Source organism: Synchiropus splendidus, chromosome 14, assembly GCF_027744825.2.
Source record: "Synchiropus splendidus isolate RoL2022-P1 chromosome 14, RoL_Sspl_1.0, whole genome shotgun sequence".
Taxonomy (NCBI): Eukaryota; Metazoa; Chordata; class Actinopteri; order Syngnathiformes; family Callionymidae; genus Synchiropus; species Synchiropus splendidus.
In genome coordinates this window covers 14052086-15205518 of record NC_071347.1, presented here as the reverse complement: position 1 = coordinate 15205518, position 1153433 = coordinate 14052086, and the positions used below count along the sequence as shown (strand labels likewise).

Here is a 1153433-nt window from a genome sequence, read left to right as displayed (position 1 = left end):
CGGAATAATGGAATGAATCCTCAGCCACAATCGCTGAAACAGTCTCCTTATGTTGTGTGAAAGTCTATCCCCTTCTCATGGCAGCGTTCTGCCACATTTATCTGGTTGTCACTGGGTAGTTACATGGTAATAAAACCAGTGGGAATTATTCCGTTATCTGGCTGCTTCCTATAAAGTGGACGGTGAGTTGGATTGTCTCATATTGGAGCAGTTTAATCACTGCCACACTGTGTCCCAAAGTGCTCCAGGCTCCTTATCACTCATTAACCTTCTGCAGTAACGTCACTTGACCCTCCCGTTTCACTCCCGCAACATTGGAAGCCATAGATATATTTAACCGCCGAAACAACGGTCAGACGCCTGTGAATCCGCAGCTTTGTTAAAGGTTACTTTGTCTCCGGCGTCCCACCTTGTCCCTGTCTGAATGTCTCTCCATCTCATCTCTGCGTGTCCGTAACAATAAGGATTAATTAGCCTGCTTACTTTGTCTGCTTGTTCGGGGGCTTCCCATCTGGATGCTGGACGCTCCTCCCTGGGTCTGATTAATGGCGTGCGCAGACGCTCGCCGGTGCTGTCTGGCCCAGGTCACAACTTCCAGAAGGCAACCTGATGGTCTTCTGCCCAACTCTGCGAGAGAACAAGAACAAAACTATCAGAGAGTCTTCAGCATTGATGAAGGAGGCGTCAGCATATCGAAAATGGAGGGAGAAATCAGATAGTGGCGAAGATACCTCAAAATATTTTGGCGATACCCACAGATAGCCATGCAGGAAATGTTTATATGTGTTGGTTGTTTAACCTGAGTTCAAGTCCTGACATATGCTCACAACGGTGGACAGGCCTGCAGTAGAACACAGCCAACACTCTCAGTAGGAATTCCGTAAGAGCCACCGTTTTTTGGATGTCTAAAGTGTAGATTCACAACTAAAGGTCCGAGGTCAAATCACATTTCTACCTCCAAGTATGACATCGCTATCAGTACTCATTCTCACTCTTCAGACGTCAAACGCCGACTCTCTTAAAGTCATTGTGTTGACGCTGAAGCCAGCCTTCGGTATTGCATGTTGACACGTACGTGACTTTTGCATCAACATCGGACGATTACGTCACTTGAAGAGAGTCGCTATTTGACGCCTTGGGAGTGATAAAGTCGTAGTAGCAAGTGAGAAACAGTGACTCCATTTGGCCCATTTCTAAGTAATGCAAATGCTTGCTGCTGACAAACTGTGTGCTTCATGGTTTAGATTGGACAGCGAGGCGTTTCGGGCGCTCAAGATTCAGAAAATGTGTGCAGAGAAACTACCTTGTATGATGGTTCAAATAACAGCCTACCATCCCAAGTGTCTTACGACAAAGCTGTGAGAGAGAGGAGGGGTTTCTTGGACATCAAATATATAAACGTCATAAATAATAATGAGCTTTTTTTCAGCATCCCTGATCCAACATTATCCAACAACTCACAAATATTCCTGATCTTTCTGAGCCGTTATCGTCATCTATCCAGGCATGAGAAACCATTTGACCTGTGGCAGTTCAACACAGTGTTTGTGTCATTGTCATTTTTTAAAAGATATTTTTCAATGTATAATTTGGTTGTTAAAAAGCACACAATGTATGTGACCGTATAATAGCCATACTGAGTTGAAAAAAAAAAATAAATAAATAAAATAAAATAAATAAAAATAAAAATACATTCAAAGTAAGTGAAACAATACCGCTAACTCTTAAATAAATCCTTATGCGGAGTAATCATTAAATACTAAATAGGACACGTCTGACATCCGCAGTTCTTCCATAGGATACTCAGGAGATGATATAAGAACAGACATGACTCACTAGGATCCTTAGTTCAGGACAGGAATGGCAAGAGGTTGTATAAATAGACAGTCCGGCGACAAAGTGAGGCGTAAGATGCCGAGTGTCTTTGTCCAGGAAAAGTGCTGAAAAGGAGGTCGAGCTTCAGAGAGATAGAGAGGTCAGAGAAAAGGACACAGCGAGAGAGGACATGAATCAGTTAGAAACTGGAGGAAATATATTTGATATCTAAAGGTGTTGGGTGAGTAATGAAATAGAATAACAGGGAGACTGGAATGGAGCCGGACACTGGGTTGCATAATCATGTGAATTCATGGAATCAGACTGAGTAAGACGGCAACCTTTAGCCCTCCTAAACGGTCAGCATCACTCACTCTGGTAGTTGATCACTATTCAAAAGAACTTTAGCTGTAAGAGTCGGACATAGTTATTCATTTTATTTTAATGTTGAGTTACATTTCCATCCCTAGTGACATAGGACACGTTGACAGACAGCCATTCACTTGTGTTTCAGGTGGGACAGAAAAATAAAAACATGGCATGAGAACGGAGACATCAGCACACATGGTTACTAGTGTTGTAGAGGAGGCCACTTAATCTGAGACCAAGTTGAGACCAAGACCAATAAATGACACCTGGACCAAGACAAAAGTGAGCAGAACTAGCTAGTAGTTTGTTTCAGTGAAAGCGCCTTACCTTACTACCGCTCATTTTTCAATAAAATTACCCTAATTTCCAGACTATAAAATACTACTCTTTTGTCACTGAAACCTGGGGAACTTTGGACACGCGAGAGAGAACAGCGTATTTTGAGGTGCTTTAATGTAAATAAAAGGTGTGAGGAGTTCATGATTCAAGTTCAGAACATTGTTTCATGAGTCAGTCTCCACGCTGGAGCCAGTTTTCAAAACTAGTTAAGAGGTGATCCTCTTGCATTTTTAATCCGAGTGCACCACTGACCTTTCTACGGTGCAGACAGCACCACTGCACCTGCGGCTTATAGACTGGTGCGGCTTATGTATGAACAAAATTAAATTTAGCGGCTAATATTCCAGTGCACGCTATTGTCCCGAATTAACGGTAATAAACTTATACTTCTGTATTCACTTCAGCCTTGGTCTTGGTCGCACCCCCTCATAGGTCTCGGACTGCTCTGATGATTGAAACAGTGGTGTTTACATGCCGTTTGAACATCATTTCCATGCTAAATTCGTTTTTTTTAAACCCGAGAATATGTTTAAATGTTCTGGACTCATTAATGAAAACCGTATTTGGCTGTTACTGACATAAACGTGAATATTCGTGAAACGCTGAAGGTTTCTCCGACACGATCCTACCAGACAGAAGGAGTGTGTTGAATCAACCAGCCATAAATTGACCTCTTTCAAAATCAATGGTGCGCTGCAAACATGTGAAAATGAGATGAAGAGAAAACCAATGTCTGGACCTTGAGGGAAAAGATGTGCAACATCACACCAGACTCTTATCTCTGGATGCATCGTCCCCCTGAGAGGATTCTCCACTCCAGCAAACAGCAGGATTCAAAGGTATATCAGGTGCATGACCCTAGGGTTAGTGAATTCCGCAGCCGAGCAGGATCAGCTGAAAAAGTCTCGCACACAACTACACGTCTTGTAGCCGGCATACGATTACACACGCACTCGCATACACACACGCTACACTAAATAGATTGCTTTTAATTTTTCAGACTTATCCCTCAAGTTAATGAGATTAAGTCCTGATTTAGTTAGCATCGTAGCCCCGCATTATGCATATCTTAAAACCTAGCGCCATTATGATTCAATGTTCCCCTCATTAACCTTTGGTTCATTGCTTAATGTGTCACAGGCCAGAGTTCATTGTAATCCCTCTCAATGGACACGCCGCTCTTGATCAATATGCCTCTTGCTCAGCAGACGCTACATTGTTGTGTCTTCCTGCCTCTGTTCCAGCGCAAGGTGTGAAAGGATCATTCCCAACTCTCAAAGGAGAAGCCTCTTTCAATATCCTCAAAGTAGCGGATCCCACCCACTCAATTGTTCTCTTCATAACCGTATAAAAAAGATTCAGGGGGACTTGTTTTGTTTTTTTATTGTTGCTGCGCTTCGCCTCGTCTGAACAATGCCCTTCCGCCACAGGGTCCCATAACAGCCCACCGTTCTGTGCTCGGCACACCTCCGCCCCTCATCCCACCCTTGCTATCTGGCTTTCCTCATCTGGCCCCGGCCCGCTTCCACATCTACATCCCATTGTCTGAGTGAACGCAGCACGCGCAGGGCTGGGTCCAGTCCAAACATACTCATCTGTCTTTGGATCGGAGCCAGTATTCTTTGAAATACTTCAGATTTCCTAATAGATTTTGTAAAAGATTTCATGTTATCATTATCCGCGTGTGTGTGTGTGTGTGTTTAGACGCTCCGTCATGACGCGCGTCGGGAGCCTGGCGTGCGCTCGTGCCAGAAAAACCAAATCCCAATCCATCATGCATTCCCCAAGGTGGCCCGGCCCGCGCGTGTGTGTGTGTGTGTTTGTCACTGTCCTCTGTCAGGAAAGAGGATTGGAGCGCGTTCACCGGACGAACCCCCTTTGGCTGAGGAAGTGCTCCTCCATATTGGCCTCTTTGTGGCTCGCTAATCGAGCTTTCCTGTCAGCGGGCTGTAGAGTCCCAGTGCATGGTGCACTACGTGATACGGACCCACTCCGGTGCTCCAAGGGAAGTTCTGGGATCAGCAGATAACGGCACGGCTCCCTCATCTAACACGCAGAATAGTGTTGCTCCTCTCTCTCTCTCTCGCTCGATCTGTCCTTGTCTGAATATGGAAAGCACCAGTTTAACTATTTAAAAAAAATCCATTATTCAACTACACCTACACTGGAAACCCCCCAAATTTCCATTTTAAATTCCAAATATCAAAGGCGTTTCTCTAGAAGCCCGTGTCAGTGAGCTATAAATATTGCTCTGGCGTTGGCATCAGAGCGCCACTACATTAAACTGCTTCCAATTTAGAAATCAAAACAGAGCTTTACAGCTCCCACCTGAGTTTTTGTAGTCCACAGTGGGCCGTCGTGCAAACTGTACCAGGCTTATCACATGTAAGTGGAAGAGTGGCCGCAAAGGACCCCTGTTCAGCTGTTGAAAATCCAATTATAAAATCATAATCTGCAGGTCTCACTTCCATTCAGGTTTGCCACTTATTCGAGGAGCGAGCCACCTGGGGGCCACTCAAGGACATCAAAAGCAATGCTTGTTACGCTCCCTAAATACAGGGTGTTACACATTACGCTATGCAACAGTAAAAATATTAGAGAAATCATCGGTCCATGGAGGAGTAACTGCGGACAATATCTCATGAAGAAATGCAAATACATGTTGGACCAGCGAAACTCCTCTTGCTCCTGGTGTTTCCAGGATATTCCTGTAACCAAGGACGGTCACCTGCCTCTACAATGCCTTGCCACTCATGGATGAACAAATGAAAGACGTCCTGTGGAGAGAATGCATTTCAACTGCTGGTATCTCCCTTCAACACTCATTTCTTGCCTTAAATGTTGGTTATAGCCACAGTTCATGTAGATCAATTTCCATCTTCTTTGGGCATTTCCCAGCCACCTTCTCTGGTTGTGCCTTCCATCTTCATGTCCTCATTGAACACATTCTTGAACCTCATTGGTTAACTTCCTGTTTGTCCGACATTCGTGGTCTGTCTCTCACTGCTCTTCTGTCCAAACCATGTAGCTTTGTCTCCTAACTTTTTCCCTCTGATGCACTCATTTGCCCCTTCTAGTCGCTGCCAACCTCCGTATCACTGAACCTTCTAACTGTCATAGTTCCTGTCTCTGAATCTAGTAAGAGGTGCTTTAAGGTTGCTCCTCTTTTAGTGATTCCTCTGTTAGGATGTTCATTACAACCTCAACTGAAGTCATATTGTGGTTTTTATCTTTCATTTCCGAGTCTCTTACACAGTTCTTTATTCCTCTTGCTAGAGTGCATTGCAGATGCTGTTAAACTTTGCAATTCTAAGCCGCAAACCTTTGACCCTTCGACTAAACAAAACCAAAAAGCAACACATTGGAAGCTTTAACTGTGAGGGGGAAGATTTACTGTAAGCACATTTTGAAAACCTAAAACAAAATGTGGAAAAGTATTGCTTTTTATTTCCATGTAATACCTTACTGAAGCTGTTTCAAGAGAAGCCTGGCAACAAAGTACCAGAGGCAAATGTCTTTATATTGTACCTCTTCAGCCACATACATTGTATTTGTGACTTACTTGACATTCATATAAAGCCTTTTCCTCCTTCCTTTTGAAGGCGAGTGTTGTCCTTGTTTTTGTAATAACCTTCCTTTAAGAATGTCCAACTTTGTCTCATGCTTTGGTCACTGTAGCAGTGGCATGTGTGAGTATATACTGCTGGTATTATCAAGGTTTCTGTCTTGGACCTTATATAATTGTAATGCTGGCCTAATGCGGCCCGCGATCCTTGAGTTTGACATGAAAGATTAGTGTTCAGTTTAATAACTCCTCCTACACCTGTTCCACTGACCCATGTGCGACTGAATTTAAGGTCAATGGTTCCTCATGTCTAATAGTCAGCAACCACTAAAGTGGAAATGTAAATTTCTGCATCAAAAAAATGGAAAATCAAACGCTGTTTAAAACCAGTGAATTATTATGACTTTTACTGGTGACATTTCCAAATGGCATATTGCAGGAAGCTCAAGGGAGCGCCGGCTTTTTGATGAATACTTTGAGTCAGAGGGACCAAAGGGCCACGCTGGGCATATGTTGTCTTGGGTCTCTTGCGGTGTGAAATGGTAATGTGGCTTCACTCAAACTAGACTCTGAAGCGCCTCAGCTGCGGGATATCATAGGAAGGACGCGGAGGAATAACACACTTCTCGATCTGTGTTGCTTGTTTTGCCTTCTTTGTTTATGTATTTGCCTCTCATGTCTGTCACTTTGAGTCTCTCCCTTGACTTTAGTTTGGTTGTAACTTTGCTGCCCCAGTTTCGCATGTCCTCAGACTGGGTGGCAGCGAGCATTTCATTATTTAAGACCCAGATGTTGCGCTCTTGTTGTGGACTCTAACTCTGCAAACTGTTGCCTCGTCGTTTATACCCTACTATCTTATTCAGGTGAGTTTAGGGCAAGCAGGTATTTTTCATCTGGTCCAGCTATCCTTTGCCGAAGTCCAGATCAACAGATGTGCTTCAATATTCTGCCTTCCTTCCTTTAAATGAACGTTTATTGGGGACTTACAGCAGAGGGGGTCTTAAAAGTAAAGATCGATGGTCGTCCAAGACATATGAGGGCCAGACTGTGGGCTGCACCTGCTCATGGTATGTATAGGAAAACGCAAGCTGATCATGCTTGTTGGGTGTCTGCATTTGGTGGACGTAACTGCTATTATGTTAGGACAATACCTGAAAAGAGGTGAAAATTTCATACTAACGCAATTCCTCATGGGTCAAATATGGACCGTTGTCAAGTGGACTATAGTCCATATTGTCCATATGGACTATAAGAATGACGCAGGAATCTAACTTTTACCGACAAAAAAAATGGTGGTTGGGCCTCGAGTTAAGCCATTGGGTTGCACACCTTGCGATCTGGAGGGTTAGTGTGTCACCTGTGCGCCTCAACCCTCACACCTTTCTTCACCTCCTGTAGGAAATTTGACTCTATTGAAATGTCTGTGCCTCAACATGTAATAGCAGTGGCGACTTCAGTGTGAACGTTGGACACAGAAGTCCATTTAAAGATTGTCAATACTGGACGCCTTCAGAGTGACCTCATTGGCTACTGCCCGTTCAGTGCGGTTGAACTAATTTGAATTTGCTGACTATAATAGAGATCAAATTTTATAGATAAAATAAACACAGGACGATAAGTGTTGACTGGAAATCAGCTGCTTGGTGGAGGTCTGCACTCTCTGAGGGCTTTTGTAGGAACACTGTTATTAATTACCACCTTTTTTGTTTGTAGAGTGGAGTAGAAGAACGGTGATAGGTAGGGAACACATTAAGGCCCATTTATGCTCAACGTTATACAGTATACGGATACGTATTTCTGCACAAATCCACAAAGCTTACAGAGATGGACCATGTGGAGCAGTACCACTGGAAACCATGGGGGGCAGTGTTGCTGTTACTACCCGATCCGTAGCTCAAATCAGACACGAAGAAGACCTAACATCGACCACCGCCTCCTACAACGCTGCCTCTGTTTTGTTTTTTTGTGCAACAAGTACTTTGTCAATACTTATTCCACAATCGCCATGTTTGTTTTGGGGTTTGCCTTGTCATAAACTTTTGACTCTGGGCTGCTCCCCCTGGTGGATACATTGCTGCACAGCTATAAGTAGTACACGATCAGTGACGGTAACATTGTTTGAAACGGAAAACCACAACTCCCACAGGCACCAAACGCCCGACAAAGTGTATGATATATATTTCATACATACCTAGACATAGATCCTAAGTGTTTTGTGTCTAAAGAGGGAAATTAAAATGCATCATTTTCTCATTAAACAGTGTCTGATCTTTAAGTTACGTTCGAAAAAGTATCGGTCAAACTTCAAAAACGCACTCTGTAAACAATAGAAAAATGTATACATAACATCTAATTCATGTTGTTTTACCTCACATCTTCTCAGTCCACCAAAAATATGTGCACACATTATGAAGATTTTGGATGACCTGCTGTCATGTGGATGTGCGCTTCCTTCTGCAAAACCTTATTTTTAGGGTTAAAAAAGCCCTCTTGTTATCTGAAATATGCATATGTTTGGCCATGACCCTGATGATTCTTTGAACTTTAATTTGAAATTCTTATGCATACAGTGGAAAGCATGAGTCTCCCACTTTGGCATGGATAGCAGCAGGGTTTGATCTGTGCGCAACTCGAGGACACACACTCACACTGGCGCACACTCTCTGTAGTTCCCATAAACAAAATCAAATTAAAAAGGGCAAAGCCTGAAATTAATTATCCATCTAAAGCAATGTACTAGAAAATATAATTTATGGAACAATTATGAAAATTGCGCACTTGAATGAAAAACCCCGCAATAATTAAATTAATTTTTCATTGGATTAGGCTCCAAATTCGGAGCCACGTGAGAGACGTGAGAGAGAGCAGGCCGAGCTGTGGAGCGAAGTCTTCAGACGCCGAGCAGGGAAAATCAAAGAGGGCTTTCAGGGAGATTGATTTTGAAATCTGTTCTGAGGAGAAACTTCGGCAGGTGTGACGAAGCATATTATTTTGAGACGCACATGAGTAGGTCATAATTCCCTTCGCGTGCCAAATATAAAGACGTCTCTGTTCACTTTGAGGCAACCCCCGACTGCAGAGGGAACCTGGGTCCTGTCTGCCGGTTGTTTCCTCCCACCAGTAGAGCAGAACCAGTGTTTGTCTTGATGCGATCTGTGATGCTCCGGTCTGTCTTGTTGGTTCCCTCTCTGCCACCCTCTGTAGCTGGGACAGGCTCCCACCAACCTGGTCTGACAGAAACATTTGAAGCCATTTTGAACTCACCTTAAGCAGCTCATGAAAATATACAATCCAATATCTAGGAGTTCATTCATGAATTCCGCTTAAACCCTTGTAAGCTGGAAAATGCCAATTTTAAGGATCAAGATAGTTGAAATATTAAAAGTGAAATCCGGTAAAATGACACGTAGTGAAGCCAAAACATTCTTTCTAATAAAGGTCATGAAGCATGGAGCGAATAATAATAATAATAATTGATGGAGAACGCCTCAGCTTCAATTTAAAAAATAATAATAAAAAATGAAAAATGAAAAAACAGGGTCCAGCATGGAGACTGACTCATGAAACAAACCTGGCAATGTTCTGAACTTGAGTCATGAACTCCTGACATCTTTTATTGACATTAAATCGCTCAAAATGCGCTGTTTTCACCTGCGTGTTCAAAGTTCCAACACCACAGCTGGTCTCAGCTGCTGCTTCTCACCTCCGGTCCTCCAGGACTGTTGGTGGAGCTGCGGACACACTGGCAAAAACAGCGCATTTTGAGTGCCTTAAGGAAAATAAAACGCCTGTGATTTTATCGTTTTGATGTAACAAGGCTCAGTATTTTGGCAACATTATGCTCTTTAGCCTGTAAAAATACATATAGCAGCCGCACTGTTCAGACTGCAAGAAAAAAGTAGCGTCTTTAAATTACCGAAGTGTTCCCATATTGTAGCTTGACTTTATAGCATTTTCAATTGTCTCAGGAGGTCAATAAAGTTAAGTTTAAAAATATCTTTTCAAACACAACTATAAGAAATGTTGTGAAAAATGGGTGTAATAAATGGCCACATATGGCCCTCAGGCCAGAAGTTAGACGCTCAAAATGAATTACGTGAAGCTTCTCTGAAAATGTCAATGTATTCTGGTACTAAATAGTTATGTTTTGCAAATATAAAAACAGAGCAATGACTGAGATGGTATAATTGACGACTGACTGATCCAACTCAAGCATATACTGTGTGCGTTTCCTTCACGTTCATCTGGGACGGAACTCACCCGCCGTGCTGGCTGGCTAAATATCCAGATTCCTCCGTTAACTGCCGGCGCTCTCCATTGAGTCCCTGAAGTATCAAAGCGATTACGAGAGTGACGTGCCGCTGCTGGAAACAGGCTCAGTGACACGCTGATAAAATCCCTGCCCTGTGTTTATATAGCATTTTGCAAAGGAATCAGGGAAGGTAATCATGTATGGAAGGCAGGGTTAAGAAGCAATGTAACAGTCTATTAAGTTTAATATAGATATGTAGAATAAGCATATGTGGGGAGACATTAACATAAATCTTGGATACACACCAGTGGAGAGCCATTCTCACACTCCACTCGGGTCTAATGACAAATACGATGAGTGAGCCGCCTGGAAGCTTCGCTGCAGCTCCGGCTAACTTCCCTCGCGCGCTCGCGGGGCGGCTCAACGTCTCACAAAATACAATCTTTACACTCTGACTTTGTGGCCTCGGTATTCTGACGCCACCTCTTATTTTTTAACCTTCAGGGGTCAGATTTTCTCAGTGACCTTTCAACGTGCAGACGCGGGAAACCCACCGGTGGGAGCTCGGGATGATGAGTCAGCAATTTTTTTCTGTGGATGCAGTGCTTTATAATGTTCATTGTGTGGGGGATTTTTTTTTTTTCCACGCATCAATAGTCTTACAGATGTATGACAGATCTATGATTGAAATTTCATTTTTGAGTAACAAACAAAAGTTTCCTCAGGATTTGCTGGTATTTATTCGTGCACGAGTGTGCTGTGTTAAAGTGGTGACTCGTGATGGGTAGATGAGGTTTCATGAAACGGTATTGCAGGGCTAATGAAACAGTGTCCTCATTTTCAGTGGACACTAGATGGCGATCTTGGTTTAGAAATAATGTGAGGTTTCATAAAGTTAGTTATTGAAATCTAAACATTATACAGCAGACAGTGCCATCTGGTGGCCTCCGAGAATCAGGACGCTGTTTCGTGAAACCTCATGAACCCTTCAGTACTGCGTCATGAAACCTCACCTACCCATCACTAGTTTTGACAGACTCACCCCTAATAGCTGGGATTGACACCAGCACCTTGCTAACCCAGTAAGTGGAACTTAGTAAAAATGAATAATGATTATTTGACATAGTATAAACGCTCAGTCACGGATTATGAAACTGAGTCTCTGACTGTCAATAGTTGCGCATCTCAATGTATTCACTTCTGTACATTAAAGACCCTGTTGCTACCATTTGACTGCAAATGTTAGTCATGTCAGTCATTAAAAAAAAAAAAGATAGCTGGAACATCACATGAATGGAATCAGATTGTGTAAAATTGTCCTTCAATAGCAGACTAAAACACACAGTAACACACATTTGTGCTTTACTGCTTTCCGCTGTACTGCGACGAAAGCACGAGTAGATCTTGACTCTTTATTCTCTGAGTTCAGCACATTCAAGTTATCAAAGTTGAAAAACTAGATAGTGACGTTCACGATAGTTGACGCGTGTCTTGTCCGGGTAGAAGGAACCTTTGATCTACACACTTTGTTTGCTATATTTCATTGAGTCAAAACTTCTACTTCCTGTTTACGTTCAGGGAAGCCATCTTGGATTGCACACTGGAGGTGTGACATCGAGTGCATCTGCAGCTAGGAAATTCCCTGCTCCGAGTCCAGCTGGAACATTACAGGTGCGACTCGGTAAAAAAACAAAACAAAACACACTGAATGAATTAGGTAATGAATACATCTCTATTCATTTCATGTCAAAAACAGACAAGCACCTGAAGTGCCTGCAGCTGTTTCTGGTAAAAACATCCCCAGCTACTATTTAAAACTCCATCATCTCAAACACTTCTTTGCCAGTCAACATCTAAAGGCTTTGCAGTTTCTGTTCTGACCGGTCACCCGGCAGGAAAAAGTAGATTAACCTTGAAATCTAAAATCTATTCATCTTTATGTTCAATAACTCGGCTTCATGTTGCGATTATTCCTGGACATTGACTGGATTATTTCAAATCCAATCGGCCTGCGCTCATCATGTACCTTAATGTATTAACAGTGTCATTGTGTTGACCTTTACCCACCGTTAATGGTCCCAAATACCGTGTTTCGCCATGTATGACACCACCAAACTGAAGACGCACAACAAGTGGCGGCGGCTAGCTTCACCACTAGAGGAGCTAATTGGATCAGTGTCTGGCAGAACCTGCCCACGGAGCGAAGATCCCGCTCAGGCGTGAAATTCCTCTTGGTTTGTCCCTCGCACCTTTTCTTCCTCCCCGGTTGTTTTTTCCCGCCGCCTCCCCATCTGCACAGGCCATGGAAGGAGTCATGTAAGCGCACATTTGTCCCTGCATGGGAGGAAGAAGAAATGATCTGGTATTAAATTTCAATAACACGTTTTCCCAGGTCCTCCAGAGTACAAGCAATCGAGGGTTAAATTGGATCTGTGGCGTATGCTCGGTGACCCACAAATCGCTTACCCATCAAACAGACTCATTACGAGCCAGCAAGCAGATGAGTGTTTGTGAGCCGCGCCTCTGAGCGCTGGGGATTGTGTGTATTACCGCTAACACGGCTGAGGTATTTAAATTTTGATTTTTTCGTAATGGGTTTTGACATGTTTCATTTCCTCCGGGGGAAGCGCTCAAGACCTCCGAAAGTAAATGTTGCTAAAAAGTCATCAAGGCAGAATATTAAAATGCCATCAAATAAGAATTTCACTAATGCGATGGGGCTCGGGCTGCAGGTACGCAGGGCTGGGGGTCAGAGGGGCTTGGTTCTGGGAGAAACACTATTTGTTCCCCTTGGCTGCCTTCTTTCCCTCTTAAATAAATTATTAAACTAGTTTTAACCCAGCCCTCCGCCTTCTTCTGCCTGCCCGTCTGTCCACCCCGGCTGCCTCTCGTGGCTTAGCCTTTGCTTTGGAAATGAAAGGCCAACAAGAGGAGGAACGGGCCCAGCCCGAAAATAGAACAACTTTGACCCCGGCAAGATTAGCTACATAAACGTTTTGTGTTGCTCTGATGACAGCAAAAAAACGATGATACACTTTACGGTTTGATAAAAACCTGAAAAGTTATTTGTGGATTTACTTGTCATTGAGCGACTAAGCAGGTCTGAAAAATGTTCAAATATTAACAACTCAGTTTGCGAGTCGTGGTGTTGTCACTCAGCAACAAGGTCACGGACGCAGTGTAGCACAGTATAAACCAGGGGTTCAGTTTCCTTAAGGGCCACAGTACATAATGTGACTCTTGTGGGGGTCGTGGAGCCTAAGGACAGAAGAAGAAAAAAAAAATCAAATTTAACTTCTATGTGACCAGGAAAGATGAAAACGTGTAATTACACTATAATGTATGCTTAGAAAATATTATTTGTTTGTATATATATATATATATATATATATATTTTTTTTTTTTTTTTGTATAATATATATATATCATTTTGTATAAAGATTCTCCAAATAAATCATAAAAACACTTTTTACAAGGTATTTTTTCACATTTTTGTTACTTTGCAATAACTGTTACTAGCTATTGGGAAGGAAAACTAGACACAAATGATTTATTTTTGGAATTCAAATAACAATGATTACAAACAAATACTTTTTTTTGTGGTTTTGATCTGACTTTGAGGGCCCCATGAATGCAGGCGAAGGGACACATGTGACCCCCATTGTATGAGTCCAGTGCAGCATGCAGTTCTTGGGGCAATACCCAGTATTCACGTACATAATACATCGACTGCAACATAAACATGAAATATTTTTAACTTTTCTATGATACTTTGACCCCGGCAAGATCTCAGCTTGTGAGTCGTGGTGTTGTCACTCAGCAACAAGGTCACGGACGCAGTGTAGCACTATATATATATATATCGGGAAGGAAAACTACACACAAATTATTCATTTTTGGAATTCAAATAACAGTGATTTAAAAAAAGTACTTTTTTAGTGGCTTTGATCTGACTTTGAGGGCACATGAATGCAGGCAAAGGCCCCCATTGCGAGTACAGTGGAACATGCGGTTATTTGGCAATACCCATTAGCTCAGTGTCCGCGTACATACTTTACACTGCACTACATACTTTGACTGCAACATAATGTGTTTGTGATACTGCATATACAACCGTACAACCCTGTCTAACTGGAACCAGAGGACACTCTAGTGCTCCCTCTTTGAAGGACAAATAAGGACAGACTAGGACTAAACTCTTCTCTGTCAGTCTGGGTCTTGTTTTCAGAGGTCTCATAATGAACTGCTGCTATCAGTGAAAACAAGGCGCGGCAACTAACTTGTGGTGTTAAAGCTCTGGCAGTGATCTAGTAATTAGAGTATCATTATTTTGCATTGAATTTACCAGTAATATTTATTTCAAGCCACAGGACGTGATTTGGTCGGCCATATTTGGCCCCCAAGCCTCAGGCTTGACACTTGTTGTTGTCCTGCTTTTCTCCTGACATTCCGATACATTTACAGATGCTGTTTTAAAAATAGTTTACCCTGAATGTCGCATCTTTTTTTTACTTACATTTAAAAAAATGATCATATAAATTAAGGTTTCTCTTGTGGGTAGATGAAATACTTGTTGCTCTCCCACAGCCTGAAACGTTAATTCTCTGTGAGTCATAAACTCATGTAGCAGTTGCCAGTGTGAGTACATCTGTTTCCAAGTGTCCTCTGAAGGCATCAGTGTGGCGCAGCTCTCTTGCCAGTGACGTCCACTACTTCTGATGATGCCACTCTGTGTTGGTTACCTGCTATGATGAGAGGACTTGAGAGTACACTACACAAAAAGACTGTACTGTTGTCTGGGGAAATTACTCCTGGTACTTGTAATGGAATCCGAATTGACCTAGATCTGTGTCCAACATATTTCACATCAGATTTTTGTGCTGGTGAAGCATGGTATTGAACTGTATTTGAAACCTGTACATTTATATACCACTCAGAAGACCATTTTTGGGCCCTTTTGACGCCATGTTTTTGGGCCGCCAGTGATATCTTATGGTGGTTTCAGACACAGTTCTTACCCTGCGGGCTTTGGCCATTCATGTGACATCATGTCCCACAGTACAATGACAGTACCTCACACGTGAAGTTGGCTACTCCTTTTTCGCCGCCCTGTCATTCAACTTCACCAACTTGTCATTCCGAGTCCCAACTAGTGTTTCCTAACATTGTTCCACTGAGGACATCAAGGTGCCCTGTGTCACCCCTTTATGGGCGTGTAACCGCGTTCAGAATGCACTCCTTTACTGGGGATTGGATTAAAAAAAATAAAATATAGACAGAGTGCAAGGTGTTTTATCTGCGGCATTAAAGAGCGGGTATCATTTCTGTATTCCGCTGGTGCTGCTTGGGAGGCCATTACCAAGCTGACAGCCCACCAGCTGTCACTAATTGCCCACTAATGGGGTTTGGTGGTATGACGGTTTGTCAGCGAGGGGCGCTCTAATTCTGCACTGGGGGTCCGCCTTCCGTCCCAAATCAAAAGGGACACATTTGAAAAAAAGCACGTCGCGCTACACCGGTGCGGAATCCGTCGACAAAATTGCGCCGTCGGCGTCACTCACCTGCCATTACCTGCTATTGTTTAAAGAAACCCAGCCGCCGCTGTTGTCGACGGCGGCGGACATTATCATGCATGATTTTTTTTTGTTGTTCCGTAGCTTGTCATTGAAACGGTTGGCGGAGACAAGAGGGGCTGGTGTCTGCCCCCTGCGTCAGCCAGCCCGCTAATAGATGTGAGAAGGTCATCTGGCATTAGTGGCAGAAGTACGTTAGCATTTGTGCCGCGCGTCTCTTGCCAGACCGCGCGCATGTTTGAAGGCGCTTGGACAAGCAGGCCCTTTCATGGTGATGAATGGCTTTTTTCAAGCGTTCTGCTCCCTAGTTATGAGAAGGCTGACCTGGTCAGTGGACGACTTTATGAAGCTATAAAAAATGTATGTCAGTCTGCAGTCTCTAATGCCATCCCTGAACAGGGGGAGGGGAGGAGAAATGGTAAAAAGGCCATTTACCGTCACTCTAAATAGCTCTTAGACTGCCCTTTTATTCTCTTTTTGATTTGTCCCCTTTTTATAGGTTGCATTGGAATGAAGAGGAGGCAAGCTAGTGCTTCCGTCCTGTATTTTATTGTTCAGCGCGTTGAGATGACGCGATACGGAGCGTGTTGCCTCACCTTTCCATTCTAAGGGCTTCATTTATCCCAGTAAATTCAGCTGGACTTCTGCATGTGCTGTCGCTTGCCAACAAACAGTTGTTCTCCGCTCCTCCACTTTTGACACCGTTGGATGCCATTAATCATAAATGTCTCCCTTTTAATAACTATGCAAATGTGTATTAGCCAAATGGTGTTTGTGTCATTAATAAATTATGAGCGTCTTTCGATCACGTTGATGCAACGGTGACGTGTGTTTACATCAGAATACTCTCACTGTCACGTCGGCATTTCATGTTGAGTTTTTCCTGGAAACCTTTGATGTCATGGGGAAAGAAATGCAATGACACAAATAGCTTTGTGAAACAGCCAAAATTTTAGACCCTAACTTATTCTGAAAATAAGTTATAATGAGATCTAGAGAATCCTAACACGACGCATCATATAGTCTCAAATTATTGCCACTGAAACAAAAATGTATCAGCATTTATCAGAATAAATCTTGTTCTATGAATGTTAATATTAGTGGTGGGACTTTAACAAGTTCATTACAACAACAAAAAACACATTAAAATATATAAGAATTTAATTTAATTTAATTTAATTTAATTTAATTGTTAGTAGCAGTTTAATAATAGTAGTTTAATAGTGCTCCCCAGACAACAGGGAGCCTTTGTAAGTGCAGGAGTTCCTGGTCCACTGATCACACTGATGCACGTGGCAGCAAGGATGATAACAACAACAACAAACATGGAGGAATCCCTGAACAAAAGCAAACAAAAGCATCTGATTGCTTTTGCCACTACACTATGGCCAGGGTTTCCGCTACTCTGAATGTACTTGAAATTCCTATAAAATTGAAATTCTTATCCAAATATTTTCAAGACATTAAAAGCGCTTTAGTTTCAATAAGGTGATATAAAAACTGGAATATAGCCACCATCGTGATTTATTGTGCTATTGTCAAACTGATGCAAAAATAAACAATATTTTGTAGTTTAAATGTATGTTTGGGTCCATCACTTACCCTCAGTAAGGAGGACACATGATGCGCGATCCACACCAATGAACTCGCTCCTAAAGCGTCAAATATCGACTATTCTCAAGTGGAGGAGAAGAGGAACGCCAGTCTGACATGTGCTTGTCAGTGTGGCATGTCGACCGTTCAAGTCTCAGGGTACTGAGTGTGTAATATTACGATGGTTTGTCACAGATTTTTACTTTTGACAGAGGAAGGGCGGAAGCTAGTCGCAACACAGAAGTTCACCTGTTGTCCAACTCGAACGGCCCTGAATGATCGCTTCACCAAAGCGAAACTCAAGACAGATAAGACATAAAGAAATGTTTCCGTTATCAGATGCAACAGCCAAAAGTGGGACGAGGGGGTGTGAACCGGCTGACTCCGTCTGGCGGCGAACAATCAATCATGGGTCTCTCTGCAGCGTCTCCGATCTGAAAACAGCTGTAATCTGCGGTCATTGTTGCTCGAGTAGATTGTTTGGCAAACTATTACCATAACTGTCGGGCCAAATCAGAGAAATAATCTCATGGCTCCGGACAGATGTGGTGCCTCTGCATTATTGATACGGTCATCTGAGAGAGAGGGGGAATTATAAAACATCGTTCTATTTACAAAGGGAGATTGGCTTGGTCCTTGAGAGTGAGTGAGTGAGACAGCCACCTCCAGAAAGTGAGATATAGCCAAGTTCAGGTGGAAAAAAAACAAATTTCCTGGCTCTTTTGGGGTCAACTCACCCCATGGGCCTCCTTCCTGCCTGAAAATGAGTCACCAGAATACACAATGGACTTGTTTCTGAAAGCAGCCATCGCACGCTCATGTATCAAGACATTAAATTATATACGTTTCTCTAAAGGGTTGCCTGACCCTGGAGACAAGAGAAAGCATGTATTTACTCAAGTATTCATAGTTTTAGCATGTGATTTCTGTACACAGACATTTTGCCTTGTTAATGTAATTCATTGTGTAGCTGAAAAAGAAAAAAAAAAAAACCAAAAACATTGAATGTTTCCATTAGAGCACATGGTTGAGCTGCGTGGAGAGGTTGTGAACCGGAGCAACCAATGCATGTTTATTTAGCAGCAACTGCCAACTATGTGAGAATGGATAAGTTTCAGTCATTTGGCGTGGCCGGCGGGGAAAAAAAAAAAATCCAATTTCTTGCAACGACGAGGCCTGAACGGTAAAAGCAGAGAGAGGTGCGAGGTTGCCGATGTCAACGTTGACACAAAGCACCTGAATGTGTGTGGGTTTTTCTGAAAGCCAGGCAAGGAAATTGAAAGAGGTAAAGACGGTAAAAGTGCAGGATTTTAGCTGATAAAAATACATTCAACGCGACGCGGCGGTGCTATAAGAACGTAACCTCGAGCCGCCGTGGACCAGGATTTATTCCTCCGCTGAAGCCGAACAACGGAACCATCCATTTGCCAGACTTCCCTTTGTGGGAACATGTGGCCCTTGTTGGCAAAGGCCACAATTGGCAGGAACCCGGGAAAGCGATTACAAGTCCTGGCATATGGATCAACAAATAGTTCCTCATTCAGCGCATCAGGTCTGCGCCATCGACACCCACTAAAAAGAGACATGATGGATGCGTGGAAGTTCGAACTGAGTCAGGGCCAGGAATGCAACCACAGAGCTGTTTGCTAGCAAAACACACTTGGCTTCATTTGGAGTTTGAATGCGGATCCAAGTCTCGAATCTGTTTTGTTTTCCGAATGATAACAATAGATAGAGACGTTGTAATGTCGTAACACACTGACACCAAGGTTAATGGATAGCTCTAGTTTGTCCGGTCATCTGTCTGTGTGTTCCCGACTGGGTCTGGCAACCCATCCAAGGTGTCCCCCGACTTATTCCAGGTAGACCTGAGCTCGATGTGGCCACCTGGACCTCACCATGCCAGAAACAGGGTCAGAAATGAGTGTTAGCTCTGAGGATAGAATGATTTTTGTGTGCACTTACGGAATTATGATCATCTAATGGTCTGTCAATGGTCATGACTCACACAACCTAAACAAAACAGGAAGAGTTGGGCTAAATTGTTACATTAACTAGAAATTAAAATAGGAGCCAAAGGTTGTGGTATTAATGAAAAAATCTAAACTATTATTTATTTGAATTGAGTATTGTAACTGTAATATGCAAAGAAAAATATGGAAAACTCACATTTTTTTCAATAAACAAAGGTTTTGCGTGATTTGTAATAAAATAATAATAAAATAAATTTGATTTAAAGTGTGATTTTTTTTCTTATAGAATGAGATGTGACACATAAAATTCAAGATTCTAACAGTGTTCTGATTTAAAATATTTATGTACTTTACAATGTGAAGGATGAGATTAAAAATAAAATGAAATATAAATATATAAAATTATATAAAAATATATACATTAATTAATATTATAGCTGCATTAGAAAAGGAATAGTGCTGTAAATTTTGAGGATTTTTTTTCAGCAATAAATGTAATCCTAATAAAATAAATAAGGAATTGAACTCTGACAATTTCCCACAGTATGAAAGGGAAGAAAAGACAACTATATCTATGGAACATGAGTCAATTTAAAATGAAAAAATACGATACAAATGTTGAAATAAATATGAGTCTCAAACTGTGAAGTTTGTGCTTGTAACAATTCCATTTATTTATTTAAATAAAGTTGTATTTGTCATGAGAGTAAATATTTTCATGCATACCTGAAAATATGGTTTTCATATCGAGGCAGCGTCTTTATTCTTTTTTATCTCCTCTGCAATATGATGTTTTGCCCGGCTGCGACTGTTGAGACGCCAGCCAGTGACAGAGGCTCAGTGACCTCCTTCGATCCATAATTTACACCTGTTAGTAGACTCCCACGTCATTTGTGAGTATACTCGGGCTGAAAGGTTAACAAAAGAGAAACAGGGCAGGCTCCAGCGCTGCTACAACAGATCAATGTCAAGTAAATAACCTTTTCTCCCTTATTTCCTGACTGGTATTGATCCGTTTCTGCTCTCCTGCTCCGCCTCCTGCACTCTGCTCCTTCACATGCCACATCGCTTTCCCCTCTGTGTCTCCTGCAGCCAGCGCGCTTTGAGACCTGCCTTCGCTGCGACCATGTCGCCCCTTTGACTTGAAGAAATTTTAAATATTCTGTACTGTGATCCTTGTGATTGTGGGAGACGTACGCAAACAAACTTCATGCTTATGGGAGAAGTATATTTGCTAGGGTCTTATGAGTCACCTATCCATCAGTTTTCCTCCTCCTTATTTGAGGTTGGGTTGCAGAGGCAGCAGTTAAAGTGAAGAGGCCCAGGCTTCGCTTTGAGCTCTTGGTTACCAGCACCTCACCAGAGTTTGGGAGGAGCTTCTCCTTGATGGCTGAGCCTCTTAAAAACGCGGAGAAAGTCTCGCGAATGTACGAGAACTTTGTTCATTCCTCAGGGTTTACTGAGAGCTATGTAAAAAAATACTGAACATCTATAATATAATCCAAAAAAAAGGTCACGTTTCTAAATACATTTCAATCATTTTCCTGACTGAGCAAATGATGATAATAATCAGAAATGCATTTTGTGATTGACGTACTTCCCATTGCAAAACAAGACAACAGCTGTTTAAATCCTCGCAGCTGTGTCTACGGGTTAATCCTCCGTGTCCTCCTGTGAACCTGTAAACACAGTTTTCTACCTACATTGATTTTTTTTTCCTCCTCCCGCCGTGTAACAACGGGGGACCATGAAGAGCACGCAGGCAGGCTGAACAACAGTTTGCTTGTTTCACATTTGTGCCAAAATGTTCAGAGTGACCTTTGAATGCCGGCGCAAATGTGCGGCGGAGCATTAGTGCTAAGTGATGCGCTTCAGTTGTTGTAGTGTTGAGGTTTTTATTTCACTGCCTCATTGTTGTTAAAATGAATTTATCTGATTACTTTATGTGAAATTTAATATTATTCACACAGGTCATTTACATTTTCTTATCACTTACATTTAGATTATATTATATATTAATTATTATATTTTTTTCTCAAGTCTTTTTCACATTGCTGTTTTGTTGCTAAAATAGTATTTTAAAACTTAAAAGTAACTTTTATTTTTACATCTTTTTTTCGTTTAAATGCAATGCATTTTTTCCTGTAGTATGTATTTCTTCATTTATAATTTTAGGTCTGATTTGAAAGTTTAAAAAAAAAATGTGGCCAATTTTTGATGCTTCCTTTTGCAATGTGATTTCAAAAGTTTTACCTTAGACTATATTTTATTTTGATTTTCTATTTGCTCTTTTTCTTTTCTGTTTATTTTTTCTTCCAAATTTTGCAAAACAAAATATGTAAAAATATGTTTTTTTTCCTTGATTCGTGTTTTATGATATTTATTTTGTGCTTTGTGTTTCCTGATTATTCATTTTTTAATCTTTATTATGTTATTTATTTTTTCATTATGTCTTATATCTTATTATCTTGTGATTGTCCCTAGTTTAAGCTTTTGACTCACCAGCATTAGCATTAGCATTAATCTGTTTGGTGATATGGTGGATTAGCTCCATCACTGCGATCTATTACCACCTCTATAAATATGAAATTGTATCACTGATACACTCCACTGTGGATCACTGTATAGAAACGTCTCTGGTTACTTGGTTATTTCCACCTCAAGCAAACGTCACCTTCACTATTGAACCCTCATCTTTGTACGTTTACACAAATATGTGTCCTAATACAATACAATAGCTTAAAAACACACTTAAAAAACATGCTAAAAATCCTTCGCCCGAACCTCATCCTTTCACGAGACATTTTCCGTCCAGCTGTTTTCGTATCACTCCCTCCATCATACTCAATTAAGGAGAAGGAAGGCGAGCATTTGCTTTTTAATAAAGGAGAAACAATGGCTGGCTGTCAGTGACCGTTAAACCGCAATCTCTCAGTAGTTCTTCTGGAGATTGAGGACTAAAGGCCCAGTCATAAAGAGCACCTGCTGGTGTCACTCGGGGCATTTCTGCTGTTGGCCTGTTTGAGTCACTTCAGTCATGCCATATGATCCCTGTGACATAATATATCCCCGAGACCACCAGTGTCGCTATTCTTTGACACGAAACCCAAGTTGTCAGTGGCTGTTGATGTGGTTTTAAGGTGAGCAGAAAGCATGTTTCTGTGTTGGTGAGTCATCCCACCGTCTTAAATTTAACTCATCGCACTAATGCGGCTTAACTTCATGACACCGTGTGCGGGACAAGAGGGCGAAAATCGTTAAACTGAAGGCAACACAAAACAGTTGCGGCCATGTTTACGAGATATTTACGAGGCGATTTTTGCTTTATATAATTTTTTTAATTGTATTTTTTAATAAGAGTCGACAAAACTAGCGCTAGTCTTTCACTGTAGCTACACGTTTCCATCTGATTCAACACATTCTCACTCCCATGGTGTAATAGAGTGACGTTGGGATAGTGGACTTTTGCGTCCTACAATGACGCCAAAGGCGCTTCCCAGGTTGCGCAACACATCAGCGCTTCAATGTGGTGAAAACATTTTCCACCCCATGCGAGGGTGTGGATCACACACCAAGAGCAGGGTGTTGCAAGGGAGACGTTTGGAAGCTGTAGTCGCTGAACTACATCACATATACAGCCTCTCCGGCTTATTCATGGTGCTGTCAGGAAGTCACCATGACTGAAAGCACACAACGTTTGAGGGACTTTCAATAGCAATTCGTACTTCTTCCTTCCAACTCCCATTTTCTTTCACGTGACGCACAGCCCATGGTGTCAGGAAATGCAGAGGAAGGTGGAACATGTGCTTCAATTGAAAACCTTATGTGTCAACATACAACGTGCTAGGCTGCCTTTGGCGTCAGTATAGGACGCAAAAGTCCACTTTCCTGACCTCAATATATGAAGCCATGGGAGTGAGGATGGGTTGTCCACTTAGCCAAATCTTATTTCATACTTTAACTTCTGAATTAGCTTAGCATCCAAACAACTTAGCAGCCAATAATAATATTTAACTACCATCCTGAAAAGTGCAATTTTTTGCCAGTCAGCCATTCTCACTGTGACATTTGTCACGGTGGCACGCGCAATTGTGCACCTGGCACTTTGAGTGTGATGATGTTTCACCATTTGGTCACCCAATATTGTCTCAAATTTTTCCTCCGTCCTAAATTCGTTAGTTTTAGGTGTTGTCACGTTGTGAGTCGCCGCCATGTCCCAGTGTCCGTCAGCCCTGGTGTCGACCTCACACGACACAACCGCTGTGCATTTTCAGAATCGCAGACGCGTCATCCACGGACGCGCGAAAGTCGTAGCAGTTGTTAGCGAGGGTGGGGTGTGAGGTCGCGGTCCGTCTGTCATCTTCTCGTGTTACAGGGAGACATCCTAAACATTAGTGTTGAGACTTAAGATGTGACTGCACAATCCCGAGATCCGTCCTAAATTCTGCGTCTATGCAAATCATTTCCATAAGCAAAAAGGTTTGCATGTATTCTTCAAACAGGAATAACAACAAGTGTGTTTTCTTAAGCTGACGAACAAGGGCTCAAATTTGATTTCAATATTTGTCTCTATTATACGAGCTTCCACTGTTGCAGTGCATCATGGGACTTTCAGTTTGAGTGGTGAGAGTGCTCTTAACTGGCCGGCCATTAATAAATGATATGAAGCCTCTGGCTGTGTCTAATATTATAGCGTAGGCCAGATGTGGCCCACAGGCCTTGAGTTTGACACGCATGATCTCATAGCCGCGCAGGCTATTGGGTCAGAGGCTAATTTTAGCTTTTAGTCAGGCTGAAACGTACTTTCATTTATTTACGTCAACGATAGGCAAGCTACTACTGAGAGCTATTGTTGCTAATGCTAGCTGTTTGTATTTTTTTTTTTGTAAATGTACTTTGAAATTGTTTCTTGAACACAAAAGCAAACTTATAGTTGAAGCTAAAACCTTGAGCAGAACAAGACACAGAAAGATGTTTTAAAACGACATAGTACATATGGTGAATCGGTATTGTTCAGCTAAGTGAAACCAGGCCCTCCGGTTTAAAGAGGAAAAAATGTGGAAAAGAAAAAGACATTCTCTGTGGTCTGAGGTCAATGACCTGCTCTGTATCTGTCTCCATTCCACCTCGGGGCACCTGCTAATGTCAGCCCTCTTTTAGATTCCCCAAATCGTGGCTTGCCACTGGTTATTTTCAGCCGCGATAAGTGATCCCAGTGACCCCAGAGGTCTGACACACTGCTTTTTTTTTTAGCTAGAAGTCAAATGCCATAGCATTGCCTCTGGATCAAAGCCTTCAAAGTCAAACTCTACTTAGGGATCTATTGAAATGAGAGCTCAAAGAGTGCAGAGTCAGATCATGCCTTGACTTTCACTCCTGGTTCCTGCCACATAGAGAGACTTTCCCTTTTTGAACCACTCCACCTAGGTTTGAGTAACTACTAGGCTCCATCACAGGTCAAAAAGTGCTGAATCCGCGCTTCGGTCAGTCCCAATAGAAGGTGCGGAGCCTGCTGACAAACAGTTTAGAAAATATGCCGGGGTTGTTTATAAAATGATTGAAGGGAGAGGGGAGATAGATATTGTACTCTGTTCCTTCCATTCTCTCACCTAATCCTGGTTGTGTCCACTTCCTTTTCCTGTTTCTGACATTGCTGTACAACCCCTCCCCCACCTGACAGGATGCAAAGTCTGGCCTCTCAGCAGATAATGTGACGCACACGTGTGCTAGCGGAAGACGAGGCCATGAGCCACAAAGGTCCACTCTGGATCCCGGAATTTGATAACATCAGGAAGTGCAAAAAGGAAGAGGTGTCTGCGGGAAGTTGGCAGGTCTGTGAAGTCCCGAGGGAGACTTGCACTTATCTTTCGGAGAAGCCCGGGTGTCACCCCGAACCTGACGTGAACCAAAGCAGAACGGGTGTTGTCACGTTGTGAGTCGCCGCCATGTCCCAGTGTCCGTCAGCCCTGGTGTCGACCTCACACGACACAACCGCTGTGCATTTTCAGAATCGCAGACGCGTCATCCACGGACGCGCGAAAGTCGTAGCAGTTGTTAGTGAGGGTGGGGTGTGAGGTCGCGGTCCGTCTGTCCTCGTCTCGTGTTACAGGGAGACATCCTAAACATTAGTGTTGAGACTTAAGATGTGACTGCACAATCCCGAGATACTCAGTTTGTTGAGGTGTTCAACTTCCCATTGAGAACAACCTTAGCATTGACACATGTCGATGTTCAAATACACATTTTTCTTTCATTTTGTTTACTTTCCTGTGTTTGTCAGTCTTCCTGCTCAAATGGCGTCTGGGCATCATGGGGACACACTAAACTGAAAAACACCAGATATTGGACACCATGTTTTTTTCAACAAAACACCCTGAATTTCCGGTCAGTGGTGCCGGTGTAGTGCCATCGTACTGGTTCCCAAGAAAAGGTGTTACTTCCGTATTCTCAAATTTTCATGTCTGCGTGGACCCTCTGGATTTATGATCATGGGCACCATACTGGTTTTCGGGCAAAGTCTCTGTCCACATCCTGCTTGTATGTTGCCTCATATTTTCGTTTTTTTGCTTTTGCTTTAAACTATTTTTGTGCCCTGGTTTGTGTGAAGATATCGCAAACTCCTTTTCACCTTATTGTACTTGCGATTTTTGCTGTCAGCTCTCATGTTTGTATGCATGAATGAGAAGTAACTCTCCGTTCTGGTGAGAGTTGGACCGCCCTACCTGGTGAAGCCAAGTGGCTCAGATGGAAATCTAAATCAAAAACCTTGTCCAGACTTGAGCATCCCCTTTGCAAAGTTCCCTCTACGACTTAACTTGCTGAATGTGATGACATGGCGCAACATATTCTCACTGCTAATGCCTCTAATAGAAACTATTTGCTACAGTACTTTTTCATAGTAAACTTCCTGCCTAAGTCTTTCAATTGAAGCATGTGTCAAATCCTGATGTCATGGGCAGCATGTTATAAAAATGAAAGACAGAGTTTGGGTTTAGCCATCAGGTGGCGTCCAACATTTGATGCGGTGTGAGAATGTGTTGCATTACTTCTTCTTCTTTTTCTTTCTGCTTCCCCCTTCAGGGTCACCACAGCGGATCATCTTGCTCCATCTCCTCCATGTCCTCTGCTTCCTCTTCTCTCAAACCTACTTCATACTTCAGCACCTCCATCAATCTCCTCTTTGGCCTTCCTCTCCTCCTTCTGCCTGGCAGTTCCAACCTCAACATCTTCATCTACCAATGTACTGGCTCTCTCTCCTCTGTACATGTCCAAACCATCTCCATCTAGCCTCTCTGACTTTGTCTGTCTTATGTGCTGTCCCTCTGACGTACTGCTTCCTGATCCTATCCATCCTGCTCACTCCCAGAGAGAAGCTCAGCATCTTCATCTCTGCTACCTCCAGCTCTGCCTCCTGTCTTTTCCTCAGTGCCACTGTTTCCAAACCATACAACATTGCTGGCCTCACCTCCCTTTTGTCACACATCACACCTGACACTTTTGTCCAATGATTCCACCCTGTCTGCACCCGCTTCTTCACCTCTTTCTCACACTCTCCATGGCCCTGGACAGTTAAGCCTCAGTACTTCAAATCCCCCACCTTCTTTATCTCTGCACCCTGTAACTTCACCTCATAACATTGTTTAAAAATCACTTGGTGATGACCCGAATCTGAAACCCACCCCACCAGCTCAAACAGCGGAGTGACCTCACAAGTGGACATTTTTGCCTTTCAGCACCATGATACTTTATTTTTAATAATTCAAACTGTGACCTGCTTCCCATATTTAGAGGCTCTACCTGCACCATATTGTTGCTGGTTATGATATTAAAACATTATTCCCACTTTGGTGGAAAACAAGTCCACAGGAATATCAGGAAAACAAAAAAAAAAACTTGCATAAAGAAACCAGTCCATGCGTGAACAATAATAATGTCACTTGTCATTTTAGGCATCAAAGTTTGAGTAGTAAAAAAAAAGAGTATAATAGTAATAATATGGTAATAAGCATCTTATTTCCTTATTATCCCAGACAGTCAGACGCAATAAAAAAACACACCCCAAATCATAGTTTTGGCCTCAAGAGATTATTTAAAATTTTTAACGATTATTCTGCTGTTTATTTAACAACCGCCATAATTTACTACAATTTAGCCACAAGACGAACTTAAACGCATCTTATAAATCATGTTTTTGTCCTGTTATATTTGTAAATTTAAGGATAAACAGGATATTGCCTTCAAAAGTAAGTACATGTATGTGGTGACTACTCGAGAATCAACCGTTTTTGTGTTACTGCCGGTTGCTGAATGGGGCGTGTCACTAGAAAGTCTCTGCACTAAAATAAAACTCACATCCTTAAAAGCACCTCTTCAGATGGAGGAGTCCCAAAGTAAGCAGTAAGGTTGGGAAGTCCAGATGGTCTTGAAGACGGTGTTCCCCCACCACAAGGGCTGTTGATTTATGACATTCTCTAATGGTATCTCCATTCTGATCTGGCTTTCTTTCACCCTCCGCTCCTCTGAAGCTTTAAACTCATCTCTCCGGCCTGTCGTTAATCCTCAAGTACAAAGGACGGCACGGCTGTGGAATATTATGGAGTCCTCTTTTTTTACCCGTCCCTGTGCTGAAAGTACTGTTTGATAAATGATAAACTGATGAGCGGGCTTAATCCTGGAGAGCTGCCCCCGCTGCTCCACTTTACATTCCCCAAACACATGTAGTCCACGCTGCAAATTCGCCATGAAATTGGGAGCTGGTCGGTGGAGAATTCCTCGCACCGCCGCCGTGGCGGAGCACGAACAGTCGGCCTCCCAGGCTGCAGACATGCCAGGTTGTTGTTGTTGTTGGTTTGTTCAAACTAGTGAGTGGATCTGCCTCTCTAAATGACAGACAATGTTTGGAAACCTCTGCGGGATGTTTTTGTCGACCTTTCGGTGCCATTACCGTACGGGAATTACCGTATACTTATAATCATCGGATTGCAATCATGTTCCCACAGAAACATGTGATAAGCAGCCAGGACATAATTAGGGAATGTTTCTGTCTGGTGAGGGGCACTTCATTAATGCATCATCAGATGTAGCACATGAACACGCTTGTTCTGGTGGCTGCTGCTCTCAACGCTCTCATTCAAACTGTTCTTTCATGTCACCTGATCACGGGGACTTTCCTCATCCAATACTGCTACTACATGTTCCTCATCTCGTCCTCACTAAATGGAGATGCCACAAAAAAACGTACCTCTTCTCACCCCTAACCGTGATTTCAAGAGTATAAAGCTCAACATCGAGCCTTGTCACATCAAACCAATGAAATCACTGGCATTTATTTTTTACCTCAAAGTTCTCAAAATGCACTGTTTTTGCCCATATGTCTGCAGCTCAGCCAACAGAGCTGATCTCCTGGAGGACCAGAGACGGGAAGCAGCAGCTGAGACCTGCTGTGGTGTCGGAGCTTCGGACACGCGGTGAGAACAGTGAATTTTGAGTGCTTTAATGTCAATAAAAGATGTGAGGAGCTCATGATTCAAGTTCAGAACTTTGCCCAGTTTGTTTCATGAGTCAGTCTCCATGGTGGAGCCCATTTTCAGAACTAGTTTAGAAGTAATTCTCATGCATTGTTAAGCTGGGTGCACCACTGACCTTTCTACGGTGCAGACAGCACCACTGCACCCGCGGCTTATAAACCAGTGCGGCTTATGTATGAACAAGATCTATTTCCTTCTTAAATTTAGTGGGTGTGGGGTTTGCACTACAGTCTGGAGTTTGCAGTAAATCTGCCATGTATTTAAAGGCGTACCATTATATACTGATTCCATATTTGTATTTATTAAGATTATATTTCTGATGATCATTTATGCAATGCAAAGAAATGCACTGGGACCGAAAGAGAACTTACTTTTTGTGTGTAGTTGTGTGACACCTCCATGCTCATGTAGGAACTGTAGCACATGTTTAAATGTACTGGCAAATGACAAAAGTACTCGAGTATCTGACTCAAAGACACATGGTTTTATTTCATCATTTGCTCGCACGCTGCAACGCTGGGGTCCCAAAAATAACAACACAACAACAACAGACCAGGGAAACTGAGTTAACTCATCACGAGCCCAAAATGAATATTACTTATTATTTTGAATTCATGCCCAGTTTTGAAGGACTGTTCTCATTTAAGCTACTGAATCACATGATTCCCGAAGTTATGTTGGTAGAAAGCTACGTTGCATGTTAAGCCCTAACTCTGACCACTCACTCTTTCACAGGTGCATCGCCCAGATTTTAGAAGGTGTGTGGAAGCCATGTCGTGGAATGGGTCCTGTAAAAAGTCAGATCTGGATGTGCAGGTGAAGTCCACTGGCTGGGACGTTCAAGACCATCCACCAGGTGGGTCACATTCCATCAGAGAGCCACTGCACCAGACTGTGTCCCAGGGTGGACAATCTCCACCAAGGAATGAGCTCAAAGAACAAAAAAAAATTAGAAAAATCTCTCTCTCTCTCTCTCTCTCTCTCTCTCTATATATATATATATATATATATATATATATATATATATATATATATATATATAGACAACTGTCAACTGCTGTTATGCTGTTATGCTAGAGTTATGAATATGGGTTTTTATGCTATATTACTACAAGTGTATTGTAAATGTATATACCGCTTGGATGTCAGCAGATCAGCTGAACCTGCACATCAAAACTACAAGATACCGCCCTCATTTGTATGTACACGAAGCTAGTACGGCTCTCTGCCTTCGTGCTGGAGATCAACCGCTGTCAGGCACCATAGCAACCAAAACAAAGAATATATATATATATATATATATATATATATCATTTGGGCTTTTGCGACTGTTATATTCATTCTATTTTAATGACAATATAAATGTTATTATTATGTTAATAAATATTATGACAATAAAATTTAACACTAACATCGAGTGTTCTAGTTCATAACAGTCAAGGGTCATATGTGTATGAATTATGTAAATTGTTATCATTTTAATATTGCGAATTTATCACGACTGCACGTCTCCATCTGGAGCTGCAGTGTCATAGCGGAAGACAATGTTTAAGGCTTCATTGAGCCAACAGTGTTGTCACATGACGTGCAACACCATGTGCGCACGAGTGTGTGATCTTGCTTTGACTTCTGATCGGAAGACGCCTTCACACATGTCTCGGGGCAGAAACACTCTTAAGCGAAGCATGAGTTAGTGTTTCAGTCTTCATGTGGTCACCAGCGTGGTGCTTCAGCCCTCGGCTACGCAGATGATAGTTTATTATGATCCCTCTGACAGGGGGAGCACGGCGGGGGATCAGGAGCGCATTCCTCTCAAAACATGGAACACACACACACACAGACGGCAACCAGTACCTGCAGCGGACGGCTGGCGATAATACTGCTTTCGGTGCTTCTTAATTCCTGTGGCTCTTTCATAGCTTTATTCGAAGACACACCAAATCTTCTGCTGAAAAGACTTAAATCGATGATGTATTTGATCATTTTTCAACCCAGTCTTCTACAGTATGAAATCATATCCTATAGAACAGAAAAGTGCTGCCTGGGGCTGTTTGCCTCTCTTATGATGTCAGAGCAAAACAAACAAAAACGAGTGGGTTTTCGTCTTATATTTACATGTTCTACCCTTAGTTATGTGACCGCAATATTTGCTGTCAATAATGATTTTTTAAACAAGTTAACTTATTCAGTCATCACAAATAAAACTCTTGTGTTGACAAAATCTACCTTTACGTTACATTTGGAACAGAAAAAAGTGTGACTAATTTGTGATTAATCACGAGTTAACTCTTGCGATTAAACAAGATTAAACTTTTATTCTATTGACCGCCTTAATATTTCAGAATCAGAATCAGAATCAAATGTATTGCCATGGTCAGTGGGGATCCCACCAACTTGGAAAGTGTTTTGGAATAAAGTGCAGACAGAAAAAATAAAATAAAATAAAATAAAATAAAATAAAGCCGTAGCCTGCCAGAGGGAAGACGAACAAACCAGTCCAGGAAGAGAAGGGTCAGCTCTGATCCGACCTGCAGGTCTCTGGGTCCTGGAGACACACAGGTCCTGAAGAGGTGGCAGGCTGCAACCTATCACCTTCTCAGCAGAACGTATGATGCGCTGCAGTCTGCTCTTGTCCCTGGAGGTGGAGCTGTTTTACCAGATAGTGATGGAGGTGGTGAGGATGGACTGGATGATGGCCGTGTAGAGCTCCACCAGCAACTTCATCGGCAGTCGTAGTTTTCGTAGCTGCCTCAGGAAGAACATTCTCTGCTGGGCCTTCCAGATGAGGGACCTGACCTCAAATGGATGGACCCATTTGAGGTCCTCAAAAAAAATGCTACACAATGTATTAGCATATTATGAGTCACAGTATAACTACAGTGTTTCCCCATTTCCTCCTTGTTTTATGCAATTGAAGCAGCACATTTTTAAGGACAAAAAACAAAAGCAGAGTCTGTCTGCCGTCCTTCTGTCTTTTGGCATGAGGGTCCTTCGCAGCAGCACAGTTCATAATGTAGTAGCCCAGAATCTTTGCAGAGTTCAGGTCTTTATTAGCGTAATTCGAAGCTAGTTTTTTTATAGGTGAGATCCAGATATAGTCATGAAATATTCCCCAAAACCTAAAAACCAACAGTAAAATGTCATAGTTATCATACACTTATATGTGCGACTAGTGTAGTAAAGTGCCGAAAACAGTGCATGCTAACCATGTTTATATTGGCTCTACTGTACGTCTCTCAGGTAAACCCGCCCACCGAAGCCCTGCAAAGGTCCTAAATTGCGCTTGAATTCATCCCGCAGATTCTATGCTCTGTCACCTTCCGCTGCTCTCTCTTACTAACATCCTTTGGGCTTTTGCTCCGGCCTCATACTTGGCTGTCATTGTCTTGATGTTTTTGTCAGCTTGAGCCTGGAGGGCATCGGAGCAGCGGGTTTGTCCTGAGCCTCACACTCCTGCACGTTTCATTACGACGCTATCTGACACGCTATTTCAGGCGGGGAGACACACAGACTCACAGGGAGTCAGAAATGGCTGCACGAGTCAGGACTGGTGACCTTGGTCCGCGGTCATGGGTCACTTGGCGGGTGCACGCTGGAGTTCGCCTCACTAGCAAACGACTTTACAGGGCTGGCCGAGGAAACGGGAGTCGCTGAGCAGTGACGGATGGAGGGAGGGGACGGAGGTGAAAGAGACAATAGAGCCAGTCAAGGTAATAACAGCAAATAAATAATATCGTTTTCACAACACCTGGCTGGGTGATTTTTTTCAAACATAGAGGCTGATATGAGCCTTATTCGGGCTTGAAAATCACACTTTAACTGCAGCACTTTGTGACCAACGTAGCAACAATTCTTTCGCATAAGCAACTCACAGTTCTGTTCGTCCACTCATGGTCAGAAACTAGAACCCAGTTGGCCTCTCTTGTAGCGAGAGTCTATTTTCTTCTGCTTATCAAAGTCTAAAGTCCATCACCAAAATTTCCTGAAATTTTTATTGTAACAAACTCAGCCTCGTGACACACTGGAGTTCACCTCAACCCACGCAAACCCTTCACCCTGTCTGCGCGCTACCTTGCTCCCGTCCCTGGGTGTGGAAACCTTCTTGCCTGGAGCCACACCACCACTCTGCTCCATCTAAATAATTCAATCTGATTATTTAAATTTTAACAAAGATCCACTTTCAAGTAAGTGCCATCAGTTGCACTTTACACACACACACACACAAAAAAATGCAGATTTTTTTCCGCCGTAATTGCCTGGAAAGGTGTGTGTTTTTAGACGGTATGATTGCATAGCTGCTTCTACTGGGCATTTTTTTTTAAACTCAAGGCAATATTGCTAAATTTGATGTTATCAGAAGAACAGTCCGGACATCAGTCAGGTGTTTTGAGGCAAAACTGTGAGTTTGTGTTGATGTCTTTGGACCAGATCATGAGCCGAGTGATGACAAATGCATCTCCAGCCTCCTGAGTCCTTCACTTTAACTGCAGCCAACTGTACTTCGCATTCACTTCGCAGTACGGCAGAAGCCTTCAACACGTATCCGGGACAATACGCTGTCAGGTTACGTAACCCTCCGGTTCCAGTTGACGCTGAAAAAGACAATAGCTTTTTGTATTTACTCTCATTTCCTTCCCTAATTGAGTCACAGACCGAAGTGAAGCAGCACAAAGGCTTTTCTGTCGGCTCCAAGAAACACCTATCCAAACACATTGTGCAAGGCCATGCTGGAGCAATTAATAACCCCGCCAGGCCGGCCAGTCCGCGGAGCTGCTCAAGTGTAAGTCAATTCCAACCATCGGGTCAGCGTGACCCCGGACGACTTGTAAATATTGAAATAATCAGCGCGATGATCACTCGGTTGTTTGGCGCATTGGGGTGCAGCTTGGAAACGGCCATGACGACACTCCGCCACAAACATTGCATTCCCTTGCATTAACCTTGCCGTGGTGAAATATACGGCTGGCCGTTCCCCGGTGTCAGCAGCTAATGCAAATGACAGAGGAATCCCACCCAGTTATTCAGTTCCATATGAGCTCTGACACGCTCCTGAGATATGGCGCTGCTCTTGGCAGGTGGCTTGATTTAGCCGCCGCCGCCGTGAACGTGTTATGAAATGATACAGCCCTCCTCACCGGAGAGATGATCTGTTGGTTCTGTAGGTGTTAGTTATTTCCCGATGTTTTCCGCGGCTTCCACCCATTAACACCTAACACTTAGGAGATCGCCGGGTAAATGATCGACTCACATGACAGTTATGGGTCTCTGGCTGCAGATGACGGGCCGCTTTAAAGGGGCAGTAAATTATTTTGAAAGTAAAAGCAAAGGCGGGCGGCTGCAGGGGAGTAAGCAGACCATTAACATTCTCTCTATTAGGAAACACACGCGGCACATTTCATTTAGCCGACGTTTGTGTGGGCTTCCACAATTGAGGGAATATGAGGCTTCTCCACACACACACACACACATGCGCGGGTTGAAAACGGTTAATTGGAAGAGTGAGGGTTTTATTGAGGCGCTGTCTTTTGTTGCGTGCGTTTCCAACCCTTTGACCCACAGGCATACACCTGGTACCGGGTCGGGTTACAGCCAGGCTCCGAGGCTTGCAGGTCAAGACCTGGTGCTTCGCAGACCTCTAATCCCTCGCATGGCAACATATTTGTCTGAAGGGCCTCCAACTCCACGCTCCCACTCTGGCAAAAGTGCGCCTTCATCACGTTTGCTCTTTGCCCCTTTTTTTCCTGTCTCCGCCCCCCACACACACTGGCCTCGTGATTTAGCGGCGAAGGGACGGCGACAGGGTTTGGTGGAGCATTAACCTGCTGTGATTTACGGCTTTACCGAATCATGAGCCGCGCCACTCCGAGCTCCCATTTGAAGAAGAAATATTAAAAAATAAAAGAAAGAGAAATTGGTTTTGTTGTCTTGGATGGTCCAGCGGCGAGACAGGGGTGAAGGAGAGTTTAGCAAGGAGGAGCGTCATGTGAGAAACGCGCTTCCACCGCTGACCTGAGGGCGCATACTAATCACACTTCACTTTCTTCTCCCAGGCAATGCGGGCCTCAGCACACCAGGGGGAGCAGTAACACTGCTAGTTCCATGCTCTACTGGCAGACAGGAGAGCCCTCTCCCTGTTAAGACGCTTCCACAAGCACTGGAAATGGATATTTCTTGCCTGATTAAATAAATAAGCATATTTCATCTGGAGTCTGGCTGCAGATTCACACCGTGGCCCCTGCACAAGTGGCCCCCGCTGCTCCTGTTCCAGAGGATTTTCAAGCTTAATCCCTCCTGACTCCTGAGCAACATGCTCGCTCGCACAGATGACACGACTCTCATACTGTATTACACCACGCTGACTAATTGTTTTTAAAACGTCCTGTCCCGACACTGTTAGTCCAGCGGAATATGAAAACAGTCTCCCCGGTGGCTCCCGGCTCCATTATCCACAGGATCTGCTGAGATGTTTACATCCGTCACATTACTCAGCACTTCCAGGGAGACCATAAAAATGCATGTTTACATCGCCCTGCATCAGCTACGTTTAACCATTTCTACATGTTTATGTGAGGGACGGAAGCGCGAGGTTTACTCCGCCACTGGCATCACATCATGTCAGGCATGTCACAGGAGGAGGACACAAACTCAGTCAACCAAGAAGTAATAATCACTAGATGAGTCCAGCATTACATTTGCACTTTGTCAGGGGAAAAATATATGAATAAAATACAGATGAACGTATGTTTTTAAGACAGAAAATTGCTTTAATACTGCATATATTTTTGTTTTATGATTGTTAAAGATTTATATATAGCGAGGTCTTAATTTAATATATGTGGCAAGTTAAATTATTAGTTTTGAAGTAGCAGTATTTAACAGTATTTCATTTTGTCTTTCTCATTGTTCAATTGTATATGTGTTCCTTTCGATAAAGCATCATTCTGCTTCATGAAACAGTCTTAATTTTTTTAGTTAAATTTAGCATTTGCAACTTTACTTTGTGTTTCATTCCTAGTTTTAATTCTAATTGTAACCGAACAGAATTAAAACATCATCCAACAACACTAAAACATTATATGTTGACATCCAAATTGTTTGCTGATCCTTTTAATTTCCATGAATGAATGCGGCTTTACTGTCTTTTGTGCAACCTTAATTGCTTTATATTGTGGGCAAAACGGGCGTTTTTTAAAATCAAACTATGTCCATTCATTTTTACTCAATGGATAGATTGAACTTTTTAATTATGAAGGATTATATTCCTGCCAAAAACACAACGCTTGGTCACTCTCTCACGTCACAAATGGAGTCTTTATTTCGGAGCAATGGAGTGAGGCCACCAATCAAACGCCGCCGTCCCCATTGCTCTTTCAGTCACTGTAAAGCGCGTCGCCAATCCTGTTCGCGTGTGTCGGGTCTTGTAGCGTATAGATCTGTAAGAATAATCCCGTTGCTTGATGTGTGTTATTCTATTTCAGCAGCCATAAGTGTGTGTGTGTGTGGTTATATATGTGCGCGTAAGAGAGTGTTTTCTCATTTTTCAGGATCTGGTAAATGGCTCTATTACCACACTTCCTTAAGTTGGTTATTGCTCCATATAACTGACATACGGCGCAGCCTCCATTTTGGTCCTGGACAGTTATGGGGCTGTGGTGATCATGTGAGGGATTTCTCCGCTGCCCTTGGTTTAATAGGATGTGTGTCTTATACCTCTGATAAATACACCCATTCCGACATAGTAGCAGAGGCTTCCGGAGCAGTTTTATCCTCTTTGTTTTTGAAATTTAAGGATTTCAGGGAACAGCAGCGGCGGCGGCGGCGCTGACCTCTGCTTCACCTGACTCAGTTATCAGGGAAAGTGTCGTCCTCGGGCCGTCACTCGGAGGCAGAAGCGCTGAAAGGCTGTTCCACGCCAGAGACGCTGCCCTGCTTTAATGGTGATTGCTGAACTCTGACTTTGAGAGTCCCTCTCCTCACCCCTGACTTCCTGTCTTCACACAGAGGAGGACTCTGCTCAGTCTCACCGCCAGTCCTCTGCTCTTGGCCTTTCCCTTCCTGAGGGATTTGTCCAAGTTTTTTCTGCAGTGGAATAACAGTTTATTAAGTTTCCGAGCTGTTAATTGTCCACTTTATCTCCCGTAAACGTCGGCGGCCCGGGTTTATCGCGTCGGCTTCCTTCCCCTCTTTGACGAAATACTCAAAATACAATGTGAGAAAATAACTGGAGTCTAAAAGGTGCCGGTTCAATTGTTACATTTAAAACACATCCTTAGAGCTTAGATGATCATTTTGCTGAAACCAATAAACAATACAATTTTAAGCAAAAGTTCATGAAGATGCAGCGTTATAAATAATACTTTCTTTTAATGGAAAACAAAATGCAGATTTTCACAACAGATTTATTCACATCTTTGACTGAATCTCTGTGCGAACGAAACAGTCCGCCATCTTGGATTGAACTACTTTCATCATTGTGTTCATTCTCTGTCAACTTTAGATTTAAATGTTCAACAGTTTGAAAGAAATCCAAATAGTAATACTTAATAATTAGTATGAAGGTTAAGTAACAAACTTGGCGCCTGCTCCCGCCGAGGCATTGTTTGTGGCCGACTTGTTTATTGGAATATTTTCAATGACTCCACCATTTGTAGTGAAAAAAGGAAAGGTACAAGGAAGATCAAAGGTGGTGATCCTGAAATACCAACTTGATCCAAGAATCTTTTGAAGTTGCCTTCTTCTTCTATGGTCTTGTACACTACTGCCACCTGCTGTCCCATTCAGGTCATTGCTATCAATGATACTTCAAATCCTGAAAAAAGATTTTGAATTATACAAATAAACGAAATGAATGGCAATAAACAGTGGAGGTTTGCGCTGTCTGAGTGCTTTTCTCATTGAAGTACTTATGATAAACAGCAAAGTAAGCAAGTAAACAAAAGCATGTGACGGCTAGTTTGTAATCCTTTGGGCCAGGAATGATTTGCTCGCACAGCTTTGCACAAGTTAGAAGATTCAGTCGCGACATAGTCAACTTCCAATACTTCAAAATAGGTTTTCTATTCTTTATTAATACTGTGCGATTCAGTCAGCACATCCGAGTCAGAGTGAGTTTGCAAATCATAAGCACTTTTTTTTCTCCTCCTGAGAGCAGGTTCTCCCCCTTCACTTGAGTTTAGTGTTACCACCCCAGCTCCACTCATACTTCAAAAACAAGTGCAGATTTAAAAGAAACGCCCGTGAGGATTTCTAAAGACGGAGGAGGGGCAAAGAGCCATTTACACTTCTAATTTAAGGCTTCTTTATTCCCAAATGTTAAATACTCATGATTGGCCCCCATTTGGAGCGCAACCCCCACTGGACGCCTGTTCAGGATCTCCACTGAGGCATTTGTGCGCGTCTCGCCTTCCCCTTTCTTCCACTTTTAGCCACACAGGCTCAACTTCACACGCCGGCCGACAGCCCGTGGACAGCAGATGAAAAACCAAGGCCGCCGATCCTGCGCCTGTTAAGTTTTCAGCTAATTAGCAAAAATGGTGTCCTTTCTTGTCTTTTTTTTCGAGCACTTAGTCTCAGGGGGTGGCGAGAAGAATAAGAGGAGCGGGAGAACAGGGGGGAAGAGAGGAGATACGGGGCTGAGCGGAGGAGTGACCGAGAGGGAGGAGAGGCATCTGAGCGCTCAGCTGGGCTGTTTTGAAAACACACCGTTGAAAGCCTCGCTCTTAATTCCTCGCTTTTGTTTTAGACCTTTTGTGTTTGCTAGTTTGACCATATAACATCTTACATCTGGTCAATGGATTTTTTTTCAGGGGGCTCTCTCTCTCTCTCAGGGGCTCCCCCTGGACTGGAGTGAAGTGCCGCTGCAACATGAAAGCCCCACAAGTGTGAGCCCAGCCGAGGTCAGATTATTAAAAAGAACATAAGTGTTTTCATCATGGCTTTTTGCTTTTGGAAAAAAAATGAAACATAATTATAAGATGTTTATAAATTAATGGATAGTCTCAGCGTTAGCAACACGTTTCCTGACAAACCAAGTTTGAGTAGTTTAATAATTGAATGGAATATTAGCTTCTGTTTGTTGTCTATCCTGTCACCAACTAGTTTAATGCCAACAATGATAAGTGACACTGAATGAATGCGTTCAATAATGACATTGATCAATAAATGTAGAAATAAAAACATAAATGAATTATTATGATCATTACCATATTTTTTATATTTCTGTATTTATGCATGCATTTTTTATATTTAAGCATATATTTATTTATGATTTTCTATGTTTCATTATTTTTTTATTATTGTATTTCCCACATTTGCGTCCACTTTGTGGCTGGAAACTTAAATCTAGAGGTGACAGAGCCTTTTTTGTCAGGGCTCCTCCGCGCCGGAACAGTCTGCCAGAGGAAACATAACTTGCACCTTTGTAACTCTGCTGAAAAGTCACTTATTGAATTGCTTTGATGTAATATCCTCCAAACTTGTGCTTCGTTCTACTTCACTGAGACCTTCATGGTCGGGCAAATCTGAGTTTTCTTCGCTGTTACGCAGTTTGTGAACAGTGTTGTAAAAAAATGAAGAAAATAAAGCTCTATCTTTATTATTATTATTTATTAATGTGATCTCTCATTCATAGTTCACGGCCTTCCTTTGCTCTTTTATGCCACCAAAATCTGTATCTTAAACCATTAAATCTGAACCTGAACACGGGGTATGTTTCCGACCACATGCCAAACAACAACAGAGACCTCAAGAGAACCAGACTCACCATTACTAACTTCACTCGTTCAGGAAAATTGTTTTCCATCCAGATATAGCGACAGTTATAACAGCCAATGACAGAGATCAATGTGGCTTCGACGATGGGTTCCGTCAGTAGATGGCGCTGCACATACCATGTTAGGTGGAACCAGTTAGTAGTGACACAACAAACTTTCTCACTTATGAATCTCAGTGCTTAAACTGGGCTCAGTATTGAGATCTAAGAGAGGGAGGAGCTTTGAATATGACTTTAGGACACTTCAGTTTCGAGCTTTGAGCCCCTCAACTCTTCCAGTGGACATGGCGAGCCTAATCTTCATCTCATCTCAGAGAGCCTTTGCTCTCCTCTGATGTTTGCTGCTGCTTTACATGCCAACGTATGTTGTTTTCTGTAGCATATATCATATTTTCATTACTTCAACAATATCACTGTGCAGTGAATTTTCACACTTGAAGGTGGTCACCTTTCATGTTTTAAGATTGAAGAGAGGAGCTTTTAAGAAGATGAGGAGTCAAACTTCTTTCTTCATCATTCCATATTACTCGATTATTACATGGAAGACAACAGTAAAAGCACTTTTAGACTTGAGATGGAACAGTTGTAGCTTACAAAAAAAAGTCATCAATGTTATTTTTGTCCTGTATTGAAACTATTCTTCAGGATTCACTCTCCTCTCCTCAAGTCCAGACCATGTGACCTCCCCAACTTTGTCTCCAAACCTCTCCTCAAGTCCCTCTGGTAGCTTTCACTACCGTCCTAAAGAGCTTCCCTTTCATTACTCTCACAGCCCAGCACACCCGTTTCCCCACCGTGCCTGCACTCTCTTCTTCACTTCCTTTGATCTCTGTCCATTGCTCTGGACTTGACCTCATGTGTTTTCACTGCCTCTTGTTTCGGATCTTAACTGGCTTTCATTCCTCTTCTCTTCAGAACAAACAACAAGCTCACACTTTAGATGATGGAACATTTATTACCCGAACTAAACAACTTATTCATAAGTGTGTTTGCAGCATAGTAGCCAGAAATTAATCCTTATAAAGTATTAGTTTCTTGTTACGACTGACCAGATTTTACCCTGCAATAGTCATATTCACTCAAAACAACACCGTAATGACCAAGTATTAACTGTAAGTAAGCAATTAGTTTATTAATAGTTATTATATGTTTCCCAAACTAAAATGTTACCAAAAACAAAACATCAATTCACTCAGCTTTTCTAAATATATTCGGTCATGATGAAGACACAAAGTCAACAACTACATAAATCTAAATGAATCTTTTTTTTTTTCACGCCAAGAAAAATACGGGAAAAAACATGCTTAAAATCCACTTCAGAGTTAAGTTATGTGACAAAAGTTTTACAACATTAAATCAAAAACAGTCATAAAAAAACTCAGAGTAAGGACGACATCACGGAATTCCATCAAACCGTGTTAAAATAATATTCATCTTTTATTGCCCTGCAGACAAAGTGTCAGCTAATATCATCAGTATTGTCCATAAAACAAGCCTGCGAATGAAAAATTGCTCCTCCGCTGGTGAACCTTACGCACTCGTGTTCGCGTATATGAAGACACAACACAGACACGACGCCCCCCCTCCGCACCCCAACATGGAGAGGAGAAAGCAGGAAGACACCCCAAACATGCTCCCTGGTTATAAATTAGGCGCTGTCAGTGTTACAATGTATATTAATAGTCACACCTCTTTTTAATGAGTTTGGCATTGGCAGCTGAGAGGAAATACAAGTCATCATAGCTCAGCTCATGCACACCCCGATGAAAGAACCTATAATAAATCTTGTGAGAGCAGGGCTCACCATAAATATGTATCGCATAAGGCATCTGTTTTACATTCTGCATATAAATCAGGCGCAGTGCTGAATAGCAATGAATCAGAAGCTCGACGCTTGATTTGATAACAAATCGACTCTGAACTTGGGAGGGGAGAATTTAAAGCCTTCGACAAAAGTGGGGAGGTGCAGGGTCACTTAAGACCTGCGCGCCTCTGACATGCTTCTTTTTCTCCACGACAATGCGGTTTTATTCTGCGGGTCAGGTGTGGGATTAATCTTTTTTTTGGGTTATCTTTTCTCTTGCTGCCTGCTGTGTCACGTGCGATGACACCGGCGGCGCGCAGCTGGGGGCGGACGCAGCTATTCACCTGAAGTGCTTTTCATTGGAAACTTTAGTGAGAGTTTTCCTGATCACGTTGAATGCTGATAATGGAAGATACCATTAGCTTTTCATCAAAGTTGGAATAAGACAAGATCATCTTTTCAAAACAAGCCCTCAGACACGAGGTCAAGAGTTTGCTGAAATAACTGAGAGTTGACTTCTGCTGCTTCAAATGTTTTTAGGGTTTGCGATTCGAAGCAATGGATTGTATTATGGTGAAATAAAAAATAAAGCTAGTGAATCAAGAAGATGAAAGAGGCCAGATGCTACACAATACTATATTTGATATAGTTCCGTTTAGATCTCAATCGAAGCCCTACATGTTTAATATAAACTTTTTTTTTAATTATATTTTAACGCTGAATAGATTTCTCTTTATCAAAGAAAGGAAAGTGGATAACAGCCTCAACAGGTCAACTGCCACAGAACGTAACTGAAAACTACTACCTTGTGTGCAACTTTTCACCAAAGATGAGATGGGACTTCCAGGTCAATGGAACGTTTGAATGTGTTGGAATGGCCAGGAAACAATCCTGATCTCAACCACATCTAATATTTACGAGCAAAGTTGTTAAAGTACCTGACGTTACGATGGAATTGGAAGGATTTGGAAACGTTTATTTGTTAAAGGTCTTTATCAAAGGACTAGAGATTAGTTCAAAACTTGGGCTGCGTACTGGACGGAATCTGGTGATACGATACTTATATCGATACAGGCGTGACGATATGATACACATGATACATTTTGTTATTGTGATTGTAAACAAGGAAAGAAAAGACATTCCAACCTGTGTGTGTCACTGTGTGCAACATTAGTGCGGTGTGTTCCGTCGGCATTTGGTTGGCTGAACACAAGTCTATTATGAGGTGCTGACGGGGGCAGCTACTGAGCAACTCCAAACTTCAGTCAACTTTCATTTTGTGTTGGACTTCGTTTTGGTACTGTAAGCATAATGTTGTGTTGTATATTCTTAAGAGTGCCACGTTTGACGTAATATACACATTTTACATTCTAAAACTATGAAACGATTACTCCCATTTTTTAAATGAAACTAAGTTACATCTGAGGTGTATGTGTGAAAAAAGAAGCTATATTTTTTACTCACACAAACAAGAAAACTGTGACTATCTCACTCCAAAAGTGTTTGTCAGGTCACCATTCTCCACGCCGGTTGACATTGGATTGAGTTCTACATATTGCAGCCTGGTCTTTGGTCAAGTCGTAGTTGAGCAGATTGTTCATACAGGAAATTAAAAGTACGTCCAGCGAAATTTTGAAACAAGGCACTGCACAAAGTAAGTCACGGCGCACGTCACCACGGCCTCCCGCCATGCATTCAGTGGCGATGAGGGTCGGTGTCTTCAGACCTGGACCATCAACAGATCAACACGATTTTCTAGTTGGCACAGTATCAAGACTTTAAACTAAACACATGTCATGTATTTCCTCTATTATTCAACATGGATCCCGTGAAGTACGTTGAAGCGAAGAGTGAGCGACGCTCACCCTCACGCAGAGCGCTCACAGATAGTAGTGAATCACTGTCAGTTGGATACAAAACAAACGTATTGTGAGTCTGTGGTAATTCAGAATAAATGTAGATTAAACACTTTCTCTGTTGTGTTTAATCCGCTCACGTCATGTAACTGAGTGGTCTTTGTGTTTATTTGACCCGCAGTAAACACCATATATTGTATGGCTTCCCTTGTTTGGGGCTCTTCATCGATATCGCTGCGTCGCAAATCTTGTGTATTTCCGCGAAGTGATGAGGCGCAAACCACTTGTGAGTGTGAGTCACTGCTTGTGGTGCGGCACTGAGCCACAGCCGCTGGTGTGTGTCCTGGTTGCCACTCCAGAACTGCTAAATCTCAGCGTGGCGCTTGACATCAAAGATTCAGTGACAGCGTTGTGAGACCACCCAAACTTTAAAGAAGTCAAAGTCAGAGTCGCCGAAAAACATGAGCTCGCTCAGATCCAGAATCATTGAGGAACCGGCGCGGTGGACCTTGACAAAAGAGCCTCCGACATGAAGCCACTGTGGGCATTCGTCACCAATGCAGCCACTGAATTAAAGCAAACACTGGCCCGAGTGTTTTCTAAATCAAGGTTAATAAACATGACGCGCGTTCACTGCGCTCTAATTGCCTGGTTTCACAATATAAACCAGTCTTTTACTGTCAAGCATTTTCATTCAAACAGCCGTATTCAACGCTGCCTTCTGAAGGTTAGCCAAAGGGTCACTTTTTATAGGCTGCGCTTGCATTGTTGCTCGTAACACCGTAGGACGGACGGCAGCCGACTATTCACGTCGCTCAGGTGTATTCACATTGATCAAGAATCGCCACCTTCAGCACAACCTCTGCGAGAACTCTCCATCCGACCCAATCAGTCTATCCATCACAACATTAACATACAAATCGCCTCTTCATCTCTCACCCCAGCCAAGGTTGAAACAAAACTGTGCTCCGTGATTGATGTCCGGCTATTCTCTTCCGACCATGTTGCCTTTGTTCACCTCGGAGATCCTGCCGCATATTGCAAATGAGATTTTTACTACACGTCGTCGTAAAAGTCAGGCCCAAGTTAGGTCAACTTGCTTCACAGCTGCCGGGGCTCCGGTGATCGCCCTGTTTTCCTGGCCATTGTTCGGCATGTTCCAAAGAATATATTGATTCTCTTCGATGTCTTATTTTTCCAACCCATTTAATACGTGCTCTTTGCCTCCAAGAGCAACCGTACTAATTCATCTCAGCACAAAAAAGATGGACTCTTTATTCCCAAGTACGTTCTTGGGAAAAAGTTGAGCACCTTGAAAACACTTTTCTGAGCACGATCTGACATGACAGCGATTAAATGGACTAAAAGATCAGCGTTGTTTCAGGTGGAAGGGAAAGTGAAGGCTGCATATGTGATGATGTTCCGACTCAAACAGATGAATGTGGTCCCTGCAGAGCGCACAATGTCATGAAAGCACTTGAAGTTATACATACGACATGAGATGGGAAGGAACAGAGGTCCAAGGCGGATTCCTCTCTATGATTTCTATTGAACTCCGTTCCAAGGTATGACGCCAGCGATGGACTTATTAACTTCTCTCTGAGCAAAGCTTGCTATCCCACTTTCCGCACCTCACAAAAGCACACGGATGAAAAAGTGTGTTGCTCAGGGAATAGGCCACTATGGAGCAGTCGCTGTACAAAATCGTTTGGCCAGGAAGCTCAAGAGTCAACAACAATATGCTCCGATCATAATGAAACCTCCGCCGTCAGTCATTGTTCGATCAAAAGAGCAGTCCCCAATACGCTTGGACAAAACACCAACGTTCCGTTCAGTCTACAGCTGAAAGCATGTTCACCGGGTCGAGCACTTCTGATGATGTAGCAAAGTCAGAACAGTTTGGGAGCGACTGGGAAACGATGGAAATGTTCTAAACAAACAGCTGCACATCACAGGACTTTGTAGTGATCCTACAACTGAAATCCCTTACACATGACCTTTGCTTTTGAACTATTGTTTGTAGTACTGACAGTTATTATTTAATGTATTTTTGTGATTATTTTTGTTTATATATTATGAGTTTTTATTTATTTATTGTCGTGTTGTTTAATAGCTTGAGTTTCTTTTTTCTTTTTCTTTTTGCTCAGTTTTGTCTTTTATATTTGTCGTGCGTCTTTAATGTCTTGTGCATCTTTGGTGTCTTTGTTGCGTTGTTGTCTGTGGCACTTTGAATTTCTCCACTGTGGTATGTAAAAAATAAAGGACATAATTGATACAGAAACGCAGCAGGTTTTGAACATCTTTCATGACAGGGATTTCGTCAGGGTTATGAAGCCCCCACCCAGAACAACCTATAATGGAAACTAGGGATAGGCAATATAGGCAAAAAAAAAAATCCACATAAATTTCGCCAATGGTGCAATACACTACATGTTCACTTACTACATTCCGTCTCGCAAACCCTTCTGTTTTAAGTTAGTCACAAAGTGTCAAGTTTTTAGTCGTGAGTCCAAGTCAAGTCTCGAGTCTTATGCCCTTGAGTCCAAGTCATCGATGGTGCGACTTAATATGACTCGAATCCAAGTTTCAGACTCGAGTCCCCGCCTCTTCTAAGAGAATCACGTAGCTTCTGTACTGGCGTATGTGAATGAAGTCCTTTGTTTCCCCAATGCAGTCCACTGCCTGGAAGCTTCATGGACAGCAGTACACTTGGCCAACAACGAGGGGCGCTATCACTTTTAACAAAACCATATTTTATATCCCAAGCAACTTCAAACCTTTGGCCCCATGAACTCAATAGAAACCCACATTCGTCCTGGATCACAGCAGAGCAAGACCCCAAAAGGAAAACCGAAACCGCGCGAGTCTTCGGGGACAAATATTTCTCCTAAGTCAAACGTGTATTCGTACTCAGCGTTTCGGAAAAGGATACCGACAAATTCAGTGACACGCTTGCTAATACCACTTGCTTAGAGGATGACATAACTCGGAGCTTCACCAGCAAGACCAGTTGTTGAGCTTCCTCTAGATTCTATCTGGTGCGGGTCTTAAAAGATATGACAAGATCCGAGCCAAACCAGATTAACAAACAGGAGTTCCCTCCTCAGACATACAAATCATGGTTTGATAGCAGCTGGGGATTAGCGTCTGCCTCGGAAATCAAACACCCAGGGAGCAGATGTCCATACAACTGGTGGCATTATGTTCTATGCGACGAATCGCCCTTGGCTGCAGAATGAAATAGGTGTGTTCTTTTCACCGAACGACCTCAACTGAACATAGTGCCGAATCAAGGACGCCGAACTAGAAAACTTCAATAGCACCTTTGTGTCAAGTTGCTGGAAAAGACAGACCTCATTTTCATTTTAATGTTCTTTAAAATGCCTTTTATTTGAAGTAAACTTGATGTTAGTTATTGAAAGCTGCGTGGTAGCTCCAATACATGACTGATAACAGTCAATATCTTTCAAAAGGATTGAAATTATTTGTCTTATACCGGCTGTACATTTTTATTTTGGGTTTGGATTTATGGGCCTTTTGCTGCTGACACTGTGCAAGAAACAGTGTCTCCAGCTTGACACAACTCTATGGTCTCACCGTCATTACATTGGTTTCAACAATCGAGGTTAATGGATGACTCTAAATCGTTCTGAGGTGTAGGTGAAGACGTGAGTGCAGGTGGAACAAGTGGAGACGACTGCCACGTCAAAGATGACCCATTCTCAGTCCCATGGTGTAATATTGACGATGGAAACGTGGATTTTTGCGTCCTACACTGACACATGACACATTAGGTTTTCAGTTTAAGTACATCAGAATCAGCTTTTATTGCCATGGTCAGTGCGGATCCCACCAACTAGAAAAAGTGCTTTGGAATAACGTGAAGTCAAAAACATAATAATAATAATAATCTTAATAAAATAAAATAAAATTACCGTTTACTGGTTATAAATAGCAAGTGACATCCAGTTCTCCTCGCGTTCCCCACCATGCGTGCGCAACGCATGATCCACTCCTCGCACCTGGAGCGCTACACTGGAACTGGAACGTTTTTTGACTCCATCGAAAAGCCAAAGGCTTGTCGACACTTCAGACACCGAGGGCAGTCCACTTTGCCAATGTCACTATATTACGCCACGGTGTGAGGATGGTTCCTCAAAGTAGCAGCAAGAGTGAACGGGATGGTTTCAAGGTCAGCGGCGAGAGCTGCCATGATGTCTGGTTTAGAGCAGTGGTAACCAAAAGGAAAGTCAGTTTCAAAATAAAATATGGTGCTAGTTTAAAATTTAAGAGCAAGATAAAATATGAGGTCATATTTTTGCTTTGCGACTGGGTTCTTTGTTCATTTTGTTGGAAAATGGGCCACGTTTTGAATGGTAGAGTCTCATGAGTTTATACTTGTTTTATTTTGAAATGCACAAAATGGTTATGCTGCGCTGCAACATGCTTTACTACAACCGATCAACTCATCTGTTGCATGAGTTTAGGAGAAAATGGCTGAAGCGCCTGCACAGAGGAAATAAAAGACATATTTCCATCAAGGTTTGGAAAACATATTTCTCTCCAAATTATCAAAAGAAAAAAGTAGAAAGTAGTTGAGGCCTGCAGGCACGGCACTTTTCTGTTTCTGATTTGCATTTGATTTACTGTAAAACCCAGCATTAAGTTTGTTTTTATTTATCTTTAAATTCCTCATCTACATGTTGTATATGTTGGTTTTCTTTTTGTTTTTCATTTTTATATATAAAAAATTGTTTAGATGATGCAAAAGTATTTCCAAAATGTAAAATAAATAAATAAATTCCATGAAACATTACTTGAGGCAGGTGGGTTTGTTGAGTGGAAGTGTAGTGTGAGATTGCAACCAAAATTCCTGCTTGGTTGCAACTGGTTTAGAGACGAAAAGAAAAAAAAAAAAAATAAATATGACACAGGTTTGCTCCAAACTCATTTGCCCTTAGCTGGATTTGAACCACTGACCCTGTTGCCGTGAGGCTCCAGCAACTCATGCTAAAGACTAGCGTTTGTTTTATTTCAACCTAACGTGTATCCAACTCTTGCCGGCCTCCAGGTCTTGTATTTGTGTGGCAGGTGACGAAACACACCGTGCGACAATCTGAATACGCACAACACTGTCTGTCTTGTCAGTATTACTCTCGATTCCAGAGTACGAAAGTCTTCACAACAGGTAACAATAAGCGTCTGTCTAAACTTCTGTCAAGTGTTTCAGCTGGGAAAGCGCAGCTCATGGCGGATACCTTGAAGGTTATAGACGTGGAGCAAACTCTCTGGTGAACCAGTTGGATGCCTCTGATACTTAAGCACTGTTTCCACGTCTCCTAAGAGCGAGCGCTTGAAGTGCCGTTCAAGGCAAGAGCTGGAGAAGCCGACTCCAGCTATCCTGAGAGTTTACTCTCCGGCATGAACTCGTCCCTTCTGAACAAACAGATGGTAGCAAATGAGCTCCTCTTGCTCCAGGGGTTTGAGAGCTGTTGGGAGAGGAAGCCTCTTGATATAACACGAGACAACACAGTAGGTGGAGGCTGAGAGTCGTACACGCGCTCCTCTCCCTGTCCTGCTCCTTCTTTCAATCTATGGAAGGTGTATTGTTGTGTACCTGCGACCACAGCGGTGACGTCGGCACTGCAGTCGCTGCCGAGGATCAAAGCAGTTCCTCTCTCTGTTGGCCACTTGTCAGAGTTTTGTTTGGACATGAATCGCTCACTGATCAGACGGCAATTACTCTTACGAGGACCTCCATGATGGAGCTCATTATTTCACACCTTATTTTTCATCATGACGCCGTCGGTCTTTATTAGCTTAGAGAATTGGGTCTTTATTTTAACTAAACAAAGCTGTTTTCCATTTGTGGCGGCAAAAATAAATAAATAAATGCATAACTCTGCTTCAGTTAGTAATGAAGTGCCTGAACGGAAAACAATCCAAGTCCAATTAAGACGCTTCCACTTTGGCACCATTCTTTTTCATATTGAAATTAAATCCAACAGCCTTTTAATGAATTGAATAAAAAGACAATTACGCTCTCTGGCTGTTTTTTTTATTTTTTATATGTTCAGATTAGTGTATGCGTAATATAGGAGCAACAAATAAAGAAGGATGAGGATAAAATATGTTTTGGACCTTGTATGAAAACATATTATTAGCTATTATTTATATAATAGTTTAGTTTTTTTGTTTATCAGTTTCTTAACTGCTAGCTATTGTTAGCAGTTGTGCTTTGCACCAGTCACTTGACTTTAAGCTTTAACTGTTTGCATTTTAGACCCACAAAAGAAGCCCATTTTATTGACTCACATAGATCACAGATGCACATTTGAGCAGTGTATGTGGAGACTCATCATTGTAGGGCGTTTATCGACTCAACAAAGCTTGTTCCAGCTCCTGCAACATAACAAAGATGGAGGAAATCCTGGAAATCCTGTATATGTATATATATATATATATATATATATATATATATATATATATATATATATATATATATATATATATATATATATATATATATATATATATATATATATATATATATATATATGTCATACATTTATGTCAACCATCAAAACAAACTAATAACAAACATTATTATTATTATTATTGTGTGTGATGTTTTTCATTGAATAACATGATTGTACTGTAATAAACGGTTTCTTAGCTATTTCTCGAGCTTATGACGTCCTTGGCGCAACGCCCTTCCTACAAATCTTTCACGTACGCTGCCTTAGTCGCTCCACTGTCACTTAGTTTCTCTTCTTCAATTCAACGCACATAAGATAAGATAATATAGACTTTATTTATCTCAATGTACCGTTATGTGTGCTCATAAGTTGTTGTTGTTGTTGCAAACAAGTAAATGGTTAGTGCAAACAGGTATTCATCATAACATATTTATACATATACAAATATACAATATTGCTGCGCAATGTGGAGTGGGGTGTTATGTACATTACACAATATCAGGGTGTAGATATGATGATGGTTGACTGGTAACTACGCAATGTGTGCACTGCATGTAAACTGAGAGAACTTGAAGCAGTCAGACTCAAGCTATTGCCTCAGTCAGACTGCGCTCTGTTCGTAACTGCACTCAACGTAAACATTCATTTTTTCATAAGCAGCTGTTTTTATCAGAATCAGAATCAAATTTTTTTTTAATTATTTTCAGTGGAATTAAGGAGAACACAATAAAACAAAAAAAGTTTGTTTTTTAAGAAGACTTTATTCACTATATTAAAGGTCAGGCACTAGTATTGTAGTCAAGACTGTATCAAAACCAGAACATACTGAGAGCAAGACCAATGGGGTTAGGAGGCGAGACCAAGACCAAACTGAAGACTGAATACTGAAGCACAAGCCTGTTAGCCATAAACATGCTTTCATTTCAAACAGCCAAATAAATTGCACTCTTTCTTTTTTTTTTTTTTTTCAAGAACTGGAACGCTTTCAGTGCTGAGTTTGTTCTTGCTCTCGCCCTCCACATTGGTCTTGCTCTCTGTTTGCTGTGGTCTCAACACGGTCTTACCCACAGCACAACCAGGGACAAGTGTTGATCTCTTCTCTGCATTGTTCTCATAAGACATCAGCCTCAGCTGAGCGCTGAGTAACAACACCAACTCTTGTACTTTGCGTGACGGTAAGCTAAGACATCACACTTCTCTCCCCGCAACTTCAGGCCGCGGCGTGGGAGTAAGATATATGATTTCTGTGGCGCGTAAAGCTCATTGTGACAAACAAGCTGGATTGAAGAAGAGGCTGGCGCTGACTCTTCTCCCCGCGTCTTGATTCACACCTGCACACCCTTCAGTAGCAGAGCGCTGTGGCTCGGGTCGGGCGTCTGTTGCGCGGCAGGAGCGTTTGGGGATGATTAATTGCTCTGTCTTGTCGATGGTGTGCTCAAAACAGCAGGATCCTCTGCATATGTAAATACAAGCAGTCTCAGCACAGCAATCTGGAGCGGGATTAACACGGGGGCCGCTTCAGGATTCCGAGCTATTCACCAATCTTTTCTATTATCTCTGACACTCCTCTTGCTGAGATGAAACATCCCTTTGCTTTCTGCTGATCCAGATGCATACATCTTGTCTTGACACATTTCGACAAACAAGGAGTTCTGCTCCAGCTAGTGGAGGCTTTAAGTGGTGCGGCATCAGTTATCACGCAATTCATAGTCCTGTTCTGGACGTGAAATCTTTTGGCGTCATGTAAGTGTGTGTCTGTCATCGGAGTGGAGTCGTTCACACGGAGGTTGATCAGGGCGGTGATGGATGACTCTATTGACCACTGTTTGACATGAGCTCAATGAGACGGCTCGATATATGATTGACTGCTCACGTCCTGTCTCGGCCATCAGCATGGAGCCAGTCTATAACCTGATGAGATAGTGACCACCTCTGCCAATGGTCTGATGTGAAGAGCAGGAAAAAAAGTGGTTTCTTACCGCGACCTTGCATTCAAATTCACACCGCGTGGTGTCCCATGTGACTCCATCTTTACTCTCCAGAAATCTAGTTTTGGATTCAATATTTTCTTTTGTTATCACACGTAATTTCCTGATCAACTATTTTCATGATGGAAGATGGTCTTGGGGCTGAGACTGTGACTTGAGCATCAGTTTTATCACATTGAAGAAAACATTGTTTTTGGATTCTTAAAAGGTGTCTAACTCTCTCAGTCGCCAGACGCTTGGCACAACACTATCACCAAGTGACGTAAAACAGGCTCAAATTGGTGATCAAATTAAGACTTTACATTTTAAAAAATCCACAGTTTTATTTTAAGTTTTATACATTTGAGCCCATAATTTACGTTTATTACTTGAAGGATTTCAATCGGATCTTCAGTAGTAGTTCATAAATAAATCAGTCATGTTAAGTTTGGCGTCAGATACGATTGTAAAGGTCTGAACTGCGGGACAAAAAAGGACAATAAATATATGCTGTAATAAAGTAATAAATACATACATACATATTCAGTTAACCACTGCATAGTCCAAATAATTTAATAAATACATTTAAAAAAGGAATAAAACATTTCCATATATTTATTTATTTCAAATATTATTATTTAAGTGTTTATTTATTATTTTCTATATCTGATTTATAATTGTCTAACTGCATTTTCCCCTTTATTATAATTGTTATTATTATTATTATTATAGTGTCATACTTTCCAGCAATACACGTTGAAGGATGCAAACAATGTGGTGGGAACAAGAGCCTCATCCTTCCACTCCATTCCAGCCAAAAACTATGAAATATTTTCACTCATTTTCCTCCACATATCACCTTCACAAGGTCACGGGGGCTGGGTTTGATCCCAGCTAGCTGGGGTGACTACTGGTATTACGTCACTTTATCCGCTGTACATTAATATTATAAGGGGTAATTTCAGTCTTGTTACACGTGGCTATATTTACACAGAACGTTACACAGAACCATAACTGCGAACAGTGGTTTGTTTGTTCATGGTCAGTTTGTATTCACCCACCTACATTATTCCTGTGCACAGGTGCTTTTAAAGAAGTCTCTCTTCGACCTCCTACAGCTACATACTGCTGCTTATCTTAAACGGCCACGGCCCATTGATACGAGCCAGATCAAGTCACACAGTCCTCGGCTGGTGAATAAATGAAGGGGGTGAAAAGAGAGGACAATTTTCTGAGGATGTTTGGCGCGCTTAAATTATGCCTCCTGACAGGTTTGTCGTCACAGCGCGCTGATGTGCTCCGCTGAGTGCTTTGATATCATTAGCTTCATTGCTGCTAATGTGTCTGCTCCTCCCAGCAGGAGGACAGGTCATATATTTGAAACACCGGTGGGGAAAAAATGAAGTGGGCAAGATGAGCAGCTAGGATTCAGCAGATTTGTTTTTTTTTTTTTAATAAGAAAAAAGGCTGGATAAAATAAAATAAAATAAAATAAAATAAATTGAAATATGTTTCATCATTTTTTATTATCATTTAAATCTGTATTTTTAATATTACATAATATACAATATACAAAGAGCTAAAAACTTTATGATGTAAAAATATTTTTTTAATAGATAATGAAGTGACAATATTGGAAATATGTTTCTGAGAAAAGTACCTAATATATTAATGTGCAGTAAATATAATATTTAATAAGTAATTATAAAGTGAATTATTAATTGCTTAATATTGAACTTGAATAATAAACAAATAAAAAAATATGCACAAAAAATGTATATTTATGTGCAGTAAATATAATATTTAATAAGTAATTATAAAGTGAATTAGTAATTGCTTAATATTGAACTTGAATAATAAACAAATAAAAAATTATGCACAAAAAATGTATATTTCTCAAACAATACTTACTGAACCACAGAGGTAGTTTTCTAACAGTCACAGTCCCTGTTTCAGTGCACAGTGCTATTGTTTGTTTTGTGAGTGTTTCACAGGCATTTCAAAAGCATGCGGGCATAAAAAGCCTGACTGTTTTGCTTACCACAGTAGTAACGTCTGAGCACAAACAAAAGCCCAAATGTTAAAAAGTGACACGTGTTTATTTATCTATTCCCTCATCACAGGCTGCCAAGCCATTTCCCATTTAAAGCCAGAGCTTCCCGGGAATCAATCCCCGACGTCTCGCTTCAGCTTCCCAGCTCACGCTGATCCTGCTGACGTCACCATTCAGACACAGTGTGATGCTTCAGCTCCAGGTCGACTTTAAGTGCAGTATTCATTGCATTTTTATTGGAGGTTATACAGCAGCAGATGGATCGGCGTATCGCTCTCTTACAGGATTAAACACAATCCTAGACAGCACAGTGATTTTTGAAGAGGCCATCTGGGTCAGACAGCAACAATAACAGGAGTGCTGGGATATGAAGGACGTCCATGACTTAAATTATTACTCTGAGGGATCTTCCTTGGCACATCGCGAGACTTTGAACCGTCTAATAGGGTTTTGTTGCTCGCGCAGGTCACGCGGTGCTCCACAAACCAGGGCCAACACGCAGCCTGTCTGTTATATAAGACGGAGAATACATGCTGCCACAGTCCATGATCAATACCCCTCCAGTGTGTGTGTGTGTGTGTGTGTGTGTGCGTCTTTTTTTTGGAGGGAAAGCCTGAATTCTGGAGCAACACGGTAAATCAATTGAGGAAACTCCTATTCTTCTCCGACTGCCAAACGTTATTGGTGGTGTAAACGTTGTATATTTTGTTTAGGACGGCGAGCGGAGTCAAATCAAGCGAATATTGCTGAGAGAGCGTCGCTCGCATTCAGGCGCAGACAAAAGGTGGAAATGAAATGACTTCCTTTTCTGGGGAAAACACAGAAGCTCTTGACAGAATAATAGCGGCGAGCTGGATGCAGAGCGTTCGCACCGACTCAAACACAGGAAACTGGCGCTCGCCTTGTTAAAAGTGAACACACACTCCGTTCCAGTCTCACACCCGTGAGTTCATTGATGGCCGGTTAGAAACCCCCTGTGTGGAAGAAGGCGTTTCCCCGGGAGAGAAGAGGGAAAGAGCCTGCAGGGGGAGCATGTGATCACTTGATGTTGAACTGTTGCAGTGCATTATGGGGCTGGTGGAAACGGTGGTAGAGGTACAGCAACCTCTACCTTCATTTATCTAGATTAAACCGAGCGTCTTCATTCACCACATCCCTGATCCTCTTTGGTCGTCTCCCTCATGCCTCCACTCTACAATCCATGGTTCAATTCTCCACTTGTCCAAAACAATGTTAATAACATGGTAATAATAGAGCTTGAAACTGCTTCCAAACCTGGCGCCTTTGTAGTTCACATCTACGCTTCACATTTCTCCATGTTGAATTGAAATGTTTGTTGTATATATGTTTTTAGGTTCATTTTTCAACCTTTTCAAATTGTAATTTCATATGTTACGGCAATACGGTTGATATCAATTGCTATTTCTACTTATAATTATTTATGATTTATTGGCAAATTTGTACTTAATAATTTTTCAAAAGTATTTTTCATTCTTTAGTGACTATTAATTAAATATTTTTTATTTATTTAATTAATTGTTACTATGATTATATTAGGTTTTGTTTTTGTTATTTATCCTGAAGCTAGCTGCATTTGTTGACTGAATGAACAATATAGTCAACATACTGACGAAGAAAGGGGCCCTATTGTTCTATTGTCTTTTCCTCAGAAGTCAAATCTCACATGCAGAAAGACAAACTTCACATCAAAGCAAAATTTTAAACGTTTGTTTCCCAGCTTACATGAATGAACTCCAGTTCACGTCATGTCATCAGTTCCTGTAGGCAAGAGGATTTTTTTTTAAACTCGGAAACAGATAAACATCATTCTTCCATGTATATAAAGATGACATTTCATCTTTTGGTAACTCAAACAACATGGAAAATAGAGTAGGATCCCTTAAATCAAACTTCATGAGTAGTGTTCAAAATGTCTTTCTTCATTGATACAGAATGGAACAAACCCTACGATACAACAAACGTGTCCTGCATGGCGATCCAAGGTCACTTGACCTGGGAACTCCTCAGTACTTCCCCTGAAGAAGCCTAGAAGGTTCCAGTGGAGAGGAAGGACTGGGCTTCTTTGTTCCGGATGCTGCCCCCGTGCCCCGACCTAGGCTACCTGACAGGTCATGACCTCAACACAACTCCACTAAAATGATTGATGAATCACAATTATAGTACCTCAGGTACAGATACTGCATGATAGTATAACGCCTATCACCAAGACGTTTGTGTCAGTGTAAGCTAGTGGAATCAAACTTATCTCACACATACTGTACAGTAAGTCACCTGATCATAAGCACAGCCCACTTCTGTCGCCGGCGACCGTTGCAGACAATGTTATCTCTGGGCTTGAAAGAGTTCAGATAAATACGTCAGGGAACAAAACGCCGTATTGTTTAGCTCCAGTCTAAACACATTTGGGCTTTTTTTGTCCAACTCTCAGCAGAGGGTTGTAATTGCCAATATTTCTACCTGTCACTGCTGTTGATACTTGACCCCAGCAGGTTATCACTTCTGGATACCTGCTCTCCCTCTTCCCGACATCAATTGTCTCTTAATCTCTGGCCGTTGCTTTCAATTGTGAGAAAATGTAGCTGTCGCCGCGTCGGTGCCTTAATGGTTTGACCTGCTTGGCTTTTTTCACATTCAAACAAAAGGAATTAAAGCGCAGGGAAGACCGGAGTCAGGAAGAAAGTCCAGTTCGGCGGCAGGCAGTGACATCGATATAGCAGGTCGGTACTCGCGTTTGAAGGGTGGGAATTCTTTACCAAGTACTTGGTGAAGTATTTTTTCACTATAAAGCACTGTTTTTCTTTTACATTATTATTCAAAAACATTCCTTCCATCTCAATTTCAACGTTGGAGATCTCATTTCAGTCATAAAAGATATTAATGAAATGTTCAAGCGTTTGACATTGACATGAGTGTGTCACGATGAAACCGCAAATAACGTCAACCTCGACTTTTTTTTTTTTTTTTTTTCATGTCAAAGCTTTACTTTGTGTGGAACCTTGAGGCTACAGAATGCGCTCTCGTGCAGACCTTGGGTTGAATACAACCCAGCCATTCACACAGTCCCTTCAGGGGGAAACGTATAGTTTCACATCCTTGACTCGAACCAAATACACATCCTTTTTTTTCATTTTAAACACTCATTTAGTTCAGTTAATTGAATGTTTTCGTGTGTATTATAAGAACGGGAAGGACAAATGATGCTTTAGCGGCTTCACTTCAGCCTCAGGGAGATGTTATTTATTATTTTCACTCAAGCCATTAGATTTGTGGCAATTAGGTCACGGCCTTGATCTGAAATACCCACTCAGTGTCATTGAAATAATGATCCATGCGAGGATTAGAGCGCGGTATTAGACATGCACACGTTTAGTTAAATATCAGAAGACGTGGTGCACTCGTAAAACGGATGGATAAATTGCCATGGTTATCAGCTTCCAGTGTTTAGAGTGTGGATTTGCCCTTCCCCACTCATCCCTGTTTTTTTCTTTTTTTTTTTTTTTTTTTTGTCTGCGCACCCTGAGACAAATCCCCGCGCCTACAGCCCGGCGCTTTTATTAAATTCGCCTCAATAAAAAAAGCTCAGACAGGATTTATTAGGTACTCAGCACCGACGTTTAGTATTTCCCTCCATTATTAACTGAAAATCAATAGAAAGCAAAGAAAATGGAAGTCATACAAGTGTTGTCGCCTTTATATTATGTCGGCTGTCGGGTTAGATTCATGTCGGGGGCCGCCGCGTCCACAAGGTGGGTTTTCTGCTTACATTGCAGGAGCTAAAGTGGAAGTTATTCATTAGAGTAAGCCAGCGGTCAGATACATTTCTAGGCCCTTTCACACATCTGTCTTGGTGAGACTGGAATGGAGTGAGGAGGGATGCTGATCTGGCCTGATAGAGCCGTCAGAGGCAACACACAGCGTGCTGGATTTATGGTTATTTTCTTCTCAAGACCTTTTTTAACACCATCATGAAGCCTGTACCCTTGGAATGTAAACTGCAATAGCATTGCGCTTAACCTTGGTCCCGCTCTTAAATGTATCATTCATTATTTCGGCGTGCGATACGTTTTATTAACATCTGCCGCTGTCACACTCAGCCTGCTGTCGGGCCCCACTCATCCTCGTGCTTTGGAGACAGGAAAATAAAATGGGGGCGTGGTTGGATGTTGAGGTTTTCTTTGTAGCCAAATAGTTTGGCTTGGGTGTCAAACCCGAGGTCTGGAGACCTGATTCGGCCTGAAAAATCCCAGTGAGTGGCCCTCAAGCACTACAAACACTCACTGAAATGGCCAACAAAGTGTAGCGTGAAAGCCTCGCCTTTTAGAGAGTAGAAACCTGAAAAAATGATGCAGGAAAAGGGGTTTTTAATGAAAGATGGAAAGGTAGACAAAGACATTGCTTGTGTTTTAACAAGACAACCCGACCCTCCAGTGCGTGTCAGTGCTAAAGGAGGACAAGGCTAAAATTAGCCCTCAACTCTCTTGTTTAAGAATGCCATTTTCAGATTCAGTTCAATAAAAATGAAGTCTTGGGTTCTGAGGTTTGACACCCATGCGTTTGGATTTCAGCACCAGTGAAAGTAAGACAGAGCAGGAGAAGACAAGGAGGAAGGTTGTAGCTGATCGAGAAGCGATCCACGATCCGCGAGCCAGGGTGGTCCACGTGTGGTCAGTCAGGATTGCGCAGGCAACAAGGAGTCAGGACTACTGTTTAATCTCTGTTCAATAATCCTCTTTCAGCTGTCAGGACCTTTCAGTTTTTAGGGCCTTATATGGCGGAACTGTTTCTTGTGCTGCTTTGTTTCTGCTTTACTTAGCGTCAAACCATGAAACACACAATCTGAGCGCCAGCCCATCGTGCTAACTAGTTAACAGCGGTCTGAGTCAAACAGCCCACCAGAGGAGAAGTTGCTAAGAAAACCCCATAATATTGCACTTATCATGATATACTGATATTAGCTATGTTATACTGTTAGCGTTTCATCCTTGACTTTAATCCTTGAGAGACTTTGACTCTCTTGTTACTTCCGACTGATTCTCTTCGTGGCGTGGGGGACACTGAAAAACACACTGAAAAGCACTCGGGTTTCCTCCTACAGTCCAGATGGGCGATAACTTATCGTACGCGATATACCGCAAAAAAACAATCTCCTCGATGACAAATCTGCATCTCACGATGAATTCGATAAACACGCAACACCGGTGGGTGTGAGAGTTTTGGAGAGTGTGGTGGACTTTGGTTCATGATCGAGGTTTTAAACTTATTTTTAATACAGGGAACCTTTGATAACGACATCGGTCGACTGAGTCTCTGGATCTGTGTTTATTTTATTAGATGGAGTGGTCCTCATAGGTTCTCTGATGCGGTCGTCTGCCTTGGTTCATATCAACACATGCAGGTTGCTGGCGCCTCAGAGAAACATTGTGGTGAAAATAGTCTGATATCCGATGGATCTCTGTTCCGGTATTGGTGGCGGCATCCTCTTCTGCGTCCCTGATCGCGGACACACTCTCACAGGCAGCGCTAATGCTCCAACCTGGCATCAGTTAGGGACCATCAACAAATTCTACAATGGTCATGTATGTATTAAGAATATACATTTTCAATAAGGCAATGAATAACAACCATTTTAGGAGAGAGAATTGTGAAAAGTTTTTTTCATCACGTATTCATAATGTCTCTTGTGGTCTCCTAAATTTTTTTGTTGTACTTGAAGACATAAATAAATGAATAAAACGAGTCGAACAGTCATCCTTACGAATGTTCTCTCATCAAATCTCTAGATAAAACTTTGGAATCATCCCTCCTCCTGGTCAGAAACACGTCTTCTATGTGGTTAGGTAATCAACCAACCTGACGTTGCCCAATCCCACCCATGACGCCTCGCACACCAAGACAAGTCGAAGTCGATAAATGAAAGTAGTGCAAAGTCTCCGGTAAGCAACCTGACAGGATATTTCGCCCCATCAAGATATTGAGCGGCGGCGGGTTCACGGGGCCAAAGGTGGGATGCACTTAATATGCTATAAACCAACCGATATTCACTGAGCCTGCGCGCGCTGTGTCTTCAACAGCAAAGCAATTCCATCACGGCGGGGAAAAAAGTGGCTTTGTGCTCATATTAGTCTTTTCTTTCAGGAAAGGGTAGAAAAATGTGGGAATAAAGAGCTTACCCACCTGGCTAATTTAATTACTCTTAGGACCTCCATGACAGTAATGTAAATATTCCATCATGAGGACCCAAGATACACAGAGTAATTACTTAAGGCTTTCCTTCACATCTCTCAAGACTTTTTTATTACCCAAAAGCTTTTGAACATTAGCACTCTCTTCCTGACAAATTAAATGAAATTTCATTACTCTCGCCGTCCTAATGGCATGAAACTATCAGCTGTTGTAGCCGGCTCCCTCTTCCCCGGCTGCCAGAGGAGATTAATCAAATCGTCGGCTTCAGAGTCAAAGCGAGGGGAGCATCGATCGGCCCGCTCCATGTTTGTCAGAGGATGGCCGGCGTGGCGGATCTGGACCTTGAGAGAAATTTGTTCCTATTGATCCGAGCATGTTAATCACAGCTTTCTATCATAAAACAATTATTCAAAGTACCGACAAAATTTCAACCTGCCGTATGTGCTTTTTCTTTCACTCACTGGCTTTAAAATATGCGGCAGCAGTGTGTAAAAGATCAAATATATTATATTTGGTTTAGTTGTATTATTTAAAGAAATAGGGGAAAAAAATACTCCCATATACGTGTTACTCTTTTCCTCTAAGTTACTTCTTATTTATGAGCAGCTTTATTCTTTATTATATTTAGTTCTCACCGTGCTTTTAATGTTTTGCTTTTTACTTAATCATTCAATATTAATCTATTATTCTTAAATCTACATTTTCATCTCAGGAGGAGAAATTATAAGATATTGTTAGCTGTTTTTTATTATTATTATTATTATTATTATTATTATTATTATTATTTGCTTATTAGACAAATAACCCAATAAAGTAAGTTATTCTTATTTGGTTTAATTTGTTTTTATTGTTATTATTATAATTTTAAAAGTGCTTAGAAATATTAAAATATTCAATATTTATATATTATCCTTAAATCTACATTTTCATCTCAGGAGTCTTAATTTTTCCTAAAAAAATCTTCAGAAAATATTGTTAGCTATTATTATTATGATTATAATTATTATCACTATTATTATTATTATTATTATTATTATCACTAGCATTATGACTAGTACTATTATTATTAACTGTATTATTGGACAAATAACCCAATAAAGTAAGTGATTTTTATTTAATTTAATTTGTTTTTATTGTTATTATTATAATTTTAAATGTGCTTACAAATATGCTGATGACATAATACATTTGAAATTATTCCAAATAAACACATTTTACAATAAATATTTATTATTATTTTTATTATTAATTTATTATTTTGTTCCCTTGGGATAACAGCTTTTGTGAGAGCTAGCTTGATGTTAGCTTCTCTACTGGAGTGTATTGAAAGCAGACATAATTCTCCAGGTGTTTCATGCCCTTATGTTTTCAAGACTACTTCCTCAATAGCGTGACAGTCTGGTTGCGCTCAGCGACAGCGACCACACCGAGGTGTGAGGTTCACAACATGAGAGCTAGCAGAGCCGTGTTAGCGATGTGACCGTGAGAATAGCCCCGGGTCAGCGACCGAGCTGCACAGGTCAGCTCATCGATGGAAAGTGAATGTAATTTATTTGTCTGTCGGCGCTGACACGGCTTGCCGGGATCTGTCTGGCAAACAATCCAACACATATTGATATACCATTGCGCAGCTGCTCGCTACAAATAACATTTATTCGTGAGGCTAAATGTTTATAGACCAACGTTATGAGAGGTTTGATCAATGTTGCTGCTACGTGACACGAGTAAATGGATTCTGGTGACTGACAAAATCAAACAGTCCAGTCAGTCAGTGACCTGGGCTCTTCAAATATATCCAGTCAAACCTTGTCATAAATAGTAATTCAGACTTACTCATTAACAGTGTTGCACTGACTCCTAAGTCAGTTTTGTGTGTTTTGCCAACTAGAGTGAAGTGCTGCTTTTAGCATTAGCATTAGGGTAATTTGAATAACGTCAACGTCCAACTATTTTTAAGCACATTGGTGTTGCATAAAATGATTTAAAGATATGTATTAATATATCATAAATGTTTCTCTAGTCAGATATCCTGAAGGTGAAAGTGGTACCAAAGGTATTTGAGATTATCTATATGTTTGCAGAAAGGATGAGTACAAATGAATTTAGGGGAAGGAACTTCCTTAAATTCCTCGCAAAAATGCATCTTATATACGCTTTTTCCTTGTTCATGAGGCATTTTCTGACTTAAAGTCATTGTTTAAGTTGTTGCTAACATGCTAAGGTGGCAAACATCTTCAGTGAACTACCTGTGCTGGACAATATATGTAATGACTTAATACGTACAATGAATTCCATGTTACCAAGTGTTTTGAACCATACTAGTAAGGCTGATGCTTCAGTTGCTAGTTTCATAGCTGGTTGTTTGAAACCAGGTGAGTTTTCTTGTTGCTACAGCGACTCATGTGTCACAAATGGCTGCTGCACTGATGTGGAAAGTGATGGTTTAAATTCAGTAGAAGGAATGAAGAGCGGTAATGCTGAGTTTTGTCCTTAAGCTAGGTATTTATTGAGCTTCCCCTTTCCTGTACAATGAGTTAGCTTTTGTTAAAAAAAGGTTGCTGAATGAGGGCATCCGCTTTGAAACCTCTCACTTCCACATCTATATTTTATTCATTTTAATTTGTTGTTTATGATTTTTTTTACATATTCCCTATCAATCTCTAGAATACTGATCATCTTTCATTTCTTATTATTTAAATCCAATTCAAAATCCTTTTAAATTACCTTCATTAATATGCGTGGACATTAAAGACACTACGTATTTCCCTTAAATGACGATGGCACTGCACATTTGAACAGGTTCCTGCGCCCGAATTTCAGAGCGCGACGCCCTGCGAGCGCCAGCAGAGCGGATCCTTCTTTAAATATTCCGCTTAATAATTCTTGCAGGGGGCAGGGAAGATATTTGTTATAAGTAGCCATTAACTACGATAGTTAACACCTTTGGTTTCGCCAGGGTTAAGCTGCTTGGCCTTTGCTCCCGGAGGAGTAAGGTCCTGGCAAAGTGCCCCCCTCCTCCTCCTCCGCCCGAGCCCCTTAAGGGACTTTCAATCCAATTGCTGGTCAGGAGTGGATGCAGATCTCAAGGTTACACCTGAGTGTTCAAGGGCAGGTCCAAGTGTAATCGGCACTTAGATCATAGATTAATCTTATTTGCTATCTATTAGGCTGGATTCGGGCTTCCGTCTCTCCCCACCCAAAGCCAGGATTAGCGCCATAGTTTAAGATAATGGATTCTTATGGAAGAGCAGGTCAGGAACCGGTGTTGTTTCAGAACCTGCAGATAATATGATTAATCTAAAAGCCTCTTTCAAAAAAAAAAGGTCCCACCTTCAATGCCCTAATTGGCAAAAAGGTCTAAAATAGATCAGAGATGTTTTATTAGATATTCTCTCACCATGTATAGACAAACTTTACATCATGAGCTGTGGAAGTAAAACTGATGAATACCCCTAATCTAATACCTGTTTTCTCCAACCTTTCTGTTCCCTGTTTTAGCAACGTACCATTCAATGCACCTGTAATGGTGATACGATGTAAAATGGCGCACTTGACATTTCTTTCGTTCCAAAAAGCCAGACATTTTCGCCAGATGACCACGTCCGTAAAGTGCGCTATTAACATTTAAGGGCAGGAAAAAGTTGCCGTTTAATAGTCGGCGCTTTACACAAAAAAGGTTAGGTTAAGAGACGCATCGATTTTCACTAAGTAGGATCTTTCTTTTTTTTTTTAAATCTCCCCCCCGTTGTGATTCGCGCGGTCGCCACTAGCTAAACAGATAACAGATAAACTCTGATAAAATATATCCAAATGTGGCAGGCCGCCCGATAACCCCTGAAGACACGCCGGTTATCTCATCCAGTCATCAGCGGCTGAATATTTATCGCGTTGAACAGACTTGTGTTCCTGTCTGCATGTTTACCAGACTGAACAGCAGTTCCGCCTCTGTTGTCTTAAGAAATAATGACCGTGGCTTGTGGCGGGAGCATGTCGGCGTTAATGCCTACATGTTTACGGCTGAAGGTGTTCATTTATTCATCCCTGTTGAAGATGCTGAGTCAGCACAGTTAGATACGGCTGTGGGGTTGCCATTTTCATACGCATCGGAGAAAAGGATTTGTGTTTGAGTTTCGCAATGGCTGTATTATCAGTGTGTCGCAGCCTATGTGGCCAAGGTGTCTGGGGTGGGCCCTCATGTTCAGCTGCTGCAGTGCATTATGGGAGTTGCAGTGCTTGGTTGAGGTGATTTTTCTCAGGTGTTGCATTGTGGGAAGCGGTTAGTGTTGCAACCTCACAGCGAGAAGATGAAGCAGGTTTCCCGCAGGTACTCCAATTTCCTCCCACAGTTGGCTATTGGTGTGAGTTGGTGTGAGCAGCAGTTCCTGCCCTCTTATAGACTGGTGACCCGTCCAGGGCATCCCGGCCAGATGGGACAATGTGATGGAAAAAAACAGAGAAGTATCCATTTTTATGTGTCGGTTTTGAATGTTTATTGATTCTTATCTCTCACTTTTCGAGACACAACCTCAAACTGGGTGGAAACTATTGATTTATTTTTGCTTCTGTATTGCATAGATATATTGCACTGATATTTTAAGGATGGTGCCATTTAGATGTGCAATATTGAAACAGAACAAAAAAAGCACCCATTAAAAACCTTATATACTTTAACTTTGAGCCTTAATCCAGTGCATAAAACAACAACTATGAGATAACAACTATGACAAGAATAATGTAGTTAAACATAATGAAGGAATTTGAAGTGTAAAACCACATTAATGTCTTATATAGCGTCGTACATTTTTCTTCTTTTTTTTTTAAATTATCAGGCTGAAAAAATAATCTGAGCATTGAGGCTGGGTAATTAGTTACTGAGAAATAAAGGAATAACCCCCTATTACTGTTGTGACAAAATATATATTTAACTGCATTATGAATCTCTTCAATTTTATATATTTGCAAGCATTAAAGTATCATTGTTTATTCTGAATATTTCCCCAAACCATTCATGTGTTTTAGATATCAAGACCTGAACCTGGGAAGAAGAGTGAAGACGGCATTTGTCCAGACTAATTTATGGACTTTCACTGAGTGACTTATATCCCATTAACCTTATCAATAATATTGATCACTGAGTTTGGGGGTGATTCAGCAGTAATAAATCATAAAATCTACAGTATCAATTGATTGCTGTGTTTCACAGCTGCCGTGATCTTTTGACCAGTTTGGTGCTCCCCGAGTGATATTCCTGATTTATTCCGGAGATATGTGTCAAAAAAAAATGTTGAAATAATGGCATTACATTAAAGTCCTAGATTTATTTTAAACTCCTACTGGATCCTCGCCTTCTCTGTTTTCAAACATAGGAAATCAATTACGGCGCTAAAGACTGCCTGGTTGCATGTTCTTATGAAATGGGGACGTAACCTTTGCGGGGAAAGATTGAGGCCTCATTTCCATTCTCACCTGATACCGTCGCACCTCTGTGCTCATTAAAACCTGTCTGTCATCCTTCTCTCACACAAACACACCGCCGCTATTCCCACCATTTATCAATGTCAGAGTTTTCATGACAATTACAGCTGCCCACATCCACGCCTTTCCCAGCCTCGTTGCTGACGCACTTCGCGTTGAATCAATGCCTGCATTTTATATTTATGAACGGATGTTCTGGAAAGAGTTTTTATTTTTTCTAAGTCATAAATTAAAACATGGTTCAGAAAGCAGGCGAGGTGGCCTTGTCCTTCATTTAGCTTAAGCTAGCGCAGCGGTGGTTAGCTTGACGCTGTCCTTTCTCAGATTAGAGGGTTTCAGTATCACATGGTGAGGGAGGGACAGAAGGAGTCAGAGATGGACTTGGTCAACTCAGGTGGTTGTGTATTGGTTTGTATTTGTATCGTATTGGCAAAGAGTTACCATAGGGTCCATGCTCCAACCGTCACCAATGGTCACCCTCTATTGGTTGGGACCAAAGGAACAAGGACAGTGCTTCTCACCTGGTCTGGCTTGGGACCCACGATCACCCCTGTTTGAGGAGTTTCCGTCCCGTTCCTGAAAATAATTTTGAACTGGTCGGCATGATGGTGAAAAACTGGTACAGAACCTGAACAGTTGGAACCTACGAAAATAGGCCCAAACTCTCAAACCATGATGTCATTCGTGAGCATGTCGTGTTCTGTGTTTACAAAAACATAGTTACGCACTAGATGTTCCGTGTCTCCTCCCACTTTAGTTCTGGTTAACTTTGCAGGAACACGGAATGGTTTGATAGAAGCCACCAAGGTTCTGAGAATCCATCACATTACTGGTTCCAGAACCAGAACTGTGCCGCTGTTAAAGGCCTCATTGCCAAACCAAGATCCAAATCATGATGTAAATGGAACTTAATTTTCATTGAATATATATGAGACATAAATAACTTGATTCTCTTGGTGTGGAGGTTGGTTGTGAGATCAGAGGGTTAACAGAGTCAGGAGGAAATCCTGGTCTCTTTGTCAGGGCTGCTTTACTTGTCCGATTGCGGATCAATATCCACAGTTTCCATGGCCTTGCTTCAGTAGACAGCATCTTGCTGTGAGGCTGCAGCGTCAACCGCTGCTCCACTATGCGGTTTGATTATCACATCATCCTCTCTGGCTCAGAAACATCTCACATACCTGCTGTAGACTGAAATGCGGAATATGATCGTGGACTTCAGGAGAATCACAGCTTCTCCATCCCCTCTGGCTGAGACGCCCATTTCCATTGTGGACTCCGTCTACTTCCTGGGAACCACCATCATGAGGACCTCAAATGGGAGCCAACCATCAGGTCCCTCATGAAGGCCCAGCAGACAATGTTCTTCTTGAAGCAGCAGCTACGAAAACTACGACTGCTGACGAAGATAGTGGTGGAGTTCCTTATGGCACAGCAGCGCCACCTCCAGGGACAAGAGCAGACTGCAGCGCATTGTGCATTCTGCTGAGAAGGTGATCGGGAGCAGCCTGCCACCTCTTCAGGACCTGTGTGTCTCCAGGACCCAGAGACGTGCAGGTCGGATCAGAGCCGACCCTTCTCACCCTGGTCATGGACTGTTTGTTCCTCTTCCCTCTGGCAGGAGGCTACGGTCCATCCAGACCAGAACCTCCCGTCACAGGAGCAGCATCTTCCCATCGGCCGTCTCTACTGTTGAATTCGTGAACAGCCCTTGTTGTTTATTTTCGGAGCTTCTATTCTTATTGTTTATTTATATTTGTTCATTATTGCACCTTATTCCAAGGCACTTTCCGAGTTTCTGATTCTGAAAATCGGCGGCTCCTCTCCATCTTGGATGAGCGGTCTCCCAACATTGCAGCTAATCCGGTCATATCCTGCCGTATTCCGGCGACTGACTGCGGAGAAACGTTACTGCACCTTTTCAATGACTGTGAGGTTGATATTTTGTGCAGCATAATCACTGCAGATCAGAAGGAAGCAGGGAATGCTAATGCCTCTAATTGGACGGCTAATCGAGACACTTTCCCCAGCTTTTAGCTTTCGGGGGGTCTGTGTAATCAGTGTAGACAGTCGTTACGGGAATGGAGAGGCAACTAGCGATGTCAGGAAAGGGCCCGGGCGGTTCCGGCTGACACTACCCCAATCTTCCCGGACCCATTAAATGGCACTTTCAACACATTACCAACCATAACATCCTTGAATATCACTGATTTTATTTGCAGTATCAAACATTTCATTTCACGCGCCATTAATGGAAAAGTGCTGAGCGTCTAATGCCGCCAAACATTTAGTAACTACCTGGACTCGCAGAACCAATTAACTCCAGCGCCAACATGGCCAATTAAACACACAAATAGGTGAGTCCGGCCTTGGTTACTGCCCTGCTCATTTGCTTTGGAATAAACCCAGGCAAAAAATAGAAAGGCAGCCGCGCAATGACCGTTTGGAGGGAAGTCGGCAGAGAGACGCGCCAATGGAAGCGGGGAGACGCTTCCCAAACATGCTATTAGTTTGGTTGGAAAACTCTTCCTCAGGAATTTAGAAGAATCGATGATGTGCAAGATTGATTAGTTCGAGGTGAATCTAAAGCAATAATGACAACACTATTTCAGTTTTAAAAAAAGAAAAAAGAGAAATAAGAGGAGGAAAACACAAAACAAGTAATACATTTATAATGCAAAAAAAACATTAGTTAATATAAGTTATATATAGCAATAAAAATAAACAATAAATCTGATTTTTATGGCACTTATTATTAATATAATATAATATAATATAATATAATATAATATAATATAATATAATATAATATAATATAATATAATATAATATAATATAATATAATTGATTAGTTACCATCGATTATATTCTGATATATACTATAACTACTACTTCTACTACTAATACTAATATTAGTAATATATCACAAGTGAAATATTCACACACACACATATATATATATATATATATGGCAGCTTACTTTTCACTCTTGCTTCACGCTTGCTTGTCTTCTGCCACAGATCACCAATGCCCTGCCTGCACTCTCTTCTTCGCCTCCTCTGACCTCAGTTCATTACTCTCAACAATTGACCTGGAATATTTCATTTCATCTGCTGTACCAGTCAATATGTAAAAGTCTATTGGGGCATCTGGAGAACTGAAATCATGAAGACACATATGCAACGTAACAGATGATGGACATTTAAACATAATGGGGACATCAATTTTCAATATATATATATATATTCCAAAATATACAGTAAGTTTGCTTACTGAAATGTCGGTTTCTACTATCACTACTCCTATTGCGATTTCAATGACATTATCACTGAAAAAATAGAAGGATGTAGCCTTCACACACATTTGTAAAATCACTTTTCCAGAGAAGATATTAATGTTTTCAGACTTACTTGATGGATGTTTATCATTTAATCCGTTCATCCTGATGCCTGATTTCCCAAAGTAGAGCGATATTTCAGTTCATCAGCTGACGCCCAAATGTCGCCCAGTTCATGTGTGAAATGAATGAAAGACGTGGGACGTGGCTCGGTTGTCGAGGGTCAGCAAAACACGGATGGTTGAGATATTAGCACATATATTTCCGATGCTTAAAGGAGCTTATGGATCAAATCAGGGTGGTGTTTCCGTGTTGAAAATTGATGTCCCCATTATGTTTAAATGTCCATCGTCTGTTCCGTTGCGTATGTGTCTTCATGATTTCAGTTCTCCAGATGCCCCAATAGACTTTGACATATTGACTGGTACAGCAGATGAAATGAAATATTCCAGGTCAATTGTTGAGAGTAATGGACTGAGGTCAGAGGAGGCGAAGAAGAGAGTGCAGGCAGGGCATTGGTGATCTGTGGCAGAAGACAAGTAGCAAGAGTGAAAAGTAAGCTGCCATAGTTTACAGACTCGGGAAGCAGTGGGAGAAGAGTCAGTCTCTTCTCTTCCTGCCATGTTCTCGCTTATGTAATCGAGGTTATAGGACTTCAAAAGATTCAATGTAAGCAATGATATGAACCCACAAAATACTTTCCATTGAAATGACAATAGAACTGTGGACCAAACATCCAAGAAAGATAAAAAGGTAATTTATTTCAAAATATATTTCCAACTGTGTGTTTCCAATTGTGTTCCAATGTATTTTTAGGAACAATATATTCACAAAAAATGGTAAATGAAAAGAAGAAAATAGAGAAATCTTCGTCTTAAAACCAATAATATTTTTAGTTTTATGGTCAGACCTCATGAGGGTCACAAAAATACAGGCAAAGTGCCACATGTGGCCCCCTGACCGTACTTTGCGCAGGTCTGTTATAGATGCTCACAATTATGGCTGTGTATTGACAGATATCTTGCGACACAACACGCGTCCCAATATAGGAGTGGCGATGCAATATATTGCAATACTGTAAGTTCACCAATGTACCGTAATAAAAGCCATCATTTTAGGGAGGAAATCAGATAATGCAGTCCAATATCATGAGCATGAAAGCGAGTTAATTGCTATGACGTTACTCCAGGTAAATTCCCACTCCAACGAAGGAATGAAAAGAAAACATTAGTATTAAACACCTCACAAATGCAGCAGCATATACAAGTGTCTGTGTATTAAATATTAATTTAGCCAACTTAAAATACCAAGACAAGATCACACAATCAAGTATTGCGATATTTCTGTGAAAATATCCATCAAAAATGTATATTTTCTTACAGCAGTACTCAACATCATTGTGAAGATCCAAGATCCGGCAATGAAGTGAATTGTTTCCTTCTTCTTGAAACTTCATTTTAACGTCTCTCTCACCAAAGATAAGACTTCCTATATCGATGAACCCTTCTCTGTATCTTCCGTCTCCTTTGCTCCCGACGTTTCCCCCCTTCCTTCCCTTCACCTCTACGGTCCATGTCGAGTATTATCCCAGCTTATTGTCCAGGGGCAAAGGGGGTAGCCAAAGGGCAGCTAACTTGGATTTGACTGGTATATTCTCTTCTCCCGCAGGACAGTAGATACAAATCAAGTTCCTTTGACCCCATTGTCCTCCTCGCGCTGCCGGGTCCCCTGAAGGCAACAGCAGGTACCGAATCCTCTCCTTTTTATTTATTCTCGCCTTTGCGGCTGCTCCTGCTCGAGCATTTATTTCCTTAGGTAAACTATCAGACATTGAGATCCAGGGACGGCTCTGCGCTCTGACTTTAAATGATGTTTACCGACTGGGATGGTCTAATAACCAGCAGGGTGGAGACACAGCGCAGAAAAAACAACATACTTTCCTTGTATTCTTTCTCTTTTGCCATGACTTCAGATATAAATATGAAATGATAGCTGTGTGTAAACCACCCTCTTTGCTGGTGTCATTGGCGATTCTGAATCTCCTCCCCATGTCGCGCTGACCTTTCCAGTCTTAATGAAATCTGTCTGGACCCCAAAAACAAATAAGCAGATTTCAGCCCCTGTTAGCCTTCATATCATGCTCCTGACCTATGAACTTCATTTTCTATCCAAACATATATTTATAGCGCTGCGCTCCTCTGCCGCCATGGTAAGTGTCATAGGTGCCGAAATTTGATTAAAAATATGATAATGTCAATGTGCTCATATGGAATTGTTGGACCACAGAAAAATGACAAATATTTCACTCTTGCCTTTGAAAGACGAGGAACAGTGAATTCATTATTATGCTCTTCTCTTTTTGGAATGAATAAAGTGAGAACATACTGCAATCATATGTTGAGTTTAAACCCTAGTTTGTGCCCTGGAATTTCTCCCAACCCCCAGGCATTTCTGATCCCTGCAGTGGAGTAAGATCTCACCTTATCTCTCCATCCACCAGTCATTGGTCACTCCATAGTATTTCCTTAGGATAAATTGAACAAAAATTTGTGGGTACAAATGACTAACTAATATTGAATATTATATTGAATAATATTTGAAATTCAAAAATATTACAGAAAGGCACTGGAAAAACACTCAGAGAGAGATCTTGGGCAGGTAGCTGGCTTCCACCCGCAGTGTCATTTGAAATAGCATTGTTCCAGTTAGAGCTTCTGAATACAAATGATAATCCAGCTGTTTTGTTCCCTGATATTCCCCCTTCCTGACAGGGGAAGGCAAACACCTATACCTGAGGTTACGTTCATACATGCAGGCGACAGCTCAGAAATTAACTAAGGATATAATCCAAATAAGATCAACAAAAAGAGCACCACCAGAACAGGGCGGTGCAAAATACAAACACCCACAAACAAAAAGCGCTTCACTAGGAAGGAATCAAATCGCGAATACACAGACTTTACACTCAACTTGACTCATACTCGAAGACACGCGGCTCCTGATACGGGGAAAGAAGCAAGAACACAAGTGCAGACAATGGCGAGGTGACAATTGGTGACGAGTCAAGACCGACCAGGAGCCAAGAGGAAGTGCTGAATGCTATCAAAATAATACAGGAAGTAACCAGCAAACATACAAAAAAAACACTTGGGGACGACCAGTGTAAATGTTAAACAGTTCAATTTACCATCTAAAATCTTTGTGTGAGGGGAGAGCCGATCACTCCTGACTTGAACTTGAGTTGAGCCAACTGAGAAGCAACAAAATAAAGTTTTAATGCTGCTTTCTTTGGCAGGGCCACACCCTCAGGTGTCCGGGGGGCGTGACTTTCGCTTTCATCCCATTGTGTTCCTGTCATTTAGTCATAATGTTGTAGTCATAATGTTAAATTTCTCTCTTTGTGAATTGCCATCATGAAAATGAGACCTAAGACAGTCTTCATCTGTCTGCACTTCCATGGTGCGTGATGTGTTGCAATGTTCTTAGTTTCTAGTTTCATCTCATCCGATCACTTGAGATCTATGATCTATGATGTTCCTTTTTTATCACTCTGTCTTTATTCTCTCTTTACAAACGAAATTGTACCCGTCTGTTTCAATCGTACCGTCACAGATCACATGCCTCCATGCGTCTGTTGGTATTGCTGTTCACCAATATATCCACCAGGGGGAGCAGCCCAGAGTCAAAATCTTATGACAACATAAACTCTAAAACAAACATGGGAACTGAAGGAGAAATACAAAAGAGGGAGGTCATCGGTGAGGCTGTTAAATATATCGCAACTGGGGGGCGGAGAATTTTCGCCATTGTTCTTCGTCTCTCATTAGAGCTACGTCTCGGGTTGTAGCAGCAACACTGCCCCAACATGGTTTCCAATGGCACGGCTCTTGTACGCTTTGTGGAAAGGAACATAAATACAGACAAAATGAACGCCAACAGAAGACTCGACTTTAAATTTGATGCTTGTTTCATCACAGTAGCAGGTTAATGCAAGGCTCCAGGATCAGAACCGAAGAGGTGTTGTGGATAAAAGGTGAAAACTCCACATGCCCTCAGTAAACCCTTCAACCTTAAAGATCCCCTTCTGTTTGTCGATTGCAAAGATGGCTGCTAGAGTACGGCAGAAAAAGTTGCCGAAACAGCAATTAATTACCGGACCTGAGCGATGTTTGGGACGTGGCACCTGCTCCCAGTCAAACAATGGAGGCCTCGATCCCGCCTCACACCACAGTCCCGATCATCAGACTCCCTACAAAGGGTTAATTCAATCATGTCGAGGTGCCCTGCTCTGTTGCTTGCCTTCGCCATCATACTTGAGGCGCAGCCGAGCATCTCCTCATTGATGGCACCTTTGGCTTCACAATAGAAGCTAATTTGTTAGAATCTTTCACAGGTCAGGGGCTGCTTAAAGGCGAGGAGGGGTCGGCCTGCGCCCGTGGAAAAATAGAGCCGTCCACTGAGTTGGAGCGGGCAAATTAAACGCCCGCTCGTTTTATGGCCCCGGACATCCCAAACATAAATATCCATTGTCTTTCCTCTGGCTGCGGCAGGTGAGGCTCCTCCAGCTCGGCCTGTTAACGCAGCTTAATAGATCGATTCCTGTGACATGGCTCATAATGAACAGTAAATTGTTTTATCTCTTAAGTCCTATTTGGTCAGCCAGGAAAACATATGAGGTAATATGGCCGCGGCTAAATGGAGCGTATAATAGATCCCTCACTAAGGCATAAGGATCGGTTGATGGCGGGCGCCGTATGATTAATGAAAATAATAATGCTCTTGAAATTGAAATTTTTCTCTTTTTTTCATTTTTACTACTTTGAAAGGCTGCGGTCATTCAGGCCACTCATGCACACCGTGATGGATTCTTCAATCCCGGGCTTTATATATATATATATATTGGAACCTATTGGGTCCTTTTCCAAGAGAGGTCCAGACTCTGGAGTGGACTGGAGCCAAACACTCTCAGGAATGAGTGAATCACTATTTAAATTGTTGCGCGGATGTTTGCTGCCAATAAAACCATGAAGCCGTCTTTACTATACAGTTAAGAGCTGTATTTTTTGTATTTCTGTTTGCTTCCTTTTCATGCCACTAGAAAGAAATGTGAGCGCCATATGATGTCGATCTTGATAAACTGGTGAAAACTAGCTTCCTGCAGCTCCAGCTTTGACCGGGCCAGACCTGCAGCTGGTGGTCCAGACTTTTATAAAGACTGACATCGGTAACACCCTGGACAGTGCGTTGGCTTCTTCACCCGATGGTGGCCTTTAAAGTGTTGACTTTAAAGTGCAACAGTTTTAGCTTCTATTATTTTTCTTTCCGCAAACATTTATAAGTCAAACACCCACTAAATTTAAGAAAGAACATAGATCTTGTTCATCCATGAGTCGTAGGTGTTGTCTGCACTGTAGAAAGGTCAGTGGTGCACCAGGCTTAAAAATGCATGAGGATCACTTCTCCAGAAGTTTTGCGAAGTTCAGCGTCGAGACTGACTCATGAAACAAGTTCATGAACTCCTCACATCTTTTCTTCACATTAAAGCGCTAAAAATGTGCTGTTTTCACTCGTGTGTCTGAGGTTCCGACACCACAGCTGGTCTCAGCTGCTGCTTGCAAAATTTCCCTCATTGTAAACACTACAACCTATTAATACATTGATCGGATTGAACTGAACTCTAGATCATGTATAGAGTTTTATTATGGGTGAGAGTTTTATTATGGGTGAGAGTAGATTAAAAAAGGACACTTTTTCGAATTGACATCGGAATGATCCAAGTTGATTCTAACATCGGGGTGGAAGCAGAGTGAACTCTTCACTGGATAAAGTGCACAGAACAGCATTTTTTGCGCAACTTTCCCCAAGTTTCAACACTTAAATATGTTTTACTTATGACATCACATTGTCCCATGCGGTACAAAAATCATCAATCATTCTCCGCCTCTCATTCTGACACAAATTGTGATTTAGAAAAAATGTATTTAACCTTTTTAAGACACTTATTCTCATTGAATACACGGCAAACCACTGACGGAACCTTAGACAAATCACACTGCTGCCTTTTATTTAGTGAAGTTGTACAGACACTTTGCTATGAATATGGACCGTTTGCAAAAGACAATTCAGAGTGTAGCAATGAGCTCAGTGGGGCAGCAGGTCGCCTTCTGGACCCCACTCATGTAAACAACATAGACAACATTATTTCCTGTATACTTCTTTCGGAAAACAAAAGTTTTAAACATTTAATCATCTACCTCTTCGCCACACTCTCGGCAACAAACCTTCCCTAAAATGTGGGGTGGGGGAAGCGAGCCAAAAATAATCGATGACTTTTAATTCCGCTCCGTCGATATGCTTAGATAATGCAGCAATTGAACGGTGCTTCTGCCAGTGGTGATGAGGAGGAGTAGATGAAGAGTAATTGGGCCCTGACCTCTGTTGCCACCAGCGGATCACCTGAGCTCCCCCTCCAAGTCATTCTCTCCCGCGAGCAGGTTCATTCTGCAGACGCTCAGCGGTGGCACGGTGATAAATTACGCTTCGTAACTAGCATTGATTAGCCAGTGTTTCTCTGCTTTCTGTGACAACTGTTCACTCACTCTGAATGGCTCCTAATGGCACATTAGAGAGAAGAAACTGTACAGTTTCCACAACATTGATTCAACTTGCTTGTAGCTTAATAAAGACAAACTGACGCCCTCTCGCCTCTGAGCTCCCCCGGAGCCCGAGCAACAAGAACAGGCTCCATTGTTCCAAACCGCCTTCACTTCTCTGGCGTTAACGCTCAAGAACGAACCGCTTGAATTATGAATTCTGGATGAAATGGCCGTCGAATAATGGAGATATTGCCTTTAAAAGGGGTGAACAGTTCAAATTATTGCTCAAATAATAATGCTATTTGAAAAAACAAGATGGTACAAAGAAAGTTGCTCGACAAGTCATGAGAATATAGAGCGACGCTGTGTGTCACGGAGGTCGATGATCTAATATGACAATTCCCTCTGTGAAAAACAAAGTGAAAACAATGGGGTGTCTTCAACTATATTTTTGATCAATAATATTTTAATAACAGACAGAAAAACGTTCCAAAATAATAATGTTTCATGACCAGTAAATCAAATTTTCTCACATAAAGTCTGAGGAACATGTGTTTAATAATAAATAAATAAATTTAATTTTGAATTGACAATATACTGATGGATTTATCATGTTTTATCAACATATTGTGACATCACAAGGAAGCGTGTGTAAAATTAACCCCAAAATATGGTGCATTAAAGTTAAAGTTAACAGTATTTAAATGTTAAATAACAATTTTATTTTAGGTTTTTCATGCCAAGAACAAATATTTTTTGGCTTTATAAATAGAGGGAAGCTTATTATGATGAATTCAGACAAAAATTTCATTGGTTAAATGAAATCTGGAATTTGAAATTTATTTCAGAGATGTTCACGTTATAAAAAAACTGACACTGAAAGTATATTTTTTCCTTTCTCTCATTTTTTCAGGTTCCCCATTGGGACTCCTATAAAGTCATGTCTTGTAAGACAGTCGACAACATTAATTGGTCACAACAATGAAAGACAGGACACATATCAAAACTTGACAAGTAGCATAAAAGAAACCAGAATGACTTGAAAAACAGCCAGTAATGTGTCGTTCAAGTGTGTACACGACTGAGAGCTGAGGCCTCTCACTCGTGCTTATTGGCTTTATGGGTGTGACTTCCTGTTGTGTTTGTGAAGTGGAAGCGACCATGAGATAAACACGTCGTGATAGTAAACCTCCGAAGGCTGACGCGTTCACTGACTTCCGTTTGTTTGCTGAAGTAAATCCATATTTCTCTGATCGGCAAACATCAGCTCACTCATCCGCTTCTATCAGTCACCCGCCTGTTTTTCGTCAGCTCTCCGAGCAGATTCTCCTGGAGAGAGAGTGTGTGTGGGTGTGGGGGGGGATCGTGAAGTCAAGAGAAAACAGTTTTGACATTTTTGTCAGCTTGTGACCCACCACTCACAGAACTGACCCAACCCATCACCAAAATGTCACTGAAGACAAATCAAAAAACAAAAGAAATGAAGGCTCATTTGAATAGGGATAATATCATAATAGTGGCAGGTTGAGGACTCGCTGGAAAGGTTTCCATTGTCTGTGAACCTGATGTCAAGATGCCAGCGGAGCCGTCCCCTCGGCGGGTCAGTATGCCGCCGAGGTCGAGGCTTTTGCCCCGGGCCGGGACTCCGGGCCACGCCGGCTCTGGAGTGGGCCTGGCACTTCTGTCAGCCGCTCATCATGTGAAAGTGCAGAGTTGAAATGCCATCGCAGGGTTAAACTGATTAGCAATGCACTTGTGTTGCGCAGGTCACAGGCTGAAGAACAAAAGTCATATTAAAGGATCTACATTTCTCCCCGAGTTCCTTAATGCCATCCCGTCTTTTAACACGCACAAGTCAGCTCCACGCCGCTGACAGATAGGTGCCGCTTCCATTCACATCATCCTTTTCTTCCCTTTCTTTGTGGATCTAACAAATCCCCCGCGCTCTGAGCCCGCTCCTCAAATTCTTAACCCCCTTGTCAATACATGAACTCTTCTTTTCACTTTTAATTCTCACTTTTTGGCCTGTAGTCAAACTTCTGCTCCGTCTCCTAGTTTCCTTCTCACTTTCACCCGCACTCATCCCTGGGAAATGTAGATCTTTTCCTGACAAGTTCCTCGAGAAGCAAAGCCTCTGGAGATCATCGGCAGAGCTCTGCCAAGAAATGTGTGGGAATGGCCTGGATGGGAAAAGGGAAGGGACTTTTAATTGTTTTTCTTGTTTTTTTTCTTTCTCTCTCTCTCTCTCGGAATTGGTCAGTCGGGGGAAAATGGATTGTCCCTTATTTACTTTCAGAGGAGGAAAGATTAAAAAGCGGGCAGCGGCGACTGCACACACTCTCTCTCCATGTGCATCAAATTATGCATATTAACTGTGCGTTGTGCGTTATAAATCAAGCTACTCTGAACAACGCAAGTCGTGTCCTCGCTCTTGTTTATGTACTCTGCAACTTGACTGTAACGGCAGCTGGAATAACAAGGGCTGTATTTGGATGTTCATTAGGAGCGCGCTCAAATGGTTTCCTGACCGAGGGGAATTGGAGGTTCAACTTCAGGGTTCAGGGTTGAGAACCGCAGGAGGAAGAGCTGCGAGGGTTGTGGTTTGTCACGTTAGCATCGCTGGTTATATGAGCGGGGTCATGATATACGGCAGTTTGGTGGCCATGTGGATCTGTCTGTTCATTCATGTGGATGGTTTGGCTGTTATTGAATTTACGTAGCTTGAGCTAACGTACAGATTTCCTCTGGTACGAGCTTGTTGATGCTAGTTTGAAGGCACAACTGAGAATTTTGGGTAGAGCTGGACCAAAAATTGGATGTGATCGACTTGGAATTTTTGTTCAATTTCATCACAAGTCTATAAAGAAGCAAGCACAAAACACAATGGAATAAAAGATGAACCTGGTTGACCATGATTTAACTCTATCAACATGTTGTTCACTATGTGTTAAGCCAACATAATATATGCAGATGGCATCAGATAAAACTGTTTCGTGCTAAAACTTGACTGAATAAAATGTTGATTTGCAAATAGAAATCTTGTTTTATCTTGTATATATATATATACATACATATATATATATGTATATATATATACATATATATATATATATATAGACAATGTTAACAGTAGATCAGTGGAATAAAACCTAAACTCACAAGAAATCACAAAATTCAAAGGTTATTGTTTATTGGCCTTCTTTCGCACGCCTCCCTTTTTAATCCCTGAGAGCTAATTTTAGCATCTCTGCTGTTCATTTCAAAATGGCGGAAGTGCCCCTCATCACAACGCTCACGTTCAACTTTGGCTTTCTCAATGTAGCGTAAAGCAACATGCACTCCTCCACTTGTTGCGAACTCCTGTCCATCTGCATCAATTATTCGATGTTTAGAGGTTGACATTTGTCATCTCCATCGGAAGCAGCCTGTCGAGGGGCAAAGCTTAAACACTGCTCTGTCTGTGTGATATCCACATGCAGTAAAGGCGACCGTGTTTGGTGCGACTCATGAATTTGAGACGAAAAAAAAAAGTGCATTTTACAGATTACAGATGGTGTAAATACACCTGCGCTCCACTGTAAAAAGCAGGTCTCTCAATCACCCACTTCACTTTCTTTTAGCCAAATAAAAACTATTAAAGTGATGGAGTGGTCTAACAAAAAACATCTGGAATACATAACATCACAGCACCTTAAAAGACAGAAATGAATAGAACATTAACTTCACTGGTTTTTAAGAGCTAACTTAGCTAGTTAAAATGCCTTGATATAAATTCTCTACTTATCACTTAAGCTTCTATAAAACAGAATCTTCCAAATCGCCACTGAGATAGACGTGTATTCCACATGTGTTTATAGTTGGATAGATAGATCATCGGTCCTGACAGAGCCCGCCGTTGCTGCCCCATGTCAGTTTCCATCTTTGTTCAATGATGGACATGAAATGGCTTCTATTGTTCGCACACAATGCGCCTCCATTCTGAGGGCAGATAAGCATAACAAAGTAAAAGTAGGGGGCCGTCAAACATCTAAAACTAGAAGTGTCCCGGCTCCACTATTTACATACCAGCCATTCTCATGCGAGGATTAGCTGAAGACGTTACTCTGGTCGAAATGGTCTGTCAACATTTCCACGTCGCTCCTCGAGGGCTTTCGTGACGTCGCAACTTTGCGAGTGGCGCGTCAGGATCCATTAAGCGTTGATAAATCAAACGCAAATCAGGGAGAACTCATTGCAAGCATCTTAATAGTCTTTACATTTGCCTTGATGTTCCCTGAGCGCGGCGCCGCAGGGGCCTGATTACTAAACTTTTATTCTAAAGCTAACAAGTGATGTAAACAACGGCGGCTGATGAAGCTCTTTAGCTGGAACCTTACTTACTGGGCAGCAAAGAGGGCGGCGAGGCGGCAGTGGCGGCGGCGGGCACAGAGGGGGCGAGAGGGCTCCACATGTGGACGGCTGCAGAGCTCTCCTCTATTGCCTGGGATGTGAGTCGCCGCTCCACAGGAAGCCAGCCGGCTGGTTTGTTTAGCTGGATGTGATTTCGAGTGGCAGGAGGGGGTGTTGCCTGGTTATGTGAAACACAATGGGACATACTTTCTGAACACCACTATTAGGCAATAATGACATGGCTCAAGTCCAAACCATTTGCTGTCCATGTCTGCAGATTAAAATCGGCCCCTCCTTGTATTAATCAAATATTGGCCTTCTTGTGAGGGCCGTGCATGAGTACATTCCCCTTAATTGTCCTTTCTCTGGGCCTAAAGCTGTGTTTTTATTGCAGCCTTCAGAAAATTACCACATTCTGCATTTTAATTGAACTGCTACAGCGCAGGAGAAGCGGTGGGAATGGCCGGCGCCGGCGTTTCCCTGCTTCCATGTGTTGTTACAGGAGCGAGTTTAACCCCTTTCGGCTCCACTCTGGGCGTTTTTACTGCCACTGACACGTGATTTAAAGCTCTAAGTGCTTATTTATGACTTGTCCTGTCATCGGAATATCAAGGTTGTTTTTGATCGTCCTCGCTGTTGTGATAATAAATTCATGAACAATTGTTTCAGCCTCTTATTGGCAAAAGTTCACGTCGATTCAAGAATATTGATGGAATTCTTATTAGTTTTCATTCTAACTGACAGTGGGAAATCTCTTTCTCATTTTTCATTAAAGAAAAAAAAAAATTCATTCAAGTTAGATTTATTCATTTTCCTGACTACTACTAGCTTGTTCCTTAAATCAAAAATGTATTAGCATCATTACTTTTACAAAAACTATAGATATTCTCCTATAATTTTGTGTGTTCTTCTCATTCTTCTTCTTCTTCTTCTTATTATTACTATTATTATTATTATTACATACTTGAGTCAATATTGACAAAAATATTTCGCCTATAGTTTTGCCATATTTTTTTAGCATTATTTCAACTCTTTATTTAACTTCCAAAGAAAGTGTTTGATCACTTTTATCTTCGACTGCTCCTTCGTGCGTGTGCTGTTTTTTCAGTGCCGTGTAAATTACAGAAGGAATTACCTGCGCCTTTACGGCGTCCCGGATGGACAGCACATAAACTTTTGACTAAATGCACTATTAACATTTCCAACAAACAGCTACAAAAAAACCCAAAGGAACCCAGGAGTATCCGATTGCAGGAAATAACGAGTCTCATTTTCTCTGAAACTGATTCCAGGAAAGGAGCTACATGAGAGAAAGAAGTCAAGCAGTGGGATTTAGAACACTGAACAAGATGGATTCTTCCAAATTCTAATTGGAGAACAGTTGATTTAATTGGTATCCATTTGGCTGACAAAAGAAAGCAAGAGTAGTGGGCCGGCAGAAATGCCTCTGGGGCCGATGTGAACATGAAGTGGCTCTGCTCAACGCTCAGGGACGGATCACTTCCAAAGACGAACCGTGGGAGCTGGCAGAGCGGATTGTAGAGGGAGGAAAAGAGAGGAGGGGGACCGAGCCGACGCCGGAGTGAGGAGCTTTCAGGAGAGAAGCATCTTTATTTGGAGAAGGAGGCCATTTTCGGCACAAACTTAACTCCCACTTTGGGCTGGAGGGTGTAACGTGACCTTGTGATGCGGGTGTGTTTTGTGTTGTCTTTAGGTTGCCAGGATTCTGCAAAATCAATTGCTTAGATTCAGATCAACTTGGGTTTAGATGAACTTATAAAAACACCAAGAACAATAGCTCCATAAGCTACTAAGTTTGATAGCAACAGGTTCTCCTGGTTCATATGTTGTGGAGACAGAACCGAGCTATTGAGTAATGTCACCTCCGTGACAAGGGGTGGCGCCGCTAGCTCTTTAATTCAACTGTCAGTAGAGTGAGAACACAACAAAGCAACTGTTATGTTGTATATTCTTAGCATCCATGCTAACGGTTATGATGGTAATGTTGTGTCCTTAAGCCAACCAACCACGTCGTTCATCAGGGAACGAATGATAAAAAATGACCTGAGTGAAGGTGGTTGAAGACAAATCTACGCATCTGCAGATCAGCATCATCACGAGTGGCAACTGATATCCGACATCAGGCTTGACTTGATGAAGACTGAGGTCTGCTGCATCACCTCACCTCTCTATTTTGAATATAATGGTATGAGACCATCTTCACATCAGAAGAGCAGTTTGTTTACTTGCTTGCGCACATTTCCCAGTGAGAATGCAGCCGAGCTACAAGCAGCCATAGTTGAGTTATCCAGGTCGTGTCGTCCGACTAACTGAAATTTGACTTTCTCTCCAATAAAAGTGTTAGCTGGACTCCCCCTCCACCAATGTACAGTAGATGTAGCGCCCAGGGTTGGGGTTGCTTTAGATTCTGTTTGTTACGCTGATTCTTCTTTGCTACTTTTCAGTTATACCAGTCGTACCACCATTGGTAGCAATCGTAACGTTATTATTCAAAGCCCAGGAATGGAGTAGCTTGCTTGGTGTACGGCGTCTTCACCCTTCATTTACCTCTGAAATTGGAGGTACCAGCGGGAAGAGGAAGACAACCAATGGGGATCATTACTGTGGTGAGTGAGGGAATGAAAAGGATAGGTGTCGCGCGGGAGGATGTGGCGAGAGGCTAAGAAACTTGCTGAAGGGAAATGAAGAAAGACAAAGAAGAAATAGATGTTTGTTTGCCTTTCAACACATTAATGTAGCGCAGGGAAGAAAGAAAGAGGAACAGAAGGAAGTTGTTCCAGATGCCTCTACCTCACTTTTCTTTTCCCCGTTCAGTGACCTCAAAAAAGTCATGTGTGCCGCTGAAACAACAAGGCACTTGTCACACCAATGACCGCAACCTCGATATGATGATGGACAATTTAATTTTAATGACTCGATCAGTCATGGAAATGTGTCAGATCACCGTGTCATATTAGAGAAGATAATCAGGTCAGTCCTTGTTTTCACCGTAACACTTTCCTATCAACATGGCAACAACACAATTTCCAAATGAAACAGGCCATGCATCATGTGCCGGAGTTCTATTGGGCGGAAGCACGAACAAGGGGCCGGAGGTCCTAATGATACACATTTTAAAGTGACGACTCGGTAATGCGCGTGATTTAAGAGTTATGAATCAATGGCTCTTGAGAGGAAGCTGTATGTGCCGATTATATCACTGCAGCTGTGATGGAATGACAATTTGGCTCCGACTGGCTTGAAATAAGTCGCAATGTCAGCCAGAAGTGAAAGCCAACGACTCAGTGCTACGTGGTAGCTACCCATGCTAACATGCCAACTTCTATCTGTATTCCGACTCATAAAATATGAAGGCACTTCAGATCTAAACCTTTAAATCTACCTATAAGCTATTACTTAGGGCAAACATCCTATTTGGAGTCAAGATATTGAGCCTAGTCACATCAGACCATTGAAATTACAGGCATTTTATTGACATTAAGTCTCTCAAAATGGGCTGTTTACACCTGTGTGTATTCTTGTCCCTGGAGCTCCTCCTCCACAGCCATTCTCAGCTGCAGCTGGGAGCTGAAGGAATGTTCTGGGAATATACCTGGGTAAATTGTAATTTCTCAAGTGTGATGGGACGAGTCGAGTTATATTGGCAGCACAATGCGCGTAGAACATCGGTTATTTCATCATCGGTCTCGATATCTTGACCCCATTTCGAGGTTTGCGCCGAGATTCTTTTTCTAGGTCAATACAAGGAGTTCATTGACCGAAGTTTCTACAGCCTCTTTGTACAAAATCTATTTTCTTCTTAAATTTAGTGGGTGTGGCTTACATTTACTGGCTCAATTCTCCTGATATTATGTTTCAATTTGACTGATTCTGCACTAGTTCCTGGCTTCTATGCGAAACTAAGCATCAGTGAAGCATCATTTATCGCCTTCTGTTTTCGTATTAGACCCAATTTTGCTTCAGTCTTAGAGCAGCCTCAATTGTGTTTTTCAGCTCCATCCTTCTCCTTTTGTGTCCGAGCGGATCTGCTGGAGCACAGATGAAAAATATGGTTGGAGGTGCGTTGCACGCAGCTCGCTCAGAACAGAGGAAGAACGCAGGTGTTGCAGTGTTTTTACTGCCTCTGTAGAGAGGAAGGGTGGGAGAGCAAGGGCAGATGACCTGGAGGGGGTTCAGAGGCAGGGGCTGTGCTTGAGAGACCTCCACAGCCCGCCTCGGGGGGATACAGCCACTGCTTATCTCTTCCTACACTTTTACTTCTTTTTTATCCTCTTCCACAGTCCTGCTTTCATTTCCCTTTCCTCCCAGTCGAGCGGGACGAGCATTATTTCCGACCAAAGCAGGCCATTGTATTATCTGCTGACACACTGAGACTGGAAATGTTCCTTTCTTCTCTTTTTACAGCAAATATTTGAACCTGAGTGGACTATAAATCTCCGGCACTGGTGGATTAGCGTGTCTTTTGGCCGTTTAATGAGTCCGGTCCCATTCGGAGCACAATACACACATGTACCTACAAGACGGACGCACAAAGACGCTCGCGCTATCACGATGACATGACGGCTGTGCGCCGGACCTGGTTTCTTGGACTCACTTTTAAAAGCCTAGTTACAGTGGCTCTTCCCCGGCCAGTTTTAATCCTCCCGCAGTCTATGACAGGTTTGCCCTCACCTTGCCCACCACTTAAAGAAGCAATCTTTCAAAAAGTCCCCTGCAAGCCCGTGTGAATGTGCGTCCGCTGAGAGGAGAGTGCAGTATGCTGATGGAGAATGGGCCCATTCCTGATGTAAATGAAGAGATGCATATCAGTGTTAATCCATTGCTTTGTAGTCACGGCCATACCCAAAGTCTGTCTAATTTCCCTCACACTCCCTTTTGCAGCCAGAAGTGTATCGATCGGCAGTAATTGAAGTGTACTTGATAATCCGTAAGGCAACAGGGGAGAGGGAGACCCTCAACTCTCACATCGATGCACAGAGAATGGGGCTGAGGGGTTGTGTGTATTTGAGTGTGCGGTGTAGAGGCGGGGGGGGGGGCCCACTAATGTATGGGCGGGTAAGGCAACACCCCCCTCACGGCTTCTTCTCAGCTGATTAAACTCATTGAGAGCCAGACAAGTGGAACAAATAGATATAAAGGTTTGCCTGGCAGCTTACAGCCATTCAGATTTCTTCATTGAAATGGCGAGCACCAAACCTGCGCGGCCGGGCCTCCAAGAGTGAACCGCTGGACTGGCTGTCGTGGGGCTCAGTGTTGTGCTTAAATGAGAGAGGAGAAAGCACAAACTGGTAGTTCAAGATTATCATCTGTTGCCATGTTTCTGTCTCAATTCCTCCCCCACTTTTTAATGTGGTTCTGAACAAAGGTGTGATGGGAACAAAGGTGCTGTTTTAAGGACTAAACTGTGTGCAAAAGCGATGTCCAAAATATCACTCAAGCTAGTAGCTAGTAAATCTTAACACTTAAGACAAGGACAAAGTCGCAAGGCAACGTCGCATGAAACCCTCATAAGCGCTCTGCTTTCCTCCCACCATTGTGTGCAGGTGTGTGTGAGTGGCTGACATGGCCTGTGAAATAACCATAACGTGGCCAAATATTCAGGTCGGCCCTCATAGAGGAAGAGTCCGGAGACACTAAATGAGTAACACCAGTTTTGCATTATAATAACAATGCATGTGTAATTTATACTGAGTACAGTGGTACCTCAGTTTTCGAACATCATGGAATTGGAACAAATCGGAGTTCGAACAAAAATTTCAATATTTTTTTTGCTTTGGATTTCGAACGAAAATCCAGAACTTGAACGCACCCGAAAAAAAGAAGGAAAAAACATAACGTGCGCGGACTGATCAGCTGACCCACGACGCGCTTTGTTATTGTGTATAACGCAGCCTCTGTATGCAGACGTGTCCCGTTAGCTACATTTACTGACTGTTTTTTCTTCATTGAGGTGTAAAACCTTTCCTGTCTCCACACTGGACCGTGGTAGAGTGTCACAGGGGAGGTGCTCGCTCTCCACACTCCAGGGTTTGATGTCCTGTTGTGGGCTGGAGCTGGGACAGGGATGAGGCGAGTCTGGGACAGAGCGTGACTTGGTTTATGACTTTGTCACAGCCAAACTGCACAGAAGCGCACATTCAGAGCTGGACACGCACCGGGCACCTCTTCACTTCTGGAGAGACGTCACTCACTCGGCAACCCCTCCCACATGCAGCGGCCACACACATAGAGGAACAGCGCACCTGCAGCAGACACTCTACATTCACTCCTACAAAAGCCTCTTCTAAGGCTTGGAACGCATTATTTCTTTTTCCATTCATTGTAATGGGAAAAATCGATTTAGATTTTGAACAAATCGCTTCTCGAACGGCCACCTGGAACGGATTGTGGTCGAGAACCGAGATACCACTGTATAATATAATTTAATTTAACAAAGAAAAGCTGTGTTCTGTTAAACATTACATATTTAAGACAGTGCTACAGTTACTGGAATAAAAGGAAACTCTTACTTCTTACTTCCCTTCAAAACAGGGGCTCTTTAGAAAAGTGCAATGGATTCTAGGGTGTTGAATGGATGAATTTCTGCAGCCACGTGACCATGTCTGCAATGGATCTGTGCAAGGGCCATGTTTTCTAGCGGCCACACAAACAATATGTACTGAAAAGGAAGCTGTTTCTTATTATATAGGTGACATGACATTGTGGAACACCCTCTTACTATAAACAGTACTGACTAATGATGACGATTCATAAAATAAATAAATGCAGCATACAGGTACTATGAAGTGTGGGGCTATGCCAAAGCGCCACCTATGGGCCGGTCACCACTCACACTAACTGTAGCTTCGTCCCACAAGCCAACTGGGCTGCTATCACTGAGGATCAAGTCTATAGCTGTGTCACACGATGAATTAATTCCATCAAAATGATTTGCTAAAATCCATTTTTAAAGTCCCAACAAGGAAACAGCTACCATTTACTTAATTAAATTAGACAAGAATGTTACTGGCTTTTACTATGTATCGTCAGAAAACCAACATTTACGACTGAATGGTTTTAAACAGGCTATGAGTGACTACATTTCCTGCTGACACTGAGTTGTTTTTCAATGGCTCCATCACTCTCACGCTAAATACACAACATAACAAGCATTAAAATAAACTGTCAGAATGTTTGGAAATGAAGCATCTGAAATCACTTCACTCTACAGATCTTCCCTTATCGGTGCCTCTGTGAAGTAACTGCGTATCTCGATGACGAAAAATTTCCATCGCACGTTCCCGTCCGACCAAAGTGATCGCGATCTCAATGTAAACTTGGGAATCCCCTGGAGTCGGCGGCTGGACTCATAAAGGCCGCGCAGATTAAACAGATGAGGGAAAATGTCTTGACTGCAAATGTTATGGGATGATATTGTCACGCTGGAAGTCATTACAGTGATGATCATGACTTTGCTGACTTGATGATGGTTCATCTCTGCTAATGATGTTGATGTCAATCACGGTGAAGATGATGTCGGGCTAAGATGAATTAAAGTGAGCAATTCATGCTGCGATACTTCCACTGGAAATGGTGAGGACGACTACACAGCTGCGGCGGCGTCTGCAGTCGCGTGGTTTGGTGTTCAGAACATACAAGGTGTTGATCCACTTAAATACTATTCAACAGTTAAACTACTGCTGTTACTAACAACAAAAACATCCGCCGTCATATTAATATTAATTTAACAAATCATCAGAAGACTTTATTAATGCTGTTCGTAACATGCTCTGTTCGCAACGTATCACAATAAATTAAAAAAGAAATAATATTATATATATAAAAGAACTTAAAAACAATGTGCAAGAAAATGCAGATTCAACACTAATAAATAACTAACTACTAAAACTATAACTAAATATTAATGTGACTATACATTCCATAATGCACTGCAACAGTCAAAGCTCTAATGATATTTACATTCTACAAACAAAGCTTGAGATACAATTTTAAATGTTTTGGTTTTGGTTCGACACCATTTGAAGGCTGCAACTTCAGCCCACATTGAGCGCACGGACTCAAGAGACAGAGAGGGAGCGCTTTGACAAAGATCAAACGGAGAAAAGAAGAAATAACCATAACTCCTTCCACTGCCACGCTGACCTGCGCGACCCCAGTTTTAAGTGGGTAGCAGGTAATTGCTGAGGCGGTGTTACCCATCAGCCTACAAGTCCATGTGTGCTGTATGTGTCATCTCTATTTATTATATTCTGCACGCTCCCTGGGCCTCGGTAATCAATTTCACAAGGATACAGGGCTGATATCAGCTGCCGTGCGCATTATGAGGCGAGCCCTCCTCTTATCAAGTGCAGAATTGCCGGCTAGAGGTCATGAACAGATAAACAGGGATGTAACACCCCCTCCCCTCACTCACCTGCCCCCCCCCCCAGTGAACACAAAGGTGGGAAGGTGATGTTGTGAGGAGGGTACAAAGAACAAAACACCCAGTGAGGAAGAGGTTGTGAACCTTGCGAGGTTCTTCTTGTTACGCTCGACCTTCAGAATTTCATCACCAGAGCTTCTGTGCGCTTCATAATTCCGTGTCTTGTCTCTGTGTGCTCGTGTGGGTGTGCGTTTGTTTGTGTGCGGAACTGGGGTGTTATGAGGACCGTCGACACCCTCTGTCTGATTATCTCCAGGAACTCTTCACGGACCTTTATGGACCGAACACGGGTCCATCAATCATTACTTCCCTGTGTCAAACATCACCACCGCTGGGATGGTCGGGGCTGAATTATGTTTCCACCAGTGCGCGTCAAATAATCCCTTCACAATAAAACAAAACGGGCAGAAATTCAATCGGAAAAGTTCTGAAGTCAGACTTCCTGAGTTTAGCGCAGTCTTCGACGCGTTATTGGATCTGAATCGATGCTTTAGGATAAACACACAAACACATCTTGTTCTATCCGATCTTTTTCCTTGCTGTTTTAAAATGGAGTCCACATGAACTACTGAAAATGGTGGTGTAGTGCACATTGCGTACTCATGCTTCCACATACCAAAGTGCTCATCAGCAACAAATTTCTATACATTTTGAGGTAATAAACATTTGCGTCAAACATTCGACTGTAGCCTCCATCACGTGTTGACTGTGTTATTCGCAATTGGTTGGTTGCTGCTCATTTCAATGTAATACTAGCATATGCTGTTGTGTTATATTTGCAATAAGCTCTTGCTGAGCTACTCTGTAGTCCGCCATACTTGCTGTTGTGACGTCATGACTTCCAAATGAAAGACCAGAGAGATGATGAGGCGATGATGTTTTTGTTTTCAAGTTGCTGGACTGCGCAGACGGTAATGCAAACCTGATGGTTTCACATTTATCCACTACAATGTTCCAAAAACAACACTGGATTCCTGTGGACTGACTCGACACCGAACATGTGCTGAACTGACAGGCAACCTGTTCATGTGGACTAGGCCCAAATTCCAGGCAAGACTTGTCCATTATTTTTAGTTCTTACCGCCGCTTCTTTATGAGGAAAAACAAGACTAAACAGTGTGATAGCTCAGAGCATCTGGTTAGTGTTAAAGTAACAAAGACATCAAACTCCTCCTGTCGAGAGCCAAATATAAACTCAACATATAATCTCTGAGAACCATGATACCAAAATGCTTTATGGGCCACATCAAATGACTTGGTGGCTGGATTTCGCCCCGGGCCTTGAGTTTGACACCTGAACACTTGGTAGAGGTAAAAAAAAAAGGCAATAAATCTGTATATGTAAAATCAGAAAACAGTGATCGACCGTCATCACTGCTTAACCCTTTAGCGGAACTGACACCCAACCTCCGAGTGCCGAGTCATTACATGTTTGTATTTTAAAATCCCGACTTTCCGCAGAGACTTCATGTAGTTTCACAACCTTTGGTCGAAAACACTTTCACAGTAAATTGACAGCAATTTCCGTCTTCATCCCCAGCGATCCACGAGGGAATCTGAATCTCAGCTAAACTGTTGTCGTCCCCGAAAAAGTCATGTCCAAGTGCTCATCCGGAGCATGTGTGGTCAGTGGACAAGTCGCGGCGCAGTTGAAATGTCATGCACTTGCATCAGCCTTGGCAAACATTAATTATGAGTCCATCTCTGTGTACTCGTCCCGACGGCCGCGCGGGCAGCTGTGCATATTTACTGAGCGGATTGAACCTCCATGTGGCTATATTTCAGTGATATGCCTATATTGCGGCGCCTTGAAGGGGAGGGCGGTCGTCCTTAATCACTAAATAGGTCAGCGGGGATTGTGTTTAACAGCACGACCAGTGTATCGTCTCATGTACAAAGTTAAGCCTCAGTCACCTGCCTTTTGTTGCAGACGTGCGTCTGGCTCCCCCCACTCGACCCCCTCGCCGCCGCTCAGCTGACCTTGTGCAGCCTTTCCAGGCCACAGACTTGATGAGTGTTTTTTTAAGCCCATCCCCCCGACATCCCTCGGCATGTGCGCGGCACATCCGCTCCGTCATTAAACCCTCCACCCGAAGCTTTAGGAGCCAACCATATGGTGCAGCTAGTGGAGTGTTGCAAAAAAAAAAAAAAAAAAAAAAAAAGGCTTTGCGTCGGTCATAATCTGATGAATCTTTCTCAGAAAAGAGGGTTTCTATGATGACATCACAGGCAGTGGACTAGAGAACAATCTGCGCGGCTGTTTCTTGTGTCGTGCATGTATGTGACATTAGAAGTGACACATTTGGAAGGTTGACAGGAGCCCTCCAGAGACACGCGCCGCGGGCTAGGGCCCGGCGATCAAATTTTTTTTATTCGTATCGAACGATTTATCGCAAGGATTACTGAACAACTTCATGTAGGTTAAATGTTTCTCTCTAGAAACACCAATCTGTATGGTCAGGCTTCAGAGAACAGTGGAGACAGCTGAGCAGACACTTGGCTGGGACGCAAAGATGTTTCTGAGGTTCTGGTTTGTAAGCTGTGATGTCATATTCCAAGTGTTTTATTCATTTGTTCGTGATAGAAGAAGTCCTCCTTTGATTCTAAAACTTACTAATATATTCGAGCGCACTTCCACCTCCATCCCTGCAGTGTGATGAATGACCAGGTGCGCTTGATTTTATCACCCCATTTCAGGTTCAGCGCAAGCGATAGTTCTTTTGCATTTATCCACTTCCAAAAAAAAATCGCAGTTTTTTTGAGCTAGCTAGCATTGAACTCAGAACGCTGGATAAGCGTCTGCTCCTCGGAGGTTCTGAATAACATGCCATCGTAGTAGAGGCGAACGGGTCGGTAGCTAACGGTGGCTAATATTTAGCGTCCCCCACTCCGTGTAAATGGAGGCTCGAGCTCTCCCGCTGACAGGCGGAGCTTCCACTGCTGGGCTCTCCACCCAGGAAGGCACCTCCCACCACATATAAAACTCCCCCACTCGCGCCGCTCTGCTCCTTTTGGAACTCAGCGGAAGTAGGCCTGGTGGGCAGCCAGTTAGAGGGCTACGCACATATTCATAGAACCTGGGTTACGTGAGTAACCAACAATTTTCATAGGGACGAAACGTGGTGCAGCGTTTGGTTGCATTGGGACATAATGAGAGAAGCTGGGGAGACGGGGGCTAAATTATCGTTTCATGACGATCATCACGTTTTTATATCGTAGGAATATATAATCGTAATCCTGATAAAAATGCGATAAATTGAGCGGCCCTACTGCGAGGCTGACCCAATTGCAGAGGAATGGAAAAACAAAGGCGTAAAAGTGCAACTTCAATTGTTCTATATTTCTCCAACTCACTGTTTGCTTCATCACTGACGGCTTTTGGAGAAATGCCTTAAACGCCGCCGAAGCTTAAGCGAGATGAAAGGTTGCCCCTGGCGTCGTCAGAGGCCCGTTCAAAAGACCAATGAACAATAGTTGCCAGTTGCACAGTTAAGACATGACCAGTTGTCTGGCAACATGTTTAGTATGCGGCAAGCAGAGCGTATCGCGCACACACAAAGATGGAAGAGATCTTCTGTGGCTCACACCGTCCAAAAGAAGCTATCAATTCCCTGACATACCGGTGAATGGATACGGCTGATGTTCTGGAGATGCTATCGCCACCAACACTCTACGCCCACAATGGGAGCAAGACAGCGAGCTTCAGGGTTGTATGGCTTAAGAGAGAAGAGAGTGAAGGAGAAGTATGCACTTTGTCACGTGAACACGGGTCACAGACGTGTGTGTGCTTGAGAGAGAGGGAGAGCGCGCGAGTGAGCGGGGCATGAGGTTTGTTATATAATGCCGCTGAACCAGTTTTGCCGCTCAGAAGAGGTCACCCTGCAGCTGTGCTCATCGAGGAGGAAAAAAAACAGTTTAAATTTGGTAAATCTGGTGTTCAATAAGCCCTGGTTGGTTATCCAGGGGATGTCAGGTCGTGTCACTTAATGTCAGTGTAGGATTTTGTTTTCCCTCAATATTATGACTCTGTTTATAGCGACCCACTGACCTAAAAAGGCTGCACAACCAAATGTGGTCACTAAACATAAGCTCATCCCCTCTCAGTACTGTGAGGGAATATAATATCATCTGCAGCTTTGGGCCAGGGACCCAACATTATTTGATGAAACTTGAAATGGGATCTCTTTTTTTTAAGCCTCAAAATGGAAGTGGAATATATGAACAAGTTATGAGTAATTTGCGAGGGGTTTCATACTTTTCTGACATCAGAAATATCTGGGCTAGTTTCTGTAGTGTGGTTATCTACAGGTTTCTGCCTTAAAAAATGCAAGGGCTGTTGCCATGCTACCAGGAGTACAGGTGGAGGGTTAGTGTGAGTGAGCCTTTGGGCGAGGGACAGCTAAATAAATTAAATATTGGTGTAAAAAGCATGACATTTCATGCAAGATTCCTGCAGGCTGCATAATCCAAACACCTATTTGGGACCTGTGGCAGGCAGTTAGGGAATATCGTGAACATATCGCCACTATAAAGTCCTTGTGTGGTAGCATTTCGAATAGAAACAAAACTTGGAAACTGTGTGAAAGACAGGGTACAGCCAGTGTAAGGAGCCAGTACCATGCTAAGATACACATCACTTTGTAAAATCCACTTGTGAAAAAGGCAAACACGACATTTGCACCTGAACTTAGAGCGGCATTTGTGACAACTGTCATGAACGGATGCAAGTTACAAACCATTTCAAAATGCTTGTGTTGTTCATCTAGTCACATAGGTGGGCTTATAAACAGAAACTGCCATCCATTCCGAACGTCTCACCCACACTTCGTGCTACCCTCTGCTTGGGGAGTAGACAGGAAGGAAAATTCTGCCTTTGGCGTCAATGTTCGAAGCAATTGTCCGCTGTCCCAACATCGATATATGACGCCATGGGAGTGAGGATGGGTTGACAGCACTGACCTCTGCCACCGTCTTTTTTGTTTTTAACCCTGATTATAATTTTATGCTGCACTCAATTTTTTCGTATTTGAAATCTCATTGAACGCAGTGAGCTCATTCGGCCAGTAGGTGGCAGCAGTGCTACTGAGCAGCCACTCTGCATATAGTCAGCTTTTAAACAGTGACTAACCCTTCAAAACATGAAGCTATGCCTCTATAAACTTATCACTTAGAGATGAGCGTTTCCAACCGGTCTTCCAACCGAATTCAATTCCGAGTCACTCATTTCCACAAATGATCTAACACAACCGATTTCCATGCTTTGATTTACAGGTAGTTGAGTAAAAACAATAATAATAATACAATAATAAAACAGAGGGACAACCAGGGGCCTCGCTGAAGGTTAAGATTCAGCAATTCTGTGTCATGATTTGCATGGAAACACACTAAAAAGCACTTTTAAAATAAACTTCCTTTTCGCTTGCATGTTTCACTGGCTTACAATGTGTAGTGCCATTCAACTCCTGTTAGTTATTGAGGCTTGGGATGTACGTTTGCAGTCCTCTCATGAGTTTTTGTTGAGTTGTGCAACTTTCCTAGCTCCCTCTCACAAGGTTCACAGAGTCCATCCTCACATAAAACACATACTAGCATTTAGTCTAATAGGCCCAGAGGCCTCTTGACTTTCTCATTTAGCTCTTTTGTGTATGTCAGCGTCAGGGGCAAAGGGGGAACACGGGCCCTGAAGCAGTAATTTCACTGGAGGGAAGCGCATTGCAGATGGGAATTATTAATTTGTATCTGCTTTTCCTCACTTCTACCACTTAGCGAAGCGGGGGAAAAGTGTCACTCCATTCCATTTTTGTGTTTCTGAGGTCCCTGGTCTTAAAGCAAAGCCTGGTCCGGGGTTGTGAGTGTTAAATGTCAAGCCTTGTAGTGAGCTGTCAAAGAACAGAATAGGCCCGGGATGATTGATGACTGGAGAGCCTGAAACCAAAACCTCCCAATTGCAAATGCTACCTTGTGTCAGTCTTCTTACCCCCTGCTTTCTCGCTGCTGATCGTTGCTCACCAGGGCAGCTCCCACTTGGACGCTCACACACTCGTAGTTATGCATCGCTAAGTTTCTGCAAACACACTTTCTTTGTGTCGTTTACGAGCGATAAACAGCTTTTTGAAAAACTTTTGAATCAACAGCTCTGCTCATGCTGTCGTCTCAGCAAAGTGGGTTTGAAGACCAACACCCTAAAAAGTCACCGGTGTAATGACAAGATTATTGATGGCCACACTTGGGTCCATGCATATTCAGTGGAACCATACAGATGGGCATCTGCTTTAGCAAGTTTCGCCTCGCACAGGTCAATAAGTTTGGTGGTACCATCATTTCTCACTCAGAGATGGCAAGAATATGGATCGATATTACATGTGTTTTAGCTACGGCTACTTAGTGTGTTTTGTTTACGCCAAGCACAGTTAGTTTTCAGCAAATAAATGACAAAAAATTACAAAATAAATAGCCTGATAGTTGCGTAAAACACCCTGGAATATAAAACAAAGAGTGATCAATAATCACTTTTTTTTACTTCTTCCAATGGAATTTGTGTTTTCATTTTGTATTAAGAATCATAGTTTCAATACATTCAAGATAATGTCCATAAAGGATTTGTTTTAATTTGTTTGGCAGCTGTTTTCTCACCTCAAATATGTTTATTTGAAACCGCAAAAGTCAATAAAGTCTGTGAAGTTGAAACGTATTCCTGTTAAGACAAAATCAAAATAAATAAATAATAATAATAATAAACACAGCTACTAAAGTTCATTTTTTAAAACAATTTAATTCCTCATATTTCTTTGAAATGTCTGGACTCTTGCATAGAGTAACAAGGTCGATCATCCAGGAAAGACTCAGATTAGAACCACTGCTTCTCTACATAAAGAGAAGCCGTCTTTTTGTTGCGGCACTTGAACGTCCCAGGACAAACTGGAGAAGTTATGTCTCCACTGACCTGACGTCGGAACTAGACCATGAGGTGATATGTGCCCGGATCTCTTCAGTTCAGCTGCTGCCCCTGCGACCTGACGAAGTTTTTCTAACCATATAACCGTATTTCTAGATTCGTCTCATCAATAATATTTCTTAAAGAGTGCGGGTCTAATCTTTCAGAGCCGTGTAGGGACGGCAGCCCTGTCATGTGCCCCTCCTCACTGACACCTAATCCTGGGCGTGCCCGCATGTCGCACCTCACTATTACAAATTGACGGTCAGTGGAATCTAATATGTTGAAACATTTCTGCCCGCCAGCCTGCGACAGCTTCAACAAGGGCCACTTCTGATGAAGATATCGGGCTGAACACCGGAGTGATCAAAGACTGTCATTGCATTACAATAGTTCCATTTGTCAGCTCTGGCAGCGACATGCATCCTGCTCACCGGATGGTTAGTCAGAGACCCTCTGTATCGTCTTCATCTGAATCGCCGCGCTGCGAACCAAGTCTTTTTTTTTATTTTTAAATGAGCCCACCGGTTTATTTGCTTTGTTAAAGGCTAAAGCAGCACAGTTTCGGAGGCTCTCCATCCTCCACTGGGGCCCCCATTAAAGCAGGGATCATTTCCCTCACCTGAAGCGGAGCGCAAAGTGGCTATGAAATCATGGCGCCCAAACTGCTCAGCAGCTGCCAATCTGACCCGCAGTGACAGGCCGCGCGCCCCGTGCCCACATTAATAAGACAGATAAACATAAAGCTAAATACCAGGCCGCGCTCTGTTAACTTCCACGCTGTTCCGAGTGATTGGCTGGCTCTGCTTCACCACGCCGAGCCCATCCAGCGGACGATATCCGTCTCCCTGTAGAAGCCCCGGCTCTGCTCTTTCAGCGTCTCCGCATATATAATCGTCAACCTAAAACCCCAGTGGACATGTCAAACACAATATCGTGTGATATTTACTGAACCGCTTTGGCAAGTGGCTGCACAGGGATTTCACATACTTGCATGGTCGTTCGCTTTTAATTGTTGGCTGCCATTTTGCATTTGTCACTGCTTCTTCACGATCTCTCACTGATATTTCTAACAGCGAATGAAAAAGAAAATATCGCTCACACTGTAATCTGTCATACAGGCTTCCAGTGCCAGGAATCAAAAACATAACTCAGACAAACCTTGTGATTCTACCTTTATTTAAATATGAAATGGGCAAGTGACCAATAGATTTTTGATGACAAAAACAGGATGACAAGGTGACGCACAAAAAGCCCCCAGCAGATGCAACACAAATCCCTCACAACTCCACATCTAAGAGCATAATGGAAATGTGTTGGGAGATTTTATGAAATAAAAATAATTCATGTATTGGAGTGATTTGTTTATTCAATTGGCTAAATGTTTCCCGCCACTATGTTATCATTAAACTGTCAATAATGAAAAGAGGAGTGGCGTAAAACATGAATAAATAAATTAAATAAAAGAAACCAATGACTTTTCTACTAGAATATGCAATTGAATTATAACTCATCCACTTAAATTACGATAAAATATGATTGTAACATTGATGGTGATGATGATAACCTAGAAATATGTTAATATAAGAATATTAAAAACGTCTTATTATGTATTTAGAGATGGTTTTCCATTTCTCCTAATAACTGTTCAGTTAGATTTCTATGTATTGCATGTATTGCACGATTATTAATACTATAATATATATATATATTTATCTAGCTTGGATTTTTAAGCCAAAAATATATGGCTAGAAAACATGATTATAAATGTAACTTTTTTTTTTAAATCCACTTAGTATGTTCTTTTTTCGTCCTAATCTGTTGCAAATTATTCTCTTGAAAATAAATAAGGGTAAGACATAGCAGCAGCTGGCAGTTGCAGTTCTAAATGTTTACGTACTTTATTTCATCGCGCTGAGAGTGAAGTAGTTTGTTTGTGTTCCTGCACTTTCCCTTTAAACACTGTGCGATTTGTTCGACCGGCATCGCAGCCAGAGAATCATATTTCACGGCTCGACATTTAAAAGGGTGTAACTGCAGTTCATAAAGAGGTAGGGGATACGGGCAGACGTCTGCAACTGTTTGTTTACCACGGCGCTCATCGGTGTCTGACTTCCTGACATTCTTGTCCCTTATCTTCCCTTTTCTGAAGTCGGGTGCCAGCGAGCAGGGGGATGTGTGTGGGCTCTATTTCCATGCCACTGTGTAGCACTCGCTCAGCCACTCGCTCCAAAAGAGCCAAGCTTGTGCTTTTGAAGAGTGGAGGTCAGGAGAGATTAACCCGTGTGATCCGGCGACGCTGGAAGAAATTTGACTGAGTGTGGAGCAGAGGTGCTGCAGAGGGCAGTGCAGGCCGGAACAGGTTCAGCCCCCTGCTCGCTTATCTGTGGGCCCCACTGTCAACACAACTCCCTTGGTCAAAGAGTGCTGAGAGTGGTGTAAAAAACCTGTTTACAATTCAAGGAGGTCAAGGACTTGAGGACAGATAACTATTAGCAGAGTAATGCCACAGCCATCGAGGGGACAGCGGCGTGACGCACATCACCTCAGATCAGTTCTCATCAGAAAAGTAAACCACAAATTCAAGGGCTAAAAATAGACCTCAACATGGCTAGGTGGCGCTATTATTCACTTGCTTTTCTTCATCACTTTACAGCATCCAGTGCCCTAGGTAGTTTAATAAATACTATACATCAGAAATATGAGTCATAATGTCAACCTCTGCCAGTTTATAACAACGTTCTCAAGCTCAAGTTATTTGGCAGCTGCTGGGGAGACTGAGGCTGAGGGGTATCCACAAAGGTGCTCCTCATAAGGTCAGTTTGAAGACGCTTTAAAGCGCCAAAGATTCCAAGCCAACGTGCTGTGTATTTATCCCTTGTTGTGCTGATAAATTAACAACATATTCGTGGTGTTTTTGTCGACGTGACTGACAGGTAATCCAAGACCATGGTCAAGTACAGCTGCAACACATTTGCGGTCATCCACGCAGCTGAGATGAACTGAATTCGGAGCATCTTGAGTGAAAGAATCCTTGACCTAAAAGGTTACTCAAGTCACTATGGTGGTATTCAATTCCGAAGTCTCAGTATCATGGGCTAGTCAAGGCTAAGCTCACACTTCAAATCCCCAAAAAGTACTGCAGCAGTGACAGAAAATACATTTTTTGTCACCGCATTTCACGATGTTCTCAATGTCATCTGACCGACGCCTGCGCGCCAGATGGCGGGCGTGATAATCCAGAAACCTTGCAGTATCCTTCCTTTCCTCCCAAACACATGAAGGATCAATTACACACGCCTGAGTAAATAGGTGACCAAAACACAGCGGGGCACTTTGCCCTTACGGACCACGTCACGAAAAAAAAAAAAGAGTCACACTGCTTTCTGGAGGGTGCGCCGACCCCGTCTCCACCGTCGGTAACAGGTGGTTTGTTATTGTGGATTCAAGTCCGTCAGAGATGGTGTTTAAGATTCATTTTCAGCTTCTCGGCGCGTCGCCCCTGCGGGACTGGAGCTGCACTGCGGTAGATGCCAGCAATCAGTAATGTTATTTCACGGTGTTTCCAGTGGCTGACAGCTACGACTGACATCTCCCCTAAAGGTTTGATGACCTCCTTTCTTGCCCGAACCTGTCTAAACATACTCTCCTCGCATTGTTGCAGGGGTTAGCAATGTGAAGCAGCTGTTTCCCGGTATATGAGTCCACTGCACAGCGACACCCCCCGACCCCCCCACCCTCAGCTCTTCTCACTTTCTCTTTCACACAAACAGCTACGGACAAATAAATATAGATTTGTTTTGTTTTTTAAACTGCAGTGTTTCTGTCGCTCTCATTGCATCGTGGAACGCTTCCTCTTTCCTAATGCATGGCAGCTTTGGCCCCTGAGAGCAATTATTGCTTCAAGTCAAATGATGATGACTTGATGGAGGGAGACAAGGTCGTTACATGTAAACAAGTTAATTAGACAGAGAGGCTCTTGCAGTGTATGTTGTTACGGCCTTATGATGAACGCGCGCACCATATTCTCCATATAATGATTGTATTGCTCAAAGAAATTAATCGAGTTCATTAGAAGGTGGGAAATCCATTCATCAGCGCCATACATTTGCATTTTGAATAAGCTTATATTTCACAACCTTTAGGAGTCAGAAATGTCCCCTGCCTTTTTTTTTGCACAAGACATTCCAACGTAAGGGAAATATTTTACCATACCATATTTATTAATAAAGCACTTTAAAAGCAATACAAGATTGTCAATAAGTGCTGTACAACTGTAAAAGCTGGATAAAACAGACATTAAAAACAATAAATATATGAAATTATAACAGGCCAGATACACTAAAAAAAGATCAGCAGCGCAGCTGCGTAAAAGACAAAGAGTAAAAATGCGTTTTAAGAAGTGTTTTAAAAGTGGACAGTGATGGTGCCTGTCTAACATGGGGAGGGAGGCCATTCCATAGCCGGGGGCCACAGACTTTTTTGGTTAGAATCTGCAGTAAAAGTAGAAACCATATCTCTTTCCAAAGTTTCTACATTCATAATCTGCATTGTACATGGAATTTGGAGCATTTGTACATGGATTTTTCATACATTTAGCCCCAGATTATACTGCAATAATGAGAAAAATCCCTAATTTTAGGTTAGGGAGCATATACTACTTTAAATACACTATGTATTCCAATTTATATTAGCCACATATTAGCTAGATATTATCCATAATAATGTACGGATTAGCATCTTGTTAAGTGTGACGATTGAATCCTGGAAGTTCATTCATAACAACACTGTTATTACGGATTATTAACAGTAAATAAGCAAGGAATTACTTTATTGCTTGATATGTGTTCCTCAATCTAAAGTGTAACCAAATTCTATCCTTTTTTCCCGCAGATTCTGAAGGTACATGAACACATTGGTGCGGATTTACTAAGATCTCTATTAGCACATACTAAATAGCTAAAGGTGGAAAGATTTACTGAGACAGTGTCTACAATCCAAGTGTTGAAGGCTGTGTTTCCTTGTTCCTGTGGTGTATCAATCCACCTTAGTTTTGTGTTGCAGTTTGGGAAATAAATTTTCATTTTCTTCTCTTAGGAAAATGGGTCATGAAAGGACTGGGTCATCTTGACAACTGTTTAAGTTTGGCATGAGCAAACCATTTTGCACACGTAAATTTGCCCAAATTTTGATGCGATTACAGTTATTTTCATGACTCCGTAGCGCCTCGATAATCCCCATTCAGCTATGTTACGTTACGTTACGTTATGTTACGTTACGTTACGTTACGTTACGTTACGTTACGTTACGTCTGCTTGTGTCTCTTCAAGCTTCAATCACATGCAGTCTGTGGACCAGATATATAATCCTGCGTGTGCATGCTGTATTTAGAAGCTATCCATTTCTCACTCCGACACATCCACCATTGATATGGGCTATTGATTTGGTACATACCAAAACCAACAAATCTAACCAAACTTGCATTGAATGTGCAGCGACTTGGAGGCTGGGAGATTTTTCTGGAAATAATAATGACACAAAGAAGTTGCTTTGCATATTTTTTGCAACATTTTTTAACCAATACAAAACCAAACAAGAAAAAGTAATAGATTTAATTGTACTAATATCTTCTGTCTTTACCATACATGCGTGTTGCATACTTGTTCAATGTTCAGCGCTACAGCTAACCCAAGCCCCTCCAAGGTCAACATACTAAACTACAGCATTTTTTATTTTATTTTTTTCTGCCATGTGATTCCAACTTTAGCTTACATTCCAGCATGAATTCATATTAAATGTGACTGCATCCATCAGCACCTCTCTGGCAGCGCACTTGTCTGGCTCTGGTGTTTAATCTATTAAAGTGCACCCGAGCTTTTTTTTTTTCCCTCCATGACATTGAGAATGAGAGCTGGCTTTGTGCTGACATCATGTTTGAGCTTTCATTGACAAAGGCTCGCTCATATCTCCTTGTCTTATTGATGCCACGACTTTGAGGTTATTGTACTGTTGTTGTTTCGGCTACACTGGTCTGTTTGTTGCTCTATTGTTGATGGTTCTGCTGTTATAAGAGCGCGTACAAGTCCTGGACACAGTCAGCGGGGAAGTTAGCGCTAGCCATCCTAGGTTGTACTATTTCCTGTTTTCTCTTTGTTGTACATGATTTATAGCTACTGTTTTCTGTTTAGCTTTTTGTTTATTTTGGTCAAAGAACACAGCAGTCACACTCAATACAAATGAGGAACAAGCTAATCATGCAGCACCTAGCAACAGACGCGTTGCTGATTGCTCGGCTCGTGTAACTCCAGTACTGTTTTCTCTGAAGTAGGAAGTGGGAGCTGGTAAGAAGCTGACTTCAGTGCGCGGTCAATGTCGGAACAGAAAATAGTGACGTCCGTGAAAGTTATTTGAAAGCTAAGCATTTTTCTTGTTAGCAACCAGTAAGCGCTAAGCGTTAAACTTGGACTTTCTGGCTACGTTTGGGGAAGCCATATTGGATTGTGTACTTGCGGTGAAGAGGATTGTCCCTCCTTCGGAGAGGGAAAGCCTCATAGTCATAGGTCATAGGCATGAGGCCGTTGCAACGGTAGCTGTCCTGAATAAAGCCATTAAAAATGAGTTGCACTTGATCGTGTATGTTTTTTGTTTGTTTGTTTTTCCCTTTAATTCCACATTGCTACATAAAATAAATAATTTTAATGGCGTTAGTGCTTCTTGCAAATTGTTGTTTGGATATATTGCTAGTAGCTTAGCTCACTATTCATACAGTCTAGTGCATGAAACACCATTTTAAATGTGTTGAGGCCCATTATTTAGTTCCCGAATTTTGGTTTTAGTATGTCATGTGTCGTGTCAGCCAAACAGTTGTCGGAAATGTCACTCCCAATATATTTGCCTCTTCATAACCCAAAATACGTTATTGCACTGGAAGTTTTCTTGAAACTTTTTTTCCCCAGTTTATTATTGCATCAGCTATTTTAAAGTCCCATCATGGCGATATTCAACGTAGTTTGAGGAATGTGGGGAGGAATGATCAGAAAGTTGCTCAGACACTTGGACTGCAGGTGAAGGAAAAGCCTCTTCTCCTCCTCAGTGTTTTCCATTTGAACTCTTGTGTGTTGCCGTCTGCGGAATTTTAAAAAAAGAAAGAAGTGTGGGTGACGTGATTAGCCTGGGCAATGGCGCATCAAGTCAAGAAAGGAAAGTGGCAGTAGCTGGTACTTTAAAGTGTCAGCGTCTTTGTAGCAATGACTAGTTTATGATGCTGATGTCAAGCATCGCACTCAATGAGGCCTTTGTCCCAGGCTGAGACCAGGGCAGTGGGAAAACTGCCCACTCCTCGTCGGCAGGCCCATCCATCTTTCCATGAGGCCTCGCCGTCCCCTTTGGAGCAAAACTCTTGTGTATTAAAGATCTCTCGGGTTAATGCGCTGGAAAATTGGCTTGCATTTTTATTGGTGGAGGCCGGCTAAATGAAAGGAAAACAGCCGATGGAGGGTAGGAAGGGACGAGGAAGAATATCTGGAGGAATGATCGCGGAGGGCGGGGACACAAGTTTGTCGTGCGTGTCTGACAGGCTGGGGATTATATTGTATGTGGAGTAATCTGGTTATCATTACCGCCATAATCCATGTTTAATTATTAATCCACTTCCTTGCGTTCAAGACGAATCCTGGGGCGTCACGAACATGAGCTTTCTTATAACATATGACATCAGTTGGATTCTACTGTTTGTCAACACAATGGTTTAATAGATTCTCGTGTTGTCAAGGGTGGGCTGTACATGGACTATATTTTCATATTTTTTTAATGCATTTAATAGGATAAAGGCAACAATGAACTATTCATAACATCTAAAATCTTTCTTCATTTGTTGCTCTCTTTTTTTCTGGTTCCTTCATCCTTCAGTGGTGAGTCCCTTATATTTATTGTGGTATCATCACTTACAATAGACTCAAAAGTACCGTCAACTGAATTGCAAATCCTCACTTACATCACATGTTTGCTAACTTTTATCTCAATTTCCTTCAAGATGAAGTTAGATAATGATGGACAAGCATAGGCAGAAGGTGCCTCTGGGCGTCCGACCACTGGTGTTGGTGAACCTATTTCACACTTGGTACAGTGAAATGGCGACTACTACACCAACTCCTCATCACTCCAAAGGCGGCGAATATCGATGACAGTGTTAGTCAGACGAAGCCAGGCATTTGCGTTGTGTCTTGACGTATCAAGGGGGTCTAATGAATGATGGTTTTTGTCCCAATTTTGCTCCTTTACGGACATGGATGGTAAACGCCAGATTATTTTGGTAACACTGGTAAAATTATCCTATAAGAGAATCTTTTTGACTGGTCTGTGTTAAGATTCAATTCATCCCAAAAATCAGCTCAGAAATCGTAAATGTTATTTTAAACGTAACAATATTTTCAGCCAAAAATCTTAATCTGTGTGGGGAGAGCCGATCTCTCCCGACTTAAACTGTGATGTGGAACGGATTGTAAGCAATGAAGAAGTGATCCGACAGAGAAATGGGACGAGTTTGGTAAGGGTTAGGGCTAGGGTCAGAGGTTAGGGGTTAGAGGTGACGGTTAGGGATTCTTCTGGCAAAAAACAAATATCTGACACACTTGCAAGATGTGCTTTTCTGCTTGTTGTAGTGTTTCCTCTTTGTTTTATGATGCATTATCTCATACTTTATTTTCACGAGTGGGGTCTCTGACAGATACAAAATGCTTATCATTTTGAAAATCCATACATGTGTGGTCCCCTTAAGGTGCGCAAAAAAAAAACGGAACGTGGTTGGGTTTCGAATGAAGCCATTGGGTGGCTCTCCTACCACTCCTGATATCAAATGTCACTTGGTATATACAGCACCTCTTATGACTGTGTTGTTGTTGACAGTGTGCTTGTCCTATCCTCAACACTTCTTCTGAGCGCATTTGAGCGGGAGCACAAATATCTCATTTTTTTATTAAAAGGAAAATGTGAACATGCAAGATTTTTATGTTTCGATGTAAAAATCCACTTGACGCCTCTGAAGTGTTGGCTAGACATCACTCATTTGAACAAACTGCGCCATCCTCTCCGTCTGTAGGTGGCGCTGCTGCAATCCCATTAATAACCAACTGTACATTAGTATCGTAATATACAACTCCTCCATTCTCCCAGATTCATTTGATAGGCCCGTCCATCTGGATGGCTGATGTAAATCCATTTAAGAGTCCGACCCAGATAACCTCCCCATTTGTTGCAGCAGAGGACGTTTACCTCCGAGACTCTTATTGACACATACAGACGGCTTTTGTCACCGACTGCCTCTCATTCATTTTGATGAAGGAGCTTAAGTCAAACCTCAGCGCCGAGACATCAGTGCGATCAATGGCTGTTGAGTGACTGACCTTACTGGACACGTTTATGGGTGTGGGAGGCTAATTAGGAACCTCTTCCCAGGCTCGGACAGAGCCGCGCACTGAACAGCTGTTGGTCAGCGCTGGACTCGCATCCCTGGGTCAAATAGGTGGCAGCTCGTCACGGACAGTGACACGGCTATAGGTCTAGAGAGGCCAATTTAGTTAATGGCCAGCCCTCAGGCTGGGGACTCCCACTATTTCTTTACATGAACACTTGTGGATGACAGTGCCGGAGCCGCCACCATCCACTTCATCACCGGCGCTCTCATAGGAGCAGCATGGCAAGGGCTATTCTGAGGGAGAGGCTTTTTTTGCTTCCCTTTAAAGTGAGGAGAATAAAGTTGTGGTGGTAAGTCACGAAATGCTTTGAAAACATTTGGCTTTATTGGGAGGGAGTTTATGTCAAATCAATGGCTCCAGTGGTGTAAACATTCAGTTCCCTGATCATGTCAGCGGGGGTCAAACCGCTTTTGTCCCTGACGTCTCCAAACACGCAGATGTTACAGTAACACAAGCTGGAAATCGTGCCCAAACATCACCTTTGACCCCCGCTTGTCAGCTGATCCACCCTCGCTCCTTTTGAAATAGACTCCCAACTTCTCTAAATGACCAGATTTTCCCACCGTGTCCCTCCATTCACTTGGTCTGGCTCCAGCCATTTTCCACTTCAGACCCTGCGGTCAACTAATAGTGATTGCACAGTTGCTGAAAATCTGTCCCCTTGGGTTCACAGAGGTCAAAGGGCTCGCACTGAGGTCAGAGTCTGTCTTTATGTCTCTTCCCACCAAAGGCTTTGTGATGAATAGAGAGCCCCAGGAAACAAAAGCTTTCAGCAAAGACAAGCAACTTTGCACAATACATCAGCACCTCCACTCGTTGCCGTCCTCCCTGGTAAAAACACACTTTCTAACTGAGATAATGTGCTGTGGAGGGGTGGGGGCGGGGGACGCGGGAACATCGGCAAAGACAATAGATCAGCTTTAACTGGATGTGGCTTGTGCTTTTTAAACCGAGGCACAAAATGAAATAAGATCTCTATAGAATGATATACTTTTCTTCCTCCCCTGGAGGGAGCGGAGCTCCACTAGTTATCGTGGAAGGCACCACGGTGACACGTGTCAATCCCCTCATTTTCCGCATGCATCCTTAGCTGTTATCACTCTCCCGGAACCAGGCGAGAGAGTCGTCCCCCCGGCTTTCTCTCGCTTGGTTGACACCCAACTGGCTGAATAAGTTAATCAAGGTTGCTTGTCACGTGGCCAAAGCCGTCGGATCCACCAGCTGTTTACGACACCCCTCTTCAGGAGCCACCTCCCAGCCACCATAGCACAAGAGCTTGTAAAGTGAAACTCCTTAAAAGTGAAGTGAAAGTGCTCTTGGTTTAATGGCCCCCATCATCAACATATCATGATCTGTCAGAGCAGAGATTCCTCATTTAATATACATTTTATATTTATTTTCTTTGACTCATCGTACTCGTAATTTGCTCCAATACACATACAATAGTTTTACTAGGTGTTTTACAAGCAATTGCGATTGAAAGCATTTATTATTATTTATTATATTACTGTGGCAGGTAAAAAAATAAAAGTTCAGTACATGCATGAGAGAAGCTTCTTCTGCAAAATCTGATGCTGACTTGGTGAGACTTTGCAGCCCTGCGCACCGGTAGCTTTCGCCACATTGGATTCTGCTGTGAAGAGCAGCTTAAATGCTGCTATGATGATGATGATGATAATCTGACACCAACATTAGCATGTTCAAAAACTCAAGAATATAAACATTTAAACATTTCAGTTATCGATTTACAGTGCGTGTCTAGTTAGTAACTGTACTTTCTGAACAGTGGAATAACAACATTGCAGAATAAAGCCTTTGGCTCTGTATTGGTTTCGTCATTGTGAACCTGCATTGAACCTTGAACATATCGGCATAAACATGACCACCTAGTCCAATTTCTTAGTCCATTACATGAAATCACAATAATGTTGACAGAACGGCTTTTTCTTTTTTTTTTTTTTTTTTTTTGGGAAGCCCACTCTAAAAGCATTTCTTAACTTAATACCTTTGTAATGACATGGACCATAAAGCTAGACTCTATTACAGTAAATTTCTGACTACAGAGCGAATATTAGCCGCACCCACTAAATTTAAGACGGAAAATAGTTTCAGTCAAAAGCCACACCGGTCTATAAGCCGTGGGTGCAGTGGTGCTGTCTGCACCGTAGAAAGGTCAGTGGTGCTTAAAAAATGCGTGAGGATCACTTCTAAACTAGTTTAGAAAACGGGGCCGAGCATCAAGACTGACTCATGAAACAAACTCAACACTGTTCTGAACTTGAATCATGAACTCCTCACATCTTTAATTTTTATACTGAAGGACTCAAAATATTTTCGCCCATGTGTCCGAAGTTCGAACATGCCTGTGATTTCATTGGTTTGATGTGGCGATCCACAATATTTTGGCAGCATGACACTCTTTAGCCAGTTAAAATCCATATATTAACTGCATCATACAAGCTGCTCAGACTGTGAGAAAAAAAATTGAGGTTTATGTCCGGAAATTACAGTGCATTTCCTGTTGCTTGTTTATTTTTTGTGACTTTCAAAGCAAAGGACCATAGATTGCCTTCACACATGCAGTGAATCCTACAGTATTTTACTGCCAAACTGTTCAACATGAAGTAGAAAACTGTTATCAGTTTTTCGTTTGCAGAGTCCAGAATATTTCCAAATGAAAACCGAAGGCAGAAAACTTAGGGCACACCACAGCCTGCTGTCTAGGATCGAGATGTTGGAAGCAAGTGGAGTATTGATGGTCAGGTGTCCAACTGAAGGTGGTCAGAAGATGGCTGCAACATTAGTCTTCCAACTAGATGAGTTTTACAACAGGAGAGAAGTTCCCAGACTAACTTGGGACTCCTTTTCATCCTATAGAAGGAAGTCCTCCCGGTGTGGGACGTGAGGGCTATGGATATGAGGTCACATGCATTTTCTTATTTTCCGTCTCAATGAGAGGTGGAAAAATGTGTCAGCAAACTAATAAGCACTCAGGCCCCTAATCTAGTCGCCATCGCCACCTTCATCTCCCGTAATGTGTTGCAGATTCCAGTGGTCCAAACCGGCTGGGAGATTTTAAGCAAATGGCATCTGGCTAAAGGTCACAGTTGTGGGGCCCAGTGGGTGAAAGGTTGAATAACTCCAAGGAGAAGGTAGAGGCCAACAAGGCAGATCTCCCTCTTTATTCTGTATTTCTCTCACTGTTATGGCGACATATGTCGCTGCTTCAGTCTCGTCACGTTCCCTGAGTGATTTACAAGAAGGAAATGTATCGCTTTATTTGATAGTTTTACTGCAGTCAGGCTCCCAAAGACTTGAACCACAGGTGTGTAAAATGCAACACTTTTCATCTGAATTAGCCGTGGAGGGCTCAGCGGGGAAATTAGTAGAATAACTGGTTGATTCTAACCAGATGATGGCTCCAGTCGGACACCAGAGAGTTTTCATTAGCTCTCTCATTTACAAGCCTGCCTCCACATTCCAGCCGATGAATCAACATCCCCGGGTCTGAAGGAGCCCCCCACCCCCCCCCCCCGCCCCTTTAGCCTTTGCCCCCCAGCACAAGTGTTTTGCTACATTCACGCGGTTTGAAATCTACAAATTGAATCACGGCTCAGTTGAGCTCTCAGTGTTTGAAGGAATTATGCCTAACGTTTTCTGCTTTATTGGTGGCGTTGCCGCGATAAGCTGCAGCTGCGAAGGATCTGTGCTGAAGGACGACTCTGTTACAGTTCACACTATTAACATTCATATCATGTACTTTAGGAAATACATGAAAACATGGAGTCATGTCATGTTTTAGAACAATTCATTGTGGTGACTTTTCCCACATCATATTTTAAATATTATTTCACTCTTTATTATGAGACCTTCATGAGCCATAGAATCCCAGTATATTACATAAAAAATTATTAATTGTGTATTATTAATAATAATTTTATCTGTGGTTATCGGTTAAAGTGTTTTTTCTATTCTTATATTTATTAATTGACCAGCATTTTCTATACCTCTTGCCTTGTCTCTCTCTCTCTCTCTCTCTCTCTCTCTCTATATATATATATATATATATATATATATATATATATATATATATATATATATATATATATATATACATATATATATATATATAAATCAGTCTTGAATTGGAAATGTCTCCTTTATTTGGGTTGCAAACAGGAAGTTATTTTTATTCATTTTTATTTATTTTGTTTGAATGAGGGTCACATTATATTTTAATTTCAGCAAATAATTCAATCACTAAGAATGGTTACCCTTTTTATTCTGGAACATCTAGTACTTTAAATAAACTACAGTGTGGCAGCAGCATATACTGGTCGTACTGGTTTGCATCTTGTTCAGTCAGACTATATTTGGTCACCAAAGATTCACTATAAACAGTATTATTATAGATTATCATCAGTAAATAAGCATTGTAACTTTCAAATATTTGAAAAATACCCCCTTTTTTATTTGTTTTCTCAAAGGTGGGACTTCCATTCTCCAGGCAGTCACTCCTCTTCTCCAGGGTTGAACTCCTCCTCACTGGGGTGGAACTTCTCTTCTCCGGGGTGGGACTTCTCTTCTCTTAGGTAGGAGTCCTGTCGGGTGGGACTCATTTTATCCAGGGTAGAACTTCTCTTCTCCAAAGTGGGACTTGTCTTGTCCAGGGTGGGACAAATCTCCTCCAGGGTGGGACCTCTCTTCTCCTTGCTCGGATCTTGATGAGGAAGGCTTGCTGTTTGCTTCCAGTGTGGAACCTGCGGGTGGGCTTCCCGTAAAGCGCCAATCTAGCTCAACAATCTGTAACCGGTAGAGTAGCTACGCAAACAAACCATGAAATTTGCCATAATGTCTCTCTCTAAATTAAGTTTTTATTTGAATGAAAGCCAGTTCCAGACACTGTATATGCACCTCATGGTTGGTAAGACCATCCTCCTAACGTCCTTTAGAGTTCCTGAACACTTTGACATCCCACCTCTGGTACCACATAAAGCAGCTGTTTTTCCAGTTGCTTTTCAACGGACCAAGTTTCACTTGGTACGGTCACCACACCTGCTGTCTATCATATATTGATTACAGTTGCTTACCTTTGTGAGAGTCGGTCAAAATGACAATTAATCCTCAAGATTTCACCGCGCAATGTCATTGACGAATGTCTTATATTAGTCTTATTCCAGCTCCACAGTGGGGAACTGTACAAATGGCTGTCAGCGTCCCACAAGGGCACCCAGATTGTTCCTTTAACTTGAGCTTCTGCTGCTCTAATGGCCGATGACATAAAAACCTTCAAGTGCCCCCAGGACGTTTCCCCTGACAGATTCCTGGTGACAAATTTGCTCCCAAGAACAAAAGTATTCGTCTTCTGTCCACTGGACAACGGGTTTACTTAACTCTTGTAGAAGCCATTTGTTACACTACAACTTCTTCAGTTTAGTATATTATGATCTACTACGTAGTTTGGTTTTATGTTGTAGAACTTTTCTCAATAGCAGCTTTCCAAAATTCTAAAAAATTGTCTCTTCTAAATCTTCAAGGATTTAGTGAAAATATGAGAAAACATCATACATCGAAGCATCAAAAGTACATCATATTTCTGAATTTGATGAATGTGTTTCCACAAACAAAGGAATTGAGTGAGGCAGAAAAACCAATGTAGTTCAATAACTAACCAAAGTTTTTTTTTTCAACGCAGCCTCATTTATGCGCCACAAAACAAAATAAACCAAGTCCCTCAGAATGTAACTGTTTTAGACTCTTAACTCCTTGAGTTCTACTCAAATAATTCTACTCTAAAACACCTCTTCTTCTACTCACACTTACACTGGGAGATGCAACTACTTCCACCTGATGCTCAAAACTCAACCTTTGGCTTACTGTTGACATCTAGAATGAGTTTCAACACTGTAACTTTGGCTGTCACATCAACATGCACTGTAAGTGACCTAGTTTTTGTTGAGCTCCAGATGAATATTGATATGTATTTCATATTCTTGCCGGCCTCATGAAATGACTTGGTCGGCTCAATTTAGTCCCCATACCATGAGTTTGACACACCATTCATATCTATTTATTGTGAATTATAACTGAAAATATGTCATGAATTATTTATGGTTTAACATCATCCAGAGCTGTGACTTTTCTTGTTTTGAACACGCTCAGTAAATACCTTAAATGAATATAGACAAGCGTTTTCTTCTGCATCATAAAGCAGAACATTGATTTCCAATGCACACCTTTAAAATGTCCTGCAGTGTAGCACTTTCACTGTTGTTTGTAAACAGTGGGCTGCAGGCGGGCGGGCCATGTGCCGCGGCTAATGATGTGCTAGAGAAGGAGGGAACTCGGTTTGAGGCCCCATGCTGCTGCTTAACTCTCTCTTAGCTGCCAGGTCATGTGTGATTAAGAGGTTTGTGTTACCTGAAGCCCTGCTGAGGAACTTTCCCCTGGAGGCGAGTTTGTCCCATCCACCTAATCTGAAGGAGCCACGGAACGATACGCCACCATTTACCAGTAGTTTTATCACTCCCTCACCCCCCGGGACCTCTCCCAGCCTTCCAATTCAATTTCGGAGCCAGAGAGGAGCCTCCATGTTAAACGCTGGTTAGGCGTCTGCCCGCTTGTTGCTGGGTCTTCGCTGATGTTCATATTTCATTCAGTAGTTGTAAGGATTTCAGCCAGGCTCCGGAATGGCTCTGAACTTACCAAGACATTTTGATCCAACAGCTAATATGTTTAATATTGGAGGATAATGCAGAATAATTGATAAAAATTATTCCTGACTTTTAAAAATATTTGACATGTGATACATATTATTATTAATATTAATATTATTATTAATAATAATAATACTTGAGCTTAATTTGAACCTTAAAAGTCGCTCCAAAACAATATATATATATATATATATATATATATATATATATATATATATATATATATATATATATATATATATATATATATTTTTTTTTTTTTTTTTTTTTTTTTTTTAATGTTAAAAGAATAATGGGTCATGACGAAAACAATATACAGTAATTTGAGGAGGAAACCCACAAATAGGGAGAGAAAATACTATAAACCCGAGCAAGTAATGAAAATGGTGGGGACAAAAGACGACCCTATCGCCTCCATATAAATAGTCATAAAAAAGGAAAATAGAAAAAAAAGAACAATATGTATTGACAGAATTTGGCTTAGAAAAACACTGAACTTGAAATAAAAAATAAGATCTTAAATGAAGTGGTTCTGCTCTAAATTAGCCCGGTTGCGGAACCTATCTAATCCGCCATTAGTGTAGCACTTTTATTGTTTCCTGGCCAACAAAGAGGGAAAGAGACATGTGTTTTGAATTCAAAAACACGGCAGCTGGTTGAGGAATGTAATCCGGGAGAATAATGTTGGCGATTCCTGTTCTGTATTTCAACTGCAACTGAAGTATTTTATCACGGCACATTAGCAGTACAAAGGCAGGTAATACAAAAAGACAACAGGTTGCTGTCTGTGCGATCTACTTAAAAACCTGTCGATATGTTTGATGAACGTCCTCAGAACACCGCTTCCTGTTTTTTTATTGACCCAGGATAACAAATAGTCTTAAAATTGTCCCTGAAATTGTGTCCAACAGTGATTACAACCGGCCCCATGCTGTGTTTGTGTGCGGCGGAGCGGCGGCTGCGGTGCGCGGGAAGTCTGCTGCAGAGACAGGAGTAGGTTAGGAGGTGGCACGCAGGACAAAGAAGAAGTATCACAAAGAGAGACGTATAAGCATGACCATGCTCCTGCCCTTGTTTGTGAAGTGATGAATGAGAGTACAGTGCAGCGCTCGGGGCTCTGTGGTATTTCAGAGTCGTCTTCAAAGGACACGCTGAGCTACAAGTGTAAAGCCCCACCGCCGAAATTCCAGACAGCAACCCACTGTCACTTTCAGAGTAATGATTTTGGTGAGAGGCTGTATTCTTTGGCGCCTCCTCTGTTTGTCATTCAGTAGCCTTACTATCACCTCCATTATGCGCTGTCATTTTTTAACCTCACTAAAAACTCTGATTTAAGCAGCAAATAATTCACTCATATTTTCTGTTTGGGAGCCTCAGATTCCTCATTTCATTCTCCTCCCACTCTGTCTCTGATGGTGGGATACTTTCAGGCCTGTGTGCGTCCTTCCAATGTCAAGATGGCTGGTCTCATTTTGGGCGGGATTCTGCCCTTTTTTCTGTTCAACACTGACGTGTTTGATGCCGTCTGATTTTATATGTTATATGTGTAAAATATGTGAACTGGTTAAACAAGTTTGATAACTTTGTTTCCCTCAAACCACAGTTGTTGGCATTAGCACTAAATCACTCCGCTGCTAAGAGAGTGGCCAAAGCAAACTGTTCTCTTACCCATATGTCTCTCTCCAGTTGACTCTGGAAACAGCAACTTTCTGGGGCCAAATAGAAGACACGCGTCTTTGACCCCCGATGGATTTACTTAGTGCCCTTTATTTCTTTAGTTTCCTCCTGGAACTAAAACTTGAAGAGAACATTCGGGGACTATTTCGGCAACACCATGATACGTACCCATCTGGAGTTCAACATCCGGGTTGGGTTAGGGTTCGGGCCAAACACAAAGCAAGATTATACCTACTTCCTGATCGGAAACCATTTTCTTTTCTCCAGTAAACGACTGAAAAGGGGATTTGACAGTCTGTCTTGCTCCCCCGATGGGCCTTCGAGTGTCGTGACAGAATCGCCCAAGCTGAAGCTGGACCCTTCTCAGATAACATGACCAACCAATTGGGATTTGACAATGAAGACCACTGGAAGCTGTCAGAAGTCCCGGAATCCTCCCAGTTCCTGTGGGGTGACTTAGGAAAAAGGTGCCTTTAAAAAATAAGCAACATGCGTGCAGTGCTTTAGCTCCAGTAGTCAAGAAGGGGGCTTCAAAATAGTATCCTCCTGGCGATGCTGGATGCAAACCTGAGAACCAGGCCAGTTTATGGTATATGATATATTGAAAGAGCCACCAACTATGGATCCAGAATAAGGACTGGCCTGGATTGTAGGAGTCACGTTCAGGATTTTGTTTAGTTAGTTCTACTTTTTTTTTTAGATTAGATGGAGTTAAAATGCTGAAAATCTTAGGTCACACCTAGTCGCATTGTTGGCCAGCGCTTAAGTTTGTCTTCCTTGTTTTTGGCCTCCACCTTTAACCTATAATGGCCATTCTCCATACTCCCGCCTTTCCTCTCCATGCCCTCATTGGTTGTCTCCCTCTTCTTCCTTTACCTCTATTAGTGGTCAACAAATATTCATGCAACGTCATTTCAGGAGACCGCTGAAGCCTACCACACTGAGGGGGAGAGGACACGCCGCCTTGTTCAGGAGCACCTTGGTGAAACCTCAAAGTCAAACTTGCCAGCCCACACTTTGGTTTGCGGTCAGAGCTGGACTGAAATCTGCAACCATCCAGCGCCCGGGCTCTTGGCCCGAACCACGGCAGCCTTACTGAAGCGTCTATTAAACCACGTTCATGCTACACAATAAATCGTGACTCTTTCAGGGGAATGAAGTGTGATGACACCAGCCTCCCAGCCCAGCCGTGTCCGCCTCTGCCAAAATGCTTGTGGTTCAAACAAAGAGCAACTAGGAGACGATTGATATTGTCAGCATGTCATGTGAGCGGTTGCAGCGGTTTGAGTGGGAGACGCAGGGAAGCCCCAAACAGGACAAGGGCCGAGAGTTCCGCCAGCTGCAGCCTGTCTTTGTGGAGAGGATGGAGAGTTTCTCATTGAGGTTGGCAAACACTGCCTCATAAACTTTCCCCTGTCCCTGCCTTTGATTTTCCTTGGACATCTGCCTGGTCCTCCCATCAGGAATGTGGAGCAGCTGTTTGCTGCGAGTGTCTTCGCCGTGCGAACCCGGGCTTGTGCACAGGTCCCTTCTTAATGAATTGAGCCAATTCAAACTGAGTCGCCAGGGACACTGGGCCCTGGTGCACAACTCTCCTCCAGGGATGACAAGCAACCCCAGAGAAAGAGGCTGGGAAATGTATATTACGGAGGGTAACCGCCTGCCCTCATACTGTAATTGGCTTAGATTGTCTAGCAACCGGATTTGCAGGAGCAGAACCTACAGCAAGCCGCGGTGCAACAGTTCAATGGTGACCAACATGTGTGTGTGTGTGTGTGTGTGTGTGTGTCTTAAGCTTGTATGGCTGCTTTTGTGTGTGAAAGTGTGAGAAAATGTGGCCATGTGATTCTAGCGTGTGTGTGGCGAAGTGTGTTTGTACCTTTTCCACAGACACACACATCTTCTGTGACACACAATTTATGTCATTAATACACACAAATAATCACTTGCGGGAGCAGACACAACAAAAGAGCGCCACGGGCAACAACCGCAACTCATTTCCTGCCACTGTCACAAACACAACTCACGATTCACTTCCTTCTCCTCCCGAACTGTCCAGAAGAAATTAGAGATAATACACTGCACTGGATTCATGTTTGAGTCTCATCATAACTGGATGTTATTCACTGGTGATTTCTATCTTGAAGGTCATGTGAGAGAAATAATGGAGAGAAATATTAGTGCAAAAAAAATATATATATATACATATATATATATATAATTTTTTGTGAGGGTCAAATTATATTTGAATTAATATATTATTATTATTATTATTATTATCATGAGTAAATAAGCAAGTAATTAGCTTATTAATGGTTATTACGCATTCCTCAATGTAAAGTGTTTTCTTAAGAATAAAACACATCGTTTAATATGATCTATTATAGCTTTCAAATGTTTGAAAAACACCCCAAGGTGTTTTACTTTGTCCTAATACTGAACATTTCAGGAAAGTATATTTAATTTCAGAGTTTTTTCCTGTTGCTTGGTTGTGAGGAATTGTCATGAATTTAAGCGACTTCCTGTTTTTCCATTTCTACCTCCTGTGTGTTGGCGCTCCAAATTTCACTTCTTCAAATGAAGTGAAATTAGATAAGCAAATGCATAATTTAGCCCCGGCCTGTTGTCAAGAACATTCATGAAAACGTTCTGAGTGGACTTTCATGGAAATTGTGAATTGAACCTTTTATGAAATTCATTCATTTCATGCTGTTTATCTCACCCTAGTTTTTCAATTGAACATGCAGAAGAACCAATGGAACAACTAAAATTTAATTTAATATCATTTATCCTTTGACATAAAAATGCTCTTTTTTATTTTTTCCTCTTAACATAAAAGTGCGTTTCATTTGGTACACATCCTAGTTATGACTCTTAGTATAGTGTCGCAGTAATATATTGTGTGTAACAAAACCGATCTAATGATATGTTTAATTAAGTTTAAGACGAATCTCTGCGGCACAAGTCTGTGACCCACCTACCATCCTCTCTGATACCGCGAGCCGCTGCCTCCAGAGAAGTGCTGGGAAACATGAGCGAGGTGAGCGGCGGGCAGAAGAATCCGCTGGCTTACGCTGCTTGTTTGTTTGAACGAGGAGATTAGGGAGCGGGAGAGCGCAGAATTCAGGAAAGTAAATACCGCGGAGAGATTGCCATCATTGTCCAACCAGCGAGGCCCCCTATTTAGAGCAGTTTCACAATGTAGCCCAAACAACAGAAGAGTCTGCCTTCAACGCTTCAAGATTTCATGTGTTTTCGTGAGGTGTCATGGAAGCGCCGTTTGCCTGTAGATACTGTCTCTTTCTTCTGCTGCATGAGTGGCTCACCGGTGCAGTGAGGGGAGCTCCATGAGCCATGATGAGTTGTTTAAAATCTAATCAGAAACTAACAAGTCCCTGGTTATTTGTTTCTGCCTCGATACTTGAGAGTTCCCAGATGTTGTGGAAGGTAGGGAGTCGATTGTTTATACAGCGGAGAATCTCTCCCAAACACACACGCTCTATCAGCCTTCATGCTTATCTATCAAGGGAGGCACAAGTTACAGTTTTTCTGAAGTCAGGCAGGCACAAAAGCCCTTCAGCAGCAAATTACAACTCCCACCCCACCTGCTGAAGCCAGCGTGCTGGCGGCGCAGTCTTCAGACAGTAACTTGCCTCCGATCGATCGGTTGTTGTTGCAGCTGTGCTCTGGTTGATGGTTTATTTAAGCGGCTCCACATGCTTGTTGAGAGCGAGGCAGCTGAATACATAAAACAGGCTCTCAGAACCACTTTGTGGTCCGGCTAAGAGTAAATGGAATAATAAAGACCAAATGGTTTCATCCCATGTTGGAGGCTCATAAATCCAGGAAGTTGTTTCCTACCTTCGTGAACACGGCGCGGGCACAAGCGACTGTCGAGTCGCTCCCCAAAGAAGCTCGACTCTTCAGTCCTTGCGTGATCATTCGTGATCTTCAACAGTTCAACCTGATCTTCAGATTTCTCACATCTGTGAACCAAATCGATCATGCTCCTCTTCTTCCATCACCTACTCTGTCTTCAGACTGTCCCTCTAGTCTTTCCACTCTCCATCATCTAGTCTCATGTTTACAATTCAGTCTCCGTTTCCACCCCACCTTCACTCTCTTCTTCACTCACCTTTATCTCTGTCCATCACTCCGGGTGATTGACCCCAAATACTTTAACTGCTTTCACTACCTCATCTTCACTCGTCCTCCTCCACTCAGACACATTTTCTGTTTTGCCTTAACAGACCATCATTCCTCTTCTCTCCAGCTTCTCCTCCACATCCTCCTGACTCCCACTACTGACCACTCAATCACAAATATCTTTGTGAATGAGCTAAATTAAATAAATCCATGAAAGGACTTCCATAAGTTGCGTTGGATAAAAGAGTCTGCTGAATGACCTGTAATGTATTCTACCACCAAACCTGAGTCCAGTCTGTGACCAGAGCATGCAGAGATCAAGTTCAAGACCAAGACATTGAGGCCTGAAAACAAGTCAAGACAGAGACCAATAGAACAATTAAAATGTCAAAAACACAAGTCATACAGACACACGTTTCTTTTTTTTTATATATTTATAACCCTTTTTTTAATATTCCAAAATCAAATTTAAAGTCAGATTCAAATTCCATGCTGCAAACACGCTGTTCATTTCTGTTCTAAAAGCCGCAGAAAGGGCGAAGCGTGGTTTTGAAATCCAAGTTCACTCCAGTGTGACGTCAGCGAGGCTTCAAGGTTTAGCCTTGACTCTCCCGAGAGGTCAGTGACATCCTCTCTCCATTCACACCGTTTCCTTCCCTTCAGCCCGAGGAGAGGATGTATCTCTCACTTCCTGCCGCCTCATGCACACACAGACAGGAAATTAATTATTTGCAGCGCAATGCTTGACATTTCAAAGTTACACGCTGCAGGACGCTTTTTTTTTCCTTTTACAGAGAAAGAGAGACTCCAGCAAAGTGTCAGTAGCAAAAAACAAAACGGTTTGAGTCTCAGCGTGTTTGCCCGTTAACTTTTATCGTGGATATGTCACACTTTGTCTGCCTCGCTTATCAACCTGTCATAGTCTCCTTAAACAATTTATGACGTCCTGTTCCTGCAGCGACTTAAAGTCTTTCTGTCGAGTTCCTCGCTGAGACAACAGAAAACCAGAAGAACAAACCTGGAGGCGATTAGAACAGAGACTCCCCATCTTGTGTTTCCCTAGAAAACATCTCAACGCTTGTTCTCATTCATCATCCAACAGAAGTTTTGTTTCTCTATCCATCTATCTATCTATCTATCTATCTATCTATCTATCTGTCTGTCTGTCTGTCTATCTCTGTCTGTCTGCCTGCCTGTCTGTCTATCTATGATCTATCTATTTATCTATCTGTCTGTCTATCTATCTATCTATCTATTTATCTATCTGTCTGTCTATCTGTTTGTTTGACTGTCTATCTATCTATCTGTCTGTCTGTCTGTCTGTCTGTCTGTCTGTCTGTCTGTCTATCTATGATCTATCTATTTATCTATCTGTCTGTCTGTCTGTTTGTCTGACTGTCTGTCTATCTGTCTGTCTGTCTGTCTGTTTGTCTGACTGTCTATCTATCTGTCTGTCTGACTGTCTATCTATCTGTCTGTCTGATTGTCTGTCTGTCTGTCTGTCTGTCTGTCTGTCTGTCTGTCTGTCTATCTATCTATCTGTCTGTCTGTCTGTCTGTCTGTCTATCTCTGTCTGTTTGTCCGACTGTCTATCTATCTATCTATCTATCTGTCTGTCTGTATATCTCTGTCTGTCTGTCTGTCTGTCTGTCTGTCTATCTATCTATCTATCTATCTATCTGTCTGTCTGTCTATCTCTGTCTGTTTGTCTGACTGTCTATCTATCTATCTATCTATCTGTCTGTCTGTCTATCTCTGTCTGTTTGTCTGACTGTCTATCTATCTATCTATCTCTCTCTCTCTCTCTCTATCTATCTATCTGTCTGTCTGTCTGTCTGTCTGTTTGGATTTCGGCCCTTGGGCCTTGAGTATGACACAGTTATCATTAACAAAAATGGCAAATAAGTCGCACTTCTGTCTTCTCAGAAACTCTTCTGGAAAATATTGAGGTGCTCCTAGGTCATCTGAGAGGCGTGTCCTGGCTCTGCCCTGGGGCCTCCTCCCAGTTTGACAAACCCCGTTAGAGATTCAGGAGAGGCTTAGAGGATCTCATCTGGCTAGACCTGACTTAGCTCCGCTCCCTGGCCTTCACCATATCTGGCAGAGAAGACTTATTTCACTGGTCCAGATCTTGTTCTGCCTATCCAGAGTCATCATGACGGAACAGGCCGTACATGAGAAAATAATATTTTTACTAATATCATCTTAATACCTGTACATTATATTCAATAACGCATGAACCATGACACGCTCCGTACTTAACTAATGAAAAGATGCCAAAGGTTTATCTCCACAACCTTCCAGGCTCAGACGTTGACTTCTTTAATCCTGGAAACAACACATGTGAAAAGAGAAGCCAGGCTTCACTGACTTCTGTGGATATTTCTGTCAACTCTCAGGGGTCCCCCTCGCCCCAGAAATGACTGAGGACTGAATAATGCTCCTGGAGTGATACTGTTTATGCAGAGCAGGGGCTCATTGAGGGGGATTTTCAGAAAACAGTTTGACCCTCTTTTACTCTAAAATATTTTGGCCTACGACTGCCGGAGAACGACCTGAAAACCGCAACCTAGATTCACTAAACTAATGAAGACAAAGTGAGGGGAAGTAGACGCGAGAGTAATGCTTCACCACGTCCACCACACCTGCGTCATAATTTATTTTTTGATAGTTTTCTCCATGGTTTACCTGTTTCACAATGGTACATCCATGTTTATGTTAGAGAATCAACTGAATATTTCCACGGTACTAGCGTAGCTAGTTTACTTCTGTGAGGTGATTTAAGCTATATATATATATATATATATATATATATATATATATATATATATATACGTATATATATGTTGTAGCATTATTGCCTTTGCTAAGGAGGTCATGCTTTTGTCTGTCTGTCTGTCGTTTTTGTCGATACCAGAAGTATTTTGAAGGTTGATGGTGTAAAGTCAATGACACATTTGGGCCATGAGGGCTGCGAGACGCTCTTTTCATGCACTTGCCACGTATGGTGGCAGTAGTGTGTCACTGAATTGAATTGACAGCTGCAAATCTGTCATAGTTCACAACTATGGAGAAGGTCTTTGGAGAAGGACGTGGATTGCGCAATTGATCGATGTAGAATGAAAGGGGTGCCATCACATGAGTTGTGCCAACACCCGACTTACGACCAAAATCCTTTCCAGCCAACCGGTTGGATTGGACGTAAGTCGAATGCCATTCAAAGTAGCCGACGCGATGCTAGGGTTATAGTTACTACTGTAGTGGTAGATGGCTGTGTGAGAGTGAGATGTTGAGACACTGTGCTGCCGTAACCTCCGTACGTACTGCCGGGCTGCTACGTGCTGCAGTGCCAGACATTGAATAAAAAATAAATAAATAAAATAAGCATCCGCTGGTCGTGGTCGCAAGTACGGGTGGACGTAAGTCGAGCAGGTCATAAGTCGGATGTTACTTGTACATGAAATGACAGGGTTGACCTACTTATCGTGGCAATTTCGCTGCAGTATATAAGTGAGTAAATGTGAAATACTACTTGTTTTTACCCTAAGCCTTGAAGGCATGGTTTAGAGACAGCTCAAGAAACTGCTGATGTCAATGGGAGCGGCTGGGTAGATCATAAGTGAAGTGAGGATTTGCTCATATGGGGAGGTTTGGAGTCGAAGCTTGGGTCAGATGGTTTGGAAAGGTAGAGAATGGAGACAGTGTTGGACCAATAAGGTTGGAGAGGATGACCAGGTTCAGCCAGGTTCACTGCACCTTTCTGTGATCCATTTCTGCCTAAATGTTAGTCCTCCATGGCATTTACACAACACACACACACACACTCATTTTTAATTTTCCGACTTCTGACCTTCACCAAATGAACACGCGCATCTGTTAATATGAAATATTATCGCATCTCCCGAAGACAATTTAATCATCTGCTCTGGTCTTCCTGGGACTCTGGGGCACCCTGGAGAAAACTCGGGCCATCAGTCAAAGGCTCGGTCACATTTTTTTTCTTTACCTAAACCAACCGCACATTTCGATTATGACAGGCTCCCTAATTACCTTTGCTATTTATGGGCCACTAACCATCTGCCACTGATTCCTTCATTATCCTCCACACAGCAAAATGATGAGGCAGTCGTCGGAAAATGGCTCGCGCCTCTGCCAAGTTCAGTCACTTGTCCTCACAAATTGTTTACAATAAGTAACAGAACTCACTTCGGCAATAATCACGTTATAGCCGGGCTTTAAGGTGAGAGACGGCCGTTCCGAGGGCAGACTCTGGTTTTGGTTTGGGACTTGTTCCCGACACTTTGGAATTTATTACCACTTGGCTTCTTACACCAGCCTCGCGACTGAACGCAGCTTTCTCCGAAATGGTACACGATGTTGAACTCTTTTAACAGTATATATTTTCACCCTAAGTGGCAGTAAAAACGGTTTTCACCTCAGGGATTTGTTTGCCAAGTTTCTTATTTTAACAATAGGCTTAAATCGTAACGTATGATGTTGTGAGCTCACTGTTTGCCAAATAAATTCTGTCAGAAGGAAAGTGTGTTGCTCCAGGCGTCGAGGATTGCATCAGTCCTTTGTGCGCCTTCATACGTGAGGAGGCATAATGATGAGGTGGCAATTTAAGCAGGGTTAAATGTAGCACAAAAAAAGTCATATTAGTTCCTTCATCTGGCCGGCTAAAGCTAACTCCCTGTGTCTATAGATTAGTGTTATAGATTTGAGGAAACAAGAATAAATATGTGGTTGTAAAATCGCTTTGTGTTTAAGAGTTTTAGGTCAGAAAGATGAAGGTTTCTTCTCAAAAAAACTCCTTCATTCATTCCCTTTAAATGCTCATTGCAATTCCTGCCAGCCACATAATGCACTACAACAGTCCAAGTGCTACCAGCAGGATATTTGTGTTAAATTAAATGAGCGTTAATTCGGTTTTCTTGACTGTTTTCTATGCTGTCAGAAAACTTTATTAATCCCACAGTAAATTATGGTCGTAACATGCTCTGTACACAACATATCATTTTCTCTCATTTACAAGTTACAAAGAATACAGCCAGAACACTGTGAGAATTTTTCGTCAAAACATCCTGCGGATTGTGGTCAAAACAAAAGCATTTCAAGCATAGAAAACTACACACTAGCAACAGTGTCATGGACGGCCAAGATTTATTAGGAGCAGAATCCGTGATCCAGTCCAGAGGACACAACATTCCATCATATTTCATCTAGCCGATGCTTATCCTTATATATTTATATACTTCAGTGCCAGGGAGCTTTTTCAGGGGCTCATTACCTACCAGTCACCCCACAGCTATTCGTAATCTGCTGCACCAATTTGAAGAGTGAGGAAGCTAAACAAACTGAAATAGCTGTTCATGCCAAAAGCAGTAAATGTTTATTGTCGGTGGCTTCACTTCTGGGCCTTGTGCCGCCGCAGCTCAGACACAAGGAGTGAACATAATGAAATAAAAAGGTAATGTCATTCCAATTACACTAATGTAGCAAAGCAACAATGTGCTCAGTTTGAACCTGTTATGATCAGGTTTTGGGGTTGACCTTGGAACGTGGTGTAACTCTCTGCAATTGTGTTTGGGTGACTGGGCAAGGTAAAGTGGTAAATCAACAGCTGGCGCTAGTTTTGGTTGTTCACTGTAGCAGAATTCAGGTGTTTGTGTTGTCGAAGTTCCTTGGAGGTAAATACATGAATGACTGAACCTCTAAATGGTGTTACATTTTCCTTGGATACCTCTGAATAGATTGCGGATAGAATACAAACAAATAGGTGTAGAGTAATGAATTTACTGACTTAAGAGTGACCCCTATTGGACATATCAGTAATGTGCATGGGCCCAGCCTATCGAAAGCACTTTGTTTCGAGGAGTCGAATGTCATCCTCCCCTGCCACGATTGGCCAGGAGCAAACCATCAGCACTCTACTCACAGCTGCAGTCAACTGCCTCCATTAAACCCCACAGAACGACTCTGATCTAAGTCAAAATCACTCACAGCCGAAGCCCCACTTCCTCCTCATTCCCAACAGCCACACTGTGCTGTCTGCGCACTTGGTTGTTTAGAGATGAACGAACGACTGCGGTGGACACATCGCTTTATCATATGAACGTAAAAGTGTCCAGCATGCCTGGATTTCATAAGGAGGTGGTCGGGTTCAAGATCTGTGCTGGAGGCGGAGTCAAGCCCAGTGTGATGTAACAGTGAGGGACTTCATATAGAATATCTTCATCAGAGTATTTGGTCTGTGTATGTATGAGTTTTTCCTCTGAAGCACTCACTTGGGCCACTTAAGGAAATATCCGGCCAGTCAAGGTCCACCGCCCTCATGTTTGACACAAGACAATTATGATGTTTAGCCAAACCAGGTTATAGCATGAAATATCTTCGACTAATCTGTTCAGACTATCAACCCAGAATGTGAGCTGTCAAGCGACGTTAGATTAATTTGTGGAAGGAGCTGCCACAGTGTCACAAAGTCGTCTCTCCGACTTTGTTTTTGTTGTGCATGGACTCCGGTGACCTCGGCTCGCCAGCCGCTCCGTGGCGACACATTCCAACCGTGCCACCAATAATTTATTTGCATGTCACGCCGGGAATCAAATAACGGCTCTGTCCGGCCACATCCAAATATGATCCGCTCAATTATCTTGACATGTTTAATACCAAATATAAACAGGCCACAAATATCAGAGAGGTCACACTGACACTGGCGCGGCGCATTGTTACTCACATGGATATTGAAAAGGACACTCGTGAGCATGGCTATTGATACTCTCTCCAAAACGTCCTCTTCATAAACCGCAGTTGTTGATGAAGTTTTTCTCACTGAGATCACTGGATAAAGCTGCCGGGCCTTTACGTCAGGATTCTTGTTCCATGAAGTCCTGGTGGCCCAAGTGACCGCCATTGATTTGCCTTCCTCCTTGTAGCATTGACTCGCCAAACCACAAGAGGCTGTTTGAAGGCTGCTGATCCCCGATATATATTTGTAACACATTTGTTTTAATTAAGTGTTCACACAGCGTGGAAATTGGATCCCGCTCTAAATGACTGGAACCAACAGTAATACGGCTAATTGTGGCTACTGTTGCAGCTCCGGTGTGAGCCGGATCAATGTTCAGAGTAGCTGCGTATGGATTTCTAAAAGACTAAAAGAGTCATCAAGTGACTCGCCCAGATGAACGGCTGCTGTATCCGAGTGAGGTGGGGGAAATAAAAACCACTTTCATCAGATGTGGCACTTTTTTATCGACCATCGCTCAGTGATTTCATGATATGAGGATGACATTTACATTTTCAGATTACTGAAATGAAATGTAAAAATGAAAAAAAAACAATGATTTTCAACTTTTTTTTTTAATCCAGTTATTGAATTTTAACATTTTTTTAAACTTTTAAACATCATTATCTAAATGTTTAACAACATAAAAGATAACAAAGCAAACACAAAAATGTAATTATTATTCAATGACATTTCACATTGTATGTGTGAATATTATATTATAACTAGTTCATAACTAGTTAGTATCATATTATAACTATGTATATAATTAAAACTTCAATTGAAATTTGAGTTCAGAAACATATACAGTTTAATATTTATTTTTTAATTGAATGAAATAAATAAAGATATAATTGTGATGATTTTATTTCATGAAATGAATCTGGTTATACACTATTCTTTTATTATATTTATTCAATTCAGATCAGTCATTAAATCAAAATATAGCACCTTTTTTTCCCTCCAGTCATGACGGGATTATGCTCGGGTAGTCGCCAGTAATAATCAAGTGTTCATCAGCAGGAATTCTCTTTTCATGATGAAAAAAATTATTCCATAAAGTGGTGAATTTCTCTTTAATCTGTGTTTGTCCTGCCCTTTTGATTGACTGGCGGTGATCCGAAGCACACACACCGCCCCAAAGCAGCAATTTTAAACAACAAAACCCCCCAAAAAAATAAAACACTCAAAGGATTAGAACAATTTAGAAAGCAGACCTCCTTCTTTTCCATTGTGCCTCCTCCATGCTGCGGCTATTTCTCTGTGCCCAGCATGGGCTCCACTTTGTGGCTTTTAATAACCTACCCGTTCAGGCTTCTACCCCCTGAGACACATTTTTCCCGACTTTATTTGCGCCGCTCTGTGTCTACCTACCAGCAGCTGCAACGCCAGCGAGCAGCGGCGGCAGCAGAGGCAAATTTCTTCCAGTTGCTCAACACGCTAATACTCCCCTTTTCTTTGCAGCTCAAGCATTATATTGCAGTTTCATTGACTGGGAGGTGTTGTGTTGCAGTGGAATCAATAGCTGAGGGGATCCCAGCCCAACGATTAGCTTGTCAGTCAGGCCTCTGTGGTTGAAAGGAGGGGAGGCGGCGTAAATCCCAGAATACCAAGGGCCACCAGCATGGAAAAGCTGGAATGCTGGGAGCCGACGATCCCGCTGCACCACCTGTTGTAAGAGGGAACATGTGCTGAGTGTATTAACCTTTCTGCTACTGTGGTTTAACCGCTGACTGCTACCACTGGCCCCAGTCTGCACTGCTGCAACGCACTGCTGAGAGAGATGTTGTCTAATCTGATCAAAATAGCCTGAAATCTTCCACGGCTCTCTTTTATGGGAACCTTATTTGACATTTTTCAAGTGAGAGCTACAGGGATATATCAAGTTGTGAGAGGAGATCAGAGCTTGGATGTTTTCTGAGCAAAAATGTCATCAATTTCCTTGTTTAAAATGGAACAAAAGAAGCATATATTGCCCATTAATACAGTGGCAGTGGGTTTATTTCTATTATAAGTGAGTGACTTTTTTTCACAGCTCAAAACAACACAGTCAAAAGTGCCAAGTAAGTTAGTTTTCAGCAACAATAATGCAAGTGTTCCTCTCTTACTTTCCCTATATTTAAGTAAAAACTCAAACCCTGTGACTGGAAGGTTGTCGGTTTGATGCCAGCTCCAGACGTTTTGGTGCCAATGAGCACAACACACCAACATATAAAGCTAAATCACCACTGATACAAGTATTTAAAGTGTAAATATCCAACTTAATTTTGTTCTAAGCATCCCAAGTGGAATACAAAGTGCAAAACATTTAGTTCCCTTATCTGAATCTCTCCGTCCCATAACATATATTACTCTAAATAAACTACTTATTCACATCTGTATTAGCAGCATATTACCTAGTTATCAATCAGTATTGATGAGTGTCTTGTTTAGACTCACTAGATTTTTCCATGTTATGGCTACTGAAAAGTTCACTCTAAACAACGGCATACTTTTCCAGTATTATCCTTAAATAAACAAGTATCGTAATTTCCGGACAATAATGCACTACTTCTTTCTCGTGGTCTGAACCCTGCGGCCAATACATGGGTTTTTTCTGGCTAAAGAGCGGTGTTTTATTGACCGTACACCACTCAATATGCACTTTGTCCACAGGAGACAATCTCGTGGAGGTCCAGAGACAAGAAGCACTGCTGTCTGAACTTCCAATACACAAGCAAAAACAGTACATTTTGAGCACTTTCATAGTAGTTTAGAACTGATCCTCGTGCATTTTTAAGCTGGGTACACCACTGACTATTCTACGGTGCAGACAGCACCACTGCACCCATGGCTTATGTATGAACAAGGGTTATTTTCCTTCTTACATTTAGCGGATGCAGCTAATATTCCGCTATCTATCTATCTATCTATCCTTGTGTTAAAGAAAGTAAGAAAGTGCTACAGATAGTAAGACACGATATTACAGTGTTATTATTCTTCAAATGAATTTGGATGGGCAAATGAGGACCGGCGGGCCTCCAGGTCTTTGTCCAGGTCTGTCCAACCATCAGCAGCCAGTCACCACCACAGGAATCTGATTAACCGAGACATAATTAGAAAGAAGGACTCCTGTGTTTCCATTCTGTTAATACTCACATTTTCAAACGCATATAGCTACTGTAGTTATGCTTGCTGCTCCTAACTAGGTCAAAGGCCAGCGCCAGTCTGTGACGTAGCAGGAGGAAGCGGCTGTGAGAACAAGTCCGGCTGCGTGCACTGAAGCGGAGGAGGTTGAGAGCAATACCAGTGAAGATTTAGCCGATTTGTCAATAGTTTTTGAGGACGAAGAGCATGTTTATGCGTATGGTTTCCTTGAACCACATGGTCCTGGAAGCAATGAGTCAAGCTTCTCGGACGACGAAGGGTCCTCTCCCTGAGAGCGGTCACTACTGTGACCTCTCACTACTTTTCCTTAAGTTGCCTTGTACTTTATTGTCTTTTTGTTTTTGCTCCTTATCTTACAGGAGGTTTTGTTCTTGCGTCACGAGTCATTCAACTTCAACAATTCGACAAAATGACGCATGAATGAAAAGGAAGGGCCCCGCACACATCATGTTTTCCTCAGGGACTAATTTCTTGCACTATGTTTTGAATTTATCAGAACTGAGATTCGTTGAAAAGTTGATGCTTCAGATATGTAGCAAGACTACGAACCTACTCTGTCACTGTGTTATTGTGAGTATAGTGAAGGAAGTGAACATCATTAAAGCAAAAACATCATCATCAGAATCAACTTTATTGCCAAGGTCAGTGAGGATCTCACCAACTAGGAAAGTGCTTTGGTACATTATGCAATAATGAACAAAACATAATAATAATAATAATAATAATAATGTTATTATTATAGTAGCTAAAATAAAATAAGAAATGAATAAAAATCAACAATAATATTAACTAATAGACAAATAAACCACAGACAACAAAGTAATAACATAGTCGCAACATCATCTTGCTTTATTTAGGGACTAGATGTTTTGGAGGGCAGCTCGGGCAGAAAAGCCACACAGTAATGAAAGTAGAAAGTCAGACTGGCAGATCTGCACCACACTGGGTCCAAAACTAAATTAAAATAATCTCGTTCAGATTACCGCATCGTAAATCTTGCAGCCTGCTGCCGAGTGTCAACCAGGTCAGAGTGCCAGAGTGTAGCAGACTTCTGGGGCCACTAACAGGACCTGGACTGGAGCGGCGCAGACTGATGACCACTTGATGTCCATGTCCTCAGAGCGGGGTTATAGCTCAAGTCATTTGGTTCCTGCCGGAGAGCCGTCCGCTCGGGGTCACACTTGGAGAGAGGGGGCATCCAGCTACAGCACCACAGGGGGAGTCAAGGGCGCAGATGAGCAGTCTATTCTTGAAAGAGGAGGGGAAGAGGGCGAGGGTAACCGCAGAAAGATTGAGACCCCATTAGTGGCTTTACACTTAGTTTCACTAACTTCTGACACCGAGGGCTGATACCAGTCGGGCTAAAGTACGACCTCAAGGTGATTTTCTGACTATGATTACAAACACGATAACATTCTCCCACCGCTGCTAAAATATACAAGTTAATTTGACAGTCTTAAGTGGGGGTCACGACCCAGAAGAGCAAGGTTATTTTTTTTATTTCAACTCTTCTTTAAAATGGAGCAGAACCAGGCATTGGCTGAAGGAAAAAAGATGCAGTGACCCACTATAGTGTGGAAACTACACCAGCTATCTGGAAAAGAACAGCTTCACAGGCTGGGGAATTGGTGTCTTGCCATAAAACACTTGTAAAGCTCTTCAATATTTTGTGGTGGAGTTGTGGCTTGTTGCCATTTTTTAATAATTCCAGGACACAACTGTACCCCACCACTTCTCTGTCCTTCTATGGATGTCGTTGCTGTTGCTTTGTTTAAGACAAACAACCAGGATTCAGACCTAAGGATGAGTTTTGAAGTGAATTCAAAGGAGCAGAAACTTAGAAGCAATACAGGTTGGATTGCCTTTATTTTTGTGTGTAGCTCTGCAAGTTGTTTTGCTTGATGGCAATATCTTTTGTCAGTAAATGAGCAAATATTTCACCTCAGACTGGGGAAGGAACTGAAGCTAGGACATCAACTTATGGACCTAACCTTAAAAAAAAGACATTTGTTTTGTAGTTTTATATTTACAGATACCATTTACAGAGCCTAGCATAACTTAGTAATAGTTAATATACGGGAAACGTGCAGTTTCTGTCACAATTTTGCTCCTTACTGACTGAGAATTCTGAACAGTCAATTGTCCTTACGCATATAAGATTGTCCAGTGAGAGAAACCTTATGCTGGGCAAGCGCTAAGAGTGAATGTGTCCCTATAATCGGCTCTGAAAGCAGCCAAAGATCGTAACAACCATTTAGCATGTTTAATATTTATGACCACAGATCTGTCGGTCATCACATGCTTCCATTCGTTAATTGCAATGGTATTGCTGTTCACCAATATGTCCACCAGGATATGTCCACAATGAAAGGTTCATGACAATAATATATCGCGACTGAAGGACGGAGAAATCCCGCCATTGTTACGTCTTCAACATGGTAATGAGAGCAACACTGCCCCACATGGTTTGCAGTGGTACTGCTCTGTTTGGTCCACATACGAAAGCTTTGTGGAACCGTGCAGAAACACAGACGACATGAACGCAGAGCACAGACAGAAGGCTCCATCCGTATCCGGTTCCCTGCGTAACGTTTAGTATAAATGGGCGTCAGAATCGATCCAACATGGTAACAAGACAGCATGGCAGACATGAGTCTCTCACACGGGTTTCTCTTTAGTATCCTTCACAGACATTTCCCCTCTAAGTCTGGGGTTAGATTCCAGCCTGATGTATCACTGGGTCAGAACCTGGATTCCTCCTGTGTGGAGGAAGTCTGACCTCCAATGGGCACTCCGGTTCCCTCCCAGACTGCAAAAACACACAGAGCTTAACAAAGGGCTTTAAAATGTCCGAACTTGTCTGTCCAACCTGAAGGGACGACAGGAATGTTTGGGGATGTAAACAAAATCCAAATAGCTGTCTACCGAAGATCTTGCATCACAAAATATCAGGCTCCGATTCTTCGACTGGTTCTATTTTCTGCTGGAAAAGACACACTCCGACATTTCTCATGAAATGACTCTACACTTTTATTTTAACCGCGCATTATCACCCTGGTTCTCCACGTCGGGGCCTTCAGCTCGTGGTCATGCGTGTGCACGCGTGTGAGAGCCAGGCAGATAAAGAGAGGGAAGGTCTTTGTAAAGAATGTTGGCAACTCCACCAAGTCCCTCAAGAGTCCTCACTAAAGGATCTGGGAGAATGTTCACGGTTGCGAAGAGAAAGACCCCTCAAGAGTGAAAACACACTAGCGTTAAGTTATTAGCTCCACTTTGAGCCGTGTATGCGAAACAAGCTCTTACAAGAGCTGGTGAGAATCCCTTAACTCACATTACTCCACCCCCTGGCTTTGTCTGTTTTGGGGAATCAGGCGAGGAGGGTTATTCTCTCCATGTGGACGGGTGCTCGGCCCCAATTATCTGGCTACAATGCTCAATTAGCCATAATCCCTCTTTTGGATTGATCATAAAGGGCTCTTTACGTTTTAGGTGTTGATGTGAAATGAAATCTTTGCGCTGGCAAATTGAATTTTTAGCTCGAAAGTGTGGGAGAACGGCTCGGCCGAATCGTTGGAGAGTGACATTATGCCAAGCGTGATGTAAGATTTAAGCGCCGTCCCGAAAAAAAAAAAAAAAAAAGTGTCAGCAGCGATGGGATGTTCAGGTAATTGTCATCGTGAACAAGGTCATATTCTGTCACCAGGTTCTCAATTAAAAGGAGCATTAACCTTGTTTACAAAATACAAGAGCAATACAGAGTGGGGCAGTAAATTTATTGTCATTAAACAGTAGGAGGCCACTTTCTCTTGGCCGCTTGCCGGAGAGCCACATGAGCCGACACACACACACACACACACACACACACACTCTCAGCTAAAGGGCTACATCTGGGGCGCCACTCCACCACAGCCAACTAATGACAAATGCTTTACTCGAGCCTGCGTCTTAACAGTCCGGTTCAAGCATTCTTGAAAAGTACTCTGCGAGTCTGAGGTGCCAGAAAGAAAAAAAAAAAGAAATGGTGTGCCACGGTTTTATGATGTGGAAAGTAAAAACGCTGAATAAGGTGACGGCTAAATAATCATTAATAGTAGAGTTCTGGCACCCGGCATGTCATTGTGCTTTCCATATGAGGCTACCTCTCACTCCGAGGTGTTTATACGCGCGCCAGAAAATACATGTTAAAACAGCAATGTGAACTAAAGCACACTTTTATGGGTTGCTTTAGTGAGTGTTTGGCAGGAGACCCTTGTATCCCTCGCGAGGCTGTCATGCATCCAAGACCTTAATAATACATCCCTGTCATGCCTGTATAGAACTTTTGATCCAGGGGAAATAAAAAAATGAATTGTTTGATTGTACAGATACTTTTAATACATTTTTTCCATTATTTTTTTCCTATATATATATATATATACATATATGTATATAATAGGAAATTCTTCATTATAGTACTTTTTTTTATTGTTATTTTATTTTTCTTAAATGATGAATTAAAAATGTTATTGTATTTTATTGTTGTAATCATGTGTTTTTTTTACGTTTTTACTTATTTTAATGCCCAAATATGAGTTTGTTTTTCATCAAGTATTTTCTAGATATTTTCATTTTTCCATCGGCTATTTTTTTTTATCATATCTGAACTCTTTTTCATATATATATATATATATGCTTGTAATTGATGTGGCGACAGGAAAACCGCAAAAGATATCGCCAGATTTTCATCATTTACTACTTTTAAAATGCTATATAGAAACTCAGCAATGCTTTTTTAGGCTTTTTCCCTTTCAATTGTCCTCTTTCAAATGGGATTCTTTCAAAACGTGACACTCGTTTTAGGAGTATTTTTTGACCCTCTAAAATAAATTATTAAAAAGTCTCACTAATATTTAAATACCTTGAAAGAAATGCTTTTATATTGCATTGTTTTTCCCTTAATTTCCACATCATGAACATTGAGAATCTTCAAATAAGATGTTAATGAAATCCAATGTTATGTCAATATCAAATAATACATTTTAACTATGGAATGTCATGGCATGAATACATTTTCCTATTTTATAACACTGAAATTCATGTTACGGTTGTTCTCCTCTGTCCTTCTGTCTTTTGGCTCGACGGCCCTTCACACTAGTCTCAGTATATAATGGGACTCTTAAAGGACTTTAATTGGCCGCCCTACACAATAGCAGCTCCTCATATACTGCAGAGCAGCACGCAACAAAACCCCACCTTTCACGGCTGCTTTCACAAAGTTTTCAGCCGAGAGCCAGTCTCCTCTCTGTCAGGGATTCCCGCCTAGCTAGGTATTACGACTGTCTCTGTTATTCTTGGAGGAGTGGCACTCTGTTAACCTCAAATCAAGGGTTGTAATTTGCGGTTGATGGCACACTTTCAGATCCGTCTGATCTGCCTGCCTCAGGCGTCCAGCACGTGACTTGATCAGAGACAGATACGTGTGGGAACTACTGTGCTGAACCGCAAGCTGGAGCGAGCGGCGGCCGCATGTATGTCATGTCTCTTCTGCCAAGATGGATTGAGATAAATCTTTGTAGTTGTAACTACATGGATAAAGGGGGGATTTTTCTTTAGGACGGATTGGCGGGATTTATTTTCCTGCCATGTTTTAGTTCTGAGACTCTTTCTGACTCCGAGGAACTGCAGAGATTTAAGTTTCTGCTCGACATCAGAGCAAAGCCGAAGAACACTTTTCCTGCGGTGTATTCCCCCTTGAATCTCTGAGGGTACTTTTTTAATTGATTTAATGCCTTAAATTAGGAGCCATTGAGTCCTTTACAGAAGTTTGTTTCAAACATTCTGTGCAATTCTATTGCAGCGAAACAAGAGCCACAGCAAAAGGCAAGGGTTCTTCAATTTATTCACCCTGAAAATTGTCAGTTTACTATTGTACAATATTTTCCCGAATTGTCACCCCAACACACCCAGTGAAGACGCGGAGAGAATGGAGGGCCAAACAGCTTCATTTGGGGGCGATTCCGCGCCAGTGCTGCGTGGCCCCCCCGCCTCCTCCTCCCCGCCCCCACTCCCACTCTCCACACTGCACACTCCACACACTACACAGGACGAGATGTTGAAAGGCCCGAAGAGAAAAGAGGCTGGAGCAGAATAAAACACGGCCACACCTTTCAGCGCCTGTGCTCTTGAGGAATTTAGCCAGCGACAAAAGAGGAACATTTTGAAGCCCCATTTTCGCTAAGTAGCTGTGCATATAGTGAACAACTATTTATGCAGCGGCCGAGCCGCGGACTTGCCTATGGATTCATTAGCCTCTTTGGGGCCTCCCTCCTCTTTAGTGCCCACAAACCCCTTCTTTCTCAAGTCTTTCTCCGCGCCTCTCCTTCTCCCTCTCTTCAACACCTTCTCCTGGCTCCTTTTTGCCAGACTTTCTTTGCTGTCTAGAGGGTTTTTTAAGCCCAGCCAGTGTTTGTAATTAGCTCCCAGTGTTGGAATGGAACATGTTGAGGTGGGTGTTAATGGGCTGGCCAGGCCCTCACTCTCACAGCAGGCTGAGAGCAGAAACAGAAACCAGTCTTTGTTCCCTGGACAGAGGGAAGACAAAAAAGTGGACGTTAAAAGTTCGTGGAGGGACTTCTGGAAAATATTAACTGGCGTTCAAGAACACTTGGAGCGAAGCTCAACGCCGTTTATAACAAATTTATGTACGAGTCTGTCACCTGGAAACTCTTTGGAAGGTGTGTGTGTGTATCATTCCTTCATGAAGTGTAGATGCAACTGGAGAGGAATACACAAAGCTATATCATTGTTATAATAGTTCTAGGAGGCAAGTCCATGTCAGCTTTTATCCCTTTCACAGTCATGTTCTGGCTCGCCGCTGCTAACACGAACAAAAAGTGTTGTTTTGGTGTTTTTTATTTGCAGAATTCCACTTTTAAAAAGTTGAGTTGCCTCATCTTTAGTTTAAATTTATATGGTACATTAGCGTCAGACGCTAACATTGCTAATGTTGCTAGCATTTAGCAACAAGCTATTGTTGTTGCTCATTTACCTTTGGCTAAAGAATTTTCAACTGACCGCAGGGAAAACATTACCTTCCAAGTGCTGTAACACAATTTTACATGATGGTGTCGGTCACTGAGTGGAGAGGAATACACAAAGCTACATCATTGTTATAATAGTTCTGGGAGGCAACAACAACAAGTCCATGTCAGCTTTTATCCCTTTCACTATTGTGTTCTGGCTCGCCGCTGCTAATACGGACAAAAAGTGTTGTTTTGGTGTTTTTTATTTGCAGAATTCCACTTTGAAAAAGTTGAGTTGCGTCATCTTTAGTTTAAATTTATATGGTACATTAGCGGCAGACGCTAACATTGCTAATGTTGCTAGCATTTAGCAACAAACTTTTTTTGTTGCTGATTTACCTTTGGCTAAAGGATTTTCAACTGACCGAGGGGAAAACATTACCTTCCAAGTGCCGTGACACGATTTTACATGATGGTGTAGGTCACTGAGTGGAGAGGAATACACAAAGCTGTATCATTGTTATAATAGTTCTGGGAGGCAACAACAACAAGTCCATCCTTTCGCAGTCGTGTTCTGGCTAGCCGCTGCTAATACGGACAAAAAGCGACAACACAAGAAAGTGTCTTTTTTTCTTGTTGTTTTGGGTTTTTTTACTTGTAGAATTCCACTTTGAAAAAGTTGAGTTGCGTCATATTTAGTTTAAATTTATATGGTACATTAGCAGCAGATGCTAGTCTAGAACATCTAACATTGCTAACGTTGCTGGCAACTGGCAACAGACTTTTGTTGTTGCTGATTAACGTTTGGCTAAAACGGTTTTAACTGACCGAGGGGAAAACATTACCTTCCAAGTGTCGTGACACGATTTTACATGGTGGTGTTAGTCACTGTGTTAACCTTCGATTAAACATTACAACACTCGCTCCGCACCTGAGCAACTACATTGTTCAACTAGCTCTTCGTTCACTCTCAACAGGTTCTAAAGAACTGAAATGTTAAGCTGTACAGTACAAAATAAACAATGCATTCAAGGTGACGGCCAGGACTTTAATACCGACCAACATTTTCAATAACAACAGTGGAGGATAGTGAGTTCAGTTTAGAACCACAGGTAGCATCAATGGCAGCACAACCATCTCCAGTGCTCCAGTGTTTTTCAGGCAGGATTTTAGAAGCAAAATATAGCATCCGATAAGCCGATACTGGGACTAGAGACGTAAACATAATCTGATGAGATCTTGGTTAGTTCTTTATTGCCGCTGAATGATAGAGTCAACAGTTCCACATCACTGATAATGTCCAGTGTGGACACTTTAACAACAGAACGAACTGCTTTGATTGTTCCGGCGCAGGGGTCAAAGTTCAAAAGCACTGGGAAAGCAGTGGGCGTTATTCTTAAAAACCTTTCAAGATCTTCTTCCCTTCCCTTTTCTCTCTCTCTCCCTCCCTCTCTCTGGCATCCTCACATTCAGCGGTGTGGCTGCTGGAGCAATCCATTACTGTGTCAAAGTTCTTGTTCTGCTTCGGCCTGGAAGCCGAGAGAAACAGCTTGTTTTCATTTCAGGAGGGGAACGGCCGGATCGAGTCCCCCCCCACGCTCCCACCCCACCAGATGTGCCTTGATCAAGGGAAGTTGACTGTGGCTTTGTGTTCTGGAAGACACTAATGTGATTATGTCACATATTTTCAGCTGATTCCCATTTCTATTAGTCTTGGTGTGGGGTCTGGCCTTCAATGGACTCTATCAGGATGAGAGCGGAGGGATTTTTCCTGGAGCAGAGTCTGATTCCTAGCCAACCAGAGGACATTGTCAGTGTGTGAGAGAGGAGTGTTTGCTTATGTGTGCGAGAGCGAGTGTGCTTTTGAGAGGTTTTCTTCTTTCAAAACTTCAATTAAATTCCGTTTTTACTGCCTTCACACGGATTTAAAACAGATGCATGATGCAGTGTGAGCTTCACGCGTCTGATATGAACTTTGATGACGTATTTTGGAAGTACTGTTTAATGTATGAGGTCATTTATAAGATACATGAAGTAAATCAGTGGATAAAGCATGTTGTTTTCTTGAGTAAATTGATTATTTTCACACATTTCCGTCATTTTTTTTTTGCTTCAAACTTAACCTTTCAGCCTAGACAGGGGAATTTCTACAAACTGGTGCAACAATGGCAGTAAAGCAGAGTTGCTGTCGAGACTGTTAAACTGGGGGGGATGGCAACCAGTTTAATCCTCCTTAAACTGGTTGCCATCTTTGTTATGCTACAGTAGCAGGAACTTCATTGTTGCATAAATGATCATAAGATAAATCAAATATTTGTATGCCTTCAATTACATGTCAGATTTTAAGTAAACTTCAGACTACAGAGTGCACAGGAATATTAGCCGCACACACTAAATTTAAGAAGGAAAATAGATCTAGTTCATATATAAGCCGCACCGGTCCATAAGCCGCGGGTGCAGTGTTGCTGTCTGCACTGTAGAAAGGTCAGTGGTGCACCCGGCTTGAAAATGCACAAGGATCACTTCTAAACAAGTTTTGTGTCCATGGAACAAACTCAACAATATTCTGAACTTAAATCATAAACTCCTCACATCTTTCATTTTCATTGAAGTTCTCAAAATACGCTCTTTTCGTCCACATGTCCAAAGTTCCGACACCACAACCGGTCTCAGCTGCTGCTTCTCGTCTTCAGTCCTCTGGGAGATCGGCTCTGTTGGTGGAGCTGCGAACACAATTTTTAACGCTTTAATGTCAATAAAACATGTGATTTCATTGGAAGTGACAAGGCGCAATATTTTGGCAGTATGAAGCTCTTTAGCATGTAAAAAATCCATATATTAGCAGTATAAGCCGCAGGGTTCGTACTGTGAGAATAAAGTTGCGGCTTATCGTCAAGAAATTACAGCATTTACGTTTCAGAACATGGGAATTTTTCAATTCAATTTTCAATTCTCAATCTAAATTAAAGTAAAATAATGTCGTCTCTCACCCGAAGAAGAGCCCTTCACAGTCCCTCTGCACTGGCCACCTGTACTTTGACTTGGCCGTCCATATCTCTGAGATAAGCATGTGCTGCTGGTAAAATGACGGAGACTTACAAAGCCAAAAACAATAAAGAAAGCACGTAAAATGTGTTTTAATTTGTATAGATTGGATTCATTGACTGCGAAAAGGTCACAGATTTTCACTATGTGCCTTTATAATCACATTCTCTTCTTATCAACTGAGAATTGAGAAATGATTCATTGTAATCATGATATTAAATTAAAAAATTGAAAAATAATTCTGTTCAAAGACCAATTGCAAGTGTCGAATTTGAATGACGTCTGTGTTTAGAAACAGAGTGGCGGCGCAGATAAGAACATTACCTCACATTATAGTGGGGTCAAAGTTCAAACAGTTACACAAGACACCTGCTACTGTTATGTATGAGACTATTTCACCATTTAAAATAAGTGTATTAGTGTTGTATAAATAACAGAAGAGACTATTTTTACCTCGCGGATGATTAATAGATCGAAAACATGCAAAGACTGTTCCTCAGCTGAGGCAGTTGTTCGCCTCCAACACGGCTCATTAGGCCAAGAGCGAAATAGTGCCACCTCGGCATTTTCCACTGCCAGTCTGTCCAGCTTTCAGAGCGGCTGCAGGCGTTGCTGCCCTATATTGTTCTCTTTTCTTAGCGCGGATTTGTCCTACAATCCAACTGCGGGCTTCTAAAGAGTGTCGCCAGTGGCAATTGGAGAGCGCGGCACTAAATTTGGCAACCTGCGCTCAAAGATGTCCGCTCATTGTGTGGCAGGATGAATGCAAAGTTGCAGCATAACGTTACACCCGCCGCAAGATTAGAGGCCAGCTGGGAAGACAGCTCTGTCATCTGCGAATCCAAATGGTGGACCCCACGTCCATTTAAGCTGCCAGTCTGTGTAAAAACAGGATTACGCCTCCTGCTCATCGGCTGGGTCTCAGTCTCGGTTCAGAGCCGTTGCCAAACTGAGTTGTGACCGGTCGACGTCTTCAGAAAGGCGGAGAAGGAACCGTCCTTGAGTTAATATGGCGGACGACTCTCCGCTCAGGGGTCAAACAAAGCTCCGTCTCCATTCAACAGTGAGGTCGTTTTACATTTTTGGAATGGCATCTATTTGGACGAGTCAGCATTCCAGCAAATCTTCACTTGTGGGCATCGTGGTATGGAGGACATGCTGGTGCCAAGAAGCAGGTCTGGAGAACACCACGCCAAACACCCGGACGTATAGAGCTGAGCAGCTCCACCGTGGCACCACATATATTTATGAAAACTGGTGCTTTGAACACACACTTTTAGATCAATCCCAGGACATTTCAATAGATAAAAAAGTTTCTGCTAAATTCAATAACAGGCAGCGCCTGAACGGTGTTACATTGCTGTCTGTCGGAGTGGTTATGAGTCAACATGAGCCTTGTGATGGATTTGCGTCCCTGGATGTTCCCTTGCCCCGAGTATAGGGGACAGACTGTACTCTATAAAGTGAAAGAAAGCTAAATTTTACCACAGTGGCCAAGGAGGAACTGAGGTTCCCTCACAGGGCCACGTTGAAAAGGCCAAGAAAATGATTCTCAATACTTAATCGATACTTAATACTCAAAACTTAATTTCACAGTTTGCTGTAAAACCACAGAATAAACTGACACCAAAACTATGCTGTAAAATGTCTTCGCTCTCAGATACTACCTTGAGCTATGATGTTAGTTTTGACAGATCTTGTAGAATCTTGCAAAATATTATAGCAATAAATTAAAAGTTAGACATGCGCTATTTTCAAATAAACTTCAAAGTACATGCGGCAGAGGAATACGTCAGCCGTGTTGGAATGAGCCACAGAAGAAAGTGTACTTTCATTCCTCACATGATTTTCAGTCATCCTCTTCCACACGTGCTTTTCAAAATACGAATTATATGCTTTGAAATGCAGTTGTACATTCATGTGTCACAGCAATGTAAGTGGTTGAAACAGGATGCAACCCTGGTTCTACGAAGGTGTATCACACCCTCTAACAGGCTTGGCTATGGGTGTTACCCCCAAGGCACCTCCTTGGTACTGAGGAAGCCCAAAGCACTGTCCAGCCACCAGACGCAGTATAGCCACGCCCTACGAAAGGGGCCCACTTCCTGTAATCCTCAGTACAACTGATTCAGTTGATGTTAGCAGGCAGCGTGGCTAGAACACATTCGTAGAACCAGGGTCACATCCTGTAACCTTGGGTAAAACCCATGCATAGCAGGTTGATAAATACTCTCCCAGCTGAACACGGTGCACTGCGGCCTCCTGAGAAGTTGCACTGGGGATCACAGGAAGTGGGCTCCTTTTACAGGGGAAGGCTATACTGCCCCTGCTGGGTGGCGAGTGAATTGCTCTTTCTCAGCTAAGCCCATCAGAGGGCAGAGAACACATGAAGTACAAGGTGTCCATGAAGTTTGGGTACATAGTAAAAAACACATTCTTCTTAAACAAAATAATTTAATGATGTGAAATATATATATATATATATTATATTTTGACAGAGCCATCTTTATCTATTACTCACACGAGTTGCTATCATGTGCTGTGTGTCCACATCTTGTCATAAATTGAGGTATACATCGTATCACGCTTGTCAAATGCAGCTTCAAAAATCCTCCACTGCGTCGCGTCTGATCCTGATATTAGCTTTGAAAACACAATTGCTATCGTGGCTCTGGGGTTAAAACCCTGACACTGTCGCAAAGTGCTGCCACAGATTTGCCAGTAATTATCTCACAGAGAGAAAGAGATCAGTTGCTCATCCAAAGGAGATTTGGGCTGATGTGGCGTTTCACACAGTCATTAAACGTAGAAACAATGTACGTTTACGTCGATACAGATCCGCGTCCGGTGGACGTCCGAATGTCCACAAATGGGATAATCCTGCTGTCAACAGTTTGTTAAATGCAAGAGCCACTTTCTGGGTTCATCACTGTTTGCAGCAGATTAGTGGAGGGTAGTGGATCTCATATGGCCTGGTCAGAGGCCATCATTGAAGGGCTTAAGGGATTAATGTTGTCTCCAGCTTGTCCCTCCAATATGCAGTGGACCGCTCCGTCGCTAGCGCGCATGCAGGACCGTTTGTACAAACACAGCTTTATCAGTTTACAGCTTTGAACTGAAGATGATTTTGTTTTCTCGGGCCCTTTACACATCCCTCCGCTGTCATTTATCTGTCGGGCGTTTTGCTGTCGTGGCACAGTGTTTCGGGTTAAAGCCATCAATGGCCACTGAGTCACGATGCGCTCGTGTCCGTGGGCTCGAAGAGGACTGGTCAAAGGCTAAATCCCTGCTTAAAGACATTGTCGTGAGCCTTTTCTATCAACAGACAGGCCATTTCAGCCTGTGTTGGATAAGGTGTAATTTCCCATCTTCTTTATGGCTATTTCTGATCCTGGGGCTCCTGTCAGCAAACTCTTCAGAGCCGATATCATCAGTAATATAAGGAGGAGTCTGGCAATACTTAAGGCCTTAAAAGGCCATTCTCTCCGCTCACTCATGTGGACGGCTTAAGGAGTTTGAGAGCGTAGGTCACAAGTAAACGTTTCACAAACACTATGAAATAGGACAGATTTAAGTGGCTTAGGACAGCTTCCTTGTTGTTGTTTGTGTTGAGTGTGTGCTCCAGTGTGTGTGTGTGTGTGTGAGTGTGTTGTGGTGACCTGGAGTCAGACAGCTGGCAGCCGTTTCTTTCAAACCATGATCTAATTTGCTAACCACTTCCTCTATTCATACAACTCGACGACTCAGTTTATTTAAAAAAATATTACACTTAATTACAATTTCTAAAGGCCGTAAAGAGCTTTTATGAACAGTCTACAGTGGCCATGAGTGGCAAGCTAAAGCTAATGCGTGATGGAGTAGCGACATCACAGAAGATCACAGGTTGGAAATGTGTCTAAGACCCTGGCTCACTGGGAAAATGTATTACCTATGATTCATTGCTTTGACTTACCGTATCTTAATGCAGCATATTTTGTGATTATGTAATTTAACCTTGGGAAATATGTCCTGTCACTAGCATCAATATTTGTTTTCCCTTTAAACCATCAGTTATTTTGACTGGCCCACGTGTTGAAGTTGGTTTAACACACTTGAATCTGGAAAGCGTGGACCTTTAGACTACTGACTTTCAGTTTTTTTAGTTATTCATAGCAAATAAATAACCAAAAAATAAAGTACCGCCTGCCATATTTGATTCATCTGGTAAAGTATTTTTTCCTTTTGTTACCAACTCTAACATGATAACACACTACTATAGCAAAGTATTGGTTATATCAAAATTATCATCAGTTTTCCGTCATGATCATCTGTTTAGAGATATGCATATGGAGTTGCAAGAGGAACATTTCAGGTTATTCTTTTTCTCATTTGGAGAGTCACTAGCTATTTATGTTACATGTGTGGATTACCCAATGTACTGTCAAAGTTCAACAAAGCTGTCAATGAATATTCCAGTGTCACAGATGAACATGCCATTATTGGAGAAGCGAAGTGTCAAGCCACTGGTGTTCATCCAAGCCACTTGGGGCAGTATGCAGAGGGCACCCTGGACAGAAATCCACTGCACTTAGAACCATGAAGTCACCCATTAACCTCTATGTTTTCAGAGGACAACCAGGTTCACTCCATGATTGTGTCAAGCTGGAGACCATTTCTTTGTCCAACCAGTTTGGTCCACTAACAGTGCACCTAATGCTAATAGCTATTGTACATGTTTATGAGTTAAAAATCAGTCATAACTGGGTCATATTAGTTATTAAAAACATCTGATCAGCAGCCAACAGTCCAATGACTGGTGTGGTGTGGCTGCATAAAAAGTCGTGTTTATAAGTGAAGTTCATTGTAGATTTCCTGCTAAGGGCTGTTAGCATCATGCTAAACATTACGGTGACACTTCATAAATCATAATGCGCTTACAAATGTTTGTAGAGCATGTTATGGAATCGTGTATGGCGATGCTGAGATTAGATCAGATGGCCTTTATTAGTCCCAGAAGTTGTGAACTTTATTGAAGTTAGAAAGACTCTTGAACCCTGAGCCATACCAGTTTGCCTTAACCATAATAATAATGTTATTATTATTAATAACACTATTATCTCAAATTGTTCGTCTTATAAAACTTTAGAAACCTTGTACATGTTTATATAATATATATATAATAAGCCTTGTGAATGGCCTCTGATGTCTTATGACTGCACTTATAATGCATCATAGACAAAGCCTTCATACAAAGTTAAACCAAAATTATCGCTACTTATTTGAGTCAAATATCAAACTAAGATGGCCTCAAAGTGCTCCCTGGTCATAATGACACCTGGGCTGAGCAAGCGTATGTGAATACGTGCATATAAAGTTTGCTGACTCAGCAGGAATAACGTGGATTACGCTAAGTGGGGACACAGAGTCAAAAGAACGCACGCAGCTTGGCCTCGGCCGTAAATGACGCCCAGCCAATACGCTCATTAGAAGAATATTTTTTTGGGGGGGAAACACTCGTTCCCCGTTCAAGTGTTGTAAAATTCAACTCCCCTTTATTTCGGGCTCATTATGGGGCAGCAGAATCTTGGCATGCACGGTGAGTTATGAACGCGGCGTGGAGAGGAATAGAAAACAGCATGAGCCTCCGCCTGGCCAGCAGTGCCGTAGTTGTAATATAAAACATTAACTTGGCTCCGTTGCATCATCCCAACACATGTTTATGTGGCAGCTACACGCCAAATCTCAGCTGAAATAATTGTCCGACAACTTGATAACATATGCCTTAATCCGCCGTCATTTCGGGAGGGTGTTTCTGGGAAAATCGCTTTTAGCAGACTGATTATTTATTCTGTATATATGAACTCAGTTTGACCTGATATTTCAGATCCTTATGAGAAACATATGTCTTCATACGAAAATCATTTAAGATGCGTTCCAACTCTCCCATCCAATCCTTCATGTACGACTCTTGAACTACTGTTGCATCCTCCTCTGCCGTGTCTTTATGTTTTCCAATCCAGCTGTTTCGCTTCAGCCTCTTCTTCATTCATGTTTTCACTGCTTGTTTGTGGGCGAACGCCGTTTAAGACAATGGGCTGTTTTCTTAGACTCACTCAATGCACGGGGCTCATTTCCAGCTGTGTTTCCTCAAGCATGATGCCGCTCACTTGTTAAACACGGCCATTAGTTAGTCAACACTTCTCGGGCTGCCTGGCGAGGAATTAGCGATGACAGTCATTCCTTCATGTCCCCTCCCACACACCGGAGCCTCCCACCATGAGTTTCCTCAGTTCTCTGGCCGCTCTGTTCATGGGAAAGTCCCAGCGCCGCTTCACTGCCGACCCGAGTGAGTGATTACGCTGGAAGAAGAATGTAAAAGAGAGATTTAAATGGGATAAATGCTGCCTGCTCACATATGTTTCACTGTTGTTTGAGGTTGTGTGAAGATGTGTCCGGGGGGTGGAAGGGAGTGAGGAGGGGAATGTCCTTCCTTGTGACATTGAGACAATCCAGGACCTCCATAGATCAAACACAGCCGGCCTTAAATAAGCCATGTGTGGCTGACCCCTTACATCATTCAAGCCCCGGTCCAGCAACGCTTGTTATCAAAAATCATTTTGGATGTTTCGCTAAAGCCTGGTGCGTTTGTACTAACTGCAGGAAACGTTAAGAAGACAAGGTCTTTGCGCTAATATCATTCCGACAACCAGCATTTGTGTCGTGTCAAGTAAAACCAAAGGTTGCTCTATTGATATTAATACACCTTATTCAGTCTGGTAGGAGGGTTCTGGTCTGGGATCCAGTGTCTTGTGCGCATATGTAATGTACACCATTGTGACGTGTTGCCTCTAGGCTTCTTCCAGAACTTACATTGAGGTTCATCGAGACCCAAAATTGTCCATAGTTGTTCATGTCAGTGTGGCATTCCATCGTGGGTGGCTTCTAGTCGATGTGTGTGGAGTTTGAATCTGGTTTGCGGTAAAGGTTTGCGGCCGAACAGAGGTTCACTGATAACTCTCAATTGTCTGTAGGTGTGAGTGAGACCTGACCCCCAGCTATGGTCCTGATTTGCTGGATCCAGCTGCATCTACAGCTACATTTAAAGTGGATGGATCTATAGTAGACTTAAACAGCAAAGATGACAGGCAATAAATCTAAATACGAAGCTATTGAAATATGGCACCATATACAGATGTAGTCACACAATGGAATGGGAGGTTTTCAGAGCACGTATCACCCATTCGTATGGAGCAGTAGGCTCCTCCTCTGGTTGGTTCTATGAGGGCCTCCTAGCATGCATAACTACATCCATCCATTGTACCATCCATCCATCCATCCATCTAGCCATCGTTCCTTCATCAGTCCATCCATCATCCCTCTAGACATCATTCCATCACCCATCCAGCCAATTCGATCACCATCCCTTTTCATGAGTCTATGTTTGGTGTTAGGATCAGGATGAGGGGGCAGTTCAATGTTGCCTGGCTGTCTTTCATGCCATAATAGCAAGTTCATCTCACTTGTACTGAATTTGGGATCAGTAGTTATACATGCTACCACATTTAGCCATTAGCTTCCGTCAGTGTGGCCAAAATACATCATCATCATTGACCAAACGGCACCAATCTGCCAATGTCCAATATGTTTTATGACAATATAATATTCCCTACCTAGGCTATCAGAGAAAAAACATGTGTTTTGCGACCCATAATTCATTGAATGGTGTGATCGCGGCCTACTCTTACAACTAAGAGGCACACTAGGAGCCTACTGGCCCATTTGATGGGTGAAGCGTACTACAAAAACCGCCCATTCAATAGGGTGTCCATGCCCTACACGTTATACAACACACCTAAATCCAGAGGTGAGCACTGAATGAATCATGTCAGTGGCTTCTCAGTCCAAGGAAACCATGATTTCCCCATGTGAAATAAATGACAGCCGCTCTGCAGTGCACTGAACAGTTGGTCCAACGAAACTACAACAACTTACTCCTACTGAAGGGGGGAAGGAGTTGAATGTGTTAAAAGAGTGATTTGAGTTCACTCATTTTTATCACTAGATGAGCCTAAATGAACCAGAAAGAGGGAGAAGTGTTTTTTAATGCCAGTTCTGGAGTACAAAGGGGTTACCCGGGTTACTAGCATCCTTAGCATGCCATGTTCCTTTTCGTTGATCTGTGCTCAGAAAAGCCTGCTAACCAGTTAACCCTATTTCAGCTGCCACATTGTAACCTACTGTATCTGTTTTATGTAAAGTCGTCAGAGCTCTGTACCAGTGTTTCTCCTTGGAGTTTCATTTCAGGAATGCAAATGCCTTTGCCTCAGACACTCTGTGATTTATCTCCTCATTTATCTTTGCGCACATCTGCCTGTGCCCTTGTGTCTGCCTGTTGCTCATTCCTCCCTTCTTCAAGCCGGCACGTCTCCCATGGGACTCTCGGACTCCCCCACTTGCCCCTTTCTGCCCCCTGCAGAGGCGAGCCCCCGCAGCCGAACACGCAGAAGGAGGGCAAGCAGGCAGCGGCGCTTGAGGCTAACATCACCTCGCTACTGTCATCGCCGTCGGAGACCCATCGCCGAGTCTGTTCACGATCTGGGAACGCAGCGGTGGCAGATTACTGGAAGCCACAGAAAGTGACCTGATATCCGCACTTGCTTTCTGTCAACAAAGATTACGCTCAGATGAGCACAATGGGAGTTCCAGTCCAACCAGCCCGCCGCTTTATGTCTGAAGCCAACAAATGAGAGTACGTGCAGGACGAGCCGGCGCTTTGTTTTCCTTGTCACAAACGTGGATGAGTAACAGCGGGGCCGTGTGCCGCAGCACCCCCTCCAATTGAAGTTTCCTATCTTCACAGCATCGCCATAAAGACTAGCAGCGCGGTGACACTCCTTCTCTTGACACGTCTTGGTGCTCATTCAGACGTCCCCGTCCTCCGGCGCCGTGCCCTCCACCCTTCTCTTAACGTGCCCCACATTCTGCCTTGATTTCCTTGCGCAGGCTTGTCTCCGGCCCTGCAGAGGAGCCGCTGCCTGGTGTGAGGTCAGGTGTTATTTATCACAGCCGTCTGCGCGGGGTGTTGACATTCGTACAGGCGTTCGGCTCTGCCGTTGTAATTGACTCTCCTTGTCTTCTCGAGGACACAAACAGATATAACTATGTCAGGACACTTCTCAGCTATATATTACCCGTCTCAGTGAAGAAGACAACTGGTGAGTTATCATTGTGTATCAGCTCAACAAAAAATAACCGCGCAGGAAAACCAATACAGCTCCCAGCCGGGTTCCATTTTTCCCTCCTCTCTTCTATTTTCTTGCCCCAAATTGAGAAGCAACACGAGAAATAACACGATCGGAATTGTTGACCTAATCCAAACACCTACATTTGCCAACAAACACCAGCGACCACACGGCTGTCTTTAACTGCCGAATGGTTTTCCATCATCTCTGCCGGCATCTCACCAGTCTGTCTTCATCAATATCATGACCTCATTCGTACCATCAAACATGATCATCATTGTCAGAGAAGAACGAGCTGTAGATGTGTACAACGCTATTTATTTGTTCCATGTCTTTTGTTCCAAACACAAAGCCAAGAAGCCAAGAAGCAACTGAGATGGTCTATTCACTATATTCCTTGGTTTTTCCCAGGATTTCCTCCAAACACCACCCACTGTATGAGGGCATCCAGGAATCATCCTGACTACCTGAGACACCTCAACTGCCGTCCATCCATCCACTGTAACATCCATCCATCCATCCATCCATTATACCATCCATCCGTCCATCCATCCAGCTAGCCGTCATTCCATTATCCGTCCATCCATCCATCCATCATTATACCATCCATCCATCCATCTAGCCATCATTCCATCATCTGTCCATCCATCCATCCATCCATCCATCTATCCATCCATCCATCCTTCCATCCGTCCAGCCAGCCATCCATCCATCCTAGGGTGAACGATTTTTGTCAGTGGGTGCTCAAAACTGTATGTCCAACAGTGGGGTTGCACCTACTCGTCTCAAAGACTTCATTGGACCTTCTGCTTTCGATACCATGGTGCAGAGTACATGTGACTTGATATGCACACGAAGACATGCACCACAGCTACGACCCACTGAGTGTGAACGTACCCCCAGCACCCATAGAAACCGATGCATCCAACCATCCATTTGGACTTTGGTCTCAACACCATACGTTTTCAACTGTAGCAGTGCATTATGGGACTTATATTAGTGAAAGGGCTTGTTTTTGTGTTGGACTTTGGTCTCAACACTATATGTTTCTTCTGTTGCAGTGCATTATGGGACTTATGTTAGTGCAAGAGCTTATCACCTTATGCCATAAAAAGGTTGTTAATGAAAATCATATCTACATGGTATGACCCGCAGATTTACTAGCAGGTAACACTACTACTACGACTACTACATCTTCTTCTTTATTTATTTATTTCTTATTTATTTATTTACAATCATCTGCCGGTTCTAGAACATTTATGGGCAAGCTAAAAATGAAATAGAAAAAGGGGAAAATTGCTGATGTTTCATACATTATATGCCTCCGTTCCACAGCAGAAGGAATCAGACCGACTCATCTGACAAGTGCTGACATTTGTGGGCCAAAGGCGGCACGAACATTTTCAGAGGTCATCTGAAAGTAAACACTTATTAATGGTTACCTGCATGACAATCAGATAACAGGTCATGGTAATGATTAAGCCAAGGTTAGCTGGGTTAGAGGCCATGTGTGCACAAACGTGTGTGAGATGAAAGCATGTTCATACCGGTGCAAAGGAGTGAATTTCATTGTAAGAAGACAGCGATCTTTGACCCGCGGCGTGTGAATGCTGCAAACTGTAAATCTATTTAGCAAAGCCAGGCAAACAGCAAGTTTTGAAAGGCATTTCAAATCTTAATGTGGATAGGACAAGTGGGGGAAAATGGGAACGATAAAAACATTCAACTCAGCTTGAGTTCACAAGGTCATTTACAGCTCAGGGATTAAGTAAACTAAACAAAACTACACAAGCCACAACTTATCACTGCTGGTATGCCAGAACTTTTTTTTTTTTTATCTCTCCTTCATGTTTGCTTGTGACAAAGAGAGCACACAGAACTCCTCTAACAGCGGAAAGACCTGCTCTATGCCAAGAATTCATTTTCATGTTCTAAATAAACCAGTAGCTAGCGTTAGTCAGACTTTCATTTCAAGTGTTTCGTGTTCAGCCAGAGACCTCTTGTTATGCTTTAAGGACTTTAGGACTCACACTTTAATCATTGTATGTACTTGTTCAGATGTGATACTCGTGTGCCTTTGGTCATTTGGCTTCTTCAAGATTAGCCAGTCATCTTTCTATTCTTTGCATCTAATGTTCCCACCATACATGAATTGAGATTGCTGTTGGAGTCGTGACTTGTTTTTCAAAGTATTATCTTCACATAAGTGGACACAAAAGCACAGCAATTTAATGCCACAGCAAGTCAACCTCCTCCATCTAAACCTCCATCTTGAACATCAACCCTGGTCACACCTGTCCTCTTCATGTCCTCCTGAATTGTTGCCTTCCTCCTTTTTTTGCCAGTACATCCACTTGTAAAATGAATCTTTCAGCATGATCCCGGTCCTCTCCTTGTGTCCAAACCATCTGCGTCTGCTCTAACACTCCATACACGAGCCGTCGTCCCTGTGATACACTCGTTTCTAGTCATGTCCTCCTTGATGAAAACCTGAGCATCTTCAACTCTACTGTCTCTAAACATACAGTACATCATGGCAGGTCTCACGACAGTCCTGTAGAGCTCTAGTTCTGACTCTTCCAGCACATCTCCACCCTTCCCAACCTGACTGCACACTAATCATTTAATCCCTGTCTACCTCTTCAATCTCAAGCACTTGAACTGATCTGTCCTCACACATCTTGCTACACCTTCACTGATCCTCCAACCTCACCCTCACTTCACACTTGCCTCTACTGAGCTTCATTCTTCTTGTCTCTTTCATCAGGAAACATCACAGACCATGGAGACTCCTCCCTGTCTCATTTAATGTGGGTCAAATACAAGTGTGACTTAGCTTCATAAATGTCCAATATTAACGGCCCGCCAATAAAAAGTACTTCCTCCTAACAAACTACCATAATTTACAGACTTTCTTCTCGCAACGACAGCCCAGCTAATGTATGGATTTTTACAGGCTAAAGAGCATTGTGTTACCAAAGTATTAAGCCTCATCACACCAAACCGATGGAACCACAGGTGTTTTATTTACAAAAAGCGCTAAAAATGTGCTGTTTTCACCAACAGAGCCGATCTCCTGGAGGACAAGTGACGAGAAACAGCAGCTGAGACCTGCTGTGGTGTCAGAACTTCACGCGGGTAAAAACAGTGCATTTTGAGCGCTTTAAAATGAATAAAAAATGAAATTCAGGATTTAGAACATTGCTGAGTTTGTTTCATGAGTCAGTCTTGACACTGGACCCCGTTTTCAAAACTAGTTTAGAAGTGAGCCTCATGCATTTTTAAGCTGGGTGCACCACTGACCTTTCTACAGTGCAGACAGCACCACTGCACCTGCGGCTTATGGACCTTTATGGGACTATTTCCTTCTTAAATTTAAAGGGCCAATATTGCCGTGTGCTCTATAGTGCCAAATTTACACTAGTCCCAAAATGCACTGCAATGGGTGACAGGCAGGGGACACCCTGGACAGCTCCTCATCCATACCATGCTTCCAAAAGACAAATCAACAAGTTAAACTAGTTTCATTTCATCTTTTCATTCTCTAAGTTCCAAATGATACACATTTTTCTCAGCAGCATGTGTTTGCATTTATATAAGCTGATATGTAACAGGGTGAGAAATGAAGGCGTAACACACCCCAGCGTAAATATCATAAATGAGAGAATTTTAACCTCAAGAAAAACCAGAAGGAAAAAAAAAAAAGAATTGAAAGGTCATCTGCTTTCCATTAAGAAGATAAAACGCTTCACTCTGAGCCTTTTACTGGCCGCTTTGTAACTGGGAGGCGTCCATGCTGCACTCTCCATCATCATCCCGTTGACACAACATTAAAGGCTTCAAACAGCCGCGCCGGGTTCCTTAATCAAAAACTAATTGTAATAGATATTGAGGAGTGCTAACACTCTGACCGCTCAGCTGGTATCAGCCATCCAAGACTGGAGATACCATTAAACACGGCAGAGGCGTGACAGTCTAGCCGGGGTAAAGGCAAGTGTGAAGTACAACATGTGGCTGAAGAGCCCTAGATAGCCGGACACAACAAAGCGACGGCAGCAGACCAGCTTGTCCAGAGCGGCTGTTTACAAAGAAAACAATGGCGGTGGAAAATCCCCGGACGCGGTGGGATGGTCTCAGAAAGTAGCACGCCAGGAGAAAGTTATTGAAAGTATGAGGAAGAGAGGGGGTTTGCTTACATCACGGCCAATGAATTATCTTTGATATACTTATTAGTTAGCGTCATTACCTATAACTCATGTCCAATCAGAAGCCTCTTCTGCGATATATTGACCTTTTCAGACACACTCCCACTTAGCATATTAGCGTCCGACTCCACATTCCAGAACCAGCGCGGCTTCTTTATCAGGATGATCCACGACGTTCATCTGTTGGAGTGAGGGATGGAGGCAGCACGTACACTTGTCTTCCTCATGGTGACACAGTCATTGACAAGGCTCATTCTTTTCCGGTTAATGAAGAAAGCGTTTGATAAACCCGGCGCCAAATTAATGCGCGCAGGCGACTGGAGGTCAGCGCTGTTTAAGTGAAGAGGCTGTTCACGGAGAGCACAATTAAGAACACATCCTTGAGAGCCGCGCAGTGTTTGTAAGTTGATTTGAAAGTTGACAGCAAGGTGATCGTGTCCTTTCATGGCCCCACGCTGCTATTGGTCAGGTTCTCTTTTGGCTTTCAGTTGAGTTCGCTGTCTCATCATGTGACGTTTTGTTGATGGTTTTCAAAACTGGTGTAGTAAATAATGTCAGGCTCAGTCAAGTGTGTTGTTGCTCGGGAGAAAGGGCTCATTTTCCACTGAGTTCTTTTGTCCATTATAGTCCAGGTTGACTGTCACTTCCGAATTACGCGTTCTGAAAACATACATACCTCTCACAACAAACGCTGTCAGTACAAAAAAAGCAACTGATTTACAATTAACATCCGACTTACAACCGGGATCGGTTTCAGCCAACCGGTTGTAAGTCAGATTGGACGTAACTGGAAAGCCATTCAAAATAGCAGACGGGAAGGTTATAGGAACTAGTGTAGTGGTAGATGGCAGTGTGAGAGTGAGATGCTGGAATACTGTGCTGCCGTAACTGCCGTACGTGTTGCCGGGCTGCTACGTGCTGCGGTGCCAGACATTGAATAAAAAAAAAAGCATCTGCTGGCCGTGGTCGTAAGTACGGGTGGATGTAAGTCGAGCAGGTCGTAAGTCGGATGTTACTTGTATATGTAAAGTCAATGTAGAGGCATGATCATGAGCGACAAACAACCACGTGACAACACGGGAGTAAATGGTGGAGCATGTTCAGGGTGACAAAGCCACAGGTTCAGCATGTTTCAAGCAAACTATCCGAACTCCAGCGACACCTTGTGGTGCACAGATGGAAGAAAATCCATCAACTAGACGAACTCCGTCGATGGACCTGAAAGACCTGATGAGCCCAGAGAAGGTTGTGACCTTGTCTTTTTTGCATTTAATATATTTCCACACTTCCACACTCCCTGATCTGCCATCTTGAGTTTCCAGTAACTTCAGACCCGCCCCCAGAAGACTGACTTTTTTTACCTTTTTTAACGCAAATTTAGAGGCAGGATGGAGTCACTTTAATTTCTGGTTTTTATGTGAACGCAAGAAAAAGTACCTTTATGTCGCATTTGGTCTGAATGCAAGTTTTGAGAAAATGTATGAAGGATTTCGCCAAGCATCAAGCAATAGCAAAATGCTTTTTAGTCGATAAAAATTTGAGCTTTTACTCACAATTTTGCATGTTAGGGGAGGGGAAATGTAGAAACTGGTATCCGACCTTTACTGCATCTTTATTCAGCATGTTCTGAAGCTACGTGAAAAAACTTTGATGCTGTTATAGTGCGTACCTGGGTCCCAAAGGGGGAGGTTGATTCCCTTTTGTGCAATGTGACTGCTCTTTGTTTCCTGCCGTTAAATAAGAATCTATCTCCAAGAAGCAATGCCAAAGCTCAGTCATCTGCCATGGTGGATCAGTGGATAGCAGTGGAGTCTCAGTAGTCCTCTAGTTTTACACTACGTGGTCACGGTGGAAAGCTGGAGAATCCTCGCCTACCCAAATACACAATCCAAGATGGCTTCCCCAAACTGTGAACTGGAAGTAGTTTTGAATCACTTAAATATGGTGTAGGTACAAAATGTGTCCACTAGTGGGATATTATTGTTATGTTTCCTCTTCATCCTGTGGGTTTTCTAGTTGCAAACAATGAGTGTATTTATCAAGAAGTTGCTTGTTTCGGACAAGGCACGTGTGAGAATACGTTGCTTGGACGTTATTATCTGCATTTTCGACTTCGATAAGTGGAACACGTTGAACTCGGCTGTGACATTATTCCCGACTTTCAATTCCAAGCATAAACAAACAGCTCGGATCGGATTCATGCTTTCTCGGTTCAAAAGTTGCAACAGATGCTAACTCTGCTAGCGACCAAAGATAAACCACAACTCAACAATACAAAAATAAGAATAAGAAAAAATAAGAGTCAGCATCCACCGCTGTTTTTAGCGCTGGCCTATTGCTCTGCCTCTGAAATCCGAAATCCTGACTTGAAGTCTCAACTCCAACATGAGCACTGGGCTAACTGTTGACGTTTGGCCCCACTAGTTGTGAACGCTGCTGATCTACACTGCAATATCAGCTGCCAGATGAGGAGTTTCTAGCTCCCGTAACCAAAGATTACCTGTCGACACTTTCTAAAAATGTATATGAAAATGTGAAATGCGAGCTACAGTGATTCAGGGGTCACCTTGCATCAGGTCCGCTCCTTCCTGAAACGGCTAAAGGAGAGAATATTCAGGGTCTAATCTGGGCGTCACATCGGCTCCGGCATGGTCACTTCTCTCCGCTGATATAAATGTGAGCCTATGCAACGTAATTGTGTGGAAAATGCATGAGGCCTCCACCTAGCATAACCACCCCAGCTGCACTCCCCTGTGGATAACAAATGGAGCTTTTCTCAGCGAATTGAGGCTAAACGATGGTTTCACTTAGAGAGCAAAGTGACTGTCCATCTTCATAACAGTGCTCTCCATCAAAGAGCGATGAATCCCATCCCGCGCCCGTGGCTCTGATTAAACCTCGGCAATGGATATCCCCTTTATGAGGGCCGGCAAAGACGGACCCCACCTCAGCCTTTGCACCTGCAACTATCGGCTTCTCCTCCTCTTTGTAATAAAAAAAAAAAAAAAAAACGCTGCGCACATCTGGTCAGGGAGCAGCATGGGGCCAACGCACAGCTATTCACGCTCAAGCAGTGTGTTTTGATCGTGACACACCTTCATTTGAGCCAAATTACCAAAGGCGTTTCTCACTGGCGGGGTCAGTAGTGAAAACTCCGGAGGTCGGGGGGTTCACTGTCAGAGAGACCTGTGGTTGGGCTTTGAACTTTACCTGATTATTTTCTCAAATTGTTGCCTGAACATGAGGGAGGCTCACAAAGACCGTGGAGTTTCAGATGGCTGCAACAACAGAACGGCTTTGTAATGGAGCACAGTTTATAAGATTAGATTTTCACTCCCCACTCACTGCAGTCAAGGATTATTTTCACACTCTGGTTTCCTCCAGCAGGCCAAGAACAGCAATATTCTTTCATCCTATTGTAAAAAGAAAACAATTTTTTTTTTTTTTTTTTTTATGCAACATTGACATTTTGAGTCAACTATTTTAATGGATTGTTTTATTACTTTATTTTGCCTTATAGACTCTCCATCGTTTTCATGTCCTGTATGGTTTGTACAGTACTTTTATGCCCTGTAAGATAGAAAATAGGACTAAAATGAGTGGCTTTTAAATGTAAACAACTTCACAGTTGTCGCTCCTTGACATGCCAGAGTTACTGAAAATCATGTACATTTAATCGGAATCTCAGTGACAGGAATTCATCAGGTTCAAGTGGAAACGTTGTGAAGTACTGTAAGGTGAAGTGAGTGGGAATGGCAACACAAAAATAGTACTTTAGTCAACATCCTCTTCATGAAGGAGGTCTGTCTGTCAAGCAAGCAGCCAGCATGAACAAAGCTGCCGATGTTTGTGTATTTCTGCATGTGTGGCCACACGGAGTTTGATTCAGTTTTAAAGAAAAAAAATGTAAAAACAGTCACAAAAAAAGGGAAATGCAACATATTTCCTCTGGTGAGCTTCCCTTATGAGCTATTATCGACTCAGCTAAAGAAAACATAAAGTATGATATGGACTGTTCAAGTCAAGATCCTCTGTGCTCTGCTTGAAATGAGCATGCGAGGGTTACTATCTTCTAGTTTCAGTCAACCATTGGGACCTTGGAGTGAATGTGCGCATGTCTCTCTGGTCCGTGTAATGGACTGGAACCTTTGAATCTTTGACGTCTTCAACTTGATTTGAGTTTTTCCGACTCTGAAGGGAAACCAAACTCAGACCCGTGAGCATCTTTCAAACCTCCGATGAAGAGCCACGGTTTGTTTATACCAATGTCTAATAAAAACCTTTGGACGGCCCGAAAGTGGCTGCCATGCAAGACTTTCTAACGCTCTGGTCTGTGATCAGGAAGGTTTTGCCAACAGTTTACTTCATAAACAACATTTTGAAGAGTTTGACTGTTGTTTCTGGAATGAGACTGAGTGGCGTGAAGCTGCCAATGTTCTTTTGATCCTGACTTTTGGTTCAGTTCCTCTCTAGTTATTTATTTATTTTGAATTGACTGGCATTCTCAAGACTCTGTGGCTTTATAAAATAATTTTCAATGAAATGTGATTGTGAACAACTGAGAGACACATCAAATTTCAACTGTGGACACGAACGGAAGAAGAAACTGAAGATGAGCGGAGGCTGAAACACGGTGCTGTTGTGTGTAATAATCTTTATAGTTCAGCTGCTTGTACTTGATATAAATAGGAACCTAAACATATCCTCCTTCAGTCTGGACAATTTTTCCGACTTAACTTTGATGTCCATGCTGTGTGTCTCATCTAAGAGCCCCGTTGTGACAAAAAATTAGCCGAGCACAAGGCCTGATCGATTTAACTGCCTTCACCTTTGGCCGTGAACTCCGTGTCATGACTGCAACAACTCCCCGGTGTGAAGAGTTCAGCCATCCAGGTTCAGCTGTGTGGAACGATGCTGATAGCGCGGCGTTACATATTTTTGAAAAGCTGGATTTTCTTTTGCTGTATTGGGGAGTCGCCTGAGTTGCTAGCTGCACCTACCGCCACATTCTGCTTCAGCATTAATACAGTGGTGATAGAACCCTCTTTTCCTCCTCTGCATTCTTATTAAACGTATGAGGATGAATACGATGAGCTAATCTGAACGAGAGAGGCTGAGAATTCTAAACAGAGAGGCAGGATCTTGAACAAATTGCATGTGTGCCTTTCCCGCGGAAAGAACTCTGAGGTATTTCATTGTTCATACATTAGCTAATGTCATTACCTTGTCTGTGAAGTCAAAAGGGCTTAGCTCATGTTATAGGATTTACAGCCACCCAAACTGATCTCATTGGGTAAACGCTTGGCGCCGTGACAAAGGGACCGGACACGCGGCCAGCTCCTACCAGCAGTATCGATATACAGGCCGCCACCTGACCCCAGCAAAGGGATTGGATTTTTACTCTTCTTCTATGCAGGTCTTATGCCTTCATTTTTTTTACATCCAAATTATTCAGTCTTTACCATAGCAGTTTTTGATTTGGTTCAGATTTTCATCATCTTTTTCTTATATCACCAATTCATTCATTGTTTGGTAAGCGTTCTAGTACTTTTATTTTGCGAATATAACACTCTACAAACTGAAGGCCACTTTCTATTAAACAATCTTCCGATTACCGTAATTACAGAACTATAGGGTGCACCGGAATATTAGCTGCACACACTAAATTTAAGAAGGAAACTAGATCTTGTTCACATAAGTCGCAGCCGCCTACAAGCCGCGGGTACTGTGGCGCACCCGGCTTAAAAACGGGCTCCGGCATCGAGACTGACTCATGAAACAAACTGTGCAATGTTCTGAACTTGAACTGAATCATGAACTCCTCACAATTTTATTCACATTAAAGCACTCAAAATGCATTTTGTCTGAAGTTCCGACACCACAGCTGGTCTCAGCTGCTGCTTCTCGATTCCACATCTCCAGGGGATCGGCTCTGTTGCCAAAGCTGCGGACACACGGGCGAAAATAGCGTATTTTGAGACCTTTAAGGGTAAATTAAAAGCCTTGGATTTCGTCTGTTTCATCGCATCCGATTTCAGCCTGTAAAAACCCGTATATCAGCCACGCCATTGTATAAGCCGCAGGGTTCTGACCGCGAGAAAAAAGTAGTGTCCGGAAATTACGGTAAATACAGTAATGAATCCACCTCGAATCTCTTTTCTATTCTCACAGCTGTGAGAACAGAAAATCTCTTTAGAAAAGAGGTTTGTCTGTGTCCTGTGACTGACAGGTGACCTGTACAGGGTGTTCCCTGCCTCTCTCCCTATGTAGCTGGGATAGACCGCAGCTCTGATCGACCACATTATGAGAAAAAGCAGTAGAAAATTAGTGATGAAATTACTGCAGGGGTGTTACACTGTAAAAAAAGGGGAAATGTAATTTGCACTTGATCTGTACTTTCAATGTCATTCTATGAGACACGCAGTTTATGTTCTTATGGGCCCAAAAAACTGACCTGAGAGACCAGATTTGGCCCCTGAGTCTTTCGCTTCACATGGGTCCTAAAGGCCACCTCATAATTCCATATCCTGTTTTGGTGGCTTGAAAATACAGCAACACTGGAAGCTGTGAGATCCAAACAAACAAGATTCATTCTTTCATTCATTCACTGATTCCTCTTTCATGTTTCCCACACGCGAACTTACACCTGCTGACAATTCAGGGTCACAGACGGACCTCTGTATGTATTGCAGCTTTACCGTGGGTGCTGTCAACAACATGTTAGCGTAATATAGCAGCTAACAGAAAAGTCTTTGCTTGGCTTCCCAGGCTCGGATTATCAGCCTGTGTGCAGTAATGTAATGTAATACAGCAAATGTTCCTCAGATAGGCGTCATATTTCTTTATCGATCGCATGTTTGCTCATGAACAGCGCTGCAATAACTAGCATGATAAAGCCTTGGCTTGTTGCCGTTACTCACTTTTATATTAAAAAAATTGACTCGTGAACGTGTCGCTGAAGTGACGGCAGGATCCCCGGAAAATAATGAAGTAAGATCCCTAATCGCTGCCTGCTGTACTCTGTGGGAAACAAGGTCACTACAGTTCAGTCGACTTCCATGAACCTCTTTTGACATCCCTCAGACGAGACCAGCCATTCTCTCCGTGTTTCCCCGGGGCTTCTTCTGAATTCATGACTCCCATAATAGCCATTTGCCATATTTGTTAACACGCTCGGTCACCTGTCCCACAGCTGTCCGTGCTTCCTTTTCATCATTGAGACCTACCTGTCATAATGTCCCCGTAATAAAGTGTCATTATCTATCCACCCAGTGTAGTGAGCCGGGCACTAAACCACCAGAGGACTCCAGGTCCGGTCTCCTTCATCTGTGAAGGGTGTAAATGTCAGCATCCCTTTGTCAGGATTACAGATATTCCCACATTAGGGCCGGACTCTATATGGAACGCTGGGAGTGGAATAGAGCGTTTGATTTCAGATAGTGTAGAACGAGAGCGATGCCGGCAGACCGGGTGGTTCTTTGTGTGTAAACCTGGCTGCCGACTTAAATCTGACACTGGGGCTCCGCCGGGGAGAGCTGGAGCGATGAGGGTGACAGTGGTGTCGATTACGCGGCCCGTTATTACAATTTGTCAGGTTTTATGATGTCAGTGACAGCTGGGATTTATCTCCTCAACCACCTTTTATATTTCACCGCATTGTGGTGAACCAAACCATCTCAGAGCCCAATTTGTCATGTATCGCATTGGCATTTGTGTCAGGGGACGTTGTCCTGCCTGATCCGAAACAACCAACAATTGGTTTCACCCAGAGTTGCTGTTTAACAAGACAAAATAAAGAAGGACGTGAGTCTAGCTCTTCAAGTAAAATGACATCAAATAGGAAATGCTTTTGATCCAGTTTTTTGGCCCAGCTCTTGGGACACTTCTCACTGGTTAGGTTGCTTCCAGTCGGTGCGAAACTAAAGGTCTTCAGCTAGAAGCCTAAAGTGTTCACCCTTTAGATGCCATGATGCCCAATGTTAGGTCACTATATCACATATATATTTACTCTATATATTTACAAAGACAGACTTGAACAAGCCAAGATATTGGGAAGCCTATTGGAATTGGTCTTTTGGGGAAAGTTAGGGGAGACAGAAGCACAACATGACCTAGACCTAATATTATTTAAGGTATTGGCACGTGAATTGGCCTCATTCGGGATAAGACCGAGATCTCACAAGATACAATCCTGATGATATATCTCATTTCATTCTAAACATATTATGACAAGAGAAAGGTAGAGGAATGGGAGGAGCAAGATACCGCTTGTGAACTCAAAGCCATGATCCATACCAGAGGCAGCCAGGTTCCTTGACCTGTTCGCCATACGTCTTTGGTATCCGCCAACCTGTCCTGATAAATATGTTTTCAATATTTATATTGATTTAGACTAATGTGGATTTTGGACCCCATTTCCAAAATGATTTGAAAAATTGTGTTTCATATCATCACGATTTCTTGAGAATAAGACACATGGAAATTAGGGATTGCCATGGGATGCCACTTCTTTCGCTCTGCCACTTGGCATATTAAGTGCCTCAAATAACCTTGCATTTCAGTCATGTAGTCTTCGACAGTGTGTCACTGACAGTGCGGGGAGAGCCAACTAAGGTGCTATATCTATCAAGTGACAGCCACGCATTTAGTCTAGAGAGCTTTTGATCATCTCACTTGGTGTCAATCCCACCCACTGAAGAAGAACTTTCCGCTATTGAAACCCCTGTGCGTCAACGGCTGACTTTGACAATGAACACAAAAGTCACTTGTAGAGAGTCGTGATTTGACGCCTTGGAATGACTGGTGTCTAGTATCAATTGAAGGTTAGCGTCAGCCTTTCACCTGATGGCTTTCTGTGACTCTCCTGCCAACCCATGTTTCAACAGTAGAAAGTCCTGTCAAAGTGTGCACGCAGTGTTCCCCGGGAAAAAAAATTCTAGGTGGCGCTCAGTGTAAGATTTCTATTTTTCACACGGCAAAAAAACAGCCCTGCATTTGGTGAGAGTTCACCGTCTTGGCATTTGTACCTCGCACAGAGTGGGATTGAGAAATCTCAGGGAAAACTTCCATTAGTTTTTTACTTTTTCTTTCATTTTAACCCACATAAGCAAATGCTAACACAGTAGAAAGTGAATTCCCTCCTGAAACATCAAACAGGACTTGTACTACAGTGTATTTTTTGCCTCCCTTAAACGTACATTCTGTTAAAGTCCTGTGCATTTTTCATATCTTGTTCCGTAATTGGTGTATTGATCGTTCATGTCATCATGATTTAGTAGAAAAGCAGTCATTTGACTGCGTGGACAATCCAAGGGCCTCTTTGTCCATTCATCAGCACCCCTGATCGGGCCCATGTCATGGGTAGCTGCCGGCCCAGCAGATAAGGATCAGCGGATGATTGGGCACACACATTCTTAACATGGCTGACCCGTGACATCTGGGGCAGCCAGGGAGCCCGTCATTACGCGCACAATGCAGCGCTTTCTTCCTTCGTATCTTTGCTGATGACATTGAGAGTTTTTGCATTAACTCATCAGCGAAAAGACTCATCATTACAGGCATCTCAGTGGCAGCGGTGACACTGCAAACGTGTCATGAGTCGGCGGACGCGGTTCAGTGAAGGCATCGCGAGCGTTCCAGAGCAAAGAACCAGTTATTTACCGACACGCTCAGAAAATAAACACTTCTTTTTTGAGATAACTCCGCAGGGGAGTTGGAAAAGTGCCGGAGCTCTTGTGACTAGTAAGCCGTAACATTATGACCACCTGAACCAGGCCCTCTCTGCTTGGATGCTTGCAGTGGTTAGTGTCTCTTGAAAGTGGGACAACTGGCAATGAGCGAGTTTTCGGGCCACAAGCCATCAGATTAACGTGTATTTCTTAAAGTGCACCACAGCTGGTCGCACTCTTGGCTGCCAGGTCCAGCACCCGTGCTTCTTTTTTTTTTTTTGCTCTCTATAAATGCTTTATTGAAGGGTATAAATTATAAACATGTATTAACTTATAAACTTCGTATGTTTAGCTAAATCTAGCCAGCCATTGGTGAAATGTTCGGCAAAGTTCTGAAATACATTTTTTTTAATCTTCAACATATAAACCTTAGACAGCTAATAAATTGGTGAGTAATTTATTTATTAATTAGAATAATGTATTACTCCTCAGGGATCCATGTTAATGTGTTGGGAAGTAAATGACCTAACATTTCATTGTCGTTCCTACAAAAACCTTTTGACATTTCCATCGGACGAATTGATTGAAATCCCGAGAGCGCTGCTGAAATAATGACAGTAGTTAGCTAAATAATTGAGCAGCTACATATGCTGAGGGAACTTAGAAATTTTAAACCCCGTCAATAACTATTAGCGCCATGTCTGTTTAAATTTGTATTAGGCTTTAATAATCTTGCGATGGTTTGGTAATAGTTGCGGCAAGCCAAATCATTTTCTTTCCGGATAAATGATTTGAATATAAAACAGGTCATTAATACGTTTGCACGCGCTCAGATCGCGGCGCTGGTGGGGCGGCTCGGCTGGATCAGCGCTGTCAGTTCTGCGGATCCGTCAAGGCAGCTTCTTGCTTTGTTGTTTACGGTTATGTCGCCACAATTACAAGTGAGAAAGGGGGGGCAGAAGTAAAGTGTCTGTGAAAGATTGATAGCTGTGGTCTTTAGTTCAATTGTAAATTAGAATAGCGAATCCCTCTGGGAAACAAGGGCTCTATTTATGATTAAGAAAAAGCCTCCGCCGCTAGAAAAGTTTCACAAACGGGCAATTAGCTTGATGAAAACCACTTTTTTTTTTCCTGTCTAACTCTGACTTGGTTTATGGTGATTTTTTTTTCACCTCGAGCTGTGAGCAATGCAGTGTATGATTTAAAAAATTCAAGGTCAGGATGGCTTCATGGTGTCACTTTATCTCGCCATGTTAAATTCTACATGTCTTCAAATGACCTGATAAACTCCAATGTTACCACTAAAATCTGAATTTACTGTTCAACCAGTGGCAACTAAACTTGTGTGCCTGTTAGGGCGCTCTAGTTTCCTCCCATAGATAAAAATCATGCAGAGGTTTATGAATGATTTTTAATCCTCTTTGTGCGTGCCGCATGAAAACTAGAATGAATACCACGAGACGAGCCAAGATAGCACTGATTTCCATTGGCTTCCGGCAAAATTTCAAAGTAAAGCACGATTCGGTGACTTTGAATTGCGCTTTACTTACGATCAATAACCTCCACGAAGACAGTGTCACTTTGCTTGTTTTGGTCTTGAGATTCGTCATCAGTATCGAGGCGTTGCAACTCTAATGTGATGATGCGCGGCGCCTCCCGATGGCAGACATAAAACTGCAGTCACCGCATGGTGCGTTGCACCGGACTTTCCTAAAACCACGACCGCTTTTGGTGTGAGCCTGGTGTTAGGCATCTGTGAGCCGTTGTCTGTTGAACTGTATTAGAATCTTTTCCGATTGGGGTTTCATCGGTAGCTCGGCATCCATCAGACATGTGGATTAGAGCCACTGCTTCTACATGTCGGATGGAATGTGTAAGATATTACTGTCAAACAACTGACCCTGTTGAACAGCATCAGTCCTACATGACTATTACCCTGTGCTTTATCAGATTTCCATCATTCTTGTTGTCTTCATGGCTCCAAGCTACAGCTCCTTATCATTGCGTCCCTTGATACTAGAAGCAGATTCTTGTTTTAGCTGATATCATTTCGAACATTCTTACCAATGGGCATTTCTCTGTATCAGTCGATATCCTTTAACTCAAGTGTGTTCATTGTTTTCCCACATTTTCACCAGCATTTTCTGTTCAATTTTGTTCAAAAATGTGACATTTCTTGTAGTCAGGAAGAGCTGTGTAATATCTTATCATGCACCTTTGCTCAGCTATATATAAAAAGAACCACAGGCACATGGAATAATTATTCATTTTCCAATCATTCCTTTCATGAGCAGAAGTCAGGCCAGTTCTGAAACTCATCCAAACTTTTCCTGGAGTCACACCCAGCTTTAACAGCCCGGCTTACATTATGAGCGAACACTGCGGCAGTGTACAGTATGGGAAAGCTGTAAATCACCTTAAAATATGAAGTGTGAGAGATCAGTGCCTTAATCGTGACTATAAATATCATTTATGGGTAAAATTCCGCTTCTAATTGGTGGCGAAAGTAGAGAGATAAACTGACCTGTAGCTACTCTGGCGAGACGCAAAACTGAGTTTTATTGAAGAATCAGAGGAGATGACTGTTTCTACTTGTGTGTGTTATAAATGTCCGCCTCGATACAATTTCATGCTTATATTTTTATAAATGTAAACATGGATAATAGCTTGTACCTTGGTTGTTATTGTCAAGCCCTTGTGTCTTGTGTGGTTTACGGAGCCAAATATGGCCCCGGGGCCACTAACCTTTGAACTCCAATCTAGTCATCTACAGATGGGCTGCGCGCTGTCCCAGCTACATCGGGTTAGAGGCAGGGACAAGTCACCAGTCCATCACCTGTTATAGACAGACAACCAGATACACTCACCCCTACGGATCTTCTGGTGCCTTTGATCTAGCGCTGTATGTTTTTAGACGGTGGGAGGAAACCGGAGTGTCCAGAGGAAACAGTGCATCATGCTGTGCTCGCACACAGAACCTGTCATCACTTGGAGACTCAGTGTGGCGCTAGCTTCTTCAAAGAGAAAGCTGCAGCAGAAACACCCCTCAATGCGAAGTCTTTGAGGAAGATGGGGTCACATGCTTAGACCCTTGGCTGAGACATGCCATGATAGTGACGGTGTACTGGTCCACAGATAGACCATGGCTTAACAGAAACCCAAACTATTCTAAAACTGACTGAGTTTTATGGTGAACCAACAAACTGTCCACACTTCTCCAGTGTCAGTGACCTGTGACCCAGCAAGATGGGAAATCTGACATCAGAACAGATGGAGTTCTCTTACATGAGAATTCAACGTTTGTCTATTCAATTGCAGTATAGAAACACTCCACTAGATGTCACTGAACGTTACACACTTTTCCTGTGTAAGTGTGTAAAAAACTGCTCGGTGAATCTAATAATGAGTCTTTCATTTGGTTCAAAGGTAAGATGATACATTGGGAACATAATCTGGATTGTAATCTGGATCGTCATGAGTAAAAACCGTCGTATTAAATTAAGCGCTCTCTAATTCCGACCTTTTTCTAACCTTTGCAGCTATCAAGTGTCCACATAGTCCCTCTGAACTCACCGTCCGCGGGGAGTGTTGCCGCATGTATGGAGTTATAAAAGTAGCTGCGGCGTGTCCTCGGACGACGATAAAGTTACCGGAATCCTGTGAATATGTGAGATTATGTCTTTCCCCCCTCCAGGTCTTTCCTTCGTGTGGAGTCATCGCTATGGTGACAGACTTACCAATCCCAGCCTCAGTCCATTAGCTTCGTTTTTCTCACACAAGCGTGTGTCACACGGAGCGACCGTTTATGATCGCGGATGATTTTACACATCATTTCCCGTTGAAGCCGACGCGCAGTGGCCGGTGTCATCCTGGGTTTATTGAAAGAAAGCTGCAGGTATGTGTTCAGTCAAACAACAGAACCATTTTAAATAGGGGATTTAATTGAACAGCTGGGGCTTGAAAAGTGCAGTCTCCATTCACACCGGTAGATGTCACTGAATATTGCACGACAGCAAGACAAAAAACTCATAAGCACAAGTAGAAAAATAGAGACAATATTACACAACTATTTTTGCCTTTGTGTTGCACTTACGCTTAAACATAATAATGACATTTAGTGTTAAATCCAAGGTGTATTAGCATTTGTTTGTGAATGTGTATTCTACTTTGTTGACACAGAATGAGCTTGATCTCAAGTGATGTATCTGATACTAGTCACACAAACTAACAATGTGATTGACGGTTTTCGAAACTGTGAACACATCAGTGCAAATGTTCCACCTAAGCTTGGTTCTAGTTTAAATTACTTTTTAAAGAGTCTGAACTGTTGCAGGGCTTTGGAGTGTGAGACGTTAATAATACAGCTCAAGAAAGTCACCATGAATTCTACACTCAAATCAGATGATTTTTCTCTGTAACCATGGCTACATTATTAGACAAAAACAGTCAAAATATGATCAAGAATTCTGCTTTAATTTTGAGGAATAAAAACTAGTCGATGATCACTGAAACATAGGGCCATGCATGTGCATGTTGCGGGTCGGATATGGCCCGCGGGCCTCAAGTTTGACACTCTGATTCTACTCTGCTTTAGTAGAATACAAATGAAGCCATATTTTAAAACAAACAAGATACTTATGAAACGTTTTCACAAACTTTATTTATTGGCAAAGTCACTCAGAGGTCACCTGCTGAAGTGATCAGTCTGTGTTGGCATCTGTTGTGAAGTAAAATGTGCGGAAATAAATATCACATATGAGGCTGAAGGAAGTGAGGAGTCTGTGAAAACTTGAGTAAACAATGCAAACAGTTAAGAGCCACAGCAATGGTACACACACTCTCTGTATCACACACACACACACTCACACACACTGTGCTACCACCTAACACCTTAGGTTACAGTAATTCAATCCACTGTCTGCTGCCTTTGGGGCCACATATGAACCATGTCTGCAGGGCCGAACACTGCCAGCCTTTTTTTTTTTTTTTTCACAGACGAAAGTGTGAGCTGCTGCCCACTCGCTACAGCAAAAAAAAAAAATCTGGGAAAGGGCAGGTCACATTTAAAGACACACATCTTACAAGTGTTGAGCGCTGCCGCCGTCTTGCTCTGCTGGTCGCTGGTCAGCTCCACTGGGCCAGATGGGGATTTAAGTTGCTCTGCCCATGGGCACTTCAGCACCGGTTCCTGGGGTTAGAGAGCACTTATCACACAGTCCTCCCATACATACACTTTCCTCAGAGTTAAACCGTTGACCTTTTGGTCGCCGCCTGCAGATACGGCCGCTAATACACGCAGCCGCCAAAACAACACGTCACTGGTCATTTACACCGGTTTGGATCACTTCAGAGCTATCGGCCGCCATTTCCAACCACCAGCTTCCACGGATGCATTAAGCGGGCGCTGGCACTGGGCCTGAAGAGTGATCATGGAGACAAATTGATCCCTATCTGTTTAAATTGGCACCATAATCTGTCATTGGCAAATTGAACGGCGAGCTATCTGCAATCTATTGCCTTTTAAGATCGCGGCCCTGAGGGTCCGCACAAGTGATCGGCGCCACCGGACCAACTCTTTTCTAACAACTTCTGTGTGTGTTGTTTGTCAGCCGCGCAGTGTTAGCATGAACAGCTTTAAGTGGGGCAATGAAATGATATTTTCTCTCATTACATGCTATTATCACGCTCAAGTGCTACATGCTAAGTCATTTCATGAATTGAAATTGAGTGAAAACAATTTCAAAAACAACTATTAATATTGATTAACTATAACTATTAAATAACTGTATCAAATAACTATTAATTAAATGAGTAAATGTTGAAATTAAATCTTCATGTGTCACATGAATTTAATTTATTTATATTAACTTAAAAATGTTTTTATTTCAGCGTCGCTTGTTCTTGTAATTATTCCCATTTATTTATTTATGCTTTGTTTTTTTGGAGCCACCTCACTCACCCTGACTTTTGAAGTTGATCAGCCTGGTTAACCTTTGCTCCTGCGCGGCTCTGCGCGGGTTAATCAGGCCGAGAACTTGGGAGACCTCCGGGGGTCACCGTTTCCCCGCCGTGCGCGTGAGGATCTTCCCCACACACGCCTGACTCCACCACGTTTTTATTTCATTTCTACGTGTTTATTTTTGACAAACGTCGCCCGTCATCGCGGAGGGAGATTCGCGTCTGAGCGGCTGACAGTGATGAAGTGATTTGGCGCGTCGACATCAGTGGAAAATCGTTAGGTTGCTCGCGCGCACGCACACGCGCGTGTGTGTGATCGGTAAATATGTTGCGCGAGCGACATCTACGATCGATCTTATTTATTGTTTTTGAAGATAAATATATATAAATATAAGGTAGGAAAAACTTACTTCACTTTGACTTTTATAGCTTCATTTATATTAAATAAATTCAGATGATATTTTATCATAATCATATGCATATATGTCAATAAACTCTTTGTTTTTCACACGTACGCAACTGAACTGACATGAAAGGGACGTTGTGGTTTTAAATGGTGTTGCTGATGATATTTAATGTATTTGCTGTATCATTTTAATATATATATATGTATAAGTGATATTCTCACCCAGACAGGTGTCAGTCCCCCCTCCCCTCCCCTCCTCACTCCCCCCTCTCCCCCCCCGCCCTCTTTCCTCAGCAGCCCACACAAAGCAGCGGCGGACTACATTTACTGTGGGAGAGAAAAAAGGCGCACTGGCTTTTCTCCTCACTTATCATTTTCACACACACTGATATTTCGCTCGGACAACTTCAAAACCTCTCGCTCTGCGACAGTGGTTTGGTTTGTCTCGGCGCCCCAAAGTTTTTCCAAAACATTTCCAATAAACTGCGTTGGGGGGGCAGTTTTTTTTTCTTTCTTTTTCTTCTTTTTTTTAAAGAAAAAAAAATACAAAACATTTTTTATCTCCTCCCTTTTTTAATGTTTTTTTTTTCTGGTGTGTGTTTTTGTTGTCGCTAAAAACAGAGGTTGTATTCTGAATAAGAGAGAAGATGCATCCGGCTACGGACGAGTCTGCATCGTATGCCTTTGGTAGGTTTGTTATTATCAGAATACAGCATCCTCATCCTCTCTATTAATGTTTAATGAGTCGAAGAGCTGCGCCATTTTTAGAAATGAACGCTCGTTATACTGTAAAAAAAAGGCGATGATTTTCACGCACATATAAGATCATGCAGTCTCCGTGGCTTTGTTTTTCATCACGATACACTCCATTCCATGCGCTTCATCATCAGTTGTGCGCCTAACTGTGGTAATAAAGTGCTCATAAATGTGTTCTTACCTCGGCTGTCACCGGCTGGAGTCGTGTTCTCGCCCGAGCCGCTCGTCGCATCTGTGAATAAAACCGACAAAGGTTGTTGATGCAGATCAACATATCATCGGCTAATTTGTTGCAGAATAAGCGCACGATTGCTCTGGATACCACCGCAGACGCCCGAAAGTGGGGCGCGGAGAAAAAAATATAAGTCCAACTTTGGCGTGGTTTGAGGTGTCGCAGTCCAAGTTAAAGAGAATTAAAGTGGTGGGTTTGGAAACGGGGCTCGTTAGTTCGGGTCGATGCGAGAGACTGAAGCAGTTTCCGTGTCGGTTGGCTCCTCTAAAATTGAATCCAGCGTGACGCGGTGTGATCATCCGCAAGGGGGCGCCCATATACTGCAATAACTGTGCTCAAGCTGCTGCTGCTGCTGCTGCTGGTGCTCAGGTCACCATCTCTCGGGGAGCTTGAACTGCAGGTGAACACTGCAGATTGGAGTTCCAGACAAAGTTATGACCTCGGACAGCTCCACGCCACCATGTGTCGTCATCATAAAGCCTGCTGCCGGGTCACAAGTGGTGTTTATAGTGTTTGTCATGAGGAGGGAGTCCACTTTCATCCTGAGTTTAATGTGAAAGTCATGACCTCTGTGACCTCAGCTGACATGTTTCAACCTTATTTAAAGCGCCAGTCAAAAGCGCTCAGTCCCACGTTTGGCCTTTCTATGACCCGGTGTTTGTTTTCTGCATCAGAATATGCGGTGTAAGGATCGTCGTAACAATCGTCCACGCTTTTATTCTCCTGCTTTGTGTTTTTACTGTGTACAACTGGTCTGTTTCACCTGAAATTCTGACGCTTGTCAATCATGGTGATGTGTGACACATACATGCAATCGGTAGTTCTGGTGTCAGTCCTCAGGACTACTATTTTAACTGAAAAATTCAAGTATAATAACAAAAGAATGAAGCCATTTGGGGCTTCGCGAACAAGATGAGTGTGGCTTCTTTTAAATGAGCACATTTCCATCAAATATACGCAAATTATTATTTAAATACATACATTTTGACCTTATTATTGAGTGATAGCAAGGATGTGAATCCATTAAACATGGTGTTGAAGTATGAAAACACATGAGATGTATAATATTTTAAGATAAAATGATGCTCAAGGGCTTGTTTTAATGGAGAATTGAGATCCATTAATGTGGCGTTTTACAGACATCGCTGAAAAGATGCAAAGATTTGATGTCTTCCGCAGCAAATTCACGCGTTAAAGCAGCACATGGAGGATGTTCTCTGCTTTATTGTCACCGATGAGACAGGAGTGGAGGGTTGCACGACTCCCTTTAGGACCCAGCGGCCCTCCCCGACCTCCTCGCCGGCTCTGGCAGAGAACCAAGTAGCACAAGTGCCGACTAGCCAATGAGGTGGAGGGGGAGGTCCCTAAACTCTGACCAGTCAAACACACTCGCCTTCCTTATATGGCAGCCCGTCGCCATGGTAACGTGTGCTAAGTTGCAGCAGTCGTGTCAAAGTTCACTATATAGAGAGCTCAGTGAGCTGATCAGAGAGAAAGCATTCTGCCAGCCGGGCTCCTACCAATCGCAAATCACTTCCTAACCTCCGCCTTTTTAACATATTTGATCACTTTGATTCCTCTTCGCCTATTATTTTCCAGAGCGCGGTGGAGGCTTGTAGGTTGTGATCCTTGTTTTTTATATAGTTTTTTGGAAGTGTCCGTTTCCTCTCCAATTGCTGGCGCTCACGAGCAGAAGAAGACGCTGTGCGTGCGTCTGTGTGTGTGTGTGTTTTTTTTCCCTTTTTTTCTGCTGGTGTTTCCTTCAAGACTTGCGCTGGAACTTGAGAGTCGCAGCTTCAGTGTTGTCCAGGCTCCGCCGCGGCGCTCCGCTCCGTCTCTTGTTTTGGCGCATCTTTCTCTCCTGCGTTGATGCTGGATGGCTGAGTGTCGGCGCCCCTGGACTTGGCCTTTAAGCGCGAGGCAGCGACTCAGCTCGCATCACTTTTAAAAACACCGACAGTGGGAGATTCCGTCCTTTTGTTTTTCACCCCTCTTTTTTTTTTAAATTTCCATCGCAGTCGTTTTCTCGTCGCGACAGCAAAACGGCAGACAAAAAGTTTCTCTCCGTTGACTGATAGATATGGCAATGGTAGTGTGGAGAGGCTCCCAGGACGATGTGGCTGACACCCAAGGCGCCCTCTCCTCGCAGACCCAAGGAGGACTATCGCTTCCCACCCCGCAGCCGGGCCAGCTGAACCTGAGCGCCTCGCAGGTCGCCGCGCCGACCCCGCAGACGCCGGTGCAGGGGAACCCGAACGCGCAGTCCACGCCGAGCAACCAGTCCTCGCAGGAGAAGCAGCCGCAGCACATCGAGTGCGTGGTGTGCGGCGACAAATCCAGCGGCAAGCACTACGGCCAGTTCACATGCGAGGGCTGCAAGAGCTTCTTCAAGCGGAGCGTCCGGCGGAACCTGACCTACACATGCCGGGCCAACAGGAATTGCCCGATCGACCAGCACCACCGCAATCAGTGTCAGTACTGCCGCCTCAAAAAATGCCTTAAAGTCGGCATGAGACGGGAAGGTATTGGAATTTTTGGTTTTCTCATCCGTGTTTGTGGTCTATTGAAACAATGGTGTGTCGCCCCCGCTCCCTCCCCACCCCCTCCGCCTCACCGACTCTCCCTTCTGGAGGCAGCCGGCTGCAGAGCGCCGTGGCGCGGCGGGCTTCAGCCGGAGCCCGCGGTGACTCGCCGGCTCCTCTCCTCTCTCTCTCTCCATTCATTCCCTTAGAAAACCATAAATACACCCCCCCGATCCGAGCGTAAATTCCCACAATCGCCTCAAACCGTCGTGTTGTGGCTACAACAACGGCGCGATGTTCCGGTTTCACCCGGGTTTATTCGCGGTAACCGACGTGGATCGGAATATTTCCTCGCCGACTTTAAGAGGAGATGCATTGCTAAGTGGGTTAAGGGTTAAACACTGCAAGGTCTCTCTTTGTGTTCCTTCACAGCCGGCTCATGTTGCTCAATAACACAAATATGTGCGTGTGCGTGTGTGTGTGTGTGTGGCTGCAGAATCCTCCTGACCGTGTTGTGTGTTGCACTGCATGACAACTGACCCGCACCGTGATTGTGTGATCATTTGTAGAATTCAGGCTTCAATATCTGCAGTTTCTCTTTTTACTGCAGCCGTGCAAAGGGGACGGGTGCCACCCACGCAGCCACACCACGGCCAGTTCGCCTTGACAAATGGGGACCCACTCCACTGCCATTCCTACTTATCCGGATATATCTCTCTCCTGTTGCGAGCGGAGCCCTACCCCACGTCCCGCTATGGCAGCCAGTGCATGCAGCCCAACAACATCATGGGCATCGAGAACATTTGTGAACTTGCGGCCAGGATGCTCTTCAGCGCCGTGGAGTGGGCCAGGAATATTCCCTTCTTCCCGGACCTGCAGATCACCGACCAGGTGGCTCTGCTGAGGCTGACGTGGAGTGAGTTGTTTGTGCTGAACGCGGCCCAGTGCTCCATGCCCCTTCACGTGGCCCCCCTGCTGGCCGCCGCTGGCCTCCACGCCTCCCCCATGTCGGCGGACAGAGTGGTGGCCTTCATGGACCACATTAGGATCTTCCAGGAGCAAGTGGAGAAGCTCAAAGCTTTGCACGTTGACTCTGCCGAATATAGCTGCTTAAAGGCGATTGTGCTCTTCACCACAGGTAAGCCCACCACACCTGCACCACTCCGGCACAACGCCACCTATTAACCCGCTGATTTATTGTGCTGTAAAACCAAAGAGTCGTAAAAGCATTTTGGAGACGCTAATAGCTCACAGATGAATCGCAGCTTCTCCTTTTTATTTTTTTTATTTTCCTTCTTCCACCATTTATCAGCGTGTCTTGTTTGGAAGGGAGTGACAGATATGAATGATATCTGGCTGTGGAGGGGTGGGGGGGGAGGAGGAAGGCTAATGTCCCGTTTGCACAGCAAAAGTCTTGTCATCTGAGGACAGGAGACACACACAAACACAAAAAAAAAAAGCTCAGCCCGGGTCACGACCCCGTCCTTAAAACCTGGGCGGCAGGTGTCGTGTTGGTAATTTTGGCTGCTGTCACGCAGAAAGTTTACAAACTGAACCGACCAGCGATTATTATTTTTTTTGGCACATGATCGCCATAAGCCGCCCACGCAGCAGCAGCAGCAGCACAGATACCGATTATGCGTCTCTCATGGTATATATGATGGCAACTCCGAGGGTTTTTTTTCCCCTCCATAGCTAAATCTCTGCTCACTAAAAGGTCAGTAGGTCCCTCACCCCCCCTCCTCCTCCTCAGCTCCCCCCATCTTCACTTGACAGGCCCATGTAAAAAAATGAGGGGATATTTCACAAAACGACCAGCCTGGAAACGTAAAAAAAAAAACGACAAAAAAATTCTAGTCTGAAAGTAATATTTTGAGGTTTACTTCATTCAGAGTTAATAATTTTGCGGATAATATTTGTAAGAAATATTGTAGCCCACAAATAAAATCTGTAAGGAAAATGTTAATTATTTTTTGAAAGATAAATAGATGTTTTTATTTTAAACAAATAGAGGACATTTTTCAAATGGGCTGGATCACATGACCGATAAAAATACACATGCCACAGTTTACGGGACAAGATATATAGCTAGCTAGGATTTTGTTTCGTTTTAAAGCAGAAATTATTTGCGTTAACAATTAGAAAATGTGTCAGAAAATTACAGTTAAAAAATTAAATGTACTGCATTTAAAGGTCTGTGTTAAATAAAACATGTATTTGACCGCCAAAAACCACCAAAATAAATTCTTATAAACACTTAAAAAACAAACTGTGGCAGAGGTGTTTCTTTGTATTCATTATAATTGTGATTTTTGTCCAACATTTAATGTCCCGTACTCTTAAAATGATTCATTCAAAAGAAGCATCTCAGCTGATATAAAATCTGAAATACTACAACTTCACCACTGAAATAGTGTCGCTTTAATTTTATAGGTGAAGTTCAACTTTATTATGTGTTTGCCTTGTGATCACCATGGCGACATCAAACAGCGAGACATCTTTTGGATCCAACTTCTAACGTTATGAAAATGTATTTAGTGCTTGAGGCTGTACAATTTAATACAAATCATTCCAGCGCCACGTTGAAACAACAGACTTAAAATCAGATTTGACTTTATTCTCATTGTAATAGCTGCATTCAAAACTGGACTGGAAGGATCCTGGGGCTCATATGTCTGAAATAGCACCATCAAAATATGAGAGTAATTTCTGGTTATGAGTGTGATTGACTGACGAATGAAGCATGCGTCCAAGTGGGCTTTTTTATTCATCCACACATTTAAGAAGACAATCAGAAACATATTTATTATTGATCTGCGAGTCTCTTAAAATGTGACCTTTGATCCTGATTCCTATTTGAAAGCAAGAGTTTGTCCCTGCGACCTGATGCTTGACAGAGTGCGTTCCTTTGATCCACAAATGGATGCTGCACTCAGGCTGATGTTCACCAACGTCTGATGGCGTCTTCGCTCTCTCTCCCCTCAGATGCTTGTGGCCTCTCAGACGTGGCCCATGTGGAAAGTTTGCAGGAGAAGTCCCAGTGCGCCCTGGAGGAGTACGTCCGGAGCCAGTACCCCAACCAGCCGACCCGCTTTGGGAAGTTGTTACTGCGCTTGCCTTCCCTCCGCACAGTCTCCTCCTCGGTCATAGAACAGTTATTTTTCGTCCGCTTGGTAGGTAAAACCCCCATTGAAACTCTCATCAGGGATATGTTGCTGTCGGGGAGCAGTTTTAACTGGCCTTACATGTCCATTCAGTAAGAAGGACAAACAAAAGGTGTGGGGTTGATGGGGAGGAGGAGGAGGAGGACAGGGGGGTCTGCTGCGGGACTACAATGATTATAGCTGCTTTTGTGGAAGGAATTAAAAAAGGAAAAAAAAAGAAAAAAAAAGCAACCGGCTGTTACACTGGGCTGGCTTTCATGAAGAAAGACATAATGACTGTGAATCTGACAAAAATTGAGACGTCCACTGAACTTTCAAAATGGCAGACTCTCCCAGTGTCCATGCAGAGCGCCCCATTGTTTTTTTATGAAATGGAAAAAAACACAGAAAAAAAGGGATTCTGTTCTGAGGAAATTTTAAGTATTAAGTGCATTTAATTTCGGGAAGGGCGGGAGGGTTGGAGGAAAAAAAATGGAGAAAGGGATTTTTTTTTTCTCTGATGACTTTGTCCTGTGTCCATGTATAGCTGTGTTTTTTTTTGTTTTTTTTTTTGTACTTTCTTTGTTCCTCCTTTCCTGGTTCCAAACCGGCCTGTGTGATTTCTGTACGGTGGTGTTATTTTCTTACGAAGGTGTACAAAACTGAAAAGTTCTAAAAAGGAATTAAAACCACAGCAATAGGAAGTTGTAGACGTATAGGCTGCAAGCGCACTTATCGACTTTAGGATCCGGGAACACGTAAGGGACTTTTATATTCTTAACCCACTTGGAGAAATTTGTCTTCCCCCCTGATATTTGGCTTCAGTTCCCCAGCATTTCTCTCTTACAAGCTGCCTATATGTTCAAATGGTGCGTTCGAGGTGCACTAAAAGCCTAGTGATCAGGTCAGACAGTATTAAGGCGTCCCTGAAATGTCACCCTTCAAGCATTAAGTGCCTGACAAAAGTAGATTTGGGGAACACAATTAGACTCTTAAAAACGACAGCTGAGGCAGTATTCTTGTAAATATAGGTCAACTTATTTCCTTTTTTTTTTCTAAAATGTGATTAAGAAAAAAAAATCTGTGGTTGCCATTATCTTCTTCTTCTTCTTCTTGTTCTTCTTCTCTCGGTGATGAACAAAAACTGAGTGGCAGACTTAGCTAGTAGCACTGAAAGTTCTGTTTTAATGTACATACATATTACGGCAAAAATGTTTTCTTCTTTTGTTTTCATGTATATTTAGACTGTGAATGCATGGCCACAGGTCGCTAACCTATTTTACCTTTGATATATAAATGTAAATGTTTCTTCTCTCTTATTTTTGACTGTATAGATATAATCTGTGCATTCTTAGCCCTTGTATTTAAAGAAAAAAAAAAGACACACACGGTGACTATTAGGCTTAAAAACAGGGTGAGCAGGTTCTTTTTTTGGAAACAAGGAGTTGATATTTTAACTTTTAGTGTTATTTGCTCCTTTGGTCTCTTGACAGGTGCAGTGCAGTGTGTGTGACAGGGAGAGAAGGGGTGTGCGCATGCGCGCGTGTGTGTGTGTGTGAATGTGAAAGCAGGCAATTTTGTTTCTGAGGCTTTTCTTCAACACACACGGACACACGCGCACGCACGCACACACAAACACAAACACAATAAGAGCATGTTGTGGTTGAATTAAAAGGGATTGAACACTGATCTTTGGGCTCGTGGTGGCCACATGTGGACCAGAGAATGATACATGATTGTAATTATGAACAGTTTAAACTGAACCCACGTTTTTATATAAATATATCAAAATATATGACTGCAGGGTATTATTGATAACGTATAGATACTTTTTTTATGACCATGATTATTATTATTATTATTATTATTAATTGCAAGTGATATATGTGAGTGTGTGTGAAAGTTTATAGTTGAACACAATTCTTGTTTGTTTGTGTTAGCTTATTGTACAACGAGCATTCTGCTGTAAATTTGTTCTTGGTATTAAATTATAATTTATGAATTTGAAAAAAAAAAAAAACGACGCACGCTTTTCATGTTTTTTATTCTTTGAGACTTGTGTCAGCTGCTGGTGTGTGTGTGTGCGTGCGCGCGCGTGAGTGTGTGGTGGAGTCACTTTGCTTTGGCAGGATGTCGCCCCCTCCCTTTCCCCGCGATGAGGGTGATTAATGGGTTTCAAAAATAATTAATCCATCACTCTAGACACTCGTTCTACATTTACAAAAATTCACTTTAAATTTAAAAAACGTTACGGTGTTGCGTTTGTGCGCGTCAGCGCAGCGCAAATTGCGTCACTTTAAACAAACAAAAAAACTGAATCGTGAGGAAAATCCAGGAGGCACAAAATATATTTTAAACATATAAATTCAAGTATATTTAGAGTAGAACTTTAAAATAAATCCAGGTGTTTTTACGTGTTGCGTTCACGCCTTTTAGAGTCCAGTTAAATGGAGGTGAAAGCTGTTTGTGTGGCGTTCACATCCCGATATGCCGTCGTAAATTTATAATCCAAAAACATCCCAGGGGTAGTTTGTGTTGAGTTCAAGCCACATTTATTATTCATTCGTGTTGCGTTCATGTTCGCTGCTGAGCTCCTCCAAAATATCAAGGGCTTCTATGTGTTGCGTTCACGTTCTAAATCTCTGTTGAGTCAAAACATTTGTGATTAATGTTTAGCCTTTCAGAACATGAACTAAACTGCGTGTGTGTGTGTTGACAAGTGTGTGTGTCACTGCTGCTGCTGATGATGGTGATGATGATGATGGTCTTTTAACACGCGTCCTCGCTGAAAGCTGTGTTTATCCATACTGTGCTGCGTTCACTGCCTTGTCTGAACAGTCTGTCTCTGAGGTGTATTTCTATATCAAGGCCATATTGATAACAAGAGTCGTCACACGCACGTAAACACACACACGCCGCGCGCCAGCACCGTGCACATCCATGGTGAAACTCCTGCTCTCGGGGGGCGCGGAGCCCCATTTTAAAGACCCCTAAACGAGCCGTTACTCGACGTGATCTCAGTTGACAGGGCGCGGTGTAAATGCTGGACTCCATCATTTCGTACTTCTGCTCATTTATTAGCTCTGCGCGCTCCGCTAATGAGGCGTAACGCGCAGCGACGTCACTTTTGTTTACTCGTGACGTGGGAACTTTGTGACACTCGATCTGCGGCGCCAGTTCACAGGCGATGAACGGCGATATTTGTTTAATAAGATGAAGATGTGCGTCATTTTCGCCCACGAAAACACGCGTCGGCGCACAGCTGAGCCGCAAATGTGCGCGTTATTTGCACCCTGGCACGCGGACAAATTGGCTCGCTCGCTGCTGCGCCGTATAGATTTACGACGCGCACTTGCTGCTATTACATGTCTGCTTGTTGCTGTTGTTATTACGCCGGTATTAGTGGCGGGAGGAGCTGTAATAGCGCCAGCAGCAGGCAAATATCATATGACTCACCCTGCTAGTTCTCTACCACCATAGTTACTGAGCCAGCTAAACTGATTATAACCTGTGCGTTATAGATATTTTCAGCTAAACTTTTACCCTAAAATGCACCAAACATAAGTGCCACCGCATTTTGTGATAATATACTTGACAATCACATCTTATAATGTTTTTGCTGAAACGTTTTCCATGCATGAATCACATGTTCTTTATGAGGCAATGTTTGTTCTCAACATTATTGACATTTCAATTCGTCATTTTAGTGGAATGTCTTCCATTTTAACAGCCACTCTGAATCGACACCGTGTTGGTGGTGAATCGTGGTTCCTGCTCTTCCACCGTTACATTTTAATCCAAATCAATTGTGAGTTCAGTCACAACTGAAGTGTGTTTGGATATTTGTCATAAGCTGCTCGACGCGCTTGAAGCTCGGCGCCTGGCTCAGAAATGTAAGAACATTGTGCCATCTACCTGCGGAGAGTGGAACTGTCGCTCCCCAGTGTTGACTGGGAGACACGTTTGCCTCACTGCAACTTTTTAATTTTTATTTTTTTAAGCTTCGTTAGAGCGTGTGGAGATGGTGCGTTCATGGCTCTGATATTTTGAAACGTCATTTTAAATATCGATCTGATTTACTAAAAAGAAATGTTTAAAGTGAAGTCAGGAGGCGAAGAATTGCCGCACTCTTCACGAAAAACCGTTCTCCGTCACATATTGATCGATCCCATCTTGTATCGACTGATCACTTGGGGTGCACTTCATAAAGACCCCCATTTGCTGGAAGGCAGCACCGGTCACCCACAGACGGGTGTAACGTTGGGGCTCAACCGTCGTCATCCCATCAGCTTGTTGACTAGAGCTCTGGAGAAGTGGGACCCCACTTTTGGCTTTGGTCACCCCACTTTCTAACTCCTATTTACTCTACAAGCACGAGAGCTTTTGAAACTTAGTCAAAATCGGTTGTCAAAAAATGTCTGGCTCAAGGGTGAACGTCTCCCAAACATTAGGTATTTCAAGTGAATGTATTATCCAGATGAATTCAACATTTTATCAGAATACATTTAGCATACAATTTCCGATAATTTTGTTTTGCAATACAACACTATTTCCATGTTTTTGTTGCATCTTCAAATTCACCCAACATTATCGAATCGACTGCAACACATGAGATCATGACAATACATGTAGTAAGAAGTAAGAAATAATGCTAATAAAATAAACGTCTATTTTTTCTCCAACTAAAAACATGGGTTTTAATATTTTTCTTCACAATTAATAACCACGTGAGACCGTTCTTAAATCTTTCAATCTACTAGTTCTTTGTTTATTATGGCGCGCCATACCGAATTACAGAAGCGTTTAACAAATATTAAAAGTTAAAAAAAAACATTTTAACAGCGTTTTTTCCTTCTCTTCACAAACCTCCTCTCATTCTTAATCTGCAAATTAAAACGGCGACGACACATGTAAATAGGAGGCGGTCAGATGACACTCCTTCTCTGGATGTCGGGGTCGCGCCTGGACGCCCCTCGTCGGGACCCCCGCTCTCATGAACAGCGTGGTCTCCGACACAGAGACAGCAGCAGGCGGGCGGTGTTGTAGTGACCTAACTCCACAGGCAGGGGGAGCCAGGCAGCTCCTATGACCCCGGCTGTGCTCGGGTGAAGTTCGCAGCCGCACAGCTGACGGTGTTCTCTTTCATTTTACACGTCTTTCTGAAACCGTAGAAGAGATTTCTGTGAGACAAAATGCTTTCTGAGCAGATGAGCAACTTCTTAAGACAGTATTTAATGCGTATACACCACAATTCAACACCTTTGCTTTGTAACAAAATAGATTCAAACTAAATATATGTATGTATTTGTATTCAGTTGAAAACATTTAACGTAGTAATCAGCACCGTTAAAAAAAAACCTTTTAAAAAATATTAATCTATAATAGATTAATAAAAATAATATTTCAGTCACTACAACCATGGGACCTCTTAACCGAAACTGCTTTCTCTTCGACCTCAAATGCGTTGTTGTGTAATGAAAACCAATGGGTTTTCAAATGTTATACTATATATATATATATATATATATATATATATATATATATATATATATATATATATATATATATATATATATATATATATATATATATATATATATATGATTATTTTTTAATGCTAAAAATGTCGTTTTCTTCAACATGAAAGCGTCTCAACGTCAAACAGAAAATAATAATATAATAATAATATTAATATCTAAAACACTCGAACGTCAGCTATGTCCGTCACACTTATAAACTTGCAAACAGTAATTTCAGTTTGAGTCGATACATATCATAAACAAATAATAGTAATAAAGACAAAGTTTGCGATGTATTTGAATGATCTTAATAAATCAGAGCAGTATTTTTACAGTACGAGGCTCAGATGCGGAACATGTTGAGCGTCGTCGTATGTGAAAATTCAACTTGTTACAGTGATTTAATAAAAACCAGAAAGCAACGCCGGTGATGAAACAGGGCGGATATTCCATGATATGAAATCAAGGCGAGGAGATATATATATATATATATATATATATATATATATATATATATATATATATATATATATATATATATATATATATATATATATATATATATATATATATATATACACACATATATATATAGAGAGAGACTTTTTCTTGAGTTAAAAAGCGAGTCTCGGTTTTGAAAAGCTGCTCCATCAGATTTCTGCCTAATGAGAGCGAAAACCACAGCAGAAAAAGTGCGAGGTCTCTTTTGAACTTGTCCAACTTTATGTAAACAAGTTGTTTGTTTGTGAATGCTGTGGATTATGAGAGAGAAGACGCAATCTCGCGGACGCGGCGCCCTCTGTCTCTGTCTCTCTCTCTCTCTCTCTCTCTGCCTCTCTGCTGGTCGGAGCCGGGGCTGGACTTCGGTGGACAATAATGCGGCAATTGTCGATGGTTTGTGACCCATCAAATGTGAGGGTGGCTCCGCTGGCTTTGGTATGTAATTATGCAAAACACTTTGCATAAAGACTTGCCATCCGATCTAATGATGGAGGCCGCAGTCTGGCTCCAGCAGCAGCAGAGGCGAACCCGCAACCTGCTCCCCACCTGCGGCTGCCCCTCGCGGAACCGTGTGCTTTCACTGGATCGTCCTCGCTGCTTCTGCTTTCCTTTTTCAAACCAAAGAAACGCTTTGGTTTATTTGATCTCATCATTAGGTTGACAAAGAATCATCATCATCTTCGTCACGTGCTCTCAGACCACGGTGAGCGGAGGCCTCGGGCTCCTGCGAGAAGAAAACAAATGCTCCGGGAAAAAATAAAATTCAGTTAGAAACAGACGTTTGTACGCGACATTGCGTTTTTGCTGGGTCCAACGTGCGGATTTCAGTTTATATTTGTGATATCAGGGCAACGCTTTCCTGCACGCATCAGCCTTTAAATATTACCGAATAAATTAAGATAAAAAACATTGAAAAAGTACCTGTCTTTAACTTAAATTATACATGAAATGATATTTTGAATTCTATTTAAATTAAAGGAATTAATATTCAGTGCTTGAAAACTAAATTGTAGTACCTCGTTTTGCGGCAGAAATAGGCAACCGGGAAATTAAACTAGGAATTTTTAAATACATGTTTAGTGCATTATTATTATCAATTTCCAAAGTTTTGCCAAACGTCATGCAGATTTTTTAAATTCGTTTTTTTTCTTGTGGACGTGAATCTTTTTTTTTTATCATAAAAAATCCATTGGTGAATTTGAAAGTGATCGAAAAGTAATATGAAATAATAACAAAAGTGTATTTTTTCTTTTCTTTTTTCTTTTTTCTCACAGAGAAGGAAAAAAATAGAAAGGAAAAACGTTGAAATGCATATTTAAAAAATGGATTAATGGACATGTTATTTATTATAGGCTTCTCTGCAAGACTGAGGTCATAAAGAGGGAAGCAAATGCGTTCCAACTCAGGAGACTCCAGCGAGCATTGTTTGGCCTTTTACTCAAACAAAAGACAAACAAAGAGTCAAGAAGCTGAGTTAGAGCATCAGAAAAACGCTGAGTGTTGCAGCGTAGAAAGACCAGTGGCATCCATCGCTCACTAGTCCCTCCCTGTCTGACAGGGGATGTGTTTGCTGCATGACATGAATAGGAAAAAGGAACCCAAAACCAGAAACCAAGTCTGGTTAACTAAGGAACGAAGAAACAAAACAAAACAAAAAATCTTTGAATTTAGCGGCCACCACTTAGCAAAAGCAAGGAGCCCGCCTTTATTTACCTGCTGCCAGAAGCAAACATTTAACTCAGCAACAAAGGAGTTGAAAGGAAGAAGCCTGTGTTGCTCTTTTCTTGAAAACAACCTGCCGTGGCTGGGAGCTGGACTCGACATGGATGTTGTGTGTATGCACATAATAAACACTTGTGCTGGCTGACAGAGGTGTGAATCTGAGAGCTTTTCCACCAAATGAAGTGCCAGCAGAGAGAGAAATAAAGAGATGTGCAGCTGTCAGGGGTCAGCCAGGCAGAGATTGCTTCTGGAGATCTTCAGAAAAAAAGAATCACACGTTTGAAGGCTTAGCGCTTTGCTGTCCTCGCATTTCAAGCTCAGATCAGTGGAATCAGGAAGAAAAAGCCGGGAACACGGGCTGGAGAATTGTGATGTCGGGATGCTTTTTCGGAGTCTTGTTGAGACTCCCTTCTCACATGTGGCACGATTAAAGCAACAGTGTGTGGCGCCGCACCCTCTCCGCCAATTTGTTATTTTCTAGCTTATCTTCTCCAGCTTGATAATAAAATGAGGAATGAAATGCAGGACATCAAGATGCTACTTAGCGTTTACATTCAAATTTCCACATATTCTTGCCGTGTGATTTTTTTTTTGATGGCGAGCCAAGCAAGACAGCGACTCATCATCCAAAGATCTCCAGGATGCTGTGTGTCAGCAGGAAAGGTAAGAAGACCCTCTTTAATAAACACCTGTCTTCACAACTTTCTCAGCTCCACGACGCTTCCTGCGATGCTAACAGCTAGCATGCAACCTTTTCTCACGTTTACGAAGGGGAAAAACTGACATTTTCAATTATGTTCCTTTATTGTAAAAATGGTGTTATAACAAGGCTAAATAAATAATAAATAAAATCCTAACATTATGAACAATGAAATGACTATCATATTTTTGTATCTGGAGATTCCTTATTCGACAGCAGAGCTCAGCATCGAAACAAGAACAAAATACACGATTCAAAGAAAAAAGAAATAAAATGCACTCATCCTAAAATCTGACTACAAATATTTAAATCAAACTCAACACTTGTATTGAAAAAAAAGAAAACCTCCTGTAGGCAAATAGAACAGAAATGACTTGAAAAGAGTTTTACATTTGTTAGCTGGAGCATTGACACCAGAGAGAGGCGTCAGTTCTCCAAGACCAGTTTTAAGTTCAAAAAACAAAAACAAAACGTACATTTCCTGTCAGTTTAAAAATAGTTAATGATCTTAATACTAAGTCTTCAAGTCACCAAGTTAGCACTGGACCTAACTTGGATTTATTACGGTGAGAAAGTTCTGTTGCGATGAGTGGAACGGCGCCAAGGCTGAGAATCCAGGAGTGGCCATTATTGAGCCCTGAGGAACTCCAAAAGCAAAAATTGAAAGCCTCATACAGTTGTTCCGCACGTGTGATGGTTGGGGTCACCACCATGGTCTCAGAAGAAAGTGGAAAGTCTTTGATCAAACAGACTCCACAAACACAATAGGCAGATTTGATCAAAGCTGCCGTCCAAGCTACACTCAGGATTAAAGCAACAGTGTGTGTCGAGACTGTTTGAGAAGTTTCCTGAGCTTCACTTGTTCTAGACTACGTCGACTGAAGACACCCAGAAGGCCACTTCTCCACCTCCTAAAACAATAGGGGATCACCGTGATGAGACTTCAACTTTTGAGTTGCCGTACTGTCAGTACTTTTTCAAACAACAAACCTTGAGACTTTTGACCTCAGACAACGGTGGCTATATATGAATGAAAGGAACAAAGAGAAAGCAGCGAAACAAATCCGACTTCATCACTGTATTTAAGTGCATCTGCTGAGCTGGAACCTGTGTGTTATTTGAGTTGGTAAAGTAACATTTTAAGGGGGGAGTAGTTCAAATGCATCCCATACGCTCAATTTTCACCCATAAAAAAAACATGTCAAAATAAAAGCCTCTTAAAAACTTTCATGAAGTGTCTTATCCTTGTGTTTCAATAAACTTGACTGTCTTGTAGTTTCCGTCGCGGCTCAGACTCTGTTTTCAGAATGAAGGACAGAAGCCATCCATACTGATTATTTCGTCTTCCCGTCGGAGGCGCCATCACAAGCGAAGCGACGCACCCATCCAGGACGACCTCTGACTCCCGAGTCTGTTTCCTAACTGTGGCGTCGTCCCTCATAAGCCGTGTGACGTCTCCTTCCTGCACTGGAGGCAAAATATGCAAATCCCTTCAGATTTATAACACTTGCTGCCTTTCAGTGGCCATGTCCTTCTGCTGTGGCGTGTTATTATATTCAAGGGTTCTCAGCGGGACATGAAAAGGATCATAAGTTATTCTTCCACCTGACAAAAAATATTTCAGTCCCCCTCCGTCGGAGAGATGAGCCCCAGCCAAAGTGATAATGACGTGATTTATGATCACGTGAATGGACGGCGCTGAGCTGCTCTCGACTGAAGCTGGAGCTAAATGTAAATTGACAGCCAGTGAGTCGGACAAGGTAAAACCGTCTTTCATGTGACAGCATCATGCGCTCATTAAATCATCCGCAAAAACAGGTGATATAAACAATGTAAATGACGCTTCAGCGGAAGGGACGCGTCGGTCATGAAACGGAAGAGAAGAAGTGGCAAAGTTTTTATTTTCTCTGACAACAACGTGATCACATGAGCTCATTAAAGTGTACGCTGAAGACATGATGTGGAAATACGCGGTAATTAAAATATGAAATGCTACGAGCGCTCAAACTTCTTGGATGAAACTGGAAGGACTCGTGGTTGGTGTGTATGCAGATGACTTGACGGTTTATTTTCAGTTTGCAGGTTTGTCATTTTAGAGTTCAGAGAAAACGAAAAATCTGTTTTATATGTGACTTGTCAAGAATGTGCATTCATGTATATGTTTTTTTTTTCAATTCTATGTGCCTCAACTATAATATATATATATATATATAAAAACTATATTATTAAATTACACACTTATATAAAAAAAAAGACTTAGAAAGCAAACATTTTACATTTGGTTCATTCATTTTTATGTTTTCTTTTCTTATAAATTCCATACATATTTAGATATATATAGTTTTCTAATGTAATGTGATCTTTTCCTGAACACTGTAACAAGATCATAATAAACAGCTATTTAAACAAATCAGGATTTAACTGACATGTAACGTTAAAAAAGGTTTCTTTTTCCTTCTTTTAAACCTAAAGAAACCACCAATGAATCATAATTTCACCAACAAAACAAAATATATTTCTTTATTTATTTATTTCTGACTTTATATTAATGTAGAAAAAAAAAATAAAATATGAACTCCACTGGCAAAAAAAGTCATCTTAGTTGCTAGATGCTCATGAATCTGACATGTGATCTGAGGACTTATTTTTCATCAACAATAGAAACTTAGCTCTCCAGTGAACATGTTTGCTGATGAGTCAATTCTATGTGTCAAACTCAAGGCCCAGGGGCTAATTCAGGCCGAGCAAGTCGTTTTCTGTGGCCTGCACACGCATAGTCAACTCAAAACTAAATCAGCGTGGACATAAACTGAAAGCATTTCTAGATCACATTTAACCCATGTAAAATTGAGGTTCAAACACATTTTTAACTGGCAAATAATGGACGATGGGAAAGCAGATTTATATTTGAGGTTCACGCAGTCAAACCTATGTGAACTTTTCAACAATTTCCTCTAAAAGTCAGTGAAAGTGTTTTTATACAGAAACACAACTGTCAATTTGGAATAACTTAATAAGCACGTTTCATTCTGTGAACATTATATTTCATACTATCTGAAACATTTTAGCACAGGGTTCCCATTCAGAATTGAAGAATGACAATTTTGTTTTTTAAATTTTATATTTTTAAATAAAATACCACCGACCAAGAAAAAAAAATCATAATATATATTAATCACTGCTTTTGTTAAACTGGAAATTTCATGTTACCCATCATGCTGATTACATGATTTTTTAAATACATATTTATATACATAAAAATACAGAACAATGGTAACGCAATGTAGCTGACGCATTACTATAAAATGCATGTTGCTGTGTTAGCGGAATATACCTTGATATTTTAGTAATTTAATTATCAGAAATGTGTTCTACATCCTTCATGTGAAACTAAGTAAAGAGAAACGAGAGTCGTCTGAGAGGCAGGAAGTTTGAGTGTATGCAGATGATAGATGCCTCTATGTCAGTGTGGAGGTGAAACGTCAATAAACTTCACTCATCACACGAGAAACAAAACGTGTTTTAGAGAAGAGCAGATATGAGAATACATATATATATATATATATATATATATATATATATATATATATATATATATATATATATATATATATATATATATATATATCTTCTGCAGCCTGGATTCTCTGCTGCTCTTGGGTCTGCTCTGAGATCCAGCGTCTCCAGGAGAGCGAGCTCTGATGTTCCTGGTGTTAAAGAGCTCTGATCTGGGCCGTGACAGCTTAGTCCAATCAGCCGGTTCAACATGCTGCTCAGACTGTCACTTTCAATTTTCACATGACCCCTCGCTCCTCGAATGGGGGAGAAGTGGCAGAAAGTGGGACTGAAGGCTCTTATTATTGATCTGACAGCTTCACTCATCTGAAAGTAATGCAAAACGCACTTCATATTTAGACCCTGACCTCCAAGAAGGAATCTACTGTATCTTGGTGTGCAGCAGCCAAACCTGCTGAATTCCTGGAGCGTAATTTGCCAGGAATTAAAATCTTCTCGCAAGGCTGAAGCACATATGAGAGCGTCGATGATTTCAGAAATGGGCGTCATGTGAAAGAGGGGTGTTATCAGCCGAGGAGGATGTGGTCATTATCAGACGTGGCGCGAGACAGCAGGGCGGTGGGAAGGTGGGGGGCGGAGGGGGCATTGTTCCCTGCAACTCAATAAGGTGTGCTCATTGTTCTGGCTCTGTGAGGGGAAAAGCACCGCTCTCCTCCATATCCAAATATACAGCCGAGACTGCGCTCAGTGGCCAGTAGTAAACACAGTAGTAGTGCAGTGGAGCGGAGATTATTTTTCTGTATAATCCACACTTCTTGTCCCCTGTCTGCCCTCCTAATCCCTTGGCATGTGTTGATGACATCACATGGCGACTGGCTCCAAGTTGTGGTCCCGCTGCAACTGTCATTAACTCTGAACAAATGAATAATGACTGGGAGACTCGCTGGCTCCCACCGCTGACCTGGGTATTATTAGAGTGACCCCTCTTTGGCTTAGCTTTAAAAAAAAAAAAAAAAGCTTTTTGATATCATTGCTGGAAGTACACTAGGAATGATAGCCTGTCTGCGGGCCGGGCCTGGGGGGGAGGAGGGAGAGCATTACACATGTGGGGGGTGTAAACCTATCCTCTGCTTCATGAATACTTAATTGGAGAGCACGTCTTGAAATAGCAGACTCACAAGTTGCCTGACCTCTCCTCACAATATTTGGGTCTGTCTGGCCGGCGACGGTCAGATGACATGCTCCTCTGTCAGGAAGAGTCTTTTGGGAGTGGAAGTCACAGTTGTCTGTGTGATAGGACGGGCGGAGCGGTCAGGTGTGACTGTGGGAGGAAACGTCTCCCGGTGCCTCGCCAGCGCTTCTCCCGCCACAGTCACATGACCACTGTCAGACGCCTTCACCTCCTCACACAGACCTGACAAGGGTTTTTGTTCTACTGACTGATGAACAGCTGGGGACACCCCAATGTCATAAGTACACAGCTAGTACATTGTTGTTATTATTATTACTAGTAGTAGTAACAATATAATAATAATAATAATAATAATAATAATAATAATAATAATAATAATAATAATAATAATAATGTTGCTCCTGATATATAGACAGAAAATAAGGAAAAAATATGTATTATTCAAATATGACCACACACACACAATTAATCCAATTCTGTTGATCACAGACATGAAAAAAAAATCAAAATACAAAAGTAAATACATTTTCCATAAAGCTTAAATGGGTGGTCCACATTTGATCAAAAATGTCCACACATTTTCAGTTTGCCAAATAGTGATACAGATGTAGATTCCACTTTGACGCAATATTTTTTTTTCAGGAAAAATAATTATTATATTTATAAAATTTCATATATAAAATAAAACTGCAGCATCTGGGAAACTTTGACACAATATTCTTTAAGGAAAAAGAACTACAGCTATATATATATATATATCTCGAAAAATGGCAGATGGAGTCGTGTAAATGTGAAATGTTGAACCACTTCATGATGTCGCTCAGGGCAGTGAGGAGGAGTCAAGGGAGCCTATCAGAGAGGCGTATTTTAGTGCTCGGAGCGCGCAGTGTTGCGCACAGATTCGGGATCAATAAATAAATGAATAAATGAATGAAATGACGCGCTGTCAATCCGGACTCCAGTAATGGGGAGGCGAGCGCGCGCGTGTCTCCGTGTGCGTGTGTGAGCGGTGACAGGAGCGCGTGGCAGAGATGGAGAACAGAGCGGCAGAGATGAAAGTTGATGTAATCAGGCGCCACATCGAGGACTCTCCATCATTACAATCTGGAGATTGGAATAAAAGTTCCGCGGGACTGAAGTGCGCGGCTCGATCCAGAGAAATAGACAATCTCATCCTCTGATCTCAATCCCCGCGCCGACACACACGCCCGCGGAGCGTGTGTGTCGGCGGGCTACTTCAGCAACACGCACACACACACGCGCGCGCGCTCTCTCGGTCCGCACCCATGTGCGCGAGCGTGGGTGGACGCGCCGCGGCCGCGCCATGAAGGACCTTCAAATCACATCATTCACGCTCGCGCTGACAAACAAACAGTGAAAACTAGTCAGCAAAAGTCGTCAAAGAAACCTCTGTGACATCACGCAGCAAAAACCGCCGGTGCTGGAAATTAAACATCAATTCGTTCCGCTGGTTTCAAAAAGCGAAAATGAATTCTGTTTTTTAAACGAATCAAAATTGTAAATTTGACGACGTAAATATTTGACCTGTCAAAAAACGTCACAAACAATCCGACGAAGACGAACGATCAATAAGAGCAAGCACAAACAATTATTATTATTATTATTATACTGACGTAAAATGCAAAAGGATAACAATCATGTTATAATAAACAGCGTTTATAATTGCGACCGAAAACGTTGTTCACAGTGTTTCAGCGTACGCCAGTGTGCTTAGAACAACATTAAAAATAAATAAATAGATACATTTATAGAGTCATATTTTATTTTATTGAAGAAAATATAGTTGTGGTTCAACATCATTATTATTTATTTTGTCATTCTTTATAAGGATGCTGAAATCACATTATGTGATATATAAAAAAATCATATGAATTCAAAAATATATATATCTGATAATTAAGGTACTATTATTAGCAGGCTAGCCTGGGTGCAATTATTACGATTGTATAATAATACAATAATAACAACACAATAACACAATATAATAATAATAATAATAATAGTAATAATAATAATAATAATAATAATAATAATAATAATAATAATAATAATAATAACAACAATAATAATAATAATATATTTATTATAATGTAAACATCACATTGAGTACAATGAGAGCAAAAAAAAAAAGTGGCATTTAAACAGCTCAACAAATAAATATTAAATGCATCTGCTTGTTTTCAAACTTAAAGTACAAGTAAAATAGCGTGTATTTATAGCCGGGCTCAGCATCGCAGTGGTGGTAATAACACACAACAAAGGACACATGTGGCTGAGGCGTGCTGGAGCTCATCTGGGTGCAGCAGCAGGGAGGACGAGGAGGACGCTCCCCTGAGTGCTGAAGCCTCTCCTCAGGCAGAAACATCCCGAACCAGTTGTTTTTCCACTCCGAGTGGAAATGAGACGTGAAATGCGTCGGACCTGGCGAGCGGGAACCAGCAGGTCTGATGTCGGCCCAGCACCTGCCAGCGCCGCCAGGATGTCGACAACACAACCTGAGTGACGACACAGCGGCGGGCGAGCGGGCGATAACTGCTGATTTCACCTTTGACACCCGGTTGAAACGCGCCGCAAAGACCACATGTGACCGGCAATTACAGAGGAGCTGCCAAAACCAGCAATTGGAGGCCAGCTCTTCTTTTAAAATGGCTCACTTGGAGGACGGAGGAAGGCGACTGTCGCTACTTTTGTCCCAAATTTGACCCTCTATTAACTTCCCCTGGCAGCATCTGGAACCTGTCGCCGTGGAATCATTTTCTCAACATACCAAATCCTCTCTTAAAAGCCTCCCTGCCATTCCATGGAGTCCAGCCCAGAGCGGCCCTCTCTTCCTTTATCTCTCCCTCCACCTCTCCGTCCTCCCTTTTGTTTGGCAGGTGTCTCCAATTACCTGCTAATTTGCCTCTAATCTCGCCACCATTCTTAATAAACATGTTTATCCCTTGCCTTAAAAGCAAAGTGGCGGCAAGTCTGCACAATAGCGCGCTGACATTCTCTGCCATTAAACAATGTGATTTATTGATTTGGGAGTGCTGGAGCGGGGGCTCTGTCTCCCGGTGATAGTGGCGGCGAGCTTGGGTGGCATTTCATTACGAGTCTCCTGGTGAACGCCGAGTGCCAATGAGGCAGGCCAGTCCGCGCCAAGAGAGCGTTGCTAAGAGACGCCGAAGCCGCGCGACTTCCGTCGGGAGCTTGACTCTGACCTCGTATGCAAATCGGCTACTGCCAAGTCTTCTGTGCGGAGGCAGCCGTGTCACCGATACCTGGCCGCCACCAGCGACTCCAAGGGACGCCAGACACTTGCGAGCCTCTAATTGAAATGAGGGATCACTTGCGAGTTATTTAATAATCCTGAGTAAAAAATAAACTCTTATTCTGTTTACTTGGTGGGAGAGACAGGGGACACCCTGGACAGCTTGCCAGCCAAAGGACTATCATATGGAGATTTTTAGGGCAAAAGTGGGTCAGGAAGGAGTAATGTAAAAGGAAGGTTGCACACTGGAGTTTGGATCGGAACATGACCTCCCAGATAACCACTTCTCCACCGTGCTGCTCCAGTGAGGACTTGTCTCTCCTGACAGTGACCCACTTGTCTTTCAGTCTTCTAATTAATATTGACCTCTGTAACCCAGAACAGAAAACACACACACACACAGATGCTGGCAGCGAAGAGAGGGTCCATATCAGGGGTGGGTGACGTGCTCCCCCACATCGCTCTGCTGCGAGGGAAAAACATGTTCTATTATATTGTGGTAAAAATAAAGGGAATCCACTGATAATTCAACTGAAATGTAACCAGTTCAATGTTCATTTTGGGGGGTTTTGCCATCGCCAAGCTGCTGTCACCACCCTCCTGGAAAACCTCTGAGTACAAACAGGTGTATGTTTTCGGGTGAACCCCCCCCTCGACACGCACTCACCAGCAGAAAAACCACAAAGCAGATGCCTGACATTTGGCAGCATGATTATTCACATGTGAGACATCAACACGGAGCACTTTTCCCGACCTGCGTGTCATTTAACACAAGAATGATAATGATGCCCAGAGTGAGTCGGGGTGAGGGGGCGGGGGTGGGGGGTCACGCGGCTGAAAAGGCCAGCGAGGTTGCGACCTGTGGAGAGGGCCGCATCAGGTCCATCTGAAGTGGACGCTGATAATGGCCTTTTTAGACGCGCAGGTTTGATCCCCCGGCGAAAGCTGATCAATAGCCCGAGCAGATCAGTGATATGAGGTTACTGTACCAGCCCGGAGCAACGCCCCGTCCTGGTTAATTGGTCGGACGCCGGACGGGGTCAAGACCAGGCAGAGGGGAGACCTGGTTATCAATAGGTAAATGTTAGCGGAGTCAAACGATTTGCTCACTGTTACATTAGTGTTTAAAGAAAGGCGTTCGATCTGGACTGAGGCTTAAATTCACTTCGCCAAAAGCAAAATTAAAGGTAGAGGAGCAAACCAGTGTCAGCTCAACCAAATGGCTGAGCAAGTGTTCAGTCCTTTGAAACCAATGAGGACAGAAACATTTGGTGGACATGTACGAAATGTAATGAAAGAATACAGAGAAATAAATGAATGTCGAAACATAAAAAAAAATCCTGGTTCTGTAGTTAACAAGGATCTGACTTGCTTTGGCATCTTAGGTGAAAATTCTGTCCATATATATCCTCCATGCTATAAGGCTAGGCAGCTGCACGGTTTAGGTTCAGAAGCTCCTTGTTATGTTGCAGGAGCAGGACAGTCAGTCGCTCATGTTAACTTAACTTTTGTACCGTAGCTGCGACCTTAGAGGGTCAATTCGTCCAGGTAACTAGTAAGAAGAGCTACTAGCAAAGGACCTCCTCTAAGCACTCTGATTTCCTCCCACAGCCCATATGATTCCTAATGCTACAAGTGGTTGTTCAGAATGAGCCGCAAACGGACCACCATCTCCCTTCTCGGAAATTCCGTACACACGTATCCGACCGAAAAAACTGTTGGTGGCAATGTAACAAGAAGCATAAACCAACGTCAGAATCCAGCAAATAGCAACAACAGCGACTCGTCTGTGCCCCTCCATATAGTACAGTTCCGTATTGGCAAAAGCAAAGGCAGCAGCGTAAACTCTGCTGCTGTTCTGAAGGAATCCATGGCGGTCGCACTTTTGAGTGCAGGTTCTGTTGCGCGCTGTGACGTCTACTGCCTGCATTTCCTCTGTTTTGCTCTGTTTATATTCAAACGTACAACAGTATTTTTTTGTCAAGATTTCTACTGTGGTCTAGAATTTAGAAAAGCATTGGTTCTCCATGTAACAACAAACAAATGTAATCCATTAAATGCCATTTTAGAGAGCCACAATACCATTTCAGAGCCACTTCCGATGAGCATGTCTGCTCTCCTTATAATCCGCACCACGGTGGGAAAATGCTTATGTAGCTCCCACTTCATTTTGAAAAGGGTAAAAAGGTCATAAATTCCTTCCTGCTGTTGAGCCAAGTACTGTCAAATAAAAAAATAATCTGCAATATCGAGGTGACCTGGGAGCTAGCGATGGATTACCGCATAGCATTTTTGTTTACATGGTGGGATTAACAAATCCGGAATTTGAGTCATCGTGAACCACATCACACCACTTCAAACATCCACCTGCTTTTATCAGGGGAGTAGGACATGGATGGAGCAGAGAGAGGCAGGACGCGGCTCGGCGGCGTGTTCAAAGCCCACCTTGTCAATAGTGCTCACAGTGGGCCGGGGGAGTGTAATAGCACTTCCCCGATTCTACATTGATATCATATAATCCAGTGTGGCCTGCTTCACTATCATGTTTATCTAACCTGCTGGGGGACGGGCTAAGGGGGACGGTGTCCCTGCTGCTCGGAGCAGACACATTACACACCGCTCCGTCTATTCTTATTGATTACTCCCACCCTGCAGCCCGGGGACCGTCATTTCACTCAGCAGGCTCCGCACTTAATACTGCAACTCAAACATTCCATCTGCACTTCAGGAGACAAAAAACAATTGACACTTTTAAAATGTGCACGGCCTTTACAAATCGCATCAGAGAGCACGGGATCGTTTTTTTTTTTTAGCTGTACACACGAAGGCGAGCCTTGAGCGGAGAGTGTTCCGAGCGCTGGATGAGATCAGACTACATTTTCTGAAGGAGGGGGATTTAATAGTTTGAAAAAAATATCAGATTGAAATATTCCAACATTACGTTTTTTTAATATATTTTGAGTCAACATCTCAATGTTTTGTTTTGTTTTAATGCAGATTTCAATGGTCGAAAAGGAACGGACCTTAATATGAACAATTTTTTCTTTCTGTCTTGAAGCAAAACTGGCAGATATTCATTTAAATAAATGAGTAAAAAAAAATTTTTTTTACTTTTAATAGTTTTTTCTTTCCATGAAGAACTCAAGGTTACCTTACATTTATCGTTTACATTTGTCTATAAATAAAGACCTTCGGTCATGTTTAAGCAGTGACATAACAGAAAAAATATTTTGACCCATTGATATGGATTAATCTCGGACAAATATTGCCGCAAATAAAGCGGAATAATGTGACACCGTAACAAAAAAAAAAGAAAAAAAAACACAGGAAATTTGAGTTAGAAAAACCTCAGGAGGAAGCACAAAATGTTACGTGCACTTTATGCACTCTTCACTGGGGCAGTTCTAACATGATGTTTAATCTCACGAGCACAGATTCAACTGCAATGAAATCATCCTAGTGGCGAATATTAAAATGCGATTAATCGCGATTAATTCATATCTCCAATTAATTAGATTCATTTTTTTGGGGCTCCCAACTCAAGTGTTAATACAAAGTTTCGGTTCAGTTTGTACCATATTAAGCTTCATTTCACATCATTCATTGAACATCTGACTTATTCCCATCACTCATGACACCAATACTTTTTTGCTCAGTCTCCAGAGATGGAATCTTCAGAGTCGTGATTCCAGTCTGTGATCATTCAAAATCATCAGCAACGATGAAAATAAACGCTCTGTTTGCGTCTAAACAAACCCAAACAAACAGGCGCCTTTGCCTGTGGGGCCCAGGATGAATAGGAGCTGAACTCGACTGGTTAACTGTTTGATCAAGACGACGGAGTCACTTAAAGTGGAACCTGGTGACATTCGTGTTGAGAGAGAGCAAACAGCAGGGAAGAGTCGCACATGAAGGGAAGTCGGTCGATTCTGAGGGGATGAGAGGCGGCGGGGGGGCGGGAGGACGAAATTCAGAGCACTATAATTATCACAGCCGGTCCTCGCCGTGGCCTTCTGGGTGGAACGTCACGTCGCTCGCATCAAAACACACTCCACACAAAAATCGACAGTTTGTTTGTCAACAGTAGGGAACGTTTGTAGTTATTCTACCAGATTATTGTGAATCACAATTTGATCTTCGGCGTTTCATGAGATGTCAACTTGAATTAAACACATTTAAACTTCAGATTAGGAAGTAACTCATTGGTTTTCTGTGGTTTGAAAAAGAAAATGAAATGACATGGACTTATTAGACGTTAAAAAACATCTATTTATTGATATAACATCTAGAAGTGAAAAGGATCTCTAAACTGCACCAGATACTTACAGTGGGTGTCAGGACACAGAAGAAGTCGTCTCCTGCTCCTGCAACGTAACAAACATGGCATCAACTTCACACGTAGGCTCAGGCTTGAGGAAACCACTGGGTTTGTAGCTGATGTGGGTCCCTTCTCTGTGGAAGTAGAGACTTCTCCCTGTACTTGTGTGGGCTTCCTGTCACATTCTTGAGCGACTTGTGACTCATCCGCGTGTCCAAAGTTCCGACACCACAGCCGGTCTCAGCTGCTACTCTGTTGGTGGTGCTGCGGACACGCGGGCGAAAACAGCGTATTTTGCGCGCTTTAAAGGTCAATAAAATTGGTTTGATGTGATGAGCCTAATATTTTGGCAGTGTGACACTCTTTAGCCAGTAAAATCCATGTTGTTGTATAAGACGCAGGGTTCGGACCACGAGTAATAGTCGCCTGAGTGGACTAGGTATTGTAGTCAGCCCGAAAAAAACAATTTCCCAAAGCATTTCGAATGTAAGGAATTACAAGTTACGCCAATCCAAGTGCAAAGACAGTGGAAATATCTGATCTTTTTTATCAAAGATTGGAGGACGCATGTGTTCTTCCTTTCCCATCTGCCTCCTCCACCTTCACTTAACTTGATCATCTTGCCTAGTCACACATATGCTAAAAAAAAGCCACTGGTTCGAGAGTAAAAATGTGCATCAGTATCTCTTCTGATTTCTTCACCTTCTTTGTGAGAAAGTCGATGACCTTCACTCGTGAGTATTGACTCTTCATCTCCACACCTTCCATCCGTAATAACTGACCCACAGCCAATAAAACGGAGCATTGACAAACTAGTTCATGAGAGGAGAAGAGTTTCACACTCCCCACATCTGTTGCCTCAGAAAACAGCCACCAAACCAGGTGACTACAACCAACTGATGCAGTCAGTTGCTCTGAAACTTTGGCAAAAAAACCCCAAAAAAGTCAACACAGGGAAGAATCCAGCCAGAATCTCCAGATGCCTGGTAGAAAGTGATCAAACCGGTTTGTTTTTTTTCCTCCCGATGACACACAAACTGCCAGGTTTCTTCCCCCTGCAGCTCCAACCAGCGTCGCTGGGATTAATATGCATTAATTAAATTGACTCTGTTTCCTTTAATGAGGGAAAAGGATTTGAAGTTAATGCTGTTGATCTCGCCGAGGCTTCAGTCCACCTAATTAACGGCTCTTTCTGCAACACGCGGAAAATAATCAATAAAAATGCTCATCGCTGCTCAGATATTGGGATAATGAACAGGCGTCACGTGTCTGGAACTCAGCATCGGAGAGTTTACGGCCGCGCTGGCGGAGGCCGAGCGGGGAGACGCCAGAGATCCATCCATCTCAATCGGAGGCTGCGGCTGACACCTTACAAAGAGCTACAATTAATAAGGGCATTATCCGGCGGGAGGCAACAATAGTCCTGACACACAGAGACACCCACCTCTGGAGGCCCGTAGACCAGGAGAGGGGAGAGTTTATGGGCGGGGAGGGGGGGAGTTAAAGTGCTTCAAAATGGGATGCATTACTACGATGTCTTCAGGACATGAGTTATGAGGTGGCAGCGTTTTTGGGACGCATGTGTGTCTCCAGCTGAGGCAGGGGCATCAAACTCAGTTACAGCCACAACTGAAACCCACTCCAAGCCAGAGTGAAGCCACTAGTCTGAAGAAAAAAACTATGAAACTTTATGTTATTCTTGTTCATCCAAGTCTTTACCTGCAACACTGACTCAGAGACAAAGCAAGCTGCTTCCTCTTCAGGATTGATGGCTGACATTTACGATCTTCATAAAACAGACTGTTAAGCTTGAAAGCTAAACCAGCGACTTCCACGTGCCAGGGGGAGATTTTGATCCTTTTCTAATGCATGTTTTGAAGCCAAATATGTAGGTGGCAGTCTCTCACAGACCTTCTCTGACAAAACGCACGGCCTGATTCGGCCCCCCAGCCTTGTGTTTGACATGTGATCTAAAACCTTACTTGTCCCACTCCATAGTAGTTATTTATGTTAATAAAACATATGTTTTCTCCACTCGTGGGAAGGTGACCATGGCAACGTAACTTATTCTTCCTTCATATCTGAGTGAAGTAAAAGGCTGTATATCATTTCATGAACAGCAGCTACTCTGTTCCCACCTCTCAACAATGACATCATTCACTCCGCTAGCTTTAAAGTATATAAATAATTATCGAGCTCAATAAAAGCACAACCTCAGGGCTTCCACCGGAGGCAGAAGAATATATCTGACCATAAAACAAGATTAACTTAACTGACCCTCGGCGTCTAAAGCAGAATATTTAGCAAAATTATGTTTAATAGTTTGAGTCTAAAAACAAGAGATTTTATCTAAAATATTAAATAAGAACTAGCCGACTCGCATATTATCTACTTTTAATAAAAAATAAAAATGTATATACACACACTTACATACATATATATATGTATGTAAAAGAAGTAAGCGACGACGGCGCGCTCATGAAAGCGCCTCATTACCTCAGGTTGAGTGCAGCGCTGTGGTTCACAGGGGACGGAGCTGGAGACGCCGCTGCGCTGACATTTACAGCAAGCCACGAGTTGTTTGTGGTCACTGGGCTGGAGACAACGGCTGAACCCAAAGGTCAAAGGTCAGGGCTAAATTTCACTGGCGGTGGAGGTCGCTCCGTTGGAGAAGACAAACAGATAAAGCAGCCGAGGTGTGAAGCGCCGCGGCTGTCTGGGAAATCAATCAATGGCGGCGGGGAAACAAACCCAGGTGGGCTATTGTAAATGAATCAATGCAGGATGAGCTCAGGTAATAATCTGGCGCTGGGCTCTTAAATAATAATCTCTAATCACCAGTCCAGTCCTTCACAGGTTTTCCCGGTGGGAGACGATGAGCTCGGTTATGGATTAAGGCGGTGATCAATGATAGAGCTGAGGAAAATTAAAATGCAGTCAAAGTCATATCGACCTGCCGCCGGGGCAGCCAGGTGGTAGTCCACCTCATCTTATGTTTGAAATACGAGCTCGCGTCGTAAAAGTCTGTGGCCACCACTGTCTGAGGTTTTGTCATCTCCTTTCGTAAACTACTGTAATGTATGGATCGGTGTAACTCAGAACGTTGGGAGAACCTCACGGAACGTTCCGGTGATGTCATCATCGCAGTATACAGCCGATGTTTGGGATTAGCATTCGAGTGTTAGAGTGTTGTCAACTTCTGTTTGGTTTGTTTTCCTCCACTAGGTGCAGCCACCTGTATGAAACATTAATACGACTGATATTTAGAACAAAATCCCACTGAGAGATATTGTACCCCACACTCAACAGTAGACATGATGGTTAGAACCTGGCAAACCATGTAAAAACAAGACAATCTTTTTCACCTTTCTCTTGCTTGATGATAGAACAGTTACTGGAAATAACTTTACACTTTAATATAACCAACACAAGCCGCTACTTTTTTCTCACAGTCTGAACCCTTCGGTTTATACAACAGTGCGGCTAATATATGGAGTTTTACAGGCTGAAATCAGATGAAATCAGAGGCTATTTATTTACCCTTAAAGCACAAAAAGACGCTGTATTCAACCGTGTGTCCACAGCTCCGTCAACAGAGTCGATCTCCAGGAGGTCTGGAATCGAGACGCAGCAGCTGAGACTGGCAGAGGTGTCGGAACTTTGGGCACACGGGTGAAAACAGCGCATTTTGAGGGCCTTAATGTGAATAAAAAATGTGAGACCCAGTCTCGAGACAAAGTGCATTTGGCTCAAAAGTCAGACGTCAACACAAGCGAGTCAGGTTTTGGCCGCTGACTAGATCCCGGCTGGAGAGCTGCACCTTGTGTATTGTGAGAGCAGCGTGGGTAAATCAAGACACTCCATATTACGCAGCTTGTTTCCGCTATTTCCTCACTCTCAGTGCTGGACCCTGTTTTCAAAACTAGTTTTGAAAAGTGTTTTTCAGCCGGTGCACCACTGACCTTTCTACGGTGCAGACAGCACCACTGCACCCACGGTTTTTAGACCGGTGCGGCTTATGTATGAACAAGATCTGTTTTCCTTCTTACATTTAGTGGGTGCAGTTAATATTCCAGTGCGCTCTATGGTCTGGAAATTACAGTATTTCAGTTGGATATAAACACTGGGTTCTTGACATCATTTCCAGTTGTACATCTGTGACATTCCCATAAACCAACTCACCACAGTGGTAGCCAAATCAGACTAAATCTAACTTCATATAAATCCAGCCAACATTAAAGCATTTAGTCACATTTATGATTTTATTTTAGACAGTCCCAACTTCCGTCCCATTTCCTTCTGGTTCAGGGTTTTCTCATCTTGACGTTTACGACGTTCCACAAAGGAGCCTATTAAAGTCAGAAACGGTGAAACTTGTAGCCATCAGCTTCCAATGTGGGCAGCTTGACGGCAGGTTTTGGTCAATGCACGGTCTGAATTAGTATTGAGATTTAATACGGGACAAAGTTACAAGCTTTTGCTGACCACATTTATAATAGCATGCCAGGTTCTAACAGGTCCAGAGCCTTGAGTTTGACCTGTCATCAATGAATTACAGGCAAAGAATTCGCTCAGTTCAAACATGTCGTCTAGCTCTGTTCTCAGGGCAACCAAGAGACGTCGGCCATGTTTACACGCCGGGGAAAAACAATTTTGAAACTACGTCTACTTGATGACGTTCATTGCCTCGGCAGGAAATGGGTCACGTTGTTGTCGTAACTATGTCTGGTTGGTGAGTGGCAGTGCATTTTCATGGAGGCCACTTAGGTGTAGGAACTCACACCAGCCAAGTGTCAGCAACGGGGAGTCGGTATATACAGTATGCACAATGTGTCGTTGCTCAGTTCCCTTTTTTGTGCAGGTGAGAAACAATGGACAATCTAGAATATGAAGGACACCCTCTACTATTGGTAAGTCTGCCATTGTTCTTCTTCTTTCAGGGGTGGCCACAGTGGATCATCCTCCTCCATGTCCTCTGCTTCCTCTTCTCTCAAACCTACAAACCTCATGTCCTCCTTCACCACCTCCATCCATCTCCTCTTTGGCCTTCCTCTCCACCTTCTGCCTGGCAGTTCCAACCTCAACATCTTCCCACCAATGTAACGGCTCTCTCTCCTCTGTACATGTCCAAAGGTCCACCATTGTTGGAGTGATGAATACATTGCAAGCACATTCAGATGAACACCCTAGCTAACGGCAGGAAAACCTTCTAGTGGACCAGTTACACACCGACGAAGCCACAGTTCCCACTCTTTAAAGTTTGTCAGATTCAGGCAGCGATGGCGCTGTTACTGTAGAAATGAACACTGTGTTCTGGACTAAATACAGTCGATTGTCCTGCCAACCTGGAAATGCTTCCTCCCAGATGGACATGCCCAGGTACCCCACCAGAAATGTGGGGAACAATTTCTCCGAGAGAGACCTAAGCTCAAAGAAGTATTCAAAAAAAAAAAAAAAAAAAAAAACATTTATTTTTAAATCACTTTAAAGCAAACTTCCTATTGGCTAGATGAGGCGATACATTTGGTTTCTTCTGTTGACCATTTCCACATAAAAATACACATGAATCCTATTTTCAGTTTTCCTTTACAAACGGAAACGTAATGAATGTCTAAATCCATGATGGTCAAATGTTCTCTGACTTCCTGTTTTGAATTGTTTCACAGTGAAAATCACATATGAGAGACAGATGCTTTGAACGTTCTGCTCCACCAATCTCTTCTCCGTGTTATAATACAGGGTTAAAAAGCAACCCATCTGTTACGACTTTTCCTGTAACAGACACACAAGAGGTCCCGATGTTACACTCTTCAAGTCAACAGGTGCACCTAAATTGACCGTGTGTGGCTAAGTTGCGATCGAGTGCCGGCGTTGTCACCTCCGGACCAACATCACACACAACCTTCATCTGCCACGAAAACAGTGAGTCCGCATCAGAGTCGGAACAACGCGGGTTAATTGAAGATCAACACTGGTGTGGCTTTAATAAGGCCCGGTGCCCGGGAGCCAGACCTGGGTTCAGAGCACGGGACTTCACTCCGACTGCTCCGCTGGCTTTGATCCAGTTTGCCTCCCATCATTGTGGGCTTTAATGACTTCCCCACCAAATGGGTCGGATGAAAGATAGGTGTCTGTAATTAATAACATTTCCATAAATTTGAATCGCTAAGCAAGTCTCATTAGCCGCCGCCTTTTGTCTCCTCTCAAGTTCTCGTGTCATCTCCCTCCAACTCTGAATCGTATTCAATTGCAGCAGAGGGAGAGGAAACAGGGCTTCATGTGCAGCATATTTCCTGATAATGGAAATATGTCCCCGCAGGTAATCACGCGCCATAAACGCCCCTGATTGAGGTCGAGCTGAGGAGGACGCCGATTGTTGTGCCGAACAATTATGAAAAAGCATTTTCAATTAAACGTTTCTGGGGACAAGATTCGGCTCAAATGGAACGGGTCTTTGATCAGGTATCATCAGGATCGTGTTTCGCCGGGCCTCAAACTAAGTGAGTTGCTGCTGGCACTTGGTGGTTTGGATGGAAGTCAGTTGGCAGGAAGAGAGCTGTGGTGCTTCCACAAGACAGAAAAGGACAGTTAGACAGAGGGGCCCAAACACCTGTCGCTGTGAGGACTTGGAAGGCCCTGGACCCGGGCTGGGAGGAGCCTCACTGGTCCACTCTACCTCTGAGTCGAAGCTGTCAGTTTTGGAGATGAGGACCATCGCTGGTGAATACTGTCAGAATTGTGGGCTTCCTGAGGGGTCACTAACTGAGGAAAGAAACCCTTTGTATTTGTCGACTTTCAGGGCTCTGCTTGTCCCTACGATCAGTTATTGTTCCGCTATTCTTCCAAGTGTCTGAGGCGGGGAGCCAGGTCACCAGTCCACCACACCCACAAACACCTACAAACAAGCTGCAGCAACCAATGAGCCTTTGTTTGTTTGTGGATGGTGGGAGGAAACCAGAGTGCCAGCGGAAACCACAATTTCGACATCAGAAAAACATACCTTGAGTCAATGTTGAATTACCGTTAATATTTAAACGTTACAAACAATATACAAGTAACATCCGACTTACGACCTGCTCAACTTACGTCCACCCGTACTTACAACCACAGCCAGCAGATGCTTAGTTTTTTTTTTATTCAATGTCTGGTACCGCCAAACGCAGCAGCCCGACATCACGTACAACAGTTACGGCAGCACAGTATCTCACACAGCCATCTACCACTACAGTAGCACCTATAACCCTCGCATTAGCTATTTTGAATGGCATTTGATTTACGTCCAATCTGACTTACGACTGGCTGGTCCGAACCGATACCGGTTTTAAGTCAGATGTACACTGATCCATTGATCAATGTTAGCAGTACTTTCTCTCGACGTTAGTACAAAGTTGGTCCAAGATTGTCTAAATGCGATGACTGTATCCACTCTGGCTAAGTCACGTCTCACTCAGATGGTTATAAAGACACTATTGTATAGTTTTTCTATACTTTTTAAAAACTGATATTTTTGCCTTAAGACCTTGACTTTATGTAGCTTCATACCATAACATGCTACAGCTGGCATCGTCCGCTGTCTTTACCTTCATTACGTCAGACGAATGACAGCCTCCCTGTCAAACACGTAGCCTTGGCTACACAATCGTTGACTGGCTACCGTTCTTGTATTACATGTTGTTGCATGATGTTTTTCAGACACTTTCCCTTCATTCTTAGACGGTATGAGTTGTTGACCATTATAGAATATTCGACTATATGAAGAGTTTCATACAGAATCCCAAACTTCCCAGGGTCTGGAATCGGTATATCAAAACCCAAACTTTTTAAGGATACAGTGTGAAATCCAGACTCGAAAATTGACATGACTTTTATTTCTCCTTCAAAAATGGTCACTACTTCATCACCCATTCAATTCTCCACTTGCTAGCTTTGCGGTGTGTTGGAGCTAATCCTTGCTAGCAGTCCTCAAGCGAAAAGCTACTACATGTCAAGACAGTTTCACTAGAGTTGACAAAAATACCTTCATTTAAACTTCCTTAAACTTCAGGATCAAGTTAATGTAATTCGGAACACTGACAACACAAGTTATGGATATTCGTCGGCCCTTTCAGGTGGAGCACATGCAACAACATGCTAACATTCGCGTCGACATAAATACGTCACTCAAACTCGCAGAAATAATTGCGAAAATGATGCGGAGGGAATCAAAGATGCTCCGTGTCTATAACAGGAGAAGAAAGGAAGCTCTCCACGGTGCCGGCAGTCCAGGTCGGTCACAGAGGAAGCTCGTCTTTGTTGCTCTTCAGAGGCGCTTCACAATCTGCAGCCCAGCAGCCTATCATTACCGACTGCTGCGGTAATAGACTGACATGGATGCTATGGGGAGCAATTGATTCAACACATCAATCAGTCAGGCAAACTCATTTGAGCGATCGGCCAGAAGTGGCTGGTTGTTTGTCCTCCACATCACAACAAAAGGCGGCGGCCGTTCCTGCAGCTGGAGGAGGAAACTCGTCATTACATGTTATTAGCGGGACGCTTATTTACTGCTGCCTCCAGTTGCGTTGTGATCAAGCGTGTCAGCTGTTTCACGACGCTGAAGGAGTCGACGTGGCTTGACAAATAAGAAGATAAATCGGCTCACAAACGTCACATATTCACTCCAAGCTTGACGATCGACAAGCTGAGCTCGTGCTAACTCAAGCAAACACCTGAATATTTACTGGAATGATAAATATTTAATAGAAATGATGGTTTTCTTTATGAAGAGTGAAGATTTTTTTTTTTCTGTAACTAAGTGCAATTTAGTGACAGGATAGAGAAAAAAAGTCAATAACCCTGTTCACTTGAAAAAAAAAAGTTTTTAAATAATGACCTCAAATCTAATAAACGGAAAAAAAAAATATTTTACATTTTTCATATATTTTCTTTCAGCTTTTGCTCAAAATGTTTTATATTGTTGCTGTACATCTTTTATCAGTAATGTGAAAAATAAAACACCATGACTCAAGAAGCCAAATAAAAACATAAATTCAACATTTGAGTCGCTAATGAGAGAAAAAAAAGATGTAAATCATATTTAGAATTTAAAATCAATATAAAAATATCAAAATCAAGTTATGAGATATGACATTTATGAGATAAAACTGTTTTTATACTGTAATGTTAAGTTATGCAATTTCTTATTTAGATATTTAAAACTGAAACTTTTCTTTTTTTTCAAAAAATGTAAAAAAAAAAAAGTATTATTCAAATTGAAGACTTTATTGATTTTAGAAAAATCACAAAAAACAAGCATAACAGCATAAAATTAGCATAAAACAAATACAGAAAATTTGCAGATTTTGAATTCATAATTTCAGAGATAAATTATATGAAAAAGCATGAAAGTGTTTTTTCATTTTTTAACAACCAATAAACAAGCGTGGGCTCAACACACACACACATAAAGGTTCAGATTTAAACGGTCAAGTGAAATATCTTATTATAACTTAAACTCATAGTCCAGATAAACGGATGGACTGCGCTGCCAAACTGAAGCTTCATGAAGTTTTGAGAATGAATGGATTATTTACATAAAAAGTCAATTTTGTTGACAGAGTTCGGACACTAGACAGTCAGCTCAGAACTCAACTGGGAGAAAACTGAAATAAACACATGGACAGATGAATGGTTTACTCTGCCATCTAAACTATTGAGACAGCCCAGTGATGCTAAGCTAAATGCTAAAGTGTGCGCACAGATCATTTCAGGTGGGAGAGAAAATGACGCGCCTACAATCAGGTGGGTCACTTGAAACCCTTCCAAATGTTGCACTTCTTCACGGAGTCTAGGAAATGAATCCCTCCATATTGCGACTGTTTTTAATTTGAAATCCACTTGTCATGGAATTCGGATGATCCCCCCCCCTCCACTCCCCTCCGCCCGCCCCCCCCCCTCCGTTAATCATCTTTTTCTTCCTCCCACCACGTCTTTAACCCGACATCTGTGCCAGTGTGTATGAAAGACGCAGCTGAGAACAAACTATCTTTGGCGGTGAAAGGCCGGGGGTCCCACCTGATTAAGAAGGGCCGGGGAAAGACTTTGGCAGGCCAATGGGAGAGGTCAAGGATAGAGCCGCTCGCCTCGCTCCCCCACCGCATCATTTTTGTATGACGGCACCACCCTGAGGTTGGAGTTCACCCAGACTTTTCAGGAGCAGAGCGCTTAACGTCAAACAGCAGATTAAAGCGGGGGTGTCGCATCTTGGCAGCGCCAAATGAAAATATCAACTGCTAAGCCCCCCTCTGCAAAGCCGGGCGACAGGTACCTCATATTAGAGAGTAAGCCTAGTTAGCAGAGGCGGCCCGCTGCTTTCCTCCTTCTCAGCGCCGGTCAAAAGGCCAGGCGGGCAGTGGGATTGCTTTATTGGTGAAATATATTACAGTAGAGGCTGGAGAAGGCGCCTTATTAAGGAGTAAAGAGACGGCCGCGCTGACATATAGTGAGGACCCGGGAAATTTCCATACGCTGGGATAAAACATTTTCTCTTCTCCACGAAAGTCAATATCGACTGGCGCATGAGAAAAATGACAAGCGCTGGACCTCAGCCTGACAAACATTCTTACTTTCTGTGTGTTTTTGATTTGTTTGTGTTGACTTTAGCAAAGGAGAGAGCGAACAGAACTGAGTGTCACGGAAGGGGAGCACTAGAGGAAGACTGTCGACAAGGAGGGGAGCAAGATGCTTGTAGAACGAGTGTTTTCAAAAGCTGAAAAGTATAAAACACACTATACTAACATAATATATAACATACTAATATACAAAATACTTGATACAAGATTGAACAATGCAAGGCGTTGACCATTTGACTTGAGGTCAATAACCAGAGTTGAAGGTTTTGCTTCACAATTTATCAGACTGGGATTCGAACTATTAACCTTGTACCATATAATGGATGGGAATTAGGAGTACCAAAGGGTGAAAGTCTTCAAAGTCCAGTTCAACTTTCTGATGTACTTTTGTGTCGAGCAGATACAGTTCTTTAATGACTGACCATCAACAGCGTTATTGTTATCAAATACAAATCAGACAAGGAATCATTTGAAAGTACATTATAATCTGGCCAATATCGGTACCCAGCGTCGGACCGATTCCGCTACTGGACGGCCACCGATATCACGAAGCCGATACCACTTTACGCCAGTTTTTGAATGTTATTTTGTGACAACTTTGTAAATTATATGTTTGTACTGCAGTGAGACTTGTGGCCGTGACCCACGTACAAGAAAAACATACTGAAGTATGTCATTCAAATAGAAAAAAACCCTTCATGTGTCATGGCGTAAGGACTTTAGTACCGTTAAAAACTGCATTTCTAGTGCAAATATGTATCAAAAACAAGCGAGTGGGCAAAACTCTTGTCTGAGCAACTGACTAGCTTCATATGGCGGCTCCTGAACTGGGAGCTTTAACTCCTTAAGTGGCCTGAATGTGTGAAAGAGGCTTAAGAGTCACAAGCCGTCTCTTCCACGAACTGATCAGATGACCCCGGCTGTCCATGCATTTACGACCTGATTCCGGGAGGAAATATGAGTTCAAACTAATGAGAGTTCACCGTCATATACGTGAAGGGTCCAAACTATAAATGCAATACGCGGGGGGCGGTTCAATTTAATATCGATGCACTCTGAGGAAAAGTTGCTGGCGCTACTTTTTTAGTTTGACATTGTGAGTAAATACATGGCTGACAGATATTTCCTCCCACATGATCCTCAGCTGCCTTCCCTCAGTAGCATGGCAGCATTCATAATCGGAAAATAAGACATGAAGCTGATCTGGAAGGCTTTTCTCTAATCCCTCCCCCCCTGGAAGTGGTCTTTACTGGAAGGCTAGTTTGTGATGGACTCACCCAGTCGCACATTGTTGCGCTGGGATGCAGCATTCAAGCTCTAAGCCAACTTATCAACTACATTCAAAGCCCGTCCATTGAGCTGTGCGGGCATGAGTGTGTGTGCCGAGACTTTTTGCACATCTATTAAGAATACTCTTATCTGTATTTAGCATATGCTGTGTATGTCAGCGCTGGCGGCTTTAGACGGATTTACACTCGAAAACACCTCCAGCCATTCTCCAGCCAAAACCACTGATAACATTCGGGAGAAAACTTCTGCAGACGAGCAGGTTTTGCCAAACGATAAATCCATTTTTATTTACCTCATTGTCATAATGGACGCTCATGTTTTCCCCTGAAAATGATGTCAGGAATAAAGTCGTGGATTCCAGCAGCCTCAAAGAAAGGTCGCGGAGGAACTATCTGTCTGTCACAGTTGAACATTACTGGAGGGAGAAACGTTTGAGCGCTTGAATATGAATTTGGAAGATTATAAAAAAGATGTTGGAAAATAATTTGCTTTTTTTAAATTTTAAACTACAACCTGCGTAATGGTTGTGTGGTTTTGTCCACTGGTTATGTGCATCAGCAGAATATATAGCTCAAAGTTTATGAAATAGGAGTTTATATGCAAGTACAGTTGCACCAGTGTAAAGTGGCGAGGTGAACGACACAAAATTAACATTTCGAAACATTTCAAACTGTGTTTTTAAAAGTTTTACGACTTACTCATGAGTAAGATTGGATTATTTAAAAATATGTTGTTACACATATGTTGTACTGAATGTAGTGTTACTAAATAAGCAGAAAGACTTAAGTTGCTGCTGAATAGCCAAAATGATGTAGCATGTTAGCATGAGTTTATTCCTGTTAAAAAATAATAATAATAGATTTTTAAATAATATTACAGACCCTATGAAAGTAAAATGAAAAAAATTAAACTCAAAACAAAGTGATCTGTGACTGCTGGTGTTTGCAGATCAGAACTCAATATTATGAAAATATAATATTTTGTTTTGCCAAAACATGTTTTTATCGTTCCCAGTAAACATTAATTTTTAAATATTAAACCGAATGTTACTGACAAAATATAGTTTGTTTGTTTTTTATGTTTTTCTTGTTGACAGGAAGGTTTGGAATAGAGGAGTGAGTGAGTGGAATAAACCACACAAACATGCTGAAGCACACACACACACACACACACACACACACACACACACACACACACACACACACACACACACACACACACACACACACACACACACACACACACACACACACACACACACACAAGGATTTGGTTCAGCTGGAAGTGTTTTAGGAAAAAAAAAAAAGCTGAAGCAAATAACTAATTTTCACAGTAATCAAACTGAGCTTATTTTGCTTCACAACAAAATACAATCATGTATAATTTAATCAGAATGTGATGAATTGATGTGATCATGAAGGAGAAACGCTGCGGTCGGTTTATGATATTTATCCGTCTCTTCAGCCCAGAGCAAATCTTTGTTTAACTCGACTCTCGGGGCTTCTGCAGCTTTGGCCTTTGAAGCCATTGAGAAGGAGCTGCTGTATTCAAGCTGCATTCAAACGCCGACAACTAAGAGTCCGAAAAACAGCCGACGCCTCTCGTACCTGTTGAGAACACTTTCATCCATAATGGGCTTGTTAGCCACATTGTTAATAGAGTGCTATTCAGCGCAGCATCAAAGCTAATAATTGTTGTTTACTTACTTCGACCAAAGATATTTCTTAATACTGATACTGAAAAAAAATAAATCAATCAAAACTAATTTTTTGAATTTCTCTTTGTGACACTATTTTAAATATTTTTTATGGCATTTCAATTTTGTGTGTATTGGATATTTATCTTAAAATATGGTGATATTATGAAAATGACTATGAACTGTCTAAACTAAGGAACGAAAAAGTTATTTCACTTATATATTTATATGAATTTTCCATGAATTTTAACATATGGAGGATCAGTGATGCCATTACATGAAACTAAATCTGGAAACTCACTCTTGTGAGCTACTGAAATATGACAAAAATATAATAAAAAAGGAAGTCAACATTAATATATAATACACAATATTTACATTTAACACTAAACATAATGGTGAAAAAAAAGCCCTTATTGATGTAAAATGATCAATATGATTAATTTTAATGTGATTTCAAGACATTTGAAAACATTAAAAGTATATTGAACATCATTGAGCACATTTATTTATACATAGATATATACATATATACTGCATGCGTGCATCTGAAAATTCACTATTTTTTGTTATTTTTTTGAAAGGCAGGTGAGACTTTTCACTACTTTTTAAAAAGTACATAAAAAAAAAATCCCAATATACATCAATAAATCCATTCAACAAAACAACAAATGAAATGACCATAAAAGGAAATATATATATATATATATATATATATATATATATATATGGCAGCAAGAGAAGTCCTTTCTCCAAAATGCCTTGGCATAACAACAATGCCAAAGTTGCACAAGTGTGAACATGAGATGCCATAAATAATGACATGCATTTTATTTCTCTTACTCCTGGAGCTCCTCCGGCACGCCGCCGCCACATTAGCGGATAATGGGATCCGAAAATGGAAGCTAACTGGTCGGAATTAAATTTATCAGCATGTGCTCAGAGGTAATAAGCTGTCAGTTATAAAATGAAGATTTGTATTTAGATATATGATCGCAAGGAAAAAATGAATAGGTGGAATAAATGAAGCTGCTTTACGAGTAAATGGCTTATTTGGCGGCGACGGGCCGCCAAGAGAATGGCCATGATGACGATGATTATTGGAGATCATATTTTGCCCCGGTGGAGGTGAAAGATAGCAAATATGAAATGATGATGTAACACAGCGGCAGCAGGAATGTTTTGACAGCAAGGTGACGGCCAGTGCAATAATTAAGACTGACCAAGTGAAGCATATGGCAGAGCCAGCGTAAACAAACTTGTCCAGAGGAAACGTAGGCGCGTTCATACCTATGTATGTATATACATATATATATATATATAGAGAGAGAGAGAGAGGGAGAGTGTGTGAAAGGGGCCGACGTGATGAAAGGCTGGTGGGGCGGCGGCAGCTGAGTTTCAATTGATTAGCCGACCGTGGGTGATGAAAGTTTCTCCCTCTTTTTTTTCTCCCTGCCTCTTTAGAAATGACACCACAGCCACGACGTTTCAAAGATCCCCGCTGAATGCCAGAAAACTGCAAACGTGCCAGAATGCACATGAGAGAGTCACGGGCGATGAGAGGGAGGCGAACAACTGGCCGCCACTGAATTCAAACACACCACATTTGTGACAGCGAGCGTGGTGTCAGCCCTCGTTGGCTTCTACGCTCATTTGTGACTTTTTTTTTCTTCTTTTTTTTAAGTGACATAAACCGACATTATATTAGCAGACTAGCTTCCGACAAAGGCCCAACATGCTCGACAACATCAATTTAGGGCTCAGTTCTGGCATATCAGAGAGCGTGTTTTTGGTATGAATGAGAGAGAATAAGATCCACATATGACGATATGAAAGCACCATGCATTCATTTATTTAGTTTATCTGGCACTTGAGAGACATACAACAATATACTCTTTCATTTTATCAACTTTCCATTGTTTTTTTTTCTTTGTTTTTTATTTACTTCTCAATTCAGTTTTTGATTCTTTTATCAAATGATTTCTATTTTAACACTATTATTGAATCTCTTATGTTTATGTGTAACTGAGCACTGAGTTTAGATCCAAATTAATTCTTGAAGAAAACAGCCACAATATCAAAGTATCAGAGTCTGTTTATCTATACAACAGCACTAGGAAATAAAGAAATACAGACATGAATAAATACAGTGTTTAAATGTAAATCTCTTGCATCGTCATTTGTTAAAATTATCAATAAATAAATTATAACTATAAAACATATACACAGTTTTTATCCCAAACTTTTCTGCCAGAAACAAAACAGGAAAAACACAATACATGTGGAAGGCTACATACTGAAATTAAACTTGAGAGCTCACGAAAATATTAGCAATTTTTCAATTTAATTGTTTAGTATACTTAGTTAAGTAGCCTTAGTCTTTTGGAAGGCTAAGTATACGTAACTAATGATGACCAATACAATAACTAAGTTTCATCCACAAATTTTTTATTTTTTTTTTCTGCCTGAACTGAAAATTTGGCGAAAAAAAGACACTAAAAACAGTGAATATATCGTTGATATTTCAGCCTTCATACAAAACTAATGACAAAATGTTTTCAACAGAAATACAAATGTATTTTGAAGCCTTGTTTGTTTTTGTTTTTTTGTTGTTGTTTTTTTTTTCATACATTCACTGAAGCTAACCAAAAAAGTTCATTCAGTTTCTACGGTCATTTCCTGACACTTACACGTAACAGGTAAACATGCTCTGAAAGCATTTAAAACATTTGATCCAAAGCAATTCTGGCCAAAATGACAATGTGGCAAACAAAGGAAAAAACGGTAACCACTTGTTTTCGCTTTCTCTAAACACACTCCTTTAAAAAAAGTAGCAGAAGTCTGTTTATATCTTGAAACAACTGTCACCAAAAGCATTGGTTCAAAGGAACATATCTCACATGCAAGTTGAAGCTAATGGTATTGAAGGGAGTAGTTGTTTTGAATCAAGTCTAATATTTATTTACTCGAGCATCTTGATCTGTAGTTGCGTTCTTGTGATTTTGATCCAAATGATTTCTGCCAGAACTGTCAACATGTTTGCGATTATGTTGCCTGAATCCAAATGGAAACAGTGAATGTAAGTAGCAGAATAATTCCTCATCAGTGTGTGTGTGTGTGTGTGTGTTGCTGGATCAATTAGCGGGCATTGTGGGGGGTTGTTGGTTTCGTCCACCAGAAGCTCTTTGTGCAGCTCGAGAGATGCAGTATAGAAGAGTCAGATAGCTAATACGCTCCGAACCGCACTCACATCTTATTAGTGCAGTATTGTAAGAGGCTGCTTTCAGTTTGTTTGTGTCTGTTGACGCCGTATATTTTCAACCCACCGCTCTTTCCCAACATATATCGCGTCTTAAAAGAGATGTGCGATAAGTTTTCCCCGTTTCATCTGGCTGTAAACAAGTGTATTAAAAGGGGACCATCTATAGGGCTCATGTCTGACGCCTGTCAAATCATTAAAAAAAAGAAGGGGAAAGGTGGCGTTATCAAAAGCTGGGGATCAGCAATAGCGGTGGCACACCACTGAGATGAGGTGTGTGTTCCACGGGGCAACTCGAGGGCCTTTTGTGAATTTATAGACCCCGATAAAATCTGCTTCATATTTCTTTTGGCGAAAAAAAAAAAAAAAGGGGCTGATGAAAGCAGCCTGAGGGAGAATTACGTGGCGGGAGTTTTGTGGCAGGGTGGAAATTGGAGGAGGAAAAAAAGAAAGCTGTAGGTTCCATAGAAATAAATAATCTTTTTTAAAAAGTGTTGTCAAGTGCAGACGTTGAAAAGCGTTCCAAAAATAAATGGTAATTTAGCGAACATGATGAGCAGTGACGTCGACGCTGACAGTGATACTTTTTTTTTTTTTGTTTTCATCGTCATCATCAAACACGTTCCCGCCATCCTAATGATCTCTTTATTCACGTGTGCCAATAAAGACGCAGCCTGAAGGAAAAAGAATTTAAATGCGAGCGGATGATGAATGGCTGAAGTGATTTTTCAGGGGAGAATTAAAGCTTTGTAACGACACTTGACACACAACTGATGAAAGGAGGAGTAAAAAAGAGACAGAAGGAGAGAAAAGGAGCACTTTTTTTTACAGTTTGTGTAATTACTGTATGACACATATAATGGGATGTATTTCCCGTTTTGACAGCGCACTTGACAGAAGCATCTATCGTGTGTATGTCATTGCCTGCGGGTTTATGAGAACAACACTATTAGTCGATTCAAACCGGGACAGATTGTTTGTTGTACAGTTGTACACTTCCATCTTCCTACAGCAGCAGATCTGCGTGAACAGACAGGCTTGTCACTTTCTCTGATCAGTCTGAGGGATTTCTGAGGCGCGTGGAAGCGCTGTCTTTTTTTTTTTTTTTTTTTTTTTTCCTTTACATGGAAATTGGCTTTGAACCCCATCTGCACAGGTCGGCACTTCTTTGGGCAAAGCTCCGCCAGTGCTGACAGGGAAAATGAACCTCCAATTCCTTATAATGTGGCCTGATTATTATCCTACTTAGCCTGCAAATTCAAACTCTCATTTTCTGCACACTAAGAAACCGCACAAGCCATTTTTCCTGTCCAATACAAGCAATAAAAAGAAAGAAATGTCTATTAAAGTCATTTTAGCTTCATTCTGACAGTCGATCATTGTTACTGCATATTTAGATCTGGAGCTGGGAACATTCAAATAAGGCGGAAAAGTATCTTATTTTCATATTCTATCTACCAGAATATATAATAAACTAAAGAAAGAAAAGATAAAAAAATAAAAGAGGTCCAAATATTGTACCTTGGGTGACGCCTAATGCCATATTCTGTTCTTAAAAGTGGACGGAAAATTGTAATAAAAAAATAAATATTCAAAATTATAAAAACATTAAATATAATACACAGCATTTATTAGTTATTTTACTAATTTATACGGTTTATAAATTATTTTTACTGATAAACATCATTTCCACACACAGAAAAATATAACAAACAAATCACCCATCAACTCGGTTTCAGTTTGGTGTCGATATATTTGGATTGGACTTTGTTGTCTCCGGGGCCATTTAAAAGTGCGCCGTGGAAAATAATGAAAATAATTTGGTTTGAACAAAACAAATGGACTCAAAAGTAAATAAAACGTTGAACTGACACATCACCTTCCTGATCCAGCCCATTGACTAAACCCACCCAACTTTCAAGCGTGTAATTTCTTCAATTTCTCCCACCCCTTTGTTAAAAAAAAAAAAAAAATGGCAGAACATCAGACCCACCCTCTCCATCTCTGACCACTTTTTTATATAAACCGAAAGCACTTCTGATACTCTTATCACTTAAGAGGTTTTAATAGAATGAATATAGCATATTTTCCTGATAAATACATGAAAGAACATTGAAATAATAATCCTACCTGTGTAGAAATGTAGAAATCACCCAAGAGCAAAAGCTTTAGAGGCCAGCTCTTTAACCTAACAAGTGACAGTGGAGATACAAACCAGAGTGTCTAGAATGTGTTCGGCAACTTGGGGAAAGGACCTGTCAACGTCCAATTGGGATGTCTTTATTTGGCACCAGTGGTTTTGTTCGGCTTCTTGAGCCAGTCCGGCCCGCCGCTGTCCCTTTCACCCCTGACAGCAGCTGGGCACTGACCCCGCCGCTCCGGCCCTCAAAGCTTAGCTCTTTTCAGCCCGGCGCACTGGGAACCTCCCAGCTCCCTCCTACCGGCGCCGACTCTTTCAGCCGCGGAGATAACTTTATTCATCTTGTGCATCATTGTATCCAGTTGAATGCGAGAAACTCCGCGGACACTCGAGTGATTCCAGCGAACATGCATGTTTTATGGACAAGGAGGTCGAGAGGGGAGGAGATACGTCTTCATTTCAGTCTGACAGAAAACAAGCGGCTGGAAAATAAACTGTGCTTTAATATTTAAGTGTCTGGTTTGAGTAAAACGCAGAGCTAAATATTATTTCATGCCAACAAAAGACCAGAGCAAACTCTTCTTTCTCAGTCCGCGCTGGCCACTCTGCAGCTGGCGAGGACAGTTAAGCTTATTTTCACCTGCCTGAGACCAAAAACGCAGCTCAGACCACCCTGCTCTTCTCTCATCATTCATATTCAAGCCAGGGCCTCTTGACAAGTCTGCTGATCTCACTCAATGTTTTGTGATTTGGACAATACGTTTTCACTGCGTGGCCCAAAAAAACGCTGAGGCCATCACACTTTTGGAGTTCCAGTCGTGAGAGACTGGTGTGAAGACGGAGCTCTTCAAGTCACCGTGTCATTTTGGGGAGAAACACCACATCAATCTGACGTGGCGGACAACAGCACCGAAATAACTCCATGCCATTGGGAAAATACCGCCAATAGTACGACAAAAACTGGACAGATTCTTTAGAACATGAGCATGGTTTTGGTATGCAACACATATATATATCTAATATCCAAGAACAGACCCTTGGAGAACACCTAGTTTCCTCAATTTCATTTTAGTTTTATTAGATGAAAGGCTTTTTTTTCCATCATACCTATGTTTTATGTAAAATCTAGTATCTCGGGAAGCTTGGCTCACAACTTTTTAGAAGTCAATGTAGCTACATTAACCAGTCCAACGGAAAGGAGTTTCTAATATGTGGAAACAGGAACTTTTGTGATCAAAATACTTAATTTTGGAGGCTCACAGACAGAGCCTGAGATGAGATGTACGTGTCGAACTACCAACTACGCCTTGGTTTTTTTATCATTTAAAAATACAATTTTGAGCAGACCATTCAATTTCACCTCTGAAAAACAATGCTAGCCTGCCCTGAAAAAAATGTATTTATAAGCATGAATACCGCTAAATTCATGGAGTTTAAGAGTTACAAGACTAGAACCTTGGGGGACTCCATATCACTGAGCACAATTTAATAAACTGAATGACTCATGCAAAAAATGGCTAGATATATTAACCATTGCTCAAATGGTTGAGCAATTAATACTGCAATATTTACGGCATTAAAGATGGTGATACAAAAACCTCTTCTCATATGGCACATTATTTCCGATAATAAAATACAAATTAGTCATAATAAGTAAATAAAAAAAAATAAAAAAAATGTATGAGTAAATGCTTAATGTTGAATTTAAAGTACAAATAAATGACCCTTGTAATAGTTATACATTACATTTAAAGGGCTCAAGGATGAAAAAAATACACCTTTCCCTTTGGATTCCTTGACCATCCTGTTGAGGATAAAGACAAATCTCACTTTGTGAGAGAGATGTCCAAACTTAACTTAACACTGACTTGTGCAACACCAAATACTCACATCCATACGTCTGCATCTCCAAGTACAACTTCAATCAATTCGAAATGGTCCCGAATGTTCCGCCCACTTTTCCGGTCCACTGAGTGAAACGTCATAATTTCGCGCACAAGGAACTAAATTCCGACTGGAGTTCCTGAACTGAAGCTTAAAGAAGGAGACGCGAATTAGATTTAAAGCTTTTCCGTTTATATTTAACCTTCTTTCACAAGAGACTTTTGTAGAGCTTTAAATACAGTTTTAAAAATTGAAAATTTAAGACGAAATAAATGTCATTTTTTGCTGTATTTTCCTTCCAAATGTTGAAAAATAAGTAGTACGCACTACTACTTATATGCTGTCGCTGTTGCTAATAATTGTCTTCGGGGACTCTTTGGGGATTTCGATATCTAAAAGAGGGAGGTTTATACATTAGCGCTGTAGTTGCAAAACACTGTTGATATTCAAATGATTATTGTGCAAAATCTGGGATAAGCTTCTGTGTGAGAGCTCTTCTAAGTGCCTACAACTATTGCTAATTCCCCTCACCATTGTGGCCCGAACAAAGGCCCTAATCCCATTTCACTTTTGCAGGAGGCTCAGGCTATTTTCCCTCTCGTAAACCAACAACACTCCCCCTAGCCTGAGCTGAGAGGCTCGGAGAAAGGGGCCAGTGTGTGTATACTTCAAGGCTTTTTTTGTCCAAGTTGGCCGGTGCTCTGCATAAACTTTTAAGTGGTCCCAGTAGGCCTCGCGGACCCTTTGCCAGAAAAATAAGCTACCGCAAACTGTAAAAAAGGAAACCAAACACTCTCTTAACCTGGACAAAAGAAAAATATACCTCGTCTTTTATTAATGCTGTCGGGTGCGGACCGCAACGGGTTAATAACTTTTCATGCTCCGGTATTATTCTCCTGCAAATCCTTTTTTGTCTTTCCACGCAGCGGTCCACTATCAAAGCAGAGTGAAGTAGGACATAATTCATTTTCACTTCTTTGTAGTTGCAGCGAAGGAAATAAAACCACTTCACTGACTTTGACGCAATATTTTCTTTTTGTTATTTCATCCCCCACAGTGGTTGAGTGCTAATTAAAACAAGTGACAGTTTTAGGGAATTTACCGAGGATTAAATTACATGCAGAGTCCTCACCGCGAGAGTGAATTTGACTCGTTTCGTGTGGTTTCAAAAGACACTTGCTCACGTTTCTCTGTTGTCCATATATGTGCTTCTACAGCTTCAGTTACACAGCAAGTGTCAGTACTTTTCACATGTTGGAGATACCAGGTTCAGGAAGAAGAGAATGGCAATGGGACATGGAGGAGGGGTCCCACTTGCTGTGACAAACCCCCAGTGGGAACTGCTGAAAGAAGTGCGCTACAATTCCAAATGGGCAACTCAAACAAACATAAAAGCAGAAATAGAAATACAAGAAAATTTAAATAGCAATAAGCATAAACAAGTCCAAAATAGTGTTTAAGCCTCAAAAAACAAAAGAACAAAAAATACAGTTTAAGATGTATTGGATCCGTTCACCTTTATTTCACTGTTGCAGTGCATCATGGGTAGCATGAGCGGTTGGAGATAGTGTTGTTGTCGACCTAACCCAAGACCAAGACTGTGAGGGTCTGAGATGGAGCCGAGACCAAGGCCAGTGCATACAGACACCGAGTCCAAGACCAAGGCTCTGAAGGCCCAAGACAGAGTCAAGACCAAGACAAATACGAAGGGCAAGACCAAGACATTAAAAGCCTGAAACCAAGTGGAGACCAGGAAACAGTGCATATAGACATGAAGTCCAAGACCAAGACTTTGAAAGCCTGAGGAGCAACACCATGGCCGTGACAAAACCCGATATAGTCTTACTAGTCATATCGACTAACATTTCAATTTCTTACTGCCAAACAATATCAAACTGTAGTTTTTTTTTTTAATTATTTCTAAATAAATCAATAATTGAAATGCAAACATTGGAACAAAGTGGTAGTTTGTTCTGTTTTCAGTTTGGTCCCGGTGTTGGACTTGCCCCCCTCCTTGGTCTTAGTCTCAACTCGGGTTTGAAGGTCTTGACATTGATATTAGTTGGAGTATTTCTCATAATCTCACGTCACTAGTCTCTGTTGTCTGCATCTCAACTTCTTCCCACAGACCAGAAATTCCACTAGAAAACTGTCAGATGATGAGGTTGTTTGTAGGTCTTATTGTAGCCTGTGATAAACCAGGGACCTGTCCGAGGTGTCTCCAGTCTCTCGCCCCAAAATAGCTGAGCTGGACTCCACAACCTCATTAAATGAAATGATCTTGGGTGATTATGAAGCGGGACAAAGGTGGTGGTTTGACTCATACTTCACCACTGCACTGAAAACTTTAATGAGGAGTGAGATCATCTAATCCGATATATAATCTGAAAAACAGATCTTCACTTGGGGCCTGGGGGAAGCCTCCCGGGTGAGGGGAGCTTCAGTGCTTGATGTCTTAATTCAGCCGCGGTGTCAGGAGGAGCAGCATGTGGCCTGTGTCGGCCACTGTTCGGTGGGAAGCTTCGCTCAAATCAACTCGACGTTCTCACCAAAGTGCTCCGCTTTAATCTTAATCATGTAGACACCCGTGAAGTGCTAACAGACCACAACTTTGTCGCGTGACACAAGACGCTGTAAAGGATTTCTAAATCGCATGCAGTGCTCTTCTTCCGACAAATTTGCACGGGTTTGACTCTTGCATTGCTGCCGCACAATACTGTGGAACACTGGTGTGGGGCAATATCAGCGCGGTTAGATGTTCACCTCGGTGTGGAGGTTCTCTTCAAGTGCCGGCTGGCCTCTCCAAGCGCTGCTCCTCTGGGACGCCTAAAAGTGAGTGTAGCCTTTCACGTTCCATCCTTGTGGAAAGTGATCCGTCTGAAATGGTTTCAATCGTCCCGTGACGGGAGAGACGTACCTACGATCAACCTGAGGAAATGATATCAGCGCCGATCACCTTCAGACGTCAAACGGGATCAAATTCCTGCTGCACAGAGCAGTTCTGACGACAACGTTGGCAGAACTAAGCCCTAAATATTCCTGTTAGCCGAATCATCTTAGGAATACTGAATGCATGTAAGAGTTCCACCATGAACCCCTGGATTATATTCTTCATCCCAGTCCCTTTATATGGCCGCAGGACATATGTAGACACTTGCAAGTACTTCATTTGGAACTACTGTTCAGTACTGTGCATAGAGCCCCACCTCTCGCCCTGAGTAGCTGGGACAGGCTCCTGACTGTGTGAACACACAGGAGTGAAAGAATGAATAATAGTGGTCAAACTTTGAAATACTTCCATCAGTTCCATCCTCATTAAATTATATAACATTATAAAAAAGGTCAAATTAGACAACACATATTTGAATTTTATTAATCTACATCTAGTATGACACTTGTTGAGCATGAAAAAGGGACAAAAAAGTGAGGCCAAGTGACCAGAAATTTTAACAAAATTGGTCTCGAATTTTGTAAAAATCTAATGGTGAACAATCCAAAAATAAACTAGATTGTTGTGTACCTTTTTGTAATAAACTGTCAAATATATTTTAATAATTTAACAATGTCATACATTTGGAAAAATGTGAAAAAAAGACTAAATAAAGAAGCATTGAGTGAGGAATCCACACACATGTATATACATCGTGTATACAGAATGATCCCTGCAGCGATTCAAAAATATAAATGTATAATGCAACATTATTATGTAAAAAATGTTTTCTTACACAACCTGAATGCAATTGTATGGCATAACATTTATTAGGTCATTAAATTACATCATATTAGGTGACAATATTGCTGGGTGAAATTGACTTATCCATCGAACACCATGAGTGATACACATGAGTGAAACTTATGATGTTTTACTACAATACATAATGGTTTTTGTGGAGGTTTTTTTTTTTCATGATTGAATTATTGTTGAGCGAAACACAAAAATTGCTATATATATAGTTGGCTAACCCTAACCGTAAACATTCCTATTATTTATGGAGATTTTAAAAATGGGGTTTTTCAATTTACACATAATTTCACGGGGGATTTATCGACCAAACCTTCTCCAATAAGAGGCAAATGTCATTGCCATGCACTTACTAAGGGGAGGTCTTTGTTTGGGACCTGGTACGAGAAACCTTCCAGATCCCATTAAGGATTAAGGCGGAAGCCCAACTGATAATATTTCAATCTTGAAAAGTATTCCATCTATTCCAGATATTTGTCTGAATTTATGCTGCAAAAAAGACCTACTTAGCCCGGGCAGATGATTGGTCTTATTGGGGTCCAGGCTGGAGTGAGAAGGTGAAAGATGGAGGTGTTCATTAAATAAAATCTCTTATCACTTGTGTAGGAATTAAGAGCGAGTTTGTTAAAGAACATTTTCACCTCAGAGTTTAATTAATATTAAAGAAGTGGCAAAACAATAGCCCCGCTGCATTTGAAATCTTAACCCCGGCGCCCTCATTTGGAGAGCCCGGCATATCTCCGCGCAGCACCGCTCTAATCTACGCCGCCGCCGCCCGAGCAGGTGAAAAGTGGCGTTAATTCTAGATTGGCGGCGGCGGAGACAGGTAGAGCGCGGCCAGGGGAGTCGGCGTGTGACCTGACAGGGATTGGCAGGCGGGGTGTTAATTGGATAGGTGCGCCGGCCCATTTGCGCTCGCAGAAGATGCTGTACTGAGCGGCCCACTCCCAGGATGCCTTGCTCTTCGTAGACGCGCTCGGAATATAGCCGCGGAAATTATTTGTTTCCTCGACTCCTCAGAGGAGGAAGTGGTCAGATGAGAGACGATTCCTCTGGACTGCACCGTTTGAAAGAGGCAAATGCTGCTTTGAAAATGTTGGCAGACATGAGGAGGTTTAAAAGGTTCTCAGGAATAGAAATTACAGGTCCAACTGGGCTGAAATATGTTGATAAAATCATTATTTAGTTACATTTCTTTTATTACTGTAAATTATTACTTACTTTCTTTCTTGTATTTACATTTTTTTTCTTGTTGCCTCTGAGTTGTTGTCTAAACTTTCAGTGTTTACATCCGCCATGACAGTCAGACAATTGCTGCCATGCATTATATTACAAAAACTGATATTTTGTTGCTAGCATAACTGACCATCTGTGGGATAGCAGCTTGTTGATCTCAGCAGATTTGACAGATTTCTTTTTATTTCTCAGAAGTGGACTAGCAGGAGGTTGTGAGTTCGATTCCGGGCTGATTCAGTTCTAAGTTGGGAGCATTCCGTCCATCCTTATCTGTGTTGCTGGGTGTCTCTAAACTGCTGATAGTTTGCTTCTTGTAAATACCATGTACCTTATATATGCTATCAAGTGTGGCGCTGAATCAACACTTTCTGTTTCTATTTTATTATCGTACATTGAATTGGTGGTTTAAGCAAATATTGACATGATCAAACATTGTGATACTTGATTGTGCAATATCACATTGATATTTTTGCTGAAATTGATTGTGTGATATTGTCTCGGAATTGTATGTTGACTACAACAATAGTTAATGCTTAAATGCTTGGGTACGCTGCTATATTTTCTCTATGTACCGTGGAGTTATTTTGTTGATTCATTCCTCTGTTGGAGTGTGGAATTTAACAGAACTCGACTGACATCATAACAATAAACTTGTTTTCAGGCACATGATATTGTACAGCATTATCTGATTTCCCCCCCTCAAAATGATGGCTCTTATTACAATATATTGCTGAACTTGCAGTATCGCGATGTATCACAATGTATTGTATCGCCACTCCTATATCGGGATATGTATTGTATCGCAAGATTGTACAAATACAGCGTGAAGATGCAATCTTTTATGCTATCTTTTATGAGGCTACATGTTGCTAGCTCCAGTTTAGGAAGTCCAAATATGATTATGCAAATGATTCATGTATTCCCTTACAAATGTCACATAATAGCTAATGACTATTTTAACTATTTTAACAAAGATAGATGTAAATTAAAGAGTTCAACTGAAACAACGTGAGGTTAGCATAGTAGCAGGCTAGCGCTGTTAAAACTGAAATAAAGCCCGTCAAATTGTCTCAATTCTACATTCATTTTTCATGTTCAATCACCACTCTTTTTGTATGTATTCAAAAGTATTCTGCTCATCAGTTTGCCCATCAAGCTTTCGCTCAACTTTCCAAGTAAGAAATGAATATCAAGGCAGCTATTTAACAGGTCTGGTCGTACCGGCTCACTCTACGTTACAGAATGTAGCGTAACATTAATGATAGTTTTTACACTCAACTGTGTTTGTTGCCATATATTTCAGTTTGATTGTACTGTCAGTGCTGATCCAATACGGTCACCCTTTGACAACATTTCCAACAGTAAATACTGACAAAAAAACAACATTTATCGTAACACTGAAAGTGAAAACTGACTTTGACCTGCTACTAAAACCACCACCATACGCTCACTGTCCCATGCTTACCTCCTAACATTTACAGTCACATGCAGTAGAATGCACAGTGGGAAACCCAGTGTTTGGCCGACGTATGCTTCAGTTCGGGAGGCCAGATGGTTCGGACATGTGGAGAAAGACGGCGAATGTTGGAGCTGGAGACACCAGGAAGAAGGAGGATAGGGCAACCAATGAGGTCCATGGATAAATGACAACAGGCCGAGGACAGGCGTGAGCAGGGAGGATGGGCAAGATAGGCAAAGGTGGACGACTATCTGATGGGAAAGGCAGGATTATTGATAAACCTTTCTGCATTCAAACCAAATGAGATTTTCCTTCCCAATGTTTCACTTGTTTTACCCCCATGAACATAATGTGTAGATTCAAAGCTAACTTTGCACTTACAAACCAAGGTAAGTTTTCCGTCTTAATGGAAATGAATAGAGTACATTGTTCCAGAACAAGTTATTTTGATCCTGTTTTTATAGGTTTAGTAGGAAAAAAAGTGAAAACATTTCATTATGAACAATCTCACCACACTAAACTGTCTAACTCTCACACTTGAAGCCTTCTAAAAAGCCGCACTGAGGCCTCACTACATGGTCTACATCACATGGGAGAATCCATGTTTCCACTAACCGCTAACAAGCATCACTCATAAACCAAATATTTTTGCGCATCAGAATTGTTCTGAAACAGGGGAGCTTTTGCAAAAATGTAGATGATGCTGGCTTTAGACATTCTACCAATATTCATACGGCACTTTGGTTATAAAATTTACACCAGTAAAGTTAATCGGAACGATAGAAAAATCCGTTCACACAAATACAGTTGTTCCAAAGGACGGACGTAAAAATGTTTGCCATCAGAATTTACGAACCTAAATAAACAGAGAGACTCAGCAAAAGGCACTGTCTTATTGTTCTGCGTACAGTGGTAGGAATGCATGTATTTAAATATGAATACTGCCTAATACAGACACAGCGCACACAGCACCTACAATTTAACCTCGCCATTGTGCCTCACGCAGATTGGCCTTTCCATTGTCCAAGATGCTGCATCTTATTTTTTTAATAAGCAGGGGGATTAAATGAAACAGCATGTGGAGTCCAAATGAAACTGGGATTTTTTTTGGATGCATTCAGAGGAAATGTGTTTGGAAAAGATAATTCCACCCAATGGAGGTGTTTAAAAAAAAGTTGGCTGATGCCTCAACCACTGTTTGGATTATATTTCCCTCCTCAGCTGGAGGATAAAGGAGCAGAGCAAATAACGTTGAAGTTTTTCAATGCAACTAAACTGACATCAGCTGTATATACACACACACACACACACACACACACATATATATATTTTTTAGATCTAAAGACATATTTAGATGGCAGGGATAACGCCCCTGATTTCCCAGCGGCGGAGGCTGGCGAGAGCTGTCAGATTTCAGTGTGATATCTTTATTAAGCAAAATAGGAAAATCTATTGTTCACGGGGGTGTGAGAGGGTCCCTCTAAGCCACAGCCTTCAAAATGGGAACAAGAATGTGTTGGGTCAGCTTGAACATTGCAAGAGGATTTTAGGGAGGACTCACCCTTTGTGACACACGCAGCATAGACATAATGAATTATATTATAATTACAAAGCACAGTCTGTAGAAGTGGACAATATAGATATTTGGCCAGGGGGTGGAGTGTGCTGTTCCATAGAGACCCGGCCACTCCAGACCGCATTTCTATTCAGATCAATTTAACGCAGACAAATCTCAATATGAATGAATGGGGCTTTGTCCCCAAAATAAAAACATTTGAACAAGGACGCCTCGTCTCATACGCGGGGGAGACCAGTCATTTTACACGTCTCGTGCTGACGTGCTTCACCCTCAGATTTATTCAGGAGATGTTGCGGTTGTCCATCGAACTGAAGAATGAGTGTTAAAATTATCAGCCAGTTGCCAGTGGTGGAGGGTTCATATCATCTGCTAGCGTGGTGTTATCGCCATGACCGTTTGCAATGATAGTATGAGGACCAAGGATCGTACCTTGCAGAACACCAACTGTATTTCAGTTTAGATGGCTAGTTGTTTGTGTTGTTTTTTTTAATAAGTTGGGTCAAAACATTGTACGCGGAGTTGTGGACTCGCAGCAAGACGCTCCCTGGTTCAAATCCAGCAACATATGTATGTATGTGTGTTTTACCACCATGCATTCATGAGTACAAGTCTCCAAACCAACCAAAGTCCATCCAGACCAGAACCTCCCGTCACAGGAACAACTTCTTCCCCTCGGCCGTCAGACTGTCGAATTCGTGAACAGCCTTGTTGTTATTTTATTTTATTTTATTTATTTATTTATTTTTATTTTACTTTATTTTATTTCATTTATTTACTTTTTGACTGCACGTTATTCCAAAACACTTTCCTAGTTAGTGGGCTCCCCACTGACCATGGCAATAAATTTGATTCTGATTCTGAAACAATCCTGCAATGTTGAAGCGCTGGGGCTGACAATTTGCGAGCCCAATTTCTGCATTAGCCACTGATGTATTTCAAGTGTTGTACATTTAAAATGAGTTGCATTAAATCCTCAGATCGATACAAGTTGTTGGTGATAAGTAAATAAATGAACATTACTAGTTAGTTTATGCAAATTGTTTTGGAATTATTTTGACATTTGAACATTGATGCCACACTTTCAGAGCAGATATCACAGATGGCCATAACCAGAAACACAAAATACAATTCTACCTCTGACTTGACTTCAAATGTTGCAGTGTGTTATGGATATCTAGTGTGAGTGATGGGAAACATAGAGACGACAGAGAGGCCTTTAAACATAGACCCAAAAAATACACTGCCAGTCATTAAGTATTATATATTGAGCTGGATGTTTCAATATAAATGCTCAACTGTACTGCAGCAGTATGAGAGGTTCTACACATTCTAAATCATGTCAATCTCAATAAACCCATTAATAGTCTATCACAACTATCTATTTTCCAATGCAGCTATGATGAGGAGAATGATGGAGAAGAAGATTACATTCTCCTCACGTGCTGAAATATGTTTGTGTCCTGTGATGGTGGAAGGGCTGCACATTGTGGAGAGATTGGAAGAAGAGCAGCCAGCAGCGCGGCGGAGGGGAGGGAAGCTGGCAGTGACTGAGAAGATGAGGATTTGACGGCAAGGTGACAAAGAGTTCAAACAAAATGAGGCTTGTAGATTAGCAGCACTCCCCTCAGTGACAGGTGTCTTCTCTTGGGGCAGTCTGTCACTCTGCCTGCTGCCACTCTTGATATAAAATAAGGAGCTAGACGAGGAAAAGGCAGCGACACTTGCACCTCGCAAGGCATGGCCTCCTCTGCTCCGCTCAAACCTCAGTGGCTAAGGGGAAGAGTGAGGGAAAATGAGAGTCTTCGCATGACTTATTTACTACGTCCATTTGGATTCTGTGGAATGAAATGTTCAACTCCTGTAGCTTACAGATCAGTAAGGACATAGCAGTGAATTAAGCTTTGTGAGGCTTATTAATTTTGACTGTAATTTTAAAGGTTCATGACAATGTCAGCCTAAAAAAGAAGCAGAATTTAATTGTCTACATGTCATTTTAATGAACATTTTCAATGCACTATGTACTTGAAAATATTATAATATTTTGTATATATGTATTTAAATATATATATATATTTCCACACAAATATGTATATAAATATATATACATTTGTGTGTATATAAATATATATATAGTATATAAATGTATATACAAAAATATTTTGCATATATATGTATATATATATGATAGATAGATAGATAGATATTTTGCATGCATGTAACAGTAACCAGTAAATCAAACTACAATAACATAACACAAATATTTAACAATGTATTGTAGTAGTGGAATGTTGTGTTAAAGAAAATATTTGCTTTCATGAAACAAAAATACATTTAAAAACCCGTCAAACAATAACATTTGAGGGCTTCTTTCATGTCTACATTAATAACAACAACAAGAATAATAATGAAATAATATTAATAGTAATAGTACTAATAATAATAATAATAATAAAGTAAACAAAATAAATGCAAACTTTCATCTTAGGAAAATTAAAAAAGAAGTAAAGATATGGAATACCTCTTTTGATGAGTGCAAATAATCTGAGTGAGTCAAAGTCATGAGTTGTACGTGTGCTGGTGGTGATGATGAGTGAGGCTAATCTGGCGTGTGAGAAGCGCCCGCTCAGAGGGTGGCCCTCAGAGCACAGCACTCGGTGAGGGCTACATGAGAGGAATTAGCCGGAGCTCAGAGGGAGCAGCTCACTTCACGACGGTGGCGACTGCAGCTCTCTGCCCAGGACCGCAGCCATCTGCTCCACAGATTGCAGCGAAACACACACAGCGAGCGCCGCTGCCACCCCTCTGGGTGACCGAGTCATCACAGGGTCATCTACTTTTCAGCACTTTCTCGCTTTTACATTTTGACTCCTCTTACTGGCTTATGTGATCGGGGTTGCCGGGTAACCGATGGTGTCATCATCCAGATTACACAATGGAGATGGGGAACGATCGAGAGAAGGGAGGAAAAAAAGGGGGTGAATTCTTCTGTTTATTTCTAACCAATGAGTGATGCCCCCTATTGACTTTGTCAGAGAAGTGTGCAGAAGAGAGGCAGGAAAGCAAAAATGGAATTCCCTATGACTGGGAAACAAGCTGAATGGAGGAGTGAAAATTGTGAGGACCGAAGCGCGTGGAGAAGACTTAAGATATTCATTGCACAGGTTGAAGAGATTGAAGGTTATTTGTGTATTTGGCACCGTCCTGGGAGGAAAAATTCAGTCTGAATAACAATCAGCTGGTGTGGAATCAGATGTAATGACAATGAGTCGACGGCCAGTGAGGCGGCTTCAGAGGCTCTTTTGTTTTGTTCATTTAAATTGTATGACTCCAGTGCAGAAGTGAAGAGGATTATACTGCGATGCTATTGATCTCAATAGATATTAGTCTTGTCAGACCCAAACTTGAATTTAATTTTTGATTCCTTTTTTATTTTAATCATATAGAGTTCTAATAACCAAAAATAATAATTGGAATTGAATTTAAAAAATAATAATCATAAATTTGCTTGATGCGTCTCTGAATTAACAAAAGAATAAATTTGCTGCATCTTCTATTTTCCATGTTTATTTAATAAAATAGAACAAAACAAAAAGTGACGCCAGGATTACAAAATAATTGTTTAAAATATGATAAAAAATGAGGCACTGCTAGTGAAGCTTCCCATGTTAGCTATCAGCATGTTAGCACAGCATTTTCAATGGAAAATTTACGTCAATAGCTTTTCATTTTTTAGCTTAAACAGTAGAATAACAACAAAAAATGTATTCAGTCTAGTTTGTTTTCCATCCAACCATGCATGTTTCAGTCCCTCAGATAATACAGGACAAGAAGTTAGATGAAGCACTGTGATATGGTATAAACTTCACACGGCATTAAAAAACAAGTCATAGAGTCTGTCTGGCCACGCCTCTTTGCTCTGTGAACCCGTGTCCGTCGGGGGAAATGGACCACAGTTGTGCTGGAGTGAGTAATGAGGCAGGCGAGTTGATAGAAGCTCCCATTAGCAGAGATGCTTCAGGGTATTCCCTGTCTGTGTTGTGGAAGAGAAATGAGATCTGATAGAGCCGTGTATAATTTGTTGTCACATCAAAGTGACATTTATTAGCTTTATTTCCTTATCGTTCTTACATCTGCAGTACCTCTAGGCGTATGTTTTAGCGCACACAAGAATTCGCTTGTGTTTCTGTTGATCACATGATTCCCTCATGCTTCAGACGGTTCACAACCACACGAAGTGTATCACTGCGGCACCTACAGAGCAGACGGGAAACGCCGAAGGACGGGGATGAACGAAAGTACTGTAAATTCCAGACGACAATGGAATATGAGTCGCCCCTGCGAAACGCCAGCGATTTCATCGGTTTCATGTGAAGAGGCTCAGTATTTTGGCAGCATGATGCTCAAAAAAAAAAAAATAAATAAATAAATTAAAAAATAAAATATATATATATATATGTTTAAGTTTTAGAAGCCACAGGCTTTTGACCGCGAGAAAAAAAGCCATGGCTGAAATACCAGAATTTATGGTACTTGAATGGTGTGTTCTGTAGCATCCGATGCAGAACCACCAGATTCAGGAATAGTTTCATTCCTGGTGCTGTCAGGCTGCTGAATGTTAGACAGTAGCTGCAATACTCTTTATTTGTTTATTTGTACATCTTCTGGACTAGTATTTATCCAATATTTATTTATTTTTGGATATATAGTTTTGTTTTTGGAAACCTCAGACCGAAATTTCGTTGCCATAATATACATATGTTATTGTAAGAAAGTCTAAGTCTAAGTGTCCAGAAGAAGTGTCCAACATCACCAAAACTGGACTTGATATAGGACTTACAACGCTTCTGACTGATTAATTTGAGATTTAAGTATCAACACTTGAATTCTGAATACCAACATGCATCGAGTTATAAGAAATGATTTTCTCTGTACAGTGGTTGGAAGCTTCCTCAGTCATTCAGGAGAGCTGCTCGACCACAGAGAAAAGCCTGTTGAGGTGGTGTGGGCATCTTTTGAAGCTCCTCCTCGACGCCTCTTCAGGCATGTAGTAGACCCAAGACGTGTTGATGGGACATTGCCTCATCTCATGGTCGGCCATGACTTCCATTGACAAACCAACCTCAGGTAAGTGGTGAAAACAGTTGGATAGTTGGGATGCAGCTCTTATTCCCCTCACCAACATGCACTACTTTTCACCCCGGCTTTCTTCTTATTCTCCACCAACTAGCATGAAAGCCGACTGACGACTCTTTCTTCAACTCATCTTATGAACCACAGTTTCTTCAAGATGATTCCAAAACCCTCTTTTGGCTGCGAACATAATCGCGGTCTCCTTCCTGGGGACATCGATTGTCATTTCTCCCGCTGCCAAGGTTGAGAGTCTTGTTTGCTCAATACCCTTCAGTACAAAATCTGTTGATACAACACACATTTCCGTCTATTAATCTCAAAGCCATTCAGAAGTGGATTATGTTGAGTTGATCAAGGCGGCGGGATATTGGCTGGATGGACGACTATCACAACAGAATTACTTTCCCATTTCCAACAGAGAGCTGAGCCACGTTTTACTGCATCTGTAGACGCACAGCGTTGTAACTCATGAGTGGCACCTCATTTCACACAGCCTAATGGCTTGACACCGAGTGCACCACCGGGGATCCAGACTGGGGGAGATTCCAGGCTTTTTTTTGGGCCCAAGTTTTATGAGATACATGGATTAGGGTTGAAAGTCACAGTGAGCGGCTGCACAGCGCAGCAAGACACGGCTTCCGCATTAAACTTCTCACTTAATTTTATTAATACAGTAGTAGCTGTGATGTATGACTGTAGAGTGGGTTGTTAGAAAGCACAATGTTCATGACTGGATGGAAGTAAAATAAAAGGTAAATACACTGCTCTTCAAGCTACACTTCTTTAAAATCTTTAAAATTATTGTAAATGTCAGCACTATAGCAGGAGCACAGTGCAGCAGCTTCATTTCCGAGGCAAGGTTTAGTTCTTTTTTTGTTTTTTTGCATGGATTTCCTCCAATTTCCTCACTCTGTCCAACAATTATTTATTGATAACTCTAGATTATATATAGCCGTGAGTGTTTGTGTGTCTATTTGCACCTAGTTTTGGTCTAGTGACCTGTCCAAGGTTTGACTACCTTTTCTCTTACCCCAAGTCACTAGGGTTAAACCCCACCCCTCCATGACCCATTACATGGAACAAGCAGGAGAAAACAAGTCAGCCAAACTGCAAGAGTCTGTATTTTCTGGATCGCAATTGCCAGGTCTTTCACAGTTTTACTTGGAAAAAAAATGATATAAAGCCAAACAGACAGAGAAACAACTGAAAGATTTGTATACTAACAAATGATTTTAATAATGGAGAGAAATGAACTGGCGTCACACAAGTTCCATTACTTGAGCTGGGAGCGGTTAGGCGTGAAGCTAGCTTGATTCAAGTCTAAGTGTGCATGTGGTTGTCTGCCTTCATGTGCCCTATGATGGGTTGGCAACCTTTCCAGGGTGTCCCCCACCCACCTTTAACCATTAAATGGGTAAATAAATGAATACAAAGGTACGTTACTCGAGCCTTTTTAATGTTTGAATGACCCCAACCTTTCCTTTTTATGTCTTTTTAAGGTCACATTTTTTTCATTTAGTAAAGAAAAGTGATATTTATTTTTATTTGATTTACTTTTTATTGACTTATTTTTTTTAATAATGGTGATGCTGAAGACAACGCTATTGCAAGCATGTTACGTTTCAAATGACTGTGATGCACTCCAACATAAGCCTGGGTGAATGATTCAGCTCTGGTTCACAATTCCCCTGAAAGTCAGTGAACTGCAGGCAGCATGTGATATTTAACAGATTCAGATAGCGGGCGCGTTGATGTACACGTTTCTCTTCAGTGAACTTATCTCCCCGCCCTGGATGTCACAGGCGGTGTAGCCCTCCAGCTCACTTGTCGTACACCGGGGCTCCTCAGGGTTGCATGATGGTATAATTGTGTTGTGACACCTTGAACCCGCCGGCGGTGTGTAACCATGTTAATTTTCTGATAGCGCACCGGGAGCCGTTAAAAATCAGAGTTATGATGGGTGTAATTTGTGCCTCAGACGGCGCCGTTAAAAGGAACGGGTCATCAGCGGGATAAATACAAATTAAAATTGATGCAGGTCTCATTTCTGCTTGACCAGTTTGTGTTTGGAGGTTGCAGAGAGTTATAGGGAGGGTTACGCTTGCCGTTTCATTTCAGGGCCCGGAGGGGAAACGCTCCCGCCGCAGACTTCATAACAAGCCGTGCCAAATTGGAAAGGTGTCTCCCTTGAAGGCTGGCAGTGAGGCCACGGGATGCATCTGCCTGGAGCTTATTTATCACTGGGTATTAAATCCAAGACAAGATATTATGACAACATCATAAGGAGTCATTTTTATCAGGCCAGTCCTAAAGACGTGTTTTTGATCAGACGGAGAGCAAAGATTTTGGCGCTACCGCTCTGGACGTGAAGTTTCCACACACAGACTAGTTTGGCTGGACATTCAATTACAGGACAACAAAACTTGAACAATAACTACATACTTTTGGTGGTTTGGCATCTTAGTGGGATCTCTGCATACGCTTCTCTGGGCAGGGTGCTATGGATCTTCCAGACGGTGGAGGACAGCATGGATAGTGACCGGAAAACAAAATGCAAATTGGCCAAAATGATTTTTTTCCAAAGCAAAAAAGAAGCCAGTTGTGGTGGCTCGAGTGTGGATACCCCAGTAGTATGATGTTCTACGTGGGCAGATATGAACAGGTGGAGCAGACAGTGTCGCTTTATCTGGGGAGGCGTCGATACAGCTCACAACGGACTCAGGGAGAGAGGGGGAAGTCGACCCAAACCCAGATAACTTTGGGGAAACAGACCTGGATGGGATGCAATTCTGTAAAGTCATGGATCGTAAGGTCCTTTAGAAGGCCATAGACTTTGTTTCATTCTAAATGTGCCTGGTTTAGAGGTTGAAATGTTTTGTGGAGGAAGTAGTTTTGTCATGGAGCAAAAGTCTGACTCATTTACAGCAAGGATAAAAACAAACAAAACAACAGTAAAGCGCTATTGGGTTTTGGGTGCACTTGGGAAGTGGCGAAGGAAAAGATGGCCTGAGGTTTAGTCCTGAACGCACCATGCCAGAAATCTTAACCGTGGCTTTTATCGGCAGTAGAAGGTTGTCGGGAATTTTCTCCAGGCGACACCAATGCAGACCAAGAGTACATTTAACGCATCCCTCTGCCAAAGTGTGTGGTTCTGAATGATGGCATTGAGCAAACCATAACCTAGATTAGACTGAGGGGTTCCTCTTTGGGTGTTGCAGTGCATTATGGGACATTTTAACCAGAAGGCCACTGATATAAATGGTGTGGGCCATATTTGAAAATATGGAAGGCCCGATGTGGCCCTCAGGCCTTCTGTTCCCATACCTGTCATAATGTTTCAATAAAAAATGTTAATATTATTATTATGGAATTTAGAAAACGAAACAAAAACTTGAGTAAGACTGACTTAACAAGGGCATATTGTCTCACAAATCAAACTCTTAGGTCAAGAGTACATCATCACCCATAAACAAAGAGAAACCAGCAAGGCTCCATCTCTGAAATTAGAGGCTCAAAAATGATCTCAGTAAATTGGATGAAAATGAAATCTAAAAGGGGGAGCGCTCTAAGTAGCGCGACATGATATAGAGACATAATGTGACAGCATGTGGACGCCAGCGTCACAATAGCAATCAACAAGTGTCTGCGTCGCTGTCAGTCCGACGCGTATATTCTCTTTAAATGAGCCCAGTGTGACAGGACGACGCCAGCCTGGAAACAAAGACGTGCCAGCGATGTTTCGTGGAAATCCACTGATATAATAATTACACTATCCTGGGTCTTTAGTGGAGGTTGATTGTTCTTGCTGTGAGCTAACACACTTAATTGTAGAATGCAAATGAGAGCAATTACAAAGCTTTTAGGTGAAGAGATGACAGCTGAGGTTCTCCCATGCCTCACCAAAACAGTTGCCATGGAGACCATATACAATAACTGTCAAACAGATGTAATCTCATGGTATGTGCCCGAAATTGCCTCCTCTTCACGTGAAATGGACCTGCTTTGATGACTGAACACATCTTGTTTGGTGTGCGTGAAAGGGTGGTTTCAAAAAGCCATTTGGAAGTGACTCAAAGCTTCCTGAGGATTTGTCGGAGAAATTTAGCAGGTTCATGCTTCAACACATATTTCTGGCTGGGATTTGTTTTCAAGCCGTATTCATCACGCTTACAAATGCAAATGCAGGTAGTTAAGTGGAGCAAGGAATCGCATCAACGATATTACAACAATATTACATTTATCCAAAACCATCAACAGTTTCTCAAGTGACAAGTTTTCTCTTCATTCTTCAATTCCAATGTGTTTTTTTATTTTTATTTTTTTATAAATTGCATAATTTCACCAAAGGGATGGGCTGCGGAGCTTCGCTGCGGTGAGTACGACTGGAGGCTTGTACTTGGTATTTTGCTAGTCCTGTCACCACCTCTGGCAGAGAGTTCCTCTGGAAGAGAGGCACCACTGCTGTGGAACATCCTGGCATCCCTCAAGTGAAACAGCTAGTCTGCGGAAGATTTCATTGGAAGACGAGTGATTTTTTTATTCAAATTGGGGGTGAAATAATTTCCTTTAGTTCACACCACTTTTGACATCTCCACCAGTTTTTCCACAGGACTATCAAGCTGTTTCCAGGCTAACAGTGAGACATAACTCTCTGCACCAGGGTCTTCCCCTGTTTGGTCCAGAGGCCGTCCTGTGATGCCCAGTCCACCTTAAATAACTTCTATCAACACAGAGCAGTTCTGTTTTGAGTCTCTCACAGATGACAAAGCTTCTTGCTTGATGTCTAAGAGCGCCATCTTAGCTGCTCGCACAAACCTATAGCAATGTAGCTAGGTAGAGAGCTCTGTCTTTTAGCTCAGCTCTTTTTTTGCCTCACGACTGAGGACTGTACAGAGGGCGTCCTGTGATGCCCAGTCCACCTTAAATAACTTCTATCAACACAGAGCAGTTGTGTTTTGAGTCTCTCACAGATGACAAAGCTTCTTGCTTGATGTCTAAGAGCGCCATCTTAGCTGCTCGCACAAACCTATAGCAATGTAGCTAGTTATAGAGCTTTGTCTTTTAGCTCAGCTCTTTTTTTGCCTCACAACTGAGGACTGTACAGTAGTTTGTCTATCTCACACTTTGCACACTCAAATATCAACATGTTTTTTTCCCTTTATTTTTGCACAGTTTGAGAATAAAGGTATTTATTTATTTATTTTCATAACTTTGGAAAAGGATACTTAGGTTACCGTTGGCAATTTCTTGTTGGTAGAGGAGGAGGTTGATTTGCCACCAATGAGCTTGGCTAAGTATGTTGTTTCCTTTTGTGGAAATGATGTCAACATACATTTAAAATAAAATATTTGGGGGAATAAAATCATCATTTTCTTTTCCTGATATCTCCTTTAATGTTTTTAAAGTTCACAGTTCTCTCATGACAAACACATCAAACTTTGTTAAGTCTCTTCATGAAAAGATAATTTCTTGAGGAAAAAAAAAACGTGTTTATCCTAAATTACATGAAAATGACTTGATCGCTGCAGCTGGCGAGCGCAACGCCACAGATGCAGTTGTTGTAAGTTCCCGTCACAATTACTGCTGCGGAGGCTTTCATGAATTAAATATGAGTTGTGTCTGGGAATGAGATGTTATAAAGGTAAATGACAAGAGGCAGCCTGTAATTGAGGTTGTGGCAACACGGGCCCACTGAACTAATCCCTGACTGGGTCATGTGACGCCCTCTTCACCAATGGCAGGAGTTATTCTCGCCACAAAGCCGGGGGCAGCTGGATAAATTGATTTTTTCATCCGAGCTGTATTTGATAGCTTTCAAAATCAAAAATTGAAATTAACTAACCTACGCCCCGTCATTACAAGAGAGCAAATTAAACTGCAACAACATGCTCCCCCGAGCGCCGCAAGTCTGTGATAATGTGGAGATGTGAGGCGCCGGCGACACAACAGTATACACACAAAAAAAAAAAAGACCTTCATGAAATGCACCGCTATGATTCAAACACTCAGATCCTCATTTGAAAAAACAAAATCAGACACATAAGTCTAGTCCTAGATATCACCTCAACAAAAGCTCCTTCCTGGTCAATGAGATGTTTTACTGCATATTTTGGCAGTTTTGTTTGTTTCACCACTCTTCCTTCATCTCATTGTACGTATCATAACCGTTTACATCTCCATTCCATAATGCACAGACTAGAAAGATTCTCCCCTCCCAAAAAAATCAAAGTTTTTTCATAGACAATTCAGATTAATAAAAGACCTATTTTAAGTATTTTCTAAAAACGTTTGTGGGGAAATGCAAAGTCATTTATGACATTATTTTAATTTTAAACAACCAATACAGAAAATGTTTTAACCCTTTATAGAATTTACCCACTATTTTATTTATTGATAGATTCTATGATCCTCATGTTTCATGGTTTCAAATCATGATCTTTATTGATCATGAAAACAACAACATACGCAGGTATGTAAACATACATAGGATACATAACAGTGTACCATGGTCACTAGCGTTTTTGATGATCTTAACATCAACATAAATAAATAAATGTGAGCACAACCTATTTAAAGATTAAATCAAGGATTCAAAAGCAATTTTAGATGGAAAAGTGTGAGGATTCACTAAGAAATGCAGCAGAGAAAAAGCTAAAATAAAATCAATGCTGGAAACCCTTCTTCATTCAGTAGCCAGTGCAAACTTCAGACTGATGTTCAGTTAGTTTTTAGAATAATTGGAAGCAGCACGCAGCACTTTTCTTCACGCATAATTCCATAAGAATATACTCCACTTGTTTGCACCCCAGCACTCCATTTCAGCGTCTATAAAATTAGCTCTACTAAGACAGCGACAACACAAGCTGTAATTATTCACTCAGTTATTTATCATCTACTCCTTATTCCTGCATGTTGTTCCTACTCTAATCAAAAGGTCTAATTTGCTTATGCACACAAACATGTGAGCTTCATGAATAATGCACCACAAGCGCTGCAAGTTTCGAAAAGTTTCTGTACAATCTGAGGAAACCATACAGTCATAAATAAGGACAAGTGTTTTAATTTCTCCAACGACACCCACTCTCCAGCGAGGAGCCATGAATGAATAATTTACTATTGTTTTCATTCTAACAATGTCGACGGCGAGTGAACAGGGGGATCGCTTCTTTGTGAGCGCGGCGGAAAGTGGACAAGACACGCAGCGAAACAAGGTAGCTGACAAACAACATGCCGAAACAGATGTTCCTGCAGGTGGACATGAAGATCAATAGGCGGTGCAGAGCAGCTAGGTAGTTACCTGAGCTGCTGGAACTTGTAGCAGATGTTAAACAGACTGATGCCCTGAAAGGATGATCAATGGACAGGAGGCAGATGGAGGAGAACACGGAGGAGTGCTGGGAGGCGAGAGCAACATAAAATAATGGGAGTCACATTTGATATGCAGATGGGCTCCTGTCCACACAAAACTTTACTAACTTTAGCCAAAAAACTCTCCTCTCCTCGCTAATTTACTTTGTCAAAGTCAAGATCGGGTGATGCGGAGCGTTTCTGTCCGGCAGGATTATTCTTCGCAGGTAGACGGGGGCACGCGGATGACCATCGCCAGGTGCGAGGAAACAAAAGACTCAGCAGATTTTCGCAGCTAAAACGGCGGCTAATTAGCAGCAGTAAGGAGCGGTGTCACGGTGCGATCTGGCGGACTATCACCTTTAGCTCCCATTAGTCTAGTAGAACACGCCGACGTCCCCACTGCGGCACCCGCACGTCGCCAACAGTTTGGCGTCAAGCTTGAGCCAGGAAAAGCCCTGGTTTTTCTAAAAAAGTTTGCGACTTCAGAGTGGATCATTTGACCTGTTAGCAGCAAAGTGGGCCCACAAAAAACAATCTTACTGTTTATTTCATTTTCACTGCACTGCAATTTCACTGCATTTTTGGTGCACTGTAGCAGTTAGCAACTGAGCTCATGAGCTAGCTTTGGCAATGACGTGTGACTTTAAATTCAACAGATGGATGGATGGATGGATGGGTGGATGGATGGATGGATGGATGGGAGTAAAAAAACAGTCTTTAATGTGAATGCATAACACACTTCATACTCCAAACTGAAAACACAAAATAAATATATATATATATAAAAAAACATTCACATAAATTGTTTACATTAATATATTTGAATATAGTGACAAAGATTAAATAGTATAGCTATTAAAATGTGTGATACATATGTTTGCAGTAATAACTGAATTTACTGTCACATTGAAAATGAGCAAACAGAAATGTCGTTTTTTATGTATTCAAAACCAACACCAAAACATGAGACAATTGTATTTAATTTCCTACACCATAAATCTCACACTGAATTAAAATAAAGAGTGACTTATATGTTTTGTATGGGTATATCATTATTATATTGGAGGCATTTAATCATTGATATCTTAATATTTTATTCTAATGTTCCACTAAAAAAAATCAGAATAAACATGTTACATTGATATAAATGAAAAAAAAAAACATTTGAGTGTTTCTTGTATTTGAAGAAATGGAAAGGAGTTAAGATTTATATCGCAATATATAAAGCAAATACTTCAGCAAGTGAAAGAACAGCTGAACCAAACTGAACAGAATTTGATGCCTTCACTCCAGAGTTGTAGCTGCAGCATTTGTCACATATTTACAGCCCCACACACTCAGTGTCAACACACACACACACACACACACACACTACAGGGATCTTCTGACATCAAGCCTCCCAGTGGCCTTGCTGTCCGAGAAGCAACTTGAACAGGCGATAACCTGATAGACTTTATCTCGTCTTCCTCGGCTCTCAGTGAAGCCCGAAGAAGACACTTCAACTGCACATCATCCCCCCCCCAGAGTCCTAACCTTCCCCTCCTCTCTCCTGGCCGCCATCGCTGCCTGAAAGCTGTCACCGGCCTGTTGCTTATTGATGTTTCTGCATGTTTTATGTCTTTCTGCGATATGACGGCCGTGACACGGTGCTGATTTCAATCAGCTCGCCACACAGCGCACAGATTGACAGCTGGGGAAAGTAAGGAGAAAAAAAAAAAATTGGCTCAGATCAGCGCTGGCCCTCGTCTCCTGACCGCGGGTTCTCCTCTCCTCCCTTCTAATGAAAATGTTTCATTCACATCTCATGGCTCCCTGGCTGATGAATTCAATTGAGGAAAAAAGAGAAATGAATAGCGAGGGAAAGAAATTCAGCTTTTGTCAGATTGGGGAAGGAAAGAAGAGAGGATGACCCCGGAGCCAAAGGTTTTGACACTGCATCAATCCCTTTAGGGGTGAGGCCTGCTGGACCAGCTCTGGCTGAAGATTACTCCAGCACATCTGAGGGACGCTCGCTCTATCTATTTCACACATTCTATGCAGAGGAGAGCCTTGTATGCTTTGGATCCTGAGCTGCCCATTAAATTAGGTCTGAGATCATTCCATGGAATGAAGGGAGCCATCCAAGGCAATTCAACTCTGAACCATTGACAGAGAGCTTACCGAATCCCTGAAGAAGAAAAAAAGAAATAAAAAGGAAGATACATCTACTCCCACTTTCCCTTTCTCATCCCGACGAGAATGTACCGTGGGTAATCCCAAGAAGGCTCTTTACTTGCAAATTCAAGTAGGATAAACGCACACATGTAATGATAAGACGCTCCCACGCTGCTTTCTCACATACATGTTATTGACAAGCATATCACCATTCTGCTCAGACGCCAGCTCATTGTCCTCATCCTCCCTCCTCATCTGTTCACTGGTGTCACTCCAAAAACCTGAAGAGGCCGAATCATAGTTCAGCTTTGATGCTGCACTCACTTTTGGCCAGTGCTCCACACTACATCAAGTCAAAGTTATCCATTTGAGAACAACTTATTTTTTCTCCTTAGAGCTTTACTGAGACAGTGCTAAAATACACCCATTCTAATCTAGGTTTTGGTACCATAAAACATTTATTTTAAGTGATATTGTTTGCATCAACTCTCAAGTGTATTTTCATTTTGATGACATTTACCTGGAACAGTTCTTTCAACGGTATATATATATATATATATATATATATATATATATATATACATACATACATACAATAGCATATTTCATTGCATTAGTGTGATATATCATTTTTTAATTTTAATTTTTTAATTCCTATATAACATTTATGCAGCTATATTAGTATTTAGGCAGCATATTTTGTTATTCAAAATAAATCAATTGAATTCAATTAAAAATCACCCAAATTTTTTGGCAAAGGTCCAACTCCACAGACCACTGATAAAAGAATAAAATAAATAAGTACACACAATTTTAAAATAAATTATAAATATGCACAGTAAATATTGATTTAAATTCTTTATGGTAATATATCTTTATACAGAGAGATTTACTGTAACAGTGGGAAGTTATTTGTTTCATATTAAAGAAGTAAAATGAATAAAATACTCAAAACAAATATGAAAAATGCGCAAATAATGATGACGATACATATGATTTTGTGCATGAGGGAAGATTATTATTATTATTATTATTATTACTATATTCATAAGAAGAAAGGAATGTAATATTTACCATCAGTACTGAAAATACCAACTCCTAAATGAGGAAACACTTCTATCGCAATTTGATCTTTTCTTCATTTTAACAAAATCACTTTCAATCCGGTGCAATCTTTCATTCCACTTCTTTCACGTCGACTGTAGTCTGAATCTGATAAACCGCCTGGTGCTTTTACTGTGGAATATTAAAAGGCTCCAGCAACTTTGCAGCGTCTCACTCCTACAACACAATTACCGCGCTCATAATGAGATTCCAAACAAAGACTAAATTAGCTGTCATTAAATTATTTCAATTTCCTCACTCTAATAGAAGACTGTGACAGGTGTCAGAGTTGCAGTTATGTTTGGCTTCACAACATGTTACAATGGATAATTGATCCATCAAAAAACATCAAGCAAAAGCAATAACTGGCTGAAGTCTTACTGAACACGCAGAAAATCGAATTGAACCCCATGTTGGCAGTGGCACTCCCTTGCTCTGTCGATCAAGCTTGTCACTTCCTGACAGCTCTGTTCACATGTTGTTAAATAATCTAAAGGGAGAAGAGAAACATGAAAGAAGACTCGGTCTCGGAGGAACTGTCACGCAGAAAGCAGAATGCCATGGGGGGCGAGGAATGCCTTCAGTTGCTTTTCACATTTTAATTTCGGTGGCCGCGACTGACTCGTGGTAGCGCCTGAGTGAGTGGGTCCTGGGAGTCAGGGCTCGCGCTGACCCCTGAGCATAGACAGAGCGGGAGAGGTGTCAGCTGAGAGCTCCTGAGGATCACCAGGCTGCCAAGCGCTTTGAAAGCTGCTGCCAATTCAGCCTAAGTTTCAGCTGAATGGCCGTGGCAGAGGAGGGGAGCGGCGGCAATAAAAACAGGTTGCACAAGGAAGAGAATTTGCTTTCAAAATGTATTTGGCCTTTGACCTTGCATCCAACCCTCTGGCCCCTTTCTTTGAAGCGGAGCATATTTTTTCAAAGAGAGGAGGGTTCCAGGGTGGACTCGGGGCCTGTCAGTATAAATATATTAATAATCTGACAGCTTCATCTGCTTTTGAAGGCTGGGCTTGACAGCACCACAATGGCCGGCGCTGTAGTGCTCGTCGTACACGTCTAGCCTTCCTGTCTGAACAACACGGGGAGTTTATTAAGACATCACACTCCTGTGAAGTATTGATTTTACACCAGTCTCTGTCACTTACTGTATTATCCCAAACCGGACCACCAAAATACACTCTGACAGCTGCATGTTACCTGATGAATACGTTTAAGCGGCGACTTTATTTTGTTGTCGCTTTAATCTGAAATCCCTAGGAGGACAAGCGCCGTCCTGATAAGAACGGAAGGAAAAGAATTGAATTAAAAATCCTTTTTATCTACAAAAAAAATTTTTACATTTTTGTCAGCAGTGATTTTCTCACACCATCCAAGTACTTTTTAAAATGCCTTTTTATATTTTTAAACAGCAGTGATTTGTGGCGACAATGTTTCAAAAAGACAAAACAAAATAAACCACACAAACTTTGATATAGTTATTTTCAATTCGCATAACTTTCATCATTGAATGTTAAGTCACATCTGGTAGCTTTTTGGTGTATATTTTTATTCTCACTTCCTCTTCGTGTATAATAGTACTGTCATAAATACACAGCATTATAAAGCATGCTAGCTTTTATATACACAGAAATATATACAGTAAAGCATGCCTGGGAAATTTTCAGTTGACGCTCAGAACTAAATAAATATTAAAATAGGATGGAGTTATTATTGTTTATTTTATAAAAAATAAAACTCATGTCTGTGGATTTTTCTCATTTAATTCAGATCTTTTTTAGCAATATACATAGTGTTTTTTTTTTAATTTCTGAGTAGCATGGAGCAGTAACATTTTATTTATTTATTAGTTCATTTCTTTTTTGATCACTGATTATGCATCCTTTGTTGCTCTATTTTACTGACGTGTAGTTTGATTTTCATTTTTGGCTTCCATTTAAAAGTGGAAGTTGTTTTTAGCTAAAGCCAAGTGGCTTTTATATACATTTTCTTGGAGTGAATCTTCATGGAAAATAAAGAGCTGCAGTCTCCTTGGCTCACACATCTGTGAAGGCTGTTTTCAAAAATGACAAAAAACATTCTGTTGGAACGACTGCACTGCCACTTTGCCTCTTCATCTTGTGTCATCTTCATCAAGAGAAAAAAACAAAACATAAACACTTAACTAGCATCAGTAGCAGTAATGCTAACCTTAGCATCAATATATATATAATATATATTGTATTTTCATTTAAGATTTTTTATTTTATTATACTTTAAACACAATAAAAAAATTCCATACATTCCACATATTTTTCTAGAATATATGCGTTTAAGAAAGTGGGGATCTGTTCTTTTAACAAGCGATGAATTTGTTGGAGACAGTTGCAATTAAGTTTCCGCGACTCGAAAAGAGGAGCTAATGCTATGTGGAACAAAGGAGGGGGAAGTGCATGTGCCTGTGGAAACGCGCCCCGCCTCTCAGACACCGGGTCTGCCCGCAGAGAGACGAAGGGAGAGCAGGGTCAGGGGGAGCACAGGTAATTGAGGTGTCCACGCCCCTCCCTTTTTCCAGGGCTTCTCACCCCATCCTTTCACCCCCCCACCCTATCCACACAGCGGGCACAATTACGCTTCCCATCACCCCGCCAGCTGGCCCCCGTGATCCCACACTTCTTACTAAACGCGACTCCATCAGCCCTTTCCCTCTTAACCTCACAGCAGCGGCTCTGGGGGAATAGCAAAGCTGCACACAGTCCAGCCCAAAAGAACTTGAAAGCTACTTTAACAAAGAAATATCGAAGTTAAACGCTTCAACAAAAACTGCAAGGCAACTATTTATCCAGTCCTCAACGCATTTGTCTCCCCGCTAATAAGACCGACAATTATATTTGTAATGGTTTTTACACTTTTAATGAGAAGTGAGACGAGCAGATCAGAAAAAGCGGAGCCCATTTGACGCGCACGCTAACAATTTGAATCAAATAGATGATCAACATATATGTTAATTGAGCGGCTTGAAATAGATTTTCCTCCCTTGTCAGTCTGATCATATTTTCACCAGCACGCTCCGAGAGTCTCTTGATAGACAGTCTTTTCACTCCTTCCCTTCACATTAATGAGACGGAAAGCTCTCCTGTGCGTTATTACCTGAAATAATACCATATGGTAAAATGTAAACAACATCTGCATATTCATGTCATAACTTCATCTGTTTAATTAGTTCCAGCAAAGCAGTTTACCCTCGGAGGCCCCGGCTGTCAGAGCCGTGATGCTCGAGCCGTGCCCTACTGTCGCAGCTGACAGTCCTCCATTGTTGACTTGACGCTCCTGCCCCGTCTGTTTAATGCCAGGTGGATCTGCGCAGGCCACGGATCAGGTGAAGACGGTTAGGGAGCGTCTTTCACGCCGACGTCGAGCATGGCATTAGCGTTGAGACGGACTAATTGCTTTACGTTTTAAGGTACGAGCACGGGACGGGAAGCAGTGGCGACGCAGGAAACGCAGCCTGCTCATGGTTTTCAGTAGCAGACAGGAGTTTTGAAAATAGGTTGATGTTGAGACGTCGCCTTCACGAATGAAAACAAAATATTTTAAAAGGGATGGAGTCTATCGTGACAACATGACAGACTAAACCATGGGTCAAACCCAAGGCTCGGGGCCATCTCAGTCCCTCTATGTCTACTTGCTTGGCCAAAACAAAGTGATTGAATTTGTCTAAAATGATTTGCGAATTTAAGACATGAGATGATCAAAAACTAGATCAAATATTTTATTCAGTTCATTGGTATAGCCTATTGCTTTATTTGAGTTTATTATGTTGATCATCACTGGCATTTTTAGAATGATTTCTTCATGGGAATTTCTTTTTCCTTTTCTTTTTGGCTGAAAAGCTAATAACTGCATTCACTTGTAGTATATGTCCAGTCTCAATCGGTCCAAACTGAAGCAGCACCACTTGCAAGAGAACATTTCGAACATCAGCCTGTTTAAACTCTGACCCTCTGTTCCCCATCATGGGTTGCTACAGAAAACTAGTCACACCGACCGTCACTGAGCACATCAGTTTGGTGAGTCTAAATTGACCATGTGTTATATATGTGAGTGGTTGTCTGGCTGCAACCTTTCATGGCTGGGCGACCTGTCCAGGGTGTCCCTCACCTTTCGCCTTAAGCACTTGGAATAGGCCCCGCCCCTCCAAACCTATGAAACAAATGTGTCCTTAACTAAGCTTGGACACTGTACTAGGTCTTGACATAGACATGAAGTAAACTATCTTGGGTGCTGAGATAAGTAAACTAAAATCATTCAGTTGTTAGTAGCAGGTGTTCTGGAAGTTTTTCAATGAACAGAATCTGACTAGTCTCCAAATAGAGTTATATTTGAAACAGTGCTGGGTGTTCACAGAGTAGCACACAGAATGTGAGGTACAATGGAAGACAAAGAGCTGTCACATACCCCACATACACTCAATTGGAAAAACTAAACAGTCAGAAGGAAAAACACTGAATGGTGGGAGAAAATTGAGTTGATAAATATAGGTGAAAACAAAAAATACTTGAATACTTATTTCCACATCCTGTTTCACAACACATTCCTACGCATAAATGTGAGCAAAGTCTTGACCAAAGTCTTGACCAGTTTGTGACCTTCACATCTTCCAAACAGTAATTTTCCACCTCACAGGTCACCAACATTGCCCAGCATCTTTGTGCGGAAGGTGGGAGGACACCCTGGACAGGTACATCACAGAGCTCATATCGAGAGACAACCACGGACCGACGCGCACAACAGTGTATGGTCAAAACTTAACATTTGCATGTACCTTCATTACAGGGAAATATTCAATTGCAGCACATTGTTTTACATTCTATCTCACATTGCATTAAATGAAAAAAAAAACAGCTTCAAAGGAAGCAAGATGAGAGTGAATAGATCAAAGGACCTGAATTGATTTAGGTAAGGATCAAATAAATAAATACAAATATCATGATTTACAAACAATTCCATGAATTTATACGACCTCATAGAATGAAATTCCCGAGGCAAGAAATGGAAAGCCTTGAATGAAACACCGCCGCATGGTTAAACCAAGCGTCATTGGACATCATCTAATTAAATTCTCCTTCATCTGACGCTCATTTGTGCACAAGCATTAATACTTTTGACCCCATGCAGCCGACGGCTAACGTGCCCGAGGAAGGGAAGAGAGGAGGGAAATGAAAGAGAAAAACATGAAGGAATATCTTATTAAGGGAGTCAGGCATGTTTTGGCCCTCCTTTCTTGATGGCTGCACTCCGTGTCGCGACCTACTGGCGTCGAGCTAATACAACGGTGTATGCCATGTCATTGTTCTCAATCAATAACTAATTATCAAAGTACTGGCTCCGACTCGTATTGCCCCCTCTGCTCCAGCCCCTTGTTGTGGACTGAAAGACAGGAAAGGGGGAAGAAAGGGGAAAGGAGGGTGGCTTTTGGCTGCACAGTGATGCTGCCGCCACAACATCCTTGCAAGCCTTTCAAGATACACTGTGCCGTCAGTTTGAATTAGCGTCCGCTACTAATTGATATGAATTCGAACAGAAGAATTATTGTTGCTGCTGAATGTCATAACAATATCCTCAAAGTAATCACCAGAGACAAAAAGAGAACAGCACAAAACACACAAGCAGACCGAATAAGAAAGGACAAATTAAGCCGACTCCTGTTCGAGAGTCTGCAGACGAGACGCCGGACAATGGGGGGGTGGGAGACATTAGAACATAATCCTTATGTTTCATTATTTCAATCTAGTATAGAGGTTTGACCCGCGGTCCGAGTGAATCAAACAGGAGCGCCTGTCCAGAGAGGGGGCACCAAGGTGGGCCAAATTAGATATAGGCGTCGGTGAAATCACGCAGGGCCCTTTAACCACTGATACAATGTCCTTTTATCACCTTGTCATTGTCAGTTGGTTTTTACAAATGAGCTGACAGAAAGAGAGGAACCCAGTAATTCAGAGTTGGCAACACAGAGCGGATTGTGTGTGCTGGTGCCTGCCTGTCTCTCGGCTTCCTAATGGGATGGCAAGTCCTGTCATCCCACGTGGCAGCACAGTTCACTTCTCTTCAGCCCCGTTGGTGCCACAGGCACCAGAGCTGGGGGGCTTTGGCCCCCAGGAGCCCAGGGGGTGGCTGGTGCCGCTGAGGCAGGCAGGGGTCAGGCGAGTAAAAAGGGCCGCCCGCAGGACGGCGGGTCTAATCCCACAGTAAGAACATGGCAGCTGGAGCGACCCATCCGTTCAGACTGCGTAATGATATCACTTGCACTGGATCTGATGTCTGACCTCATTACCAGAGTTTAATTGCGTTGCTAACAGAGTTTCAGTTCTTTTCTCTGGCCTCTTTCCGTTTTTGACAGCTCTCCAAAAGAGTTCCTCCGCTGCTTGCGAAACCAAATTAATTAACTAAATTCATATTTGGTGCACTTTACCACGGGACCATGACGGTGCAAGAGAACAACATAAAGACCAGGCCCATGGGGACGGAAAGATTCACGCCTGGCTAAACTACAATTAAAAATGTTTGTTGACTCTCTTTTTTTTTTCTTCTGTTGATGTCCCTTTAACTGTCTGAATGCAAATGCCTTTTACCTCTGCTTTGGTCCCCCTGTGGCTTTAGAGATGATCTCGAGAGCAGCTTTGAATACTTCAGGACTCTGAAAACAAACATCAATCTATCATTAAAATGATGGGCATTTGTTCTAAACAATTTTTTAGATCAATATATTGATCAATTTTTCATGGGAAACAGGCTAGTGGTAAAAACGGGTTTGAATCCGAGACAATACATTATAATTCTAAATATTTAGAGCTGAAATGACCCACATCATATTAATTTGAAGAAACTCAAATTCATAAAAATGTACTGATGTAGACTTCTCATATTTGCTTTTTGAACACAACATTCAGCTAATCTAAACATCCAAAGCATTGTTATGAGTGGCGGAAAACTCAGAGGAGAATAATCATTAAATCCTCAGTTCATTAGCACCTTTAGAGAAAAAAAATACCTGGTTCCTTGTCTGGTTGAGTTTATTACGGATGAGTGTGAAAACGCTCCACTACGTATGCAAATAACCACGGTGTTGTTCACACTTATAATGAGCTTTCCTTCTTTTTTTTTTTCTTTGTTTTTTGACTGGTAAATAAAGCTAACTGTTGACAGTGGTTTACATTGGTATTATTAACAAAAATCATGCTGAGATAAGCGAAAGAATGTTTTTAGATTTCATTTTGTTAAAATAAATCTGCCACTTCTGATAAACAAAGGCAAAAAGAATTTTAGTGACTGATAACAACTTAGTTTGAGTAGTTTGAAAAGTCTAATGGAGGTCTGTTAACTACCGCCTTGAATGCAGCATGTGAAGTGAAAGAGACAGTTAAAATGGTCACAGAAACTGGAATGATGCGGCAGGAGACAATGAAAAATAGCTGGTAAACAGGAGGAGGATGTGCTGCGTCTCCTCCTCGCCGCTCCATACCTGGATCAAACCCTATAGCGAGCCTCCACTGAGGACCGAGCTGCCACTGTTAATGGGGTTGCACTTTAAACACAGCTTCGGTAACAGGCCCCTCCGCTGTGTATTAACTGCACACAAACTTTGAGTAAAAGTATCCAGCTAGGTAAAGGTTAGCAGCAGAAGTGTGCAAACAGGTGCACTGCAGAAAGCAGCTCATTACCAGCGCTCCTGCTCTTGTATAGTGTAGCAATGTGCCCTTGAAAATAGACCCCAATTAATTGCTTGGATTGAGCATGCGGTTAGATTTTCCAATATTCTCATCATGAAAGAGCAATTATAAATCCATGATTCATGCGCACACTCCATTTGAAGCAGCTACCGCAGCCCATTGTCAGTTGTCAGTGGAAAGGATAAAGTATGAAAAGCCCTAATCCGACTGTGGGCAGCAGGCTTTAATGAGCAGTCTGTCTCAGGCAGATCCATGTGATACCCAAACTGGGGCCGGACCACGGCAACGTGGGGGTCAGCTTCTAATGGAAGGGTCCATGGCTGCCCCCCTGGAGAAGGGCGGGGCCCACTCATGTTGGCCTGCTAAGTCAAGTTGCTCCTCTTTGACCCTCCAGAAGATTCCAGTATCAAGACAGAAGGGGGTTCATTGTTTTACTTTCACTTTTAAGGAGCATTGTACTGGTTTTTTTTCCCTCATGAACTGTGATTCTCAGTGCTTTCATATGCAAATGTAAACATAAAGAAAGACAAAACTTAATGAGGATCCACTGCTGAATATGATCTGGCTAAGACATAGCCAATCAGAACGCATCTTTCTGACCAAAAGGTAGATAAATATTTCTATGTCATCGACTGGTTTGCTACAAGAGTAATTTGAGCCAGTTCGGAAGCAGCTCCAAAAACTTCTGATCATGAAATGTCATGGGATCCCTGGTGTCCCAGCTGATGCAGCTGGGTAACATAAGGAAATAAACGACTGCATTGACTGAAAATGAATAAATGCCTTAAGATAAAATTGTTGGTTTTTGCACTATTTATTCTCTTATATCCGGGGAAGACTGAACCCCCTTTGTACTGCACCCACTGGTGAGTTCAACTCGGTAGCATTAAACCATGTTTGCTACATGTTTTTCATAGTTTCATTACATTGTTTAAATGTTTCATGAGGAAAGCGTTGTTTATCAAAGGCGCCACACGCATCACAAGCACAGTAGGACTAAAAATTGTACTTCCTTGAATGTTAATACTACAAATGCACAATATCAATATTTTATGAATAAATACTTGGTATATTTGCATTTTTCAGGTGTATTAAGACATTCTGTAGATTTTGTTTTTTTGCTCTAAAATAATGGCTGTTATTATTATTATTATTATTATTATTATTATTATTATTATTATTATTATTATTATTATTATTAACTCACAATATATCGCAATTTATCATCCCGTCACTCCTGTATCGGTAAACTGAAATACATATTGTATTTCCAGATTCCTGCCAAGACACAGCCCTAATCACTGTGATCATGTGGGTTCTTATGTTCCTCTCTGAAATGCATTACCTCATCGGTGACTTGCTGAGTCATTCTTGAAAGCTGTCAAAGGCGGTCACTTGTCTGCTGTCCAGCGACCCTTGCTTGTCAGGTCAAGCTTTGCATGCTAAACTAGAAAGGCACTTGGGCAGTGCACATCTCCGCCAAGAAGCTCATTGTAAAAACACACCAACTCGATAAAACATCTTCAATGATTCAAGAGTCAGCAAGAGGAAAGGACCACAAGCTACAGGGTTGCTGGAGCCACACTAGCTCATGTTATGTTTATACATAAATCTGCGACAAAAACCTCCCAGGTTCCACCACCAAAAACTGTATATACATCTGATCTTGCTCCATTCCAGTATTTTTTTGTAACCAAATGTGTCAAAAGTCAACTGCAATTCAAACACTTGTTTTCAATATATGTATATATGTATATATATATGATATTATACTAGAAGAAAATCTTGTTGTTCTGGTACATGTCCTTCTTCTCCAGGCCTTTTTTAAAAAAAATCTCAAGCGACACATTTCCACAATGAACTATGTCTTCCACGGACAAAAGAAAAATAGTAAGACTTTAACCTGTGTGGTCACAGTGCTTCTATTGTGGAATTAGGGGACAGCAGGGAGCGCAGGTGGTGTTCATGACATCACAGACTGCAGATCTCCCGGGGCATGAAAAAGGTCTATGGCCAAAGGGGAGTTAAAATATATAATAGAACGACAAAGTTATGAGATACTGGACCAAATATTATAGCTGGACTTGATCTTCAACTGGAGGGGGAAAATGCAAATAGTCATGGGATTGCAAAGTCAATAACGTGTGCAATCTTCCCCGACAGAAAGCCATAATCAACAAAAATCCATACGCAGGGTGAATGCCAGAGTTTTTCCAAATGTCAAAGGAGTGTGTTTGCAGAAGGGCAGGAATGACAGATGAAGAGTAGGGAGGTGAGTGGCAGAGACACCAGGACAGACGGTGTCTGCACTGATGAGGTCGTGGACACGGAGACCAGGCAAAGTGCAACAGCGGGCCAGGCGAGCACTCCGCCTCAGTCTGCTCCCAACTGAAAAGCCAAGAGGAGTCACCGGCAGTGCCGCTATCTAATGGGAGCTATCCACTCAAAATTCATGGGTTAACAAGACAGCAGGCAGTCTGGATGGCGAAATAGTAGCCAGAGTATTTTGTGCAGACACTTGAAATCCACAGTTTCTGCAGTGATATAAAAAGACTGTTTTCAATAGCATCTATCCAAGCACAATGTTTTGTACAATTGAGCAAAACACAGTCGGCGGAAAAAAGGCTGGTGCGATTGTGGAACACTCAAGTGTCATTTAAAGAATATTTCTTTTTTTTTTTTTTTTTTTTTTGGATGACAAAGTGCCACAAAATAAACAGCAATTCCTGTGAATCTTTCAGCGGAAATTCCTATTTTTGCAGGTATTCTGAGTGGTAAGTGTGTTCCTTCTGTATCCCTCGTTTGAATAAAATGAGTGAAGATTTGCTGGAAATCAGTGGCTTTTGTGTGTGGCTGCAGGAGCATGGTGAAATGTTTGGACACTAATACCCCTTCATTTTGGTAGCGCCATAAATAAAAGCTGCCAGCTATGTGGCTGCCGTGAAGTGGTATTCTTTGGTTCCCAGCAGGAAGTCCTGTTCACATTAGCGCAGCGGGGAAAACTGGCCGGAACGGCGAGACAACTAAATCAAGACATTGTCAACTTCTGACAAAATTGGTGTTGGGGGGGTTTGAACGTGTTTGTTGCAATGCAGGTGTGCTAATCTGAGAGAGTGGAGAGAAGAAAGAATCACGGAAACTTCAGTTCAGGTTGAGAGTCGCTTCTAGATCCCGAGGAGGCTGAAATGATCCAAGTTGTTTCCGTGATATTTTTGAGATTAAGGTGATGGTTTTAATTTTGAGGCAACAAATAAGGTCGGAAACCCAGAAAAAACACCCGAGACATGGTCAGGTTGACATGGTCAGTGTTTGCACGCCACACAGCAGACATGATTTGCGCATGCTTGATTTCCTCGTCTTTATTGGGGTTAACTCGTACAACGTTCTCAAAGCTGAGCATGAGAAAAGAAGCCCCATCATCAGAGGAGGCCTCGGTGCCAATAAGACCCTCACAATGACCACAGTGACCTCAACTAAGTACATAACACAGCAAGAGCTCTTGGATCTTCTGCCCAGAACAATGTCAGGCACAGGGGAAGTGCAGCACCAGAGCCACAGCAGGCACGTACCCGGACTTGCTATTTGGATTAGCAGGATGTACGCCTTGCTACTTAGCTAGACTTAGAAGGAGGCAACTGCCCAAACAAATAGCTGCTTAGATATTTACATTTGAAGGCTTCATTATGTGATAGAGAAACAGAATTTATATTGTTTTTTGGAATGGACAAAGAAGCCTGTAACATTTTGAAATTTGTATTTATTGCCTCTAAAAACTGCGGTAGGTGTGTTCCAATGCCGATTACATAGGAAGCTAGAACCAAATGAGGCATACAGCGCCCCCATGAGGTTGTGTCTGGATTCCGTGGATATCCGGGCATTCTGGACCGCATCCAGACTGCCCCTCTTTTTGGAATTCAGTAAACAAGAGATGAGAGGACCGCTTCCTATTTCTCCAGGCTCTGGGTCGGTGTCTCTGCAGGCGGGATCAGTGGACCTTGAGAAAACACCAGTGAATCCGTCACTATCATCCCTCCTGGGACCAAGCTGACTGGCCACTTCAGAAGCTTCAGTGACCCACGGGTTTGAACCCTGCTGGTCTCCATTCCCTGCCCTACGCAGCCACTGGGAATCTGTGACCTCAAGTTCATACAGAATCACACACTTGAATGGCAGCTTCAAAAAGAAATGGCTTGTTCTGTCATGTTTCTAAACTGTGCTGTGACCAGAAATGACAAAAACAATATTAAAATGATATTAGCCAAACATCTTTTCTCTCAGGGTTGGGCTCACTTCTTATACTTAAGTCAAGTTCATCAAGAGCTGATCTTAAAACTGTCAGTTCTGCAACAGCTTCCTTGCATATCTGAGCCCAGATGGCTTTTAATTGGTTGGCGAAGGGAGCAAGAGGTCCTTTTTTGAGGCGTGAGTGTGTGATTGTTGCTGCTGTGAAAGACTGGCTGCGTGACGTGGAGATGGAACAGTGTGAGAACAGGTCAGATAAAGAAGCTACCAGCCTTGAATGTGGGGGAGGCATATTCCCATCCAGCGTGTGTATACATGTGTGAAAGGGGGATCCTGAAGAACAGCTTTTAATGTAAAGGTGTCGCCATGAAGGCGTACTTGAAACTCTTAATTGCTCCATTAAAGACATTGTCTTACTTAGTCACACAAAATAACGCAGTTACAAAGAAGTATAAGACATGGCGAGCAAAGTATCAAGTCCAAATAAAACACTGTTATAAAGTCACACTTTTCTGATCCACCTCCTCCGACTTACACAGTATTCATACACCGTTATTGTAATGCACTACTTTCCCATGGCTGAAGCCATGTGTTTATACAGTTTTCCAAAACCATCCTTTCCCTTTTACAGCTTCAACAGGTAACCTGGCAACTTGGCGACTCAACACTTGTGCAACACCTTCTAACAGGATGTCTTTACGAGCAAGGGGCAAATTAAGCTGTGTCAAAATGGCAGGCCAAGGGAGAGGTTACAGTGGACATCAAATCAACAGCGGTCCAATACAGGATCCCATTATCAGTGACACTATATGTCTGCCCCCTGGCCAAAAGTCGCCCGCGCTGCACAAGTTAAGGTGTTGCTTGATTCATTAGTGCCTCTGTCTGGGCCGAGGTGACGGCTGCGCGCTTGTCCTGAGAGGGGTGAAAACTGGAATGTCTTTTCTTCCTGTCAACACTATGTCACTTTAATATCTTTTGTCGACGCTCTGTCTTGACACCTGCAAAGGTTTGACAGGCAAGATGGCGAGGGATCATAGGAGAGGCCTATTTAAAGGGAGTGGTTGACACTATTGACATTTCTTCCTGCTTTTTCCCGCAGCTTCACTTTGTCTCAGCTGTCGCACTGGAAGCTAGCAAAGGCGTTTATCATCTGAATGAGCAGATAATAATCCGTCAGGTGTTCCTGGAGAATTTGTTGACAGTATCATTTGTTCAAAGCTGGTCGCAGACGGGGGAGAGTCTGCAGGCTATCCAACTGCAGGAGGAGTAGATGGAATCTCACTAACATTAGGAGAATTAATGTGGCGTTATTAAAGCAAAGAACTCACCGTCTGATGTAAATAGCCTCCTGTCTATTATCCCTGCTGAAGTATTTACAGTGTGAAGTGCTGATGACACACCATCAGAATATAATGGCTGTCAACGGATGCACCGTGCTAATAATGTAATGTGCCCCTCCCCGAGGGAGCTGATCTCCTCATCTGGGTCATGGTGAGTATTAAAAGGGTTAAGGGTGCACAGTAAATTTATTGTGGGTCTTCCAGCACCAATGGGCCAGAGCACTAATGGATGACCTTGGGGTTTGGCTGTTCCAGACTTGAGGAGATCATGTCTCACCACCTCCCGAGCACCAGCATGACCCCATGCCTCTCTGGCCCTGGCCTCAACCTTTAACTCACTGATCTTTGACCAAATTATTAAGCAGACACCTGCTTTCCGGTGTATGGCCAGGGTGGGGGGAGAACTTGCTTTTGGCTGCTCTAATTTGATGTAGATGTGCGGACTGACAGAATCCATCTCACTTAAGAAAAAACCATCTGTTAGTCTTCCCTGGACTTTCACTGAAAGAGGAGTCACTCCACTGTTGTAGCACTGCAGTAGCAAAATAAAACCGAATGAGCTTAATAAAACACACTTAGTAGAAGTATGACTTATTATATATATATATATATATATATATATATATATATATATATATATATATAGACACCATCAAGGATCCTACATATATAACATACATATATTCCGTGAAACTTCCATATGAAAATAGACATGCTTTCATGTTCTGTAATGAAACATCTGTAACATATAAGGTACCATTTGCAGAAACCACACCGTAAGAGTGCTAATTTAAAATCAACGCTCATGTAATGTGCTAATAGTGTAGTTGTATTTGACGGCACTGTATCAAAACATGACTTTCCCACATTTAATGAATTGTCTTCCACACAAATGTACTTGTTATTCATATGATAAATAGCTAAAAAATATATAAATTAGTGGGACAAATAAAGGATATAAGTCTGTTTATCTAGATGTGGTGTGATGAAGTTGTGAGGGCAATATGATTATTTAATTTACATTTAAGACCAACTTTTCCAACCACCACGTAAACATAAAACCACGTCCCATTAAGCATATTTACTATCTATATTCACAGACACACAAGGACCATTGCTCATTAAAGGAAATATTAAAGTAATCGAGTATTTTTTTAAAGAAAAATAGATTCATCTCTGCTCACTAAAATGTCAAATTATGACTCAGTAAAACATATATTAGTAAATATATTTCATAAAAGCAAATTGTAATTGCGACTACTACATAAGCAACTCTCTCGTATTTTTTGTCAGCTGACACATTTTTCTCCTCAATAAAAAATAGCAGTCCAACCGACGTCAAGGACACAGTGATGTAGGACCAGCCCTGAAGACACAGACTTCAGGGACCAGAGAGTGGCAAACATGAGGAGAAAAAAAAAAAAGAGTCATTTCAAAAACAGTGCCATCAAGGAATAACACTGAAATGACACTGACCCAGGTCTGCCATCTCGCATTGTCCCACCATCTGCATACGTGAACTTTGCCTTTGAAACCTGGTTCCTCAATTAACATGTCCAGCTGGGCGGAGAATTCCGTCAGCTCCCTAATATCATTATTGCCTCAGCAGACTAAAATATAAATATTAAAAATGTGCCCAGAGCTATTTTCTTGCACAAGACAGTCTGCTGTTTGGAATATAATGAAGTGAACCGATAAAGGCGGGATATGCTGGGCTGTGTGGTCCGTCTGCCGTCCACGAGAGCAAAGATAAATGTCTTTGGCCAATCTTTGACAGCTCTTATTCTACTCTGCTGAGCAGAGATCTTAAAACACAAGGCACCTACAGAGCAAAAACACTGAGGCTCTTTGCTTCTTTGAGATATCCCACTGGTTGCAGACAAAGAGGGTTTGGAAAACATGGAGTCTTCTTCCAAAATGCAAGCTGTGTGGTCTTTGTGATAGCCCCATTACAGCATGAAGGACTCTTACTTTAGGCAGTATGTGTCTGTCTGTGCTTGCTTGCATGGATAACTGTACTTTCCAGGAAAAAAAGATCTTAAGAGGAAGTCTTTGAATGCAGGACATTGGCGCAGTAGCGGTTAATCTCCCCCCACAGCTTTACAGACGGCTGTGGATTTAGGAGCTGGCATCATAACTGACCAGTGCTGTTTGATTAGATAACAGGGGATATACTGCAGGCATCAATAGTCCGACGTGCTGAAATGAAACTGTTTTCTCTCCGGCAGGTCGGCTTACAACGCGGTGGGAGTGATTCTTCAGCACTCAGACGCCTCGAGCTGCCAAGCTGTGTCCGCCGCAGCGATCGTGATCATGACGACTCAATAAACTCTTGTTGCTCCTACCAGGTATTAGAGAGGTCTACTTGGCAAACACAGCAACACTTGTGTGGAAGTTTGGGTCTTCAGCAAGAGGCTATGTTTGACTGAAGGGGACGATGGCGACCAAGAATCCTTATAAAGAACTTTGACAAACCACTTAGAGGACACGAATGTACCGGTGTTCGGCTGTAATAGTCAAGGGACAAGAATATATAATGTCTTGCTCACGAGGCAGGTAAACATGAAGTCAGCAGTGAACAAGTTGCATCATCAACTACCCAGAGTAGTAAAGTGGAGCATCAGGTTCCTTTTCCATATCACAGTCTACTGAAGCTAAAGTTTCATTTTTGCGCCAGCCATTTGTTCTCTTCACTGTATTCAAGACTAGGCGGGGACAGAACAGACTTCCCTCACTCTGTACCTCTCTGGGGAAACTCTCAGGCCAACTGTGAGACACAGTTCTTCGAGCATGACCTGGGTCTCCTCCTCCTCCCAGTGGGACATGTCCGCCACACCTCACCAAGAACGTGTCCAGGTGGCATCCAGACAAGGCGCATGAGCCGCCTCAAATGTTTTCCCCATCATATGCAGAGGTAGTACCTTTATTTTAAGCCACTCTTGGGCAGCTGAACTTCCTGTTTCTAAGGGAGGATCCAGAGCTCCTTTCAGTCGTCCATATAGAAATGTTCCATCATTCAGTTGCAAGGACATCAACTTCCTAACTGTATCCTTAAAAAAAACTATAAAATCCATAATGTGAAAAGGTTACTACATGGCAATTTGGTTCTTTTAGGATTTATAAAGCGTTTGCATACTTACACTTGCTCATATTGTTCCTTTCCTTTATGCTATTCTCTCCATTCTTTGAAGGTTCCCAATCATATCAAGGCTCCTGCCCCTTGAAATAGTCGCTCAGTGCTAACTGCTGACACATACATTGAAACATGGATGACCTCGACTCCAAACGTTGGAAAATCCGAACCCTGTCACTGCTAAAATTCCTTAAGGTTGACACCACACCAACAAGAGCGATTGTTCTCTGCTAGCAAGCCTTTGTCCCCTAAAACGAAACCCACTGCACAGGTCGGCTGTCACTTCAGATTTAGCTGCATTTGGGGTCCACATGGCAGTAAATAACGTGCTGCAATGATATTTTTGATCATTGGTGAAACTCCCCAGCACAGGAACTGTGTCGAGTGTGCTTATCATCAACCCATTTCTACTCCCCCAGCACAAATCATTTCATGGCTCCTTCATCTCACGTGCCAGCACTGGGTTTCAAAAGCAATTTCAGTGGAAAAATAAGGTGCTTTTCTTCAATTTTCACTCTATTTGTATCAGGGTTAGTGTTGTTTACCTTGCTAGTACAGTGGTATTTACATAGCTCTTTAAAGGAAAAAAATATATATAAAGCCTGCGATGATTTATGGACTACACCGCGAGCGCAATTTTCTATGGCGCACACCTAATCTAAGAGGGTGTGGAGAAAGGTCACATCGACCATACAAATGCCATAGCCCTTCCACAGAGCGTGGGTGGATATTCATTCTCTTTAAAAAATGTCTCTTAGGTCTGATTTAAGATATGCAGAGGCAGGACAACACCTCTTTGTCAGCTGTCTATGAAATATGAAATTCATGTTTGCGAACGCAGATGTTATTTGGGACGTTATCAAGGGAAGAAAGAGCAGCTGTTATTGACAAAAACATTGAACAAAGCAAGAGATGTCGTCAGGTGTTGGGATCAATGCCATGTTTCAGAGTTGTAACCTTTAGCCCACCCTTTGACTCCAGTGCGATATGATACCGCGGGATTGATAGAGACGGCAAATACACGTTCACCTTCTCAGAGAAGATGATACTCCTCCTCCTCCGTATTAATTTCTATCATCCCGATTTCCTTAATGGTCATTGATTTGATCTTTTCCACCGGAAAGAATAAACCATCCAGAATCATTTGTAGATTTTATTAAAAACACCAGAAGGAATGAGATATTTCACGCGCTTGGTTAACTAGCCTTTAATTTATTAACCATGACTCGGTCAAAGTTTCTTCATGAATATTAATACGGTAATACCAAAGCTTAGGTCAGCGAGGCAAGGATGCCCAATTGTGCTGGGGAGAATGAAAGGAGGATGTTGAAATGTCAGCTCATTCGCAGGCATTCCTTAACACCACGGAAAAAAAATAAAGATAATCATAGCTAATGTCATAGACTAGTGTTTGGACACAGTTTTTAAAATGCTAAAATCAATTCTGCTTCATAAATAAAGCTGCTGACCCACTGACACAACAGCAGCTCAATGCTTGAAGTGAAACTCAGTTACTGTCTTTTAATATGTCCAGAATTACAGGAGGAGGTTGACAAACCTCAGAGTTCAAATTGAACACCATGAAAGAAACTGCGAGCGTGTGGGAAACACTTGCGAAAGCTGAATGTAGATGACCGATCTCACCTTGCAGAGAAGCTCAGCTGGAGCTCATCGTTTGGTTAAATAATTCATTTGTCTCTAAATCATCAAGATCTTAATGGTAAAAAAGAATAAATCAGAAACAAAGGATCCACTCACGCATTGAAAAGAGTGATGCTTCAGTCTGTATGGATGAACGTCCGCCAGGAAGTGAAGGTGGGAAGAGAGCATTTCAAAGGAAGGGGGACTTCAGTGGATCATTTCCATGTGGAGTTTGTGTGTTCTTCTAGAGCTGGCATGGGGTTTTTCAGGTGGATTTAGGTGTGGATTTTTCAAAAGGTAGTGGAGTGTGAATGGTATTATTTTAAAGCGGTTCGGACCACAATATGGTTTAATGGATCTGATGGAAGACATAGGGTGAGCCGAGGTGAACCAGCCGGTCTGGACACCTGACACTTGAATGTTAAAATCTCTCAGCAAGATGATGACTAAAACAAGAACATGTGACATATTTCTAAAAGATGAAGCAAAAGGATGGCTTGAGAAGTGTATTTTTTGCGCCCAAAATCAACCGCTTCAGTGCATCCTCGCACCACTAATGGACGTCAATCCTGGCCTCTTATAATGTGACACTAGTTTCTCCCGACAACTCCTCTCCATTGCACAAGTGGCTGGGAACAAGTGGATCCATAACACCCAAAGAGGAAAGTATAGAATGACAGTTTAGCGATTCAGTTTCATGTTCGGCGTTATCCACTCATTATTTACAGCGCGTTCACTTGCTGCACGGACAGACCAATTTATGGGGAAGCAGAGGATCAAGTTCAGTACTAATGACAACCCTTCACTGACCTCTCCAGAGAAAACAAATGGAGCCCCAAGGTGATGTTTCAATATCACTAACTACTTGGGTGTCCTGGGGAAGGGAACAGATGTAGCCCTGAGGATGAGGAAGGGGTGAGGTGCAGGTCAAGGCCACCATACGCCAAGGTTAGGGTCAGATAAGCACGGCTGGCTCCAGGTCTTCACTTGCCCACAGGCTATAAAAGGGAGGCGTGGACAGACACTCAAGAGCTTTGGATCAAGTGTTATTCCACTGAGGGCCTGAGGGGCGGGTGAGGGCAGGGGCACCAGGGTTCAGTGCAGGAGAGCGCATGCGCTGTGCACTTTCTCCAAGACTCTTTGTCTACTTGAAGAAGCCTGTCCATCCATACAGGTTGCTCAAGAATTTATGTGAGATTTAACTGTGTGTCACACATTATTAAATACAAAGTTCAATTGTATTTCAATGGTTGGCTTTTATCTTATAAGTGTGGAGGATTAAATTTTTTGTTGTTGTTTTTATACTGCCTGAATCCATTTTATTATTATTATTATTATTATTATTTTTTTTTTTTATTTCCATTATAAGCAACTTAAAACTTTTGAATGCCTTTTCAAGTCTTTTATTATTATATTGTCATACAAGTTAATTTCACACATTTTCATTCACTGCAAAATTGGAAAACATAATTATTAAGTAAATTTTGAATTTTGAGTGTAACGACCACACGGCATTTAAGAATCCACCAATGGGACTCGAAGAATATTTCAGTTTCTTTTCTCGCTCATTTTGTGGGTCACATGCTTTGGCTTTACAAGGGGCAAGGACAAAAATAGGGGTCAAACATACATGCATCTCTTATCATACTTTTGGTTTAAAGAAGATGATGAAATGAGGAAAAGAAGTAAAAGTAAAACGCAATATTCTTAAGATACGAAAAACAGCGATTAACATTGGCCCAGTATAGCATATTTCACATGATAAAGTAGCTTCCTTTGCTACTTTGATTTCGAGAATGACTAGAATCAACTCACATTTTATCGATCAATGACATCGATCAATGAGAACATTTATCATTTATTTAACATTTAGCATTTATTTAACATTTAATGAGAGTGGAAGTTAAAGAGGAAATACATGAAATACACCAAAGTCAACATCGATTCCATGTTATCTGCCTGATCATTTTGCACAAGAGCATTAATGAACACGAGTTGTGAAGTAAAAAAAAAAACCTAAACGAATCGCTTGAGGTTATTTGTTAAGACTATGAAATGTCAGACTTTGCCATTAGTTGCGGCAGAAGATCCCATGGTATTTGGAGAGCATAAATTAGCTCTCGCACATTTATTTTGACTTAATTAATAAGATAACCTAAGTGATTTATTTGATTCCCCAGATTGTACGGCGCAGTAATAACCTGGCGAATTTGCTAAATGTGTTCAACAACAGAAACGGACTGCAATTACTGTCAGATTCACGGGGAGGAGGAGGATGCTAATGGGGAGGTTTTCTCCTCCAGATCAAATCACATGTAAATGTATCCTGGTGGCTTGTGCTTTCTATAATTAGAAGGTGCGAGGAGTTTGATAAACTCTTAAAGATTGTGGTTCCTGCGGTTGTCAGCTCATTACACGGCCGCTCATTCAGACGCCTCATATTTCTCCCTGCGTCAACAATACGCCGCCGACTGTCAAGGTGTAATATATGAAATAATCTCTCCGATGGAGAAAACAGACATCCAGCGTCTCTCGTCATTAATAATACCTCAAATAAGAACTCAGATGTAATGAAGAGCACTGATCCTCTATTCATTTATTATTCATTTTGCAGGTGAGAAACAAAGAGTGACCTGCCATATAATGAGGAGAATAAAGAGCCGCTACATCCAAGGAATGAAAATCGCTGCCTTTATTTCCGCAGGAGAAAAACAACAAAGACAATTTGGAGAATTTTTAGACAGCACTGATGTTCGGTGTCATAATTAAAAGGATTGTTTTATTCATTATGATAAACATTTTCTATCCCTGGAGTCAAATTACGCTCATTTTCATTTCAAACTGAAAGCTGATTATACTGATTTATTATTTTTTTTCTTTTAAATCGGGACAGGGAAAAAAAATGTTTACCAGTTGTGTCTAAAAATACACACTGGTGGGACGAATTATTAACTTCGCACCTAGATTTTTCTTCATTTAATGAACATTTTCAGCAAATGAAAAGGTGTGACTCAATTATAGCAATCAAGTGAAAAACTGGAGTTGTGTTTTTCAAAACACAGAGCCAAACATGAATATCTGAGAGGTTTAACAGTATTATTTTGTATTTATTTTATTATTTTTTCCACATTACACATTACGATTTCAAAGAATGAACCATGAATTATTAATATTTTAATATTATTAACATTCCATTTTAAATAATTGGAAAATCAAATATATGTTGAATCACACACAATGCAAAGGAAAGAGAAACATTTTCACCCAATGTTTCCGACACTCAACACGTGATGCTAATATAAACACAAAGAAACCTTCACTTCCATTTATATATTTTGCAATAAAAGCCCATGCAAATGCAGAGGATATGTCGTCTGGAAAGAGATCGATGCAGATGTGCGTGTTCAGTTGTGACTTCAATAAATAAAAGATGGCAGGATGAGTTCATAAACCCACAACAGTGACGCGTTTGTGTCCTTGTTATTGACACACTCTTTATTGTGGGCCACTTTAATTAGATCTCAGGAAAGGATGTTGACTGTCGGCACATAAAGATTAAGAGCGGCGATGCCAACTGACTGCTGTCGTAAACCCAAGCAAGCCAAGTTGGTCAACATATACGGATGAGGACCAGGGAGTGAGAAGAGGGAGAGAGGGACGGCTCCACAAAGGTCACCCCTTTTTTGTGTTCAATAATTGACATTTCAACACACATTTCAAACGTCACTGATAAAATTACGCACGATAATGGCCAGCGCGCCGCTTACACCGCCGCGCAATTATAAGTATAATGAGATGCAAAAATGCAAATGTCTTTGTGCATGCTTCGGCTCCCTTTTGTGGAAGGCCACGGCGTCGGTGGCGGATGATAGATGCCACGCTGGTGGTGGCAGACAGAATGGTGACATGTGGGAGTGGGAGCAAGCAGGGAACAGAACTGGGGCAAATATGCCACACACCCTCACAAAAAAGTAAATCCCAGCACTGCCTGGGCTAATGCTCGGCTGAATGCACTCCAGATTCGTACAGTTAATTAATTGTTACAGATATTTTCAATTAATGGAGTAATAGGAGGCTCGCCAGAGACATCTGCGGCCGTTTTGAAATATGAGGATAAATATTGATGAGGGTGGAATTTTGTTTTTTATATTGCAGATTGCATTTATTATTTTATTTTAGTTTTCCATCAGGTGTTTCGAGGCGTCTAAACTATTTATAATCTTTATTTTAATGACAAATTATTATATAAGGTTGCAGCATTATGAAAAGGTCAACTATTTGGAAGTGAAAGGTGTGACTAGGTTATAGCGCGTATGAGTGTAAACAGTATATAAGGTCTGCACGCTCGTGAACACGTGCATAATAGTGCAGGGCGCCCCATTGGCACCAATAACAGCAGCTTCCGTGGGGTGATCCCTGGCTGTAGTTGCCAGATCTGTCTGCCAAAAGGAAGGAAAACCCATGAACTGGTGACAGGCTTGTTGGCTGGTGCGTTCTCACCCTTCAGATGACCTGAAAACTGCTGATCCTGATAGAAGGAACACGCAGAGACTCATATGCTGGAACATATAGCCTCAGACAAGTCAGTGGCTTGTTAGCATCGCATGGTCGTGAGCTCAGAGGTTTGAAAGTTCTGGACAAATGTCACTACTAAGCATCAGCCCTCCTCCTTGGACCACAAACCTTGCCATGATTTTATAGACCAATGGGTTTTTGTTCTCTTTGTGTGCAGCTAGAAGGGACATAAAACAAAAAGAAAAAGTTGACGACAAGTATCTTTACTCTCCCAAACTTTGTAGGTCCCCTCCTCTTACCACTGAATAAGAAAGGGACACACAACATGCTAGCAGTCATGCTGTTTGTTAGAAGCAATTAATTTCTCCAAGGCCTTCATTCCATTCAGGGTAGGCTTTTGTGCTCTAAATCCTACTATTCGGAGCTTCTCTTGTGCCACGTAGGAGGGTATGAGAGAGAGCGGAGGATCGGAAAAGAGAGCGAGAGCCCCAGACAGAAGCTTTGGATGACAGATTATCTTGGACCAGTTAAGCATGTAATTGCTCAAATGAGTTAAAATCCCTTCAAATATCTGTCTCTGCACCTCATCACACCACTTCATAGACTCAAATATTTGACAATTGACAAAGATAAAACCTGGGAAGGGATCTTCAGTACTCAGCCCAACACATTTTTTTCCCACCAGAGGAATGACGGTAAGTAGACATCTATGAATATATATATATATATATATATATATATATATATATATGAGAGAGAGAGGTAACAGCATTTATGCAGGAATTCAGATTTTACTTTAAAGATTTAGCTGCAGTGGAGGCCTTCCACCACATGAACACATGAAGCATTTAATCATGCTAATATATTATGTTATATTTTGTATCGATTTCAAAAGTATAACTCCAGGTGACAGTCTTCCTCACTAGTTCTGATTGTCAAGCGATTTGACCTTAATGTGCCGTAGCACTCTAAAGATCGTCTGGTTTCATGTAAGATGGGGAGTTTCCCCACTTGCCAGGTGTTTTTGGCTGGTACCAAATGCCACCCTCGGAGCTGAGGGGTGTCCTGCATTTCTTCCCTAATGAATGCTAATGAGGGCGTGTGTGTGTGCGGGTGTGTGTGTGTGTGTGTGTCTGAATGTTATTCACACCACATCAAACTGAGGCTGCAAAGAGGTGCAAAACTGGGGCTGGCAGCCTCCCAAACCAAAACAACCTGGACGAATGTCAGACTTAGCATGTGCCAGCGACACATGGATTATCGTAGAAGAGACGATGGTAACATCCAGCTCCTGCTGAACAGGAGTGGGGATGTCTCTTGAAAACAGTTATTGTGTATCACTGTAATAAATGAAACACTATAAAAGTAGTGTTTAAAACAGACTAAAAGGAGGCAATTGTTTATGTTGTAAGTCAAATCAGTTTTTAATTCAACTGGCCTTGCTTTTAACGGTATTTGTTCAAAAATCATCTGAGCTACCTGTATACATTAACAATTCAAGGATCATATTAGCATAAGGCTTGTCAGTGGTAAGTGATTTATGATATCAACACGCAACCACCCAACACATGTATAGCTCTTGTGGGCCGAAACAAATGATTTGGCAGCCAGGAATCGGCACCTGAGCCACAGGTTTGACAAACTCTATAATACACATGATATCCAAAGACACTTTTTGTGCCAAGAGGACCTTACTTAAGGGCGCCTGCTGGTGACTTCACTGGGAATCTAACCTGGTGTTTCAAAACCAATAGCCATCATCACCCTTCACGCTTTCACATTTGGTTTGTAACTCAGACTTTTGTCACAGTCTCAACTTTGATTTCCAAAGTTCCTGTTCCTTGGACCCTTACAGAGGAGGCTACCAAGGGTGGGACCCAGTGGAAGGTGGCCAAGTGGCCTCCCTTCATTACAAGAGGACTGAATGCTTCTTAAGAAGTAAACCATGGCTTCAATTAGTCTCTAGTTCGCCATGTTATGAGCTAGATATAGTCACATAGTCATGAACAAAAATAGTGGACACTCCGGTGGATTGCATGCCAACAACCATGAAATGTGGTTCATAAGAATAGTTCTTTAAAGGCCTTGTGCCCATTAAAACTATTTAACCACAGGTATAGGTCCCATTTTTGTAGTTTTCCATGGTGCATCAGTGAAAACATAAATGGGCAAAAATATAATTTATTTTATACTATGATCAATCAGAAAAACAGCCATTTTTCCTGAAAGAATATCAGCCTAAAAGCACACGTTTTGGCCTGAAGGTAATAGAAACCTGAGCTATCACTGACTTGTATCCTTAAATCTATGGGGCATAGTTAGTTCCACAGAGTCACGATCATTACAATCATTTAGGACGGTCGACTTTGCTAAGGTGAGACATTCCCCGCGTCGGCTTCACACTCGCTGACAGCTGATGTGTGGACAAGGTCACTGGATGTACAAGCTCTCATTTAAAACATAGACATGAGAGCAGAACTGGGGTTAGTTGGGTCTATCAGAGCTGTCAATCAATTAATGACAATTATTGAGCAAGGACGCCCGTGGGAGGTGAGTCGGAATGAGAATGACCATCAGGGAACAACGGTGGGAACGGGACGAATTATGGAGATTGGAAAATAATGACCAAAACTGAATGATATTACCAGCCCACACATGCAGATCGCTTACATCCCAGAATGCGTTAAGTGTGTCAATTGAGCACCGTGACAGGGATCTGGACCCTGTTTTGCTAATGAAACGACCAAGGACAAGCAGATTCAATAACTTATTAGAGATTCCATGAAATACGCAGGGATTTCTGAGGATTTCAGAAAGTAACAAAGGCAGGAAAATGTATCAGTAATCGCTTCATCTTGTTGATGTTGGTGCTTTTTTTATGATGCATACCGATGCTGTGACAAATGTGGTATACCATCTTCACTGAGAGCACAACCTTGAGTTTTAAAAAGTCAGTCTGACGTTTCTATAAATATCCAAAACCTCTACACCAGCATCGCATTGAGAAAACATTCATGAAACCTTCAGCAATTTCTCTTTACCAAGCGCCCAAATGAATCGCAAGCAGCTTTCCTAGTTGTGCGTAAAACACTTTTGAAAATGTAGGTAGTCTTTGTCAACTGATCACTAAAGGTGTTTCATTACAAAGGGATTGCGTAATAAAACATACTCTTTGCTCACGCTAAAAGACGTACAATGTGATTTTTCCAGAGAACACTGAGTTAGTACTTTTACTGCAAGATCAGACATTTACAGGGAGTTTTTTTTTTTTTTGAGTCAGCTCAATTTTGCATCTATTTATTATATTTCAAACTGTGTGAATGAGATCACATTTGTGTTCGTTGTGGCAAACAGTGAAGAAGCTGACCGGCTGACAGTAAAAGTTTTGAATACACGTTAGTACCGTCTGTTGAAAATCGCTTTCCGAATTGCTTTCTCAGTAAATATTCCGGGGCGTTTCCATTATGAGACAAGAACGTAAATGGAGGAGTATCCGCAATGCTTTATTGACCTTGCTGTTTTGCAAATTGGTAAGCTGCCATTTGCCTTTTCCCGCATTTTCTTTCCCATTCAAACACACATTTGTGCACTTCACATGCTGTATCTAAGAATGTAAATGATGCATTCTCTAGCATTTTAATTTCAATATTCTTTATGGTTTGCATGATGACTTCATCTCTGTGTAGTGATGTCATTCGTGACCTTGAGAAAACTTTTTTGTGTATTAATTAAACCTTAAATATCAACAGTGAATGCAACCTCGCTGTTGAAACCAAGATGAGTAACAGTGCGATACAGGTATATCCATTTGTGGCAGAAGCAGAATGATAGTAAACCCTGCAAGCGATTTCCTATGTGTAAAGGAGATTCTTAGAGAATCGGGTCAAAACTATGTAGTTATTGGAGCTCAATGTTAATGGTTAATGAATGAGACTTAAGCTTAGCGCACTCCGTCCTGAAGTTTCTAACATAAAAAGAACTGCTGACGTGTATGACAGAAACGATTATTTCACGTCGGCAGAAACCTAAATAGAACCAGACTCATGATCAATAATAAGTCTGAAAGGGACATATTAAAAAAGGCTGAGCAATACGTGCAACGTAAAAGCATCTTTTGGCCGAGGCTGACCCAACAAAAATGCTGACATCCCGACTAACTCTTCAAAACACAAGACATTGACTAGCTGTGCCGTTTTGCTCGTATAAATGAAGGCAGGATTGACTCATGCCCAGAAAAGGAAGAGAGGAAAATGGAGGGAGGGGAAGTGTTTTGAAATTCTCCAGCTGGCAGGCTTTAATTTTCCAGCATTCTAATTAAAATGCAAATTAAATTTATAATTAGCAACCACAGTATCCGAGAAACCACCTTGTGTGCAGCCCAAACATATGGGGCAACCAGCGGTGGGCAGCACCGTCTCTGAGAGACAACAGAGGTGGGTGGCGGGACTGAAGAGAGCTTGTTGAGGACAGAGCCACTGATCACAGGCTGGTCTGGTGACAAGGGAGCGGCGCTGTGGTTCACTCTGCTCCTCTCAGCTTGAAGTCCTCTCAACTCACCACGCACGGCGAGCCACACAAGCATGGCCCAGTTTACTCTGCTGTCACTGGCCATGTCACAGGTCAGTGCTCGTCACCCCGAGAGGTAGAAGTGCGACGACAAGCACTGCTGGGGTCACCTCCTCCAGATCGAAAGGTTTCTGACCAAAATTAACCTCCACTGACTCCCAGATAATTAATTTTTCATTGATGGCGATTCTTTGTAAACATTTTTTTTTTCCACCCGGAGTGTGAGAAAGCAAGCAGAGCGGGGGGACTGTCATTGAAGTGAGGAAATCGTTGGGGAAATACTCCCAGCTAAACTTCAATGAGGACTGGACTGGGTGGGCATGTGTTGCTGTAATGATGGAAATGACAAACCAAACACGATGTGCATATTAATCACGTGTGGTGGCAAATCTGAATTGATCAGAAATTTCATGAATTCATTTTCGACTTGGCTATAATCCTCTTAATTGGTGTACAGAATATTTAAGTGATATTAGTGACATGTCCTTTCATAAGTAATTGATAGAAACTATCAGTTAAATATTGAAATATTCAGAAAAGAATGGTTAAAATTGGGCAACAGATTCTGTGAAAGATGTTCATTCACCTGAAAACTGCAAGCTACTAATAAATGACACAAAAGATGTGTTGTATTTTATATGTGGGGGTCCTGCAAAGGACAGCAAAAGCCCCGCAGTAGCATTAAGATTACTTGTCGGCAAATGCATTCAAAGTGCCTTACTGTATCTCTAATATTCAACGGACTTTACACACACACACAAGTCTCTTAAACAATCCAGTTGTTGATGTTTTTGTGTCAATATGAGTATCTACCCCAGCAGGAAAGACATAAGGCATGATATATGCATTAAAATATTATACATTGAGTCAGTAACAAGTTGTCACTCCTGTACCGATGAAATCCCACACTGTAGTCAAGTGGCTGTTGTTGCGTCACAATGGCTTTGGCCAGGTCACCGTGGGTCAGAGAGATGCATTCCCAGAGTTTCCTTGCCTTTTTCTCTAAAGACACTGATGAAATGGCACCATCAATCATCCATCAGTTGTCACTGCTCGAAGCGAAGGTCAGACCGAATCCATGTCAAAAGAAAAAGGCCGTATCTCACCATGCGCTTTTGCTCAGCAGGACAGTCTGCCGGTGACACTGTGTCAAGAGACTGTGATCCCACTCTGGAGTCACTCTCAATGAGCGCCTCTGTCACTGAGCAGGTCCCATATGACTGGCTCCAACAACCCTATCCTATTGTCACCTGTGCTGGACCACCGAGAGCCATTTCTTTGAAACGTGTCTCGACAAGGGGCCACGGTTATCCAAACAGCTGTCAGGTGAGCCGACTTGGACCCCACAGACCCGAGGTAACACAATCCATGTTGTAAAGTACTTCAGAATGACATTATTTCATGAGTTAAATTAGAAGATTCAAATTATAAAATGATATGCCTTCAATCCTCAAACACATCTTTTAGTCAGCAGAACAATGAGCAGAATATGACCGGGTTTACATTTTAAAGGGCCCCAGTTGTCTGATTGCATTAGCAGGACCCACATAATAGAAAGGCTCTCTGAGAAGATTTCCAAACTGCTGAGGTTGACAAAAAAGTCAAAATGATGTATGGCTTCAACGAAATTGACGGCCGCTGTTGGACAAAACGCGGTTCCTAAATATAATCCGCCATTGTTTTGCTCTGTTTAAGCAGTGCTCCTGCGTGCTGTTTGGTTGCGCCACCTGTTGTCTTATTAATCATGCCGAGAAGATACTCATAAATCATAACACTCTTCAATTAATCAAGCTGTCAGCGTCTAGGTGAGAGGCCACGCACGGAAGAGACAGGGGTCATCGTTGCGGTGCGAGCGGGTCGTGGTTGTGTGGCATCTCTTATTCTTGGGAAGTGTCAGCGGAGGAGTCTTTGGAACAAAAGAGAAATCAAAGTCCAGGGGACACAAGAAAGGGAGGTGGGGGAGGCGGAGGGGAAGCCACACAAGAGCAGGAGAAAAGAAGCAGGGTGCAGAGCATAAAGGCAGTCAAATTGACCTGTCATTACATCAAGGGAGCTGTGCCAAGGCGCTACATTATCACGCTCGCCATACCCTTTTAAATGACAGAGTTGTGGTAACTTACTAGGATCCAGCAAAGCCCGATTTGCATAATTAACAAGTCATTCATGTGTCACTCATTTGACTTCTATTAATTTGTAAGAGTCCTCACATGCCAGAGAGTGAACTGCATCGGGTAGATTCCATCAGTTGTCAGGTGATTATCGCTCCTAAATCCCAAATAAAGGCCTCTGATACTGTTGCGCCAAAGGACAGCCTGTGCAGCTTTAAATCCACAGAGGTTCATGCAAATACAAGAGTACGGTTTAGTTGCATGCTGCTCTTTTTAGGTACATACCAGCAAGGACAGCCATTAAAAACCATGTCCAGGGACAGACAAGTGAGAATTTGAACTCCACCACAAAGCAATAAAACAATGAGTTTTATTGGATCATAATTTATTCCTTCCCTACTGACCAAGTGTAAGCATGACTCTCATATTAAAAAACGAATAAATAAATAAGTGAGTCAGTCAGTCGATCATATGTCATGATAAAGGCCCATTTAGAATCCCTTTACGTACAAAATTGTACCCATCTGTTAGTTACCGTCACATATTTGTATGCGTTGGTATTGATGTTCACCAATATGTCCACCAGTGGGAGGAGCCCACAATCAAAAGTTTATGACAACACCAAACTCCACAACCAATATGGCAACTGTGGAAGAAGTATTGATAATGTACCACTTGCACAAAAGAGGAAAAGCATTGGAGGAGACGGCAGTCAGTGCTGTTAAATACATCGCAACTGGAGGTCGGAGAATTTCAATGTTATGTTATGTCTTCTTTATGTCTCATTAGAGCTATGTATCAGGTAGTAGCAGCGCGAATTCCGGTGCTACTGCTCCGTTTGTTTTGTATCAGTAAGCTTTGTGGAACCAGGCAGAATTATGAAGGTTCAGTCCGTATCCGGATCCCTACGTTACGTTGAGCATAAATGGGCCTTAAGTCTGCTTCACTCATCTTGATCTGAACAACGTGGTGTCCTGAGCTACATTGGGTCCTATCTTTGGGACCTCTACATTCAGCCATCTTTTGTTAAACAGGGGATGTGCAATGGAGCAGACAAACAAGCGAGAGATATGATATGTAGCCACCAATGAAAACATTGAAAATGCTGAACATGTACAGTTGGTCATAATGTATTTAACTACGATCACTGTTAACAGTGGCGTCTAAAAGATCCACGGAAAAGGACTGTGTTAAAATCAGAACAGATTTGTTCTCACAGGAAGCGAATTAGAATACATTTCCTCCACTTTCCCTCAATTTGCACCGTTAATTTCCATCCAAGCATGTCATTTGTGTGTATGTGCCAATCTCTCTCATGGGATACACGTCCTAAAAGCAAAGTAGTGGTACTTTAACCCAACACCCTTTAGACAACGATTAGAAGATAATTGTCGGTAATTTCTGACCATCTGAATGTGCTATACATTAACGATGAACTTTAGCAAACGTGTCAATCTCCTCCGTCTGTCTCTTTGCATCAGTAAATTTGATTGACATTTACGATTTATGAATGCTGCCCGCCCGCGACAGCCCACTCAGCCAATGTCTTTGAGTTTGAAAGTGATTTTAGAGCAGGAGCAGCAAAGAATGTATGACTCTTAGTCATCCAATGAAACCAGCCCTCCTTAAGTGAGGATGACTCATAATCAGGGGAGCGACAGCCTAAAAGACAACAGGATCGAGCGCTTGAATCCAGCTTGAGGCAACAATAGGGTTGGATGGATCACTCCAGTTTCCTCCCACTGTCCAAAAAAAAAACCATCATTGACTATAAAGGGTCGATAACTGACAGCGAATGATAGAATATGAATAGATATATTGTGCTCTGTTAGGGTCAGGATTCCTGTCCAGGGTGTCCCCACCTCTTGCCTCAAGCAGCTGGGAAATAAAGGAGTAAGCAGTAATATCACCAGAAAAAAAAACAAAAATAATAAATTAAGAAATAATCATCATCATGATATTTAATATGTAATACCTTTTATGAAAATAATGGAGTGGGGGGGAGGGAAAGCCAAATACCAGTGGGAAGTTTTGTTTTTGTTTTTTTTCTGACAGAATATATTGTGTATGTCAATAATAACACTTGAATTTTTTTGATTTAGCAACAGAAGAATGTACATTTATAACGGAAAAAAATATATATATAGCCTTGGTGTCACCTCAGTGACAGGATGGTAAAAGAAAAAAAATTATTGAAGGTAAAATTTAATTTCATAATGCAATTAATAATTATTTAGCCAACTGACTCGACACGAAGACCTGAGTCCTGACATTAAATTGGTGCATGTGGCCTTAAGACACCAACTGTCTGGTCCTCATGAAGTAAAGGAAGAAAAAAATAAAATAAAAATCAACAAGCCAGAAGTTTGATCATGCAGTTTCTCCCTCATGTTTTTGATGATTTACAGTCAAAAATCTGTTTTATAAGTATATTTTATAGCTATATATATTTGCATATATTTATGTTTTGTTTTGCTTAAATTGAAAATGCATTACTCCTATTGTCTTCATATCTTTTTTTCTATTTCAGCTATTATCATAATCATTTTCCGATCGCAATACTGCTTCTCTTTCCACTGTAAAGCAACCTCATCTTTTATCACACAATAAAGCAAGCCTTTGTGGACAATAGTAGTAGTCGGTGAAGAAAATAAATTGCCCTTTCTTGTTCAGTGCAGTGTTGAGATGGTAAATGCAGACTGGATTTACTGAAATGTTTCAGTGAAATAAAAAGAAATAAATCTTAATAACAGGCATTGAAAAGTTGCCTCAATATAAACAGCTGAGGATCCGTTAGCTTTCAGATCTTTAATGTTTGTTTTCCATCACTCTATTTAACCTCAAATACACTATATTTTAACAGTAGAGGACGACCAGAGTATTGCTAATAGACACCTTTAAATGCAGTGATTAAATGCTTTAATCCATCACAATCCCTCTCTGTTTATTAATCACTTTATCAAACAGTTGATGCATTGCAGCTTCTAATGGACTCCATTTATTTTGATTTCTCCTCTCCTTGTCTTATCGAAAAAGGCTCTCCCAATCTGGCGCAGATAAAAAAAGAAGGGGGAAGTGAGAGCGGCTGGTTGTAGTAGCAGGAGCGCAGACACTCTTAACTTCTCTGCAATCACTCGCTCCAGACTCCACCAATTTATTAGGGGCTCCATGTGTTGTGAGCGATCGCTAGGTAAACCAGAGAGCTTAACTCAGATAAACAGGCACATCAGTCTCCTTACTCGACACCACCATGATGTATGATCCTAATAAGATTAATTTACCGCAGCCACTGAGGTCCCATTCAAGCTTTTTTAGCCTCAAACTAGCCTCGAAGTCACTAAAATGAGGGGGAACAAAAGGTTTGACGAAAAGAAAAATGCATTTCGGCTGCATTTCAGCCCATGAATAACACAACTTTTTACTACATTCTGTTCCTGGACATCTCTACTCCAAGCTCTGGTTTGGATTCATGCACAGACTCTCTGTCTCATCCATATTTCACCCCCTTCTGCCCTTCACCTTCTCCTCTTCACCACCGTTGGCTGCTAAAAAGCTATTGTCTGCATCATCTGAAACTCTGCTCACTGTTATGAAGCCGCAGTGAAACACGTGAGAGTGCATAGGTTTGGACGGCTGAATGGAAAATTGTACTTAAGTGGTCTTCTCTTGCCTATCTCCTCTAGCCTCTACCCTCCTCCACATGAGAAGGGCTGCCAGGGTGGGCTGGAAGGGGACGCGGGCAGGGGCAACAGCAAACTTGAAAGCAGCCAACATTTGCAGCACTCTTGAAAAACAAGCGTTTCACACCTGAAGCCTTTCATGCCGGGCCTCGAGGCATCCCCTTCAAGGCATTTAATTGGCCATTGCTTCAGAGCTCATTCATTGTGGCCATTATGGTGAGGCGACAAGCAGCCAAGTATGTGGAGTGAATAGGCTCCTTTCTCCCAGATGGGACTTGTGCTATTAAATACTACCTGATCACTTCTTGCTGTTGTGTCTGTGACTGGCAGAGGTATTCTAGATGTGTGCTCATGCACGAGTAAGCTCAACATAAACACAACTGTATCACATACAGTAGATATTAGTCCCACAGAAATCTTTGTCGGGTTAAAAATATGTATTTTCTAAAATGTCTAAATTATGATTATTTCTGAACTATAAGATGCTACTTTTTTTCTCGCAGTCTGGAGCCTCTGGCTCATGCAACAATGTGGCTAATATATGATTTTTTATAGAATAAATAGCATCATGCTGCCACAATATTGAGCCTATGAAATCACAGGTACTATCTACCTTAAAAGCAGCAGCTGAGGCCGGCTGTGGTGTCGGAACTTGGGACACGTGGGCAAAAAATGTCAATAAAAGATGTGACAAGATCATGATTCAAGTACAGAACACTGCTGAGATTGTTTCATGAGTCAGTCTCAATGCTGGATCCTGTTTTCAAAACTAGTTTAGAAGTGATCCTCATGCATTTTTAAGCGGGGTGCACCACTGACCTATTGCGCAGACCACTGCACCGACGGTGTGGTTCATGTATGAAGAACATCTATTCTCCTTATTTAGTGGGTGCAGCTAATATGCCACTGCACTCTATCTATACAAATTATAGTAGTTTAAATGACAAGTAGAAGGTGGTGTCAAAAGGCTCCAGTACTTTCCGGCTCCGGAGTTTTGCAGGTGAGGACTTCTAACGCTAGCAACCTCACCGTACTGGTTAACAGTCATTTAAACGCTGGAAAACTGTTCCAAATACTGCTAAAATAAAGGCAATATTGGGTGTAAAAAATGAGCAGCTTGGTGGAGGCGGGCACCCTCAAAGTGCCTTTTCAGTTTAAAATGTAATCTATAAAATACATATTAAAGCTATACTGTATTTCACGACTGTGCTGAGCACATTTTAAACCTGCGATATTGATTCAAAATTGTGCCTAGCACTGAGAGTAGTGACTCACTAATAACTTTGTACTTCTGCATTATACACTGATGACTTTCCATGCAAAATAAACAGGTTTACGTGCCAAATAGATGACATAGACTACCTGGCAACGGATGTCAGTCAGAGTAAGTGACCCATTTTCAGCCCTCCAGTTTATCAGGGATGACATCTGAACAAGCGGTGGGATAATTCCTCCGTGATTTTCACCTGATGAAAACAAAATATCCTGCAGCGTGCCTCCACATTTCAAGCACTTTGATCACGCACAGCTTTTTGAAATGAAGACATTTGTGTTGTCTCTCGACATATATTTCCTGCTTTAATCTCGGCCACGGGAAGCAAAGCTCCGGGATATGATGTTCTACTTTTATTTGGCACTTCTGCCTTCAAGACAAGGTCTTTTTCCATTCCTGTGCCATCTGCCATCTGAAGTTTCACCCGTTCCAGCCCGAGGCACCGCAGACTTCATTGGCACAGTTTTTGAGGGCAGCGTGAATCCCTGTGGATGGACAGCCGAGGGGAAACCAGATAAAGTAGGTGTTTAGTCTCTGGGCTGCTGAGGAAGGGATTGGCTTAGAGCTAGGTTGAGACTCATGGGAAATCTGGCGTGCAAACTAATTACGTTGCGCTGCCAAACTGCCTGTGATTACAAAATGGAGAGGCGGTGAAGGTGGGGCTTAGATTTTATCAATTGCCCCGACTATCCCTCTTTTTTTTCAAACAGCTAAAGTTAATGAGACTATTAAAGAGATGCTCTCTTTGTGGGATAACTTTAAACATGGGAACGTATGGATGAAGAGCAGAAACCAAAACATAATTATAGTCCAATTGAAAAAGTTGTTTCACATGAATAATCTGCTTTTTCAGGGCGGGTCCTGTAGAAGCTAATAGCTAATTAACTCGTGTTTCCCCACCTGCCTGTCACACTTTTGGTGGGAGCCGGTTAAAAACAGGTTAGTCCACAAATGATCTGCGATGTTTGTATTAACGCCTCAGCTGGTGGCAGACGTGGCCTCGTATCAAAACACAGCCGGCACATCATTAATAGCCGACTTCAGTTCGTGATTCCAAGTGCAAATCTAAATATTGGTACGTATATCAATCACCTCATTTTAAATCAACCATCTAAAACAATCTATTACGATGCACACTACTCTTAATTTCAGTATTTCCTTACAACGACTGATGCATATGAGATTCAAACTGTGCACTAAGGGCACAAAAATATTCTTTACAACAAAAACGACAGATCAAATATATGTTCACCTTGAAATTTAACTGAGCCAGATTTTGAAGAAATGTTAAACTTAAAATGGGTCATGGGAGGTTACACAAGTTTGAAAACTTAGTTTTTGAAAGAAATTGCATTATTAAGTGGGAGAGTTCTTTTTCGAAGTTCAACATACATTTTACAATTTTCACGAAAAAAGGTCAACATCAAAAAAGTTCGATGGTGTGGGCCTTTAATAGGAGGAAAACTTCAATACATTTTTCAAAAGCTAAAACATTACCTTTGTATTGCTTGTACATTTGCACACACACATATATATACATATATATTAAAAAAAAAATCAAGGTCTTGACTATCTTAGTTTTCCAAAGAAAGAACAGCACCCCTACTTTTTCCCAGGTGAAAGTGTGAGACTTAAGGACCAAAAACTTTGGGTGTCCCTTTTACGTAGTGTTTAAAATACCCCCGTTGGTCAAGGTGAATTAATGTCAGATATTATTTGCTGGAACCCAGCACTTGTGGGCTGAAGAGGAAACAGCTGATTTTCTATAGGGGAACTGTGGGCCGACACCGATCTAATCATCACAGAGGGATGCAGCGAACATCCGTCAGTGACATGGAGCAACATGATATGAGACACAGAACAGATCAGCGTCGGTGTGGTGTACATAGCAGCACTCTCGCTGAGACCTCATCCTTCAAAGGGGCAAACTGGTTGTGGTTAGGGAACTGAACTTGGGACAAGAGGGCTGCAGGTTCAATATCTCCATCAGACACCGAGCAAGATACTTAACCTGAGCTGCCTCAATGAACATCCCAACTAATAAATAGATGGCATATAAAATGTCAGCACAGAGCCGGCAGACAGTCGCACAAGCAATAAAAACAATACACTGCAGTGGCTGAACAAATCACACAGTACAACATGGGTGTGTGGAGACGAATGCCTCTGCTATTGGTTTATATATCTTATTAATGTTGGATGATCTTTACTGAGCAAATAAGTCATTTTATTTCAATTTTTTTCCCCTATGTGGGTTGACTATTGTTATTATTATTAATATTGTTATTATGAAGAGGCACAACTACTGAGTAATTTCAGGATAATTTAAATTTAATCTTGCAATATAACTGGTGTTATGCCAAGCATTTAGAGGTCAGACATAAAATTATTTTATCTATATCCAGTTCATAGTTATGTGCTTGTTTGATAATGGAGAGATGGTTTACACTCATTTGTGTACTACCTGCGCGGGACCTTCCATAAAATAAAAACAGTTAGTGTGTAAATATGTGTTTTCTGACAAGTTAAATTACTAGAGGGACCAAAGCAAGAATCTGATGAAATCTGCATTTTTGAAAACTGTTTTTGAGCTTTTACAATCCACGTAGCTTCGTTGGACGTCAGTAAGGTGTGGTCTTTTTTCCCTGCGCCTCTCAAGTTTCCGTGCAACGTGGACAGAGTAAGGGAAAGAAGAAAAGAAATCAATAAATCAACACGACAGCAAACCTCAGGAGGACTTTGCTGGATTAAGAACAGAGGAAGAGGGAAGCGAATGCAATACTGGGCCAGTATTATGACGTTCTTATGAGAATCCACATTGATTACTGATGTGTAAAAAAATAAAAAGGTAATCTTTGGAGTCGTAATTGAAATGAAATCCAGCGGCGCGCCGGCCAACTTGGAATGATAGTCAATGACATGACATTAAGCAACGTGAGACAAGGGGCAGTGGTTTAAGTGATCTGGCGGGCGGTACGATGCCCTCCTGTCAGGATCGATCAGTCCTGCTGAAATTTAGTGCAACACTCTAAATTGCTCTTAATGGTGTGTTTCATCCTCCAGTCTCCTCCACACGTTGACTGGGAGCCAGTGTCCTTCATCACACCGGGTTCCTGCCCTCCCTTTCATTCTGGGCATACCACTGATCCCTGCTCTCAGAGGAGAACCAGCAAATCGGGCCAGGGGCACCCACAGCATCAAGTGGCTTACATCCCACCTCTGATAGTCACAGAGGTCCCCCCCTTTCTAAATCGCAAAAATAGCCTGGAAAACAAGCTCCGAGACCCCGCCGGGTGCCAAGCAATTTTCTGATCAACATCCACTTCTTGAGAGAGAAAATTGTCAAATGGCAAAGAAGCGCGTACACAGAGTCAGCGAATCAAGCTAGTGGTGTGGCGTGGCCGCGGCTTCTGTCTCCGGCCCTAATGGGACGGACTCATGAGGGACACAAGAAAGAAAGGGATCCCACAGAAAGCCTCTCTCCCGCTCTGTTGGAAAGTAATCTGCTTACATCATTAGGCAAAGCTTGCTGAAACAAATTACCAGATGTTGTGTCCCTTTTTCTTTCTTTCTTTTTTTTGTCAGCGTTTTAATGCTCTCCCTCGATTTTCCTCTCTAGCGCCCCCACCTCGCCAACGCCTCACACAATGAGACCATTTTGGCATATAACAATTGGAAAAAGAGAAATACCTCGCTCCATTCATGACCCTTTTACGATTGTGTTCCCGGCTCGACGTCTATTTCCACTATCTGTTCATGCCGTCCGAGGGAAATAGGAAAAGATTAAGGTTCCCCACCTGCGGTTCCACTTGATCAGGATTTTTAGAGGGTCCAGTGTGAATTATCACACTCAAATCATTTCAAGACTGTAACAGCCTGTTCAATTCACAGGCTTTACATATTAACTGGACCAATGTATATATAAAAAAAATAAAGTAAAAATAAATTAATAAATGAAATAAAAATAATCATAAACAACAAAACAGATCAGTAAACAATATACGTGTGTGTGTGTGTGTGTGTGTGTGTGTAGAATTACTGTAGCTGATAAAATAATTACATTTAAATATATATATATTATTCAATCAAAGCAAACCATTTAAAAATACTATATTGATTTATATTGAAATAATGATAATTTTTGATAATTGCAAAACTACAATTATTATCTGTGAAACCATCATTATGTTTTTTGTTAAATTTAGATCAACAAATTTGCAAAACGCAGAGTGTGATTGTGCATATAATCTGGAGCAAATTTAAATTTATAGTGATACTAGTGAAAATATAAGGAATTTTTGATTCAAACAGGAAAATATACAAACAATTTAGAAAATAAAATTAGCTTAATTAAATATAATAATATTGCATGAAACACTGAACTGGTTTGAAGTGACCAAATCCTGTTTTCAGGACCTTCTTGTCTACACACTACCTCAGCTGGTGATGTATATTTACACTTTCAAGCTTGTCATTCTGTCTTGACTCCATTCTTCCAACAATCTGGCCTTCGATTAGACTATTAAAGCCTAAAAAAGATGGTCGGCTCGGCTCCCGACAACATTACCTTGACATATAAAAGAAAGGCAGATACAGAGTTCTCCTCTAAAATCAAATTGTGTGTGTGCGCGTGTGTGTATTTACCTCTTATCGACAGGCCGGCAGCAATTGCGATTCATAGTATTCATTTAGGTGATAATGCATTCATTCACTACACTAATAAACACACGCCTGTCGGTTATCTGTGCCGCGGCATTGTTGCAGAGCTGGTCGCTAAACAGGAGGCAGAATACTCAAGATGGTGTTGATTGATAAATTGACAGGTTAATTTTGAGATGGATAATGAGAAGAAGAAGGCTCAAAGATGGTGGAGGAGAGTGCAGCCCTTTTGCTCTACCTTGAACGCAGTGCCATCTATCTATAAATGGCAGAACAGCAAGTGGGAGCAGGTAGACAGAGGCCCTTGCCTGGAGAAAGCCACTGAAATATATGTGATATTCTGTTGTTTATCATGGGAAACGGTCACAGATCATTTGCCTTTCTGGAGCTGCACTTTTATCCAGTCCATCCACATGATTCAAGCTTAATTAGCAAGCGGACGGAAACAAAGATTTAACAAGGTACCAGAGGTTTTCCCTATATTTTACAGAGATTTCCGCTGCTTGTCACTTCACTGTTGCAAGTCCACGACAGGATTTTAATGAAGGCTCCGTCAGAGTAACTCCACGGCTCCATGAATCAGCATACATGCGCATGCTAATCAAATGCCACTGTTGTCGTCGAAGCAACTAATGGCTAATTATTTTAACTCGTCTACTGTAAGTATTAATGAGCGTGTGCATGTGTGTGCGTGTGTGTGTGTGTGTGTGCTGTTTGTAAGCACATCATAATTTTATTTCTTTAAATGAATTTAAATTGTATTATTATTGTACTACTTGGAATTATGCAGTTTCACACTGGCATTTTATTTAAAGAAGGTTAAATATATTTTGACCCAATTATGTAGAGTTCTTTTTTAAAGATATAAAAATAGTGTGTTACTTATAGTTAGATCATCATTGGCTTAAATTTTACTACAAATTAGTCCAGATAAATTAACTATGAACTCGCAATTTATGCAAAAACATTTGTTATTATGTCTGGACAATTACATTATAGAATCCATTAAAACTATTTTTGTTGGCTTCCATATATCATTACTGAAAGTATTTTATTTATACATTTTTCATGTCCAAGCAAACATATTTTCATGGTCACATGAGAGTATTTTGTTTTATTCGTTCATTCATAATTTACCTGGGAGCATGCATTTTAAATTATATATTTCTGACAAATGTGGTGGATTCTTGATATGAAATAAAAACATGTATTTTTAATTTGACTCAGCATCAGAAACCTTTTTTTAAACAATGAAATGACAAAATAGAATTTAAAATCTTAGTCCAGTTTTTCTATGAAATATAAGTGGCTTTTTAATTTACTCTAAATACCAGTCTTCTTGTGTCTGGCCTTGTGCAGATCACACAAGACCAATTTACTCAACAACAAAGCCTCGTTCACTGTGGCTGCTTCTCATTGAGGCGGCGACGGCTTGCTTTAATACAATGTTCCGTGATATGAACATGGACGTGGGGGAGCTTGCTCTGTTGCTGTGGATGCCAGAAACAAAATCTTTCATAGCTTTCCCTATTTAAAAAAAAAAATATATATAATAGGTGGTTGAGAAATTCGTATTTTATATATCTAAAAATATTTAACAATGGGTGAAAAATATGGGTGGAATTATTGCAATAAAACAATCACGTTTGAGCAAATTTGAACAAAAAAGCATCCATCGTAATGCAGCGAGAATCATTGCACACAGTTCCATTGTCTCACTGTAAATGCTGCTGATTACCAATAACCACATGGTCACACCTCAGGGTTCCTCGCTCCTCCCATTCGGTTGAGCAGTGTTCTGAGCTCTGACAGACACCGCAAGTACGAAAGAAAGGGGGCAAAGGACACATCTTGGGGGATTCACCTCTTCCAAGGCTACGGCGCTACCCAGCAGCTTGATCCCGTGTCACTCTGAGGACACGGGTTGCCTCTCCTTTCATTTGCCTTTGAAATCTAAACGTTTAATTGTGGTCAATAAAAAAAAAAAACGGGTTCAAGCAAATGAGTGGTGGAAGAATATGAGTGGTGGGGTGGGGTGGGGAGGTGAGTATACATAAGAAGCGGGCAGAAAAAAAAAAAAAAATCAAGAGAGAATAATGAAATTAGGGACGGGGCGAAAGAGAAAGAACTGGAAGCGCTGACCCCTATCGTCCACGGTGAAAAGCAAGAGATTAGAAAGTGTTTCATGCTAATTTCCATGGAGATTTCTGTAATTTCTCAAAAATTACTTCTTCCCGCTTTGATTTGTCCATACTCCCAGGCCCCCTGCCACTGTTGTCAGGGTGGTCTGCTCTATCATGCCTCTGCTCTCGAGGGTTCCTGATGGCCCCTCGCTGCGGCCAGCCGTCGTGAGATTACTGAAGCAGCGCTGACGTCTCTATCAGCTCGCGCCACCGCCGTGCCCTCTCCCAACCCCCCGCCATCACCGGATCCCTTTCCCTCAGCTTCCCCTCTGCCCACCCACCCAGCAGCACCGACCCACCTTCAGCACCGACTCTCACAGATCTGTCAGATGATGGCTTTATTGGTTGGAGCTGCACCCTGCAAAATCTTACTGGTCTTTTTACACTCCCCCAACTCGTCCTCTCATCCCAAGAACCTGCACCACTAGAAAAATCTCTCCCCCCCTCCTCCCATTGAAGACTGTTTCACCTTTTGCTTTCTCCCTCTCTGCCTCATCCTGGTTTGTGCTTCTGCCTGCCACATCAAAGGAGAACCAGGGGTCACGGAGCCACAGGCATGGAATATAAATGCAGCCAACTGCGTGGCAGTATGGGAAATCAATCCTCTAAAGATAGCTCCATACACTTCATGAACCCATCATCAGTCTTTGATACATTATACCAACATATAGATATTTACTACACGTGCTCTACTGCAATGAGCGCAGTTCATTATGTCACAAAACAAGGGGTTTCTGCTGTTTCAAAAGCCCTTCATTGTAGTTTTCCTCGCACCTCCCAGCAGACATGCAATCCAGCATCAACATTTTTAATCTGCACAGCTACAGATTATTACACAGATTTTGCTGATGAACTTCTAGTAACACACCGACCTTTAAATTTGTGAAGGTCAGAATGACCAATGATGTTGAAAGAAACCAAAATAAGCTGAGCAAAGCAGATACTTTCAAGAAAAAAAAAAAACCAAACTCATTTTGAAATGAAATCACTTGTTAGCAAACATGAGTTAAAAAGTCATTCATAAAAAGTAAATAGGAAACAACAAGTCAAGCCAAAATACAGTTAGTAGCTTCAGCAATGCAATCATTTGGTTAGCGGTTCAAAATTGTAGATTTGGTGTGTCAAACGAGAGGTCTGGGAGCCAAACCTGACCCAGTTTGAGACGGCACAACGTTTCAGATTCAACAGGGACTAAAAGTGCTCAGAAACCCACCTCCATTGCATGCTCACAATATATTGAAATCATTGGGTTGACTTGTTTCCAAACAAGTAGAGATGACAAAAGAAAATGATGCTTAAAGAAGGGATCTGCATGAAAAATGGGAAAGTATAACAATTGAGTATTATGAAATGTAAACAAACATGCTAAAAAATAGATCACATTTAGCATATTTCCTGAAAGTTGTGCATGTTATCATTGAGTACAGTGTGTGTGGTCCCATTGATGATTGAGTTTTCACCAATATACATTATTTTTGGTAGGAGACTCAAAAGTTGAAGTGGAGTATTTTTTGCTGCAGTGTGCCTGCACCTGCTGACTATATTTTCATTCATTTGTGAGGTCATGATTTATTCCCACCCATTCGCATGCAACCTTTGCAGCTGTACCGCTCATACTTTTTGTTCCCAGAAACCTCAAAACAGCTTTTGTCTTCTGCCTGATATCTTCTGGTATTACAGCTTTAGGATATAATAATTATACATGTGTCGCGGGAACGCCAGAGAGAGCTGCAATCACGCTGGTACTGGCTAAAGGTTTAGCAGATGCAAAAAACAGCTGCTGATTTTATCCTTAAATTACAGCTTACTCCACTTTTATGGTCATCATTATTTAATTAACAAACATTACTTGCTAGATCTTCAGATAAAAATGTTCAAGGGAATTTAGAAATGAGTAATTACGCTTGAGATGTTTTAATAATCCACAGTACACTGCTGTTCTTTAATAATTCATCACTAAATTAGAGAGAATAATTACAACTGCAGGATGCGTAAACGTTCATTTAAAATAAAAAGCAAATATATGCTGTTGTTTAACAGTTTTATTAAACGAAAAATATGTGTAAAAAAATAGTTGATTTTAGGTAAAAATAATTTTCACAAACTACATAAAAAATAGACTTGCCATGAAGAGGTGTCAATGTACTTAAACAGACATCCCCAAAAACATTAAAAAAGGGGTTTGTCATCTGCAAAAAAAATATGTTTTTTTCATAAATTTATGTTTAAAGTGTGGCTCCAGGAATTAATTTTATTAATAATCTAGTACTGCAAGATTTAATTTATGCCGAACGCCAGTTGCTGAGAGATAAATCTGAATTAGCCTGCCAAGAATAACGCTATACTCAAGAAATAAAGTCAACCTACTCTGAAAATATGTAAACAACTTTTGTTGGAGGTCCAAAGTGGAAGCCACGCCAGCATACGGCGCTGACGCTTTCGGCAGTATGTCATAAATGTGCTCTGTATAGAACACCTGTGAAGAAGATCGGGGTTGTTGAACATATCTGGTGGAATATCTTATCAAAACAGCCATAGTGGCAAGAACGTTAATAAAAAGTGCTGAGGGATGAATGACAGAACTAATGTGACGGCCAGATGCTAAATCTCTGCCGCAGTTACATTAGCGGCATTAGTAGCAGATAAACGCTCTGTCGGAAGATGTCATTGTCTCCATTAATGCCAGAGATGCCACACAGGCGCTGCTTGAGTGACACCGTGTTTTGTGGAGTGTGACACGGCTAGTAAATGCTAAATCCCTTTGGCTGATTCTCGGAGGCTACGGCGGTGTCGTTGAGCACCGGTGACACCTGGAGAGATGGAGGATCCCCCCCCCCGCTTTGATTCTGGGGGGGCAATTATGAATGAGGGCGGTGGTTTTACTGAGGCTGAGGGCTTGTGGTGGAAGTGGCTGTAAGGTTGCCTGCAACAACCCAGCTATGACACTGCCGCTGCCCATGTTGCCACCCAACATGCAGATAATTCATGCAACATTATGAGGCACATTTCACATCTACTTTGGGAAACCATCATCTTGCACAAACATCTACAAATATGTATTGATTTCTGGCCTGCCCTTTGTTTATATAGCACAGAATAATCAAATCTGATCAGTACTGCATCCAATATACTGCACTATCTTCAACACGTAACAATATCAGTGGTATAGAACAAGCTTAACCCTCATCTCTTGCTTATCCCTCTATACCAACTATGAGCTGATAAGCCTCATATTGAAATGTGGTTTCCCCAAAAGGCTTTTCAACAGTCTTTACAAACCACAATATTGAAGCTGTGTGTTCAGCACCAGGCTAATGCACTTGCAGTCTGCCACAAGTAGACAGTTCCAGCCGCACAATGAGCAGGATATGGGTTTTTCCATGCTTTTACAAAAGTGGACAGGAGAGATTTCCAGGCAGTAATTATGCAGACCAAAGAATTCCAGTCACAACACTGACTTGATTGTCTTTTATTAATAGACTAAATTTGGCAGACAATGTTTGTCCGAATAATAATAAATAAATAAATAAATATGACTGTGGTCTTAACAATTCACTCATAGCTGATGAGGCTTTTTGCATATCCATTTAACACAAACTAGAGTTGGAGTGAGTCAGCGTCAGAAAGCACACAGCTATCAGTAATGTCTGTCTGTTCTGATGAAAGAGCAGAGTGGAAACAAGAATCTTGCATGGTTCAGACTTTCACACACGCTTTGACTGCAGGTGCTGCTCAACCTTGATCAGTCCTCCATGACCCACTCCAGGTCAAGCAGACGGAAATGAATGGATGGCACCTCGTGAATTGTACGTTCTGATCAGAGAAATGGTAACTCAGCTTCTCTGTGGCGTAGCAAGGGACACAAAGGTTAGCGTAAAGAAATACTTGATCTTAACTTGCTAAATATGTTGACACGGTTTTGTGGTGATCACTGTAACAACCTGGCATAACACTAGGTTTCTAGCCAGCTTGGGTAGTTTGTGTACTTTTCTATGGCCTGCCTGTGCTGCTGTCCGCACTCTGGTTTCTTCCCAGTCCCAAAACATTCAACATTAATTGTGACAGTAACTTACTGCTAGCAGTGCCCTGTCTACACCTTTCCTAGCCTGTGACCCAAGTATAAGGAATAAAACTCCTGCTCCCCGCAACCCCAACCAAGAAAAGACCTGCAAAAATGAATGTGTACTTGAATTGCAGTGTATTGCAATCAACAGACAGGAACTCAATACAAAGGCAGCAAGCAGAAGTAGCTATCATGAACTATTCCTCAAAAAGTGAATAAGAGCACCACAACAGCACAATAAAAAGCAGATTTTTTCTCTGAACTGCATCTTAAAGTAGATTTAAAAAGTCAGTTGACTGGATAATTTTTTTTTGTAATTTTCATTTCCACGTACGTATAAAAATAAAAATAAACTTCCTCTCCTGACTTTTTTTCATGTTTTTCTCCACAGTCAGAAAGGTTTCTGTTTGAGAAGACAGCATGGAGAATTCAATCGCCTTGAGCTCGATATCACTGGCCGTGTCGGAGCGGTTCTGTAGGCTGCAGGGCTGGACAGTGTAGTGTACTCTTCCCCCCTAATGCCCTGTCCATTGATCTTTCCCGTAACTACAGCTCCCCACAGAAACCCACACAATCTGTGTGGAGGAGTGCTCCTAGGCACCCCCCACTTCAAAGGTGCATATTTACTCTTAGAAATTTAGAGAAAGTGCAGCTGTGAATGCATCCTCCAACCTCAATCAATGATAGGGCCGCTCCTCCTGACCCCCTCCTGCTGGCTAATAAAGTGCTTCTTAGGCTCAGCGGTTTCTCTGGAAGCCTTGTGGGGTTGGTTCAAACTAGCACTTATGTATGTTTCCAATGTCTCTGCTCTTGAAATTGATTTTTTTTTTTTTTGGAGAAATACTTATGGTGTTTCTCAGCAAAGTTTCTGAAATGAATTACAGTCACGATTTAAAGGTATGGGCGGTGTGTGTTTTAAAACTTGCGTTCGCTTTGGGTTTACAGTAATGCCTTTCCAGAACAAGTGACCAAAATGAAGGCGGGTGAATGAATCATAATTGCACATCGGAAGTTGGCTAAAAACAAAAGCGTGCAAAGAGGGCAGCTAAAATAAACTTTCCCATGCAAATAAGACAAACAAAATCTTTGTAATTAAGCCCAGGCAAATTTTAATTAAGTGTAATTCAAGGCACTCTATGCCGCTTCCAGGCAGCAATTTCACAAAAATATATGTCAGCTCAGGTGTGTTCCTGTCTTTCACTTAAACGTGAGACCCCGAAGTGGCACAGCAGGGGGTTTATTCAAAAACTGACATTTCAAAAAAGTGTAATCGTCCTCTTCTCAGTAGCAAAGTGGGAGTTTTAAGTGATTGGAGTAAAAGGTCCTGGCTGATTTGCATTTCTGCAACACAAAAAAGAAGCTACTTTTTAGCGTCTAAAACTAAAAAGCCTGGATTCTGAGATTACTCTCACCAACACGCCAGCTTGAAAACGGGCGACCTTGAGTCTACGCTTCCTGACATTCATCATCCGATCATCACTTTGTTGGCGAGTGCCTGCCGTGTTATCTCAGCGAATGCATTCCTGAAGTCCACCCCAACACGGTAAGCTCTGACAACTTTCTGTGTCTTTAAGCCTTACATGTTTAGACTCCTCTTCGCATCCCCGTTTCTCCTCTGCTCTCTCCCTCTCAGCACATATTATGACCCTCACTCGCTGTGCATGGCCAACGCGTTGACAGCAGTTTGTTAGTAGGTATCAGTTTTCAGTGAGCGGGCTGAGAGGGATGTGGTAATCATCTCTATCTCCGGCCGCTTGGCAGCGTTCCCCTCGGCGTGCTGGCAGACACTTGCCATTGAGCGGCTGTCAGGCAGAAAGGGTGTGGGATGCGGGCTCCAGCTACACAGGTCACGGTCATTTCTTTCCAAAAGGCACTGAAGCTAAAACCCTAAGTGGCATTTGAGCTACCTGCACTGGCAGTTCTGACACTCACAACACTAACAAGGGGACCACCGGTAGAGAGTCAAACTCGATTATGGCTCCCTGGTGGATTTCCTTAATATAGCTTAGCCACGGCTGGTCTTGCTTTTCAAACCCAGCTGGCTGTTAGACACATTCTAGCCTTTCAGGAAATGACAGGGAATAAAACACATCTAGCCCATTCAATTTGCCATGAGGTCATGTTGGTTAGCTTCTGTGAGCATCCTATAGCGACTTGAACGTGTGTAAATAAAGTGTATATTGCAATGCGCGACATTAAAAAGGAATGGTCAATTAAACAGTAGTTTCTACATTAGGCAGCTGTTGAAGGATGTGTTTTCCCCTTCAGCTGAATGTCTCTATGGGACAATGTGTCATCCCAGCTTATTGTTATCCTAACAAAAAACATTTTTTAACTGACATTCATTTATTGTTTTAGAATTTACGTAGTTCACACGACAAAACCCCAATACAGGTTTCTGTAAGGGTCTGTTGGGACCACAAAATCGAACTACTGTATCGGTTATTCCGAAATATTGGAGTGTAGGTACCTTAGCATGGGGGCCCTTAAAGGGGAACAACTGGGTTCCATTTGAGCTTGTATTCATTCATTCATGAAGCAGTAGTCATGGGTAAGATAACCTGCAGTAACACAATGAAGACAGAGACCAGTGAGATATTCCAACTGTGCTGTTGTCGTTGATGCCAGAAGCAGAGCATGTCATGGATTATGGGTCTACTGGGATCTATCTGGCTCTATGGAACTCATATCACTCTCCTCTGACAGAGACCTGTCTGGTTTTTCTAGACAAAACATCCAACGTGGAGAAGCGGCGGGTCTACTCCGAGTCTCTCCCGAGTGACAGAACTTCTCACCCTCTCTCTAAGGGAGACGCCTGCCGCCTGTCAGAGAAAACTAATTTCGGCCGCTTATACCCGGGATCTCATTCTTTCAGTCATGACCCATAGCTCATGAGCGCCGGGATGAAGACTGATGGCTCAGCTCGCTCTTGGACACAACTGTGCGGTAAAAAGATTGCAATACCGTACTTCAAACAACCAACTTCCCTATCCCCTCACTTGAGAACAAGAGCCAAAGATGTTTAAAGTTCTCCACTTGAAGCAGGAACATATTCCTCATGAAGAAATGTGACTTTCATGCCATGCTTTGAGTGTGAGTCTGACTTGTTTAAATTGAATTCAGAAAACTGAGTATTAAATGTAAAATCCAGTATATGATTAGAATAAATGTGAAAATTGTTGGCATAGTATTATATACAAACCACAGGCTTCATACATTTAGGCCACATAGCAGTGGAAAACAATGTTGCTTTGAATTTCTTTCATGTCAGTCCGCTTTTTATTGTAATAATTCAGCATTAATTCAGGTCTGCCTTCAGTTCACCAACCGCTGCCTCTAGTTTTACACTTGAATTATTTGGAAACATAATTAATCAGCAAAAAAAACCCACCAAGTTTCCATGAAAGGTTAAAACTTTAAACAAAATAACTGGGAAAAGTAGTCCAACTACTGCGGCTGCAGACAGAACAGTGCGTGATGAGTTGCAGGCTCTCACAACCTGGACCTGTGATCTTTAGAGTGATACCCTCAAGTTCATCGCAACAAATACACTCAATCACTCGGGGAGATCCTAAGTCTCTCTGTTGGCCAATTACTGCTTTTTAAAAGCCTGGGGCGCCCAGGAAACTTTGACTCCTGGAAATAAAGACCAATCTGAGAGAGAAACATTGCAGCTATTAAAATCTTTATAATTCTGTAAATCACAAGTGATTTGTTTTGCCTCATGGCTTGTTCTGATACATCCTTGCTGCTATTGCAGAGGGCACGAGGTGACTGCAATTGAGGAGAGCAAGCTTATTTTTACAACGAAGCTTGAAAAAAAAATACTGCTTTTTTTTTTCCCTCCATTCTTCTTTCCGAGTGCAGAAGGCAAAGATCTCCTCTGTGTCATAATTGCCTCAAGTTAGAGAGTAAAGGCTCTGGACTCCTGATGTTAGTGTGGGCCTTTCATCAGGGGGGTTAGAGTCAGAGCTGCTTTAAAAGATCAGGACCCCATTGTTTTTGTTTAAGTAGTAAAGGCTTTTGAAAAGTTGTGGCGTTAGATATTTTATAGACAGACGATGATGCAGGGATGCCGCGATGAGGCTGTAGGTTTGTGGAAAATCAATTACAAAACAGTTCATTACTGTCTGCAACAGTGTCTGCAGTGTTTACGTTGGGCTAATGCTAACCTTTTTAAGAGATTCAGTCATTTACCTTCACATGAAATGATTTCATTATTGCACAGACTGTTAACTTGATTTCCAAAGATAAATATTTTTTTGAATGATTTGGGCTTGACAAGGGTAGTTAGTGAGGTGGTGCTGTTGTTAAACAACAACGCTGACTTTCACCCATTAATGCAAGAGGTTCAAATTATTTGACATTATAATAACAGAAGCTGTGTGAGGAATTTCATTTGTGGTGATATCTCGTATAAGAGTGTATTGTCATCCATTATTGAAAAAGCACAAAAGTACAAGCACAAGCAATGAAATATAGCACTTTGTACTGCTGTGTCTTCTTTAATAGCAAGGGGATTTTTTGCTTCATTATTTTAGACAAACAATCCTTTAGCATTGCAACAATACTGTTTTGTTTTTAGTTTTTAGTTTGTTTGTTTGCATAAAGAATTAAAGATAAAGAAGAAACTGTTGGAGATTCGAAATGATGTGAAGGTACCCTACTTAAGCTAAAAATCTAGACGATAAATATACTTCTCAAGACCAGCTCTTCAGGCAGACAGCTCTGGTTAACCCTGGAGTCATTCTATAATACTCAAAGCTTTTGTTGTGGTTTACATGAAAAACAAAGGAAAACATGAAGGCTCAGATGAATGAGGCAAATAAAATAAAGGCAAACATTGCAAAATATAGCAGTAGTTTTATGCCTGTGGGTGTTCGTTTGAACACTATATCCCAGTGCAAAAAGTGAATGAAGTAAAAATTAAAATTAAAATAAAAAAGAAATTATAAAAAAGAGAAATATTGCTAACATTTAAACTTTTAACATATTGTGAACGCTATTTTTGACCAGTAAAGATGAATAGCACATTCATTGTAGTGATTTTTAAATGCTTGACTTTATTTTCTTAGCACTTTGTTCACTTGGGTCAGATTTTTGTCAAAAGTCTCCATAAAAATAAAGTTTGTTTTAATTCTGTTTGTCTTTGAACAGTTGTCTCAACACACGACGACTGGTAAAATATTGGCTGGTTGCAGCTGTAAATGTGATGCAGCACTGACTGCGGAGTGCAGATCTTGTTATTTAAACAAACTGTACTTCATTCCCTAAATTATTGAAATCAGGAATTTCCATATTAAATATGCAATACTGATTAATTTTGAGGAGGGAGTTTTAAATGAGCCTGCTTATTCAAACAAAGTGGAAGCCAAAAGTGGTAGAGAGGATCACGCAATTATGAATAAAAATCTCTCCAATTAAACAGCGGCGTGTTAACTTTTAGAGAGCACACACTCCACGTAATATAATTACAGACCGGGATGGAAAAACGGGAAAGAAAACATCAACATTATGGATTGGACCATTTTATGGTTGATGGATTCTCAAAAAGGCTCTCCTTTTCTCTGGCGACCAGGGTTAAGAACCGCACTCTTCTGCTGATGCAACACTCCCCATTGAGCAACGCAGGCCCCACTGGTACCAGACAAGGGCCCTGACTGAGGACGCTTTCATACTCCAACCTCTAATCACCAGAGTATCCTTATAGTGCCCGGTTGATGGACGAATGGGTCACGGGAAGGATGTCCCAACCATAAATCAGACTACAGGGGTGACAGCGCACAAAATAGGTGAATTGTCCAAGCGTCCGCAGCGCCGACGGCATCCCTTGTGTCCCCCAGAGCCGCACCACCCTTTTTATTATTTGGGACTGAGTCAAACGGAAGCCCCACCAGCCATTCTGGCCTCCCCCTTGTGCCCCCTCCATCCCTTGTCTTGGAGCCTGGACCCCGCTATGAACTGCTTCCAGAGTCAGTTACTGGTGTAATTGAAAGTGCTTTGTCACCGCTTTCAGCCAAACACTGATGGATGTGAAGTTGAATGAGGTTTGGGTTTTAGTTAGACGACTGAGCTTGTGAGAGATTTATCACCAGAGGCTTAAGAGCCTACAAGGGACCATTAAAGCACCGCTGTCGTCAATGTCGCGCTGAACTGTTCATTATTATTCATTAGCACAATACCTTTAACACGTATCCACAAGGAAAACGCACTTTAGTGTTTTTGACGCTGGCTTTAGAAAACGGCTTTATGTTTGGACATACAGTATTTCCCCACCCAATATTGACAATTCATGAAAGAGGACTCTTGCACAATGTTAGTGAATACAGATACACTTTGGTTTGTTTTGTTTGTTTTTATCAGAATAAATCCATCAACTCTCATCGACAAGCTCAATAAATACTGAAACTTACTACCTCATTTATGTCTCTTTTTTCCAAGTTATATTGCCTTTCTTGATGTCTCTGTTGTGTTGTTAGCAGTTGATACTAATACTTAATACTTTGTTGTGGAAGACATAATGTACTGTGTCATGATAGCATGAGCTACTTCATGTGAAATTATATTTGAGCAGTGGAAGGGAGCACCACCTCATTGTTCACTCCCTTCCCTATTAGTTTTGAGTTTGAATAGAAATGAAAGGAGTAATAGGAGTAATAGGTGATGAAGAAGGGCCAGCCACAGTCTCGCTGTCCTGGCCCAGTGTAAGGAGATTTGCATGGGTTAAATTTGAGACAAGCAAATGTTGTTTCCTGGGCCGGACTGCAAGGAGAGTGGGCGACAAGCGAGCACTAATGCCAGGATTACCTAAAAGGAATGTGTTTGAAATGTGAGTTAACAGTGTGAAAATGGATTCAAATGGGTTAAATTGATGCTCTGCTGCTGCACACACGAAATGTAGCTCATGCTGAAAGATCTTAGATCTAAAGGGCTACTAAATTAGTGAGGAATGGTCAGGAGAACTGAGAAGAGCAGCAGATTTCCTCTTGTGAGGAGCTCAGGTGAACGCTTAAAGGACGTCAGTTTTTCATCCTTATTCTGAGATATTCTGAATACATTCTTCAGAAAGGCCAAGTAAAGACCTAGGTCTGAATTAAAATGGATGAAAAGCCAAGCAGTCAAGGGTTTCCCGTGCTAACCGCCCCAACCAGCTAGCATAGCATCAAGACCCCGCAACCCTATTAAGGGAATAAACAGAAGAAAATAAAGGAATGACTGATCACTCAAATAAAGAATATGACTTCCTCTTATAGCATAGTAAGGGGGAGAAGGGACAGATTGCAACTTCATGAGATCAACCACCCTCATAGTCCATACAATAAAGGCCTAGGATCACTTCAAACCTAGAGTGGCGCCCAGCTGGATCTGAACCTTCTCATTGTGAGGCTGTCATGAAACACTACACAACCACAGGTGTGGTATATTAGTGACACATATGCCATTTATGATCCATAATAAATCACTTTTGCAGGACCATATTCTACCTGCGTGAGAATTGCCAGACATAACCACCTTATTTTTTATTATTAATCACTGCCTCAAACACCACGACACAGATAGAAAACGAAAAGGTTGCCCAGAATCACTCTTCAAACATGTGTCACAAACTTTACTGCTGCTGCATCAGAATGAGAGAATTGTCTGTTCACTGGTTACCTTGTCTGACCCTACGTTAGTTTTCATAAGACATGCTATCGGCTACCAGACTGTCGGTCAACGTGCAGCTGACCACTGGTGTAAAGTTGTTGGGTTTTTTTTGTATTTGTGAGGGGATATACACTTTACGCCACAAGTCATTATTCTTTCCCCTCTTTTCCCTAATTAGTGTGCTCCATGGAAAACCAATGAAACTATTTAATTTCCATTTTAAATCAACATCCACATGCAAAGCGTGGGAGGCGCGCTTGTGCTCATTGTCTCCCACTTATTATAGGCTGCTCCCAGCTGCCTGGGTTGTGAGGGCCGGCATCCTGGCTGGCGTCCAGCTCGTCTCTGATCTGGGCCTCTTTGTGATTTGAGGAGTACAGAGCTTCGCCAGGCTGCTGTCCTAGAGCCATGTTGGAATGCAAGAGCAGCGGTGGAGGTGCAGAGGGAGGTGACCCCGCTGTGTGATGCGAGCAAGAGTATGGGGCAAAAGTTACACATTGAGGTTGGTTGGATTATAAATAAGTAGCGTGTGGTTTCTGTGCTGCAGCCGGGAAATAGGAAAAGGTGAATTCAAGCGCTCACAGCACAGTTGCACACGCTGCCCTTTCCTAACATTGGCTCAAGGCTGCTGAAATAGGATGGCCAAATAAAATGGTTTACTGAGACAAAAACAGTTCTCCTCTAAGTTTTACAAACCATAACATCGAAATTTTGTTGGGATAGGTGAGATACTTTTTTAGTAAGTAAAAGCATGGATTTAATTTTGCTTTATGTTTGTTTGTAGCTTTTCATTGTTCACCATTAGTTGGAGAAGTTATCCCCTATTGTACCAAACAAAGATTGGGTAGCTAATATTTACCTAAATATATCCCGAAAAAACAAGGAAACAGGAGGAAACTACCTTCAATGATGTCAGTAAACAAGATGCCAAAGGACCCATGGGACTCAGACTGCAGCAACATAATGCAAATCGTGTGACCACAGTTGCATGGCAGAAGATCAGCCCACACTAATGTTCTAGGGTGAATGTCGGAACTGCTCGCTTGGCGAAGGTCTGCTTGATCATCAAAGTTGACAGCAGTACGACTTAAAGTAGAGTTGAGTTTAGTCATTCACTTCCTTTATATTTCAATAGTCTTCCTAAAAAGGTGCAATTTGTGCGTGTAACTTTTCATGAGGCTAAGTATGGATAAATGCCTCAAATCAATGGATGATCTGTTGCCAGTGGGAAAATTAGCATGGTAAACGAACATTAACTCACAGATGGTTGCGTACGGGGCTTCTAACAAACAATTGATTAACTTGTAAATTCCCATTGCCCAGCTGTTATTCAGGCTGTTTACCATAAATAAAAGAGGGAGAGCAGGGAAGGAATCCAGATGCTTTGAGTGTAGTGGCGTGGCAATCTGTCATTGTTCTCAACTAACACTGATGGATGCAGCTTTGAATGGGGATTGGTTTTAGTTAAACATGACAAAGTGAGGGATGACACGTCGGCGGTCACAAAGGTCTGAAGGTCCAGAAACGCCTCAGCAGTTGCTTTTTTTTTTTTTTTTTTTTTTTTTGACCACCTCTTTGCATGTATTAGCTCTCAATAAAAGAGAAGTTGTCCAGACAGGCTTCTAAGTTTGCACCTCACTATGACCATGTTTAAGTTTTGAAAAATGGCAGAACAAAACAGGGGGTCTGCTGGGGGTCTGACGCTATGTACTATTTGTATATATTTCAGCAGTTTCAGTTGAGTTTACAAAAGTATTTGGAGCTTGTTGCATTCAATCGGTTGCAAAATGTAAGAAACTAAAGTTAAATATTTTCATCGGATTTCTCTAAATCTTGATATTAACAAAGAAAAAAATGTGAAGAAAATACTGGCAGGGAGAATTAGGATGCTTTGATCTTAATCTCTTGATTTTCTGCCAAAATATTTATAACAATGTCGCTGCCAATTGTTTGTTTCAATGATGTGGTTTTACATAGCGGTATATTTACTGTATTCGTGGGATTAATAAAGTCTTATAGGCTTCATGACTGGATATTCAAGTGAGTATTTAAAATGCTCTATATTAGCCAAGAAAATCAAACATTTGCAATATCAATTGGTGCTACACATGGGCATTTAGCTGTATCAAATGGTACTCATTCTTTGACACCCTACTGGGTTTAAATCCCCCAAAAATTGTTGCCACGTAAATTACAGCGTTATGAATGAGCCGACACGGAAAGACTTGTATAAAACATGCACATTTCACCAGTCTTTCCCTGACTTGTTGGCAGACCTGCATCTTTTGAAGCCCATTTTGACGTTATTTAAATCGCTAAGTATCTTTGCTGTTGCACATTAAACACTGGCAACGACCCAAACCAAACGTGATCTGCTCAAACCATCAGAGATGTTATACGGCATTACAAAGACCTGAACTGCATTATGTGTGGGTGAGGTTATAGATGGTCAAAGAAGAGCAGCAGGAAAGAAAGCTCCTGAACCACACGCAAGTATGATGTCAGACAGTAAACCATCCACTAAAGCAGGCTCTCCACTGGCCCACAAAATGACTGAGGCTGATGGAAAATGCACATGTGCAGCAAAAAAAATACCATCAAACATCTTGTTTCTTAGATTTACAGGGGAAAAGGCTGAGTGAGACAAGGGTCTGCAGAAGTCATCATTTTCAGTGGAGACGCTCTCAACTGTCAGAACAAGGTAACAAATGTTAGAATGATGAAATAATGACAACTGACAAATGATAATTAGATGACAAGTTGTGACTATATGAATAAATTCCTTCATTTCCGGCTGCTCATTCCCTCTATGAGGAAAAAAGTCATGGGGAGCCTATTCTGAGTTTATCGGGCAAAAGGCAGGTGGCATGACAGCCATCAAATTTACATGAACCCAACAGGAAGTCATCCGTCAATAGTGTCTACTTTCACGCATAACACGTGCCCCTGGTTTACTATTTAAAGCTAAAGCCAAAAACAGTTTCACAATTTCAAGATGATGATATCGCTAAATCAATTATATTATTATTAATTTTCCAGCCCATCCTGCATTTGAAACCATGGTAGTGGCAAACTTCGGTTTTGCACTTGACCCTCAATGTACAGCTGAGGTCAACCAACCACAGCGAATTCATCAACTGCTAAAGCCAGATGGTTGCAGAAATCTGAATATCTACAAGCTTTTGCATCACGTTTTTATTAAAAGAAAAAAAACAAAAACATGGTTTTCACGAAACCCATTGTTATATAGTATCGATATTGAGCTATTTAGCATTAATATCAAAATATGAAATTTTGTCCGTAATATTTAACCGTAATCTCCATAATGCTGGTTTTAGAAAAAATAATTAAATACACAAATGTGGCGTTTCATAATGCCATTGAAAATTGAAGAAGTAAAGCTTGTTAGATTTGCCATTGATTCACGTATCCCTTCCAGCAGCATGTCACCGGACTGTCTCGCACATTTAAAAAATAATGTTAAAAAGAAAAAAAAAAAAAGTGGTTAGGTTAGTGGTAAAGATTCATCTGAGGTTAACTTAAGGTTGGCCACCCCAACCTCACGTGAGGTATACAACACCTCACGTGAGGTATACAACACCTCACGTGAGGTATACAACACCTCACGTGATCATGAGAGGGACTCGTGCCACACACTTTTCTGTACAGTTAGTCAAGCAATTGTCACCCCAGCGTCTTCAACCTAACCCCATTCATCCTTTTTGAAGATCGAGAAATTCACTGGTTTGGGAAAAGTCTAAGAAATTGAAACACTTGTGTGTCAACTTGAATGTCAGGAAAGTCCAATCCACCATAGTCAACATGTGACTCCGTAGGGTTGAGAAGTGTTGGTCAATCTGAAGTACTGTTTTGTTCAAGGGCTCACAATGAAGACGTTTCCCTGACTTGGATACTTACTGAAGCCAATTGCAAGGCACAAAACTCCCTACTCAGATTAAAAAAGGGAGAGAATAAACCGAAGGAGTTTTTAGCAGTCGGTCCTTAGACAGCAGGACTCTAGAGGAAACACCAGAAAGCCATTAACTAACCACAGTATTATGGCGATCTATTTGTTGGGATGGGCTACAGACAGCTAATGAACAGCACACCCCTCCCCACTTCACAACTCGCCACCCATCAGAAGGACACACACACACTCGGAGCGACACACAGAGAGATGCTGAAAGAGCGCTGGCTTGTACAAAACAGCATGACAGATCAATGCCTGATTCCGAAATCAAGGGAAAAGGTTATTCTCCGTCTCGCTGGGATTCCATTTACCATGCCTCTATATCCGAGACTCTCCCATACCCCTTAAAACCAAACAAGTCAACCCCTCCAAAAACAACAACACACACACACACACACCTCCTAATTAAGAGTGGTGGTGGCAGGGGTTTTTTTGTGTCTGTGGTTATGCTTGTAATGTTAGTGTCTGGAGTGTGAAAACAGATCTGATGGACTGGTGCCCTCAGCTCTCCCTGATCAGGCTCCAGCAGGTATCCCCCCCATGATTGACAGCTCACGGGTCAGCCATCCATCTCAGAGTTTGTTAGAGGGTGGGCGGTGAAGAGATTTGGAATGCCTGGGACCCTGATTGCTTTATTGCTCGCCTGTCAGAACCATTGTATAGCTCTGTGTTATTAGGGCCTGCCATCTCTCACCGTCTGCTAGGTGTCGCGTCTCGGCTCTGCATAAAGAATCACCAGTCCATTCAAAATCCTCACTTTTTTTTTATGGGCTGAAAGAAAGAGAGCACAGATTTCACCAGGAAATCTAGCGGCTCAGTCTCCAGGGAGATGGTTTTATGGGGGAAATCCGGGATCCATTTTTACAATCGCTTTAAGTGATAGCAATATAATTATTTTACATTTCTATATGTGTTGTGGGTGTGGTTTTCAAATAAACATCTTAAAGTCAAAGATACTGAGTGTTCAATTAGCTTTCGAACAATAATATTTTAAACAATGATTGCTGAAAAATAGGGTTCCAATGGATTTATTTTAGGATTCAATCCATTGCTCTTTTCCTGTGGCCCAGAATTTTAATAATTTTCATTAGATTTGATGGCTCAATGAAGTGTTTTGCAACCTCCTAATTAAAGTACCTGAAAGTATCAAAATATACAAGTGGGCCATCAGCAACACAAAATGGTTCCAGCGGAAATCGCAGCAAAAATCAACAAGAAACGGAAAACTATATTAAAAAGCTGCATAGCTCCTTCGTAGAAGACTAGAGAGGATGATATCAGATGGGTCATGGATCAGGCCCCTGGAGTGTATTCAGACTATGTATTCTGGTTTCCATATATAAAAGTATCATTGACATTCCCATGTTGCACACCAGGTCCTAATTACCACACTGACTGCATTAAATAATGTCAAAGTTGAATTCATTGTTGACATTGATTTAAATTACCAAAAGGTATACAATGTTACTTCAATAATATATGAAATGTAATGAATAGTTTAAGTGCCTATATAGTCACTTTCAGACAGTGCTTAATAACCAAGTGTCGAGTGACATATTTTCTCATTTCGCAGCAAAGGTTAGCTGTACGAATGGAAGATACGTAATTAGGTAAAATCCAACAATGAATCAAAAACTACTGCTGAGGAAAAAAAATGTACCTTAAAAGAATTCAGTGTAGAATTTAATTGAAAGTGTGTGAGCAGGAATCTGAGCTAGTCTTGTGACTTGTCAGAGAAGGTAGCCTGGTCATTACATAGTACACAACTCTCATAGCTCGCCTCCATTTTAAGGAACAAAACACAAGCCTTGGGTGATTATTTACGTGGACATATCAAAGACCGATGCTGCGCTGCCTCTCATGCCATCTGTGTCTCACTTCAAGACGCCATGATCCAGATTTGTGACGAAGAATATGCATGCTAAAACACATTCTCTTTGGGAAAGCGTGCCAGTTCAAAGTTCACCCCCACAGGCTCCCTCCGAGACACAGTGGCCCAGCAAACCGGGTCGGTACAAGAATCCCTGGCTGACCGCCTCTTGTCGTCCTTCAGGATGAGATGACAGACAGGCAGGTTGTTGAATGTCACTGGAGCCGAGCCACAGCGTTCCCAGGAGCTCAGGTGATGTCGGTGCCATGTCCCCGAGTGCTCTTGCTGCTCGGGGCCACCGCTGAGACAAGCCCGCTGGCCTACCATGTCTCCACAGAGATGAGGCAACAACCCGGGCATGGCTCTGTCTTACACCTCTCACTACCAGCACATACACAAAACCACTACAAAACTACCGTCCCACTTGTTCCCCCCTCCTAGTTTCCATTTTCAGCATAGTGAGAATTATCTTCTCGCACTACCCGGAGACCTGCTGGGGTCCTGCTGGTAAGATGTTTGATTAGACCTTCAAGTCTGGACAAGAGGGGGCAAACCACAAGGGGACTGCCCACTCGTGTCTGTGGCTTATTCTTTGTTATGGATTTATCTCCGAGTGTGAATATCATCCCCAAATGCTGCCTCCTTCACGGTCCTCTTTGGCATTGTTGTGATCCACCTCTGAAGGTTGAATGACAACTACATCGTCACAGAAGAGAAGATTATTACAGATATTGATTTTTTGAGCGGAATTGTTTTTTATTGTGCTAAAAAAAATGACTGATAACCTCTTTATCACTCCACCCCTTGAGTGTTCTTACTGGAAGCCATATTGATTTTATTAGTCTGTGAGTCCCTGCATTGCCCGGCCTTTACCTCAGGGACAGATCTAATTGTTTATCTCTGGACAGACTTCTGCCTTCACTCCCTTCTGTCTCATTATGTGCCAAGATTTGTCAAGTCAAGTCTCTCCACACTCTTGAATCTCGCTTTACAACATGTCATTCGCCGGAACACTACAGATGGCTTACTTATCAACAGACCCTCCCACATGGAACGCTGCAGACATGACAGCACAACACACTTGCAAAAAAATATACACAAACTGACATACCATGTAATCACACTCGGGAGACGTGATTAGATATACTGACACACTAAACATGAGTCATAGTCACCATTATTTCCGTTGTGTCTCCTAACTGTTTGACAATTGCCACAAACACAATTCCAGGTCGAAGAGCTGTTTAAAACATGTTGTCTACTGAGGAATCATGCATGAAAATATCAACTCAAGAGGCTTTTAGAAGATACAGTAGTCAGTTGTTTGCGGGCGAAACTCCAGAAACCATTGTGAAAAGACTGCATATTAAAGTCTTCGCTCTGCTCTGGGTTTAAACTTTTGATGCTTCTTTTTAAAGCCATCCTTGGCCACACTTCTCTCCAGGTGAGATTCGTTCTGTGGAGGATTCTGGTTTGGTATTGCACTGAACTGATGGTAACCTTTCTTTTGTCATTTCTGCTCCCATCTTATGAAGTAGATTCTTAAGAAGAATAGTGCCCAACTATTACCATCACACTAGTAATGATCTGAACATTCAAGGTGTTTTTACCCCACAGGTAAGATAAACCAAACCCGAACCTGAAGTCATTGAGCCACAGTTGAAACCTTGTCGCTAAACTCATTGTCATAAAGTACTAATTTGGAGATATGAAATGATGTCCCAATCGTTCAACCCTAGCTTGGTGTGTGGGACAGGCAGACCCACAGGTGCTGCATTCTCAGTCATGTTGGTCAGTCGTGAAGGTTGAGGTGGGTCAGGCATCTCAGCAGCATATCTATTGAATGGCTAGCTAAGTATACAAAATGGTGGAGGCCTCAGGGCAGACCCACAACCCCAGTCCCTCAGTTGACATGGGAACACCTCTGCATTTACCCAGAAAAAAAGGAAAAAGGAAGGTTTCTGTGGAGAGGGAAGTCTGGGCCTCTTTACTTCAGCTGCTACCTCTGTGGTCGGACCTCTGATAAGTGGTGGAAAATTAATGGGGTGCATATTTAAATTTAGAGAGTAAAATAACGTATGATATGATCGGAAAACTCAGGTTCTCCTACTACAACATTCATGAGATTACCTCATGAATATCGAATGATGCGATTGCTGCTGGAGAGTGGGAGATTCACGGCAGAATTTTATGATGCAACAAAGAGAAATACATTGAAATAGCAACTGCTGCTCACTATCATAGGCTGTCTTTTCATATGGTATTGTTGTATTGTTCAATGTTGTCATCTGTTTTTGGCGGGATAAGCTTGTAATCAAGTATTATCTTAATAGATTCTTTAGCGTGAACAAACTAAAATGTGTTCGACAGACCAGGAAACATACCTGTCCTCTCATTGGAAATTGGTTGTTTAGGTTACAACACAACTAAGATTTACTACAGTTTCACAGATACATGATGTTATTTTTGTCAAAAGACATGGTCACATCTCGAGAACAACAGATGACAGATGAACCTGAACAATAAAAACCTCTTACAGTTAAATTCACTCACTCAGCAGAGGTTTATCAGTGGAATAAATCGGCTGATTTAAATCCAATGAAGGTTAATTTCATGAGTCAAGCAACCGTCTTATTGAGTTAGCAAATCGAGCTACGGCGAAAAACATAATAGATGGTGTACTGAACACGTTTCTAATGATCTGACCAGTTGCCATCATATCATGTCATATCAGCTCCAACTATTCAAGCCCTTTTCTGACCACTGGAAGCTCTTCTTCAGGTTATATCAGCGAGTTAACTCAAACCAAGTAGGCTGGATCGATACGCACATTCTCAGAAAGGAGACAGAGCAGAGAGTTAGAGGCGCGGGGGAGAGAAGGAGGCAGGGAGCAATCACACAGGCGCGGATGTGTGTGCCTTCAGGAGCGGATCGATGCGCTGACAGGAGCTCCGCTTTGTTCTCGCACAGAGCTCAGATGTTAGGCGTGCTTAACATGATTGCTTAAAGGTTTTTGTTTGACTACTTGTGTTGTTGTTTGTCATCTTGCTCCACTTATGGTATATCATGTTGTCACTTTGGTTAGCAAGATAGATGGGTCGGTGACTGTGACTCATTATTTCTCAAAGTCATCGGCGTGCAAATATTTTAGCGACAGGCAATGACAAAGTCAATAAAAAAGGGCAGCCGTGAAGCCACCACCAAAAATCAGGAGAAAACCCGCAGTGCTGCCCTGTTTTCTTTAAATATAAGTGCTGTTTGTTTTCGACTAAATGGGTCTTTGACATGTGTCGCTTCTGAGAGTTTTTCTTATCTTCACAATGCTGCATTGAATCAAACTGAACGAGTTAAGCACTTTACCCTGCGAACCACTCCGTCAAGAATAGCATCTAGGGTTTCCCTACACAGAAAAGTGTCTTCCACAAAGGACAAGTAGGTGTCAATGGATCTGCTCTGGCGCCTATGGACTGTTGAGGCCGCACAAGCACGTCTCTGAAGCTTAATAAGACGCCACAGATGCACGCTTGTCAGGGAGCAAGCGCCGCGTCTCGTGGTACTTTGGCCCCGCAACCCGGCCACTGCAAGACCTCTGCTGCTCCGGTCGCATGAGAGGGTCTCATTAAGAGAGACAAACGAAAACCGGGGTCGAGGTAGATAAAGGTAGTCACAGCTAAGGAGCATGCCACCAAGATGAGTTGGGAGCTCCATCACATCTCGGAGCCACCTCTGAAGACCTCTGGCCCTCCCCGTCGTGACCCCCAATATCCACCATTATTTGATGAAGCAGAGCTTGATAATTATTTAGCGCGGATGAAGACGGGTGTGAAAGGAGGGTCTCACTCTGAGGGGAAGGATAGTCGGAGAAGACAGAAAAAAAAACTAACAAAAAAAAAGATCAAAAGCAGGCCTTTCGCTTTTCATGCCTCAGAGGCTCCAAAGAGGATAAAGAACAATTGGGCTCTGGGTATTCTGTCCTCTCTGGCAATTAGACTCAGCTGATGAAGTGAAAAGGATGAATGGCAGGGTTCAAGGCCTTCTCCAGCATTCACACAACAGGGTGTGTTTCTACCTTCTTCTCCTTTATCTCCCTTTAGAGAGGAAGAATTGCAGCGCAGATATTTGCAGAAGATAAAGATGTTATTGGAGTTGCAATCACGAGGACAGATGAGACAGAGAGGATCGAATAACTGCAGAGAGGTTTTAGCACCGTTTAATAAAGCCGTCTTTGGAATTCAGACAAGCACTAGTGATAATTATTGTTTAGTCGTTTCATTCGTATTAACATCTTCAGACAGTTGTACGTTTCTGATTTGATTCAATAAAAAAAAGGATTCATCAGACGTTGAATCACAGCTACCAAAAAGCACCTTCGCACTCAATCCAAAAATATTTTTTTCTGAATCTTTATAACAGAAGAACAAAACAAATGTGAAAGTGAAAACAACACTTTGGCTGCACGATGAAATATTAATCTACTGAAAAGAGAATTGAGGTCAAATCTAAGGGAACTGGTCAAACTAGCAGTGATGAGTAGACCAGACCCTGGAGCTACACAAAGACCACCACAAACTGACTGGAACCAAGTTGTTGTCCTGAGAGGACTGACTAAGTTGGACTAGTCTTAGATGCTAAACAAGTACATTTAGTCAATTGCACCACCGATTTGAAACCCTTTTCAGACTGACCTGAATTCCGCATTTCAGATCATAATTTGCATCCTAGACCTGTCAGACGGCATGCAAAAAAGCTTTCATTCAGCTATGAGGCACGTTTGAATAACAATTTCAACCAGTTTTAGACAGACTTGATACAAATCACATAGAAACAGAAAATGATTCTGCTTTAGTCAGCCTGCCAAGTTTGTCCTCTATTGTAAGACTGAGAATCACTATCAAACAGTTCAAATCGTATTGTAAATAAACTCTTGTAAATAAACCAAAATACTAGTATTTTTGCTTTCCCACCCAAATTTCTGGCAAATTGTTCATTTTAATGTAATAAAGCAGTTCAGCATGATTATGAGTCTCAAATTTTAGGTTAACTCACCACAGCAACAAATTCACAGTGCACCGCTGAAGCATTAGCCCTCACAGTGATGGAGTCCTTGCCAATTCCAGCAATACATTATTTATTGAATGTCAAAGATTAAGCGTTACGCTAAGTTCTTTAATGTGTAGGAGGAAGTTTGAACTTGATACATAAATTAAGATGAAGACAGTTTGATCTTGTGGGCAAATGTTTACACCAAGATTTGGAATACTGGATTAGCCAGAAGGAGGGAGAAATGAAAAACCAGGAAACTTTGTTGTGAGACTTGAAGGATTCCTCAAGACTCGTGAGATCTACAAAATGAAAACTTGAATGAATGTCACATCACACCACAACAGAAGTGTCACACAGTCCAGGGAGGTAATTGAGTCCAGGAGCTTTGGTGGTTCTGCGCCACACTGCACTAAAACCTTAAGATGATTAGTGATATTCTTAAAAACCGAGCCCTCTGATAATGTGTTTAAAGAAGCGATACAGATTTTCCGAGCTTTGAGTTCAAAGTCTGAGAAGCGTAGGGTCAGGATGCCAATGGGCTAAACAAAGAGTAGCCAAAACGGGCTCCGGGGGATTTGAAACTTAGGCCCCTGAACCTCTTTGATCAGAGCAGAGCTCTGAGGCCGTAGATGTAGTGAGTATCAAGTAGAGGGGGACTGCCAAAAGAATGCAGCTCAGCATCAAGACTGGATAGGAAAGAAAGAAGGTCTATCCACTGGCACATCAAGAGCCCCATTTTTTATCAGATAGTGTTCAAGGATATATATTTGGGCGCAAAGATGCGAAATCCACATCAGATAATGCACAGAACTGAAAGCCTATATGACACGTAAACCAGTCGATCAACATTGCCAGCAAAATCATTTCTTCAAGAGACATACTGAACAGTGGAGGTACAGAGGTTGTGCAGGTCATTATGGCGATATCGACGAAGGCGAAGAGGTTAAGATAACTATCATAATCCACTTAAGGGATTGGCAAAGCAAAAGAAATCCAACCCACAACCGCCATCATAGAAATGAATGTAATCTATCAAGATTTATGCGCTAATGATTGACACATCAAGATGTTACAGTGATGCAACACAAAAGTTACAGTCAACAACAGTAGCACTGACAAGAGCTGCATTACTTTATAATGTTCCTAACAGCTAGTATAAATTCTGTCTTGCGGAAAGCCAGCAGTTTTTCTGACGTATAATATAACGTGAGATGGTGTGCAGAACTAACAAGTCAACTTCTAATGCGCCAAAAGCTCCACCAGAGTGTTATCACGCTTAATATTTAATTGGCTAACTTCTCCCAGATTTTGTCATTGAGCTTGAGGATTCTCCGAAATCCTCCTCCACTGAAGCCTCCGGCGATATTTTAATCTCCCCCAATGGTAAATCCATTAAGTCAGAGAGAGAATCACAAAGTTATTAGCGGACTGTCAACAACATAGCTGGTGCGAATGGACCGTCTGATTAAAAACACTCAAAATACCTTCAAGCATTAAGTGCAAAACGGGCAAATAATCTGAAATTACAATCAATCAAAAGCCCAATTACGGGTGTTTCGGTTGTAGCGGGACACTTTGCCGCTGAGGCATCAACAGCCGATTAGCAAGGGACGACAGTGGTAATAACAGATCCAACGGAGACAGGAAGCAGATGATTAAATGGATGTTCAATTAATGTTAAAGGAATATTCACTTGGTTCCAGTGTTTGATATCATCACCTGACAAAGTAAAAAACTAGCTGGGCGCTAACGTTCACATATAAAGGAGGAATGAATCTTTCCTGCTTGTGCTTGAGTGTAGAGCGGTTGGTTGAGAAAACCACAAGGTTATTTTAACTGCAAAAACATGAAAAATAGATATTATCAAGGGTCTAAACTGAAAATGAGCAGTAATTATTAATAATTACTGCATAGCCACGGCAACGTACACGAGTGAGACACCCTGTCACATGAGGGGAGACAAAAGAAATAAAATTTAGCCTGGATTTAACAGCATTTTTCACAGCATTTAGTATTCAAAATGCCTTCCTTAAAAAGCTTAAAAACATTTTTAATTCTGCGTGTATGTGTCACCATCAGTCTCAGTAGTGTACTACTTATGATTTAATATAAAATCAAGAGCAAATAATATGCCAGTACGTGGTCACCAACTTCTTGTTCTAAATAAACATGACAGCAACCGTCCCACAATAGCGCTCAACGTCGCATTATCCAGCTCATTTGCAGCGGCGTATTCCAGCGGCTGACGCCAACAGATGCGACGCACCAATTACAAAAGGTGTCCTACATTTTAATTGCTCAAATTTTCCATCTATCTCCAGCTCTCCTTTGCTTTTTTTTTTTCCAGCGTTACGATGACAGGGCCATTACTCCGGTGTCACCACTTATCGGCGCCATCGCGGAGGATTAATGGTTTCACTTGCGCCACTAAGAAATGTTTAAGTTGTCCCGATTATCTGCGCGAGAAAAAGAATAATGGTTATTTGTCATTGTGGTAGAGGGACTAATCAAACACTGAAGGAAAAAGCGATTCCTTTTTTTTTTTAAACTGAAAATAGTGAGCGACGTACAGCTAATATTGACGGCGCCGATTGTTAGCGAGCAATAAACAAATCTAAATATAGTCGGGACACTAGCTACAGCTGCCACACTCCCCTTTTAACACATTTGTCTTGTGAGGGATTTTTCCTGCAGCCTTTTGTTGCTGCTGGAGTAATCTCCTACATTATTTTCCTTGTCTGTCACCTTCATCGTATCTATTAGCCACTCTTGCTATCTGAACGTGGGGCATTTTCTCTTCCGTTCCCCCATGAATGTTTTATATATTGGAGCGAGAAAGATTGTTCTTTGCTACGAGGCCAGCGTGGCCTCAGTAAGACAAATTGCTCCAGAACGTCTAAATGGCAGTCAATGATAACTCATTGTAAGGAGAGTAAGTGACTTCCAATGGAGTGGGCTAGGGGACAGAGAATAATGGCAGAGCACAGGTGAAAAATAGATGTTTGGCTCTGTGTAATTACTCCATTAGGGGGCTCTCTGTTAATCTACCAAACCCCAGCAAGTGTTTTTACAGCGATGAGGCGGTGATGGGAGAAAGTGACTGGACAAAGAGAAGCGCGGCTGCCTCCCAATCACAACACTATCAAGTGTTTACTAATGTGCTCTGCGGCGTCCCACGTGAGTTACTCCGGTTACAAGCAAGTGTGATGATAGATGTATTAACCAAGTTCATCAGTGTGCCGACATATTAATTACCTGCAATATGGTCCCATGCGCTCAGGGTGCTTTAACCTCCTCTGTCTCCAATGGACACTGGGAGATGGATCAGCTGGGAGGCTGTTAAACATGAAAGTATGGGTTATAACAACACACAAAAGGGGGGGGGAGCGAGAGAGGAAGAGAAAGAAAAAAAAAAAAAGCACCCGCTCCAATCTACATTCTGCTGATTTCCAGACAAGCATAATGGTAACATTTTTTTTTTTGACCATTTGGTGTCTGCTGTTGCTGCCGCTGCCTGTGGCAATCTAGACAAAAGAAGAAAAAAAAAAAAAAACAAGCAGGTCCAATATGGTCTTAAGAGTTTATTCTGACCACACAATCTGTTTTCTTGAGTTAACTTTTAAAACAGTGCTACGAGCAGTGCCCACAGCTTTATCACTGAAGCTCAGATTGACCTCCCCGTCACCTTTATACTACTTCCCATCTGTTTAGGTTCCACCCTGCAACCCATCCCAGTTGGCTGTAGGCCCACTTTGCATTTGGGAACCTACAACTGAACCAAATAAATAAAAAAAGAAGCACCGTAGGAGTGTTTTGGGCGATTCCTGAGACATCTCAGCATTTTGTTTGGGGTGTTTTTTTCACTCCCAAATGAGGGAAAAGGGAAACAGACAGTTCCTGTGAGGTCAAAATTCGGTTGTTTATGTTCTATTTTGAAATATAGCCACATCTTTAGCACAGTTAGCAACACACTTGTGTTAGCATATTGACTGAGGAGGTGTGCTTAATTGAAACGTGACCTTTACGACTCTGACAAATGCTGAGGTATAAAAGGAAAAGGCATCAGCAGGCAGCAGTAGAAGCCTCAAACCCTGACACGAGCGCGTCAATAACAGACAGCTGTGCAATTTTCTACAGTTGTGATGAGAGGACTTCAGACTCTGAGGACAGTGAGAGGCCATTAGCACAGCCTGCCTATAAAAACGGGCACGGCGACCCGATTAAAGCAGGAATTTCTAGGTCACGGTCTTGTTTTTCGGAGCTTAATTTGTCCGTGGATAGTAACACGGTGCGTGGCTTGTACCTACCTGTAATATTATCTTTCCGAGAGTCGCGGTTCAGACAGAGGCCTTGTCACTGTGACCCAACACGCCTGGCGGTGGAAGTAGCGGGCTCGGGCGCCCCCGAGTGGCCGTTTGAGACACTGCAGCACTGAAACCAGACATACGGTAAAAATCGTATTAAAATTAGAAGTAAAATGCTGATTGGAATTATGAAGCAGATTTAAAAGAATATATACATATATACAATGACGCATAATTTGAAAAATTAAAATAGAATCGAATCAAACTCATAAAGATGTTTCATTGTCAAATGTAGGACTCTGCTAAAGATACATTTAACAAATGCACAATAAAAACACTCAATTCTAAGAGTCAAATCAACATTTAAAACAGCATTTCCTTCAAAATACAACTAAACGTAAAGTGTGGAAGAAGATGGTAATAACATGTATGCTTTAAAAACTATTAAAAATATGGTTTAATCCAGCTTGAGGCAAACCTGCTTCTTTCTCAGTGAAATGTGTGCTTCCCTTGGGTTCTCTGGTTTCTGACATCGTCTGATATCACACACACAAGTTATCGATCTGTGCTGTTTAGCCTTCTACAACTGAGAAGATACAATGAATTTATATATTTTCTGAATATCAGCTATTACAAACCAATTCTAGTTATTTTTACCAGCATTAGCTGCGTTCACACCTTCCATACAGTGTACGTTCTGGCACAGTGCTCACAAACAGCATATTGCTTTGAGAATAAATATCAGTCAGTAGCCATTTTTTTTTTTTTAATAACTACATTTTTTTTAAAAAGCTAAACCTCTTCAAAATGTGCCCAAGTAATTAAAAAAAAGTGTCTTTATTCTGGCACCCAAATCTAGGAAGATTCTTTCCATGGCCTTTTTGGTGTTCAGCGAGCAAAGTTCACTGTCTGTGGTCTGCCTAGTCGGGGCTTCCTTGCATCAGATGCCGCCCTTCATCTCATGCTAATGTAGACCAAAAAAAAAAAAGATATCTAGCTTTAAAGACACAGCACTCTGTTAAAAAAAAGACTGTGCTTAGTGTTTGAAGCCATAAATGTGACAGAAGACTTCAAGAGGAAGACCCAAGAGTGGCAGTCTAAAGATGAGTGAGAGGCGGACGGGCAACATGGTTTTTTTTTTCCCTTTCCAGAGGGATATTCTGCGGCCAAGCTTGATTATTAGAGATGAAGGACAGGCTGAGAGGATGTAGGATAGTTAAATCCTCGTATCCCTCCACCAAAGCCCTCCTATAAAATTCTTCTGCTCTGAGCATTTGTGGAACACCCTTGACTTTTCTCCTCTTTTTTTTTGTGGAACTCACAAGACAAAGAATATAGAAATATGATTTGAAATTAAACCCTGTTGTGGTTCCAAAAACAGACCTCATGCGAGTGAAGTAAGATTTCTGGCCACAATTCACAGGCTTATCCCAGCGCTAACTAATCATGACACCATGCTGTATTCAGACAGCACTTCAACCGTCAATGGTATTATGTGAAACCCTGGCTGTGGATTCAAAACCTCTGCTCCCTTTGCTGTGAGAGGCTGTGCTTCATTTAATGCCCCGTCCATTATTGCCAGAATATTTGAAAAGTGGTAAGCCTTGAAACGAGTCCCATATTATTTCCAACTCCACCAAATATTTCTCTGCAGGAGGCAGAAAATGAGACCTTCCCTCAAGAGACTGCCTGCAGTGTATTCTGTTTGCTGCAGCAATCGGAAGGTCTCATACTGTGCAAAACACACTTGCACAAACAATTATATATTTATCCGCCGGACTTTTTTAGCATCCGCCTTCGTAGGGGAAAAAAAAAAAACAGACAAATTTAGATCTGAAATCGACTTGGAGTTATTGTGCAGTATCCTGCAAGAGCGATCAGTGAGCCATTAAAATGAGCTGTTTTATCTCCACTTCAGGAACAGAAGCAAGAAATCGGAGAGGCATCTGAAGCAGTGGGGAAACAACAATCTAACCAGGTTGTTCATGAATGATTTGAAATCAGATCCATGTGAGATAAGCAGATTGACATGCTGTTGTTCAATTTAGATTCCTGTAATTCCAAAATCACTGCTTCAGTTAACTGAAATATAATCTCATGCCCTTTAGGCACGACGTAATTGTGTAGGTGTCTCAGGCAATCGCAGTGAGAAATGATGTTAAATTTAAGCGATAAAAAAGCTATTATTGAATTTAAAAAAACATGTTAAAATTGGGGAAAATGTGTTAAGTACAAAAACTAATAAGTACCAGAATATAATGTAAATCAACCACCATTGTTGATTAAATGTTGCACATCAAATTGAGACAAAAAGAAGGCGGCCGCTCACGTCAATGCATGGGACCAGCTGTGGTGTTAAGGTGCATCTCAGAGCTCAGAGCTTTGCTTTCAAACTAGTGACTAGCCAACAGAAACACTAACCGAAGACAATGACGTGAGGTGATTTCAGATTTTGTCATGGTTCCGTGTGTGGCTTCCTCACTGCTGTCATGGAAAGCAATTCCTCTGAGTCAAATATTTTTCATGAGTGTATCAGGGCATGTCTGTGGTGCGACAGATCATCTCCAGATTACCATGTAGATCCACAAATCTTTTGAAGGATTTGACACTGCTCTTAATAACAGCTCCCGCATGAGCCGCAAACTCTTCATCCCGCAGTGTGTTGGAGGACGATATTTCAAATTTGAAAAATGTATTGAATCATGTTGCATCCCAAGTCCAGGGGTTTTTGAATCACTGTGGCGACGGCAGATCCTGGTCACGTCCTTTTCAGGAAACAGCCACACCCACTCTGCGCGCATTGAGGGGAGCAAACAGGGTAAAAAAAAAAACAGAAAAAAAGAAAACAAATAATGACCGCAAGGTCATGGAAAATTATAACGATAGCGTGGAATGATCACTATTATTGGGTTGAAAACAACTCACAAAAAGCAGCTTGGTGGAGGTCTGCACTCTCCTAGTGCTCTCTGGTGAACAGGTCAGCAGGTTGCCGAGGGCTGGGTCCTGTCCTAGCCAGAGTGAAAGTTAGGGGACACGCTGGAGAGTGCATAAAGGCAGACAACCACTCACAGAGATGGACAAGTTCGAGTCACACAAGCTACACACTGAATAGTTCAAGAGTTGCCTGCAGCAGGAATTGAACCCATGACCTGAGAGGAGCCGAGAGGATGCAGGACTAACTGTCTAGAAATAATGTGCCGATAGATATAAAATTGCATGTCTGAATGCAGTTATTTTGTCAACTGATATATCAAATTCGTATGTCTCGTGTAATAGAATTAGACATTTATTAAAATTGATTTATCATACGCAACTTTTCTGAGGGAAAGATTAATAAGGGGGGAGGTTTTGTGTTGAATGAGTGAACCAGCACGTCAAAAGTGGAGTGGTTTTGCTGTGTGTCTGCCAGGCTCAATATCCTCAGGTTCAAGAGTAGCAGGAAAAAGTGAAAGTTCCCGAGACAGTGAGGAGAAAAAAAAAACTGCGAGCCACATATGTAGGTGTGTTATCACCACCCACTCACTGCCCTTTGTGCATTTATACATTATTACTTTATGAATCAATGTGGCGGCACTGAATCTTCTTGGCAAGCTGGCTGCGTATTCAAATGTGTTTTAAAGGGCAAAAACTGTTTTCTAAACTGACATTTGATTGTTTTATCTTTATCAAACAACACAGCCGCCCATGACAATGCTGACATATACAGTCAATTTGTATAACATTTAGCAACATTTGCTCCTAAAAGTGGATTTTTTTTTTAAAGTCAAACAACAAAGCATCACCTAATCATTGAAACTTCATCTGGCAGTGACCTTTGGGAAGGATCCATATCTCCGTTCCCGGAAGAAACGATGTGGATGGCAAGCAGTTGTGTCCTTTGTGTTTTGTGAAGATATTGAGTGTTTGAAGTGTTAACACTGACACTAAGCCTTTGGGGCGAGCGGGCGAAAGAAACATGTCACACAATGGGATGGGACTTGGATCTTTGCTTCCCCTTTTCTGACCTTTGACCATTATTGGTTTTCAGGGTTGCTGCTGCTCCGGCTCCTTAGGGGCAGTGTCTGACCGGATCAGATCAACCGCCTGGGCAGAAGTAAGAGTATTAGCTCGAGTTAATAGTTGTGTTTTGTTTCTTATCACAATAAAATTCTGAGTTGAACAGCGACTCATTTTTCTTGACTAAATTCCCCTGACAGAAAATGTGTAATAAGCAGTTGCGGTGTGGGATATCAGTGTGGAAGTGAAGATGTAAAAAATGAAAATAAAAAATACTTTAAAATTAAGTAAAAAATACAATTCAGTATAAAATAAAATAAAATGCTAAGTGGTGAAATTGTGACTGTGCACTTCTAGGGTCACACGTATCACTCCGTCAACGGACTCAAAGGAAACTCACATTCGTGTCTTGTTCCTGACACTGGCAAAAGGCCATCAAGGAGTTCGGTAACCCCTCGCTTCAACATCCTCCATTGTTTGTTTACATGGGTGCTGTAGAGCTTGTCGTAATGGAAAACCAAACAAGTGAAATGGAGTCATACCGCAAAGGAAAAACCCCTCCCCACCTAACCAACAAAATCAACGTAACTATATCTTCATTTTAAAAACTCATTGAGTAAAAAAATGTTCCAAAATGGTTCCAAATTAAAAAAGAATACTTTTTAATCAGGCAGATAATTTACAGAAATATTCTGTCAGTCGTTTTATTTTGTTTCATCACAACTGACATGTTGCCTGGAGTTGTGTCCCAGCAAGCCAGGGTGACTTATCGATCTGTTGAGAGGCAGGGATTGACCTGGCAAAGCTCTGGTCTGCTCTTCTGAAATATGAACCAAAGCTAATCACATATTCACTGTTGACCTTCTCAACAGGGTGATAAGGAGACCTCACTGTCCCGGGTTGTTTCAGGGCCACATTCAGTCATGCATATACTCCATTCCATCAGTGAGTATTTGAACCTCTTTGGAAACCAATGCAAGTGCGCTCAATAATGTGCTGCTCTACGTTGATGTGTATTATATTGATATATATATAAGTACAGCCACGTGCTCCTGAGCGACCTCCATCCAAGTCTATAGCAGAATTTTAGTTGCTTTTTTATTTGCAGATTCACTCTGACAGAATTTGGAATCAAGCTTCTCGTGTTTGATCATTTATCAAGGTGTTAGATTTCTCAGATTTGTATTAAGGTCGGAATATTTGCAGTTCTAATTATGATCTAGTATCGGCTGAATTTGTCCCAACTGTGAAGTTCTCTCCTGAATTTTAATTATTTCCTATTGCGTCTGGCTTCCCCCCTCCCCTCACAAATGGTGTCTTGGCCATCTTTTAGGCGACTGCTGTCATGGAAATGACCTTTGCTAATGAATCTTTGGATTTTGGTTGACAATGTTTTTGTGTGATCCTCCATATTATATGCCTCCAGTCGCTTGGCTGACATGATCCATTGAGGCCACACATAAAACAGTGTGCCATCTGCACCTGCAGCATGGCTATCAGCTCTCTGTTCCCCCTTTCACTGCTTTGCCGGAGCTTCTTCCTGCCTGTGTGCAGCCTGACCTCGCTCTTCTCAATCTGGGCTACAGAAGCCAAACCAAAGGCAGCTTTCAAGGGGGGGGGACTGTCTGTTCAAATCAAGTCAGAGGCCTTTTTAGAATTGGTTCAGAGATCATAGCAAGTGGAAGTCAGGGAAGAGGATGACCCTCTCCTCCAGGCTTGATCGGATCTTGGCCCAGTCAAACCCAGCAGGGCTGAGTCTCTGGACAGCTTCATCTCTGCAGGCTTTGACTCAGTGATAGTGCGAATGAAAGAGGGCACCAAGAGAGCAGCGGTTGTGATGTGTCAGGCTCAATGTCCTGGCAGTCTCGCCGAGCAAAGTGGGCAAAGCAAAGGACACAGCCAGCAGGCACGGGGCCAAAACCCGACCCCTACATTGTGTGACATGTCATCTAATGGCTGTCCTTTTGTTTTATATTTATGCATCTGCAATAAGCTACAACAATGACATAGGTCATAATGGCTGAACCAAATGGGAAGACTTTTTAAATGCCAGGAATGAACTCTGAGCCGGAGACCGCCTCATCTTACTTTCAATAAAGCGCCTGTTTACTTGATCAAATTTGATTTATTTTCATCATCATTGTCTGCTATTAAAATATAGCAGTGTTAACTGCCTCCACTGGCAGAGTGGTGTCACGTTGTTCTTCATGCTAACTGGCAAGCAGAGGATTGAAAACTCCTCTATTATTGTTTATTATTCTACAGGAAGTATAAGCGTTATTTGGCAACCATGTTTATTTGAATGTCCTATTGAAACTTCATGCAAATTGTATTGATTCAAAATAAATAACAAATATTTATTATATACTGAACATGACTTTATTTTAGGAATAGGGCTTTTTTGATGCATCTTTGCAGAAACAGTTTTCAACACATTTTCCCCAAACCACAATATGACAAAGAAAAATTATGGTAATTATAATGACGGTAATAATAATAAAGTAAGACTCGTATGAGAGTGGCAGAGCATAAAGGGAGTGTTACAGTCTAGTTACAGTCCAGGAAAGGGAGAATCAAATTTTCCTCGGGTTTTTCTATGTATTTCTAAGTGTTTTACTCGCAATGTCAGCCTCAGCATCAGTAGAGGAGGAGCCTTTTAAGGTAGCCCATTAAGGAGGACTGTTAAGGATGTGCTCTGCCTCAATTGGCCACCAATGATGCTAATAAACAATACAAGCTGTTGAGGTCTCGGACAGATCCCTGCTTCAAAATGACCAGCTTCCCAAATGTTTTGAGTAAAGTCAAGAGATGGGAGAAGAGGGAAATGTTTCTCATCCTAACCTAGGCAGTAAAGTGAGATCATTGTGATGTGGATGAGACACACTCATAACATGACGTCATACACCCATGTTCTGAATGAGACACCCAACAGTCTGGTCAAATGAAGGCATTACTGTGTACTTGACAGCTAAAAATGCTGACCAGTTGTCATAAAACATTTGAATTCCACTCACTGGCAAGACAGCTACATCAAGACGGTGCTGGCGGTGTCTTGTTGACACACCGGATCATTCACCCTGCGTGTCTGACCCTTCCCTACTTGACTTAGCTTCCCCTCCCTCTCCCACCTCCACAGATCTCAGCATTCATTAAGATTACGTATTTACTCTGAGCCTGTCGCCTCTTTGCATAATGGCGAGCAGGTTCCCCCGGCTGGCACACTGTGTTTCAAGTGCTCAGTGAAGATAGGGCTGAATTTTAAACACACAGCGTCTTGCCTGAAAGTTGACCTCGCACAAAAAGCCCAGTGATCTCATTCTTTGCTTCAGTGGAAAGCTGCTGATTCTCTCTGTTGCAGTGTGAGTAAGGAGCCCTGCATGGCCTGCGTATCACTGCAGGCTACTTCTACTCTCTCTCTGTTTTCTTTCTTTTTTCTTTTTCTTTTTTTTAAACCGAACGGGAGGGCAGGGAGAAGCGGTTCAATTCATAACGCTTTGAAATGGAAATCTAGGTTAATTTCTCTCTCCAAAGGGAGTAATTTACAAACAGTGAAAATGATCCAGCTAAACCCCGAGAAACGAGAGCAGCCCTGTTTTTAAATCCAGGAATTCCTATATGTCTTGTTATGTCTGAACAAAGATGGATAGCAAATAAGATGAAGCTATGGTTTACCAATGCTCCTGTGTTGTAGGGAGAAAGAGTTTCTTGCGCCCAACACTGTCGTTTCCCACAAGGCCGCGGCAGTAAGTGGATATCCCGCGGCTCCCACTGGATGTAACTTTAGCTTTGACTTACTTGAGGCCGCTGAACTTTCAGGTCAGAAGAGGTCGCGGAGCCAGCATTACACAGCCAGGCCAGATTTCTCTGCTCACCTTTTAGGATCAAGTTTGTTTAATACAACATCGTTGACTCTTGTCATCAATGATCAGATTACAAATCACGCAATTTTGGGCACAAGCCCAGTGAAACAAGCGCGAATGGATTATGTTCCGTCAACTGTTGCACTATTGTCTACACTTGAAAAACCTTCTGTGTCACTTCATTCAATGAATGGATGGAGCGGGAGAATTTCCAGGGCCAATGGTCTCGCTCCAACAAATACCACCATGGTGTCTTTGGCATGAGCAGATGCCTCTTTTGTTGAAGTACTCTCGTTTGTTGAAGTACTCTAATGCCAAAAACTCACTTCACTCTACTTTCCATCTCTTCTGTCTTTTATCACGGCAATGTTTACACTTTCTTCCCACTTCTGAATCGAACCTTGGGACCTCACCTTCATACAACAATATTGGCCTCACTTGTGTTTCTATGATCTAGTCTTGCCAATGAACCATGTCATTGCTAGTCATATGTGGTGACTGGAGCACTAAATTAACCCCAGTTCCAGCTAAAGGGTCCATTGGCTTTCTTTAAATATATAAATAGAGAATAGAATAAAGAGTACTGGCTCTATTATGGCCACAGAGACACACAGCATCATATCATAGATGCTTGACCATCAACATGGGTTTGAGTCACAACCGTGTTTTTCTTGTAGACAAGTCAGTTGTCAAGGTTGCTATCATTAACTTTGTGACAGTGGCACCCAACACCTAAATTGGTATTGAGCCTCAGTCTTGGAAAACACCTTATCTTCACAGACTGATGCCAGAAACTTGGTCTGCATCTTCAACAGTTCATCCTTGTTGTCCACCAGTCTGATGAGAACATTACAGAGAAATGAACTTTTCTTAAGTGTGTCTGAGTTCCTAAAGTTTTTTTTTAATAAACCACTCTTCAATTTCTTCCACCAAATATCAGAACAAAAACAAAGCCAAAAGCAAAGTCCAAGTAGGCGTACGATCCAAGTGTCCGAGGTGCCAGAGCCACTGGCCAACACAAGGGGATTTGAACCAAAGACTGCAGGGATTAAAGGATGGAGTAGATTTTCCCAAAGCCTGCTGACGACCAGCATAAGAACCTAAATGTCATTTAAATATAAACTTAATATTATTGCAGTCATTTTAAAATCTCTAACTCCCTAACCCAACAACTATTTGGACATTGACATTTATTCAAGTAGAAGTACGGTATTTTAATAGTATTGTGTTGTATATTTCTTTCAAACAATAATTATTTTTTACAATTCTTCAGTGATTTCAGTTAAAAACTTAAATAATTAATCATATATATGAAATGAGTTAATCTGACATAACAATGTGACTCATTTCTCAAAATATATTTTTGGTTTTCATTTTCCCATAAAAAAACAGATTTAATACATTTACTTTTAATACCAGATTCATTTTTATAGTTTATTATGGTATTGATTGTGGCATTCACTTAAAAATGTTACCTTTTCCATTTCTTTCCTTGGTGTAGTGTTAGTATTTCACGTCTGATTTATAGCTGGTAATGCATAGTTTATAGTTCCTAAAGTGGCTCCTTTGAATCTAAGTGATGGTCCGTCTCTGCTGAGCTTGTTTTCTTATAAAGTCAAATGGCAGCATATAATGTCCCGTCTATTAATCCCGACCTTTACAGAAGGACACGTTGAGGCTCACATACATCTGCAATGTCACATGTTGTATCGCCGGATGGCTTTCAAACAGTAACCTCAGAGGGCCGAGGGTTGGCCCGTGATAGGCCGCTCCGGGTGATGCTCTTTCAGGATCGGAGCCTAAGGACACATTGTTGAAGCCTCGCAGTGATGAGGGCAATATGTCAGTCGGAAAGGCTTCAAGTTAAAGCCGACTTGAAGACGCGTATTGAGTTGCATCACCCGTGGTTCAGGAGTCAAAGGACAAAGGCTAAAGCATGTGCTCTTTTCTAAAAAGGTTGAGTCCATGTAACTAAGTATGATCACACAGAGTCAGAGCATCATGTCATCTTTGCAACATACCCAGATTGTGCCATTAAAGAAGCCAAATAATTCCAATTTTACTCACTTATGTCTTCAAGCTGTGAGAAATTCTGACAGGTGGAGTTCATTAAAGGTGCCATTCTATTTGTGAGTGGACGTGGAACTACTTATGTGCACAGTTGTGTGGGGTGTCTTATTAATATTGCCACAAATTTGGACTCTTATCATGAATATATCATCATAACTTTTGTTGTTAGCTATGCACAACATTTAGCTAATAAAAACAGCGTATGAGTATTGTGCTATTTGAACTGCACACATAGAAATGTAACTAAACTATAACTACTAGATGGATCTGGTAACTTTATTCTACTGGCTTCTTTCTCTGACTAGAACCAACTACTCAGTGTTGACATCTTTGGGTTGTTCAGTTGCCAGTAAATCAACAACTGGAATCGACTTTTGCGACAAACACACCAACCCAACTCTTACCTCTCTACCAACAACGTTTGTTGAAGTACCCGAAACAATTTTCACACACCACCTTGACATATTCAATTATTTAATTTCCCACACGTTTTTTTTCCCCACAGTGTCTTTCCTTCTGTCGAGTGCGCCTGGCAGACACGACGGGTCAGACAGACACGCAGTCTCACCATGACTGCACCAAACAGCCATTAACTGCCATTACAGCGGAGGGCCATTTCATGGTCAAAGAGCATTTTAGTGTTAGCTCTCCCTCGAGCCGTGGAATCAGCCAAGTGAATTTCAACCCCGCTCAGCTGCATATGCTGTGTTTTGCATTCTCCCCTCGGCCCTTCTTCTTTTTTTCCGATAACATCCCACCGTCGTGAACTTTGACTCTGCTAGTGTGGCGCGATGTAGCACCATGACAGAAGACTGTGTGCTGGCAGTGAACTGTGAGTTTGACAGCTAATTTATATATGAAACATGAACAATGTTTCCTCCATCTATTCTACTTGAAAACATCCGTTTTTTATATGGCACTTTATACCATTACAGTGTTGTACTTAGTTATATGGTTAGAGAAGCATCTTATTTGCAGTCAATATTGATTGACATACCCAGTATGACCAGACAGGGAAGTACTCAAAGCGTAGCAAATAGCTTGCTGTAACGTCTGCCATATTGAAAAGGGAGTGATGCTGAAGAGCCCAGTCTGTCACATTTGTCGATCTACGTCCCTGTTCTCACTTTAGGTCCAGCGGCAGCAAGGAAGAAATAGGCACCGCTGAACTGAGTTTCTCCACCGGGTGTCTGGCCGGAACCTTAGAGGTGGTGTGAGAAACTGGGTCAGCCAAGAAGAGACGCTCCGTGACATGGTAAGGGAGTCGTGTTACACCTCTTAAAGTGTTTCTGCCATTCCCATGTGGGAGACAGCCCCTGGGTACGCGCAAAGTTATGGCCCTGAAATCAATATACAGATCGAGCTTTATTAAAACAGCCTGCCTTATTCATGAAGTCAGTCGTGGAAGAAAATCCCACCTGAAAATTGATGGAAAACCACATATCTCTTTAGCACCCAACAAGCAGGACATGAGGAGGTGCTAATATACGGTAGGGCTGCAACGGCTAGTCGACGTGGATGACTAGAATGGACTAACCAATGAGTTGCCAAAGGCTGAGGCTCTTGGACCACTAGTCGAGGACTGTGCTATGATTAAAATAGTCGTTGCAGCTATGATATAAGACTATATTTGGCAAGAACCAGGTGCAAGTTCTTGCTGAAAGCAACACCAGCCAAAACAGTCTGACCCTACCATCAAATCTTCAAAAGCCAGAAATCTCTCAGCTGTGGGGGGTATGCATCTTCTTAATAGAGCCTTGCCAAATGGATTGGTCCCTACAAACCTTCATCAGTCAGCTCAGAATGAAGAAGCATAGATCATGCCTCCAATGCTGCCCCAAACAGCCTGTCTTACAAAGAGGTCAGCGGGTGATCATCCAGCAGAACAGATGAGTTTCATGCCGGTTTTGTCACAAATGCATGTGACAACGTGAGATGTGAGGAGTGCCATCCAGCCAGGCGCTGCCCGGACGCATACATGTTTCTAGCGGATCATTCTGGGTACATGACATTCCCATGAGCTGAAGTCTTCGTAGGGTGTGTGCATTTGATGCATTTCACATTCAGTAAATGGGTTATCTCAGAGGGAGACGGACAGTGACTCTTACATGACTTGACCTGACTAGGGTTGATGTGCTTGTTATCAGTTGCATCTTACCATTCTCAACACACAACCGCCTGTTTTGATGGCTTCGGTGATCGTGGTCCTGAGAGCTGATTTTCTGATCTTTAACGTGACCCTAAAGATTTTGTGCTGGATGAGCTGGTCTGCTGATGCTGTTCGATCCCCATTATGTTCATCCAACATTACATATTTTTAGATCTTCCAATACAACAAATGTGCTCAGTGTGGGTCACAGCATCCATCACAATATAAGGGTACCCCCTTCTCCAACATTCTAGGTCCCACACTGTCTCCCCACTCCGCATATCCAAACCATATGGCCTCACCAACTTGGTCTTCTTGTTTCTTATCTTGTCCTTTCCAGTTACTCCCCATGACAACGTCAGTAGCTTCATCTCTGCCCCCTGAAACTCTGCTTCTAAGCCATTCATCTCTCCGGTAACCACCACTGACCAATAAAACATTCCAGCATACATGAGTTTGTGAGCCACTTTAGCCTCATAGATCTTTGCCAATACCTAAACATTTTTTATTCCTCTGAGCATGTTGTGAAAGAGTTCAAATCCCATCAGTTGAGACGGCCGACATCCGTATTCCCCCAGGTGAGGGCTTAAACATCTGCAGTTCCTCAGAAATGAAGCAATCAAAGTCGATGTCAGGCTTGTCTATACATACTCTAGTCCCAAGAGGCGACACTCTGGCTGCACATGGAAGTTTAAAGGGATAGATTTTTATTAACCAGGAGATGTGATTTGCAGTGTAGCGTCATGTCAAGCAGAGGAACATGGGAGGCAGCTGTTGCCAGCAGACCTCAGTCACAAGTGTGGAGCACAGACTGTGGCTGCCATCTGGCCATTAGCAGTGAAGGTGAACTAAAGTGTTATAGCATTACGGCTCACCCTTGATGCTTAAGCTAGTTAAGGATGCCAATTAAACTATCATTACAATGTTCCAAGAACTTTACATGAGCATCAACCTGAAGTTGCGACAAGAGGCGGGTTTATTTTGCCTATCTCAACATGCTGATGGATGAGAGAAGCCTGTGATAAGAGGTAGATGCACCACCCACTGTCAAGACGCACAGCAGCTCAATAGTCCACTGATCACTGACAGTCACCACAGCTGCGCATTTTACGCTACCTGAAGCCCAATAATTAGCATTTCTTTGCCAGCCATCAAGAATCTTTGCACATATTCTAATATTTCCGATCTGTATTTCAAGCCTGCGCTCAGGATGGAATTAATTGTGCAGGTTGGGTGTTCATTTGTGTCAATGTCGCGCTCATCAGCTTGACGTTGACAGTCATATTGTTGTTGTGCAGGAGAAATCCAAGCGTGCTGGTGGAGCCTCCTGCTGCTGGAGGACGACTCTCAGGGAGAGATCACTCCTGCTCAGTAGGCTCTTTCCGCTCACTTGAACTAGCCAGCTGTTTGTTTCTCAAAACCTGACTGTTTGACATATGTTGGGTTCCTGTTGTTGAAAATCACTGCAGTAGCAAACTGATCTCCCGCTGAACTGCATTGCTCATGTGAGTGCAATATTCTTTAAAACTTCTTTCGCACTTGGGACTCTCGCGTAACCAAATGGGTTTATGTGAAAGTAAATTATTCCATCCTATTGTGTCTCTTGTAGTTGAAATATTTGTTCCACAAAATAAATTGTTCATTATCACTGCTACTACTATTACTACTACTACTACTACTACTAATAATAATAATAATAATAATAATAATAATAATAATAATAGGAAGTATGACTAGTATGACTATATTCTTAAGTTCACAATAACAGCAAAATAATAATAATACTACTAATAATAATAATTTTATGATCATTTTCTTATAATTTATTGTTATTATTGTTGTTATTATTATTTTTATTATCATTATTATTATCATTATTATTATTATTATTATTATTATTATTATTATTATTATTATTATTATTATTGCTGTTATTATTTATCTTAATAAACCATGTTCCAACTCACTTAGATAAGATGACATTTTACATTTTATAGTTTATGTATAATAAATGATCGCAAATATGTTGTATGTTGATGAATACATTTGTTCATTTAGGGAAAAAAAATCCAGAAACTTTCAATTTCAGAAATTACTTATAAAAACAAACAAAAAAACTCAAAAATTTTTTGAATTTTAATATGTTGATCTTAAAATTTCAAATTTTCAAATTTCAAATTTGTATATGAAAATCTAAACTACACAAACTAATAAAAATGGGATCTTTCTCGATATAAATTTCTGATAAAATGAGAGGAAAGAAAAAAAAGAGACAAGGTTTATTTTCCATATATTGCTAAGTTAATTTTGAGGGAAGAAATAAATAAATAATGACACTATAGGACACTCCAGTTCTGATATTTAATGGTTACCAAAGTCTGTTTGGAGGCAGCGAGAGTGCAGCAGGCCTGGGTACAAACGGCCTGTCACCGGAGATGGAGAACCCGGCCAACTGTGTTGACTGATTGTTAGCATTAGCCACAGTGAGTGTGATAAATATCCCGGCCCCTCACTCACAGCACTCTGGAATAAAAGGAGAGGTGTAGTTTGAAACCGAACTGGCGCAGAAGACGTGAAAGCACAACCTCGCCGTGGCTCAGGTGCGCTGCCATTTCTCCCTCCGTGCAAAATCCCTGAATGAATGTGCCGGACTAATGAGTTTGCTTTGTGCGGCGCTGTCAGCGCTGCTGCGACGCTGTGAAAACACACTGTGGTCACGGTTGGTGGGTTTTCAACCGCCATAATTGCTGCATCGCGATGATTTTTACTCGACAACATCTACAACAGCCCACAACATCTGCTGGTGTGTGCAGACGGCCTGTCTCCCCTCCTTCTGTTTTCCACACACTGGACCAGAAGCACTCCAAACATTTAGGCAATAATTTAACATGATTAGGTCCCACTGCTGACACATAAAAACACTCTATTTCACCACCAACATACTCAAGAGGAGGACCAGGGGATGTTTATTGTTCCTGTTTACACAACAAGGGTCAGACTTATGAGGATGTGTCAAAAGACACGTCTGTAAACACTGTGATGGAACTGTTTGTCCATTAAGTCACATAAACTGTGGCAAAAACTGTAAATCAGGTACGTTAAACTCGAGGCCCGTGGGCCACTTTTGGTCTACCTTATAGGTATATATGAATGAAATATAATTTGACAATGTGCTCCTGCCACTCACACAACAAGAATCTGACGTGACAATGTCTTTGGCAACATATAACAGGTGCAAAACTGTTCACACAGTCTGAATATCAAACATTTAAATTTGTGTGTTCTTCCGGTGGAAAATACAAATTGATTTAGTCACCATTTATGGAGCAATTTCACACATAGAGTTTCAGAGTGAAGGTGCAAGGTGAGAAGTTTCCTCTGCACAGTGCAAGTCTCATCTTTCTTGGTGACACTTTAGTCAATGATCACTCTGTCCTAAGGGTGTCAGTTCTATCTACTGTATGTATCTATGTAACTACTGATAATAACCGGAGTTATGATGGCTTACCGGTCTATGTGTGGTGGGGACAAAACGAACAGAAGCCAAAAGTCGGGGGGCACATCCTCCCTGCAACCCCCAAACTGACACCTATGCTCCGCCATCACAGCGTACTGTAGTACGACGGTATGTTAAAACCATATCAAAAATCGGCGTCTCTTGTCGCATCATTTGTGATGGTTTCCATTCGCCACAATGACTTCTCAAGTTGTGTTTGAAAAGTAGGTCAGTCTGCTGGAGGCGGGTCTTAAGTTCGTGGAGAGTCAACGTAGCAGATCGGAAAGTTAGAATTGTAGTATATCATAAGTATATTGATGCAACCAACTTCACCTGTTGCTTGACACTTGCTGAGGCTGCGACCATGCAGCATCCCTCAGCCTTATATTGTAACAGTTTGTAGCTGTTAATTGCACCGCTACATTGACTTTGTAAATCAGCTAGCTTTGTTGTGTGGGTCATGTTTGGGGTGAACGTACCTGTACGCTGCAGCCTTAAAAGCTGGCAGAAACAGCAATGGATTATCCTTCATGTGGAGACAGGCTACTCGAGGACATCCAGGCATGCACTTGGAATTGCCGAGTCAGCAGACATGCCTGTTTTCATAGTAGTTTTCATCGCCCATAGGCCCCTACTGCGCCCCCTAGTTGATCCAACCGGCTCATACATTTCTGCGGGACACCGCTTTTTTCTCTTCTTCTTCTTGTCAAAAACATTTAGACCCTACATTGTTTTCTCTCTGTCCAAAACTTCATTGAAAAATTTGGCATATTTTGACCATTTCCCAATGATTTCATGAAAGCCAGGAAGCTATTTAGAGCATCCATCATTTGTATGTATTTAAACTTCTATTGGTATTCCGTGGTCTTGTGACGTTGGCATGAGGTGAGATCACTTTAAACTTAAAAGGATTAGAGCCGACTCTACTCACCGTGGTCATGGACTGTTTGTCCCTCTTCCCTCCATCCAGACCAGAACCTCCCGTCACAGGAACAGCTTCTTCCCCTCGGCCGTCAGACTATTTTATTTTATTTTATTCTATTTTATTTTATAGCACTTTCCTAGTTGGAAAGTGACCATGGCAACAAAGTTGAGCAGAATGGGATAATATCTTGGTGATCACAGCCTGCTGTACCCAACCCTGCTGCTTGGGAACACTGTGGGAGCCGACTGGTCCATTGGGAAGGGACATATGAAAATGGCCAATAACATTTACATCGAGTGGCATTTGAAAAGCTCACCTAAAGCTGGACATTGAACCAGGAGTAACCTCAAAAGATGGTGGTATTTTGGAATGTAAATGTGACCTCCTACTCATGTCATCAAAAGAAAAGAGATGGTACAGAATGTGCCACCGCAACACGGTGAAACTGGTGATCACAGTTAGTTCCAGCAGCCAGGACTAAAACAGCGCCATCCCTGCGTTCCATGCACGTGTGAAGGCCACAAGATGTCCAAGCGATTAACTGTAACGCTCACTCAACATCTGTAAGAGGTTCATCGGTGCAGCCCAGATCCAGGGCTGGGGCGGCCCCTCTGTGCCCGTATGGAAAAAGAGGCCTGCCAGAATGAGGAATGATGCTAAAGCCCTTATTATTAGGATTAATTGTCCTGTAGTCAGGCGAGGGAGCAGGGGTGCCAGGGTAAAGCAAGGTGGAAATAATGAGGGCTCGCCAGCAGTCGTCATGTTTTCTTTACAGACAACCTTCACAAAACACCAGCACTAAGGTGAGAATCTGGCTTCGAACCAGATTAAATAACCCTACTGTATTTCACTTTGCATTCCAAAGCGTTTTAGTAGCAAACAGATGTCACTTTCAAGCACATTCATTCATCATTTAAGACGATAATTCGAGGGAAAACCCTCAGTTACCTTTGAGCCAGAAAACAAGTCAAGCCGAACTTGTGTTTCATGGGTTAGAAGAGCTCAGGTTTGTGGCCCATCGGCTCGTCCGGCAGATGAACCACACCACTTGCTAATCTGCACACAAGCAGACAACAACTTTCCCCTAACTCCAGCGCTGATGATGGAATGTCTGTCAGCTTGCTGTCGCTACTTTAGCTCATGATTAAGTGAGTATTTATGAAACTTGTCAGGTGGCGTTTCATGTGCAGCAGAGACATTATTGAAGGTAACCTGTGGTCCCACTCATGTACACTGGGTTATGAAAGTCATCACTTCTGACCTCACTTAATCTGAAGTAGATCTAATGCGTCTGAATCTGTCGACTGCCGTACATTAAAAATGTCTCTGTCTCTTTGACTTCCACAAGCCTCAAGGTCATCAAGCCATGCATCTCATATGCCCTCTTGATCAGGGCTCTCAAACTTTTTAGCACGGGTGTGGCCCCGACAGGGCGCCTACTCTTTGTCAAAAGTGACATGTATAGAATAGAAAACATTTTCAATCGATGACATTTAGGATTTACCTTTGGTTCCTGTACTTAAATTCAAGGTGCACATCCACACTAATATACAGTAATTTCCGGACTGTAAGCAGCTACTTTTTTCTCGCGATTTAAGTCCTGCGGCTTTTACAACAACGCAGCTAATATATGGATTTTTACAGGCTGAATTAATTTTATTTACCCTTGAAGCTCTCAAAAAGCGCTGTTTTAGCCGGCATGTCCGCAGCTCCGTCAACAGAGTCGATCTCCTGGAGGTCTGGAATCGAGAAGCAGCCGCTGAGACTGGCAGTAGTGTCAGAACTTTGGGGGCGTTTTGAGGGCTTTAATGTGAGTAAACGAAGTGAGACGCTGTCTCGAGACAAAACCTGTTGGGCTCAAAAGTCTGACGTAAACAGAAGTGAGTCGACTTGATCCCGGCTGGAGAGCTGCACCTTGTCTATTGTGAGAGCAGCGTGGATAAATCAAGACACTCCGTATTACGCAGCTTGTTTCCATTATTTCCTCACTCTCTCTGCAGAACCCCGTTTTCAAAACTAGTTTTGAAAAGTGTTTTTTAGCTGGTGCACCACTGACCTGTCCACAGAGCAGACAGCACCACTGAACCTGCGGCTTATAAACCAGTGTGGCTTATGTATGAACAAGACCTATTTTCCTTCTTGAATTTCGCGGGTGCAGCTAATATTCCAGTGCGGTCTGTAGTCTGGAAATTACGGTACTTAGAAATTTGTTAAGTATGTAGCTATCTTTTTTGCTTTCGGTTCTTTCCTATTTATGTTTCCCACATCTTGTGTGCCAGAGGACAATGGCAGGGGCACATCTGATTTTTACCTTCCTAGAGAGTGAGCACCTTTATTGCGGTGCGAAACCATGTGATGCAGATTTGTGGCGCTGGCTTGTTACCACAAAAGCCAACATGCTGTCCTCTTAACGGTAATCTTAATCTGGTGCCGGTGGCCTTTTTTAAAGGAGCCTTTTCTATAGCTCTTCTCACACTGACATGAAGTGGATTAGCCAACAAGTAATCGATGTAAATGAATAACCACACCTGTTTAAGCAAAATGACCAATGATGAGTGGCAAAGGCCTTGCACTCTGCCGGCCTGTGGCCTAGTCATCTGGGTTCCAGATCCCTGCTGTAGAGGCCCCCGAAATTGGCAATAAAAAAACAATCCAAATTTATATGTTCATAATAAATTCCCTACTTTGTGCTTCATTATCCAAGATGTGTAAGTGTTTCATATAAAAAATACTAATAAAATGCTAATACTACTAATAGTATTAGTAGGCCAATAACATTATGACATTACTAATAATAATAATAACATGAGAAGCATCAGAGCCAGTGATAAGAGCAGAGCAACCTCATGACGATGATGGTGTCAGGCGGGGGCTCTGGTGGAGAGCAGGTCACTCAGTAAGATACTCTCTATCACGAACAACATAAATTCCACCATGCAGTATCTAACATTACAGTATTTGAAGTAGCAATGAGTTGCAAATGCAAATGATGGAACATGTTTAGCAAAAGGGAAAAAGGGATAGAATATAGGAATAAATGAGTCAGATGGAAAGAAATGTCTACATGTAATTTACCGTAAATAACAGTGTATTAAAGGTTGAAAATCATCCGATCCTGTTTGCTTCTTCACTATCTCTTTATTTTCGACTGTCCCCGTCGTCACGTTCCGTGTGTTGCTCTTCATCGCCGCCATCCCTGCCCCTCTGTGAAGGAACATCTCTCGCTTTTGTGTCGGCAGATTCGCTGTGGTGTGTGTTTGAAAGCACAGCTGGGTCACCGCGAGCTTCCCCGTGGCCTTGGCTGCGACGACACACCAGTTGAATAAAAGTCCCGGAAGAAGCGCTTTTGATTTGCCGAACGTCCCCCTGAATGGCGCGTGGCCTTGGGTGAGGCGAAGGAACGGCCCGCGGAATGGAGCGGCGTCCTCACTCAACATGAACTAATCAGTGTTTTGGGGGAACATTTCTGCCTCTTTGACTTTCAAGGTTCCACTGGAAAACCACTTTTCAAGTCGCTGTGGAGAGAAAATTGCAGCTTTTGTTTTTTAACTTCCAATAATAGTGACTGGTTCAAATGCCAAATTATGCTTTGCTCTGACATATTGCCCACACCATGTGGTGTGCGTGTTTGTCTATGTGGCGGTCTGTGTTTCGCATGCTGAGTTGTTTGAGCGCGCGCGCGCGTGTGTGTGTGTGTGTGTTCCCTGGCTGCTTTAGCTGTGGTGTTAGTGGAGGTGGCTGGTGGCGGTGTACCAACTAGTCACGGACCTGGAGGATTAGATTTACCATTTCAAAGATGCCTGTGTTTCTAAAGTTTACACACACGTCGGCGCACACACTCGTACAATCACCCACCCACACGCTGCTTCCCCAGCTTGTCAACGTGCAACGTGGGCTGTCGAGGCTTGTGCGAACAGATGGGAGGAACCAGCATAAAATAAAGTTAAACTAGAACAGAATGACTATGCAAGTGGCGTGGCCGCCCTTTGTTTGCTAGGAAGGTGATCCTCAGCAGCTGGGGATGATGGAAAGCATGATTAAAATTACCAGAGGGAATGATTAATATCTCCTTAAAGCGCACACTTCCAGCATATCAATCATCTCATTACACTGGAAAAGTTAATTGTGTGAGGGGAGGGTTGCGGCTGCTGAACCGCAGACAAGTCGCCCACCCCTCGACATGTTTACATACACAACACAGCAAAATAACTCCATGTGTTCTCCTCTCAAACTTTTTCGTCCACTGAGTTTCCTTCAGAGGAATGTCGCGTATGAGCAAAAGTTTGTCGCAGTGAAGTTAGTCGGGTGCATTTTTGGAACTTCTGAGCCAAGAACTGGTGACGGTGAGGTCAGTCGGTGACGAAGAAGGTCGCTGGTTCAAATCCTGCTGGTGACAAGTCGAGGTTGAGAGAGAGCTGACTCTCCCACAGTCCATATGTACAGCTTGATTGACTGTCCTCGCTTTCAGTCGTGCTTCTACCTTTGAGTAGTAATAAGCAGCAGAAAATAAAGGAATTATATACAATCATATAAATTAAATTATTCATGATCTACAGTTCTATATTTCTCCCCTCATTCGCTTTGATCATCTTCCTCTATGTGTTCATGAATAAGAGATATTTACATTCAAGTTTTCTTGGCAGTTAAAATCGAATTAATCGATACTTCTTTTAAGGTTTGGTTTCATTAATAGGTCATGTGTATTGTATTGTGATGGAATGACTATTTGCTTATTATTAATCTATCTATTTATACAATTTATTATTTCTATAATTTATCATTATCTACGTATTATCTATTTACTTATCTTGACTTATATTATTTATTTTGTTATTTTTTATATATATATTCTTGGTATTCTTTTATTTGTCTTGATGTTTGTTGTGTACCTTTAATGTGTATGTAATCTGTGTCAGGGTCTTTGTTGTCATTGGCTGCTGTGACATGTTGAATTTCCCCACTGTGGGACTCATAAAGACCATCTAATCTAATCTAATGCAATTTAATGATAAACATAATTCACATCTTAACTTCCCAAATTGTCTATTATATGTTAATAAAATGTTTTTTTAATTGTTCTTCATTACAATAAATATTATTGTGTACTTTCTACATACTTTTTTATTCACCTCACATTATTATTATTATTATTATTATTATCATTCAGCATTTAATATTTTTTTCAAAATTTTTTGTTAAGTAGATTTTGCTCACAATAGTTGCATTTTCAAGTTTGCCACATTGTGGATTCCGGGCGCGACCCACACACACTCACACACACTCAATGACCCTGGTATTTCATGATACAGTATTGATAGCAGTTGTGTTATGTATTTTAGTCCCTTAAAATAATGGCTCTTGTTGTTACATATTACAATGCATCTGCAAATTTACAGCATTTCGATATATATAACGTTGATATACACCATCGTATCACCAGATATGATTCAGATTCCTGCGAATACACAGCCTCAGAAGGCAGAGAGTTTGCATTCTGGCTCAGCTCACTTTCATCAGAATTGCGATGTTGTGATGTTGCGTGCACCAGAACGAGAGAGTTGCGAGCCCTAACTTCCGTGCCGCCACCCTTCTCTCACTGAAAACAAGCTTGGTTGGAGTAACTCCATTAATAACAACCAGGGAGTCAGGAAGCAGCCCTCTATATGTAATGGGGACGTCAGGCACCAAACAAACAACGGCAAAAACATGCGGTATAACACCATGTGATGTTACATAAGCCGCGCATGTGTTGAAGAGCAGAAGATGAATTCCAGTTCGGAAGCAGGATCTGAATAAATGAAGCAGCACGCCAGGGGAGAAGCGGGGCGCTCAGGGTCTGTGTGCCTGTGGTGGCCCACATTGCCCTTGCTTTGCCTTCCTCTCCCCTGGCAGCCAGTGTGTCCTACTCTTTGCCCTCTCTGCTCTGGTGCGCTCGCTCCTGTCCCCCCCCTCCCACCTCTCCCTGCGTGCCTACGCTGCCTGAGCCAGCTGCTCCCACTTCATCTTCAGCAGCGTCACCAGGCGGGGTATTAATCATGTTTTTCGAGGGGGACACTCCGCTATTTATCTCCCTGACACTTCCAGCATTCAGAGGCCCGTTGCTGGGCACAGCCCATTGAGTAGTAAGATTACACATTACTCCGCTCCATTGCTTCTCCCTGCCCTCTCCATTGACTAGCTGTTCGACGGTGGCACCAAGCTTCCACCATCGGACATAATTTATGCCCTACATGCACCGAGGAATCGCTGCTGCAGCTTTCTGTTTTTATTCACTTCACTTCCGTTTGTGGACGCGGAGAATCATCTGCGCACAGCGATGAGCCTGAGACAACATGAATGCTTGAATACACTCGCTGGTCAAACAGACAATGTGGGGTACACGTCAGCACCGAAAAGGTTATCACAGAGGTCTTTCATTTACCGAATCGAAGTGTTTAGCACATCTAAAAGTGAACTTTCAGCACATCTTTTTTAAACAGGAGCCTCTGCTTTGACCTGCAAAAATCCATTAGTGGACCCCAAAGGAAGACATGTCATTGCATAAGTTGTAAGAACTATATAAGAACTATAGAATCAAAAATACTGCCAGCCAAATACAACTGGGTTAGGTAAGAAAGAAATATTATTTTTGACTTCCAACCACTTGTAACAACATCACACACACACACACACACACACACACACACACACACACACACACACACACACTCACGTTGGTATTGCTATTTTTGTGAGGACCTCTAGTTGCAATAACCCTTTCCCCAGCCTCTCACCCTAAACCCAACCATCCAAAACAAATAGCTAACCTTAACCTGGACTCTAAACCAAACTTAAACCCAATTATAATGACCTTGTTGTTTTGAGATCATCATCCTCAAATTGAGGCTCAACCTTGTGTGCGGCCTAAGGGCCCCAATAAGCGCCCCAACAAGGGCTCCACAAGGGCGTATTTTCCCCAAAATATGGCCCTCACTAGGATAGATAAACACATGCAGACACACCAGTTAAATTGCTTTGACATCATTTGCTTCACAGAACTATTGAATGAGCTTGTTCACACAGTCGAACCAGATAGTATGTGTTTCCTGCTTTATATCAGGGTGTGTTCAGGGAGAGACAGGCACTTGAATCCCCACCGCACAATGCAGGGCCAACGGCTTCACTGAAATGGTTTTTGTTTGTTAGCAGAAACTTAACACAAAGAAAAAGTAAAATAATACTGTTTTACCCTGGAATCTAGAATCAGCTGTTCCCAGGCTCAGTTGCCATGTGCGAAGCGAATCTTGCACTGAAGATAAGATTTAAAAAGAAGGAAAGGCAGGGACCAATGAAGGGGGGCACATCAGGACAGACAGTCTCCACTGGTTACAGCACTGCTGGAATCAGCTGTTCCTCTCTAAGTGTGTGTTTATCCACATTTTGTCGACAGTTTACGATAGACTTAGATCCCTAATAAGGCAGTTTAGCATAAATTACAGGGAGGATTTGAGTCCGACCAGCTTCCCAAGTGAATCCCTGATGAGGCTCCAGCAGCAAGTTTGTTAAACGTGTGAGAATCCTGAAACACTCCACTGGCTTTTCCCAGCGGAGGCTCCTCAAACAACTGCATTACAAGCGAGGATGAAAAAGGTGTCCCAGAGAAACAGGAAGCAGCGCTGTTGGCTGATGGCCAGTCTAATGGGCTGATGGGAAAGCCGAGTGAATGGGCCGTCCTCCAGGGATCGCCCTGGGCTCTCGCTGAAGTTCTGAATCGACAGCGTCAACCGGCTCCTCCTCTTCTGAAGATGGAGGGTAAAAGTGTGTTGAAAAGCTGCCAAATAGTTAATCAAATATGTGTTCAAAAGGAAGTGAACATTTTTAGAACAATGGAGTTAAGTAGACGCTCAACCTCGCTCTTATTCACTCTCTTGGCAATTACTGGCCCATTTTTTCACGCTCGCTCTCATTTCTCCTGCTGGAAACATCAGCGGGGCACGAGCTATCAGTGAAACTGTGTCTATTCAGGGTGAAAGAGCAAAAGTTTAGCGGCGCTTACAGACTGAAGGTGCTATGATTAAGCCTTCCGCACATGCCAGACGCACTTTTCTTGGCCACTTCAGTCGATCGAAGCCTGAACTGTCTAAGGCAAAGAGGTGTAATCGGCGACTTCCCCAGCTGCCCCTTTGCCTCCTTCCTCCAAGCTGCACGTTAAACAGGGGAAATGATCCCCTGACATTGTTACAATGCTTCTATCTCTACAGGTCCATTTATGCTCAACGTTGCGTACAGATCTGGATACGGACGGAGTCTGCTCTTTAGTGTAAACATTATCAATACTTCTTCCACAGTCGCCATGTTGGTTTTGTAGTTTGTTGTTGTCATGAACTTTTGACACTGGGCTGCTCCCCCTGGTGGACATATTGGTGAACAGCAACACCAATGCAAAGAACACATAGCAGCATGCCATCAGTGACGGTAACGTTGTTTGAAACGGATGGGTACAATTTTGTACGTAACGGGAGCATAAATGGAGCTCCCTAACACGGAGCTAGACCACAATGATCAGATCAAGGCGTGGCAAAAGGGCCGCTGTCACGATCTGCTCCATGTGAATGAGAAAAAAATGAAATATTTTATTGGTGTTTTGAATTTGTTGTAGTGTTGCTACATTGAATACTCCTGCTGTTTTTCAACTAAAAAGTTTTTATTATGATTTTTTTTTTTGGTTGGAGTAGAAGCCTTAATTCATTGTATACATTTATTTTCCTTCCTCCACTTATTTTCTTTTCAATTCTTTGAGTAAACTATTTCAAAACTAGTATTTATTGTCTAATATGGCCAAATATTTTTACACTTACATTACACAGCATGTTTGAAAAACCTTTTGTTAAGCTTTTTCTTCTTTCAGTCACGATTGCAGTTCATCTTCCTCTATCTCAACAAAACTGCTGCTTGCCTTTAACATGCATTATGATTTTATTAATAATATACGGAAGATAATTCTGGAATAATATCTGTTACAAATGCTCAGCAGTGAAGTCCATGTACTCCCACTCCCCAGATGTTCCTTGTCTACTGGAGCTCCAGCCCCACTCCAAGTGTGAGCCGCTAATATGAAGCAGGAAAGGCAACAACAGGGCTTAATGGATACTCAGGCCATAAGTGGGTCTATAAGAAGAGGGTGTTTGTGAGGGAGGAAAACTACTGTTAGGACAAAAGAGACACGAAGGAAACAGATTCCCACTGTGGTTTATGGGCAAGGCTCAATCGGGAGTGGTGTATATATAGGTTGAACTTGTACTTGTAAACCACAACTATGTCAGCGTGAGAGGGGAATAGATGACTGACTTTATCCAGTACCTGTTCATGTGAGGAAGCAGTGGCTTTGTGGGTAGTTTGTGTCACAATAACCTGAGACGTTGCTTTCCAGAGACCTGGGTGGCATCACAGAATAGGTTAAGAAATGTCAAGTATTTGACCTGAAGAAGTATTTGACGCCCCTTTTGTGGTCTTCCATGTGTGAAGAGTGAGTCGTGTTCGCAAAATGAAACGTCTCCTTCAAAGGAACCAACACATCCTCACTGCCATAGCATCATATATTGACGTTGGGAATGTTGCATATTAGTGCTAGTAGTCTTATTGGAACAAAAACCTGCAACCGGATACCATCTAGGTACCGACCTCCAAATATCTTGATACTCTCCAGCTTAGTACTGATATAAGAATGTTTCCGCCCGGTTTCGAACCGGGGACCTTTCGCGTGTGAGGCGAACGTGATAACCACTACACTACGGAAACGACAATCCCCGTGGCAAAATAGCACAGTGACACAGAAACAACTGTAGTGGTGCCTTCTGCATTAGACGAATCTGATGGCACAGTCGACTGTAGGTGTCACAGAATGAATAAACCTGAAGGACTTTGTTTGACTTGAAGATATTAAAGCGCCCATTTTCGTGGTCTTCCATGTGTGAAGAGTGAGTCGTGTTAGCAAAATGAAACGTCTCCTTCAAAGGAACCAACACATCCTCACTGCCATAGCATCATATATGGACGTTGGGAATGTTGCATATTGTGTTCTATACTGACGACAAGGGTGTTGCGTCTTTGAAGAAATAGCAGTCAGCATGACTGTCAGTACTATCACTAAGGAAGAGAGCCATGTAAGAAAGAGGTTGTGAATAGCATCCAGTCTCATTCAGTCAAGAGAGCTTCAGCCTGTCGTCCTGCTTCCTTGCAACGCTCTCTGCGCTTCCTTGCAACCCGCCTACTGCATTCCGTTTTTTTTGTTTCTCCCTCACGCACGATGCTCCATGTGGCCCCCTGCAACGCACGATCCACATCACCCTGGTTAGACCAATACACGGGAAGGAAAACACTCTTTTAGTCCATTGAAACACCTATGCTACGCTGAAGCTTTCCCTTATCATCAGTATATGACGCAAAAGTCCACTTTCCCAACGTAGTGTGAGTGAGAATTGGTTGGTCTGAATGAACAATGTTCACGCATTATTGAGTAACAAACACGTTGACTCACAGATTTCTATTTCCTACAGATTTCATGACATCACAAAAGGTTGCTCATGATCCTGCAAGGGATCTTGGGATTTACGATGCACCACACCACACATCTTTTAGACACACACTGACTCAGATAGGCCATGAATCTGGACAACTTCCTGCCTCGCCATGACTCTCTTGGACCACTTCCTGTATGAAACAAAGGCAATGACATCAATCGCATTGGTCAACAACAATTCTGGGACAGTGCAGAGAGATTTTCAGCCCTACAGAGCCACCTGGTGGAGAGTGGCTTCACACATGTCACGATTTTAGACATGCCCTTTTTGTTGATCAAGTACAATGGGTGCTTACAGCCAACAAACTTTTCACCCGAGAAGTAACACAATCTATCCAGACAAATGCGTTGGAGTGTGTGGCTGCGCCTCTCTTCGAGTAATGTGCCTTGTTCTAAAGCGATGACCAGCGGCCACTCGCTTTGGTTCTGAGGCTGTTGGCTCCTGTACAGACGATGGCTCGGAGATGAAAGCTCAGGACTTCAGTCAAAAAAAAGGAGAAAATGGAGCAAACAGCAGCAGTGATAACAGGAATTTGGCTTCAAACAGGTGAAACATCAAATAGTGCTGCATGTGTGAGGGGGTCAGCGTCCGGCATGTTGTTGTGCATTAGGTGAACCTCAACCCACAATCTCTAACTATACGGTATGTGTTTTTATGTGTTATTATGCTGGCTGGATGGACGCAGTGTGTGTTCTGGGCGTCTCTTTGCTCAACACCCGCCTATTTGAGCCGTAATCACACAATATGTGGCAGCAGAGGCCACAGAATTTGGACATATGTTCACCTTCTCTTTTGATGAGCAGAAATTGAGACCAGAAGAAAGGGGACAACATTTGGACCAGAGATTCACCAAAGGGAGCAAGATGAAAAGGGGGACTAGATGGCGAGGGGGACCCCTGTCATGACCAGCAGAGTGGTCCATTCATCTGCGGTAATTCGGGGCGTTAGTGCTTCACAGGATCAACATTGTCAAGGCTACAAAACAAGGACTGTTGTCGACTTCACTGCTGCACATTCTTTCATGCCACAATTCTTTTATAGTCTGCAATCTTGTGGGAAGAAAGAGGTTCAGAAGGCATTGGTTTCAAATGGAACATTTCTGGTGGGTTTCACCTCTGTGTTCCTCAGTACAAAGTCGTGTTCAGAGTTTCACTCTTGTTTTGTTTATTAAGAGTTGGGGGAAATGTGTGGTGTGTTGGGATCTTGTTCACAAGTGAGTGTATAATGTCTGCTGCACTAATGAGGAGGGTGAAGAGAGAGCTGAGCTGAAAGACAAAGGTCTGAATGAACAGATCAATCGTCATCCATGCATCAAGAGCAACTGATCAATAACAGGTTAGAGAGCTACTGATTTCTTTCACAGATAATCGGCTGTTTGCGTCCCGATTTTGCTCCTTCCGGATCAAGAACGGTAAACCCGAGATTGTCGCAACTCTTAAAACATTATCCGATGAGAAAATTGTGTTGAGGGTGAATTTGTCAGGACAATCAGCTGTGAAAACAGTCAATCATAACGTTAAACTACTTCAGTATTTACGATCAAACATATTTATGTGCGCGGTGAGAACCGATTGTTGCCTTTACAAAATTTGAAGTGGACGGTACGGAGTCAATCCAGAAGCTCTCCGACAGAAACACGATCAAACAAAGGAGAGTATTTTGCGTCAAACATTCTCAAACACACAACGATTAATGGTAGACTTTTTATCATGACTGCCAAAACCTGTTTCCACCCGGTTTCAAACCAGGGACCTTTCACATGTGAGGCGAACGTGATAAGCACTACACTATGGAAACAGGTGATATTAAACAAAGTAGTCGGCTGAGTCCTGGGTGTAGTGATAAAGAACAATTTAGGACGATCAGGTTGTGAGAGGAGACGTGTGAAATAATAATAACGTTTAAGAGTAAGAGACGTGAGTGAAACATCAAACCCATAAAGGGTAGATTAACTCATATATTTTAACATTCAGAAGTTGAGCTGCTTCTGTCAGTGCGGCAGGTGTGTTTGTGTTAGGTAGCGCCTGCAAATCAACAGCAAATTCACTATTTACTATTGAAAACTACCGTGATTTGAACAACACAGAAGGAATTTTTATTATGATATTGTTATCATATATTGCTGGTGTTGCTGTACTCCTAAGGCCACTTTGTTAAGGGTCTCAGTCTGAATGCATATAATTTACTCAGCCTTGTCGGTGACTAATAAAACAATGTTTCCGCCCGGTTTCGAACCGGGGACCTTTCGCGTGTGAGGCGAACGTGATAACCACTACACTACGGAAACTGCAAGACCTTGATCTAAATAGGGCAGTGACACTGAAACAACTGTAGTGGTGACTTCGGCATTAGAGGAATCTGATGGCACAAGCTCAAGTTTGAGGTGCTGACATTCTGACTGAAGTCGTCTGTGGGTGTCACAGAATGAATAAATGTGAACGACCATGCTGAAGCTGACAAAACGTTGTGTTTCCGCCCGGTCTCGAACCGGGGACCTTTCGCGTGTTAGGCGAACGTGATAACCACTACACTACGGAAACTGCCCTTCAATGTGCTCCGGTTTCATGGCTCTCTCTAAACTTAGACGTACGGCACAAACGCGAACCAAGGTTGCAAATGACTCCTGATAATGCTGAGTAACGGCTCGGCGCTCATGCGCGGTGACCTTCAGCGTCAGTAATAAAGCGCCGGCATGATGAATCACCTGACCCCGCGCTGATATTCCAGCCACAAATATTCTATCGATTCGGATCAGTCTGTGTAAAGTTGTGGCGTGACCTTTCTTCACAAGCCGCCGGCTCGGGTCTCCGCCAGCATCTGCGTCTCTCGGCCTCATCACTGGCTGCGCAGGTACCTTTATTGCTGCGTCCTGTCTTTGATTGATCGTTGGAAACGCTGCTCGCTGTGGTTGTTTTGTGAAACACCTGCACAGTATTGATAACAAAGCTCAGTTTCTGTCCTCTGATCCACCCAGAAGTGTTTCATTCAGGCGTCCTGGACACCTGACTGCAACTTCACATGGCTCACACTGTCAATCATAGATGTGTCGATAACTCATGGAGGCACTTTGGTTCACCAGAGCGTTGGATTTTTATTTTATTTTGTTTTTTAACTTTTATCGTTCCCCGGGTGTTTGATGACTTATCTTTTCACCAAAATCATATAATAATTGTGAATAATTTTTAGGGACCAAACCTTCATAAATAACGTCCAGGGCGTGATTCCTACAACCAATATAACTTGAGACGCAGTTTCCGTAGTGTAGTGGTTATCACGTTCGCCTAACACGCGAAAGGTCCCCGGTTCGAGACCGGGCGGAAACAGCGCTGCCACTTTTTTTCCCCCCCAACTTCGAAGCTCCTGTTTCAAAATACACTGCAACAGTTAAGAGCATGAGTGTTTCTAACGTGTCAATTTTGAAAACATAATATTCCCGTTTTGAGGGTGACAGGGTGCAGAAGTGCTTCCCAGCTAGGTTGTGGCGGGTCTGCATGGGACACCCAGGAAAGCTCCGTAAATCAGGCAGATACTGCTTTGAGATTGAAGAGATGCTCATGAGACCAAAGTGATTTTCTTTTTATCTCTAAATCTCTAAAATGGTCTGACTGAACTTGTCCATTTTCTACTTGTGGTCATGCGATAAAATATCAATATTGAACGATAACACTCAGTGTGCTTTAATAAATTCCTCCGAGGGGGTTGCGTCTTCACAGCCCATGTTTCATAAGCAAGTGCTTTGGACAACACGGTGCAGAATGAAAATCCACCTTATTTCACATGATAAAAAGTAATGTACGTCACAGAGATGTGTATAAATCGGCCGACTGGTTGAATTAAAAATAAAATAAAATTATTAAAGTTTAGATTAGTGAAGCTTTATTAGTCCCACAGTGAGGAAATTCAACAACAGATATTTTAATGTGTCTTTCAACGAACTGCCACAGTGAGGGCTCTTTTTCTTTGAACTTCATAGCGAAATGGATTTTCCTGATGTGTATGCAAAAAAGTCCATTGATCCCTTAATGCCGTCCCAAAGGTGCGACTGCCGGGGAAAATAAAGACGCCCTTAAACTCTGCGATTCCCAATAATGGGCTATCATTACTCAAATTACAGCAAGCTCTGATCGGTTTAAAAATAATGAAGAAAACAACACAATCAATCATCCTCAAGTCCTGGTGTCATCACCAGGAAGCTCGGGCTTGACTCTGTGATGGTTGTGCAGAGCGCCTCCTGCTGGAACACACACATTTGGAAACAGTTACCAGCTTTATGTTGCCATTAAATATTAAGAGAGAGATGTCGCTGTGCTAGTGTGAAGAGCTTTGCAATAAAGTTAGGCTTCAACTTCTACTTCCAAAAATTCAAGAGCAAATGGAAAAGAAGAGGTTGAATATGGGACAATGTTGTGCAAAAAATGTAGGCCACAATAGAGAAAATAAATAAATAAAAACCATAAAACACGGCTGGGCAATTACATTTCCTAAGGGGCCACATTCTTTCCTGTGACTCACGCTAGGGGCCGTCCAGCTAAAAGATAAAAGGGCATTCAGAAAAATAATGAAAATGTAACTTAAATATTACAAACTAGTGAAGTGTCATGTCACCAAATCAGTTTACTGGAACCTCGTGAGCGCCCCATGTGGCCCCCATGCCACACCATGGCAATGTGAAAAATGGCCTCTCTTTATCGTAATTTTTTACAGTGATACTTCACTGATACAATTGTAAAAATACAGTTTAGTTCTCTAGGTTTGACACAAGTCACATGGTTGGCATTGCAGTGAAACATTAGAAGTGAAATCGACACCTTTAATGAGACTTTGTATCACTGAGAAGGAAGTGGAATCCATTAGATTCAAGCTCCGCAAAGGAACAAAGCCAGAATAGTGGCCACTTAAAAGACATCTTCACAACCTTCTGCCCGTTCACCTGCGTTCCATTCATTCTCATTCCGTGACTCCACGCTCATCTCCTCCCTCTTATTTACCATGCCACAGTTCAACTGGCCCAGCTGCCCTCAATCTCAAACTGGGAGCGGCGCGGAGCAAAGTTTTATTGCTGATCCAATCCCTGCGTCGACTGGACGCGCAGGAAAGCTGCGAAAGTTCCCTCCCATCAATAATGAGGTCTCATTTACACAAATTACTATGAACGCTGATGAGGTATTATCTAACAGGAAGGGCCACCTCGATCAATCATCATCAGGCGGCGCGGCGTCAATGGACATCGAAAGGTTAACCCAGACCTAGGAGGGCCTGCCAGTGTCAGCAGAATGAGAGTGGGAGGCGGCCGCGCTGTCGATAGAGCAGCTCGACAATTAGGTAATGATTAAAACAGCGGCACCTGGGACTCCATCAGAAAATGAGCCGTCCCGGCATAATCGGAGAATGATTTGTTTACCGATCCATAGAGCCGCGAGGCGCCAGAGTCACCCGAGTGCAGCGCCGTTGAAGTCGGCAAACTTTCCTTTTCATCTCCAAGTGCTCAAATCTCTGGTGTTTACACGGAAGAAGACGGCGGCTGGTTTCCACGCGTCCACTCCCCCCCCCCCACACTCCGGGCTGCTTCATCAGCCCTGTCATTGGTTTACGCATCGTCGAGTGACTTCAGCGTGATGATGACACTGATTTATTTTGGAGAGCTGGTCTTCAAAGCAGAGTGGCGGTGATAATTGTGCATTCTTCCTTGGCAGCTAACATGTGAGTGAGCGGAATTAAAATGATCTCTGCCTCTGATTGAGACGGCGCTTTTGAGGAACTTCCTTCTTGTCAAACATACCGTTTCTAATGATCAAAATAAAAATATATATGGCTGCCTCCAAACTTCGTCTGTCCCTTCATCACTCGCCTCAGTTTTTGTTCAGCGGTTAGCCCCTTAGCATTAGCAGCATGTACCCAAGTTCGGTGCAAAGTCGGGTTCAAGGGTGCCAGAAGTAGGATGGTTATGAGAGACTCCTCAAAGCATATCTGAGATGTTTGCATGGTCAAGATTTACAAGACGCTGTCTCGATTCGGACCATTGACCACGTCAACATGTCTCACCCTCGTAGCGAATGGTGTCAGAAGTGGGATGGATGGATGCAAACTTATGGTCATCAAAATCTTATCTGCGAAAAGTGGGACCTGTACTCACTATGCATGATGATGACATCACGGACTACCAAAGATGACATCATAAAGCAGGGGTCACCAGCCTTTTAGCATCTACAAGCTACTCCAAGGGCACTGTGTTCAGTTCAGTACACACTTCTGAAATCACAATATATAGTGGATGATAAATGATTCCTCTGAGTTTTCACCATGGCTCTGACGCAAACTGTGGTGGTAGACTTGGAAGGAACCGATCCTCAACCTAGATGCACATCATCTGCAAAAAGGAGAGACTTGGACTTGAAATTTCACTCTTGCGCACCTTTGTCAAAAAGTATTGCTGACAGCTTGAAGGTAGACGTGCTACTTGTCCGACAGAGTAGTCGACCTGACACCGCCAGGTCTTTTGTTTTTGGGCCTGGTTTGTGAGCTGTAGGGCAGTTCTGTATCCTGTCCACTACCAAAATGAAGGACCTTCTATTTCTGTTAAATTCCTTAAATTATAATTCACAGTTATTGCTTAAAAAAAAAACAAAAAGGACGGACGCAAAATATATAAATTGTTCCAACGAAAACAGGAAGAAACTCTTTATGTGATGTGAAGACAACTGTGGTCTCCACCACCGTAATATATATAATATGCAATACTGAGGAGTTCAGCAGTTGAATTATTTTATGAAAAATATATTAATATTAATATTACAACAGTAATAATTTACATGACAACCAGTGATTCAAGACTTATGTTTTTAGTTCCTTTTCAACTCCACCTGCTGACGGTCTGTGTCAAATATTTGCTTGACAGGAAAACCTTGTTACCTGAATCAGCTGGTGGCCCTCGGTATACATCCGTCCCATAAGGGGTGAGTGCCGCCGCATGCTGTGTGCATCCACTAATACAAATGAACCTCTTCAGATGGCCCTGACACTCGCAGCCGTGAACCAACAAGAGGCGCCTCTTAATGTAATGTGTAGCAGTGGGGCACGGACGCGAAATGATGAAACATGAAGGGCCATTGCCTTCGGAGAGAGGTGAGCGCTATCAGGCCGCAAGGATTAAGACATGTCCCCCACTGCCAAGTCACTGATCTCTGCCAAACAAGTCGGGCTACGAGTTATTACTCTCACCTTTCAGACGGGGGTTTTGGCTGGAAAGATCATTAAATTAACCGCAGGGCACTGCATCTGTGACCACAAGTGCATGAGCCACAAGAGGGTGGTGGCCTACACTTTGTGTTGCTGAGTAGCACCTATAGCTCCTCCTGAGAGGTGAGCTCCGGTCTGTAATAGAGTTAGCCTTTTGATCATTATGTGCTTAGCACCGAGGAGCTTCATTATTAAAGCTGTTTTCCACAGAATTCATTTCATTGAACATCATTTTTCTGTGACCCAGTTCAATATCTGGTACTTCACATTGAATCGACTGGGAGCTCTCATCTCTTAGAGGATGGTGAAAGGTAAGTGCCTCAAAGATTCTTCTTTTTTTTTTTTTTCCTTCCTATCATTAGTCTTTGGACTTTCAAAGAAGCCGTGATTGACATCGTCCCATCAGTGTATGTGTGAGGCACATTATCATAGTTGTCCATTCTGTCGAGCAGCAGAGGATGTCCCTGTCGTCGGAGGATGCTTTTCATCAAGTGGTTCTGCCCGATCCTTGTCAATAAATAAATCTGATAATTGTCAGTGCAGACAGCTGTTTGTGACAGCTTTGTTGTCTTGACTCACTGCATCCTGTCATTCTCACAGAGGGAAAAGTGAGTTTTATACAGTCTGACTGCCGTGCGGGGAGCGGGGACATTTGCACATGAATCAATTGTCAGCATCACTGTACGCTGACAACCCGATGACAGCTCAAATACACTCGCTGCACATTTCTCTCACAAGAAGTTTCAGCAGATATTCTCCTCCACCACCGGATTTAAGAAAGAATCCGCTATATCAAGGTTATATCGATCATAATAAAAACAGAAGTGGAGGAAATCTTCACAATAATGGACTGGAGCAGAGCAGGAAAGTAGATGAAACATTTTTTTTTTTGCAGCAGGATGGAAAAATATATCTCTTCTTTCAACAGCTACTTGAAAGTGAGCCTCTCCGATCATGATTGTGGCTCTTGTTGCTCAAGATAACTGCTTGACATTTGCTAAATCAGTCAGTGTCAGTCTTGCATACTCAATTCCCCACACTTGAAAGCTCCGTCTATAACTTTGGCATTTGGTAATGTTCTGTCACTCAAACAGAATTTACTGAGCGTATCGATAAACAAAAAAAGTCCGACGGCGTAGCAGACAACAAATTGTTACCGAAATAGCTCCGGCCGCGCTGAAATGTTAAATACAGTTGCGTTTACCGAGCTGCTCGTACAGTGTTTGTGATTCACCTGAAAGGATTCGACCGCGCTGACACTTGTTTCAAATGTAAATACTCGTCTGGCAAAAACAGTTTCTTCTGAGCGAAGAGGACGTTTCAGTTTAGCATTCGGTGGGTTTGGTGAAAGAGAGCATTGCTGAGGAAGCGTGAGCTCACGATCTTAACTGTGAAGAGATGTCGATGAGACTTTTAGGAAATGTTGATGATAGGACAGAAAACTGGTGGCAACATGAGGGTGTTCTGGATCAACAACGGGCTCCACAAACCCTCAGCTATATTCTATTTCATTGTTAAACAGTGTTTCTGTGGGCAACACATCACTCCTATGGAACCACATGGTGACTTATGAAATGTCCGGAAAGAAATAGGGAAAAGTGTGGAACAAATTCTAAGAACAAATTCTCAGTGAAATGCAAGAAGTAATATTGACTGAATAGTATTGAATATACTGCAACAATAATGAAGCAATGTTATATATGTATCAGAGGAGACTGAAATAGACATTCATTCACTCATTCATACATAGAACCTTATGTCACCATGAGCTTGAGTCAGTGCCGAAAATGTATCGCTCACATGAGCAATAATACATACAGCACCAAGTCATCACGTTATGTTATGGGAGCTCCAGGGGCGTCACTCCATGTCGTAACCCCAACTGCTTCTTAAGTGTGTGATAGCTGAAGTGCTACCTTCAGCATCGGGAACTGTCAAAAGAGGAGTTGCATTTGATTTAATGGATAGTCGAATGTATAAACATGCAGCGCCAAATAGCATGCCAATATAGCTTTAAGTCAAGAGGGCTGTTGTTCCAAATCCATAGTCGTATTTTTGGAATGACAAATTCAGAGCAGCACTGAGGTGTTCTCTATGAGGCAAATTTGCATTGTCCTGAAAATATGAGCAAAGAAACAACAGTTTCTCTCAGTTTTGTTATGTAGGTGTGTCATGTCTCCAGTTTTCAAGACGCTTCGAATTTAGCTAAAAGTAATAAACAAGTTGCAATAAATATTGTAAGTTTGTTTTGGTAGATTACGTTTCAACCATGGCAAACTTTCGTCTTTGTGCTGTTAGTATTTGTAACATTTGTGGTATTATTAAGGCTGCATTTTGTTTGTTGAACACTGAATATCTACTTTTTTGTGTATTTTGTCCTTACTATGTATGAATACACGAAACTTCCATAATACAAGAAAAGAATCCAGAGTTTCTTTTGTAATTTGCTGGCTATATACAGTAGCTGCACCTGTGGTGAGGACAGCGCAATGTGTTACGTAGGAAGTTCAGTTTCACACTTTTGTTCTGGCCTTATGAGGGCCACCTACATGCAGCAACAGGCCACATGTGGCACCCAGGTCTGCTTTGTTCTGAAAATAGGAGCAACGGATTAATTTAACATGTTTAATCTCAGCTGTTGTTTCTCGCTGGACCAACAAACCTGGGCTAACTTATTGGGAATGTAATACGTTGGGGGTGTTTTTCAGCCAGTGAACGGCACGTATAAAAGGAAAAAAAAAAAAGAAGAATAAAGAAAGATTCTCAGCAAGAACATCAAACAGTCCGTAGAGAAACTTGGCCTTGGTGCTTGGACATTTTCAGCATCACAACGATCCAAAACAATCCAGTCCGATAGAAAATATGTGGAGGAAGCTGAAGATCAGGGAGGTGGCAAGAAGACCCTCCAACCTGAAAGAGTCCAGTCAAGAAAAAAAAACTAATATTTAGTCAGGGGTACGAATAACTTTGGGCTTCACTGTACAGTGTATACCAACATCCACTCACCCTCCTGCTCCTGTCATGCTTCATAGAGGCAGGAGAGTCCAGCACCAGACATCTCTTGAATGTTTGGCCGGTGTCAGGACACTGAGCTCTCCAGGTGAAAAGATAATCACTGCGAGCAGTGTTCTTCAAAGCTCCACTGGCCACGGTAATCTGTCTACATCGACTATTGTGCACTCACTTGTGCCTAATGGCCCTTAAGTTGCCCTGTCCTTCAGCTCCCCTGCTGCCCCCTGACTGGCAACGTGCTGATCAATTTAAACGACTGCAAGAGTTAAGGGCCCGTCAATAAACAGTCCCCTATGACACAACCTGTTGAGATGAGGGGGATCTGGCTCACCACCCGATTCCATTATTCCAATACCGTGATATGATATGGACAAAACTGCTACCCAGACTGCTTCACCTGAGTAGTAACTGAGAACAGAGTTAAGCTCTATGTTGATGTTTTAGCTAAAGGACAAAACCCTCCAGTGCTTCCTTGCTTATGAGAATCACCACCTATAGAGGTATGCTGGAAAAGACTCCTGAAGAGGTTCGCATTGCAGTTCATGGAAACAAAGTGAGCCTCACATTTGCATGCGGAGCGTGGGTTTGCATCCACTTGTCTGATGTTACAGATGAAACAGAAGTCGCTGCTATAAATGGCTCTGGTGAACCCCTTAAGGGAGACGAGGTGTTAGAGACTCGCCATCTGCCACAGACTGAGCCGTTGAGAACGGTGACCTCCGCTGACACTGAGGGCTGTGGAAGTGATGAGACCTGAGGATTCAGATTTGTCTTGTTAGCTTGGTAACAATTATCCTGATCAGAGAACAGAACCAGCAAGCAACTGACTGAAAATGACCCCCCACTTGATTGCTATGCCCGCGCCTACAACTTCCATCCATCCTTTGTCACTTCACACTCATCTTCATCCACACACCTGACTTCCAGTGTGGCTTTACAGCATTATCTCATCCCTCATTTCCACCGAAGGCCGTTTGTTCTCACAGCTGATCCGCTGCAATTCTAGTGAGTCTGAGTGCTCCTACTAGAATGAGCTTCATCTTTCAGGGCGGTCGGTGGGAACATCCATCTGGATATTAAAAGCATGACCCCAGAAACAAACAGAAATGAGTTTGTGTGTTCATTATGGGGTCTAGTGAAATATGACTGAAAGAAGCAGCAGAAATAAGTGCATCCATCCAGTTACTTATATGTACGGGTGAAAAGAATAATATGGTAGTTGCTGACTGTAAATTCCGGACTACATAGCGCACCAAAATATTAGCTGCACCCACTAAATTTAAGAAGGAAAATAGATCTTGTTCATAGATAAGCCGCAGCAGTCTATAAGCTATGGGTGCAGTGGTGCTGTCTGCACTGTAGAAAGGTTAAAAAAAATGGTCCAACATGGAGACTGACTCATGAAACAAACTGGGCAATGTTCCGAACTTGAATCATGAACTCCTCACATCTTTTATTCACATTAAATGGCTGCTTCTACCCGCATGTCTGAAGTTCCGACACCACAGCTGGTCTCAGCTGCTGCTTCTCATCTTCCGTCCTCCAGGAGATCTGCTCTGTGGGTGGATCTGTGGACACGCGGGCGAAAACAACATATTTTGAGAACTTTAAGGACAATAAAATGCCTGTGATTTCAGCGGTTTGATGTGACAAGGCTCAATATTTTGGCAGGACGATGCTCTTTAGCCTGTAAAAATCCATATATTAGCCACAATGTTGTATACGCCGCAGAGTTCAGACCACGAGAAAAAAGTATCAGCTTATGTCTTACATAATTACTGTTTACTGCATTGGCATTTCTTCATTCTTTTACAGTTTTTGATATTAGAAAATTTGCTCTTTGTATTTCTAGACTTATTTATGTGACATTGAACGATACCTCTGCATTGAAAATCACATCTCTCTCGACTAGATTTTTTTCTTTTGGGTTCCCTTGGCTGGAGATATTTTAGAATATAAGAAAACACATTCTCGTTTTTTCTCATGTGTTATTTCTCACAGTGCAAGTGACACGACGGAGCTGGATGTGGGTGGATACACTCGCCGGGAGCCAGAGGTCAGGACTTTGACGTAGCCGGCTCTCTGTCCTCAACCGTGAGTGACAGGAGGAGGCAGTCCACTGATGCCTTTCACGTGGGAATCACAGCTTGCAGCGATATAGAAATTAAAAAAACATCTGTCTGGCTTGTGGGAAAATTCAATTGTGAGGCTTTTTAAAAGACAACTCCGATCCAAAGTTTATTAGTTCAGATAACATTTTTGTCCGAAGCGCCTTGCAGCTGTGTTTTCAGTCCGGCCCCGCAAGGTCACCCAAAAGACACTGTCTAAAAATAGCCGCTCCTTCTGCCTGTCGGAGCCCGTATTGTTTTTATATGCTTCTCACCGGGGACGCTATTAGATACATGACGCTAATCTAAGCAGGGGTTGCTAATTAATGCTGACAATTTGAGGCGACGGGGGCAACGTATTAATAGTGACATTTGGCAGAAGGGAAAGCTTCAAAGTGATGGCTTAGTGGTGACAGTGAAGGCATCAGTTGCGTTGCGGTTTTGAACCATTGTTCCGCTCTAATCAGCCCGTGAGCAGTTTTCGGAGGCGTCTGACTACTGAGCCATAGACTCTTCACAGCTCAAAGACACCTTTCCTATGGAACAGTGGGGGGCTGCTCACTTCCCAGTTTGTAAGTTCTTCACTCAGTCTTGTGTAGAAGTTTGCAGGCTTATTACTCAAGGGGGGGTCTTCACTGTTTTCCTCGCGTGTCCCATGGGTGTCTTTTTCAGCTGTAATGAGGCCTCCTGGACCAGAAAGCTCTCTTTAAAACGGGGCGTAATGAGTCCTTGTTGGCAGAGAGAATGGGGATTTACACTTCTCCATGGAAAGGGAAGGTCATCGAGAGGAGTTTTATTTTGGGAAACTGTCTTGTTTCAGTACAAAACAGAGCAGAAGAGGAAGCAGTACAAAGTCCCAGTCCAGGAGCTGCCGATCATGGTCTGAAGGCATTTCAACACCTTTGATGCTCCGAGCTAGCTTTGACAGCTTGATACCCTCACAAGCAAGGATTTTAATAAACACCTATAGCAGAGGAAGCACTTTGCAAAACTCCTCTCTCCTGATGTTTTTAGATATTTGATTGTGTGCCAGTAATCAAAGCCAAGGTTGGAGAGCGAAGACGGCGTTAACTAAAACATGAACTCCAACGCACTTCAGTCGCGTCAAAGCTGATGTTGTGCATGTTTTGAGAATTCCAAGGTCAGGAACCTCTTTTCTTCTCTGTTTTGATTGTTAACTTCTCTACATACGCCATTGTGTGAAAACCCAGACGGAACCCTCTATTGTGCTCCGATACCTTTTTATTGTAATTTCAATGACACTCCTCTCAGCGGTTCAGGCTATTGTTTGGAGTTCCACCAATCCCACTTCCATCCACGGCGGTGCATTGTTAGTCTGCCTAATGCCAGCGTGACCCATAGAAAAACCGGGAGCAGCAGAGTCAAATAAAATTGCTCTGTAAGGTTTCAATACATGTATTCCATCCATTCATATCCATATATTCTTCTACCTTTCTCTTATTCATGCCATTCTGTTTGCTCAAGGTCAGGTCGCAGGGGCAGCTATTGAAGTAAAGAGGTCCAGACTTTCTGCTCTCTAGAGAGCTCCTTAAGCTCTGAAGGTCCACCTTTACTGAAGTCTCTCGGCACGGAGGCGCTGCGGCTCTACTTTGAGCCGCTCCTGGATGGCAGAGCTTCTTGCCTTTTCACTGGGAGTGCGTGATGCAGAAATATTTTTACCTATTCTATATACCTGAGGCAATTTAAACATGATGCAACGCAATATGCTTAAACACATTTTCTTTGATCACAACTGTGTTGGGAGTGGGATTCGAACCCACAACTTTATACTCTCGAGGCATTGTTGCGTCCGAACAACCTGACCGGTTGAGGGATGGGAGTAGCCTCAAAAGCCCAACTTTTGTTTAAGATTTTCTTTCTTTTAGCATTTAAAATACAGTTGAAAGCAATGGGCTCATTGGCACAACACACCAGCACAACACATGCAGTTAGAGCTGTAAAGAGAGGGCACTTCAAAAGATGCGTGGATCCATATGTCAACCCAGAAATGAAATCATCTGATCTCATGATGAACATTTCCACAAATTCTCAGCATTGCTCTGCTAAAGGACAAATGTGGATGGTAAAAGTGTACCTGTACTGTTGTACCAAGTTTTGCAGCCATTTACTGGGGGCAGCTTCAGGAGGGGAAACCATTGGCCAATCCGCCAGACGGCTCAGTCTGTTACGAAATACAGTCGATGGATCAGCTTGTGAGGCTGTGTGTCTTTCCAATGCCGAAATGTCCATCAAAAGCCAAGACCCTGCGATAACGTCAAGTGCCGGTTACACCTATAAACGGGTAGAGAAGTGTAATAAACGTGGGCCATCTAAAGCAGCTGGAGGTTTTGACCGCTCCATGCTCTGCCCCTGGAAGGCTGGATGACTTTCACTCGGGACACAAACAGTGCATCACCTGCTAGCCCGAGTCGCTCATGACCGCCTCACACGATCCCCCTCCTCCACTAAAAGCGGCCGCTCAGTCTACTGCCATGACACATTCAAGCATAATTGGCCCTGACAAGAGGGCAAATTATCAACAGAGGCCTGATAAGCATTACAGCACGATGACAGCGCGCAGAAGTGTATTAGCAACAGTGTGACATATCACATTACCACTGTGAATACAATGAAGGAGATACTGAAGATTATGGCAGCCTCAATGACCATCCTCTCCGCCGTCCCTCTGCCGGGGCCATTATGCGCTAGTTTCCATAGCTAATTTGTTGAATAGATTTGTGTCACCTTAGACACACGAGATGGCTATTATACATTACAGCGATTCTCCAGATAAGCAATTAATTTATGGCTTCCGTGTAGCCATTTGTGTCGCCCCATGGTGCACTTTACCTGACTGCGGGGAAGGTTAAATGTGGCATTGAAAACGTCGCTTGAGGTGCCACGGTATAATTCATGGTTAGCAACAAAGCTACAAACGTCTTCCTTTATACAAGGGAGACATTTTAAAGGCAGGTTTTTTGTGTGTAATTAGATTGGATTAGACATCCTTTATTTGTCATGAATGCATGAGTGCGCTCAGGTTTTTACCTCTGCAAGGCCAAATGTGTGTTTCTTTGGAATCAGTTTGGGAATAGAAGGTGCTATATGCCGTTTGTCTGGTGATCTGCAAGCAATAATTACAGAAATAAATTCACAATTGTTGGTACCCCACCTTTAAAGAAGTTAGCGGTTACTCCACCATGGAGGTTGCGATGATGTGCCTAATATATGAATTTTTACAAGCTAAAATATTGAGCCTTGTCACAATAAACTGATGAAATCATATGTTTTATTTTCCTTCAATCACTCAAAAAGCGTTGTTTTCGCCTGTGCATCCGCAGCTCCACCAACAGAGCCGATCTTCTGGAGGACAGGAGACAAGAAGCAGCAGCTAAGACCCGCTGTGGTGTCAGAACTTCGGATATGCAGGTTAGAACAGCGCATTTTCAGCACTTTAACATAAATGAAAGATGTGAGGAGCTCATGATTCAAGTTCTGAACATTACCCAGTTTGTTTTATGACTCAGTTTCCATGCTGGACCCTGTTTTCAAAACTAGCTTAGAAGTGATTCCCGGGTGCACCACTGACCTTTCTACGGCGCAGACAGCACCACTGCACCTGTGGCTTATGGACCGGAGTGGCTTATGTATGAACAAGATCAATTTTTCTCCTTAAATTTAGTGGGTGCGGCTAATATTCCGGTGCACTCTATAGTGTGAATTTACAGTAAACGCTAAGGACAAATGTTGACAATGACAAAAGAGGATGTTCCGATATTCTGGAGGTATTTCCACATCTGCTGGTCTTTCCTTGTCTGGATGAAACGCAAACTAGCCTAGGATTTCAGTTTATTTATTTCCTGATGTGGAGTTATTTCTCAGCTCAATCCAAAGACGGATGTTAAAAGTCAGCTGACTACAGAAGTGAAATAAGCGCCAGTTTCCAAGTGTGAACTCCTCCTGCTACGTTAACTTTGGCGTGTGAATAACAGCAGGATTGAAGAACGGCTCTCAGAAAACGCCGCCAGCCAGCGGGTAACAGGAGCCCTCGGCCACTTGGGACAGGTCTTGAACCTGATAACGTGTACATGTTTTATAGCTGTTACATTATAAATTATTTCCACAGCCTGAGGCCTTGAGGGATCGTGTTCTCCCGGCTTCAGTTACTGGTAACATCTCTTAATGATATTAACAGATTTGCCGCTCTAGTGTTTCAGCACTATCGAGGAAATCTCAAACGCCTGCGCGGTAAATACCCGGTTATGATATTATCTGCCTCGGCCTGTTGTGTGCCGGGTGGATCGTATGGCTATTAAAAGCTGGCCAGCAGTGGCGATAATTAAGCTCACCAAAGCTGCTCCTGCTGGAGGAGGAGAAGAAGAAGACGGACCTCGTTCCGTTGTTGCCGTCTTCTTTGGAAAAACCCCTCGTAAATGTGTTGGGCTTGAGCGTTACTATTGAGACCCGACCGAAAGACAGCGACGTAGGCTTCACACCTCTTTCAAGAGCTGCCTCACGCTGTGCATGCATATGTCTGGCCACTGCGTACGTTAACATCCCGACTTCTTCCATTGGCTTCATCGTGGCTATTAGGTTTCGCTTGCCAATAAAGCGAGGTGTTGGAATGTAAACTGGGACATTTAATATCTTAAGACATACGATTAGCTTGGCCAGCTAATGTGATATACGTTATTTCCTCCAGTAATCGAATCCAACTGGCACAATAGAATCTAAACCGCCCTCTCCATTTTTCAATTAGGTCGATAAGACGGTTGCGCCCATTAAATATATATATCAGCGTCTTCCTCGCTCATGACATTGTAATCTAGACAAAATTAGTTAATTCTTATCTCTTTCTTATCTGCCGCTGATGAAATTTCGCACCGCGTATAATGAGCTGCCAGATATCATCCCAAACTGCCTTGAAGACTTAGTCCACGTCAGCGGCCACACGCGCGCGCGACATGACAACTTTTAATCTCAGCGTGGAACTCTGCCAAAGCCCATTTCATCCCAAAGACAGGGAGGGGGATTTGCTTCCACTAATGGAGTTCAAAGATGGGAGCATGTCAGATAACAAGTCGGGGTAAGTGAGTGACAGCAGTGGAAATGAAGCGAAGATGAAGGTGCGTGTCGCTATGCAAATACTTGAACTGTGTTTTTCTGCTTTTGTCAATGGAAATTCAAGCACATTTGAACCAGTCCGTCGTGATGAGAAACAGTGTCTGGCCCGGAGGGCTTTATATCTTTGAGCTCATGGAGAACTGATGCAGCTTCTGAAAGAACGTAGGACGTATGTTCATCTGAATGGTTTATCAAAGCGATCTGATCCACTCATTGGTCTGTTGTTTATTTACCGCAGAGGCTAGTAGTCAAGGGCATGGGGGATATATATATCTATATATATATATATATAGATATATATATATATATATACAGTGGTACCTCGGTACCCCCGAAAAAAGCCGGAAAAAACATTACGTGTCCCGTTAGCTACATTTACTGACTGTTTCTTCTTCATATTGAGGTGTAAAACCTTTCCTGTCTCCACACTGGACCGTGGTGGAGTGTCACAGGGGAGGTGCTCGCTCTCCACACCTCCGAGGCTGGAGCAACACTCCAGGGTTTGATGTCCTGTTGTGGGCTGGAGCTGGGACAGGGATGAGGCGAGAGACAGAGTGTTACTTGGTTTATGACTTTGTCACAGCCAAACTGCACAGAAGCGCACATTCAGAGTCGTCATACCTCTAACAGATCTATCACCGCAACATAGCGGTGAATTCCAAAACATTTCCATGTTGTAATGTGCAAAAAACAGCCCGGCAGCCAATGACACGTTGTCTTTACACGTGACGTCATGAAGTGTTGTCCCAATTCTTAGGGACGTGGACCACTTCACTTGGCTGTCGGAGGACACTTCATAGTGGAGGGCACTCGGAACCAAGTGCTAGTGTTAAGTGCTAGTGTTAGGGTGAGAAATGGGAGACACTTGAGGAACAGGAATCAAACCAGGCACCCCTCAGTCACAGGCCCACTGCTCTACCATCTGAGCTATGTGGGGTTTGGTGTCGATTAGACTACTATAAAAACATCTGCGACACAGGCTGATCACATGTTTTAAGTAAAATATAACTTTATTTTACTTGCTCTAAAGATTTAACATTTCTTCTGAATTTACTTTTTGTCCACTTCAGGCCTCTGTAGGCCACTTTTACACATGATGGTCAGCAGGAGGCCACACAGCTCATAGCTCCAGCATGCTTTTGATGCTTTCTTCATTTCTTTCACTCTTTAAAGTGAAGCAAGGATCTATGTGTTACGGATGTGTGCAGATGATGCGTTCATGAGTGTTGGAATTTTCTATATAATATTGAAAATACCCAGGGTTACGATGGCTTTACAGGATTTGTGTGTGGCATTGACAGAATTCTTTGACCTTGGCCAAAGTGTGCTAGTAGTTAGCCAATAAGTTCTATGAATAAAAACATTTTTCTTTTCGCTGCTAAGGTTTACGCAAACATAAATACATACTGTACATGCACACAAGTGGGTGTTGTCACGTAAAAGGCAGCATGGCGCTATATTTCTAATGTGAAGAAGGTAAATTCTATAGAGATTTATTGAAACAAAGTATACGTGCCATTACACACACACACATGTGTCTGCACATGCCCGCTGCACTGTTGCATGAGCGGCTCCTCAGACTCTGGACAAGCGTCAGAGCTGACAGCTATTTATTCAGGATGACAGTTTGCAAATATCTCAATCTCGCGGAAGTGGCACGCGGTGACAATGAGGAGTGCCGTGAAATTGGAGGAGTCAGCAGCCAGAATTTATTTCATCAGGGTGTTTCAAATGAGGTCCAATTGCCTGACAGCGCGGGGTCATCTGCGGCATTGAATCAGCCACAGGTCCGGCCAGATGAAGTGATAATGAAATGCAAAAAGACAAAACATCAGAAGAGAAGAGAATAAGGTGTGAGGAGGATGATGGTCGTGTTAGATTTGGGTGTTGTGAAGGATTCTTTTGACAGTAGGAGAATGAAGCCAGAGCAGAACTGAGAAGAAAACAACACTTTTGTTGAGCTAGGTTTTGTGGCGCATTTAGTTTTCAGTATTACTCAACATGGAGATTCAGCCTTGTTGGTGAAGACAGGACTGTGCCATGACCTGCTGACAAGACTCCCACTCTTGTGGAGAACTCAAGAAAATCAGGTGAACTTAAAGCCACTTAAAAGAAGCAAGAGGCCATTGGAATGTTACAGAACATCATCCTGTGAGCAACACATGTGCCTGCACTTATAATAATTGCATTTTTGGGTCGGCCTTTACTTCATACTTACGTTTCCATTGGAGAAAGCTCTGTTGAAATGACGCAGGTTGGGACGGTGGAGGTTCAGATGCCAGCAGTTCACCAGAGGAGGCTTCAAAGCTAGCATGGGTTTTTTTTTTTTTTTTGTGGTAAATTACCGACTTCCTTAAGAAAATTGTTTCTCATTTTCCCCTTCTTGTTTGTGCAGCTGTGAAAACATAGCAGCAGGTAAACTGGCGACGATCTGGTCCAATAAAGAGGAATCATGAAACTAATTGACTGCGGCGTCACTTTGATCTGCCGCAAAACATATGAACGTGTATCATTTTTGAGAAATTATGACACTACAGAAAGACATTTGCTTGCTTTACATGTGTTCCATAATTGAAACCAACTCCTCTCCTGCGACTCAGGACATTCCTCAGCATCCTTAAACCGGTCAGGGTTGGCAGTGCGACCAATGCCAGGGTCACCGTGTCAAAGGTCGCGGCTCTGGATTGGCTGCTCTGACATCTGTCAGTCAAACCCGGCCTTCATATGTGTGTTATTAAGAACAGCAAGCACAGCAGACCAGCCGTACTAAACAAGGTTTGCAGTGTCTGTCATGCTTCCTTCCTGTTCCTTCATCAATCCAGCTATTGTTGCTCTACTTTCATCATGTGACTCACAATCTTTTGATCGTCTGCACCATGAAGACAGAGATGATTGTGCGCTGTTGTTAAACTGGGGATCGTAAAAACATTGAACAGTGAAAACGAAACACAAATCACGGTTTGCTGGGATGATTTTCTATTTTGCTGTACATTATTATTTTAGCGTAATGTGCTATGTTAGACATATTACTAAAGTTATATTTATATTTCTGGAATTATATTTACATTTATTTTTATCTTTTGGCTAAGGCTAACCAAACACGCTGAAGTTTGCTCTTGCTTCAACTGTTGCAGTGCAGTATGAACAATGGGGCCTTTTTGACACGCGTGAACAGCAACGCTGGAATTTCTGTCCGTTGCCCTCATGTTGAATTAGTTTCCTTCCACATTGTGAAGTTTACCTTGCATCTTTTGTGTGTTTACATGCATGTTTTGTGTGTTCCATCTCATGGGGCTTTGAAATTTATGGTGGAATGAATTGGATTTTATTGCATGTATTTAAAATGGCCCCTGTTCATATGTACAAAAAAAAAAGTGATTGTGATTGTGTTTCTGTCTGTTTCATATTTGTGTGCTGCGTTGTGAAATCTTACGCAAACCATAGTGAGCAACACATGTCAAATTTGAGTTGAGCTAACTTTAGGAACACCATTTGATTCAGCACTTCCCATGTTCCAACTACAACCAAGTCATTGGTTAAGAACTTACAGACCCTGACAGTTAGTGAAGAGGCTTCAGCGCGGCGAGTAAAATAGAGAGTTCTGCGATCTCAGAATCTCAGAATATGAATCATATGGCAGATAAACTGTAAACTGGGAAGCTAATCTGGACGGCACCGCCCGCCTACTTCACTGACCGACCCCAGAAAGAAAGAAAGCCTGCAGATCATTTAGTGCCTTCTAACGTCTTTTAGCTTTTGTCTGCCAAACGATATGACTTTTAAACAGACTTCTGTGCACCTGAAGCAGCCGCAAATCCAACCTCTCCTCTTGTTGTCATGGAAATAAGCAAGCGTAAGGGCAGTTTTGGCCATTATCCAGATGCCTTGGACGACACCAATGAATGAAAGGTAATGATCTTTGTTCCAGTGACATTTGAAGTTGAAGACATGAAGAGCAGAAGAGTGCGGCTTTTGCGGTTGTGATGCGGGAGAATGGGATTTTCATTTCATCCTCATTCCATCACCTTCGCATGCCTGCTTTATTAGCCATTATTCCTCGAGCGCCTCTTCTGTGAGCCACTTTTTTTCATAAGCCTGCGTCTCCTACTTTCAAAATAAATCCTCAAATCTCAATATCTTCCACCCCGTCTATTATTGACGTAAATAAATGGACGCGTAAACCAATATCAAAAAGCTGTTTAATAACACTGATCTATCTACTCAACGTTTTACACAAGAATCGGTTGAGAACGTTGAGCTGAATCAAATAAACACTTTCAAGACAAGGGCAAACATGTCGCTGTGATCTGAAGCACGCTGCTATAAACTGATAGCTTTTAATTGCTACAGACAAATTTGTTTTGAGAGAAGCGTGCGATTCGGAGCATTAAAGAGGAATGGAGCAGATGAGCACGTAAAAGGCGAGTCCTTGGGGAGCCCTGCGACGTGCTGTAATGAGTGGAGGTAATGAAAGACTTCACGTAGACAGATGTATCCATTTAAAACAGTAATAACTACAGTTAAGACAGCACAGAACAAATTACCTGCTGAAGCTGGTGTTTATTTGGACTCTGTGGGGACGTCATGACTCAGGTCGCCTCCCAAACATGATAGAGGTGCTGTGCATTTAAAACCAGACGGACTGGAAAATTGGTCAACAGGTCACTACGACCTGATCGTGGCATGTTGGCAAGACGTTGTTGCTTTTATCGTCACCATGTAGGTTGATATTAAATACAAAATGACCTTCTTCCTTGTTTACTTTTACTTATCTTGCACATAAAGCTGCCCAAAATCACTTCATAATTTTCTTGTATTTACTCCTTGGCAAAAAGGCTACAGCATGTAAGTCAAACTCACGGCTTGGGGGCTAAAGCCGGCCAGCCAAGTCATTTTGTGCGGCTCCCCAACAAAGCATGATGATATACCTGACTTACGGAGATCAGTGACAATTCATGTCACAAATGAAGCTAAAGGGAACTGAATGAAAGATGGTTAGTTGTTGGTGAAGGAGGGCTTTTTATACATTTCATTGTGGGGTTTCCCGCACAGGTGACTGATGATATCGTGATCAGCCCTTGTTGTTTGTGGATTATTTATTTATTTGTTACTTTTATTAATACTGTTTATTTTATTGTTATTATTTATTTTGTTGTTTGTTTGGTTTTTTAAATGTATTTATTTTATGTGCTTTTTTATTTTGTTTGTTTGTTTATTTATTTTCTTATTTTTATTTTTTGTTTTTGTTCATGATTGTTCATGATGTTATTCCAAAGCACTTTCCTAGTTGGTTGGATCCTCACTGACCATGGCAATAAAGCTGAGAAATGGCACAGAGAAGCCTCGTGCTAAAATTACCCTTCAGTTATTAAAAAAGAGACGCTGATGTCAGATTTTGAGGTTTGAGCTACTTTTACCTATGAAAATATGAGTTGTGTTCGGGTCATGACTTGGTTGGGCAGTTTGGCGCCAAGCATGATGGAACCACAGTAATCGGGTTCAACATGAATACTTTTGAGGCGCATGTCACATAGTAACTCACATTTCCAGGTTCAAGTCAGTGGTGTGTTCTGTGTATAACTTTAGAAGCCAAAGTTTTTTCAATGAATGCTGGTGAAGGCCTGTGGTAAAATTCACTCGTCTGATTTGTATGTATCATGATGTCACTAGGCGGCGGCCATAGTACAGTACATACTTTTACAGATGTTTATCCTCATATCTCAATGATGATGATGAGGATGATGATGATATTGGTGATGACGATGACGATGAGGATGATAAAATGATCGATGGGATGAGCGTAACAAAAGTGCAGAACTACAGTGTTGTCAACAGTATTATGTCATGAAATAATGTAAAATGCTGAAAGTTTTGCAAGGATCTAGAGTAAATCTACTTCTCCGATCATTGGTTTGGAAGTGCTCTTCGTCATAGTTTGGTTGCGTCCGGTGCTTGGGATGGGGCAGAGAAGTTGGTGTGGCCGCCTCAGTGGTGCAGCTCACATGAGGAGCAACAGCAGCCTCTTCACTGTGACAGCAGCACACATCAACCTTTATTTGAACAACCTTTTTCTGCCTTGCGTCAAACTGCCTTTTGTAGCTGCAGGTACGGCCTGTCAGTGAATCGGAAAAGGTCAATCGACTCCACGGAGCACTTCCTCATCCAGTCCCTTCCTACCTGAGCAGCCATTTGTGCTGCACAACTCCGCAGTCACAAAGGGTTTGTTGTGGATGCTGGAGTGATGGATGATGTGCCGCTGAATGAAGATGAACCTTTTCCCTGCTGGTGAGAACTACTCTCTGTGCACTCGGCGCCGATGTCTTCGCGGCCATTCATCCTGGAGTGGAAACATTAGCGCTCTCTCTTTGAGCCGACATTGAGCTGCAGATCGGTGGAAAACCTGGTTTTGTGAGCGGAAGAAAAGGAGATGCTGCGAGAGTGTGTTTGTTTGTGGCTCTCACAGTCTGCATGCAGGAAGCCGGTCCCTGCCAAGGCAGCGCTTCCCACGCAGCTAATGGCGAGTGTTTGGAGAGGAGCGGCTGGCCAGAGCAGCGGAGGCAGGGGACGTGTTAATTGAAAGTTAGGATCACTTTGTGGCCATTACCAGGAAACCTGAGACGTGTTAGCGCTAGTGAGTTAGGCAGCACCTGCTGTCACAAGATAATTGTGTTGGGTTTGGTCATGTCTGTCAGGAGCAGGTTCCCATCACGCTCTGCTTCCAGTTACAGCTGTATTACAGCCCGAGTTGACATTCTAGGAGCAGCCACGAGGGAGCTGCAGACAACCTACGACCTCGCCGTCACCACTCGCGCTGAGTGATCCTCAGAGTCACCCTTGTTTTTTCTGAGCGGCAGCTCATCCTCTGAAGACTCCTGGCGGTTTATTCATTTCCAGATTTTACATTCAACATTCAAGCCACAGTAGAAGATGAAAAGTGTCACCCCAGTGTCTCAATGTTCCACTCTTAATGGAGCAACATGACAACTGTAAACAATCGTTCACATAAAGACAAGCCTCTAAATTGAGCCTCATCTCTTACAACAAATATTGTTATAATCAACAAAATAGACAGGCAACATCATGGATGGTACAAATGGGTAAAGTGGATCTACTAGAGTATAATTTTAGGATTACACACACATTTATTTTCAAAACGAAAATTTATAAAACACATGAGTTGAAAAATGTCTTGGTGAACAAAAATGTTATGACCTGAAATTACAGAATTTGTGAATATTATTTTGTGAATTATAATATTATTTAAACATATATTTTCCATATATTTTAATCTCAATAATGTTGAACAGTCATACATCGATGAGTATGATGCTTCAGCTGTTACTGTAACAAACCTGGTCTCTGGTCGACCCACCAGATGGACGGGACCAGCGGGTTCCTGTACAGCACCATGAGGTTGGGCCACCACGAGACGCAGCTCTTAGTCATCATGGCCAAGGTGAGTCCAGGAAGAGAGAACAGGAACCAAGAAGTCACACTCTTTTACCAGTGGCGCCGCCAAAAACAAATATCATTGAGCTACTTCTTTGCCACTAATACATTTTTCTGATGGTCGTCATATTTTAAAGATACTCTTAACAATGAATGTTATTTGTATTTGTGGAGTTTTAACTTTATTTATGGTTGGACGTTTTTTGGAATTAAAAGTCTAAGTTACGCTGGTTGTCGCAGAGATCATGGTTGACATAAAAGGGGTTGTTACTCCAGGCTTTTCTCTTATTACTCATTGTTGCGTTTGTGTCTCGGCTGGTCGACCCAGCCTTTTCTAGGAACTGAAAGCTACTTTTATGAATTTTTCCCATTTAATTTCACAGTTAATTTTGCAGAGACCATTTTGAAATATTGTCATATGAATGAAAAGCTGTTCAACTAGTTTTTCATGATTAGGTTGAAATTTCTTTTGTTGCAAATTTGGGAGTTGGAAAAAGTGCTCGGATAATAGATATTTTTTGGTATTATATTTTCAATTCATATTTTTCAGTGATTTTAAAGGCGCTTCATTATTTTATGTTTGTATTTGTAAATAGAAAATGGGGTGAGAAACTGTTGTGTTGTCTTCATTTTCTTTTCTCTTTGACCAAAAAAAAAAATGTTGAGCAAATTTTAAGCCCAGCATTTGGACAATAGAGTGTCTGCCTATTGCTTCCATTGTGTTTATCCGTAAATATGTACGAGGCATGCTTGGCATATGCAGCGCTCGTTGACACAAACAGGTTTGCACTGATATTATCATGCTGCCTGACTGAGATGGTGTCGTCTGGAAGGCAAGAAAACAAGCTGTGTGTTTTCTATTCATCCTCACTTACATATGCATCAGTCACAATTGCGGGCGCTGTGCGGATGACTCACTGAGGAGGCATACTGTGCTTTTGAGGACCGGCGAGAGGTGGCGATGTATAATCTGATTTAGACCAGAGCAACCTCTTATTTATTTTTAATTGTCCCACTTTAGCATTTAGCGGCTATTGATCCCCGGAAAAGCATTAAGTGACAGAATCACTATTACTGTCCGTGCTCCCTGCTTGGGGAAGACACATCAAAGGACATTTTAATGTCACTGACTTTCTGAGGGAATTTGCAGCCGGGTTTTGAACAGAGCAGCCTATGAACGGAAAGGACACACAATAGACGCCAGTGTGAGCAATTTGCTGCTAATCAAAGAATGGCCGGGAATTGATTTCTTTCTTTTTGTTTCGTTGAATGTTTGCAGCTCGGGGACTTTGTTAAAATAACATTTGAAAGTCACGTCGGCTCCCGAATGTTTCGGCTTGACTGTAGTGTCGCTGACAGCGATGTAATTGTGGAAGCTGGCGGGTGCACAGAAGAAAGACGGAGGTTCAGAACAAGACTTTAGATTATTAACAGCGCAACATAGTAGCATTTTTTTTCTTTTTTTTTTTTTAATATGGAGCCAGATGGTTTGGACGTGTTGGACCGAGAATATTAGAACCGGAGTATAAAAGAGAAGAGAAGGAGAGCGAATCATGGACGTGGATAATGAGGATGATAGGCGTGACTGGGGTGGAAGAGAGGTTCCGCTACATGTAAACCACTGTGGCAAATTATGATCTGCGCACATTTACAGACCATAATACCGACTTTAAACTGTCTACAGGAAACGTGACACTGCTCTGCAGTTATATACTTTAACTTGAAAGACGTACACTGGAGTCTCAGGTTCTTATTGGACGCTCTGTAGTTGTGGAGCCAACAAGCCTTCGATTGTTATGTCTGACAAAATACAAGTGTTAAAGTTGCCACTTCACCTGAGTCAAGGCCGAGACCAAACCAGCTTTGATACTTAAAGACGCAGGGCTTCTTTTCCTCTTTCCTTTATGACGTCAGTAAAATGAATCGGTATTAACCAGCAAGCTTTTTTAATCGAACTTGGGAATTTCACAGGTTTGTGAACCAGAAAAAAAAAATCTGCTGTGGTATTGGCCAGTCTTGACAAAAAAATCCAGTCCAGCTTGACCGAGACAAGACCGGGTATAAATGTAGTCGTAACCAAGTGAGAAACCTTGGAAATGTGGTCTTGAGACCTGTCTGGAGTACTAGTTTTGTTTTTGTTTTTTGAGGCAGAAACCTTCAGAGAACAAGACTCATTGTTGACTCATTGCTGATTTTTGTGAGCGTATTTACAATTGTTTATTTTAAATTATACTTAAAGGAATGAACACAGTGCTGTAAAGGACACACAAGTCCCACTGAGTAAAATGTTTTACATAGAATCTGTCAGTTTTTTTTGTCACTGGAGCCTTGGCTCGCACGACAAAGGTGCAATACTGGTGTCTAGGAAAGATGAGTGAGGAGGAGACGCAATTCAGACTAGTAGAAGAGTGATATTAGATCCAAACCAAGATCAGTTTTAGCAGAAATATTGGCCCATTTCTTGGTCCGGAGGAGAGAAAACCTTTGACTGTGATTTGGCCATTGAGGTCCCACCTACTGTGCCGATGAATACCGCCATCTAGCACCATCAAAATGAAGAACTAATGCATATCACAGTGTGGGTTTTTGTTTTTAACAAAGTCATATATTAGCCTTTATCCCTCATCCATATCATTAAAGATAAACCGGGATCTAAGACAACAAATATAGGTGTTCTAGGAGTCGTATGTATTTATCAGAATGAGACGCAGCGCCAGCCGCCATATATATTAAAAAGATACAAAAATGCAAAATAGAAATAAACCTCATGTGCCACAAAGTAAATAGTTGCAAAGTGAACATCAAGTAAGAGTTTCAAAGAATATAAAAAATCCACTCAGTGTAAAGTTGAGTGGAGAGCAAGTGGGTCTGCAGCAGGTTTCCTTGCCAAATTCGAGGTCATCACCTGTGAATGTTCTTTGGTCTCTTCTTGAGTAGTCGCCCCACACCGAACACTGACCCCGCCCCCTTTTCCTGCCACCGGCCCAGATGTTTTGATTATCAGCAACTCGTATGCTGGTCAGATCCCGGGATTAATGACGGATAATTTGCCTGAGGTTGGCACGGCGCACTGATACGCTGCCAGCCTTTGCTCGCCATATGGGCAGAAGCAGCTGTTTTCATTACTCTCCCTTGCCCAGATGTGTCAAACAGGATGCCGACTTCAATCCGCAGTCTTGCTGGCACTTGGTGGGGGGTGTTTTCTACTAGCCTGGCAGCTAATTACTTTAATGTAGCCGGCTACAGAGGCGCTGCAAGTCCTTTAGCAAACAGCTGAATGCCAGCTGTCACCTCTGTGCACAATGAGGGAAGATGGATAGGTGGGAGCTGAGGGTAGATGAGGTTGGCGGCGGACACAGGCCCAGCCCTTACGCTGGGCAGGGCACCCTCTGCTCACACACAATGAGAAGGTCACCCCGAATACATGCTGCAGAGGCACAGCGACACCTCCAACTTCACTAAGAAGTGGCCTCGCACATGTCCATCCTTCCTCCAGGCCTCCGCCCAAGTTAAAAAAAAACGCAGCGCCGGGCATCAGCGGGTGAAACAAATGTAAATGTGCAGTCATCTAAGCTGCAGAGGTTCAGTGCCAAGTCGCAGCAAAGACCACACACAGGATGAGCTGGCACCAGAGCGCAGGACGGCAAGTGGAAACAGAAGTCAGGATGCTGCCAGCATGTCAGCTGGGTCTTTACAAGGAGTCGCACACACCACGAACATGTGTTTGGTGTGTTCCGCTTCCTGCTGAGCAGCTCTGTTTTATTGTTCGGCGATAAGTCCAGAGATTTGTCAAAAACGGCCTTTTCTTTCATTGTTCAGACGTTGCTTTCTTCAAACTCGCTGTCATCTGCTTCCAAGTGAATGACATCAATCTGTTTCTGCCTGTGTTTCATGTCTTCACTCCACGTTCCAATCACATGAAAAACAGAACAATAATGAAAGTTTTTCTTCACTAATTTGAAACTAAAAATATGGTTGTATGGTCATTTTGGATTTGATAAACAAAGGAGATTGCATTAGTGAACCATTGAACTAAATTATCTTCCACCCACTCAAAGTCTTGTTTTGTACTGAAATGATGAACTGAACTTGATAAACAGTTAACAGACACAATTGTTTGGTGTTTAGATGTGATTTTCGCTGCATTGTATAAATGGTTATCACGAAGAATTTACTGAGGCTATTTCAATAAAAATAAAAATAAGTGGTTGTGGCAAAATGAAATGAATTATATTTAGTTCATAAAATATTTAAACACAAGTCTCCCCCCACAAAAAAATAAACTTTATTGACAATTTATTTATTTCAATTTTTTTTAGGTTTTGCTGAGTCTTTTCTGTGAACTAAATAAATTGAAATACAGTAATAACACAGGGTATAGCAAATGGCTAACTGTTGGGAAAGAATTGATAAACAATAATAATAATAATAATAATAATAATAATAATAGGCCACACAAATTCTGCTGTGTCTATTGGCCTATTATGCAGAAAAATAATAAATAATACTGAAATAATCACATTATAGAATGTGATGTCCGAACCAAACAACCATGTCCTTAATGAAAGGCATTAAATAAGATGGACAGAAAATCCAACAATAAAAAAAAACTGCATCCACATAATGGATGACATTTTAAACAGTGCCTTATTTGGCTCATGGCTGCTTATGATCATAACTGTAGTGTCAAATGTTAAAATGTGATAAGTCTCGATTAATTGATGAGTTCATTCTTATTATACTGTTACTACATTTTTAATTTAATTCCCCCTTTAATTTTTATGAAATCTTAATGTTATATTGAGACAGAGAAAAATGCAGAAATATGTATTCACGCACTTCTGCTTATGTCCGTCATGGCCTGAAGAGACGGAAAACTCTGGTTTTAAAATTAATCCAAGGTTCATCTGTGAATTGAGGTTAAAAGTCGATTACGAAACACCTGAGCATAAAAAAAAGAGAGGCATCAGAAACTCGACAGCAGCTATTGACACGTGTCAAACAGTCGCAGTGGTTCAGATATGTTTAGTCAATTCCATCATTACTGCAGCATCGATACGTTTTCATTCCGTGGAGCAGCGACGTCCGTATCGTCAGCTGGACCGTGCCCAGCAGCGCAGACGTGAGGACGGGGTCAGCGGTGTCCGTCAGACGCTCTGATATTTCCGTCAATACCACTTGATGTTCTTACACCTGCACGTCCTCGCTGCGGTAATGACCAACGGGGACTCGCTCCCAGTCGATAGAGTGCGGCTCCTTGGCCCAGCAGCGTGGAAGCAACTCACCTGCTGTTCTGGAGAAACTGCTCTTTTTCACCGCAGAGCAACCCGACACTGTGTCTTCGTTATTTTTGTCTCTTGTTGATCTTAATGTTGTGCTTCATGCTTGGCTTCCATCAGGGAGCAGGTGAACATTTACGTGAATCAAAGAACCTTTTAAGCTTTTCTATTTTGGGTGGCGTTTGTTCAAAATCACAGACTCCGCCTGAGGGGGGCGAGGCGGAGGCTTTCAACCGTTATTATTGTATATTCAAGTCTTGTTTTATTTCCCAAATCATTATTCAAAGTGGTGTTTGTTCATCACACCTCGCTCTACACTCTTGCTTGTAGTGCGCAACACTTCTGCAGTCAAGCTCACTTTTGGGCCCTCGCCTCTTCTCCCACAGGAGCCTATTAGCCTGCTTAACATATGCAAAAACTCACTGGATTGTGCATCATACTCACTGAGGGACTTGACACACCTATTACGAGGCCCGTACTTGTGCGCCGGCTGCTCGAAATCATTGTAGGGGTGCTTCTCATTTGGAAAGCTCTCCTCGCTCTGAGGGCTTTCACACTGAAAGTCATTATAAGTTTGGAACAAACATGAAGTGTCACATCAGAGGAGATGTTTTGTACTGAGGAGATGAGTCAAGAAATGTCTTTTGTATTCAGGCTGGTGAGAGAAAACTATGTAGCGTAGATTCTGGACGATAAAACCCAGTGGGACATAAGTCACACCTGCTACATTTACCAAGGAAAACAGATCTTGTTCATACATAAGCAACAGCGGTCTATAAACTGTGGGTGCAGTAGAAAGGTCAGTGGTGCTTAAAAATGGAAGAGGATCACTTCTAAACTAGTTTTGAAAACGGAGTCCAGCATGAAACAAACTGTTCTGAACTTAAATCATGAACTCCTCACATCTTTTCTTGACATTAAAGCGCTCAAAATGCACTGTTTTCAGCCGCATGTCTGCAGTTCAGACACCACAGCTGGTCTCAGCTGCTGCTTCTTGCCTCTAGTCCTCCAGGAGATCAGCTCTGTGGGCGGAGCTGCGAGACGCAGGCGAAAACAGCGGATTATCAGCGCTTTAAGGTCAATAAAACGCCTGTGATTTCACGAGTTTCCACAAACCGTCACAAAAAAGTAGCAGCTTATGGTCCGGAATTTTTTTGGTTTATTTATTATTAATATTTTACCTTGCCATAGTATTTACTTGTTACCTTTGATCAGTCTAGCCAAACGCTGGTTCCTTGATTTGCTCCCAGTCAGTAATGTTGAGGTTGATGACATTCTCAGACCGACTCTCGCCTCTGTGTCCAGCTGTCCCTTAAGAAGAGTCCAGAATTGTCCTCACCTTTCACTCTTCAACACAAAAGACCAATTCTGGATCATTGTTGCTCCAGATGCCACGCCCATCCCTCCTTCAGTCTCGTGCTCCATCTGTCTGAGCGCTTAACTTCAGGCAGGACCACACTTCTCTTAACTAGCAACAAACAAATGCACTATACTACAAGGGGTTCTGCCAGCAAGGCTAGCGCACTGAGCGATCCCAAGCTACACAGAGGTTATAATATCTGTACATATCGCAACCCGATTATTCAATGTCTGGGATTCACCAAACATGCTAATGGGGTATTGAGGTGTTCACCAACGCGATTGGTGACATCATGATACTGTGGCAAAACAGCAGCTATCACATGGCTAGTCGTGGCTAACAGGCTAACTTGCACACTACTACACAAAAAGTTAAAGTTTTACCTGCGGATTCCAAGATTGCAACACCTGAAATTGAATATCTCACATCCCGTACTTGTTGACTGTAAACTCGCAGTCTCTCTCTCTCTGTGTTTTCCAACTCCACACAATCATATTTGGTTTAAAGATCAGTCGCATCCTTGTGCACGTGAGTATTTCCCTCCAAAAAACGTTTCATTACATGGGGTCACAACTTCCTCTCATCTGTCTCTTCCGAGCGCTCGGCAGAGGCTACCTCCGCACGGCTTTGATTTCAGCTATGAAATTTGAATTTCTTGAAAGAAAGGAGGGACCATATTGCACTCATTCAAATCTAACTTTGTTCCCCTCAAACTGGAAGATTGGATTTTCTTAATTAAATTATCCCCCTTGTTCACATACTCAAGGGGGCTATTGGCTCAAGGCAGTGAGAAAAATGTGTGTGGGTTTTTTTGGATGCATGCTTGGCATAATGCTGGTTTGAGAAGAGAATGAAATGTTTTGTTCTGCTCGGACTGCTTTTTTCCATTCCATTTGGACTGGCTTTTTCTTTTTTTCCCCCTAACTGGCCGTCCCTGCTTTCTTCTGTGCTCCTCTGTGTTGTGCCAGCATCAGCCCTGAGCCCCTCACCGAGAGCAGGCTTTGATGTGTCCCCACTGCACCGCCACCCCCCTGTGCCCTGATTGGTGGAGAGCAGGCGGGGCTGGCGGGGCAATGTGGGAGTGGATGGGGGATGAAAGCGAACGGGGCAGCGAAGGGGCACCTGCACACAGAGCCTAGCCTGTGTGTCTGCTTCATCTTCAACTGCTTCCCTTGACCGCGGGCTGAACTCCCGTGTCAGCGACCATCACACGGTCGCCGTGACCTCCCTCTCCCTCGCTCTCAATTTATTTCCTTTCCCTATCCCTCTATATCCTCTTTTCTCCGGCGTGCCTTTGTCTTCCCCCGCCGCTGCCTCTTGCATGTATGCGTGTACGTTTGTGCGTGTTACCAGAGTGCATCAGATGACAAGCGATTCAGGGGATGTATGGACGGGTATGATGTCACTTCCACTCTGATCTCGGAGCCGATTTATGTCTCTGCCAGGCGTACGGACCTCCTTTCTTCATACACTGAAACGCTGTTAGTATTTAACTCTGTCAAAGGCCGACACATCTTCGAATGCTTATTACCAATAAAAGTGATGAAAGGTGATCGTAGTCGCCGACACAAAGATCCTGTGTCAAATAGAACATTTTGACAGTTGCAGCGATGACTTCCTGACACGCTGTCCTCTTGACCCTGAGCAAAAAATCAAACACCACAGAAATGATGCTGCAAATGCCAAGCTACCGACGCATCCTCCCTCAGTGAGAATTAGGAAAAATATGTTCATTTTACTCTTTTATATCAGTTGAAGCCCTTTCATTCCACATTCTCTACCGTCGCAAGCACCTTACTCTGGCACGTATAGTGCGTTTCCACCGAGGCACAGGTCAGTGCTGGTGAGGCCCCTCATTTCACTTTTGACTTTTTTTTTTCCACAAAAACGGTCGAAAAATTTGACTTGACTCAAACCATTTTTTAGGATCCGTAACTTGGGGAACTGAAGGGGTCGGAAAAGGGGCTTTGACCATTTGTTTTGAGAAGTGGTGGGGACAGTGATTATAATGGGTTTTACTTCAGATACTATAGAATCGTCTGTGACACAGGCTTATTAAGTGCTATACTTTTTGTCCACTGCTGGCCACCGTAGATCAGGCTACCTCTGCATAATACTTGAGCTGATCGGAATGAAATGAACAAGGAATATGTATATTTTACATGTCATTGCTCTGATTTGCTTTTGCTGCTCGATTACTTTCTCTCTCTTGGGTAAAGCGCTGAGCTATGTATCTCGGATGCGAACGAACGGTGCATTCATGAGTGTCAGAAGTTTCTGTACGACTGAAAATAACCACGGTTACGATGGCTTACAACATTTGTGTGTGGCGGGGACAAAATGAGCCTTGGCAGAGAAGTGAGGGGGGGCACATCCCCCGTCTCCCCCTAAACTGACACCTATGGCTCTGATGCCTGTGACACACCCATGACACCACTGGGAGTCCGGAGTGAGAGAGCAAATGAGAGTCAAGTCACGACGGGAGCCTTTGTTGTCTTCAGCAAGCGCTACAGAAAACTACTGGATAGAAAACCTTGGCAAACCTTGGAGTCACTGGAGAGGATATTGAAGAGTTTGTTTCCCACCAGATTCAGCTCCAGAACCCGTGTTTACCTGTCCTTGTAGGCCTTGTAACAAAAAAGCACACATCTTATTACCTTCTGTCACTCATGCCAGTCACACATCATGAGTCTTAAAACTTCTCCGACATAAAACGGGAGTGGAGCATGAGGCAGATGTTCCCACGCGCGCGCCCTGACTCCCCTCTGCTGTGGGAATCTGATTAACCATAAAACGGTGCATTATGCCCGACATATTTCAGTAATGTGGAGAAGTCGGGAGGTCACAGAAGGGAGACCCGTGTTTTTACTTTTATTGAGACGTCCCAGCAATACGGGTTCTGTTCCAGTCCACAACAATGGAGGCCTGTGTGCGGCCACATCTCAGATCTTTCTGGATAAAGACAAGGAATTGAGAGAGAGAGACAGTGCTCTAGTGACTAGAATGTGGCCCTATTTAAAGAGTTGATAACATTTGTGATGATTATTTCTATTTTCATAAAGTGATCCAGACTTTGATAACAACTTTTCAAAGTACCTTGCTGATGTGATGTCATTTCAATGTCAGTTCATCCAGACAAATAAACACAGATATCAATGGATTTGTGTTGCATTTCTGCTGCCAGTAAACCCAGTGAACCAAATTCTAAAACAGTGGAAAACAGTGTTGTAACTGCTGGTATTCTCTGTGTTAGAAAAATATCTTGAAAAGTTGCAAATGTATTTCACTAGAATTATCACAAACTTGACTATGGGATAAGCAATGGTCTATATGGGTGTGGTGAGCTGTTCAGGGTGTCCCAAGCAGCTGGGATCAGTTCCATCCCCACGAGGCTCCAGTGGAAAAAGCAGAAGAGAACAAGATGAGCTTATGCTTCATATCTATTCTGGGCTTTATTTTAACTTTTGAACAGCAACGTGGAAGATTGAGAGTCATGCCCTTGTGGTCCCAAGTTTCATGAGACTTAATAGGCATTATTGAAAGTATTTTTGCTGCTCCAATCCCTGCTTTGTTCAACATGTTGCTGAGTCAGATATTTTTCATTTCAAATCAAATTGTCACGTCACTTTCCATGGGTGACACTAGTGTATATACGGACTTATTTATGGCCATCTGGGACAAGCGTCCTGTCACTTAAAGTCATTGTATAGTTGAGCCTTGTGCTTGTGTCAGAACTCACACATAGGTCCATTGAATTTTGACCTTTTTTTCAGATTGGTTTTTTCTTCAACAAAAGTCTGAGTCAGTGGTGATGCCACTTGATTTCAAATTCACCATTAAACGGGAAGCAGCTGCTGTGACCATTGACCTCTAACATGCATATGTGTGTGTAAATTCCAGCTGATTGGAAGTGTTGACGTTCCCTCACCTGGGTGGTGACCCTGCTCTGCGGCCGCTGATGTGCAGTCATGTATCCACCATTAGGACACTATTCGATTAAGAGCTGCCTTCTTTTTAGGACTCCTTTGTATTGAGAGCTCGGAGCTGACCCTTTGTAAATTCAGTTGTTGAAGAGTTGACCCGCTTGTAAATGAGGGTCATGGTTCAGGTGCTAAAGGTCGCAGCAGGGCAGCGCGGTGACCACTGCTGTCGACCCCCGAGTGCTGAACGTGCATTTGATTGTGTTAGGACCAATAACGCGTGGAGGTGGGAGGCACCGGCGGGGTCACCTCTGGACTCATTGAGATGTGAAAGGTGACAGGCAGCGGGTCTAAGCCAATACACCTCAAACTGCATCTGTCAGATATCCAGACAGGAGTGTTTGCTCAGCAATCACAAAGCAAAGACACCAGCATTTAATAGAGAGGCAGGTATTCCACTGTCAAAACACTTGTTTATGAGCAATCTGCTCGGGTTGGAAAATGAATCTTAACGCAACATCAGTCGATATAGCGGTGTGTCATCACCTCAACCCCGAAGATCCTCTCACAGGGGTCGCTTATAATGCAGTATCTACCAGGCCCTGCCTTCAAGGACACCAAAGAAATGAGCTGCCTGTGTTTTCCTGGGTTTCTTTAGCTTGACAACACAAGCTCATTTTTGGAAAAATTACATCATGGCGTTTTATCCAAGAAAAAGGAGGTCCAGGTTGGAGAAAGACCCCACAGGAGCTGCTCTCAAGGGGGGGGGAAGACACGGGTTTGGTGGTGTTATGGGACAGTAGTGGACAGTGCCATGATGAAGGTCAGAAATGAGTTGAAAGAAAGGTTTGAAGACAAAGTCAGTGAGGCCAAACTTAAAGGCACGAGGAATGGGGAGTTGATGCTACATGCTCAAGAGAAGCTGATCAACTTCCAAATATCAGTGTTTGCATTTGGAAAAAAATCAAGTCACTTGCTTAGAATTGAAAATCATTTATCATATTTGAGCAGTGTTGTAGTCGGGACCTCCTGATCTGGGACCAAGTCGAGACCACGACCGCAGCATTAAGAGATGTTGTGGTGACTAAGACATGGGCCGAGACCAACGACGGGGGTGAGACCAAGATCAAGACCCAAGTGAATACAAAACTAGTTTGTTCCAATGAAAGCATTTCAATTCTTGACTTATTGTGAACAAACATGACAGTGCAGTGAGACATGCATGTGTCTGATACACTCGTGGTTCTGTATACTGTATACAGTTTGAACAAACTGGTGGTCTGTTCTGCATTCTGTTTGGTCGCAGTCACGTCCCCCCTCATTGGTTTGGCTTACAAATCGGTCTCGGGTCCTCAAAGTCTTGGTCTTGGACTCGGTCTTTTTATGCCCCGGTCTTGGTCTCGACTCATTCTTGGGCCAGAGGGTCTTAACAACAACAGTGTTGTGGCTGATGGAAAACTCTGAAACCTATTAAACTGATGGGCTGCTGAGCTGAAACTACATGTATGAGAGAGTTCAAGAAAGTGAGAGTTGTTTTGTTCAATCCCAAGAGCGAAACAACATCACCTAAAACAATACAAATTCAAGTCTCACTGAAGCAAATGTCAAACACTGTGCTATCCTTCAATAGAGGGGCTGCGTGGTGGTAAATGGGTTGCATTGTGGACTGCAGGTTGTGAACTGTCTTGGTCAGGAGGAGCAGAACCAGGACCACTTAAAACGGTTTCCTGTCTCCGTTTATGACTTAACATGGGCCCCTTGATGGCTGCGCAACATTTAACAAAGCTGAATCACTCCACTGCAACATCATTTAAAACAAGTGTATCAGCTGACACCATTGATTTTGTTCCTCGAAACTTCCGTGTAAAAAGTTGTCCAATCTTTGGCTCCCGGGGGACGATTGAAGGCATGAATTATGAATGTGTGTACCAATCTGAGTTTCGTTCCACTGGCCTAGATTTCCAGAGCGAGGGGCTCCAAACAGTCAAGAAGAGTGGAAGTGTTTCAAAGAGGACGGTGCTGGAGAATTTCAGGGAGAAGCATCACAACACACATCACTTAGGCCGAGTCCCAAAGGCCGTGACTGGCGCAGCATGTCCCACATTAGCTCAACCACAGCTCACTGAAATGGACTCGGCTGAGTGGAATGAGAGCCATAAGGCGGCGTGCACACCACGCCGGCGGCTTTATCAGACAAAGATCAATGAACGGCAGCATTCACTCGGAGCAGTCGAGCTGCAAGGACAAATACAGTGTCTTGGGGGGTTGTGGGAGTCATTGATAGGCTCAGGCTGTGTATGTGTACGTCTCGCCTCCTTTAATCAGGTCTCCCCACTGCAAACACTGGCCGTCAAGTGATGCGTTGCAGGCACTGAGGCCTTTCAGGCTGGACAAAAGGTGGGAGAAGCTGTGGGACTCAGGGCCGGCCCGCTCATTCCCTCAATGTCTCTCAGTTTTCCAGTGGAGCTCAAAGGGCCTTTGCCCTTCCAGCTGTAAAATTGGCAGACGGGGAGCCTCCAAAATCCCCCACCGCTGTGGAGTCCACACAAAACTGCAGCATTTACTCTGAAAGAGCTTCACAGTCCGTGTTCGATAGTGGCAGAATCTGAAAAAAACTACAACTTTGCATGTGTTTTTATTCAGAGTGTGAGCGTGACACTGGTGAACTGAGGGGGAGGTTATACACATGTGGAGAAAAAAAAAGTTTTACAGCAACTTTAGGAAACAAAAAAAAAACAATGGTTGAATTTACAACCATAACAATGCGTCTGGATGAACAATTAAAGGTTACGTTCAGCAAAAACCTTGAACGTGTCACAGAGCTCTTTGGGAAATCTTGTAGGAAGATAAAATTCAATATAAGAAACCAAACAACTTTAAAATTGGTTCTTTTACTGTTATAGAAATGTGCCATCTCAGTTCAACTTTTACATGGATGTCAATTCTTCTTTTTCATAAACTGAAAGGACATACAGTACCTTCTGATACAAATACAAACACAACTATAGACAATAGAACTAGTTAGCATCATTTAAACATGCTAGAAAAGCACTGTGAAAGTGCAGACCTCCGCCAAGCAAGGGGAAGCCCGGCCATCAACGCTTTCTCCTCACCCTGTGGAATGAAAAGACTTCCTGGATGCAGAGCACCAGAACACCATCAGGCCTTCAATATCTGCTGAACGATTCACTGACTGTTGTTCGAGTTTATTTTGAGATCATCAGATTTTGATTATATAACCTCAGTGACTTGGGTTTCAAATTTGCAAAAAAAACAGTTCAAATAATAAAGAAATTTTCATTACACGGTTTTGACTTGTTTAATTAATTGAATATTTTAAGAGGCATAATAATCTATCAATAAATCAATAAACAACGCCACACAAGACGTCCACTCGAAGAAGTGTCACAAGGATGATTCCAAATCTGCACAACCAAGCAAAGAAATTGTCATTTGTAAGACCGCGAAAGACCCTGAGAAAGAGATGTTATGACTCAAAGAGAAAGTCCTCGTGGCCATAATAGTTGCATTACAAGCAGGTGAAGTGACCTAAAGTGAAATGAAGTGGTCGGCGACTTCAGAGGGCCATGCATCACATGATGGATTTACAGCGAATGACTGCTGAAATGCGTTAAACAGTCCGTGACACGTTGTACAACGAAACTATTTATTCTGTTTATATTTATAATGTTTTAGGGCACTATTCAAAACAGCAAAGAAATTGTTGCTCACTATAAGACTTGTTTGTTTAATTCATTGAAGATGCAGTTCATGTCCATGACCTGGTCCACATGCTTGCCGTAATATAGACATCAATGATCGTGAGTCATGGTGCAGTACATGGTTTAAGTGACACTACACCACATACATATGTGAGCCATGGCGTAGCATATGTGTTGGTGAATTCTTGTCACTGGTTGATAGCTTTTGAAGAGTTCTTCTATTCAAGGAAACGTGTTGATGTTTTTAATTCGTTTACATGTACATGTAATGACATGTACTGTAAGTGCCATGAGTGGCGGGTATGAGGCTTAGCGAATATTGGAGCAGAACATTAAGGACACAATTTCACATCGACATTTACACTGGACATGTGGATATACAGTAAATAAGATATGACTGTACTGAAGTTTAGGAGAAGACTACAGTTTTCTGTTTGTTTGTTTTAAATAAAAAGCTTTATTTTTAAAAATCCGAATCGAAAGTCGTATGTCAGCCTTTTGCTGGCTTTAGCCGTTGCTCAGGGCCTCACACATTTCCTGCATTCTGAGGAGCAAATTTTGCCAACAACTCTCCAGATGTGAATATGAAGAAATCAGGAGTAAATTTCTTAAAGCCGTGGGAACATGAAGGCAGCATAGCTCTAATTCAGTGACATTTGAGGGGAGGGAACTGTCATTCATGAAAACCTGTATGATGCCACTACGATCAGGGCACTACACAGGCACTAGTGCTGGGAATGTTAGGGGGTCCGGCTGAAGAAAACTGTCAATATCTCATGTTTCTCAGCTTCAGCTGACGTTGCAAAGAAAGCACAAAAGTGATGTTTGCCTCTGCTTTAGCTTTACACCCGAGACAAGCCGAGGACATTGATGTTGATTTCGTAGCGTCTTGAACGCTCATTGCGATATTATTATCTTCAAGGTTTATATCTTGATATAGATAGAGTCACAATAGCTAGCTAGCGAATATTGATGCTCCCCATTTCAACCAGGTGTCACAGACCGGTTCAACAACTTTGACAGACCCAGCAATAGGTCTGCGGTTGCTATATCAGACTCCACTAAGTTCTGCGAGTCTTTGAGAGACATAGCAAAGTTCCGATTCAGCAGGTTTTATTAGCAGTTGTAGCATTAGCACTTGAACTTTCTTCCGTATCAGATATGATTTCCAACAGAGCTAATGACTCCTTATTAGAACGGAGGCTGTTCTTTTCTTAACCTTTGGCAATTGTGTGCGATTGGATAACGACAAGGTTGCGGCAGAGGCCGCGGGACGGTGCGGAGACGGAGCGCGGGGCGGATGTGCAGTTGACACGGGGCCGCACCAGTCAGGGCCCTGCCATGTTGCTTACAGGATTGGCCGGACCCGTTGCTCATCACGGTGGGGGGGGGGAGGCTTGGAACTTTGGCCCTGTTGTTTAACAGCTCCCAAAGACAGAGGACACAGAAATGATTCTGAAGAGCAGGAGGCGCACGCTGGAGGACGACCTTTAACTGCACTTCCTTAGCTGCATCTCATCCAATTAGAGCACTGTATATTTTCCCTAATAGCGGCTGATGAGGCCGAGCGCATGAGCGAGCACGCCCGCCCGCCGTTGCTATGCAGCGAGATGGCTGCTTAGCACCAGAGGAGCGCTGGGGAATAAGTGAGCAGAGAGCTTTAATTTGATAGGGTTAGAATCCTGCAGGCTCCGGGGTCGCGGGTCACCAGGAGCTCGTCTCACACCGAATATGAAGAAATCAGAAGTAAATTGCTTACATCTGCTGCCAGTGGCTGGGAGAGCTGCGATTGGCTCCCAGAGGTGCGCGCTATCTGGCGCAGGCCGGGGAAGGGGGCCGCGCTGCAAAGACGCCTTGTAATTGGAGTAATTCTGCATTAATAGATGTTAAAAATCCTCCCAGCAGCTGCTTTTGAAGGCGGAGACGTCTCCAAATGCAGCGAGATCACGGGGGTGTTTTCTCCCTTTTGCCCTTTCCGATACATGTCGGCCGTCCGTCGCAATCACACCAGCCAGCTGCTAACACCCCCCTCCGCCCGCCCCCCACCCTCCCCCCGTGGAGGGCCGTAATGGTGATGTCTGACGGCACGGCCTGCACCAGGCAACAAAAGTGCCACGTGAAAATGACTATCCATCAACATTGTCCACAGGCGGGAATCAGAGGAAATAGCTGGTGATATTACTGCCAATGAATAACGCTGGACGGGGTCAAAGTTTGAGGAGCTCCATATTGGACGCTCCATGTTTTCCATCCACTCATTCCATACTATCTGATTTGTTTGTCTTGCGCTGATTGGGATTTTGGCTCCGGCTGGGAATATTCTACATTTCCTCGTGTCGAGTGTTTGTCGCCGCCGCCACCGCGGCGCCTGCTTTAGGACGGCGTCCAACAGAAAATGAGACAGGCTGTGAATTATCACAAATGCTCTGGCAAATGACACTTCATTGGAAGGTCTTTGTCACCAATTATGTGTCTATTAAGAAACAGTCAATCAGTCCGCGTGCAAACCGCCAACCCTCCCAGGGCCGGGTTATTGACAGCCTCCTGTCAATAGTCCATCTGATATGATTTAGCTGCCGAGGAACAATGCGCTCACCGCGGAGCCTCCACGCTGACTAACTTTAACTCAGCCGTGTTTATCGATACTGTAATGAGCCTCTTTAATGGAAATGTTTTATTCAAAGTGCAGGTGCCGACCAGCTCGCCCAGCCCTCGTGTACTTGAGTTAGTGGAGGGACTTTAAGGAGTTAATTTGCGATAAAATATTTTGATCGCATTTAATCGTTTTAATCTAATTGAACAGTTTGCTCTGCACACAACAGGGAACCTTTGTCAGTGCAGGAGACACGCCGCAGCTGGGATGATAACAACAACAACAAACATGGAGGAATCCCTGAACAAAAGCAAACAACAGCATCTGTTTGCTTTTGTTCAGGGATGTTTTTCACTACACTGTGAACAGGGTTTCCACTACTCTGAATGTACTTGAAATTCCTATAAAATTGAAATTCTTACACAAATATTTTCAAGACATTAAAAGAGCTTTAGTTTCAATAAGATCATATAAAAACTTGAATATAGCCACCATCGTGATTTATTGTGCTATTGTCAAACTGATGCAAAATAAACAGATATTTTGTTGTTTAAATGTATGGGTCCATCATTTGATCCAGTAATATACCAAATTCATTCACATTGAAACATGTGGATTCTTGTGGCAAATATTCTGTATATAATAACTGTGATTAATTGAGATTAATTCATCACAAATTCTCTAATAAATTAGATAAATATTTTTAATCGAATCCCAGCCCTAGTACTTAAACAGACAAGTATTCTTCAGTTTTTCTTTTGTTGCTACGTGACACAAATGAGCCACTTAACAACTCATCCTGTGACTAAACCAAAACACAAATTGCATGTCTGGCGGGCTAATTGGATTTTCCGCCAAAAAACCCTGAAACTGAATCCCCGTTCCCTCAAATGATGGCGGCTAATATTGTGTTTTCAGCATGTAACTGCAGCTCGGCAGACCATCCCATCCCAATCACAACAGTTACTTCCCAAATGTTATTGCATTATGTCGCCATTTTCAGATAAATGACTGTAAAACGTCTCGGCCACAGCGCTGATGTCCGCGCTCGGCGTCCTTCCATTTGCAGCTGCGCTCTGGTTTCCCACTCTCATTTCGGTAACTTATATGCTGGAGATAATGGCCTACAAGAGCCATCACGGAGGATGGACGCTGCAGCCAGTTAAATCCAGTGACATCTAGAGGCGCACTCCAAAATGGTGAGAGTGAAATAGCTAAAGAAAACAACTTGACCAGAAGTAGACAACAATCGCTGTGATTTTCTTTTTTTAATGTTCAATATATGTTTAATGTGAATTACTTTCATTATTGGCTCAAAACTATAGGCAAGTATCAAGTATCACGAGAGAAAAATGTTGTTGTTCATTCTTTAAATTTGTTAAAATAATACTAAACATATTCACAACACACTTACCCCAGATTTCAACCAGGTACCATGGCAGAGTTATCAATTGTGTATTTCGTGGCTTGAACGAAGCGATGCACGCTTCACTACCGTACCGCTTCCGCACAGCTCTTTAAGTACATTCATCTTTGAAGTATTTTCTGAAGTTTGATGAGGGTTGCGGACGTAAAAGCGCACGAATCTGTGCTGCACTCCAGTTGCAGGACGGAAGGTGAGGTTCAACTAGGAGGACGTTGTAGTGTCTGTGTCTCATGGTGAGCCAGAGAAGGCCTCAGAAGTCCTCTAGAGAACTGGACTAGGTTTTTAGGAAGAGACATTGCGCACATTTCCTGCAATCTGAGGGGCAAATTTTGCCAACAACTCTCCATTTCTTAAAGCTGTGGGCAGCTGAGAGAACTGTCATTCATGAAATCCTGCATGATGCCACTACGATCAGGGCACTACACAGGCACTTGTGCTGGAAATGTTAGGGGGTCCTGCTGAAGAAAACTGCCCAATATCTCATGTTTCTCAGCTTCAGCTGGCATTGCAAGGAAAGCACAAAAGCAATGCAGAGAAGGCCTCAGAAGTCCTCTAGAGAACTGGGCTACGTTTTTAGGAAGAGACAAGTTCAGGTGTCTTCACCCTAGGTGCTGCCCCCGCGAACCAACCTTGGATAAGTCGTGGGGAATTAATGAATGGTCGCAATCCTTGCAAAAACATGAAGTACATTTTTACAGTTTTCAAAACTGAATCTGCTACCTGAGCAGGGACATGAAGTATTTGTAAATAATTGTACATAAGCGCGAAGAATTTAAAGAAAACAAAGCAATAAAATGGAGCAGAACTTGACGGTTACGAGAGCAGAAATCAGGATGTTTGTATCGAGGCTAAATCTCATACTCACGATGAGTGATGTGCAGATGAGGTATCATGATTGATGAAACAGCGTCCTCATTTTCAGAGGCCACTAGATGGCGCTATTGGTTTAGAAATGATGTGAGGTTTCATTCAATTAGTTATTCAAATCGAAGCATCCAAGCACACAGCAGACAGCGCCATCCGGTGGCCTCTGGAAATCAGCACACTGTTTCACGAAACCTCATCTGCCCATCACTATTTAGGATGTTACATACAGTAGCAGCAGTATTTGGCTCTTACTCACTCAACAGGTTTTGCTTCCTTCACAAGAACACAAGAGGAAAACTGTAGCAGGTACCAGCTGCCTATTGCAGCAGAATCCTCAAGAGAACCAGACTAGGGGCATCAATTACATCAAGAATTCTAATCACAGATATCCAAAAGGAGATCAAGGCGAAAGAAGGACATGTGTCACATCCAAGAAAATGTTACTGAGGTGTCCATTTCTACAAAGACATGCTCGAGTTAGCTGAACAAGTGAGCCATGTTAGCTCTTATCCAGCTCTGTAGATGGAGCAGTGACTCATGTTTTCAAAAATAGTAAGAGTTATTGCCTGACCACATACATAATCTGGAGGACTGGGACACCCTGGAAAGCAAGGCAAACATCTGGTAGAATAAAAATTCAGTGTATAAATGTGGTGCTGGAAACACTGTGTTTCCTTCAATTGCTGAACAATGTTGGTTTATCTCTATCAGGATTAAACTTATATTTGAACAGTCTGGGCTCCCGATTTTAACACACTTTCACCCGACTTGTTGTGGATGTGCATGTCTTTACCAGTCAGCGCACCTCCTCTGCAGCAGGGTCACTCCGCACAACTGCACACACACAAGCTCAAACACAGTCATTCCTCGCCATAAAATGCATGTGATTTTCCTGGGTTATTGCTATTAGCCAGATAAGTGCATCTTTTCAATTTCCCCCTGCGGCTCACAGGAGACTCTTCATGCTCAGGATGGATCAGACTGGCAGCGAGCGAGTCGAAGACCTGATAGTCCTCAACTCTCCACCATAATTACCATGACAGACTCACTTAGGCTTTCCCTCCATCTCGCAGCATTACTGACACGGATAGATCTCCGGATCCTTGTTATGCATAATGGTCATTTACCGCTAGAAGAAGCAGCGAGGTTACAGTCATGTACAGTTTACGGCTGCTTCTTGTAACGGGAAGTGTCAGAGGGATGGAGGTGGACTGGCTTTATCTCAGCGGGGTGGATTTTGAAAGACTCCAGTGGATCGTTTGAGTGGAACCATGCCTGAACGTGAAGAAATGTGCCTCCAGGAGTCAAGTAGGACCATGTCTAATTTCACTCTCTGACTTCATAATTCTGGCTGCTGACTGAGACTCGTTCAACATGCCTGTTTATTTTCATATGAGTGTGTTTTCTCTTAGAGAGTCTGAGATTAATCTTTCATCAAGACACAAGTGTAAAAGTGGCATATTGACTGTAAAGGCACTGAGGCAGCGCAGACCTCTGTGACTTTCACTCCATGCTTTTGACCTAAATTATCACTCTGGATTGGCTGAGATCATGAGGTGCTGAGGTGCCACGACGAGTGCTGCAGTCAAGTGGTGTCAGAACTGAGCTCCTGAGGTGGCAAACCTCCATCAACCTTCTTTACCAAAGCTTGGAAAAAGATAGAAACAAAAAGAAGGAACCAAAGTCACATAGAGGAGTCAATTCATTCTTGTTTGTTTTGGCTTTTTGTTGTTGTTGCCACAAGCAGATGAGCCGACACCACGTTATTATTGTTGTTAATAACTTCATTAATAACCAGTCAATACTGAAAAAACAGCTGACATGACATAGATTTGATACATTAGCCTTTCAAATCCCATTTGAAATACAGATGCATGCAATGGTGATATTGAAGTCTGAGCTACTGGGTGTCACAGAACACAGTCACAATTATCATTCAGAAATAATGTCAAGAATGTTGCACATATTTCAAAACTGGAACACCTTTGGATGCTATTCTTTTTCTATTCTGTATTTAAATAAATCTTGTAAACTCTCTGTAATATTGATCTTTCATTAGCAGAGCCAATAAATAAATACAGTTTACAATACATATATGGTCAACAATAATAACAACAACAATAATAATAACAATAATAATCATAATAGCCGTCATAAGTTATCATTAGAAAAGACGAAGACTAAGAACAACATTATTAACTTACATTCATACAGACGTCTTATGTTTCCCAAGTGCTTTTACAGAAGCCAATGGTCAGAAACATTGACACAAACAGAAGTGTATTGGCCAAGGACACTACAACAGCCACTGGGACGGACAGAAATACAAACTCTCAAACCTGAAATTACATTGGACAATGTTCTACACCACATGAGACTTCAGTAAAATCATTGCTCAGTCTCCAAGTTCCATAATGCACTGCAACAGTCGTAGCTCTATGATCAGTTAAACATGACAGATGCTTCATGAAAATGCAGTGAGGGAAAATTCTGAATTGTAGGACTCAAGTGAAATGTGTCTCATTGTTTTCACTTCATGTATTTACCTAATACATTCAGGACTTATAAAAATAGGCATTGTATTTAAATGTCTCCATTATTTCTTATTTATTAACCGCCCTAATAAAGGTGAATAGCTCTTGGCTCTTTCAAATTCTTTTGCTAATTCTGCGCCTGGTTTTCGCCTCTGCTCTCCGCCCTCTCTGGTGTTTGTCCCATTTGAATAACACTTCCTGTTTCCTTGTTTCTGATATGATTGGTGAGGGCGACGACAACTAAACAAACAGATGACCATTAAAGAGCAGAGTGGTCTGCAGCTCATAAATCAGCGGTGGGTGTTCCAGCTGAGCTCCGGCTCAATAAGCTTTCCCTTAAACATCGGCCATGGTAATGGGAATATCTGCGGGTCAATCGGGGTTAGGCAGGCTTCCTCGGCAGGAAATGAGCTTTTGGTAGACTGTGTTCCCAAGGTAATGAGCATGTGTGTGCCTGTTTAATCTTGACTAATATTGTTATAATAACCGGATAAATTATTAAAAACAAGCGTGTGATAACATTCTAAAGACCACCGGTGCGACTTGACTTTGTCGTGTTACATTACTACTTTCATAAATAAGAACAAGGCACTCGGATCAGCCACATCAAAGTATAACATGACAAGACTGTTTGTCTCTGCATTTGTTAAAGCTTCTGGATTTTTGGCTGGTTTTTATGACATCTCTTGATAAACCCTTTTTCTTAATATGTGTTTTAAAAATCGTTTTTGTATTTGCATTTCACATGAATATATGTTCAAAAAGTATGAATAATAAATGAGATGATATAAACCAGACAAAGCTGCTATGAATTTATCTGGTTTTAGAATGTATTATTAGATTGTTTTTCTTTCCAATTTGCTCCGTTTAATCGACCGAAGCATGAAGCAAGCTAAAGGCTAACACAGCAGAAATGCTAACAAATCATTGGAGTCTGCCTGGTACTGGAAACAGAAGCTGTTTCCTCCATGAATTCATCACATTCCGACACACGTGTGTTTAATTCCTGCCGTCCTCACAAGTGCGCCGTCAAACCTTTGTTCTTCTCATCTGCTCCGAGGTCATTATTACCTCGACTCCGCCGTGAAGTGGCGGCGCCATGTGCGGCCCGTGAAATCCCTCGTATGCAAATGAATTCATGAAAGCCCCGGTGTTGTATAACCGCCTACATCTGGCACGGTTTGGCCAGCGCGGCCACATCACTTTTCTTTCACCGACTCAGCAAAAGCTAACGGCTAGGAGTCGGAGTCGCGAATTAGTGTGATAAAAGCGAGCGGCGGGGAAAGTAAATTGCTCGATGGTGGCCCTCTTTCTAACACAGATACAACGCTGGAGTTGAAAAAAAAAAATCACAGGAGCGAAATGCATCAAATAAATACTCATGTGGAGCTAATTTCACGCCGCCATTTTGATCGCGTCATTCCCTCTGGAAAATTGCAATTAAGTTTGGAGAGATAAAACATGCCAAACTACTCTGCATTTCAAGGCGTGACTGGCCTATCGGCTCGTCAGCGCGCCGCCGCGGTTTTCATCACTGTTAATTGATCCTTTCTTTAATGAAGGAGGAAAGGGACGGCCGTATCTCCGCGCCGTCTGATCCTCCTCTCTGTCTGTCACAACACAATAAAGGCCCCTATCGGACGGCGGCTGACTCCGGCTCAGCCTCTGACGCTGGCGCTCGGCCAGACGCAGCTTTCGTGGCGCAGCTAGCGCTGACGTGCCTGCGCGTGCGTGCGTGTGTGTGTGTAGATCCATGGCGGGGTTCATTAGCGCGGCTCCTCCTCATTTGCATGCAGTGACACCTTGCCTTTAATATGGATGTGAAGGTCAGTGGTTGGGCCAGGACACTCTCTCTTCTACAATCACTCGCAGGACCGTCCTTTTGACTCGGAGTCCTGGCCATTCTCAGAACACTCTTGTCGTGCTCATTAACAGTGGACCGTACCGACCGTCTAGCTATAAGATGAAGGAGTCAAAACATTATCACGATATAGCTACTGCTCTCTTTTGCTCTTTTTTGTTGTGTTTCAAGTTTCAGTGATGCAGTGTCATGAGTTCCACTTGACATATAGACTAACCAGCAGCAGCCCACACAGATCTGTCACAGAACACGTCCTCACTCTCTAGGCGTCAAATAGCAACCCGCTACACGTTCTTTTAAATTCCATACTGAGTGACATGTTCTGTCTTCCACGGCAGACCCAGGAATATAGGGAAGGAAAACTTTTCACTCCATTGAAACACCTGTACATCAACATGCTGCCTCCCAGCCTGACTTCGGCGAAAATTACGAGGCAATGAACATTTGTCGCTTTTGTTAAGCTCTCACTCACTTTTCTGACAAGGGTTTAGTCCAAAAATAACTCAAGCAAGAAAGGAAAGTCATATACGCTCCTACGACACAACAAAAATGGCGTCTAGTGCGCAGAAATTTTAGCTTGATGGGACACAGTTTCTCAGCAAGTTTCCCATATATTATATGAAGTTAAATTAGTAATTTCATTTCCGACTGTGAAAAGTTTGGAGGATAACTTGTGACGCATGTGTTTCGAGGTGACGCTCAATGTTTAGCTTGTCACTTATACATTTAATTTCATCAGGCTGTATGATGTATTTTCTATTGTTGCAGCATGAGAAACTATAATGTCTCTTATACATTTTTCACCTGTTGAAAAACTTCAGAGAAAGATATCTGTTCACTGCTGAGCACAGTGTTGTAGTTGCTCGATCATGGTGGCAAAACCATGTGCAGAATGAAAGTTTGTTGAGGTCCTCACCCTCACCTCTCTTGCTCTTCCCTCCATCGATCTAGTTCCTGTCCTCATTCACCGAATCCATGAACCTGATTGGTTCTCGTCCTCCTCTCCTGTTACACACCACCTTTATTTCTTATTGACCATCAGATCAAAAGTGGATAATAAAATGGATAAGAATTATTTATTTGATTTTATTTATTTATTTTATTTCAAGAAAAGATTTTTTTTAAGTTTAGTTTGTACTGTATTAAAAGTCCAATTATCTATATCTGGTAACGCTTAATTTTTTTTTTTTTTTTAATTAAATTAACAAACCTTATATTTGTATTTATTATTGTTTTTTTTTTTGTTTTTTTTTTTTTTTTTTTTTTTACTGCAGCTGTAACACGCAACTGTAACAACATGCATTTTCCCCTGGGGATGAAATTCTCATTCAGATCACAAAGTTGCATCCTTAAATTTATTGTATATAGTCTGGAACTGTCTTTGTTTGAGGTGCGGGGTGTGGTTGGCACTTAGAGAAATAAAAACTTTTGAAATATTCATCGATATTTGTACATTTTTAATGGCCCAAGAGTGTGGCCCCTCTCTCTCTCTCCAGTGAAAACAGCTCTACCTGCTGCGATGGCCGCCTCCAGGAGGTGTGAAACAAGGTCCGGACACTTTTGGCATGTCCAGGTTACAACAGGACAATAACGGGTTTTTCCTCTCCCCTGACAGACTGTAGAGAAACGGACGAGAGGCAGCTGAGAAATGAACATGTGACTATCTGTTCCTGTCTAATTAAATCCGCAGCTCTGCCTCCAACTCCGCCAACTTCCTGCGCGCTCTCTTGCGCGGTGGAACACTGCCACCTATTGGCGGAGGCGCCCACCTCCACCCGGAGTCACAGCAGCAGCTGACGCCATCCTGCAGGATGAACCTCTCTCGCTCAGATCTCATGTCTTTTGAAGGCTTCTTTATGACTGTTTGCGCAGCGCCTGGCTCTAATGGCGCAGATCATCCCAGCGGCGCAGTAATGTCTGTTATCACGGTGAAATGTGTTGTCTTGGTCTTCGTGCCCATTTGTTGTCGTCGCTCTCCAGAACAAAGCAAAGGACGAAGTGGCAGCTGGAGGAGCAATTTTTGTCCATCAAGGGCCATCGAGGGTTCCATTATTTATCTTGTGAAGTATTGGAAGGATGTGGTCAGCTCATCAGGGTTACGGCGCTCGCACAGAGAAGAGAGAGCGGACATGTGTCTGGTGAGGACCAGGAGGAGGATGTTGTTGTTGTTGTTGTTGATAAAAAAAATAAAAAAAAAGTCGGCTCAAGCTTGTGTCCAGATAGCAGCACTCCCACGCTCTGGGCGAGCTGACGCGAGAGCGGACATTGTTCACGTCTCTGCCGGGGTGGAAGGCAGCGCCGCCAAACACTTTCACCAAGTTTAACTAAACAGCGAGCAGACACTGAGGCGCAGACAGGCCGCGTCTTTTCAGCGCGCTTGGATCCACTTCTCTGTGAGGAGGTCAAGAACGTTGACCTCTTGTCAAGCTGGGACTTGGAAAGAAAACAAACTCAAATGCTGGTTTGCTATAAAGTGGAGCATCTGTACGGTTGTAAATTTACCCTCACCATTAGATAAATAAATAAATTCCGGCTGTCCCTTACGCATAAAGACAATCGAGAAATGAAGAAATAACAAACACATTAGGTAACATGTTAACATGAACAGGTTCTGAATCATGATAATGTACAGTGTGAAATACAATGACTTTTTCCTTCTAAAACATTTCTTTAAAAGAAAATGTTTTGTCCTTAATTATACTGAGAAAACCAACACATTGTGTCGCGTACTTTAATGTCTCTCTAGTTATGCAATAATATTATATGGATAGTTTGGTGAAATTATTTATTTATTTTTTTGTATGAAAATATTTGGTTAATTTATAACAAATTTAAAGATTTAATTGTCTTTATTTTGAAAATATATTATGGGTCATCAATATAATTCAAAATTTAAAAAACAAATTATAAAATATGATGTTTTGTTTAGTTTTATATATATATATATATATATCTGAACTACAATATCTGAACGTGACTTTTAAATTTCAATTTGAGCGGAGTGGCGGAGTCAAACATCCGACAGGTCTTTGGAGAATTTATCGTCCACACCAGAAGCCAAGAAACCTTGAGCCGTATTTTTTCAAGCAGAGATACATAACAAATGTTAATGGAGGAAGGTTGGCGGGGGAAAATACAAAATGCATTACATCCATAAACAACGTCACCGTTTCCTGATGACATCATGACTGTTTTGGGGTCCATCACCGCAGGAGACTGTGCACCACCATTTATACTCACTGTTCATTGAGGCAGTTTTAAAATGAAGCACCAGACGTTGTTCGTCTCTCTGCTCGAAAAACAGATATAAAGTGGAGGGACGCTAACGTGTTAGCAGATGTTGCGTCTTAAGGTGTCGTATCACATCGCACCCTTTAACTTTAACTGTCTTACTGTGAACATTTGTAGAGATCAAAACCAGTACAAAATAAAGTAAACAACCCATTGTAAAACTAGTAGCTTAGCCTGTAGCGTTAGCCTTTTTGAGCTGGCATGGCTACATGACTCTGTTAGACGCCTCACATCTTTATTTTCTTTCTTTTGCTTTTTTTAAAACCTGCGATACAGTTTTTCAACTGCCTTGGGCGATAGTCCTGAGTTGATGTCAGCTACAGTTAATGACCAAAATGTGATACAATACCAAAGTAAAGTTGGTCGGAATTACTGTGAACTTCAAGTTTACTTTGAGAAAAAGTGAAAATGTAGTTCTTAAACATACTATTTAAACAAAGAAAAAGGCAGGGGAAGACAACAAATTGTGTGTGGAAGAAGTTGAAGTGCAGTTCCAAAGATAGCTGATACGCAGCAGATATTACTGGAGATATAAGACCTGCACATGTCAAGATGTAGGGTCAGATGAATAATACATGCCTGTGCTATGGCAACAAAAGTGGCTTCATCTGGGGTACATGCAATTTAAATCACGTTTTAAAGTGTTTGTCAGGGTCAATGGGACGGGACATGTCACAAATTTACTCTCCAGAAATGACTATTCTTTCAGGGCTGACTGGGACTAAAAGGATCAAGTCGATGACAAGACCAGTGAGAATCAATAAACAAGGTGCGCTTCAGCGACGTAACACCGAGAAAGTGGATCAGAGGACTTCACAAGTCCAACCAGAGAATGAATCACTCTCACAGCGCCTGAGAATGTTCATCCGTTCGGTCCAGTCAAATGGACTCGGGAGGAAAAAGTGACTGTTTCCAGGCTGAACTCAATCATCTCCAGCCGGTGTAGCTTTAGCCGCGCCGTGCGCATGTTAACACCATTAAATCACCTCAAATGTCCACATGATTCAATCTTTCCCACAGTGGACCACCGCCGAATTGGATTTCCCCAAAGTGGCTGTCCATTTCCTGTCTGTGTGCGACGAGTGGCTGAGGGATGCGGCGGGAATCAAACCCACTCTTCCATTCACTTATCCCCCGTATCGCATTCGCCGCAGAGTGGGGCTTCCCATTTTTCAAAAATAAAAACGAAGATTCCAGACAGATTCCGATTCAGCGGCGGCAGCAGCATCAACACGTGCTGTTCGATACAAGGATATCTTTTCTGCCGGCTGTATTCAGCGGGCAGATTTCGGCGAGGCAGCCAGATGAGACCGCGGCCTGTCAGTGGCACTCTATAGCACAGCGGCTCTTAGTGGCCGTGACTCCATGACCTGCTTTCCCACTCCACAGAGAATAGCTGCTGGCATCTCTCTCCAGCCTGTCGACTAGATGAGCCGCAAGTTTAAAGAGATGCCACGCTTTTTTTTTAATCCAAAACCATTAGGCTCCTTTCACATGATTATGTTATTATACTGCAGCTCCCTCCGCATGGCTTTCCAGGGTTTGACAATGCCCTGCGGGTCAGGTATAAGATTCACATCCAAGAAGGAGCCTGACATGAGGTCAGCCGGCCGCTGCTAGGTGGAAATGTTTTGGGGGGAGTTTGGTGGTGTTTGACGGCAAAAGAAACCGCTCACTTATCTCCTCGCATGGGTGGTTGCAAGGCTACCTCAGTCTCGGCTTCGGTCTCCAGAAACACAACAGATTTTAGGCTTATTAAATGTCACTTTTAAAATCATTTTTTCAAAATAAAAGGCACCCACAGCAGGACACACTACTTCAGCATTTGGTGCCCAACGTAGGGCTCAGTCCGGATGAGTATATACAGTAGGTGACTAAAGTTTAAGCTCCAAAACCATTGAAGCGAAAACAAGTCATTTGTTAGCATCTGAAGGACTTTAGCTCGTGTGCTAGCTCTTAGCTCATGGAAAGATGAAGTGAATTACAGCCATTACAGTGCTTCAAACATGAAGCAAACCCCGAGTCACAATCCCTTCATGAAGTTGAAAATGATGCCCACCAGGAGACGACCTGAAGAGTCGTCACCTTCTTGGGAGAAGGACTGCTACTTAGGATATTGTACAGTGTTTTGATAGTCAACTAGTCACCCACTACCTAAACTATTACTCCACTCGTCGGCATATGTTTGTTTGTTTTCTTCCTTTTAATCTATGTAAATTTGTATTCTATGTAAATTTCTATGTAACTATTTGGTTAAATTCTTATAGAAACGTGGATTTTGTTCGTGATTTTGAAGTTTTGCAAATGTTTCATCTGACTTAAGTCTTTGACGCATCCGTTTTAAACCGTTTCCAGCCGCAGCCATTTCACCCGTGATTGTGCTAAGCTGTGGAAAAGAGAGTCGTGATGTCATCACTAGTCGACTCATGAATCCATATGCGAGAAATTTAATACTCGATTATAGTCGACTAGTGGTTGCAGCCCTAAAAGTGGGTCAAACTGAAGGGGCGAAATGTGAGTCGCAGGAAGAACAAATATTATCTATGACTAGAACTCCTTTAATAGGGAATATGACATGAACATTGTTGATTTTGTCTCTTATTAGCTGAATGCTAAACTAAGCGTTTTAGCTTTAGCATTTATCCTCCTTTACCAAACACCAAAACAGAAGTCCCTTGAAGCACAAACATTTGCTGGGTTTTCTAGGTCACTATATGAACTAGAACTCTTGGCCACATAAAAGGTTGCTGGGCCCTGTTTGGCCCACAGGCCTTGAGTTTGACACGTGTCCGGGTCCATCTTCTCAGTCCCCGATGATTCAGTAATCCTAACCAGCGCACGCTCCGACGCTTAAACACTGACATTTTAAAACCAAAGTTTCCTGAGAATGCTGATGTGTTTGTTCAGCGCGTCGCCGTGGGAATAAGCGTTTGCCGTCTCGAACCATTTATCAACACAACTGCAGCTTTTAATAAAGCGGCGCGGCGGCGGCACGTGTTTGTAGCAACATTCCCACTGATAAGCTGGTGAATCAATGGCGGGATAAAACCTTCCAGCAGCTGTAGATGGGCCCAGACAGACGACGCTCACGCAGACTGGGGACGGCCGATTCCCTCCGACAGACTGTTTGCTACCTGCTTAATCCACAGCCTTTTAAAACTGTGTTTGGGATAAACGGACAAAGGGGAATAGAGCACCTCGGAGCTGGAAACATGGAGAGCTCTCCAGCATGATTGGCAGGTCTTGTCAGTCCGACTCTTCCAGTAAGAGGCACCTGCCTCGGTCCTGGTGGGATACACCCCGCCCCCCACCCGCCCAAAGTGAAGGCATTGTCTTAATTACCCCCCCACCCCACCCCCGTATCTTGACAAGGAGGGGGAAAAAACATACAATTAACGGTAAGCATTAAGGGGAGAGAGATTATTTACTGGGGCCCGTCCAGTGGAGACAGACGCTGGCGGCCCTGAGAGACGAGCTTGTCCATCAGCTCAGAGGAGCCAAGCAATCCAATTAAAGTCCAGCTCTTTTAGCCGGTGCAACAGCACGTGTTCCTCATCCAAACGTGACCAGGACTGAGAAGAGCATATATTTATATATATATATATATATATATATATATATATATATATATTTTTTTTTTTTTTTTTTTTCAAACCATCGCAGATGAGATCCATATTTCACATTTGTTTACATGTTGGTCTGCACAGATTTAGAGAGACACGTTCATGTTCTGTTCATCTCTGACAAAATGGCTCCTCGTCTCCTGGCCGTCGTAAAGAAACACCTTTTCTGTCATGGCTACTCAAAGTTGGACCCAAGTGCAAAGTGTACTGGTCGACAGAAGGCTCGGGCACAAATAATTTAAGAGTTTAATAAACAATGACGAGATAATATACAGACGAACAAATCAGGAGAACAAAAGGCGCCAGAACCAGAACGCTGGCTGGGAAATACACGTAAGGGCTGGGGAAGAACCTGAAACAGAAAGAATTAGAATCAAGCCGAGAACGCAAACGCACTAAGATAAGCTCACGAGGCCCAATAAACGAAAAACGCTCAGTGGTGGAAAACACACACGAGGATATAACTATGTCAATGAAAAATGAAAAGTGAGGTAAACGCAGGTAAAATAGCGAAGGAGGAAAGACACGGACAAACAGAAACGGAGCGAGGAAGAATGAGGAACTAAGAAAGCGGCTGAAATGGAATTTGAGCACGCACAGGCTTCAGAGAATTGGAGGGAATGCAACGGGATAGTTCTAGTCTTGAAAGAGTTTACCATGAGGAACGAGAAGAAACCATCTGGCAGCACAATCTGGCGTCGAGGGGTTGATATCCGTGGAAGGCTTGATCATCAAATGCACGCCAGCTGTACCGCTCAGAAAGAAGGAAAAGGAAACGCAGGAACAACCGGGAGTAACCAAAATAAAAGCATGAGGAAACACGGAACAGACAATGACAAAATAGACAAAGTGCGGACATGACATTTTGACCACTTTTTATTTTCCTTTTATTACTTTTTTCTGGCTTGTATCATCTAGCAGCGTATATGCGTCTTACAGAAAACACTCTCACCCACCCATGTAGTGATTTTTCTTTTTTTTTAACTTATCATTGTCCTACATTGAAATCCATTTTCCATTTTTTTCATTATTTTGTCTATAGACAAACACATATCTCTAAAGTAACGGTAACTAGTGATGTGTAGGTGAGGTATCATGAAACAGTGCCCTAATTTTCAGAGGCCACTAGATGGCGTTCTTGGTTTGGAAATGATGTGAGGTTTCTCAGAATTAGTTGTTCAAGTCCAAACATTTTACAGCAGGCAATGCCATTTGGTGGCATATGTATATCAGAACACTGTTCCGTGAAACATCTACCCTTCAATACTGTGTCATGAAACCACATCACCCGTCACCTCATGGAAAAAGCAAATGAAACTGATGACATGAAGTGCTTTATTCTGTTGAAACCGATGTGTAACACTGGTAGTTCTAATTTATGGCTAAATGTCACCATTGGAATGTGCTGCTCATGTTTCTGTACACTCCAGTTTCCTCCCATCTTCTGAGACACACACTCAAATTAGGACCAGCACCAGTGGAACATAAACAAGGGACAACTTTCCCAGAAATAATGTGCTGCATATCCAGATTGATAACAATGGAAACATTTTTTTAACTTTAATTAAAATACTATTATTATCCCAGAACTATGGAAAAAAAACCACCATTCCATCAGACAAATTAAAAACATAAAAATAGCTTAAAAACCACCAGCTGTGATTGAAACGTTTGTTTTCAGGAAACCATCTGGGCTACACTTAGCTCAGCTAAAAAGAAAAACCAAGCTGACACACGGCTAACAGCTTTGATAGTAATGTAGTATTTTTACATTTCAACTCTCTCTTTAAGCGCTGATACTCCTGCATTACTGTGTGATACGGTCACAGTGGGAGACGTGCGAGCAGTCAGCAAGTAAAGTATCATTTTCCATCAACATGGACGACCGACCACTCAGCCGGGAACAAGGAGATTCTTATGAAGACAAGAACAGGCACGGGAGACCGTGACAGTGCTCTCTGTAGTGCGCAGACTTCACTACACACCCTCCAGCCTGGGGCAAGAAAAGAATGCTGCAATTCAAAGAGCGGGACTTTACTTTGAGAGAGGGAAACCAAATGAGAGTCTGGGCCTCGGGTCCTGGGGTCAGCTAGCAGGTGGGAATGAGATGAAGCAGAGCGGGTGGAAGAAAAACAGAATGGCAGAGTGGGGACATCACATCTGGGCCGAATTAGGAAGGTAATACAGCGGGGCCTAGCAAAGTGTTTGAGGATCTGGGAGGCAGATCTCCTTTCCTGAGGAACAGCAGGTTAGTGTGTCAGCGGGGAGTCCAGATGACAATGATTAGAGGTGGCCTTTGAGGAGCAGGTGCCTCCTCCATCGCTGCTGCTCAACCGTCATTAATCTTACATTGTCATAAGGCATTTAAACAGATGATGCTTTATGAGCTTGTCAAGCTCCAGTGTGTGTGGTTTGTTTCATATGTGCTGTTATGGAGGCCTTCAACAGGCCTTTTGGTTGCACGTTCGCTGTGATGGAGGGAGGGAAAAATGCTGGGCCTCTTGACTCTATGACTTGTCCTGCCTCATTAAACATGACTTCACTGCTGCAACTCTGAATATGCTCATGGGCGCCGTCGCCTCATACTGACTCAGGGAAGTTTGTGAAGCAACACACTCTTGGATCTGTTGGATGCAGGATTCAGAGCTGACTCTTTACTCAACTTAAGTTCAGGGTTCCCCTCAGCAAAGGTCAAGGACTCGCCATCGCTGAAGCTTAAAGAGAAATAAGGACGGGAACCAAGCGTGTGCTTCCTATTGTTGTGAGGATATATGCACTCACCACGAGAGGAAGATCTCAGGTGACACACTGCTCAGCATCAGGTGATGATGGAGTTGGTCCACGGCTGAGGAACGTGAGAGAAACCGGTCTATAGCTGTTAAACTGAGTGGTCAATCCAAAGAAACTGGTTCATCTGTTCAGAGTGACCAGTCTGTCACTATAGATTGTCAACATCGCTGCAAACATTCAGTACATCTGAGCACGAAACCTCGGGACGACTGGTCCATGAGACTGACCAGTCATAGATGTATAACCATCAGAGATACCAGTCTCCAATGACCAGTCCAGGTCAGCAGACAGAGGTTGCCACTGCAAGTCAGCCTCTTCCACCTTAAACTATCATGATCATCCTCCCTCTCACTCACACCTGGTTTCTCCACCCTCAACACTCTGACTCTCCTCTTCACATGTTCCAGCCATGAGTCCATCTTGACCTATTTAAAACTGTGCAAAGTTTCTAACCGTGAGCCTAACAAAAGCCCATCTGGTTCATGTGCTGAGCCAGTTCATGACTCTGTGTTCTACAGTGAGGTGAACCAGTAGCACTGCGGCGGAGAAATACACCACATACCGCCAGTTAGTGCCTGCTATGAAAGAGAGAAAAACCTCGGCAAGTATCAACACTAACAGTCTCTTAATTCGCCCCGTGGGTCTATCATTGTCTCTGTCTCGCTCCGTGCGGCGGGGACGGACAAGTTTGGAAATTGATTCAGCGCTACATTACACGACGCAGTCATCATTTACACCAACTGTTTTGGGAGAATCAGTGGAATATAAATCAGACATTAGTGTCACTGCGAAGAGGAGGCGGCAGTTCGGGGTGCGACGCGAGTGCGATCAAGCTTGGACGGCCCACATTAAAGTTTGGCTCTCTGTAACCTCCTCTAGCGGCACAGCGAAGCGGAAGAGCTTCAGATTTCACGCCACCATTTACAATTATTACACCTCTGGATTCAGACGCTACAAGTGGGGAGATCACTGGGGTGACACAACTAAAATGCAAAACACTTGGGAATCTTTCAATGGTAACCGCGGGTATGGACTCCTTTGTTTGAAGAGTTTGTTAGAGCTCACAAGTACACTGGTTTCTTCCCCCAGTCCAAAAAGATTGAGAGGTGACCGTATCTTTTGGACTGTTGAGCATAAGTCGCACAAGTCAAAAATGCACCATGAAGAAGAAAAATGAAAGTTGCAGTGGACTAAAAATTGTTTTCGGGGCGAATTTATTTCACAAAATCCTGTTGCATGAAGCGGTTAACACCACAAAGGCCTTCCCATAAAGTAACTTCGATCTAGTATCGCTGTCGACATGAACTGTGATGTGGAACAGAACATAGCAGAGAAAAGAACTGACTGAGGAACAAGGAAGCAAAGGAGGTATTTTTGACATTTATTGCATTGGTTGCAGTAAAAATACTAGCTTTTAATAATGACAAGTAAATAAATACGGTGTCCGGTCTGCACACGCTAACAATAGTTGCTGTGATCCTGTTCCTGTCAATTTGTTATGATGTTTCTCTGACACCAAAACCACCACAATCCTGTCCATTTCTATGATAGAACCAAGATTATCAGGGCGTAAAGTTCACACCTCGGTCAGTGTCAGATAACATTTAAGTAGATCTGAAATCATATATTTTCATACATTCAAGTCACCTGAGTATAAGTTGCAGGACCAGCGAAATTTAAAATAGACACAGTAAGTGATGTCAGTGAATTGTCTCTAAGTATGAGTGGTTGTCCGTCTCCAGTGATGGACCCGTGGCCTCCAGAGTGTCCCCCACCTTTCGCCCCAAGTGGAATAAATACCGACCCCAGAATGTACTGAACAATAGGATGAACGATGACTGGATCGCGAGCTAATTCTAGCAGTCACGACAGCTCTTTCATGACTGGATTCTTGCTTGAGAATCTTTGATCTCATCTTCTTCTTCATCTTTTGACATTTCCCATCAGGGGTTGCCACAGCAACCTGCTCTTCACGGACGTCCACTTCATCCGCCCGAGTCACGTCGTACTCTTCTGTTGTGTTTGTGGAGCACTTTAGCTTAGCTTCTGTTAGCACTTGAAATTACAAGCAACAGACCTGCTGACAATATAGTGGGCCGCGCAAAGTAACTGTCCCACGATCACCAAAGACAGATAAAAGTTCTAGGATAGAAATGTTCAGAAAAAATAAAGTATCATACAGAATATTAATTTCATTCATGTACACAGCAAAGGACAATGCTTTTTAAAGTGCATTATGTCATAAATAACTTTCCCCTGCAGCAGTGCATGATCGGTGCAAATGTATTATATTTCATTTGTTTCTATGTATTAAAGAATACTTATCTTTTAGCAGAAGGATTAACAACTATTTTAAGCATCTTGCGTCGACAACTCTCTGAATCAATTTGAAGTATGTTCTATATTTTCATATTTACAGCACAAAAGCGTCCGACTATAACATCCGTATTATTGCTTTAAGTGGCCGTCGAACGTGACGGGAGCAGCACGTATGCAGAAGTCCCCCCTAATACAGATAATACGGCCATCAATAACTCAAACGCTCCATTTATTAACGGGGAATCTATACAGCCTCATATTTCATATGTGCTGTGGTCACTTTTATTGCCTCCATTACGTGCTTCAGCTGCCAAAACTTTAGCGTGCATGAAATGTTTCCTCCAACTCCGCGGCACGGTGGGGACGGAAGTGTGGGTGGCGGCGGATCAGTCATGATTTACAAATCATAAGCGAAGGAATGAAGAAATCAATAAATCAGTAGATCGAGGGAAACTTATTTTCACTTTATTTATCCGGGTGTTTTATTTGTTTTCAGCTCTCCAAGGCAGAGGCAGGAATCCCAAATTATCCAGGGGGTTAGGGGGCGCAGTGCCCCTGAGCCCCGAGCCCCATAGCGGAGGTAACATATTCAATGGCCTGGGGCGAGTGGAGGAGCGGAGCGGCCCTGCTGCATACTGATGGCAGCCAGAGCAGCCAGTAATTGGAGCTGCGCAGGAGAGGGGAGAGGAGGGCAAGCACTGGGAGATGATTGCTTTGTTTTCCTCTCCTTCCTGTCTGCGCGCCTCAAAACTCCTCCCCCCCAAGACCCGGCTCCTTCCCCCTCACTCTCACTAAGTAGAGATATGGAGAAATTGAATAGAGATACTTGCTAATTGGTCTCTTGCTGCTTGCTTAAAGGACCATAGACATTCTTTTCCATTTGCCTATTGAAGGTAATAGACGCCGGGGCTGAAGACATCGTATAGAAGTTCAAGGATGGCGCGACATGGGGAACGTGGAAGAGGTGTGAAGGACAGCTATCACTGCCATCTTTCCTCCAACACTGGAGAAACCGGCCCTAAAAGCCGCCAGATCACCTGCTTCACCGAAACATGGAGCGGCTTCCTCAATTCCGAGTCGACAGATATGATGTAAATTGGCCGGTACTATTTTAATCAGAGCGGCTAATTAAGTAAATTAGCTTGACGAAGGGTTTGTGGACGATAACAGCGGTTCCGTGCGGAGCGTCTCCCGCGCGTGGGAGCACGTCGCCGGGAATGATGCTACATACATTAGAGGGAATTACAGTCCATTTAGTGGAGAGGAATTGAGGCGCGTGTTTAATGCCTCTGAAGGAAGTGCGGTATCCTCACGGTGCCGTCTCTGATACGGACGAGTGGTGTCACGAGGATTTGTTTCCTTCTTCACCAGTCCAGCCACTTCAGCCTTGATCAGATCCAGAACAGGGGAGCTGCTGTCGACCGGTCTGAAGATAACATCCGGCTGTTTAGGCACATCATAGGACAAACCCGAAAGGAAAGTCATTCAGAAGGAGCGCCTTTTCCGAAATCCAGGGTAGTCCAGTAGTCCAGTCTTTGTTGATTTTGTGGACCCATTGTTGACCAGGTCGAATGTACTGCCAATTTTCCAAGGAATTCTGTGGGAAGTGATGTTCCTCACTTCTATGGCGGGTCTCATGAAGTCACTTGAAAGTCATGTTTCCAGAATATCTCCTGGCATTTCAGACACACTAGTTCTCCCAAACAAAAGGGTTTACAGACCATCATTCATTCCTCCCATTGCTCATCCAAAACCGAGTCATCGAACATAAAGCAAAAGACTTCTCCCTCCTCAAGAATCTTCTAGAGATGGATGTCTCTGCTACATGAAACTCCGTACAAGGGCGTCCAAGCCAAATGCGATGGGGTGGTTCAGGTTCTTGTTCCAATTGAGACACACAGTTTAAGCCTCAGCTGAAACAAGCAACCTTGGTGAAAAGGTGTCCTCTGGATTGGACACCTCTTTAAGAGATGCCTCCTTTACTCATACACTTCCACAGGAAGTAGTGGGCACAAATGGCAAGCAAGTCCCACCAGAGGGTTTTTGGACTGTGTCATGACGACAGGTCAAGATGTTCCACCCTTCAAATGGTGGCTTGTCCACATGCCTCCATTACTCTCCCATGGTAAGGTCTTTAAGCCATGTCCCTCAGAATGAGGGCCACAAGAGAGACTGAAGACACGCTGGAGGGACTTTGCCACTTGGATTGGCTGCCACAGACCAAGATTCTTTGGCCTGTGGTTGGACTCACCCGTCGAATCGAAGCTGCGAGGGAGTGTGAACTTTTTCTTTTGACCAGGCAGAGTTTGCCTGGAGAGCAGGAGGACCAAAAAGTCTGGGCCCCTCTGCCTATAGCGCTGGGTGAATGACCCAGCCTCAGTGGATTGATAGCTCAATGGCCGGCCCTTCTTTGAAAATACAGCCATCTTCACTGGAAACTGGAGGTGAATGAGTGGGAGGAGGTTCAATCCAGTGAACTGCTGGACATGCTAGAGGGAAGCATCACTCTGAAATGGAAAATATACATATATTTCTCACATCTCATTCAGAGCCTTACTGACACGTTGGCAGTTGAAAGAAACCTTTCCCGCCAGATGAGTCTGATGCTGAACCCTCGTGCGGTCATCCCAACTAGTCTCTTAACAGGTTGTAGCCTGCAGGTCAACAGACGGAGCGAAGCTTGTCGAGCTTTCATTTCCAGTCAGACCGGACCAAAGGGATGTTTTCCCAGTCATCAGTCGCGGGCTAATTGGGCCCCGGTGGGTGAAGCTGCTGCAGGATAAATAAAACAAACACAGTTGTGGTGTTTCTGCCGCTGGACTCTTTCAACCTTCATCACAGAGTGAGCAGTTTTGATGAAACACCCTGGCTAATTACTCGGCCGCACGGCTGTTATCTCTTCTGCCTTTACTGTAATTGATCCCTTTTTTTTCCCCCTGCATGCATTTATGGTTTTAATCAGAAGCGAGCGCCGGCGTGGCCCGACAGCGCCGAGACCTTGTAGGAGCCGATAATGAGCGGCTCTGGTTAATGGGCCTAGCCATGCTCGCGTGCTACGCCGCGCTCCGGAGTCAAGACGTGGCGGCGCTCGGAGGTGACGCACGCATCGCGGCGCTCCTGCGTCGGAAGAACCTCCGGTGGATTAAACGCCATTTTCTACACCGGAGCCACTAATCGACCCTGGAGCCCCGACTGATTGATGATTGATGGAGAACATCCTGTTTTTTTTTTTCTCTGTCAGCTGTTGGAGGCTGTAATTAACACGGTAAATAAGTGGATGTATATTTCATTAAAGGAGAGAGAGAGATGAGAATGGAGAGCATCAATAGGTGTGGAGGAGAGATCACTGAGCAAAACAGATTTATATCAATAAGCTGGGAGTCAATTGGTAAATATAGTGTTGATGGATATGCAGCCGCAGTAAGACAGAATACGTGTGTCTGAATGAGAGGGAGCCGAGTGGACAGGTGAAGTTACAGGATGTAGAGATAAAGACGGTACTGAGGCTCAACTGTCCAGGGTGATGGAGAGTGTGAGGAAGAGGTGAAGAAGCGAATGCAGGCAGGATGGAATCACTGGAGAAAAGTGTCTGGTGTGATGTGTGACAAAAGGGTGTCGGCAAGGATGAAAGGGAAAGTGTCCAAAAGGGAGGTGAGGCCAGCAATGTTGTATGGTGTGGAAACAGTGGCACTGAGGAGAAGACAGGAGGCAGAGCTGGAGGTAGCAGAAATGAAGATGCTGAGCTTCTCTCTGGGAGTGAGCAGGATGGATAGGGTTAGGAAGCAGTAGATCAGAGGGACAACACATAAGACAGACAAAGTCAGAGAGGCTAGATGGAGATGGTTTGGACCTGTACAGAGGAGAGAGAGCCAGTACATTGGTAGATGAAGATGTTGAGGTTGGAACTGCCAGGCAGAAGGTGGAGAGGAAGGCCAAAGAGGAGATTGATGGAGGTGGTGAAGTATGAAGTAGGTTTGAGAGAAGAGGAAGCAGAGGACAGAGTGAGATGGAGGAAGATGATGTGCAGTGTTGACCCCTGATGGAAGAAGCCGAAAGGAAAAGAAGAAGAAAGAAGATTGTTGATGGAAATGCACAACAGATCATCACTAAGAGCTGGATGGATGTGAAAAAAGGCCAAGAATTCATGGAAGACTAAACAATCCAGTGTGGAACTGAAACTGGATGTGTTCTAAACAGGCTGCAGTAGAGTTGAAGTAGCTTCCAGTGGTTCTCAAATGGTCAGACTGTGAAACCCTGATCCCCCAATGAATGACCGGCCATGACCCAAATCAAGATATAAATCTGTGTACAGTATACATGCAGTTTAAGCTTCACACATAACACAAGAGAGCGTGATGCTACAAAAGCAGACGACCCACCAGTTGAAAACTACCAGTCTAGAAGCTCATCCACAGTGGGGTCCAAAGCAAAATGTACAGTATAAAACTCTTCACTTGGCTGCTATTACTGTTACCACAGCTTCCGTCACAGGAGTGAGGCTGGAAGTTTAAAGTACTGTGGGCCATGTATCTGTTCGGCACAGGCTTGATGTGGTTTGACACACCTGGCTTTGATGGATGAAATGAAGCAGTGGAAAAATAGGAGGAATTGGAGGGGCGTATAGTACAGAGATATAAAATGATGATAAAATGATGGGGAGATGAGGCATCATGAACCCGTGTCCTAATTTTCAGACAGCACTAGATGGCGCTCTTGGTTTAGAAGTGATGTGAGGTATCATTGAATTAGTTGTTCAAGTCCAAACATTTTACAGCAGACAGTGCCATCTGGTGGCATCTGAGAATCAGGACAGTGTTTCATGAAACCTCACCTACCCATCACTATAAAACATGAGTAAGAACAACACAGGCTTAAGCACTGAGTAGATAGTGTGACTCAGAAAAGCTCCGTAAGGAGCCCAGCAGAGAGATTTGAAGTTGCAAAGACGTGACGCAGTTGTCCAGTCAGAAGTCATCCGTCACCTTTAAAGTCTCTGCACAAGTCCCATGCCTCCGACGAGCCAGTGTGCGGGTCATTTGCTTTATTTAAACACGTTGATCAAAGCACTTTGTTTGGCCCAACAGAAGCGCTAACGCACACCAACACTGTATGGAAGAGGGAGGAAAGACTCTCCCTGCTGCTGATCTATGTGCTGCCATTCCAGTGTTTGCGTTGCAGCATATATGCTAATTCAGATAAATATACAACTTGCCCCGGGCGCTGAATTATGAATCTAATAATAATAATACACTTCCAGTCTCCGGCGTCTTTGGATCAAAATGCTTCCTGATTGTCATGTTGTGCGTTGGGCTGCCCAGGACTTCACTTTGTTATTCAGCCAGTGGCTCCTTCCGCGGGACCGTATATCCATATTCCGCCGCAGCCTATAGAATGTGTCAGATAGAGGTGTCCTAATTGTGTCCTTGATGAAAGCCTATTAATATTGAACACTTTCACCCGCCCGCCACTACAGAGGAGATGTGTTTCCTCTCTCCGCGCCCAGACAAAAAGCAGATCTGTTCATATCTCTAATGATACCTGATTCCCCGGGGGTTGGTGGCGAGACTCGCCGTGGCTTTCGCAGATTCATCAAACAAAATATGTGGCGCTCTTTCCTCAGGAGGCGCCGAGTCACATCGCCTGGTATCACTGTTAATTAGAATGAAATATGCACTTCACTTAGACTTTGTATTGCTTCCTAAAGGATGTGCCCGAGCTAAGTATAGCGCTCTGATGTATGGCGCAAAGATTAACACTTTCTGCTATTTCTTTCCCGCCGAGGTGTTTTTCTTGGTGAGCCGCAGCTCGGCGGCGCTCTCATTTAGCAGCGCTGTCATGGTTTTAACCTGAAGGCCGGACGGGTGGCCCCGCGTCTGATCCCCGCTGACATTGTTTTTGAGTCCGTCAGTATCCGCCCTGCAACCTCTGATCCGGGAACAGCGACTGTCAGGCCTGCACCTGTAACAGCGAGACCTCCGGCGTCCCTGCTCCACCCGCGCGCCGCCTCGCGCCTCCACATGCTTTGCATCTCGCTGGCACTCATTGGCCCCGGCAGTCCTCCTGGGAGTGGGCACGATCCCAGCTGTTGTCTTCATTTTAATGCACTCTGAATAATATTAAAGCAGAATCAGTTGAATTTATTAATGCAGCGGGGCCCCTCAGAGAGATGCTTTTAAAGGCCAATGATTTAATTTCAGCTCTTAAAGGCCATCTCCTATTCCTGACGCCATGAAGAATTATGGCTTTTGCCATGTCTTAACACCAACGCGCACCTCAAAATGAATTATTAGAAATCCGCAGCCAGTGAAAACTGCTGCTATTAGCAACCTTTATCCTCCCCGCTGTTAGCGCGTCTCACCCCCTTCCTCCTGGAGACAACATCTAGCTAGTTTAGCATGATTTATATCTGCACTCTAAACTGCGTAACCGGTGCAGTGCAGTCGTCCAATCGTGAGCTGCTACACACTAAATTAAAAGGCTTGAGTTTGAAGGGGGGGATCCACACTTGTGACAACCGTTTGGAATGAGAAGGTCAGGCTTTATGTGAATACATGTTAAGATACAGAGATTTGGGCGAGCTATGACTGACCCCAGATGGGTGGATGAGGTTTCATGAAACAGTGTCCTGATTTCCAGAGGCCACCAGATGGCGCTGCCTGCTGTAAAATGTTTGGACTTGAACTACTAATTCAACGAAGCCTCACGTCATTTCTAAACCAAGAGCGCCATCTAGTGGACTCTGAAAATTAGGAAACTGTTTCATCAACCAGGAAATAATGTTTCACAAACCCTCATATTCCCAGCACTAACCCAAGACATTCTCCAACTGAGGCCTTTCACACCAACATGGTTCTGGAACCAGTGATGTTCTTGATCCTCCGACCCTTGGTGCGTTGACTCGTACCAGCCCGCGTTGATCAAAGTTTAAGCGGACTAATGTGGGAGGTACTAAAAAGTATCACTCAGGCGGAAGTAAATGAGATATTCTGAAAACGTTTGCTGCTTTACTGAAAGAATTCATTGTGATGACTGTCGAATACGCCCACTGGTGATCTCACAAGCTCGAACCAACTTTTCCGGTTCTGAAACAGCTTTTTCACCGTCACACAACAGCCAGATCAAAATTACATTCAGGAACAGCAACAGTCGACCTCTAGCCAGGTTTATATGCTGACAAAGTTATTTGTAATTGGGTAGTTCTAGTAGTGAACTGTGGGCATTACAGGAAATGACATCACAGATCAATGGGATGAAATGTACTGCTAAGTGGATTATTGTCCATTGAAAATGCAGTCCAACAAAATTTCTTCCTTCCATCTTGACTTCCTTGTTTTTTTCAGTCCAGATCTTGAATTGGCTATTTCACAATTGACCTTTTTTTCCCCATGAATAAGACTTATTACACTATCAAAACACCACTTTCAACGACGTTCAGAACATTAGCTTTCTGAAATTGACAGAAACTTGATATTGAGTGTAGAGGGGAGAATTAAATGTATATCAAAAACAGATTTAAAATATATGTAATATACATAAAAATATATTTCATGAAAAAAAAAAGAAGTAGAAGTTAGTTAGAAGTTTCGACTTAACGGTCCCTTAAGTTTCAGGAAAGAATGTGGCCCCCACCCCTGACACAGGTCCACTATCCATCAGGTTTATATGTTCTCCCACAGCTTGTAGACACTGGTCACTCCAGTTGCCTCCCACAGTCCAAAAAATGAAGAAGACAGAGGTTCACTGACGACTAAAATGTGGCTCTGCGGGACCTGGCCATGGTGTCCTCTACCCCTCGCCTTATGTAGCAAACTTCTTAAGCAGCAAAGCAAAATTACCCTGGTAAAACTGAAGCTCAAGTTGATTTAAAAAAAAAAAAAAAAGTCTGACACCAGTGACCTTCGCACCTCTGACCCTGTGCCATTAGGACTTGGCTCACAGCCACTGCCCCCACAGCACCTCTCAGGTGCACTGAAAAACACCTGTATAAAGGCTCAAACACATGTAAGTCAACTGCTTTGTTACTTTGTCCCGGCGAGTGTTGCATTTCCCTCAGAGGAGAGGTCGCAGCACCTGAGCAGCGTGGCACTTGTAACAACTATTAAGGCGGTTTGGAGGAAAGCACTTTATTCAAATGAGGGTTCTGCTATGCATCCTCTTGTAAAGTGCGACACACAGAGAAAAAGGGCTGCGGCGCTCGCCTCTCCCTCTGTTGCAGTCTGACGCCCGCTCCGGGGCTGAACATCAGAGGAGCGGCTGGTGAAAAAAACAGGTTGTATGGGTCCTCGCACACAGCCTGCCTGTGGTGCTGCCTGAAGGACTGCCATGGAAACAAGGAGTGTGACAGGCTCTGGGGGGATCTGCCACAGCTGCAGGCACTTCCTCTTTTGACAGGCAGATGAAGACATCACTGCCACCCCGCGCCCAACAACAACTACTGGAGGAAAAAAATCCGATCAGACAATGTTAACTGCTGTGTGGCTCAAATGTTCATTAGCAGGCTTGTACAACATCCTGCTGCATTCAGGGACCATATTGCGCGGCGGCTTCATCTGTGGAGGATCGCGAGCATCCCGGGAGGAAACGCCTCGATAAATAATTCCTGAAATATAATCAGCACCTCTGGACGACAGCCGTGCGACTCGGGAGGTGTTCATCGGTGCATGTCGAGCAGGATCCGCGCTTGTTGCAAGCCTGTCTGCCGCGCCTGATCCCGGGACGGTGAGTGACACGGGGAGTCGCTCGCTGACAGGGGAGCACACGTTTGACGGCCTCAGGTCGGGCAGCCGCGGGTCTGACCTGCCATCTGGCCCTTTGCTTCTGACTGCAGCGCAACACTCAAATCACATTAGGGACCTCATATTGTGCCAACTTCATCCTTGAGATTGTCCTGTCCAGATGATGCAATCCTTCCCCAGGTGGAGACACTGAAGGATGGAGCGTGAGGTCAACAGAGAGCTGAGCCAGAAGCCCACCCAGAGACGTTATCTGAGGTGGATTAGGTAGCTTCTATGACATGCAGGAGAGACTGTGACTCCTAGTAGAAGAATGGGTCTCTTTACATCAGCTGCTGCCCCCACGATCCAACCCCCTCTGAGCCGACTTGTCCATCTTTCCTCCTCCAAACTTTATTATCTATACAGAGGAACTCAGCAGGAACAGGACAAGCCAGCTGTTGGCGCTAGAGGACTTTAGCGACAGCTGCTGCCTGTCAGCTGAGCAAGGAAGAGGGAATGGACTTGGCTTGAGTGGCATCATTGGGCGACCCTTCTGACCCATTGGAGGATGCAGTGATCGACAGGTTCAGCCCAGTCCTGACATGTGGGAAGGGGGAGGTGACCAGGGAGGATAAAACTGACAATTCAATGGGTAAATATCATCACAGAGAGGAGCACAGCAACGTGGCAGCAAAATGGAGTTAACTCACTTGGCAGTAAAACAAAAGGAAGAACTTAAGGTAGGCATACTTCAGTCAGCCTCTCTGTTTGGATCAATTAAAAGTTCATATCCAGAAGCATCACAGCGACCATGTGACCTCAAGCCCACTTCCATGCAGAGACCCAACCAGCGGGCCCCCTGGGCCCCAACGGAGCCAGGGATGTAGGAGGGTCTGAGCCAGTGTGTGGGATTGGGCTCGTCTGAATCTCAGGGTCACCTCCACACCTTCTCACTTTGAAACAGACCCCTGGTGGCGGCTCCTGGGAGACAGCAGTGATGTCTCTATCAGCCTGTCAAAAGAGATAGCCTGCGGCTCCACCAGGTCCCCATGAGCCAATCAAACTCCTCACAAAGCACAGATGGATGCTCTTTCACCAGTGAGGAGGAGGAAGAGGAGGGGGGGCGTGTGATGGCCGTCCCTGATCCAAACACGACGTTACTCCAGTTCAACTTCGAAGAAGGATCCGTTAGTAGCTAATACTTCTGACGCCAAACTCAGGCCTTTACCTGAAAATGGAGTCGCAAACAACCAAGTTTTTACCTCCGATCATTAGTGTTTTTAACAGGAACGTTGAGGAGGGTAGTGACACGGAGTGTGTGCACAGTTTCGGTCTCATCCACCATTGTGAGGACGCAGCAAAGCGCTGCATTAGGAAGCTCGCAGCTTTGATGTGAGCTCGGCGTCGGCGGCTGCTGCGGCGCTGTTGTGTAATCAGATGTGTTTACAGAGTAAAGAAGCGGTGTAATCCATCCTCGCGCAGACTGAGCTGAAAATCTTTATTGGTAATAAAGTCTCCACTTGATGATGACACACTGATATAAAAATACTATCAGACAGAAGTAGAGATGAGTGGCGCTTGAAGAGTCTTGTTTTTCACAACTTTTTACAAAGGGCAGCCTCACAAATATGCTGTGCGTGCAGTAACCTACCTGAGCATTTAAAACCTGCGCCGACCCACGTCGAACCACTCGCACACAAATGCACTGCAGCGATTTGTTTCCCATAAACTCTTGGATTATCGTCACCTCCGGGCAAATATCTCAGATTTAAAAACAAACTGGCGGAGAGCTGCGCTAAGCCCAACCTGCAGCTTTTCATTCCTCGGCGAAATGATTTCCAAAAGATGAAGGCTGAGCTCGGCGGCGCTCTCTTTTCTTTACCTCCAGGCTGGTGATTGACAGCGCCATGTGCTGCCCTCTTAGCTGCTGCAGTTCACAGCCCCTGTCGGGGGGGCGGCAGACACACAAGCCGGAGAGCGGCCGGGCGCCCCTCAGCGGCAGGGGGCAGAGCTGGGGCGCCGTGACGGGGTGTGAGGGGTCGCCGGCTCTGGTGGCAGTGAAGCGTTCTTGTCAGGTGGACTGCGTCGGAGCCAATTCAAAGAGAGGCCGGCCTTTCATCCGGCGCCGGGTCTGCTGGGTTACTTTCTCCTGCGCGGCTGGCTCTGGCTGGTGGGCGCTCTGAGCGCGCTGTACTGCACCTGTGAAAACAAACAGCGGTTTGGTCGGAGGCAGGTAATCCGAGCTCAGCGGAGCGCACGGTAATGGCTCCCCTGAGGAGAGCTGGTGCAGAGGAAAGCGAGGCGGCCTCGCCTGTAATGAATCATTTTTTAAACACAGGAGCAGAGGGGATTAATCACAGGGAGGAAGGATTTGAGAAGTCAAGAGTTCTGTACCAGTTTACACCCCCCCCTCACTCCGCGCCACCATCGCAGTATTAGAAACAGGCATCAACTGTTGAGGCGACCTGCCAGGCCAGTGAGGGGAGTTGCAAACTCTACAATCGCTCACTTTCAGGTCCCTGAAGAAAACTTTCAAGTCCAAGTATAGAACGCAGCTCGTGTTGCAGAGCGCCGGCGCAGCGCTCACTTCTATGGTGACGTGTTTGAAGATTATCAACCTGAACGATAAACACTCGCAGGAGCTATCGACACAGTGGAAGTTGGAGCCCCAAAATAAGGGGCTCCAACTTAATAAAATAACAGACTTGCACTTGGAGTGGCTGGATCAGTTGGAGCTTCAGTTCCACGTCAAACAGTTAAAATCATCAGGCTGTTTTGTCGGTGTCAAAGCTAAGTGTGAGGAGACAGAGCAGCTCGCTGGCTTACTAGTGTCTCTAGCTGGGTATCGATTCAGATTCCCAAATACATCTGATCATCAAGGGCCTGATTCCATTCCATTTGGTTCAGGATATTTCAGTCACAATCCTCCTGGAATATGGAGGAGAATCTAATGCTGCATTTGCTTAATTTATTAAAAATAATAATGCAACATTACGGTTCAAAATGAAGGTGGCACTGCACACAGTAGAAAGGACATTTTAAATAACCCATTCCGGGATTAAATGACTCAATATCGGGGAAAGCAGAGGAAAATCAATCCAGATTTTTCATAACTTTGACTGTCCACAGCTGAGCAAGTACCGACTCCGTGCTCTTGTTCTGCGTGGTGAATTAGGGATGGGGCTGAGCCGACCCAGTATCTGGTCCAATACCAATGTCTTTCACAGAACTGAAACTCCTGATCCAACCTTAGGAGACTTCCCATCCAAGAACATGAGCTTCCACACTGTCTGCTGAAGTTACTTCCTGTCAGCTGCTCTGCTAGCTGAGTGAGAGGTGGAGCGAAGTGACACGCCTCCGGTCAGGAAATCCATTCCGCAGTGAGCTTGTCCTACAAACATGTCCGCCGCGAGGAATGACTTCCTCTCAGAGGTGAGCGCTTTGTGCTGTATACTGTACTGTATTCTCAAATACAATATTGTGTCATTAAACCAGTGCAATGTTTGTTGCTGGACTTCAGACATCTGCACCATTTCACTCATTTACACACTTATATAACCTCCCTTTTCTGTTGATGTAAGCGAACTAGTACATCATTTTGCGGATGAGATGAAGCACTTGCTAGTATTTTGTTTCCCGTGTGCCTTGGATTTAAGAAATATTATCAGTCAATTTGAAACCTTAGGAGTTGTGTTTTCAGGGTACACAATCAAGATTTAATGATGATAACAATAAGCACTGATACCGAATCTGAATAACATCCTATTGGACAATATCTAATTCTTGCAGCTCCTGGCGAATGGATGATGATCACATTTAAACGTATTATTTGACTGATTTCCTTTAAATCTGTCACTAAACTCTGTGATATGTTTGCTGCAAAGACAGTTGACAAACTTCCAGGATCCATGTTTAGCTAGCATGCTAGGTGCTTTGGACAAGCGTGGGTCGCTGGCTAACCTGCAACTGTGGGTGCATGTTCGTATAAAATGTGTCCCTTTAAGATAGGTTGTACTTTGTCTTCCTCTAAACATTTCAAAATGAGCCATGAAGGGCCGATCATATGCTGAAGTGGGAAAGCGAAGGGCTACAATCCGTAAACTGGGCGTTTGAAGTGCCTGCTGAGCTCAAACAATGCGGCAGTTGTGTGGAAGGAAGGTAAGAGCTCTATGCTAATTAGATAGTCTCCATTATTAGAATGGGAGATGGAACGTGGGAACAAAGTGACTGCCTCCTGCATCAGAACATGAAACTGTCCTCAGAACTGACAGATGCTTCTTATTTCAGGACAGACACAATGTTGTCAGAAGTCCCGGTTTGAGGCAGACTTTGTAGATTTGCACAGGCGCTAATTGCCAAGTCATATTTGCAAGAAAGACAGGAGTCAATTTTAAGCCTTTGAGGTGTTTTTGTGTCCGCACCTATCTGCGGATTGAAGTTCCGAGTCAACAAAACAAAAATATGTGGCCCAGTGTTTTATCCCGGTCTCCTGTGTATAAGATGTTGGGGTTATTTTTTCCGCGATTCCAAATGAAACGTACTTATGATGCATCTTAAGGGTGTTTTGTTTTTCATGACGGGAGCTATTTTCAAGATGTAGTTTCTCTTTCAAATGGGAAAAAAAAGGAAGTATTGTTTCCCTGGGATTTGAAAGTGAGTCGTTTTCAAAGCTCAAACCTTGTCTCCCAATGGGGATGAAGACATACAAAGGATTCGGAATCACAATGTAGTCGCCACCTTGCTTTGCCAGCGCGGCGAGCCAAATCTCAAACAACACAGACTCCCGCCGACATCACAGAGGAGGCAGTGGCGGCGTGCTGCAGGACGACATCAAGGGTGCAGCCGAGTAACAGACCGGGGTGAGAGTGTCGCTCCAGATCCAGACTGTCAGGATTTCTCCGCGGCTTCTTGTCTGCGGCGCTACCTTGGAGATGAAGGCGCTTGTGTGGCACTTCATTTCCTGGCAGAGAGAGTGTCTCCGTCAGGGAGCGGCGAGCTCCACTTACAAGACTGTGACAGCTCTGTGATGTCAATGCAAATGACATATCAGCCGTGGCTAATATGTAATCACATATGGCACCTAGCAAGGCGACTGGGGCTCACCACTACATTAATTGACTGCACCACCCCGAAGTGACTGGGGCCACATCAGAGCGCGTGTGCTGACACAGCCGGAGACGTCAGAAGCCCTCTGCTGGCTCACTACCACTCGCGCACTTTAGAGTCTCACCGCTTCAATCACACGGGGCAAAATTTGCTAATAGCAGTCGGGGCGGTGACAATATGGCCGGAGACGGATCTCAGCAACTACACGGAGCGGTACTGAGGAATAATTGGGCCGAGGGCCGCTTTAAAGTGGAGGGAACATAAATAATCAAACAAAGCCAGGGGATATAGCTCCACAACACTTGGGAATTCTGCTACAGCAAATAATCCAGACACCTTTGGGGAATTCCCTCCCGATCTGTATGTAAAACCCAAGCCCTACCTTTTGAACATCAGACGGCACCCTCTCCAGGAAATCCAGCACTTCGTTATTGTCAATGGTGTAGGGGTTGCGCAGCTTCTTGGTAAACTTGTTAATGCCTGTGAAAACAAGAACGCATGAATATTTAAAGTACTTTTTTTTTTTTTACAATCCCGTCATGTCAGGACTGAAAGTTGTGTAGCGTTTTTATGCGGCTAAACGTGACAGCAAATCGATTAGCCATCGCTTCATGACCCTCCCTGTTCAAGTCCCTCCTTTTGTTGCCTTCTGAAGCTCAGGATGGGAGCTGCAGTCTGACTTCAAATCAGTCAGTCTGGCCCGGAACACACAGCCTGTTGAACAGCAATTCTTTCTTCTTAAACTTGCCTGTTTACTGTTAGAAATCAGTTATTATGGTAATGTTTTTAGTGCAAACCTTCGGTGACCATTCCAGGGTAAAATATAGTCAGATTTAGCAAGGCATGAATCACAACCACTACATATGAAGAAGTAGAGGGTTATAAATGCTCTCTAATCTAAAGTGTAGCTGAATTTCTAAACTTTGTTTTGAGGGGACATACATTTGGAGCACTTGAGGGCCTGCCAGAAAAGGGCTCATTTGACTTAGAACCTGGGGTTTTTCATGCGTGCTCTAAGTCAGTACTTGTGAAAGCAATGATATACTTGTGAAAGTGAAAAGTGAGTCAAATTAAGCAAAGAGGAAAATAAGTTCTGGCAACAATAGAAAAAAGTGTGGACTGAACTTAACGCTTTAAGTACTGTTTAATAAAACAAAAGCAAGAACTATTTATAGCTCAGAAAAAATCCCTTGATTAATTTCGAGCATTCGAGTCCCAAATCCACCACCACAAAAGTTTAAGGTTAAATAAAAATACAGTATATTCCTGATTGATCCGTTTAAAAAATGGTTCTACCGTAATTTCCAGACAATACAACACACCAGAATATTATCAGCATCCACTAAATTTAAGGAGGAAAATAGATCTTGTTCATTAATAAGCCACACCAGTCTATAAGGACCACTTCTAAACTAGGTCCAGCATTGAGACTGACTCTTGAAACAAACTGGGCAATGTACTGAACTTGAATCATGAACTCCGCACATCTTTTATTCACATTAAAGCGCCGAAAATGCGCCGTTTTCACCCGTGTGTCCTAAGTTCCGACACCACAGCCGATCTCAGCTGCTGCTTTAAGGTAAATAAAACGTTTGTGATTTAATCCGTTTGATGTGATGATACTCTTTAGCCTGTAAAAATCCATATATTAGTCACGCTGTCATATAAGCTGCAAGGTTCAGACCACCAGAAACAAGTAGCGCCTTGTAGTCCAGAAATGATCCGTCAGCCATCTTTGTTTTGGCGGCATTTAAGAAAATGAAAGACAATTCCAAGGCCAACATTCTAATCAAACAATTGGAACTTCATGTCACATATATTTAGGAGTTTCAGTGTTGCATTTGCTGTACTAATAAAAAATGGAAAACAATGCAAGTGGACACTTCTCTAGACTGTTAATGTACCAGTGGCTATTTGAAGTCACTAGGATCTTTGTGACAAGTCCTAGCTGGTCTGAATTCCATGATCCGACGCTAGCATAAACTGGACTTGTGCCATGATCCGAGTTGGTTGGCTGATGGTCCCAGGGGTCAGGCAGGCCCAGAATAGCCTGTGGGTGTGATTAGCAAGTGTTGCTCCCGGCGACAAAACCCCAGTTCTATGCAGAAAGAATTAAAGAGCCGCGTCGAGGAGGGTAGATACTTGTGGGAGAGAAAGCACCAAGACTAGGCAGGAGTCTCAGTTGGTGTAGGGGACCTTCAAAAGCCCACTTGGAAAAGCACAGCACCACCCCTTCTGGTACTGTATCACCATCCGTAAAACTTTGACACTGCTCACAACACTCACAACTCCAATAACAAGGAAGTTCATTGAGTCGAGACGTGTGCTGAAATGAACCGCAACAGTGGAATCTCTGAGTCCAAAAAAAGATTATGAGCTATTATTATTCATCACAAAATAACAAGTCATCTTTCCACAAAAATCAATCCTGAATACGTAAAGCAGCATCTTAGTATTCAGGACTCTGCTTTGAAAAAGTTTGAGAATTTAAATTTTATTGAATGAAGGAGTGATACATGCAGACTAATATCCCACACAGCATATCTATATTTATATAGTGAAGCTCGGGGGCCCGTTTGATGGCACCATTATATACACAGCTTGGTACTTTGCTCCGCACTCAGACAAAGAACCTAAGGACTTAAATATGTGCAAGCAACTTGAAAGGATTGCCTCGCAACCACAGAGATGGGGGTTAACTGGGGAGGCAGAAGACCGTCTTAGACTGTGTGCTTTCGTTTGATATGCTGTTTTTTCAGTATTGATTGTGTTGAAGGCAGAGAGGAAGTACAGTGGTTGTGGGCTTACAGCTGGCGGAGGAGAGCCGGTTGAGGGCAACATATCTCCCTGACCACTGAGATGACTGTCTATTCTCTATGACTACAGCAGATAATGAGAGGCTGGAGCAGGAGCCTACAGACTGCCCAAGGACATCATGTATTATATACAGCCTGCTACTCCAACACTGCTTTGTTTTCACACAAACCCTGGGCCTCGCCGTGGCTGGGCGCTGGCATATCAGCCCACACTGAGCTCAGCCAACTTCAGCCGTCTGATCTCTGAGCATTTGCAGAGGTGTGGGGATCTTCAATGTCTTCAATTCATTAGACCATGGAAGGAGACAAAACTAAAGTTTCACAACGGTGCTACGCATGAGATTTTAACGACATATATGTTAAAAAGAAAATCAAAACAACTATAATAACTGTTTTAAAAGTTGAACTTTTAACAGCGGAAAGCTTCGGCACCAAAAACTATCTAGACGTCTGAACCAACTTATGGATGAGGTCTACTTTGTGGCTCACCTCGATGACCTTTTAGCTCTGATTTGTTGGAACAGCTGGACCAGTAAATTGATTTCATTTACTCATCACATCCTTATATTTTGTTTGGAGGATGAAAATATCAAAATGCACTGGTTTGGTGTAGACAAAGCCGGTTTCACAGAGGATTGAAACTCAGCAGTTCCCATGAGCAAGTCCAGCCCCACCATGACCAATCTTGATCATCCTCCTGAGCCATCATATCCTCTTCACTCTTGGTCCAATAGTGTCTCTCCTCTCCATGTGTCTAAACCATCTGACCTCCTTAAGTCTCCAAACCTTTCTACATGGGTAGAAGGTTTTCAGTCACTGTATTTGACACGTGTTTTATGAAAAGTTATTTCACTTGATCTGCACCAGGTGTCAAATCGCAGCTGCCAGCAAATGGTTTCCAACAATGACTGATCCTTAACTTCATCAGTTCAGAATCACAACTCTTCTCCATTCACCCCTCCATTTTACCCTGCCAATACAAAGTCGGTTCCGGAGGCAGGAGTGAAAACAAAGCGGATCAGACTACCCTCTGCCAATGAAGGCTCAATGCATGCTTGATTCAGGAGGGACATAACCAGAAAATACCACCAGGGAGGCGCCACCACCGAACACTTTGGTGTGCATCATTTTATATACATCATACATCATTAGCACTTTACTGTTCTTCTTCTGCTTCAATTCACCCTAGAACAACATGTGATTTAACATCATGTAGAAATGTTGGTTGATTTCACATCTCCTGCAAACACAACTTACCCCATATCAGCAAAATGTACCGCAGGGGGAAGAAATATAGCAGCATTGCAGCCACAAAAAGCACCAGACAGGCCAGAAGCGACAGGAAGGGAACAGACCAGTTGAATATGCTGCAAATAGAAGAGAGGAACAGTTGAAATAGCATCGATACCTCCCCATATATCCATCATTCAATGCAATAATATAAATGAGACGAGCAAGTAGAGGATGACCTGCAATAGTCTTCACACTTTATTATGCATTATTGCAGAATTAGTGACCAAATAAAATCATTTTTCCCATCAACTCACTTCTTGATTCGCTCGCCAATGTTTGCTATTTCCTCCAAAACATTCTGGACAGCGAGCACCACTTCCTGGACCATATGAATCTTGTCCATCAACCCCTTCTTGGCAGTTTCCTAAAAAAAAAACAACAGCGAAAACAGAGGCTGAATACAGTTGCTGTGGAAACTTGTTGGGCGGAAAAGACAAAAAAAAAGAAGTTTATTTCGGCGGCACTCTTATGGGCGATTTATCTATTGAATAGCAGGTAATGAGCAAACACGGAACATCTTCAGATTTCTTTTGAAGATGAGACAGACTTGGTGCTCAGAAGCTGTTATGTGGCCGGCTGGGAGATTTCGGCTTTTGTCCGCCAACCACAATAGAAGCGCCGCACAAGTGCAGCACAATCAAGACTCTCTGGTGGATGAAAAGTGTGCAAAATGGCCATCTGCAATCAGCCGGAATATGACCCAGGCGAGAAGCCGGGGGCCGCCAAACTTTGGAGGGATTCAATTCCACCAGCAAGTCGGCACAAGTGTTTTTCCAACTGCATCTTTGAAGGGCTATGCAAAGTATACAAATTGGTATTTATCAGCAGGTAAGTCTGAACAAGACAAAGGAAATAAGAGCCGCTGAAGTTAAAGGGTGAAGCTAGTGACCCATACTTTGGAGGCACAACAGCAACTTTTAAAAATCATTCCCGCATTCCAGTTTTGGATTTTTTTTTTTATTCCTGTCTCTTAGAAAAGAGATCTTCTCTGCCACAAAACAATGCTTCAAATAGAAGACAAAGAGTTGAATTTACAACAGACTTAACCTTCCAATTTCAAAAGGACAAACAAATATTTTCTTCTATAACACGACTTGCTTTTGCATTGCTAACCAAAAAATAACATATATTTAAAATTAAAATGTTTCAGAATAGTTCAAGACTGCTCAATAAATTGGGAACTTAATAATTGGCTAGTTACTGGGCAAACATTTCCACATACAGTAAATCAGGCCGGATGTGGCTTCTGGAATGGAAACATTATTAATAGAGCTTTTTTATTTATTTCCAAAAAACAGCAGCTAGATCTTCAAAGAAGAGAGATTTAGCCTTTATGGGTGTTTCCAAGAGCACATATAGAACATTATTTGGCAAAGGATGAGTCCCCATAATAGATGCTTTTGGAGAGGTCTTCTCAAAATGAAGTAATTGAGATTACACCACGACAAGAAATAACAAATGCTTCACTGTGATGCCTTCCAGAAGGACAGAAGTGACCAGCGATAACAAGAGCCACGCAAGCTAAAGAGGCCTGAAAAGCCTGGCATCAAAGGGAAGTAATGACAGGAATGATGACAGGGAGGCGGGCAGAGAGAGGAAGAGTGAGAGTGCTGGGGGAGGGCGCTCAGATGGACCCTAGCAGGCGGCTGGAGGACGTCTGTGTGTTTACGTTACAAACCGGAGCTCCAGTCCGAGTGCACTGACAGGGTCCAGACAGAACGCCTTTATCAGGGCTTCATGAGGCCGCCCCTGGGAACGCGGGGCCTGCCAGGACCGAGAGACTTCCCGCTGTCAGGCCCACTCTCCACCACCAAAGCTCAGGAAGAGAGCAATTCCCACACTAGCAGATCCTCCCCCACTGGGCTCTGATACGGACAGACACTGGAGACTCAACACTGTCCAAAAAAGGCAAAAGTATCACAAAAATGCCTCGCGGAGATTAACATCTCACGGTCTCATCATGACCAGGAGCTTAAGAGTGGCCCTTCTTCACAACTGGACAAACCACCGCGTGCGCCCTGAACCCGCCGCCCCTCCCAAATGAAAATGGTACAAGAAGCAATAATGAGCTCCCGTTTCAGTGTCCCAATTACATAGTTTAGGCTTCTGATCTCAGATGTCCACTTAGACAGGTGCAGAACCTGAAATGGACCTCAGGTAGAGGGAGGAAAACCAACTGGCTTTCATTTCCAAACAGCACTCCAAAGACGGGATCAATCTCAAGCTCCATTTCTTTGGCGCCCAAGACCTGTGCTCAGCTGATGATGTAGAGCCCGTCTGATCTCCGTCCAGGAAGAGGCCAACAATGTGGATGTGTTACAAGTGCATAGTCAGGAAAATTCTGAAAATAGCATTGGTAGCTTTCGTGATGAGTACCGGATTGGGCACAACAGGAATGCTACCGTAAGTGAACACAGAAGTGGCAAGTTAGGTCAGGGATCCAAAAGGAGGAGATGACAACCCTGGGTAGGTAACGCGAGGTCGGTCTAGGTGATGCAGGGGAAGATGAAGAAAAGGTAAGGTAGACACCAGACATAGGGGTCGGAGGGAACAAATCATGGAAACTGGCACGAACAGCACTGAACTAAGTATGTAGCCGGTGTGGTATGTAAATATCCCAATTGCAGCAAGTCAGGAGAAGAGGAATTGCCGGAATATAATGTGACAATTTCAGGCCTGCAAGTAAATAATAGTTTTTGGGGTTCGACTTTACTTGATTTTAATGATGCAAATAAAGTTTGGATTGTGTTTAGATTAGCAAATTAAATAGCACAGCTCGTGACATTTAAAGTTGTGAACGATAGGGTTACCCCTAGAACCCCAGTCTTGCACCGGCACCACCACCAGCTCCCTGCTCTCCCTTCCCTGGCCTGGTAGCCGCACCAGACGAGTCCTGCCAGCCTGGGGGGCGAGCTAGTCCTGTTTCATCTTGGAGATCTATGGGCGTGTGCTTGTGTCTGTTTCTTTACGTTATGATTAAAATATTATTTATCTGCACAATTGATACCTAAGGCCAAAAGGAAGTCACTTTGCCCACACATGATTTGCAAGCGGCTGCTCTCCCCGAGGACAGCGGAATCTGGTCCGTATTATCCCGCTGTAGCGCTGCGTTGCCTTTCGTCTCTCTTTAACATCATGCCTTAACATTCCCGCTACTCCGTCTGAGGTTTACATATTTCTTCCTCAAGGCGGAGGGAGGAGGATAAAAACATATTTGAGTGGTAATCATACCCTCCTCACTGGGAAACAGCCTTTATTCACACGTTAGGAGACGAAGAGAGAGAGCGCTTTGAAGGCATCAAATTTACCACTGATCACTCTTTAACCCCAAATATTTTACAGAAGACTTTGATAGGAGGTGTAAAGCTACACTGCTTGATCTGACTACATGATACCGCATTAAAGTGACAGTGAGACCATAACAAGTCTTTCAAATAAGCCACTTTAAATTAAAGCTGACAGCTTAAAACAAACATGGGCAACCGCTTAATTAGTAAATGAAAGGAGATATTTCATTTCCTCGGAGTGTGAACGGGCTCTGAGGCGCTATGAAAGCTTGGGAGAGGTGACGCCTGAGCATGGAAAACAAAGGCAGCTAATGCCTCCCTCACAGAACACGACTTTTATAAGAACCATGTTCAAAGCGAGAGGTCCCACTCTGGTGCTTATTTTAGGAAATTATTATACAGTTGAAATCATCAGACTGAGAGAGTGGATTTCTGACAATAACTCTTCACGCAAGAAAACAAAACCCTGTCTCTTTCATCACAGCCAACAAATAAAGAGCAGCAGTCACTTCAAACCGTCATTAATGAACACCTCCCTAACTAACCTGCCTCATCGCTCGTCTTCAGGAATTTGTATTTATTTGAAATGCAACTGTTTGGATGTCAATCTGTGTGCTTTGCATGTCATTAAAAAAAAAAAAAAATGACAAACAGCATGGGCTCAGGTTTTTTTTTCGATGGCAAAAACTTAAAAAAAAAAAAAGAATCGTGGCTGACATCCGCTGAGATCCATCAACAAACAGAAAGTTTGGCTATTGGGGGGCACATAAGAAAACTATTCTGGGGGAAACACTTGAAACATCCCCCAGGTGACACACATTCAAGACCAACTGAGACCAATACATTATCAAGACAGGAAAGTATCCAGACCAAGACGGTATATATCAGGAGTTTGAAAGTGATTCACAAATGAGCCGCAGTGGGTGCAGGTTTTTGTTCCAATAAAACAAGCACATATTGGTTCACCAATCAGGTGTCAGCTGAAACAAGCAGCACCAGTCTGACAATTTACAGTCTTGCAGGAACCTTAATGGTATCCTGCTGATTATTTGCAACAAAAAACTGTGGCCCTCTTGTGGATCAGTTTGAGATCCCTAAATATCTAAGAAAAAAACACATAAAAACTGAACAAAACAATCACTTTTTTTCACACATTATGACAGTTTTCTCTGTCAGTCTTGATACATCGTCAATAGAAATCCGCAGTCTGCCCAGTCTGAGATGAGACTAAGTAAAAATGCATTCAAGACAGAGACCCCAGATATTGGTCTCAAGACCAGTCTCGAGACCAAGACTGGTCTCCAGTACTACAACAGTAATAGATATGATAGTGATTATCTAGCAAATGTTAGTGTATGTAGCGATCGATCTGGAATTGGACCTGCATCCAACCACAGTGCTATTATTCGGCCACAAATAAACAGAACATTTTTGAGAGGTTACAGAAATCACTGGTAGACATTGGGCCATCATCACAGGCTACCTCAAGCAGGTTTCAAATGGCTCAGCACTGACATTTAAGTCAGAACACAGACTTTTGGATAATCAGAGTCAGTGCTACTAATATTGTTGCAACATAGGTCAGCATGTCACGGCACAGTTCCTTGTTAGCGCTTGTCACGAGGCAAACATATTGAGGACAACATCGCCTGTTGGGATTATTGCGCCACTTACATGGAGCATAAATGACACCATCTAATCTGGGCATCAGGTTGGCTCCCGCCCAGCACCGAGTCTAACAGCAACCATAACGCACATCTAAATGGTGTGTTTGTGCAGGACTACACTGCAGGATAATAAACTGGAATAATTCAATTATAGGTGGACAGAAACAAGCGTGGATATTCCCTTCACAGCCCATCTTTACCGATTAAATATAAAACCAAATTGCCAGTGTTGTCTGTGAGCTTGGGTTCCTTGTGCAGACAGATCATGCAAGTTTCATCTGTGAATTAGCACAACCTTGCAGAGTCGAGTTGGTGAGATTGCCTGTGTTTTTAAGAGTAGCTGGCTCTTTTCCTAGCCTCAGGTCATCACAACAGAATATATTGAGCGCATTATGGATATGAATCCTGGGCCTAGACATGCAGCACAGGGGTCATTCGCTCTGAGGCTCTGTGTTAGTTCCACAGTCCGTTGCCATAAAGCAATAATGCACATCCCTGTTAACTCTTCCTTCTTTTTTCGCACAGACAGTCGGATGAGTATAATTGAATATTATGTGCTGTGGGGAAGTATAATTTTCGGGCTACTTAAGAATTTCCTGTTTTTGTTTTTGGTGAGACACAAGAGAGATATCAACAAACTTCATTTATTTCCCACAAACGAACAAGTAGACATGACGCGTTAGCCTCCGAGCAACCCAGAAGATTACGGCTGAGATGTTTGTTGTTGAAAGAGAAAGCACGATGATAAGATTTTAATTTGGGATGATAGTGCAATGAAGGGGCATGCTAAAAAATAAAAACTACATCCAAGCAATTACATCTAAATGAGTTCTTCCTCTGATCCAAATAAATTTGTATTAAAGTATAATGTATTGCTCATAAGAACTTGACTTAGTTATGTTCTTTCACTGTAACATGGATTCATGTCACCCCAATAGAGCCAAAATCCAGCTCAACCACATGGTTGAAGCAAGCACTCTCCAGTTTGGGGCATGTTGTCATCCGTACAACTGCTGAGAGTATTGATGTTTCATCAAACTAAAACAGTGAATAACAAACCTCTGACTGTGCGAACCATGGCTAATAGAACAGGTGGAAAATAACTCTTTTTACAACAGTACCAAACAAACTATCCAAGGTATTGAGACTGTCTATAAGGATTCCAGTTCTAAGCAACGCACCAAATCCAAAATGCTCGTGGATCCAACAAACTTACAGGAAGCGCACCTCTTACACCTTTACGAGATGAAGTACCGCCAAACCTGTCTTGGACCTTTACAGTTCAAAGACCGACTATGCTTCAACAATTTGTTCAGTTTATAATACATTTTAGACACAAAGAGACAAAAATGGAAATAAGAATGCTTGTAATTGCTTCTGCATAAAATAGTTAATATTCTATAAACTGTATATATTTATGTTGGGTTATACAGTTTAAAGCACTTCAGGCAAGACAGTTGGCCCCCCATGGTGAGTTTGGACAGTTATAATCCAAAGTGACAACAGCACATTAAATACAAATCTGAAGGTCCAAATCCTTGCAGGAGCCAACTGCACCAGCATTCCCCTTTGTCTATAACCCAAATATGCCTTAGTGTGTGCATAGGAAAAGTAAATGTTAACTTCAGCAGTGAGTTTGGAGCCATTCCAATTCAGTGTTTTCATGCAGACTGATTTCTTTCTCTTTAATTTCAACCAGAAATGAATGGCCTACTCGACCCGTCTCACTAGTAAGTCAGTTTTCTAGTTTTGATCATGTTGTTGCGCTTCATATAATTTGATAAACTTCACATTTTCCCACACAAAACTGATTGCAGCAATAAACTGATTCTTGCTTTTCTGATTCTATAACTGACCAAAATGCAGCCAAAATCCAAGGTCTATGGCAAAATAGTTTAACAGGGATCTTGTGTTGCATCTTTAAAAGATGAATTTGGGGTTGTCCTAACATATTTGTGATGAAGGGACGGAAATACCAGCGCAAGTGGTATTTCCGTTCAAAAATCCCAGCAGAGGTCAACACATAATTCCGTCGTCCGGGACGAGTCCAAGATTCCAGCGACGCAGTTTAAGTTGATCACAGTATTCTGTTGGAAGTAAAACTGTACCTTAAAAAAAGTTTTATTACCCTTTTAACTGATTTGGGTGTGTAGATCACGCTTTGTTTTGGTTGTTAATGCACGTATTTCAATAACAGGAAGATGTTACCAAGACAAGCAAAACTGAACGGAAGAAAAAACGCAATATTTTGAAATCTGTTTCTTGATAAGAGTTTCTGTGGAAGTGTGTCGTACATACTCATGAATAAAAGAATGTTCAACAATGCTTGGTCATTTCATGTCCGACGGCTCCGCTGGTGGCAATTTATTCTCTGTCCCGCCTCCGTTGATGGCCAAAACGCATCTGTCTTCCCTCCCAGCCATTCAAGTAAAGCCGCCCTTTCTTCACACTTTCTTTTATTAGATTCCGTCATAGTTCTGGCCACACCGAGCACTGCATTGTAAAATCCCACACACATAAAATCTAATCAAAATTTTCCCCAAGTTTCCAATCTATCATTCAATTTCTTTTGAAAGAATGCATTTTTAATTAACTTATTGTGACAGCAAAGGCAGAGAAGAAACATACAAACCAATAGTGTTTCCATATCATGTGGAAATGTTTTCAAAATACAGAAAAGATCAAATACCTTCTCGTCCTCCTCATCCTCATCACCGATGCCCATGTTCACCTAGAAGGAAGAAAAAGAGAGCAGAGGGTGATTTAAAGCGAACGGGACATGTGGGCACTGGAGCATTTTTAACAAACACCAAGTAATGAAATCTTCTTTGAGTACATTCACCCCTATTGGGAGAGGCTTGTTTCCATAGAGACTGCATCAGTGGGGTGACCTCACACAAAAGCAGAGGTGATAGAGGGCCTTCCTCACAACAGCACTGTCACACCAAAGCAATCTCATTTCTCCGCAACATAACAGCAAAACAGAACGAGGAAGAAGAAGAAAAAAAAACATGTTTAATTCGGACGCTATTGCCTAGATCACTTTATATCAAGTCATCCCTGACCCGACTGCAGCGCACATTGTGACATTGCCTGGGAACAGAGCTGTGTCATTGTCGGCCAGAGGGTCACCAAGGGGGTGACAGAGTCCCTGCACTGGATATTAGGGCGCGCCAGAGCTTTAACATTGCCCAGGGACGGCTTGTTCGCCAGCAGCCATAAACACCCACCCTGGGATGAAAACATTGTTCGGTAAGGGTCTGTGTGGTGAAACAAGGGGGGGAGCGGTAAAATGTGTGAACAGCATTAACCTTCACAGACGTGTAGGGTAACACTAGACAAAGAGGAGATAATGTTATGTTCCTGTTGTGGCACATGTGGCCAGGCTATATCAGCAGAATTCACGTTAAAGAGATTAAATTCCTGCTGGGGTTCTGTGTTTTATAGGGAAACTAAAGACAGTGTAGCAAATTGTTTCACCAGTTGTACAGCGGAACATTTTATAGATTCTCACAATGTTCACGGTTCAATGAAGACTACATTCAAGGCCGATATATTAAGTCCAGATAAATGTGACCAAGCAGAACAATACGCTTATCACTTGTGTGTTCAGGTAGCTAGAATTGCGATACATTTTAAATTTCCCAAGTGGCTTGCAGGACAGGACGGTGGATCGGTGGTTAGTGAAATTGTCCTTTCTGAGTCTACACTACGGCTGCTGCTATGTACAGTGCATCAATATTCCAAAGGTTGCTGGTTGATTACTGAACTGTCCACTGGAATGGGAGTGTGAGCAGTTATTTTGGGCGACACCAGCGGACTCATTTATGAAGACATGAGGGACAAAATGCACAAACATTTAAACCTTTTGTGTCAAAACTTCACCAGTCCTGATCCCTGTCCATTACCATTTGTCCCAAGTGGAGGAGCCCAATATCCAGGTCTTGTTCAAGAGTGGCCCAGACACTCCGAAAGGTAGAAGGCAATGCTCTCGGTTTGCCCACCAACCTGCGTTCCAATCCGTTACTATGGTCACGAGATCATGGGCAGAGATTTTTCCTTTTTTTTTTTTTTATTTCATTTGTGAACATGTGTCCACAATTTTGTGACCATAGTTGTGGGTTAGGTAGGTTAGCGGGTTAGTTGAGAGACCTTCCATCCTTCTCTGACTGGGCTCAGGCTACGGGCAAAGATCTCCAGGAGAGGATTGTAATCGAACCGTTGCTCCTTCGCATTGAGAGGAGCCAGATCAGGAGGATGGTGCATTTGGTGAGGATGCCCCCCCGATGTCTACCTGGGAAGATGTTTCAGTTATATCCATCTAGGAAGAAGCCAAGGGGCAGACTCAAGAAATGCTGGAGAGATTTGATCTCACAGCTGGTCAAGGAATACCAAGGAACACCTCAGAATCCCCATAGAGGAGCTACTGGAGATGGTTGAGGAGAGGAGTGTCTAGGCTTTCCTGCTGAGACAGTAGCCCCTGTGGCCTGGACCCAGATACGCAGTATGGATGGATGGATGTGTTATCGGTTGTGTACCCTCTAAAGCTAGGGACACCTACCAGGTCCTGGTTGGAGCTGGTTTTTCCTTTGGCGAGCTGGAAGTAGTTCCATCCGATGAGCAGGAGCAGGAACAGCGGCAGCATGAAGATCTCGCAGTTCCACACTGTCACCAGGAAAATCTGAGGAGGCAGGATGTGATGGATTTAGCCATGTTCTAAATCTGGTCACAAACGCGATAGCATTAACCTTCTCAGACTCCTAGCTGATGGCAGCAGACTTGACTATTTACACTCGTAGAATAACAAAAAATTACAGACAAGTTTCACCGTCTTAAAGTATTATTTATATACACATTATAGCATCTCCTCGGCAGGATGTCTCATAGCTGAGTGAAATCTGAGACTTAGCTAGTGAAGATGTGCTCCATTTTAACAAGCACATAGAATCCTCTTTATTCAAAAGTAGAAAGGTTCTTTGACAGACCACATATGGCAACAGGGGAGGAATTGGCAACATTTAGCCCCACCATGGTGATGCCACCGAGAAAAGCCAAGACCCCTGGTTGAAATAAGATGGATCACACTGAATGAGTAATCCCTCATAATTCGGTAAAGGAGTGCTGCTAAGCACGTCTCACAACACCCACTGCATTTCACAGCAGAGCACTAATTGGACGGCTGCATTTAAACCCATTTAGCGACAGTCTAATGAGTCTGTCTGCGACTGGAATGATCAGGAATGTGTGAGGAGGATCACACCAGCAGGGTGAGGCAGAAGAAATCAAACGATCCAGCCGACTCAGACTGGGACTACGTGCCTCAGTCTAAAACAAAACAGGCAAACTATATTTACTGTCCATCAATATTTAAAAAAAAGAAAAATTGATGTGTGTCTCTATGTGATCATTCACTAATCCAGACCGTCAATGTTGCACAAAAGGAGGACATCAAACAGAGACTTGCCATTCTTTCAGTAATAAGTAATAAGTAAGTTCAAATATGATGACTTTGTCGTCGATTTTCAGAAATCTCTGCATGCATATGCAATGCATACTCATAGTCAGTGTGTATTACATGACCCTCTCCCACCCTTTTATGAAACCCTTCCATATGAAAGGACCTTCTTGCAATGGAAACTATCAGTAAAGGTCAGCATGGTCATAAAATAATGTAGAAATGAGCATTGTTTATCAGCAATCATTTGTGGGGCAATATGTAGTCCAGCATAATTTCTTATTGGCTTGGGGTTTAAGAAAATATAGATAAGCTCAAACATCATGATACTTGATGCCACAATATTGTAACGATTATAGGTGACTGTGTGATATTGACTTGGTACTTTAATTTGGCTATATCAATAATACATAAATACTTGGCTTTGCTGCTTCATTTGTGAGGTGTCTAATAGTAACACAACACTTTCTTTCTGTTCGCTGGGAATATTTTGTTGATTCAGGGAGCTGTTCATGGACTGTAAAATGTAACCGAAGGTCTAACTGACTTCATAACAATAAACGTGTTTTTTATGCACATAATATTGCACTGCAATATCTGACTCCCACCTTAAAAAGATGGCTCTTGTTAACAAATATAATAGATTGCTGAACCTAGAGTATCGCAATATACCGCAATGTATGGACAGATACAGCACATTATAACCGTTTAGCCACCAGATTGAAGAAAGATTCAGTACGTTGCATTTAAACAGATGTGGTCTTACAAAGCAACCCAGCAATTGTGCAAGATAAAATAAAACAACACAGATATAAGAAGAGTTCTGCAAATCCAAAATCCAAAAATTTCCCTCGTTGCGCGGATTTTATCTTACTTTCCGAACATGGGTTGTAGTATGCTCAGCTGAAAGTGCTGGAGGCAACTTGGACAACAAACAATATGTTCGACTTAGTGCTGAGACAGGATGTGAAACGGTGTGGCCTTCAGGCTCCCATCGTAGCGTGGTAAATAGCAGACGGCCCCTGTCAGAGCGACCGTACGGTGTCGGTGATTGTTGCTCAGGGGGCTAGTATACCTACTGCCACGCCAGGCCGAGGTTCAAACGGACCACCGGGGAATGTTAAACGATGAGTAATTCAGACAACACTGAAGACCCAATGCCCAAGGGTTCACCTCCTAACACACACTGGTAAGGTGCTGCTGAATCCACCCTCGGTGGACTGGTAACCATTTAATCTAAATGAAAAACGCTTGCGATGTTCATCATAAGACCTAATTTGCAGAGCATGTGAAACGACGAACTGCAGGTAGCGGCCGACAAACAATGAATATGCATGATGTGCGACAGCCACTGCGGTACATCTTTTCTGAGTTATGAATAACCTACGTCATGTGTTGTCACCTCAAATCCCATGAGGCTATGGGAAAGCAACGCTCCTCTCACCCCCAGAGGAATTCAGCCGGCTGCTGGACAGGTAGCCTGTCATATTCCCGGTACTCTCCGAAAAAAAGCGAAGGGAAGAGGCGGGGGGAGTGCTCTGAGAAACTGACATGAGCCCAGCAGGAGCGTTGAACCCCCTTGCCCTCCCTGCAAAAGCTGCTACATTAACCACTAAAGTCTAATTGCTTGGTCTCTGTCTTCCTGTGCGAGTCAACAGAGGGAGCCAATTCATTTCCGCCCAGGGAGCCGGCAGAGAGAATCTGTCACAGGTATTCATAATCGCCCACTAATGCAAATTTCTGCTCGCCGCGTTCTGGCTCGGTGGACAAGATAAAAAGCCTCCAGAAATACAATGCCTGGTGTCTAAACTGAGTGCTTAAATGTGGGTATAAACCAAAACTGTCAGGAATATCTCCACAAATCCCCCCTCACCGTTTGTCAGCCCATGTGTTCAGGATCTACACGGGTTTTTAACACTAATAAAAATGATGGAGGGAAACATCTGGGCAGAGCTTGGATTCCTTCACTCAGGCGCACCGACTGAGACTTTGCCGTCAGATATCCTGCAGTAATGAGGAGAGGCAGGACTGTACGCGCACACACTTCCCACCCCTCCCACTGCCCCCCGTCTCGTCACATTCCTCCGAGTTTCTCTGCGACAGAACTAATTCCCAGCTAAGTGGTTTATGTTTTATTATCCATCAGATGAGTGATTAAGAGAAGACGGCATAAATTTTGATGAGAATAATCCACAATAATTGTCATCAAAGATGTGCATTTTGGGAGTATTTTGCCATCACAAGTTGCAATACATCACCTGGAACTTTTATCAGTGTGAACATACAAAATTATTCATGACGTTACTAGCATAGGCAACTGTACAGGTCACTATAAAAGAGCAATTATTAAAGACTGCTGAGTGTAGGACCAATTATGCACAAGGTTATGTATGGATCTGGATACGGATGGAGCCTCCTGTCTGTGCTACGCGTTCAGTTCATCCGTTCATCAGTTCATAAATGGGCCTTCACTTGACGTCGACACTCAACAGCAGGCCGCCAGATTGTTTAAGAAGCAAGTCATTCCAACATTCATTGTTGGACAGACCTTAAACTGACAATAGCACCTGCCTTGCCCTCAAACAAACAGAGAATCAAGCTCCTCTCCCTTTCGCCCGGTCTCCTCTGAGCCTCTGCAACTGACCTCATCTTCTGGTTTGGAAAGCAAACCTGCTCGGTAATGGGGATCATTAACAGGCTGATCTCTTGTACTCCTGAACCGTGACTTGGGTTCTCCCCAGGATTTTTCCCAGCGTAGGGGAGTTTGTTGGAGGGGGATGATTACGAAAACGTACATCCTTAACGGTCTACCTTAAAAGCCCATCCTTAAGTGACAGTGAAGATGAGCTGACATTACAAGTCTCCAACTCCCTGTAAGCAGGAAAGTTCTCAGTGTAGGTGTGAAATCTCAGTGTAAAGGGTTCAAAATCCCAGTGTAAAGCGCTGAGGGGAACCCTGTTGACTTCAACATTGCCATCAAGTCTGTTTCCTTTGTTGCAAACGCTTGTTCTCAGTGGCAACATTTCAAGCCTTTCCCCTGACAACGCAAGTTGTCCCCAATTCGTTTGGTGCACAAAAAAGGACTGAACTGTTGCTCCTGGGTCTTAAGTCCCCCACCAGTCAACATGCTACATGCCAAATGCTGACTTGATGTTATCTCTACAAATCAGCTCCAGGAAATCATAAGAATCAAGCTGGCATGCACGATTATTTGTACGTATAATATACTGGTAACAGTTCTAACACAATACAGTTTAATGAACAACTCCGGACTTATGGTGCTACATCTTTAACTTCACTCAACAGTAAAGCAAAAAACAGTCCTTGTAATGGAGAATATAAGGAAACATGTCTGGGAGCGGACAAACACCATTTAGCTGAGAAATGTCTGTATGATTATGCGTGGGGCGCCTGGGGAGCAGGAAAAAAACAATGAATTAATAAAACTATTAGCACGCGGTGGCGGAGATGATGGAGATGCACTCTCCTTAGCCACCTGTAAGCGCTCGGAGAAGAGGGCAAAGCCGGGCAGAGCAAGTCTGCTGGCAGAGGTTAAGAACAGGCTGACAGATTTGTTTTATAGTGCCATTAATATGATTCTACCAAGTGCATTCAGCGCCTTCTCATGCAGATCCCCTGGCCAGCGCAATCTGGCACCTAATAATAAAGCACTCAGCGATTAAAAGTGTGAATAAAATAACTTAAAGCTGAGCAAGCACGGCGGCTCCCACCACCCGCCATCTCCCGGGAGGGGGGGAAGAAGACCGTCTCAGGAACAAAGGGACAAAGACTTTTAGGGATTCTTCCATCCTGTAAAATGATTAACTGCTCACAACCTCAGGAAACCACTCGTTAGAAAAGACTCCAGCTGCCAAATCCTCTTTTATCTGTGCTCTGCAATAAAAAACAACAAATATGGGCATCACAATAACTCCGGCATTTATGGGAATATCAGATGTCGGGAAACAAGGACTGTAAAAACCACCCATGCTGGATAATGATGAAACTTTGTTTACCCTTCAGGTGACAGTGTAGTTTAATATTTACTTACATGAGAACAAACATCTAGAAACAATGATGATGTCAAAGTAACTAGACGTTTGGTAGCAGCATGCGTGTAATCACACAGAAGAGATAAGCGCAGAGGGAAAACTTGTCTTGGTGTAGAGCACGCAGCATGTTGTCGGGTCTTCTGCTGTGCTCTCATTTGATAACCAAACTGACATTGGATGTTTCAACTGCAGTGCTGCTTCATCTTTAAGGATGGAATATACAACTCACTTCCTCCCCAGCTCCGGCTGAGTTGGTCACTAAGAATCCAAAAGGCATATACTTTAGAGATGAACCTTCTGAGGTGACTTCCAATTACTTTATATATATTATACTTAATTATACAGCTCCTTCATATCTAACCTGAGAACATGATCATGTTTTATAGCTTGGTATGCAGTGAAACAAAAGCTTTGAGGAGTCAATTATTGCAATTTTTTGTCAAACAAAAGGACAGTAATCCTCTAGATTTGTGTTCACTGTTTAAGATTATGGTCCATTCAGGCATTCAGTGAATTAAGAATTTAATTTTAAAAACTCGAAACAGTGAAACAATAATACAATAACATTTCAAATATTAGAATTTGTGGTGGTATTTGCTTATAGACTGCCTTGAGCAATAAAATACTTCCAGACAAGTATAAGCTACAGTTGAATACTAGAGTGCTGAGGATTTAAGTACCATGCAGGAATAACAGCAAAAAGTACTCTTCTATATTGTTCCATTTATTTCTTGAAGACCTCTTTGGGGGGTACAGCGACGGCAGGCTTTAAAGTAGCAGAAAACGCAGAGCAATGAGACATGTAATTTGTGTTGAGCGGGGGCCAGCGCAGGGACAGGCTTTCAGGGGGTGTCAGAGGCAGAGGAAGCCCAGATAAGATTTCTCTTCAGGGCAGGTAGGGTGTGTGGGCAGCGCTGATGCTCGCGGCTACTGCTGAATAAATATTTCACATACGCTCAGCTCAAGTCTTATCGACTGGGGAGGGGGAGACGGCATTGAGGGGGAAGAAACAAGGAGCTCAGGAGAGAGCTGTGGAAGACAATATGGAATTTTTATTCTAATAAATCAGTTGTAATAGTTTTATTGTGAAGTGACAAAGATGATTCAGCTGACTTTTTATTTTCACTAGGACAAAAGGAGATTGTTAAGTAAAAACAGAATAAGAAGACAGAGCGCTCATAGTGCTTAGCATAACTTTCTGCTCTGGTCATGTGTTGTACTTTTTGTCACTGAAATAAGTTTCACTTCGACACAGTTGCAAAAGAAAAATCTCATGAAAAACAAATCGTGTTTCTTATTTACAACCGTAAATACTGTTTGATTTGATTAGCAAAAGTTGCAAGACACTTCTTCCATCTGAGATCTAATGTTGCGTTCACTGACCTCATCACACTGACTTCAAATAACTATTGACTGTGAAAATACTAAATAGAGTTACAGATTTAATGTCACATCATTTTAATTGCTCTGAATGGCTTGTTTTATTTTCCAAGTATAAAAGTAAAAGCAGTTTGTTTTGTTGAAGCCATCATGATGCATTCTCTTCCCACCCGCTGACCCCACCAGCCTGACACATGCCGGGGCCACAGTAGCACCAGCGTGAGGCGGTCAGCCGGGGCCCCACGGTGCCAGTCAGTGGTGGCTACACTGACCCTGCACGCCAGCGCTGGCCACTGCGTTTAATCCATGTCGGGAACGTTAACACTGAGCAACCTCCTGGGAGACAAATCTGCCATGTGAGCCTTTTTCCCCCTGCGAGGAGGTGGCGAGGGAGTGGCATGGACTCCCTCTGGCTGTCAGCTCCGTTCTCATGCAGGTTAACACACCGGGGCCGTGATCGGCTCCAGAGAGGCCACACACAGAGGTGGACGGGTCAGCCCCTCGGCTGCCTGGGGAGCAGAGTCCTCCCTGACTGGTTAGGTGGCCGCGACGTTGACGGCGGCTATCATGATGCCGCCCACACGGACGCCTAAACACAGCACATCCAGGCACATGAGCAGAACAACAAGAAGAACAGATGCACCGATGAAAACCCTCACAGGTGTTGCACACATTCGGGGAGTGTGTTATCATTCCACGCCGCTAAATAAAGACAATTCCACTGGCGGTTTGACGGCAATTTTAATTTGGAACTATTTTTAACTTGTAATACATGCTATACTTTTGAGATACAAACCCAAATGTGTGTTCCCCTGAATCATACCGACAAATTTTAACCACTCCTTTATCATCCAACATGAATGAACAGAAAACCCAGGCTCAAACACAAACACACGCACTCAATAGCCACTTTAAACAACTTTCATTACTTCTAAATATTTAAGAGACGACAAAAACTGTTCTTACATTTTTACTCAGCGCTGTGAATAACAAACCATGTCGACAAAGTTTTTGATGAATATTAATGATTCTGATTAACTTCAGAATGATGTTTGTTTATAAACTACATGAGCTGATTCTCACGCTAAAATGATTCATATTTGCTCATAACTACTTGCACCTGGTTTATTTCAATTCAAAATATCTGCACATATATTTATCTTAAGATTCTGCCCAGATTTTATATTTAAATGGTTGGTTTAAATCCATAAAATGAATATGAACAAAATGTCGACAATTTATTTTTTACTTTTTCACATTTTTACTTTTTGTTTCTCCTTCTTATGTTAAGGAATGTTTGTAGTCAGTGAAGTGAGAAGAAAATAGTCAGCAAATGTTCTAAATGCCTCATGCGAAGTACAGTTTTTCTCCTAAAATAAAAGCAAAAAGTGCAAATAAAAGTTGTGAAATAGTTACTTCTTTGTACTGTTTTACTACAGTTCACTTTATGTTTCTAAACATAAAAGACAGTCTATAAAATCTAATATTACTAATATTACCGCATAAATGCCTTGCCTTCTGTTTACTCAGCAAAACTGAATTCAAGCAGCGTTTACAACCGTTTTATCAATTAAAGTTTCATTACCGCGTTTCAAAGTCGGTCATGAGTAGAAGCTGTCGGATAAAACAACCAAACAAGTCGGCTTAACAATAACACTTGCGAGTAATCACAACCGCAGATGAATAATTGATAAACAGACTGAAAACGACGAATGTTTTTCCCCGCGAACTGACAGATTCCCACTGATGTCCGTGAGAACTCCCACATTCATGGGGATGGAAAGTGAAGCCCCCATGAGACCACGGGGACGGACCCTTTCAAGTTTTGTTCTGTGAGAAAACAAGTTGACAAATCGCAGGCTTTCTTGACACTGCGGGGGGGAAAAACAACAACTAACTAGCAGATTTTAAACTTGGCTCTAGTGTTTTTCGGGCTCAGCACAGGTGGTCACTTGAGACCTCTGCAGCCAGACCTGACCCTGCCCTCCTACAGGGAGTTTCTGTCAGACTTCCACGAAAACGTGCCAGTTGCAGCTGCCAGGTGTGTTCGCGGCCGCGCCGCATTAAACATTCATCAAACGTCATCTTTACCGCGTGTGATGGGATTCAATCAGCATTTCAGAGCCTGTCACACAGGCGGTGTCAGAGAAGAAAAAGGCTCAAATCCAGGTGACAGTGAAGGTAAATCTAAGTACTTAAATACTTAAAAAATGACAGCATGGCTCGAAATCAGCATTCAAATTTAAATTATCCTCCTTTTTTATCCATTTCATCAAAAAAAAAAAACTTCTGAACAGATTAGCTCGCTCTGCTAATGCTTGCTCCTTTAGCCTCCTTTCAAAGAAACTTGTGCTCAGAAAGGAGGATTTCATGACAAGTTGTTCCTGAAGGGGAAAGAAAGTGATCTCCCGCCCGCCTTTACTGCGGTGCAGTAGCGCCATCTACAGGTGCAAGCCGCACCTGCAGCAAAGAACTCTGAGTGACCCCTTCTGCGGTGATGTATAGCACATTTATCTCGCTCAGGCTTGCTGGAAAAAGCACAATCAAAGACCATTATTTTATGAAGATTTGGAGCTGTCACACTCTTCTCTCCCGCACTTTGAGAAAGGAAACTGTTGTCAAACTTGAGCGGGCTCATTACTGTAGTGTAAACAATCTGAGGGGAGGAATGAAAACCCAAATTCCTTGTTTGTATTTCCGTTAGCTGATTAAAATGTTTATGAGGATTCGCCAGAAGTTTGTTTACATGTGTGCGAATGCTTCCCCTCTTTCTCGCAGGCGTTATATAATTAGACTATTTTAAAACACAATGATGCAAACAAACAAACTGTGAAGCACTAACCCCCCGGATTCTTCCTCCTCTCACACTACAACAATATGAAACACCCCAAAACCAAACACGACTTTAATCCAGAAAATCCCGACTCGTATGTTTCCTGGAGACAAAAACTTTCCCCTGATATGAACAAAGTGCCAAACAGCACATTTCTTCCCTCATCTACTTGGTAAACATGAACCCCTGTGTGGAATTTGAATACCTCACAAAGCAGCAACCACTTCATAATGCATACATGAATCTACATAAACAGGATAAAAACACAGGCAGGTCAGAGAGCCGGCCTGTGGGACTGAGTGATATAATGGCTGAGTATTCCTGGTAAAGCACTACGCGAGCATCCCGCAGTCCCTGCAGAAACCGCAGCAGCGGTAATGCATTACAGGATGTATATGGTGTAAAAGGGAAGCGCTGGTCTGCCTGCTTGATAAATAATGTATCGTAATGTATATTAGAGCTCAAACCCACACAACTGCAGCGTTTCCTACTGGCGAAGGCCGAGAAAAGAGCAGACACGGGTACGATAATTATGCACATGTGAGAGGCAAGCAGAGGCCATCTGTCAATGTCGCAATAGGTTACCTTATTACCACTGCCTAAAGATATAAAGATAGGAGTGGGAGCTGCTTTCATTAAGATACACAGTGGTGCGCCGGACAAACGGAATTGCACGCCGTGATTACGCATCGTGCCAATGTTAGGCGATTAAAAGCAACAATCGATACGATTGGTGCTCATTTAAAGCAGTGTTTTTTGGGCGATTGGACCATAATTTTGGGAGTGGTTGATGCGTCACACAGCAGTGGAAAGGCACTCGCAGGTAACAGAGTTTTGATGTTCATTTGAGGAGCAAAATGAACAAAATGGTCCACAAACATGGACGCTAAGCCAGTAACACAAGATGAACACAGACAGAGCCGACTAAGAGGTGATTCCTCGGCCAGTGAGAGCCACAGACCATTGAAATAGACAGGGGACTACTTAATGTCACGGTTCCTCCGCGAACATCTAGCCAGGACCAGTGAATAGCAATGACAGGTTTACTGATTAGGAGGGGGGGGTTGTTTTGTTGTTTCCCCTCCACACAGTTAATCAGCAAAATAGCCCAAACCATTTTTTTTAACCTGAGAGGAATCTGCTTCCATACAGGACCAAAAAAAAAAAAGTGTTGGCTGTTTTTTTAGTTTTAGCACACTTACAGCTTTACTTACACCGAAAACACTGGGTGTGAGAAGCATGAAGCGTTTACCACACAGCTGCTGGGTTTATTTTAAAACCAACAATTGTTTACACTGAGCGCCGCTTTGCTAAACGCTCCCACGTTCCATTTGAGGGAGAGTTAACATTGGAGTAAACTTTTAATTGTTTTTTTTTTCAATCAATAAATGTGTTAATTTGACAAAGGTCGAACAATAAATGATGAGATAACGGTGGAGAATGAGACTTTAAACTACAGTAACTTTGCAATGAAAGCTAGTAATTACAGCTTCAAGACAGATACAACATGTAGAAGACAATTCTGAAGTTTCATAATGTAAGTAGCCAAGTTTTTTTTCAGAGTAGGTTTTTCCATGATGATCCATTTGTCTATTTATTGTTGACATATATATATATATATATATATACATCACCCACACCACAAGGAGTGTATGTTCAATTCTTAAATGAATATCAGTGTTTCAATGCTAATATTGCATTTGTTTCTTCATTAAAAATAAGAACAATAATTTATTAAAGTTACTATGTTACTGTACTCATTCACATTCATGTAAACTATTTTTCATTCAAAACACAACTCAGAGCAGTCAAGGTCCAACTCAGTCAGCAGAAAGTAAATAAATACACTTTCAGATGTCTTCTAAGTGACTCTAAATCCACACTGAACTTTGCGCTGCGCTGCTATCTTCTCGGTTAAATCTGATAATTCACCTGTGTGACCGTTTCGGGGCAAAGGTTGTGAGGAGAAGATTATGGAAACTTGAGGTCATCTGCGGTGTATCATCTTTGACACAAATCAGATAAGAAGAACTCCACGAAAGCAAACACGACAGAAATAAGGCAGCAAGGAGTCTATTTGTGTGCTGCACTACTAAACAGCAGGTAGAGCAGAAGTGGAAATGAAAGATTAGAGTGTGCCACCACACACTTCCATCACCTGCAGAGGATCTAATTATAGGTGGGAGAAGATGGCCTCATCCCGCTGACCTGTCACCTGTCAGTGAGCCTTTCCTTCTCCCCTGCTATCCCTCCTGCCTCAGACTCTCCCTATCTGCTTTTGTGACTCGCTCCCTTACCCAACTGTCTCTCCTCTCCCTCAGCTCGAACTTTCTTTCCCAGATAGCAGCCAGCCTCCCCTTCTATCCTCGTACAATCGCTCGCATTGTTCCTCGTCTTCCTGTCTGTGTGCCTTGCTGTTCTAAAGTCTGTGATACATTGAGCCTGGCCAGTGCCTGGGGGGATTTGCACCTCAGGATCAGTGAGAAAGGCTTATAGAATACACCAGGTATGAATTGCATGTCATCCTGAGACAGCGCAGACAGAAGAAAAGGTGTTGAAAGGGGAGTTCTTCACACACCCTGTCTGTGACCGCTTCCTCACCCTGACACGGCGCTGGCAGGGCTTTGGTGGTAAGTGTACGCTCTTCATCATGACATTACATGTGCGGGACTGACGGGGATTCACCAGGTGATTTAAGATTATTTAAGATTAGGACCTCAGATCACATCCCCCTCATTAAAAACATCTAAACACAGTCACTTAAACAAGCTTGAAATCTCGGAGGGAGAATGTCACTCCACCTTGCGAGGAAGCTGAGCCTGGGATCGTCCTTACACAGTCCCCCGGGTTAGAGGCTTTGCCAAGAAGTCAGACGTACAAATGCCCCAACCTCACACTTTCAAACACACTCTGATGTCATCACAGGAGAAAGAAAGCCAAGTGGAGTTTGATTTAGCGGATAAAAAGGACATCTATCACGAGCGAAGGCACGGAAAGCAGCGGTTTGCTTTCCCTGGGAAAAAAAAAAAAAAAAGATGATCGGACACAGAAAAGGGCTAAACTTTCTCATTCAGATCAAATCAAAGCCTTGACTTGGGGTTGCAGCGAAATGGGACAAAACTTGCTCACCCTTAAGGCTCACACAGATTTCATTAACACGAGGCGATGACTTACCAGGAAGGCTATTACACTCCGTTGCGTGCTCTCCCATTGAAAGCAGCTTTTAATGTACTGTAACGTGTTCAGAATTGCTGTGCTGATTTTTCGAACCCGGTATATATTCCGGGCCAGAACCTATAATTGGGAGAAAAAGCGGATTACAACAGTCGATATAATGTTTATGACCTCACATAGAAGTTCACAAACCACTTGTTTCTGATTGTAAAGTTAAATGCTAAGAGCCAAAAGGAGTAATTGACCACTACAAGCTATCACACTTTACTAGCTTCATCTAATTGGGAATCATTTGCAATTGGATTATTGTAGAAGTCAAGTCAAGTCTGTCTAACTATCTGTACAGTAGGTCAAATCCACCATGTACATGTGGAGAGAGAGAGAGAGAGAGAGAGAGACAGTAACATGAGGAGTCTGAAGGTGTCACAGTCTCATATTAGAGGGGCAAAACTTAAAGAACGAGTCACCTAGTTTTATGTTTTTACATATAAACAAATATTTGGGGCGAACATTGTTTCGCCTGCACATGCATCTGCAACAAAAGTAAAGACAACGGGAGCTGGTCTACAAGACCAACAACTAATTTTACCGCAGTTGAACACACCACATTCATGATGTTATTCCAGCTCAGAGGGGCGATAAACAGTGTTAGCATCTACCTGGATACAGCAACGTGTCAATCATATACATTTGACTCATTTTTGAATGGCTGCCCTCTTGAGTACATTTCTGAAATTCATATCATTGATACCCTCCAGAGATGTGCTTTAGCCCAGAAACAGACATGACGACAATTCCTTCCTGCCAATATAAACATAAAAAATAGTAAATAATATTGAATCTGGGATAAATATCAATATTCTCTAACCTCTGTTATTTAGATAACACTTTTACTACAACTCTACAAGTACAAAATTCTCACATGAAGCTGTTTCAAATGGTGCAAAAGCATAGGCGTCAATTTTGGAAATTTTGGGGGAAATTTGCGATTGGAGCCACTGTTTCTTTCTAAAATAACAAACACGATTGAAACACTTATTGACACTTCCAATTCAAATGACAAGTCATGCATGTTTCATATGTTGGCTTGTAAGACTTCTCGCACCAACCTTTTTGGAGAACTTGAGGTTTTCATCTGTGAATTTTGCCTCCTTCGGCTGGAATGTTCGGATCCCAGCTCTGACCTAGAAGCCAAACAAAGTGACATTTACATAACAATGAGAACTGTTACAATAACTAGAATCCTGAAATAATTATGTACCTTGTTATAGATGACCTCTAGTGTCAATGTGATGGTTCCCTTGGATAGGCCACTTAAGTCTTCTTTTTTCAAGAACAGACTGATCTGCTGGTCATTCTGGACCTTGAACACAGAAGCGACTCTGATGTTCAACTGACAACGGCTTAAAGATGACATCATTCCAGAAATAAGGAACTTACAGTCAATAAAGGAACAGCCACTTTCCCCAAAAAATTTGCAGACTTGTCTCCATTTTCATCCATAACAGTCAACTCCACCACATCGTGAATGTCTTTAATCGGGCTGTGGATGATAACAATACTGTTTATTACCATTTAAAATGAAAAGCTTGCATCATTTGAGCATCTAACATACAAAGTTAAAGCTTTACTCCACTCTGGGTTGACAGTTTTGTAGATGGTGTGTGTCTGAAGTTTGCTGTTCCCAAGTTCGATGATGCAGAAAGGGTTGCTTTTCCCTGGAAATACATGGTTCCAGATTCATTCACGCAGTGGGCAGTTTCTTTGAAAACGTTGCTGATGTTACCGTTCAGGTCCGTAGCTTGAAGATCATTGGCCTTAATCACCTTCACCTGGAGGAAGCCAACATCTCCCACACATCTGTAGCTGTTCTTTAAGCTCTGGAAGAACATGTTTACTCTTGTTATTGAAACACATTCCATAAATATTTAGCATTAACATGCATAATACATAGAACATATTCATGAGAAGAATAATTACCAGAGGACGAAGAAGTACTTTTATTTCCTTCCTACTGAGTTTTGATTCAAGTGTTGAAAATAAACTTGTCTTTGGTTCAGTAAAATGGTCGTCAAATCAATCACATTGTATTATCAGAGTAGGAAGGTTTTGTCGTAAGCCTGGCAAAGCAAATACTTTACCAGGTACTAAAGAGTTAAGTAAATAAAACTGACAGCAAGCGGCAAGTCCAAAAATATAAAATAATAAATGAAAATAGCGAGGACTAATAGTATATATTTAGTTTGAAAAGAAACTTTCCTGTTGTGGGTGAAACGAAGACATCATATTTGAATATTAAGAAAAAAAATTTTAAAAATCATAGCGAGGCAATGAAGGGTCCCTTTTAGGACAGTGAGTATTAGACAATGTAATTATGAAAAAAGAAAAAAATATATTAGGGGGAAAGCAAATATGGTTCGTCGACGCCAAAGTTTGTTTTAAGTAAGTGGATATAGTTGTGAAATAACAAACTAAAATATCTATTTTAACATTCTGCTAATAGGGCCAAAAGAGGGCAGTCTGAGGGCCACACGTGGTCTATGGTCAGGTTAGAGACCACGTTAGTCAGATACTAAAGATCCTTGACAACCTGGTGTTCGCAGACAAAGCTTGTGATCATAATAATGACATGAGTGTGAAAACTTTGACAGATGCCACAAGCACACACATTGGGCCAGGACCAAGGCCCTGCTTGGGTCTAGAACAAGGTAAGAAATAAATCCATCTTCTGACTAAAAAAGGTTCTGATTGCCAGCTTTAATTGCACTTCCACCCATATGGAATCTGATGCTACTCCAAACCTCGGTGGTGGCTCTAATCCAAACTCATTGAAAAAGAATGCAGACTCACAAATTTCTCCATTATCGTTTCCCTTTCATCAGCTTTCTCCAACATGGCCGTCTCTATGTCAGAAATGGAGACGCCCCAGCAAGGTCGCAGGGTGACCAGAAACACCAGCCTGCCCTTTCCCGGGTCCAGCACATGAGTGTAGAGCTGCCGCTCATTAATTGGAAGCCTTGAGAGGTCAATCTCAAATCTGAGACACAAGAGGAAGATGGCTCCATTGACACACGAATAAGGTCAACCAGTTGTGTGGAGGAGACAATGTGAGCAAAATTAACAGCACCAGGCAGGGATACTCACATTCCCCACGACTCTTCAGCTTTCCTGCCTCTCTTTGAACACACCTCCACCTGCAGAGGCTCCTGGTTATCTCCAAACTGATTGAAGTCAAAGCGTTCTCTCCACTGAGGGTTGGCCTGAATGCAAAGGTTCTGGGGGAAATTAAGACATAGATTCAGCTGGTGCGGCAGCGTGGAGTCTCTCTCTCACACGCACGCACACACACACACAAGCCAATGTCAAGTTTAATGCATTATCAGACTGAGCAGCTTCAGCATGACAGGTGGATTAAGCCCTCATTCAGTCCAACTAGAAAGAGGCAGCGGAGGAGAGGTGTGCTGAACGTGCCTCTTATTGTGTGAGCTTGTATGTGCACACGTCAGTAGCCACGCTGGGATTGTAAACACTGACAGCTTCCAATTAGAATCAGCTTTGTTCAACAAACAAACAAACACGCGGCGAGGAAAGCGGAGGGGTTTACAAAGAAATGACACGGCAACACAAGACAAGCGCGCCGCCAAATCGTCAGGGGGGCGGCCAACAAGTACAGGTAGATGAGCAGGGCATGCTGGGTATGCAAATGAAGGCAAAGAAGCCCGGCACCCGAAGCAAAAGAAAGAATTGAGTGGCAGCCTCGCCCGGTCTAATGAGCTGCCTCTGCCATGGCCCAGTGAGCCAAGGTGGAGGTGAGTCACTGACAGGCACCTGCTGAGGGAAGGAAGTGGGGAAGTAAGAGATAAGGGAAGGGAGGGAAAACTTAAGACGCGTAAGGAGAAGATATTAAAAAGATAGAGACTCGGGATGAGATAAACTTTTGCAACCTTGCTCTTGTACTTCTGATCGCCGAGACGGTAACGGACATAAACGTCTCCTTGGCCGTGCTGCGGCAAATCCTGTCCTTCCACCAAGGTGATGGCAAGCACCCCAGTCCACATCTGGTTCCTCTGTTGACTCCTTTGCATTTCTGCTGGCCGCGGCGACGGCGTCGCTTTCTGCTGCAGAGTCATAACGAAAAGATGGTTCATTCACCAGCAAATTATAATGTCCTACAATCGCAGGCCGGTAGGACACCATGTCTGGGAGTTGAAGCAGAAAACTTTTGCTTCTTTCTCACTACTGGGTTTGACCTGTCGCAGGTGCATCCAACATCAGACGACTTCAAGAAGTCCTACATTTTCAGAAACCCAACCATTTATCTTTCCTCTCCAAATAAAAATAATACACATCTATTTGAATTCATGGACATCCTGTCTCAGCCCCCTCACGCCGACAGAGTGCACAAGAAATGGGACAAAGGTTTACACAATACTGTACATCTCGGTTGGAGCATATTAGCACATCTCTTTTGACAGGAAAGCCACATCACAGAGGCTCCCAGAGTGCGAGGAGGAGAGGGATGTCAGCAAGCAGCCAGATGTCCCCGGCGGTGACAGTCCCACTCATCACAGGCTCGCAGACTGAGTGTGGGGAGGCAGGACACTTGGCATACTGCACCAGGGACAGCAGGCGGCAGTGAGTAATGATGCAAACCACACAGTGCTCTCATCATCACATTATGCGTACATGCAGTCTTGTATCAGAGTTTGCAGCATCTTGGCCGAGCCCCCTAATTCAGACTTGGAGGAAGAGGGGATCTCTTCTATGACAAAACAGCAGTGACAGGGCCATATAACAGGAGTGTAATTACCAGTGGTATGACTTTTTTACAACAAGAATTTAATTAGAAAGGGATTTCTAAGTCTTTGTTAAGAATGAGGCCACTTTTACTATCCTTTTCCTAGTTTCATATGCGTTTTGCCAAACTAGTATTAATTTATTTAACATGGCGGAGCATGTATGAACGAACCAGTGGCAACTGCCGGACACCTCCTCCGAATGCTGTTGGTCCATTTTTTAGGGGTGCAACACTCATGCTTGGCTATGCTGCTCACCCAGCATACAGTATGGTCCTTGAAAGGGAAAGAAACAGGCTTCCAAAAAGGACAGGATCCATCGTCAATGATGATTGGTGCATGAATTACTCCCTGTGCAAAATATCAATATTTATCGAAATAAAAAAATCCCACATAAAAGTGAAAGGACAGATATGTTTCTCATCCTCACTCACAGCGAAACGTACACACACCACAAAAAAACATGATCTGTTGTTTCTCTCTGAGATTCTACTCAACATCTTAAACATCTGCTAACAAAGAAGTCATCGATGATGCAAGAAGGTTTTGTCTGTAACGTAGAATTTGATTTTAATCTTCGCAGTTCGGTGAGGAAATTCTCCATCACTTCTGTCTAGTCTACCGGGTGGGAGTCAGCAAGTGAAGGCAAGAGCGGGAGTGGGAGGGAGAAGGGGTGGGGGGCCCTAGATATGTTTCCAAAGTTCCCATGAGGCCGTGCAGTGACAGGCCGGAGCTGTAAAAACAAACAGCAGAGAGGTTGTGTCGAGTCGGCAATAATTAAAGAGCAGGGCCGTAATCTGCTCTAACCTCTTTGATTGGCCACCTCCTTGGCCTGCCCCGGCGTAGCGGCTTCAAACAGCCGTACCACGACTCCCCTACCACTCCGGCCCCTCCTCTTCAATTCGGGGTCACAACTCACATTGCCAACCAATCCAGAGGGGATCAAAGCACATCTCAGGGACCTGAATTAACACGGAATACCACAGGCACAGCCCTATAAATATCAGACCCTTCAAAGGAAGAGGAACAGAGGGAGTGGGAGCGCGATAGAAAACAGGCCTCCGCCAAGTCATCCCAAGTGTTTATCTTGGACACATTTCTATCTCAGCGGCCAATAAAACAATTCCACTTAACTGTAAGTGGCCCCCAAAGAGAGTCTATTCCTGGTCCTAAAAGGGCTGCGCGATTGCTTCCATATGGTAGGACAGCATGGGGACAAGCATGATGAGCTCAGACCCGGGTCCATTTGGCTGGTACCTCAACACTGTCCATCCACAGCTGTGATATTACTTCCTCACATCTGGGTTATTGCCCACCATGCCTGGGAATTATCAGGCTTGCCGATCTTAGGCATCCCGCACTGGCAACATGCCTCGAACAGCAGAGTCCCCCCCGCCTGTTTCTCCCATGCCCCCCCCCCTCTCCCTCCCTCCCTCCCTCCCATGTTTGAAACACTATCACACAGCATAGTTTCACTCGGGCACTTGCCGCTCCTCATCTCTGTGGTGGTAACGCAGAGGGACGAGAACCATGTTCCCTAAAAGAAGAGCTGGATCGCCGCCGCTGCCAGGATAGGTGTTAAATGCAATAAGCTATTGTACATTTCCCAAACACCAAATTGAAGAGGAGATTGTTACATTGTTAAATTAGCGCCGTGACTTAGGCAGCGGAGCGTTGTGCAGATTCCCATCACACATTTCTGCCTCCCTTTGAGAATCTTTAACCATCTGTAACGGATAACCAACAGCGTGTATGAAAATGGCTTCATTTGGTTGTCATCTCATTTCAAATTGAGATTGTCTACTGGACCATCAAGAGACTGAACACTGGCAGCTGTAGAGACTACATAGGTGTGAATATAAACCCACTCACCGCAGTCCCAAACATCAACCCACCTATTTCACTCTGAATCTAATTACAGCTGCAATAGAAGCAGGGAAAAAATAACACTCCAGAGGAGATGGAACTTTTGTTTACACCAAAGCCAAACACAGTGTTGTTGTTGTCTCGTTTCATAGACTCTGTCAATATTATTATTTAGGTTTTGATTAAAATGGAATATGTTTCTTTACTGAAAATGATAGTATTGAAAATAACTAAAGCAACTGAAGCCGACGTCTCGCCTGAGCGACGTCAGTCTTTGTTCCCTCATAGCACGGTGAGATACTGCCCCCAAGTGTTGGACTGAAACACAACTCAAAAAAGGGTACATTCCAACCTCACCTTAATCTTCCTCGGAGCCCATCTCTGTGAGGAGAAAGATACAAATAAAATGTTAAACATGTGAAACAAACGTCACTTTATCACTGCAGCTTACAGGGCTCCTTTTGATGGTGGCATCCCGAAACATGAGGCAGGCATCGACGACGATGACACCCATGTTGTCCTCTTTACTTTTGGGATCATCCAGGCATAACTCCATTTCATAAGTTCTGTACAGAAATGAAAATTCAACTGACTATAAAAAATCTATAACATCTGATTTTAATTTACTTATCTTTTCACTGTTTAGGACAAGCATGTTATGCCACACAGGATGTAATACATATGTGATGTATAAAACCCCTGCTTAATAATGGCCATATTATATTTTATTCACTTATATTTTAAATTCTTTGTCAAATGAACAAAACAGTACGTCTATCTGGTAAGGGCTCACTATACACTATATTTCTAGTCTCCAGTTAGTTAAAATCTCTTGTCACACAATTAAAATAGTTTTGCACTTAAAACACTTTTCCAGTCGAAATTAAGTAAATAAAGCACAACTTTTAGGTAATCATACTTCTTGAACCATTCTAATTTTATAATGAATTATAATTATCAATATACATACTTGTATAGTTCAAGATTTTTCAGGCCAATGCTGCTCGCACCCATGAACTCATCAGCAGTCCGGTTCTTGTCATAAACCTGGAATACAAAATAAATCAATAAATAAAATACAATACAAAATAATTCCAATTATTCTGATAATCAGATTGCAAACAAGAAAAAAAGGAGACATGAATATTGCAATAACAAAATAAAATAAACTTAACAAACAAAATAAAATGTTTAAATGTAATGTAATGTTTAAATGTAATAAATAAATGCAAAATAGCAATTAATTTAGTACAAATACATTTTAGGTACATCAATAAAGATGAATAAATGTGATTAAAAACGATCATTCATATCATATAATCCCTGAATTTGATATTAAATATTTTAATGGGATAAAGTGAGGGACGTCGGGGCGGTTGGATGAAGTGGCCTACCCGAACTTCCACCGCATGCTCCCTGTCTCGCAGCGGATACGTGAAGGATTCATTCCAGCGTGGGTTCAAGTTCTTATAAACGACTTTGCTCTTATAGAACTGCTTTCCCTCCAGTTTGAACTTGACATACGGATCACTGGAGCCTTGAAATAATAAAGAGAGGACATACAATCAAATCAACGCTGTGCAATCATATTATAAAGATGGATGAAAGTAAAAGAAGGAGCGGGGAACATATTGTTATAAGACAGGGAAGAAAAAAAAAACTTGGGAGTGTGTATGACAACACACTCATGAACACACAAAGTACACGCTAACACTCCCTTCCCCCATGCTGGTGGTGTGAGAGACTGAAATATGTGAGGAGGAGCTGCGCCCCACACATGGCAAAAACAGAGGGATGTAGCTGTTTAATTGTGAGCGAGGAGAAACACTCGCCAGCATGAGGCGACCAGAAACCAAAATCGAGATGCAACCGGTGTTAATCTCCCAAGCCTGTTAAGAAAGTCTGTCTGTGTGTAAGGTGGGGGTGTGGGACTTCTTTGTTTCTGCAATTGCATGCAGATTGGCCAAAAAAATGAAAGCCAGTCCCATGCCTTCATTTGTATGGCGGAATAAAGGGGTGCTTGAGAGTGCCCGCGGGGAGGCTTGAATCACATGACAAAGGCCCTGTGGGGATGGGTTGTCAGGCCTGTCAGCTCCCCACTCCAAATGAACATCTCGCAAAGGCAAGGCAGGACCCACAGCAGCTCCACCCTGCCAGCCCGTGACAGGGAAACCTCCAGGCAACTTGACAGGAGGAGAATGTGGCAGCTCGTGAGGAGAAAAGCTCTGGCATGAGTGAAAACGGTGACGATGGAAATTAATGGGAGAAAAAAAGGCAAGAACAAAAAAAAAAGCAACGAGTGGGGGGCTGGTGGCGAGGGTCCTTTCAGAATACGCCGTGACAATAGAGAGCGTTGGCAAGCTTCGGCCCGTCGGTGATTGTTGGGCAAACAGAGGGGAGGCAGAGGGCATGTGGGGATCGCATCTTGGTGCCACCTTGTCACGGAATGTGAGGTCTCAACTAGCTCAGGGTCAGGCGCTTGTCTTTGGGGGGTCTCCTGCCACCAGTGTGGCCTGAGACTCACCGGACCGTGCAGGTTAGTCAGCAGTATCTGGACACACACTCAGTGTCCAACACTATCCCTATTGTAAAGGTCAGGGGTCACCACAGCATCACCAGGCAGAACTAGTCAATCACAATAACAGAAGAAGCTTTTTCTATGGTACCATCCAGTCCTCCATCTGTGACTTCATGTGATTTCGGCAACAGTTATAGGACAGCATTATATACTGTAATGAGGGGCCTTCGAGCCAGAAGACTGAAGGACCGTAGGAAATTAGATTTCAATTTAATTTATATTTAGTTTGAATAATAACAATTATATTAATAACAAGGAGAAAACCCCCCCAAAAAGAATAATTTCATTATACGCTTATAATGTATAAAAATAATTAATTCAGTTAAATAATTCAGTTTGTGTTATACTGTATATTCCTTTAATATAATGGAATATAATAAAATTTTATTGGAAGGTTTTTCATTTAGAAAGAAATAAAGTGAAAATGAACATTATTTAATAAAATAATTTAATTTGACGTTCAGTATAACTATATTTACATGTGAGGAAAAAGACGCATGATGGGAAAATAAAATATATATATATATATATATATATATACACACACACACACACACACACACACACACACACACAGGCCATACTAAGGCCATGTCTGTGCCGATTTAAACATTAAACACATGTCTTGTTTGGCGACCGTAGTTTGGCTGGAAGTGGTTAGATTGAATCATACCACTGCCAGCCTCCCATTGCTGGCCAAACCATCCAATGTCATAGCCACTGCTGAATTTCTTTAATATACAAATGACTTCCACAAACCCAGTCCTCCACCTATCACTGAATGTCATCAGACTCTCTAAAATATTTCAGCTTGTTGGTACTTCCTCCAACAGTACACACCCTGCAGAAAAATCTCACTCATACACACAGTAATAAAACTCACTCCGTCTGACCGCAGTCGCGACAATAAGAGAAAGACAAAGTTGGAAAAAACAGCTGGACAAATCAAGGGTAGCATATTGTCTCATATGGTGTAAGTAGTGGTCATATTATGATCGCTCAATGGTTTATATTATGAGATAATCTTGGCACATATATATATGATCAAGAACGTTCGTGGATCAAAAAGCACACATATGCCAAAAAACACGAGGTATTTGGCGGTTATTTGAGCCGCGTAATGAAAGCTGTATGTTTAGAAACCGCCAGCAGAGGTCAACATTTCCACGAAGTAAAGAGCCACTGAGCTACAGAGGATTGTATTTCACTTAACACAAAATTCTGAAGTTCAAAAGATGCACAAACACAGGACAAAAATCTGTTGGATTTAGAGTGTTTGGGTTCTGGACGAGTCTGACAAACTGGTTCAACAACATGCTTTTTTCCACCCAAACTGAAGGTCAAGTTTTCAGTAAATACTCAACACGGATGTTTAACAAACACCCAGAGCAAATAAAAACAAGCGGACATGTATGTCGCTCCGGTGACAACCGAACTATCCAAGCAACATTCTTCCAGAAAACAGGCTTGTTATCTGAAGATCTTCATTGCAGCTCGCAATATAACCAAAGCCGAAACATGCAACCACGGCACTCACCCGAGCGTCTGTCTTTGATGACCAGATTCTTCCCATACTTGAGCGTGATGCACAGGAGATACCTCTGAAAGGGGACTGGAGCTGGGACGTCGGGTCCTGCGTTTGTCGTCTGTTAAGGGACATGGTGTGAACCTAACAAGCACTTTATGGCAATAAATCATTTCCAGCAGCACTCACAGAGTTTTCACACAGCTCCTGAGTCATTTCCTCCAAGTTCTCGCACATTTCACTGGTAAGCTGGATGAGGAAGGAGCATCAGGGTGAAGGTCAACAGTAAAAACACAACTCAGCTGGAACATAGACATTGACAGTTTGATAATAAAAAGTTAGGACACAGAGTGGATCAATCATTCAGCGTTTCATTGTGAAAAGAGGTAAAGATTTGGACATGTTAGGTGACCATGTGGCCTCTTTCTCATAAAATCTTTTATCTCTTCAAACTGTCCAGTGATTATGATATTCAGAAATTCAGAAAAACGATATTGAATGAATGCTGGGAGACTTTTTTTGTATTAATTATAGTATATATGTAATTGTATTCAGCTTTTAATTGATTAATTGAAGTATTAAACTTGTTTCACAGGTTTATCAGGACAAAATTGCCACTATATCACAAATCTGAATTAAACTACAGAGTGGAGATCCTGGCAGTTACTTGGACATTGAACGCTGCCCGCAGATGAGAGTGTCTGGTGCAAATCCAAGGTTGTTTCAGAGTGAAGTTTGACTGCTCTCGCTGTGCTGGCTTTGGTGACTCCAAACTCATGGGCAAATCTGGCTCATTTTAGGACAAAAAATGGGTATTGTTCAAGTCAAAATACAAGGTTTCCACCAGAAACTGTGGCGGAGTGAGACCCACCAAACTTCCTCCACAAAAAAGAAAAAAAAAATGGAATGGTGCAGAACGCAGCATCAAGAGGCGATAGAGAACCAGAGGGGAAGGTTTTCTCATTTAGTAAGTTGAAGACAGTAAGAACGCTAGTTTTTAATCATGAGAAGTCAATCTGTCTCCATTCCAAACCATCCTCCACGGTCTGCCTTCGCACATGCAACTTCAGTTCCAAGCCACTAACTTCAGTCATTAACATGTTTTTATCAGGATCTTTCCATGAATAACATGTTCATGTCCACCTGCACGATGTGGATGATGTTTCCACTTTTTACTACAATTGATCACGTGAGATTTCATCATTAAAAAGAGATGATTTTTCTGATGGCGCGGCTTTCATTTAAGCCGTGGCGGAGCGACATGTTGGTTTGCATGTAGACACAAACCCTGACAGATCACCAAGAAGTCAAGGTTCAAGGTCTGTCACTTTGACAGGCCACCAGGTGGAGATTACTAACGTCAAGAATTCTTCTGGAAAATTCCTAAAAACTGATGCAGGTAAAAGTTAAAATTGTGTTTTTGATGACAGGCGGACATAGAGCTTCTGCGGATGACTCCGCAGTGTATGCCTTATCTTAAAGGCACCTTCCATGAACATCAAATTCTTTAAGTGACTTTTCCCCATCAAACAATAGTATCAATAAAAAAGGATGTTCAGCCTGCGACTCTGTGTTTGTAAGCTTGACCTCTTGTGCGAATGTGACACCAACCTCTAAAGAGCATCAGTGTGTGTCCACAGTGTCCCTCAAACCCCAAGTAGCTGGGACAGACTCCAGTCCTCACCACCCAATTAAAGGCCGGTGTATGATTGGATGAGCTATGATCCAAGTCAACGGCAACAAATTGAGATTCCAATTGACAACAATGGGGTTATTGCTTTTGTCGTAGTGCCCAGCACTTGTGTGCAAACGCTCCAAATATGCGTGACAAGCGCGCACACACACAGAGGCGAGTAGAAAACAAATATGTTCTGTAACTAATCTCGCTTTATTCTCTTCCCTGTAGCGCTCGCATGCTTGCCGCCACAGAGGGTTACATACGGACACGCTCGAGACACATACTTCAACTCTCAAGTCTCCTGCTCTATTTTTCACGGAGGCCGCACTTGCTATTAGAAAAGCAACAAGCTACAAACCTCCACCGCCTCCTCTGGACCATCCTCCGCCTGGCCTAGTTCATGAAGATGATCTTCTGCAAGGAGCTCTTTCATCATCTGTGGAGAGAAGAGCTCCTGGTCCAGTCCTTCTGAGTCTGTCCAGGGCACGTTGACTTGTTCCTCGCTCGGAGTGTCGCAGGCAGAATCGGCAGAGATATGATCTCCACTCTCTAAAGGTGAGCCCACGTTATCTAGATTGAGAGACATCCTCTCACCAGAAGCGTTTTCTCTGATCGCCGGCGGAGTCCCTTTCCCAGGGCGAGCAGACTTGAGATCCTCGTATAGGTTCACTTGATCTCCGAATGAGTGCGCTCTCGCCAACACTGCCGCAACAGACATGATTCTCTCTGATGCCTGGTTCTCTGGGAGAGCACCAGTCAGACTGCTGCTTTTCACAACAGGTTTTGGTGAGCTTGAATGACCACCGGACTCAAAGGATTTCCACGTAGGTGACGCCATGTCAAAGGTAAACTGCGGCGGCTTGTTTTTGTGTATCTTGTCAACTTGTGCGTACATGGCTTCTGGATTAAAGTTCCCCTTCGCCTCCATGTTTCTGACCATCTCATCAACTTCATCGTACACAGCCAAGGTCTCCACAGGTGCACTTATCCGGTTCACCGCACTGTAGTCTGGAGAGACTCTGGTTCTGGGTCGGGGCACAGGAACCGTCAGCTTATCGGCAAAAAGCGGACCATCGGGAACTGTGTAGCTCCCAACTGAGTCAGAATCACTTATTCCAGGTGAAAACCCAATTCCTCCACCATCCGGGCCAGCACTTGTCAAGATGCTTTCCGCGGAAAGTTCTTCCCCTTGGACAAATCGGAGGTCCGGCACTGAGATGCTGCGGCGGTACGCAAGTCGCTTGCCTTGTTTAGCAGGCGGCTTTTTACCGGGTTTCTTAAGATTGATCAGTTTGGCTTTCAAGCGAAGGTTGTCAAAGAAGTTCTTCTTCTTGACATCCATCTTCAGATAACCTTTAGAAAGAAAAGCAACTTTGACTTAAAATAGATTCCAACGGAACTTCCAAACAATATATTCTTCATATAAATATGAACCACACATCAACATCATTTGCTGTGTAAAAAAGATACAAGCTAATGTAAACTTACCTCAACTAGCGCTTTTCAATGACAGCTGTTAGTGTTTGGCTGATATTTCCTCAAAGTTAAATGAGTTACCTTGCCAGCTTTGAAGAATCAAAAAGTGGACTCCACAGAGCGCAGTAGTTTATTCACAGAGGCCAACGAACCATTGCAACTATGATGAAGCGCTCGAGCACAACATGCCGTTGGAGCACTTCCCTCCTCGACGACTAGTCATTGGTCAAATGAGTGTCTCTGAACTGGGTGAAACCAGCTAAACCTGTCCCACCAGCTGAGTTTCTATGACTATGAGAGAATGCCACAAGAGTCCTGCCCAAACTGAGCACGAGCTAAATTGAGCTACATAATATAGTAACACTCAGCAGGGACAGGCGAGACAATTGGATGACAAATGTCTTAAGTCACCAAATGACTGAGTGAAACGGCAGCAGCCCTGTCGGTTTACTCGCCGCTTATTTAAAAGCTTTCAGCCCATTTAAAAAGGCTTGAAGGAAATTTGAAGAGGAGAAGCAACAATATGTAATCTACACTAATTCTACAGTACAATTCGACTTCCTATTTGTCCTGGACCATCCCAAAATTATCACGACAAGAGGAGGACATATGAAACACTGATATCTGCTCACTGATCTCCAGCGCCGATCTGGCATTCAGCGGCTGAGTTGTCGAACCAAACTCCCGTCCTCACATGCAGTCGCGTGTTTGTTTACAGTGGGACACGGTTTAGCCGACGCGCACCGAGAGTGAGCATTTGTGTTTGCCGGCTTTAAACCAAAGTTTCCTTCGCACACAGAGGAGCTACAGCAACAGAAACGCCGGTGTTGACAGTGGTGCCAGGCCCGGCGGTAGAGACTATGACAACAGATGCGTTTGAGTCTGGACCGATTCTGGTTCAATATTTGCTCGTGGTTTACAGGGATGAAGCCCACATGAGAGCACCCCGACTTGGCTCCTGTTTGAAAAGCTGGACAGAGGGAGATCTGAAATGTACAAACCCAGATGGCAGGTGGCCTGTCGCCCCCTAAACACAACTCAAACAACCTCACAGGCTGCTTGGATGGTCTACACAGGCACAGCTGGGTGGAGGTATGGACGAGACCAAATATGAAGTAGCAGTCTCTCCACTTGTCTATAGAAGGAATACCCGTACGTACTGCCGACCCGGGCGCAGGGGTGGGCTTCAAGCAATGATTCAAGGTTGGAGGGTGACGTGCTCGTACCATCTGTTCAGGGGTCATCCTCAAGATGACAGAAGGAACCCCGTTCATTCATTCATCTTCGACTGCTTATTCCCAAATGGGGGTCGCAGATGATTTAGAGTACTCCATCCCCCAACCTCTGTTTGTTCTTGGACTGGGGGAGGAAACCAGAGTGCCTGGCGCAAACCCACTCAAACATACATAGAAACTCCTAACAGAATGGACTGAGGCCTGCTACCTTCTTGCTAGGAGGTGGCTACAATAACCTCTGCCACACACGGCGCCCCCTTTTTGGTTCAGTCTGTCAAAGTGATTTACGACTGCAGTCAAACTCATGGGGACTAAATCAGAGAGTTCAAGGTTTCAAAAGGCACCGCAATGCACCACCTTCAACCACCAGATGGCAGTATTTCAGCATATAAAAGGTTGATTTCCAATGGTCGTCAACCAGCATCAGCCTGGTTCAGATTTCATTGAAAATGATGAGGCTCCTTTTGAATATTAAATTAAAAACAATTCAACAAACACTTTCACAGATGAACAATAAATATTTAAATGAGACATAATGGGCACCGTAATGTGTAGATTATTGGGGGACCTTTAATTCTCTGCATTGATGTTTAAAAAATGTCAAAATATCATATTCAATCTACGGTATAATGCTATATGTAACAAATGGACATTTTAATAAAAGTGAACTGCTGCGTGTAGTCTTATATGTAAAATGTAAGATTCTTTCTTGAAAGTTCTGCTACAATGAGGTCACAAATACATGGTCCGGCAGGTACTAACCACTGCAGTCTGACGACATACGAGAACGAGCTCCAGTTTTCATAGCGAAGGAGGCAAGAACGTGGCGATTTTCTGTTGTTTTGGATGCGTTTGCGTCACTAATGTGCGGCATCATAGCTTGTGTAAAACACGCGTGGTCAGCTTCACGTTTCATAAACCCCCACACAAAGCACGGCTGCTTTGTCTAATGGTTTTACAGCGTGACTGGGTGAATGTAAACATTTTAATGTAAATTATAGCTATAAATGAACTCACCTTTAACAACTTTCTACAGAGCTGTGGCAAATATCGCGTCACGTCTGAGAGAGACTGGTGACAAACGTGGGTCTCACATGAAACTGCGCTTTATTTATCATGTTAATTTCGACGCAAAAACAAAAGTGACACAACGCCAACGACACTTCAGAGTGAACTCGCTGGCTTTGATTGGCGTCCCCGGCTTGCACTCGTTTAATCACAGTGACACCTGCTGGAGAGTAACTAGAATTACAGCAAGGTGAATTTATCGATATTTTGAGTTCACTTTAGTGACAGTTGGAATAAAACGCCACGAAACGTGTTGATTGAAACTCATTTAAATTGTTTATTTTTCATACTTTACGTGACTAGACCTTTATACTTGTCATCAAACAATTCAACTGCAGAATATTCATATATTTGAATTATTTTGATCTTTGATTTGTATAAATTAAAGCAGCATTATCCTTAATATTGCCACACATTTCAAACGTGTAGGTGCTTAATGAGGAAAGGAAGAAACAAGACGATGAGCTGAGGTTGGTTATACACTGATGTGTTTAATAAAGTTGACAGTTCCTACTGTTTGGGACTTCACAGGAGAACAAATTCTATGCAAGAGTCGTTTACTTCATTTTATACAGAATAAGAGAGAGAAAACTTAATTACACATTTAAAAGCCAATATCTGTACTTTTCTGAAGAATACAAATTTTGTACAACAATATCTAGCATAGTATCTTAATCCTTTAATACAAAGTTCACTTGGATATTTATCGTAGAATGAAAATAAAATAACACATTCAAGGGAAATAAAATGAAGATTTAACTTAAATTCAAATAATTTCATTCTTGGCAACAAAGTCCAGCTTATGCCGCCAAACGGTCCGAACGTTCAAACCGAAAACAGCTTCTTTTTTCTTTTTTTAATTACTTAAGTGAACTATCAACTACAAACACTTACCAAACACATGTTTATAAAAGCCACGAAGCAAAGCAGTGTACTCTTGCACAGCAAAGTGAAGAAAGTCCACGACAAAGGTTCGCCCTTCTCCTTTTCACATTCATCTGCTCCTGGACCAAGAGAGTGTCACCACACATTCGCCGCGTCCGACTCGGAGTGAAATGATGCTCGATGTTATCTTTCTTTGGGATAAGGCATTTCCTAACTGTGCATATAGGTAGAGAACTACAAAACTCCCTGATATGTCGTCATGTGCTAAACTATGAGGTGATGCTGCCGAGCTCCGGCAGGCACGTTTTGTTGTCGACTTTAGTTATTGCTATTTCCACCTGCTGTGTCCAGTGAAGGATGTTGATTGCCCTCTGAAATCCAAATCATAATTACAGCTCAGTTTTTTTCAGCAACCCCAGCAGGGCTGCTATGACATCATCGTGTTAGAATTGGGGTAGAAACTGCATAGATTGTCGTGGGCTGGGATGACGAGGACAGAAAGAGGACGCGGCGAATGGGGAGTGAGACCTCTCTCCTACAGCAAAGATCTCACGTTAATGTGCAATCCAGCATTGAGATTATGTCCTGCTGAATGATTTGCTTCTGTGATGACTGAGACTAAAAGAAAGTGACTCTCCTCTCGCACTCCTCGCGCGCTCAACAGCAACGACGGGTTTGGGATCCTTAAATGGTCGACAGCAGTTTGACTTGGCAGCTACGTTCACAACAGGGTTTAACCAGTGCACCAGCAAGCTCGCGTGATATCCAGCAGCACTTTGTAAAATGATAAATATGCAGCCTACTTCTTTATGGACGCCCCGCCTCTTTTGCCTCTCAATGGAAACATGAAGGCATTTGCCTGCTTCCTCAAATAGACTTCCAATGAACTCAATTACTGTTGTTTTTTTCAGTGTAAATAAAACTTATAGTCCTCTTCAGGGGAATTTTTAATTCTATTTCTCAGTTTAACATTATTGTTTTCATCCATGTTATTTTATTATTTTGTATTTAACCTCCAAATTCTTTCATCTTTTTAATGTTAGTTATTTTTTTAATGTATTTTTAAATTTTTAATTTACAATTAATAATTCTAGTTATTGAGACACATTTTTATTATATTTTTTAGGCATTCTGAGATTCAAATTTGTGATAATTTAACCATTGCCATCAAAAATTTTAACCCAGTCACATCAACTCATGGGAAAATTCACCCCTTTTGCTTCAGCATTTACTCAACCCTTTTACCATCTCGATCACAGTTTCTGTTTAATATTTGCAATTCTTTCAACTTCAATTTTTTCAAATTAAGTAAATTAATTTGCATTTTTGTCATCATAATCAATGTTTTTCTTCGTGTGTTTCCAAAATTCCGGAGGCTTAGCCTTTCTTAGAATGCTCAAATCACAATTTTACTTACCTCTAGAAATGATCATAATTTATCACTTAAATAAAACTATGTTCCATATGATTGTCCTTCTATGTTTATTTAACTTCTTAATAAATCAATAATTGAACAACTGAATTTAAAGCCTTTAACAACAAAACACCTAGCTTCCTTCAATGGGGCCTGGAAACTGAATTACTACCAAAGAAGAACAGAGGAACTCTGTATAAACAGAATAAATAAGCAATGTGGTGTTAAAAACTCAGGGTTTCATCACACTGGCTCTGGAATCTGACATCATTGTACTCATGTATGATTCATAGAAGTTTGCAACGTGCTATTGTGAACGTAGCTTTTAAGATGGAGGCTGAATTTAGAACTGTAGAAACGAGTTTCACCGAACGGCAGTTGGAGTCATGTGACATTAGCTACCGCCGGTGCTAGCAGGAGAGGTGAAAGGTCGATTGAACGATGGCAGTGTGTTCACCCTTTTCGTCTCGTAATGTCTGGAGAACAAACTCGCTAGGGAAAAACACAAATTCAGGGGTGGTGGCGGCGAAAACATTTGGAGCTTCTGCACGTGTAAACCTGGCCGGCAGCCACAAAAATAGACTTTTCTGTTGTGAGAGGGCGCGGGACCGTGAGGGAGTGCGCCCCCCAGCCTTTTATATTTCTGTAGTTAAGTCGCTATTTACACCACACACACACACACACACACACACAATAGCGGTTTGGCTCAAATGTACAAACAAGTGTTCATGGCTTTAGATTCAAAGATCGGATTTGAGACAACTCTGGAGACACACGCGGCGAAAGGATGAGAGGAAACGATGGCAGCTGCACAGAAACACAAACAGCTTTGGCTTCAATCACAGAGGAGCTGCTGAGGTTGTCGAATTGCACGTTTGCCAATGAGCAGTGTGTCGTTGTTGCAGTCACCATCAACCCGAAAACAACGTCTGCATGTGATCTATTGCTAAATCTCACTTCAGACTGGGGTGTGTTCGACGGAGCGGTGAAGCAACACAACGTGTGATTTGTTTGCGAGCACAACAGCGACTACATGTAAATGTCTTTGACTGTAACAGCAACCATCCAAAATCTTCCACTGAGCATCTTTGTTCTGCAGACATCACCCGAGTACCTGACGCCTCCTGCTTCAGAATTTAAGTTTGACCTCAATAACGTGTGACCTCTCTAAGGACCCCCGCTCTCTCTCTCTCTATTCTCCATGTCCCACCGCTCCCCCCTCCCTGACTGGCTGGTGACTGGAGGTTTGTTTCGGGCTCTTTATGTCACCAGGAGTCCATGCGCAGGCGCTTGACCGATGGGCTCTCTCTTTCCTCCGACCCGGCCGGGGGTCTTCCCAGCCCGAGCGGGGAGTGGAAGTCCGGCCGGTGGTCTTCTCGATCGCTGCCGTCGTAAGAGCTACAGGAGGAGCTGAGGCTGTCGGCGGGAGAACGTCCCAGGACTTCCTGGCGGCTGGATCCCTGCTGCGGCTGAGCGGCAAAGCCGGAGGGGGTGACGCGCTCCCGAGGGGGGGATATGGGCTCGGACTTGATGTTGATGCTCTGGTTGGTGCTGATGGAGAGGTTGGGACCTTGAGGTAGGTGACCCCCCCCACTGTGAAGGAAACAGGACAAAGTTAGGAATCCAACTGGTGTGCAACCCGAATCCTCCTGAAACTTTGGGCCTCCGAGGTCTCTCACGTCAACGCCTTAAGATCTCTGTCCGCTACGGTCATGGTGACCTGAACCCCTAAAGCCCCATTTATGCTCCCCTTATGTACAAAACTGTGCCTGTCCGTTTCAAACGTTACCGTCACTGATCATGCACTTCCATACGTTCTTCACGTTGGTATTGCTGTTCACCAATATTTCCACCAGGGCGAGGTGCCCAGAGTCAAAAGATCATGACAAAAGCAAACTCCTGTGGAAGAAGTATTGATAATGTACTTGCACTGAAGAGTCGTAGGAGGTGACGCCGTGAAATTTGTCGCGACAGGAGGACATTGTCATGTTTTCTTTCTGCCTCATTAGAGTTACGAATCGGGTAGTAACAGCAACACTGCCCCCGACGCTTTCCAGTGGTACCGCTCTGTTTGGTCCGTATCCGTACGATTTGTAGAAAGAATTCCGAACCGATAAACACAGTAGAACCTCAGGATGGGACCAATCCAATGCATTACACATTAACATCACTATGTAACCGACTTATAGAAGAGACCAGATTGTCGTATCTCTACCCCAATACTTAATTCCCTAAGGTCTTTCCTTGGCCTCGACATCTTGGCACACACAAGTTGAACCTTAAAAGTGTTCGGCGACCAACAACGCAGTTTTCAGAGAGAAGTCACACCCATATCTCTGCAGCGCAGCCGAATATAGGAAGGCTCCATATTGTGTTTCGCTGGACAACAGCGTTCGGAGTGTAAAGAAACACCACATGTGAGCCGCGGGGATGTGGGCCGGCAGGAATATGTGGATGTGTGATTCAGCACCATATCACTGAGCAGAGTGGGTGTTGCATTCACACGAGGGTGTTCAGAGTGTGCTTTTGTTTGGGGAAGTGTGCTACTCACACCAAAGAATTGAGAGCTGCCTGGCCCAGTTGATGCTGTTGCCATGCTGACATGGAGCCCAGCGAGAGCCCGGGAGAGCTGAAGCCCTGCAGGGAGGAGAGTTCGGCGCTGCTCAGGGAGTACTCTGCGAAAACAGAAGCGGTGAGAAAGCTCGCACATGACGGCGGCAGCAACACACACACGCAGCTCCAGCAGTTGTTTGGGGTCTAAAAGGGGAGCGGGGCCAGACTCACCAGCAGGATTGTAGGAGGTGGGCATGCCGGAGTAGACCAGGCCCTGCGGCGGTAAACTGGGGGTGGTGACAGACACCACTGGAGTGGCCAGCGGCTGCGAGGACTGGGAGCTGCTTATCCTCTGGGTGTTCTGTGAAACACAAAAACAGGGGGTCACATGCGCACATTGATTGGAAAACAGCGAGTCAAGTGTGTTAACAAAGCGGACGGTGCGTGCAGTATAGACATCTGCCAGCAGGGGGAAGTGTAGGTCAAATATTCCGAGAAGGCAAGCAGTTGACAGTTAACAGAAAAACCACGATTGTTTGGATTTGATTAGGAGACAGAAGACTTGCTCTTAATACCACAACTTTGCAAAACACAAGTTCCTCTGTTATCATATTACAAAATTAGAAACCTAAACTTGCGCCTTGTTTCTTCTCCATGTTTTCGATTTAGAGTTTGAAATTCACAGGGAAATTCACAAACCTATAAAATTCAAGTTTGTATGATTTTGTTTACCATTTTTTAAAAGAAATATTTCAAAATAGTTCAGAAAAAATCCATTGTGTTGCTAGCATTGTATTATTTTTATTTATTTTAGTCATCATTGCAATAATAAGAATTGTAACACCATTACAAAAACAAACCACAATAAAATAAAATAAAATATAAAAATCCAAATACTATTACATAAATAACATTTAAAAAAATAGTCACTGTTTTCATTATTATTAGACAACCGAGAAGAGTAAAGTAAAAAAAGGTGTGGCACATTTAAAGGAACATTTCTTAAATTGAATAAAATACAACAAAATGAAATATATATAATAAAAGAGAGAGTGGAGAACACTGGCACAGCTCTGATGCCTCACAATAGCAAGGTCTGATTTCATGAACGGCACAATTAAATAATGATTTGTTGCTTTCCACACTTGAATTCACTTTCTCCCAGCACAAAACTCAATACACTGGGCTTCAAATGACAGGCCTCAGTATGTAATCGAGTTATTGAGCGGCAAGGGATCAAAAGTTGCACCAGAAAAGACTTCCAGGGACTTAAAACCATCCGAACTAAGAGCATTAAAAAAAAGCAAGTGAGTACAAAACAAGAGCGATCGGCTTCTTCGCTGGTCGTTTTTCAGCGAGTGCCGCGCTCACGCGCACTTCATCGCCGCTAATGAAACGCAGACGTTGTGAAGAACAATAGAAGGTATCAAACGTGGCCACAGCTGCCAGGAGTTTGAAGTCCAATTGCATCATGATGTAGTCGCTGGCTTCCTCACATTGTTCCACCCGCCTCCTGCCAGATGACCTCACCAAGTGTCTCACACGCTGACATCAGTCACCATGATGTCATCATGTGCCGCTCGTTGAAATTTAACGGACTTCTATGGCAAAACTGCTACAACACAAGCCACTCAAACGCATCACAGTTTCCTTTGGAGCTTCCTGTTGCTTCTCTATCACTGTCATCTTAGAAAGCGCACAACCAAGCAAAAACAAACTGATGGCATCATGAGGGGGGCGGACTTCCTTTAATGGTTATTTTCGTTCACTTCCAAGTTTAAAACACGTATAGCAGCATGTGTAAGTGACTCAAAGTAAAGCACATTTTGCTTCCCCGTTGAATTGAATAAACATCAATTTAAACAATGTTGTCCACGCTACGCTAGCTTCAGTTGATATTGTACGATCAATGCGATCAATATCACCACTTACATTATGACTGGCTCATCCAGCTCCCTTTTCCACGACCTTCTTATAAACAAAAGTACTTACTGGGCTGACACACAGTGGGACTCAAAAACCACAGTTCCTTCTTCGCCAACCAGCAAAATAAATGTAAGAATTTCCCCAAACTAACTTGACAGTCAAGAGAGCTTACAATGCAGGACAAAATGATGTCTTTATTTACTCTCCTCACAAATTTTGAGTCCTGAATGTTAGAAGCTTCAATGGTTGCAGTACATAATGGGGCTTTCTGCACGTGTATTGGAGGGTCACTTCATCAGCTGGACACTGACATTCAATCCCCTGTGTCATGGGTCAGCAGTGGGCCCTTGGCCTTGGGTTTGACATCCCTCTACTACTGCGTTGCCAAAGGCCATGTCCAGAGTTTGGATAGCCTCAGTAAGAGTAAGAGTAAGAGATCAGTGGAAGAAAATATATCTCTGGAAATGTCAAACCAACCTTCAATTATGTTTCCTGGTTGGATGGAATGTTCATCAGCAAAAAAGACATGGCACCTCACCTAATGTCAAATGATGAACAGCGAGGACTAACGTAAACCGCATTTGATAAACCAGGTTTTCCACACGCACATCGCTACCGATGTCTGTCTTCAAACGAGCATTTCTTAAGCTGTGGGCTAACAAAAGTTAGGTGGGGTGATTAATTCTCACACTCACACTCAAACGTGCACGCTTTCCACTCGCTGTTAACACAGAAGGTGAATCCCAAACATGCATCGTGACAAAGCCCACTCGCTTCTATCTATCACTCGTGGCAGTGCAACGGGCCGACCTCCCGTTTGAGTGCCGTCTTTAGCCTCACGCGTGATTTACTGGATGCACGTTCATTTTGCAGCCATTTGCTCAGGCATTTGTCAGAACTCACCAAATCCAATTCCTCCTCCTCCGACTGCCCTCAGCAGAAGACAAGAAGAGAGGCAGAGTTACAGAAGAGAAGAAAGCCGAGTCGCGTTAACAGCGCCATTAATAAGAAAAACCTGGAGACTTCTGCCTCCAGGCCTTTCAGATTCATCTCTAAGACCAAGTCTTTTTGGTCCATGTGAGACTGCAGTGGAGGTGCAGTACGAAAGAAGAAGAAAGAAGGTAAATTCTTCAACATATTTTGAGTGACTTCAATCTATAAATATATTTATAAAGATGCAACTTACATTTATAAAGTAAAAATATGTGCTGCTATGTACGTTCTAAACAGTGTTACATTATCAGATTGTGAAATAATGTGAGGAAAATTTGAAAAAATTTAACAAAATTTTGATTTTTTTATGTCAAAAAGTTAAAAAATCTAAACGATTTTAGATGAAATACATAACAAATGACATTATTAAATAATAATTACATGCATATGTATTTTAATCATCAATATGTTATTATTTCATATTTCAGAATATACTAAAAAGTAAACTATATAAATGGAATTATATCGAAACTGTTTTAGATTTATTCGTCATAATTATTGAAACACTTACCAAATAAACAGTAATTTGAGTGATAAATTCAGACAAATATTATCATAAATACATGATGAAGAAATGGACAGAAAGCTTCTGAGAGAGTGAAACACGAAAGTATAACAAGAAGTACTTTTTTGATCCAATCAAACAAAAACTGAATGAAAGACAATAATCTACGATCGATAAAAATTAAAAAGATAAAAATTCTCAACTGATTGTATCAGTAACAACGGGTTAACAGAAGAGCATCAAATGTGTATTTAGCTCATTCAAAGAGACCAGCGAGGTCGTCTTTAACATTGCAATTCTACTTAGCTACAGCAGGGGGCAGCCATGTCTCCTCCTGGGGTTTCATGAGTCCCAGTTTGAAACATGTCACAATGCAAATCTGGATTCTTAACCAGTAAAACAAGGAGAATCATGAAAGCTAACGTTTCTTCACTCCTCAGTCCCCAATGTTTTAACTCTGCCGTGCTCATCTTCCCACATTGTGACCAGGCCCGGCTCCTCTTAATACCCCACTCAATCAATGGCGGCAGGAAGACACGACAAGGGCGAGCAGATATTATCTGGCTCACACCCTGGGCCGCTGATTAAGCCTTCATCTACACTCTGTCACACCGAGATGTGATTAATTTAATACCATTACGGCCTAATGACGAGCTGTCTGCAGACCTGACGGAGGCCGAAATCCTGTGACAAGAGCTGAACCCTCCCTCCTCCCCCCGGAACCTGCAGCGCTTCACTTGTTCTCCGTCGTTGGTTTGGAAACAGTGAGTTGATAAAACAACAGCTGGATGTGTTTACTAAACACCAACACTTCCTGCTCTCTGTGTTCACCACCAGCAACAGCCAGCCAGACCAGACTTTCTCAGCTCCAGCTTCTTATCTTGCACTATATTTAATATCACGTTCCTTGCTCCTCTGACTCAATTCTGTTGTTCTCAGTGTTTTTGTTCTTCATTCTTCTTCTTAATTCAGTCTTCCGATGTTTGCTTTGCTACCTGGAGATGGTCCTCATTCTCAGCTCTACACAATGGACAGAAAACAAGGCCTTGGCTCGGTGGAGCCAGTGAAGGAAGGATGGAGGGGGCGATACATGGATGGAGGCGTGCGGTATCTTCAGGCACGAGGGCTGCCGGAGCTCAAGAGTATTAGTCAATTCCGACACCATCTGACGGTCACAATGTTTGGGTAGCGATCAAAAAAGCAAGACTGCAAGGTGTCTGGACTCTCCCACAGAGATACAGTGAGAAGCTTGGCCATCAAGGAGAGACTCAGAGCAGGAAGGAGCCAGAAGAGATGGCCTCAGAACGTATCTTTCATGAAATGCTTCCACCTAAGAGGTGGCTCAGGGGCAGATTCAGGACATGCAAAGTCTCTTTGTTGACCTGGAAACACTGCAGTATTAAGAGCTGGAGGAGGATTTGTGCCAGTAAGTCTGGGGCTCTTTACTTTGACTGCTGCCACCATGACCCAGATTTGAGGAGAGGAAATTGAACGCTAAATTAAAAAACAGACATAACCACTTCATATCGCAAAGAACAAGAATGTTTCCATAAAAAGCAATTAACGGTAGAAGAAAAAAGCGCTTGAGAAAAAAGCCATCAAGAAAGGGTAGACGTTAAAAAAGTTAAAAGAAGAGAAGAGCCTGTCGCTAATGAGCTTGCATTTCAAAAGAAAAGAGCTGCTTTTCTCATTTCCTGTTTTTCTCTGGCTCGTGAAATACTTACTTTCCTTAAAATCAAGTTGTTTTTGATGCCCTTTCAAAGTATCTTTATCATCCATAATGGCCTTTGCATCCTTCATCTCCAGACTACATTGACTAAAAGTCACTAACTAAATACAGCACCTTGTTGTGATCCTTCAAAAATTAATTGTTAGTGAAGTTATTGTGACAAACATGGGTGGATCAGATATCTATGAAAGAGAACATTAAACAAGTTGTTCCAGCACATCCGGGATTCAGCTTTCGTCATCCACAACTTGAACAAAATTTGCATAACCCAAGACCTTTGGCTGAAACAAACTGGAGTCTATTTAAAGGTCTAAAATCTATATAGGACGAGGCCAAGTCAAAAATATCACTCGATGGGTTGATTGTAGATCATATCTATACTGATTTTAAAAAATCTCTTTCCAGACTGGCTGGTCCACATTTCTCAGAAACGCAGACGTTGGAGGAAGCAGTGGAAAGCTGGTGAGGCGACAAGCCCTATCACACCAGCATCGGCGCGGTGACGTCAGAAACAAGTTAGGGCAAAGACTTGGAGAAATAAAGTACAAACATTTCTCACATCTGCCCTGCGGCGTGTGAAGATCAAGCATCCTGGCGCTGGCTGGGTTTGTGTGCGGCAATACTCACCAGCGGGGGCATCATTCCTTTGCTGGATGGCGGGATGACGACCCTTAGCTCTGGCTTGCGGCTCCCCATTCCCATGCTGCCTCCAGGGGGCGGCGGGGACTTGGTGGGCATGACTTTACCCAGCCCGTTGCCACTGGGCGTGCTGAGGAGTCCCGGCGAGCCCCGGGGGTTAACGAAACCGTTCCCTACAGAGGAGCACAGCGACGAAAAAACACATTATCAACCCACAGACTGTGACTGACAAGGCTCGCAGTCATCAGGCGAGCGCCTCACACACACTGTTGTTTTCTTGCCTGCCGCTGCACGTCACGCTAAGTGTTTTCAACCCTCTGGGAAGTTTTAATAGAGTCGGATAATTATCCTGCACATTTACAAAAATAAAATGTCCATTTCAAAATTGATGAGCCTTTTATTTTTATTGGGAATGATGACATCAAACTAAACCATCTCGGGATAAAGGAGCAGTTTCAGGACAAATGTACCGTGACTAGTCAGAAGACAAAACAAGAAGCTATTATCGCTGAATAAGAACGATAAAAGTCTGTAGGTGTTTCCACTTACGAAGAGGGAAAACAAGACTCTGGAGTTATTATATTGAGATCTGCATCATTTAGGATATTGATACAAAACGGATTCACCAGTTTTTTTAAATTAACTCAAAATAGGATATAAAATAAAGCAGGCTGAATGGGGAAATGGCCTTTTTTTAAAAAGTCGCTGTTTTTGGAGACTGACAGATGCTTTGTATCACTTGTGCAAACACACAGTACTTGTACTTGTGTTTTCAATGTTGAATTTTGTTTCCTTTTGGTTACTCTAATTCTAAATTATGCAAATTAACAACACTAGCAAAATAATTTACATGTGTAGATCCGCTTTAAAAAGTAACACTAATATAAACCAAAAAAAGCAAACTTGAGTTATGAATATTCACTGCTGTTAACAGGCTATTTTTCAGGCTCTCCCAGTAACCTCAGCATCAAGTTGGAGGGGAAAGGATTGTTCAGATTGTAAATCAGGTGGTGAAAACTTCATTGGAAACACTATGTGTACAGGTGTTAGGAGCACATTATTGAGAAAGAGCAGCGTAAACAGTGCATCATAGCCAGCTACCGTGACTCATAAAGCCTTCTCAGAGCGCTTCTGACCTGGATGACAAGTCTTTCATATTGGAGGTCGAGCGTCAGCCGATTCATTATGACACTTATCACAAAGGCAGCATCAGGGCTCAGGAAGCGACAGTGGGTATCAACTTTTCCGGTCTTGTTTTCCAGTACTTAGCCAGTGCCACTTCGGGCGGGTGAGCTAGCATCCGGAGTCAACTCGCGAAGTACCACGGGACTGACAATTCTCACGTGAGCCCAGGACACTACTGTGTATGGCTCATCTATCAACCAGTGGAAAACAACCACAATACGACAAGGAGCTTACCGTAAGTACTTGAAAAACACTCCACACACTAACAGATGGCATCACTACAGTGTGTCTAGAGAAATACAAAACAAATAATCTATTAAGATTTTCCATATCTGAGCTTCATTACAGTGCACCGTGTCGAACAGATGCTCGTCCTAGGAAGTCTTGAGTGTCTGAGCACAAATGGAACATAGAGTAGTGTAGCTAATCTGTGGTCACCAAGTGTGACGACTGTTTAGTTATATAATTGTAAACATAATGTCAGGACCCCAACGTGACCGGTTGTACTTCTCTTGTTACAGAGAAATGTGACAAAATTTGGTTTCATAAACAGTTCTTAGATCCAAATCTATTCGCCAGACAACAGATGACTCATGTGAAGGTCTGCAGAGAGATTGCATAAGGTTCTAGACCCGTGCACAGTACAAAATCAGACATGTGGCTAGTTACGAAATCACTTTCATTTCAAACAGAGTCAACTTTATATAATTCTACCTTTCTAATCTACTTCTGAATAAATCACGAGTCAAAATCCAGTCAAGACCGAAGGTGAATACCAGACCCTGCGTCGAGAGATCGGTAGCACTTCAGCGAGACGCTGACTTCTCCATTGTGTGGAGAGTAACCCAGCGAAAAAATAAAGTGTGTTCGCTGTGAGTGGGCTCCACAGCGACAACATAATAGAACAATAGACCCTCCGACTGCAGATAAGGACACCAACAATTCTCGGTCAAATAAACAGTTATGAAGCCCACAATAGTATCTGGCAGCTGAATCAACAGTGCGTATGAGAAGCGATCGGCTCCGGCTTTGATCGCACCAGAAGTGTCTGCTGCAAGAACATGGCGGCCGCTGGGCGAGGAGTGTGAGGGTCAGAATTAACAGGATGTCGTTCGGTGAGAAAGAGATCACTGTTCAAATAACGCAGACCCACAGGCAGCAAATCTGATGCAATCTTTAAGTTGTCTTTATGGTCGCAGGGGCAGCAGTCAAAGCAGAGCGCCTGCCTGGAGCAACTCACTACAGTGGCAGCCAGGAGTCATCCTGACAAGGGGCCACCTCAACTTCATCTCTCAGAAAAGGGCGGTGGCGATACAACTCTACTGTTTATCACAAGCAATGGCCAGGTTTTTTTTTTTCCTGGAGCCAGTGCAGGACCAAACAATGTCACAATAAAAGAGTGGAAAAATTAATTGTAGTGAGCCAAGGACTTTAAAATACACAGCATTCCAAAAATAGACTCAGCTATTGTTGTGTCACACAAAAATAAGTCAACAAGACGTGCGGGTCCAGGCTTGTTCTTACAATGGAAACCAGGTGAATTCAGAGGGAAGCCATTTTCTTCCAAGGATACAAAAATACAATTTAAAAAGCTAGCCACTTTGGATAAGGTTCTGCTGGGTTGAACAGAATAGTCAGTTCTTGAAAATTCAATTTTCCATCAGCCTGCTTCAGTCTTTTTCCACGATCAATCAACATTCAGTCAAAACAATTATATTTCTTTATAAACATTCATTTAACCTGATTTTTTTATTTTATAAAAAAGAATAATAAGATTAATATTCAGATCATGATTTTTATGGGGCAATAATAAAGGTGGAATACATTTGTCACATCCTGAAAAAGGATGGAGGTTTAAAAACCAGAACAAGGAGAAAAAAAAAAGGAAAAGTGCAACACAGAAAAAAAACATTTTAAATATTTTGGAAAGAGATTAATAAAGGAGAATATGTGTGTTTTCTATTGGCAATGCTATTTGAGTAGTATTTGACTTTAACTTGAGTTGTGTCTTAATAGTTGTGTCATATTCCACAGTGACCTCAAAGTGGCGGGTGACGGTCGGAGCCAAGCTCAGTTCTCGTTCAAAGCCCTCCGCATTTTACACCTGATAGATCAGTCGAACGACAACGATGGAGCGGTGGGGTCAAATGTTACCAAATGTGACTCACCATCCGCACAAACAAGCTGTTTTGAATTTGCTTGTGATGCAGCAGTAATAACAGACATTTGCACTGATCTTATGCAACAGAAATGAATCTTCATTCTAGACTGCATTCGCCAATTTCCCTCATAAACCTTCATAAAGGTTTCAACTGGAGAAAAGCTTCAGAGAAATGAAAGAAGATATATGATTAGAGAGAGAATGACATATTTAATTGCGGAACCAGATTGGAAATGCACAGTATAGTTCTGAACAATTTCAAGTGCATGAGCATGAACCGCAATTACATTTCATCTTGACATAATAACAGGTGATCTCAACGCAAAATGAACACAGCCTATGTTCTGTTCTTTCCCCGAATGAAAAGAACAAATGTGATTCCAAGAATGTAGCATCCTACTGAATGTGCGTTATTTTATAGAGGTTCTGTTTCATTATTAGCTTGTTCTGAGGCACACAATGTTATCTTGACCTATGACAAACAGTACTATGCTTGTATCAAATGAAATGGTGCGTCTACATGAGTGTCCTGGGTCGGTATATAGTTCTAGTTGGTTGCCTTGTTTTGGTGTTTCCACCACCGAAAGTGATGACAAAAAACAACCTGACCCGTACCATTTTTTTGATACCCAACTTTAGGGTCCTGATGATATGACAACAAAGCCAGGACAGGAGTGAGCAAGAAAAATCTGAGTGGAGTTGCAGTGGTGGCCATGTGATGTGGACATCCAAAATGCTCCAAAATACCAATGAATGAAGAGGGTTCCCTGAGCCCTCATAAGGTTCAAACGTGCTAACGTAACACCAGTGTTAAAGGAGTTAAGACCAGAACAAAGTGAGTTCCGACTGTAAGTATAGCTGAGTAACTTAAAAAGGGGGTGAATCACAAACATTCGACAAACACAAGCGTTTCTCTTATGTTTTGCAGCGGAGTTGCACGGTGAATTATCTCGATCAACTCTGGAGTCATTTCTGAACGAGTGCTGTGTTCCAAATCCAATCCCTTGAAATATGGACAGCTACATTTGCATGCGCGGGCATTTCTCACATAGAGCGGCTCTGACTGGTGGGACCAAAAGTAAATACTTATAATGTTAATAATAACTCCTTCTGATCCCCAAATTAAATCAGCTGCCCATCATTCCGCCCGCAGGCTGTGTGGAAAATAAATCATCTTATTATGCCCAGCGCTTGAGAAAAGCTTACTATTTCACTACTGCTCTCCAATTTGGTGATATTCCCTCAGCGCCGAAACCACAAAAAATGTTCAGAAGCTATCACATGACCAACCATCCATCTGGCGTCTGTGCTGCTGCGGTCATAGCTGCTACATGTGAAAATACAGAGCTATGTCAAGAATGGTCATCTGACAGTGGCAGTGGAGTCCGTCCCCCCCCCCCCATCCTCACCCCCCGCAGTACAACAACAGCTGCAGTAAACTCACAGTCTGCCAACTGCTGACACCCCCAGGCAGCGGATCCAATCCGACCCAGAACCGCACCCTTCTTTTAAAACATGCAAAGAAACCCTCAACATCAATCATCTCTACCTAAATCTATCTTCTTGCCATCTTCTCCAAGACAATAAATAATGATCTGTTTGGACAATGCGAGCTGAGAGGCAGCTCCACCTGCTCGCTCCTCTCACACAGCACATCGCAGCCGTGACAGCCTGTCCGGTCATTGTGTACCGAGGACTTAGGGGGGATGTCATGGTCCAAATACCTACAGGGTTATGTGGGACCGGGCGTCTTACAGCCCTGTGTTGAGCCTTATAAGGGTTGCTGGAGCGGTGGGGGGAGCAGAAACACCTGTCAGTGCAGGGAAGGAAACAAGCGGGAGACGCTTCACTTACATGACTTGTTAGAAGAAACTATTTGTTTATTTACCTGCCAGAATATGTTGAGACAGAAAATCCAGGCTTTGACTTGAAATGTAAGGAGCAGTTGGGTTGCAAGAGCCTTTAATACGTTTGGAAGATCATTCAGTGTTGAGTCGCAAATGTCTGTGAAATTTGATTCAACTACACTGTGCTGTCCCCAAACAGCCTGCTGTGAGGGACATCTAGTCGCTGAACTATTCATGAATGTCTTTGACGGCAAGAACCATGTACAACAAACACGGTCAAGACTCTATGATCTCTGCGTGACACAGTGAATGTGCTGCATGATCAACTCTGTTGACACACAGAATTAACGCCACTGCATGTCAACATACAGTGGTAGAGAGCTAATACCAGGTTGAAGTGTTTCGGGATAAAATTAAATATTCAGAGAACACGTTGCCATCATAGAAAGTATGTAAACGTAGTTATCTCTGTCAGAAGCACAGTTTGATCTAGTTTAAGATTTAATATCATTCTACGATTTCCGAAAGCTACTCTAAAATAATCTAATCTTCTTGAGCTAAAACTGAAGCTAAGACTGTGCGAAGGTGGTTGAAGCCCAAATCTGCACATCTGCATCATGGTGACATATAACACAGCTCATACCAGGGTCTTATTTTCACCATGTATATCAGCAAAAACCTCGACAACACAAATGACTTCTCCTTTGTATTTAACTTTATCATATCATCTTCGCTTCTTCTCGAGTTGACTCGTCAGTGTTTACTTCCATAGCAGAGCAGACGCTTCCACAGGCACAGATCCCCCGAGTCTGATCAACAGCTTGACGCAAGCTAACAATTAATCACATTCTTCAGGGAGTTATGTCCAAGTAAGAGAAATTCTGGGCCATAATATTTGGTGTTCTATAAGGGAAATGGCAGAGGGCATGAAGCAAATACCTATGTCAACAAAAGCATGTATGATTTAACTAGTTCCCCAGTATTCCATGTACCTCAATTGTGATTTCAACAACTGCGCTTTTTATATTCAACAATGTTGTAGTCGTATACAAAGCAGTGCTACTAAAAATGTATTTCTATGATCGTCGTTGTTCACCTTCATTCAACATGTTTGACCATTCGAAGCTGCACCTTGCAACACTAATAGTTGGCATTGACTGAGTAGTTACTGTTGAACAACTGGTTTATCTGGACATTATGAAAAATAGCTCAAAATAACAGCTTTAGCGTGTGTTTAGCCAGGATGACTCATTCTCTTGAAGTGAAAAGGCAAAGCTCTCGATTTCCGGGATCTACGTTCCCACGCTAATGGCGGTTATGAGTTGCTCCTCCTCAGCCAGTGGACTTACAGATCTTGTCAGAAATCCCATGCATATGCAACTAGGAGGAGGCCTAGGGCCAGACCCAAAACACACAGGAGAGGTTATCTGTCACTGCACTTTCTTGGGCACATGGTTATATTTTTATTTATTTTTTGTAAAATACATTGATTTATTTTACAGAGTTAATTCAAGTTTAAGTTTATCTTGAATGTTTACATTGCCACTGTGACAAGCCAAATTTCCCCATTGTGGGATGAATAAAGGACTGTCTTATCTTATCTTATCTCTTCTTGGTTGACCTGGAAATGCCTCGGTATTCCCCCCGAAAAGCTGGTTTTCAGAGAGAGGGAAATGTGGGCCTCTGCTCTAGCAGCCGCCCACGCGACCTGACCTACAAATAAATGGATGGAGGTTGCGAAATAAAGTTATTAACAATCAAACAACGAAAGTGCTGATAAAAATCTAATCTCAGAGGACGTGAATCCGTCTCGTTGGAGGGCTTTAAATACGGACAGAGACACACTGAATTCACTATTCGGGGGCATGAATCCATTCATGCATTTTGGATGAGTAAGTGAAACCCAATGTAATGCGAAGAGCTTGACTCCCATGATTTCATCAGGGTGAAGTCATATATTCATGGAAAGAAAGTGACTTGAAATACATTATGAGGAAACAAAGAAGTAAACTTTGAAATTTGAATTTTCTGAAATTTCAAATAAAATCTAAAATAAAAAACATAAATATTGCCAGACAAATGACATAAATCCTCACTCAGGATCCATTTCCCTTCACGTTGCCAGAGCTAAATCAGCGCATTTGCTAAAGCGACACAGGTGCAGGGACCATAACTTGTGTTTTAAAAAGCATCGACAAGACATCTTTATTGCTTAGTCATCACTCGCGGCTGCATTCTCACTCATCTCACCATCTCTACTGTAAGGAGAACGCGGCATCCTCTGAGCTTGTAGTGGCTGTAAGGTCAAGCAAAGGCAGTCGATGATAGTGACAACTGTCTGTCACAGATGGATACACAACTACCCCGCTCCCATGCTAAGCAGGAGGTCCACTGGCAGTGCTTCTGAGGACTAATGAATCTCTCCGGGAGGACTTACCCGCTGGGCTGCAGCCCACACCACTTGGCACTGAAATGGCTGTGGTATCCGGCATGCCACCTAATGAGATGCACAGAGTGATATGACCAACCATCTGCATCCACAAGCAAGGGATGGAGATGCCAGAGCCGGCGTTCAGATGTCTTACAGATCTAAATTAAGAGTTTACTAAACGGGAAAGGGCTTTTCCCCCTAATGTCCTCATCGGAGGAAAATATCCAGCTTAGCGCACTTCAGCAATCACACGACAGTTTGAAGTGAGCCTCCGCAGTGCAGGCAATCTCCTTAACCGTGACCAGTCACACGAGTCCGACCAAAATCAAATTAGCATGTTACAATCAGAATGTTGCGCGTTCAATATGTTGGGCACATTTTGAACATTTTTGTCCAACTGTAGACAGAAGTGAAGTCAGTTGTTATTTTAAATTCTGGCAACACACTGAGCCGTATGTACAGATTGAATAACAGCGCTAGGTTTATGATGTCATCTATTTAACGCCTATCTTTGGTTTCCCGCCATGCTTGTGACAATGTTGTGGGTGGTCATTTCATGAGGGGATTTCATTTTAGAATATTCATTCAGTGACACATGCTTAAATACAATTGTTTACAGGACGCTAGAGGGGCTATGCTATTTATATGTGAGTCTACCTTGAGGTTTCATTCACTATGTGTTAGCAACCAACAGCGGGGCTATCGTCCACAGCAGGGCAGGCCAGACATTTTCAGTTCGCGAGCTACCGTAATTTACGAACTATAAGCCGTTACTTTTTTCTCGCCGACTGGACCCTGCGGCTTATACAGCGATGCAGCTAATACATGGATTTTGGTGTGTCAAGCTGCAGAAATATTGAGCCTGGTCACGTCAAACTGCTGAAATCACAGGCGTTTTATTTACCTTAAAGCACTCAAAATGTGCTGTTTTCGTGTCCGCAGCTCATCAACAGTAACAATTTCGTGGAGGACCGGAGATGAGAAGCAGCAGCTGAGACCGGCTGTGCTGTCAGAACTTCGGACACGCGGTGAAAACAGTGAATTTTGAGTGCTTTAATGTAAATAAAAGATGTGAGGAAATCATGATTCAGGTTCAGAATATTGCCCAGCTTGTTTCATGTGTTAGTCTGGAGCCTGTTTTCAAAACTAGTTTAGAAGTGATCCTCATGCATTTTTAAGCTGGGTGCACCACTGACCTACGGTTCAGACAGCACCACTGCACCTGTGGCTTATAGACCAGCGTGGCTTATGTATGAACAAGGTCTATACTCCTTTTTAATTTAGTGGGTGCAGCGAATATTCCGGTGCACGCTATAGTCCGGACTTTACAATACTTATAAATTATCAAGTCACAAAGATCTACCTACCATAAAAATTGAAACATATTGAGTATTCTATGTTTTTTGTTTGTAATTCTTTCTCAGTCGGGTCAACCGCGTTGCTTGTCTGTTTGCCCTTTGTGACCATTTCTGAAGTTCAGCGATGTAGACACTCACCTGAAAGGATAGGGGCGCCATTGACAGCGAGACCAATCTGAGTAATACCGAACAAGGCTGGACATCGTCAGAGAAATAGAGTTTGTTTGTACTTTTAGGAGTCTTAGTCTAAGTGCGACAAAAAGGGCAATGAAAAGGAGCCACTAAACCGCCACAAAAACTAACATTCAGCTAAGCTAGGTCTCCCACTACTTTTGTGGGTGACTTTTAATGATTTGCCAAATGAAGATTGGTTGGAGACGTCTACTTGAGAGGTTTGATTTTTATGGAACACACAATACATCGCGTGAAGTTGAGTTGTTGGTAGTGCAGTGTTCGTTGGATTAGAAAGCAGCAGAAGACAGGTTCAAAAAGCCAGTGGGGCTCGTCATCTTTTCCCTCCAACACGGTGGGGATGGGTTATAATAAGGCAGTGGAAACCATAAGTGATATGTTTGACCCGGAGAAGGAACAGATTCCTTTGTGAAGAACCCAAAAACTAGTGCGAGAGTGTGAGGGAAGTGAAGGGAAGTTGCAAGGAGAATATGTGAAGTACAAGGATGTGGTTCTCATTAGTGGAGAAGTGTTACAGATCTAAGCACTGACTGCCAGACAGACGCTTTAAATGTCGTGTGATTAGAGCAACCAGAAACTTTGAGTGCGCTAACCTGCATTGCCGGCACTGGTGGGTCTCTGAGGGGCCCCGCTTGAGGCCACATTCCTGTGCAGCGAGCTTTGCGGAGGGGACAGCATCCCACCTTCGCCCAGAGAGGCTGCAGCGGCCGCCAAACTCTGACCTCCAAGCGGCGCTCCAGATTGGTACATGGCGTTGGGATTGGAGACAGGCACTGCCACGTGCATGGAGAAGTTCTGCTGAGGCAATGCTGTCGGCTGCAAGAAGGACACAAGACATGCGACTGTTCAGACGATGAGCTGGCAAGTGGTTGTCATGGCATCATTGAACACAGAGCTAGCCCTGAGGGATAGCCGAGGAATAAAGAGAGCACAAGGACAACCACAGTGTACAAGAAAGACATCATACATTTTGTTCCAAATCATTCTGTGGAAGAATAATCCAACAACAACTGTGCTACATCTACACAGTGTCAATCAGAAGAGTTTGTTCTGGTTATTGTCATCCATATAAAAAAAAACACATCAGTGACACAGCAGCACAAAGAAAACAGAAAATATCCATTCACATGCATTCTACTCAGCACTTGGGCATTGCAGCAGTCAGACACTTTGGTTAACACCATGTGTGACGTCGCTCGCATTCACAAACAAAGTGCTGACTGGGCAAGACGGAAGTGAGAATGACGGGTGGTAACTTCTCATCATAGCATTATCCAGTCGGGCCGTTCGGATGTCGTCATTAGTCGGTTAATGCTGTTGGTGTCAGGAGCACAGAAGGAACAGCTAAACACTGTGTTCTTGCAATGCTCTGTTGTCACACCTTGGTAAGATCACAGGAGGTGGCTTTAGCGGGCCGAGACGACGTCCTGCACGACGAGGGGAGGTAAATTACAGTACGGTAATGTTGATGCGGGAGCTATTCACAGGAGTTATAGGTGATATTTCAACCTGCGGTGCATTTGGATGGATGAATAATTAATGTCGCTGGGTAGCTAGAGTTATATTTGCTTTCAAGCGTCCTACAACAGACTTACTTTGGTGCTGCTGAAATACAGAAATCAAAATACACCCTAAAAATGCTGTAATTTTAATTACTGATGAAAGCAGAAGCTTCATTTCAATGTGGCACAATGGTTATCCTTTCATTTAGTTGAGTGCCAAACTAGAATGTTGAGCACAACATCTGTCTACTTTATATCTTAGTCCTACTTTGAGGTCTAAAAGGAGAGGCTTCATTTGCATCCTATTGAGACACAAACTCGGATCTGAGACTCTAAGGGAAGACCCCAAGGATATACCAATCTACTACCCATGAAGCATCATTTTCGATGGGTGTGCCCCCCAAGTTATTTTCAAGGTTCTCCCCAGGATTTTTTCCCTGCATAAGGGGTGTCTCCACAGAGGGGGTACACCTTAACTGTCTACCTTAAAAGACTCTGCCACAGACTGACATTGCGAGTCACTTAAATACATGTTGAAGAAGAAAGTGGAAAACTCACCTTGAGGTGGGAAAACCTCATCTTAGGTGGTTAAAATCCCAGTTTAGGGGCACCCTATGCTGACGATCCAAAATGTGAGGTAAAATATAGCAAGTTAGCAGGTAATCTGAATACTTGGTCAACTGCCTCCTTTGTACAAACTTAAAACTTCTGCACTGATTTTCCCGCTCATACGAAGTCAGTATGAGAATTATTATATTTCATATATTTTTTATTTTGGATATTTTCTTTCTTTTTGGTTGGCAGATGGCAAAGGCTTCACACAACGAGAAGCTCATTTCCATCCCCAGTAGAGGCTTCAGAGATAACAGGTCCACATCAGCAGCAAAAAGTCATCCACTCACTGATGGAGTTCAAATATTGGGAACACACTGAGATGTTCCCTAACCTGAGTAGGCATGCTGCCTCCCTGACTGGAACTCAGATGGTAAAACCAAACTATAAGTTTAGGAGTTCAAACAAGAACTGAAGAATGTATGCAGTTAAAAGGTACTTTATTATATCTGTATGTTGTGTAACTTGACGATTCATGCAATAGCTTGTATCAATAGGGTTTAAAGAGCATGTGATCCACAATATTCCACCTGTGATCTTATCAGGACGTGTCAATACATCATCTGCAAATGGAGATAGTTAAGTGCACACAGAGAGGAAAGAAAGAAGGTCGCATTAATTTTAGGCTAGAAAAAAAGCCCATGACAGATTTGTGGTGGGTGGGTTGGTAACCAAAAGAGAAGACAGGTTAAATGAAAATACAAAAGAGTGAGAATCCTGTGTGCCACAAAGCCAAGCAAAACATTGCATTTACAGTACTTACGATTTTATGATTTCTCATCATATTATCAAACTCCTCATTAATTTTTTTATACTTTTCTTCAGTGTGAGGAGTGAGGACATATGAGGCATCAGGGTCCGGGCTATCACAACCTCTGTGTTCTTTCTTGTTTAGCGCCTGTAGTGAACATCGACATAAAGACAGGGAATCAACACAAAACAGCAGGAGGACGAAGGAAGTACTTACACCACAGCGCTTGTACATTAAATCACTCTCTTCGCTTAGTTTGCCGAAATGGTCGTCCATGAGGGGGCTGTGCCCAAAACAGTCATCGGGATCGGGACTAGCACAGTCATTATGGCCTTTGTTTCTCAATTTCTGAAAGGAAATTGAACAGTTGAAAAGAAACAGTATACAAGTGGTGGCTGTGTTTTTTGTGAATAACACCTTAACTTCTCTACACCCTTTCTTCTGCCATTAACTTTTGCCTCCTTCGCCGAAGCAACCCTGAGTAAAATGATCATACGCCAAAGTAGCTCCGGATCTTTGATTTGCTACGACTGTCTCCACTGAAAGTGCAGATTATTAAACACGAACATCAGCATGAAATTCTGTGTGCAGACACACAAGACGCACGCACAAATGTAATAAGACTGGACTCCAACTTCCAGAAAAAAAAGAAAAAAATGTCGAACAACTTAACAACAACTGTTAAGTGCTCTTCCACTCTCATACATCCTGTTCACAGCGCCTCATTACAGCTCTGAGTAGCGGCGTTAACAAGACCCGCTGACAGCATGTGACAGCTTGTGATATCAAGGCAGTGTACATCAAAACATGATTTATGTGCGCCTCTCAAGGTTCCTCTATCAGGCGGTTGCAGGTTCACACTTCTGTCGGTGGGGTTTTTTTTCAGAAGCCGACGTCTACATGGAGGTCGCTGACCCCTGTGGATGTGGGGCTCGGAGTGCAAGCCGGAGGAGAGGAACCTACACACACTAATGAGACCTCACTCTCAATTTCTCATCTTCATCACTCAACAAAGAAGACGTGTCAGCGTGTGTGGAAGTGTGAGTGGTGAGGGAAAGAGCTGTGACATCCTCGCGGTGATGAGATATATGCTGCTGATCTCAACCGCGGAGTCATATATAACACTACCAAATCCACAAGAAGCTGCAGTTTGAGCTGAAGAATCCAGAGAGAACGCTTTAAACACAATGTGTTGTTTTGTAGCGTTGAAGAGGGGAAAGCAAATGTTCATGTTGAAATTTTATACCCCCCAAAAATCCATATGAATTCGGCAAAATATGAGATGCAGAATTTTAAAAAAGAAAGTGGTATAATCGCTAAAAGAACAAGTTTTAAAAAGCAACTGAAATTTGTGTCTCAAAAAAAAAAAAAAATTTTTTTTTTTTAAGCATTTTATGAAATGACTGAAACAACGGTATGTTTTACTCAAAAACAGTAACAAAACAATCAAAAAAAGAATCTAATTGGGCTTTAAAAAGAAAAGCAGCACCACATTGTACATAGTTTAATCCAGAACAAAAATATGATGACTCAGGATCACATAAATCTTCAGGACGACGACGAACTTTGAATAACTGTTGCCACCACTACATTTTGGGCACAAAATCATCGAGCTAAAATATAATTCAGAAGTCAAATTTCATGGCAATTTATCCGTAATCTTGTTTTTTCAGACTTCAAGTTCATAGAAATCGCCATGGAGCAGGCACCCGAAAGCCAAAAAATAGAAAGAAAAAGCTGTGGTGCGAATTAAAGGCTTCAATTGTGCCACAGAATCTTTATAGTTTGGTAGAGCACAGTGTGGTGGCATTCTTCTAACTGAAAGAAAAAGGTCTTGCTGGTTCATTTCCTGTTGACGTTCCCACCGAAATCCCAAGAGGCCTGTGTTTACTCGGGTTCAACTGTGCGATTTCTCAACTCCTCCACCGCAGATCCCAACTGAAACTGCAAATTTCAGCTCCAACCTGTTCATTATGTGAATTTTTTTGGTTGGCCTGGTCGAGAGTTGGCTGTGTGAGAAGGGCTGGGCGACTTGACTTTCACAACACTTCACCAAGCCGTTTAGGGAGACACAGCTCGTAAACAGGAAGCAGATAGTGGGGGGGGTTGAGTGAGGGGGTGGGGGGGGTGTCGTCAGGCACGTCTACTCAGACATGAAGAATTTGAAAACATATTAGCAGACCAGAGAATCGGTTATTATAGGAGCACTTTAAATCTCGGTTCGTCTCGTTCTTGAGTCCCAGAAAAGGACCACTCGCTCACCACATGGACAAAACAGGTGTCTCTACACCAAACACCTGTCAAAGCTGAGCTCATCGCGCGTGCCAACGGTGGACAGCTGCAAGGCTACATTTCCGTAAAAGGGACCACACAGAATCCTGAAGGACGCCTGACCCTGGTTGAACCTCCAGTCCTTGCTCACAATGTACCTCAAAAGGACGACAACAACACTCAACTTGAACAACCCAATGCATTAAAATCAACCAACCAGTCTGGCTGTGAAAAGAAACAATCATACCGGTGCTTGTATGCCAAAAGGTCTAGTCTGATTCATTCACTAGACCCTGAACAACTCACAAGGACACAAATCCTTTTTTAAAATCATGTAAAACCAACGATTATAGACGTGACGTCAAACTAAGTGGGAGCCATTCTGCATGTATGTGACAATGTTTGTGTGATCCTTTAATTTCCACAACACACACTGTTTTCCTCTGTGTCCAAACTAGAGGAGAGTGGATTGTTCAGTATTAGCTCAGATATTAACAGATAATAAAGTAATTAAGTCTTGTAATGTATATTAAAAACAAACAATTATTTGTTGTTTTTTTTATTATTTAGATATCTTATTATTATTTCTTATTTATTTTAATAATGAAGCTTAGTAATGATTACAGGTCTGGTCCTGAAATTCTCACCAGCGCAGCTTCATTATCCCGACAACTCTCCTGAGATGTTACTGGCTGTCCAGAGAGAATGGGCAGAGTAAAAATAGTAACTCTGAAACTATAAATCAGTATTTCAGCCAACCATTTGCTTCTTTTCGAATAATATCTGCCGATAATGTCTCAAAATATGTTTTGAATTCCTTTTTTCTGTATTTTCATTTGTTTTTCATTCAATTTTATTTAACTTTTTAAAACAAAATTATTTTAAATTAAAAAAAATATGGATGTAATTTTGAATTGTACTTGTAAACACAGGTTAATTGAGTCTTAAGTTGTGTACTGCTCTTTGTTTTTCACTTCTCGTCTTTACTGGCAAAGCTAAAACAAATCAATGTTGTGCAACACTAACAGCTACCTCCAAGTGTCCTCCCCATAAACAAATTGGACCACATTTTATGGACTAATAAATAAATCCCAAACTGCCGCCCGGGCTCCCTCCATCACCTCTTCCATAAGAGGAGCTTTCAGCAAAATGGGTCCAAAGCAATTCGCCGTATGTGACTCGGAAAAGCATTTGACTCTGGTGCTCTGCCTCTCTTGTGTCCAGAGAGCTTTCTGAATGTAACTTATTCATGTACTATACTGTTGAGCGGCTGAATAGACAGCAGGAAAGAAAGGAGGATGATAGTGGTACAATATAAAAGCTTGGCGTCCAACTGTGGGGGAGACAAGAGAAGGAACGAGAGGAAAGAAGCCTTCCATTATGAGTGAATCACAGCGGACCACAACTTGCGTGTGCTATTGAAACACACCACCTCTAAAACTGGGTCTCATGAACACCCACTTCAAAGTAATTAACTCCTGTTGTGGAGTTCTTGTTTGCCGTCAACACAATACTTTTGGAGAAACAAAAGATGAAAACCCGAACAAAGCATCAAATTTGAAATTATACACATCATAAAACATGAATTAAATCATTTACAGGGTGTTGGGGAGTCTCATACTTTTGGGACCAAATCCCTTCATGATGCTCTCCTTTGTCCTAACGGATGGTGTTTACTATCCTGGCATTCTTCGTCGGACTACTAATCTCTCAAATGAGCTAGACGTTCTCCAGCTTTTCATGGAGAAAATATTTTTGGTCTCATAACACACAGCCTGAAACGTAACCGTATTCTCCATGCCTCTGTGAGCTGACTGCTCTCAAATGAAATCCACAGCCCCTCATGCCGGAGTCTCGATAAGACTAAGCGGTAATTGGTGGCAGAGAAATGACCAACACCGTGAACCACAAAACAATCCTGAAGTTTTTTTCCTTTCTCTTTTAAAGAACCTGAATTTAAATGGAACTTAACCTCTTTGTTTGTTGGTTGGGTGTCACAGCCTCTCATATACAGTGCGAATTAGACCCTCTGCCCAGCACTAAACTAAGCAAGGTAGCGTGCTAATCCTCATGACATCCCCATTGTGTTGGGGCCGTTCCATCTAATGTGCTCATCAAAGAGCCCCTTTGAGTGTGAATGGACTCGGAAATCAGCATGGGCAGGCGGCTGATAGGGAGGCTTTTATCTGCTTAGGAATATTTCTGCTCTTATATAACATCTTAAGAGACTTTCGCTACTGTGCTCCATTTTCCCCTCTGGTGCTGTATTCTTCACTGCGAGGGCATTAAAGCATCTTTGGGTTTGTCTGTGAAAAAAATAAAAAATAAAAATAAAAAAATAGATAGATAGATAGATTGATAGATAGATAGATTTTTGTGACATTAAAGCTGATCATTCCAGTGATTCGATGTGTTTTAGGAAGTCAATTTTTCCCCCTATTTCTTCAGTTTTAGCCGCAGTCACAAGACCAGACGTAATAAAATGAATGGGCTCATCTTTGGAATGCATGTAAATCTGATCCGAGCCAACAACAATAACAAAAATAATAATAAACCCTTGGCTTATAATTGATTTATTATAATTAATAGCATAATTTGTTGCATAGAAAAACAAAATCACCATGAAGAACTCAACTCTATTCATGTATTCATTCGGGTCATTTTGCAACATGCATCATGCTGTCTGTAGGAAAACAGATCTTCAGACACCATCAGTCATTAAATTATTCCATAAATGTCGAGATTATTTGCATTCCTCACATGATTTAATAACCATTTCTGGGATTAAAAAAGTCATATTCGTCCTCAATCACAGACTGTTATTGTGTTAAATCATCTTTAATCCACTAACAGTACTTGGCTTTGTTTCTGGCTCCAATTTCCTGCCACGAATGTTGAGTATATTGAACGGGCAGTGTGATCTATGACCGTTTCTCGTCATATCACATGACCATTACACAAGAAAGAGTAGTGAATGGAATGATATCCGGATACGAGGCTGAATTCATGTGCTTCCTTTGGCTCACTCCATTGTCTTGATAGTTAGCAGAGAGGAAGTGCAGTGGGAGGAGGCCGGTCCCCCGCGTGGCTGTCGGCAGCCTATATTTTAATATTGTTGTCTTGCAGCTGTTCCAGAAACAATAAATGGAGTGAGATCTAGACGCTGACAATAGAAGGCGCACAATGGGCTGAAAAAAATCTGAAGTTGTGTGACCCTGTGGTCGGAGGAGAAGCTTGCCCGCTGGAGGAGGGAGGGACGCATACGGGCGAGAAGTCGAGATTACCTGCATTTGACTGACAAGCCTGCCAATTAAATATAGCCCACTCATTTAAGTGAATAGCAGGCAATTGCTGTGCAGCCAAGGGTCCCTTCTGAGCTGACGTGCAGAATGACAACGCTATTAGAAGCTTTCCATCTGCAGAGGAGCAAATTGAAAAGTCCACTCCATGTCGCCATCATTTTCAGCTGGAGAAAAGGAGACCAAAGCAAACCCAGACAAGTCATATGTTGTATTTGAAATCTTCGTCCTGCATCTTCGCCCCTGCCCCCTTCTGACTCCCTGGTCATTGAGTGGATCATTAGCTGTCAGGGCCCTTGTAACCATACCCCCAACCCTGAACTCCCATTCCTGCTCGGCTCTAAAATATTCATAAGGACAATTAGGAGTTCCGATAAGGCGAATACGGAGAGATGGGGGCGGGCAGCCAAGAGGGCAGGATGTGCCAGCAGGACGTCTGTTCTGCAACACCCTACACCCAGACCACAGACCTGTCCTCATCAATCTGAGACACGGCAGCTTCTCTCCCTGGCCCCAGCAGAGCGAGCAGCCAGGGAAAGGTGGCACGCCGCCAGCCGAGCCGGAGCGCCCCCATCCCTGCGGGCCGAGCTCTGTCCTCGGCCTCACCACACAACACGCACAGGGAGGAGGGGGGCGCAAGGGCAAGCTTGGAGTTGCACGGGCTACTCGCTGTGTTTACGAAAGGAAGCTCCCGTTTCAGCCGTTCAACCTGCAAGGTCATGGAGGGAGACGGGATGGACTCTTGTGGTTTAATGATCTTTAGCGCGAGGATCAGTTTTGCTCACTGCTGGCCTTGAGACTCCTCTGTTCATGTGATGACTTGTGAACTTGTTTTCACTTGCAAGTGCCCTAGACAGTGGACTGAATATAAAAATGCTGAAAAGAGTGAAAGTGAATAACAAAAAGTGCTGGGAAACTTGAGAGAACATACATTTTCCATTTGCTTTTCCATTCTCTTTTTGTTTATAGCCGACAATTGACATCAAAGACAAAAGCTAAAAGCTAAAAAAGCTTTAAGGTGTTTCCGTTATTTTGTCCAACCCCTGTAGATGGGCCTGCAATTCTGTCATGAAAAGAACTAAAGTATTTCTGATCATTATATTATTTTAAATAAATATTATTTAAATAAAAAAGTTTAAAAATCATAGCCAAATACAACTAATTTAAAAAGCTAATGTTTGTCCTGATTGGTACAATTTTGTCGTGGACCTATTGACTCAAAGACATTCACAGGGAGAATAATGATTATTTTATAAAACCATACTTGTCTTAACAACACTGAATATTCCAAAGCAGTCCCAAGAGAAGACAATAGTAAATGTATAACATAAAATTAAATGGTATAACAGAAACAAGGTTGACAATAAAAGCAGGAAAAACCGTAAAACAACAGTGTTGCAGAGCATCTGATCATGCATCACACCCATCTTTTTCTAACACCAGCTTCCGATTCATTTTTAAATTGATCTCAAATTGTCGTGTCTATCGAGCTCTGAAATACCTCCACCAAAATCTCACCCTAACCCCAATCTCTAGTCTCTGTGAGCACAGCTATCATGTCTTACAACCAAGTCAAGGTAGAAACTTCGCCAGGTGCTGCCCCCAACTCTCTCTAATAAGTCACTTTTACATGTTACTTTGTACACATAGTATCTTGTTTGACGGTAAGATTGATGCCAAACGTGCAACCAAGTCGCATGGTTGCAACACATCCCTACTCACACCTAAACCCTTACCCCAACTGTTCATATTTACGTGCTGGACAGTCTGGTGAAGCTCGGCCTGAACTGCCAGGAAACGCCTTGGGAGGGGGAAACACTTGATTCAACTGAAAGCCTTATGTGTGAACAAGCAATGCAAACCGCTGATTTCTGCATCACCCTGAGGAGAAAAGGTCAAGTTCTTAATCGTCAATAGATGACACCTTAGCTGTGAGAATTTGGCAAGAGGTGACACACTCCTCTGCACTTATCTTTTCAAATAAAACAACACAGAAGAACACAGTCCATCAATCAAAAAGTAAAACTGTCAATTCTACTTACAAATATTTAAAAACAATAACATATATTTTAATTTTCTTCAGCAGGGCTTTAAGATGACATGATACACCATGACTTATATAATATTTGATGCTCCAAGTTATTATCATTTTTATAATAACTGCGTCGATAAAGAGGCTCACTAATAAAAGCTCTTCACAGGTCGGTGTGAAGTCAATATCATATTTCTCCGACTGATTAATCAGTGACCAGAGAATGGTCGTGGTGTTTTTTTGAAACTTGTCTTCACTTGTCATGGAGAGTGTGGAGAGCAGAAAAGCAAAAGAACCTCTGACGTCAATGAAGCCTGACAAGTGCCAAAAGCAAAAGTCGCAATGCTGTAACCTGGTAACAAGCATCACACACCAGAGAGACGTAACCAAACAACAACATGAATGGACAGAAAAACAAAATACTTCATTGACGACTTCAGATGCATCTGAAGAAGTGTCGCATTATGTGGCAGCTATAGAGACGCACACTGACATACTCTCATGAACATTACTGCTGTTTCATTACACTCAAAAAAACCCACAAAAGAGGAGTGGTGACCCTTTTTCACTAAAAGCCCAGAGGAAAAGAAGTCCTTGTCCTATAAAAGGGGGCACTTTGAAGTGTTGCTAGCAACAGAACCATTAGAACCGCTTCTCTAACATCATCCAACCTCTCTGTTCAAAATAATATCAGCCTGATTTAAAATGTAGCCGTTTCTATGTGAGAGACATTGACACACTAGCTCCTCTGATGATCTTCTGTAATACAGCAATGAGACGGCACCTATGCCTGTATTAAAACTCCTTTTTAATATTGCAGGAAGGCAGCTATCACAAAATGTATACACAAATATATTAATATAACCGCAATATATGGCAGGAGTCTGAAAGGGCAGATAAGATTAAATATGTGTTGGAGGCGAGTGATTCACATACCTTCTGTCAAACTAATAAGTCTCTGTCAATAGTGATGACATTTGATTTAAGACGCCTTCTCATTATTGCCGCGATGAAAAACCTCCATTTTAACAAACGCAATATTCATCCACATATAGGTAGATACATACAAAACCTCCGTAGAAGATATGAAATCAATTCGCACCCTTAAATTGAAGAATGTGTTAATTATATAACGGTATCAATGACACTTTGGCGTGTTAGCTATTAACCAAATTCACACCTGAACCTCTGAGGTAACACTGATGAGACGAAGAAACATAACTTAATTTAAATTATGCGGTTTCTAACATCACCTGCAAACAGTTTGCAGGTGAATTTTGACTATGAGAAATAGTTGTGATTAATTGTGGCATAGTTTTTTAAATAATAAAGCCTTTGACAGTAAACGCAGCACTATAAATATTTGTTACAAACTATATATATATAGCACTATAAATACAAATATTTGTATCTTCACTTCTCAGCTTCACTTCACCGGTGATGCCAGAACTCTAGCTGAAGTCCATTTAAAAAAAAAAAAAAACCTCATCAGCACTTTATGGACCACATCCCAACAAACGGTTGCAGTAAGTTTTAAGATATTTGGAGAGTGCTAGTAAAAATATGCTTAGAGAGACATTATCTTTGTTTTGCTTCCGCCACAATCCTGAAATGAGCCGCCAAAAGGAGAACAATTGATCCATCAGGCTAACTGAAGACCCGTCCAGTGCCAAACATTTGTCCTGATTTGCTTCTATTAAGTCAAAAATTTGTCATAATTCATTATCTGACTTTGATGGACAACATCAGCAGCTCATGTCTGTTCCTCAACATGACAAATGACTTCTGGGCTCTCACATGAAAAGCCACTTTTGTGGCCAACGGAGGTCGAAGGTTCAAGTCTGACATTCTGCACCGGTCAAAATTTGCAATGATTCAATAAGACTTGCAAATCTGCTTGAATGATTCATTACCTTCCATTCATGACAGAAGTAGATACTGATCGCCAAATAAAAACTCATGGAAATTACCTGATGATTTTATGCTAATTTCCTTCTGCTCTCAAGGTTCTGTGAGAGGCAAACTGTTCCCTCATAAACAGAGAAGGATTGTTCACTACTCCCCAGCCACATTCACAATGGCTGCCACTATTTATTATGAGGAAGATAAGCTGCGCAGCATTTCCCTTTGAATGATTTCGGCTCCTGTGCAAAGCTTTACTGTAAAGGACACATGCGTAGAGGTTTGATTTGTTGCATTTAAGGAACAATCGTCTTGAATGACAATTGTTTATGAGATTTCAAATGCTTCATTTTGGACTGCATTACTCCAGAAACTGTGCGCTTTGATTGTTGCGACAGATGCTGCTTGGGTTTGATGAAGCATTCCAAGGTTTCGCCCAGAGACTTCGCTCAGTGAGTGAGCCGGAGAACGGTGTGAGGTTATAGTAGAGCAAGAGCATAATTTCATTAACTCCACCGGCAGGCGGAGGGGCAGAGTGAAGATTATTGGATTAATCTAATGACCAGCAGCAGTGTTTTCATTTGTGGTATAGAGAGGATTCAATAAAGAACACAATCGAAGCATCGCCATCAAAACTTCACAAGTAGGAATGTTCTCCACAAACAAAAACCAAAGACAAGAGACTGGTTAAAATAAAGTTTATGACGCGATATATTTGAAATAACACAGCGCTAGCTAATAAACTCCAAGGCGATGTGACTCACGAAACTGTACATCATGATGTCCCAACAATGACCACCAGGAATTCAGTTACCTTCCCTATTGGACGCACGAATAGAAGTGTTTCTGTAGTGCAATTTTAAATTTTATAATATGGACTATGAATACAATGGCTATTGCTAGCCGGGTCAATGCCTGCTACACTGTTTATGAGGTGTCTTCCTTTGGTACTCGCCTGTGATGCCATTCCCACCTCCGGCTTCCAACTTCTGAGCTAAATGGAACACAGCACATGTCGCATCTGTTAAGTGAAGTCCATCTAAAGCCAATCTGGGTCAATTTATTTAGATTGTATTTACATGTAAATCGGACAGTGTGCAATACAGTTGTAATGTAACTCCCACAACATACATAAGTGGCAAGTAGAGACGGGCTCACCTCGAATGACAAACCCATCAAAACAATTGCACGTTAAATCCAAATGAAACTATGGAGCGCCACCAACATTTCACTAAATCACCTACACACCCTGATTGCCTTCTTCAAAAAAGTATGATGACCAATAACCCATTAAAATTAACACCATTTACATTTGGCAACTTCAATTTACAGGTACATAGAATTAAAACGCACGCCTTGTTCGTGTGCAATAGCGGTGGCCAAATTATTGGGAGCAAATAATCGCATATATTGTTGTGCTTCAGGCTATGTTTTTTTTTTTAGTTTGAACTGTCCAGCATTTCAATAAACACAGGATATGGATAAGGCTAGCTAGCGTGCCCAAAAATCTTTCTGCCGCATTACGGGTTGAGTAACGGCATATTTACTCAAACATAGTGGTAAAAAAAAAAAAATCTGAGCCTCCAGCTCGGCTTTGGAGTGCCAGCCAAGTTCTGAGACAAAGTCCACAGCCCTCGCTGGGTTATCACACTGTGGCCCAGGCATGCATCCATCTGTGGAAAACATGGAGAGTGTTCTCTCACACCGCACAGCCCAGTCTTTATCTACAGATGGTACTACAGAGCAGGAATGTGACCTTTGGTTTTGGTCTCTCGCACGGACACAGCTTCCCGATGGAAGGCAGGAGAGCGTTTACCGCCTCTCCAGAACTGGACAAATGAGCACATGATTGTTTGCACGGCAGAGCTGCAAACGAGGCTTAACACAATTTAAAAATTAAGATAAGTGTCCAAAGAAAGTGATCTCATGTGAAGCTTATTTGTCTTGATGGACACAGGGGGGAGGGGCAGGTTCCCAACGCTGTTACAAAAGCGGCACAGATATTCTCTGTAGGCATCAGCCCGAAAGGTTGAATGAGGGGTCTGAAAACACCTGAGAGGACAGATCTGTCTGATGAGATGATGAAAGCATATTTTCTGACATTGGTTCTGAGAACAGTCCAATGGCGAGGTTGTGTGGTGATGCTGTGATGTGGACGGAGATGGTTACTTCTGCTCTGCTTCTTCACTTCTGAGCCAGGACCATGTAGCCAGCAGGCAGAGCGGGTTTGTGCAGTTCTGCAAAGATTCTGGCCGAGTGAGTGAGCAGGGACAACAGCGGCTTGTTCCTGCCTTTGTGAAGCAGGACAGCTTTCTTGAAAGTGGCCGCAAGGGAAAAGTCGGTCTACTGACGCTCCAGTATAATGTCGGTCATTCACTGGTGCAACATCGTACTTGAACAAAATGTATCTGTCGAACACCAGAGAGCAGCTTAAAGCGATCGCCTAACACTACTGTTGAGAATCATGAAGTCAATCGACTTCCAGTGCAAAAGTTAGTGGACATAGCAAGTTAACAGCTGACGGTGTGCTTTGATGGCAAGAGTGGGTTGGGTGTTTAAGTCGGTTTAAGCCTTCAGCATTCCAACAACATATGGTCAGCTGTATACAGAATTTGATACTCCATTGTTTCGACTCTAGATCTCTAAAAAGCCTTAAAGTCCGTGGGATTCTGAGAGGAATTCCAGGTAGGGCTCACAATGGATCTCAATAAATTGCACTGAAGCTGAGTTAACTCGCGATTGGTGGCAAATGAATCACACATTTTGTATCTGTTTATCAATCGTGTGTTAGCTACGCTTTAGATCGATTATTAAGATTAAAATGTAAAATCTATTGACAGCCATAATAACAGATATAGCCACGGTGTTGGACGGGATGCTGGGCCACAGCAAGACACATGAAGACAGTCAGTCCCTGACGAAACACTGTGAGCTTCAGGACTAATGGAGGAAATTGGAGATACTCTGCACTAACAGCAACATCATTAAGTCCCAACCAAGTATCAACTGACCTACAAACAATTATGAATGTGTGCCACTGTCACCACACAAAGTGGGCTCGTGCTGTTGTGATCATCAAGCATTATAGATAATAGTTACATGAGTTCAAATGTCTCCAGTAAACCACTACCTTTTTATCGTATTAGTCATTACAGCAGTGGTAGTACCATTAGCATTAGTACTATATCAGAATCAGACATTTAAATGATGTGTTTGGACATAATGTGCTTTTTATATTCTTGACAACTGAATAATTCATAGTAAATGACTGTGTTTGAATAAATCATGACAATATGTGAACAATGATCAGAAAATTATCAAAGCAGTTTGGCAAAATTGGAGTGTACTTTTTTTGATTATATTAGATTGTGAACCTCAACTGAATTGTACGCATGCATTCAAAGTATCGACAAAAGCACCAATGAATCACGAAAACGTGGGGCAAACTAAGGTGTTTTAAGAAAATGACAGACCGGATTTGCAGAAAAACACATTTGTGGTCACAGTTACGTAAGACAGAGATGTATACATGTATTTTTTATGCAGGTGCGCCCCGGCTCAGCTGAGAGGGCCCCTGGTGAAGGAGCGACTGCATCCACAGGACGCCAGAACACTCTCCGGCAGCTCTGCCAAGCAGGTAATTCACAAGCAGGGGCTGCATGAATAAAAGATAATAGGCCACAACTGACTCTGTATGTAATTCTTCCGTCTTCCAAAACCATGGATCCACTAAATCACTTTTACGGCTTTGCCGAAAAAAAATTATGTGCGACAGACATATCTGCAAAAAGAATTTTGGAGCTCAGATGAACCTATTAATTCAAAATTGAGAGGAGAAATCTGGGTTTGAGCGCAATTTTGAGAAACAGGAGAGGAGCGCTGAATAACACAATGGACGGTAAATCACAAATGCTCTTTCACCCCACAGCACTGGACCTTTGCCTTGACCGAAATTCTGGGTGACTTATTTTGATGATGAAGTCATGGAATTTGAGCAGTCAACATAAATCTAATGGTTTGCTTTAAAGCCAATAGTCCAACAGCGACCCATTAGGAACTGTAGACCTAGCCAGGCCGCCCACCATATTCATTCCCCCATAAAGGACCATTTATTTTGTCTTTACATACAAAAATGTACCCGCCTTTTTCAGAAGATCATTGCTGATCACACGCTCTGATGCATACTATACATTGGTCTTGTTGTTCACCATTATATCCACCGGGGGAGCAGCCCAGCGTCAAAATTATCACTAAACCAACATGGCGACTGTGAAAGAAGAGATGATGTACTTCTTGAATAAAAGAGGAAAACAGACACAGTGTTGTCGAAGGCAGAGGCCGGAAAGGAGGACAGAGATTTTCCACTGTTGTTATGTCTTCTTCGTGTCTCATTACAGCTATGTATCGGGTAGTAACAGCTACACTGCCCCCATAGTTTCAGGTGGTATTCTCCTATGGTCCATATCCGTAAGCTTTGTGGAAACGTGCAGCAAAACACGAAAAATGGACCCAGAACACTGCCATAAATGTCCCTTAACCCAGAACACCAGCAAAAAAATGTCATGTGATTTTGTATTTTTTTGCCTCATTTTGTCACATGATGTGACAATGTGACAAATACTGTAGAGTAAGTCAGAGTAAGTAACACAAACTTGAGCTTTAAGTTGCAGTCGAATTGTTGTAAAAGCCCAGCTGAGTCACTCTCTCCTTTTTTGCCTTATAGATTTCTCAGTGACTCGAGCCTGACTGCGTCAGAGTTTCCTAAGATCAGGAGCTAAATGACGTTCTGGCTTCCGAAATTGAATTCATTTTCCTCAAAGATAACCCTCCGAGGGTCCACCAAAAATCAACCGGAACCAGACTTGTTTGAGTAGCTGAGAGTGTCACATTTTCTTTATCTGCATCGTAACAATCGACTGTCTTCGGGAAGGGGTTGCCACAACAAGTTAGTTACCTCCCCATCGACCTAGCTTTATCACCCTCACTGGTTACACCAATTCTCCTCATCCAGCTCCATCTCCAACAGTCTTGGTACAACACTGTCTCTCCTCTCCACATGTCCAAACCCTCCATAACTTTGTCTCCAAGCTTCTCCACATCCCTCTGATATACTCCTCGTCTTTCCCTGTCACTCCAAATGACCACCTCAGCGTCTTCATCACTGCTACTTCTATCTGCTTCCTGTCTTTTTGTCTCAGTTACTCTGACATCAAAACTGCTTTCTAATTGCAAATTTACAAAAAAAACAATAGTTTCCATTTAATATATATGGACCAAACAATGTCTAAGACAAGGGTGTCTTACACAAGCAAAGGGTTAACTGCCAGTTCCCCTCATCTTTCTATGACACTCAGCAGACTCTGACAATCGTACAAATTGTACACTCTTCTGCTCCAACTAAGACTGCCAACAGTGCTCATGGAGTTTTATAGAGTAGTATGGAATGTTCCAAAGACTTAACTGCAGCAATTATCAAGCTGAATGTCAAGCAAACACTCAGGTAGAGGAATATCTATGGGAAGCAGGGTGATCACAGTGGTGAGCTTCCTCTGAACCAGCAGCGATAGCTTCACCATGTCGGTTAATGGTGTGGAGGAGCCGCACTTATCAGCCAGCACAGACCTCCCTGTTCCATATCTGCATAGTGACGAGGAGGAAACTTGGGCCTCATGTCCCAAACATCCCCGAGCATCCTCTTGACAAGTAAAGCTCCTGGGTGTTCTTAAACAAAACCCAGTAGCTAAAGAGGACGCTCTTTGAACTGAGTACGAATCGACACTCACCTCGACGATGTCAGAGTTGGTTCTGCTCTCGTGGGGCTCGTTGTATTCTGTGTATTTTAGCAGCACTTTGTCCATGTCTGTGCTGGCGTACTGGAACAGTTTGTTAGAGCTGTTGAAGATGATGAGTGCGATCTCACAGTCGCAGAGTACGCTCAGCTCGTAGGCTTTTTTCATCAGGCCAAACTTCCTCTTTGTGAAGGTCACCTGCAGAAAAATCAGAGGTTACTTGATCTAATGTGAAACATGATTCAAGTATTATGTTGTTGAGAACTGGTTCATCAATACCAGAAGAATGTTGTCGCACATGACATCTTTAAAGAGCAATTCATTTTAAGGCGGATGGTCCACTGACCCTTCTACAGCGCAGACAGCACCACTGCACCTGCGGCTTATAGACCGGTGCAGCTTATGTAAGAACAAAATCTATTTTCCCTCTTAATTTTAGTGGGTGCAGCAAATATTCTGGTCCACGGTATAGTCCAGAATTTACAGTAAGTAGTTTCATTTGAAAAAGAGTTCAGCAAGACTTGGAACAACTACCAGTTCCGGTTGCGGAAACACATATTGAATTAACAAGCATTGCACATTGTTAGCAACAAATATTTGTGTTTAAAATAAAGTTATTAATCACAGTCATTTGTTGACCCAAAGGTACAGTAGATAAAGGGGTTTAATGGAAACAATCTGATACAAAAGATTAAGGTTTCACATTCAGGAAAAGCAACTAATAAAAACTAACAAGTATTTGACGTGGCTTTTAGAGGAGTCACAGCAACTCAAAAGTATTTGACAAGAACTACATGCTAGTTTTGAAGCAGAAGCTGAATAAACAAAAATGAGCACTTATTCATCCCCTCAACCGCTGAGAGTGACAAGTAAACATTTGTGTGACTTCCTCAGAAAGCCAGAAGCCCACGTCAACGGTCCCATTATGTGACTAGAATGGTTCGGTATCCCGGCAGTCAAGGTGACAGATAACAAGATCACTCCACCTTTAGAATGATTGCAATAACATAGTGCACGTCTGAAACGTCTAGTTATCGAGCCAGAGGTCAGGGTTAGAGGCCCGAGTCAGCGAGCTGAGTCAGAGCTTTGGCAACAAGAGGGGTCCATACATTACTGTAGCTTCTGACTCCATATACGGAAAGCTATCGCAGTAGTGCCGCATAAGCCTTGTAACACGAGCCCTCAGATGGGACTTCAGGTCGTACATCACTCTGGTGGTAATGCAAGCCTCCCTGCAAAGTGACTTTATGTCCTGCATCTCTGCAATACCGTCTCTGTGGTCACCTCGGACCTGGACGCACAAGTCATTATGTTACGCTGCCTCTTAGTGGAACTCTTCTCAAGCTGGAAACACCATGTGAACGATGGAGAGTTCCACACTCACAAATTTGGTTGGACGGCTTTCATTTTATTCTTATCACCTGACGGGTTTATGGGCTCAGAGAGTCACAAAAGTCCACTCTCCAAATCCCAGGGATAGACCCTGATATTTCCTCGCTGTCATTCGTGCACTCCAATATAACTACCTCAGGCATCCTATAGTCAAAGGAGCAGCAGGAAGTAGGACGAATAAATCTGACAGCAGTGGAACATTTCGGACCTGCCAGAAAAGGTGGGTGGGTGTTTGAATGAAGAGGGATTGAGGGGTAGTCGCAGATGATTGTTTTCAGATGACCAGGTATTAAAACAGCAGTGTTTTAAATGACCGTGGCGGACTTCACACATCCCTGCAACAGTTTAGAGCAGCCCTCACTCATTCACTGCTGGGATATTTGGTTGTTTGCTTAACCAACCGAAATAAAGGCCGCCATGCGAGGGGGAATGATTAACAAATTGTGCACTCTTTAGTAGATGAATGTGGCGGTTAAGCCTTGGAGATGTCACCTTTCAGCAGGAAGCCGGGGATGAGACACCGAGCCAGGACTTTGTTCCACGTGGATGCGTGGCAGAGTGCTGAGTAAAGCGCTGCTGACCCAGGCATCGCTTCATTTCAACCTCAGCAGCAGCGCTGAGACCTGTCCTGTTCTCCAGACACACCTCAGCAACAACATCTGCTTGCTGTGCTTTTAAATAATGGCATGTATATTACTCTAGATGTATCCCAGTATAGGAGCAACTGATATTTTTACAGGACCAAGAGGTGAATATGGAGGGAGGAAACTGCCCTGTACTGAACAAAATGAATTGAAATGTATCATACTCAATGTAAGGAAATTGTGCCCAAATAATTTAAAAGAAAACACAAAGCCTACCCTGAAAACAATTTGGATTTAATTAGGGCTGCACCCTAAGCAAAGTCACCAGGCCAAATACCAAACAATACCGAATAATCCAAAAATAGATTTTAACTATTTTTTTTAAATGTTGCATAAATAGTTGAGCACATATTTTACCTCCATGTTTACAAAGAAAGTTAATGTTTGGATGATATAATATTTTTGACACTTTTATAAGTTTCAGACTTTTTTCATGCTTTTCAAATAATAATAATTCACCACCGAAACTGAATAGTGTCCACCGAATTTTATATGCATCACTAGATTTATTTTATTACCATGCAAGGGAAATGTTATAATGATGTCTTGATCAAACAACCCTCCAGAAAAAGAGCAAAATGTTTCACTTACTCTTCTTTTTCCTCCTCAGCAACAGTCAACTGACATCCTTCTACATTCAGTCAAGCTGATGATGCACTCCGGAGGACGGAAAAATAATAATTCTCTTCCTTTCAAATTCCCGCATTTGGGTGCACCCAAATATTCATGAACACAATAGCGGTGGATTGTATTGTGTTGCATGTTGAAAATGACTGACACAGCCCAACAAATAACCACAATCTTCAAGTAGTACAGGAAAAACAACATGTGTACTCACACCCCGTTTTGCTTTGAAATTTGTTCACTTGTATTCAACCTTGTACGAGCCCTTTGTTCCTGGTAGCTGCACTCTGCTGCACGGAAACAGCACGCAGTTGAGGTTAAGGTGTCAATCAAATGGTCTATCAATTCCTGTCCTCGGGCAGAGGTGCCAAGATGACAAACAAGACATTTGGGAGTGAAGTGCAGCTGTGTCCGAGGCCTGACAGCGGCTGCTTGAGTCAGTAACACCTTGAGAGGGGCTTGCAGCCTTATTAGAACCTCATGTCAGCTTTGATGCCCCCCTCCCCATGGCAGACATGAGAGCAAGCTTGAGAGACAGTGGGGTCTGGCACCAGCTGGCGGAGTGACCGGGGCCCTGTGGCTGCTGCCCTGGTTCTGCAGTGCCAGAGTGTGCGGGCCTGGGAGACAAAGCCAGGGACACCACGGCTGTCGCCCCGGATCATCTCTGCCGGAGAGCCGCAGGAGGTCCATGTGGACAAGTGAGTGCACTGGGGTCTTGTCCGGGGTGGAGTTGACCTTCAAACCTACAGTAACTAGAAAAGGGCCAGCATCGACGGTGATTTTAAAACAAAAGAGCAGGCAATAAGGTCAACACTGCTCTTCTTGGATATCACATCTACATCCATCTCTGCTCACCTTTTTAGGAGCTGAATCAAACTCCAGGACTGAAAAGTGCAAACAGGAGGATCTAGCGCCTCTCTGGAGAGACAGAGCTGCCTACAGGCTTGTGAAGTGCAAAATTCAAAATGAGCCACAGCAAGGGCGGGCAAGCCTCCGCCCGGCAGCCAAATCATCAAACTTTTAATGACTTGGGCAATTACCCCCAGTGAGCCGCTTAATGGCATCCAGAGGACGGCGCCCGGCAACACTAAGCCACACACAACCGCTTCCCTGCATATAAGCTCTTGAGCGAATCATGTTTGGTCAAAAATTCGACCCTCTTTAACCAATGAGATGTCAACTTTGAACCTCCAGTCCCGTTCAAGAACCAGAGTTTTCAGAGAGTGACAAGTTTGGCATTTATCCGACAAACATTTTGAGGTACTGTTGACAGAGCTCACTGCTTCATGAACTGACTGACAAATATGAACGCAGAAATTCTGTCGAGGCTCTTTGTTCTGTGATGCATTGCCATAGCAACATGAACACTTAGAATAAACATGTTTGATCTAAGCATAATTTAACAATGTGAAAATACAATACAGTCTAGGTCCATTAGAACTACTATAAAATATATTTTGTCCTTCATTGTCCTGCATTCATTGCATAATAATCTATGGCACGATAATTAATATTTTTTTTATTTTGCTACAATTGAATTAAAATGAACTGTGTTAATGTATATATATATATATATTATATTTTATATATATATATACTGTATATATAATCCCAACTATATACATTAAAAACACTAATTGTAATTTAGCTTTTTAGCAAACTAATCACAATAGAAAGAAAAATTCTGCATTTTCAGGTACGTTGGTTTGCCTGCATCGAAAAAAAAAAAAAAAAAAAACAGGAGCTGGGTTCCTTTATTCTCCTAATATGTGTCTTGAAGAGTGTTGGAAATATGATCACTCAAGATGATAACAGCGTAGCATGAAATCTGCAGCCCTACTGTGGAGAATACAGCATCACAGCAAAATCAAAGATGGTGCTGTTATCCTGCTGTTATCAAGCATTCTTTTCTATCTCGCTCAGCTCTGTGATGAAGAGTCATCATTTATGCAGAGGATGGCTCACAAACTGGCTTTTTACCATCTTACAGTATGCATGACGGGAACTTTGCTGCCTTCAAGTATTTCTCCGTCCACCTCTGCAGAGGCACGCAGCAGAGCGCCACACTTCTCTGCACGCACAACTCTGCACTGCCACGCTTATATAATGAAAGGTGTTCGGATTACGCGCCTGAGCATTTAACTGCCCACTTATAACCTTTGCCAAAACAGCGGACAGATCCATGATGACCAGGCAAGAGCTGTACAGCAGCCTTCTTACAAGGCTTAATGACTTTTCTTTATTCGACGGTGCATTCATCTCAGTGACGTAGATGAAGATTCAAATTGTCTCCTGACAATAGGGGAGTATATGCTAATGGCTATTCCTTCTTGGTTAGCGGCGAGCTCGGGGGAATTGGCAGAGTGAGCTCCATGCCCCTCGGGGGATAAAAGAAAAGACACTTGCGCATACATCCGCTCATACCAAAGCTCTACTTGAGCACAGAGCCCTATTGTCATGCCACTGCTGAGCCAGCTAAAACACCAGCTCTGTGTTCCGCTGATGAACTTTCGCTAATTACACTGTAAGACATTTGAAAATCTAGTGCCAACACCAAACTTTGCAGACAAATTAGGAGAGCAGGGTTTGCTACTTTCTGCGACAACCACAGGCAGTTCAATGATAACTCCAGACGCCTGACACCCAGAACTAGGTGCTACACTGATAATGAGTCCACTGAGCTGATTTCTGTCAGCATGAGCCGCTGAGGTTATCAGGTTCCTCAACACCCCTGATCTAAACTCATACTTGCAGACTCGAAGCTGCTGTCTTCATCTTGATACATGTTCTGTCGTTCGGCATGGGGTCTCCAGGTCGTGTGCCAACCGAGGTCCACTGAAAAATATTGAGCATCCCCAATTTCACGTGAAGCTTTTTCAAGCCTCATCTGGTTTGTGCTAGCTTGACAATGTTACTCCCTTTGTTGGTCATGTTGGAGTGGGAAATTTATGTTGGGTGCATTTTCTTACATAAAAGTATGACTGAATTTGATGGCAGAATAAGGCTGGATTTGTTTTTTTTTTCATCATTGTTCCGTCCATGAGACGAAGCATCTCAGGGTCTTGTCCACAAGCGAGGGAAAGTAGGAGGGAGACATTTGACAGAAAGATCTGCAAAGCATCTTTAATAATGAGGACTCCGTATCGGGCAGTTCCCGATTCACCTTGACCTGTAGTCAGAAGCTCTTTGTTGTTCCAGTGAGATGAAAGCAAGTTACTGTGCAGGACCTTCAGACTGCTCTTCTACAGGAAGCAAAGTTAGTGGAGTGTTTAATCAGGAGTGGAGGTGGAGGAGGTCCAGGGGCAGACCAAGGAGACATCAGGGAGATTAAGTCTCATGCATGTCCTTGGAAATGTCTCAGTGTCATGTGAGGACCTCTTAACGCAGACTACCGCCCGATGGCCTTGATGGGCAGATGGATATTGACAGACGGACAGATAGCTGGATGGATGCCTGGATGGGTGAATGGATGGACGGACGGACAAACGGATGGTCGGATGGATAAGACATGGCAGGTAAAAAGTCTAAATGTTGAATCGAAAACATTGTTGTTGCAATGTGCCGTTCCGAGACAACCACACCTGCTGTTTTTGGCGAACACACACTGGAGTTTTGTAAAATGTTTCGCTGTTTTGGACTTTATATTTAACGCGAGCAGACAGACTGGATTCCGTCTCTGTCTGTGGCTAGACCGAAGAAATGCAGCCATGGCAGAGAAGGGTGCTGCGTGTCCCGCTGACCCACCCTGCAAATGAGAGGGTGAAGCTGCCGTGGCCGCTCCTAATTACTACCAAACAGCTGCAAACACATAGTGCGACAGCAACGGGGCCAAACGGTACCAAGCCGGGGGACAAGCCCTGCACTGTGGGGAGGCCGCAGGCGGTTGGCTGCTTTTCTCATCGCCCTCTGTTCACGCCTATGCCATGAAGGGCCCCCATGCCATGCTGCCTCATCAAGTTCTCCAGAAATTGTAGGGTGGTGTGGATTTGTGTCTGCAAATATGAGTGACTAAGAGATGTCACGGTCCCTGCTCGGCTGGCTGGGACATTCGAGTTATGTCTGTACAGGTTGGTGACGGGAAAAGAGAAGTGATGTAACCTTCAGACAGGTGCAGACGGACAGTAAAGACACAACAGTTCCACTGGAAACAAGATAAGAGGATTTAATCTCAGACCTGTTACATTAAACTGCTTGATGTTGACACTCACCTGCCTGTTCCTCTCATCCATGATCCTGGTGATCTGTATCTTCTTCCGCCCCATCTCTGCGCTTTTCTTTTTCTCCTCCTCGTCTCTCTCGGACACTTGAACGATATCGGTGAAGCAACACTTTTGTCCCGCTGCCTTCCTAGCACATGGTGCAACCGTCTGTCTTCACGTATGTACTCTTCAATTTTCTTGACACTCTTCACTGTTCTGCAAGGAGAGGAAAAAAAGGGATGTAAAATCGGAGTTAAGGGAACATGCCGTGACGTGTCCCTCTGGCACAAAAAAAAAAAAAAAACAGACGGTAAGTGTTCTTCCAAGAGTGTGAGACCCACGTGTCCTGCCCTTAGTGCCTGCTCTTGAACTGTGTAAAATGCATCATACAAACAGCTGGCACAAAGGCATTTATTCACTTTAAAGTACTTTAAATTCCAGACTATAAGCCACTACTTTTTTCCCTGCGGCTTACACAACAACGCAGCTAATATATGGATTTTTACAAGCTAAACAGTGTCATGCCGCAAAAATATTGAGCCTCATGACATCAAAACCAATGAAATGACAGGCGTTTTATTTACTTTAAAGCGATCCGAAGCGCAGTTTTCGCCCGAGGCAGTAGCTGAGACCGACTGTGGTGGAACTTTGGCGGAAACAGCGCATATTGAGCGCTTTCATGTAAATAAAAGATGTGATAAGCTTGATTACATTGGCAGAATGATTCAAGTTCAGATCCCTGCCAAGTTTGTGTCATGAATCAGTCTCAGACCCCATTTTCAAGACTAGTTTATAAGCGATCCTCATGCATTTTTAAGTGCCACTGACCTTTCTACGCCGCAGACAGCACCACTGCACCTGCAGCCCCTCGGTTTATGTATGAACAAAATCAATTTTCCTTTTTAAATTTAGCGGTTGTGGCTTGTATTCCAGTGCTCTGTATATTGCAGAATTTACGGTAGTAAAGACTTAAACCAGAGATTCTGGTTGATTAGCTTCAGATTAATCATTAACTCTGCTACCTAGCTCGGCCTGTTGCACGTTTTAGTTTTTAAAACTACAAAATAGAATTGCTCTATTTTAAATGCAGTGCATGTAAGTCAGGAATTAAACTGACACCACCCTACTATAAGGAAAATGGCTATAAAATAGCAACATGCCAGGGCTTCTCATTTCAATGATATTGTAGCTGATATTTCTTGAAGAATCTGAGGTGGAAATCGATCCACTGTGTCTCCCTTCCACGGAGAGGCAGCAGAACAATTCCTTGCCCTTCCTCTCCTGACCCACCCTGATGCCAGCTTTGCTCTTAAGATGATTAACAGAGGGCCCAGTCTGAGCTACACTGGAGAGGAAATCTCCAGAGTGAGAGGACAAGCATTCTGATGAGACAGGTGGGAGAGTCGTATTCCCGTGAGCTTGTAACCTGGCTACTTTTTCTATTCCTCCCAGAACATCTTTCCTGTCCAATGTGTTTTTCTGAAAGAAGAAATATAGGCCGTCCCCAAAGGCACATCCATCACTAACACCCAGCAAATATAAAGTGTCTAAACAACTACATTTCCCCCGCGAGTACACACAGAGAAAGGTTAACAGCGCAGTCCATTAGATGGAGTCAGCACTTGCGAAAGAAGGAGGCCAGAGGCCAAACAGGCAGTGAAAATGAAAATGACCAGTTCTAGGAGCACATGGTGATTATGGGTTACGGATGGATCAGCCTTACGGTGTCTGGCAGTTTAAATTGGGGCTCCGCTGGAGGCAAACTTGGCTGAGATCACCGCGCTAACTACCCGTTGTCTGAGCAAGGAAAGTGACCATTTGAACCCACGCAAAGTACTTTCCTAGACCACATCATACCAGGCTACCAGAGAACAACGACATTCTTGCTTTTAATAGTCACAGAGATGCGTTGGGCACAGACATTCGTGATTCGACATAGATTACATGGAATGAAAACTTCTCGACTGTCACTTAACAATTTGCGTCTGCTTGAGCGTTTGGTTATGGCTAAATTCGAGCTACTATTATGTAGCAGTTGTTAGGATGTCATGCATTTTCAAGGCTTTAGCAAAGATAAAAATAAACAGACATTGTTTTCCACAGTAGATGGTGACAGTTCAGGGATCTCCCCAGCACTTGGGGATGTAAACCCAGTACACCAGGATATTCCCAGAGTAGGTGGAGTTTTACATTGTTTTTATGGATATCTAGTGTCTGGATGGATATCTAGTCTAACTGTGACTCGCTACTTTGCTTTCTGTCAATGACTCCTCTTAAATAAGACTGGAGGACAGTTAAGGACATACAACATTCACTAATCGACACCCAAGAGAATGCTGAGAAAAATTCAAGGGGAGAACCCAGAAAAAAAATAAATGTAGAGCAGCAGTTATTTTACTTTAAAATTTTTAGAGCCAAAAACACAATCTGTCATTGTGATGCCATCAGACTGCATTTTTAAGAAAGAAAAATAACCATAATGACAATTATGAAAACAGATGCCTATCCTTCAGAAATGTATGGAACATGGAACATGGTACTTTTAATAACTTTTCAACCATCCTCATGTTGATCAAACCCTGTCTGGAGTCCTGACCCGTCCCGCCGCCGGAGTATCATAAAGAATTGAAATGCTTGCACTTGCATATATTATTTTGTGTCTCCATGGTGGAGCTGTCACGTCTGGACAGTTCAAGTCTCAACAAGTCTGTGTTGTGACATTTCAGTAACGCAAATATGACATGACAAGCTCAGAAGGCTTCCAGATCGCAGGTGTGTCGCTGCTTGAATGTAGCACCAATTCAGTTATGGAACTAATCCATCAGGAATATCTTCTCCCAGACACAAAGTACAAGGCAGAAAGATGTCAATACTGTGCCTTGCTAGAGTAAAAAGTTGACTTTGAGTCGATATACCCCAATAGTAGAGAGATTCAGCTTTATTGAGCTCAAACTGGTAAATTACAGAACAGTTAAGGTCACTTAGTCAGTAAGCCCTGTTGACACAACAGCAAAAGGGCCAGCGAGAAGATAACATTTCCATTGGAAAATCTTTGGCAGTACGCAAAGATGACAAAGCTCAGCTTGTTGATGGCTGAATGGACAAGCTCATTTGGAGAGGCCAGAGGTTTGGATATGTCAGGATGAGACAGTGACCATGTTCAACACAGAATACTGTTGAATGAGATACCAGGTGAAGGGAGAAGTGATTGACAACCAATGAGGCTCATGGACGTGGTAAATGAGACCATGAGGAAACAAGGTATGGCTGGGAAGGGTGAACAAGATATGGAATGAGTAAGCCTTGATGGGAGATTAAGATAAGCAAAGATCAAGAGTTAAGTTAAAGTTGAGGAACCTGTGCAGTGTGGGTTCCAGATAGACCAGGACACTCAACTGCCTCCTCATAAATTATATCACCCCTCATGTTGTTAGTTCAAGCACAACATGCTCTCAAATCGCTCCAAGTCTCCTTTGGTTTTGATGACATGCTTACAGCTGAGATGCTGGTCTGTGTTTGGCCTTTTTTGGAAGTCCTTTGAGAACACAAGACCACTGAAGATAAATACACGGCTTGTCTAGCTGTTGCCCAAGTGAAGTGAAAATACGACTGCAGGACATTGATGACAGTCAAGAGCTGGTGTAGAATAAAAGATAAAAAAGTCAGAGGGATAGAAGTGAAAGCAAAATTCCCCTGACAACAACAGAGCCTTTATTATTTCTATGGTACTTTCTAATCGTGTGATTTTCTTACCTGTGGGGCCTAATGAGCAACAAAAAGCTCTATCAGTCTGTTAGTCACTGGCAGGGTTATAGAACACATACTGTCAATTATAATGAATCATAGATCATTACAGAAGATGCCCGGCATGATGTATATGTCCAAGCACGAGTCGGACTCTACTTTCAGTGGGAGAAACAGGTGTTGCCACGGAAACAATTGCGTAACTGGACACAAAGTCGATGTGTACGTGGTGTGTTTTCGCAACAACAACATTCTGTTGGTTGTCTACAATTTGCTGAACACACTCCAACTGCTCCTTCAGTAGGAGGTGAGACTGGTCAAGTGACAGCCGGCCGGTCTGCCACCTCCTCCCCGAGGGCCCAGCAGTGAGACGCTGGGAGGGTTGATGACAGTCTTTCACAATCAATAAAACATGCTCGTTCTACTTCAACAGCAGGAGATTGTTCGCAAACGCCAGAACCATTGAAGACATCAGTCTTTTCTCTTGCTTCTGATCAAGAAATATATTTTCACTGGTTTAAAGAGGATGAGAACAGACACAGAGAAGAGAACTAATTTACACAGAAAAAAAGTTTCTGAGGGTCTAGGACAAGATGATGTCATGTTCCAAAATGTATTAAAAGCAAGTTAAAAGTCGTATCCAAGATCGAGCTGGTAACTGTATTTTTGGCAGCTCAACACTTTCATCCACATCAGGACAAATCCAGAGTGGCACATCTTTCATCTGCACCCACCAACATGTAACAAGATGATCCTATCTGACTTGTGCTAAAGAACAAACCCACGTTGTGAGGCAAGCACGCCTCCGTTTCTTTGAAGGTGATGGAGAGCAGCCAAAGTTTCGAGCACAGCCGTGACAGTTGCACTTCCTGCAAAGCTGCGTTGGCCCGTAGAATCCCACCACAGACGGAATCGGAGGGCAGACAAGACTTAAACTTCCTGCTTCTCCACTTCCTGTTATTCAGGACGTGTCTGCACGTCTCAGTGGTCTGATGGTTGGGAGAACCTAGGGGACACCCAGCCCCTTATGTTCTTTCCCCCTATTACCACGCTGATTCTGACGGCTGGTCTGAGACTAAACAACAACATGGTCTCATCTATTGTGGCTTTCCTGGTGTACTTATCGTGTTTACAGGAAGCATCATTATACAGGCTTCTCATTCTGCTCACAGCCAGCCGCTTAGCATTGAATGAACCAGGACAAGCTCCTCGAACAGTTCTTAAGTAGGAGGCTTTTACCTCTTAGATATACATTATTTCTAAATCTGGCTTCATCGTCGCACTAATGGTTGGAGGGAACATGATGTGATTCAGTTCAACAACCAACACCACTATCTCGTCACTCCAAACAAACAAGACCCCATCGTCTACCAAGTCAGCAGCTAGCACAGCTAGCTTTGTAATCCACAATAACTACTACAATAGAGCCCTTTTCCTGTTTTTCTTGGTGGAAAAAAAAACCCACTTAACAGCATTCCGCACAAAAAGGGGGCCATACAGTTTGTAGACAGAATAACAACAGTAAATGCTTAAAAACAGTTCAGTTAGTGATTTTGAAATATTTTCTATCAATGTATGATTTAAAGTAAGTAGGCTAGTATTCCGTCGAAAAACTGCAGCAAAGGTCAGGTACATACCAGCTTAAATGGAGTCTAAATGTCAGTCTTTTTGGGTGCTACATTACAAGTGGACCACTGAGAAAACGGGATTTCTGTAACGCCGGCGTTTCTTCTGTAACAGCCTGTAACAACGTAATCGAACAGATTAATTCGGCTCATTGCATGAGTGCGTGGGTGGGGTGGGGGTTCAGTCGCAAGCATGTAGAAGCAAATGGGAAGAAATGAGAGGCCTGTGAGGGAAGATGAGCAGCCAGGGGAGTGCGGAGAACGTCAAGCTGAGATGACCGAGAAGTGTGAAGATGATCTGCTCGCAACAGAGAGTTTGATTGTGTATTAATTGATGTTCTAGTGCTGAGAACAGCCTCAACTGAATAAATGTTGTAGTTGTTGCAGTTGTTGTTGCAGTAAGTCAAAAGTAATTGTGTGTTTTCATAGCTGTACACAACCCAAACATGCCAGGAGGAGGCACCATAACTGGACGGACTGACTTAAAAGGTCAGATAAATTAAATCCAACGTGCTATATCTGTATAGCTATGTTATAATCCAACACAAAATTACACAATAAATAAACAAAACCTGCTTCCCAGCGTTACTCGATATTTCATTTTCTTTAGTCATGCAGACATGAAGCATGACTCTCTGTCAATACATTTATTTCGCTAAACAGCTGTGTCATGATTTACTGTTTGCCACCTGAAACGACATGAAAGGCAAACCTTTTGGCTCATCATCACACACTTATCTGATGTGGTTGCTTAATGGGATTCGGCGAAAAACAAAATCCATGACATCTGAAAGTGTATTAAACTTAAAGTGTCAACACCGTGGCTCGGCAAGGATTTGCTCGCAGCGCATTGGAGCTGTTAGCGTAGCAGCTAAATCCACGGCTTTACTAATTTGTTTCAATGGAGCCCTGACACAAGCGCAGCAGGAAATGAACATCCAACCTCTTTGTTCTTGCTTTCATCAGGAGGTGCTGCACCTGTAAATGGGGCTGTTGGCCTGAGGGGAGTGGAGGCAAGCCAGCCCTCTCCCGCTTTCTCCCATTTCCCTATTGTGAGAGTGTGCTTATCTCCCTCTCCAGCAGTGAAAGGCAGGATTGTGGCCCCGGCAGCATCACTAGTGTTAATGTCTCCTGATGCTAATCTGACACATGGCTGATCCCTCAACAAGCACTTTCTCCATCTTTCCTCAGCAGTCTATTCTTTCTTGCCCACTTTGACTCTTTCTCTCATTGTTTTTGCCGCCTTTGGACCAGCGCAACACCTCCACTCACCTCCGTTTCCTCGGCAACTAATGAGACATAATGAATAAGCACCATTACTGTACAGCCAGACAAAAGTGGAGGCTTTGAGAAAGAAAAAGTAAAGTGGCCAGCCTGGACCTAGCCACCTTCACATTCTTCTTGAGAACTAAGACCTGATCTGTGCCAATTGTGAATCTTGAGTTTTAGGGATAAACATCTTTTTTTATTGATACCAGGGTTTTCCCTTGGATTTCTTTTACCATAGTAGGGGGATGCAGTCTCTCCTCTTATAGCCTATCCTCTTGTAGGGGGCTCCTACAGCGCTAGGGCACTGGGGACAACCCTAATTTTATTTAGTTTATTTTTTTTTATATCAGCATTTTTTGCCTAAAATATATTGACTATATTGAGAATTTAAAAAAATTCTTAAACCAAGCGGTTAATTTTGGAGACTGAATTTAATTTACTTCCTATTGTAGTGTACAGTGTACTCTCCATACAGGAAGGACCTGCGTGCCCCCAAACCTGTATGTCACAGAATAAACCCAAGACCATTCTGGTTGCGCTGTTGCAGTACTAACCACTACTTCTTTAACTACCTTCCTTGCAGGACAGTGAAACCGATGCTATTGAGTTTGTCTAGCTACAGAGGTAGCTGAGGTCTCCAAGCACTTCATAATAAACATCCAGCGTGACCTCCAGCTGTGAAAAATGCCTACACCACTCTATAAGGATTATGGACCATATTGACAGATGCAAACAGAAATGGAGTGAAATGGCAGACATGCAGACAGCGACTGTAAATCTGCCCCAATGCCTGGTGGCTCAATCCAACTCTCCAATGACCCAGCTGTAATCCCTCACTGGATCAATGCAAGTTCAAACAATCCTCCACGCTGCTAGCACCTTACTCAGACAGGGGGATGGTGCTGTAAGACAGGAACCAGGAGACAGAAAGCTACTTATCACCTCCAAAATGACATCAAAAGGAAAGAAAACCCCACCGGATGAAAGTGTTCTCACTAAGAAAATACTTGACTTGAGGCCATATTATACAGGCAGCCAGAGGGGAACGAAGAGGCTCTTGAGGAACATACCGGACAAGCATCCAATCTACGAAATCTGAAAGACGGATAGTGGATAAAGAAACCAATGACAAAGGACATCATACGCTGACAGCAGTAACAGACAGACATTCTCTATCTCACTATCACACTTCTGTCAGGGGATGAGAGGACATGCAAGGTGACTTTGACAGAGCGCCTTGGGGTTTCGTGAGAATACTACATTACATTAATTTCATGTCTCTTTTTAACCGACTTAGAAGCGCACAGCGGAGGATGGTGGAGGGAAATTAAACATGTGGTCTGGCTTGAAGGGGTGGTGCAAAGACAACACTGACATGAAGTGAAATCAAGTTTTAAAAAGACAAGTGGACTGAAAGAAATGAACGTTAGTATTGGTGACTATCATTTTCTAAAGGTCTCTTTTCTGATGGTGTGAGCATCAACACGATAGGAGCTACAGAGAGACCCAAGAAGAACTGGAATAGCTGCTGCGTATTAGACAGAACAGCCTACAAAGTATGAATCTTGAACGAGATGATGAGATTAAAGTTCAGATTGATAATGCACCATGTCCATTTGGGTCGTAAAGATGACGTCCGACAGACACAGATGAAAAAGATTCTGAGATTTTGGAGTGGTGGAAGCTCTTGCATCAAACTAAACACCTCCCACAGTCTCACTTACAGTGGGCATCAATGGTGGCATCACGACAATGTGGAACATTGAGAGCAATCTTAAACTATGACGGAGGAAGACACAAAAACAAAGACTAGGACAGAAGAACTTATCAAAAGAGAGGACTGCATGAATGTGTTAAATATATGGGAAGATGTAAGGGAAATAGGACTAAATGAAGCACCCCGAGCCCAACCCATCCCACCTCTGCGGTGGTGTGGCAGCAGCGTTGTAACATAATTACTGCTGGGACACTTCTATTCCCAATGATCCATTTGCGTCAGTCAGGTTTTCAAGCCCGACCAATGAATGGATTCTCAGTTTCTCAAGGATAAAGAGATGACCCTCTCCGAACAGTTATATCCATTTCATGTAGGAAAGCACATCTTCTTCTCCAAGGTAAATCCCTCGGTGCATGTTTGAGTGAAACTTCCAAGAACAAAGGGGAAGATGAGCAACTTATTTGATGCACAAGTAGGGTGATGAATTGTGCCTCATTAAAACGGAATGCAAATGTAAGGAAGAGGTTCTACTGCACCTACAGCAAGCCTCTTACTTCTCCATTATGACCTTCGAAAACATTGCTTGGATTCCAAGCTTAAGACACCACATCGAGATGGAACTAACTCTTTTTTAGATATTAATAATTAGATTCCTTCATGAATATTTATCGAAGACAGCGGACACATCTGGACAACAAAACTGTGTTATCTGAAGAGGTCATTGGGGGCAACTAGCTTCACCCAGAGAGGCACTATTTTAGATTAGTGTCTCTATTTAAAAACTCCATGAAAGAATAAGAAAATATTTTTGACCACTGTTTAATCCAAACTGATTGGTTCTGGCTTCACCCTAATACTATTGTACCTTGATTCTACTGACTGGGTGAAACATTTGTTGTTATCTTGGAAGATATTATTTCATAATAACAAATGAGGTGAGAATATTTATGGATTTTGATTTCCATTATTACTATGTTCATTATTATTTTAATTTAATAATTGCCTTTGGCTTCCATACAAATAAGAGAAATTGAATCCTGAACCCTGAGTTCTTTAAAATTTAGAACAAAACCAGTCAGAACCTAAATATTTAAGATAGCGGGTGGTGCACAATGCAACATATGCTGCTTACTAGCTTTCAAAATTCAACTACTTAATGTTTTCTGCTGTTCAAATGGTGACCGTCAATACAAACTGATGTGGACTTCAGCCCCCCGAAACCCAGTCATGCCCTGGTAAGCCGTTGAAAATGAATGAATGATTTACATAGGCAGAGTGGGCAATGAATAGAAATGTGAATTTAGTAACTGCCTTATTGTTGAACCTTTTTTTTTTTTACATTTTCTCAGAAATGATGGAACCATCTTTTCACTTAGCCGACATGAATAATGTCAAGCCACCAGACTATGTCCAGACAGTAGAGGCTCAAACAACCATCTCTATCCTTTCATGATAGACAACTGCAGTATACACTGGCACAATAAAGTAGTCACTCAACAAAATAAGAAACCAGATTCAAGCCATTAAGTTTCAACCTGTATCCTTCACTTGTGTACAGTGTACACTGTAAATGTGCATCACATAACCACCCTTTACCTTGTTGGAAGCTACCTTCATATCACCTTTATCAATTCAGGTATTTTGAGGTTTAAAGATATGTAATAAGATACTAATTGTGTAATCTACCTTCAAGCGATTTAATAAATCAGGACCTGAATAATTCTCCTCCCTGCTGTCTAACAATCCACTCAACAAGTCTTGTGGTTTTTGGAAGTTTTCCAAGAGTTGACTGAATCAAAGCTTTACCAAAGTTCTCTTCAAAACAGCAATCAAAATTGAATTAGCTGTTTAAATAAATAAATTGATTTTGTGGATGATTTCCATCTTTTACAGCATTTGGGGCACAAGAGTGCAAGAGTGACAGAACGCTGGCTAGCATCCCTAACAGCAGTCTTACAGCAGCTCCACAACAGAGAGCTCACGAACCTGATAAGTCTCAGAAGCAGGTATGATGAAGTTTAGTATTTTTAGTATTGTGCCAATTAATATTGACAGTGACACTGAAGAACACTGTATAGAAAACATGGCAACTTTTAAAGCAAATAAATACCAAACAATAAAATGTGTACGAACAGAACAACCCAACACGTAAAGACCGCTCCTCTTCCCATTGACTACATGTCCAGGGAATGGGTCTGGTGTCAGCTCCTGGTACGGCACCTCCAGTCTTCAACAACAGTACTCGACTGCGCCTCATAAAACTCCATTAACATTGGTTTCGCTTGTGGTTAGCTCCGGTTAGCATTTCTTTGTTAGCCTCTTGGTAGTACTCAAATTCGACACAGTGATTTGAGGCCAAGTGTAGTGTTTTAATGCTGCTTCTGAGTCAGTGGGTGAACACATTGCAAACTGCAATTCTATTCTGCAGGTGGGGCTGCAGCATAACATAATAATAGAATATAAGCTTACATTTGCCATTCGATTGGCCGATTATGATGACGTCATAAATGCTCATATCGGCACCGATAAATCGGCCAGCCAATCGATTGGTGCAGCCCTACTTCTTACACGAATGAAAGTGGTAGAAATGGACTGAAAGTCAAAAAATCTAAATCAAATTGATCTGTGAAACAAAAGGAATCTAAATCAACACACTTGTCTAATTTATTTGGGACTTTAGAATAGTAGAACTGTGTACTGTAATTCTCAGACGGGGGAAGAAGGGCACTTTGTGTGAAATGTATGAAAATGATTCTTTAACAGTGGACAGTGCATCATTAAATTCTGTAATTCACCTATGGCTATTAAATCACGGAATGGATTTCCCCTAGACACTTACCCCAGTTACTGAGATTTAGATAATATATGTGACTTGCAAAGGCATTTTGGGAATTCAATGATGATGATTCAATGTTGTGAACAAGGCATCACAAGAGAGTGAAAATCATCCAGTTCAATTGAAAGTGCCAACACAATTTCTACTACAAACGCAGTACATAAACTTAATGCAATAGATGTAACAGAAAAAGTGTGGCTCACGTTCTCCTCATTTTTACAAGCTAAAAAGTGCTCTGAAGCTCTAGTTTAAGAGACTTTTTTAATTAAGTCTGATTGCAGCTTTTATTGCTCTGCGAGAGCAGAGGCAGTACCATGCACACAAAGTCAATTAATTCATGCGTAGTCCTGAATTTACATATCATTAGTTTGGCAACATGGTCTAGTAAACTGCAGTGGTATGTGTCCATTTGCATGGTTGTCTATCATCAGATCATCAGACTTCCCATTAGGGAACAATAATAATGGCAACACTATGGGGAGCAGCAGCCCCACCAGTCCCCTCAGGATCCCTTCGAGCTGAGTTAAGTGCCTCTGCAGCCGTTTGATGTTGTGGAGACTGCAACTCCAAAATGGTAAACAGCGAAGATGAACTGAGATCTTCCTCCAGGGGGACTCCACAGTGTAAGGATATTAGGAATGTCATGCATAATGCGCCTCAGTAGTGGTAGAGCATTTACACCATCGCAACACATCTTTAGATGCACTGTGAAGAAAGATTAAACCATGAGAATCAAGATATCCATTAGTAGAGCAGCGGGCACTTTCCTCTAAATAAACAGCTGTTGGTACACAAACATGGCATGCACTTTATTTAGGATTGCAGGTATTGGAAGAGTCTTCAGAATTTATTGAGCAAATATATATACAAAGAAGGGACTAGTGAATATTTCATTCTCCTCCCATTTTTATCCTCCACTTGATGCCACTTTCCCACCGTGTTCCACTACATAAAAGGTTTATGCAATCTGGTCAGCGAGGACGATCATGAGTCATATCGAGGCTGAAAGAGAGAGCGAGCCACACTCGTCTTTTCCTACGATTTATGTGACTCATCTGTGAAAATTTTCAATTATTTGTTCAATGTGATCCGGTGGAAATTGTATTTTGCATTATGGCCACCTCCTTTTGTTGTTCACGTCTAGCCTAGCAAGCTGAAAGACCCGGGGTCCATTCCAAAAGATGAAAGTAAAGAAGCCTTTCGGAATAATATATAATAATAAGTGAAACAGTTTCAAGATCCATAACCAAGTCCTGCTAAACAAAGCTTTGGACTTGGCTCTTGGAGCAACGAAACCAGATTGTCTGGTTATTTCACTAAGCCAATATAATGCAGATGGTCATAATGTTATGGTACATTACATCAAACCTTCTGCACAATATTGAACATGATGAATCCCATATTAACACAACGTCTTGCATTAAAAACGAAGCACGCTCCAGTGTGTCGTTTAGGAGAGAAAGTGGAAAATGGCGATGACTCACTAGAACTTAAATGATACGCTGGAAACAAGCCTTCTGTCAGAGCAATGTCCTCGTCAGGTTTACACAAGACAACCGTCTGTTTTATCCTTTCAAGACTCGGTGTCGCCACCGAAACATAGACAAGAGGACTGACAACTCCCTACTCACTTTTGCATGATATAGTTGAAACTAAATTACAAATGTTCATTAAGAATAATGACGTTTATCATGTCTTACATCACCTGTAAATCAAGGCTCATTTCTCTCCAATTTCACTCAAATTTCTTTCCTAGCTTGCACTAATGCTAGCCAAAAATGTAGCAAACACTTCAGCGCTGAAAAATCTTTGAGCACTATTCAGGAAGGTGACATTTCTATTTTAATGTGAATGACCAATTCCAAATACTGATATCATGTCGGAACATTAATGGGTGGCAGACAGACAGATAAATAGATAGATGGATGAGGTGTTAGATTCTGTTAGTCATGACATAATAGTCAACAAAGAAAAAGGGATAAACACCAGTGTAAATAGTCACAGTGTGCAGAAACACAACCATCGTTCCCACTGACTTGCAGCAACCGCTATGTTTATTCCAATTCCACTCTCATATAAAGCCGTAGAGCTTGGCAGCAAAACTGATTCTCACCTGAGCAAGAGATTTCTGAATGGCTTCAGTCAGTGATACAACATCTAATCACATCAATGAACACAGAAAATCTGACGTGTTTTCTAACAGCTACAGTTTTCAGCTTCAAATCAGATGATGTGTTCTTGCTATCACATGAACACTGTGTCCAAACACTGGAACACACACACACACACAGAAAGACCCCTACAGGCGGTGCAACTTGCCTCACTAGGAATGTTTCCAGTGAATCTGTTCGCCTCACCAAGACCAGATCATAGATAGCCCTTTTCTTTGAGGGGAAAAAAAGCTCCTCCTGCAGAACCGCTGTTGGATCCAAGGTTTTGAGGTGGGAAGTCAAATCAGGATCACACTCTTGACATGAGTGCAGACTGCCGACAGCCCACTGGTGGGAACAGTACATCATTTTCACCTAGATTTGCAGCACATGGATGGAAAGTGGGCAGGGAGGAAGGGAGAGGAAGAGCAAGCAGTGGAACAAACAGCAGGCGGACTCAACACCTCACTCTCAAACCCAGACACATGATTGATGTTTTTTATCTGCTGTGACAAAAGACCAAAAAAATCCTTCCAGTATAACAAACCAGAAGAGACTACTTTACTCCACACGCAGGCAGTATTTACTACAACTTTTACAACACATTTCACAGTTAAAATAATACATTATTATGAAGGAGAGGGGGATGGATATACCAGCAACATGAAGTACATCAGCCTCAACCCGCCTTCTGTTTATCTCTGAAAACTGCTTTATTTGCTATGTTAAATTTTCTCTTAATATTCGATTGACATTTTACATCTGAAAGTCCTTATTGCCTCCAGGATGACATGAAGAGAGATGAATCCTTTGGCTAGAAAGTTGACTCCCAATCAGTTCTCAGGCTCTTATGAAGTCACTCAATCTATATTTATTTTTCATATGATTTTTCAGAGTCTTTCATGAGGTTTTGTACTTACTTACTTGACATGCCCCATTCAGCATTCAGGGGAGTGATTCCAGATCAAGTCCTTGACCCTTAACTCCGGATCAAGCTTACTGACATGAAGAAATAGTGATTTGTCCAAACATGCTTTTCGCTGGAACCGATATGGAATTCTGCTGTTTTCACAAGCCGTCTCCCAGTAAAAAATTTTTTATCACAGTCAACCCTACCGGTTTGTGTTGCGAAAGCTTCCAGCATATTTGTTATGATGACAAACGAGGACAAGGTCTGTTTAGAGAGTGCTTGATGTATCTGCACTGTGTGCCCAACTCCAAGAACAAACATATAAATTTGAGTTGGGACAAGCCAATGATGCGCTTCATTTACCTTCATCACCATCGCTTCTCATTTGGGGTTGTTCTCAGTTTGCAAATTACTTCACTTGTGAATTCATTTGGTGGAGCGACCGAGCCAAATGCACCGCAACATCAGCCCACTACAACGTCACGTCCAGTACAAGCCACGACTCTGTCCGCCCAGTGTGGTCTAAGCAGCTGACTGGATCCACCTCCACAGCTGTGCTGGAGGTCACTTCCCTTCTCAAGTTTTCGCCAGAGCAATGGGAGGAATCACCCCCCCCCCCTTTCCTCTCACAAGTTGTCCTGCCGGGGAAAGATTCCCAGACATACAGAAAAACAAACAGATCACAGGCTAGTCCGCCTTCCTGCATCTCAGCTGGCTTCAGGGAATGACTACTGAAGCACACAGCAATAACTGGGTGCTATAGATTGTATTCTCCACAATCCAGTTATAGAGATGTGTAAACGTTTCGCGCCCCCCAACTCAACGAAAACCTATGTAAATAGTATCAATTGTTATGAGTACGCCTCTGCATAACATTGTATCCTTATTAACATTAAAGAAAAGAAAAAAGGAAGTTATATAGAGCAACTTACAATAAAGAATAACTTTATGAACATTGTTTTTGTCTGTAACAGAGAAGACTAAGTGCATCAATTTGCCTGAAAAAAAAAAAAAACAATGAGTGGATGTGCAATTGCACTTTATTCTAGTACAGCAAAAAAGGTCACATGCGCCCCCCCGGCATCGCTCCACCTAGAGGACTCGCCCCACTATTTGAGAAGGACTGCTTTAAAGGAAGGTCCGAAACACAGGCAACTGACATGACTCTGGGTTTGAACTTCACTGCTTTGTCTTCCCGCCCATTTAATATTTTATTGATAGCTTTTACAGCCGTCTTTCTGAGTTTTTAGCCTCACATCATTATTATTATTATTATTATTATCACAACTGCAGAGGTTTTAGACAGACTCCAGTTTCCTCCCACGGTCCAAAAAAATAGTGGGAGAGCTAGTATCTTGGGGAAGAGTTATCCATTAGACTCTGATGAAATGCATCACTTACTCAGGGGAATCTCATATAAAACTCATATAAATGTCCTTTTCTGTTGTACAAGATCACCTATCTAGTACATAAACCGGGCTCAGATGAATACTAGAGCTCTACTCTGGCTTAGGAACACCTCCACAGTTGCATGTGTGCCAAGTGGAAAGGATTTCTCTAGTACATGCCCCCAGATTAAAATGTAAGTCACTTTTTACTGAGAGATATTGATGAACAATATTAACAGAAAGCAATGCTGCTAAGTAAAGTAACATCGAAACAGCCTTCTCACAGAATTGTGACATTGATTTAAGTTAAACTCATTTACACCTCTTTTTATTGTTTGTTTTTTTTAACGTTAGACCTCAAAACCATGAGTTGAAACTAAATCACGCAACAATTCAGTATTTTTCAAACTGAAATACCCCAAGACCCACAAGACATTTCAGTTGTTTGTGTATTTTTTTTCCTATTTTATCGACTCAATGCAACACCGCACAAGTTAACTCTCCCGTGTAAGATGCTTTTTTTAAGATCTACAGTTGAACATGAGGAATTCAATGCAGTGGGGTATCGTCACAATCACAGAGATCTTTTGATCTCGTAAATTAGATTATAATATATTCCTTTGATTTATGCTTTATAAAATCTCATTAAAATTCAGCTAAAACGCGACTCAGCAAAGAGACGTCGCTCTAAACTTCCCTTCTCTTGGAGCCTCAGAGTATTGTGCAGAGGTGTAATTGCTTGGACTTGTGTCACACAAACTGCTGTCAACAACAGTGACTAATCAAACCACAATGCAACCATTAGGGTTATGTGTCCTCCAAGTAAGGCCCACTTGCTTTCACAATGATTCAGTGTGATTTTGTGGTTTCTTCTTTAGCCCAAAGAGAAAAAGGTTGTGGGCTCTGAGAAAGGTGTGAAGTGACTTCTCAAACCTGTCACCCAACGCGAGCTACATTTTTCTCACATGCCGCTTATTGTCTCTGGAAAAACACCAAGTGGAGAGTGGGAATACCGCAACTTTAATCTGGACGGATGAGAAGTGTCATTCTACTCCGTCCAAGGTTTGTTTGAGTCAACATATTGGCTGTTGACTGAGAGACAAACTTGGATGGCAGCGGACGAGGGAAGCTTAGCAGTAGATTTGGCGTGCAGCTCTTGCCGCGTGGTCCAGACCGTCGAGGTGAGAAGACCTCCACCGCTCGCCACAGGAGGCGCGGTGGGGACAGGAAAAGGCGGCGCGGCCTTAAGCTGCTCTGTCCTGCTCAGCTGCACATGTGCTGAATGAGCCAAACGGAGAGCTTACCACCAGAGGTCACAGCCAAGGGCAGGACAGTTGAAAGGTCACTGCGGACGGTCTCGCTATACAAACAAGGCCTCAGCCAGTAACTGGTTCACCCTCTGACTTCTAACACTGGCACACCAACTTTACTCAAACGCTGTTGGCAGCCAGAAGAAAATGTTTCATTACAAATTGAACAAACTATGCTGAGATTTAATTTACTAAATTAGCATTTGAATTAAAAAATAGTTCACCCTCAAATCCTGCAACTGAAAGGCCCATTAATTTTATCCGATATTTATGAATATTGCACACTGCATCTTCATTCTTCAGAGGATAAAATAATAATTTATCACTCTATCGCTATATTTGTTGTGACTCATGTTTGCTCATAAGTTTTACTCATGTACTTTTACCAGTGAGTACATTATTAGACCTGAAAAAACATTAGCATAAATGTGCAATGCAATTAGTCAAGTGAGAAATATGAATGTATGTTATCAACAATGAATCCTGAACAGCACAACTATAACCATAAAGTGTTTTTTTTTTTATCTTATACTTCTGGCATATGCTCAAGTCAGTGGCAGCACTGTATACATTTAGAAAGAACAGATGTTGTTTACCGACAAAAGTCCTCCTGTGTTCACTGGAGACTCAACTACAGTCCAATACATTATCTGCCAGGCTCAAGATTCTGCATCCGACCTCCAGGTCTCACAGGACAATGATGGAATTTCCATATCGATGATGGAGCACCAATAAACAATGAATCATGTTACCAAGGCACTTTGTAAGTCAAGGAGAAGTCTCATCGCTTCCTGAGAGTTGCCATGGCACTAATCTGGTTTTCAAAGAAACACATAAAAAGTAGAAACTTCCAGGTGCAGCTCAGGAGAAAATATACATTGCAACATTTAGGTAAAGTTAATTTTCAGCGAGAAGAAGCAAGCATGAGCGTCTTCATCGAGCGGAGTGTGCAGCTTCCATCTCTTATTTTTTATTCAATACATCCCTGGCTCTCAGCTTTCTGCTGTTCTGTCCAGGGAGCGGGAGAGTGGAGGAGAATGACTTTACTCAGTGATTCAGAGGCATCATGTAAACGCCAGCATTCTCTTTCTGACAACCAGCGTTAATTGCAGATCCGACTCGCCCACACACTCCACATTTCTCCTGGAAGGAGAAGCTGAGACACTGAGATTGAAGTGGGATGAAGAGTGCAGGGAAAGATGCTGCAGCTGCCCGTTCCTCACACCATCACCACCTCTCACTTCTCCCCTTCCACTCTCTGCTTGTGCAAACACGCAGAAGCGCAGCAGAGCGTGCATGCTGGGAGCTGCATCACAGCCACATGAAATCGTTTACCTTTATCCTTTAATTATTTTAGGTCATCCAAGATTCATTCCAAACTCTTGGTGACACAGGACTTTGTTTTCAGTCTCGAAGCAAAACATGCTGCAAGTACTGTAAGTGCCACTTGATCTTCGCACTAGACATTAAAGCTTGCACGATGTGGATCACATGCAACAAGGCCCATTAGGCTCGGGGCAGCACGGACGCTAATGACTGCAGATCGGAGGCTGCTTTGCCGCTTTGCTTTCCAAATTACAAGCAACCTGCTGGTGTGGTGATGAACATGCCGGCAGAACTGCGCTGACTGGAAATGGACAGAAGTCGCTGTTAAATTAGTGCTCGGCAGGAGCCAATATAAACAAGACCAGGGCTTGTTTTCGGAGAACCGGTTGAAGATCATACCAGTACTTGTACTTATCCATTTGAGTAGGAGTCAAGAAGTTTTATTTACCGCCAAATATACTTCTATATTTAGGTATGGACTCAGACTTTCGCCAAATAAATACTTTTCTGACAAGTCATTCACATCCTCCTCTAGCGGTGAGTTTTTATGCAGCCATGTGTAAGAATTGTTGAGCAGTGGAAGGCAACACACGGCAGCAGAACCGGTGTGACACTTCATTCCCAAAGTTTGGGAAGTCTGCAGCAACAACGGTGAGAAAAAAATACTGAAATATATAGTAGCATTGACTTTGCTATTGTTCAGTGGCTTCAGCGAAAAAATATTTTTCACGATTTAAAAATCTATTTTCTGACTGTTAAGGTTAGTCTCATCTTTATTCATAGCCATCAATCAAAAAGCAAAAACATCCCGCAGAGTTGTAACACTGAACTCAGAGTTGAGGTGTGTTTGTTATGAGAGTCCGAGGTGAAAGCAGAGTCAGTTAAGGGATAGGCATGCTCTGTTTTAAAGAGGAAGACAATCATAAGAGAAAATGTGACTAAGGCTGCTTGTGCCTAACAAGTTTACGACAACATTCAGATCCAGATCCAAGGTGGTAACAAGTTAAATTCTGTTGCTAGATGATTTTCTGGACAGGCGCTCTAGGCAACCAAATGTTGACTGTAGACACCCTCATGTAATGGCTTCAAAACAACAATGTTATTAGCAGCTCAAAGCACATAGTTCTCAGCAGAGCAGTGCCACACTTCTGCAACAGTTGAGTAGGTCAGATTTCCGCCGGTCATTCTGGCCAGAGGTTAAGGTCACAGGCTTTCAAGAGTCACAATTCACGTCTCTGAGATCAAATATCTCCGGGGACCAGGGTGAAAGTGAAAAGGAAAAGCCTCAAAATTCACCTCTTTAGACTTGATAAATGTGACTTCAAAGGGGCACGTACGTTTCGCGACTACTGTATTGCAACAAACAAGAGCGGCTCACACAAGCTGACCAGCACCATCTAGATACAAAAACATAGAACGCCAAAACCTTCAAAAGTGTGCTGGAAGACTCATAACCTTTAAAATAACCGCCAGACACTTCATCACACAAGAAACACGAGCAAAACGAGGCAGACGATTTGATTCACATCCTGTGATGAACTGCGACTGACTTTCAGAGAAGTCAAGTTTAACGTTTTTTATCACCAGCGCTACGGTTTTTAATGATGTTTACCGCTATTGACTAGGAACGGCGCGCGCACTTTAAGACACCCTTTCCTCACAAGGCAGCTTGTTAGCGGTTGAGACCCAGTTTCTAGAAAATCTCAGTGCGCGGAAGATGACATGTTAATCGACTTTTGACGTCTCCCAAAAATCCACCGCGCGCCTCCTCCTCCTCCTCCTCTCCCGCTCCTCCGCGCTCGCGAGCGCCGACACAACATGGCTTCTATTTCCGCTACTCACCTTTACTCCCGAGTCAGTGGCTGTATATAGACACTCTATATCGGTGGCTCCAGTGGATAAACGTAATTTCAGTTCACATTTACACGCCGACTGCTATTTTAGGGGGAGCTGACAAACTCAGAAAAGCCAGTCCCTCTTGTCAGCGCGAGGCTCCGCCCCCTCCCTCTCTCCCACTCTCTCTCTCTCTCTCACTGACTTCACTTCAGTTTCTTTTCGCTCAGCGAAAAACACTTTCTCCAGTTATCATGAACGTGAGTTTGAATATCAAACGCACCACTTGATTCACTTCAAATGCCACTTTTTATCTCACCCAGAGCGCATTTGACGTCACGTATCGCTAAGACAACAGCAATGGAATTTGCTGTGATTGACGTTGCGGCGAGCCAATAGGCGCACGCAGCGACGATCGCTCGCGCAGTAGGAGGAGGAGGGCGGGGCGTGATGTGGAGTCGCTAAAGCGCATGTCACGTGTAGGCTCAGGACGACGGGAGGTGTGGTTTGTCACCTGACAGAAGGTGCCAAAGCAATTCAGTTGAATAAAGAATTGCATAATATTTCACGCTCAAATACGCCGTGTTAAAATGGTAATCCAATCAGGGGCGTCAAAAACAATGTCCAAAGGATGCGAGAAACCTTAAAAGCATCAGTGAAATTGAAGTGAAAGATCATTATTCTGAATGAAAGACAGCAAAGTTTTAAAATGCAAGATTAATTCTTGCCTCCTACAATGTTTTGGAACTAAACTATAAAAAGGGCTTTATTCTGTGAGTAGAATATTCATTAAACTACCTAGGTTTAATGATTAATCAAAGTGGGTGTTTAATTATACACGTTTCTATGCATGAATTGTGTATAATTTGAATAAAGTAGCTTGGAAAATAATATAACATTGATGTCTTGTGGTTTTCACAGTTTACTGAACAACGCTTCAACAAATAGCATGAACTAAAACCCTAGTGATGTGCTTAGTACATTTAAACATCACTCGAAATGTATTTCTCATTCTTTCACAAACACCTCTGCTAAAATTTAATTGAATTCTATTATTTACAAAGACACATGCAATTGCTCGGCGGGTCCTATTTGGTCCTGGCCCATGAGATTAATACATGAGATCGACATTGTCAATTTTACTCTGCATAAAAGTCATTGACACAAGTCAATCAAGTTATAGCTGATCCACGGCTGTGGTCATTTATGATTCAAAATTATGCCACCCAAAATGGGAAGTGGGAAAACACTTGTATTCTCCTGCTGCAGTACTGAACTGAACAGTGAAGGTACTGGTATGCCACTGACAGTGGACACATCTACTAATCTAATAATCCCTGGTGAGTGCTCAGGCACTCCGTTAATGAATGGAGCTGCAAATCTAGTTGTTTCTGCTTCAATGCAAATGAAGGCACATTTATCAATGTTCACGACTAGAACAGTCTTATCCTCTTGTTCAGAACAGAAGACAGTAAAGCTATTAATGTGTTGCAAAACAAATGCTTAGTGGCAAATACTCAAATCTCAATGAAATGCTAAGACACACTGTAAATGTTGGTCTGTTATCTGAGTTTGTTTACACGTGATTCTCTTCACTTTAATTTAATTCATTAATATTATCTTCAATAATATGATATTAACCATGCCCAAGAGGCCTTCTGATGATTACAGATGGACATTGAGAGAGATAAAAAAAAAATGATGACATGGTGGATCTCTAAAGTCACCCACCCCAGGTCCTTCATTTGGATCTGAACTGAGTCAATAACATCCTCCACTTTGTGATGCTGTGCACAAAAGTGACACAACATTAATAGTCGGATTCCCTCGTGAGCGCAGAGCTTCCCTGACACCTGTGCTCTCACCTGTTTGTTTTGGTTGCTCCAGAAACGTCTTCACAGAACCTGCTGTTTCAATCTTCACTTCTCCTCCCTCTTGACCGTCTTTATCTCACTCCTTCTGTCCACAACTCTTCTTTTCCCTTCTTTATCTCGCTGTGTCCATCGATTTGCCTCAAAGCCAGACCAGCTGGCCTTGAACTCTTTCCTGCGAGGAGGCCCGACCTCACCCCCTGCTCCTTCTCCTGTCCCTCGGTCACTCTGGTGGTGAAGGGTAAGGGGGGGCTGCTTTGAAAAGTGGGACCCCAGACGGACATGGACATGCCGGCAATGTGTTATATGATGGGGCTTGGCTCAAGGCTCCCCGGGCCAGCTACAACTGTCAGTCACAACCACAGCAGGTGTTTTGGATCGTTCCTTTTCCTCCAGTCTGTGAAGAATGCAAAAACAAATACAGGATCAATTACTGTCTGAGAGCAAAACAAATCCACTCACATAAATACTCTTATTCATCTCAGATATATTTCCAGTAAACAGCATACGACTCTTTAAAACTTCTCCCAGCAAACTAAAAGCGACATCCAAAGTGCATTTCAACAAGTTTTCAGGACATGCCGAATCACGGTTGGTTCCAGCAGGGCTTTGATGCACGACAGCTGGCATTTTCAACATTGCACCAGACCACAAATAGACTCAGACACTCTTTCTCTCCAATTAAAAAAGGCTGGAAACAAGCGTCTCACGCAGAGAACTTTATGAGGCTATATAAGTCAAATGTGATCCGCGAGACTGATGGTGAGGAAAGAAACTGATATTTATTTTCCAAATGAGAAAAGCATAAACAGAGTCGCACAAGATTCAGAGACGGCCTCACGTCCACAGGCGTAAACAATATTTTATTATCTTTATAGTAATGGCTGCTCTGAAAATCCACCATCCATCTCTTTGACTATCAGATGCTACACAACAACTCAAAAGCTGTCTTCTAATAAACCACCAATTTCAATTGTCGCCTAAACCAGTAAACATATTCTGAGATCTTTTTTTGACCAGATTACCCCTCTGCTACAGGCCTCGAACCGGTGCTGGTCATCTGGATCAGTTCCCTGCTACCCTCCTCTTTCCCCTCTGTATTTCTGACAGGATGCAGTTGGGCATATGTTGAACTCCCCTTCATATCATTCGCTTATCAAGTACAATTGTCCTCGGACGTGTTGTTAGGTAACCCTGTGAATCACACATTTCTGTCGAGTTGTCAAGTAGAAATGTAGCTAGCAGACACTCAGCACCCTTTATAGTGTTTCCCAGCAGCGTGTCAGTGGCTCTGGCTTTTAAAGCTGTGCTCAAGGGTAATTTGTCTTTCACCATCCTTAACACGTTGCACAACAGCAACGACCACGCATGACATGGCAAGACCTCCTCCTCTTCAGGTATATCTTTTCATTTCTGCTTTATTCTCAATATTTCCTCATTGAATTAAGACTTTGCGAACTTGGTCAAGTTAATCTGCCGAAGAACTGACTTTGAACATGGCTCTGATGGAGGAGTCAGACCGCTAGAGAAACAGCTGATCTCCAAAGCCTTTAAAATGGCAACGCTCTTTAGTGTTTGAAAATCAGTGTCCAAAATGGAAAAGAATACAGTCATGCTCTGGGATGAAAAGCCATTGGAGATGCAATAGGTGGCCAGGGATTAATGGTCACCCTGGCTTCAGAATATGGCAAATAAAAACAACTCCAAAATTTCTACTCTGTATGACCATAGAGTTCTTCCTTCCCGTTCACATACAGAAATTTGCACAGGCCGTGTGTAATTGCCAGGGAGCCAAAAATGTACAAACATAAATTCTGTGGTAACAGGACCCGTCTGCAAGGTCTCTCAGAATGGATCCAGCTCAGGATTAGACCACTTGACCTGGGAACACCTATCAGAAGATCTGAGCCCCGACTTCTGTTGACGATTGAACTTGTGCTCTGTCGAGATCCAGCAGTACTTCAGGAATTCACTGTAAAAACCGGTGCCTGACAGGCCATTTTCAGTAGTGGCCCAGGTTTTGTTTCCGGTAATTGCTAATAATTTTATTTTTCACGGTCTTTAATAGTCACTGTTAAACATACATGTACTGAAATGTTGAATATGAGATTGGCACAGCCAACTCCAGAAGGTGCCGACTTGGTTACAGCTAGAGAAGAAGAGTGATGCCGCAACCCGGCTTCACAGGGTTCATGGCAACAAAAGAACCAGGCTAGATTAGGGGAAGTCTTTTCAAGAGATGGGCCAAACTTCTGAAGGCAAATGGGCTCTGCCTAGCGATAAAGTAAGTGACAAATGATCACGAAACGCAACTGTAATTACTCAGATTCCACTTGTTTACCTGATTACACAGTGCTAACGGCTTTAATGGTCGATATCAGAGTGCAGCGTATATTTCATCACGTTCAGGATGCACACGTCTTCAGCAGAGACCACAGTCAAGATCAAGATCTAAAAATACAACAAGGCTCATCGTCCAGATCTTCTCTCTCATTAGCCACTGTAATTACACTTAACCAAGGCCTGCTGGCTGCGCTGAATCACAGCCGTGCAGTGGAGGAGGAATAACACCTTCCATGAAAGCTTTAATGACGATAGTTCAATGAGACGGTGCATCTTTCAGGTAAACAAAATGGTGTGATTGTGTTCAGGAGGAGGGATTTTTTTCTTTCCTCCACTGACACGTTGCTTTGCTTCCCGAGGCAGAAAACAACACACAAAGGTTCTTATTATGAACTTATGATCTCTCATGGGATTTCTGCCTCTTGGATTAAAAAAAAATAAAAATTTCGCTGGCACTCTCCTGAAATCTTAGGTGGGTCGACCCGAAACACCCACTTGTTTATTCATCATCAAATATTCTCCTTGCCGCAGAGCTTGATGAGAATCATTATCTGTTCACATGAGTTCCATTTATACATTTTGGCCTCCCTCGTCCTCCGCTCATTAACAATTGAACAAGGTCAGATATGCTCCAACCATTTCTCATTTTGTCCCTAATTTCAATTCAATTAATCATTTTTAAAGAGTGGAATTATTCATAAGGGCCATGTTTTAATCCAACCCCGGCATCAGTGGCAGTCAAAAGTTTCAATTCTAACAAATGCATTCAGAGTTTTGAGTTACAATGGAAGTGACACAAGAATATTGTACATATAGTGTATAGTATATAGTGTGATAATAAATAGTTGGAGACATTACATTACTATTTAAATACTTGTATATATATAAAAAATGAATTAAAAATAATGACTTTTGTAATACAAACATAAATCATGTATACTTATTCTGATACTAATATATATTATTAATTTATTAAATAATTAAATGCCAATCAGAGATGAATTCCAAATAATGGAAAAGAAAAAGAAAAAGAAACCCATGCAGTCAGATAAGAGAAGTTGAAATGTTGAAAGTGGAAGTAAAAAAATGGAGCTTAAAGTACTAATTCAACTGAACCTCACAGACACACACCCCAGCATGACCAAGTTGGTCATGTTGTCTCTGTTGAGATTGAAAATTTCAGCGGTCTCAAGCAGGACATGCCTGAAAATTCCTTGAAGGACGGCAGGGTGACATTCCTGGTGAGATGCACAGGTAAACAAGGCAACACCCTGTGACATGACATTTTGCATACCTAAACGCGAGTTGAGCTATTCCCTTTAAGTACTTTAACACATTAGTGTTTACTAGTTTTAATTCCATTACCAGTTTAACCAGATCTAAAGAGTTACATAGTACATTTGGACCTATTTACATATATATTCTAGTGTTGAGAATATTAGCTGAAGACAAAAAGCATTTTAAACATGTAAATCGTCATTTAAATTGAGCCTTTTTTTTTGTCCAACTCAAGGGCTGCGATATGACTGCCTGAAACATCTGATGATGTCAAATGTAAAATAGACAATGGTAAAATGCATTCCACCAAGTCCCATAATGTAATGCAACAGTTAAAACAGTTCATGTTACAGGCGCCAAATAGTTGAGACACATCAGTATTTCTGGTTAAACATGGCAAGCTTCAGATACTTCAGCGAATGTTGCACCTCATGGACAATCAGTTTGCGATGGTCTTCTGGTCATAATTGTTGGGAGGAGCTTAAATATCTCTGCCTCAGTCTTTACCCCACTGTCTCACCAATAGTCTACTTTACATAGGGATACGGATCTAGACGTAGCCTTCTATACGTGCTCTTGTTCATTTGGTCCGTATTTCTTCACATTTCCACAAAGCTTATGCATACGGACCAATCGGAGCAGTACCACTGTAATCCGTCGGGGGCAGTGTTGCTGTGACTACCCGATACGAACCACGAATGAGACATGAAGAAGACAACAATGGCGGAAATTCTCTGACCTGCAGATAAATTTAACGGCCTCATCGAACATCGCCTCCTACAACACTGCATCAGTTTTTTTTCTTTGCGCAAGAGGTACGTTATTCATTCCACAGTCGTCATGTTGGTTTTGGAGTTTGCCACAAAATTGTATCAGTATTTTTGCTGAAATATCACAATACTTGATTAGGTGATATTGTCTTAATATTTTAATATTGATATTTAATACATAGATACTTGGATATGCGACTGAATTTGTGACGTGTTTAATCTGTTTTTGAACAGTCAAGTTCAAAAATTGAAGGAGCGATTCATTCCTCTGCTGAACTGCGAAATATAACTCAAAGTCTTCCTGAACTTGTTTTCATGCACATGATATTGTTCGTCATTATATGATTTTGCACCAATATATTGCCGAACTTACAGTATCGTAATATATTCTATCATAACTCCAGTATCGGGATCTTATCGCAGTAGCATAGGTGACAACATAGGTGAGATGAAGGATGGAACCCAACTTCCTTTGATTCTGCAGTGTAAAAACTTTAATACACTGTGAAGTGGAGATTAACATTTCATATCCCACTGTTGTATTCTCTTACTTGATGATTGCGTCATGAAAAAATATTCTTATGAGCCTGTGTGTGTGTGTGTGAGTGTGTGTTCCACTTTCACGCTCATAGCAAGTCAGCAGGTTCCATCTCTTGTAATTCCCACCACTTTCAGTGTAAATACATGTTGAGGACGAGCAGGATCAAAGGAGTTTGCCAAAGGGGATGTGTGGGAGAGACCACTCTAATTTCTGCCTTTGAGTCACTCCTGCGTCGCGTTTGTCGATGTTTCTACATCATGCAATTTCCAGTGTAATGGATCCTGTCAGCGTACAGAAGGAACAGATATCTGAATCGGTTCTCCTCCAGGCTTCTTTTATGGAAATTCTATATTTCAGCAAAGAGGTGAACGAGAAGTACGATTTTTGTGGGATGGCCCATCCAGATTTCCTCACAAAGCTCTTGTGCTGTGAGGTTAATTCCTCAAAATCTAGACTGCATTGTAGGTAGAAGGTGGCCAGTTCTCCCTGAGCATTATGACTCATGCCAGGCGCACAGTGGCGCTATCCAACTCTAATCCACAAGAGATAATTTGGTATTCATGTTTTACAAATGTGCTTGAGAAAAAATCCCTAAATCTTTTGGCATGTTCAGTCGAGAGAGTCGTGCAAGCATGTCATCCAGCGTGAAAAGGCAGCAGGATGGGTGAGCGAAGCTTTGTCTCCCCGATTCAGCCTGAAAGACACTGCCATCATCAGCTCGCTTTGTTCAAGACTTTGTCTTTCCAGTCCTCTACTGGTTTCTCAAAGGTAAATAGAGGCTTGACTCGCTGTTCACTTTTCCTACAACAGGTAATAAATTTGTGTGTCAGGCCTGCGCGTCACAGATTAAACATGCTTTTGTTTTGGATGATTTATGGGTGTGATGTCGTGCACTTGGCCGCGTTCGCCGGCGGTGAGGGGGTAGCAGGTGGGGCGGAGGGCTGGCGAGTGTCAGATTTGTCTTACAGGAAGACTGATCTGTAGCTGCTCCGAGGGTGCCCAGTGCAACACACACCTCTGTCATTAATCACGCACAGCCTCGGAGTACGGAGCGCTTTGTCTCTCGCTGTGCTCACACCAGCGCTGCGAGCTGTCACCGTCCCAAGAAAGCCATCTTCACAACAAATACAAAGGAGTCGAAGAACCTGCTTGTGTCCTTTAGGAAACCAAGATATAAAGTTACAACCCCTTACTCATTTCCCTGCAGACATCGTGTGACTTTTTTATTCTACACCTCTGCTGATGTACAAATCCTCTGCTCAGTTTTTGGGACTGACATTCTCCTGCAAACCAGAATAGCTTTTCTCTTCCAGCATACCTGGATATAAAGATCAGCGCCCCGCTAACTCTTCTTGAGAAACACTGAATCAGCTGCCAAAAAAAACAGCCAAAAACAGCTGTTGGCCCACTTAAATACACAGACTCTCTTCTGCACCCATAGAGGCAATACCCAAATTTACCACCAGGGTTAATGTTGACACACATGATGTAGGATATTTCTCCAGAAACTATATATGTTAATCATCTTATCATCTCCAGTTTTTTCTTTCCAACAACTATTGCTAGAAGACCATTTCTAACTACTGCAAGTTGTCAAAGAACATTACAGTACATGAAGGAAAGTATCGGTGACATGTTATTAGTGACAACAGAAACAACAAAGCACCAGCAGGATGTTGGCTACAAGGAAGCGGAGACAGTAAACAAGCTGTTTCATCAACATAGCTTCATGTTCCCAGAGATGTTTAGCAGTAAATAGGTTGTCCACTGAAGGTCATGTTGTGTTATGGATTCTTAAGGCTGTTGGCATGGAGCAACATCTGACACGTTCTGTCCTGAGTGAGTCTCAGTTTTGTCCGTTGTGACAAACATTTTTTTAATAGACAGCACTAAGAATATGAAAACATGAGCCTAGATAGATAGCACCGCGCCTCTGAGGTGGTAGACACCATCACTGTGATCAAGGGTAGTACTTTATGGGCTGTTGAACTATGGTGAAACCACAGTAAATGAAAATCTGAAGATACACCCATGTTTTGGGAGAAAACCAAATCGAGTACATGGTCCAGGATCAAATAGAAAGATAGATAGCGAATAAAAATTGAGAAAATTCCTGTAAAGTCGAAGGAAGGAAGCAAATCACCATGAGATTACCCGAATGCTATCTCAGTCCTCGATCTAAAATCTCAACCGTCCTCACACATGAGCTCAGAAATATGCTCTAATTTTCGCAGCCTACCTCAGGCATCTCATAAACAGTTCATTTTGAGCACCAGATCATAGGTGGTCAGGAAGTGGAATAACGATCTGTCAAAAAGGAGCCCGGGCCCACAACGTGTGCTTTGAGCGCTCGGCGCCAGATACACGCAGCCTATAATTGCACGCACTGTTTAACATTTATTACATTCAGAACATCATTGCGGTTTGTTTATCGTGACCGACCAGGCAAACAGGCAAAAGTCTGTGTGCCAGCAAATATTTGCGACACTATATCAGGTTCCAACTGCCAAATTAAGACTATCGGAGAGGCCAAGTAGGGTCATATCTAAAATACCGGGTGGTGGTTATATCCTGAATCGTGGCTCAAGTTTGGATGCAGAGCTTTGCTGCCCCTGGGCTTACGTACCATACTGTGCCTTATTATGGGCTTTAACAAAATCTGGCTTTCACTGCCTCCCTTCAGACACCAGCTCCCAACAAGACCCTGACAGCCCCTCTAACCAGATTAAGGAAGAGTACATGGTCCCGATAGATAAAAGAAGAGCGAGGAGTTATTGTGACGGTGCTTTATAAACTGCGAGCAGAATGTGATATTTTTCCTTTATTATCTCTCTCGCACCCTCTTAGTGGTTTATGAGATGAAACACTTACTTTCTTTACTGGGTGTTACAGCTTTATTTGAAAAGCATTTTTACAACAGCAGATGCACACCATAAATGCAAAAACACAGCGCTGAACTTTTTGTTTCATTATTAAGTGAAATAATAACCGCACTCGCCGTTAAAAAGTTTTGGGCGCAAAGCCTGTGGTGGAGGTTCAGCCGGCGGCCAGACAATGTGTTAAAATTCAGCACCAGCTAGCAGCGGTCCGAGAGTTTGAACCACTGACCTACTAAATGACCCGCTGAAATGATTTCACTGTAAAACTTATGATGTGTTCTGGGCGGACTCAAACACAGTCCAATTCCTTTTGTCACAAAATAGAGAGCTCCATTTTATCACAGAGGACTGGGAATTCCCCTCCATTTCCTTCAGCGCTTGACCTCCAACCCTCCATTGTGTGTGTGAGGAGATGGTCTTGAGCTTGAGTGGCCCGGCTGACTTATCAGCTCCACTTGCCCTCTGCAGTTCCACTTGCACTGACTACGGCGCCATTGTTCTGCCCTCTCGGGCCGAGTCGGCGAGACCTCTGTGACAAACAGACCTGCAACCTGATACCATGGCACCAGATGCCTGCGGGGTCCCTGAGGAGCCCCACCGCGTGCTCCGGAGCTCTTTGTGTCAATGTTAGGCAAAAATCGATGCGAGGTGACGCGGAAAACATGCCTTACATTAATGTTTCATCTGATCGCTGTACAGTCATGCAACATTCTCCGAACCTCTCCAGCCTTGTGTCCCTTAATACTTCATCTCTTGGGTTTACTCCCATCAGGGTCAGCCCATCTAGTACATGAGAAGTTACGTCTGAACAAGCAGTGTTCTGCTTGTTAATCTTGATACCAAACCCAAGGCCTGTGGGCCTAGTCCAGCTCGCCAAGTCACTTAAAGTGGCCAACATAAACACATATAGCTGGCTTGGATTTTAAATGCAAACTTTAATTTTAATATGACAATTTGCAACGACTAGTATTTCAATGTATATTTTGCTTTTCAACAAGTTGCTTTTCAGCGAGAACTTATTCTAAATTCCTGCTATTGATCAGGAGACGGAGATGTAAGGTTGATTCAACGAAAGACGGAGAAGCGGATATACGTTATGGGTGAGTGGGGAACACTTCACATATTTATTGAAGGCAATAACTTCAGAGATGCCTGATGCCAGAGCATTCTGCTTAGACTCTTAGGTTGGAGTTACTGACTGAATTATTTTCACAGATTTCACAAGATTTTTTCCAATTTGAATGCTTCTGTATAAATATGTGGGTGGTCAAATATAATGTATTCTCACATACTAATATACTGGCTTTGCATCGATATTTTAACTTTTATGCTCCTGTTTAAAAGTAAAACAAGTATTACAAAAATGGCAGCCAGTTTCATCTCATCACAAATATCAATCACCCAATCATTTAACGCCGTTTTAACTAACCTGTTAATAAAAACAAACTGACTAACGAAGATGTCTGTTACTGCATTTCAACACGCACAGTAAGCTAGCGTAACGCCCGACGGATGAGGTAGTGATGTGAGGACTGCTGTCACTGTTTGTGTGACCAGATGGTTCTTCCTCCGGTGTCATTCTTGTCGAGGGCACCAAAAGGTTGATTCATTGATTCATCATAGAAGAGTTTATTGGTTTGTTAGTACTAGGCAAAATCATGTATGCAGGGGTGATGTAGGTGAAACTGTTTGCCGTGAGTGCTTTCCAGCAACAGACACACATGACCAGCCAGCACTGGGAGACTCTGGTGTAGCAACCTGCAGCTCCCATCTTGACAAACAAACTGAATCCACAGAGCCTTCATTGCAAGTTCTTCAGAAAAGGCAAAGCGATGTCTCTTTCTCACCATACTCCTTCATCTAACAAGAGTTTGTGTGTCTTGAAAAGTGCTGTGTAACTTATTATTATAATAATTTTTATTCAAACAACAATAGTTAACCAATATTGAAAAGTCAATCCATAATCCTTTGTGGAATACATGAATGAGCTTTCGAGATGTCAGTTCTAATAACATAATGAGAGATGTAGACAAATAGCTGTAGGAGTGTTTTGTGAGTGCGACATATGTGTTGTTTTTCATAAATGAATTTCTTGGAAAATAGATGAATATTGTTCTTTCACGCCTCAGCATGTGCCAAGGTGACGATTCAGCTAACTCACACCATAACTGAAGACATGGAAGACCATTATAGGGCCCCTTTAACATGAAGTGTTCCTATAGAGAGGAATTAAAAGCAAAAACACCTCCCTACATAAAATTGACATATTTTTGTTACACCAGAATGTCCTGGAGGTCCCTGTCACTCAGTCAGTGAGTGTGATGCACTTTGCCAACTTCTTTCATCAGTCACAACTTTCCCGAACCAGTTTAGCGCCACAGTAGAATTCACTTTCATGTGTTGTGTTTAACTCCTTTTTTACCAGAATATATTTTATCAAGAAGGTTTTGACTCCAGGAGGCCTCTGTGTTAAGTGTAGGTGAACTGGATGTAACGCCAGTTCAACAGGACCTTGCCTTTAAGAGCAGATGCCCCTGTTCAGAAGCAAACTCCACATTCTTCACTGCAACAAGAGGCTGACTAACATCTCACCTCCACTGAGAGATGGAAAAACAGAGTCTGAAGAAGCCAATAGTGCAGACACAACAGACACTTCAAAGCCATCCCCAAACCAAGCTGAGCATGCCGTTGTGTGTCACAGAGGAATAGTCCTCTTTTTATGTAACACACAGATGATTAAAGAGTTCAACACAGCAAGCAGACTAATGACTCCACTGGGTTGCAGGGGAACTCGGGAGAGAAGAAGGCTCGGTCTCTGGAGAATACTTGCTGGAATGGGGAAAGGTTCTAAAATATACAAATTTATTCATCAGAAAGCAGTCTTTTTATGTCATCGCTGTGTGCGAGTGTGCGCAGGTGGCAGAGAGTGAAAAAGGCGGAAGAGGAGAGGAGGAGATGAGAAGGAAAATGAGATCGCAAGTGTGACGGCTGGGAGTGCAAACATCAAGCGACAAACGCGGGGAAAATCTGAAAAAAGAATGTTTCCCCACTGCATCTTGTCTTTCCTTGAACAGCGAAATAAACTCTCCGGATCAAGTTGGTCATTTAGGAGACTAGAAAAGGAGTCTGAGTCAAGGACACTTCTGGGAGGACAAAATAGAGCTGTGCACTTCCTGCAAAAAAAGTGCATCGAAGCAGATCTTGCAGCCTGCTGTACAGTCTGTGAGAGCGGCTCGCATCACAGCAGAGGGGCCATTCAGGTCTTTCAAACAAGACGACAGTGTTATCTTTTCAAGCTAGTCCAGTACTTTTTACACCTGGAAAAACTATGTCTAGGTCTATGTCACTCTGGGACTGAGCTGCAACTTTATTTATTTTCTATTCCTATTCCCAGTTGCTTTTTGTTTTGACTCCAGATGGAGGCATCCCTGAACACATCGGCAAAAGATCGTGCCTCCAGACCTGGTACCGGTCACTCTGTTCTCCGGCTTTATCTACCTTCTGTTTATCAGCCAGTTCTTTTCTTTGAGTACCTCTACATAAGAGTCAGCCTCTTGCGTTTCTATAGGACAATCCGTGTCTTCCCTGTCAGGTTTGAAACGACCCGGACTTAACCCTCTTCCCTTGTTGGATTATTGAACTTCTGTTACTGTAAATAAACAGTCTGAACTTTGAGGAAGTGAGTCCACTTCCACTCGCACTTGGAACCACCAACATGCAACACAAGGACGTCACAAGCCAAATCAAAATTCCTATCTGACAAAAAATATTTTGAGCCAAATTAGCAAAAGGGTTCTATCAGACTTGATTCACAGGAGAATTGTTCCAGCTACAACGGAAGGCGACTGGGATCGTGGGGCTCGTGTGACTGCATCACACTGAAGTGTGTGAAAAGTTTGGCAGCTTCGAAGCTCAGTTTCTCATCAGGATTTTTCTCGGCGGATGTGAACTCTTCTATAATCTCTTCATCTGTCTCTCATTTTCAACAAGTCTGTCCATTAGGCCAGAATCGACTTCCTCTCCGCTGAGAGTCTTCCTTATGTTTAGACACCAACTGCCAGAGACCTCATTAATCACCGATCATCAGGTCGGTCCTCGCACTACTCTCGCGCTTCTTTTGAATTGGAGTTTCTGTCGCGCTGCACAAGAAAGCCTTGCCTCACATGAGCTGAATGTGGGTTTTAATCAGTCAAGAAATTGAATGGATTATTCTTGTGTTCTTGTGTATTGACACACAACTATTAACAACACGATGCTGAGGACTTAGCGTTCAGGCGCGAGGCTAATGTATCTAAGAGTTTAGTGATCTAATGTTGTGTACAGTCTGCAAACAAGCTATCACATTCAACACCTACAGTAAAACATGTTTTTATAGGTAATGAAATTATTTTGGATCCTCGCACATGACTGGATTCCAACAATTATTAGTAGCGTTAGCGATCAACGGGGGCCCCCGGTTGGGGAAGATGAGGCGACAACCGGGGGGGGGAAGGAAGCAAATAAATCAATTGTAAGAAAGAAAGACACCTTGAGCCTTCATCAATCCTGACTATACTGCTGACACCGAGGACAACGATGAATTCAACCTGACATCTCATCAAATCTTCAACCACATTTCACCTCACTCAACATTCAGACTTTTGCTGATTTATTATCGATCCTGTTTGTTTTAACCTTTCCTCTCTCTCCTATTTTGGTTAAGTATCAACACTGTGATGTGGCAGTACTGTTGCAAGCCATAAACGCTGTCACAGACATGTGGTTTTTGTCCAATCTGCTGACTCTAGTGGATGACAGCTTGAATGTGGGTCTTTTGAGTCTAGGAGGGTTTTGAAGATGGATGGATGAAGCCAGAATTGTCCAATATAAGTCACAAACTATGTAAATGATGGTTCAAAACACACAGTTTGCATCCTTGAAGGCTAATTTTTGCACCATTTTCGTACGATATTGTACCTGTTTGTTTCAACATTGTCACTGTCATTGATCACATGCTTCCATGCGTTCTTTATGTTGGTATTGGTGTTCACTAATATATCCACCAGGGGGAGCAGCCCAGAGTCAAAAGTTTATGACAATACCAAACTAGAAAACAAACATGGTGACTGTGTATTGATAATGTATCTCTTGCACAATAGAGGAAACAGTGGCAGCATTGTAGGAGTTGGTGGTTGGTGAGGTGTAAAATATATGTCGACTGGAGGACGTAGAATTTCCGTGGTACTGCTCTGTTCTGTCCCTATCCGGAAGCTTTGTGGAAACGTGCAAAAATATGGACGAACTCCACCACTCCACCTGTTGTGGACATTACACACAGGCTATTTATGCACCATTGTATTTGGAGAGGAAACATGTCTTTTTTGGATCATGATCTGAATCACTTTCTGAACTAACAGGAAAAAAAGAAATGGACCAAGCTGGAGGGAAGCATGTCAAACCCAAGGGCTGAAGGCCGCTTGATGACCTTCATATTCTCATGAAGGGTTCTCAACCAATTCACTCCTAAGGCCCATCCCATATCAACTGGCCTCCAATTGTTGCCATTTATGTTCACAAAGTTGGCAAACACACTGCACAATAGGGACTTCTGACAAACCTATATAATGATTTCATTTCTCTGGTAAGTGTCATAACAGTCATTTTTAAGTGTTTTGTTGCGAGGTGGCAGTCAAAAATCATACTTTCTATTGTTTTATCATCAATCTCCACAAACTATCATTTGAATGTTCACCCTCACCCTGTCTCAGTTTCACTGATAAACCCAATACCTTCTTGTTGTTTCACTGCTTCTCTGCTCTTGGTTGTGGCCATGATTCATCCTGGCCTCATTTAGCGAGTGGATTTGCAGCTCTGAACCTGCAAACAAACCCTGCCAAGCTTCACTGTGGCCTACAGACATTCATCTTTCCATCCTGTGAGCAGCCTGCCTCACTGCCAAACTCATCTTGGTTCATTAGGCCTAAAAACCTGCCAATTTTGGACACGCGATTTCATTATTCTTTATATATAATGAGTGAAGTGACTCAAGTATGTTAAAACAGTTGCTTTTTGGCAGACGGGGTCCTTATCTTTGACCAATTTGTTTTTCCACTGTCAAGAACCAATTGCACAAAAAGCCGGATTCGTAGACACAAAAATCCTCAGACCTCTGCACTTTATTAGGGTGTAACTAGTAACGTGTTAGTAACGTGACTAGTTCACCTACTGTGTAATTTGTTTGCACTTTATTATTATAGAATATTCAAATAAATAATAATATGTAATAACACTACCAATAATGTTTATAATTTATAAGTTGACAAGGTTGCGTGTTTGTGTCCCTCACAAAGCTTTTTACCATGAGTTCTTTGGAAATATTAACTTGCAATATATTCCAAGCAATTTAAAAATGAGCTCATAAAATGTATGTAGGCAAATAGGGCTAGTGCTCTGTCACCACTAGTGGTATATTTGTGCAGTTCTCTGGTTATTGTTCCCAATTTTAACTCAATTTAGAACAGTTTTCAATCCATCTACTTCAGATTAGTCTCATAGAATCTTAGGTGGCCTCAAGTTACAGTGAGGTACCTCAGGGCACACATCTCTATCAGTTCATATTCACTGTCCAAGAAACACTGTCTTTAAGACGGGGACCCGACACAAAGGGAAGGTACATGGTGGTAGACTATCGCAGAGTTGAGAGGGGTTGACTGAAAAGTCACCTCTAGATTTAAATCTTGACTTAGGGCAGTGCTTCTCAAATAGTGGGGCGCGCTTGCCAGACTCCACGGTCCATGGATCGGTTGATGGAAAAAGTTGACTCTATGATAGTGGAAATACTGACCATAACCGTGTGTCAGCGTCAGGAGGCGAGACGGAGGCTGCTCAACGAGCGTCATCGCCGTGGCATTTTAAGCAGCCCAGAAACAGATCGAGCTGAGAAACAGCGCGGTGTTACGTGATCGTGGATGATCCAATGAAAACTTTCAGGTCAGCCACCACCACAAGTTCATACAAGTTCACAGCTGTGTGTTAACTACCACAGACTCGACGCCACAATCCACTATGCAAACCAGGGGGGACAAATTTATGCTGATGCTACACTTTTGCCATGATATGAAATCCCGTCTTCATCGCATCTTCATGTGTAGATGAACTGTCCAGGGATCCTCTGTAGTGCTCTGCACTGACTTAGGGACAACTAGCAGAGACCCATCTGAGGCTCTGTTAAAGGGTAAAGAGACTTTACAAACCCTGTGTTCATACCCTCCTCTCTTTGGAAAATCTGTTCTCACAGTTTTCCCTTTGATGTGGACAACTCTCAGCCATGGCGCCGCCAGAAGTCGTGAAGTGAATAATAGGGAAAGAGACGCTATTCACTGCTCACAACTGGAAAACTGATGATTCGCTTCAACACTTAGATCTCACTAAAGTTTTGTCCTCTCAACACCAGCAAGAAGATGTAATTTTCCTTTATATGCACGAGGAGAATCTATCAATGATATTCACAATCTGGTGCGTTATTAGTTGCAGGGCTCCTGAGCAGGTCTTTCCTGCTCTTGTTGTGACTCAACATCTTATGATTTCGGGAAGCCAGATTCTAACATCTGCCACACAGTTTCCCTGGCTAACGGTGATGTTTCCACTCTGAAGCGTTTCAACAGAGACGCTTGGCCTGCACATGTGGAGTCACCTGCGAGATGTCTGCCTAGGGTTTGTTTGCCGTGCTCAAGATCAAATGTTTTATAGAAATGCTCCGGTGAAACATGAAGCAAAAAAAAACAGTAAACACTGACTGAGATGGAGGGTCAGGAGTTTCCATGTTCCGTGACTTCTGTTCCTGCCAAAAGCGTCGGCAGGAAGACGGAGAGCTGTGGTAGCCGGGACTTTTTTCCAGAAGCATTAACAGGTCTATTGTTTTTGAATGGACTACTGGAGACAGAGTGTGGAATACCAAGGTGTTCCCAACGCAGAATGATTCTATGAGCAGTCTGTAGCTTTTCCTCTTCTACCCTGACCAAGACTTACAGAAGTACTTTATCGATTGAACTGACTCAATGTCAGAAAAACTACATACGGTATCATTTTGGTTCCTAGAGTCCTTGATCTCACATGACCATCTCACCTATGAAACAACATGCCAAGGTTTTTATAGTCAACATGACGTTCAGGTGATGATCGGCTACACGGCTGTTACAGAACGTGTGTGTGTGTACCTCTTGTAGCTATACTTGTGAGGACCAATTTATTCGGTTTAAGTCTTGGTTGAGGTTAACCATTTGTTTTGGATGCGTGATGGCAGTGAGAGGTCCTCACAAAGACAGAAATACACAAGTGTGTGTGTCAGTCTAGTTTAGCCCTTACTGACTGTTGTGTAGATCTAGTTAAACTGATCATAAATGACATTAAGAGCTCAGAAATGATCAGAAAAAAAATGTCTTCGATTACAGTGTCATGTCAAGAGTGTCATGTGACATGTTTTTCTAAGATCTGAAACAACCCCCTGGCCACTGTTGACAAGTGCAGGAACAGCTGTGACCAAATTGAGACCAAAACTTTTGTCGTCAGATAAATAATAATTTTAATTTTCATGTAATAATAACCATCTTATTATGTTAGATTTGTTTAATTCCTTTTTTGCTGCAGCATTCGTAATTATTGTGAAAACTCAGATGAGAAGTATTTGAGAGGGACATCATTTGTCATCCATAATATATTGTGATTTTTTATTTTTATGTACTGAACCGATGGTAGCCTTTTGGGTCACACAGTGCCCTTGGAGTTGCTCACGGTTGCTAAAAGGTTGGTGACACCTCATCTAGTGAAACATTCATGCAAATCTAGAACATTAGTTTTTGGATTGTAACATAGCAACAGGACAATTTTATTTCGTTTCATTCGCTTTCTTTGAGGAGCGGGGTGCAGGTGAACAGTCCATCACAAGGCACTCACATTTGTAGGGAATTTATAGTATGACATTGGAACTGAAGGTTTTTTTTAACTGAGCGAGGAATAAAATAAGCTTTGAATAAAATGCCTTCATGAACCCTCAAATTCAGATCGGACACCATTGGCTCAAGAGCGCCTTCAAAACGAAGCGTTCTGCATAAACAAAATTTCAGTCGAAAGGATCTCCACTCTTGGATGTGCGACTGAAAGAGCAAATGCAGAGCCGCATAAAAAGGTTTGTGTTCACGAGCAGGATCCAGCGGGGATGACAACGTAAACAATGGCGCAGGGAGTTGTTTAAACCCGCCGCACGCTGCTATTGTTGGGATTAGTGTGGTAATCTCAGAGCGGGGAACACTTGCAGCAGAGACACCTGATCAGCTAAAGGATATTTGTTCCTCTTTCTTTCCAGACAATCACTGCAAATGTTGTGTTCCTAAACAGTGAATTAGAGTGAAACAGATATTTCATGCGCAAAAATAAGAAACAGAGGTGGGAGCGATCGACCGTTGCGCAAAGATCAGCCAGAGACGAGGAGTAAAGCCAGAAGAATGGGAGCTGGCGTTTGATTGGGCGGAAGGCCCGCGGTGCTTGGCAGGAGCCGAGGATCGGACAGCAGCTGTGGCTCAGTTTTATGTCTTCAGGTGGTGCCTCGATTCTTCCTCAACCTGTCTATCTGCAACGCTCATGTCTTCAATCAGGGGGGACCATAAATTATTGTCAGCAGTAATCAGGACTGTCCACTGCGGGGCTGCTGAGGGGTCTCGGCCTGTCCGGCTCGATCAAGTCACGCTGGCGTGGGCACGAGGGAGCAGTTCAGGGAGGGGACGACACAAAAAGTTCAGTGGGGATGTTGCCTTCAGCTGCTAGAATCTTCCCATCGTTTCACCAAAGGTTTCCGTCAACTACCTTCTTGTCTTTAAAATGACCAGGCAAACACTTCTAGCAGCTTAAAGATCTTCGACTCATGGACTGTGTTTCAAAGCCATATGCGATGTGGGAGGATGTGGTGAAGGAGGAAATGAAGAGGATAGGTGTGAAGGTGGAGGAGGCCAACTTGCTGAGGCAAACCCTGATGGGAAAGATTAATGTGCTCACTTGCTGTGAGTGTAGGGTGATGCCTTCATGTGCAGGTCATAGCACAGCATATGACACCACTAGTTGGTCCTGCTAAAGGTACATTTTTCTCAACCTGAAATGTTCTACGAAAAGCTCCAATTCAAATGAACCTGAATCTAATTTTCCGTTTCTCTCTTTTCCCACTTCCACATCCTGAGGTATGAACAATAACCATCTTAAAATATTGGCCTCCTAATCGCTGCCTTTTCTCCGTTCTGTTTATTGTTTCGCTCACAGGCGCTGCTACACACTGCATATTAAAATTTGGGCGAACAATTCCTTTTATTCAGCAACACAGACAACTGAGCGAAGCATTTGTGTCCAAACAGGATCGCTCATCGGAAATAAAGCGAGCGATTTCTTTTAAATCAAAGCCTGAATACCGCGAGTGCCTTTTCAAATTTCCACAAAAACGCTGGCACCGCTCGCCTCCCAGAAGTTGTAAGACAGACAAAATGGGCTTTCCCCCTTCTTTCTTCTGTCCGCTGTCCGCAAAATTCATCTGGCTCTTCTGGAGCTTTGCCCGGGTAATCGTGGCACAGTCTGCAGTTTTCGCGACAGCCCTGTTATTTTGCTGTGAAAACTCTCAGCATGGGGGTGGCTCGCCCACCTCTGGCAAGACACTGCTGTCAGAGCTGATCAGCAGAGAGCAGCCTTCCCTTTCAATTAGCCTCGACTGTCTAAGAACAGGGCCAGGAGCAGGAGAACGAAGCGGAGGAAAAGCAGAGGAGAGCAGGTGGGAGCAGAGCTGGAGAAGTTAGCCCCAAAACTCAAAAGAGGGACTGAAATACCCTCCGCTGCCGTGTGCTAACTCCCTCCCTACCACAGAGGGCCCTGCCATGTAAACACGAGCGGGCTCCATGGAAACACGGCCATTTGGCTCAAAAGCCTCCAATAAGATACGGCACCAATGAGCCGGATAATTCCCTGAATAACTCTATCTCCCTCCTCATGTGAGCTCACAGTGTGTGAATGAAAGTCAGCGTGCGGCGATACCACGGCACACGGAAGTACAGTACAGGCTGACTGTTTATGTGTTCAAGTAAAGAGACAAATACAAATGAGAGGCAGTAGGAGAGCAGCGCGGAAAGGAGCTTGAAGAGGGGAACTGTAAAGGGAATAGGGTGGCAACCGCGCCCCCAGGCTGTTTATTACAAATGCCACATCCAGGTGGGATTTGCGGAGCGGCGCCCGAGCCAGCGTCCTTCTCTCAGTGGAAGCAGCCTGGGGTGGAGGATGGTAAACATGAGTAGCTAATGTAAAAGCAGAAAAGTAGCCCAGGGCCCAGCTGGGGACTTCCAATAGGAGTAAAACGCTGCAAGAAAGTAATGTATTGATAACCTGAGAAAAGGCAAATACAATGGCGCTCTGCATGAATACAGCGGGTCAAAGAGAGTCATCAACTTCTTCCTCTTTGTTTTCAAGTTTTAACAAGTTCATTAATGTATACAGCTGTGCATCAGTTTTAGAGGAGTGCAGATCTTACTTTAGGCACAGTACCATGAGGCAAAACACACAAGAGGCTTCAAGAGGTATCCTGCCGTCTGTATATACAGAGACACAATCGTGAAGTTGAAGTACATGAGGAGATATTGATTTTGCTTCATAACAATTCTCCGCTTGAAATGATGCAGAATTAGTGTAATCTACCAACAGATAACACGTTTTTGGTTTTTTTCCAAGTGTATTTGAACTTAACAGAAAGGTGTAAAATATCTCTATGTCTCGTTTTTTTATTGATTTAAAAGCACTTTGCACCTCATGTTTCCAGTGATAGTGGAAGCAGCAACATGAATATCAGAGTAGTTGAAGTGACAAACTTGATGGACTTCAAAGCTGAGTGTGTGTATGTAACTTGTGCATTTGATTTTCACTACTTTAAAAAATACAAAAATAGTAGTCATTTTCAATGAAGTTGTTTGACTTATTTTGTTTAATTTGTGTAATATTGATTGATTTTTCTTTTTTTAACATCGTGATGACTCACATTATTGTGGTATATCGTGATACGTGTCGTATCGTATCTTGCGAACACTCACCCCTAAGTTGAACTACTGGTTGTGAATTTCATCTTTGTCATGATGAATAACACAAACAAGTCTGAAACTTAATGCCCTTAAATATGCAGAAACAAAGAACTCTACCTTAGTTAAGCCAGTAGTGCAGCCTAATAGAGGGCTCTGTACATCCTCACAGAACTTGGGTTACATTGACGTAACTCTGTGTCTGTTCGTAAAATGGACAGCTTTTTATTTATTGAGGTTTTTTTTTTTTTGCTTTATTTTTGTTTCCACATGAAACTTAACAAGCTCTGAATCTGGTGATTAGCTGAAGTGACATATCTGGATGAGCTGACCAAAGAGAAGCGCTAAACAGACCCAGGCCGTAAGAGGTAAAACGTAGCTCAGCAATTTCCTTCAACGGTCAAAAAGATGCTCTGCACGTCTGTAATGAGGATCATGTGTTCAGGGCCGTAACAGCGGGTCATTAAATCTATAAAACCAGACGTTCTGCCTGCCGAAAAATCTAACCTGAAACCATCGTTCAGCTGACGGTATTGTAGTCAATTTATGCAACATCAAAGGAAAAATGTTACGGTCTTATACATTCAATCTTGTCGTCATGTGCCTGTTGTAACTCCGCCAAACGGTGATAAAGTGAACACAGCTGGGCACAATTTATGAGCTGAACAATTGAATTAATAGGCTCAAATCTTTGGATGGTTATTGGGAGATCTTTTGCTGCCACACTTTGCTCGCACAAACTCAGCATGTAGAACACAAGTGTGTACTCGCGTTGTAAAGCAGTTGTTTCCATACTTCACCAATAATCTTCAAACATCTGACACCTGTGGTCGCATGAAGTTCATTGTGTTGTTCCTCGCTGGCGACATTTTTCAAACATGGCTGAGGTCAGCAGGAGACAGGTTGATAAGAAGTAGAATTAAAACAAAAGTTATGTCAGCGGGACTTCCCTTTCTTCTTCCTTGTCCCATCTTCTAACTTGAGCCTCATAAGTGGCCTGTCATTTTTAGGAAAATTGAGAGGAGGGCACTTCATAAAACTGCGTCAAACACATATTTTCTTTGTAGCTGTTGTAAGCAGTAAATGCGGATTGAAACGTTTTCCCTGTGCAGTGTTATGGTGTGTGCAAAATTCATTATCTGGGAATGGTCATTTGTCGCACTGTTGTTTCTGTCACGGACACTACAGAACAATTGGTGGCATTTATGAGCTCTGGGTTCAACATAAACATCTGCTGGTTGGGAGGGGGGGGGTTGCATTTACTGTTGTTTATCATCAGTTCAAAGAGCTTTACAGACAGAATCTCTGTTAAAGATGGCTGTAATTGTAGTCTCATGTGAATTCTTTTACTGAGGTTTTGAACATATTTGCTCCGTCTGAATCTCTTGATCATTGTCATTGGCCCGTACCATTTTGAAACATACTTCTGTTGAGGTCATGAAAGATTATTTACACCACTTACATGACTAATATTAAAGTCACAATATGTAATATATTTCTTTACGTTTAAATGTTTATATCCAATGGACCCATGGCTTTGTGATGCCATTTTCCATCCTCCACTGCATTAGGCTGCAACAGTAGTATCGAGTCCAGATCACATTTTTAGTGCAACAAATTTCTGGTGCTGCCATGTTTTACTAAATTGAAACCTGTACAAGTAACTTCTGACTTACGACCTGGATTGGTTCCGACCAACCGGTGGTAAGTCAGATTGGACGTAAGTCCGAATGCCAGTCAAAATATCCGGCGTGAGGGTTATAGGTACAACTGTAGTGGTAGATCGCTGTGTGAGAGTGAGATGCTGGATACTGTGCTGCCGTAACTGTCGTACGTGTTGCCGGGCTGCTACATGCTGCGGTGCCACACATTGAATAAAAAAATAAGCATCTGTGGTCCTAAGTATGGGTGGACGTAAGTGCAGCAGGTTGTAAGATGGATGTTTATTTGAAAAATTTGCGTCGGAAATAGTTATTGTTTTATTGCAACCAATTTGTTATTAATTATTAAGCGCTGGAGGCCATTTTTGTAGTCTTTTCCGTTCATTACGGAACCATTACAGTGAGACAGACATTATAGAATAGATATATTTTCAGAAATGAATTAAATTTAATTGATACATTTTTTTTTTAAATGCCAAGCTACTTTATTAGTTTGTGGAATTTGACTACTGGGGGGAAGAAAAGCAAAATCAGGCCCCTTTAAAACACTCAGCTTTCCAGCCAGTTCGTTTCACGGAGTATTCACAGTAAATATTCTGAAGTACAACTGAGTCCATGAAGGTCTGGATCTCTTATGCTTAGCCCAGATATTATGTCTGTTACTGCAGCAACAACACAGGCCACTGTTTTGTGTCAAACCCATGAGGATGTGAGGCACATTAATGGAATGCTGTTTGCAGGGGAAATATAATTACACAGACGGTGTAATGAAATACCACGCATCAAATCAATGCAGCAGAGTAATTGATAAACAATGTTATGTTTGTACTAATTAGATCGATGACAGAAAGCTCTTAGCAGCAGACCGTTGCTTTATTTAATGTGTTTGGACATATTGGAACATTAAAATGTTAAAGATCAAAGTTCTACTGGTAAGAGACGCAATGAAATAAAGGGGTGCAAAAGAGATGAAAGTTTACTTCTTGAAATTTCGTAGAATGGCTCAAGATTTTGATGTTGTTTACCCTTGAAGGCAACATTGAAAACAATAAACTGCTTCAATTCAGTTTTGCTTAAGTTCCAACCATTTTATTATCCAGTGTTTTTCTACCCAATTGAATCTTATGCAATAATGCAGTATATTTGGACAAGGAACTATTTGCTTTAAAGGCCCCATGTTGTCATTTAAGGGGCCTTTCAGGACTACTAAAATGTATATTAATTGCCATAGAAAGTCAATTTGTGCTGCTGTAAAGACATTTAAATTTAATTAAATTCTATTTAAATGTGTCAAAATCAAGGCCTGGGGGCCAAATCTGCCCCACGAGGTCATTTTATGTGGCCTCCATGAGGTTTACTTGTGTGTTGTCATTTAAAATTTAATCCAATAGAACAGTAAATAATATCTCACTTCCAACTATAGTGTCTCAGAGCTGCAGGTGCTTAACGCTGAAATGTCCAATAATTAAATGGGGCGAATATCATATTCTGGTTTGACTTATCTGTTTAAGCTCTTAGAACCTGAGCCATTGGTGAGTTTTTCTTTTTGGCACTTAGATGGTAAGATGGACCTGAGAAGGATGGTAAACTGAACTTTGCACAGCTTTGTCATGCAGGACTTCTGACAAGTCACAATTGAAAATATACTGCGATCTTTGATGTTAATGTTAAAGTGACTAAATTGAGCTCTTTTAAATGCAGTACATTTATCAAAAGTGCACCTTGCCTTAGCCATACATGTGGCTTCCTCTGCATAGGCTCAAAAGGTTATTTCGCATCATGAATCAATGCTCTCAGAACGTCTGAGAAAATTGCTGTCGTGTTCCAAAAATCCAGGCTACAGTGTGGTGCACATGTTCAGAGGCAAAGACGGCAGTTTCGCACAGTTGACCTCCACATCTCCTCATGCTGATACTGCGCAGTAATGAATGTAACCTCACTGAAAACATAAGAAAAATCAAAAGAATTACTGAAATAAAAGTGTTGTATCCTCACTTCTGGCTCACTTTTCTTTTCTTCTTTTGAGATGTTATTGGAAACAGAGCAGACAAGACTGGGTTCATTACATAACAAATAAATGAATTTTATCTTTCATAAATTCTTTTTCGTCTCAAGTGTTAAGATGCTTTGATTTCACAAGGAGGTCAGATGACTGCTGACAAAAAGGTTGCACAAACAGTTGGGAGTGTGTTGCAGTAGCCAGGCAACTGAATGAATAGAGCTCGCTATTTCAATATGCAATTTCTTTTGGGTTTTCTGGCGATGAGTATTCCAGGACTAAACATGCTTCAATGATTTTCAGTTTAACCCCCATATGAATCCTGTTTTAGTGGCCTAAATAAATATGTTGACTGTAAATGCCTCTTCCTATCTGATAAAGTGCTCGTGTAAAACTGATCTTGAAATGAAGTCAGTTTACGGCAGCATCTTTGCAACTTGACAGTGGGACTTCAGGTGCAGAGGGAAGGGCAATTTTCCTCTCCACACAGCTGATGTGTGGGAAGGGGAGCCCTTTGGTGAGCATTGTTGTCAGCTGAGACAAACTGCAGCTCGAGGGAGCGCCCCAGATCTGACAGCAAGCTCCCCCTCCATCAGTCACGTCATCTGAGTCACTGAAGGAGTCTGCGCCCTGCTCGCGGTCACACTAACCAAGAGACACAAGCTGTTCCTCTCCAGGTGCTCATTAATGCACTTGTCCTTGATACCTCCATCATACAGCAGCAACCCAAAGACAAACTGGAGCCTGCCATGTTCCAATTACCAGGCGCCCGCACGATCCCGCTCCATGTGCATCATCCTTTTTGTTAAGAGCCCAGTAAATGCCAACCTCCTGCATCAGCTGTCTTTCCTTTCTGCCTAAAAACTTGGAGGCTTGAAACAAAAGATCGGTCCATGTACGGGAAACTGCGAAAGACAAACTTTCGGATTCATAACATGGCAAACACGAGGAGTTTGTCAATCTGTGACCTCACACATTTGTTTTGTGTTTTCCAATTGTATTCTGTTGCCTCGGAAACTTGAGGCTCACTGCCCAACCAAAGCCTGCTACGTCATTCGCATTAGAGTCCTATTCACTGTCTTCACTGCCTGGCCAAAAGAAAAGTCAACACCTGGATCTGGGGTTGCTGCAGTTGGTCTAGGTTCAGCAACATCATGTGCTCAAAGAATGAGGTCAGCTGACTACCTGAATATACTGAATGACCAGCTGATTCCATCAATGGATGTTTTCTTCCCTGATGGCAAGGTGACAATGCCAGGATTCATCGGGCTCAAATTGTGAAAGACTGGTTCAGGGAGCATGAGACATCATTTTCACACATGGATTGGCCTCCACAGAGTCCAGACCTGAACCCCATTGAGAATCTTTGGGATGTGCTGGAGAAGCCTTTCAGACTCTCCCATCATCAAGGCAAGATCTTGGTGAAAAATGAATGCAACATTGGATGGAAATAAATCTTGTGACATTGCAGAAGCTTATCGAAACAACAGCGAATGTGTGCTGTAACCGAAGCTAAAGGCGTTCCAACAAAATATTAGAGTGTATGATCCGTTTTTTTTTGGTGGCGACTTTTTTCTGGCCAGGCAGTGTATTTTGTCCATGACTTCAGGTCTGAACAGGGGCAGAGCCATAAATTCCCCTCAGTCAACTCTCAAGTTTTCATATCTGAGATTACCGAAATTACCAGCCGCCACCAAGAATTTGCGCTAATATTCCGATAAAAAGAGGGAGACGCAGGGGGAAGCAGCGCCGGACCTGGACGCTCAAGAACTTCATCAAGCTTCTTCACCCATTAGCATATGTGCCTAATGACCATTACCACATCAAGCTGCCGGTTTGGCTCCCTAACCCCACACCCCCATTATCACCACCCCGCTGAACGGTGACGCGCATGGATGGCCTCGCTATTGTCCGACACTTCTCTTCTCTTAGGCTTGCTTGAATAACTACCACACCTCCAATGTTCCCCTTCTTCTATGACGCAGTTAAGCCAGACAGTTAATTATCCGGGAGCGGCGGCGGCGCGGCCGCGTCTCCTCGCTGGCTGTGATAGCGATATGCTTTGCTGGGCAGAGAATGAAGAGGGCCGGCCCATAGGGAGCCCTGCTGATGTCAGGCAATCTTTCAAAAAAAAAAAAAAGCCAGGCAATTAGATGCACCAGTGGTAGCAGGACTGACTAGTGTTATTGAGGATAGTCACTCGCTCCTCTAATGGGGGCATTTAGGGCAATTATGATAAAGATGTCAGGGCGCCCTCCATGTGACTGCTGCTTTTATAAAGGGGGGGCGAGATCACGGAGCAGGAATAAGAGGCGACTAAAGACGTGTCCGGTCCCTCGTCGAGGACTCGCCACCACTGCACTTAAGTCCTGTCTCGTGTGGAACCAGCGTCTGGAGGAGCTAAATGGACTAATCTTCAGTCCGAGTCGACTCCTTGTAGGAATTTTGGGATCTATAATGATAGCCTGAAGAAAATAATCGCTCCAGATTAAGTGTAAAGCCTGGGCCCGTCCACTTAGCAGAAGTCCGATTCAGCACATCTGGACTTTAGAGGAATCCCAAGCTGTTGCTGTTTAATGGACAGGGGCTGTTGATCAGGTAGCCGAGCCACACAAGAGGGGCTCGCTTCTGCTCCAAAGGTGCATCGGGAGGCTATTGTCCCTGCATATTTCTCCGTCATCAGATTTCTTCTCCGCCACCTGACATCAAAGTTCCCCGTCCTGGAGCCACTGGTCACCAAATCAAGGCCAGACCAATTTCACTGGTAGCATATGCCTTCCACATGGCTGGCACGACACGAGACACACTCAGGCTCATGTTTGAAGTGGGTTCAAAAGCAGAGAGAACAGTGCAACGTGGAAGCAGCATGTATCCTCTTTTCACAGTAAAACAGCTAGACATGCTCCTCACAAGTGATCAGTTGAGTCCTGGTTTATTTTTACACAATATTGATGGGCTGCTCTCTGCGTTATAACCTTTCTGCTTATGAATCATGATCTCGCAAGACAGAGGACCAAGCCAATTTCTTAGGTGTCCACACTTTGCATGTAATGAAAGTCATGCAGAGGATTGGAAGTAGTACAACCTAACTGCGCTGACCCCAAAACTAACAGAAGAAGAACTGGCAGTACAGCCACACTTATCAGATCAGATCAGAAGATGCTCTCTGTTTAACTGAACTTCTTGTCTCCTCAAACATCTGCCCAAAAAGTGATCAGACCACCAACAGTAAAGCCCCATATATCCACGTCATCTTGGTATCCACATTTAAAGCAGCCAGAGGGACCAGTGTTGAGTTAAAATACTGAAACACTGGTTTTGAGAGATACATGGATTTCAACTTCCTGTGCAAATGTCTGTGCAGTTCTTCAACAGCATCATGGTTTAATCACTGTCTCATACTGTGCTGCAACATTGACAAATCAGACTGAGGTAGGATGAGTAGTACCAGACTTCACAAACCTGATTTCCACTAAACGCTGACAACCAGTTGCATGACTAATCATTTTGGAAGCACATTTTCGGGCAAGAAAAGAAAGAAAGAATGAAAGAAATAAAGGAAAATGAAAAGAAGAAGCGAGCAGGAAAAAAGGTTACATTCAGCTCTTTTTCATGTTCCGCAGCAGAGGTGTGACATATTCAAAGAACTCAGATCTTCGCTACAGTAATATTGGCTTTCTAGTTCAATTTCACACTATTTCATGTGAAACTGACATCAATTTCAATATTTAGTAACTTGCCCCAGTACAGTGGTACCTCAGTTCTCGACCACAATCTGTTCCAGAAGGCCGTTCAAAGTTGTTCGAAATCTGAATCGGTTTTTCCCATTACAATGAATGGAAAAAGAAATAATGCGTTCCAAGCCTTAAAATAGTCTTTTGTAGGAGTGAATGTAGAGAGTCTGCTGCAGGTGCGCTGTTCCTCTATGTGTGTGGCCGCTGCATGTGGGAGGGGTTGCCGAGTGAGTGACGTCTCTCCAGAAGTGAAGAGGTGCCCGGTGCGTGTCCAGCTCTGAATGTGCGCTTCTGTGCAGTTTGGCTGTGACAAAGTCATAAACCAAGTCACGCTCTGTCCCAGACTCGCCTCATCCCTGTCCCAGCTCCAGCCCACAACAGGACATCAAACCCTGGAGTGTTGCTCCAGCCTCGGAGGTGTGGAGAGCGAGCACCTCCCCTGTGACACTCTACCACGGTCCAGTGCGGAGACAGGAAAGGTTTTACACCTCAACATGAAGAAAAAACAGTCAGTAAATGTAGCTAACGGGACACGTCTGCATACAGAGGCTGCGTTATACACAATAACAAAGCGTGTCGTGGGTCAGCTGATCGGGCCGCGCGCTTTATGTTTTTTCTGGCCAATTTCGAGGGCGTTCGAGTTCTGGATTTTTGTTCGAAATGCGAAGCAAAAAAATCTAGAAATTTTTGTTTGAATTCCGATTTGAGGCACCACTGTACTTGGAAACAAATGCCGACATATAAATACCAGTGTTTTCCTCAAGGGAGGTTTGTATTTCCACACTTAGGCAGCTGCTCAATGCCACCTTTTTCCCTAGTAAACAGAAAAAGTGTGGCATGAGAATGCAACACAAGACTCAGATTAGGATTTATGTGAAGGGAAAATATCAAAGTACATCTCATGGTTTGGTCTCAGATGGGCATCACATGATGAAGACACAGAAGCTTCCTTACAGCACTTTGATATTTCTGTTAGACTCCAGAGCACCAGCCTTTTTGATGAGTGAACAACACTGTTTACACCGCTGACAGTACACAACAACAGTATCCGTCTTTGGCACACTTCTGTCTTTTGTCCTCCTTCCATTCTAGCCCTGGAAAGACTAATCCTCCCACCTCATTATTCTGCGGCTACCAAATGCTACCAAAACATTCAGGCATCATAAGCAAATGGGTGCGTGGGCCTCTGGGAAACACAAGCCAATCAATCAGGCCCGGTTTGCCCTTCTGGAACAACAAGACCTCCTCCTCGTCCTCATCCGTCACGCTCCACCTCTAGTTGTCCTCCTGCCGATCCTCACACCATTATTTCTCGCCACAACCAAAGCTGTGACTTATGATGTTTTCAGAGGCCACTCTCCACGACGGCTCGACTGTTGAGTTCCAGTCCCTCAGCTGATGCTGGTTCGTGATAGCCCAGGAATTAGCGCCAAATGTCTGGCAGGCTGTCGCACTCACAGCTACAGGGAACCATTACAACGTTGAATTGAGCTTCTTAACTTCTTACTTGAGGTTTTGGCAAGTGAAGGAGCAATTGCTTCCCAACAGGTTTTCTGTTCTAATGACAAAACTTTTGCATATTAGATCAACAAAGCACATTGCTGGAGAATCTATTTCGATAACTAGATGTGTTTCATCCCTTCAGGGTTGAACAGCATTCAGAAATGCTGTGCATAACCACGGACCGTGTTGTAGATTAGTGTTTCGTATGGAGGGTTGACTGGACGGAAACCTTGGTGTCACGCCACCAACTGGTTCCAGGGCCAAAGTTGCTCAAAAACACGATGTTAGCGAAAGCAAACCAGGCTTCAGCCATGGACTTGTGTCAGTCAGTATTATTTCGCACACAACAATTATTATTTTAGCATTAGCATTCAGTAAATGATTTACACTTTTTGTCAGAGCTGACTCTTCTCACCCTGGACATGGACTGTTTGTTCCTCTTCCCTCTGGCAGGAGGCTACGGTCCATCCAGACCAGAACCTCCCATCACAGGAACAGCTTCTTCCCCTCAGCCATCAGACTGTTGAATTTGTGATCATTTTGTGAATTTGTTATTTTATTTTATTATTAACAGCACTTTCTTCCGAAGTACTTTCCTAGTTGGTGGGATCCCCACTGACCATGGCAATACATTTCATTGTGATTCTGATTCTGAAAGAGGATTGTCTTTTTTTGTTCAGTTGCACTTGGCTCATGATGCAGGGAATAATGATTAGCGGAAACAACATGTGGCTAGCTGTCTAATTCATATTTTGGGGAAACTGCACCAGAAGCATTTGATGCAGAACTGGTATCTTCAGATTGGTCTTCTTTGTTGCCAAAACAGTCACTCTCAAAACACTTCTGGCCATACTGCCCCCAGCAGGCCAGAGTGACTACTGAACAACCTGGAGACAACGTGAAGTGGCTGAACTCTCTCATTCTGTGCACAGCAATTATCCATTGTATGTTTGTGGGATGACTTGGGAACCTGGATTAGCCCTGGTTGTGTCGTCGTTGAAACCACCAAAGCTGGGTCTGAGTTATGTCCAAGACCGGCGCAGGACAGGTCCCAGCCAACACAGAAACATTGAAGGGACAACACCAAGAGTTGCGAGACCAAGTCCAAGACCAAGCATGTTTGTCTATGTGCTACCGTGAATCCAAACAAACCTACAGGAAACCACAACAAACATATCCCTTCTAAGTTAGCTCATTTCCAACCAACTCAAAATTTGAAATACATTTGTCACTTATAGTCATCCACGAGATAACAGGAGACCAAGATCTTAAAATGCGGTTTTGAGAACGAGACGGCCCTCCAGTGCTCCAACACTGGACCCTGGACAATGCCAGCAGAAAAGGATTGGGTTCACCAAATCCTGGATTTCGGCACCCAAAGGATTTAAGTTAAGGAGCTTTTGCTAACTGTCCGAGTTGACTGAGCAGTTCTGAGCAAATCTTCGAAGACCTTGTCTACTGCGGCATTCAACACCACGATTGTTGACACCAGGAGATAAGGAACTACCCTTTATGATTTGGAGACTGAAAGCTGAATGACGGGAGCAATATAGATAAAGTGCATGCTTTTCATTCTGGAAAAACGTATGGCTGCTATGACTGGAATGGTTGGCTTTGAACTTCATTTGACTTCCTACGTCAGCGTGCTTGCTATGAAACGAGTGATGCCAAATACCAGGATTGCAACCTCCCATGAGCTCACACAGGTTGCACAAGTAGAGAAGCCAGGGTTCGTCGCAGCATTTGAGCGGCACATGGCCCCATTCACTGGGAAAATCCCAGCATAGGGGGAGTTTTCAGCTGCTTTTGTAAACATGTAGTGAAAAGTTTGACACACAAGGTCAATTTTAACTTTTAAGGTGGACCGTTAAGGAGGGCCGTAAAGGATACACCCCCTAGTTGTCAAACTACTCGCACATGCTAGCAAATGTTCTTCATGGCCAAACATGCAAACAAATCTGAAGGTCGCACTGTGAACATGAAACACTGGATGAACACGGATGACTCCGCCATAAAGAGCCTGGTTGAGTGATACATACTGCAGACCCGCTCCTGATCAACTGGGCACGTTCAGAGTTCGTCACAACAAAAGAGGCAGGCATGCCTGTAGCGCAACATCAACAAATGAAGTTATCGCAGCTCAATCTAAAACGTAACAATCAAGCTAAAAGTGGATGTTTGTTTTTGGCTCCACGTTTCTGTCTATTGTTAAATCCAGTTTGCATCTTCAGTCATCGCGTTCACTCATGTGTTGAGCGATGAGATTAGCACATTCCTCTTTGCCACTTTGTAGAAAAGTCGTCCTAAAATGACTGAAAAACCACCATTCGTCATAGCTATCGGACCAAAAGCGAACCGTAACGGCACAAACTGCCGCCATGAGAATCATCTGGCTCCATTAGAGCGAGGTGTTTTCTCTTAATGCAAATGGATGATCAGAAGCACGGCAGCGGGTCTGGACTGAGAGCCGGCGTGACCCGAGCCAGTTCATAAACCGCAGCTGTGATGATGGATGAGCGGCTTGACGGAGTGTTATTTAGTGATGGAGTGGAAGAAGCTCCCACCGCGGCACCCACAGACGTCACACAATCACCATCAAAACAAAACATGTTATTGTACACTGAAATGAAATAAAGGTGTTGAAAGGGTTTTTAATGCAGTTAGAAGATTCCGAACAACTTTGCATTAGCGAAACAGGGACCTTTTCATGTGCAGAAGTCGCAACCTCTCCTACCTTAAGTCTTCAACTATGTTTTGTTTTGAGCACTACTTTTATTCGGGGGGTAATGCTACTTTTAAAACCAAAGATTCCATGCTTTTTACAGATATTAAGCGACAAAAAATACATTATAACTGAATTCAACTGAATCACACGTGGGGCCAAAGCTTTCGTCTAGTCTTCTCGAAGTGCAAAGGTGAATCTGCTTCCCATCATACAGTTGTAAGTGAGAGCTGGAACAACTTAGCAGCCAAAGCTTTCTCTCACTGCTCTTAGCGTACTGACCACTCGATGTACCTTCCTGTCTTTTACTTTTAAACCCCACTGTCACTTAGAGAAAATATTTGTGAGGCTAAAGAACAAATAGCAGGGAGTAGACAACATGCTCCTCAACCATCCGCAATGGTTTGGGCGCTTCAAATGCTAATTTGAAGGTCGTTTAAAGAGCATCACACAGTAGAGCTTGTGTGCGGAAAAGTGGGCTCGAGTTGCTGTAAGCTCAGTGCTCCAAAGCTCTCCCTGGTACTCTTCATCAATCTCCTCCATCCACTGAGAGTCTGCTTTGACCCACATAGCGGCCGGAGGGAGGGAGGGAGGGAGGGAGGAGGGGAGTGGGAGGGGGGCTGCCTTTCTTTCATTATTGATACCTCTGCATCACACAACCTCCACTAACCCGAGCAGAGGCGGCGGACGAGCCCCAAAGGTCAAAGAACCACAGCCAGACATTTAGCCTTCCACACACAGTCAAGGGTATGTGACAAAAACACCACGGGCTCCGAACCTACACTTCCAGCAATTAATAAAAAAAAAGCACTGGAGGGATTTGTTAATGCCTTTTTAGGATCATTATCGACTTCGAGCCTGAAACTCATTTTCATGTGAGGAAGCTGTGTTTTTCCAGTGCATCACTCAACTCAGTTTAACAAGATTTAAAAACCAATACAGCACCGATTGTCCTTGTTTTGGCTGCCTTGACTTTCACATGTCCTCAACTTAGAAAGCGACTTGTCTTGTCTCTCTGTGTCGGTTCTATGCAGAAGTTAAACCTGGTCAACAGTCTGAGCGACTCCAGTCCACATTGCATGGCAAAAGGCAAACTGATACTGTCTGGTCGAGCTCAAGGGTGAGCACCAAACACCACTTAATATATCAGTCTTCCCTCAGCTATAAGAACCAGAGAGAACCAGAGGGAAGATGCTTTTTTTTTTTTTAAAGGTAAGGTGATTTTTAAGAGTGTTGACAGAAAGGCAGTAGCATCAGTAGCTCAGGCAACAGTGGCAAATATTCCTCATATTTACACTGAGGTGAGAGGTGCCCAGCTGGACCACAGTGTCCTCAGCCGGAGAAGCAGCTGAGGACACTTGCTGGAAGATGTCATTAGCAGTGTCTTATTACTGAGTGTACGTGTGAATGAGTCATTCGGTTTTGATGTTTCAGGATGCAGCAAAGATGGTTTCCAATGTGCTTTGATCAGTGGCTGTTTTAGCCACAGGAAGTGCAAGATATGAGGGAGGGCCACCGTCACAGTATTGACTTCTTTACTGGCTTTTCATAAAGCCTTTTTTTAATTTTTTGTCATCCATACATTAAATGAAAGTGGGAGATACTGCGTCTTTGTTAGCTTAAGAAGCTAGAGAACTCAATTGACCCCTTAAGAGCCACAGGAAGTAGGTGCCAGTAGTTCAAACCTGTGTGAAAACTGACAAAAAAAACTGACAGACAGGATGGAGTTCTTCGTCATGGATGAGTCAGTAGCTCTCAACCATTATTATTATTATTATTATTATTATTATTATTATTATTATTATTATTATTATTATTATTATTATTATTATTATTATTATTATTATTATTATTATTAAGCTTCTTTTCTGGACAGCCCATGCTGTGGCGGGAATACTAAATATTAAGTTGATGATGGAGGTTCTTTTTCCGGTATTATTATTATTAAACCCTGGAGTGTGCGCTCCAGTCTCAGAGGTGTGGAGAGCGAGCACCTCCCCTGTGACACTCTACCACGGTCCAGTGTGGAGACAGGAAAGGTTTTACACCTCAATATGAAGAAAAAACAGTCAGTAAATGTATCTAACGGGACACGTCTGCATACAGAGGCTGCGTTATACACAATAACAGAGCGTGTCGTGGGTCAGCTGATCGGTCCGCGCACGTTATGTTTTTTACGGCTTTTTTCGGGATCGAGTTCTGGATTTTCTTTCGAAATCCGAAGCAAAACATCTTGAAATTTTTGTTTGAATTTCAGGACATTCAAAAACCGAGGTACCACTGTATTATGGCTGTCAAAATTAACACGCTAAAATACATTAACTATACATCTGCTTTTCCACATACTCATTTGGATTTACTACTAGTATCCACAGAGTGGAGATAAAAGTGGTCTCAATTGTCAAATGCAGTTTTAAAGTCACACCAGATGAATCTCTGGACAAGTCCGAAGTTACTGGTAGTTACTGCCGACGTGAACTCCACGGTTTATGCCGAGTCTCGTGGAGTACTTAGACAGGGAGGAATCCAGCAGCACTGAGGTCATTCTTGGGAACATTCTTGACAATATCTGTTATGCTTGGTTGTTGTTGTAAAGGTTTGCATTATTGGCCTTTCGCTCTTTCTTTAAGTTACATTTAGAAGAGCAACAAAAAGTGTGATTTAACTACAGTTTAAGTGTGATTCAAAATCCTCAGCCTGATCGGTTTAATTTATATTTATGTATGTCATCTTCATTCTGTGAAATTCTTCTTCGTAGCTGGATGACCCTTTGTCTTCAACATCAACAGGAATATCCTCCCCCAGCTCCCTCTGTAATCTTCTAGTTTAACACTGAAAAGTGGAAGAGCCACAGTCTCACAATTCCAGACTTGTTCTGTGCACCAAACAAGGCCAAGGTTTGGGGAAGGATAAACACACGTTTAAGCCACACTGCCACAGCAGAGAACAATTGAAACCTAGAACTATTGTGAGGCCAAACACTGGCATGGAAGATGGAGAAATGGAGGGAGAGATTATCTTATCATCCTGTAGCTATCACGTCATGGCGCAGACAGCTTTAGCGCGCTCAAAGGGAAGAGCTCCTCCACAACAGCATTACTTGCACAATTACTTCGATTGTGCCACCGAATCACGTTCCTTACGCGACATGCACGTACACTTTGTTTATCTGAAGTCGAGCAGCTGGGATAGCATTAGCATATCTGGAGTGAGTCACAATGCCAAACCTTTGTTGAAGCGTTAAACCGCGCCGGCACTTTAGCAGCTATTGTGCACTTTGATTTTCTGTTAAAAGGGGAATTTATTGTTTGTTCCTGTTCTTAAATGAAAAGTAGCGGCGTTTGTGGCAGTAAATAATGTTTAGAATTCTGCTCAGTCTGTTTTAGAAACTCTGGAGTCACACACACACACGTTAAAAGTCGGTTTCATCTCGAAACTGCTATCAGCACAGGTTCAAGGATGAGCGTCTGTCGGAGACCTAACACAGGAAGTGGAGACAGCTGTTCAAATTTGAGGTGCAAGTTTGCGGTTAGAACAAATAACTGTGACATATCAGGCGAAATGAGAGCTGGGTGATTGATGAGCAGATGCCTCCATTAGTCGGGTGTGGAAGGAGACGGCGCTCACCAAATCATCGTCATAATTACTCTCAATTCCCCACTCAATCTGCAGCTAAATATGACAAATCAAGCAACACAAGATCTATTTATGAAATGGCTCCTGAGAGATGGCTCTGCAAACTCACTTTTCTTACAGGAATAAATCATTTCAAACTTAAAATTATGTCGCGTTTTAAGCTAGCTGCTTCACATTGAAGTTGGTTTTTAACTGTGAGGATTAGGTTCTTGAGAAGGTCGGCGTCTCTCAAGGTTTCTGTTGCAGGTCGCCCAGTAGCTCCAGTAGCTTCGGCTCCCCTGGACGTCGCCACACTTCTTACACTTGTGTTTATGTCATGGACGATGAGATGCTGTACTCGACCCGCTCTGGCTGGCAGACGCAGGGAGGTATAGCTGAACCCCTACAGCGGTTCACTGTAGCCATTAGCAGGATGGAGGGAGAGAAAATGACGTTTAATTCAACTTGAACGTCGCTGCTAGAACAGACACTGAGTTTCCACAATAATACATGTTGCTGAGCAACTTAAATGTTTGCTGATTTACTGCCTTGTCAGACATGATTTGCCAGCTAATATTCCGCAGGTTTTCGCTACCGTGCCTGGAAAACAAGTGGTCTGGGAATCGGCATTCAGAACTAAAATCACTAAACCTGTGAGGATAATATACTTTTCCAAGAAGAAGGTGCAACTAGGTCATAGCTTGAACCTCTTCCATGAGCGCTGGCTATTCTTCTTACACACAAGGTGTGTTTGGAGCAGCCATCCGTGAAATGTAATGAAGCAACATGCAGCACGAATGTATATACGGCTTCTTCTGCTGCCAAGGTCTCAGTTTCATTATGTATTACTGATCAAAAAAACACCTTAGATCACTCTTTTTTTTTGTGACTTAGTCATCAATGTTGTTGAACATGTTTATACCTCACGCTAGAGCATTGTTTGGCAGAGATCATGAATCAGAACTGTGACTGTGCGGTTATATATTCAATCCTACTGATTTTAAGGATTTTTTTTTACTAATTTTATCTTTTTTTAAGGCTTTATATTGACATTCCTTCTAGTACTATTACCATAAATGCCAAGAAATGTAAAGATATTCTCTGTAACAACGCAAGCATTATTATACTAAACTGTATTTTAGTCATTACTGACATCTTTGTTTGAGACTTAACACCTTAAAAATTACAGTACAGAGCAATACCAGGACAGACCTTGAAACTGTTAGTTTTTTTTTTTAAATGACTATTTTCAAACTCTAATTTCGAACTTCATATATTTCTCAAGTGAATAGAAAAATATCAAACTTCTGACTGAAAGCCCTTGTGTCTTACCTAAAAGTAAGTTTCATGAACGTATTGGCTGTTATTTTTTTTTCTTGGAGTCTTTCCACAAGTATCAAGGTGCATGAAGTAAACATACATCAAAATGTGTTTTTCTTCTGCTGCATATATAGCCTGCACACACGGCTCTTAGATGTGCACCAGTTACCCTTCGCACATCAAGAAATAATGCATGGCATTGACTCAAAGACATGTGCAAAGTCTCAAACTCCATAGGTGTCAAGAGTTGGGATGTGAAGTTTGGCTGTGTGAAGGAAGTTTCTAGAGTCAATAAGTGAGATAAGTCAATTAAAAATGTTTTAAATATACTTTTTTAAACGCTGTATGCCCTGGTTAAGTTGGTAAGTTGTATCTCTCTCTCTCTCTCTCTCTCTCTCTATATATATATATATATATATGTGTGTGTGTGTGCGTGTGTGTAATCCCATGGCAGAGCGTGAATCAATACGCTTTGGAATATTGGTGGACAACATATGTGCTGGTGCATTGTGATGAGGGCAAAGCCGGAGTCAGGTACTGGCCAAACATCGGAGTTAACCAAGCTTAACCAGCAACTCTGAATGTGCTGAAGGTGCGACTGCAGTCAGTGAGAGCTTGTCGCTGAGTCCTCCTGCGTCTTCACATTAAAAAAAATGGCTCCTGGGACCCTGGTCAGCCAGGACTGGCTGTTAGCAATGACGTGATGAAGCAGGGGAGTTTGATCCAACCATGGAGGCTGGTTAATAAACAGAAGACGGATGAGAATCTTTTGAATGGAGTTTTGGCAACGCTGGGAAATGTTAAGTGCTGGTCTCTACTTGTCATTATTCCCACACACACACACACACACACACACACACACAGTCCGTGCATTTACAAACACAGACATGTCATAGAGGTCTGAGAGGCTCTCCCCCTGTCACTGGGTGCCTGCTGTGAAAACACCCCCCCACCCACCCAACCACCCACGCTTTCCTCACCCCTCCCTCCCTCCCTCCCTCCTCTCTGGACGCCAGCCTGACATACCAGACCTTGTTCGTTAGCGCATATTTTTACCCACCGTTACTAAATTAGGAAGCCAGAGGGAGCGAATGAAGTGCGGCTGCCAAGGCAGAAGAAGAAGGGTCTGATCAGTTCTGGGTTTGCTGAGGGTCCATGCCAACCCCACCAGCTTCATTACCAGCCACTTGGGTTACAGAAATAGAAGCCCAGGAGGGACCCGGGCCAAACTGAGCCCTGACTGGCCGGTCAGAGACTCACAGGGCAAACAAACAAATACAGGGCTCGTCTCATGGCCTGCCAGAACCAACCGGCAGCCCCAGTCTCCCGGAACTATCTGAAGTCACCTTAGACCGACGCGCACACAAACCTGCCCCATGTTGAAAGTGGTGACAGTACATACAGCAGCAGCTCGGTCGGGCATAAATTAACCCAGGAGAATCTCCAGAGACCAATTTCTCAAAGCCGCCACACAGACATTACCTCTTGTTTATTTGGCGCGGAATTTTGGCACGGATTTAAGTAAGGATATTTTCATAAGGAAATGTACATTTCCTCTCTTTTCCTGCTGCCATCTACAAAAACCATAAGCCTTTCGGAAAAAACAGGCAATGCTCATTTAGCTATATATACTTCCATTTTTACCTTAAAAGCTCAGCTACTGTTTACATTTTGCAATTTAAATCCTGTTTACGACCGCAGAAGTAGCAGCTACACGGGCAGTAAAATGTAAATGTGACACCTAAACACTTTTTAAACAGCTTTTTATAGAGTAGCTCCAACAGAGAGGCGCAGTAGATAAGTCTTTGCAATACTGTTCCACTTGAATGAAAAATAAAATCAAATAATATAAACTCACATTCATCACTTTAAAATATTGTCAATAGTCAAAGATGTGTACTTCTTGATTTTTTGTAGCTGTTAAAAATGTTCCCTGGACTGTCTGCAAAGCTGGTTATGTCTTGTAGGGGTTTCTTCAAGATGAACTTCCACGATAGGAAGATCTGGAGGAGACAGCTGCGAAGCTGAGGGTTAGTTCAGCCTCAACAACAAGCCAACAGCACCACAGACAGTAGCCAAGGGAAATTAAAAGGCATTAAATTTAATTTTCATATTTTCTATATAACGATACAATAGAAAACAATCGCACAGGGATAAGTTTCAAATGATTTGTCATCGCTAAAAACACAGATATATATACAATACATCGTGGTAAAATCTGCTGTCTATTTTAAAACATCACTCAGTCCTACTATTTATGCTTAAAAGATGTTTTGTCCGGGTGAAATTGCCGATTTACATTTAACGAAGAATGTTGGAGATGGAGGTACCAGGTAGAAAAGAGGGAGGAACACGTGAGGGCCGGTTTTCGGTATTGGCTCTGGATAGATGCGCAAACCCCGGAAGGTAAAAAGAAGATGGAGAGGAAGGCACAACTAGCCGGCTGAGTAGGACTAGCCTGCATCTTTTGTGCTACGACACTGACACCTTGTGGCAGACAAGTAGAGGTGCAACGCTAACGTTCTGATGATCACGTGATTTCATTTGAGCCTTTTTATTCAGATTAATCTAAAAATATTAAATTAAATAAACAGAAATTGATCACCAAAATGCATTGTCATTATGAAGTGAAAAAACAAAATGTCTTTATCACTTATTTATCACAAATATATATATATATATATATATATATATATATATATATATATATATATATATATATATATATATATATATATATATATATATATATATATATATATATATATATATTTGAGCGCGTCTCTTCCTCAACAAACCCATCCAAACACAGCCATGACCACAATGTCTTCATATACAAACAAGCAGTTTTGTTTTAAATTGGCGCTTGACATTTATCCCTTTCCTTATATTCCAGTGTGGACTAAAATCACTACTGAGAACGCCTGTGACGTCACTGCGACTTCAAATCATTTGCCAGTCTATTTCGGGTATTACGGTAACAAAAACTTTTTTTTTTTTTTTTTTTTTTTTTTCGTCCGTTGCGATAAAAATGAGTTGAATTCTGCGTCTCTTAACTTCATAATAACACAGTATAAAGTCACTGTTGGCTCAAAGAAGTCCAAGGACGACAGGATAAATGCAGTAACAACAAACGGCCACGAGAGGGAAGCACGCTGTAACAGACGCTCATTCTTCAGTTCCCCATTCATAGTTAACGATTAAAACTTAACTCATATTGGTTCCTCCTCCTTATTGTAGTAAGAATTTAGATGTAATGTCTATTATATATTTGACGCCCTCACACGTGGAGCACTAGAGTGTTTTTTCCTCCCAAATATTGATCAGTATTGATTTGTTTTGTGAGCTGAAAGCGTGTTTTGAAACAGCGAGTCAAAACATAATTAATGCCCCATGGATGAGGCCGACAAATGGACTGTATTTAAGATTTTTTTTTTTTACAAATGATATTAGATACCGACCACGCAGGTGTAACATTGCTTTTAGTGCACATAATACACTGTGCATTCATTGTTCATTCCTGTGTATTTGACCTGATATTAGACACGCTTGGAAAAAACCCTCCTTGTCGGGTGATGACTCATATTTTTGGCGTACAAAGTAGTGTCAGTCATCATCAAAGGGTTGGAACAATACATGAGCTCGGCTCGGATGCAGGTTCTTTACGTGACCTTTGTATAACGTTGTGTCTCGTGAACAAAGGCTTTAAACGACCACTGAGATTCAACGTGAAGCGCCATGTTGCTGCATGAAAACTGGAGAGAGGTGATCTGCAGCTCTCTGTCTCAATGTGTCAGGTCATTGTCTGTGTGTGTGTTGACGCGCCCCCACACAAATTCCTCCAGATCGCCCCATCCCTCCACCAATCCTATGATCTGCAGCTAATCTGCTGTGATTTCTGCTGTGAAGTCACCTGGGTTTCCAACATGAGCACCAACTTCACAAAGCAGGACTTGTGTTTCTCCGTGGGTCAAGTTTTCCGTGCTGAAGGCTGCGAGCGCTCCAGCGTCTATGTTTTGGAAATGTTTGCAGAGAAAGGTTGAGCGGTGAGGACACTCCAAAAATCCATAACTGCATTCATTCTCAGCTTTGAGGGAGAATTCAAATTTTCCATTCAGGAAGGGGAGCGGCCCAGAGGATAGATGGGCTTTGTTTTTGACTCAGGAATGCTGCTGCCCTAAATGGACCTACGTCGCCTTCCATCATCACTCAGAAAACACAACACTTCACATGACATGCCGTTCATTGTTTGGGAAACGCTCAAGTGTTGCAGTGCGCAAGTGTAATCGTGACCTCACCGTTTCATATTTAGTGTCTCGCTCAGGCTCCCAGCAAAATGAGTGTTTACACTGCTGACAGGGGAAAGTCCCCCGGACCGCTATAATTACATGTACAGCATCATCTCACTCACCACAGGACGAATGAAGTCAGTTATGAACATGATTCCCTGCACATCTGAGTTTCATCCCGGAGTTAAACTTCTCTGACAGTCCATCAGATTCCCATATGGATTTACATCCTCCCTCCGGTGACCACACGATTGCGATTACGACTTTTCCCGCGCCGCTTGACGCCACTTCCTGCTCATGCCACCGCAAGAACCATTTGAGGTTCAATAAAAGCTGCCGAGATCATCTCTGGAGGTTTTGCAGTTTAGGAACCAACTGACTCACAGTTCCACTTGCATCTTAGCTAACAGATCATTTATCCACTTTGATTCAGTGTGTAAACAAAACGCATGAGGTCCACGGTGACAAGCAAAAACTTCATGTTGGATCCGTCAGATGCCAAAAAACTAAAACTATCTAACGCCAAGACTTGCAGGGTCTGAATCTGTCCCAATCTGAACCAAGTGTGACCTATATTTGACCTTCATTTTTGCAACGCTTCAGAACCAGCAAACGGAGCCAAACTGGACCAGGCACATAATTCAAAGACAGCCCACCTCCAGGACAGCAACGGCACACCTGCCGTCCATCGACAGCCCAGCAGTCAAGATGGTTGACTAGAAGTTGCGAATGAAATCTTCAAGTGTTTGGAAATAGTCGGGAAGATAAAGATTCACAACCTGATGGACGTGAATTTCTGAGCATCAAACAACACATCGGCCATTGATGTTATTCCACACCATCTTCAAGAAAAATCACAAAATGATTTATTTTGTGCGATCAACTGTTCTTTTCGCCTCCTATATATAAACATTCATTTCATCATAAGACCATTTTTGGAACTGTGATGCTGATAGTATGACAGTAGTATGACATGAGTACGGCTGACTGCTGCTCTTGCAGCCACTGTCTACTGTCAGAGCTCTCTCTCCTTGACAGGAGGGTGTTATTAGATTCAGAGACTATGAGGCGGACTGGAAGCGTGCCAGAGTTGTGGGATGCATCCGGTGTCCCTGTGGAAGATAATGTCACAGTGGTTTCATCTCTTTTTCCTGGTTCTTCTTCCGATGGAAAGTGACCTGCACAGTGAGTCATCAGAACAGTAGAGTAGTTTGATTCAGTGGTAAACATCAGCAGAATTTTCATTCACTTCCCGGCTACTTAGGGTGGAGGGAGGGGGAGAGTCAGGACAGACCACTGGTCCATCACAAGGCATATAAAGACAGACAACCACTCACTCTCATATAGAGTCATCGGGCGACTTCTTTTTGAGCTGTGGGAGTTTCACTCTCATGAATCGACAGTACATCATGTGTCTGTATACAGACAGTACAGCATGAATGCATGCATTATGTAATCTCATAGAATGTGACATATGAGCTCACGTCTTCATCCGACATCTCTGAATAGACTCCTCCTCGTGCCAATGGTTTACATCAGAATGTCGGACGATGAAAGACCTGCACCCCCTTCAGGCTCCCCCCAGGCTGTTGTGACTCAGAGCAATGGCATGTGGCAGGCAGAAACACCAACATGAAGCCAGGCAGCCCACGGTGCCGACGCTGAATACAAATCAAGGGAGGCAAAATATCAGGTCTGACAGACTGGTGTGATGTGAGGTAGTGATCATGACATCAACAAACTGCTCAGCGTTGGACGTATTCAGAACAAATCCACTTGGTGAGAGGGTGGAAAGCCTCAAGAGTCAAACTCTTGTGAGCTTTAACTCTTGTTATCTTCATATGACTCACACAAAAGGGTTTCATGCATTTAGAGTTTGACCACAAAACAAGTGTAGTTACCTTAGTTGTCTGGCGCCCCCGCAGGGCAGGAGTTGAACTGGGGTTTCTGGCACTAGAATTCCCTCCAATCCTGTTATCTCTAATGTGCGTGAAACACAAATACAATTTCAACACCAAACACACACAATGATCCACAGGACCTGTCCCACAATATAATGTCACATTCCTGCCAGTTGAAGGCAGCTGAGTTCAATCTGTCTGCTTCACAAATGTTTAAAATGTTGATAATCCACTAATGATAACTTATCATTATCTATGTATTATTTATTTACTTAGCTTTACTCATATAATATTTATTTATTTATTTTGTCATGATTTTTTTAAATACAGTATATTATGGGTATTTATTTATTTGTCTTGTGCTGTTTGACAGTGTTTTTTTTTTTTTTTTTGCTGATGCTTAGTGGACGTCTTTGATGTTTGTTGTGTATCTTGAATGTCTTTGATATGTGTCAGTGTCTTTGTTGTCATTGGCTGCGGTGACATGTTGAATTTCCCCACCTTGGGACGAATAAAGGCCATGTTGCTTAATGGAACTGGACCACAATGAGCCTTGTCAAAAGGGAACTACTGAAACTGAAAACCGTGAGTTTGTGAGATACAAAGTGAACCACAGATAGAAATGATAAAGAAAATATTTTGCCAGCAACACTGACCAGTTTCTTGCCACTAACTGCACCATCCTTGAGGCGACACGTGGTTTGGTCGGTGCTTCTGAGATTGTTCGATTTTGAGCTCAGGTTTCCTCACATGCTGTCCTGACCTCTGATTGGCTCCTGGGGTGTGTGAATCAGGGCTTCTATTATTCCCCAAATTATCGCTGACTTATTTACCGTCTGAGAGAGTTTTCATACTGAGATAGCATAAATGCTCAATAGTCTTAAATGACATGACTGTTGGAAGCCAGATGATGATGTTTTCGACGCTTGCTTACCCTTTCCTGAGAAGAGCCTTGTCTAGATTCTACCGCCATCATGATGTTTTCTACTATACAACCTAAGTACGGATGTGTATTTCTTTGTGAGGAATACTTTGTCAACACATGCCTGGAGATGACTCTTCTATCGCTGCCATCTGAACATATGGAAATCCTGAGGGCAAGACTTTTCCACTTTTCCACAGAGGCAGCTGACACTGCTGAACTGAAGACGACTGACAGGAAGACAGGAAGAAGTCGAGTTCAAAGCCCAGCAGTTGTTGATGTTTCCCTCAGATACAACCTTTAGCGCCGCATTAGTAACACCGGACAACGCTATCATCAAACATGACACAGGCTTTTTTATCTGCCAAAGAATCCGTGGAGGGCTTCACGTAAAGGCCAGCAGCCTGCAGGTGTCAGCGCCTATTCTGGTCATAAATGCGGCCGATACTGAAGCCACAATGCTGGTGGCATTCAGATGAGGCTATTTCTACCTTTCAGACGTGTTGTTATCAGAGTCGCATGCTAATCTTGGCCGAGTGCCTCGGGCGGGTGTCACACAGTGACATTGTGTTTTCTCGGAGCGGACACAGCCGACTGATGGGCGACTCCACTTTCCAATGGCTGTCAATTAAAGGGACAGCGACCCCAATGCCGCCGTAACTGAAGTGAAACCCTTGTGGTATTTTGGCACCTGAAAATGAAATCAAAGCCAGCATGAATTTGGCTGAGTCAGCTGTATCCTCCAGCTGTCAGAGCATTCAATACCAAGAGACATCGGACGCCAGTCCACCTTCAATGAATTCACTTTGGCTGCGCAATTTCACACTGTACTTCCCTTTGACTTGTGTAAGATAAGGGTTAAGGCTGGGTGCTTGAGTCTCATCTCACTTGTCTTGTTTTAGTCTATGGGATTATTGTTGACAGAAAGAAGAAAGGTCCATGAGCTGCATGTGAAAGCTCTGCAGCATCAACTGAGGGGCTTCTACTATCCAACAAGCAGCAACGTGTCTGGATATAGTTCTGTTGCTATGAGTCTTTGTTGTTGATTCCAAACCAAGAGGGGCTCAGATAAGCCTTCAGCACAATTTCAAGTGCTGTGACACAAGGTGAACTTTCACCAGCTGTCATCAGCGCGCTCTTCTATCTGAAGGAAGTTGGGTTTGTACAAAAACAGAGCTCCAGAAACATCGATAACAAAGGCACACACACACACACTGAACATTGGTCCCCGCTACTTTGTTGTGCTGCTTCCATTACGTCAACCCTAGCAACGGCCAAAACATCCCGACGAATCCGCTCCAGATGACACGGTGTTTTCGCTCAGGGAGGGAAAGCTTCAGCTTTTTCGTTCCCTTGCTTTTCACATGTAGTTGGAGGAAGGAGAGCCAGCGCGTTGCATCACTCCATGTGTTCTCTTTGGAGTGACAGCCATGTGCTTCCAGTTAAAGTTACGTAAGACATCTGACCACTTTCTTCTGCTCTTAAGTCCAAACAATAAAACTTCCCTGATGTTGACATGGGAGCGCAGGTGAAATCTAAACCCCTTGACTGCCAGGGGGGTTATTTTGGGATGTTTGGTGCGTTCACACGTTGCCAGGAAGTGTTTATTCCCCCTCCGAATATGAGTTACGCCTCTCATCTTCCACTTTGCTATCTTGGTAACTAGAGAGTTTGAGGGAAAAATCTACAGTAAATCTCAAGACTGTCAAAGGAACTATGTACCATTCAGTGAAGATAATCTTATTCTCATCAATAATACCTAAGAAAATCACAAAAAAGGTTAGTTTGTCATCTTCAATTTCCCCCTCTGTTATGTTTAAGCTGTAACCACCTCAGTCTGTTGGGGAACAAAAAACAGTTAATAAACTGGACAAACCAGCCACAGTGAATGAAGGGCGACAGAGTAGAAGAGTTGAAGTAACATAGAATGAATCCCATGTAAACAAGTCCAAGTCCAAGACTGATGGCTTAAGACAGACTCGAGACCAAGACCAAACTGGATATAGAACCAAGCCCCAGTTTGCTCTAATGAAAGCATTATGCGTTGTTTTTTTTCTTTTTTTTTTTAACCTCACCAATGCTCTTCAAAACTGACACCAAAGTGCCTATGGTTTATATGTACAGTGGTACCTCGGTTTTCGAACGTCCCGGACTTCGAATAAATCGGAGTTCGAACAAAATTTCTAGATTTTTTTGATTCAGATTTCGAACGAAAATCCAGAACTCGAACGGCCACGAAAAAGCCGGAAAAAACATAACGTGCGCGGACTGATCAGCTGAGCCACGACGCACTTTGTTATTATGTATAACGCAGCCTCTGGCTGCAGATGTGTCCCGTTAGCTACATTTACTGACTGTTTTTTCTTCATACTGAGGTGTAAAACCTTTCCTGTCTCCACACTGGACCGTGGTAGAGTGTCACAGGGGAGGTGCTCGCTCTCCACACCTCCGAGGCTGGAGCAACACTCCAGGGTTTGATGTCCTGTTGTGGGCTGGAGCTGGGACAGGGATGAGGCAAGAGACAGAGCGTGACTTGGTTTGTGACTTTGTCACAGCCAAACTGCACAGAAGCGCACATTCAGAGCTGGACACGCACCGGGCACCTCTTCACTTCTGGAGAGACGTCACTCACTCTGCAACCCCTCCCACATGCAGCGGCCACACACATAGAGGAACAGCGCACCTGCAGCAGACACTCTACATTCACTCCTACAAAAGCCTATTTTAAGGCTTGGAACGCATTATTTCTTTTTCCATTCATTGTAATGGGAAAAATCGATTCAGATTTTGAACAAATCGCTTCTCGAACGGCCTTCTGGAACAGATTGTGGTGGAGAACCGAGTGTACCACTGTACCACTTCATCTTGACTTGTAGAATGCAAGGTTATGCTGAAAGATTGTGTAGATACGGAGACATAAATAATGAAGCAGAAGTGAGAACATGGCCACCGGGTCTTTAATGATGATTCCAATTAAAATGTCAGTTATTATAAAAGAGCCAATGAAACATTCTTCTTAGAGAAGGCAGAGTGTTTGAGCAACAAAATAAGTGATCAAAAACTCAGGAGTACATTGACGTATGGCACACAATTATGTCATCGGTGAGAACATTATAAGCACCTACGTTACTCAACCTCACCTTTTGTTATTCACGGTCAAAAGTCATTGAGCGATGTTTTGCTCAGTTTTGGAGGGTCATATCAGAGACACCCGAGACGTAGAGAACCATAGTGTTATTTAAAGATCAGATCCCAAAAGCCATGCTGTGATTACTTCTGCCACGGCTGGTAAACAACACCGGAACACATGTGAGGCCAAGTGCCACTAAGCTGATGAGCCCAGAATAGAGCCGTCATGAACACACACGCGAAGCTAAGGAGACACTTCCGAGCCGCGAGTGAGAGCATAGACTCTAACAATTAGATCTCCTCAATCACAACCTACTTTCTAAAATGATATAAGCTGGACTGAATTGAAAGTACAAAAATAAAATCACAGGAGTCCCAGTAAAATTAGCTTTTTGAGGAACTGTATGAAGTAAAATATGGCTTTATCCGAGCGCTTAAGGCACCCGAGAAAACAAAGAAACATTTAACTACAATACAATTTTTTTTTTTTGTGCAAGGACACATCATTTAATAACCGTTTATGTCATATATATCAAATCCCTTTAGAGATGTAATAATATAATGCAGTCATTGTAAATGTCAATCAACAGGTTTTATCAATGATACATTTGATTTTGAACTTTTTAATATGTCTGAATTCAATGAATAAATCTCACATTGAGGCTATTCCCTTTTCACGAGTCAGGAGCATAGTGACTCCAAAGACAGTTGAGGGATTTATGTCTTGCTCATTTCCTTTGTATTACATCATAATACATGTAAAAACACACATATATAGCTGTTCTAGCATCAAACATAGAAAAAAATGTCTAATGTTGACTAATTAAAACGTGTTTTTCTGAGGAGTAGTGATGGGTAGATGTGAGGTATCACGAAACAGTGTTGCAGGGTTGATGAAACAGGGCCCTCATTTTCAGAGGCCATAGATGGCACTCATTGTTTAGAAATGATGTGTTGAATTGGTTGTTCAGATCTAAACATTTTACAGCAGATAGTGCCACCTGGTGGACACTGTTTCACGAAACCTCATCTACCCTTCAATGGTGAGTGAGAAACAAAGCTACCAGGAGGAAGACCAGAGAAGCTACCATGACAAAGGAAGGCCTCGAGTGGTACAGGAAACTTGAGGACCAATCGCGGTTGCAAAGTGAGGAGCTTCAGGATGGTAGTCACATCAACCTCACTTGTGTCTTTGACTGAAAAGTGCTAGAACCCTTCTAAAAAGCTCTGTTCAAAGACGATAAGTATCTGATGTCTACGTCCGCCTCTCCACATTTGGGTTAGGCTTAAACCAATTAACTCAACCTGACTGAATCTGGACCTACGCGGACACCTTTCTATCTACGTCTTTTTTCTGCAACAGGTTGGTTTGGGAGGGACAGGGAAGTTTTAGAACATTTGTACTTCAATTGTCTGTCGAACTTTCCAGGTAAACCGTTGCAATTTTCTTCTCATGGGAAATCTTGGTCGGCAGGATGTGGGCCTGCTGTCCGTCATCTGAGCTCATCCCTTCCAGCTGGAAGGTGAACGACTCCTCCGACGGCCCTATTTTGATGATCCTCTCTGTTGTCACACAAGCCGACTCCCCTTCCTCGCCGAACCCCTCAAACTCCTCGTCCTCATCGTCCTCTTCTTTGGAGATGGTGAAGCTGTACCCCCCTGCTCCGCTCTGAAATGCCTTGTCCAGGTTCGATGACTTCAGCGCCGCCATGATCTGCTCCCGGGAGAGATCCTCCTCCTCCTCCTCCAGCAGCCCAGATTCCTCCAGCGACTGAGAGACATTCAGCTCTGCGACGATGGTCATGGTTCCGTTCCCGCTTGTCTGCTGAACCTTCTTGATGGCTACATTCTGGGGGCTTTCACTGCTGACTTTGGTCAGGAATGCCAACTCCTCCTTCAGAGGGCCTGACACCGACTCTTGCAGCTTCTCCAACGCTCCTTTCAGCTGCTCCTGAGGCTCCAGACTGTCCTCTCTCAGGAACTCCAGCACCGACTCCTGGACGATGGGCGAGACACGGACTTCCTCCTCTATGATACACTCCGGAATGCTTTCCTTGGGGAAGTGCCGATCATCTGGCACAAATTTGTACTCCTGGCTCTCCTCCACTATCACTCTGCTTGGTGGCAGACGTTCATCTTGATAGTACCTCTCATCTGAGAGGTCGTCCACCAGGCCATAGTGCCCATAGGAGGTGATGCCACCACCTTCCTCCAGCTCAGACAGATTATCATCAGGGGTCGAGACAAAATACTCGCTGGCCTCAGGCTCGGGGGACAAATATTCAGGCTCTTTGGGAGCCTCGTGAGTGGACCCAAGCGCAGCATCCTCCGTGAATGACAGACGTTGGTCACTTTTTTCAGCGTGTGGTACGTTATCCAGCTCCTCGATCTGGAAATAAGTGGAGGGTTCGAAAAGCTTTGACCCCTGCTCCTCCACTTCTTCCTCGTCGCTGTACGACTCCACAGGCTCCTCAATGATTTCCACATTGACCGACTTATTCTCCAGGTTCTCATCTCCCTGAAGACCACTCAGCAGGTTCTTGATCATACTTGCTGTCGCCGCATCTTTGATGTCTTCCAGCGACATCTTCTTCACGCCCTGGTTCAGTAGCTCGCCCAGAGCGGCGTCCTCAGAAATATCCACCTCCTCTTCCACCTTAGACTGCAGCACGATCTGCGTTTTAGTCGTGCCATCCTCCATTTCACTCTTCTCCACATGATAGGTCACCTTTGACTCTCCAGAGGAGCACGCCTTTGCGTCCAACCCGGCTGGTTTCATCATTTTCTCAAAGATCTCCTTGACAGACACGTTATCTAGCACCGCTTTCTCGTTCGGACCAAGCAAAACCTCTGCTCCCTCCTTATCTCTGACATCACTTTCAAGTTCACTCTCCTCAACTTTCTCCACTGGCTTTTCAGTTTTCACTTCTGTTTGACTCTTTGCCTTCAACGTTGGGGACACCATCTGCTCTGACACCATCACTGGCTGGCTCCTCTCTTGAGAAACCTGTTTGATTTCCACTCTCTTCTCCTCCGATGTTAAGCTGCGTGCACTCTGACTCACGGGTTTCGAGCTCTGGACTGTTACTTTCTCTTTGGTGATGGTTTGAACAGGGACTGAAGCGGCAGCTCTGGCTTTGTTGAAGGAGATCATGTCCCTTCTGGACGCAGGACTCTGGTGTTGAGATCTCCCTGTTACAGTGATGGGAATGACCCTGGAGGGGCTCCGGGATCCAGAAGGCAAAGATGATCTACCCAGGTACGAGGGTCGGGGAGTGAAGGTGACATCTCGATGTTGTCTGACTGTTGTGGCAGCTCGAGGGGTGTAAGGCTGGGAGGGCAACTTGATATCTGGAACATAAAAATATAGGTTCTGTCACACCAGATTAGCTCTTGAAAAGCTTTATATACATGCAATGACTCTTCTATGAACTTCAAATATGGCTGACTTAAGCAAGAAATGACCAATCTTTTTGACAAATAAAGAAGGGTTGGTTCCTCTTGTCATGTTCTTCTATTTCCTTGTTTTAGGATTGACAATATAAGACTTCTATGTCCCAAATTTGGCACATGTTACGGGTGAGAATTCATTATTTACAGTAAGAACTCAAAATAAATATTGTGACAAATGTTGATTATGGTTAAAAACTAAAACAGCTTTTCTAACGTGCCCAAAGCACCGTTGAAACCGACCTTCAACCAAGGTCTTCATAGAGGATTGTGATGGATGGATGTGACCACATTCATGTGGAGATCAACTTATTTAGAAAAGGATCTCTGTTTTATTTTGAATGTGTCTTCTAGTGAGGCTAGATGAGGTTTCATGAGACAGTATTGCAGGGTTGATGAAACAGTGTCCTATTTTTAAAGGCCACTAGGTGGCGCTCTTGGTTTATAAATTACGCAAGGTTTCATTGAATTAGTTGTTCAAGTCCAAACATTTTACAGCAGACAGTGCCATCTGGTGGCATCTGAAAATCAGGACACTGTGTCATGAAACTTCATCAACCCATCATTATTGTCTTCCCTTCCCTGTATTGTTCTGTTTTTTTGACTTAATAATAACTATAATATTGGATCACACCTGAATGCTGAGGATGTATTAATAGTCAAAATAAGATCTTCATCAGCAATGTTACTCCTCACATGATTTTAGTAACACATCATTCCAGAAGTAGAAATAGAAATAGAAGTAGAAGTAGAAATATCCTTCAAAATGCGAGACATGCACTGAGCAATGCACGGACTCTTGCAGTGAATTACCAATGATTCGCTCTCTTTGCTGGTGATTCCCCCTCCTATGAGCCTCCTGCATACCTGCTCTCTCACCCTCCAAGAGAGACCTGCGAACAACAGACAAAAGGTACATAACTCAAAATGTCTCTTGACAATAACTTTCTGTCATTAACAAATATAAACAACTAAGACATATGAATACCTTAAAAGACGCTCGACTTCCTCCAGCTCTGCCATCGCCACTCTCTGAAGCTAATAGTTTCACAACTAGCAGCAATGAGAGCAACCGACCATATACGGTCACAACCATTAAGAATCACTTACGAGGAAGCGTAAGTAACTGCCGTCTCACCTATCCTTGGCTACGAGTCAAATACTAATCGACAACAAACAGTAGTCCTTCCAAATGGAGCAACCTCTACTGGAGAGCGCTTCCTCCCAAATGACTGGCCTAAAAATAACAGCTACAAAGCGGGGCTGTCCGCGCTTCCCCAGGAATCCCAACGCTGACTCGTGACAATGTGCAACTACACATGCCACAGAAGGTCGCCTCAGTGAAATGCATCAGTTGTTATGGAAGTGACATTGAAACTGTGCCAAAAGGAAATAAACGTCGTACGTCTCTTTTCTTGAACAGTTTTCAAAAACATAGAGGAAGACACTCCAGGCATTATCCATTTGTAAACAATCCGCTAACAATGACCCAACAATACCTTCCAGGGAGGTTTATTCCATGATTAAAAGTGTATCTGTTTTCTTTTTAGAACTGTTTCACATTACTTTGTTATGAATGTTCAGGGAGTGGTTGCTACAGGACACACTGCTTCAGATGGAAGAGCAGCTAACTCATGTTTAAGAATTTATTCAGCAGTCATGTCCAACTGTGACGCAAAAAGCAGCCCAGACACGAAGAAAGATGATCGGATCGGACTTGTACATGGATGGATCACAGACAGGCGTTGAGCTGAATCAGGTCCTCTCATTCCAAAAGACATGTTTACATCATTTTCATTCAGGCCTTTATCTGGACTGGAGTGGCCCATGCGACCGCAGGACTTGAAACCGATACAGAGATGCAGGTCGATGAAGCCGAAGCAAAGGGCAGTAATGGAATCGGAGAATCGATGAACCATGAAGTCCAGCTGTCTCACCGTGAGATAAGAAATCTTGTCAACAACTGACCAGTTGGGCTTCGTGTTATAACCCTAGCACAGACCCGTAATAAAATCAGTAATACATCAAATTGTTCATATATATTTGACTTAAGTCTTCAAATATAGTGCTAGATTGCCTGAGAATGAAAAAAAAAGTTTTGTCAGGTCACATTTAAATGGCAAGGAGCTCAGGAAAATTGGTGTTTATGGTCTCGGCCTGAAATGGGTGATGCCATTGTAGTAACTGTGCCTGGTAGTTGGGGGCGCTGTATTTCCACATAGACCACCAAAGTACACGTCTTTGAAAAAAGCCGCCATCATCGCCCGAAGTTGCTATGAAACACTAGACAGTGAATCTATCAGCATACGCAGCACCTACATCTCATTGAGTTGCAGGTAGCATCAGCAAATTCAACTTGAAGTTTACAGAACATAAACACGGGACCAGATGTTTTTATAAATACGACAGAAAGCAACACCTTTTGGTCTCTAGCATAGAATTATCACAAAAAGGCAAAGACAAGTTGACTGTAGTAAAGGAACTTAAACACCCTGATACTGGGTGTTTAAAAATGTAGATACAATGTAGCTTTTCTTGTCCTTCCTTTTGAAATGAAAATTTAAATGGAGAGGTTTAATACATTTGCTTCAGTTACATTTCGTAAGCGAAGAGAACATGCCATTAGCGGCATGACGTGACACTGCTTTGAGCTTTATTTTTATTTTTATTTTATATCAAATGATTCATATTCACTTCATATAAGTGGTGCTGAAGCGCTAAAATAACTAACTAAAATAACCCATCGGGTTGAGCTAAGAGCGTGGCTGGGTGTGTGATCATGAGTGATGCGGCTATGTTAAGCCCATGAAAACAAGACGTGCCATGCTATTACAGGAGTCACTTATTTGTCCTCCCACTGTGGGAATATTCAATCTACAGGGTGCAGCATGAGCGCAGTTCCTAAGATGGTTTATGACAGTGATCTATTCCGGTTGCTCCAACCAGTGAAAGTCTGACAGCGTTCACAGCAACTGGCAGAAGGGAGCTCATGTATTCGGTGAGATCAACGATCGGGCTAAAACTGAGGACGCTCACTTGGTTTTGACAAGTGACAAATGATTAGCTTGCGTCTTTCCTGAGGCCCAGGGGCCACATGCGGCCCTTCACCTGCCATTATGTGGCCCACATCAGGTTTCTCATTCAAAGCCCAGCATTAGTCATTACGTTTTCAATTGTATATATAATTTAATCTGTCTTTGCTGCAACTCCTCGAAGCTCGAATCAAAAGTTTACTTCAATAATGATGAATAGTAATTTAAAAGGAACTGGATTTCAGTTGTAATTAAGTGCATTTCCATAGTATTGCATAGCTGTTTTACCCAGGAATGAATTCCCTTCACAAGTAATATATAATAAAACCCAATATCATGGCATTATGACACTTTCTGTCATCCTTATTGTCAACATTTGATCGGTTTTCTATCTTGTGTCATTCTCTTTTTTGGGCGGGATTCTACTTGTTCTGTTTTATTTTGTCCTGTCACTTACATTTTGTCCCTCTCCCTTTGGTTGTCGGAGTGTTCCCATGAATAATTGCACACGGCTGGATCTAATCTACCATTCAAATCATCATCGGAACTGTCTTAAGGCGCAGTTATGCTCAACGTTACGTAGGGGTCCGAATACAAACTGAGCCTTCAGTCCATGCTCTGCTTTCATTTCGTCCGTATTTCGGCATGTTTCCACAAAGCTAATGGACCATGTGGAGCAGTACCACCATAAACCATGGGGGGCAGTGTTGCTGTTACTACCCGATACATAGCTCTAAAGAGTCACGAAGAAGAGATAACAATGATGTGAAGTCTAGTCCTCTAGTTGCGCCTCCTACAACGCTGTCTCCGTTTCATCTTTTGTGCGAGAGGTATGAAGACCTTGGTTGAGGAGTTTGTCAGAAACTTTTGACGGCTCCCCCTGGTGGATATCTTAGTGAACACCAATACCAACACAAAGAACGTATGGAAATATATGATCAGTGACGGACGGGTACAATTTCGTACATAGAGGGAGGATAAATAGGCCTATAAGCACTTTGGTTCCAGTAATGTGTGCCAGATCAACTACATTTCATTGGCGTTACAGTTGAGTAATAATTTTCGTGTATGTGTTTCTGATCAATGCTTTTTCTTTTTTCCTGATTCTGTTGTTTCCACTTGTGAGAATGTTTTGACTACCACGCTTTGATTTTGTTGTTATTGACCATCGTGTTTCTGTTGGGTGAAGCTTTCTGTTTAGACTCTTCCTCGATTGTTTGTTTTCTATTGTATCACTGTAAATTGAACCTTGTGTCGATTCTGTGTCGCGTCACTGTCTCCTTGTGAATCACTCTTCAAAACATTTGGGTTCGCTGTGCTCAGCTCCGTAACATCTTCATTTCTTTGGTGTTTGGGTGTGACACTCCCTCGCAACAATCCCATTGCATAATGTGGCCTCCTAAGACGAAAATCTAAATTCACTGAAGGCTGGAACTCCTTCAACAAGAGATAAGAGCATCAACAGATTGAGTCTCTAATTCCTGGAGGCTAACGTGGGCATGAAGCATCTCTGTGGTTGGGTTACTGTGGTGATGGTAATGGCCCTCCTTCCACACCGGACAAACATGCATCCGCCTCCCTTTCTTCCATTAAATTCCCATATATTTGAAATTGTCTTTTTCAAGTTTTCAATTGAAGGTTGATGTTTATTATTGTTTGCACAATATTGACACGCGTTGGAGGAGATCCAGTTTGAATTAGCCTTGACACATGCTGAAGTTCAGACCTGGGCAAAGTGCCGCCCGGGGGCCCAAATCTGGCCCTTTGACTGGATTTATGTGGCCCTCCAGGAGTCAGAGTAAAACTTTAAAACTGACATTTATGTCTTGTGCATTGTTTTTTGTTCATTATGATGCAACTGAAACATAACTTTCTCGTTTGATCATTTTTCTCAGTTGTTCTTTTCCATTGGCTATTTGAAGAGTATTTCTTGTCCCTTAAAATACATCAGAATTGAAAGTAGATTTTGAAATGTACGAGACACATTGAGAATATTTAAATTAAATGTGGTTTAAATAAAATATGTTTTGTATTTGTATTTGGAGGGAGACAAAGCACTCAATAAAAAAATGAATGAAAGAGTTATGTCTTTAATGAGTAACATTTACATTTGAGCTCGGAATAATAAGTATTTAAAACTGATTTTTTTGGTATCAATCCTAGACGTTTCTAAAAGATGTAACTGAAATAGTAATGGTTTTACTTTGACCTCTTGAGGGGCACTTCACTTAGGTTCATTAGTTGTGTTGTAGTTTGTTTATTCTTGTTTCCGATACGTTGGTGTAGGGCTTGGAAACAGACCAGTCAACAGAAGAAAATGACAAAAAGCTTGACGGTAGTCACCTGTAGCCGGCCACCTCCATGCCCAGATCCATCTTGACCTGAAGAAGTTGCTGATGTTCCATCATCTTCCTATCAATTTCCTGCGCCATCATGTTCCGCTGGTGCTCCAGCTGCTCAATGATCATCTGGAGGACATCAAAGGAACAATGTGAGCAGCTGGAACTGCATTACAGATGTTCATGGTTAACTCCAAAGCCCCCTCTCTTTCCCGGATTAATTGGATTTGTTTAAGTTGTACCTTTGTTCCTGATGATCCCGAGACACCATTTTATATGAGACTTACTTACTTACAGAGGGAGACACTGTGACTTGACGGGACAGATCTTATCGGAATCCTGTCTGATCCCGCTGCATTAATCATGTGGCTCATCTAATCCACCGACTGGACTCGTGACGGAACCTTTTCGAGGTCCAGTTTGACATCCAGCAACAGATGTGATCTGAAGGATCAACCTCGGAAAAATGTGTCTTTGTGACAATCTCCAACAGTGTGTCAGCAGCACTGTCATCCGAGAAGGGCCGACCCGCTCAGGGCGCCATCTTTAGGACGGCTAATAAGGATTTGTCAGTCTGACAGATAATTGGTTTAAGTGGTGGGCGAAATCCAGCCGCCATGAAAGCGTGGGGGAGGCAGAGCCCGACTCCAGGGACTTGATACAGAGAGGTTTGGGAATAGAAGCATGTCAGGATCCACTTTAGACGGGATGTATCTTTAGCTGAGTAGGTTTATGCTAACAGGACAGCCATCAGCGACTCAAGCATTGATCGGCAGTGGCTACAAACACCTCACTTTTGACACTAATGTATTTACTGCGGAGTCCTTGGAAGCGCGGTGTGAGACACATATTTATTTAAAAGGTCAAACCCCCCAAAAATGACATTTTAAGTCATTAGAATCCAACCTTATGACCACGTTTGTTTCATTTTGATAACCCGGCCCAAATGCATCCCAACAAGGGTGTTTATATTTGTTCATTTAAGACCGGGGCAAAGTGCGGCCCGGGGGCCGCATGCGCCCATTTCCACGTAGTTCTGAGGCCCTCATGGCGTCACATCAAAACCACAAATTGATATTTTTCATCAGTCATTACGGTTTCAGTTCTTAATTCTAAATTTTCTTTCTCTGAACATTTTATATTTGTTATTCTTGCTCCATATCCATTAATAGTCATATTGACATATTAAATAAAAAAACATATTTTTTGTGCAATGTTCCTTTTAACAGCATTTCTTGTCTCAGAAAAAAAATGTTGTGAGGAAAACAAACTGTAAATAAAATGAAAGCAAGACACTTGAATCTCATAATGTTAAGGTGTGGTTACGCTCCCCTATTTTTACTTGTATTGTATCATATCTGCAGTTCAATTTAAGCAGCCCCTCACAACAGTCACCACATATGATGTGGTCCTTCAGATAATTGAATTACCTACCCCTGGTTTGTTTGGGTGAACTGGACTGTCCAGCGTGTCCATCCACCCGAGATATAGAGAAAGGTGTTTAAAAATAGCTGATGACAAAGTGAAAGAAAGACGCCCATTATATATCAAGTATTTTTAGCAATTACATAAATGGAAAATGGATTCTTATTGTTGCTTCAAGGCCGCGCTTCTGTCGCCCCTTTAATAGTGGGAGTGGGCGTGGTGCAGGCAGGGAGTGGTCTTCAGCTCTTAACTGACTCAGTCAACACAGCAGTTCTTCCGAGCGTTAAATGTGATGAACATTGATGCTTTACGTAATACGACAGTTGTCTTCGAAACGGTGAAAGATGCAGTAGTAAAATGATACCTGGTACTGAGTGCAGTCCGCATGGAACTTCTCCTCCATGTGCACCAGCTGCTCCTCCAGCCTCCCTTGTATCTGACCCTGTTTCTGCGCATCCGTGCGTAACTGGTCCAACTCCGCGGCGTACACGCTCTTCTCCCGCTGCAGGTCGCGCAGCTTCACCTGGTCCGCCTTGATGGCCTGCTCCATCGCCTCCACCTGGTTCCTGTACATGTCGAAGGTCTGGATCCAGCCTTCGGACAGTCCCCGGGCGTAGTCCTGCACCTCCTCCACGGAGGCCGCCGGCGGCCCGCGGTAGGTCTGGGTGATGATGGGGACCACTCTGGACTCCACCTGCCGATGGAGGCGCTCCATCTCCTGCCTGTGCGCCTCCTCCAAGCGCATGTACTCGGCCTGCAGCTGCTGGAGGCGCTTCTCAAGTTCGCCGTTGGTCAGGTGAGCGTGTCGGAGTTGCTTCTCGGCGCCGCGCAGCTCGCCGCCCATGTCCCGGCACACTTCGCTCTGCTCGCTGCACAGAGACTGGACCATCTGCAGCTCCCTCCACAGCTTCTCCCGCTCCATCTCCGCCTGGGACTTCTCCAACGCCATCTGCTCCACGGTCCTCCGCAGCTCCCGCAGCTCGACTTTGTAGCCGGGCTCCCACGCCGGGGTCCGCGCTCGCCTCAGCTGGCTGACCTCGGTCATCAGACGCGCGTTCTCCTGCTCCAGCTGCTTGGTTCGGGACAGGTACTGGACCAGCCGGCTGTTGAGCTGCTGCAGCTGCTGCTTCTCGCTCTCGAAAGTTCTCCCAGCGACGGGCAACATGATGGCATCAGCTGAAGGTTCCAGGGTGAGGATGAGTGTGGCGAGTGTGATGGAAGCCCCGAGCAGTGAGTGGCCTTTGACAAGTGCAGGAGGAGGAGAGAGGCGGGACCTGCTCCTCTCGCGTCCCGGACGGGATGACATGCTGCCTTCACGGGCCGTCCGACCATTTCCATGCCCAAAGCTCTGTGTAACGTTTTTCAATTCAACATGTAAAACCAGCGATTTCATTTGGTATTTCTCAGTATATATAATTTTTGTTATTTAGTTTCCCATAGTACTGATTTCTGAATGTTTATAATGTTTATATTGTATTGAACAACGAAAATGTGGGAGGAATAAAGAAAAGCTAATTTCACCAGGAGCAAAATCCTGCATACATTTCCCATGATGCACTGCACCGGACTGTGTTATTCGCATTTTTAACAGCTTCAACGAATATTCATATGCTTATATGGACACTTCATCCATCTGGACTACTTCCTGTGCATAAGGACGTTAATACATAAGGCTTAGTAGCTAACCAGAGTTAGCAGTCAGTTTACACACATTAACACGACGCTAGAGACCAAAATAATGAAGGGGATATAACGTGCACATAACGCTTTAAAATCCGTTATATCTAATCACATAAAGGATTTGGGGCTGTCTCACCTGCGCGCGTTCATTTCATCCACAAAACTTCTGTAGGTGGGTTTCCGCTGCCCAGCAACCTCATAGTCGAGGCTGCACTGCCACCCAATGGTCTGCAGCTGGTACTGCAGCCAAAATGGCTAAACTGAATTTAAAAATTAAAAAGAAAAAATCTGAACATAATATCCGACAGTGCTATTCGGTAGAGAAATGAGAAATATATTTCCAATGACTCGTAAAAACTGTGACAGTGTAAAATACCTTTCGGTTTAAACTAATTAAATGATTAAAAATCATTAAAAAAATAATTGTAACGCTTGTATCCGAGGTAAACAATTTTATGAGACGTTGAACGAAGCCATAATACGTTAAAATATGACGGAGGTTCTTGAACGCATCACACGCATGTTTCTCTGGCTAGCGAACATAGCTAACTGTAGAAGGGTTATAGTGACGTCACCCGAGTTTATTCGTGCATAAAAAGCGGTTCAAGAATAGTGTTGAGCGATTTTTTTAAGAGAAGTAAAGTAAATAACAGCAATTAAAACACATTGAGCAGCTGATTATAGCTTCATGGCACAACAAAAACCACCCAACTCAATGTACTTTGAAAAGTACATTCCATCTTTTTGTGACAATGAAATGTAAGAAAGTAGGAACATGTTTATTTTCAATTATTATTATTATTTTATTAAAATTTCAGATAAAAGAAAATACAAGAAATTCTCAGATACACATTTGGAGATAACACCACCTTCCTTAAAAAAAGAAAGAAAGAAAGAAAAAAGCCACACTGTCTCAGCTACTTAAAAAAAAAAAAGAAGAAATCTTTTAGAGTCCTCATGAACAGAACTTGAATAAAGACAGCCGAGTGATTCAACTAAGTTACGTCTTGCCCCGATTGTGTTATGAAGATGGCATGAACCATGGTAAAGAACAAAGTCACGACGATAAACCTCTTCTGTGTGCAGGTGGCGTCCAGTCACCCTGCATGTTAGTGAGGTTTGCCTGAAGAACATTCTGTAGATAAAGATGCAGTGAAGTCACACAACCCAAACACCTTCTCTTTTCTAGTTTGTTTTTACTACCCGTAATCTAGATAAAAACCCCAACACTTGGCATTCACCTCAAAAAGTCTTACGTCGCACCTCAGGCTAAAAATATCCCTTTTAGAATTGAACATCTTGATCCACTAGTTGCCTGCATGAGTCTATTGTGGGGAATACGTGGTATGAAAGGGGTTTATTTCAGGATTGAAAGGACAGAGATTCAGTTTTTGGTACACTTGCCCTTCATACGAGAGGTTAAAATCAGGGTGTCTATAAGCAGAGCCGACCCTCCAATTAGGCAAATGAAGCAGTTGCTACAAGAGTTGAAAATATCTTTCAAATTTCAGCTAGTTTTTATTTTCCAGCAAACTCAAATGTGCAGGGGAAGGGCTGCAGTTAGGCTGGTTTATATTAGTCAAAGGATCAATTTAAAACGTAAACATTTTTGGACCACAATAGTAGTGAACGGTAGATAAGGTTTCATGAAACAGTATTCTGATTTGACCTCATCCACCCATCACCAGAAATATCCTAGTATTATTGTGAATAAAGCTAGCAACTTGACAGCAGAAGTACATTTCTTGGGGCTACACTGACACATTCTACACTGTAAATTCAGTTCCACAGACTGAAAATAGACTACTTCCTCCCATTTGTTTAAGAAAAGCTAGTTTTTATGTTGAGAAAATGTACTTTGTATGATTCTAATCATTGACTTTGTGCTGGTTTTGCTTCTGTATTTGCTACATTTTTATTTTTCAATTTGATAACAAAGTTTGAGGCTGCATCAGAGACATGTTTCTTAACTTTTATTTGTAAATGACAACTTTACCTGAAAAAAAAAAGAAAAAGAAAAAAAGGAATTAAAAAGCATAATTGCGCCACTTGAGGACACCCTGATTATGACCACAATATTTTCCATGGTGTGTTTGCCGAACCTAATTTGTTGCTGTGAATGCGTGCCTTGGCAGTCAGTGGGCAGATTTGGGAAATGCATTACGCCATATGAAGACGCTTTCACGGGCAAGGGAGACGTTTGTGTTGCATTGTTGTGGTGTTATGCCTTTACCCGCAATTCACCAGTTCAAAGCCTTAAAACATCCAATTAAATACGAAATAAATAAGCTGGCTTAAATATTATTTAAATAAAATCCCTGAAGGTCGAACTTTTACATTAAAATCTAGACTTCAGGATTTATTTTTTGTGTGGGGGGGAGAGGGGTTAAACTAGCAACCTGTATGATGGGTGAGGCCGATGAGAAAGAGTGAGATGTGTTCTACGTTTCTTTTCGTACATATAGTTCAAAAGAGTGAGGTAGATATATGAAGAAAACAAAAAGTCCCCAGTCATGACACCAAAGAAAATACATACAAAAAAACCTTTATACTGAATTAAGGGGCATTTATACAGTGATTCAAACTGATATCAGAGAAAGGACATCAATAAATAACAGGAAGGAAAGTAACGGGTGGAAGAAGTGAACATTTAATTATAAAACAAAAAGATGAGGAGAAATCCTTCACAATATTCTGCCTCCGTTTTAAGACCTTGTTTCTCTTCCCTGGCCTCATCTTTATTTGGTTTGATCAGACGCGGTGAGTATTGCTCATGGGAAGGTGACGGGACACGTGGCGCTGGATGGCGTAATTAAGGCAACTCAATTAGCCCTAAAAAAAAAAAAAGGAGACAGGAAGTGAACTTTCAAGACTGGACTTCAAAAAGAGGCACAGCAGCAGGGAGAGGATGGCGGGTGGGAGCGTCAGGAGGAAGCGTGAAGAAAAGAAAAAGAAAAAAAAAAGCCTTTTTACTTTGACCTGAGATTGAACTGCACTGACGCCGAACGCCGTGACAGAGTACAAAAAAAAAGGGGGGGTGCAGAAAGTACACGCTCACACTGGGAGCTAAGGTGTCCATTCCAAATAATATTAATAATAACAATAATGATAATTATAAACATCCACAAACAAAAAAAGGGGAAAATAAAAAGACAATAGTGTCACTGAAAACCTGTCCGGGACAAAAAAAAATGCATTTTTATCTTTTTTTTTTTTTTTTTTAATCATTTTTAAGAACATGAGAAATGGACTGTAGTGGAGACCGTAGAATATCCAACCTGAAGGATTTATATATATATATCGAGGAGAGGAACTGAATAAAATAGCAGCTTTGTTCTGTACAGACGTAGAGGCAAACATCTTGAAAAAGATCTTTTTTTTTTTTTTTTTTTTCTCTCCAAAGTGACAAATCAAAACCATTTGTATAAAAACAGATCCTGCAGTTAAAAAACAACTGTAAGACCTTTCGGATGTCGCTGAAATGCAGAGACGCTAAAGAACAGACGCAGGGAGGCCGCTGGACCAGGGTCAAAGGTCGTCGATGGATTTGAGGCCTTTTCTTAAGTGGAAGATAAATCCCAGTGTAGGTTTGTTCTGAAAAGACGGTGGCAGGTTTGAGGCTGTGAATCCGAGTCCGGTCCCCAAAAAGTGAGAAATATTAAATAAATAAATAGATTAAACATCTGGTGACTTTATGAGGATAGGGGGCGCTCTTTCGTTTTGGCACATTATTGAGACTTTGTTTTTTAACTTTGGCTGCTTGTGTGATTGAGTTCAACACCCCGTTTTAAGTGATTATCAAAAGATCAAAACAGGGTGAGGACTGGGGTGCAGCCGCTCTGCTTCCCATCTTACTAAAAGCCTTCATGCTCTTCCCTCTGAGGGTAACCCAAACATGCAGCATGAGAAATGTAAAATCTTTCAGCTAATGTCCAGTAACTTAGTCTACCATGTAGCCTTGTTGACATTACCATGTTAGCTTTGATACCTTTTGAACGTGGCATTTTGGCAATTCTAGGATTTTTTTTGTGTTCAACTCTGAATCACAGCCTCAAGTGGGAAAAAAAAGGACCTGCGTTGACAAAAGAAAAAGATTTGGCAACAGTTTGGCAGACACTCGGTTAGGCCCCGCCCCCTCCTGTGTTGACCCCCAGCTGCCGGGCTCTGCGTCCCCGGCACGTCAACAATCCAGAATTGTCTAGTTTGAGGCATCCTTGCGTGACGTGGCGCAGCGAGCTCATGTCTGTGAGTCTTTTTTTTTTTTTTTTTTTTTTTTTTTTTTAGAAATGAAGCTTTACCATATTATAGAGAGAATCACATATACGTATAAATACACACTCAGATTTCCACGTCCTCTCTGAAATTGCCCGAAAAAAAGTGCTCGTCTGTTGGATTTGCTGGCAGATATGCTTCAAACTCTTTAAGTCCGAGTCGTCCTCGATGACTGCGTCCGGGCCGTTTCCTCAGCAAGAGGGTCACAGCGGCCGCGCGAGAACCCCAGTGTTGAGTCCGAGCCTCCCCATTCTGTGCTATTCCGTGACAGTCCTGTGAAAGGAGAGACCATCGGCCTCCACACAGCAGAAGAGCGTCCTGTCTCGGCCCCGACAAGAGGTTGGTTTTACCCTGTGTAGAAGAAGGCGGCGGTCCGGATATCAGCAGGCCGACGACTGCGGCAGCGGTAACGCCCGCTCGTTCTTTCTACCTCCGTTCATGTGTGCGTACGGTTGCATCTCCTCGAAGTTGGGCCGCAGCACCACCACAGGACCGTTGGCCGACGCGTGTCCTGAGCTGTCCAACGATTGACCCGGGGACACCAAGGCAGAGGCGGCGGGGCCCGGGGAGGAGGGGGAGACGGAACCCAGCAGAGGGGTACTGGGGCCCTGCATGGGCGACAGCTGCTGCGTGGAAGGAGGCGGCGGCGGCGTCCCAGCGGAGCATCCCAGTAATGATGCAGTGGCGGCAGCGGCAGACGAGGGCTGCATGTTGGATGCGGGGTCCAGTGGAATGTTCTTCATGTTCTCTACCTCCATGTCCAGCTCCTCGGTGTCCGGCGGCTTGTTCTCCTCGCTGTAGAAGAAGCTCATTTCGCTGAACGGGGGTTCCATCTCGTCTTTGATGCTGCTGATGATCTCCAGGAAGGACGGACGCATTTTGGGGTTGTACTGCCAACACATCCGCATCAGCTCAAACCTGAAAACACACCGAGGACCTGTGAGATTCACACATCAAGGCACATAAAAACTAGTAGTATACAGGCTTGGTTTAAAGCCCGGCGGAAAATAACTGTACTGCACTTATTCTCCAGCAGGGGGAGGCAGATATCATCAAAAGGAAGCCAATTTCCTTTATTTTTATACGAACCAACGACAGTTCTCTTTCCTCAAATAATCGGTGTAGGTGCAACTATTTTTATCAAAAGAAATCTTCTTTCAATTCGGATAACTTAGTGATTCTTCAGTCTTATCTTAAAATGTATGATTAATGTTACAATTATTTTTTGTTCAAATGTGACCAAGCTAGTATGAATAAATTACATTTTCATTTGACAAAAGTTAAGATAAGACTATAATTTAAGCGTAATATTAACAATAGTCACTATCATTGAATATTATTCATTTTATGTCCTTCACCACTGAGCTTTCTCCACACACACCCACAAGGCATTGTGGGAAAACGCATCCCATCTCTTGCCCCACTTAACCCTCGACGCCAGCAGGGGGCCGCTCAGACTTGTTTTTCTGCGGCGCAGCAAGTGGCTGGGAGTCCTGAAGTCTCCTTGAAGGAAAACAAGATGTAATATTTGGAGCCGGACCGAAGCTCCGGAGAAACCTGCGTCGTACTGCGGCAACTCTCCTCCTCTGCTCTAAAGGCCTCCTGCGTGCCAACTTAGCAAAGCGGTACCTCTTGGTGTGCGTGCAGACACATGTTGGTTCCATTAAGCAATACGACTAGAAATGTCACACGGAAGTTGGGTCAATAGCTAGGAACTTGTGGAGAAAAGATGTTTATTGCTGAGGTGCCCTTTCCCTCCGAAGTGGTGTCATGTGATTGGCAGATTTGGACTGTAGTGCGAGTGGGTGTTCAAGACCCCCAAGTCTGTGACTTCAGCCAGGAGGCAGAAGAACCACGTGAAGATTTCTATCCATGTAACCATCTGAAAACAAGCCTGAATTCACATCCCACACTGCCTTTTTTTCCTGAGGCTTCACTGTACTTTCATGGCAATCTCTGCTAAGTCTCTACATCAAAGGCGACCAGCAGTTCGGGGACCTGTCACAGGAACCCCGCGCCCCCTCCCTCCACCACCTTCGTAACACAATCCACACGGTGCTGTAATCGGGACAAAACAGTGGGGCTACTATAGAAACCAGAGGTTTGTGTCTGCACAACACAGCCTCTGCTTTTCTCGACACGTCTAAGGTGAGGTCAGCCATGACAAGTGGGAGTCGAAACGGCGGAATGCCTTCTTATTGAGGTCAGAGCGAAAGAGAGAGAGAGAGAGACACATACATCTACTGTAGCCCAGTGAGTGTGCAGCGAACAACCGGGGTGATTCATTAATGAATTATAAATGACTTAACAGATTCTTTTCTGTCCCTGGCACACGGTTTGCTGACGGGCAGATACCCCCGCACTCGTCATGCTCCACCACAGTGGCAGCTATGATGAGCCTCTCATACGCCCACGAACAGGCATCCCTTCTATGGGACTTGTCGCTGGCATCTGACCACCGGGGGGGCTGTGTCATCAGCAGACCGCTTTTAACCTGTGACGTCAATGTCAGACATCATCTTGGCCAGGACTTACCGTGCACATCACATGACATTTCTCACACTTAAATAGACACTTCCAACGGGTCACGCCGGCGACTATTCCACAATAGAGCCATGAAAGGCAAAGCAGACAGACGGGCCAAAGATGGAGCGTAATGCATGGATACCAAAGGACTTACAGCATGTCAGGGCAGTTGTCCGGCTTGTCCAAGAGTCCTCCCTCCATGACGAAACGGAGCACTTGCTCGTTGGACATGCCCTGATAGGGCTGTTCGGCCAAGGTGGCGATTTCCCACAGCACAACACCAAATGACCTGCGGCGAGAAGAAATGGGGTCAAGGTCAGACGGGCCTTCTCCTTTTAAATATTGGGTGAAATGGGACAAATATTCACGTCTATTGGTTGTAAAAAATGGGATTCCCCTGATATTATACTCTGAAATTTATTTGTTAATAGAATTACTTTCTCAGCATTTGAAGAGTCATCAATATTATGAACAGACTAATGTTCAAAAGGGCAGCAGATTGTACAACTGTAGAAGGGGCAGTCCGATCACCGAAACTGATCACGTGGATTGGCTGTCAATTTGTTATGAAGATGCAGAACTTCTGGGTACATGATGTGGAAAACAAAGAAAGGTTTGGTGAAATAATTGTTCAGGTTATTGGGTAAGCTTTCCGACTGTCACACTCAAATGGGTGCAGGTTGCCAAGGGTGGGCAACACTAACTGGTGTCTGACGAACCAGTGGTCTTCTTCATTTACTGCCGTGAGCCCTGCAAGTTCACCATGCTCCGTCAAGTGCTGGTTCTTTAAATGCTCTATTAGATGACTTTTTGTTGCAGGATACAAACTTTACCCCAAAAAATGTTGCTGCCGCTCACACGTGGTGAGTTGGAAAGCAGGTGAGCTGTGATCCGCCATCTAAGACGTGATGTTTGGTGTATACAGATCAGATATTGGCTGATCGATCGAAGCTAGTGTGAAAGAATGTCAGTTGAGGATCCAGACAGTGAATCCAACACGTGGTGTCCAAAATTATTCAGGGAAAAACGCTCATATTAGTGGTGACCAGCATATTTTAGGCGCAGAATTGTACTTGTATTTTTGATACTCTAAGAACAATAATGTACGTCCATCAAAGTACTTCTAAAACACAACAACATGAAGATAAAGAGGGTAATAATGATGAAACGACTGTAAACTGTTGAATCTAAAAATCGCATTCACCCAAATTAACATAAAAAGGAATGTGATCTTTCGAGACTGAAATTCAAATCATGGGTCCTATTTGAAGCCAGTAGAAAAATACAGTCAAGTGAAAACAACTACGCCAGAAAACAAGTGGGAAAGTACCAGGTCTGTGCTGCAGCTTCGATTGAATGAGACGTAAATTTAACTCCCTCACTGAATCCTGATAAAAGATGATGATGTAACACGACAACACTGGCCACTTCAGACAAGTACTGAACTACTAGCTAGAACTGGTAAAACTGCGTGACAAGATCAGACAGATATTGCCCAGACTCAGCATGTGACGGTTTAAAGCTGAGGTGCCGCATACTGTAAATACGCCACTCATCCCGCATGACATTTGTCTGATTCACACACTCATACATACGACATTATCTTTAGTCCTTTTGCTGCCAAGTTGTTGGTTTTACATGGTGTTAATAACTGGAGTATCTGCTGAGTGCGGCGCTTTCTCCAGGCGTCTAATTATCATTCTCCTGCTTCTTCTGCTCATTAAACAGAACGAACACAAAAACACAGTAGGTAAATACACTGCAGTGAATAATTGTTTTTTATTCATTGAATTGATTTCACGGTGCTTCACGTGTAAGGAAGAATGAAACATTCAAGGAGAGGAAAGGTGAAATTAAACGGTAGGTTTGTTATTTATGTGGTGGGTTTTATTGGCTCATAAAGTCAAAATGTGTTTTACGATAAAAAATAGACAGGAGCATAAGTCACATCACCTCGCTCATCCATCCTGCCAGAGGAAGCAGCCAAGGCCAGCTGGAGGAGCGAGAGTCAAGCTGGTTTTAGTGTTTTTAGGTTGTTTTTTTTGGAAAAAAAGTGGGCGGGGCTAGGCTAGTTTTAAGTTGTTTAAAAGTGTGGTTGGCAGATCTAAGCTGGTTTATCAGTGCCACAGCCTGGTCAAAGCTATGTTAAAGCTGGTTTATCAGGTGACTAAACTGGATTTTCTTTTGTCTTCATACATAGAGAACGTGGGCACAACTGCTACTGAGACGTTGACCACACCGGCTAAGTACAAGCTTGTCAGGCAGCCAACAAGTGTGTTGAAGTTGGTCTGTGCAGCCTGGGAACTGGGTTCTCCCCAGGAATTTTTCACAGCGGTGTCTGTCCGAGGCGGGGTGGGTGCTGACGGCGGAGTGAAGTCCACCTTACCAGGCGGAGTCTTGCTCGACAGACAAGTGATGGACTGCTGACATTTGCGAGTCTCAATAACAGTCCATAAAAACCTTCCCAGCGTAGGGGACTATGACACTGCTTCAGGGCGATCGCAGGAACATTTCTTTTGTAATACAAAACTCCAGTGTGTCATGCTGAGTTACAGTTATTACAAGTTACATCCACACGTCCAAAATGTCCAAACCAAGACAGCAATGTCCATGGAAGTTATTCAGTTTGTCCGGTAATAAGCAACTAGAAAAAAATATTTTATGTTGTCATATTTCACCAATTCAAAACTTCTACTTCCTGTATCTGTTCGTGACGCCATCTTGAATTGCTGGTTGGTGTGGAGTCTTCTGACTTTCCGACTTGGTAATTCTACACTGAGTGACAGAACTGGGAATTTCGAAGGTACGTAGAAGTACTGGAACGCACCCTTACGCAACAAACCCTAGAGCTATTAAAATGTGAAGGGTACCTTTGTCTGGAAGTGACTTCACAAAACCTTCGACAACATTAAGATGTAACAATATGAAGTTTAAGATATTTATCTGTTTGACAAATCATGTATACAACATTATCTTTCTGATGAAAGCATTTGCGGGGATCATCTACAGATGCTACTTCAATGCAACCATGAAGGTGCTAGTACGTGTTAAGCTAACTGGTCAAATTTTGTTTCTCTTATCATTTAGATCATTTCACATTGATGCTGGCGTCTTTTGCTAACGGTAGCATTTTATGTCATTACAGCGGTATATCAATGTTGACTGGTGCCAATCATTTTTCAACTCACGGTTGCATCATACAGGGCACAGACAAGATGGAGGACAGATGTGAAATCTTCAGAGAATGTCTGTGATTTTAAATTCTGTTTTTGTGCCACTCTATTCACACACATTCCTGAAATACTTCAAACCCCCCCTGCAGGTAAACACATGCACACAGCAGGTGTGTGTGCGTGAGTGTGTGCACATGAACATCAAATAGAGTTGATCCCCTTACCAGACATCAGACATTGTAGTAAACACGCCATCTTTCAGTGATTCCGGAGACATCCAGCGGACAGGCAGCAAGCCCTTGCCTCCTTTTCTGTAGTAATCTGTCTCATAAATATCTCTGGTCATGCCGAAGTCTGCAGGAAAAATGAGAGGACAGATTAGAGAAGTCAATGGAGATCACTCATTCCACGTGCGGGGGATAGATAGTTCCCGGAACCTCATGAATCATCTCACCTGCTGCCTCCCTCTGTCCATCTACGTTAAGACTCCACTGCTTCAAGCAAGTGCTGTGAGCTTAATACTTGTTTCGGGGGCCAGCGCCGTGAGTTTAACCAGCGGCCCGTTCTATTGTCTCCACTCACCTCCAATCTTCACCGTGAAGTCCTCTGCCACCATGCAGTTCCTGGCAGCCAAGTCCCGGTGGACAAATTTATTGGCGTTCAGATACGCCATGCCGTCAGCAATTTCACCCGTCATCTGGATCATCTTTTTAAGCGGAGGGAGAACCTGGGTGGTGGCGTTCTGTGAACCAGAATTATGGGAATTGTTGCCGTCAAAATGAGGCACCAAAACATAGTTTGATTTTGTGATTATGTGAAAAATATACCGCAACAAGCTTGAATTATTTTGCACTTCCCTTCCTGCTAATAAGGTGAAGTATACCTGCGCACATATTCGGTCACTTAAGGCAACATAAAAACTGCATTTTCAGCAGTTTCACCTGAGTGTTTTTGATAAATTCAAAAGCGGTATAAACGCAAAGTCATCATCTGTCATACGTGACTAATACAGATGTCCAAAATGGGCTTTAACTGTCAGACAGTGAATGCCAAAATCAAACAGGGCTGTGTGCACGTGTGTCTGTGAAAGCTGCTTACTTCTTTCCGCAGGGAGCGCAGGTGGCTCTTGAGATCCCCCCGGGTCATCAGCTCCATTATCACCAGGGTTGGCTGTCCCTGCGAGACCACGCCCAGCAGGCGCACCTATGCAGAAGAACGCCGCAATTACATAACCGTCGTGAACCCTGCACGCGTTCAAGCAATGAGCGACTTCCATCGCTAAATATCCGATTCACTCGCTCGTTCAAACCATAATGTCAGGGTGCTAAGCCGGTTTCCAGCCAGCCATGAAAAAGGTGTTAAGTGAAGCTTTGCTAACGGAAAATCTTTATAGCTAACACGCAGTTAAACAGCCGGTGGTTACACTGATTAGAGAACGTACACAGACGCTCCAGGAGGTTCAGCGCCAAACAGTGGCCTGCAACAATGATCTGAAGCCCTTTCACATCAATAAGACATTGAGTCATTGAATTAAGAAGACACTGAGATTGTAGCTTGTATATCGAGTTAATAACGTCCATTAAACCATCATGGAGGTTCAAACCACAAAAGGTCTTAACCTCCTTTTATTTTCCACGTCTGATCCAGTGTCAGAAATCACCATGCAGAAGAAAATGAGGGCTGCACAATGAATCAAATTTCAATCATGAGCACGACTCAGCATGGGATTCTGACCAAAAGCATCCGTTTTTGCCGCAAAACTTGGAGGAAGCGCAAGTAAATTTCAGACCTAGTCTCACATCTATATGACGAACAGTTCGCTAAGGTTTCATTTTAAACCAAACAGATCTGTGACGTCGGAGTGAGACCTGTCAATCATTGGCCTGTGATCCACCCCCAGTCTATAGAGAGTGTGTGGTGCGTGCAAACACGCTGCCGTTTTAAAGACAAATGGCTTGAAGAAAAGAAACATAAATCCTGACTGACGAGAGTAGCAAACTCACTGCTGTATTGTATTTTAAGTTTAGTTGTACACAGAAAGCCGTTCGTGCATTATTTTCTATACAAAGCTGAGCATTAAAATACGTATACTATTCCTCCACATTATAACGATAACAATATTTCTCAAATGAAATGTGATTATGATTTTTGCTCAAACCACGTAGCCTTAAAACACTGTCATTCTAAAGGGAGCCATCTTTGTCTAGCATCCAATAATATATATGCATATATTACATTCTTCGCCTTCACTCAGTGAGCTCTCTCAATATATAGTGCATTTTATAGTGCAACATTAGCGCATTACTTCCCTCCAATTGACTGATAGATATAGATGAGTGATATTGCAATTCTTTGACATTGAAATTACAATCTACAAACTAAGCAGTCTCCACGCAGCAACAGGAGTTTTAGGAAACCCTTTCTGAGTTCAGCAAAAACCTTGAAAACCTACCATGTGCTCTTTTGGTGTTGATTTGAAATAATGACTAACTCGTAGGCCAATTTTGAGGAGCAAATGTGTCAAATCTCAATGGGTTTCCTGCATTAAACACTGACTACAACCCAAAGTGAGTTCCTTTGGGAAACAGTGCAACTCTACTTCTGGGTTTGACGGACACTAGAAGCTTATAACTCTTTAGACAGTGAGTAAGCAGAGTGTGATTTAGGTTTCTCACTAAAGCAGAATGATTTGAATCATATGTGTAGTCTCTCTTACCACATGGTGGCAGTTAAACTCCTTCATGACTGAGGCCTCGTTCAAAAACTCGATGCGCTCCCTCATGCTTGCGGACTCGTTGACCGTCTTGATGGCCACACGCGTCTCAGGTTCGTCCTTGACCACTCCCTTAGCGATGCCTTCGTACACCATGCCGAAAGAGCCCTGGCCCAGCTCCTTGTGCATGGTGATCTTCTCTCTGGCCACCTCCCACTCATCTGGGACGTACACTGCAGCGGAGGAAAACAGACAGGTCAGGGCAAGCGTGGCAAAACACCTGGGGAGATCATCTGGAGGTCTCCTACTTTCAGCGGCGCTGAAATACTCCGGGTTGACTGAAGCGTAGAGGACTCCGTTCCCTAATCTGTCGCTGTTCCTGTGGACACAAAGAGAGCTCATCGGACTGCGGATGTGTTTATATATAGTCCATCCTCCCACCACTGGGGAATGTTAATGAAAGCAACATCTATTAACTTAATGAACATTGTACTGATCATTAAGTTTCATGAGCAGAGCAACATCATTGAGGAACTCGCTCAGGCAGTGTGGGGCACCGCAGATAACACTCACCTCTTTTTGTTGATGAAAAAGAGGATGGTGGTCAGGCTGGCAATGAAAAGTGTCACCAGGATGGGAATTATGATCATCAAATAGAAGGCAACGCCATCGTCCCCTGTTAGGAAGAGAGAGAAGACGTTATCGAATGTACAGAAGCAACATGTTTGTGACTTTGGTTTGACGGATTACATTTTGGTGGAGGTACGTAGAAGTACATGGCTTCGGTCCAGGATCCGTTCCCAGCTAGAGAGGTGGCGCAGATTCGTACAGAGTAGTTCCCAGAAGCCAGATTGGTCAGCTGTGCTCCTTTGTGTTCTCGGTAGTTTTGCCGTGACACACACTTGCGTTCCTCCAGCTAAACAGGTAACAAGAAGTCAATTTTTGGACTAAAATTTGGTTTACAAAATTGTTCTGATGACAGTAATTGACAGACCTCAGATCCCAGTCGTAATTCGATCTCATACATGAGAATAAGGCCGTTGGGCGATTCAGGTTCCTGCCAGTGCAAATCCACAGTCCCCTGCACCTTTTCACTCCGCTCATAGGTGACCTTCCCGGGAATATTGTCAGCTTTTTCTGGAGTCATTGAGACCAAAACGTGAGAACGGAAAGCAGCTGAAATCCTTACATCAGTTGTGACTTCCTCTCACCTGCAGGTCTGGTCCTGGAGAACACAAAGGCTGAGGCGCTGCAGTGCCCCACCTCTTCGTTGCAGGCGTGGATGTCGATGCGGTAGACGGTGAAGGGGCGCAGGTTGGGGATGTCTAGATTCTCAGTGGTGCTCTTCTCCTCGTGGAAGGGGTACTCTCTAACAGGAGGCATCCCGTCTGTGCTGTTGTCGACCGGGCCGATGGTTGCGTTTCCATGGGCTGTGCTGTTAGCGATGCCGAAAAGATCCCTGCGGCGACGGTCTGGAGGTCTGAAAACACCGGGGGACGAATCAATCAGATTACCGTAATAAGGTTATCTTAAGTGAATTAAGCAGCGTCACTATGATAAACGACGCAATGTTATTAAGGACGGCCCGGAAATCTGACAAACAAATCATAATTGGCAGTTAAAAAGGACCCAAAGGCATTTAACAAAGAGCTCAAGTATCTAATTGGAGCAGGCAGGGTCAGTGTGTCCCTCCAGATGCTTCACATTCCTCCTGGGAGAGTTGGATGCTGTATAGAGGGATGAGCCAAGACGCATCCGAATGATGTATAATGGACGCTACATCATGGAATATCACTCCACACATTGTGAACAATCACCTACACTGGCTTAAAGAAGAGATGTGTAAAGACTAGACAACAGTGATCATTATTTTTATAGGCTAGAAGTAGGGTATGAATTTCATCTGGGATTCCCACATTTCCTGGCCAGCTGGTGTATTCCAGCTGAGTGTCTGCTAACTTTTCCATTCTGGAATGAACATCAATGTCTCGAATTGGCCAAGGAATTTGGAAGAGAGGAAGGGCGTTGCTTAGCACAGTAACCTTGTTAGCAGTTACAGAAGGAGAAAGAAATGAAAGATATATGGAAACTCTGGCTGCAATGTCTCTGAAGAAGAGAGTGCAGGCAGTACGGAACAGGTGGAGGCGACTACCAGGGGTAAAAGGAGACCAGGATGAAGTTAGTGGATGTGGAATGTGGGATTTTGAGTCACCTCCCTATAATAAACCTGATTCTTAACAATGGAGCTGCAACTAGTCAACAAAGTCCTCTATACGTTGAGCAATAAAAATTCAAATATAGCGTCAAAAGAAAGCTTAGCTCTGCGTTTACAACTGATACAATTTGTTCTACTTCCAAAACTACAATCAGACATGTTGGCATGTCCCATCATCCTGTGCACATCACATGTCGACTAGTCGTCTTATTGTGAAGGAAGTTTGTGACAAGTAAACTAGTCAAATATTTGTTAGTTGCAGCCCAGAACGACACAATTTTTAATCCTGTTACAGTAGAATTGACAGAATGATCTGTAAAAACTATTGCTATACACAATATTCTAGAACACATTCCCATTGGGGAAAAGCTCCACAACCTTGTTCTTTTCATGGTTCCTGATTTGTGTCTTATCATCCAAACATGGTGCCCCCACTGGTTCACCCTAACTTACACCTCTGTCACAACTCTTCCTTAAAGAAATTTCTTTAAAAAAAAAATTGCACATTTAATCTTTTTGTTCCATTTTTTTTGGTTTCCTATCACATTACTTCAAGGCTGTTGGTCGACATTAATGTACAAGCACAAGGCTTTCGTGTTAGCACACATTAACCAGTAGCAGTAGTAATTAAAGCCGAGCATTTACTGTCGTATACAAAAAGAAATCAACAATGAGAAGTAAATATGTCATATTGTCAAAAAGCTGATTGTCTGGCAGATTGTAAAATACTGATTTATCGAACGCTGAGTTGGCAGGCAGAGCGTGGTATCTGTTGTGTTTGGGCAGACATGTACCTGCACTCCACGAGTCATGGAAAGATCCGTGGGAAAGCACAGTCGCACAAACGTGTCAACATTCCTGTCTGACAGTTACAACTGGTGAGGTGCAAAGTTTAGCTCAGCAAAATATATTTAAACACTGTCAAGAAAACATCAGCTGCGTGAGACGCATTAGCGCAAGTCTGAATGCGTTTGCTGCTCCACACGAGAAAATAAAAGGCGTCTCTACATGAGGAGGTAATTTAAGAATGTGCGCCTCGTCATTTTAGGACACCGTGAGGGAGCCGACTGAGGGATGACCTAACAGTTCTTCTGTCCTGACCTCGTCGGCTAAAAAAAGATCCACCTTTACGTAACGGAATCCAGAGCAGTAAGCATGACTGCGGGGACGTTGTTGGAACTTGGCTTTTGGTGAAGACAACCACAACAGTAGCTTCACAAACAGGAGTAAACACTGAAGAAGCCGTCAATGGGTCTGTAATCTCACCCAGTGTATATTTAGCGCCGGTGATTACGGCAATAAAAGCCCACAGTCAGCTGATAACACGCTCTCTGGTTATTCTCCAGTTTATGGGTCGTATGATAAAATAAAGCTGTCAATAAAGATGATACGGTGAAGAGACTTGATGTTTGGGGAAAACTACACTGTTAGTCTCCTAAATCCAAGAGAAGTTTCCCATATTTAAAAAGCATAAAACCCACGATGCCTGATGTCGATCCAGAAAACGCTTGAGATATGGACAGATAGTGTGTTGAACAACACACATCAGTATAAACTCTGTCTATTTAACAACAAACAGTCTATAAAATGCCAACACAACCTTAGCTATGAGCAAAAGCGTTGCAAACAAAACACACTTTTCGCCACAGAAGACAAAAGCATGCGGCGGCTCTGCATGGACTGCCCCTCTGTTTCCTTAATCACCTCTCCCTCCTGAGATTGTTTGTGTGGTGCAAATTGCCGCCTGTCGAGTCTTGATGCCTTCAGTTGCCATGGTGACGAAAAGCCACGAGGACACACAACAGGCTTTTTGGAAAGTACCCAGCATGAATTCTCATCAGCACCACCTGACAAAAGGTCCACACCTCTCACTGGAGTAAACTTGAAAACTGCAGCGGCGCTCCTTACCTGGGGAGGAAGATGGCATTGTGGAGAAAGTTCTCGAACACTTTCAAGAAGAAGCGGTTGTCCTTCTCTCTGTTCTTCTCCTCGGGGGTCTTGGAACAATTGCAGCACGGGCCTTTCTCTGCCGTCAAGTCAGACTTGGTGGGCTTGGTGTTATCATCCACGTCGCTGAATCCTGTCGCCGGGATCCGGATGGGAGTCTTCAGTTCTGTTTTCACAGGAAAATAGAGCATCACAACCGATACATTTTAGAATGTCTTTATTCTTCTTTACAACCACCTCATTTTTCAAACAAAATCTAGTCAACTGCTGTTTAACCATAGTAGTAAAACAGTCATCAATTTAACAAGGTCATGATTTCATTAATCGTTGTGTACTTGCGTTCCTGAATATTTTTGTATACTTTCAAAGCAATTTAAAATTTTGGCTTTATAGAAAGGCAAAATGTTTTAGTATTATGACACATTTTATTTCGTAAATATACAATCAGCCATATATATATATATATATATATATATATATATATATATATATATATATATATATATATATATATATATATATATATATATCCAACATCATATTGCGCATTTATATGCCTATTGTCATCTTGTTTTCCATGCCTTTTTTAATTGTAATAATTGCCCAAATGAACCTATATATATATATATAATTAACATAAAAGACATACAGATATATAATTGTTATAATTGTTACAGCTATAGAAATAGTTTGACGACCTTTGGAGCAGTAGTTGTGCTGGTAGAGTTCTCGGTCTTCAGGCTGCTGCTGCCAGCGGACCAGGTAGTAGGTGAGATTCCCATTTGGAGAAACTGGAGGTGACCACTTCACCACCAATTTAGTGGATGAGTTGGCGTAGGAGCGAGGGTCTTTAGGCATGGTGGGCACTGCACAGAAGCAGGGTATACGCTTTACTCAGCATGAATTTAAAATGAAACTCCGGATCAGAGAGGAAATTCAAACTTACACGAAGGGCGTGTTCGAATGTAGACCATGTCCGTTTTAGCACCGGCTATGTGTTTGCCTTCCACCTGCAGGGTGATGGCCTTCACGAAAATGGCATACTGGGTCCAGGGTTTGAGGTGCTGAAGACTGACTTTGGGGTCCGTGTTCTGGTCCTGGGGCAAGTCCACGTCAACCATGTGCCAACTGTTGGAGCCACAGCCATCCTGGCCATCGAATTCTGTGATGTTCTGGAAAGGTCTGAAGCAAATGGAGAACAGGACACTCATAAAACACACTTTTTCACAAACACAAACTTCTGCCATAGGAATACATTTTTTAAAATAAATATATTTATATTAGTTTTGTATAGAGTCAATATATAGCATCATATATGTTCTAAAAGAAGAAAAATAACTAATAAAATAAATGTCAATAACTCAGTAAATTTGACACACTATCAAAAAAATATTTATTTGAAAAAAATTGTAACAAATCTGCCACACCACAAGTAATAGAGCATGAATTCTTATGAAGAATGACGACAAAATTGTTGTTGGACACTCACGCCTCTTTGTAGTAGGCGATGAAGCTGATAAGTCCTTTGTAGCCTTCTGGCAGATACCGCTCCCATGTCAGCTTGATAGTGTAGCTTGATGTGGTGTTGGAGAGGAACTTCAGGACGTGCCTTTCACCTGCAGTGATGAAGAGCAAGTTCCCTGTAATCGTCGCACGCGTTCATTTATTTGTGTTCAGCTGCAGTCCACTCACAGTTGGCTCTCTCGCCATTGTTGCGGAAGTCGCCCTCTTCTGGTTTTTCAGTGACTCCCGTCTTCTCCCACATTTTGTGGATCTCAGACAAGCACAGTTTGGGATTCTGACGGAAGAAAAGACGGCCTTGTCGGATAGTCAGGTTGTGCTGACTCCAGTCCCACAGGGATTGAAGGTTCTGGTTGTTGATGGCTGAGAAGGCATACATCCTAGAGAAACCGCAAAAAACAATGACTTGATCGAAGACAATGATCTTTATTAAGTCACACGTTCAATATCATATCCGCGAAGCAGCGACGGTCCTAGAACCACTGTGAAAAGCCTCACTAGAAAAAGGAATGTCAGCAATCCTAAAACTCTGAGTGAAACTTCATCCTGACATGAACGACAAGAAGAAGGAAGAGAGGCTTTCCCATGACCCTTTTAGACAGCACCAAAAAAACTTTCACTCGTATCTTAAAGTGCTCCAGTACAGGAGAGACAGATGGACCTCACACGTGTTAAGACCTCCCTCTGTCAACAGCTAAAACAGAGGCTATTGTGGGGTGCGACCCCGGTCATCAAACTGGGTTCCCTAGAGGAAAGATAAGCAGCGAGGTTTTCTCATTACTGTTGTGAAAAATGTATTCAACCTCATTGACTTAAATGCAGGACTTGTACATGACATTATTTAAAGAACTTTTTTTTTTAATAATAGAATCTGATAACTGTTTTCTTTATTGTACTTAGTGATCTAGTAATGGCACATATGAGTGGCACTGGGAGGCCAATTGCAAGATACTCTGAGGCTGAACAAAATAAACAATGCTATCTGGCAGAGTAAAGATGCCGTGATAAACAAACAAAAACAAAAATAAAAACAAATAAACTCAGTTAAAATGCAAGTAGAAGATCAACAAGTAGTGCACAAGACATCTATGATAACAGATAATGAATAACATAAGTAAAGAAGCTACTTTTTTTTTTTACTTGATAAAATAAAGGCAAAAGTGGCTTCAGTAAAAATATTAAAATATTACAGAAATAAAAACATAGGTGGTTTGTTATGCAGGAAACCACTACAGTAGTCTTCCTAACTCTTCCTCAACATAAACAAATCCCTCAAGCTTCAGCCTGTTCTGAGTATATAAAGCAACAATTTGCTTGTTAGTTTAATTCTTCCACTGAATAATTCGAATCTGTACCCCAGTAAAGCACACACTTCAACACATGAATAGCAAATACAAATGAAGAAGTAAATATGACCGTCATCTGTTACATGAATTACTGCGTACAAATTCAGCATACTTCTCAGAGAGCTCCTCTCCATTGATGTAGCGCAGACCCTTGAGGAAAGACAGCGATCCAAGGGTGATGGAGTGCCGAATCCTCACGTAGCCTGTCACTGTGTGAATCAATCCCATGAAGCTCTCCAGCTCCGAGGCAATGTTCTCTGAGAACAGAAGACAAATGCGTATGAGAGGGGTGACACATTAGCAAACAGAAAGAGCCAGACTCCCCACTGTGCGTGGATGAGTCACAACAATACATGTGTAATCCAAACTATGAGAGGAGACCGCACGTCGCTCTCGCTACATTAACAGTTGATACAAAAATATACATTTCATTGCGATACCTGATCTTGCACCAGGACAGGGGCAAAAAAATTATATTCAATTTGGAACCAAATGTCTTTAAAACATCTTTGACTGGTGACCAGGACAGCAGTGGATTTTATGTCATGGAGAATGCAATAAAAAATAATAATTTAATACAAAATGTATATAAATAAATAATACCAGTTTTCTTTCAGACATTTATAAATGGTTATCTGACTGTATTGCTTGTCAGGAATGTTTCTCAACTGCTTAGTCCTTTTTTACACTTTCTATAATGAAATTTAATTTGACATTTATTCCGCACTCTATTACAATGTTTCCCTCCTATAATCTCATAAATAGGCTCCTAACCCCTAAAATTGTATGTAACATTGAGTGACTTCAGGAAAGATACAAGCTTTCGTAGCTTGACGTTAATTATTCTGACAGCACCTGGACACACAAATAACACGCTCAAGCAAAACAACGGTGATCACAGTGACATTTAATACCAGGTTGTCCTAAATGGCATCCATGGGTCTCCACCCTTGAGAGGGTGGATCACACAGGTGGTAAACAACCCCATGTTGATCACGGGTCGCAGGTCAAGACCAGCACAGTAAACAAGTGCAGACTTGATGGACGAGTTACCATGTTGTGCTCTTTGTTGTGTATAAGTCACAAAATATGAGAGCTGAAACCTAGTTTGTGTGATCCTGTGACTTCTCAATAACAAAACACATATGAGAGAAAATGTCTTTACTTCACAGGAGTAAACATGTCATGCTGTGAGCTAAAACTAACAAGTGAGTTCCAATATGAGGTTTCACTCCAGCACCAATTGAAATGTTTGCACTTCAATACACTTTATTAATATGGCATTATACAAGCAAGTGAGGGCCAGAGCAGGAAATGGGCCACAGCTACCATTTAAGTCATCACAATTTACTTTGTAAAAATCCCTTGTTAATAACACCATTTAATTACCACGCCAAATGATTTACGCATTCGTGCACTTCTCCGCACCTCATTCAGCACAGACGAATATACATGGACAACCTCAGTGCACTCACCTCCCTGCCGTATGTTGATGTTCAGATTGCCTTCGATGACGGTGCAGTCCTTCAGGGACTGAACGGCATCCATTGAGTCGATGGGATGAGGTCTGCAGATCTTATCGCACCAACCGATGCATGCGCTGCAAAACATCCTGTAAACAGCAGAGACACAGGGAAGATAAGCAGGTCGCTGACAGTCTGAGTCGGGGCCCTTTCTACTACACACCTCAAACATGAAACAAACACAGCAGTAATACACGTCATTTATCACATTCACTTTCTATTAATCCCAATTTTTCATTTTAATTGGATTAGTTAGGCCTCAAACATATTTTCAAGGTGACAAAATTAATTCTCAACATTACAGTTTATCTCATTTTGTCCCCAAAAATCAACAAATGCTGGTTTCAGCGCTTCCTGAAAATATTAGCAAATATCCAGGGCACATTTTTTGGAAGTGCTGCGTCATGCGACTCGACCATAAATCAAGAAAATATATGTCTTCGAGCAGACTGATGAGTCAAGATTCTAACAGAAAGTTGCCTGAGGACGACTTTACAGCCTGAGCCGAGGACGAGGGGGGGAAAAAAAAACGTGCAAATGGTGAAAGTGTTAAGTTATTTCCACCAAGTCTTAAAGGCTTTCAGCATTAATCTATATAATCTAGCAGCAGCCAGTGTGGAAAACAAGGCGGCGTATTGAGCACATTTAAGGGTGTGAGAAGTCCAAACTCAAATCGTTAACGGGTTTATATGCGCTAACTCCTTTATTTACATCTCTGATAACTACTTAAGGAAAATAAAGTGTGAACAAACCTGGCAGCTCAAGGGTACTTAATGCAAATGAATGAGGTGAATGCATAATGAAGCGCAAGCTGCTTCAGCGACAGACAAAAAAATATCAAGAATTGGTACAAAAGTGGAAAACATCTGTCATCTTAGCATGCTAAGTCAATAAACGGACATCCATTTAATTCAGATGTAGAAGTCACCTTTTTTGAGTAAGGATCAATGCTTTCCTCAAGAATCTATGATAAATGGTTGCCATGGTATTATGACAAATCTGCACAATAAATGTAGGAAATGAAAGTGGGACAGGTGCGTTATTGTGCGTTCACAGCTTTGCCTAAAAGTTAGTGCTGGATTTAACTGAAGTTAAGATTAATTCATTTAAATTATTTACAGCAAATTCCAGACAACAGAGCACACCGTAATATTTGCTGCAACACACTAAATTTCAGAGGGAAGATAGGGTTTGTTTATACATAAACCGGTCTATAAGCCACAGGTGCTGTGGTGTTGTCTGCACCGTAGAAAGGTCAGTGGTGCACCGACTTAAAAATACATGAGGATCACTTGTCAACTACTTTTGAAAACGGGGTCCCGCATCGAGACTGACTCATGAAACAAACTTGAAAATGTTCTGAACTTGAATCATGAGCTCCTCATATCTGTTATTAACATTAAAGTGTTCAAAATGCACTGTTTTCACCCGCGTGTCTGTACTGACACCACAGCTGGTCTCAGCTGCAGCTTCCCGTCTCCAGTCCTCCAGGAGATCGGCTCTATTGGTAGAGCTGCGGAAATGCGGGCGAAAACGGTGAATGTTGAGCGCTTTATGGTAAATAAATTGATGTGATGAGGCTCAATATCTAGCAACAGGACACTTTTTAGCCTGTAAAAATCCATATATTGGGCGCAGGGTTCAGACTGCAAGAAAAAAGCAGCAGCTTGTAGTCCGGAAAATTACGGTAATAAAAGACAAAAATAATGTCACACTCCAAATAACGTAGATGAATCGCAAAACAAACTTTCTCTCAGGAGGCATTTTTCAGCACCCCGCTTTAGAAAACATACAACATAAAGAAAAGTGCGCTGATGGATGGAAAATGGAAGTTAAAAAAACAAAGAACAGAAGCACAAAATCATAACTAGTGCATATTTTAGCACTAAGGACTGTATGCAAAAAAAAACCACACATCCTCCGCGACAAATTGTAGAGACCAAACCAGAACCTTACCTGTTAGTTTCATTTCTTGTGAATCCAGAGGGGCAGTCTTGCATGCACTCTCCACCGTGGATGACAAACTGGACACTATCCGGCCCAGCATCGTCGTGCACTTTGGAGCAGACCTCCATGGTGATGCAGCGCCAGCCTTCAAACTTGTAGGTGCCTGCAGGGCAGTCCTGCACGCAGCGCCCGTCGTGGTAGTAGTGGAGGCAGGCAGAGCAGGCCATGTCGTTGTTGGGTTCGTAGCAGCTGCCCAGACACTGAGGGTGGCAGCATTCACCCCGGTCTGTGCAGGCAAGTCTGCAGTGATCCGGACACACTGCGAGAGAGAGGAGAGATTCTTAATTTGATGGTAAATGTAACACAATATTAAAAGCCATAATAATTAATATTGACACTTTTAAGGCAGCACAGCAAAATACTAACTGTAAACACTGATATGATTGTCAGCTCCAGCTTCTGACAACCCAAAAATCAATAGCATGTGGTTTCATTTGCGTGTTTTCCCGATAACGTGAAGTCCAAAAAATCCTCATGAGACTAAAGAATATTATCCATTGTTCCAGGGTACGGGAAGTATTGTAGTCATAGCGTGTGCGTGTTTCGAATTAATCTTGAGCAACATGAATAATAGAAGCTTCTCAACATTCGCAGGGGAAATCCAAACCCACTGTTCAACATGAGACAGATCCGAAGAAGCTTATCTCACAGGTATGTCCAAGTTTCTTATGACAATGTTGCTAATGTAACAAAACAAAGGTTTCATTAAAGCTCAACAAAGATACAGAGCAAAGACAGAAAAGGCCTGGATTTATGAAACATCTCCCAAGGAAGATAATGGCAATCTGTTATTGGCTAAACCTGAGACATTGTGGGGGGGTGTCCTAGTTCTGGAAGAATCCACTCTATTGAAGAAGCACCTGGAGCGCCAGGATGTGGTGACAAGGTGTTTTCAGCTCTCTGAGGAATCTCTGTCTGGAAAAGTGCGCAGGGGAAGACAAGGGCTCAAGTGTCCTTGAGAAAAATGTTCAATAGATAAGAAGTCAATAATAAAGAAGCTGGAGTGGGAGGCAGTCATTCATTACAAATACGTCGTGCGTCAAACTAGTGACTGTAGGAGTTCAGGTCATGAGATTCTCGAGTTATCCTCTACAATATTAAAATGATTTTTCATCCGTTTCATTGAATTTAAATGCTACTTTTACTTCTAACGCTGTTCCCACCACTCAAGTCTGTTAATTATTGTCCGAAACAAATTTAAAATGTAACGTTTTTAATACAGTAAATGGTTATGTTGAATTTTTTTCCCGGTAATCATAAGAGCCAATATTTCTCAGCAGATAAATACAATTTAATAAAAACACAAGTAGTATAAATATATAATTTAACAGACAGGATGATCACATGAAAAACAAGTTGACTCTCTCCTTTAGGAAACATTCACCTTGTTCAAAAACAAATAACTACACAAATTATTAGTTGACAACAGAGATTTTGTTAATGTGAAATGCTGAAAAAAGCAGCTGAATACACAGCTAGTTCAGATGCTCATGATCTTAACTACATGGCTCGGTTCAAGTCTATTCACATTATCTGTGTCGGAGACAACACCCAAAAGAAATTGCAGGATTATATCCCTAAAATCGTATCATACTGATCAACTTACATAACAATTAAAGCCTGCTCTCAATCACTGCTGGACTTATTTCTCAGAATCAGAATCAAATTCATTGTCATATTCTCAGCAAATCTTGAACCACTTCAGTAAAGGAAACATTAAGTTACCGTTTGTTGGGCTGAATATTCACTCTGCATTCCAACACAACTCCCTAACAGGGACTATGAAGCTGTGCAGCGGTTCCCTAGCAACTGCGGTGTCGCAGAAGCTCAGACAGAAAACGCACATTTGATCCTAAACGTGTGTACTGTTGTCTTATAAACACACGCCGGCTTGTCTACATTTAAAAATCAGTCGCCTCATGGGAAGCTATCGCTTGCGAAGCAAATATCAGTGGCGTCGAGTTGTTTATCCGCTTGTTAGTCAGAAGTGGTTAAGCTTCAGTGACTCAGTCAGGAAAATGAATCCGGCTGCCGAGCTAATCTTTAGATGAATATTTCATGTCGCTTTGCAGAAACATCTGTATCGTCTAATAATGTGAAAGTGAACCGAGACGCTGCTGCTGCCGTGCAAACACACTCCCACTGTGCTAATTGTAGTTCCTCCTCAAGACAAGCGGGGTGGAGAAGAGGGGGCTCCAACGAAGGACTAGCAGCCTTTCCTCACAATAACTGTCAGAGCCGGACAGCAGGATGTGGAAAACATGAAGCAGCGTACGTCCTATTAGCTGAGACAATATCTCTATTGTTTGGGATCTTTCATCACTTCTTTTATTAACAATGAATCATTGCAGGAGAATATTTTTATTCCGTTTAATTTCTGCATCTGCTTTTATAAATAAATAAATAAATAAAAGTCACTTGTTTTCACATCACAAAATCTGGAAACCATAAAACCCTCAGTATTATTATGACTTACCAGAAAGAAGTCCTATTTGTGAATGAAGGAGTTTTTGAAGAGCAAAAACACGCTCTAAAAGGAAATAAAACTGCCCACTTTATTGCAGAAAAGGGACCCAAAGCTGCATAAGCGACCTAACAGTGTAAGTTCCACCTGTTTTGATGAGATTCTAACCAAAACTACAGATCAGAAAAATCTTAAGTCATCCATCCACTTTCTTAAATTGAACTGTCTGATCCGTTCACGGAAGAAACATAAACTCGGTCGTGTCCGTTTGGTTTTAAAATACCATTTCCATATAGAATAACTTCACATTTCTTGGAATTCCACCAAAAGGGGGCAGTCGATCCAAAAGGCTAATTTACCTTTTTACTGCCTTCATCCACCCCCCACACCCAAACAGACTCTTCAATCAAGACAAATTCCAAACATAGCTCTCACCAGAAGAACGTAAACACAAGAAGCAGCGGCCTTCTTAAAAACCCATATAAGTCGACCTGGTTTTGCCGTGCGACGATAAAGGCTACAACTATCTATTTTTAGAAAGGAGGCGCTCCTCAAGCATCGTGGGTTAATACTTTGAAGAGGAGCGACGACCGAATGTGGCACCGCCGGGGAAATCTTTCTCATGTTAAATGAGATAAATGCACGACGTGGAGAGGTCAGCAGACAAGTTCACACTAATATCTTGCATCTCATAACAACACTCCCTCCTTCTGTCTCCTTCCCTGAGCAGTCAGACGCCATCATCACCCACCCGCCGCCCCCCGCTGCTCACCAGAGCACTGCAGGTCCAATTCATCAATACTCAACAAGACAAGTCAGCAGAGAGGAGTTTCCTTCGGAGCAGATGGTGCATCACTACAACGCAGCGGCACAGAGAGGGGGAAGCCGGAGGACAGACAAGTGTTTGTTTTTACTCCTTCCAAAGGTATCATCCAGTCACTGGACGACACAAAGAATCTCTAGAATGTTTGGGGTTTCAGTGGGGAGAAACGTTAATCCCCTCTTCTGCTGTGGCAACACAGAAACTTGAGACGGGGAGACTGCTAGTAAAGATTCATGAAGTGGTGCTATATGTGAGGGAATGCACATACACATACAGTTATGTCAATGAAATACATTGAGCTTCTCTTCACTAGAGAAGCTCAATGTATTTCATTGACTTAACATATTGACGGCAACATATAAGTGTCTGACAAAAGCTATTTTGTACAGATACATTTAATGTAAGGGAGGATTCTTTGTTGATGATATGATCATTTATATTGATAGTAAGGAGGAGGTTGACTGGAGAGATGGAGGAATAAAATCTGGTAGTGTGTGGATGAGGGAGGCGGAAGGAAGGTGCAGGAAGTAGAGTTAGAAAAAACAAACAAGACATAAAAGGAGAAGACGAGAATGCAGGCAGGGAAGAATGGACTGAGACATGTGAAGGGGGGATCTGTGACCAAAGGGATGCAGCAAGAGAAGCTTTACAGTGACACAAAAACAACACGCAGAGTAACTCGTAGCAGAGATGAAAGTCCTCATGAACATGCTGGGCCAAGAACACTGGAGATGAAGACTGCAACATAAAATGAAGGAAGACCAACATTATGGTTCAAGGGAGCACTAAAGGGGGACATGAAGAAGATATGTGTGGATAGGAAGACTAAATGATAGCGTATTGTAGAAAGCACAATGCTTCCATTTGATCCACTGTCTTTTTTTCCTACATTAGTGCAGTCTTTTTAATATGAGTTATTCAATACTGCAAGCTACTCCAAGGGCACTGTGTGATCAGAAAGGCTCCTCCAACAACAGAAATAACTTACAGTGTATGGATAATAAATGACATTGTTCTAATACACTAATCACATGACTGATTCTTCATGATAATGGTGCAACAAGAAAGGCAACATAACATTTAATCTGCGACAGCGAGAAAGAGAATACAGGCAGGATTTAAACCCACTGCACCACAGTGAAAAAAAAACAGTGAAGACGAGAGGAGAGCAAAAATAGAGCGTGCCACTATGAGTGCAGGGTCATGTGACATTAACAGCCATTTAGCTGTGGCCTACCCCCCTTCCCTCCTCCGTCATTTGCATCTGCTAAAAAAGCTGTTTCCATCAGATAAGAAGACGACGAGCTTTGTGTTTTCTGCCTGTGTAGGTGTGTGGTGGCTGTGAAGCTGCAATCAAATGCCTGAGTCTCGAAAAACAGGAGGGTGCATCAGAGGACGAGTCGCATCTTGCTTGCTCGAGAGCACATGGGGCCTACTACACTGTTTACATCTAAAATTAACACACCCCGGGAAGATATAAGAAATAGCCTAATCTGATGGAAATTCTTCGTAGTCCTCAGAGCGCGGCAGCGAGGACATGACAGGAGGCAGAATAAACTGAGATCTGACATGAAATTACATTTTTCATAGCGTATCAAAGCAAAAGATATTTTTCTCCTGTGTCATTGATGATAAGTGGGAAGCGTGACAGACAGTTGGGAAATCATTCATTATTCACAGCAGGGCTCGTGGGGAGGAGGGAGGAGACGGGGAGGACGACGGGGGAGGGAGGGGACAGCGGGAGCACGGCGGCAGGCCAATGGCAGACGGGCGGAGGCGGTCCTAATCCTGATGACTGACATGTTATTGAGGTTGAAGGAGAGATGGTAAACAAGTCCTCTCTTGAGCAGGCGGCGGGAGGGGGGAGTGGTTACCATAGTGATTAAGCATGGCTTTTCCACGGATTCAGAGAAACCATAGGTTGAGGAAAACCTGATCACGCACAGTTCACGAAGCCACCAGGCAGGAGTGAAGTCACCCGGTTAATATTGTGCGTTGTGCGTTCAGCACGCACCAACGCACGTGCCTAAATTCTGCTTCTGGAAAAGACTGGAAACAAAATAAACATAGATGCGATGGGAAAAGAACACTTTTGAAGCTACATTATCCACGATCATAAGCACTGGCCACATCAAACAGTGGGACAGACCAATAAAGTGAACATCTCTGTTCACTCCTACAACTCAGGAGAGCGAGTTAAAGTGAGGGGGTTAGCGGCCTTTCGGACAGACTGTAGTTCACCTGACGGACAAAACGGTGATGTGCACAGTGTCCAGTTCTTTAGTGCCGCGGCCCATGTGGCACTACTTTCCCACAGAGTCCAGCTCATGTAACTGCAAATGGTGTTAGGAGTAGGATGTCAACAATTGAACCACTGAGTGAGCGCGCTGAAAGAAGGTGAGGAATGAACATGGGGTGCCTTAAACCAGGGAAGGACGAGGAAGAAATGTGACACATGCATGGTGACTGCTGCACAGATGGACCAGCTCTTTTGTGTCAAAGTCTAGAAACTATTTTCTCAGCCCTCTGCAACACCCACTACAATGCAACTCTGGCAAGACACCGACTTCAGCAGATGCTTTTTTGACGTCTACATAAAGTTATATAAGCCAGGCAACTCGGATTTAAAAATGTCTGCAGAAAGCACTCTTTATGAAGTGTCACTTTACAGTTCCCAAATCAACTTTTACGACGGATCAGGTTTTCCTTGCCATCATCTCTATCTGCTCAACTCTAATGCTGTGATCAGGATGTGCAGCCTCCCATTCGGAGTCAGGCGGCTCAGGTTACCAGACAGTGATGCAGCTGAGTCGGGGTACAGTAGCAGACGGCGAGCCCTTCCGGGGCGGCTAAAGGCAGAATTGCACACCGACCCCCTGGCTCCCTCTGTTCCATCAGGCCACATCCTCATCCGGCAACCCGATCCTTCCAGGGAGCCCCAAGTGGATCGCGCCAGACACTTGTTTAAACCACATCAGCACAGGCAGCCAGAGAGGATGCTTCCTCCACTACAAAACAAACCACATCAGAGATTCCGCAGACGTCTCTCTGCAGCTCTATGGAGTCTTGAGTGGTGGAATTTGATCTACAGATGAGTTTATTCTCCTTCCCCGTGCGCTCTGTGACCCGGTGATCAATCTCAACAGAACAAATGAGCAGATTTCCACACAGCAGGCCCGCGGGCTAAATCTCCCCTGTACAAAGGTGTGATCAAATCCATTCCTGTGCCTGGGTCTTTTCCACTCCTGTGCCCACTAAAGACCAGCAATGTGTTTTTCACACAACTATGTGCTGGTCTGTGTGTTCAGGCATGCGTGGCATTTCCCCTCACTCGTTTCAGTCACAACAACACACACTCACACACGCCCCTTCCTTCTCCCTGCGGGCTTCAGTCCACTCTACAGCTGCCGTTGTTGTTGTTGTTGTTGTTGTTGTTGTTGACTGCGCCCAGTAGCAGGACACAGGTATGCAGCGATGCTAGATCTGAGAGCATCTGAGGGCTAAACAGCTCTGACAAGTATTTCACAAAATGTGAGAAAAATAGGGGGAAAAAATTGAGAGAAACTCCAGAAATATCTATTCATTACAAATTACAAATTACAAATTTAAGTGTGTTGATGTAGTTCATTCATTTCAGGCACTAACAGCAACATGAGCAGAGAGTTTTGTTACACTTGTTGTTAATAGTGAACTTCAGTACTTTATAATGTATTATAACTGGCCAGTATGTTGCTGATACACTTAGGAATAACTAGTTGAACGATAATATATGTTCCCTAATCTAAAGTGTTACGGGGAGTTTAAACACGAAGCACATTTGTAATTTTGTCCTCCAACACATTTCTTTTTTGAGGTCTTGCTGTGCAACTAGTTTCTAGTTTGAATGGCCAAGAAATTCACTAACTGAACTGAAAAAAAAATCAAAACAGAACAGAATTAGCAAACTCCCTTCTGTGCAATGCAAATGTTTTTTTCCCGCACTGAATCCTAAAAAAATAGCATCTGGCAAACCTATACACTCATTTTATATGATATATTCCTGGCAGTCCAGGTCCACATGAAACTTTATTTAAATAACGAGACATTTCGTTGTGCATAATTTCTTGTGTCATGGCCCATAACTTTATCTAAACAGTCACATACATGAAATTATATATATCCATAGACAGCGCACATATATATACAAACACAGCACTGAGGTATACTATCGTTGGCAGTCATCATCACAAAACGACAATTTAACCCCAAATTAAAGCTGACAGAATCTGTGACGCTACTAGCATGACTAACAGCAGGAAACCCAACTAACCAACAATCCAACAATCCTAACACTGGGTTCATCGGCAACCAGGGTATTAAAAACATTATTGTACAACAATAATGTCGTTAAGGAGGATATTTTTTTTACAGTCAGTAAAACAACACAATAGCTAAGACTTAGGATAATAATCCTGGGAGTACGATGTTTCTTTGATTTATGATAAAGCAGTTGAAGTTCATTTCTGCGGAACGCTAAGACAGCTAATTTGACAAGAACCAACAGATTTTAGATTTTACCAGATGTTGCGTTACATCTATGACCCGCAGATTGTGTCACACTGAACAGGAAATATTTTCTTACTCAAATCATAATGAGCCTTTCTGAACTAAACTAGATTTGGACCAACAACAAAGGAATAATCTGTTATATTGCTTCGTTTAAGCGAAAACAGCCAGAGCACACATGAAACCCAGTCGGAGAAATGTTGTGTTTTCCTCCAGCTGGATAATAATTTTGCTGACATCATGTCAGTCTTTCTCCCGAGTCAGCAGAAGTGGCGCATTAGAGGAGGAATGTCGGGGAGAACTCTAGCAATGTGTGTTTTCTCACAGATTCAGAGGTGTTTCCTCTCGCTTAAAGGGGCTTATATAAATACCTGTCAAATCAGCTTCATTAAATACAGAGTGTTTCCTGGCAGCACAGGGTTGGCTGCCTCTTCAGCCATCTGGGGGACTGGTTGGGATTAGTTAGAGTCATGTCATGCCCTGAAATCCTGCCTGTCTTGTCCCCGTCTCATTTCAATCCCTCGTCTGGATGCAGGATAAACACCGATGGAGACAATCGCTCAAAGCTGTCGGCAAGCAAAACACACACTCCCTATTTTCAGTCTAAAAGAGGCAATAAACTTTTACGCTGACTTTCAGGGTACACCTGCACCAGTATTAGGTGGAGCTCCTACCATTTTATAAATATATAGAGACGTGCCAATGCCTTGACCTGATGTATGGCAACAAATACATTTTATTTGTACCAGAAAATCACATAAGCCAAGGACACTCAGCGATGTAAAAAGCCGGGATTGGTTAGAGGTCGCAACTGTGTGCTCTGCAAACATCAAAGCGGCCATTTGTCAATTACAGGACTGACCGTGACGCGACTGTAAAGCCGGAAGTTTGGTGACACTTCACTTATCTGAGCAGGAGCCACGGCCCGACACACGTCTCTGTGTACACAGCGAGTCATGTGTGGAGCCGACTCACCAACTGGAAGTCATTCGCATGATAGAATGTCATCAAAGCTTAGATCTCAGACGGATGAAAGATTCCTGATGTACCAGACGACTGTGATTATTCGTTGGCACATGTGGCCAAATACCGCCGCTAAGCTAGCTCATCTCTTTAGGACGTCATGTCGGCTATCTCACTGGAGCATGCTGTTACAAATCTGTCATCTGGACTTGCCGTTTTGACTTTGTTAACATTATTAACTTTGGAAAAAAATGAATAAATCATTTCAACATGGCATTCATGTGGCTATCATAACACTGTCGAGCCAGTGAATAAAACAAACACAAAAAATGTAGATGTAAGACAAAAATGAGAAGTAAAAGATGATCGTAAGAAAAGTTTTTGTAATAAAATATTTGGACTAAAGAAAGAATTGTTGTGCACCATTATTCCTATATAACACTGGATGTTTATGTAGCGGTCATTAGCGATTGTTGCTATTGTTGCTAACACTATACTGTTATTGAGGGTGACATATCAATTGGACTGTGTCTTGCTTACTTAATGTTTTATTTTAAGACTTCAAGATGAGTTTTAAAAAAACTGTAAAAGCACCAAAGATCTATCCATTTCTCTGTCGGTCCACTGAGCATGTGCTCCCACTCAGGTGGTGTGACTTACAAAACAAACACGAATCACAATTAGAATAAAAGGCCATTATGTGGCTGTAATCGTGGGACGTGTAATAACTTGTCCTTATTAGCCGTCAGGGAAACAACAGCTCCAAATATGGCATTAGCTCCAAGTCTGTGCAGTGGAGTGTAAGAAACGTCACTGTTTACAAGTCTCTGAACAAACTCAGGGGGTTACGTCACCGTCGGTAAGTTTCGCTCACAGTCTCAGCACAAACAGGGTCCCTTAGTTTCGCTGGTAATCAGATTTTGCCATGACGCAAATCTCCCATTCACTCCAATACAAGGAGAACAGTCAGGATACAGAACAGCGGAGGTGATAGAGTGCAGGCCGCCAATCTAATCTCTTCCATATTTAGTACGGCGACTTGAGTTCACTGGCAAAACTGGCACACGGTATCATTGCCAGGTCAACCGGCTTTAAGCTAGATTTTGGGGACCGGGAGTTCAGATATAGTCACCAATTAGGTCGAAGGTCAGAAGCAGCGTGCCAAAGGTTATGGTATGAATACAGCGGTGGTTGTAGAATCCAGTGTGGGTGAGTGGACGGAGCAGAACAGCTGACAGGTCTTAAACAGTCACAGAGCTTCCTATTGGCTCCCGGTGACATCATGGTTCTGTCGCCATTTGTTTTTACCTCTTCTTCTGTGAGTTCAGTTTTTCCCCCCACCCCTTCTACATATCACACACTTCATTTGCCCCTCCGCTCACATGGTGGTTTTGTAGCGTGAACCAAAGGGTTGCAAAATAAAGCAAGAGCACGCTCCATTGCTCTTATCTCATTTTTTCTCTTTCGTAAAATGCATTTTATCATTTTGGGGTGGGAAATATTGCTTAAGGGACTGAGGTGCACCAATATTTCCAAATTTCAAAAAAATCTCCCGTAAACACATGCAACATTAACCATTCTGAAAGGTTGATTTTTTATGCAATTTTGATTTTTATTCATTGTGTTATTGAGCATTTGATATCCACACAGCTTCTGTTATTTTGCATTCATCTCTCTACTTCTTGCAATTTTTAATTACTTGTTGTTGTTGCATTTGACATCTTCATCAAAACTATCTATTCTTTTGTTGCCCAATCTCTGTTGTTGTCAGAGTATGTGATATTGTTCATGATCATCATAGATTTGCCATCCTTTCCTCCACCAACAGCACAGGAAACAGATTAGATGATTACATTTGGATCCTTAAGACTGGACAGAGCCACTATTGCCTTCCTCACACTGTTGCTCAAACTGACTTTCTTCCTTACTTTCTACTGGGTTGTTGGGGAAAAACAACTGCGACCACCTCATTAGAATTTAACTATTAATAATATTTCAAATGCCAAAAAGGTAGCAGTCTGGACACTGTATTTTTTAGCCCTTGATGCTTCACTTCCACTCAGCGGTCATTTGACTTGTTTGTAATAAATGTCTTGAAACACACCATGTAAATGAGTTTAAGGAAAACTGAAAATGTTCTCTGTCTCTTCATTTAACATTCTTACAATCCATTTGTCAATCCAGGTCTCAGGCTTTCATCCAGTAGCTAATGGACACGCACAGGACAAGACCCGCATGCTGGCTTTCACGGTTTCCACACATCTCTCTCATTGATGTCCAACATCTGATATCAGAAGAAGCATTCAGTGGCGTATCAGGAATGAGTTAATTACTGACAAAAATGCTCAAATTTAGAACAGAAGAGATTTTATCTTAAAATGTAACGCTGTAATGTTTTGGTCACATGAAAGTGAGAAATTACTGGTCATCATTGTGAAAATAAAAATAAAGTTGATCAGATACTCTTGAGATGAAGCCCCTGACTTTCGTCCGATACCTTTGATAGGTACTGACCACTGCAGACCTGTGTAGTGCTGCTGACAGCTCAAACAGATAAAAATGAAAACTACTGGCTCCGACAATAGTCTGACCTTTCTCCGGCTTGTGACAATGAATTCTATTCACTTCAGGATAAACACATTCCCACATGAGAGATTAGCTGTTAGTCGGATTAAGGATGAGTCAGTACACATCCAAGAGGGGAAATGTCACTGTAGCACCACCGGGGGAACCAAACAAGCACCATGGAGGAATTCAGAGAAGGTCTAAGGAAGAGCTCTGTGGGGGCCATAAACAGAAGCCTCAAATGAACTTGTACAGTTAGAACGTGGCCTGTCTTCATCAATGAAAGGCTCAACAGGTTTGAGCAAACTGAAGGCTTGAGCGGACGACGCGGAGGGCAGAGAAGGACGCCAGCCAGCAGAGCGACAGAGTAGTGGGCACAGAGAACAAGTCTGCCTACAACCACAGGAAGTGCAAAGCCCCCACCGAGTCAAACATAAGACTTCCAGAAATGATTGAAACAAAATACCCACGCTTTCTTCCACAACAAACAATGGCCTCCATTGTAAAGAGCTGTGGCACACTCACGGCCAGGGAAATGTATAAAGACACAGTTTGAAAACAGAGCCCCCTCTCTGAAGGCTACTGGTTAGTTTTTACTTTGATGAAGGGGCGTGCGACGCTGCGGCCCACTCAGGAGAACCCTGCTCAGAAAAATATGCCTTTGTCTTTTTGTCATTAAAGGCCGCACGCGACTCGACAGTTCATGATGCAACAGCGCTACAACACCAGTAGGGGGTCCGAATCGGCACCCATGAAAGGTCTCCCGAGCAACTAGCTTTTTCGCTATGACCTAAAATTTACATTTACCTGACAAATACAAAGCATCATCTCCTAAATAAAACTATAAACATCCTTCACAAGACAGTAAAAGCACAAATTTGAGACTTAAGGACTGAGTGATGGAAGTATCTTTTAGGGGCAGTCAATTAATAATTGATATTTTAAAGTAAAACAATTACAAAAATAGCTAAAAAAAAGACCCTAAAATTGCACCATAGTGGCTGAAGTTCAGGTTCCTGAATTGTTCCAGAAATGAATTGTTCCTATTGAAGACAAATCCATCGAGTTGTTTCAGAGCATTCAAAAATAATAAATCTGTGTTTCCAGTCTCCATTTTAGATGGTCTCCTGAAGAGGATGTGTCAGCTCATGCCTCCTCCCAAAAGGATAACGGTGTCGAACAACTGAGAGCCGATTTCAGATTTGCACAGAATCTTGCGCCTCCCTGTCATCTCCCCCATCAATCACCAGGAGTTATTCCATAAATGTCTTGTTACCCATTATTGGTCTGAGAGGTGCCAAGTTGCACATCATAAACTGTAACAAATGGAAGCCTGAGGCCATATTTACTGTTCCACGGAAACGCTGCTGCAGCTCGGGAAGTCAATCTGAAGAGAAAACAACTCTGTCTTAAGTAATGGCAGAAGGTGCTCGCATCTTGATTTAACTGCTCCGAGACCGGAGCCGATGTTAAATATTGGCAGAGTCTGGCTGTCTGCCGGGTTACATATTATCTCAGGGTGAATAATGAAACAAGAGGTTTCCAGAAAAATTCACATCTGATAAATCAGTGATATCCGAGGAAGGATATCTTGACTGAATGTGGGCAACACGGTCGACGACGGGTTTCGACTGCAAGTCGGAGGATAGATATAACTGGCTGAGAAGGGGTAGTAGGTGCACGCGGCTCGATCAGTGGGCCATCAATCGCGCACACACACGCACTGACACACACACAGACACAGCTAGACGAAGCAAACACAGGAAACAGGAGACTATATCCTTTAACTACCACTCAAAAGAGAGCCATGAAAGAGCTGGCTCAGACCTCAGGCCTTTTTCCATTGCCAAATGTCCCAGCACAGCATTGTCTTGTGGTGGTTTGATTAGATCTATGATTACTCGGCACTTCCGCAGAATGTTTGTGTGTGTGCAGTATATTGCGCTAGTTAATATCCTGGCTGCAGTGGGCCTGCACTAATGGCTCAGTGATTAACTAGTTTGACTTATCGTTGAGAAGCGATCTCATTTTGGAGTCCAGCTAGTTGTTGAATGTTCTCCAAGCAGGAAGTCAGGAATGTTTTTTGGAGACAGACATACAGTGTTATCAAGTTAAAACACAATATAAAAAGTCTCTTTTCTGGAGACTGTACAAGTCAAGATAAAGCTCATGTTTCTTAGCTCACGTTTGGTCCCACACCAGCACACTATCTACACAACCAGATCATCCAGTTCCCTTTTTTTTTTAAATCACAACATGTTTTGTCCATTTCATTACGACACAAATTTAGTCCAATAACAACCACTCAAGGAAACCAAAATGTCATTTTCTGTTATGTGCTCCTTCAAGTTAAACTCAGTTCAATAAAATATATTCGTTGTGATTAAAAAAACAATCTGCTTTTTGTTTTTGCTTGGTTCTATCTGAGATTAAATTGAAAAAAAAAAGATTACATTTGATAAAGCATTCATCTAGTTTATCCGTCCTTGAAGAGATGTGGTGAATGACTCGAGAGAATATTCGACCGTTAATAAATCGGACATGTTTACTGGCCCATTTTTAACTAGGTCTCCAGAACAATTAAAGAACATATTGAAAATAGAATCGGGAAATTTCCATCAAACATTTTTCCATAATTACAGCCAAAACAAATCAGAGGTGTATTCCTGGCTCCTGGCCTGCAGCAGCACATTCCAGGGAAGCGTCTGCAGCATCAGACGCACCTGAAGCATGTTATTACTGCATGGCCGGTCCTCCGAGGCTCAGAAACACGGGTTCACTGAGTTGACTGGAGAGCTAGTGAGATCACTGGCTTTTTTACACCATGTTCCCGCCGCGTTTTGGATGCACTGCAGGTCCAATGTGTAAACAGAGTTTTGAATCACCTCCAAGGCCTAGCTGCTCCTTTTGTTCCCCCCACTCGGGGGTATCAGCGCCGTGACAAACAACACCAGAGGACGTCCGGGTGGCCCCCACTGGCAGTGACGGCGTGTCCTGCCGTCTTCACTGTCACTCTGCGTCAGCTCCCATTACCTGCAGAGCAACATGACCGGCACAGCTCCTGACTGACTGGCTAATAAAGCGCGCTGCTGTACGAAGGACAGTGAGGAGCTCCCGTCTCCATGACGACACCAAGGCTGCACTATTTCTTAAGCAATAGAGCGCTTTCAATATTGTCTATTGATTATTGATGAAAACATAAGAGCACCTTTTATGCTCTTTTTCTGTTAGTGATTTACTGAGCTGAAGCGCACAACAAAGAGGCATGCAAACAATACTTGCTTCGGATGCCGTTGAGACACACTCTTCAAGTCACTTCAAACACACAGTGTTGAAAATGAGTGGGTGAAAAACAGTTCACTGCGACTTCCTATTGATAGTTCATCATCTCATCATCCAAACGGCAACTTTATTCCATTTCCCATCACGCTACTCCTTCTGCTGAGTCTGGGTCGAAATAATTCAAATAACACTGATTTTAAATTACTTTTGAGAATTAGATACATAAAATCAAGCAGCACTCTGATGTCATAAATGTAATCTAACCTAAGTCATTTCGAGGCTCTTGGGAGCAATAACTATTGATGAGAGAGGACGATGGGTCGATGAAGACTGACCAAAACGGCAGCACTAACTTAATGACAACATTTCATTCATTTACCAAGTAAATACAATGAAGTAGTTCCAGCTTCAAATTGTAGTCATGCAGCTGGAATGGTAGGAGGGAAGTATTTCCATTATATATACAAAGAACATGGCACAAAACCAGCTGCTGATGAACTCCAGTTTGACAAAAGCAAATTTTCCAGATCAGCGTGTACAGTGATGATTCTGATAAACATGATCAGCGTCTGTTGTTCTAAAGTGTGTGGTGGCTGCGAAGCGAGCAGCCTCAGGCGGAAGCGCAGGCCAAATTGGGCTTTTGTTCCACAGCGCATGGAGTTTCAGCAGAGACATGAACGAAACACAAACGCACAAAGCCCATGAAGACGCAAGAGTGCATGTGTGTGGGCCAACCCCAGGCTCCTCCTCAGCCCAAAGAGTCGCGAACACACGCATACACTCGACGACACCACTAGCGCCTCTGAGCCGCGTCGCACCCACCCACACATGTACATAACCTGACCCGCCTCCCCTCTTGCTCTCTTTCCTTCCCGATCCCTCTCCGTTCTTCCCACCCTCATTCATAAAATGGCCGCTTCACAACTCCAGCTGCTGGCATGGAATTTATGGATGAGAGGTCAGGGGCGGCAACGGGCCGATGGGAACTTGTTTGTTCTGCCCCCCCCCTCCTTTACATCACTCCATATTTGTCTGCCATTCCCATTGCTCAGATTTGTCTGCCTAATTCTTCCGTCCACATATGCCAGCCTCCCTCATCTTCACCCTCGCGTCCCCCACAAAACAAACCTGATACCAGCATGGCCTGGGAGGGAAGTTATGCGTTTCGAAGGCGAAAGCAGGCGGAGTGGGGGCAGGAGTGAGCGTGGTCGCTCCTCCTCAGAGGCCAGCGAGAGGGGAGCGGGGACAATCTCAAGTTCCATCCCTGGAACACATCCTCCAAGTTTTACCACATCACACACACCAGGCATTTCAAAGCAACATGCCATTATTGCTGAAGCCTTTGCATTTTTCCTAGTCCTGAAATAGATAACAGAGCGCGGCATTGCAGTGGCGCAGGGACAGATAGAGGTGCGACAAGACGGCGGATAGATTTTGTCAGCGAGCAGCTCATCCCCGTCCCTCCTCAGACTTTTAGAAGCGGATCAATCAGACAGTAACTGCACACCGAGCTTTGCTTTGGCTGAGAAAACAAAGTGCGTCGTGCCAGAACTGTTCAGACGACACAACGGGGTGCAACGATAAGTGTCACTTTGTGTACTTGTGGAAACAGAGGCGGCTGTGTGTGTGCGTGTGTGTGTGTGTGCATCGAGTGTGAGGTGAATGAGTGCATGAAACACCCTTTGCGCCTTCAAACACACATCTGCAGCAGCATCCTCTGCGACAAGCTCAAGAATTTAACTCGCTCAAGACAGAAGAACGTCAGAACAATTCAGTCTCTTACTGTATTCGAAGCAGTGCACCCCGAAGTTTCTGCTTTTGCTCATCCATTCATGTTTTCAACCTCAACTCCAGAAGCCCACATTTGTACCCATTAATGAAACCCTGTTTCAGTCATGCGCAGAACATGCTAGCGCTACAAGGACAAGAATTATTTACTTAATGAATGAGATAAGATAGTATTATCTCTTAATACCGTATTATCTCTTCGTATTTACAGCTACCCCACACATCCAAATTAAGATAAGGTTTGTTATCAAAGGTGTTGAGAATAAATACACAAAGAAAACTGAGTAGCTATTGTTAGTATTTAACTGTGAATATCTGTGTTTAAAAAAATGAAAAGGATTCTATCTTTACTCAGAGACTTTGTACCCCAAAAATTGCAATATGTGGAACATCAAGTTCCGTGATAGAAAAAAATTAAACTAGTCCTGGTATTAGCTGAAGAAGAGGTTATGTGAAAAAGGTATCTTGCCTGGAGGCTAATCTCATGGACATGTTAACGGGAATCACATTTGCTGTTATGACTATTTTTCAATGCATTTCTAACAAACTAATCAAATCCAAACAGACACTTCTACATCCAGACATGCTGAACCTAACTTAAACCGTCTTGTCATCTGGGTATGTAACTATTACAGCTATAATAACAACTATAATTCTGCTCTACAGTGACACAACAGTTAAATCACGAAGCTATTACTCCCAGGTTCACAGAGTGTGCCACATTTTGACTATGGCTTTGCACCTTGGTTGGAGCCACGTCATACCTGAAATAAACACTTCTGTTGCCCAACTCTTTCATTGAGTCACTACTGGGGGGTTGAATTCACATGAGCCGACCCACCTTGTGCGGGAATGAGTGTTAATTTGGGAGGGTGGGGCAGGACAAGCACATGTGCAAACACAAAAGGGGCATGTGTTCAGTCAGTGGCACGAAGCGGAATAATACCTAAGAGCAGTTGTCAGGATCAGACGTCGACCAACTGAATGAGCTGCATCTGTTTATGTGTCAACGCAGACCACCTCTAGCCCACCAACCCAGCACCCGGCCTCTGCCTGCGTGTATCTCGATCTCCCCACTCATATTTTCCACACAGCAGCATGGACCTGCTTTCAGCATTTAGCATACGTGCGTCAGTCACACCACAGCCCCGGGATCGCAGGATCAGGGTTGAGGGACGGGGGTGGGGTATGCAAAAAGTGGGAAGGGCTACGTCATACTCCGTATCTGAGCTGGCAGCGCACAGAGGCGCGAGCGAACGACTGAACTGCCATCCTAGCTGGGCTGCATAGTGTGGTTACGGCTGCCTTCTATTTATATGCGTTTCTCCTTCAGAGGAGGAAGCCGCTGCTATTGGATCCAGATGTGAGAGGACGGAGAGACAGCAGTCTGACAGGCAGGTGGCAGCCTAGATCCAGATTTTGACAACATCCGCAATATTAATGGCTTTAATATCATGTTTCATTCAAAGGAATTCCTGAAAACACAGCTATCTTTGCTCAAAATTAGCACAGCTGAACAGCGAGTAAAGGAGACTTCCTTCTAAAGAAAAACAAAAGGCAGGAATCAGGAAAGGATTCTGCAGTTCTAACCAAATCCAATGGCTGAAACAAGTACACAGGTCATTCTTTATATGGCACTGCGTACAAAATTGGGTCAGACAATGATGCTCCGTTTTAACTGCAGCCATTAGCAGTGCTCCGACTGAGCCACTAGAAAATCCTATAAAACAATTGACGACAATATTGAAAATATGTCTTATATGCCTACATTCAATAAAATACTACAGTTTAGCATAACACCTTCAAATGTGGTGTAAAATAGAGATAGGTAAAATACCTTCAGGCCAGAGACCCAGCATGTTCTTCCTGAAAGAAATTATTGTGCCTCAATAATGACAAACACAAATGTGCTGCTTGACCATTGCACTTGAAAGACGATGAGCACTTCTGAGACACACCAAGATCTGTGGTGACCTCTGATGATGGACTGTCAGGGGACTAGCGCCAGGGGGTCCTATGACACACTATCAATTCCCAGACAATCTGTGATCAAGAAATGGAGAAAACAACATAGAAACCTTGAAAAATGCAAGTCAGAATGACGGAGTAACTTGTCCAGATCACTACGTCTCCGCCTGTCAACATCCTGTCAGCTACAGTGACTGGACTAACAATAAGGGCTTGTGGACGGCTGTTTATCTGTTTCGTCTACACTGAACAGACCCTGGAGATCCAAGTATTGTTCACGTTCACACCTCTGAGGACTGAACAGTTTTTATATAAAGGAACAGCCACGTTGACGTACCGCTGTGATAGAGTACGTGCTTCAACATAGATGTCAGCCCACAACCGACGTCACCTCATCCGACCAGGCGAATGGATGCACACGCGGAGGAGGCGGGGACAAAACGAACAAGATGGTAATGCCACAGCTACTACAAGGTCAGGCCCGAAACAGAACATGAGATCAGACATGATAAGAAGTGACCGAAAGTAGCAGCATTACACACCGAGCGTCACTGTAATTCTATAATTATGAGTCTGCGCTCAAATAACTCGCAAGACATTCCTCATGGCCACTGCGGGACGAGTGCTCAGATGAAACACCACTCTGGTGGCTGCTGGCATGGATCTGAAGTGAAATGATACCAAAGGTAGAAAAAGTGTGTGTCACCATGACTCATTTCAGCATAAAGAAGTGACTCAATCGTCTAGTTCGGTACAGACGTTACAGCAGCTTTACAGGCTCTGCATTCATTAAAGTTAAATTCATATATCAACTGGCAGAGAGCTTTTCCATTCAGCCTCAGACACAAAAACACTCCAGAGCACATTCCGTTGATCCCTGCGTCGCCTCTGCTCCCTCCTGGTACCCATCCTGTTGGCTCCACCCGCTCAGGCCACCCACTACCAGGGGAGCGGGAGAACAGTCCTGCATTCCACAGGCCTACGTGCTACATGACACAAACGCAAAACAGCGCGGTCGCGGGGGCCCCTGCGATCACAGCTCACCCCGTCACACTCAATCACAACACCAGCGCTGAAGACAGTGACAGTGAAAATGGTTTCTAAATCCGCTAGAATCACTGTCGTCCCGGAAGCCACATTTGAGGCAAGGAGATATTTGACCTGATATATGCCAACGTTTTTCAACGTGGGGACTGTTGACCAATGATGAGTAAAGAGGACCTAATGGGTTTAAGTCAAAGCCCAGACTGGCTACTGCTGTCCTAAGCCTGTTTGACCAGCTGTCTGTCTGCAGGAAGACGGACTAGTGCGCTCACTTGCGGGAGGGAGACCCGAATGCACTCCAACCTCCAGTCACCCCTCCCATCTGCTGCACCAACCGCCAAAATCAAATCACAACAGCCCGGAACATGTGCTTGGCTTCCCCTATTAAAACCTCAGGGGATCAAAACACACATTTATCCTCCCACATTAAACATCCCGGCAGTATAGACGGACGGAAAGCATCCTGCCTTAGATTTAGACGACTACATCTGCTGCATGACACTCGGATGGCTGATGAATGACAGAGCAAAGTTATGCCCCCCCCAATTCAGATGAGCAGGTTGCTCTGGTCGGATAGCGTCTCATCAGTGTGCTGCGACCCGCTTTGCTCGCCATTCTCCTCGGCCTACATTTCCTCTGCTGTTAACCAGATACTGCTGCAAGATGAACGACTGCATTAATTGTGGGTGATAGCTCGGGGATCTGCCAGCTGCGCAGGAGGGAACAGCGTGTATACGTGCGCCGGGAAGGGTCACTGTGTTCCACTGTGTCAGTGTGCCAGAAAACACTTAAAAGTTGTTGGGTTGGGATCCAGCAACTTGTCCAAATGAGAGCCATAATGCAACAAGGCAGCAGGCTCTTAACCCCACTTTGTCAGGTGGGCACACTACGCGTCTCGTCGCCGCTCTGTCTTCAGACCCTGTTAGAAAACCGCAATTTCACTTCAGAACTGTGGCAGCTGTCAGGGAAGTCCCAAAGAGAGTTTGCTTTTTCAGTTCACTGCAGACACAACCAGTGCTTTCAGTCTGATTCAATGTAAGATGGAGAATCATTCTCTCCATCTACATGACTTCTTAAGTGGTATCTTTGTTAGAGGGCACAATGCCTCACAGAAAGCAAATCTTTAAAGGGTCACAGTGAGGTCAACGGTGACGTTTTGCAGCTAAAATCAAAGGATATACAACCAATATAGGGGTAAGTAATCAAATTCTAAATTATGGTTGACTGTTTGCTAAAATGGAGGAAGTAAATATAATAATGTAGTTATTTACTGACCGAGTTACCTGACTTTTTGGACCTTTTACCGATACCTGGGCTTTGTGCATCGACCGATACCAGTGTTAATGTATTAACTTTCTTTCCATGCTTTGAAAAAACACTGATCATGTGTTCGTAAAAGAGCTCTCTATCCACAACATTCCAAGGACATAGTAAACAACAGTCCGCTCGCTACATCCATCATGGGCTGCAATGTGAGGCTTTAATAGCTATCTAAAAACACAATAACATAAAGAACACAACATGTATGTTTTACATCTGCCAAATACACAAGGACAAAAAAAAGTACATTTCTAAGCCGAGCATTTCACATCAACAAGCACAAGAATCGATAATAAAAATCATATTTTTTTTATTTATTTACAAGTGAGTAGTGTTGAGATCCTGTTGTGTCTCACCGTCACTGTGCTGCGAGTCCCTTGCTAGTTTTCAGTTTCACAGAGCCTGACGTCACACGTGGAGCCAGGTCAACCCAGCTAGACGTGACAGAGGACATTTACGCATCTCAATCGCAACTCATGTAGGGGCAGGACTTCAATTCACTGAAATGATCTCATTGTAGAAATTATTTGCTTTGACATAGAACATGTTCAATCTATCAGTCAATGTTTTCCTGCAACTCTTACGGGAAATGACCTGGAAATGACTCCCATCCACTGATTCGGAGCTGCACAGATGATTATGGCACCCTTCACCAAAGGGTACCGTTAATCCAGTTATAGATTTAAAGGAGGGAAATGCTTCCAAGGCATTCATCCCACTTATCCTTGGATCACAAGGAGAACTGAAAAGCTTCGCGTCCACGGTGCGGTAACTTCAAAAGGCTTCAACATTTCAGAAATGTGATGAATTTAACATTGGTAATTGCACTTGACCTGTCGGTGGACCTGAATCTGAGAACATTAATCAAATCCTGAGGTCTAACGAAAGCTAATCGCTAGCCTGACTGGGAAATGGGGGCGTGGCACCGCATGTGAACAATGGAGTCGTGAATGCTGTAGTGGCGTGGCATCCAAAGAACATGATCGTATATCTCAGGAGTTAAGGAAGAATGTAACGGACAGTGCCAAGAGTAACAGCAGCACTACAGCTGGACCGGTTCCCTCTGCTGCACTTGCAGTGGAAGGGTCCACTCGTGTATCACAGCCCAGCCACGAACACAGCTCATGCATGGAACCAGTCCATGCAATGTGACATCAGAGCCAGATAATAACACAGGTCAAACTGATATATCAGTCGTGTCCAGGAGTAAATTCAAACTCCTGTGTTGCGCTTTCCACATATTCTTTTTTAACTAGTGTTAGAGCATTCAAATAAGAGACACTTTTTTAAATGCTGTATACTCCATTTTAATATGTTTTTATTTGATCTTCTTTAAGAGTGGACTTGGTTGGGGTTATGTGTCCAAGCATATGCAAAAAGGCCTCTAACAATAGCATTGTTGTGCCAATGGCTATGTTCAAGAAACACCCCTTAAAACAAAATCAACTGAGGATGTACAGTATTATACTCATCAGAAATATCTCCACTTCACATTTAAGTGATTTATACTTCCTTCTGCTGCCGACGAAGACTTGCATAAGCACGACTCAGCAATAAATACACAGTCAACAAAAACAAATTACAAAGAGCCTACTTTGCTTTCGTCATTGAACAAATAGTCACAGGAATGTTCTAAAAAAAGAGAGTCTTAAAGGCTAAATGCTGCATTTTTCACAGGCTGAGCCGAGTGCGAGTGACGTTTCAGCGGATCAGCTACACTTGCGCATTCTTTATGTAAGCCTTAGCTGAACTGTGCCACTTTAGCAAACTAACAAAGTGATTGACAGCCACACTGTTGACACGGATTTAGTTAGTTTGGGGTTAAGTTTCAAGTGAGGCGCCAGCACAGTTACGTCAGCGACTGAACTGATGATTAAGATGTGGACAATACCCGTGATTGTACACATCATTTGGATTCCTCGAGTGCTGCTACCAGGAGGATGAATTCAAAATGAAAAACGACAATCATATTTCAGCAGACAGTCATGTCACGACTGAGGCAATTATGTATGGCCTTCAACATAAATTAAATTATGAATAGCCATTCACACTACTAACGCGCTGCATGAAAAAGTGCTCCTCCTATGATTGATTTTTGCAACTGTGGTATTGAAAACAGTATTGCGTATCTTCACTGATATCAAGTTTGTAATTTCATGACAACTTTAACTTTTTGTACCCAGCATCTATAAAGTGGAAAAAAAATATATCGAAAAACTGATGTTCATATGTCGCCCCCTGCAGAAAAGACATCTCTGGCTTTCATAGCAGATTTTTCTGTGGCGAGGCAAATTCATAAACATCTCGTTTTACAACTGATCTAAATTAAATGTAACGCAAGCCTGGGGCACTCACTTTGCCATGTGCGTGGCACTAAATGACAAACAGCCTCTGTTGAAAAGCCCAGACTCAGTGGATTCATCCTTTTTTCCACTAGATAGTTCAGTGGAGCAAAAATGACAGAGAAGGAAAAAATGTGAGTCACCCAACACACGTTAGCTCCTATTGTTTATCCATCCTGGTCCTGGGAATTCAAGTACACAATTATAACCCGGTTGGAACAAGCTAGATTTTAGTATTGTAAGTATTGAGAAACAAGGTTTTGGAAGGATAAAGGTCAGGACCCGAGTCGGTTTGAGAAATTGCATAAAAGGTACCAGCGGTATTCTTTTGTAACAGTGAAAATGAACTGAACTGACAGCAAAGACAGTAGTCTTTTATGTAATCCTTTTCCAGACTGAGGCATTTTTTCATCCTTGGCAAGCAGGCCAGCAGTGCCCACAGGCTGAGAGGAGGTCTGCAGAAGGGACAACATGGAGGGGAGGGGGGTCATCAAGGAGTCTCGGTTGGGACTCTTCGCGTCCACGCTGCTCTGCGACAGCGTTGGCCTGGAGTTTATCAGACAAAGCGGGTGATGAGGAAACAATAAGCATTCTTCCAGTTCTGCATGTGAGGGTCAGACAGAGAAAAGAACAGCCCCCCCCACATGCTGTGTCCTACAAAAGCATTTACAACGCTGTCTGCCACTTACACAAGTCTCCACTTAACTGTGTAACTGGCGTTATATGAAACATTTGGAGTTTAAATTGCAGGAGAAACCCTCGCCGAGGATCTTCCCATATTTAATGCAATCTGCGAATCCTCTATGGCTCAGCAGGGGCTCAACACTTAATTTAAATTCATACTTTGATAAAAGGAATTTCCCTCTCAATACTTTTTAGGTCAGAATTATTTCGCTCGCCGATAGAACTCAAATGATAGCCGGATATTTTAACTTTAATACGCATATATTCTCTACTCCAACACAGTCTTTGGATTCATGCTTAAACTAAACACAGCAGGCTGCTTAAAGAACAACAGGCTTCTTCATGAGGTAATCATGACATCACCGAGTGAATAATACCAAAACAGTGACACCATATAAGACAATGTAAGTCCGGGCCAATGGCCAAGGCTCGCTTCAACAGAATATCTCCTTTGTCTTTCCATGTACCTTAATAGTCTTTATCTCCTTATCTCGCGCGCAGACTGAGGAATCTTCGCTATGCAACAACGCCAGCGACTTCATTCTTGAACTTAACTAACCCCGCAGATCTGTTTTAGGATGTTATGCAACACAGAAATGTTGCTATCAGACACAATAAAGAAACATTTGGTGGATCAATATTGAGAGCAGGTGATTAAATTAGACAGTAACACGGACAATGATACATTTAAAATGATCTTCCTACATTCTTTAAAAAAGAAAAGACTTGAAATGAGACTCAAATTCTCAGGTCTAACAATCACTTTACCAAAAAATGCAATGTACAGTGGTACCTCGGTTCTCGACCATAATCCGTTCCAGACCGCCGTTAGAGAAGCGATTTGTTCAAAATCTGAATAGATTTTTCCCACTACAATTAATGGAAAAAGAAATAATGCGTTCCAAGCCTTAAAATAGTCTTTTGTAGGAGTGAATGTAGAGTGTCTGCTGCAGGTGCGCAGTTCCTCTATGTGTGTGGCCGCTGCATGTGGGAGGGGTTGCCGAGTGAGTGACGTCTCTCCAGAAGTGAAGAGGTGCCCGGTGCATGTCCAGCTCTGAATGTGCGCTTCTGTGCAGTTTGGCTGTGACAAAGTCATAAACCAAGTCACGCTCTGTCCCAGACTCGCCTCATCCCTGTCCCAGCTCCAGCCCACAACAGGACATCAAACCCTGGAGTGTTGCTCCAGCCTCGGAGGTGTGGAGAGCGAGCACCTCCCCGGTGACACTCTACCACGGTCCAGTGTGGAGACAGGAAAGGTTTTACACCTCAATATGAAGAAAAAACAGTCAGTAAATGCAGCTAACGGGACACGTCTGCATACAGAGGCTGCGTTTTTTCCGGCTTTTTTCGGGGGCGTTCGAGTTCTGGATTTTCGTTTGAAATCCGAAGCAAAAAAAATCTCAAAATTTTTGTTCGAACTCAGATTTGTTCGACGTCCGAGACGTTTGAAAACCGAGGTATCACTGTATCCGTTTATTGAGAAGAATGAGTCTGTTAGCTTTAGCGCTAACATGCTCACATTACACAAATCAACTGATCTCAGTTTCATGAGAACAGAAAAAGTATGCAGAGAAAATTTGACCAAATTAAATGCTGTTAAATGAGTAGTATCTACTAGTTGCGGCGTAAACACATCATCTGTGATGCTAATGACGCCACACTGAAATGCTGTTGTGTTCAGTGATGGTAGATGGACAGCTCCCTGACAAGTCCAGCCATAGAATTGATGACATTTCCAAACATGGCGGAGCAATCAGAACCCAATTCTGAGAATAGACACAGACTGATCCCAGGATGTAGCGTAATTAGCCTGGACACACACTGGTTCCACAGCACCGGTCTGGAAGCATTTTAATGGGCTGGAAACTATTTGCTAAATGGTTGACACTTCCGACCGGAGACAATGGCGTTCATTGTGGAGGTAGAGTACGTTTCGCCACTTTGTGCCAAAAGCAGAGGAGCCGGCGACAGACACGAGAGTTGTTTCTTTAGACTGCACAAACACTCCAGATAGAAAAACACACAGACTGATGAACATGTGAGGTCTTCACTGCTGTGTGGTGATGGAAAACAAGGATCCTCCTCACAATGGTCTTTTGAGAATATCTTCAATTTATCTACCGGATAATATGGGCCTTTTGAGGAATTAGTCACAGATTCCAGTCAAGGGTGTAATTCACAGAAACACAAGTCATAGATAGCAAGTCAGTTGAGGATCAATAGAAGGTGTTATGAACAAACTATGGAGCTGACTTTTGTTTTTACACCTCTAATCATCACTGGTTAGTCAGAATATTAAATGTATCCTTTAAGTGGAGACAGCTTTTTTGGAGTTTAGTCAATTAAAAACACATTGTACAGCCCACTCCACAGCTAATTGTCGATAAAGTGGTTTTTCCTCTCCCCGGGAGCAACTGCAGATTAGTTAAAGAGACGTTTTAAAACCAGGTCCGGTCGTAGATCAGAGCTGTCTGGTTATTCCTGGGGTGACGGACATGTTTGATCTTGACTTTGTCTTATAAAAAAAACCTCAGTGCGGATGTGACCTCAGAGCTTCGTGGGGGAGAGGTGACACCCCAAAACCACCCTGGTTCTATCATGATTCTGCGTGGGGCTGCTACCTCTCTTTCTTCAGTAGTCGGCCTCTCTGGCAGGACACGACGCGCCCAGCTCATACTCACTCCATAAATCAGAAGCTTCGTCTCCGTCACTGCACTTAAAAAGAGGCCGCTGTGCTTCCTTTCTTTGCTGTGCCCCAAGAGGCCACTTCCTCCCACTGCACCGGAGCCAAGAGTTTAAACACATGCTTGTGTGTAGCCTTTTCTGACACCCGTAGGCACCAACTTACAGGCCCAATGGTGACTTGTCTGTCTCCATGGCGACACCAAGGAGTATGTTGGGCAGCGCACGTACTTACATGCCGGGAAAAACTAACCACCTCCGATATTTACATACTGTACTTTCCACAGGCAAACACACACCAGTCGAATGATTAACTGTGACCCCATTTGGCTTTGAAAGAGTGGAACATAACAGGGCAGCTAGCATCAACAGCAGCCTTCTCACGCCTTGCTCAATGGCCAGGGCAATAGCGACTGCAACATAAACAGATTCCTGTTGAACAGACAAAGGACACAACTATATATATATATATTATTGTCTAAATGTTTTTTCTTCCTCAGCAAAATATCGGCCACAGAGATTCGCAGTCCAACAGTAGTGATCCACGTTAAAAAAAAAGCTCCACTTTTCCCGAAACTGACCGGGCCAGTGTTAAAAAGTTTAAGAGCACTTCCATGTTCCAATATGGTGCGTCGGCCCCCTCACCACGCCGAGGGGCAGCTGGTTTGTTTTAATGACTCGGGAGGCCACCGGAGGCACACATGGCTAATAATACCAGGGATACACGGAGTAGGCCGCAGTCCAGCATATCTAATTGCTCTTGTGTGCGCCAGTCATTCCAATAGTGCCAATCCACTTACTCACAATTGGATGGAGCCACTGAACGCTGGACCAGCCAGAACACGAGGAGGAATCCTGCTTATGACATCAGCTCACAACATCAGCCGTCCACATGAACCTGATGCTCTGCATGAAGACGGGTTATGTATTCACAGCACGTGTTCCGGATAAAATTTATGTGGCACCTTGTTTACTGTGTTGGCGGCGTATATCATGATCAGAGGTAAAACGGGGTTTAATAACGCAAGTGCAATTTTGGCAATATTTTGTGTAACATCCATCTAACCTTCATGTTTTATACCTATACTTAAACAGTCTGCAGATACTTCCTCACCAGATATTTCTTATTTTTAAACACACCACTATCAAGTATTAAAAAAATGTCCTTGTAATGTGTATTGTGTGATTATCTACTCCAGAATGTTTTTATATGACTGCAAAGTGTCTGTTCTGCTGCAGCTGCTGTTTACTTTCAAAAGGTTCCAAACATGTTTTGATGTTATGATGTTTACTGCAGAGCACCAGGCAAACATATCTGCTGTAAATATCTCATCTCTTCTTTTTATAGGCACGAGGTAATGAGTCTGCGCTCATCTTCTATCAACTTTCAAATTGGACGACTCTGCACATGCGATATAATAAGAGTCGATTTACGAGGAGGACCTAAGGACACCTGCAAAACCTTATTTTGAAGGTTATGTTGACTAACTACTTTTTGTTTTCATCCTAAAACTAATGATGAATGAAATTCACTGCATTGTTTTGTAGATAGAAATGTCACTAACAATAATAACAGCAAAAAAATCCAAACAAAATAAAAGATCTTCGATGATGCAACAGAAGCTTAACTGTCTTAGCATTTCCCATTAAGAGAAAAACAAACAAGGAAGACCAGTGTTACATTATTCATATAATAACATTTACAAGCTGAAAATATATTGTTCATGTCGCAAAATCAAGTCATTTTGGCTTCGTTATTAGCAGCATTTTCTTCGCTTATTAGACATAAATCAAACATTCACTGCCGCCTTACTTATTTGATTTTTCTTTCACATTAGTTTGAAACTTCTGGCGATAAAAGTCTTTATTATTGATGCCATTAGATTAGGAACACTGTTAATGTTACACAGTCAAGCTATTTAACAATTTCACAGTTAAATCAGAAAATAAAATTAAATCCAACTATTTTAATAATGAAGTGTATAGAAACATTTTTCAAGGTGTTGGGTCCCCTAATGTGTATCAATAGTTTCAAATGATTGACAACCGTCAGACAAACAAATACTGGCCCCATTATTTTTTTTATTTTTCATTTCGATTGAATAGGACGCAGTGATACAAGGGTCAGAGAGGAAAGTTTCTCCAACAATGGCTGCTTTTGTGTAGTAACTATGCTACACATTGTAACCTATTTTTGCATCCCCACTGGTATTTGTTTTTTTTAACAAAACAAACTTTAAGGCTATGCAAATGATAAATCCTCAGTTTGCTTCCTAACAGAAGAAAAACGGTCGGTTTGTTGCAAGCACTTATAAATTAGAAGTCATTGAGCAACAAGGCTCTTGCACTTAAAATTCCACTTGATTTTGTAATAAAAATACTGAGTAAATCAACCATGGAATGTAAATATTTCAAAATAACAACTTGTGCCTTATAAGGCAGCCAGAGAGAAGAGTTGTACAATAACTCAGCTGCTGCACAAACCTGAAAATGTTACCAATCATTTAGTGGATGAAGCATTGTGAGTATGTTCTCTTCTGGAAGTTAATTTTTTTAACTTCCAGGCTCCAGCTGCCAATAAACAGAGTACACTGTGGCTTTTAGTTTCCGGATGAAAGGAGATAAAAGAAAGACTCGATTTTATGATATTCCCGGGGCTTTCCTAAAAAGGGCCATCAGTGTCATTTACCCCACACATGGGAGGGTGGAGGAGGAAAGGAAAGAGAAGGGTTGGAAGATAATACCATATATTATACAGGGTGGAAGGTGGAATGTAAAAACAAGCTTTTTACAAGCAAGAACATGTCTGCTTTGGGAAAAACAGGCAAGAATTTTCAATAACAGGCCGCATAATAACGTCAATTTTGTGAGTATTTTGAACCGAAACTATCGCATTATAGCTGTAAACTCTTTGGGTTGTGGAGCGAAAGAGCTGTCGGCAGTAGCCTGGGCCCAGCAAGGAAAGGATACGGTGAATAAATGAGCGTGAGTAATAAAATATGAATGAGACTGGGCGGTGTTAGCATGCAGTCTGTGGAATAGTGTCTGTCATGTTTATCAACCACAGAGAGATGGATAGAGTAAGAGGGAGCGAGACAGGGAGGAGGGAGGAGGGGCCGACAAACACTCAAGTGCAAACAAGTCTCTCAAGGATGGTCTCGGTAATCGAAACACTGATGTGGGAGTAGAGGACGGTGTCGGACCGAAGCGGGACAGGACCAGACCGGGACTCGGACACAAACAGGGTTCAGGTCACACACAACTTTACACCGCCATAAAAACCTTATTTTCTTTCACTGAGGTGTGATAAGACGTAAAAGCGCAACAGGATGTGGTGACCAATAGGTGGAGCCTTCTATATTAAAATAGTATGTTTAGAATAAACCCTCTGTCATGCTGCACTTGTTTATCATTACATAACTTAGCTGCTACAATATCATGATGTGATGCAATCAGAAGTGTGTGGTGTGTTTATGTAGGAGAGAGGATGAATGAAGATTAGAGAGCAAAAGCAGAATAAACCTCATGATTTAAAAAAAAAAAATATTTGACATGACTTGATTGAGAGTGTTGGGTTTAAGTCCTGTCAACAGCGATGACGCCATGACTCCAGAGTTACAGGAAAACAGTGACATAATTATCTTATCACCATAACTTTCCCATCTGCCATCACTGAGGGACGATAATATCCGTCGCCCTGAGTCGGTACATTTAGCGAGGATGAATGAGGATAGCGGCGTCTCCCAGGCGACTCAGCCTTTCCCTCCCTTGAAGCCGATGAATCTGCAGTGGCGCTCTGGAGACTCTATATTTATCCGGCACAGTAACAAGCCTCTGTCTGACTGCTGCAGTACAGCTGCAGTCTTTCTCTCTGTGTGACCTCCCCCGCCCCGCCTCCACCCCCCGTCTCTTGCCGTACCCCCACACTTCAAACCGGTGCGGCCGGTGATGAGGGAAGCAGGGGTGACCTCGCCACTCGTCATCACTCTCTGAGTCATCACGAAATTGCTGTCGCATCCTTGACTATGAAGGAGAAATACCGGCGGCTAATTGATGCGATTCCACGACGGGAAGAGTCATTTTTCAACTCCGAGAGCCACATTTCATCTCGGGCCACCCTGATGTTCGGCAACTGGTGACTTCAGTGTTGGAGTGGCCTGCTCAGACCCAGGAGCTGCCAAGAGCGCCGTGCCAAGAGGGCCGGAGGAGCGCTGAGCCACCTGTGCTCATTAGCCGGCGTGCTGACAACTGCACTGGGCCCCGGGGATCCTTCCAGAACAAGCCGGGGAGAAAGACAGAGGAAGGGGAGGCAGCAGACGGGGTCAGGGTCATCGCTCTCATCGAGCAGACGGACACAGTTGGACAAATCCAGAATTTATGGATGTTGACAAGGGAGCAATATGAGGACAAACATTTACATAATATAACGTCTCCTCTTGTCAGCAATTCAAATATTAATATCACCCAGGCATGACTCAGCGTACTACTACACTGCTACTTTTTAAACACTCCACACAGAGTTCAGTTAACTCTAATCCATGACCAAGTCGCGTGGAGGATGTAGCATTAAACCCAAGCGTGTGGTTCTCATCAGCTTCTTCCTGTACCTTGTGAAACTTACTTAGTAATTTAATGACACCCTTTCATCTCGCCATTGTGCTCATGGTCAGAGGGAAAACAGACGGCAAACACTGCTGGCACGCTGGGGCCTGCTTGATATCTGTTTTATAGGCGCGTACGCACACACACACACACCCACTACTGTCATGACTCATCCGGAGTCGCTGCAGGATACAAGTAAACTCTCTCAGTTGACTCACAATGACTCCTCCAAAGTTGATTGGTGCAGCGTTGTCATTCAAACATTGTGTGTACCTGCCGGTCTATTCAGCGACAAAGCTCCTCACGCACTGAACAGCACAAAGTCAAAAGCTGTACACTCTGGCGTGCCCTTGGGAAGTGGATCTGCTTTCAAACAAACACACACATTCCTGCCATGTGTGGACGGGAAGGTAGGATTAGATCCCCTCCACCCCCACCCCCACCCCTCGCCCTCTTACCACACGCATTACTAAGGAGGAAAATAGAGGAGCTGTGTTTCCGTGACCTCACTGAACCTAACTGACTCACTCTCCGGGCCAAGACGGATACACTCCCGTACGCTAGCAAACATCCTCACCTCAGCAGGAGAGGTTCGTCTGCAGGCCTTGGATTTGACCCCGGTTTTCAGAGCTCACCAGAGGTATGGAACATACTGGAAGTGATGCCAACTTCTGCCTCAATTAAGTGTCTTTTAGGGTTGAAATATTCTGTTATTGTATCGATATTGAGCCATGAACAAGATGTTGATAGCGCTAAATCATCAATCTCAAGTTCCCCTGATCCTCCGGCATGGAAAGCAATGACAGTGGCAAATATCGGTTTCACGTTTACCTTTCAAAGTACAGCGAAGAGGAACCAACCAAGGTCAACCCCAGCTATCCGTTGATCAACAGCTAAAGCCAGTCAGTGGCAGACATCCGACTTGCTACATCCTTTGGTATCTTAATGTTTTTTTTTGTTAGTTTTTCTGTTTCTTTTTTTTCTATTACTATGGTATCAATGTCAATATATCTGGAGTATTGAGATAAGAAATTTGTCCAGACTGTTCCGCCCTAGTGTCTTTACTTGTTTTGGCAGCGGGGTCAATGGGCCATCTCGCTTTACTGCCTAGCTAGGCTGAAGCCCAATGTGCGGCAGATATGTCACGTGCAAGGCTACCATTTCTGTCACAGCCGGTTCAAAGAAACACATAAACTCAGCACTGTGTGAGGAGGGGGCAAAGTAGAGCACAGAAACAAAATAAAAACTTTTCAAAATGAACTCCATCCATAACATACTTTTCACTGAAATAAAAGAATACAAAGTGGGTCGTGTTGTTGGGAACAAAAGGTTTCGGGTGCAGCAAGATTTAAATTCACTTCTTTAAATCATCACCCTCCACACGTGTAAAAGCAGAAATATCAAACATGCTATTAATATTTTATAATGAATCATTCCATTTGGTCCAAAATGGCAGCAACTGTTTTTGGAATGCATTCGGATTCGCTTCCAGGAAAGCTCTCAGTTGGAATATTACGCTATGACCTTCATTAGAGGCTATCAAGAGTCTGTTCTGCTCCTAGAATCAGCTGGTGTGTGTGACGTCGGAAAATAATGGGGCTTGTTTTAAAGTTCTAAAATAGATTTTTATTGCTTGAAGGGTGAAACACAAGTCCTAACAGATGAAACAGACATCTTTGCCACTGGGTTTCATGTCCTCAATGAAAGTAATTGTTATAATAAACTGCATTATAATGATGGCAGAGATGGAGCGAAGGGTGGGGGGGAGCACAGGCACCCTCATCCTTCCTGCCATTTACAAGCAGGACTGAGGGGAGCCTACCACAGCGCCGGGAGGCCCCACAGCTCAGCAAGAGGAAGTCGTAGTATTCATGCAGATTTATGAATGAGCAGAGAGAGCAGAAGATGAGTCACGGCTTCCGTGCAACACAACCAGAAGGCAGCAGGCGGCCCACCACCAGAGGCACTGGGTGGCTTAAATAGGCATAAAGTTGGCTGGGAACACTGCTCAGCCCTGGTGCATTTTAAAGGCACACAAACATCAACGTGTCTGAACAGGGTTCAAAAGGAACCTGTGAAAAAGGGATAGCCGGAATGGTGCCGAAACATTAGACATCATGACTATAAAAGAGGTAGATACTTCTTATCTCCCACAGTCATTCCAGTAAAACAATTACGGATAAAAAGGAAAACAAATGCAAAAATGCAAATACATAAACAACTGTGTGGGACATTACGCAAAAAAATATTTTAAACCACTTATAAATGCACAAATAGTTATTATTTTATTATTATACAGGCATGACAAAGCCAAAAATACTTATATATACTGCACTGATGACAATCATTTCAACCATTTCAATTAAAGTTTGATACGTATATATCCGTTACTCATACTAACTTGACAAATGAGTTAAATATTTTAAATCATGTGGTTGTTCAGATCAAGGCCTGGTGTGTTATTTTACAGTATTTGTCAACGGTGGTGACATGAAGACCCTGAAGACAGGAAAAAAGTCAACAGTACATCACTAGAGGCAAGTAAAACACGTAACTACCTGCTGTTTTTGGGAGGAATTCAGAACAAATTAGCTTAAAAAAATCCATACCGAGCAATTATACTTGCCACCGCTGTGAGACGTTGGGCTGCCAAATGAAACAAATTAAATCAATGGCGCATAAAACCTATTTGTAACTATGTTTTTCCCCAAAATGTTGAAATTAGACGACCTGCGCTGCGAGGTATGGACTGGACGTGAGTCTTTTTCAACTTGTTACCGTTGGCTGCAAACATTACTCAAGAGTGACATTTATGAACGTGACCTAGATGGGAGAAAGTGTGGTAAAGGCCAAGAGAAAATGGGAGCGAGGAAGAGTGTGTGAGTTGCAAACACATAGGTACAGAAAGAAATGATGAGAGCCAGGTTAGCGCCGCGGCAACGAAGAGAATGTTAAGATTTATATGGTTTTATTTTTATTAAAGAGGATAGCAAAAGTTTTAGTGTATAGAGGTTTAATTCAAGTTCTTCTAAATTAATAGGCACGAAAACAAATTCATATAATTATACCAAAAATTTGATAGAATCATTCACATGTATAAGTGAACGTACATGTTCACACACATCAGTAGCATATATCATAGTTTATATCTTAGGGATGGCACAATACTACTTTTTTGTTATTTTTTTTTTTTACATCAGATAGCAATACCGAAGCCTTGAAAATAGGACGATACCAAGAACATCTACTTTAAAAAGTAAAAAGTATTTGATGCTTATGGATGTGAACTGCTTCATATGAATTTCCTATTGTGGCTTTGCCAGGTGCCAAAAGTTTAGCGGCCGCAAAACTGAAACTAATGAAACTAAAAAAAATCTCTTCACACGTTTGAAACAGCTGCTTTTGGCACAAAGATATTTACCAAAAACAAACACTGATGTGAACTGATAGCTGATAATTTCACAACATTGTCTCTGGTTTCATAAACAACCTCAGTTGCACACAAGCAGAATCTTTCACTTTATTTCTTGCTGGATTATGTTAATTGGGTTCGAGAATCGAGACCCGATCCAGTTATTTGACAACTCGACGGTGAAGCCGCTGCACGCGTCACAACTAAAAATGGAGCAGCCGTAAAGGGAGCCGCGCTGTCTGCTCACAAACACACATGCTCGCACACACATAGCAAGGTCACAGTGAGCTGAACAGGCCGACTGTTTCACACATGTTGAAAAACATCCGTCTGGAGTTACCTTCAAGGTCTCCGCTAAACAGAGATCATCTGTACAAATGAGGGTGCAGGTACAAAGATACAGCCCGGGCTCTGTTCTGGGAGCCGAGCGAATGCAGCAACAAAGGTGAAGGGCTGAATCCAGCTTTCGTCTGGGGGCTGTGCGATGACAAGAGTGAATGATCGGGCTCAACACAACCGCCTTTATTCTAGCCATCAGCAAACAAGCGACAAATATTCAATACAATAACAACAACGGAGAAGATTCTTTCTCCAAATAATTCTCAGCCGTCTCCACATACATCTGCGCATTCCCCCTCTTTATCCCCTCAGCACAGCGATGACTAAACCAACAGGAATTTCGACCTTATATACTCAAAGGGGCGGTCACATTCCAGCCATCTTAAGAGCTCATTCCTCGCACCTTAGGTATCAATAAATCTGGGTCTGAGCCGAAATGAATCCAGCACACAATTCAATGAGCGTGACCTTTCTAATCTCGACATCTACAAGTACGGCCTATGAGGCTTTGACGAAAAGCTCTGAGCAGTAAAGCGCATTAGAAACCCGTTTGCCGTTTGACTCATTATTTTCTTTGTGTCAATATTGGCGATTAAGTGCGTTTGCACAGAGTGGAGCCAAACAAACTGATATTTCAATTAGCGGCTGTGAGGTGAATGCTATTTTTCATGATTATTATTCAAACAGATTTGAGAGGCTGTTATGCTTACATACCAGGCCTTGGCTAAGAGACAAAGCAAAAACATGCCCTGGTACATAATCGACTCCATCCAGGAAGACGGAGAACGAACAGAAATGAGAAAGAAACATTTAAATTAAAGTTTATAGACTCGGTTTTTGTGTGAAACGTATTTACCAACATTTCTGGTGTTGCCAGTTTTATGTATTGTTGCGATCCTTCAGATCAAACAGGAAATATTTTTTATTCAACTCATTCCCACTTTGAATCAAAATGGGATGATGCATTTTGGTGCACGTAAGAATTGCAGGAAAAGAGATTGGTCGGCCGATTCTATCTTCTCTTAACTGTCTACAAATCGACTGATAAAAGAACATTATGCAAACAGATTATTTGGATGGCTGATTAATATATAGTAGGACAATGTGACTGACTAGAAGCTGCTAGTTACTTCATATTTTAAGACCTACATAACTAAAACGGATTTTTTTTAAACCTAAGAAACAAAAATGTCCCACATTTCTGAATGTACTTGAATGCATGTTTATTTTATCATTTTAAGAGCTCTTTATTGTCAGTCCTGTTGTTTACAAGTGTAAATAATACATGGAAGTCTATAAGGGGAGGGGCATCGCTACACAAAAATTTAAATGTCACAGAGATGGACGAATGAAGACAGACATGAAGCATCACCCTTTTTCTGGCCGCATATGATCAAGATAACTCTGAAATTTGTTCGGTGGTAGTAACTGGAAATTATCTAGACTGAAACTAAAATCTATTTGAGCGATTCAGAGACTCAGCCTTCATAAAAAAAAGCAACTAGTACATTTGAAAAGTCACTCTATAAATGCGCTGTTCTTGCTGCGATACTTGCGCCCAGGAGTAATTCCGACATTAAACGATACCATACGACACAATCAGAATAAATGGTGGACTGTGAACAGCCTCAGTATGTAAACGGCTAAACCAATTAGGAAAATGGGTTGTTTACGAAGGTCAAAAGACAACATTTAATGTGTGATGCCTTTAAGGTCAAAGACAAATCGCCAGTGAGCGTGAGGCTCAGCATATCGCATGTAAATACGCCGTCACATAAACCGGACACGTGAGCCAAAGAATTTGAGAGTGTGTGCCTCCCCGTGGAGCTTTGAAGACTAACCTGGACCAGACCGGGTCTGGGCCCAGCAGCATGCCTTCCCGCTTGCTAGTATAATTGTAAAAGCCTCTTGTCTATCTGGCCTTGGCTCCCCTCCAGGGGTAGAAGCCAGAAACAAACACAGGACCTGAGGAGGCTATTTGAAGCAGGCCAGACACTTTTTTTAGTCACGAGATCCCCGAAAACTGGAAGCAAACTGCGTGTAATGTCAGTGGATCCGGGGCCTCGATGAACAAGCCAGTTGGCCTCCTCCGCTGCAGCGATGAGAGGAAGCCTCCGCTGAGTAAACACTGGAGAGATATCTGACTGATGTTAACAGGCCCTGATAAGCACTGCGGGGAAAAAAGAGTGAAGTGAAAATGGAGGGAGGAAACACCAGCGTCACAACTGACAAGGACAATCAGAGTCGGGATGGAGGGACGGCTTGGGGACGGATTGAAGGCAAGTCATGGTGGAGAGGCCAGTGAAGGTTGGGAAAGACGGAAAACAAGAGGGGGGTATTTTACAACGCTGAGAATACCGCGTTTAGCAAGAGCCCACTATTGAGCTTGTACTTGACATTTGTCTGACATTTCCACTCAGTGCTCCTCCACCATCGCACAGCTCCTCAGTCGGGGCCTCTCCATGCATCTGTGCCTACTACTAAAAGCACCCCGAACCTCCAATCTGCCCGTCCCCATACGGCCACTCCCACTCACAACCTGACTTTCTGTGTCCAACGTCTTCTCCCTCCAGAGAGGAGCCGCTCCCATAAACCCCAAACTGTTGTGGGAAACAGTATCTGGTAAGTCGGCAAACATGTGGAAAGAGGTCTTTTGTTGCTGCCCTGTGAAGAGCGAGGAGGCCCACAGGCTAAAGCTGTGTGCTCGGCAGACAGCGCTCCCTCCTCATGTAGTGTAATTAAAGAGGAGACTGTGCCGTATTGACGAGAAAACCACTGCATGCCCTTGAAGGAACATCTGTACCAGAGAAAAACAAGGCAATTATGCCGAGAGGTGGAGGGAGGAGACAAGAATCTTAAGCAGGAAAGAGCAGCGTCTTGTCTTTGGGAACAGAAATAGGCGGAAAATCCTGGGAAGCCTGGAAGAGTACCAGCGGATCGTGAGGGTGGAAATCGGAGTTTCTCAGGATTGAAATTGGAACGAAAGAAGTTCCACTGAAATATTATGACACAGCAACTGTATCCTAGAAAGTGTTCAGAAAACAGCCTTGAACGGATGACCACAACGTTGGAAATTGACGACACAAATCTGCCACTTGGTGGAAGAGTGAAGGCTTAAGAGGTCATAGGGAAGACACTAAAGACAACTTTGATGCCACTTCCAGGATGGCAAATAAAGACTAAAATAATAGTCATCATTTCAACTTGACAGGGTGCCAAAATGACTGTGGTATGTGCCTGAAATCCTCAGTGCACTCCACCATGAAGCTGTCTCGTAACTCTTCTGGAGAAAATATCTGCGAAAACAGGTTTTCGAAAACTACTGCACCGCACATGGCATCACAAGGCTCAAACATAAGGCATTGGCACCCACCTCCAAATTCATGTCGAGTTAAAAGATAGTAACGGATAAAACTATCTTGTCTTAATTTCCAAGCAGGTACACAGAAATCGCAGGCTTTTCTACATCATAGGCCGCACCACAGCACATGCGGCCTATAAACCAGTGCGGCTCATGCGTGAACGAACTCCATTTTATTTTTGAATTTAGTGGGTACTGCTCCACTCAGAAGCGCTAATGCTAATGTTAATAAATGTGCTCGCCAACTCTACACTGATATTTCACCTGTACTCACCTGTACCCTCACCATCAGTTAAGGAGGACTCCGCCTTTTAAGTTGTTAAGGAGTAACGTCACGACACATCTGCGAGACATTACACCTCTCCATCATCTGCCGAGACATCCCAACACTGACAGCACCCCACCGATTAGCATAACATGAATAACACAACTGTTTTTTATGTTGGTAAAATATACTGCCAATACTAGCAGAATACCTCAAACTATACGTGTATATATTTTTGTTGGTAATACATCCAAGTTGCCACACCAACAGTGGCAACATAACACAGAATACTGATCCACTCTAGAAGTCAACTTCTTCCAACCCAATTATTGTTCAGGAATGTTCCACTGGAGCTAATGAAGTAGATACAACTGCAGTCCACATGAAGACACTTTGTCTCACACTGACCAGGAAGACAAGTGCCATTATTGCTTTTCCTCCGCCTTTGTCGGACGACTTCAAGGCCTCGGTTGAGAGAGTTTGCCCTGACCTCTGCCTCAGGGAAGTCAACTGGTTCAAACAATTATCCGGCTCTGTGTCTGTAGCCTGACGTGAGAGCAGGCTTCACTGTATAATGCCACATAAGTATCCCCTGTGGGACCAACAGATGTGCCTGTGAAGGTCACGTCAACACCACAGCTGACTCTGGGTTCCAAAACCAAACATTGTTTTTGAACACGCGGGACCTCGGGAATCAATAGGAAGCAAACACGTCGTGGCATAAACAGAATCGGGACAGATCATATTATCAGATGGTTCTCAGAAGCAACCATCGCCAGGGAACGGGCACAAACTTGATTTCCGCTGTTTGTTCGGAGGGTCTCTGGGGTAGAGGAGGGCGGCGTCTACTGACCATGGGAGCGGTAAACAGGTTCTCAATAGAAGAGGCTTACAGGAGGATTTTCCCATCATTATTCCACACACTCGTGAGAGAACAGTGCCACACTCAAACAATAACAGAATATTTGTCACAGAGGGAACTGGACGTCCACCGTGGAACATTTTGGATTCAGAATCACGACATGTTTTGTGAACAGACAATGGATCAGAACAGACAGTTGCTCTCGGTGATAACGGGCAATTAAAATTCCTCTTCACAAGTCACACATCACATTTTCATTAAATATTAAAGAAATAGCAAGGCAGTTTGAGATTCTGTTCTACAGTCATTTTCACAGAGGCTCTTTCAGGTCATCCCTGAATTTGGGTTGTAATTTACTTTTTCGCCTCCATATTTTGGATTCAGAAAGATAGCCATTTTTTGACTAACATTTAATCCATATACAGTTTGACCTGTTCATTTTCAAATGAGTTTTTCATTCAGAACAAATTTGTTTTTTTTTATTTCTAATTACTCATTTAAATTTGTGATACATGTAAATATCAACTTTTAATTTCTAAAATAACCTCCATAATGATACATCACATTATGAAACACATTTATGAAATCTGTTTTTTTTTCTCTATAATTTAATTTACTAATATGAGTTTTACATTGTGAGTGTTTTGAGGGTGTATATTTCTATATTAGAATAAAAAGACATTATAAATTAAGCTTTACAGTTTTGGTGGATGAATTATTCTCCAAATGTAGAACAAAGATGTGACTGTTATTAGTTCTAGTCCGTTCTGTCTAAGTTGGCAGCCAAACCGCACTCAGAAATATGAAATATTCATATGCACTCCTCTCTACTCCAAACTACAAAAAATGTATTTGCATGAAATAATTAAAATGAGTAAAAACAGGTGAGACCGTGTGAAACAGTGTTTTGATTAACTTTCTGTTCACCGTTGAGCTGCCTGTCTGATTTGTTTTTAAATCATTTTTGGTGTTAATTTTGAAGTTTTCCATATATTTATTCAATTGATTCATTTATTTTTAACTACATAAAATGTTAAATAAAGTTAATAGAAAAAACCTGCAATACGAAATTAATACATTTTGCAACTCCTAGATAAAAGAAGAGAGCATATTAAGGAAGGATCATTTTTATTAATAGTAGTATTAGTAAGATTAGTAGTAGGCAGAATAATTACAACTAAAACTAAATTGGAGACAAATGATGTCTCCATTTGACATGGAGTTTAGTAACATACTGTTATAAAGTCACTAATTCAAATATTAAAATAAAATAAAATTTGCAATGTTAAAAATGACCTGCTGAAAGGGATGTTTTGCAGCCACAGCTCTCCCCGATTCTCCAAAAGCACATCGTGTTTCTGTCTTTCTGAAGAACCAGTGTACCAGGAACAAAGACATCAATAAACTCACTGCCTTGGATTCAAATGTATGACCCTAACCTGAACTGTTTTTCCAAAGACATGACCCCGCCACTGGGCCAGAGTTAAACCAAGATGACCCTTCCCCAAACTCCTCTATATACCCCTTTTCATAAATCGTGAAAAGTCCCGAAGGCAAATATTTAACTGAAACGGTCCAGACAGGTCGACTAGCTGGTTTCTTGGCAGAGATTCGTCGACCTCAACTGAGTATGCCTTTCTAATACCCAGAGCTCCATACTGCAGCCATCCCTCACTCCATAAATAGCCCGATCTAAAGAGCAGGTCCCTATAACGAACAGAAAGGAGATGTTTGCACTGGCCCATGGACAATCCTGCAGCCTGATGGAAATGCAGGATAAACAGTGCGTAGATTCATGGGATTCGTTCGCCGGTGGACAATTTGGGAATGTTTGTGAGAATGGAAACCCACCTACGTGGATCAAAGGCACATCTGTATTCCGTGTACACGGACAAGCGTTTCGACATCTAAATGAACTAAATGAGAGCCAGCTTACCTTTCTGACACTGTTTGGAGGTCCAGCAGCGGTACTCCTGTTTGTTATTGAACATGGGCTGCTTGCAGAAAGCGTCCTTCTGCATGACGCCGGGGCAGACGTTGGCACACTCCTTAGCCTTTTTATTTTCACTGATTACGTTGTTGACCTCGGCGTCCATGATGAGCGACCAGTCCACCGAGTCCAGGTAGCAGAGCTCCGGGTTCTTCTCGATCCGAAGAGCCCCACGGGTGATGTTCCTCAGGTTGTAAAGGCCGATGTCCTTCAGGCTGGTCATCTCGTAGATCACCAGGGCATAGTTGTAGAAGAGGTTGCGTCCGCGGATGACCCTCAGATTGGGGAAGAGCACGCTGAGGCTGTCCAGGCCTGACACTCGAAACAGCAGCAGGTAGTCAGTGATGACGGTCAGTTTCGGGAAGCTGAGGGAGCGGAAGACTTCCTGGTGGGCGTTGTTGGTCTTGTCGGCGATGAGGAGGATCTGAAGGAAGCCCTCCACCACCGTGCAGTTCTCCAGACGCTTGAACTGACTTATGTCATTTCGGATGTCAATATGGGGCCCACAGACTGTAAGAGACAAACCAGCACCTGTTAAACTAGCAACAGCAAAGCACAGCAACATCACCGACAAGTGAGGTGGTCATTTGAGCACACTACATCAAAATAGATGTTTAGTAGAGTCATCTGGTACAGACAAATAAAGAAAAGGGAAATACATCTGTGATGTTTACCATAATGACCCGCTTAGAACTTGCTAGTTGACAGTATTAAGGCCACTTTCATCGCTCTTTATGCATATTTCTCCCACCATTCTGCATGAAAACTGAAAACATGTTCATACCCTGCAGTGGTATACACTACCGGAAAAACTGGCATTGTCATTGACTAATGAAACTCATCTTTTTTTTCTTTTTTTTTTTTTAAATGAAGAGGATGAGAAAGTCACACACTGTTTGGTTTGGTGAGAACATCCTGCTCCGCAAGCAAGAGAACAAGCACGTAGCCGAAACAATTGCCAAAACGATTTGTCAATGTTAACAGATCTTCGGTCGATAAAACTCTCAACAACTTAGGACTAAATATTTTGTGCTGCATCTACGTCAGGTTGATTCATAAATAATACTGTTCACTAAACAAATCATTAAAGTACTTATGACCATGATTTTTAAGAGATGACACCACATTGTTTCATGTCAGTTAAATTAAATGCTTTCTGTATTTCTATTGAAAAATTGCTTTTATGTAAATTGTTAACAAAGACAGCCCAGTCGTAACACAGAGATTGTGGTTCTTGAATTTTACACATACATCGTTGTTTTAAATGTACATTGTTTGCATCTAAAATAATCCTTTTGACACATAATCCTGTTGGACTAGATGTTCAATTTGCTGCAACACGATGTAAATTTTGCATCATTGTACATCATATATGACACCTACATGTTGGAATCGGAACTTTCATGAAAGAGTTTGACCAGCAACAGAAAAGTGTCATCATGTTCAACGTCCATAGCATGTTATTATATCTTCCAAGCAAACACAGCAGTGTCTCTGCAGGATGTTTGTCAGTTGCCTCAAATAACCCGCGTCCACAGGCTCATAAAGTTCACGAAACCCCAGCTTTCCAGAGACACCACACATCGATCCAGATGGAGGTTTAAACATAAACAACAGACATTTATTATTGATGCAGATCGACTGGACTCTAATTGCTGCTATCAGTTCCAACGCACAGCGATCAATAGCAGTTGATATTCTCTTCATGAGACAGTGACACTTATTGTCAAACTGCTCCGACTCAAATTGACAGTTTCACAGCAACGTAAAGACGAATAGGCGATTCATTGTCTGACTCACGAAACACACAGTAATGTTGAACTGGTGGTGATGGTTTACTGAACAAAGACTCAAAATTCTCAAGACATCAGAAATGCCAACGCAGTCTTGCTTCATAGTTACTCAGCATGCCTTCAAGAGAGCTTGACTACAGTAGTATAAACAGGAGTAAAAAGAACCAACGTTTATGAAACTGTAAATAAATAAATAAGAAGCTGCATAAAAGTGCAAAAAGAGAAAACATCTTCTTGCCCAGCAAGCTACATTTTTCTTTTATTGCACATTTTCTTTTCAACACAAATAACCTCACTTGTTAGAAAACACTTCTAAAAACACAGCATAGACTACATAGGTAGTCCTTACGCCATGACATTGTCATTACATCCACTCCGGGTCATGTTTTCAATGACATTGGTTTGTCGGTCTGTGTTGAAAATAACTTGAATAGTTATGGACGGATTTGGATAATATTTTCTGGCAATACATGAAATGGGGCAAGGACGTTCCTCGGTGGACTCTGAGTTCTTTTCTAGTGATTATAATAGTTTTAGGAATAAAAAATGATTCTGATTTTGTTGTCAAGTCTAATGTGGGCTGCTTAAGAAGTAAAATGCTTGCATATGAACGAAATCTTCAAAAATGTAGTCATCATTGGAGAGGAGTGGAGTAAAAACATGGCAGACCCACCAAATCTGGAAACATATTTGCAGAAAAAAAATCTTGCTTATGGCACACAGTCAGTGAGTGAGCTGGTTTCCCAGGTATTGGGCTTACATCTGGGTCATTTATCGAGTGCATGTACCTGGGAAGGCTGCCTGAAGGACTCAACGAGAAAGGAAACTATCTCATCAGAATTATTTAGACTGCAACAAAATAGTCAAAACGTCGCATCAGAACCACACTTCAGAAAGAGAAAGGAAAGACAGTGGGACAGTATCTGCTCAGTTGTACTAAATTGACTGCGCATGGTAAATATTTGTGTGCACATACGTATTTGTTTTAATCTGCAACTGTACAAACTCTTTCATTTTGCTTTTACTGTTGTTTAATACGAAAATATCTGAAGCACAAATACCAGATGAAGTAGACAACAGCACAGCAGAATGTTAGCTGAGTAAGCCAATTCGATTTTTCTTCCATTTCCCACCACTATTCAAATAAATAAAATATCTTCATGTTCATAAAAGAACAAATCAGACAGCTAAATGCTGTACTATTTTATCTTTCAGCTCTCTCACCCCAGCTGCTATCACAAATATCCACCAAATTAAAAATCCAACTGAACAATGTCGCCAACATTTCAGTCATTCAGTGAAATCTCAGTTTAAAAAGTGACTTTATTACGTGAATTGTAAGAAAAAGGGTCAACAATCAGCACTGCGAATGCCTTGACATATGAGCTCCTTGGTTAAGCCTGTTATGTTCTTAAAGGGGCTTAGCACGCCGCCGATATCGCACACAGTCCGGCGCTCATGAAGAGTGTGCGATGCTGCGCGACACTCCGCTCGCACCACTAGAGGATGGCGAGACAGTCTATAGCTTGCTGAGTTTGAGCCTGAATACATGAACCCCACTTCAGAAGTGACAACAACCAACGCTCTTTGTTTTAACCATTCAACTCAAAAGAGTAGCCGCATTGTTCACGGCGATGAATGGCCTATATTTGTCCCCATCGGGGTGATTCACTTCTCTAAATTTAGGACGGAAATGATTACTGCAGGAGAAAATAGTATTTGCTTTCTGCAATCAACACTAATGCCCCTGGGCTCCACTCACGAGCCATCGAGCTGCATGTCTTCTTTGTTTCATTGAGAATTTTCTTCCAGGTCCTCCAGCCGCCAGAGCGGCAGGGAGGAGGGGTGGAGACGCCCCAATACAAAGACTAATTTGTTTGTTAGCAAAGAGAAACTCCGGGCTCCACTTCCTGATGAGGGCATTAATAAAATCGAGGGAGGATGGGTTGGCTCGAGATGTGGCGAGCCAGAGGGATACAGGCCTGTGTTTAGAGACAACGTAGAGCATGTTGAAACTGATACAATAAATGAGGGCCAGTGTTTGCTTGGTTGAAGAACAGGAAGAAAAACAGGGTTTTTTAAATCGTTTTATCGTTTATTTTATCGTTTAAAATGTAAACGTAAGGACAAATGGACTTAGCTAGCGCCATTACACGAGCCATTTGTTAACATGGTCACTTCAACAACTCTGAAATAACGGAACTTCTTAGGATGTTCCCGCAGAAAATACTTGGATTTTGGAAGGGGTTTGGAAATTCGTTGCATTTTTTTGGGTCACTATTAATTTGGGGGTTTAATTGTAGCTGTGTGAGACAGCACATCAGAATGAGTGCCGAAATATGAACAGCTTTGTAACAGCTAACAGGAGACGTGCAGAAAAACTTTATGTGGTTGAGAAGTGATTTTAAAAACAGTACAGCGCCATGTAAACCCTGCATTTACAGCAATTCCAACTAGCCACATCGAAGACACTGAACATGCTGTTGATGCTGAGCAATAACAAACAATAATTGAACACAATAGGAAACATAAAATTAAGAAACAGTTCATACTAGGTGTGCAACAAATTACTATTTTTATAGTCAACTAATGACTAGTCAGCAATTCGGCACATGACATGTTCGGGTTGATGACCACGCTGACACATGTAGTAGTAGCGTAATAAATAGTTCATGAAGCCACTATTTACGCCGTTATGTAAATGCTTTACACCGTCACCATAAATATGAGTTCTCGTCCAGTTGATTTCATTTTTAATGAAATAATAATAATAAAAATGACTCAAAGGCAATGTTTTCACTTTTCATGAACATAGGACAAATTTATGTCATCAAAAAGAAATGGGAGAATTAAACTTAAAATTGAAGAGACGTGTGAAAAGGTTACAACATATTGTGACATATGTAAGACAAAAGACAAAAAGAAAGTCTCCTCCCATTGTTTGTGAATCCCTTGGTCTGCTCATTAGGAATGTTAAGCACCAGGAATTCCAATCATTTTCTAAGGAAATGCCAGAGTAGGACAGCGCCTGCAGGCTTCCGATCCCCACTGGTCAATCCATTTGTTGAGGGGACAACAACCTAAATTAGGTTTAGATAGCTGCGCTCCGTGTTCATGCTTAACTCGCTGTGACCATGTTGCCTGACGTGGATCCCTGGGAGTCAGTGGAGAGGGATCAGCCTGCTGCATGTGTTCGTCTCTCTTTGCTCTTCACGCTGCTGAGTAAACACACATATCTCTGCGGCGTAATGGGATCCATCAGCTCATGTTTATGATTGATAAACCTTGCCCTGGCCTTCCGCTGACACGTCTCCACGTAAACACACGCGGTCACAAAGAGACCCTCTTTGTACGGCCCTGGCAAATTACACCTATGTCAAAGGTGAAAACTGAGAATATAAGAACACTGCCATACAGTAAACACGGCCGACACCTGTAAATAAACTGGACCTCTGTTACGGACCAAAGGTTGGATTTGAAACTTTAGAAGATGCTGTTTAAGGCATGAGGTGTGAAATACGATTTGTTCCCTGGCCATTTCTGTTTCGGATAACGGTCATGTCACTCCTATGCAAGCGAATTTGAAATACATTCGCAATAGCTACAACTCTCAATGTCTTCCTCACGTCACCAAAATCTGAAATGTAACCACTTAGCTAACATAGAGAAGAGCACAATTAAAGCCACAAAAATAAGTGAAAACTTGTGATTCTGTTAATGAATTTAAGCAACACTCAAGTTGAGGCAGGATGTGGGACACTTCCCTCTCTTTTTACATTCGTGTTTGAGACCTATTGTTGCAATCCTTTGCTACGGAGTTCACACAAGTGGTTGCTAGAGTAGCGACAATTATTACCATCAAGCGACTGAATGAAATTGAGTTTTACTACTGTGGAAATAATAAAGATTATCTAATCTAATAACACTGCACAAACGCACCGTGAAAAAAATGCAACCCAACAACCCACGGATCTCAACTATATCATACAGAAATCCAAAGCTGAGCCCAAAACCTCAATAAACATTTACCCTCCAAGAACTACATGCAACAATATATAGGCAGCATAGTGCTAAAGCCAGAAAGGAGGACACGCGTCGCAAAAATATTATTCGTCGTCGTCACTCACATAATCAACTTTCAACTAAATTCTTCATATGCGCTATTTAGAAGTTGTTCGCATGTGACTTGTCAACTTGAGAGGTTAGTGGACATCGATATGAAGCGAAAGGTTGCTGGTTCACATCCGGCATCAAATTTCTAAATTTGCTGCATGGAACTGATGAGAGTACTCACTTTTTTCTCATCAATCTAAGAATGAAGAAAAAAAAGGGTTCACAAATAAAGGAAGAATATGTGGGTCTGAGCCGGTCACTGTGCGGTCATGTTCCCTTGCACCTGCCACATCAACTGGTTCTAATCCTCGGCATAGTGGAAGTCATCTGACCAGCGGACGGGTGGGCGACTTCCCCTCAGCGGACCGGACTTCAAACACACAAGGCTCAGATGTCACCTAAACAGTAACACTACACTCAGCACCACTCTCACACAATATTCACGACAGGAATTTATATCAGGCCTCCGCCATTACTTCAACAACAAAATAAGAGACGGAGAGTCTGAGTTTGGCTGGTACACGTGTCTGAGCTCACCTACACAGGAAACCGTTGGGGCTCAATTACAGATTGAAATGAGATGGTGATTATTTTATTGACTTCCTGCACCGGTTGTAATATAAAATCCTTTTCTGGAGCGCTTCCAAATTTACCACCACAGCCGTTTTTGTTTACCACAACAGTGAACTCACATTACGACTATCACAGACTACAGTTACTATAGATTTAGACAAAAGAGGGCAGATTTCACTAAAATGCACACTCGTACTACGTAAATCAGAGTGTTTACAATGAAAAATGGTGAAATCTCAAGCGATCAAACTTATTAAAACAGTGAAAATATCAAATACAAGTAACATCTGATTTACGTCCGGGATCGGTTCCGACAAACCGGTCATAAGTCAGATTGGACGTAAGTCGAATGCCATTCAAAATAGCCGACGCGAGGGTTATAGCTACTACTGTAGTGGTAGATGGCTGTGTGAGAGTGAGATGCTGGAATACTGTGCTGCCGTAACTGTTGAAAAAAAATAAGCATCTGCTGGCCGTGGTCGTAAGTACGGGTGGACGTAAGTCGAGCATGTCGTAAGTCGGATGTGACTCGTAAGTAGAAAACACGTAACGCATCATGAACGTGAACATGACTGTGGTGGTTTTATGTGTGTGAAAATCCAGAAAGAAATCTAATAATGACTGTAGTCCGTTGCTCGCGGAACTCAATTTGCACATTGCGGTTGGATATATGAAGAGACGTACCGCTGTTACTTCTGATGATTCAAAACGTTTTATTGCCACCAACTCAGTAAATGCCAAAACTTTGCCCACTGATTCATTGTTGCTCTGTTCCGTCTTTATTGGTAGAGTTCCGTTTCCGACCTATTTTTTGGAGGGGGGTGGGGTGCTGCCAAAAAGCGCAGGCGTAAACACTGTAAATGGCAGCCAAAAGTGAATAACATACATTATACAGGATCCAAAAGAGGAATTTAAATGGGATATGTGGGCGTGGTAGACCAGCTCGGAGGGCGTCTGCAAAACATGAAAAAATGGACGCCCAATTCCAGCGTAATCTGATGGCCAAGCTAAGGTCGAAAATAGGGCTTCCATTTTTTCATGTTTTGCAGACACCCAGACGCCCTCCTAGCTAAATAGCTAAAGTTAAGCTAAAGTTGCTAAGGTTTATTACTTAAGTATATTAAATAAAAGTCGGACAAGTTATTTCCACATGACATCACTATGATAAAACCACATTTAAATTGCTATTATTTATACCTTTTTCTTATTACCTTTTTCATAATCAAAATAGAAAACTGATAGAGAAAGGCTTTAACTTCATGTAAATCTATTGTACTTTTAGAGACCATGTTTGCGATGACGGTGCAAACGGTCAGCTCCTCCAGAGGCCATCAAAGCCACAGCTCATGATCGTAACGTGCAGTTGGCGCCGAGCAAATCCAAGAAAAGGACACTTGAAATAAAGTGTTTAATTAAGCATTGTAAACCTCAGCTGGCAGCGTGGAAGAGCTGCAGGAGAGTGTTTGACTCTAGCCCAGTGACACACTTTCATATCCATCCACGGGGGCACGCCACTGACTCACAACTGTCACGCCAAGTCCTGCTGCAGTATATGTGGAAAGCTGCATAACAAAGTCACGCGCTACAATCACGAACACGCGATTGGGCCGCCACACAAGTCAGCGCATCATCCCGCCGCCAAGTCTGACTGTGGGGGAGGTGGACTGCATCACAGCGCAAGATGAAGCAGGGCACCTTACACAAGACTGACAGCGGTCAGTGAAGGTAAAGATGGAGGGAAAAGTGGCCTATTGCCTGTCTCTATTTGAACTTCCCTCTGTCTGTTTATGAGGAATTTAGCAGGTCAGCGGTGTCCTGGTGGAACTGGACAGATGTGTGTCTGTACTCGCATGACCCCTGTGCCAATGATGTTCAAATCTATTTATATCTCATCGCAGCAGAGCCAGGAGCTGACGTAACATGGGTATATGTATGTTATACAATAAAAAGAAAACACTTTTCTCTCTTAGTTTTTGCTGAGGAGAGACCCTAACTTAGACTTTCCACTTGATGTTGAGACTCCAGAAAGCTATGCTTTTGTGGTGTTTCCAGATGAAATGAAGTATCTCCTCAGTGAAGCTCTGACATCCCTCAGTCAGTGAAGCAAACATCAAGTGATAAAACTAGAGAAGCCCACCCCCGTCTTGAGATCCACCCTGGTCTTTGTCTCCCAACTCTTTGTTCTGATGTATGAAACACCAAAGAATGTCAAGATCTGAGAGCAGCCACTTGTCTCCGAGCCCCCAGCGGCGTTCATGGGTGTCTCACCAACTCAGGAGGGTGTAAAGAAACACGCACCCCGGCGCTGTTGTGTTGGGACCACTGGTCGATTTGAATGCTAATCGGGGTCACGCTCATGTCTCCCTCCAAGGACAAGTGGTCGCCACCTTCCCACACAACCTTTTTGGAAAAGAACCAAATGGCGGAGCGGAAGTCATCCGACACACAACTTCAAAATAAAGAACTTGATACAGATGCCTAGATGGTCGACAAGTGAAATCTGAATCTGGAGGTTTTGGCCTTTATTGACCCATTTAAGCGAGTAGTGCAGACAGGAGACTCTACTTCCTCCATGAGTCTGTCTGCTCTTGATACACACCAGATGTGACACTCTCGTTGTTGACAAACTATGAACTCATTAGCCCAGAAATCAATCAGTTTCCTATTAATGACTCCACCGCAGTCAACAACTATCAACAGCCCAAAGAACAAAACCGCACAACTCATATGAAGGCAGTAAATACCAGCACTTAAATAACTAGAGCTCTTTTTTCACGTTTTACTTGTTTAATTCAAATGAAAATAACAAGAGTAAAGCAAATACATGCATATTAAAATAGAGGGAGAATAAAACACTTGAATATAATATTAATAATTTGGGATTTATGTTGTAAATAGCTGCCAAAACTGATGTTGAAGTGACACCTGAGGGATAGTTAACATGACAAATAAATGAAACACATGAAATCTAGTATCTGATGGTTGCAATTAGATATATATGATAGGAAATATTAAGTGTACAATCCTATTTTAAAGGGTTTGACTTTCAAAGTAGACAAATAATGATTGTCAATGAAGTTTGAAAAGCCTTTGCATACCACTAATGTAACAAGAAAAAACGTGTTTTAAATGCTAAATAAATGTTCATAAAAGGCTTAAAAATTGCAATTACACTGACTAATGTCAAGATAACCGGCAAAAAGTTTCTAAAAGATTTGGAGTTTGAAAGTATGTAATTACGTAACTACAATTTCCATATATTATACATCATTATTTTGATGATATTAGTGAACGAAAATATACAAATTAAATTACGTCGACTTCATAAAAAGATACGTTCTGTAGAACACAATTTTGTTTGTAAATAGTACTGAATGCTTAAAGCTTAAAACATCAGATTCTGGAAAAACAGAAAGTTAACGAGACGTTTGAAGGCTTAAGTACAGTACAAATCTTATTTTATTGCTGAGTCTTTCTATAATTCCTCCAATTAAGGTCGTGTCTAATCCTATTTTTGGTGAACAAGAATGACATAATTCAAACAAATATTCTAGATCGAGTGCAAAGTGTCGACGAGTGTATCTTAATTTGAACAACACATGAAATAGCATGTCGTATTTTCAGTGTTAAATGTATCTTAATGTCGTTCAAAATGCTCTTTAAGTGAATGCACATTTTTAACGAAGCTTATTCATTGAACTGACACAGTTTTAGCGCATTATTTTTTTGCATATTGTCGGGGAAAAGACGAGTCATCTCAGATTTGTGTCGTTCGTACCCACCAACGCAACACTCCTCGATGCAAAATGGCCACATGGTCGGAGCAACCTTCAGCTCAGACCGCGGTTTCATCCCCTCGATTTGCTCGACTTCAATCATTTTTTAGAAAGATACCTTTGTTCCGTTTATCAATTTAATTTAACTCAAGTCAATATGATTCACGTCGAAAAACGCCTCTTATTTCAGACGTGATGCGTTCACGTAATTCCGGCTCACATGGTCGCCTCCTCCTGGTTTTGTATCACTCGATTTCTCACACACACAAAAACACTTATTTAGATGAATAAATGTCATAAAATTAGATGAAACTGCTTCAGGTTTGGTCGAACAATGCGGTGGAAGAACGGCGTTAGCGCGCGCGCACATGCTAACACGTATAGCTTAACTGTATATTGCGCATAAATCCATGTAAATACAACAATAACATTACGGTATGGAGTACTTACTCTCTGCAGTAGTGGGCCACACGCCGACAGTGAAGACAGTGAGCAACACGCCCCAAAACAAGGTCGCTATGTGGGGTCCCATATTCCTGAACATTACTCCACAAAATGGACAAATCAAATATTTAAAAAAAAAGGTCCGTAAAAGGTAAAAAACGAATCCCACTGGAGATTTGTCAGTCGGTAAATGATCCAAAATGAATGTAAAAGGTGAGCACAGGTGAGTCCTGTGGATTAGAAAAGATGGTTCGATGGCTCGCTATTGCAGCCGACCACGAGCTGCTCTGACGTGGGCTGCCGTGGCACACAGACCGCTGGTTTCACTGGATACATGATGGTAATCCCCATCTTCAGTCTCCATCTCTGGAAAACAGCAGGCCGGCGGACGATCGGGAGGAGACGGAGGCTCAGACAGAGAGCGTCTCAGGGTGGACAGCAGCCTACAGCGCGGCCATGGTCCGCAGCCGCGGAGCCCCCCGTGTGTGTGAATGTGAGGGGGTCCAAAGAAAACAGATCCACAGGGGTGGTGGCCGGGAGGCTGGGAATTAATGATCAGCTCGTCAAACCTCCCCGCCACTCATCCGCAGTCGCTATTCAAATGGCTTCTCCGGCGCCTCGGACCGGACTCACACGAAAGAAAACACTAGGCTGGTGCCACGCAACAGAACGGGTCTCCACGAACGAGACGACCTGGGCCGGGGTGGGAGGGAGACCACGTCCGAGGAGTCGCGCGACCAACACGGCGGGGTTTTTGTTTTCCCGTCGATCCCGGTGGAGATTTAAAAAAAAAAACGTGAGATAAGCGAGAGAATATTCCCACGGTGTGTGTAGATCCAGTGGCTGGAAAATGTCTCGGCGAAAGCAGGCGGCCGGTCCTCGCTCCTCCGTGGAATCTCTGCTGTAAACAAGAGTCGGCTTCTCTCACTCACACAGTGCAGCGGATAAGGTGGCCGGAGACGCCTCGAAAACACGGACTGGATCAGCGCGTAGGGAACGGGCGCCATTAACGCGATTTATCTATTAGTATGTTCAAGATTCGATTTAAAACGCGGTAACTACTCCGGTAAACACGTTGTGTCTTTACCGTGAATTTAACAATATGGAAGTTCCACCTTGGCAGCTCTACTTTGAGCCTCTCATGGACAACAAAGCTTCCATCCGATCTCTCCACTCACACAAACTTCACCGTCTTGTGTTGCTCTTTTGACCACAAATGCGAACATAACAAACCATTAAAGATTGGTGCGGTGAGGCTAAACCCTTTAATCTAACAGGTGACATGAAGGCCTTATTTTATTGACAGGATTGTGAGTGACAGGAACATGTGCACCGGATTATGTGATCTCAGGAATCGATCGCTGCATTGTGCAGATGTTGCAAAACACAGATGACATGCGTGACTTCCTGTTGACCTCCAGCCATCCCTTGGTCCTCCTTTGCACGTGTGCATTAAGAATGAAAGAGAACACAGGGAACTGAGGTGTGGAGTGTTTCTGCAGATGATGTGGGTTGTTATTTTAGGGATTAAATGAAAAGGAACCCGAGAAACAGAGAAGCAGACAGGACCTCCTGATGCTGTGACTCAGGGAGACGGAGTAAGGTTCTCTGGTGGCACTGACCTTGAGAGAAGACTTATGACCTTGGAGACAGAACTGGAGAGTTACAGACGATTTGTCCATGTGATCCAGTGATGTTGTCTTTGCAATGCTAACCATCAGATTGGAACCTGCTTCTGCATCAATGAATTCTGTCTCTCAAGGGTGGGATTTGAACCTGTACGTTTGATGGGCACTGCTGCTAGATACTGACATCCAAATCTTACATACTTCAAGACAGGGGTCTCAAACCTATTTGACCCCTGAAGTGCGCTGTATAGAGAATAAGTGAATTAAAATGAACGACATTTAGGCTTCACCTTGCTGTTGAGTCCTGTACTTAAATCCAAGGTGCAGACAAGCACTGTGGCACTTATGTAATGATACAATTGATGCCAGATGTAGTAGCACTACAGACGACTGACACCCTGCTGTTTTTGTTTCAATAGGTCCGTAGCTACATAGAATATATTGAGGGGAAAGAAATAGGATGCAAACCCATGTTGACAAGGAGGAACCTCATATAAACTCCCTCTGCAGTTGGATGCAAGTTTACGTTCTTGTCTTGCTCCTACATAATAAAGAAGTTTGTTTTGGGGGGGCTTCTAAATGTTGCTGACTTCCTTTTTGTCATGTACAAAACACTTCAGAGCTGCTGTGAGCAGTGCAACACTGCCATGTTCCTTATTTGTGCAGCATTTTGTTGGATTATTTGATCCCTAAAATCACAGACCGATGGACTTTGTACCAGAATCACAACGGAGGAGAGAAAAAAAGAAAAGTTCCTCAAGAGTGTTTTAATAAGTAACTTTTTGTTTTTACAGTTGTGCAATGATGGCCGATTCACTTGATCCTGTTACTGTTTAACTTCAATTATTTAAGATGAAAACAAAAATGTTTAAACGAATTCATGGGTTCTGGATGGTTGGTGTCTGTCATCAGCAGACACACCAATACTTGAATGTTGCTGTTACTTTATTGAGAACAGAAAAAAAATCTATTACGAATAGATATTCTCTAGATCTATTGGGCATGAAATAAGCCAACAATTTCATTTTCTAACCTCAGTAACACGTCTGTTACAGGCGCGCTCCTCACGAGCTTCGGAGGGAAGCAAAACCCGAACTGGATCACGGGCGAGTCTTACAGCGGCTCACGCCATTCAACTTATCTTTTCAGGCTTTTAAAAATAATATTGAACATCAAAACGGTGGCAGTGAAACCCACGTGCAAAACTGAAATTGTAACTGGGTATTTCAACGCAGTTGTGTATTTGTTGTTCTTATATATCTAGATAAATCCGCCCTGCTAAAATTTTAAAGTCATAACAACTTTCCGACATGTTATATAGAAAGCTTTCGCAGAAACAAATTATAATTTGGGGTATGGCTTTATTTATTTTTTTACACTGGATATCGAGTTCGTTGATCATGGAGGTGTGATCGTTTGAAATGTCTCCCCCGTCTGTCCGTAAGAATAATTGCAGCACCACTGATTATTATTATTAGATTATTATTATTATTATTATTGTGATACACAATACACTTAATTTGAAGAATATTCTACATACTCGTATCAAACTGTTATCCTGCGACATACTCCCCTTTATTCAAACAAATATGTCTTGCATGTGTCGGCATTAAATGAACTCCAGTTTGTTATTTATTCTACAAACACACGTGACCACACGCTTTTTTTTTTAAACTGGCAATCCCAGGTTGTCATTCAGGTTTCCTTCCTGCTCAAGACAGGATATGAAAACCTCCAAAGAATGTTTCCCATCTGGTCCAAATTCATCCACGTCCATGTCGACTGAAGCCTAACGTGATATTCTATTGATGCTTCATTTGAATGGCAGGTGAGGGCTTCCACTGAGGGGCAATATATGATAGAGCGCTCGGCCTCTTGCGTGGGAAACCTGCTGAAGTGATAATACAGCGCCACCATCAGCCCGGCCACCCTTTTGCTGATTCATTTATTGAAAGGCGAAGATGCAATTTTAAAAATCAATAGTGTGAAACATGAAAAAGGCGACGACAGGTGTCAGCCGTGTTGACATTCCTCTTCATCAGCACGTGTTTCACCGAGCGTGTTTATTGTTTCCTTGGAAGTGCTGGGATCAGCACGGCAGGTTTGGAAAATTAAATCAGTCGTCACATGAGCCATACTGCGAATGTGCTGATGCTTAAAGGAAAGTCACGATAAACACGTCGTTGCAACAATGCGAGCATTGTCAGTCCACTGCCACAGTTAGCTTCGCTTGCTATTGGCTTCAGCTGTGACGCTGCAGATGATGTGCTTCTGTCAGGAGGAGTTCAAGCGTCATGGCATGGTTCACGAGTGACAGCCACTGAAAGAACCAAGAGTAGCCCAGGTTCATCCTGAGACTGAGAGTTACTCTCTAAAACTCTAGTGCCCAATGTAACCTTCTCATCTAAAAGGGTTGTGGTCTATTTCCTGTCATTTTGAGTAGGTTTGAGTGTTGCCCTCAGAGCTTCTTGATTCTCACCCGGACCCTCCTTTATGTTGCTCAAGCTGAATTCCTTCCTGCACTGCTCGATGGTCTCCATTCCGGCAGCGACTGACAGCGTGCGGCTGAAGAACAGCAGTCCTTCCCCCGATGGGTCGCCGGTGCACACAATCCAGTGGTTGTTGTCCCGTTCAGTCCTGTGACAGTCGAGGAAGGAGTGTGCGGTCACCTCGAATTCGTTGCCGTAGATGGTTCTGGAAAGAAAAAAGGACGGTGAGTGGGAGAATGTCTGGGGAAAAGCTTGAGGAAATGTGAAGCGCGAGTACGCCTGGACAAAGTTCCCCAGGACAGCCAGCGCCTGGTTGGTCTTGCAGTGCACGATCACCACCCTCACGTTGGCCTGCAGCAAACAGACACAGCCATCCGTCACCGCTTCGTAAGTGTTTACCGACACGATAAGAAGGGAGTTGACTTACAGGTACGGGTCGACCTTCGAATTCCATTCTCTCCTCGGGGTCAAAGAATACGACCTTCCACCATGACTCAAAGGTCAACTCGGATTCCAAGTTGACTTCCTGGAGGCGGGACAGCTTTGCACTCTCGAAACACAGAAACGCGCGATCACCATCAGTGAGTCTAGCGACGCATTTTAAGTGACTTACCTTGTGGAAACTTCGAGGTTCACTTGTCAAGTAAAGCTGAGGAAGGAGAGATGGAGTGAGATTCCTAGATTGACATCCAAAATTTTGGACCAGTGTCCCTTTACAGAGAGTGAACTGTGACACAGACTACAGTAACTTAAGGTGAAGAACATTAAGGACACAAGACATGTTTTCTATCGTGGCCATGAAGCGTGTCGTGAGCTTGAGGTGCAGCTCGAGCGGAGGTGCAACAAGAGGTTTGTATGGAGAGCTGGGAAACTGAATGTGAGTGCTACAATGAGTACTTGGGAGCACAACACGAGTATTGGAAGTATTAGTGGTGTAACATGGGGTTTTCTGACCACCCAATGAAGAAACTCCTTTGGGTTGGGAAAAAAATGGGCTCATGTTTGGTGTTTGAGGCAAAAGAAATGCTTTTTTTTCAGGAGGAAAATGAGCACTAGAAGGCTGAACATGTAACATGGAGACATTTGTGCTCCTTTTAAACCCAATGTCGTCGCCTTACAGTTGCCTATATAATTTATGAGAAATACAGTTGCAAGGAGCTCAATCGGACAGCTGGTGGCAGTAGCGCTACGGAGCGCTTGCAACACATTAAGAATGTGATGAAAAAAAAGATGAAACTACAGAATGGCACCAAAATCCAGTCACTTCTAAGTCGGCCACTCTTTGCTTGGCAGAGGTAAATAAGTGGGTTTGGATGGGGGATTTAACACGGCTCACCCAACCTTGCTGAAGATGTGGCCAGGCGCCTGAACTCACCATCTGCTTGTGACATATTTAAGTCATCCATACGTCCATGTGACATACTCACTCCTCCAGCGAACCCACTGGTTGTTCTCAGTGCAAAGCTCTGGTCAAAGAGCAGCGGACATCCTTCAGGGGTGCCGTCCACACTGAGGACACCAACAGTTGCAAGCTCAGCATCAGTTTAGGAGTTGCGTCGGGGCAAGTTGGGCAGCACCTTGTGATGACAAAGGCAGTGCGCACGCAAGCCTGGAGTCGCCTCCCACCACTGACTCCACACGGAGCCACGATGGAAGCAAAGGGAATCTTTCTCAACGGGTTCATCTCGGCGTTGACGCTGAGCGTGGTGCACACTGGGTTTTCTCCCTCGATGTTCAGCAGCATCACTACGTCCCCGAAATGCAGTCTTTTGTCCGCCGACACGGTGAGTTGCACCTGAACAGGTGAGCCACTGTCACCATCATCATCATCATCTACAGACTGAGAAGTTACCGGTCTCATCATGTGGTGCTTGATGAAGTCCACTTTCTGAGCGTTGAGCTCCCCTTTCTGCACTTTAGCCAGGTGTTGGTTTTCTTCATCCTGGTGGCAACATCATGAAACAATGAGGGAGCAATTGCTTCTGTTCCACTTTTGGTATCAACCGATGAGTAGATGAGGTTTGTGTTCTGATTTCCAGAGGCCACCAGATAGCACTATCTGCTGTAAAATGTTTGCACTGGAACAACTAATGCAATGAAACCTCATCATTTTTAAACCAAGAGCGCCCTCTCGTAGCCTCTGTAAATCAGGACTCTGTCTCATCAAACCTGCAATACTGTTTCATGATACCACATCTACCCACCACTAAAAATGTTACAAAATTGTTGTCAAAACCTTCATTTAAAGTGTCAATTAACAATGAAAACATAAAAAGTCCAGCCCACAAATACAGCACAACAATATTTCACCTTTACACACAGTGATGGGTCGATGAGGCATCATGAAACAGTATTGCAGGTTTAATGAATAATTTTCAGAGGCCACTAGATGGTGCTCATGGTTTAGAAATGATGTGAGGTTTCATTGAATTATTTGTTTAAGTAGTAACTTTTCACCGTGGACAGCGCCATCTGGTGGCCTCTGAAAATCAGAACACTGTTTCATGAAACCTCATCAGCTCAGTACTACTTAATTGCTCAGTTTCTATGCAATGCTTGTTAAATAACGTACATAAACAGTAGGGGATGAACATTAATGTTGATGTCAATTGTGTAGTACTCTATATAGCTTTAAACAGAAGGATTTGGGGGGTTCGCCTGAGAATTGTGAAGAAGTAGGGACGGCCTCTTTACTCAGCTAGTCAGGACCATTCGCTGTGTTTTGTGTGGAACTCCCAACCCAAGTTTATCCTTCAACTGGTCGTTACACTAGTGTGTCATTTCCTTATTTTCCACTCGATCGCTGGACCTTGAGGAGCCGAGACGAGGGTGATCTAATGAACCTGCAGTACTAGGGTGTCCGATTATGAGACAGCCCACTTGTCAATCTGGATTAAGAGACGAAGTCCCAGATTCAAACTGTAGCAGAGTGTTGAACTTGTTGGTTCCTTTTAAAACCAACCTCCTCCAACAGCCGGTCCTCAAACCAGTTATCGAGTTTCACAGTGGTGCGGTAGGTTCTGAAGCCGGCCATACTCTCAGGAGAGTCACAGTCCGGACGCTTCTTCCTTCTTTATTTATGCAGTTCAGCGCTGGATGAAAGATTTATTATACCTGGGGACGATGCAGGTGAGACACAGAGGAGTTTTTTAAATAAGCCAATTAAAGACTCGAGCTAATAAAGGCAGGAGCAGGTGATTATAGACGGACACAAAAACAAAGGCAAGAATTTTCAAGATTTTATTACCACTATTTTGTCTTCTGAGGAGTTTTAAAACTACATAAAAACATTTCTCGGAAATGTTTATCTCTCATTTGTCCTGACTTTATTTCATAGCTATTGGGCCGTCCATCACTCTCTGGACTGGAGTGTCAGGATATGACTTAAAAATTACACATTTTTCAGCAGCCAGTGGTTGTTGTCCCGCTCTGCTTTGTGTGAGTCCAAAAAAGTGTGTGCGACCACCTCGGACTCTCTCCCGAAAACAGTCCTGCAGAGGAGATGCCGGCGTTTTATCTCGAACGTCTACATCAAACAGGCTGGATAAATGAAGGATTACCACAAGCTGTGGTTCTCCACAACAGCCAGGGCCTGGTTGGTCTTGCAGTGGACGACCAAAACTCTCTCATTAGCCTGCGGCAAAAACAAAGTCGGCCAACTGTGTTTAAGAGGCAATGTTCGGGAACAAGAGCGTGGACTCACAGGGACGGGTAGACCCTCAAACTCCAACCTTTCTTGAGGATCAAAGTACACAATCTTCCACCAGGATTCAAAAGTAGCGGCGTCTTCCAAGTTCACTTCCTGGAGGCGAGACACCTTCGCACACTTGGAACACAGACAGATTATCATCACGCTGGAGATGAATTGTCCCAAAACTTGTTCACAAAGGCATAAAATAAAAGTGTATCTTACTTTCTGAAAACTCCGGAGATGACTTTTCAGATAAAGCTGCCAACAGATAAGAAAGTGAACTTGTGTTCTCAGGGCTTGTCACCTGAGTGATCATCATCCTGAGAGGCTTGAATTGGCTTTGGATGAGTAAAACACATCGGTACCTTCAAGCCTCTTGTAGCTGAACCTTCACATACAACACCGTGTGGCTCAGGAGCAAGTTAATACTTACACCTCCTGCAAATCCACTGGCTGTCTTCAGAGCAAACGCTTGGTCAAAATGTAGCACCCCAGTGTCCGACTCTCCGCCCACACTAGAACACAGCCAACACCGTGATGCCTTCAGGTATCTTAAATATTTTAGGATCATCTACCTGGTGATGACGAACGCAGTCCGCGCACACGGCTGAAGACTCTTCCCTCCGCTGACGCCACAGGGAGACTCAATTGCAGGATAAGGAATCCTTCTGAAGGGGTTCACTGTGGCATTGATGCTCAGCGCTGAGCGCTGCCCGCTCTCGCCCCCAGCGTTCACCAGCATCACGACATCCCCAAAATGCACCATTCCATCAGGTGATGGAGAAAGCTCCACCTGAACACATGGATCTGTCAGTGTTTTCTTTAAAAAAAAAAGCGAAGCTCATGAGGCAGATTTGTACCGGTCTCTGGAGATTCTCTACCAGGAAGTCTTCTTTCTGGCAACTCAGTTGTCCCTGTAGAGCCCTTTCCTGGTGCTCCTTATCCGCATCCTGGAGATGAACACCAACATGGACACGCGACACAATGTCTCATTTCATGCGACTCTACACGCCACTATAACGTAGCCACAGACATTCACAACATTGATATTGATATTTTTTTTATACATTTCTAGAACATTCTGCAAGAGCTTTGGAAGAAAATAGTATTTTCAGTCAATTAAATGGTTTGTTTATATCAAATTTTATGACTACATTTGGGTCGTCAGGCTACTTACAAACAAGCTTCAGTTACAACGTGATGGGTCAAAGTTAGTCACAACTATTTTATGGCACGACTAAATAACAATATGACCATAGCCAACTTTTACATACAAACAAAGACATGCGTCGAAATGTACACTGCATTTATTGTTAAACACAATGTCAACGCTCGTGCTAAAGCTAACTTAGCTTCGTCTCCATACAAACCTCCTTCAGTCGCTGGTCTTCGTACCAGTTTCCGAGTCTCACAGATATTCGGTATCGCCTCTCAGTCATCCTCCAGAATTTGGACGAACTCGAGGCGACGACGACACGTTGGTATAAATGTGTGTTCGTTTCTATAGCAACTGAACTGCCAACTCAATCGGCGGCAGCTCCAAGGTCCAACCGCAAGATGGCGCCAGTTCACGCGAGTTCATCGCCTCCACGTCAAAAACTCAGCATTTCTCTTACAGGTCGTGCAGGATGTTTTATTAAAACAAGTCAGTGTTCCTTCACTATTCGGGTACAGCTACTTCAGTTGTGTTCAAGTGTATTTTATATACAAACGTGCTTATGTCCATGTTTATACTTGAGTGGTCAGTGACCGTTGGCTCGACCTTTGACTCCGTTAATGTGCCGTGAATTGTGGTTTTTGTCACTTGAAGAGTCACTGTCGTCCTCTTCTTCATCGCTCCGGTCGTCACCTTCCAGCTGGAGAAATTTCACAAAGTTAGAATAAATCAGGAACAATAGCGTTTTTTGGGACAAAGTGGTGGTGTTATATGACAATAGTTAGAACCACACCCAGAAAATCAAGTTCTTCAGTAACTCAATTCTCATGATCATTTCTGTGAAAAGCGGTGGACCATTTATTCTTCAGCAACTACAGCTGAAGTTCAGGGACCATCATGATCCGACCAAAAGGACAGAATGGATCTCCAAAGCTGGGAAAAATACTTTTAGGTAATGGAAAAATATTGAACAATAAAAGGATACAGTTTGCAGATGGAAGGCTAAACACAATCATATTTTTTCCTCAAAATAATCTCATTTTATGAAAGATTTTCTGGCTGAAAAACAACTTTCTCAATTATGAAATTAGACTGAAATGCATTCAGGAAACACTTTTTAAGCAAGTGTTTATATGTACAGTATATGTCCATCCAACTTAAAGAGATATTTATATCATATTTAATAGTGCATGATATTTTTGTGATTTTCAAATGTAAGTTATTTTTATTCTATTTAAATGTAATGTTATTCATAACGATAAAATAAACATAAAATTAAATTAAATTAAAAAATAGCATTTTTATAAAATATGACTACAGTTTGTACACAATGGAAATACCAGGAAAAATGAGAAGAAGAAGGCAACCAATAAGGTTCATGAATGAGGTAAATGACAACAGGACAGGTGTGGCTTGGGAGCCTGGGTGAATTCCAGATCCTTCCTCAATCCTCAACCTCAATGAATTGCAAAGCCTTTCTGGAGGAAGTTAAGCTGAAGGGCAAGATTGAGGAAAGCATCTTCCTCAATTTTGAGATTTGCCGGCAATTACCTTCGGACTGAGGAATACTCCGACTACTCAGAATGGTTTGCGAATTGTCAGCCAATGAAAACATCCAAAGGCGCGAAGAAAGCGAGGTACAAATAAAATAAAAAATCATTTTCTTTGTTTATGGAGATCAATATATCACAAGAATCACTGTATTAGTCCATTGTATGGATTAATTACCTCATTGAAGCTTGACATTTATTTTTATTTTAATGTCAAGCTTCTTTTGAATTGACAGACTGAACGCCACTTTTGTCCAATGCTGCCCCCCACATCTTGAGGACGTATCTGCATTGAAAGTGTGTCCCATTTCGAAGTCACATATAGCCCTTGAAGGATAAGGTTGAGGGTTGGGTATTAAGGGAGGAACTGGAATTCACCGAATGATCAGGTGGAGAAGTTTCCCCCAAAAAGGAGAAGAATATGTGCTCTTTAGTGGCATAAAACAATCAGGTGAAAGGTACGCACCTTGCCGGCGACACATTTGTAGAGCATTCGCGATATGAGGACGGCCCAGTAGACGTGGAGAAGCTGAAGCACTAACAACATGACGTTGAAGAAGTAATAACCGAAGAAGGCTGGATACCAGTCCAGAGGATACACCCATGTGCAGTGGATTAGCCTGCAAGAAATATGTAAACATGTTAATCTCCCACGCCTGAACAGCCTCCCTGGAAATGAGGCTCACCAGAATGGGAAGATGACCAGCCTCGTCACCATGAAGACGAAGGTGAAGACCACGAACAAGCCGTTGGCAGTCTGGTTCCACTTGGCATAGTTGATGACCTTTGCACCCTGGAGATTTAGAAAAATACACAGACTGGAGATAAAGAATTGATCTTGGAGGAAGTCAGTGTGACTGAACCGACCTCTAACAGGATGTCTGAGGAGTCATGGAGGGCCATCACCAGGGTCCCGATCCGGATGTAGTTTGAAATCCAAGAGAAGCTCAGAAGGGTCAGCGTGGCGATGTGATGGATCACCTGCTCTTTAAAGTCCTGCACATCACCAGACAGAGAGGATTCCTTCACTTGCAAACACTCCAGCTGACCTCATCAAAAATGGAACTGACCTTTCGTTTCACATCAAACGTGAGGCTGAGCAGCAGCGAGAGGTAAAAGCCCATCTCCAGGTGGTAATACCAGTACTGGGAGGGCAGCATGGACTAGAGGAGGACACACAGTGTAGCAGACACGTCATCTGTCCACTTCATTCTTGAGCAGTGAGCACTTACTTACCTGCTTGGGGAAGCCCACCCACACCTCCCTGAGGTCGTACAGCCAGGGTTTCTACACAACACAGGTACGCGACACAGTCAGAGCTAGTTCCCGCGCTAACTTGGAAACAAAACACTGTGTGTCACACGGTACAGTTTTGGGATGTGAACTGAGTTAACACTGTTGTGTTTTATTTAACAAAAAATAATCTCTGTTAGAATTAAACATTAGGAAATGTGGAGGAAACTAGTGGTGAATGACAAAAAACACAGGTCACACGTCAGATGAGGCAACATATATAACCATAAATAAATTCCTTATTGGTATGTGTGTTAGCAGCGTATTAGCCTGTAATCATTAGCGTGTTGTTAAGCCTGACTACATTTAACCCAGTAAAAGCCACCAAAAGCTCATTATAAACAGCATCATAATGACCGATTAATGACCGGTGATAAGCAATGTGTTCCCGAACCTCAAGTGTTATCAAAACACACACAAAGATTCCATCATCATAGGTGTTTTGGTTGTGACATTACGTCACGTGAAAACAAAAATGTTCGATATAAGCCGTCAATAAATGAATGTAATTGGTCAAAGTCCAAGCCCCAGTTTTTTTTATCCGCCAGTGTCAGTTTGTACTGAGGATGAGCAGTAAAAGCAGATCAAACATGACAGTTCGCTGCTGTTAAACACTCCTTATCACAGGTGATGTCATGCTTTATGCTGCATTTTGTCAGGTCATTTCCTGATTCTGGCACCTCTCAAGCTGGGATCCTTCCACTTCCCAGCCTCACTCCGAACAGTTAACCATATTGAAATGTTGATGAGGTTTCATGAAACACTGTCCTTATTTTCAGAGGCCACCAGATGGCGCTGTCTGCTGTAAAATGTTTCACACAATTAATTCAAAGAAACTTCAGATCATTTCTAAACCAAGAGCGCCATCCAGTGGCCGTGATTTTAGGGCACTGTTTCATCAACCCTGCGATACTGTTTCATGATGCCTCATCTACCCATCACTTGTAAGACCTAGTCACTCGTCATTACAGTGTAGTTCCTGATTGTGTACTTCTTTGTTTCTCCTGTCTTTGTCTACTTCTTTATGTGACGTGTTTTGACCACCTTTTTCTGGAGAGATTTTTCCCACCTTGTGGATCACTTTGATGTTTGGGCAGCTTCTGTATATTCAGGACACATCAGACCTGAGATATACAGTTAAGACTTTCTTATGGTCTCGGTCCTGTGTTGTATTTTTGTTCACCCGAAATTTAATCTTTCAGAAGTTATTGGTTATTTTATGTTGAGGTCCACTCTGTGACAGATGAAAGTTTGACCTTGAAGTGTTCAGGAAACTGATCGATACCACAGTAGTTTTGGGGAGTTTCCACGGTTGTGAACATCTGACCTGATAACTAGCGCTAGTGAAACTTGGAGGAGGAAGCATCACACACATTCTGCTTTGATTATATCACTACACCAGCTTCGGTGCTGGAGTGAGGCCCAGGAGTAAGGTGAAGCAGGCGAGCTCCTGCATGTTTGCTGCTTATCAGTGTGAGAAAGCCTGCAGCAGATACAAGAGCAGGAGAGGAGAGCCAACATACTTACATCATACAGCGCCAGCATTCCCCCGACAAAGGCAAAAAAGTAGAAGACACACCTCCAGCTGTGGAATAAGACAATCACACATTAATGGCTTCATGAAGACGCTGGCATTGACACACACATGTAAACACAAACCTGGCTTCACAAAATCTCTTGCTGAGAGGCGGACGATCCTGGTTCCTCCGTCGTCTGAACCACACTTGAATTTTTGCTTCCGTCCAACTTGTCTTCTTGCACAGAGACCAGACATCAGCCTGGAGGACAAGTCAAGGGTTGAGGGGTCTTTGAAGCAAAATCCAGACGAAAACTGACGACATATTCTCCTTGTTCTCTCCACCTTTCGTCCACTCATCTATGGTCACTGAGACCACAGACATTCAACTTGCTACCAAAGGAGAAGGTCCCTCCCTGATCATCTGTCTCTGTAATGATCTGCACACCTGGCTGTCACTGACACCAAGTGGGCTGTCACGATCGCCGTCCTTCATGCGACATCATCTGCCCACCTTCACACACGAGTTACCCCTCAACAATGACGATGGCACCCCACTTCTGTCTCAGATCTCCCCAGGTTGAGCAAACATTCCAAACTTCACGATGCCAGAGTGTAGTACCTGTGAGGGATTGCGTGCCTGGCTGCAGAAGAACGTCTCTAAGATGCGGTTTGGTTGCGCTTTGCGGCGAAGCTTGTCCTTAATCCCCCAAGCATCAGCCAGCGGTGTTGCGACAAACCTGCAGACACGCCATAACTCTTCTGTTTCCTAATCCAGGAGTCATCATCACTCTGCCAAAACGTCTGGTGCAACTTAATCCCTGTGTCCCAACATCAGACTCACCTCTCAAACATGTATCTGACGACCAGCAGGAAGAAGGCGCAGGGCACAGCAGCATAAAGGTGCGAGGCTTTGGCATAAACCCGGCCTTCGCTGTCCTCCAGATCTGACCAGGAGACGTTGACAGGCAGCCACAGACGCTCCCACCATAACCACTCCTGGACTGTCTGCAACATGCTGCCGCGACACTGACAAAACAACAGTCAGCTCATCTAAAATAAAACTTAAAAGTCTGCTTCAAATGAAGCCTCGATCTGAACTCTAGAACAACAGGAAGCCGGCAGCCTGAAGATGTCAAAGTACAATACGATAAACAAAAGGGGTGAGGAGCCGTGCACCAGATTACAAAGAAGTAAAGTCCTCTCAAATGTGGACTCACGCGCCCATAAATAGAGATAATAATTCAGGGCAGTTAACCTTCAAATGAAAGGCAACACTTCCAGAACTAAGTCAAACAAGTGAGAAACCATGAGAACAAGAGCACACATACCTGCAGGCGATGTTGCTCAGGCAAGTTCCAACAGTCGAGACAAAGTCAGCAGGAACACTGACATAGAATTGGAGTTAGCACCTAACAACACCTCAAGACTTTAACCCCAAACCCATTGTTCCTATCTGGGCTGACATATGTATCAACAGCAACGCAAACACCCACCTTTTGTTTGGCCACTCTTCCTGGAGCTCTGGGGTGGACTATCCCTTGCTCCGCACAACTGTGTATCCTCCTGCTCAAACCACTCGAGAAACACTGGAAGGCAAATATTTACTCGTGCTCCTAATCTGCATGATGTACCTGAGTGAGTGGGAGGCATGTGAGCACTCACCTGGGTGGAAAGATTTGGATCCCTCCCTCCTGCTCCCGTCTCCTCCTGGGATCGCTCTGGAGGCTTTCCAAAGTTGCCGTGGGAAGCACTGACCGCCCTTTAGAGGAGTTTCCACATTTTTCATCGAGATAAAGAAGCTAAGTTGCAGCAGTAATTCAAGCAGTGGATGTTTGTGTATCCTCACCTGCGAGAATTCCCAATGGAATGCTGGGAAAAACCCCCACAAAGGCCCCATTCACCGGTGGGACAGGGGAGGAGTCAGGAGGAGAAGGAGGATGAAGGAGTGAGACATTTCAGATCAGGAGGTTCCTCATATTCAAGCGTTCAATGAAGACCTTCTCATGGTTGTGCGTCAGGGGATAATAATTCATGGTGATGTCGTTATTAACCACACGGTGGCAGCGGTGACAAAAGCAAAAGGATTCTGAACACGGCTGTGTTGCACAGAACAATTGGACAGGATTGGATAAACGGCTTCAGATAACAATCTTTTCAAATCCCGATCTAACAAGTCTATCAACTAACAACATGATTAAATCAGCTTGTTAATACAATATGATTAAGTGTTTGTACAAGATCTTAATGCATGTTTTTAAACTAAATAACTGTGTTAATAGAATGGTATGGTGTCATAACACAGAGGTATGTACCATGACCATTGTTTGGGTCTGTCAATCTGAAAACTGAAATAAATAAAATGAACCCTAAAGGTGGAAACTTAATAAATATTGAGTGATAAAGACAGAATCGGTGACAAATAAGCAAAAGAAGAGAGTAAGTTGCAATTACTCCATGAAAAAATGGTTGTTTGACATTTGTTTTCATTTAATGTTCATTTTGCACACTTAATGTGCAATTTATTCAAGGATTTTGTTTCTCTATGGCAAAAAAAAAACTAAATACATTTTAATTGTTAAAAAAAATCTGAACTTAATGTGTCAAAGAAAATGGCGAATTAAGTTCTAGGACAAATGAATTTCATAAAAATTAAAATTATGCTGTGAGAAATATTTCTTCATGAAATCAAAATTATTCAATAACCCACACCTGAATGTATTTTTTGGTGCAATGTATATCAAATAAGGGACGATCATCCACTTAAACGGTGTGTATTTATCTGCTCTTCTTTCTCAGAAGTGGCAACACACCCAGACAATGTCAGGTCACAGTCCTGCCGAGCTGGTCCCGAACCAAGGTGTGCTCCGGTGCCACATGGTTCAAGCATAATCATGCCTTTACAAAGAAATGGCGGAATGGAAAAAAAGAGCCTAACATTGTTTCCCTCTGAGCCCAGATGAACAGCTGAACATGTATCTTTGCGGTCAAGGAAGAGCTCTGACTTGTTTAGTTTGTGTTGTGCAAGTAAATTCTGGACTACTAGTGCCACCTGTTGTCCCAATGAGCTCATTGCTATATATGATAAATAAAATAGTATTTAAAGAAGTATGGAACTACTGCATATAGATAAATGTAGGTGAATAATATTCATTCATTATCTACCCTTAATTCTCTTATGGGAGTCGTAGGAGGTGGGAGTCTATCCCAGGTACTTTGGCCCAGAGGTGCCGCCAGCACAACACAGGGCAGACAGATAGAGTACAACCTCTCTGTTTTAGGACTGTGGGAGGAAACCGGAGTGCCCACAGTAATCCCATCCAACACAGGGACCTCATACAAGATCCATGCAGAAAGGACTGTAGTTGCCCCCAGCTGGAAGCGAACCTGCAAAGTTCTTGCTGTGAGGTCGAATACCAGATCAGTTTCTGAGGGATTTCCACACTCTGCACGCAGCAGAATGACCACAGGCCCGTCGTCTCCCCCTCGTTCTGGTTCTAGGTTCAAAAGCCAAGTCAAGACAAAGGATGAGGGTCTCCACACCCAATAAGACCGGCAGAGCTTTGGTGAGGACAAATCCTGTCCCACTTCATTAAACAGGGGATGACTCAGCCTCCCACCCATCCGTGCTTTACTATTTTGTTTATGGTGTAAATGAACTTGAGCCATTAAGGGAAGAATGTCACCTTCATTCATTCACCTTCTATCTGCAAACCTCCAAGGTGAGATCCCACACTGGGTCAGGCTCTTGCAGGTACACAACTGCTGCCAAAACACATTTCTACTATTAGGCAGGAAAGGAATGTCAACGTACTTGGCCACTGACCTTTCTAGAACTGCTCTTTCATCTAGAAGGTTACATAAGCAGGAAGGGAAGGGAAGTGGAAGGGGTCTCCATCACTCTTTATCTCTGCAGTCAGCATCCTTTCATAAAAACAGAATCAAAGAAATTGAGTGAGAAGACAAAATTCTGACTGAGCTTTCACTCAACCACACAAAAGGAAATAAAATCTTTAATAGGAGTCAACAGTACAACTTTTATTGCAACATTATATTGTTTATATATAAAAAGATCCCTAAAACAGGTCTACAAGCATTGTGAACTGCTTCTAACAGTGGCTTTCATAGAATCTATGTTCCTCTGGTCTGATAACTGAGGAGCTGTGGCAGTGGGTGACAACAACGACAAACAAAAGAACACAGAGCGGCATAGAGTTTTAGAGGGTTTTCCAGCCGTGTCCTTGTGAAGGCCAGCCTTAACTGACTGAGAAGTCATCTCTGCAGATTAAGAGGATGAAAAGTAGGTTCACATAATCTGGATGGTCCTTCTCCAGACCCCAGGTGTTACACAGACGCAAGCAGGACTGGGTCACGCATCCAGGCACAGACAGGAGATTAACATTCAGTCCTGGTCATCCCGGTATCTTCTTTCCACGCTTCATACTGGGGTGTTTTTCTTCAGCTGGCTGGGGGACGGAGGGATGCGGTCTGACAGCTTGGTGAAGCTGGTAGACTGGCTTGGCTTGGTAGTGGTTTCCTCTGGATCGTGGACTCTTCGTCGTGAAGGAAGAGTAGAGCACCTGGATTTGCCCCTGGACCGAGGCTGTTGTGGAGGAGGTCCTTTAAGGGCAAAGGGTTCACTTGTGGCGTTCGGTGGGCTGTCTGAGAGTGACTGTGGGGTACGTGAAGAGGGAAATGGGCGCGACAAGGAGGAGCTGAGGGGAACCAGAGGCGTGAGTTCTGTGGACTGCTGGACTCTAGTAAGGCTGGTGGAGTGACTGGGTCGTGGCAGGCTGTAACAAGCTTCGGTGCCCCTGTGGCGTGAAGGCAGGGTTGAGCAGCGGACCTTGGCCCTCGGGCCCGGCTCATGAGGAGGAGGAGCTATAAGCCCGATGAGCATTGTGTTGTTATCTGATGATCGCACATCCGGTCTGGAGCTTGTTAGATGAGAAGCTGAGGTCCTCTTAGAAGGCAGACCTGGTCGTGAGGACAGATCTTTTTCCTGGGAGCTTGAGTGAGGAAGCACTGCGTCTCCTTGTGACGAAGAATCCTCATCTACACGGAATACACAGACAGAACCATGAGCTGATATTTGGCACGCATTTTGTGAAAAGAGAAAGTGTCTTATCTTACCTAAAAGGCCCAGTTCTGTCATGAAGGAGTCCAGGTCCATCTGCTTCTCCTCAGTTTTCTCTTCAGGGCGATTATCCACCTCCATTTGGAGAACTTCTTCCTGACTGACACCTACATCTGCGTTGACCTCTTCCTCTCCTCTCATCTCTTCATCCCCACTTTCACTATCTGCTGCTTTAGCTTCTTCAAGCAACCCTCCTAACTCCGGGCCACTATCACTGGCTCGACAGATTTCTTGGAGGCTGCAGTCATCTCCCTTATCTAACTTCAGCTCATCCTTTGGTGCTTCAACCACAATCTCAATACAGGGAGGGAAGCATGGATTGGCCTGTTTGGAGCGAGGCTTCACTTGTGCCTCCTGGTCCTGATTTAGCAGAAACTCCATGAGCGTCATGTTTTCTTTCTTCAGCTGTTCCCGCAGTGAGCGTGGAACATCTGGAATCAACCAGGCAACTAACATGCTGAGGAACATGGCCAAGTTCTGAAAGAAAGCAAGGACAAGGTTTGGATGAAAAATTGTGCCTTCTATTCACCTTCACCGTGTTCACAAATCTGAACCTTTCTCTCCCACAGCCGGTGGTGGGCTGCTCTACTGAGTATGTGGTTTGGTGTCACTCCAATATGAGAACTAACCCGGTCTAACAATGGCTCAATTTGGGTGTTTAACAATGACTTTAAATTCCGGACTATACTGTGTGCTGGAATATTAGCCACACCCACTAAATTTAAGATGGAAAATAGATCTTGTTCATACATAAGCCGCAGCAGTCTATAAGCCACAGGTGCAGTGGTGCTGTCTGCATGAAGATCACCTCTAAACTAGTTTAGGCCATTGCGACTGACTCATGAAACAAACTTGCCAGTGTACTGAACTTGAATCATGAACCCGTCACTTCTTTTATTTAGATTAAAGTGCTCAAAATGCACTGTTTTCGCCCGCGTATCTGAAGTTCCAACACCACAGTTTCAGACCCAGACTTGTTTAAATGATCCAGCCTGTACAGTACTTCTCTTCCTTGAAGCTTATCTTATCTTATCTTATCCTTCTCCATCTCCAGCATACCTGATCCAACCCAGTCTCTCCTCTCCAGGTGCTTAACTCTTACAACCTCCTTAAATTTGTTTCCAAACTTCCCCACATAAGCTGTCCCTCTGACATATTGAGTTCTGATCTGCTACTTTCAAGTCACCCCATTACCATTGACATCTGGAAGGTATTGTTAGACTGATAGAATTTTTCTTGATCAAAAGATATTTTCTTACTTGGAAAAATATAACAAAAGCCAGTTTGGCTGCCAGCATGGACCAGTACTGCTTAGAGAAGGAGTAGGCATCTGTCTCCCACGGTGGATCCCTGTAGTCTTTATACCTGGACGAAAGGGTCAAAAGGTGAAGCTAAAACAACAACATGCGATTAACAGGTGAAGTCAAAAATCTCGTTATCCCTGGTAAGATTTGTCTTTGTAACCGATCTAAACCGTTCATCAAAAGCCAGAGTCAAGAAACTCAGACAACTTAACGAATTACATGGAGAATGTGTTAATCTGCTGGACTCAAGGTTTTAGAGGGGATTCATAGGGGTCAAGGGTGGGTGAGTCACACTGACCTGCACATGGTAACTCCGTTGAAGAGAGTGCTTGTGGGCGCGCTGCCCGGTTTGAAGTTGGTGACGTTGAAGAACGCCAGCGAGTGTTCGGTGAAGCCGTTCATGGTGCCGTTTTCACTGTACATGTACTGGTAGACCATCCGCGGAACAAACTCCGAGGTGAAGGAGATGACAAATGCCTGAAGACAGAGTCATGAGGTGGAAAAAGGGGTCTCAAATGTTTCCATTTATATCATTGTAGCCTTTAATATTGAGACTCTTCTGGAAAGGCAAAAGCGACACCAAGACATTGCTCACACAACACACTAGTACATGCACAATACCGTAGACACATCAACTTGTGGAGTGATTCCACAGACACACACTTACATTGGTAATGACAGAGAACTTGCTAATCCCACAGAGAATGTTGTACCAAATCCCTGAAGACAGCATGTGCAAGAAAAAAGAGGAAAAGGCTGAAAGGATTTTGTGTGATTCAGTGAGCTAGCTAGCAAGAAAAGGAAACAATGGGAATGATTAAAGGTGAGCTGGAATGTTTGAAGTTGGTCAGTCTAGCTCATAGGCCTCTGGAGGGATGCGTACCTATGTCTTTACACCTTACTGCGTCCGGCCGGCGGATCTCGGTGACAAACTTTGCAGCGTCGAGGCGTATCTCGATGACATTGTTGAGAAGGGCGAAAGCCGGAGCGAGAGGGAAGGATGCCACGAACAGAGACACAAACCCATACTGGATGACTAGAAGAACCAAAGTGCATCATAGAAAAAACCTTCACACATAAACTAGCTTCAGAGGCGACTTACTCATTTCCATATACTCTGGTGTGACACCTTCATATGGTTCCAGAGTAAAGTCTTTGTCAAATTGCTGTTTGGTTTTCTTCTCTTCGCCGTCATTCTCGACATCACGGGCTGCATTCTTCTTCACTTTTTCCTCCTGTATCGTCCTGTACATCTTCTTTAACTTACTGAAATGACAAGACAATAATGTTAAGACTCTGAGGGAGTGATGCTTTGTGAAGAGAAAGGAGGGCAGCATACGGAATGAGAATCTCAAAGACATTATTTTGAATGAGCTGTTTTCCAAGCATGATCATGCTGAGCTGGATGCACAGCTCGATGAGACAGCCTGGCGGGGCACACTGTGGAAGACAAACACACAGTGATGAACGAGTGCAAACACACACACACATGCTGATAAATGTGCGTATCTGAGTCCCACCTCCTCCATGCGGTAGTCTCCAAAGACGTAAACATAATCACCAGGTCGCCCAGAAAACCTGTGTGAAGCAGGATTAGCTCATCGATGGCAAGAAACTGAATAAAAAAATGTCGGGCGTTTCACACACAGACCTGCCCTTAAAGAAGGCCACGTAGAAAATAGGTGCAAAGGCGTTCATGGATTTTAGGAAGAAAGACTTGAAAATCAAACGTTCCTCAAATTCTTTTTTTGTCTTGGGAAGCTCTGTGAACACAGAATGAGTTGCAGTCATCTTGTGCGTCATCTGTTTATCACCGACAAAAAAAAAGACACTTAAAAATACTGGACACTGAATGTAGAATATCCAGGAAGACTCTTAATAATTGAACTGAACAATCTTGCGCAGCCAAAAATCAATGTCGGAAAGTAGCATGTTCTTTACAGCCAGGCATTTGAATGAAATCACAAGTGGTTGAGCTTCACTTACCCAGCTCAGTCAGCCATACAGCAACGGCTCCGTAAACCTCTTCCAGCACCAGAACCACTAGCATATTGAGGACGATGCCCGTGGTCGTGACAGTCATCCGAACGCTGGCCTGGGCTTCCGGGTCTGGGTTCATGGACCAAACACTTAACATGCAGATGCGATAAACCACCACGCCCAACACTGCCGAGAGGGTCACGAAGATCTGAACATCGACAGACAAGGCTCAATCAATAACCTCTTTTTTTGTCAATAAAATGACTAACAAAATACTTTCAGTTTTGTAGCGCTTAGAACTAGCATTTGTAGAATCAAGAAAAGAATACATTTGTTTTTTATTTCCTTAAAGCGTTTAAAATGCGCCGTTTTCGCCTGCGTGTCGCCTGTCGTTTTGAATTGTTAAAATACATCCCACTGCTGGATGTATGGACAAATAAAAGAAAAGACGAGTAGGTATTATTTATTTATTATTCAAGGACAGTACCAGCAGGAGCAGTGTGGATAAATTGATGAGGTATCCGGACAGGTGATCCTCTATATCCAGGGATTCTGGTTCTGTCTGCGAGGAGACATGAGATGAGAGGATTTGTTCACACCCAGATACAGTACATATGCATCAGTGTACAACAAGGACACAAAGATAGGACTATATGAGATGCTGTGTTTTGCACATGGCATGAGTGTCTTTCAAAAAGGGCATAACGATTCCCTCCCCCTGCCTCCCCCCTCTGTCCGGCCTTCTCTCTCTATCTGTAATCTGGGCTAATCTCAGGCAGGTAAGCTGCTTTGGGCTCAACCACTGACAGAAGGTGAAGTGGTTTTCCTCTTTACACACACATATGAAGTCACACCCTCGGATTTGGATTTAATGCAGCAAATGTAAATAAAGGTTGATGGCAGGAGGAACGTTAGTTTTCATGTCGATTAGACTGTTGCGCCTCCGAGGCCTCTTCCTGATGCAGATTCAACACCTACATCCACACAGGTACATTTAAGACACCTCACTGTGACAACCCTGCCCTTTATCCCAACAACCATGTCCCAGTAAAGCCCTCCTGCTGTGAGTTGTTGAATGATACCTGAGAGGCCAGCATCTGGTCCGTTTCACCGTCCACTCCGTTGCCCTTTGGAGCCATCTGAATTCAAGCACGCAGTTAGAAACAATTAACAATCATCAATGTAAATATTTGTTACAACCTCAGAAGGTCACTTGCCATTATGACAGAACACAAATGCACTAAGATACGCACCAACTTTTGCAACTGTGCTTTAATCTTATCTTTCTTTTCCTGCAAAGCTTCTTCGTATTCAGGTCTGAGCGCCTCCTGCAAAAAAATTTATGAAGCACTTTTAATCCAGCTAAAATGAAGCCGATGTTCTGCACAGGAAAGAACATAAACACCTTCTTCCCATCCCAAAGTATCTTATTAAACATGAAAAACATTTTGCAGTAGGTATTTGTTTCGTAACTTAGAGTTGATTTTGTCAATGTGCCCCCTCGCTCACTAGTTTGTTAAGTGCCCCTCTTCTGCCCACTTGCTCAGTGGGATGACGGTGGCACATATTCTTTATCATAGCTGTGTTGTGGACCTATGAGCCAACATTTCGAGTCAGAGCATTTCAGTCTTAAACCCTCTCCACCGACTGAAATTTCAAGTTGCTCTGTCCAACACAGCTAATCACTCCAGACACATTAATGTCCGTCAGATTCCACAACATGGAGCTCTAAATTTAAGATCAGAGGTGGCAGAGCTTTCTCTGATTTACTGACGGATGAAAAGCTTAATTAGATTAGGCATCTAATTCTAATGAATGGAACGCAAAATAAAAAAACCTTGTACTCAGGGGAGAGGCTTAAGATCCTTGTGCACCACAGATTGAATGGAAAACTCATTCCATTTAGACACGCAGGCACTTAAAACACAAGTGGCAACTACATTAATGAACAAAAGTAGAGGAGGCGAAACAAACATTACCTGAGCCTCCTTGTCCGTCAAAACAAAATCAAATGATCATTACCTTGATGGTTAATAAATGAGCTCACCTGTACTCGCTCCTTCAAACAGAGGTCGCAGCAGAGAGAAAGCAGAATGAGTTATATTAAGGTGTTTATATCACATCCCTCCTGTTCAATTCGATCCCACAACAATCCCATTACAGTTGTGTTAATCACATTCACATGTGTTTGCCCTGGGTCGGTCAGAGTGTCTGAGGGAGGTTGGGGGAGGGACCTGCTCTGAAAACAAATGATAATCTCTCAGGCAAACCACAACTGAACTCTGGCATCATGACTGACCCGGGACGCTGACATTCTGATCCTGGCTTGATTGGCACAGATATGACCGACAAACCGAAGGGAAACTGTTCAGCTCAATCCGGACGTTCACCTGTTTATTCCTCGAGCTAAACGAAAAATAATGCGGCTTTCTGCATACCTCTTCATCTTCCAGGCTTGTTAGGTCCCATGAATGTTTCAGACACATCTGCCTTCTTTTCCAGTGCTCCAGGAAACAGGCAGCTACAAGACACAGTTCAAGGAAAACGCGTCATATCGGCACATATTTCATGATACATTTTGAATGTCTTTAGCAAAAATAAAACTGATATACTGGTATATTGATTTTGTATATTTCATGTTTTTTACCCCAAAGAGACATGAAGATAGCAAAAAAGACGGTAGCTCCGTTGTCAAAAAGGTACGAGGCCCTGGCCAGTGAACACACTGTACTGAGCTGCCAGTAGTCGCACACTCCATCACACAGTGGACACATGGTGATGTTCTTCTTGTCGTCACATGCCTCCTGACTGAAGCACACACAAGGGTGGCCACATATTAGTGAAAATATAAGACACTGTTGACAGATTCTCCTTACCTTGGCACATTTGTATCCACAGTGAAAACACCATAGATGAAGACAATGATGCCCAGCACGGACGGAGGGATGAGGAGCTGCGTGTAAACACCCAGCCAGGCAAAATACAAGCCGATCTGCTCTCCAAAATACTTCCTGTTGAATGTTGTCGAAACAATGTGAAAATGGCTTGCAAGCGTATTCACTTCCTCTGTTTTAATACACCTCTAATACACCACAAAGTCATTTACAAACCTGATGAGGTCCACAGGCTGGTATTTGTGCATGACTCCATAATTGGCCCACTCTTCATGGAGGATCTAGAAAGACAGATCAACTTCTTAGAAATGCAATACTCTGATAAAACATAATGCATTTTAGACCAGATGAACCTTTTTTTGTTGATTCAGTAAACCATATATTCAAGATACTGAGCTACTAGAACATTATTTGCAGTTTTGGAGGGAGAAATTATGCTATAGTTAAGTTATATTTACTGAGATCCAGTCCATTGATGGTTCATGGTATTGTCGTTCAGAATATATATTTTTAAATGGTATATTCCAATCTGAAGTTCATGTTTGATCTTCTGCTAAAATCAATGTGATAAAGTTGTGGTGTAAGAGGTCTGATTAGAAATAATCTCGAAGTTTGAGTAGAATAAATATTACACGTTTCAAGACTGAATGCAAATACACGTACATATACTATATATATATATATATATATATATATATATATATATATATATATATATATATATATATATATATACACACATAAATAATACAAGGTTGGCTGATAACTCAAATACACATCTCTACAGCCAAATAAATCAATTCCAGAATGTAGAATTCAACAGCCGCTTCAGGTTCAGACACATTTCTCATATTACAACAATGGTGAAGTGTTTCAACTCTCAAGTTTCACATCATGAACAAAGCTAGATATTTTCTGGTGATAGCCTTTGTGGTATAGCAATATCTGGATTTCTGCTGACCAGCTGGTGGGTCAGGTAAGTTGCGAAACTGCTGTCAGTTTACTGTACTTGAGCAAAAAATAATACGCTATTATTTTACCGAACTATCGTTGAACTGTTGTATTCTTTTGAATTCAGACCCATAAATGTTTTGAGCAGGCCTACAGTTCATCTCTTCCCTTCTTCATCTCGTTCCCTTCCCTGGGGGATGTCAGTCAGCGGCACCATTATTTTGAGGCCACAATATAACAAACTTGCGAACCCCAGTTCTAGTCTACCTGGAGAATAATTCTAATAAAAAAAAAAAAGAATAAGTTTCTATCTTATTGGTAGGTGTCAACCCATTGTGCTCTGCAGAACAGATTCAACACTGTATGGTGAAAACAGCAAAAACTATTCAAGGCTCTGTCATTTTCAACATCATGGCCAAGTTTATTGCCATTCTCAATCTACAAGCTAATTGAGGTTTCATCTTGAATGCTTTTTGTGAAATGGTACTACTCATACTGTAGTTTGCGCAGACCATGACACTGACGATGAAGCAGTGAACACAGGCTAATAAACTTGATTACCTGTCGGTCATTTCGCTGATCTCTACGTCCTCTTCTCGTGAACGAACCCTAAGAACAAGTAAAAATTGATTTCGTCTGCCTAAATAGCTCACTTATATTAACCATACTCACATCGTGCAGAGGAAAGGCTGAGATGTAAACACCCTTGGCCAGTAATGACATAATACCTAGACACAGAACAGGTGAGGACTAATCTTCAATCATGGTCCTGACTACGTAAAAAAGAAAAAAACCTCACCAGTGGTCTGACAGGTCTGTCGACATGTGACGCGTGAGATGATCTCAGCTACCTAAAAACGAGACACATGCAGTTACAAGCTATCACAATGGTGAAACCTTCATATATAAGGCTTACTATTCGGCTGCGTGTTGCATTATCGAAGAGGGTTTCCGTTGACTTGATGTCGTACCTTGAGGAAATGCAAGAGAAAACAGTGCAATGAGAAAACAGCGTCACATGCACTACTGAAACATTCATAATATATGGAGACTGGTCGAGTGGGTCATAACCTGACAGTGGTCGACTGCAGTGTTGACAGTGAGTACTCACAGGTGGAGCTTGTCTCTAATGAAGGGATGTTTGAGGGTTTTCAAGTGGGAACGAGTCTGCGAGTCTCGGTGGACTTCCAATGCTGGGACGTCAGGCTGAAATGGAGTATTGACTTTGGCCACAAATGAATCCCACATCCCAGCGATGCCGAGTCTCTTTCGGAGCTCACATTTCTGCTCAGGAGAACACAGAAGAATAGATACAACAATTAAATAATCTCACTAGGCATCTTATTAAAATGCTTAATTAAAATTCTTAACCTTGCATAGCAGAGGTGTAGGTTTCCAAAGGTTGAAGTGTTTCAGTGCCTTGTTTTTTAATCAGTATCAGATTCAGCCACAGCTTAGGCGTGGCTGGGATTGCTGTACCTGGCAGCTCTTACCTCTGGCAAGCACTTCACCAACTCAGAAAGAGTCCTACTGCTCTCGGGCTGGCTCAGTCTCTTCCTGTACTTAGTCTAAAGTCACGGCCTTGTTATGATTTTGAGCCGCAGGAATGACCTTCAGTGACACAACAGTGGGTGCTGATTCGTGAGCAACTTAGAGAACGACCATGCTCTTATGATACCCCGACTTTGAATGGTGTTTAAACATCAGAGCGTTTTAAACTCAAACGAACAAATGGCACATTAAACATTTTGTGCAACAGTTGCCATTTTGAAATGGTCTACATTACTACTAGCATTGGAGTATTTTCTCGGTCTAAAAAACAGTGTTTAATGTACATCATAATAGTGCGTGTCTCATATATTTACTTTCCACAGTAATTGAACTGTTTAATCCATGTTGTAAGGTTTATGTACATCATTGAAGTAGTAATAATATGTCATTATATTAAGCTATTTTGAAAGAGACAGGATTTTTTTTTTTTACAATTTTCAAGTCATTATATAAAAAAGATGCATCTCATTGTGCATTTAAAAATAAACAATTGGGTAAACACATCACAATTACTATATTTTTATCCTGGTAAAAAAGGCAACTCACACAAATCAGTGGGTAACCTTCAAACTCTCAATCATTTTTTGCCATAAAATCATACTGACCTTCTTGACAGGGACTTTAATCTTCTGGAGCTCTGCTTCCCGACTAAGAATTGGCCATGGGACATGCAGGCGGATGAAAAAAATGCCACTTGACTTCTGCACATGGACAAAACAGAAGACTCTTGAGCAGTTTAAATGAATGACGTAGCCATATAGACAAATAGCTAATGTACTTTCCATAACTGACGTACACAGATGAAACGTCGGTGCATGAACTATTATTCAGAAGAGCAGATGAGTCACAACCTGCAATGACGTCACTTTCTAGCAAGTGTCCTTTTCCCGCAAATTACGTCAATCATGCATGACGTATCTACTGCAGATGGTAATTAACTGATCCATTATAGCCCAAAAGGCACGCAAACATTCTGCTATCGCATGAATGGTGACCATTACTGAGCCACTGGATTACGACCTGCTGTCTATCTTTTTCAGCAGCAGCATCTCTGATATTGAGGGCACACATTAGTGGGAAAAAACATTATTGATGTTGATTTTTTTCCCCACATGTATGAACATTGGTTCTGAGGAGACAACAGTGGTTAGTACTAATTGTAGTCAATTCATTCCATTCAGTCAGGATAATTGCATTATTGTACACAGCTACATCTGGGGCTATGTTCATCTGTGATTATCTAGTAACACTGATTTCATAGTTGTTCCCATGGTCTGCCAAAAACAAATTCTCTCTTTGAGCAAATTCCATATGTGTTTGAGAGCCGCACACGAGTGAATCACTCTCTAATAAGGCCCTATAATCTGGCCTTTGGCTTCACTCTTATGGTCAGCTGTCCTAATCCTGAACCAAAACAGCAGCTGATTTAACACGCAAGAGTCTTTCAACCGGATGCATGCCGTCACAAAACCCACTCAGAGGCAGAGACTCAAAACACGAATTCCAAGAGATAAATGGTCATAAACACAAAAATCTGTCCTGACCCATGATCATCAAAAAGGATGTACCTCTTTGTCACGTTCTATTTGAATCCCAGCATCCAGAAGTCCAGTTTCAAATTCCTCCCTCATTATAGCCTTTTCCTGCTCCGAAAGCTTGGACTCCTCCATGTCAATCGTTGGTGGGTTGTTGTCTCCGGACTCCGGTTCTGATTCCCAGAGGCTTGGAATTGGGAGCTGAATACTGCCATTGGATACAATGGAGGCACGTCCTCTGGATGGTCGCCTTTTTTTTAATTTGTAGCAGAGGACATAGTCGACTTTCCTTTTGCCATCAGCGAAATACAGTCCAGGACCAAGATCTATACCAGACTCCTGCAGGCAGAGAAGGCTTGTTTGAAATACCACAAACATCATATTTGTCAAAATCAGCGGATCCATTTTACCGGCAAAGGCAAGTCGTCATTTTCAGGCGGGGCGATGGGGCATCCATTGGCAGCGTCAAGCCCGAGCCCGGAAATAGATCGTGCCAATGAAATAAGCTTTGCAGAGTGAATAGACGAAGACTCACTCATCGCTGTGGTGAAGGATATATATTCTTTTGCGTTTCATCCCTCTGAAAACAAGAAATTCAATCAGTTACAGAACCAGAGCCTTCATCACTGAACCATGGATTTTCACATCGTATAGATTTCAGGTTGAAGATGGATCCATTTGTGCTGAGACTGAGAACTTCACAGAGTCTCTAAATTGGGGTCCTAAAGGAGGAAGAGCAGCTGGAGATCTTGAAATACACATTTGGATGGATGACAATCAAAACACAGCTAATATAAACCAAGGCTCGCTCCAAGACTACTTCAGAGCCTGCAACATAATCTCAGTCCTGCGAGATGTTTGCTGCTTGTTATTACTTCTGTCCGGCTTCACTCCATCCCCAGGAGGATATCACAATATCCTGAACATGCTGGACCTCCAGTACACAGTTGACTTCCTTATCTGACACATTTTCTATACAGCATCGATGTTGTTCGGCGCTGCTGACGCTACAACATCTCAGACGCCACGACTCCAGAATACCTCACCACTTTCAAAGTTTTCACTGATTCATTCAGCTGTTAATGCTGTATAAGGTGGAAGGAAAGTTCTGGCTTCAAACTTAATTTTCACATCTCTGCTGTAAAGAAATCACTGTGTAATCGTTGTTCGAAAGTGACAGATAAGGATCTAAGCCAAAGTTAAGCTGTGGCGTCTCTTTTTCACCCAATTGAATCTTTCGACTCAGATTAAGCTGAGGCTGAAATCCATGCGGCGGCACACTTTACAATCTGCTGAGGTAATTTAGTCTCTGGGCACATTCTAGAAGTCACAACCACCACCTGAAATCTCGCCGTATGATCATAATGCACAAGGAGACAAGGAAGAAAAAGACAAGGACATTCCTTACATTAGTTTAAAAATCATTTGGCCGAATGAAATTAAGTCTACTTGTGTATTTCGTTGATGGTAAAAGGAAAGTAGACTATGTCCTCTGCTGCAAATTAAGACGTTTCATTCACTTGCTGGAGAATCTCATCCGTGGCTGACTGTTATACGAGGACCAGTACGTCCTCTACTTTCTGGGATTTTTAATTTACTAATCTCTATATCTATATGTCTATATCACAAGCATTCAAGGAGCGAACGCAATCAAAGTGATCATGAATAACTTTGCACTCACTTGCAATCCTTTCTATTCATAATACTCTTTCCCAATTTTCTCCTTTATAAAGTACTTTTTCTTTTCCATATTAAAACTGTTTACACATCTATTGAGAAAACTTAGGCTTTCTTATTTTCTTTTTTCATTACGCTTTACTTACTGTCAACAGATTCATTTTTTTAATCTCACTGAATCCCACTAAAGATGAGCTAACACACAATTGATGGCAAATGAATCAACCATTTTGCATTTGTTCTAAATATCAGTTAAATAACGGTGTTGTCAACACAAGAGTGGCCAATTTTCCTCATGCAAACATTCCTCATGCAACAACTCAACATAACAGATAATGTCAAGAACTATTACGATTGACTATTACTATTTATATTATTACTATTTAGAATAACCTCAGAGGCACGGAAAAGGTTCAAAAACATGCTAAAAGCATAACATTGTAAACACTATTGGCCACTCTAGTGTTGATAAAATCTTCCTTCAAGTTACATGTGTGATTAATTCACAATATATCATGTGTCTAGTGCGATTAATCTATAATACAGCCCTAGTTTACTCACCTTCTTCTCAGTAAAGCGTAGTAACTACAGCTGTGATTTTGAATTGAAGATGATGGAGTACTGTTTATTGACCTTCATGTATGTGGCTGTTTAGTTTGTCATATTCACCAAGCCAGTAGTCCCAAGAAGAACAAGCAAGCAAGCACAAGCAACTATTTTCCACGTTAGTATATACATATTCCCCACATGTATAGGTGATGGACCAACTAGAAGCAGTACAGCACTCAGGATTGCCACCATGCCAACTAAATCTCTAACCAACCAGACAGTCTTAGTGTGGCTTGTCTTTAAGTCTTGATTGGCCCTTCACAACTACAGATTTATCGCATTATCTTCAACAGTAGGTCACCTATTCTTCTGTACAAGTGAGCGCTCATCAAACCTCCCCTGCTGGCGCGTCTCCCAGCATGCCACTGTAGCCATTACAGATTATCCTGAGGTGTGCCAAGATGCTGGGAGGCCAATCTAAACACAATCAACACATCATTAGTACCTCAATGTAAGGAGGTAAGCTAGTGCAAGGAAGGAGCAGTCTTTTACCACTTCCCAAAAATACACAATTCCAATTACACAATGAAATGAAAGAACTTTTTTTTATGGTATACCAAGCCAGTGACCTGTGAAATGATGATATCAACTGATACCAAGCATTTTTTTTTGGTGTCAAAGCCCTTGAATGATTAATGACAACCTAAACTACGGTTGGACCTTCCATAATAGGTGTTTCTCAAGGCTAAAGAAGAGTTTTATCTTTTGAGTTTACGATGATTCTTGCAGGCAGCAGATGATTTCTGCATTGGTAACAGAGGACGACAAATGGTGAGTCACTGGCTCCGTTTAAAAACCCATAATGACAAATTTGCTTTTATGCGATGTGCCATCTTTTTATGGCCATTTTATCACCTACAGTTTCATTTTTATATCAACAACTATCACCATTTTTATGTGGTCTGCCATTTTATAGTTTTACGCTTTGCATGGGTTACATTTCCAAAGGCAATAGATTTTACTTTTTGATTTCATGTGATCACAGTTTGTGTAACAGCTTTCACAGAAATATCAGCATAGCAAAGTTGAGCTGACTTGAGTCTTGAAAGTAACTATGAGCTAAGGAAACCAAATGATAGAAGCCACCAAAAGGGTCGACAAGATAGACTAGAAAACAATGAGACGTACAAGGACAGGAAGACAGGTAAATAATTAAATCGCTACTGAAAAACTGTCATCTCAGATGATGAGACAAGTCAGGCCCTTCCACTTTCACCCATCTTCATCATCATCCCTAGCCACAACTACACGTCATGTCCTCTATTGTACCCACAAACCTCATGGTTGTCCCCCTTCTTCTCCATTATCCTGGTACCGCTGACATTCTACACCAACCACGTCTCCTCGCAAGAATGAACTGCGTCTTCAGGCTCAGTGGTGCCCAAAGGGAAGTTCATTCTCACATCACATACTTACTGTATCTTTGGCGTCACCATTTTTCACCCACACATCTCACGATGAAGGAGTACATTGGCGAATTAGAGGTTATTAGAGTCATGTTTCTAAATCAACCACTAAAGCTGAAGATGCAGAGCCGGCCTCCACTCTTGAGCGGTAAACAGACATCCTTCAGCACCAGGTACAACCGGCACACGTGTGGAACTGTTCACACAACACTCAAGCTACTTAGACGTATGCAGATGCATCCACGATAATCTGAGTTAACACAGTGTTGGTAAACAAACGGCTGAGATGGAAATAGAGAAAATGACTAGAGCAACTCAGGAGGTAAAAATAACCGCATATTTTTAGATTCCATAATCTGGTCATTCCACAACAAGGCTTGCGTTAACATGTTTTGGGGCTTCAAAATGCTTTTTCTTTTTAGCTTCCAATTGGCTTCTTAATGCTTCTGTGAGGTCCATTGAAATATCTAATCGCAGTTTCCTTCTACCAGAAGTTTGGAATTGCGTTCCATTAAACGCTTGTCTTTGTAATTCCTTTCTCACCTTTTCCCTGCAGTTGACTCACAGTCAGGCTGCTTTGCCAATGCCGAACTACAATTCTCAGGATCACATTTCTACAATTGAAATTCAATCATAATTATTGTAGTAATTGTAATAATCATTGTTTTTGATATACATTTTCCTTTCAGTCCATATTTCCCAGGTATTTATGCCAGTGCACCTCTTTCATTTCCATCTTATTTTCACTCACCACCTTGCCATGTGATCTGAGGGCGTATATGTATCATGCTGCGGTCAATCCTGATCTGAGACAGGTGGAAGGATCAGTGACCTCCCTTTAACCTTTTCTCTGAGGGTATTAAGAAATCATCGGCCGTGAAATAACCAGGACCTTCAGGGGTAAAAACACCACCCTCTTCTTAGAAGAGGGGCTGATCCTCAAAGTCGAGACTTTGGGCAGAAACAATTATTTCATTTTAATTTCCCCAAATATTGACACAATAATTTACACATGGCAACATTGCAGGGTAAACTCCAGTTGAGCTTGCCAAAGCCAAATTAGCTCACGAAATGAATGTTCACGTTTGATCTAGTCAGCTGTGATTGTGATGAGTGCTCAGCGTCTTCTAACAGAATTATTCTCCACAGTCAGTGCAAATACTTGTAAATCTATTATAATTACTTGGCATCGCGTCCCGCTTCTATTTATACTCGGCGATGATCCGTGGTCTGCAACATTAGGATTATATTTGGGGCCGGTGATGAAGTCCATGGAGAAGGAGGTCGGCATGAAGAAATGTTATTGCACATGATACATGAGCATGTTGATCTCACTTGTCTCACTTTCCTCTGCAAATATTCGAGGTTAAGTAGCAATTACTTGAATGTCAAAATACAATCACAAAGAGAGAACATGATCCGACCCAAAAGACAGAAAACCTGAGCTACATTGAAGGCCATTTTCATATCATATAACATGAATCATTATTTAATTATTAATATTAATAATTACATGAATAATATTATTTTAGGAGTAAGTATTGTCAAAACAAAACATTTAATCACATCAAAATGACTGATAAAAAGGTTGTTGTCTGTTTCTTCACCAGGATAGATAGCTACATTGAAGGCCATTTTCATATCATATAACATGAATCATTATTTAATTATTGATATTAATAATTACATGAATAATATTATTTTTAAGAGTAAGTATTGTCAAAACAAAACATTTAATCACATCTAAATGACTGTTTGACTGACTGTTGTCTGTTTCTTGTCCAGGATAGATAGATAGACAGACAGACAGACAGACAGACAGACAGACAGACAGACAGACAGAGAGATGTAGATGTAGTCTCTCAAAGTGGAACTCTTACCATATAAAACTGTAAACAAAATAGACATTCACAACATATGTACAGTAACAGGGCATTTTTAAATGGTAAGAAATGGTTAAACACAATGGTGACATTTAGCAATAGGACTGAGACATGAAATCAATCAAGAAGTTGTGCTCAACGCAACTCTTGGTTATCTTTTAATCAAGGAGGTAAACCTTCAGAAATGGTGCTTTAAACTTTCTGGATTTATGACCTCATTAACAGATTATGCTCAAAGCTGTTCATCAATATGTTTTCTGACATCAATGTCTTCGATAAGTAATGAGACAACATGTATGTACAGACAGCTCACATCGGACAATTTTTTTTTGGAACCATAAATCTTAAAACCATCGGCAGATGCTTGAGAAGAAATGATGAAGAACAACCATCGGTCACTGGAAAACCCCACTGGCTTGTTTGAGTTCATAATGACATTGCTTAGTTTTGAATTCCGGTAACTGTGTAACACATCAATATCTCAGCACGAGGCTTAAAGGTTTGTAAGCTCTCCGACAGCTCCGCAAAGGGTCACATGCATCTTCACATAAACAGACCAGACTGCGCCGGTGGGGCATATAATTGTCTTAGCAGATTACACAAGTCTAATTTTAACATATTCATGCTTGTTCATAACAGGGGACCAACCAGTGTTACGTTTGGTTACAGTGATTACAAAGTTTACGTATCATAATCTACAACTATCATTTAAATACATTTAAGTCCAATAGCAAGTAAGTAGTAAGTAAATAGTATTTAAGTCCAAACACCTTTTAAGATTATTTTGAATAGTTGTATCACTGAATCAGTGTGATATAATATCATAATACTAATAATTGCATGCCTTGTTTTTAAATTTGGTCTGTCACAAGATGTATATCAGTAAACATATTTAATTTAAAGAAACATATAACAATTACAAGTAGCTGTCCATCCTTTCTCACCAGAACTTGCTCATACCAGCACAGTCTGATATTAAGAAAGAATTTACATAAGTCCCTAATTAATTCTTTAAAAAGCAGTATAACTAATACCAAATTGTATTTCAGGCTTAATACCTCTATTTAGGCAGGTTTGCATCAAAACAAACTAAAAAGCATATTTGCATACCCGATCCATTAAAAGGGGATTATGAATATTGAAAAAAAAAATTAAGTGCAAGGGATTAAGATTTTAAAAACAGGGTTTAAAACGTAAATAATACATGAGAATAAACTCATTGAATTTGATCCACTGTCTCGGCACGAAAAGACAAACTCACTTGGACACAAGTTTTTCTTCTCATTTTTTGTGGCTAAAAAAGTGTAATTCACTCATGATTATTTAATTTTCTGATGTATAATCTAACCATAGTCCTATTCAACGACCAATAAGGTGTGGTTTTCCTCATGAGTGAGTTTGGCGATAAGAAAGCTTGTGTGGTTTGGTGAGTGCATTAAATATACATTTACTAATCGAATACTTCATGTGTTTTTTTCCCCCATTATACTTAAATGTGTTCTAAAAAAGTTTGACTCTCAATCATTCTACTAATTCATAGGAAACACGGTTTTATTGAAGTGACCATCGGCTCAGGAACTACGCTGGCATTACTCAGTAAATATCTGGTTCCCATGTAACTTTTAATTTTCCTATTAATTTTAACAGCACAACCAAAGTATATATATTGATCACAATAATCACAAAGGAAAGAAAAAAATGAGGAAAAAAGAAATGTAATACATGACTAAAAAGAACACACCAAACAAATTGAAGCAGTGTAAGAAACACAGCAAAGTGACGGTATAACAGAAGTAGTTGACACTAAAATCTAGCTCAAACATTTTTCAACTTCTCAACAGCATTTTCTCATCAAGCAGCTAGGAGTGTAGCTGGATCGGTTTAGAGCACAAATGGGGCGCACGACAACAAACATGTAGCAGGGAATAATATTTATGAAACAATGAGTTTTAATCCTGAAAAAAGAACAAATAACTGGCACAATCTAATTCCAGTGTATCTGTAAGCACTGATTAAGACTTAAATTTGGAGATATATTCACCCAAATGTATACAAATACAAAAAATATTTTGTATACAATTACAAAATATGTCAAACATGAATGCCTAATGTTATGATATTTATTGTAAAAGAAAAAGAAAATAATTAGTAAAGCTTCACGAATTTAATAAGAAAAAAAAACACATATATGTAAAGAGAATAGACCAAGAGAAGCAAGAAGGGGGTTAATTTTTTTGTTTTTGCGGTGTCGTTTTTTTTTCAGGCATTCTTGGTTGCATTGTGTAACTCTTTGCAACACAGACACACTCGCAGACACACAACTTTCCTTGCTAACGCAGCATTTTCAGTCGTAGCTGCAGCTCAGAGTGGCGCCGAAGTCATTTAGACAAACGAAGAAGAGTTTTGGCGTCACGCAAACCGCCAAAGTCGCTGGTTCGAGTCGGATAATAACCAGAGGAAGTGAGTAAAAGTCCACTCACCAGAGCTGAGGAGGATGTTTTTCGCAGAGATGGAGCAAAAGCGCGTTGTCCGTCGAGGGGCTGAGATGGTGGACAGTCTGCGCGCGCTCCCGCAGCCACGAGCTTAGTCGGCGTGTGCGCGCAGCTGCTAATTCTCTGACCCATCCACGCAGAAGGTGTGGAGCCGGAGTGTTGCTGCTACGGATGGAGCACGCTGGACCACGTCCAGGTTCGCTCTCCCTCTCACTCTCACACACCATTTACAGGTGGATTAAAGCACCGAACTGCAGCACTTGGACTCAGAAATAGTTGAATGCCATGCTGAAATAGTTTTGTTCATGAACACAATAGAATGTTTTTAAAAGTTTATTTTTCTGTTTCACCCACTGCGACAGCCCCTTTAACAGTCAAACTCTTCCAACTCAAACCCATAAATGTTGAATTAAATTAATGAGTTTTTTGTGAGTGACCTTTGTTATTTTCCCATCAATTAACAAAAGGAATCAACCTTCAGTCAACCTTTTCTATTCATACCCAAATATACAGTAAAAGCATGAGGGCACAAACATATATACATTTACATAGTTTGATGGATATAAAAATCAAATTCAGCAGTGATACATAAGTGCAGGTTTGCGTCTAGGTGCATTGTTTCGACAGACAGTCGCAGGACGTCACAGACAGAACGGTGAGGTGGGTCTGGGTGCCGTTCGCACACAGAATGGGGACGCTCAGCGGCTCTGTCGCCGTCGCAGCACAGCACACACACTCCTGCTCTACGGCAGCTCTCTCCAGGGAGTAGATGGACTTACTGCGACATTTGCCCTGGTAGCAAGACAGATGGATACGCAGGCCACAAGGCAAAGACATTAAAAAAATCGGATGTTGGGATTTTGCTGAACTTTGAGGGATTATCCATCGGGGTTAAACTATTAATCATTCTTAAATGTGTGTGTGTGTGTGTGTGTGTGTGTGTGTAGCTTACCTCACAGTAGTACAGTTCGATCTGACGCTCAGATTGGCAATCGCCCACTCTCACAAAGTTAAGAGTTCCCAATGATCTCCTGCATGGCGGCTCCTCACCTTCACGCCAATATTCAGGCTTCAGTAAAACTGATATTGAAAATAATGTCAGCCCTTTTCTTACTCACACATCTCACAGCAGGTACTTTCCATCTGTCTGATGGCGCCCTATAAACAAACACAGGCAATGAATAAACTCATATAAATATCATGGTTGAGAATTATTTTCATTATTAATTATAAATATAATGTAATTAAAATATTAAATTATTTATGTATTTAAAATATTAAATATCTCTTGATAAGTTACTATGACAGGCGATATGACTGACATGTAAACAAGGTATATTATCTATATATTTAGAAGACAAAATTAAATTTGAAAAAGCTGTGTATATTGTACATTTTAATTGCATTCATTAATGATCGTGGTCTCACCCCATCGTCCAGGCACTTTTGTCGGTTAAAAGTAGGGCAGGATGTCTCTTTGATCTTCAAGCTGAGCTCCCCTTTACTGTTCACACCACACGTGTACATGGTGCAGCCGTCCTCCACCGTAGTGTTCACCTGCAAGCAGGAGAGCACACTCACACCGCGCCAGTTCAGTTTACATCATCTTACATTCAAAGCAGAACGTGAGGTCCTGCTTGGGCGCCAAACATTTGGAAACATGAGAAATAAGTCGTTCATATCTAGCAGATTCAAAGCAGCTAATCATCCAAGTTATCTTGCAAAATGATTGATGAAAGTATACAGTTTCATGAAGATCAACAGCACAAGGGCGACAGAGTCTGCAGTCTGACACCACCACCGCTACCTTGAGAGTGAAGAGTGTCCCATCTGGCTTCCTCATGTAGCAGGAAGACGGAACACAGCGGCCGCAGCAAGCCCCCTCCTCCTTCTGCAGAGCGTAGCCCTGAAAACCACATGATACACACAACCATTCCTTGAGTAAGAAAGAGAAACAACAAGAACATTTTTGCCTACTGAGAAATCACCTCTCAGGAACGGTGAGTGGAGAGATATGGTGAAAGAATGAGTGCACTGGTTAGTGTACGATGACAGTGGTGATGTTAGGATTTTAACATTACATCGCAGTGTAGATGCTCATTACCATTTGACAAGTGGGACAATCCAGTATTGTGCAGGTCAATTTATACTCCTTCAGCACAGGGTTTTTCACCAGACATTCACAGTGTGTACAAGCGTCTATCATCATCTTCTCCCCCGCCTGCACCAAAAGATGTTGCCAAACTCATTAAGATTTTCATCTCATTTCAAACAGATATAGCAGCCATACATACACCAATGATCGTGTGGTTCAGCACGCAGACATCCAGCGGTGCTGTGAACCGATACATACAAGTGAATTACAACAGGACAGCGACCTCTACCGGAAAGACATGGCCACTGCAACGTGTTAACAGAAATTTTATCTCATGTTGTGACGTAGGAGTACATCCTAGTTTTGCTTCCATAGTTGAAGGCTAAATAAAAGTGTTTGCAAGACTTACCACAGTAGCAGAGAGGGCAGCAGTCTCGTGTAACGCAGCGTAACTCAGAGCCCAGAGGGCAGGACGGAGTGTCCAGAGCGGAGCAGCTCACATTTGAGGCGGTGATTAATACTTCATCGTTGACTCTTACGCACTTGTTCAACACACACTTGTCACGTGGAGACTGCCATACCTCGCCCACCTATGAACGGACTCAAACAATGATTAAATATCTGCTATATTTTATGCCTAGCCATGTCAATGTACTTGTCTGAGTTTCCCTCCGAACAGCATAACTCCTCTTGACTCCACGCAGCTACTTGGGACACACTTTCCACAGCATTCTCCTTTTGTTAGTGTGTACGTGGACCCCTGTTTTGTCAGAATTATGAATCAAATTAGGATCCTTATGAGCAGCAGTTCTGTGTCAGAGAGAGACCTACCAGTGGGCAGGAGCGCTGACAGACAGGTGGAGAGCACCGGGCGATGTAAACTGATGCGTATAGGCCCTGCTGTTGGATGCACTTGCATTTCTCACAACCCTGTTCCCACTCGCTGCCAACTGGATGCACGGCACCGTCTACCACACAAACCTGCTCAAACAAGTTCAGATGAGATCCAAAAAGAGTCTTGTTTATTATGCAGTGAAATTTATTTTTTAAAATATTTTTTTTGTTTACTTTACTTAGGCTTCACAGTTGATTTTGTTATGTAAAGAGAACACTTTCCTTGTCCGGCAGGCACTTGATCTCTGTGCAGCCGCAGTCATCTGTTAGCAGTGACGTGGTGAAGCCAAGCTGGCAGGTTCGTGTGATGTTCACGCAGTTACATACACACTCGTAAACGTCACAGCACTTGGTCTTTTTCACCGAGAGCTGTCGATGAGCCGGGCACGCAGGTGGCGGCAGACGGGAACATAACTCCTTTTTGCAAACTGCCATTGGGGAAAAAAAAAACAGAGTCAAATGTGTTGGAAATTGACAACAAGGTGTCGCTTGGGAGGAAACTCACCGCACTCACGCGCAGGTTGACATTCTCCAGGGTTTTTCAGGAGCGCTATCTGACCGTCTTCACAGGGAGGAACCTCAGGGCTCGCACACTTGACACGATCGCACACTGGAAATTAAGTGACAAGTTCAAACGTCAGAAAATCTAAGAATAAATCAATAAAATAATCTGGGAAAAAAAAGATTTATTAAAATGAAAGAAAAAACATTATATATTAGTATATTGTTATTTTATCCATTTAGATTTGATTATTATTTCTTTCTATAATTCTGGGGAGAAACATTACAAGAACTGACCACACTCATATTCTGGACAGCACTTGAAGCCTCTCTTTTCCCTTAGGGTCTGACAGGGTCCACATTTTGGAGCTAGACACCAACACAAGGACCAAATTAATGCAATGAAATAAACAAGTATTTGTGAACAAATCATACCCTTTACATCATCACAGGGTCTTCCAGTGCAGTTGATACGCTCTTGGTCCAGGCACATACATATCATACAAGGATTTTCACTCGGAACCCAGGTCTGTAAGTACTACACAAACCAGCCAACTGTTATTGTAGTGCAGCACTTTAAACACTAGAGGTCAGTCAACAACATTCTTAGAGATAAAACTCGTCCCTATTTGCTCTTCAGTGGCACATTTCTTGGTTCTCACCTTATATGAGCGTCCACGACTGTCCACACACTGGCCACATGCCTCCGGTGATACACACTCTCCCTGACGCACAACTTTCCCCTCCGGACAGAAGCAACCTTCAGTAGGTGTGGTCATACAGGACGTCTCGTTCTCTCTGGTAACTGGCCGGTCAGCAGCCAACTTTTGAAGGGTTCCACAGTCCTCCACACACCCGGTGCGACATGCATGATACTCCATGGAGGATGGGCACTTTAATGCTGAAGAAGGAAGATGAAGTTCAGATCTCAGCTCATGCCAAGAAGCTCGCTCTTATTTATGGTTAAAGATCAAGGCTGTCGGCCTCTGGGGAGTTAGAAGTCAGCTCTGAAGATAACAACACACATGGTTTGGTTTGAAAGGCCAAGTATGAATTTAACCTTCAGAGGTGAAGGCCAGTCAAGCCTGGTGGGCGTGAAAATGCAGCGGTCTCTATTGTTTGCTGGTAAATGGAACTGAAACATAAACCTTCAAAATAAAAGCCCTGAATCTCTGCTACCTTATTTTGTTTGAAGATTCCTTCAAAGGGAATGATTTAGGATCCTAACACAAGCAGATGTGTGGGTAAGCAGAGAGACAGTTTTGGAAATAAGTGACTGTTTCTGGCCTGTTTTGTACGTTAAATAAAGTGAGAATATGATCAATGCTTTTGGAGAGAAGAATGAAAATAAAAGATCCTCGGCAAAAACAAACTCACGGCAGAGGTGGGGGCTCCTCCAGTTGACACACACGCCGCTCTGTCTACACAAATGTGCGTAGGCAGAAATCAGCTCACACACATCTGATTCCGAACACGCTTGCTCTTCACACTTGTCCAGAACGCTCTGCACTGGTATGTGTGCGTGGCATGGCTTGAATATCTCTGAGCGTAGGGCCTGACATCCCATTGAAATGGAGGACACACACTCGACCCCTTGTCTGAACGCACACGCGCCACCGTCTTTGGCTGCAGTCCAGTCAGAGATGAAGGCGAGCTGATTAGCGGCTGGGCTGCCGTTACGCAGAGTCAGAACATTTGCTGCCTCCTCACCACAGGCTCCTGCGTGAACACAGCAAGAGATCATCAGAAAGAGAAAGGATGGTGGCGTTTAATAATATATCTGGTACCGCAGAGCCCAGATGAGTGCCGAGTCGTGGCTGAACCATGTAATGTGATGGTAAACTCGTTACTCTGAGGAGTGAATGACAGGATGTAGCTGTCATCTATTTTCAGCTGCAGCATCACGCCTCCGAAGCACACGAGCTCCAGACCGTCATGTCGCCAAGGCAGCGACAGCTTCTCCTCACCTATGAACACCTAATCCAACACAAGAAAGCATTACAGGTATGTACACCACATTAACCAAACAATATCGTGTGAAATTTCAAGCCATTTTTTATTTTGATGTTCACTTCAAGGAAAAAAACAAAATGACTGATGCTTGCTCAACAGCATTGCTCCATTTGTGGTTAGTATGAGGAGTAACACTTTCTATTCAAGGGGACATTGAATGAAACTTGGATTGGAATTATGGTGGCTTTGAATTTCCAAACACAAACTGAACGCAGCTGTAGCGCGATAAAGAATGTGAACCTTTGATTCAAAACAAGGCCAACAGCGAGAAACTATTCTCCCCTCCAAAGTCGTCCTTTCCACCTTCATTGGACACAGTTCCCATGTATCACATTACTAGTAACCACAAAGTCACACTCACCGTCACGTCATCCTTCAGCAGCAGCTTGCGAGCTCCATAAGTGACCTCCATGGCTTTCATGCAGACCTGGTTGTAATTTGATGAGTCTTGACATGGACCACTGTGGAGCTTGACCTCCAACCCTTCGCTGACACCTCTGTTGACACTGAGGAGGGTGTAAGAGCAAGAGCTGTCCACATCCAGCCGAAGTGCCAAGCTGTCAAATCTCACAACGTGATTGGTGGAGCTGCCCATACAGATGCCTGAGAAGGCGCACGAAGAAACACACGATGATCATCAGAAAACAAACACACTTGGACGTTGACAATCAAAAATTAACTCAGACTATAAGAGCAAAAACATTGGATTAGAATTCCACATCTGATCTGCATGTACAGTACTTAGAAAATATGACTCCTGGATAGGATTCTCAAAGAGCTGTAGCTTCTTATTTTGATACAGCTAATTCACAAGCCTCAGGTATTTCTTCAGGTTGTTGCATGTGGCTTATCCAACTCCTACTAAATTATCTGACTGCAAAGCATCTAAGAATTACAATGATTTAGGGTAGGCGTGGTTTGGGTGAGTCAGAGAGTGGTAGCTCTGAGACCAGATGGTCACAGCTTCCACCACAGCTGCAGACATCATTGTTTCCTGGAGCAACATGTCTGATCCCTAAATGCTCTTAGCCCTGCCCAAAAGGTGAGAAGGGTGACTTCCCTTCTTTTCATATGAGACAAGTACAGAAAAAACAAGAGACTTAAAAGTTTAAAAGCAAGTATTGAAATTATATGCAGACAAATATATGTTTTGTGGGTCATGAGCGTGTAAGAAGGTCCACTTACAGGGGCACTCCCAGCGGCAGCTACATGCGTCCTGCACTTTGACAGCTGGCACGTGGTTTCGGCAGGTTGGTGGTGCAAGTCTGTCACAGCTGATCTTGTGATTCTGCATCGTCACTTCTCCGCTGGGATGGCACAAGACTAAGTGACATCCATCCTCCAGCAACCAGGACTCACCAGGCTTGGACACACAAACAAGGTTACAATAGTTAAAAAAAAAACTTGCTTTTGGGGCTCTGTTATCCACATATGACCTACTTGTCTTGCATTTCCGTGATCGTCCATACACACACCTCGTGGACCAGCTGAGAATGAAACTGAAGCGTATGAGTGATATTTCTACGAAGAAGTAAAACCAAGAGTGTGCAGGTGGATGAACCTCTGCAGATTTTCTCAGTGTAGCTGCGGTCCAGTGTGAGAAGCATCAGGAGCTGATCCATGCTGGTCAAGTGCAGGGTGTTTTGTCCACTGGGATCAAGAAGTCTGAGCTCATTATGGTCGTAGTTCTGTCCAATCCCAACAGGAAACACTGAAACACCTGGAGGAGATCATGTCATCTGTTTACCACTGGTTCACTATACGAAAGCCACTTATAGTGGCTTATTCATGAAGGTGCTTCATATTCAGCATGCAGCAAGCAAAAAGATGATCATCATTAGGAGACATTAGCTTAAATACCTGCTGCCAGAGCCTCATTAGCTGCTTCCTGGACATCATCAGCAGACTTGTCAGTCACAAGCATCACCACCACTTTGGCTACACCCACTCTCCCACCGCTGACCAGCGAAATTGCCGCGCGAACAGCAAACCTCAGAGCAGAGCCTGCACAGAGACAGGTCAGCCAACATAAGTGTGTTTCTGAATGCATAAACGTGTGTACTTCTATTCTCTACCAAGAGCGGATGCTGCCGCCTTCCTGTTCGGTATTCGGTTCACCAGGTCCAGAAGACGTGACGTGCTCTGTTCTTCTTTCCAAGAGAGCTCGGCAGTGTTTGAATCTCCGTACTGAATCACTCCGATGTGGGTGCCTTTTGGTCCTGAAAACACAATATTAAACACAATAAACACAGGCCGCTAACCTTTTGAAAAATTTCAAATCAGAATGTATACACAGAAATAAAATAAAGATGTTACAAAATATGATTGTGCTCGAATGCTAACAGACGGTGCTGTTTGTTTCATTGTAATTATCAACAAAGAAATCATGAGCGACATTTTTGCACTCACAACGTCGTGCACTTCCACCTCCAGGACAGCAGGTGACACTGTGATTCGGTATTGTGGACATATTTTTTTAACTTTAAATTTTCTGTCCATAGTCATCCTAAACCCTTTGGTTATTATGACATCACGTTGGCTGATGCATTGCACCTGGAATTGGTGACTGGAAATGCGAACAAAACATTGAACTCTACTAGTCTGTGTTATATGCATCAATTAATTTATTCATCAAAATGAATATATTTAAGTGCTGGCCCTAGTTAATTCACAAAGGTTAGATAGGAAGTCTCGTGGTTGTGCTTTAAAACTTTATCTGAGCATGTTTTCAAGTTAAAAATGGGGTGAGTTATACCAATGTCGGCAGATTTGATGTAAGATTGGACAAACGTCTTCATGTCCTCAAATGGCTCGCCAGCTCTTAGGAGGAACATGACGTCTACGGGCTTCTTGCACGGTACTGTGAAGAGAAAGGTCCCAGCTGAGTGAGTTCTTATCAAGTTCACTGGATCACATGGTGAGTGTCATCTGTACCTGAAGGTGGTAGGTTGGACAGTGTTGGTACCACTGCCGGCCGAAGAGTTGGGAACAGAGGTTGGAAAGTTGTGTGTGTGATATTGATCACTTGTTGGACAATAGTCGACAGTTGGCTGTAGTCCTTGATGATCAGTGGAGACTGAGGGTAGCTGAAGGGCGTGAGGTCAGTCTGTCGTACTCTCGGTCCCACACCGATTGGATACACGTGCGTAAACTTGCTTGTGAATGGTGGCCGAGTCACAGTGTCAGTTGGTGGGTTCTCTGTCACCAGGAAGACGAGCTGAGGAGTGATCGGCTGACGTGGACGTTTGACTACTTTTGATATGGCAGACCATGTGTTTGTCTCACTACCACCTCTCCAAGGGACCTTCTTCAGCCGCTCCCTCAGCAGCTGCTTTTGCTTCCACAATTCCCACTGGTTGATCTCGATGGTTATGTTCATTGAATACTGGATAATGGTGATATGGGTTAACTTCTCTCTGTCTGCCAGCCGGGTGATAACTTTCTCCAGAAAAAGGATAGTCTTGTTAAAATTTTCCTGACCGACTGAGTCAGAACCTTCAATGATGAACGTGATTTCTTCGGTGGGAGTTGATGGGTTGACGGTGGGAGGTAGGAATCCTGGTGTGGTTGGAGAACGAGCGCTTGGATGTTCGACATTTGGCTCCACATGAGGAGGTTGTGGAGTTGAGGGTGTCCTCTGTGCGGGCAGAGTCGGTGCAATGGGCTCCAGTCCCAAACCACAGAGATAATCAATCATTTCCGGAAGCCCATCACTCAGCTCCCGTGTACTGCTCAACACATACACTCTATTGTTTGGGTTTGCCTTGGTAATTTCATTTATCTGTGCGATATCCACCCCAGGACCGAGAGCTACGGTTAGGGTGGTGACAGATGCTTTCTGGATCCTCATGACCATTTTGTTCACCGGCCGAGGGTTGGCACTGCCAGTGAGGATGATGGCAATCCGGCCTGCGTGTTTACGCTTGTTCTTGTCGTAGATGTTGAAAACCAGATACTTGATGGCCTCGTCCAAGAAGGCTGCGTCTCCTCCAGCGTAATGAAGTTCACGCACAATCTTCTTGAAGAGCCACTTTTGGACCTGCAGGCAAAAGAGGGCATGTTGAGATGGCAGAAGTGCAGGTCTTTAACAGAAGTCTTTGAGATGCTGAAAAGACACTTGCCCAGAGGCAGCTCTTTCATTGGTAGATTTATGCTAGATAAACCACCAACAGAATACAAGTGAGCTTTTACAGCCGATGAAGCAGCTGACTCAAATGGCCCAATGTGACGGAGAAATCAACACATGCTTCACTGCCGAGAAAAGAGCTTAGCTAACTCAATATTTTGTGGGTAGTTAAACATTGCTGCTACTCTTGACTTTGTATATCACTTTGTGAAACAGCGGCCTCAGTGTCACACATCATTGTGATCCAAATCTTAAGTTAGCCGTTAAATGAGCCTTGTCTTCATTACTGAGTTTCAAAAAGTCGTGGTACTGGAGGGATAGCTATTTGCCCAACTGGGTAGAGAATATAGAAAGATCTTTCACTGCAGAGGCGTTGCCTCAAATGAGATACACAAATGGCGAACTCTGTTATGTACTCATAGGATTGGAGTTACATCCAGGAAACCACATATCAAGACCATAAACTTTATAAAGAAAATTACAAGCAGGCATCATCTTCCTGCTAGTTCCAATTTCAATTAGTATCTTGTTTTATACAATGCAGCTTTGAAAGTCCAGTTCTTTCCTTCTGGCCTTAAGAGAGAACTTTTTCGACATGTAATTGCTGACAGAGAGCACAAAGAGAGCACACTCCATCAGAGACAGCACTTTGTCCTTTTTTGTGTCACAGTCAGAGTGTTCTAATTACCATGCCGATAGACCAACAAGATTTATTTCCTGGTGAGTTCTGCGCATGCATTTATCAGTGAGATTGAAAAAAGTAGGTGCACATCCAGAAAGAAAAGCCAATAAATCTCACATAAGGGCATTAATTAGAAGTAAATAAACCAAAGATCCACTTCACATAGAGTTTTTACCTCTGCCTAGGAGGTTATGTGATTACTACTACTACTACTACTACTACTACTACTACTACTACTACTACTACTAAAATCCAATGAGCTTATTGCTCAATATCAACAAATTTTCAAATGCTAAAAAAGTACGTAACAATATAGATAATATACATTGGATTTAATGAGTTGAAAACTCACATTGTTTCGCTCATCTCCAAAATTACGTTCATGGATTTAGGTCCACATAAAGGTCAAATTATTTTGTTGTTTGACTTTTGGTGCTGACCTCAGAATGAAAAGGCTGGAAACAATTTGGGTCCCGTACCTGCAGGTTGTCTGTTTTTACTCCAGAGTGATAAAGCAGCACGGTGGCTCGGGTGTGAGCGGAACCCATGCGGAACCGGTCAACCACCCTGAGAATGAACTTCTTGGCAGCCTGGAATCCATCTTCACTGAGGGCCGCGGAACCATCCAGAAGAAACGCCAGGTCCATGGCACGATCGCAGGTGCCCTCTGGCATTTGAGTTGTGAATGATGGCATGGTGGAAAATACTGGTGATGGAGTGGTGATGGCGGTGATTGAGGCGCAGTCCTCGCAACTCAAGGTGTTGTTGTTGCAGTGACTGAAGAGCAACAGAACACATTACTTTACACATTGAATTGATTCTAAAGACTCAGGATGAGAACGTTACCATATTTTGCAGTGGTTGGGGTCGTCGTGGTTGAGAATGACTCGACTGTCATGAGAGACTCTCTGACCCTCATGAACACACACCTGACACTGGGAGGGATCCACACAGCTCATGGTCACCTCATCCAACAACTGGCCTGATAGAACACAACACATCTTCATTATTAACGCCTGATTTTTTTTTTTTTTCAAATAATCAATATGGTACCTGGAGGACAGTAGGCATGGCAACCTTCCACACAGGTGTGGGAACAGCGGATGGGTTCTGGGTGCTGACAGGTGATTGGACATGCTGGACCACAGGCATTATACCTCCACTGGCATAACTCCTCCCCTGCAGCTGCCAGCTTTGGGTTCAACTCCTCACAGCTCATAGCTATGCCAGATGAGAGCAAGCAATGAGCAAGACAGACCTGTACTTATTTGAACAACATGATTTAAACATCATGAGTAATGGCTGTACACTCACGGCAAAGTTCATTGGATCTCCATGTGAGAGATATGCTCTTCTCCAAACAGGCCTGAGCGTAGGCAGCGATGACATCACAAAAACATGCGCAGTCGCCCACTGAGTGACAAGAGCAAGCCGCTTCCACACACATCCCCACATAACGTTCTGGATCCACCTACAGAACAGATGACAGGCATGGAGTGGAGGGCAAGCGTGATGAGAAACAACTGGGGTTCAATTAGTCACCTGACTGTTACAGGCTTTAAAGACAGGCCCGGTGAGAAGACGACACGACTGCTCCACTGTCACCAGTTTGACGATGTCTTCAGCACAGGGAGCAGGTATCTGCGGGGAAACGTGCTTAGCTAGCGACTTTGGGTGGGGCTCATTCATGCGCATACCTCAGTCACGTCAGCGCAGCTAGGATTCACTTTCCAAGAATTGCCAAAGTGAGAAGAGTCCACCTCCAGTTGATTGTTGCTGCTCACTAAGTCATTGTTGATGTTTCCATCAAAGTTGCCGCAGAGTCCACACACACGGCCCTGCGCACAAATTGTTCATTTTGAACACACGACAATTTTAAGAGTCCTTCAGTAGAAAGTGGAGAATGTACATACTCGGTACGAGGCGGAGATGTGGACCACTACGTTGGTTCCACGGTCCCAGCTGAGCGAGATATGTTTTCCCAGCAACACGGTGTAAAATTGACCCGATCGAATGATCTCAACTTTGGCAGTCAGAGGCACTGGACGCTTCATCTTCACCTGGAATCACGTAAATGGACAAAAGGAAATGGAAGAAACACATCAAACTACAGTACTGTGGTGCAGCTACTTCTAAGGCCAGTTCAATGGGTCACAGCTCTTGTCTGGGGATGGGAAAATACTCAATTGTATTGACAAAACCACTTGATAAAACTGATCAGAAAATTGACAAAAAAGTGTAAAATGAAATTTATGACATCTTAATAACAATTTTAAGTTCACTGATCTGACAAAATTGTATTCACTGATCTATAATTGTGTAGGGTTTTCTGACCCCCCAAGTCCCTATGTAGTCTTGTGAGTGCCTTGACAAGCCACCTTCTATGAGGACATTTTGCTTTGTGGGGACATACAAGGATTATTAATATGTCCATAAAAGAAGTTTATTATAATTGGACTTAAGTGCTGGTTAAGGTTAGCCATTTGTTTTGGATGGTTAAGTTAAGAGTGAGAGACTGGGGAAAGCATTATGTATATGAGAGGTCTTGTGTGTGTGTGTGTGTGTTACCTCTCCATGCTGCATCACAATCATCCCACCATGATAGTAGACTGTTATTGCTTTGGCACATCGATGCCCCACAATTCCACAGGCCTCATTTTCCACCAATACTCTGAACAGTCCCTCCTCTCCATTGCACATATCCTACAGAGTGCATGTCATTTACTGAATGCTAACAGAAACAATTGAAAATGGAGTCGGAGGTATGTCATTCGTCTCACCTGAACCAGAACATACTGGCAGAGACCAGGGAACGAGTACTTCAGGCCATCAAATGTGATGTAATGCCCCTCCCCCACAGTGCGGCACACGCCATCGCATGGTTTGTTCGTGCACTGCCACTTCCTTTTTTCGCACATGCTAAAACAGGAGACATTATAGAATCACAGCCACTTATATTCACACCAGCTAATCCACAAAATGTGTGTTTACCAGGTGTTGCAGTCTACAGTTACGCTCTGCCCTGATACATAGGGCTTGTTGTGAAGGTAACAGGGACACTGTTCGGGCTGGATGCAGTCCTCACCGTGACGTACCTGAAATCGCACAATAAGCGAGTTGGTGGGATTGATTCTTAACTAGTGATTTATCGACTCCTACTGTGCCGGGCGGACAGAGACAGCCAGGGATGCACGCCTGAGAGACACAAGGAAGGTCCAGGTTCCGACAGTCTCTGGCACACTCCAGACCAGATCCTCCACGTTCACAATCTGCACGAACTAGAGGTGGATAGCACGAGGCCGCCCGTCGTTCTGCATGTAGAAATAAACTTGTCAGTGTTTTAATAATTCAAGCAGATCAATAACAGTGCTAAGATACGGATTTGCATTCCTGATTAATGGCTTATGAAGAAGCATTAATCAAGCAAAAGTGGAGGAATACTTTTTCTGAAATGCTTTCATCTGACTGAGGACAGAGGTTGGTCTGTTTCTGGTTGACCGCACTGCAGAAATGCACTTCAGACTGGCCACTCGACTTGTTTTTTCCTGCTTTTTCTAGTGTGTAACAAGACAGAAAAAAATAAAAATAGCAGCAACAGGAGAGTATTTCTAATGGTAGAAATCATGACACCTATTCCCCAACTGTCTTTGAAAAAGAAAATTCCTTCAGCTGCTTTTTCAACTCATCTTCCCTCAGTACTGCCTGCTGTTGCTCCCTTGATAAATATCTCTCTTATTAATGAAGTGAAGCACATCACACCACAGAATGGTTTCATAATTATCGCAAGTTTACTAAACACTAATGGGTTCCCAGTGGGGTCACTTTCAATGAAATACATCTTGTGTAATATCAATCAGACTTCTTCATTTTCCTATCCAACTCAGATTTGGAATTGGGGGTTCACCTTAGTGAATTGAATGGCACAATAGTAATTGAAGGCTCAATGGCTTGATGGCTGGTTCATTTTTTTCTATCCTTTGCTTCAGCCCTTTGTAAGTTCTGAAGACAATTGTGGCTTTATCACAAATATTGAATCTGTGTCTCTGTAACTGTTACTATGACCACTGGAGCTCTTGTGTTAAAAGTTAAACATATGATGCTGAACAAAGGTTTCTCAGAATCCCCCCCCCCCTTCAGTGTGCTTGGTAAAGTACCTGACTGAGATTTTTGAGGTCATAAGAACCACACTATCCTCATGCTATGTGGAGCAAGGGTACAGCATTCTAAACACAGATAGATAAGTCAGATATAACTTGAAACACTTTTGAAATTATAAAAGTGATCAGGCATTAGGTACTACAAATGATGTTTAAAAATAGATTATTTAAGAGCTCCTGTGTGAGAACCTGTGATCAGTAGAAGTCTAGAGGTCAGTGATGATGAATGAGGGGAGGAAAGATAATCAAAGAACCTCTTGCTGGAGCAGTGTCGTCATCATAGAAGAAGTCTGACATTAGACTGCTCATTTCGGTGGAGCTGCAGCGCATCGCACCATTCTCACAGTAGCTACACAGGACACACACAAAAGAGCAACATGAGCGAGTGCCCTCACCAAGGCTCCCTTCTAAGATCAGTCACTGACCAGACGCTGTTGCGTTCGGCGTAGACGTCGTTGGGCTGGTAGAGCTGTCCGTCATGCAGACAGGTGCACCGGTCGGCCGTCACACACTCTCCAGAGTCGCTCAGGTATTTTCCAGCCGGGCAGACGCAGCCCTCCTCACACACATCACGCTCGTACTGGCAACCAGACTCGGCTCCAGACAGAGACCGACATGATCGGTCACAGATGTTTCCACAGGCTTCATAGACTTGACCGCTAGGACATTCCATCTCTGTTTGGAGTGAAGAAAGAGCTAGGATATGACATCACACTATAAAAGACTGACACAGAAATGCTATAAAACAGCCTTTTTCATGATTAAAATATCAGACACCCTTCATACGGCAAGTCATATCATGCACTACAACAGTTCAAACTCATTTTAAACTCGAGAGCAAAAGAAGAGCTCAAAGTTTAAAATTAAACTTGGCTAATTCAATAAATCTTAATACTTGCTGACTTTCACACCTCTGGCTATTTTGGGTCACAATATCAAAAGCCATTTTATTTGAAATGAAAGGCATTTTTACTCAGGTTTTTCCCTCGACTGAGATTCCTGAAACCTACCGCAGAGTGAAGGTGACCTCCAGCGGAGCATCACTCCTTTAGCAGCGCAGGCAGCGGCGTATGAGGCCAAAGTGGAACACAAACACTCCTCACCATCCTCACAGGCACAGACATCGTAACGACAGATCCGGTGGAAGGGACTGGGGTTCACCAGAAAGTGACATGGACTGAAGATCTCCGACATCATCGCTGAACAGCCCTCTTCAGCAAACCGCACTACCAATCCAGTGAAGCTCTGTCAGTTCGTTCCGTGACAAGCACTAACCCACACATACCTCTTTTGGGGTTGATGGAACATGGATCTGTATCAGGTTTGACGGCAGACTGGCAGTCTCCATTGATTCTCCATGCATGACCGAAAGTCTGAGGGCTCGACTCGATCAGTCCTGATCCAGTCAAGAAGTCGTCACCTTGGTTGCCGTTGTAGTTTCCGCAGAGGCCGCACGTCTTCCCAGCCCACTTCGGCTCCAGCTGTGGAGGTGGATGTACACAATTTCAGTTTTGGACCTTTTCAGGACCAACAGCTAACCTTTCACCTTTAAGAGCACACGACCCCTCCCATCCCAGTTCAGCTGAAGGCTGTCTCTGAGCTTCAAATGCACTGAAGACTGGACAGATCTTTGGATGTGCAGCTGACCTGAGAAGTAGTGCAAATTCATGTAATACCAAACTGGTAGAAAAGTAGAAAACCTTTTTTCTAACCTTAAGTAAGAAAACCTTATTTCTTACCATGAAACATTGGCGTTTGAATGTCCATGCCATTTACAGAGACCACACCTCCATGCTTTAGCCTCACTGTCATGTTGTCTAGGGTGGGCAAGCTGACTGTCACTGAGCGTGTGCAGACAGCATCCTGGTCATCCGCACACTAAAATGAAACACCAGACAAAAAAAAAGAAACAGAATGACAACTGCAATTAATGGAGGAAAATGCATTAATAGAGGAAAAGTGTTACCGAAATAAATTCAGAAAGAGACAAGGCTAAAATGAAGCGGCAAACTACCTGAACATTCTCAATTATGATGGAAAACTCCTGATCAGTGCAGTCTCTGGACAGAAGGAACTGACATTGTCCCGTGAAAGTGAAAAACTTGTTGTCAAAGGTCTTGAAGTGAGACTGTCCCACCACCATGCACTCGCCTATAGACAGGACCAGAGGAGTAAGGTCACTTGAATACTCTCTAGCAGTTCTGCTTCTACCACCTCACCGGGGCAGTCTTCGTTGGTGCATTCCCAAGAGCCATGACGACACACACTGAAGGAAGACAAATGTGAGTCAGATCAAGTACACACGTTTCAGCATTATTCATGTGACTGTTCTCACCAGGTGTTGCAGTCCTGCGAGATGGACGCTCCCGGTGGGAAGTGGCGTCCCATGTGTACGCAGGAGCATTGGGAAACCTCCACACAGCGATTTCCGTCCAAAACCTTCCCCACTGGAACATTTAGATGACAGATTAAACACCCGTAAAACACGGGAGCAGTGAGGCGGGTGTTACCAGGGCATGTGCAGCCATCCACACACTCCTCCTTGCAGATCTCCTGGATGTTTAGACTGTGACACTGTGTTGAACAAGCCCGTGTGCATTCACTGTACTGCATCCCAATTGGACACCTGGGGACTGCACACACACAGTTCAACTTGATTGTAAACTTTCCACCAGTATAGATATGACACTCACAGCACTGACTCTCCTCCATCCAGTTACGCAACATGACTCCATGCGCTTGACATGTGCGGGCGAACTCCAATAGGATTGGACAGTAGCAATCTTCTCCCGTGGCCTGGTCGCACACACAGGCCTCTTCCTGACACAACAACAGAAAGGCATCCACAGACACCAGGTGGGCACATTGCAGGAACAAGGAGGAGGTCTGCAGGACACTACAGGCAGACAGGATCTGAAAGACAAGTCGATTTTTAAAGCCCTGACAGGACCCAAGAGTTCCACTTTATTTAATTTAATACCATTTGTCAAAGAGGAAAGAAGCAATTGCTGTTGAGGAAAGAAAATCTCATTTGACTACCTATCATCATCACCACTGATACATAACGGACGAAGAACTTGATGATGCTTATCTTGATCTTTTATACGGTTGCAAATTGCAGATGCCCTTAATACAGGAAATTCCCTTTGCACCTTCTTTTCACTTCACACCCACACAACCACCCACACTTTGCAGTTCATTGCGACGCTCGTCACTTTACATGTGAATCAACTCTGTGTCTCTGACCGTCGATGTCTCTTTGGAGGTGTTGCATGAACGGCTGGGAGTGGAAACACGCCGGCAGACTTCACCGGTGCCCTTTGCCGCCCATGAATTTGCAAAGTCATAACTGTCCTCCGTGAGGAATCCTGGAATTACACACACAAAAGTAAGATGACAGATCTGCCGTTAATCTCATCCTCCCACTGTTCTTCAATGCTGTGTGAATGTTTCCTGTTTTATATAGCTGTACTTCCTGCTTTGGAAAGCCTGTGACTAAAACCATTTCCTTTATTCCCGTAAAAATCAAGCCTCCCGTGTTTACAGTTTCACTTTGACTCCAGCATGAAAATATAATCATGGTCTATCATGGCCTTACCTTCCTGAGCTGTGTACTCATCAGCTGGCTCGGAGTTGAAGTTGCCACAGAGGCCGCACGTGAGGTTCGCATGCTCTTTGCTCATGGTCAGGGCGATGTTGGCGCCATTGTCAATGCTAACACTGAAGCCAAACTCCTCACTCCAAAGCTTGTAATAGCCCAGCTCCATCCCAGCAAACACAGAATGTGATGCATAAGGGAGAGACAACCTATCGTAGGAGAGACATATACTTATATTTACAGTAATTGGGATGCTATTGTACCAGTTTGTAACAATGTTCTCAGTTATACTAACATCTTCTCTCCTTGCGTCAGCAGGCCGTTCACAGATAGGTGAAGCTCAAAAGCGTCGCCCAGAAAAAGGGTCACCCCAGTTCTTTTGCCATCAATGAAATCAGCTGTGGACACAAAATACAATTGTTCAATACTCTTCTTCCATTAGACAGACAACATCTAAATGTGCTTCAATATAAAATATACCAAAAGGAGGGTGAGTATGATATAACTTGACAAGTTTTTATTAAATAAAATACCACTTTATTCAAAATATAAACATTTGAATGAAAATCTTATTTCATCTTCTTGTCTTTTGTTAAAAACCATGATTTTAATTCAGATCTAATTATAATTTAATTTCAGTATCAAAGGCTAAAAAGGATTATCGTTTTGTACACGATACTAAAAATAGATGACCATTAAGCAACATATTATTCAGGGGCGAGTTTAAAAGCAAGATGCTACATGGTTCATGTCCCGCTCAGTGCGAACCACTGAGCATTTGTACAAGCGATCGGTTCAAGTGAAGATTCTAAATAACCTGAGACTGTGGAAGTGGTCGTCTGAGTCTTACTGGTGCGTGACGATATGCATATGACAAGACCACCAAGAGTGTGACTCACCCATCAGTGTGAAGGAGCGGCGCTTGCAGTCACCAGCCAGAAGGTAACTGCAGTCTCCAGGAAACTGGTACAAAACACCATCAAAGGTGTGGACATGATGTCGTCCAAATAGGCTGCATCTCCCAGTCGACCCTGCTGAACAAACTGGGCACATGAAAAACAGTGGGGTCAGATGGCTGAGCGTCGTAGGATCGTCAGGTGGCCACAGACTCGAATGCATTTTTACTAGACGGGATGGTTGGCATAAGATTATAAATTAAGTTCCTCCAAATTTAGTAGGGGAAGAAGAGTCCATAGATGTTTATACTTAATCCCCAAAACTTGAAACCTTTGGTCTTGTTTTCAACTTCCTAAGATGCTGCCCTTCTTTTGAGCTTCAGCTATACGTTCTAGTCTTGATAGTTCAAGGCACGTGTATCAAAACTAAATCTGAACGGGAACAGACATTTTAACCACAGTTGTGGACTAAACAAAATATTGATCTACAACTGGAAATAAAGCATCTCTGAGTGAAAAGACATACGCCTTTACCAGCAACTCTCCACAAAGTACAGATATACACCTGCTCTTCCATCATTCACCCAACGTCATGGTGTCGGCATCTTTAATCCTCCTTTTTTTTCGAGAATTATGAAAAACCTTTACAATCTGTGAATTTTTCAGGCGGTGCATTTTAAATTTCTTGCAAACTATACGAAATGCTCTTGCATGCAACTCTGAATGACTTGGGGGTCCTGATTTGGCAACGGACCTTGACTTTGCCATTAGTTTAAGGACTTTATGTCTCAAAGTGAAAATACCTTTTCACAGCTTCTTCATCCAGCCACTGCGGTAGCAAAAACCTTTGCTAATTTTCCTATTGCAATTCACAACTCACCCTATTTTTGCACTTGTTAGTCAGTCCGCGCCACCATATGCTGCTCTAGTCACTTTATATTATGTCATGTTTTTATGCTACACAAGTAGTGAACAAAACCAAAGTCAAATTCTTTCTACTTGTGTGTGTTTTTAAATATCCTGTCAGGGGATGCCAGCGCATGTTAGCCTCTCCCAGCTGACCATATGTTGGTCATCGGCCGTAGTCACACCTATCCTCTTCATGTTCTCCTTCATCACTGAACATCAATGGTTTGCCCAGTACCAACAGGTTTCCGGTCTTTCTTTCCAGTTGTCCAAACGACACGGGTCTATCACAACCCTGCACAGCCAACCTTTCCAGTCAAATGAAAGATCCAGCTTGACTGTGCTTCTTTGATCTGAACACCTTTGAATTTCAATTATTTGCGTGTTCGTCTACATATACATTGTCTTAACAGTATTTTGATTAAAGACCATCAAGGTGATTGTCAATTCTGCATCACAACCTGAATTATGATGGTTTCTTGGTAGTTTCCTCTTGACTTTATCTTTTATTTCTAGAGGCGCATCCTCTATTGTCTATCTCATTGACCTTGAATTCAAAATGAAAATACTTTCATGACACACTCACCAGTATGGTGCAGAAGAAAACATGACAGCCAAAGAGAGATTTTCAAAAATGCCTGGTAACACAAAAAAACTATTAAATAATTGTGGTCCACAGCAGTTGAGGTACACGCAAAATCATTTGTCCTACCTTCATTGCTCCAGATTTAAAGTTGCTGTGATCATATAACGCACATGTTGTCGGGGTCTGCCTGCAAACCTGCTACGCTCTGCTTTATACCAGACGCTGCTGGCCAAACAGCCCTCCCCAAGTCAGGTTAAGTCAAAAAGAACAGAATACCACTTGGCTCACAAATTTGTAAACACAGACCACCTAACAGACTCAGCAGGACAATGCCAGGATATGCCCACTGATGGCCTGGATAGCTGATTAGCCTGCACACACCAACGGGCTGCAGCGCCAACCCAAACAACTTTTCTTCAAAACACACTTACTGGACAAATCTCACGCCACATCAGTCATTTGGTCCATAAACATGGCATCTCTGTGATAAAAAAGGTTAACATGCCGGGACCAGTCTGGGCTCACATGCAACTATTCATTGGAATCTGACAAAAACTGAATACATTTTTAAACACAGATATCTGTTTCCATTTTCTTAACCTGGAACTTCAGTTGAGGTGAAGGATCATAAAATTCCTGAGACAGAAAATTAAAAAATCTCAGCCCCAATGTTTGCTCAGCTTACACTGGCTGCTGACCAGAAATAAAAATTAGCCACTTTATGAAAAGAAGTAAGAAGAAGTTTACATTTCCTCTACCATACCATGCCATATTTATTTATAATGCATTTAAAAAGCAATACAAGATCATCACTAAGTGCTGTACAACTGTAAGATCAGGATAAAACAAAACAAACATTAAAAACAATAAATGCATAAAAATAAACAGGGCAGATAGACTAAAATAACTGAAAAGACCAGCTGTGCAGATGTATAAAAGCCAGAGTAAAAGTGTAAAATGTATGTATTCTATACATTTGTTGAATAAAGTATATATATATATATATATATATATATATATATATATATTTTTTTTTTTTTTTAAATCGAACACATCTATATCATAAAAGTGTAAACTTTGTAGAATGTTTGAAGTGAGTGACCAGGAGGTCAATCTGGGACTCGAACTCAAGGACACAGTTAATGGATTTCTTGACTCATTTTGTCATTATTTGGATCATTAAATGCCCCTTAGTTCTTCTTAAGCTTCTTAAGCTATTCATGCAATAATAATGTCAACTTACTTTAAAAAGTGAACACGTTTTGCCATAATTTTACAACTTACAACTCATCCTAAAGTGTACTGCGCCTCTGCTCCTATTTCGGCCATCTTGCATTTTTACACAGTTACAACAGCTGACCAATAGGTAGCAGTGTACTGCATGATAGTCAAGTGTCCACTGAAGTGGCTGATATTTATAAGAATAAACAGTACATTAAAGTGTTTAATATAAACACTAGTCTGTAATCAAAATGTATGTACAGTATGTGCAAACGTGTATGTGTTGTTTTGGGAGTGAACCTATTTATATGACTGAGTTTAAATGAAACAGCAGATTAATGGACACTTCCTACAGCAGTATTTGCTGTGTGTACCAGCACTGGACACTCGACTCACAGGATGTCAAGACAGACAACACCACTGTGTCTCTTTAATATCTCCCACTCTCAATTGACAATTTTATTAGGATTCTTCTGAGGAGAGATGAACCAGGACTGAGAGTAACGTTTCCAATAACACCCAAGAACTGATGGACCTTCAGTCCCACACTTTACCTTCCCCACTCCTTAGTGCCAACAGCTGCAAGAGTTCACGAAACTCTTGTTTACAGTGTCGAGCTTTCGGATTCAAATGTATGTTTCCTTGCGACCAACACTTAGATGTGTCCAAATCTGCTCTTAAATATGTTATACTTAAACTTGTGTTCTTATTGTCATGATGTTCTGTTCTTATTTTACAACAGGGACAATAGCGTTCTATTCCATTCATATCCCTTTATTTTATGAAAAAATATCTCCGTCACTTTCTCTGGCTCTTTGCAGTCATCATCTCCGCTGTAATAGATTGTAGAATTCCAGATCTTCTGACCTCACACATTGTACACCGTTCATTAAATGACACCACGTCTATCCCGTGAACGCGCTTTTCTTTTTCTAGCGGAGTGACGTAATGTTACCGCAGGGACCTGGAGACAAAACCAAGTGGCTGCTGCGATGCCTCAAATAAAATTTGTGTTAGAAACGGCAAAAAATTGAAACATACGTTCCGTTCTTCGCAATAAATAGCTAATATGGAGCACCGAAACCATACGTTTCATCTGAAAAATCTAACCAGGTGGATTAGGAAATTATATCAAAGCAACAAAAGGCTGAGGGAATAAAGGTAAAAAGGATGAAAAGTACGACAATACAGACGAAGTTCCGCGTGGGGGCGGATCACCACTCAGCTCCATGCGCGCTCTGGAGTTCGTGCGTATCAGTGCGCGTGAGGTAATAAGCCGCGCAGCTCTCCGTCCCACAGTTAACGGATCTTTTCCTTTAATTCGCTTTAAATTTCGGTTCGTGGCCGGCGGTGCGCGTGGAGGTCCACTATGGCTGCTCTGTCTGGGGGAGAAATGTGCATCAAGTACCTCATGTTCGCCTTCAACCTCGTATTTTGGGTGAGTTTCTTGTCAACATCGTGTCGGTTGGTTCGTTGTTTTTACGCGATGGCAGGTGACCGTTATCTCAGACGGCATGCCCCACGTGTCGTGGCGCTTTTACGAGTGTTAACAAACCCAAGAGCATTGATTTTCTGACACTTGACGTCATATAACACCAATTGCCCGGCGTGTGTGAAGGCTCGATAATCCCCGGTGGCCAAGTGACCCACTTCCACTGCACAAACTACACCGACGAGTCAACGCGCAGCCTGACTCATCTGCAGGTTTATTTCCGGCGAAGACACGAGCGTATTCATTTTAAATGATCTATATTTCAGTAAAGGGCGATCACGTGGTGGGGAGATTTGCGCATGCGGGGGAGCCAGGCTGTGTATATGAATGAATGTTGGGAATCTAAAAGGTCTAAATATATATATGTCCCAGCCAGCCAGCTGGGTGGGTGTTGTTTGGGTATGTTTATATGGGTTCTATATATAAACAACGTCTAGTTAAAGATGCCTTTTTATATAGATTACAATTTGAGAAATACTATGGGACAATATCAAGAGTGATTTGACTAGACATTGAGCACTTCATGGGTTTATCTTTGTTAACATTTTCTTAGTACATTCTTACACACAGGGCTCACGTCAGGAGGCCGATTTAAAGGTTGTCAAGTAAAGATGCGGGTCAGCAGCAACAGGAGGCAGGAAGTAAAGGGCAAGCAGTTCCTGCACTCCTCACCCCACCATTATTCCTAAAAGTTCGACCCCCGCTGCAGAGCCACATACCAATGGCACCATGGGAGGCACCCGGGGCTGTCATAAAACCAGTGGCAACAATAAGAAGGACACTGAGAACTATTATAGCAAGCTGAGAGCAACAGATTAAATATGACAAACACTTTAAATTTGGACAGGAGAAACGGTAAACTAACCAGATTCAAACATAAAAAGACTACTGACTAAACAAATCTCCCATTGCAACCAGCAGCTCCCCATGCAGTCTTTTTTAAGGACTTGGAAGTGATTAATAGTGGCTTTTGAAATGAAGTTTCCTGGCATCCGTCGACCCACACAGGAACTAATGGTGAAACTGGCAGAATGACTAAAGGGACAAGCATTCTGCTAATAATTGATTAGAGAGGTAATGGTCAACTGTGTTGGTGTTTATCTTGTTTTGGTTTCATCAAATGTTTTTCTCTCGGAGTTTTATAATTTCTATCTTGTGCTAGGTCCCTGAGCTGTGAACTTAGCAAAAGTCCCCTGTTTCCAAGATCATTGCCAGCAGACTGCAATATAGATCCTGGTGTCATCAGCATAACTGTGAAATTGGTGATACAAACTGCATCATGCACTTTTCATCACTGTTTATTGCTGGGTATTTTGGGCATTTGTGCACATTCCAGTTGTATATTTTGTGGTATTTTATCATTTGCATTTAGTTTGCATTATTAATATAGTTAGTTTTGAGTATATTTCATGTTTTTGGTTATGATGCAGATTTTTCCTTTTTCTACTGTGTTTGTCTCTGCTTCAATTCTGATTGCGTTGCCCTGAGTAAACACTGAGTAAATACTTGAAAGGCGACTAATGACCCATGTCAGAGAGTCAGACAGCCACAATACAATCATAAAGGTAATTAGATTAGATTAGATGTCCTTTACTTGTCCCTCTGGGAGGAAATATCGTAATTGTTCCAAAAGTATCTTAGATTTAAGATTCGGTTTGTAATGGTATATACATTTTTGTTTGCTGAAATAAATGCATAAAATATTAACACAGCTTTCAAGATTTTCTACCCCTTTTAAGAATGGTTTTAATCTTAATTTATTTCATATGAGTGCACTATTCCACCTAGTAAACAATGTATTTATTTTTTCCTAGATTTGGCTTTTATGTTACATAACTCTTTTGTGTGTTAAATAAAATGCCATATCATCACATTTATTCACATCTTAATTCAATGAAAACTGTTGTTTTTACAAATAAAAAATAAACCAGAAGCAACTATCTCAGTAAATAACATGTCCTAACTGGACTGCCCTCAGGCATAAGACAATTTATTCACCCAGTCACTCTTGTTACGCGCCATGACAATAGGAATAATAGTACAACAAACACTGAGGAAAGTTCTAAGGGAGACGGATGAGTCCCCCTTCCTGCGTGTCTCAACACTGAGGTCTGACTAGAAAGTTTGTGCTGCACACATTCAGATGGAGCTCAGCATGTCCTGACACGAGACAGTAAAGAAGATAGGTGTGTGATTTGTTCAGTTACTCCCCCGCTCAGGCCACTCCTCGAGTCCATGATCACATGACTGTAGGTGTGTAGCTGAAAACAATTTCCCTTTCCAACAACACTTCTTCACTAAGCGACGTTGCAAGCTCTCGCGGTGTCTTCTCAACACTGAACAACAATGCCTGTCCACGGAGGGATCAAGTGTGTTAAATATCTCATGTTTATTTTCAACTTTATCTTCTGGGTAGGTGAATTTTCTTTTTCTTGAATAAGTGACTGTAAACACAATGAACTAGACGGTTTGTGTGTGACTTTCTAAACGGCATCATAATAGCCATGGACTTCAGTTAAACATTTACTAACAGAACCAAACAGGGTTGTAAACGTAAGCACACAGCAAACTGGACTGAAAGTAACTCTGAATAGAACTGCAGTTGTGAGGGAACAGTTTGAATATGATCACTAGCTTGTGGACGCTGTTATCATTCTCAGACATTTTATTATCTTGGCCTCCGATGGTTACATTCCTGTACTCAGCGAGCCTTGACTCTGTTTGATTATTGAGCGTTTGTTCAGAATTCTTTCCTGCGTTTCCTGTCTTTATTTTGGGCTTCATACGTGGTACATACACGGTGCCGAGCCAAAAATATTTCCACAGGAAGACAACTTCAGCTCACAAGCAGTTAAAAGCTTAGTCCTATTGCTTTTTTCAAACAGTGAGGGTGACACAATGTGGCAATAGGATTCATGGAAAATTGATATTTAAGTAGGAATATTACCATATTACCAAAGTCACGCTCATGTTACACCTGCTTTTCACGCTTGGTCTGAGCTCCATTTCATAGCAGTCTAAGTAAAGAAGCCAGACCTTCCTCTCCTCAGAAACATGTAAATCTTCATAGGGAATACGAGGGCGTCCCTCGAATAAATGAGAGGCATGTTCTCTCCAGTGTGCTCTAGGTCAAGGAGGTACCACCTCCCATTTGGACATGCACCTCACTAAAGAGGCTGAGGGGCAGTAGTTCTGCTCTGAGCCTCTTTTGGATGTCTGTTTGAGTGACCACAGTGGGACAAAGTTCTATCTTGACCTTGTTGCTGAAGATGGTACGACTCTTTGGATTTCATGCCCAATCCTTCCTTTACAGATGATCAGTTTAACTCCACTGAGCAACCTGTATAGGAAGTTTTCTGAATAAGAACTATAGTCTACAACTACAACATACCGATCTCCAAGAAATGAAAAAACTCCAGCCAGCATTAAAAAAAATGTTTGTAGAACGGAAGTGGCAGCCCTGTTCTCACCAGAAATGTGTGAGACATATCACCACACAGAAGGCAACACCAGTCTGGGTAGCTATATTTCCTGAAAGAACCTCTTGATTTAGTGAAACTTGAATTGTTGAAAGTATTCAGAGTCTGTTGTCCTACACACTCATGAAATTGAAAAGCAACGCAAGAAAGCTAAACTAAAAGCAGTTGCTGAGCGGAGTGGATAATTAGACCAGATTTTTTTTGCCTTCTTGATAGAATTATAATGATTGATAATGACCTGTTTTTGTTTTCATTTGACTGGAAAACTTTTGGGAATAAGTAGATGTTGCTCTACTTATTGAAGGATATATGAAGATTTTAATGCCATTTTGCAGCTTGAATAGCGGCATGTCTGGAACTGCTGAATAATTATTGTTCATCATTGTAGTATTTGTGAGTATTTTTGAGTATTATCAAGGTTAAATTAAATTGCCTTTATTCTTCCAAAAATGGTGAAATGTTGGTTGTGCATAGTAATTTTAAAGATACAGACAAAGCAACAAGACTATGGGAAAAACAAACAAAAAAATACAACACTGTGGAAATAAAAAAATTACATCGTAATAAAAACTGAAATATGCTTGGAAAAGTGAAATAAAAATTTCAATTTGCTTTGTCAGGATGCAACGCCTGAGTTGAGAGAATGTATACAAGGAACACTGTGAGTTTATGTTTATGTATGTTTGTGTTTCAGCTCGCAGGCACCGCTGTGTTTGCCATCGGTCTGTGGTTGAGGTTAGACCCAAAAACCAAAGGCCTTTTTGAGGGACCAGAAGCTCCATACGTCTTTTACACTGGTAAATACAAGAATAGCATATATTCTTTGGCAATATTACATGTGCTATACCCTTGTTATTTTTTAGATGGATTTTAATATGTCTCAATATGTTAGACATGAATATTTCTAATGCCATCCATTAATCTAAACCCATTAATGCGATCCCATTACACTATCCTGGTAATTTTAAATGTAAAAAATTGTTTTTACAAATCACAATGTATACTTTAGTACAGGGGTTGTCGGTCGGTCCAGATTGTGGAAGCTTGCAGGTATTACAAGTCAATTCACAAGTTCTACTGGCAGTGGATTTATTGCTCGGTCAGCATGTGAGGTGCCCTCACTCTCAACAATAAATTCAGTTACGGAGACTTGAGATGCACCTGAACACTTCCCATGATGCCCTTTAGCCCAGTCAGCCATTCACAGTGATCAGTAAAATAGCGAATCTACGGGCGAACAAGCCTAATGTCGGCATGCCTTGTCACGTCAGACCAATGAAATTACAGGCATTTTATTTACATTTATGCACTCAAGAAGTGACCAGGGTGGAAACTGCACATTTCAACAAAACGCCTTTAATTTCATCGGTCTGATGTGACAAGATGTGACTTGCCAGAAGTAATGTCACTCGCTCTTTTTTAAGATGGTGCACGGAATTTAGTGACCTTTCTATGACACACTGCAGAACGCTGCTTATGAACCAGTGAAAAACAAAAAAGATCGGTTTTGTATTGTGCAATATGATTCATGCAGTCAGGCAACTGCAACTTCCTGCTTCGAAAGAGTTGTGTAAAGAAATGTCTTATTCCTCTTCTGCTGCCAAAGGAATACCCAAGGAAAAATATACTGTACACGGCGAAACAAGAAGAAGAAGCATACTACATTTATCGATAAATATTTGTTTTTCATTGTTGGTCAGTAAATCATTTTTTCTTGGTCATTTACAAGCAGCACGAGAGCTGAAAAAAAAAAAAAGAATTTGTCTCATTACAAGAAACTTATATAAAATAATTACAATCTAGTAAAAACAGAATTTGGTTCATATTAATGTCGATTCGGAAGCTAGTTTACAGTCATGATGTTCTTTTATTGTGCTCCTGTTAGGTGTGTACATCCTGATCGGAGCCGGGGCTCTGATGATGGTGGTGGGATTTCTGGGATGTTGTGGCGCCATCCAGGAGTCTCCGTGCATGCTGGGACTGGTTGGTATCCCACGCAATGCTCCTACCATTTTATCATCATAATTTCATTAACTTATTACGATGATTACATCTGTAAATGTTCTCCGGGGATTCAAGGGAACAGACTGTAATGGAAAACTGTTTGTTCCCGTAACTCTGAACTCAGCAGATACATTTTGTGGCTTTACCACTAAACCTAATTTTTCCTTTGGTCACCATGTGAAAAGAGAGGTTTTTATCAGTTAACTCAACAGTGTCAAGGCCACTCCACAATCACAGTCACTCCCCTCCTCTCCTCTGCTCTTCCCGCCTGCCTGGCCCTAATCTTCTTGCACTAAATCTGCTGAGGGGGAGGAGTCCATGCAAACCGGTTCATCGCCTCTCAAATGACGTGACTTGTTTGTCTTCAAAGCATGCGCACAAGAGTCCACATTTCTCAGATGATTCTAATGTTTGTCTTTTATTCTGCCCAGTTTTTCTTCTTCCTGCTCATCATTTTTGCCCTGGAGGTTGCAGCCGGGATTTGGGGATTTTCCAACCAGGGCAAGGTAATGGAGGAAATACCAGCTAAACAAACCAGGATGATTGAACATGCTGCACTTGGCCAGACTAGAAATGACAAAAAGATAGATATAAAAAAACCCCAAAACATTTAAGTTCTGTGAATTTCAGTTAGGTGCCATCTCAAATTCGATTCCTAATCTTTCGAAAGCACATTTTATTGGAGAATCTGCAGACAGTACCCACAACCACATGGCATTTTTGGAGTGTTATCCTCTCGGCTTAAGTGCCTCCTGCCCTTCATCCACAGCAGAACTGGTGTCTGGAGTAATCTTGCTCAGTTTGTTTCTTATTTGGCTCTGATGCTGGTCCCCTGCCCAACAGCTGATACATACTATAAAAGAGCAGCGAGCTTGTGTAGCTCACTAGCTGAGTGCATATTTATCCTGTTATCCTGTTAACTGTTGTTGAGCCAAGACATGTCAGCCTTTTAGTGGACCCAAATGAAACACCCTTGGGTGTGTCATCCGTCATTCCTGTTTCCATTGTGCAATGAAGTAATGAAAACCTGCATTTATAGACAAAAAAATTGTAACACAGTATGTACAAACCAAATTCTGACACATCGTCTACTCATGCTGTATCAAAAGATATATGCGCTGTTGTGTATCAATGGTTCTCTCTGGTACAGGTGGTGGACGACATCACAGCGTTCTACCGTGAGACCTATCAGAACTACGTGACTCTAGGTGATAAGCGACTGAAGGAGTCTCTGCGAGTGATTCATATGGGGGTGAGCTTCTGATTTTCTGCATAATTTTAGCTAAATTTATGCAAAATTTGAGGTTTCATTGTGTTAATATTTGACTGTGAACAGCTGAACTGTTGCGGCCCAACTGGCATTGTAATTGACAGTGCCAAGGATACGTGTCCGACTCAAGGAGATTTGGTCGTCACCAAGGTATGTCCCTCTATGCCTGAAAAAAAAACAGCTATATGTAACTGTTTTAAAAATGAACACAAAAGCTGGGGAGGTTTCAGGGCCCTTCACATTGATGGTAGTTAAAGCGACAGCAGCTTGTGATGGCCAGGTGGACAAGACAAGCTTGAGTGGTTCGATAAAAGGAAGGGAGAGAGGAGGTCTTAAAGATGTAAGATTCTGTGACAAAGTCCTTGTTTAGGAAGGATAGGTGCTCCGTCACTTTCCTCGAACTTAACCACCTTCCCGTCACCTTAGCTGGCTTCAATGCAACAGCTACTCCTGCTGCACCTGCACATATAATAATCCTTTTATTCACATAAACACTGGTTTGAATTCTGTTAACATCATGCAGCATTTGTCTGGAACAGTGGAAATAACACGCCCCTGCACGTAGATATCAACACCATAGATTTGACGATTCCGTTTCAGACATTATTTCACACGTACAGTAAAGAATACACCTGTCGGACTACAGGAAAAAACTTGAACAACAACAGACTTCACCTCCAAAGAACCAGCTTGTTGACTTGGCATTTACTGTGCAGACACTATTCCTTGACACACATCATCAAGCCCTTCGCAGTCGTCATTCTTCCTGCAACACAACCACAGACCCTTCATGTATAAATGCACCACCATGTCTCAGCTCGATCATACAGGGTTTTCACTCATCGAAAAAAAAAAAACGTGCAGCAAAGACCTCATTACGGACATCGGTCATTACGGTCATCCCTCTTCTGACACCATGTCTCACAGCTAGGTTAGTATATTGCTGCATACTCATCTCGTAAAGACTCTTTATTTTAATATTTAACAGAGCTTCATTGATACCGTTTGACACATTCCAACACACTGAGTTTCACAATCCAAAAATCAACTGCCGACATAGATAACTTAACGGAATAAATGTTTTTACTAGCACTTGGTGACAACACATTGAGGACAGTCTGATGTGTTGGGATTATTGATCCACACATGGAAGTAATAGGGTTTGGAGAAGTCATCCAAGGCTCTCAGCAGTGTTCCTATGGCAACAAAGCTTTGGAGGAGAATCGCACATAGCTTTAAGAAAGTCTGACAGAAAGTGGGACGTCTGTGTTGCAGAGCTGTCCTGAAGCAATCGACGATGTGTTTAACTCCAAGCTACACATCATCGGAGGAGTGGGCCTCACCATCGGGGTCATTATGGTGGGTTCAGATACCATGTCATTTCTATGACAGGTGCGGGCTAACACACATCTATCTTACAGATGTTTGGGATGATCTTCAGCATGCTTCTCTGCTGCGCCATCAGGAAGTCTCGGGAGGTGGTGTGACACTCGCGGTGGCATCACATCTCTTGATAATCTTGCATGTCATTCCTCAAATCACATGGCTCTCCACTGCCAATAAAGCACTGCTTGTTTTGGGCGTCTAAATGGGTGCAGATATTTCTGGTCAGCTTTCACTGTCCTGCACAAAATACATTCAATGTGGCCCATAGACCCATGTGTTTTCGATGCTTCAGTAAAATATAAGACAGTGACACGTCGATTTTTAGAGCCGTTATAACATTAGCATTTAATATCAGATGTTGACGAAAGGAGAGAACAAGCAGATTCACAGGCCAAAAATAGCCAACAACCACATCAGCGAGATCCAGCAGTAGCCAGTGGAGTTATGTAATTGTTCTTTCTTACAAGTCTGACAGTAGACCATTGTGACTTGCAGCCTGAGCTCACTGATGGAACAAGATCTCTTTCTCATCCTAGTGACATTTCAGTTCTATTATTCTCTTCTCACAGTTTGCCCTTTTCTTCAACGCCTTCTGTTGTTTTGCAATGTCTTTTTTATTTGTATTAAAAAAAACCCAAATGTCTGTAAATATTAACTTGTTTGTCACATGTGGTTTGACCATGCGTTTTGTAATGTAGTTTTTTTTTAACAGACAGGCATGATTTAAATCCTAAGCACGGTTTTACACTTAAATAAAAAGAGTGAAATAAAACAACATGTATTAACCAATTTGTGTCTCACTCTTTTATAATGATACATAATTGGGTAGAACTTGGTTTAAGATTGAGCTCACATCTGTCGAGATAAATAAATACTCATTCATTTCATCAATAAAGTAATGCACTTGATACAAGACTGTGTTTTCTCTAAATAAAATATATTTTATGAAAATAATGCCCATCCCTCAGTTACAGTACATACCACCCTGTGACACAGTAAGGCTGTTACTGAGACACACTATTTGTTATGATGTATTTGCTTTTTTTTGTAGTTATATTGAGTCTTCATGGGCATACCAACCCATATTGCACAAAAAATAAGTAAACTATTCAAAACTTTTTTTTGTTTTTTTAAACTGAATGTGATGCTACCTCGATAAGAACGTATGGCTGAGAATGGAACATATCCTTGTAGGCCATATGCGTCTTATACAGTAAATGTTCCAAGATGATTTTAGAATTTTTTTAAAGGCAAAGTGGCACAGTTTTCATACCATGGCCTAACTTCGAATCTCTGAGCCTGTGTTGTTTTTGTACGTTGTCACTATGCTCTGTGGGTTTTCCAGACAAAAGGTTTTTGGTGTCTGTTTATATGTGAAATGCGATGCCTCCAGATGAGATGTCAACCTACAGACAGACCACCACACCACACAGCATTGGAGCACCAAATGGCTTTTGAACTCCTAGAGGCCATTAGTTACCCACAGCCCCCCCCAAGAACAAAATATTGAGTCACACAGTAAATGGCATTTCATTGTTTGAATAGGTGTGGCTCAAAACAAAAAAGCTTAATTCCCAGACCGACGAGGAGGACTAACAAGAGTTAGTCATCATGTCACCCAGTCCAAAGCAAGGCTTATCACGAACTATTTGGTAGAAAAGGCAGATTTGTTGTTACATGTGATTAATTTGCACTCAGTGACTCACTTCTTCACCCCCAAACCTCATCTGATCACAGGGCAGGATGTGGTGTTGATACGGCTGCTGACAGTTGGGTGTAGTCTGATCAGGAGGACATAAAACTGCCTCTGACATGAACCTCTGTGACTTGGCTGTTGCTGTGCTTTTTTCCCACTTTGATATTGCGCATGTCAATGGAAGGTGGCCAAACCAACAGGAGATAAGGCAACAAGGAACATGATGCTCTCAAGATATAAACCAACACAAAGAGACTTTTCTGCGAGTTGTTTTGGAAGTGATTACATGAAAAGTAACAATTCTTAATTTGACAGAAAATTTTGCATGTAGTAGTCTTTCTAAAAATGCATGCATGACTGCTATTTTTATTATTTCTTTAGGCATTTGACAGACATGTTTGCAGTTCTTCCAATTATTTCCTCATCTTCAAATGTTTTAAATCGACAGTTACAATTTTTGATCAGAATTAAGATGATCTTGTTTCAGAATATTGTATTTTGAGTGAAATACTACTTTTTTTTAAACCTACATCAAAATCTTAGTGTCAAATCATTTTCCCTCTATAGCTTTCAGATAATGTTAGTTATCTTAATGCTGCCTTCATTTCTTTCCGTTTCCTTTTTACATATAATACTTAACAAGAATTGACTCAAAGACTTTTTCAACTGAATGAACGCCCACTTCTGGTTCAAGCATAACGATATACAACTGAAAGATCCACATTCAAATTAATATTATGCTCAAAGCCAAATTGAGGCCTGTTGGTTTCTAGTGCTGTAGGTTCATGGAAGTATGTATCAAAGCCACGACAAAACAACATTAGTCCTCGTCCTCAGGGACCTCACAGGAAATGTTTGAGGGTCTGTGCGAGCTGGTGTGTAGTGCAGTGTGTGTGTGCACGATCGCATCAACCCGCAGGAGACTTCTGACACACTGCAGCACAGCTAAAACAGTCTTGTATTTACAGGAAACTGATTCAAGACCCGAGTCAAACCCAAAGGTTTTTGACGGAGTATCATTTGTCCCATTAATATTCAAATTTGTTTGATGACCCTCTGTGTGGAGGCTTGAGTCCAGCTTTGGTGTATTTTGTTGAGAGGGACTTTTACAAGAGCTCAGGAATCTTGTTTGAATCTTCAAAAAATGTCTTCTGGAGTAAATCTGCCTGGGCACGCTTAGAAGGGCATTTGCCAAGATCTTATAAACTTCAGGATCCACAGTGTCATTATAAATGAAATTAGTCTGTGCATGCTGCATTAGAGAGCAGTACAAGAGGAACTCAAAAGTCCCACCAGCCCTTACGACCCAGCCTGGATCCAAAGTCTGAGTCAGGGCAGAATGAGAAGAAGACTTGGCTCCTTCCTTCAGGCCAGATTCTGATCTTCTCTTTGGTGGTGCAGTTAACGTTGAATTTAAAGGCTCCCATGTTGTGAGCAGCATTTGTAGGGCGTCCTTAAATGCGCATGCGTACTGATCCGTATGGCCTTCAGCAGAGCCACATATCACAACAGTGCAAGGTTTAACTTCTGCATGTCCATAGATATCAGGAAACTCCACTTGAACGTATCTGAGAAGCAGAAAGAGTCATTTAAATTATAATTCTGTTAAATTATTTGCTTCAGTTGACAGATAATGTCATGTTATAACAAAAGCGGAAAAGAGAAAAATAAAATCATTTTTCACATCATTCCAATGACTGCGAAACCACTTTGACATAGCTGTGGAATGCAATAAACCTAGTTGTTCTTGTCATCAACATCTTGGACAATGCAAGCCTTTCTTAAAAAAATATATTAAAATAGTAAAAGCAGCACTGAATTGACGTTTACTGTATAAAGGTGGTAAAATGCTAGTCGATGCAGAGTGAGCTTGGTAGAGAGCTGGCCTCTGCAGTATCCAAGCTTATCTGTGAACTCTATATGTTGCTTCAACACTTTCCACTGAAGAGCGGGATCAAAGTGTGGCATTGCTGTTGCCATGGTGACCTTCAAGTACATCAACAACTCTAAAAGAGATAACTCATGAATGCACTTTGCTGACACCTTCAGGTAAGTCATGTAACTTGCTCTACATACTGTATCTTGCTCCTGTGGCAAGGAAGAATGCAAGGATCAAGGAAATCATCAAGAATACAAACCTGTGCGCGCCAAGCAGTATGGGTCTGCAGAACTCCAGTGTAGCTACATGCTCTGATTGAATGCTTTGGTAATCCGTGACTGGTTTGGTCTTGCTGAGTTGAGCGAAGAGGTTCAGCTCGTCGTCACTTACACACTCAACAACATTCATGTCCCTCTGAGCGGCTAAAGTCAGAACAGCTTCAGACTGTTTGACCGCAGAAAGAATAAATGAAACTCCCAACTTTTCCAAGGCTGCAAATACCCTTTCCACAGTTGATTCTGCTAAGGCTCCAAAACGCACAAGACTTCCTTCTTTGGTCAGATGCATTTGACCTGTGAGCTGCAAGACGTAGTCTGTACTCAGCAGTTTTTGGTGGAGGCATGTTGTGAACGCTACTGCTTTTACTGGCTGGTCAGTGTGGTGATATGGAGTGGCAAAGTCCCTGTGGATCACCAGCCCCTCAATCAAACGTGAGCAAGACAGAGGAAAACCTGATACGGGGGTGTGCAAAACTGCAAAGCTGTCACTTAAAAACTGTAGTGAGAAGTGATCCCCCTTTGCATTTTTAACTGTCCAATTTGAGAGCATCTTGCAGAGCAGATCAGCAACAAACTCACAGTGGATATGACCCACGCGGGTATGAAAGAATGAAGCCAGCAATTTTTGAAGGGTGTCTGTTCCAGCTGAGTCTTGCGCTTTTCCGGTGCAATCCTCCAGCACTAGACAGTGACCACTGGGGACGACTTCTAGACAGATAAGATGCCCCAGCGTCTGCAGGGCGAAGGTCATCAAGTCATCCGCCAATCGTCTGGCAGTAGCAGTCACCGCTCGTTCCCGGGAGATGAAGGTGTGAGATCTGAGACACTCCTTGAAGGCTGTTGTTTGAATGCTCCTTAGCAATGATGCAAGCAGAAGGATGAAAGTCTTCGCTCCATCTCCAGTTTTTGTACTGTGCTTCCAGGCACACTCCACAACCATCCTAAAAATTAAAACCTTGATTTAGATATCACTCAATAGATCACTCAATAGTCTAAAGGGTTGTGAGACATTATTGACATGAACCATAGTGCGCGAACCTTTGAGCCGAACACGAGGTCAAGTAGGAGAAACTAAAGCAGAAAAACAAGGAAAGCACACAGAGATAGATAAACTGGATAGACCAAAACATACCGTGCTACCGGGTGCTCCAAGCGTAAAGCAGTGAGAATACGACTCCCACAGCGGGTCAACATCGCCTGTCCTGTGTCTCGGGTAAACAGCACCTGTCCACCTTCAGGGCCAAAACTGCGAAGAATGACAGACTCCAGGATGCCCACGGTCTGCAGGACATGATTCAAATGTAGAACTTCTGCTCTTGACATCTCCAAAACCTGGGTGAAATAGACAACAGAGCACTGTCTTAAAATGCACGTAATAACACAAAGTTACACGGTTCAAAAGGTTCTGCGCCATCCTTTAACCATGCAATAAGTACTTTTGCGGAGGTGCTGATGTTATGCTGTGGCCCCAGAATGAACTTCTCAATTGTCTTTAACAACTGATGCCAGCTACCCAGAAACACGGTAGCCAATTTCAACTTCAGCCAATAGCAGGCAATGCAAAAGCAGGTAAGGTCCATTATGAGTGACAAGCAAAGTGGCATTTTTTTCTAATAGGTTTGTGTATAAGACAGCATAAAAAGAGATAATAACACTATGTCATACATCGCAGAATAATCCGATATATTTTTAAATTCATAATACACTGATTTTTCTACGTGGCTACGGAACGTTCACATGGTTTCAGCCATACAATACATTACTATAAAACCGCCAACAGCTCTTTTTGTGTTACATTTAAATGATGAACACTTAACAATACCAGAAAAACTGACAGTAACAGTCAAAGTAATGGTAAAAAGAACTCACCGTCAGCTCGAACGCAGGGAAGCTTCTCTTGTGTATCCTGGATACGGTTCTACTTCGCGAGTGCAATTCCCGACTCAAAAGGTAATAGTCGCCACCTAGCGTCTCATTCTTCATATTGCGCTCACACACCGTAATCCGGACATACAATAATTATTGTTTCCATCACCACCGTCAGTGTTATTTGTAAAATTACGACTTGGAGTAAATGTTATTTTAAATATTGTGTTTATATTAGCGATAACATAATAGTCACTACCTTTTCGGCTGGTCCCTCTTTGTGGTGCAATTCACTGTACCTTGGCAACCTGGGACTGGTTGACAACTCTATACTTTTCTGTCCCTTAGTAAAATATCATGACACATTGGTGATTTGAGCATGAATTGTTTCAATGAAACCCAAAGACGGATCCGTCACTGAAGCAGATGTTTCTCTGTATCATATGTCAAACTGCCCTCTACCCAGTCCTCTGTTTCTCTCCTTCCATCTGTACACAATCGCTGCTCATCTCTGACTTCAAGGTGAAAGGGGCGGGGCCGGAACCCGATCTGTGGGATGCTGCAGAACCCACACCCTTAGTTTCTAAATCTGGCAACATCATCTATACATAGTCAAAATGAGACGGATCTGCTGTTGCTGCCAGATTTACAGAAGCTCACGTCGTGATGTCCGTGATGAATGCAAATGTTCTATGCTGCTGAACTTTCAGTATGCTAACAAGCCTTTCGAAAAGTTGTGTCACTGCACTAATGAATATTAATGATTATTCAATATGCGCTGGCCTGGGGAGGGTGACTTCTGGGGATGGGACAGAGGTCAAGGAAGGAGGGGCATGGAAAAGGCCAGCGGTCCCAGGAGATGTGAATAAACAGAAGTGTGAACACATTGCACACACACACTCACAGCACAGGATGATCGAGCCACACTTTACTCATCTTCTCGCCGGCTCACTCGCGCTTGATCAAAGTTTGACACACTTGCACTCACCTCTTCTTGATGTCCGGTGAGACAACAACAAAGGCGCCGGCAATTTTCCTTTCCACGCTCTTTTTCTGGTGCCAACAACTCAACACCTGCTTGTCTCTTGTCTGGAAGGAAAATTTGTGATTAAGGACATCCCAGTGCACAGGTAAGATTGATGACCTTTCAATTGACTGAGGTGAGACAACCAGCCTAAAATATCATTTGATCTGTGGAATAAAAAATTAGATGACATTAGAACACATTTTCTGTAGCGCAAGTGAACTCTAATCTGTAATGTTGATATATAAACGCATCTGTGTTTACATTGCTGTGGTGCAATAAGATTGACTCATAAATAAATAAATAAAAACAACACAATTGTTCATGATGAAATCACTCACCACAGTATTTTTGCCGGAGTAAACACTAGGAATTTCCCTTTAACTCAAGGTTTTTTGTTGTTGTATTTGTTTACGAAAACTGCACATTCAATCTGCTTTCATCACAGATGAAATCAGACGTTTTCCTCACGCGGCGATTATGAATGCTGTTAATACTCAATGTCACTCTGTGATATTTGTCCATAACAGATAGGTTCGTGATAATGATTTAAGGAAAAGAAAAAGTTTAGAACTTACAAATCTAAAAAGTGCCTCTAAATAATAGAGGATGAAACATACGTCAATTTCAGATTGAAATCACATAATCCCTAGAACAGGCATGTAACTTCCAAGAATTTGACAATTTATTCACACTCATCTGCACAAAGTTGCGACATTGAATCTCACCTTTGACGAAAGATCACTGGTCCAGGCATGGTGATTAACCTCTGTCTCTCCCTCTCTCTGTCTGTGCGGCACTTCCCTTCACGTCAGCAGCTTTGGCAGAGACGGATCCCGGGTTCTGTTTTAGTGCCCAACCAGCAGAAAAAGGAGAAGTCATTTGACTCTGACTTTCACTGGAAGTCCATGTGAAGAAAATCAAGGCAGCCATGTTTAATCGATAGCATTAATTGAAAACGCTTCGGTCGTATGTCTGTGTTTATTTTGGTTGCATGAATTGCTCTTTTGTTTTTGGCACCAGATGAAGTTAACCTCATGTGATGATCCGTTTGTACTGTTTCAGTTAGATCCTGCTCATTCCTAAAAGTCACCAACATGACTGGGAGCCCTCAAGCCGCCGGCCCATTGGATACCTCGGTGCATTTGCCAAACGACACGGTGCAACCAGGTCACAACCAACCTGGAAGCAACAGTACCAGGAAATTCATGAATGAGCTGCACAAAATCCACAGTGAGTGAAAAAAATGCTGTCTTTGTCCCTGTCCACATTCAGTCCTACTGTAGCAGTTCAAGTGACACCAATGGCATCTTACAAATAACTTGGGTTGACAGGAACATATTAAGGCTTTTAAAATGGTATACTTTCATATATATTTTCTATACAGCAGTCAAATCCTAGAAAAGCACTCAGAGAGGGCAAACCTCCGACAAATAAAAATCCTTTGGAGAACTACAACTGAGTCTAGAATGGAACCCAGGCCATGGTGCTGAGTGCGCCGAATCCTAATTCTAACTCTTAAACCACCAGGGAGTATGGAGAGTTAAATGGGTGTATATCTTGAGTACCAATCGACTGAACTGTAAAAAAAATTAAGTCGTCCTGAATATCTCATCCAAATCCATCCATAATTTTCTTTTTTTTTTTTTTTAAAGGAGACATGACATGACAAAACATAACCTGCTTGTCGACAATACTCAGTTTCAAATGTGTCACAGGAACAAATCAACCGCAGCACACACAAAAAAAAAAACAGAAAACCAATTTCCATCCTTTGACACGTAATATTAAAAAGAAAACTATCAACAGCAATGAACTAGTGATGGTGTAGATGAGGTGTCATGAAACGGTATTGCAGTTAATGAAACTGTGTTGTAATTTTCAGAGGCCACTAGATGGTGGTCTTGGTTTACAAATGATGTGAGGTTTCATTGAATTAGTTGTTCAAGTTCATTTTACAGCATTTTACAGCAGACAGTGCCATCTGGTGGGCTCTGAATATCAGCACACTGTTTCATGAAACCTTCAACCCTTCAATACTGTTTCATGAAACCTCAACTACACATCACTGCAAAGAATGCAGTGAGACTTTTATTAATATTTGGGCTGCATTAAACTACCTGATTTTTTTTTTTTGACAAAAGATTAGACGCTAAATGTCAAAAGCTGAGTCCATTGCTAAATATAAAAATAATTTCTTTAGCTCTTTTCTTTTGGCTGTAATATTTATTTAAGCCATATAATCAGGAGAGTCATTATAATCCTGAGTGTTTCTGAGTTCCACTATTATGGGTAAACCACTGGGAAATTAGCTGTCAAAAGCCTATGGCTGGGTTGGCAATTAATCTTGCCTAAAGAGCCACAACAAATATTGCGAATGATATATCGCCCAACTAAACTAAAGCAAACCAATAATACGTAACATGATACTTATAGAAAGATTTATTTCTCAGATCAAAGCGACGAAGCAAAGTAAGTAGAAGACTTTATGAAGATCAGTGGACTTCAATGAATCGTGTGCTAGCACATTCTTGAATACGACATTTAACTATATGTATATATTTTACAAAAGAGTTTTAAAAAATCTGCAACACAAACTCCAATATAGTTTTATTGCAGTATAGTTGAGTAAGAGAAACTACCGGAAAGTAAAGTAAAATACACCAGGTTGTGGAGTAAATAAACTGAATTAATCAGTATATGAGATAACTTCATTTCATGCAATAAGATTCTACCTTCATTTCAATCACATTTAACTGCTACTAAATGTGTGATTTGCATCTTTCAGTGCCGTCATGGGCCGTTGCTGCGCTTTGCATTGTGTCGCTGTGTGTGCTGCTGTCCTGCGCAGTGTGTTTCTGGAAGAAATGCCTGAAAAAAGACAAAGACAACAAGGACAAAGAAAAGGACAAGAAAAAAGGGAAAGAAAAAAGCAAAGGAGGCTCTGACACAGAAATGGATGGAGGGTATAAAGAGGTCTGGCACACACATACGCAAACCTACACACCACCTGCAGATGTACTGTCCTTGTCCCACATCCGAGTCACCTCCAACAACCAAAAGTGACAGCTGAAACAAGCATTTTTCAGATCACACACATTATGTTGTCTTCTATTTAAAGTAACTTGGTTCAATACAATGGTCTGTTATTTCTCTCAACTCTCTGTTTGCAGCCAGTGAAAAGTCAAAGTCAAAAAGAAACAGACCTCTCAGATAATGAGCCAAAAGAGGATGAAAAACTGGGCCGATTGCATTTCACATTGGACTACAACTTCACAGATAATACGGTGAGTTGGAAGGGTACAGGGAACCTTGCTGCACATCAGGTATTAAACTTAATCTTTGATTCTCATTTTTGAGTTTTGTTGTCACTTATTCTGAGGTGTTTGTAGAACAATTCACACTTGTGCATCACAGTTAACGCTAGTGATGAGTAGATGTGATTTCATGACACAGTAGTGAAAGTTTGAGGACTCATGAAACGGTGACCCTCTCATAATTTCTAAAACAAAGGTGCCATCTAGTGGCCACTGAAAATTAGGACACCGTTTTATCATCCCTCCAATACTGTTTCATGATACCTCATCTACCCATCACTAGTGAACACTAGTGAACTATTGCTAAAGTATAAAATCAGGTGTCAAATATGTTCAAAATAATTACACAAAAATTATAAACCGAACACCTTTGCATCATATAAACATTACTTGCACAATAACCAAGATTCTATATAAGATGAAGACACAAAAATTAGCAACCAGATACCCACTTTATAGTTATTATAGTTATTTATAGCCCAAAAATGTAGACATTAAATGAAATTGTTATCTGATGACATTTGGTTCGTCTGATAATTTCCTATCCTTTTAGTTGGTAGTTGGCATCTTGCAAGCAGCTGAGCTTCCGGCCATGGATGTCGGAGGAAGTTCAGATCCTTATGTAAAACTCTATTTGCTCCCGGACAAGAAAAAAAAGTTTGAGACCAAAGTCCACAGAAAGACCCTGGCGCCCAACTTCAATGAGACCTTCACCTTTAAGGTATTTTAAAATGAATGAAATACTTTAAACAGTAAATAACACAATGCAAATGTATTGTTTGTGGGTCAGGTAGCGTACACTGAGTTAGGCGGGAAGACCCTTGTGATGACCGTTTACGACTTTGACCGCTTCTCCAAACACGATGCAATCGGAGCAGTGAAGATTCCTATGAGTAGTGTGGACTTCAGCCAGTCCCTGCAGCAGTGGAGGGATCTGCAGAAGGCCGAGAAGGAAGAGGTGAAACCATAAGAGTGGGAGTAGAAATTGATCACACTTTTTCTCTTTATTAATTGCATTTTGTTCTACATCTAGGGTAATATTCACCAGACTAAGACTGTTCAACGTTAGCTACTAAATTTGTTTCAAATGCGTTATATATATATATATATATATATATATATATATATATATATATATATTATACAAGGAAAGTGAATTGTGTCTGTTTTTATTTAGAGTGAGAAGCTAGGAGACATTTGTTTGTCCTTGAGGTACGTGCCAACTGCAGGGAAGCTGACAGTGGTGATTTTAGAGGCCAAAAACCTGAAGAAAATGGACGTGGGTGGATTATCAGGCGAGTCAAGCATCTATAAAATTCCTCTTCAGTTAAAAATCTCTTTATAATTTCAACAGCAGGTCTGAAAGTACTAATATTGACGTTCCTGTATTCTCTCTCAGATCCATATGTGAAGATTCATTTAATGCAAAATGGAAAAAGGCTGAAGAAAAAGAAAACAACTATTAAGAAGAACACCCTGAACCCGTACTACAACGAGTCCTTCAGCTTTGAAGTACCATGTGAACAGATTGAAGTAAGTCAAGACAAGATAGAGCCGCCAGAGTTGTTTGTTTACCTATAGAGCACAAAGAAAGTAATGAAACGTCTACAGAATGGAAAATGTAATAAAATCAAGCAGCAGTTTTAATAGAGCAGGAAGATTCATGAAGATATGTGCATAGCTTATCAAGAAAAAATGGTGCCACATCCACCTTGACGCCTTGGAAGTGTTCCAGAATTGGGTTGGGTTAAGTTATTTTCCTCACTTTAACTTATTTGTTAATGTTCTGTGTGTCATATCAGAAAGTGCAGATTGCAGTGACTGTGTTGGACTATGACAAGATTGGGAAAAACGACGCCATTGGAAAGGTTGTGCTGGGCGGCAACATTACTGGGACGGAGCAACGCCATTGGTCGGACATGCTGGCCAACCCGCGCCGACCCATTGCTCAGTGGCACAGCCTTCAACTGGAGGAGGACGTCAATACTATGATGTCTAACAAGAAGTGAAACATCAACTTGACGTCACTGTGTAAACAACATTGCGCCAGTTATCTTAACTACCTCCGCTATTCCAACCCCATACCCCAATGTGCAAAATAAAACAAAACTACAGAATAATTTGCACTTTCCGTCAACAGCATCCAGATACCGGAAATGGCCGTTAAGTTATATCCGTCAATAGTTATCCACATCTGCTTTTCCTGCTTTAAAATGTGCATATATGTGAACAGCGCTAATAAACATGAATGACTTCTTACAATGCCTTTTATTCCATCTGTGAGCAAAATGACCGACCACCCTGTAGAGGGAGACAAAGCACAAACAAACTGAAGGGTGAAAATAGCTTTCATTTGCATAACAAACATTGGTTTTAACACACACACACGTCAACAATTGTTCTTTCACAAATGCCCTTGGTTGTCTTTCTCTTCTCCCTTTTCCTGGTTTCGCCATTTCTCAATTGTCATCGCGTTCATTGTCTCTCCTCTCCATGTGTAAGAACGGAGTGGGCCTCCCTAACTTTGACAAAGTTACGGTAACATTGTGAGACGTTTGATGCTTATTTGTTTGCAAGTGGGAATGTATTTGCGTGACTGGTTGTCAATGTGTGCCTGGCAATGGACTGTCCATCTGTCCCGGGTGTCTCCTGCCTCTGTCACAGGTATAGGGTCAAGCCCTTTGAAAGCATTGAATAAAATTAGGAAAAAACTAAATTGATGGCAAAAACAAGCAAAAGAAGACTTCAGGTGACCTTCATGCATGCCTTGATTTTGTGTTGAATTCCTTGTGAGTGCCAGAATATTGTGTAGTATTTTCAGGTTACCGTGATTTCATCAATCACTGAACAAACTCACATTAAGAGATGACTTCACTGTCATCACATATACACTAAAACCATAATAGTATACACTATGACACTAAATTCTTAACAGAACATTGTCGATATCAAAGACAACAAATAGGAGAGAATGTGCTTAAAACAACACAAAAAAATTATCACATCATGAAGGTAATATTTATCAATCGTGCCATTAACATACAGTGGAACGCAATGGATGAAAACCCTTTTTTTTTTTTTTAACCACTATTATTTTACTTAGACAACAGAACACATTTGTCAACAATTGAGTATTATTGAATAAAAAAATAAATAATGGTACAGTGGGTTTTTGCTGCAGACAGGAAGTATAGAAGGAAGTACTTTATCTTTTTAAATTATATCTATTATTTTTAATTTAATATTTAAATTCCCTTATAACATGAACGTTGAGATAAGGCTAAAGCTACAATAGCTTTACGAGTTCATGCTCAGATAATGCGGCAATACGACAACACTTGGGACTAAATAATTGTGATAACGCTAACTTGAAGTGCATTTAGAAACAAGTTCCATGAGGTTAGTGTCTGACAAAAAGACGTAGCAGCCGACAGTCTCAACCGGAGCGCGTACTTACGCTAGCATGTTAGCAGCAGCAGCGCGTGCGGGTGAAGGGCTCTGCGTCATCTGATCAGGTGAGCTGCTCCTTCAGGTGTTCTTTCCCCTGCAGGCGGCCAGTCAACTTGTCATCCTCTTCCCCTCCAGACCCCTGAGATGCTCCGTTAACGCGGGACCTTCTTTCGGACTCTGAGATGAACTTAAAGCGGACACTGAAACGGTTTCTTCTTATGACGTTTTCAGTCACCCAACTTCTACTCACTGAGGGTAAGTTCGTTCATATGTTCCACTTCAGTCAGGTGGAAGCTAGTATTTGTTATAACAAGTGGAAATGCAGAATAAAAGAAAACACTTTGTAAAAAAAAATGGTGCCATGTTAAATGGCAAGTCAGAGAATAATGACTTTAGCCCAGCTTGAAAGTCCCATTATACTAAAACTGCTTAATGTAATGTGGTAATTGTCTTTAAACCTATATTTTTCAATTCCACTGTTTTTTTTTATTTTACAAAAATCTAACAAGAACCCCCCAGAATTCGCACAAATGTCCATAAAATATCAGGAAACACTTTAAGTTATTGAGACAGAGCATTGTATTATCAAACAAACGCTTCACATTGTTATTGAATTCCTGAAAGTGCAGTGATTTCTTTGCACTTATTTTGCACAGGAGCCCAGAGTCATCATTCAGTGTCCAGACTCCAAAGGTACATTTCTCCAATTATTGCAGCGATGGATGCAGTTGCCTCTTTTGGTCACTGGGGTGTACAAGTGAGACAGTAACTTATTATGTGAACTGGTGTGAGAGTGAGAGAGAGAGAGAGGGTTCAGCAGAGAGAAGTTCTAAGGCTTAATTCAAACGGTGTAAAGTGCACTTAAGTCTCCCCTCTGACTGTTTCTTCCCACTAATGTGCATGTTTGTGTGTGTGCGCAGGAGGGCTAATGCACTGCGGAGGAAACGGGATCTCCTCAGGGAGGAGGTTGGTACACTACACCTAAGAGAACTAGAGGAGGTCAGGGCGCCCACATGCGCACAGCAGCCTAACCGGCACAAAGCTGTCTTTGTAAAGACCGAGACCCGCTCACTAACCCATGGACTCTCTTCCACTTTAAAGTGATGAGACTTATAACTTTAAGATACATTAGCGGTGCATTAGACTCAAAACTGTCCAAGCTTTGTTTGGAATTGATTTGGAATCTTTCATTGTCTTCCAAGTCTTACAGACCACTTATCTCAGAAGCTTCTCTATCACGCAGTGTCGTACACAACTACACAGCGAGAGATTCTTCTTCAGGTAAACGCACGTCACATGAAAGTGTCTCAGTAGTGAACAGTTCAAAAAAATGTTTGTGTTTTTCAGAACATTGTGGCTGTCTCAATGGAGGCTGGTGTCAGGATGGCGGAGTATGTGACTGTTCCCAGTTCCAAGCGCAGGGAGACCGCTGTCAGATCAGTGAGTATGACATAGAAGCGAGTACTAGCTTTTCACTCTCTCATGACATCTTACATTGACTACAAATGTACCCCTTATTGCTTGATAAGCACCTGCAGTGCGATCTATGTTCAGTGATTAAACTTAACGTATTTATAATAGTAATTTTGCCCCATATTTTTATGGTTACTTTGGGGTTGATCGTTTGGTGGCCAAATATACATCTCAATACAAGTTGTTTTGCCCATGATCTTCAGCATAATGAACTTAAGTGAAGTCTTTGAATGTTTCTACTTCATTTTATTGTGGATACATTTTAAATATGGAAGAAGTAATTAGCCAGAGGCTATGAAGCATGCAATGTAGGTTCTAAACAAAAGAAAGTAAGAACATTCAGACTTGAAGACCTGAAAGAGAGGAAAAATATATGGTCACAAAAGTAGATCAGTAGGAAGGGTTTTCCCGCAAGTTGCCATGTTGGAGGCACTGGGCAGGTAAACAAAGCGCATGCATTTAAATTATCCTGAACGACTGCAAGGAAAGTGGTTATTTATCAGCATGTTTTTGGCTTGTATCACCAGTCAGAGAGGAGGATACCAAACGTTGCCAGAGGAAAGTGAGTACAGGTGGATATCAAAGCCAAATAACAATGTTGTGAATGTACTAGGGTGCATTCACGATAACTAGTGTGGACATCTGAATTTGTCATCAATAATATATTGATGTAAATTTAATTATAAATGACTGCTAATGTACATAAGTACACGTCATGTATCTCTTAAATCAGAACAGATTTATTGAAGGAAAACAACACAGTTAACAGAACAATTACGGCTTATAAATTACTCAGTACTCACTTACTCAGGATAATTAAAAATACCTCACCAACTTGAAATCTAATGTCTAATAATATTATAGCATATAACAATGCCACATTTTCAAACAAGGTACATAAAATAAAGTAAACGTGATTATGTAGCCTTAACATGAAAACTGTTCTCTAGAAACATTTTTTTTTTCATTTTTTTGTAGGTTTCTTTCCCTTTTTAGCAGGAATTCACAACACTTTGGCTAAATGGGTCGTCACTGATTGAAAGTGAGGGAGCGGTTTTAACATTCATAAAGGCCTGTGTTCACCCAAGAATACATCCAACATGGCTGCACATCTGGGTTACAAGCGGAGTGAAAACCCTCTGAAGCTCAGATGAAGATGAACTTGCAAAGAGTCAACACATGTGCGCACACATGGATGTTGTTGAGATACATGTCAGTGAAAGCAGCACTGTGTAGGAAAGCAGGACAATGTTGCATAAATGTCACTTTATAAAAAGTAGTTTTTAAAAGTGGTGGCACATGTTTTATGATCTTCTCTGACAAACTATGCCAAAGTACCAGTATCCTCATGGACAAGGCACTCTCGCCCTTAGATTCAAGTCTTGTCTGGGGGACTATCACCAGAAATAGAAACTAAATTCTAAAGTGGATACGAAACCAGTGGAAGATTGAGGTGTTTGAATCAATTTGCAGCCTGGCTGTTGAGTTCATCTCCAGTCGGAGGCAATTTTTTTTGTTCCTTACAAAGACAAATCAGTTCTAAAATACAGTCTTCCAAACACCGCAAAACAAAAGTAAAAATCCTTAAGCACATTTGTTCCAATCTTGGCTTTTATCAAAGCACTTTCAACACAATCCTCTAGTTAAAAACTGACAATTGAGTGGCACTATGTCCCATATCCTTCCACAAATATTCCCGCTGCTGCTGCATGATGGTAAGTGCGTACACTCAGCTATGCTAAACAACCACTTGTGTCCGGAGTGCAACAGGAGGGAAGTGGTTGATAACTAGCACTATAGATGCACAGCTCTGTTGTATATAATTTGAGTAGCAAGAATGAATATGGTTATTTATGACCTGTCTTCCTGAACTGTCACTGTGAGGGAGATGTGGTTTTTGAATAACGTATGCTGCTCATTCCGTGTTAAAAAATAGCATAAAAAATCTTTTTTAGAGGTGGCACAAGGAAATGCTTTATAAAGCAGGATGCTTAGTCATAATTTGACTGGCCATTTATGTCGAGCAATGATCCATTCATCACCTAGTAATCATGACTGCAGGCTTAATTATACCTTAATCCCTCTCAGATACTAAACCACAACCTTCTTAAACCTCAGCTATAAAAAAAAAACAATTCTAAAGGCATTAGTGGTAAAGTTTCAGAGTGGGATCCTTAACCCTAATTTCTTAATTTTCATTTCAATAAGCTGACACACCTGCTTTGGAAATAACATGGCTCCTAAGAGGATGGTAATTCAAGTGATGCTTGAAATGGAATCTGGAAAATGGTCCTCTGGAGAATTTGAGAAAATATAGAAACTCAGATTAAATGAGTTTATTGTCGTCTTTGCGGAGGAAACATCTTTGTTGGAGCGTAGAGCGTGCATGCATTTTGAACAGTGTAGCTCACAAACAGTGCTACGGTACAAACAAATAGAGAATATTAAGAAACAAGTGCTCGATTTCTCAGCTCCCGTGTGAAATTACTGATCTTTATAGTTATATAGTTAATAATTTTAATTATAATTAATTATACATTTGTTTTTTGACTGCAATTTTGGACAGCAGACATGATGTTCATCATAAATCTGTTTTTCTACTCTCTTCGCTCCTTGTTTATAAGATGCTGCAAGACTTAAGACTGCATGTTGTCTCTCCTCCAAAGGTCTTCAAATCTTTATTCACACCTTTTTGAAACACAGTGCTGCATAAGAAAATCACTGAAAAAGGAGGACTTTTTTTTTAGGTTGGTTTCTTTGAGAAGATTCATTATAAGCTATATTTCAATACTTGAACTATTCCAAACATGTACCACAGTGCGTCACAAATAATGAACTTTTGGCCTCGACACCATTCCTCCCACAAGGCAGAGCCTGAAATAACTTCAGTGACTAAAAAGTTGTGACTCAGAGTTCCCGAAAAACCATGAGCGTCTAGAATTAATTGGCGTCACAAGCTGTGGGGATTCCCGACGACAGAGGACTTTTAAAGACCTTCAAAACTGTACTGTGAAGAACTGACCGAACAGTGCGATGACCTTTACAAAAATATGTGACTCGGGCTGCACAATAGTCCCAGTAATTGCAATTCTGTGGTCACTATGCGACCGTTAGATTTAGACTAACACTTCACTTATTCAGAATTTGGAGATAACCATTCACTCAGTAATAGCTTATCTACTGTTTATTAACAGTTATTTAGAGTTTAGGGCGTTATTTAGAGTGTATTCCAAGTTACCTTCTTGGTGGTAGAATATAAATATGAATAGGCTGTACAAGATCCCAGAAGGTACCATACTGTAGTGATTAATAACCGAAGCCAAATATGCAGTGTTTGGATCTTTTTATCCCAACTTTTAAAAAAATACTTCTCCACCGTGGCACAAACCTTTTCTTCTTTAGATTTCCCTTCCCCTTAAAATGAAATTCTTTTTTCTTTTCTTGAGTTGACCCTCAATATATATTCTTAAATCTAAAGGAACCAATACAAAAACCATTTCAATAATCAAATTAAGGAATTGTGCATGGTGGGACTCGATGCGATGCGATGAAGAATTTAATTCAGATTTTACTGTTTTATTGAAAGATTGAAGGGATTTGCTGAAAGTAGGAGGGATGAGGTTGGATTGGTGGCTGAAGATTAGCTCCTACGGTCTGACACTTAAACTGAGCACCAACAGAATATATGTATACGACAAGTGACAAGTGGTGAGGTAATAAGCTTGGATTTAGTGATTTTATGTTATCAATCCATAAATACCTCCAAAACATTGATCCTCTAATGAATCATTTCAGTCCCTAACCAGGGTCAGGACCGTGATGGGATCTGTAGGTCATGGGGGCAGTACCACTACGAGACATTCGATGGCGTGTACTTCTACTTTCCTGGAACCTGCTCATATATCTTGGCCCAGGACTGCCATTCCACCTCGCCACGATACACAGTGTGGGTAAGGATTCGCAGCAGTTGATGGATTGGGTTCATTTTTGTGAAACACAATTGAATTGTTTGGTATCAGCTTCAGAAGTGGCTGTCAAAGGGCCTCGCAAGACAAATGGGATTAGACAGCCTCTGTTGTTCATTGCTGATGATGTCATTGCTCAATAGGTTATTGACTGATGCCTGCGCTTTCTCTTTTATTCTCTTTTATTTCCCGACATGCCCAGATCCATAACAGCAGACATTGTGTTGGGAGTGTGTATTCGTGTCCAAGAGCTCTTAGCCTGCTCTTTCCGAATGAGGAGGAGATCCACATTGCTGGATATCAAGTCCACCAGGGGGGGCGTAGGTGTGTTGACAGTTAATGGACAGACAAGGACGTAAATAACCTTAAATGTCTCTTGTTTCAGGCTAATTCTACCTCAGTCAATCAGTGGTGTGTTTATAGAGCGACTGGCAGATTACCTTCTTGTGAAAAGTGTCTTTGGTTTCTCTCTGGCCTGGGATGGAGGCTCAGGCGTCTATCTGAAGATGAGTGAGGAACACCATGGTGCCCCTTGTGGCTTGTGTGGGAATTTCAATCACCTTGCTAGTGATGACCTCACCACCGCCCGTGGTAAGACCTGCCAGACCAGACCTTCATTCTTCCTTTGTGTCCATCAGCAGCCACTCATCTCAATTATTATTATTATACTCTCAGCACAGATTAAGCCCGTTTATTGTAGGACTGAGACTCAAACAATAAGACTGGAGAGGAGAATGATAGTTGAAGTTTCAATGCCTGGAAGAAATCCAGTGAGGTCTGCAATTATCCTACTGTTTGAGCAAAGAATTTACAGTAACAAGGAAGACAGATGGAATTGAACCCACTGATTGAGAATAAGAGTAATTCTCTTGTCACTGTGCTTTCCATGAAGACCTACTTGACTTAATTTAAATGCTTGATGGAGACAAAGCTAAATGGTCCTCAATCATTGCTCACATAACTGAATTAAAAATTGAGTTCTTAAAGTAATGTTTTTCCTTTTTCTATTTTAGGCATCCAGACAGATGAGCCTGCAGTTTTTGGCAACAGTTGGGCTGTAGACTTGCCTCATGAAAGAGCCTGTCCATCAGTGGATGTTTACTCAAGTGGACCGTGCCAGTCTGAGTCAGATATGGATGTAAGACAAAAGCTTTTCTGGAATAAAGCAGATCGATAAATTCTTTTTGCTGACAACAGATGAGAGAAATGTGACCATGTTATTCACAAAGTATGATTCAAATTCATATTCAAATACAATCTAAAGGTTTTTTTATAACCTAACCAGAAAGGCACTGAGACAGTGCATACCTCGGCTAAAGTATTTATTTTGCTTCTACACTGTAATTTATCAATATTGTCCACGTGTAGTGAGCTAAAACGGACAGCAGATGGAAGTAGCGCTACGGCGCTCCAATAACAGGCATTTGAGACATGAAGAAGAGGCTGCTCTGCAGCGGATGAATGAAAATCCACATTTTGTAAACAGATGCATGAAAGTTGATTTATTCTGTGGATTCGATTGTATGTTACATCTTATAGAGTCAAAATGTTCTGTTTCTGCCTGTTTTAACCACCTGAAGCTGATATTTGTTGAGTGGCAAGGTTTTAATGACCTAAGGAAGCAGCCTCAATAACTAACTTAATTTAGCTCCTCATGTAAACTTAACAGTCTGTGATAAAAGTAATGACTTTAATATTGAAATTTTGAACTCTTCTCTGTGTGCAGGATGCCATAGAGAAATGCAGCGCTCTTCTGTTTTTCCCCTTTCTGTCCTGTCACGAGAATATTGACCCAAACCCATTCGTGGCGGGCTGTATCTCCGACCTCTGCGTGTAAGTAAACGCTTCAATGGACGTTCTTGGTTTATGAGCTGAATGAACTCATGCTGTTTTGACTTAGGGCTGATGACGAGGAAACTTTCTGCCGTGCCCTGGTCGAGTATACTAGAGCCTGCTCTCATGTCGGGTATCCAGTCAGGGAATGGAGGGACAGTTTCCCATCCTGTTGTGAGTCACCAGTCAACATCAAGATTACATTAAGCCACTGATCAGTTTTTGTTGTATGTTTTAATGCACAAGTCTGTCTTCGTGGTATAAACAAATGAGTTGTGTGCGGAACCTATGAAGCAGAGTAAGAGCTCAACTTCACCTTTAGCGCTCCGCTAATCTTTGTGTTCTTTAACAGATGATGGCTGCGAGGAGAGTTTTGTCTATAGAGATTGTATCAGCTGCTGTCCACCCACTTGCACTTTCGAAAAAGAGTGTCTTGGAACCAATTTGCATTGCCTGGATGGCTGCTACTGCCCTGATGGTAGTTTAATCACAAAAGGATTTAGAGTTTGGTTGTCCTCGATGAACTGATAGATTACTGTCTGTCTTCCAGGCCTTATTCTGCAAAATGGAACATGCATTGCTGCCTCTCAGTGTCCTTGTGTTTACCACGGAGCCTCATATGTACAAGGACATGTGTTGCGACAAGGGTGCAGTGTTTGGTAAGAAGCACCAGAGCCAGACAGTAATGTTATGAATGCTGAAGGATATGTGAAGTACATTTTGCTTATGAAGTCATGAGCATGCAATCAACTACTTCATTGTCATTAGTTGTGCATTGGTCAGTGTTTGAGCTGCATATTAATGAATCTTTTTGCCTGATGCTTCAGTACTTGCATTGGAGGAGTGTGGAACTGCACTGAGAACAACTGCACAGGTAAAATTCATAGCTATTTTTTTTAAGATTTTAAGGAGTCAAAAACCTGTGATGTCTCACTTCTTAGCTGAGTGTTCGGTTATTGGTGACGTGTTTGTGACGACGTTCGATGGGAGGATGTTTCTCCAGCCGGGGTCTTGTCAGTATGTCCTGGCGAAAAGCAGAAGCAGCAGTAGGTTCACAGTCACACTGCAGTACACGAGCTGTGCTGAGGTAACTTTTGCATTGCCAATCTTCAATGAAAGAATGCCTCTTTTGTTCAAATGTTTAAGTGTGGTGTGAATGTGTCAAGCAGCAGGTGTGTATTCAGTCAGTGTCTGTGGTGTTGGATGAAGACGTAAGCCATCAAGTCACACTGACCAGAGAGGGAGAAGTCATGATTGGTGTCAACCCTGCACCTGCACTGCCATATATTGACGGTTTGAATACTTCTGCTCTACTAAGTTTTAGTATGAGATGTATATTATTTGCCATTTGACTATTAATTTCTGGTTCTTAGATGTGTTGGCCGTGCAGAAGCTCAGCTCTGTGTTCACACAGTTGAAGGCCAGGATTGGGCTAAAGTTGCTCTATGATGGACGAGGTGGTCGTGTCTATCTGCAGCTGGAGAGCCACTGGCATGGACACACTCTCGGGCTGTGCGGAACCTTCAATGGAAATCTCCGGGATGACTTTCTGTGAGTCAGTTCTTTATTACACTGACAGGGAGTCCTACATGGTTGATGGTGTTGGTTGGCTTAGGTCTCCAGCAGGTATGATAGAAGGCACGCCGCAGCTCCACGCTAATGCCTGGAAGGTGTCTTCAGCTTGTGTGGCGCCAGTCAACCTGCCCATTATTGACCCATGTGAGATGAACCTACAGAATGGTAATTTGTGTTTCCCTTTGTTAACCATTGTATATTCAAAAATGACTTTAGTTTTAGACAGTACGGCTAAATTAGCTTGGCTTAAGATAGACATTTATTGAGTTTTTTGAGTGAGCATTTTGATCAGACTTGCAGATGTTATTTACTGTCAGCTCTCATCACATTCACTCTTTGGGTAACATTAACTGTTGCAGTGCATTTTGGGGCTGGTTCTCAGTGATGGGAGTGATTTCTACAAATGGGCCATTGATATCAGACATTGTACAACCACGCTGGTGAGAGCATCGAATCTCAACCCGCAGACTACCAGGGAGTAGGGAGACCTTGAAAGTGTGTATGTCTTGTGTACTGAACGCTTGAATTAATGGATAAAAATGATCCAGATCCCTCCCAAAATTGAATTATTTATTCCTTGTCCCATTTCAAGGAATAATCCTGATGATTTCATCCAGAAAACAACTTAAGCAAGACTGAGGCCTTCTTGCAAGTTTATAAGCATAATTTGTCCTTAAGAATGCTTGAAATTACATGTAGGCAATTATTTTCCATCTTATTATACTGAAAAATATTAACTTATTTGTCTATTTACTGTGTAGTCTAGTTGCCTCTGGCTTGAATAAACCACTGGTATTTCCCAAAGCACATAACACGAGGCCAGCTCGATGTCCTTAATAAGTTGTCCCAGATTCTAGAAGACGTAATCAAGTCTGTAGAGTTGCTGATCAGAATTTAAGATATGTAAGCCACTTGCCATCTAATATCCATGCAAGCTCCTCACCGGTCGTAAATCAGTCAAGTCTGACTCTGAATATTCATTTAATCAGCCTGTCAAAAAGCCCAATTATTATTTGCCTGCTTACAGTGTTCTACGCATCGCACTGTGAGGTTCTGTTGGAGACGGTGTTTGCACCCTGTCACAGCCACATCAGTCCAAATGTCTACCAACAACAGTGTCGGTACCAGGCCTGTCGCTGTGGCAGCAGCTGTCTGTGCACCGCTCTGGCTCACTACGCTCTTCTCTGCTCCAAACATGGTGTTAACATTGACTTCAGAGCTCATGTCTCTGAATGTGGTGAGTGCGAAATGGATGCTGCTGTTTTTAGAAAGAAATTAGCTGTGAATGAATGAGTAATGTGTACAGTTTCAGGGTCTAGTCTAACCTCAGGCAAAACCAAAGAAATAGTTCGATTTGGTCAAGGCGTGTCTTCAAATTATCTAGCAACTTTTTATGCATCACTAGATAGTGAATGTTAGGTGTTTTTGCATTGCCATTTAAGATCGCACATATTTGTTTTTGCTTTGAGATTAAGTATAAGCCATGTGTCATTTTAGAATTATTATTTAGGAGTTTAGGCCCCAACACTGGAGCATTAAGAGCTTTATCAATTCTCAGTTCTTGCCTATCTTTTGGTCGTAGGTAGTGATGGGTAGATAAGGTTTCACGACAGTACTGAAGGGTTGATAAGGTTTCATGAAACAGTGTACTGATTTTCAAAGGCCACCAGATGGCACTGTCTGCCGTCAATAGTTTGAACTTGAACAACAAATTCATTGAAACCACACAGCATTTCTGAACCATCTGTTGCCCCCTGTTTCTGTTTCGTCAACCCTGCAGTTTCATGAGACCTCATCCACCTATCACCAGTCGTAGGCTACCTAATGTTACCATTTGACTTTTGCACTTTGGTACCTGAGCTTATGCATTTCACTTAAAACATTTAATCTCTCTGATTTTCCCTCTAATTAAGTCATGCTGTATTGAAAATGCAGCACAAGATAGGAAATAAAAGAGGACATGGAGAACATTAGAAAAACACTTATAAACCATTATGAATATCCTGAGTGAATTTTAACAATGTTCAATATATTAAACTTCATAAAATTCATAGTTTATTGTGACAAAATATAGTTTACTTTTGCCATCTGTGTTGTGTGTTTTCGTGTGCAGGAGTGGTGTGTGTTGGAGGAATGCTGTATCAATCTTGTGTGTCCTCCTGCGGGCGGTCCTGTCGTGCTCTATCTAGCACGGAGACATGCGACCCAGACGACTGTGCGGAGGGGTGTGGCTGCCCAGATGGTAGTTACTATGACGACGTCCGTCAGCGATGTGTTCAGCTGTAAGACTGCAGCACCTCATCTGTCACACTAATGATGGCCATCCATTTCTGTTTGGGGAGAGCAACACACACAAACAGCGACACACAAAGCAGCATCATTAGTAATGTAATTAAAATAACTTGGTGTGTTTATCCCCAGGTCTCAGTGCAACTGTTATTCTTTAACTGGTGTGTCACAACCAGGGGAGGTGACCTTCAGTGCTTCTGGACCCTGGTGAGTCACTGTTGGCCTTGACCTCAATTAAAAAGTGGAGCTTTTAGCTAGCTTGCTGTCACCCATGCAACAGCAGTTTGAGTAATTTTAGACTTGAACTAAACATCCTTTATCAGCCTTTGCAGAAATGGAATTTTGGACTGCGTGCCAGAAGAAAAAGGTGCACCTCCCTTTCGCTTATTACCTTTTTCTGTTGTGCAAATGAGATTTGATTCGTGTTTGTTTTTTCGCTTATGTAAGAGACAGAGAGCGATGAAGCAGGGGAATGCGCGGAGGGGAAAGTGTACCACACTTGCACAGACCAGAGAGGAGGCGTGGCTTGTGCGCCAACTTGTCGTAATCTTATGATGAACCTCACCTGTCCTCCCAACACACCCTGCATCCCAGGGTGTGTCTGTCCTCATGGGTAACTAAACATTGAGTGTTGTCTCAGTGCTTTACTCCTGTTTCAATGGGTTTGCTTTCCAGAATTAAAAAATACCCTTGAACATTAGCTAATTTTATACGACCGTCAGTGTAGCTGTGAGGCATCATAGCTATTCTGCTTGAGAGTGCGATGATTTCACTGACTATCCGTTTTCAGCTTGAATTAGTTGGTGGAAACACTTAACAGTGAAATGAAAAAAAAAGTATGCAACTGAGTGGACTAGGCACGGCACATGCTGAGCTGGTCACTGGCACAGTAGGAAAAGGAAGGAGCAAAACAGCAATTAAGAAACAAAAAAGTCATCAATCAAATCCAGGAAAAACTGGAGAAAAAAAACAATGAGGTGGAAAGCTTCATGCAAGGCTGGAGCAGAAAAGGAGAACAAAAACAACTACCTCTGTGCAAGCTCAAATCTCTTCAAGTAAAATGTTGTCAATGGCATATATAAAAGAAAGAGGTATGAAAAGCTGAGAGCACCAAAAAATGTTTATGTGAAGTTAGTTTACTGAAGTAAAATAATTAATGTAATAATTGAAATCAAGTGGCTTTGAAAAATTAACCAAGAAATGAGTAATGACGCTCGGTGATTTGAATTTAACAATCTACTCCAAGAGATTGTAATTTCATTAAGTGTTATCTCTAAAATGTGCATTTATTTCCAAAAAAAAGCATGTTCAGAATCATAGAAATTCAATCCAAATACAATCTTGTTTTCATCTGTTGAGTATTTGACTTGATTCTAATTCCTCAGGTTAGTGCAGCACCAAGGGAAGTGTTACTACCCGGAGAACTGTCCCTGTGCTTGGCTTGGTCTCGAGTATCTGCCCGGGGAAATCGTGGAAACGTCATGCTACAAATGGTACCAGGATTATTCCTGCTGTCACTAATGATTACCTTGCCTGCTCACATATTGAATCATGTTAATCAAAAGTCATTTTCGACTTTTTATGTGCCACTCATCCCTTGTGTCCGTCCATGCTCTCAGTGTGTGTCACCGGGGCTATTTTAACTGCAGCTACTCACCATGTCCAGCTGTGTGCACGGTCTACAGTGACAGACATTATCACACCTTTGATGGTTTGGAGTATGACTACCACTCAGACTGCCAGGTCTACTTGATTAAAGTGAGTACAGAACACAGTGAATCCATCTCTTGCCTCCAAATGTTTAATGTGCAAATGAAAAATTGATCTGGTGATACTTTTGTAGGCTCTGGAATCAGATGCCTTGTAGAACGTGTTGAAATTTCTGTTCAGTTTCTCTTAAACACAATCTTTTAAGGGGATGAACAAGAGTTACATTTTAACATGACTGATAACTTTTATTTAATCAATCAATTCATGAATCAAATCGTCGATGTGTTTGTGTGAATCCATTGTCACTAAGTGTGTTTATATTTGGGAACATGCAGCCATGCCAAGTTACCCACCTGTGTGAAGACAGCAACACAACTGTTAGCATTCAATGGCCGAGGCTGTAATGTAGATTCATGAAAGAAGATCCAACACTGTTTCTGCACTGCAGACAGAGAAGGCTTTAATTAGAGCTTATTAGGTGTGTGTTTGTGTCTGTGTGTGGGTACGTATTTGCACCACTGTAAGTCTAGCAGACACTGTACAAAGCTGCGGCCACACAAAGAGTCCAGTGTTTGTTCCGAAGCCTGGGACTCTTATGCTCCCAGGGATATAGAATTAGAATTAGCAGAACAGTCACTCTAATTCAGACTCCAAGATTACCTGCCAACCGGCAGTGTTGAAAAGAATGGGTCTCCCCAGAGTGCACCAGAGCTTTGTTTGGGTGGCGCAGTTACTTCCTTTTCCTGTCACCGCCTGTCACCAGGATTGGGATAAACATGACCGGCTAATCTCCGATTGCATTTAAAAGAGGGTGGTGGTGTTTTTTTTGGCAGGTTGTTGTATTTAATGCCACCAAAAGATACAAATTCTTTGTGTCATATTCTCTTCCCCCGTCTGCAGAGTGTTGGAGAACCAGAAGTGTCGATTGTTGCCCAGAATAAGGACTGCTATGAGAGTGGTATCGTGTGCATGAAAGTACTGGTTATCCACGTCGGACTGACGAAGATCTACTTCACTGACAACTCTGGAAATCCTGTATGGAATACAGGCACAATCCCAGTTCCATCCAGCATCTTGTAATGCAGCTTTTCTGTCTTTGGAATTATCCCAGAGTCCGTCAACTGTTGTTGGTCGAGGGTCTGATTTTGAGCTGTGGAAAGCTGGCTACTACACAGTGGTCCATTTCTCAAACCAGGACCTGACCATCCTTTGGGACCGAAAGACAACTGTGCACATCAGAGCTGGACCTCAGTGGAAGGTCAGAATGAGTATGACAGTCATTAACTCATTCATTCTCATCTCACCAAGACTGAGACCAGAGCATGAAGAGCCTAAACCCAAGACTAAGAGGGGCTGAGACCCAGTCAAGTCCAAGACTAGGAATAAACTCAATACACTCACACACATTGATTTCTATTTTGCTTTCATTGGAAATGAATCTATTGCTCTCATCCACAGTCTTGGTTTTGGACTTGGTCTCTGTATGCTCTGGCATAGGTCTTGACTTGGTTTGTTTGTCTTGAATACAATACTATTCTCATCAACTCATCCAGTTTGGAGTGATTAATCTGATGCTGCTGATGTGTTGAAAAGAATCAGACTTCACAAACTACTCCTCTGCGCATCCCAGATTAAGCCAATATTATCCATAAAAGCGGCGACGCAACATCCATCTCAATAAACTGCACAGCCTCGCTATTATAACTTGACTCCCAAATACTCTCATGGAGAATGGGACTTATGGTTAAATCCACAAGGCTTGCAATGTCCAGGATGGAGTAGTAATTAGTAGTAAGGTTAAGTCATCTAAATAGTTCTAATGTTGGAAATCTTTCTGCAAAAACATGAGCACACATCTTTAATTGTGAACCTTTCAAAGGGGATTTATTGAAAGCTGATTGTGTAGTATTGCGTACTCTGATTTAACAGTCTCCCTGACATTGGCGTTTTAAGACTCTTGACCTTTGGAGGAGTTATAATTATGTGGATACTCAATAGTTTGAAGGATATGTTTCATAAAGGTGAAGCAGTTATGAACTGAACCGCACTTCAATTTTCCACAGATGTAATTGTTTCTTTCCTGCAGGGACTTCTCAGTGGCCTCTGCGGCAATTTTGATAGTGTCACTGTCAACGATATGACCACCTCCAATCACATGGAAGTCAGTAATGCGCAGACATTTGGAGACAGTTGGGCACTGGGGCAGGTATGAGTCAAGTCGAGTGCACTCTTCTCGACTTCAACACAACATCCGTCTTCCTTGTTTGCCACTCAAGCTCTGTTTTGTGCTTCTGAGTCTGTGGGCTTTCCCCTTGGGTCTGCTGTGATATTTAAGAGTAATCAGACACTCTGTCAACGTCTGTGTAAATGTGCTGTGTGTTTTAGTGCGAAAGCGACTACGTTGTGGAGCGACCGTGTGAAGGGGACCTGGGCAGGCAGCCTTACGCCAAGAGGGAGTGTGCTCTTCTCTACAGTGATGTCTTTGCTCCCTGTCACAATGTGGTGAGTGCCATTTAATTCAGACTCACTGACTGACGTCCGTGGGGAGCGAAAACAGCTGCTGGAAAGGTCATCTTGCTTACAAGAGCGGGGAGGTTATGGGAACTAATCTTAACTGATGGTATCAAACCGAGTGCTGGAATAATCCAGACATGTGGCCACCAGATGGCGCGCGTTACTTTTAGTGCGTCCATTCACTTGACGCCGGTTCAAACGGATGTCGCTGCTTAAAAACTGTGCTGCCATGACATCCTTTCCTGCTTCATCCAGTACTTCATCCAAATACGTCCCCAATAAGTCATAGTTAAATTTTACACGCTCGAACACACCTCACAAATTAAAGAGTGAAAACTGAATGAAAGTTTTGAGCGGTTTGAAATACAAAAGGAATAGAGCGTCTTATTCATGTATATTTTAATGTAATTTCTTCCACAAATTTGGCAAACTTTCACTGTCTTTGATTGATTTCATTCATGGTTTTGTTTGCTGCTCAAAACGATGCATTCATTTCTGAACAAAAGTTGTGATTTGTTATCTTAATTGGTTGCTTTCCCTGCGGGGGACACAAGCAGATGCCAGTAAAAACGTAACAAAGGCTGATAAATGCGCTGATACTTTAATAAATTAAGAACGTTTAACTGATATTGATAGGACTGAGACAATTGTATCACCGAGTTCATTTTCCAGAGCAAGATCAGTCTCAAAGCGTCCATTATTCTTGTATTATGTTATCTGCTGGTGTGATGCAGCACACTGTTAAATCAATACCTGTACTTCTTGAATGAGAGCAGGTTTAACTTTTGCTGACAGCACAATAGGAGCCGCACACAAAGGCTTGGTTTATCCAGTTGTTTTGATAGACAAACACATTGTGAATGTATTTTTGCCTGTCGGTCACAGAGCTCATCCGATCCCTTCTATTTCAGCCGTTGACCCACATTCTTTGTTGTGTATCTCATCACTTCTTTCCAGTTTAATTATTGAGAACCACTTAGCCCCTAAACAAGACCTCCACCACCCACCCCCTGTGAGATCTGGCCTACTTCACATGTGATGTTCAGTAGATATATGATTGATATGATATGTTTCCTGCAGGTGGATGTTGCCTGGTTCTATCGGAACTGCTTGACAGACACTTGTAACTGTAACCGTGGGGGGGACTGCGAGTGTCTTTGCACCTCGATTGCTGCATACGCTCACAAATGCTGCCAACAAGGTGTCACCATACAGTGGAGATCTCCTGCAGTTTGCCGTGAGTAAACCAAGAAGCCCTGATTTGACCTCTACACTAACTGGGTCATTCAGATCTGCCACAGTTGTTTTGTCTTCTAAATGAAATGTCTGAAATGTTGCTCTTTTTCAGCTTACGATTGTGAATACTTAAATCAAGGTATTGATAAATGTTCTTATGCGTGCATGTCAGGTAGAGTGGTCAACTTGCTTTTGACTTCACAGAACTGGGTGATGGTCCTTTTTCTTTGGTGAGTGCTGTCTACAACAACACCATGTTTGCAGTCAATCGTACCAGCAGTTCAGTCTTCCCTTTGGTGAAAGAAGCATTGGGACCGTTGCCACCAACTGGTCTACTGTTCAACTTCATGGTCACTGCCGGCCTCCATAAGGACAGATCGTCACGTGAGTGTCTCTTCTCAGCTTCACCATGATGTATAGTAGTTACAGTGTAATAAGAATTTTATGCTTTGTAGGTGTCCCTGTGGTGTCGCTAGAGTCTGCAGAGAGACCAAATTACTTCCTAGTCATCACAGGAAGAAACTGTCTGAAGTTGGAGCACTGGAGCCGCCGAGAGGATTTTAGTCGCAGAGCAACCTTTATCCAACATCAGGGTTTGTTTATGCCAGGCCACACCTCATTTGAACACGCCAGCCAGCCTGGAATATTTCTGACGCTGACACACACTGCGGCTCGTGCACAAAGATACGACACCTCTGACGGCTTCAGAGCGAGCAGCAGTTTCACACTGGAGGGTCAGAAGCACGTGCACACGAACACATGCATATAAACATGAGTGATAACTAATTAGATCCTCTATTTTGGCAGAGAGTCGTTTTGTGATTCCCTATCGTATGATGTGTGAGTGGCGCTACCAGGCTTGTGCAAGCCCTTGTATTCACACATGCAGTGACCCAGATGCGACACGCTGCCTGTTCCTGCCTCCGTAAGATCCCTGGCTCAATGACAATGCTCATCATTTTGGCAATGATCTATACTCTTGTGTAATGATGTCCTTGTGTTCGGCAGAGTGGAGGGTTGTTTTCCAAGATGCCCTAAAAACATGGTCCTGGATGAAGTGACAAGAAGATGTGTCTACATAGAGGATTGTAAGTTAATCTTGTATTAGTTGCATTATCGATGCAGTCCAAATGTGGAGCTCAATCCGATTGAAATGAACAGACTCTTTCCATTTAAAAGGTGAAATGGGAAATTCCGAATAAATCTTAAATTATTGTCTGATGAAATTCATCATCTGTCTCTGCCCCAAATTGTTCTCTCAGACAAAGCCCAGTGTTGTGATGGACCCTTTTTCCCAATATTATTGGATCTGCTTTCTATGTAAGAAGTCTGTAGATATTAAAACAAGTCAACAAAGCTACTTCACTGGGTGCATTTTATCTCAGAAATTCATGGCATCAAAGACAGACTGAAAAAAACGATCAGAAAAAAGTTGGTCTTGTGAAAAATGTGTCCTTCCAAATCTCATGTTACCCCTCCATGTGTCTTTAAGGTGTGACACTTCCACCAACGCCCACTCCTTTTGAATATGTGACAAGGTCAAATAAAACAACCACTCCTGGTACAACAACTGCTCCAAGCACTACCAGTCCGACGACGACGTCCACTACCACTGCAACCACCACAATGACCACCACCATAACTGCAACAACCTCATCTACAACTGACAGTCCAACAACAACCACCACCACTACTGCCATCCCAACAACTGTGACGACTGAAAAATTGACCTCTCTGCCGGCTCCGTCTGCCACTTCTCATTCGACCACCAGTGCTACTGTTTCGACCATTCCACTCACCACATCAACAACAACGTCACTCAGCACGGAAGAAACAACATATGTCGCAGGAATCACTACAACGACCACGGTTGCGACAACACCAGTTGCAACATCCTCTCAACCCCCCACACCACCTTCCCTGGTGTCCACTACAACTGAGCCAACAATCACCATGGCCCCCACGACAACGCAAGCTCTACCAACATTAACTTCTGCCCCTGCAACATCCACAGAAGCCTCCACCCTCCTGCTGCTTTCCCCAGCCAGCACGACCATACAGACAACAGACGCTTCCACAGTCCCTGTAACAACCACAGTACCCATTTCTACATCCACTGAGCTCTCTACAGAGCCTCCTGCTACAGAGAGAATCACAAGTCCGGATACAACTACTGCATCAACAACACATGCATTTGTCTGGCCCACAACTCCCTGTACAGTAAGTAAATGTTCTTGTGCTGACGAATGCTACCACACTGTTTATACTGATGAATTCAACATAGGTGTCTGGGGTTTTCAACTTGCAGCTCCTCGCGTACATTTGACTCAAGTATTACTCTCCTGTAGTTTCCAGGGGCCTTCATTCTGCGTTAAAGTTTTAAGGTGATACACTTACAGCTTCTCCCTTCGACCTTGTTAAGACTGTTAAGATCTGTTACGCCAAAAATTGGGTACCAAAGAAAAAAGCCTCATGTGTACGCTGACCAAGCTTGAAACGTGTTTTGGGTCTGATTTCATTTAGTGATTCTGGAAATTAAAGTAATTATTTTTCCACTTCCAGCATTAGGACGTACCCTAAGGGTTTGTTTAATTTATAATGTACAGATAAAAAAAGTCCTGCACTGCAGAGTGTTTTAATTAAATATGCAGACAAGAAATACAACTGTCCAGGTACAAAAAAAGTATACTTCAGTTTAGGAAAAAGATCAGACACTGGTGATTACGTAAAACTTACAATGTATGGGTCGCTTTTGCGAAATAGTCATCAATTTATTAACACTACGTAATGTTGATCCTGGTATCCGAAGCTACCTCTGGGCTGATGATTTTCACTCCCTTGTTCAATCCTGAATTCAGCATATAGTGCTTTAATTTCTTTGTAAAACCAAAGATCTTGCCTCTGCAGCCTCCGTACTCCTATCGAGTTGATGAATGTGCGGAGCTGATCTGTTTCAATGGCGAGCTGCTGCTTCACAATTCTTCGCTCCATTGCCGCTTCAACACCACCCAACCCCAGTGCAGCCTCCTGGGCCTGCCCATCCTCATCAACACAGACCCTTGCTGCCCACTTTGGCAGTGTCCTTGTGAGTTTTATGACTTGAAATGGACAAAAAAGTTTGCTTTTTCATGGGTCCTATTGTGATTGTACACTAAGGTCGCTGCACTGTGATGTCCGACTTGCGTGTGATCACATTTGATGGCAACAATGTGGCGTTATATGACAACGGCTCTTATATCCTTGTTAACCTGCCAAGGGAGAGCATCATCGGAACAGTGGAAAAATGCCCAACCAGTCAAGTAAGTGAAACAAAGTATAACTTTAAAAACCCCAATCAATGATTTGTGTCCATTTGTCATCCTCACAGAGCGTCAACTCCATCCGAAGAACAGTGAGTTTCCGTTCCTGCTTGCAATTCCATTGACACACTTTCCTAGCCAGCATGGTTCTAAATCAGTGAACTCTTTCATCAGAGCCCTACAGGTGGAACATCTGGTCTATGTTTTAAGAAACTGAACATAACAACCACCTCCTATCGAATTATTATCAACCGCTTGGATCGAAAGGTGAATTTTGTCTCCAACTGCTGCGAGAAAACTCTGGTCTAAAGAAAATGTAATTTTGTTGATTTGCCCTCAGGTGACTGTGAACTACCGACCTGCCAGGCTTCCTTTCTCCCGTCAGGCTCTTTACGTGGAGGACACTGGCAGCATGTACCTGATCCACACACCGGGCGGTGTAAGCATTCAATGGTACCACAGCACAGGTATTATGGTGATGCAGTACATCACCGCCGGTAATGCCTCTGTGCCCACTCGAGGACTGTGTGGTGAGTTGCTGGTTTCAGACCTAATAGACATTTAAAAGTGCTCTTTGATTGTGGGATATTATCATCTATTCGTTCGAGCATGAAGCTGGTTCTCCTCATATTAGGCTGTTGCGATGGAAACCCAGAGGACGACTTGAAGTTACCTAATGGCACAGTCGTCAGGGAGGTTGGAGACATGATGGTCTTCCTTCAGGCTTGGAGGGTCCAGACCACAGACGACGCCGAGCACACACGCAGAGTAGGAGACAATTGTACGACTGGGGACTGTTCCACCTGCCTCTCCATGCTGTGGCAGAGACCCTTTACAGCGTGCCATGGCAAGGTCAGGCTCACTTACGTTTGCAAGTACTGGAGGGATGATACTGCCATTATGGTCAGAAATTGAAACCACCTTAGCCAAGCCATTCATTTACACCTATATTGCCATTTTCTTTTTCCCAACATTATTGCCCTCTATTTATTTTAGCAGTTTCATCACTTTACATTACATTACCTTACATTAACAAACTAGTATTATCATAAACAATCTACATATTCATTAAGTAGAGTGTATGAGCAACATATTAGATTGCAAATAATCATGATAAAGTATGTGTTCCCATTTTATCAATATAACTCATACCTTCTTTAAGTCTTGTGCCAGACTTCGCTCACACGACACACATTAGGCGAGAAAGAAAAGGAGTTATCTCTTGATATAGAGTAGTGACGGGTAGATGAGGTATCATGAAACAGTGGGTTGAAACAGTGTCCTAATTTTCAGATGCCACTTGATGGCTCTCTTGGTTTTGAAAAGATGTGAGGTTTCATCGTTCGATCGGTTCAGACCAACTGGTTGTAAGTCAGATAAGATGCATGTCATTCAAAATTGCCGACGTGAGGGTTATAGGTGCTACTGTCGTGGTAGATCACTGTGTGAGAGTGAGATGCTGGGATACTGTGCTGCCATAACTGACATACGTGATGCCAGCTGGCTGCCATAATTGTCGTACGCGTTGCCGGCCTGCTGCGCTATATTGAATTTAAAAAAAAAGCATCTGCTGGCCGTGGTCGTAAGTACGGGTGGACGTAAGTCGAGCAGGTCGTAAGTGGGATGTTACTTGTAACAGACATGAAACTTCATCTACTCATCACTGATCGAGAGTGACAAATACAGAATCCAGGTGGTAATGCGTAACAATTCACTGAAATACATTTTTGAAGTGAAGACATTTCCCTGTACTAAAAAACAAGTAAACTCACAGATGAATAAAACTGTCAACTTAATGGTGTCCACGACAAGAAGAGAACATCTCGACACATAAATAGTCACAGCGATCCCGAAATCAGTTTCTCAGTCGGAAGTTTTCATGTTTCACTGATGTGACAGAGCCTGTGGCATTTGGACATTTTGACCGTAAAATAAGTCTACAATGAAACAGTCAATGTAGTGGAAAACAAGAGTGTCCATTTGTGGTGAATGACAGTCAATTTACTCAACTGATCTGTGCTGTCTCTTCATGGTGAATCTGTGTCTCCGTAGTAGCAGCTCAGTGAAGTAAAAATTCTCTCAGGTTCTTCAATTTTGACACTAGCAGGATTCAATATACTTATACTTCCAGGTACCACCAGAACAGTTCTGTGACATCATCTGGGCAGGAGACCTGCACTACAAGGACCACCAATGCGACTTCCTTGCGGCGTATGTGGCGGTCTGCTACACGCATCAAGTCTGCATCAGCTGGAGACGACACAACTTTTGCCGTAAGGGCTACACATGTACGCAGATGTCATCGCTTGTTGTCGACACTGTTTACTCATCTCCAAGTGTTCTCACAGCACTGCGCTGCCCCCCTGGTAAAGAGTATCAGCCATGTGTGAGCACATGCACCAGCCGCACCTGTTTGAACAGAGAGTACTATGAGGAGACCACCTGCTCCTTCGTCAGAGAAGAGTGCGTGTGTCGTAGTGGAACCATCTTGCACCGAGCAGATTCTCCCTACTGTGTCACAGAGGACCGCTGTGGTTGGTGACATTGTACATCTAATTACACATCTACTTGTGGTCTTTGTCCACTTAATTGCGACTTCGTTGTCTAGTGTGCACGGACAATGATGGTAACCCACGGGCCCCCGGCGAGGAGTGGAATGGCTCTGTACGAGGCTGCTGCTTGTACAGGTGTATGGAGAATGGGTCTGTGGTAGCTGTGGAGCCTGACTGCAGCGCTGTAGCCATCCCGCTGTGTGAAAGGGAGGGAGAGTATGTACTCGATGTGCTGGAAGAAGGAGCCTGCTGTCCAAAAAAGATCTGTGGTGTGTATGAAGAAAGAGCTCACACTCAGGGAGTTTTGGTCGCATTATATTCATAACAAAAGTCATTTTTATATTTTTAAGCAAGAGATTTTGACTCAAGTTTAGCTAGTGGTGTTATATATTATTCACAGTCTTCTCAAAAAACATAAAACTTCAAGACTCATTCAAAATTTTAAACATCCAATGTGACCTTTAGTAATAGTAGGTGACTGTAGCATAGACTTTTTGGGGCTGTTTGAATCCAATGAAGGAAAATTACTCTTTCTCAACGAACATTGTAGTGGAATAATGTTTGAACTAGAGGTGGGAATTAAAAAACGTAGGTATTTTAATTAGTGAATCCCATTTTTCTTCTATCTTTAAGTTTTTTTTTACTTAACTGTCATCAACTCTATAAAACATCATGGATGTGATGTTTCGTAGAGTCATTATTCACAGTTGTGATTGAGACAGAGAGGACTATCATTATTCCTGCCTCAATCACTAGCAGAGTTATGACATCAATCTTTGATATGGTGCATTGGGCAAATAGTCCCTGTACAAGTTTGTTGCGTAAAAATGTATTCATCTTTAAAGTCTCAGCACTAGTTTTAACACTATAAACTAAGTGCTTAAGATAATGATTTTAAAGGAGACAATCTTAATCCTCAGTCCTCAATTTCTTTATTAAGGTCAGGCACTACAAGAAATACTCCCCATTTTTGTGATTTTTGTGAGAAAATTATAGTTCCAGTCTGACTTTAATCACCAGAAGTCTAGTGGTGATGGGTAACCTAGCAACTCAGCCATGTTAAAACAAATAGAAATTCTAATTTAGTTTTCTTGAGAGTGCATGCAGCATGCCAAATGGTGAACGCAGAGCTCTTTACCATCTTATTTCAATTTCTTTTAGTTATTTACATAGCCTCTCTGTCCTTACAGATATATTCTCCATTTTTATTTTTGCAATTATAGTGGAGCGGATGCTTAATCATTATTCCTCTCTGCCTCAATCACTATCAGAGTGCAACATGACCATCTGTGACAGTGAAGCCCCGCCCTGTGATAACGGCAACAGACTTGTGATTGGATACAGCGCCCTGTCCTGCTGCCCTGAATACAGATGTGGTGAGAAGCTCAGCAATACAGTTTTCCTATATGGTCATATGAATATTTTAATATCCTTTTTTTTCCCAGTCAGAGGATCTTTTTAATTTTACTCTCTGAATCTCTTAATGCAGAGTGTGACCCCTTTGCGTGCCCTCCTATTTCTGCCCCTGTCTGCCGAGAAGATCAATTCTTAGTGGAGGTTCGTGGTGAGAAGTCGTGCTGCTATTCTTACCTCTGTGGTAGGTAACAAAATCAGCCCCGCCATCTGCTATTGGCTGGTTTCCATCAATTAAAACCTATCAACAACTTCATTGTGAATCAGGTGTGTGCGTGTGTGATGTTTGTCCACACAGTGTGTGAATCCTGTATTGAGCCCGTGCCAGCTTGCTCACGTGGGGAAATTATGGCTGTAGATCTGAACACAACTGGCAGCTGCTGTCCCCAGTATCACTGCGGTGAGAGAGAATGTCTGTTTGCTTCCATCTTGAAGGTGATTTTTTTTAAATACATTTTTAATGTGTTGCAGTCTGCGATGTCAACCTTTGCCCCGAATCCCATGTGAGCTGCGCGGCTGGTCTCACACTGGTTCAAACTACTGTCCCTGGAGATTGTTGCCCTCAGCATCACTGTGGTACTCACACATACACATGACTGTCATTCGACTCGAATTTATTGATCAAAGCGTCCTTTAAAAAGTTATTGTACCTGTGGTGCAGCTGCATTAACTATATTCCAGCTCTCTCATTAACTTCTACTCCGTCACTCTCAGAATGCCAATGTGAGGACAGCTCTCTCCCTATCTGTCAGGTGGTAAGTCAGCAGAAAGTCTGTCTCACCTCAGAGTCTAATCGGTAATTTGCCAAGAGGAACCATAATTGAGGAAATTCATTAAAGTCTGAGCTCTGTTTTCTCTCAGGGGGAGGAGATGTTTGAGGTTCCAGACAGCAGCAGCAGCTGCGGTTGTCCTCAGCGGACTTGCCGTACGTGTAATTTAAGTTTAATGAAAACAAACAACAGTGACAATTGGTTGCTATATGACTGCATTTCAGATTTCTCTAATTAACTTGACTGGCAAACAAATAGTTTCTGTGAGGTTGTGTTTGTGTTTCAGAGAAAGCAGATGTTTGTCTCTTCCAAGGAGTGACAGTGCTTGGTCCCGGCCAGTCCTTGGTTCAGTACTTTGAGGGAGAGTTGTGCTACACCGTTCACTGTCTGCAATACAAGGATCCGGACACTGGCTTTTATGCAATGGAAATAACTTCTGTCAATTGTTCTCAGAAGTGTGGACCGGTATGTGTGAAACCCAATGTCAAAATTCTAATCAATTCAATTTGAAAACATGAATCCATAACTGTTTTTCTGCAAGCACCAAGTGTACGAACAGTCCAGCGACCCCCAGGTGTGCTGCGGCTCCTGTCGGAACGTGTCCTGCAGCTTCACCAATGAGAACGGGACCGCAGAGCAATATGCTGTAAGAGGAGACACTAATGAGCATTAAAATGAATTTCTTCCATAATGAAAACAATCTCATTGTGCCTATAAGGTCGGGGGTTCGTGGGTGGAGAACTGCACACGGTATGACTGCATGGAAACGGCGGTGGGAGCTGTGATACTGGCCTCTGGTGTGGTTTGCCCTCCGTTCAATGACACTGAGTGTCTTCAGGTCTGTGACATTCTGTTGATGGGAGCAGTACTGTTGCACACCATCCGATTTGAACATGATAGATCTGCCACTGGGTTTGTTTTTAAGAGACGGGTCGCGTTTAATGAGAAGTTCTTTCCCACAGATTCTGAAAAGGAACCACAATTAATCAGCAATGCCACCCACTTAAACATCTTTACAAGAGAAAGCTGTAAAACTCCCTGACACACTCTTTATCTAATGACACACTCAGGAGATAATAAACACTATCGTGGTGAGGAAAGCAAATTCTGTCTTTGCCATTTACTCAGATATTCAGCAGGGTTTTACGCTACAAAGACAGATCATGAGATGGACTGGCTAGCTTAAGTTTTCACTCGGATATGGAGCAAAGTTTCGCATATCCATCATTGCACCACTCCTAACAACCCTCATTTTATCCTGAACCTTACTCTCTCTGCAGTATCCTCACTGCTTTGCTAATTTCATCTCTCATCAGACTAACTATCCACAGCTGCACTTCTGAGTCAAAGGCCACACTTGCAGCAGTTTTTCTCTTTTCATTTAAGGTCCAGTGCATATCTACAAACTGAAGGCGAAGCTGGAACTTCTTGTTTATCTCCTGCTCAAGGCAATATATTTACAAAGATCTAAATCTAATTTAATGTCACACAAAAATACTGAGCTGGAATTCCCACAATGGTGAAGGGAATGAGTGATCTCTCTTTCAATCCAACCTCTTAACCCAAGAACACAGAACATCACTATTGATAACACCATCAATAACATCTTTTGATATAACACGCCTGTTAAAAAAACAATTTCTAATAATTGCAAAGGTAAAGGAACCTCAGCTGTAGTTGACTCACTTGCTGTGAACAGAGTGGCCAAGCCTGTGACAGAATGTCTGTGGATGGCAATAAATACTGGAGAATGTTACCCTTGAAAAGTGATGCAATCATTTAGCACAGAGACACTCGTGAAAAATTCTATCTCTGTGACTATAACGGTTGAGGCGTCAGCAGGAAGACGACCTTCATGTCACAACACAATGAAAGTCACGTATGTCCTGGAATTCAACTCACTTTGACCTCAAATTTTCCAGGCTTCCTTAATTACATTAGAACTCCATGGATGATAATAATAATTTTAATATTTCAAAGTGCAAGATCCAGTTACATCTTCACCATTGTGACTCGAAGGCCGCACCACTGGAAGTCTCATGAGACGTTTTATGACAATGTAACGTCATGTGAATGACTTTGAATGAGGCAGGTAAAATGTTACAAACAGTATAAGGGGAACATCATATTGGATTGTAAATCTTAAATTTGATGAGCTTTAAACTGCATCTTGGGCCAAGAGACTGATGATTATATTTTGGTGGTGTTCTGGATTACCATCTATATCCAGTAATCTTTTGAAGAATTTCTCTATTTGTGGCGAGATAGATCTTTTGCTGTATGAATTTCAGAAGGCTACTGCCTCCTGATGCAGCAACGAGCCCGTTGCTATCAATGTTAATATAAAATTTCAATACTGAGTGCTAGTGATGGCTACTGGATATGTGAGGTATCATGAAACAGTATTGCAGGCGTGAGACCACTAGATGGCACTAGTTTAAAACATTTTACAACAGACAGTGCCCTCTGGTGGCCTCAGAAAATCAGGACACTGTTTGATGAAACCTCATCTACCCATCACTCCTGAGCGCTGTCTCTTTTTTCTGGTTGAGTTTTTGTGATTTCCAGCAAAGCATGTTCAACACTATCAAATTACTGAGTGTCCCTTTGTCTTGCTCTGCAGAGTGGTGGCGTGATCCAGAGTTATGTGGACGGCTGTTGCAGAACATGTGAGTCTAAAATTTGAACAAATGCTTGCTGTAATGCTTTCACACCTTCAACCAGAGGGGGGCGCCTTGTTGCCTGGCATTCTATGAGCTTATTGCCGAATGGTTGGTGTGGCCTGTTATAGAGGGTGAAGTTAAAGGCTGCTGGTTGACAATATTTACCTGTACTGGATGATTTTCAAAAACAGAGGTTTATGATCGCTACGATGGGTGAGATAATTCCTTGACCAATAGATGTCCCAGCTGCTTGCCTGCTTCAGCAGTGACCACGCAGTTCAGCCTATCCGGGTGCTCCAGGGTGAGCAACTTCACTGAGGATGCACAGGTCTGCTTCTCTGCTTTTTGTAGTACATCCTAAGACTTGGTTCTTAAGATGGCTGCTGAGTGGAATTGAGATTCATGCGCATGTGCAACACACCTTTTTTTTTTGTTTGTGAAGTTCAACTTCTGAATTTACCGTGACCTTGTGTGTGTTCTCCTGGCTCCCATCCCGATGATCATCGCAGGTTCTGGAGTGGGTGTTTTACCGTTTACAGTAAATCCAGTAACTCCCACTGGTAGTACTAACTGTGACACAGGTACCGCCACACTTTTCTCTGGCAATTTTACTTTTCTGCTTGAGTTTGTGTCTTAATTTGTAATCCAATAAATGCAATTGTGATAGCTGCTAAGTCAGCTGATTCATATTATCTGCTGTTGATATTGATGGAGAGTTTTTTTTAACTGTGATCAAGCAAGCATTCAGCTCCTTCTTGGTATGGGTCTATGAGGTATCATGAAACAGTATTGCAGGATTGATGAAACAGTACCCTAATATTCAGAGTCCACTTGACGCTCTTGCTTTAGAAATGATGTGAGGTTTCATTGAAATAGCTGTTCAAATCCAAACATTTTATAGCAGCAGTGCCATCTGGTGGACTCTGAAAATCAGGACACTGTTTCGTGAAACCTCATCGACCAGCTCCTCCTCTGCTATCTGAGAGAATATAATTGTGTCACTCGTATATTTCCTTGATTCATATCAGCACAGCATTCTTTCTGTATTTCATCAGTTATTCATGCGTTGGCACAATCCCTTGGTGGACTGACTGGCCACCATCCCAAGTTTCTAATACCAAAGCCATGCAGTGTTGTGCACGTCTGTTTGAGATCTGCTCGAGTTGCCTCGTGATCCATCTCTGTGTTGTAAGATTTATCCAAGATACAAAGTCAATACCACACCGCAACGTTGTTGCCAATTTTTCATCTGTCAATGAGACCAGGATTTTGGTTTGTTGACTGAGCATAAGTCTGAGAGTCACATGTGAAATCTTCCTCCTGCATCCTGATGAAACCCATGGTTTAAGACGAGTGAATGAATTCAAGTCAACAGTCGATTACAGAAATGAAACATACAATTTGATCAAATGACTGCTGATGAAGTATTCAATTTGGTGACTTAATGAACCTTAAAGTCTTGAATTTACTTGAAATCTTGGTGAATAGCAGGGAAGTACTATTAAATGTGTATAAATAATATTTTTGCTGAATTTATTTGAACCTAGTTTTCCTGTAATTACATTTGAATTAATGATTAAGTTGCCCACTTAATAATCCTGTCGTGGACATTATGATAATGTTTTATTTAGGTAAAGAAGATGGTAAGACGTGCAAGAGAGTGGCCATCCGTACTACAATTCGAAAAGACGACTGCAGGAGCAATGCCCCTGTGAGTGTGACAAAACATCTTTTATGGGGAAGAAAAGAATGCATCACCTTGTGCCTCCCGTTTTACCTTCCAGGTTACAGTCTATTCTTGTGATGGGAAATGTCCTTCAGCCACCATATTCAACTTCAACATCAACAGTCACGCCAGGTTCTGTAAGTGCTGCCGTGAAAGTAGACTGCAAACACGCTCAGTCACACTCTACTGCTCTCGTAACGCCACCGTCGTGGACTACAACTTCCAAGAGCCTTTGGACTGCTCCTGCCAATGGAACTGAACTGTGTTTGTTCAGGATTTATGGTGTGAAGCTTGAATGAATATTTAGCTTTGATTTGGGCTGCAGCAATGTTATTCCACTTTTAGTCGAGCATAAAATCCAATTTCTTTGTCACGATGGGATTCTCAAAATGATTTTTAGGTAGCTAGACAGCACTTTTTAATGATCATCATTCTTTATGAGCTCTTGATTGTATGATTCAAAAGAAAACGAAATAAACCTTTTAATGCTCTTATCTAAAATTATATATTTTTTCTGAAAATCCTGTTTTTAAACCGGTTGTGTCGCTTATTGTTGTCAAAGTACCTGAGGTGAATTAAAGTTTTATTAGTGCGTCGGAGCGTCCCTGTGTGTTTTGTTTTTTCCTGATTCAGCATCCAGAGTGCTGACACGTGTTTGTGTTTCATCTCAGAAAGTTTATTGCAGTGTGGGAGTCCCCTTTTTTTCCAGAATCCCCAAGGTGAGCTCAGCTCCTTGTCACTCCTCCGCTCACCTTAAGTTATCCCACTGCTATCCATCTGAAACATAGTGTTTTGACTTGCTATGAGCAGTTTTGGATCAGTCACTTGTCAATCAAATGTGTGTAAGGTTTGTAATGGCTGCCTGGCATCTCCTGCCATCGCACCGCCATCATAGCACAGGGACTGTTTGTCCGTGGTTGCCATGGTGACCTTATCCAAACAAAGAACAAAATGAGCTAATCTTAAACTCGCTCACCCACCCTTCCCACATTTTCACACTCCCTTCGGTGGACAATAAACTCCTTATCATCTCTCCACTTTAATTTACGTTCTGAAAAGACCCTTAAATTAATTTTGCTAAACTAAAACAAAAGTCTTAGTGTGTGACCTTGGCAAAAGAATTAGCAGGGCTTTTCACGACCAAAGTTTATTTTGAGCCCTCATATGATTGGCTGAAAGGTCCTCAGATTGTACATCCTCTCGGCCCAGTTCGACCAGTGAGTCATTCTAGTTGGGATGGATTGACCTTAGGATGGGTGGAACTGAGTGACTGTGGCTTCTTGCTAGCAAAAATCAGGTGAGACATGCCAATATTAGATTCATATGACTTATTATTGATGTCTAATCTCTTTATTTTTCTGCTTCAGGTGGCGCTCCAGACCTGTGAGCAGTGCTCAAATCCTGTTGAAGTGACAGGTGTGTTTTCCTGTTCTTCATGAATAGACTCACTCATCTACACTAACTTTTGTTTACAGATTAGTTTTTTGTTGCAGTAAAAAAACATTGACATGCAACAGGCTTGTTCCTTTTATATATTTAAACACATGCAGCCCCATATAAAATGGGAGAACATTCATCTATATATATGTTACTGGCGTTTCCTCAGTAACTGTTTGTAGCTCGTCCTTCTCACCCCTTCAAAGGGTTCACAAATGCAATTACTTGCATGTGCTTGATGGCTTCTCCTATATCCGTGCTGTATTTAATGTGATCGTTCTCTTACGCAGGTGTACAAGGTCCCTGTTGACTCATGATGGAATCCAATCTGCAGAATATCCCTTCAATTAGTTGACGGTCTATCTGGTTGCAACATCACACTGAGGTCCAGAGCAACAACTGTATGACATGACACTCATGTCATGTCATACAGTTGTTGCAGAATAGGAAATCTTTTCACTTTTGTAAGTCAAAATGTCCATCATGAAAACTGCTCCTAACTAGCAATAGCTTCTGTCTGCTCTCAGTGTTTGCAAAGTTCCAGTGTCAATGTCTTCTCTTCATCTATCAAGCACAACCAACACTGCCTTTCTTTCATGGAGTGTTAACAAGCTGCAAAGCCTGTCATCAATCCGCCTGTACAACACGCACACTGGATCTCAAACACATCTCTTTGATATAAACTCATCAGAGGAACAATTGCGGTTTAAAGTGAGCGGGCTTCAACCAGCGACATTCTGTGAGGCCCAGAGTGTGATAACCACTTTTCAAAAATCCCTCAGTGTCACCTTGGAGCAGACTGTGAGCACTGGAGGACAGGTACTACACACACTCCTCATGAGACTCTGAAGATGGGTGAGTGAGCTGCTCATAATCTGCCTCCAGGTCACTGCCACGCAGGCTGCTTGGCTGGTGCCCCGGAGCTCCTACTCTGTGAGGAGCACAAGTTTGGCCTGGAGAGATGCCCAAAACTCCTGCAGTAAGCAGACAACTGAAGGTCGCCTGGCTGATGTGAGGAGTTTAGGAGAGCCAAATCTGACTCATCTGCCGCTGGAACACCACAACCTTCTCTTGCTCTGGACTGCAGTAAAGGATCAGCAGGTGTGTTTGTTGTAATTTGTTAACCAGACGTATATATTTCACAAAGGGTCCTATACATCCTCAGAACAATCACTCAGTATGGGATTGAGAGCTCTGAGCCGCCACCTCTGACTGTACGTGCAGGTGGGTTAAATCAACTTAAAAGCTTTGCTGTTGATGGCAATGACAAACAACGACACACTTCTCATACAGTACTGAGCGACAGGAATATTAAATTATAATTATTTCTAAATGCAAATTTATCTTTTCATTGAAATAAAATTATATTGGCACATTTTAGGAGCCATTATTTTTTTAATATCTATTAATGTTTACGTATGTCTTTAATGATTGTGATAAAAATAACCTTGCCTTAAACAAAGAAAAAATGAACAAAGCTTTATTTGTGTTTTCCATTGTAGATGGTATTTTCCATGCATACTGATAAGGACTACTTACCTGTCCAGGGTGACCTGTGCCTTCAGGTCATTGTGATAAACTGCAGAGCTCTGTGACCCTACTGCAGAAAATGAATGAATAATAACAAGCTTTTCATTATCAGCAAAGTACATATTTAGTCATTTAAAAAAGTGAACAGGAAATTGGTCTCTGAAAAATGCAAAACATGCAAACAAAATACTTATTTTTCATTTCTTTTTAATGTGCAGTTGAGAAGAATTATTCAACCCTGCCAAAAGTAACAAGTATATTTTTTTCTGATAATACTTGGTATGACTCAAAAGTTTCTGACAAATAAATAATGAATGGATTGATGAAATCTACTGAAAAAAACATTTGTTTTCAGCAGCTCTTCTCCACCAAATTCTGTCCACTGTTTTATTTCAGTTTGCATCAGTATTTTACCCAAAATATGCTGTTTTCTGGTGCTGAGCCCTCCAAGGGCCCTGGAGGTGTTCGCCATGAGTCAAAACCTGACAGCTTGTTGGACTCCTGACAATCACTCGGATGCGTACTACATCTTCAGCCGCCCAGTGGACTCCACCTTTTCCTTATCTTTTTCGATGAAGCAATCCAGTCCTGGTGCACGCTGGGTAAACAAATCTATGTGTGTTGACTTGGGCATGTTTCATCCCAGTCAGACGTGTGAAATTGGTGTTGTTTCTGTGAGAGGGAATCACAGAAGCCCGAGGTCCAGTGCCATTTTCACCACAGGTAAATGCAACACATGAATGTGCTGCCCTGAATAAACAAAAACGTAACCTCTATTTTGTCTTGACTAGAGCTGCTGCCGGTGGAAATTGCCATCACGCTCTCAGTGGACACAACGTCTGCGGAGCTATACGTGCAGTCTCCAAGGTTTGGTGTGATTGATAGGTCATAGGTGTGTGTATGTCCAGAACATGTCATCCCTTCTGTGTGTGTGCATGTGACTGTTATCCGGTTGTCAATGTTACCAACCTCAGTCCCGGATCCACCCACCAGCTCATCTGGTACAGCACAAGTCGCCAAGTGACAGGGCCACCTCACTACACCAGAACTTTTAAGACAACTGAGTCCGTTCTGCTCGCAAACTCAGTTTTAACATAGTCACTGAAACTCTCATGTCAGCAAAATATCTGCCTGAAACAGCATAAATGAAAGACTGTAATTAACAAAGACGTTCCATAACAAGCCTCCTGCGACGCGACTTCCATGCACATCACACTTCCACGTCGTCTTCTCTGCCACTTAATTAACTTGTCGTTAAAAACTCTGTTATTTATTAACTTCATTAGCTGCCGTCAGTTGGAGATAAACATCTGGATTTCATCTGTAATGACACTTAACTGTGTGGAACAACGAGAGAAATGATATGTAAATTTGTTGGTAATGATCCAATTAACATGTCAGATCTAGAGACCTATATCTACTGTATTATTAGACACACATTAGAGACTAGTTATGTTTAGACAAATATGAATTTTAGAGTGAGGCAGGGAGATGTGACCGATATATCTATACAGCTACTTTGGGATCCAGCTTTAGGACAGCCTCACCACTATGATGTCATCTGTTTGGACTGTGATGACTCACCTGTGGTAATTATTCAAGCTAAGATTTACTTTTATTTGACAAATACGAAGCTTAAGAAAAACAGTCCACCACGGTTACTTGTTATTAGAAGCATCGTTTTTATGCATGAGAACGTTTCCACTGCTGGAATCCACCTTACATGAATTACAGTTTCAACCAAAGATTATTAGTCAGCTGTTTTGCATAAAGTACATAATTTAATTTCTGCCCCGCAGGTGAAGAAACTGTTCAGTCACAGCGCTGTGTTTTTGAGTTTAACTCCAGGCAAAAGCTTTCATTTTGCATTAAGGACAGAGAAAGAATCCTTCTCCGACAATTCCTCAGTCACCATCAACATCACTTCAGGTACACACACCCACACACTAACTGCTGCAGCTACCCTCCTAATTACTATGCTCTTTGTGTTCCTATGTAATGTGTGATGCGGCTCCCAGCCCAGTGAAAGTGTCGCTTGTCTATTAAACATATTTGTATTCAGTGTCATCAGAGGTCTTGTCGGTGGGTTCATCCTGTCAGTAAGAGATGAAGCTCACAATCAAGACTTAATCGCATTTGATGCAGAGTGCAGGTCAGTTCCAATTGCTTTATCAGAGAGGAGCACAAACATGTTGTTGATAATAATTGATGTGGTGTGGCAGATGACACACTTTTGAAGACCTCATTCCAGGATTCAAATACAAAATTGGAGTTATTGGGGACAAAGAGAGTTCACCTGCTGTTATTGGTCTGAATACAAGTGAGTTTTTAGGCCGGTCCTTTTGATAGAATGAAAGTTTTTAAACAAAATCTTAAATGCATTTTTCATGAGCTTGAAACAATGTCATTTCTTCTGTAAAGTTTGTGTTATTACCTCCACTGTGGTGGCTATGTGGTGGTTCTCCTTGCAGAAGAACTCAAAAGCAGGTGACTTTATTTCCGGTAAATTTTCAGGTGGGGCATGGAACTGATGGTTAAAATATTGGTGGTACATTCAACCTTTATGTGATGCTTATTCATTTGAATATTTGAGGAAACCAAATGGGATGTAGAGGATTTCGAAAAGCTGCTTGTGTCAGTAAACGTGGTGAGTGACGGATGGTTTAATCCTTTCCGAGTAGTTGTCTGCTGTTTCAGTGTGTAACATGGATCCACAAATCAGAACTATTGTTGGTAGTGAGCCGCGAGGGAGCACCAACCTCTTACTTCTTCTCTCTCACTCTGTGTTGTGCGGGCAAGTTCTGGGACGCTCCTGCCACCTACTGTCCCACTGTGTTCATTTGAATTTGGCTATTAATTAAATTGGTTAAATAATTTATTTTGTAAATGGACAGATTTTAAACAGCAGAGCTCATTGAATAATTTTCTCAACAGCGGTGCAATTTCCCAGTTGCTGCCACACATAGACATACACTGTTTTTCACACTGAGAAACAAGTGAGTTGATAATCTGTTGATATATGAGGGTTATTGTTATTGTCAATTGTAATGTGAACTACATGGAGAATGCTGAATGTTATAAGATGCTATTTCAGACAACAAAACAAAGTTATCTTTTAATTTTCTTTTATTAACTCCTTACCACCGCAACTCACTGCCCTAACCCTGACACCATAACCTCCTAACCCCTAACAGCCTAACCCTCATGTCTGTGTCTCACAGTCCCTGATGGTGAACAAGGAGTGTTGTTACCTGAGCAGGTAGCGACATCTGCATTTGTCACTTGGGGTCCAGCACAGGGAAAGGTGGATGGGTACAAGGTGCGATAACTCAGCAATAACGTTTAACTCCCACAGTGTCAGCAGTATACCACTGTTATGAAAATGATGGCTGTATTTTTTATCATGAGGCTTCCCGGAATCTTACTCGAGGTTTTGGATTCACCTGTAGGTAACCTAGCAACCACTGTCTGTTAACTGCAGATTCTGTTTCCACCCTTTTAAAAATGTATGATGTCTTTAAAGCCGAACCATGGGGGGATGACCATGCAGAATACATGCCAGCACTGTTCCCACTAAAATAGCAGCAATTCTCTGGATTTTGAAGAGAAATGTCTGGTCCTTTTCACTAAATATATTCCTCTTCCTCAGCTTAACTGGGGCCGTCTCCCAATGGACAGAGAATCTTGGGCAGAAGTGACTGTTTCTGGCACAAGTTACGGCATTAGGGACTCGAGTCCAGGGTCCGAGGACTGTGTCAGCATTCAGAGTGTGAGGGGCTTAGATGCTGGCGATATTTGAAGAGAGGAAATTCCTGATCTATTAACTCTACCCTCAATGCCGCTGAGATCCCAAACTGTTTTTCAGGCCCTGCAGGAATGTGTTCCCTTCAATTGGCCCGTATAAACTCTTCTTCTGTCTCTGTGGGCTGGAAATTCGCCTCTGGTGAATTTGACTTCCACCGAGTCACTGTGGCGAACACTTCAGTCACAAACATGCTCACCATACTGAAGGAGGAGATGGTTGCCGTGGTTACGGGGCTGCTGGATGGCTGCAGCTACAACATAAGTGCTGTGAGAGTGAGAGGGGTTACAGCAGGAAGCGCCGCTTTCCTGAGCGTGACCACAGGTGGACCGTATTAACTCATTATAATCATCTCCCGCGGTCAAAGTAAATGAGCTCTCTGACTCTGTTTCTCCGTTTTTCTGTCCATTCCAAGTGCCTGCCAGTGGAGGAGATTTGCATGTCATCGAGGTGTCAGAGCGTGCATCCTCACTGCTCTGGGAGCAGCCACTAGGGTGTGCGGATCATTTCAGAGTGACTTTGCTACCGGAGCGGGGAAAAGTCACGGTGCACCCGGCGCACGGTGGATAGATCCAGGTAATATTAAATGCTGCTCTGCCTCAAAAAAGTTTTGGATTGAAGCATTCCATCATCACAAGGAAATCCAGTCCGCTCATAATGAAATCATTTTTGGAGCAGCATGATTTGTTTCACTCAGTTCAAGGTGAAATGATACATCTTCAGGAGGTTACCTTAGACTTCTGGATAAGTCTGTGATGAGCCGAACACTGATGGCTATATTGGTTTTGTTTACCAGAACGGATTTATCTTTCTCATGTGGCGGGGAAGCACCAGTGCTCGGTTACCTGGATGACCAGGAACATCCTGTCAGGTTAAAATTCTCAAGGAAAGTCATAATAGCTATAAGTTTATCTAACTGAGCTGCACACTCATTCACATTCAACAACAATGTTGTATTTCTCACATTATTATACTGACAAGTCAAAGTATACTAGGCTTGAGTTGTGCTGGAACACGAGTTGAATGACTGAAAATACACATACAGTAATTGACCTTATGGTTATTCAAGAAAACATTATTAGCTTAATAACTAATTTTTTTACAAGTAGAGATATAAATAATTGTATTTCTGTTCACACATTCGGTCTCATCAGAAGTCAGCATCTGTTTCATGTTTTTCTGATATATTTTGTAGAAAAAAAACTATCTACACTTTATGTAGTAATTATATTTTTCTCTCTAAATTTGCACAGAAATAAATCCAGTGATAGATGAACATGCTTAGGAAGATTAATAACAGCGATCCAGTATCGCCATAACACTTGAAGACTTGCCTGTCTGCAAGTGTACGGAAGTTTCTTTTACTCAGTAAAAGAGTACAGACAGGACTAAGTGGTAGTTCTCTGAAGATGTATTTTATATCAGGTGTGTAACAGGTGGGGAAAAATACACTGACTGCCTTTCACTAAGAGAAGCACTGGCTCTACTCCAAGTCATTAGATAGATGACAAAGATGCCAGTTAGTTAAGCTCCAACTAGATAAATCACATGGTCAGACTGTGTAGTAACCATTAATTAACTTTCTCATTTACAGTTATGGTGTTTTTAAGAGTGAACTTCCTGTGACCATTTAAGAGTAAAATGAATAAGACACTAGTCTGCTGATCATTACAGGCTAATATATTGCTATTACCCATATGAATAAGTAGTTTTATTAGGAGTATACGTTCCCTAATCTGAGGTGTAACTGCATCACCTGTGTGGGATCACCAAAACAGTTGAAGGACCCAAAGCCTAAAGGTTTCCAGGGTTTGACCCATCTCACCGTTCGATGGAGAGGGACCAATTCTTGCCCTTGTATTGTGCTTTTTCTGCAGAGTTTAATGTTTAAATGAGTACAATTGACAACTGTATAACTCACAACTTCATTATTATTTCTCTTCACAAAATGTGAATCAGTGGTTATAATAATTTCAACAAAGCCCCACCCCTTTTATAACAGCTCCTGTGGCTGCCAGGTGTCAGATACCCCAAAATGTAACCCAATCCTGACAAATGCACACTAAGAAGAGTCATTATTTATTAAGTTAGCCCCATGAGCTCAGCCCTGAATCATTCATTGGTCTCCCTGGAGAGAGGGAGAGAAGTGCATTAGCCGGATGCTAATGAAAGGACAAACCTCTCTAAAATTTAGGAATAACTGAACATCACGATCTATTTTTGGATGCTGGAAAATGCACTCATGTCACTAACAAGGCTCTAGCCGTTGCCTCTGGCCTCTTTTTCGGACTGACATTTTGAGCTAACCTGGCTGAAGAGTCCTCTTCCACTTTAACTTCATCATGGCCTTCGTCTTTTCCGCCTTGTTGCTCTTCATCGGACGCTCGCAGGTAATGAAACTATGGCATCATACTATTGTACTTTATGTGTCCTCTTAGTTTCTACACGGGAAACAGACTCGCTACTAAATGAGTCACAAACTGTCTCAGTACTTTCCGGCTCGTGTGATGTGCCCCAACCCCAGCAGCTTGTTTCCTAGGTGCAAATTTTAATTACTCTTCTAATCCGCTTCATGTATAAACAACCACCCACCTTCATATCTCTACAGATGGTTGAGCGTCTCTTCAAACAGAGCTGTGATAATAATTGAGATGTGGCATATGCATACACGGCAGAAGGCGCCTTGCCTTTAGGGCTATCACAGACATTTACAGATTTATTTAACTGTCTGGAAGGAGGAGGAACACTGAAGCTGCAACATGATGAAGCTAATTACTGTCTTTTCGCATCTGCCTGCACATTTTCACTCCTGACTGACAAGCAGGAAGATGTTAGAAGCGGCAAGGTAATGATGGGGTGAGGCGTTATGATGCAAACATGCGCACAGAGACGATACACAGTCTGATCAATGGTTGAGTGAGAGACAATTACATCACTTGTTGTTGTTATAATGGCTAATAAGGAACTAGTGGATTGGAAGTGGGCGCTAAGTGGTGTTCAGGCTACTAAAGTGGACTCACAATAATTGTTAACTTTGTTTTACTGCGCAGTACAATTATCTACGCAACTTCTGGGGTGCAATAAATATTTAGGGTTTAATTAATTGTGATGGCTGAACTGTGATGTACACATTTCTGATTAAAGAGGGGTCGCAGGCGCAGCAGCTCAAGCAAAGAGCCCCAGATGACCCTCTCAGAGGAACCTCTGCCAGCTCTTCTTGGACAATACCAAGTGGTTCTTAGGTCACTGTCACTCTCCTGTGTGTCCTGAGTCTGGCTCAGGGCCTCCTCCTTGTTGGGCAGATCCGTAACATCACACTGAGCTTTCAGGTCATTTATTCTTCTCTGGTCACCTGTACAGGCTTGACAGTGGCTTTGAGCTTTTCTCACCCCAGAATCCTGGTGCAATGTGGATAACTGGTTTTGGACACTTGAATCTTCATGGGTTACTGCCCAAAAGTGTTGGGGAGGCAGGAAAATTGAAGGGTTTGCCCTTTAGCTTAGCTCTCATCCATGCAATACAAAGTTTTCTCAGGTACATGTTTAGCAGATGGCACCCTCGGTTTTCTATTTTTGGACCTGCGCTTTGTCATGAGTGGCAGTTTTGTTCATCAGTGATTGGATTCTCGACTATTCTGTGTGGCGTTTTTGTTTCTGTTTTAGCCAAATGTTTCAATCACAGCTTATTCACTGATGATTTGTCCGGTCGGCTTTGTCACACTGGAAGGATTAGACAAGAGCAAACGAACAACCATGTCAGCTGCCATGGTTTCTCACTCAAAAACAAATTGAATGCATCCAAACCCTTTTTTTTTCAGTGATGGCGCTCTGGTTGGTGAGCTGAATAAAGAACAAACTCTTATCCACTTTTCCTCATTGTGGGAAGTTATCAGTTTGAAATCAGAACCAATTTGAGAAAAAAACCCAGGTAGTCTCTGCTGCTTTTTCTTGTAAAGAATCTGTCTCATTAAAATGTCACCTGCTTGCCTTCCGTTAGAGCTTTTATGTCAAGGTATAAAAGAACAGTCACAATACAAGTCTCAGTATTTTGTGTCTATGATGGAGTAAGACATCTCAGCTTTAGAGGTTTTCAAGGCCTTTCCTCTGTCTGACTGTGGATTCTTCTTTTAGAAATTTGAGGAATAACTTACCCACTAGAGTGGAAGTAAGTTTAAAAAAAAGGAAAAAAAAAAAGGAGTTTGAAGATGGGGAGAGTTCAGTTTACTGAGATAGAGGCATCATTAGACCAGGAATAGGGGTGGAATTTGTGGCTGTTGTTACAATGAAAGCTGACCAAGTGTACAACCTTGGGGGACACCGTTGGACAAAGGCAAGGCTGAATACTGTTTTGTATTCGTGAGATGCGACTTGGCTGGAGAGGATTTCAGTGGTTGCTGCAGTGAGGTTGTAGAGGAGGAGGATAATTCATCATCTGCTTTTAATGCACTGAAATTATGATACTGCTAGAAAACCAAAGGCTTTTATTTTAAAGAGAGTCTTGCTTTATTTTTATTTTTATTTTTTTATTTATTTTTATTTTTATTTAACTCCTGCCATTAAGACGATTTTCAAAAATGTAGAAGAAAAGTCTTGAAAGTCCTCACGCAATATATAGAAAAAGCTTGGTCTTTTGTCTTTAATTTGCTGAAATTATGAATATATATTACAACAAATTGCATCGCTTCATGGATTTAACTTTGTAAAAGTAACCCATATTTTGACCTTTTCCCTTGTGACACTGCCACGAGAGCTGGACCTATTCTCTTGTCCTTCCAGAGGTCACTCCATGTCTCACTGCTGCTGCTCTGCCTTGGATTTGAATCCTGTGGGATTTGAACATTCAGTCTTATCGCCAAACTATTGTGCCGAATAAAAACGCTATCTATTTGACTGTTCTTGTGTGTAGTTGTTGTGACACCAGTGTTTGTCTGTTTTCACAGGCCGATGTGGCCAATGTCAGTCCAGGGACTCGCTCCACTCTGACTGTCACGGCAGCATCTTCCTCCAACATCAGCCCCGGAGTCAGCCGCATTGTCAATACTAATGAGAGCGGTGAGTGTGCCCTTCACGTGAGGACTGACTCTGTTACTCGCTTACTTCGCTACTGTGTCATAGAACGGTCTCTCCTTGACATAAATTAATTCCATTCATATTTGATGTTGTTTCGAATTCCTGAAAACAGACTTAAGAACTCCTTTGTACACCACGCCATCGTACTCTACAACTCCTCACTTGGGGGGAGGAAGTAGTAGGGTACACCACGCTTTACCACATAGAAATGGACACCTGCTCTTACAATGTGCAATACCCATCTCAATGTGCAATAACCATCCCTACGGTGCAATAACCCTTTTTAACCTAGTTTAATTTTTAACTTTTTTATTTTTTTTATTTTATTTTACTTTATTTTATTTTATTTTTTTATTATATATATATATATATATATATATATTTTTTTTAATCTTATTTTATTTTCAATTGTATTTTTACTTCCAGGTTATTAGTATTATTATTTTTATTTCATTTGTATTTTCTTTCTTATTCTCTGTGTGATGCTCTTCCTAACTGCATGCCCTTCCTTGCCTCTATTGTTACTGGAAACGTAAATTTCCTGGAGGGAGTCATCCCAAAGGGATCAATAAAGTCAAGTCTAAGTCTAAGTCTCTAAGTCTGAATGCTCTCTTCTCTCTGTGGCAGTTCCTAACCCACCACCAGGTCTAGAAGGGGAGGCTGTGGGCTCCAATGGGATCCTGCTGTCCTGGACCACGCCCCCTAATGCCAACAATATAGACGGTTATGTCATCAGGTATCTTTTCATATCCTAATAGCAGTAATACTGTAGCAATAGAATCACACTCATTGTCATTTCAGTTCATATGAATAGCTGAACATTGGTATTATTACATGCTATTTATTATTTACTATTGGCGAAAGCATCTTTGCATTAATGTACTTCATTTTTAAATATTATTGTAAAGGGGCTCCATTGTTTTCCTATTATTCAGGTACAAAGAAGTGTGTCCCTACCCTGATCCCATCTTCACCCAGGTGACCAAATACCTGGACATCCCAGAGACCCTCCTGACAGATTTCACCTCCGGTTCGACCTACCACATTCAGGTCGCTCTCACACATTACTTCATCTTACTCTTCCGCTCATGTACCTGCTCAGACTTCTCACAAAAGCTGACTCCAGATCTGGCGAAATATCAATAATTCCTCCCTAATTGCATTATTAATCAGGTAAACAGATCTATAGATCAGCCCGAGCCTTTTCCACTGGCCATTGTCACCAAGCCTGAATGCGACCGTGCTTATTAGTCTTCAGAATTCATTAACCCACGCTGACCTCTTTACAAATGGGATGACACACAAAGTGATTATACAGAAGGTGCGCGTACTGTAGTTGTGCACTCCATCTCATGTTGCTACGCTGACGTGTCTTTGTTACCGCGATAATATCCCTCTTCAAAAATGAAAAAGAAGCGGTCATAAACACTGTTTTATCATGTCATTGATGTCTTGTGTTTGGCGTAACTAAATCAACCCGCCATGGTAAGCAATGAAATAGCTTTGCTTTATGATTTCTTTAATTTATTTCTTCCTCATTATCAAAATATGTTATTTTTCAGGAGAGTAATGACACTCCAATGGAAATAATGTCTCCTCTGTGTCATGTTTCTCATTGATTTCTCTTCTAATTACATTTGTAGCCTTGATATTTTTGCTAAAGTGCTGCTGTGTTTCCTGGTAGCTATCGCGGATCTCGAGATTAGTTCATGTCCTTTCATCATACTCTGTTTCTGTTTGGATCTTTGGCTCAGATTAGTGTGTGATCTAAAACTGTGAGCGGGGCATGAATCATTTTAAGCACATCTATCTCCCTTTGTCTTCAGGTGGCAGCTATTTCTCCAGCTGGTATCGGGGCGTTCAGTAAAGCGTTATATATCAAGACAGCTGAATCCCGTAGGTCTCCGTGCGTGATATTGTAAAGGAACAATAAATCCTTGAATGTATTCCAACGTGAAGTATCTGTTTCTGCATTTAGCTCCAGGGCTGGTGACTAATCTGACTGCGGAATCACAGAATCACACCTTTGTCATGCTTACTTGGTACCTGCCTCACCGCATCAATGGCCTCATTACAAAGTTTGCTGTCAAGGCTAAACACGCTCGAACAGGGCAGACGGTTCGCACTCTGGAGGTCAACGCAGAGGACATCATGACTGGAGCACTTCCTCACTGCAATGTACTGCGTTATTCAGTATTTCCAAGTGATGCATAAGTGATGTGTAATTCTCCAGCCCTCCCAAGCGTCCTCAGCTTTTACCAAGTTGATTTTGTTTCAGTGCTTTTTCCTGCCTGCTTGATTTTCCAGGATGCAGCTGATATTCTATCTCGTGCAACTCTCAGTCCCTTGGAGATAACAGCGTCCTCTCCACCAATCACGCTGTCCGCCGTTCCCCCAGCTGCCTCCTGGAGTGTGCCCATATCAGTTGGAGTAGATCAGCTTCGACCGTACACCTCCTATCTCTTTGAGGTCTCTGCTTTCACCTCTGATGGAGAGGGACAGGTCGCCTCCACGATGGTCCGCATGCCCGAGTCAGGTGTGGCCATGAATCCCTGACAGCTAATGTACGAGTCTGCGCACAGGAAAACAATATATTTTTTTCCGTGTTTGGCAGCTCCTGAGGATTCTCCGCAGAATCTGGCAATATTAAATGTGACCTCTCGACTGATACTGGTCTCTTGGAGCTCTCCCAAAATCATTACAGGGAAATTCACCTACATGCTGTACCTCTATGGACCAACAGGTTTCAGAAACTGTTGTACATCATCCCCGCATGAACAACAAAAACAATTGTTTTTTTATTTCAATTCTCAGGATATTTGTACGAAAACAGCACTGCAGACATGCGGTTTACTTTCACCGGTTTAACCCCATACACCAAATACACTGTGGCTGTCCGTGCCAAGGCTGCAGGAGAAGTAGGGCCAGCAGCACAGGATGCCATTGTGACATCTGCAGAAGGTGAGTGACCATGTTTGGAATGAGATTCACACTTGCTTCACTGCTTGGCTGTTGTGACGTCTTTCTTGGTATTATACCCTTGAGAGAGCCGACAGAAAAATCTGAGCACCAACAAACACTTTATACAGAAAGTTCCGAGTGTACAATTGTGTTTGTTGATGGTAGTCTGACTCACTCTGTTTGCTTGTTAAGCTCCAAGTGCAGTTCAGGACCTGATGGCAGAAGCTGAGGATTCTGTTTCAATCCGTGTGAGCTGGAGAAGTCCAGCGCAGCCTAATGGACCAATCATCCTGTACAGATTGCAAGTGCTTCTGGAGGAAACTCTGCTGCAGGACATCACACTTACTGAAGAAGTGGTACGACACTGTTCTGTGGATGCTAAAGCCCAGCAGAACAATAACTTCTTTATTGAGCATAGGAATAATCTGCTGAAGGCTAATGCAAAGGTCTTAAGTGTACTCACTGCTATGGTGTGGACGGTGACACAGTTTGGGATGGAGACAGTAGACAGAATCACAGAAGGCAAAACAAGACGAGGTTGGTTGCCGGGGATCTGAGACGCAGAATAAGGAGCAAATAAGGGTGTTTTTCAGTGATGAGCAGATTAAGTTTCATGGAACAGTACTGAAGGTTTCATGAAACAGTGTCCTGTTTTTCAGAGGCCACCAGATGGCACTGTCTGCTGTAAAATGTTTGTACTTAACTATTTTCAATGAAACCTCAAGTCACTTCTAAACCAAGAGCACCAGACAGAAAGGTTTACATGAGGGTGAATGCGGTTGTTTTAAGACTTCAGCTGAACCTTCAGAGGAGGATGAGAGAGAGTGCCTGCTGGAAATGGAATTATTCTCAATTTAAGATATTAATTTAAATGATCTTAACATGTGTACACTAAGTACTCATGCTTATACATTCATCCCAAATTTTCTAAATACAGATGACAATAATAAAGCCCACAACTGCAACAGCGGCATCTTCACATTTCCATTTTTTAATTCCCAATAACAACATTTCCAAATACCACCAAAGGAGGCATTATATCATATCATGGTGTTAAATTTATCTCATTGCTTTTTGCTGACTTTGATGGAATGATGATTAAAGAAGGACCTTTGCTGAAATGAAAATGTCAGTTATCGTGGGTGGGGGATGTTACAACATCAGCGCCATGAATAGGGCACGGAGAGCTGGAGGGCCCTCCAAAACGTGTTACAGTGCCAACTGCAAGTCAACACCAGAATGTCAACCACTGACAGAAACATCACCGTAAAAGCAGCGTGAACGTGGGAATGGAAAAGGTGCTGCTTGGGATTAGACGCTGATGTTAAAGGATTTTATTTCAGAGAGTGACTTCCATGTCTTCATTTCTTGTTTACATGCCGATGTAATTTTAAGGAAACTCAGATTTTAACAAAACGTCCATCTTTTTCTTCACGCAGAACACCAACGCAACTGCCTCCTACATGAATGAGACCACTGATGTACATAACAGCTCAGGGCGGCGTAAGAGAGATGCTGAGCTCAGCCTGATCACCTCCCCACCAACTTTCACCGCAACTGTTTCTGACCGCACCGGTGCAACAGCCGTCAGCCTCGCCTTCTTAAGATCCAGATTTGCTGACCAGCGCACTAACTCGGATGCCCAGCCTAAAGTGGACTTTTCTCTGACCGATGAGGTCACTGAGAAGGCAACTGATAGCGATGCATATAATCAAACATCTGCCACTGAAGTCTTAAGTACATCAGCGTTCTTGCTCACCTCAGCACCCCCCACCACGCTGCCCCCCTGGCTCACCAGGCCATCACAAACTGAGGATTTGACCTCTGTCCACTCCCGCCCGGCGTTAACTCCAAACCAGCATCGGCTCTCCACCAGGGATGTTTCAGAGCCAGGACAGTTTTCCACACGCACTGCATCAAGTGTAACAGGTAGGAAGAGTTGTCAGTGCTTCCTTTTTAACCTCTTCTGCCTTGTTGGAGAATCCATCTGCTCATGAATGTGTCAGAATCTGAGTCATGAATCTGTTTATATTCTAGGAGTGATCGTGAAAGAGGAGGTTATTGAAATCTTTTCCGAAGAGTTGTCCTACTTGGTGTCAAATCTGAATCCGTTCACCGAGTACAAATTTAGGGTCACGGCTTCCACACCTGTGGGTGAAGGTCCTGCTGCAGACATCAGCGAGAGGACCACCGAACAAGGTGTGTGAAAGGATCTCACTTTAACCAAATAAAAAATATTTGCTTATCTTTTTCACTTGAAGTTCCCAGTTCGGTTCTGGACGTGTCTTACCAAAACATCAGTTCCACTGCGATACTTGTGAACTGGTTGCCGCCCCTAAATCCCAACGGTCGGATCACACATTATACCGTGTATGGCGTCAACATGGAAACTGAGGAGGCTTCACAGTGGGAGTCTGACTCCACCAGCATTTTGATAACAGGTGAAATTCCACACCCACATACTCTGATTTAATTTTAAGGATTAACTTATCGTAAATTGTTTTCTGTTTTTGTGTTTGATGGAGAACAAGAATATTTTCCTTAAACATGTTATCTGATTTGATAGAGCTGGACAAGTACACAGGCTATAGACTACGTGTGGCTGCATCTACAGCAGTGGGAGAAAGTTCTCTGTCTGAAGAAGATGATGTCCTAGTTTTTACCATGGAGGATGGTGTGTACTGATTGACTGATCATTCTCTCTATACGGAAATTGAGAAGTAGTTATAGAACATGGAGTGTGGTCTGATTCACTGCCTCTTTTGTTCCCTCTCAGAGCCAGACTCTCCTCCTGAAAATCTTACCTCAGTAGAAACTACTCCACTCACTGCCACAGTGACCTGGTCCGCACCAGAAAAGGCCAATGGGGTGATCCAACACTACATGGTCCATTATGAGAACGAATCGTTTTCTGGAGTGATGAAGACCACCACCAACAAGGCCACCCTCTTCAACCTGAAGCCGTTCACCTACTACAACGTGACTGTGATGGCTTTCACGCGTTACGGCCACGGCAACCAGACATCAGATGTTTTGTTCCTGTTGTCCGGAGAGGATGGTGCGTTAACAAACAATGTAATGGCACGCTAAGTTGTTGAATGCTTCTTTGTTGCCCTCCACAGTTCCCGGTAGCCCGCCGTACCAGCTCTCCTACGAGTCTGTTAGTCCCAGTGAAGTGAATGTGACCTGGCAACCTCCTCTGGTCCCAAACGGGGTGATAACCCACTACAGCCTGGTGCTTTGGAATTCCACTCACTACCTCAACCTGACATCAGTGACCAACTCCATCCACATCACACACCTGAGGAAGTACGCCGAATACAGAGTCATGGTGCAGTCGCACACTCGCGTCGGACCAGGGAACTACAGCACGGAGCCGCTCAACATCACCACGTTAGAGGACGGTGAGAGAGAGCGACGGGAGGGAAAGTGGTTTGTTTTCACTTTCAGAGGGAGATTGCACCGATCTGGCTGGAACATCTTCTCTCTGTCCTCTCATCTATGATTCCTCAGATGCCTCTCTCAGCAGGATAATCCAATGTCCTTTCCATTATCAGCCCAACTTATAGCACAAATTTCCGTCTCCTCCTTTTCTTTACTTTTACGACACTGTTGACTGTTTTGGTCACATGACAAGAAAGTTTTTCTCCCACGCCTCAGCTCCCGACACCCCCCCTCAGTTCCTTTATGCCAGGAAACTCTCCGATTATGAAGTGGAGTTGTCATGGCAACCGCCGCTCGAAGCCAATTCTGAAATACTCTACTATGTTGTCAGAGTTTGGTGAGTTTTTCATTGTGTCCGGGCATAATTCCAATCAAATTCTAATAAAAGCTGTCTCATGTTTTAGGAATGAAACAACAGAGCTGTGGCACAATGTGACTGAGACGTCTGTGGTTATTAACGTGGACTCTGAGAGCCGCTACAACGCCTCAGTTTCCAGCTGGACCAAACTTGGAGATGGAGGAGTTTTGATATACATCAGCTTCACCACCACAGATGCAGGTGTCAGATCCTTTTCATCCTTTTTGCCATGTTCCTGATTACGTCTCTCACCATCTGTGATTTTCCTAGAGCCGTTTGACCCTCCGCAAAATGTGACCGCTGCAAATGTGACAGCTTCATCTGTCACATTTCGTTGGAACCCACCGACCGAACCCAATGGAATCATTGTGTACTACACTATTTATTATTCTGACAACAAGACTGTGTCACAACAGGTCAGTCACAGGCAGACTTGTATTACTGTTCCACACACTGTCATTTTTTACAATTATGTCTTTGAATATAAAACCTGAGGGATGAATTTACCCATGGGGCCAAAGAAAACCTGATGAGGGAGACAGATTTTAATTAAAAAATAAACTGTGAGCACGAATAAATGCCAAAATATGTGATTTGAAAATGTACAAAAAGAGAATAAATAATGAGAACATTAATTTTAATTTCTATGTTAATATTAATTTGCACTTCTATCTATCTAGTATCTTAAAGTGTAATGGAAAGTGAAATAGAAGGTTAAATACATCTCTCAAAGGAATAATAATAAATAAATAAATAATAAATGATTTATTAGAATAATTACTGTACAGGTGATTTTCATTTTTTGGTGTCTATTATGAATAAATTAATACAGTTCCACGACACTAAGTCGTGCAACTAACCGAAAAGCGTTTTTTTTTTCTTAAATTCCAAGTTTCATATGTATCGATTCACCATTATCCTCAGGTTCACCTGTCATCATTAGTGCAGATTCTTTCTATTGTATTTCAATTCACTTTTATTTCCACAGGCGACTAGTCTGATTATTGTTTCATGAATGTGACATTTCCAGTGAAATCTATTGCTCACCCACAGTTGTTCCGATTTTAAAGGTGTTCCACTTGCAAAGTTATGCTGTTATTTTTCTTCTTTAAAATGTTGCATGGCAGATGCAAGGAATTAATGATCTACTAACAGTCGGGAAAAAAAAAGATTTCTCAGCTTCACTGAGCTTGTCTTGGGGAAACAAGTCATGAATAAATATAGCAACACATGAAAAGATAAATGAAAGATTCAGTAAATAATAACTGGAAGTTCAATATGACTTTTTTGTGTTTTTTTGCAACAGAGAATCTCTGCCTCTTCTTTGGAGGAAGATCTGGCCTACACTCTCATAGGCCTTGTTGGGGGAACTAATTACACAATCTGGATGACCTCCAGCACAGTGCAGGGCGACGGAGGGGTTCAGAGCACCTCATTTACAGTGCTGCTACCTGAGGATGGTGGGTCAGAAGCTTGCAGTGTGAGGAAAGAGTGAGCAATTCATCATACGCTAATGCTAGCAAGTTATGTATAAGGCCTGCAGATGACGCTTCTATAGTAGCTACAGTAACATTAGCTAGTCAAGGGTATAAATAAACTAGGTTTGACTCCTCTGCATTAATGGCTTTACGTAGATGTTTCTGAGCTACTGCGGAATTGAACTGATTTGCCTTTTTTCTTATTTGATTCATTATTTTATGAAATTCATATTAATTGCCCTGATATTATCTAGACATTATAGTCCTCGCTCAGTTATTTGTCTTTGGTATTTTTGTGTTATTAGTGATGCCATTTTTGATCCTCCAGCAGCTCTGCGTTTGTTCATTCATACCATATTTTGAATGTGTTTAACCTTGTCGACACCAAATTTAACTTTGGAAATCCGGCCTTGAAAAAAACATGTTACCCTGGTGAGATCCTGCACCTTCTCTAACAAGAAAATTGCATAAATTTCAGTTTGAAGACTCGACTTTCTGTCAGCTAATCAAAGTACATCACCGTCAGACCAGCAGACTCTTGTTTTTTGGGACTTGAAAACAGCCAGTTTGCCATTTCTTTTAATAAGCAGTATGAAAGTCGTGACAGAATAGTCAGAGAGTGGGATCCGGTTGACTTGTTTACACTTTGATGACAGAAACAGAAACAGCAAGACAGTTTTGCTTTAAACACTTTCCACGTATTATACATCTGCATTGTTGCCATGGCTACCAACATGCACAAGAATCAAATTAAGAAACAGCATGAATCGCTTTGTTATGCTATAAAAGAAAGGTGCAGACTTGAACTGTATGTGATGCGGCATTCTTTAAAACCTGATCAGAATATGTTTGCTGTGACTGATGACTGCACATACTGACTCTGTATCTCTACCTGCTCCAGCTGCTCCACTCTCAGACAAGCACCGGACGTCCAGGCCACATTCTCTGTCCTGCTCAGCCAAGCCCAGACAGGAGGGGTCACTCCTCCTGGGCTCAGACTCCCACGCACATGCACTTGACCTCTCGCACTTCCACACGCACCGATGGATCTTTTTTGTGATCTCCTCTGAACATCTTTTCCTCCTGCATCTGCTGCCTTTCTTTCTCCAATGATGTGTGCGATCTGCTATTGTGTTACCACGTCATATGTTTTGTGATTAAATGTGTCTATTAATTACATCGTAACCACCATTGACAGATTGATGACAGCGCTTAATGATGTTGACTGCTGAGCTGCTCGACTCAACTGTCAGCACTTTTAGCATTGATTGATGCTGTAATTTACCTCATTTTTCAGCGTTGTCACTCAACTTCTGCTCTTGTTTTCTAGTACCCAGCGACTCCGTCCACAACCTGACTGCTCAGATCTTCAGCTCCACTGCCATCATTGTCAGCTGGGACCCTCCTTCAGAACCCAACGGCCGCCCATATTACCTGCTCACCCTGCAGGAGGCTGGGAATAGTTTAGCCAACTCAGGATCACTTGCTGTCAATAAGACCATCAAACAAACCACCAATGACAACGTCTTCCTGTTCACCAAACTTAGAAAATACTTCCCCTATGTGCTGACTGTTACCCCAGCAACCGGAGCTGGGCCAGCGTACAACCACACAAGCACAATGTATCTGAGAACTGATGATGACGGTGAGTGTTTTCACCAAATCAATGTGTCTCTTAGAGTAATCTATATTGTCTTTCTTCCAGTCCCGAGTTCATCCCCGCTGCTGGTGTCAGTTAGGAACCTCTCATCATCCTCAATTGAAGTTATCTGGCAACGCCCCTTAGAGGCAAATGGAGAAATAACAGAGTATATCCTCACTCTGTTCGGCCCTGGGGGATCGAATTCTACACAAACCCCCGATAGCTTTTTTGTTCTCACCAACCTGCAAGCATACACAGCCTACAATCTGACTGTTACTGCTGCAACACGTAAAGGTTCAGGACCTCCTTTGCTGCTGCAGCTGCACACGGACGAAGGGGGTGAGCCGCCGTTCCAAAAATGACACGCGGTTTAGGATCAACTTTTATTAATATTCACCCTTTTGTTTCAGGCCCCATGTCACCTCCCCGTAATCTGACTATATTTAACCACACAGCAGTCTCCGTATGGCTAAATTGGGAACCTCCTCTGGAGCCAAATGGAGTGGTGATGCACTACGGCTTCAGGATCCGAGACCTTATCACACACACCGTCACACACCGGGTACTGTCAATTTCACACATCGAAAACCACTCTGCAACATCCCACCCTCTTAAGCATACGCCACAGAGCTGCGTGGTCGAGCCGCACACACTCCGCGTGGCTGTAATTTCACACCTCAGTCGGCAGTAACACACCCACGTGCATATATACGTGTGCCGATACAATAAAACATTATCCACCCCGGCAATCAAATTGGATGATTTAATCTTTGTGTGTGTTTTGTCTCTGCGTGCAAAAAAATGTAGAACTCCTCTGGTCCATCAACCACAGAGCATCTGACAGGGTTCCGGCCTCACAGCTCCTACGAGATCAGTGTTAACAGTTACACCAGAGTGGGTCACGGCAATCAGTTCAGCAGCCCTGTGACCTTCACCACTAATGAGTCAGGTAAGACACAGACGCTACCCACACGTTACACTCAGAATTCCTCATGAATTCATGAGTTCAAGAAGCTGCGCTGGTGTTTGTGCATGTTGATGGGGGAAATAAGAAGAAATTGTTTACCTTCATTTTAGTTGACTGTCTGAGCTGTGAGCTTGTCCTGTAACTGTGAAGTCAATTCATTTTACTGACTTTCTAAGTACATATTTACATTGATATGATTTTTTTGTTTGGTATTTTTACACCTCTCCAGTACTGCTAAAAAGAGTTCACATTTATTAGTAAGGGAGGCTTTATTTTCTCAACCCAACCTTCCTAAATGCTTCTTTTCAATAAGCAACACCAGGAAAGAATTGAAGAATTTGCCCTGCTATGTGAAATGTCAGTTTAGATTATTGGAGGTCTCTGTTCCCCAGAGGATCTTGTGGTTTTAGAGACACTGTTTTGTGAGAAGAAACTTGCAGTCTAACACTCAATGCTTCAGCAACTTTCACCAACTTTACTGGGGGGTGTAAGGTAATTGTCTTGCAACATTCTCATAATGTCTGCCATTCTATAGTTAGTAAGGGTGGGAAGTGATTAAAAATAATATAATAAATTAGAGAATATGTAAATAATGAATCACGATTAATCACATTTAGATATTAGCACATTCAATAAGCTTAAACATCAGGGTAGAAATGCTCCAGTGATGACTGTTTTTGCTGCATAGAGTGCACAGAAAAACATTTTGTGCTTCTGTGCTGAAGTTTTTAAAATTTCTTTTCAGTCCATCTCTCCATCTCATTTAGTCATTTTGTCTCCATCATCATAGATGTTTTGTTTCTAATTCATGAAAATGAATCTCTTGAAGCCCCAGCCTGAATTGGTGGCCGATACCTATGTTCGAGGTTGAGCTTGTTCTGTTGTGTGTCTCCACGCATCACTGTTAATGTGTGTATTTGAGTATAAAGTGGCCGACGTGGTTCATGGTTCAAACAGTCAAACAGTTCAAACAGTCAGGGACTGATTTTAATGTATCGACTGGCCATAAGAATATCTGTGTGATTCAGAAGTGGTGGAACTCTGCAAGGGTGGATTGTAGTCATGAGGATTTTTTCCCCGATACCTCGAGCTGGATCTTCCATCTGGTCTCCTCGTTGTTGGACGTAACCCACTTGTTTGGCCATGACCGAGAGTTAATGACCAAAGACCAAGCTACTTTTTCAGTAAAACAGTGCCACTTCTTAACATCAAAAATACTCTTTCAATTCAAGGTGAATTTTATTACTTGGTAGGCCAAAGTGAATGAAAGTAACTATCCACTAAGTTGATTCCAACTCTGGAACATCTTTGACTCTGATGAGGTTTTTTACCTGGAGACCTCAATAAAGGTGACAGAATTTTTTTCTCCGCCAGTACATTTGGTTTTCCCTTTCACCTGCGGGATGGATGGATGGATGTCATGGTAGAAATGTATCTGTCAACTGGCGCACAATTGTGTCTGCCAAAGTCGTCTTGGAATTCTAAAACTCATCATGGAGTCTGAATATTTTGAAACTTCTCTACATGTTTGATTCCACCCCCCGGGCCTCCAGCCTGTGTAATGAATAACCCAAATTGAGTCGAGTTAATCCCCTCGACACGTCTCACTTCTCTCCCTGTCTGCAGTGTCAGATGCTGTGGGGAACTTGTCCTGCTCTGGCGTAAGCTGGGATTCAATTGAGCTGTTCTGGGAGCTTCCCACACATCCGAACGGTCAGATCCTCTTTTATGAGATTGAAGTGACGGCAGACTCCCAATCCACCACTCACCAAGCCGACACACCTGAGTACACTGCGGTGGGGCTTTTACCGGACCAGGAGTATAATTTCGTCGTGGCTGCTGTCAACTCTGCAGGGCCTGGGGAGGGACTAAACTGCACAGCCTCCACTCTTTCGGAATCAGGTGATTTCATTTCACGCGCGTGTCACACTGACAGCATCCCCTCTGATTCCTCATTTCCTTACACAATGTCTAACCTCTGCGTCTTCCCTCTCCTGCAGTGCCGGCCGCGCCTCTCTCCCTCACTATCTCCGAGGTCACTACTAACAATGTGACACTTGAGTGGGCTCCGCCACTCTCGGTTCCAGGCCTCCTGAAAGAGTATAATATCATTGCACAGCTGCTTTCAACTGATTGTGAATCAGACGCTTTAACTGCCGCTCAGCCGGTCCCCGAAGACAAACTGCCCTTGAACTGCATTGAGGCGGAAGTTTCAGTTTCAGTTAATGCTTCAGAGGACTCTAACGAGAACCCCAGCGTGACTCTCCAGTCCATGTCTAAATACAGATACTACCGCTTCAAAGTGGCTGCTGTGACAAATGCTGGTGTTGGAGAGTACACGCATTGGATTTATGCCCGCACACTGGCCGGGAGTAAGTACAATGAGCAAGAGTGGACATATTTATTTCACAAGATGCAGTTTGTGTTGTATTACATCAAGTTGCATACGAAGATAATACATGGTTACATGTGTGGCGCTGACATTAGAGGTGCCCAACTGATTCATGTAAGGATATCGGGGCTTAAATTACGCAACTAGATTTGTTAAATATGAGCTTGGCAGGGTCAGACTTTGTCAGGGCTGTCTATAAAAAAACACCAATAAAGTAGAATATCCCCAAGCTTGATAGCACCCTCTCAAAGAGCTTTTGAGATTCAATGAATTCATCAGGTAGATGTGAGACAACTACTGCTGCATGCTGCACGCTTCAATAATGATAATGGAAAATAATGAAATCTGAATTGACCTTGATCCTTCTATAACAGAGTTGTATTGTCCTCCAGGCACTCTGGTTTTCATATGCGGTAGCCATATAACTTACTGTAAGCACAGTGGAGCTATTGTTTTGTGCCAGTAATAAATGTAAAACTACATCTTTTACATCAGAGGTCCTTATGGCATGAAGGGCATGACTTCCGTTCATTGCCTTTTTCAAGTTAAAAACATAAAGAGCAACATGACAATGGGAACTCAGGTCTTCACGGACTCAATCGCTCATTGGCTGACAAAAAGAGCTCATGTGACTTCACAAAGTTGATGGAGCACCATGGAAAAGAGGCACAAATGGCCCCGAGGCCTGACTTTGGACACTCCTGCAGTAAAGACTGAGTGTGAGGACCTGTCCCACATCTCACCCTATGTGGCTGGGACAGACCCACTAACCTGAGTTGGCTGAAAATGAAAGGCCTGTTCCAGAACAGATTCACATTGTGAAGATACCTGAACCTCAGGGCTCCACTGCAGAGAAGAAGTGGAATGGGACCACTCATAAAAATGTCCTGACCGCACAGTTTCAGCCAATTGAAGAGGTCTTTAAAATCTACTTTTAGTGGTCAAATCCTCAAATCCATAGTCCTTGGTGCCCACGTATAGCACAGTCCTCAGGGTGGAGGGGACCAAAGCCAGCAGGTCCGGCAGAGTGCCCATGATTTCTTGGACATTTTGGACTGGCACGGCAGGTGGTTGTAGTATTGAAGAACTGGGCCTGCCTGGTGGTTGAATCTGGATGACAGTTGTCGGTAGTTATGAGCTTATGGGGCTTCATGAAACAGTGTCCTCATTTTCAGAGCCCACAAGATGGCACTCTCCACTCTCAAATGTTTGGGTTTGAACAATCATTTCAGTGAAACCTCACATCATTTTAAAGCCCAGAGCGCCATCTACTGGGCTCTGAAAATAAGGACACTGTTTCATGAAGCTTCATCAGCCTTCATGAAGCTTGGCTGAAATTTGAAGAGAGGGCGAGGGTTGTCTGGTCCCCCGACTCACTGCCAGTCTTTGTTACTGCACATGAACGGTTGTCATATAAACTGGCAGTGACCACAAAACAGCTCACCTGAAGTAATAATAATTTAAAAGTCATTTGTGGCGCCTGTTTAAAAATCATTCTAAAACCATTAACACTAGTGTATTTTAATGGGCTTCATAAAACCTTGGTTGGTAACTCTAATAGATTTGTTTTTTCTTAATAAGACCCTGATGCTCCCCCTCAAAGCCTCCAAGTTATTTCCACTGCTTCCAGCCTCCAAATCACATGGATGGCGCCTGCTGTTCTCTCTGGACCCACTCACTATCTTGTCCAGGTAATTGGTTACATATGAGCAACAAATGCAAACCAAGCCATTGTGTTTTCTAATTGGAATGTCCCCGAACCTCAAAACTCAAACAACATGTGCCTCTTTCCCCCCCCCCACTCTCTCGTCTCATCAGGTTGATGGTCCGGGGCTGAATTACTCATCAGTTCTGGCCCCATCTGAGTCTACAATGGTCACCGTGATGAACTTAACCGCCTTCACCCGTTACTCTGTCACTGTCACTGCCTTCACTGGGCTTCTGGAGCAGGCTGCTACAGACGGGAAAGCTATTGGGCCGATTGAGTTTCAGACATTAGAGGAAGGTACGAAGGGAGCTGCCTGGAATTCCAACGACATCACAGGTTGTGATCTCCGATTCATCACTGTGGTTTTCACATTATTTGTTTTCCACTCAGAGCCAAAAGACCCTCCGAAGAATGTGATTGTATCAGTTATTCCAGAGGAAGTGAACCGTGTGAAGGTTAGCTTTACACCACCAGAGGAGCCCAACGGACAAATTACTGCCTACTATGTCTACATCTATGAGAAGGAGCGGCTGGTGAAAAACATGAGTCTCAACATCACTCACAGAGAGCACAGCATGCTGACTGCTGACATTGAAGGACTTAAAGGAGGTCACAACTACAGCATACAGGTGAGCAGGCGTCATTATTTACAACACACAGGTCTGCTGTGCCTTTGGCCCACTGTTTCCCCACTCCAATAGCTGCAAAAATACAAACGTAGAAAAATACCTTTATTCTTTTCTACCAATGTTTCCATTATCATGTTTTTTAACCCCCATCACTTTTTTAAAGTTTTCATTCTGTTTTTCTAAAAACACAAAAATGGTATAAACTTTTTATATTTGAAAAGTGCTATATATTTTTTTACATTTATATGGACCAAATGCATTACTGTATCAATGACTGCAGGGATAGGCAATTAAATTTCCTCAACTGTTTTTGGTGGCCAAAAAGCTGAAGGAAGGGAATACATTTTTTTTTTGATTTTGTCATTGGAAATGTATTTAATAAATAGGTAAGTAAATCATTAAAAAAAAAAAAAAGATAGAAATGTGTTTCCCAGATTCTTGTTACACATTTATTTTATATTTTACTATCCAATATTTTATCAAAATACTATGAGTATTTCACCCAAATATGATTGTTTGTTAGAATGATGTAAGTCAGTTCCAAGTAAGTTCCAAAGGGAACTGGCTGCTTTTTGCCCAGGTCCATTTTCTAGCAAAAAACAACCAAAATGACTTTGGCATTTGCTGTTGCTCATTGCACTCTGGGGTTGAATCTCTATGACCATGGCGCTGAGTCTCCGTGTGTTCTTCTGTGAACTTTAGTTTGAATGTCCATTTCATTATAAAGATTTCATGCAAAATATTATACTCCTGGCCTCCGACACTTGCATTTTCATCAAATAAACATGTTTTTTTTTAGAGAGAACGTGATGCAAATTTAATTTCTGAAATGAATAAAACAAAGTCTTTAATTCCTTAAGCAGTTGCTGATGTTACGCCTCTGAGCACTCGCATAAAATCTTTTCTTATTTGCAATGAAAATAAAGAGTCCTTGTTGAACTCAATCTTTTATCTGGGAACATCTAAGCCATCCACAAAGTCAGGAGCGTCATGTCTCTGCACTTGTGTGATGTCAAGTCAGTCACTGTCACTCGGATCTAATCTCGGAGTCTAATCTGCATGTTTGAATCCTGCAATAATAGCGAGCCTGGTTCTCTACTTTAACTTTCCTCATCTCACCACATATGCTGATTTACGGCTGGGTCGCTCACTGACCACATTTTCATGCAGTTGAATACTCAGACTGAGGCAACAGGTTTTACATGCAACATGGAGTCAACTGACTAATAGCTCCTCTATGACATCAGCTCAAAAAAAATTTAACTGAATATTTAAACAATAAATAGGAGCCTGCAGTGGCATAACATCATAGTCAGCATGAAAAGAGAAAATTCATTTTTTAGCAGACAAAATATGTGTTGAAGTGCAGATAAAAATGTAACAAATGAAAATGTTTTCATAAATAAAGAAGGCCTGTCTACCCATATCTTGACTGCAACCCTTTTTTTCTTTACCTTTTCCTGTCTCATTTCTGTCTCTTTGTTCACAGATATCTGCGATGAATGGGGCTGGCAGAAGCCCACCCAGCCCACATGTCCAGATAAGCACAGGGATCAAAGGTGCCTGCGACTCTTTCTTGTTTCACTCCCTTTCTCTTCATCTTGTTGCTGCAGCGAAAGCGACAGTGTTACCGCCCGGCACGGCACTACCTACTTCTGACCCACTCTGACACGTCTCATCTGTGCCGAGTTTAAGAGCTTAAGAGTTTTCTGAGCTAGTTTACAGCCTCTGCTGGTTTGTCACATTGACTTTAGGAGAGTCACACTGCTTGTTAGAATACGGCGCACAGCCGCCGCAGTGTCTGTTTATGCTTCCGTGCTCACACGTGCGTATATTTCAGCCCCGGCCAAGCCAACTCAGAGACCTCAGGCGATGCTAGGCCATAGAGGGGTTGCCATGGTTACCCACAGGAGTATCACCATCCGCATGCCTGCCTGTTTCTATAGTGACGACAATGGACCAATCGTAAAAATTCAGGTCATCGTTGCCGAGTCAGGGGGTAAGATTCTTCTAAGAAAATTGACAGGTATCACTTATACTTGACTTGATCAAGCATGCCATGCGTGACACGGCCTCATGTCTCACAGTGAAGGACGCCTCCAATTTGACAACCTGGAGAGAAGCATTCTTTCGACGCCCGGCCCCGTACCTGACTGACCAGGGGTTCCCCAACCCTCTGTGCTCAGCTGACGCAGCGTCGCGCTTGGCCACTCGGCTCAGAGAAGGTCCTGCTCTGTCTGGAGATCGTCTGGCAGGGACATATGTGATTGGAGAGCAGGATTACTGTGTGGAGGCCAACAACACAGATCCCCTCTGTAATGGACCTCTGAAGCCAAACACTGTCTACGTGTGAGTGCGAGACCACGCAAAAACACCCTTCATTTGTTCAGCAGTTAACTGTGTGCATTTCCTATGGCAGGTTTAAGTTCCGAGCCACGACAACAGATGGACAATACACTGACTCTGAATACTCTGAGCACATTAAAACGTCAGGTATCTTCCTTTGCTGATTATGTCTTAGTTGTTGGCAAATTCATTCGGCTGTTGAGGAAAAGATGGACTCAGAGTTAGATGCGAATGTAAGCCACAACACAAATCTTAGGCTCTGTGAATGTCACAGCCATACTGTATATGATGAGGTGACACCATGAGACACTCAGAATATTTACATTACACCGACTAATAAACCCTTCAAGGACCCCTTCAAGGAGTGTGTACCATGGAATTTGTGTCAGTCTAGATGTTGTCATCTGTAATGCCCACAAAGTTAGCTTCCAAGTATGGTTGGCTTGTCATCCCTCGGCATATTTTACGGCCTCACAACTGTTTGCATCCGATACTGTTGGATCTATTGTCATAAAACTCCCGGTTCCTTTTTTTGAGGATGAGCTGGTCCCCTGGACACCAATGTCCTGCTTCTTTCTCTGTCCTCATGCCACAAAGTTGATGTCAAGTAATGTTAGCTGAAACCTGATTCTTTACATATGCATTGACATTAGGGTGGGGCAGAGGTGGGAAATCAATTTCCTTATATACTAAGCTCTTGGGAAGAGCTGTAAAACCAAAAGACACAATGACAGAAGATGGAGTCCTGAATTTAATATACGTTTTGCTACTCAAATAACATGAAACTAGAACAAAAAATGAAGAATCTTAATTATGCGATGACATTATACGCTGACAATATCTTATTGGATTTTATGTTATATAAGTTTATGTACATTTTATTTAAAAATTAAGATTAAGATTATTTTGATTGGTGTATATCTCGGTAGCATAACTATGGATAGACATGTAAATATGAAACACTCCATTACAAGGTGTTTTATCAATATTCATTTTTCAATATTTTATTTTTTAATAGCTTCTACATCTTTTCAATATCTATCATTTTTTTCATAGTTTTGCGGTTACCTCCTGAGGGCCACAACAAACACTGTATATATTAATGGGATAAAATAGGGGCCCTTTATGTTTTGTTTTCCTAACAGCAACAATCTTAGCATCACAGTTAGCCTCTTTTTTTCCTATCCCAGTCGACGGTCTGTTGACCAGAGATGAGCAGATCATTCTGGGGGTCCTGCTCTCCTTCTTCCTGGCTGTGATGCTCATCATCATGATCTGTGGTTTAGTCAAGTAAGTTGTTTCATCTCAAAGAAAAAAATCAGTGTGAAGGATGTCGACTTTTGTTAAACAAATGATGGTTTTATCTCGACAGGTTCCACCAGCGTAAAAAGGAAGGCGGGACTTACTCTCCTAGAGAAGCAGAGATCACAGAGACCAAGTGTAAACTGGATCAACTGATCGCTGTGGCAGATCTGGAGCTCAAACAAGAAAATATCAGCCGGTCAGTCTTGTGTTTTAATCTCCAGATGTCACTGAACTCAATATTGCACATAAGATTAAAGCAGCTGCTGCTTGACACCGCAGCTCGACTTAACACAGCCAGACATGCTTTTATATTTAAGTCCACGAGACAAGAATCTCTGCAGCAGCTCGCGTGGTGCGCCCTCCTGTCAGCACCAAAATCATCCAGAGTTTGAAAGCAGGAGCAGCCACTCTCTGAAAACAAGTCCGTATTATTGTGCTTTTATAGTTCCTCCACACTTCTCTGCAGGAGACAAACTTCCTTCCCCTGGCTTCTATTCTCAAATTCAAGCCATGTGTGGGACAAGATACTGAAGAGACAAGCTCCTCACTGATCAGTTTAGCATCACAGCTGTACATTTCTGCCTTTTACACACCCTCCAGTGGCCCTCGCTGCTCCGGATGAACCCCATCAGTTTTGAGCTTCAGGCATCTTGGTTCGGAGGAGGAATCCACACAACATATTTTAGGGGTTGGTTTCTCAGCCAGTGAGCAAATTTGGATTTGGAAAAGTTAAAGGATTGTCGTTTACTTTGAAGGTCACCTGATGGATTTCCAAGAGTCCACATCCTCCTCATTTTCCACGCTTCACTCCACTTTCATCGCTCCCTCAGGCCGCTCCATCCTGGCTGCACTTTGTCTTCCCTAACTTGACCAAGCTTGCCATTATTCTCCTGGCAGTAACACTCCTGCTGCCATTGATCTCAATAAAACACAATGATCTGTATCGTAAGAGCCGCTAATTAAACAGACGCCTTAGTTTTTAGTACAATGTTAGGAGTTTTTTTACGGTCTGTAAAAACTTGTTTTCGGAGATGGATGTTCGCTACGTTGCCTCAAGTTTGTTTTATGTATCATTAGATGGAAGAATGTAGGAGGTTTCATTTCCATTACGCTATTAGACATCATGCTGTATGGTGTTTAATATTTAGAAATGAGAAATATTGAAGAATTCCATTATATGATAACAATACCATTTAATAATATTACATTTTATTAAAAAGGTAAACCTATTTTTCATATTTTATTTTATTTATTTTGTGATAATGAATTAAATCATAAAACTAGAAATAATGTAACATAATAAAAAGTGCTTTTCAAAATGAAAGCAGTTGCAGAAGATATTAAAAAGTAAATATAGACGAGAAATCAATATGGATGGACAAAGGCTAGAAAATAGAAAATCGTGATAGGTTTTAGTTAAAAAATAATAATAATAATAAAACAAAAAAGAAACAAAATGTGGGGGAAATCAAGCAAAAAAAGAAGTCCTAACTTGAATATAAACCGAGATAAATGCATTTAAATTGTCTTTGCCTCAACAGAGTAGAAGGGTATGCTGTGACTCTAAATAATAGGTAGAGTGAAAATCGCTGTCACATGATCGATAAAAACATACATTAAAGTCATTGACATTTCAAGCAAAGACTGTCATAACAGTGATGATTGGTTTTATTATTTCACTCATGTGGACTGGTGACATACAGTTCCGTCGCCATTTCCTTGTACTGCAGCTTTGTTTTTAGTCGCTAAGCTCTTTTTCTCCCACCAGGTATTCCTCCTTCTTTTTTCGCCGCAAAGAGATATATGTCATCCAGTAAGTAGGGTGTGTGTGTGTGTGTGTGTGTGTGTGTGTGTGTGTGTGTGTGTGTGTGTGTGTTGTCGCATAGCCTTGTGTTTCAAATTGCTCTCAATCCATTGTGATGCGGACCAAACCTTTGTCGTCGATCTATTGAGTCATTTGATGTGGCAGTTACCTGCTGCAGGCTTCGGCCTCTCCATCGCCGGCAGCCCTGGCAGGCCGCGCTGACACTCCTCTGCTTGAGACCATTTTAATTTGTTTACCCACTCGCTATCTCAAAATTGCTTGGACGGCTTAGTGGTTTTTAGAGGGCACAAAAGCCAGGCGTTATCAATCGCTCACCATCAGGAGAGCAAAGAAACACCTGACAGGGGGGAAAGTTTGCTTCATGTATTATTTTAGGAAGGAAAGTTTTACTGGAATACAAATGAATTTAACTTTAAGGTTAAGCCTGCAAAACAATTCTGTAATTACGATCAGCTCTGCTCATGTGTGGAGGAACCCAACAGAGGCAGCGCTGGTTATTCAGTCTATTCGTTTATTTTGTTTGATATCTGCCTTCTATTTTTGCCCAGGCTCCTCAGCTACAGGAAATCACTCAAGTAAGTCGGCCTTCATGAATAATGCAAATATGTTTACAGTGGCAGCCGAACAGCGCTGAGTAACATGTTGTAACATTGAATACATTTGCAGGAATTAACATGTAATTGCCTTCTGCATCATTCAATAAGCTCATCTCGCTCTCCTCCGACAGACCGGTCAATAAGAAGTCTTTCCTGCAGCATGTGGAGGATCTGTGTGCCAACGACAACGCCAGGTTCCAGGAAGAGTTTTCCGTAAGTGTCGATACCTGGGGTTGAATTGCTGCTCTAAAACACCAATACAGAGCGAGCTCAGTAACAGCAGGCCAGTCTGACTCCATGTCTTGAAGCAGTGTGGATTCTCACTTGTCAAGACTCGCCCAGTTTTTGACAGATCATTTTCTTTCTGGCTGTAAATGGAAAAACGCTGATCGATTTGAGGACTGTGATTGTGGCTCTTCAGTGAAACAAGTCTAGCTTTGGAAAGAGAAAAAATGAGCTGGATTTTCTTGTTTTTGATTTAGTTTTGCCTTCATATATGTCAGATATTGTTGGCACATTTTTAGCATATTAAGAATAAGAATAATTTTATATACTTTATACTAGTACTTTCCTCACCATTGTGCAAATGTTTTCTTCCTCACGTATTTCCTCCCACCAGGAACTTCCGAAACTACTGCAGGACCTTGCCACCACTGACGCTGACCTGCCCTGGAATAAATCCAAAAACCGCTTCCCCAACATCAAACCCTGTGAGCAAAAGTCTCCATCTCAGCTGCGGCAGGTTTAGACTGACTGGGAAACTGAGTGTGTCGGGTGATTGTTCATCTGCATAGCTGTTCAAATCCAAGGACGTGCGGACAATGGATGTAAATATAGCTGAAATATCACGAGGAAATGTGGCAGTGAGCTCAGTTAGCTGTGAGTTGGCTCACATTTCATGAAAAGCTATGTTTACAGCGGGCCTTTGATGTTAGTAAATTAAATAAACGAATCAAGCGGCACAGATTATGGGTGGCAGGAACTACTGCAGATGGACTCAAGTGAGGACCCAAACAGAAGTAACAAGGTTTATTTAGTGAGAAGATCATCGACCTAGTAGTTGGTTACTGGTTCTGGAGACTGATGTTCGAGTGGCAGGCAATGAGATGTGGTCATGACAACTATATATGTGCGTCAACGTCTACTGAAGTATTCATTTCATTTAATAAAATTCTCTATATTTATTGACCAGATAACAACAACCGAGTGAAGTTGCTGTCAGAACCGGGCACTGCCGGCTCGGACTACATCAACGCCAGCTTTGTTTCGGTGAGTTCTTCTGACCCAATGCACGTCACTTGCTATTGACTCCCGTCTCTCGGTCCGTCAGGGTTACTTGTGTCCCAACGAGTTCATCGCCACCCAAGGCCCGCTGCCCGGCACCGTGGCGGACTTTTGGCGGATGATCTGGGAAACAGGAACCAGCACGATCGCCATGCTGACACAGTGCTACGAGAAAGGAAGGGTGTGTTGTCAGGCATTGTTAGAAAGACAACAGCTGTCTCTCGCTGGCTCAGCTCTGAGAAGCGGTGAAAGCTTTTCTGTGTCATTTTTCAGATTCGCTGTCACAAATACTGGCCGGAGGACAACAAGCCCATGTCAGTGTTTAGTGACATCCTTATCTCAAAAGTGTCAGAAGAAATCCTTCCTGACTGGACTGTGAGGACTCTAAAAGTGGAGAAGGTTTGTGTGTGTCTCGAATGATGCAGCGTTGATCATATTCTCTGCTGCACTGTGCAGGTCACCTACTGTTGCTCATTTTTTGTAGTTAAACTGCCCAAGCTAAAAGCATTTTTTCCAGTAACAATAAATATTTGTATTAACTTTAAAAAATTAGGCCTCAGGATTCCAAGAGTGGAACCTTAAGGAGTGCCACCTCATGAATTGAACATGTATTTAATTTAAAGATTCACAATGTATACCACAAATCTGTGCATATTTTTGATTGATGAAAATACTTTTAATGTTTTAATTTAGAATGAGGGACATGAAATACTGAAAATGTTTCAGTCGTTCAAAAAACTATTAATATGAATAATATTTTTTGGAGCAATTTATTTATGTTTTCAGATTAATTTTTCCTCTTTTTTTTGTGGCCATGTATTGCCATTTTTCTGACTAATAGTTTCCCTGTATTATCCCACAAGCACCTCCAACCTGCAACCTTAACATGTATCTCCTGCCTCCCAATCTCATGTCTCACGCATTGTTATCCAAAAACTGAAATTATTTTTGAACAAAACAACATAATAAATAAAATAAAAAAAAAATTTAGAAAAAAATACATAGAAAAAAACCTTAAAATAAATTATTTTTAAAAATAGAGACACAAACAATTCCCACCAAAAAAAATACAAAGATAAAGACTTTTTCCATCAAGTGAATGCAGTCTGCCTCCGTAATGAAATTGCAAAATATAAAACTCTATAGATGTGTCTGCCTCGACTAGAGGTGGGCAATTAAATTTCCTAAAGGGCCACATTAGAAACTGTAACTGTTGTGGGGGGCCATCATCAAAAGAAAGGCAGCGATTACTACAAAACATGATGGAGAAATACACCCAAAATACATTCTTAAGTAACAAGGACAAAATGAACCTAAAAAGATAGAAAGGATATTAGGAAGTGTAAATATAAACCTATTGAAATATTTCCTTTCATATGCATTTAATTTGAATATAAATCAACATAACTATGGAGCTGACGTTCCAGTTAAAAAAAATATATATATGTAAATATATATTTTCAATATTCCTTCAATGTATTTTGAGGAACAAGAAAAACACACCAAAAAAATATTACTTAAAACGAGAACATGCTATAGTGGTGGTGGTGGAGAAAGGACAAAAAAAAAGGCAGAAAAATGACAACATATCAGTTATAGTTTTAGTCTGACGTCAAAAGGGACACAGATACAGGCATTGGGCCGCACATGGCCCCCGGGCCACACTTTGCTGGAGAGGACACATTACATTCAATTGTAAGCCGACCGTCTCAACGCTGACTTGACACTATGCTACGTTACTGCGGTGTCCTCACAAGAACACGAGGCAAATAAGTTGTAAGTACTGTCTGAAACTACTTTTCTCCAAGGGCAGAAGTTTGTTTGGATTATGGCTCCGCTTGCAAAGTAGCTTCCCCAACTGTGATGCTTAATTGCAGCCTCACAGCAGCAAATATTTACACACGATGACTCGGTTACTTTAACATCTGTCGTGTGTTATTTCTTTGCAGCACGGCCACTACATTTTAGTCCGCCACTTTAACTACACATCCTGGCCCGAACACGGCGTCCCTGAATCCTGCAGCACTCTCATTAAGTTTGTCAAAGCCGTTCGAGCGCACAGACAAGACAACACCACCATCGCGGTCCACTGCAGGTACTTAAAAATAAAAAGGCTCCTTCTGTTCACTGTTAATCAAACATTCAAGCGGCTTCAATGTTTTATACGCTAACGCCGTGCCACCCTCTTGGCTGGGTCCGCAGCGCCGGGGTGGGCAGAACCGGAGTCTTCATCGCTCTGGACCATCTCATCCAGCACATCAGAGATCACGACTTCGTGGATGTTTACGGTCTGGTGGCTGAGCTTCGCAGCGAGAGGATGTGCATGGTTCAAAATCTGGTCAGTACACAGATGGGAAATGGAAATGCGCGGCGGTCAGAGGAGCGGGCCGCGGTAATTGCGGCGCTAAATTAAAAATAAAAATGCTCTCCCTGGCAAACACTGGAAGCCAAGGAAGGAGAAATATCATCTCAGATGCTAATGCATTTAAATGAAGCCATCACTGCAGAGGGAGACAATCCAGGTTCACTCACCTGACCCACCGCTGCTGTTTAGATGAGGCACTGTTTTAGCCTCTTGGTCACCTCAAGACTTCACTCTGGTCGTCCACTGTCTGCACTGTTCACCCAAACTGTTCCCCACCTGCCTCATCCACTGAGCAAGACACAAGTCTCCACAGCATCAGTGCAAAGTGTCTTGCAAAAATTCAGCTCACTCACAACCGTTGGACTCTCCATTGATGTCTAACCGATTGGTGTCTAGTCGATACTGGACTCCACCAAGTTACATAATTTATATTACATGTAAATAAAAACTGAAAATACACATATTTATTTATTTTTAGAAATATTGTTCAAGGCAATATCTATGTTTAAGAAATGCATACATATAAATTTAGGAAATGCAGCATTGTTAAAGAGTATTATCATTATTATTATTGTCATTATTATTATTGAAAAAACACTGAAAATCTGAGATTAAGGTGGAGACTTCAAAGGCGGAATGTAACTGAAGGTTAGTGGCAGATTTGCTGGTACTAAAAATGTGCTAAATTAAAGAGGTGCAAAGTGAAGACAGGCATACAGAGATTTGCATTAGCATAGAGAGAACTAACTATAAATTGATATATTAACCACTAAGGAGGCATTGAAATGAAAATCTTCCCTGAAAACGAAGACCAAAAATGAGGCAGAAAAACACAAATTGAAACACAGAAAAATCAGTTACGCAGCTGGATGTGTATGGATGTAATGCGACTAGCAGCAAGCACTGTTACGTTTCACATCTTACTCGTCCTTTACAATATGAAAACGCTCAATGGTAACTCAGACGTACATAGTGAAAAATCAAGAAGGAATTTTAGTAAATGTGCTTGTGAGTTGCACTCGACGACCAATGTATTCGCACTTTTAAATGATGAATCGTGGCTGTATATTGAAATGTTTGCGCTGCTGTCGTGAATATATGAAACAATGTCAGCTCAAATTACAGTTACATCTGTACACAACAAGTAAATAATGGAGTCCCCGGATATCTCCGCGCATCATCCTAATGAAGACTTAATAACTTGGAGAATGCTGGCTATCTGGTGGGAAATCCTGCTCAGCGTGCAGCTTTAATCTTCTGCCAGAGAGTTTCGCTTTGTCAAAAATCTGATTCATCCCACTAAATCCTCGCGAGGTGGAGATCGCAGCAGGACGTGAAGTAAAAAAAATAGGACAACCGCAGCACAAGTCTCCGGTGGAGCATCTAAAGAGGAATTATGCTCAGTCGCAGCTCTTTGGACATTAGTTTTCCCAGAGATGACATTACAGAACTAGCACAGGCTTGTTCTGTAAACCTGCCCGATATTTACTCCGTATGTGGAGGTGGGTTTCGGACTTTTCAGTGGAAGGTTGCAGCTCTCAACCGAACACAATGAGAGTGGTTTTGCCGGAACACATTCGCTGGCAGTGAAAGCGAGAGGCTGGGTGGAGGCTAGGATTGGGTGCAGTGGTGAGTGGTGATGCTTCATGACACAGTATTGAAGGGTTGATGAGGTTTCATGAAGCAGTGTCCTGCCTTTCAGAGGCCACCAGATGGCGCTGTCTGCTGTAAAATGTCTGGACTTGAACAACTAATTCAAAGAAACCTTGCATCATTTCAAAACTATGACCGCAATTTGGTGGCCTCTGAAAATGCAGACGCTGTTTCATCAACCCTGCCATACTGTTTCATGAAACCTCATCTACCCATCACTACAGCTGAGACACCGTCTTTCACATCATCGCCCAGCAGGCAGCATGAAGTTATGGGTGAGTGAAGAGGGAAAGTGTGAGTTACTGGGGAAACCATCGATAAGTAAGTGAAAATATAGGTGAGGAGACGTGTCAAACTAATGGTTTGAGGGCCAAATCTGGCTATCCAATGATCTGGAGAGGTCTGAAACTGAAGAGTTGGAAGGCAAACTGTTGAGAAATGGGGAAGCAGACGAAGGCGAGGTTGGTGTGATGACTTATACATTTTTTTCTATTAGATTTTAATGGCATCTTTCAACTTGATACAGTATTTTCTAATCTATAAAGGTACTTGCAATAACTATTATTGTTCTTATTGAAGTACAGACGAAATAAATAACCCTGTTTCTCTTGTCAGTCTTGGCCCTGACATGCATGATTCAGTTGTTTGCTGCTGTGTGTGTCAGGCCCAGTACATCTTCCTGCACCAGAGCACACTGGAGCTGCTCAACAACAAAGGCAACAGTCAGTCCATCTGGTTCGTCAGCTATTCTGCTCTGGAGAAGATGGACTCTCTCGACGCCATGGAAGGTAGAAGACAATTCTAGTCTTCCCATCATGATTCCACTCGTCCTGTGCTCTCTAAAACTGAGCCACGTATCTGTCCTTGATTTGGTCTCATCTGGTCTTCAGGTGATGTCGAACTAGAGTGGGAGGAGACCACCATGTAACCACTGAGCCGCAAGTGACTGCGGTGCGGGAACGGGTCAAACACCAAAGTGCCTCCAGCAGAGGAAGGAGACCACCACAGTCAGAACAGAAGCCCTTCCACAGTCCACTCTGCTGTTGCTCTTCTTTTCTCAGAACATTCCTGACGTGTCCACTTGATTCCAAAGAAGAGAGAAGCAGGGCTGAGGGAGGAAATGTGAGCTGAGGTTAGAGGCTCTTACACACTTTGCACAAACTATACTCCCTGTTTTGTAATTACTGTATTATACATCAAACCCAGCTGTTTTTTTTTTTAAATCTAGCCAAAATGCTTTTGTTCAATGTTTTTTTTCTTTCTCAAGAGTGATTTACAAAAAAAGTGTCTTGTCATCTGTTCTCCAAAGTATAGTCATGACTTCATTTGTACATACACTTCACATTCATATTTCTATAAGCAATCTGCTTCAAAGTTATTGTTGTTGTTTTTTTAAATGTTGATCAATCAAATAAGGTTTGCCTTGTATTTTAGTTTTTCCTCCATATGTGTCTATTCTTAGGGGAAAAATGACTAATTTTTTAAACATATTTATTTTATATTTGTATAATTATTTGTAATTATTTATTATTTGTAATATTTGTAAATTATATATATATATATATATATATATATATACACTCTAAACTCTGAGTTTTTAAAGCATTATTTTTATTATATATTTATTATATCTATTTATTCATTTAGAATACAGTACATTGTTGATGCAGCTGTAGAAAACAAAAAACAAAAATTTAGGATGATACATTTATTCAAGTTTTTTAGATTACTTTTGTAAGGCTATTTATTTACCATATCTATCTATCTATCTATCTATCTATCTATCTATATATATATATATATATATATATAGTATTGATTTGTGACTATATTTTTACTGCTGAAAGTTCATGGTCAACAACAGCTTATTTACTGATTATTTAACATAAATAACCAAGTAATTAAAATTAAATATAAGAAGTTATTTTATAACTAACATATTTCCAAAATATTGTTTAATGTTCATACAGTATATACTCCTGAGTATTCAGTATTCCGGCTGGCATTCCTGGTGCCACCGCTCACTGCTGTGTTCCGCCACTGGTCGCCTGAGTGGAGTGACTGTGCTACATTTGAAAATGACATCACCGGGTGGCTGGCGCGACAGCTCATGACCGAGGACGATGTCTTCACATCTCACTGCAGCGCTTCACAAATCTCAGGTTTCTTTGAGAGCCGTCTGATTTAATACAGCGTTGTGACCGACCTCCTCCTTCAAGGAATGAGGCAGAACCGGCGCCGAATCATTTCCTATAAGCACCTTCATCTCCTGCTTCCCGCTCACACACCTGCTGCAAATCCAATGATGAGAAAAGAGCAGGCGGACGTGCGCGCGCACACACACACACACACACCAGGCAGAGTAAAAACTACTTTATTCTTTCATTCTCCTCAAACAGAAAAACAAAAAATTAGAAATATTCCTCTTAGTAAACATGTTGCTCTTTAAGAAATCTCTTTTTAGAAATCATGTGAGGGTGCAAAGATTAATGACAGTGCTCCACGGTGAGGATGCAGATTGGTGCATCGCCATGACAACCACGGGGAGAGAGGAAGTAGAAAGGGGCAGAATATGACATCAATCAACCCAACATGCCGTGAACAACAATGGTAAGAAGCAAACTCCTCCCTTGGAACTGAAATTTTAAAACATCATGCTGTAAAATACAAGTCAATCAGAGTTTACAGTCAACAAAGTGGAGAGATGAAGCAGTTCTCAAAGTGAATCTAAGCTGGATTTGTTGTGGATTTGGCAGCTACGTGCATGTTTGTGTTCAGCTGTGTGTGTGCGTGTGTGTGTGTGTGTGTGTGGCCTGACATGTACCGTGTGTGTTTACCAATACAGCATAGCCCTTTACATACCGTCACAGGTGAAACAGCCTTCCTTAACCATCCTCTAATAATGTGACATGATTAATGCAGTTCTGTAATAACACGTGTTTCCATGGCAACTGGCGTATAGTCTATAAAAGCTGCCTGTTTCCCGTCTCTTCTAGCAGTAGGATTTAGGACACCAGCCTAAAACTGAATAATAAGAGCTATATTTTTCTTAAAGTAAATCTCTGTACAAACTTAGATGTTGACGCAAACACACTCACACACACTCACACGCACACGCACACGCACACACACACGCACACTGGGCAAACCCTTTTTTTCCCAGAATAAATCTATATTATCTATTTACAATATATTCTGTGGTGCAAAAGATACAAGACGAGTTCAGTGCGTCTCATTAGGATGATTTGCTGTACAAACTAGCTCAAGCTCCACTCACCAGAAAATAAATAATATTTTGGATATCTTTAGTTTCGCCCCTAATTTAACATTCAGAACAGAAGCGTGTCTGCTTATATAATGTTTTCTCTGGGCAATGAAAGTACGAGGGAGGGATCTTTTTTTTTTTTCGGGTTAGGTGACCTCACTCTACCCTGTGTGATTTTCAATGCAACACCAGGCAATATGATATACATATTTATATTATGAGTTAATTTTCTGTGGGTGAACAGATTCTCTTCAAAATAAAATGCCCTGAACCCTTATTTAAGAGGTAGCGCAATACAAATGTATATATGTCGTCGTACTTTCCAACAAAATAAAAATTAAAGCGCTGAGGCGATCCTTGCGTCACAAGAAAAATGTTAAATGAAACATATGCTTTATGTTACATTACGTTCAATGTTACTGTCAACTTAGCAGCGAAACGCAAAACAAGTCTTTAGAAACCTCAGAAAACAAAACTTTAGTTGTCCAGTTAGCATAGCAATGCTAGCAAGCAAAGATATCTTTATTTATAAAGAAGGCTTTTTTTTTAAGGTTGAAATTTATGCTAGGTCATTATGCTGCAATTTTAGCTGTAAATGTAGCATGAATATTTTGCCTATAACTGGTTTTTATGTCATTTCTGTGAGCACCTTGGAAATGCTGCGTCATGGTGTTTGCTACATGTAGCCGAAGCTTCGCTAAAATTTTTGAATGACAAACACAGATGTATCTGATAACAGTCGCGGCATGAAATGCTTGTTTTATTACCGCTACTTTTTACGAGTTTTACTATGTTCTATGCCTCACATCATCAATATTAGCATTTTATGTAATGACTTTGCTTGGTGAGAAGAGTCGTATTTTTTTATCATTCAAGTGTTTGATTGTCTTTCAGTTCCTGGCTAAAGTTGTTTTTCATCCACCGAAGCTCATGTGGGTAAAATATGGATGAACATTTATTATTATACCTATGATAATGAACCAACGGAATATTTAGCAATATCCTTTTCGGATGCTAACCTCATAGCTTTTCTGTGGTTGCTTTCTGCTAGCAGGTTGACACAATATTAGCAGGTACTGTATTATCCTTAAGTTTTGTTCTCTTTTGCTGTTTTTTGTGTGAAGCTAAATGTTGCTTAGCTGTTCACAAATACAACCTTGGTTGTGTTTGTAAGACCATACTTGAGTGTCGAGGGACAAATGTACACACAGCAACGTAGCTAGCAAAACAGCGCTTTTCAACGTTGGATTCCATCCTTTCTGTTTCTTTAGCTTCTTTTGGAATGTTACTTCTCAGAGTGTATTTCACACGTTTCAGATAAATTTTCTTTAAAATTGTAAACTAAAACTCACCGCGCTCTGCAACCTCAAGAGCAAAGCAATTGGAGGACACTCTGCAGCGCAGCGTCACACCAAAGCGAGACTCTCCACACGGATATATTGCCTAAACCCGGAGGTGACGACACAATGCACACAGATTATGATTCAATATACAAGAGAACAAAGGGTTTGACTTCCTGTCTCAGCATTGTTTTGAAGGAATTACAGCACATTTTCACTGCTGCCCATGAGTAAGCAAAAATAAACACACGGCTCACGAGCAAACACTCCGGGACTCAGTGGTGCAAATATTACAGTGCAGCGGATATTTCTTTTGCCTGAGCTTCTTGGGAGCAAAAACACGAGAGGATGGTCACAGACTAACATCCGCTCAATTCTAATAAATCACACAATAACGGCAAATGATGCGCGAAATCCAAACGTTTCCACCTCCTCAGCTCTTCTGTGAACAAGTCGGCTCTTTAGACGATGCAGTGTTCGTGATAAGATGTAATTTCCCTCTGCAACGGCGGGTTTCTTTAATAGATAACTAAAAAGTTCTTCACATTTATAGTCCTCCAATTGTTTTTTTTTTGTTTTTTTTGAGGGGGGGTGGGTAGTTCACTCCGACACACACATCGAAACAAAGTCCTTTAAAGAATGTGAAATCTAAACCCACAACATCATTAGCTACTGGGTGATATGTATCGTTGAAAACAAAAGAGTCTCTTTCACAGACGGTCGTCGTCGCTCATGACAATATTTCCTTCAGCCCATTAAGTAAATGTTCATTTCGTCTTACCGTCGCCGGAGAGAGTGAGTGTTCGGGGCGAGCAGTCAGTGACTCAGACGATGCTGCGAGAGCCGCTGGAGTTACGCCTGCGGGTGAGAGGCATTGTGTGATGGAAGGGCATGGGCGAGTCCGGCGGGCAGAACTGATGCGGGTGGTTGTAGGGGGGCGGGGGCGGCGGCAGGGGAGGCTGCGGCCCGTCTCCTTCTCTCATGTGCACGGGCGTGGACAAGGCCGACTGGATGAGCTGGTGGGTGGCGGGCCCTTGGCTGAGGAAGGCCTCCATGCGTCCTCGTCCGCTCTGGTCCACGACGATCACCTTCACGATCTGCTGGCATTGGATGAGCGTTTCTGGGCGGAGGTCTCCGGGCTGCACGGGGCTGAGCAAGGCGGGCGGGGCGGCGAGGGCGAGAGCTGTTGACTCAATGCTGGGCTGACTCAGTTGATAGGTCTGCAGCCTGTTGTGAATTGACACCTAGTTTAGGAACAGCCAGAGAACGCATGAGGAGTTACCAGCCTGAACGCAGCCTCTACGCAGCCCTCTGGTGTGACACGCACATGTGGGCATGCAGGCATGCAGGGAGGTAGCATCGCACAGCGAGCACGTGCAACACAAAACACAGCATCCTACACAAAAACCAAATCATAGCTCTAGTTTCTGGATGTAGACAGAGGGTAGCGGGAGGGGAGAGCTGTGACACCGAGGGCTTGGTGCCTCCCTAACACACTTCAAAACATCTCTAAAGGACTGAGCGAGAGGTTGAGGGAAGAGCGAGGAAAAAAAAGAACTGAAGCTGGAGAAGGAAAGGGCTAATTCTACTAGCACTGGATTGTGCGCCGCTCAGCGCCGTCACCGGGCTTTGTAGTGGAGCCCGGCAGGCTTGCGGCCGCTGGCGCTGATGAAAGCATACAGATGTTGTATAGAGCAGAGATCCACTGGAAGAAAGAGCGTTTTTGTGGCCGACTTTGCTCAGTGGCCTTTGTGTCCTCGGCAGCACGGAGGAGCGGCGTGCGCCTCGGGCTCGCCTCTTTCAACGAACTTCCTTTTCAAACACGCACATGCCAAGAGAACTCACACACACACACACACACACACACACACTCACCTCAGCGAGTAAGCGGATATGTCACTCACCTCTACTGTGTTGTTGTTGCCGGTTTTATCGTACACGTCCTGCTGGCCTGTAGAGAAAACTCCCCATCGTAAGCGATTGAAACAAACGGAGCTCCTCATTGCAGGTGCTAAGTGTTTTGTCCTTCACCGATGCGGCGGTTAAATTACCTGCGGGAGAACCTGTGTGTACATCCAGCTGCCCTCCGTTGGTGTGGATTCCATGAGACTGGATCCCTTGTTGTCTCTCCAGTTCCCCTGGAGAAGAGGTCACACAGAATCAGTGTGTATCCAGTAGCACACACAGTGAGTTTCTCGCCCCAAATCCCTACATTGGATGTGTATGTGCTCCATCTCGTTGACCTCGGCGATTGCCTCTCTGAGCTCCTCGCCAAACTTCCTGAGCTCCTCGCCGCTCGGGGAGCAAAAGCTCACCAGCTGCTTCTTCTCAGAGGTGAATGGGCTCATCATGGTGATGCCGTGAGCGTAATCTGAAGGGTTTCAGAGAGGGAGATTACACAAAGTTTGAGTGCTTCTGCCACAAACCTGCCACTGTTTTAAAGGATTTTCAGAAGATTCTCCAAGAAAACTTTTCAAACACTAAAGTTCTGAACAGTAGTTCATAGCATATATTTTCTTGTGATATGTCCATCAAACAGGTAAATTGAGAGTCAACACCGAGTCCTTTTAGTTGGTATTTCATATTTAATCCCATCCAAACATCTTAATCTGTTCTCAGATGTGTTGACATTGAAGCCCAGTCCTCAAACACGCTCTTCATTCTCGTTCACTTTCCTGTAAAGTTCTCTATATAGAATGTGTAGCTTCATCACAAGCCTCACAACCTTAAACCTCGTAATCCTACGCTTTCATTTCTCGTCTTCCTCACTTGTATTCTGCATCACTTCTCCACCATCATCTTCAACTGCTTATGATTTGTATCACAGGGCCAGTTAGGCGTAGGCCACATGAGACATGCCGCATCTCATCTCCAACATCTCTTGCACGTACAAGATGTGAAAACCTTTCATGTGCAGGTATCAAAAGCTCTCACACAATTTGTCTTTCAGACGCACTCGTATCAATACTAGTCTTTCAAAAATGGTCATGCATTTGTCCAAGTGATGTGTGATGGATAGATGAGGTTTCATGACACAGTATTTAAAGGTTGATGAGGATTCATGACACAGTGTCCTGGTTTCCACAGGCCACCAGATGGCACTGTTTGTACTGGAACAACTAATTCAGTGACACTTCACAATACTCTAAACCAAGAGCGCCATCTAGTGGCCTCTGAAAATTAGGACACTGTTTCATCAAACATGCAATACTGTTTCATGATACCTCACCTACACATCACTAGTTAAAACCAAACACTATCCTGTCAAGTGCTCACACTCACGCTTCTTGAAGGGCTGACATGACACTCACACAGTTATAAACACATTCACTCTCAGGTTAAAACCTCACACACTCAAGTAGTTAACTGCACAAACAAACTATATTTAAACCTCTGACACATGATCGTGTTCAAAGCTCTCTCCTCCACTTGTGAGGGAACCTCTCGCACATTTGAAAACCTTTGACAAGTCGAATCCTCTTCTGCACAACCGCTGAAACATCGCATGCACACGTGTGAACTGCATTCCACATTGAAAAACTAAAACTTCTCAGGCATGAATGGGAAACCTCCTACGCATATGCTAACAACTCTTCAGCACCAGGTGAAAAGCCAGCACACAAACTCCTTTCACACAATTCTGTCTGATCCTCAGATAGAGTCACTGAGCTACTGCTCATCTCTCAGTCACATTTAGATATTTTCTTTTATAAGTTGGTGAAGGTAATGTGTTGTTCGTCTTCTATCTAGCAACTAAAATATATTCAAGGAATAATTCAATTTACTTTCCACCGTGGGTTTGAACCTGGGCCAGAGAACACATTTTCTCTCCGGGAACATGTTTTGTAATTACACCGCACGGTCCAATTGGACGGCGACACATTTGCTGTAGAATGAAAACAAACTCTTACACTCATTGCTGAACAAGTGAAACTGCATTCCCAGTAGACCCATGGCTTTGCAGAAAGTGTAGGAAGCAGAACTTTTCTTCTTGGGACAGAGCTTCAGAATCTGCCGACACATGGTCATTTTGGATCAGATCTGAGAGAAAGGCTTGATACGTCAGACGAAAGCGTGTTTGGTATGCTCACCAACAGCAGGTCATTAAAGAGGAAAACCTCTCTCTGGAGCTGCGACAGTTTCTGCTTGTGAGATTTGTTGGCATCAGGCACCTCAAACAGACGGCAGCAGCACACCAGACGTCTGTGGGGAACAGCCAGGATCTGCAGAGGCCAGGTTAAATCAAGCCGTGACCATGACAGGTAATAAAGTCGTCCACTCGGTAAATAAAGGCACCCAACGTACAGTCTTTAGCCCCAGGATGGACTGTTCCACGCGGCTGACATAGGTCACATGATCCTCGTTTGAGCGAAGCTCCCTCTGTTGGATCCTCTCGTAGATTCCAGCGACCATCTCTCTGGGTATGTCTGCACCGTCGTCCACACCTGGAGAGGAGAGACAGGACGGTGAAGAATCAGAATTAGATTTATTGCCATGGTCAGTGGGGATACCACCAACTAGGAAAAATAGTAATAAATAAAATAAAATAAAATAAAATAAAATGCTCAAGGTCAGACAAGAAGCTTTAAATCTCCGTCAACTTGGATCTGGTTCAGGTTTGGACTTCAGGAACAATGTACATGTGTCTTTGTGTGATACAGCACCATGGTGGCTACTTCATCGACAGGTTTGTTTGCCTGCTGGCTGAACACCAGGGGATCCAGCAGGAGCCTGCTACTGATGCAGCAGTCTTGCAAGACATTTCACCACAGGAGACGTTCAGCTTTTGTTGGTGACAAATAAAATTGGCATCTGGCAAGTTTGAGGTTTGGAACATCTGGAGACAACCCTTGTTTCAAGTTGAATTTTTTATCTAATTTGTTTGGTGTTTCACAGTGTATTTAACCATCTCTTTAATGAGTAAACCAAAACAACAGTTATTGATCGTTATTCACCTATAACATTTTTGTTGGTTTGTTGTTAAGCACATTGCAGACACACCATCCTGTTGAGCCTGGTGAACCTCAAGGCAGTGTACTGAGCTCCAATATTTTATTTTTCTTCAACTAAAAACACTCTTCATAGACTTTTTTTGTTTGAAACTGAATACAGAACAAAGGAGCATGAGTTTATTAGTCCTATAAACACACTTATTTATCTTTTACAGCAAAAGAAAAATTGGTCTCAACTCAGTCTCGGGCAATGAAAGTGTTGGTCTTGGACTTGGTCGCTGTATCGTCTGGTCTCTGTCGTGACTTGGCGTCAGGTCAGGTGGTCTCGACACAGCGTAAGCTCAGTGTTGTTCAGTCGATCGTATATTCACAGGGCTGTATTTTTAGCTCTTTTTATTCTTGTTGGGAGAGTATTATTATGATATTCCCACATAAAAGCCTCCACTTTATGAAGTGAAGTCAGAGTTTGAAGTGCCTGGGAGGTTTGCACAAGCAGGAAAATAAAAGAAGGAAACAGCTGCACTTCCCACGACACACTGTCAAAGTGTCCTTCATGTAGAAAAGCAGTTTACGTCAGTGTCACTTGTGACTGTCGAGCATGTTACACAGTCGCAAAGACGTCTTTTATTAACACAAGTGATACCGCAGCTGGGGACACAATCCTGAAGGTTTCTGGAGAGCACACTCTGGGAGCAGCTGCCCACTAAAAGGTGAGGGCTTGAATTCTCAGCGACTGTAGCTTGGAAAGAGAAAGGCGAGATGCTCCCGTATTACAGGAGCTCACCGGAGACAAAAGTCAGCAGCACAGAAGGGTTTGGCAGAATCTAATAGGAAAACCTTGCCATTATGTCCTGGCAGGTGCAGGGCCTCGGATCACTGGGACACCTCCAGGAGTTCATCTAGCTTCTCTCGGAGATGTGGAGAAGGTGCAGTTCTCCTTACATGGCAGGGTCCATAAATCCTGGTGAGCGGAACCATTCTGGATCACCCATCTATCAAGTGCTCTGCATTTTGCCTCAGGACTGTCAAAGTCATTACTGTACACGCTTCTTATGTCTCGCACTTTATTTTCCCTCGCGAAAAACAGACTTTCTTTCAGAGTCAGTATTTGCCCTGTCACCCTCCATAATAACTGACAGTGCGGTCACATGCGGCTTTCCTTTTCTGCTTCGGAACAAAGTAACTGTCGTCCTCTGATGGACGGATGACTTACAAATACACACTTCACGACTCGCACTAATATAATAAAATAACATCCTAAATGAGAGTCATATATTTCCCTTCTCAACGTGTTGTTGCGCCTGAGAATTAAAAAAAAAAATGGAAGCTGTCAGGCCGCCGCTGGTTGTAATTCATCAGACAAGCAGTGGCCTCCACAGTTCAGGTTCAGAATTCAACACGAGCTCCTGTCATCCGCCCAGCTCCAGCCCGATTTGGCTTCCCTGAACATAATCTGATCTTAAAACACTTATCCGTTGCCAGGTCAGGGAGCCAACAGCTCTGCAGAAGGCCAATAATGTCGCCCTCTGCATCTGATTGCCTAGTAGGTCGATGCCAGCGTGGCCATCACTCACTCATCTTTTACTGCTTATCACTTTCCTGGGTGCAGCGGTGACAGCAGCATCAGGAATTCCTTGCTCCTCTCTTTACCAGACTGCTTAGGTCAGCATAAACACAGATTTATTCCCCGGACTTGTCTCACCCCGTCGAGTCCTTTCTATTTCCAAAACTAGCTGCTGCAGAAGCAGAGGCTCTACTCCGGGTCACTGAGGATGACCGTGCCGTCCTCAGCCCATTGGAATTCCGTGGAGCCTCTTTTCTTTGTGATCTCCGGGGAGTGAGGGTGCGCCGTGCAAGAAGAGTGAAGCGAGACGCAGTCAGACATAATTACAAAGCAAGGGAGTTAATGAAAGTGGAACGGATCGATAAAGGTTTCTCGCCAACCAGAGGGAAGGAGGAAGACAGCTTGGGAAGGTGGGCAAAGGAGGACTTTCCTTTACCACATGAAGATTGTTGAGGTTGTTGTTTCCTCATCATCCGTCCTAGCGTGTTATACTTCTGATCGAATTAGAGAAACTGGAAACTCTTTCAATGAGTGTCTTCATCCAAGCAAAGACCATCCGGGGCGATGCAAATTGTCACAGCTGGCAGCCACTGACATTTGTCCACGACAATTTTGAGCCCGCGGTCCTGTCACTGGAGCATCAGCGTTCATGGGGAAATAACTGACCGGGAAAACTTTGGATCCAAAATGACCCTGACAGTATTTCTCTAGTCGAACCCCGTGCCAATTCTTCATCCAAAACTTGGATGATTTACATTCTCCTGGCAGCACATTGTGTTAAAACACATCGATAAAATGTGTTTTTAATGTGAGCCTCGTGGTAACATAATTACATAGAGTCGGCTGCTGTATGAGCTAATGGTCCATGCAAAAAGATGCGCAAAGAGTTTGACTAGCTTCTTGCTGGACATGCTAAATTGCACCGGAGGTTAGAAAAACAAACTGCTATAATTGCTATTCTCAGCTCCAGCAGTCACGACTCTCTTTACTCCGAGAAATAATGATGGCAGCTCTCATTTATGCAGAGCACCTCCTGTTTTATAAGTCTGAAAACAAAATAATGGCACTAAGTAGTGTGTGGTGTGTGTTGAGTGGAAAACCACTGGTGGGATCCAAGAGCAGATTGAAGTCTTCCTCTGTTGTTCCTTGTTCATGTTATAAAGTGGCACATTCAAGACCTTGGCAGACGTTCTGTTCACAAGTCAACACCAGTCCAAGAAGCAATGAAGTGTCGAGGAGTAATCTTGTGTCCACACAAGACAGACAATGGAAATGGTAAAGAGGTGAATGTTCTCATATACTTTCACAGTTCACTGGTTGTGGAGTCCGATTTTCCACTGGGGAACCACTTTGGAGATTCATGAAGACAGAACTGTGTGTGGACTATGTGCCAAATCCTGGATACCTGACCACTATTACTCATAATGCCAGAACTGACCGTAGTTTTACCCAAGTCAGCAAATAATAACTTCTGTTTCCCAACCAGTCTTGAGCCATCTGTTCCCAGCCTGAGCCCTGCTGTATGCCTCCATTAAAACTATGCTATAAAACCTCCACCGGTGCAAACCCATACACATTTAGAAACTTTATGTTTTACTCCTCAGAACCGTTTTTATGCTGCAGTTCCTTCATTTGATTTACTTGTTCTCTTATGTACACCTTCCATAGCTGAAATAACAAGTGAGAAATTGTAGCTAACTAAATACAAGTATGCAGTCACAAATAAAAATGATCATATGTTTTCTTTGTTGAAGATTATTAATGGCCAAATTATCATTCAAATGAGGGCTGCAAATATGACATATGACATGTACAGGTCGACGAACACGGCTACATTTTATTTGCCATTAATGTGCTGTGCTGTGCTGTGTGTGTCCTTTGTGAAATGGTTCCATACTTTCAATGTTCGGGGTCGCAGTGGTCAGGTACCCTCTGGCATTTCTTCTTGCTAAGAGAAGGATGATGTCACGACAAGTCAACTCTTGAACCCGACTCATTTCTTAGTCCATTATAGCTGACTAGTCGTTGCAATTCTCGCACTCATGTTGTTGTACTCAAGACCACATTTCTAAGGTCCTGGTCGTGTCTCGGTTATGACTCCTAGTTTCATCTTTGTCGAGCTGAACTCACAAATGTTTCAAATCCTGTGTGTTTGTACTACCACCTGAGTGCTGTTTTTACCGCTCTCTCCTTAAGCCAAAGTGGAAAAGCTCCGTCTGTCAGTATCACGCACATCTGTCTGTTCATCTACTGTTCAAAATAACACATTATGCTAATGTGTCCGGTATTCAGTTTGGTCTCGCTCGAGGTCTAGACTCTGTATTGCTCCCTTAAAGTCTTGTCTCAGTCTCAGACTCGATCTCTGTTTCAGGGTGAGTTGTTCTAGACCAGTAATTTTAAAACTAGGGGTCGCGCACTCTAGGGGGGACCCGGCGTTATGACAGGGGGCGGGGCTACTATGAACACTTTTCATTATTGAGTTACACCCAGCAGATGGAGCAAATTTTTACTACTGAACGTCTGAAAAACACCACCATAACAGAGCTGTTAAAAAGTAAACAGTACAGGAACACATTTTCATCGCTAGCATGAACGGGTTTGAGAGAGGACTAACCATTAACCACAAAGCAGATGACAAATCAACAAGTTGACCCCAGCAAAGATACACGAATATGGCGACTCCCATCTTGCTTACGGCTTCACCTGTACAACAATGGTAATGAGGAGGGACCACTGTGTCACAAAATACAGGTCGCAAGCCAAACAACTGTGTGTGGGGATGTTGAAAATAATTTCATCTTTAAAACTGTTCTAGAACACCTGGCACCAATGACCACAGAAAGCTCCTTGAACCGACCTCTCATATCGATTTGCTTCAAACTTCCACTTCGCCCTAAGAGCGCTCAGTCAAACTTATCAAAGTTTGAAACAACAGGACGTTTCGGGGAGCGACTCCAGAGCCATTTGTTCTGTTGGCCACAGACCCGGGGGCTGATTGCAGGGGCAGAAGCGGAATCGATTCGCTCAGTTCACCTCTCGTGCCCCGCGGATGCTCATTCATGTGGTGAGGCTGCGCTGAATGAGTAACTGCAGAACTCAACACAGAGACCGGAAGTAAATTCATGAATCGTGAGATTCAGATTTGCTCATTTAAGTCTGAGCGCACTGAACATATCGCTGGGTCAAACGCGGCTGCCATTTCCGCACTCGGACACAGATATAAATAAAGTCAGCCTCAGTTATTGGCCGTCTTCTTTAATCGAAGGGGGGGGGCGGCTATTTTCACTTCAACATCGGTGCAAAATTGTGTAATAGGATTTTCCAGATTTTAAAAGTCTGTTGTATAATGTTTTCCTCACACGACAGCTGTTTGGCTTTTGTGGATCTTGCCAGCGGGACCTCCACAAATGAGGAGTTTGGACTCAAAACATCCCACACCAGTTTACTGTAGAAGCTTACTTTGCTTTCAATTATTCTCTCCCTTTTGATTTCTCACCCGAACTTTGCTCTGCTGAAAATGAAAATTTGGATTTCCTTGCTGTCTGTGTTATACGAGTGTATCAGGGCGTCAAAAAAAAGGCCTGACATAGAAAAAAAAGGAAAATCCACACAATTCATCCTGGATTATCAGACTGTGTCAATGGATGTAAATGTATTCGATCTCAATGGCGATGATGAAAGGAACTGACAAACTTCCCACTGTGGTGTACATTGTTTGAAAATGATGACTTGGTTGTAGGTCATGTCACGTATCGACCCATTCCATTTTACTTTCAGTGATGAGGTTGGATCAAAAAGTAGCTGTCATGTGACACTTCCCATCAAGTTGTCCGGTGTCTTCAAGGGGAAAGAGGACCTGCTCCCTGAAGCCATTCCTGAGCTTGAAACTGTCATTCGAAGGCCTGATTGAGAGGTGGATAACAGATCGTAAAACGCATGCTCACGACCGCCCGCCGCTGCCGTCCATCTCTTTCTCGTAAATCCAGCATGTTCCTCGATTGTGATCACCAGGTGACGACTGTGGCGGTGACTGTGTGTGTTCTATTCATCGTCAAGGACAAATCTGTTACAGTGGTTAACAGCGGCATCAGGTTTGACTCACTATTGAGCTCTCAGATGGAACCATCCATCTAATCCAGGCTGAGGGATCATCCCAGGTGGACATGCTTGAAAGGTCTCTCCAAACAAACATCCCAACCACCAAAGCAGCGATTATGAGTCCTCAACAGACGGTACTACAGTCCCACCCTTTGCCAACAAACCTACCAGGACACCTATATTCATTGTGACCCAAAGGCGGAAGAAAATTTCAAGCTAATAACTCTTCTTATAAGCAAAAAAGCTACGGAAACAGCTCAATATTAAATGAGATGATCTTCATCAATCCCTCCTACTCTGCCACAAGAAGTCATGTTGCCATAGCTTGGATGATTCCATACCCAAAATAAATATTTTAACTGATCAATATTGTAAATAAGAATAGCAACCAATGATGAAACAAGCTACAACAAGCTGCTAATTATGAACAACAAACATCACCTCAGGTGCTAGAGTAGTAACCCCAGTTTGTTAAAACATAACTAGATAGTTGGAAGATTTGACATGTTTCTCCATTGGAAATACAGCCACCAAGGTACTTTACAGTAGTCACCAAGCTACTTTAGCACTGATGCTAAACTGGGTGCTACACTGCCAAAATAGCATGTTGTTTTGTTCCACTAACAGACAGTACCATAGTTACTAGTTAGTTAGACATGAAAGAATTTCAGTATTTTCCTTGAAAATCATACACATAAAAATTCACGCAACAGTGAGCGATTAGCACCATTAGCATGTTAGCAACTTCATCGCTGAATCATCATCATCATACATCTTCTTATTCTTAATAGATTAAAGTCACATATTTCCACACCACAAACTGCTTCAGGAGACTTCTGAGATTCAATCGCTGAGGAAGACATAGCGCAGTTCCGCCCCCGACACCCACTCACCTCTTAGGTTGCGGATGAAATCATCCAGGCCCATTTTGCGCTGGGGTTTGATGTTTGGTGAGTACATGTCGGTGTTGAGGAGGACGACAGCAAAGGCCAGAATGAAGATGGTGTCCGGGTTGTGGAACTGCTGCACCACATCAGGATTGCACATACAGTAGCGCTGGCTGCAGAGAAGACAGGACACAGGAGGGGGACACCTCAGGTTGCAGTGTTTTCATTTGCACGACGGACTACTTTGGTTCACCTCCTCTGAGATTTCCATCAATTGGCACCTCATTTGACAAGACAAGGTCGTCGCGAGACAACATGTGGGCTGCTGAGGAGCTCTGCTACATTTCCTGACTTCACTCAGTCGCTTGCTCAGAGAACCTGCACTTTAAAAGTAAAGGTGTCTGAGAATATCTCACGTCTGATGTCAGCGTCTCGCTTCCTCTGATGGGATTCAATGAACCATTTGTCCCAGCTGTTTCTTGGAAGACACTGACAGAATCTGTCAAATATCTCTTTTTAGTATCAGTTGATGTCTTTCCATTGCTACAGGTTGGTGTGTAGAAACCATAAAAAAATAAAAGCTGCCTCTTTATCCTTCGCCTTTGGTTGATTAAACTTATCAAGGAGCAGCATCAGAAACGGGTGCTGCGTATATAGTCAAAGAGAATTTCAGATAAAAGCTGGAGGGAAAATCAGACGCAGTAAAATCTGGACATGAAATATACAAATATTTTCTCAGAAAAATATGTCATGCTAATAATAGAAATTATTACGTTATGTTATTTTGTGTTTATGAACTCATTCATTATTTGTCTCATTGAGTGAAGTTTGTATTTGAATGACATAAAAAGGGGCTCAGTCCACTAATGTTTCCACTGCAATTCCATTAATGCATCTGAACAATATTACATTCTTCCACTTCAGGATTTTTTTCATTTGACAGACTCATGTAAATCCAGCCATCCTGTCTGTCAGGGATTATGGCGATATTCTCCATTGTCATGCTGCTCCTTTAACTCTTAATCAGTTAATTCCAGCTTACTGCCGTGCCTCATGTTTTTAGCTAATGATACATTACGTGACACAGTATTATTGTCTCTGCAGGCTGTTGTGGGGTTTAATCTCGCGGTGGCTGTCCCAGTCGATACTTTCAAAACGCTCCACATCGATATCTATCAGCTTGACTGAGAGAGTGAGTGACGGTGGTCTGGCTCAGAAACATAGAGGGTGCTGGGAGCTTACCAGGTCCAAATGTGCTGCTTTCACTCCTGACTCTCACTTATATTTACCTGTCTATAACTATTGATTTCAGTCAGCATGTTTTAAAGGCTCTGCATTTGTTTTGTTGCACTGAGAAACTACAGCACGGTGGTCGGTGTATATATATATATATATATATATATACATATATATATATATATATATATATATGAAAATTAAAAAAAATGCTATGTTCATCTGAAACAATGAACATTTTTCATGGAAGTAATCTTTTTTGATCAATGAAATATATATATATATTTTTTTTTCACACCGATATCTACGATATATATATATATATGTGTGTGTGTGTTTGTGTGTGTGTGTGTTTTTTTTTTTCTTTTCCCAAAAAAGATTACTTTTATGAAAAATATTTATTGTTTTTGATCATGTGGTAACGTAGCTTTTTTTTTCAATTATTACATTTAACTCATACCAAGCTGTAAATACATTAGATTTTACAAAATAAAAATAGAAAAAAATAATGCCAAAATAGTTTTAAAAAGGTTTTAGCTTTAACTGTATGGGACTGTAAACATTGCAATTCTATTTTATAGGTTGTTTTTTTTTTTTACTTATGATTGGATCAATGTCATTATAAAGAACCATTTTCAGGGGATCCAATTACCAAGCGGCTCTCAGTCCACCCCAGAATACCAACACCATTAGCCATCACAAGACCTTAGCTGACCTGACAACCTGAGCTACTGCGGACAAAGTCAGGACAGCGCTGCCCTGCCATGGGTCCGGGGCAAATATCAAGATCCTCTCCCAACACTTTCGCCACATCCCTGCCAGCAACAACACTGAGATCAGTCTTTAACAGTCACACAATCACATGGTTTGACCAAAAATAGATCCTCATTGCAGAGAGCTAACTATCTGCGTTTGCTGTAAAGCAGAAGAAGAGATGGTGCAGTTACTCCGCGGCTGCCCACAGGCTGGACGAACTCTCACTTTCACTCACCCCCCCTTCCTCTCCACTGTCACTTAGACTTAGACAGTGGGCTGTGTCATTGGTGGGATGCTTTTATCTCTGCTGCCAGGCATGATGCCGCTTTGCTCCACAGGCCTGTGTTACTTGTTTGCACATATGCATGCTGGAGGACACATATGGGACCTGCACAAGCAGAACAACATCTCCCCCATGGAAGATCTAAAGCCAGCAAACCCGCATTTTCTCCGTCAACAGCAGCAAAGTTAGGATTCCCCGTTCCAGGGGGGATGTCCTGCTCAGCAATACTCACTTTCACAGACGCTCGCTGACTGGTTTCCAAACACAACATCGATCTGCAGTAAAGCCTTTAAACTAAGCCTTATTGTCAATATACTACAGCAAAAGAATGCACTGAGAGCCAGAGTCTACATTTAAAGCGTCTGATTTAGACACAACAGACCTCTTTGCTTTTCATTCAGGAGTGATAATAACCAGTGTGGGAACAGTCCAAGGACCTTTTTCAAAGCGGTATTTATATTTAGACTCATCTTTTATCTCCAAATGTTAAACTATCGGCGATGTCCTCACTCAAAGACAAAATTAACACTCACCGCTGCATGCACCTTGTAATACTGAGCTTGAGAATCAGATTGCTGTGAATAACTTATAATTGCCAGAGTCATGAGAGGAGAATAACAAATGCGTCTTCTTCCTCCACTATTTCCCATCCAAGGTTGGCGCAGTAAATTAGCCTCCTCCACCTTAACAGAATGGAACCTTATTGGCTGGTCTTGCTCTACTCATTTGACCTGGCCCCTCGATCTAACTGTCCAACAGTGTCTCTCCTCTATACATGTCCTCCCTAACTTCTCCACGTGCCCCTCTGATATACTCATTTCTGAGCATCGCTCCCTCAGTCTCATCGTCTCTGCTTCCTGAGTCCCCAAACCATGCATCACTGCAGCTTTCACCACTGTCCTCTGTGGTTTCATGGCAGCTTCTGCTATGTCCCTGATCATATGTATCAGTCCTCACCACCCATTCCTCTTCTTCACCCACCTACGTCTCAGCTTCTGGATGACTGACCTCTAGTACTGAATTTACATTGACGTTTATACTCTTTTATTATTTGTTTTCGATACTTTAAAATATTTTTGAAATGTAAAATAATTCAATATGCATATAGGTCAAACGTTGAGTGACACCAGCACATGGATAGCAAGTAAAAAAATATGTATATATGGTGACACTTTCAAGAAGAGAAACATGTCATAAATTAGACAAGGTGGTACATAAAATATATATATATATACATCAGGGACAAGATATAATGGAGGGATAATGGAATATCAGTGACAAAAAGAAGAAAAAACAAAATGTAAAAATGAGAAAAATAATGTAAATCAAAAACTAAAGACATATTATATTCATGAATTTGGAAGTTTATTTAGGCAAAAATTACTACGGAATAGGTGCTACGAGAAAATATAAATTCAAAGAAAAGAGTAAGAAATAGATTAAGAAAGAAAAAGATATATTTAATAAGATGTTCTAACCGAAAGATAAAGTGAGTGAGAATGCATCTGTATATTCAGCTGAGCTGGTAAATAAAGCCTTTGTTCTCCATTCACCCTTCTGAACCTCTGATCTCTATCTTATGTAACTCGTTTATTTAAACACCACCTCCCAAATCTCATATCTTCATAACTGCACATGAAAGTTAGGAGCCAGCTGGCGCACGCATTAAAAAAAGACTATTTGATATAAGGGAGCGTACTCAAGCCTCAAACAGATGACATAACCAGCGTTACATAACGGACAGGGCATGGGATATCTGGCTGCCCGGATAGAAGTCTGCCTGGTTTTGACCCAAACTCTGGCCACGTCCGCTGTGGTTACAGTTTGTAATCTGCCGCCAGTAAATGAGCTTGTGTGATTGAGCTGTAATAGATGTGATCGGTGGGGAAATAAGGAGACAAAGGGAAATGTTGCGTCAGTAATCCCACCATTATTATTATTATTTTCTTTTTTTTAATCCAGAGCATGATACCTAAAACAGTATGATATCCAGACCATCAAACAGACGATAAATGCTGCTGAAGCTGAACAATGATTTAGTGGTGGATTGCAGTGTCAAGCTTCTTTAAATTACAAACGGCAGATCTTCACTGAGCTCAACAGACCCCAGCCAGAAAGTAAAGGGAAGCAATTCACCTTCCTCTGATGCCCCTTCGATTGGACCTGTTACACGTTGTTGGTGCATTCATTAAAAAGTGATTTCTAATTATTATCAGGTCAGAAAAATTGTATTTACGGTTGGGACTTAAAACTGACATAAATAAAAAAGTTGTAGAATTAATCCAGATTAATCACATTTCAACTGTATTTCTGACAGTCAAGTTTAATCCGTACAACATCAGGGTGGAAGAGGTGAAGTTTTTAAAGCTCAATTTCCATCCATTACTGCAGTGTCATTCTGTCTCCTTCATCATGAATGTTTTGGTGATCACATCACATGGTGTGACGCAGTGCATCACTAAGTGGAGAACTGAAAAATGTTTCCAGTGAAACAAAGTTTAAGCACGATCAACCTGTATTTTGCATTTATTTATTGAATTGGACTTACCATCAAGTAAAAACTAAAACTTATGCAGAAGCCTCTTTTTAGCTATCACGGCCCATATCTGTGGAACCTGTGGGCTCCAGAGCTACTTTATAGCATACATGAATTTAAATTATATATTTTGCATTATTATGATTTAATTTTTAGATGGTGAATGCAAGACTGGATTTTTTTATATGCTAAAAAATCGAATCTTTCTCTGTCTACATGAGCATTTCAATAACTATTGATTTGTTTTCTCTGATATACAATTATCGGTTCAACAGTCATGTTGAGTCACTCAGTTGACCTGGGTGTCCTTGAATGTTTCATGAAACACTTCAGCTTCCTTCTTTTCAGCAAACGGTAGTGAACACAACATTCAGTCTATAGTCCCTTTGTTATAGCTGACTGGTCCAGCATTTGTTCTAGACTATGAAGGTTCCAAAATAGTCTCCAAAAATGATTCCCAATCTGAGGATTACGGCTGAAAAAGAATTCACAACACATTTGGAGGATGCTTACACAGTGCTAGCCACAAATTACATCAGCATTTTTGTGTAATTTAAGAGAATGTCTGGGTTTAATAAGTACAGAGGCTACAGCAATGTTCTCCTGGTGACATTGTTGCTAATCCGGAGGGCAGGAGCTGCGTTTAAGTACATCACAGGCTGCAGATTAAATGTGCGCGGCAACACAACCCACTCTCTGAGAACAGAAAACAATAAGTGGACTTTTCACGGCCATTTTTCCGTCCTGCAGGCAATCTGTGGATAATTCAAAGTCAGTGGAAGTCGGGGGATGAGTCACAAATTGCGAATTCTCTTTGTCTGTTCCGATTTCTGTAGCGCTTCAGTATTTTTAGATCAGTGGTTTCAGAGTAACAAAGTTGTTCTGTCTAGAATTCCGCCTCAGACGCCAAGTCATACGGAGAAGTTCAATGTGCTGATGAAGACTGACTCGAGGTCTCCTGAGGTGCACTTTGGGGTGTGAATTGTAGCGACACCTAGTGTTGCATTTGAAGATTGGAATCAAATAACGTAACATTAGCCTCTCAATACCCCTGTGATGTAGCAACTAAAACCACTTCACTTCATATTTTACCATTTTTTTCCCCCTCGTGTTTAGATACGGATACGATCAGTTCATGAAATAATAACATCATTATTCGTAGTTATGTTAGAGTTACGTATACAGAGATGTACCTTGAGATGGGAAATTTCTTTTGAAAAAGGTATTTTAAGCCTTAAAAAAAACTCCTCACGCTCTAATAAATCTTTATGACAGGCTCCCTTCCTTTAGCGTGTCAACGATGGTTAGCATCTTCCTCTGGCAGAACCAAGCACGGCACCGTTGAGCAAAACTACACGCAGCGCTCACACATGTACATGTACTGAGCAAGGCCTGAATATTGATCCTGAGCTCCAGTTAGCAAGGAAGTGGGAAGTCGAGCTCAGTGTAATACAGTGATCGTAGTCGGAAAACAAGGCAGCAAGATCGACAAAAGCTATTGTCCAGATGTTAGCAGCTTCTCAGTAAAGATGTGCTCCGATTTCAACTAAAACACCAACATGATGTCCCGTTCAATTCAATAAAAATCTACTTCCTGTTTACTTTGGTGGAAGCCATTTTGGATTGTGAAGATTCCCGGACTCTCCAGACTTCAAACAGCTGTTCAGCTGACAGAACTGGGAATTTCTGAGTTCGAAGCCTCACTGGAGCACAAATTGAGATAGGTGACTGATGCTACTTGGCTACGCTAGCCGTGCTTTTGTATCTTGTCTTGTTTACAGTTGTTTCGTTGCTTGTATGAAACCATTTGTCTTCATTTCTGCAAGTTCTGAAGGCCACAACTGTGCAATGTTGGAGGAGTCTTATAGGAACATTTGGTCAATAGAAACTTAACCCATGATAATAATTGAGTTTATAGCCATGACAACAATGTTTAATTCTGATCTCATAACAAAAACATCAACGGTTTTGCCAGTCATTTTCTTCACCTTCAAGATTAGAAGACAAACTCCCATTATACAGGAACAACATGATGTTGTTGCCAAGAGACTGTCATTCACATTGTTGAGTATCTATTTGGGTGTTGGTGACGGTCGTACCGATTGCCTGCAGCTAAGATTGGCTGACAGTGAAGTCACAGTTCACAGGAAATCAGTGCAACGTGTTAATGGCACCCAGCAGTGGCCTGATCAGAGCCTGTCGCAGAAGCGTGTGGCACCAGTGAAACACTGTCGTCGACCTGCTTGCGTGGCGTTTTGGATCCGCCTGCCACCCCCGGCTGCTGCTGGAGATCAAAAGGGCTTCAGAAAATCAGATTTATTGCGCACTATATGCACAGAGTTGCACGCCATTGTTTTCCCCTTTTCCATACGTGCCCGAAGGCAGAAGGTTTTCATTTTTGAAAGCCCTTAAAAAAAGCCCTGCGTATTCATGTGATGGACTTAAATAAGGAGTGAAGCCAGAGCTTGTTAGTCAGCGAGGCCAGTGGTGTGTGAGTTGACAGCCTCACCTAAAGGCTTCGATGAGTCTCTCCACTTTTTGCGCCTCTCCTTGAACACGAACGTGAGCCTGGAACTTTCTCAGGGCTTCGTCAAGCTCCATGCCCGAAAAATCCATCTCATCCACCACACAACTGTAAAAGATGGACAGAGAGAGCAGGTGAGGGAGAGAGGACTGTGACAGTGACGAGAGGGGTGAGCGAGTGTCGAGCGATGCAGGCGCTGACGGCAAATCGCCCTCTTACAGTCGCACTTCCACAACAGAACCACTGACCTGGAAGACACACACACACGGAGACAGCATGTTTGAGAACACACACTCTTTGGGAAAACATCAGTGGGGATGATGGTGGGAGATAAAAAGAATGGAGAGAGGGATGAGAGGGCGAAATAATGAAATGCTAAGAGTGATGGGGTAAGAGGGAGTACATGAAAGGCGGAGGACAGGAAGTGGCAGGCTGTGTGTGTGTGTGTGTGTGTGTGTTTGCAGTGAGTGACCTATTTCTACAATCTCTGCAACAACCTCAGCAAAATCTCAAAATATCCCGGATCTGTGTCTGCAGTAGACTGATGCTTAAGTGGCGAGTGTGAGAGCATGAGGTGAATTGTGTTGAGAGTAATGTGTTTACGCATCCGTGTCAGGTTTATGTGCATGAACACGCGTGCGGTTTGTATGGCTTCAGTGGGCAGTTGGCGCTCAAATCATCGAAGGTCTGAGAGAAACGGAATATATTACCTCGAGCTGAAAGCAACACACACCAGGAATCTGCGGAAACCTGGTGTCAACACGTCTGTGAGCGCCATTTTGTGTGCAAAACAAGACACGTATTTATGGAGGGAGTAGATTGTGTTTTAAAATTATTAACTTAAATATCCATCCATCCGTTTCAAACATAGTAAAACTGCAGATCTGCCACTCCCTGGGAAACTTCCTCCTCTTCTCTTAGGGGAATACTGAGGTGTTCCCAAGTCAACCTAGTGACTTGATCTCCTCCAATTGGGACACACCTCACCGAGGAAGCGTCCAGACCATCTGTGACGTTAGGAGTGATAAATGGAGAGCCTTCCATCCCAGCTCTTTCCTCACCATGACTGAACACTAGAGTCATCATGACTGAGGATGCTGCACAGATTAAACACAACATGGACTTGCTACAGTAGATAAATGGCGCTGTTCATTTTCCTGCCATTCAAATGTTTTATTTTGCACCCAAAATGAAAAAGGCCCATCTGCCTTGACTTTGTAAAAGTGCAATGTTGTTTTTCTAGATATCTGAAGCGCAGTTTTCTCCAAGTCAGTCCAACTTGGTTTGATATTTTTGAAACAGACACGTTGTATCAGCACTAATTCTTATCTTCAGGTTCAATATTTTAATGGTAATATCGAGTCATTTTTACCTCCTGTGTTTTCGGCAGCGATGGCTTGTCGGTCCGTGTTCAAAATAACTTGAAAAGTTACGGATGGATTTGGTTGAAATTTTCAGGAGATATGCGAAATGGAACAAGGAACAAATGATTCCATTTGTTTTCAAGATACTCAACTGTCCTACTATGATGTCACTGCTCCTCCTCATCTTGATGAAAGCTATCACTTATAACATGACCATGCGTTTGCCAGCTCATTGGCTTGACATCACTGAGCAGAGGTCTCAAACGGGTCCTCAAAGGGCTGCAGTCTTTGTTATAGCCAATCACCTTTTCACCAGTCAGGTGCATGAAGACTGTAAACCGTGGATTCTGCTGATACCTGATTGGTTAAACTGTGTGTGCTTGTTTGGTCGGAACAACACATGAACCCACTGTGGCCCCTTTGTGGATCAGTTTGAGACCCCTGTCATAGAAGAGCTGATCCAACATGAGACCTTCCTGGAGCATCATCTTGTTGCACTCATATCCTTTGGGGAGTCGTGGGGAGCTTATCCCTGTGACTTTGGAGCGAGGTGCGGGGTCACCCTGAACACTTAGTACTCAGTCAATATCTGTATGTTTTTGGACAGTGGGAGCAAACCGGAGGAAACCAACACAAGCACAGGGAAGATACAAACTGTGCTAGACAAAAAGGGCTGAGGTTGAACTCTTAAGGTTAAAAGACATGTGAATCCGTTGCCCTTTGGACAGAGAGCTGTTTGATGAAACTCATTCAGTTTCACCAGTGTTTGTTTATTCATGAGTGTCACAGAGGGCAAGCAGGAATCTCACATCACCTTATATTTGAGATATATTTACTTTCAAGCAAGCCTGAAATGGAAGTGAGTCCGTGTGAAATGCTTGGATGTGATGGCCAGTCCCAGCTAGCTGAGATGATATAGATCGTGTCATACAGCCACAAACAAAATGCAACATTCAAGACTCACTCGAGGACGTCTCTGTTAAACTGCAGCTTGCTGTTCCCCAAAAACTCCCCGATCATCTGTCGACTGAGGCCTTTCCTCTGCAGCAGGAAGTGAGCCACTCCAATGGCCGTGTCGGGGACGAAACCGCGAGTGATCAGGAAGTGGATGCCTCTCTCGGGGTTCCTGTCCACAGTAGCCGTGAGCAGAAAATCAGATTACACTTAACAGGGTATGCGCCAGATTAGCGCAGCCGAGCGGAGGCAAAAAATATTAGATTATTTTGTGCTTATGAGAGACAATGTGTGTGTAAGTGGAGCAGCTAGATGAAAGAGTGCATTCATGTGTAACAGCGACCTCTGACTTCTGCTGTCAATGATTCATGTGAATTAATTCACTTTAATTTGTATCTCGTAATGCGTCGGGGTCAAGCGTGGAGTGTATTTATAGACATGAGTACACATGGAGAGCGTGAGGAAGCTCTAACTTACACGTTGAAGAGGTTGAGTCCGATACGGTAGAGGCGTTTGCGGTGGGTGTCTGTGGAAAGCGTGGGCGATCTACAGGATGCTGGATCTTGGCAACGGTCCCTCGGCAGGGAGACAACCAGAGCTTGCATGCCGTCCGGACTGGGCCCCCCCTGGATCTGCTGTGGATGAGTGTAATGGTATTGCTGGTACTGGGTATAAATCTGTGCCGGTTGCTGGTTGGACTGGGTGGAGGTGGATATGGAGGTGGACGTAGAGGTAGAGGTGGAGGTGGAGCCCATCCTGTCCGAGGCACTCTCCCCCTCCATCGTTCCTCCTCCCGGAGCTGGTACTGCTGATCCTCTCCTGGATCCTGGATCAATTTTCTCCAGCTCTTCACTCGGGGGAGGCGCGGGGAACTCGGGCTCCAAACCCTCGGATGATTCTCCCCCTGTCATCCCGCTCACAGACGACTTCCTGCTGCCTGGCGCGGCGCCGCCCGCATTGCCCAGAGAGGTGGTGGTTGTGGTGGTGGCGGAGGAGATGGTGTAGGAGCTATTGCTGTCAATGTGGACGGTGACGTCCCTGAAGGCCATGAGCAGCGAGCTGGCACTGCGTGGCAGACAAGCGCTCTCAGCCGCCGCCCGAAGAGCCCCGGCGTCCATCAGCAGGCCCTTCCCGTCGCCACCCTCGGACAAACTCCAACCACGGAGGGCCTCGTCAATGGATTGTGCTAATGAGTGCAGCTGAAAGTACAAGAATATTGACTTGAGTGACACTGGCAGCGCAGTAGTATACAATAGAGATCAATACATTTTTTTTACCAGCTGAAACAGGAATCCAACTTGGTTGTTTTCCCCTCGAATTCCGAATCAATATTGCTTATTTTGGTTTTATAAAATGTAGTTTTCATGCTGCTATATCACATTGTTGTAATGGTTGGGGTTCAATTCTAGGCTTTGTCGACAAACAAGAAGCAAATCTCATTGAGTGCCTTCAAAAAGTAGGTGGTTTGATTCCCAGTGCCAGCAGGGTGATGTTGTGGGACCTTGGGCAAGACCTCGAATCCCAAAATGGCTCTCTGCACCATTAAATCAGGCAGCTAAAATCCATTTTCCTGAGGAATGGGCTTCACACAGTGTAAGCTTTACTCCATGTTTTTTAAAGGCAGCAGAAAGAAAACAGCTCTTTCTTTTCATGTCTGTTTTCGCCACTGAATTATTCGACAGCTTTGACACAACAGGTTGATTATTCAGCTTCAGTTGTTTCTTCGTGTTCGAAGAAAGGGAATCTCTTTAAAATATATGTAAAAATCTTCAATTGAAGATGAAAGTTCAGCTGATGTATTCCAGTGATCCCCAAAGAGCTGCCGTTCCAACTCAGAATAATCATTATTGGATACGTTTGAGCTGTTAGTTGCCATGGTATAACATTTATATCACATTTTCATTCCCTGCGCAGAACGGTCAGACTGCGATGATTACCCCCCGAAAATGATTGAAGATAGTGTGGGATGTTCTGTTGGCCAGACTTGGACAGATCTCTGGCAGTACATCAAAAGGGTTGTACCAGCCATTACAGCTTGTGTAAATGTTGTCTAATTTGAATAGACTTGATGAATCATGAGACGTTTTTTTCTATTTCTTCTTGCCACTCAGGCTAATGGCAGGCTATGTGCTGCATGCTCATGTTGCGACTATATGCAGATGGTAAGATCTAAAGTATTGTATCATAATTTCCTGTTTTTATAGATTTGTAATGAGTGTCAGGTATCAACAAACAAGCGCAAGAATCTTTGCAGCAGTGTGCTGTTCTCCAAGTTCAAGCTAATATGTCAAGAGATGTTTGGTGTGTTCATGTGTCTTGTCATAGGTGTTTTGGCAAAGAGCTTGGTCAGGTTGGTTTACATACATTTTGCTGATGGAAGATTATTTGAAACTGAATGAGGAATACATTTTTAGTCGTTTTAATGTAGTAGCAAAGAAGTGGTTAATGGAAAACGCCACAAAAAAAAGTGAAAAAAATATTTTAAAAAAAATTCTATGTATTATATATATCAAGAGGTCTGAAGAAAGATGGAGGGAAAGGAAATAAAGGGGGAAAAAAACAATAATGGATCAAATGGAAATTTAAAATTGAAAATTATAATTAGAACACAAAGGAAAAAGATGTTGATGTTTTGAACTTCTCACTGACCACAGATTTGTGTTACAATCCCTATAGATGAAAGATGTTCACTGTTACCTGTTCGGAGAAACAGTCCTCCAGCTGTGTGAGAGAAGGTCCAGGAGCTTGGCTCGGAGCCGAACCTGGAGCAGGAGAAGTCGGAGCGGCCGTGGGAGCAGACGCAGGAGAAGGAGGCAGAGAGGTGGAGCGACAGGGAGGTGGAGGGGGGGTTTTGGACCTCAGAGGTATCTGCCCTCCTCCCGGATGAAGACTATAACTGTGTCTCTGGGCTGAGTTCCTGGCGCGGCCCGAGGGGCTGGGATGGCGCAGGGAGATCCGCCGAGGCAGTTTGCTCTCCGACAGCGAGTTACGGATTTTTTGGAAGTTCTTGCTGAGCTGGTACTGCCGGAAAGCTGTCTGAATTCGGCGAGCAGCTCTTCTGGCAATGAGATGTCCTCCATACTTCTGCTCCAGCTCCTCAATCTGTGGAGATTTGCAAGGGAACGTTCACATATCAAACATGTTTACAAGCATACAAAGCCGACACACTGCTGAGCAAACAGACACAGTGAAAAATATTTACTTCTGTGCCAGCAAACAAATATCGTTGCAATTTTGTCCCCATGTTTTCAAAAGTCATGAGTCATAAATGTCAACTCCACTGAAGTATCCTTCGTACTTATCTGCCATCTCCTTTAATTCCGCTGAGGGTTTGACGGTATTAAAGCCAAAGTAAACATCATCCATCATCGTTCCGTGGATAAATTCGGCTGATGTGCCGCTGGAGAAAGGATGGATGGGCTTTGACATCGATATATTGGAGAGAAAAGTAAATCGCCTCGCAGCATTTCTGCAGCCCATGTGCTGGTGAATCGGATTCTTTAGAATACAGCCAGAGACAAAAGCAAAGGCTGTGACAAGTAAATGACAGGATGGTAGAGGAAGTGTCTGCTCACGACAAGTGCACCTGAAAAGAGGTGCATGTAGGAACAGATACTTAAATGCAGCGACTGGCATTGCAGCAGCAAACCCTTCAGCAGTATGCCATAAGAAATAGACATCTTCAGTCACTAGCAGCAGTTATTAGCTGTTACCATGACAACCCAGCATCTCTCGCTTGTTGCTATCGTGGAGAAATGCTGCTGTTTTTTTGTGTCAGCTGAGACAGAAATAGAAGTGCACGAGAAGCTTTTGTCACCAACATAAGTGCTGGTGGAGCACCTCTCCTGTGAGGGCAGTTGTTTGCCATTTTTTCCTATTTTTTTTACCTGCTTGTTTTTGTTTTCCAAGCTGATTTCGTACTCGCTCGGGCCTTCCCGCTTGGTCCCCTCCACTTGCTGGCCGCTAGAGGACGTTCCATCCTCCAGGCTCAGCATCTGTCCACTTCCATGGAAACAAAAGAAAAAGACATCAGTGCCAATTTGTGACCCCAAAATAGTTATCACAGCTTGTCAGAGGACTCATGCGAGAAGCAGAAAGTGATTTGTGACTTCAGCATCCTGGAGCTAGGATGATGTCTGCCTGCTCGCATTTATCCTCCGCTGCACACACACGATCAGAACTTTTCACTGGACATTCAGATGAAATAGTGATGCATGATATAAACTTCAACATGTCTTCATAAAATCCACTCTTCAGCAGTAAAAGTACTTTAATTAAGATGACTTACACCTTTAAGTGCAGTGTCGGGGTCACAGTGACATCATAACGTTTAGTTGAACCTTTTCAGGTCAATCTACTGGAGTCTCCTCTGACAAATAACTGAAGATAGCTCATGAATGTCAAGTTGTTCTGTAAAAATTGTGTCAATCTCCCTTGTTATGAAGTAAAGTCTTCTTTTGTTTGTTTGTTTCTCTGGAGAATGTTTTTTTGGTCGAGGCTGCCAACTTAATGGTTTAGTGCAGTGGGAAACCGTGGACTTGTCAAACCTGTTCCTTCTGGATTAAAAAAGATTATATAAAGGGGAAATGTTAATGTCATTTCATTTTTTGTGTGTGTCTGACATGCAAGGTTCTAGGTTGGAGAAACAAAGCGAATATTTGAAGTTAAAATCAAATACTGAATCCAAAGGGCACAATTTGGGGTTCAAATTATAAATTTAAAAAAAGTATTGAGAGATCTCTTCACATAAAAAGGTATCTTATAAATGTATCTTTATTTTCGCAGAAAAACAAACGCAGTTTTCCAGTGATGATGAAAATATTTATGCAACCGTCCTGGTCTCAGGCTACAAAGCTCTCACAGTGTTCCAGGTGTGTCCCTGGCAGGAGAATATGGCAGATTGCATTATTGATCAACACATCAGGATGTACTTCAATCAAGGTTCGACACAGGCAGGAATTGCATTGTGCCACTCTGCGAGAGATGGCCTTGAGATTAGTCATTTAAGGAGAAGACCACCATTACTGCTTCACAGGAGACGGTTGCTGAGATGGTTAACTTCATTAGCCACCAGATAAGAGGAGGTTCAGGCATATCTTGACCCTGGATATTGGTTTTCATAGGAAGTTAAAAGAAAATGCTGATTTTAACATCATGTTTACGGTGGCTGAAAAATAAAATAGAAGCAACAGGTTTAAAAATTCATGTTCATTCAGACTTTTTAGGCGTCTGTTCCGAGTGACAACTTCCGACTTTATTTCCTGTTTTCAACACAAACTGTTTTTCACTCAAGTAAAGCAAACCTTTTTCCTTACAACAGGAACAAAGCTGATGCCATGTTTGTTATGTTGCAGGAGCAGAAGCAACTTCTATCGCCGCTCTGTGCTCCATAACTTCTGTCTTCCTCCAAGTAATTTTGAAAGGCTAATTGTTCACGCATATATCCTGAGTGACAGTCTGAGTTCATCTTCTGCTTCGATGCGAGTCAATAAAAGGTTTAATGAAGAATTTATCGCTTGTAATAACTGAAATGAGTTGTATTTCTCAAGCGATTGTGGTGCAACAATAACAGGATCACATGCCGGAGAATATGAGTCAAGTGCAACACAACAGCTGAGCAAATCGCAGCGAGCGATACAGCCATCACAACAAATCCAAACCTCATCAGTATAACAGTTGCAATAAAACCTCATTATGATCTTGGTCACAGCAGATTGATTGTTGAGTGCTGCATTAGACCGAGCTGGTTCTCTCTTGGTGTGAACTGGCAGGCGAGCGCGTGCGTGGTCTCAAACACACTCATGACTTGGGTGGCTACAATCTGCATAATGAAGAATGAGTCGACTCCGTGACTAAACAGAGCTGTGGCGTCTGATTATCTGAGATACGGGAAATACATTTGGTCGTCGGACAGTCGGCGCACAGATGCGAGCGCATCGTGCTCTCGCCCACTTTTGAAGACGATGCCTGCCTGAGAACATTTACACGCCAATGGCGATCACAATCCACTGAATTCTGATGCAACAATATAAAACGGAGCAGTTGGCAGCAAGTTTGTGGTTCGCTGATGCTAAGCGCTGACGTCATGAGCGTTTAAGAATACAAAACGCTCAATATCCTCAAAGTCAAACATGACTAGCATGAAAAGATGGCGAGGCAATTCAGCCTTGGCTTGTATTCTTTACCACTGAAGAGGGAAAAAAAAGCACCCAGCCTGTGATAGTGACCCCTCCTCCACTGTAATCCCAGGTTTCTCTCCGCGGGTGGAGACTTGCAGGCAAGGGTTATTGAAATCCAGTGAAAACCATACAAGACTCTGCGGCACAGTGTTCAGTTTTAATCATCTTAAAACACATTTAATGCCTGTTTGGTGCTGTGTAATACAGCGTTCTCTGAGGGGGACAGCTGGCTACTAAACAGTGGACCACAGTCCTCCAGGGTTCATGGTCAGGGCTGTCATTTGTGACAAGTTTCCTCCATTGTTGGCAGATGTTACAAGCGGAATTCAGGTCAGAATCTCCACAATTTTTTTCAAACCACAAATCGAGATCTGAGACCCTCAGTTGAAGCTACGGCTGGGCAAAATGGCAAAAGTAAATAAATTATATCGGTCGATCTCCATTATTCTCAATTAAAAAAAAAAATATTGTTTTTAAAATGCTACAAACTGGATCCATGAACAAAAACAACAAATTACGAGTGTAACTGAGTAGTGAAATATATGTACTCAATAATTTTATTTTCATTTTATGAATTAATTATTAATTATTTTAATAAATGTTGTATCAGATATTCTATGAAAGCGCCTCCAAAAGAGACGTAGATGCGATCAGATTCAGAACACGGCAACCTCTGGCAGTCAAGAAGAAGTGTATCCAAGTAACCGGCAAGTCTGTGTTTAGCTGAGATACACGATGATGGTGAAAACTGTCTGTTGTTGTTGATGGTGTGATGGGTGATGGAATAGTTGGGGCCATGAGCCGGTAGAGAGCAAGCAAAGCTCTCACCACACTAATCCATCCACGGTCCTGGACAAGTGGACCTTCTCAACATCAAGAGTTGGCCTTGACATCACGTCAGAACGGATGTCTTTCTGTTGAGACAGGCAACGGGCCACATCCAGTAGCAATTGGAGAGAGTGTATCTCAAGGCATAAACATTTAAGGGTCGGTGGAGGAAGCTTCTCGTGGGTCCCTGCACCTCTGACCTCATAGACCAGCCAAACGTAATGGATCAGTCAGGGAGATGCACAAAGAGCACCGAGTGGTGCTCGAGCACTGTGCTCTTCTAAATGAAATAGCTGTGGAGTTTGGACATGCACAACATGTTTTTGAACACTAAAGTTTATTATTTCAGTCACGAACCGACCCAAACGACTTACGACCCACTTCTTCGTGTACATCCGATAATGTAGCTTCCAGCTGTGAATCCGTCGAACAAAAATCAACCACCGACAAAGACAGGAGTGTCGCATCCGAAACGCACGAGTCAGGCGAAGCGAAAGAAAGCGGAGCCGAACAATGACGGAAACCTGCTGAGTGAAAATCAGCAGAAAGTGTTGGTGCACTAATGCGGGAGGCTTGTCGCTTAAAAAGTGCTATTAAAACACTGTCATGGCCCAGCTCAGCATCAGAATACATTAGAGTACATTAGAATACATTAGAGGATTTAAAAGCAAGAGTTGAGCTATTAGTGCATCTGGACAGCGCTGGCATCCATTATGCTATGTGCACTATACACACTCTCTTTCCTCAGCCCTCACTCTCTCTTTTTCTCGCTCAGCAACACTAAACTGGGGAACCTAGTCAATGTGGGTCAGGTGTAAACTCTGCCTTTTTTTGAGTTAATTTAAAGAAGAGGAACACAACTTGATGTGATCTCATCATCCGCGGTGCACGAGGCTGGGGGGGGTGCAGGGGGGTCTCGTGAAAGGTCGAGAGGCAGACCGTATCTCTGCCACAGCGCCGATCGTTCAAGATCGATTTGCATCAATTTTTGGTAGAATGGGCTTTGGAAAATTGTGCTGGCCCCGCGTGTCTAACGCGGCGCCATGGGAATAACAATTGGACAATCCTGGCTTAGATGCCGGAGCAGAGGCGGTGGTGCTGCTCAAGCTATGGACTGGAATTCGGATCGGCACATTGATGCCGCTAATCTCTGGTCCACGCCGCCTGAACTGACTTACCCCTGCACACCATCACTGATGGACCTCAGCAGTCCGATCAGCTTCACTGCAACTGTAAAGCACCTCGTCACCGAAATGCCCGGAGAATCAATCGGGTTCCATAGAAAAGGGTTTCAGCTGTCGCAGTGAATCTTTGCGGAACATCCCCGTGAAGGCAGTAAATCCTGCCATGAACGCACACACTAATAGCAGGAAATGGAGGGTGAAGTCATGTATGATTCAGTGGGTAATGACGGGGAGTGTACATGTGTTGCAGGTCAACCCCCAGCGGAGCACACGTAACTTCATGTGATGATGATGTGGAGTGCTGCACTGATCATCAGCCGCGCTGCCATTTAGCCGTCCAATCAGGGCTTGTCGAAGAACATCATCGGAAGAGAGCGAAAATAGACTCCGGGAGGACAGATTGAGAGATTATTAAAAACAGAAAGTAGGGATGTTATGGAGAGAACTGTCGATGGATGAGTGACAGAGACTTCTAACAGGCGGATGAATAATGCGAGGAGATGCACACAGAGATAAACAACACGGGGGCGCGTGATTTCACAGCAGAAGAGGAGACAGGGAAAGTAGGAGGGAAGGGAAATCCGGAATCTTCAAATGAAGTGAAAATGAGAATAAGTTCACGTGATGAAAAAAGAACTGCCCCCCTCAGACTCCGGTGCAGATAGTAAAAGTCAACACTTGTGCTGTTACTATGGCAGTCGTCTCTGTGCGTCAGTGCTGGGTTGCCATGGTCAACCCCAGTCATATCACCACTCATAACTTCATCCTTATTTTTGATTTTTTTAAAAAGAGTCTCACCTGGAGGAGCCACTGGTGTCGGTCTCCGGGTGCTCCGGGGCGGGGCAGCAGAACTGATGCAGCACGGTCTCACTTCTGTAGAGGAACAATTGAGTGGATTAGCAGAGCAGAGGTTGATAAATTGACTGTATCATTGCTTTTCAGTAGTGGGGATTTTTCCTAGAAAGACTCACTTGACTCTTATGGATTATTTCTCTTTGCTTTTCCTCACTGATCCCGGGATAAACACTGTACTGTATGTAGGTCAAATGCAGGCTAAGAACACCACTCTGTGTGAAACCATATTCACCACAGACCTGCAATTCATGAGTAATGTTGTAGAGGCACATTCTTCGACTCAATGAATTTCTCTTTGCAGGGGCCACTTGCGACCCTTGTGAAGTCACAGTGAAGCTGATCAGGAAGTAATATTTCTGACAACTTGATGGAGCTTTTTTCAATCACTTTCATCGAGAAGTGCGTTTTTAATGTCTCTAATTCATGTTTATGTACATCCAATATGCCAAACCAAAGTCGACGAAGTAGCAGCGCCATATCTTCTTATGTTAGCGGAGTTAAAAGTGTGATCATGAACTTAAGTCCTCTTCCACTTGCATTTGCATTGTATGAAACACGACACACAGTACAGAGCTGCAGTCCACTCAATGCAGTCACTCAATGTTCCCGCTGCTCTTTCACAGTAAAATCCAGATGTCTACACACACTGCGTTTTATTATGAAATTCTCCCGGATACACGTCACTTTTCACAGGTTGATTTCCTGTCTGAATAGCATCGCCTCCATTCAGCGAGGGAATACTTTATGTATTGCTCGTTCACATAAATACAATGTAGAGTGAGAAAAAATAATAAAATAAGGAAAAAAAAATGTATTATGTATGTAATATGTTTCTAGAATTATTATAATAATTTCTTCATGGAATGATCACTTAAGGCGCTAGTTTGTGTTAGTCGTGGCATACAACAAGGCACCCAAAGAAATGTAATGGCCTACCTCTGTTCTAGAATAATACCAGAGGAATATTAATATATTTTATAAAAAGATCTGCTAAAGAAATAGATGCAAGCTTTAAATAGTCCCTTCTGATTTGTAGATTTGTATTGGCGGCTGAGTCTTACAACAGGCTCTTACCCACGAATAAGAATACATATAAAATAGTGCTCTAAAATGGGGACATTCGAGGCTGCGTAAGACCTGGAGGGGAGCTACTGTTTTTTAAGCATAATATTTGGTTTCAGGCCCTGTGTCTACCTCCGCTTGGGCGCGAACAGCACTGGATAAACGGCAGTTCTAATGCAGAGCGGGGGGTAATACAAATCTCATTTGGCAACACCGTCTTAATACTTTTGCTTCACCATTCTTGGGATACCCACACAGGGGATCAATTATTTCCGTGAGCTCTTCTTAGGGTTCAAGTTAAAAAAAATGTTCAAAGGTTGCTCAAGAAAATACGGCAGGTTTTTATGTTGCAACGTTGGCATGAAAGTGTGCACGGGATGCTGGCAGGAATCAAATAGTGCATGTAGTTTCACATGGAAATCTGGGCAAGTGCATGCATCAATTCCTGCATAAACCTGAAACTTTCAGTGGATGGCAAATTTAGAGCTACAACACCCCTCTGACCTAAACTCAGCATATTGCATGTGACACAGATCCGCAGTGACAGGCGTTCAGAGGCAGCGCAGGACTCAGCATGACAGTCCAAGCTATAAAAAGATCCCTTTTTAACACGACTACCGCAGAATTAAAGGAACACTGAGTATAATAAAATCCTCTAATCTTACTGGATGTCGCTGGAAAATACTGTCAATGATAATACTGTCCAGGAATTTACAGCATTAACATGTGAACGATCACAAATGGTCACGCAACGTCAGGAAATCCTGCGGCGTTACAGTTTCAAATTTAACTAAACCTGCCTGAGTAGGGTTCACATGACGTAGAGTTCACAGTTTCTCTCCCTTAAAAGATCATTATTCAAAGCACCTTTGCAATTTTATTCAAATGTCAATAGCTGAAGTTTTCTTTATTCATTTATTCATTCACTTAATGCTCCCCAGCCGCTTATCTCTGCTGTTGAAGGCTGTTTGGAATATATTTATGTGCCATTCTGACTGGTTCGCAGCTATTCAAAACCTTTACCTATTGTTGAGAAATTTTCATACTCAACCATCAGCCGTCTGCAGAAAGGAAACTATTTTTTGTGGTCAGATAAATTTCACCAATATCTAGGAATGGACTTCATCACCCTTATTCAACCATTTTTTTCCTGAGTTGTGAACCAAATCCTCATGGTCCAAGAGTGAAAAAACAGAAGCCAGAGTTAATTCCATAAATGAGGACAATCTCTCTGTCATGACTGATGTCGCAACTATTCACTTGTGATGTTACAAACTGCACAATACCATCTTCCTTTCACTTGCATTCAGTTCAAGACACTTGCAGATGAGTAATGTACCTTTAGGACAACAGGGTCTCTTAATGGATCAATCCTCTTCTTGATGATGAGAGAATACTCTCATCTATACATCCAAGAAAAGATGAAATTGGTCTCAGGGGGCTGCTTGTTTACAAGAAGAAGATTCCTTGTTTAAAAGCATCTAGTACAAATGAAAGGGACTTGACGTGGGTCAATGTGGATCAAACTTTGGTCTTCAATGACAATGTTATTGAATTAGATTGTCAGCCGTTCATGAAGGCAAAGCTCTGGATTTTTGGGTCGATCTATATTTCCATCCTACCCACTGTTATCACAAGCTTAATGCAACACATTCTCATTCCAAAGACATATTGGTGACTGTCAAGTTTCCAGTATTGACATAGACATCATCCTTTCAGCGCTGCATGTGGACACATTTTCAGTTGAATGCAATGTTTCCTTTTCTGTGGCATTTCTTTGAAAAGAACAGAGGGGTTAGGTCAGGTCGATTGTATGTTGTCATTGAGATTTACTTGGCAGGTATCGTAGGCTGGGTGAGTAGAGCTCATGATCTCACTCCTAAGGTTTCAGAAAATAACAATTTTCAAGTGCCGCCGCATGTTGACGCCAAGGTCAGCCTTCCATGTAGCATGTTGATGTGAAGTAGAATGTGTGCTGTGCAGTGTGACTTTCTGATGGACTGGTTGGGACTTACTCAATTGTCGTACATTTATTATATATGGTGCCTTAAGTGGATCTGAGGTTTACTGACACGACGTCCTGTGCGGTACATATATACCAAATGTCTAAACTGAGTGAAAATATACTGAGTGAAAGGAGCTGTGTCTTTCTTTTATGACGGCGGACTCTGGGTGTAAAAAGTCCACTTGAAAATAGTGGCTATTTGATGCCCTGGAAGTGAGAGTGTGTCGTAACAAATGCAATGATATGCCAAGAGCAATGCATCCTCACTGCCATAGCTTAATATATTGGCGTGGGGAGCGTTGCCTTTCGCGTCCTACACTGAGGACAAAAGCAGCCTTCTGCGTTGCATGTGGGGGTATTAGGCAGCGCGACAGTTAAAAAAAGATGGAGGATTGGGTTACGTAAGCCATGGGGTGGTGCTCCCTTCATTCTACATGTAACAACGTGTCAATTGCTATTTAAAGTCCGTGCATTTTGGTCACTGTGAACCAGTACCATCACTAAGGGGAAGAGACACACACGTACATCTTCCCGTCGCCTGCACTTCCTCATCAACACGCTGACCTTGCCATCAATATTGAACGCTGAAGTCCACCGGATTATCGTCTGAATAAGTTGCCTTGAGAATGTGTTATGTAGTGACCCAAAGAGCAGGGTTGTAGATACAAGCTCTTCTGCATAGAGAGATGGTGCAGGCGTCTCATCCTTCCTTGGAAGATGTTCTAGGCCTGTTCTAAGGGGCAACCAAGACTCTTCCCCTGGCTTCTCCCACATGTCTGTGGAGAGTCAAGTCTGGGCCTCTTCCTTTTAGCTGCTGCCTCAGTACCCTGACTCCAAATGAAAAGGAAAAACAGATTTATGCCCATATATGAAGTGGCTCTGGATACCTTCAAATGCCCTATTAACCCCTGTGTGCCAACCTTGGGAGGGGCAGGGTGCACCTCACTTATAGCCTATAATCTTAGAGCCACGGCGAACAAACTCTTAACAATGAAAACATATTTGTATCACCTAATGTAAAATCAACTTAAGTAAATGACTAAATCAATTTTTTACTTCGGTGAAAGCAGACGATAATCACCCTGAGAGCCTGCTTTAACTGCCCCCAGTCAAGAGCTGAACAATGGAGTATGATGCAGGGATTACATGACCCCGTCTCTTATAGCGCTCCTCAGCACACTGCAGGACTGCTAAAGTGTCTTTAATGACTCAGTGGAAAAGATGATTTGATATGTTTTAAAAAGATTAATATTGACTTCAGAAATAATGTTTGTGCAGTGCTTTTCTCAGCAGACAAGCAATGATCTGCAACAAAGTCCCAGAGGCAGGAGAACCCTCTGAAACAATTATGTTACATCTCAACATTCATTTTTCACAACTGTTATCGCGCATCTCTGGAATTCCCGGGAAAAAAATATGATCTTTAATAATCCGTCACTTGGATGGATTGCTGCTTAGCGGGTCGTCATTTTGGTTTCATGCTTGGATTCGATCACTGTAGTTTCCATTTGATTTAAGGATATTCTGTGAATCTGTCGCCTGCTGACATGTACTCCTACATAACTTTACTCATTGACAAACCAGTGAGTCTGTAACAGACAGCTGGCAGAATCAGAGCTGCAAAACAGACGCGTTTCTTTCCACCGAAGCCACAGACTGTAACCGGCATCTACAGGAGGTGAGGAGCACTTGAGAAAGTAATCATGAGTCAGCAAGATAAAATTCAAGGCTGTGACTTACGAGTGAGAGGTGGCGGAGGTTCATTTATTTTGGTATTTTGTGAAAGTAATACAGTAATATTCTAACTCCAACTGCTGCTTTTTTTAGTGAAGATCAAAGTTCTGAACCAGAAAAAACTCCATTAAATTGTGTCTGATATTATTCAACCTCTTACGCTCTACATTTTAAAAATACAGTACCAGTTTTACTTCTTCCAGGAGGTCAGATACAAGTCACAAAAATATTCTTCTTTAAGTTATTGGCGTAAATACATGTGAGAACTACACTCTGACCTTGTACATGGAAAACATTATGCACCTCTGCTAGGCTGGCAACACTTTGGTTGCTTCCCCTGCAACACAACCTGGGCCAAGCAGACTAAAACAAAACGATTGAAATGTCATGTATGTAATAATAAATAAATGAGGCTGCATATGGTTCACCTGCAGTAGTTAAGTACGATATCTAGTGAACGGAATAAGAAGCCATTTTAAGCTCCATTCTGTCCATTAAGGTTGCTGTTGGTTACAAGAACAGACCTGGAGAGCAGAGTGGCTGCCTTGCTAAACAGATGTTCAGTGCCGGGCTGCACCAGCCTTGCTGAGCCTTCTGGAGTTTGAGTTGGAGCAGTTGGATAACAGCTAACATCCAAACGTTTTTTAGTAGTTCAGTAATGTAAGAAGGTAACGCCAACATGACAATAAATCCCTTTTAAATATCTGCTCACACGAAGACATCCACACCCACCACCGCTTGCAAAAAAGGTGAATATTTTAAGAGTACATGTCGCCCGTGTTCTTTCTCGCGTAGTCCCATTTTCCCCTCATCCATTCTGCCCTCGTCCTTCCTGTTTCCGCGCCTACTCTCAACACAATACTTCTTGTATACAGTACACCGTGTGTGGACCGGAAAGATGACTGACAAAAGCAGCACTTTCCTGTGATGATGGGTGTACCTTCTACGGTACCAGGAGATTTTAGTCACGGGGTGGGGAATTGAAGCCAAAGAGACCCACGCCTGAAATGGACCTTTTTTCATCTCTCCTGTCGGATTCTAGTCGCTCCCTGCACCTGTCTCTCCCTCTCTGCACCGGTCCATTTCAATGTCAGCCTGCCGCTCCTTCCAAGACTCCTCTAAGGGCTCCATCAAAGACAACGTCTGAGTGTGCATCTCTCTTTTTCTCTGGCTTTCTCTCTCCTGAGAATGGCTGATTACCGTTCGCTCCATGGGCTAAGTGGGGCAGATAGGAGGCTCAGCTGGAGAGTAGGAGAGAGAGGGAGAGCGAGTGGAGGAGAAGATCTGCCCCCATAGGGTCTATGCATGTAAAAATTAAACACACAAAGAGAGTCCTGCATCACCCACAAGGCAACATGTCATCAACCACCGCACAGGCAATCCTTGCTCCGGCTACATTTAGACATGTGTTAAATATGAATAAAGTGTGTGAGCATGACAACATGTGCTCTCACACGTGAACCGTTGGAATCCAGACATATGCACGGAAACACGCTTTGGAAGACGGATAGAGGCCGACACAAACGAGTCACCGAAAGGAGGACCGCCACAGGGTCGATCTGATCTCCAGTCAGCGGCAGGCGGGAGCAATGACAGGGAGGTGAAGCCTCTAAAAATGCAAAACAGGCATCACGCTGTCCTCCTGTGCGGCACCTGCCAGGAACACAACTAGAAATGATGTGTTTTAAACTGCTGGTCTGATCCGGCAGGACATATAATCAATAAGCAAGTTGGGATGTAAAGCTGGACGCTTCAAGGACACACATCCGCAGCTGCGACACGAAGAGCCTGATGTGAACATCAAGAGCTGACAAATGAATGATAGACCAGCATAGCATGACAACAGCACCACTGTATTGTGAGACGACACATACTGGATCATCCAGTCAATAATATTTATGTGTATTTCACACCACCACTTATACTTTAACCACTATAATTTACAGTACTGTCACAACTGCTGTTACTTATACGAATGCTACATACATGTTTCCAAAACTGTAAATGTTACCACGACTGAGGATACTAAACAATGCTACAAATGATATTACTTCAACGAGGGCTCCTGTTACGACCAAACTAGCCACCTATACTTCTACAACTGCTGATGCTGCTTGTTACTTACCATTGCCATTACCACAACTTAGATTGCTGCTACTTACACAACACACCAATGACACAGTGACGTATGTTACAAATGTAATTCCATCTATTATGCTAAGTACAATGATCAGTGACAATGATATTGTCTCAGCTATTTCTCTGGTTATTATGAAATCAATAACATTGATAATCCTGCTTCTGCTAATGCTGCGTACTTATACTATAACTACAAAATCTAATACGAGTATATAAAGAAAAATATAATAAAAATAAGAACCTTTACTTAATTTTACTTACTTTACTAACTTCATTGGACTTCATTTTTACAATTCGTACTGCAGGTACTCCTACTTGTACTACTAACAGAACTATAAATAATTCAATATTGTTTGCCAGAGTCTCTATTACTACAATAAATATAAATGCTGCTACGCCAGGTCCATTTTGTATGTCCTCTCCTGGCACTTCAAATTATTCTCTTCAATTATTCCTAATATTTCAACTACAAAGATTTAAAGACAAATTCCGCTTTCTAAAGAAAATTGATGAATGCTGCTGCCACTACAGTTGTACAGCAGACATAACAGCTGTCAATAAAGAACAGTTGTAGTCCAATTTCTGCCATGTTTCTAGACTAATGATGCTGTATCACTTCCTACTGACAAAAAACACTCTGTGTTTAGTGTCTCCCCAACCTTTAACACAGTTATTGCACCAAAAGTCATGGAAAGATGCGAGTACCACCACTAATAGTGCCACCAGTACTTGTAGTAAAAGCTGAGAAAGTAATCACCAATATTTGTAGGTACTCCCTCTTATTTTCTCAACTTCTATTGGCTGCTTTCACACCTGCGACCATACTCCAATTCACATTAGGAAACAAATAACATCTTCACTCCTATTCGCTCTCCTCATCCGGCCCCGCACCTCTCTACTCTGTGTTGCGCCCCCTCAGTGGAAGGGGAGTCCCAGTGAGACCAATCAGGACTCCTGTTGGGATATGTTTTATGAGCAGAGCCCACTCACATGCACAGCGGAGATGAGGGAAAGACGGGTTTTCACTCATTAGAAAATGTGCTGGTGTGTACCATGACGCTCGGCTGCCGGTGTGCTGGGGTAATGATGACGATGAAGATGATGATTGGTCCATGTCTATGTGCGTGTGTGTGTGTGCACGTGCCGTAACTTCAGAAGCACTCTGGAGAACCCATGGGACCCCCGCCCTCCACCCTCCTCTCCCTCTCCCATCCAGTGCAGTAATTAACATCAGTACGGCGGACAGCGACTCTCACTGTCGCATGAGGTGTTACTCCCGTCTGAGCTGACATTGACCACACACACACACACACACACACACACACACACACACACTCATGCACGCGTGCAGGCCTACAGCTGTTTGTTATGTAATGATCAAGTGATGGTGATCTAGTTTCTCATTTAAATAATCCACGGCTGTCGTTCCTCTCCTCAGCAGACACCCACAGTTGCAGATATTGAAATATTGCTGTAACCTCCTTTGTCCAATGGACTCCATAGACACGGAACATATGTATGCACGTCCACGATTCATCGCTCATAGGTTACACTTGATGATTATTAAAGCCATTATATTGGATTTTCTTTATGGAAACCTGAAATATGAAGAGATGGAAACTTTTAACTTACTCTGAATTCCGAGCCAGAGCCAAAGATCGACAGAGGGTAGTGGGGGTCATGGGGACCAATGAGCGGCAGCTAGAAAAACTTCCACCGTTTTCCGGGTCACTTTCAACTGGGGACACCATGGAGGGGTCGGCTGGGACCAGCTGCATGTCCCCCGGGTCCATAGGTTGTGAAGAAGACGTCTGGACAGCCGGAGTCCCATCGTTCGGCGTTTGAGGGTCCAATAAAGACCCTAAATGAGTCTTGATCTGGGGGTCCTGAGGTTGGTTTAGGAGATTAAAGGGGTCTGGGTGGTGGTGGTGGACGTGGTGGTGATGATACGGATGCTGCTGCTGCTGGACCCTGACATCTCTCAGGTGCCGGTTCTCACCAATGAGCTCATCCACCCGGCGGTCCAGCTCCTCTATCCGGGCGCGCTGGGTCTGGATTAGACTTTGCTGGTTCTGGACGATGGTGGTGAGCTCTCGCAGGTATAAAATCGCCTGCACCGGATTTTCCAGAAGGCTGGAGCTCATTCTACCCAAAGACAGGAGGATGGTTGACGAGGAAAAAACAAAAAAGATTATTGCGTTGATGGGATATATCCTTGACCACGCGGAGGAGGTGACGTCCTCTCCTTCTCCTCGTAGGATTTTTTTCTTTTTTGCTCGGTTGCGAGAGAGGCTGCACCGACCGAGCTGGCCTCCGCTTCTCCGCTCGTTTCCCTCCCGCCCTCTCTCTCTCCGACTCACTGCGCTGAGAGGTGCTGATGAGAGAAACCAGATCCAGATGTGACAGGGAGGAGGGGGAGGGAGCGGCGAACGTGTGCGTCATTACGCGCAAGAATGCCAGAGTCCGTGGCAATAACTAATAATAAATCCATCCCATGGATTCTTTTTCGTGGTCGAACAATTGGCGTGTAATTTAATGGCGCATAATCAAATTGTTTTTAAAGACAGTCAATCAACAAATGACATTTCTGTTTAAAAAAAAAAACCCATTGAATATAATAAACGCGACTGCAAAAAATAAAATATAAAAATAAAAGGAAATTAACATTACGATAGTCGCCAGATAGTCATCATTATCTCATTCCAAACGACGCTGTTGCGAGCTATTAAAGCAATGAAATCATCGAGAGTAATAATATATCTGTTCCGATTGATTCTGATATCCCATATATTGTGCTATAAATGTGTTCTGCGACATATTTTCACGACGATCGTGTTGAGGGTTTGTACAGATCTAGTATTTCCGACAGCCTCTGAAGGGCACAGTTCAGTGCAGTCACGTGACACGTATACGCGGAAGTTGTTTTGGTGGCTGGTTAGCTCCGTTAGCTTAGTTTATCCATGGTCGCTTACTTTCGGCGTGTCAAGCGGAGCTATATCCATGGTCAGGTAAAAGTGATGTTCTGTGGTGTTTTGTCGCGTATGTTTTCTAATATACAACAAAGCGGTTTATTTCAACTGCTATTGGCAATAATGTATTGTAGCATGTTCAATATTTCAGTTTTGACGCTTAAATGCTCTGTACATAAACTGTATTCGATCGATAAATCGTATAATAAACTCGACACAACTTCGCGTATTTGCTGTAATTGTATGAAATATGTTTCGTCGTGACTTCATTGCAGCGGTGTCATGTGAGGGTCAGATGAGGTTGACGTCTGATGAGTGAAATAATGTACAGCCAACTCACGTTAACTCAACTGATGCACTCGTTTCTAGTAGTTTTTATATCTAGTTAAACACGTGTCATTCTCAAAGGATGGAAGTTCTTTCTTGGTGACCTGCGTGTTGTTGACAGGATGACGCAGAAACACTGCCTGGAGGGTCAGGTATACTCCGTGCCTCTCATCCAGTCGGACTTGAGGCGAGAGGAGGCCATGCATCAAATAGCTGACGCCTTGCTTTACCTGGAGACCATCTCTACTGATATTTTCAAAAGGTAAATACAAATGTACTGGGTTTTGAACCCTAATGTGCTACTTTAACAACCTTCATGCTGCGGGTGAATGATCACTAGAAACAGAAAAACAAATGTCAGAGGTAATTCCAATTTTTTTTTGCATGGTAGTTCTGTGAGCAGTTCAATATGCTGTGCTCTGTCAACAGTGTGTGGAGAACCCATGGGTGTCTCATTGCATTGTACTTTGTTAGTGTTTTTATTATTCATTTAAAATTTTTTTTTATAATAATAATAATAGATACATAAATGACTCTTAATAAATATTCTTGCCCCTTTCATGTTTTGTTTACTTGTACATGTGGGATCAAAAGTTTTTACTTTAATAAAAAAATAAATGCTTTACATTTCTACTTTCAACGTTCTTATTTCAACTTGTTACTGTGTGTTAAGACTTTTAAGGTTAGGGGTGTCATCACTTTCCTGACTTGTGATCCACTTTTAATATACTATACCTGGTGGTCTACCCTAACACTTTTATAAGCAATGAGACTATTTGGCAACTCATTCAGTTATGCTGCAGTGTTAAACAAATAAGACTGTTACATTTTTGTTTTGTTGTCAGTACATATTTTCTTTTATTGTTTATGTTTATTCTTGATAGTTACAGTCATCTAAGACCCACTTTCTCCTATTGTTAGTGTTTTGTGTCAAGTCCCTTCTTTTAAATTTCTGTCGAATCCCATGCTTTCAAAATATGTCTTTTGTCTTGTACTTCCTGTATTGGTCTTTGAACTCTGTTTGCATTAACCCGATTTAATTTGAGAGTGTTTATCTTTAAGATGTTTTATTGGTGGATTTATTTACATTTTACATTTTACCAGTGTGCAAAGTTGAGTGTGATAAATGCTCATTGACTTAAGTTCCTCAGTGAAATCCTGTGTTTAATTCCGAGGAAAATGTGCTTCTTCAGAGTGTCTGAGAATGTAGAGAAAAACCGCCGCCATCTCCAGAGCGTCACAGATCGGATCAGTTTGGCTCAAGCCCGAGTCGACAAGATCAAAGGCAGTAAAAAAGCCACGAAGGTAACAACAATATCACTCAACTGCAGTCTAAATGTCCTGTGGTCAAGAACAGGGAAACAAGGTCTCGGAAAAAGCAAATGATTAGCCTTTGTGCTCGTCAATTATATTGTCTTCCATCTGTTGAACAAGGTTTTCTCCAGTGCCAAGTATCCTGCCCCTGAGAAACTACAGGAGTACTCATCAATCTTTCACGGCGCCACGGACCCGTCCTCAAACAACCACCATCGACAAAGAATTACAAATAAACTGCGGCCTTTTGATGAGAAGTCTCTACAGGTATATCAATATATATGCATAATACTGTGTGTGTGTGTGTATATATATATATATATATATATATATATATATATATTAGGAGCCCTTTTTCAGTCGCTCCCATTGAAACTGCTGCAATGCGCTTATTTCTAAAGTTATAAACAAAGGAAAACAATTTTCACTGATGTCAAATGGGGAAAATGAAGGGATTTTAAACACATTGCTTTTTGTTTTGCGAGCCCTGGTATGCGACTGAAGTGACATCTTGATTGAGCGTTTTTTCCTTATGCCTTTTTCATTTCTCACCGACAGTTTATTCACTGTGTTTACGACAGCCAATTGAGTTGAGTTTTAATGATGCTGTTTTATCACAGGGTCTTTCTTTAAAACAGTGGTGCTGAGCTAGCAACTCTGGCTGAACTCAGTTCACTTTGAGCACCAAGATTAACACCCCCACATCTTTAAAGAGCAAGACGTGGTCCTGAATCTTCCTCAGCCTCTCATCCACTTAATGCGTCTTGAAAGCGAGCAAATCGTATCCAGGTCCAGATTTAGAAGAGATCTCAACTGGATCAGCTGGGTGTAGTGATGCAGACCTATCACTCGCAGGTTGCTGGTTCTGGAGTATGCCTTTAAGAATGTCTCCTCTTTTCACACAAGCGCTTACTAGGGTCCAGGATAATTGTCGTACCACTAAAATGATCGACTGGCCCTTTAGCAAGGCACTAGTCATAAAGCAGCTCTCTAGACCTTCTGACCAAGGCATAGTTTTGATGGATTTCACCGATCTCACACTTCATTGTGTCGCCTGTGACATTTCAGGGTTTGAACAATATGTTCCTTATTGATGTGTAAGTATTTTTCAGCGTTTAAAGCGCCATAGTTTCTTAGACAACTATGTGATTTGTAGTCCATGTGAGCATGCTGCTCACATCATTTAATGAGTTTCTATCCTTGACCGTCTTAATTATTCACACCACATCAAACAGTTAATTACATGTTTCATTGCAGGAAGTGTAAGATTAAAATTTGTAGCAAGTCGACAAAGCGTTTTGCAGGTAGTGACGTGGATTTTTTTTGAGAAAATGTCATTCTCATGTCAGTTCTGTTTAATGCTGCCCTGACAACTGTGTCTTTCAATGCTTGTCACGTGGAAATACTAGTGTGTGATAGTATCTGTCCCGGGGGCCTTTGTCAATGCAAGTGTGCGTGCTCTACATTAAGGAAGCCGTTGCATTATTTATGATTCACTCCACGCTTATACCTTTTTTAGAAACTTTCTGAAACAGGCCATTTTCTGCTCCATGTAGTTTCGTGAACCTATCAGTGTGTATTTGTGGCACAAAATGGGGAAACAAAAACACTGCTGGCAATTTCCCCAAATGCATTATTCAGCCTCCCCAGAAGTAAAGCGTATAATTTCGTTTTCTCTCGTCTTTGTGTTTTGTCGCTGCATTTTGGTGGAGCTTGTGTCAAGCTGGAATTTCACGTCATAAGATTTCATGTTATTTTGTCTTGTTTTCAGGAGAAGTTGATGTATTTCCCGGTGTGTGTGAGCAATAAGAAGAAGTCGGAAGATGAGACGGAGGAGGGGCTGGGCAGTTTGCCTCGCAATATTTCTTCTGTCAGCTCGCTGTTGCTCTTCAATACGACGGAAAATCTGTGAGTCCTCACTGCAGAACAAAAAATTGTGCATGTTCTTTTGGTTTTATTGAACTGCTGTATACGTTTTTGCCCCCAAATCTAAACTTCTTTCTGCAATTTGAAAACATAAAAATGTTTTTTATTATTCTTATGTGTGGTGGAACTCACAATACAGTAATAAAATAACAATAATAATCATTAGAGCTTTTGGAGTTAATTCAAAACTTCAATTTTCCATCCATCTGAGCTATTTCTTTTAGTGTACTTAATCATGGATGTTGTGGTTATGACCTCATATTGTATAATGGGGTGGCCATGGATTTGCTGCACTGAAAAATGTTCATTTGTACAATCGAACTCTCCTCATTGTGGGAAGAATAAAGCCGATCTGATCTGATCTGATCTGATCAACCCATGATGCAGTTGATCTTCTCAAACAGTTCAAGTTAACACACCCATTCAACACCACTGAAAAGTGAATTGCCCACATGTGTAATGGTATAAAGTAGTGATGGGTCGATTAGGCTTCATGAAACAGTATTTCAAGGTTGATGAAACGGTTTCCTGATTTTCAGAGGCCACTTGATGGTGCTCCTAGTTTAGAAATGCTGTGAGCCTTCATTGAATTACTTGGTCAAATCCAAACTTTTACAGCAGACAGTGCCATCTTTCATGAAACCTCATCTAACCACTAGCGTAGGCGGTTGGTTAAAAATCCTGTGTGCCAAATGTGTCACGCTTCTGAAACACTTTCCATTCCATCGTGACCCGTTGTTCTATAGATTCTCTACTATTGGTCCCAATGTTCCATCAGGCATGCTTTGTTTTTTCGGCAGCCCATTTTAAGATCTTTGAAATGCGTTGGGATAACTCGTGAGGATGGCGAATTTTTATCCTCGATAAAAATACCAGATCTTTGTTTGGCTTGCCTGGGGAAAAGACGACATGGTCTGCTTTAAAATGCAGAACAACCTTTAAAAAGAACGTGTTTTGGGCATGAACTGCAAAACAAATATCTTCACCCATTAAATTCATTTGAAAGTTTAAACAATCACACAGCTGAATTGTTTAAGATCAATTAAATGTTGTGACTCACATTTCTGCTTTTTTTCTGCCTTTTTCCCAAAGATATAAGAAGTATGTGTTCCTCGATCCACTGGCAGGCGCTGTGACAAAAACACACAAAACTCTGGAGACGGAAAAAGAGCAGAAGCCATTTGATGCTCCTATGTCAATAGCGAAGAGAGAGCAGCTGGAGAGACAGGTATCCCCAAATCCCAACCATTTAGGATGTGGACATGTGAAGCGTTTGACAATGACAGAACGATCACGATGGCATATTTGTCTCGACAGACGGCAGAGAGCTATTTTTATGTGCCAGACTTGGGCCAGGTGCCTGAGATTGATGTGCCGTCTTACCTGCCAGACTTGCCCGGGATTGCAGATGACCTGTCTTACAGTGCAGATCTGGGTCCTGGCTTTGCTCCTTCAGGACCATTACACAACATCCCAGAGCTGCCGTCCTTTTCTGATGACAGTAATGTTGAAGGTACATTCAGACACATGCGAAAACTGGGCCTCATACCGTATCGCTTTTCAGGGTGAGAGGTTTTCACTTCGGGATGCCCGACGCTCCTAACCTTTGGAAGCATTTTACTTTTGTACTGTACTACATGTGTTAACTATAATATGTTGGAGGTTTTCACGGTAGTGTGTTGTGTGGAGACATTTTAGCACAGTGCGTCAGAGGTTTGCTCCACAGTATGTTTGAGGTTTTCACTCTTCTATATAGTTTGATCTGTTTCTTTATTTAGGATCGCCGCTTCAACCAAACCTGCCACTACCTCCTCCACCTCCGCCTCCTCCTCCTCCGCCACCACCTCCCCCTGAGCCAGTCATATCCTCAACCGTGCCAGCCGGAGCTCCTCCCCCACCGCCGCCTCCACCCCCTCCTCCCGCAGTGGAACCCACCGGGGTCTCTGGAGGAACCAGTTCAGGTTTGTCACGCTCAACTTTCCACCTCAGGCTCCCTCTCCCAAACTCTAGCCGAGCTCCACAGCAGAGTCACTCCTGACCGCGCCATATCCGCCGCAGGTCCGGTGGCCGGAGCCCCCAGCGAGGTGGTCCAACCTTCAGACGGCCGCGCCAGCCTGCTGGAGTCCATCCGCAATGCTGGAGGAATCGGCAAAGCCAAATTACGCAACGTCAAGGAGCGCAAGATGGAGAAGAAGAAACAGAAGGAGCAGGAACAAGGTGTGGTATCGTTGGCATGGAGCTCCGCTTCTGCTTTATTAACATCTTTAACGCTGATGAAGAAGTCTTGCTCTGACGAAGAGCATGACCAGGCCCCACTTAACGTTCATTTGCTCGTTCGTTATTCGATGTATCACGCCGCACTTCAGCGTTGGAGCCAAAATGTACATCTCACAGTTGTAATCTGTCATTTTGACCTTTTAAATGCCCTCATTAAAGGGCGCGCTGATAATGAATTGCCTGACCTGATATAACACCATCACTTCTGGTTGGCTTGGCGTAACATTTAATTACTAAAAAATGTTTTATGCTCAACACTTATCCAATTACATTCCAACGTTATAATCGTGTGACCCGGAATGACGGCCCATGTCGCCTCCCTTCAGCGGTGGCAGCTGCGAGTGGCGGCGGAGACTTTATGTCGGATCTCTTCAATAAACTGGCCATGCGCAGGAAAGGTGAGGGTCCCCCGCTGCAGTCGAGCCGGACCACCTGCTTTGGAATAATGTGGCGTGGCTGTGCTTGTAGGCATTTCCGGGAAGGGTCCAGGAGGAGGAGGAGAGGGCGCCGACGCTCCGGCAGGGGCCGGAGGCGCCTTCGCACGGATGTCAGACGTCATCCCGCCTCTTCCCACGCCACAACAAACTGCTACCGACGACGACGACTGGGAGGCGTGATGAGTTCATAGAGATCACAAGCACCTTCCATGAAGCGTTAAGTATTGTCGACGTTTTTGTATGACTGTATGTACCGACCGATCTGTTTCAAATAGAATACAGTACGTGAGAGTTCCGCATTAATTCATTTTAAATGGGAAAGCATTTACGCGCCTCCAGTGATGAACCACGCACATGCAGGAACAATGCTGCCCCGAAAAAGGTCCTGGATTCCATCTCTAGCCTGAGGCAACTCTGGGTCTGCAGCGAACCTTATTCCTTAGAGTGTACATGTCCTCCCAGTGTTTGTGTGGGTTTGCTCCAGGCACTCCGGTTTCCTCCCACGGCCCAAAACCTTACGGAGGTTAACTGATGACTCAATGAATTGTCCCATGATTTGTGGGTGCTGGTCTGTCGATGTGCTGCCCTGCGACGATTCGATTGTAATAACAATTTAAAGATGAGGAATTTAAAGATTTGTAATGATGTACTAATTAAATGTCTTTGAAATATTAATTTTGTAATTAATGTGGCTTATTAAAGGTTTAAATTGTTAAGATCATTCGAAGTAATGGCTGCGGAAAGAATCTATACACAATATATGTATAGTTTTAGCGCTCTACTGACACCTACCGGCAATTTGGCGGTTTTTCATAAACGCCACCAATGAATTATCTGTCATCGTGATCATTTTTTTTTATTATTTACTGGAAGGCAACTCATTTTCTTCATTCTCAAAAACCCATGCATGACTTCTTGGTTTAGCCGCATTTGTCTGAGGTTTCTGCCTTGATCTTGCCAAAATGGCTGTGAGGAAGTTTCATCTTTGGAGCCATTGAGCCTGAAAGTTATGTAGTTCATGTCTAACTGATTTAATCAGCCAGATTTATCACTTACTCGTGGCAACTTGCTTCATTTGCACAGCAGTTAGAGTCAAATCACCAGTGGCTTCTTCCTCCTGTTACCCTTTTCAGGTTTGAAGTTACAGTGAATATGCCTGTAAAGATTTATTTCACACAGTCAAGGTTTATTAGAATGTTGTCGCCGGGGTGATAATGAGAAAAAAAGAAATCTGAGGCACCAATATTGAAAAAACCTGAGTTAAACAAGCCGTTCCCATACACACGCAGTGAAGCAATGCTTCCATTACATAATACATTACTGCCTGCTCAATCATTTATATTTTAGTTGCATGGGAGCTTCGATTCGTTTCAACGGAATAAATACACGTCTAGCTCGAATGACTTCTGTTGAACAATTTTAAACCATGTTTATCGCTCACGGAATCTGTTGAGACAGAATTGGAGCCGGAACGATGCAGAACATGAGACGATACAACAAAAATCGCATTCACAAACTTGAATCTTCCGAGTATTTCTCAGAACACTCTGTAATCATCCTGTCATTTGTTGCTTTCATAACTCACTGAGGTCTGTGTTTGCTTCTTTTCCAGGAAAAACTATGGGGGGGGGGAAAAAAACAGAATATATTTTGATGAAACAGCGACGAGCACAAGGCTTTTGGAAGTTGTTTCTCACCTTCCTCATGGCAGCAAATGCTGGACCGAAACTGGAGTAGGTGCTGGTGCGTTGTTTGATCCACCCGGGAAGTTTGGAGAGCGTGGCAGGTCGCGAGTAGCGGTGGTCGCACAGCACGATGGATGAGTAGTCGCCACGGTGACGGATTGCTCGCCCTATTAAGGATGGAATTGTTACAATGCCGTTTGTATTGCTAACAAGGTATATTTGGGGCCTCACCTATCGACTGGTTGACGGCCTTCATGCAGAGGTTTTCGATAAGAGCTTGACCTGGACTTCTTCCCCCAGTGTGAGGCTGAAAATGAAATGTCTTGAAGAGGGCAGAAGTGCTTTTCCATCTGTTCCTCTGACATTTCTTACCAGGTGCTTGTCCAGATAGGCCATCTTCTCCTGCAGCTCTGGAGATTTGATGTTGGGATACGGCATTCCCACCATCACGACACACCTTTGAGAATTCACAGCCGTTTAAATCAGAAATAGATGGACATATTTTGTTAAGTTCCTCAAACCTGCCGAGGTCGTCAGAGAAGTTGATGCCCTCGCTCATCTTTCCGCCCACCACAGAGAACAGAAGTGCTCCAGTGAGGCTGCTGCCACTCACTGAGCATCTCTGATGGCAGAGTGGAGAATATTACTGCTGCGCCTGCTGGTGATGATGTGTTATAGAGTAGCAGTTTACCTGGATACAACGGGAGAACTCATTCAGCACCTGATCCACCTGATTGGCCTTTTTGGGTTCCTGAAAGATCTGACACAAGGAGCTGTTTTGAAAAAAAAAACGTTTTGTTCTCAAACTGACTACAAACTCAGGACGGTCATGGATTCCAAAAATCTTCCTCAGAGCAGTAAGCTGAATCACCTTCTTCTTGTTTGCCAGCCGGGTCAGAGTCCCGCTGGTCTCCCAGTGAGAAACAATTCTCCTTGAGTACTCGTAGGACGGGAAAAAACACACCACCCCGCCCGGGACCACGTTGCAGATGTTTGAAAGGATCCTACCCGTCTCGTCCATCTGGGGAAAGAGGTTTACTCCCTAAATATTTTCATGAGGAAAAAAAAGTTTAAACGTTTACCATTTGTGGAGATTCTCTGTTCTGAAATGTAAAATCCAGTTCCTGACCGGAAGGACCGCTGCAAAGGACGATGGGTAAAATGTTCTCAGGGGGAATCACATGACCTGGGAAACAAATGGACAACAATAAAGTTGTTTTAAAAAAAAAAAAAAAAAAGATACTAGTAGGTTGCCAGTTCTGGGCAGCCTTATCAGTGATGGGCAGATGAGGCTTCATGAAACAGCTCCCTTATTTTCAGAGCCAAGTAGATGGCGCTCTCCGCTTTAAAATGATGTGAAAAGATTGTTCAAACTCAAAGAGTTTAGAGCTGAGAGTGCCATCTAGTGGGCTCTGAAAATGAGGTCACTGTTTCATGGAGCACCATAGGCTCATCACTACTCAGCAACCCAATTCTGACACCATGTGTTGCCACTACCAGGCCTCTAACCTTACTAAGGAAGCCAGAGAGCAGTCGTACACATTACCAGTCCCCATCATAACACTACAATTTGTGCAAGAGACTCGTGCTAAAGCGTGATTATGATTTTTGAACTCGGCAACACATGAGCAAAGGAACATCACACAGCAGACTCCACAGATCATTGCAGGAAGCGGGTCGCTCACTGCAGGAGAACTCGGTGATGCGTTCCTCCTCCACCCCAGCAGAAAACAGAAGCTCCTGCTTGAAGTCTGAAACCTACACAGATATGGAGGATCAGAAAGCCACTCTTCTATTTGTGTTCTCTTGATATGAAAATGACTGACAGGTTGCATGGTTCCTCCTGCGATGATGACAGCCCTGCACTCCTGCAACACCTGAGCGAAATGGACCGCCGGGTTCAGCAGCAGAAACTTCACGCTGCTCTCTGACAGAGTACCTGAACGTGAGAATAGAATCATATGCAAGCCTCCATTTATCGCTGGTGTTTCATGTCACCACCTTGTCTGTTCAACACCACCCTGCCGTCGGTGTTGCTGTTGGTGAGGGCCTTGAAGAACCCCTCCACCTGCATCATGGGAGAAGCAGAGAGCATGCTCTCCACCTCTGCAGAAGCCTGCCGCTCCTCTGAAGGCGCTGCACAAGAACACAGAGGGATTCAATCATCAAAGAAATTCCACCACAACACTTCAGCAGAACCAGATCCAGTAAGTTTCAGTTCAGCAAAACCAACATACATGTCCTATCACGGATGGTGAGTGAGCACCACTGAAAGGAGTTCATCTCTCAGCTGTCAATACTTACCAATGCAGCTGGACTAATAAACTTGTGCACTTTTGGAGGGGCAGATTAGCAAGCTCCATAATTACGGTGATAAAACATCCCCCACAGTCACCTTTTGATCCCTCCTTCAATCCAGTCATTTGAAGGACACGTCTCTTTATCCTCCGATAACTTCCACAGCTCTCACTTGAATACTGAACACCGACAAAGGGACCTTCATATGGTCCTGCGGTTCTCAATGCTCAGAGAAATATACTTGAATAATGTGCCTTGTGATTATTGAGCGGGCAATTTGATATTGATGATTATGAAGGATATCTGGCCTACAGTTATGCGCACGGTGACCTACGTTCCCCGTCTTCACCTGGGGAAGGGCTCTGGCTGCTCTGCAGCGTTTGAAGGTAGCGGTTCAGTCCATCTGTGCGCCGGTTCTCCTTGTTGTTGCTTGGAGTGTGAGGGCTCACACCTGAGCCGGCGTACTTCTCCACGAAACCTCCCAGCTGCAAGAAGAGATCAGAATGTTCGATGCATGACCAACATCCTTCAAGGCCTATTTAACAAATATGACATTATTTGCAATAATTATTCACCGGAATACACGTATTAATTGTGTTTTTTTAACAACTTCTTGTGTTGGCCACATAAGGTCCTGAAGGTCACTCGTGAGGTCATGAAAAGCAAATTATTGAATGTAAATAAATGTTTTTGTTTCATGCTTAAGTGCAACCTATTGATATTTGAACGCTGTAATAATAATTTGGTAACTTGTTTTTATTTCATGTGCTTGCATTTTACTAGTAGGTCTTTTTTTCTCAAAAATGTTGAATCATTTTTTTTTGCGCTTTAGACCAACTGATTTATATGTTAACGTTTGAAGTCTTGAGTTTGAATCTGCTCTAAATGTAACTCACAGGAAGATGTGGCCAGTAAGTTTTACAATGTAGCATGTTGTTGAGCCTCTTCCGTGCCTCTGAGGTTTTTCTAAAGAATGTTCTTGACCGCAATTGTAAACAAACGTTTGCATGAGGAATCTTGGGTTGATAACATCTTCCTTTAAGTTATAATTTAGAACAGATAAAAAATGTGTGATTCATTTACCATTAAAATTAATCTATTGACAGCCCTATTAATAATATATTTTTCAATATTTTTGTTTCAATATTGCAGATGCATTTTATTAAATTATATATCATTTGTAAGACATGTTTTTAATAATTTTATTGCCCTCATTTAAAACAAATAGTAATATAAAAAGATGTCTTGACTATATTAGCCTTTTATCTCAATGAAACTTGTCTATATTTTTCCAAATGCCCCGTTTTGTTTTGTCTTTACACATTTCAAACCTCTAAGTCGAGTTTACAGTTTCCATCAGTCAACACTTACTTTCCTGCTGATCATGCTCTTCTCAAAGTATCTTTCCAACTGAAAGGAAAAGTTGAAACGATTAGTCAGTGACACGCATCATGGATCTGAACAGGTCTTGCTACCTTAAACAAGTTGATGTTATCAATCCGAGCTTTGAAGAGGAAATTATTGATGGTCAGCATCTCAGTTCCTGAAGACAAAGAGCATATTGTAACACCCATTATCCACGTGTGTCGACATGAGTCCTTGTGTCTCACCAGTTTGTATGGTTTGGCTCTGAGGGTTCTGGCCTACTTTCCCTGGAAGAATTACAAGACTGGTGTTATTCTCTGGACAAAATTTCGAGCAAGGAACGCACCTCCCAGCGCCTGCACCAGCCCCTCGATCACAAACAGAATCTGCTTGATGTACATCAGGTTCTTGGCTTTGAGACGACTCCTGAGGATACATGAAACCATCAGTTCACCGGAGCTGAACATTGCACACTAAATCTCATTGCGAAACTCGACATCGACTCATAAAGAGCTTCAATAACAGAAAGCATTCCGTGGCTCACCTGAAGCGATCGGCGTACTGGCTGAGCTGAGAGTGAGCACGGCAAAGCTGCGCACAATATAAGCACACAACCTGTTAGAATCTGTTCGACACCACCAGCTACGTGTTGGCTGTACCTGAGCGCCATTGAGCTCGGCACTGTGTATGCAGGACAGTGTGTCACTGAGGTTGTGAGCTTCATCTATGATCAGCACCTGTCACATTTAGATCCACACACAAACAAGTGACACACTCACACATCCAGCACGTCCCCATAAAATCTAAACTCAAACATAAGAAGCAGCTCTCAGTTCTTGGAAGTCAACATTGGCTCTTAGTTAACATGATCACATTCATAATATGACAAAACCACTTGATCCACTCACGTGTACCTCAGGCCCTTTGACTGTATCTAGTGTTGAGTAGATGAACTTTCATGACGCCGTATTGAAGGTTTCATGAGGTTTCATGAAACACTGTCCTGATCTTGACTGGCCACTAGATGGTGCTGTCTGCTGTAAAATGTTTGGACTTGGAACAACTAATTCAATGATACCTCACATCATTTATAAACAAAGAGCGCCATCTAGTGGCCTCTGTTTTATAAACCCTGCAGTACTGTTTCATGATACCTCATCTACCCATCACTAATTGTAGATATTATGAGTATGAAATATTTTCTTATGTCCTGGCTTTTTTCAGGATTTATAATTTTCCGAATGTTCATGTTCAAATTATTATTATTTTTTATGATTTACTTTTGTGTAACATACTTTCTCATGGTGTTTTAGATGTTTGAGTTTATTGTACAGGTTATATCAAAAAATAAATCAGAAATCAAAATAAGGCTTTGACTTGTACTATTACAACTCCAACTGATTTAGCAACATAAGTAATTATAATATGGTGAATGTAAAGTTTCAAATAAATGTCTTCAGGACAAAAAAATATTCAGATTATTATGCAAATTTCTTGTTATGTGTACTTTATGCAAATGAGTAAAAATACATTTTCATATTTTAATTATCCTTTTTTAAATTCATCTTATTTATAGTTTTCCATTATCCAATTTGTAGCGACTTTCTAAAAATATATTCTAAACCTAAATAATTCACACATTAATAATTTACCTACATATTTAATAACACTATATTTTAAAGTAATCATTTTTCATGTATATATTACTTTATTTTGTACTTTTAAGACAATTACTGTATATTAGAATTCACAAGCAAATTTCTTGGTCCAAATTTTTACTCAAAAATAAAATTAAAATTATGTTTTTACACATTATACTTTTCTTTTTAGATCTGTATTTACTGCATTGTCCCTCCACAATTTTCTGCCTTTTAACTTGTGATACTTCTGAAAAATGCGCACTTTCTGCAACTCTCCATTTTCTGTAACGTTATCAAAAGCAAATGCTGTTCATAAGACAATTGACACTACATAAATCTCGCAGAAACATGTTGGTTGTGAAGAAGGAGAATGAGCTGTGACCTGTCCTTTCAGCTGGATGCCTGCAGCTTTTCTTGTGGCCTCGTGAAGCACCATCTGGTAGGGCAGAACCACCAACTGCACAACACAAAGACAAATCTTCTCATTCAGCTTCACACGAAAGTAAACACGGCTCACGCACCTGCGCAGGCGGAACGGCCAGCCGACTTGCATAGTACGGACACGAATGCCTCTCCTTGCCGAGCTTCAGCAGGTGTTCTATATCGTGGACGGCCCCCAAAATATCATCCCTCATGTGCTGCAGTACTGTGGCCTTGTTGAAAGGACACACGCTCTTGGCGGGTCCTCTCTTCCGCTTCACTCCCTCATCCTGATTCTGCTTGTCTGCACGGTGAACAAACAAGCGCAGCATCGATAGATCCTATCATTTAATGGACTCTCAGCCTCTTGGTGGATGTGATATGTGGACGCTGTGTTTGACGGTATGAACAATTAATTCAATCTGTAAAGGACTGCCGTTCCATTTGCATGATATATCATAGGATTATGCATTATTACACGATCCTACCATGTTTGTTTTTCTGCATCTCCATGCAGCGGTCATTAATGCGGTGGATGCTCCCGAGGCGACGCACCTCCTCATTGATGCACAGATTCTATGAAGAACAAAGGGATGTAAATATGCAGCAAGAAACATGTCCCCACTGTGTTTCAGTCATCATCGAAAGTCCAACAGCTGGTTAGTCATTTTTCTTTAATACAAATGCATTTACAAATATACTGGCACTTTACAAATGAGTAAGTCACTCAAGTCCACCCTGCCTCCACTCTATCCTTCACCTCCTCATGATGTTGAATGGTTGAAAACAGTTACCTGAACCCATCTCTGATCACTTCTTCCTTCCCCTCTTATGGCTTCTACTATACCTCCTCACTCTCACTACAACTCAACTGTCCAAAAACAGTCGAACATTTCTTCCACTGTCAGCCACATTTTGAGAGCTGTGTGAAGTGTGTGCGTACCTGTCGAGAGCCCAGCGTCACAACACCGATGTCCTGGCTGAACGGGCTCTTCTGAACCTCGTGAACAAACTGGGCGAGCTGAGAATGTGTGCGACTGCAGTAGTAGATCTGTGACGATTGTAATCGAGTCATATACAGTATTGTTTTACTAACACTTTTTTATTGAGCCACATACCTTTGTCACATGTTCCTCAACCAGTTCCTCATCCTCATCTTCCTCAGCCACGGTAAATCTGTCGTTCAATCACATCAAGTCTAAAATGGAACAGTGGCAGATGATCACGTCGAAGGGTCCTCACCTGCTTTTGGGCCTTGACTCATCATCACTCTCATATTCCGCAATAATAATCTGCTCGTCCTCTTGCTCTCCCGCGGTATCTGCTGTTTCCTCTTTGCTGAGCTGGATCAGCCTGAAAGCCTCGTCCTCCTCAGCCGACTTTCTTTTCAGTGCGTGTTTAAGTTGGACATTATTTCGGATCATCTGCAACCGCTCCTCCCGCCTTTTCCTCTTCAGTTCATCCTCCTGCCACCACAAATGGTAGTTAAAAACAGGAAATACGTACCAGAAAATGAACAAAGATTCAAGCACACCTTTAACTTTGACACCAAGTCTCGCTCTGCCTTTTTCTGGACGAAATCTGTGATCCAATCAGGCTCCGCGGATGAACTGGTGGAAGGATCTGCGCATGAAGAAGACAGAGCTGCTTCTCCATCCTGCAGCATGGCAGCCATCTCCTGTTGCTTCTTATTTTCCAGGTCTGTGAGCCAAGTGAGAGCTCCACATATCAGACTCAGAGACTTCCCCTGCATCGACAACAAAGAAAAGGTTTTCTTGACTCTGTTGTGGTGCACAACCTGTCATCGCACACACTGACCGTGCCAGTCGGACTTTCAAAGATGCCGACCTTGCCCTGGTCCAGCGCACCGTAAAGAGACCTCATGAATTCTTCCTGGATGCTGTATGGCTGGAAAGGAAATGGGAAGCTGGACCTGCTATTCTCCATGATAGTGCTGAACCTGCAAGATATAATAAGTTTGGTCTGGGTGAAATTAAATGACCAGGAGAAAAGAGAAGGTCGGCGTGACATGGGTGTCACGGACTTTCAAGTTCCCCTTTTTATTTAGAGATTCTGGATCTGATCCACTTGTCGAAACAGTGCCATGTAGATGCATTGAATGAATGACTTGAATACCCCTGTATAATTGAATGTATACTTGAAGGTAATATATATAGGAAATATTGTTGAGTCATTGTACATCCTTCGGTTTCTTACTAGTAAATTCTATTTTGACGATCAAGTAGGTGCTTCTACAACCAATAAAAGTCGGTACAACGAGTTCGAGGACGTTATTTATCTCATTCACTATATGAAAGAATAACACTACTAACGCGTTCGCACAGTCTAAACAATAAACGGAGGAAGGATTGTTTACCTGCAGTTAACTCAGTTTTCATTTCCCGGTTGTTCAACATGCGCGCCAACAGGCAGCAGCGACAGCAGATTCCGACCAATAGCGACAGGGAAATAACGAGGGCGCCTGTTTTAAAGCCCGGAGTATATTAAACGGGAGGGTTCATCGAAATATGGGCTGCGTCCGGGTATTTTTATGCGTGGATTTTACCGATTTAGCTATTTTAAAGTAACTCTGATTATATTTTTTTGTATCCCGTGGATGAGTGAGATAGAATTGCTTCTTAATGTGACTGTACTGTAAGCCCCGCTTTTTCAAATCCTCCCGGTGTATACAGGCTGACAATGCTCCAACGGGATCCGCCTCTGGGAGGGACGAGACTCTCTGGAAAGTTCTCGGCCCTTCTGAAACGCGTTTGAAATCGCTCCTCTGTCGAACAACGTGACCTTAGATTAATGGGACAAGTTCCCCGTCGTGACGGCCGTATTCGTGCACAGTAGCCGCGGGGTTCGCTCCAGCTTCTGACAGAGCGCGCGCACCCGTGGATGCACGGCTCGTCAATCTCGTTAGCCTGTTAGCTTGGCCAGGCTGTTGCTTGTGCACCTGTTTTCAGACACTCCCGAGTTATTAGATTTATTGTTCGCATCCAGTCAACTTTATCACGTCGCTTCTTATAGAAGGCAAGGCGCACTCTCCGTATGACAATGACTGCGGAGGAGCAGACAGTTGAAGGACAGCACAGCATGATGGAAGGGGAGGACATCACTCCGAAGAAGGATGGCGGAGTCCTGAAGGCAAGTCAAAGTGTTTTCAAACAGTTATAGTCCCCTAAACGGAGTATGACTGACACACCTAGGCTGTGTATATGGCTCGCTGGCTATCTGACTCTTTATTTGGTTTTAAAACTGTCAACTGACATCTGAATAGCACACATACGCTGTTTTATAAACACTATTTGTATGTACTTTACTGTGTGTAAGACGAAAACTTAATATCCTGACAGTAGTAGTAGGTGTTTTCTTCTGTCCCACTTCAAACAACTTAAATGTCTGTTTGATACAGGCGCCTGTTGTCACCAAACTGTTTGAATTCCTGATCAATATTCGTTTTAATAATCTCGTATTTATTGTTTATAGTTTTATGTACGGATATTCGGTTGTGGTTGATCATATTCAATCAAACCCCTTATGGCAAATGAGCCTCCCATCCAAAGCAGTAGATTCCAGGACAAGATGGAGGACAGTCCTTAAGTTCCCTTCATGTCATAGATTGTGTTTTAAAAAGGCTCCCGTCGGTGTGTGAAACTGCATCATAAGGTGGCAGCATAGAAAGTTCCTGAAAAATGCTGGATGAGACATGGAATCAATGTGTCACATAACACATCACACACGTGTTTCATATTTATTTTTGACAGGACTTGACACACAACAAAGTCAATTACATCCATTCCAAATCGCTTACATCGGTGGCATGTGACATTCTTTTATTCTGTTTTCCATATCAACATCATGGTTTCCAAACAGATTATATCTTTATCTATAATGATATTAAGTTGTCTATATAAGCTGCCTGGTGTGTGGAACTTTTTGTGGACAACAGTGCACAATATCAACGTCATTGGTTTCTACTCTGAAGTTGAGGTTCTGTCTGTGAGGGAGGCACGCACACATTTCTGTGTCTTGTATTCTTAAAATCACACTTTCCTTAAATGCAAAAAGCTGCTATCAACATTTGCATTACTTCTCTGATTCTCCAAACATCTAGTTGGTGGTACTTTTGAGTACCTCGATGGCCTAATTTGGGTTGTCTGTGACAACAAAAATGTACTCAAGATGAGCTTCATAAAGAAGAGTACAATTAAAGTTGCTTTGCAATCATGTTGGGAGTTTTTCAATTTCATTGCATGACTAAACAAGGTGATTGGAAATGCTGTTGCTGCTTTTTGTATTAGCAACTGTGCTATGCTGACGTCCATTGACATGTGTTCATCTCCTCCAGCTTTTGAAGAGGGAGGGCACCTGCGCAGAGCTGCCCCTGATTGCCGACAAAGTTTATGTCCACTATGTGGGCACACTTCTGGATGGTACTCAGTTTGACTCGAGCAGAGAGAGAGAAGAGCAGTTCTCTTTTGAGCTGGGCAAAGGTTGGTCCATATCCAGTGCTTTGGCTGTATAACGTCATGACACGTGCACCCCCCAGTTGAATCTCACTTCTCTATGTTTAGGTCAAGTTATTAAAGCGTGGGACATTGGTGTTGCTACGATGAAAGTGGGCGAGCTGGCCCAGTTCATCTGCAAGCCGGAGTATGCGTACGGGTCTGCTGGCAGCCCCCCCAAGATCCCACCGAACGCCACGCTTGTTTTCGAGGTAGGCAGTGTGTAATTCATTGAATTAATCCAATGTCAGTGGAAGCTGTTATGACACCTTATTACCCATAGGTGGAGCTGTTTTCATTTCATGGCGAAGACGTAACGGAGGATCAGGATGGAGGGATTATCCGGCGTGTTATGACCAGAGGGCAGGGGTACTCCAAGCCTAATGAGGGATCTGCTGTTGAAGGTGTGATATCATCACTCCCTGGACAAAATAATGCGGATGTCGTTTTAGCTTTGGGCAATGTGTTAATAGTTTTGTCAGTGTTGTTTGAGGAAACAACGTATTGTGATGGAGGTCTGGTTATTCAGTTTAAATCAGACTGGTCTTCGCTCTTGTGTGATCTGTGAAACTGTCTTCTTTTAAGCATTTAACAATAAACAGTTGATCTGTTTTCTAAACACCTCCAGTGACCGTTCAGGGGACATTTAACGGACGCGTGTTTGACGACCGGGAAATGAAATTTGAGGTTGGCGACGGAGAAAGTCTCGGTTTGCCAGTCGGTGCTGAAAAAGCCATCATGGCAATGGAGCAGGGAGAGGAGGCGATCTTTAACATCAAACCCAAGTAAGAGTCCAACTTGAAGATATCTCAAACTTCTACTGCTCCTTACACACTTGAATCATGTTGCTCTCATGTCAGATATGGATTTGGGAAAGAAGGAAATGCAAAACACAACATTCCCGACGGGGAGACCATTCAGTACAGGATCAAGCTCACAGCGTTTGAAAAGGCCAAGGAATCATGGGAGATGAACACGGCGGAGAAACTGGAACAGAGCAGTGTGGTGAAAGAGAAGGGAACACAGTATTTCAAGGTAGGAACGGATGAATGTGCCTCACAATTTATAGGCCGCCTTTCACACCATCCTTTCATCACCTGATCCAGGAGGGTAAATACAAGAAGGCGTCAGTGCAGTACAAGCGGATCGTGTCGTGGCTGGAGCACGAGTCCAGCCTGTCCGGCGAGGAGGAGACGAAGGCCAAAGCGTTGAAGCTAGCTGCGCATCTCAACTTGGCCATGTGTTACCTCAAACTGCAGGAGCCAAATCAAGCTCTGGAAAGTTGTGACAAGGCAAGTCGTCTGCGTTTTGTCTGGATTTCACTTCTAAGAGAAGCATGTGGCTAATTTCATTCCTGATCATGCTGTGAAGGCTCTGGAGATGGATGGATCCAATGAGAAAGCTTTGTTCCGGAGAGGAGAAGCGCTTTACGGCATGAAGGAGTTTGAGCGGGCGAAAGAGGACTTTCAGAGAGTACTTCAGCTCTACCCTGCAAACAAAGCGGCCAAGAGTCAGGTACGCTATGTGACCAGCTTGACAACGGCATCTGCATTTTCATCCAGTAGTATGTTTGTGTTACACAACTCCTGAAGTAACATGGATAAATCATGCGTCCTAGAGGTCTCTGGTGAATAAAATTCCCGTCTAAATTAAGCCTTGACTGTTGGCAGCGCCAGATTTTCAAACCAGTTAATCGAGTTGGGGCTGGTGTCTGATGATACCCATTTATACAAGACAAAAGAGTCCTCTCTAAAATCTGCTCACATGAAACATAGCTGCAACCAAGACCGAAAGTCCTGTGGGTGTCAGGAAGCGCAGTTTTAGATGAGATTAGAGGTTAGATCTTGCCATGCCCTGCTTATGCCTGTATGCTTGAAAGTCAGAATTTTAAAAATGTTGGTGAAGTATGAAAACAAGCATGCAAACACCTCATAGTGCGGAAGACTGAAATGAGAGAAGGCTGGTTGCATCAGTGGGAGGGTGGAGAGTGTGTGAATGTACGGAACAGTTAAAGTATAATTTGACTGTAGACTTTCAGCATTCCCTGATTCTAAAACATTGATTCCGATTTTCAGGTGGTTCTCTGTCAGAAGCAAATAAAGGAGCAGCGGGAAAAGGACAAGCGCATATATGCCAACATGTTCCAAAAGTTTGCTGAGCGGGACCTGAAGGTAAGAAGCTGCAGTGATTTACCACGGTCGCTAGAGGGAACCATATCCTCGCTCATCCTCCCTGGTCTTTGGTCAACAGAAGGAAGAAAAGCAGAAAGGCGACAGCAAAGAAAACGGTGACACCGAGATGGAGGTGGAGAACACAGAGAAGGACGTCGAGGCTTAAATGTTTCTCATGAAGAACTTGCCGAATGCCGGTGTAGACTTTTGTAACCTCTTCAATGTGTGATTGTGTGCAAGTGAGAGTTTGTATTCGCATCGAGCACTGGATCGTCTCCGCTGGCTTTCTGTGTCTGAGCTTTTCGCCATGGCAGCTAGCTGAGAGGGTGTGGCGTCCACAGCTTGACGGTACTGTGGGAAGTGCATTTCAAGATGGTGCGCCACCACCCCAAATCCTTTGACCCCGAAACTTCAAACTTTGTGTGTTTTTCAAAATGTAGGTTTGTCATTTTAGACCCTCCTGCCAAGGGCTACTCCATCCACTTTCCACACTAACTTTGCTCTACGTATTTCATCTCATGGGCCTGTTGATCAATTTCTGGACTTGTGCTGGTTGTAGTCTAAGAGTTGATGTTATTGTTGAGTGCATGTGTCCCAGAGTAAGTATGTAGCAGGTCTGGCTGGTGGACAAGATTACAAAGATGCCACGGTTTGACAAAGGCTCTCAATCTAAGGTGTGGCCTCGGTACTGGACTTGTCAGGAATATTGAAATTATGTTGGCCCCAAATGTTATGCTTCTATGTTCTTGAAAATGTTCATAACCACGAACGACTCAACTGGAATACTTTTAAAAAAGCAGCTAGAAGGGACGTGTTATGGGCTCATCCTTGTGTAATCCACTGTTGAGTCTTAATTTAAATATTTGATGGCTTTTTATATTGATTCAGACGGTTTAGACTGCACGTCCTTGGAACACCCTGCGCTGTCTCCTGAAGAGTCGGCCGCAACCCACCATCCAGAACAAGGTTGTGGACTGTGCGTCAAGTTTGTCTTTCTCGTTGCAGAGAGTTCACTGTTTGCTCTTGTCTGACAAACTTAAATAATAAACGATTCAATCAAGGGAGTGTTTTCTTGTCTCAACGCTCAATTTCGCACTCAAGTGCTGTCTCAGAGATTGTTGAGCTAGTTTTATTTGCTGCCAGTGTTGTATACTTCCATGTCTGTGATGTAAAGATTATTTGTTTAGCCGGCGACAACAGATGTTCATGTTGATTCAAACAGGTAAACGGTCTCCTCTTTCACAGTCCAGTCTCAACTGTTATCTTGTGTCTTTAAATGCCATGTAGAATTGACTTGTTTTTTGGTTGCACTTTTTTGAAGGTGTGATACATTAACAATTGAAACTGTTCTGGGTGTTTTTTTGTAAAAGCACGTAAGCCATTCTAAAGCCTGTTTCAGTCATAGCTTTAGGAATTCCTCTCCTTTTTATTGCAAAAATCAATCACGTTGCGTGAATGAATAAAATCATAAATTATCTATTAGTGACGTCTTGTTTTTTGTTTTGTTTTTTTAATGGTGAAACCAAATGTTGTCTCTCAATTTTAATCTCGCTCATCGAAAACATCATTTGCATTTACATGGTTGCACGAGGAATTCCAGGTCCATTGAAACCGGTTTGTTGGGAAATGGAGATCCCCTTGGTTTGAAAGAAAACGAGACCTTAAAAAAACATTTACAACACGACACTCGCGAGTGCGCTTCATTCTCAACGGTCTTCGTTGAGGAGTGAAGTGAATGTTCAGTTTGAGCTCGTAAAGGCGAAGCGCTGCGGCCACACAGCGCGGCTGTCATTCTCGCAACTACCTGTAAAACCCGACGATATCATTTGTAGGTGTTGACCTCATCAGCCCGCCCTGCAAATGGCCATTGTCAAGTTAGCTGCTACACGCGAGAAGACTGACAAGTTTTCAAAATAAAACAACATTCGCCACTGAACTACTCTGAACTGCGCAATGTTTAACCCTGGTATGTTCAAAAATACCACACCATTTAAGATCTAAAGGGTGATAACACCTAAATGAATATTTGAATAAGAGAGTTGATTTCATTTTTTGTATTCATTTTTTTGTCACGATGTTCTGGTGTCTTGTTTCTACAATGTTGGTTGTGTTGTTGCTTTGTCTATGTCAATAATGTTTGTGTGCTGCCCGTTGTGGGAAGAATTCACATTCCTCGCACTTGTTAACGTTAAATCAACACCGGAAGCTTCCGCGCCAATTTGGCGTCCTAACTGCTTTTATTTTGAATCTATACCGCTACCCTTCCGGTTACTTCTTGCGTAGTAAACGATCCACTTGTTGCCTCCGAAACTCACAGTGCACTTTCGTGTCCCTGAAGTTCGGAGGTGGATGTGAGCGGAATTGATTTGGACTCTTGTGAAGATTCAACGGAGTTATGGCGGTGTTTCTGGCCGGGTCGGAGCTGCTGAGGACGGACCGCGGGGCCACCGGGAGCCGGTGCTAGTGGCTCCCCGGGGGGTGGGGGTGAGAGGCGGCGGGAGGCGAGCCGCGCCACTCGCTCCTGATGACTTACACGGGAGAAGGTTACGAGCCAGTGCTTCAAGATGGTCGCAGCTTTGTTTCCGCTGAGGAAACTGAGGCGAAACAGCAAGTATGTGGTGTTCGGGATGATTCTACTGGTGGGAGCAGTCGCCTTCTACAACGAGATATCTGCGGCCAGAGCTTTGAGCGAGGAGACCGGTGAGTTGGACCGGCCGCTCTCACTTGCTTGTGTGTCCCACCGAAGTTTAACGGAGGCTTGGCATCAACAGGCACCTGCGCACGTCCAGCTAGAGAGATATGAATGTGAAGGATTGATGTTTCAAATTTCCAGTACCATAAGTACGACTTAGTTATGCAGCAAAGAGGGGTTATAATGGAGCATATTGTGTTTTATTTTTTTTCTGCCTTTTATTCTCTCCACTTGTCTGTTCGTGTGAACACTTTAAAAAGACGGGGACATTTAGTCTAACTCAATAATGAGACATAAAAAAAATCAAAGAATGAGATTAGATTAGATTAGATGGCCTTTATTAGTCCCACAGCCGGGAAATTCAGCATATCACAGCAGCCAATAACGACAGTGACACACACTAAAAGCATTAAAGATATGCAACAAACTCCAAAGACATCCGCAAAGCTTCATCATATAGTAAAAAAAAAACAAGACAAATTAATAAATCTCCATAATGTATAGTCAAATATGACAAAATAAATGAACAAAATAGGAGTAGTTATAAGTAAATAGATAATATACAGATAATAACAAAAAGTATACGTATAGATCGGAGCATCAAAAGCTGAAGGTGCTGCCTAGTGCCATCAGGGTCTCCTGGAGGGGGTGAGGTGGGTTGGCCATCGTGGATGACCACTTGGAGAGCAGCCCGGGACTGAACTCGCCCTCTTCTGTCCAGCCTCTTTCTGTCTCTCTCCGAAATACGGATTGTCCAGCAGACGACTCCATCGAAAGTGGCTGATGCCGCCACAAAGTCATTGAAGGACCTCAGCCTCCTGAGCAGGAGCAGCCTCCTCTGCCCTTTAATGAATAATAATTGACTTGATTTTTTATGAAGTAAATTCAAGTTGTTCACATTTGTTCAAAACGTACACAAAAGAGTAAATCCCTTTTAAGCAATGGCTTTTAGAGGCCTTTTTGTGTTCATTGTTTTGAGCTGATACCATAGCTATCTTTTTGTAGTGTTATTTAGACATTTAAAGTTTTGTTTTCGGGAGTGAAACCTGTTTGTTTTGCGTCTCTTGCCTGTCGTACTCCTGGATGGACCAAAAGCCATTGATTATTATTACAGTCCCCTAGTGTTCTCTGTTAAGCAAATGTCTTGTGTCTCTGTTAAGCAGAAGACAAACCAACTGCTCTTACTGTTTATTGATTTTAAGCTCTTAACTAAATGCCTCCCAACGGTTGAAAGTAGTGTGACTGTGCTGTGCTCTTGCAAAGACCATATAAGTGTGAATAACTGATGAGTCATTTTCTAATCTCCGCTCATGGATATCGGGATTCCCATTTTTATTCAAAGCCTGCTGTGCACCGCTGCTGTTATCTCTCAGCACAAATTAAGGTCTTGACCTTCTCTCTGAAGTTTGTTTACTAACCCAATAGTTCCCACCAAGGGCAAGCAACACAAAAGCCTCATTAAACTCAAATTTGCTGCTGATCTTGGTGACAATAACGTCTTGTTTACGATAAATGTACTTCACCAATCTTCACCAAATATCCAGCTATTGATTTTTTTTTACCTGAACAAACCTCAAAATAAACATGTACACTCCAACATGAATATATTTTGTCTAACTTGCTCATAGGCTTTTTATTCAGTGTATTTGCGCCTTTAAGTCAGCAAGTGAGGACTGTATTTTTTTTGCCAACGTCTTCCTGTAAAGTGTTCTGTCATATTTAAACACATTGAACCAGCCCTCAGGTTTGACTTCCTTGTAGCTCTCTGCACCTAGGCCAGTCATCATGTAACACTTACTCATCATGTAACATCATAAGTCCATTTAAAACCAGTAGGAACTTCAATGAAATATTTGGGACATTTAAAAAACTTCTGATTGAGTTGAGCTTAAGAAGGCTGGTAATAACACATTCACACTACGCGTGTTAAACAGTGAGAAAGAGCATCTCTGTTTCATTTTAATGCAGAAAATGAGACAGGACCAGTGAAGGAGCCAGCAATGTGCCAGCTTGGGCATTAGACACAGTCAGTTTGAAAACTCGAGACTTTGAAAAGTCTCGTGTTTACTTTTTCTTTCTTTTTCATTGGCTGTGACCCATCTCTGTCATCAGATTTCATAATTAGGTTAGATTAGATTAGACTGCCTTTATTCCTCCCACACTGGGGAAGTTTTGGTTGATAGAGCAGCATCGAAAACCTTAAAGTTATAGACAAAGCAACAACTTGATAACCAACACGGTTGAAACAAAGAAAACAATGTAGAAACTGATAATGTAATCTGCATAATAATAATAATAATATAAATACTACAAAAAAACAACAATAATGTGCAGAAATGTCAAGAGCTGGGATGATCTGCTTTAGTTCCAAATGGATTATTAAGACATCATTTCATTCACAAATGTAGTCTTTTTGTGGCTGTGAATGTTTTAATGTGTTGTGAAAATGGGTTTTAAAGTATTAATTTGTGGTCATGTGATGAATTTTAATTCACTGAAAATACATAAACGCAAAACCGCTTCGCGTAACTTCCAGCCAGGGCACATTCTGTCTCATCTAAACACGATTTATTTACCGTAGGCATTAACACTTGGTATATTCGGGACAAGTGCGACATACTGTACTGTTAAAAAAAACGCATACAAACAATCAAAGTCACTTATACTTCTTAATACATTCTGGACTACTGAACAATATTAATTATCTAAGCCTCTAATGTACCATCTGCATCTTGCTTTAATGACAAAAATATTAAATGTAATTGTGTATGACTACAGATAACTTTAAAACAGGCGTGAAGCTGTTGCTATTTGGGGGTTAACACAGTAAGTTTGCTGGAGTATGGGTGCCCTCTCTACTTTGCTAGTCAGGAAACTGATTTTTCCTGAATTTCAATTGATTTTTTTTTCTTAGATTTGTTTTACAAAAAGTTGTGGTCTGGTCATTGAAATGAAGACACAAATGAAACAGCGGTTTCGTGTGGACACTCTTGAGCGCATAGGAACGACCTGGTCCTTTTTGTGTACGGGCCATGAGAGAAGATAAATATTGTGAGAGACTGCCCTGCACATGAGTTTCAGGTTCTGCTACTGGATTCGAAGAAATGCGATCTGAGCGCAGGTGAAACAAAACCGCAATTTAAATAGATGCTTCGTGTGTGCTTAGAGTGGAGGCGGGTTGGTAAGAGCGGGTGAGGAGGTCAAGAGGTCACAGGTTTTGACTGTAAATAGGAAATGGTCTTGTTGTCTCACTACACTTCCTGCTTTGGCTTTACCTTCTCGACACCTCCGCATCTGTTTCACAGCAGTCGCACGAAGTTTAGCGCCGAGGCGATGGGAACGTGGCGCAGTTGTGAGAACGGAGGGAGCCGTGGGTTTTGTTTTTACAATCTGTACAGAAACAACAAAAGCGCGACTCCCGCCTAGTTTAAACAAAAGGCAGCAAGTAAACACATGCCTAAGAACAAGTGACACACAGGACTCGCCCGTCTATACATTCCTTTGTTTGTCCCGGCAGAGACCACCTGAGATTCAGGGAACTCAGTCAAGAAAAGGGTGATGAAAGGAATGAACACAAGTCACACTTCTGCATATGTTGACTTGCACGTGAGAGACTGGCTGAAAAGAAGCTTCGTGGTTAGAAATAAACAGCAGTACCACACAACTGAACACAAACAAGAATTTAACAATACTTAATAGAGTTGAATTAGTGCATTAAAAAACTGACTCTTATTCACTCTGTTAGGCAAAATCCATCCCACGAGCAAGAGAGGAAGGTGAAACCTCTCCAGCTAAGATAGCGGGAAGGCTTCTCCTTACCTCTGGATAATTACTAGCTAACCTGGATCAGCCTCGCCCTGAAAATATACATAACAGTAGAAGTTATTGAACATTTGGTTAGCAGGACTCGCCTGTCAACTCTCCACTGTGACAAAGGGATTGGTTCAGGACTCAGACTAGCAACCTCAGTTACCAGGGAAGGAGACGTAGATCCTTAAGGGACCGCTTGTTTTTCCAGCATGCAAATCACGTGGGTCCTAGTAGAGCAAGGTACAGCAGTTAATAAATGTCAAAATGAAGACAAGGTGCAATGGTGTTGGAGAGGAACTGGCTTCCTTGTTTGACTAGCGGAAATTTAATCACCCAGGTGTTTTTCTTTTTCTTTAATCAGGCTGTGAACACATCAAACGCATGGCTTACTTGTTGCAGTATCTAGTTCATTCCTCTATAAATCACATTTATGTCTTTTTTTTTTATGTGTGCCGTCACTCATTTTTTAAAATTATTTATTTCCTTTTAATATAGTGTTTTTTTTATTATTATTATGTGATTCATCCATCTTTTTAAAGTCCATTACAGCTTTTACTTTTTTCTCCAGTATTTATTTTATGATTATTATTATAACTTTTCCTGACATTTTTTCTTTTTCATTTCGTCCTGTTTGTTTGTATTAGATTTACTGTAATTGTCAGGGATTTACTGCTCTTTACAAAAAGATGTCTTCAATGTTTGCTGCTGTGGCAAATCTAAAATCGAATCGAATCAAATCTAAGATACAACATAAAATAGATGAAATTTATCTAAGCTCATCCATCACTGCGTCTCCAGTTTTGCAGATCTTCTTTGCTATTTACATTTTTTTGTTGTGCCTTTGCCTCTTTCAGCATCTTGGTCAGTCCGGTTTGGATTTAGCTGCATAACTCATGATCCAAAATCCACAAAAAACCTTTGCTGTGATTGTCAATTAAACAGAATACTGATTCACCGTGAGGCTCAAGTGTCACAAAGGTGTCACCCGCACTTGTAAATATCAAAACTGGTTTCACAGACTGTTGTCAGCTGCTGTCTCCCCACACCTGCTTTCCCTCACCCGGATGTTGGCACGTTGCTTTCACACACTGTGGTGAAAACAATGTGGTGTTTTGCTGACTTCACGGTACCATATTATAAATCTAATTGTAAATAGATTCTTAGCTTCAGTGAGTGGAAGCTAAACTACTGCATCCTTGTGGTTTGCTAACTGTGTAGCAACCATAGAGAGGGAGATCATGAACATGATGCAAATGTTTCCCATTTGCATTTTAATTTAAAGTGTTGATAATACATCCGATTATAAATACTTTACTGTGCTCATTGGCACAGTTATGGATTGTCAGAGTGGATATTTCACTGCTGAATAAAGAGTATTGCTTTAACAAGAATAAAGAAAGCAGTGAAGCATGTGAAAGTTGTTATGTGATTCTGCGTCTGAGATGTATTTCTGAGCCTGCTGCTGCAGGAGGAAGATGTTCGTGGTCTTGTAGGTTGTGACAGATAAAAATAGTCTTCTGCTATTTTTCCTGACGGCCAGTCTAGAATTACTCATGCTGCTAAAGACAGACCCGAGTGAAGAATGTGCTCGACCCGATGGAGCAAAATATACACCCAGCTTTCTTTTATTAAAGGGCTTCCCCAGAGCTTTCTAGAAGTCTTTAAACTCCTTAAATGATGTGGGCGTGGTCAGGAGCGAGAGGGCCCGTTGGGCCAAGTCTATAAAAGCAAGTGTGGCTAATGTGTTTTGGTGTGCTGTCATTTAGAAAAGAGAGAAATGAGGGAGGATATCGTGGAAAAAGATTTAAAGAGTCGGGGAGAAATAACAATATAATGACCAGCGAAACACTAAGACCAGTTCTCTCTTCTTAATGGCCGTCATAAAAATGTCGGTTTGGCCGCCATAAGTCACGGGAAATGACACTAATGAGATTGACTATACTTTTTTCTCTATGTCCGACTTTTTTTTTGTTTTGAAGACCCATTATGTGCGCAAAAATAGTAATATTTCATCCGTCAAATGGCTGGAATGTGACATTTATTTGGACATTACACTAACAAAATTGCACCTCTCTCTCCAGGTGTGACCAAAGATGACATCCAGAACCAAGGAAGGGTAAGCAGCCGACTCAAATAAATCCAGTCAGCTCAGCGAAAACATTAAAATATGCCCTTAATGTTGCCATCTGAAGGGAAAGGCTAGCCTCGAGCAGAGCAGCGGAGAGAGTCCCAGTACTTGGACAGCCAGCTTCGTTCCTCAACCCTGGAAAGCTGAGGTGCGTCGCTTCATGCTCACAGTCATTTACCCTTTTTGAACCTTAAATTACCTGCCTGGACTTGCTCGACTCACTCACAGTTCACACTCTTGGATACAATGTGCTACACACTGCAGCTGTGTTTTTAGAGTGTTGCCTCGCGATTGTTGTACAGTTGAGCAGTTCGTGGGGAGGGCAGGTTTGTTCTATATGAAGGATCACTATCATTAGACCTCATGACTACTGTTGGGTGACACTAACAGCACATGAGCCGTGTGGCTGCTACAAGGAAGTAGAATAATTACGGTTGTTCCCGTTCCATCATTGCTGTCATTCATTTGTGACGCATCAAATCAAATTCCAACCTTTCACTTCTCTATAAACAACAATAAGAAAAGCTTGTCTTGAGCGCCATTGCAATTGTTTTGCCTCTCAGTTCTGAGGCCTTTAAACCCCAAATCCACCCCATTGATCCCTATTTGATTTTAACAAAAATAAAACCTTGAAAAAATGATTGTGCGTTTTTCCAAAATAAAACATGTTGCATTTTTTAAACATGCTGATGTGTAACAATCTTTCTGATAAGCAATGTGTGAACAATGTTTGGAATTACTGCTGTCAGTCACTTTTAATCTTTTTATCTCTGCTCACGGCGAAAATCCCATTCTGTTGATGTTTCTAGTGAGTGTATGCTTACGTTAACAAATCTTAGCTCATGTCCATATAAGGTGTCAAGAGTAGTGTTTGCAGAAATGTTGAGGAGAAGAGTTCAGGTAGAAGGAGGAGGCTCAGTTTAAAGTGGTTTCACCTGCACTATAGGCATGAGACAAACACTTGTTGGAATGAGGAAGTGAAGCATTGTTGGGTAACATAGAGGGCTGTATTGTTTACGTTGACTGGGTGTTGAGTTTTTATATGTACCTGTCGTCTCTTGTTGCACTTCATAGATGATGAATTGCAACAAGAGAATGAAGGAACACAGTGGTTAAATCAAAAGAAGGAATGTATTGAGGCTGATGACAAATAAGTGAATTGGAAATGGCTTGATCTCGAACTAAACCAAGAATCTTTCATTCATCTATAGATAAGGGCCGACATAGATCAAGTGGCGTGAGTCATTATACAACGGACAGCCTTTAGTTTGAAGCGCCTGATCTAGGTCAGGACTGAACTAATAATGAACCACAAATGGCTCCTCACCAGACTTCACACACACACACAGCTCCGATGACATAGCCCAGAGGCAGATGTCACAGTGGTGTACCTTTACACGGCAATAGACGTCTCTTCGCTAGTGTTTCCGGCTTTTATGAGGAAGTTTGGGAAGGAGAAACGCTACATTCTTTTTTACATTAAATTATTCAAGCAAGTGTCACCAAAAAAAATCTAACATTTAGTCTTGAAATAATAGTTCAGCGGTCACCAACCGCGAGCTACTCCAAGGGCACTGTGTGACCCGAAGGGCTACCATCAGTTGAGTACACACTTGTGAAAGCATGATCATTGCTGACTTTTCACAGAAATTACCAAAAAAATACAACAAAATCAAACATAATAAAATGGTTATTACAAGAAAATGTAAATTATTATTATTATCCTTTTGTAACAGCCTGGTGCCCGTGGGCTACCTGTTGGTGACCCGTGCAATAGTTCATGCTCTTTACATTGTGGAGAACATTGACTGACAGCTATGACCGCTGTTGTTACTTACATGAGCAAACTATTGTGCTCATAGTCTTCTGTGTTTACCTGCAGTATCTGGGTGAAGCCAATCTGCATGTGTTTGAGGACTGGTGCGGGAGCTCCACGACTGCTCTTCGCCGGAACTTGCACTACCCATTATTCCCTCATGTAAGTCCTGACTCACCTCGCTGTTAGTGAATCTGTACACAGATTTTTTGTTGGTTTCCTTAATTCCTTCAACACTTCAAATGCCTATTAATTTAATCATTTCTCCACTCCCGACCTTATTCAGTCACGGACCACCGTCCAGAAACTTGCTGTATCTCCTCATTGGACCAACTATGGACTGAGGATTTTTGGTTACCTGCATCCTCACTCTGATGGTATGCAGCACAATCCTGCTAATTCATTCAGCCTGCCTCTGTAAATGTCCTCACTTAACTTGTGTTCATTTGGACCGTCAGGAGAGTTTGTGTTTGCAGTGAGCTCGGATGACAACTCAGAGTTCTGGCTCAGCTCTGATGACTCTCCACTTAACTTAAGGTTGCTGGCCTGGGTTGGAACGGTAAGAATACCATCATGTTACGTACATATATACGCAAGATTCAGCAGTCTGTGTTCATTCCAATGAAAGCTGACTGACTCACTGACTAATAAGATGGCTAATAAAAGATGGGAGGAGTTCATCATTCATGTTCGGAACATTGCCCAGTTTGTTTCATGAGTCAGTCTCAATGCTGGGCCCCGTTTTGTAAACTAGTTTAGAAGTGATCCTCATGCATTTTTAAGCTGGGCGCACCACTGACCTTTGTCCAGTGCAGACAGCACCACTGCGCCCATGGCTTATAGACCGGTGCGGCTTATGTATGAATAACATCTATTATCCTTCTTAAATTTTGTGGAAGCAGCTAATGTTCTGGTGCACTCTGTAGTCCGGATTGTACAGTAACCTGATGTTCAAGTTCAAGGATTCTGTTGTCAGTTTTTATTTCGGAAATCACACTTGAATTTATGAGGTTTATTTTGAACATGCATTCGATGTGTGTTCCTGCTACAGCAAAAAAATTAACACAGCTACATCTCAGAAAAACGTTCTATATGACTCATGATTTCTTCGCTATTTAACTCACATCCTCTGCTGCTTCCAGACTGGTGAAGAATGGACGGCCCCTGGGGAGTTCGATAAATATGCGAGCCAGACTTCGAAACCAACACTGTGGGTAGAACATGACGCATCTTGTACATACATAGATTATTGACTTCCACCCTTGGGTTCTGACAGGCTGATTGGAAATGTATTTGACTCACTTGAGGAATCATTTTACAAACTATTAAATGTCAGGGGGTGAAATAAGGTGAGGTTTTTATTGTTAGAAAGCAGCTTTCACCTCCAACCACACTCGCTCTCTTATGTCTGATCTGTCCATTAGATGGGCAAGATGTGGTGGTTATATTCCATTAACTTAATCATGTGACTATTGGGATATTTTCTGGGAAACCTGCCCTGGAGCATCACATGCTTCCTCCTAGATGGACATAAGCCTTCTGACTCTAGATAATAATCAATATACTGCTATTTATTTATACCACGCCTGATCTTAGCAGTTATGCGTATATAGAGTTATGTGTATATAGAGTTGTGTATATAACAGGGCAACATTTGAAATCAGCCAGTCGCATTATGAACGTTGTGAAAGTTTTTGTGACAGTCAAGTCACAAAACTGAGTATGAAGTCTGATGTACTTTCTGCTTTACATTAAAATCTACGATTGAAAGTTGTGGAGTAAATAGTGACCGCCAGTGTGTTTGCTGTCTGCGAGCAGCATATAATGGAACTGATGCTTTGCTTTACCAGGTTTGGGGACTTCGTAGGGGCATGGTCAAACGTCACCTGTTGGAATGTTAAAAAAAAGTGGAAATAGGGGTATGATTTGTGTAACTGCTGATGCCATAATATATAAATTAGATGAGTGTATTTACTCCCATGCCAAAATGTGGGTTGTACTTTTTTTATCTTTTACAGTACAGCACACTTCCATCTAATCTAATCTGGTCCCTAACAGCTACAGCCTTTTGAAATAGTGATATCAAAGTTCAGCAATAAAACTAAATAATAAATCTATCCCACACAGTAGTTCTGGCAATTTTCAATCATAAATCTCATATGTTTTTTCCAGTCTTTTTCCAATGGTAATGCCTTAAAGTTGTGTGTTTGAAAAAGTTTCTGCTCGAATTTCATTGAAGTGCAAAATGTTTTTTCAAAAAAGCTTCTCACAGCAAATATAGAACTCATTCTGAGTTTCACCCCATGTCACTGTGGTTGAAGTGCGATTCGACAGGAAGCTGGGTTGGTTGCTTAACCGATCCAACGAGTATGAAAAAAGACAGACAAATTCATTTTGTGGTTCCTTTTATAAAACCTGCACATGAGTAAATCATCTTGAATACTGTCTTACAGGCTCATGTCTCAGAGGCGATATTTTTTTGAAATCCTCCACAAGCAGAATGACAGAGGGACTGATCATGTGGAGGTGGCAGTAAGTAGCAAAAAAATAGATTTTATCTCTTATTTTTCTCCACTTTTCATCAGCTGTCTTTCTTCACGCAGTGGCAGCTCTTGCACAGAGAATTCCAGTTTAGCATCATCGAATCAAAGCACATCTCCCTATACGTTAGTAAGTACACCAAGGGTCAAAGTGTGAAAAGTCTGTGCTTTTGTTTTTATATCTTCAGTTTCAATTCCATGACACAGCAAAACAGATCAGCGTGTGACTTATTTTTTTCTTGCAGGCTTAGCGCTTAGTGCTCAGCGGTTTCCTCATGTCGCTCCGACATTGCTCTCATTTCGTTGCCTTGTGGTTTCTAATTGCAGACGAATCCGCTTTGCTCATCGGCGAAAACGCTCATATACCACAGACAGCTGCGAGTCACCGACAAACCATCGCAAAACGGAGCAGTGACACCGCAGACATTCTCAAGAGCGACCCCCGAGATAACATCTACCAAGGTGAATTGTGACTGAGAATCGGTTTCCTATCGTTTGTGTGACTCATTTTCCCATGAAGCAAAAGTAATACTTGTTTTCTTGCAGTTCCATTGGTAAATAAAAAGTACCTCCAGGGTATTCTGCCTCAATGCTTATACCAACCCAGCTACACCATTAAAGACTATCCTCTACGACGCTACCAAGGCCTGGAGTTTGTATGTATTTCTCTTAGTGTTTGTCAATATTTCTGTAACATTCTAAGAGGAATAGTTGCAAACCTGTAGAAGATTCAAAAGTGAGGACATAGCAGTGTGTGTAAAACACCCGTCTTAGGGCCTGTTGAGGGAGACTGTAGAGTAGGGTCGCCACCTTTCATGCTGCAAAAGAGCCGACACCTAACCCAACATAGTATGGCGCGCCAGTCGTGAGCAATCATAATGCAAATAATGAAATAAAGAACTAAAATTGAGTAAGTTGAGCTGAAAGTTGAACAGTTAGGTAAAGCTATCAACTACCAACAACCTTTCACCAACACCAAACATGTTACGTTTTGGTACCCTCTCATCAGCAAAAAAAAAAAAAAAGGTCAATAAGTGTGACATCAATTATGTGCGATAAGTCACATTCTGTCATGTCATAGTCATATCATTTCTAATGGCTGAACAGAATCATCTTCCAGAGACAACTCCTGGGTTGAATGTGGTTAGCCCAGATGTGAGAAGAAAAGCGTGTTAGAATTTCAAATTTTTGCATTATGTGGACTAAAAAGATAAACACTCAATTACTGTACACAAACCAGCCTTCATATTCCTATAAGTTGTTTACACAAATGTACTCATAAAGTTCACTAAATAGGTATAGTTCAGTAAAGAGAACTCTTTGCTTTAGAATCTGGTCTGTGTGCATGACATATCTACATCAGACTTTTTGTTTTAACATGAGAACCACCATAAAGCTAAAAAACAAACCGTAACTTGGAGACAAGACATTATCTAAGAACTGCTTGCCTTTGTCGGTGAGCTCAGTAGTCACCGTGGACACTCCAGCGGCAAATCTTAGCGGGTTTGTGCCATGAACACACAACACGGGCTCCTGCTCTTTTTCCATCTGTTTTACCTGACATTGGCATTAGTCAGGTCGATTCAGTCACTGGAAGAGACACATAGCTGGCAGCTCTGATTTCAAATATCTCTCATTTCAAATATCTCAGATGTGGGAGGAAGTGAATCTACATCACCTTTCTCATTGCAGGTTCAACTGTCTTACGTCTACCCCAACGACTACACACGGCTCACGCACATGGAGACAGAAAACAGCTGCTTCTACCCTGAAAGCCCATACCTCTCTTCGTAAGTTGTTTGCAAGAAGTTGCAGACAAGATTTTTTTTTTCTAAAGCCAGTAACTGAATAGTGAAACTTCCTTCTACCCGTGCTTTCATCACTGCCTTCATCAGCCTTTGTCTTCCTCTTTTTACCTGTCTAGTCAGTTTTGAGAGAATAGCAACAATGGTAATGGATTAGTGCCTCATTCCAGCTCTCCCCTACAGACATGAGTTATGGTAGTTAGTGAAAGAGCAGCATAGATTACAGATAAGAGTTGCGAGATCAGAGTCAGTTGTACGGTGAGTGTGCAGGTACAGGTCAATGAAATGCAGCTAGCGCTCAACCAACTGGTGCAAAGATGATATATACTGTATAAACAGAAACTTGATTGTGTGATATTGTCTTGATATTTTAAATCGGTTGTATCAATATTAAACACAAAGATACTTGGATATGCTGTGACATTTGTGATGTGTTTTAGTACTGTTTTCTATCAGTACACTGCAGTTATTTTGTCTAGGGGAGCTGTTTATTCCACTGTGGGACTGCGAAATTTAAGTCTCCTGTGATAGCAATAAACTTGTTTCATGCGCATGATATTGGACTGCATTGTGATTTTGCAACCATTAAAATGATGGTTCTTATATATTATTATATTATTATAATATATTGCTGAACTTGGAGTGTTGCAATATATAGCAATGTATCGCATCATTACTCATGTATCAGGATATGTATCGTATGGTAAGATACCTGCCAATACACAGCCGTAATGTACATGACTAAATTGGAGGTACAAAATAAAAAAGAAATAATTTAAATACAACTGGAAAGGAAGTACTAAGATACATGAGTGCAGATGAGGGTGTTTGTGCTGGTGCCTCAGAAGTGTGACTGCCTCTGTCATGCTGCTTTACCACATGCTCTTAGTGATGCAGCGGTGAAGGTCCAGCAGGATCCTGAGACATTTTTGGGGGCTCCGTAGGAGGTAGAGCTGTTGTTGTGCCTTGTTGGTGATAACATAGGACACTGCTGCTAACACACTGTGTGGACTCCATAGAAGTTGAAGCTAGACACATGCTCAGCGTCGTAGATGTGGGTGGGGGCAGGTGTCTGTTTCAGCTGTAAGGTCCTGCTTGTTCTCATCACACTGGTTCTCCTCTAACGTTGGCCCTATCAGTCTAATTCATACTGCATTTTCGGAACTGTTCCACCTAGTGTTCTTAAATCTTTCTTTTCCACTTTCATTTTTCCACCTGAAAAGGTGTGTCTACTTGTTCAGTGAATCAAACAAGCTTCATCACTTTCTTTTCAGCTATCGCTTCTCAAGATACATGACCATGGACAAGTCAGATTTCCCTCAGGATCGCAACATATATGACTATGATTGGAGTATGTCATCCTCTCTATTACAATATTTCATATTGTAATACAAGTGATTTGACTCTTGTCTTCTGGTTCCTGTCAGATTTTGGTTTCCAGAGAAGACAGTCGACCACTAAAAACAAGATCGATGATGAAGACGATGTTAGAACCAAGGAAGATGAACGGAAGGAGATGAAAAATGACGTCTTGTCAGACTATGGCGATGATTACGACGACTATGTCTTTAAGCGAAGGAGGAAAATATTTTCCGTGGAGGGTCAAGAATCAAATAATGCAAAGAAGAACTCCTCAGCTAATGATATTAAATTGGATTTGCAGAAGAAAAGACCAGACATTGAAGGTGTTTTAAAGCCACGGCCGCAGAAGCAAGCAGAACCACAAGTGTTGTCCACAAAGAAGCCAAGACAGAATCAAATTAAGGAGCGGAATTCTGTTAAAAGGATGAGGGACAAAAAGAAAGGAGTGCTAAAGGCGGCACAGACACAAAAGGCAAAAGTGGGAGGGAACAGTGAGCTAGAAGAAGCCAGGGAAAGAGGAGCTGTCAAATCAAAGCAGGCGGCAGATGTTCCTGAAAAGGATCAGAAGTCTCATGTTTTGGAAATCGTTGATAATCGGATCCCATTGTTGGATCCGAACCCTCCAGTTCCAAAAAAGAAGAAGAGGGAGAGGTTCATTAAGTTGAACCAGGAGCGAGCAGCAACGCCTTTGCTGCCTCCCAAAAAAGACATTCATGATGTTCCCCTGAAAAAGGGCAACTCAAGCCACAGAGCGTATCCATTAAACGAGAGGAACTCGGCGCACGAGGGAGAAGGAGTCACAAAAGCACGCCAGTTTAAAAAATGGGACCTTTGGAACGATGGAGACGAGGATGACTTCAACGAGAACGAAGACGTCGAGGACGACGAGTGGGAGGCTAAGAAAGAGCGGGCGCTGGTGTTTGACACGGAGGTGAACTGGAATCGGACATTTAAGGTCAACAGAAATCCTCGCTATCAATCGGATCGGATCAACCTGCAGTGCAACGTCTCAGGAAACCTGCAACTTTCCTCCAGTGACGCCATGTTTGTCGTGAACACTTTCATGGAGAAACTTCACGAGAATCACCCCTGGTACGTGTCTAGTTTATTTCATGACTGGTGGTTAAGTTGGTTAAGCTTGTAAACAAACAAGAATTGATTTTTTTATCTCTCTGCAGGACGTTCACTCTGGTGCAAGTGGTCAACGTTGAAAAGCACATGGACATGGTCCGGGGTGCCCGCTACCTCCTGGAGCTGGAGCTGAAAGACAGAAGTGGAAATCTGCTGCGTCTCTCACACTACATCTACATTCTGCAGTCAGTACCCATGATGAACCTCAAAGAGCGCAACAGCAGGCTCGATTTCCAGCAGCCCGAGATGATCTTGTGCGACCCAGTCGGATTCAGCTGGAATCCCAAGGCCACTGTCCACTTCATCGTGCCAGGTTTGAACATCTTTCTTGTGTCAACTGTTCTTTAACTTAAGTTTGTGGAGATGAAATGATTTCAGAATGAAATGTGTTTATGATGTGTCAAGACACTTCTCTCTCTCTCTTAGTAAAGAACCAGGCCCGGTGGGTTCTGCAATTGATTCGTGACCTTGAGGAGATCTTCAAAGTAACGGGAGACAGCAACTTCAACCTCATCATTTCTGACTACTACAGCACTGACCTGGATGTGAGGGAGGCCCTGGAGAAATCCTCTTTGCCCAGGTAAACAGGCTTGTTCCCGTTCTTCTGGGGCTTGTTATCTGAAAAAAACATTTTCTGCTGTGTTGTGTGTCAGTCACCAGTACGTCAATCTGGATGGGAATTTCCAAAGAGCTGCAGGTCTTCAAGCGGGTGTGGATCTGATAAAAGTGAGCAGCTTCTCCTTTATCACGCTGAGTAAAGGTCTATAAATAAATCAAACTGAGGCGTCACTCTCTTTTAGGATCCTCACAGCATCGTGTTTCTCTGCGACCTTCACATCCATTTTCCTCCGTCCATCATTGACACCATTCGGAAACATTGTGTGGAAGGATACATGGCCTTCGCTCCCATCGTCATGAGGCTAGACTGTGGAGCTACACCAGCTGAGGCCAAAGGTACAGTAGAGCAGCTCTGTAATGAGCATCAAGAATATTAGATGCAATATTACAAAACAGTGCAGGTTGAGACAAGCTGTGATTATAGAATACAATCTTCATTCTACTTTGAGAGGGCTAGAAGAGTGGGAATGGAGACTTCTGCTGCATTGTAGAAGCCACTGAATTTCTCACACTCATTGCCAGAACAACAAAAAGGCCAAGGGCGTCACCGGACATATTTCATTTATTTCTTATTAATAGGCAGTGCCCCAGTGTGAATTTCACTGGTTAAACATAAAAAAAACACTTTTTTGTTTTGAGTCTACATTACATAATCTACAAAAATGAGTAGAGTAGAGTAGAGTAGAAAAGAATAAGAAATAGAATAGACCAAGAATCCACAAAGCTGTGAAACACCGCACTCGGGCATCACCAGACTGTGCAATGCTACAGTGGAGTTCAGGTGTGTGTGCACAAAGCAGGGAGATGTCATTGTTTAACATCCACTTTATTCACACAAGGATGATTTACTGTCCCCCAGAGGCCTATTGCATGATGTTACGGTGTTCCAGAGAGAGTGAGAGAGACAGACACCGATAGATAGACAGATAGTCAGCCAGCGGTGAAGCAGCTAAAGTAGAGCAGTTAACCCATGACGACCTGCCGATTACTCCAACAATGTAATCTACCATCAAAATAGATCAATGATTATGATCTAAAACTCGGATATAGGGGTGCTTTATTTATTGTTTTACTTTTGCAAGTGTTCAATTAGCGCATGGTTACAGCTATAAATATTTCTTTAAGAATCATTGTGCTTCCTTTTTGCATTCACTGGAAGTGGTTTAGAGGTCTGAAGTGCATAAAGGGGTCAAACGCCTCAGTACATTTCCTGTGGTTAGTCAAAGATCCGGACAACATCAGCTGATAAGATTGTTCAGTTAAAGCCACCCTTCAAGCCTTTTTCATGCTAAACATGTGTGGGAAATAATTTTCCACACATATTTAGCATGAAAATAATGTTTCTAAAATGGTTTTAAATAGCTTGAAAACTGTAAAAATCATAAAAGTGAATAGTTCACTCCTGAAATAATATGTATGTACAGCACAACTGTGGTATTTAAACTAGGCTCATGAGTTTTCAAATATTTCCTAGGTTGTTCCCCGACAAACATCCCCCACCTCGTCTCTTTCATTAAAGAAACCACTATCACAAGACTCTCTTTCAAAAGCCTCCATGCATGCTTTGTTGTCATCCCAAAGGTACTCAGACGTGGCCTCACCCAGCTCAGTCTCAATGGATCAGGTTGCTGCGTCGCAGTCCGTCCTCCTAAAACACAATGCCATGTTATATGTGTTTCCCCGACTCAGAGAAGGCGTGTCAGTCGGTGTCATTTTAATTTTGTTTGGAATGAATGTGACTTGGTTTTCAAGATCTGTAACTAATTTCTTTAAGTCAAATTTCCAATGAGTCAAATGATAGTTGTGGACTTGCGTGAATTAAATAAATATAAAAATACAACTGGAAATCAAACAGTGGTTTCTCTTGTGGCAGGCTACTGGGAGGTGAATGGTTTCGGTCTGTTGGCCATCTACAAGTCAGACCTGGACCAGGCCGGAGGGATGAACACCAAGGAATTCAGGGAGCGATGGGGAGGAGAGGACTGGGAACTCCTGGACAGGTAACCCCAGTTTTTCCTCCATGAGATGCAACCTGCACCTGAGATGGTTAAAGCAGTGCTGAGTCTGAGACAAGGGTGAAATTGTTCATTGTTCCTATTGATTTTCGACAGTCATTCAGAAGAGGTCTGAATTGGGACTGAAATATTTTCTGCTTGGTTTCCATCATGTCATGGATCTCTTTCATCATCCAATAGAAAAGAGCCATTTGGAGGTGATACAGTGTTTTAAGGATATATTTTGGTCAATGTTCCTTGCACTTCTCCTCTCGGATTTCATCGCATGCATCTGCCAAAACTGACTCTGATGGGTGTTCAGCAATGACCCTTCCCAAATTGTTCATCAGAGACTCGGAAGAGATCCACTCGTTGTCAGTGCAGTGGGGGTCGTTCAGCCACATTTGGGAGTCGCCCTTAAGGCCCCCTGCTGTGCAGCCTTGCACCTCTGCGCCTCAGGCCATGTCCCTTTTTTTCCTCCTCAGCTGGCGGCTCCCTGCGCAAAATAGCTGGTTTGTGACCCACGTCTCAAGGAAGTCATTAGCCGCGCGACAAGCTACTTACCACCATCGGGTTGGCCACCTTATTTCTGTCAAATCTTAGTACTACGTGTCGTCCTCACCTCAGACAGGAACTGATGACGCACCTCCGCCATGAAAGAGTGTTGTGATGTTTATTTTATAAGGAAACAAGCTGCGTAATACGGAGCGTCTTGATTGATCCATGCTGCTCTCACAACACGTTGAACACAGTGAGAGAGATTATTGACAATCGAGAAGGTTTTAATAATTGAAGTACAGATCCAGACGTCGGAAATGATCAATGAATAGTCTGGGGATCTTCAGTAACTTGGGGGAAATCAAGCTGCGTCTTCACAGTCCTCATGCAGACAGCTGCGCTGCGGCCACATCACGGCAGTGAAAACATTTGCTGCAGAGCGCAGCATCATTATTCATTTCAGCAAATCTGTCTGTTAATAAAATCAGAGGTTTATCAGCCTAATAAAGGCGAAAACGTGTGTTTTCCTGCAGCTCCCAGCTGTGTTGGTGGAGTTTGTGAAGTTGTTTTTGAATGATGTTGTGCACCCAGACCGCGATCAGACCCTTTGCTGCCCGGCATTTATCATGTTTGTGTGGAGACACGCTATACACATAGTTTCCGGCATCTAGCATCGAGTCGCCAGAGAATCTCACCACCCGCTGAGTGTTTCCAGAGACGAAGTGCAGGTCTCCAGCCGGGATCAATTCCACAGCCAAAACCTGACTGGCTTGTGTTCACATCTCGGACTTCTGAGCTGAAAGAGCTGTGTCTCCAGACAGAACCCGCTGTGTGAAAACGCCCATAAGACTTCTCCTGTTAACCTGACAGGTCACCGTTTGGCAGGCTTATTGGATTGTGTGCCTCTTCAGCTCAGCATCCTTGATGCCCGATGTGGTCACTGACAATCAATAACAATTACTGGATCTGAGACTGAAAGTCCTCCGCTTTGTTTCAGGATTCTTCAGGCTGGCCTGGAAGTGGAGAGGCTCTACTTAAGGAACTTCTACCACTATTTTCACTCGAGACGTGGAATGTGGAACCGTAGGCTCTCGCGCGGCCAAAGGTGACCTCTGATGGCGACTGGGGTTGCTACGGTTACACTGAAGGCAGCTGGCTGGCCTCCTGGATTTGTTTGTGGACTGAGCTGAAAATGCCTGGTGATGCAGGATTGGAGCAACACGCAAGGCAAAGGTGAAGGCGGTTTCTAAGGAGATAGTACTGAGTCATTTCACTGGATGTACTGGAGACACACTGATCCTGCTGTGGAGCTCGCTGTAATACAACACATGTTGCACTAAAGGCTGCCAGTACCTGGAATGTATGGACCTAGCGAAGGCACTTCAGTGGCATCCTCTTACTGGAATTATCATTGTTTATTTTAACTCAGATTAATTCAGATGAGAATCATAACAAATGACAGTTACTAGCCAACTGCACATTCAGGCCAGTAGAATCTGCTCAGGAGAACATTTGCTATATCTGATGGACAACAGGACTGTGGTCACATGACGCAAAGGCTACACGTTTGACTGAAGCTAGCCAGTTTGGTGAAAGGGAACTGGACGAGCCAGCTGCAATGAGGAGTGGCTCGAGGTTTCACATCCATATATGGATGTGAGTAGATCTTGCTCCTTTTGTCTGGGATCCTCATGGAAGGTCAGGATCCAGAACTTCATAAGTTGACGTCACGACTTGTCCTGTTGGCAATAAGAGGAATGTGGAATCAATTGCTTAACTTGTTTTAAGGTCAGATAAAGGTCAGGACCAAGGAACATTTTCTCATGGCTACACGCCTAAGGTCAGGGCAGAGGAAGGTCACTTCAGTCCAGCTTTTGATGTCTTCTGCCCTCGAGTACTCAGGTTGATTTTCCTTTTTCCCCCCTTTGAAGTCATGCTAAAGGGCATGGAAGTAGCCTTGTTATACTTCTAGCTTTGTCAGTGCCTCAATGCTTGAGGCTCACGGGACCAACTGGAGCTTGATGGAGCAGTCTGCAAAGGGAGAAAACGTCCAGCAGTGCAGGACACACAAGCCGCTGACTGTGAGAACAAGCCTGATCTGATGCTGAATGACAGCAAACCTCGGTAGAGGTTCTCCTCGGTAGAAACTGAAGGAGAATAGCGAGGCGAGTTTATGGCTGGAAAAACTGGTTGAGCTCTGGAGACGGAGGACAGGGACTGAAGTCTGAGGGACCTTTGAGGAAGCTCCCAGAAGAAGTCCTCTTAAATCATGTCACCGCAGCATAAATGTGGTCACACAGAACCACAGGTCTTCAGTTGGAGTTTAAATGTATGGCAGCCGTTCTGAAGATGAATGTATCGGTTTTCACCTGTAATGGAACAATACTTTATTCTCATCACTATCTACTTTCTGTAAGGAGTGAATCTCAAACTACAAATACATTGTGTTGTGGCTCCAATCATGGGTGAATCTGTCAGTGAAGTTTTTTTTTAAGCCATAACTGGCCTTCCTCATGGTTGGATATGCAGCACTGAAGAACTCAAAAACACTTTGGGTAAGTAACTTTGGAAGTGGAAGACATATCCTGTCTCCAAAGCTTTTTTTTTTTACTTCGTCTTAATAGCATTTTATGGACATGTGGTTGCAACATTTCGTCTGTAATGGTACTTGTTTTATTTATTGATTCCGAGAAAATTGAAAATTGAATGTTCTGCAGTTTTATTTTATTTTTATTTTTATTCCTGCTCACCAAAGATTTTATTCTGTCAGTGTAGCAGGATCATCAGAGTTGTTGATGATCCTGCTGAGATACATGTTAAAATATCATGTGCTTTTGTACGAATCATGTGACTGTTTGTCATGTAGTTGTGTACCTGGGTTGTGCAGTTCCTCCTCCTCTACATTTATATACCTCATCACTCGTCTGCTGGACTTCTGTACACAATATTCTTTTCTCAGGTGTACTTTCTTCTCCTCACTGACTACTCTGGAAACACTGTAACGTTATTTTTGTCGTTTCTTACTCTACACCTTTGAGAGAGACATGTATTTTAATAAATAATAATGTTTTTAAACGTGTCCGCTTCATTTGTTCAGTGTTCACTGCTGTCAATTGTTCATTTGTGACAGAACAAATCAAAAATCTAAGCACCAATCATTTTTTGCATTTGTTTTTCTTCTTCAATTGAAGGTAAACGTGGTAAACTAAGCACAGTATGAGTCTGAAAATCATCAGAATATGTTTTCAGTCTGCTGATGACATGAAGAGTCAAGAAGACGCTCAAGTCCCAGCATGCATTTCAAAATCCTGCACCTGCTGGTCATGTGATCCCCAGAGTGAAACCTATATGACGCGATGACGCTTCTGTTAACATTGAACCATGATCTCCCAGTTTTGTTCATGTAGCGGGAGGGCAGCACATGTATGCATGCAAATAAATACATAAGTATTATGAGTAAAACTAATAGTGATTGACTCAACAGCCCACATCTTAACCCAGGGTGGTTGGTTATTCATAATATCACATTACGATTTTACCCGTGCGCGTTAAACGTTACCATTAATAACCGTTGTAGCGCCCCCTAGTGAGTTCAGTTCAGTAAAATAGGTTGGCATAACGTGAGAAACTAAATGTGAACAACAGATTAAACAAAATCTGCGCTTTAATGCACACGGTTCTTAGATTGTACGTGATACTTTTTATATAATTGTGTGTTTATTTTATATTATTTATTTGCGTTTCTAAACTAAGTTTACGGTTACCTTCTGCAAGCAAAAATTCCGAGCTGACATGAAGGCCCCACAGACCAACATATCACATGCTTGCTTATCAACGCACACTACTGTCACATTAAAGTCTCGATTTGCGAAACCGTCACAACACCAGTGAATGTGTATCGATGTGTATCGTGTATTAAATGACTGCAACGCAGTTTAGTGAACGGCGTGGAAATAAACACCGCAGGCTCGCCTTTAAATGTCTACTGCGCCCTTAGTACAAACTTTACGGTTCCAGCAAAGGTAGCCAAATCGCTGGCGTCCACCATTTCCTGTTGTTTTAAAATTGATGTGTAGACACAAAATATTCAACAATACGTGAAATGGCTTGTATTTGATGTTTTAATGGTAATTACAGATTAATTGGATAGTATTGTTGTTGCTATGATCTCTATCCTGACTGATTCGTTTATTTTATTTTGAAAACAGGAAACAGAGCGTTGCCATCATTTTTCCATGACGATATTACCATAGTAATGTAACAAAAGCGCATGGAAAATCGCGGCGGCTAGTTTGACTGCAGTACCGCGGCAGAGATAGGGAGAGCGCTGGACTACAGGCGAAAATGTGCGATTTAAACGAGCCAAGTGCTGCTTTGACAGCTGTTTGTTGATCTCTTGACAGGTGAGTTCTGTGAAATTAAAGTGTTGTTGGACCCTGTGGCGGTATCGTGACGTGATTGTCAAAACATGGCCGATCAGGTAGCGCTCGTAAGTGGCTTTTCGTGTTAGCTTTGCTAACGTAATCTAGCTAACTGCGTAAAGCTGATGATGAAACGAGACTGTTGCGTTAACAAGAGCGCTACGAAAACCTTTTCCATATTAGCGCAGTCTGCAAAAGTTGATATGTGTCTCTTAAGTCTTACGAATATGATAATATTCATGCGGCTAAATACTGTATTGAAGCTGTCACTAGCATGTGACGCCCGTGCCCGCAGTTGTCGAGGGCATCAGCGTGTTACATGTTAGCTACACTGACATTTGTATTTGATTTCTGTGTCACTATTTTATGTCCTAGATGAGCCATACGTTGAGCCATGCCGGGGAAATTAAAAGCCAAAATAGTGGCAGGACGCCACTTGCCTGTCATGGACAGAGCGAGTGATCTTACTGATGCTTTCGTCGAGGTTTGTGTCTCATCTTCAACGTAAATCTCAGTTTCCTTTGAAATGAATATTGATGTTTCTGTCTAAATTGTCAGGTGAAGTTTGGCAACACAACATTTAAAACGGATGTGTGTCCGAAATCTCTCAACCCACAGTGGAACTCGGAGTGGTTTAAGTTTGAGGTGAAAGACATCACTTGGTTTTCACGTTTTTTGTGGCACTCGGGTTTTCTTACAATCCCTGTGTTCTGCTTACTAAGGTGGATGATGAGGACCTGCAGGACGAGCCTTTGCAGATCACGGTCTTGGACCACGACACTTACAGTGCAAACGATGCCATCGGGAAGGTTTACATTGACATTGACCCGCTTCTGTGCACAGAAGCTGCTTCAGTCATCTCAGGATGGTTTCCCATCTATGACACCATACATGGTAAAATTATCAGCAGTGGTCTGTGGGGGAAAAAATAAAATAAAAATATAATCTCTAATCTGGTTTGTGTTCATCAGGTATTCGTGGAGAGATAAACGTTCTTGTCAAAGTAGAGCTCTTCAATGATTTGAACCGCTTCAGACAGTCTTCCTGCGGGGTCAAGTTTTTTTGCAGTGAGTCCCACTTATTCCCTGTTAATACAACATTTACTTATCAAAACCTGGATAGATTTATCCTTGGTTCATCATTCTTGGATTGTTCTACTCCTCCATTTTCACTGCCATCCAGGCTCAGAATGGCCACATATACCGTGCTCTCTTTTGTCACTATGATGTATGTAGCATCTAGCATTAGAATGAAAAATAGTTGGCTGACATCCAGCCTGTGGTTGTAATCTGTCCATTGGTGAAAATGTCCTTTCTCCTCTGCAGCCACTTCCATTCCGAGGTATTATCGTGCCGCAATGGTGCATGGGTTTGTGGAGGAGCTTGTGGTTAATGAAGACCCAGAATACCAATGGATTGACCGAATTCGAACCCCACGAGCTTCAAACGAAGCCCGACAGAGACTTATTTCACTCATGTCAGGTAAGACCATTTTCATGTTGCATTGTACTTTCATTCATTCACCTGCGTAACGCTGAGTTTATTTTAGCAATGGGGACAAGATTAAATGTAGCCTCTAACCGGCATTAATATAATACCTACCCCCTGTGAAGCAGTAGTAGGTGTTCCAAAAGAAACCTGTGATCATTGTTTCCCTTGTTTTAAAAGTTATTCAATAGCTAAAGACATTGTCAACATCTCTACTATTGTAGGAGAGCTCCAGAGGAAGATTGGTCTGAAGGTATTGGAGATGGGTGGGAATGCAGTGGTGGGCTACCTGCAGTGTTTCGACCTGGAAGGAGAGTCGGGACTGGTGGTTAGGGCCATAGGTACCGCTTGCACGCTGGACAAGCTGAGCTCTGGCAGCAACGGCATTCACACACACCCAAACACAGCTCCTGCTTCCAACGCTTGTAATTCACCCTCGAAAGACGGAAAGGAGTAAGTACTGACTGGTCACGCATGTGCTCTGCCTCAGATTTTTTGCAAGTCTTTTTTAACCAGGCTACATCCATATTACTGTTTTGGAGTGCTGGTGTTGCAATGACATTGTGGCAAGAGGTTCAAATCGAGTTGGTGTACTCCCACGTATGTTATCTCTACTTTATTTTTGTCAAAAGCTGGTGAGCACCGTAAAATTCTGCATGGCTGTTATGCGATATACTTTTCATAACTTCAGATTTTTACATTTATTCGGACGATACTCCAAGCGCATTAGTATGGATGTGGCCTTGGTGATGGTGGAATTACGTGCATGAGAGAGAGATTGTGTGAGTAACATCTTTAGTGTGAATGTGGCCCTGAAGATATTGTGCGTGTCCCAGTTAGATTGAAATGATTATGCTTGAGTGTTTGTTGTCACCTGAGTTATGTCAACAAAGCAACCAGCCAACACATTACACACCCTGAGACACACACACACACATGAACACGGTAGCTTCCTCAACCCCACCTCCTCTGTCTGCCCTTGTAGACCGCTCTTGCATGGCTTTCCTCTGCATGCTCTAGGGCTGCGTCTGCTAGTGAGTATGTAGCACAGATATGCAACTTTACCAGTCTGTTTGTCCTTGTGAATCCCCCATCTCTGCTCTCTGTGATGTCACAAGTGTAACACCTTTTAATCTTGTGAACCTTGGCGCCTTCAAAAAAAAAAAAGCTGAAGCTCTTTAAATGTCTTGAAAATATTTGTATAAGAATTTCAATTTTATAAGAATTTCAAATACATTCAGAGTAGTAGAAACACTGGAAACATTGTGTAGCGAAAAACACAATGGCCAGGCAAACAGATTGCTTTTGTTCAGGGATTCCTCCATGTTTGTTGTTGTTGTTATCATCCTATCTGTGACGTGTCTTGTGCATCAGTGTGATCAGTGGACCAGGAACTTGTGCCCTTGCAAAGGTTCCGTGTTGTCTGGAGAGCAAACTGTTAAATTAAATTAAATTAAATATTTTTTTGTTGTAGTTAATAATTCATAATTCACTGGTTAAAGTCCTACCACGAGAAAATACACAAGAACTGTATGTGTTGTCTGTCTAAAGTCAAAGAAGTAAAGTAAAACTGTAGACTCTTATCAAGTCACAAGAAGTGTTCTCAAAAGGTGACATTGACCACAACTATACTCGATATAGTTCTGTCTGTCGGTTTAGTTCTGCATGCCAAGACAGCGCCCCCTTTCATCGCAGCTCAATTAACACGATAAGTCCACAGTTCAATATCTAATTTGAAGATGGTTTTATTGAATGAAAGAATGTTTTCCAAATGCAAACAAAATGCTGTTTAAACAGTAATGACAGTCAGGCCTCAGAACACACACTTGTTTTCCAGTCATAGAAACTTTGCATGTTCAATGCATTTGTGAAATTTGAAATGATTTCTGCAGTTTCATGTCATTTGTAATTGACCACAGTGTTGTGTTGTATAATGTGTGTGCGCTGCTTTTCTCTACCTCCTGCTTCACTGGATTGGGTTGTCTCTTACTTTGTGTGTGTTTGTGTGTCCAAACTGGTCCTCTCTTCTCCTCTGTCTGCGTGCTGATTGTCCCAGGTCTCCCTTAGCCCACGGATGTCGCTCCACCCACAACAGCCCCGTGCATTCGGCCTGCAGCTCCCAGAGACTGTCCCAGAACTTCTCTGTCTCTGTTCCCACACTCATCTTTACTGGTATGCAGTGGCAGGAAAGGTGCTCATGTCTGGGCGAATGAGGTGAAAAGATAGCTAGGCAAGCATTTTCAAAGCTAGGTGAGGACCTTTTTTTTTTTTTTTTTTTGTCTCGCTCAGCAGTTTTTTTTCAAACCCTAGACAGTGGCAAGGCAGACCCTGACTCCTCCCACAGAAACAACCTTTCCCTTACCTGATGTTTAATGTGCCCAAATGGCACGGCTAATCCAAAAGGAAAGCTTTTGATCCCAGTTGCAGTCACCTGACCTTCGCTCGACTCCCCTGGGACACATGCTTCTGCTTCTGCTGTTCTCCTGTGTTGGAGCTGACCTTTGTGTTTTTGTTTTGTTTTTTTTGCTTTCTTTCGCCTACTGTGTTCTTCTCTTCTGTTTTTTTTCTTTCTCTGCTTGCTTTTCAACTCCTTATCCACCCGTAGCACCTCCAACACACCTCACCCGCACACCGTGCACACTGACCCACATGTATACACAGTCCAAGGGAAAGGTGATGACTGATGTGTATGTCATGTTCTCCTGGCAGGCCGGTTTTTGGTGAGGACCTGCCCTCGTCCTCCGGCCCAACTACCCCTTTCAGAGCCCTCCCTACCTCCTCTTCCTCTCCTCCCCCCTTTTCACCCTCAAAGCCATGCAGCCGCCAGTCCTCATCATCAGACACAGACCTCAGTTTGACGCCTAAGACGGGTAAGCACACATGGCCCATCCCGTCCCTGTGGTCTCCCACCCTGCCCCTCCACTGTGGTGCTACTCTGGTGGTTTATTTTCATTTTGTTTTTTTATGTTTATTTATTTATTGTTCCTTATACATGTTCATTTTCTTTTTATCCATCATTGATTTATTTTGTGCTTAGGATTCACTTGTTACGTTCACATGACCTAGTTGCTTTTACAATGAATATGTCTTTGTCTAGACACTCTCTTATTGAAATATCTCACATTGATGTGTATCAAATATTACTACCGTAGCTTCTAGTTACCTCTGGAGTGGCGGAGGTAACGCATTAGCGGTTTCACCTGTTCATTCCAAAACAAAAAAGTAACGTATTTCAGTAAAACTTTCAGGGTTGTTTGGGACAACTTATAAACTTCTAAATGGTTTAAACAATGTACCTGTTAATTGCTGTCAGCAAAAATCGAAAACTGGACTTAAAACACAACATAGAGTTGAATATTTGCTTGAAAACATCAGTTAGAGCTATAATGACTCTGGAATACTGCTGTGCAAACACTGTGTCACTAGTTAGTTAGTGTTACTTTGGATCCCAAGGTCCAGGGTTTATGTATGGCTGAGCATTTTTCAGTTTTGTTCATACAATTCTTCTTCAGTCGTGGAGGTAAATGCTATTCATTTAATCGTATGCTGTGCAGGTTTCCCCTGAGTGACAGCGCGGTGTGTTTGCTTATAGAACCTTGTCGTGTTTGTAATGTCACAGAGTGCGTTCTGAAGGTTTTATTTTAGGGTTAAATTATGGCTGTGTGAGACGGGCTGAGAATGAGCGTGCCTGAGTGCTCACAGGTATTTGTAGCTTTCTCTCTAGGTGGCAGTCTTACTTACTTAACCTTTATTTAACCAGTGATATAAAAAACCTCTTTTTCAAGGGAGCCCTGGCCAAGAGGCAGCAACACACACAATAATAGCACAATTAAGATGACATACAAATTAGTTAAAAATGGGTACAATTCAAGGAGGCTGTCTCAAAGTGCTCTCAGTCTGGATTTAAAGTCATTCAATGAAATAAATTAAGTTAATTTTAGGTCCTTCATGATGCAATACTGCGGGAGACCCTGCTATGTTTTAAGGCAGGAGATATGGTGGAGGTTTGACTTTGTTAATTCCTTCCTATTTTTATGTTAAAGTTTCCACTGTTGGAGTTCAACTCTGGCAAAACAAATGACACTGTCCTTTATGTTGTTTGTTGTAGTCATGGACTACAATGATGATTTCTTTGGATGATATAGTCATTTTTATTGACCAAAAGGAGGCAATGAAATAAGCTGTTGGTATGAGCCGGAGCCTACAGAAATAAAGGAGAGTTGCAGCAAGACAGAATACATGAGTTTGAATGAGAGGAGGTAGGAGGGAGTGTAGAGTGGTTGGGCATAGAGGAAGACAATCCATGTGGTTTGTGGATGTTGAGGATTGGATTGACTTAATAGGTTAAGGTGGAGGACTTACTGTACTGGAAACCTCTGTAGGAGAAGTACATTTTGAATATATTTATATTGTAACGTGAACAGAAAATGCAGTCTTGGTTTATTGTCCTGAAAATGATAGTACTCTCTTTGGTCTTTTATAATTGGTCTGCTAGCTAACTTAAGACCTCCAGAAGTCAAATAAACATCTGTTCAGAAAACTGATAAAATCTCTTAAATTAATTATCTTTATGGAGGCTCTTTAATGATGTGCAGAATTGGAACAAAACTTGAATTAATTCCAAATATAAACTCAGCTTCAAAGTATATGATTGGTTTCACAAATGACACCTGAACTCTTTCTGGTCTCTGACTTGGCTTGTGAACGTGGCTTGTGAATCCCTCTGTTTTGTTTTTAGTAGAAGCACTGTGTCTCGTACGGGGCGATTGATTCAAGGTCTCCTCGGGTTAATCATCCAACTCCTCTTCGTAGCTTCGCCCGCTATACCCTTACTCCTAAATTAAAGAACCATTTATCACACATGAAATGAACTTATTCTTAGCTCATACTGCCCCACCTCTGTTTTTTGACTCTTTCCCTCCATTTTCATCCTTTCTGTTTTCTGTATTCCTGCCCCTTGTGCTGGACAGCCAGGCCCAGGCCGGTGACTATCAGGCCTGGGATCTTTCTTTGTCCCAGCTCCCCTGCCTTCTCCACTGACACTCTCTCCCCACGCCACGACTCAATCGCTCGTGGCCCTCGAGCAAACCCTAGAGCTGCCACCCCACCCCCTCCCTCCTGCACCCACTCAGACTCTGCCTTGCTGAGAAAGAGCGTGTCCTTCACGGAGGACCTGCTGTTGGACACCTCGGGTATAGTAGGACTGTCCGTGTGCGCCCTCTAATCCTAGCGTTGGCATGACACAGCGACTTAAAATATGAAGTCAATTAACTTTTGCTGGTTTTGTTCTCTAGATTCTCACCTTGCATGAGAAACACCTTTGCCGTGATGCCACAAGTGGCTTTTGAACACTGACAACAAATGTGCTTTGATTTGGTGTGACAATACAGATTCATAAGCCGATTCATGAAGCTTGGGATTTTGCTTTGATGGGTCATTTGAGAGGACAGAAAGGTAGAGAGGTGGGTCGCAAAGGGAAAATGGGTAAGTAACCTGTCAGGTAGGGATGAAGTGGATAGGTGGACTGGAGGTAAAACTAGTTTCGGTGGGCTGGAGTGGCAGATTGAAGGAGTAGTGGAAGGTATCAAGGTTTTAAAGTTGGCTGGAAGGAAGAAAATGTGAATAGATCAGAAGGAGAGGAAACTACAAGGTGGGTGGAAGGAAAGCTCCTTCCACTGATCTTTACATCGGAGCTGAGAAGTTATGAGAAGAGTTATTATTCTGCATGTAAACTCCTTTGTCCAGCTATGGGAGAGATAGCTATATCTTCCTCACCCAGTTGTATATCGATATAAATGCATGTATATACTGTATAAGAAAGAAATCTACTGGTAGATGGAGGAAGAGGAAGGAACAGGAGTCGCTAACAGTGGTTGGAAACCATTAAATTGGTGAAGTGAAATTGGGTTGTTGGATGGGAGAGGGAACTATTGGTTTGGAATTGGGAAATGACCACAAACACGATGCTGTTTGCAACACTGCACATCACTACAGCATGTGGCTGAGTATTTTATTTGGCTGGTATGATAGTAAAATGCCCAAGTTGGGTTTTAGACAGGTATTTATATATACAAGACCGTTCATGAAGTTTGAAGTATAACAATACCACATAATTATTATTGCCAGGAATGACTGTTTATATGAGTGGGTACCTTATCTGACTTTTTTCTTTCCATGATCAGGCATGGGCAGCGGTGGAAGTGCAGGCAAAGAGGCAGGACCTCTGAAGACGCTGCTGAGACAGCACACGCAGACTGCATTAGAACAGAGGGTATGTTCACGGTCACAGCCTCACTCTTATGTTTGAAATGATGTACATTAAAGAAAAAATGTCCTGTTGGAAATCGATCAGCTCTCAATCAAAATATGCCAATGCAAACATGAGAGGTAGATGCATTTTCACTGCCAAACATGAATTCCTGTCAAGTCCTGTTGTGCCAGTAGCTCTCAGCATGGATGGACGTTGGTGGTCAGAAGTTAGCGAATATCTCTAATAAGCTGATGAATGTTTAAGAACAAATAATATTACCTTTTCTTTCCTCTCAACCACCTGTGCTCTCAGGGAGCGTCCTCCTCTGGGTTATTATTTAATGCCAGGGTATGTTCCCTCTTTGTGACACTCTCCTTTTCCGTCCCTCCTTTACCTACCTTTTCTATCCGGACCGGGCCTCCACACAGTCGGAATCAAGTCTTTATTGGCCCCGTGAATGCAGGTTTATGGATCTCAAAAAGGGAGAGGCTGCCTTGTGCAAAATGCAGAGCAATCTGGGTGGCAGCTGCTCTTTCTCTGCGCTCTGATAGATTGACAGACATGTTGGATCTGCGGGGGCCCTAGCGTAGTTGTGTCCTTTTTTGTAAGGATATGCGACTGTGCGTGTGCCCTCTGGATACTTATTTAGAACGCTTTCCTTATTGAAGTCTTTTCTACCCAAGTGTGAGTTGTCTGTGTCAGACAAAATAAGCACGCTGACATCATCATTTTGTGTCTGTCGTCTACCTCTGGACAGATGTAGCTCTCTTCTTCTTGTTTTTACCAGTAGGAACATCCACCTACCTCAGTTTTTGCATGCTTGAAGTTGATTCCTCACTTTTTTTAAACAAGATTGCAGATTCAACTGCGACATATTTCCGGTTCTCTTGCAACCGATTGCATGGATTTGCAGAAGAGAAAGAAGCATGAAAACCCCAAATCTAGGCACATGTATTCATATGGACCTGAAAAGATTGATTGAATCCCTTCTATGCTGATGCACTGCCCTATGCACATTACCTTTTCTCAATCTCTTCCAGATCAATTTGACATGCTCTCAAGTTTTGCGTGAACAAGTGCAGGCAAGGATGTGGGAAAATCTCAGGGCTGCACTTTGCATGGAGAGCACACGACCCCACCTATCCTTGTTGCATGTTGGCACTTTTTTGACATTGTCTTACTCCTTTAAAGCATCTGATGAAAGTGGGATATGAAGTTTGACGTCATCACGCAGCCTCTTTAGAAGACTTAATCACTTATGTATCTGTGGTGACCTGTTGCTATTTGTCTGATTATGTTAATATGTTTACATACATATTGATGTGCCGTGAAAGTAAGTGATCGGCAACTTCAGTTTCACTGGTGTTTCAGACAATAGCTGTCCTTATCACTAGTGCCTAAAAATGAATCGATGTGTAGCCATTGTTGATGTATTAGCGTTGCTGTATTGAAGTCGTCCTTTAAGTATTGTTATCTGTAAGTTCCAACCTAAAAATCAAATTTCTTTCTTTTTCCAGGAGTTTCCTTTCTTTACTCTGACATCGTTTCCTCCGGGTTTTCTGGTTCACGTCGGTGGAGTGGTCAGTGCTCGCTCTGTCAAACTACTCGACCAAATCCACAACCCAGGTGAGTTAAAAGTTGAAGATTTGCTATCATCTCCCCGCAGCTTGTCCATCGTCATGTGAGACAATTTGGTTCAGCGCCTCTGTGGACAGTCGTGTGGATGTCCAGTTCTGTTGTCACTGGCTGTTAGTGATGCTGCCCAATTCTCGTCTTGTGTTTAAAACTGTTTAAAGTTTTGGTTTCCCTGAGGTTGAAAAATGTCATAACGTGTCCGTTCTTAGAGGGTGAAAGCTGTTCCTGGTCTTGACCACACAAAGAAGTAAAAGTGTTGGCAAAGTCAGGACGGACATGTGGATAGACTTTCACCTTTTGGTTTTGGCTGACCAGCTTTGTGCACTGTGTCGTCTGGTGCTGGTGATGGTAGCGTGTGTGTCTGGCGATTTCAGTCGCTGTCCCTGGAGAGAGGAGCAGTAGTTTTGCATGGCTCCAGTCTGTTGCCTGCCGCTTCAGTTGTGTTGTGTGGTGAGGTGTTTCACTGTCATGCTCTTGTGATGTGCAATATTCAAAGACAGCCTTGTTAAAAGCAGTAAATTCAATAATATATTATCTATAATATAATCCATTAACTTTTCTATTTAATTGTAATGGTCTTTCTCTAACTAACTGCTCACATCATTGCAGTTTCACTCAGTTTAACAGCGTTAGTGTTATCTGATGCGTTTTCCTGACGGATGCTTTTAAGTCAAATCCATATTTATTGTATTTATTTGGCCTAAATATTACTCTTCCTTACATGTATCTGAGCCTGAGATTTCAAAATTCTCCACTCTGTTCTTGGAGAGGTGTGTGTGGTTGTTGGCTGGTCGTGTAATGTGTTGTCTGTGTTTGTATAACGACTGTGGAGTGCTGCTGTTGTGTCGTGCTTGTTGTTAGACTGTCTCTTCTTTTCTTTTTCTCTCTTCTCTGTACTAACGGTGCGTTCTGGCCCAGCCTTGGGTAACACGCGCTCATACAAACTGCTAGACTGGAATAGTGTCACTGCAGGTATTTCCCCCCTTTTACTGCTCTCACCCACTGGAGAGATGGCAGCTCAGTGATGTTCCTTTTTTTTTTTTAAACTGCATTCTTGTAGAGTATAATTTAAGTTGCCGCAACTACAGCGGTGCTGTCATTGAGCTGTCATTCTCCTCTCTAATATGTGCCAGTATGTGTGCTGACCTGCGATGAGCATGCGCTGTGTCCCCTCACCCGCCCAGCCTGGCTTGGTTACCCTCCCACCCAGCTCATCTTGCTGCACAAGTGAACCACAGCTTCTCCCTATTGTTGCTGTGGCTGTTATGGTGCTTCCCAAATCTGCATTGTCGTCAAACCTGTCTAGACCGGAGGAGGTTTAGTAGGTTTACTGTGACAAAAAAAAAAAAAAAAAAACAGGCATGTGCACCCCTAACTCACTGGGCCGTATTCATGCTAAGAGAAAGGATGGATGAATGGAGGGATGGATGGATTCAAGAAGCGATGGGCACTGATGTTGCATTAGGAAATTAAGAGTTGATCTGGGAGGATGGATTCTCTTTGACAGTCAATGAATATGGCCCCCCTTCCTCTGCCCATGAGCGTGCACATGCTCACAAGCGTGCACGTTGGTGTGGCTGTGCCTGTGTAACATTCTGCTTCTTGTTTATGGGAGCTCACTGATGCTTGTACTATCAGTTTAAATGGTTCTTGAGTTGACCTCCCATCCTTTTACCCTCACTCACCATCATCCCATTTATTTATCAGTTTCTCTCTCTTCCAAGGTTTCTCAAGCACCTGAAGGACTGGCAGTATGCGCCAGCCTCCAAAATATATTTTCAGATCCATTGTTAGCTTTCCCTTTTCTGACTTTTGATGATGTTGTTGAGAGTGTCCCTAACATTTTGCCATGTTATTTAGAATTTAGCTCACTGCCACCAGGTGAAAATATGTTTCTTTTCTGTGCGGATGACTGCAGTTGGGTGATGTGGCAGGTAGCGGCTGGCTGAACTTCTGACATGATTGAAAAAGAATAAAACATCAGGATTGATTTACCAGGATTCCTGCTCTTTATTGTCAATTTGTAATTTGTTTTTGTTTGCCACTATTGTTGCTTGCTTGTTTTATTTGAATTAAGCCCGAACAAACAGGCAATTGTTTTGATATCAGCTGTAAGGTAATTTAACTAACCTAATGTGTGTAATGAGACGGAGAAGAGAGAGACGAACTGTCCTCATCACACTTTCTGTACTGACACATCACCGCATTGATGATACAGAATATATAATGACTTTTCTTTGTCATCATCATCTTTCATCATAATATGATTGTTAAATCATGTTGTCCTTCAATATGATACTTTGTTTTGGCTTGCACTATCTAATCTCCCGAAAATACTACCTGTTGTTTTGCTGCCTATTTGTTTCCTGGTAAGTGGTAGATTTGTAACAGCACGCGATGCAAACTCATGCTGAAAGGTACTTGGTATGTTTCAGCTCAAGCTACTAAACTGCTGCAACTTTGTTTTACTCCTTGTTTCTCGGTGTAACTGTTCTCATTGTTTGGGCATTTTTAAAATCTGATTTTTGAGGAGACGATGTTTCTTATTTCTTTCAGATGAACCAGAGACCCGCGATGCCTGGTGGGAGGAGATCCGCCAGGAAATCAAATCTCATGCCAAAGCTCTAGGTTGCCATGCTGTTGTTGGTTACAGTGAGAGCACAAGTATCTGGTATGTGGCTGTGCATACTCACTTCCTGCGGCATCATATTTGTGTTATCACCTTTTTTCTTGGATTGATCGCTGCTTTACTTATAGTGTGGACTTTAAAAGACTGTTTCAGCCTTTGAATTTATATCTTTCAACAGTGAGGAGGTGTGTATCTTGTCCGCGTCAGGGACAGCAGCTATCCTCAATCCACGCTACATGCGCGAAGGTTGTCTGGACATCGGAAGTAATGATAACAGGTTGTGCTTCCTATTAAAGGACCAAAACTTCTATGTTGCAGATTGACCGATGGATGTTGACTCTGATTTATTTGCCTGTTTTTGTAAGGTTCGATGAGCCATTCCCTGCAAGCTGTGGCTTCTGTCACATACCATACGATGAGTTCAACATGCCTTTTCCTGCTCAGCTGACCTACTGTTTCCACTGTAGACGACAAAAGGTGTGAAATTTTACCTGTTAGTCGTCTTGCCAAGCATCTGTTCAATTGTTTTGTTGTATGGTTTTCTTAAGGTCCCTGATGTATTATTTACAACGATAGACCTGCCACCTGAAGCAGCAGTCACTGGGAAAGGTTGTCTGATCCAAGCCAGGTACACTTTTGACATCACCATGCATGTGATTTTGAGCAGAAGTAGTGTTAGCAAATGCTAAAAGTGATGATGGCTATATCTAAATATATAATGTAATATTGTTCATTGATAAACTGGACCAAAAGTTCATGTTGATTTCATCAGTCGCATCGCACTTCAGTTGCTTCTGATGTGAGTTACTGATCTCCACTGGCAGCACTATTTCAAACGTTAACATCTTCAGAAACAAAGTTTAGAAGTCTGACACCAAATAGTTATGGCCATTGTTATACAGGCTCATTCCGCAGCCCCAACTGAGGACTGTGGCCACCTCACCTGTGTTTTAAACACAGTTAGACAATGAAAACATACTGAACAGTCCGTCTTAAGACGTATACATTGTTCATGAATGATTTTTTGTCAAAAAGAGACTAAACTACAAATTTCATTGACTGAAAACAGAGTTCAGAGTTCAATCTGGTCCAGTCTCAGTCAACTAAAATTTTGAGAATTTTAGTGTTACTTAATGCTGAATCACCATGAGAGTTTTTGTCCAGTTCTTGAATGAAAATGGATGTCATTAGTCTGTTTTCAGACTATCCTTTCATCCGTGTGTGTATATATATATATATATATATATATATATATATATATATATATATATATATATATATATATATATAAAATATTTATTTATTTAAATTTTTTTTATTTATTTATTCTTCATAAAGTCGGTGAAACAATATCTCTGTCCGTGACCAGCAGAAGTGTCTTGCAGGCTGTGTCGTCTAAAGAAGAAAGCCCAAGGCGAAGCGAACGCCACTGCTATCTCCAACCTGCTTCCTTTTATGGAGTACGAGCTGCACACTCAGCTGATGAACAAGCTGAAGCTGCGGAGCATGAACGCTCTGTTTGGTCTACATATACAAATCAGTGTGGGCGAGAACATGCTGCTGGGTCTGGCTGTAGGTTTTGCTCACAAACAAATCCATTCCTCCTTGTTTGACCTGCATTCCCTGAAAGGATATCTGTTCCATCAGTCTGCTACAGGCGTGTATCTGTCGGCGCTTCCTGCTCCAGGCGGCATCCAGATCGCTGGGAAGACTCCTGGTGACCTCAGCAATGAGCAACACGTCCTGACCATCCAGAAGAGAATCAACGATACAATAGCAAAAAACAAAGAGATTTATCAAGTGAACCCACCGGTGAGAACCCACAACTCTTGAAACAGTGATGGAAATACAAATGGTCTTATTATTCATACATTTTTAACTGAAAATCTTAAATTAGAAGTCACTCCTTGATCCTTAAAAATAGTACTGTCTGGGCGTAGCATCTTCCAATGAAGAAGCCTATTTACTTACCCTTGACTCTGCTTTCCCTTAATATGTTTTCTTTCCTTATTGTTCCTTGCTTATGTTGCTTTCATTGAGACACAAAGCTTTTCATTGTTTCTCCAGTGAGGTTTTAGAATTTTCATGATTCAACCTCATTTTCTGTTTCCTTTAAGTTGTTTACATCTTTTTCCGCTTCATTTTTTTTAGTTATTTCCCTTCATTGGTGGAACATTACACCAATTTCACAATGTGTGTATTATATAAATGTACTAGACATGTTCTTTTGAACATGTGTGTTGTCATCTATTCATATTTGAGATTCCGGTGCCAACTTGGAAGTGTCTGTAAAAATGTACCCTTCAGTCTGCCCTTGTTAAACCATCATGCACTTACCCATGTTGTCTTTCTTTGGTTGTTAAAGAAATTATTTACGCTGGATCCTGACGTGCTCTGGGACATAAACATGGTACTGAGCACGCAAACATTGGCTGTGAGACACAGCACAGCATGACAAGTTTCTCACTCTTATTAATGACAGCACCTTTACTCTATAACGGCCCTTAACTGGGGACATTTGGCCGCAGGAAATTGTGTAACCCATTCCTCTTACAGCCATTAAACTCATTGTCTTTATTAAGACTCGCCCATTCACATTCTCACCCGTGTTTGTTCTTCACCTACTACTTTTACTTTATGTTCTAATCAACACCAGCAGTGTGTGTTCAATGGTGCGTGCGTCTGATGGGGTGTTGTGTGAGTGTGAGCATGTGGTGTGCCATTAACCATCATTGAACCTAGTGAAAAGAGGGAGACGGCCGTTTCCTCCATTTTTTTCACATCAGACTTGTGTGCGCTTCACAGGAGCTTGCAGAAGAAATAGTGGGATCTCCCATCCCCGAGCCCCGACAGCGATCAAGACTTTTCCGCTCCCACTCGGAAAGCTCAGACGAAGTGTCAGAACTGGACCTCTCCCACGGCAAGAAGGATGCCTTCGTATTAGAGGTGAGAATGTAAAGACATGTGGAGCTCACTGTTCTAGTTTTCACACGACTTCAAAATTGTTTGTAGATTGATGACACTGATGCAGTGGAGGACATCCACTCACTCCTCACAGACACTCCGCCACCTTCAGGTACTTATGATCTCACTTTAAAACTTAAACCCTCTGTGAACTGTATGAGTCTGACTTCTTCTACGTTCAGGTTTCTACACTTGCAACACTGAGATCATGCCTGGGATTTCCAACTGGACTTCAGCGATACAGGTTCACACATTTCAGTACCTTCATATCACACTCATATGTGCAGTTTTTTTTCTGTTACTCTTTGACCTCTGAATATTTTGTTGAGGCTGTTATTCTATTGAAGCTCCTGGTACTGCATTGATTTCTGGCGTCCTGTTTAAATGAATCTCTATCTGTTTGCAGATGTTTACATCAGTGAGGGTATTTCGATTGAGCAACATCAATCTGACAAATCAGGGCTTGAACAAGATCTTCACAGACCTCTGTGAGAACCTGCTGAAGGTGCGTCTCCTCATAGTTTAGAAAAGGTTCTGCTGAATTTGTTCCAATACAAAGACTTTCTGTGTCCTCCTGTTGTAGAGTTTTTACTTCAAGCTGCGCTCTATGATCCCCTGCTGTCTTTGTCATCTCAACTTCACTGTGGCGGTTCCCGAGGAAGAGCTTATTCAGGTGAGCATCACCTCACATTAATGGTGACCAGAAGTATGAGGAGGTTTTGAACGTTACCTGACCTCCCTCTAAAATCTATTCTCAGGTTGCAGTGACAGCTGTCGCCATGACATTCGACAAAGAGCAAACCCAGGAGAAGCCACAAGACAAACCTGTGCCCAAAGGTCTGTGTTTCAGTACCATAACAATTGTTATTTGCAGTAATTGAAGCACTAATCTTATTGGAAGATCATTCTATGTATGTCATCTTCTTACCCAATACCTGCAGGTTCAGAAGCAGCGTGTCCGTTTGTCATGCCTGTTTCCCTCTTCTTCTTAGGGGCCAATGAGGCTGAGGAGCAGCTGCAATTTCCTCTGGAGCTTTGCGCGGACATGTCGACTGCTCAGCCTCACTCAGTATCCAAAATTTCAGGTAACCTTACCAAGCTTCCTGCGTGGCTCCTCATCTCTCACCCCGCCCTCCTTTACTAACACACCTTGCCACTTTACTCCGCTAACACTTCAGGTAAAGTCTCTTTACTCATCCCATCTGCAAAACTCTGCCAAAACCAGCTGGTTATAGTTCGATCGGCAGGTAAATCAGAGGTGGTGTTTTTTTGTTTAGACCCATGTGCTGATTTTGCTGTGAACCTAGATGACTTGTTTGGATGTGGAACTGCAGTAGTGATGTGGAAGATGTTGCATTGAACAAGTAGAAGACTCCTCATTGTGATCAGATCAATGACACCACTAGTCCCATAATGCACAGCAGTCTGTTTGTTGTCACGATTACTTGTGAAACATTTCCCTTTTCAGTTTAAACCCTCGTGTACTGCTGTGTACTGCAAACTTGAAATGTAAAATGTCTTTTTTTGCAAGGTTTTACAAGGTTTCCCTTAAGGTCAATCGAAATTCTGTGCTCACGACCTGCTAAGAGCTTGTGTGTGTCCTATTTCTGTTTCTATCCTTAAAAGCGTTTGACCATCAAGTTTCGCTTTGTCCAAAGTAGTCTGTTTCATGCGTGCATGTGTGTCTCTGGCAGGTGTCTCAGAAAGTACCAATGTCTCTCCAAGAGGTAAGTCTACCTCCAATATCCCACCCCCTCCCGACTCCCTGACCCCTGCTCCCTACAAACCTACCTCACGACCCTTCATCCTATTTTCTCAAATGTATCCTGCACTGCTCTCAGACCTCATCCACTTTTGTTTTTTTTTCCTGTTCTGATTGTTTGTCCATTGTTGTCTGTCCTCTTGGGTTGTGTCGTGTCTCAATGTTTGGGTCCGGGCTATGTTCGTGTGTGTGTGTCTGTGTTCTCTCCAGCTGCCTCCGTTGATTACGGTTCCTTTGCAGACAGATGCAGCACCTGGCTAGAGCTGCTTAGGCTGAAAGCTCACACCATAAGACGAGGATCAGTTAAGACAAGTAGGAGGACACAGTCTCTAGCGCACCCTGGTGATCACACAGATCCACAAACAGACACGCACACATCCTCACAACAGTGTTTTCCATTGCCAAGGAAGGATGCTGTAATGATAGCTGTGCATGTATTTCTCTCAAATATTGTGGAGTGACTGAACAGATCTGTATTTTTTTTTTGCAAGTAATCAAGAGAGTATGGTGGTTGTTGCATTTGTAGTTCACGAGGATAATAATAAGGTCATATAAGCTCAAATAATTCTGCCTTTAGACTCGTGCTTAACTTCGTGTCAATTCTCAAGTTGAAAATTTGGACTGTCCCAACTAATGTAGAGACTTTGGGTGGTGAAGCATCCCTTCTTTGACACTGAGAAACACCTACTGACACCCCCACTATCCAAACATCTCTCCTCGCATGTGGTTGAGGGGAGGAGCCCTTCAAAAACCAGCAGCTACATTTTAGCTTGAGTGTGAAAGTATTCTGATTGGTCAGTGTGTGACGATTGAGTCCAAATCTCATGAACAAGAATCACGTGGCAGTGTGGAGAAGCTTTTCTGCAGCTAGCGCTCTCTTAAGCTGTGGATGTGAAGGTTTAATAGGATGGAAGCCATGTCAGGTAACATCGCAGCCAAGCGACGGCGCTCCTTTCACACTCCGGCTTGCAGTCTTGTTGCTCAGCTCATAGCTCTCTGTCTGTCGCCATTTCTCAAGCCTCTTTTGCAAGAGACGTCAGTATTCAATACATTCTGGTAACACAAACAGCCATGCCCAGGTCTGTCTGTCTGTCTGCAGACGCTGTCTAACTGTCTCGTCTTACTGCATGACCTGCGCAGCCATGCTCGCTTCCATGTGACACCGCATGTGGGGTGTATGTGACACAGAGAGGGCAGCTTTCACACACACACAAACACACACTGACGCTGCCATCACCTTTCGTTTTTCATCATTTGAGGTGTGACTAAGGAAGCTCTTCATGAGTGTCTGACTTTTCACGACGTCACCCCTGTTTTTGGGTCTGGTTTATCAACCTTTAGTCTCATCCTTGGAGCGCTCCAGTCCACTCCCGGAAGGACGCTCACGCTCGCTGCGTTCCACGCGCTCGTTCGGGGGGACGTCAGTGACCGTGGTGAAGATGACGCCGCTCTCCTTCCTCCCTGGGACGCGCATCATCAAGTACCTCGGCATCATCAACATGTTCTTCATCAGAGAGACGACGTCACTCAGAGAGGCACGGCCACAAAGACGCCGCAAATCTCGGGCAGAAACACTGAAATACTTACCCTTTTTGTCTGTTTTGGGTGTTGTCTGCAGGAGGGTGGCGTCAGTGGCTTCCTCCATTCTTTCATCGCCGAGGTGTTTGCGATGGTCCGAGCTCATGTCGCAGCTCTGGGTGGAAACGCTGTCGTGTCTTACAGCATGAAGGAGTGTGTCCTTATGGAAAATCCAAATAAGAATCAGGTAAAATACTCTACTATTGGTAACAGTAGAGATGGCTAAATGAGGTTTCATGACACAGAGGCCACCAGATGGCACTGTCTGCTACTAAAATGTTAGAACTTGAACATCAGTTCATCACATCATTTCTAAACAAGGACCACCATCTAATGGCCTCTGAAAGTTAGGACACTGTTTCATCAACCCTGCAATACTGTTTCATGATACTTTGTGTGCCTATCATTATTCAGAAGCATGTCACTGGTTGTTTTTTCAGTCATTTATCCACCTTGTGTCTCCTTCAGGCTCAGTGTCTCATCAACGTCAGCGGTGACGCCGTGATCTGCGTCCGAGAAACGGACCAGGAGCCCGTCCCGGCCACGTCAAACGCAGGACAAGCTAGCACCAACGAGGCTGCTACGTGACGGCGAAGCCCGCTGAGGACACACTATCAAAGTCTAGCCATCCAAATGTTTTAACTCCTGCCTTATGATGAAAAGATTTTGGGTGTAAATTCAGACACTTAACAGATTGTGTTACTGACACCAGTTCAATTGACAGCCAAAGACTTGCCGATCTTTTGCCGTCCCTACAGAGCTACAGATACAGTCTGTACTAGTGCACGCTAACTGCACGTCGGGCAGCTATTTCTCTGTCCAAATGTTGCTCATCGATGAGTTGGCCAACTCAGCTTCGATCCATCCAAATTTCATCCGCTCTTGTTATGTTGGAATCCAGTTGGTTATCTTATTAAAGATGTACAATTAGATCCTGTTAAGCCTCATAATGTTCCGTTACGTTTTTTATCCTCATGATGTTTACTGTTGCAGACTGACATCTTAAAAGCTCAAATTCACCAGGTTCACCAGAAGCCTGCCAAACATGTTACTCTTTGGTGTAGAGGAAATCTTCAGTCATCACGCCGACGATATTTATTCAAAGAATGGTATGGTTTTTTAACAATTTTAACAATCTTCATTTAAATAGTCGATCAGCTACGATCTGGAGTGTTGGGGCAGATTTCATCCTGTGTGTACCCATGATCTCAGTGTCTCCAGTCATCCGTGTCAAACATCTCCTCTTTAAGCTTTTCAACGCACAGCTGATAAATGATCCTTTCTGCTACTGATCGATGAATATATGAAATGCTGTACATTTTATGGAATGATTTTCTAGTTAATCTGTAATCTACGCCGCTTGTGCAATAATCAGAGAATATTTTTACTTGCTGCATCTGAGAAATAGTGGTACAATGAGAGGGTTGTCTATTTTTCTTGTCAATTTTGTGTCTAAAACTTGAATGTACATAACTAGATGTGTTAGCTGCAGCATGCAGACGAAACACTTGTCATGTCCAACTTGTCGTGCACAATAAAGTCAAAAGATTCTGTTTTATCTTGACGTGTTTTTCTGTTTCACTTACCAATACTTGGGTGCGGGAGTGGGAGTGAGACCTAGTTTGTAAAAGTTTTGGGCCAAGTCTGTGGTGGAAAGGTGGCCGTTACTGCCTTCTGGCTCAGCTCAGTTTGAAGTACAATGCTCAGGTAGAGGGAGCTCCTGAAATGTAGCCCTTTGTGTGGGCTGATATTCAAAGGTTCTTATTATTCTTCAAAGTTATTCTTCAAATTTCAGACGTGTTCAGCTGATTTACATTGTCATTCGAAACTCAATTACACTGTGAATGTATTAAGAGTACAATATAAAATTATGTGCTTTTGACCACAGTTCTATGTTATGGATCTGAAATGAAAGAGCGGATATTTAAAGATGTTTTATTGAATGATTAATATTTTTTTTCACAATTTCCAATTTGTTGATATCCTTTTTAATCATGTAATTTCTTTCACATGACTTTTTTTTTTTTTTGCTTTGTATTCATTATTATTGTGTCTCATAATGTCAGTGATTGAAACTATTACTCTACTTCTTAGTATCATAACATCATTTTTATTGCCTTTTTTGCCTCCTCACTTGCGTTCCTATCTATTTGTTTCAAAGCAATTTATTTTTTTGAGGAGATAACATATCATTTATTTTCCTGTATATTTTTGTAATTTTTACGTAACCAAACTTGCACGTAATAAAAATATGTCCAATTAAAATGTGTTTAAAATTGTAAAAATGTGTTGTAAAATTTCGTATTGCAATGAATAGCTTTTTTTTTAATTAATAAATAACCATGAGATGGAGGGGGGCATTCCATGAAAACGTTCCATGCAAAAAGAAAAACTTGAGACAAGTCCTCGCCTTGCACTTGAACGCAGCATCTGGACCCCTACAGCGACACCCAGAGCTTTGAAATGGAGCTGCAGTACACACACTACGTGTGCCGCCTGTTTCCTTCCTGGAGCAGCTGCGAACTCATTCAGCGGAGCAAACTGCCCCTCTCCCGCCCAGCAGCCGAGCTCAGACATGGGGGAGATTCATCTACCTCGTCGCATGTTCCTCTGGTGCATGTCGGTCATTTATCTGGCCGCTTTTGTTTCCCTCTACTTGCAGATACCTGGTAAGACTTAGCTGCACTGTTAGCCCGCGGTTAGCCACTTTCTATTCCCGAGCTCCAGAATTTTCCAACGTCACAACTTCGTCTTGGCTTGTGACTCACTTTGCAGGAATTAAAGCTTCATTTAAAACACTGTTTTAAAATGAAATGAGATGAAAACACTTTAGACTACAACTCCCACAATCCGCTGGAGATGTTTGACGTTGCTTTTTAACTTGTATTTGTAGATAATTTATTTGAATTTATGATACTAAAGTAAACAGGTCAAATTGGCAGCTGCTTACATTTGTATAAATTAGAATAATATTAGTGACGCATGATGAAATAATGACAATATATTAATGCTAATCCGTATAGTGATGGACAGAGATGAAGTTATATGGATGAACAATGCAAGTCAGTAGATGCAAGCAAGAAAAGTGTGTGTTTGAGATTGGAGCCAAGATGCACAAGACACCAAGTAGTGAAAACATAGGAAGGGTTTGTGGTCGGTCCGGAGTGAGGTAAAGAAGAGCGTGCAGACAGGGTGGGAGGGTGACAGGCGCTCTGTGACAGAAGAGTCAAAGGACAAGGTCAGAGGTGAGAACACTGGAGCCCAGATGGTTTGGACATGTGGAGAGAATATCACACATCTTTATTTCAATGTAGTGTGTTCTACGATTGCTTTTAATACAAGTAGTAATTTACATTTTTATGTTGTGAAATCAAACATTTATATCTTCTGCTTATGAAATAAATGTTTTCTAAGAATAAACAAGATAATTTAATTCATATTTCAGTATCTGAAAACACTACTAAGAGAAATCCTTGCAGTGTAAGGCCGAAAGTTCGACCACATAGACGTGTGTTCAGATGAGCCTCTGAGGTATTTTTGAATGTTATGTTTGTTTTAAGCCAGAAAAGACAGTCTCTGGCAGCAGTGCTCAGACCCTGCCTATACATTCTTTATTGAAAGTTGACTTCATGGATAATATGTCCTCTCTTGCACATGGACACATTCCTTAGTGCGCCTCATGTTGGGAGATTATAGATGGATAATGTGTTTGAGTGATGGGAAAAATAGAGCAACTATTTTGTTTTAAAAAAATATTATTTGAATATAACCCAGTCATTTATAAAGAACAAAATTTGAATCATGAAAATAGCTTTGTTTCTGACATTTCGTTCTTCTTCATTCTTCCAGGTCTCTACGGTAACGACGGGCTACTTCCTGTCCGCTGGCAGCTGCGGTACACTGGACAGACGCTGAAGGAGCAGCTGCTTTCTCTTCCCACCCTGCTGTGGCTGGGACCCCACCTTGGCCTGGACACTCACACTAGCATGGAGCTGCTCTGCCTGGTCGGTGTGGTTCTGAGTCTGGCCGCCACCCTGGTGGAGGCGCTCAGAGACAGCGTGGTGTTTTTCTGCCTCTGGGCCTTGTACCTGTCCATGTATCAGGTGATATATTGGCAGAAGCTTCACCTGTTGCCTTAATATCGTGCCGTCCTAACGCATGTCTCCTATTTCTCAGGTGGGTCAGGTGTTTCTTTACTTCCAGTGGTAAGTGAACATAGAGCTAGATGTCAGTTTATTTCATGTTAATCTCATCCGTTGGTCTTCTTCAGGGACAACCTGCTCCTCGAAGTGGGGTTCCTCTGTATCCTTGTCGCTCCTCTGACTATAACCAGAGGGTCGCGGGAGGTGAGGGAGCACGATCAGGTGACCTTCTGGTTGGTCCGCTGGCTCCTTTTTCGACTCATGTTCGCCTCTGGAGTGGTGAAGCTCACATCGCGCTGCCCCACCTGGTGGGGACTCACAGGTATCTCACTCTAGTAGAGTGCAACATGTCGAGTGGGTTTCTATTGATGATGCACTGTTCACAGCGCTGACTTACCACTACGAGACCCAGTGCATCCCCACTCCACCGGCCTGGTTTGCTCACCAGCTGCCAGTTTGGTGGCAGAAGCTGAGTGTGGTCGGAGCGTTTGTCATCGAGATCGCAGCCCCGCTGCTCTTCTTCAGTCCTTTGCGTAGGCTCAGGCTGGGAGCCTTTTACCTGCAGGTACAAAGATGCTGTTGTTAGAAAATGTTTCCTTTTTCGTCCATCACTATATGATATGTTATGGTATCTGACATTCTCTTCAGGTGCTTCTTCAAGTTCTGATCATTGTGACGGGCAACTATAATTTCTTCAACCTGCTGACGCTGACCCTCTGCCTGTCCCTGCTGGATGACCAGCACGTTTACTTTTGGCTTCGCAAGCCCTACCAGACCCTCGGCCAAGGTAGGCTTGAGCTGCTTTCAGGAGGTTTGTCAATTTACCCTTTCACTTTCCTCTGACCAGACTCTCGCCTCTGGTCATGGCTGTGCTACCTGCTGGAGCTAGCTGTGTGGTCGCTGATGGTCTTTGCAACCATTCAGTACTTCGACCTGCAGCTGGATCTGACAAAGAAAGCCGTCACCTCCCGCACAGGTTTGACTGTGTCTCTGTCAGGGGCTCATTTTTCATTTTATTTACATGTTGTTTTTTTTCTTATCAGCATTTACGTACCACCAGTTTAACCAGTTCCTGAAGGCCGTGACAATCCCATCTGTCTGGGTCGGAGTCCTCTCTCTCACATGGGAGATGCTCACAGCCATGTTCAGGTGGGATTCAGTTCATCCAACCGACTTAGCACACTGGTTGGAGCAGCAGCCAATGAGGTTGAACTGAAGTTAGCTTATCCATGATATTGGCTCAAAAATAGTGTACAATGTTTTAGTTTTAGTTATTGATTAATAATTGAATAAATGAATGTTCTTTCTTCGTTTAAATGGATCCATTGATCCACCTTCTTGTGTTGTTGAGATGTTTTCCATGACCTATGTTCAGTAGTCTTCTTCAGCGCTCTTCATGCCGTGGTCCTGTAGACAGTTTTTTTCTTCTTCACCCCCTTTGAGCTTTTAGGACTTCCACTTTTATTCCTCCTCTCTCCAGCTTCTCCACAGCCTCCTCCTTACGCTCACTACACATCACTATATCATCCGCAAACATCATCATCCTTGGAGGCTCCTCCCTTCTCTTATCCGTCTTGTGCTTTGCCTCTATAATAAACTAAATGTGCGTTTATTCAGGATTATCTATTGAACATTTATTGTTCATGCCTCGTTTTTTTCAAATGTACTTCTTCATGTTCCTGCCTGCAGATGTGCCTGTGTTTCTGGTTTCCTGGCGAGATTTTGGAAAACTCTTCAGTGGACTGTGTTTGCTGCAGCTGCAGCCACCATCTTCAGTATCAGTCTGGTGAGTAGTGACTGAAATCAAGGTGTTATAAACTATATAAACTTGTCAACGGTACTTCTCAGTTTCCTTTTGAAATCCTGTGCTTCCTTTGTTCCACTGAATTAATTTGCATGTATCATCTCTGCACTGGGAAGTAGGAAACACGACTCACTTACACCTCTCGTTTCAGACCACTAGAGGTCGTCGTTTTCTGTATACCAATTATGTGAAAGTGGGCTGGTTCTATATCCATTTTTCTGGTTATCACTTATACTTTACTGCTGGTATTTTAAAAACAATGAAAAAAACAGAAAATGGAGCTAGAAAAAAACATGATTTGCCCCTCATTCTTCGGTTTCCCAGGTGCCCTACACCTACATAGAGCACAACTCCAATGCCAGATTGTGGCCTGCAGTGCGCCAGGCCCACAGTCTGGTGGATCGCTACCAGCTGGTCAACTCGTACGGCCTGTTCCGAAGAATGACCGGCACGAGCGGTCGGCCCGAGGTCGTCATCGAGGGAAGTCACGATGGAATCGCTTGGACGGTGGGAGGAAATGAGTGGAATCAGTCAAGCAGCCTCAACAAAATACTTGAATTTCCTGTAGGAGATTGAATTCATGTACAAGCCCGGCAACATGAGCGCCTCGCCGCCTGTGGTCACTCCGCACCAGCCGCGCCTCGACTGGCAGATGTGGTTTGCAGCGCTTGGCGCTCACACACAAGCACCATGGTTCAGCAGCCTTGTGTACAGACTCCTGCAGGGCAAGACGGATGGTTTGTAGTGGTGCCGTTGTTGAGTGCTTTTTCTGACTTCTGATAAAACACGTACAGTGGTACCTCGGTTCTCGACCACAATCCGTTTCAGACAGTCGTTCGAGAAGCGATTTGTTCGAAATCTGAATCGATTTTTCCCATAACAATGAATGGAAAAAGAAACAATGCGTTCCAGGCCTTAAAAGAGGCTTTTGTAGGAGTGAATGTAGAGTGTCTGCTGCAGGTGCGCTGTTCCTCTATGTGTGTGGCCGCTGCATGTGGGAGGGGTTGCCGAGTGACTGACATCTCTCCAGAAGTGAAGAGGTGCCCGGTGCGTGTCCAGCTCTGAATGTGCGCTTCTGTGCAGTTTGGCTGTGACAAAGTCATAAACCAAGTCACGCTCTGTCCCAGACTCGCCTCATCCCTGTCCCAGCTCCAGCCCACAACAGGACATCAAACCCTGGAGTGAGCGCTCCAGCACCTCCCCTGTGACACTCTACCACGGTCCAGTGTGGAGACAGGAAAGGTTTTACACCTCAATATGAAGAAAAAAACAGTTAGTAAATGTAGCTAACGGGACACGTCTGCATACAGAGGCTGCGTTATACACAATAACAAAGCACACCATGGGTCAGCTGATCGGTCCGCGCACGTTGTGTTTTTTCCAGCTTTTTTCGGGGGCGTACAGGTTCTGGATTTTCGTTCAAAATCAGAAGCAAAAAAAATCTGGTAATTTTTGTTCTGACTCCGATTTGTTCTAAGTCTGGGACGTTCGAAAACCGAGGTATCACTGTATCTTGTTCAAAATCCTCACTGTCGGTTATTATTGAAATCAAGCTACGTCTGATGTTCAATATGGCGCCTCTTGGTGGTAGATTAGTGGGACTTTCTATTTGCTTATTTCGGGCTACGTTTAGAGCAGCTAATATCAACCAAGCTTTTAATAATGTGCTCCGCAGTGATCGAGCTGATCCAAACAGACATCTCACAGTATCCCTTCCACCAAAAACCGCCGGCCTACATCAGAGCCCACCGCTACAAATACTGGTTCACTGAACTCAAGGCCGACGGGTGGGTGCTTTTCACCTTAATAAACCGTGTCTTCTAGCATTGGGAACGTCCCTGTTTCATGTTTCCCTTTTGAGCAGATCGTACCCGGAGCGCTGGTGGAGACGGGTTTATGATGAGGAGTTCTATCCCACGGTGCACTTGGGCCACTCCTTCCTGGAAAACATGCTGACTCAGCTCGGACTGAAGGTGAATAACATGGTGAAGTGCCATAACAGTATGAACATGATTGTATTGTCTTCTACAGCAGAAGGGCTCTCCTCGACGTGCCTCCAACACTGTCGCCAAAGCCGTCCAGTGGATGCGCTCTCAGGTCAGGGGTGCTCCCGCTCCTGCTCTCATCTGGACGCTCATTGCTGGCAGTGCCACGCTCTGTCTCCTCAACTCTTGGAGAAACGGCACCAAAAAAGACCCTACAACCTCAGAACAGACCAATCCAGGAGTAAAAAGTGTGTCTGCAGATGAGGAGTCGACGGAACAAATGGTGAAGGAAGAAAAATTACAGGAGAGTGGGAAGGAAGAGGAAGTCACGGATGATGAAGGTGCCATACACACTGAGGATGAAGAGGATACGAAGACTGCGGATGAGGAAGTGGTTGAACATGAAGCAGCAGATGAGGACAGTTAAAAGTTTGGTATGATAAATCACTCTCTCCACCTTCTGCCTTCCTGACCAGCAACCAAAGTGACTCAAAACTGCAGTTTTGTTTTCTTCCTGGATCTTTTTAAACTTGTCTCTCTCATGACTGAGTTCGCACTCGACTCCTGGATATATCAAAACACTAAGATTTGTTCCGTAAACACCACTTATTCTGTTATTTTCTGTAAGACTGAAGGGACCATGCACTTTTTGTACAACTTTATTTTGCTCTTTACATCAACACAAAATGTAAAAAATTGCGACACTGATAAACAATAAACTGATTGAAATGTTTTGTAAGGAGATTTAACTTGATGTGACTGATGTCTTCTGAATCATCCTTGTCACTAGTATGAGGTCAACTCCTGCTTTTCTACTTCACCACTTGAGAATCCCAGGGCAGTACTTGTCGATCAGAGACTGGTAGTAGGGACGCAGTTTCTCGACATCAGGTAGCTCCGTGGTTTTAGTGTAGAGATCGAATTTGCTGTGAAGATGAAAAATTATTTAGTGGGTGTGAAGTGGAGTGGGAGATGGTATTTATGAACGTCCATCGAAAATATGTGTACACTCATCCACAGAATCAGGATTGAGGTGTAAGCGGACTAGGAATGTTACAAACTTCTTCATGAAAGGTTTTAAACGCATTTTAACTTGTGCATATGTCGATGACAACTGGAAATATGCCGGAATTAAGTGAGAATGTGAGTTATAGTGATTATAGTTGTTTCTTTAAAAACATTATGAACATGCATTGTTTCGTTTGAGCTATAAATATCAATGTAAACACGCTGTATTCACTCTGAGTTTGGTTTTCATCAGGTCCCTGTAAAAGAGCGGTCGATGCTCACGCTACTCGACGAGCAGCGTAGCCACAGACGGGTAAGTCAAACTGAATGTATTGATACATTTTGTTATGATTATTTTTCTATGGACATTCATTTTTGTGTGTGCGAATTCAACTCTAATTCAGTTGAATATGTGTTCAAAAACTGTCAAGTTTGTGTTGAATCCAGCTTATTTAAGTTGCACATACCTTGTCGTATGTACCTTATAACTTTATTCATTAATACATGATACATTTTTTTTTATGATATCAGAGGAAAACCTGCACGAAAACCCTTTGGAAATCATGTTTCTCCGTTGAGCACCAGCTATAGAAGTAAAATGACTGACCCACACACATTCAAAAGTATTTACTACACTTACTGGTGCTACACTACACTCGTATAAAAGGCCATATTCTGTATAGCCACAGCTATACTCACTTGAACTCGTTGACCCAAGGCAACATCTGCCGGTCTTTGTCGACACACAGGTGCATGTAGTCGCCATGTGAATGCCAGGGGTAGAAGGAATGGTAGCGGATCATGTACAAACCCTGGAAAAGTGTTCATAAAACCATGAACATATTAGACAAGAATGAAGGCCTTCTAATAAAACTGAAACAATTATTGTAGTGGACGCTTCACCTCTTCTGGGATTGAACACTTGTTGAACTTCATTACTCTGTAGAGATACTCTGAACACAATGAAATGTTGAGTGTGTTTCAGTTCAACAGCAAAATCCTGTTCATCGTAGAACTCACCATCATGACCCCAGGACATGAACACATTGTCAAGCCCACAGTTTTGTTTATAAATCCCATATTCAGAACTATAAACAGAAAAGAGACGCATATTACTTTCATATAATTCAGCATACATCCTTCTGTTTCATTTTGATGAGTTTTACTTGTAGCTGGGGTTTTGCTCATCTGGGTTCTCCAGGAAGGTGCTGTCTCTGAAGACAATGGAGCTTTGGAACTTGCAGCCCACGGGGAAGGTGTCGCCCACCACAGCCCACTGTCGAATGGCAGCATTTGCATTGCTGAGGGCAGTTGGGAAAAGAAGTAGTGCGAGATCTAATTCACCTGTGGTTCATCCCAAAGAGCCATGATTTTCCCGACGTCATGAATCAGCCCGACCAACTGGAACCAATCTGGAAGAGAACACCGACTGTAATCCCTCGCTGAATATGTGTCTATCTCCCTAGTGTCCTGCCTTTGTCCGGGTGCTCCCTTCGAATGCCCTCAGCTGTCTGGAAGGCATGAAAGGAGTTGGGGAAGTCCACGTCTGGATCCGACTCATCCACCAGCTTGTCAAGAGACATTATGGCGTCCATCATCCCCATTTCACAGTGACTGAAACTGGTCCATTCAAGATGCTGCCAACAGGAGAGCAGGAGACTCAGTGGTGCTCAGAAGGTACATATCTATAATACTTGTAACTTAATATGTTTAGAATGCTACAGAAATTATTCTATTATGGAAATGAAGATGGTTAGATTTCTATTGGCCTTCATCATATAGTACTGTTCTGGGTGTTTTGGTCCTGATTAAATAAGAGTAAAAAATGTATTTATCCTTATACCTCCAAAGAAAATACCTCAAGATGAAACACAAATACTCTATATACTTTGTATAAATTGTGTGTCAATATAATAATACAATATAATAATATTTTGCATACATTTTTACAAAATATTAATTTTATAATTGAAAAAAGTATTTTTTAAATAAATTGTTTTCAATATAATAATAATAATAACAATAGAGACAATTTATTATACTTTTTCTGCAGTATTGTCTCTAGTGCTTCAAATCAACTATTTTATGGTGCAGCTGTCCCTTTTTTTGTAACTCTACACAGAAGATTATGCTTTTGATGGTGTTGGTTTGTTGGTTCGTCTTATGTGAAATGGGAGAAGGAATAATTCACTCAATTTTGGGTGGTGATCCAGATCACCCTTTGCATCCAGGATTTTTTAAGGATTCTTTAACATTTGGAGACCGGACCAATATTCGGCATATGAGCCAAATTATTTTGAAGGATCATTGGGAGATTATGTTGAAGTTGCTTGGTGGAGTTTTGCGCTCTCTGGTTTTCTTGGATGTCCTTTGTTGGGCAGTGGGGTATTGTGTTGAGAAAAAATATCTTTATTTACATTTGTCGTTTCTTGTTGAATACTGAATAAAAAAGACTTGGAGCATTGAAAATAAGTATCTATCCATGAGGGACTGTGGGTGACGTGCAGTTGGTTCCGAGTGAACTCGATATGAGTCTTCTCACTGTTACAGTAAGCTGTCTCCAGTGCCAAAAAATATTTAAGTTCTGTTTTAAAATTCAAGTTGCACCAGTAATCAAAGAGATGCAAGACTGATTTGTGCACAGAACTAGGTCAGACGGGATGTTTGTGGTCGTCCTTGTGTACTCACCTTCTGCTTGACAAAGTCCAGCGTCTGGTTTGTGTGCATCAGCTTGTACGTGTTGAACACACGATCGATTAAGCTTCCACTCTAGAACACACACATATACACAGGATCTCTTAAACACCATCATCCATGGCTCTGATCTCCTGAGTTCACACTGTCTTGCACAATGAAGAAAAGCGGAATAACTTATTTAACATGATGTTTTCATGATTCATGATAAAACCGAATGCAGCTGTTTTGTATCTCAGTTGTGTAGCACTGTTCCTGTGCATAATAGATTGATATCAGATATCAATATTGATAATGGCAAAATTCATCTTATTGACTGAGAGTTATGATATTCATCGAGAATTTATCAGAGCGATCAATTCACCATACAAGTTTTTGTGTGAGTCTGTCAACGTTCCTGAGGGAAGAATAAAGGCAGTATAATCTAGTCCTAACAATTCTGATCCTTTTTTCCAGGTGTTAAGAAAGCAGCGATCGCTTTACAACATCGATAAATGAAGAAAATGTTTACCTCAAAATTCCGGTATTCTTCTTTCTCTTTGGTGATAGTCGTGTCCAGATTTGGCCGGTAAGCCAACGATGGATCTGGACCCTGCGCACAAGTCAGCAAAGATCATACATTAAAAAAAAAAAAAAAATCACATCCTCAGCACTTCACTAAAGTTGACACTCACAATGTTGATCACCCTCATGGCTGCCGCTCCAGGTCTTGCACTTCAGTGATGGGGTCGTCTCCTGAACTGAAGTGCCCACCTCAGCTGCTACTTATATGTGGCTTGTCCGTTTTGGCCTGCACGATGGTCCTGTCACAGTTTAACTACCTAGTGAGGTGCTCCCTGCCGACCCTTAGCCCAGTGGACATGTTTACTTGTGTGTATCCATCCCTGGAACCGTTTCACCAACATCAGCAGGTTACTTCTATGCACTGATGTAGAATGACTTGTCGTTTTTGGATTTGGGAATACTGTTTCCTGCACACTTGTTGAAATACAGGAGGAATTTCTTTCCTTTTCCAGTTAGGACATATTTGTATAGATAACCTCAGGAGGCGTCATTTATACATGTGTCTGGTGAAAACATGTTTTCATCTTCAGTGACAGTTTATCATTCAGTTATACAATGGACTTTCCTCACGATAAGGCCAACAGAATATATATATATAGAGTATATTAAAGAGTGTGTAAATGACATTCTTTGCTGATCGCAGTGTCTTTTTTAATTATTAATAACACAAGGCTTCTTTGTCTTTAGCTTCACAATTAAGCTCATAAATTGTCCCTCTTCGCTTCACCACTGACACAAACTGTTTTTCTTCTTCAAGCACAAACAAATTAAAAAAAGGAATTCCCTTTTACGTTTGTCCATTTTTAGACGTAATTTTTGGCTTTTACAGTGGCGGTAAAAAGTCACCCTTAAAATTTGGCTCAATCGCAAATGCTATCATGAAAAATTTTGGTAAATTATTATTATCTTTTTATTTATGTATTTATTTTTACAAGAAAAACTAACCAAACTCAATTATTCTCCATTAAATGTGTCAATTCTCAACATTGTCGGTATTAAAGTCTGCAAAGAGTATGTGCCACATAGTCCTGCCATTAGCACACAGTAGAAGGCGTGTTGTGCCCCAAAACCTTTCTCTGCTGTGTTGTCTCCACTTGCTAACCTACCTCAACGCTTCAACGCTCGATCCGCTGAATTGAACTTTACTTTGCTTGTATTTAAAATAGATTTTAAACTACCTGCTATGAAAGTTGAACTCATTTTTCAGTAAAATAATGTCATGTCCATTATGCTATTTTTGAAAGCCGTTCGTTGCATTCAACAACTGTCAACAAACGTCTAACCATTCATTCATTCCACTGATCTCAAATAACTCTCATGCGTCTATACTCCTGTTGGTGGATTTACATTTGTTATGCAACATCTCTTGATTCAGGGTTTAAGTTTTCCGAACATTGATTTTTGAGAATCTCTGTTTGTTGGATCAGAGCTCAAGTTGACAGTGACCCAGATCTCACCGTCTGCCACGTACAATCCACAGGTTTTAAATGACTTCAATTGAATGACCAATCTATTTTAAGCAAATAGCTGAACAATACTCAGTATATTGGCTGTGATTTTTGGATTACATCAGAGTATATGAGATTAATTTCATTTATCATTTGTAATACAGTTTCCCAAAGTGCCTGCTGCGATTGTGATGTAAATATCAATGCATCTTCAGCACCTCTAGAATGAGCACCAAACTCCTGATGGCACGTGAATCATGCTCTTGACAACCAAAAACACAAGTTTAATATTTGAAGTTTTTATTTTTTAACCAGAATTCCATTGGATTCCATTCCAAGGCTCACCCACCATACAGTAAAACCCCGAATGACTGACCACAGCTGTGATGTCACAGGTGCCTCCTCCACCACCCCCCGACTGTGAAGTACAACTTCCAAAGTGTCTATCAGAGTTTGAGTCCGTATAAAAAGTCCTTGGTAACATCCCCCTCCTCCCTTTGCTCAACATTCCCATTGGATGGAACTGTTATCAAGTAGGATAAACATTTGCTTTAAAATAATCCAGTGACATAATCACGAGAAACCTATTGACTTGTCAGTAAACTGCAATTCTCTCTGCACATTTCCCCTGAATGTACGTTTCAGAGTGTGTGTCTTTGTGGGGGCGTGAAGGGTCAGCCACCCATCCCATTGGTTTGGCTTGTCTTTCATTTATTGCCCTTGTCTTTGTCCAACTAGAACCTTCTTTTCAAGAAATTTATGATCCACAATAGTAATAATAATGTAATTACAATAATATCAATGGAATGTTCCCACATTAGTTCAAGCTTCAAGTGCCCGTAAATGGGCATGTGATGGTTTTTCTGCAAACTAGCGCCCTCTGCTGGTTGTACGGCGTCAATATGAACCGGAATAATTTGATATGAATATATGAATGTTCTTTCGCAAATCTGTGCTCTGTCCCATTTAATTCGAACAATTTGTTTTTGCGCACCTCAGATGCATAAAAAAACGATAGACACGCCTTTTGTTTTTAACATTCCAGCCGCCGTGTTAAAGTTCTTTTCATTTTTATCTTATATCTTATCTTGTAATTTGTCTTGCCCTCTTTCCTGCTGCCTTTTTAACCCAGCCTTGACTATGTGACCTTAAAACAATATGCAGAGCTGTAATCTCCCCGTCTGTCCCTGCGTCTGATCTGTGGTCTGCTTACCTGACCTGAGGTGACTGACCTTCTTCAACTGATGATTTTGAACCTGCTATGGCTCTACTCTGAGTGCCCAGTGGATGCCAGAGAGAGCCATGTGGCTCCCACAAATCTTCACAGTCCCATCCAAAAGTCAACTCCAATGATATTGATATTAATATCCTTATTGTTAATATCTTGTTTTGGTGTTGATGTTAGGTTGGCCAGATGTCTGACCTGACAGGAAATTAATTTATTAAAGCAAAGAATTTTAGTGAGAATATATTTTTACAGGAAAAGCACACTAAAATTGAGATTATTAATATCTAATGCTGTATGTGTATCCGTTCTGATATTGGTGTCGACAGTTCTGTCTTGAACATTCAATCCTATTTGAGTTTGTCTTGCATGTGACCTGGCCTGGTGACGTAGCATTTGCTCTACCAATATTGTTTTTCTCTTTAAAAAATGAAACATTGTTTCCCGAGCAAGGACTTGAAAATGAATCTCTCCATACAGTGACATTTTTTTATTCTTCTTTTACAACTCATTCGCCTCAATGGGTGGGGCATTTCTTCCTTAGAGCTGTTGAGGAGAAGGAAGAGCTGCATTTAGGTCAGTTGCATGCAAATAGTCAGCATGGAGAAAAAGAGCTCAGACATTTCTTACACTTTAATTGACATCTTTTAACTACAAGAGACAACAAAGAAACAGTACGTTACAAAGGACACTTGTGCATGGAGGAGGTTCTCATAACATGAAAATACATGGGGATATTTACAGATAAACTTTCAACTTCAAGTCACACTTAAAGGAAGGATAAAGTGCTTCAATGTGTATTAAAACAAGTGGTCATCAGCTAACAGCAGGTAAGGCATATTTCTTTAAGGCGCGATGAATTCAAGGCTTGATTTTAACTCCACTGTAAGTTAAAAATATGAAGCTTATTGCAGCTTCCAGCTCGTCTCTGTGGATCAATGACGACAAGGTGGTGGTTAAGAAGCACGCAGACAGATCACGGATTAGGGTTAGTGGTTATTTTGGCTGGTTGTGTGCACTGAGGTTTTGGGTGAAGGGTTAACTGGGTTTCTATCAAGGTTATTCTTGGTTGGTGTCCACACTGAACTAAAGCCACTTGCTAGCACACAGTCAGTGGCTTTATAGAGAGGCAGGCTGGATTAACTCTCAGCTCTGATTGGTCCACTTCGGCAGGATCACCGATGATGACGCTAGCAGGTAGTAGTCCATTCACAAAGGCTTTTCCGGTTTTTAAAAATACACGCAGTGCTTTGACAGCTAACGTCATGGGTGACTGCTGCAGATGATGTTCCACTGGAGCTTCAGTTTCGAAAGAGTCCTGTCAGAGTTTGACAAATTACATTTTTTTTATATATTTGACATCAATGATTTCACTTTATGCATTTCTTATGAACAATACAACATTATTAAAAGTAAGCGCTGTAATAGTGTGAACAAATATAATATAATTATTCTCCCTTTATAAGTTGTGCATAAAAAAATCAACATTTTTACGTATTCGCATAGTTTTCAAAAATGTATTTGATATATGTGACATCAATATTTATTATCGTAAGACCCATTAACATCTTGAAACTTGAGGTTTGGACGGATTAAATGCGAAAATAGTTTAATCTCTTTCCGATGAGGTGTTAAAATCTGTGGTCCATGTGACTCAAAAATTTGACTTTGGCTGACCTCAATGTGACTACACCGTTTTTACTCTTCTTTCCACAGCCGTAGATAGAAAGGTGTCAAACAAAGATGATGTTTCAATGACCCACCAGTTTATCTCACCATGTAGAAGAGGATGTATATATTTGGACAGCGTGGGCAAGTCAGAAGAATAGCAGTGATTTACAAGGTTTCAGCGATGGGAAGTTTGTTTCCCCACCTCCTAATGTTTTACATGTACTTTCCATTCTTTAACATTGACAAAAGCATTGCGTTATTATGACTGAAATCTAGATTCATAAAGCGACTTTGTTCAGTTGTGTAAGCACATTGATATGCTAACATTGCTGTAGAAAAGTCGTGGGATGCTAGTCTTTGTGAAACGTTCCTAAAGTGTTCCATGGTTCGGATAGCGAGGACTTATCCGTAGCTGTGAGGACTGCGAGGGTTAATGGGGGAGGAGTCTTCCCGCCCACTTTGACCAATCAGCTGGTACAGACGATGGCTCAGGTTCTGTACCTGACAGGTGCCCAGAACACACCCCACTCTCATCAGGTGACCGTGACCCCTTCCGCCGCCAACATGCCGGCGACCTCGTGACCTGTGGGTCTCCGCTGGTTCCTCTTCGAGCTGAACTTCATTTTGACTCGGCAAGAAATTTGAAAACCTAGGCGGGGGGTCCTTCTGCAGCAGGATCCTCCATATGATCCGTCTGTTGTCACGGGTGATGTAGTTGTCGAGGGCAACGGCGAGATCCGAGTCAGACGTCTTGATGGTGGTGATATATGGTGAATGGAAAAGTCTGGATGTTTTGGGTGGAGTCAGTCTGAAAGCACAGGAGAAGAGTTAGAGTCATGCATGTATGAGCAACTGTTGCTAACTTAAGATTAAAGACTTACATTATTTACATGGGCTTTTAGTGTTTATCTAAAAGCAGTTCACGATCTTGTATTTAGATCTTGTACCTCTCTTCCCAAATCTCTTATTTCCTGATCGATGTTGTCCCTGACCTCTCTTATTTCCTCCCTTCGAGCCACTGACTACAGAGACCAGCACCTCTGCGTCCCCGTCTGACGTTATTTCTTAACTTGAAAATTAAAAAAACTCACAAAAACTCTTTCACTGTGATCCATTCGGGTCTTTCATGTAGTAATCCCAGAAGTAAATGTTAGAATACATGTGACTTAAATGCACTCCGCACATGACTGTGTTTAATTTTCTCTTCAATCTCTGACCATCCAGTTAGAAGCATCATTCAGGAGTGGGTTAAAGTTTTGACAACAGAAAGTTTGGTTTTAAAGTTCTTTTTATTTTATATTGTGCATTGTCAAAAAGTCAGTGCTATATAAATATTTTCAGAATTATTTTATTGATTGATTATTTAAAGTTTACAACTTCATGTGACTGCAATGCAATTTTTGTGTTTCGGTTTTCAGCCTTGCTCATCTCATTTTCTCTTTATTTCCGCCATGAATTTTCATTCCGTCCCTAATACTGTGACACTGCTACTCTCCGTTCTCCTGACTTGTATTGCCCTCTGAATTAACTTAAATTGGTCAAATTTAAAACGTGTCTTTCACTAGTACAACACAAGAAATTTGGAACCTCTGTTGACTAGGGGCAAATGAGGCTTAACTTCTCCCTCACAACGTTAAATCCCAGTCAAAACATGTTTCAGTAGCACAGATTACGAGTGTCTTTTGTGTGTCAACTCGGGTATTGGCGTCATCCTGGTTTGAGTCAGAAGTGCATGATTTTTTGGTCCAGATTCACATAATCAAAGCAGCTGTTCATTTTAAGAAAATGAAAAACACTAAATTACAGTAGGAATTTGTGGGTTTCCCAGAACTGAGGAGAGACAAGACAGAGAAGTGGATTCTTTATACCATGATTTATCACAATAGTCATCTTCTTCACAACAGAAGAGGCCTTGAGTTTGGCACCTTCAGCTGTTCCCGCAGTAAAACACTGCCTGAAACTGGTTGGAAAGTGCTTTCTCATGCTCTCGTGGCCAACACATGTCTGTGCTTTCTGAGTTAATGATTAGAAATTATGAAGGAATCGAAGATGAACCCCAGTGATGATGGACTCAGCACCTCCAACACAGCAGCATGACTTTAAGCTGCTTCCTTGAAAACAGCTCAAATGTATTTGTCCAGTTAATGAGCAACAGTGTGGGAGGGATTGGGCAATGAAAGCGACAAAGACAGACTCGGTCTTGGTCAAAAGTGACTTCACTGGAGGGTTTCAAGTAGCAAGTCTCTCACCTCCCCGCTGTCTAACCTGAGTTTTCCTCCTCACTTCAACACAAAGCCGTTTTTCATTCACGTTCATTCTCCTCCAGACGTTCAGGAGTTCACGGTAAGTCCACTCAGTCCGTGTGGTGACCGGTCAGGGCTTATGCAACATCAACTAAAGAATAATGTAAGCAGCAGGGGGCAAGTCGCCCTTTGTACACTGTAGATTAAAAAAACATTGCACAGCGATATGGCATTCTTAATCTTGTTAGTTTTCTTATTACAAATCTACATTGTTCAACAGCTGAGTTTGTTTGAGATTGTTGCCGAGTATTGAGGCACATGAAGTTTTGATCAGAAACAACACGGCATCTTGTTGCTGGTTCCCTCAGTTGAAACCCATTCAACTCTATCCAGTGTTTCCATGACTCCTAAGTCATGAGATGTTCCTGGTGAAGCACATCAGCTCCAACAACAACCTCATCATTATACATGGAATTCCCATCGAGATACACCACAAACACAACTGCCATCTTTCAGTTTGTCTGGGACTCAATAGGCCGCTCAGTATGTTTGATAATCTGGCTTTGTTTTGCTACTGCTGCTCAACCACGGTATTTTAGTCCAGTTCATAACATTCTGAGCTGAAGCGGATCATGATATTATAAATCACACTTACAGCAACACTTGTCTGTCTCTGAAGAACCGATAAGTCTTCATGTATTCACTGCTTTCCCTTATATCATCTTTTGGATTTAGGAGATGATGTTATCAATATGTCAAGTCATCAATTGTTCTGCCACTAGTTGCAAATAAACCCCATGGTCTCATCACTGAATTGGTTGATCCTCTACATTGATTTGATCCATAAACGGAAGCACATCCAAGACCTCAACTGCTTCATGTTCTCTGAGACATTTTGCACTTTCTGCTTTCCTCCTATTGTGTTTTTTTTGTCCTTTTGGTATGTATTGGTTCTAGCCAGGAATGTGCTGACAATGCATTGACATACTGTTAAAGCCTGGCAGACTGTACTCCATTGTCGACAATGAACCAATGCATTGGTTCATCATCATCAACAAGCAACATATTTTTTGTATTCATTCACAAAGTTCATCTTTCGTTCTGGAAAACAACGCCTTCAAAGCATACATTTGAAACTTCATTTAAGAATGGATCAGATGTTGGGATAAAAAAAAAAAACTATTGCCAAAAAAAAAAAACGCCTACAAACTAGTGTAAAAATATATACAGTATATATTGGAGGTGACACAGTCCATGATGATCGAAATGAAGTACAAAAAGTCATCCCTACTTCTTTACACTGACTAGACTAACTAACTGACTAACCATGTGGTGTGTTGATGGTAACGCCATCTAAACCACTGTCAGGATTGTCCTGTACTGTCTTGCTTGTGTACTACGTAAGAGAGAATGCAAGGTTCTCTATTGTCAGACAAATACATATTGAATGTGTTTCCTCATTGTGATAAGAATTCAATATGATCTTGATCCTGTAAATAATCCTGACTGGTATTCCTGTCAGTACTGGTATTCCTGCCGGACGCATGGACCTGCCAACACACACAGTGTGAGCCAACTTCTGACTTCTACTGTCATCTCGCTTTTCTTGCAAGTCGCTGTGGAGTGCACCTGATAGGACCCGAAATTCAACCCAAAATGGTTAAAATGATAGGCCATAAATGAACACAACAATCGCAACACGACCCAACTGATCAGTACACGATGTTTAGCGTCTGCCATCTTTTGTATTTTGTGAAATTTGGCCTTCAAACGAATGAAAAATCACAGACACACACACACACACACACACACACACACACACACACACACACACACGCACACGCACACACAGTGGTGGTATTAAGCAGCAGGCTTGAGTGGGCACCCAGCAGGTAGTTCACGTGTGACTGGCAAAAACAGTCACAACACCTACCTGCACCTGACACGTGAATATTGTTTTCAAACATGGCACCTGCAACAAAATCTTCCAAGCGCACTTATGGAGTGGTTGTTTCAAGCCACACACTATGTGAAACTGCCTTTAAAAAACTACTTTCTATTCCTTCCTTCAGTGCAACAGTGAAACCTCACGCCGATTTGACTCTTTTGGACTCTCATGTGCAGCGGATGAAGTCAAATAGCTTTTCTTTACTGCGTGTCAGGTGACGGAACACAACTTGTGTATTTTAATGATGCGAACCTCTGAGAGAAAGAAACTCCTTCAACATTTTTCCCAAGTTGGAGCCCAGCGTGTGGCGCCTCTGAAGAGCACACACACCTTCCTGCTGCAACTGCTCGCCACTAGAAAACATTCTCCTTCCTACTGAGCCTTTTATTTTCTGTTCCGATTTCTATTTGGACTCCATCATTGCCCTTTAGCCGATGGTGTGACGCAGCCCTTTGTGTTTCAGTCCAGGACAGCTATTATTTATACCGTCCCATCTAAGTTTATATCTGACAGCTTTGCTGCTGTCGCAATGTTCCTCAGCCAGGACAGCTTAAACACACGCTCTAAATTGATTATAGGAGGAAACCGGGCCGTAAGCTGGTTAGTAGTTTAGCTGTTTGTTCTTCTCCTTGCAAGGTGTTTACAGTTGGCCAGATTTATTAACTGCAGCCAATAGGGCTTTTAAGATGCTTGAGGGTCAATGTGGTTTGGCAGCGCCAAGAAGGGGAAGAGCAGAACAGGAGCAGAACAATCGTTGGAGCGCCATCTGCATCCTCACCACGAGATGCTGCTGGAGTTCACACGTTGTTTGAAATATGGAAGTGGGCAGCAGTAATAAATCACAGCAGTTCAAAGTGTATGTTGTGAGAGAGAGAGGCTTGTCCTGTGATAACAGCTTTTTACTTTTGTTTAAGTTGAACTCAATACCTCCAAATACTCATGGGCACTTTTATTTCTAACAAAACTATTCAAAACTTTTGTTTTGAAGAAGATTTGTGCAAAAAAAAAAATTGTGAATGTCTTAAAAAGTGGAAATACATTCATCTGAATTTCACCCAAATCGCTTCGCATTTCACAATCACAATGACTTTCCTCAGAAATGGTGCACGAAGCCAGCATGTAACTACAGTCTTTTACCTGTGTCGGAGTCCATTCGCTGCGTTGGTCTCGACTTCCACAGGCAGGAGGCCGAGCAGCAGCCAGAGCCACGCCGACAGTACAGCGCGCATGACGCGGCGCGGTGCTGGTGTGCGGACCGGCGTGGGGCGGTTCTCGCGGAAACTTTTTTTTTAAACTATGGATTTAATCAATTTAAAAAAGAAACGCACTCGTAATTATACTCAAAAGTATGCGCAAAAAAACACGTTATTTGTCTTAATTTAATTGAGTAACAGTGAACGCACCATCGTCCACTCGTTTCATGGAGAAACCCAGAAGAAAAAAAAAAGGTAATCTCAGCCTCGCACATCCAGAGCAACTGGAGCTTATTTATAACCGAGGGAGGAGGAAGAGGAGGGAGGAGGAAGCTGATGATCTGTCCTGCAACCCAATTTAACCAAGTCTATTCGTATAATCTTGCAGATCCCTGCTGCCATGGTTTGTCTGCGTTACTGTGGACCAGTCCCTTGAAACCGTTTTGAAAGGCTTTGAGGTCTGTTGCAGGAATCATTTGACCCACTTATGAGAGCCCACCTGCACCGAGGATTTTTTTTTTTTTTTTTTTGGCACCTTTGGGGAAATCTCTTCAGGGTTTCTTTGAAAATGTAATAATAATTAAAAAAAAAATTATATATATATATATATATATATATATATATATATATATAGAGAGAGAGAGAGAGAGAGAGAGAGAGAGAGAGAGAGAGAGAGAGAGAGAGAGAGAGAGAGAGAGAGAGAGAGAGAGAGAGAGAGAGAGAGAGAGTTACATGCATCAGTTGATGTTGGATGAGTGACTTTGTGGTGTTGATTCGGTTTTTTTTTTTTGTGTTGAGTGTTATTGAAATGTTTTTTGCCACATTTTTTGTTGCCATAAAAATATGGATTTTTTTGTAGCCATATTTTTACTTTCTTCTCATGTCAGACAGTAGAATAAATGCCAGTGTGTTCCAAGCAACAGTAAAATATTTTACTTACTTTTTTTATTTTATTTTGTTTACAGGTTTGTGATGTTTAGTCAGTTTGCAGAACTAGATCACCTCTCTGAGGGCGGAGGGTCCATTGTGTGCTCAGTTGTGTAGACTTGAAACAAGTGTTTGTCTGGCAGTGATATGTGAGAGTTCATTTGTCGTCAACCTGTTTGGAAACCTTTGAATTAAGTGTGCATTTAGTTTGTTTTGGAGCAAATTTTATGTAGGCATTAATACAGCGTGAGACTCGCAAAACATGACGCCCTTGATACAGAAGGACTGATTTTTTTGCTTCTCACTTTGTGTCTCTCCCACCTGTTCGTGCATTCGTTGATGACAAAATACACCGCAAAGTCTTAATTCGAGTAAGACTGAGCAGCTCTAATCTAGTCTGATCAGATCAGAAGTCTGAAATCTCTCATCTGGATAAAAGTACAGATCATAAAATTCAGTGTGCATGGTGGAGTTGAATATCAGAGTCACTGAGTTTGCATTGGCACCATTATATTCCCCAAGTGTGTAGCTGCTCTCTGTACAAGGACATCTTTTCTTTCACTGATAGAAAGAATTCCCTGTGCAGAGGCGACCGCTCGCCTTGATTGAAAAACTGAGCCCGGCGCGTGTGTGACTCAGCACCCTGCAGTCTTACCCTGTAAGCTCAGTTTACACCGCTGTGATCCTCCAGTCGGAGACCAGCATATGCATTAGCACGTCCATCACAAGAGCAAATCTCTGTGTCTTTGTGTCTCCACTCAATCCACTCTTATGGCCTGTCGCTCCGGTTGTTTTGCAGGCAGAGAAGCTTTATATTGCGCTGTCGAGTTTGCTGTCACCTCAGGCTGAAATCAGAGAAGTTGTAGTTCCACCTCTCTCAATGTGAGTAAGCGTCCTCACTCACTTGTCACACATTGATCTCTCTCTGTCTGTGTATACCATGTATAGCTATACTTGTGGGGACCAATTCTCGGAAGCACACCTACTTGTGAGGACATTTTGACCGGTCAGTGAAATGTCCCCACAAAGACAGCGGTACGAGTGTGTGTGTGTGTGTGTGACGTGAAAATGCATTGCGTCTGATATGACAGCAGATGGCGCTGTTCTTTAACAGTTGCCTGCAAGATCACAGTCTACATGGGGATGTGAACACGCAGGGAATTCTGCTGTCTCTCTGGTCGGATGGTCTCATATATGCTAGGTGCTTGTGTGCAATAACAAATCCACATTTCTGTACATTTTATGGACACATACACACTTAGTCTGGAGGAACCTGCGGATTTAGTAAATAGTAAAAGTAGTTCTGGAAATATAAAAATAAATATTAGTTTGCAAAGTCAGCCGGGAAAATTCACTGTAGGTTCAGCAGTAAAGACAAATATTAATTCCTCAGTTTATTTGTGTAACATTTGAATTTCCTGTATACGACCATGAGGATCTTCGTCTCTGAAATAAAATAGATAATTAGAAATACATCAACATGCAACATCAAACAACTGTCTCAATGTACAACAAGGGCAGAATCAGATTCTTCACTTTTCAAAGCAAAAACTGTTTTTTTCTCTTCGGTTCAAATACCAGATGTTCTCAATCCATGCGCCGCAACTTGGGCACGAGGAGGAAAGTCACTGACTCGAACATAAATCTGGTTGTGGCGGAGGAGACGAGCATGCAATATGTGTGTGGTTTCACTTTCAAGGTTGTTCTTGGTGCCGCAGAGCCGTGATGAGGTCCTGGAGCGGTTCAGTCTCTTCTGGATCCAGAAGTTCATGCTGCTGGCAGAAGAGCGTGAAGTGTGCAAACAGTGTGTTGAGGTGGGGGTGCAGTCCCAGAGCCAGAGTCTCTCTGTAGTGGGCCCAGTAAATGTGAGCCAGAGTCCTGAACAACAACATGAAGACTTTATGGACCAAGAAGATGAAGCCTGTTGGAAACACCGAGCCTGAGGAAAAGTACGACGAGTCAGTGGAGACGGAAAACGGTCATGGAATGGTGAGGTGATGAACGTGGTCGTACCAGCTCTGGTAGGGAAAACATCTTCATCCGTGAGGAGCTCTTGAATGTATGACATGGCGTAGTCGAAATAGAGAGGAGCAGAGCACTTGAGTTTCCTGCCGTGGTCGTCGTTCCAGAAGTAAACTCTTAACAATGGAACAGTAGCAGGAAGTTAGAACCCATTGTCTTACTCAGAAAACTGACCTTTTATAATATAAACAGCAGAGTAGACACAATGCTCTCGTATGAGGTTAACTTTGTCTGTCATATCTGTAGTGGAACATGAAATCCCAACCTGCCACATGCCGAACTGTGTGACCTGATTCTGGGAGATAACTCAACCAACTTTGACCTCCAAATCCAGTACTACAGGTGTGTGCAACTATAGCTCGGGGCCATAAAAGTATGACGCCTGTCATTATTATAAAATGTGTGTAAACCACATTTGATGGCGTTTTTTTTTTTCCTGAAGAGTTGAATAACATTCCAAAAATATATTTTTTCGACAGCAAGTGGCGAATCATAAGGAGGAAACCTTTGAAACTATTTTGGTGAAATAAATGACTCAATATATGGTGAATTATATACTATAAATTATAGGGTAAAGATTTTTTTTTTTGAAAGCCCATTCACCATTTAAATAATAATACAAAAGAAACAAGCAGAAACCAAAAGTACAGATTTCTGTGAATGCATCGCACCTTTGCTCTAGTGAGTGCTTGAAAATAATGAAAATATATCGGGATGATGCTGAGTTGACTTACGTGTTGCCAGGTCCACATGCGTTGGGGCAGGTGCTGGGCGTGCAGAACTCAGACAGAGCGCTGGAGAACAGGTTTATGTGCTTGAAAAATGCCACTGCTGCAAAAAAAACAACATTGTAAAATCAGTTTTTAAGGGGGCGGAAGATCACTGGTGCTCTGCTCTTACTGTTGTTGGCGAGCCACTCTGCCTTGTCCACGCCAGAGGGCAGCCGCGTGAGGGTCAGCATGTCCACCTGTGTGATCTGCTGACAGACGTACTCTTGCTGCAGGTACGGACGCTCCTCCAGGTTGTTGTTGTTGATCCCCCTTGAGAGGAAAGAGGAGGAATAAAATCATTGACAGTTCAGTGGACTGATGTGCCCACTGCAGCAACAAGATAATCGACTGCAAGCTCATGAAAACAATAGTCTGCTGCAACCTAAGCAGCGATAATTTCAGACTTAATTGCTGTTTACGAGGCAACGGCTGTGTCTGGTAATGGCCGACTGTAAATATCTATTCGCAGTTGAGCAAACCAAAGCGTTTTGGGCGTGCTGATCTCAGCGAACCTCCGTTTGTATCTTCCACTAACAACCCGTAGTGACATTTACTGTAGTTACAATTATATGAGCAGTAATAAAGTGTTAAAGGAGGCTGGTGCTTACTCCAGCTGGAAAAAGAGAAGCAGCGGAAACTGAACCACAGGACTACTATAGAACCTAAATAGTACAGCAAAGCAGTGGACTGGCTTTCTCCTGAAAACCAGACACAAAACAAATAGGATAATGGGAGATAAGCAGGGAGAAGCTTGGTCATTGTCTGCATATGTGTGTTTTTGTTTTCCATAGTGAAACACAAAGTGAGTTTGCATCACTTTCTGAGGCTGACTCTATGTGATCCTGACGTCAGGTAGGTAAACTATCACATTCCATCTGCAGAATGTCAGGAACATTCCCCGCTCTTCTATCTCACAAACTTCTCGGTGTTTTGTCCTTGTTTCCAATTCCACCTGAGAGAGACAAAGAAGGAACAGTTCGGGGTTTGGCTCCAAACTAATCCCAGATCTGATTAAATCTGTGTAAACAGAATATAGTTTTACTACTGACGCCCTTGCTGTAATGTTTGCTCAGGTTTATTCCAGGATGCGAACCAGGAACCCCGTTTCCCAAAGGAGCTATATCTTTGTGTGTTTTCAATAAAGTTATTATACATCACGTAAATAGTGACAAGCCCCTGTGACTGCCAAGGAAATGATGGATGCTGACGTCCCGGACATTATTTGACTTCATGCAAAGCAGCGGAGCGCAGCTCAGGCGAGATGTTCTGGAGTCCAATTGGACTTTTGTGCAGCAGATTCCTTCAAGTGTGTGCAGACGCAGGCAGCTGCAACACTGTTTTTAGACGTCCAGCCAGCAGCTGACAGTTTACTGAGGGTGACCTTCCCTTCTGTGATAAGAGAACGTTGTGTGGGCTTGTGTTGGAGAGTTGGTTTGGAGACGTTGGTTTAATGGCTTTAACAGGAGGTCTTTGTTAGGAAGGTCAGCGGAGGTAGAGCGGGAGGAATAGAAGAATGTAAACACAGGCTCCTAAGGCAGGGCAGAACCTCACGACAATCTAAACACACACTCTGGTACAGTGGTTTGACAACTGGCTACCAGTTGTGGTGACACAAAACCCTGATCTGCCGTGTTTGAGTGTAAACACACTCCTCTCTGACCCCGCTTTCCCACTCCCAACCGTCTGTTTACTTTTACCTCCACCAACATGAGGGTGAAATCAACAGTCGTCTCCCGCTGACGACCAAAGATTTGGCTGCGAGCAAACATTTGCACAGGAGCTCTGCAATTACACATTTACTCCGCTGCCGTGTTTGGCTTCACCAGCGTCTGTAGTTCACTGATGCCATCAGAGAAGTATGCGGCGAACATGCTCTTATCTGAAGAACATTCCTCTGTGAAACATCTGTAGAGGCGCACGGGTCGAATGCAGATACTGAGGAGGAAACTGTTGACCCTCATTGGTGAAGATTAAAGTCACAACACTGGACTCACGACGATGAGAGGCGGAAAACTTAACTCACAGTTTTTCGTTGTCGGCCTCAGAAGGATGAAGCGCGCTGTCGTCCGCCTTGGTGGCTGAGGGGTAGCTATGGCAACCCCCCATGGTGAAGACCTAAGAGCACAACTGTAGGTCTTGACAGCACAAGCTTTCCATCCCAAACACACCAGCACACATGTCAGGAACGTCACAGTAGCACACACATCTCCCAGCTGACGGATCGACCCACACCGCCGACAGAAGTCATGAACAGGAATCCTGAATGAAAAGTTAGAAAAGTCCAGGACTTGAGGATTGCTTCCAGCTGTCTTCCCTTCAGTTCTCCAGAGTTGGTGTGAGTCCGTCTCCTTTGTTAGGAGTCCCACACCCACAGGCTCCTCCTCTCTGCTCCAAGCGGACAGGCAGGTTCTCCATGAACCAGAGAAAAAAACACAACTCCTCCTCTTTTTACTCACAGCTCTGCAACCGAATACTTGCTATACATGTGTAGAATGGCCTGGTGAAAGCGAGAAATACTAGACAGCCCCAGGTCTTTTTGCTTCATCCAGTCAAATTTCTTTGAAAATGAAAATGAATGTGTAATAAAGATGGGCTCAGGAATTTCTACCCAGTGTTTATATCTTGCCTGGCAAGTGCCAAGAAGACACAATGTAAAGTAATGTCATGTAAAGAACGTGTGTCCTATAGTGTTGATGTATTCGTCCAGACATCATTTGGTGGGTCTCACGGAGTCTGTTCCTAGTAACCTCCAGATCCATATTTAAGTAAAATAAACTTAAATAATATGAATTTGTCTTCATCCGGATGAAAATATTGGTATTCTAAATGATAAAAAGAAGCAAATAGATACATAGCTAAAACTGACACATTGCATACTTCCACCAAGCTGAACATTACCACCCAATATTGATATTGTTGCACAAGTTGATGATGTCAGAAATGTAACTACTACTACGACTACAATGAGCTTTACCAGACAGCTGGTGGCAATCACAATGTAGAGCTCCAATAACACACACACACGCACACGCACACACGCAAGAGGCAGTAGTGAAGGCGATGATGATGAATAAGATTTGTAAAGTCTGGTTTTCTGGCTTTGTTTTCCTTTGTTTGTCCATTTCCAAACAACCCTGAAAGTTGTACTGAAAAGCATTGGCGTGTTTGGGAGTTACTCTGTCCATGAGGTAATTGGCAGCGGTAGAAATGAGCTGCTTGGTGGAGGTCCACATTCACTGAGTGCTTTTCTATTTCGTCCTGCTTCCCCAGTCTCCAACCTCTTGCTCCACACTGCTTAATAGTGAGCTCTCATTGTGGTTATCTTGTCCAGCTCCCAGATACACAGCTAGACGTCTTTCCATTGATAAACCCTTGTATGAGCTTTGTAATATGTTTCCTAACTATCAGTCATTGTTCGATCATCTGTCATTGCTTGTTTTAATCCCAGCAGTCGTCAACGTTTGCATGTGTTTATACAGTAATTTATCATCTCTTGTTGTGAGGGCATTTCACACTTGTAGGCTTCAACTACCAACCCCAGTCTGTCTCCAGTTCGACTACCATGGTTCACAAAGTCTTAAAAGTTGATGACGCCCAATGCGAGCGTGTTGTAAATATGAGAGGTGTAAGAAATGTGTCACGACAGATGGATGTAAAGATCCTCCTCCGCTGTGTCCTGAACGATCTTCACCTCCGCCTGCAGCGGTGAGCGTCTCTGTGCTTTGTGTTTGCAGACAGAGCAGGTGTAGGATTAATCCAGAGGGTGTGCAGGAGACCTTCAGTCATTTTCCTTGGACGAAACATAATCTCACCAGCCCTGAAGGTAAATATCTCCCACCCATTGTGTTGTGTAGCACAGAGGAGTGTTCAAATAACAAACCCAGGCGCTTTGCTCATAGATATATATATTTATTTATTTATTTATTGGGTTCAGATTTCAATGTACTAGCTAACTTGACAGTAGGTAACATACACAGTACATTCTAAATGAAAACAATCTCCTGAAAACACCAGCATCAGTTCACAAAAAGGCATTTTCAACAAAGCCATGAGATGCATGACCCATTTAGAGACTTTTAATAAGCAGAGGTGCGGAAACATTAAGAGTCGGATCATATGTAACCACTGATAGGATCGGACATCTCAAGGGTGTTTCTTTGCACCTCTCGCACTGTAGAGCACTTTGAGATGGTGTGCGCTTCTTGCCATTAGGGCTGCACGATAATTCCCGTGTTACCAGTGTGTCTGGAGACTGTGCTCTCCTCAACTTATCAGCAACACCAGAAGCATCACAGTGACATTCAGTGAGAGGAAGAGACAAAAAAATAATAACAAAATGATGTATCTACAGTCTCAATATGAAGGTGGATGCCATTCAGAAAGGTTAATAACAGATTGTTAATGCGCATTAAGGGTGAAATCCATTTTCATGTTTTTTAAAAGTGACTAGAACCAAAGTGCCAAACTTGAGGTGAACACTATGTTCATGTTAAGTGCTCACATGTTTTCACGATATCGTGCAGACCTAATGTGCAGTGGAACATTGAACACACACGTGGAGATGGAAACGGACCGGGCACATGGACATCAGCTGTTTTGGCAAAAGAGACGCAAACACTTTCTGACTCTTGAGGAGACATCTCTGTTTTCTCTCTGGAACCTGACTCCAAACTACGTTGTTTTCTTCTGTGAGATTGATACATCTGTTATGTGACAAATGCAATTCTTAAAGCAGTAAATTATATTCACTTAGCAGATATTATCGTCTATATTAGACCATAAAAAGTAAAAAAAAAAAAAAAACAGCATTCGCATTTGTCCATCTCTGCCCTGAGGAAGACTGAGGGCACACTCACACTAGACCAGCCTCACCATGTTTACTCACTCGCCTATTACAGAAGCATGCGCTTTCAACATCATCATCATCATCATCATCGGCGGCCAGTCAAAACAAAGTGTGTCCAGAATATTAGTCCAGAATCCTATTTTCATGATTCACCCCAGCACTTATTTTCTCAATGAGAGATTTTGATGTTATTGATTTGCAAGTTTGTCATCTTTCACTCCGATGTCATCATGTGCGATGAAAACATTTGTCTAAATGAATTTCACTAGTTTGTTTCAACACACCACACATACATTAGTATCCTGTATTTCTTCCAAGACCGCAACCTCAAGTGTCTCTTTTCTACTGTGACAGATATTACACTTCAGTTACTAATCGAGCTGAACAACAGTAACACACAAAATAGTGAGTCAGTTTGCACCTAAAACGTACGAAAAGCTAATGTTTTACTGACGACAAACGTGACAACGGTTCCGTAGCGACTGTACAAACCAAATTTCTGGGGACGATAAAAGGAGGTGGTGACATTCTGCTGCATGGGAAGGATCCTGACCACATCTGACATCAATGCGGTCACTCCGGACTGGGTTGTGTGTCAATACATGTGGTCGTGTGATTGGGGGAAAAACAGCAAGAAGACACAACAAAGAGACTTCACTTCTAGGACTTTTCATGTTTAAAGTGTTTTCTGGTGAGTGTGCCCTCAGGCAGAAACTATTACTCAGCAAATTTTCCACATCGCTTTGGAAATACATAAAAGTGCAATCGAGCATTTTGCTTTTCCTTTTAGTTAAATATCAAACAAAGTGACTCAAAGGTGCAAAACTTCCACGTTAATGTATTTATATTTGTATATATATGTATTTCATGACATTACAGTTCCCTTCATTTAAGCAACCAAACCACAATCGCTCCTCCTCCCAAGTGCAACTCGATGATTCTCAGTATATTAAACTGGTATGTTTGAGAGCGATTTGACCGATGACGTTTGAGGTTCCTTCCTCCACATTTAGTGCAACTAAGAACTCAAAACCCTGAAGTCACTGTTTAGATCACTTCTTCTATATAGTCAGTGCTTTAAAAAATAGCAGCACAAAAATAATCAAGAGGTAAAATCGCCGTAAACAAGCTTAAAAAATAATCGAAAAAAAAAAACCCTGATAAAAACGTTTAAATAAGTCTCCCAACAAAGCAAGATTTCATAAACAATGACGCTAAATGGAAGACGTGCTGCCGACTTCTGATCATTCCCAATCTAGAACTGATGCTGGGATAGTAACAAAAACTCAAATTATTATTGCGTCTTTTCAACACACACGTTGGAAGCTGCTAAATACAATGTTTCTTACATTGGGTTTAAAAAATATAGATATATATGGTGATTTGTATATACTTGTTTACATGTATGTTATGTATTCATGTCACCAAGATTAGCCACGACCTAGTACAGATTCAAATTTCACAATGTTACATTTAAACAGCTCTAAGTCTGTGTTTTTGCACAGGTATTATTATTATATATATAGCCGTGTGATACAGCACGTGTGTGTGTGTGTGTCAAACTGTGCGTGTGCTTTCTTTGAACGTCTGCATACCTCACCTTTGACCTGAGAATAGGCCCTGTACCTTAAGACAGAGCTCAGTCGCACAAATATGGAAACAGGCACGTCATCTACATATAAGGACACAACAGACCAACACTTGTCTAATCTACATGGGTCCATCAGAAGGAAGTGTGACATCATGTGTGAGATTTCCTCTCGAGATATACAAATAAATCACGGATGGAGGGCTGTTGATGATGGGTACTTGTGCAATCACGATGGCACTTGGAGTTAGTGGAGCAGGCCAATACATAAAAAAAGTGTCTCTTGAGTCACTGATTTCAGGTTAAGCTTTATGCTTCATTCATGTTAGTGAACCAGTCTTTTCGTGACATCTTTAGTCATGTTTGGGTAGATAGAATCTTGCTTGCTGAGTGACAGTATGCAGAGAAATGAAGTTTACTTTTGTTATATTTTATGTTCAGTTTTAGTTCATATTTAGTACATGGCATACTTTGGCTTTGTAGTTTTCTTTAAAAGTAAAAGAGCAATTTGGCACTTTTTTCTTTTGTTTTCCTCACTTATAAAACAATGTTAGGTGGGTGAAACTACTTTCCTACACAATATGTCTTCATGTGTCTCTGTGTGTGCTTGTGGACCGGGAGACTCGGACAGAAGGTCTGACCTCAACACTGATGATGTTCCATTTCACTTCCTCAGGGAAAGGAAGGACAAAGAGACGGTGACAGGAACAGAGGGAGGCAAAGCTGTGAGCCGGACGATGAGTGTGAGGAGTGGGTCATCACTGGGTAGGTCCATTGGCACAGGGATGCTTCTCTCTGTCAACGGATCACACATAGGAAATGAGTTGGGTTCGGAGGGGTTCAGCTAACCCAAGAAAACACTCCTTAGTTCTGGTCAAATCCAAACACACTGTGATTGTTGGCAACTTCAGTTGCACAGACTTTCTTTTTCTTCGTTTTTCTGCCGCTCACTGGGCCACAGTAACCACCAGCGTTGAGATAACAGAAGTGTCATCAGCTTTTATGAATTAGTGAAATCAAATTGTATCGCGGTATGAATGGAAATCCCTCCACACAGAGCCACTCACTGTGTGACAGCGGCTGGTTGGGTGATTGGACTGGGACTTGAAGCATCTCCCCTTCCACTTTCAGTGTCTGGCGCAGCAGTTTCCCCACTGGAAACAAACCAAAAATAATAATTGGTGATGACAGTTTGTGTAAGTCGACAACAAATACCACACAACAAAGTACTGACTAAACAATAGCAGGAGCAGGACCAAGCTGAATGAACATGTGAGGGGGTTTAAAAGGTCAACGTCTCCTGTTGATCTCTGTGTAGAACCAGCTACTGAGGACAGTCGTGAGAGTGTGTGCAACACTACCTGGTGGAAGGTGCCTTCTCGTTTTTTGCATCTGCGGTGAGCTGGGTGGTCTCCTTGGCTGCTCCACTGGTGACTGTCTCAGAGGAAACAGACCCCGTTTTGGTCTCTTCTTCGCTGTCTGAGCTGTTTGAGGAAGAGCCATCTGATGCCACCAGTGGAGCTTTCCTGCTCCCACAGACATTCCACACACACGCTGTGGAACAGAGGAAAAAATCTACTGTCACACGAACTGATATACAGCAGCTATAAATGTTCCGGCGCTTACCATTCACATTTGGTTTGTTCAGTTCTGAGTCCACGGGAGAGTTACACCGTGGGCCAGTTTCAGAGCTGGAAACACATTTCACACCAGTCAGAATAATTTTAAAGATTGAGAGTAAATGGGATTTTAAAGAATAAAGAGCACATGCTGCTGAAAGTATCCTGCTGTGTATTTTACAGCACAAATGAAAATATTGTGCTTCCTAGAGACACATGCAATATGTGTGGGCCACTAGTTCTAGTCAGGATTGTTGTGGAGTCCTGAACCCACCAACAGAAGGGCTGGAAGTCTGTGAACTTGGCCCAGCCTTTCTCCGCTTCTGTGGCAGCTGGTTCATCAGCAGAACTTTCCCAGCCTGCAAAGCCAACACCAGCAGCAGGCGCCTTAGAATTGACCTCCCCAAAATCTGCTATCCAGTCACAGCCTGCAAAACGGAGAGAAGTGAAACGAGTCAGGGACGGTCACTGGCTTTTTTTTAAAGCTTGACTCGCTCTCACTCTTTGTTGTATCTGTGTGGATTGGACTTGAGAAAGGATCCAGTTCATCTTTGAGCTCTTCCGCTTCAGAGTCTGAGTCTTCGCTGTCGTAACCGGCTGCTTCTTGGCGGGATTTGGTCGCCGCTGGTCTCGGGGCGGCCTGGGAGGCTCCAAACCTGGTCCAGAGATAAGTGCTGCTCTGAAATATCCTTTACCCACATTAACAACAGGGAATGCTACAACTGTACTCCAACCTGTTACGAGCTTTTGTTTGTGTTGCATAGTTGGTCTGGTTCTCCTCCCAGATGTCTTCTTCATCGTCATCATCAAAGACCTGAATTTTGCCCATGGAGCGAGAGTCGTATACAGTCGTGCTTGGCTGCTGCAGGGAAAAAAGCTTTGTCACTGCAAGTCTCTGAAGACGAGCACACTTGGAGCAACATTTAGGAAACATAGCACAGGTGGAACTAAGATATGAACTATTCAATAGTTGAGTCTAAAGAATGAAGATCAACTCACACTGTCCTGCACATGCATGGCCATATTGATCTCAGCTATCCGGTCAAACTTGGCTCTGCAATTGCATTGCACATTGTTAAACCACGTCCAGGTTAAGAGGTCAGAATAGGTCAGTCAGAATACCCGATGCGGTCCTCATGATCGGCGAAATCCTCGTCATTGAAGCCGAACTGATCCACAAAGTTCGCAGTCATCTGCTGAATCTGATAATCTGAAAAGGCCTAATATCACAGAACTCCATTAGATGCCACAGCTGAATGCTGTTTCTCCATGATGAGTTCACTTGCACCTGCTGCACTGTCAGCTCTTTTGGGAAGGGGCTCTCCATCTCGTCCTCAGAGGAAGGGCGGGGGTTCCCACTGCCAATCTGGATTAAATATCATCATCATCAAAAGTGACTCATTTGTGAGTAATGAGATTCCACAGCTTCAACCGAGGAGCCTACCAGATCAATGGTGTTTTTTCTGTTGGTTGCTGAAAGAGTCTGCTCCACAAAGGTCTCCCAGCGCCGCCTGTAGTCGTCTGGCAACTCTACACCAAATGAAAACATTGACATTTAAATACATTCATTTATCACGTGAAATAATGCTCAACTTTGCGAACGTACCGTTTATTAAGTTACTGATCTGGATGTGTACCGGCCCCTTCTCCAGATTGTGGACAACAGTATTGGCGATCCTGGTCAGGTGACCCATGTACCCCCTCCTCATGCCTCCCTCTAACCTAAAAAGAGAAGCAGGATGGGTTAAGTGGCGCAGCAAGGATGCAAAAACCAGCGTTAAAACAACCCTTACTGAGTCCTGTCGTTTTGTTCCCAGGCCTCCAGGATCCTCTGGATCAGCTGGCAATGCTTGAACAGCTGCAGGAGGATAAAGATACAGTTGATGAAGTGCAAAACATTTTTGCTTCATCGTGAGCAGAGGCACCTACATGAGTCACCATTAAATTGTATGGTGAGTTTTCCGGAGTGGGTGAGAGTTCAGAGGGCAGTGCGGCATCCTTGGACCCCGAACTAGGCTGCAGCCTGACCTCGTGAGCGCAGGGCCGCAGGATGGCAGCCACACAGAGCTCCACTTGCAGGTGCAGAAAGTTGTTCCAAACATACTTAAAAAACAACTCCTGAAACGACAGACGCACGGCTTCATGGAAAGGCTCTCGATGAAAATGTGGCTGAAATGAGGAGGTAGAAATCAGATCTGACCAGGAGCAGGTCCATTGTATTAAGTCGGCAGAGTTCCTGTGCTACGACTGCGTGGCTGGCAGAGCTGGTATAAAGCAGAGACGCCACAAGTCTGGCAACGTGAAGCCGCGTGTTCCCCAATGGTTCCTCTAGCACACCCAGGCTGGTCAGCATCGGACTTCTCTGTACTCAAAGCAAATTTTTGTTGGCTATATCATCACACCACTGGTCACTTTGTTGTTCACTCATACTGTAAACTCTTCACATTTTACAACTGAAGTCAGTTATTAAGTGGAAAACCACGTACATGTATAAATAGCACCCCGACTGTGACATTCCGTAGATTTGACAGGTCACCAATGAAACGATTCGTGACTGTCCCCTACACTGAGGTGAAGCTCAAAATAGTACAATAAACACTTCCAAAGCATTTCTGATACATTTAAAATGTTTATTTTAGAAAAAGAATGACCTTCATTTAGAGAAAAGGTCTCTTTTGTCATCACTTCAGTACTATATATTGAGAGCTACACAATAGTTCTTAAATTCAACTGGTGCATGTACCTTTGGTGGCTCAAGAAGTAGCTGATGGAAATGAACCAGGTGGGGCTGAATGGCCAAAAGGATGCTGCTGTTGACTGTGTAGCTTCTCTCAAAGCCTTGAGCATCCATAACACCATCCACCCTGTCAGGGGTGCGACACAAACAGGGTTGATATAGGGACACTGGAGGTCACTTTCCAGAGCAGAGGTGTCATACTCAATCACACAGAGAGCCCAAATCTAATTCTTATTGGATCATTTTAGCAAGTTCTCAACATGAAACACTACATTTGAAACAACCCGTCATCTGCATACCTTGCAGGCGGTCTAGTTTCTGGTGCAAGTTTAGAGCACCTTGAGTTTGACACGCGTTTAACAATAGAAGAGGTGAATCAAAGCCTCGCAGACTCACACAGGTCTTCTGATCTCCAGTAGCGTGAGAAGAACTTGAATCCCGTTGATGATGCAGCTCTCGGTCCTTTCTCCGGAGAACATGTTCTGCAACAATTGCTCCACACACTGCTGCCTAAAGAACAGACTGAGTTTTAGTTGCGGGTCCCGTGAACCACTGTTAGAAGTGAGACTTACGACTCCAGCACAGTTAACAAGGGGTCCGGCTGAGACGTCTCTTGGAGCTGGCTGGCTTGGTCTCGACTCAGACGAATGATGTCGCACAGTGTCTGGGATGCGTTGGACTGCCTCTGTGACCAAGAGAATGTCGCGCAGATCAGTATTCCACCACGAGGACAAATGAAAACCTTCACCACGTCACCTCTTCATCTCTCCCGGGGTGAATCAGCTCGATCAGCCTCTGAGCCAACTTCTCCTCATTCAACCACTGTGGAGAATAATTTCAATGTCAATGTCCTCTAGTGTTTCCCGCGGCATCTCACCGTGAGCGTCTCGAGCCGGAGAGGCGGTGGTTCCACGCAGCTGATAAGTCGCAGCAGCACATCCATCATGGCCGACGTATCGATATGCTTGAGAACTAAAGAAAGGAACTCGTCCTTCCGCCGCAGGAAGCTGATCACCTGAGCAGGAAGGAGCAATGGAAGAGACGTGGTCCAAGAATAACACAGAGCTTCTGTTTATCAACAGCTGGATTATTAACACATTTGTCAGTTACCTGCTTCGTCTTGCGCGCAATAAGGTTTCCAATTGTCTTGCTGAAGAAAGATGCCAGGAGGGGGTTAAGTGGGGACGGCTGCTCCAGGAAGGCATACAGAGTCTCGAGCAGCGGCTCCTCATTACCCAGCTTGTCATTGATCACTCCCACGTCACTTGTCAACAGCTCGCATGCTATATTTGAATACCTGTTATTAGAAAAGCAGAGGGGGGAGTCACGAAAAATAGCTTTAAACCTAAAGAGGGGAGTGAGCTTGATTATACACATCATATTACTCGGCTTATTTATGATCGATTTGCATTAAATTCTCTCATAAATTTGGTGTTGTCACTGACTTAAAGCGCTTGGTCTCCTCTCCCCCAGCAGGGGGCTCAGTGGTGATTTTCTGGACCAGCTCCTGCATGCACCGGTCCTGACACAGGAACAGGAGCAGTCTGAGGGGGAAGAGAGGAGGAGCGTCACCGGCAGCACGATGATGTTAAAGCAGGCCGTGTTGTGACAGGATCTAACAAGGATCCGAGTGAACAACCTCCGGTTCTGGGCCTTGCACTCCTGCAGGACGTCCTCCTCGTCCATGAGCTCAGTGAGCGTGACATCTTCCTTGTCCAGCAGAGCCTCCAGGTGAGAGGCCGTGTGCAAGTCGAACTTCCAGAACATGGCTGACGTCACTGGCGGGTATTCGTAGCTGCAACATGAAATAATGTCAGGAAATAATCGCCATAAACAAACGGCAGGGTTACACCCATCACTCCTGAGCATATTGGACGCTCATCACCAGGCTGCTGCTCTTCCTGCGCTGTGATTTGAGACTTGACTTTCATTTGGACACAAAAGAAACAAGATCATCAACAAATTTGGCTTGTTATTCTTCTGCCATCTTAAACAGTCATTGGTGTGCATGAAAGAGAATGTAGATCTAGGGCTGGTGTTAGGATTATTAAAACATTATTCATGTAAAATAGTTCAGATAACTGGAGGAAAGCACACTCCGTGGTGGAGAAATGAATAGCATAAATGCACTTAATATCTCGGATGATGTTGTTGATAACCTTTATTAGTCATCATATTTACGGTCAGCACAAGTTTGAATAAATGTTCCAGTTCCTGGAGGCAATATACAGTGCTCATGCTCTGCATTAGTTTTCATCGCAACATATATATATATATATATATGCATGATCTCAGTATGATCAATGACATCAGAATGCTGACTCAGCTACTACTGACAAAGCCATTTCTGGTTCTGAATCCAATTTAATGACAACCTATCCTGGGACATGGTTGGAAAACGATGTTCTCATTCTAATATTTCATTTTGATGCTACAACATACAATCAGGGCGATATATTTCTTTAAGATCTGTGGCTTGAATGTCTGAAACAGTACTGGCTGTTTCTACTTCACTGAAATACTACACACAAACAGGTGTCTGCACAAACATTTTGATGAGATGAAAACTGCGCTGGATTTCGTGAACACAGCAGTCAAACGTGCATATTGTCGGTTAATGGTTCGTATTTACATTAGCTTAACACGTACATCAGTTATGGTTCATTATTTTAACCATGTAAATATGACAAGTTCAAGGTAACTTCGCTTTGCTGAGGACGAAAGCTTCGCCCCGAGTGAATACTCTGAACTGGGACGTCAATATTAGGGCTAAACCCCCCGTTTCATCACGCTCATGTTGCCGGATCCTGGGGAGGCGGCTAAATCGCAGCGTAATGCCGAAGCAGCATCACCATCTGCGGGTCACTGTTGAGCCGTTAGCGTCGCCGCGACGAGCTCAACGTGCTGCTAAATATACTCGTTCATCACCAACCTTAGCTCGTACTCGTCATATTTTCCGTGGTCGTCGGATGGGCGAGCTCCCCCGCGGCTGCCAGGTCACCCGCAGGCCCTCAGCTCAGCTGCGCCTTCATGACTGCGTCGTTAGCTTCCCGCTCCCCTCCACACTCGCTCGCAATGTCAGGGAGCCGCGGAGCGAGCGCCGGTGCGGTGGGCTTGACGCTCGCCAAAATACAATCCCGTCCTCCAAAGAGTCCAGATTGGAGAACCAAAATGGCGGATAGAAGAGGAAAAAAAAAAACGTAATTAAAATGATCACTGTTGTCAGCATGGGTTCAACGTGAAGAGTCCAACCTTCACCCTTTTTTTTGCTAAAAAAAAAAAATGGGGGATAAAATCATAGAGGCCGACTTTTTAAACGATCTCCTCACTTTTTATTATTATTATTAATTCAGTTATTCTTTATATTTATTTGCTTAGTGGGTTAACCAGCTATGTGGAGTGAGAGGCGGGGACACCCTGGACAGGCCACCTGGATGGATGTAAACAGACAACCACTGGCACACACATCCACTGACAATTCAGTCTTATATTAATCTCTGTTTGTCATTTATGTTGGATTCAAGCCTGCAGTCATGAGTCATGACTGAGAACCATGACATGTCAACTGTGTTGTCTTCCACTCCTTTTGCCTGGTATTGAAATCCCTTACAGTCTCAGCCCAACATCGCCTATCCAAAGTCTACACATGATCTGTCCCTCCAACACATTCATTTCTGATCATGTCCTTCCTTCAGTGTTGTTCTTTTTAACTCTGCCTCTGGTCTTTGTGTCCTGACCTGGGCAAGTGTGGCCCAGTGGCCATACAGGGACTTTTCCTATATTTTCACGCCCCTCATGAAGCCAGACTAAAACTATAAACTATATATAAGTAGTCATTTTTCCTCACATTTTTTTTGTCTAGTTTCTTTTTTTTTTTTTTAATCCATTTCTGGTTCAAATGTAAATATAACATGCCCTTTAATATCATTGTGACTATTTCTTGTTCCTAAAATACATTTAATGAAAATTACGATGTCCTTTATTTGTCCCACAGTTGGGAAATTCAACATGGCAGCCAATGAAAATCTTAATAAAAAATGAAAATTGAAATTATATTTTGAACTAAATTGCCTATTTTATCTTTCTGTTTGGTTCATAGTTGTATTCGCTAAAATGAAATATGTTTATAGATACCATATGTTACACATCTTTATATGTTCTCTTACATGTAATCTATATATTATATTATATTAGGTCCATTTTGTCCTTGTTACTTAACTGTTTGGTCATTTATTTATACAGCATATTTAATACTGCTGTTATTGAAAAAAAGATAAGTTAAATAAATAGAAATAATACAAAAATAAAAGTAACCCGGTGTTATCCTCACCTTTCTATTGGCTCCTTGATGGGAAAACAAAAAACAAAAAAAACACGAATGTCCTGCCCCTTTTTCGATTGAAGCTCAGATCTATCACAAGGTATCTGTGTTGTCAGCACTTAAATCGTGATGTTATATTCACGGTCTTTAATGTCAAAGATTTGCTGAAAAGGAGACCGTTGTTTGTCATAGTCGCTTGTGCAACTATCACACCACAAGTTTTCGATTAAAAAAAACAAGGTACCAAGGTAAGAAAGTGTAAACCAACATAAAATCATTTTAAAAGCGAACAGTGAGGAGTAAATTGAACCCGTTGTATGTTTTCATAATCCGCGCGGAGGTGAGTCGTTTGGTCGCAGTCGAGTTTGTGTTGCGTATGTGTATTTTTCAGCGTCTGGCAACCCGCAGTGCCGCTGTCTCTCAGCTGAACCTCCGCAGCAGCTCATTCTCTGTGCTCGCCGGTTAGCATCATGTCGAACGTAGTAGATACGAAGCTCTACGACATCCTCGGAGTTTCACCCTCTGCCACCGAAAATGAACTCAAAAAGGTGAGTTGTCCACACAACAAGGGCACAGCTAAACACCCCACTTAGACGATTCATCCAATTTGGCCTGGAAACCACGGTATTTTAGCCCGGAATGCTAAATAGCTTCCGTGTGTGCTTAGCCGAGCTTCCGGGCAAATGAAGATAGCTAGGTTATTAAAGGCACAACATTCTTAAAATACACGAACAGTTTTCACTTGCCCTTACTCTGTTAACACAAGTCTGCTTTGTGTATGATTTTAAATATGAAGTTCTGCGAGGCTTAGTTGATGACCACGAGTGTGTGAGCTCACCAGTATATAGTCAGGGCGCCCCAGCAAGTAGACGCCACCTGGGCCATAAAACACGATGTAAAAGGGGCAGCTTTTCAATGTAAACACGACCATTTTTAATTTAAACGTACCGTTAACGCGTCGGGTTTCGATCCGTTACCAATTTAAAACGTACGTGTTACGTAATGTTTAATTTTCACTCATTGTTTGTCCCCCTAGCAATCTAATTTGCGTGGTAAACAAAATGTCTGACTTTAAAATGTTTTTACTTCCGGGGTTTGAGGTGTTTATTATTTATCTCACTTATTTTCCTCCGTGTACCCAGCAATTAAAGAGGGTCGACTTAGCTTTAGTTGATTTTGTATTTCAATATATTTAATATTTGAAAAGTAACTCACGTTAGTTTCTTTCAAAATGCTATTCTTTACTCTGAACATTATATTGGCAATTCAAGGGGGTGGGATAGCTTCATAGCACGTATCACATTTTCATAGAATTAGTTTCAATTTAAATTTTAAAAGGAATGGAAATGTTAAGTTGTATTGTTCCCTTTGTCGGACTGCAAAGACAGTGTTGCTTCTTATGCTTATTATTGATGGAAGGAAACTGTTTCTGCTGGCTGTTAGCAAACAGTGTGGTTATGTATTTTATAGCAGCCCTGAAACTGGACTCATGAGAAGGAGGATACTTGGATTGTTTGTTGCTAGATATAACTGGGCTGAGCTGCTGGCTGGGAATATTACATCAAATGACATCTAAGATTTCGCCCCTTTATTTACCTACAATTTCAGGTTGACTTTGAATTGGCTGTGTATCATAAAATAGCCAGTGGTGTGTTTGTTATCTAAGAAGTTGGAAACACATTACCGTATTTTGAGAGTTTAAGTCTCAGATTCTACATACAGTTCAAGTCCTGTAGCAAAGATAATTCACTTGTTTCCCTTCTCTGAAACTCATCAGTATTTGGCTCTCGAATTATATGTCCGTAACTTCAACTGTTGCAGTGCTGTATGGGACCTGAAGGAGCAGGGGCCACATATTAGATTAAGACTGTTAGTCAGAACGTATTGAGCCAACACTACTGTGACGCCGCTATGATAATGTGCTGTGTCTGTGTTCATGGTGGTATTTTAAGCCTGGAAGTCACCGCCATCACTATCACACTCTCCTGCCTTCAACTCACTTGTGTCTCCAAACGGATGCGCTGCTGCTGTCCTTCTGTTTCTGACAGCAGAGTCAAGAGTTGCCCCTTGAACGGGTCGTTCATTTGACTGTCTGCTTGGATTTTCACAGGCGTATCGCAAACTGGCCAAAGAGTACCACCCTGACAAGAACCCAGACGCCGGAGACAAGGTACAAGTGTTTCCACTGCTGATGGCAACAGTCACAGCACTTGCTCAACAGTTGGTGTCGGGGGATTCCGCTTTGTTTGTCAGCATCACTGTCATCTGTCAGAGCACTGAACTCTGTTGCTGTGTGTCTCTGCTGGGCTTTTCATTGTCACCTGACTTTTCTGTCTCAAATGCTGTGTCTCTCTTGGTTCCAGTTTAAAGAGATTAGCTTTGCCTACGAGGTGCTAACCAACCCTGAGAAGAAGGAGCTCTATGATCGCTATGGCGAGCAGGGGCTCCGGGAAGGAGGCGGCGGCGGCCCCGGCATGGACGACATCTTCTCTCACATTTTTGGCGGCGGACTGTTTGGCTTCATGGGTGGACAGGGCAGAGGCCGCAACGGCGGCAGGAGAAGAGGAGAGGACATGATTCACCCTCTCAAGTGAGTGGTGGTCCCCAAAAGGCGGGATATTAATGTCAGGACTTCAGTGGTGCTGCGCTATTTATATCGACGCCTCTCATAACTGCTGATGCTACCTGTGCTACACAGAGTTTCTCTTGAGGACCTCTACAACGGCAAAACCACTAAACTGCAGGTCAGCAAGAATGTGCTGTGCGGCGCCTGCAACGGGTGAGTTTTTAAAAATCCTCGTGCTTTCAGTTGTAGTTCAAAGGTTTGTGCTAACCCGCCATGTGTTCTCCCTCCAGACAGGGGGGTAAAGCTGGAGCGGTGCAGAAGTGCACGACCTGCCGAGGTCGAGGCATGAAGATCATGATCCGGCAACTGGCCCCCGGCATGGTCCAGCAGATGCAGTCTGTCTGCACGGACTGCAACGGAGAAGGTGGCGTGACGCGCCGGACACCGCAGAGCAGCGCCGCGCCAGACACGCTGACTTGTGTTCTCCTGTCCAGGCGAGGTGATCAGCGAGAAGGACCGCTGTAAAAAGTGCGAGGGCCACAAGGTGTCCAAAGAGACGAAGCTCCTGGAGGTGCACGTGGACAAGGGCATGAAGCACGGGCAGAAGATCACGTACAGCGGAGAGGCTGACCAAGCGCCGGGTGTGGAGCCCGGAGACATCGTCCTGGTGCTGCAGGAGAAGGAACACGAGGTGCGGCCCACGTCCCTCTCACCAAAACACCTCATTCCACTGATGCTAAATGTTTCTTTGATCATCTCAGGACTTCCGTCGTGAAGGCAGCGACCTCCACGTGGTCCAGCGCATCGGTCTGGTGGAGGCTCTCTGTGGGTTCCAGATCACACTCACACACCTGGATGGACGTCAGCTGCTCATCAAGTACCCGCCCGGCAAAGTCATTGAACCAGGTGAACCCACATCTACCGTCTCAGGACCAGTGAGTTTGACCAGCTGGTGACTAACCTGCCGCTCCCAACTGTGCCCCTCACCAGGTGCCATCCGGGTGGTGAAGGGGGAGGGAATGCCTCAGTACAGGAACCCATTTGAGAAGGGAGACCTTTACCTCAAGTTTGACGTCCAGTTCCCTGAAAACAACTGGATCAGCCCGGAAAAACTGAACGTGAGTCCGAAGTCTGGGTTCAAGTCGGCCAATATTCGAGAGCAATGTTTCCAACAGTTGACTGAATGTCCGCTTGCTTGCAGGAGCTGGAATGTTTGTTGCCGGCGCGGGCCGACTCCCCGGTCATCGCGGCGGACGCCGAGGAGGTGGAACTGACGGACTTCGACAAGAGCCAAGGGTCCGGCAGCGGAGGCAGACGAGAGGCGTACAACGACAGCTCGGACGAGGAGGGCGGCCACCACGGCCCCGGCGTGCAGTGCGCGCATCAATAGACTCATGAAACTAGAATCTTTCCATGAACCAGTCACCACCACCAACACTACTCCAGACTGGGCCACAGGCCTGCACTCATCCCGCCTCCATCCTCTCAAGTCACAGCTCCAGAGTTCCGTGGTGCCGGGGTCCCAACACGCTGGAGCTGTGTCACCGGTGTTCGGACGCTGCACTGAGTCCCGTCTCCTCTTTAGGTCAGAGACTTGAACCCAGCAGGGACGTTCGTCGTCAATCCAAGCTTCTACTTTTCTTCATTTCAAATCGGTGAGATGTATAAAATGCAAATAATGTTGATCTTGTACAATGTGAAGTCGAATCAGTCACTTGAGCAAACGCGGCCGTTCTCTTCACGCACTGGGATCCCGGTTCCACATCACAAACATCACCTGTTACGCTGCTCTACAAGTGCCCCGCCCCCCTCCCCTCCACCCTCAGAGCTCTGCAGACGGAGGTTCTGGTTCGGTCCCTGCCACCGTCTCTGGCTCATGTTCTAAGCTTTGTCGTCCTTGGTTTTTATGGTGTTTGAGTTGGCGCAGCTCAAACGGATGTTTTTACTTTGATTTGAGGACACAAACTTTGTCATGCAGCTCAGTTTGTGGGAGTTGCTGTGGAATGTTTTCTAGTTTTATTAGTTTTACGACTCTTTTGGCTTGTGTTGGTCTGCAGTGTAAGTGAAGTGTATATAAGCTCACTGAGAGGAACACGTGAATGTGGGGCGACCCACCCCCACCCCACACCTCGTCCCACCCATGACTGTAAATACTGTCCCAGTCTGCAGCGCCTCTCTGCAGGTCCACAGCCGCGACGCTACCTGACACAGTTGATGTCGCAGTGAAGCTGCAAGAGCCACTGCAGGCTGCCGACATGGTCCCGGGACCCTCGGGTGTAATTTAGGCAGAGGGGGTTCACTGATAAATAATGTTTATGCTTATGTTTGTCGAGATTATAAACTGTATAATAAATATTCACCATGAGTCAGTGTTGTGTGCAAGGTTTATTAGGAGAAACCTCTCAAACTGCCGCGTCGTCTTCTGCTTCTCTGTGAACTGGGTTCAGGAGCTCCTTGAATCCAGCTGTATTCCTGAAACAAACCAAGATGTGGCGTCGTTCGACCGCATTGTTCGATGGCTCGTGTCACTGATTCAAATCTTTGAGTCAAAGTCAGTGGGTGTCGCTGTCTGGCTGAAGCAACACCCAGCTTTAAGTCAGGGGCCACTAGATGGCGGCCTTGGGTTAGAAATGATGTGAGGTTTCATTGAATTCGTTTTTCCAGGTCCAAACATTTTACAGCAGACAGCGCCATCTGGTGGTGTCTGAAAATCAGGACACTGTTTCATGAAACCTCATCAGTTTCGAGCACCCCTAGTGGTCAGTCGGTGCACATCCAGCAAATGAAGAATTCAAGGTCCCAGGTGTGAAAGTGACACGGCAGAGTTTTGTGGCTCTTCACTGATGAACTGCTGGGGCTACCTGTCTCTTCTGGACTGCATCACGTACGAGCGCTCCCTCCGTAGCTGCTCCAGATGTTCTCTGACCAGAGTCTTCTGCTGAGCTCTGTCCTCCTGAACAAATATGTTGAAAGATGGTCATATGACAGCAGCCTCATTTCCAAACAACTGTCTGGAAATTACGCATTTGTTTTCCATTTAGTCTGAGTTCTTGCAACATCAGACCCGAGAATCTGAGTCGACTGTGAGGTCAGTTATTTATCTTTCATTTGCGAGTTGTCTTTTTCTATTGCGCACATCTCTTACATTTAAAATTCATTTTATTCTTTTTCCTAAAAAAACTTTTTTCTTTTCTCTAAAAATTTATATTTTTTTGTTTAAAAATTAATTTGTATTAACAAACAAATCTATACAGTCAAGCTCAAATATATAAAAAATATAATTCTGCACATTTTAATATTTAAATATTTTACCGCAGATAAAGGCTGTTAGTGTACCCATTTTTTAAAACTACATTATATTATATGCATATATATGATATTACATCTTTTTGTCTGAGTATTCTAAAATTAGTTAGTCAATATTGTTTAATTAGATGCTTTTTTAATTAAAAAAAAAACTGCCCAAATGATATTACAAAAAAGCATCTTTTATATTTATAATCCTTTTTTTTTTTCATTTTTTTATAAGGGTTTGTGCTCCACATTATGCGAATATTTAGGCTAATTTGTCAGTTTTCAAAAAAAATAAAAAATCTTTCTAAAAAATAGATAAATACAAATAAAAACAAACTGACCAACAGTTAAACATTTTTGTGGGATTGGGTTTTTTCATATTTCTAATTTAAATAATATTTATTTGCCTCATATTACTCTCACTATTCACGAACAACAGAAACTATTCACAGCCTCTTCACCAGCAGCAGCTCCAGTGTGTGTGTGTGTGTGTGTGTGTGTGTGTGTGTGTGGCTGCTGTACCTGCTCCAGATCCTGCGTGAGGTGTCTCAGCCTCTCTCTGTGTCGGAGGCCCAGCACGTCCTCCTCCGCCTTCCTGCTCTGGATGATGGACAGACGCTCCTGCACCTGAGACGTCCAGCACAGACGTGACAGTGGAGCCCAGCTCGACTGGGACGGCGCTCTCTCTCTCTCACTCACCCTCAGCAGCTGCCTCTCTCGGTCCCTCTGGTGCTTCTGCTCCACCTTCCGCTGCAGGTCCACCAGGTTCTGCATGGTCCGCTCTCTCTCCAAGACCAGCACCGGTTCCCTCTCTTTCTCCAGCAGAGAAGGTTCCCTGGCTTCAGGCTTCACAGCAGAGACAGCAGCTGACCTCATGGACCCTCAGGGACCAGAGTCGACACCTACCTGGACTGGGGTCAGCTCAGGTGGGCTGCTGTCAGGCTCCTCTGCTGAGATGTTCTCCTCCACAGCCGTCAGATGGTCCGGAGCCTCCTCCAGTAGGGTGCGCTGCAACACCAACGCCACGGTTGATGACCACCACCAAAGATCTCATAAGCTGCTGCGAAACACCTGAGCTGAAGAAGCTTCACTGTGTCCAGCAGAGCCGCACGAGTCATCAGGTCTTCCTTCAGCTGCCAGCTGACCACAAGACTGGACCGGAGCTTGCTCTTCTCCACACTCTCTGGACCCGTCCTGAAGGTCTTCAGCTGGTTGGCTCCACGCCAGAGCGATGAGCGAGGCCTGTTTCTCCAGGTTCTCAGCTGCATTACACTCCTCTCCCGCTAGGGGTCTCTGTTCAGCAGCGCCCTGGGGCTCACCAGAGCAGAGGATCTCCAGATACAGCGGCTCCTCCAGCCCACAGCCTGGGTGGCAGATGGGTTTCTCACCACAGCTGCTACAGTGAGCACCTGAGCATGCGGCCTCTTGTCCTGGGCCTTCAGCTGCTGCGCCCGGGTCCGTCTCCTGACCCTCCGTCCTGTCCTGGCTCTGACCCTCAGTGGAGCTGCTGACCTTCTCTTCTCGCAGCGGCTCCATCTGAGCTTGAGGGTGAGACTCCAGCAGACCCTGTGAGAAACTATCAGCCGTGACTCACCGTCCTCGCACCGGGGCCGTCGTCTCACCTGCAGCAACGCAGAGGCTTGTGTCTCCTGCAGCTCCAGGAGCCGAGTCAGCAGCTGCACTTGGACCTCCTCCAGCTGGTCTTCAGACTGTGGAGCGTCTTGAAGTTCTCTCTGCCGTTGGTGGAGCAGCTTTTTAACACAGCTGGACTTCAAGCCTTTCTCTGGAGGAAAAAAATAAAGAATAAAAAAAGGATATTTTTGGCTCCTCGGCGCGGGTGATTTACCAGCGCCACCCGATGTTCTCAGCTCCTCCAGGGAGATGCTCCTCAGCACCTGGACCAGCTGCTGCCGCTCTTCCTCCTGACTCAGCACCAACGACTGGAGCGTCGCCTGCTGGGGTGATGCGGAGTAAACCTCCAGGGGGCGCTCCTCCTCCTCTCTGTGCAGACAGGAAACAGCCAGCTCCTCCCTGCAGGGACAGTCAACACGAGGCCTGCGGACACAGAAGAGGCCAGAGATGAGTGTCGGGGTTCCGTTAGGAGCTGTGCGGAGCTCGACTTACCAGGCCTGCCAGGACTGCTCAGCCGCCAGCAGAGCCCTGTAGGACTCCTTCTCTCTCTGAGCTCGGAACCAGGCACCGCGAATGTGAAGACACATGAGGCGCAGGCACGTCGTGTTCAAGCTGGAGGGGAAACCACACAAATATTTCATTCTCAGATCATAAGTCTTGGAAGCTCTTTCTATGATAACTAAATATGATAAACTAAGGTTTTATATTTAGAATTCAAATCATAATTTACCATTTTGCCTTGACCTCTTGAGGTCCGTACCATATGTTGCCACACTTTGACCACCTCTGTTCTACTGCATCACGGCCATGACGTCACATTCAGGACAAGTCACGTTTTCATTAAAAACAACATAAAGGAAATAAAAGGAAGTTGCAGTATTGGTCGAAAGTGCGGATTCTAAACTGTTTTCTTAAATATCTTCGCTAAGCGAAAAGTTACTTTTGTTACGTTTAGCGCGGGATTAAGGATGGACTGTCCCTTGTTCATCTTACATGTGATTCTGTTGTTTAGACTTATTTATCAGTTTACACAATGAGGAGGAGAATTCTGAACGTGGCTTTGGAGCACTCCGTCCATCAAGTGGCGACACTGCCACCAGGTGGCCAACAGCAGACATGACACTTTTTTTTTTTTTTTTTTTAGATATATTGTCTCAGTTAACTTTACTGTTTTGTGTTATTGAAAAACACACTTTATATAAAAGTTCTAATTCATCCAAACGGTTTGTTCCACATTGTTGTTGTTTTCATAGCACAATATTTTTTTTATTTTATTATTTATTTACGAGTGTTAAGGTCCCGACGTGTTAATACAGTAAGTCAAAATAAACAGTGAACACAACTGAGTTTGTGCTGACAAATGTGGCAGGTTCAAGTGTGTTGTACACTGGCAACAAAGTGTTACCTACAGTAGCTTCAAAAACAACCTCAGATTTTGAAGTAATAACTATATTACTGGAAATAAAATTTACCAATCAGCAAATATTTAAGTTACTTCTTATGGAAGTATTCATATTTTTTTCCAGCTCATGGTGGCACCTAGCTTCAGTAGCGTCTGGTAAAGCAGGCATGGCAGGTGAGTGTGTGCCTGACTGACCGACCAACAGAAGAGCTTCGGAGCTGTGTTTACGTCACCTCTCTCCCAAGGCTGTCACAGCAGCTCTTTCCCGTTGTCGAGACGTGTGCAGTCTCCACAGGAGAGAGGCAGAAGACCAATACACTCGCCGAAACTCTGGACCCACCCTGAGAAGGGAGACGCTTTTTTAAAGTGGTAGAAAAAGAACATTTGGCCTCAATTGTGAAACCATCTGACATTGATCATCCGGCTCATGACTGAGTTCTACCTCTGTATCCGGAAGGAACCGGGCAGTTGAGCCAAACGAAGCAGATCACCAAACTCCAGCGCCTCCTCGGCAAAGTCCTCCAACTCCATTTCCTCGTTCCGTCGTTGGCATGGTGACATCTTCTCCCAGTTATCTGCCGCTGCAACAATAGAGAAGTTATTTTGAAATCTTGACCAGAATCATCTGACACGACAACCATCCTTACTGTAATGTTCCTGCAGCATCTCCGTATAAAGCAAATGAGCAACCACGTCATACTTCACTTCCACCAGCAGGAGAACATCTGACACGGAGACCCAGCCCCAGGCCTGACCTATGACCCCAGGATGGCTACCCTGACAAGCGCAGGACAAAATACTCTGAACACCACCTGATGCCAATCTGAAACAAACAACATTATTAAAAGCAATTCATTTAGTGGATGGATGGATGGATGGATGATAGACAGACACACAGACAGACAGACAGATAGATACATAGATGGCTGGATCGATAGATAGATGGATGGATGAATGGATAGATGGATGGATGATAGACAGAGAGATACATTGATAGATGGATGGATAGACAGACAGACAGACAGACAGACAGACAGATAGATAGATAGATAGATAGATAGATAGATAGATAGATAGATAGATAGATAGACAGACAGACAGACAGACAGACAGACAGCTCACCTGGCCCAGGTCTGCCGTACGGACTTCTTGAGTCTCCTCAGTGCTCTGATGCTCCACCGCTTCTGCGTGTCTTCAGCCAGTCGATGCCTCTCAGTGAGGTGAGACTTACAAGAGTTGTCAGCTGCATTTGGATGGGACCGTTGCTGCCGGTGCTCATAAAAGTCATTCCGCTTCCCAGCATTCAACAGCTGGTGCTCCCAGAACATCTGCAGATAGATGAGTTCAATCGGCATGTCTTTCTTCCAACCCTCCACCTCCCACCTTTTCCTTGTCCTCCTTCTCTCTCTCCATTTGGACCAGAACATCAAGAACATGTTTGCCAGCACAGGACCAGCTGCTGTCTCCTGCCGACACCTGAGCGCATTAAATATGAAGAGTTTCATCACGGCCTGTCGTGTTGTCTGCTTGGTAGACGGCTACCTTCTCCATGGCCGAACACGCTTCATCTCTGCTGGAAGGGACATGAAACACCCTGTGAAACAGGAAGCTCACGTCGTCAGGAGAAAACTCACTTCCCACCGACTTCCCCAGAGTTGTGTACAGTCCGTCGATGCAGTCCTGCTGAGAGAACACAATTACTTCACGCCTTTTCATCCATCGGATTATGGAACTTAAAACACATCTTACCAGTTCCATGTTAGCGCCACCACGGCTTAATGAATTATACAGGTGGTTGCTATGGTGACTGCAGTCGTCCATGCGACCACAGGATTAAATGACCTCAGCACAGTGAGAGTGCTTCACTAAGTTGTGTGAAAGTGGAAATGAAAGTCGGTGATGCAAGAAATAGACATCTATAAAGTTTAAAATTCACCACCTTTTCAACCACCTGCAGCATGACATCATGATGTATGAAAGGTTTTGAGACAAGTTTACCAAAGTAAAGAGTAATGATAAAATGTGGTTTGGTCATTTATTAAAAAAACAAAAACAAAAAAGAACAAAAGAGTACCTGAGATTATGTGGCTTACAGTCAGACATTGCACCGGGGCCTAAGTGAACCTGTACAGTGACCATACGTCTATTTACAAGCTGTTAACATCATGTAAATACTGAATAATACTAGTCTTATATAAAGGTGTTATCATCATTATAAATATAAATACTCAGTGCTGGTTGCCTGTGTTTCATGAGAGGGGACGTGATACTTCAGTCCATCTGTCAGTGCATGAGAGTGTGTTCAAGCGTCCGTTGGAGCAGGTTTAAGTGGAGCTTTCGTGGAAGACTTTGGGGCACTTGTCTTGATGTATGCAGTGGTTGTTGTGTAACACCAGACCGGCGGGACACTGGCAACCCGGGACACAGGGCTTAAAACAGTGGCTCTCTAGCACTCCCAGTGGTGCGGCGGCATTGAAGCAGGTGACGGGACAGGGGGGTCCGCACTCGTCGAAGACAAAGCCCCTCTCGACCGGACAGCCCACAGCTGCGGGAGACAATGTGAGACATCAGAATCTGGCAGGTTGTGACACTGAAGACTTCTTCACTGTAGATGGGACGAAAACAAAAATATACACAGAACGCATAACACTTTTAGCACTGGTTTTTAGTCTCAAATGACACGGCAGGTGAAGTCTGGTGATCTGAATTACATCCCCTGAAGCAGTGGTTCCCAACTTTTTTTCAACACTTTACCTTTTGTAAAACAATTCTGTATTGAAACACAAAGCATCTTTGGGTGTGAATAACTGAACTTTGTAACAGTAAAACAATGCATTCTCATGCAACCCCTCAGGATCAGGTCTGTCCGAAGTCACCGCTTCATTCACCTACTCACCGCAGAGCGACGGGCTCCTCCACTGCAGCACGACTCCTGCGGCTCGGCACTGACCGGCGTAGGCCTCCAGTGCATCACAGAGGCACTCGTCAGCGTTGGCGCCGCACGCACAGAGATCGTACACACAGGCGCCGTACCACGGTTCAGGTGGGACGACGCGATGGCACGGCCTGAAAACGGCAGACTTTAGCACTTTGCAGCGAGCGTTAGCACTTCTCTTGGCCTGATAGCCAGCATCCTTGCACGGGTCCACGTCCGTCCCAGGACGGCAGGAGGACAGCGAGTGGCTCCCGTTGGTGACCTGAAAATACAAGGTCCTCAGTAGTATTCCATAATTCAGGTTGTGGCTCATGGCTTTACCCTCCAGCTGTTGCCGAATTCAGCCTCCGATTGGCTGATCTTCCCACTTGGCATCCGGAGGTCGTCCTGGTGGTAGTTGTTGAAGTTCCCACAGAGTCCACAAGTGTCTCCCTTGTAGGACCCGGGCACACTCACCTCCAGGTGTGAGCGTCCGCTCCACAGCACCTTGACACAACCGTGTGAGTGTGTGCTTGTGTCCCAACAAAGGAATCATTACCTTCAGGCCGATGTTGGTGTTGAGGAGAATGGTGTTGCCCTGACGCTCGATGTAGAGGTGCGGTTCTCTGAGAAACGGCAGCGACACGACCTCAGTGTTCACCTGGGTGGAGGGAGAATTTAGATGAGTCAGCGGATTCGTTTATGAATAAAGGCAAGGTACGAACCTTCACCACCCAGTCCTGCAGCAACTGCACCGAGATGTCAGCTATAAACACAGTCACTTCTTTGGTCCACGACACTCCTTTACGCCCTCGATCATCATTGGTAGCATGAACACTGCAGGACCAGACACATTTGAAACATTAAAAAGATTGAATACTTGAGTACGACTTGGGTTTATCTTGTTATAGACAAGTTGGACAATATGTGTCTCAACATAAAAAATGAAAAAGAAATAAAGTTCCCAAAATGTTTTATTTTCATTTTAAATTAAAAGTATGAAAATAAATCAATAAAATATATTAGTGTGAATTCTCTGTATTTTTTTTAAATAATCTAATAGTTCATCTAATGAAAATATAACTTAAAAAGCGAAAAAAAAGATTAATTTAATATTTTGATTGTATTTCTTCAATTTTCTTGTTTCTCAATTGCAGTTAAATAAAATGAAATATACTCAAATATTCTAAAAAAAAATATTATATATATATATATATATAAAGAAGAAAGATGATGTGAAGACATTTTAATGGGGCATATTACAACTCACAATAAATTTGAAAAACATACTTAAGGTTCATTCTGCTATTCAACTTCATATTTGTAGGTTTGTAATGTTGTTAAAAAAAAAAAGTTGGATCTAGTATCTGCACACTGACACTGTGCTCTCCACCTCACCTGAAGTCTCCCCCCTTACAGTCCTGTGCCAGGACATAAGTGCACGCCCCCTGGAAGTGCAGCATACGGCCGTCGAACGTTCGGTAATGTGGGTCACCAAAGGCGATGCAGGTCGCTGGACGAGGGATGCAGTGAGCGCAACACAACCCGGGAATGACCGACGGCATCTCATCCTGCAAAGATCAACAACAGCTGTGAGTTATGTGGCACCATATCAACCAGGGACGGCTGTTGCCTTTTACTAACTGTTGCGCAGTTGAGGGGCGGGCAGCGCTCGCTGTAGCAGTGGACGTCCCCTGACACGCAGGTGCAGCGGGTGCACTCGTCCACCTCCCACTGTTCGCCAGACTGATACACTGTTCCCTGATATAAACAAGACGCTCTAGAGTCTGCAAACACAAACACTGAAATGTCATCACACAAGACAACACACACCAGTCTGTGCCGATGTGTTTCAGTACCTTGGCACTCTAAGCAGCATTTCCCTGGAATCTTCGCCGGCTTTTGGCCAGACAGGCAATTCAGAGAGGAACACTCCTCGATGCTGCACTCAATTTGGCCCAACTGTGGAACCCCCAACATTATGTGCAAATTACAGTAGACACATTATATTTTGTATTCATAAAGATTTCAAACAAATAGGACACTCACAACAATAATCCCGCCTACAATATGAATACAAACTTACATTGCAGGTGCACGTGACACAGTCATCATCGCTGTCCGTCCAACTGCTGCCATTGGCCACACGTCTGTTCTGACCCTCGATGACACAATCTTACAGACAAAACCATTTCCGTCTTAACCTGACAAAATCTGATTGTAAACAAAATGTAACTGATCATGTTATAATCACCTCTACACACAGGGCAGCAGGAATCTTGAGGAGTGAACTGCTCATTCCGAGGGCAAGTGAGAGGAGGGCAAAACCGATGGAGACAGGTCCAAGTCAGGTCCTGAATGAGGAAATGGGGGGGGGGAAATGTCCCGTAGTTAATGTTTGTCAGTGCAAGCCTTGCGAGTCATTATACATCCATGTCTAAGACCTTGCAGTGGCAGGTGAAACACGGATCATCCGTGGCCAGAACTTCATTTCCGATCAGAGCAGCAGTGCAGTTACTGAGCGGCTCTGAAAGAACAAGTACTCTGAGCCTGTAAGCACTTCACTATTCTGTGAATGGTGGAAGGGAGGACTCACGTGCACAGACAGGGCAGCAGGAGTCCGGTCCCGAGAACAAGATGTTGTTTTTCGGGCAGTCGACCAGACTGGGGCACTGTTTCCTGTAACAGCGCAGGTGATGCTCTCCATCTGGCATGACCTGCAGCACCACATCGCTAAAATCAACTCTCTAAATTCAACAAGTAGAACGGCAATAAGTGGGCTCACTGTGCTCTGAAATGAACACAATCTCTTGATTTGCTCATACCTCGCATGTGCAGATCTGGCAGGGATCATTCGCCGGCTGGAAACTCTCACCAGGGCCGTACACGCGACCCTCAAAAATGCAGTCTTCCACGTGACAAGGGATAAATGGTCAATGGAGGCCCTCAATACATCCAAAGACTGGATCATTGTACCTGCACACACGGGGCAGCACTCGCCTGGCACGGCCATGAAGTTGACACACGGAGACAGACAGCGCACCTCCGAACAGGTCGTGACACCGTCGACACACATGCACGTCATGCAGGGAGTCGAGTCGTCAAACCAAGTGCTGCCCTCTGAGTACTCCTCACCCCCGTACATACAACCTGGAAAATACCATCGACTGAACCAACAGTGCCGCCTCTTTTAGACCTGTTTATCTATGTTTCATAAATTACAACCGAGTCAGTCACCTGATGAGCGTTTTTTTGTCTCATGATTTACCTCTGCAGCGAGGACAGCAGGCTCCTGGGTCGGTCACCTGATGCATACACGGTAACTTCGGACACTCAGGAGACGCACACGTCACCTCTCCTGCCTGACACATTCAAGTGAGATCAGGATTTATATTGAATCGAGGACGATAGGAATCAAAGATTCAAACCTGGCATGTGCATGTGGAACAGTGGTTTGAGCTCAGGGTCCATGTCTGACCTTCGCTGTACTCACGTCCATTGAGCATACATGCTACAAGAAACCACAAGTTTAACATCAGAAAACATGACCACCTGTACATGGAGGTTTTGTCATCACCTGTGCACTCAGGGCAACACTTATCGGGCTTCTTTATCGGCCGACTGCACAACGCTGGTGGGCACACCAGGGGAACGCAGGTCACTGTTCCTCTGACACAGGTGCAGCGCTGGCAGAGGTTAGATGACGGGGTGAATGTCTGACCGTGACCTTGGGTGGTGCCCTCGTACAGACAGGTGTCACAGACAGGACAGCAAGTGTCTGAGTGGGCTGGGTGCGAACACTGCACTGGACACGGCCTCTTCTGACAGTTCACCACTTCGTTCTGAGCAGTTGGAGAGACGAACACAGAGACAGGACACTATAACGTCTCTAAACCTTTAGAGTTGGGTCAGTTACACAGTTGGGCGACTTCTTACAATTCAGCAAGAATTGCCAGACTGACCAGACAGGAGCAAGAAGAGCAGGGGTCAGAGGGCGACGTGAAGGACGCGCCAGACTCGTACTTGTCTCCCAGATGATAGCAAGCGCCGGTGCAGACAGGGCAGCACTCTCCAGGTGGGGTCTCCGGGCTCTGGCAGGTCACACTCGGACAGGACACGGGAGCACACACCACACCTCCGTTCTGCGCTCACCAACACATGTCACAGGCTTATCACACAAATGTGCAAACATGAAAGCCTTGAAAACATGAATCTGCTTTTTTTATTTATTTTTATTTTAGTTGTCATTATTCAATTGTCTATGTCTAAGTTCTGTTTCTATTTGATTTTTATAGTATATAAATAAGTGTTTTTGTTCATTAACATGGTGCTTCGATATAATATTTCCCATTCTGGGATTAAAAATGTGCACCTATATATGGTTCTCTCTTAATTGAAAGTCCTATACATTTTAAGTATGATGCAAAAAATTCTACTCATTCTACTCTATTGAATACTAGAAACTGAAACAAAACCAGCAGAAATGCTTAGCTATACATATTGTATAAAAAAGAGCAGTGGTAGGTAAAGTGTACCAGGCAGGAGCAGAGTTGGCAGTGATCAGTTGGATGTGGGAATCTTTCTCCATTGTAACAGTCTCGTCCGACAAAGCTGCAACCGTCACACACCCCACACGCACATCCGTCTAGTGCTGGGTGTGAACACGACACAGCGGGACACCTCCTCGGCGCGCACACCACCTCGCCTCTCTGTGTGAAACAGTCGTAACATGGTGTCTTTACATGGTAATTAGTCTGCGAGTGAAGGTCAAACACCACCCACTGAACATGTGCAGTCTTGGCAGCGCTTCTCTCCACCTGGTAGAGTCTGACCATCCACATAGTTCACACCTTGGAAATGACAACCTGGGTGCACACAGGACCATCTGTTATAACTCAGTTAGAATGACAATTGGCAACCTTTTTCACAGCCATCATTTAAAATAAACACTTTCTAGATCCCTTTAAAAACAAAGTAGTTGACTTCTGAGGAGAAAACTGTGCTCGGCTCTTAAAGGTAATGTGACACTACCACTCATTTAGAAAATAATAGGGCTTCTACCTGTAAAAAGAAAAATAAAATTTAAATAGTATTGATGAAGATGCAAAGAATAAAAGATAATTTATGTGTTCAACAATTTTAACATTTTGCATAAACGCAATTCAGTAGTATGTCACGGTAATTCATCCTGTTTCTGCTTCTAAATGCACCTGTAAATTGAAAGACCATACCATCACAGGCTGGACAGCCACAGGGGTCTTGGGAAGGATGGGGACACCGAGCTGCAGGGCATGCTTTCTTCACACAGCGCACGGAGCCCAGCTGTTCAGGAATCAGCAGGACACTTTGTTACAAGGGGCTGAGCTGCATCACTGGGATGCATATTTGTGTGTTTTCACCTGGCATGTACACTGAGAGCAAGAGTCACTTGGGTCCGGAACAGACTGGCCATTGGCGAGTACAGCGCCGTTATAAAAGCAACCTATTGAACAAAAATGATTATGACACACTTGTGTCGGATTATATCTCATCGTCACATACGTTCACATTCTCCGCAGCATTGCCCCGGCGGTTTGTACGGATGGTGGCAGTTGCTGTTACAAGGTATTTTGGAGCAGACGACATCCCCTCCATAACAGTAGCACACTCCGCAGGGGTCTCTCTCGTCACTGAACTCAGTGCCGCCAGAATATTCCTTGCCATTGAAAAAGCAGCCTGAGGAAGATTATGACATTCAGAGACAGGTGCTTCAAGAAGGGTCATCTGGTTCAAAAGTTCCTCACCATCACAGGACATGCAGCACTGCCTCTGCACTGGATGGTTGCAGTTTGAGGGAGGACAGCGTTTCCTCTCGCAGTGGACGGATCCCTCACGACACACACAGACAGAGCAAGGGTCCGACGTGTCATCCCACGTTTCCCCGTTAGCTCGCTCCTTACGCTCATAGATGCACCCTTTAACAATGACAGAGACAACTTAGGATTTATAGTTATGAGCAGCATCATGAAGATTGAGCGCCTACCATCGCAGCTCCGGCAGCAGTCTCGAGTGGTGGGGTGAGAGCAGCGAACAAGTGGACACTGCCTCCGTTGACAGTGAACTGTTCCGTTGGTGCAGCTGCAGGAGCGGCAGCTATCAGTCGGGTGGTAAAACTGTTGTCCGTGTCTGAAACGTTGTTGTTCAAAGACGCAGTCCGAAGGGGGCACTGAGTGAAAGCAGGTTTTACAGAGCATTTAGTGTTTAAAATGAGGATTTAATTCAATTGTTTTACAATGGTGAGCCACTACTTGCCAAGCCAAAAAGGCAAATTTTGGTTCATACACTTAACAATAAATATGTTGTATAAATATGTATTATTTCGCCATGAAATAGTTTGGCATTTTGAGAGGATGACACACAGCATTTAAGGGAATTGTATTAGCAGAATATGACTATAACATTTGAAGGGTTTCATTTTTTGGATGTCAACACTCGCTCTTACCAGGACACTGTGGACAGCAGTCAGTAGGCAGCGCATTCGGGTTGGAGCACGGGAGAGGCGGACACCTCTTTTTAAGACACTGGACATTTCCATTCTTTAATAAAAACAGAGAATCGTGAAGCAGTGTTGAGGAAAAACAACGACAATGAATGAGGTAAGCTCACAATGCAGCTGCATGTCCTGCACGGGTCAGTGGGATGAGAAAACTCCAGACCGTTGGGATACTCCCTCCCTGCATAGCTGCACCCTGAGGCACAAGAACATGTTTTTAGAATGATTCACGAGTTTCAAAACATGTGGAGGAGGTCCTCGCCATCGCAGTTGTTGTGGCAGCAGGTTCCAGGCCGAGGAGCGTTGCAATGAGGACGAGGACACTGAGCTGGGTGGCAGTCGATCCTGCCGCTCACGCACCGGCACTCCTCACATGAACTGACCGGGTTAGGAAACACCTCTCCATCCACAAACACACGGTTTTCAAAGTGGCAGTCTGAGAAAACAAATATCCTATTTAAAATTTGGGGGTCAATGAACTCAAAAAAGTCGTGATTCTTGTCAAAATTTGAACTTTAAATCCAAATTTGTTGTGGTTTCTAAACCATCTATTTAGGTTTTCATGTGATTGCTATGTTTGTGTACCTGGACATTTGGGGCAGCATTCTCCAGATGGTGTGTAGGAGTTGGTACAATTGAGCGCAGGACAAGATCGTCTCTTACACTCGACGCGTCCATGCTGCCGAAAGATTGAATTTGTGTCACGGGTTAGGGTTAGGGTTAGGAATTGAAAAACAAAATTAAAGCAAGTAAAGTACAAGTGTGTCTTAAAATAAACAAACCAGTCTGGGACCTTTGCTAGAATAATACTGGTTAAATACACCTTGAAATAAGCTGGAAAAGCTTACTGAGCAGAGAAAAATACTTTTCTTAAAATAAGACATATTTAGTTAGGCAGAAAAAGCTTAAGCTTAACTTGACTTACTTCACAGATGCAGACGTGACAGGGCTGATCTGGTGTCACAAACCTCTGGCCGTCACTATAGATACGATTATTGTATGTGCAGCTGTCACAAGTGCAACAAGAGCCGGTGGTCGGGTCCAGACAGTCGGTGGTGGGGCACTGGGGTAGTGTACATTTGGTGTCTCCATCCACACATGTGCAACTGGAGCAGGGTCCCACGGGCTGCCCGTCACTCCCATCTTCATTGTCAACACCTGCAGACACAGTTGAGAAAATAAAGGGGTTGTTTCACAGACGCTGAGGTGCTGCATGTGTGTCTGTACCCTTGCAGATAGGGCAACAGCGTTGTGGGTCTATAATTGGGTTGGAGCACTGGACAGGTGGGCACTTCTCTTCATGACAAATGACGTTTCCTGCCTGCACGGCACAAGGCAAACGGATGAAACTGTAGTGTATGCTAAGTCTTGTAAGTCATTGGTAAAAACGTTTTATAGTATTTTATATTCAGCTTACCTTACACCGGCACTGCAAGCAAGGACCACTGCCTGGTGGCACGAACACTTTCCCATCTGCGTACACCTTACTGTCGTACTCACACTCTGTTGGATCACACATGACCTCAGTGGGCAGGTGTTCCCCTGTCAACGTGAACGGTGATGTAAACTAACCAGAGCATGTCGGGCAGCACTCCCCTTTACGCTTGGCTGGATGACTGCAGGGAAGTGCGGGACAGAAGGCCTCCGTCCTCTCGCAAGACACCTCACCTCCCTGAAACACAATCCAGAATCGACTTAACAGCGTCTTCATGTCTGAAAGTAGTTGGTTCAAAGATTTAAGAAGCAATCTCTTTTCCACATAGTAGTGTAGTTTTAGTTTTATTGAACTATGCTAAAGTACTTTGAAGAGATAGGTGAACTTACAGAGCAGCGGCACCGAAGACAGGGGTCATTTCTGGATGGAAACTTCTGTCCGTCCTGATAAACTATCGATTCATATTCGCATTGCTCACACCTAAGGATGAGAAATTCAATCTCAGATAATCTATATACCTTGAAGAGATGCAGCAAGCGTGTTACCGTGGGCAACAGTCTCCAGCACGATACACAGGGTTTGGACAAGACACCGCTGGACATGGCGCTGACCTACACACCACATTGCCATTCTGAAACACACATATTTGAACAAATGGTCCAGTTTATTTTTTACTCAAGGAAAGCGTATGATGAATGCAGCACTTACCACACACGTACACTCTTGACATCTGTCTCCAGTGGGGATCGCCGCTCCATTTGGAAAGTCATAACCCTTCACGGCACACCCTGCAATACAAGACGCCCCGTCACTCAGCACTTCATCTTTGCACAAATGAGAAACCCACCTTGACACACAGGACAGCAGGTGTTAGGAGGAGGGCTGGTTGGGTTTGTACACGGAGTATGACATCGCTCCCTTTCACAGTGAACTTGACCCTCCTGGAGGAACACAGCAAGACAATAACAATGGGAGAAAATATGCTTGTAAATTGAAATGGTTGGTTTAATAATCCTACCAAACAGTGACAGGCTTCACAGGGGCTCTCTGCTGGCCTCCACTTTGCATTGTGATCGTATTCGATCCCAGAATAGATGCAGCCTGAAAGCCAAAACAAAGTTTGTAGGTACGGGACTTTAACCAACACTCACTATTATCTCATAAATGACAAAGTCATCCGACTCCTCAAAGCAAAGAATGGAAAATTTACATCCACTAATCTTAGTAGGAAGCAGCAAAGAGGCCCAAAAAAGACTTTGATGTTGGTCTGTCTGGTCTTACTTCTACATCGCTGACAACACTCTCCAGGTACGGTCTCTTTTTGTGTGCACTCCAATGGAGGGCAAGGTAGAGGGACGCAAACCTTTTTACCATCCTGTGAACAAAGACTTATCCTCAATAAAATCATCAACAAAAGTAAAGCTGTCTAGAGTGTAATTCTCTTACCCTGCATGTACACGTCTGGCAGCCGTCATCAGAACCATAGGACACATTTTGCACTTGACCATCCGGAGCACAATCTGAAAACAAGTTCAAGAGGTCTGTGGAATCCAACCCACACTGATCTCCGTGCTAGTCTCCTTAGTCTGTAGACTTCAATTAACATCTGGATCTACTTTTGTCTCCAGCGACAACCAGAAGTTCTTGATGTTGTATACACACACACGTATTCTTAAACACCCACACAATGTTTTATAGACTGTAACCACGACAAAAATGCCTGCAGCCTTCCAGGTGTTAAAGACTACCCACCAGTCTATTAGCGCTGACAGAAAGTTGGAAAACAGAGGGCAAGGTCGCGGCTTTCTGAAGTCTCCCAGTAAAACAAACTCCTAATGGCTTCCTCTGAGTCTCGGAGTGATCGCTATGATCACGGCTGGTTACTGTTTGTGCCATATGGCGAAGTAAGCGAATATGATTTTCACTCAACTCGGGGATTTCAGGAGATAATTATCTTAATGATGATGTGTATGTGTGGAGCAGGGGGTAATAATCATAGGGTGAAAGAAACTAGTGAGCCCGCATACTGAGCCAGCAACCAGCAGGCATTTCCTTTAGAAAACCAAGCATGGATGACATCAAAGTGAGCGAGGGGGGAGCGTGTGACGGCAAGTGCGCATCAACTGGTTGTAATCTTCTCTACTCAGGGACAATAAGCGTAACATTAAACACAGGAACAGGGACAGTCGGAGTGTTTTATGAAAAGCAAATGTGCACAAGATGTAACAAAGCACTGTTTCAGTTTGGAGAAGCTGTCCGTCGCCTGGGGCCAGAAAAAAAAAAAAAAAAAAGGTCCAGTGGTGGGTTCTTAACAAGGTTGCTTAACGTGAACTGTAGCACATCTTTCTGCAGCTTTAAAAGTTCAAACAGACACTCTAGCACTCAGATTTTCCCAGGTTTACACATGAGACAGTTTCAATTCCCGCTCTTGGAGGTTTTCATCTACTTTGGCACGAGACTAATTGCAAACACATTTTTTAACTGACTGCATTTCTGTGTCAATGCGGTTCATTTGTATTAGAATAGAGTACTTTTAATCTTCCCACAATTTTTGGGTTCCCTCAACCAGCTTTCCGGATTCGATAAATATGAACCTAATTCTCAGAGATCATACAAATTATGAATTCTACAATGGTTGGCCATTTCAGTGTCACTCAAATTCAACCAGTGTAGTAAAAAAAAAACAACACTTTTTGAAAGCGCGCATTCAAACAATCAAACTACACGCATACTCTTTCCTTGTGTACATAAAAGGGAATTGTACCCAGAAACGATTTGAATGTTTAACCAGTCCATACTAGGACTATTGTGAACATACAAATTTAAACATACCTTTAATATGAGCTTGACAAGTGACCTTTCCTGAAGTGCAAGTACATACAGTGACGAGGTCAGTCTGCCACTGGTGTCCATCCTCCACGACACGTCCCTCCCAAATACATCTCTGCCTCACACACTCGCATTCCTCTAGCTTTTGTACTCGAGAGTGAAGGTCAGTATTCTGTAAAGACATAAGACCATGCTGATACATTATGCATTGTCAGTCACTGGGAGGTATTAGGAGAAAATAGCGACCTGTGCTTTGACCATGTCCAGCATGCGAGCCAGCTCTTCCACCCTCCTCTCCAGTATCTTCAATCTGTCATCTTTCTGATACGAAGCTTTAGCCCCGTGGGGGAAAGCTGGTGGTCCCAGGACGCCGCCTCGATGATGCTGGTCATTCTGTACATCAGGAGGATAATGGCCTCTTTGGTCTACAAGCCCGTGACCTGTTTGATGTTGATTAGAGGACGCATCCTGTTGCAGTTTGAGCCCGGTATCAGCTTGAGGATCTGGGTCGCTTTCGTCCTGGGACGGAAGGAAGGCATCTAAAGGGAGGTTGGACAATGTTGTTAAGGAATGTTTAGATTACTTACATCCCTAAATAAGTCTTTGACTGATCAAGATTAGATTGTTTGCATCCACAAACATCCTGAGTAAAAAAATGCTCAGTTCAGGAGATTCCAGCATGGATATGAAAAAACAAAAGCCACGCGTTGCTCACTGCTTTTAGCTCAAATTGGAACCATAACTGGGGTCTGGAATCCATAATGGAGACAGGCTAGTAAAATAACGTGATTTATGTTTACTTATACAGAGCTGTGTGTTCAGCTGCAGTGAAAGACAAGTGAGTTTGAATGTAAACAGTGCCTAATACCAGTCATAAGGATGAAATGAAAAAGAGGAAATGACAGTGCCGCCCCTGGCATACTGTAAATATTCACAACTGTGGTTTATATACTCGGGCAGCATGTTCAAAAGAGCATTATATAGGGATCAAATGGTGCATATGTAGGCCAAAATAAATGTATGTAGTTTGTTATTTTGTCACCAATACATCAGCTTGTGTTCATTCTGCTGCATAAGGACAAGCAACGGTCAGACAGCACACATGGCTGTGTGTAATATATGATTTAAAAAAAAGCTTTCACCCAACAGGAAACTGGTATGTAGTGTTTCTGAAAACCAGGATTAACTTTCAGGAATTTAAATTCTCAGTTAGATGGGATCACACAGACGGGGCTCTGCTCACCACGTGCATGAGCCGCTCACTAAAGACAGACCTACACAACATCAGGCTTGTGGTGGTAATGTTATTTTGACCAATTACGCACTTCAACTTAGTTTGTCAAAACAAATGAAATCAAACTTCAGTTGAAAAGACAAAATTAAAATCACATGTCATCAATGTTCACAGTCTAAGTGACTTCCCAGAAATGATATCCTTTCAGACCTGTAACATTGTCACAGTGCCATGGCCGCCGCAGATATGCCTTCAGCGAAATCCTGGCTGTCTTCAGTTGTCCCTGCGATTGTCAAAAAATAGAAACACAATGTACTTTTAAAATGCTTTTTCAGTATTTTCTTCGTAAGTCATTCGATACGCAAGCAGTACACCATGTGTTGCTTTGTGCTATGAAGCAAACCTACACACTCTATGAAGAAAAACAAGCCGCCTTGATGCCAGACAGCTGTCACTGTGGGAGAGTACGGTACACACAGGTAGGCAGCTCACTACAGGAGCAACTCCAAAACAATTATTCACGCACACCTGGTGCAACGTCGGGCCTTCAATTAACCTTGATGCACTTTCCAGTAAGTATCTACGTAATTGAGACCTGCCAAAGCGTGGTCCAGTTCCCAGGATGTGTCCCTGTTCTACAAAAGAGCAGCTGAAGCATACTTCAAATACCGACAACCTTTGGCGCCTGTCATCAGCAACCACAGTCAGCATGACTTTTATTGTTGTTAATACTAAAAGCCCTTGTATTCTAATGATATATTCTTGACTAAGCCACACTAGTATTCAGTGCTTTGGCCCTGTATTAGACGAGGAATGGTCTTTCCGGAGACTACCTTTTTGGATAAGACAAGCAGCCGTTTCACATTAATAGTGAAGATAAGACTCATGCGACTCCCCTCACTTCCTGTTGATGAGGGTTCCCAAAGGAATGGAAAGCTAATAGACAGTTCCTTACTACTGAAGACGTTCGAAGCTGGGAATGAGGAGAAAACTTACATTGAATTTACTTTCTTTGTTCCCTGGTGCGCTGGCAAGTGTCACAACAACATCCCTGGGTAACTCCAGTTTGACTTCCTTCCCACTATTTAGCGGCAAAACCACTGCTTCTTTGCAATCTATGAAAAACAACAGCTTATTGGGCTCAAGGCTGATGGCCAGCCGCACCCAGTCCTCCCTGGAGAAAGGGTTTCTGTTGGGGTAACGCAAATAGTTGTAACCTTGACCTCCATCCTCCCCCCAGTATTCAATGTGCAGGCTGTTGTTACGGGTGGAGGAAAAGATTTGGAGAATTGGTGAGGAGGAAGCGGAGAGAGACAGGAGTGTGGCCTCTGAGTCTTTCGCCTGAAGTGCCACCAGATGCACTCCCAAGCTGCCCTTCTGGTTAGAGTAGAGGAAGCGGGAATAGTCTGGAGGAAGGGTCAGATGAGGCGCTCTGGAACGTATTTTGTACATGACACTGCCGGGACTGTGCAGCCTGGACACTCCACTTATTTGTCGGGACATGTTCAGAGCTTTCAGCAGGTCGATCTCTGTGCCAGAGAGAAAAGAGAGTCAGGTTTCCAAAAAGTAATCACATAAACATTGGTTTCTTTGTTATGGTATACAATAGAAAACCCACAACCTGCTCCGGTGATTCAAACTGAGAAACATGGGATATGAAATAATTGCTTCCTTTTGTGAGATGACAGAAATGAGTACATGCAAGGACACAACTTGGATTGTGTACTTGCCAAAATCACTGACAAAATTGTTTTTGAGTCTCATATATGAGAAATTCGGAATAAAGCAGCAAGGAAGATATAATAATAATTTCATTACAATAAATAACAACAATAAAACTGTTGCGAGAATAAACATTAACAAATATGTTGTGACAAACATTGACTAAACAAGCATAACTAACATCTGTAATAATCTTGAAAATATTCAATGTCCCATATTGCTCTTAAAAATGTGTATCTCATGACAAAATACACTCAGAATCCAGACATTTCATTAGTAGCGCTGTCAACTTTTATTGCAGATGGCAGATTGCATCATCTTTGAACTTCCTTATGTCAGGTGAGAACTTCGTCCGACCTCTCGGTCCATGAAGCACCAAAGATGTAACGCTGTTATTTTGTGATCGCACATGCTCTCTACTACCCTCACATTCCTCTTTGCCATTCCTGAGTTTATACAGCAGCTACTCTTGGCACTGTATCATAAACTATGTCTCTACGTCTACAATGCAATTCGCACACTCAAAAGCCAATAGTTCAGAATTTGGAAAATGTAAAAACACCTCCATAGTTTAAAGGAAGAGTAAGCACAACTTTGAGATAACAAAACATAGATATGCTTTCAACGCAAACTTTTGAGAGTCAACAGTAAAAAATTGAGCCTTATTCTTATTCATGTCTGTATGAATTTTTAAGAATGTTTAAGATAAAAAACTGAATGAAAAGGTTAAATATACAGTATACTCCATTGGCACTCACCCGCCTCATGAAGGGCACCAATCTGACCCTGCACCGCCAAGACCCACAGTATCTCCAAAATAACCAGAGTCCTTGAGTTCTCCATTATCCAGGCAGTTTTCAACACCTTATAGTAAGAACATAATTTCCAGAGGATCTTGAGGAATCTGTCCAGAGAGTGTGTGCTTGCCAAAGTGCAGGCAGGGAAACACAGAACATCTGGATGCAAACAGGGAGTCACTCCTCCTCCTCAGTCGCTCTTCTCACACTCCCTAGGGACATATTCAATTTTCACTCCCTTATCACTATCATATTCCAAAACATTCAAACTTCCAAGGTGAGGTTAGGATCCATGTGAAAAACGGTTCAGGTGTGCACAAGGCATGAGGTCACCGCTTCTTGAACAGTCCCAGAGGTTTAGATGTAAGTGGATTCTTTTCTCCCTCTGTTTTCCCTCTTTTTGTTGGAACAAAACTCTCCACCCATCACTGCACACTGCTGTTGATTCACACAGACCCCCGCCGTTTAGGAAATTAGCTAAAACCTGGGCTGGAGACTGGAGAGGAGCCATGTGGAGGCAGCTAAAATATGTGTGTGCTCAACACTAGCTATATCTGTGTTGCGGGACACTGGGATTATAATCCCTCCGTGGTGTAGCAATTACAGGGAGCAACTGGAGAATATGGACTGGTCTTGGGGGGTGTAGTATCCTAGAATTATTAAAAAATATTCATCTTGAATATGAAGAGAGAACCAGCAATAGTAACCCCCAGCTGGACCACCAGTCCATTCAGCACCAGCCAAGGGATTTTCTGCTCCCCCACCAAAAGGGTCATCTCCCGTCACAGACCTCCGCTCTGGCTTCAAAAGAGGCAAATGAAGGGAAGAAAATATTCCTCTGGGTTTGGTCCCCTTATGCATGCTGTAAGCTGCTCTGATCAAAGCATCTGTGGAATGAAATACAACAAGACTGGTTAAGTTGTGAATACAGTATAAGACAAGCATGGTAATATGTTCAAATCCACCCATCATGTGGAGTCAAAGCAAGCACTGTTGCGTCACAACCGGCAATGTTGTTGTGCGCCACAGAAAATGTTACAGCTGAATGGCTTCTTCGTGGTCTCCTACACAGAATGAAAATAAATACTATAGGTTGAAGTCAATAAGGCAAAATTGCCAACCACTAAAAAAAATGGGAAAAAGTAAATACAAGTCATGGACATTACTATGTCTATTATACTTCAATATTTTATGATTATTCAGATCCCACATCTATTTATGCGTAAATAAACATATATTTATTCTTAAGTACAAGTTATGTCAACTGTATTTAATAAATCACTGACTACCACTGTGGTGCAAATGTTATCGTAGTTGCTAGATTGTCTTTTATCTTGCTTTGTTTCAGCAAATTCAGCTGCTCAGTTTGAGGACACCTGGGATTCCGACGGTCAGGATTCTAAAATGGAATCTTATTCAGCCAGAAAATGATTCACTAGCTGAGGCTGGACAAGACTGAATGAATATATATTCAAAGTGTTTTTAAAAAAAAGGGATGTCATGGTTTATTTTGGAAACAAAACTACTCGTACTCAAACCGCCACCCCTCCGCCTCAGCTTTCACAAATCCTTTTCTCACTGGTTGCTTGCGTTCCAATCCTGTTTTTCAAGATTCCATAACAAGAATCCTTGTTTCGCGGAAGAGTTCATGAAAATGCAGCGTGGATGCATCAGAACAGGACGAGAGACTGTAATCATTCACTCGTATGATGATTTGATTCACCCCTTCATGAGCAACAGTATGATAAATCTCACTCGATTATTGAATACTTTCCTCCAAATAATCCATTACTCATGACTCAGATATGAAAATAATTTGTTCAGCCTTCGGCTCGTTCACAGTGGTCCGTAAGCGTCTGCTCTGAACAACATGACTGATGACTTTAATAAGCGCAAGTAAACCAGCCTGGATGCATGTGGAATGTTTTATTTACACTCGCTGGGAGTACTCTTGATGGCACAATTTTAAGCCGTGTATTTTCTTCATGCTGATGGGAGGTTATTGTTATTACCTTTCTAACTTAATAACTTGAAAATCACTCTTGGCGAACATGCTTCCCCTAAAAACTGGGACGGCCTATGGCCTGGTTCTGGCAACGCAACGCCAGAAGTGTTTTAGTTGGCACCAAAGTTCTTCTTGGGAACTCTTCATCTTAGAGAGACAGAACCCACAAAGGTCTACACGGTTAAGCAGAGGACACGGTTGACTACAGACTGAAGATTGAGCATGAGCGTCCAAGCATGAGAGCCTTCGGTGGAAAGTCTTCGAGCAGGAGTTCGGACCAATATTTATCACCTCACATCCGGCCAAGTTCATGAAGCCAGGAGCAAAGCTCATGGAATAACTCATGAATCTCTTTGATAGATGGCGAGTGTCATGAGCCACTTGATGCATTTTGTAGATATGGAACAGACATGTCTCATGGCTTCTCACTAGAATGGCTTCAGAATGGCTTAATTCTAATGGTGCCGACTCCCTTAGCATAAATGAGATTGACATTTGGAGTTCACACTGTTAATGGTTTTACATTTCACAATGCAGCTGAAATAAATTCTCTTTTAAAGTAACTGGAAGTGTGTGTAGGCTGTGCACATGGAGAAGGGTCTGTGCTAAATGGTTTAACTCTGGCGACACCTAGTGATCGACTCTGGTAACAGCAGCCCATCCAAACAAAAGGCTTAGAGCAGTTTACACAGTGGTGACTAATACCATGGTTTCCATGAATTCATGAAAAGGGCAAAGCTGAAAATGAACGCTGACTTAGTGAGATCTCTCGGATGGCACAGCAAACAGCATTCTAGAATGGCAATTACTATTCATGCTACTGCATTTGCACATAGAGATGTTAAAAGCCCAACAGCCACAACACCGACATCTTTCTTCTGTGGTAATTTGTCGCTGACAAATGGAGCAAGTTTGCAGCACTAAAACCCACTAGGGTTTGGGTTACCTAAACATCACTTCAGGAACAGGTCAAGAGGTTCCAAAACATGTCCAGACTTGTTACAGTACCAGACAGGTCAAAATATCTGAGGTGGCCTGGAGTGATGGCAGAAACGATACACAATATTTAACTACTGCAGTGTCAAAGACAGGGAAATGAGGTTGCCCAAGATTGTTTTCCGAGGAACAACAAAGAACCTGTGTTGGACCTATCCAGAACGGTACGTATAACAGGCAGAAAATAAGTTTTAAGTTGCCAAATGGAACTCGAGGTTGCTACAAGCAGCCTCCACAGCTCACTACCATGACAACTTGCATAACAAGAAATTGATCAGGGCAACTTTGACTGAGGCAGGGAAGAAGAGAATTCTGCTCACAAGATGGCAACCATTTTTGTCCCCTTAATTCTCATAAGCCAGGGGTGGCCAACCAGTCAGAGGCTAAGAGCCACATTGTTTTACTTTGTTGCTGAAAAGAGCCACATCCTACAAATATGTAAGGACAATGAATAACAGGTGAAACACATGCCATACGTTTAGTTTAGGGAATGACAAAGTTTGGTGAAGAGCCACATGAAACTGGGAAAAGAGCCGCATGTGGCTCGGGAGCCACGGGTTGGCCAGGCCTGTCATAAGCTATAAAAACAAAAAGAGAATAGATAACTTGAAACAATAAATATCCTTCCTGTAAATGCATATAAAGATAGTGAAAGCAGTTGCTATGTCATAGTTGGAACATGACTGAAAGCCTTCGACCACGAGCCGGATCAGTCAAGCAAACTTCCCACCCAATTCTTCCAAATCTCCATCAAAAAAAGGACCTCACACATCTTCAAAAATCACAACCTAAACAGGCTTTTATCTGAAAAAGCCTTGGAGATATTTGAGGAACGCAAAAGGGTGTGTTTGCCTCTGCATGCTGGGTTGTGTGTGTAGAGGGATGTGGGTTAATCTTCAGGCGGTGAACAGTCGATGTTTGATACCTAATCCCTTGTCAGGTTCAATTAGCTGCCGCACGGCACTGAGAGACCAAATCCAACTGTAGCCAGGCAGTCTGTCCTCCATTCGTCTTGAAACATAAATGGAACGTATGGAAAATACTGTTGTGCAGCACATCAGCTCAGTGAGTGCAAACTTTTATAGGGCTGTCAAGTCTCATGGTTCCAGACAAATCTGGTAAATTCACTCGTGACACCAGTCTCTGACCCCACCGTCCGCCATCTTTAATCTGGTTGGTCCTGTCTCCTCCCTGACCAGGTAAGTCCCGCCCTGAAGGTTTAGCCCCTGAGCTGACGTTTATCCCCAACAGGACGCACCATAAGCTGCTGTCTACTTTTTAATTCACTGTCTCCATTTGTCTTTGTTTATTGGTGCGACTGAAGTGTTTGCTGTGGCTGTTCACGTCTGGGGACTAATGATGACGCCTTCACCACATGTCAGAAGGATATGGAAACAGATAAACAAGACGCGGCAGACCATTTGACTGCAACAGGTCAGTGAGAGCAACAGGTGCGTCGGCTATTTAAAGTGATTTCTTGCAGCTAAAGAGAAAACTAGCCAGTTTCAAGGAGGTTGTAGATTGTTAACAGGATCAACACACAAATGAGGAAATGAGGAATGTCTCAATGAATGGTAAAATTATAGTCTGGAGAGTAGACAAATGAAGAATTAGCTACTGTTTGATCATCTGTAAATGTTGGGTAACATCTACAGAATCATCAGGTTTATATATAGAAATTGCTGCGTCAAAGGGTTCAACTAATATAAATAGAACTTGGGCTCAAACTGTGGAATCTATCGAAATGTTATTTAGGCTTTGTTCATGTCACAAACAAAACAGACACTCATGAAGAATACAGTACAATGAAGTATTGTAACATTCTGGCAATGAAAAACGATATTGTTGCATATTCAAGTAGACAGAGACAGTCAGAGAGTTGTCTGTTACCCAAAGTAACCAGTTTCCATCAAAACCAAATCCTACAGTGTGTGGGGCAAGATGAAGTGAGACCTTTGACCCCTCAGTTGCAACCCTCCAAAAATTCTCGAAAAATAAACTCCATATTCTAGAAACTTAGTCCTGTATTCCTTATGAATGTTTTTTAAGGAATCAAGATATTCACTCTGCAAGCAAATTAAGTACCTGTATAGTCTACCTATGTCATTACAAGATGAAATGAAAGTAATAATGTAGCTCCGAATGTCCCAAAAAGGTCACAGACTAGGTGCAAACCTTAACAACAATTAATCGTATTTCAATTGAAATCCACCTTCTTGTCAGACTTTTTCATTGCATGAATTTATTATTTAGAAATGCCATGCAAATATAAATATGAATATCAATTCAAAATCTATCTATCTCTCTCTCTCTCTCTCTCTCTCTCTCTCTCTCTCTCTCTATATATATATATATATATATATATATATATATATATATATATATATATATATATATATAAAATATCAATATAAAGAAAAGTTTAGAGTGAGTTCAACTCCTCATTAACTAAGCTATCAACTGAATACTTTTTTGTGCCTTAAATTCTCTTCCTTTCCGTCTCTGAAGATACTCCCTGAGGCCTGACTGATCACAGGAATGGCCCCCTTTGAAAGAAAATGGAGTCTATCTCAGACTCAGGGGCTGCTCTGCGCTTTCATACTCCTCTTACATCTCTACAGTGTCACAGGTACAGCTATAGCCCCTAACTCAACACCCTGGTGTTTCCCTTCCTCTGTAAAAGTCTTGTTTTCCACAGGGATGTCGGGATGGGGCGGCTGTTTGGATGGTCAGAACGTATTTTCATCCATCAGAGAGAACAGCGTTCCTGGGGAGGTCATCAGTGAGTTCCTGACTGACACATCAACAGAGGGGATCCACTGGAGTCTGGATGGGAAAGACGCCGACTGGTTCATGTTGGACGGGAAATATATCCGTATCAACACTTCAGCACAGAAAGTTCTCGACCGAGAGGTATTTTCCGACCACACCGATCAGCAAGCTTTCCTTAGGGCACTTTTATTTGAAAGCTTGAACCCCAGGCTCATTGTACTCGTGTTGTTTAATAGGGACACGCTGTTTGGTCTCTAGGAATGCTTTTTATAGCACCGGGCCACAATGAACCTGTCAACTATCTCCTGATTAAACCCAGCAACCTCAGGCTTGGACAGGAAACGTTCTGTCTCTCCAGCCAGCTGCTGTAGGGTTAACTAGATTAATGGTCTCAATCCCGTCTCGCTGTCACTCTGTTCGACAACAAAGGGAGACAATGAGAAGTAGAAACAAAAGACAGCAGTTTCGCTGTCCGCAAACCAAATATTTAAAATAATAAAGCACCATTATACACAACATATACACAATATCATGGACAACATGAAAGACTTGATACTAATGACATTTTCCCCGTATTTTCCATATAAGAAACGCTGAATATTGCACAGAGAAAACCCACAATTACAGTTACTCTTCAGCCACATATGTCGAACATGTGCGGTAAAATTACTCAGGAGCCATTTAGTAAACTAACTTAAATGATGAGCTCAAGGAAAGGTTACATCCCCCACTTCCACACTATTGCCAGATGCTACAAAGTACTTTAAGCAGTTAGATAACAGTTTTAGATAGTAGATAACTCTTGCAGATTGGAAACTCAATTGGAAAACGGATGAGCGTCACCAGGGCCAAAGCTGAATCAGACTGGATCTAGTCTACTGTTTTTCTAAATGCTTGCCGAACATTTTATTTTCCAAAAAAGCGAACAATTTAAAAGCTAAAAACATAGTCAATCCTACACTACAATCCTATAACTAGACAGGGACTATTTGCAGACTGATGCTGTTTGTTGTTTGTTGTTGTTTTTGTTTACTCAATGTATTGCCCTGCATTTATTTAAGCAATATAATATTTTAGATAGTGATGAGTTCAATGGGACAGCAGGAGATGATAACATTCTGAAAGTTCTGAACACACAGTAGGCGAGCAAAATAAGCAATGTGGTGAAAAAGATTTGTGCGTTCACCACCAAAATGTAATCGCCTGTTCTGAGTCCTTCAATTCAATTTGCTAAGAGATAAACTCCTTTTTGGAGGGGGTAATAATTTGACTTGGTCCTTAGCAAACGTTATACGTGTCATAAAAATCTATAAAATAAACTTTTAAGAAGCACTGTTCATTTCTTTTGGTTGTGCACGGTTTGCTCTGCTCACATCTGTCCTAAACTGACCTATTTCAGGAGCAAGGTCCAGTTCTCATGGCAGAGTTGTCTTGTTATGAGGAGGATGTGCTTCAGGTACATTCCAATTCAGTGTCCAATAGCTCATTTTCCAGATTTGATCGAGCATATGCCTATTGTTTCTCAGAGTGTCTACAGGATCATGGTGGAAGTCATCAACGAGAACGATAACTTGCCAGTGTTCGCTGAAAACACAGTCCAGTCGCTTGTTGTAAGCGAGGTAAGGTGAAATACTGACACACTGACTGTGACTTGATGTTGTCTTCAATTCAATCTCCTCTTTACTTCCAGTTAACATCAGTGAATTCGCTGATATTCACAGTTCAAGCAACAGACGCAGACAACGATCAGATTATTTACTCGGTTGACCGATCATCGGTGAGTTTTACCTTTTCACATGGTAGAGAACACACCACTTACCTCATTTCTGTCCCGGTCTGTCCCACAGCCTGACGCACAGTACTTCAAATTTGACCTCCCAAATAGTGGTGAGGTGATCCTGGCCAAACCTCTGGACTTTGAGACCAAGTCTCAGCTGTCAGTCACCATCTATGCTTCTGTAAGACATTTGTAGCGCTCATTATTTAGTAATACAGTCACCTCTCACAAAACAGCGCCGGAGATAATCTTCATTGTTTCACAGGAAATGAACACGGAGGAGCACTACAACACCAGCACTGACGTCACCATCATTGTTCAGGACGGAGACGACCAGTACCCACAGTTCCTGCCCTGCACCATGCTATTTCATAATGAGACCACGCATGTCTGCATCAACCCACAATACTCTGCCAACATCACTGAGGGGGAAGAGGTCAGTAAAACTCCTTGGTCTTTCTCCATGGTCTCTTATTATCAGAGAAACAAGTGTATCTGTCATGTCGCAGGGCTTTGTTTTGGATGTCTCCCCGGGTCCCATCCATGCTGTCGATGGAGACATTGGGGTCAACTCCTCCATCAGCTATGCCATACTCTCAGGTGCAAAGAATATCTCACTCAAACAGTATCAGATTTAGTTTCCATGACACTTTAGCGTGTTGAGTCAAAGGTAAATTCACCGCTGTTCGACAGTGACATCTACTGTTAAGAGAAATATGTCGTAGAAGAACACCATATCTCAATTAAAATGTAAATAAAGTACCTTTAGTGTTTCCCAAAATTAATATATTAATAGTAAAAGTTGGTAATTGAATGTGAGGCTACAATATGACTTATGTCAATGATAATTCTTTATATTCAACGATAATTCTTTATCCTTTATCCTTAAATTAAAAATGTAATACAGTGTTTTTTTATTATTTTTTTCTAATGTCTTAATGTTTTTTTCCCCACATACATGTGTGGTACTTGTCAGTAAATTACATTTAAATTATATCCATAGATTGTCAAGTTAAAATTGATTCTTGAGTTCATTAGTGTTACTTTTGTTGTATTTCTCCTTAGTTCGTCCACTGTCGTAAATTCCCAGGATAATTCAAGCAAATTATTATGTTGTAAACAGTCACTCCTTCATGTAACCAACAAAGTATTGTTTTCACTTGATCACTATACATTTTTGTCTTCAATATATTCAACATTTTTTATATTTTGAACCACACCAGGGAATGACAACAGCCACTTCCTCATGGACAGAAAGACAGGTGAGGTGAGACTCACGAAGGCAGTGACAGACAGACTCACAAGTCCAACACTTCATCTTCAGATCATGGTGAGCAAGACACACAGGACCTGTTAAAATGCAAAATCATCCCTTGAGCGTTTCACCCGCATCTCGCTCACAGGCGTATCAGAACGACGACAGCAGGAAGTACTCTGTGACAACACTAGCCGTGCGAGTTTTGCCTGTGAACCACTTCCACCCGCAGTTCAGCATGGCAGAATACAAAGGATTCGTTTCGGCCGGGAAGAGTCCTCTGTCTCTGGTGAACACCTACGGCGGCAAAGCTTTGATTCTTCATGTGCAGGACCAGGACTTTGAGAATGTAAATTCATCCTCCATTGTTCGATCATATTGTTGTATGACCACCTGCCTCATTGTCTTTGCAATAAATGAACCAGGGCTTCAATCAGATGATCTACTTCAACTTCAGTCCGGCGTCGGATCACACCGACATCTACCAGATCACCAGGGATGGACTGGTTATTGCCAGGACCGATCAGCTCAGACCGAAGCAGAAACACTTTCTGAAGGTGAGTCTCAAAGCTCTACTTGGGTTTGACAAGTATGTTGATAAGGTTTAAACTCTTATGACAACATTGCACTTTAACTACACAACGTGCACTATATAGTTTTTAATTTTTAATAACTTGTGAGTTTTCTTTTTTTTTCCTCTTTGAAAAGATTAACTTGCCTTGATATATGTCTCGAAAAGTTCCATCAGGTTTCACCACTTTTCCTGCTGAAAAAAACAAAAACAATACAGAGCAACAAATGCCAACACAAGTTAAACAGTACCATCATATAATTCAGGTTATTGCCGTGGACCAGGAGACGGGCGAAGTGGCGTACGCCTCCGTTTTGGTGGAGGTCTTACCTGAAGGACAATCAAGTACAAACACACTCACCTTGCAGGTTTGTCACAGTTCTTCACACTGACAAATGTTTTGGGTCTCAGTCCCTCACAGCGCACTGACCGACGAGCGAGCGCTCGGATGCACGGTGGGCAAAGCCTTGTTCCTCAGCATGGTCTTCATGACCGGCCTCGGCTGCATCCTGGTCGCACTGATGTGGCTGAAGAGGAAGCACAGGGGGCACAGGGACCCACTGGAAAGAGGCTGTGTGGCTCAGGGGAAGCATCCAAACGTGGTGAGGAATTTTCTTCTTCAAGCTGTGATAGTGTTGCACTTCTACCTCTAAAGGGTTTTGTGTTTATTCACAGAGCCTTCGATGGTTCCAACTTGTAAGTTATCTCCCTTTCTCTGATGTAAAAATCGGAAATTCTCTTCAAGTAGACTTTATTGTAGCAAACAATGATTGTTGTGATTCCTCAGGTGAATCACCAAAGTGCCATGCCACAAATGGAAGACCTGCCCTTCAGCAGTGAGGACTATGGAACCTGCAACCCTTCATTCAACTGTTCAGAAAAGCCAGAACTGCCCAGCGAGTCTGTTCCCAGGGAAGATGCCCTTGTGATTCCAGTTGAGGAAGCCTGCAGCCCATTGGAAAGCAAGATCAGTGTCTCAATCCTTCCCCAGTGTGCAGTGGAGGAGAGCTCCGCGCAAGGAGCCCCTCCACCGAGAGGACAGCCCAGATCTCCTCAGCCGCCACCCAACACCATCTCCAGCCCCACCAACGACACCAGCCCTTCTCCTCCTTTCACGTGTCTGGATTCAGAACGAAACTCCATCATTGACCTCGTGGGTCCATCTACCAGCCAGTCAGCTCCAACGTCGCCGCTCTCTCACTTGAGCAGTCAGTGTAGAGCAGCTCCTGCAGAGACAGAGAAGCCTTTCATCAAACCTCGCGTCAGCCGCCCGTACTCCCCTCTGCTGTCCTCGCCCGTCACCAAACATGAGAGCACCCCACCCAGCACCCCGGAGCATGCTCCTCTCAAAGCCACGCTGGTGGAGATAGACACCTCTCCAGGAGAAACACCACCACTCACACCATCGCACGCTTCCTCCGATCTAACCCCTGAAGAAACAGAACCATCCACCTCACTGGACTTACCAGACATTCCTGAAGAAGTGCAGAGTCCATCTGCGGGACCAAGACTTTCGGCGGAGGAGGTGCTGAAGGAAGAGGATGACGATGGAAATCTGGGTGATGAAGATAAGAACAGTGACAGTGGGGAAGAGTTGGATCCAGACGATGAGGAGCTGCTGAGAGTGATGGCTCGCTGTAATCCTATTTTTATCACATTTACAAAGTAACAGGCAGTTAAAAGGACATATATTCACATGTTAGAAAACTAGCTTTTATTTAGCTTCTACAAACACTCCACTTGGCTTAGTCCTGCTTGTCCGAATCTAAATAAAACAGCCTGTTTTCTTTGTTTTTTTTACCTGTCAGAGCTGCTTAATTTCCTTCACTTAGCATTGTTGGGGACAGATTGTGTTCAGTAGCTTTGGACCACTCTGACTTGGGAGGCATGTTCTTGTTCCACTGGCAACTGGTCAACCCATTAAAGTAGATCCGCTCAGATTAGAAAAGATTTTTGAACCTCCTGCAGTTTAATCCACTTCAGCTACTATTGACGAGAACACACACACGTGTTTTTGTTTGGGGGGTTGAATAGGTTACCTGGAGTTGTGGAAATTGAGCTACACAGGCAATACACAATTCTATTTTGGATGGAAGGATGACGATGGAAATGACATTCAATGTATGACATTGAATGGCTTCTGGCTCAGCTCCTCCTTCTTTATATATATATATATATATATATATATAAAGAAGGAGGAGCTGAGCCAGAAGCCATTCAATGTCATACATTTTGTGTATGGTCATGACCTCTGGTTCAAGGACAGGAACAGATGACAAGTTTAATATTGGATTGTCTTTTAGTTGAGTGCGATATTTTTAAACTTTTACTGACTTTAACCAACAAATTTGAGCTAAAAAGTGTGTCTTTGTATTCATTTTTTAAAAAATAACCCTATCCACGTTCATCTAACAAAATAACTTTCCCATGAACTTCAAATGAAATGTTTTGGGAAGAAAGGAATTGAAGCCTACATTTGTATTTGTTTTATTGAAACAAACTTCTCAATCAAGAAAAACAGAACCTGATTATTCATGTGCTCAGGCTGCAAAACCAAAACGTATTTACAGTGATTTCTTAAGCAAAAGCCTTGTGGCTGCCGTGAGCTAGTTAAAAAACCAAAACAAAAAAATGTCATGTACAGTACAGTTTATCGTATAAAAACTGGACAGTGGTTATAAATGATAGGACTAGCGCAACGAAGAAAAACCCCCGGTACTCTGGAGGCGTTGTTTCATTAAAAATGTTTTTACTTGGCAAACAAAAGAGTTAGTAGCTGAAAGTGAAACACAGAACACAACAAGAGGAATACCTGATGACACTTCACACGCAATCTGTACTCACACACACGCACACACACAGAGAACAAAGCATCAATCCCCATGTTTATCTCGACTCCTTCAACAGCACGCAAGCTAGCGTTACCATGGCAACATCGGGGACCAAAACATGATGCTATTGCACTAGTCCAAATAGTCTTCATTGTCACTGAAATGTATGGAAGTGTGTCATCATCCCATTGCTGCAGGACTCTAGCAACCATGTCAGTATTTTCGACGGAAAATGTGTCAACATAGTCCAGTGCGTTGAAAAAAAAAAAAAGAATGGAACAAGTGAATGTTGTTCCTCTCCAAAAGAAGTTTCTTTTCAGTCAAGGATCTCAAAACAAGGTGTGTTAATCTTCTGTGTGTAGACACACAATGCAGATGTTTATAAAAAGAGAACACGATTCAAGAAAACATTCTTGAAAATGAAAATAAATTACTCTCAGGTACTCTGACTTGGATTCACTCGTCTGGATGTAGAAACAAGCACCAAGCCCACGAGTGGAGGCAGATGTGTATTTAGAATTCATCGTGTCGAGTCAGCGCCTCGCCAAAGTCGGTCACTTGACTGCCCACGAACAGATCGTACTTCGCCACAATTTCTTCCTTGGTCAGATGTCCGTCCTGAAGTTTGAAGAGATACAGTTAGAAGTATTTAACATGATGAGCATCACGACAGAAATGGAAAAAGATTGTACCTGGTTTGCGTCCGACTCATACACCAAGTGTTTGGCTTCAGCCTCAGCGTGGTCATAGTCACTGGGCAGGATCCAATCTCTGGTTTCATCCTTGTCCATCTTTCCATCTTTATTTTTGTCTCTGAATTCAGTGAACTGTTCTCTCTCTGTCTTTACCCACTCGGGCTCCGTGGCGTCACTGTCCTGGTTGTACATGTCACCTGTCACAAGAGGGATTCCAGATTCAGTGTACCCGGAAGTTGCTTTTGAGTCGGTGAACATGAAACACTGCAAGGCATATAAAGTTTTTGATGCCCACTGATTCCTTGTGTGAGCAATTCGGACTCATGTGGCCTTAATAATGTGTGATTTAAGAGAACAACTCACCAATATATTCGTCCAAGTCGATCAAACCATCTCCGTTCTTGTCAATGTCCTCCATGGTTTCCTGCAGGCAGAGGAAATATCAACAATGACAGACATAACTCTCGGCACTATACTGATCGGAAGCTTATTATCATATACATGAACTACAGAAAGTCCTGGGGCGCAGGTTTTTGAGGAAAACTTAACCACATAAACACAATAAAACAGCATAAAACTGAAGAGGTCTTAAGTCAAACAAGCCATTCAGTCATTTTGTCTCTAACGTACTTCCTGTCAAAACCTGCAAAGCCACACAGCTGGAATTAATAATTGTAGTGTACAGGTAGCAGCTGGTGCATTCCTGAGCTGCTCTGAAACTTGGGGAGCTCAAAGATGTGATGGGAACAAGGGACCATAAAGTGCTCAGAGTGAGAGAACTTACCAGAACAACAATGTCTTTCATGTGGTCGTATTCCTCAGGATGGAGGAAAGCTGTGAACTCCTCCTTGTTGGCTTTCAGGTCCCTGTCCAGGTCAGCCATTTTAAATCTCCTCTCATCACGATCCATCATTTGTCTGTAGCTGTAGCCATCATCAGGGTCTGGATCATCTGAACGATCAAACAAACAAACAAAAAAAAGATTCTATCAAAAAACAATTTGGTTGAGAAGCATGAAAGTGTCTCAAATGAGGGACCCTACCAAGGATGTATCCATAGGTGGCATTCCTGTATTCCTCCCATGACACAAAGTCATCGCCATTGAGGTCGTGACTCTTCCACTGGCGATCCACGTCATCGTAGATCCATTTCTTCTGGGCATGCTTGATCCACTTCTTCATCTCTTCAACAGTAACAAACCCGTCCTTATCTTCGTCGATACGTTCCACCAGCATGCTTTAAAGACAAATAACAAAAGTCCTCCTCAGATATCACATATAAAATACTCCCATATACAGCGATGTGGTTGTGTCAGTCCAGCTTACCCAAGCCTCTCCTTGCTTTCCTCTGGTGTGAGCTGGTCAAAGGTCTTGGCTTCCTCCTGACCAAGGAAGGCTTCATGATCATAGTCAAAATTATCTGCATCATCATGCTCTCGGTTACTCAGGGGTTCATCATGGTGAACGCGGTCCTTTTTCTCTGTGGGTTTGCTGGTGGCATAAACCACGCAGAGTGCAAAGCACATGAAAAAAGGTCGTAGCTCCATAACGTTTGTGCAGACCCTCGATCTGGAACAACAAAAATCAGTGCAAGTTTTACTCACAAGAATATGGTCGTTTCATTATAAGCCATTTGGTTATCGGGTCTAATAAAATTAAAGTGGGTCAAAATCGCTCGAAAATGTGCTTATTTTGTCACCTTTAATAGTCTGACTTTTAAGGAAAAATAAGAAGCCCACACTTTCTATAGCGGCTATGACAAAAGCGAGCTGCGAGGTCACGACCTCATTGTGCGCGCTGAGACTTCCAACTCTTTTTTTTGTCTACAGCTCTCGACTTGTATTTCCGTGGACTGTACTACCTGTATTAGACAGAGACACCCATGTAAAACCTGCCCAGAACAAAGACAATGAAATAGAGAAACAATTAAAAACATATCTGGACGACATAAACAAACGAACACAATAATAAAAAATATTATTATTATAAATCAAGATGCATGATGGATTTGCAACTTATATTCCAAAAGAGCACATATGTATGATTAGACCGCCGTTGTTCAACAATGTTATAGGGTATTTGCGTTATGAAATTTGACAAACAAGTTGAAGACATTTGAGAACCGTTATCGCAAGACCGCTAGCTCGTGACAGAGCAGACGTTTACCCGGGATTTAAACTCCAATACATGTCATTGTGCATCTCATCTAAACTAAACTGGTTTTACGCTGGGTACTGCGAATCAAATTTCATATTTAAGTGGGGAAAATCTTCCATAAAACTCACCGGTGTCTTCGAGGAAGTTGGACGTCGCAGCTTCGAACACTCCTCCCGGAAACACACCCTTGCACTTCCGGTGCTGAAACGCTGGTCGGCCAACGAGGCAGCGAGCGCGACAGTGATATGTCGCGCGCTTATTGGTCCAGCTTCAACATCGAGCTCTGTGATTGGATTGGCTGAGAACCGCCACGTCCTCACCGTCAGACGTCCAGACGGTCATTCATAAATGTGACACACTGCGTCGTTCGAACAATAACAACATGAAATATAATGTATTGGGGAGGTAAAACAAACAGGCTTTATTCATGTTGCAGTAGTACGTACACACAGAGTCCGATAATCTGATTATCTTCAGGTGAGCGATCCTGCAAATCCACCCACGGCTCCATTTTCTATTGAGTTTCACACAGTCACTTTAACCTGCCCTGACAGAGGGATCTAATGTCCCAGCTGTCTCCATGCAGACAATGTCAGACAAAGCCACCAGAAACTGTACGCCTCTCGTCAGATATCATAACCATAAGAGATGAAAGGAACAACGATGAATCTATGACAAGAGATTTGACCAGCTTTTATTTTGTTGAATGTACATATCAAATGACCTTAATAGAAATAACAAGAGACGACAAGCCTTGCTGTCTTGCTCCTCTGACTGAGTGTGACTCATCTCTCTTGTTCGAATAAAAAAAAAAAAAAAAAAATATATATATATATATATATATATATATATATATATATATATATATATATTTACTTTGTTACTTCCATCACACACTTTTGAAGGTATTTCCCGCTGCTTAAGTTTGCATCAGAGTATAAAGCGGGATGCTGATCAGCTAGCTTAAGTCTGAAATCGGCTTCATGTGAGGGAAAACTGATGCGTTTACTAAAAAAACTTGAAAACTGAGAACAGTATCTTACCAGTGATCCTCAACTTATTATATAATTTAACATGTTGTGTGCAGAGGAACCAGCGCATACATATTTTATAGGCAGTTATGTTGACATTCAAAGGTATTTTATTATATTAACAACATTATAGTAAAAAACAACAACATCAAACTGTAATAAAAACGTGCTGAAAAATGTTTACTAAAATATTTCGTACAAATGGTGTCACAGTTGAAGCATGATGTCTATGATTTCAAATGACTAGTGTCCATCTCTCCTTCCATTGCATCTTCATGACTTGTCCTGGCAACATCACCGCTCCCTGTGACATAAATGTAATTAGTAAACAATATAATACTTTAGATAATGGGTCTCCAAGGCTACAATAGATCTTAGGACCGACCTGAGTTGGATTCACATTCCTTTTTCTCTGTCAGGAAGATTCGCTGCATCAAGAGTTTCTTTGCAGTTTTACACATATACTTGAGCTTTGGGGCATTCTTCCCTGCAGGTAAACACAAAATTAAACTTAAGAAGGAAAAAAAAAAGAAAATAAGGACATGAAGGAGTGGAATGTACCATGAGATGAATCCTCTTCAAACAGCACGCAAGTTCCCAAAGCATCTTGAGAGAAACAAAAACAAATGCAACTTGTATACAATTCATAAATTTATCTAAATAAGTTGTTTAAATAAATTATTTATTATCATAGCAATCAATACTTTAGGCCAGTCTTTGTTTGTAAACACATGTCTTAATTGATCTCAGAATTTGTAACTCATATTGACACTAAAATGAGCATTGCAATTGCAAGTACATTGCTGTGCTCCAATGTTAACATGACAGAATTCATGTGTTATCGGTGCTGTTAAATACCATAAATCTTACCTTCATATTCTCCAGCAAACACGTACTCTCCTATTTGCATCATCGGCGTTTCACTGTCAATGTCCTTAAACACAAGAAATAAAATGTCACTTTTAAAATCCTGTGATGGTAATGTCACCGTTCAAGATTTAGGAGATATTTTCCTGAAGTGGACCTCAACCAGCAATACCTTGACTTGACCCAATGAATGAATGAATGTCAGCCACTTTACATTGTTGCTTTTGAAACCAACCAACCACCAACTCAACATGCACCTCCATCTTCAGATCAAAACATCAAACACCTACCAAAATCTTGCATGTTCCCGGACCCTTGGCCAGAAAGTCGTTGTTTATTATACCAGAGAGCTCCACCACAACTAGCTGTTCCTAAAACACAGAACACGCTTCAGTTTCAAGAACCACAACGATGGTTCTCACCACAAACACTGCATTTGTCAGACAGAAACACATTCTCTAACTGAGCGGAAGAAGATAAAACAGTGTTGCAGTAAGTCATATCGCTGGTTAGCTTGCATGCAACACTACAGTGGCTAACACGTTAGCATCACAAAACCAGCCGCTATAAAACCTGAAATAAAAATGCATACTTCCTCTTCCCATTCATCGTCCATGTTAACGCAGATCTGTAAATGAAGAACAGAATAGATATTTGCTTGTGAAGTTCAGATAAACTGTATCACAACACACTGCGTGACATATTTCCGCTTGTACGGTAGCCGAGAGGCTCATTGATCACTTCTTCCCCTGACCAGTAAGGGACGCTGTTGCTCAGTTTTACCTTAAAACACTGGCGCGTTCTTCCCACCCTTTCTTTTTGTCTCGTCTCACGTTTTCCCCACTTTACATTAAAATACATATATTAATAGATCAACCTAGCGTTATAATGGCTTTAACAAATTAAAGATGTTTTCTCGATTTTTAAAAAATACATGAATAAATCATTATTCAAAAAATATATATTTTGTTTCATGGAAATAAACAACAATCTATTTGTGTTTTTATTGCAGAACCAATCCTATTCTAGAGAATTTAAATTAAACTGAAATATGAAATGAGAGTTATGAAAACAGTGAAAATGCCAGATGTACAATGGATCTATTAACATTATAGCCACCTGTCTTTTATTGTGTGTTGCTCTGATAACAGCACCTTTTGTGTGGTGTTCGCTTTACACAGTGATTGGTGCCTATATAAAAGAAGGAAAGAAGGAAACAGAAGGAATAGTCACCAATTATAGACAAGATTACCAGTGGGGCAGTGACTGCTCGCTGGAAACAATGGCCTGCACAAATGGGGCCTTTCAATAGCAGGTGGTCATAATGTTATCAGTTTTGGCACAGAGGATGAATGGTATATGAAATATATGCGTCGTGTAAGGCCCTTTTTCACAAAAACACCAATCACATTCCTATATTATTTAAGTACATGAAAAAGAATCAGTGCTTTTGCGCCATCCGCTCGCGTCTCTCTGAATTAGCATACATGAATAGGTACGTGTGTCTAGCTATCTATAAATATTGACTACCTGTGGGCAAGCTCCGCTAGATTGACATCATTAACAATCTCCAGCAGGAGGTCGCATCTGAGGTGATGAGACGAAATCAGATGAAATGAGACGACACACTTTATTGATCCCCAGGGTGGAAATTCATCTGTCAGAAGTGGAGGCAACAAAAATGAAACCACGCAAACACATCAAACACACAGCAAGTCGAAAAAAAGAAAAGGCCAAACGAAGAGCACAGCTGAATCTTGATCAAAGTGCCAACTGATGAAGAACTGAGACGCACAAAAGGAAATGGTGGGGCTTTTAAGTTGAAACGAAACAGGTTTTGGTAATTACTTTTGTTGCCGTAATTACTATTATTGCTCTTTTTTTTCAAGCTGAAAATGAAAAGGAGATGCGCAGTCATTTTCATTTTTGAAAGTCATTTGTTGCCGTCCATTTCTGAGCTGACACTTTGCATCAAACTATATGGGTTCGACCTTCCATTTGAAGCCTCCTCCTGACTTGCCCTTGGTTTTCAATGAGAACCTCAGGGCTCCATGAGTCAGTCAGTCAAGAAAAAACACTATTGACTATACACTAAACATTTACACTTCAAATTCATATGGAACCCCTTATGTTCCACATTTCAGCTCCGAGGCATCCGCTCATGATAGATTATTGATGAACCCTCAAACCATTTTCACATGATTCATAACAATCTCTAATATGCAGAAGCTCTATTCTGAGTCTCTGGACTATGCAAGAGGTCACTCCCCCAATCAATACAGAAGCAAATGACGACTGGTCAGGGAACAAATCTTGAGTCCATCACCGTTTTAACATGCATCCATAGAGAGAGGGTGATGGTTGGCGAGTAAACACAACCTGCTCAAACAGTGAGCTCAAATCTCTCTTTTCTCTCTCTTCACGACCAGGTGAGAGCAGACCGGCAGTTTCACCCAACTGAGATATCACTGCTCAGAAAGCACTGAAATAAACAGGCAGATCTTAAGTCTCCCTCTTTGCATAACTTGGTTAGTGACCGATCGCTTCATCATTTTGGCATGACACAGCTGGCGTCAACAGAGGAATAACTATATGTAGACAATATGTTCATGGAGCTCAGCTATCCATGTCATTGAAGGTTGAGGATTTAAATCATGATTTAAAAACGACTGCCTGATTCATATACGAAAAATTGAAGTTAAAAAAAGTACCAGGCATATTGTTTTATATAGTTGCAATGGAAATAATTCAAGAAATACAATACATATATTAGTACTAATGGTTGCCATCTAGTTTAAGTCTAACCAACAGCAAATACATGTATAGCTAGTTGTCTATCTGTGCAAAACCATTTTTTAAACTAATTACTTGAACTATCAAAACCCTTGAACATAAATATTTTTCCACTTAAGTTTAGTAATTCCACGTATTTTTAAGTCTTAACATTTAGCCAGACAAGATGCGTTCTCTTCCTGTGACATAAACTGTTTAAATATACCAACCAAGTTTTTTAATTTCAAGCCAAGCGTTGTCATCGTAGTAGTAGTAGTAGTAACATGATCTCATGGCGATCATAGATGTGTTATATGCCTGTTTAATATGTATTACTTCACCAATATCATTCAACGATACCTTCATTTCTACAATGTGATTGTGGTGCATAAAATAACAATTCCAATGATTGAAAATGCAAAACCAAAAAACACTGTGGTCCCGTGGGGAGGCAATGAAATTTTGGCGTTGGAAAGACCCCCCCTTCATCCCACTTAGAGGCACTCCTTTCCTAACAAGCATTCCACTTATTAATAATCTCCATAATTCATTTATTATATTTACCTGTTTTGATGCTGCTGCTGCTTACTCCTGTTCTTCGCATTTTGCATAATTTATTCAAAAGTACTTAATGTTCGATAGTCAATCTTCGGCATTATATTATGTTATTTATGTTTTCATACTTATTTTATATCTGATCATATTATGCAGATTAGAATTATATTAAATTTTTATTTATTCTACAGCTCACTTGAAAGCATCATATTATATTTTTGGCGGTTTATATTTTAGCGCCAAATCATAATAAATAAATTTCAAGGTAAAAACCAGCTCCATTTTATTCACGTAGCATCTGTTTTCCAAGCATCGTCCGAGGTCAAAGATCAGGGAGAGCTGAAGGTCCGCAACCCCGATCTGTTTTTGAATTTATCATCTCGCTCGCCCCTCCATCCTTTAAAAATCATGACAGCGGCAATAAAAACATGATGTGTAATGTGATTCCTTTGGGTTAACTGTCATCCATCACTGTTTTCCAACGCCTATAATTAATTAGTTTCTCTTTTAAATATGCATGTTTGCTGGATTGTGATGGAACCATTTGATTTTAGGGTGAATTCATGTTATCTTTTAAGGGAAGGTTTCAGAATAAACAGGGCAATAAGTGAAAAAAAAATCCAAGGTTGTAGTATTTCAATTTCTGTTTTCGTCCTCTGGACAAAAACACACAAATGTGTAACTTCTTCTTCTTCTTCTTTTTTATTAAAATGTCGTGAAAATAATGACAAAATGGACAGCTTAATTATTAATCGTAAGGAATACTACTACTACTAATGATAATAATAATAACAATAAATAATAATAATAAAAGGGAGCAAGGTTAGTATAAAATGATCTAAGCACCATAAAAACCATCACAAAAAGATAAAATATTGTATTTCATAACGACCAATGAAATGCAAGTTTATGCTGACGTTAAGGTAAATTGAATGTTTAAACAGAAAAAGTAAAATAAATAGCAGAATTTTTTGTAAGAGTTATTCAAATAATGCCTTTCAGTCTACGGTGGACAAAAGAAAATGCAGCAGTTATAGGCGCTAATTTTTCTTTTTTATAAATATGTTTACATCACACTCAAAACATTTTTTTCTGCTGGTCTGACATTTTCCGTCGAACAGACGAATCTGTGGCGTAGCAGAGGCCGAGAGCGTCTGCGGCAAATACCTGTTTAAATGTAAAGCAGGTTGGCGCTGAATGTGCAATAGAGAAAATAATATTAAAAAAAAACATTTTGAATCAGCATTCCAGATTAGAGGGGGTGTCTATGCCCCTGCACCCCCATCTCCATTTCTGGCCTATCATCTATCTCTGGACCATGGTGGGGTTGTCATGTCGACCAGCCCACAAGTTACTATGACAACAGCTCAAGGGGAAGCACTTGCTTGGGAGGTTATTGCCTCCTTGGGGATGCAAGATGGACAGCAGAGACAAAGACAGACGGACTTATGAGCGGCAAATGGGGTGAAGGAAGACAGAGGTCAAGTTAAGAGTTTGAGGCGTGCGCGTGTTTGACTCCAAATAAAGTTACACAGAGATGGACAAGGAGTGCAGAGTGCCCCGGACCAGGCCTTTACTTCGCCTGTACATGATGTATTACAGTTCCTGCTCTGTGCCGCACCCTAGGGCAGAGAGGGGGTCTGCAGAGGGAGGGGCCGACATTAAGGACCTGCAGAGGTGTCAGATGGGCCCCGAGTTCCCCCCCATATTTTGTCATATAAATGTCATAAAGACAAGTTTGGAGTTGAGGAGATTTTGGCTCTCATTCGGCCTGGGGGGGTTACCACATTGGATAATTGACCCATTAGCACTGACAGGGTAAATTGTTGAGAGGGCTAACTACATATTACAGTGGGAACAACAACCGCTGGCAAACACCTGAGGGCATCACGACGTGGTTATGGTACAGCCGGCGCATGTTTGTGGATATATATCCGGGGGAGTGGCTGTGAATTATGAATGATTTACATAAGAGCTTTATTATGGATGAAATATTCAGTATCTGTATTTATCATCGGTCAAACGGCAACTCCTCACATGTTGGGACCGATTTTCCTCATGTTCATAATCAGCGGAATTATTTGGGCTTCCGATTTTTATTCCCTGACACTAAAATGGATTCATTCTTCTCAATATAACCTCGATTTCATCCACGACCGTCACTCACCTAGCATCACCGTCGCTGCAACGTTTAGCAAATACAATTCAAGAAACACAATTTCCTCACACCTTATCCACGAATTAAAATAAATATTGTGCGGCCGCTGCTTTTGGGTTTTTCTCTCGTGCTGGAAAATGCGGTTTTGTCTCAATAAACACTGATGAGGTGTATTTTCATTGTTGTGCCACAACATGACGGTTAAGATGGAGGATTAATGTCAAGATTTTAACCATAAACAGTTGGGTTTTTTTTACACATATAGGTGGCTTTTCAGAAAACACATCACAAATATTGGGATTTAAATTCAGACTCCACACCCACCCACCACCACACACACTCACACACACCTACACACACACATTCTCACCCTCTTATCGATAGTCATAGGGTGTTTTCGACTCAGACAATAACAAATAATGTACAAAGTGAAGACTTTATCTGATATGATTGAAGTGGAATGACTTGAGTGTGTGTGTGTGTCTGAGTGTATGTGTGTGTGTGTGTGTATTGAAGACACCCCTCATCTCAAGATCACGTTTCTTAACGTTCATTAAACTTGAAGAATCTATGTCCTATTCTTTAACTGTTACCACTAATAAAAACAATCACACGTGAATAAAAGCTAAGTCCCAATCATATCATTTTACCCCTAGACTTGAGACGTTGGCCTCGTTCAGAAGCGAGAAAAATAGAAATATCACAACTGTGTTGCTTCGTTTTGTATGCTATTCAACTTAAGCTTTTCATTCGCATTTTAAAAAGCTTAGAAAAGGTCAGGCCAAACGAGAGAACACAAATGATATAAGCGAAAAGTAAAATAAAGCAGTCGCCATTACAAAGAGGATCGACAGATTGCACATCGAGTGTTAAAATCACAATAGTATTATCATAACAATAGAGCCGAGTTGCGAGGATGGACGGCCTTAGAATAATGCAAAAAGTCATCTGTGAGGGGAAACACCAGGACGGACGTCAAATCTACGCCAGCTATATCGGAAACAAGAGCATAAAAAATATCCTCCGTCACTTAAAAGTTCGTTTTCTTTGTCTCCATTTCGCCGTGAATATACGCATTTGATTTCGTTGTATTTATTTGTTATCGATTCAAACATATCTAGCGCCACAATGATGTAATATCCCTCTGCATAAATCGATATGTTTAATAAAGCTGTTCAAATTGGGAGTCGTGGTTGTTCACGGTACAGCACAATCGCAAATTTACAAAGATTAAAACATGTAGAGCTGCATATATAACGTCATATATGTATAAAATATTTCCATTAAAGGGAAAAACGCGATCGGCCTTTTTTTTGTTGAACTCTCCGTGACGCATTGTTCGAGCTTTTGCCGGAACATTGTGACGCTAAATCATGCGCATTTATAACGTAATTCCACTCATTTAATACATATTTAAAGTAAATATAGACAATATGATTTAAAATAAGTAAGTAAACGAATGCATTCGTTATTTATAACGACGCGATTATTTTTAAAAAATAAATCCGAACTGACATGTTCCTTTAATGTTTTATGAAAAAATATAGATTTAGAACATGACGATTCTTTTTACTTTAAGGTTTTTTCCTCTCGCCCTTGTCTTCTCCGCGTCCCCTGCCTCTACCCCTCCTCTCTCTCTCTCTCTCTCCGTCCCCCCCTCCCTCCCTCGCTCTTCCTCTCTCTCGCGGAATCCTATTGATCCAAACGGGCTAATTAGCGGTGTCTGCGCAATTACGCACATGCGCACTGGGCGTAATCTCAGCCATTTTTTGAAGGAAACTAATTAGCAGGAATAAAGAGCCAAGTGTTTTTCCCCCCACAGTGATCAGAACTCATTCTACCTCCGGAGCTCGCACAAACCCCTCCGTCCCCCCATCGCGTGTTTACTACAGCCTCTATGTAGCTTTAATGACACTGTTGTTTGCTAACAACTCGGACCCTGCTGCCGCCGCCGCCGCCGCTGCTGCTGCTGCTCGCTCTCCCTCTTCCCCGCTTTTCCTTCTCCTCTCCCCTGGCTCCGTAAAGAACTCGGATCTGCCCAAAAAGGAATGAGTGGACTCTCTACGCGATTGTTTTGTGGACTACTACACAGCCAGCGTTCGGAGCTTTGGACCAGAGCCGCTGCGGAAATGTAAGTGAGCCGTTTGTTTACGGTGTTAACTGAGGCTGTTCGCTCTGGTTAATCGAGTAAAACCCGAGTCACCTGTTACGGGGCAGTGGTCGCTTTGCTTTTAGCCAGATCGGAGCTCAGTTTGCTGCAGTCCGGTGTAAACAAAGGCTGAAGTAGTCCGGAGTCTTCATCCTGGACAACACACTTGAGAGAAGTCGCTGTGTGTCCGGTGGAGCCTGAAAAAAAAAAAAAAAATCATAGATTCATAGACTGCCTCCAAAATCCATAGCAAAAAAAATCATTTGGAGCAAAGTATCTCCAGACAGCTCTCCACTGTGCTCCTTTCTCCACTACATTGAACCCTCGTCTCCCCTCTCTCTCTTTCAGCTCCCACACCCCAAACTAAACAGGGGTGCAGTATTCATGCATTTAAACAAACTATATGTACAAATAGTAGGTGAATATGTAGATAAATCAACACGTAATCCCACCTAGTTAAAAGGTAATACCACATTTAGACTATGATATTACACTGTAATATCATTGCATACACACACACACCTGAAATGATGGTTTCCCGCACTCGTGATCAATAGAGAGCCAGGAATGCTTGTATAAATAGTTGCATTGCCGATAGAGCCATGTTATTGATTGCACTGTAAATGAAAATCTTTATCAGATTAGAGAGTGTTCTCAGCTGTCGGGCTCAGCCCCTCAATGCCGTCCCATGGAACGCTGGACAGCTGCAGTGGGCAAGGGTCTGTGGCCTGTGACATAAACACAGTACATTAAAGCACTATCAGAGTGTCGATGTGGGCCATATATCTTTGAGCTGCAGAGTGGGGGGAAGAGGGGCTGCGAAAGGACCCACTCAGGGTGCGAAAGGAGAAGGTGGGGGGTTGGTTGGGAGGAAAAAGGTGGAAGGGTACGGTAAGGTTGCGCCGTGATTAAAAAAAAAAAAGGTCAGTAATTAGATGGTGGAGATACATATATCTCTCCTGGTTGTCAGTCACAACAGATTGGAAGTCTTTCCGCATGAATTTGGTGGAATAAATCTAGCCATCTGTAAAAAAAAACGCTTTTTTTAATATCACAGGTCAGCTATGGTTCCTGTCAGTCTGTTTTCAGTGTCGGTTTACTTACAAAACGTACATAACTAAACAAAGTAAAAACAAATCCCAATTTATGGTGTATTACATACACGCACTACTACAATTGTTGAGATGAATTTTGTCGTCATGGCGTTGACAAATAGTCTCACCATGAATAGTATGAGGTTTTTGGTCATTAGGGAAAAACACGAACCCACAGACGGCGAAACGGAGCCTCCCCAGTCACAAGCTGATGCTCCAGACTGTGGTGTCTCTATTGTTTGAGGCCTTGAAACATTGCCACGGTCTGACAATGAGGTTTCTTCTTAAAGTAAGAAAACTTCTAACAACACAACGATTTCAAGGAGTTCTATTATAGGCTGGACCTAGCTTTGAGTTTTATAGTGATGCCTTTTGCCAGGCATCTCCGGTAGCTGGAGACTGGAATCCCTAAAGTAGCATAATCTTGAATGGTAATGCAAAATTTATATCCTTACTTGGCCGCCGAGGTGAAGCTTAATAAGTGTCCCTTGAACTCGGCCCACAGTCTCGTTTCACTGACCTGAGTGCAGCAACTGCATAGCTCAGAGTTAAAGAAAGTGGAATCAACCTGCTTCTTTAAATGCTTTTTTTTTAATTCTCATTTTCCTCTCCTGATACCTCTGTAGCATTTGCATGGCCAAAGATGTGGACCGATACACTGGCTTTGGAAAAGTGTTTTATCCGCCTTTATCTCAAGTGCGGTAATTTAGTGGAAGCCCTTTAGCTCAGAAGCGTTCAGTTCTTTATTTAATCCTATCCCCCGAGGAATATTACAGACCTCCTGCGTAGCCTTTACCCACATTCCTCCACCTAGTTTAGCGCTTATACTATTGATTTTCCCATTAAGGCCTAACGCTAACCCCCGAGTAACCAGCCTTTCTGTTGCACACCCGGAAAGCTGTATTGAACAGATGCTATCCTGGGACAATAATCAATGATCTCTGCTGTTATGCAATATTATTCACATGACTCATGTTTTATTTTCTCCTCCTTCTCTGCCGCTCTTGTCTCTTCCTATCCCTTTTTCTTTTCACTTCTCTGTGACTGAAACATACAGGTGGGGTGATGATGCGTGCCTGCTGTAGTCTCCGGTATGGACAGCGGTGAGGGAGGAGGAGGAGGAGGGGATGGAGGGGGAGGAGAGGAGAGAGATGCTGACCTCAGTCCCCAGGCTTTATCTCTTCCTTTCCTGACCCATGCGGTCGTTTCAGAGCAAGGGTCATCCTCTCATACCTCAGCCGTGGCCCCTGCCAAAGAGCCCCTGACCCTGCCACAGCAGGAGGAGGAGGAGGCAACTGAGGGGTCCCAGGCTCGAGGGGAGACCCACGGAGAGGAGCTGGGCAGCGATCATCAGCAGAAGCAGGAAAACAAAGCGTGTCACAAGCAGGGAAAGAACACAGACTTTGGGGAAGGATATTTGTCAGGGCGAAGAGACGTTGGGGAGGCACACAAAGGTGTGGGGAAAGCGTCGGATCCAGGCCCCCCTCTAAATACTCCGATCAGCGGCATCGGAGTGGAGGAGAAGGAAGGGGAAGAGGCCATCTCAAACCAAAGCCAAACCAAATCCAAATGTTATTTATTACCTCATCAGAGCCAGCAAAGCTCTTCTTCCAGCACTGCAAAGGCCAGTGGCACCCTCAACAGCAAAACAGCCGCCTCTCCAAAGCCCTCCCCTTTTCTTTCCACCTCTCCAAAGCACTTCAATTGTCCATCCTTTTCTTCAGTCATGCTGAGCGAAGGAGAGGCAAAATACATTATAGGGGATCAGGGGTGGATTTCTGGGTCTCCTAAGAGCTTTAAATCCCAGCAGCCGACGCTGGCTCTTCCACTGGCAGAGACAGAGCCTTCCTGTACACCTGCTGAGGATGATGGGACAGCAGGGGTTCTTCACTCTTCCATTTCCAACGGAGATGGTGCCAAAGCTCCAGAACCAAATGAAGGCCAACTTGACACGGACATGGATGATGACAGAGACAAAGAGGGGGACTCTAAAGAGGCCGTCCTGAAGACCTTCAACCAAGAACTCTCACCCAATTCACTGACCAGTCAAATGACGATAATGCACTCGCGCAACTCCTGCAAGACGCTGAAATGTCCCAAGTGCAACTGGCACTACAAGTCCCAGCATACACTTCAACTCCACATGAAAGAAAAACACCCAGAGAATGGAGGTCAGTGTGTGTGTGGGGTCCCTGGGGGGAAGTGCGTGTGTGGCAGTGCAACACGTGGTGTGTGTGGGTATTGCAGTTCAGGAAAACCCCATCCTCGCTTGGCCCGTGGGGAAACATACGCCTGTGGCTACAAGCCTTACCGCTGTGAGGTCTGTGACTATGCTACCTCGTCTAAAGGCAACCTCAGCATCCACATGCAGTCGGACAAACACCTAAACAACGTTCAAAACGGGGGCCACTCCAACAGCCAGATGCACACTGCTCATTTGTCAAACAACAGCAGTTCATCAAACGGTCACGCCCTAGATGAGACGCCGTACAAGCTCCCACTGTCTTCATCCACGCCGGCGTCCCTGCCTGTCAAGCCCACACCACCAGTGCAGTCGCACTCCCATGGAAAGAGGTGGCGATGTGATGTTTGCGACTACGAGACCAGCATCGCTCGCAACCTGCGCATACACACCACCAGCGAAAAACACACACACAACATGCTACGCTTGCAGAGAGGATACTATCTGTCCCACTGTAGAAGCCTTGCTCCCCAGCTCAAGCATCTTCAGAACCCTGGTAAGAAACGGCCGCTTTCACTGCTTAATATTTAAAGGTGGCCAAGCCACTCAGGGTGTTTCTGTTTCAGGTGCGGAGCTCTCGCTGAACATGCGACTCACCGGTCAGACCGTCACAGAGCAGCCAATCACACTTGGATCTACCCTGACACCGTCCCCCTCCCCTTCACCCTCTCCTCCTCCGGCGCCATCTTTATCCCCGAGTGAAGAGCTCTCCCATGCAGTGTTCCAGTGCTTAGTCTGTTCCTGTTTCTCAACCGACAGCTTGGAGTCAATAGAGCAGCATCTCAACACACCACGCTCTCTGCCACAGTCGGACTGGTGCTCCCTTGTCGCTGGCGGATGCCATTGCAGGCTGTGTGGCTATACCACCCCACTGAGAGCTAATTTCTCCCTGCACTGTCAGACCGATAGACATCGGACCCGATACCAGCTCGCTGCTCATCTTCAGGAGGGAGGCGATAGGGGTCAGGAGGGCTCTGCCATGATTGCCAAAGGAAATCCGGTTCAGCTGAGGTGCAACTTGTGCGACTATATAACCAGCAGTTTTGAGAAGATGAGAGGACATTCCCACAGTTCTCACCACGAGGCCAGTGTCAGAGTGTACAGAGTGAGTATGAAGACACCTTTATGAACCGTCTCTCAGTCTGCCCTCACTCTCTTATTGAAATAGTTTTATAATATAATATAATATTGGGTCTTGCCATAAGACATTGACTTTTACACAGAAAGTATTGAAGCATTTATTTACAAATATGATGATGATTTTAATAGTTCTCCTCCTCTTCTGAAGTTTCTGCAGCAGTACGATGGCGAAGTGGATGGCGGTTCGTGGTTATTCCACTGCCTGTTGTGTAACCACTCATCCTCTTCGAAGCTTCAAGTGCTGAAGCACAGTCAAACCCCAACACACCAGCAGAGAGAGGCGCTTCTCCAGCTACAGCCGATGGACGGAGAGGAGCTGGCTGCCATTTTTACCATCAGGAGAAGTCAAGATGGTGTCACAGGTGAGAAACTGAAGGCAGCGTGGTGGGTGTGTATATCATGCTGCGCGTGTTCGCTGTCACGGTGAGCAGCGCGGGGATTGAGATGAAAAGAGTGAGAAAATGAGTAATGGCTGTGGCTGCGGTATTGATCAAGTAAATTGATTAGTCAATACACATTCTTGTTATATCCCCAATCACCCTTGACAACAGCTAACTAGCACCTGCTAATCAATGGCTCAATACAAATCCTCAGGACAAGAAGAAGAAGGAGGCGGGGGGGGGGGTAGTCCCCCTCACCCCCAGCGCTCACTCTTCCGGCGAGCGCAGTTTTATGTCGTGTAAGGTGTGTGAACTGTCACTTCTGGTGGCTGAACATTAGCCTGACACCCGTCCAAATGAAGTCCATCGCGCAATTTGTCTCGCGGTGGATTAAGACTTATCGAGGTGAACTGATGAGTTGTAAGTCCATATTACCTCCACTCCACCTCTGAGGGGAAACTAATGGGGAATCAATACTTAATCAATACACTATGGATAAAAGCAAGAGGGAAGAAGTGCACTCCAAAGGAGCTTCTGAGAATAAAAGAAACGTGTTTTCACACGTTTTATGATTCTCTGCGCATGAATAATAACACATTTTTCTGTGTCCCAGAAGAGCTCAGTGAAGATATGGAAGTGCCGTGTAAGACAACAACAGGTCTTCTTGACCAAACCAAAGACAAACTGGGAGCACGGCAGGTCTCTCCAGAGTCAGGTAAGATCAGAGTTTACCTGGAGTTTAGATGGGATGGAAAGGCGTGAAGCACAACTAGATATGAAAAGCCGACATTCGCACTACCTTCAGAGGTAGGAAATATTACAATAAAAGGTGTAACTCAGTAAATGAGACAGGAATTTACCTGTCACTAACTGAAGGCGGTGATCTGACGTTTCGGAGAGTGAGACTGACACATTGAGAAATGCTTTCTCCTGAGAAAATGAAGACAGAATATTCAAATTCATTTCCCCAAAGACGGACTGACGGCATTGTACCAGTCTTTTTGTCTAACCAGGTTATCTGAGTGTAGCCTACAGAAGGTCAATCCATAATTAAGAAATGAAAGATTCAGCGTTGTTCTCTTCCAGACGATTCTATTGTGAAGGAGAAGAAGTGCTTGATGAAGCGTCCATTACATGATGATGGCGAGAGCGAAAACTTAACCAAACGGCCCAGAACACACCAGCAAAATGAGAACCAGCAGGTAAGCAAAGTAAAGTGTCAAGTACTTTTTAGCTTGCACGCTTCCCGTACCTCATATTCAGCTTCATAATATCCAATATAGCTGAGCTGTTTTTTTTTTGCCCATTGCTAATCCCAAATCGTTCCTTATTAAATCGCCCTCTTCTGTGTAATACTTCACTTGTGTGATAAATGAGCCGACTTAAATAAGCGCACAAATAAGACCTTATTTTTTGAGCAAGCGCTTCGCTCACGCCCTGCTTTTTTTTTGCTTTCCAATTCCTCCAGACTGTCCAGTGCCCTTTGTGCCAAGCGAAGGTCCAATACCCACAGCTACGGCAGCACCTCACACATATCCACAGCGTCGCGCAGGATTGTGTTGACAAACTCATCAGCGCAGTAAGTGTATGCAAGTGTGTATTTGTTATATATGTGTATTTCTGAAAGCCCAAGAAAATGAGAAGGCAACGAGATGGGGGGAAGGTGGAGTGAAATGTAGGGAGACAATTCCATTAAGAAGGCACCAGAGAGAAAGGCAGCGCTTTTTTAATGCATGTTTAAGTAGCTACTCGCTATCATCTTTGATGCAGCCGTGCATTCTCTGTGCATGTGTGTCTTTTAGAGTGGTTTGACCGAATGAGTGAGGGAAAAGCCAGTCTTTCTATAATGCATGTTTAAGTAGCCCTCTATTACCAGAAGTGCAGTCAAGCTAAAAAGGGGCCCCCATGCTTTTTACTGTGTCTCTCCAACTAACAAAGACTGGTCATCTATCCACATCACCATCCTCCATCTCCCTGGCCCGTATGCTAAGTGGCCTTTGTCTCTTGCTCTCTTTGCCTCCACTTCACTGACTGCTTTTCACCCTTTCTCCCCTCTGCCTTCCCTCCCTCCCCCTCCAGCTACACTTATATATTCCTATTCTGCAATCTCTCCTCCCTTCCTGTCTCTTAATTTCTGGTGTTGCCCCCTCCGTCTCTCTCTCGCTCTCTGAGACAGCCTTTTTGTCACTGCCCATTGCGTCTTCCCTCCCTGTCCCTGCTCTCACTTTTTCATATTCTACACCCCGTTCCCCCCTCAGACCATCATCATCCTCCCTCCTTCCCCCCTGCACCTCCCTCACTCTCTCTGATAGTAATTGAGGTTCATTAATTCAGACTGAGGTGATGATGGCCATTATGTACCTTGCTTTCCAATTACGCTTTCTAGATTAAGCCTGACCTTCAGTTTTCTCTGCAGTCTGTGTGTGTGTGTGTGTTTAGAGTTGGTTGTTCTGTCTTTCATGTGGAGCCGTTAAGCAAAAAAAAAAAAAACTCTTGTCATTTAAATCTCATCTTTGGCCGTCCATCCTTTCCTTAGGGTAGCTAGCTGTTCATGTAGATAGAGTACTTGCTCTCAGTGCTCGGAGCTGTGGAGACGGAGGTTTTCTATATGAAGAATGGTTCTGAATAAATTCATTATTCAGCCCACTAAAGTTTTATTAAACCCCTGGGGCTTATAGGAGGGTGTCGTTGAAGCTGAAGGGCAAACCAACCTATCTCAGCCGTGTTCTCTTATTACCAAGTTGAGGCGGCTTGCTTCATATGTCGGCATGCATGCAGGGGCAGGGGCTCAGCCGTACACTCATTTAACGTTTTAATGTTTTATGACATTAGGGAAGGCAAGAACACACATTGTGATAATTGCTTTCTATTATCCAACGCAATCACCATGTTTTATTCATAACAATTGTAAATCCACTTTCTATGATTACCAAAAACTGCTGAGTTGGGTGAAATTCACCTTCGCGCGCGGAAGCCGGACATTGAGCTGAATGCGTTCCTTTCGTAGGTAAAGCCACCGGCAGAGAAGCAGCAGCATCAGCTAGATACCGAGCAGCAGACTGATGCGTGTGAGGATGACGCTCAGAAAAGTGAAAGTGTAAAGACTGACAAAGAAAATGCCCCCAATAACAGTCTGACATCACACACAAAAGGTGGGTATTTTCAAATGAATTTCTAAATGAATTTACTAGTTTGAGCAATGTTTAAGCTCTGATCTCTTCGGGATCTTTTCGTTGTGAAAATATCGGATTCTCATTTTAGGAGAGAAAACGGAGGGTGATGTAGTCGCATCCAAAGATGTCACAGCTCTGCTCACCCCTCCTCTGGAAGAAAATACTGGTCACCCTTCAAATGAAAGACTGGCTCCTCAATCCCCAACTCAGACCCCCCCTTCCTCACCCCCAACTTCTCCTCCAAGTGATCCTCCTCCCCATTCTGATCGCCATGGTTACCGGTTTCGTTGCAGCAGGTGCAGCCTTGCGTTTCCCACTCAGGAGAAGCTCCAGCTGCATTGGCAGTACCATGCCATGAGGGCGGCGACAGAATGTCCTCTCTGTTCTAGACAATGTCGCAGTCAGGAGGCCCTACAGAGACACATCCAAAACACCCATTCACAGACGGATGCGCAAAGTCAGAGCGTGCCCTTACCGTCTGAAAACGGTCAAGAGAACAATAAGACCACAGTTCCACGTGACCTCAGCTCATCACCTGAAGTGGGTCAAGACGCAGGAGTAGGAGATGATGAAGGAATGGAAGAAGAAGTAGTTGGTTCAGAAAGGAATGAGGAACAAGAAGAAATCAAAGAAAGGGGCTCAACTGGCGGAAATGAGATTGCGGTGGAGAGTTTAACTGAGACAGAAAAGGGGCTACAGGAGGACTCAATAACTGAACTGGGCATCAGTTCTGTGGCAAAAAAGAGTGCGAATCCAACCATGGATCGCTATCTTGATCCGTCTAGGCCCTACAAGTGCACCATATGTTCTGAGTCATTTACTCAGAAAACAATTCTTCTTGTTCACTACAACTCTGTATCCCATCTTCACAGAGCCAGAAGAGCTTTGCAAGAGTCAAGCACAGGTGTTTCTGCACCTGAGGCCCCTCGGGGCCCAGACCCCAGACCATACCGCTGCAAATTGTGTGGCGTGGGCTATAGTCAAAGCTCCACATTGGACATCCATCTACGCTCAGTTCTTCACCAAACCAGAGCACGTGCCTCCCAGAATCCTGCCCCTCAGACTCCACTTTCTGGTGCAGGTTCCACTAATGCTTCCACTACGGCTCAGAAAGCTACCAGTAGCGAGGAGGGATACAAGAATTTGACTGTAACCCAGAGGCAAGATGCAGCAACGCCATCGACCTCTTCACTTGCTGGCTTTACCAACAGCGGCGAGAATCTGCATGATAAAGCAAAAGTGGCGGAACTGATCGCTTCTAGAAACCAGCTAATGCTGCTACAACAGCAACATTTAGCCCAGGCCCAGGCCCAAGCTCAACTACAACACACTGCCTTGCTACAGTCTCAAATATTGCAGCATCTTCCGATCGGCACTGAAAATCTTCTGCAGCATTTAAATTTAGCACCGGACAACTTGCTCGCTCTGCAGCAGCAGCTTCTTCTACCCTTTTACTTGTCTGGAGAGATGAAACCCAATTCAGATTCTGCTATTAAGAGCCCAGATCTTAGCAAGTTGGAGCTCACTAAAGCTACTCCACCAGAAGATGTCAAGGCAAAAGCAAAAAGCCAACTACATGAGGTGGATGAAAAACAAATGGCAGATCAAGTGGAAAGTGCCAACAATGTACCTTCCACAAAGCCGACAGAGGCGAAATCCAATTCGTCTCTAGAGGATGACAAAGATACATTCGATAACAATAAGATTCTAACTGAGAACAAAGATTCTACTTCAGGTAATGTTCATGGGATCCAATGCCCTCCTCCTAGAGTGCCATTCGCTGCAGTGAATGGAGAGTCTCTTCGAGCTTTGTTGCAGAGTTATGGCTATGAGTTAGCGCTGCAGTATATACAAAACAGGCACAGACACCAGCAGCAAAAATCGAGCCAAGAGAAAAACGAGCCCTCCGTTACTCACAACATGGAGAATAACTCTGAGGAGGAAAAAGAAAAGTTGAAAGGACTACTGATCGAACAAGCCGAGCTGTTTGACAAGGACAGTGAACAGAGAAACTGTCAACAAGACAAAGAGAGCCAAACACAAAAACAGCAGAGTGAACAGGATGAACTGACACACAAAAAGAAAGAGTGTTGTGCTAATGGTGAGAAGTGCAAGGAGTGTGGCAAGTTTTTTTCTGATGCTATGATTTTGAAAAGCCATCAGGAATACTTTCACAGGGTCTTGTTTCCATCTGCAGCGCTGGAGAGATTCTCTAAAGAATACAGGCTGCAGTATGACCAGATGTACCCCCTTGCAAATTCTACTAATGAAAATGCCACTGCTAGTAGCCAGCCCTCATGCGCAACTACACCGTCAGAATCAGAACCTACGGTGGAAGATACTAAATCTCAAGTGAAAACAAACACACAGATTCCTTCATCCTCAGCTTCGGACTCAGCCTCTCCAATCGACAAGTCATCTGCTCAAACTCCTCCCTCTTCACCTGAACCTCAACCATCTCCAAAACAGGACGCTGACAGCATGGGTCCTGGTACGTCGGCGACTTGTCAGAACACATCACCAGCGAAGGCCTTGCCCCTTCCTCTTCCCAAAATACCCATGATCCCTCTGCCTATGCCCCAGCTACCAATTCCACCACTCCCGTTGGCAAAGCTTCCCCTAACAAACTTGCCCTTTCCTATGGAGCTGCCCCTTATTCCACCAGTCGTGATGCAGTCGATGGCTCTCCAGCCTCAACCCTGGCTGGATTCTAGTGTGAACCCAGAACTGGCAAAACTATTCCAGTCCCAACTTAACCCAGCTCTTTTGGGCCAACAGACACAGATGAGTCAAGCTATGCTTCATCAACAGCCCCAGCTCAGCCCTGCGTTGCTAGGTCAGTCCCCCCAGCTAAATCCTGCATTATTGAGTCAACCATCCCAACCCAGTCTGATCCCGTCTGGACAACAACCCCAAGTAAGCCCTTCAATACCCGAACAGCAGGGTAAAAGGACCCGTACAAGGATATCTGAAGAACAGTTGGCTGTTCTTCGAAAACATTTTGACATCAACAGCCTCCCAAGTGACGATGAAATTAACAAAATGGCTGTTGAATCTGGTTTGCCACATAAAGTCATCAAGCATTGGTTTCGAAATACTTTATTCAAAGAGCGGCAGCGGGACAAAGACTCCCCTTACAATTTTAACAATCCGCCCACAACGGAACTTGAGGAGGGCAGGGATGAAGCAGCGCAAAGCCGCAATCTATCTGTTTCCCCATCTTCTCTTTCGCCAGCTCTTCCGACCAACACGTTACAACAAGCCCAGGTGACAGAATTCCAAAGAGGAGACCATCATAGAGGCAGAAGGTCCTCTCGCACACGCTTTACAGAGAAGCAGCTGGAGACTTTACAGGGGGTGTTTGAGGCAACCCCCTACCCCAGAGAAGAAGAATATGACAGGTTGTCTGTTCTTCTGTCTCTTCCCAACAGGGTGATTGTTGTATGGTTCCAAAATGCCAGGCAGAGAGCCCGCAAAAGCCAGGATAGAGGGGCTGATGACGACTTGGAGGGAAGAAAACAGTTTGACTACACTCAAAGTAAAAAAAATGGGTGCTACAAAAATGAAGACGGAAATGTTGATAACAGCTGCGGGGATGACGGACACAATGACTCAAACAATGAGAATTCAATGGATCTAACATATGAGTATTACACACATGCAGAGTCTCCTGCTCCTGATTCTTCTCAGTGTGCAGAAGGTCTAGCGCCCAGAGATGAACACGTGCCTGTTAAAAAGAAGCGAGAAAGTAAAACAAGCTCACCAATGGACAAAACTTCTACTGAAACTAAAAATGGAATTCCTGCAGTGGAAGAGAAGGAGCAAAAGGACTTACCAACAGTGTCTCTCCCGCAACCTGTGGCCCAAGTATTAGCAGAAAATACCGCCAACAAAATTGAGTCTCACTCTTCCAAATACACACCAAACACTGTTCCAAAGGCCAAGTCAGTATCAAATGCCAGCCTGGGGCTCATGCATAGTCCTCCAGCTGACCCTGTGGTGGAAAAGCCAGCAGATATATCACCCAGCCTTCCTACTGCAGTTGAGTCTGAAACAAACCATAGTTGGCAGTCTGGACTTCCCTCTGAGAGTCAACTACAAAAGCAACATAAACCTGCAAACCAGACTCAATTTCAATGTGGCCTCTGCCCGATGACCCTTACATCGATTCAACATTGGCAGGAGCATCAGACCAGACATCTGTTGGCTGCGCAGTCCCAAGTTCAACTACTCCATTCTGGCTTTACCGATCGAACTATGCCTTATATGATGCTTCACCCAAACCACACTCTTATGGCCAGCCAAATGCTTTCCGGTGCTATGTCCCAGATGAACCCCAATGCTACGCATCCCTTTATTTCACAACTAAACAGTATGCAATTGAAAAATTCACTTCCTGATCACTCGAGCAACAACCTCACTAGCCTTTCTCAAGGATCCATGACCCCTATGAAGCAATGTTCAAAGGTGATGTCAGAGATGAGCTTTGATAGTCAGAGGTGTGCCAAAGAGGCTGAGGAAGAGCATCGAAGAGATAAACGCCAGAGAACGACGATCACACCGGAACAGCTGGAGGTGTTGTATCAGCGTTACAGCTTGGACTCTAACCCTACGAGAGGAGTCCTCGAGGGCATTGCACGAGATGTGGGCCTTACAAGACGTGTTGTTCAGGTATGTTGCTGTTGTTCATTATCATTTAAAGAATGAATGAACAACTCTTCTTCGTCTTCTTTCTATCCAGGTCTGGTTTCAAAACACAAGAGCCAGGGAGAGAAAAGGACAGTTCCGGTCGATGGGACCAGGCTCCAGTTTCAGTCTGGGTTTAAACCATCTCCGCTGTCCGTTCTGCAGGGCTCTCTTTAAAGTAAAGAGTGCTCTCGACGCCCATATGAGGTCGCGACATTGGGCAGATGCTGAACGAGCAGGCTATAACTTGTCAATGGCTAACGGCTTACATGGTCAGATTTCAATGGCAATGTCCTCAACAATGGAGAGACCCAGTCCATCGATCTCCTGCAACCCAAACCCAAGCTACATGAGCAACGAGTTATCAGTGAAGCCCCCTTTTTCCTCGCCTACCGATCAGAACAACCCGCAGGAGGACGATGACTATGAGGAGGAGGATGAAGAGGATTTCCAGTCTGAGGAGGGTACCAGTATGGGTGACCAAGGGTGTCTCAGCCCAGAAGGTGCTGGAGGCCCCAGTCCAGACTGGGGTGACACACAAGCTCTGCAGCAACACCACCAGCAGCAGCAGCGCCAGAGGACACAGATGAGCCACTTCCAGGTCCTGCAGCTGAGAGACTTCTACAGGAGCCACCGCACGCCCAACCGGCACGAGTGCGAGTCTCTCGGACAGAAGCTGGGCCTACCTCACCGTGTCGTGCAGGTAAAGCCATATCACATCTGTTGCCGGTAACGCATGAAGATTTAATATTAACACATCCATATTTGATTTTCAGGTGTGGTTCCAGAATGCCAGGGCCAAGGAAAAGAGGGCCAGGAGCATGAGCTCGGATACTGCAGATCGAGAACAGGCTGAGCTGACTGCAGTGGCAGGGGAGAGGGACAGAGCTTAGAAGGACAGACTGGATTCACTTTGCTTTTCTATACATCTCCAAAACTGGTTTTGCACCTCCTGTCAGCTTCTAGGCCGAGTGTCACACTTTGCTGCCAAACATGTAACCAGAACACCCCAAAGATAACAAGCCGTAGTGGCCCAAAGAGAACCTGTTTTAAGTCATGGACTCTCTTAAACTACAAACTTTGTTCTTTTCATATTGTTGCCAAACGTTGTCTGGTCTGTCCTTTCTTGTTGCAAAGAACTCCTCTCCCCTCTTCGTCAGATAACCTTCTTCAACCAAAAGCCACCTTGATGAACAAAAAAACCAACCAGATCACAAGAGGCCAAAGAGCATTCTCCAAGTATGTGACCTCACTGCCCAGCTAGACCTGCAGTCTACCTCTCAGTCTGCACGACTGACATTGGGCCCTCCACCAGACAGTGCTAGATGACTAGCTGTGTAGCATGTAGTTCCGGTCTCTTCGTGGCCGGGAAAAAAATTGTCAAAGAGATTTTAGTGTAAATAGAGAACTCCAAAAGATAAACTTGAAGAAAAAAAACAAACAAACAAACAAGCAAACAGGGGGAAAAGAAACAGAATATCCTCGAACTAGATTGAGGTATCTGCATAGAGCTTTTGTAAAGACTGACTCAGATTCCAAAGCTCGTAACCAAAATTTTACATGTCTGTGAATTTTTGTTCCATTTTTGCTTTTAGTAACAAACTGCAGAGCTGACGTCTGTACGGTGAACGGCGTGATCTGCAGCTGGCGTCAGTAAGCTGAAAACCAATAAACTGATCGAGCGCCAGACTGCAGCTTCACCCACCACAAGCCAATGATAAGTCTTCTGTCGTACATGTACACATTCTATGTCCTCTTAGTTGATAATAGCCCAAATAGCACAGAACATAAAGGTGGGTTTGTCCTGAAAAGGATGAACTATTTTTATAGCACTCCACCACCATTATACTGTATATGAAAATTTTAACCAAACTCAAATTTACGTTGTGTGTGTTTAGTAATAGTTTTCCTAATATAAAATCCTATGAATTGAGATGAACTGTCTTGCTTCGATATAATAGTGTCATGATTATGAAAAGATTATGACAGCTTTGATATGTTCAGGCAAGGACGTACTGCCTTTCTGTCCTACTTAAATATACCAATGGCTTACCAATGTTGTGTAATAAATATAAAGCTTTCTGTGCTCAGGTCAACAGCGGAACATGGCTCCACTTCAAACCCGATCCTAGCAGCCTCTGTTTTTAAAACGGAGCGACATGGTTTACCTTGACACGTATTCCACGACACCTGTATTTCAAAGATCTGAGCTTTTCACCACCGAGTAATAGATTGTTACTTATTGAAACTGAAGTGTTAAATTGTGTGAGGGGTAAATGTACAGTATTTAGCTTTTGTATGGTTGACTCAAGACTTCATTGGATGTTTAAACAGCTCCACTTCCCTCCTTCAGAAATGGAGCTACTGCTTGGAGCAGGAAAAAAAAAAACTATGTTATTGATGTTATTTTTGTACTCTTTAATTTATTCCCCCCTTCCCATCTTTGTTCTTACTCCCCTTCTCCCTGTGTTCATTTGCAACCGGTCCTTATTCTAACTGTAATAATAATAATATAACAATAATAGCTAAACAATAATTAATGCTTTAAGACAAATATCCAAAGACGTGAAAATACTTTAACCATGTGACCTACAAAAATAAGCGCTACTGTTTACTTGACGATGTATTGCTGTTTTTAAAGAAGGAAAGAGTCCCTGTATCTAAGCTACTGTTTCTGCCTCTCAATAGCACACTGGAGACTGTAACCAAAACCCCAAACTAGAGCCATGGCAGTTTGTAACATAGCGGTTGAAGAGTTTTACTTCTCTTGAGAAATGTTGACGTTTATTTTTTATCCGTTTTGTTAAACCATAGTGTTGAACTCCAGCCCTTAAGGATGTCCAGTTTGCTGCTAATGTACTGTAGTTTCTAACAATACTGTAGAAAAATGCATGCTCTGATCGCTTTACCACTAGGCTTTAATGACTACAAACTGTAATGATACCTGTGATGCTGTTGATTCTACTGTTATTCTGTCAAAACAAATGGGCATGTGGGGCTTAATTCCTCTGGATTATTTTTAATTGCCCATAAATTGCTGAAATTCCGAGACGATAAAGAAGCAGTATTTTTTTGTTGTTGTTCTCGTGTTTCCCCGAGTGATCAGATACAGCTTAGCCCTTTAGAATGAGTTAAGCCCCACGTCTCCTCCTGGTATGCTTTCCGTGCTGCATTGTCTCTAGTCCCTCGGACCAGCGTGAATATCTTTGCTGATCTCTGACTTAGATATTACAGCCAACTTTCCAAAGGATGTGAACCGTTTTATTTATTTATTTTTTTTCTGTTCTTCAATTCAACCAATGTTTACGACAATACCAATGAACTTTTCGTCTGTGCAGAAATGTGCATTCCAAAAACCACAAAGGCAGTTTTGTATACCAATTGCTTTAACGTTCATTTCTCTTGTATTCTCTTTGTGACTGTAAGATGTACATACTGGAGGGGGGTGGGGGGGTCCTCTATGGTGAAAGGACGCCGCTATCCTTATTGTAGGTAAAACTATTTTCTTTTTTCTGGATATGTTGTTGCCATAGTGATGACCAAAAAGATACCTGTGATGTGCACCTGTCCTTATGTCCTGCTCCAGTGGTTTAATGTGTCTCTATACTCCTCCTCTTCCCCCTTTCTTCCCCGATGGTGTGTTTTTCTTCCTTACCCCTCCCGTACTCCACTGAGCTAAATAAAGTCTGCTTTGGTGCACGCGCCCGCCTCATCTCTTTGGTCTCCCAGAATCCATTTTGTGAACGTTGTGGTATGCATTCCTGCTTCTTATTTCAGGTAGCGCGTTCGGCGAGGGGGTGGGGTGGCGTCTGGCGTCAAGGTTTTTTTAATGTGCCTGTGTATGCGACGCGGTGCGGTGTAGAAGCTGATTGGTGAACGGAGCCGTGACCTCTAGGGTCACTTCATTAATTACATCTGTGACATTCAGCCAGATGAGTTTCCTTTGTGACTAAATGATATGATGAATATTAACGACCGCAGATGAATTACGCTGCTGCTCCTGCTGCTGCTGGTGATGATGATGATAATGTGTTTTACGACTCGGGGAGATGGAAAGTGCACACCACAGCACATTCAATACATTTTCGAATAACAACAGAGAACACTGGCAAGGAAGAGTTTATTGTGGTGAAACTTTACAGTGGTGGATGACAGAGAGTCCAAGCAGCAGCTGGTCCTCCAACACGAGTGTTTCACAGTCTGTTACAGGTGACAGATAACAGAGGAAACAGTAGAAAAGAAGCCCAAGAAGTGGCCTCCAGATGCGGGAACCTTGCAGCGGATGATGGCCATCTTAAAAAGTCATCCTGATAAAAGTGATCCCCCACCATTTTTCCTTTTCCCTGTCCTCCCCCTCTTAATCAAATGAGCACTGTGCAGCTGGTGGGGTTGCAGCAAAGAGGGTATGAGTGTGTGTTGAGAGAAGGTGGAGGTGGAGGGGGGGGAGGCTTTGAGGGATGGCGTGAAATTATTGCCTGCTGGTGTATATGTGTCGCTGGGGGAAGCATGGTTGAGTAGGGGGTTGGGCCGGGTTGTGGTGACGGGAGGGTGGTGGTGGGTGGGTTGGGGGGGTATAATGTCATTGCCTGCTGGTGTATCTGTAGTGGGGGCTCATTTAGATTTAGATTGGTTATGTGAGGAGAGAGCTGAAAGGCCAGCTCATGTTTATGCATGAATCCCAAAGCATGCGGCGGTGGTGCAGCCCAGAGTTAAAGAGACAGAGCCCGAATAGATCCAGCCACAGCTCTGCTTTTGACGATAAGGCTCCTGGCTGAAATGACATTTCAATCAGCTTCACATCTGATGGCGGGCGTCACGCAGCACCTCTGCCTCCTTAGCCGGTCCTCAGCCATCCGAAACACGTGAAGTTTGGTGGCCGTCGACTTTTGTTGTGGTGCCCCCCTCCAACCACCACTGAGTCAGATGCAAAGATCCCTCGATTCCTCTCCGTCACACACCGAAAGCGCTCGGTAAATGTCTTTGGAGGAGAGTTTGTTCAGCACTTCATCAGGTATAAAGTGGTTTTTATTTGGAAACGTGGTCCCTATCCATCTTTTAAATGACTTTTTAATGGTCGTCACAGCATCCCAATCAATCATGAGGCAGAGCTAGCCTGCAAGCGAATACACGCTATTTATAATTCCTACATTCGGGCGCAAACCTGATGATCTGGATCCGTGCTGTACTTTACAATGAACAGAGGGAACATGTAAATCTGATTTCCAAGAAACGTGCGCCGTTCTCCGGCGTCTTTACAACGGCGTTCGTGCATCATCCATAACACTAAAAGCTACGTCAGGAACTCATACTTCACACTGGTTTGTGACTGGCTGCCGTCCCCCCTCCCACACACGCGTCTGTACTTTACATCTATAATGAGATACAAATACGCATCAGCGGGACAATGTCTACGCCACGCGTCACTGTGTGAATATTACTCACACTTATTAGCTGGATTATGTTAATCTTTACACCCTCCGCTCACAGACAACAGACCCCGCATGATATGGGGTGGTCACGGCGGAGAGTGTGCGCCGTCCCCAGTGTTTGTGTGTGAGAGTGATTGCTGTGTTGTCAAACTGATCTGCATGTGAAAAGGCAGTCTAATTACATCACTTATGCAAATGCGCGACGCACAGAAGCGTGCGCACGTATACACACCGCTGACAGCTTACTGCTGAGGTCAGAAGCCCGGGGAGAGTTATCCACTTATTGACGGATGCAGGGTGGCATCACCACCTGTCATAGACAGATATGTCCTGACTTAATGCTCACGGGTCTCAGCGGATATGAGGATTCTATACTTGAGATGAATTGGATAAAGAGCATATGGGTCAAACTCACAGTCGACTCAAGCACTTACTCAGTTATTGGAAAGTGTCTGACTGATTACGCTTTCTTTTTTTTTTTGGCCCGAGCCCTGAAACATTGACGGTATCCCTGTTGGGATGATTGATCGAGTCTGACACATTTTAATTACGACCAAATTAAATGAATCGGCTGGCGGACTATAAAACATTGCTGTTTAATAACCAGCGCCTCCATTTGCCATTTTTGCCCGCCTTCATCCAATCCCATTTTGGCTGCCCGCTGCCAAATAACCTCTCTCTATTTAATGATATGCAAATGAATTTTCATGAACCCCGTGATCCCAAGCCATGATTAAACTGAGATGACATTAGCTGCCATGCTACAACCAGCGCCGGTGATTCGGTCTGTCCCTTTTCACCGTCCCTATCGCCACCATCTCGCTGCGAACCCCGACCACAGTCAACTGCTTATATTAATATGTTCATTGTCACTGGTCCCTTATGAATTTTCTTTGTGAGGGCAGACGTTGTGCATACCCTGCAATATCGCAGTGATTACTTTTTCTGGCAGCCGAGCCGCGGCAAACCCTCCTGCCATTGGTTCCCCACTAGCATGTGGTGGCGGCGTAGCAAACACATTGAACCGCAATCTATAATTGTCGCAACACATAAAATCCGACTGAAGATCCCGGTAACCTTCCACTGCCAGTGCTCTCCTCCCACAGTTCCGCTCCAGTCTGTATCCAGCGCCACCTTTGCTGTCGTTTATTGTACTCCATTTGCATAATGAAGCCCAGGCTTAATTAAGATCCCACTGGAGTCTGGAGCCAAGTATGAAGGAAAAAGGAGGAGGCGGTGGGGAGAGAGGGATCCGGCGTTCCATAGCTTATCCGCACGTGTCCAAATCTGAGGCACAATTTAGGTGGTGGGGGGGGAGCGTTGACGAGCGATTAAATCGCTAATTATGATCGGCTGTTAGAATTAGTGTGTGGCTGTTAATTAGCGGCAGACGAGATGCCCAGACAGTTGCCCGCCCCCGATGACTGCGGCGCCCTCCCTGACTGGCAATAGAGAAATACTGTCTGACGCTGGAGATGGTGCCAACGTGGTCCTTCCCTTTAAGAGGCGCAGCATATGCGGAGGGGATATCCCTTTAAGAACATCCCAGGTGTGCGCGTGCTGGTAAGAGGCGCTTCATCATCCTTGTCCTCCCGCTCCCACGGTTCTTCATTAAGCAGAAAATTCCATTTTCTCTTCGCTACTGCATTTTGCTCGAAATTCCTCTTCGCCACATTGTCCTTCCTCTTCACGATCAGGATAAACAATTGGATGTGGGCAACATCTCTGTGGGCACCATGCTGACTTGGCATCGAGAGCGGCGTCTCTATCCGATAAATAAACGGCGGATTGAATAGCCGTTCCGTCCGCCGCCGTTGTCCTAGCTTTTAATAGCATTGTAACAGCTACTAATGGAGCTGGTTGGCGCCTCCCAGTTTGTGTTGGCATGGTGCCACGTCTGTATCGGGTTCCTCCCTTGAGGGTGTGCCAGCGCATCAGTGAAAACATTTAGGGCGCCCCAAACATCTTGCTCACCGGATGGTGATTTGTTTGTCAATGTGTACTTTGGATCGCGTTGGCAGTGTGCCATGTTTGTCTTGCGCCTGTGACTGGATGCCAAGGCTGAATCGCTGGCAACCTCAGCCCGGGCACCCGCCACGGCTTTGTCTGTCCACAGGAACTGTCCCCACCGCCCAATCCAGCGAGGCGATTCTCCTAGCCGCAAATTCGACAGCGTCTCCATCCGCCACAGTCATTGCCATCACGTTTCTTCAAGGCTTCGTGCCCGCCGTTTGGCATATGCCGCCTGAGACGTAGACAAAAACACAAGAACTTCCCGCTGGCATTTCCGTTCGTTAAATCAACAGTCACCTTAAAGTATTTTTTGTTCCCCATTTGGATCTCCGAGATTGTTTGCCGTCACGCGTCAACATCCGAACTGTCCCCTCTGCTGGCATCATCTCCGTTCTCCTCTCCGTTGTCGTCCTTTTCGCCCAGTTGTGCCTGTGCCAAGGTGGCATCGGCGTAGCAGTATGGACGTCTGTTCCTCTTTCTCTTTCTTATTCTCCTCGCCTCTATGCCCATGCCCGCCCCTGCTCAAGTCCTGACTGGATGGCACTGTGCCAACCTGCCACCGCCATCGCTCTCATTTGTAGCTCATCCCTTGGTTGCCCTTCCCCCTGTCTCCCGGTTACATCGCTCTCTTTTCCCATTTCATTCATCCACTTTCTGAATCATTACCCTCTCAGTTAGTCTAAACCGATTGACTAGCAACTTTTAACTTTGCTAAGATTGATGAATCTTGCCGTCGTCGGAGGACATTTTTGGCGCCTGAGGGGATGCCCTGAGTGACTGTCCAGTAGTTCATTAACGCCAGCGCTTACTTATTCCACCGAGGCGAGAGGCAAGACGAAGTGAGTTTGACGAAAACCTGTTGTTTTAATTACCTCTCCGCCACCCCCTCCACGTCTTACACGTCTTGACGAGTCGTGCCCATTTCGCTTGACTCTACACGAGCACAAACAGCAACACAACGGATGCGATTATCAGTAAAGTCGATTGCGAGTCATTGACCTTACCCACTTTACCAAGATGACCCTCGCGCTCTCATTTTTCTTTCTTCGCCCCCTCCCTTTTAAAATACCCAGTATCAAACAAAAGCTGCGCGTGGCGCTGAAGCTATTAAGCAAATACTCATTAGTACACAAACATAATGAATATGTAAATGGGGTGAGTAATTTATGCATGGGCTGAGAGACTTGTTCTCTTTTTAATCCTCCTTTGTATTCTATTTATACACCCCATTTCCTTAAAACTTCTCCTAAATTTTCTTTCTTGTTGGACCCCTTCCTGTGCTAAACACCAAAAGGGATCTTATTTTGACCATAACACTTTTCCTGTTATTAAATTGTACCCCTTTCTTTCAGCCTTTAGTTTGTTTCTCCCTTCTCACAGTCTGTGCTCTTCATAACAGCCCTTGCAGTGACACATTAAACTAACAACCGAGTGTTTGAACAAGGTTTGTCTTCCAGGAATACTGAACAATTGAGCTCCTAATTCACGTCCGCACTCCACTGTATTTTCTCTCTTTGTTGATCTTGATGTGTGGTCCAAAATGTGTGTTAAATTGAAGTGCGCCTTGATGGACGACGTGACGCCTGTTCCTTTCTACGATAAACACCTATAACGCGGTAGCTCCCTTGGCAATCACCATAGCAACAAACCACCGAACCCACGTGAGTTGCATAATAAGATGTTCCCCAAGACCACAGACCATAAAGCGGTGACAAACTATACACCGCGGCTCAAGATGTGATCCGGAAAACAATTCAAATGTCAAACTTCACCTTCGACTCGGCCGATATTTATACGTCAATAAGCTTGCGTGGCACAACACACACTCTCATATGCAACTTCTCTGTCTCTCCAGATCTTAACAGGTGCTGATGAGCCGCAGTCAATGATTGTAATGAGCTATTGATCACCGTGGGAAAACAGAGGGACAGAGAGGAGTGAGGGAGGCAGAGGGAAAGCAAAGGACACGCAAACAGAGAGGTGGACTGCTTCTGGGGGAGAAAAAAAAAAACTTAAGATGAACTCAATGGAGGCTTGAGACAGAGCATCAATACTCGCTTGAATCAAGTCCTGGTCTACTATTGTTGAAATGATGCCTGTGGTCCAGGCAGCTCAGACGTGCCTGGGTGTGTTGCCGACCTAGTCAGGATGACCGTGCAGACATGCTTGTCATGACCAAGTCAGGATGCCAGCATATGGCACTGACGCAGTATCTCTATTTTCTTCTTTTTGTGCTGTGTGCTTGGAGAGGAGGCAGACAGCTTTAGGGAAGGGGGAGGTGCGTTTTGTGTGTGTGTGTGTCGTGTGTGTTGGCTGGCGCTTCAGATAATGAAATGCAGCAGGGAACAAAGAACTGGGGGCCCCTATACTCGGGGCTGCAGCTTCATTTTTACTGCCGTCAGTCTATGATTCTTCCAGCCCTCTTTCTTGTGTCCATGTACGCATGTGTGTTTATGTTTTTGTGAGCAGGTTGTTGTGTGTTCCTGTGTCCCCTCCTCCTCCTCCTCCTGTTAGTATTCTGCATGGCGGATCCCCCTAATGTAATAACTGTGTCTGCATGTCTAATTTACAGCAGGAGAGAGTAAATAGCCTGTGGTTAATTACAGTACGTGAGCATATGTGTGCGTGTGTGTGTGTGTGTGTGTGTGCGAGCTTGTGTGTGGACATGCGCGTGGGTGTGTCAGAATGATTTATGAGTTGCAAATAGCTACACCAGTGGCCCGTTTCTCCTCACTTAGTTTTTAATCTGTCTTTCCATTAATTTTCCCAGAGACGTTATTATGGTTTTAAAACTGCACGCACCTGCATGTGCACGAATGTGTTCCTGAGACAGAGAGCTGGACACTTATTTTTTTGTTTTTTTAGAATCAAGGCCGTACACACACCTGAGCTGCTCCTTTACCGCTCGACGACTTCCTATTTTTTTTTCCACCTTCCGGTGCTTCATTCACTCTCTTCATTGAGAGTCACAATGAACAGAGATCTTTATTGACAGTACACGCTAGAACATGGAAACAGCAGGTCAATCCGTTTAGCCCAAGGGCCGATACACCAATTCACCAATTTGTCAGTGTTAGTTTGAGAGAGAAAAGCAGCTAATCTCTCCTCTCTGCTCTCTATTGATCACACACTTAGACTCCACTTCTCTGTCTAAACACTATTGATTCTCTCTCTCTCTCAATCTCACCCTCTCTCTCCCCGTTTCTGACCTGCTCTCCATACGTGCAACAGCTCTCAACACAACTTTCTGCCATTTCCTCAGACACCTCCACAGGAAGTCCAATCCTAATACACATGTCTATCGTGGATGTGTCACAGAAGGCAGTTCGACATGGACAGAAAAGTAATTACTTAAATCGGCGCTTGGAGCGTCTGTAATGAGACACATCAACCCGACAAGAAAATATAGAGTTTGCTACCCAAGTGTCTCAAATTACCCGTCCCTGCTGTGCACTCTCAAAGGCATCTGTTTGGTCTCATTAAAAAAAAAAAAAAAGCCACCTCTCTGCAATGTGAATGCGCTTCATGATTAAAAGAGAAATCAAGGCTTGGTGGCTGCGTTTGGCTTTGTTTTCCAGCGTGACATCACAGGGTTCACATTAAAAGAATCACATTTGGCCAAGATGAAGGCGACTCACCCCCATTTGATCATATTCGGATTAGCGAAGGGGGGGGGGAGATTATGGATAATCCTTTATCTGTCTCACAGGTACGGCAGCGAAGTGGATGGAAAGGAAAAGATGAAATAGCAATACTGAAACAGTGCTTTTTAGACAATAAAGCATCGTGATGGTTCACTGCTCATGAGTTAAATCAAACCCCCAGGGGCAAGAGAGTTGCCAGGCTACTTTTAGTAGAGTAGTAGATCTTGGCACAGAGGGATTAAAGTAGCGGACGCCATCTAAGTCACGTGTTGAGATCTGCCTCTCACTGGCACCCTTGCTCTGAAACGCCATGCCATGACGTGAGAATTGGGTTGAGCTACAAACAGCCTCCTCCACCTTGGCCTCTCTGGATCATCTCCCCTCGACACACCCATCCTCTCCATGTCCACCTTTAAGACATCCCAGAACCTCATTGGTTGCCCTCATCCCTTTCCCTCCCTCTCAAATACTCTTCACTCATCCCTGTTTACACATGCGTTTTCTGATATTCGATTTGGCCCCATGTATTTCCCCTGTCTTCAGTGACCACATTGGCATCGTGGACATGCTTTTCAATGGACAACCACAGCGTTCCTGCCTTCGTCGCTGAAATAGATTAAATAAATGCAGAGACGGCGTGATTGCTGATCTGGTCTCCTGTCTGTGTTGGTGTCAGCTTTCCTGGGCTGCAGAGGTGACGCTTTTGAGGGGAGGCATTGCCTTTATGCATTTTAGTGGGGTGAGGCCACCTCTATATATGACTTTTAAAATTGGATATCAAAGCATTTTGAGGAGCCTAAACACATATACATACGTGTGTTTGTATAATGAAACTGAAGGCAAACAACGTACTGAAGTGACAATGTTTAAATGGAGATATATTTCACAGTGATCGCTCTAACAAAAACAATCCTACTATTGTTATTCTTCTATTTATATTTAAAAATTAAAATTAAATCATTAAAAATGATATTTTGGCTTTCTTAAATCTCTGATATGATTCAGCGAGATGTCTAGCGAGTGGTTTGTGACGCCATATATGTAGTTTGTGCCACCATGTGGACGCATATTTTTTTTGTTTCAACCAACATTACGTTGCTTGGAGGAAGCCTGGACAGTATATCCGCTTGATGTGATTCTGACGAGGTCAAAAGTAAAATAAAAGATCGATTTTTTTTGGCTATTTTAATGTCCAATTTATATTAATGGTGTTTGCAGTGTGGGGTTTATTAATGGTGTTTACACAGTAAATCCCAGCTGAAAACCGAGACGTTCGCTTGCGGAATCCGAATCGAATTTATTTGACTCTACCGCCCCCTACTGGCACATATCAGTAATTGCATGCTGCAGGTTACAAAACTCCGGCTTGTGTAACATGAAATGTGCTGTTTGGTAACCGGTACTGTCGGCGTGGTAGCAGCCGTACCGTGCAGTGGCACATATGCCTTTTAACGTAGGTTATTTGTCAGTGTCATCGTTTAAAATAAGGTGTCGATAGAGTCACCTTTGACTGGGACATGTCTTCTCCGGGCGACAGCAAAGCGGAGGTGAGGAAGCTGCTGAGGGAAGTGCTGGTGGGTCGAGAGGATCCGGACGGCTTCTTCGCGATGTGCGTCTCCCTTCTGGGGCACCAGGAGACCCGCTCCCACTTCCTGACCCTGGTCCAACCGCTGAGCTCGGCCAACAGGAGTCTCCACGCCAGCCTCGCCTCCATCTACGAGGAATACTTTTCTCAGGTTAGTTCGGCGTTTGCGAGTGAGTAAGTACTCAACTAGAAGTACGGTTATAAAACATTTTTTCTAACTTGTTGCCCAAAATTAAATAAGGTTTAGGCGGCATCACTTACACTAGTTAGCTTGTTAGCATGTCACGCTATAGCTTTGACCCATCAGCATTCAGTGACTGTACATTTATTGTTCAGTTTAACAGGTATTCGTTACTATCAACAAGTGTTTAAAGTGTTTACGTTTAATAAAAAGTACAGTTCGAGAACACACCTGAGTTCGCCTCCAGGGAACCATGTTCTGCGCTCTAGCGCCCTCACCAGGCCGTCAGTGGAACACAAACAGCTGCCATGACGTTTCCGCTCTCAAACGTTCTTTCTTAGTATAAATAGATCACAATTTTACATTACGGATTATTGATACGTTTTTTTAATAGTTAATAGTTTTTAGTTCATTTTAAATGTGCAACTTATTTTAAGTTTTTACTGTATTTAATGCAATGTAGAACTCGTATGACATCATACATACAGGTCTCTTTAGTACTTTTTGTGAGTGTTCTGTTGTGCTTTTAGAATGTTTGAGCCTTTTCAGTGCCGCAGCGCTCATTCTAAAGAATGTTGTTGACGGTGTTTGTCATGTTGGGCTGTTGTTGTTGTATGTGGAAAGCATTATTAGCCACTCCAGTGTTGATAACATCTTGAACTACGTTTAGAACAGATAGGAAATAGGACATATGTTGTGTTTTGTGTTTGTAGTCGACATAAAGGAACATAAATTCTGTATTATTACATCAATGTTAAAAATGGTAACTCTATTGACAGCCCTGTATGTTGTAGATATTTTACTCATTGAAAGGTTAATGTCTTGTTTTTGTCAATTATAGTCGGATAAAGCTCTGGATGAAGAGCTGGATGCAGAACTGGAACTCGCGCTGACTCTTTCTCTAGCTGATGTTCAGCCACAGCCAACACCGACCCAACAATCCAAACCTCAGCACCAGAAGGGACTTGACCATACATGGCCCACGAGCAGCCAGCGGGGACCAGAACCGTTTCAGTCATTGACACAAAGTTGCAGATCTGCTCTTCAGAAGAACCGGCCCTGCGAAGCAAACAGGCATCAGACAGCAGAACCAAATCGGAGTCGCTCTGTGTCCACCTCACCAGATCAGCAGGTCCTGAGCAGTGACAAGGAAGAGCTGGACCACAAACCGAAGCGCTCCAAGAATCGACGCCAGCGACGTAAAGCAGCGGCTCACCAGCATGTCGTTGGTTTACTGTGCTCTCCTTCTGCGACTCCTCCTGTTCTGCTGTGGTTCCGCCGGGACCTCAGACTTTGTGACAACCCTGCTCTCATCGGATCACTGCAGGCAGGTGCACCGGTCATACCTGTCTTCATCTGGAGCCCAGAAGAGGAGGAGGGCCCTGGGATCACTGTTGCAGTGGGTGGAGCTTGTAAGTCTGAACCCTTAGCTGCATCTTGAATTAGCTTCCACGTTCATGATTGTGCTTGTAAACAGGTAAATACTGGCTGCATCAAGCTCTGTCCTGCTTGTGCTCCTCCTTGGAGCGGCTCGGCAGCCGTCTGGTGTTTTCAAAGGCCGATGCCAGTGGTTCTGGAGCATCTCTGAAGGAGCTAGCGAAGGAGACAGGAGCAAGGACGGTGATGGCGAACGCGCTTTATGAACCGTGGCTGAAAGACAGAGATGACTTGGTGGCGTCAGCCCTGCAGGAGGACGGGGTCATGCTGAAGATGTTCCACTCCTACTGTCTGAGGGATCCTTATTCTGTCAGCACAGTGGGGGTGGGCTTACGAGGTCAGTGTTGGCAGACTGACAAAACTAATAATACTGCTTCATATCAACTTAACATAAGCGCCATATATTTAATCTGTCCCATAAATTCCCTCCTCTGTCACATAGGAATCGGCTCTGTGTCTCACTTCATGAGCTGCTGCAGGCAGAACCCGGGGTCACCACTGGGGACGCCACTGGATGCACCTGAGTCTGTGCCCACCTCCAAGCACTGGCCCCAGGGCGTTTCGCTGGAGCAGCTAAAACTGGCTCGCATGCCTCGCAGGAAAGATGGCACCACGGTAAACTGTCCGCCCCCTCCGCCTTTTCTTCTGGTTTGTTTTTAAATCTCCCTCTTTCCTCTCAGATTGACTGGGCGGCCAACATCCGTAAATCCTGGGACTTCAGCGAAGACGGCGCTCATGCCCGACTGGAAGCTTTTCTGCATGATGGTGAGTGACCTGTCTCACACATGGGTACTGAAGGTTAATGTTCCAACATGGTTTCAGGTGTGTACAAGTATGACAAGGAGTCTGGAAGAGCAGACGCTCCCAACACCAGCTCTCTGTCCCCGTACCTGCACTTCGGTCAGCTCAGTCCTCGCTGGCTGTTGTGGGATGCCAAAGGGGCTCGCTGTCGACCCCTGAAATTTCAGCGCAAACTGGCATGGAGAGATTTGGCATACTGGCAGCTGATTCTTTTCCCAGACCTGCCCTGGGAATCCCTCCGACCGCCATACAAGGTATAATAAGCTGCAAGCCTGTAAATCCTGTGGATAACAACAGGCGCTGTCGTCCCCAGTCTCTCCGCTGGAGCACAGAGCGGAAGCACCTGAAGGCTTGGCAGAGGGGTCGCACTGGTTACCCGCTGGTGGACGCTGCCATGAGGCAGCTGTGGCTGTCTGGCTGGATGAACAACTACATGAGACACGTGGTGGCGTCTTTCCTGATCGCATATCTGCATCTGCCGTGGCAGGAGGGCTACCGCTGGTTCCAGGTGAGAGGAAACAGCTGGTGATATGGTCCCAAACGGGAACCGGGGTTCAACTTACTAAGTGGTTGTGAAGCAACAATATGAATGGCTTGTGCACAGGACACTCTGGTTGATGCAGATGTCGCCATCGATGCCATGATGTGGCAGAATGGCGGCATGTGCGGTTTGGATCACTGGAACTTTGTCATGCACCCGGTGGACGCCGCAATGACCTGCGACCCGTACGGCACCTTCGTGAGGAAGTGGTGTCCGGAACTGGCGGATCTGCCCGACGAGCTCATTCACCAGCCATGGAAGTGTCCCGCCTCCATGCTCCGACGCGCCGGTGATGACGGGTTCAGTGGAATAGAAGAGGTTAATACAGCAAAAGCTCATGCCGTATTATTTTCTCAGGTGTGGTGTTGGGCCAGAACTATCCGGAGAGAGTGGTGACGGACCTGGAGGGGAGGCGGACGCAGTCGTTGCAGGATGTGGCTCTGGTCCGGAAGCGCTTCTCCAAATACGTGGACAAGAGGACGGGCTGCGACCTGGTGCCGCTTCCCCCGCGCCTGGTCTCCGAAGCCCTGGGTTTATCTCGTATAGTGGAGTCGGACAGCTTCCTCCTGCCTCTCATCACGCGCATGGAGTTCAAGCATCAGCTGGACGATCCGGACGGGGACGCCGCATCCAACCCGTACAACGCCGTCCTGAAGGGATACGTGAGCCGGAAGAGAGACGAGACCATCGCGTTCATGAACGAGAGGGACTTCACTGCCAGCGTGATGCACGAAGGGGCACAGAGGAGGGAGAGACTGGAGGGCGACCTCCGCAGGCTGGAGGGACTTCCTCCACCTCCTGCTGCACGAGGGAGAGCCAGAAGAACCCCCACCACCAAAGACAGATTCTCCATTGTACCGGGAGGAGCCGTGTCTTCCCACAGGTGACATGAAGGGACAACAGCCTTTTTGTTTACATTACTGACTGTTTACCATTTATTTTTTAAAGCTGTGAGCCTGACTATAATAGAGCGTCTGGCATATTTGGGTTTGGGGCAAACATGGATTGCTTGGTTTCCCTTACCTACTCCGGTTTCCTCCCACAGTCCAAAATCGTACAGAGGTGCCTCTCAGTTGTCTGTAGGTCTATGAGGGACCTGTCAATCACTGCCTCGCTTTATGCAGCTAGAATGGAATTAGGCTAACAACACCCTCGAAGCCCTTGAAGAACAGGCTCAGACCTTCCTGGTGCTATTTATCTACCTCAAAGTAAGTTAAGAGTTTAAGAGTCTGGAAGATCACTGGACTAGTCTTGTCAGGAAAAGTGGATTCAAACATTCTGGTTGACGAATATTCATGACAATAATGGTGTTGGAGTGATACGTAAGTGTTGTAAACCAATAAAGAGTTTTTTCCCAGGAACAGTTGGAGTGAAATCTGTTCATACTAATAAGCAATAACATTACGACCACCTGTCTTAAGTCACCCCAAAATGCAGCAAGTGAAGAGAATTAAAGACAAGAAAGGCACAATATTTTCAGATGTTTATTGACCTTTGTCTGCAGTGCAAATGTCACACATGCAGTATTGACCAACATCAATCATGCCATCAAAAACAAAGTGCAAATCTAACCGACTTTTTTTTTTTTTCGTACCAACTAAAATACTGAGGAACGAGTCAGTGACCTGGATCTCCACAAGAAGAGGCCAGTGACTTATTTTCTTGGTTTTGTCCAGTAGTCGAGGGGTTTTCAAAATTCACAGTTCTATTTCTGGTCCGCCTGCTGAGTTTTCTCGTGGCTTATCGCGGCAGACACTTTTGTAGAGGCGATGGAGAGTAAAGGTCTGGGGCGGCAAAGTTAGTCCTCGATGGAGCGGATGTATCTCTCGTATGCAGCTTCGTCCATGAGCGAGTCGAGCTCAGCGGGATTAGCAATGGTCATCTTCATTAACCAACCTGCGAGGAGGACAGTAAGTAAATAAAGTGTAACACTGTACAGTGAAATTGGAAGTTGCCGATGACGTTAGAGATAATTTATTTTCGTTAACGTCCTTGGTTGCCCACTAGATGGCAGCAATTCAATGTATAAGTCGCAAATGTTTTATTACACTTTCACTGAAAAACTGAAGTGACATGTTGCTACACAGGGTATTGATTTGTATCATTATTCAGTAGTCACAAAACTTATTTTGAGGAAAAACAAGTATATATATATATATATATATATATATATATATATATATATATATATATATTTATACAACTCAGGTGGAGTGACTCAGGTACAGCAGGGTAATAAATGAGAAGAGAATAATAATAATCTAAAGGAGGTGTGTTTCTCTCGTCAAAGAAATGGCGCCAAACTTAACCAGTCTCACCATCTTTGTAGCAGGACTTGTTGACCAGACCAGGTTTGTCCTCCAGGAGTGTGTTGATTTCTACAACTTCTCCTGTGAGAGGCGAGTACAGCTCGCTGGCTGCCTTCACGCTTTCTAGAGCTCCGAACTCATCTGGATGGGAAAAAACATGACAGGGATTAATCCAGGGACAATGGGGAAACACTTGGACGTCTTTCACAAGTTAAAACATAAGTTGATTGGATGGTCTGTGCATTCTAGAGAGGACCTAACAAAAAGGTAGAAGACCTGTTACCGCCACACAATGCTCGCCCAGTCCAATGATCAAAGTTGCTATCACAGCTTCTCCTCTTTTGATGTGTTATAGGACGTTACATCTGAACTCTCACTCCCATTTCACAGAGATGAACTCTTCCACTACTGCAGGCCCAGAAAGCAACTGATCAAGGGCCTGAGTTTTTTAGTAGACACTTCATCTACTGCATGTATGAAGAGGTTATTTCCATGTTAAGCTGCGTCGCTGTTTAACAACTCCACCTAACCAAGAATTCCAGTTTTGTTCTGTGAAACATTGATGTCGACATATTACTACTTATAATATGTTGACATTGCTCTTCACCTTTCTTTAATTCTATTATGCAATACGTTACAAGTTTTTAGTGATATAATACTGAATGTTTTTTTTTTTAAAGGTTACATGAAGAAACACACTAAATAGTGACAAAACAAAAAGATTGACATCCAACTATGATCTAAGAGGCCAACAGATCCCTCTGCTGAGAAGCTCCCTGTTGGAATGACACCGTTACCTTGCTGAGCCAGCTGTGTCCCCACCTCTGGAAGTCCACAGTAGACCACGTCTCCCAGAGCCTCCTAGAAGAACCGGAGAAGAGGTGAAAGGTCAGCGGGAGACGCGCATCACCACGCGAACGTCGCTGTTTACTTGTGCAAAGTTGCTGATGCCAACTGTCCCCAGTCCATCATCTTCTACTCGGACCCATTCGTGCTTATCCGTGAATTTAAGAGCTACAAGGAAGAACAAAGGTTACTTAGGACACAAAACGACACTGCTGTTACGTTTTCTATTTTCACTACTGAATTCGGAAAAACAGGCAGCAGCTTTGGTGCCCTCTAACTAGCCTGCCCCGTTAGCTTACAAGCATTATTTAAACACAATAAAACAAGGATATATACCTGCTGAAAATCTACAAGATGTTGCTAAAGTTCTTCTCAAATATGGATGTGGACCCAGCCGCGACGAGATACGTGGGACTGAGCGACTTATGAGGGGCAAAACAGTAGAAAAGTTAGAAGTCATGCAGCGCAGTAGACCACAGGCGGCCATTGTTCTTCTTCTCTTCAGTCAATGTCAGCTGACTCACCGTCATAAATGCACGTTCACGCCACCTGATGGACGGATATGATAACGATCACCTTTTCAAAAACATTTTTGATTGAAAATTATATTTCCCTGTGTATACATATTTTCATCAATCATGCCATAAATGGCAAAAAAGAAACCGTCGGTTGTATATTAAGTACGATAATAAATATTAACGATAGGAAATGCAATGGCCTTTTATCTGTATGATGATGTAACATGTTTTTTATGACCTGCTTTTTCAGTTGCGCTCATGCTTTTTCTTTTGACTGAATTTCCTTACAGGGAAATGTAACACTTCTGTTTAATCTTATCTTAAAGTTCGCAGTCTTTGCTCTAGTTCCTGTGGTCAAAGTTGAATGAGCAAAGATAAAAAACAACAATCTATATCATGAACATGAATTAAAACATCCATAAATGGTCAGGAAAAGTGTATACTGTGTGGCAATTAACCTGAAGACCTACGATAATGTGCTAACAGTGGAAATATGATTGACGTGTCAACAAATTATTCACTCATTTTGGTCCTGTGAGAGATTAGATGCGATGATTCATGAGCCTTTGGCGGTAACCACATTCTAGTTGAAAGGTGATGGACACTGTGGCAGTGAGAAACAGCTACAGTACATATCACAATATGAGGAAATTAGTACTTTGAATTTCGACTCCTTTCGAATTATTTTCACCTTCACCTTCACCTTCTTCTGCTGCTGCTTATCCGGGGTCGGGTCGCGGAGGCAGCATTCTGAGCAAGGAAGCCCAAACTTCCCGATCTGCACAAACCTCCTCCAGCTCTTCCCGGGGGATCCCGAGGCGTTCCCAGGCCAGACCGGAGACATAATCTCCCCAGCGACTCCTGGGTCTTCCCCGGGGTCTCCTCCCGGTAGGACATGCCCGGAACACCCCCCCAGGGAGGCGTCCAGGGGGCATCCGGATCAGATGCCCGAGCCACCTCAGCTGGTTCCTCTGGATGTGGAGGAGCAGCGGCTCCACCCCGAGCTCCTCTCGGATGACCGAACTCCTCACCCTATCTCTAAGGGTGCGCCCAGACACCCTGTGGAGGAAACTCATCTCAGCCGCTTGTATCCGCGATCTCATCCTTTCGGTCATTACCCAAAGCTCGTGACCATAGGTGAGAGTGGGAACGTAGATCGATCGGTAAATCCAGAGCTTCGTCTTGTGACTCAGCTCCCTCTTCACCTCATCCTCCCTCATCACTGCTGCCGCTGCACCAACCTGTCTATCAATCTCACGGTCCCCTTTTCCCTCACTCGAAAACAAGACCTCGAGATACTTAAACTCCACCACTTGGGGCAAGAACTCTCCACCGACCCGGAGAGAGCAAACCACCTTATTCCGGTCGAGTCGAATTATTTTATATATAATATTGGTTTCGGTGTCACACGGTGTGTTACAGTTCATAGTTTACATAAAAAAGTGCTTGGGAAACACGTCCCATTTTCTTTATCAAATACTATTTCAGTCTGTCAATTGAAGATATCACATGAGTCCAGAGTATTTTTTAGGAGCACACTTGGCAACCGCTAAAGTAATTTAAGAATCACTCAGGACTTTTGCATTAATAATTTATTATCAATTGATAAGGTGCTTCTTTGTTTTATGTTCATCTTTCTATTATTCGATACATCGTTAAAACGCTAGAAGAACAGTTTCATATTTCATATTAAAATTAGGGCAAGGAGTTTTTTTTTATGAATGACAGACATAAATAATTGATCCAAACAACACAAATTATTTGCGTAAAACCAGACTTTTTTATTTATAAGAACAAAAATCATCTTTTGATATGACTAAATATCCGCGTGTTTTATGTGCTGGAGACCACACGCATGTTTTGAATCCATCAACAGTTGCCTCACTTGCCACTATACCCTCGCTGGTTTTCATCCTCTTTTCCTGTTACCTCCATCTATAGAATTCCTCACCCAACATTGTCTCCACCGTCCTCATGTACTAACCATCTTTCTCCAAACGTCTCTACATGAGTACCCCTCAAATATAGTCATTCCTTGTCTTGCCCTACAAGTCACTCCCATTAAAAGCCCCCTAACGTTTCCTGTCTGTTAGTCACAGTGACTTCTAACCTCCCTGTAACTGAAACTTGCTCTTCTGCACCCTGCCTTCATCCTCCTCTTCACCTCTGTTTGACCCCAAACATTCCTTTATTCTTTTGATTGTCAACACTTGTCAAAAAAGATTTTGCCTTTTGTTTTCCGAAACGTTAGTTTGGCACAAACCCACAACAGAAATAATACATAAAACGACAAACAGAAACATTAAATGAAAGTTTATTTACAAGATTCTGTATCTGGAAGACACAGGATTGATTTTTATTTTAAATCTTTCTATTCAAATAAAATTAAAGATAAGTGAAAAAAAAGATATATCACAAATGAAGTCCAGCGAGGCCAATTGAGTTAGTGGATTTCCATCAGAAAACTATTAAAATGCACTCATTGACCATTAAATTAAACTGTGTTATGGACAATAAATGCCAGTGAAGAGAAACACATTTAGCGACAGACATCTCACATTTTTGTCGTTTTCAATGAACCACCTCACAGAAAAAAAGGATTTATTCAGTAACACTTTACTCATACAAAACACCAGGGTTTATAAACAAGGTCACTCTCACGCCTGAGAGTCTTGCAGTGGCTCCAGAAATGTGAGGGAATGGCATGATGAGAGAAAAAAAATAAGAAGCATCCAAACTCGTCCTCCCTTTGTCCTGTCGTGGCTTGATAAACTATATAGCTGAACTAAAGTACAGAGCGACTGAGAGCGTTCCTCCTATGTCTGAGCTACAAACATAAATAATAAAACCACATTTGTTTGGCTTCTATATGATACAGCTTCAAGAGTCCATCCAGTGTTTGGTTCTGGAGATGAAAACACAGAGACAAAACAATGACAACACAGAGAACGGGAAGAGAAATGGGGTGGGATACAACAGAGAGAGGATGGGGTGCAACTCCTGTTTGGTTACGTCTCCAGAGCTCATTGGAAGCTCGTCGTGGCCCTGATCTTGCAAGGGCGTTCGGACCCTCGTGTGCAGTGTGGTGCTGGGCGGGTGTGAGGAGCGGAGATGAGCACTGGCGGTCCGTGGCAGGCAGACAGAGGGGGGTCTTTAAGTCTGTAAAGTCTCTCTCTCCTCACTGCAGGAAGGAACAACTGAGGTGGAAAAAAAGCCAGGGAGTTCATCTCGGACCACGGTCGGGCAGCCACAACACGCGCTCGCTCGCTGACATCGGACCCCCTGCTGGTGACTAGGTGCTCCTCTCCTCCCCGCCTGTCTCCTGCTTGGTCCGACGCAGGTTGCCTTTCATCTTCACGAACTCTGGGGTGTTCTCCTGCTCCTCCTCAATCTTCTGGCTCTCCAGCTCCAGCTGCAACAGACATGAGAATGAATGTCAATGCTGCTTTCATATATATATATATATATATATATATATATATATATATATATATGTTTGACTCTCCGACTCACCTGCTCCAGCTTCTGTTGCCTCTTCATGAGCTCGATCTCCAGGTCGCTCCTCTTCTTGTGCGCCTCCTGCTCCTCCTTCTGAGCCTTCAGGATCTGCTCCCGCTTCCTCTTCTCCAGAACCTTCTGGAGCTCTGGTTTGTTCTGAGGAGCCAGACCCCTGCGGAGAGAATTAACCGGCATGTTAGCAGCCCATCTAACATAGGGACGCGGGTTACATAACAACATCACTCGGAGCTGCACACACTGCCATATCAACATTGTGTAACGGATGATGATGAATGCGACCCGCTTCCAGATTATCCTGAACTGGATTAAAACCGTCAATCTTGTTCAGAAACAGCGGAAAATGAGCCAATTGGACATCTGCTCACATAGCGCCTGCCAATTCTGAAACCTACTGGGGAAAGAAATCTGCTTTTCGTCCAAACCATCCTGCCTCAAGATTCCTGAAATGATCTGCAATATATTCCCCAAAATCGATGACCTCACACATGAAATCATGATATAATGAGAAGAATTACACAACCCACGAAACTCCAGAGGACAGGCACATATTACTGCAGAGTGTCTTGCGAGGAGAAGGACGACAGAACATGTTATGTAATGGAAGAACCCCTCCAAAACTCCAGAAGGGTGGGAGCTGAGGATGAGGTTTGAGATTAGGAGAAGTTAATCCAATTGGGATGGGAGTAGAAAAGGCAGAGGAAAGGTTCAAACTGAGAAAAAAGGATTTATAGACTGCTGTAGAGTGAAAGTGAGTGAAGCAGTGGATCACGTCTACAATCGCTCACAGTAACCTAATAAACTGTTAACTGCATTTGAACTCATATAGAGAGTCTGAAAACAAAAAAAAACAAGTCGATGCTGCCAACATTTGCAGGGATGTTCCTTGTACAACTGACTGGAACCAATTCTTTTTTTCAACATGAAAAACAATGTTTGCATCGGATACAAATACACTTTTGAACTAGAAGGGAACTAGAAGACAAGTATAAATCATAGTGTTTCCTCATATATATCATAGGTTATGGAACTCAAATCATTTTACAGTTGTTCCAGTGGCTTCTTTTTTTATTCAAAGGCAGTAGTATTTACAAGACTAAGACTAGGATGGTATAGTTTAATCGTGAGCTTCTCATTTTTAAATATTTTTACTGAAATATTGCAATACTTGATTGTGATATTGTGATATTTTAAGGTGTCTACATCGACATTCGAAACTATATACTGGCTACGCTTATACATTTGTACCATAACAATGCAGCTCTTTAGAAGTATATTGTGCAGACTTAGTTTAACAGGTATGAAGTTTCAAAATCCAACCGTGTTTCCATTTCAATAGTTTAACTTCACTCCAGAGTATTTGCCCTTCGTCACTTAAACAGCGGATGAGTGTGAAGCAGCGATTTCTCCAACACTTTTCCTCTTGAAGACGAGATAATGAGGAATTTGACTCTCCATTAGTCAGCGGTTTGTGTTGGCGCCACACAATGTGCCCACCTGACACAAGCAGCTCGTAATTACATACATTATTTAATGGTGCCGATTACATAACGTCCTCATAAGAAGCCCCACAAGGTCTCTTGGAGGCACCAGCAGAAGGGAGGGTCAGGAGCGGGAGAGAGACGGCGAAGGTCTCCAGGCAGGTTGTAAAAGACGTGCCTGCGTCTGTATGCTGTTTACACAACCCTCCCCGCAGCAGGCGGCGAGTAGCTCCCACAGACTAGAACCTCCCTCTGTTCTCGCACCTCACCTTGTTAAGCGGCTGAATTTCTCAAATTCCTCTGCACATGAGTTTGTGTAGGACGCTCCGGTGAAGGTAGCAGAAAGGCAGAGAAAGGCTCTCGGCAACAAAGTGTTTTGTAATCTCGATTACATAACTGCTTTCTTTTTTTTTATACATCCATCGCGCCATGCATCCCTCCCTCCCTCCCTCCTCTCACTCATCATCGTGACTAATCCACTATGCACAGAGCAAGACACAAAAATCCCTCTGCTAACAAGCTCCATCAAACACACAGGATCTCCTGCTGGACTGGCAATATCCAGCGTCTAGACGTCCTTGTGAGTTCTAAGCCCACACTTTATTTTATTATATGTCCTTCCTGTTATGTGCATCAGCTCCTCCATAATTCATTTAAGTGTCCATCGCTGAAAAGACTGACCTGCAGAGAGCATCTCGGCTGTGATGTAACGGGTGTCAGCGTCTGCATGTTTGTCCAGCTATTTATAGCCGCGGCACAAAGGGGGTCGAGGCTCCGGTCGGTCGGAGACAATGAACACGTTCGGTGTCAAAAGGCTGATCAGAGGCCAGGCAGGCACAACACTGCTCATCTGCCGCGACAGAGGCACCAAGAGAGAAGCTCATGACCAGAATAGCACCTTTGGTTATGGTCCCCGCGTCTTAGAGGGGGGTCACCTGTACACCTTTCTTTGGAGGTTTTCCATGTTTGTGAGGAGAGCAGAAATGTAACCTGCACTCTGACTCAGGAACCTCTCAACCCCTAAACCAGAGTTGAAGCTGAAGGATATTTTTATTGATTCTTTTTTAAAAAAAGGCGGGTGGGTAAATCATCTTCGAATATTTGGCAGGGATACATGTTTAAAATTCAAAGTAAATTCAGAAATGAATGCCAACAACATTCTTTTTAAGGAAAAAATAATCTTTGTTTACATAAGTTAATATTGTCGAGTGACTTTTTTTAATTCAAAGGAAAAGGCAGACAGTATTATCAAATCATAAATAATCTCCTTAAGTGAATACTTCATAAAGAGCAATTCAAAGCTGATGTTTAAGCTCTTTAATACAAAGTTCTAAATGCAGACAAGATCATGGCTTACTGCTGATCTTTGGGGAGCAGCTGTCTGCTAAATAAGAGACATACTAGAACTGTGAAACAACAATAATAAGCATAATAACAGTGTTTTACAGAAACTGGCGCTTCTTTCTTCCCATGCACTTGTCATTTTATTCTGACTATTATTGATAATGATTATTTAAAAAACAGGATTGTCATTTTCTTGTTTTGTATATATCATTATTAACACAATTCCATTTTAATCACACATTGTACATTTAAATTGTGTAATTTCTGAAAAGAATATGTGGTCTTTAAGCCATTTTTTAAAAAGGTAAAAAAAATAATTATGATAATGAAGAAATGAGCAGAAGATAATAAAAATGGATAAAAACATTATGTGGTAATCAATTTGCATTTACGGCACACAAATAAATAAAGCCAATATTTTATTAGTTATTGAACTTTATTTTTGAGGAACAAAAAGCTTCCCCAAATTGCATTGCCTTTCTGTCTCCCTACTTGAGTGATGACCCACCCACTCCGCCCATCACTGCCCCACAGCTCAGCCCCCACCGCGGCCACCACCAACTTCATCTGCAGGACATTTCCATAACAAATTATTGACCCACAAACGCATTTGCAGGTTTGTATGAGAGCTTGTGTGAATGTTTTACATCCTGAGCTTTATACCACACTGCTGATGGCGAACTGAGTTGACGTCTGCAGAGATTATTCCAGATCAAATCTTCACAAAGTTACTTTTACCGGAGTTCCAATGGTAACTTAGTAGATCTGGAGTGTTATAGCAGCAATTCTTTCCATCCACCTGAAGTTGCGCACTGCTTTCACTCAGATCGAGTTTAAAAGAAAAAGCCTCCTGACCTCCTCTGGTTCATGAGCAGCTCTCGGTGCAGGTCCTGATGGTTCCGGGAATTCTTGACCGGGTTGATCAGCTTCTTGGGTTTGATGAGCTCATCGCAGTCTCCCTCCAGATAGTCCGGCTCTGCCATGACGCTCCTCCCTGGAGAGAGCACCAGACCAGGGTCACAAGGATCTGCTCCAACAGAAACAAGACACTGAGTCAAACATCTGGAACACGTGAATGAAGTTATCCCCCAGTTAGGGATGACTTTACTTCAGGGGCGGTTTTAAGTTTACATCACTGCCACTTCATTGATGAGCGGCAGCATGATGGTCTGGCACAAAGTTATTGAACAGCGATGAGTGGGCTCGGCGCTGGAGTTACATAATTGTTCCACGACGAATGAAAAAAGAACATCCCGTGCCAATGAGTGAATCTAAGCTAATTGCAGTCAAAATGAAGATGTTATCTCATCAATCATCTTAACTTAAGAGTCAAATATGGACCTGTTTGATCAGAGATATCCACACTGAGATGACCAAAACATATTTTAAGAATATACAAAACAAACAATGACTGTGCCCAGGTGTTGTCTACTGAACAACTCTCATGTATTGATGCACAAAAATAGCTTCTTTTTCCAGCCACTGTGACAAAGAAAAGTAAACATACTTCACCCTGTAATCCTTGAAAAACAACCATATACAACTTTAATACCAATGTAAACATGTAAAAAGTCAATATACAACTACCTGTATATACAAGTACTCACAGACAAACATGCGTCTACATCACTAAGTGCTGCATGGACTCACCCTGCAGATGAGGAAAGACCGGGTATCTGAACATGGTAGCCATCGCTGCTCTGTTTCTTAATATGCTTCCCTCCAGAAAAGTACTACTGTACAACCGAGTGTCGGATGTTGCCTGAGCACAGAAGTCTTCGCTTCTGAGCTGCTGTGAGTTCAAAGTCTGTTTTATAGCTCTGCTTACGTGCGCTGACTCTGCCCCCTCCCACCTCTAACTGACTCCACCTCAATAACAAAAATAACCCCTTTTAATAAATAATAAACAGAGTCAAGTTGCGTGTCAGGGATTTGGCTGGATAAGAGGATTACTAGTCTTTCTTTGCAAACATTTATGGATATAGTTGACTTATAGGTAAGTAATAATGTACAAAAAGAAGACTGGATATCAATCCGTTGTTTAGAAACAGCTGAAAATTAGAGCCAAAAAGGAAGAAAAACAAGAAACGGGAAATCTAGCGTAAGGTCTAGGCCAGTATAACGTTCTAAACTCTTCCCACAATTTGGGTTGACACAGCAGCATGTAGACATAATATTGTTTTTCACAGTAAATATGAGGCAATTTTCAACAGTGAATTAAATTAAATTAGATTCAATTAGACTAGATATCCTTTATTGGTACCACAGTTGGAGAAAATAATCAACTAGAAAGTCCACATTTTAATGTCATATTTAAACAACAAGGCAAACAACAGAGAAATATTTGTTAAGGATAAAAATTCATAAAAAGAGGCACAAAAGGGCTTGATGAATCATGAAAGAACAAGAGAAAACAGAGGATATAGAGCAACACAATAAGAAAAGATAAAGTTCATGGAAGATTGGAAACAATTTGCAACAAGAGAAGTCAACTGCACAAAAACATATACTCACATTGACTCAACACTAGTCAAAAAGTATAAAATAAATAAAAATAAAAAATAACGACACAAGTCAGCTCAGTGACAAGAAAACAAAAAGTAAAACCCTCACAAATCTAAGTAGTTCAACAATATTTACATATTGTACAATTTAAGATACAATAAAAAACGTTTAACTATATATGCTTTAATATATATGTTATGTTATGTGTAAAAAAAATCGATTTCCAGACTCAACATTGGCACAGTCAAACGTTCTTTAAAATCAATATTAGACAGGATCACAAAAGCAGTTAATTTCCCTCATAACTAGCGACAAACCATTATCTCCATTTTCTATTTTGTTCTCCCGGGAACCTCGGAAAAACGTATTTTCAGCCGCATCACTCAGTGACCACAGAAACAAGCGTGACACAACACGTGCTTGAAACAAAAGGTGGTGGCGATGACGGGGGGTGGGGGTGTCCTCAAAATCAAAACAACCTCTCCTGCTGCAGTGAGCAGCAACCGCCACTAGAGGCCGACAGACTTGTAGGTAAATTACATAACAAAGAGCGCTCAGATAAACACGCAGCGCGTGGACCGCAGAACAAAGAGATCAATTCCACATCAGGATTTAACACTTTGACACTGTTGTTGACAAGAATACGTCCGACATAATCCCACTTAATCTCAGATTTATCATCTTTAAAAAATGAGATTAAAGAACAAACAAACAAAAAAACATCACTCCAAAAGCACAAAAACATATTATTCCACCTGCCAAGTGGAAACCTGAGATATATTAATAGTGATTCACTTGAAATAGGTCACACATCCTGCGACAGTAGAGGTGAGGCAACAGCCTGCGTGCAAACACAGACATGCTGGCTACATCAAAGGTGGTTCTTGTTCTTGCCAGTCCTGGGGGGGTCGAGGAACTCAAAGGCTGGTAGTGTTGTCAAAAGTGTCCGTTAGTCAACACATATGCTCCTACTTCCTCCGTGCCCCAAGGGAGAGGGGAAGTGACATAGGGAGTTCAAACGGGTTCTACAACCTCAAACTGGAGCCCAGTTTAGGTCCCATCACTCCAGGCTCTCCCTGTTTCATTCCAAGTCTGTTCTGGTTCTGTTTAAAAGCCGCTGGTAAACTTTGGATCGCAAAAAGATGGGGATGTGATTTAGTTTACAGGTGAGCTCCGACAGCCAGAGAGGCATTTCAATCATCTGGCTGTGAGACTAAGTTCTGCCACTAAAAACTACACTGCCTGGCCAAAACAAAAAAGGTTGCCACCAAAAAAAGGGTCATACACTCTAATATTTTGTTGGACCGCCTTTAGCTTTGGTTCCAGCACACATTAGCTGTGGCATTGTTTCGATAAGCTTCTGCAATGTCACAAGATTTATTTCCATCCAGTGTTGCATTCATTTTTCACCAAGATCTTGCCTCGATGATGGGAGAGTCTGAAAGCCTTCTCCAGCACATCCCAAAGATTCTCAATGGGGTTCAGGTCTGGACTCTGTGGTGGCCAATCCATGTGTGAAAATGATGTCTCATGCTCCCTGAACCAGTCTTTCACAAGTTCAGCCCGATGAATCCTGGCATTGTCATCTTGGAATATGCCCGTGCCATCAGGGGAAAAAAAAATCCATTGATGGAATCACCTGGTCATTCAGTATATTCAGGTAGTCAGCTGACCTCATTCTTTGAGCACATGATGTTGCTGAACCTAGACCTGACCAACTGCAGCAACCCCAGATCCAGGATCCAGGTGGCCACTTTATTTTGGCCAGGCAGTGTATTTCTGACACAGGGAGAAGCAAAAGATGGCACGACTTATAACGTCATGCGTCAACACATCATGGAGTTCGAAAACTATTCTACTTCACTCCAGCACGTGAAAGAAAACACACATCGTGATTTGATATCATATTAAGTGGATTATAGTTGAAAACCCTCCAAATACACATTGTGTTCCTGACATTCACAACTGCTAACACAAACTTAACCTCCAAACAATGTGCTCGCTCTCGTCCCCAAAACCCTCGGCTCACTCCAGGCAGGTAAACCATAAAATAGAATCTATGAAGAAGGCAAACAATTGGCATAGTATTCTAAGTCAAACGACAAATAAAGGATTGATCTCACAGATCCATAAGGTGAGGAAGGTCTGCTCCTTCTGCGCCAGCTCACGGTGAACAGTGTGGTCCCAATCCATTTGGACTTTCTTTTCACCAAAGTTTTTCAGCAGTTTCAAGCAGTTGCACTATCCAGCCGTCGATCAGCTTCCCTCTCCACACCTTGCAAACCGTTGACCTATATAATATTTGAATGATGGGCAAACTCCACCCCCAACAGTAGCATGTGATTTGTACCCTCAACAGTATTCCATGAAAAAATACAGCAATAAAATTGCCATCTAGTTTTACTACTTTACACCTTTTTAGACTAAGTTGCGTGGCAATGCCAGACAACAAACAAAGAAAAAAAAACTCCTAAAATATTACGGCTTTATCGTTCTTCATTTCAAGACAAGAGCTGAATAACTGCGTCAACATTTCCTCACAAGTACAATTGCAACAGGCTATTGGCTTCAATGTGTGCAGGTTTTCCAGGAAACCAGAAAGCAGATTGTTTAGAGTTTTGGGGAACACAGTCATATTACAAACCACACAGACGCACAAAAACATAATCTGTCTGCTAATGATGCTCTTTTCTGCAAGAAAAGAGTCAATAAAGTTGGAGTGAACTAACAACATCAAAATTTCTAGTTCAAACTTTCTTGTCTAAGGAAAACATTGGTGCGCAAGATGTTCCTTTGTCATTAATAATGGAATACTGCATACGTGTGTGAGTGTGTGATTGTGCAGTCGCAGGTTGAATTAGCTGAAGTGATTATTTTGGGCACGTTGCCACGAACACATTTCTCAATTTTTTTTCATTCAGTCGTCACTTTCCCATCGTCGTCATGGAGACCCGCCAGCGCGCCTACTTAGCTATGGTGACACAGCATTCAGGAAGTGGAAATAGCTGATGCTGAGAATCACAGGCCCCTGACAGACTGCACCGATTAGACAACCAAGGATGAAAACTCAATGTGTAGAAAGAAATATCATCCAATAGTCACCACTGACAGTCAGTTTGCCACTTCTCAAGACAGCAAATGAAGGACAGTTCTAATGTCTGTAGTTTACACTACTTTAGAGGCCCACCATATTCAGTCAGTGAATGGATCAAAACATGTTCCAGAAAGATGACAAATATGATGATAAAAGGAAAGTTAGGTGAAAGCTAACCCAGATCCAGAAACACAAGATAGCTGGAATATGACTTGTATATTGAAGCATCAGAGGGGAAACCACCTTGCAGATGGTAGTGTCATACACTGCAACAGTAATGACAAAACATAACAGTCATATCACAATTATGAATCATAAAGAAATGTCCCATGAACATCACAAGTGTACAGATGTTTCCATGAACGTGCAAAAGTGCAACAGAAAAGTCTCGTTACCAAAAGGCTAACAATTGTGAAATGTGTAAGGGGAGATTCTGCGCGGGAATGGAGCAGCGGTGAAACTGTCTCATAATCACTTAATCGGTGGAAAGTCGGTGCAGGTCATGTATTTAGTCAAAAAGATGTATGCTAGCAAACGCTATACTGTGTTTTTGCAGAAAAAAAACTTGGGATAACAAATACAAAAATCTATGTGTAATGTAGCTATTCATTTATTCATCTTCTACTGCTTGTACAATGATGGGAGCAGAGCTACTTTGGGTGAGATGTGCCCCATCACAGGGCACATACATGCACACTTGTGGACTATTTAAGGCCCATTAAAACAGATCTGGATATGGACTGGGCCTTCTGTCCGTGCTCTGCGTTCATTTTGCCGTTGTTTCTGAATGTTTCCACAAAGCTTACAGGCATGGACCTAACGGAGCAGGACCACGCCACTACAACTACCACTATCGGGTAGTAACAGCAACAGTGCTGTTACTACCCGATACAAAGCTCTAATGAGACAGAAAGAAGACAGAACAATGGCAGAAATTCTCCTTCCTCCAGCCGAGATATATTTAAGGGCCTCACTTTTGTGTCTGGGCTGCTGCCCCTGGTGGATATATTGGTGAACAACATTGCCAACGTAAAGAAGAAAAGGAAGCACGTGACAGCAACACTGTTTGAAACGGATGAGTACAATTATGTACATGAAGGGGGCATAAATGCTCCTTTACAGTATTCGACTAACCTCTTATTTTTGACAGAAGAAGAAGGCCTGTGCCGGGAGCAAACTCATGCAAGAACCGGTAAAACATTAAAATATATTTAAAATGTCTTGACCACCTATAAAGGTAATTAATTTTCTACCCACAAATCATAACCAAGTAACTGTTAAGTCCATTTATTTAAATCCCATTCACACGATGACGTGGATGAATGAGAGCTTTCCAAAGGACAGATTTAAACACAATTAAGGACCCACAATTGTTCGTCATAAAGACGTCGTTCTCCAGCTGCTTTCTAGAAATGAAGAGAAGATGAATCTAACAGCTGGGGGTCAGCATCACCATCTGACCAATGTGAGGCATCCAGGAGGGCGGGGTTTGGTCTGTCAACTGTCACAGTTGGGAACACATGGCTGGCCACACCCACTCAATCAGGATTCAGCAGTTAAGTGCAAAGGGTCGGATTTACTCGGAAACCCGTCTTTATAATCTGATGCTGTGTTCCACTCAACCACTTGAATATCTGACCATTTCCTTCATAGCAAGTGCGAGCAACACAGTAGACCAGAGGATGTGTATTCTCATTATGGCGATTAAATGTGAATGCAAATAAGCCACACACCTCACACACGTAAACCAAACTGCTCACTTCCTATATTCATTTTTGGACAACATTGTAGTTTACTCACAGATGGGAGGTCCACCTCTCAAGGGAACTTGCGTCATCAATACCCCTAAAGCAACCCCCACAGCCCATTCTTCGCACGCACTATACCCCTTCCTGTGTGTTACAAGCGGGACAGATCCGGGTTTTCCTCTTCTCTCCGTCCAGCTAATGAAGCGTCCATTCAGCTATAAACAGGAGAGGCCCTAATTAAAACACAGCGATGGACGAGGAGCGTCGGGGGTGCCAGAGAGGGTGACAGAAAAAGTGAAAGACAAGCAGGGACTCTGGAGGGGAGGGGGCGTCTTGGACCGACAATGAGCTCATTTCCCGTACTTGCCCTGCCTGGAAGGCACATGCTTCTTTACAAACCCCTTCCCCGGTGACGACACGTAACAGTGGGAAGCACAGTGACGTACTTTACAGATTTTAAGAGCTTTGACACAAACAAAAGCGTCCTGAAAAACAGCAAGAACTAAAAGCAGTCCAGATTCCCACAGTATTCCTCTTCAGTGGAGTGCTGGCAGGGTATGAATGTGAACGAATGGGAGCACAAATGACCCCCTAGCGACCCCTCAGGGAAGAAAGTGGCCTGCCAGGGAACACCAAGGAAAGAAGCAGCCGATCAGCCAAACATTCGCCGACTATTAAATACACAAAAACAAGCCTCTGTATAGGCCACACAAATCCTGCCATCAAGCCAGTCTTCCCACAGAGTGGGTATCAAATACTTAAATACTTGTTTTTCTGCTGATATTGAAGTGAGCATCAACAAGACAATTCCCTTGACAAGCATTAGGGCCTGATTCGTCCGCTTCCTGTGCGATTTCGTACATAGAAGGAATCGCCACCCACTAGGCTCTCACAACACGGCAATGTCACCAGGGAGACATGGGGGTGTGGGAATTTACAATCCTAGCTCATGAGGGTTCATAAAACACAGCCGTGCACTCATGATGCTGGAGGCTCACAAGGATACATGCGGGGCGTCATGTGAGGGAGACGTGCTGTGTGATGTCACAAGGGAAAATTCTGTTTCCTTCTTTCATGCAACATTTCCTTCCTTCTTTGCAGTTGCCACAGAAAAGTTTGCAGACCTGATCATTATAACTACCGCCAGTTTTTCAGTTTCTTAGAGAGTCTTGCAGAAAATTAGTAAGTTGGCTCACCTCTGTCAGTAAAAATTTGGGGCTAAATTGTTTCAGAGTTTGAGAGCCTGCATCATTATAAATGATGATAGACATTATTTTTATTCCTCCCACATCCTCCCTGTTATGTTCTAACCGATCAACCAGCCCTATTCAGTTTGTTGTTCATTTCTTCATGTACCAGACCAAACATTGAAGTGCTATGCTAGCATACTTGTACACCTATCCAGCCTCCTTTTCCTTATTGTTGTCGGTAATTTGTCTTGGATTTTTAGAAACAAATTCCCCCCCAAAATGTGGGTTATAGTCCATTATAAACAATGCATTTTTTGACTCGTGCGACTTGCAGTCCAAAACAATTTGTCGATGGATCCAACAAGTTCTCAGCATACATTTGACCCAGGCTCTTGTTCGATTCAAGTTTGAAAATAAAAGTTTGCCTCACCAAATTTTCCGTTAAAAACTCACAGAAAACCTATGTAATGAGTTACACGTTGTCCGCTTGCTTGGATGTTTCCACTTCATTTTAATACATTTGATCACGTGAGGTTTTATGTTTTTGAAAAAAAACAACTGTGTCAACTGTCTGTCAACGAATCCAAATCTCTACTATGGAGCAAATTTATACCAAACATATTGTGCACCCAGACTTCGGCTCTACTTGTCATTCAACCTATGTCACATTCAAAACAACTGTGAGTTGTAATATTGAGCCAACTTGCCTTAGAGATAGAATCTGAAGTGCGTTGGAAAGCATCAACTACAATTTTATTAACAGTAGTTGTTTGGAGTAGCTTGCGTAGCTACTTTCTCCTTTCTGAAAATATGTTTCCAACTTCACAGATCAGATTAGACTGATAACGGTGAATGGCTTCTCATGCAGTTCACATGTTCGGCAAAGTTGTTTAAACGCCGTTCTGTCAGCACACGCGGTGCGCTCCAGGCAGATTACCGCATGAATGGGATGGTTTGAAAAAGCAGTGACACCACTTCGAGTCACACTGTGGGAATGTGATGAACCTGCAAAGCGATTATCAGTTTGGGCACAAAAAGCACGGACGTGCCGACACAGTGACTTCTCTGAGTGACAGCACATATGGATAAACACTGTGGTCATTTCGCTTTAAAAGGTAAAATCGAAGTGCTTAGTCAGACCTTTTCTGAACATGTGTTGAATAATTGCTGAAGGGGTGCAGTTTGGGGTTGCACCTGCCAGTCATATACAATAGGCGGGTCTCTCCTCACTCCCAGCTGACCATGACACATGTTCCTATATGTTTAAGATTGGACCTGATATTAACAGGTGCACCAACATTTAGGGGGCGACACATGCACTGAATACCAAACGATAGTGACACCTAGAGAGGGGAAAATGTCCGTCTCATCCCAAACTTAACCGCAATTATCTTCTCTTCAGAAAATTCCTTTCAGTCTGGGTGAAGACGGGGTCATAAATGAATGGTCTTTGTTATGGTTTCAGATCGGGAGCTTTGTGTTCGTCCGCTGTTTTCCTCCTCATGCTGTGGACTCACACCCCCCTCTTCCCTCACCGCCGTCTACTGGCTGAGCCCAGCTGGCAGCTCAAATCTCATTGGCTGTCAATAACATTGGAAAAGATTTAAGGGGTCTCCTTTGTTTACATGCCGGTAGAGAAAACCCAACAACAACTGTTACCTTGGGCAACAAGGAGATCTACAGGCAGCGGCTCGCACTCACACGCTGACAGGGAGAACGACGCCCAAAAATAGACTAAATAGAAGTCTTTTGTTTCAATTGAATGTCACTGTTTTTACATCACAGGTGTATTTGAACTGGTTATCTACAGGAACAGCAGCACTTGCCAAGAAAAGAAAGGAATATTTAGACAAGTGGATTTCAATGGTACAAAATATAAATATTTATTACTACATAATAGATATTCATGTGAGTGTATTTGAGCAGTGTATGAATCATTATTAAAATAAAAAATAGCACCCAATTTCAGTCAAATGCTCAAGTTGAAGTTCCTGTCTAACCTAAGAGTTGAAGTTCTTGGGTATGTCCTCGATCAGAAAGGCCGTAAAGTAAATGTCTCTTCATATGTTCGACCGGATCAGTCATGATGAGGTTTCTTAGGGGATTTTTCCGCCAATAACACAGCATGCCCACCTCCATGATGCGCTATGTATTATCCTTTTGTTTCGATGTTTCCACTCCGTTTTAATACGTTTGATCACATGGTATTTCATCTTTAAAAAGAGATGGTCGGCTCTCACTGAAGCTGTGGTGGTGCGACACACCAGTTTATATGTGGTGCAAACCCTGGAGGTACTATGTATCACAATGTATATCAGTCTTGAAAATAAACCATTGAGTATAAATAATTGTACATTGACACGCATGTTCCTTAAATAACAGGAGACCGTCTACATCTTCCTCCAGCCTTACAAGGAACTTAATTCAATTCTAATTTCAGTCACTCAATAAATCAACCAGTTGGATGTTGGAGGAGATTGAGAGTCTCTTTGCTTGTGTCATCTATTCACCAGGACTCAGCAGAGTGGTCAGTACAGTAATGGTACTTAATTGTGATTGAAGCTTCTGCATAACATCGGGAAAAATCAATGAGATTCTTAGAGAAGGCCAGTGTCCTGTCGGTGTGGACTGTGCAGTTTACTCTTTGTGTGTCCTCCTTATCTTATCTCCATTATGAACAGGTCAACATTAAGAAGCAAACACTTCTGTCCACTTCTGTGTGTCAGACTTAGCCGGATACTGACACACCAGCACGCACGTGACCTATACCTACTGTATGTATGGATCATACCGCTCCAGCTGAAGGGAAACTCAATACCCCATTTGCGATGTCATGCAGCAGCAGAATAAATATATGTCCTTTGTAATGCAAGGAGAATCTACAATTGCATCACTTTGTTTGCAGTACATCTTAATATTTGAATAAGCCTTGATGGGCGTGACTGTTGAAATAAGACCATGAAAAATTCAATGACTGAAATACTTTTACGTGACAGAAATAGTGGCAGAGGTTTATGAATGTTCACTGAGGTGGTTGCAACATAGAGTACAGGTTGCAACAGCTGCTTTTAGGAAGTTGCAGACATTTACCATCACCACTTTAACTTACAAGTTCATATAAAATTAAACAATATTTTGATTTTAGAAATCTATAAGTATGCTTTGGCTTTTTATGGATAAATAATGCTGACGTAATTGATAAGAATTTTATGAGCACTACTTTTGTACCTTGTAGACACCTTATATTCAATTAATATTGAAAATCTTTTTAGATACAGCGTCTAACTACAAATTCAAACTTGCAGTTTAGCTTCAGCTATAACTCTATTTAAGGAGTAAAAAAAGAAAATGACCTGAGATACATTGTGGCTTAACTGCTGATTTTTAATGCTGCCGTCAGCTAATGCTGCTTAAGCAGACGACCGATCATATCAGAGTCGTCACGATTGGTGTCATGGCGCGACAGTACATTCTGTCAAAGTTTAATACGGGCCATGGCTACATCTGACAAAATCATCTGTTCTTACAAGCTTTTAAATCCAGTGTGATGTTAGTTTTCTTGGCTCCCATTTCTCTTACTGTATGTCCAATGCCCATGTCATTATAATAAGACAGAGCTGCTGTGAACGCAGACATTTTTGTGTACACTAATATAATCGCTATCGCAAGCTGGTAGTATATAAACTTTAAATTGCTTGCTACACATTACTCGTGTTCCACTTGCACTCTGGGTTGTGTTCAGAGTCGTCGTAAAAATTGAGTGGAATGCCACTTATTACGCACTGAAATCTAATTTTGCCACCATCAAAGAGGAGCGAGTCCATGAAAACACATCTGCTCCAAGGCGTTACTTCACAACTTAAAAACAGGGTCATGAAACGCACAAAACAGACTCGTGTAGACTAGACCTCGAGGATCAGCAGATTCTGCTGACTATTTCATTTCAGTGGCCACAGATGGACCAGCTCGACTGTCGGACAGAATACTGTCAGCACACATATGGTGCCCCTCCTGGACACACACCCATTTCTGACCCAAATACCTTGATTTCTCGAGGTCAGGTTGAGTCTCACATTCCATAATGATATGTTGGAGAGACACACCAGAACCGCCAGTGATAACATTGCTAGTTTATTATGGAAACTTGGACACTTTATAGCCATTTTTAAACTCCCCAGAGTGTACTAACAAGCATTGTAGTGCATACATGCAGTGACAGCTTTGACTCTTGAGGACAGCAAGTGAGACAGAGTGAGAGAAACAGAAGGGGTGGGGGGGTTCAAAGATCAGAAAACAGATGTAAAACGCTCAGCAAACTCGCCTCCAAATGACTAACATATGTGAAAGACTTTCCCCTCCCTTTACACACACTTACACAAGTACTCAGAACTTCGACAGCAGAAATCCATTCATACCACCTGCTGATGTCAATTCTGGGCTAAACACACCTGGGGTTTTCTTGTCCATGTTTGGACTTTCTAGTTACAAAGCAGCTGCTTCACTTCCACCCAGAAAAACACACAGCTAAAGTTGTTTAAATGAAAGTTAAAGTTTAAGCGTGATGCATCATCAAATGGTTTCTGTGGGTGTGTGTGCTTGTTGACAGCCAGTGTGGCGGCTCTGACTGAAGCCATGTGCTACGCTGACACAGCCATCGCACTGCTGTGGCACACGCCGCCTTACTCACACATGATGAATTCAGAAACTGCTCATCTATTAAATATGTTCTCTGATAAAGCTGCATGTGAAAAACAAGTCCCATACAGAGAACAAAGAAACTATGAAAGTAAAATCCTCCTTATCTAGTGTTGGTGTTCCAGTTTTTTAAGTGGTAAAAATGTCACCCATTTCATACGAAATATTAACAAGACTAGTAGTGAAGACGGTTATATTGTTTCTCCTAGTACATAAGACACTTTCAAAAGTATTTTCTTAAGTAGAAAAGAGGATGATTCAGCAGTCTTTAAAGTCAACAACTTTAAACACAAAGTCTGAGCCAGATTGGGTCCCAAACAGACACTTCAATTCTTAAGCTTTCAGACCACACAGTTTCATTCCCGCAAAAAAAGTGCCTTGTTTGTCTTCTAATAAAAATATTTCATGCAGTAGCATGTTGACACAGACACGGATTAGTGTCGAACCAAGACCAGTTCTGATGACTTCAGCTGATGTAACTCTCACATCTTCTGCATTCACCCTGAAATGCTTCTGAGGAACATTCAATCGATGAAAAAACAAAAGTTAAACTTCTCATGCAACATGTTGGACATTGCTATCAATTCATAAAACAAACAATGAGCCTATGTGCATGTAAAAACTTCCCAAACAGGAATCTATTTATAAAAAACTAGCAAAAGTCAAATGAGTTTAAGCATCATGAAGAAATGAGCATGTTTCTGTATTTCAGGAAGTCAGTTGACACTTATTTTGAATGCCGCACTTCCCTTCAAGTTCCAGCTTGTCAGAAAACGAACCTCAACTCGCTGACTTCAGAGCTGATCACAATAATAGAAGTGAGTATACATGCCAGATCACATGGCCCAACATGTCTAAAACAAACAATATTTATGACTGTATATTTAAACACATAATAAGAATTGTAGGGTCTGAAAAACTGCAGACAAAAACACAGCATACTCAAAAACAACATCAGACTAAAGTACTGTTGACATAGCTGATGATGAAACTGTCATGTGAGTGACACGCTTATCAGTTCTTTATAACCCCAAAATAATCATTGTAAACAAAAACCAACAAAACACATATCACATTCAACCACTAAAGAAATAAACAGATTCATATTATGTCAATCTAAAGCACTTAGACAGTGATGTGTGGCTTGTCAGAGAACTATTCTTCTCAGTTTCATATGACATTTTTGAAGATAATGCTTTACCAAAGTGATGTCTGTATCCGTATCCTGGACGGAGGTGTAACATCATCATCTACAGGAACATGATATTGTCGTTCCCAGACAGAAGAATCTGATAGAAGTGAGCAGCCAAGTCAATGGAAGTGGACGTGCTGTGCTCACGAGCCTGTCTCTGTCCCGTAATAATCACAGACACGCGCACAAACAAAAGCAGACAATGGAGCAAGAGTTCACATGACACGTTCCTCCTCCTGAAGTTTGATTTGTGTGCATCACTTTTAGCCGTATTTTAAAGCTAGAAAGTGCTGCGCGTAGCGACGTGGACGCACACCAACAGCTCAGCGTGCCGCTTTTGTTAGTGGGGAAACCCTCAGCGGATCCGCGCGCACACCTACCTCCGAGTCGACTTTTCCAACTCCAGTTGCTGAACAATTGAAGGGGCAAAGTGGTCGACAGCACATCAGCGCGCGTCCCGGTCACTTCCCTGGGTCGAGGTGTGTGTGGGAGCTTTCTGGTGGGCTGCTGTGGCTCCTCACACTGAGTGGGACTCATAGAAAATGTAAATTTAAGCTTGGGTGGGACGGGCTGTGTGACGTCACGACAAGACCCCTCCCCCTCTCCTTTCTTCAGCAGCCCCGCGTGCACTGGGAGGGGTGCGCGCGCCCACGAACGAGCACAGATTTCAAAATAAAGAAATCGATTTTGGGGGTTTGTCAAATTAACAAGTGTTGGTCACATACATCGTGATAGATATGTTAATTTTATGAAATATATTAATAAAATGCGTTTTAAATTAATCATTTTAGAGTGAAGGAAGCTGCAGCTATACAACATACAGCAACCACAGCATTTTACTCGGATTTTGGTAAGTTTTTATTTGTTATTTCCTATTTCCATGTTATTTGAATGACCTAACACTCATATTGACTATTAACACTTATTGCTATTATTGTGCATACATTTGGATTGAAACAGAATCACAAGGATAAACAGAAGTAGAAAAGAATATAATGAGGAAAAAAAAACTAAAATAAAGAAGACAAAGACATAGAAATTATAAATATGTACATGTTTATAATGTGTGTATGCACAACAATAATGCATCTGTCAGTGCAACACACACAACATGGGATGAAAGTGATGACACTGGCAAGTGACCATGTGTTTATGCTTGTCATGGCGGAGGGTGGAGAAGGGTAGATCCCGGGTGACTGGGGTCTTTGGTGACGTTTTATCGTCTACCATTTTTAGAAAACCTGCCATCCTTCTCTCCATGAGGTGGGCTTAACGCTGTTTTATCATTACAATAATTTTTATCATTACAAGATGGTGTTTGTAAATATAGCTACCATGACAACATATTAAAATAAATAAATAAAACAAAAAGGTAAAAAGGCCAAATAGGAGGAGGGCTAGAACCTACTGGAGAGAGTATGTCCATTCGATGGCCTCTCTCCTTAATAAGATACGCAGTTTTCACATATTAAATGCTCAAATTAAGAATACTCTTTAAGCTCCCCTTGAAAGGAAATATTTTGAAATTAAATACCTGTCATCATTACATTATGTTTGACCAGTTATCCCTGAATATACTACATGACATTATCCATCCACCGACTAAATATTTAAGACAGAGCAGTAGATCCATCCTCAGCTGCTTCCTGCATGACAGGAAGTGAGAACCAAGAGCATCATGTCTTCCTCCGTAGGGTGTACGAGACTGGAAAATTATTATTGACAACCACATTCATATTTAGAAACGCAGGATGTGCAGGATGTAAACAATGTAAAGTGGAAGACACCCAAGTCAGGCTCATACAGACGAGTTAACATAAACAGGGAAACCAATCAGATTAATGTAAGTTCCACAACATTAGGATAAAGTATAGACAAATAAACAGACTGCATTTTTACTGTGAACTACAGTATTTGGTAATTAACTGTTTCTTAGAGTGGAGATTTTCAACCAGATAAGTCCTCCATCCTTGATTGTGACGCGGTCAGTCAGGTCATTCTTCACTTTAATTACACAGTGTTGTTGGCGTGGACAGTATATCCCCAGCATTCTTTGTGATAAAGAGTAATCTCCTTACTGATCAAGGGTGGTGCTGCATCTGCTTATCCACCACCCTTCTGTTAAATCGGCTCTTCAAGCCCCCCGGTTTGGGTGGTGACCTGTCACCTCATGGTTCCTGGAATAGGTCGCGGGGAAACATATCAATCCAGACAGGATCAGTTTGTTGTACATACTGGAAACCCACAGAGGTTTAAAGCAGAACATTCCTCAGAAACTTTTCATAAATTAGAGGAGCAGTGACTAAGAGTGTAACTGAACAATGGGATGAGTCATGATGAGGGTCGCCTGGAACAGAGATGTCTCTCCTTGTAACAATTGCTCTGCACCAGGCAGGAAACAGATGCAGGGTCATGGTGCCTGGTGAGAGTATATTCTTTCCACGAAAACACAACAAAAACACGTTTATTCATCCCTGCTTGACTGGTGCAGTGAAAAAAGAAGTGTCCACATTCACTCGTCACAACAGACTCTTTATTTTCCGTCTTGTTTTGATAGTTTTGTCTTCATCCCCTTTATATTAATGCTCATATTATTTCTAACGCTACCTCTACATTTTATTATTATATTTAATAATAACTAAATAACCTTTTGCTCATTAATATTATAAACCCACTCTCCACACTTCCAGTAAACATGGCATGTAATTGTACTGCACTTCTTCTTTTTCTAAAACCGCAACAGATATCTCATACGAAAGGGAAGCATTGCAAACAGGAAGTTCTATGCCAGGTGTTTTTCACAAACAATGAAAATGAATCATGTGCAACCAATAAATCGTCCCTCAGCTATATTAACTGGATGTATGTATATTGCGTCTCCCTGTGTAGGTACAGTAACTGGGGCGTCATCACTGACTGTCCCAGTCTGTGCAGCATCAGTGCACCCCCACCTTCTGTGCAGCTATCGCTCTCATTTCTGGGACAGATGTTTCTGTTATCGTCGCCGAGTTTCCCACAGTTCTCATGTGTTGTTGAGTGTGTGGGGGTTTGAGGTGAGGCCCCTTGATTTTTTTTCCCCTTTGGCCTACAAGGACCTCCACTTTAAACAGGATATGGAAGTTATCTTGAAACCATGGCAACGAAGGACTCTTCCTGTGAGTGTGGGCAGGTTCACAACTATCAGATAAAAGTAATTCTTGAGAAACTGAAACCAAAAAGGCCAACTATTGACTATTGCCGACCTTTGCATGAAAAGGTTGGCAACAGTCAACTGAACTGTTACCTGTAACATCATTGTTTTTTAAGCATTTATCAAAAACATATCAGAGTTTTCTTCCATATGTGACGTGTTACTGTAACATTTGCTGCATTTATCATCATTAAACTGGATTGGAATCTGGCTACATTCAGACACTTCGGTTTTCCTGTGATAGAGTGCAGAGATGGCAACAGTATCAAGGATGTCAGTAGTTTGGGCGCGAACATATGACAAAATCGTCCACAGATTTTAGCTGTTATCTTGTTTTGTTGTGCTGAGTTTTCCGTTGCCAACGTCTGTTTCCTGCCACGTGTTGCGGCACATTCTAAACAGTCACATCGGAATCAATCTAATCCACACAGTAAATGTATGAAGATTTAGTTATGTGACCTGGGTGGGTCACATGCACAAGGGTTTTATCATGCTGTTTTCTTTTTATTTATTAATTAGTATTATTTATTTATTTTTGTTTTGCCATTTTAAATAGAACATCTTTAGTTACACATTAGATCCAGGAGCATATAATACAAAACTAAACTACCTATGTGTATCGCCAGGTTATTAGCCGGTCATTTTAACATGCTTATTGACATAAAACAGATCATATTTTACGTTAGTGGTCAACAAACGTTCATGCTAAACAACACCATAATTAATGATCATTAACTGTAAATAAGCAAGTGATTTCTTAATTAATGGTCAATAAGTGTTCCCCAATCTAAAGCGTTAAAACACTATTTGGTATTTATTTTTGTTGTTTATCTCAGTTGTTTTTTTTTTCTTTATGATCATCAAAGGAGTTTATATGACTAAATTCTACAGAAAAAAAAACCAGACAAACCAATCGGGTCAGTCACATGTTAAATTCCTTGATGCTGCACTAAGCAGGTCACACCTTGTTCGCTAAAGGGCAGATTGTGAATAATTATGTGTAATTGCAGTGTATAAACATCTCTGTGCGTGACCTACTTTCAAACAACCGGATGTGTTGAACCCCAAACACACAAACTCAACATATCTGAACATCTCAGTTTGGTACTGACCAATGTACCATTGAAGTATTCCGTCTTGCACTTCACTTCTGCCTGAAAATAGCTTTTAGTTTTAGGTCAAAGCCAGTCAGTCTGCACCTCATTCATTTGGGTTCAGCATGGACTTTAATATAAAGCTTGAAAAACAAACTAATATTGGAAAAAAAAACCCTGGCATTTCCTCACTTGCCGTCTGATGCGATAAAGAAAACTCATACCTTTCGTTTATTAAGTCTCAATAATTGCAACATTGTGTTTGGTGGACGGCCCTGCACCTAGTAAAAGCTTCCAAATGGCTCACAATATTACTGGAAGAATTTTAAGTAGAAAATTTGTCAACATTACACCATTTGAGCGTTCTGTTAATTTGCTTCCTCACACTAATGCCCTCTAAATGGGATCTAAAAAGACTTCAAAAGTTCTTCCAGAGTGTGTTTTACTATCAGACCCCTCATGATGGGGAAAAAAAATCCAGAATCGCTGTAGTTGGAGCAACTCCGGTGAGACGTTTAAACCCAAACTTCAATCATGCTATTTTAATCAGTACGTAATTCCATATTCCCCTGTTTGGATTTTTTTTTTAAAACCTCCTCCTTTCAGAGATTTAATCTGAGATTGAGTAAAGCCAACACAATGTGCCTGATTTATAGGGAATAAGGTTAAAAACAATGTACTGTTTATCTTTTTTTTTTTTTTTTACTTTTTTGAGTGAAAATTCCTTTAAATTCTCTTTAATAGTTAAACTGATCCTCAGACCGAAGACATGCCCATGAGAAGACTGTGGTATTGCAATCCTGTCTTAAAAACTGGCTGACAACTTGCAGTACCGATGACCTAAGAACACTAGCTCTTCATGTTGCAGATGGCAGCTTTAGCTTTCATCCCAACTGCACTGCCGATGCCCCCAAAAAAACTCCATTACATGCTACGATGCTTTTGTAAGCAGTATGGGGGATCACTAGTTAAATCCATTCTCTATAATAGACCCATTCAAAGCACAAATGGGGCCCAGAAAAGACCTGTAATTGGACCAGCCAACAGTTTGGAGCCAGGCAATGTTGGAAAAAAGCATCACTCCAGACTTGTCTTTTGCTGTTCTACAGAGCATACAGTAAATGTTTTGTTTTTATGCAAAGGCTGGCAATCTGTCAGCTGGAAAGCATTGAAGAGGGACAGAAATATGTTGCATTATTTCAATATTCACAAAGATGTTGAGGGCACTGCTTGTCCTTCCTCTGAAACGCACGTCAAACCCAAGACCCAGGGTCCGGATCTGGCCTGTCAAGTACTTTTATGTGGTCATCTGACGTAGTTGATTTTCATAAGATAATATAGGCGTATATCTTGCCAAACTTTGTATTTATTCTGGCTCAATTATGTCTAAAAGAAATTGTAGGAAAACAATCTGGAATTCTACATAGTTTTTCTCAAAAGCCATTTTATTGACATAATCAGGGATGTTCCTTCAAATCCGGGTGTATACATGTTGTCACATTACTTATATGATGTCACTTCAATTACATAATCCAGTATTTACTTTAAAACCAAGACTTTCCAGCACTCCATTGTGCCTTCCATAAACCTTTCATGGATTCGAAAACATCTCAGCTCGAACATAAAACATCAGTGTAACCACAGGAGAAAACAATTTACTGAAGCAGTGTTACACATGGATGACACATGTTTTGGAAAGAACAGTAAATTGTATCACCGTCTGTGCATTGGTGTAGCGGTGTATGCTTGCAATCACGCTAGGCGTGGCACTGTCACTTTAATGTTTGATGAAATTTGGGTGTCGCTCCCAGCGCAAGTGTGTCTGGACGATTTCGCCGCCAGATTTTGGGGTAACGTAATGCGCTCAGCCTTCACAGCAGCAAATTTCAACCCCACACTGTTCAGCCAAAGTTCACCTAATTCAATTGCTGGTGGATGACTCACACCCCAGAGCTTCATTCTTGGTTCAGCGGGGACACACACATTTGCACACACACTCACAAAGGTGCTAATTCGTACTTTAAACTTGGGAAATAACCTGTGAATGATCTATAAACGTGAGGTTTAAATAAAAACCCGCCAATGTGTTTGTTTTTCAGCGCAGGTTTGAGACCATGCCAACCTGCAAATGAATACATCAGAACGTTTCGCTGAAGCGAAATGATTTGCTTAAGCTGACTGATTCAACTGACAAACCACAAGCCCCTTCCCGCATTTGCATGTTTGTTTCCACGTGTTCGACTTTTCATGCATGCAAAGATTATGACACAGTCGCTTTGAAAGGTTCAGTGAGTCGTTGTCTCTCACACCGTGATTCCTGCCGGAGCCACATAGATTTATTCAGCTTTACAGTATAACACCGCTCTACTTAGCCTAATGACCGCCGCCAGGAATGTGAGCAGATGGTTGTGTTACAGTAGCAGGCAAGAGCAACAGATCTGCCCCAATGTGACCACTCTTAATGTTAAGTATTAACTAGAGGCTATATGTGGAATATAAGTGCTGTCATGTAAGAGTTGATCATCTTAACTTCTTATATTTTAAAGCAGGGTTGATAGATCAGGACTGTAGCTAGATAACAAGAACTGTTGCTGTGGTTAGTGTTTTGATACTGAAAAATGTGTTGAATTATATCAACCAGATGTAGTTTCTCATGCCATTTCTGTTCAGCAGGGTGAAGCACTTCCATTTACGACCGCAATTTCAACTCAAATGATCACCAACCATATGGCTCAAGGGAGCGTAAAACAATCTTTCACCGCCAACAGAAGAGACATCGTCTGCCCTGAAGTCATGAAATTGTCATGTATTTCTATAATTGAACACATTTACACTCTAGTTAAAACCACATCGATGGTGTACATCAGAGACTTAAATGGATCACTGCTGCTAATATTTGCATTGGTTGCTTCAAGTTCTATTTAATTTACTCATAAAAATACATAATCTCAGTGTAGTAGCAATTTTATTTATATTTATATTTTATTATCTCAGTTGCAATTTATCGCTGACCACGCCCATGAAAGTCAGACTAATGTCAGCTGATCTGATCTGTTTGTGTATGTTCTATTATACTCTTGTAGTACACAGTACATCACAACACTACAAGTTATTTTGGGGACAGGCAAACCAACGCTGTTGAAAACACAACCATTATGTCTAGAGAATATGCAATGAAGATCAGAAATATTCCTCCATTAGAAGATCACAGGTGAACTTTTCACCATGATATGGCATACAAGTCACACAACTTTCCAAGTCTTTAAGGTCACTAATTGTCGTCCATAATACACACCGAGCTTAAAATCACATGAATAAAAAGCATGAGTAAATAAATCAAAAGGCCTTACACAGAGGAAAAAAGACAAAGCCATCTGACCGCCTGTGTGTTGCATGAAAAAGCTGAATAAGCAGGAAGTTCAGCACATAGGAGCTGGACGACCTTTCAAACAATGCACGCACCATGACAGGAGGAAATCAAGGTCAATGTGCGGCAGCCACAGAGGAGGTTGTGTGTGAAACATCCCTCTCTTTTCCACGTCATTTGGGAGGTCAGAGGTGGTGTTTTCATCTTGAAACACAAAAAGACTAATTTAACTTATTAGTCATACGTGTCACTGATGGACAGGAAATGAACCCTACCAAAAATGTCAATCATTGACCTAATAATGAACACAAGCGAAGTAACACCCACATTTATCCTGTAATGTCGATACAAAAGATGCTCCTGGAAGTGCAGATGGGGCAGCTGTGACTTCAACAGGCCAAGTCTTTGTTGAAATCTATCCTTGACGTCTGACCTAGCGCACATTTGCACGCACACTTAGCCCGATACACGTTCTACACACCGAATCAGATTAATAATCAGGCACTTATCTCAAAGCTTTTACCGAGTTGTTCCCCTCCCAATACCATTGCTTTGCCCCAAGTCGCATTGCCAAGGCAACCGCCATGCCTCTGCTCCTTGCAGACATTCTGGCAAGGTGAGTGAATGCGCACACACACACACACACACATAATGTGGAGGGGCGAAAGATAAGTTTTGTTCCCACATTTCTGTGGAAAGGAACAAGAACAGAAAAAGTCTATTTTTTTCCATACCTGATAAACCAGCATCCTCTGTGTCCTGATAGTCCAACCTGTCAGCTGATGCTTCCTGGAACTCCTTTAGGGAAGTGTGTGGGAGGGAGAGCAAAGGAGGTGCTGTTAAGTTGGGTCATCTGTCTGAGTACTTTTGTTTGATACATGATGGTGAATAGGGTTGTTTCAAATTAACATTAGGTACAATGTAGTTTAAAAATACGGAAGGAATGTTCAGCTGGCTTGTTGCCGTTCGGGAGTTATCTATTTTCCCTTTAAATATCCACCTAATGATAGTTCTTACCACTGCCTTCAGGAAGTGTGTAGCATTCTTCCACAAACCCTATAATCAATGTGCCCCGCGTGTAACAATGCAAACAGTCGTGTGAAGAGGCCTCCTGAAAACACGTTAGCTTTCGAGGTTGGGAGGGATCAGGGCACCATGACACACATAAACAGAAGCATTAACAGAGGAGATAAAATCTAAAGACAGTGAGATCACAGCTACATCTGTTGTGATGGCCGACTAAATGAGGTCAGAAGAGTCACACACACCCAAACCTGGTTGCTCATTCTGGTTAGTAATTCATAGTAATCCTCACTACACTATGAAGGAAGTGAGTGAGTCATGATTGATAAAACAGCAGACTTTTTTGTAGTTATTTTCCCGCTAAAATGGTCGGAATCAACAAACCACATTTCATTCAAGCAGTGAGCATAGAATGACTAAACATGTGCTGGTAAGACATTTTAGTAATCATCAATGTGAATTCCGGGATTCCTTAGAAAAAGAAAAAAGAAAAAGAAAAAGCCCTTCCACCCACTCTCCTGCACTTCCACTGCTGATCAGCATTATTGATCATCCCCGGTGGACCCAGTGTGTTACATAACCTGTTTTCTGCTTGGAAGCAAGATAGACCTCACACTGTAAGAACAAATTTGTGAATGAGAAAACACACTTTGGACTGAGCTACACGCAGATCAGGACGCATTTCACTGACACACAATCTGCTGCCCCTGACCGCAGAGCGTTTCTGCGTCTCTACTTTCAGTTTTAGTTAACACAGTTTCGACATTAGAAGGTTTGTCAATGCGGTGTGCCGTGAACGTTGAGGTTTGTCTCTCGTGACCCCGCCCCGACTTTGTAGCAACAGTTGATGTTGATCTCTCCCCGGTGGTTATATTGAATATTACAACTCCGGTCAGTTCAAGTGGGGTTAAAAACTACACACACACACACACACACACACACACACACACACACACACACACACACACACACACACACACACACACACACATATTATAATGAAATGAAAATAAATAATTTGTGTCGGAAGAACAAAAAAGGAACACTTGGTTTGTGTGATGGACAGCTTGGATCAAGACAGACTGCTACGTGTTAAACATCTGAGCTCTCCAACCAGGACTAGATGACAGCAAAATTAAGTATGAGTTGGATACAAACAAATCGAATTATGAAGCCGTTCAAGAATGACAACTGAACCTGCCAAACACCGTGAACTCAGTGAACTTACCTGGGAAAGTCTGAAAACAATGGAGGGCCTCGGGATAGAGGGGTACGGCAACTCAACTTCAAGATCACCGCTCTCCGAGCCCTGGGAGATGCTGAGGTCGTCAAGTTCAGGCTCGAACCCGGAGTCGCTTTGCGGCAGGTGGGAAATGATGATTGTTCCATTTGTTTTTTCGCAGCTGGACGAACCAGTGGAAACACAGCTGATAGTACTTCTTGGCTGCTCCCGGATGCTAGATTGGGGTTCTGGCTGGGAAGTGACTGCAGCTGGAGGTCCATGTTCACAACGTGAGGAGTTGCTTGGCTCGTGCGAAGGTCCTGGATCAGTATTCACCTCGGGTGGATTACCAAAACAATGTCCTAGTGATGAGCAAGGTAGTCCATGCATCCTGGCAGGAGGCAACTTTGCCAAAAGGACCAGAAAGATGAGGCAAATGCTGACATCAGGAAGGTCTGGTGGACTTCCACAAGAGCTCTCACTTTCTTATGAAGGTAACTTCCACAGAGGCAGACGGCTTGTCATAATTCTTCTGAAGATCTCTCAGCTGCTTCGGTGTGTATTGATCAAAGCCTCATTGAGCAAGCCTCTCAGTAGAAGTGAAGGACACAAAGCCCTTCTTGACTCTATAAGCAGATGAATCCTTAATCATAATCCAAGTCTGAAAAAAGTGACTGAAACTTGGACATCAATGTCTTGGTTCCTTGTCATCCTCCATGTCCTCCCACAGGTAAATGAACGCTTCTACTCTGGGCCGTGCTGTGCGCCAGGAACAGGTGTCTCATTACTAGCCCAGGTAGTCCCTGGTGTGTTAGAAAGGAGTCACTCCCCCTAAAAAAGCCTCTGGTTACAACCTGACTCAGGGTCAGATGGTAATACACCTGCTGCACACTTCGTCAGTATTAATTAATAAAACCAACTGATCGCAGAGCAGCGGCCCGGCGCTGGAAGGCTTACGGGAGAGTTACAGATGGGTGACCGAGTGGGGTCACATAACAGGCAAACATCGTAAGCGATAGGCCTCCGATGGGAAAGAGAAAGGAGGAGAGAAAAGGAAAGGAAATGAAGAGTGGCTAATCTTTCTCATGCATCAGAAAGTCCAAACCTATCTGAAACATACACATACAGCATATTCCAATATCCACCTAATATTTTCCATTCCCACTTTATTCAGATTTTGTCAATTGTTCCAATTTAAAGCTGCATTAAAAAAAGGGACATTTAAAATAATGTAAAATTCAGAATTGTGAGATTTTTCGGTTGGTAAATTGAAGGACTGATATGGAATTCATTGGACACATTTTATCATGGAATAATAAATGTGCAAATCTTCAGTGATATACTGACATCTAGTGGACTACTGGAAATATTACATTACTGAGGAGAGATCCTCGCGCTTCGAGGACCGGAAATGCAATAAATTCACGCTCCGACTAAAGCAAATGTTATTTGACTGTAAATTGTGTAAAATGGCCAACGAAAAATATTTAATTATTAAATAGATTTTTATAAATTAGATTACATTATTAATTATAGTACTACAATGTTCTACAACCGAACTTCTAGTGGTCAGTTAGGAGTACTGCACCCTACTTATTTTGATAAATTAAACGGTATTAAACGCCTTATACTGGTCAAATACATCTGAAATTAGGCTACTAAACAGCGAAAAATATGAATGGACATTTTCCTTTAGAAGTGAAATTTCTATTCATCAGTTCATTAAAATTTTTAATTCAAACGCATTATCACCAAAATAAAAAATGCGAATCTGGAAAAAAAAGTACATAAATAAATAAATCGTTTATCATTGTCGACGTCATGACGCGTCCAAGATGAACGTTGGAGGATATCACCAATTCTCCACATGCACAACATACAAAAAACCATTTGAGCCTTCAAAGTAAATTGTCGACGATTTTCTACTTGAAAACAAAATCGCAACGACCCTTATACTTACGCAATTATAAGTTGACAGTCGTGAACTCGATTGTATTTAATAATACGAGGATGAGTTGAATAAAATTGTGTCTCTCGCAACGGACTTAAGCGTCGCCAAAGGACGATTTCTGTATTATTATGAAAAGCTTAACCGGAAATGCTGTCTGACAGCCACTACAACTTGATGGATATTGGTCAGCGTTCTGTCGGAGGATTATTGCAGGTGGGGAGGGCGACAATTTGGCTACGATAGGCGATAGGAGCAGGTGTAAATCACGCGTCACTCCCGATCGTCTTGAATTATTTTACTTCGGATCAGAATTAATGTGTTGAAGCCCTCCATAATCGAAAATGCGCTCCTTGGCTTGGGTCATGGCCAGTTGCGCTCTGTTCGTCGGTGCTCTTGGACTGACTGACGGGGCGAAAGGACAGCGACAGTGCAGCGAGGTGAGAGATGCAGCGACACAGTTTTGACGTTTCCCTTGAATAATTCTGATATTAACATGCCCCTTTCTACTGCTAATGATGCCACTGGTCTTTGGGCCGTGGCTAAACAGTCAAATTAACATCACACGGTTGATTTCCGGTGCGTTGTTAGCTCATTTATTCGACTTAATCACGGCCAGTTGTAGCTTTTGTCTTGTGGTGTTCAGATGGAAACCACAGAGAAAAAGGTCCAAGTGTCACGGTGAGTGTGTGGAACTCACCAATGATGTGCCCAGAGAGGCTGTTATCAGCTTCCTGCATGGACTTTCCTTTCCTTCCCTCTCTGGTCTGGCACAGCTCAACACCACCTCGGTCCAGAATGGCACGACACTCGTATGTTCTGCCCCGAGACAGATAGAGGGGCAGCATTCCTCAGAATGTGACTCATAGATGGCAGTGAATATGATGCCCATATCTCTTCCTCCTCGACGATTCCTTACTACTGACATTAGGGTCCTGAATGGGGCTGTTCTCCAGACAATGTAAAGAATTGTAGGTATTGTCCTTTCCATTATGGAGCCTGTTTATTTCCTGCTTGCAGCTGCCTTTCAACTGTTACCATGGAAGTTCACTTGGAATGTATCAGGGAGGTTTCTCTGATAACAGATGAATGGATGTTCAGATTCAAGCGATCAGTTTTTTGATCATGAGAATACTCTTCATTTAACAGCATTCAAACTCACAGACAACTGTTTTCTTTCTTCTGTTTCTGTTTCTATCCTCTGTGCAGACAGACTACTACTATGAGTACACTGAGTGTGACAGTACAGGATCTCGGTGGAGAGTGGCCATCCCACACAGCCCAGGAGCCTGCGTCGGACTTCCAGAACCAGTACGCGGCACAGAGTGCAGTAAGTGTAGATCCAGATTCCTTTTGGATTTATTGACACAAGGAGCAACAGCTGACACGAGAACTTGTTTCCCGCACCTCAGTGGAGATGTAGCTTCTCCATCTGGTCACAATTGTGGCTTTGTTCCTGCTGGATGTGCCTGAAACCCTCCATGAGGAAGATTGTTAGACATTTTTACTAGTTGCACAAACCACCTCAGCTGTTTCCTTTTTACACGGAGAAGTCACAATGAGCCAGTGTTTGAAGATGACAGAACTGTGTCTGTCATATAACACACCGAAACGCTGACGCTGTTTGCAGAAAACAGAAATTTCACATTTATTTTCCCACTATGATGAGCCCTGTCTTTGATGTTGTTGATGGACAAAAAGTGTTTTTATGTTGCTCACTCTGCTTGTAACTGAAAAATAGATGGCTGTGTCTTTCAACCTTATCAGCTGTGTGGAATTTCCACTTGTCCAGCTGACCATATTTGTGTCATCTCCAGCCAACCACAGAGCAAAACCACAGGCCAACAACCTCAAACTAAAGCTCTGTCACTTACTTGCTATCGCTTCTCTTAATGGTCTCGACCATGAAGTGGTTCCTCAATGAATAAGGCTTTAAAACTGTGTGTTTTTCATTGGTCTGCAGGGACTGCATGGTTCAAAAGTGAATCACACACACATTAACCAAAATACTACTACGCACACCACTTTATGTAGAAAATATTTGTGTTAAGAATATGATTTTTAAATATCTAATGTTATTATTTAATCATCTATTTAGAAGGGGTTCAAGAGAGCTGATTTCGTGGGTCGACTCTGGACTTTTTGGGACAATTTGAAAAAAAAAAGAGTAATAAAAACTTGATAAAGCTCTGAATTATTAACCAGGAAAATAGGTGACATCATACAGTTCAAGATATTTCCAGATATCTGGAGCTTTGAAATAAAAATCTTATGATCTTATTCTGATTTCATACATTTGATTCTTCACATTATTGTTATTATAATTTAAAACAATATATTTAAAAATATACATTTTGGAGAAAAAAAAATGTAGTATTAAAAGGTAGTGTCACCATTTATTTGCATTTTTTGTTCATTTGTTAAGCAATCTAATCTAAAGAATTCCAGATTTAGAGTGATAACAGAGGGGTAGTACGGGTTCTTAGCCTCCCTGCTCAAAAACAGGTTGGGGTTGTGTGACAGATATGTCGGAATGAGGAAGACATACTTCGAGTTTTCTCATGTTGTGTGTCCTTCTGAGAACGTTTTTGACCCATATATACACTTCTTTAGGTCATTGTCAGACGAAGCCATTAAAACATGTTTAAATAATCTTCAACTGTTGCATGTTGTCTTGTGTTTAGAAGCATAATTTGATGTGTTTCTATGGAATAGTTTGTATTTAAGTGGATGTTATGCCGAGCTGAAAAGAGCGCAGCTCCTTTGCACCTGTCGTATTATGCAACCAAACGCAAACTATTATAGAAGTTTGTTGGCTTTTGAAAATGACAGACCGACAATAGAGTTTACCCTCTCCAGATGTTAGCTGACAAAGACAGACACAACAAACGGACATGTTGACTCAATGAAAAAAATGCAGATTGACTGAAAGTCTAAACGGATGAAAGGATTAACTTCCATTCAACATAGTCATTTTGTGTTTTGGTTCTTTCCAGTACATATGATGGGTTATCTTGTCGTGTAAATGCCGCCTGGTCTCCTGTATCTTGCAGCCTTCTCCTGTGATTCCGGGGAGTTCCTGGAGATGTCTGCTCAGGAGTGCACAAAGTGTGCAGCAGGAAGCTACTCCCTCGGCAGCGGTATCCGCTTCGACCAATGGGATTCCATGCCTGCTGGCTTCAGTAGCCTAGCAACCGCCCTGGAAAACAGCCCCAATGGAGATAACAAGCTCACTTGCAACAGGTGAGCGAAGCCAAATCAAAAACCCGTAGTGTCAAGGAGACCCATGTTTTTTGAAGTTTCTGTGCTGCAGCTCCTCTTGGGTTCCTCAAGGAAACTACCTGGAGTCCAACAGGGATGAGTGCACCGTATCTCTCATTTACGCCGTCCATCTGAAGAAGCAAGGGTCCGTCACTTTTGATTACCAGTATCCAGACAACAACTTGCTGTTTGAGTTCTTTGTGAGTATCCTCAATGGTGCGATCCAAGCTGTCTAACTGTAATCTACGCATATAGGCAGGAAGATGGTGACGTTTGTGTCGCAATTTCTAAATTACGTTTCAGTCTGATCATCAGTTTTTGCTCAACGTCTCACCTGCTTGCTGTATGTCAGGATTTATTAAAGAAAAAAAAATCAACCAGCCAATCAGAGAAGCTTATTTGTGATGTGTTCAGGTGCAGCCAAGATCATAAGATATCTGAAGGCTAACTTTTCATTCTTCTCAACACTGTGTGCTTCATCATTGATACAATGATCATGCATGTGCATGAAATTAATGCTGTGGGTTGGACTGAGTGACGCTTTACACAGATTCATTTGAGCATATCTTGTTGTGGAGAGGTAGTTTTCTGTTGCACACCGTTATAAGTGCATGAAAAGAAACCGCTGAAATGGCACCAGTCATCTCTGAGTTGCTTTGAAGCTCTATATAGGAGCACGATGATGAGCAAATAAATGAAACTTGAAGTGATCTTTAGTTTAAACATGAAAAGTCCTTTAGTGTGCTCAGATTGGAGCATCGGGTTTAGCCTTTCTTGAATGAGGGTCACTTTATAGCTAGCACACGTCCTCATTCTCAACCTCTTCTTGTAATGAGTTAAATTCAAATTCAATTCAATACCACACCACTTTAAGGATCTCAAAAACTAATTTCCAATGCTGTTGATTTTATGACTGACAATGATTCAGTGTTCAAGCTTTGCCATTCAACAGGCTGTTTACTAGCAAGCAGAGCTCTTGAAAAACCTCATGGAAGGAAGTTAGATCAACGATGGAGCCCCTGTTGAATTTCTCCACTGTAGGACTAAGAGGTTTAAACCCAGCATTCTCTGGATCTGGGATCTTCTCGGGTGTTCTTGTCGATTGGTAGCCAAGTGTGATGTGAAATAAGAGCTCTCGCGCATCTTCTATTCACGCTAACGTCTCCACTTTTGACTTATGCTAATGTAGCATGATCCTCTTTGTTTGTTCCTAGAATGTTACAACGCCACCCGCAGGCCTGGCGTGTGTACATTGCCCGTTGGCCAAGATTAGCAACTTGGTCTTTACAGAACAACTTCGACAAAATGGCTGCCCCGAAACTCTCAAGCACTAGTTTGGATTTCTGAATCAAAGTAGCTCTGCTCTGCTACGACAGTTCATATACCTTTGATATAAACGTGTTTGTTTATGTTTACTTAGATCCAGAATGACCAATGTCAAGAGATGGACCAGGCTGCTGACACCAAGTGGCTCAAGCTCACCAATCATGGTGAATGGGCTACTCACACGGTGAGAGGTCACCATCCGAGATGTTTTTAGTGATTTGCTTTAGGGCTGCAACAACTAGTCAACGTAACTGACCATAATTTAGTATTAATTTAGTCACCTTCTGCATCATGCTTTGAATTCGTATGATGATAATGAGCCGTAAGTCACTTCCATTGTTGATATATATCTCAGATTTTGTGATACTAAAAATAAAAGTTTTATTTTTAGTGGAAATAAAGGCTTGTGTTGACATGAATAAGCCTTTTGTTGTCTTATCCTATTTATTTTAAAGGAAATAATAGCGCTTAAGTTTCACAACAACAGTTTCACTAAATTTTTGCCTGATAGTGGTATAACCCTGGTCAAAGGAATACTGTACTGAACTGAATACTGAATCTAGGTGAACCTGAAATCCGGCACCAACATTCTGTACTGGAGGACCGGCGGAGTGCTGATGGGCACCAAAGTGGTGAAACCTGTCCTGGTCAAAAATGTTCAAATCGAAGGTAAAGTAGGTTTACTTTTTCATGTCACTTGTCGATGACTTCTTTCTGTTTTTCACACTGTTTCCTCTCTCTGCTCCTGTCAGGCGTCGCCTACACGTCCGTGTGTTTCCCGTGTAAACCTGGAACGTTCAGCCGATTTCCTGGCTCCTCTTCTTGTGAGCTGTGTCCCAGGGACACTTTCTCAGGCCACGGCGCCAGTTCCTGCACCGCCTGTGACACCACATCACAATATGCAGGTAGAGACGCTCTCATATGGATTTAACCTTTAGATGCTATTATTTGATCACTTTTATTAACATCCTGAAGCAGCAAAAACCATCTAATCTAATTTGTAATATAGTTTACCTTGGTGTGAAATTTGAGTGTTTATGGATTCATCTTTCTCAAATAGCCATCCCTATTTTTTTTCCTAATATTAGTTATACATCTTTTAAGCAATAAAACATAAAAGTGAACTAGGAATTTGTTCATTTGCATGTTGGGGTTGGCTATGTACCGCTGGATGATACTATCTTTCTTCATTTGTATTTTTCATGTGACCAGCGGAGGGCTCTGCTATGTGTAAAAATCGTCCTCCATGTTCCGGAAAAGACTTCTTTCAGCTCCACACAGCATGTGACCACGAAGGAAAGGTATGATTTTGAATGAACTTCAACATCGTGGGGGTTTTGAATTTTCCTTTTTCCTTCCAGACTCAGGTCATATACAAGTGGGTGGAGCCAAAGATCTGTCTTGAGGGGGTGTCAGGAGCAGAGAGCCTGCCCCCGAGTGGAGACCGCGAGCCCTGTCCTCCTTGTAACCCTGGATTCTATAACAATGACACCGCCACCTGCTCACCCTGCCCCCCTGGGACTTACTCAGATGGAAAGAAACGTATGGAGAGCTTCTCTACCTTTGTCCTTGACTGTTGTTGGCTTGCTTTAATCGATTGTCTTGTGGTGAATCGTCAGCGTGTAAGCCTTGTCCAGCGGGAACCGAGCCCACGCTGGGTTATGAGTACAAGTGGTGGAACGTTCTTCCTACAAACATGAAGACCTCCTGCTTTAACGTGGGAAACTCCAAATGCGACTCCATGAATGGTACATTATAAAGGAAATGAATCGTTTAACTGTGGTTTCATCAATAAAATTGTGAGTCAAAATGAATGCCCTAATGTTTTTGTCAGGCTGGGAGGTGGCTGGTGATCACATCCAGAGTGGAGCTGGTAGCTCAGACAATGATTATCTCATCCTCAACATCCATGTTCCTGGTTTCAAGTGAGTGATTTCAGCAGCTAGTTTTATAGCCAATATTAACTGACCATTTTGGGGTGTTGTTTGTGGGCCATACGGCAGGTGTTGCCTTTGTTAAGTTTACACTTTTTTAAAGCCTTATTTTTCCCCGAAGAAAAATGTCATAATGTAACACATCATCAGCCTTTGAACTGAGTGATTTATATCCAAGTCAAACAATAGTTTAAGGTGCAGGATTCCATCTGCTTCTAACTTATTTTCTTTTCTCCACCAGACTTCCCACGTCTGTATCGACACACACTGCTACCGAGTTTGGTCGCATCACTTTTGAGTTTGAGACCATGTGCACGGCCGACTGCGAGCTTTACTTCATGATGGTGAAAGAGCTTCTGAAGAATAGGTCTGTGTCTTAGAACTGCCTGACTCACATTGCGTGTTTTCTGGACAAGGACGTGAACAGGAAGAGCACCACAGTGGTGGAGTCATGGGAGCGGACAAAGACCAGACAGTCGTACACACACGTCATGACGAAAAATGCTCCCGTGTCCTTCACCTGGGCTTTCCAGAGGACAAACCAACCTTCAGATGTAAGATTCTCTCATTAGTTAGCGCACATAACCTTCAACATCATATTCACACTTGGATGTATTACACCGTTAGTCTTGGTGTTCCCTGCCCAAAAAGAAACAAGTGACACAGTAAACTGTAAATTCCGGACTATACAGTGCAGCGGAATATTAGCTGCACCCACTAAATTTGAGATGGAAAATGGATCTTGTTCATACATAAGGTCCTGTGAGACCCTGAATACGGCAAGTTGTGTTGCTTTGAATATATTACTGTTAAATGTATAATCGTCAGGAGGAAATGGCTTGGCTCGGACACTGATCACTTTGAAAGTATTAGGTAGATATGCCAGTGTGATGAAAAATTAAATTATGGACTGTTATTGCTGTTTTTTTTCGAAGCGTGAAATGAGAGGAGGCCAGATTTTGTCTGAAATTTCTTGTAGCCAGGGTGTTGAGGGTGTGATTCTCACAACAATTGAACGAGATTCTTTACTTGCTTGCCAAGCGTTTTCCTGTTTTTAAGAGTGCTGTGAAATGAAAGATGACGTAACATGGAATGTGAAAGAGTGATGTCTTTTTCTGTTGGAATAATCTGGTTATAAAAATAAGAATTCTCAAAACACTGTGGGAGAAATCCTCTGAGACACAAGAAGTGTCTGTTTGATAAATAGAATGGACTTATCATTATATTTGGACGGTTCAAGGGTTCATCATCCACTAAAGTTTGATAGTCTGGAGTTTAAAACGGCTTCAATTGTGTCCCTCAGGTGCGTCGCTTCATCAATGACGTGGCCAGAATCTACTCCATCACAGTTACTAATGCGGTGGACGGCGTGTCGTCGGAATGTCGGGCCTGTGCCCTCAGCGCGCAGCCATCCAGCTCCACTTGTGTCCCCTGTCCACCTGGACACTACATAGACCCCCACTCCAGCCAGTGCACAGAGTGTCCTCCCAACACACACTTGGTCTCCCACAGCACGCCGGGGCCAGACGCCTGTAGGACCTGTGGACCAGGCAGTCGAAGTGACAAGGTCTGCTCTTGGTGTTAGACGCTTCTTCAGTTTGTGACGTCTGACGTTGTGTTGTCTCCCTCCAGGATCACAGTTTGTGTTACAGCGACTGTCACTTCACATACACAGACGGAAACGTCACCTTCACTTACGACTTCAGTTCTCTTGGGCCTGTTGGGTCGCTGATGAACGGTCCCAGCTTCACCTCCAAGGGAACCAAATACTTCCACCAGTTTAACATCAGCCTATGTGGCGGACAGGTGAAAACTAAGAACATACTTGGATGCACATAAAGATGAATACAGCAGCACACAGGAAAATGAACCCACAGACACGCTTCACACACAAATGAAGATGGAGACACTCATAAAGATAAGATAAAGATACACTGAACCATAAAGCTGCATGTGTACACATCATGAACAGAGATACTGTACATACAGACTGTCTAAACACAAAGGTTCGCTCAAAAATGAGCAGATTGATATGAGCACACCTGCACAGGCGATGAACACAGACTGTCTGTCGACAAAAGTGCATGCTCACATCACAATAGTCAGTCCCAAACTGACACGGACACATTCGGAACCTTCCATCTCGCTGAATATCTGTCACCCAACTTCATTTCAGGGACAGCTGGCGGTTTGCCAGGACAATGTGACGGACCTGTCAGTCACCGACTCCCAGCGAGAGAAGGGCGAAGGAGCCAACTCAGTCAAAACCTTCATCTGTCAGTCAACAATCATCCCAGCCAGCGGACGAGGCTTCCACACGGCTCTCACCTCCCAGTCCATAAACCTGGCCGACACTTTTCTCGGTAGGTCTGGATGACTCTTGGTGACAGCCCCTGTCAACGTAGTTTTTTTTTTTTGCTTGTTTGAAAAGATCACCAATCCACTGACATAGAAAACTTGTTTTGTCAGGAGCATCAGTGGAGCCTTCTTTAAACGGAATTCAGGCCGATCCAGAAATGTTTCCTCAGACGTCCCAGAAAGTTCCTGATGTCAATTTCTTCTACAGGTATTCTCTATTCATTCTCTTCTCAATTGTATGCAGTTGGATGATTATTCAGTTATTGCAACTGACTTGGGCTTTAATTTATTTATTTATTTATTTTTGCTAAGATCTTTGGAGAAGACAGCATCATGTGACATGGGTCGCAGTGTGGTGCTGACACTCCGGTGTAACCCGCAGAAGAGCACAAAAGGCGAGCTGACCGTGCCCAGGTATCCAACCACACATTCAGCTGGAGCCGCTCCCAGATACTTCAGGCGTGAAGTGATCGACTTATTGACATGTCATATCATACATTAGCATAATGTGGATATATATTAGCGTTCAAGTTAGTAGCTTGACTTTATGCTGCTATCGATGGTAAACATCACCAGGATTGCTCTCAAATTCAGAGATTATTTATTTTTAATTATTTTTTGGTCATGATTTTAAACAGATCCTTTCAAAATGAATATTTTATGTTATTATATTGTTTGTGTCTCTACATACATGAAATTATTACAGTATAATATGCCACGACAAATCATAATCAACTGCTTTGCAACTACAATGTACAAGTTGTTTGGATTTATTTGGATTTATGGCTGTAGAATTTGTCAAAATGTGCTATGAGTTCCTCTGTCCCTTTAGTTACACTTTCAGTATCCTGTCAGTATCAGTTTTCAACTAATCAACTAAGATGGTCAGAACTTCAAACTACAGTATTTTACTGGACGTCTGTTCTTCCGTTTTTATGCCATTTTAAAGGGGCAATGCTCAGTTGTTACCTGTAGGAGTGAGCAACCTGGTGGTCTCTCTCTCACAGACAGCCCAACATTGGTCTTGAGTGAGACTCACATCAATGGTGTCACACAACACTTCATAACTAGCTCTGCAATGGGATAACGTTCAACAGCGGCCTCTATCGCACTTCACCTGCAGTTTTTTAAACCATCAATAAGTACTACATTGGTTAGAAAGCTATTATTTTCGACACCATAGTCAGGGATGGGCTAAACGCATATAAATGACAGGAAATTCCCAAGTGTGACTTTGACTTTGACAACTACTAAAGTCCCTCCTTGCTTCATCACATTTTACACATTTTACTACACATTTAAATATGTAAAACCGGAGCTGTGCTCATATAATATGAGTTACTCCTGGCAAATTACTATAATGGAGAGGCAGAATTCTGTTGAGTTCAGGGCAGATTTATGTGATAATATATTCATAATATGCAAAATTTGATTTGAGTTGGATGTCAATATTTAAAAAAATGTTGGCAGCTTTAGTGAAGAAGAGGACATCCAACGTCCTCTGAGGGAGCTTGTCATTCCAAATGTGCATAAGTCGTAGGATCACTGTTAAGTGCTGAAGTGGTTTTGGCTCCTGTATGAACCTCATGAGGTGAAGTTCTTATTGTGTTGTTTCAGCAAGTGTCCTGCTGGAACCTGTAATGGCTGCACATTTTACTTTCTGTGGGAGAGTTCAGGGGCCTGTCCCACGTGCACGGAGAGGGACTACCATCGGATAGAAGGAGCCTGCAAGAGAGGACACCAGGTGTGTGTGTGTGTGTCTTGTTTATACTATTTTGTGGGGACCAATTCTTGACAAAACACTATCCTTATCTGCATGACTTTGTGGGGTCATTTTGCGGGACCCCACAAGGTTAAGCCTCAGTTTGAGGATGGAGACTTCAAAATAACTGGGTTGTTATATTTAGGTTTAACTTTGGTTCAGAGTCATAGCTATTTGTTTTGGAGGGTTAGGTTTAGGGTGAGAAGCATTATGGCAATGAGAAACCTCACAATGTCCTCACAAGGATAGAAGTACAAACGTGTGTGTGTGTGGTGGAAATAATAGAAAGATGGAAGACTTTTGTTTCCAGTCCAAACTGTAAGTGGAGTTTCAAATAAAACAAACTGAAGTGCTGACTCTGAGCCTCAAGTGTGCTTACGCAGTCTTCCACGACTGTTGGTTTATTTAAAACTGCGCATCAGCACTTGGTTGAAGTGAAGTGCGAGCGATAAAACTCCCAGTGAAATGAGTCTTCTCTGCCAGTTTAAATGGACTGATTTTAACTTTTATTCATCTCCAGGACCTCCTCTATGTGTGGACTGAACCAAAGCTGTGCATGGGAGGTGTGACTCTGCCTGAGAAGAGAACGCTGCCGTGTGAAGGCATGGACTTCTGGCTCCGTGTTGGCACAGGACTGGGGGCGTTCACTGCTGTGCTGCTTGTGTCTCTCACCTGTTACTTCTGGAAGAAGAACAAACGGTGCTTGTCTCTTTCTTCACTCACCCCATCCTTGTTTGTATCAGGCTCCCCTGCGTCTGGTCAACAGTGCTGCTGTCGTATATAAAAACAAAAATGGTGTCTGACTTCATCTATACCTGTTCTCTTCCTGGCAGCCTGGAGTATAAGTATTCTCGGCTGGTCATGTCTGCCAACAAGGAGTGCGAGATGCCTGGAGCTGACAGCTGTGCCGTGATGGAGGGCGAGAACGAGGCCGACATGGAGGATGAGGTGGTTTACTCCAAACCCTCTCTGCTCGGCAAACTCAAGGCCATCGCGTCAAAGGTGAGCCAGGTGTCCTCTATCGTCCTCTCATTTTTGTGTGCAATCCGGTTCCACTCTATTATTCATGGATTCATTGTCACCAGAAGTGGAACCAACAGCAGGAGTGACACGTTTGAGTCCTCACGGAAACTGTGGAATTAGTAGATGTTTTGACAGTCAGACTCTTGAGACTTGTGACTGTGAGAGGACTCAATACACTCATGATGTATAGGAGAGTCCAGTCCACTCTGACCCAGGAACAGCTCTGAGTCTGAACTAGAAGGAAAGTTGAGAAGTATAGCAACTATGAACAGACACGTGACCTCTGACCTATACTTATCCAGTCCTTGTGAGGTCAGAGTGGATCTTTTGTGATATTGAACAGTCCAGCGATTTGTGATTTTTATTTTTATGTTTTTTTCATATTCAATTTTACGTAGTAGTAATCTATTGAACAATAGCGACCGCCTTTAATTTTTGTCAGAAGATTTTCAAAATAATGCCAGTTTTGCTTTGGTTTAATTTTATTTTTTGGAAGATTTGTTTTCTAAAAGGTGTCATTTTTTTGCTCACACAATTGTTTTATGTACAATTATTCTTTTATAAAATGAATCAAAGTAGCATTTTTATTCACTATTTTATTTTCTCTACTACATTTTAATATAATATAGAATATTATGTATATAATCTATATATTTTAATTGTAATAATTAAACATAGTTAGTTTTTTTTTTTTTTTTTTTTTTAAATGTCCTCTCATAACACTGCCAGCATTGGATATGACCAAAGAGCAAGTTGAATAGTCGAGCCCTGCCCTACAATGTCTGTCTGGGGCTGAGGAGGATCATGTATCAGAAATCTAGTCTTAGTGAGCTCTAATGTGAGCAGAGTCTAATCGGACAAGTACCTCATTTCACATTGACCCGTAGTAAACACTCCTTTATCTCCCCAGTGCCGGGGGTGTCCAGGATCTCTGTGGTCCATTTCTTACTGTTTGTCTCTCCTTCCAGGGGAACGGCGAGAGCTACGAAAATGTGCAACTCAGCTCGTCCAATTCAAAAGCTCTGGTGTGGAGTTAGAGGCGGACTTGAATGACAGATCACTAGAGACTGTTCAGAGCCAATCCACAGTCCCCTCCTTTACTGAGCGTTGGTTTTGGGGACACCAGCTGCTCGACACACCCCTGCAGCCGGGTTCGGAAGTCACTCGATGGCCTTAAGGTGTCTGGTGTGTAATGTGAGAAGGGTGACGCCTCCTAGTGGACATTCTCATGCAGAGCGACGCCAGAAAGAGCTCAGGGTACGAAGAGGACCTTATTCACGATTTACTTTTTTTTTTTTTGTTTGTTTGTATTTATTCCAGTCTGTGACTTGCTGGTAGGGACCCTGCACAGGCTAATAGAGCGAGGCTTGTTTCTTCTGTTTACCTAATGTCACGATAAATAAGTTACTCCTGAGTGACGGAGATGTCCTGTTGTGACTGGTTCCACTTTCCCCCCTGCCAAATAAATCATGGTGTATTTATGTACACGAATTGATGTGTCACTTGAACAACACTCACGGTGAGCTCGTGAAAATACCAACACTCAAACAAGGCACTTGAATCAAATTACATCATCAGAAGAAGTGGAGGAGATGACATGTCTGTCCACCAGAGGGCGGTCGAGGCCTTCCAAGCGGCGTCGCAATTTGCAGTGAAATCTGAATTGACAGAAGGAAAACTTTCATGCAACATTTAACAGTTTGGCAACCAGAACTCCTGTAGGCGGCTTGGATCACATATCGTCTGAAACAAAATACCCTCATAAACACAACCCTGCTCTGAGATTATGACCACCAGTCTGACATAGTGCAGGTTACCGTTTTCTGCTTTGCGGTGGTCAGATGGAATATAATTTCAGGGATAGTGGATATACCATCTTCGCTCTGCACTGGTGAAACTTGTTCACAAAACATGTTCAGCTAAGTCATAGTATCCTGGACACAAACCTGATCTCAATCTGATTTAGAACCGAAGGTACTTCAAGGAAGGCAGTTGCTCCACTGAGCATTGGTTACTGTGGAAGGCTCAGTGGCAGCAGAAATGCCACTAGAATCTTAATGTTTCGGAGCATCCTACCTGGTAGATGTCCTTACCTCACCTTCTGATGGTCAAATGCTGCTGGATCAAGAGCGTTGTCGACCAAATCACACCTTTCTATCAGATGTTTCCTCAGATCTGCCTGGGTTCACCTCTGACTGGTTTAATCACTGAGCTCTTGTTGCGTTCCAAACCCAGAGGCCAAGGACAAGGGCTGCCGAACAGAGACCCTTGTAGGACACATGGTCTTTGGCGGAGGCTGAATACAAGTGTTCTGCCGTTGAAAGGATTTCACGCGGTAAAACCAATTTAGACGGTTCCTTCCCGTGAAGGCGCAGACCACACGATTGTTGAGAAGAAGCAGGTCTATTTCGAGACCATCCTTTACATCTAATTCCCGTTTTCAGTTTCTGCTTCCAGCTCTTGAAGCCCTGTCACTTTTCCAGCCTCCTCAAGGCCGCCTCGACGGCTGGTCCTCAGGTGGGCAGCCAAATCCGAGCGCTTCAATTTAAGTGCGGGCGACCAATCTGTTGTTCTGGCTTTAGGTGGTCTTGGCAGACACAAAAACACCACCAAGATTCACACACTCGGCGCAAATGAGGCGCACAAAAGTGGCAAGGGAAAGGTTGAAGGCTAAAGGAAGGAGGGTCAGAGGAAGAGTGTGAGATCCTTGTACCGGACTGGTCTCCAGACTCAATAACAGGAGAGCCTGGGTTAAGTGCCGGCGTTTAAATTGGGATTAGAGCTGAGCTCTGAGCCAAATCTCATCCATCGCTGCCAATTGGAATCAGAAGCAGAATCCTTCTTTATGTTCCTCTGCTTTCACCCCTCCTCTTCATGCAGACGAATAGACATTCCGGCTGCGGATGTGGTGCTGGTTGTCCGTAGCAACCTGCCATGCGGGGTGTATCTTGTGGGAGCAGGACGGCGGAGTGAAAGGCTGAGCCTTCTGCTAACAAAGACGGAGAATCTCTCAGATGCTTTGGGATTCATCAGAAGCGCTGCGACTTCTGGGCTGTGGGAGTGTTTTACATAATCCAGCAGCCGCAGCTCCCCTCTGCTCCGACACCTCTCCACCTAACACACACACACCTCAATGTAGGTCGACTCGTCTTGGCGCGTCGATGCCTCTTAAATTCCTCAAATCTATCATTCAGTGTGATAATCAAAAGCAGTGTTTAAAGCCTGGCGCCGCAAAGGTGTGACCAGATGAATGTGCTGCCGGGTTTCTAATGTTAACTATATAGTCTTCCAACAGGAGTCTTGAAAAAGAGGTGTCCTTCAAACACATCGCATTTTGTTCCTCATGCTGCTGTGTGGTGTTAGAGGCAGAAAAATAGACTTGAGCACCTTGGTTCTATAGATCATATGTGTCCAAGAGACGATCTTTCTCCTGGCTTTTGAAAGTAAAACCATAAATAACACCGCAGTTTTTGTTTAATAAAAATGTTGTGCTTTAGTGTTGAGGTCACAGCGAGGCTGCAGAGGAGAAACAAACAAAACATCAGTTCTTTACTTCATATATTTTCCTTTATCTGCCATAGATATCTTAGGCGTTTCATCACTGTGACAAATGGAGTTTAATGCATCAGGCTGCGCGAGAGTTTAAACCAATAAAGAAGCTGTAGATCACTTGAAACAATGTTCACGACAACCTGCATTAGCAATTCAGCTAACGCAGCAGTGAAGCTATTATGACTTTAAATATCATGAGAAAAAAAACCCAAAAAACTGAATTTTTGTTCTCAACGAAAAGACTCATGATATATATATATGTATATCGTCGTGTTTTGACAAGTCGTGAACCAAGCTCATATGTCTATCTAATCTTTCAATTAGCATTATAGCTAATGTAGCAATCCCAGTTTTCTTTTCGTAAACACATTTGCTTTCTACAAAATTATGAAACTATCGTAATTTTTGATTGTATCCTTCGTACAAGATGACATAAAATGTTAAACTCACATTTCTACACCAGAAATCTAAGCTGCCTGAATTAGCATAGACGCGAATCAAGACATTTTGGCTAATATGGCAAATCCTGTGTGACAAAAATGGCAACTTTTTAACGGCTGATCTACATGTTTAAATGTTAAAAAATTAGAAGCTAAGCCACATTTTTAAAACTGAAATTGTCAAAACCCAAATGAGATTGATCATGACGTTTAATTCAAGTAAAATTTTAAGGAAATAAAAAAAAAAAAAAGATTATATCTGAGATACACTTTTTCTCAGTCACAATTGAAACAAACAAACAAAAAACAAACATTTTAGACTCAACACTTGTGTGCTGCTCTCGGGGAAATAAAAAGTTAGGTCTCACTCAACTCAGGGTTCGATCGACCGTCTTCCACCCTGAACTCTGATCAGAATTTTGACAAATGACATGTACATTATCAAGCGCGCGAGCTTCCCCCTCACATCTTTTGTTATCGGCGACGAGGCAACAGCTGACGCTGTTTGCTCGGCTTCCTCTCGCGGGCCGCCGTGGGACGGCTGGAGCCAGCTGCGCCACTCTGCCTCCCAACGTCAACACATTTAGCGCAGCCATGTAAACCCCACACTCCAATCAACCCGTCAACGTGCTGCCATCTTAATAATCGATGAGATTCCGGGCTCTGCCTTCCTCTGGCTGAAAAAGACGACTTGGCACGCTTGCTATGTGAAATATCCACTTATTGTTTTATTTGCACAGAAAAATGAAGGAGGAGGGGGTTAGAGAAATTCTCTGCAGCCTTATAGTTCCTCGGATTGAACACGTAAACAATCGATGACAGGGAGCTTGCGGGGGGGGGACAGGGGGGTGGGGTGGAATGTGACAACCTCCGTTCGCCCCTCCAAACTCTACTGTGAGATCACACACAAGCGGAAATGTAAAACCCATCTCTTTCGCGCTCCACCTGGAGCTCCAGAAAACATACATTAAGGCACATAGCCGTAATCGAAACATCACCATGTGCTGTGCCTAAGGGCACAAAAACATCAGCTACCACTTCCCCTTCAATAATTCAGCATGTGTTCATCAAACTGTCTGATGAGATTTTGGTGTTGGAAGAGTAACTGGTGCTACTTGCTGTGGTGAGGCGAGCTGCGTGTGAAAGGGTGCTGCTTTCTTTGATCTGAAAGGAACAATGTGCCTCAGATTTCTTGTTTGACGTCGGTCATGTTCACTAAATCATGCTGCATTTGATATCTGCTATTATTGTTAAAAACTTTAAAATTTCTCCTGTTTTATTATATGTATATGTAAAGTAATGTACGCAAAGTACTATAAAGTCTTCAATATAAATGTCCAATAATCTATGAATGGCTCATTTTTTTTTGTTTAGCTTTTTATTGTTAAAAAATATTCTTTAAAAACTGAAATATGGCTTCACTTTAGGGCCCATTTATGCTCCCTTTACACACAAATTTTCAAACAATATTACCGTCATTGATGTCCATCCGCGCTTTACATTGGTGTTGCTGTTCACCAATATATCCACTAGGAGGAGCAGCCCAGAGTCAAAAGTTTATGATAAGGACAAACTCCAAAACAAACATGGTGGCTGTGGAAGAAGTACAGTGGTACCTCGGTTCTCCACCGCAATCCGTTCTAGACGGCCGTTTGAGAAGCGATTTGTTCGAAATCTGAATCAATTTTTCCCATTACAATGAATGGAAAAATAAATAATGCGTTCCAAGCCTTAAAATAGTCTTTTGTAGGAGTGAATGTAGAGTGTCTGCTGCAGGTGCGCTGTTCCTCTATGTGTGTGGCCGCTGCATGTGGGAGGGGTTGCCGAGTGAGTGACGTCTCTCCAGAAGGGAAGAGGTGCCCTGTGCGTGTCCAGCTCTGAATGTGCGCTTCTGTGCAGTTTGGCTGTGACAAAGTCATAAACCAAGTCACGCTCTGTCCCAGACTCGCCTCATCCCTGTCCCAGCTCCAGCCCACAACAGGACATCAAACCCTGGAGTGAGAGCGAGCACCTCCCCTGTGACACTCTACCACGGTCCACTGAGGAGACAGGAAAGGTTTTACACCTCAATATGAAGAAAAAACAGTCAGTAAATGTAGCTAACGGGACACGTCTGCATACAGAGGCTGCGTTATACACAATAACAAAGCGCCTCGTGGGCCAGCTGATCGGTCCGCGGACATTATGGTTTTTACTGCTTTTTTCGGGGGCGTTTGACTTCTGGATTTTTGTTCGAAATCAGAAGCAAAAAAATCTTGAAATTACCACTGTATACCACAGGTACCACTGTATTGATAAAGTACCTCAAAAGACAAAGCAGAGGCAGTGTTGTAGGCGGCGGTGGTCGGTGAGGGGGTTAAATATATCGTGACTGGAGGACGAAGTATTTCCGCTGTTGTTATGTCTTCTTCGTGTCTCAGAGCTACATATCAGGTAGTGACAGCAACACTGCCCCCCATGGTTTGCAGTGGTACTGCTCCATTTGGTCCATATCCGTAAGCTTTGTGGAAAGAAATATGAACGCAACATAACATTGCGCATAAATGTGTCTAAGTCAACACACTTCAGCCATATCAGAATCATATATCATAATATTGAGAGGCATAAAGAGTACGTTCAGTCAGTTTTTAAGTAGTCAACAGATATTGACAGCATAATCTCCTCAATGTCACAAAATCATCATTGTAAAATGTTTTTTTGCGTGTGTTATGTTTGATGAACACATGCTTGAATCTATGGCCACTTCGATAAAGGGATCTAATGATTAGCAATAGAAAAAAAAAGAACATTTGTATCAAAAACACGTTTCCCAGCAAAACGCCTCACAGATCAAGGATGCATGACACACCTATCCAGATGTGACAGGGTTAATTCCTAAACTCAGAATAATACAGTGCCACAGTCTGTGATGAGCAGGATGGGTTCTCTGTACACGCAACGTCCCTCACTTCCCAACACTTCAGTTCTGCTTTTGTGCTGTTTGAACCATCAGTCATACTATATACAAATGTACAGCTAGGACAATAGAAATGCCAACGTTGGTTATTACAATGAGATCTACAAAAAGAATAAAAACTCTGTGGGGTATTGCAGGTGAGGGCGAGCAGAGCCACGTATGTGCATCCACAGCGAGGGGCACTCACTCCCTCCTACCTTGTTTAAGCCAGTAATGTCTATTTACATCATAACAAAGCTATCAAAAACAAAGGCTCCAAAAAAGTCTCTCCTAAAAACATTTTTTTTTGTTCTTTTGATTCTCTACTTACAACAAGTTTCAAGTATTTACATCACTAGAAAATAATTTAATTATAGTTACACACTTTCTACATTTGTAAACGATACAGTTCTAGTCCACGAGGAGCGTGTGTGTGTGTGTGTGTGTGTGTGTGTGTGTGTGTGTGTGTGTGTGTGTGCGCGCGCAAGGTGACGCTGACATGATCTCAGGAGTTCATGGTTTGGCTAACAGTCGCAGGACAGGGGAGGGGGGGGGCTCAGAGAGACGAGGTGGTGGAGTCAACCACCTCTCGCCCGTTGCACACGGTGGGGACAAAGTGGGCGCTGACAGAAGCTGTAACAAGAAAGATACATTTGGTGAGAACAAGTGGACATTTTGTCCCTTTGAACGCTCGCACGACGAACCACAACACCAGACACACAAATCTTATCTCCCACAAATCCCAACATGGAGGACACAACTCACCGTGAGACGCGTATGTGGTCGCCGCCCCGCTCACGCTGAAGCGGTTCAGGTTCAGACGATGACTTGTCACATTCTTCTGCGGCTGAAACATGATGATATGGACTTTGGGAGCAAACATACACCCCAGCACCACGAAGCCACTCAGGCTGACCGAGATGCACATGGTCGTGGTCTGGACCTGTGGAGCGAGATGGAAATGAACAGCATGGTGTGAAGAGCTCGCTTGTTCCACCAACACTACAGAGCAATGGTTCTTATACATTCATTTTATGAACTCAAGGACAAGTTTTGGGTCGAGTGTGAAGAAAGTGAACAACAAATGGGTATATAAAAGTCTCAAAATGGCTGCATTTTTAACACGTAACCAAGAGCCGTGGAATGGCCACTGCCACAGTAGCTGCCTTTATCTTGTCACTTCCTGCTACTGTTTGTGTTTCAAGGATGAGAGAAGACCCCCACCATCTAAACACAACCCCTGTGGTTGCGAATAATTTCTCTAATTTCTACGGATTTCATGCTTACAAAAAGACATTCATTTTCTACTGCTTCTACTGGCCTTTCCCAGCTATCTGGGGTGAGAGGCAGGGGACAGCTGTTATCAAAACTACTTTTAAATACACAACAATTCCCATTATTGTGTTTTCAAACCCATTTTTAAGCATTCTGCATCAGGACCAATGAACATTCAGGAGTGTAGCTCCGCTCACCAGTTAGCTTTCACTAGCTTCTCAATCTTGCTTACCTCTTTACCTCTCCTACACTTGCCTGTTTAAAAAACAACAAAACCTCTTTGCATCGAGAAGTTTTGCGTTGCTGGACTAGGAGAAGTAGCGGCTTGGTAACTGACGTTAGCTGCTAGCAGCATTCATTGAATCATAACTGAATGAAACTTGTAACAATCCAAATGTGAGAACTGTTGTTTTTGGTGGTGGGCACTAGTGGGCGCAAGTTTTGTGGTGTGGTCAGACATTTCTGTATTTTTTTTTTGTTGCAACAGCTTAAATAGCCAAGCTTTGAGGAAGTTGTGCTCCTTGTGAGGAGGAATTTTTCTTCAATATACAGCGGTCGATGCCATTTTTGTTTGTTTTATTATCACACGACCCCAACTCAGCCTTATAAACTGAATGTGCTTTAACTCTAATGTGACATCTAACTGGGTCAGTTGGACAACGGGCAAACTAAACCTTATAAAGGTGTGTGCAACCTTCCTTGACTCAAGCAGCTTTCTCCAAACCCCCATCGTTGTTATCTGTGTCGATTAAGAGATTATAAAAGAGCAAAACTTGGACTGCACCACATTAGTCGGACTGTCAGGTCAGAAAACTCTACCCAGCAATGAGGGGCGAGAAAAAAGGGTGAGTGTGTGTTTTCCCATTTCTTATTTTGGGATCAAACGCACAGTCCTGGTGTCAGCTCTTCTCTTAGACCCTTTGATACGGTTCCTCCCATGTGGTGTGTGTGCGTGGCAGATTTGTATGGATCAGGTAAACACTCGCTCCCTTTTCGCCGGCAAATCTGGACATGTGTCAGCGTTTTGACAGAGTCAGGCTCTTTGTCGTGGCAGCACTGCGGAGCTGGGATGTTTGCCGACCTGATGAGAAAGTAGCAGCAGTACCTGCGCTTATTGTGACCCGTGCCATTCACCAGTGGGCTCATAATGAACTCATTACATCCGCTAAAAGCTTGAGGGGCCTTTATTAAACATGGCGGTTGCTGCCGCTGAAGCGTATTTGAAATACCCGGTAATCGCTGGAGGTGACGTAGAAGATGGGCAGGAAGGCCAGCCAGATGATGCAGGTCGTGTACATGGTGAATCCAATAAACTTTGCCTCATTGAAGTTCTCAGGGCACTTCCTGGTCTTGAAGGCATATCTGCGGAAGCCAAGCGGAGACCTGGTCAGAACTTTCTCTTTCAGACCCGTGATTTTGTTTTAACCAAATAAAAGAATCACAAAATTTGCAATGAAATTGAAATTGAAATTGGTGTTGGTGCGAGTATTCAAGTGTACCACATCATGTACTTCAGTTTTTGATGGATCACCTTTTTTAGTGTTTCAGCAATACCTCAAATGTATTTTTTTTGGTCTCACAACATCAATTTATTATTAAAACACTACTACTACTACTACCTGGGTGAAAGAAAAAATACGTTTTTTTGGTATAAAAATTATATTTAAAAAAAATCATTTCCAAAATCATAGTCACACAAGACTAATGTGTGATTTAACTTAAATATTCGTCAACAAATGCGTGTTTTTGCAGACTGCTGCTCCACAATTCATCAGTTCTTCTCATGGTTAGCTGTTCATAAAGCACTACTGAACCATTAAATAATGGACCGAACAGTCCAAACTCTAGAAACGGGGAAACGTGTATCACAGCTCAGCGCCGTAATGACCGCGACCTAACCTTGCAGTTTGCGATATAGTTTTCCAGCCGTCATAGAGATATGGAATTTGAATGCACACAAGTTAAAAACAGACTACTTCAGCCACAAACAACCGAGAAAAGGGCAGTTGAATGAGAACTCTATCCGAATTCCTGTCTTAAATAACCCTGTTCATCATGTGTTTTTATTTGTGAGTTAATATTGAAAGGTTGCTGTGACCTAGGCAAATGTTCTGACCATTAAAAGGTACACAATTTAGCCTCACTTCTCACTAAACTTGGAAATGAAATGCAGATAACCTTGTACAGCAACATTTTAGGAGCAAACTTAGTGGAAGTGATGATGTTCAGCTGCAACTAATAAGCTCTTTTTTACTCTTTAACCCAGTCCTTCTCACATAGTAGGGTGAGCTATGCCGGCGCATGGGACCTTGGTGAACATACTTTTTTGGCGTACTAGAATAAAGTGTAATTGCACATCCACTCGTGATATATATATATATATATATATATATATATATATATATATATATATATATATATATATATATATATATATAGGCAAATTGATGTACTGTAAGTCTTTTCTGTTACAGACAAAAACAATGTTAATAAAGTTATTCTTTATTGTAAGTTGCTCTATATTACTTTCCTTTTTCTTTTCTTTAACGTTAACAAGGATACAATGTTATGCAGGGGTGTAATTTATAATAATTTTACAGAAAAATGATGCTATTTACAGAGGCAGCAGAGAGTTTGGGGTTGCGAAATGTTTACTCCTTCCTGCAGGGGTCGCAACAGAAAATAATTGAGGAGCACTGCTTCAACCCATCAAAGTGTCGAAGTCTGTATTTTTCAAAAAAGCGTAGCGACTTTGATAACAGCAATGATGAGTGTAAAAAGCATGACCAAGCGCTGCCTCACTCACAGAGTACACAGGATGACCAGCAGCACGTCATATCCCAGTGACAACAACATGCTGGAGTCTCGCACGTTGCACTTGAGGATGACCGTTTGGCGTCGCTCCGGCAACGTAAACCGCCGCGTCCCGGGAACCTCCAGCAGCAGCCACACCGACACCATCACCAACTGGACTGAGATCAGACTCAGACAGATGAACACCTGACGAACAGGAGGCAATTTGGCGTCCGTCCTTTATGACTGATGTAGACGCACGACGCTGCGGTCACTCACCTGAGAGGACGGGCTAATGAAGCGCGGCCTCACCGCGCCCGCTCCGTCTTTCACCCCGTTGAATATCCTGGCGATCCTGTTGGTTTTGGTGAGAAGGGCAGAGTAGCAGACAGCGAAGGATGTGCCCAGGCCAAGGCGTCGCAGGGCGCAGATGGCGGGAGACGGCTTGGCCAGGAATAGGAAAGTCATGGCGTAGGACATGAAGACTCCCAAAAGGAGGATGTAGCACAACTCCCTGCCTGACGCCTTCACCACCGGTGTGTTGTTGTGTCGGATGAAGACCCAGAACACCAGGCCAGTGCACATGAACCTGCGGCAGAAGTCAAACATTTCTCCTTTCATTTTCACGGATGAGTGTTATCCGTATGTTCCACTCTTGTTTTGACACCACCAAAAAAAAAAAGCAAATCCCAAATGCTCAAATGAAACGACTCATATGGCTGCAGAAAATCCTCTAAATTCGGGTGCAATCCACTTGTAAAGTGCCCGCAGATTTCCACTGCACGAACCATCACTACATTAATCCAATATTAGTCGAATAATATTCTAATATTGCCAACGTGTGATTGAAAATCTACTGATTTAAACGCCGAAAGCAATTGCAAAGTCATTTATAATATTCAGCGTGACAAATTTCCCAATCATGTTTTAAGCCTCTTCGTTTTTTTTTTTTTTTTTTTTCTCACCAGTGTAATGGCAAGATTATTACAAGAAAGGAGAAATTACAGAGTCTCCTTGAAAGCCACAGGCGCACCTAAAACAGACCACTCAAAAATGCACTTGGAAAATAGAACTACAATCCGTCCGGTGAATACAGTCTGAAAAGATATTTAGACGTTCCTTGCTGAATTCCTCACAGATACCAAACTCATCCTGCACAATTCCTATGAGAGCAACTGTTCTCCCAAAAATCTCATCTCTCCCTTGAGATCCCAGATTAATATTTTTCCTCTTTTCAAACACTGCCAAGAGCTAAAGACTTGAGCTTTTTTTTTAGTCAATATTTACTACAGATATTCTGCAGAGTTACATCTGAATATCCAACTGAGTATGACCTGACAGTGATGCAGTTCACTGTAATTTCCCGGAACAGAGCAGGAAACATGGTGAAATTGTGGTCCTGTTCTGGATAAACATCAGAATCCTTTGCCTTTGTTTGGCCAATGAAAAGTTTCTTGCTCGGTTTCCGGAGTGTCACTGCCATTTGCTGACATACTCAATAGACTGCAGTATTTTTTTTGGTGTCTTAGATTAATAATTCGACTTTCATCTCAAATTATATAGCACTTTGTCATCTCTTAAACAATAGGGCTCAGAAAAACTCCCCAGTCCTTGAAAATTTTAACCAACCACTGGCTTGTACAGTGAGGTGTCGTGTGGTTCTTCACCACTTGAAGGACTTTAACTTGTCACAGGACAGATGACAGCATTTATTTGGCCAAAGGCAGAATCGGAACAGAGTGAATCAGAAGAGTGGGAGGCCAAAAAAGTAAAATTATTGGAACAGGCCAAAACACACACAAACATTGGCCGTGCCTTTCTAAAATGGTGAGCACGTCGGGATTTTCTCCAACTGGATTCGAAGCTGGCAACTCTCCTCCTTGACAAGTGAACAACCACATGAATGCTGCAACATTTGTTCAGCTTGTTGTGTGGCTGTATACTTTATGATACCAAGCGACACGCAGCTACATATTTGTTAGGTGATGCTAATGAATGGCCTTCTGCTAACCAGAGCTACAGACCATGGATGCAGTTTGCAGTGTCTTGGCGCCATTGAATCATCCAGACATGTTGCAGAAATTAAAGAGGTTTCTCTCTGGTTCGGGGGAAAAGGCCTCAGTCAATGCCAATGTGGAAGGGATACATTGGGAGTCAATTGTTTTTTTTCACAGTTGCCCAGAATATAAGGATATTTCATATTAGATATAAACCACAACATGGGTAGAAATTACCAACCAGAGTGGAGGTTTGCGCTGTAAGTGTTTTTCCTCATTCAAAGTTAATAATTTTAACACTATATGTTAGTGGTTTAAAGCAAATAAACTGTAAGACAACTGTATTCTACGTCATGTCTGGCATCATCACTCTGAATTAAACCAATGATTTCGTATTTATAAAAATGTATAGTTTCATTTTTACTACCCAATAGAAAGAATAGTGTAATGTGGGTAAAAAAGACAAAACAAAAACAAATGCAAACATTTCCCCTGTGTTAAAACATACTTGTTATACTGCAGGAGCAGAAAGTGCTTTTCCATGTATTAAAATAATGAGACATTGACTGATGGCTTCATTGGAATCAAATTCTGATACTTCTTATTCCTCAAACGAAATTACTGTCAGTTTATTTACATTACAGATAACTGTAATGAAATTTTGTGTCAACAATGTTTCTCCTATAGTATATTTCTCACCAGCCGAATACAGTCATCTCCATTGTTTGTTTCAGATAAGCAAAACAAGTTTGAAGTTATCTTGAATTCCATGTACCACGTTATTCATGCGCCGAGTCAAACTGAAGTCAAATACACTTATTTGCTCAGTGTTTGTCTTCTGCTTATTCCCTTAAAGGTGTTGTGGAGGGCTGGAGTCTATTCCAGCTACACAGGTTGAGAAGTGAGGGACTCTTCTGGCAGTCTACTTCTGGTAGACCTCCACACCCACATTCACAAAAATAGCTTCTGTTGTAACTTAAAGTGCCTTGTTCCAACTTGAAACACTTCATTGTATTGAGTTGTGTTAAGTGTTAGCAACAGACTTAATATTCCTTGAAATTGCAAGTCTTTGCTTTGTAAAAACACAAATAAAACAAACAAAAAACTCCCCTAACTGTCCCAGTATGCATTGCTGGAGTAAAAGGTACTTTTGACCGGCAATTTGTTATTTTTCATTCTCCATTGCTGATGTGAGGGTGAATATGTCTTGTGACTATACTGTCTGTGTTTTGGTGAAGTGATATTTTCCAGCCAGAGTTAGATTTTCTGGCTACCTTTACATATTTTTAATCATCATAATTCTTTGTTTTATTAAAGTGTAAATATAACTTTAAAAAAAAAGTCAGAGTCCAGGTGGCCTCCGGCTCATTTCAAACCCATGACATAACCACTGCACCACCAACTATCTCTTTGGACTGAGTCCAAACTGTGATGGAGGAAGTAATGCCTGAAGGAGCTTTGTAATTTTAGATATCACACACAACGGAGATCTTGAAATGTTTTGACTATTAAGTCCAACAATCCAGTGTCGCAGCAGTGATTTCAGCCTCGCCGTCGACCTAACTAGCCATAGAAGGCAATATTGCTTTATGAGACAGTTGTGAAAGGTCCAGTTCCACGTCCTCCTCTCAGGATTGTTGCACCATGTGGGAGCAAACCTCTGACATCACATGACATGATAGTTTCTGATCACTCACCCTACACAGGCAATGGTAATTGGACCGATGGCCCAGGCATCTTCCCACATAATATAGTCCTCGGGAAGCTCGTAACAGGATGTTAGGTCGTCTGTGGGCCATTGGCCCGGAGCGCAGGGCGAGCATGTGAACTCATCAGCGAGGTATTCATGAGGCTCGCAGGCGGTGCAGATCCAGCAGCAGTATTCACCTTGGAAACAGGATTACACGCGGCACAGTGTGACAATTGGAAATTGTTCGCCGCGTGGACGTCGCCGCGACGAAGGGAAATATCTACATTGTGTAAATTGGTGCTCCTACCTGCCTGCATTTTCTTCATCTCATTGCGTTCACAGGGGTCGCTGCATTGGGAGGTGGGCACAGCTTCTTTGGGCCAGTGAATCAGATCGCTGCTCAGACTCAGAGTCTCAGCCCACTCGCCTACGGGCATGTAGCTGTAGCGGTCGCCAGTGTGCTGATAGCTGAAGATGTTGTACCGTCCCATTCCGTCACCCTGGGAATCGAACTTCACCGCCGTTTCGGCGCCGGGTGGAGAGAAAGGGGCTGGAAAGGATGAGAGAGAGGGCGATATAGGCATAAAAAAAAAGAAAGTGATTAGATGAGTGGAAGAGGAGATTAAAGCTAAACAATAACAAACAATCAAGCTATTGATGTGTCATTGATGCTATTTTCAAAGCAGCTTTGAGGTGGAGACAATGAACCCCAGCTCTTAGGTCGACGAGGTGCCGGGCAGTCAGCGAGCGGCATCAGAAGTGAAGCCTCCCGTTCCTCCCTTAGGTCGCATAGATATAAACCGCTGTTCTAAATTCCAAACTGACAAAGTTTATTACCAAATGCATCATTAGCAAACTGCCTATAAAGTCATACGCGCGTGAAGGCACGGGCTGAATCCCCGGGCAGCGCTACAGCAACCCACACATAGATAGAATTAGCTCTGGGGTCCCTCATGTGAGGGAGGTGCACTGCTGAAACTGCCAAATTGGTGTGTATACAAGTTGTTGTGAGAGGATTACCATCTACCCTGCGGATGTAGAAATTGAGGAGATTGAAACATTGGCAGGGAGCGAGAACCATTAAAAGCAACACAAGAAGAAAAGCAGCTATGGACTCGGGGAGAAACAGTCACTTTGGCGGTTTGCGCGAGGACAGGCGGCGCTCGTTGTTTTGACACAGACAAAGTGCATGTCAGTTCGACACGGACGTCTCTGCTCGGACAGTGGAGCAATCAAGTCAGTGCTGCTGACACGTGGAACATGGCTCTCCTCTCCTGCCAAATGATGATGTGGCTGGGGAAAGTGCAGCGGGTTCATACGGCATCACCCTACCAGCTATAACAAGGCCTTCGGTCAGCAGCGGCTGACAACTCTTCAAATCAGTGTTTCACAAACCATTCGCTCTTGCTGGGGGAATTAGTGCCGAGTGCAGCACAGGACCATCCTCATCACTGGTGCTTACATATGTAATGCATTTTATACGGGGCGACTCTGATAAAAAGTTAGAGCTAGGGATGATGCGCCACCTTAGATACAGAGACTGTTGCTAGGAGCTGTCAGTACTTACGCGCAGAAACATTATTTGGCTTTAATCTGACAGCTCAGCAGAGTCATAGATCACTTTGCACTGCAATAATACTTGACTTACAAAATGACCTCAACTGTGAGTCTGAGGGAGAAAAGCAACAAGAGCACGGCGCAGAAAAATATTCACGTTACTTTGCATAGATGTATCATTTATAGGCTAGCGAGTGCAGGCCTCCTCCAAGCAGCTTATTTCAACCCAAAAGTTTTGTAAGAGCCAAGCTAACTTCATTTTAATTTCACTCACTGAATGACTGTTTATGCTTCAAGGCCCATTTAAGCTCAACGTTCCATAGACTCATTTCGTCCGTATTCCTGCACGTGACTACTTACGGATACAGACCAAATGGAGCAGTACCAGTGGAAACCATGGGGGTAGTGTTCCAGTTCCTACTTGATAAGTAGCTCTAAGGAGACACGAAGAACAAGACATAAAAGTGCCAGAAATTCTCCACCGTCGAATAGAGAGGCTTTAGTGTTGCTGATACGTTATTTCTGACAGGGGAAAATGTACGTATGGATATCCTGTAGACCTCAACTGAACAAAGAATATGTTTAGGACACAGAGTCAGAGACATAAGCTTCACCTTCGACAACAAAGTAGGAAAACTATTGGTGTTTGCCACAAGAATTTTACTTCAGTCCTAAAGATTGACAGTCGGGGTCCAGGTTTCCGAGTCTAGCCATCTTGTTGAATAACCACCACAGCCACATGGAAGTTATGGACTTCTTTTCCGTCCTCCTGGAGTGAGCTGTCACAGCTCCAAAATGGCATCATGTGTTCCATGTCCCGTGATCAATGGGACAATCTTTCAAGTTAGTTTGCTAACTGACACATGGCATCAACACATCCTTGTCTTTAAAACAAAGGCGAACATTATGATCGTCACTGTACAGTTCAGCGCCTTTATTTTAAAGAGCAAACTGCTCTAGATACTGCGGGGGCGCCGCGTACATGTGCCCGGAACACAAAAGTGAAAGCAGTGTCATTAGAGCGAAAGCTCTGCGCGTCCAGAAAATAATGGTGTGGCAGGTAAGAGCGGGAGGGGTGAGCTTTATGAAATCCATAAATCACCACGACAGCGAAGCGCTTTATCTCCACCGTCTCTCTCTGTCACAGGAAATTTTATGTGTCAAGTCTGCATTGAATTCGGGGGCTAAATGTTTTGGTGACAGCTAAATGAATATGATTCCAATAAAAAATGTGCCGATAACATCTTCAGACAAAGATTAGATATGAATCCATTATATTGCAAAGTTGGCGGATAATAAACTCCGCGGCTCCCCCCCCTCCAACACAGAAACACTTTGCCACCGGCTGATTATCATAACTGCACCTTATTAGATGCTTCGCTGTGTGCAGAAGGCTAATTAGCTGAACGTGCTAACTGTGTGTAATGTAGACTAAGGAGATAACAGACCTATTTAAAGGGGCCGGGTCGTCCTTGACTTCCCTTTAGCAGAGCACATGCTGCTCGTGGCCCATGGGAGGTGTGGTTCCTCCCAATAACCAGCAGCGACCTTGCTGACGTCGGTCTTCTTAAGAAAGCGTATGAGGGTGCAAGTTAGACCAGCAAGGCCACCAGGGCTGCGCTTGCATGGGCTGAGATCGCAGCGTCTTGACTGACTGGTCCTGGATCAGGTTTAACTTATGGCACTATTGTCTTTCACTGAATGCATATTGGGCACAATAATGAGTGGATGAATCGTCCAATAGAGTTCCATGAAACTACACTCCACAGATTGCACTTTATTTACCACCGAGACACAACCAGGCACAGTATTTGAGATGGCTCCACTGGCAACAGAGCAGGAGTGAACCCACTCACCAGATAGACCCTCCTACTAAATGGGGAAGAACGAATGCCAAACACTAAACCCAGAGTCACTAACCTGATTCTTTAAAATCTCTGAACATTTGGAGCTCAACAAGACCAATTCAGACCTTGCACATATGTAGAAACACAAGACAAAAAAATGTCATCTTCGCTGCAGCAATGTCAGCTGACCATGTCAAACCAGGAACCCCAACAAGAGCTGCACCTGCAAGACATGCCTCATACCTTGTTGTCTGTATGTGACAGAATACTGCAGATGTCAGTTTTAGTCTATATATCGAGTCTATATTTCAAGAAAAAAAGTATAAATAAGGTAGTTTAATTTGATCTAAAGCTTTGATTCTCACAGTTGCTGTAGGAGTTTCAACAGTTGGTGTACATTTGAGTGGTGGCAGCAGCTTTGACCGGGGGACTACCAACATTAGACAATAAAATCAGCCACGTGTCATTAAAGCCAGACGTTGTATATGGTATTCTGCTTCTTGTTATAGTGTAGTTTTGAATAAACATACTATACAGGAGAGATATTAGAAATCAAAGCCAGGATGGCATGTTCCCTGTAGAACATCTAGTCACAGCCACACTCAACAATTTACCCTGCTTTATCGCTCTATTTTTCTCTTTGCAAATTCATTTTAACTATATATTGCGTATGAAGTGATCATCAACACTACACCTACATTTACAGCTCTAAAAATATCTGATCAAACCTTATTTAATGCTGACAAAATTCCATACCTGTATCTACTCATTATAACAAAGCAATAGGGAGGTGTGGGAAATTATATTTATTACAATCCTAAATCTTCTGAGCAACACATGGCTTGATCCACCTGAGCTCATACACCATCCTCAACTCAGCCTTTTTTTAAAACCCAAAATATTTTTGTAGCTTCAATGATGTTAGGATTGGTTACATGCATGTGAGTTTTTGCAAGTCTGTTTTTGGATCATTGTTGCATCAGAATATTATTATATTATTCTATTTTATTATTATTATATTATATGAAGTTATTTTTGAACGAGGTGAGGGTTTCCAACAGCAGCTTGCTGTTTGCACTTGTTGGAATAGTCCTGCCCTACTCAGCCCCACCCTGATTCCCAACTGACTCACGATAGTGAAAAGGGTTACTCCATTGCAACAGACATAGTCTGCATCGTGTTCTGACAGTATTACTAAGGGGGGTAAAATGTGACGGTGCGTTGGAGTGTTCAGGTGCAGCGAGTTGGCTCTCTTAATAAACAAGGACGAAGGCGTCTACAGCTGGATATTTTGACTGCTTATCTTCAGTTCTACTCCACATCAAGAGCTCTCAGTTACACCACTGGTCTCTGCGCAGTATCTCTCTGTCCTGCCCTCGGGAGTCGATGTATAATTGCAAAAAAGTGTTTTCACTCCACTTTTGCGATATAGCTCAGAACTGAAACCTGTGACTTTTTTATCGCAGAATGTGAGACTGACAGTTTTTTTTTTTTTTAACTTCAGCTGAGAGAAACTACTGAACAAAAAAATGTGGTCGCTTAAGAATGTAATAGAAGTGCGGTAAAACACTTACTGGATCAATGTCGACCAAATGGGATCAAGGTAAGAGAGTGCGAGGAAAAGCTTATATAATAGGACCCTTTATTATTCCACATCAATTAGAAGCACAGCCAAAACAAGGTCTTCATTCAAAACCAGCGGAATTAATGAAGTTCCAGGCCATAGTGAAGCCCGGGGTTGGCGGCTTGTGGTGGGCTACGATGGGGTGCAGGGGGGGAGAATGGTTTACATCCATCTATGTTCTATATAGTGACACATTTGTTAAAACCTCTTAAAGTTCTTCCCCTGCTGCAGTTTGTTGGTGCAACATCTGTGTCTCACAGCAAGTGTGTAAAGGGACATAAACCCGCACCTGAGCATTTACAAATATAGACACGGGGCTGCGATCATGTGTCACAAATGAACACACAAATAGACGACATTGGTTTTATCGGTCTCCCTGCGGATTCAGTCCTCAGGAGACGCAGCACGGAGCAGCAGGAATAGCGGACGGGGGAAACACGGGTCACATATTTAAGTTGAGAGGTGATGCAGCAAAGAGCTGAAGCTTGACTGAGAGGGAGGTAGTGAGATAGACAAGATAAAGACACGGAAAGCTGAAGGTGCTGAGAGGGAGGATGAGCTGAGAGACAAGATAAGAGCAAAGAAAGGAGGGAAGTGACAAGGAGAGGCGATGGGGGAAAATGTGTGTGAAAGAGACGGCAGATAAGAGGGGTAGCAGAGGAGCGGTCGGACGACAGTGCAGAGAGAGAGAGAGGCGGACTTCTTTAAAAGTAAAATTGTTAATGCCTGTGCAGGACTTGGATTGAAGTACCTTTAAGAAGACAATACATTTCATCACTTTCAACTGAAAAATGAACTCTCCTGCTACTTGATTTCGTTAATAAGATCAGTGCCGGTTCAACTCCCAGAGCGCGCGTTTTACCAGAGCTTATTCAACTCTCAAGGGTTCAAAGTGAAATAAACATTTGTCTTTCAACGGTGTAGACTTCGAATGAACTCCTTAAAAGAGCATAATCCAGATGAAAAGGTAAAAATAACACCTGTGTCAACGGCAGCAGATCTGTACTTTTCTGAACTGAGGTCTGGTCAGTACTGACCAAATCACCTGTTTTCATCAGTTCTAAACTGCATTCTGGAAAATATACCGAATGACTTGATCTACATGTGTCAAACTCAAGGCCACGGGGCCAAATCTGGCCGGTTAATTCCTCCCACAGGTGCATTACCAAGTGATTGAGAGTTCAGAAACCGTGTGATGTCATTCAATAACAAATGAACAAGTGTACTGGAACGGTCAAAAGCACTGATCATTCACTCATATTTTCAGCATTTGCGTGCTTATTTAATCTAAGAATCGTCACTTCAGTTTGCTTATGGGACTCTAGAAATCAAAACCCTGGAGCTCATGGTTTGTCTGAGAAAAGAAAAGATCATGAAGAAAAAGTCCATCTCGATCCCTCAGACATTGTCAAAAAGTGTGAGTTCTATGTTGGATGTGGCCATAAAATAAACGAATTATTATATTTATAATAATATATTATAACTTATTCTTCTTTCACACCAAAAATGACAAACCTTTAATGCTGCTGATACTGTTGACTTCCTGGCTTAAAGTGACTTAAAGTATGTTTGTGTGGTGCTAAAGGAGGATATGTTACGTAATTTGACAGGAACAAGTAGCTTTATTCTCAAGTTAGCATTGGAGTGACTGATGATCACACATGGACTGTTTATTAATGCTTATCTTCATAAAGATTTATGTCTCGGCAGTTGGACAAAAGCGAAAATGTGAAGTATGGATAGAGGGATGAGTCGCCTGGTGCAGAGAGGGGGTGGAGGCAGGAGAGCAACCTTGTGAAGTCTGAGTGGTATGTGCTGTTTTTGAATGAGGAGAGAATAGAAACTCTTTTTGGGGTGCGAAAAGGAGACGGTGAGACGTGAAGAGCTGACGAGTAGCAGGTGGAAGAGACTGGGAGACAAGAGAGTGACAGAAGAGACTGCGAAAAAGTAGTGACGGTCGTTCTCTTGAATCTAAACGTTGCAGTAAGCTCTCTGCTCAATATGGCCCTGAAGGCACACCGCCTCTGCTAACACAGAAATATCACACACACACACACACACACACTTCTATATTTGTGAGGACACTCACTGATGTGTCGCCAGCCCCCTCCCCATCCTTCACTCCAAAGTGGTCATCCTTCAGTGAAAGCAGCGCCACCTAACCCCTTCCAACAACGCCAGCCTTCAGATCAATACTTGGAGGAATAGACCAAACACACAGACAACATTACCACACATGTAAACAGAGGAGAAAGGGTGTATCACATCTATCGCTTGTATTTGAACAAAGGCTGTGCATGTGTGTATATACTGATCCGCTTGCTGCAGATCGGGGAGGTGGGTGGGTGAGAGTTGAATGATGGCTAGGAGAAGTGTGTGGGTTGTGGGTGTCTGCGATTTCATACTGGTAAAAAAAACAGGCTTTTCAAGCTGCCGCTCTGAAAAAAAAAAAAGTCTACAGTGTGCGAAGGATGAGTGTGATTTTTGTTAGAAGTATCTCATTAAAATGCACAAATGCGCCACGGTGTCTGGTTGGAAGGGACCGGTCTCCATGATCTACCAGATCAGTTCAACAATTGGCAATAGTGTCGACTTCATTACCATAGCAACTAGCGAGATGAGACTGGATGAAGGGAGCAGCATGTAGAAACACTCCGAACATGAAATGCAGCCTCAGTTCACCAGTGTCAGCGACACAAAATAAAGCCAAGCTTTCATCCATCGAGCACGGAGGTGACCGTGTCTGACGGCGAGTGTAGTCTAACTTCAGCTGTCGACCTGGAGACGGGGGATGTGGACGTCGCTGGGGAGCTTCACGCATGTTGCTACAGTTCAGACAGAGAGCACTGCGGATGGTGACGCTGCAGTATGTACACCCCAAATTCAACCTCATCTCACCTCACATCCTTTCTTTCTCACTGGAGATGGAATCATGTTCATGAATAGCAGTCTGACAGTTATATTTGACAACAGACATCCAGGAAAACCACACTGCAACCAGCAGCATCCTTATCCACAGACCAACTCTGCTGTGGTTCAGCAAGCTGTCACAGATTTGAGCAATAAAGAGTTGAAGATCCCTGCTAGTCCTGAAGTGGAATACGAGCACCTGTCTTATGGACTTGAGAGAGAAGGGGAAGCAGAGGATGCGCTCCTCCATGTTGAACCATCACTCCGATGAGCTGATCCTGGACCTTATTAGTTGAACTAGTTGGTCATTCAGTACAATCGCTGTGTGCCAAGCACCATTTTCTGACTCTATTGACAGTAGAACTGGAAGGTCTAATGTCGGCGCCACCCCTCATCTTGGAGGTGACATCACTCAATAATTCTGTTATCTCTCCTCTGCATGTAAACTCGGACAACAAGCTGCAACTGAACTCGGTTGCTTAATCGAGCTATTGCCTTAGTTGGGCTACTCTCTGCATGTGACCGTGGTCATTGTTCAGATTGTCATCAGTGAAATGTAATGGCAGGATTTCAAGAGGATATTTTTTCAACCCATAGAACCAAGCTGCTACTAGATTGTAGACCAGGTCCAATAATTCCAGGCCATTTTCAGTGCCCGTGTCTAGTCTTGAAACTCAACCTGTTTTTGAGCAAATTTCCCTTTAATATCTTGCAGATTACGTTTATAACAACTCAATGTTCTTCTCCTTCTTTCGCTCATTGGAAGTACAAGAATCTTATCACAGATAGTGCATGAATTGGAAAGAAAAAAAAGACAGATGTTGAAAGTCAAATGTGTTCTAATCATCGTGCCCAACAACAATTCACTTATGAAACTTCTTTTTCAAGTGGAAGCATGAAATAATGCCTCAGGCCAAAGAAAAAAACTTCTTTTCATTCATTACAAGACTGGAAATGACCCTGTCACACCCTGTCACCCAACATACTTGGTGCACTTGGGGTTTTTAAAGGGAACAACAAACCAGCCAAAGGTGGTTGGGACAGTGCAACCCATGTCTGGTGCTTTGTCTTCATCCTTCATCACAGTCTTATTGCAACATATTTTAAGAGGGTCTGCTGGAACTAATATCATTTAACTGTCAAAGTCATTCGCCAGCCTGGGAACAGTCGCAACACTTCCGTAACGCATCACATACGCCTTCAGTGAAACCTGTGAAAGAGTTTGACTTGCTATACCACACTGGAGCATCGACTGAATATATTTCCATAGTCAAAACTGGAGATCCAACCTGTGTCCGCATCACTAGAAACCTCAGCTTCGAACACAACTCAAGATCTGCAAGAACGTATAGCTTCAGCCCGAAATCTGTTCCCTCACTTTCGTTTTTACGCATAATCTGCACGTCTCTTTCGATCTCCCCTCCATATGTGACAATGTTTTTTCCTCCCTGCTGTTCACTCTCCCCAGCGTCTGTGGAAAATCTGTCCTGTTAGTGCTGTTTGTCGGCCTGTTTTGATGTCTGCTTCTGGTCACGGTTGGTGGAGAAATAAGCACCTCTAAACCTGTGTCAGTCCCTGAGCACAGGAGTTTATTTATAACGCTTCCTTTGTGCGCCATCTGTCAGTCATGCCAATCCCCGCTCTCTTATTTAAAAAACTCTACAGAGACGGAGAAACAAGCAGCCTGGCTATAGGAGCTATTATAAAACAGACACAATCTCATTAGTGCGGGAGAGAAGAATATGTTCGCCGGATTAACTTGAGAATTTATTGCTCTAAGCAACTTTGTAGTGTCCTATCGTTTCACGCGAGGGTACAAGTTGTCAATAGCAGGCTGCTCCAACAATGCGCTGAAATTAAGAGGATTTGTTTCAGCTTCCCGTCGTGTTCATGAGCGGACTGTTAACTAGGCCGACGTCTCATGTAACCCACTGGCAACATCTCTCTCATGCGGTGGCACTGTTACCTGTGAAGCTGACGTTGAGGATGAAGTCTCGGTAGAGTCTGCGTCCATCCAGGGCCTTCATGCTGTCGCACAGCTTGGTGGTGTTGACACACAGAGTCTGTTGCATATGATGAAGAGCGTAGGCCATGGCGTACACCGCGTTCACCACAAACATGATCTTAGACTCTGGTTCAAAGGTGCTTTTGTTCATGATAAGGTCCTTGTCACATTGAGGGAGAAGTGTTTCCCCAACTCCCGCCGCTGCTCCTCCTTCTAAGGAGCACTGAAAGCGCTGCTCCCAGAATTCCCTGAACCACGGATTTCGGAGGTTTTTGACTGGGTTTAGACTGAGAAAGTAGTGATTGAACTCTGGCACGTGATTGGCTGCCAGCTCCAGTGTGATTGCTCCTTCAGCTGTGACCTCATTTCCCTTGACTATGCTTTCCTGGGCGCCCCAGCCGTCACTGGCAACCCAGATGAAGGAGGCGTTAAGCCGGGCAGCAGCTGCCAGCAGCTCCCTGGCATCATCGCTACGCAGGAAAAGGACGGCCACACGAGCGTTTGGCTTTTGAAGGAGCTGTCGGATCACTGACTCGTAGGACTTCTTGGCATTTGAACGACCCACCTGGGAAGAAAAAATATCTGTCATTGATGAACTCCTTCAGTCCTTGACACAGGTAGCAAGGCAGTGAGCTACTGATCCAGGAGACTCGGGGGAGAATGAACACATCATAGAATTTTGGCGACAGACATTCAGCTCTAAATAACGTCAATATTGGTGGCAAATATTATGTTGACTATGTTGAGAGATTCATGGAAACACTTGAATTTTGTCTTTGTGTTCCCAGCCTCTTTTAATTCTTGAGTCACTTTTAAACTTTCGGTAAAATTCACACGTACAGAATTGTCGTGACTTACTTTTTCCGATGTAGCGATGCAGATGTTCCTCATGCGGGCTTCCTGCTCAAAAGCCTCGATACCAGTTTCACCGTAATCCCCTTCCGATGCGACAGTGGACACGTAGGTCCAGTTAAAGAAACGAAGGATTTCAGCCATGGCCTTAGCCTGGTAGAAGTCTGGGGGCACGGTGCGGGCAAAGTAGTCGTAGCGGGTCTTGTCGCTAAGTTTAGCGCTGGTTGACGCGTAGCTTATCTGAGGAATCTGAAAGAGCCTGAGAAGGTTGGCAACCTGTAGGGAGACAAAGAGTGATGGTGTAAGAAAGACGCTCAAATATCGTGATCAATGAATTTTTACTCAGCTATATCAATATTCAACACATAGATATTTTGATTATGCTGCTGCCTTTTGTTTTATACTGACATTTTGTTTTTGTATACTAGAGTTAGGGAGAGATCGATTTCTGTGTTGGAGTGTGAAGTTTAACTGAAAGTTGGACTGACGTCATCACAAGAAACTTGTTTTCATACGCATAATATTGCACTGCATTATCTGTTTTCCCCCTGAAAATGATCATGCTCATATTACAATATATAGCTGAACTTACAGTACATGGCAATATATATATATATATATATTGTATCGCCAGTCCTTGTTTTTTAACCCAAATTTTGGAAAACAGAGTGAACTAGAAATCTTGTTAACATCTGCTGCAACCATCTGTTTAGTGCCTTTCAATAGTCAATCGATTATATACGACAAGATAAGGAACCCTCATAAATCACATGACCTACTTTTCCACTTTGATTTTTGCCATTTTTGGCTGCAATCTACGCCCAACTCCTTAGAGTTTAGGAATCACGCATCATAAAAACATACACAACATGATAAATAAAGACAACCCTCAGATCTTTATTATAGTTCCCCGAGCCGAGGGACACGCAGAGCAGACTCGGGGAAACTCCGTACATAACATCAACCACCGGGAGATAAATAATCATGCTTGTATGAAATATTAATAAAATGCTCAGTTATTAACTTCTGTGTGATATTATAGAACCTTCTGCCACAAGTGCCAAGGAAAGTAATTAAAGTCTGATGAGAAGTGACTGGCGGAATTTCAAATGTACGTCAACGAAAGAAAAAAAAAAAAAAATCCTGCTTTAATTTGTGCCATTTTCTATCATCAAAGGAAACTGCCAACATATGTCGACGGGTTGTTTGTAGCCGACGATGAATGAAATTGCTTCATGCATGATGGGATTATTCGATTCTAAAACGAAGAAGCTTAAAATCACATTATTGGGCTTACGTTTGGTATCATGCAAGTCTAGGGTTTTTGGCCGTGTGGAGAACATGCGGAACAAGCGCAGACACACACACGCAGTTCAATAAACCACTGACTCATGCATTAGTGATGGACATCATCTGGGTGGAGCAATGTCCATAGAATATTCCCTTTTACTGTTGATCGGGGTTTGCTCATGTTCCCCTCATTCCAAATTTGGTCACATACGCCAACACAAGCAGCTGAAGTGTATTTGCCTCACACACAAAGCCTGGCTAAGATACATCATCAAATACTGGCGCAAATAAACACAAACTGCACAGCCACTTCTGCTGTGTTCTTGCCTCGCCTTAATCCCGCTCCAGCGCTTCGCTCTCGGCTTTTCTATATTTCAGTTGATGAGCTGTTTTGACAACTTGTCGGCATCTCATTAGAAAAAAATAATGCGGAAGATTGGAGTGCACGCTCCTTCTTCCAAGGACAGGTCGACACAAAAACCTGCAGCGCTGGACACAAAGTTACACGCACAGGCGGCGATTTAGCGTACCCCAGGCGGGTTTTATGGTTTGGAAATGGCAGTTGACTTAAATGTCAGGGAAGGTCACCCTGCGAAATGTAACTGCACGGCTCTATTACCTGACACTGACCAATGACCAACGCTTGCTAAGAAGTGTGTCTGCAGGGAGTTTTCATGAAAGCTGCTCTCCTCCTCCGAGTTAGAGGGACGGGGAACATGCTGTCGGAAAGGGCTGAATATGAGAGATGGCTTGAAAAAAAAATGTAATGCTTGGAAAAAAAAAAAAAAAAACTGGTGCAGTGGAATGATGCTGTGTGTTTTCTGCTTGAAATGCAAGTCACACACACTTTCACACACAGACACAGAGTACACATGTTCTGAAGGCAGGAGGGATGACGACGGCAACGTCGATCCCGTCAAGGTCATTGATCGATTGGAAATATATCACCAAATAGTTTCCTTCAAAGCAACACAACGGAGAAAGGAAGCGAAGTGACTCTTGAGGAACAATTGTGAGGCTCAAAAGAGGCGTGAGAAGAGAAGAACTACTGTGAAGATTTCCGTAAAGGAGGAGAGGGAGCTGAGGTCAGCATACATTGAGCACTCCCCAAATAGCCCAGAGAAATGCCTATAGATGCATACATTAGGAAACACATGGAACAAAGCTAAGATTTAAGGAGACAAGGGGAAATAAAAATATAAAATAAGAGAGTGAGGGAAAGAGATTGAGAAGGAGAGGACAGGGAGACCGAGATTAGGGATTTAAGGACTGATAGGAGGCTTTTGTGCAGTCACAGAGGAGTAAAGGAGAAGAAGGTTTTATGCTAAACTATGCAAATGACCGAGCTCTGTGACAAGAGCTACAAGAGCTGGGGAAACACAAGAATACATCAGTGGAAGCCTCAGAAACACACTTGCATTATAGAACCGCTGGGCTTGAGTGGACACCAGCTTTTGAACCCTCTGCCAGAGAAGTTTAGGAATTGACTTATCTTACTCCAACTCTGATGTTAAAAGTAAAATTGAAAACACAATGTACTCTACTGTACTTCAGAGTGTACTGTCTGTCTACCTTAATTGTACATCTAATTCTTCAGACTATGAATGTGCACAGTTGACCCCTCTGAGACGCTTAGAATTACAAGCAAGTAGCGGAACCCAGCGCGTCATCTAGCCCTCTTGAAGTGTCCAGCTTCATCACCGTCAGATAACACTCTCTCACCGTGCTTCTTTTTTGAATAATAATAAAGAATGATGACCAGATGGGTTTTGTAACTATAACAAATAACAAAGATATTAACGTAACAATATTTTTATACATTACAGATGGTGCTCTTGGAGGTGTGCCGATATCTATTCAGTCGTACTGAGGCATCATGAAACAGTATTGCAGGGTGGATGAAACACCTAATTTTCATAAGCAACTAGATGGCGCTCTTGGTTTAGAAAAAGCATGAGGATCACTTCTAAACTAGTTTTGAAAACAGGGTCCAACATGTAAACTGACTTTTGAAGCAAACTTGGCAATGTTCTGAACTTGAACTCATGAACCAGGAGATCGGCTCTGTTGGCGGAGCTGCGCACAAAAACAGTGCATTTTGAGCGCTGTCAATAAAACGTCTGCGAGTTCTTCAATTTGCTGTATCGAGGTTCAATATTTTGGCGGCATGACGGTCTTTAGCCTGTAAAAACCCAAATATTAGCTGCATCGCTGTATAAGCCACAGGGTTCAGACCGCAAGAAAAAAGAAAAGCAGTGGCTTATAGTCCAGAAATTACGGTATTTGTTCAAGTCCAACACTTTACAGCAAACAGTGCCATCTGGTGGCCTCTGAAAATCAGGACAGTGTTTCATGAAACCTCATCAACCCTTCAATAGTGTGTCATGACACCTCATCTACCCAACACTACTATTCAGATCTGTGATATCACCGTATCAGTTCAAGCGATCAAAATACTAGTTCACATGTGATACCTGTATTGAGACGCTGCTGAAGGACCCTCCGATGACTCCTGCGATGGCGAGCGGGCTGTCGTCCTGCATGGCGTATGATCCGTCCGGGCAGATAAACTCTGTGTCGTCCACCTTAGTTAGGGAAGCTCGGACAAACTCCAAGGCCTAGGAAACAAGACGGTCATTTAGATCTCCTTACCATCAGTTACGCAGCTTTCTTTCCCACGCCGGGACCTTCTCAATACCGCGCTCCCCCTGGGCCACCAACTATTATAATGTATTGCAGGTCTGTTGCCGAATATGTAACGGACCCGAACCCCCATTCACGAAGCCAGCATCACCAGTTGCACCAGACTCATCACCTTTAACAAGCTCAGCAGAACAATGTAATATTCCTTTTTGACGATTACAGCCCCTTCGGGGGTTTCAGGTTCATTTCCAAAATCGCAAATAGCTTCGATCTCTATTTCTCATCAAGTTCTATTTGCTGATATTACTGCTGGCAATATCCGTCACCCGCAGTGGATGAAAAATCAATTTCGGGGTACATTTACTTTACCTGAAAATCACCGTCTGATGAAAATCTGGTGCCTTTTATTACACAACCAAGACATGTTCTGTAATCATTTCCATAAAATAAACAATTTTATTGGGCAGGGATAAAGAATAATTAACAATGCTAAATATACTTACTTAAGTGGTTAAATCATCATGACTGAAAAGAGCTCAAAACATTTTGAGGCCATGACAGTAAAGAAAAAAAAAAGTACTTGAATGAACAATATCACCACTAACCTGCTCCAGCGCATAGGTATCTCTAGAGCAGGTATCCAGAATGTGGACTCCTAAGGAGATGCCAGGCAGTAGAGAGGGGTCCATGTTGATCCGGTCGATGGCAAAGAGCATGGCCTCCAACCTCTGGATTCCCCGGTCCTCATTCACTCGACCACACTCCTCAATTCCAGCTCCTTTCTCATGGACCGGGAACAAGCCACCCAGCACCAGATCGCCCTCAATTCGTATCTCCCGACGTGACTGAGGCGGCTCTCCGACCGACAGCAGGACACCTTGACACATCAGAGCCAAGACTAAAGCTTGGAGCACCATGTTTTGGGAGGGAGGCAGACGACCAGCAGAGGACGGTTATGGTAAAGGTTGGGGGTGAGGGGTTACAGGGGATGGTTGTGAGTAAAGCAAAAGCTGCAGGTGCTTTGGACGGTTCGACGCCCATGAAATGGTCAGGGAGAGAGGAGTTGGACCACACATGGACGAGCACAGCATCTGGACATCAGTCCTGTATGCAGAGAGAGGAGAAGAGGGGAGGGGAGAAGAAGAGATAGATGCATAACTCAATTTAATCCAGGTGCCAAAGAAATTGCCATGCTGCTGGAGCTGCGGATGAGAAATGACTGCGCTTCTCTAAACTATAAAGACTGCCTACTGGCCCTTTAGCGGAGTAAGGGGGCGCTTTCAACAGGACCTTAAAGTGGTTTCCACTTCACAGCCATCATCAGCCATGACCAATACTGGAATGAAATTATTTGGAGATCCTTGGCAAGCTGTGTTTAAAGCCTCTCCTCCTCACCTGACCCTGTGAGTCGGCGTGTTTGCCCTCTGTACTATCAGACTGACAGAGTTTAGATGGCTCCTTGATACACGAGCCTCCTCATACCAACAAAGGAGCAGAGCTCCTCCAATCTGATCCCTGTTCCAACGATCCTCAGCGCAGAAGTTACAACTTGTGTGTGCGTGCTTACTATCAGATCTAGTGCCCGCCCTCTTTAATGCATAATTACAGCCTGAGCGCAGAGTGCAATTTACCATGAAAGACACTGACTGATAGCACAGGGCTCCGAATCAGCTCATTTGACTTATCTTAACTTACAACATGAGCCCAGCTGTCACTCATCGTGTGTCTCTTCCTCATCGACTTTCACCTCCGCTTTACATTTGAAGTCATTCTAATGGAAAATCACGTATATAGACCATGACCTATAGCTTGTCATTTTCGCTTTCTTATTCCTTACATGTTACTGTATCTTGACCTGCTTCAGGCCAGATCATCACTGATCGTTGCTCACATGTATGTTGATTCTACTTTTTCAGAATGTTTCATCATTTTGCGCTTTCATCTCTAGTTTCTGAGAGTGTAAATCTAATGCTACATATATTTTGTTATACAGAGCAGCGGCCAATGTTGAACTTGTTTTGTTTTGTTTCCGTGTGGACATTACAATCCAACCCATTCTCATTCTGAAGATGTCAAATATCTACTATTGTCAAGTGACTTTGACTCCACCCTTCAGTGTTGCAAAGGTGTTTCAAATGAAAGGAGCAACATCCCCTACTGAGTCAACAAAGGTTGCAAAGTCACTTCAAGAGAGTTGCTATTTGACGCCTTGGGAGTGAGAATGTGTCTCTTGCTCCACTTCATTCTCTCACTCCCAAGACGTCAAATAACGGCTATTTTCAAGTGTCCCTTGGAAACACCCTCCGCGTTGCATGTTGACACATATGACTTTCAATGAAAGCTCATGTCCTGTTGCAATACATTTGCCAAAACACAATTTCGTACCAACCATTCTTGAAATCCTAAGAAGCAAAGCAACAGTAAAAGCCGCACAAAAGATTTTCTCAAGTAGAAGTAACATCCAATTTACGACCAGCTCGACTTACATCCACCCGTACTTACGACCGCGGCCAGCAGATGCTTATTTTTTTAATTTAATGTCTGGCACAGCAGCACGTAGCTACCCGTACGGCAGCACAGTGTCCCAGCATCTCACTCTCACACAGTGATCTACCACTATAGTGGTACCTATAACCCTCGCGTCGGCTACTTTGAATGGCATTCAACTTACGTCCAATCTGACTTACGACTGGTTGGTCGGAACCAATCCCAGTCGTAAGTCGGATGCTACTTGTATAAGCCAACACATGAATTAGAGAACACCACTAACCTAAATCTGCCATGCAAATCGATTTGCTACTCCATAGCGTTCCACCTCGTGTTAGTTCCATGGTGAAGAGGTCGTGGCTTCCGCCCAAAACTCTCGATTCTACAAGCGAGTGACCAGCCAACTGTCGATATAAACTCTATTCAGCTCTTTGTAACAGATCTAGCTCATGCATGGGGGACAAAAATCAATTTCAAAGAGAGGCAGGCTGAAAATAACTAGCATGGAGGCATCATACTTTAAACATGCTTTCCTGCACACCTCTCGGTGCTGTCATAAATATGGATGGATGAGTCCCAGCAGCGAATAAACATAAGACTCCTAAAGTCTCTCCGTCTATCTTTGGCTTTACACCTGATGGAGATGCTTCATTTCTGAGAGCGCCAACATGCTTTTATCGATCATGTGGATCAATGTGATTTCTGGTGTGCTGAGCGGAACATTGCAAGAACTTGTGTATTTCTTCAAAGCTATAAATTGCATGCTGACACTGGGTCAACGAGCCACAAGTAAATCCCACATCGTACCGCATTGATTCGTTTTTAACACAAGAATATGCAAATCTGACTCAGAATCTGGCAGGATGTCATTGATTTTTGATAGTCTCATCTCTTGCTGTGTTCCATAATATTGTTTTATACAATGCCATTAACTCTGGCTCCTTTCTTGAACGCGGTCTCCAGTGTCTCTCATGCAATCTCCCCATTGCTCAAGAGGGATCTGGCAAAAGATGGAGGTTGACAGCTCCTGTGTGAAAATCAATTTCGACAAACCTGGTTGAGATTTGTGGTGAACGTTGGCATCCCCGGCCAGTGCCCTGTGTTTGTGTTTGTGTAAGAGAGGGAGGCGAGCGCACAGAGAAAGCAAGAGCATGCCTCCCCACTTTGGTGGGCAGGTAGGAGGATGAAAGTATCTCTTAGATGCAGCAACTCAGATTTTCTGCAGGCAGCTGCCATACCTTTAGCTCAGTAATATGACGCACACATACAGTCAAACTACCGCCCACACGCAAACACAACACCTCAGCTACTTGCTGGGTCTGACCTCAGAATTTCTTCCTCAAGTCTCTCTCAGGTTTGTATGTATGTTCAGTAATAGAATGATTGGAACCATCAGTATTAACATTTTCGCTTGTCGAATGCTAAGTTTTAGTTACCCTGGAAGAGGGAAGTCCTAACTGGGAATTATGTCAGACATGGTAATGGCATTCAAGCTATCGAAGTTGAAACTCAAGATTGTGACGTCCATTAAAGCTACTTCGACGTGCCATATATATATATATATATATATATATATATATATATATATATATATATATATATATATATATATATATATATACACCTCGGTACCTCGGTTCTCGACCACAATCCGTTCCAGGCGGCCGTTCGAGAAGCGTTTTGTTCGAAATCTGAACCGATTTTTCCCATTACAATGAATGGAAAAATAAATAATGCGTTCCAAGCCTTAAAATAGTCTTTTGTAGGAGTGAATGTAGAGTGTCTGCTGCAGGTGCGCTGTTCGTCTATGTGTGTGGCCGCTGCATGTGGGAGGGGTTGCCGAGTGAGTGACGTCTCTCCAGAAGGGAAGAGGTGCCCGGTGCGTGTCCAGCTCTGAATGTGCGCTTCTGTGCAGTTTGGCTGTGACAAAGTCATAAACCAAGTCACGCTCTGTCCCAGACTCACCTCATCCCTGTCCCAGCTCCAGCCCACAACAGGACATCAAACCCTGGAGTGTGCGCTCCAGCCTCGGCGGTGTGGAGAGCGAGCACCTCCCCTGTGACACTCGACCACGGTCAAAATGTTTGTGTGAACTCCGATTTGTTCAAATTCCGGGACGTTCGAAAAGCGAGGTACCACTGTATTTGATTTGACTATAGAGTTAGCTCTTGCCCTTTCTCTTCATCAAGCCTCTCATGTTTATTGCCATCTGCTCTTACATTCTTTTCATTCTTTTAGCCAATGTTTTTTTTTCCACAATGAAATCGTGATGTTAGATAATTTCATATTCTCATAGCAACTTTTACATTGAGCAGTGAGCAATTGTGTTTTGCTGAATGGACCAATGAAGAAATTAAAGCAGTTCGACTGAGGAAGATGAAAAAGACCAACTGATCTGAACTGTCATGTTGTGGGCCTCATACTGTATGATGTGATGTCACATGTGACATCACTAAATATTGGACAATGTGCTAGGTTTCTTTTAACTTCCATATTTTTGAATGCCGTTTTTTTCATCGTTTTTACCAAAGTTTCCAGCAGCTGGCATATAGCAACATCACCGTCCATGGCCATTAAACAGAGATTCTGGACATGATTCAGCGAGCAGAAGAAACAGCTCGCCTGTCAATAGTGGAGAAGATCAGATAGATGAGATGGCTGACTACTGACCCTTCTCTCAGGGAATAACATCTGACAGACAAGCACATTTCACCTCTGACCTGGTTCAAATCTAGAGTCAGTGAGTAGCTGGCGTTCACACCATCATGCTCTTCTGTTGCTCGTGTTTCATCCTCCGTTTCATTCTAGTTTCCTTCAACTGCATATTTTCCTCCTCTTCCCCATCTGTGTCCTCCTCTCGCTTGTTCTCACCTCTCCCCATTTATTTCCACATCCCTTTACACCCTCCGCAGCCTCCTCATTCTCCCCCTAACAGGCAGGGCTGCTGTGGATGACACGTATCCTGCTGAGAGCAGCCATGCAGGGTCGATGGACCATCGTACACTAAAACAGCCTTCTATGTTTGTGTGTCTTTTGTGTTTTTTTTTCTTCTTCACACATTTCTGTGTGTGCGGCTGCTCCTACGTCCGCAATGCAACCCTCAGGACTGACTGTTTCCAGCTTAGTGATGGGACAGTGCCATGAAAAGAATTCATTAATTCAGTGATACAAGGTTTCATAATGCAGTTCTTCGTCCAGTTACAGCGTCAGTTGAGATAAGTCCCACTTCTGGTGAGTCTTCAATTCTGAATGTTAGAGCTGGTTACTGAATTCCTCTCAGAGTCCCCGGGAAATGTGAAAAATACATAACCCCTTTTTATTTATGTGTTTATTTTTTGCAACAGTCTGGCTCATTATAGATTTTAAATAAATAATCGAAATAATAAATAAATAAATGAAATTGGTTTTCATTAGTGGTATATATCTATTGTCTTTATTATTAAAGACTATATTATTAATATTTATTTATTATCATTTAGTTATTTTAAGCGTTACAAATTCAGAGAATATATTACAGTATTTTCTCGATTATATCACACCAATACCAATGACTAAACAAATAGACTATCAAAACGTTTTCATTATTATTATTATTATTATTATTATTATTATTGTTCAACACCAGTGATCTCTTCATTTGTCTAGTTATTTTTATTTATTTGTTACATGCATTATTAAACTTGACAGTTTGTAAACTAAGTGCATTTTTTCCCATTGAAAATATGATTTCTAGCCTTTGTATTGTCCAACGTGAATCGGGATGCAACCAGTGTATAGTAATATTTTTCTCTGTAGCCAAGATCACAGTTGCAAATAAGCATTCATCTGTATTTTCTTCAAGAAAACCCTTCCTTTAATAAATGCTTGGACATTGTCCGGTATTTGTGAGTGTAATAAATCTTCATTCATCTGTAAATATTTAATACTGGGATTCCATCCTCTTGAAACCTTCATGGAAAGACAGAAAAGCTTATGCTGCTGACTTTGAGTCTCAGGGAAAGATCATTATCTTATTTTAGAAATAATGTTCCTAGATCCCTTGTTGCCAATTGTATATACCTTTAACTCCCACAGTTGGTCGTACCTCTTTCAATATTTGAACCAAACAGTATCACTCCTATAGGGGGTCAAATACCCACCGAAGTTAGCTGTCTGCGTTGCATATTCATATTAGGCGTTCAAATGAATCATGGTTCCCCTGCTGCAATATATCCTGACTCCGTTGGCTGCGTCGGAAAAAAACAAAAAACAAAGTGGCAGTCATCTGCTTCAACATTGCTCGCAAACTCCACATGGATATTAGAGTGAGAATACGTCATTTGAACATGTTTTCAAACATGTTCTAAACACTTTTAGGAAATGTTATATTAACAAAACCATGAGGCTGGGCACACCTTTCCTCTCTGAGTGCACACCCTTCCAAGTGAAAGTGCAAATGGCTCTTCTTCAGGTGCAGAAGTTGGAGCTTCTTCTTCCACCTCCTACTACTTGCAGCTGCATTTCTATTTGTATTCCAACCAGAAAAGAAACTTCTTCAAAGAGCAACATGTTTTGGCAAATGAGTCAAAGCTCTATTTAGAGGTAGAAGCACTATGTTTTGGGGTCGAAATAAAACCATTGTTGCGTTCAGAAGTATTTTTACAGCATGAATTATTTGACCTTGATTAGTCTCGAGCAAGCGATGAATCGAATCAGTGAGAACTGGACTGGGTGTAGGAGACACGCACAACACCTCTTAAACTCATTTACATCTACTGGCAGTTTATAAACACTGGATTAATGGATCGCGTTTAAGATGAGGACAGATAGCCTGAGTTGAAGCCCCATTTGTCAACATTAACCAGTCGACATCATTAGGCTGCTCCTCTGATCTCGGATGACTATTGATGCCTGCTCCAGCCTGTTCCTGTATTGATTCATCCCTCGTACCTGCGTTGGGTTCAAAGGTTAAAGGCCGGATCATGTTAGGAACTTCCATATGGATTTTTCTGGGGACCACTTAAATGACTGGAATTGAGTAAAAAATGCGACGCCATTACATTTTAGTTGCAGCAGCTGCTGGAATCCTACTCGATATTGACAAAAACAATTAACATTTTGGAAAGGAAGTCAGATCAACTGGGTCACGACCCCGTGCGCTTCACTCCTGCGGAGAGTAGTCTGAAAAGTCACCTCCACTTACAGAGCTTTTAGCCTACAAGCACTATGCAAAGTCTGGAGTGGGAGTAGATGATCTCAGCACTCACTTCTAGCTACCTGAAAAAATAGGATGATTCAAATACGCACTGAAACATGGAGCAGAGCGTTGGGTGACCAATTGCATACTATTTAATATCAATTGCCGTCTTCATCATGAGCGAGAGTTGGGCTGTGCGATGTTTTCATCTTCATTTTAGCATTGCATTAGTGAGTCTGTCAGTAAGATGGTTAATACTCCAAAGTCAAGTTGCAACTTTAGTGGTTGTGCTTCTCTTATATATATATATATATATATATATATATATATATATATATATGGACTTGATGAAGACTTTCACTTGTTCCAGACTTGTCTGACATGGGCGATTAAAAATGACGGTTGAGTCTAAAAACAGACCTGGTTTTGAAAATATGTGACGCAATTCATCAGCGTGGTATTTCATCAGCGTGCAGGGCAGCGGGCCTGTCAGACGGAGAATTACCCCTCCGTGGACGCTATCTATCAACTTAACTGTCATGTAATGACCCTGGGAGTCATCACGGAGCATCAGTCAACTGCTCCTTGGCATCGCTGCTGCTGCCGCTGCTGCTACTGCATCCACTTAATTCATGCTCACAGCCCGGCAGTCTGTCGTCAACACAACCAACGCACGTGGTTGTGGAAGTGTTGCTCGGGACAGGTGGCGAGGTAATGGAGACTGTGAATATATGTCTGCCACAGAATTATTTAAACATTTCATTATTCAAAGTGACAGGTCATTGAAGGGTCAGTTGACCCGGGGATGCTGAACAGTTCCCGATGGCGACGGAAGATGCCCAGTCTATGACATGACAGAAACTAACTAATATCAGCGTCTTTGATCCCCATTCTCAGACAGAGGTGGTCCAGTCAAACGCTGTGATACACGGTATCAATAGCTGTGATATAGACCCACCTTTTGTAAGCGCACTTTGTTCATTGGAAAAAATCCTGAGGCCCACCACCGAAGGAACCTCGGTTGAGTTGGGAGTAGAAAATCCCTTTGAATTTGGCTATTTTGGATGCTATTTGCAGAAACAAATTGTAGAAAATATATTTGTTTTGTCTAGCACGGGGTTGGCAATATGGCGAAAAAATATCTATTATATATTTATTTATTTTAAATAACTGTTTTTGATTTCGTCACAATGTGTTTTGCAAGGTTTTATTGTAGTATGCGGAAATATCAGACAAATCTTGAACATTCTTTGCCTCAGCTTGCTTCATAACAACAGTGATTCTTTGTCTATTCACATTTTGGAGCACATTTATTTGGTTCTGCATTTACTTTCTAGCCAACTTTGAAGCAAATGATGATGGTTTATGAGTGTGAATGGAGTTTGAAGCCAGACGTCACGTTAACAGTTGGCTCTGTTAACTCTGCAGTGCAGACAGTGTTTGGCGTCGCAGGGCCCACAAGGATCACTCCGTCATTCTGTCGTGAAGGTGTGTGGTCACGCCAGAGGCATCAGGTTCAAAAACAACTCAAAGTTGCGCATTTGAGCTGCTTCTTCGCTGTTAGTGTCTCAGAAGAGGAGTTTAGGTGCGAGTGATGCACTAGTTGATGGGTCGCCATAGATCCATAGTGTATAGAAAAAATGTGACTGCATCCACGTAATCTCCTCATGTTGGTTGAATGTCAACACGTTCTTATTGTTCATGCTTTATTGCCGTCATATCGCCTGTCTATATCTCCGGACAAATGTGGTGAAACTGGATCATTTTCCCAAACACTGATCTGGACAAATTAAAATGGAGCTGTTCCTGTTTGCTGACCTTAAACCAGACTGAAATGTATCCAGAGTTTTGATGTATAAAATGAAGGTGCACGTAGCGCCTTGCCAAATATCCACATGGAAGGGACGCGGGTGAACGGATTACAATGGACAAGCCACTTCTTCGACTGAAGTGGTCCTGGAAGGGATTTTGCGTGTCTCAACAAATGAAATGTAATTTAGTAATGGCTCCTTGTAGGAACAGACTTGTGCCTGTTGCGTTGCCACAGCAGTGAAGTGGAGCTGAAACCTGCAGAGCAGAAATCCAATATGAGTTCGGCTGTGTTTTGGAGTGAAATGTTAGTTGGAATATTGATAAATATATTCAATTTAGCACATCATTTTGATGACAGATAAATTTGAGTCACACAAGCACTAATATCAAGCGACAGATTTTTCTATTTATTTGCAGCATAAGGTGTTGAAACATAGTTTTTCCAGTCATTTGTCCGTCACTTGTGGCGGCGTCCAAAAATGATACTAGCTAGTGATCAATTTAAGATTTCCACGGCAATATTAATCCAAGCTTGGCTCTAACACCAAACCAGAAACATTGTTTTGGGGCCGCCGCAGACACATTGCAAATGAGGACGTATCCATTACCAATATTAGCAACATCCAACGGAATCTGAAATTTCAGCAAGCGCTTGTGTTTACTCGTTTTGTTATACTGATCGCTCATCCTCAAAAAACTGACCCAGTTTCTCTCTTTTTTTTTTTTCCTCCATGCAGCCGTGTGATGAGATGACAATATTGTAAACAGCGAATTTGAAGGCAGCAGCAAACTGGGTTATTTACCTGACCGCTGTATGACTAGTTAAGTGTCTGGCGCTCATCTTCCCTTCTCCAGCTCATCCTTTATTAAAGAGCCTGATCTCTCTCACCATCACAGCTGTACATCCCACTGCCCTTTCCCTGTCTCATCCCCTGAGTGCTGGGATGTGTGTGAACGTCTGTTCATGGAGAGAGGGGCGTGTGTCACCCTTTAACAGACCGTGTCCTATTTGTGTGTAAGTGTTTCGCTGATGATGGGAAGCGATGTCTCGGCTGAAGTATTAAAAGATGTTTTAATTTCAGGACGAGAGCAGTGCTGTTATCGCAAACACGTATAATTACCATACACAAAGCAGTGACCTGTGGAGGTACTCAGAGAGATGAAGTGTGAGCCTTGAAATAAAACCAAAAAAAAAAAAAGCATCTCGATGGAAAGAAATATAAATTATGTAAATAAATGTTATATATCTCTTTCTATATATATAATATTAGCCTGTCAATTTTCTGGGAGAGCAGTACTTTATACCTGTAGACTGCCCAACGCTTCTCTCTACTACTGACAACTGTCATAGCTGGGACCTGTTTCACCGAGTTACATCACACTTAACTGGATGTAAACCTTCGAATAGTCAAAGAGGGAAAAATAAAACACCCTGTCATCTTTCTTGACAGAGAGCAATGGCAGGGATTTGTAGAAGTAAAAATATTTTTCATAATTTCTCACACTGATTTGATTGCCTGACTAGCATCGGTGCAGAGGGACACTATATATATGATCGTTTTTCCAAAACTGTCACATATATTTAATGTCAAAATGAATAAACCTATTACAGAGTGAAGTATAAACAACATAATGGACAACACAGTTTTTTTTATCTTCTGCTGCCATGTAACCCTTTGTATTTTATGCCATTCAAATGTCATAGCCGCTAATGTTTTCAGATGGAACACATGATCAAAAACTGCCTTTCTAAACAGTTGGAAAACTGTGTTGAATACAAAATTCCTTCTTTGGTTTATGCCATTACCGTATTGTCATGGCTGGACAAAATTGACAGCAAGCCATAGTCTCTGCCCTCGAACAGATTTTCAGTTAATACTCAAAATCATGTTGAACTTAACTCCGAAAATCATGTTGAACTTCACTCTGAAAATCATGTTGAACTTCACTCTGAAAATCATGTTGAAGGTAACTCTTGTCGTGCCACGGCTGGATCAAACACTTCCTCACCCTAATCCTGAATACACTGTGGTTGTGGCGTCAACTATCTAACAGATTGACCAACCAGCCTAGCAAAGGACCATTTATGTTCAATGTTCTGCACAGATCCGGATACGGACGGAGATTCTGTTCGTGCTCTGTGTCCATTCTGTTCGTATTTCGACACGTTTCCACTAAGCTTACGGATACAGACCAAACGGAGCAGTGCCACCAGAGACAGTGGGGGCAGTGTTGCTGTTACTACCCGATACGTAGTTCTGATGAGACACTTAAAAGAAATAACAATGGCGGAAATTTTCCGTCCTCCAGTCACGTTATAGTTAACAGCCTCACCAACCGCCGCCTCCTACAACTCTACCTCGTCTTTCGTGCAAGAGGTACATTATCAATACTTCTTCCACTTTCTGCATTTTTTTTTTTTTGAGTTTCTAAAAAATTTCAAACTTTTGACTCTGGCATGCTCCCCCTGGTGGGTATATTGGTGAATAGCAACACCAACGCAACACCAAGTATGTGATCAGTGATGGTAACATTTAAAATGAACAGGTAATATTTCATAAATGGGCCTTAGAACTAGGAGCACGTGTGCCTCACTCAAGCTGGATCTGGAATCCTCACCACCCCAGAGGAGACATGGTTCTCCCCAGGATTTTTCTCAACTGTGGGGTGTGAGTTATTTGTTTATTCTTTGCTAGGGGTAAGGGTTGGGGTCCACCTTAAAGGTGGACCATTTAGGTGGAGTTCTGCTCGAGAGAAGGCGCTGACAAAACAGCTGAGCATAGGGGGAGAAATCCCAGGGTAGGGGCCCCATGCTGCTCAGGGAAGGACCCTGCAGTCCAAGACGGGACCTCAGACTAAAACCAGGAAGCAAAGGCTTTGTATCGGTCATGCAAAGCATGGCGTATTATAAGGTTTAAAACCTTTTCATTCATTTCTAATGGTCAGATCACCTATAAAAGGCACATTTGCCAACACAGCAGCTTCATTCTGGTGAATAGACAATAAGTCAGAGACCCTTTACAGTCCAGTTGCTCATGTATGCAAATGCAAACTGAAACAAATTAAGACAACAAATGCACTTGGAGTTCAAAACTCCCTCTGGCCAATACAAAAATAGCCAGCTGCAGGAACATACAGTACATGACCGGAGTGTTTAAAGACGGTGGGCAAGTGGTTGAGTCATCAGTGTCAATTCTGTAATTTAAAATGACCAGTAGGAGGGCAGTGGTTACCTATAGCCACGCTGCTGGACGCTTTCTAAATTTACCATATTAAATAACACAGCCGAAGCACGTGGTCGCAAGTTTGACGTACATTGTATTTGGCGTCGCCTGTAAACAGCCATTGTATCCTCATTGAAATTTTTGTTTCAAAATTACCTATTAAAAGAGAGTTCATTGAAGCAAGTTCTCCGTCAGAAGTTTAAGATCCAAGTTCTTGACGCTTTTTCCACACAAGACCAAAAATTCCAATCGCAATGCGTCACCCCAAATTAAAGCTTGCATCAATTTGAACTCAAAAAGAGGAGGTTCTCAGCGCTAATCTATAAGCATGCCCACTTTTTGGGGGAGGAAATTGGAGTGACCCTTTATGTGTATGAAGCATTGAGTGAAGACCATGTTTAAAAGGACCTGTTGGCTTCGTAACTGCTATGAAAGATGTGTGAGAAAAAGGCGTTTCCTGCTGCGGCTGAACTTAAATGAACACCAGTCAGAAGTTTCTGGTAAATTTGCTCGGTCTTTCTTCCTTCCATTCATTGCTATAGAGCAGAAGAATTTGCTGTCCCGCTGTGCCGTTAAGAATAGTCGCTGAAATCAGCCGCCTTGTCTATCCCCACAGTGGGCTATTGTTCATTCACTCCGTGTCTCAGTCGAAAACAGAATTTAGTAGATTATCCCAAATGCTAGTCTTCCACACTCTTTTATTTTTTTACCTGCACTTGTTAGAGGGCGGCTGCTTTATCGACGCTTTACAACCAGACCATAACACCTTTAAACAGCCTGTTAAAAGCAATCCACAATTTCAATTTCTGGATGTGTCCACGCTACAGAAAAACAGTTGCGTGTAATACCAAGGTGTCGGTTTGTTTGGTTCGATCCGCGCAGGTTAACCAGAGCACTCCACCGCTTGCACATTTTTAATGATGAGCTTCAGCCCAGAGAGAGCTGTGTGGAAGATACAAGGCCATTACACACACATCTCAGCACACAAAGGTGTCCACATGCTCAGGTAGGAATAAAAAAAAAAAATGCTGAAACTCAAGGCTAAAATCCATTCATTGACTTACAATGCTGCTCCTGATTATCACAATAGATCCACATTCTTTGAACAAGGAGAGAAAGAGATAAAAAAGAAAAGCATGTGAGCTTGTCTTTAATGTTTGACAAGGCCACCCACCCACACGCACGGCTTTAAATCACACCCCCCGCATTCATTTAAATCATTATGAATATTGGGAGTTAAACCATCACTCTTTCTCTCAGTCTTAATAAAGGTGAGCGCTAAGTAAAGTAAATACAGCCCAAATAAGCCTTAAGAAGCACCCAATGTCAAATGGAGCGTTTTCTATTTGACAGTGTTTTTGATCGCTGTGTAGCGGGCGTTATTCATACCGTGCAATTGAATCATGAATGTAATGTTTCCATACACCATCCGTGACCGACAGGAGCTACGATTTGGTCGGGACATTTCTTTAAACATCTTATTTTGGTTCTGAAAGAGCATGAGAACCTGACTCCACTCTGGCTGAAGATTGTCCCGGGAACCTTCGTCCAGGCTTCTGCCTTGTTTGCAAGAGAATGTAAAGATTTGTGTTTTTGATATTGCTCCAATTTAGAGAGTTCCCCTTCTAGTTTCAGCATTAGTTCTCATTCTCTTCAATGTTCAAGCAAAATTGCATTAAAGTGACTGGAATGTTCGAAGCAAATTGATTCCAAATTGTATCACAAATCGAAATTTCAGAACACAATGATGTCAAGTTAGTCTCTTCTCAACCCAATTCTGCAAATGCCATGCAAAAAAACAAACTGTCCAATGCCATCTGATGCAGCCTTCGTGGCAGTACTCCCAGTGGTGTGGATGTTCATCCTGAGAACATGGATGGATAGATATATAGATAGACAGACAGTCAGACCATGGTCACCATGTCCCTTACGTAAACAACAATAAGAACAGCACAAAACACAGATAAAGACATGGCAGACACAGTGAGAAACGTAACAGAATAGAATGCAAGATGTCAGTAAAGAACAGAGAAAATAAAATTCCCATCAACCAATCCAATAGAGGACAGTAGCAGTAGACAACATCACATGAAAGACAGTCAGTTGTTTTTTTTAAAGAGATTTAGAAGTTAATCTAATCTAATCTGTCAGAAAAAAAACGTGTTTTTATAAGATGGCAAGGACTCGGTCAGTTTTATCTCCTGTTTAAAAGATCAATTTGTCAATTCTCTCTTCGTTGTGCTTTCTAACCGAATCTGTTGATGCTTATCTCCAGTCTGACTAGCACCTTTTAGACAGCATTCCAGCAGGTATTGAGAAATGACACTTCAAATGTATCCTGCATCACAGCCTGGTGATGGAGATATTGATAGGAGGGTAATGCTGTCCCACCAAGTACATGTTCTCCACACAAGCCTTGTAATACAAGCCCACCTTTCATTGTCCCCCCTCCACCCCCATGTGTTCCACCAGAAAACAAGATATTTAAAAGGGCGGGTTCAAGCAAGATGGAAGTTTTCCACATGAGCTGCATGCAATGCAGGCAAACATCTCTCATCCATAAAGCCAGCAAAAAAAAAGTTCACATCATCCATCACTTCTTTTGTGTGTAATCTTTCTGCGCTTGTAATGCTGCTGTTAACACCAAATTTTCTTGTAAGAGGATTAATAGCGGCAGGGCAGCTGCTTCAAATGATGACTCTCACCTTTTTTTTTTTTTTTTTTTTTTAAAGAGTGAAGTAGGACTTATAGATTTAAGATATTCAGAGATATGAAACATAGATTACTTGGACACGGCTATCCTGATTTCTTACTATGTATTTATGGTTATTTGAGGTAATATTCTGCTCCTCATGCACCACTGAACCTTTGCCTGAAAAGACAAAGCTGCGTTCGGACTGCCTTTGTGTGCACATCTCCCGCCAAATGTTGTAATTTTAATATTCGACGTCTGGTCATAATGCTATAGTGAATGTGTTTCCGTTTAAAAATACTGTTGCAGGAGAACATTTGAGAGCTTATTCCACTCATGCCAGCACAGTCTCAGTTTCAGTTCCCATATATCGTCGTAGGTTTCCTCTGGGCGCTCCAGTTTCCTCCCAAAGAGGCTAATTGGTGAGAGCATACTAGTGGTTGCCTGTCTACAAGTGGCCAGACTGATCTGTGCAGGGTGTCCCCAGCGTCTCACCCCAAACAGCTGGGATTGCTTCAACCCTTTTATTTTGCCCAATTAGAGCTTCAGTTAGCTTCATAAAGTCACATTTTTTTCTGCTTGATCCATACAGGTGCACGTTTTCTGTGGAGGAAAAGGGAATATATACAGAAACATCCTAAGATTTGACGTGAAATTCATCCTCAATTTAATTTTATTGAGTCAAAAAAATAGTCTACAGGTTGGAAGTAGATTTAAATAATTCAAAGTCGTCGAGGTTTTCAACAGATCAGAGTCCCCAAAAGCCACCTGTTTTGTTTTGGGTTTTTTCAGCTCAGAGAAGGAACACACCGATCCAAAGCTTCGGGACGATCCTTGTTGTGATCCGAACCCCGAGAAGTTCTGCAGATGGCAACTGCAGACTGTTTCATCTTTCTCCATCTCCTCGCATCTCCTGCGGTGAGCCGCCAAAAGGGCGTTTTATTCATCACAACTCGCAAGCAGCAGAGGCTTTCAGAACATATCAAATAAATCCAAGTGATATAAACCGACGTTTGTGGTCCGAAAGTGTGTAGAAATGCTGCGCAAAGTTCAGACAAATTGCTCCCCTAGTGTGGGACCACTGACGGTCCCGGAGTCCCACCGCACTTTCACCGTCATCTAAGAATAACCAAAGACATTCTGGCAGCGGAGCAAAATGTGGAAATGTGACCTACCTTCACGTCTTCAACCCTTCAAATGTTGCGCACAAATCTTGAGCAGCAGGAAGTTTGACTTACTCCTGATCCCTCGGAGGAGTCGCACTGAGAGGGAGAGGATGGGCGCCACAGTCCGGGTGTGGGTTGCGGTGTGTATTATAGTGTGTTAGTTTGTGACTTCCAGAGAGAGAGAGAGAGAGAGCGCGAGAGAGAGAGGGAGGGAGGGAGAGAAACAACAGAGAGCTGTAGCCCCCCTTGCCAAGGGATGCTTCAGTCTCCTAGCAACAACAATCGATCTGGCAAGGAGACATTTTTATTGGATAAAAAGAAAACTTAGCAATTCACCCCCTTCCTTTCAGCACATGTTTACCCCTCAAAACGACAACTTGAGTTCTGTCTGATGCCGAGAGGGTCGGATGTATATGTCCTGGAATCCACGGGATACATGTGTCTGAGGTGTGGTATGATGCACAGAATTCATCTCTTTCCATCTGTGCCCGCAAGCTGACTGCAAATATAGGAGGAATGCAGACATTTTTTTTTTTTTTTTACATCCTGCTGGCTGCATTAATGTTTCAGCACATTATTAAACAGGAGTGTGAGGTCAAAGAAAAAAACTATTCAAGCAGTGATAAACATTCTGACCGTGTTCCATCTAGCCTTGGCATATTTGAGAAGCGTGGCGTCGTAAGTGGATGGAGGTCGAATGTGACGCTTTAAAATACAAACCTTACCAGGCAAATCAAATTCTGAACACAACTTGTTTACTTTTGTTTACACCTCAGCTACAGGGGCGTGTTGGAGAGCGGTCCACTGAGATGAGCAAATCCGATATGAGAGTATCATGCAGTAATGTCAAAAAGGATGAAGTATGCTGAAAATGATTCCTGACAAAAATGTTAATGCGAGCCAAAATTAAAAGTGAAGAATTATTGATCAAAATTCATACAAACCCAATAAATAAACAGATAAAAATTCTTCTTGTTTAAATAAATAAAATACCCAGGATTCAAGTTTACATTTTTAAATAAAAACATATATCAAATATACAAAACATGTGTTAGAAAACAGCCAGGTTTCTTCTGAAGCTCAAATTTCATTATTTGACTTATGAGACTCCTCCCAAGTCAGTACCATGCTCGGCGGATGAAGTCTGAGATGTTCCTGAGCCATATTTTTCATGTCTATATCTATCAAAGGAGTGACCAAAGGAGGGCCAGATTAGATTAGATTAGGGCCAACCCTATATCTATGTGATGTTATTTTGACTGTGCAATATCCATTAAACTGCGAATATGCAGTAGAAATAAAAAGATTATACCTAGAGTTACTGTATCTTATTCTGACTTTGTACCATAAAGTGCTGATATCTTATAACCCTAACTAGCATCGGTCGACACCAAAAACTTGTCCCTTTCTATCGATCTCTATCTCTCAAATAAAATCAAATTTTATGGAATGATACAGTGATACACTTTTTATACCTGTTTGATCTCTGATTCAGAGGGCCTCATGGAATATGATCAAGGTCCGCAACTGGCCCCCGGGCCAGGCTTTGGTCCCCCAGAGACAATATCTAAAAGCCAACTTGTACTACGCCAAACACATTTTCATGATCTGAATATTTTGTCCATTTTCAATTCAATTTTTTTTTTTTTTTTCAGAGACAATCACAAAGTGTTTGAGGAATTCATCTGAGCTCAGGTGGCCAATAGAGACCACAGCAAGTTGAACCACAAAGCAAAAGGTGGGTATCTAAGTTCATTCAGGAAGCCAGTAAGTGGTTAGTGCTCCTGCCTCACAAGTGCAGCTGGATTGATTTCTTTGAGGTGTATGTTCTCCCTGTTATTGCGTTTCCTCTCGGCACTCTGGTTTCTTCCCATCGCCCAGAAACATGCCAAATTTGTGGCCGTAGACCGACGCCCTCTCTCCTGCCCTCACACCCTGGACATCAATATGACAAATCTTCTTTTGAATCTTACTGCACAAATTCCAATAATCCGTTTCCTACTTTTAAAAAGATACAGGTGGATTTCCCACAGCTTCATCCTGACTGTGCGTGATTTCTGAGACTAATTTGACCCCTTGACATTTGAGTCGGGCCAAGACTGTTGATGCACTTGTTTAACTGTTGAGTGTGTTGTCAGCGGTGGATGCTCGAGGAGGTGAACGTGCACGCACACACACACACACACACACACATTTGTGCCTTTTGATGGCGTAATTATGCATTCATTACAATGCAAGTATGCAAGTGTGCAGCTCCTATTGAACAGAAAATCCTCTTCATGCATGATTGAGTCACCGAGCACCCTCACTCCACACAAACACGGAAATACACGCACAACAACACACACACTGGGGTCCGGCGGAGGCCTGATTACAGCATTGTGAAGTTAGTCGAGCGCGTAGAGATACACTGTCTGAGAGTCGGCTGCCAGCGCTTGCGTGATTGCGGCTGTAGCCACGCTCTTGTTTCATATGCAGACATGACAGGAGGCTGACTACCTCGCGATGAAGACGCCGCGGCAGCGTATGCCGCCAGACGACAAGCGCCGGATGGTCAGAGACTGAGGACTTGCGAAGAGAATTAAGGGTAAGAGCATCTACTTCACACCTCTGACTCACATAAAAGCACAGACTTGAAGTGGGAAGTGCACAGACAGACACTGGCGCTGAGTGTCAGTCACAGCTTCATCCCTCATCCCTGCCGTTCCAGTCCGGAGATGCTGGCTACTCTAATAAGGGGCTCATTGTCTAAATGGCATGCATATATGCAGAAAGCCCAGAAAGCCAGCTTTGTCCAATAAGGGTCCCTCAGTGAGAGGGCTTTGTGCCCAGGCTTTCCCCACAGACACTGACACAAACCAGCCAACAAGATGAAAAAAAAAAAGCCGCAAAGATCGACAACAAAATAAGCGAAGCCGGAGAAAGATGTGATTGAATTAAATATGCACCAGTTGAAGCACGCCATATGCCTCCACTCACACACACCGTTTGGAGTGAAGGAATTTGAGGTTTTTCCCGCGTCAGGCTGTTCCAGCTCATGCAGCAGGAAGTGGATCCACTGGGATTATTCTTCCGTCTTTGATTCTCCGCAGATTGTTTGTGTCCCCAGACTAATAGAATTAGCCATGCTTCATTTCCCAGGGTCCTGTGTCCTGTCTTCGCCTCGTGATGGATGGAGCGTCACACAGAGGGGTGAGTGTGCTTAGACGTGTGCCCAGTGTTGGTCGCACAACAGAGCCGGTCACCACCGCTAGTTCCCATTTAGTTCCGTGGAGCTGGGATGTTTGTGACCAGGCCAAGACCAGGAGGAACTCCGCATTACATAACGGCTAGCGGGAATTAATCTGAATGGTCGAAGTACAAAACTGTGGGGTCAAATAGCATCACATAGTTCACCATTGATAATTCAGTAATTTTTGTAATGCAAAGTGGGTATATTTGTCTTTCAGGAACTAAGAAGGACCCATGACTAACCAGTCATCCTTTGCTGGATTCTCAGGGGGAAACTAGTGGAATGCTTCACGTGGACCCAGAGATGCTGAATCACCCCAATCACACTGTCCTGACTAGTGTTGTGACAAGAGTATACACCAGACCTGGGCAAAGTGCGGCCCGGGTGCCATATGGGGCCTGATACCTTTATTTTTGTGGCACTTTTGACGTCAAACTAAAACTATAACTGCTATGTTGTAATTTTTCTGTTTTTTTTGTTTTTTCTCCTTTAGTCACCATTGCCACCACTTTAGCAGTAAATATATATCTATATATAATCTAAATATATATTTTTTTTCATTGGCCATTTTTGTGTTTTTCTAGTTCCTCAAAATACATCGAAGGAAATAAGAAAATATATTTAGAAATAAATTGCCATTTTACCTTTTTTTTATATTCAAATTAAATGCATATAAAATGAAATATGCATTATATTTATACTTCTGAATATCCTTATTTACATTTAATCTTTTGGGTTAATTTGGTTCTTTTTACTTCAGTATATATTTTGGATATTTTGTATTATTATTATTATTATTATTATTATTATTTTGTCATTGATGGCTTTCTTTTGATGATGACCCCTCACATTTTCTAATGTGGCCACTCTTTAAGAAATTTAGTGGCCCATCTCTGGTACACACAGACCAAGACCAAGACTGTGAGTGACTGAGTCGAGACCAAAACCATTGAGTGGGGCGGGACCAAGACCAAGACTGAGGCCAAACTGAATACACAAACTACTTGTCTGTTCCAATGCATTTCATTTTTTGGAATATATTTGGAACAATTGTACTGTTTCTTTTGCAGTACACAAACACGTGTTTATAGGACTCATAAACCTATGCTTTTGTTCTATTCTGTCTTGAGTTTGGTTTCGCCTGCCTCATTGGTTTTAGCCTCGACTCAGCATGGAGCCCTGAAAGTGCCGTTCGAGGGCTTGGTCTCTTTAGGCTCTGGTCTGGACACGGGCTCAACTACAACACAAACAAGGGTGTTCAGTCAAAAGGCTAAGCACTCCATAACAGAAATACCATGGATGAAATTTAATGTGTGAAATGAAATCTGTTCTCATGCAACTTCACGGTACCTGTCTTTAGAAAAACACTGAGAGGGCACAGACCTCCTCCAAGCAGCTCATTTCTTTCGCATATCAGAATTTGCTTACGTCCTGTAACCCACTGCAGCAGCACTACAACATTTTATAATTGTCAAAACTCTCCCAGAAATGAGATTTCTCAAAAATATTATTGACTGCACTTGTTGCTATGACAATGCTGAAAATAAAACTTGACTGTTAATCTTTCATTAGCAGCACAAGTGCATTTCACAAGGTCTGGGGATGAATATGAAACACACCATACACCTCATCTATTACATAACATCTACCTCATTGTAATATTCCACACAACTTTTTTAATATGTTGAGTCATCGTGAACTTGCTTGGCCTTCACATATCCACTTAACATCCTCCCTCCGTCTGTTTCTCCAGCAATATCAGCCATCTCTATGGTTTTATACTCTGCCTCGGAAAATCTGTGTGTTGCCTGGTAACGGGAAAAAAGGTAAATAGAAATGTGGAATCAAAGCCGCTCTAAATAAAATTCATGCGAACAATGGTGAGGAAGGTGTGTTTTGTGATACTGTTCTAGGCTGCTTATAGCGCCTTACAGGGGGTTCGTCCCCAATTATCCTAGTTACAGAGGCATGGCCAACAGCTTGCAACCACACACACACTTCACAGGACACTCAATGACCTGTCTCGCACTCATTTGCCTCACAACACTGAAGCTTCAAACACCTTCTGTCCTTCCTTTTTTAACTTGCTAACTTTAGGGATCATTTAAACTATTTTTTCCCCATTTAATTTAAACTTTGTTTGTGGCAGGGCATATGTATTTAGGATGTTTTTTTTCCAGAGGTACTGCTTTCATTGTATATGTGTTTTAATTATCCTCACATTAATTCATATTTTATTCTGGGTTTTGCTTGATTTAAACACAAGAACATCTCCCACTGAGAGAATATCCCACTGAGAGAATATATTTTAATGGAATTCACTATTATTAGGGATGCACCGATACCGATACAGGGCTCGTGTACTCGTACTCTTACTCATAGAATGGCCACTGATACCATGAAAGCAGTTTGTGAATGTCAGTTTATGCCAGTTTTGTAAAATGCACCCATGTACAAGAAAAACATACTGAGGAATGTTGTTCAAATAATGACATACTGTATTTTCTGGAGTATAAGTCATACTATTTTTTAATAGTTTGGCTTGGGGTGTGGCTTATATTTGAAATTATTAACACATTGTTACATCATTTTGTTTGTTATTTTCACACTGAAAACTGCAACTACAATGCTACTTCTGTACCATTGAACATTTGCTGGTAAGTTATAAAGATAACTGAGTAGGAATTTATAAAAATGCCATCCAAATGAAAATCATATTCTGCACATTACAAGCTGCAAATTGTGAAATGTATAGCAGAAAACAGTAACGGTAAAGAAAATTTGGAGTAAACGAGAAAGTCATGAGGGACTGGCGAAAAGCGGAGACTACACTGCTGCAATGAAGAAAACAAAAAGAGCTAATCGTGGGCTAAAAGCTAAGTGGCCACAGCTAGAGGACAGAGTTTGCACATGGGTGCTTGAACAACGTGCTGCCAGGAGAGGCTTGTCAACAGTGCAGTTGCGTCTCCACGCCCAGGTAGTTGCCAAGGAGATGAATATACTGTAAATGACTTCACCGGAGGACTGGCTTAGTCTTACCGCTTCATTCAACGTTGTCTATGCGTCATGCAGCTGAATGGGTTATGTTAGCATATATGCACCTATTCATACTGTTGTCTTCTAATCTGTTATTATTTTAAATTGCATTTCAAAAGGAAATATCTGGCTTTGATATTGGATTTTATCAAATAAAATTCCCCCAAAATGCGACTTATACTCCAGTGCGACTTCTTCTTTATTTTGGCTGGTACGCCCTATACTCCGGAAAATACGGTATATGGAAACATAACAAACCACAAAGTAACTTTATGTGTAATTGCACAAGTACTCCAATGCAAGTACAGTGGTACCTCGGTTTTGGAAAATTTCGGAATTCGGACAAATCGGAGTTGGAACTAAAATTTCGAAATTTCTTTGCTTCGGATTTTGAACGAAAATCCAGAACTCGAACGCCCCAGAGAAAAGCCGGAAAAAACATAACGTGCTCGGACCGATCAGCTGACCCACGATGCGCTTTGTTACTGTGTATAACACGTTTGATGTCCTGTTGTGGGCTGGAGCTGGGACAGGGATGAGGCGAGTCTGGGACAGAGCGTTACTTGGTTTATGACTTTGTCACAGCCAAACTGCACAGAAGCGCACATTCAGAGCTGGACACGCACCGGGCACCTCTTCACTTCTGGAGAGACGTCACTCACTCGGCAACCCCTCCCACATGCAGCCGCCACACACATAGACGAACAGCGCACCTGCAGCAGACACTCTACATTCACTACTACAAATTATTATTATTGTTATTATTATTAATATTATTGTTATTATTGTTGTTGTTGTTGTTGTTATTATTTAATAAATACTTTAATGGCCGTTGACAAATCAAATGGTCACAAGTAAGTAATTTGTATAACAAAATGAATTTGTAAAAAAAGCAAAAATAATTAATGACATTAAAGCACCAATCGATAACCTTTGAAAAAATGGCAAGAGCCACAACAGAGGAGATGTTTCCATATACATTTTGAGTAACTTAAATGCGACCTTTCATTGTTTCTTTATATTTATTGTCAGTCAGTAGAGGTTGAATGAACAAAATGTCCTTCTACATTATGAGCAATTTTCTGCAGAATGTGTCCTTCCAAACCTTAAGGCAGACAAATACTCTTGTATATTCTCGCATAGCGAGGTCTTTGTGTTAACTTCTGCTTAGATTTAAGACGTGGCGTGATGGTCACCTCAGTGACTTGGACCACATCTGAAGCCTTGCATGTGCGGACACGTATAAACAGAGTGCGTTGGGCCTCTCCTCTGCGCTTCCTCTCCATGACCACAATTCATTAGTAATTGACCGCAGCAGCCTCACTCATTAAAGATTAACGGGCTGCTGGTGAATAATTGATTAATGATATGAGGCGATCTGCAGCAGCATTCTGACAATAAGAGCACACGGATGAAAGGAAGTGTTTCCTCCTGGACGGATCGATGCGCCAGACATCCTGTGACACGCGTCGCGGAGGCTCACTCATTCACTCTCTCACTCACTCACCAGCCCAATTCCGAGTGCAAACACGACCGACTCGTCCCTGAAGCTACCACAAAGAGATATTACACTCCTTTTTGTGGCAATTTATTTTGAAAAACAAATCCTTTGTATCTGCCTTTCAGCTCTGCTTCTAATAAAGCGAGTTTTCCTTGCTTTATTAGAAGTCGGGTCTGCCGACCAGGGTCTCCACAGAACGTGACAGAAGTTCCCCCTCTAATATGTCCAGGGGCTCCACCTGCGTGGAGGTGTAAAATGGATGTCCTGGTCTATGTTAAGCAAGTCGTTTCTGCAACATATATATCTCACACTTATCCTGCCTGTCGACTAGGCTCACATTAGAATGATAACTTGTCGTTCTCATGGTCTCCAGAAATAGACCAAGAGGATGATTAGTCAACCCGCCGAATGAGAAGGACACTCTCTTAAAGTCAAGTCAAAATCCTCCCAAACACTCACAAGTATTCAGAACCTTGCGCCCTCCTAAAATCACAATGGAATTTTCCACAGGATTTTCTGCTAAATGTTGCATATCTGTTGGGTGTTTTCATCTCACTGAATCTTCAAAAGAAAAAGTTTGACCACAGCGTTTATCTTCTTTTGTTGCAGACTACTCCACATCGATTGTGAACATCATTTTTCCACTGCTTCAAGGTGGAAAAGAAAAGAAAACAATTTATTACCCAAGAATTTCTCCCAATGATCAATGTCACGCATCACTGGATTTTATTTATTCCTGGGGCAAACAGCGATTAAGAGCTAAAAATAGTAAAGCAAGAGGCAGATGTCAGACTCAGATGGCTCATCAGAGAGAGAATAGTAAAATGTGTTCATTGTCAGAGATGATGACAAATCGCTGTGACTTGGCAGGGGACAGTCACGGAGGTGGCGCATGATGAATAGAGGGCAATCGCACTCCTTTAAATCAACTGCCTCTGTGTGTGTGTGTGAGTGTGTGTGTGTGTGAGTGTCTGAAGCTTGGTGCACATGTAATGCAGTCATAGCACCTTTCATTCAATGATCAGATACTGTGAAAAATTAGATCTACTTCAGATGATCCAAAGTGCCATTTGTTGACGTCTTTATTTCTGTAACGTAATGTGTCTGATTCCAGATTTCCTGTTTGATCCATTTCTCCGATTCCTAATAGATCAAACAATATATATAGGATAATTCTAATAGCAGCACTGTTCTGAATTTCACTTGTTAAGTTGATGTTAAACAACCCATCAATCTCAACACAGTCTACATCAACAAACAAAGATTATTTTTACTAAATTTATCAGCACTCTTTAACAAGAAATATGAGTCTGTTATCAATAATGTATTTTAGTTGCTGAGGTGCCGTTTAGTGTCCAAAGCTTTGTTTGCGTGGCGTCGTATGAAAACGTAATGTAATTTAAAGACCTTGAAGCGCGAACATCAAGATGCTTCCCATAATATTCCTTCTGTTGTTGAAGGTTAGACTCATTCATGGAATTATTTTTGAAGGCTGATTCTGCAAAAGAAAAAAAACATCTTCATCTAAAGCAGGGCTTCTTAACCTTTTTGATCTCGGGGCCCAGCTTTCCCAGAACAAATGGGCCCCCGGGGCCCATTCAAGTAATGGAACTGATTCATTACTCTTGGTTACATTTGTGATCTGTAACCATATTTAATCAACTTAAACATAAACAAACCAAAACCATGTGATCATCACAAAGATATTTGTCATGGAAAAGTCCAACCAGCAGCAGAACCAGGAGCAAGTCATGTTCATCAAATTTACTAAACAAAAAAAGAAAAAAAATACACTGCAAACTGTTGATAAAATTGAAAAAACTGAATCACATTCTGAATAAAATGAATATAAAAAAAAACATGCCTAAATGTCATAAAGAACAATATAATTTATTTAAACTCCAAAGACGATGTAAGTAAAGTGTAAATGAAAGTACCACCATAAAATATTCCAATTAATTTTCAAAACTGACAACTTACATGAACAGTTTTTACTGTTGGAGGTCATCATTTTACATATCATTTTTTCTTTTCAACATCTTCTCCATAGTTGTTAACTATCACTGATATGCAGCTGTCAAGTCAATTCAGTGATACACTACAGCCACCACAAGTGGCTAATGTACAGTAGTAAAACAGCGTCTTGCGGGCCTTGCAGCCCAAAGGTATCAAACTTTTTGCGGGCCTCTAGGGGGCGCTCGCGGAACAACCACCGAGGTAAGCTGGATCTGATGGGTAGCTGGGCCAAGATCTGCAGCCTCTTGAGAGGGATATGAAGAACCATCACATCTACGTGGAGGTCTCCTCTGCTCCACCTGCTTTTATAATGTCTTCCTCTCTTCCATGTCCTGGAGCTGCGGGGCCAGGTTGACTGTCTCTAGTGTCAGACTGAGAGTTTCTATTCTGTTCTGCCATTTCCACCAACATTCCTCCGGGATGTGTCGCCCTGTGGGAAATTCTCCTGGTCTGAATGCATCTGAAGATGTTCCCATCATCCTCCACATTCCAGCTTGTGCAGTGAAAGCTCTTCGGTGGATCCACACAAAGAGACCAGGAGCTCCACAGTTCTCCCTCCGTGGTGACTGACTTTGACTCCTTGATAAGCCATTCGGTTCTAACTGTGTGGTAATCCAGGCCAGAGTAGGTGTAGGAGGCAGACGCTGGAGACACTTTGCTTGCTTCACCAAAGAAATTTATTGACAAGCTGCTCGAGGATGCAAAAAATAGCCCAAAAATAAAAGAAAACCATGGATTGCCAAGAAACTCAACAGTTAACTCAGCGTAACTGAAAAGACTGAAATAACAGAAATTGCTCTTACACACTTGTGCACACCTCTGCACGCTGCAGCCTCCCCCCTCTGGCCTGCACGCTGCTCTCTTTAAGCGTTTGTACATGGACTGTACCTCTCAACAGGTAAATCCCCAATACCACTAACAACCATAACTTGAAGAATACTTGAAGAATCAAAGTGCACTGCTCAGCATACTTTGACCACAATCTGCCGCATCACGCTCAACCTCGCTCCATCACTCCATCATAGATATTAAAACAAAACAAAACACTTCACTACCTTGGCCTCCCCCACAGTTGAATCTTTCTATGATGTCACTAATGACATCACCAAGGTGATAAAACCAGGAAGTGAGCCGCCACGTCCTCCTTTTACCTGAAGGCCTCGTGGTGAGTAACACAACCAACATGCTTAACCAATAATTCCTAAATAACTGACATTTAATTGAACCAATAAACGTGCTTTAACATAACCAAACTCCTTTGTGTTGATTTTTTGATACACCAGAAGATGCAACTCAAACATGACCCGGGATAGTTTGAACGCATGATCCAGGTTAACGATGGAATTAAATCAACTAAACAAGCATACAACAATAACTTTAACTGAGACAAATGGGTGACTCTCAGCCACTTTGTCACACACCCCCCCCCTTAATACCGTTACTCCTCAGAGTCACGGGACAGGAAGTCAGCAACAACGTTATCACGGCCTGGTCGATACTGGACCTGAAACCGGTATGGTTGGAGAGATATGTACCATCTAGTAATTCTAGCATTTGTGTCTTTCATTTTGTGAATCCACTGCAGTGCACGATGGTCAGAATGAAGAACAAACTCTTTACCAATTAGATAATATCTCAGTGTGTCCAAAGCCCACTTAATGGCCAATGCTTCCTTTTCCACCGTAGAATACTTCAACTCTCTTGGAAAGAGTTTTCGACTAATATACTGCACCGGAAAACGGTTGTCCTCCTCCCCTTGCAGTAACACCGCTCCCAGACCCTTTTCAGAGGCATCTGTCTGCACAGTAAATGGTTGACTGAAATCTGGACATTGTAAAACAGGTTCCTGACACAAACAGTTTCTCAAATCATTGAAAGCATTTTGACTTTCTGGAGTCCATTTAACTTTAACAGGGCTGGATTTACGTGTCATGTCTGTCAATATGGCAGCTCTTGATGAGAAGTTAGGGATGAGCCGACGATACCATCCTACTAACCCCAAGAATGACCGTAGCCTCCTTTTGGTATTTGGCAGTGGAGAAGCAGCAATCGCATTCACTTTTCCAACTTGAGGACGAATTCCGCCATCTCCAATTACATAGCCTAGGTACTGAACCTCAGGCTTCGCGATGTGACACTTCTGGGCGTTGATGACTAGGCCGGCATTCCTGATGCGTTGAAACACATCACCAAGATGTTGAACATGCTCCTCCCACGTCTCACTGAATATTACAATGTCATCAATATATGCTGCTGCATAATTCTCTGCGCCTCTCAATACTTCATCCACCAACCTTTGAAATGTTGCTGGTGCACCATGCAGTCCAAAGGGCATCACTCTGAATCTGAACAAGCCACTTGGAACCCTGAACGTTGTGAAGTCCTTCGATGATTCGGCTAGAGGCACTTGCCAGTATCCCTTGCAGAGATCCAGAGTCGTCAGGAAGCTGGCATTTCCCAGGCGCTCAATCAGTTCATCAACCCTTGGCATTGGATAGGGATCAAAAGCTGACACAGCATTCAGTTTTGAGAAGTTGACACAAAATCTCAATTTGTCATCTTTCTTTGGAACCAGCACAACTGGACTGCACCACTCACTGCGAGAAGGCTCAATGATTCCATTCACCAGCATCTGCTCCACCTCCTTCTTCAACTCTTCAACCAGAGTGGCCGGAATACGACAGGTGGTGTCTCTTATGGGTTTCTGTTCAGGTGAATGCGGCCGGATCTGATGTTCCATGAGATGAGTATAACCAGGTTTGAGGCTGAAGAGATCTTCTGTCATGTGAACTTGTAATTCTTGCCGTTGATTTACGGAGAGATGACTTAAATCAGGGAAAACGGTGTTCTCCTTCGTCGATGGAAAATACTGCTCCTGCAGCTCCTCCTCGTCCACAACTGTACGTGCCCACAAGGTTGCAGCCTGCTCTGGTCGGTCTCTCCACTCTTTCAAAAGATTCACATGGAACACTTGGTGCTTCTTCCGTCGATCTGGTAATAACAGTTCATATGTGACTGGGCCAGTCTTCTTATTCACAATGTATGGCCCCTGCCATTTTGCCAGTAGAGCACTTTCTGATGTTGGCAGCAGCAGAAGTACCTTTTGTCCTTCTTGAAAAACTCTCCTCCTTCTGGTTGGCATGCCTTCACTGCCCCCTACAGGCTTGGCATCCCACCACTGCCACCAAATGTGGTAATCCAGGCCAGAGTAGGTGTAGGAGGCAGACGCTGGAGACACTTTGCTTGCTTCACCAAAGAAATTTATTGACAAGCTGCTCGAGGATGCAAAAAATAGCCCAAAAATAAAAGAAAACCATGGATTGCCAAGAAACTCAACAGTTAACTCAGCGTAACTGAAAAGACTGAAATAACAGAAATTGCTCTTACACACTTGTGCACACCTCTGCACGCTGCAGCCTCCCCCCTCTGGCCTGCACGCTGCTCTCTTTAAGCGTTTGTACATGGACTGTACCTCTCAACAGGTAAATCCCCAATACCACTAACAACCATAACTTGAAGAATACTTGAAGAATCAAAGTGCACTGCTCAGCATACTTTGACCACAATCTGCCGCATCACGCTCAACCTCGCTCCATCACTCCATCATAGATATTAAAACAAAACAAAACACTTCACTACCTTGGCCTCCCCCACAGTTGAATCTTTCTATGATGTCACTAATGACATCACCAAGGTGATAAAACCAGGAAGTGAGCCGCCACGTCCTCCTTTTACCTGAAGGCCTCGTGGTGAGTAACACAACCAACATGCTTAACCAATAATTCCTAAATAACTGACATTTAATTGAACCAATAAACGTGCTTTAACATAACCAAACTCCTTTGTGTTGATTTTTTGATACACCAGAAGATGCAACTCAAACATGACCCGGGATAGTTTGAACGCATGATCCAGGTTAACGATGGAATTAAATCAACTAAACAAGCATACAACAATAACTTTAACTGAGACAAATGGGTGACTCTCAGCCACTTTGTCACAAACTGTCTCAAACTTTCTTCAGAGAGATGATGTTGCGGTGAACTCAGTCCACCTAAACTGAATGGCAGAGCTCAGAATAAAGACCAGACTTGGTGCCAACACGAGGGGACACCACTCCAATGCTTCTTATGAACATAAAGACTCCTTTTTTTAATACCAAAACAGCAGGTTGGATGGAACAATAAAAGTGGAGCACAATTGCTTTGGCAGTAGATCCTTCCCCGGTGCAATCTCAGGCACACTGAAGGAAAAAGCCTTTTTCTGCGCCTCCACTTTATTTAACTCTCTGGACTCTTCCTCTCATCTCTTCCCTGTGTCCAGCACTTTTCCTATTTTGGTCCCACTTTAATTTCACCTTCTGCTTTTTCATCAGAAGATACACAGGCAGACAACAGAGACCATATGTTAGCGTTTGAGTGTGTGTGTGTGTGTGTGTGTGTGGGAGGGGTTTGGTGGCCCATGTTTTATTATGTATGCTAGTGTATTCCAATCGCTCTGGTTGGCCACTGCAGCCTGAAAAGGGAACAGGCTCCATGACAGATATATGAGTGTTCACCAGGAAGCACTGCAAGTTCATTTCTCTTTTGTTGCCTTGCTCAAAGGCAGAAGGATGATTACTATAATGAAATAGCCAGAGAATGCTGCCCTCTACCAAGTCACTTATTTACACCCGCATTGTTTTTTATTTTCACCCTACATCGCTGTCTTACAATTATTCTTTCTCAGTATTTTGATACCTTGAAATATTGTTCGGACAGCAGGTGGCGCCGGCATTCAGGGCAGAAACCGCAGAGAATGACAAAGGATTTATGGATTTTTTTTTTTCAAGGAAAGGAATTAAACATAAAAAATATTATGATAAATAAGACAGAATGAATCCAGCTGTTCTATTTTGTATTTATTCTGACTTCCGTTTGTCATGTTGTCTCGAGTTTTCTGCTTCAAGAAAGTTCCATATCACAGCCATCTAAAATTGGACGGACACAGTTTACACTTTGTAATTTACAAATCAATCCCAGTTTGTTGGTTCAATCATTCTGAGTGAGGGAGGTGAAGAAGAGAGTGCTGGCAGGGTGGAAGAGGAGCGACAATAGATATCTGTGACACGAGCATTACTGAGACAGTAATGCGACCTGCCAAAATGTTTGGCCCCCGAAAGGGCCACTGTGGGGACCTATTCACAGTTTCTCAGAGAAAAACAAAAAAAGAAGTTAAAAAAGTGACTAGTTAAATTCATAATTCTAATTTCCATTCAAATGAATAAATTCAATAAAAAAAGCAGTGTGCTCAGGTTGTCAACTAATCGACGCTTAAGTCCACTTTAACCTGGGCAGGAATGAGCCACATGCTGGCTCACAAACAATCTGGAGTCAGTTTCCAGTCTGAATTAGAACACTCAACACATTGTAAATGGGTCTTAATGACTTTCACAGCTATTATTTTCTGCTCTGTTAGACACCCCTGTGGCAGCTCTGTGATGTCAGCCGCCCCTGCTGGCACTAATATCTCCCGACCACAGCGATGACATCGCCACCAGTCGCCTCTTACACGCAGGTAATTGCAGGCTTCAGGCATGTGTGTTGGTTTTTGTGCCAGGCACGAGTAGAGGATGTTGCGAGATATGGAATGACAACACCCTGTATAGATCAAAGAATGAAGACTGGAGAAGATTGTTATGGATTTTAAAAATGTATTCGGTAAAACAAAAAAAAACAAAAAAAAATACAGTAGCTATGCACCACCACACCACTAGATGGCAGACTCTGTAGCTAGGTAGCTAGGTTGTCCAGGTATGTAACTTGTGGGCCCGCGAGTCAAAACACAAAAGAATGTACAAAAGCAAGTGCGAATGGAGGCCACTGCTAGACGCTAAGCTAAACACAAGGTAAGCCTCCCATCAGTTTGGGAAATATTGGGGTTGGATATGAACGTAAATACAAGCATTTTTAGTAGCGATTTCTAGTATAAGTGCAACTGATAAATAAATTCTTTCAAGAAAATGAGTTATTTGATCAAAATGATTTTCTTTATGAGTGTGTTTTTGTGTGATGGTTTGGGTACAGTATGTGTTTTAGCAACTTGTGCATCACCATTTCAGCACAGCTTTTACACTTACTAACACAACTAAAACTTGGTTGTTTCTTCACGTGACTCTTCAGAATAAGAGGTCACTAGACCACAATCCTCTACCCTGTCAGTGAACAAAACCATTTCCCTTTTTTTTTTTGCCAAATTCCCCAACAGCTGGCAGCATCTGCCGCTGAGGACTGGGTGATCTGCTAGGTGGGGAATGTGGGGCAGCATAAATTAATCACAACAATATTGAGAAGAGTGACAGACACCAACATCAGCATTTACATAAACAAGTAGAACAGGCTATGAATTTCAATGATCCGCGATCAAGTATAGATGATGTAAGACCAGCGCTGGAGAGTAGCAGGTGACAGGGGATCCAAGAATAGCAGATTTCACCTCAGAGGAAATTAATAACCGAGCACAGCAGTCACCCCATCTGCAGCAGGTCAACCCCTGTCTCCAATTGTTGGGTTCTGTGTGGAACTGCTGGTGAAAAATTCAAGACACATTGATTCCATGAGAGAAAGAGCACAACACGACAAAACTAATTCAGACAATGCCCTAGTTTTGTACGTCTAGGTGCAGCGTTTAGAGCATCTGACTCTTATGAATGTTGCTATTCCACACGCCACCTGTCTGATCATAGATCTTGGTTGTTCATGTGCAGGTCTTTGGGAAGCTCAGAGCACCAAGCTGATGGATAGATCCCTTAAGACAATCGAAAGGGGGAGGCAGTTCTCAGAACCAAGTGGGTCAACGATGACAGATTAGACAGGCAGCTGGAGCACTGGGATCCAGGGGCGAAGGTTGAGGTTCACGGGTGCGATGATCTGGCCACCATGTGTGGAGACCCAGGTGAGGGGAGTCGCCAGCGGGTGGAGTCTGTTGATGTGCTGGGGAGCTACTAAGACTGCTACTGGAGTGGACCAAAGCCACCTCTGTTCTTCTCAGATAGAAAATGAATGGCAAATTGCAGTTTTGAAGAGACTCAGACAGATTCCCAAGCTTAGGAGGAGGATAGCGTCCGCCTATGTTTTAAGGCTGTGGGGGTAAGATAAGGTTCGCAATTGACACCAACAGAGTAGAGCGAAAATAGTTTATTGGAATCTGCAGTATGATATTTGTGGTTTGTTTTATGAAGCATTTCGACATTGCAAAAAAACACTTTATGTAGTACACATGTGACTTAAGCTAAATAAATCAGTAATTTTAAATAATGAAATGAATAAGTATTTCCCATGACAGGCTTCATTTTATTTAAAAATGTTCAACACCACAGTAACAGTGAGTGCTTAAATAAAGGTGTCTTCAGTTTGATTTGGAATTTATTGGTTTGATTTTTACTTTGCTTTACCCTAAATCAGCAACTAAATAAATAACAAGGTAAAGCACAGCCAAAAATAGCTCATAAGATATTGCGTGGGAACTCGCACTCCTCGAGACCATGGATCCTGAAGATTCTGTAAAACACAATTGACTTTTTCATAAATATGCTAGGTGCTAATTCAGTGTGGGACTTTCTAGAAATGAGGACATTGGCTTGCAGGTGAGTAGGATTTATGTTTATGGTGACACATGTGCAATTCATCTTTCAATTATAGCATCCTTTCCTGAGGTTGACCCCTGAGGAGGTGTCTTGTCCTTGGGGGGGCTGTTGATCTGCAGTGGTATATATATATGAAATGCTTCATAAAACAAACCACAAATATCATATACACCCCCATATATATATATATATATATATATATATATATATATATATATATATATATATATATATATATATATATATATATATATATATATAAGGGGTTCAGAGGAGTCATCACTTGTCTCGCCCCTCTTCCCCATCTCGCCACCCCCTCACCCGTGATGTGCTCTGACTTCCACTTTCTCCTCCTCGCTGAGTGCCGGGTAGCAGAGCTGTCTCGAAATGTGAAGAGTTTGATCTTCACAAATCTAGATTTGTGTGCAGACGCATACGCCCACGTAGGCGTCAACCTCACCAACATCCCAGGAAGGATAAAAATCGTCCGGCCCCCTCGACATTGTTCAACTCTGTCCAGCCAAGCAGCAGGACTCAGTCTCAATTAGGGGTTTCGTTCAGTCCTCAGAGGTGAAGCACTGAGTCATATTTATGGAGGAAACACACCTGCTGCTGCTGTGTTTCACAATCATTTCCAGCCTCTGGATCAGTGGGTCAGCCGTGTTCTGATCGGTCTAGATTTCTCCGTGATTGAAATTTGAATCGATACCCGCTGCTGCTCCGTTAGAGCCCCCAAATAACCAAAACTAAACTGCTTTAAATTTCCAGATTTATCCCCTGAACAGATGACAACAACTTTCGGAGCTTTCCACCCACACAATTACCGAAGCGATTAAGTAACTAACACACTTCCAGTCTGAGTGGGAGGTGCACTTCCTCGTCTGGCGTGCATGTTTCTCCCACATCTGTATGTGCCTGCATCTGTGCCTCGCTGCCAGTGAACATGTTGAGGGGATTGGTGATGTGTGTTTGAAGTGCAGAAGCACCGGGCCAAGTGTTGCATACTGTTGGATGGCTTTGTTGCCAGATGAAACAGTGAGAGAGGAGAGAGAAGCAGAGCGAGCTCAGAGACACAGACCCGGTTGAACTTAAGTAACCCTCCTACAGTGTCTCACTCTTTTTAGTGAGTATTAAACTAAAGAGTTTAACTTTCCTGATTGTCACATCCTGAACTTCAGCAATGAAACTGAGCTGAGTCAGAGAGGAGAGTAACAGCAACTTCGGGATTTTACTCGGTGATTAATAGAACTGTCAGTCAGCGGAGTGACATCGTCCTTCTCGCAGAAATACAGAGTGACTTTGTATCCAATATAGGTGGTCAGTAGATGGTAAATGGAGGCAGATTTCTGTGGAATTATGTTGCTGTCACCCTCCTGGATGGATGGCGGCACGTTTGAGGAACTCATTTGTGAGCCCAAATACATCTGAACTGCACTCTTCTGTGCAACTAGAAGTTGAAAAGGAATCACAGACGATGCACTCATCTCTTTGAACTGCAGATGGATTGTAGTCTTCGGAAAATCACCTCCTCCTCATGTGCTCTGAAAAGTTTCTGAAAATTTTGATGCCTGAGCACCATTTGTCGTGTAAGTAGTTTGAAGCACAGTATCAGAACAACAATATTTACCTGTCGACACATTTGGTTTTCAAATTCTTATGACCTCGATTGAAGGAAACCTCTGCGTACAGTGAGTGCAGTCCTCGGCCAAGCAGCTTGTTGTCACTCATATTGGGATTTTCTCCCATAATAATTGTCATCATTTTTAAATTTATAAAACTTGATTCATATTTTATAATGTTTACTACTGAGTTGGACAGTAGGTGGCAGTAGCCAACCAAACCTCCCTTGACCAACAGGCACAGTGAATGATGAGGAAGGTTAGCAGAGCTTTCACTGCAGCAGAGCGAAGGATCCTTCAACAGATTTACAGATATAGTTGGTCCAGAACACCACCAAAATGCAATCGCCATCCATGAGCAACTTCTCCTGAAATCTGTTACAGTAGAAACTTTGATCCATTTTGCTGTGAGACAAATATTTTTTTCTATTATTTGATTCATTTTAAAATGTACTTTTTGTAGTTATGAACACATCTGAAGGCTAACAATTAAACTATGATAAATTCAAAGATTCATTTGCATCCACGCACAAAGTTCTGCTTGATTTTAGGTGCAATAAAAAGTTTTTTTTAAAGAAAGAGGTCCAGTTGTTTGTCCTTGTTCCGGAATGCTAATGCTATGTGCTGCCCCCTTTAGCTCATTTAAGTTTGACTGTATGATATATTGATGATATTTCAGATGAAACGATAAAATGAAGGTCAGCCATCTTCCATAAAAGTCACAATATCGTGGTAGAGAGAGTTAGCTTTCAGGATGAGTAAATCCAAGAAAGACATTGGTTCAAACAGGATGACAAATAAATAATAATAAAAATAATAAAAATAAATCTGTTGAAAAAAACCCACTTGTCTTCAGTGGAAATGCAGCATGCTAAATGTTTTAATTACATTTTTAAGAATAAAAATATCTGTAGCAGACATCCTCAGTCGCCATATGCCCAGTGGCCTCGCCTCGAGAAAATGTGGGTAGTGAAGAAGAAGAGAAGATAATTCCCCTTCACCATCACTGCAACTGCTGCTGCTGCTGCTGAGCATTGAACTAGAAAGAATCCAGTTTGTTCTCCGGCTGAATCGCACTATAAATGTTTTGATATTCATCATCACCTCCAGCGTGTCAGAAATATGCAGGAAATATAATGGTTTGGGTAATAATCTGGAAAGCCAATTAAGGAAAACATGGTTTCCACAGGAGACCAAAGTCGAGTTGTTTGTCGCCTCCTCTGGAAGATTCCAGCTGCCAGTGAATGTCATAGCTTGTTTTTATCTATTCTTCTGCTCAGAACTGAGTCATGCTCCCTTATTGTAATTGAAAAAAAAAAAGGTTAATGATGAGAAATATTCCTGACTATGACTCTTGTTAGTGAGTAAGCAGTAAGCAAACCATCATGCTATGGCTAACTATACTAATGTTGAGTAATACAGTTTTAACTTTTTGTAACTGTTTGTCCCAGTGACACTTTATATTAAGGCCTCATCTACTGTATAATACATTGTTAGTTCCTAAGACATCATAATGTATAAGGGTCTTGACTCTTTAAAACTGGATTAAGTACACAACTATAATGCTTCATAACCCTGGTCATAAGTTACCTCAGTGGTTCTCCAAGTTTGAACTGAGCATAAGGTATGTGCTGGTGAGACAAATACAATGTGATCACAATCATAAAAAAGACTGGAGAGTCTAGCTAGAGTCTAAAAGTGAACTGAAATCTGACCTGTATTGCTGTGTGGCAACACAAAACCCCCATAAAGAACACAATTTGTCACATTAAATAACAGCTACATCATCAGCAGTTTCTTGCTGTTATAGTCAGCTGTCTTGCTTTCAAGCCAAGTATTGCTGAAGTGTCGAGGATGAGTGGGATGAATGAGTTCATTTATGGCTCCTGATATGTGGTCACGTCGATACGGAGCAGTTTAAAGTCAACTCCCTGCAGGCTGTGATTCCCGCGTTCTATTGTCGCACCTGGATATTGCCAACCTTTTCTCTCCCTCCTCCTGTCTGCTGACAACACTTTACAAGCCTCTCCCATTCACCTGCTGCTGAGAAACTGTGATAGAATAAACTGTTTCACAAACTTGAAGGCTGGAACGACATTTTTTTAAACACAGAACAATGACTTTGCTGAGGAAACAAAGAATCAGAAATGTTGACATAGGGAAGTGAATTCCACCCAATGTACACTGCTGTTAATTTGCATGCTTTGAATGGAAAGGTCTTGAAAGCGGCCTTGAAGTATTTGGAATGTTTTTTAATACCTCATTGTAAAGTAAATGAAGCAACAAATTGTAGAAATATAAGTGACATAAGACCTAGTTCAGATGCTTTTTGTCATTTTATGTTAACACTCATGCTTGAATAGGAGAGCCAGTCACCGTATGTTTGAAAGTATAATAACATTTTCGATGGACAGCAGTTAGGAAGAGAGTTTTTGGAAGGAACGGTCTGATGGTGAGCGCACCTGATCAAGAAGGGGTGAAAGGAAAACTGCTCAGTTTTAGGTTGCAGAATCATTTATTAAACACTCTGAGCAAGTTTAACTCAGAATAAACAAATGAAAACCTGCTGGTACTTGGGTTGATATTTTGCCTTTGGTAGATCAATAGGTATGTAAAATATGAAATGAAACCGCTCATGCTTTTCTATGCTACATAAGTTTTTCTGGAGGTACCCTGCTGATTTTTTTTTCAGTATTTTCCCTAGTTTTTGGATGGGTGATACGGCAAAATGTTTTCATTTTTATTATTCTTAATTTAAACAATATATATTTATATTGTTTTAAAAGTCCAGTTTTAAGCACATGCAATGAAAGCTATAGAAACTGGTCTTCTTTTGGCATTAAACAAATTTAAAAAAGCAGGTATAAAATTTAAAATAAAAAGACGTTGTGCATTCGAATGGATTAACTTGGTGGCTAATGCTAGAAATAGTAGCAATGGGCAGATGAGGTATCATGAAACAATATTACAGTGATCATTTTCAGAGGGCGCTTTTGCTTTAGAATGGATGTGACGTTTCATTGAATGAACAGGTAGTTGGGCTTTCTGTTAAGTGTGTCTCCCCACTACTTTCCGCCTTTGACCAATCACAGCAAAGGGGGCGTGGTCATTGCAAGGAGCGCACGAAACAACCCCTGAAACCTTTGGGTTGAAATGCTGGATTTATGCTTCATGGTGATACATAATCCATGCCTCAATCCGAGGTCTGGAATGGTCTTGATCCATTTTAAACTCAGCAGCGAAGTTACGGAGGGAATTTAGACTTTAGTATAACATTCACACACAAACATTGTTCCCACTCTCTCCACTGTGGAATAAAAGTGTTGGCCATTTCTTTATCTTGACCTTGTAAAAACAATTCTGCTTCAGGTATTTGTCAATTTCCGCCAGGTTTGTGCTGGATGTCTCACCTTGATAACACGAACAATATCGTCATAGATAAGGGGCTTATCGTGCAAAAAGTGGGGAAGGAAGCGCGCTACACTTTTCCTTAGCACGGGTCTCCTGTTGGAAAACAAACTTCCCTGAACTTCCCACACCGTCTCGGAAGTCTGACCGTTTCCACCAAACACTGACAAGGAATTCTACAGAACTGGGTCACAGCTAAAAATGACAGTCAGACAATGAGACTTTGTGGAAGTGATGACTCGGGTTCTAATGGGTGAACCAAACTGTGTCGCTGCGTCACATTAACAATTTAAACCTGAATTTCTATTAATCTGCACGATGGACTTCACAAGTCAAATATTTATTAGCTCTGATTAGGAAATTCATATTTTAGATATGGCTGTCTCATTTCTCTGGCCTTATAAATATTCACACCGTTTCAGATGAGAACCTCAGAAGAGCTCACCCAAGACAGAGATTTTCTGTCAAAGATCCGGAGGTCCAGACGTGTCTCCAGAGTTTCTGGGAACTGACTCGTGGATCATTGTGACAGGCCCTTTTTTAATATGGTGGAAGTTGGAAAAAAAAGACTTCTATCTATCTTATATTCTTTATAAAAGGATGAGTGTGTCCATGGATGCAAGGCATGGGGTGTCCCTGCAAAGTGGAAGAGACCTCCACTTTGACTGTGTAGGTCATGGGAACCTGCTCTCATGGTCTCCAACTCATTGGCTCTCTCTCACTCTTACTCAACTGCAGATGAGCACCACTTGTTTTTGCCAAACACTTTGCTGCCATACGTGCTCGGACCTACCGACGCGACAGTCCAGTCTCATTCCCGCTAGAATCTGGCTGAAACCTCATCCAACCATTCACCCCGAAATCTCACTGTATTTTCAACTCCTTGTTTTTGTCTCTCGTGACTTTTCAAGGCTTTTTATTTTCTTTGTATGGATCATAGTGATTTAATAATCTGCAATTGTGAGAGAAGAAATGCTTTATTGTCCCATAAAATAGGAAAGATCCATCCCTGATCCTGAGGGTAACGCATATCCAAGGAGTCTCATTTGTCACAGTTTTCCCTGAAGAGGTGGTAAAGGTGCTCTCGATTTGGTATCCAGTCTCTGCAGCCTTGAAGCCCCTTCCTCATTACGCCGCAGTGTAGAACGGTGTGTGTGCTGCGACAAAGAACTGGGCTTGTTTTTCATGTGAAGGAACCTCAACCTGCTGGGGGGAAGCATCGATGTGCTGTCACTGTTTGAGTTTTCACCATTGCATTTTTAGTTGGAGGCTGGTTGAAGCTGCAGAAGCTGAGCTGCTTTTTAAATCCGGGGTCTCAAACTCACTTGCCCAGGTGGTCGCCAGAGATCTTGGTTGACTAATGTGTAAAAACTGGTCTACTCATTGGGTATTTCATTACTCATGACGGACATCATACTGTATACTTTAAATGTGATAATATGTAATGCGTTTCAATGGTATTAAGTCTCCAATATAAGGACGTAACCTGCTTGCATGTTGGTACTGTGTGCAGGCTTTTAGCTAGGAGGGCGTCTGGGCGTCTGCAAAACATGAAAAAATGGACGCCCGATTCTCAACCATAGCTTGGCCACCAGACGCCACCATATACCAGAGTAATCCTTCGGTCAAGCTACGGTCGAGAATCGGGCATCCACTTTTTCATGTTTTGCAGACGCCCAGACGCCCTCCTAGCTAAAAGCCTGACTGTGGGGCTAATATTGCGGCAGCTAACGCTGTCAGTGACACAAAGGATATTGTAGTGTAAATTTTTAAAATACTGGCGACATATATTAAAGTTTCTATGTTTTATTTTTTAGTGCTCTGAGTAGATTAGCATTTTAATCTCAATTAATCGCAATTAAAATGAGTTAACTTGTGACAAATGAATCACACATTTTGTATCTGTTCTAAATGTCACTTACAGGAAGATGTTACCAGCACCAGAGTGGCCAATAATGTTTTCTTCACGCAAACACAACACAACAGATACTGTCCAGAACATTCTTTACAATAACCTGAGAGACACTGTAGAGGTTCAAATACAAGCTAAAAGCTTTGTAAGCATTAATCACCTCACTACTGTTGATTAACGTTTCTTTTGAATTACATTTAGAGCACTTACAGAAATTGCGATTAATTTACTGTTAATCGCCAGCAGCTTCAGTGCGATTAATTGAGATTAAACATTTTAATCTACTAATAACCCTAGTATTTTTACTGTTATTTTACTGTTACTATTGGGTTTTCCTACCTCAATAAATGAAGGTTTCAGCTCAATAGTATTTTTCTTTGTTTTTTTATTTTTTTATTTTAATGTTTGTATGAGCCAAACGCTGCCCCTCCCCCACCCCTATTCTATGTGCACAGCACGCTAAAACACCCTTGAGGAGAATGCAATAGATTAATATTGAAACACTCATTTAAAAAAATAGGATGTAAAATGGTGAGTATTAAAAAAAAATGTGTAAATGTTTTTAATGTGCATTTTCAATGCAAATTTGTGCAATGACCAATGAGTCATCCACCAGGTCCTCGGTGCATGATACAACATTTTAGTCAATGTTGCATTAAATACATTTATATTTTTTATTGTCTGTGGGTGCAGTTGTTATTGGTTTTGTTTTTTTTTTTTGTTGGCTGCTGCTGAGACAGAAGCTCTCTGGTGTTGGGATGTCAATCCAGAGCTCACGTCAGCCCCTCCAGCCAGGACAGGAACCAGCGGGGACCTTGCTGAGTGACAAAGACAGTGATTAACGCCCAGAGTGCTACCTATGCCCAAGCCCTGACTTTAAGCACTTGTGTTTTGAATTGGCTGCAGCAGCTACTCCAAGCCAGTGAACTGAGCCAGGAGTGGTGTAGTGTAAGGAAACTTTGGGAATTGAAAAATCAGACCAGCTGCTGCATTCTGAATAAGAGCTGAGGCTGGATGGCACCAGCAGGCAGGAGGGAGTTGTTGGCTGTAAGGGAGAGTTAGTGGTTGAATGCCAAGCCCAAGGTCTCTGCAGACTAGTAGTGGCCTACCACAGGGTTGTGAAGCTGATAGCGAGTCGTTTTCAGAGTGGAAAAAAACAGGTCTATCTTATCAAGGTTCAGTTTTAGATGGCGCTCCACAGCTTCTTGACAAATACATTGAGTATCAAAACAATCTAGAACAGCAGGATCAGGTGCTTGGAAAACGCTAAAAGCAAAAACAAGCTTTAAAATCTATATATTTAGGCAAAAACGAAAATGAAGAGTGCAGTCCTCCAACATTAGCGCTGTTATAAGTGAGCAAATGCTGAAAATCACTCCTGGGCCCTGAAGATTTTGCTGGCTAAGGGGGCTATTAGCTATTCAGAGAGCCGTTCACAGCAATGAACTATAGTAGGAGTTTCTTTTTGCCGCATAAGAGCTTGCTTAATCGACTGGATATAATATGGTTCAAAAAAATCGGAGCCCATGAAGCCGCTGTACGGAAGTTGTTTATCCCTTCGGACTGGAATTGATATCTGGTGGAGATGTCTGTTTGAAATCGCTTGACTTTAATGTGGAAGGATCAAGCAGACTCCACTCAGGGATGGGAATTCTCTCTTGTTCGGCGGTGGTAAACAAATGGATAAGCGAAGGCAAAATGCTTAAAAGGGACATCAAAAATGATTATCCATCTTAAATTGGCCGACAGCATGATGCATTGCCTCGATTAGTCACATTTTGGGGGATTGAATGGCTTGCAATCCATTAAGCAATTTTCACGTGGCCATGTTTATTTGGGGCTGTTGGGGAAGTGTGGAGGCAAGGAAATCACATTCTGTGTGATTGGCCAGCGCGCGCTCATCCGCCGCGGGCCTAATGAGGTACACACACATGCACTGGTACACAGATTTACATGCCCGTTCGGGTCTTACTGTGATTGCTGGCATGCTTGAAGCGAGCCTTTAATATTGCATTAATGAGATTGACAAGTGCGGTTTGGGGACACTTGACGTATAGCTTGGATGTTCTGACTCTTGTGGAACAAACTCAGCACTTTCCACTGGTGGCCCAATTCACCAACCGACAATAAAATAGCAAACAGAAGTGACTTGCAAATAAAAGGTTTGAATGGAGGACGTCACCTGGCTGCTCTCTTTGGATTCCGCCTCGGCCTCCGCACACCGTGAGTAAGTGTACGACCTGTAATGAGCTAATCCGTGTAGCTGTGGTCAGGGAGATTGTGTTCTCTCAGGCTGAACCGTCACCGTGCTGTCTCCCCTCCAACGCTTAATGACTTTCTGCTCCGTGGACAACTTGGACCAGAGAGATTACATAGAGAAAAAAAAAGTGAGGGAGAAGGACAAAGAGGGCCGGGCTACGCTCGAGCGACAGAGAGGTGGCAGGTTGGGCAGCCAAGCGCGACATGCCCTCCAACTTTGTGTAAATTGGTTGAAATAGTGTTGATCTTGATAACTGATCGTTTTTTTGTTTCGTTCCGCCCTGGACTGGGTGGGTTTCAATGAATCGAAAGTTGGGGTGCGCAGTCTCCCAGCGTACATTTTATACGTGCCCTACATTTTGTTGTAAAGCCACAGTTCGCTGTGTTTACATCTTCATTGATCACATTTAAATGGTCTGAGGCCTCCATGTTTAACTACAGACAGTTTGCATGTTCTCCCTGTGTGCAGGTGGGTGTCCTCTGGGAGTTCTCCGGTTTCCTCCCACAGTCCACAAACATGCTCATTTGGGGTTCAGGTTAGTTGAGCGCTCTAAATTGCCCTTAGATGTGAATATATGAGCTAGTGGTTGGTTGTTTGTCTATATGTGTGATGCCCAGTGATGGAGGACAAAATAGAAGAACTTCAATTGTTGCAATGCATTATGGAGCACAAGTAGGGCACATGCTTCTAGTGGTGGGGTGTTTTATGATAGATATTCACCAGTGATGTCAGTGGCCATATGTGATAGTAGTCTGGGTCAGATGTGGCCGTTGGGCTCACTAGGACAGAGTCAATGAGGGAGTGACAGATACCTACCACAGGGCTGCTGCTCTGATGATGGTTTGTGATGGTAATGGACGGAGAAAGAATGAAGCCTTTTTCATACAGAAAGCAAGATACTAACTTTGTATTATGTTTCAATCGAATTTCTTCACTTTGAGGCTTCTTGTACGCTAGGGGTGTGAAACTGATCCACCAAAGGGCTGCAGTAGGTGCGGGTTCTGTTCCAACCCTGCAAGCACGTAGAGGTTAACCAATCAGGTGTCAGCTGAAACACACAGCACCAGACTACTGATTCCAGCCTTCTGACACCTGATAGGTGAGATGGTGTTCGCTTGACTGGTTGGAACAAAAGCCTGCACCCTCTGGGGCCTTTTAAGGACCAGATTGAGACCCCTGTCGTACGCCATTTACTTCCACCATGGATGAGATGTTTGTTGGTCTTTACAATGATGATGTGATTGAAGTGCTGAAATATGTCGTTGTTTAAGGGGGGCGGAAAAGGCTTGCTTGCTGCTTATCTGTAACATTCTATAGAGTGAGCTCCTAGTCTGCACATGAATGTGCTGTTCTAGTTGTTCAGCCTCGGTGGCGATTATGTTTTTACCGGTGTCGGTCTGTTTGTTTGACCCCAGCAACTCACAAGCTTCACAAAAGCAAAAGCATAAACATGATTCCATTTTGCGGTGTTCTGCAGTTCCATTTGGATTTAGTGGATGACCTCCATTCACGTCCTGCAGATGCTCAGGTGCTCTGCTCCATTTAGAACAGTCCTGGGTAAAGAGCGGCCAAATCTGGCCCTTTGACTGTATTTATGTGGCCCTCCTGGAGTAAGAGTGCAACTATTAAACTGACATTGTTGTTGTCTCTGACATTTTTGTCTTGTGCAGTTTTTCTTGTGACTTAAAATACATCAGAATTGAAAGTAGATTTTGAAATGTACCAGACACCTTGATAATCTTTAAATGAAATGTGGTTTAAATTAAATAAAACACAACAAGCCAACATTTTCTGTGCATTTTCAAAGTGTAATTTCATAATCACACATGATGTCATCACCCTCTTCTCTTTGGGTTCAACGGCCCCTCGCAACACTCACAATATATAATCTGGCCCCTTAGAAAATGTAATTCCCCACCTCTGGTTTACAATGATCTGAAAAAACATATATAACGCAGGAAATAAATCAATTGGTGTGCGACAATATGCGATTTGTTCATTTGACTAGCTGCTAAGTTAGATCAAGTTTTGTTGTGTGCTTTTTAAACTTATTTATTTATTTAAATCATAAAATCAGAGCTATATACATGTTTATTCATTGTGTTAAACCACAGCCATTGTGATGTTACTCTCAGCTCCTTCTGTCAGATAACAAAACACACATGTTCAGCACCTCTTATCATCGCCCATCCAATGTTCCCTACGCTCTTTCTCATGGTAAACTCATTGTCACTTGCTCACTACGTGGATGGCTTCAGTCGGTCCATCTGCATACGTATTTAGTCTGCGAGAAGAATGCATATTTTCATGCAGATCGCTAATCTGTTGCCTGTAAAACCACCAATGCATTCTGGGTGTGGGTCCGTTTCATTGTCTCTCCTCAAGTGTGTATGTACAGGTGTGTGTTTGGTAACCTCTCATTTAGTCACCTCTTATTCAGTCATTACATCTGCTGATACAGAGTCTGCCGGGCTCTGCCCATAATAGCACTTCTCTGATATGCAAAGCGAGTTCTCCACTGCAGCTGGCAGACAGACGAACACTTCTCATCAGGCAGTCTCCTCTCCCTCATTTGCTTCCTGTTCAAATGTAATAGGGAAACCACTCGTACAGGAAAATGGTTTGTTTTGTCTGCTGGGATAATACTGTTTTTGAAAAAAATGAATTTGTCCTCATGGGTTTTGAGGAATAAAGGCTCGTGTCGTCGCACAGGTGAGAGTAATGGAGTGGATACAGGTGTCTCATGTTTGCAAAACAGAATTTTCTTTTGTCGCCACCAATAACAAACTCATCAGTGATGCTTTAATGCTGCTTCATTACCTCTGATCCACGTGATAATTAATCTTTCGGTAAAAGTTTCCCACACAGACACCAGTCAACTGTCTTAAAATATGTGCGTGCTCGAGGCTAATAATTCAACGGTGTCGTGTTCCAAACCCTGATGATGATTATTGGCCATGATAGCAGCGATAGAGACACCAGCTGGCAGCCGTGTTTGGATATAGAGTGCCAATTCTCCCTGAGCTGCTGAGGAAACCTGCTGCTAAAACACAATCACTTTGTACTAGAACATGTGAACATGCGAAGTTGCATCTAAAAACATGGCTGAAGTCCTGAGATTCCCGAGATCCTGGCGTTTCCATGCATGTTTCAGACCAGAAATAGCCTTATTTCAATGTGCTTTCTCATTAACCTACAGTTAGCTTCCGGCTCAGATTAGGATTAGGGTCTTCCCGAACATCTGGTCACATTTAAACCACCTGAAGTCTTAACCCTGTAGGCGCCAAAGAGCCAGATGCAGATATGGAGCCTGATGTTATTACTACTTTCAACATAAGTTTTGAGTTTGAAAAGTGCTGCGTCTACGCATAGTGACGGCGCGTCTGTCTGCCGTGACAGTCCACCAATTTACGGAGCCAATTTACGGTCAAAACACTGTGACAGAGGTAGCGGGAAAGTAAAACAAATAATGTGGAAACAGTGGCAGACGTGGTTGAAGCCATGGGGTAAACACAATGCTAAGAGCGGTGGAGGCTGCGGTGGCATTCACAGTCCCATCGGAAACGACAGTGATGAAACCCAGCCTTCATTGTTGCTAGACAGATGAAGTGTATCACCAGTGGATCAGATAAACATCAGAAAAGTTCTGTCATTTGCTATGGTCAGTGACCGGTGATGTCATAATGTTCAAACTAGATGAATGAATTTACTTCCATCCCAAACTTTTGGTCAGACTGAAGATTCTTTTATTTTACAGCATGACTTCGTCTGACATTGCAACAGACTGGCGTTCAATGAAAGGCTTCCCTCTTCAGTCTGGAGCAAAGTTACAACAAGGACAGGATTCACCTCACTTTTCATATCCATCCCACTTTTGCTCCGTTGAGTTGAAATCCTTTGCTCCTGGCAGCCTCCTCTCTTCTTGTGTCAAGTATTTCTTTCCTCTGTGGAGAATGAGACGACTCATGGTAGTTGTGGGCCAACATAATTTGTATTCACTTTTTGTCTATTACTGGCAATGCTTTAACACGAATATGAAACTGAGCGGAATTAAACATCCTTCTGTCATTTAGTTCTTGGCTGTGTTTCTTGGAGGCTCAATTTAGTAGCTTATCTCTGTGCTTGCTGCCAAAACGCCACCTGAGTTCTCCTCCTTCGCTACGGCTGCCGTCTCACGGCACAAAAGACCCAGGATTTTCCACTATAAGCAGCGACGTGGATTCACTTTCTCTTCTTAAAACGCCTTCTTCCCGCATTCAACAGTTTTTTTTTTTTTTCCGATTTTGGAAATGACAGTTTGAACCTCTGCTTGCTAGAAATCATCAA

The 1153433-nt window shown here is 42.6% G+C and overlaps 38 protein-coding genes, 3 long non-coding RNA genes and 5 other non-coding genes across 109 annotated transcripts; 18 read left to right on the top strand and 28 right to left on the bottom strand.

Annotated features, from left to right (window-relative positions):
- Positions 1 to 24829: 24829 nt before the first annotated feature.
- LOC128771131 (uncharacterized) lies at positions 24830 to 29926 on the top strand. The gene is made up of 3 exons (XR_008416588.1): positions 24830 to 24912; positions 28860 to 28946; positions 29742 to 29926. It is a non-coding gene; the product is annotated as an uncharacterized LOC128771131 (long non-coding RNA).
- A 139276-nt stretch (positions 29927 to 169202) lies between these two features.
- Positions 169203 to 178866, top strand: nr2f2 (nuclear receptor subfamily 2, group F, member 2). 2 transcript variants are annotated; one of them, XM_053885948.1, is made up of 3 exons: positions 169203 to 170277; positions 170870 to 171415; positions 173263 to 178866. In XM_053885948.1, the coding sequence occupies exons 1-3, from the start codon at positions 169836 to 169838 to the stop codon at positions 173535 to 173537; spliced, it is 1263 nt and encodes a 420-aa protein (XP_053741923.1). In that variant the 5' UTR covers positions 169203 to 169835; the 3' UTR covers positions 173538 to 178866. The 2 variants fall into 2 exon arrangements, with proteins under 2 accessions (XP_053741923.1, XP_053741924.1); XM_053885949.1 differs by having other exon boundaries at positions 170888 to 171415; positions 173263 to 178865.
- Positions 177998 to 306831, bottom strand: LOC128770935 (uncharacterized). 4 transcript variants are annotated; one of them, XR_008416562.1, is made up of 5 exons: positions 306742 to 306831; positions 305690 to 305770; positions 245404 to 245468; positions 194171 to 194208; positions 177998 to 178579 (listed from the first exon to the last, which is right to left on the bottom strand). It is a non-coding gene; the product is annotated as an uncharacterized LOC128770935 (long non-coding RNA). The 4 variants fall into 4 exon arrangements; XR_008416561.1 differs by lacking the exon at positions 177998 to 178579 and adding an exon at positions 188733 to 190310; XR_008416560.1 differs by lacking the exons at positions 177998 to 178579; positions 194171 to 194208 and adding an exon at positions 214104 to 221609.
- A 26107-nt stretch (positions 306832 to 332938) lies between these two features.
- trnav-cac (transfer RNA valine (anticodon CAC)) lies at positions 332939 to 333011 on the bottom strand. Its single transcript has one exon. It is a non-coding gene; the product is annotated as a tRNA-Val (tRNA).
- A 2506-nt stretch (positions 333012 to 335517) lies between these two features.
- Positions 335518 to 335590, bottom strand: trnav-cac (transfer RNA valine (anticodon CAC)). The gene has a single exon. It is a non-coding gene; the product is annotated as a tRNA-Val (tRNA).
- A 417-nt stretch (positions 335591 to 336007) lies between these two features.
- On the bottom strand, positions 336008 to 336080 carry trnav-cac (transfer RNA valine (anticodon CAC)). Its single transcript has one exon. It is a non-coding gene; the product is annotated as a tRNA-Val (tRNA).
- Positions 336081 to 336260: 180 nt separating this feature from the next.
- On the bottom strand, positions 336261 to 336333 carry trnav-aac (transfer RNA valine (anticodon AAC)). The gene has a single exon. It is a non-coding gene; the product is annotated as a tRNA-Val (tRNA).
- Positions 336334 to 337043: 710 nt separating this feature from the next.
- On the top strand, positions 337044 to 337116 carry trnav-aac (transfer RNA valine (anticodon AAC)). Its single transcript has one exon. It is a non-coding gene; the product is annotated as a tRNA-Val (tRNA).
- Positions 337117 to 404492: 67376 nt separating this feature from the next.
- mctp2a (multiple C2 domains, transmembrane 2a) lies at positions 404493 to 450401 on the bottom strand. Of its 4 annotated transcripts, none has more exons than XM_053885222.1 (23): positions 450256 to 450401; positions 446886 to 447880; positions 445039 to 445098; positions 444862 to 444970; positions 442141 to 442283; positions 441717 to 441793; positions 441198 to 441312; positions 441104 to 441127; positions 438029 to 438202; positions 437229 to 437359; positions 436935 to 437121; positions 435871 to 435964; positions 435700 to 435802; positions 435525 to 435627; positions 435346 to 435447; positions 435194 to 435268; positions 434085 to 434204; positions 421752 to 421871; positions 419880 to 419921; positions 412491 to 412600; positions 412201 to 412310; positions 408510 to 408607; positions 404493 to 405220 (listed from the first exon to the last, which is right to left on the bottom strand). In XM_053885222.1, the coding sequence occupies exons 2-23, from the start codon at positions 447867 to 447869 to the stop codon at positions 405161 to 405163; spliced, it is 3141 nt and encodes a 1046-aa protein (XP_053741197.1). In that variant the 5' UTR covers positions 447870 to 447880; positions 450256 to 450401; the 3' UTR covers positions 404493 to 405160. The 4 variants fall into 4 exon arrangements, with proteins under 4 accessions (XP_053741197.1, XP_053741198.1, XP_053741196.1 ...); XM_053885223.1 differs by lacking the exon at positions 450256 to 450401 and adding an exon at positions 448085 to 448224; XM_053885221.1 differs by lacking the exon at positions 450256 to 450401 and adding an exon at positions 448016 to 448217.
- Positions 450402 to 450766: 365 nt separating this feature from the next.
- mef2aa (myocyte enhancer factor 2aa) lies at positions 450767 to 517373 on the bottom strand. 8 transcript variants are annotated; one of them, XM_053886678.1, is made up of 11 exons: positions 517115 to 517373; positions 495151 to 495357; positions 488277 to 488480; positions 473206 to 473337; positions 473002 to 473136; positions 470718 to 470940; positions 460939 to 461123; positions 457988 to 458011; positions 455390 to 455519; positions 455157 to 455280; positions 450767 to 454198 (listed from the first exon to the last, which is right to left on the bottom strand). In XM_053886678.1, the coding sequence occupies exons 2-11, from the start codon at positions 495202 to 495204 to the stop codon at positions 453871 to 453873; spliced, it is 1539 nt and encodes a 512-aa protein (XP_053742653.1). In that variant the 5' UTR covers positions 495205 to 495357; positions 517115 to 517373; the 3' UTR covers positions 450767 to 453870. The 8 variants fall into 8 exon arrangements, with proteins under 8 accessions (XP_053742653.1, XP_053742652.1, XP_053742655.1 ...); XM_053886677.1 differs by lacking the exon at positions 517115 to 517373 and adding an exon at positions 515259 to 515403; XM_053886680.1 differs by lacking the exons at positions 473206 to 473337; positions 517115 to 517373 and adding an exon at positions 515259 to 515403.
- A 46150-nt stretch (positions 517374 to 563523) lies between these two features.
- synm (synemin, intermediate filament protein) lies at positions 563524 to 575270 on the bottom strand. The gene is made up of 4 exons (XM_053886634.1): positions 574408 to 575270; positions 572623 to 572747; positions 568061 to 568140; positions 563524 to 567148 (listed from the first exon to the last, which is right to left on the bottom strand). The coding sequence occupies exons 1-4, from the start codon at positions 575206 to 575208 to the stop codon at positions 565203 to 565205; spliced, it is 2952 nt and encodes a 983-aa protein (XP_053742609.1). The 5' UTR covers positions 575209 to 575270; the 3' UTR covers positions 563524 to 565202.
- A 1245-nt stretch (positions 575271 to 576515) lies between these two features.
- Positions 576516 to 651888, bottom strand: LOC128771137 (insulin-like growth factor 1 receptor). Its single transcript, XM_053886309.1, has 21 exons — positions 650973 to 651888; positions 640214 to 640777; positions 598916 to 599225; positions 596912 to 597048; positions 595549 to 595693; positions 594262 to 594470; positions 594059 to 594185; positions 593516 to 593751; positions 593268 to 593435; positions 592531 to 592735; positions 589619 to 589887; positions 589402 to 589544; positions 589158 to 589323; positions 588981 to 589083; positions 588716 to 588786; positions 588411 to 588640; positions 586793 to 586897; positions 586277 to 586436; positions 585919 to 586048; positions 582676 to 582810; positions 576516 to 580913 (listed from the first exon to the last, which is right to left on the bottom strand). The coding sequence occupies exons 1-21, from the start codon at positions 651064 to 651066 to the stop codon at positions 580376 to 580378; spliced, it is 4245 nt and encodes a 1414-aa protein (XP_053742284.1). The 5' UTR covers positions 651067 to 651888; the 3' UTR covers positions 576516 to 580375.
- A 2334-nt stretch (positions 651889 to 654222) lies between these two features.
- Positions 654223 to 658192, bottom strand: LOC128771272 (cilia- and flagella-associated protein 161-like). Of its 3 annotated transcripts, none has more exons than XM_053886604.1 (8): positions 658046 to 658192; positions 656936 to 657025; positions 656661 to 656878; positions 656511 to 656592; positions 655697 to 655732; positions 655511 to 655633; positions 655074 to 655434; positions 654223 to 654914 (listed from the first exon to the last, which is right to left on the bottom strand). In XM_053886604.1, exons 1-8 carry the CDS (start codon positions 658115 to 658117, stop codon positions 654880 to 654882), a joined length of 1017 nt encoding a protein of 338 aa, XP_053742579.1. In that variant the 5' UTR covers positions 658118 to 658192; the 3' UTR covers positions 654223 to 654879. The 3 variants fall into 3 exon arrangements, with proteins under 3 accessions (XP_053742579.1, XP_053742580.1, XP_053742578.1); XM_053886605.1 differs by having other exon boundaries at positions 654223 to 655288; positions 655361 to 655434; XM_053886603.1 differs by having other exon boundaries at positions 654223 to 655434.
- Positions 658193 to 658336: 144 nt separating this feature from the next.
- On the bottom strand, positions 658337 to 660335 carry cfap161 (cilia and flagella associated protein 161). The gene is made up of 8 exons (XM_053886606.1): positions 660145 to 660335; positions 659635 to 659724; positions 659350 to 659567; positions 659208 to 659289; positions 658997 to 659032; positions 658787 to 658909; positions 658644 to 658717; positions 658337 to 658574 (listed from the first exon to the last, which is right to left on the bottom strand). The coding sequence occupies exons 1-8, from the start codon at positions 660211 to 660213 to the stop codon at positions 658475 to 658477; spliced, it is 792 nt and encodes a 263-aa protein (XP_053742581.1). The 5' UTR covers positions 660214 to 660335; the 3' UTR covers positions 658337 to 658474.
- Positions 660336 to 660347: 12 nt separating this feature from the next.
- Positions 660348 to 666280, bottom strand: cers3b (ceramide synthase 3b). The gene is made up of 12 exons (XM_053886602.1): positions 666139 to 666280; positions 665955 to 666051; positions 665134 to 665878; positions 664912 to 665029; positions 664433 to 664551; positions 664301 to 664358; positions 662717 to 662767; positions 662551 to 662643; positions 662348 to 662476; positions 662167 to 662273; positions 661947 to 662100; positions 660348 to 660630 (listed from the first exon to the last, which is right to left on the bottom strand). The coding sequence occupies exons 3-12, from the start codon at positions 665304 to 665306 to the stop codon at positions 660517 to 660519; spliced, it is 1116 nt and encodes a 371-aa protein (XP_053742577.1). The 5' UTR covers positions 665307 to 665878; positions 665955 to 666051; positions 666139 to 666280; the 3' UTR covers positions 660348 to 660516.
- A 2010-nt stretch (positions 666281 to 668290) lies between these two features.
- LOC128770542 (anoctamin-1) lies at positions 668291 to 687860 on the bottom strand. Of its 2 annotated transcripts, XM_053885117.1 has the most exons (28): positions 687697 to 687860; positions 680052 to 680221; positions 679675 to 679980; positions 678712 to 678807; positions 677667 to 677839; positions 677472 to 677526; positions 677355 to 677406; positions 677228 to 677283; positions 677117 to 677164; positions 675821 to 675885; positions 675587 to 675721; positions 675358 to 675518; positions 675149 to 675231; positions 674758 to 674769; positions 673964 to 674038; positions 673793 to 673849; positions 673198 to 673272; positions 672717 to 672918; positions 672382 to 672493; positions 672251 to 672308; positions 672070 to 672170; positions 671833 to 671996; positions 671614 to 671766; positions 671398 to 671450; positions 671029 to 671207; positions 670686 to 670791; positions 669423 to 669903; positions 668291 to 669344 (listed from the first exon to the last, which is right to left on the bottom strand). In XM_053885117.1, the coding sequence occupies exons 2-28, from the start codon at positions 680178 to 680180 to the stop codon at positions 668728 to 668730; spliced, it is 3804 nt and encodes a 1267-aa protein (XP_053741092.1). In that variant the 5' UTR covers positions 680181 to 680221; positions 687697 to 687860; the 3' UTR covers positions 668291 to 668727. The 2 variants fall into 2 exon arrangements, with proteins under 2 accessions (XP_053741092.1, XP_053741093.1); XM_053885118.1 differs by lacking the exon at positions 674758 to 674769.
- Positions 687861 to 688050: 190 nt separating this feature from the next.
- On the bottom strand, positions 688051 to 708390 carry vwf (von Willebrand factor). Its single transcript, XM_053885116.1, has 53 exons — positions 708289 to 708390; positions 708163 to 708214; positions 706674 to 706817; positions 706070 to 706172; positions 705775 to 705983; positions 705423 to 705544; positions 704870 to 705089; positions 704687 to 704809; positions 704512 to 704623; positions 704396 to 704442; positions 704191 to 704327; positions 703916 to 704054; positions 703723 to 703823; positions 703462 to 703657; positions 703187 to 703402; positions 702602 to 702851; positions 702431 to 702525; positions 701179 to 701330; positions 701011 to 701114; positions 700800 to 700938; positions 700588 to 700722; positions 699933 to 700079; positions 699717 to 699857; positions 699562 to 699660; positions 699334 to 699490; positions 699073 to 699240; positions 698866 to 699001; positions 698499 to 698796; positions 696146 to 697250; positions 695967 to 696071; positions 695287 to 695430; positions 695072 to 695215; positions 694773 to 694931; positions 694652 to 694698; positions 694397 to 694574; positions 693573 to 693814; positions 692986 to 693175; positions 692576 to 692917; positions 691861 to 692099; positions 691634 to 691736; positions 691496 to 691567; positions 691203 to 691307; positions 690922 to 691125; positions 690635 to 690786; positions 690459 to 690563; positions 690213 to 690393; positions 690003 to 690043; positions 689813 to 689929; positions 689516 to 689614; positions 689137 to 689265; positions 688827 to 688866; positions 688661 to 688758; positions 688051 to 688500 (listed from the first exon to the last, which is right to left on the bottom strand). The coding sequence occupies exons 1-53, from the start codon at positions 708292 to 708294 to the stop codon at positions 688315 to 688317; spliced, it is 8475 nt and encodes a 2824-aa protein (XP_053741091.1). The 5' UTR covers positions 708295 to 708390; the 3' UTR covers positions 688051 to 688314.
- Positions 708391 to 710625: 2235 nt separating this feature from the next.
- Positions 710626 to 719803, top strand: cd9a (CD9 molecule a). 2 transcript variants are annotated; one of them, XM_053884697.1, is made up of 8 exons: positions 710626 to 710821; positions 715049 to 715151; positions 716240 to 716337; positions 716790 to 716864; positions 717509 to 717610; positions 717695 to 717778; positions 718904 to 718987; positions 719050 to 719803. In XM_053884697.1, the coding sequence occupies exons 1-8, from the start codon at positions 710753 to 710755 to the stop codon at positions 719113 to 719115; spliced, it is 681 nt and encodes a 226-aa protein (XP_053740672.1). In that variant the 5' UTR covers positions 710626 to 710752; the 3' UTR covers positions 719116 to 719803. The 2 variants fall into 2 exon arrangements, with proteins under 2 accessions (XP_053740672.1, XP_053740673.1); XM_053884698.1 differs by lacking the exon at positions 710626 to 710821 and adding an exon at positions 712772 to 713287.
- Positions 719641 to 732755, bottom strand: bbs10 (Bardet-Biedl syndrome 10). 4 transcript variants are annotated; one of them, XM_053884691.1, is made up of 8 exons: positions 732532 to 732755; positions 731335 to 731375; positions 729874 to 730008; positions 726486 to 726600; positions 725722 to 725822; positions 724000 to 724199; positions 722849 to 723808; positions 719641 to 722278 (listed from the first exon to the last, which is right to left on the bottom strand). In XM_053884691.1, the coding sequence occupies exons 6-8, from the start codon at positions 724188 to 724190 to the stop codon at positions 721531 to 721533; spliced, it is 1899 nt and encodes a 632-aa protein (XP_053740666.1). In that variant the 5' UTR covers positions 724191 to 724199; positions 725722 to 725822; positions 726486 to 726600; positions 729874 to 730008; positions 731335 to 731375; positions 732532 to 732755; the 3' UTR covers positions 719641 to 721530. The 4 variants fall into 4 exon arrangements, with proteins under 4 accessions (XP_053740666.1, XP_053740667.1, XP_053740668.1 ...); XM_053884692.1 differs by lacking the exon at positions 731335 to 731375 and having other exon boundaries at positions 732532 to 732549; XM_053884693.1 differs by lacking the exons at positions 729874 to 730008; positions 731335 to 731375.
- LOC128770352 (synaptotagmin-1-like) lies at positions 725650 to 731426 on the top strand. Of its 2 annotated transcripts, none has more exons than XM_053884696.1 (9): positions 725650 to 725863; positions 726827 to 726990; positions 728546 to 728733; positions 728931 to 729044; positions 729628 to 729795; positions 729865 to 730032; positions 730252 to 730369; positions 730474 to 730607; positions 730877 to 731426. In XM_053884696.1, exons 2-9 carry the CDS (start codon positions 726855 to 726857, stop codon positions 731081 to 731083), a joined length of 1233 nt encoding a protein of 410 aa, XP_053740671.1. In that variant the 5' UTR covers positions 725650 to 725863; positions 726827 to 726854; the 3' UTR covers positions 731084 to 731426. The 2 variants fall into 2 exon arrangements, with proteins under 2 accessions (XP_053740671.1, XP_053740670.1); XM_053884695.1 differs by having other exon boundaries at positions 726823 to 726990; positions 730877 to 731424.
- otogl (otogelin-like) lies at positions 732366 to 762077 on the top strand. Of its 12 annotated transcripts, none has more exons than XR_008416501.1 (58): positions 732366 to 732589; positions 732660 to 732779; positions 733181 to 733217; positions 733445 to 733490; positions 733727 to 733805; positions 733872 to 733964; positions 737793 to 737947; positions 738165 to 738286; positions 738348 to 738553; positions 738976 to 739100; positions 739689 to 739795; positions 739863 to 739969; positions 740148 to 740273; positions 740346 to 740454; positions 740623 to 740669; positions 740737 to 740882; positions 740965 to 741088; positions 741169 to 741346; positions 741411 to 741535; positions 742398 to 742607; positions 743484 to 743652; positions 743792 to 743866; positions 743983 to 744026; positions 744107 to 744272; positions 745045 to 745152; positions 745279 to 745417; positions 746270 to 746404; positions 746481 to 746627; positions 747456 to 747575; positions 747755 to 747871; positions 748964 to 749120; positions 749232 to 749258; positions 749324 to 749503; positions 749575 to 749853; positions 749927 to 750044; positions 750128 to 750207; positions 750612 to 751339; positions 752027 to 752204; positions 752276 to 752418; positions 752487 to 752510; positions 752593 to 752685; positions 752759 to 752948; positions 753053 to 753270; positions 754550 to 754691; positions 754767 to 754952; positions 755027 to 755239; positions 756242 to 756346; positions 756460 to 756567; positions 756682 to 756783; positions 756855 to 756959; positions 757098 to 757138; positions 757245 to 757308; positions 757440 to 757618; positions 757695 to 757799; positions 757872 to 757991; positions 758540 to 758601; positions 759777 to 759822; positions 761448 to 761470. XR_008416501.1 is itself a non-coding variant. In XM_053884680.1 (58 exons), the coding sequence occupies exons 2-58, from the start codon at positions 732707 to 732709 to the stop codon at positions 761799 to 761801; spliced, it is 7641 nt and encodes a 2546-aa protein (XP_053740655.1). In that variant the 5' UTR covers positions 732366 to 732589; positions 732660 to 732706; the 3' UTR covers positions 761802 to 762077. The 12 variants fall into 12 exon arrangements, 11 of the variants coding, with proteins under 11 accessions (XP_053740655.1, XP_053740656.1, XP_053740657.1 ...); XM_053884680.1 differs by lacking the exon at positions 758540 to 758601 and adding an exon at positions 761601 to 762077 and having other exon boundaries at positions 744113 to 744272; positions 761448 to 761527; XM_053884681.1 differs by lacking the exon at positions 758540 to 758601 and adding an exon at positions 761601 to 762077 and having other exon boundaries at positions 744107 to 744254; positions 761448 to 761527.
- Positions 762078 to 764979: 2902 nt separating this feature from the next.
- Positions 764980 to 801549, top strand: ptprq (protein tyrosine phosphatase receptor type Q). Its single transcript, XM_053886813.1, is given in 53 exon segments — positions 764980 to 765232; positions 765301 to 765376; positions 765484 to 765529; positions 766309 to 766438; positions 767731 to 767828; positions 768159 to 768317; positions 768365 to 768635; positions 768727 to 768887; positions 773251 to 773362; positions 774008 to 774116; positions 774316 to 774430; positions 775207 to 775276; positions 775359 to 775558; positions 775688 to 775916; positions 775995 to 776123; positions 776195 to 776341; positions 776534 to 776694; positions 777781 to 778279; positions 778379 to 778540; positions 778603 to 778782; positions 778908 to 779015; positions 779118 to 779399; positions 779464 to 779745; positions 780002 to 780122; positions 780190 to 780344; positions 780414 to 780559; positions 781450 to 781603; positions 782952 to 783266; positions 783327 to 783602; positions 783674 to 783825; positions 784071 to 784212; positions 785857 to 786132; positions 786231 to 786602; positions 788204 to 788313; positions 788441 to 788627; positions 788721 to 788959; positions 790449 to 790518; positions 790800 to 790958; positions 791047 to 791308; positions 791379 to 791452; positions 792496 to 792595; positions 792678 to 792806; positions 794379 to 794423; positions 794984 to 795010; positions 795163 to 795244; positions 795651 to 795741; positions 796224 to 796300; positions 796362 to 796496; positions 796589 to 796714; positions 798265 to 798410; positions 798518 to 798653; positions 800998 to 801121; positions 801224 to 801549. Coding segments are annotated over 53 exon segments (8445 nt in total). The 3' UTR covers positions 801262 to 801549.
- A 1142-nt stretch (positions 801550 to 802691) lies between these two features.
- Positions 802692 to 844428, bottom strand: iqsec3b (IQ motif and Sec7 domain ArfGEF 3b). Of its 2 annotated transcripts, none has more exons than XM_053885652.1 (15): positions 843711 to 844428; positions 835082 to 835156; positions 829980 to 830094; positions 828790 to 829194; positions 826570 to 827291; positions 826103 to 826264; positions 823760 to 823882; positions 816446 to 816612; positions 809244 to 809383; positions 809030 to 809161; positions 808850 to 808949; positions 807151 to 807309; positions 806990 to 807076; positions 806843 to 806889; positions 802692 to 806182 (listed from the first exon to the last, which is right to left on the bottom strand). In XM_053885652.1, exons 1-15 carry the CDS (start codon positions 844220 to 844222, stop codon positions 805763 to 805765), a joined length of 3366 nt encoding a protein of 1121 aa, XP_053741627.1. In that variant the 5' UTR covers positions 844223 to 844428; the 3' UTR covers positions 802692 to 805762. The 2 variants fall into 2 exon arrangements, with proteins under 2 accessions (XP_053741627.1, XP_053741628.1); XM_053885653.1 differs by having other exon boundaries at positions 805986 to 806165.
- Positions 844429 to 844970: 542 nt separating this feature from the next.
- wash1 (WAS protein family homolog 1) lies at positions 844971 to 855338 on the top strand. The gene is made up of 11 exons (XM_053886305.1): positions 844971 to 845086; positions 845496 to 845636; positions 846568 to 846679; positions 846809 to 846955; positions 848460 to 848596; positions 849707 to 849842; positions 849932 to 850127; positions 850393 to 850575; positions 850673 to 850831; positions 851218 to 851289; positions 851360 to 855338. Exons 1-11 carry the CDS (start codon positions 845079 to 845081, stop codon positions 851506 to 851508), a joined length of 1440 nt encoding a protein of 479 aa, XP_053742280.1. The 5' UTR covers positions 844971 to 845078; the 3' UTR covers positions 851509 to 855338.
- ddx11 (DEAD/H (Asp-Glu-Ala-Asp/His) box helicase 11) lies at positions 852498 to 861145 on the bottom strand. 4 transcript variants are annotated; one of them, XM_053886304.1, is made up of 27 exons: positions 861114 to 861145; positions 860555 to 860696; positions 860271 to 860483; positions 859979 to 860202; positions 859855 to 859912; positions 859680 to 859787; positions 859225 to 859312; positions 858838 to 859040; positions 858699 to 858773; positions 857336 to 857413; positions 857221 to 857267; positions 857023 to 857102; positions 856922 to 856963; positions 856787 to 856854; positions 856683 to 856721; positions 855661 to 855796; positions 855015 to 855149; positions 854840 to 854952; positions 854699 to 854771; positions 854096 to 854199; positions 853885 to 854034; positions 853705 to 853773; positions 853535 to 853635; positions 853386 to 853470; positions 853245 to 853335; positions 853026 to 853180; positions 852498 to 852946 (listed from the first exon to the last, which is right to left on the bottom strand). In XM_053886304.1, exons 2-27 carry the CDS (start codon positions 860681 to 860683, stop codon positions 852890 to 852892), a joined length of 2721 nt encoding a protein of 906 aa, XP_053742279.1. In that variant the 5' UTR covers positions 860684 to 860696; positions 861114 to 861145; the 3' UTR covers positions 852498 to 852889. The 4 variants fall into 4 exon arrangements, with proteins under 4 accessions (XP_053742279.1, XP_053742276.1, XP_053742278.1 ...); XM_053886301.1 differs by lacking the exon at positions 861114 to 861145 and having other exon boundaries at positions 860555 to 860818; XM_053886303.1 differs by lacking the exon at positions 861114 to 861145 and having other exon boundaries at positions 853245 to 853320; positions 860555 to 860818.
- A 318-nt stretch (positions 861146 to 861463) lies between these two features.
- On the top strand, positions 861464 to 866835 carry fkbp4 (FKBP prolyl isomerase 4). The gene is made up of 10 exons (XM_053885326.1): positions 861464 to 861886; positions 863091 to 863235; positions 863317 to 863459; positions 863531 to 863651; positions 863876 to 864032; positions 864108 to 864282; positions 864354 to 864539; positions 864619 to 864762; positions 865323 to 865418; positions 865498 to 866835. Exons 1-10 carry the CDS (start codon positions 861791 to 861793, stop codon positions 865582 to 865584), a joined length of 1350 nt encoding a protein of 449 aa, XP_053741301.1. The 5' UTR covers positions 861464 to 861790; the 3' UTR covers positions 865585 to 866835.
- An 875-nt stretch (positions 866836 to 867710) lies between these two features.
- Positions 867711 to 888875, top strand: b4galnt3b (beta-1,4-N-acetyl-galactosaminyl transferase 3b). The gene is made up of 20 exons (XM_053886585.1): positions 867711 to 868118; positions 874002 to 874036; positions 874113 to 874196; positions 875931 to 876026; positions 876151 to 876241; positions 876323 to 876423; positions 877007 to 877074; positions 878318 to 878396; positions 878468 to 878534; positions 878732 to 878866; positions 878951 to 879060; positions 880097 to 880194; positions 881484 to 881560; positions 881637 to 882663; positions 882750 to 883015; positions 883129 to 883282; positions 883356 to 883428; positions 883503 to 883656; positions 885194 to 885320; positions 886810 to 888875. The coding sequence occupies exons 1-20, from the start codon at positions 867983 to 867985 to the stop codon at positions 886919 to 886921; spliced, it is 3090 nt and encodes a 1029-aa protein (XP_053742560.1). The 5' UTR covers positions 867711 to 867982; the 3' UTR covers positions 886922 to 888875.
- A 1182-nt stretch (positions 888876 to 890057) lies between these two features.
- c2cd5 (C2 calcium dependent domain containing 5) lies at positions 890058 to 910459 on the top strand. 13 transcript variants are annotated; one of them, XM_053885063.1, is made up of 31 exons: positions 890058 to 890215; positions 890609 to 890717; positions 890792 to 890878; positions 890956 to 891127; positions 891205 to 891300; positions 891559 to 891714; positions 891945 to 892173; positions 893777 to 893892; positions 897903 to 897991; positions 898283 to 898318; positions 899488 to 899596; positions 900524 to 900577; positions 902162 to 902276; positions 902413 to 902511; positions 902600 to 902711; positions 902783 to 902862; positions 903620 to 903806; positions 903882 to 904046; positions 904600 to 904644; positions 905040 to 905180; positions 905247 to 905310; positions 905381 to 905442; positions 905605 to 905703; positions 905782 to 905871; positions 905957 to 906035; positions 906191 to 906283; positions 906893 to 906925; positions 907171 to 907272; positions 908302 to 908495; positions 908579 to 908725; positions 909007 to 910459. In XM_053885063.1, exons 2-31 carry the CDS (start codon positions 890628 to 890630, stop codon positions 909124 to 909126), a joined length of 3261 nt encoding a protein of 1086 aa, XP_053741038.1. In that variant the 5' UTR covers positions 890058 to 890215; positions 890609 to 890627; the 3' UTR covers positions 909127 to 910459. The 13 variants fall into 13 exon arrangements, with proteins under 13 accessions (XP_053741038.1, XP_053741035.1, XP_053741034.1 ...); XM_053885060.1 differs by lacking the exon at positions 893777 to 893892 and adding an exon at positions 894430 to 894590 and having other exon boundaries at positions 907201 to 907272; positions 909007 to 910458; XM_053885059.1 differs by lacking the exon at positions 893777 to 893892 and adding an exon at positions 894430 to 894590 and having other exon boundaries at positions 909007 to 910458.
- A 571-nt stretch (positions 910460 to 911030) lies between these two features.
- Positions 911031 to 917213, top strand: lmf2a (lipase maturation factor 2a). Its single transcript, XM_053886870.1, has 14 exons — positions 911031 to 911207; positions 912388 to 912641; positions 912715 to 912743; positions 912809 to 913002; positions 913067 to 913245; positions 913329 to 913467; positions 913528 to 913656; positions 913724 to 913829; positions 914370 to 914466; positions 914809 to 914991; positions 915053 to 915221; positions 916160 to 916271; positions 916349 to 916457; positions 916516 to 917213. The coding sequence occupies exons 1-14, from the start codon at positions 911114 to 911116 to the stop codon at positions 916894 to 916896; spliced, it is 2175 nt and encodes a 724-aa protein (XP_053742845.1). The 5' UTR covers positions 911031 to 911113; the 3' UTR covers positions 916897 to 917213.
- Positions 917119 to 921040, bottom strand: miox (myo-inositol oxygenase). The gene is made up of 10 exons (XM_053886872.1): positions 920846 to 921040; positions 920683 to 920763; positions 920166 to 920246; positions 918952 to 919114; positions 918822 to 918889; positions 918644 to 918753; positions 918498 to 918565; positions 918381 to 918430; positions 918177 to 918289; positions 917119 to 917395 (listed from the first exon to the last, which is right to left on the bottom strand). Exons 1-10 carry the CDS (start codon positions 920861 to 920863, stop codon positions 917287 to 917289), a joined length of 861 nt encoding a protein of 286 aa, XP_053742847.1. The 5' UTR covers positions 920864 to 921040; the 3' UTR covers positions 917119 to 917286.
- Positions 921041 to 923874: 2834 nt separating this feature from the next.
- On the bottom strand, positions 923875 to 930728 carry adm2b (adrenomedullin 2b). The gene is made up of 2 exons (XM_053886875.1): positions 930408 to 930728; positions 923875 to 925887 (listed from the first exon to the last, which is right to left on the bottom strand). Exons 1-2 carry the CDS (start codon positions 930497 to 930499, stop codon positions 925482 to 925484), a joined length of 498 nt encoding a protein of 165 aa, XP_053742850.1. The 5' UTR covers positions 930500 to 930728; the 3' UTR covers positions 923875 to 925481.
- A 2033-nt stretch (positions 930729 to 932761) lies between these two features.
- On the bottom strand, positions 932762 to 936566 carry LOC128771430 (MOB kinase activator 2). Its single transcript, XM_053886874.1, has 5 exons — positions 936206 to 936566; positions 934313 to 934452; positions 934147 to 934243; positions 933404 to 933528; positions 932762 to 933329 (listed from the first exon to the last, which is right to left on the bottom strand). The coding sequence occupies exons 1-5, from the start codon at positions 936286 to 936288 to the stop codon at positions 933085 to 933087; spliced, it is 690 nt and encodes a 229-aa protein (XP_053742849.1). The 5' UTR covers positions 936289 to 936566; the 3' UTR covers positions 932762 to 933084.
- A 1520-nt stretch (positions 936567 to 938086) lies between these two features.
- On the bottom strand, positions 938087 to 949380 carry ppp6r2b (protein phosphatase 6, regulatory subunit 2b). Of its 3 annotated transcripts, XM_053886868.1 has the most exons (25): positions 949303 to 949380; positions 947905 to 948114; positions 946612 to 946767; positions 946418 to 946516; positions 946083 to 946269; positions 945850 to 945987; positions 945729 to 945794; positions 945545 to 945657; positions 945369 to 945482; positions 944979 to 945099; positions 944436 to 944597; positions 944165 to 944353; positions 944029 to 944093; positions 943842 to 943957; positions 943680 to 943765; positions 943524 to 943601; positions 943358 to 943455; positions 943235 to 943289; positions 942970 to 943097; positions 942737 to 942891; positions 942510 to 942663; positions 942243 to 942307; positions 941978 to 942170; positions 941684 to 941770; positions 938087 to 941411 (listed from the first exon to the last, which is right to left on the bottom strand). In XM_053886868.1, exons 3-25 carry the CDS (start codon positions 946737 to 946739, stop codon positions 941375 to 941377), a joined length of 2634 nt encoding a protein of 877 aa, XP_053742843.1. In that variant the 5' UTR covers positions 946740 to 946767; positions 947905 to 948114; positions 949303 to 949380; the 3' UTR covers positions 938087 to 941374. The 3 variants fall into 3 exon arrangements, with proteins under 3 accessions (XP_053742843.1, XP_053742844.1, XP_053742842.1); XM_053886869.1 differs by lacking the exon at positions 949303 to 949380 and having other exon boundaries at positions 942970 to 943094; positions 947905 to 948186; XM_053886867.1 differs by lacking the exon at positions 949303 to 949380 and having other exon boundaries at positions 947905 to 948176.
- A 30-nt stretch (positions 949381 to 949410) lies between these two features.
- On the top strand, positions 949411 to 953999 carry dnaja2b (DnaJ heat shock protein family (Hsp40) member A2b). Its single transcript, XM_053886871.1, has 10 exons — positions 949411 to 949541; positions 949685 to 949841; positions 951404 to 951463; positions 951657 to 951883; positions 951992 to 952072; positions 952150 to 952283; positions 952354 to 952550; positions 952621 to 952765; positions 952850 to 952977; positions 953061 to 953999. Exons 2-10 carry the CDS (start codon positions 949764 to 949766, stop codon positions 953247 to 953249), a joined length of 1239 nt encoding a protein of 412 aa, XP_053742846.1. The 5' UTR covers positions 949411 to 949541; positions 949685 to 949763; the 3' UTR covers positions 953250 to 953999.
- A 717-nt stretch (positions 954000 to 954716) lies between these two features.
- On the bottom strand, positions 954717 to 959945 carry LOC128771393 (uncharacterized). Its single transcript, XM_053886812.1, has 15 exons — positions 959937 to 959945; positions 959730 to 959867; positions 959571 to 959663; positions 959310 to 959515; positions 958835 to 959010; positions 958630 to 958768; positions 958421 to 958528; positions 957278 to 957397; positions 957000 to 957208; positions 956776 to 956936; positions 956225 to 956719; positions 956060 to 956161; positions 955853 to 955999; positions 955676 to 955780; positions 954717 to 954812 (listed from the first exon to the last, which is right to left on the bottom strand). Exons 1-15 carry the CDS (start codon positions 959943 to 959945, stop codon positions 954717 to 954719), a joined length of 2304 nt encoding a protein of 767 aa, XP_053742787.1.
- Positions 959946 to 960269: 324 nt separating this feature from the next.
- kcp (kielin cysteine rich BMP regulator) lies at positions 960270 to 975979 on the bottom strand. The gene is made up of 45 exons (XM_053885776.1): positions 975612 to 975979; positions 974128 to 974660; positions 973342 to 973414; positions 972144 to 972436; positions 971901 to 972069; positions 970515 to 970588; positions 970350 to 970443; positions 970087 to 970169; positions 969916 to 970009; positions 969777 to 969856; positions 969614 to 969699; positions 969458 to 969548; positions 969206 to 969305; positions 969051 to 969136; positions 968834 to 968954; positions 968559 to 968791; positions 968219 to 968312; positions 967896 to 968069; positions 967747 to 967829; positions 967583 to 967676; positions 967124 to 967306; positions 966885 to 967055; positions 966643 to 966816; positions 966501 to 966583; positions 966333 to 966423; positions 965884 to 965966; positions 965637 to 965810; positions 965064 to 965243; positions 964679 to 964943; positions 964530 to 964612; positions 964370 to 964463; positions 964078 to 964251; positions 963927 to 964009; positions 963698 to 963818; positions 963546 to 963628; positions 963356 to 963455; positions 963188 to 963276; positions 962961 to 963063; positions 962746 to 962888; positions 962500 to 962672; positions 961827 to 961938; positions 961661 to 961762; positions 961444 to 961608; positions 961084 to 961384; positions 960270 to 960732 (listed from the first exon to the last, which is right to left on the bottom strand). Exons 1-45 carry the CDS (start codon positions 975694 to 975696, stop codon positions 960512 to 960514), a joined length of 6291 nt encoding a protein of 2096 aa, XP_053741751.1. The 5' UTR covers positions 975697 to 975979; the 3' UTR covers positions 960270 to 960511.
- Positions 975980 to 979882: 3903 nt separating this feature from the next.
- Positions 979883 to 986825, top strand: LOC128770820 (cadherin-related family member 5). 2 transcript variants are annotated; one of them, XM_053885708.1, is made up of 16 exons: positions 979883 to 980085; positions 981160 to 981280; positions 981350 to 981564; positions 982823 to 982879; positions 982950 to 983042; positions 983114 to 983200; positions 983271 to 983381; positions 983466 to 983636; positions 983710 to 983800; positions 984424 to 984530; positions 984604 to 984804; positions 984881 to 985012; positions 985293 to 985371; positions 985438 to 985628; positions 985702 to 985722; positions 985814 to 986825. In XM_053885708.1, exons 2-16 carry the CDS (start codon positions 981190 to 981192, stop codon positions 986693 to 986695), a joined length of 2529 nt encoding a protein of 842 aa, XP_053741683.1. In that variant the 5' UTR covers positions 979883 to 980085; positions 981160 to 981189; the 3' UTR covers positions 986696 to 986825. The 2 variants fall into 2 exon arrangements, with proteins under 2 accessions (XP_053741683.1, XP_053741684.1); XM_053885709.1 differs by having other exon boundaries at positions 979883 to 980102.
- Positions 986826 to 987502: 677 nt separating this feature from the next.
- Positions 987503 to 990893, bottom strand: calub (calumenin b). Its single transcript, XM_053885531.1, has 7 exons — positions 990837 to 990893; positions 989878 to 990120; positions 989595 to 989788; positions 989337 to 989503; positions 988916 to 988976; positions 988550 to 988749; positions 987503 to 988475 (listed from the first exon to the last, which is right to left on the bottom strand). Exons 2-7 carry the CDS (start codon positions 990096 to 990098, stop codon positions 988371 to 988373), a joined length of 948 nt encoding a protein of 315 aa, XP_053741506.1. The 5' UTR covers positions 990099 to 990120; positions 990837 to 990893; the 3' UTR covers positions 987503 to 988370.
- Positions 990894 to 991579: 686 nt separating this feature from the next.
- On the bottom strand, positions 991580 to 1026114 carry gtf3c6 (general transcription factor IIIC, polypeptide 6, alpha). Of its 4 annotated transcripts, XM_053886887.1 has the most exons (9): positions 1026039 to 1026114; positions 1025546 to 1025755; positions 1000295 to 1000437; positions 993199 to 993234; positions 992897 to 992977; positions 992610 to 992673; positions 992301 to 992345; positions 992125 to 992226; positions 991580 to 992043 (listed from the first exon to the last, which is right to left on the bottom strand). In XM_053886887.1, exons 4-9 carry the CDS (start codon positions 993220 to 993222, stop codon positions 991967 to 991969), a joined length of 393 nt encoding a protein of 130 aa, XP_053742862.1. In that variant the 5' UTR covers positions 993223 to 993234; positions 1000295 to 1000437; positions 1025546 to 1025755; positions 1026039 to 1026114; the 3' UTR covers positions 991580 to 991966. The 4 variants fall into 4 exon arrangements, with proteins under 4 accessions (XP_053742862.1, XP_053742864.1, XP_053742863.1 ...); XM_053886889.1 differs by lacking the exons at positions 1025546 to 1025755; positions 1026039 to 1026114 and adding an exon at positions 1000763 to 1001831; XM_053886888.1 differs by lacking the exons at positions 1025546 to 1025755; positions 1026039 to 1026114 and having other exon boundaries at positions 1000295 to 1000697.
- LOC128771434 (zinc finger homeobox protein 3-like) lies at positions 999787 to 1016684 on the top strand. 3 transcript variants are annotated; one of them, XR_008416619.1, is made up of 12 exons: positions 999787 to 1000222; positions 1002392 to 1004072; positions 1004143 to 1004681; positions 1004865 to 1005078; positions 1005710 to 1005811; positions 1006183 to 1006298; positions 1006565 to 1006675; positions 1008104 to 1008248; positions 1008358 to 1012940; positions 1013011 to 1013658; positions 1013732 to 1014194; positions 1014551 to 1016684. XR_008416619.1 is itself a non-coding variant. In XM_053886882.1 (11 exons), exons 2-11 carry the CDS (start codon positions 1002428 to 1002430, stop codon positions 1013846 to 1013848), a joined length of 8217 nt encoding a protein of 2738 aa, XP_053742857.1. In that variant the 5' UTR covers positions 999787 to 1000222; positions 1002392 to 1002427; the 3' UTR covers positions 1013849 to 1016684. The 3 variants fall into 3 exon arrangements, 2 of the variants coding, with proteins under 2 accessions (XP_053742857.1, XP_053742855.1); XM_053886882.1 differs by having other exon boundaries at positions 1005713 to 1005811; positions 1013732 to 1016684; XM_053886880.1 differs by having other exon boundaries at positions 1013732 to 1016684.
- Positions 1025389 to 1030006, top strand: si:ch1073-390k14.1 (deoxyribodipyrimidine photo-lyase). Of its 2 annotated transcripts, XM_053886884.1 has the most exons (10): positions 1025401 to 1025494; positions 1025579 to 1025777; positions 1026649 to 1027219; positions 1027285 to 1027581; positions 1027687 to 1027859; positions 1027925 to 1028009; positions 1028067 to 1028299; positions 1028359 to 1028553; positions 1028650 to 1028875; positions 1028944 to 1030006. In XM_053886884.1, exons 2-10 carry the CDS (start codon positions 1025649 to 1025651, stop codon positions 1029471 to 1029473), a joined length of 2439 nt encoding a protein of 812 aa, XP_053742859.1. In that variant the 5' UTR covers positions 1025401 to 1025494; positions 1025579 to 1025648; the 3' UTR covers positions 1029474 to 1030006. The 2 variants fall into 2 exon arrangements, with proteins under 2 accessions (XP_053742858.1, XP_053742859.1); XM_053886883.1 differs by having other exon boundaries at positions 1025389 to 1025777.
- A 51-nt stretch (positions 1030007 to 1030057) lies between these two features.
- On the bottom strand, positions 1030058 to 1032240 carry LOC128771436 (glycine cleavage system H protein, mitochondrial-like). The gene is made up of 5 exons (XM_053886885.1): positions 1032078 to 1032240; positions 1031827 to 1031909; positions 1031693 to 1031756; positions 1030905 to 1031036; positions 1030058 to 1030482 (listed from the first exon to the last, which is right to left on the bottom strand). The coding sequence occupies exons 1-5, from the start codon at positions 1032226 to 1032228 to the stop codon at positions 1030385 to 1030387; spliced, it is 528 nt and encodes a 175-aa protein (XP_053742860.1). The 5' UTR covers positions 1032229 to 1032240; the 3' UTR covers positions 1030058 to 1030384.
- Positions 1032241 to 1034016: 1776 nt separating this feature from the next.
- Positions 1034017 to 1053566, bottom strand: fam107b (family with sequence similarity 107 member B). 4 transcript variants are annotated; one of them, XM_053886596.1, is made up of 4 exons: positions 1053405 to 1053566; positions 1039456 to 1039627; positions 1035773 to 1035929; positions 1034017 to 1035671 (listed from the first exon to the last, which is right to left on the bottom strand). In XM_053886596.1, the coding sequence occupies exons 1-4, from the start codon at positions 1053559 to 1053561 to the stop codon at positions 1035552 to 1035554; spliced, it is 606 nt and encodes a 201-aa protein (XP_053742571.1). In that variant the 5' UTR covers positions 1053562 to 1053566; the 3' UTR covers positions 1034017 to 1035551. The 4 variants fall into 4 exon arrangements, with proteins under 4 accessions (XP_053742571.1, XP_053742572.1, XP_053742573.1 ...); XM_053886597.1 differs by having other exon boundaries at positions 1039456 to 1039594; XM_053886598.1 differs by lacking the exon at positions 1053405 to 1053566 and adding an exon at positions 1040251 to 1040400.
- Positions 1053567 to 1065048: 11482 nt separating this feature from the next.
- Positions 1065049 to 1078061, top strand: elapor2a (endosome-lysosome associated apoptosis and autophagy regulator family member 2a). 2 transcript variants are annotated; one of them, XM_053886592.1, is made up of 22 exons: positions 1065049 to 1065308; positions 1066078 to 1066198; positions 1067922 to 1068111; positions 1068182 to 1068329; positions 1069550 to 1069639; positions 1070019 to 1070124; positions 1070208 to 1070360; positions 1070668 to 1070756; positions 1070817 to 1070997; positions 1071075 to 1071203; positions 1071290 to 1071380; positions 1071631 to 1071733; positions 1071806 to 1071943; positions 1072693 to 1072956; positions 1073022 to 1073195; positions 1073566 to 1073752; positions 1073859 to 1073955; positions 1074060 to 1074161; positions 1075365 to 1075491; positions 1076030 to 1076208; positions 1076343 to 1076511; positions 1077501 to 1078061. In XM_053886592.1, exons 1-22 carry the CDS (start codon positions 1065213 to 1065215, stop codon positions 1077567 to 1077569), a joined length of 3003 nt encoding a protein of 1000 aa, XP_053742567.1. In that variant the 5' UTR covers positions 1065049 to 1065212; the 3' UTR covers positions 1077570 to 1078061. The 2 variants fall into 2 exon arrangements, with proteins under 2 accessions (XP_053742567.1, XP_053742568.1); XM_053886593.1 differs by lacking the exons at positions 1065049 to 1065308; positions 1066078 to 1066198 and having other exon boundaries at positions 1068009 to 1068111; positions 1068168 to 1068329; positions 1077501 to 1078057.
- A 1563-nt stretch (positions 1078062 to 1079624) lies between these two features.
- Positions 1079625 to 1122652, bottom strand: grm3 (glutamate receptor, metabotropic 3). 2 transcript variants are annotated; one of them, XM_053886594.1, is made up of 12 exons: positions 1122509 to 1122652; positions 1106548 to 1107046; positions 1105774 to 1105917; positions 1102016 to 1102285; positions 1101119 to 1101722; positions 1091522 to 1091764; positions 1091222 to 1091411; positions 1087807 to 1088116; positions 1087541 to 1087734; positions 1085964 to 1086096; positions 1084225 to 1084402; positions 1079627 to 1084092 (listed from the first exon to the last, which is right to left on the bottom strand). In XM_053886594.1, exons 2-12 carry the CDS (start codon positions 1106857 to 1106859, stop codon positions 1084016 to 1084018), a joined length of 2655 nt encoding a protein of 884 aa, XP_053742569.1. In that variant the 5' UTR covers positions 1106860 to 1107046; positions 1122509 to 1122652; the 3' UTR covers positions 1079627 to 1084015. The 2 variants fall into 2 exon arrangements, with proteins under 2 accessions (XP_053742570.1, XP_053742569.1); XM_053886595.1 differs by lacking the exons at positions 1101119 to 1101722; positions 1102016 to 1102285; positions 1105774 to 1105917; positions 1106548 to 1107046; positions 1122509 to 1122652 and adding an exon at positions 1093132 to 1093364 and having other exon boundaries at positions 1079625 to 1084092.
- A 2288-nt stretch (positions 1122653 to 1124940) lies between these two features.
- Positions 1124941 to 1126327, top strand: LOC128771139 (uncharacterized). The gene is made up of 3 exons (XR_008416593.1): positions 1124941 to 1125086; positions 1125641 to 1125691; positions 1125949 to 1126327. It is a non-coding gene; the product is annotated as an uncharacterized LOC128771139 (long non-coding RNA).
- Positions 1126328 to 1153433: the final 27106 nt, after the last annotated feature.

What these genes read in the sequence shown, in the direction of transcription:
- b4galnt3b (XM_053886585.1), top strand. Translation starts at nt 867,983, where the DNA reads ATGGTCGCAGCTTTGTTTCCGCTGAGGAAACTGAGGCGAAACAGCAAG. An exon ending in GCACATCTCCCTATACGTTA is followed by an intron (nt 878,535 to 878,731) that starts GTAAGTACACCA and finishes TTCTAATTGCAG; the next exon opens with ACGAATCCGCTTTGCTCATC. An exon ending in GACTGGGAACTCCTGGACAG is followed by an intron (nt 885,321 to 886,809) that starts GTAACCCCAGTT and finishes GCTTTGTTTCAG; the next exon opens with GATTCTTCAGGCTGGCCTGG.
- LOC128771393 (XM_053886812.1), bottom strand. An exon ending in GTACGGCAGACCTGGGCCAG is followed by an intron (nt 959,011 to 959,309) that starts GTGAGCTGTCTG and finishes TGTTTGTTTCAG; the next exon opens with ATTGGCATCAGGTGGTGTTC. An exon ending in GAGAGAGGCAGCTGCTGAGG is followed by an intron (nt 955,781 to 955,852) that starts GTGAGTGAGAGA and finishes TGGACGTCTCAG; the next exon opens with GTGCAGGAGCGTCTGTCCAT.
- LOC128770542 (XM_053885117.1), bottom strand. Translation starts at nt 680,180, where the DNA reads ATGAGTGAGTCTTCGTCTATTCACTCTGCAAAGCTTATTTCATTGGCA. An exon ending in GTGGATACAAATGTGCCAAG is followed by an intron (nt 675,519 to 675,586) that starts GTAAGGAGAATC and finishes TGTGTGCTTCAG; the next exon opens with TCAGGAGGCATGTGACGACA. An exon ending in AGTAAGGTGTAAAGACATAG is followed by an intron (nt 671,451 to 671,613) that starts GTACGCATCCCT and finishes TGCTGTCTTCAG; the next exon opens with GGATTTGGTACAACATTCTC.
- fkbp4 (XM_053885326.1), top strand. Translation starts at nt 861,791, where the DNA reads ATGACAATGACTGCGGAGGAGCAGACAGTTGAAGGACAGCACAGCATG. An exon ending in ATCTTTAACATCAAACCCAA is followed by an intron (nt 864,033 to 864,107) that starts GTAAGAGTCCAA and finishes CTCTCATGTCAG; the next exon opens with ATATGGATTTGGGAAAGAAG. An exon ending in CTCTGGAAAGTTGTGACAAG is followed by an intron (nt 864,540 to 864,618) that starts GCAAGTCGTCTG and finishes CATGCTGTGAAG; the next exon opens with GCTCTGGAGATGGATGGATC.
- LOC128770352 (XM_053884696.1), top strand. Translation starts at nt 726,855, where the DNA reads ATGACTGGGAGCCCTCAAGCCGCCGGCCCATTGGATACCTCGGTGCAT. An exon ending in TGAGCTGCACAAAATCCACA is followed by an intron (nt 726,991 to 728,545) that starts GTGAGTGAAAAA and finishes TGCATCTTTCAG; the next exon opens with TGCCGTCATGGGCCGTTGCT. An exon ending in ACAACTTCACAGATAATACG is followed by an intron (nt 729,045 to 729,627) that starts GTGAGTTGGAAG and finishes CTATCCTTTTAG; the next exon opens with TTGGTAGTTGGCATCTTGCA.
- c2cd5 (XM_053885059.1), top strand. Translation starts at nt 890,628, where the DNA reads ATGCCGGGGAAATTAAAAGCCAAAATAGTGGCAGGACGCCACTTGCCT. An exon ending in CATCTATGACACCATACATG is followed by an intron (nt 891,128 to 891,204) that starts GTAAAATTATCA and finishes TGTGTTCATCAG; the next exon opens with GTATTCGTGGAGAGATAAAC. An exon ending in CCGAGGAAGAGCTTATTCAG is followed by an intron (nt 905,872 to 905,956) that starts GTGAGCATCACC and finishes ATCTATTCTCAG; the next exon opens with GTTGCAGTGACAGCTGTCGC.
- wash1 (XM_053886305.1), top strand. An exon ending in TCTACTGATATTTTCAAAAG is followed by an intron (nt 845,637 to 846,567) that starts GTAAATACAAAT and finishes GTGCTTCTTCAG; the next exon opens with AGTGTCTGAGAATGTAGAGA. An exon ending in TGATGACAGTAATGTTGAAG is followed by an intron (nt 850,128 to 850,392) that starts GTACATTCAGAC and finishes TTCTTTATTTAG; the next exon opens with GATCGCCGCTTCAACCAAAC.
- ddx11 (XM_053886301.1), bottom strand. Translation starts at nt 860,767, where the DNA reads ATGTCACGCCGACCTTCTCTTTTCTCCTGGTCATTTAATTTCACCCAG. An exon ending in TGGCCGTTCCGCCTGCGCAG is followed by an intron (nt 858,774 to 858,837) that starts GTGCGTGAGCCG and finishes TGTGTTGTGCAG; the next exon opens with TTGGTGGTTCTGCCCTACCA. An exon ending in CCGAGCTCAATGGCGCTCAG is followed by an intron (nt 857,268 to 857,335) that starts GTACAGCCAACA and finishes TATTGTGCGCAG; the next exon opens with CTTTGCCGTGCTCACTCTCA.
- cers3b (XM_053886602.1), bottom strand. Translation starts at nt 665,306, where the DNA reads ATGTTGCAGACAGTCCAGGAGTGGTTATGGTGGGAGCGTCTGTGGCTG. An exon ending in AGGCACGCAATCCCTCACAG is followed by an intron (nt 664,552 to 664,911) that starts GTACTACACTCT and finishes CTTGTCCTCCAG; the next exon opens with GCTGATGTCTGGTCTCTGTG. An exon ending in CGTTTGATGTGAAACGAAAG is followed by an intron (nt 662,477 to 662,550) that starts GTCAGTTCCATT and finishes GGTGATGTGCAG; the next exon opens with GACTTTAAAGAGCAGGTGAT.
- LOC128771272 (XM_053886603.1), bottom strand. Translation starts at nt 658,117, where the DNA reads ATGGCCGGCTTCAGAACCTACCGCACCACTGTGAAACTCGATAACTGG. An exon ending in ACTGCCTTTGTCATCACAAG is followed by an intron (nt 656,593 to 656,660) that starts GTGCTGCCCAAC and finishes TGGTGTCCTCAG; the next exon opens with TGTGGACGGCACCCCTGAAG. An exon ending in TCGAAGGTCGACCCGTACCT is followed by an intron (nt 655,435 to 655,510) that starts GTAAGTCAACTC and finishes TGTTTGCTGCAG; the next exon opens with GCCAACGTGAGGGTGGTGAT.
- adm2b (XM_053886875.1), bottom strand. Translation starts at nt 930,499, where the DNA reads ATGCGCGCTGTACTGTCGGCGTGGCTCTGGCTGCTGCTCGGCCTCCTG. An exon ending in GCGAATGGACTCCGACACAG is followed by an intron (nt 925,888 to 930,407) that starts GTAAAAGACTGT and finishes CTGTGCTTTCAG; the next exon opens with ACTGACTCCACCCAAAACAT.
- synm (XM_053886634.1), bottom strand. Translation starts at nt 575,208, where the DNA reads ATGTTGCCCGTCGCTGGGAGAACTTTCGAGAGCGAGAAGCAGCAGCTG. An exon ending in ATGGAGGTGGCCGGCTACAG is followed by an intron (nt 568,141 to 572,622) that starts GTGACTACCGTC and finishes TGTTGTTCGCAG; the next exon opens with GTCTCTCTTGGAGGGTGAGA. An exon ending in GCAAAGAGAGCGAATCATTG is followed by an intron (nt 567,149 to 568,060) that starts GTAATTCACTGC and finishes TTTATGTTCCAG; the next exon opens with ATATCAAGTTGCCCTCCCAG.
- vwf (XM_053885116.1), bottom strand. An exon ending in TTTTCTTCTGCACCATACTG is followed by an intron (nt 706,818 to 708,162) that starts GTGAGTGTGTCA and finishes TCATGTGCCCAG; the next exon opens with TTTGTTCAGCAGGGTCGACT. An exon ending in CTGCCCTCTCTGCTACTGTG is followed by an intron (nt 690,044 to 690,212) that starts GTAAGTCTTGCA and finishes ATCGGTTCACAG; the next exon opens with CACCGCTGGATGTCTGCGTG.
- cfap161 (XM_053886606.1), bottom strand. Translation starts at nt 660,213, where the DNA reads ATGACTGAGAGGCGATACCGAATATCTGTGAGACTCGGAAACTGGTAC. An exon ending in ACTGCGTTCGTCATCACCAG is followed by an intron (nt 659,290 to 659,349) that starts GTAGATGATCCT and finishes GCTGTGTTCTAG; the next exon opens with TGTGGGCGGAGAGTCGGACA. An exon ending in CCAGTGGATTTGCAGGAGGT is followed by an intron (nt 659,033 to 659,207) that starts GTAAGTATTAAC and finishes ATCTGTTGGCAG; the next exon opens with CTTTATCTGAAAAGTCATCT.
- gtf3c6 (XM_053886887.1), bottom strand. Translation starts at nt 993,222, where the DNA reads ATGGACGATGAATGGGAAGAGGAA. An exon ending in ACGATGAATGGGAAGAGGAA is followed by an intron (nt 992,978 to 993,198) that starts GTATGCATTTTT and finishes TCTGTGTTTTAG; the next exon opens with GAACAGCTAGTTGTGGTGGA. An exon ending in GGAATGTGAATCCAACTCAG is followed by an intron (nt 992,044 to 992,124) that starts GTCGGTCCTAAG and finishes TTTATGTCACAG; the next exon opens with GGAGCGGTGATGTTGCCAGG.
- kcp (XM_053885776.1), bottom strand. Translation starts at nt 975,696, where the DNA reads ATGGAGAACTCAAGGACTCTGGTTATTTTGGAGATACTGTGGGTCTTG. An exon ending in TGGCTGTCCAGCCTGTGATG is followed by an intron (nt 965,967 to 966,332) that starts GTATGGTCTTTC and finishes GTGTGCACCCAG; the next exon opens with GTTGTCATTTCCAAGGTGTG. An exon ending in GCCAACTCTGCTCCTGCCTG is followed by an intron (nt 965,244 to 965,636) that starts GTACACTTTACC and finishes TGGTGAGCGCAG; the next exon opens with AACGGAGGTGTGGTGTGTGC.
- bbs10 (XM_053884690.1), bottom strand. Translation starts at nt 724,850, where the DNA reads ATGAAGAATGAGACGCTAGGTGGCGACTATTACCTTTTGAGTCGGGAA. An exon ending in TCCCTGCGTTCGAGCTGACG is followed by an intron (nt 724,200 to 724,736) that starts GTGAGTTCTTTT and finishes TATTTCACCCAG; the next exon opens with GTTTTGGAGATGTCAAGAGC. An exon ending in TTGGAGCACCCGGTAGCACG is followed by an intron (nt 723,809 to 723,999) that starts GTATGTTTTGGT and finishes TTTAATTTTTAG; the next exon opens with GATGGTTGTGGAGTGTGCCT.
- LOC128771137 (XM_053886309.1), bottom strand. Translation starts at nt 651,066, where the DNA reads ATGTTCAGGAATATGGGACCCCACATAGCGACCTTGTTTTGGGGCGTG. An exon ending in ACAAGAAATGAAACTAACAG is followed by an intron (nt 597,049 to 598,915) that starts GTAAGGTTCTGG and finishes TGCTGTTTACAG; the next exon opens with GATGTTTTGCAGCGCATGCA. An exon ending in CATTCGAACACGCCCTTCGT is followed by an intron (nt 593,436 to 593,515) that starts GTAAGTTTGAAT and finishes GCTTCTGTGCAG; the next exon opens with TGCCCACCATGCCTAAAGAC.
- LOC128770820 (XM_053885708.1), top strand. Translation starts at nt 981,190, where the DNA reads ATGGCCCCCTTTGAAAGAAAATGGAGTCTATCTCAGACTCAGGGGCTG. An exon ending in AGAAAGTTCTCGACCGAGAG is followed by an intron (nt 981,565 to 982,822) that starts GTATTTTCCGAC and finishes GACCTATTTCAG; the next exon opens with GAGCAAGGTCCAGTTCTCAT. An exon ending in ATGAGGAGGATGTGCTTCAG is followed by an intron (nt 982,880 to 982,949) that starts GTACATTCCAAT and finishes ATTGTTTCTCAG; the next exon opens with AGTGTCTACAGGATCATGGT.
- mctp2a (XM_053885222.1), bottom strand. Translation starts at nt 447,869, where the DNA reads ATGGATGTCAAGAAGAAGAACTTCTTTGACAACCTTCGCTTGAAAGCC. An exon ending in TAGAGGTCATCTATAACAAG is followed by an intron (nt 435,269 to 435,345) that starts GTACATAATTAT and finishes TTTGGCTTCTAG; the next exon opens with GTCAGAGCTGGGATCCGAAC. An exon ending in GTACATTTTGCTGATATGGG is followed by an intron (nt 408,608 to 412,200) that starts GTAAGTTGTGTT and finishes TTGTTTTCACAG; the next exon opens with GCATTAACAAGTTTACCAAG.
- grm3 (XM_053886594.1), bottom strand. Translation starts at nt 1,106,859, where the DNA reads ATGGTGCTCCAAGCTTTAGTCTTGGCTCTGATGTGTCAAGGTGTCCTG. An exon ending in TCAGCAGCGTCTCAATACAG is followed by an intron (nt 1,102,286 to 1,105,773) that starts GTATCACATGTG and finishes GTCTCCCTACAG; the next exon opens with GTTGCCAACCTTCTCAGGCT. An exon ending in TCATTAGCCCGTCCTCTCAG is followed by an intron (nt 1,087,735 to 1,087,806) that starts GTGAGTGACCGC and finishes CCTGTTCGTCAG; the next exon opens with GTGTTCATCTGTCTGAGTCT.
- nr2f2 (XM_053885948.1), top strand. Translation starts at nt 169,836, where the DNA reads ATGGCAATGGTAGTGTGGAGAGGCTCCCAGGACGATGTGGCTGACACC. An exon ending in AGTCGGCATGAGACGGGAAG is followed by an intron (nt 170,278 to 170,869) that starts GTATTGGAATTT and finishes CAATATCTGCAG; the next exon opens with TTTCTCTTTTTACTGCAGCC. An exon ending in GATTGTGCTCTTCACCACAG is followed by an intron (nt 171,416 to 173,262) that starts GTAAGCCCACCA and finishes CTCTCCCCTCAG; the next exon opens with ATGCTTGTGGCCTCTCAGAC.
- cd9a (XM_053884697.1), top strand. Translation starts at nt 710,753, where the DNA reads ATGGCTGCTCTGTCTGGGGGAGAAATGTGCATCAAGTACCTCATGTTC. An exon ending in CCTTCAACCTCGTATTTTGG is followed by an intron (nt 710,822 to 715,048) that starts GTGAGTTTCTTG and finishes TTTGTGTTTCAG; the next exon opens with CTCGCAGGCACCGCTGTGTT. An exon ending in TCACCATCGGGGTCATTATG is followed by an intron (nt 718,988 to 719,049) that starts GTGGGTTCAGAT and finishes TCTATCTTACAG; the next exon opens with ATGTTTGGGATGATCTTCAG.
- mef2aa (XM_053886678.1), bottom strand. Translation starts at nt 495,204, where the DNA reads ATGGGGCGGAAGAAGATACAGATCACCAGGATCATGGATGAGAGGAAC. An exon ending in TGATGAGAAATCATAAAATC is followed by an intron (nt 470,941 to 473,001) that starts GTAAGTACTGTA and finishes TCCTTCTTGCAG; the next exon opens with CCGACAGCATTGCCTCAGCA. An exon ending in AGGAGGAGGAATTGGATTTG is followed by an intron (nt 455,520 to 457,987) that starts GTGAGTTCTGAC and finishes TGTGTTTCACAG; the next exon opens with AACACCCAGAGGATAAGCAG.
- calub (XM_053885531.1), bottom strand. Translation starts at nt 990,098, where the DNA reads ATGGAGCTACGACCTTTTTTCATGTGCTTTGCACTCTGCGTGGTTTAT. An exon ending in CACCTATGGATACATCCTTG is followed by an intron (nt 989,504 to 989,594) that starts GTAGGGTCCCTC and finishes TTGATCGTTCAG; the next exon opens with ATGATCCAGACCCTGATGAT. An exon ending in ATGAGTCGGACGCAAACCAG is followed by an intron (nt 988,476 to 988,549) that starts GTACAATCTTTT and finishes TTCAAACTTCAG; the next exon opens with GACGGACATCTGACCAAGGA.
- LOC128771434 (XM_053886880.1), top strand. Translation starts at nt 1,002,428, where the DNA reads ATGGACAGCGGTGAGGGAGGAGGAGGAGGAGGGGATGGAGGGGGAGGA. An exon ending in TTGACAAACTCATCAGCGCA is followed by an intron (nt 1,006,676 to 1,008,103) that starts GTAAGTGTATGC and finishes TTCCTTTCGTAG; the next exon opens with GTAAAGCCACCGGCAGAGAA. An exon ending in TACCTCACCGTGTCGTGCAG is followed by an intron (nt 1,013,659 to 1,013,731) that starts GTAAAGCCATAT and finishes TTTGATTTTCAG; the next exon opens with GTGTGGTTCCAGAATGCCAG.
- otogl (XM_053884678.1), top strand. Translation starts at nt 732,707, where the DNA reads ATGAACTTAAAGCGGACACTGAAACGGTTTCTTCTTATGACGTTTTCA. An exon ending in ATGTGTCTACATAGAGGATT is followed by an intron (nt 750,208 to 750,611) that starts GTAAGTTAATCT and finishes TGTGTCTTTAAG; the next exon opens with GTGTGACACTTCCACCAACG. An exon ending in TTGTCCTCAGCGGACTTGCC is followed by an intron (nt 757,309 to 757,439) that starts GTACGTGTAATT and finishes TTTGTGTTTCAG; the next exon opens with AGAAAGCAGATGTTTGTCTC.
- LOC128771430 (XM_053886874.1), bottom strand. Translation starts at nt 936,288, where the DNA reads ATGGGGGGTTGCCATAGCTACCCCTCAGCCACCAAGGCGGACGACAGC. An exon ending in AGAGTGGCTCGCCAACAACA is followed by an intron (nt 934,244 to 934,312) that starts GTAAGAGCAGAG and finishes TTTTTTTTGCAG; the next exon opens with CAGTGGCATTTTTCAAGCAC. An exon ending in TGTTTTCCCTACCAGAGCTG is followed by an intron (nt 933,330 to 933,403) that starts GTACGACCACGT and finishes ACTTTTCCTCAG; the next exon opens with GCTCGGTGTTTCCAACAGGC.
- iqsec3b (XM_053885652.1), bottom strand. Translation starts at nt 844,222, where the DNA reads ATGAGCTCCAGCCTTCTGGAAAATCCGGTGCAGGCGATTTTATACCTG. An exon ending in GGAGCACATACACATCCAAT is followed by an intron (nt 807,077 to 807,150) that starts GTAGGGATTTGG and finishes CCTCTTCTCCAG; the next exon opens with GGGAACTGGAGAGACAACAA. An exon ending in GCAACAACAACACAGTAGAG is followed by an intron (nt 806,183 to 806,842) that starts GTGAGTGACATA and finishes TTCCTAAACTAG; the next exon opens with GTGTCAATTCACAACAGGCT.
- dnaja2b (XM_053886871.1), top strand. Translation starts at nt 949,764, where the DNA reads ATGTCGAACGTAGTAGATACGAAGCTCTACGACATCCTCGGAGTTTCA. An exon ending in CCGAAAATGAACTCAAAAAG is followed by an intron (nt 949,842 to 951,403) that starts GTGAGTTGTCCA and finishes GGATTTTCACAG; the next exon opens with GCGTATCGCAAACTGGCCAA. An exon ending in ACCCAGACGCCGGAGACAAG is followed by an intron (nt 951,464 to 951,656) that starts GTACAAGTGTTT and finishes TCTTGGTTCCAG; the next exon opens with TTTAAAGAGATTAGCTTTGC.
- elapor2a (XM_053886592.1), top strand. Translation starts at nt 1,065,213, where the DNA reads ATGCGCTCCTTGGCTTGGGTCATGGCCAGTTGCGCTCTGTTCGTCGGT. An exon ending in TTACTCAGATGGAAAGAAAC is followed by an intron (nt 1,070,998 to 1,071,074) that starts GTATGGAGAGCT and finishes GTGAATCGTCAG; the next exon opens with CGTGTAAGCCTTGTCCAGCG. An exon ending in GGACAAACCAACCTTCAGAT is followed by an intron (nt 1,071,944 to 1,072,692) that starts GTAAGATTCTCT and finishes TGTGTCCCTCAG; the next exon opens with GTGCGTCGCTTCATCAATGA.
- si:ch1073-390k14.1 (XM_053886883.1), top strand. Translation starts at nt 1,025,559, where the DNA reads ATGTCTTCTCCGGGCGACAGCAAAGCGGAGGTGAGGAAGCTGCTGAGG. An exon ending in GGAAGCTTTTCTGCATGATG is followed by an intron (nt 1,028,010 to 1,028,066) that starts GTGAGTGACCTG and finishes ACATGGTTTCAG; the next exon opens with GTGTGTACAAGTATGACAAG. An exon ending in CCCTCCGACCGCCATACAAG is followed by an intron (nt 1,028,300 to 1,028,358) that starts GTATAATAAGCT and finishes TGTCGTCCCCAG; the next exon opens with TCTCTCCGCTGGAGCACAGA.
- miox (XM_053886872.1), bottom strand. An exon ending in AAGGGAGCACCCGGACAAAG is followed by an intron (nt 918,890 to 918,951) that starts GCAGGACACTAG and finishes GTTCTCTTCCAG; the next exon opens with ATTGGTTCCAGTTGGTCGGG. An exon ending in CCTTGGGTCAACGAGTTCAA is followed by an intron (nt 917,396 to 918,176) that starts GTGAGTATAGCT and finishes TCATCTTCACAG; the next exon opens with CAAATTCGATCTCTACACTA.
- lmf2a (XM_053886870.1), top strand. Translation starts at nt 911,114, where the DNA reads ATGGGGGAGATTCATCTACCTCGTCGCATGTTCCTCTGGTGCATGTCG. An exon ending in CCATCTTCAGTATCAGTCTG is followed by an intron (nt 914,467 to 914,808) that starts GTGAGTAGTGAC and finishes TCGGTTTCCCAG; the next exon opens with GTGCCCTACACCTACATAGA. An exon ending in ACGATGGAATCGCTTGGACG is followed by an intron (nt 914,992 to 915,052) that starts GTGGGAGGAAAT and finishes AATTTCCTGTAG; the next exon opens with GAGATTGAATTCATGTACAA.
- ppp6r2b (XM_053886868.1), bottom strand. Translation starts at nt 946,739, where the DNA reads ATGTTCTGGAAGTTCGACTTGCACACGGCCTCTCACCTGGAGGCTCTG. An exon ending in GAGGAGACCAAGCGCTTTAA is followed by an intron (nt 946,270 to 946,417) that starts GTCAGTGACAAC and finishes TTCTAATAACAG; the next exon opens with GTATTCAAATATAGCATGCG. An exon ending in AAGAGCTGACAGTGCAGCAG is followed by an intron (nt 943,456 to 943,523) that starts GTGCAAGTGAAC and finishes CTGTGATATTAG; the next exon opens with GCCTTTTCAGATTATCAGAT.
- LOC128771436 (XM_053886885.1), bottom strand. Translation starts at nt 1,032,228, where the DNA reads ATGGCCGCCTGTGGTCTACTGCGCTGCATGACTTCTAACTTTTCTACT. An exon ending in GACACAGCTGGCTCAGCAAG is followed by an intron (nt 1,031,037 to 1,031,692) that starts GTAACGGTGTCA and finishes TTTCCCATCCAG; the next exon opens with ATGAGTTCGGAGCTCTAGAA. An exon ending in CAAGTCCTGCTACAAAGATG is followed by an intron (nt 1,030,483 to 1,030,904) that starts GTGAGACTGGTT and finishes TCCTCCTCGCAG; the next exon opens with GTTGGTTAATGAAGATGACC.
- fam107b (XM_053886596.1), bottom strand. Translation starts at nt 1,053,561, where the DNA reads ATGAGTCCCACTCAGTGTGAGGAGCCACAGCAGCCCACCAGAAAGCTC. An exon ending in TTGGAAAAGTCGACTCGGAG is followed by an intron (nt 1,039,628 to 1,053,404) that starts GTAGGTGTGCGC and finishes CTGTTGGAGCAG; the next exon opens with ATCCTTGTGACCCTGGTCTG. An exon ending in CTGCTCATGAACCAGAGGAG is followed by an intron (nt 1,035,930 to 1,039,455) that starts GTCAGGAGGCTT and finishes TTCTCTCCGCAG; the next exon opens with GGGTCTGGCTCCTCAGAACA.